General features: G+C 46.8%; 1 protein-coding gene across 4 annotated transcripts; it reads left to right on the top strand.

The window, feature by feature from the left end:
* The first annotated feature begins 19,769 nt into the window (after positions 1–19,769).
* LOC147729495 (adenylate cyclase type 10-like) lies at positions 19,770–618,709 on the top strand. 4 transcript variants are annotated; one of them, XM_086958438.1, is made up of 7 exons: positions 19,770–19,869; positions 20,009–20,069; positions 130,560–130,700; positions 171,148–171,405; positions 261,046–261,375; positions 370,414–370,557; positions 617,879–618,709. In XM_086958438.1, exons 3-7 carry the CDS (start codon positions 130,580–130,582, stop codon positions 617,911–617,913), a joined length of 888 nt encoding a protein of 295 aa, XP_086814564.1. In that variant the 5' UTR covers positions 19,770–19,869; positions 20,009–20,069; positions 130,560–130,579; the 3' UTR covers positions 617,914–618,709. The 4 variants fall into 4 exon arrangements, with proteins under 4 accessions (XP_086814564.1, XP_086814565.1, XP_086814567.1 ...); XM_086958439.1 differs by lacking the exon at positions 617,879–618,709 and adding an exon at positions 434,976–436,483; XM_086958441.1 differs by lacking the exons at positions 20,009–20,069; positions 617,879–618,709 and adding an exon at positions 434,976–436,483 and having other exon boundaries at positions 19,810–19,869.
* Positions 618,710–989,506: the final 370,797 nt, after the last annotated feature.

Here is a 989,506-nt window from a genome sequence, read left to right on the forward strand (position 1 = left end):
AAAGTCTTAAAAGCATTAAAATTTATGGGTTTGGTGGCCCATGTTTCTTGTAGCATCACGATGTTAAAGCCAGCCATAAATTCTAAACATTCCGGTATATTTTGTTTACTCCGGTGCCTGCTACGTTCCAGCATAAAACTGCAATGTTACTTCCAGAGGTTAAAATGGAGGCCTTAGTGTCCTCATTTCTCGAGGGAGTCTGCACCACTAATTGTTGCAGGTTTGGTAGGTTCTTGTCTATCAGATGGTGAATATTGTGTACAGATGTTGTTGTAGTATCCTTATTTACATTGTTTCCTATTGCAACAGGCCTAGCCACTTTAGATGAATTAACTTGATCTTTTGCTATTTCCTGACAGTTCTCAAGGGACCGGGTTGGGGTTGCATATGGCTGGTGTATCCTGATTAGCCCAGATTGACAACTCCCAGTCAGTCCACCCCAGTGAGGTCACAAAGACAGTCTTTGGAATGATCAATAGGATGTACAATTGGGCGACTGTGCTCTACATTACAGATTTTCAGTTGAAGTAGTGGTTGTGGATAAGAAAAGGATTGTATAGATTCATTCGAGAAGTACGCAGACCATAGGGGTGGTTGGTAAAAAAAAAACAGATGTAAAAATGAAATTTGATTTGGGTTCAAAAGTGCTGGACTAAGCTTGCGAATTAAATCTTTTACCAATAGTGGAGATTTTAAGGACAGTACCACACAACCCAGCCAATGCGCCTGGCCATCCTAAAATCTGCCAAAAGTGCACCTCCCATACCCGCCCATACCCACTTTAGTGTTTAGCCAATTGAGTGATTTATTTCTTAGCGAGTCCCAAGGTTCTTCAGTAGATGCACCTATAGTTGGAACGTTTGGTAGAATAACTACATAGGGAGTCGCAGCTGGCGGGAGATATAATCTATAATCTTTAGTCCTAAAAGGAGCGGAGTCGACATTCATGCCCTGCTTATCAGCCAGGAGACTGGGAAGGCCCCTATACTCGGTTGGCCTTTTTTCTGTTACTGTTACTTTTTGGGGCAGGGACATTGAATTTGACCCAGAGCAAGTAGGTGCATTAAAACCCCCTAAGGCTGGATGTCCTAATTCACATTTATATGCTACCACATGATTAAGATTTTGGCCATTACTGATGTGTTCCGCTGTACCACCTAAATTAGCTAGACCCAGGCATTCTACGCAAATTTGCACAGCACTTTCAATGGCCTTAAGTCTATCTGTGATGGAACAAAAAGTAGTATTGACAAGTCAGTTAAGGCTTGGACAGAGGCAGCCATTGAAGTATAGTTCGAAGGTGCCACTAGCGAAACAGTGTCCCCTGCTCGTACAGGCTTGGTAGTGTCCATCCGCCTCCGTGCTGGGACCTTCTTTTTAGTCTTATTTGATCTTTCAGTTGAGGTCATGATATCGTCTGTGCTACATTTCTTCAAAATGTTGGGAGGTTTGAGGGTTACAATATTGTCCGTGCTACATTTCTTCAAAATTTTGGGACATTGGAGGGGCGGGTGAGAGTCAGAGGGAATGAGGATCTTGTTATTATTCAATACAACTGAACCACCTTCTTGTAGGTTGTCTGGTTGCACAGCCCGGTGCTCAGCAATTGATTGGGCTGGGCTCAGGCCTGATAGACCGGAGCCATCCTCAGTGCACGTAGTTAAAGTTAGCGATTCTACCACAAATAGATTCTGCTTCTCAATGGCCCACATAGCTCCTGTGATGTAGTTCATGATTGACTAGCGTGATCTTGGGGGGGGCTTAGTTAATGAAGAACTAGGGCAGTGGTTCCCAAAGTGGGCACAGCGGCACCCAGATGTGCCGTGATTAGAAGCCAGGGGCGCTGCGGAACAGGATGTGGGTCATGGAAATTGCAGCCGCAATTCCTCACCCTCCTTTGTGCTGCCAGGTCACGTGATCCTCGCACTCTGCATCTCAATGAGTGATTGATGGAGAAAGCCTTAAATTTTCACACATGGCAGACATTGCCCCATGACACTCATCTACTGGTGTTTTCTTCTCGCTCCTATCTCGTGATTGCTTATTGTGCTCATCAACCCCAGCTCCTTACCTGCTCCTGCTGCCCCAGTGGCGAGCTGCTCATTACTGGACTAGGAGACTCTGTAATTGCTACTAATGGGCCCAGATGAGTGGTCACTTCTAAGGATTAGGGGTCCTTTAGCCTTCCTTACAAGAGGTGATTCTGAACTATCGCAGGTGCTGCTGATCTTTGACCCTTGGTAGGTGACCTCGAACAGATTCTTGAAGTGCTTCTTTGTATGTCCTCTAGAGCTCGGCCCAGGACGAGGCCTATGCCCTGATGCAGCCGCACTCAGCCAGCTTCTGTCTTTGCCTCACTCCTCGTTAAAGGGTCGTCACTCGTGACTGCTGCATGTTGGAGAACGTTGGGTGAGTGCAGGGTCAGGGGCCTTGTGGAGAGCATTGGGTGGGGTGAAGGGGGGAGGGGTGCAGGGTCAGGGGCCTGGTGGAGAGGTTTGGGTGGGTGCAGGGTTAGGGGCCTGGTTGAGACCGTTGGGTGGGTGGCTGCAGGGTCAGAGGCCTGGTGGAGACCGTTGGGTAGGTGCAGGGTCAGGGGCCTGGTGGAGAGCTTTGGGTGGGTGCAAGGTTAGGGGCCTGGTGGAGACCGTTGGGTGGCTGGCTGCAGGGTCAGATGGCTGGGGGCATGGTCAGGGACCTGATGGAGAGCGTTGTGTGGGTGGGTCCGGGGTCAGGGGCCTGCAGGAGAGCGTTGGGTGGGTGGGTGCATGGTCAGGGCCCGGGTGGAGAGCGTTGGGTGGGTGGGTGGAGGGTCAGGGGCCTGGTGGGGAGCGTTGGGTGGGTGCATGGTCAGGGGTCTGGTGGAGAGCGTTGGGTGGGTGGGTGTGGGGTCAGGGGCCTGGTGGAAAGCATTGGGTGGGTGGGTGCGGGGTCAGGGGCCTGGTGGAGAGCGTTGGGTGGGTGGGTGCAGGGTCAGGGGCCTGGTGGAGAGCATTGGGTGCATGCAGGTTGAGAGGCCTGGTGGAGAGCGTTGGGTGGGTGGGTGCAGGGTCAGGGGCCTGGTGGAGAGCGTTGGGTGGGTGGGTGTAAAGTCAGAGGCCTGGTGGAGAGCGTTGGGTGGGCGCCTTGTGCCCTGATGCAGCCGCACTCTGCCAGCTTCTGTCTTTGCCTCACTCCTCGTTGAGGGGTCGTCACTCGTGACTGCTGTATGTTGGAGAGTGTGGTATGTTGTCTTTCAGTTTCGTGTTCCTGCTCTGCTCCCTCGAGGACGTCCTCCTGTGACGCCTTTGTGCGGCCTCGTCGTCATACATATATGGTCCTGGGCAAGGGCCTCAATCCTGGCATCATAAATCCCTCCCAGTCTCCACTGTTTCATGTGGGCACACTGGGCACGGCGGACCACACACAGCTTCATATATAGCACATTATAAAGGGCCTACTGGTTATCCGTCTTCAGAGGCTGTGTATGCATTTATGGTGATGTGAAAAGCCTCTTGTGCCGTGCTCTTTGTAATTTTACTACGTCATCTGATTTAATGCTCCCCAAAAGCAGCACAAGGCCCCCTACCAAGTATTTTTTTGCAGTTTTATATAGTGCAAACTCCACCCGAAGGCATAGGAGCGCGTTACATTAGCACCAGTTGCGTTACAGATGGACACATTCATTTTTAGGCACGGGGAGTCCATCATGCTTTTGAAATGGTGCCATAGTTCCAGGTCGCAGCCCCCTCCATTGGGTGGGAAGGGTGCAAGGAGGTGGCCGAGAAGGGTGCAAGGCAGAGGGGAGAAGGGTGCAAGGCAGAGAGGAGAACGGTGCAAGGTAGAGCGGAGGACAGTGCAAAGCAGAGAGGAGAAGGGTGCAAGGCGGAGGGGAGAAGGGAGCAAGGCGGAGGTGAGAAGGGTGCAAGGCAGAGGGGAGAAAGGTGCAAGGCAGAGGGGAGAAAGGTGCAAGGCAGAGGGGAGAAGGGTGCAATGGGGAGGGGTGAAGGGTGCAACGTGGAGTTGAGAAGGGTTCAACGGGGAGGGGAGAAGGGAGCAAGGTGGAGGGTAGAAGGGTACAAGGCAGAGGGGAGAAGTGTGCACAGCAGAGAGCAGAAGGGTGCAAGGTAGAGAAGGGTGCAAGGCGGAGGGCAGAAGGGTGCACAGCAGAGGGAAGATGGGTGCAAAGGGGAGAGGGAGAAGCGTGCAAAGGGGAGGGGGTGAAGGGTGCAAGACAGAGGGGAGAAGGGTGCAAGGCAGAGGGGAGAAGGGTGCAAGGCAGAGGGGAGAATGGTGCAAGGCAGAGGGGAGAAGGGTGCAAGGCAGAGGGGAAAAGGGTGCAAGGCAGAGTGGAGAAGGGTGCAAGGCAGAGAGGAGAAGGGTGCATGGCAGAGGGGAGAAGGGTGCAAGGCAGAGGGGAGAAGGGTGCAACGGGGATGGGGAGAAGAGTGCAAGACAGGGGAGAAGGGTGCAAGGCAGAGGGGAGAATGGTGCAAGGCAGAGGGGAGAATGGTGCAAGGCAGAGGGGAGAATGGTACAAGGTAGACAAGGGTGCAAGGCAGAGGTGGAGTAGGGTACAAGGGGGGTGGGGGGAAGGGTGCAAAGGGAGGGGCAGAAGAGTGCAAGACAGAGGGAAGAAGGGTGCAAGGCAAAGGGGAGGAGGGTGCAAGGCGGATGGAAGAAGGGTGCAAGGCGGATGGAAGAAGGGTGCAAGGCAGAGAGGAGAAGGGTGCAAGGCAGAGAAAAGAAGGGTGCAAGGCAGAGAGGAGAAGGGTGCAAGGCAATGGGGAGAATGTTGCAAAGCAGAAGGGAGAAGTGTGCAAAGCAGAGGTGAGAAGGGTGCAAAGCAGAGGGGAGAATGGTGCAAGGCAGAGGAAAGAATGGTGCAAGGCAGAGGGGAGAATGGTGCAAGGTAGAAAGGGTGCAAGGTGGAGGTGGAGTAGGGTACAAGGGGGAGTGGGAAAAGGGTGCAAGGGGAGGGGGAGAAGGGTGCAAGGGGGAGGGCGAGAAGGGTGTAAGGGAGAGGGAAGAAGGATGCAATGGGATGGTGTTAAAGTTAAAAATGTGCCCCCCCCCCCCCCCCCCGGAAACATTTCTGCGGATGCCCATGATCATAGCCCACCCCGCGTAAACTTCTTGTAACACCACAGAGCTCCTTGAGCCTTTCTCTAACTTGGTTACTTTTAGTGGGAGGGCTTTATACTACTCTATGATGGTGTTGTATGCATTGAGATGTACTTCATAAAATCTTTGTGATTGCAAATAAAGTTTATGAAAGTGATGACTACTCTCTGAATCCTATTAAACAACAAAAGAGTGACTCAGACATAACCATGAAATAGTTATTCTCTAAAGGTTAGAGAGAAAAGAACATCAAGAATGTTTGTTAAAAGAACCCTCACTCACCGACCTGGTCGGTGACATGATTCATCATAGGGTTCTACCGGAGAAGCCTGGTATGCTTCCACGCCTGACTTGCAGCGGAGCAGGATGTTCTATGCGTGTGTGCAAAGATAGTGAAGTGTGAAGGTGATAATTGAAAGTGTTTGGGATTGGCCCATCCAATATTTTATTAAAGGCTGCCCAAATACTGATAAAAGCGTGAAATGGAGGTAAGTCAGTCCTGTAAAGTGGCTGGTAGCATCCAACTTTTTTAGAAATGGTCAACATGTTTCTGCTTAAATGCATTATTAGCAAAGCTTTCATCAGGACCTGGAAAAAATTCCACGGCGGTATGCACACGCTAAGGAGCACCCTAACCTGTGGAATATACTGTACAACTCACAGTTATACCCAGTGGTCTTGCGTAGTTTCAAAAGACCTTTATGTTAGTTTCAACCTGTAAAAGAAAAACATTCTTTCAATATGTCCTAAATTTAAGTACAAATAGCAGCTTAAGCACACATTACAAAGATGACTAATCTCTTTTAACCAGTATGATCTATATGTTTTTCAAAATACGTATATTGAAGATACACCAACGTTTAAGAATATGAAAGCCTGTGCGTTTCGGGCTTTGGAGTCCTTACGGAACAATAAAAACATTGTGATAAAGCCCGCTGACAAAGGCGACAAAGGCGACATTGGCGGAACCATAGTGGTTCAAGATGCGGAAGCATATGACATGGAATATAAACGCCTCTTGTCAGATGATGTAAGCTACACCCGCCTAACCAACGCTATCCCTACAGGAAACCATTGTATCCCTAGTAAGGAATGCTGAGAGTCGGGGCCATATATCCAAACATGAGAGTGATTTCCTGACCACAAGTAAAGGCACAATACCGTATTTCTATATGCTTTTGGAACCCTTGTCGCAGTATTGCAACTTTTTTCTGAAACCACTCGTCCAAGCAACATTTACTTATTTAAAAGACACGAAAAGTTTGCTGGCTCTCTTACAAACTATTGAACTGACTGATGATCCCCTGTATTTAGTAACACTGGACATAGAGAGTCTGTATACCTGCATCCCGCAAGACTCAACCATCAGAGTTATTGAAGAAACTTTGGCGAACAGTGACTGGGATTACACCACTCCGCGCAGCTTTGTGGTGGATTGTGCCACTTTGGCCTTGAAGAAATTTTTGGGGGAATACCAAGGGATCCTGTACCTCCAGTCCACTGGGACATCTATGGGCAGTACATTTGCCCCAAGTGTGGCTGGAATGTATGTCTATGATTTCGAACGAAGACATATTTTATCAGACACCAACCCGTACCTATCCCATGTTTCTCTATGGCGAAGGTACATTGAGGATGTAATTATCATTTGGAAAGGTCCAGAAGATGTACTATTTAATTTCTTTGCCTGGATCAATACGTGTGATGATCACCTAAAATCCACCCACTCACACCACAAAGAAGAGATGTTGTTTCTTGATGTTGTTATTTCAAAATCTGGCAACCGTTTACAAACAAGGACTCACCAAAAACCCAGAGCAAAAAATAACCTTTTACATTTTACAAGCTATCATCCGCGTCCTTTGCAGGAAAACCTTCGGTACTGCCAGTTTTTGCGATTGAGGCGAAATTGTAGCGAAATTGCCAACTTTAAAAACCAAGGCAAGGATCTGACAGGAAAACTCCATTATCGAGGTTACCTTGCCAGTATTCTCAGAAAATCATGCAAGAGGGCTCGAAATCAAAATCGTGATGCTCTGCTTCAGACGGATTTCGTAAAAACTTCCTATAAACGGGCTTGTAGCTTGATAGACATGTTGGTCCATACACGACCCAAGCCTGACATTCAAGGACATCAGCCTACTGTACTGAATGCTTGGGGCCTTCCTCCCGTAGTGGGACATTTTCCATGCGGCTCATGCAGCGTGTGTCACTTGACCACCCACTCAAAACAACTAAGTCTTGAACCAAGTCAAATGCGGTACCAAAAGTCTCATATGTGGTCTACCTAATCACCTGCCCCTGTGGGCTGAGATCCGTGGGGATGACCACCCGGAAAGTAAAACAACGAATATGCGAACACAGCAGTAATATTCGGTGCAAGAAGAACAGCACAAAATTAACTGACCACTTTCTACAACAAAACCGCACAACAAATGATCTAAGCTGGACAGTGATCGAACATCTAGCCCCGAATGTAAACACACATCAGTCACTTTTTGAAAAGGAACAGAGGTGGATTTATCGGATGGCAACACACCAGGTAGGCCTAAACGATAATATACCTTGGATTACTGTACTGGCCCTCTAAAATGACATTGGGGTGGTCCACAAATAAAGTTCTGAAGTACTCGTATGTGCCAATTTTGCCACATGATTTAATGGATGCTCTTTGCATCAAATAGGGATCCTCCATACTGGTCCCCTAGACCGTTCTTTTGAACAACTTTGTTCATATCTCATTATGATATTCCAGGATTGGGTGTAAAACAGTTACATGCTGCAAATTAATCTTCAAAAAGAATAGGGTGACTGGATATAGTCTAAGGTTTACACATTGTCCCTTATTAATCGTTGGGATTTGAAGACTGTTATCCCTTTATTGTAACAATAACAATCTCTTAAGGGGACGATATTACAATGTCAATTGTGAAATTGTACTGTGGTAAATATTTGATTTACCGTCCTAATTTCTATGCAGGTAAGTACTTAATCAATAATAACTCAATCGGAAAGAAAAAGGCAGAGTCCGTGGTGTTAGAGTTCTTAGGGGTTTTATTCCTTAAAAAGGAATGGTCATGACCGGATATCTTGTTCCTGCCACCACTGGGGTGCAGGAAGGGATAGAGCAATATTTTATTGACAATACATAGCTTATATACTTAAGTCACATTATAAAAACCAATACAGTAGGCGTAACAGCTGAGAGAAACAAGATAAAATACACACGTGGTAGTTATACGTAATTAGAAGGCGTGAACTAGGCGTGAACATAGAGGTGTGTACTAGAAACGTCACAGGTAGGTGTCACAAGTGGGTGGCAACAAAGCAGAAACTTGTAATGTCAGCAGAAATCTGAGGCCTGGATGCGCGCGCAGCTGCATGACGTGTGATTGACGTGAAACCGGAGGGTGCAGGGGACTTGACATTTACACCGGCGGAAAGAGACAGAAGTCTGGCATGTCAGATCAACTCGTACTCTATCATATCTGGTATCTGATGTTTAGGAACCATATTATCCAAAAGGAAAAGGTCTCTGGGGCAGAAGCTATTCTATACTGACTGTGAGTGCGTGTATAAGCGTCTAAGTGTCTGCATGAGATGAGAGGGGGCATGGGCCTACCATGGTAACAGAGGCTATGAGTTACTTGCACGGAGACAGTGAGGCCGGGCCCTTTGCTCTGCAGCTGGGGGAATGTTTACTTAAACTAGTAGGCATGAATGCATTTTCGAGGAGCGGAACAGATAATTCGAAGGTTGAATACAGTCTTGGCAGGCAGCAGGCTGAGCTAAGCGCCGTAAGCCGCACAGGGAGTAAAGCAGAGGTCACGGGTACAGAGGCAGCCTGGGCTGAGGCTTTCAGAGTCAGAAGGCAGGAAAAAAGGCTCGATGGCAGAATTCAGGGCCTACTTCGCCAGAGCTGAAAAACGTGTAGAGTACACCACAAAAAGACGTTGGCATAGCATACTTAGGAACGGAGTATTTAACCCATTCAGGGTGGGTCTGAAAGAGGACATATTAACGTTGGACGCAAATGTATTTGCGTCTTCATAGCTGGCACAGGAGGGAAGTTACATGCACTTTAAGCTGGTACATGGAGACGGTGGGGTACACGTTAGGGAACATTACTTGACCATAAAATTTATATTTCCTCATTCCCTCCTTGTTCCCTACGGACCCTTCATGATATATCGATCCTCATGAATCGATCAGTCTGTTCTTGTAACATCATTTGTTCTTCTTTCTTCCTTTCACGTTTTGAGAGAAAACTGGAATGTTCAATGCACGATGTGGCACACAGTCCACAAATCGCTGGCCCACACTGTAGGCACAGGCAGCAACTGAATACTATGACAAGGGCAATGCCTAGGAAGGATAGGATCTTCCATCCCCAAGCGGTTAACGTTGTCCAGAACCAACCGGACCAAGTCCAGGTGCCTGGATTCTGATGTATCAGACTTGCAATTTTATGAAGACGTGTAATAGCTTGGTATACCGTTGGCGCGTTTTCTGGAATGAAAACACAGCAACTTGACCCGATGACCTTACAAGCTCCGCCTCTATCTGCCAAGATGACGTCAATAACAAGACGATTCTGAAGGACAACAACCCGCATGGCGGACTGCTCCTCTGTTAAGTTACCTAGGGCGGAGGCCGTTTCATTCACTACTGCTTCGAGTGTTCTAGTTAATCTGCGTATTAGTTTACTGTTTTGGACGGGACCTGTGAAGAAAAAGAATCCTTTATTGAAATCTGTGTATTGCTCCCATGCCGTTTCAGTGTAGTCGATAATCGGGAGATCTCTTCGGAGTCTATTCTTTACTAGGTTTGTATTTCTGTGATAGTCAGGAGGGGCTAGGAAAACAGGTGGTAGAAGGAATGCAATGTAACAGGTACCATCCCAATCTGGAGGCAAGCGTATGTATGCGGTATGGCCACAAACAAAGTAGGAATGACGGGTAGCTCTAAAGGAAGATTTGCCTTGATCACTGAATTCGACCACAGTAGTACATTTACTATGACCTAAGTGTACTGAACCCTTCTTTCTGACACATAAATCACCAGTGACTGGTTATACTGACATAGCAGGGAGAACTGGTGCAGCTTCGGATTCGACAGTAAGAATCATAAGGCTAACTGTATAATTACCTAATCCATAAACTTCATTTTCTAGATCAGTTCCTATTCTAGTGGGGAGTCCCTTCTGGTCAGGGTAACAGGCATTAAGCAGAACTAAGTTCAAGTTTCCCCAAACCCAATTCCCTTTGAAAACAGCGACATCAGGATCTAAGGAATTAATTATTCTAAACCATGCACCACAGGAGCCATTGTGAGTGAACGGGTACGGAAAGAGAGGCAGAACTCCCTTGTATTTCTGATAGGGAGGGAGTCGGCCACATATCCAGCAGTTTGTAGCATTGTTAGTCTGATGGGAGTGATGTAACATACTAATGAATGTGTTGTTGCGCAGCGCGAGTCTGTAAGAAAGTTCGTGGGGAGGTAATTCACTAAAAGAATGTTCGGCAGTGACATTGTAAGCAGATTGTTCACGCTTGAAAATAGGGTAATATATGGGAAGCAATATACTAGCAACAATAATCAGAATACTTAGAAAAAACATAATCAATAACGTCACTATACAGTCACTGCGGAGTGATTTACAATATGTACGTTTCTTGAGTTGTCTCTCTCTCTCTCTATCTCGATCTAGGGGATACATGTCAGAAACTATTTAACCGATTCACCTAGGGGAGGACTTAAACAATTAAACTGTCTGACTTGCTAGATCGAAGTTTCATTCGGTACTCCTCTTGGGGAGTTTTCTCTTGTTTGGTAACTTTAAAGTCTTTAGTATCGAGGCAGTCCTTTGAGGGGGTGGACGAGTCTGTTTCTGGCACCAGTTCATTGCATTTTTTAATATGACTCGTATGGATCCACCCCTTTCGGCCTTCCACCTTGATAGCGGTCCACGTTGTAAGAAGGACGGTCTTCGGCTCTTTCCAGCGGGGCTCCAGCGGACTTTTCCTGTCGAAGTTCCTAATTAGCACTGTGTCACCGGGACGGACATCATGTGGCTTTACATCAGTGTTGTCAGGGAAGGCTGCGGCAACCTGTGAACGACATGATTGGAGTGCAGACATCAAGGAGGCAAGGTAATCTGTCAGCATATTACAATCAACATCTGTAATTTTCTTAGGGATGGGCGTCCCCCACATATTCGGTGGTCTCCCAAAGACCACTTCATACGGGGATAGTCCTGTTCTCGAATGGGCGACCATTCTCATATAGAACAATGCAACTGGCAGGGCGACTATCCAGTCGACCCCTTTCTCTTTACAAACTTTAGCAAGGCGGGTTTTTAGTGTCTGGTTATGCCTTTCTACAAGGCCAGCGGCTTCGGGATGTCGGACACAATGAAATCTCCACTGATATCCCAGTAGCAGGGAAACCTGTTTCATGAGTTCGGATGAGAATGGCTGTCCGTTATCTGAGTACACGACACGAGGCAAGCCGTATCGTGGGAAGAATTCTCGAACCAGCTGCCTGGCAGTGGTCGGAGCAGTGTAATCTGGGACTGGATATGCTTCGGTCCAACGGGAAAGTGCACAAACAATTACGAGGACATATTTGAATCCTCGACAACGGTCCATCTGGATATAATCCATCTGGAGGACTTCAAAAGGGTGATCGGGAGGATGAAATCCACCTTGCTCTACAGGGACGCTTTTACCTGGATTGAACTGACAACAGATCATGCAAGTACGCACTTTCTGTTTTGCTGCTGCTCGTAAGTGTTTGTTGTACCAGAGATTCTGTAAACTGTCTAACATCGCTTTCTCTCCTAGATGTGCTGGACTATGTGCTGTATTTATTATGACTTGAACCATAGAGTCGGGGAGAAACCATGTAGATTTTCCCTTCGTCATCCAACCTTGATCTGTCTGGATCCCTCCTAGTTCAGTCCATTTCTTTATTTCATCTGCAGTAGCATGTGTCTGAATATCTATTACATCGAGTGTGGGATCCCTAACTGTCATACAATGTGTCGGTACTATTGTCTTTGTCACGTCAGTTGTCTGGGTGTGAGTCAACGCTGTATGTTTTGCTGTCTGGTCTGCCAGGTCGTTACCCTGGGAAACAGAATCCGTAGCTTTAGTATGTGCTTTACACTTCATGACGGATATGCCTGAAGGCAGATGTATTGCTTCTAACAGTGCTTGAATGAGGGAACCGTGTTGAATCTTGGCACCGTGAGAGGTCAAGAAACCTCGTTCTTGCCATAACATTCCGAAGTCGTGTACGACTCCGAACGCATAACGGGAATCAGTGTATGTGTTAACATTTCTGTTCTTGGCTAGTATACAGGCTCGGGTCAGAGCGATGAGCTCTGCTGCTTGAGCAGACAGTGTGTCAATACGATATGTTTCTTTTACTTCAGTTTCAGTGGTCACTGCATACGCGGCCACTAATTCTCCTGTACTTGTTCTCATACATGAACCATCCACATAAAGTGTCAGGTCTGGATTTGTCAATGGAACATCTGTTAAGTCTCGTCGGGGCTTTGTTAATGCATTAATGATCTCTATACAATCATGCGGGGCTGGATCTGTCATAATCGAAGGTAACAATGTTGCGGGGTTTAGAATGCTGCAGCGTCTGATTTCTATGTGTGGCTGGAATAGCGTCAATTCATAGTCAGTCGTGCTATAGTCAAGTGTTGAGTCTGAGTTCTGTTTAAAAGAACCTCTACAGAATGTGGAACTTGTACTGTTAATGGATGTCCTAAAACAATTGAGTCGCTCTGTCTGATTGCTAGGGCTGTTGCTGCTACTGACTTTAAGCACGCAGGGAGTGCCTGGGCTACTGAATCCAATGTACTTGAAAAATAAGCGCAAGGCTTATGTGAACCTGCTTGGTCTTGAGTGAGGACAGACAATGCTGTACCATCACGTTCTGTAACAAAAAGTGTAAAAGGTTTGCAGTAACATGGTGTTGCTAAAACTGGTGCTTGGCATAAAGCTTTCTTTAATTCTTCAAAGGCCTGTGTATGTTCCTGAGTCCAAGGAAGGACAGTCGAAGTCGCTGCCTCCTGTGTTGTCAACTGAATGAGTGGTTTAGCTAGAAATGCATACTGAGGGATCCATTGTCTGCAGTACGAGGTGAGGCCTATAAAGGCCCGCACTTCCTTTTGTGTCTGGGGTTGTGGCATATTTACAATTAACTGGATACGGTCAGGAGTGAGCTGTCTCCCCACTTTGGACAGCAAGTGACCCAAGTACACAACTTGCTGAACACAGAATTGTAGCTTCGAAGGAGACACCTTGTGTCCCTTGTCGGCCAGAAAATGTAAAACTGTCAGTGATGCTTGTTCACATTCGAGTTCACTTCATGCGGTGATCAACAGATCATCGACGTATTGCAGTAAGGCGGTGTTAACTGGCATTTGAATACAATCAAGTTGTCTTTTCAGTGCTTGACTATAGATGCTGGGGCTTTCTGTGAATCCTTGAGGTGCGCGTGAAAATTTGAAACTTCGTCCATTTAAACTGAATCCGAAGAGGTATTGGCTCTCTGGGTCAATAGGCACACTGAAGAAGGCGTTCTTGAGGTCAATTACAGTAAAGAACGTTGCTTCAGAATCAATGGCAGTCAATAGAGATGAGATGTCGGGAACCACAGGGTACTGTGGTACAATGCATTTATTTAGTTCTCGTAAATCAATCACCAGCCGATATACTGGCGGTGCATTGGGATCAGTACGTTTAAGAATCGGAATGATAGGGGAATTACAGATATTGGAGTCGGTCTCTACGACCACTCCTTGGGCAATGAGCTCTTCAATGATTTCCAGTAAAGCCACTACAGCATCGGGTGGTAACTTGTATTGTCTGATTCGGGGTAAAACAACACCTGGCTTTAGTGTAACACGGTATGGTGTAATGCGCATGCAGCCTACATCGGTTGGGCCTTGTGCCCACAGGTGTTCTGGTACATTTTTCAATCTGACATCAAACTCTCGTAATACATAGTGACCCTTAAAGTCACGCAAGAAAAGTCTAACTCCTTCCGGAGAACAACATATCACTGCTCCTAGAGCCTTCAATGTCTTTATTCCTAACAGATTTTCTGGACATGATTTCGTAAGTAACAAGTCTGTAACACGTGATAACGGACCCACAGCCAGGGGGACTGGTTCTGATACCTCATTTACAATAGGCTGTCCTGAAAAACCAAGGGAAACATTCTGTGAGCCTGAGAGGGGTGCCCCTGGGACTTCATTATGACTGATTGTTGTGCGGCTTGCCCCTGTGTCAATTAAGAACTTTCTGTCTTTTCCCAATACTTGACTGTGTACATAAGGACCCTCTTGATCTACAGGAATCTCAATAAGAGGCAAGCCAAACTCCCTCTCTAGGCTGTTTCATGTGTAACGCTGATAATCGGGATAATCAGATTGGGCATACTGGCACATCTGCCGTGAAACTTGCTGCGTCGCGGCAATGGGCTGTGGCTGTGACTGCGACTGTGATACCGCAGCGGTCTGTCCTGTATGTGATGAAGCATGCATAGGTTGTGGATTCTGTGAAGTCTGTTGCTGACCCTGGTCGTGTCTAGGCGGATGCGGTCTTTCTTTAGTTTTACCTGTTGCTATATTGTGTTTCAGGACTGGACATTCATGTACGTAGTGACCTGGCTGCTTGCAATAGTTGCATGTCCCTTTAACGGGAGCTGCTGCATTACCTGTCTGGGTCGTACCCTTTCTCTGGCCGTCGGCTGGAACCGACTGGGCCACTAACATTTTCATTTTCGTGTCCTTCATACGTTTCTGTTCATGATCCTGTTCTTCTCTGATTCTATTCTGATGGTATTGTAACATTTGTAACATCTGGGATGGCGTATTTGCTTGCCATGTACTTTCAACTTTATATACACGGTTCTTGACTGATGTCAGGGAATTCTCGACTAACTTTGATACAAAAAGATGTGGGTATGACTCGCTACCTGGTTTTAGGCCACTATTAATAATGAAACATTTCTCGAACCTTGAATAGAAGTCACTGGTATCTTCATCGTGTTTCTGTTTACAGGCTGAGATCGCGTCCCAGTCTTCCTTTTTAGTGGTCAGTAATCTTGGCAGAACCTGTACTATCAAACCTGGTAATGCTTTAGCTTTCTCCCCAAGGCCTAGCCCTGGGGTACGAAGTTTCTCCTCGTCTTCTATTTCTGCCCATACAATCTTTTTGTCTCCCACCTCCCATTCTCGTTCCTTAAGTTTCTCGTAGATGCCTGTGGGCAACAATACCTTTAACATTTTCATGATATCTGCATATGTGTAATCTCCCATCAGTAACATGTCTTTAAGTTCTCTGTGAAAACCTGCAGGGTCTTTGTCGTGACAGGGTACTAGTTTCTTCATTTCCAATAGTTCTAACTTGGTCAGAGGCGTGTGTACATACACACGTTTCAAGGTATTATCGGTACCCATAACTGGATGTACTTCTCGCAAAGGGTTCTGTCTTTCAAGACGCTCCATATGATACATTTTTCGTTCTGGGGGCGGGGCGGAAGCATATTGTGAGCTTAAGAAAGTGTTATATCTGTGCCGTTGTTCTAGAATTATTTGTATTAACTTGGTACTTAGGCCTCTCCATCTGTCCATGAGTAGTGCTTCTAATGTGTCGTGTAAGGGACCTGGATCAGAATGTTGATTTCTGTATAACTTGAGGAGGTGCTGAATCATATATGTACCTGCTAATTTCTGCTCGTCTGGAGATAAGTTCAGAAATGTCTGCGCTACTGTGTCATCATTATATATATTAGGGTTGTCAGCCCATAGTACTGCTGACCGGGCTAGTTCTTGTTCATCCATAGAATTGAGTACATGGTACCCCATTCGTTCTCGAAGCATTTTATCAGTGTCTTGGAACTGGTGTTCAGGAGAATTCGGTTTTGATATGCCAGAGAGAAAAACTCTCTTGCTTTCTGGACGAATGCCTTTCCTAAGGTAAGTTCCCTTACCTACATACGCTATCGTATCTGTAGTCTTTTCTGGTTCTTCAGGTGCTTCCTCCTCCTCGGAAGAGGCATTTTCTTTTTCTTTTTCGTGTATTTCTATTACTGCTTTTCTTATTTTCTTGTACATACTAGATATACAATTCACTTTATCATGTTTTCCTTCTGCTATATTTTGACCCCACTTGTTTAGTGCTTCCATTTCATCATATTCTGTTTCTGGCCTGTCTCGTTCTCTTATTAGACAATTTATGAAAAAACGTAATATATATGCTTTAGTGTCAACTTTCTGATGTTCCAGGGCCTCCTTAATACTTTCAGGATTTTCCCCAGTCTGGACAAAATGATATATTTTATCTAGGTGATCAGTCATCCCTGAGAATAACGTTAGGTAATCTGTAGCTTGTCGTAAGCGTAGTGATGCTAATAACATTCTATCGTCTTTGCCTGGTACTGGATCATATCTGCAAGCTGAAAGCGGTGCTTTGAGTATGTCTAGACGGGGTGATTGGAGCGTAGGGTGGTTCTGCATGTCCCTAAGGTGTAATCTGTGTGTTGCTGGCGGGGTCTGGTGACCCCCGGTCGCACCTCCTGAGGCAGAGGCTTGGGCATTATCCCTCTGTGGAGTCTGTATATGTACTTGAACTTGTCTCTTAGTAGAATCAGGTAAAAACGGATTTGGTATCTTAACCTTAGGTGTGAGAAGTGGTGGGGCTGGAGGAGGAACGACAGGCTGTCGGATGGGGGAACTTTGTTGCGGTAATGGCGGGATATGGTCTGGAGGCGGGTTGCCATCTCCGTCCCCGTCACCGTCGGTAGGCGGGGCGCGTGAATTGGAGTAAGCGGGTGCTACATCATCTAGATAGGAATTCAGAAATATGTCTTTAGTAGTCCTGTGAGTTGCTTTAGTTGGGACCAATGGTGGCGGCAGGTCTTTCGGTATTTCTGAAGTGGCTTCAGGCGAACCCTCGGCTACTAAGTACATGCCATTTACGAGATTGTTTTGTGCGCGGTCTACTTGTTCTGATTTTACTCGAATCCCTTCAATAACTAATTCATTTTCTCGGACTTTATCCGGCGCTTCTCTAAGTCTGTCTTCTCTACGGAGTTCTTTTTCGGCACGTTTATGTGATTCTTTACGCCACAGTTCTATAGCATCTTTCTGTGATTGTCTGGCTTTCTTTCTCCATAGAGCTTCTTCTACTTTCAGGATGCACTCAGCATCCCATGTTCCTGTAACGGGCCATCTGTGTCTTTCTTCTAAGTGCTTAGTATAATCGGCCCATAAATATAGATACAATATGGCGTCTATGCCATGTTTATGGTACATGAAATTTCCAGGCGTGTCCCTAGGGGGGATAGGAATTTCTTCCTCTAGTATCCCTTTCCTAGTTCCTATCTGCTTTAACTTATTGAAAAACGGCATCTTGTTTACTTAGTACTGAATGCTCAATCCTTGCTATTTAATTCCGAACACAACTAGTTACACAAAAACACAATAATGCACATTAAAAACAGTCACTCATACCACGACATTAATCACATAAAAAACATTTGAGACATATATGACTACCCCCCTATACTGGATGTACTGCTAAACAGCACAGATACACTGTCTAAAACAGTGCAAGAACTGAAATAACTGATGTACTGCTAAACAGTACAGATACACTGTCTAAAACAGTGCAGACCGAATTTGTGTACCCAAACCCGTCTTTACCGGATACATAATAATGCACCCGTCTAGATACGTCCCAGCAATGGTACTCACCGGGAAGCACGGAAACAGAAGGCCTCGGAAAACTCGACTGGACTGGACCGGACTCGGCTCGACTCGACACGTGGATACTTCGGAAACTGGTGGGCCTCTTGACACCTCGGACCTTGCTTCTTTCGGCTAGGCTCTGGTCGGGATCCTCCGCACTCCTCACCGCCTCGTCTGGGTGCTGATCGCAGTCTTCGTCACCTCCGTGGGCCAGAGGGAGATACAGGAAATCCTGCCAGTACGCGTAGTTCCGTCTAACTGATGGCAGGGGACAGAGCTTGCAACGCACCAACCGGCGCGTGGGGTGGGGGAGGGGTCCCTGTTCGGGCGCCAGAATAATGTGGTAAATATTTGATTTACCGTCCTAATTTCTATGCAGGTAAGTACTTAATCAATAATAACTCAATCGGAAAGAAAAAGGCAGAGTCCGTGGTGTTAGAGTTCTTAGGGGTTTTATTCCTTAAAAAGGAATGGTCATGACCGGATATCTTGTTCCTGCCACCACTGGGGTGCAGGAAGGGATAGAGCAATATTTTATTGACAATACATAGCTTATATACTTAAGTCACATTATAGAAACCAATACAGTAGGCGTAACAGCTGAGAGAAACAAGATAAAATACACACGTGGTAGTGATACGTAATTAGAAGGCGTGAACTAGGCGTGAACATAGAGGTGTGTACTAGAAACGTCACAGGTAGGTGTCACAAGTGGGTGGCAACAAAGCAGAAACTTGTAATGTCAGCAGAAATCTGAGGCCTGGATGCGCGCGCAGCTGCATGACGTGTGATTGACGTGAAACCGGAGGGTGCAGGGGACTTGACATTTACACCGGCGGAAAGAGACAGAAGTCTGGCATGTCAGATCAACTCGTACTCTATCATATCTGGTATCTGATGTTTAGGAACCATATTATCTAAAAGGAAAAGGTCTCTGGGGCAGAAGCTATTCTATACTGACTGTGAGTGCGTGTATAAGCGTCTAAGTGTCTGCATGAGATGAGAGGGGGCATGGGCCTACCATGGTAACAGAGGCTATGAGTTACTTGCACGGAGACAGTGAGGCCGGGCCCTTTGCTCTGCAGCTGGGGGAATGTTTACTTAAACTAGTAGGCAGGAATGCATTTTCGAGGAGCGGAACAGATAATTCGAAGGTTGAATACAGTCTTGGCAGGCAGCAGGCTGAGCTAAGCGCCGTAAGCCGCACAGGGAGTAAAGCAGAGGTCACGGGTACAGAGGCAGCCTGGGCTGAGGCTTTCAGAGTCAGAAGGCAGGAAAAAAGGCTCGATGGCAGAATTCAGGGCCTACTTCGCCAGAGCTGAAAAACGTGTAGAGTACACCACAAAAAGACGTTGGCATAGCATACTTAGGAACGGAGTATTCAACCCATTCAGGGTGGGTCTGAAAGAGGACATATTAACGTTGGACGCAAATGTATTTGCGTCTTCATAGCTGGCACAGGAGGGAAGTTACATGCACTTCAAGCTGGTACATGGAGACGGTGGGGTACACGTTAGGGAGCATTACTTGACCATAAAATTTATATTTCCTCAGTACGGAGGGGTAATCAGATAACTCAGAATTCATTCAATTACCTTGCTAGCGTGCATTTCACAGTTTCAAATTAATGTCCCCACATTCAGTGGATAATAAAGCTCACGTTGTTCAAACTCGAGGTGGCGTGCTAGTGATCTAGCAAAACGCGTCATCCCAGCTTTTTAAGTCATGTGTGCTTAACATTGTATAGTTTATCACATTCAGTGTTTAATGTATCCCACATTTTTTAAAAACTTAGGGCAGCGCTCTAGTTTTTTAGTGAGAAGCGTCATTCCCGATATTCCGGTCACGTGAAACTGACACGTCACACGTCTCGGACGTTGTGACGTCACGAGGAATCCCTACTTTGTTCCTGTAGTTCCCCCCCGAACACTAACATTCGGACCGGGGCGGACCTACCTAGGTGTGCAGACCAGGAACGAACGATACGGGAAGTGAGTATTTTCTTGTGGGGCGCTTAGCATTTTGCAAATGACGTAGGCGCTCGTACTTATGAGCCCGAATCGTACTCCGGAGCCTTTTGTTTGCACAAACTTCTGAGCCAGCATTTTCTGGTTTCTGTTTCTTATTTAGATACCCAAACGTCCTTCCTACCACCTGTGACCCCATGGTGCAAGTCACTTTTTGGAAAAAAGTAAGCCATCTCTCTCCGTGATATTTGTTGAATCCAGTTGCATGCTTCTTTCCAGCTATAGAAACCGCATGCATTTCTTGGGGGCACATGGTTCTGGGTTAATCTACAGAAAGCATGCCCCGTTTTTATTTTATGAGCTGTCAATCCTCGTTCTGCGCATCAGTTAGTACTTAGAAAGTCCTGAGTACAACGAAGCCCTAAATTAAATTAAATTAACAAACTACATTAAAAAAGTTTAATAGAACTGGCAAAGTGAATTTCACTATTGCCACAGGCAAAAGATTGGATACTTACTCTTTATTGCAAATATGTTATTCCTTCAATTTCACTGAATATACGTTTTTGTAAAAACATATAGATCATACTGGTTAGAAGAGATTAGTCATCTTTGTAATGTGTGCTTAAGCTGCTATTTGTACTTATCTGGATTAAAGTTAGGACATATTGAAAGAATGTTTTTCTTTTACGGGTTGAAACTAGCATAAAGGTCTTTTGAAACTACGCAAGACCACTGGGTATAACCGTGAGTTGTACAGTATATTTCACAGGTTAGGGTGTGCCTTAGCGTGTGCATACCACCGTGGAATTTTTTCTAGATCCTGACGAATGCTTTGCTAATAATGCATTTAAGCAGAAACATGTTGACCATTTCTAAAAAAAATTGGATGCTACCAGCCACTTTACAGGACTGACTTACATCCATTTCACGCTTTTATCAGTATTTGGGCAGCCTTTAATAAAATATTGGATGGTCCATTCCCAAACTCTTTTTAATTATCACCTTCACACTTCACTATCTTTGCACACACGCATAGAACATTCTGCTCCGATGTAAGTCAGGCATGGAAGCATACCAGGGAAGCATTCAGCTTCTCTGGTAGAACGCTATGATGAAGCATGTCACCGACCAGGTCGGTGAGTGAGGGTTCTTTTAACAAACATTCTTGATGTTCTTTCCTTTAGCCTTTAGAGAATAACTATTTCATGTTTATCTCTGAGTCACTCTTTTGTTGTTTAATAGTAGTTTACAGGGTGTACAAGAGTGCCTTTTTTCTCTCCCTGTCTTGTTGTTTAAAGTACTCTCTGAATCCTTCATCAGGTCTAGGCTTGATTCTTCATGTAGACCGGTGGTTCCCAAAGGGAGCGTTGCGGCACTCCGGTGCGCGGGTAAAAAAATGGTTGGGAGCCACGGCCAACTGCCAATTAGGTCAAGGGAGCCATGGGTCAAAAAAGTTTGGGAACCACTGAAGTAGGGGGTTTCCATTTCCCCATAGTTTATGTAACACAATATCCCCAACAAGCAAATAACAATAAATGTCACAGGACTTAGTCTTGTCGTAACGGGGGTTTGTTGGTTTGTTGGTTGCCAGAACTTACTGCAAAGAGGGAGGGCCCTGCCCTGCCTCTACCTGCCACTGACGGGCGCCTCCTGGGGGATAGAGTCCCCGGAGTAAAATGTGGCATGCAGGTAGCTGGAAACGGCTCCTCCGCCGGGCTGATTGAAAAAGCCTCCGGGCGCGGCTGAATCACGTTGGTGTTGAATAGCTGGAAACGGGCTCCCCGCAGTTGAGGGAGACAAGAGGCCTGCGACACAGCAACACCACTGCCGCACTTTCTGCTGGCACAACAACTGACTCACTGGTGAGACAACTGTTCCAGCAGCAGGATAATACTGTCAGCTGGATCTATATGAAGCAGATGGCCTTCTGACGGGTATTGCTGCAGGACAGACGTCCTTTCACTTCATCCCCACTGATCCTGAAGCCTACCGATCAGGAAGGGCGGGAGAAAAAGAAAAATTTCCCCCACAGTGTTGCGCCAGATTGTAACGAGCGCTAGAGACTTGAAGCTCCCGCTCGCGATCGCAGAATCACCTGTGGCCATTCCAGCTGTGCACGCAGGGTTACTACGGCTATCTGCTCACCCGGGGCTTCTATTTTGGGTCATCTCTTGCTCAGGGGGGGCAGCCCTATGGGCGCCCGCCTTCTCAGGCTTTTCAGCTGCTTGTCCTTTGCCTGGGGTGACACGTTGCGGGGAACCACCAGTCCTCGCCGCAGCCTCTCCTCCGCGATTCCTGCATGCCCAAGCCTCCGTGTACGCCCCTAGTAGAGGTAGTTATACTCCGGTACTAAGGCTAGGATTAGATATGCTAATAGGTGAGAATAAACAGATGGATCCCCTCCATCTTGAAGTGTTGGTACACGAGCCACCAGTTGAATTCTTTGAGATTTATCACCGGTCGCTTTCCCCCATCGGCTTTGTCCACCAGAAAAATATTGCTGAGGAAACCGTTGGGATGCAAAACCATCCGACAAATGGTCGCCTTCCGCAATAACGCGGCCACCTCATCGTCGACCTGTTGCGCATCCGCTTCTGAAAAAACAATGGGGCCTGGATAACTGGTTTGCCGGGGAGAATCATAGAACTCGATGTGGAAACCTGTACCGTTCTCAAAACCCACGCGTCTGACGTAATCCGAGCCCATGCCTCCCGGAAACGCTCCAGACGGCCCCCGACACACACCTGGTCTGAAGGTATAACACTCTCCGGTGGGTCCGTTGCCGACTGCGTTGACCGCCACGTCCTCTGAAGCGCTGCCCTCGTGTAGGATAAAAGTTGTTGTAGTTTGCCTTGTCCCTTGCCAGGATTTTGTTGACCACCACAGCCGGTCGCGCTGCCCCTACTGCGACCAGCCACTTGAGAGAAACGTGACTGGAAAACTCTTTTAATACTAGACTGAGCCTTATCTAGCGAGGTGAAGGTTGCCACGAACTTCCCCAACTCCTTGACGAAGGGGTCGCCAGAGAGGCCCCCTTGTGCCACTGCTCACGCCTCTGAAGAGGCTAAATCGCCCAATTTCAAGTCGAGCTTAATTAAAAGGGAGCGCTACGCTCTGTTGATAAAGCACAATTAGCATTCCCTAAAAATATAATAGGCAGTTGAGCCCAGTTTGAGAGAACTTCCGGGGATATGACGGAGCCTGTCACCTTGGCCTCCTCCACCATATCTAGGATCTTTGTCAGGGGCCTTATTGTGTCAAGGAGTTTATCCTGACAGGAGCGCCAGGAACGATCAATACCCTTACGAGGGTCCTTCATGTACTTGGCCAAGAAGGTGGCCATCTTGGAGTCCAGTTCCAGGGTCAGTCCTACTTTCCCGTCGAGCAGGGGGCAAGGTCACTTGGCTCTCAGACATCCCCGGGCCTCCTTCTCCATGGGTTTACGGAGGCGGCCCGCCACAAACTTGGCCACCTTTTCCCCAGGTGCCCAGGCTGCTGACAGTGGATGAATGATTTCATCCGGGTCCAGCATGCCCGTGCTGCCCTTCAGCAATACGGCCGAAGAGGTGGACAGGCGCCAAGACCGTTTGGACCCATCTTCATCATCCGTGTCCTCCGGTGTACCCCCATCAGGGGATGGCGAGGGCAGAGAAGCGGTCGCCACAGGGTCTGAGGGCGGAAGGGGAGCAGGGATGGTGTGATTGTTTTCGCAAAAAAAAGGGCGCTTTAGCCACTCAAATGCATATTTGTCCACCCCCTGCACCCCTTCTGGTCCCCCCTCCATGCAGGATTTCTTCGGGGCAGGGGGGCTCTCCCTGGGAGACGGGGCAACCTTAGAGGGTGTAGCTCCTAAATTCCCCAGCCCAATTTTAGCGCATTCTGCAATAATCCGATTGGAAAGGCCCTCCTCCATAGGACCAACAACCTCATTTACACACCTGTAAATGGAGTTGTCCACCGCATCAAGGAAGGAATGTCCAAAGGTAGGTACTGCTGCACCTCCTCCTCATAATATTCCCCTTGATCCATGATATACCCAATAAGGGGAAACCCAGGACCCTAAAACACAAATGGGGAAATACACTTTCAGGTGATCTGTCCGTGACAGAGCAAATATGGGCAGGCCAGAGGTCTGCAGACTTTTTAGGCGTTCAAAGAAACGCTTGCCAAGGTGGCACCAACCTCCAGTGTGCGCAGTACCTCTAATGTAGACCGGGACTCGTCCCGCCACCCAGCGTGCACTACAACAACTGCCGTCAGGACTGTCAACAATTAAAAGTGCCCAACACGCCCGCAGGCGTTCACCGCGGCAGCGCCGCAATACAGACCCCCAGCGGGGCGTAGTATGTTAATAACTGCGGGCAATACAACCCTGTAGGGCGTCAAGGTGTGGCGGCAAAATGGGGGACAAGGCTTGCAGTCTGACAGTCTCGCAGCGCGGCTCCTCAGACTGAGGCGACCGCGTCGTGAGAACAGCGAGACGCGCGAGCTCCCCCGAGCGGCTAGCGCCGCAGTAGACAGTGGGAGAACAGTCGCAAAAGGAGCTCGGACGCTCCCGGAGCTACTGGAAATCTGTTGAGAAAAACCAAAAGCCAAAATATATCAACAATGACACAACAGAACCCCCAACTCCCAGAGAACACTGCAATTCTGAAAAAAAAATAGTCAATAATAGTTCAAACGCAAGAGAAACAGAGAGAGGCACTTAACTGGCTGCAAAGCAGCGAAGAAAGAGTAGGGTCAGACAAGATTCAGGGACTATTTGCATGGCATGAACACTGTCAAAGGACTGAGGATGTGGCAACCCTCTATGAGCTGATGGGAGTTGAAGTTGGAACATGGACTTGTGTTTGTTTTCTTTGGCACAAATGATCGTTTTTTCCCTGTTTGTTTTTTGGGGAAAGATCAAGTTAACATGTTTTTGGGCTGCTGTGTTTTATGTATGGAATAAAGCGAAGCAAGATGATAGCATAATCGGAGCCTCCGGTCCTGACATAGAATTGGGACTGATAACGTATAGTTCTATGTATTATATATGTATATTTATGTATAATGTGCTTTTATGGTCTAACCTTTTTTAACCGAATAGAGATAAAGAAAGACAATAGAATAAGTCTGTATCAGCCCAAAAACTAACAATCAATCTCCCATTCAGTCTATAGCCATACCATGAAAATGTATTAATTCACCCTCCCAAATAATAGAAAATGCTGCCCTCACACACAGAGGCACAAACATGACAAAGCAAGAAAACACATGGAAAGGGATTTCACTTTTATAAAACGAGACACATCAAAAGTTATGTTTCCAGAATAAGGCATAGAGTTTTATTTGTGTATCACTCTCTATCAGAAATGCTTTCCCAGATGTTAAATGAACAACGTTCAAATGTTTTCAGAGATATATATATATATATATTTACACACATATACATATTTTTCAACAAACGCCCAAAAGCTTGAGAATGCACTTGACAGCCAATGAACACCCTTCGGTATTAATTCAAATTTGGAAACCAGCATCTGTGTTCCAGGTTAACCCCTTCGATGCTCATGACGAGCTCAGCTAGTCATGTAGCACAGTGCTCCTGTGCTCATGACGAGCTGAGCTCGTCATGACCACACCCGTTTTTATCGCTGTCCAGCACAGTAGAGGAATAGGTGCAGCATCGATGTGGTTAAAAGTCTTTATTTACCAACGCCTTTTAAGGCTCCAACCTCTTCTTCACAGGCAGCTTGAATCTACGGCACAAAGGTTCCAATTAGTTACATGCTTTGTTTATATGTACACCCCCAGTGGCTACGCTTAGTGCGATCTATTTTTAAAACATGCTGGGACATGTGGTCCACATTGGATCAGTTATTACTCTCAGTGAGTTCTGTGTCACAGTCTTCTCTTTATAGGTTTTGACATACCCCCAGTGGTCCCCAGGATACAGCTCAGGTTAATTGATTCACATTGGCTGTGCTGCTAGAGTGGTTTCGACACAGTTCCAGACCACGCAGCCTCTCGTCTTCCGGGATGGTGCAATTCTCCACGGCAGGGCAGCCGTGTGGTAAATTATTCAACAAACACCCAAAAACTCCTGTCTTTTGCAGGGGTGAATAACTGTCTAATATACTAGAGTGGTCACGCAGTTTTTCTTCTAGAATCGATATGTTTTGAAAACAATCATAAATATTTTGAAACTAATCATAAATAATTTTCTAAAACAATGCGATTATGTACATCGGGCCTGTTGGCGAAGGGTGAAAAAAAGTGGTGACTCTTATTAATTATGCAGTTCCTGAGGACATGTTTCTGTACGTCAGGTAGAGGGATTATGATAAAATATTAAGAGCCTGGTAAAAGGTCACCTGTTTAGAACTGTGTGCTTAACACTGTCATGTGGAAGGTACAATGTATGTAAAAGGGGGCATACATGACAGTATTAGCCTAAAGGACATGACACCCACTCCTCATAAAAGGTCAACAGGGTCAGCTAAGTAATAATAAAGTTCTTAATGACCAACTTTCAGGCACCACTGATCTGGTATGCTATTATAGCACCAGGAGTCAGAGTGTTTGGGGTGGGGGAGGAGGGCCCTAGAACGTACGATGCCATAGCGCTGACAGTTGGTCATCAAGACAAATACATATTGTTTTGGTATGCCTCCGCACACTGAGGTGTGAATGGTAAATCTCCTTACGTGGAACATCAGGGGTTCGGGAGAGCCTTGTAAGTGTAGGCAAATACTTTCATATCTTGATCAACATTAAATTCACATTGCTATGGTACAGGAGACGCACTTTGATCGGCACCGCACTCCTGGCATCGCCAGTAAGTGGGCCACAGACCAAGTTTGCTCATTGTACTGACGTACCATAAAAAATAACATACGGAGCTATACCTACCAATCTGCGTCCTGAGCCCAAGTATCCCGAAGTATATCCAGTGGGATCGCTGCGTGTGCCCTGACCCCCATATACAACCAGCGCACTAGGTGTCCCCCCGCCCCCATATAATAAAGCAAGTAGACCATTTCATGTTGCGCAGGTTGGGTTCGTTGTGGTGCCCAGGTGTTTAGAATGTAGTGCGAGATCGTGGCATGTAGTAAAATACAATTTTAATTTGTAAAAAGGAATCATGATTAACAGATTATCATCACCAAAAAAGGTTCCCACCTCCACGACCCCCGCCTCCGTCAAGGGGCTCAGCACGTCTTATGTTAGCCTGCCTTGATGCGTCAGGATACCTAATAAGGGAATGTTCGTCGCATATGGCTTTACCGATGAGGTGTAGGACAATGCTCCTCTCCAGCACAATAAGGCCGTGTGCAGGAGCGGGTGGCAATCCGGAGGAAGCTGCCTCTGTGGTAGCAACAGGGAGTGCAGCTCACCCCATGCCAGTCTCTCAGGTGTATAATCAATCTCATGGAGGTTCCTACCGGCCACCCAATGTGAGAGCCACTGAAGTTGACTGGCATAATAATATCCCTGGAAATCTGGGACTCCCAGGCCCCCGAGTCAGTCCCCAACTGGAGCTTGCAAAGGCTAATGCGACCATTACCCCAGATCAGAGTAGTTAGTATAGTGTTGAGTGTGGTAAACACTTCTTGGGGGACGGTCACAGGTAAATTTACACAATAATACAAGAGGCGGGGGAGCATAACCATCTTGGAGATTGCGACCCGGCCCAAGACGGATAGGGGCAGGGAGATCCAAAAGCCCATGCTGCCCCGGAGCCGGGTAATGGCACGTTTAATATTACCATCAATTTGGTCGTCTGGTGATCTATATACCTGGATCCCTAGATATTTGAACGGGGTCTGTGCGACCGGCATCTCGTGCGTCCCAAAGCGAAAGGGAGGCGGGGTGTAGTGCCTCCTTGAAATAAAAGCCTGTCGATTTTGCTGGGTTGATGGCCAGGCCCAATACTTCCTTGAAGCGGCAAAAAATATCATAGAGAGCAGTGTGATCCGCTTCTAAGTCCCTGAAGTACAACAAAATGTCATCCGCGTATATGGATATTAAGTTATGCGTACCCCTTATCGATATATACACATCTGCGCTTCGTGGGCCCGGAGCGCTATAGCCAGAGGTTCCAGTGCCAGTACAAATAAAATTGGGGACAGGGGGGATCCCTGTCGGGTGACCCTGTGAACCAAGTAACTATCCGACACGTACCTGCCCGTACGTGCCCTGGCCGAGGGGTCTGTGTACAAAAGTCTAATCCACCTTAGAAGGGAATCAGGGAGGCCAAAGCGCCTCAGGACATCAAACATAAACATCCATGATAGGGAGTCGAACGCCTGTTTTCAATCCAACGCTATACAGCCTGCTCAGGAATATTCCTGTGGCGTGCTTGTCGTGAGGGCATGCAGTCTCCGAATGTTCAGGGACGTGCTCCGTCCCGGGAGGAACCAACACTGATCCCGATGTACCAGCGTAGTTAGGTGTGGTTGTAAGCGCAGGAGTATGGCCTTACTCAGTATCTTATACTCCGTAGAGAGCATTGATAAGGGCCTATAATTATCCATGTCCAAGATATCCCTTCCGGGCTTAGGTATTGATATAACCAGAGCTTGCATCGTTGTAACCGGTAGATGGCCCTCCGCAAACGCTGTTCTGAACACCTTATCCAGGATAGGCACCAGGGTATCTAGGTATGTCGCATAGAACTCCACCAGGAGTCCATCTATACCCGGAGTCTTATTGCGATAAAGGGACCTAACTGCGACCCGTATTTCATGTTGCATGATGGCCCCGTCCAATTCCCTCTGTGTGTCCTCTGACAGGGCCGGGAACGGGAGATCCCACAGGAGCGCTGACACACATTTTGGGTCTCCCAGTCAAAGGGAGCGTATAGCACTCTCAGGATGTCATGGAACGCTTGGTTAATCCCAGACTGCGTACAAACCAGATCGCCGGACACGTCATGTATCCGTGTTATCACCGGGGGTCCGGTAGATCCCGTACTAGGCGGGCCAATAGTGTACCTGATCTATCAGCCTCTGCGTGTTAACGGCATAAATATTCTTTGTAATCAATGTTTCTCAGCGTCTCCAATACTTCTGCATGATCTATATTCCCTTTCTGCAGTTGCTCCTTCTTCTCAGGATCTACACTTGCCTCCCTTTCCAATGTCTTAAGGCGGTTCTCCACCTCACAGAGTTTACTGTGAATTTCCTGTCTAGCTCCCACTAACTGGCCTATGGCAGCTCCCCGTACCACAATCTTCATGGCATCCCATACTACTAAGTTAGAAGAGGCAGAGTCCCAGTTTTCTCTGAAGTAATTGGACAATGTGTCAGAAAGCATCGCACGGAAGGGTCCATCCTCCAGGAGGAGCGGGTTAAGTCTCCAGGTAGGTACCGGGGTAGGCACCCTACCCCAATGGAGGCTGAACGACAGGGATCTGTGATCAGAGAAAGTTTTGGCTAGGTACTCTGGGCTCCCAATCCCAGAAATCAGTGACTGCGAGCACATAAATCGATCTATCCAAGTGTGGAGGTTGTGCACAGAGGAATAGAATGAGTATTACTTGTAATCTGAGTTCAAGGCACGCCATGCATCCATTAAACCCCAACCCTCCGCCCAATTTAGAAATACTTCAGACAGTCGTGAAGCTCCAGTCATTTGGAGGGGGGTGTGTGATCTGTCCAGATCCAAGCTCAGGACCATGTTCCAGTCTCCGCCCAATACCCAGGGGATATTTGCCCAGTCCGAGAGTGCCAAACTAACTGTGTGTAGGAATTTATCCTGCTCAAAATTCGGGGCGTAGATACTGCAGAGTACAATTGATTCGCCATCTAAGGTACCTTTCACCAGGATAAACCTGTCCTGCTCATCTGTTTTTCTCTCTATCTCCTCAAATGGCGTCCCATGTCTGACCCAGATAGTCTCCCCCCTGGAGAAAGCTGAGTATATCGTGGAGTAAACAGTACCCTTCCACTTTTTTTGCAGTTTCTGGGCCTCTGACACCATAAGGTGGGACTCCTGGAGGAAAGCAACCTGTGTGTGGTGTCTCAGCAGGAAGGAGTGGATTCGCTGTCTTTTCTGTATTGCCCCAAGCCCCCGCACATTCCAGGTAGTGAATCGGTAAGATCCAACCACTTCAGCCATAATCATTTATTGCCAAGCATAAGGGTGTCAGTGGGCTCACAGCGCAAACCCATATGACTAACGACCAGGAGACTACATATCCGAAAATTCCCTCCCAAAACTGAACAAACAAGGCGCAGCAATACAACACCTCCGGGCCAAACATGAGAACAGTAAACAAATAAGTCCAAGCACCAGTGCGTTCGCCAGTGGGGGGGTGGCCAAGCACTACTACAGTCATCTGTGTATTCACACCGGGTACCGCTGGCTCAACAGCATGCCGTCCTGGGGCACACCGTTGACATAAACATGTACTGCAGATACCCCTACCACATGAATCAGTAGACCCAACAGGGTCTCATTCAACCCGGGTCTCAACCACACATTCCATCTTACAAGTGCAAGGAAGCGGCGGGTATGTACATTATAATCAACGTTCAATACATAGTACCAAACCTATAGATATCTGTTTGTATTATGAGTCAACAAGAACAGCTATCAGTGAGAACAAAGTAAAGGATATCGGGCATTGTAGGAAGCCAGTCCATTCCAGACTGAGTCTTGTATTCCCTTAGTTGTCCAACATCTCATCTGCCGCTCGAGGTGTAACAGTAGGGAACAGGATCACACTGTTGTCCGAGTCCAAGTGGGCCGTACAGTCATCCGAGTCCATCGTTATCTTCCTTGGATCCTCTCTGAACGTGCCCACCATTGCTACGGCATCCGACTGGTCCTCCTTCTGTTGTTCCAGTTTCCCTATGCTCCTCCCTGCTTTAGGGGAATCCTCTCCATCTCGAACTGAGTCTCTTCCCGAACCACCGGCTGCTTTATCCTGAGTAGCGTCCTGACTCCTGTCGATGCCCATCACCTCCAGCCATTCCGTGACATCAGAAGGGCTCTCAAAGAAGTGTGTTTTTCTGCACTGGATGATCTTTAGTCGCGCGGGAAAAAGCAGTGCATATTTCAACTTGGCCCTTTGTAGTTTCTTCTTTACTTTCACATACGAGGAGCGTTGCTTCTGGTCCTTGTTGGTATAGTCCGGGTAGAGGGACACTCTTCGGTTTTCGAATTGGATTATGGACTTCTCACAGGCTTTCTGCAGAAGAACATCCCTATCTCAGTAATTAAGTATTCGCACTATGAGGGGGCGGGAAGGGCGGCCCGGTCTGGGCCTACCGGTCGGGATCCTGTGCGCTCGTTCTACACAGAAGTGTGGCGATAGACCCTCCATAGTGACGTTGTCCCGAAACCACTGCTGCATGAAATCCTCTGCATTGGCCCCCTCACAGCGTTCTGGAAGGCCTATGACGCGGATGTTATTGCGGCGATTTCGACACTCCGTATCCTCCACACAGTCCATGAGAGAGGCAACCTGCTGCTGTATTTGTTGGATAGAGGTGGAATGATCTGCCACCGTCGGCGTGAGGTCAGAAAGGGCAAGCCCTTGGTCTTTCACTTTGTCCGACAGTTTTCCATGATCTGCCTTTAACAACGATAGGTTTGTGTTTAGGGCCCCCAACTGGAGTTCCATTGCCGACCTGGAGTCCCTAATTTCTTTCAGGATTAGGTCCAGCTTGCTCTCTTGTAGGTCGCCAGCGTGATCCGATCCAGAGGCGCTCTGTGTAGTCCTTCTGTCTCCCATGCTCCCAGCATTACACATAGGCTCTTGACCACCTGGCCCCTCCGTCACCTTCACCCCCTTTCGCACCATGTTGTACTTTAAGTGCACGAGGCCGTATTCCGTGGGATGCGGTCCTTATGAGGAGAGCGAGCCCACCCCTCCGCAATGAAATATGCTTGAGGCCTCTTCCGGCCTCACCAGTTCCTCTACGGGTGGCTATTTGTCCCGGTCGATTCGCCCCTCCTTCAGGCTCCACACCGAGACCCCAGGACCAGTATGTACAATGGCGGGGGTGGCTCTCCTCAAAGTGTCAGCACTTCAGAGTCTAGTCGGGCGCCAGCGAGCTCCCACCACAGCTTCTCCCAGGCCCGCAGTTCCACACCCTCAGTGGGCGTCACACCACAGTTCGCCCCCTCGGGGCGCAGCCCAGAAGAGAATGGGGCAGCTCCCTCTCGCCGGCAATCTCGCCCCTGCATTCGGTCAGATTCTCATCAGCCTAGGCATTCCGTCTCTTCCGATGGACTCTTATATAGCAGGGTGGGGGTTCGTTCCCAGGATCCGTGCTGTCCCAACGACGCTCACTCTACTGCGTCACCGCACCAGCTCTGTCCCCTTCGGTTGCCTGGGTGTAGCAAGGGTTCTTTTCCTCAGGCCCCCGCCCCGACTCCTTTGCAGGTGCCGAGCGTCACCGCCATCGGAACTCAGCGATCACGGGCCGGCCCAGTCCCACAGCGGTCCTCGAGAGCCAGGTCCAGAGCCCGCCACCGCTCCGCGGGGCCGGAGTCACTCACAACTCGGGTTCTTGTGGCATCGCAGGGAAGTACCTCGCAGCCGGCTTCGGTCCAGCCCCGCAGCGCTCCGAGCACTCCGGAGCGCCGGGCCGATCACTACTGGTTCCGCTCTCGCCAGTCACTCCGGGCTCGCCTCTACTATGGATCCCGGATTCTTCTCGTCCTTGTGGAGGAAGGCCCGCTCCTCCTCCGGCTCACATTCTGGGCCAATTTCTGCACCTCGACGGGTCACCGTGTCACCGCAGGGCTCTGACGGTAGGTAGGTAGGTACCGGGGTAGGCACCCTACCCCAATGGAGGCTGAACGACAGGGATCTGTGATCAGAGAAAGTTTTGGCTAGGTACTCTGGGCTCCCAATCCCAGAAATCAGTGACTGCGAGCACATAAATCGATCTATCCGAGTGTGGAGGTTGTGCACAGAGGAATAGAACGAGTATTCCTTGTAATCTGGGTTCAAGGCACGCCATGCATCCAATAAGCCCCAACCCTCGGCCCAATTTAGAAATACTTCAGACAGTCCTGAAGCTCCAGTCATTTGGAGGGGGGTGTGTGATCTGTCCAGATCCAAGCTCAGGACTATGTTCCAGTCTCCGCCCAATACCCAGGGGATATTTGCCCAGTCCGAGAGTGCCAAACTAACTGTGTGTAGGAATTTATCCTGCTCAAAATTCGGGGCGTAGATACTGCAGAGTACAATTAATTCACCATCTAAGGAACCTTTCACCAGGATAAACCTGACCTGCTCATCTGTTTTTCTCTCTATCTCCTCAAATGGCGTCCCATGTCTGACCCAGATAGTCTCCCCCCTGGAGAAAGCAGAGTATGTCGTGGAGTAAACAGTACCCTTCCACTTTTTTCGCAGTTTCTGGGCCTCTGACACAATAAGGTGGGACTCCTGGAGGAAAGCAACCTGTGTGTGGTGTCTCAGCAGGAAGGAGTGGATTCGGTGTCTTTTCTGTATTGCCCCAAGCCCCCGCACATTCCAGGTAGTGAATCGGTAAGATCCAACCACTTCAGCCATAATCATTTATTGCCAAGCATAAGGGTGTCAGTGGGCTCACAGCGCAAACCCATATGACTAACGACCAGGAGACTACATATCCGAAAATTCCCTCCCAAAACTGAACAAACAAGGCGCAGCAATACAACACCTCCGGGCCAAACATGAGAACAGTAAACAAATAAGTCCAAGCACCAGTGCGTTCGCCAGTGGGGGGGTGGCCAAGCACTACTACAGTCATCTGTGTATTCACACCGGGTACCGCTGGCTCAACAGCATGCCGTCCTGGGGCACACCGTTGACATAAACATGTACTGCAGATACCCCTACCACATGAATCAGTAGACCCAACAGGGTCTCATTCAACCCGGGTCTCAACCACACATTCCATCTTACAAGTGCAAGGAAGCGGCGGGTATGTACATTATAATCAACGTTCAATACATAGTACCAAACCTATAGATATCTGTTTGTATTATGAGTCAACAAGAACAGCTATCAGTGAGAACAAAGTAAAGGATATCGGGCATTGTAGGAAGCCAGTCCATTCCAGACTGAGTCTTGTATTCCCTTAGTTGTCCAACATCTCATCTGCCGCTCGAGGTGTAACAGTAGGGAACAGGATCACACTGTTGTCCGAGTCCAAGTGGGCCGTACAGTCATCCGAGTCCATCGTTATCTTCCTCGGATCCTCTCTGAACGTGCCCACCATTGCTACGGCATCCGACTGGTCCTCCTTCTGTTGTTCCCGTGACGGACCCAGTTTCCCTATGCTCCTCCCTGCTTTAGGGGAATCCTCTCCATCTCGAACTGAGTCTCTTCCCGAACCACCGGCTGCTGTATCCTGAGTAGCGTCCTGACTTCTGTCGATGCCCATCACCTCCAGCCATTCCTCGACATCAGAAGGGCTCTCGTAGAAGTGTGTTTTTCTGCCCTGGATGATCTTTAGTCGCGCGGGAAAAAGCAGTGCATATTTCAACTTGGCCCTTTGTAGATTCTTCTTTACTTTCACATACGAGGAGCGTTGCTTCTGGACCTTGTTGGTATAGTCCGGGTAGAGGGACACTCTTCGGTTTTCGAATTGGATTATGGACTTCTCACGGGCTTTCTGCAGCAGAACATCCCTATCTCGGTAATTAAGTATTCGCACTATGAGGGGTCGGGAAGGGCGGCCCGGTCTGGGCCTAGCGGTCGGGGTCCTGTGCGCTCGTTCTACACAGAAGTGTGGCGATAGACCCTCGATAGTGACGTTGTCCCGAAACCACTGCTGCATGAAATCCTCTGCATGGGCCCCCTCACAGCGTTCTGGAAGGCCTATGACGCGAATGTTATTGCGGCGATTTCGACCCTCCGTATCCTCCACGCGGTCCATGAGAGAGTCAACCTGCTGCTGTAATTGTTGGATAGAGGTGGAATGATCTGCCACCGTCGATGTGAGGTCAGAAAGGGCAAGCCATTGGTCTTTCACTTTGTCCGACAGTTTGCCATGATCTGCCTTTAACAACGATAGGTTTGTGTTTAGGGCCCCCAACTCGAGTTCCATTGCCGACCTGGAGTCCCTAATTTCTTTCAGGATTAGGTCCAGCTTGTTCTCTTGTTGGTCGCCAGCGTGATCCGATCCAGAGGCGCTCTGTGTAGTCCTTCTGTCTCCCTTGCTCCCAGCATACACATAGGCTCTTGACCACCTGGCCCCTCCGTCACCTTCACCCCCTTTCGCACCATGTTGTACTTTAAGTGCACGAGGCCGTATTCCGTGGGATGCGGGCCTTATGAGGAGAGTGAGCCGACCCCTCCGCAATGAAATATGCTTGCGGCCTCTTCCGGCCTCACCAGTTCCTCTACGGGTGGCTATTTGTCCCGGTCGATTCACCCCTCCTTCAGGCTCCACACCGAGACCCCAGGACCAGTGTGCACAATGGCGGGGGTGGCTCTCCTCAAAGTGTCAGCACTTCAGAGTCTAGTCGGGCGCCAGCGAGCTCCCACCACAGCTTCTCCCAAGCCCGCAGTTCCACACCCTCAGTGGGCGTCACACCACAGTTCGCCCCCTCGGGGCACAGCCCAGAAGAGAATGGGGCAGCTCCCTCTCGCCGGTAATCTCGCCCCTGCGTTCGGTCAGATTCTCATCAGCCTAGGCATTCCGTCTCTTCCGATGGATTCTTATATAGCAGGGGGGGGTTCGTTCCCAGGATCCGTGCTGTCCCAACGACGCTCACTCTACTGCGTCACCGCACCAGCTCTGTCCCCTTCGGTTACCTGGGTGTAGCAAGGGTTCTTCTCCTCAGGCCCCTGCCCGACTCCTTCTCTGGTGCCGAGCGTCACCGCCATCGGAACTCAGCGATCACGGGCCGGCCCTGTCCCACAGCGGTCCTCGAGAGCCGGGTCCAGAGCCCGCCGCTGCTCCGCGGGGCCGGAGTCACTCACCCCTCGGGTTCTTGTGGCATCGCAGGGAAGTACCTCCCAGCCGGCTTCAGTCCAGCCCCGCAGCGCTCCGAGCACTCCAGAGCGCCGGGCTGATCACTACCGGTTCCACTCTCGCCAGTCACTCCGGGCTCGCCTCTACTATGGATCCCGGATTCTTCTCGTCCTTGTGGAGGAAGGCCCGCTCCTCCTCCGGCTCACATTCTGGGCCAATTTTCGCACCTCGACGGGTCACCGTGTCACCGCAGGGCTCTGACATCAATCGCCACCTTCCACTGTGGCCAGGGTTCCCGCAGCCGCTTCTTTCCTGGATCAGCCCCCAGTCGGACCCGGAGCACTAGCAGTAGCCGACCGCCATCGTGGCTGGCTAGCTATGCTCCATGCATGTACATCATAGAGAAAAATTAAACCAAGCTTCACAACTTCCCAAATATGATAATGGCAGAGAGATACATAAATCATGTTTGTGCATTACGGAGGTCAAAAGGCTGCAAACCCAACAGTTTGTTGTATTCGTAGCAGTATGCGTTTGATGAAGCATTTCAACAAATACATTTTTAGCATACATCCGGCGGTGTCTTTCTTTATGCGGGGCCAAAGTATAAAATAAATGTTCTGGAGGCGGGGTAGTTGTTCCCCAAACAGTATGCATAGGATGACAAAATTCCAAATATACAAACACACTCATTAATATTAACAACAAAATCGCTATTGTGACCACAAAGGCTACTTTCACACGCAAGGTCCAACTAGAAAAAATAGGCATATAAGTAGGGTAATACCAGGGTGCAAGAGGACGTTCCTCCTCAGGAACAAAATAGGCAAAAGGGTACATGCTAGCTAAAAGTCCAAAACTAAACTCGGGCAATGCAGTCCAACCTGCCTGAGGGTGCTTCTTTCCTGTGTCCGTCTAGAGCCTCATAGGCAGGCTATCGTTCCTCACAATGGACACCAAAACAGATCCTTGCGTTGGAGTTATTTTTCACACAACTCTTGAAAACACACAACCTGGGCCCCTTTTCAGGAAAATTCAGTCTTTCTTTCTGAACAGAGCAAACAAAGTGTTCCAGGCTCTCAACGTGTTCAGTCCAGTATCTCACTCAGTACCCCAGAGAAGTTTCTAACAAACCTTATTACTCAAGTCTTTCCCTATTTCCTTCCATCTTCATCTGAAACCGTGTTGTTTTCTGGGCCACAAGTTGTATCGAATATGGCCAGGCGGTTCCTGGTCAGAGAACAACACAAAGGAGGGTACATCCGTTAAAACAGGAATATCATGAACCTTTTATTCAACTATAGGGGCAAAAGAATCCGGGGCAATTATTGGTTTATTCCCAAAGCAACAGCTGGTCCTACGCCTCGTCCAGTTCCCGCCCTCCTTGGGACAGACTCTCTACCGCCTCAGTCTCAGCCTCGTCCCCTGATAACTTGCTGTAACAATACTCGTGTCTTAAGATCTTTTGCTTTCTTTTCTGACTTATCCTTGCTCTAATTTTCCCTATGTTCGTAATACTGAGCCATGCTCAATATAACCGAAGGTGTGGAATTGGTCCAAGTACTCTCAGCAGCTTGTAGCCGCGCCGTGATCTCGGGTAACAGGTTCGTCACAAAAAGATTAACAAATAACTGTATACCACCTTCCACTGACAAGTCCTGTCCACTAAAGTCAATAAACACACCTTTAAATCTGGTGAAGAAATCCGAAACACTCTCGTCCTCTTTCTGCTTACACGCTGTCAATTTGTCCCAATCTACTTTACGGGGCGGAATTAAGGAATGCATGTAGGTAATCTGACCTGGCAAAGCCAATATTTCAGGTTTAGGTTTATCACCAGGCTTTCGATCCTTGTCCCATTCCTTAATCTGATCCAAGTCCCTCCCAACTCTGTAGCATGATCCTAATCATACACCTTACGCCACACATCAACAGGGAACAGTAAACCGAAAAATAACTCTGTCAGCCAGGGTCATAACAGCCAAAGAGGCAGCCTCTGTGAGCTCTTTATAGTAAGCCGTAGGATTTTTACGGGGGTCGGGGAGTTGCGACTTCAGGGAAAGGACCTCACTCCTTTTTCAAGAGGTATAGACACATTGCTCCTGAAATCGTGCCTCCACACGAGCTCTGGTTACTTGATCCTGATCATTTCTTAATTCTGGTATTTCGGGATGGTAAATAGGATGAACATCCTGTAGCCGCCCTCGATATTTCACTAAAGTCTCGAAATTCCTGTACACATCTTCCAATCCTAGTTCAAACCTATGAGCCAGATCCAGAATATCATACCACACTTGAGGGGCTTTTCCGTCCGGGAAACACTGTTCCCATAAAGAAATAAGACGTGTAGCCATATGCTCCAGGGCATGCTGCTGCATAACAGGCTCATAATCTCTAAGGGTACTCCATATATCAATGTCAGTATACTCAGCATTCCACATCCATTGGAACGCCTGATCCGCAATCGTCTGTTTCTCATCTAGCCCTACTGCTGATCGAGTATACAACCGTCGTGCGTCAAGATTCCCCGGAACACGAGAGGGAGTTGAGTCAGCGAGTGTGGGGGTCAAGCTCAAAGACTGAGAAGCCCAGGCTGGATTTGAGGGAGACAAAACAATTGTGGACATGGTGGGAGAGGACAACACATCGGGCATTGAAGTAGCCAATCCAAATGCTGAGGGAGACAAAACAGAAGAAATTCCCAAAGGGGCGGTGGAAGAGAATACAACGGGTGCCGAAGCCATTGGGGCCGAGTCTGTAGTCAGAGGGGCCGCAGGATATATGCGTTGGAGGGCATAAGGGGGAGGTGGACGCACATCTAATAGTTCCTCTATTTCATCATCTGGCTCAGTTCTAGTCACATAGCTTTTATCCACCTGCAACCTGAATTGTCTATTCGTGCAATCGATATTTTTCTCAGTCTGATCCTTATCATAAGCTATAGCTTTCTGTGTAATCATCCGACCTCCTTTCATCTCACATAACTTCTCCTCCCTGATGCCTCTACGCTTTGCTTCTTTTTGCCACATATTTAAAGAATCAAACATAGAATGGTGCGCTACTGAAGGAAAATACTTAGGTAAACACATCACGGCCGACCGGGAAGAACTGTTGCGGCTCAACTACGGTGTTGTGTTCGATTTCAGATTCCGAATGAATTTCCCGATTCATGCCCTTATATAGGTACAATTTGTGTTGCCCTTAGATAGGCATAGAAATCCAGTCCCTATTTAGGTATAGCTCATTCTGCCCAAATACAGGCATAGCTACTTCCATCCGGTCATCTACGTCACAACGATTTCTTGGAAAACCAGACTCTTAAGCAGTTAGGGACTTTCCCTTGCTTGAATATTGATTTCTCCAATAACTCAGTTATTATACATGAACATCAGTTCCTTAGGGGTTCATTCATGACATTCATATGCCCGACTTTACGTCAAAGCTGGCTTTCTTAAAACACCATCAAGGTATAAATATACCTTAACTTGCTATGGCAAAGCACGGTGTGGTTTGGTGCAGTTCGACTACCTACTTGCACGACGCAGCTCGCTACAGCAAGAGCAGAAGGAAGCCAACTCTCCAGCTGATGCACTGAGCAGAAAATGTCCTCACCTGCCAAGAAATCTAGCTCCAGTGTTTCTAACTCGGGGGGTGTTGGGAAATCGAGTCCGTGAAAGAGATACCAACCTCTTTCTTTCTAAGGTATGGAGCTGATTAGAACCTAGAGAAACCTTTGGAAATATACTTTGCATTGTAGCAGTTCACCTCTCTTGCATGAGAAAGAAGACTGTTCAATAAACCCCTTTTATTGAAACACCCGTCTCTCTATTTTCTCTGCAACTCTGTAGAAACAAAGTATGCATGATTGTTGTTTCCAGGACTCTGAAGATACTTTTTTATTCTTGGGGAAACGAATCCCTTCTTGTGTATTCGAGAAAGTTTCAAGGGACCTCTGAGCTAGCTGGCACTGACAATTAAGTTTAGTATACTCGATAGAGACATACTGACCTCAGTCCTATGTCAAATCTATAGTGTATATTATTCCAATGTGCAGAGACTATTGGGAATATAGGAACTACACTACATGGCGCCCAACGGTCTGGTAAGGCACTAATTTAACACTAGATACTGAAGGAACTCAGTTGTGCTTTTCTCAGAGACCTCTTTTTCCGGAAAACTCCAATAGATGTCCGGAGTGGGTAAAGGGATAAATATCCGCCATAGCTGAGTAGGACAATAAATCCTATGTATTAGCTGCTTGGTTTGTTCAACGTTGAAGGATACAGTGTTTCAAAATATTGTGCACCTTATCTTTGTTTCCTTGAAACTTGCTCTGCAACTTTCATTAAACAATGTCGAATAACAGCAACAACACTGAAGCCGGTGGAGGTTCGTTCCCAGGATCCGTGCTTCTAAGAAACCGATGTGGATGCCATAGCCATTCCTCTAAATTTAAGGTAAGCCATCACTATAAAACATATAAAACATGGCCTAACATCGAGAGGTGGTAGGGCAGTTTTTGTGATTAAGGGACATGAATATCACAAGACAGAGGTATTCTATTCATGGATAACCTTCCCTGAAGCAAATCCAGTAACATATGTGTTTCAATTCTTCAAAGAAGATGATCCACCGGTGCCGCTCTGGTTTAACAGCACCCTAAAACATTTAAATCACATTACCAGGCTTGGTCCACTAGGTACAACATGGTGCAACATGGTTGGTTTTGGCCAGCTATATACCACATTCTGGCATTAATGAAATGTCAGATGTAAACTTGCTAACTCAACTCAAAGAGTTAATCAAAATTTATAGACAATTGGTTCAATATGTCATGCAGACTCTCACAGTCCAACCTGCAGTAGTGATTCCACAACATACCCCTCACCAGGGGAATACACTAAAAATTACACCACAGACTTTACACTCAGTCATTGGTAAATTACCAACAAAACGGGATCAAATTCCATTCTGGGTAGCTTAAAAAAATACTCAAATTGAAGCTGTATTTCCTAATACTGGCCCTCATGAGAAACACAGGATTTTAACAATCTATTTACCAATGGGGATCACACCACATTTGGAGGACTGCACCACTTGGGCTACAGTCTTTGCTGCTTTCTACACTAAAACACATGGTGTTCCGTCTATGGTGGTAATACTAGATGTCCTGAAACAGATTCAAAATGAATACGGGGCAGAGCCTGCTTTAAATCTGGGTATGAAACTACTGAACGATTTCAAACAGGTCTCAGCAATAATATTAGCTAATATTAAAGGTGAAGCAGCATCAGTAGCGATCTGCCAGAAATTAAGGGAATTTAATGTAACTGAGCAACCACAAGAACTAGCCAGAATAATTGAAACATCCTATGAAGAATTAGGCAGAAACAGTCTGGGTGGGAAAACCAGTGAATCCCCAACTGTCATAAAGTCCTGACAAGGTCTTTACTTTAAACACTCCTACTCCTTCTAAAAAGAAGTGGGAAAATAGCAAACAAACTTCTAAAGGGAAGCGTTCGCATTCCAGAGGTAGGTCTCCTCAAAAGGAGCCCTCTGAAAGGAGGTATAACCTCAGGAACAGGGATAATTTGAGAAAACCTGATAGATATCAAGATACTGATACACGTTCCTCTCGTACCTTTCAGACTTCGACACAGAATCCGAAAGAAGAGGACGGTCAGAAAACAAGGAAGAACGCGTGATGTCCAAAGACGACCAACACGTTCATAAAAACAAGAAACCTCAATTCACCAAAAATAAGGTAGCAGGTCTAAAATTCAACATGCCGAGGATCTTGAGGACACAACTCAAGAACGGAGAATGAGCTCAGCCAATGTTGGACAGCGCAGCAGAAGTCACAATCGCTTGCCAGAACCTGAAGGGTCTTCTGGAGACAGTGGACTTGAATGAATTCATTTAAGTTGAAACTGCAGATACCAGGGTTAGTTCCCCACATGAGTTATAAGAACTAACACTCCGGATGTAGGGAGATATACAAAGAAAATTGAGCGCACTCTTTTGTGAGCAGCTTTCTAAGGGTTATGACATTCTGCTCGCTGAACAAGACTGGCCACCAGAATTTGTCAGGCAGTGTCCACATGGCGAAGACATCATTATGTCAGCCTTCTCTAATCATATTCCAATTCATTTAACACCATCGCTGCTGATGGTTTTCCCCTCCTGTGCTGCTTTCCATCCTTTCCCATTGTTCATGACAAGCTCAGCTCGTCATCTGCACAGCTCAACCGTGCCTCATGACGAGCTGAGCACGTCATGAGCATCAAAGGGGTTAAATATACCTATGCCAGGAAATGGGCAGTCGCCCAAGCTCCTGCAATATACAAAAATCATGTAGGATGGGATGAAGATTCGCCTCACCATAAAATCCAATTAAAAAATCAACCAACTGCAGAGAGGCAGTATGCAGTTAAGCAAGAAGCTAAAAAACAGGTCAGGGAGATCTTAGATCAACTTGAATACCAAGGGGTGATTGAAACATGCACCTCGTCAATTAACAATCCTTTGTTTCCTGTCTCCAAACCAGACAATACATATTGTCTAGTATTGGATTACAGACATCTAACTTCTTGTTGCAAAACATTTGCAGTGCAAAATGCACATAGAACAGCATTACTGAATAACATTGTGCGTAAAAATTACAAAACCACATTAGATATTTCTAACGGTTTCTTCTGTCAAAACATTGCACCTGAAAGTAGGTATTTGACCCCTTTCTCAATTATGGGGACACAGCGTCACTTCTGTTGTCTCCCTCTGGTATTCAAGAATAGTCCTGGGTTATTCTCAGCAAGGGTAACAGAGTTACTACAAACGTATGATAATGAAGCATTGTCATATGGCAATGACATCTATCTGACAGACGATGACTTGGATAGGCACTTGAACAGGGTGAACACCATTATACTGGGCTTTGCCTCTGAAGGGTACAAATTCAATTTTAAGAAATCAAGAATTGCCCACTTCAACGGCCTTTTCCTAGGATATGAATTATGAAGTGAAGGCAAAAGCCGGGCAGCCAACTTTTTTAGAAAAGTGCGCGCTGCTCCAACTTCCAAAAATGCTGAAAAACTTACAGCCGATTCTAGGTTTCCAGAACTTTGGAAGAACATACATACTAAATTACGCAGAAAGGGTTAAACCTCTCTACAAATTAATCAAACCTAATTTTAAAACAGCAAATTGGAGACAAAAACACACTGAGATTTTGCGTTCATTAGAAACAGAGATATTAGCAACTAAACATTTGTAAACACACGTACACAACTTAGTGATTGAAATCATTCCAGGACAATGTGAATTCACGTACTTAATGTTTATCAAAGGTGAAACAGTACCAATAGCTTACAAATCACACTTGTACACACAAGCAGAAATGAAATTCACTTCTACATAAAAAATTCTGACAGCTGCTCAAACTGCTGTAGCAAAAGAGAGAGCCCTTGCACAGGGTAAGCGCATTATGGTCGTTACACCTGTACCTGCCTTAAAGGCAGTGACAAAAGCAAGCATTCCAAATGCTAAAGCTTTACATCCGAGATGGATACAATGGGTTAATTCTCTTGCTGCGACAGGCGTTGAATACGTATTTGATCCTTATTTGAAAAGCAAGCTTTACTACAGTACGAAAAAGTATGTCCTCTGCCTGCTGAAATTCTGCCTCTAGAACAGTATGAATGTGTAATTTATCCTGACGGATCAGCTCAACACGCTATGGGCGGTAAACAAGCCTATGGTGGGCGTGCGCAAAAGTTAAAGGTCATTGGCTCGATGGCAAATTCCAACCAATGGTCACTAAAATGCAATCTCTAGGAGATCGTACAGCTCAGCGAGCTGAACTACAAGCATTCAAGATGGCACTTGAGAATACCGCCCATGAATTCCCCACACTCATAGTGTGCGATTCGTATTATTGTGTTCAATCTTACAATGAATACTTGCAAAACTGGCTTCAAAACGGTTACAAAGATGTAAAAGGTGTCACAATCAAGTATAAAATGCTTTGGGAACAAGTAGTTCAGTTACGGGAAGGACTACAAAACACTCACGTGATACGTACGTGAGACATCAAATTGATGGCGTTCACGTTGAAGGAAATTCATTGGTTGATGAAGCCTCAAAGGCAGCTGTACAAATGGCTTCCGTAGTTGCAATCACTCGTTCAAAAACGAAAATAGACAGGGAAATAATGCTAGCTGTCAATTCCACAAGCAAAGGCAGCGGTGTAGCGTTACCTAATAAGTTTCCACTCAAATACTCATATATAATTGATGCAAACTCTGTTCCTTTTGCTCGAAACCCTGGAGTGGGGGATAGAGTGATTCCAAACAGGAAACGTAGAGTAGCTTTGCAAGTCTTTATTGGCACATACGCAGTCGGCATGCTACATTCTAACCAGGGTCCTGCGTTTAGCTCTCAAGCTTACAAGGAGGCCTTGGCCAATCTGGGCGTTGCATTGCGGTACTCTAGTCCATTTCATCCTGAGGGAAATTTGGTTGTGGAGCAAAGAAAATGAGACATAAAGCAATCTACAACAGCTAGGGTATTAGGTATGGGTGACGGGTGGGTCAAACATCTAATAAGTGTCCAACATAGTCTTAACAACTTGCCAAGAATTTCTCTAGGGGGTATCAGTCCATATGAGGTCCCTGCCGGGGTATCTCACAGGGGAATACCAGGACGGGTTCCCTAAGCAAGCACATAGATGCCTGCGATGTGGGCGATTTGCGCTATATAAATACATGTACATTTACATTTACATTTTGGGACAAGGATGCTGGTTGCGGTACTTGATTGTCAGACATCAGTGGTGGACCAAAAACATTTGATAACAAAGATCGTTTGGCTGTTTTAAAGGACTTAAAAAAAAAAATAAGAATGAAACAAAGTAACGTGATCCTGAAGCCAACCACCCCTGAGGAAAATCAACCGTCCCAGCAAGGCCTGTCTGGATCCAAAAGCTTGGTGATCTAGTCAGAGAGAAGATCACGGACAAGAAGGAATTTGGGCCTTCTTACAGACAACCAGTACCTGTTCTAGCAAGCCACTGAGCAAGAACAGTATTACTGCCGCCCCTTGCTGGTAAAAAGGAGAACAGGTTTGTGTCTATTGACCTGGTTAAACCACATTATGTGGCCGATAATAAGCAGTTGGCCAAGTGGACTCCGCCAATGTAGCAGACGCCCAGTTCTGGCTACTATCCAAGAGGTTCAAACTGAGAGACTCATCACCTTTGAGGAATCAGTAGTGCGAAATAAAGGACTAAGCAACAAAGCTATGGAACTTGTACCTCTTGAGACCCAAATAACAGTTTGTCAAGAAACGCCTGTCTACAATGAAGTAGCATCTGACTACACAAATGTAACAAGTGATCAAGTGGTTCCAGCGATTTCAACGAATCCTGATGCAATCCCAACAATTTACAGAACTGCCTCTGGCTCTTTCATTAACTTTGATACGTTTTCTGAGGATCCCAGCGAGCCTGAAACAATGCAGGCGAAAATAACTTTGAAAGAACAAGTAATAGACCCTTTTCATCACCTGGAACAGACTTATCTTGTTTCACCATGGATTGAACTTTGGATTGTGTTGGGTGTATTTTTTCTTCTACTTTGGTTGACTCTGGTAATAACTTCGAGAATGCTGATAAATAGAAGATATGTGAAAATGGACACAGCAAGTAAGAACATCAAATTACTCCTCAAGCCACACAAATCGTCCACAAATCGTCCCATTGTGAAAAAAGAGACTTGTTATCTGTGAACATCACAGCCGTTCCCATACCTGGAGGTATAGCTTGGGACTAAATGGATTATGACATTTTTGGCCGTCAGAGCGGTTGACGATTCCAAACGTTTTCAAGATTTCATTAAGTGACTTTGTTTCATCTAGTACCTTTTCTGATGATTGGGACTTCGAGACTGTTAATAATATGATTTCAGACCTAGAAATGTTTGCAGTATTCACAAATCATGAATATTTAGCAGGTTCATCAGATTATGAACAAATATATTGTTATAATCATTATGGTCATCATTTCTTGCACAAATCTTAGAAATGTATTAATGTATAACCAATGGGAACATTGTCCTACGCCACCAAAGGGTAGCTCAAAAACATCAGGGTTCAATGTGTCCAATCCAGAATCGTTTTACTTTAAAAATATAAACAAAACAGGAATGAAAAGTATGTTGACAAATACCAAACAGATTTATTCTGCAGCCTTTTATGCCCAAACTAGGTATCGACATTTGGAAAAACAACATTGAGACGAAAACTCTCTGGGGTACAAAAGATTGGCAGGTCCAGGGTATAAAAGCTATGTTTATAGCCTGTATAATCCCTGAGCAAATTATGTTTTTGAATGACACTGTCCAACAGACGTCTTGCCTTGGGTTAGCCAAGATAAAAGACATGAAGAATCCGTCCATACCTACACCTACACCTGATAATAATAACACTTCAGAGGGGGAGGTCGACGTACATACTATGTTGCATCACGACCAAACAGATCCAGATTGGAATAAATGGTTGATCTGGCCCACAGACACAAACAACTGTCAAGATAGATTCCCGAACAAAACACATTCAATAGGCCAGACCAAAGATATGTTCAGAGACAGCATCCTGTAATAGTAACAGCATACAGTGTAGGGAAGCTTTACCTTGATTGGCCACAAAGAACTAAACTTAAGGATGTAAAGCAACACTTATCTTTACTTAAAGATGGAGCGGATCTTATGGAATTCATGCTAGGACCAAGAACTCCGCATCATAAACGTTTTATGTATGCCGGTATCTATGCTGCTTCTAATAAAGCATGTAAGATTAGGCAAGCAGAGACTGCAGAAATAATATGAGAAATTGATCGTATTCATTTAGAGAAAACTCTGTGTTTGACAATGGGTTAAAGACTCTGTCGTCCAGGATATATTCATAAGACAGCATAGTGTCTTCTGCTATAGACAGCATGGAACAGGACTTGGACATGCTGAAACATGGTCAGTCGCAACTACGTTCTATCATGCTATTAGGCTGGACGTTGTAAAACCTTCAATACGCGATAGGCGTTTAATCAATACTACGTCACTGTTTTCAGAATTGAATATCACTGATAAACAGATCAGATTGGCACAAAGGGGAGCAGACTGTACGGTGCTGAGCATTGTGAAACTGGAAAGATTGCCATTTATGGTAGCAGAAAAAACAGCTATTGAATGGGTTATACATGGAACGATCACTCTGCCTGTTACAATTTTCCATTTTCAGTATTGCCTAGAACACATACCAGCATGCACATATGAAAGGTTGGGTAAAGAATACATCAAGAAAACCTGGGAATTAGCGTACACACACAGATGTTGGAGTGGGGGGGCGTGAAGTGTTTATTAGCGGGAAAAACTGAAAACACACTAAGCGTTTCTCTTGTTTGTCAGGGTATAAACTTACACGGGGCCTGTGATGGTTCCTCTAACAATTTATTCTGCCACCTGCACGGTTCACCAGATGCAGTGATTGATCCAAGTTTTGGACAGCCCCCGAATGGGAGTTACCTCATGTTGAATGATCACGGCTGCTGTGACATGTTGCCAGGCATACCATATCTAGTAACTGTTTCAGCCAGGGTCACTTGCTGTATGCAAGTATTGTTTCCTAAAACTAAGACAGATAGGGAGTCGCCTTTATGGCCTACACTGAACATCTGTTCTATACGAATTGATACTTTAAGCAGAATGAAAGCCATTCTTTTGCAAGAAACTCTGCCATTGACCTCGGCCAAAGAGACCTATGATCTACAAATGTAAATGTAAATGTAAAAGTCATGGTACTTATAGAGCGCACTGTCACCAGACGTCACCTTGCGGTGTCGCCTATTTGGCTTCCTGGCGCTGAAACTCATACTGCTGTGGAACCCCTCCTGGCTTTCCCTGTGAAGTGTCCACTCCTGGGCACCTCAAGGGTGAAGCCAGGCATCCTTAGCGCTGTTGGGGCAGGTGTGAAGGCTAAGCAAGCTATTGCCCAGAGTTGCAGCGTGGGGCCCGTGATTAGAATAGGCACCAAGGAGAGAATTAACAGGTCCGAGGAAATTGAGCCCGAGACCCCACGGAGGCGGGAATCAAACGCTCGACCCTGGCCAGAACTCTGCATCAGGGTCTGCCGCTCTAACCATTGAGCCACACTCCTCCACTCTCGCAAGGACTTCTGCCAAGATACATGCCCTCTTAACTACAAACTGCCCTATACATTTCTCAGAAATGTTAGGTCGCATCTTGAACATGTCTGATACGAGCGGTATTGTACATGTATTTAAGAAAGTATTTTTTAGACTGTTAGCACTTTTGAAGCGGTCCTAGGAATATTTCCAAACTTTGTGCACTTTGTGTTTGGTGGACTGCCTCTCATTTTGGGTCTCGCTGCACGGATACTATTTTTGCTCCTACTGCTGCGATATGACAAGCCAATTCACGAGCGACACCCAGTTCTCCATAGAGACAACTCTACTGGCAATGAAGTGTCGGGAGCGCAACGTCCACATTTTGGGACTATCCCTTCTACGAGAATTAAATACCACATGGTTTCTGTCATTCAGACCAATTTGGCAAGATTGCATCTTACCTGTTCTACGCTGCCTGCTATGCGGAGAAGAATGTCTGTTAGACACATGTATCACACTCCCATCAGTCATGCCAACGATGTTGCTACTTTGCTTGAACCAGTAACGGCCCATGCACTGTGTTGTCCCCAGCGGCTACCAATTCCGATGACGGCATTCATTGAGATCTCACAGACGCAAATTGCAACTGCTGAGGTACGAGAGGAAACAGGCGTGCCAGTACCATCCAGTACAAACATTGCTAATGCGACCAATGCTGACGGCGTTGCATCACATCTATGTACGGTTAATCTTCTAAACAAGGTAATCCAACTTTTACCTACAATGGTAGAAAATATTTTGTCAACAGACTTAGAAGATTTTATGATTTTGACACACAGAGTTCTGGGAGACTTTGAATTCGACCTTCATTTTTGAAAACAAACTTCTAACTTTGGAACTCTTTTTTCTCTGATTATTTTTTTTTCAATATTTGTATTTTTCATTTCTTGGCACTAAGTATTCTGCTTACAGTAGAACTATTCATAGAGAACAAGAATTCTTTGAAAACCTTCCAGTGACAATATTTGAACTTGTTCACATACAAATCAGTTTTATGTAATTTGACGTGAAATGGTTTCGGCACCTTTTTCTTCTGTATTTACGAACCATTTCATATATGTATATTTTCTAGATTCATTCAGATAGCATTTTCAAAATGTCAACTATATGCTTGAATAAAATATTGCTTTAAATGCGTACAGCACCAATACTCGTTTGTGTTCAGCAAGTACCAATGCATTTTTATGTATTTTGGGTGGGTTTTTAAACACCTGTTGTATAGATAGTTTTTTTAGGTATGTTTGTTCATGTTTAGAACTTAGTATTTAGTAAGAGTCGTACATAAGAAAGTGGAGTGTGTTATGTTATGTTATGTTATGTTATGTTATGTTATGTTAGTAGTTTTTATAAGGCGCGCAGCTGCCCCAGTCAAGGGGCGTCCCGGCGCCCGATCAGGTACCACAACACAACAAATCGATGCTGGGAAGAAAAAAGGGAATCAGTCAGCAGTTGGAAACAAAAAAGTTTTTATGGCGTGCCTAAAGGGAGTAAGGCTGTTCAAGGCTCGAATATGGACAGGGAGAGAATTCCATAATCCTGCCGCCAATACTCGAAAGGAGCGACCTCCTATCCTACTCAATCTAAACCGAGTATTAACCGCCAGATAGAGAAATTCCGATCTAAGAGACCGCGTAGGAACATAGGCGGAAACAAGATTAGCGAGGGCTGGAGGAGAGGAGAGCTTCAAGATTTTAAATGTCAGGCAAAGAGCCTTAAATTTAATTCTTTGTCTGACCGGCAGCCAATGAAGGGAGGTCAGAACTGCAGAGACAGAGCACTGTCTAGGAAGGCCAACGATGGCACGCGCCGCGGCATTCTGCACCCTTTGCAATCTAGTAGCTTCCGCCTGATTCACTCCGAGCAGCAGCGCACTCCCATAGTCCAGCCGAGAGAGAATGGAGGCTTGGATCACCAGTTGCCGAGTAGGGGGGTCGAAGAATTTGAGGACCGGTCTCAGCCCTCGCAGAATACCATAACAGGTAGCTGCAACATTCTTCGTGTGGCTGGTGAAGGAGAGTGTAGGATCCAGCCAGACCCCCAAGTTCTTAACTTCGGCAGCTGGGATGGGAGTCACCCCCAGTTCTGGAGGCCACCACTGGTCTCCCCAAAGCTCCGCCTGCTTTCCTAAGATCAGGACCTCGCTTTTCTTGGCATTTAACTGCAAGCAGTTAGTTCGCATCCAATTTGCCACATCTATGAGTCCTGCACGGAATCTGGGAGCGTTCACCTCGGGATCGCCACTAAGTGTCACCGCCAGCTGCGTGTCGACTACAGCCAGCAGTTTCACATAAAGGTTGAACAAAGTGGGGCTCAACGCAGAGCCCTGCGGAACCCCCAGCCCCAGTGGATGGAACGAGGACTGACCAGGTGGAATAGCCACTTTGAAAGACCGGTCCGAGAGGAAAGAGCGAAACCATTGGAGAGCAATCCCCTCAATTCCCACTTCCTCCAAACGCCGGATCAAAATGTCGCGAGACACCGTGTCAAACGCGGCGCTCAGATCTAGCAGGAGGAGCGCCGCTGTCTGCCCAGCATCTAGCACCGTGCGCAAGTGCTCGGTCATAAAGAGCAGTGCAGTTTCGGTGCTGTGTTGTGCACGAAAACCATTCTGGCTCTCGTCTAGAATGTTATTTCGAGAGAGGTGGGCAGATAAGATGGACTTCACGTGTGCCTCAGTAACCTTAGCGGTCCAGGGCAGGAGGGAGATGGGCCGATAGTTTTCTGGTAATAGGGGGTCCAGGTTAGGTTTCTTTAAAATGGGGCTAACCACTGCCTGCTTCCAGGAAGAGGGGACCACACCCGATGTGAGCGATAAGTTGATCAGATCCAGTATAGGCTCACAACATAGGGGCGGAAGAAGTTTGAATAACTCTGGCTTCAGCGGATCTAATGGAGAGCCAGATTTAATTTTGAGGCTCAGAGTATCGAAAACCTCGTCAGACATTACTGGCAGGGAGGACAGGGTTTCATGAACCGTAGCCATCACACCAGTTTGCTCATCACCGGGCACAGATGAAATAAATCCTCGGTAGATTGCCTGCACTTTCTCCACGAAAAAGGATGCCAGACTTTCACAGAGAGAGTCCGTGCAGATTTCCATCGAGGTGGCCCGTCTCCCCATAAGGTCTTTGAGAACCTTAAAGATTAATTTGGATGGGTTGGGGCTATTCTGAAACTCCGAAGCATAGTGTGCGGCCCGGGTTTGACAGATTGCCCTGTGATAGATCTTAAGCTGGGCAAAGTACAGAGATTTCAAGGTGGGATCAAAGGATTTCCTCCACGCCCTCTCAGCTTGCCGGCACGTTCTCTTAAGCTCGGCAAGGGTATCATTATACCAAGGGCTGGTAATTTTAGCATGGCATTTCGACCAGCGCATCGGTATAAGAGAGTCAAGGGCGGCTAGGACCCAGTTACAAAACTGCTTATATCCTTGTTCCACATTCAGCAGATTGCCCAGGGGCTGCGCCTCCAAGATCTTATAAAACTCCTCCAGTTTGAGCTTATGCCAATTTCTTTTGAGAATCAGTCTGTCCACAGGTTTAAATTGTGGGTCCTCTATAGGACAGGAGACTTTGACCAACAGATGATCAGTCCAACCTACCACCATCGGGTCAGACACCATAGCCCGCTCCAGTGTGGTAAAGAAGGGGTCAAGGATATGACCTCCTATATGGGTAGGGGAAGTAACTAGTTGGTTCAATTGCATGGCTTCAAGGTCCGCTAGCAAGGAGTTAATAGGTGCTGATGATCAAAATGTATATTGAGGTCGCCTACGATGTTAAAATTAGCACATCTTGGAGCTAAAGAGCTGACCACGTCAGCAAAAGCGGCCTTGAAGACAGTGTCGTTCCCTGGCGGGCGGTAAATAAGCATACCGCTAAGAGTGAACTGATGACTGAAGGCTACCTTAAAAGAAGCGCTCTCACATGCTGGTAAATCAAGAGCTTTCCATTCAGCCGGGAAGCAAGATTTTATCACCATAGCCATGCCACCCCCTCTAGAAGTGCGGTTAAGGGTAAACACTGTGTAGTTGGAAGGGAATGCCAGATTGATTATTGCAGTGTCCGCATCCTGGAGCCAAGTCTCTGTGAGAAAGATGAGGTCTGGAGAGTCCATTTCGATCATGTCACGTAAGGACTGATGGTGCTTGCCCAATGATCTCACGTTCAGACTCCATATGCTAAGTACCCGCTCAGAGATATTAGTACGTGCACTTAGGGCAATCCTTTCCCTAGAACGCACCCCAGCGGGAGTATCGAGTGACAAACTGCCACAGGCACAGCTATAGGGACCCGACAACGGGTGCACAGGATCATGAGCACACGCAGAAAGCCTCTCTCTGATAGAAAAAAGAGCGGCACAATTGTACCTGAGTGCCGCGGTATTCTGCATGGTGGTATGATGACTAGATGCCAGAGTCCAGGCTCCGCTCAAGCTTCCTCGACGCGGACGAGCGCAGACTGGCAGGACTCTGGCACGACTCCGGCTAAGCGACGGCGTCCCACTGCGCGATCCCGCTGCGCGGGAAAGGACGACTTTAAGTTGGCGTCACAATAGAGAGCTCGAGCGTCGGGACGCTCCAAGATGGCGCCCGCCTAAGTTTCCACTCACCCAAGCCAAGATGGCGCCCACAGGATTCCAACCCCGGGACCCGGACCTGCCAAATGGCGGTGCGCTTTCCGAAAATTACAGTGCAAGTAAGGGGGCGAGTACCCAGGCATAGTAATGGTAAAAACGAGGTAAAATCCAAACAAGAGTAACGAAAATACAATAAAGGTAGTATTAAAAGCACAGCGTACTGGCAGCGCGACCTGCGCTAATGCAGCATCCAATCTGAATGGTAAACAAGCGAGTCCGCCTTAAGTAGGCGTCGCAATAGAGAGCTCGAGCGTCGGGACGCTCCAAGATGGCGCCCGCCTAAGTTTCCACTCACCCAAGCCAAGATGGCGCCCACAGGATTCCAACCCCGGGACCCGGACCCGCCAAATGGCGGTGCGCTTTCCGAAAATTACAGTGCAAGTAAGGGGGCGAGTACCCAGGCAGAGTAATGGTAAAAACAAGGTAAAATCCAAACAAGAATAACGAAAATACAAGAAAGGTAGTATTAAAAGCACAGCGTACTGGCAGCGCGACCTGCGCTAATGCAGCACCCAATCTGAATGGTAAACAAGCGAGTCCGCCTTAAGTAGGCGTCGCAATAGAGAGCTCGAGCGTCGGGACGCTCCAAGATGGCGCCCGCCTAAGTTTCCACTCACCCAAGCCAAGATGGCGCCCACAGGATTCCAACCCCGGGACCCGGACCCGCCAAATGGCGGTGCGCTTTCCGAAAATTACAGTGCAAGTAAGGGGGCGAGTACCCAGGCAGAGTAATGGTAAAAACGAGGTGTTCAATTTTAGATTCCGATTGAATTTCTCAGTTCATGTCTTTATATAGGTACAATTCGCGTTGCCCTTATATAGGCATAGAAATCCAGTCCTTATTTAGGTATAGCCCATGCTGCCCAAATACAGGCATGGCTACTTCCATCCATTCATCTACGTCACAACGATTTCTTGGAAAACCAGACTATTAAGCTGTTAGGGTCTTCCCCTTGCTTGAATATTGATTTCTTCAAGAACTCAGTTATTTTACATGAACATCTATTCCTTAGGGGTTCATTCATGACGTTCACATGCCCAACTTTACGTCAAAGCTAGCATTCCTAAAACACCTTCATGGTATAAATATACCTTCACTTGCTATGGCAAAGCACGGTGTTGTCATAGCACCAGACAATGCTATTACAGTATTATTTTATATCACTGTTTTCGCTGTACGCATTATATTTTGCATTCTGTCTAACGATTGTAGTAGTTCACCTCTCTTGCATGAGAAAGAAGACTGTTCAATAAACCCCTTTTATTGAAACTCCCATCTCTCTATTTTCTCTGCAACCCTGAAGAAACGAAGCATGCACAATTGACTGAGTAAAATAGTTATCTATTGTTCCTACGACTCTGAAGATACGTTTTTATTCTTGGGGAAACATTCATGTTTATGCAGTTGGCAGAAACTAATCCCTTCTTGTGTATTCGAGAAAGTTTCTAGTGACCTCTGAGCTAGCTGACGCTCACAATTAAGTTTAGTATACTTGATACAGACGTACTATTCCCAAGGAGGGTTAGATGTCCCTAATTTGGAATTATACTATCTCTGTGCACTGGCCCATTATGCCCACTATTGGTTTCATCCCCCTCGCTACACACCTCATGTGGCATCCGTGCACTGGTTGGCGGATCCCGTTCCTTTGGAAGGTGCCATTCTAATTGCAATCACGCCCCGGTCGCCCGACTTGACATCGGTCAGCTGCACAGTGAAAGCGTGGCAACACATTGTCAGAATTTTACAAGCCCCAATGCTGTACTCACCTCTCCTACCTCTTATTTACCACCCCAAAAGGACGGTCTTACAGGAAGGTGCCTTTAAAAATAGTAAAGCGAAGTACAAAATCACCTGCTGGGGAGATCTCTAATTAAATGTGAAGTTCCGTATACTTTAACAGTTGTTTTCAAAACAACCATCATCCCCCATGGATATTTTCCTATATGTCAGGGTTAGACAAGGAATCCGAGAGCACACCCCTTCATACCCACTGGAGCCTCCCGCAGGAACTCGCCCCAGTGCGCACCATATTACGCACTGACACTGACTCACACATAGGGGCTAATTATGATTGCAGAGTTCCCGCATCCTCCGGGCCAGCGGAAGCCACCGCCGGCCCGGAGGATGCGGGAAATCCGCTGCAGAGCCTCCACAGACCCACCGCCAAATTAGGATGGCTGGTGGGTCTGCTTTTATGTCCGCAGCTTTTCCGCCGCAGTCGCCTTCCGACCGCGGCGGAAAAGCACTAACATGTCTGGCGGTGTCTATCAGACACCGCCAGGCATATTAGGATGTCTGCAATACTATGCTTTTCCACGGCGGCATTTCCGCCGTGGAAAAGTATACGGTTCTGCACTGCGGGGGCCCGTTGCGGGCCCCCTAGGTGAAGGGGGGGTGGGGGGTGCACATGGGGGGTACCTATGGTACCCCCCTTCATTTACGTGCACGAAGCGGCAGGCACCGCGAGGTGCCTGCCGCTTTGTGCATGCAAATGCACTGTTGTCATTTTTTACATTGCGGCGGGTGCCGCTTCAAGCAGCACCCGCCGCAATGTAAACAATACAGGATGTGACCGCCAGGGTGGCGGTCACATCCTAATTGTCATGGAGGGACCGCCGCTGCCCATGCGGACGGTCCCTCACACTCAGTGGTGGTCCGCCATCATAATCGGCCCCTTAGTCCAGGCCTACTGGAACGGAGTGATCACAGCCCATTGAGCAGATAACCTTTTTAAAGCTCCAACCATCTCCCATGTTGACTCTACTGGGTTACACTGAAAACCTTATTATTAGTGTGTTTTGTAAAGCGCGCAGCGGCCCCAACGGGGCATCCCGGCGCTGGAAGACTCTGAAAACTAGAGGGACAGGTCGGAGGTACCAAACTAGGAGGAAAAAAGAAGGGTTTTAAGGGATTTACGAAATACTGGTTCTGTCTGGCATGTGCGAAGAGCTAACGGAAGCTTATTCCAGTGCTTGGTAGCACAGACCTCAAAGGTTTTTCCACCAGCACGGGAACGCTTAAATCGGGGAGTTTCAAGGAAAAATAAGGAGTTGGAGCGTAGTGCCCTGGATTTGGTATAAGGGCGAAGAGTATTTTTCAGATGGGCCGACCCATTGCCTTTAGATGCACGAAATGCCAGCGTCATTGCTTTAAATACGCATCTTTTCGCAATGGGCAGCCAATGCAGTTTACGGAGGTGAGGGGAGATATGGTGTCTGGCAGGAATTCTCTCCACCAGCCGGGCAGCGGCGTTTTGAACCGTCTGCAATTTGTAACAAAGGCCAGCTGTGATACCAAGATAAAGGGCATTGGCATAATCAAGATGGGATATGATTAATGCCTGGATCACAGTCTTGCGGCATTCCTCCAGCAGATAGTTAATAAGCCGTTTGATTGTTCTGATTTTGGCAAAGCATGAGGCTGCGACTGTTTGTACCTGGGTATCGAAGCTGAGGTGGGTATCCCAGCGTACTCCTAGGTTTTTCACCGAGTTTTTAGGCGTGGGGGCCTGGCACAAGTCTTCGGGCCACCAGAGGCTGGCATCCAAGGGAGAAGGAGAGTTGAAAAACAGAATCTCTGTTTTTCCTGCGTTGAGACGGAGGGAATTAGCATCCATCCAGTTGGAAATGTCTCGTAGGCAGGATTTCAGCGGGTCGAAAGCAGATGCAGAAGGGGTATCGAACGTGAAAAGTAGCTGGATGTCATCAGCATAAGATGTAGATTTGATCCCAGTCTGGGAGATCAGCTTAGCCAAAGGGGTGAAATAAACATTAAACAAAAGCGGGCTAAGGGAAGAACCCTGTGGGACTCCCCATTTAAGTGGCCTGGCAGAGGAAGTGAAGGGAGGGGTAAAGACTTGCTGGGTGCGATTAGACAGGTACGATGCCAGCCACTTCAGAACAGAGCCGCCTAGCCCTAAGTCCTCCAGCCTTCTCAGCAAGATCTTATGAGAGACGGTGTCAAATGCTGCTGAAAGATCCAGCAGCACTAACACCGCCCTCGATCCTTGGTCGAGTGTCCATCTCACAGAGTCGGCCATTTCAATGAGGGCCGACTCCGTGCTATGGCCCGACCTGAAGCCATGCTGGGAAGCATGGAGGAGCCCATTTGATTCGATTAAACTAGCCAATTGGGAATGAACCAGCTTTTCCAAGACCTTGGCTGGGGCAGGCAGGAGGGAAATGGGCCTGTAATTACAGGGAAGATCAGGATCTAAATTGGGTTTCTTCAGAATGGGGACTAGGGAGGCATGCTTCCATTTGGTGGGGAAGCATCCTGTACGGAGTGAGTTATTCCAAATGTGGTTTAAATAGGGGTTAAGTAGAGGTGCCAGTTTTTTGTATTCCTTGGCTGGCCAAGGGTCGTTAGGGGAGCCTGATTTACATTTAAGGAGCTCGATCATAGAATCTGCTTCCGATATTACCGCGAATTCAGTCAGAGAGAGTGGCGATGGTATGAGAGGAGTAGATCGCTCGTCGTCTCCTTCTGTATTAGAAGGGGGAAAGGATGTTTGGATGTTTTCAATTTTGTCCTCAAAAAATTGAGAAAGCTTGTTGCATAATGCCTGTGAGGCGGGCTGGGATCTGGTCAAAGCAGCGGGGTCTGTGAAGGATCTAACAATGTTGAAGATCTCCCTGGCTCCATTGCTGGCGAGTTTTATTCTAGAGGCCAGGAAGTCCCGTTTGTGCTCCTCTATCATTCTCCGATAGTCTTTGAGGGCAGTTTTATAGAGGACTTTACTGTCCGGAGAGTAGTTCTGTCTCCAGCGGCGTTCAAGAGATTTACAGAAGGTCTTTTTCTGCCGAAGTTCATTGGAGTACCAGGGGGCAGAAGGTGCCGTCCTGTAAGATTTGACGGGTTTTATGGGGGCCAGTGCGTCTAAGGCCTGACTTATCCATGTGTCTAGTTTGTTAATAGCTTGGTCAGGGTCGGTTGACAAGCAGGGTTGGGAGTTGTTGAGATGTTTCTGGAGCGCATCCAAAGTGATGCGACTCCAGTTTCTTCCTGAAGATTTAGGCGTGATAAAAGATCGGCAGGGGCGGGGAATATCAATCTCAAAGGAAATAAAAAAATGGTCGAACCAGATGACCGGGATGGGGGGGGCCACCCGGATGGAAGAGAGGTTGGAGCAGATTAAGTCCAGTGTGTGACCCGCATTATGCGTGGGCAAAGTTATTAATTGGACTAGGTTACAGGCCGCTAGCATGGAGATAAATTGACTACTGTGCGGACATGATTCATTGTCGACATGGAGGTTGAAGTCTCCTAATGGGGTAAAGTTGGAGTATCGTGTACTGAGCTGGATGATATAATCCGTCAGAGCCGGTAGGTGCGATAGATTGGAATGAGGAGGACGATAAATAAGTATTCCCGAACAGGAGGAGGACGGTGAGGTTTGGATGCTAAAAGGCAGACCTTCTATACAGTTGATGTGGTCAAATGGGGGAAAGGTGGCTGTCCAGGTGGATTTATGAATTAGGGCAATACCACCTCCTGGTTTGCTATTAGGTCTATTGGCACAGCTGATACTGTAACCCTCCGGTAAGGCAAGGGAAATGGCGGGGTTCGTAGTGTCATTGAGCCATGTTTCCGTTAGGAAAAGCAAATCCCACTTGTTATCTCGGAGGGACTGCCAGATGTCAAAGGCATGTTTGGTCAAAGATCTGCAGTTAATAAGTGCAGATCTGAGGGTCAACGGGGGGTGATCGCTAGAAATAGATGCTGGGGTGGGGGCGTGGATTGGGCGGGGTGTTAAGCGAGCAGGTGACAAAGAGAAATGACAAGTTCTGCAGACAAAGTCTCGGCTTTGGGCGTCCAAGAGAAAGCCAGAGTGAGTCCTGCAGCGGGGGGGTCTAAGAGACAACAGATCGGTCCGGGTATAAAGTGCGATGTTGTGGCTGGTGGGTCGGGCATGAGGACCGGCCCCGGTCGCGTCCTGATCGCGGACGAGCGCAGACGAGCTTGCCTTATGCGCGAAATGTGTTTCCTTTGGCCTCTTGCTGGCTTAAAGGAGAATAGCATGTAGATGGGGTCAAGGTAAGGCACCCAAATTTAAGGAGTGGATTACTGACATTTTTTTCTGGCAGGAACAAACATACACGTATGCCGAACTCCTCCTTATCACTTCACGCCTGAGGTTCCGTGACGATCGTAAGTGATGTTTTCAACTCGCACGAATATGGTCGAGTCTGGTATCTATGAACCGCAAATGACGAGTTTAGTGGATGTACGCGTTTTCGCTGTGCTAGCCTAAACCGTTCGTTTGTTTCGTGGGTTTCTACATCTGAGCCCACGGGTTCCATCTTAGATGCGGCATCCATTTTGTCTCTTGCCCTCAAGTAGCCAGCGAACGGACCCTGGGATTCCCTAACGCTTGCGGAAGACACGTTTCCTTTGAAAGTGTCTTTATGATGAGGGGGACGGCACTGTAAGGCAGATGGCCCCGCTCGAGGCTCATCTTGCCGTGCCGGTCTATTGTCTTAGTTGTGCATTCATTAAGCACGTCCCCTTTAATGCCTGCAGCTCGTGTTTCCCGATACCACCCCTTTTACACCCTTTTCGATCTCCCCACTGTTTCTGTCTTCCTCTGCACCTGTTTCTCTCCCTTCCTCGATCTGTTTACTGCTGATTGGAATGTACTAATGGTGGGAAGATGGGTTTTTACAGTTGGGAACTACCAAACGTTTCTGTACTTATGTTCCGGGCCTTGAATACATGAAAGCAACCCCTTATGGTCTTTACGATGGGAACCGAGTTGTAAACCTTTGTGTACTATGATATTCAATGCATTAGAACTGTATAAAAGGAGCGATCCACAGAGGCAAGTCGAATCAGACTCCTCGAACCTACACATGTTGTACTTCCTGTGACTTATGTGTTCCCTGCAGTAATAAACCTTGAATCTTTGACACCGAAGGAAGTGTCCCGTGTCTCTGTCATTTGTACGCCGGAACAGGTTACCCACGAAGGTTTCAGGTGTTATCCCTGGCACCGCTGGGTCTTAAGAAAACCCAGTCCTTCAGTTGGCGCCCAACGTAGGGCTGCATCAGTGGTACCGGTCCAAGCCCGACGATCGTGAGGAACTTCGTGTGAAATCTCCGAGGGAAGGTGCACCCCGCTTCATCGATCCTGTTGTCGAAACAAGTTGCCCGACGACTTTTCCCGCGAAGATCCCCGCCTCCTGACGGCTGCGACGGACTGCTGCCCTGACTGTAGACCTGTTTTGGCGCCTGGCGTAGACCTTGGTACAGCAAGACGATTGACGGGCCTTCCTGGTGACGCCATTGATCTTTGAGTTAAGTATTTGTGGGTCGCTCCCAGAGTCCTTAGTTGTGGGTGCTTAGTTGTTGCATGGTTCCATTGCATTTGTGGTTCTTAGTACTTGGTTCTTTGTTGTGATATTTGACGTCTGCAGTCGCCAAAAACCGAGGGTTTTTGCTCTTTGCAGGGACATTGTTTATCCTATAACCCTTGACGTTTGTGAAACTCGGTTAGTGTGCAAGATGCCTGGCCGTAGTACTTTGTTCAGTTGTTTCAGACGTTGTGGTGCGGATTCCCGACTGGAGGACTCGTGTCCGATACCTCCGGTTGGAACTCCAACTTATGAACTGTACAGAAAACACGGGTTAGGTCCAATTACATTCAATGAGTGTTGGATTCGCTATACTAAAAAGGATGGTGTCCTTAGTTGGCCACCTCATGGTAGTTTTGAGACCCCGATTTTAGACAATCTAGAAGCCAAATTGTTTCAGAGAAAATCAAGGCCGGCCATGTTTGATTCCTTTCGGTTGTGGCGTAAAGAAGCCAAACAGCGAGAAATCAAACAGATTAAACGTAATAAGAGAGAAGGAGTTGTTACCACGGTAAGAAACGCAGAGCAGTTTCAGCGAGATAAGGAGGAAAAGGAAAAGGAAGTTTTCGATAGATTGCAGCGTATGTCTGTAGACAAGTGTTACCCCGTTTTACCGACGGGTACGGATAAGAAGGAGGAATCGGTAGAGGACCCTTTACTGTCCTATCTTTTGAAGTCACCACCTCCGTACGCACAGGGTACTGTACCTCCTGTGGTTCCTCCTGCCCCTGTTCCTCCTGCTCCTGTTCCACAACCTGTCCCTCAACCCGTTCCTGCTCCTCTACCAACTTCCGTCCCTACTGCTCCTCCGTTTGTACTTCCTCATACTCCTACTCCCGCTGCTCCTGCTGTTCTGGTTACTCCTGCTGTCTCTTCTGCTTCTGATACTTCTCTTGTTACCCCGTTGTGTTACTCTTCTTCTCCATCTGTTCAACGTCATACCCCTTCTGTTGCTGCTAACTTCTTCAATTCTCTTGGCCCTATTCTTGAGTCCGCTGGTTCGGACGGTCCTCAAGACGTAGTCAGCTTCCCGGTAGTCGGGAACGTGACACACTGTATAATATGGCGATGAATTGGATGAAATACCCCCTTAGAAATCCTCCACGTGTGGTGTTGGATACGTTTTGTCAATTCAATATGCCGACACAAAGGTTTGTTTTTGAAGAAATGTGTAAGGCTCTACGTGACCAAATATCGGCTGATGCATCTGACGAGGTTTTGACTGCTTTGACTGATCTTCAGCTTCAGTTTTCGAGCGGAATGTTGGTGGGCACCAATGTTCGACGTGCTGTCGAGCAGTTGTTGTCTTTTCGTCCTTCTATAATGCCTCGGGCATTGTTTTTAGAAGACATTGAGGGACCGCTTGCAGCGCCTGGTCAGTACCCCATGCGCGAGGTTCCTCCAGTGTATATGCCAGGTAACCCTGGTGCTAATCCCCCGGTTTTACCATTCTTCCAGAGAGTGTGGATACACCTCCTGTGGAAACGATCCGAAGTTTTGCAGGTAAAGCAGTCTTTGCCTGACCCTCGCAAAAATCCTGCAGGGTATTATAAGGAATTGTCCCAATTAGTGGATGCGACGGTGATGAATCTTGCCGATATCGATATGTTGTTTGGCAATGTCGTACCGCAACCGGTATGGGCAAAGATTCGTCAGGAAGATCATGCTGGAGAACTAGGCGGTGATTGGAATGCATTGCGGGCTGCTGACGCTCTGCAAGTCGGTGGGGCCAAGCCTGATCAATTAATTACGGCTTTGCCCCAGAGAATTATCGCTTTGATGAAAACGCTTATGCCAGCTATGAAGGATGAGAGTGTCTCCGATTTCTTTACGAGATTTGAGGAGGCATTCATTGATCATAGTGGTCAGGATATGGGTACTGAAGGAGGTCAACGATTGTTTGTGGATAAGTTTGTCTCAAATTTGTTGCCTGACTTAAGCAACAAATTGCTTAATTCAGAAAGTGCGTGGGCTGTTTCCACTTCTGCTCAAATATTGGCCACAGCCCAATACTACGAGAATAGAGACAAAGAGGAAAATGATCGTGCCGATAAGAAGACGAAAGAACTCAAAACCAAAGTGTTGTTGCAGCAAGCATATCCTCCACGTTTGAATCAGAATGATTCGCAACAACGGAACAGATCACAATCTCAGTTGAATAGGTCGCAATCACGAAATGACTCCTCTTCGCAGAGATCTTCGTTAGGGTACAATCAATGTGCCTATTGTAGGGGGGAGGGTCATTTGAAATTCGATTGTCCTGTTTTGCGTGATCGCAATAGTGGTAATTCATCTAGAGGAGGTCGTAGCGGCCCTCAACAGACATCACGTGGTAGAGGTCGCGGTGCTCAAAATGATCGTTCCAACAATACTTCTGACTCTAATAATTGTTTTGATCAGCGCGGATCGTCGCAAGGGCGATCTGCTCAGTACAATGTGGATGATTATTACGTCGATCAGGATGCTGACGACGGTAATTACTAGGACAGCCATAGACAAGGAGAGGGAGTAGTATCAGTTCCGGTTGATCAGAGAGGGCCTTACGTCGCAGTTGCCACCTCGGGCGTCGTTGAGCCTTTTCTGTTGGACACTGGTGAAGCGAAAAGTTCCATCATACATTCGAAACTCCCTGGCGCACCTTTGTCTGGCTTAACAAATGTTTCCGTTGGATTCTCTGGCGCCCCTGTTAGTAATCTGGTTTCGTGCCCTTTGCCTCTTACAATTGGGCCTCGTGAGCTGAAAGCTCCGCTGATTTTGACCACTGGTTGCGGTGAAAATCTTTTGGGCCTGGATTTGCTAAAACGTCTGTATGCGACTTTGTATTGTTCTCCTGCAGGAGTAAAGCTTACGTTAGGTGAGAGAGTTGTCTCTCCTATGTACTTATCCATCGATAAGCTTCCACCGGAATTGAGTTCTCTTCCTGCATCTTTGTGGGCAACAGGTCCCAATGACGTGGGCCTGCTTGACATCTCCCCTTATGTTGTTCACTTGAAATCTAATGTGCGACTGCCACGTATTCCCCAGTATCGTATCTCCCTTGATCGTGAACGAGCGTTGTAAGCTATCATCTACGATTTGATTGAGAAAGATGTTATCGAGGAGACTCGGGGAAACGTGTGCAATAGCCCTGTACTTCCCATTTTGAAGCGCACTGATCCATCAAAACCCCCTGTTTATCGTTTTGTTATCGATTTACGGGAGGTGAATAAAATTGTGATTCCTCAGTTCCCTGTGGTGCCTGACATTACGGCTCTACTAACTCTGATTCCAGCCTCTGCATCTTGGTTCTCGGTGATCGATCTGAAGAATGCTTTCTTCAGCATTCCGATTGCTGAGGAAAGTAGAGACCTTTTCGGTTTCTCTCTTGGTGGCCGCAGCTTCCGGTTTAAACGTGCTCCTCAGGGCTACTGTGAGAGTCCATCGATATACAGTCAAGCCTTGAAGGGCCAACTTGATGCGTTTGTGTTGCCGGCTGGTGCGACCTTGATCCAATATGTCGATGACTTATTGGTGGCTGCAGATACTCAGGACATTTGCAAACTTGCAACGGTGTCGTTGCAGCATCTCTGTGACTTACATCACAAGGTGTCACCTTCTAAACTGCAATATTGTTGTCAAGAAGTAACCTATCTAGGTCACTTATTGTCAAAGGAGGGAAGAAGGTTGACACCAGAGAGAATTGCGGCGATTGCCCGAATGACTGTGCCAACAACTAAGAGAGATGTGCGTGCCTTTTTAGGTATCACGTCGTACTGCAGGCAATGGATTCCAAATTTTTCCTTGCTAGCGAAACCATTGGTGGCTCTTACGTGCAAGGATGTTCCAACTCCTTTACCATGGACGGATGAATGCCAGAAAAGTTTTTCTGAACTGCGTGACGCGTTGTGTTCGGCTCCTGTGTTAGGGACTCCTGACTACAGTAAACCGTTTACACTATACGTTCACGAGAGAGAAGGTTGTGCGTTGAGTGTTTTGACGCAACAATTCGGCGGTAAGCAACGTCCATGTGCATATTTTTCCTCGACCTTGGACCCAGTAGCTAGAGCATTGCCGAGTTGTTTGAGAGCAACAGCGGCAGCTGCGTTGTCCATCCGACAATCTGCAGGATTGGTCATGGATAATATGCTTACGGTGATGGTTCCGCATGCAGTTGACACTCTCTTGAATCGTACGAAAACTCAGCACTTGACGAGTGCAAGGTTGTCTGGTTATGAGTTGACGCTTTTGGCAAGTCACATTCAAATGAAACGTTGCAACGTCCTGAACCCGGCGACTTTGTTGCCAATCAGTATGGAATCAGATGAAGTAGCACCTCATGGTTGCTACTTGCGAACGGAAGAGGAAACAAAAGGTCGTGTGGACCTGAAAAATACTCCATTGGAAGATCCCGATGGGACCTTGTATGTGGATGGTTCATGTTTTAAGTTGCCGAATGGCGATGTAACGACTGCGTATGCCGTGGTGACATTGAATACTGTTGTGGAGACTGCGAGATTGAACCAGAATTCTGCTCAGGTGGCAGAGCTGATTGCTTTGACTAGAGCATGTGTGTTGTCGAAAGGGAAATGGGTGAATGTGTTTACCGACAGCCAATATGCATTCCGCGTGGCACATAGCTTTGGACGTTTGTGGAGAGAGAGAAGTTTTATGACATCGCATGGTACGAAGATTCAACACGGACAGCTCGTGAATGATCTTTTGGATGCACTTACATTGCCCAAGCAGGTGGCAATTATTAAATGTAGTGCACACCGTAAGGTGACGGATGATGTTGGTCGTGGCAATGCGTTCGCTGATGAAATTGCTAAGGAGACTGCTCGGAATCTCAGTACTAGAATGTATGTGACGAGTTCGGTTAGGTGGCCTACAGAGACTGGTATGTGTGAGGATACCATCGAGAGTGTGAAAGTGATTCAGAACGAGGCCACTGAGTCTGAAAAGACGAAGTGGAAGGAGAGTACGGGAAAGTTGGATGCGAATGGCTGTTGGATTGATTTGTCAGAGAATAAGAGGTGGATGTTGCCGGATGCGTATGTGCTAGCTGTTGTGACGATGGCACACGGCTTGGCACATATTAGCGCGAAAGGTATTTGTAAGTTGTTGTCCCCTGTATGGAAGAATGATGGTATCACGAAGTGTGCTGAGAGATTGGTTAAGAATTGTATGATATGTATGATGTACAATCCTGGAAAGGGAACCCCTACACCTCCTGGCCATTTTGCTCCCCCGTCATGTCCTTTTGAAGTGATTCAGCTAGACTTCATCCATATGGAGCGATGCAACCACCTGAAATACGTTTTAGTTGTGGTTTGCGCGTTCTCCCGATGGATCGAAGCCTACCCTCTCAAAGATAACACTGCTCTGTCCACTGCGAAAATCCTACTGAAGGAATACTTTCCTCGGGTTGGAATGCCACGAATTGTATGGTCGGATAACGGAAGTGAGTTTTTGGGGAGTGTGATGAAGAGTGTGTGTAAGGGCCTTGGAATTACCCAGAAATTCCACAGCGCCAATCATCCCCAGTCAGCAGGTTTGGTTGAAGGGTATAATGGCACCCTTAAATTGAAGTTGGCGAAGATTCAGGCTACGACTGGTCTCTCGTGGCCTGACGCTTTACCTCTAGCCCTTCTGTCCACTAGGGCGACTGTACACTCCCGAGTAGGGCTTAGCCCCTACGAGATTGTGTTCGGCCGCTCTGCAAATGTTTGGGGGGTCCCTAGACCGAGTGTGTTCTCTGATCTTGAGTACCCAATGTTGATCGATTATCTGCATGATCTGACTGCTAAACTGAGGTTAATTCACCAACAGGTCTTTGAAGCACTGCCAACGCAGACGGAGGGTCCAGGCCACCAGCTCCAGCCTGGAGACTGGGTGGTAACGCCGAACTTCGGACGAAAACGCAACCTTGAACCACGCTTTACTGGACCCTACCAAGTACTTCTTGCCACGAGGACTGCTGTTCGTTTGGAAGGACGCAAGAATTGGGTGCATGCCACTCATACTAAAAAGGTACCGATACCTTTACCAGCAGACTCGTGGGTGAGGAAGGGCATTGCTTCGTCCGAAACGGAAACTGCACAGACCTTTGTCCCTTTTAGCGATGCTCAGCCTGTTGGAGAGCCCTCAGTGCAGCAGAACGACATTGTTGAACACTTGCCATCGAAAAACTCAAGATCTGAACAATTGACTGATCAACAGAACTCTGTCCCACCATCGGGTCAGTTGTTTGACGAACAGACACGTCCTGGGAGAAGCCGATACTTTCTGCGATCCAATATCAAAGACTAATAAAAAGCTTTTGCTTTCTTCCTTGACATCCACGTTACCCCATTGACACCATTCAGTCTGAACACACTCGTATCATTTTGGTTTTTGTAAATATTGTGAGTTTGTTTCCATATATGTTTTTGCTTCCACAGCTAGGAGATTTTGTATATATTTGTAAATAAAAAAATACCTTACATCCGGGTGGACCGTAGGGCCGCGCGTGTACTTCTTTCTGGTTAGTAGGTCTTGACACTAGGTCGAAGGCCGTCGGTTCCTGGGAACTCCTGGGGATTGACTACTGCTACTCAGAACGAAGTGCGTCGAGAAACGTTGCGGACGGTTTTAGAGGATGCCGTTCTCTAAGCTGGTGGATTTGGAAAAAGCTCAGGCCCAAAGATTCAAGTTGCAGCAATTTACTCGTACAAAATGCTTCATGATTCAAGTATTCCTTCTGTTCTTAACTGTTTCTTCGCTATTGGTGGGTGGGGTGTATTACCTGATATTGACGTTCTTGCCTTCTGCCTCACCTACCCTTTCTCCTGAACCTAAAACTACATCCACTGTTTCTCCTCATTCCTTCCACATCTTGCCCCAACACGAGCAGGTCAGACGTGCGGAATTTATGAATAATTCCTTCGTTCAGCTCCTTCATCAACATCAGTTGGTGGTTAACACTACCAATTGTTGGGTGTGTGGGTTGATGCCACATACGACCGATAAGGGAATTCCGTACTTGGTCCTTCCTTATAGTTCCCAGGGTTCAGCTCGAGCATTCCAAACAATGTTTCGAAGTGCACTAGATTCCTACCCCAATCGAGAGCCACGTCCTCCGCACTTTGGTCCCGGTCCGTACCACAAGCCTTTGGCAATAGCGATCGCTGATTTAGATAGGGATATCTATGAGCCGTCGCTCATCCCAGAAGAAGAGGTGCGAGCCTATAGGGATCTGAGTGAGGCTGAGTATAGTGCGCTCGTGGGTGAAAGACAGCTTAAAAGCTCGTCTCCAATATGGATCGTACCCCACCTTAGTAATTTCTGTCTAAAAGGTCGTGGCCGACGCCCGAGAGCTCATCTTGGAGAGAGTGCTTGCTCCGAGACATATGTTTTACCGATGCTCTCTTCCCCTGTGTTTCTGACTGCCAAGGGTACGTACTTTGTTTGTCATGATCGTGCGTATACGTGGTTGCCCTCAGACTTTGAGGGCACATGTTATATTGCAAACTTGTTGCCGCCGACCTTTACAGTCGCCTCCGATTACTACAAGACTCGAATTGTGAGGGGCGTGATTAGCGAAGAGGACACTGCCGGTCAAGAGGCAGGAGACTTTTTCAAGGGTTTCTTTCCGTTTTGGGGGCCTATGGTCAATAGTAGGAACCTGAGACAGTTGACCCGAATGGTGGAATCGACAGCCAATATCACTGCCAGTGCCCTTGGTAATATTACAGCAGAGCTTCAGGCGGATAGGCTTATGACGTTACAAAACCGTATGGTTTTAGACGTTGTTTTAGCAGATCGAGGTGGAGTATGTAAGGTGATCCATTCGAGCTGCTGTATTTTCATTCCAGATAACGCTCCGACTGTCTATCAAGCCATCTCAAAGTTGCATAAGATCTCTGAGTCCATACACGTGGATTTAGGGGATTGGACGCTACTTGGGTGGTTTTGGGGCCTGATGTCGACTTGGGGTTGGAAAATTCTGATGATCATCGGGGCTGTTGTAGCATTCCTGTTCACGTGTTGCCTTTGCGTGCAGTGTGGTCCTGCCTTATGTGGCCTCTGCGCTACGACGTGTATAAGGCAGCTGCCTGTTTCCAAAGGTACTCTGATGGAGAGAATTATGTTACAGCAGCATCTAGATGGTCTGATGAATATCGAATATGATTCCGACTAGTGCTTGCCTACATGAGGGCAAAAGGAGCGTCTAAGGTTCCGTGACGATCGTAAGTGATGTTTTCGACTCGCACGAATCTGGTCGAGTCTGGTATCTATGAACCGCAAATGACGAGTTTAGTGGATGTGCGCGTTTTCGCTGTGCTAGCCTAAACCGTTCATTTGTTTCGTGGGTTTCTACATCCGAGCCCACGGGTTCCATCTTAGATGCAGCATCCATTTTGTCTCTTGCCCTCAAGTAGCCAGCGAACGGACGCTGTCCGCTTCGCGACCCTGGGATTCCCAAACTCTTGCGGAAGACACGTTTCCTTTGAAAGTGTCTTTATGATGAGGGGGACGGCACTGTAAGGCAGATGGCCCCGCTCGAGGCTCATCTTGCCGTGCCGGTCTATTGTCTTAGTTGTGCATTCATTAAGCACGTCCCCTTTGATGCCTGCAGCTCGTGTTTCCCGATACCACCCCTTTTACACCCTTTTCGATCTCCTCACTGTTTCTGTCTTCCTCTGCACCTGTTTCTCTCCCTTCCTCGATCTGTTTACTGCTGATTGGAATGTACTAATGGTGGGAAGATGGGTTTTTACAGTTGGGAACTACCAAACGTTTCTGTACTTATGTTCCGGGCCTTGAATACATGAAAGCAACCCCTTATGGTCTTTACGATGGGAACCGAGTTGTAAACCTTTGTGTACTATGATATTCAATGCATTAGAACTGTATAAAAGGAGCGATCCACAGAAGCAAGTCGAATCAGACTCCTCGAACCTACACATGTTGTACTTCCTGTAACTTCTGTGTTCCCTGCAGTAATAAACCTCGAATCTTTGACGCCGAAGGAAGTGTCCCGTGTCTCTGTCATTTGTACGCCGGAACAGGTTACCCACGAAGGTTTCAGGTGTTGTCCCCTGGCACCGCTGGGTCTTAAATAACCCAGTCCTTCAGTACGGTTTCGTGCAATGGGCGATTTGTATAGGGACGCTGGAAAGTCCACAAGGTTGTCCCTGTCCCCCCCAGAAATTTTGCGTCTCCTACGCCCCTGCCAACATACTGACCTGACAGCAGGGCTTTAAGTGGGATGAAAAAACTAGGGGGGAACGGGCGGTGTGCTCAATGGCAGTCCGCCGGCTTCCCGCGGGATCGCGAGTGAAGGAGCACTGACTCTGCGTGAAGACCTTAAACTCAAAGCGCATATTTTCAAGCGGTCTGGATTAAGTATACTGGCCCTTTCTAGCGGAATTCCAGTTGCTGGATAGGAACTAATGGCCACAATGTTAAACCTATCGTAACAGGACATTGAGGCACCAGCCCTCCACCCTACAATCTCTCCTAGAATCACAGGAGAATTGTGAGGATCGTTCGAAGAGTTTTTTTAAAAAAAGCACATACAGGCAAAACATTGTTTATGTCCTGATGATGATCCCAGTTCACTAGGAGCCGGGGATCGAAACGTCGTCGACACTTTTCCGAATTCTGTAACTTTCCCATCGCGTTGAAATTGTTACATGAATTTGTTGTCTGAACTTGCTGTGCGAATATGCTATTGATGCAAGGGACATTTGGCTCCCATGTTCTTTTTGCCTGATATTCTTTACCCTCTTTTCCTTGCTTTCTTCCCTACCTTTCAATCCTTTCGTAGTGTACTTTTGGATAGGTACAGGCTTGTACCCTATCAACTTTTGCATTAGACCTCTCTGATGGTCTTTCAAACTTGTTTATCTTTGAAATAAAATTTCAGGCCCGGCTGGGTACTGAAAACAAGAGTCAATATAGTACAGATTGGAGTCTATATGTGCATCTGTTTTTGTGATAATTTAATCCCACGGACCACTGTTTTTCGTAATTAAAGACCACAGTATTCACCTATTGTATTATTGTGTTTATACGCCGATCACCTCGTGAGCACTCCTCACTACCACATACCTGCTTGTTATGCACCCACGCATTTAAAGACTGTCTCTTAATTATATAGTTTGTTTCACACACTTAGTGCTGTATCCTCTATTAATTGTAGAGCTCCTGGATGAAGGGCAGACAGCCCGGAATGCATTGGAGTAATTTGAAATTTTGAAATGATGATACATTTTTATAAAAAATGAATGCGAAAGAATTGAAATACAAAATGTTATCATGAGAACTAATGATGATATTGGATTAAACTTCTAAAACCAACCTCTTGTGGAATCTTGCTTGCACAAGAACTAAAGGCGTATCCACACTTACAGGGATGTCACCAAGGCTTCATGGTGACACTTAACTGAAAACATCACAACTACCCCAGTCTCAAAAACAAGGGCAAATAAAAAGGGACCAGAGTTGGTCCGGACCACAAAAATCTCTCCAATTGGGCCGGACGATGGTGGGCAAGAAGCTAATCATGGTGATCATGAGGAGGCAGTTACGAGGTCCACAAGCAACAACAGCAATTCGCCTAAAAAGCATCATCTGTGTCCCACTGATGGAGACACTCCACGTAGGAATAAAATATCAACGGACTGCGTGGGAACTTGGTCTGCAAAAGCAGTACATGCAAAGTCATCTACCAACCATTATGCAAATTAAAGGGTAAGCACAACGCACTTAATCAGGCAAACTTAGTGAGGCTCTTTCAACATATACCATCACTGATCGAAATAACAAGTGCAGGCATGGTCAGTGTTCAATTTGAATGCAAAGAGGAAAACAGCAGCCAGGAAGATACCGTAGTGACCTGGAAAAACCATCATATAGCAGCGAAAAAGAAACCTTCGAAAACTGGGGGACAGCAATAGACGAACCAAAGCAAGAAAAGTATCCTCTTATGTTACTTCAACCTGCAAATACTGCAAAATACTCAAAGAAAGCCAGGGAAAATTCACAGAACATATTAAGAGGCACAACGAAAATACAATTAGATCAGAATCATAAAAATGCCAGTATATCAGTAAGAACCCAGAAGGATATGATCCAAAACAGAATAGTAACAGATGAAGTAACTAAAAAAACTCAAAGGAGGGAACAACACAACAGGACAAGTAATGAGACAGTGTTCATCACTCATCCTTCCTGAGGTCAGAGTGGTCCCAAGAACAGTGTAATACAAACTCATCAAGATCACCAACACGGTATTAAAATGATCTCTTGGAATGTTGCTGGAAGTCAAAGGGCTCTCAAACTGCATGAAGGTGCCATTCTATGCCTACAAGAAACTTGGGCAACAGAGCCTACACATCTGGAAGGCTTTGCTGGCTTTCACAAACCAGCAATTGAACGTCATCGGTATGGCAGACTTTCTGGTGGGATTTCGACTTATATAAAACATGTAAAAGAATTCTTAATAAGGAAAATAAAAACAGTCAATTATGCTGCAGGCGTTTATAGTCGGGGAAAAGGGAAAAGGGAAACTTCATTGCTTATAATAAACATATATCTTAACGCCCATGGACAGCCAAACTGGAGGCAACAAGATTAACGATCACCACAAGTAGGAGAAATCATATGCACACACTTGCTACCTGCTAATGTGATCATGGGCGACTTTACTCTCCACCACTTTGGAATGAAGATGCATGATACATTGCACCTAACACGTTCAGAGAAAATCTCTAATAATTTATTACGATTTTAAGTCAACTGAGGAATTATACAAAAACTCAGATCTAATCTTACCAGAAATAGCCATATTCAATAATTGCATGACAGTCAACTACATCTTTTTGTGCAATCAACTCAGTCAAAAAATATCTCATTTTGAAATGAAAACACATGAAACAAGCGATCATGCAATTCTTCAGGTACAACTAAGTATCAACATCAAACAACGGAAACAAGTCCCCACTTTTGCCCGCTCTGGAGGCATTGAAGAACATTCACTTATTAGAAGGATAAAATGGAATGAACAGAAGGCCACCATATTAAACTCATGAAAAAACTGAACAAGAATGCAGAAACAGCCAACTTAACCCTGAGCACACAGTGGAAAACTGAGGAACATGGATTTCTGCTTTGAAAACAACTCTCTGCAGAAGTGAGAAGGAAACCTTCCTAGCAAACACAACAACTATTTCACAAATCAAGATAATACAAAGCTAAGTGAATTAACATGCACTTTAAAGAAGGCTAAAAGAACTCACTGTATTGCTGGTATGCAAACCACATGGCACAGGTACAGAGAACTAAACATTGAAAGCAAAAAGCTGCTATGGACACCTCAACAGAGGAATCTAGAGGAAGAATGGATCAAGATCCACGAGCTATCCAAGCACCATAAACATTGGCAATTTGGTAATACATAGCCCTGCTACAAAACTATTAGGTGGATAGGGATAACTCTGTCCACACCGATGGATGGTTGAGTCACGTATCCACAATCTACACTGAAAACAAAGGCAGCACTCAGCTTGGAAGTACAGTGGAATGCCTAAACGAGAGCACAAATGATGAAGATGAGCCCATGTTAGAAGACTAGAGTAAAGACCAACATGGTCCAGCCGTCGAAAATTTAGGAAAAAACATAAGAAAAGATGGGGCTCCTGTTCCTAATGGGTTACCTGGAGGAATGTTTAGAGACGACCCGGCATATTGCGGAGGAGTTCTATCTAACCTATTTAAAGACTGTCGTTTGCAAGCCAAGGTTCCAGACTCATGGTGTGGGTCATTTTTATAACCAATAGTTAAGAAAGGAGACAATACTGATCCAAACAGTTACAGATTGATTGCTGTTCTGGACATTGAAGGGAAAGCATATGCGCGCACTCTACAGGCAGAGTTGAATAGGTGGATCGAAGATAAAGAAATCAAACTGGGTTTCGCAAAGGATGCTTCACAATTGACAACATAGTGGCTGTATCCTACCTGAGCCAGCAAGCCAACATTAAAAATGTAAAGAAAAACTTTGCATGTTTTGTAGATTATTCGGCAGCTTTCAATGGGGTCTCCTGACATAGGCTCTGGACCAAGTTAAGCAACTGGCAAATTCAAGTAGGACTTCTCAACACCATCATCTTACTATAAAGCAAAACTTGGATTAAGGTCAAGTTAGCGGATAATGCAATAACAAAAAAGTGCTTCACAAACCGGGGCCTAAAGCAGGGCTGTGTCCTTGCGCCTACACTTTTCAATCTATACACAGCATACTTAGGTAACAGTTTTCAAAATGTCAACCTTGCATGCCTTGAAATCGGCCCTAACAAGTTCCAAATACTACAAAATGCAGATTATCTAGTAGTAATTAAGGGTGGGCGTAAAATCCGTTTCGCAGGCGAATTTGCAGATTTTCCGCGATTTCGCGATCCACGAATCTCGCGAAATCGCGGTAAAATCCGCGAATCAGCGGGGACGAATTTTCAGTCAAGCAAGGGTTACAGCAGCAGGTGCAAAAGTTGAACCTAATTTCTTTGTAACCTTTTACAAAAGGGTTACAAACAAATTAACTTCAACTTGGACACCTGCTGCTAATTGCTTCCTGGCGCCTCGTTGCCTACTTGCAACTATTCTCTGACCCTGCTCTGACCCTTGAAGCAGGGTCAGAGAATAGTTACAAGTAGGCAAAGAGGCACCTGTCCAAGGAATTAAACCTCATCAGGAAGCGCTTACAGATATAAAAAACAGGAAGAAGGGAGAGGATGGCAAATACACCCATTTTGAGTTGTCAGGAGGGGTTAAACAAAAAGAGACCTTTACAGCACAATTTTCATATGCATTTTGCTAAAAATAAAAAGCTGTATGTTCTGTAGGGGCAACTCAGGAATCTGGCCCTTCAGAGATCCGGCCTCTCTTTCTTTCTCTCGTTCTATCTCTCCCTCTCTCTTTCCCTCTCTTTCTCTCTCTTTCTATCCCTCTATCTATCTCTCTATCTATCTATCTATCTATCTATCTATCTATCTATCTATCTATCTATCTATCTATCTATCTATCTATCTATCTATCTATCTCTCTCCCTCTACCATAAACGACTGCATGGGTAACTTCGCTATGCAAGCGGCTCGCGAAGACGCAAAAATCCCCGCGAACACGCAAAAAACCCCGCGAACACGCAAAAAACCCTGCGAACATGCAAAAAACAAAAATCCGCAAATTCGCACAAATTCACGAATTTTGCGGATCGCGAATTCGTAAATCCGCAAATTCGCGGATCGCGAATTCGCAAAATTCGCCCATGCTTAAGACCAACGATCTATACATAGATTCATACAAGACAAAAGTAATGATAATTGGGTATTGCAAAAAAAAACATTGCTTAAATGGAATGCAGGCAGAGATAATTTCCACTACATAATCCTATAACTACCTTGGAGCGTGGCTCAGTGATTCTAGAAAAGCAACTTTACATTTACATAAAATGAATTCCAAAGTACAGTTGACAATTTATGCTTTGTGTAAATTGCACGAGAAACTGCAAAGTCCAAAGAAAGTCCCAATAAGAATGGTAATACAATCCAAAATAAGGGCAATAGCAGACTGCGCACAGCAGACCTTCCCAGTAAAAATGAATAGCATATTAGAACAAGCATTTGCAATGGAATAAGTCTTACATTCACGCAAGTTTGAGCTATTAGCATTGTAAATGACAATGCCTTTTATTTATGTTTTGGGTTTTAAAACATAAATAAAAGGCATTGTTATTTACAAAACTAATAGCTGAAACTATTGCAACTGCAAGACCTATCGCATTGCAATAAAGGGTCTTCTTGACCACTTGTTAATATCAGAGGAAGAGACCAGCCTGCGGCATCTTCAAAGTAGTGATAAATAGTGCTGTGAAGAAGATGTGTAAGTTTTGTAAATTACGCAGCCACAAAGTGTGAAGTGAGAGTTGCATATGATGCGAGCTCTAAACACTAACAAAGTTCTCCAACACCTTTCTCTCTGTGATTACACTGTCACGGCTCAGGAGGGTGGACTATTTCTTGCCCTCTCCGTGATTTGAGTGTGCAGTGTGGCATTGCTATGTTTGCCCTAATAAAAAAACACTCCAGCTGTAGTAGGGCCCTAGTTTCACCTACTGGCGCAGGGCGGGCTGTTCTTTATGGCAGGCATGGAGGAAGGGAGTGATGGTTTTGGCTGCAGCTCCAGCCTCGTACAGTGCGCCTGCTATTACTAGTGAGTGAGAAGTGCGGAGGTTGTGGTGTTGGTATTGGTATTGGTGTTGATGGTATTGGTATTGTTGGTATTGATGTTGGTGATGGTGGTAGTATTGGTGGTCGTGGTATTGGTGGTGCTGGTATTGGTGGTGCTGGTATTGGTAGTATTGGTGTGGTGGTACTGGTGTGGTGGTATTGGTGGTATTGGTAGTGGCAGTGGTGTCATTGGTGGTATTGGTGGTGGTGGTATTGGTATTGATGGTGATATTGGCGGTATTTGTGATGGTATTGGTGGTATTGGTATTGGTGGTGGGGGTGGTATTGGTGGTGGTTGGTATTGGTGGTGGTGCTTATATTGGTGGTGCTGTTATTGGTGGTGTTGGCATTGGTGGTGGTATTGGTGGCAGTATTGGTATTGTTGGTGGTGGTATTGGTGTTGGTGTTGGAGGTACTGGTATTAGCGGTGTGGTATTGGTATTGGTGGTGGTGGTATTGGTGGTGATGGTATTGGTATAAGTGGTATTGGTGGTGGTATTGGTATTGGGGGTGGTGGTATTGGTGGTTGTATTGGTGGTGGCATTGGTGGTATTTGTGATGATATTGGTGGTAGTAGTGTTGTGGTATTGGTGGTGGTGGTGTTTGTGGTATTGGTGGTGTCGGTGGTATTGGTGGTGGTGGTATTAGTGGTGGTATCGGTGGTGGTGGTGATGGTATTGGTTGTGGTGGTGATAATGGTGGAACTGATGGGGTGGTATTGGTGAAACTGGTGATATTGGTGGTATTGATGGTGGTGGTATTGGTATTTACAGTTGCAATGGTATTGTTTTTGGTTGTGGAATTGGTGGTGGTACTATTTAAAAAAAAAATCTTTTTATTAACAAAACCAAAAACGAAAAGGCATCAGGCGACATATATCACTTCTACATTGTCATATATACATCACCAAATTACAAAATAATACATGCATAATCACATTTGGGGATCTTAGGGACTGGTGTTTACAGCTTCGTCCAGAGCGACTGGTGGAACACAGATATCCCGATAGCTATTTCAGGCTTCCCAAGTCTTCCCCCACTTCGCAGGACAGCCCCTCACAATGTAGACCGATCTTTCCCTGTACATGCACCAATCCAGGTCCTCCATCCACCTCCCAATCTGGGGCGACTAGCTGGCCCCCCACAGCTGAGCTATGTTACGCTTTGCAATCATGCAAGCCAGGGTCACCCACTGCCTCTCGTATGCACTCAAATCTGTAGGTTCTCAGACATTTAAAACACACCTTTGAGTCTCCAGTGGAATCTCTGTACCCAACACCTCTCGAATCCTTTCATGAATTTTAACCCAATATTCCTGTATGTCTACGCAATGCCACAAAATATACATGAAAGTTCCAAGTTTTCCGCACCCCTTCAGCACTCCCCATTCTCCCCCGACCCATGTGTACCAGCCGGAGCCCCGTAACATAAGACCTGTGGAGAATCTTTAATTGCACCAGTCTAAGTCTCATTTGAATAGCCACTACGTTAGGGGAAGAGACTGCCTCCCTCCAGTCCTCATCATCTAATTCCAAGCCATCCGCCACCCATTGTGTCCTAATGGCTGTCATTGGGTCTCCCATATTATTGATAAGTTTTTTGTAAATCAACGAGATTATCTTTTCCGGGAGGTGCCCATCTAACACTCGGTCTTCCAGGGGGGAGGCGTCTGGAAGCTCGGTGCCTCTGGGAATATGCACAAGCAGAGCATGTCTAACTTGAAGGTATCGGTAGTGCTCACTCTCCTGTAGATGATACTTATCTTGGAGGGCGCGGAATGTAAGAACTGTGTTCCCTCTCCAGACATCCTTGATCTGGGACATCCCAATGAGATCCCACTTGTCGGAACCCTTAGTCTTCCACAGGCTGCTCAGCCTCTCCGAGTTCCATAATTGGGTCGCAAGGGTGAGCTTTCCATCCCATTTAAGATGTCAAGTCGCTGCGTGCCACACCTGTACTGCTTGAGCCGACGGTCCAGCGAGGGGAAAACGTCCGGTCGTGGCATACAACGCCCTCGTAAAATCACCCCCAGGCACCTGTCCACGATCCATCGCATATCCAGGGTCTTGGGGAGACCCCTAAACTGCATGGTTCACCGCCGCTAATTGGGAGGCCCAGTAGTATTTCCACAGATCAGGCAAGCCGATCTCCCCATCATACCAGCGGAGGGAAAGTTTAGTGAAGGCAATGCGAGGTTTGCCGTCCCACAGTAGCTGCTGTTGAAGGGTCGCAAACTCTTTAAAGTAGGACGATGGAACCGGGTCCATTGCATTTTGGAGAGCATACAGGAATCGGGGAAGGGCCATCATCTTGAAGAGCACCGCCCTACCCAAAAAGGAGATTGGCATCGCCTTCCACCTTGCCACATCCCTCCTAAGCCGGGTCAGCGGGGGCCCAAGTTATTGGCATATCTCAGTTTCGGGTCTAGTCACGTACATGCCGAGGTAACGGAATCCCACCCGTTCAATTTGTAATGGGCAGGAGTTTGGGACCACCGCAGGGTCTCCGCTGAGGACAAAAAGCACTGACTTCGACCAGTTGATTGCGAAGCCGGAATACCTCCCAAATATAGTAAGCACATCAAGAAAACAGATCAGGGATTCCCTGGTAGTGATGAGGTAGAGCAAGATATCATTTGCGTACAGCGAGATCTTGTCCTCCCAATCTGGCATCCACCGCAGCCCTCTAATCGATCGGTCCCAATGGACCCACGCTGCCAATGGCTCGAGAGCCAGGGCAAAAAGAAGTGGGGACAGGGGACATCCCTGCCTTGTACCTCTGCCCAGGGAAAAGTCTGTGGATTTTCGATTGTTCACGACAAACCTGGCGAGAGGATCCGCATACAGGAGACGGACCCATGTGACAAACTCAGAGACGACCCTCATCTTCCCCAAAACTGTGAACAAGTAGGTCCACTCAACCCTGTGAAATGCCATGGTGGCATCCAGTGATACAAACACTGCCGGCTCATGTAATTTCGGGGCGCCGCCTAATATCCCGCGCAGCCTTCGCAGGTTAAGAGCAGTGTTACGACGCGGCATAAAACCGGACTGGTCCGGGTGTATCAGAGTGGTGATAACTTTGGTTAGTCTCGTTGCAAGGAGCTTCGCCAGAATCTTAGGCTCAGCATTTAATAACGAAATGGGCCTGTAGGAGGAGCAGTGCGCCCTGAGTTTTCCCACTTTGTGGATAACAACAATATTGGCTACACGCTGGTCATAGGGAAGCTGCCCCCTGTCTTTACTCTCTTCAAACATGGCCCAAAGAAACGGAGCGAGCCTGTTAGCAATTCATTTATAGAGCTCAATCGGAATCCCGTTTGGGCCAGTGGCCTTCCCGGAGTGTACGCTTCTGACAGCAAATGCCACTTCATCATTTGTGAGAGGGGATCCTAAGTAGCTCCGATCCTCTTCCGATAGTGTTGGCATACGAATGTCGTGTATAATGGCCACGTTGTCTTCCTCTGTATATGTTCCTGCGGACGTATATATTGAACAATATTGGTCTGCGAACTCATTTGCTATACTTTGTGGGTCAGTTATACTATCTGCGTCACTTTTCAGCACCTCTGGCACTAGCCTCGACGCCCAGTCCTCTCTCTCTCTCTCTCTCTCTCTCTCTCTCTCGAGCCAAGCAATCAATTTACCAGCTTTGTCGCCTCGTTCATATATCCTGCTCTGGTTGTCTGTGTGCTGTACTGTGGCCCTATCTCTAGCTAATCCCCTGTATTCATCTTGGAGGAGTTTCAATCGGTGTGTACCCTCAGGGGTCGTATCCCTGGACACCTCGATCTCCATCTTAGTCACTTCTGCCTCCAATCGGTCAACTTCGGCCCGACTCTTCCTCTTTTTCCCGCCACCAATGATCCGACCTCCCCTTGAATAACTGTCTTATAGGCCTCCCATAGGGTGAATGCCGAGTCGACAGATCCTGAGTTTTCATTAAAGTACCTTTCTGTGCGCGTTACGACTTCTTTCTTGGTGGCGCAATCTCTAAGGTGCCATGCATTTATAGGGGTGATTCTGCTTACATCATGTTGACCTACCTCTACCCGAATCCAAACCAGCGAGTGATCAGAGATTCCCCTACCCAGGTGTCGCACCTTTCGGACCGAGGCCGCATGAGCCGCAGGTATCAGTACATAGTCTATTCTGGATAGGGTATAGTGTGCAGCAGAACCTTGTGTGTGGTGTACCCCACTCAGGTTTTTCAACCTCCAACCATCGGCGAGCCCTGTTGTTTCTAAAAAATTGGAAAGCCACCTCTGGGAAGGCTTCAGTATTCGGGCTGGGTGTCTATCTACCTCGCCATCTGCCACAGCATTGAAATCCCCGCCCAGCACCAGTAAACCCACGGGCAGAGTCAGGAAAATAGCCCCCAAATCCCAGAAAGTGTCAGTCTGCAGGCCTGGTGGAACATAAACAGACATAAAAGTGACAGTTCTCCCCTCCCACAACCCTGACATGCCAATATACCTCCCAAGCTGATCATCCCATGTGGCCTGTATGTTCAGGGGAAATCAGTTTCTCACCGTAGTGAATCCGGCATGAGCCACTAATTTATATCCCCCCCTGTGCAAGGCCATGTAACGATTACCTACAAGATGTGTCTCCTGCAGCACCACATCTGGGGTATGTCTCCTAATCAGTTGGCTTACCATCCCTCTTTTAATTTTATCCCCATGTCCATTCACATTCCAGCTGAGGACATTTATCCCCGATCCAGACATTGAAGTGGTGAGAAATCAGATCAATCCTAGCTATGTCACCAGATGCCATAAAAAAAGGATACAAATTGTGAATATAATTGCAAATAATACACTCCCAATTAAAAAAAACCCTTCACTCTCAAACCCCCTCCCCCCTCCCTGCACCCCTGCATATGGCTAACTCCCATCCCCAACTAGCAGTGTGCCTGTCGCCAAAATACTACGCTACAAACTAACTAATAGTAGAAAAAGGGAAGGAGGACCGAAGCCCCCCGCCCCACCCCCAGCCTCTCTAGACATGTTGTGACCGTGTAGACCCCCTCCACCCGGCCCATACACTACAACACTCTAAAACCCACGGCCCTCTTTATACTTAGTCCAGTCATTCATCCGTGCCACCTTGGTCCCGATCCTCCGGCTCATTTAGATGTACACCCTCCAACCAGTCCGAAGTCACCTCAGGGTTATCAAAGAACCAGGCCTTCCCATTAAGTTCCACCTGAAGGCGGGCCGGAAACATCATAGCATATTTCAGACCCTTGTCCCTCAGCCTCTTCTTCACCGGCAGGAAGCTCTGTCGTTGTTTCTGTACCATTTGAGTAAAGTCAGGGAAAAAGGAAAGCGCCGCGTTTTCAAATCGCAAGGGGGGCCCTGCTCGTGCCGCCTGTAAAATCACATCTCTGTCTCGATAATTCAGGACCCTTGCGATCATTGGGCGAGGGGGTGCGCCAGGCCTTGGCCTTCCCCCCGGCACCCTGTGCAGGCGCTCTACTGTGAAGAAGTTGCTTAGTCCCTTGGGGCTGAGGTGGTTGAGGACAATGTCTTCGACAAACAGATCCTGTATTTGGCCCTCTGAGTTTTCGGGTACCCCAAGGATGCGAATGCTGTTGCGCCTGGCCCTTCCCTCATAATCATCCAGCTTGCGATCTGTGAGGGTTCTTGAGGTCTTCAGGTCTCTAACCTCCTGCTGTAGCAATGCGACATCATCAACCAGGCTAGCCGTCTTGATTTCGAGCGATTTAACTTTCTCGTTTGCTTTAGTTAGATCCGCACGTATCAATCCTACCTCGATCGTAACCGTGTCCAGCTTGTTATCCAGGGCTTCCATTTTCTGGCCCAGGAAAGCCTGGGCCCCATTTATGGCTACCATAAGATCCCTCAAAGTTGGTTCGGTGGGATTGACCGTTCCGTCACACCGTCGACGGTGCCCTCTTCTTTTCCACTGGGGACCTGTTTGGCATGGTATAACGATCCAACTTATTTGCTTGGACGTTTCTGGACCCCTTGGAAGATTTAGAGAACGGTTTATCGGCTTCCGGCTTTGTTGCCAGCTCAACTCTGTTTCTTCCGGACAATCGGATATTGGACATAGGTTTTCACCCTAGGGTATCAAGACCCCCGCACGTCTCACGGGCACTCCGTCACCAGCCGCTGCGCCGCCGCATTCACAGAAGTCTCCGCAATGCAATCCACGGGTCTCCCAGCCAGACCGCAGGTAAGGCAGCCCCCACAGTCGCCGGCCTTCATATTGCACAAAGGAGAGAGCGCGAGCCCCCGACGTACACACCTCTGCCCACAACGTTGACGGCCAAACTCACATACCTCGTCGCAAGGCAGAGAAATCCCAGCTGGGGCCAGGCCGTAATGCCACGGACTACTGTCTCTGCGTTAGGTGGTCCCTCAACCTTTCACTCTCTGTCTGCGCAGAGGGTCTGCAGGGGGCTGCACCGGGTCGCAGCCCAAGAAGAATTCCACAACACCCCGCACCTGCTGTAGCCAGGACAAGCATAATCAATCAGTGCACCTACGGGGCCGGACTTCATCCAGTCCTCATGGACCCCTCCTCCAACACTGGGCGTCCATACCTTAGCTGCAGCTCCCCGCACTGTAAGGGTCGTTAGCATTCTTCCTCCAACCTTTGTTCATATTGCCCGCTCTTCTTGTATGGCATAGGGCATGCACAACGGCCCAGAGTGGGTCAGTTTCCCCAGGTAGGAACCTCCAGGGACGTATTCCAGACTCCCTGTCGCTGCTCGGCCACCCCTCACTCCTCGAGTCGCCGATCCGGGACTCTGCGCCTCCTCAGTGTACCTGCCCGCCCGATCTGCCGGTGTAAGTTGCAGGCACACCAGTCTACTGCCGACTCCCCCTGCCCTTACTCCCTGCGGAGGGCCCACACACAGTCACCAGTCTTTCACGGGGCCGCACCGGTATCGTCCGGCGTGCAGCCCTGATGTTGTTCAACTCTGCGCCTAGCTCCGCGTGCACTCGAGGTCCCAGCTTCCGACGAGCGCAGGCCTCAGACCGCCGGACGACACAGATCCGGCACCGAGTGCCGCAGGCGGACCGGAAAAGCGGCCGGGGTTGTCACTTTTGCTCCTTGATGCGGGGGTAGGGCTGTGGCACAGGATTGTCGGCAGGATGATCGGGCTGGAGAAAGACCATCATGGTCTTGCGCTCGGCTCCTCCCCGGTGGTGGTAGTATTTGGTATTGGTAGTGGTGGCATTGGTGGCGGTATTGGTGGTGGTGGTATTGGTGGTGGTATTGGTGATATTTATATTGGTGTGGTGGCGGTATTGGTGGTGGTGGTATTGGCAGTGGTGGTAGTATTGGTGGTGATGGTGGTGGTGTTATTGGCGGTGGTGATGGTATTGGTGGTAATGGTATTGGTGGTGTTGGTATTGATGGTGGTGTTTGTGGTGGTATTGGTGGTGGTTGTGATATTAGTGGTGATATTGGTGGTGGTGTTGGTATTGGTGGCGGTGGTATTGGTGGTGGTGGTATTGGCAGTGATGGTATTGGTGGTGGTTGAATGGGCATTGGTGGGGGTGTTATTGGTGGTGGTATTGGTGGTTGTGGTATTGGCAGTTTTATTGATGGTGGTGGTGATGATATTGGTGGTGGTGATGGTATTGGCGGTGGTGGTAGTGGTGGTAGTATTGGCGGTGGTGGTATTGGTGGTGGTGGCATTGGTGGTGGTATTGGTATTGGCGGTGGTATTAGTATTGGTGGTGGTGGTATTGGTGGTGATATTGTTGGTGGTATTGGTATTGGTGGTAGTGGTATTGGTGGTGGTGGAATTGATGGTGGTGGTGGTATTGGTGGTGGTGGTGGTGGCGGTATTGGTGGGGGTGATGGTATTGGTGGTGGTTATATTGGTCATATTAGTGGTGGTATTGGCGGTGATGGTATTGAAGGTGGTATTAGTGGTGTTGGTATTGGTGGTATTAGTTGTGATGGTATTGGTGCTGGTGGTATCAGTGGGGACTGTATTGGTGGTGGTATTGGTGGTGGTCCAGCTGCCAACATGACACAGAATGTTGGAGCTGCGCCCCTGCCATTGGTGGAGACAGGACACGCCGAGATACAATTAGAAATCTCCAGTTGCCAGACCAGGCTCTCCAGGGGTGCAGTCTTCACTAAGAACCAGCAAGGGGCACTGCAGTGCACAATTTCCTAGAGTATCTGAAAACAATATGCTGTAGAGAACGTTTAACTCTTTCCTGCTGTCCCAAGCAGACTGTAAGCAACAAATACAGCCGGGAAATGCATGTTTTTGATGGATACACAAGGCAATCCATCACACGTCATCTAAGGCTACGCAAAAAACAAGCTAAAGAAGCACATCATCTGGGTGACTATACTACAAGCAAGGACTTTAAGAGACAAACGCATGCATAGCTAAATGTAGCGAGCAAATAATTAATTAAACGATTTAGAAAAGGGGGTGGTGATGAACAGAGTGTCTGAATTAAGCAGACCACTCTTACCCAGTCCAAAGATCAGGGCTTGATCCATCACCGTTATTTATCTCACTGCCCCATCCCAGCTCAGAACCTGGCTATATGCAAATTAGTCTGTCCCTGGCCCAGTGCATCATGGGAACAGGGCAGACCAAACTACCAAGCCAATTCTTCACCAGAAAGGAGACAAGCTACCGGGGACCGGTTTCTGGCATTTCAGCCTCTTCGGCCTGGCTTGCTTGAATCCTGATGGAGCAGTGAGAAAGGGACTCATGTCTGAGTATACCCTGCCACACTTATAGTGGCCAAAAACGATTTAGAAAAGGGGGTGGTGATGAACAGAGTGTCTGAATTAAGCAGACCACTCTTACCCAGTCCAAAGATCAGGGCTTGATCCATCACCGTTATTTATCTCACTGCCCCATCCCAGCTCAGAACCTGGCTATATGCAAATTAGTCTGTCCCTGGCCCAGTGCATCATGGGAACAGGGCAGACCAAACTACCAAGCCAATTCTTCACCAGAAAGGAGACAAGCTACAGGGGACCGGTTTCTGGCATTTCAGCCTCTTCGGCCCCGGCTTGCTTGAATCCTGATGGAGCAGTGAGAAAGGGACTCAGGGTATTCTCAGATGTGAGACCCTTGCTCATTGCACCATCAGGATTCAAGCAAACCGGGCCGAAGACGGCTGTAATGCCAGAAACCGGTCCCCGGGAGCTTGTTTCCTTCCCAGTGTAAGAATTGGCTTTTGTAGTTTGGTTTGCCCTGTTCCCATCATGCACTGGGACAGGAACAGACTAATTTGCATACAGCCAGGTTCTGAAACTGGGATGGTGCAGTGAGCTAAAAAACGGTGTTGGATCTAGCCCTGATCTCTTGACTGGGTGAGAGCTTTCTGCTTAATTCAGAGACTCTGTCCCTCACCACCCCTTGTTGTAAATATTTTTGTCCACCCTAAGCGTGGAAGGGTATTCTCAGATGTGAGACCCTTGCTCATTGCACCATCAGGATTCAAGCAAACCGGGCCGAAGACGGCTGTAATGCCAGAAACCGGTCCCCGGGAGCTTGTTTCCTTCCCAGTGTAAGAATTGGCTTTTGTAGTTTGGTTTGCCCTGTTCCCATCATGCACTGGGACAGGAACAGACTAATTTGCATACAGCCAGGTTCTGAAACTGGGATGGTGCAGTGAGCTAAAAAACGGTGTTGGATCTAGCCCTGATCTCTTGACTGGGTGAGAGCTTTCTGCTTAATTCAGAGACTCTGTCCCTCACCACCCCTTGTTGTAAATATTTTTGTCCACCCTAAGCGTGGAAGGGTATTCTCAGATGTGAGACCCTTGCTCATTGCACCATCAGGATTCAAGCAAACCGGGCCGAAGACGGCTGTAATGCCAGAAACCGGTCCCCGGGAGCTTGTTTCCTTCCCAGTGTAAGAATTGGCTTTTGTAGTTTGGTTTGCCCTGTTCCCATCATGCACTGGGACAGGAACAGACTAATTTGCATACAGCCAGGTTCTGAAACTGGGATGGTGCAGTGAGCTAAAAAACGGTGTTGGATCTAGCCCTGATCTCTTGACTGGGTGAGAGCTTTCTGCTTAATTCAGAGACTCTGTCCCTCACCACCCCTTGTTGTAAATATTTTTGTCCACCCTAAGCGTGGAAGGGTATTCTCAGATGTGAGACCCTTGCTCATTGCACCATCAGGATTCAAGCAAACCGGGCCGAAGACGGCTGTAATGCCAGAAACCGGTCCCCGGGAGCTTGTTTCCTTCCCAGTGTAAGAATTGGCTTTTGTAGTTTGGTTTGCCCTGTTCCCATCATGCACTGGGACAGGAACAGACTAATTTGCATACAGCCAGGTTCTGAAACTGGGATGGTGCAGTGAGCTAAAAAACGGTGTTGGATCTAGCCCTGATCTCTTGACTGGGTGAGAGCTTTCTGCTTAATTCAGAGACTCTGTCCCTCACCACCCCTTGTTGTAAATAATAATTAATTAAAGGCACCATGCACAAAGCCAGAAAGGGTGTATGCAACCCCAAGAATGTTACACACAAATCAAGCATTCGTACAACCAAGGCGGGCAAGTGTACACCAAAAGGCAGGAAATATACAACCAGTAGCAACCCAGTGAGAAACAAGGGCAAAATGCAAACAACCAAAGGTAAACCCCACACAAAAAATATTTGTAATGCCACAGTCTCAATAAAGAAAAAGTACACGGACCTTGTACCAAACAAGTAAAGGGGCCAGTAGCCATGGGAGAATACAAATGATGACATGGTCGTACTAAGGAGGGACTAACAAGTCTATTAAGGAATCAAACTCCATCATTTATGATGGACAAAGACATAAGCCAATGAAAAATATGGGTGGGCTTCTCCTCCATATTCTACCTACAACCGATTGCCAGAGCAGTGCTTGCGCTCTGGCTCGATCTAAAAAACACAATGCCAGGCATACAAACGTATATCCTGTTGTAAACTTATCTGGGACCCTAATTAAATATCCCCGATTCATGCCCTTATGTGGTTATAACAAATCATTTCCTTATAAAGGCATAAGAATCATATCCATATTTAGTCATAGCCAATGCAGTCCTCTCGAGAAAGTTTCTAGTGACCTCTGAGTCTCACTCGAGAAAGTTTCTAGTGACCTCTTAGCTAGCTGGCATTCATAATTAAGTCTAACATATTCAGTAGAGACCTAGTCGACCTCAGTCCTACGTCTAAACTATTGTTTATGTTATTCCAGTGCGCAGAGCCTATTGGGAATATAGGAACTACACTACATGGCGCCCAACGTTTGGTAAGGCGATAATCTAACGCAAGATACTAGAGTAACTCAGTCGTGCTTTTCCCACAGACCCCTTTTCCCGTAAAAACTCCTATAGACGCCTGGAGAGGGTAAACGGTTAATATCCGCCAGAACTTAATAGGAAGAGATTCCTATATATTAGTTTTTGGTTTAGTCAACGTTGAAGGATACAGTGTTCCAAAATATTGTGCACCTAATCTTTGTTTCCTTGAAACTTGAACTGCAAACTTTCAGTCAGTAAAATGTCAGAAAGTGACGACGAAAGGGAGAGAGCTAGAATAGCAGCTCAACTCTTAGCGGATGACACAATTATCCAAAACGACGACCCAAATTCTATAATCATCCCGGTCAATATAAGAAAAACTATAACTATAAAACTTATAGAAAATGGAGTATCATCAAGAGGTGGTACAGTCATATTTGTGGTAGAGGCCCATGAATATTGGTAGACAGAGGTATTCTATTCCTGGATACATTTTCCAGCAGCGAATGCTGTGACACGCAAGTTTCACTACTACAAAATAGAGGAATCTCCAGGGGAATACACCCCTTTCGAGGCTACTTCCCTAGACTACTAGAAAGTACAACGCGTTCTTTAAACAAACCAAGCCTCCAGCTGCCCGGGAATTCCCCCTGCTTCTGTTTTGATTTGTCCTAGAACTCCTGAGAGTCCTGAAAGAACTGAAAGTTCTTAGTGACGTCTTATGTCCAACCTTACGTCAAACTCGGCACCTTCCAGGTATAAATATAGCAGCATTTGCCTTAAGCAAACACACGGTGGTTTGGAGCAGGGCGGCTATCTACTTACCCAAAGCCCAGCTGATGCGAGTGCCGAAGGAAGCCGACCCTCCCATTGACGCACTGAGAGAGACGCTGTCTTTTCTCCTGCCGAGAAATCCAGCTCCAGTGTTTCCAGTTACCCTTGCGGGTTGCTGGGAGATCGAGTCCTGAGAAAGAGATAGAAGACCTCCTTCATTCTAAAACCAAGGTATGGAGCTTATTAGATCCTTAGAGAATTCTTGATTCAGATTCTTGGCAAAAATAACTTAACTTAAACTGCAGCTCACTTACTCCTTCCCGTGTACTAGGCTTAAGTTAGGTACACCGGGGTAGGCGTATTTTAGAAGCACCCGTTGAGTACGTTTAGTCAACTTTTATCATTGTATGTATTGTATATATTTTATCCGTTTTAAGTATCATATGGCTCAGAAACCATATAAATGCTTTTACAGTATTATTTCATAATACTCCTTTTACTGTACGCACTTTACTTCATGATAAGTATTGCAATCGTAGCAATTCACTTCCATTGCATGAGAAAGAAGACTGCTCAATAAATAACAACTTTTATTGAAAACGCCCGTCTCTCTATTTCTCTGCACTCTGGTGAAACTAAGCATGCACGATTGACTGAGTGAAATAGCTATCTATTGTTTTCACACGACTCTGGAGATATACTCCTTATTCTGGAGGGAGCAAAATTGTCATTTTTATGCGGTTGTCAGAAACGAATCCCTTCTTGTCTATTCAGGAAAGTTAACTCCTTCCTGTTCACTCGAGAAAGTTTCTAGTGACCTCTGAGCTAGCGGGCATTCATAAATAAGTCTAACATATTCAGTAGAGACCTAGTCGACCTCAGTCCTACGTCTAAACTATCGTTTATGTTATTCCAGTGCGCAGAGCCTGTTGGGAATATAGGAGCTACACTACATGGCGCCCAACGTTTGGTAAGGCGATAATCTAACGCAAGATACTAGAATAACTCAGTCGTGCTTTTCACACAGACCCCTTTTCCCGTAAAAACTCCTATAGACGTCTGGAGAGGGTAAACGGTTAATATCCGCCAGAACTTAATAGGAAGAGATACCTATATATCAGTTTTTGGTTTAGTCAACGTTGAAAGATACAGTGTTCCAAAATATTGTGCACCTAATCTTTGTTTCCTTGAAACTTGAACTGCAAACTTTCAGTCAGTAAAATGTCAGAAAGTGACGACGAAAGGGAGAGAGCTAGAATAGCAGCTCAACTCTTAGCGGATGACACAATTATCCATAACGACGACCCAAATGCTATAATCCTCCCGGTCAATATAAGAAAAACTATAACTATAAAACTTATAGAAAATGGAGTATCATCAAGAGGTGGTACAGTCATATTTGTGGTAGAGGCCCATGAATATTGGTAGACAGAGATATTCTATTCCTGGATACATTTTCCAGCAGCGAATGCTGTGACACGCAAGTTCCACTACTACAAAATAGAGGAATCTCCAGGGGAATACACCCCTTTCGAGGACGTTGAAATTCCACTAACATACCAAGAGCACCTGCTCTGGTTTAATGGCGCCCTAAAACATCAAAATCACTTTACCAGGATCGGTCCACTAGGTAGACCTGGAGCCACATGGCAGGTTCTTGCCAGCTACACACCACACCCAGACATTGGAACATATAGGGATTTAGTTTAATTAACAGTTACAACCTACCGACTAAAATCACTAACTGGAAATCCTGAAAAAACTTTCATTAAAAATAATTTAATTACTCAAAAAAAGAAGTGGGAGGGTAATAAACAAACCTCTCCCAGAGAAAAACAGTTTCAGACCAGAGGAAGGTCTCCCCAACGAAGAGATAGATCTCCAGAATGGGGGGGCAAGTCTCCACAACGGGAGCCCTCTGAAAAAAGATACAACCTTAGAAATAGGGACAATTTGAGAAAACCTGACAGATATCAAGATATTGATACACGTCCCTCTCGATCTTTTCAGACTTCCTCACAGAAATCGGAAAGAAGAGGACAGTCAGAACATAAAGAAGAGCACGTCAAGTCCAAAGACAAGGAACCTGCTCATCAAAGTAAAAAATTACAATTTCCCAGAAAGAAGGTAGCCAGTGTTAAAGTAAAACATGCCGAGAATTCTGAGGACACAACTGAAAAATGGAGAGTGGGCCCAGACAATGCTAGACAGCGCAGCAGAAGTGACCATAGCTCGCAAGATCCTGATGAATCTTCTGGAGACAGTGGACACGAATGAATATATTCAAGTGGAAACTGCAGACACCAGAGTTAGCATACCCCATAAACTATATGAAATAACATTGCGTATAGAGGGGGACAAAACTAAGAAAATAAGAGGTCTCTTTTGGGAGAATCTATCCAAAGGCTATGATATCCTTCTAGCAGAGAAAGAGTGGCCACCAGAATTTGTCAGGGAGTGCCCACATGGCGAAGAAATGATTATGTCTGCCTTCTCAAATCACATTCCAATTCATAAAAAATACACATTTGCTAGAAAATGGGCAATGGCCCAAGCCCCTGCATTATTTAAAAATCATGTAGTATGGGATTAGGATTCTCCTCACCATAAAATATCCAGTTAAAAAATCAACCTACTGCACAGAGGCAGTATCCTGTTAAGCAAGAAGCTAAAAAACAAGTCAGAGAAATCTTAGATCAACTTGAATATCAGGGGGTGATTGATACATGCACCTCACAAATGAACAATCCTTTGTTTCCTGTCTCCAAGCCAGACGATTCATATTGTCTAGTTTTGGACTACAGACACCTAAACTCCTGCTGTAAAACCTTTGCAGTACAAAACTCACACAGTGCAGCACTAATAAATAACATTGTGCGCAAGAAATATAAAACAACATTAGATATTTCAAAGGGTTTCTTCTGTCAAAACATAGCACCAGAAAGCAGATATTTAACCGCTTTCTCCAGCATGGGGGCACAAGAGCAATTTTGTCGTCTCCCACAGGGATTCAAGAACAGCCCAGGATTATTTTCAGCCAGAGTAACAGAGTTACTACAAATATATGATGATGAGGCATTATCTTATGTCGACGACATCTATCTCACAGACGATGACCTGGAGACTCACTTGAAAAGAGTGAACACCATTATACTTGGGTTCGCATCTGAAGGGTACAAATTCAACTTTAAAAAGTCACGAATTGCCCATCTAACTGTCCTATTTTTTTTTTTTTTTTCATAACCAATTTTTATTATGGGTCCAAGCAAAGCTCAACACAGCCCTCCACAGACAGGAGGAGACTGTCAATGACAGATAGAAAGAGACATATTATTAGCACAGCATCAAACCCAACGTTATATAGTGAATGACATCGAACTACCCCACCCACCCAACCCCAAAAAAACACCAACCAGCCCCGCCCCCAGCTACCCACCCCTTATCCCACCCTAACCCAGTGCACGTGATCATAGTCCAGCAACATGAGATAACTTACAAAGGTGGAGCCGGCCAGCGGCCTAGAGTGCGGGATCCACATCCAGCTGTAATGCATCAACAATGTCCACGGGGGGGTCAAGGAGCAGGCCCCGGTAATCCGCCCACCGTTTCCAGATTTTGTAATGTTTACGGGGACATCCCCGGGCTTCAAAAACGGGCTGCTCTAGACCCATGAGAAAATCCAGGCCCGCCCTCCAAGCCCCGAGTGGGGGGGCGCGCTCGCTCTTCCAGGCCTGCGCCAGGTCCCTCTTCGCCACCACCAGCCCCAGCAACAGCAAATGGCGTTTATAAATATTGCCTCCAACATTCTCTAGAACATAAAGAAGGCCCAGCCTGGGGGTACGGGGCAGGTCCCAACCCAACACCTCTGACAGGCAGTCCCAAACCCCAGCCCAGAATCGAGTCAGTCTCTCACAGGACCATACTGTATGAAACAGGGTGCCTTCTTCAGAACCACACCTCAGGCATTCCGGAGACGCGATAAGGCCTGCCCGCCATAGGCGGTGTCTAGTATAATACGCCCGATGGAGGTATTTGAACTGGATGAAGCGAAGGCGGATGGCTATAGCAGCACCTCGGGGAGATTCCAAGGCCTCACGGCAGTCGTCATCATCCAATGGACCAACATCACCCTCCCAAGAGGCCCGCAGCGCTGCGAGTGAAGGGGAACAGTGAGTGACCAGAGAGCGATAAATCTGCGAGACCTTCTTGTCACCTAGGTCTCCCATAAACAATTTAGCCTCGATAGGGCTAAAATCAGGGAGCTGTTCCAGGCCCACCAGACTAGGGGTAAGCGCGTGGCGAAATTGAAGGTAACGGAAAAATTGTGTCTTGGGCATGCTAAATTCGGAGCTAAGTTCCTGAAAGGACTTTAGGGTAGTACTAGCGAGGACATGACCTAGGGATGAGCCCCAATCGCATCCCAGCCGTCAAATCCGGACAGAGACGCCAGCGCCGGTAACAGGCCATTGCGCCACAACGGGGTTTCAGCTGTAAGCCGACCCCACCAGCCCACCCGGTGCAGGGCCCGCCGCCAGACAGCGAAGACCACTTGGGTGACTTGCGGAAGCAGTCGCCTCCGCCTAGCCGAGTACAGCAGGGTGTGGAGGGAGGCGCCACCCATCAGTGAATGCTCAAGGGCATAAGCCGGATCACTACGGTCTCCATACCACCACTCGTTGAGCACAAGGAGATGGGAGGCCTGATAGTAAGATAAAATATCCGCGGCCGCCAAGCCGCCGCAGTAGGTAGAGAGGAAGCATGTGCGCAGCGCCACCCTGGCAGCACCGCCGGCCCACAGAAACCGGCCCAGCACAGAATCAACAGTACGGAACCACTGCGGGTCAACCTGGAAGGGATGATTCTGCAGTTGATATAGCAGACGGGGCAAAGCCACCATCTTGAAGATGGCCGACCGGCCGTAGATATTAAGTGGCATGCGCGACCATGTCTTGACGTCCAGTTGGACCCGATCCCATACCGGCAGGATGTTCCGGTCCCATGCCACTGCTGGCGAGGCAGAGAGGAAGACACCCAGGTACTTCACACCCTCCACAGCCATCTGAAGGGATGCAGCCCAAGGGCAGTCCACTGTGGCACCCCCCAGCACCCACATGGTTGATTTGCGCGGGTTAAGGAAGAGCCCCGATGTCCGACCAAACTCCTGCATCAACTCCAGGACGCGAGGACCCGTACGCTGCAGGTCAGTCATGAAAAATAGCACATCATCCGCATATAAAGCTATGCGGTCCGAGTGATCCGCGCCCCAGACGAAGCCACAGTAGAGCTCATCGCGGCGCACCCTGGCGGCCAGCGGCTCCATGGCCAGCGCGAAAAGGTAAGGGGAGAGCGGACACCCCTGACGCGTGCCCCTGGACACCGGAAAACGAGCAGACGCCGTTCCCGAGATACGTACCGAGGCCGTGATCTCAGTGTAGAGCAGCCTGATATAGGAGAGGAATACCGGGCCGAGATTCAGCAGCGGCAACAGAGCAAAAAGAAAGGTCCAGCTGACCGAATCGAAGGCACTATCAATATCAGCCAGCAGGAGCGCCGCCGGGTCCTCTGAAGACTCAATCGCTTGTATCGCAGCCTGCGCCCGTCGTATATTGTGTCTCGTTGCCCTGCGCGGCATAAAACCCGCCTGATCCGGGTGGACAAGGGCCGAAATGTGTGGGAGTAAGCGGTTCGCCAGCGCCTTCGCCAGGAGCTTGGCCTCGAAGTTGATGAGGGATATGGGGCGATAAGAGTCATGGCGATCGGGGGGCCTACCAGGCTTCAAAAACACCACTATTTCGGCATGACGCCAGTCCGGTGGGAGGCGGCCATGCTCTCGCGCCTGTTCCAGGGCCCGCAAGTAGTGCGGCCCGAGCTGCAGATGGAACTTCTTATAAAATTCGCTGAGGAAACCGCTCGGCCCCGGCGCCTTGCCTACATTTAACTGACCCAGTGCATCACCCAGCTCCTCAGCCGACAGGGGAAGGTCCAGGGCCTCGCGCACCTCATCAGATACAGCAGATGGGGGAACAGATGCAATATAATCTGCGATAATGGCAGGGGAGAGAGTCTCCCGAGAGGCATATTGGTGCCCATAATAGCGCGCAAAGCTCGTTGCAAGAGTTGCCGGATCTGTAATCGCCACTCCTGCATCATCAACAAGGCCCGGCAGTGTAAGAGGCTGTAGGTTCTGTTGGCACAGCCTATGGAGCATGGTGCAAGACTTGTCGCCCCACTGGTAGACCCGACTACGGGTGGCTAACCACGCCTGACGAGCCTCGTCCAACAGGACCGAGGAATAAGACTGTTGCGCCTGCAGGAGTAGCCGCAGTGACATATCATCGGGTGCCTCACTGTGCCGAGCCTCGAGCTCCTCCACCCGCTCTGCAGCCGCAGCAATGCCTCCCAGCCGAGTCCGGCGAGCCGACGCACACCAAGCAATATCTATGCCCCGCAGGGTGGGTTTCATAGCCTCCCAGACTGTCACCGCATCCATCCCTCCGGTAAGGTTGTCCTGCCAATAATGGGCAATCGCGCTACGCAGATGCTGGGAATAATCAGGGCGCTGCAGATGCCACGCGGACATTCGCCATCGGAAGGGGGAGCGCGCTTTGCACAAGTCAATTTGTACCGCCACTGGGGAGTGATCCGAGAGCCCGCGAGGCCGAATCGCCGCCCCCTTCACCCTGTCAAGGAAGGCCCTCGGGACAAACACACAGTCCAAACGTGAAAGGGAGCCATGGACAGCCGAGACAAAGGTGTACTCCCGCCGTTCCGCATGCAGATGTCTCCATACATCCACCCAGCCCAGACCATCAACCATAGCCCCCAACCGTGTAGGGGAGGATACAAGTGCCACGCCCGGCCTCCTCTGCCGGTCCAAAGCCACATCCATCACATCATTCCAGTCTCCGCCAATCACAGCCATGGAGCGGGGGAACTCAGCCCACAAGGAAAACAAACGTTCAGCTAAGGCCCACTGCAAGGGGGGGGGGCATACACACAGCCAAACACAACCGGCTCCACCCCGACCTTCCCCTGTACAAAGACAAAACGTCCCTGGGGGTCAAGCCACTGACGCTCATGTACATATGCCAGCCGTCTATGAATAAGAATGGCCACACCCCTGAAGCCCCTGGTAAATCCGGCATGGAACACTTGATGGAAGCCAAAGCGCTGCAAACTCAGGGCTTTTGTACCTAGCATGTGCGTTTCTTGAAGAAGGAGCACATCTGCCAAGTGCCTCTTAGCCCAGCGAAGCACCTCCCCCCGTTTAATCTTGTCCAATAGTCCTCGTACATTCCAGCTAAGAATACGCATGGAGGCGCCATTGGGCGCCAAGCGAGGAACATCAACCATGATCACAATGCTCCCAGCCCCACACACCCCGACCCCCGGCCCATGCCCCAGATCCCACAGTTGCAAAATACACAGAGACCACGTGCACCCCCAGAACCAGAACCCCAGACCCCACAAACCCCGAATCCCCAAACCCTACCACCCCTCCGACCCCGACCCAACTCACAAGCAACCAAACACCCCGGTTCCCCCCACCCCCACCCACATACCTCAAGGAACAATGAAGTATCTGTCGCGGTATACAGTACTTCAGGCCCAAAACACAGCGCCCAAAGCCAGCCATACCAATGGATCCCAGCTAGTCCCCCCCCGAACTAATCAGGCACACTCCCAGAACCACCCCCCAGTCCCAACAGGAGGAGGCAGCCCAAAGTACGTGCCCTGAACCCCAACAAACATACAGCAGAGTCATAAGTAAAACACCACACGAAAGTCACAGCCCCCGACGGCCCCGGCATTCGCCAAGAAGAAGTAGTCAATACTGCACCAGCCATTGTATGTCCCACCGACCATAGCTCAGCCTCCGCCAGATACAGTCACATATAGAAGGCAACCAGCAGACAGTCCCCATGAAGGGCGATCAGGAGCCTCCATCAGATTGGTCCGCAGCAGGCTGTGTGTCCCCCAGGAGGGGGTCCCGGGACAGGGACCTCCGCCGGGAGCGGGACTTGCGATGACGTTTCCCTTTGCCAGGCGGGTTGCCAGACGGGTTGCTCCTGTCCTGAGACGAGCCACGCGATGATCCAGAGTGCAGCCCCGGTTGGACGTGAGGTCGGATTCTGACTGTTTCATCGGTCCAGTTGAAGACGGCCTCCGGCGTATCAAAGAAGAGGGTCTTGGAATTGAAGATCACCCGGAGGCGGGCCGGGTAGAGCAGCGAGTATTGGATCTTTAGGCCACGCAGCTTGGCCTTGGCATCCAGGAAGGAGTGCCTCTGTTGGTGGACCAGTTTGGTATAGTCCGGGAAGATCATTATTTTATGATTGTCATACAGCAGGGTGTCCTTCATCCGCGCTTCCCGGAGAATGACGTCCCTGTCGTGGAAGTTGAGGAGCCTGGCGATGATCGGGCGGGGCCGTTCCCCGACTGGCGGCTTCTGTGTCAGGGCGCGGTGGGCACGCTCCACTATGAAGCATCGCGACAGGGAGTCCGGTGGTAGCCAGCTCTCCAGCCACCGGGACAGAAAAGCGTCCATAGGCCCATTCTCGCAGTCCTCCGGAAAACCAACGAAGCGCAGATTGTTCCGCCTCGCCCGCCCTTCGGCATCCTCCACACGAAGCGCCAGGCCCCGTTGGATCTGTTCCATGTCGGCAATCTTCTTCTTAAGGGTACCAACATCTCCCTCCACCGCCGTGACCCTGGTCTCCGTCGCGGTAATGCGGGCGACTGCATTGCGAAGATCTTGACGCAGCAGCATCACATCGGCCCCCACCGCGCCAATTTTCGCATCCAGCATGTCGCGGGACTGGGTAATGGCCGCCATCAACGCCGCGTTGTCTGGTCCGGCCGGATGACTCCCACCAGCCGCCCCGGCTCCTCCACCATGGCCAGTGAACTTGTCGATGGGTCCTGTCTTAGTGGCGGCCGAGCCCCTCGTCATGGCGGCCGCTCAGACGGTAGAGCAGTGACACGCACCTGTACTAGGGCCGCTTCTCGCAATAGTCCACCAGCTAGGCCCCAGCCGAGACGTCCCGAACACACCAGGACGCTCGAGAGTCCCTCGCCACCGGCCCACAGATCGGGTACAACCCAGGCAATGTCGTCCCGCCAAGGTGTATGAAGTCGTCTTCGCGCCCACCGGCACTCCTGGCACGGCGCAGATATGGGCCACTCTAGTGCAAACCACAAGTTCTCCAACCGCCGCCCCAGGTACCACAGGAGCCGGATAGGACAATTACTCGGGCCAGGCGCCTGTTTAACACCTCAGTTCCCGGGGGGGCCCGCCGTGTCCACTCACCAGGGCTATGGATCCGGGCTGGTGACTCCGGGCGGGGATCACCAAACTAGAGGTCCCAGCTGCACCAAGGCCAGGCAGGCCGCAGATCTTCCGACACCTTTTCCAGTCGCAGGCCCCACCGCAAACACGGTGAGGAAAGGCAGGGGATCTCACTGTAGGTCGTCAGGAGCAGGCAGCCCCGGATCGTGGCCAGCCCAGGCTGCAAAGATCAAGGTCCCGGCTGCGCCCGGGCCACCAGGCCGCCCCTGCCGCTCCGGCCCCTTCGCCACGTCCACACCACCTGTAGGTCCAGCCAGGCCCCGGGAGGATAATCACTGGTCAAAGGTCCAACGTCAGCAGCGACCCCTTCCGGCGCCCCAGCCCCCACAGCGCCGGTCAACAAGAATGGAGGATGCAGCTCCCACCGGCAACGGAGCCGCCGCCAGTCCCAGTGGAGGGCAAGGTGTCTGCCCGCGGTGGGGGGCGCCGCGCCCCCGGAAGGCGGAGGGTGCCGCGGACAGCAGTACCAGAGTGTCCCAAAACCAGCGTGTATGTCCTCGGGCGGGGGCCGCCAAACTCGAGGCCCCGGCTCCGGCGAGGCCAGGCAGGCCGCAGCTCCTCCGAGGCCCCCCCCCGGTCCAGGCCCCCACCGCCGGCAATGGGAGGATTGACAGGGCACTCCGCTGTGAGCCGCCGACGGCAGGCAGCCCCGGAACGCGGTCAGGGAGCGGCAGCGCCGGCTCCGTGTCAGGTCCCCACGTCGGGGACGCCAAAATTGAGGTCCCGGCTTGTCCGGCGGGCACCAGGCCGCTCGCGGCACTCACTCGCCCCACGGCCGCTGACGGTCTAGGCGCGTTGTCCCCAGCACCGGACGGTTCCCGGTGTCCTCCGCCAACACCACCCTTGATGCGGTGCACTTTTCGGGGTTCAGGGCCAGGATAAGTCCAGGATAATCGGCGGGCCGGCGGGAGCTCTTAGGCAGCCACGTCCGCCATGCTCGCCCGCTAAGCCACGCCCTCTAACTGTCCTATTTTTAGGATATGAATTATCAAGTGAAGGCAAAAGCCTAGCAGACAACTTCTTAGAGAAGTGTGCAGTACTCCAAGCTCCAACAACGCTGAAGAACTTACAATCAATTCTAGTAGTAGTAGTAGTAAATAGCTTTATTTTGATATAATTAATATCATAAAAAGCAAAACATTTATATTAAAAACAATAAAAAACAACATTGGTAGAGACATATGCTTTAGGCAACAATTTACGTGAATTCCAATAATATGCAGTCTAAAATACCCTCAAACGAGGTGGGAAAGGCTGTTGAATCTAATACGCCAAGCCCAGCCTAAAAATTTAGCCATTCCACTAGCAAACAATGGCCGGGGGTCCGTTTTTAAGATTCTTAGGGCCTCCTTGTGGGATCTAGTTCTGAGTTCTCTACACAGTGGCTTCAGCCATCTTCTACGAGGGACTGCATAGGCCGGGCATTCAAACAAAAAATGTGGGACTGTCTCTAATCTCTTCACACAACAGGGACAAAAAGGGGTTGTCTGCGCCGGGACCTTCCAGCTAGCAGTCATGGTTCCTACTGGAAGGACCCCTACCCTAAATTTAAAATAAAGTGCCCTGTCCCACGGGGCTCGGATAAAATCCAGATAAGGTTCACGGAAATGCACCTCCTTGACCAGGAGAAATTCAGCCTTTGACCTACACAAGTTTGCATTACTCTTTCTGCCCTCAATCACCCATGCCCAATATAGCTGTTTCAAGGTTGACTTGGGCGGGGCAGATCTAGTGATCCAGGCGTCCTCGAGGCCCATATCTATTAGAAGGCGCTTAACTTCCCTTAGCCACTGAATCTTAGCCCAGCCAGGCATTAGGAGGATCTCTTTTAGCCCCTCTGCGTAGCTGGAGAGTTCAGGAACTCTCCAGATACGAGCCCATAAAAGAAGTGGGCGCAACCTCGCCTGGTCACTGATGGGACGAGTACCCATATCAAGAAGAAGGGGAAGGGTTGGGGTGCTGTAAGGGAGGGCCTATAAATCTTTGTGGAATTTATTTTCGGAACGGGTTAACTGGTCCACGTTCTGCACACCCCATAATTCTGCCCCGTAAAGAGCTGAACTGACACCTCGTGCCCTATAAATATCAAGAACCGGTGCAATTGGTTTGAGAGAGGAGCCCCGATGTTCCTTAAGAAGGGCCCCCGTCACCCTCTTATGTGTCAACAGCATCTTGTGGTGGTGGGATTTCCAACTCATAGAGTCGCAGAGACGAATGCCAAGATAATCAAACTCTTTGACCCTCTCGAGTTGGACTAAATCAAGGGTAGGTGGTTTGATTGATTTCTTCAGGGGTTTTAAGACCAGAACCTTCGTCTTCCCCGTGTTGATGACTAATCCCCTTGCATCGCAGAAGGTCTTAAAGCTGTTTAAAAGACACTGCAGGCCCACTGGTGACTTGGAGATCAGGAGGGTATCATCTGCAAATAGGAGTGTAGATATTCTCTTACCCGCCAGGGATGGTGTGTCTGCTGGGTGTTGTAGCAGGTGCTCCACCACTCCATTGACATATAATGAAAATAGAGTGGGAGCTAGCACACAACCCTGGCGGACACCTCTATTTACAGGTATTCGTGATGTTCTCTGACCCTGGTTACCCCACCTGATCTGAGCAAAGTTGTTTGCGTGGAATCTTATTAGCATGTCCAGTAGGTATGGGGGATTGCCTAACGCATCGAGAACACTCCAGAGGTGGTTGCGTGGGACCAGGTCAAAGGCAGTCCTTAGGTCTATAAATGCCTTTGCTCAGTACAACCACTTTCCAAAAAAGCATCATCATTCGGAATGCTTGCTCGATCGTTCCCATGCCAGATCTAAATCCGGCTTGGAAATCTGATAAAATATTGTTCTCTTCGACCCACTGCAAAACCCTTCCCAGGACCACTTTGCCTGCCACTTTCTGCAAGGAATCCAGGAGGTTTATAGGACGGTAATTGGCAGGGTCGTCCCGACTCCCTCTCTTAAAGATAGGGACGACCTCTGCGCCCCTCCATGAATCCGGTAGGGCCACACCAGCCAAGCCACCATTCAATACGGAGGCAATAAGTCTCCCCCAATCACCTAAATTGACCCAGAGCAAATCCCCCGGTAGGCCATCAGGGCCTGCTGCCTTGTTGGGAACCAGGCACTTAATCGCCCCTTCTACTTCTTTATGAGTGAATAAAACTTCATCACTGGGCTCGATGTTGCCCGAGGAATACTGTCCCACCTCGGTAACCCTCGGGTCCGCGGCCACTGTATAAAGCTTGGAAAAATGATCAAACCATACTCTCTCAGTTATGTTACATGTTATGAGAGAGTCCGTGGGTTTGTCCCTCGTTCTTATTAAGTCCCAAAAGCCCTTGGAGTCCTTCCTCGAGCTAGCCACCAATAAATCTTGCCAAAACTGATTCTCATGCTCGGCCTTCGCCTTTGCTAGGGTCTTTCTATAGATGCGCCTAGCAAAGCTAATCTGGGCCCCATCCTTAGCTTTCACCACCCTGACCAGCTCCCTCTTGGCAACACTGCAGGCCTGGGAGAACCAGCCCGCATTACGCATGTGTTTACCATTAGGCTTACCCCTAGAACCTGAGGAGTGAAACACAAACAGATCCCCTAACGCTTTTGTTGTTTCAGAGAACAACTTGGAGACCTCGAGATGGGCGGCTCCCAGGGAGTCTAACCCCAACGAGGTATTAGACATAATAGATTTGGCACCCCGGATCTTGTCTTCATTAGCCGCGAAGGTATTCCATTTTAGGCGTCTACCACAATTAGTAGGGATCACTTCATGCATTGTTTTCCAAACATGAGCGGTTTGGACTGAAGAGGCACCCGTCCATAGGGCGGACAGGGACAGAAATAAAGGATTGTGATCACTAACAGAAGTCTGAAGGACCTCCATATCTGTTAGGTGGGCCCAAAGGCTATAGTTCAATAGGATAAAGTCAAGAGTGACCTACTCTATTGAACGTGTGAGCTCCTGCCGGATCTGAAACCGATCTACCATTAGTGGCCCTAAGGCCATGTTCCAGACAGAGGGCATTAAGCTCGATGGCAGTTTGGGACCAGCTTCTGATGGGGGCCAGTGAAAGGGAAGGAATGTCTCTCCTGGCATCATCCTCCCTAGTACCCAGTATATCCTCCTTAGCAAGGGGTACAAATGTGCAATTGAAGTCCCCGGCTAGTATAACAAGGGAGTCCGGTGCACAGGAACTAAGGCCCTCCTCTATGCCCGTGAGAGAGAGCGTGGAGGACCCGCCCTTTGAACCTCTGATATAAATGTTAAAAATTTCAAGCCTCCTTCCCCCACGTGGCCCTCTAACTGTGATTCTTTGTAAGTCAGGCGATTTATTAACTATAGGCCTAAAAGAGAGACCCAGCGAAATGCTGGCCCAAATTAATAGGCCGCCAGAAGGACGGCCTTTCCCTCCGGGTGCTTGGATCGCAGGAACAAAATAGGTGGTGAAGCCCACCTTATGGTGTGGTTCCAGGGTCCAGGTTTCCTGAAAAAGACACAACCCGAACGATTCAACAAATGAATTCCAATCGGGTAAGTCTATATTCCGTGCAAGGCCAGCTATGTTCCAGCTAAGCACCTTCAGTCCTTCACCACCAGCTCCCTCTGGGCCCAACACACGCTGATTAGTAGAGGGAACAGAGACAATACTAGGGGCATTAGCCAGGGTCAAGGATAGTGGTTCCCTCCCAGAAAACCTCCACAAGTCCCCCCCCTTAAGCAACGGTGGCAGCACAATATGGCTGCTAGCCGGAGATCTCTCACCTCGGGTGGCTAGTTCAAGTGAAGGTGACTCTGGACAGGCCAATCCTTCTGTCAGCAACAAGCATATTTCAAACGACTCCCTTAGTGTTATGACCAACTGGAATTACATAACCAATTTTATCAGTTAGGGGCTCAGGGACTATATCACCAACTCGGCATTCAGCAACATCCCCCTCTGTGTACAAAGTCCTATTTACAAATAAATTGCAATTTTCAGGGATGCATGGGGGTAGCACGGGGACAAGGCGGGATAAGGGGCAATATAGATCCTCAGGGCAAGGTGTGCAAGGAGCCATACGGGTAAGTCAATCAACATCCTCAAGGCACCCAAACCTATTATAGGTGGGTCCCCCATTCCACCAGCCTTGTGTATCCTGCCAACAATCGGCTGACCCACCCCGTACACGATTTCTGGCCGGAATCCAATTCCAGATCCCCCCGGTGTTAGGGCATGGGAGCGGGGGATAGAAATAGGTTAGAGGTCTAGGTATTATGGGCGAATTTCCCCCATAATTGTTCCATGAGTATATGTAATGTGCAGTATTAGGGTCTTCAAAGGAGACGATAACGCAATCGCCTGAGATAGATTTGTGCGAGGTCCCTATCCAAGGTACCCGTCTCACCATAAGGATTTTACTTCTCAGGTGATTGGGTAACGGCCTATTTACATTGAGCCAATGTGTTACCTTGTTTTTTCAGTGACCCGAAGTTTTCCTGCTGGTGATATGCAATTTGCGGAACACCTGTTAACACAACTACGTAGGGCCTTACATCTGGGGGGAGATCAATGTAGCCCCTACGTTGATTTTTATTAAATTTTGCCCTCTGCGGGATGGAGTGATGAGTGTTATGTTCTTTGACCCTCGGGACTGCCATGACTTTCGGGGCTGAAGCAGGTTGAACAGACAATTGATTTGCACCCTCCACTACTGTATTAATGGTATTGCTTGTGATAGCCTTATGCCGGGGTTTAGGAATGGGTTTAGTCACAGGAATTGTTGATGGAGTGTCAGCAGGTGCTGGTAGGTTATGAATTGCGCCTAGTGTGCTAATCAGCTTATTTTCGGCTATACTCAGGGTTGCTAAAGTTAGGATACTTTTTTCTGTCTCAAGCAGCTGGTTTTCTATACGCGATAGTCTGACTTCCAAGGGGGTTAAGCGTTTTTTTAGCGTTTCCCAGACAATCATTAGAAATTCCACATCCTTTCCTTCTATCACACAGAGTGGTACCCCGCCATTCTCACCTTCTATTACTAGATTATCATGTTCCCCCACCGATTTCGCCAGGCTAGTGTCTAGTGCAGTAGGGCAGTTAATTTCAGTAGAAGGGGGCACATGGGGGGGAACTGAAAGGGTGTGCCACCCACCCCCTCGTCAATTAAATTGACCCCCGTGAAAAACTGGGCCTTTGCTACCTGTGCCTTTTTCCTAGCGTAAGCAGATGTGTTATTGCGCTTTTGTTTATGGATGGCACCCTTTTGGAAGGTATAGGAAATCCTCCCACTCACCTCCTTAGCATTAGGGGCCATCTCCGATGGGGTCCCCTCAACTCCAGCTGCCCCACCCAAGGATGGACTAAGGGTGGGAGGGGATGAATGGGGTAACCCCACCATCGGGGCTGAGGCTGGGAAGAGGGAAGCTGATGACTGATGGACAACTGCCTGCGTCAAAATAGGAGCAGGACCTAGCAAACGCTCAGGGGTTTTGACAGAAGCAAAATGACCTAAGGATGATTTTTTGGCCATAGTCAGCTCCTGCGATAGCCTTCTAGCTGCATCAAGTTCTATGGAGACTCTGTGCTGCATTTTGTTAATCGCCATATCTATGGCAGTGCTAGTCCTAGTAATGAAATCATCAAGGGTCCCATTTTGCAGCTTCCCTTTAGCTGCCCTACTTCTGTATTCACGTGTGGACATTAATCCTTAGGTTCAGCAAGGGACTAAAGAAGCAGGAATTGAGATGACAAAGATAAAGCCAAGGGGGTAACCCGGTCCGGTCTCCACCATTCTCTAACGGCCTCAAACGGCCCGCCCTTTGCCCGGGCTTAGCCCCCTGCTTTGTCCCGCGCGCGTCCCGCTTCGCGAAAGCCCAGACTGCTCTTGTAACCCTCAGCAGGCAAGTGGGCGTGGCCGCTGCGGGAAGAGGCTACAGCTGGTACAATCGCCTCGCAGTCCCGCAGCGGTAGGGAGGCGGTCAGCGGCACACTGGTAAAGCCGGCACGGCGCTTGTGGCGTCCACACAGCCCCAGCAGCAACACAAGCAGGGCTTCGATTCCCACGAAGGTCCAAACAGCAGGGCAGCAAACAAGTGAGTAGCACCCGCGCAGCTGGTGCTGCGAAAAGTTATACTTTTGGCAGTCAAGGGGGCGTGGCCGCTGCGGGAAAAGGCTACAGCTGGTACAATCGCCTCGCAGTCCCGCAGCGGTAGGGAGGCGGTCAGCGGCACACTGGTAAAGCCGGCACAGCGCTTGTGGCGTCCACACAGTCCCAGCAGCAACACAAGCAGGGCTTCGATTCCCACAAAGGTCCAAACAGCAGGGCAGCAAAGAAGTGAGTAGCACCCGCGCAGCGGTTCCTGCGAAAAGTTATACTTTTGGCAGTCAAGGGGGCGTGGCCGCTGCGGGCAGAGGCTACAGCAGGTACAATCGCCTCGCAGTCCCGCAGCGGTAGGGAGGCGGTCAGCGGCACACCGGTAAAGCCGGCACGGCGCTTGTGGCGTCCACACAGCCCCAGCAGCAACACAAGCAGGGCTTCGATTCCCACGAAGGTCCAATTAGCAGGGCAGCAAACAAGTGAGTAGCACCCGCGCAGCGGGTGCTACGAAAAGTTATACTTTTGGCAGTCAAGGGGGCGTGGTCGCTGCGGGAAGAGGCTACAGCTGGTACAATCGCCTCGCAGTCCCGCAGCGGTAGGGAGGCGGTCAGCGGCACACCGGTAAAGCCGGCACAGCGCTTGTGGCGTCCACACAGCCCCAGCAGCAACACAAGCAGGGCTTCGATTCCCACGAAGGTCCAAACAGCAGGGCAGCAAACAAGTGAATCAATTCTAGGTTTCCTGAATTTCGGAAGAACATACATTCTAAATTATGCAGAGAGGGTTAAACCTCTCCACGAATTAATAAAACCTGATTTTAAACCAATTAATTGGACTCAGAAACACACAGAAATTTTAAGATCATTACAAACAGACATGTTAACTAAAACAAAACTGCAAACACGTGCAAACGAACGCAACCTTGTAATCCGAGTCATCCCAGGAAGATGCGGATTCACATACCTGACCTCTAATGAGGGAGAAACTGTACCAATAGCTTTTAAATCACACTTGTACACACAGGCTGAAATGAAATTCAGTTCTACTGAAAAGATTCTCACTGTGGTACAAACTGCTGTAGCAAAAGAAAGAGCCCTCGCACAAGGTGAACGTATAATAATCGTTACACCGGTACCTGCCCTAGAAGCGGTAACAATAGCAAGCATTCCCAATGCTAAAGCTTTACTTCCAAGATGGATACAATGGGTTAATTCTCTCGCTGCAACAGACGTAGTATACGAATTTGATCCTAACTTACAAAACACACAAATTTCTCCAATACGAATATGAATGTCCTCTGCTGACCGAAATCCTGCCTCTCGAACATTACGGCTGTATAATATATACAGACGGCTCAGCACAACCCGCAGTTGGGGGTAAACAAGCCTATAGTGCTGCGTGCGCGATTGGTAAAGGTCGTTGTTACGAAGGAAAATTTAGACCATTGGTCACTAAAACTCAATCACTCGGAGACTGTACAGCTCAGCGAGCTGAACTACAGGCTTTTAAGATGGCACTTGAAAATACCGATCGCGAATTCCCCACACTAATAGTGTGCGATTCTTATTACCGTGTCCAGTCTTACAATGAATACTTGCAGAACTGGGTTCAAAACAACTTCAAAGATGAAAAAGGTGGCATAATCAAGCATAACATGCTGTGGGAACAAGTAGTTCTTTTACAGAAAGAACTACAAAAGACTCACGTGATCCATACACTGAGTCATCAACGTGATGGCGTTCACATTGCAGAGAATTCATTGGCTGATGAGGCCGCGGATCAAGCTGTACAAACGGCTTCTGTAGCTGCCATTACTCGGTCAAAAACAAAAATAGACAGCGAGATAATGCAAGCTGTCAGTGCTTCAGTAAAAGACAGTGGTAAGACACTCCCGAAAGGCTTTCCAGTAAAGTACTCATACAAAACTGATGTAAACAATGTTCCTTTTGCTCAAATCCCTGGATTGGGGGATAGAGCAATTCCAAACATGGAACACAGGTTAGGACTAATTTTAGCGGCACACGAAGGGCTCACTTCTGCACATGCTGGTGTTTCCGCCACAGTATCATTATTAAAACAGAGATTTTGGTGGCCACGCATGAAAAAACAGACTAGGAACTATGGTCTAGAATGTGAAATATGCCAAACAATGAAAGTATCAACAGTGAAACGACCAGCGCAGACGCCCCTTCTAATCTCAGACAAACCATTAGCATGTGTTTACCTGGACCACTGTGGTCCCTTACAAAGGGATGGCAACTATAAATATATCATGGTCGCAGTGGATTCCTGCACAAGATTCATTTGGATGTGGCCCCTGCGCTCGGCTGACGCCAGAACTGTTATAAAATATTTGCGAGTATTTATTGGCACATACACAATTGGCATGCTACATTCTGACCAGGGTCCTGCGTTTAGCTCTCGGGCTTACAAGGAGGCCATGACCAGCATGGGCATTGCATTGCGGTATTCTAGTCCATTCCATCCCGAGGGAAATGCGGTAGTGGAGAGAAAAAAACGTGACATAAAGCAATCTATAACAGCGAGGGTATTAGGTTCGGGTGACGGGTGGGTCAAACATCTAATAAGTGTCCAACATAGTCTTAATAATCTGCCAAGGAATTCTCTAGGAGGTATCACTCCGTACGAACTTTTGTTTGGTACAAGAATGATCATTCATGATCTCGATTGTCACACTTCAGTGGTGAAACAAAAAACCTTTGATATCAAAGATCGTTTGGCTGTTTTACAGGACTTGAATGAAACAAGAAGAAGTCTAAAGTAACACAAAGCTAAAGCCAACGACCACTGAAGAAAAAACACCTGTCCCAGCAAGACCTGTCTGGATTCCAAAGATTGGGGATCTGGTCAGAGAAAAGATCGCAGTGAAGAAGGAATTTGGGCCTTCTTACAGAAAAGCAGTACCTATCTTAGCTGTCAGCGGAACAAGATCAGTAGTACTACCGCCCCTTGTTGGTAAAAAGGAGAACCGAGTTGTATCAATCGACCTGGTGAAACCACAACCATGTGGCCAATAATAAGTAGTAGGCCCAGTGGACTCCCATGAAATAGCAGAAGACCAAATCTTGCTACAATCCAAGAGTTTCAAACTGAGAGACTAATCACATTTGATAAACCTGCAGTGAATAAAAAAAGGACTATGCAACAAAGCCATGGAACTTGTGCCTCTTGAAACCAAAATTACAACAGTTCGTCAAGAAACACCTGTCTACAACGATGTAGCCTCTGACTATACTAATGTGACTTAAGGGAATCCGGATGCAATTCCACCAATTGACAGAACTGCATCTGGCTACTTTATCAACTTCGAGGACTTTTCTGATGATCCAAGTGAACATGGAGACAAGCCAGCAAACAAAACTTTCAAAAAGAAAATTACAGAGCTCTTTCCTCAACTCAGAGAAACATATCTGATTTCACCATGGATTGAATTATGGATTGTGTTAGGTGCACTTTTCCTCCTTCTGTGTAGATTTATTGGTGGAAAATATAGTACAATAAACACAGCAAGTCAGAACATCAACTTGCTCCTGAAACCACACAGATCTTCTCACATTGAAAAAAGAGAACTATCATCAGTCAACCTCACAGCAAATCCTATACCTGGTGGTATAGCATGGGACAAAACTGATTACAAAATCTATGGACCGGTTGAACTCTTGAAATATCCACATCAATTCAAGATCTCTTTTAGTGACTGTATCACCGAGTACTTTCTCTGATGATTGGGACTTAGAAAATATTAATAATATGATGTCAGATTTAGAAATGTCAGCAAAATTTACAGAACATGATTATTTACAGGGTTCTTCGAATTATGAAGAAATGTATTGCTTCAATCACTTTGGGCATCATTACCTGCATAAATCTGCTAATCCTAGAAATGTTTTCAGTTATAATCAGTGGGAACATTGTCCAACTCCGCCAAAAGGCAGTTCGAAAACATTTTATGAGAAATTCCCATACTTCTCAGGGTTTAATAACACTAATCCAGAAACGTTTTATTTCAAAATGTTAAATAAGACAGGAATGAAAAACATGTTGACAAATATTAAACTGATTTATTCTGAAAAATTTTATGAAAAAATATCTACATTTGGTTTTGAATTTTGGAAAAACAACATTGAAACAAAAACCATCTGGGGTACAAAAGAGTGGCAAGTACAAGGTTTAGAATCATTATTTAGAGCCTGCATGATCCCAGAACAAATAATGTTTCTGAATGACACCATTCAACAAACAACCTGTCTTGGCCTAGCCAAGATAAAAGATTTAAACAACCCGTCTATACCAAAGCCTATGGCTGATAAAAATAAAACTACAGATGAGGGGTCAGACGTGTCCTATATTTTACAACAAAACAGAACTACTCCTTATTGGAACAAATGGTTGATCTGGCCCACAGACACTAATAACTGTCAAGATAGATTCCTGAACAAAATACAGGGGTTCAAACAGAATAGGCCAGACCCAAGATATTCCCAGAGTCAACATCCAGGGATAATTACAAGATACAGTGTAGGAAAACTATGCCTAGAATGGCTACAGAAATCCACACTACCCGAAATTAAGCAACACTTGACTTTACTTAAAGAAGGTGCTGACTTGCGAGATTTCCTACTGGGACCTCGCAAACAGCGTCAAAAACGTTTCATATACGCCGGTATATACGCAGCTTATAATGAAGCTTGGAAAATAACACAAATTGAAACTGCAGAAAAAATACGAGAAATTGATCGTATTAATTTTGAAAAATCACTTTCTGTAGTGGACAATGGGTTAACGACTCTGTCCTCCAGAATGTATTCACTGGACAGTATTGTATCATCTTCTATTGATATAATAGAACAGGATATGCTATGTTACAGCATGGCCCGCCACAATTACGTCCTATTGTACAGTGAGGCTGGGCGTTACAAAACCTCCGGTCAGACTACGTGCCATGGCGTCTGATAAACACAACGTCATTATTTTCTATCTTTAACCTTACTGATAGACAAATCTCATTGGCACAAAAAGGAGCAAACTACACAGTGCTGAGCATTGAAAAACTAGAAAAATTACCATTGACAATGTCAGAACGACCGGTCATTGAATGGATAATACATGGCACCATTACAATCCCGATAACAACTTTTCAGTTTCAATACTGCCAAAAGTATATACCAGCAGGCCTGTATGAAAGGTTGGGTAAAGGATACATCAAGTCAACCTGGAATTTACCTTATACACATAGATGTTATAGTGAGGGGAAAAAAAGAGGTATTTCTTAGTGGTAACAATTGTAAAAAATCACTAAGCGGTACACTTCTATGTCGAGGAATTAACTTGCGTGGAGCCTGCGAAGGTTCATCAAACAACCTTTCATGTCATCTGCACGGCACCCCTGCTACACAGATAGAGCCCTTTTTCAGACAACTTTCCAACGGTAGCTACGATATAATAAGTGACCACAGCTGTTGTGGCATGATGCCAGGAAAAGCCTATCTCGTGAGCGTTACTCCCAGGGTCATTTGTTGTATGCAAGTATTGTATCCAAACAGCAATACAGACATCCAGGCAGCAATATGGCCTTCTGTGAATACCTCTTCTATTCGAATTGATACTTTAAGCAGAATGAAGTCTATTCTTTTACAGACAACTGTGCCTTTAACCTCGTCCAAAGAGACGTATGATCTGCAAGTTGCAAGGACAGCAGCAGAGATACATACCCTATTATCGACAAATTGCTCAGTGCATTTCGTAAAAATGTTAAGCCAAATCTTAAACATGTCAGATACCAGTGGCATTGCACATGTATTTAAGACAATTTTTTCGGGACTGTTAGCTCCCTTTGAAACAGTTCTGGGCATCTTCCCGAATTTTGTGCATTCTTTATTCGGTGGCCTGCCTCTTATTTTGGGACTCGTAGCAGCAATTTTATTTTTGTTCCTTATGCTCCGATATGGCAAGCCAAGTCACAGACAAATTCAGGCTACAATGGAAGAAACTATCCTAGCAATACGATACCGAGAACGGATCACTAAAGTCCTCGGATTAGCCCCGCTAAGAGATCTGAATACTACCTGGTTTCTTTCATTCAGACCAATCTGGCAAGATTGCATCTTACCTGTGCTTCGATGTCTGCTATGCGGAGAAGAATACGTGTTGGATGTCTGTCTTACACTACCATCAGCAGTACCAATGGATATCGATGCTTTGCTTGGTTTGGTAACGGCTCATGCAACGTGTTGTCCCCAGCGGCTACCTATTCTGATGACGGCATTCGTTGAGACTTCACCATTACGATTAGGTGGCGGTGAAGTATGAGATGAAAGCGGCACCACATAGGTACAACCTTCTGTGAACATTGCTGATCTTGACATCGATGATGGCAATGAAACTCACATATTCACTATTTCAGCTTTTTCAAACTTGGTAGAACTTTCACCTACTGTTGTAGAGGAATTTTTCACCAGCCTATCTGATTTAATGTTCTCTCCTAACAACGAGAATAACTTTTGAAACAGCGAGCACACAGCGTTCCCTGAACTCTGAATTCGGCCTTCAGTTTCTTATAAACAACACTACTGAAAACATTTGGAACTATTTTTTCCCATGAAAGCAAAAATTCTTTTTTCCAATTTCCAAAATATTTACCTTTTTTTTTTGGCACATGGTATTCTGCTTACAGTAGAACTATTTGTAGAGAACAGAACTTCTATTTTTAGAGACTCTAGAGACAATATTTTGAATCAGCCGCTAGCACATGTACAATCTTGTATAAATATGTGATGAAATGGTCTCGACCTTCTCTTCTGTATTAAGAGCCATTTCATGAATGTAAATGTCGTGATTCATTCTTGAAGATTATAATGCACTACAAAAATATTATCTGAATGATACCACTGCTTGAAAACGTACAGTATAATACTCATTTTTTCGTGTATCTATACCATTTCAAATGCATTTTATGTATTTTGGGGTGGGCTGGAAAACACATGCATACTTATATGTTTATATATTGCTTAGTATTTAGTAATGATGGACATTATACGTGGAGTGGGTGTTGTAAATTTATCTAGGACCCTAATTAAATATTCCCGATTCATGCCCTTATGTGGTTTCAACAAATCATATCCTTATAAAGGCATAAGTTTCATATCCATATTTAGTCATAGCCAATGCAGTCCAAATACGGCAAGGCTACTTCCCTAGACTCCTAGAAAGTACAACGCGTTCTTTAAACAAACCAAGCCTCCAGCAGCCCGGGAATTCCCACTGCTTCTATTTTGATTTCTCCTAGAACTCCTGAGAGTCCTGAAAGAACTGAAAGTTCTTAGTGACGTCTTATGTCCAACCTTACGTCAAACTCGGCACCTTCCAGGTATAAATATACCAGCATTTGCCTTAAGCAAACACACTGTGGTGTGGAGCAGAGCGGCTATCTACTTACCCAAAGCCCAGCTGATGTGAGTGCCGAAGGAAGCCGACCTTCCCATTGACGCACTGAGAGAGACGCTGTCTTTTCTCCTGCCGAGAAATCCAGCTCCAGTGTTTCCAGGCACCCTTGCAGGTTGCTGGGAGATCGAGTCCTGAGAAAGAGATAGAAGACCTCCTTCATTCTAAAACCAAGGTACGGAGCTGATTAGATCCTTAGAGAATTCTTGATTCAGATTCTTGGCAAAAATAACTTAACTTAAACTGCAGCTCACTTACTCCTTCCCATGTACTAGGCTTGGGTTAGGTACACCGGGGTAGGCGTATTTTAGAAACACCAGTTGAGTACGTTTAGTCAACTTTTATCATTGTATGTAGTGTATATATTTTATCCGTTTTAAGTATCATATGGCTCAGAAACCATATAAATGCTTTTACAGTCATATTTCATAATACTCCTTTTACTGTACGCACTTTACTTCATGATAAGTATTGCAATTGTAGCAATTCACTTCTCTTGCATGAGAAAGAAGACTGCTCAATAAATAACATATTTTATTGAAAACGCCTGTCTCTCTATTTCTCTGCACTCTGGTGAAACTAAGCATGCACGATTGACTGAGTGAAATAGCTATCTATTGTTTTCACACGACTCTGGAGATATACTCCTTATTCTGGAGGCAGCAAAGTTGTCATGTTTATGAGGTTGTCAGAAACTAATCCCTTCTTGTCTATTCAGGAAAGCTAACTCCTTCCTGTTCACTCAAGAAAGTTTTTAGTGACCTCTGAGCTAGCTGGCATTCATAATTAAGTCTAACATATTCAGTAGAGACCTAGTCGACCTCAGTCCTACGTCTAAACTATTGTTTATGATATTTCAATGCGCAGAGCCTATTGGGAATATAGGAACTACACTACAATCCAAGCTACCAAATACACCTGCAATAGCTTGATTCGCCTGGAATTTGGACTGATGCACCAATGCCAAGAATGTCTGGGAACGCAGGCAAAATACTATTACCAAGTCTTAAAAGCCCTTACAGGAAGCGTGAAGTATATGTTAAACCCCATTTATGAAGGGACAACGAAACCATGGCAAAGCTATATGCAGAAAGCAGTGGAAACATTGGATCTGGCTACACAGAATTGGGGACAAGATGGCCTAAATTACGCTGCTCTTAAAAATACACTAAATAGACAAATACACCAACTTTCGTGTAAAACTAACTTAGCAAACTATATAGTGAGGGGGGTCTCCCTGGGCTCATTACATCCTACACGGATCACTGAAATAATATAGACTGCCAAAATATCGACCTGCAAAAATATCGTTGCCAAAATATCGACAGACAAAATATCGACTTTCTATCTACAAACAGGTAAGTACAAAAATATCGAGTACAAAATATCGTTAACAATAATATAGATGTAAAAAATATCGACTTTATTAAAAACAGTGTTAAATTAAATTAATATTAAATTTTAATTACTAAAATATACTTAAAAATACTTAAATTAAATTATAATAATTAAATAATAAATGAAAATAATAAAAATAATTTTTTACAATCTTATTTGTTGACTCTGAACCCTAAAATATACCCCTTTACCCAAAAACCCAAAACTGACCCTGAACCCTAAAAATACCCCTTTACCCAAAAACTAAAAACTGACCCTGAACCCTAAAAATGCCCCTTTACCCAAAAACTGAAAACTGACCCTGAACCCTAAAAATGCCCCTTTACCCAAAAACTGAAAACTGACCTTGAACCCTAAAAATGCCCCTTTACCCAAAAAACTGAAAACTGACCCTGAACCCTAAACATGCCCCTTTACCCAAAAACTGAAAACTGACCCTGAACCCTAAAAATGCCCCTTTACCCAAAAACTGAAAACTGACCCTGAACCCTAAAAATGCCCCTTTACCCAAAAACTGAAAACTGACCCTGAACCCTAAAAATGCCCCTTTACCCAAAAACTGAAAACTGACCCTGAACCCTAAAAATGCCCCTTTACCCACAAACTAAAAACTGACCCTGAACCCTAAAAATACTCCTTTACCCAAAATCTATCAATATTATTTAATTACCAAATAATTATTAATTAACAATAACAATAAAGTAAATATATTAGCACATTAGCTGTAATTATTTTAATAATTAATATTATTTTTTCCCAATTAATTACTTAACAATAACACAAAATTATATATATTAAAATGTACTCTAATTAATGTAATTAACTAATTACAATTAATCAATTACCAATTAATTACTAATTCAAAATATGTACAAAATTATATTACTTAATTAACTAATTATTATTAATTATCAATTAATTATAAATATTTACAAACATATATTAATTAATTAATTATTATTAAATTACTTCCCACCCTATTCCCCTATAAACCCACAACCCGCTACAGAATTACATAACGCAATTATTAAAAAAACAAAATCCATTTAATAAAATATTTTATAACATTACACACTTTTCACACATATTATTACATAAAAATACACTATAAAATATTATATATTATTAAAAATTCGATATTTTTGCTATCTATATTTTATACAGTCGATATTACTTCACTTACCTGAAAAACGATATTTTTGTAGTCGATATTATGTCCAGTCGATATTTTGTCCAGTCTATATTTAAAACTCGATATTATGTCCAGTCGATATTTTGGAGTCGATATTTTGTCTGTTCACCATCCTACACAGAGCAAAAAATACAGCCTTACTTGACACAAGCATTAAGTAGGAATGCTCTTAAAAACATTCAATGGGCTAGACTAGTGCCCCTTCCAATTAAAGAACTAAACCTCGGATGGAGATCCCTTGATATAAAATGGAATCCTTGCTACATTTGATGTGCTGTTGTCCCGAATTGTCAGAGTGTTGTCAGAAGCTGCTAAAACCAATGTGGCTATTCAAAAGAGCTCGTACATGTGAAGAAGCAGGTTCGGTTGTGTTTTCCTGCACTGTACTGACAGATTTGGCCAAAGTTGGGGGATACATGGCCGAGCTGCGTGTCAGACTCACTGAGAAAGAAAGTCCGGGAGACACTAGAGGAACTTGAATAGCAATGAGCTATCAAATAGAAAATAGATTAGCTGTTAACTGTTTAAAGCAGAGTTTTAAATGACACAGGAAACGTTGTCACTATAATTCCAGCCGCTAATGAGTTGGACGTAAAATTCACTTTGTCATTGAAACAGATATTACTTTTCGTGTTTTAATTAGTAATGCTGGTCATACAACAGGTTTTAATATAAATGGTGTCTTTCTTACAACCGCAATTGGACAGAGTTCCACTACTGTGTTTCTTTTTTTATATAGATGTATTGCAAATGATTTTAAAGCAATCGTGTTTTTTATACAAGATGTAAGACGGCTGGTGAGAGGGATGTCCGCAGAGCTCCACGCCTCTGCCTAGGCTCCCGTGATCCTCGACCCATGGCCCCGCCTCTGTAATGGTGAACGCCGAGACGCTGAGAAGCTGAGACGCGGATACTACCGCTGCTAGTACTGGCGCCGGGAGCTCAAGTCGGAAGGAGAATTAATTCACGGGTGAAGGGAGGCGCTGAGCGGAGGAGCGGAAGAGCTCCGAAGAAATGCTGGAATGCGTCAAGGGAGATGATGCTGCCGCTGTAGGAGCTGCTTTCGATCTGGCAGTCAGACAGGGGCTCGGAAAAAGCCTGGCTAACATAAGACACGCCGCTCATCTGATTTCTTCCTGAGGTGAGCAAGTAGGTGTCTTTAATTGCGGGACAGTTAAGGAGTTTTCTTCGATCCTGCTGCAACTACATCTTTGAGGTTGTGGAGTGCAGGCTAATATGGTACACACGACAGCCACTGAGTAATTACTTTCACAGACTGTGTCAGGCTGAGCTAATTCCCCACGGAGGAGTAAATACATTGAAGTACACTGAAGCACACTGAAGGAAAGTGTTTGAAGGTGTTCTTGAATTCATTGGGAGCATAAAGAGACATTAAAAATCTCATTCCTATCCAGAAAAAAAGGGGGAATATACCTCTTCTTCCTACTTCCTCTAAAATAAAAAAATAAAAATTATTTTAAAAAATGGGGAAACTTTTAAAAGATGAGGACACGTTAAAACTTAGTAAAGTGGAAGCGGCTGCCCGCCAGAAAGCTAAGACTCGCCTGGCTCTTGCTAAAAAGGTTGCACAAAAAGCGGCTTGTGGAAAAAATAAAGACACAAATAGGGAGGAAGTGGGGTGCCCTATAACAGATGACACAACACCTGAATCCTCAGATAATGAGTCACCCTCCTCTTCTATTTCCATACAGCACAACGATCAGCACAACGAGCAGCAAGAAGTGACAACAGAGGGGGATAAGGTGAAGGATGTTGTATTTGCAGATGTAATTGCACAGCCACAAGTGGAAGTAGAAACCCATCCTCTAACCCTTGATCCCACACCGGCACTGGTAACAACAGCGCCTCAGGCGGTAGAAGAGAGGGGAAAAAGTGGAACGGGAGAAAAGGAGATGAGAGATTACTCTCTGTTTATGAAAAGAACTACTCCGAAATCCTCCCTCTCTAATTCATCACAGCCCTCTTTGGTCTCTCACCCTTTGGATCCTCCAGCCTCTAAGGAGTTATCTAAAGACCCTGACATGACAGCATCTCCATCTCCATCTCCATCTCAAACCAAACCTTCTTCAGTAAATGCAATAAATGGTGCGATTCGAGATGGGGGATGTATACAAGAGATGGTTCCCGGGAACGAAGAAATTCTAGGACTCGATTCCAGTCTTATAGACAAGGAAGCGAGATCGTAGGTAAAATTCCAGCTAGATATTCGCGAGATGCTCAACTTAATCCTCGATGAGATCCGCGAAATCAAAAACAATCAGAGAACGGAACTTGCTGCTATTCACGCTAGAATAGATAAGCACTAGGAATTAACATTGGCGCTCCCTAACAGGGTCCTGTAAGCTGAGTCAATTGTTAGCAGTCCTTGAAGACCAGATGAATCAGGCTTCAGGAGAGACTAAAGAGGCTGCAAAAAAAGGATTTCTATGGAGAACAAACTCGAGGAGTTGAAAAACCACTCCCGTCGATCTAACCTGAGGATCGTAGGGGTTCCGGAAGGAACGGAAGGATCCGATACAGTGCAATGGGTTAACTCTTTTATTCAGAAAGTAGTTCTGCCAGATTTTGAAGGAGACTTGACAATAACAAGAGCCCACAGAGTTCCGGCTCAGCGCTTTGCAAATTCTCCATTTCCTAGAACTATTCTATTAAATTTTGCGGATTTTAGAATTAAGGAACGGATACTTTCTAAGGCATATCAACAACGCCAGTTTTTCATTTCTGAAACTACAAAATGCAGGATTTTCTCAGATATGACAGCAACTGCGGCTAAGAGAAGGAAAGAGTTTGTAAAGTTGCTACAGTTATTCAAGGCTAATGGAGCCCAGGCCTCGATTGCACAGCAATCAAAGTTGAAGGTTATCGTTAAAGGAAAATTCTTTCTATTTACTGATTTAGAAGAGGCACAGACCCTTCTTGATGAAATATCAACAAGGGCCTAGGCGCTGTGGCTTGGCTATATTGAATGTCGAATGTTGAATGATTGAATATGAGGCATTAAAATAATGAGAGTTTTGAAAATAGGCGGGGGTTCCTGGGTTCAGGATCACACCAGGACACACCGGGGTGTAACAAGAAGACACCCGAAGTAGAAGAAAGGGTGGGATGTGGGCAGCGTGGTCAGGAAGGGGGGTCCCGCATCCATGGGGGGGTCCTTGGTGGGGGGGGGGGTGAATGCAGTTAAAAATTAAAGAGAAGTAGGTTTTCTATTCTTAGCTTTGGTTGGTACAGAAGGAGCTTAGAATCTCACAGCCTTAACAATGACAATTGACTTATGTAATATCCTGTCCATTAACGCAAATGGACTGTTAAATAAACAGAAATATGGAGCAATCGCTATTAAACCTCACGTAGTTTTCCTACAGGAGACGCACTTGAAATCAAACTCCCCAAAGTTGTTTCTTCCTAGATATTTCTCCCATGGGTTCTTTTCCTCTGCTGGTGTTGCCCAGAGGGGTGTAGCTATTTATTTCTCAAAAAATGTACCCTGGGGATTCTTCAAATCCAAAGGGACTCTAAAGGGAGATGGCTTTGGGTGGCAGCGAAATTGTTGGGAAAGGTATACAATTTTCTTAACTATTATGGCCCAATTTTTGATGACACCTCGGCCCTGACTGAAATTAGTGAAATTCTAAGGAGTACTGCTGGGCAAATTATAGTAGGAGGTGATTTTAATTATATTCAGGACTTAAAAAAGGACACCTCTAATAAGAGTAAGAAACAGCTAAAACCAAAAACAAAAGGGGTATTAGAGGCTTTTATGTCAGAATATCAATTGCGGGACCCATGGCGCTCCCTAAATCCCAATCTAGAATCTTACACGTGCTATTCTAATAGGTTTCATTCAGGCTCTAGAATAGATTTCTTTTTATCCTCAAGATCGCTCCAAATTTCCAACGCATTGATAGGCTGCAATCCATTTTCAGATCATGGGAGGATTGAGGTTGAATTAATATTGGAGGGCACGGTAGGGGTGCGACCTAGGTGGCAGCTGGATCGCACCCTTTTACAGAATATGATATGGGTTGAGGGGTTTAAAGAATGGATAAGGGAATTTTTTTTAGTAAATAAGGATTCAGCAGAACCCTTCGCAGTATGGGGAGCATTTAAAGCAGCAGCTCGGGGGCAAATCATAGCCTTTTCTTCCAACAAAGCAAACGAACGAAAAAGAAAAATATCTGCCCTCCAGGATGCTGCAGAAAATGAGTATGCCTTGAAACTTAAACAAAAACCAAACAACTGGGAACAAACTAAAGTATTACTTAGGGACTTCTTCATTTTAGAAGAGATAAATAGCTCAAAAGCCTTCCAACAAAAGCTATATGAAGATAGTCAACTCATGGGCAAGCTGTTGGCAAATTCGATTAGGAAAAAACAAGAATCTTCCATCATCGTAAAAATTCAAGATCCATCAGGTAGGATAAATAATAGAAGTGAGGAAATCGCAAAAATATTCCTTGATCATTATGAGAGAATATACTCGACTGATATCCAAATTGAAGAAAATTTAATCAGGGAATATTTCGACAACTTGAATATCCCCAAAATTTCTAAATCTAGATCTAATCAAATAAGCGGCGATATAAGTTATTTGGAAATTCAAAATAGTATAAAAGCCACAGCGGGAGCAAAGGCTTCAGGGATTGATGGATTCCCAATTGAATTTTATAAGGTTTTTCTGAAGGAACTGGAGGATCCCTTGAAACATTTATTTAATTTTATCAAACGAGGTGGTAGGGTCCCCCCAGAGTTTAAAGAGTCCACAATTATTAGTTTTGTTAAGAAAGGCAAGAGCCCAGAGGACGTAAATTCCTATAGACCAATTAGTCTTTTAAACTCTGACTATAAGGTCTTTATGAAAATTTGGGCTCAAAGATTTGTATTGGCCGCCCAGGAGGTGATACATCAAGATCAAACGGGTTTCATAGCAGGACGCTATATGGCTGCTAATACAGAATATTTATTGCAGGCACTAGATTATTTTAATCTTAATTCTACTTCTGCATGCATTCTGATGATTGATGCGGAAAAAGCATTTGATTTAGTTAATTGGTCAACGTTATTTTTTTCTTGGGCTATTTTGGATTCCCCGCCCCTATTATTAATATGCTACAAAACATTTATGAGGGGGCATCTGCCCAGGTGATAATAAACGCCAAGCAAGCAGGGAAGATTAGAATAAAACGAGGCACAAGGCAAGGTTGCCCTTTATCTCCCCTGCTTTTCACCTTTTTTATCGAACCCCTGGTAATAAAAATAAGAAATAATAATGCAATATCTGCCCCAATCGCCGGAATGTCGAAGTTAAAATTATTTGCAGATTACATTATCCTTTATATGGCTCCCGATAAAGAAAATATAGAACATCTTATGAAAGAGCTACAGAAATATGAGAAGGTAGGGGGTTACAAAATCAACGAAAAGAAAACTGAGGTTCTTATTTTGAATAACGATTTAGACTTCCTTCCGTCAGATTTACAGTTTCAAGCTGTAAAAAGGGACCCAATAAGATATCTAGGGATTTACGTGACCAGAGACTATCAAGAACTTTTTCAATTGAATTACGCAAGAACTATGAATAAAATCAAGAGCCTTTTAGAACATTGGGATATACTGCCCCTACCATTGATTGGCAGATTGGCATTGATTAAGATGAACATACTACCTCTGCTTTTATTTTTGTTTAGTAATATCCCAATTAAAGTTAATTTGGCCTTTTTTAATGAACTAGATTCCATGATAAGAAGATTTATTTGGAATAAAAAGGCCAATAGAGTCAAACTTGCGGTAATTCAACTTCCAGTTAACCAAGGTGGACTTGCTCTTCCCCATTTTTATACATACTACGAGGCAGCTTTTTTTGATATAATGGCAGGATTATTAAAGACTAGACAGACAAGAGACAATTTTTTTTTTTATAGAATGCTTGAGGAATCAGGTTCTCAAATTTCTATTTTTCTAAAAACTGCAAAACTTCCAAAGAGAACACGATATAAGACACTGGTGGGGTATTCATCAAGACTACGGGTTTTATTTGAAAAACATGGCCCAGATGGATTCATCCATTTGAAACGTTTGGAATGTACTAAAATGGGCCTTAAGATCTCTTCAAACCATTTGTCAGAATGGGAATTGGCCGGTTTTTGTGAAATAAGGCATCTTCTCACGCAAAATACGTTAATTAGTTGGCAAATGGTCAGAGATAGAAGGCATCCGAATCGGCTCATGTTTTTTCAATATTTACAATTGAGTTATTTTATAAAAAAAGTTACAGGAAATCTTGATAGAACACCTAATGCTTTGTTAACAGCGTTATATGGGGAGAAACATAAGGGTATTGGATTTTGGTATAAAAAGTTACCTCTTCCGGGTTCAACCAATATAATAGGCAACCATCTGGAGAAAATAAGTCTCACAACACAGTGTGTGGTGTCTGACAAAGACTGGGAGACAATAAGCTACTTAGGAAATAGGGCACTCCGAGCAGCCAATTATAAGAGGATGTCTTTTCTTTGTCGTTGGCTGGCATATTATACCCCGGAAGCTCTTCAAAAAATGTTCCCCGAATACAAAAATAAATGTTTTAGATGCTAAACTAGGGGACAGGGTGGCTGGCATCACATTTTCTTCTCATGCCCAAAGTTAGAACCCTTCTGGAGGGAGATTTTCACAGATCTGGAGATGGCAATAGGGAAAACTCTTCCTCCAGAAGTGGAAGTTGCCCTTTTTGGCATTAGTAAAGACAGGACTAAGTTCAATGAATCAGAAGAAGTGTTTATTTTTATTTCCTCTGTCGTAGCAAGGTCTCTGATTCTGCAAAATTGGAAATCCACGGTGTGTCCTTGCCATGTTAAGTGGGGTAATAAAATGAAGAGAACTTATAATTTTGAGAGAGCCTATGCAGGTAGAGTGGGTGCAACTGCAAGATTCGAAAGGAATTGGAAATATCTTGACCAGCTTGAATTATTAAAAGGAAGGTGATTGTTATATCCTAGCTAATTAAAAGATGGCATTACATTTATATAAGAGGAAATATAAGTATTTGTATGCTATGCTATATCTAATTGCTAAGTACTTTTATCATGTTAACAGTTCTGTTCCTATATACCAGTACTTTATGGCACTAGTTACATTATACAGGCGGAAGAAGAAAGGAATAGGAAAGAGAAAAATTCATTTTTCTCTTTTTTTTTTTTTAGCCCACAACAACATTAGCACTGTCTAGTGCCGGTTTTTATTTTATTTTATTTTATTCTATTTTTTTTTTTCCTTTTTATTTTTGTATTAGCACTTTATGAACAAAATATTTTGTGTAATTATATATTGGCACTTTAATGCATTAGTCACTTTATTAAGGCTACATGTTGCACATAACAACACCTTCAAGCGTCGATCGTTCTACTCTTTGAATTTGCACTCTTTGTTCGGTATAATAATAGCATTACTCGTGATGTTGCCCTTTTATCACCAGTTGTCTATTGTCTACTGATTGGATAATTTTAAAATATGTTTTATTTTTACTGTGGTATTCTATTGTTTAGGGTTGTCTCTTGGATTTAAATGTGTCTAATTATGAAGAAATTTATGTACCAATGTATTGTCTTTACCTACGGCTTGTAATAAAAAAATTTTGTAAAAAAAAAAATTTTTTAAAAAAAGATGTAAGATATATTGCAAAAGAGTTTAAGTAATTGTGCAATAAAAATGTTCATTCAATAGCAAAACTAGACCTGTCCAGAGGCTCAGAGTACCCCTAGCGTACAATGTGTCGGCTGTGCACAGCCTACACCGTTCACTCCTAGAAAATCAGCAGTCCCTGCAGGCTGTGAAATCCACCCTCTAGTGGGTTTCTGACACTTGGTCGAGGACACAATTGGATCTACCTCCCTGGCACACCTCACATGAGGCCACTGATAGCAATAGCAGAGGTCAGTCAAGCGCAAAGTCAGCTACCACTCAAACAACACAACAAAGCCTGTTCCGACTCATTCACCTTCTAACAACAACAATTCTCTGAAGAAGCACAGACTTCCCCTCGCAGTGCTTGAGTACCACCCGGCGTGGAGGAACCCCTCTCCATAAGTGTGAATGCAAACAGCACGGAATGAGCCTCCTTGCTGCCTGACACCATGAAAGGGCCCTGTCCTGAGCCAGAAGAGGGCGATGACTGATGACGCTCCTGTCCTGAGCCCGCAGAGGGCGATGACTGAGGAGGCTCATGTCCTGAGCCCGCAGAAGGCGGTGAATGAGGAGGCCCCTGTCCTGAGCCCGCAGAGGCCGATGACTGAGGAGGCTCCTGTCCTGAGCCCACAGAGGGCGGTGACTGAGGGAGCTCCTGTGCTGAGCCCGCAGAGGGCGATGACTGAGGAGGCCCCTGTCCTGAGCCCGCAGAGGTCGATGACTGAGGAGGCTCCTGTCCTGAGCCCGCAGAGGGCGATGACTGAGGAGGCTCCTGTCCTGAGGACGCAGAGGGCGTTGAATGAGGAGGCTCCTCAGCCTGAGCCCACTGAGGGCGATGCCTGAGGAGGCTCCTGTCCTGAGCCCGCAAAGGGCGATGACTGAGGAGGCTCCTGTCCTGAGCCCACAGAGGGCGATGACTGAGCAGGCTCCTGTCCTGAGCCCGCAGAGGGCGATGACTGAGGAGGCTCCTGTCCTGAGCCCGCAGAGGGCGGTGACTGAGGAGGCTCCTGTCCTGAGCCCGCAGAGGACGATGACTGAGGAGGGTCCTGTCCTGAGCCCACAGAGGGCGGTGACTGAGGAGGCTCCTGTCCTGAGCCCGCAGAGGACGATGACTGAGGAGGCTCATGTCCTGAGCCCACAGAGGGCGGTGACTGAGGAGGCTCCTGTCCGGAGCCCGCAGAGGACGATGACTGAGGAGGCTCCTGTCCTGAGCCCGCAGAGGACGATGACTGAGGAGGCTCCTGTCCTGAGCCCGCAGAGGGCGGTGACTGAGGAGGCTCCTGTCCTGAGCCCGCAGAGGGCGATGACTGAGAAGGCTCCTCTCCTGAGCCCGCAGAGGGCGGTGACTGAGGAGGCTCCTGTCCTGAACCCGCAAAGAGCGATGACTGAGCAGGCTCCTGTCCTGAGCCCACTGAGGGCGATGCCTGAGGAGGCTCCTGTCCTGAGCCCACAGAGGGCGGTGACTGAGGAGGCTCCTGTCCTGAGCCCGCAAAGGGCGATGACTGAGGAGGCTCCTGTCCTGAGCCCACAGAGGGCGATGACTGAGCAGGCTCCTGTCCTGAGCCCGCAGAGGGCGATGACTGAGGAGGCTCCTGTCCTGAGCCCGCAGAGGGCGGTGACTGAGGAGGCTCCTGTCCTGAGCCCGCAGAGGACGATGACTGAGGAGGGTCCTGTCCTGAGCCCACAGAGGGCGGTGACTGAGGAGGCTCCTGTCCTGAGCCCGCAGAGGACGATGACTGAGGAGGCTCATGTCCTGAGCCCGCAGAGGGCGGTGACTGAGGAGGCTCCTGTCCTGAGCCCGCAGAGGGCGATGACTGAGAAGGCTCCTCTCCTGAGCCCGCAGAGGGCGGTGACTGAGGAGGCTCCTGTCCTGAGCCCGCAGAGGGCGATGACTGAGCAGGCTCTTGTCCTGAGCCCACTGAGGGCGATGCCTGAGTAGGCTCCTGTCCTGAGCCCGCAAAGGGCGGTGACTGAGGAGGCTCCTGTCCTGAGCCCGCAGAGGGCGATGACTGAGAAGGCTCCTGTCCTGTGGCCGCAGAGGGCGATGACTGAGGAGGCTCCTGTCCTGAGCCCGCTGAGGGCGATGCCTGAGGAGGCTCCTCTCCTGAGCCCGAAGAGGGCGATGACTGAGGAGGCTCCTGTCCTGAGCCCACAGAGGGCGATGACTGAGCAGGCTCCTGTCCTGAGCCCGCAGAGGGCGGTGACTGGGGAGGTTCCTGTCCTGAGCCCGCAGAGGGCGATGACTGAACAGGCTCCTCTCCTGAGCCCGAAGAGGGCCGTGACTGAGCAGGCTCCTGTCCTGAGCCTGCAGAGGCCGGTGACTGAGGAGGCTCCTGTCCGAGCCCGCAGAGGGCGGTGACTGAGGAGGCTCCTGTCCTGAGCCCACAGAGGGCGATGACTGAGGAGGCTCCTGTCCTGAGCCCGCTGAGGGCAATGACTGAGGAGGCTCCTGTCCTGAGCCCGCAGAGATCGATGACTGAAGAGGATCCTGTCCTGAGCCCGCAGAGGGCGATGACTGAGGAGGCTCCTGTCCTGAGCCCAGAGAGGGCGATGACTGAGCAGGCTCCTGTCCTGAGCCCGCAGAGGGCGATGACTGAGGAGGCTCCTGTCCTGAGCCCGCATAGGGCGGTGACTGAGGAGGCTCCTGTCCGGAGCCCGCAGAGGACGATGACTGAGGAGGCTCCTGTCCTGAGCCCGCAGAGGACGATGACTGAGGAGGCTCCTGTCCTGAGCCCGCAGAGGGCGGTGACTGAGGAGGCTCCTGTCCTGAGCCCGCAGAGGGCGATGACTGAGAAGGCTCCTCTCCTGAGCCCGCAGAGGGCGGTGACTGAGGAGGCTCCTGTCCTGAACCCGCAAAGAGCGATGACTGAGCAGGCTCCTGTCCTGAGCCCACTGAGGGCGATGCCTGAGGAGGCTCCTGTCCTGAGCCCACAGAGGGCGGTGACTGAGGAGGCTCCTGTCCTGAGCCCGCAGAGGGCGATGACTGAGAAGGCTCCTGTCCTGAGGCCGCAGAGGGCGATGACTGAGGAGGCTCCTGTCCTGAGCCCGCTGAGGGCGATGCCTGAGGAGGCTCCTCTCCTGAGCCCGAAGAGGGCGATGACTGAGGAGGCTCCTGTCCTGAGCCCACAGAGGGCGATGACTGAGCAGGCTCCTGTCCTGAGCCCGCAGAGGGCGGTGACTGAGGAGGCTCCTGTCCTGAGCCCGCAGAGGGCGGTGACTGAGGAGGCTCCTGTCCTGAGCCCACAGAGGACGATGACTGAGGAGGCTCCTGTCCTGAGCCCACAGAGCGCGGTGACTGAGGAAGCTCCTGTCCTGAGCCCGCAGAGGGCGATGACTGAGCAGGCTCCTGTCCTGAGCCCGCAGAGGGTGATGACTGAGGAGGCTCTTGTCCTGAGCCCGCAGACTGGGATGACTGAGGAGGCTCCTATCCTGAGGCAACAGAGGGCGATGCCTGAGGAGGCTCCTGTCCTGAGCCCGCAGAGGGCGGTGACTGAAGAGGCTCCTGTCCTGAGCCCGCTGAGGGCGGTGACTAAGGAGGCTCCGGTCCTCAGCCCGTAGAGGGCGGTGACTGATGAGGCTCCTGTCCTGAGCCCGCAGAGGGCGATGACTGAGGAGGCTCCTGTCCTGAGTCAGCAGAGGGCGAAGACTGAGGAGGCTCCTGTCCTGAGGCCGCAGAGGGCGATGACTGAGGAGGCTCCTCTACTGAGCCCGCTGAGGGCGATGCCTGAGGAGGCTCCTGTCCTGAGCCCACAGAGGGCGATGCCTGAGGAGGCTCCTGTCCTGAGCCCACAGAGGGCGATGACTGAGCAGGCTCCTGTCCTGAGCCCGCAGAGGGCGGTGACTGAGGAGGCTCCTGTCCTGAGCCCACCGAGGGCGATGACTGAGGAGGCTCCTGTCCTGAGCCAGCAGATTGCGATGACTGAGGAGGCTCCTGTCCTGAGCCCACAGAGGCCGATGCCTGAGGAGGCTCCTCTCCTGAGCCCGAAGAGGGCAGTGACTGAGCAGGCTCCTGTCCTGAGCCCGCAGAGGGCGGTGACTGAGGAGGCTCCTGTCCTGAGCCCACAGAGGGCAATGACTGAGGAGGCTCCTGTCCTGAGCCCGCAGAGGGCGGTGACTGAGGAGGCTCCTGTCCTGAGCCCACAGAGGGCGATGACTGAGGAGGCTCCTGTCCTGAGCCAGCGGACAGCGATGACTGAGCAGGCTCCTGTCCTGAGCCCGCAGAGGGCGGTGACTGAGGAGCCTCCTGTCCTGAGCCCACAGAGGGAGGTGACTGAGGAGGTTCCTGTCCTGAGCCTGCAGAGGGCGGTGACTGAGGAGGCTCCTGTCCTGAGCCCGCAGAGGACGATGACTGAGGAGGCTCCTGTCCTGAGCCCACAGAGGGCGATGACTGAGGAGGCTCCTGTCCTGAGGCCGCAGAGGGCGATGACTGAGGAGGCTCCTGTCCTGAGCCCGCTGAGGGCGATGACTGAGGAGGCTCCTGTCCGCTGAGGGTGATGCCTGAGGAGGCTCCTCTCCTGAGCCCGAAGAGGGTGATGACTGAGGTTGCTCCTGTCCTAAGCCCACAGAGAGCGATGACTGAGGAGGCTCCTGTCCTGAGCCCACAGAGGGCGATGACTGAGGAGGCTCCTGTCCTGAGCGCGCAGAGGGCGATGACTGAGGAGGCTCCTGTCCTGAGCCCGCAGAGGGCGGTGATTGAGAGGCTCCTGTCCCGAGCCCGCAGAGGGCAATGACTGAGGAGGCTCCTGTTCTGAGCCCGCAGAGGGCAGTGACTCAGGAGGCTCCTGTCCTGAGCCCGCAGAGGGCGAAGACTGAGGAGGCTCCTGTCCTGAGCTCGCAGAGGGCGATGACTGAGGAGGCTCCTGTCCTGAGCCAGCAGTCTGCGATGACTGAGCAGGCTCCTGTCCTGAGCCCGCAGAGGGCGGTGACTGAGGAGGCTCCTGTCCTGAGCCCGCAGAGGGCGATGACTAGGGAGGCTCCTGTCCTGAGCCCGCTGAGGGCGATGACTGAGGAGGCTCCTGTCCTGAGCCCGCAGAGGGCGGTGACTGAGAGGCTCCTGTCCCGATCCCGCAGAGGGCAATGACTGAGGAGGCTCCTGTTCTGAGCCCGCAGAGGGCAGTGACTGAGGAGGCTCCTGTCCTGAGCCCGCAGAGGGCGGTGACTGGGGAGGTTCCTGTCCTGAGCCCGCAGGGGCCGATAAATGAACAGGCTCCTCTACTGAGCCCGAAGAGGGCCGTGACTGAGCAGGCTCCTGTCCTGAGCCTGCAGAGGCCGGTGACTGAGGAGGCTCCTGTCCGAGCCCGCAGAGGGCGGTGACGGAGGAGGCTCCTGTCCTGAGCCCACAGAGGGCGATGACTGAGGAGGCTCCTGTCCTGAGCCCTTTGAGGGCGATGACTGAGGAGGCTCCTGTCCTGAGCCCGCAGAGATCGATGACTGAAGAGGATCCTGTCCTGAGCCCGCAGAGGGCGATGACTGAGCAGGCTCCTGTCCTGAGCCCGCAGAGGGCGATGACTGAGGAGGCTCCTGTCCTGAGCCCGCAGAGGGCGGTGACTGAGAAGGCTCCTGTACTGAGCCCGCAGAGGGCGATGACTGAGAAGGCTCCTGTCCTGAGGCCGCAGAGGGCGATGACTGTGGAGGCTCCTGTCCTGAGCCCGCTGAGGGCGATGCCTGAGGAGGCTCCTCTCCTGAGCCCGAAGAGGGCGATGACTGAGGAGGCTCCTGTCCTGAGCCCACAGAGGGCGATGACTGAGGAGGCTCCTGTCTTGAGCCCGCAGAGGGCGATGACTAAGGAGGCTCCTGTCCTGAGCCCGCAGAGGGCGATGACTGAGGAGGCTCCTGTCCTGAGCGCGCAGAGGGCGATGAAGGAGGAGGCTCCTGTCCTGAGCCCGCAGAGGGCGATGACTGAGGAGGCTCCTGTCCTGAGCCCGCAGAGGGCGATGACTGAGAGGCTCCTGTCCTGAGCCCGCAGAGGGCGGTGACTGAAGAGGTTCCTGTCCTGAGCCCGCAGAGGCCGATGACTGAGCAGGCTCCTCTCCTGAGCCCGAAGAGGGTGATGACTGAGGAGGCTCCTGTCCTGAGCCTGCAGAGGCCGGTGACTGAGGAGGCTCCTGTCCGAGCCCGCAGAGGTTGATGACTGAAGAGAATACTGTCCTGAGCCCGCAGAGGGCGATGACTGAGGAGGCTCCTGTCCTGAGCCCGCAGAGGGAGATGACTAAGGAGGCTCCTGTCCTGAGCCCGCAGAGGGCGGTGACTGAGGAGGCTCCTGTCCTGAGCCCGCAGAGGGCGGTGCCTGAGGAGGCTCCTGTCCTGAAGCCGCAGAGGGCGGTGACTGAGGAGGCCCCTGTCCTGAGACCGCAGAGGTTGATGACTGAGGAGGCTCCTGTCCTGATCCCGCAGAGGGCGGTGACTGAGGAGGCTCCTGTCCTGACCCCGCAGAGGGCGGTGACTGAGGAGGTTCTTGTCCTGAGCCCGCAGTGGCCGATGACTGAGCAGGCTCCTCTCCTGAGCCCGCAGAGGGCGATGACTGAGGAGGCTCCTGTCCTGAGCCAGCAGAGGGTGATGACTGAGCAGGCTCCTATTCTGAGCCCGCAGAGGGTGGTGCCTGAGGAGGCTCCTGTCCTGAGCCCGCAGAGGGCGGTGCCTGAGGAGGCTCCTGTCCTGAGCCCGCAGAGGGCGGTGACTGAGGAGGCTCCTGTCCTGAGCCCACAGAGGGCGATGACTGAGGAGGCTCCTGTCCTGAGTCCGCAGAGGCCGATGACTGAATAGGCTCCTGTCTTGAACCTGCAGAGGGTGGTGACTGAGGAGGCTCCTGTCCTGAGCCCGCAGAGGACGATGACTGAGGAGGCTCCTGTCCTGAGCCCGCAGAGGGCGATGACTGAGCAGGCTCCTGTCCTGAGCCCACTGAGGGCGATGCCTGAGAGAGGCTCCTGTCCTGAGCCTGCAGAGGGCGGTGACTGAGGAGGCTCCTGTCCTGAGCCTGCAGAGGGTGTTGACTGAGGAGGCTCCTCAGCCTGAGCCCACTGAGGGCGATGACTGAGGAGGCCCCTGTCCTGAGCCCGCAGAGGCCGATGACTGAGGAGTCTCCTGTCCTGAGCCCGCAGAGGGCGATGACTGAGGAGGCTCCTGTCCTGAGGCCGCAGAGGGCGTTGACTGAGGAGGCTCCTCAGCCTGAGCCCACTGAGGGCGATGCCTGAGGAGGCTCCTGTCCTGAGCCCGCAGAGGACGATGACTGAGGAGGCTCCTGTCCTGAGCCCACAGAGGGCGGTGACTGAGGAGTCTCCTGTCCTGAGCCCGCAGAGGACGATGACTGAGGAGGCTCATGTCCTGAGCCCGCAGAGGGCGGTGACTGAGGAGGCTTCTGTCCTGAGCCCGCAGAGGGCGATGACTGAGAAGGCTCCTCTCCTGAGCCCGCAGAGGGCGATGACTAAGGAGGCTCCTGTCCTGAGCCCGCAGAGGGCGTGACTGAGGAGGCTCCTGTCCTGAGCCCGCAGAGGGCGGTGCCTGAGGAGGCTCCTGTCCTGAGCCCGCAGAGGGCGGTGACTGAGGAGGCCCCTGTCCTGAGACCGCAGAGGCTGATGACTGAGGAGGCTCCTGTCCTGAGCCCGCAGAGGGCGGTGACTGAGGAGGCTCCTGTCCTGACCCCGCAGAGGGCGGTGACTGAGGAGGTTCTTGTCCTGAGCCTGCAGTGGCCGATGACTGAGCAGGCTCCTCTCCTGAGCCCGCAGAGGGCGATGACTGAGGAGGCTCCTGCCCTGAGCCAGCAGAGGGTGATGACTGAGCAGGCTCCTATTCTGAGCCCGCAGAGGGTGGTGCCTGAGGAGGCTCCTGTCCTGAGCCCGCAGAGGGCGGTGCCTGAGGAGGCTCCTGTCCTGAGCCCGCAGAGGGCGGTGACTGAGGAGGCTCCTGTCCTGAGCCCACAGAGGGCGATGACTGAGGAGGCTCCTGTCCTGAGCCCGCAGAGGCCGATGACTGAGCAGGCTCCTGTCTTGAGCCTGCAGAGGGCGGTGACTGAGGAGGCTCCTGTCCTGAGCCCGCAGAGGGCGATGACTGAGGAGGCTCCTGTCCTGAGCCCGCAGAGGGCGATGACTGAGCAGGCTCCTGTCCTGAGCCCACTGAGGGCGATACCTGAAGAGGCTCCTGTCCTGAGCCCGCAGAGGGCGGTGACTGAGGAGGCTCCTGTCCTGAGCCCGCAGAGGGCGATGACTGAGAAGGCTTCTGTCCTGAGGCCGCAGAGGGCGATGACTGAGGAGGCTCCTGTCCTGAGCCTGCAGAGGCCGGTGACTGAGGAGGCTCCTGTCCTGAGCCCGCAGAGGATGGTGCCTGAGGAGGCTCCTGTCCTGAGCCCGCAGAGTACGATGACTGAGGAGGCTCCTGTCCTGAGCCCGCAGAGGGCGGTGCCTGAGGAGGCTCCTGTCCTGAGCCCACAGAGGGCAGTGACTGAGAATGCTCCTGTCCTGAGCCTGCAGAGGGCGGTGACTGAGGTGGCTCCTGTCCTGAGCCCGCAGAGGGCGGTGACTGAGGAGGTTCCTGTCCTGAGCCCGCAGAGGCCGATGACTGAGCAGGCTCCTCTCCTGAGCCCGAAGCGGGCGGTGACTGAGCAGGCTCCTGTCCTGAGCCTGCAAAGGTCGGTGACTGAGGAGGCTCCTGTCCGAGCCCGCAGAGGTCGATGACTGAAGAGGATCCTGTCCTGAGCCCGCAGAGGGCAATGACTGAGGAGGCTCCTCTCCTGAGCCCGCAGAGGGCGGTGACTGAGGAGGCTCCTGTCCTGAGCCCGCAGAGGGCAATGACTGAGGAGGCTCCTGTCCTAAACCCACAGAAGGCAATGACTGAGGAGGCTCCTGTCCTGAGCCCACAGAGGGCGGTGACTGAGGAGGGTCCTGTCCTGTACAATCAAACATCAGGGAAGCTCTTCTTTGAATGAAGAGAAATCTCCCTTGACACCAGCACACATCAAAGAAGCCCCTTTCCTGACACAATCACACATACATCTCTGATGTCGTCTCCGGTTAGGGTGGCTCTTATTTTGGGGTTATCCCTTTGCTCTTCTTAGCAAAGTGTACTTGAAAGATGTTCTAAATGTGCAGCCCTTGTATGATATTCGGTAACGCTTGTCCTGTCCTTCTCTTGCATGTGGCCAGCGTCCATTAAGTGGCAGCTGATGAATCCACGCAGGGTGATGTCACTGGCGGGGGACCGCACCGAGGAGGACACAGTCTTCATCTGCACCCTGAGTGAGGCCGTCAAGCTGCAGAACATGCCTCTTCCGTTCACGCTGAAGGGTGAGTGCTGCCCACGGCCGACGGGGGGGGGGGGGGGGGTGCAGGCAAGGGCACACATGCCCACTATCGTTTGAGCAAGGAGGGGGAGTTTATGTACGATTCATTCAGCAGTTCAAAGGTTAACAGGTAACCTGTTCGATTTACTTGTAGAAGGGAGAAGTAAAGTCTGCAGTGTGCGGTTGTTAGTGTTAGGCGGCCCTACTGTGCTCCGGGGGGGCGGGGGGTGGGAGAGGCGGGGGGTGGTGGCTGAGAGCTGCATGAAACTAACACTTGTACTGGAAGCCCAGTTACAGACAAGATAGTCCTGGTAGGAAAGTCTGTGAGTCTGGGAAATTGATTTTGAAACGTGGATGCCCACCTGGGAGCTTCATTATGAATATCTGCAGAGTGCTGAAGAGATATTTCTTCCAGAACAGGTGGATTGAAGGCTAGAGTACCAAAAGGGAGGTGAGTCGCGCCGCCGATTCTAGGAGGTCCTTTCCTTCTCCAGTTGAATATTCTCTGTCATCAAGCTGGGAGTCCACAGGTGTTATAAGAGGCAGTACAAAAGAAAAGCATCGCTAAACACAGCTTAAAGCAGTGGCATCTGTAACCAATTGACATCATTGCGGGTCACCCTACTTCAGACTTCTTACTGCAGGTCATGCTGAGGCAGTCTTACTGAGTTCTGCTCAGTTATTCTTTTCGAAACAGACTAAATCTCAATCAGACTCCAACTTTAACTGGCTACACTTTATGATAACAACACGTGGCGTTTTTTTCTGGCGAAAAAATAGATGGAGTCCTGGTCGCATATACTAAGCTGAGGGTCAAAATGTTACCTTCCACCCCTTAATTCTTTTTTAAGCTAGGCAAAGTCCTCAGGGCTGTAGTTTCAAGTGTGCAGCAGGTGCAGTCCTTCATAGGGCAAGCTTTTGGGGTGCAGACCAGGTTTCCAGCAGGGCAGTCCATGCCCATCTTCCCCTTGTAGTTTCAGGCAGCACATCTGAGTTGCTGTGCAGCTGTCACATATTTATTCAATGATCCAGGGTGAAAACCCGGGAGCACTCTGTCCACTGAGGTGGCAGGTGCCACCCAAAAGCATGACAAAACACACAAGATGATGGATGGAATGTTGCACAATGGCAAAAAAATTAACCCCCAGTCACAGATCTGGGTTTAATCCATCGTTATTTTGCTCACCAAGCCACCCCAGTTCAGACTTGGCCATATGCAAATCAGTCTTGACCCTGTGCCTCATGGGAGCAGTCGAGCCCGAACTGCCAAGCCATGTCTTCCCTGGACAGGAATCAAGCATCCTAGGACCGGTTACTGGCTATCAGCCGTCTTCAGCCAGGATAGCTTGACTCCAGTGGCGTAGTGACCACGAGACCCAGGTCTGGGCATACCCTTCCCACATAGGGAGAACAGCAAAACACACAAGATGATGGACGGAATGTTGCACAATGGCAAAACATTCACCCCCAGTCACAGACCTGGGTTTAATCCATCGTTATTCTGCTCACCAAGCCACTCCAGTTCAGACATGGCCATTTGCAAATCAGTCTTGACCCTGTGCCTCATGGGAACAGTCCAGCCCGAACTGCCAAGCCATGTCTTCCCTGGACCGGAATCAAGCATCCTAGGACCGGTTTCTGGCTATCAGCCGTCTTCAGCCAGGATAGCTTGACTCCAGTGGCGTAGTGACCACGGGACCCAGGTCTGGGCATACCCTTCCCAAATAGGGTGAACAGCGGTGCATAGGCACAACACTCCTTTGCTCGCGGAAAATTGGGGAACATGACGACCGGAAGCTAACGGCCGTGACGGAGCTCCTCCCCCTGAACATTGGAGACTACGGCGTTTTGAGCCCGGCAGCAACTTGTCGGTCTCTCTATGATTGAGGTGCTTTTTTGCATTTCTGTTCGGCGTTTTTGTGCAGCGGAGGAGAGGAGGAGAGGAAGCAGGGCGCTAGAGGTATTCTTTTCTTATTTTTCTCTGGGTCCTGAGGCTCCGATGACGAGGGGTGATTCTTTCCCTGTGCATGCTGTATACGCCTAAGCTGACCTGGACCTGTTGACTTAGACTGGACACCTGTAAGCTGTAAAGCTGGACCCTTTTAGTTTTTGCCTGTGGGAAGCCTTTCTTTACGTTAGTGGGGATTTCGCAAATTTTAGAGACTTTCTGCAGCTTTCTGCTGATGTTACGAGTGTGGGGAAATACGGATGGTTTTGTATGAAGGGGGCGGCCACCTTTTAGCGCCGGCTTGGCTCCGAGAGCTAGGTGCTGCACGATTGTGGCGGAAAAACACAAGCAGGTTGATTAGACCCGTCTATGGAGCGGGGGCGGTGACCGTGGACCAAGTGAAAACCTCTTGTGTGTACTGTTATAGCTATCCTACATTCGAAGTGCTGCTGGATTTCTTGCTAAAGGTTGGGGAGACTCAGGATTATAAGAAAGCACAACCCTGGAATCAGAATGAGGAAATTGGCAACTTAAATATAATAAGTTCCGATACTGGGGACGAATATAATCAGTCTCCTGCCAGTGGGTGTCTTTGCTCTGGTCTCTTCTGCTATAGAAGGAAGACGTTTTGTATGGAGACAGAAGCCGTTATTGCAGCGGTTAGTGGCCTCGAAGCTCCCGCATTAGAATTGGGCTCGCTAACTACACCGGTACTAGAGCAAAGGAAAATACATCAAACAAGAGTCACCCGCTATACTCTAAGAATTCGGGCAGCTAATCTAACTTCTGCTCCACAAAACCTATCAAATCAAATTCCATCCATTTCTCCACCTATAGTTCAGGCTACGCTTACATCACATAAAGGGAAAGGAAAGGGGGCGCATTCTAGAGCAGATACTCCCCTTGAAAAAGGGAAAGGTTGGAGGAAAGTTAAAGCTGGCACCTCTGCTTCAGCGAGAATCACTCCGTCGCTGAAATCCTACTATAAGGTCCTCGCCTCTTCTGGTACTGGAAAGTCAAAAACAATGGAAGCACTTAGTGCTCTACCTACTCAAATTGAACTTGAAGCTAATAACGGTACGCCTACTGTGAGCAAAACACAGGCGGATAGAGTATTAGCATTGAACACTGAGGGTGAGCCTTTGAAATTAGATCACATGACACAGATGTTATCATCACCATTAGAGGATACTGTCCATCCCGCAATCGAACTTTTCAATAGCTTTTCTGCCCTAGACATTCATGATGTTCATGATGAGCAAGGTGAGCAGGACACAACTGCGAGAGATCCAGGAGATTCCAAGAATGATTCATCTAACCAAGAGGAGGTCGGCAGACCTCATAACCCAGAGAGCACAGGCCCACTTAACAGTGATTCATCCGCTGGTCAAACTCCCCCAATAGATTCTATCCCAGGGTCTTTGGCAGCCTTTCTATTGGGCCTGAGGGAGGACATAGGGAAGCGCTTCTCTATATCAGAGTCAAACCAGATGGCCATTCAGGCCTCGTGTGAGGCCATGGCCAAAAAGGTAGAGGAGGTTACTTTAAGGACTGACGCCTTGGAAGCAGAGCTCCCTAAGATTAAAGAAGCAATTGCTGCTTCCTCAGATGCCATGGATAAATTAGCTCAGAAGAATCGAGAATTGCAGGATGACCTTGAAAGACTTGAAAATCACTCAAGGAAAAACAATCTAAAATTCTTGAATGTGCCTGAGGATCTCGAAGGAAAGGATATAAAGGCGTTTATTGTTGCCATCCTCAAAACTACTATCTTAAAGGACTCAACTGATGTTGATCAGGATCTATTGACGGACATCCAGAGAGTTCATCGGGATCCGTATAGAAGGAACCCGGCGAAGGAATGCCCCAGGAAGATCCATGTCAACTTCCTGACATATTCCATCAAAGAGAAGATCCTTTCCCTGGCCCTCAAAGCTGGCTCAATAAGATCAACATCTTTTTCCACCCCCTTCTCTTTCACAATACGATCAGATGTCTCTCATATCACAGCGTCCAAACAATGGGAGATGGGGAAGAGACTTACGATATTCAACTCATTAGGGGCGCGTGCCCAGCTTAGATTCCCCGCCTCACTTCACGTAATGTGGAACAATCACATGCACAACATTCATCATGTAGAAGAAGCAGACATCTTGATTGAAAAAATCAGGGGGGTGGAAAAGAGGGGAGTGGTGAGACAATGCAGCTGGTAGTCAGGCGGTAGGAATAGTAGGAATATCATATTCATATCTTCTTTTTTCTGTATCCTTTTGTTCTTTTGTTCTTTTTATTCTCGTTTCCAAGGTATTTACCCTCGCTATACCAAATCAAGCTAAATCACTCTATAAAAAAAAAAAAAATACGCACCTTCTCTTTTTTTGTCTATCCACATAGATCAAGGGGAGGGAGAGAGCCCCGTCAAGGAGCATAATGCTCATGAAGGATGGGAGGGTTCCCCAGGGAGGGTGGGGGAGGAGTGGGTGGGTGATGGTAGCAAAAAAATAAAAAAATGTCCTTATTTCACAATAAGTAGTAGATGCCTTTATTTAGAAAAATGCGCACTCCACGCTCCAGGGGGAATGAGACTAAATGATGGTGGATAATAACATACCCTGTATTTCCTGGAACGTTAATGGGCTTCGATGTCCACGGAGGCGTATGCTAATTTTAAAATATTTAGAGCAGTCCCCAGCTAAAATAATCCTTCTCCAGGAAACTCATTTGAGTATTACTGAGGCAAGGGAGTTTTTGGGAAAAATTAGATGGATTGCTTCATTTTGTTGTTCTGGGCAGTCTGTGATTAATAAGGGAGTTGCCATTTTGATTAAAGTGGGTAGTAGTGGCACGTTAAAAGTTAGCTCAACAGACCAGACAGGGCGGTGGGTCCTAGCAGGGGCCGAGTTTAGTGGAAAGGAATTAACCATTATTTCATACTACGGACCAAACATAGACAATCCTTCTAGTATATTAAACATACAGTCCACTTTGGTTCAGGTTAATACTCCTATAGTCATAGGAGGGGACTTCAATGTCCTCCTTCATCCCCAGCAGAATCGGTCCAACTATAGCCGCCATATTGCAGCTCCGAGATCTCGACAAGCCATGAAAAATATGATGCATGAGCTTGGTCTAATCGATGCTTGGAGAGCTAAGAAGGGAAATGAGCCAGGATTTAGCAACAAGCATGGACATGCCTCCAGACTTGATTATGTTCTCATGGATAGATTATGTCTGGACAAATTGGTGGAGATAGAAATTCTGCCTAGTATACTATCTGATCATGCTCCGGTAATGGTTGTTCTTTCAAAAGGGGTCTTCGTCAGTGCTATCACCCCAAGGTGGACTTTAAAAGGTACTGCCCTGAAGGATCCAGATTTGGTTACTATGGCTACTCTGTCTACTACCAATTACTTCTCCGATAATTCGGGATCAGCGCCAATTGAAATAGTTTGGGACACATATAAAGCCTACATTCGAGGTCAGTTCCATAGCCTTATCTGTTCCAATAACAAGAAACAAAAATTGAAGTTTAAAATCTTGGAAGACAAAATCTCCAAGCTTGAGAACTTAAGGCTGAAATCACATCCAGATGGCTTACCACAGATCTTGGTAGATCTAGAATGCCTCCGATCTGAATATCGAGCATTGTTGGACCAGAAAGTCAAGGTACAGTGGGCTTCCTACTCTATGGAAAATTATGAGTATGGAGAGAAAGCAGGGGCGACCCTGGCCAGTAAGATAAGGGCTGACCGGGTCAGGAATAACATTAATAAACTGATTATTGACGACCAGGGCACCGTATCTTCCAAACATGAAGATATGGAAGAGCGCCTTCTTACTATGTTCTCTGATTTATACAAAGAAGAACAGTCTCCGAGTAATATAAATACACTTCAGTGGCTAGAGAGCAAGGCCCTACCTAAACTGACAGATCAAGGGCGTGAGATTTTGAATGGACCAATTACGATTGAAGAAGTTAGCCTTCAAATAAAAAAGATTAAGAACAACAAAGCAGCTGGTCCTGACGCCCTTCCTGGCGATGTATACAAAGCTCTTCAGCAAGCTTTACTTCCAAGACTCTGTGAACATTTTAATTATGTATATAGCCTGAAGGGTAAGACGCCACCCTCTTGGAAGGAGTCCACAATTGTCCTTATTCTCAAGCCTGGTAAGGACCCTCTTATGGCGGACTCTTTTCGGCCAATCTCCCTGTTAAATGCAGATTACAAGATCTTTACTAGTATTTTGGCGGGGAGATTGGCCAAATTGGCTCCCTTACTTATTAATTCCGATCAAAGGGGCTTTATGCCTGGAAGGCATATTCACGAGTTGACTTCCCAGTTGATCGGCAGCATAGATCTGGCAGTGGCACGGTCGGAGTCCTTGGCTGTGGCTGTATATGATGCAGCGAAGGCCTTCGACCGTGTCAACTGGGGTTATCTGTGGGATGTCCTGAATGTCATGGGGTTTGGGACAATTTTCCCCCATGTATTGAGAGGCTGCTATGAAGGTGCCTCGGCTAATATTCTGTTGAACGGTATGTTGACATCTCGTTTTAACATCAGCAGAGGAACAAGGCAGGGGTGTCCTACATCGCCCCTCCTGTTCAACCTCTATATCGAGCCCCTGGCGCAAGCCTTGAGGTTGGACGATCAGATAATACCGTTCAAAGTGGATGAGTATAGCTGTAAGCACGCGTTGTACGCGGATGATCTGATGATCTACACAAATAATCCAGCAGAGGTATTTCCCAGAGTAGAGGCGACTATGTCTGATTTTGGTCGATATTCAGGCTACCGTATTAATACCTTAAAAACTGAAATCATGTGTTGGGGGACTAACAACTGGCAAGGAGTGCAAAGTAGTCAGTTCAGATATTTGGGCATACTTATAACTCCTGAGTTAACCAATATACCCCAGATAAACATAAAGAGGGTGGCCAAGGAAATCGATCAGTTATTGTTAAGATGGCAGAACCTCCCCTTAACAATATTTGGCCGAGTCAATCTGATTAAAATGGTGATACTGCCCAAGTTAACATATCTATTTAATATGATTCCCTTGCCTTTCCCTGAAAAAATGCTCGGTAGAATTCAGGGAAAAATTGGAAGTTTCATCTGGGCTAATAAGAACGCCAGGTTATTGTGGAAGAAATTGAAAAGAAGGTTGCTGAAGGGAGGTCTTGCTCTTCCAGATGTCCTTGGATACGCTTTAGCTTTCTAATTAAAGAACATCCGTAGTCTCCTCTCCAACCCTGACGAATCCAACTGGGGAAAGATCTTGGGGATCATGGCTCGCCAGGAAGGGGGAGGGCCCGGTTTCTTGTATAAGTTTGGGGCACCAAAGTTCTACAAAAAGGTACGTCTAAAGGTTTTAAAAATGGCTTTTTTAGTTTGGACCAGAGTTAAGGCAAGATGGGGCATAAAATATTACTCTGATTTAGCTCCAATTTGAGATTCCCCGGGCTTACCAATATGCCTTAAAGATACTGGCCCACATGCATCATTGCTTCATTTTGCACTTCCTAATTTGCGATTTTTAGGGAATCGCAAATTAGGAAATGCAAAATGGGATGCATGTACATTTTCTCAAAATATTTGAGAATCTGTAAAAATCGCAATTTTTACCGATTCTCAAATATTATGCGATTAGCAAAGTGCGAATTCGCAATTCCCATTCATTCCTATGGGCTAAAATGCCCATAGGAATGAATGGGAATTGCGAATTCGCACTTAGAATATCGCAAATCCTGATTGCATTTCAAGGGTGGAGAGGGGGGTTCAAATGACCCCCCCCTGCACCCATGAAATGTTGTTCTCGCATCATGTTGCACACACACATGTCCTAAGGACATGTGTGTCAGTAACATGAATGTGTAAAAAATGCTTTTGCAGCGTTTTTAACACTTTTTGCAAATTTACCGAGTGGTTCAACCACTCGGTAAATTTGACACCCTAATTGCGAATTCGCAATTATAAAAGTAATCATGCATTGCTTTTAAGAAATCGCAAATTTGCGATTTCTTAAAAGCAATCGCATTTTTAGAAATCGCAAAAATGTTGCGAGTTCTAAAAATGCTTGATGCATTCCAAAAAGCATTTTTGGAATCGCAAACGGCCGATTTTAAGGAATCGCACCATTTGCGACTCCAAAAATGCTTGATGCATGTGGGCCTTTCTCTCCATTCCTATCATTAGGGCTGGTATAACAGTTTGGTCTGACCTGATAACATCGGAAGGGGTCCTTCCTTGGGAGGCGTTGAGGCTGAAGATAGGAGAATCTTTCTCCAGATTCAAATATATACAACTTTGCTCTTGGTTTTCTGTAGAGAAGTCCAACATCTGTGGCAATTGGGATATAGAATCTGCCCTTTTAACACCAGGGTATAAGAAAAAAGAAGTTGCTTTTTGGTATAGAAGTATGCTTGAGGTGGAGGAAGGACATACATTATCATTACATACTGTGTGGAACTCATCTCCCCTAGAGGTTGCTTCAAGCACACTATACGAAACATCTCTCCACTATTTTTTTTTTTTTGGTAAAACAATTTTTATTGCAGAGATCAATGAGAGTAGAACAGCATACTAGCATTATTTGTTGCGGGACCCACAGTCCTTTGGTTCCATCTGGTAATCAAGCACACAGCCATACAACCCACATCCCGGAGGCTGGGTGGCGTTCTCATAACAACGGTAGGCTGGATATTCCATCGATGAGTGCCGTCATCACATTTGGTCTTCCGCGCTCTGCTTTTAATTTTTCTCCCTCCCCCCAAACAACTATGTGGTGCATATACGTTCGCTATCATTATCCTGATTCATCCCCCCTCACCCTCCCCCCTGATGTCTGGACCTAGTCTGGTGCCGGGAGTTCCAGCTGTAATGGGAATGTCAGGAGTCGTATGCCTAGTGTTGTGTTCATGTGTCCGGTGTTAGTGCCGGGTTCAGGACCGCCTCCCCCAGGGCCCTAGGGTTTATTGCCTCCTCCTCCTCGTCGCTCTCCACTGCATTATCTCTGAGAGCCTGGACCAGGATTTCCCATGCCATTGCTGCTTCCTGAGCCTTCTCATCTGAGCCACGCCGGGCCAGTTGGTACCTAATCGTGCTCTCCGCTGCAGCCCATTTCAGGAACTCGTTCAGCCATCGCCTATGTGTCGGTGCCGCATTTGATTTCCACCCTCTAGTTAGCTCCCTCTTCGCAAGAAGTAAGCCCATGTCTATGAATTTACTTGACAGTTTGGTTTTGCGTGTGTGCGGGAACCAGTGTAAGATCGCAACTGCGCTGTCGTACAGCAGGTCTCTGTCTGTTACTTCGTTCAGGGTGTCGCCCACCTCCCTCCAGTAATCCTGCAAATGCGGACAGTCCCGTAGCATATGTAGGAGGTCAGCTCTCAGTCGCGCACACCTGGGGCATGCTGCGTCCTCCGCATCAAAGTACGTTGCTATTTTGAGTGGGGTGAGGTAAGCCCTATGGATAATATAAAGATGTATTAACTGGAATCGGGCGTTCCTGGTACTTTTCCTGGCTCTCTGAACCAGTTGAGACCACGTTGTGTCAGGGATCTCTCTTTGTAGGTCAGCTTCCCATTGAGTTTTGAGGCGAGTAAGAGGTTGGATGTTCTCCGTATGCATTCTGGAGTAAAGGCATGTAACTGCCTTATATGTACCCGCCGCCATCATCGTGTATTGGCATGCTGATGTTGTTTTGGGCTCAATCAGTCCCTCCCCCCAGTGTGCCTGTATGGCCCTTGTCACAGCCGCATGTAATAAGTAGTCGCCCCTGGGGAGGTCGTAACGCTCTAGCAGGGTCTGGTATGGAGTCATTACTCCGTCGTCAAAGAGGTCTCCTACCATTTGCAGTCCCGCCTCCTCCCAACGTTGGAGTCTCGACCAGTCACCACCATGTGGCAGCGCTGTTAACATGCCTAACGGGATTTCAGGGGCATAGGGGTGTTCAGGACCAGCTCGCTTTTGCATGCGGTTCCAACATAACCTCATCGTCCGTTCTTCTAGGGATAGTCCACCAAGTACCAACCTTTGCTGGAGGGTTATAAACGCCAACACGTGGCGGGGGGTGCCAAGATCCCTCTCCTGATCTGGGCCCCGGTACACCCTCGCCACCTCCTGCGTGAAGTACTGTAGTTGCGCCGCCAGGTAATATAACTCGAAGTCCGGGACCGCCAGACCCCCCTCGTTCTTCGGGCGGATCAGGGTCGTCAGTGCTATTCTTCGCCTGCCTGCTCCCCAAAGGAAGGACACTATGTGGGATTTTAAGCGTGTAAAGACCGCTCTCGGTATCCATATGGGGAGGGTCCTAAAGAAATATAGCAATCGTGGCAGGGCTATCATCTTGAGTAGTGACACTCGGCCTGTCATGGATAGGGGGAGGGTGGCCCAGAAGGACATGGCGCCCTGTAGTGCTCGAATGCAACGGCCTATATTGCCATCTAAGAGGTCTGCGGGTGCGTGGTAAATATATACCCCGAGGTAGTGGAAGCAGTCTGCTTCCCAGCGTAGTAGAGGATGGACCAGGGAGCATTTTTCTGTCTTTCGTATGGGGAAGAGGCAAGACTTCGACCAGTTGACTTTTAAACCAGAGACATCTCTGAACCGTGTCAGGAGCTCCTCTGCCCCCGCCACTGCCTCCTCGGCGTTATCTAAAAACAGCAGGAGGTCGTCCGCGTATAGTGATATATAGTGGTGGGCCCCTCCAACCTCTAGGCCGTGGAAATAACTACCCGTCCTAGCCAGTGCAGCTAAGGGCTCCACTGCTAGCGCGAACAAGAGAGGGGATAGTGCGCATCCCTGTCTAGTACCCCTGTGCACCTCATACCGATCCGATATCAGAGTTCCCACCCTCACTCTAGCACCCGCCGATGCATAAAGCACTTTCGTCCATCGTATGTAACCCTCGCCTAGGCCGAAACTGTGCATCACTTTGTATAAATAGTTCCACTCTAGGCTATCGAAGGCCTTCTCTATGTCGATCGCCAGCACCATGGGGGCTCTCGCATTCGGTGGGGGCTCCGCTATGAACCGAAGTAACCTACGGATGTTGTGCGAAGTGTTCCTGGTAGGAATGAAACCCGACTGGTCTGTATGGATCAGGTCTTGCATGTGGGCTACCAGTCTAGTGGCCAGAATCGTACTTAGGATTTTATAGTCAGTTGTCAACATTGACAACGGTCGATATGAAGCCGGGTCAGCGCTGTCCCTTCGCGGTTTTAAGAGGGGGATCATGATCGCTTCGCGCATGGAGTGGGGTAACATGCCTTTCACTTTGGCTTCGGTATAAAGTATCCGGAGTCTCGGGGCTAGTAGATCTATATATTTCCCGTAAAATTCTATGGGCAGTCCGTCCATTCCTGGCGTTTTATTTCGCGCCATCCTTTTTATCGCTCCCCTGATGTCTGTCAATGTGATCGGTCCCCCGATGGCAGCAGCCTGCTCTTGGTCTAGGTGAGGCAGATGTACCTCAGTCAGTAGCGCTTCTATCGCCTCGTGGCGATCTCCCAGATCCCTTCTATACAGTTGTTCATAATACCCTCTAAAGCAATCTAATATATCTGGTTGGGTAGTATAAACTTCGCCATCTGACCCTTTCAAGGACAGGATCGGAGTGTTTCCTCTGGTAGGGTTGGCGAGCCAGGCCAGGAGCGTCCCCGTTTTATCCCCTTCAGCTAGCGTTTTGGTCAGGTAAGTTTTATAATCAAAGCTACGGAGGCGCTCTACTTCTACTGCTACCGCCTCCCGCGCAGTACAGACCCTCTCTTGGAGTTCGGGGTGATTAGGCCGTTCTTTTTCTGCCTTTCTCAAGGTTTGCTCCGCTCCGTCTAAATCATCTAGCAATGTTCGTCGCGCGCCCGCAAACTTTCCTATGCAGTGCCCTCGTACCACCACCTTGAGCGCGTCCCATTCTGTGGCTCTAGATGAAGCAGTACCCTCGTTCTCTGCAAAGTATTGGGAGATCCTATCCTCTAACGCTGCACGGAACGGTGGGTCGTCCAGCGTGTCAGGCCGAAGCCGCCATGTCGGGATCCGCGTAATACCGTTCATCCAATCCAGCGTCAGGAGCAGGGGGTTGTGATCTGAGATCGTGCGTGTTAAATATTCAGTCCGGGCCACCATCGGCAACACCGGTGGAGAGCACAAGAAGGCATCCAATCGAACATGCAGGTCGTGTAAGCCGGAATAAAAGGAATAGTCCCTCTCAGCAGGATGTTGTATCCGCCATACATCCGTCAGGTCCCATTGCTGTCGCCAGCCTAATCTATGTTTCGCTAGTCTGTGTATCGGGGATGTATGCAGCGGTGGGTGTGATCTATCTAGCGTGATGTCTTCGATAGAATTAAAGTCCCCCCCCATCAGCAGTGGCCCGGTAAGGTAGGTAGCCAATGACTTGGAGAGTCTAGTGAAGTATGACGCTTGCTCTATATTTGGCGCATAAGTGCTGCATAGTGCTATATGGCGTCCTCTGAGTAGTCCCTCTACTGCTACAAATCTCCCATCCGGATCTATAGTGTGCCTATTAAACTGGAAGGGAACCCCCGCCCGAATCCAAATTAGTGCTCCCCTAGCAAATGCTGAATATGAGGTGTAGAACAGTTGCCCCCTCCATCTCTTTTGCAGTGCTATACCTTCTTTCTTGGTGAGGTGGGTTTCTTGTAGGAAGGCTATGTGAATCCCCCTACGGACCAGGTAGGAGTGCACTTTGTATCTCTTCGCCATTGAATTCAGCCCTCGCACATTCCAGGACACACATTTTAATGATCCCACATTATCCATTGTCTTGTTGCAGTTGGATTAAGCCCATTTCCGTTCGCGACCAGACTACAGGTTTGACATCAACCCCACCTGCCCCCAACAAAACCCCAAAACTTTTTCTCTGAGCGTTGGCTTTTCCCGGCTCAGACCCTTCCCCCTCCCCCCCAACTACGCCCTGAGAAACCCCAACTTCTCCAGGCCCCCCCCTCCCCAGAACAGGACCTAACCGCAAAAGAGTTATCCCCATCCAAACTGGAGAGCAACGTGCTCTCAATTCTTCGTATTCCGCAGTTTGTACTGCGGTGGCCTTATGGGCCTCTGGGTGCGTGTATTAGCTTTGTTACGTTCAGTTCGCTTACCCCATTCCCTCGCCCTGGGATGCGTATCAAGGCTTACGCAGTATAGTCTTACAGCTGCCTTGTTCAAGTGTTCGTGAGCGCCGGAGCAGCCATGGCAGTCCCTGTCAGATCCGTACGTCCCATGCTCAGTTGCCGAAGATTTCTTCTGCCGTTTGCGGTGTAACCTTCGGGTCTTTTGTGCTGTCTTCTTCTGACAATTCCGTCTCTGTGCCTGTTTTTGGGTCCTCTGAGTTCGAGTCCCTCTCCGTTAGTATCGGCGTTGTCCCAGAAACCTTCTTCACTGCTTGCAGTGCCGCTTTCCGTTCTTCTTCCGTCTGAGAGTCCGTCGGTTTTTTGGAGTTTCGCCTATACATCCGGAGCCTCCTGGATTGTCGTGCCGGGCGCAGGTGAAGCTCTTCTTCCGCTCTGTGGCGAGCCCCGTCCGCTCCAGCCTTATAAGTTTCCCACCAGTCCCATGCCTCCGCAGATGTCATGAAGAATAGGGCCTTCCCATCTACTAGTATCCGCAGCTTGGCCGGAAATAACAGCGAGTATTGCAGCCCCTCCGTACGCAGTTCTTTTTTGATGGATAGGAAGGAGGCGCGTAGTTTTTGAGTCTCGAAGGTGTAATCCGGGAAGAGCGTGACATTTTTATTGTCGACCTGGAAGGGCCCCACGTCTCTTGCTCGCTGCAGCAACCAGTCTCTGTCTTTGTAGTGGAGTAATTTGATTACCACCGGACGAGGGGGTAGACCCGGCTTCGGAGGTCTGGCCGGGACTCGATGTGCCCGTTCTATGGTGAAGAAGGGGGAGAGGCCCTCCGGGGCCACCACAGTCCTCAACCAATCGTCTAGGTATCCTGCCATGTCCGTCCCCTCCTTTTTCTCCGGAAGGCCTACTAAGCGTACATTATTCCGCCGACTGCGATTTTCAGCGTCCTCCGCCCGTTTCTCCAGTGCTTGTATGCGGTCCAGCGCTTCAGTTAGCCTCCCCATCGTCGCAGCATGTTCCGGCACGATGTCCTTCAGGGTGGCCTCCGTCTCCTTCACCCTATCGGCCAATTTTCCGTGGTCTGCTCTTAGGAGTCCTAGCCCTGTCGATACCTGGGCAATATCCCGGTGTAGGGCGTCTTTTGTGGCCGCGATAGCGTTGAGGATCTTGTCTTGCATCTGTTGCAGCTCCGATGGGGGTTGCTGAGTGTTCTCTGGAGTTTCCACGGTCGGGCCACCGTCTCCCTTCGGACCCCGCGGCTTCCCCATGTCGCTCTGGTAGGAACAGCTGGCTCCGACGAGGCAGTCGTTGGTCGCCGGGTCTCCCAGCAGGTGGCCAGTTCGCACTCCCCAGCCCTGTGCGCGTTGCTGGAAGGTGTTTCTCGTGTCGCGGAAGTTGTCAATTCCCTTCCGGCGGTGCCTGTCGGGGCCTCGGGGTTCTGCTGCCTCAGTGGTGCGGTCACCGTTATAGTGAGCAGTAATGGTGTCTGTGGGCGTACTTCCCAGTGTTGGGGCTCAGTCGCGCCTGGATTCCTCTCTCCACTTGGTTCCCGGGCACTGATACTAGGCACTCCCCCTCTAGGCACTCTACCCTGCTGTCGTTGCTGTACGCCTCGACGGCTGCCGCGCTGGGTTCCTGGCTGTATTTTGTGCACAGCAGGGGGGGTTAGTGGGGTCTAAATCCGGGGGATCAAGGTGTCGTGCCCAAGGTGGGCTACCCCTTCTCACTTCTGCCGTTTCTCCGGGTCCCGTACTGGGTAGTGCAGGGGTCCCACATCGGTGGCGTCACCAGCAGCTCGGAGCAGCCGTGTGGACCTTCATGTGTTGCCCCCCCCCCCCCCGGTGGACTGCTTGGCGAGTAGTTCGAGGGTGCACCCCCGCGAAGCTGGGGCTTGGGCGCAACTGTCGCGGAGGAGGTGAGGCTCCTGCTTGTCAGTGCTTCCTTCGGTCAGTAAAGTCCGCAGCAGTAGGGCGCACTTATTGGGCAATTGAGCCCGGTTACAGGACTCACACAGCGTAGCACCCGGCTGGGTTGGGCTCCGCTAATGGCGCTGGCTGCATCCGAGTAATCCAGGTAGACTCCCGGGCAATACCGCGCGCCGCCTCCGTTGCTCTCCTACCTTCAGGCCGAGAGACCGAGTCACTGACAGCAGATGGTTGGAGCGGCTCCCGTCACTCAGCAGCCCCGGATCAGGCTCCCCGCCGACTTCGCAGGTATGTCGGCTTGCCTCAGCTGTACTGGTCCCGGCCTGCACACTCACTGTGGGGTTCGGCTGCTAGGATACAGGCCCCCCAGCCGGGGTGTAGATTTCGGCCGCTCCGGGCCGGGACTCCGCCAGGCCACTCGGGCCCCGCCACGCAGCTCACCAACCTCGGATCCGCCGGAGCGCTGAGTCAGGCTGAGGGTTGCGCCCGTCCGTTCACTGGACAGCGGCCGTTGTCCGCCCGGGCACTGGAGCAGTTCTAGTGATTACCAGCAGTCGTCGGAGATCTCTGCGCCGCCATGTTGTGTCTCCCCGGCTCAGGCTCTTTACGCCTCGATTCACCCTTTGGAGACGTCCGGTCGGCTCGTCACTCGACCTGAACATGCACAGACGGTATTTATGGGATCGACCCGAGTTTCACGGGGATCCCTCTTCTGGTTCCGGATTCTTACAGGATTATCGGGCTGTGGGCGAGGAGCCTCGCTAGGCTGCGTCTGTTCCCATCGGCTGCTAGCCACGCCCCCGAAACATCTCTCCACTATCTGCACAGATTTGTAAAGTCTGGTTCTCTTAAGAAAAAACATTTCTGTGCCTTAAATAGGTTATATTACACTCCCAAAAAGATAGCTAAATTCGCCTCTTCACCAAGTTGTTGTCCTAGATGTGGTTTACTAGAGGCCGACGATATCCATATATTTTATGAATGTCCCAGTTTAGACCTTTTTTGGGCCAATGTAGAAAGAGCTTTGGAGGGCATTTATAAGGTTAAGATTAAGTTGAGAATTTTTTTTGGGTTAGACACTGACTTTGTTTGTAGATTTATTTTTTAACCTTGTTCTTGCTGCCCGCAGAGAGATCTGTAAGATCCGGAAAGACCCGAGCCCCCCCCTGTATGAGAATTGGCTTAGAGCTGTATTAAGAATAGCACGCCTGGAAGCTGATATAACACAAAATGTAAATAGTATGGTCTGGGACCTTCTGCTAGAGTGGGGAAAAGAAATGAGGTTGGTCTAAAGCCTCGGGGTCCTATGATTACACCACGCCCTAGACAAAAAGGACAGGCCGGTTGGCCTAAGGCATAGCAACAACTTCAGCCCGAGGCGCCCAGGTCACAACTAGGGCTGTTTATTTGTGTTTGCTAACGGTGAATGAGGACTCAAAAAAAAAACCATAGGGTGAACAGCAAAACACACAAGATGATGGACGGAATGTTGCACAATGGTAAAACATTCACCCCCAGTCACTATTCTGGGTTTAATCCATCGTTATTGTGCTCACCAAGCCACCCCAGTTCAGACATGGCCATTTGCAAATCAGTCTTGACCCTGTGCCTCATGGGAACAGTCCAGCCCGAACTGCCAAGCCATGTCTTCCCTGGACCGGAATCAAGCATCCTAGGACCGGTTTCTGGCTATCAGCCGTCTTTAGCCAGGATAGCTTGACTCCAGTGGCGTAGTGAGCACGGGACCTACTACTGGGCATACCCTTCCCACATAGGGTGATCCCAAAAGCATGACAGCTTCCTCCAAAGTGTGTCATATTCTTGTCCCACAATGCACTGCACTTTAAAATTCAAGATGTGGAATTCCTCTCCTGGAGCGGAAGACCTGGCTAAACCAATTGACTGGTGTGGCTAATTTTCATTAACACTCCCCCTCTAGACTCTCTCTGCAAATTCCAATGCTGGGTCTACCATCTGGCTCGGATGAGATATAGTAGGTCTGGCATTCCTTCCATCTCTCTTTGAAGCCCAGTTTGATTTACCTAACTTCGTCCTGGCCCGTTCTCTTCAGCTGCAGAGCTCCCCACAACCCATAACCTCTATCCCTATGCAGACCACTTATCATCTCGTCAAAGCAGTTTGGCTAAGCCTGTTAAGGCTGACCAATCAGGAGAGGCTGCTAGAAGGCTGGATTTTGGCTCCCAGAAAAGACGGTTCTATAACTTCTTTTCTGTACTAGTTATGATAAATTCAGCAGAGGCAAGTTGTTGGATTTATTGTGACCAATCGTTTAAGTCCATGAAAGAAATGTTGTGCTCCTTTCTAGCAATATTTATACTTAGATAAAATATTCCAATGTTAGCCTATGGAGCTAAGTACCTACAAAGGGGAAATGAAAGTGGCAGTTGGTCCTTCACCAGGGCATATACAACATATTTCATAATGTCCCTGCATATAGTTACATGCACTCTATGCGTCGCTTTAATCAGAAACCCCTCCTGAGGTGAAAAGCCGGGAGTCTTACTGCCGCTATTTTTTAAAAATATAACTTGTATAATCTGTGTTTTTAAAACTCACTCACGCCTGGGCACTCGTTACTCGGACCAGCCGACACCCCGCACAGCTGACTGCAAGCTGCCGCGGACGAGTGTTGACCTATTCCAGACGCCATCCCTGGACTAGTAGACACGCCCATTCGGGCAGGCCACGGCCCCTTTCACTTTAAAAGCGCGCGCTGACTGAGAGCGTCGCTTTAATCAGAAACCCCTCCTGAGGCGAAAAGCCGGGAGTCTGACTGCCACTATTTTAAAAAAATATAACTTGTATAATCTGTGTTTTTAAAACTCACTCACCCCTGGGCACTCGTTACTCGGACCAGCCGACACCCGCACAGCTGACTGCAAGCTGCCTCGGACGAGTGTTGACCTATTCCAGACGCCATCCCTGGACTAGTAGACATGCCCATTCGGGCAGGCCACGCCCCCTTTCACTTTAAAAGCGCGCGCTGACTGAGAGCGTCGCTTTAATCAGAAACCCCTCCTGAGGCGAAAACCCGGGAGTCTTACTGCCGCTATTTTAAAAAAATATAACTTGTATAATCTGTGTTTTTAAAACTCACTCACCCCTGGGCACTCGTTACTCGGACCAGCCGACACCCCGCACAGCTGACTGCAAGCTGCCGCGGACGAGTGTTGACCTATTCCAGACGCCATCCCTGGACTAGTAGACACGCCCATTCGGGCAGGCCACGCTCCCCCCTGTTTTCCTACCCGCTCCACCTCATAAAACTATGCTCAAGCGTAGGACGCGCAGCGGGCGCGCCGATTGCGCGCCGAAGGCGCGCTTAAGGCAAGCTCGTCTGCGCTCGTCCGCGCCCGGCCTGGCCCAGGGGCCATGTCCCCTTGCCCCACTGGGGGTGACAGACATGTATACAGCTCGAGCCTCCTACATCAGCTGCGTCCACCGACCTCACCCAGCTGTGGTACCCCGAGACACCCCCTGGAGATCCCCCGCTGCTGCACGCACTGTAAATCTGAGCTAATCACTAAAACCACCAAAGCCAGATCTGAGGTAAAGGACTACTCTATGTTTCTACTTAACTGTAGGTCTTTAGTGAAACATTGCCTAGAAATCTCTTTGCTATTAGATGAACACTCACCAGACCCAATCTTTTTGACCGAGACATGGTTGAATCAAGACTCTCAGCCGGATTTGGCACAGGCCATTTTTCCAGGATATCAGATAGCGCGGGCTGATCGACCGCTGGGCAGAGGTGGCGGCCTCGCGATTATCTATAAAGAGAGCTATGTCTGCCGCTGTTTAGCGGGAGACATTGAGGACTGCGAAAATCTCTCCTTTTCTATCGAGTTCTCCCCTAATACCAGCTTCACTGGTATTCTCATTTACCTCCCCCGTGGTCCTACTGGTCAATTTAACACCTCTCTTCTATCGGTGGCCTCCCAGCTGGTTGTCTTTCCCTCCGATTTCACCTTACTGGGAGATCTTAACATCCATTTTGACAACCTGCTGGACCCCACGGCATTAGAGATACAGTCAAGCCTGGCTGCCATTCAACTAGAGCAATTAGTCCCCTCTGCCACACATGAAAAGGGGCATCTGTTAGATCCAATTTTTAGTAACAGTGACCAGCTTAAAGTTGGCACCATCAGTAGCCTTCCATGGTCGGACAATTTCCTGATAACCTTCACCTGGACCACGAGCAAACCACCCCCATCCCTATTTACATCTAGGAAAACTCGCAACTGGCCAAAACTTCCTATCGACAACTGGATGAAGGCTCTCAGCACCACTAGACCCACTCTCTCCCAAGACCCAATGTCAAATAACATGAAATATGATGAGTGGATAACCACCTCTCTTGACTCAGTTCTTCCGTCATATCCATCTAGATCCAAGAGACAAAGTAAATCAGCCCCATGGTATACAGAAGATCTCAGAAACCAAAAACGTCTCTGTAAGAGACAAGAGAGAAAATGGCGCATATCCTATAACCCTGAAGAAAAAACCACCTATAGGGAAATGATCAGGAACTACAAACTGGCCATAAAAACTTCGCAAGCAGCCTACTATAACCTTAAAATAACTACGGCTTAATCAAAACCGAAAGAAATATATCGCATAGTAAACTCCCTGATAAAACCTCCCCTGCCTGCCACAGATAATAATAACTTATCATCCAAATGTAATGATCTGGTGGAATTCTTCTTTCAAAAAGTGAACAAAATCTACCTTTCTTTTCCTAACCCACCCACCGACCTGCCCCCCCAATGCCTGGACTCAGCTCCGAACAGGGACAAGTGGCTGGAGTCCATTCCCTCGATAACAATGGAAACATTAGAGAAACTAGCTCAACAAATAAAAACCGGCTCTCCGTGTGACCCTGCCCCTCCAGGCTCACTGGGACTGGCCAGCAAAACCATTTTCCCCACGCTTCTGGAACTGCTGAACTCCTCCATACTGAGTGGGACAGTACCCATGACCTGGAAGCACGCAATGGTGCGGGCCCTACTAAAAAAACCCTCCCTTGACCCAGCCAACCCAAGCAACTACCGCCCGATCTCTCTTCTCCCATGGGCGTCTAAGATCCTGGAGAAGCACGTCAATACCATTCTGACGACGTTCTTCGAGGAAAACCATCTCCTCGACGCCTCTCAGACGGGCTTCCGCCCAAAACATGGGACAGAGACCGCCCTACTGGCCATAACTGAGGAGGCAAGACGGATCTTGGATCGAGGGGGGTCAGTGGCAGTGATCCTCCTCGATCTGAGTGCCGCGTTTGACACGGTACACCACAAAATCTTGTTGAACCGTCTTGCCGACCTAGGAGTGTCCGGAGATGCCCTGATATGGTTACCTAGGAGCGACATCGTGTCCCTCCAAAGTAATGGGCGAGAAGGACACTCTATCATTTTCAGAAAGCCATATTCAAAATCTTTTGGCGAATTCCCCCTTTGCTGAAGTTTCTCTAAGCTCTTCTGCCCAACAGCAGAATGAAACAGATAAACTGACCAGGCTTCGCAAAAAACACATTCGTACAGAACTACACGGCTATTTTCTACTGAAGCACCTAAGGGGTGGGACCATCCCTTGGGGACTCCAGGTGAAAAACGTGCCGGTGATTTTCACTGACGATGCGGACTATAAGAAGGGGTTCAGTGGCATAAACACGAAGTGCAGCAGGGACCTCATGGTCCACACAATAGAAACAGCGCAGAGATTGTGTATAAAAGAACAGGAAGAGATTGATGAATTGACAAAGGCTATTGCAGAGAGCCAAGTGATTCCAGATTCCAAGGCATTGTTAGAAAAACTCGACAAAGAATTACAAATTTTCAAGGATAACACCATAAATAATAAAACGGCTCAGTTTGAAAGGGATTCCAAATCCTTCACATTGGAAAGAGCTTATCCATTCCTCAAAGAGGACTACTATTCTCAAACAGAATCCCGAGGGGCCTTGACAAACTTTCAAGGAAGGTCGAGGAATAGATTTAAAACATTCTCTGAGACATCATCCTCAGAGTCCTCCGGCTCTGAAGCAAGAGGGACCAGGAATAAGAAACAAACCCCTTTTTTAGAGAAGGACCAACAACAAAAAGTAAGATTCAAACCGGCATGGGAAATGCGAACCAGGAGGAACTATTACAAAACGTAGTGGGCGCTTCCACCATAGTGAACTTATCTACTAAGATTTTGACGAAGGAGGAAGAATCTGTCCTTAATTTAGGACTTAAATTTGTACCGACTAAACAGACTGATTTCACTAAAATCAAACTAGAGGCAATAGAATTTTGCCGCAAAATTAGACTAAAAGTCTTTTTTGCTAACCAACCCCCCAATAACAGTATGGAAACGACAGGTCTTAGGAATAAGTCCACCTTTGTCCCTAACCAAAACATCCCGAAACAGGTATATGCGTTTGAACAAGTTTTGTTGTCCTCAATTACCAAACTAGAGAACAGACACAAATTTGTCAAGCAAAATATTTCAAAAGGACAACGTTTGGCCCTTAAAAATCTTAAAGAAGATCACTCTTTGATCATCAAACAAGCTGACAAGGGCGGAGCGGTAGTGATATGGCCCAGAGAACAATATCTAGCGGAAGGGGCACTGCAAGTAAATAACCAGGAATGGTATAGCAAACTGCAGGAGGACCCGTTGCAAGAGATTCAGGCTTCGATCACAGAGATCGTCCAAATAGGCAAAGAAAGTGGTTTCCTAGGCCCAAAAGAAAGTGAGTTTTTGGTTAAGAAATGCCCCCGAACCCCGGTGGCATACTTCTTACCAAAGATCCACAAGAACTTGTCGAATCCACCGGGGCGACCAATAGTTTCGGGCTGTGATTCATGCCTCGAGCCCCTATCTAAGTATATAGACTTCTTTTTGAAGCCTTTTGTAACAAATGTGAAGTCCTACTTAAGAGACACCACTGACTTCCTGGTAAAGGTAGAAGGGACCCCGTTCGACCGGACATCACAACTTATGGTCACCATGGACGTGACGTCCCTTTATACCCAGATACCGCAAGACGAGGCGTTGGAGGTTCTGGAACTCTATTTAGACCTAAGGGAAAGACCTCACAGGGTCCCAACATCGTTCATTTTGCGATTGGCCGAAATAACTCTCAAAAAAAACTATTTCCGTTTTAACAACGACTTCTTTATGCAAATCAAGGGCACCGCGATGGGGTGCCCCTATGCCCCTGAAATGGCCGTACTCTATATGGCAGAGTACGAGAAAAAGTATGTGGAGGCTGACAACCCTTTCATGAATCAAATAGTGCACTGGTATCGTTACATTGACGACGTGTGGCTCCTGTGGCAGGGGAGCCACTCTGAGTTGAGTGACTTTCACCAGTGGCTCAATAATAGACACATGGACATTAAATTTTCAGTTACCTCAAGTAATGTCAAAATGACATTCTTAGATGTGGAGGTAGGAGATGTGGATGGGTCCCTGAAGTCTTGCCTTTTCAAAAAAGCGACAGACCGGAATACCATACTCCACTATGGGAGCTCACACCCCAGGAACTTAAGGGCAAACCTGCCATATGGGCAACTCCTTCGAATCAGGAGGAATTGCTCAGAGCTGGATAAATTTGATCAACATGGATCAAAATTCTCCGATGAATTGACACAACGGGGATACCCCAAAAAGCTCCTTAAACACTCTTTCAAAAGAGCACGGTGTACGCCAAGAGAAAGCCTTCTGGAAATAAAGGTTAAACGCGACCTTGAGAACTTGGTATGCGTAACGACATTCTGTGCCGAAACCCATAACATTCGCCAATTGGTATTAAAAAATTGGCATTTGTTGGAACAATTGGAGACACCAATTCCCCGCCCAATATTCGCCTTCAGAAGGAATCAAAATATTGGTCAACAACTAGTCCGTGCAGACATCAGACTAGAAAAACCGAAAAGTGACCTGATATCTAAATGGGGCTTAAAACCCATTGAGGGACACCACAGATGTGGGAATTGTATCGCTTGCGATACAACCATTGAGGGCACGATTTTCCAACATTCCAACATATCTTGGTCTCACACCAATTTTACCAATTGCAAGACAAAAAATGTCGTTTACGCCATAACTTGTCCTTGCAATAAAATCTATATTGGCAAGACTAACCAGCAGGTTAATACCCGCATGACACAGCACAGATCACGGGTCAAAAATAAAGTACTAACTGCGCCCCTTGTGCAACACTATGTCGACAAACAACATGGCGACAACGAGTTCAAATGGACCGTGCTCTTTAATATCAATCAACTTAAAAAAGGAGTGAATGTAGATCAAATCTTACTGACAAAAGAAGCTTATCTAATATTAAAATTCAACACTACCCAGACGGGGTTAAATGCCCTCTCCGAAATTTCAAGACTATAATGTTCCCCGCTGAACCACAACTCCCAGAATGCTACGCACCCGGCTCGCTATGATGTAAGCGCCCGCTACAGCCACCAGGCGTCTCCAACGTAAGCAGTCCCTGGTTCGCCTGTGCGAGAGGAAGGTTAGTGCAATTCTTGCTCCGATGAGATTACATTGTATTCCACTGGCAGCGCACCGTAGCAGAGATTAAGTTAACCCCCACCCACCCACTCTTGTCTTCCAGCGCGAGTAAGCAGTGCTGCTGAAAAGGACTGGGAAAACCCATTCCCGCTACTAACAGAGATCGGGTCCTACGAGGAAACCAAACACACGGCATGGCGACCGCCGCCCTGTGTGAGAATCCGATACTCTAGGTATGTGCTTTTTGAAACAATTTCACTTTCTCCCACCAATGTCCAAGTTTTATAACCACAATAAAGACCGAAACTGAGCGCGACCTTAATTTCTTTTTAGGTCGCACAAATTAAATAGTACGAGCCAAATGAGGAATTGAAGTAGAAATCTACGCCTGACTCGATAAGAGGTATGAACATGCCGTTTTGGGTCTGTAGTAGTTACTTTGTTCCGCCTGAGATGGCCTTCTGAGTCCGTGAATTAATGTCTTACAGATTCAAAGCTCCACTCCCATTGGATTTGCGATGCACAGTTTTACGTGCCCAATTTAATCCACGAGAGCCCTCCGCTCCGGATATAAAGGTAAACCAACCCGCTTAAACACAGCAATAGCAGGGGATCTTTTACAATAATGATTTACAAACTTTTAAAACAAACTTCGTTTCTTATTTTCTGTGCAGAATCAAAACACTGAGAGAGCCCTGATGAGAATCTGTAACTAACTACAGATTCGAAACGCGTCGGCAAAACGGCAGATAAATTCCAGAATCAGTGCCCCCTTCCCTTTGTTGGGTTTAATCATTCTTTGGTTTGAATTAATTTGATTTGTATTCTGATGACTGCCGTAGACATTTCTTGTTTACCTTTTTCTGGTTATTAGTGGCCTGACTACCTCTCTAAAAAGTAACTAGTTTGCATAGAGTCAAGAAATATCATTCATATGAGAAGTTTGTTGTGTATAGTATATGTGATATATGTCCAGTTGGTGTAAATATGTGTAAATGTTTTTGTATTTTTTTGTAAATATATTTCTGCAAATGGTTATGAAGTGTTCTTCTTGCCCATAAAATTGATACATTTCAATTAAAAAATATATGAATAAAAGGGTTAAATTGCATTACCCATACAAACAAATTGACCTGGCCTTTTGTTTGTTAGTCTCATAAGCGGTTAGCGAGACGAAATAATTGGGAGGGCTAGCTAATTGTTTTTTGTACTGCTATATTGGGTCCAGCTGCCCCCCGTCCAAGGACCAAACTCCATTCTCTTACCACTGATATGGTTTGAGTCTTTTTATCGGACAGAACCTTCCAGGTCTTCGACGGCACATCCCTCTCATCAAGTAGGCCTCTGGGGTGCGGAGTTCCGCAGGGCTCATCCTTAAGCCCTACGCTCTTCAATGCATACATGAGGCCGCTGGCTGGGATTGTTTGTCCGCATGGTGTCAATATCATCTCCTATGCGGACGACACCCAGCTGGTGGTCTCCCTTGCACAAAAGAGCGGCCTCCAGTCTCCACCAGATCTAGCAGCTTGTCTGGAGGATGTAAAGAGCTGGATGATGAGCTCATGTCTGAAGCTCAACGATGACAAAACTGAGCTCATGCTCCTGGGCCCGGCGGCCCCTCCACCATGGAGCTGATTTGGCCCTTAAGCATGGGTATGGCCCCACCCCCCAGAGATAACATCAAAAGCCTGGGAGTTTGGCTCGATAAATCGCGGAGCCTAAACACATAGGCCACCAAGGTGACAGCCACTTGTTTTGGCCTCCTCAGGGTGATTAAAAAAATCCTTCCCCTTCTCCCATTCGAGGCCAGACAAATAATCATACAGGGCCTTATCTAATCCCGTCTGGATTTCAATAATGCCCTCTATCTTGGAGCACCAGACTACACCCTACAAAAGCTTCAGCGCACTCAAAACTGTGCCGCCCGGGCGCTACTGGGAGTCCCACGGAGGACCTCAATAAAAACTGGCCTAAAAACTTTACACTAGCTGCCTGTTAGGGACAGAGTGAAGTTTAAAGCACTTTGCATTGCCCACCAGACTTTTTGGAAAATGGGCCCAGAAATCAACTGCTCCCTGATCTCCCCATACCTGCCCAACAAGAATCTTCGTTCCTCAGCGGCATCATTAGCCAAAATCCCCAGAATTTTTAGAGCTAGAGCAGGAGGACGCTCGTTCTCGTACAATGTATCCAAACTCTGGAACACCCTCCCCCTGCAGATGCGAAATAATGCCAACCTAACTAGCTTCCGGAAACAACTAAAAACTCTCCTGTTTAATAAATAGTAACCTTATGAGGGCATCTTCTGTTTTCTAGCGCCTGGACGACTCAGGGCAACTGCAGCGCTCTACAAATCTTATTTTCATTTCATTTCATTTCTACCCTTAGGACATCTAGGGTAGACCTTAGGGGTGACTTCTATTTGAAAGTAAGGTAGATTAACACTTAGAAAATACCTATAATACCAAAGTTGAATTTGAATAAAATTTACTTTTAAAGTCAGTCTACAAAGCTGGGCTGCCTTTAACAATGACAGCAGGCCACACAGCAGTGCACACTTGTAGGAAGGTAGGATCATTCTAGCATGGTTACTCCCACTTTTTGCTTGTGTCCATATGTTTTTTGACTAGTCTGACTGAGATCCTGCTAATCAGGACCCCAGTCACTGTGCTTCCTCGCTAAATTGACTATGTTAAGTACTTCTGTACCTTCACATTTGGCTACTGGTGTACCCTTGTAAGTCCCTAGTATATGGTACTAAGATACCCAGGACATAGACAGTGGTCTCCCATGGGCTGCAACATGTATTGTGCCACCCATGAGAGATCACATAAACTACAATTGCAGCCTGTGTGAGTTGGTGCTGGAACCCGTCAGAACTGATATTGGTTTTCTTAAATCTGAGGTCACTACACTTAAAACCTATAAGTCAACCCTGAGGCAGGCCTATTAGTCCTGAAGTCAGGGTGCTTGGTTTTTACTGTGAGGGTTCCCCTGCATGTCATTCCCCAACAGTACTGTAGGGGGTCACAGCCAGCTTCATTTACAGAATAGTACGGGGTTCATAGTCATTCCCTTACAGTACTGTAGGGGCTCACAGCCAGCTTCATTTACATAATATTACTGGGTTCATAGTCACTCCCATACAGTACTGTAGGGGCTCACAGCCTGCTTCCTTTAGTGACTACTATGGGGTTCATAGTCATTCCAATACAGTACTGTATGGGATCACAGCCAGCTTCCTTTACAGAATAGTACGGGGTCCATAGTTATTCCCTTACAGTACTGTATGGGTTCAAATCCTGCTTCCTTTACTGACTACTATGGGGTTTATAGTCATTCCCATACAGTACAGTATGGGACCACAGCCAGCTTCCTTTACAGAATAGTACGGGGTTCATAGTCATTACCTTACAGTACTGACAGTACTGTAGGGGCTCACGGCTAGCTTCCTTCACTGACTAGTACAGGGTTCATAGTCATTCCCTTACAGTACTGTAGGGGCTCACAGCTAGCTTCATTTACAGAATAGTACAGCGGTCATAGTCATTCCCTTGCCGCACTGCAGGGGCTCATGGCCAGCTTCATTTACAGAATAGTACGGGCTTCATAGTCATTTCCTTACAGTACTGAAGGGGCTCACGGCCAGCTTAATTTACAGAATAGTACGGGGTTCTTTGTCATTCCCTTACAGTACTGTAGGGGCTCACGGCCACCTTCATTTACAGAATAGTACTGGGTTCATAGTCATTCCCATACAGTACTGTAGGGGCTCACAGTTTGCTTCCTTTACTGACTACAAAGGGGTTCATAGTCATTCCCTTACAGTACTGTATGGGATCACATCCAGCGTCATTTACAGAATAGTACTGGGTTCATAGTCATTCCCATACAGTACTGTAGGGGCTCACAGCCAGCATAATTTATAGAATAGAACTGGGTTCATAGACATTCCCATACAGTACTGTATGGGCTCACAGCCAGCTTAATTTACAGAACAGTACTGGGTTCATAGTCATTCCCATACAGTACTGTAGGGGCTCACAGCCTGCTTAATTTACAGAATAGTACTGGGTTCATAGTCATTCCCTTACAGTACTGTAGGGGCTCACAGCCAGCTTCATTTACAGAATAGTACGGGGTTCATAGTCATTCCCTTACAGTACTGTAGAGGCTCACAGCCAGCTTCATTTACAGAATAGTAGTCGGTTCATAGTCATTCCCTTACAGTACTGTATGGGCTCACAGTCAACTTCATTTACAGAATAGTACAGGGTTCATAGTCATTCCCTTACAATACAGTATGGGCTTGCAGCCACTTTCCTTTACTGACTAGTACTGGGTTCATAGGCATTCCCTGACAGCACTGTAGGTGCTCACGGCCAGCTTCCTTTACAGAATAGTACGGGTTTATAGTCATTCCCTTACAGTCTTGTAGAGGCTCGCGACTAGCTTCCTTTAATGTCTAGTATAGGGTTCATAGTCATTCCCTGACAGTACTTTACGGGCTCACGGCCTGCTTCCTTTACAGAATAGTACGGGGTTAATAGTCATTCCCTGACAGTACTGTAGGGGCTCAAGGCCAGCTTCTTTTTTTTACAGAATAGTACGGGGTTCATAGTCATTCCCTTACAGTACTGTAGTGACTAACGGCCAGCTTCCTTTACTGACTAGTACGGGGTTCATAGTCATTCCCATACAGTACTGTAGGGGCTCACAGCCAGATTTATTTGCAGAATAGTACGGGGTTCATAGTCATTCCCTTACAGTACTGTAGGGCTCACAGTCAGCTTCCTTTACAGAATAGTACTGGGTTTATAGTCATTCCCCTACAGTACTGTAGTGACTAACGGCCAGCTTCCTTTACTGATTAGTACGGGGTTCATAGTCATTCCCTTACAGTACTGTAGGGGCTCACAGCCTGCTTCCTTTATTGACTACTATGGGGTTCATAGTCATTCTAATACAGTACTGTATGGGATCACAGCCAGCTTCCTTTACAGAATAGTACGGGGTCCATATTTATTCCCTTACAGTACTGTATGGGTTCAAATCCTGCTTCCTTTACTGACTACTATGGGGTTCATAGTCATTCCCATACAGTACTGTATGGGATCACAGCCAGCTTCCTTTACAGAATAGTATGGGGTTCATAGTCATTACCTTACAGTACTGACAGTACTGTAGGGGCTCGCGGCTAGCTTCCTTTACTGACTAGTACAGCGGTATAGTCATTCCCTTGCCCTACTGTAGGGGCTCACGGCCAGCTTCATTTACAGAATAGTACGGGGTTCATAGTCATTTCCTAACAGTACTGAAGGGGCTCACGGCCAGCTTCATTTACAGAATAGTACGGGGTTCTTAGTCATTCCCTTACAGTACTTTAGGGGCTCACAGCCAGCTTCATTTACAGAATAGTACTGGGTTCATAGTCATTCCCATACAGTACTGTAAGGGCTCACAGCCAGCTTCCTTTACTGACTACAAAGGGGTTCATAGTCATTCCCTTACAGTACTGTATGGGATCACAGCCAGCGTCATTTACAGAATAGTACTGGGTTCATAGTCATTCCCATACAGTACTGTAGGGGATCACAGCCAGCATAATTTACAGAATAGAACTAGGTTCATAGACATTCCCATACAGTACAGTAGGGGCTCACAGCCAGCTTAATTTACAGAATTGTACTGGGTTCATAGTCATTCCCATACAGTACTGTAGGGGCTCATGGCCAGCTTCATTTGCAGAACAGTACAGGGTTCATAGTCATTCCCTTACAGTACTGAAGGGGCTCACGGCCAGCTTCATTTACAGAACAGTAGTGGGTTAATAGTCATTCCCTTACAGTACTGTAAGTCTCACAACCAACTTCCTATGCTGACTAATACAAGATTCATAGTCTTTCTCTTACAGTACTTCAACGGCTCATAGCCATCTTCCTTTACTGATTAGTAAGGGGTTCATAGTCATTTGCATACAGTACTGTATGGGATCACAGACATCTTGCTTTACTGAATAGTACGGGGTTCATAGTCATTCCCTTACAGTATTGTATGGGTTCACAGCCAGCTTGCTTTACTGAATAGTACAGGGCTCATAGTCATTACCTTACAGTACTGTATGGGATCACAGCCAGCTTGCTTTACTGAGTAGTAGGGGGTTCATAGTCATTCCCTTACTGTACTGTAAGGGCTCACGGCCAGCTTCATTTACAGAATAGTACTGGGTTCATAGTCATTCTCTTACAGTACTGTAGGTGCTCATGGCCAGCTTCATTTACAGAATAGTATTGGGGTCATAGTCATTCCCTTACAGTACTGTAGGGGCTCACGGCCAGCTTCATTTACAGAACAGTAGGGGGTTAATAGTCATTCCCTTACAGTACTGTAAGTCTCACAACCAACTTCCTATGCTGACTAATACAAGATTCATAGTCTTTCTCTTACAGTACTTCAAGGGCTCATAGCCATCTTCCTTTACTGATTAGTAAGGGGTTCATAGTCATTCGCATACAGTACTGTATGGGATCACAGACATCTTGCTTTACTGAATAGTACGGGGTTCATAGTCATTCCCTTACAGTATTGTATGGGTTCACAGCCAGCTTGCTTTACTGAATAGTACAGGGCTCATAGTCATTACCTTACAGTACTGTATGGGATCACAGCCAGCTTGCTTTACTGAGTAGTAGGGGGTTCATAGTCATTCCCTTACTGTACTGTAAGGGCTCACGGCCAGCTTCATTTACAGAATAGTACTGGGTTCATAGTCATTCTCTTACAGTACCGTAGGTGCTCATGGCCAGCTTCATTTACAGAATAGTATTGGGGTCATAGTCATTCCCTTACAGTACTGTAGGGGCTCACGGCCAGCTTCATTTACAGAATAGTACGGGTTTATAGTCATTCCCTTACAGTCTTGTAGGGGCTCCCGGCTAGCTTCCTTTAATGACTAGTATAGGGTTCATAGTCATTCCCTGACAGTACTTTACGGGCTCACGGCCTGCTTCCTTTACAGAATAGTACGGGGTTAATAGTCATTCCCTGACAGTACTGTAGGGGCTCAAGGCCAGCTTTTTTTTTTACAGAATAGTACGAGGTTCATAGTCATTCTCTTACAGTACTGTAGTGACTAATGGCCAGCTTCCTTTACTGACTAGTACGGGGTTCATAGTCATTCCCATACAGTACTGTAGGGGCTCACAGCCAGATTTATTTACAGAATAGTACGGGGTTCATAGTCATTCCCTTACAGTACTGTAGGGCTCACAGTCAGCTTCCTTTACAGAATAGTACTGGGTTTATAGTCATTCCCTTACAGTACTGTAGTGACTAACGGCCAGCTTCCTTTACTGATTAGTATGGGGTTCATAGTCATTCCCTTACAGTACTGTATGGGTTCACAGCCAGCTTGCTTTACTGAATAGTACAGGGCTCATAGTCATTCCCTTGCAGTACTGTATGGGATCACAGCCAGCTTGCTTTACTGAGTAGTAGGGGGTTCATAGTCATTCCCTTACTGTACTGTAAGGGCTCACGGCCAGCTTCATTTACAGAATAGTACTGGGTTCATAGTCATTCTCTTACAGTACTGTAGGTGCTCATGGCCAGCTTCATTTACAGAATAGTATTGCGGTCATAGTCATTCCCTTACAGTACTGTAAGGGCTCACGGCCAGCTTCATTTACAGAATAGTGCGGGTTTATAGTCATTCCCTTACGGTCTTGTAGGGTTCATAGTCATTCCCTTACTGTACTGTAAGGGCTCACGGCCAGCTTCATTTACAGAATAGTACTGGGTTCATAGTCATTCTCTTACAGTACTGTAGGTGCTCATGGCCAGCTTCATTTACAGAATAGTATTGGGGTCATAGTCATTCCCTTACAGTACTGTAGGGGCTCACGGCCAGCTTCATTTACAGAATAGTACGGGTTTATAGTCATTCCCTTACAGTCTTGTAGGGGCTCCCGGCTAGCTTCCTTTAATGAATAGTATAGGGTTCATAGTCATCCCCTGACAGTACTTTACGGGCTCACGGCCTGCTTCCTTTACAGAATAGTACGGGGTTAATAGTCATTCCCTGACAGTACTGTAGGGGCTCAAGGCCAGCTTTTTTTTTACAGAATAGTACAAGGTTCATAGTCATTCCCTTACAGTACTGTGGTGACTAATGGCCAGCTTCCTTTACTGACTAGTACGGGGTTCATAGTCATTCCCATACAGTACTGTAGGGGCTCACAGCCAGATTTATTTACAGAATAGTACGGGGTTCAAAGTCATTCCCTTCCAGTACTGTAGGGCTCACAGTCAGCTTCCTTTACAGAATAGTACTGGGTTTATAGTCATTCCCTTACAGTACTGTAGTGACTAACGGCCAGCTTCCTTTACTGATTAGTACGGGGTTCATAGTCATTCCCTTACAGTACTGTATGGGTTTACAGCCAGCTTGCTTTACTGAATAGTACAGGGCTCATAGTCATTCCCTTGCAGTACTGTATGGGATCACAGCCAGCTTGCTTTACTGAGTAGTAGGGGGTTCATAGTCATTCCCTTACTGTACTGTAAGGGCTCACGGCCAGCTTCATTTACAGAATAGTACTGGGTTCATAGTCATTCTCTTACAGTACTGTAGGTGCTCATGGCCAGCTTCATTTACAGAATAGTATTGCGGTCATAGTCATTCCCTTACAGTACTGTAGGGGCTCACGGCCAGCTTCATTTACAGAATAGTGCGCGTTTATAGTCATTCCCTTACAGTCTTGTAGGGGTTCGCGGCTAGCTTCCTTTAATGACTAGTATAGGGTTCATAGTCACTCCCTGACAGTACTTTACGGGCTCACGGCCTGCTTCCTTTACAGAATAGTACGGGGTTAATAGTCATTCCCTGACAGTACTGTAAGGGCTCAAGGCCAGCTTTTTTTTTTACAGAATAGTACGAGGTTCATAGTCATTCCCTTACAGTACTGTAGTGGCTAACGGCCAGCTTCCTTTACTGACTAGTACGGGTTCATAGTCATTCTCATACAGTACTGTAGGGGCTCACAGCCAGATTTATTTACAGAATAGTACGGGGTTCATAGTCATTCCCTTACAGTACTGTAGGGCTCACAGTCAGCTTCCTTTACAGAATAGTACTGGGTTTATAGTCATTCCCTTACAGTACTGTAGTGACTAACGGCCAGCTTCCTTTACTGATTAGTACGGGGTTCATAGTCATTCCCTTACAGTACTGTAGGGGCTCACAGCCTGCTTCCTTTATTGACTACTATGGGGTTCATAGTCATTCTAATACAGTACTGTATGGGATCACAGCCAGCTTCCTTTACAGAATAGTACGAGGTCCATATTTATTCCCTTACAGTACTGTATGGGTTCAAATCCTGCTTCCTTTACTGACTACTATGGGGTTCATAGTCATTCCCATACAGTACTGTATGGGAGCACAGCCAGCTTCCTTTACAGAATAGTATGGGGTTCATAGTCATTACCTTACAGTACTGACAGTACTGTAGGGGCTCGCGGTTAACTTCCTTTACTGACTAGTACAGGGTTGATAGTCATTCCCTTACAGTACTGTAGGGGCTCACAGCTAGCTTCATTTACAGAATAGTACAGCGGTCATAGTCTTTCCCTTGCCCTACTGTAGGGGCTCACGGCCAGCTTCATTTACAGAATAGTACGGGGTTCATAGTCATTTCCTTACAGTACTGTAGGGGCTCACAGCTAGCTTCATTTACAGAATAGTACAGCGGTCATAGTCTTTCCCTTGCCCTACTGTAGGGCTCACGGCCAGCTTCATTTACAGAATAGTAGGGGGTTCTTACTCATTCCCTTACAGTACTGTAGGGGCTCACAGCCAGCTTCATTTACAGAATAGTACTGGGTTCATAGTCATTCCCATACAGTACTGTAAGGGCTCACAGCCAGCTTCCTTTACTGACTACAAAGGGGTTCATAGTCATTCCCTTACAGTACTGTATGGGATCACAGCCAGCGTCATTTACAGAATAGTACTGGGTTCACAGTCATTCCCATACAGTACTGTAGGGGATCACAGACAGCATAATTTACAGAATAGAACTGGGTTCATAGACATTCCCATACAGTACAGTAGGGGCTCACAGCCAGCTTAATTTACAGAATTGTACTGGGTTCATAGTCATTCCCATACAGTACTGTAGGGGCTCATGGCCAGCTTCATTTGCAGAACAGTACAGGGTTCATAGTCCTTCCCTTACAGTACTGAAGGGGCTCACGGCCAGCTTCATTTACAGAATAGTAGGGGGTTAATAGTCATTCCCTTACAGTACTGTAAGTCTCACAACCAACTTCCTATACTGACTAATACGAGATTCATAGTCTTTCTCTTACAGTACTTCAAGGGCTCATAGCCATCTTCCTTTACTGACTAGTACGGGGTTCATAGTCATTCGCATACAGTACTGTATGGGATCACAGCCATCTTGCTTTACTGAATAGTACGGGGTTCATAGTCATTCCCTTACAGTACTGTATGGGTTCACAGCCAGCTTGCTTTACTGAATAGTACAGGGCTCATAGTCATTCCCTTACAGTACTGTATGGGATCACAGCCAGCTTGCTTTACTGAGTAGTAGGGGGTTCATAATCATTCCCTTACTGTACTGTAAGGGCTCACGGCCAGCTTCATTTACAGAATAGTACTGGGTTCATAGTCATTCTCCTACAGTACTGTAGGTGCTCATGGCCAGCTTCATTTACAGAATAGTATTGGGGTCATAGTCATTCCCTTACAGTACTGTAGGGGCTCACGGCCAGCTTCATTTACAGAAGTGTACAGGGTTCATAGTCATTTCCTTACAGTACTGTAGGAGCTCATGGCCAGCTTCATTTTCAGAACAGCACGGGGTTCAGGGTCATTCCCTTACAGTACTGTAGTGGCTCACGGCCAGCTTCATTTACGGAACAGTACGGGGTACATAGTCATTCCCTCCAGTACTGTAGGGACTCACAGCCAGCGTCATTTACTGACTACTACAGGGGTCATAGTGATTCCCTTACAGTACTGTAGGGGCTCACAGCCAGCGTCATTTACAGCATAGTACTGGGTTCACAGTCATTCCCTTACAGTACTGTAGTGTCACAGCCAACTTCCTTTACTGACTTGTACGGGATTCATAGTCATTCCCTTACAGTACTGCAAGGGCTCACAGCCATATTCCTTTACTGAATAGTAGTGGGTTCATAGTCATTCCCTTACAGTACTGTATGGGATCACAGCCAGCTTGCTTTACTGACTAGTATGGGGTTCATAGTCATTACCTTACAGTACTGTATAGGATCGCAGCTAGCTTGCTTTACTGAATAGTTCAGGGTTAATAGCCTTAGCCTTACAGTACAGAAGTGATTTACAGCCAGTTGTCTTTACTAAATAGTATGGGGTTCAAAGTTATTTCTTTTTCAGTATAGTAGGGGCCCATGGCTAGCTTGTTCGACTCGATAGTACGGGGTTCATCGTCATTTCCTTACAGTGCTGTAGGGGCTCACAGCCAGCTTCCTTTAATACATAGCACAGTGTTCATAGTCTTTTATTTACAGTACTGTAGGTGCACAGAGACAGATTTATTTACTGAATAGTATGAGGTTCATGACCATTTCATTACAGTTCTGTATGGACTCATAGCCATGTTGGCACTCTTCTCATGTGCCTGACCATCATTGTTCTCTGCCTAGTGCTGAATGTGGCTCACTCTTCTCGTCTGCCTGACCATCATTGTTCTCAGCCTAGTGCTGAATGTGGCTCACTCTTCTCGTGTGCCTGACCATCATTGTTCTCAGCCTGGTGCTGAATGTGGCTCACTCTTCACGTGTGCCTGACCATCTTTGTTCTCTGGCTGGTGCTGAATGTGGCTCACTCTTCTCGTGTGCCTGACCATCATTGTCCTCTGGCTGGTGCTGAATGTGGCTCACTCTTCTCCTGTGCCTGACCATCATTGTTCTCTGCCTAGTGCTGAATGTGGCTCACTCTTCTCGTCTGCCTGACCATCATTGTTCTCTGGCTGGTGCTGAATGTGGTGCACTCTTCTCCTGTGCCTGACCATCCTTGTTCTCTGCATTGTGCTGAATGTGGCTCACTCTTCTCTTGTGCCTGACCATCCTTGTTCACTGCATAGTGCTGAATGTGGCTCACTCTTCTCCTGTGCCTGACCATCCTTGCTCACTTCATAGTGCTGAATGTGGCTCACTCTTCTCCTGTGCCTGACCATCCTTGTTCTCTGCATAGTGCTGAATGTGGCTCACTCTTCTCCGGTGCCTGACCGTCCTTGTTCTCTGCCTAGTGCTAAATGTGGCTCACTCTTCTCCTGTGCCTGACCATCCTTGTTCTCTGCCTAGTGCTGAATGTGGCTCACTCTTCTCCTGTGCCTGACCATCCTTGTTCTCTGCCTAGTGCTGAATGTTGCTCACTCTTCTCCTGTGCCTGACCATCCTTGTTCTCTGCATAGTGCTGAATGTGGCTCACTCTTCTCCTGTGCCTGACCATCATTGTTCTCTGGCTGGTGCTGAATGGGGCTCACTCTTCTCCTGTGCCTGACCACCATTGTTCTCTGGCTGGTGCTGAATGGGGCTCACTCTTCTCCTGTGCCTGACCATCCTTGTTCTCTGCATAGTGCTGAATGCGGCTCCTCCAAAAACGCCACCCGCATACACCACCAACTGATCCGAAAGGCCAAGAAAACCACCTTCAAGGACCGACTAGATAACAACGCCCACAACAGCAAGGAACTTTTCAACATCGTCAAGGAATTTACCAATCCCTCGGCCAACTCTAACGACATCACCCCCTCTCAAGCCCTCTGCGACTCCCTAGCCTTATTCTTCCACAACAAAATTGCAGACATCCACAACAGCTTTGACAACCAACCCGGAGACCAACCCACCCAACCATCTGCCGGACCTTCACCCCCCTCGAACATCCTTAATGACTGGAACCCAATCTCCACTGAGGACACCATCCGCCTGATGAACTCCATCCACTCAGGATCCCCCACAGACCCATGCCCTCACCACATCTTCAACAAAGCAGACTCCATCATAGCACCGCACCTCCGAGACGTCATCAACTGCTCCTTCAACTCCGCCACCTTCCCGGAAAGCTGGAAACACGCTGAACTCAGCGCCCTTCTGAAAAAACCCACAGCGGACCCCACCGAACTCAAAAACTACTGCCCCATCTCGCTCCTTCCATTCCCGGCCAAAGTCATCGAGAAAGCTGTCAACAACCAGCTCGCCGCCTTCCTCGAAGCCAACAAATCCCTCGACTCCTCACAGTCCCGCTTCCGAGCAAAACACAGCACTGAGACCGCCCTCATCGCAGCAACAGACGACATTCGAACTCTACTGGACAATGGAGACACAGTCGCCCTCATCCTCCTCGACCTATCCGCAGCCTTTGACACAGTCTGCCATAGCACCCTTCTACAGCGCCTCAGAAACATCGGAATCCAAGGAAAAGCACTAGAATGGATCACCTCGTTCCTCACCGGAAGAACCCAGAGAGTCCGCCTTCCACCATTCAAGTCAGAGGCCACTGAAGTCATCTGCGGCGTACCACAAGGATCTTCACTCAGCCCCACCCTTTTCAACATATACATGAGCACCCTCGCGGCCATCGCCCGTCATCACAACCTCAACATCATCTCCTACGCGGATGACACTCAACTGATCCTATCACTCACCAACGACCCTAGCACCGCCAAAACTAACCTACACGAAGGAATGAAAGAAGTAGCCGAATGGATGAAACACAGCCGTCTGAAACTGAATTCAGATAAAACAGAAGTCCTCATCTTAGGTACCTCCCCCTCTGCATGGGACGACTCTTGGTGGCCAGAAGCCCTTGGAAAAGCACCCATCCCGACAGACCACGCACGGAACCTAGGCGTCATCCTGGATTCCTCACTTTCGATGAACAGACAAGTCAACGCCGTCTCTTCATCCTGCTTCAACATTCTTCGCATGCTCAAAAAAACATTTCGTTGGATCCCCACCGAAACTAGGAAAACGGTCACCCATGCTCTGGTCACGAGCCGACTGGACTATGGAAACACCCTCTACGCCGGTACTACAGCTAAACTCCAGGAAAAACTCCAACGAATCCAAAACGCCTCAGCCAGGCTCATATTAGACATCCCGCGTAAAGAACATATCTCTGGTCACCTGAAAAACCTCCACTGGCTTCCCGTCAATAAGAGGATCACTTTCCGGCTCCTAACCCATGCACACAAAGCACTCTACGAAATCGGACCAGAATGCCTCAACACACGACTGTCCTTCTACACCCCCTCCCGCCAGCTACGATCATCCAACCAAGCCCTTGCCACTGTACCTCGCATCAACAAAACCACCATGGGAGGTAGATCCTTCTCCTACCTGGCAGCTAAAACCTGGAACTCACTTCCCACTTACCTTCGCCTTACCCAGAACCACCTAGCATTCAGAAAGCAACTTAAAGCGTGGATATTTGACAAGTAATTCACCACCCCCCCTCAAGCGCCTTGAGACCCTCTGGGTATGTAGCGCGCTATATAAATTCGTTGACTTGACTTGGCTTGACTCTTCTCCTGTGCCTGACCATCATTGTTCTCAGCCTGGTGCTGAATGTGGCTCACTCTTCTCCTGTGCCTGACCATCATTGTTCTCAGCCTGGTGCTGAATGTGGCTCACTCTTCTCCTGTGCCTGACCATCCTTGTTCTCTGCATAGTTCTGAGTGTGGCTCACTCTTCTCCTGTGCCTGACCATCATTGTTCTCAGCCTGGTGCTGAATGTGGCTCACTCTTCTCCTGTGCCTGACCATCCTTGTTCTCTGCATAGTTCTGAGTGTGGTATAAAAGGGGGTGGTGATGGGCTGAAGACGGCTGGAATGCCAGAAACCGGTCCTCAGAAGCTTGTTTCCGGTCCAGGGAAGGCATGGCTTGGCAGTTCGTGCTGGACTGTTCCAATGAGGCACAGGGTCAGACTGATTTGCATATAGCCATGTCTGAACTGGGGTGGCAGAGTGGGCTAAAGACCGGTGACGGATCAACCCCAGATCTTTTGACTGGGTGTGAGTGTTTGATTGGTTCAGATGCTCCGTCCATCACCACCCCCTTTTGTACCGCTTTTGGCCGCCATAAGTGTGGCAGGGTATGCTCAGACGTGAGTCCTTTGCTCATTTTTCCACTGGATTCAAGCAAGCCGGGCTGAAGACGGCTGGAATGCCAGAAACCGGTCCTCGGAAGCTTGTTTCCGGTCCAGGGAAAGCATGGCTTGGCAGTTCGGGCTGGACTGTTCCCATGAGGCACAGGGTCAGACTGATTTGCATATAGCCATGTCTGAACTGGGGTGGCAGAGTGGGCTAAAGAACGGTGATGGATCAAACCCAGATCTTTTGACTGGGTGTGAGTGTTTGATTGGTTCAGATGCTCCGTCCATCACCACCCCCTTTTGTAGTGCTGAATGTGGCTCACTCTTCTCCTGTGCCTGACCATCCTTGTTCTCTGCATAGTGCTGAATGTGGCTCACTCTTCTTGTGTGCCTGACCATCAATGTTCTCTGCCTGGTGCTGAATGTGGCTCACTCTTCTCCTGTGCCTGACCATCATTGTTCTCTGCCTAGTACTGAATGTGGTGCACTCTTCTCCTGTGCCTGACCATCATTGTTCTCTGGCTGGTGCTGAATGTGGCTCACTCTTCTCGTGTGCCTGACCATCCTTGCTCACTGCATAGTGCTGAATGTGGCTCACTCTTCTCCTGTGCCTGACCATCCTTGCTCACTGCATAGTGCTGAATGTGGCTCACTCTTCTCCTGTGCCTGACGATCCTTGTTCTCTGCCTAGTGCTGAATGTGGCTCACTCTTCTCCGGTGCCTGACCATCCTTGTTCTCTGCCTAGTGCTAGATGTGGCTCACTCTTCTCCTGTGCCTGACCATCCTTGTTCTCTGCCTAGTGCTGAATGTGGCTCACTCTTCTCCTGTGCCTGACCATCCTTGTTCTCTGCCTAGTGCTGAATGTTGCTCACTCTTCTCCTGTGCCTGACCATCCTTGTTCTCTGCCTAGTGCTGAATGTGGCTCACTCTTCTCCTGTGCCTGACCATCCTTGTTCTCTGCCTAGTGCTGAATGTGGCTCACTCTTCTCCTGTGCCTGACCATCCTTGTTCTCTGCCTAGTGCTGAATGTGGCTCACTCTTCTCCGGTGCCTGACCATCCTTGTTCTCTGGCTGGTGCTGAATGTGGCTCACTCTTCTCGTGTGCCTGACCATCATTGTTCTCTGGCTGGTGCTGAATGTGGTGCACTCTTCTCCTGTGCCTGACCATCATTGTTCTCTGTCTGGTGCTGAATGTGGTGCACTCTTCTCCTGTGCCTGACCATCATTGTTCTCTGCCTAGTGCTGAATGTGGCTCACTCTTCTCCTGTGCCTGACCATCCTTGTTCTCTGCATAGTGCTGAATGTGGCTCACTCTTCTCCTGTGCCTGACCATCATTGTTCTCTGGCTGGTGCTGAATGTGGCTCACTCTTCTCATGTGCCTGACCATCCTTGTTCTCTGCATAGTGCTGACTGTGGCTCACTCTTCTCCTGTGCCTGACCATCCTTGTTCTCTGCATAGTGCTGAATGTGGTGCACTCTTCTCCTGTGCCTGACCATCCTTGTTCTCTGCATAGTGCTGAATGTGGCTCACTCTTCTCCTGTGCCTGACCATCATTGTTCTCTGGCTGGTGCTGAATGTGGCTCACTCTTCTCATGTGCCTGACCATCCTTGTTCTCTGCATAGTACTGAATGTGGTGCACTCTTCTCCTGTGCCTGACCATCCTTGTTCTCTGCATAGTACTGAATGTGGTGCACTCTTCTCCTGTGCCTGACCATCCTTGTTCTCTGCATAGTGCTGAATGTGCATCAGTCTTCTTATGTGCCTGACCTTCATTGTTCTATGCCTAGGTATTGCTCTTGCGCAGCTTGATCACATGAGCACCTCAGAACAGATGGCGGTTAAATGTGCATCTGTGATTGGACAGACTTTCCTCTTCAAGCTGCTGCATCACATCCTTCCAGAGAGGTCCCAGAAGAAAGTGGTGCAAACACTGATGTCTCTTGTGAAGTCACGGATCTTTGAGTGTGCTTCACCAAGGCCAGAAAACAGAAATGAGCGTGGAAAAATGGGTTTCTGCTTCTGCCCAGAGGAAACAACTTTGTCTGGTAAGACATGTATGGGTTACTCATGTATAAGGGGGCAGGAAACTAAGAGGTAGCTCAGTCCATGTGTGATGGGTCTGGCAAAAAAGAGACAAGCTCTTCATGTGAAAGGAGGAGAGTAAAAAAAGGCAGTGTGATAAAGATGAGTTATGCTGCTATCTGTAAGGGGAAGACAGGAAAAGGCAGTTCAGCCCATGTGTGGTGGACGTGTGAAGCAATGGAGGTGGCAGCTGGATACTTGTGAGGCCAGGAATGGTAGAATGGGAAGTAATCCAGGTGAGTGAGGACAGCCCAGAGGCAGGGATGCTGGCCCTAGGGGTGCAGGATGGGCTTCCGCCCCCCTATGTAACTTTTGATGAACCTAGCTGCAGATTCAGACATGAAGAGACCTATCTTTCTTGCAGTATTTGCTTTAAGTTCAAATACGGAGTCAGCTGTCAAGCCACCGCTTATGACAAATATTGTAAGTCTTCAATTGGCGATCACGTTAACATTTCCTATTCTTGAACTAGAAAGCTGTAGGTTTTTAGTTCTGGCATAAGTCAAGACCTTTCCATTTTTTGCTAAAATTATATGTATAACATACTTACATAAAGGGGCTTTCAGACACCTCTTTTCATCCATTGGTCTGTTCTTGTGTCATTCAAATTTTGGGTCTACCCACTACAGTGGACATCATGGAGCAATGGCTCAGCCTACTTCAGCCACTGGCTTACTTCCCTTTGAGAGACCACATTTAGCCTTTCACAAGGAGCATGTCCACACACAGTGTAGTTCCTGTCAATGCTAGTGTTTTGTTTTCTTTACTTTGCATTTCTCGAGTTTTGCCTTTGTTTGAAGAGCTCCCAGATGAGAGCGCGGGACATGTTCCATGTTTATCAGTTCCTGACTCTAGGCAACCCTGTTGTAAATTCCTTTTGAGGCTTTTTCACACCATACCACCATCTCACATGAACTTTGAATATAAGCTCATGAGGTACTCTACCTTCGCAACACTATTTGTCTTATTTCTTTTGTTCTCTTTCTTTGTTTTCTTGTTTTCTTTCTTCCTTTCTTTCGTTTCTTAATGTTTTCTTCTCTTTTCCTTTCTTTGTTGACTTCCTCTTTCCTCTTTTGTTTCTTTCTACCTCTTTCTTATGTTTCTCTTTCTTTGTTCTTTGTTCTTTTTTCCCTTTTTCTTCTTTTCTTTCTTTCTTTCCTTTCTCTTTCTTTTCTTCCTATTTCTTTGTTTGATGTGGACCCAGCAGCTTTCAGAACAATAATGTTTTGCAAAAACCCATGACAAACCCAAGCCAGAATTGCTAAAGGCTGGCGGCCAACATCAGACCTATTGGCCTTGCCAGAGACTGTAGTGTAACTTGAAACTAGGGATGGTTTTTCTCTGGTGTGGAGTGCCAAATGAAAAGTCTACAATATGGCAAATATTTTTGAAACATTTATAAATAAAAGTATTTGCTTACTTTGCTTTGCAAACTTGCCCTTAAATATTTCTAAATATATCAACTTTAAGAAGTATTAGTGTTGTTTATTTTCTCCTACAGGTCAGACATTTTATCTTTGCTGCTTGTGATGAACGTGTATTGTCACTGTGATTTAATATTTCATTGGTTTCAATATGTCCTATTTTTACTTCTTTGTTATTTCCCACTCTTCCACCAGAATAAACTAGCCATGCTCCTGTCCATCTCCCTCAACCTGCTGTGGCACTGCAAATGTCAATGTCTGCAATGCTGGTCGACTCTGAAAAACACATGTGCCAGCACTAGCAGGGCGATTTTCCCTATACTTTACCACATGGACATAGGGAGATCGCCATTCTGACTATTGAGTTACCTATCGTAAGGTAGAAGTAAAGTAATAAAGCAAACCAATAAAAGCAAACCTTTTTTATTTTATTTATTAATATAAATGAATTTCGTATATTTAATTTAAATGTGGAACAAAATAAAATGCTAAAACACTATTGACCTAATTTTGAATTAAATCTTTAATTAATATAAATAAATTAAATACAAATGATAATACTGAAGTTAAAATGTAAAAACACATTCTATCACCAGACAGGAATCAGCAGGTGTTTTCTCACTTGTCCAGATAAAAATGACTACTCCGCTAGTGTGGCTGGGCCTAGTGCACGATAGACAAGCATCAAACAAAGGTGAATGGAAATCCCACGGATTGACTCACATTAACCTTGAATTGATTTGTGGCTGATGGGGGCACTAGGCCAAGTCAAATAAGAGGGTAGCATTTGTATTGGGACAAGTGGGGGAACTTTGGGTGGCAGGAATATTTTGGATTCCTACAGGAACTTTCAGTCACAGAAATGCAAGGAAAATGAGCACTATTAGGTAAAGTTTATGGTTTTCAGGGCATGCCTGGTGGTCTAGTTGGCTTTCTGCTGCAGCCGGGGCCAGATTGGAGGAAAACACCTCCTATCCACCCCTGACAGGGGGCAGAAAGGGGTTACTTGGGTGTGTGGAGGCTAGGCCCAAAGCCTGGGAGGGCTGTGCCCAACATTGTGCCATAAAAATAGAATCCCTGGTGTCTAGTGTGCTTTCTGTAAGAACCTTCAATATTCCCCCAGGGGAGACATAAAGAACTTTTGGGCCGGGTGGCTAGCAATACCCCAATGTTAGGGGGCGATCCCCCTCCAAATAAAATACCTGGTTGTCTAGGGGGCTTTCTGTCCCCCACTGGAGGAAAACACCTCCTATCTCCCCTGATGAGGTACAGAAAGACTGCTGGGGGTTATTTGGGTAGGTGGGGGTTAGGCCCGATGCCTGAGAGGGCTGCTCCCACCCATTGTACCATAAAAAAAAACCTGGTGTCTAGTGTGCTTTCTGCTCCTCGGGAGGGGGGTGTATAGGCAGATTGGAGGAAAACACCTCCTATCGGTCACCGAAGGGGGGGTATGAAGATTGATGAGGGTTACTTGGTTGGAGCAGGGCAGTGCCCTTTGTCTGGAAGAGCTGTTCCACCCATTCTACCTTTATATAAACAATCCTGCTTGGGGATTGCCCTCCTGTGGCAGTCATCAAGCAGGGATCAACTAGGGAAAGGTAACTTTATAAAGGGGAGATTCTCTCCTTTTCAATGACATTTCCCCCATTTTAGCCGTACTTAGAGGGCCGAGAAATGCCCCAGAGCACCGTTGCAGTGAAAGTGAAATGAACCGGCTCATTTCACTTTCACTTTCACTTTCTTTGAATTGACAGCGCGCCTTGTGCGCTGATCGTCATTTCAGACAAAGGAAACAAAAACAGCCTCGAGTGCTGGGGAAGTACTTCCCCAGCTCCTACAGCTGAAATGATAAAAGAAAATCCCTCTGGTGTTTACACCTGGGGAATTTTCTGCCACCAATGCCAGGGCGTGCTGCAGCCGTCCTCAGCACCCGAGGGCTGCTGGGATGGACAGCTCTAACAGGTACTCAGCATGCAAGCGGTTAAGGATAGGTTGTTATTACACTGTAGTAAAGCCTGTAAGCAGGTCCTTTGTTACATAGCATTTCATAGATTACTGTAGCAGGAAAGGATTTGATGTTTGTGGTCTACCCAAACAAATTTGGGAATAGAAGATACGCACTACAATATTCCTGAATAGGCTTTCTTAAGAGGGATAGTATTCTGCTATGACAAATGTAGTTTTAAATTAATTTGTACTTTTATTACTATATTCTGGATCGTTGCCTTGAAGAAAGCTTACGCGCAGGAAAATTGGTTTATGGTGACATGCCAATAATAAAGGCTATGTGCCTTATTGTTCATTATGAAACTTTACGATACAGACAGTACATGACATATTGATGGTGAAAAACATGTGTTGTAGTCAATAGGCATTTAAGGATAAATTGGTATTACTCTGAATTTAAGCATACTGATCATATTTTTGTTACATTGAATCTCATAGATTACCGTAGGAGGCAATGGTTTTGGTGTTGGTTACCTCCTCTGACAAAACATGAGTATAGATTTGTACTGTGGGAATCCTTGTTAATCCCTATTTGGAGAGATAGAATTTTGCTTTGCCAAGCATAATTTTTAATACATTTGCAATGTTGTGACTGTATGTCTGATGGTTGTCTTGTGGGAAGGTTTATGCTCAATACAGTAGGCCTGAGTTGTATGTGGTGACAAGCCAATGATACCAGCTAAAGGCTTGATAAGTGTGCGGGGAACAATTATGTCTGAGGCCATAGGTCTGGCTTGTTTTTATTTTCAAACATATTTTTTGCCATTTATTAATTAGACAAGGAAGCAGACAGGTTATCAGCATTGCACACAACATGTTTCAAATTGTTACTTAAGAAGACATTGGGTGATGCCCTCCAGACAGGCCACTCATCTGTAGGCTCATGAATAACATGTTGTACAGTATAAAAGTAATGCTCGGTATCCCCAATATATCCAATGAAAATTGTGTCAGTGCAACGTACTACTAGAGTCCGGTGAAGATGTGTCATCTTCAAAAATAATCAATCCAGCTCAGAGAGGGATAGTGGAAATGCTGCCTGTTTGGTAACAAACAAAAACGATTAACTTGTGCAGGGGGGGTGGACGACAGATCGGAGTTATGGTCTGAGGGTAGTCTGTTCGAAAGAAGGGGTGGGCGGGGAGAGACTGGGTCGGCGAACAGCATGCTATGCACTTCACATCATAAGGGTGCATGGGGTGGGGCATGGGGGGCAGTATTGGTAACTGGAGAGCACCCCTTCCTCCTTCACCCACACAAACTTTGTGATACCCAATTCCAGCTTTCTCCATATACCTGAGTGTCTCCACAAGAGGTGGCACGCACATTAGGGCCCCAAGCCGCATCGATTCACTCCAGCCTAGGCCGATTGCCACCCTCGCTCCCCTCTTCACTGCTGTGTGTCTGTGGTGGGAGTTCCCAGGCGTTTAGTACCTATTTCCATTGCTCTGCAAAAGGACGGCGTCTCAGTCCTTATGACTCTTCCCTAATGAGGACTCTGCCCTCTGCCCCAGCCCAGTAAATACATCCGTTTCCATGTCCCCATCACGGGCACACTGGCTAATTTCCAGATCATAACTTCTGCCTTTTAGGCAGATCGATAAACCTATTCCCACCTTCTTTTTGGGTGGTCAGGGAAAAAGTCCCAACAGACATACTCCGATCTTATGGTTGAGTGTATGCCCTAATGATGTCGGTAATATTATTAACACTTTGTCCCAAAAAGGACGCAACATGCCGCAGGCCCAGATCATGTGTATAAAGTCTGCATCACTGTGATTACACCTTGGGCATCTACGCACTTCGCCACCATAGGCGACCTGGAGTCTATGGGCGGGTGTCATATAAATCATGTGCACGAAGTTGAATTGCATACATTTCAACCTCGTATTTCTGGAAACCCTCTTAGGGGTGGAAGAATTTCACCCCATTCCAAGTCATTAAGATCTCTGTCCAAGACTGTCTCCCATCGCCTTTGCAGTTTTGGAAAGGAGTAAGAGATATTCCAATCAGTGAGGCTTAAAACCATTTGAACCGAATGCCCAGCCACGCCTAATATGAGCAGGGAGTGCAACAATGCATGCGTCTCAGGTTCTTCCCGGCTTTTTTAATACAGTGCCCCAAGCGTGCGGACCAACGTCTCTTACCATAGGAATTTCCCAGGAGGTAGACTGTGGCCTTTGACCGGATCCTCAAAGGGGGCTAAGGCTTTCTGTTGATAACAGTCCCCAACCGTCATCGTACACAAGAACACCATCCGCATCACGACCAACTCAGACGACACCCTCACCGCCGCCGAACACCTCCACTTCCAGATACACACCGACCCCAAGACGACCCTCAGAGGCACCCTCATCTACAGACCCCCGGGACCACGCACACAATTCAGCGAAAACATCGCAGACTTCATCAGCCCGCACGCCCTCACCTCTTCTGACTTCATCCTCCTCGGGGACCTCAACTTCCACCTGGAGAACAACAACGACAGCAACACCACTACCCTGCTGGACAACCTCGCCAACCTCGGACTCAAGCAACTGGTAAACTCCCCCACCCACTACGCCGGCCAGACGCTTGATCCAGTCTTCTCCTCCAGCAAATACATCTCCTTCAGCCACTCCACCGGACTTCACTGGACTGACCACAGCTGCGTCCACTTCAGCTTCAGAAGGTCCACGACCCACCACCACCCGCAACAGGCTCCTCGCGGGAGCTGGAACAAGATCACCACCGACCAGCTTACTACCTCCCTCAGCCAGAACCCGCCCGCCTGCACAACGTACCCCAACGAAGCAGCCAGCAACCTCACACAGAGGATCACCAACTGCGCAGACGACCTCGCACCACTGAAGACCCCTCCCAGCAGACCCGGCAGCAAGAAAGCCTCTTGGTTCACCGACGAACTTAAGAACTCCAAGAAGAACTGTACATCTAGGTTCTTATATAATGTTTTCCTGATCAGAAAGAAGGCTGGGCTAAAATTATAGTGCAATTGACCTGATTTTATTGACTCTTAATCTATGTATAATAATTGCTGTGTAATATGTTTTAATAACTGGCTTTTATATAAAGTTTATTATATTTATGATAGTAGTTCGATGTTTTAGGGCACATTTTACAAAGCTGATAAATTGTATGTTGCTCCTGCCCCAAATTTTTTTGTAATCGGCCTATGGAGATAATAGCATGTAATGTTTTTATGGCTAAAGTTAGCCGAAATAAAGTTGAAACAACAACAACAACTGCCGCAACCTCGAGGAAGCCTGGCGCAACAACCAGACCACAGACAACATGACTGCCTTCAAGCACTCCACCCGCAAACACCACCAGCTGATCCGCACTACCAAGAAGACAGCATTCAAAGAACGACTGAACAACAACGCCCACAACAGCAAGGAACTCTTAGGTATCATCAAAGAGCTCTCCAACCCCAGCGCCAGAAACAGCGACATCACTCCCTCGCAAGACCTCTGCGACTCACTCGCCTCGTTCTTCCACAGCAATATCGCCGACATACACAACAGCTTCGGCACACAGACCACGCACCCAACCACCGAACCAACGTCCCCCACCACCACTCTCTGCGCCTGGACCCCGGTCAGCACCGAAGACACCACCCGCAGGATGAACACCATCCACTCCGGATCACCAACCGACCCCTGCCCCCACCACGTCTTCAACAAGGCCGACTCCATCATCGCACCCCAACTCCGGGACATCATCAACACCTCCTTCAACGCCGCCTCCTTCCCGGAGAGCTGGAAGCACGCCGAGCTCAGCCCCCTCCTGAAGAAACCAACAGCGGACCCCACCGACCTCAAAAACTTCCGCCCCATCTCGCTCCTCCCTTTTCCCGCCAAAGTCATTGAGAAGATCGTCAACAGACAGCTTGCCGCCTTCCTTGAGACGAACGGATCCCTCGACCACTCGCAGTCCTGTTTCCGAGCCAACCACAGCACTGAGACCACCCTCATCGCAGCCACTGACGACATAAGATCCCTGCTCGACAACGGGGAAACAGCGGCCCTCATCCTCCTGGACCTCTCCGCAGCGTTCAACACTGTCTGTCACCACACCCTAGTGCAGCGCCTCAGCAACATCGGAATCCAAGACAGGGCACTGGAGTGGATCATCTCGTTCCTCACCGGAAGAACCCAGAGAGTCCGCCTCCCCCCTTTCAGATCCGAGGCCACCAAAGTCATCTGCCGCATACCACAAGGATCATCACTGTTCTTGTGGAGAAGTGTGGCTCAATGGTTAGAGCGGCAGACCCTGATGCAGAGGTCTAGCCCGGGACCAGGGTTCAATTCCCTGCCTCGGCGGGTCTTGGGCTCAAAATTCAACTGACCTGATAATTCTCGCCTCGGTGCCTATTCCTATCATAGAGTCCCACTCGGCAACTCTGGGCAATAGCTTGCTTAATCTCCACAACGGCCCCCACAACGCTAAGGATGCCTGGCCTTCACCCTTGGGGTGCCCAGGAGTGGACGCCTCACAGGGAAAGCCAGGACGGGTTCTACAGCGGTATTCGTACAAGCGCCTTGAGACCCTTGCGGGTGAGTAGTTCGCTATACAAGTATCAATTTACAATTTTTTACTCAGCCCAAGCCTCTTCAATGTCTACATGAGCCCCCTCGCAGCCATCGCACGCCAACACAACCTCAACATCATCTCCTACGCCGACACCCAGCTGATCCTCTCCCTCACCAACGACCCCACCACCGCCAGAACCAGCCTACACGAAGGGATGAAAGACGTCGCCGAGTGGATGAAGAACAGCCGCCTGAAACTGAACTCAGACAAAACGTCCTCATCCTGGAATCACTCCTGGTGGCCCCCTGCCCTGGGCACCACTCCCAAGCCAACGGACCACGCATGTAACCTGGGTTTCATCCTGGACTCCTCCCTCTCGATGACCAGACAAGTCAACGCTGTCTCATCATCGTGCTTCAACACCCTGCGTATGCTCCGTAAGATCTTCCGGTGGATCCCCACCGAAACCAGGAAGACGGTCACCCAGGCACTTGTCACCAGCCGACTGGACTATGGAAACACCCTCTACGCCAGAACGACAGCCAAACTTCAGAAAAGACTCCAACGCATCCAGAACGCCTCCACACAAATCATCCTGGACATCCTCCGACACAGCCACATCTCCGGCCACCTGAGAGACCTACACTGGCTCCCCGTCAGCAAGAGGATCACGTTCAGACTCCTCACCCACGCACACAAGGCCCTCCACGACCTGGGCCCCAAATACCTCAACAACCGCCTGACCTTCTACACTCCCACCCGCCAGCTACGATCAACCAGCCTCGCCCTCGCCGCCGTTCCACACATCCGCAGAGCCACCACCACAGAAAGATCCTTCTCCTACCTGGCAGCCAAGACATGGAACTCCCTCCCCATCCCCATCCGGCTAACCCAGGACCATCTCTCCTTCAGGAAGAAACTCAAGACCTGGCTTTTCGAGCAGTAAAGTACCCCTCTCCCCCAGCGCCTTGAGTCCCCTCCGGGTGAGTAGCGCGCTTTATAAATGTCATGATTGATTGATTGATTGACCGTGTTCAGTCCCACCTCCGTCCAAACTGTCATTTGTTCAACTGTAAATATCGACTGTGGGTCATTGTGGGGCATTCAAACTGAGGGCAGGACTGGTGTATAGCGAGGCGTTCCAGGTGTTTTGATCATGCAGTGTTTCCAGCACTGCAGGTTCGTGGTTTGCGAAACACACGCAGATGATGGACGGAATGCAGAGCAAATCAAACATTCACCCAAGTCAATTGATCTGGGGTAAATCTATTGTTCTTTTGCTCACTATGCCACCCTAGTTTAGACCCAGCCATATGCAAATCAGTCTTGACCCTGCTCCTCATAGGAACAGTCCAGACCGAACTGCCAAGCCAAACCCTCCCTGGACCGGAAACAAGCATCCTGGGATTGGTTACGGGGCATCACCCTTCATCAGCCAGGCTAGCTTTAATACAATGGCACAGTGAGCCTGGGACCCACATCTGGGCATTCCTGTCGCACTTAGGGCGAGAAAGCAAAAGACACACAGATAATTGACGGAAGGCAGAGAAAATCAAACATTCACTCCCAGTCAATAGATATGGATTAAATCCATTGTTCTTTTGCTCACCATGCCACCCCAGTTTAGACCCAGCCATATGCAAATCGGTCTTGACCCTGTGCCTCATGGGAACAGTCCAGACCGGACTGCCAAGCCAGGCCCTCCCTGGACTAGAAACAATCATCTGGGGACTGGTATCAGGGCATCACCCCTCATCAGTCAGGCTAGCTTGAATTGAGTGCCACAGTGAGCCCTGGACCCATGTCTGGGCATACCAAGTGCACTTAGGGCGAGAAATCAAAAGACACACAGATGATGGGTGGTTTGCAGCAATGACTGGTAAATGTTGGATCGAGCAACTTAGCTCGTAAAGGTAGGGGGGTTTCCAGGCTTCATCATATATGTTCGCTCTGGGTTCACTCCCTCCAACCACTGCACCAACCATTGTATTTGTGAGGCCAGGAAATAGAGCTCAACATTCGGTACCCTCAGGCCCCCCCTCTGCAAGGGGGATTGTAGTGTTACCAATGAGACCCTCCTCCGCCCGTCTCTCCAAATAAGATCCTGCAACATGGAGTTTAATTGCTGGAACCATCCAGTCAACACTAAGATCAGGAAATTGATCAAAAAGTACAGCAAGCGAGGCAGCATAACCATTTTGGCTAATGAAACTTTGGCCATAATCAGTAGCTGCCAAGAGGATCAAAAAGGAACCTAGGACCTAAGGGATGGAAGGGCTCTGTCCAGATTACCCTCTCTCAGGTCATCAAGAAAGTGAAAGATATAGATACCCAGATACTTAAAGGTGGAGTGTGCCCAGTTAATGTCCACAGGTGGATAGGAATCCAGAAACAGGGAATAGATAAGTCTTCTTTTTGTTAACCCTTAAACCCGACAAAAGCTCAAACCGTCCCAGGAAGTCTAATGCGTTGTCGGATCCCACCACAGCGTCTTTCAGATAATGCCGGGGGTAATCTGCATATAGGGAAATTATGTGGTCACAACTGCCTACCGTTAGGCCCATCTCTTAATCTCCCTGTCAAAACAATGCGGCCACAGGCTCAATCGTCAGAGCAAATAAAAGTGGGGACAGGGGGCATCCCTGCTGGGTGCCGATAGAGATTGCATATTGTGTGGACAATGTTTACCCATCCTGATCTGTGCCATGGGAAATTCCTATAACACTTTCAGCCATTTCGACCAACCGTCTCCAACACCCATACATCTCATGGCCTCAAATAAATAATCCCACATATAGCATTGAAAGCCTTTTCCAGTTCAATCAAAAGGAGGGCCGCCCACAGTTGGAATCATGCCCCATAGTGGTACAACACAGAACGCAGTCTGTGTAAATTGAAGGAGGTATTCTGGGATGGTATAAACCCATTCTAGTCAGTGTTTATTAAGGTGGGCATATAGGGAAGCAATCGAAGCGTCAGAATCTTGCTAAGTAGCTTAAAATCCAAATTAAGCATGGAAAGTGGTCTATAGTCCACGCCTCGAGCTCCTGAAATTGTCATTTTGGGGAGTGGAATCACAAGTGCATCCCGCGCGGACTCAGGAAGTCGCCCAAGTCTCAAGGATTCTGTGTAGAGGGTTGCTAGTTGGGGTAGCCGAATAAAATCCTGCAAAAAGGCCGTCTGGTCCCAGCTTTTACCCGTCACGATGTTGTCAATGGTAAACAGTCAAAATATCGAATTTTTAATTTCGACTTACACTTATATCGAGTTGCTAATATCGATGGGACAGAATATCGATGTCCAGAATATCGATGGCCAGAATATCGACCCTAAGGTAAGTAATATCGAAATTACTTATATCGATAGCATATATATCGATGTAAGTAATTTCGATTTACTAATATGTGTTAGAAATTTTAGTTAAGTATTTAAATTAATTGTTATAATATGTGTTTAATATGTTTTTATAAATAAAAAATATATAAAAGTAAATAATATGTTTTACTTCCAGAGCGGGTTGTGGGTTTTTAGGGGAATAGGGTGGGAAGTAATTTATTTGTAATATTAATTAATTTTGGGTAAAGGAGTATTTTTAGGGTTCAGGGTCAGTTTTCAGTTCTTGGGTAAAGGGGTATTTTTTGGGGTCAGGGTCAGTTTTCAGTTTTTGGGTAAAGGGGGATTTTTAGGGTTCAGGGTCAGTTTTCAGTTTTTGGGTAAAGGGGTATTTTTAGGAATCAGGGTCAGTTTTCAGTTTTTGTGTAAAGGGGTATTTTTAGGGTTCAGGGTCAGTTTTCAGTTTTTGGGTAAAGGGGTAATTTTTGGGTTCAGGGTTAGTTTTCAGTTTTTGGGTAAAGGGGTATTTTTAGGGTTCAGGGTCAGTTTTTAGTTTTTGGGTAAAGGGGTATTTTTAGGGTTCAGGGTCAGTTTTCAGTTTTGGGTAAAGGGGTATTTTTAGGGTTCAGGGTCAGTTTTCATTTTTTGGGTAAAGGGGTATTTTTTGGGTTCAGGGTCAGTTTTCAGTTTTTGGGTAAAGGGGTATTTTTTGGGTTCAGGGTCAGTTTTCAGTTCTTGGGTAAAGGGGTATTTTTTGGGTTCAGGGTCAGTTTTCAGTTTTTGGGTAAAGGGGTATTTTTTGGGTTCAGGGTCAGTTTTCAGTTCTTGGGTAAAGGGGTATTTTTTGGGTTCAGGGTCAGTTTTCAGTTTTTGGGTAAAGGGGTATTTTTAGGGTTCAGGGTCAGTTTTAGGTTTTTGGGTAAAGGGGTATTTTTAGGATTCAGGGTCAGTTTTCCCTACTGTTGCACCCACTGGAGTGGGAATAGTAATTATTGTTAAGTAAGTATATATTATATATTATTTTTAAATATTATTTTTTAATTAAATATGTATTATTATTTTTTTTTACCATTATTACATATATTTAAATATGTTTAAGTAATTAATAAGTATTATTTACAGTATTTTTTATGTTATTTTAAATCCCAAAAAAATCGATATATTTGACAACGATATTTTTAACATCGATATTATTTTTTCGATATTTTGGTACTTACCATGTTGTACATAGGGCGTCGATATTTTTGCTATCGATATAATTACGCCGATATTTGTGTAGGTCGAAATTCTGTCTGTCAAAATTCTGTCATAGATCCGTTGTCAATGGCCTTGCGGACTTTCTGTAGTGTCACTGGGCCTCCCAATGTCTCCTGGGCCAGTCTATCCAGCACGTGAAGTTGGAGTGGAGTAAAGAATTCCTTGAGCTCCTCTTGGGGAACCGGGGGGGGGGTGCAGTATAAAGACCTTTATAATATACCCAAATTAAAATTTTAATCACTTCTGACTTATAAATGGACTCACCAGTACCAGACCAGACATAAGTGATCGGTGACCCTCAAATCTCTGGTTCGATCAGCCATGCCAACAGGTGGCCAGGAATATCTTCCTCCTCCTGTACCCTGGTAAGGTAATTCTTATAGTCATGGCATCTCCGCTCAAGTGCCTGATTGAAAAGTGTCAGTGTTTTCTGTAAGTGTACTGAAGCAGAGGCTGTTGATCCCTGTGCATTATCCAGCCTATGTTGCTTGTCCTCCAGCTCTTTGTGGAGCTCTCTTTGCACCCTCGTAGACTGTCACAGGCAGTGTCCTCATACCACCACTTTAAAGGCCTCCCACTCCACCAACACATTAAATGTCGTTTGAGCATTGTTAATAAAGTAACTATCAATAAAGGTGCCTAGTGTCTCCCTGAAGCCGACATCTTCCAACATTAGGGGATTGAATCTCCACAAGAGAATCAGAGGGCGACTTCCTACGGATTGGTGGGGCATCAATAACGGGTTATGGTCTGAAAATGTATGTGCCAAATACTCAGTGTGTGTAACAGTACCACTGAAGCTAGGGGAGCAGAAGAAGGTGTCTTTTCTGGTTTGTAAATTGTGTATAGGTGAGAAGAAGGAATAATCCATTCCCTTTGTATGTTGTTTCCTCGAAATGTCCTCCTCCCCCCATGTTCCATCCAGTCCTAGAACCCAGCTGCAGTATGATGGGCCTGGGTCCCAGGCAGGAGAGGATGTGAGTGGTCTGAGGAGACATCCGCCACTCTATTGAAATCACCCCGAAGTATCATAGTATCCTTTGTCAGATCAGCCATATGTGCTGAAACATCATGGAGGAAATTCACCTGATCTTGATTAGGAGCATATACACTACCAACTGTAATATCCCGAGCAGACAATCTCCCTGTTAACAGCCCATATCTCCCCTCCTTATCTATTAAGATACGTACAGGTTCAAAGAGAACTCCCGCCCGTATCCAAATGAGCACCCCACGGTCATATGCTGAGAAAGAGGTTGGGAATATCTGGCCCTTCCATCTGCTACATCATTTCTCCACCCCCCCCTCGCAGGAGATGCAGTTCTTGTTGAAGGGCCACCTGCACACCCCTTCGTCTCAGATATCTATACACATTATGCTCCTTAAATGGCAACATCATCCCCCTATATTCCGCGTCAGAAACGTCAATGTGTGGTGTGCGGATGACATGGTCGCAAAGGTACCTCCATATTCTGCCCTCCCCCACCCACCCCGTCCCCCGATAAGAGAGCCCTAAGCACCCCTGCTAACAAAACAACCCAAACTATGAGAAAAATACCCTCAATCATAAACTGCCCGATCCCAGTGCAGTCCATCAACGGCCAGCCATCCAAACTATTAATAAACCATCAGTCTCTGATCAACCAAAGGAACAGTCCTTTTAAGGGGGAAGGCAAAGCTCGAAATGAGCAGTCTACCACTGGCCCGGGCTTTGATAAGGCACAGCCAGGCTCAGTGGGGAGCAGCCCATCACCGGAGTGCAGGGGGGGATGAACATTTCCTATGTTTGGATTATTTTTCAAATTACATCATCTGCAGTCCCTGGGGTAACAATCGGTAATGAAACACTATCCACACGGGATGAATCGGAGTCCAACGCCTCAGTCCCTTTCACTGGATTGGAGCCAGCCTCCGAGATAAGGTCTCTGTCTTTCATGATCTCAGCCACGGCATGGAGGGCCGCAGCCCTTTCCTTCTCAGTTTGGGGTGGGTATGTGTTGTTTTTGGATGGGCTCCATTTGGGCCTCATCCTGGGTCTCTTCCTGGGACCAGGAGCTTGACGCTCTCTGGCGAATTCCGCCCTTGGAGTTGAACTCCAGATTTGTAGGCCTCAAGTCACTCAAACGCTGTCTTAGGATCCTCACAAAAATGCATTTTCCCCTCTAACATTATGCGAAGGTGGGCTGGAAGCATTGAAGAGTATTGTAACCCTCCTCCTGCAGGGCCCGCTTGACTTCAAAAAATGAGACTCGCCTCCGTTGGACTTCGATTGTAAAGTCAGGAAAAATCGAGACCTTGCTATTGTTTACTGCAAATGGCCCCAGTTCGACTAACACGGTTCTGATGTCTTGGTGCAAAGTTGACCTAGTTTCGGCCATAGCATCCAATAATTTAGTTAGTTGTTGTTGCACTGGGTCTACCTAGGCCAATGGCCCCTATCTCTTTTGTTTCTGTTCCGGGGATCATCCTCCTGGTCTGGTGGTGCACACATTAGTTTTGCACCGGCCATACCCATTTTGGCCTACAGAGAGGTCCCAGTAACGACAACAGTGGTTGTGTCCACAGGTCGCCACTCTCCAGAATATTGCTACAAGTGGGGGGGCCCCAGAGCTCAAAATGAAAGTTCTGCAAGTTGCATCAGATTCAGCTCAGCGTTCCGGAGCCGCCGGTCTTCAGTAGGGCGGTGTCCAAAGCTCCCACTGGTGACCACCAACCGTAGGGGCCCTAGACCAGTGCATGGGGCTCGCTCCAGGAAGTACAACGAGTATAGGAACAATGCATGAATGACTTTAGTAGGCCAGTCCCCTAGGGCAGTAAGAGGCCTCTGTCAGGTCACATGCAGCTAGGCTGATTCCCTGATCAGCACACAAGTCCAGGCGGAAGGGAGGGGGCTAATCCACAGTAAAAGGAGGAGGGGCTTGAATGGCACCTACGCCAGGGAGGTTTCTGCCGAACCACAGGCTGGGCCCCACATAAATATATTTGTCATGGGGCCTGCAATGTCACTCCCCGACCTCAGGCGTCGGCACAGTTCCAGGTGGCCATTCCCCTACTGCCCCTGCCCCGGCCCAGTCAGGGCTCATCGCCCAATCCAGGACACAGAGCAGGATCTCGAGCAGGGAAGGACAGGGTTATAGCGGGGTGGCGGCAGGCCAAGCCACGCCAGGCCTTACATTGTCCACCGGGTCTTGAACTTACTCTGGTAGGAGTTGGCGAGCGCCACTATGTGGAGTTCCACAGAGCTGAAGAGAAACTCTGAGGAACTCCGCTCCGCTCCACCTACAATACATTTAAAAAGTAGGAAATAAATACTTAACTGCGCTGACGTCTCCAGGCTGTTCCTCCCCCGTGGTCTCCTCCTCGCTGCCCTCGCCGGCCGCAAACCCCTACGTTGTACGTCTTGCGAGGACTGCGCATGTGCAACAAAGGCTTCCCGCTCTATGTCACTCCAACACTGTTCTGTGCGGTAACCTCCTGCTAACAGAAGCCTACAGACTGGCCCTTGCCATCATCGTTGATCTGGGATAGGTATGCCCCATCCCATGCCCAGAGGCATCAGCATGCACAGTTAACTGTTTAGAGTAATCTGGAGCTTATAGAATTGGTGCTGAGCACATTGCTTCTTTCAGGGTGTCAAAAGCTTTTTGACAGCTCACTGTATGGTTAACCTTCCTTGGTTGCTTCTTGGAGGTCAGTTCTGTGAGGGATGTCACAGTAGTACCATATACCCGTCACAAACCTCCTCTAGTACCCAGTCAAGCCAAGCAGTGTCCACATTATTTGTGGCGCCTGTCATCACGGACTCTCACTTAGGGGTCGATTAGGATGGCGGATGGATTGCCCCCGCCGGGCTGGCGGTAGCCACCGCCGGCCCGGAGGGGCAATCCGTCAGCCATCCTCACAGAAATGACCCCCCCGCCACATTAGGATGGCTGGAGGGTCCGCGCCAAACGGAAAGACCGTCCGTCGCTTTTCCTCCACGGTCGCCTTGCGACTGAGGCAGAAAAGGTCTAATATGGTGCCGGTGTCTATCAGACACCACCAGTCATATTAGGATGTGCCTTGGGGAATGCCTTGCCGCCACGGAAAGCAATACGGTCTTTGCTTTGGGGGCCCATTGCGGGCCCCCATGGTGGAGGAGGGGGTGGAAGGTGCACATGGCGGGTACCTATGGTACCCCCCTGCGTTTCAAAGTACAACATGGCAGGCACCGCATGGTGCCTGTCATGTTGTGCTTTGAAACGCACAACATGCATTTTTGGCATTTCGGCGGACGGTGCTTTCAGCACCGCCCGCCGCAATGTTAAAAATGCGGGATGCACCCGCTACTGTGGCTGGTGCATCCTAATTCAAGGCACGGGACCTCCGCCTTATGGCGGACTGTCCCTGCCCACAACAGGAAAGGTAGTATTGTCCGTCCGCCATCCTAATGACCCCCTTAGTGTGTCTCTGGTGCCTGGAGCGCAACCATGACTCGGAAGTCGTGCTCCAACTGCTGGTCCATGGTCGAAGGCTTTAAGGGAGCGCCCCCTAAAGCTGCTCACGGCCCAGGGTATCTACACCATTCCCTCTCATGAATAGCAGTCTGTGGATCGCCAATTCAGCCAGCGCACAATAATGCATGTTAGCGTGCCAACACCGCAGTGGGGGCACTGCGGCTGACTTCAGGCTATAGTATTCCAGCGTTTAGCCAAAATCAAACCGAGGTTTTGGAACCACAACAAGCCCTTAGATTTTCCCTTTCACAAGCAAATATCGAAACATTTTCCAGTGGGAACAGATAGCCCGTCACAACTGACACTGTTTGTGAAACTTTCACCCAAAAAGGGTGTATTACCACGCATGACCACACCATATGAGGAAAATCTGTATCTTCTGCGGAGTGAGGTATGCAAGATGGAGATATTGGAACTGAATGAGGCAAGACTGGGCATTGCCAATCACCCGCCTAACAAACTGATGGCACTGGTCCCACAGTTTATCTGAAATGTCAGTTCCAAGTGCGAATTTCCACCAATCTCGCAGCTTTGCAATCTCCAATGCGGGTCGTCGCCACAGCGCGGAATAGAGCTGTGTGACAGCCTAAAATCACCCCCGTCAGGGTTGTCTCCTCAGACATCTTGTCCGTCGAGGATTCAGCCTATGCCTCTTCCAAGTCTCAAATGCGATACGCGGTCTTCAAACCTTTGCATTCTGGCATTGTCCAACTCGATAGACTGGTCGGTTAGGACATGGTCCGCTTGCCTTAACAAGCATATCGTCTCTAGCAGGGCACAGTCCTAAAAGAAGAAGTGGGGGGACCCTGACGTCACAACAGGAAGTGACGTCATGAAAGGTGGCTTGCACCATCAGACTCATTGCCTCCCTTCGCTAACCCCTTAGATGCGATTGCATCAGAGAAGCCAGTGCGTGACATACAGCTGAGACACTTCATGTGTACTGTATTTTACAGATCAAAAGAGGTGTCACTACAGCCGTAAACAAGCAGGCACATTAGACTCTGGCAGTAGATTGTTATCGAACTCCCGGTAAAATAAGTGGGTGGGGTCCTGCTAGTTAAACTAGAATAACCACACAATGGAGATAACCACACATTGGAGCAGTGTCTCACCAGCTATCCCAGTGCAACTAAGCCGTAGTATAATATAACTCATAATCAGGGGCACCAAAACCTCCTCTTTCAAGGGGGCAAGTGACTTACTAAGTGCCCCTGTCACCAATCATCCCCTCAGATCAAGCGTGTCAGAACGCCCTGTAAATCGGCATAGAAAGTCATCTGTATAATAAAAGGGAGGGCCGCAAAGAAATATTAGAACCTGGGCAGTACCTACATTTGGGTAATGGTGATCCTAACTATTGGCAACAGAGGCATCCCTGGCAGGATGTCTCTTTGATCATTGCGCATGGGTGTCATAGGAAATAAGCAGGACTTATCCCACTAAATATGTAGCCCCAACATAGACCCAAAGGTGCTTGACATTGTCATAACCCCTGGTAACACAGTAGGGCCTGTATTCCAATAAATCAATGCATTATCTGCATAATGGGATACAATCTGGGGGTGTCCCAGAACCATAATATCCCTCTGTGGTGCCTGCTCCCACAGTATGCACGCCAAGGTTTCCATTACCAGGGCGAACAATAACGGTGAGAGGGGACAGCCTTTTCTTTTGCCTCAAGTCACCGGGAATAGGTCCGATATCACGTCTCCCGTGCGCACCAGGTGACCAGATTAGTATAAAACAAAGCCACCTAGCTGAGAAATGGTGAACTAAATCTCATGCGTGTTAAAACCGCCATCAGATATGGACATCTCAAGGTGTCAAATGACTTTCCAATATCTAGAGAGGCGGCCCAGCCCTCCGTCTCAGTTTGCCTTGCCCAATCCAAAATGTGGAATAATCAATGCAGAGAATGAAGGTGTTGCATCTAGGGATCAAACCGTTATGGTCTGAGTACAGCAAAGAGGGGACTACTTCAGTCAGACGATTGGCCAGAATTTTGCCAAGAACCATATAATCCAGGTTTAAGAGTGACAGTGGGCAATAGGATGATACCTTTAAGGGGTCATGGCCTTGTTTGGGAAGGACAACAATCACTGCTTCTCTCATGGAAGCCGGCAAGGTTCAGCTATCCGCCGCCCTTTCATGCACCTTGAATAGCGGAGGGGCCAACTGGGCAAGGTAGTATGTGTAGAATTCAACCGGTAACCCATCAGTACCCGACACCTTCCAGCAGGTGATCTGACCTATCGCCCCTTTTACCTCTTCCAATGTAATCGCCCCTCCTTCTACTGCTGATGCAGGGCACTAATCGTGGGGGTGGCTATGCGTGCTAAATACGTAGAGATCTCATCCAGGACCACCGCCGTGGATTCCCTAAACAAACCTCTGTAACAGGCCTCAAATACTCCATTAATCTCTACTTGAGTGTTCACCCCCAACCCCGTCTGGAGTCAGAGTGCAGCGATTGGACATCTGGCGGTCTCTAAACTTAACAACCAGGCCAATAATTGGCCAGCTCTGTCCCCTTGTTCATGTTGTCACTGTAGATAGATCTTATGATCGTATCACTGACAAAATATCGACCTACAAAATATCGACCTACAGAAACATCGATGCTGAAATATCGAAGGCAAGAATATCGACATACCATCTACAACATGGTAGTACAAAAATATTGAAATAAAAATATAGATGTTAAAAATATCGATGTCTAAAATATCGTTTTTTTCTGTACAAATGTAAAATAAAGTAAATAACACTAATAAATAAAATAAACAGTTAAAAATATCTAATAATGTTTAAAATTAATAAATAATACATATATAATAATAATACATGAATTAAACATATACAGACAATATATAATATATACTTACTTAACAATAAGTTTTCATAATTATTTTAATAAGTTGTAAATTAATAACAAATATTATACATTACAAATACTTTTACAAACATGAAACAAAAACATAAATAAAAAGTGAATAATTATTACTAATAAGTTAAAAAATATATATATACTTTTAATATTTTTAAGATTAATGATATACTACACTATCTAAAATTATACAAAAAATATTCAATAGCTAAAACAATAACAATACTATTCAAAACCCATAACTAAAAAAAACAGTAATAACGTTGTATAGCATAGAACTTAAAATTACCATTCCCACTCCAGAGAGCGCAACAGTAGAGAAACCATTGGATAGCGTAGAGTTAAAATTACTATTCCAACTCCAGAGAGTGCAACAGTAGGGAAAGCGTTGGAAAGTGTAGGGGTAAAAATGACTATTCCAACTCCAGAGAGTGCAACAGTAGGGAAAGCGTTGGATTGCGTAGGGGTGAAAATTACTATTCCAACTCCAGAGAGTGCAACAGTAGGGAAAGCGTTGGATTGGGTAGGGGTAAAAATTACTATTCCCACTCCTGAGAGTGCAACAGTAGGAAAAGCGTTGGATAGCGTAGGGGTAAAAATTACTATTCCCACTCGAGAGAGTGCAACAGTAGGGAACGCGTTGGATAGCGTAGGGGTAAAAATTACTATTCCAACTCCAGAGAGTGCAACAGTAGGGAAAGCGTTGGATAGCGTAGGGGTAAAAATTACTATTCCAACTCCAGAGAGTGCAACAGTAGGGAAATTGTTGGATAGCGTAGAAGCTAAATATAACATACGTATAAATAATTATTGTAAATAAAATAATTAATAATTACATTTTGAAATAACTCTACATCATTTGCAAATACCCATTGATAATTATTAAAAACATAATTATAATTGAATAATTAATTAACAATATATAACAATAAATATTAATTAATAAATATTAGTTACCAAATAATAAATATTAAACACTAAAGTATTTTTCAAAACAAAAAAATATATTAATACTTACAAATTAATTAACAATTAAAATATAGTAAACAATACATTTATTTTTAAATCATTAGCAATTAATAAAAAATAATTTCCAATTAATAAAAAGTAATTAACAATAAAAAATCTGAATTACCAATTAAAAAAATTAATTACCGATTAAAGACATTAATTGCCAATTAAAATAATTAATTACCAATTACAAACATTAATTACCAATTAAATAATTTAATTACCAATTAAAATAATTAATAATTAATTACAAATACAATAATTATCAATACCAATAAAACAAAATCATTACTTAATTACAATTAAATTACTTCCCACCCAATTCCCCTATAAACCCACAACCCGCTACAGAACTTAAAGGCAAAAATTTATTAAAATTAATTTACAAATACTAAAAATTAATAATTAATTTACTATAATTAAATTACTTTCCACCCTATTCCCCAATAAACCCACAACCCGCTCCCGTACTAAAACATAAAATTAACTTAAAATTAACATTAATAATTTATAAAAAATAGTACACATATAATTTAAAACAAATAAAATACTTAACAAAAAACATATAACACATACATATAAAATACATAATAAAATACATAACAATAAACAAATATCGATATTAGTACCATCGAAATTAGTAACATCGATATTACTTACTTCAATATAAAAAAAATTCGATATTACTTACCTTAGGGTCGATATTCTGTCCAACGATATTCTCGACCTCGATATTCTCCAGCTTCGATATTTCCAACTCGATATTACTGTAGGTCGAAATTTCCGAATTGATATTTAGACTGTGCACCCTTATGATCAAAGTTAGAACTAACTGTCTGAGCTCCTCACACAGGGCCGCATTCCTATTGTGGTCCATCAGACACTCTTTCTCCTGCCCCTCAACGTAGTCCTCCAGGTCAATCCCTTCAGCATTGAAACCGCTCCCCACACCATACGCTGCCTTCATGCATAACATCAGCAACACAACTTCAAATGCATTCCATTTACCCAGTGCACTTGAGGCCGTCCCCTCATTGTCTTGGAAATAGTGGTCTATGGCTTCACCGATCTGGGAACTGAGCCCCACATCATCTAAAGCAGTAGTGGGTAAGTGTTAAGTGGGAATCTTCTGCCTGGACTTGCCCTACCCAAGTGAGATCAGCAGGGCTTGGTATGTCCCAGGTTTTCAGCTTGCATATACTGTATAACCAGTGCCGGCAGTGTAGTCCATATCAAGTATAGAGTGTAGGGCATGGACAGCAGAGTAATGGTAGTGCTCCCTATCAGCCAGATGTAAAAGTCACCAGAGTTCCTCCACCCGCATATCGTGAGCCCAGGCTTTCAGATGGTGTGAGACAGTACAGGACTGTTCTCCCTCTCGGAGGAGGATCTATCCATTACTAAATCCAGGACCCCATTGTACTCTCCGCACCAAAGTGTGCATTCTCCTGGATCTGCCAAATGGGCGGGTGTCAAAGTCATAAAGGAGGCCACCTGTCCAGTGGTTGGGGCATATATGGCCACCAGAGTCAAGGGCAACCCACCCAGCACCCCGCCCACCATAGCAAAGCAATCCTCTGATTCAGTTTTAGTGTGAGATACCATTTAGGGCAACCCTGTAGCCACCCACATCACCACTCCCCTTGCATAACTCGAATATGTTGTACCATGCAACCACTCCTCCAGCTTCTACTCAATCTGGTGAGTTCCAAGGCTGTGAGGTGTGTCTTATGGAGACACGCTAAATGGATGTTGCGTTTCCGTAAATAAGCATAAAGCATGTATTGCCTCGACTGAGGAGTCTGCATTCATGTAATACCATAGGCAAATAAACAGTACCTCTGGAGGGCCCCAGGTGGAGAAGCCAAAGAGGAACCACATATATGCATACCAAAACATAAACAGTCCTGCAAACCCCTTTCCCCAGGCCTCAACAGTGCAGCATCTGTCCATAAACCCCATTGAGTGCATTAAATAAATTGAGAAAGAGTCCTAAGGGCAGTGTGGGGTGATATGTGATAACCAGTAAACTTACCCAATACAGAACCCATTCCACCTCATGGCCATGGCACATCAGGGTCCCAACTGTGGAGTCAGTAGCAGTCATTGCAGCAACAAAAGTTCCATCCCCCACACCAAGAAATATTAGCCAGCTAGTCCTAAAGTCTTCAGAGGGGATCCGCCGTCATCGGGGGTCCCTCTCTCAGTGTCCTACCCAGGAAATGTGTCTCAGAGGCGTCCAAGGGAACCGGTGCTGGTGCCCAACCGCCTCCAGCTCTCTCCTGCACCACCTGATCCAAAGAAGGGGCCGAGCCGGAGTCATCTCAGAGTTCAACCCTCTTGAGTGTGCACCTAGTCCGATGGAGGATGCTCCCCAGCTAGTCTTGTGCGGATTGGAAAAGGAGCTGTGTAGCTTCGACCATGACTTTAAGTTGAGCTGGAATAATCTGTGCATTTCTGAGCCCTTCATTTTTGGGCATCAGCTATGTAGTCTGGAAATATTGTAACCACCTGGTTTTCCACTTGCCTTGGGTCTTTGGTCAGGGCGACCTGTAAGATATTATCCCTTTTTTTTGTTTAGTAAATCTTTCTTACGTTTTCAAATGAAAGAGAAACAACGAAAAAGAACAAGGATAAAAGCCATTAGAAATCATGCATAACATAAGAAATATGTACAAATCAGCCAAATGGCAATTGATCAAATATAAATTATGAGAGTTGAAGAAAAGAAAAAAGAAAAGAAAAAAGAAGAAAAGCAAGAAAGAGAAATAGGAAGAAAGAAGGAAAGAGAGACAGAAGAAAGAAGAAAGAGAAAGAAAATCATGTTGTGCAATAGTAAAAAGAGGAAAGGATAAAGGATTAATGCATAGGAGAGCGTGTAGAAAGATAAGTGGTGAAAGGAAACCAAAGAAGATCTGATCTGATTTTTTGAGAAAGAGAGGAAGAGGAAACAGAAGCAATTCTATGTTCATCACAAATGAAATTCCACCAAGTTAGAAAGGAAATATTTGAATTGTCTTTCCAGGAGGATAAAATAAGCAATAAAAAGATCAAATAATCTAGAAGAGGGAGATGCAACATCTTCATTAGGTGACAAGGATCCAAGAAAAGCATTTTGTAATGTTAAAGTAGTATTAAAATTAAACACTAGCATGCAAATATTCCAAATAGAATTCCAAAAGGAGAAAACGTTAGAACATTCATAAAGAAGGTGTGTTAACATGCCTGTTTCAGAGGTGCAGGACCAACATAATGGAGATGATGAAGGTGAAAATTTACAAATAGTAACAGGAGTAATAATAGCTCTTTGATAAATAAAATACAAGACTGAGTTATATGAGCAGCAGCAGAAACTTTAAATAATTTAGACCACAGTTTGTCCCATGTAGCAATAGATAATGAAACGGACAAATCCGTTTCCCATGCATTCTCAATTGAAGACTTAGGTCTTTCAGTAACATTTGACAACAGTAACTTATATACAAGAGCAGCTTTAGGTCTATAAATTGAAAATAAGGAATATAAAGAAGTGGAGGGTGATATAGATGGTGTGAGAGGTGGGAGGGAAAAAGTAATTAGATGAGATTGTATGGCAGTAACAATAATATCATATTCATTGAGGAAAGAGTCAGGTAATAGGTAGTTAGTTTGAAGGGTAGAAAAGGTAATAATAGTATAGTTGTGCAGGAATTGATGAACAAAAATAATACCCTTTTCTTTCCAATATTTATAGTACAACGATTTACCTTTATATTTGAGAAATGTATTAAACCATACACAGGAGGACAAAAAGCATTGAAGAGGGGTGAAATCCTTAGAAAAAGTGCTACACAGCAAAGATCGGGAGTATTTTAAAATAGGACTGTCAGACAAAAAGGTACAATTTGACATAAAAATTATCTGCTGAAAAGAAAAGTCTTGCAAGAAGGAGCGTTCAAAAAGAACCCATTTGGGAACAGGGTTTTCCATAAAATCATAGACTAATGCAAAAGATTGTTTAAGCAAAAAGGCAGAGTGATCAGCCAAAAAATTTGGAAAACGCACACCACCTTCATCTTTAGGACGTATAAGTTTGTTTAGGGCAATTCGTGGGTGTTTATTGTTCCAAAGCAATGTTGTACATATAAAATTAATTTTGGAAAAATGTGTAGAGATTTTTACAGGAAGCATAGATAATGTATACAAAATATGAGGAACAATACTCATTTTAATAGTATCTAATCTGCCCCACCAGGAAAGGTATAGGGGAGACCAGACGAGGAGGAGTGATTGAATTTTATTAAATAATGCAGAAAGTGTGAACTTAATTGTGTCATGAAGGGAGAACGAAAACCAAATACCAAGGTATTTAAGTTTAGAGGGGCACCAAGCAAAATTAGTATTGTTAAACAAAAACTGATAACATGTAGAATTTAGGGGTAAAACTTCTGTTTTAGAGAGGTTGAGTTTATATCCAGAAATACTGGAATATAATTGAACTTCATTTAAAAAATGAGGGAGAGAGTAAGAAGGATTAGACATATAAATAAGAATGTTGTCTGCATATGCAGATATTTTAGATTCACAGAGCCATGCTTGAAGCCAGCAATCTGAGAATTAACACGAATGCGTTCCAAGAATGGTTCTAGGCACAAAATAAAAAGTAAAGGGGAAAGGTGGCAACCCTGCCTTGTGCCTCTGGATAAAGAAAATGATGTAGAAAATTGATTATTAACAAAAATACTGGCCCGAGGACAAGAATACAAAAGTTTAACATAAGAAATGAAGGACGGCCCAAAACCAAACCATTGAAGAGTCTGAAACATAAATTGCCAGTTAATACGATTGAATGCCTTTTCAACATCCAAAAACAAAGCTGCAAGGGGAGATTTGTATTTTTTACCATAAGAAATGATATTAGCAAACATCCGGGTATATTCAGATGCTAATCTGCCCTTCATGAATCCAACTTGATCAGTGTTAATTAAGAGAGCAATAATGGTGTCAAGACGGGATGCGAGAATTTTGGCAAAAATTTTACAATCATAATTTATTAATGATATAGGACGGTAGTTTTTGCAAAGGGAATGATCTTTATCAGGCTTAGGTATGATAACAATTATAGCATCCATAAAAGAGCCAGAAACTCTTGCATCCGCAATAAAGGAGTTACAAAGTTGAAGGAGTTTAGGGATAAAAATAGAATGAAAAGAGTTATAAAATTCAATAGATAAGCCATCAGGCCCCGGGGCTTTAGATTAGAAGAAGGCAAACCTGAGAAAAAAGTTTCTAAATTTTGAGTAGTGGGAAAAGTATCATCGGAATAAAGAGCTTTGTAGTAGTCATGGAAAACCTCAGCAATATCTTCATCCGATGAAACCAATTTTTTAGTGGATTCATTTAGAATAGGGCCAATGGTCTTACGCTCAGATTTAATTTTTAAATAGTGAGCTAACATTTTCCCCGCTTTATTTTGTCCACCATGGTTTTTAGATTTAACTTTGAGCAGAATATTACATGCTTCAGTCGTTGCTAATTTGTTAAGCTCAGTTTTTGCCTTAATTAAATCATGAAGGGCAACAGAGGAACATGAAGTAAAATAAATATGCTCTAAGTCTTTAAGTTTTCTTAGCTGATTTTCATATTTCTTCCTTGTGGATTTCTTCTTTGTTGATACAAAAAAAATGACAAAGGCACGAAAAGCAGCCTTAAAAGCATCCCAGTTGTTAGGAATAGAAGTATCTAATGGGTTATTAAAACTTAAAAATTCATCAATAAAAGAAGAAGCTTCCTTAATAAAAACCTGGTCAGTCAACAAAAAAGTGTTAAGTTTCCAACGGCTAAATTTAGAGGAAAAATGTGTAAGATCAAGGACAGCATGTACAGGGGCATGATCAGATATGAAAATTGAGCCAATTTCAGATTTATGAATAGAGGGTAACAAAGATTTACTAGTTAAAATATAATCAATTCTGGAACAGGTATGATGAACATTAGAAAACAATGTAAATTCACGTAAATCAGGATTACATGTCCTCCAAACATCATACAATGGACCGAGAGGCAATGGCCGATTGAAAGGCTTTATGAGTTTTATCATGTTGAAATTTACATTTGCATAATCTATCAGAGAAGGGGTCTAACCATTGGTTGAAGTCACCGGCAACAATAATGTTAGGACAATCAATCTAGGAGAGGAGGATTTTAATATCATTCCAAAATGTAGGATCAGGCTTGACAGGACCATAAATATTCAATAAGACCAGCGTTTTATTTTGAACAACAATCTTTGCCATTACCCATCGTCCATCAGCATCACCCTGTGTATATACAATTTGCACTGACAAAGCCTTATGAAAAAGTTTGGCAACACCCCCTTTTTTAGGGGAAGCAGGAGAAAACACCACTTGGCCTACCCACTGCCTCTTCAGTTTAAGAGATTCAATGTCATTACAGTGTGTTTCTTGAAGAAAAGAAATTTGAGAATTAAGTTTTGATAAATGAGACAGTACCTTTTGACGTTTGACTGGATTTCCAAGACCACGAACATTCCACGTAACAAGATTACACATAATGGAGGTAAGGGGGGATAAAACATAGTCGGAGTTAACACACTTCAGGGATGAAACTGTAAGGGAGAACACACCACAAAAGAGAATTACACAAAAAACATATAATATAAAGACCTACATTATCAGTATACAAAAACAACATATGATTGTCATAATGCAATAAAGAGTAATGGAAGAGAAGAAGAAGAGGAAAGGATAGAGCAGAAGGGGAAGAAAGGAAAAGGAATAGAGTAGAGATAGAGAGACATACACAGATCAAAGCAGAACATCCAGATCTGTGAGAAGAAGAAAAAACAATGACAAGGGAGCATAGTGGCGCGAGGCGAGGCGGATTACATAAAACATAACTAAGAAATAGAGAGAGAAGAGCCATAATAAGAAGAACAGCATGGATAAAAAGAGTGAAATAAGAGGAAAGATAAGTGAATTAAGTGAGAGGGAATGCATATTAGACAACAGTATAGAGAAGGAAAAACCAAGTATTAGAGAAATAATTCGGATGAATCATAGAGACAGATAAGGAAATAAGAACAAAACAGAAAATCAAGTGCCAACATCCATCCCTGTAGAAGAAAAAGACTGAAGAAAAAGTTTACGTTTTCTGGGGTTGTCAAAGGATCGTGAGCGACCATCATGAGTAATTTGCATAGGCACGGATGAAGGATGCCATACTTAATGTTGAGAGCTCTCATTTGAGGTCTTAGAGAAAGGAATTCTTTCCGGTGCGCATTAGTCGCATTAGAGATGTCTTGAGAGATGAAGATGTTGTGACCAGACCAAATGAGACGACGTTTAAGTTTAACAGCTTTCAAAACAGTCATACGTTCAGTAAATTCAAAAAAAGCATAATGATGCCACGTGGTCTAATAGGATTGGAAGTAAGGCGACCCAGACGATGAGCTCTCTGGATGTTGAGGGGAGAACCAGAAGAAGGCAGATTGAGAAGTTCAGGAAGACATTTTTGAAGGAACAGGACCATATCGGGGTCTTCAACATTTTCCGGAAGACCATTTAAGCGTAGGTTATTACGACGATTACGATTTTCCAAATCCTCAGCATGAAGTTTCAATTTATGAATTTCCAATTCAAGTGTAGGGATTTTAGTAGACATATCCTGTAGGTAACTGACACGTTGCTCCAGGTCTAATACTTTACTTTCCATAACAATCCATCTGTCCTCTATCTGTTGTAATTTCTCATTTGTGGCAGTCATGAAGGGTTTAAGACCCCGCACCTCATCCAAAATAGAGTCCAACACCGGGTTCTGGGAGGATAAAATAGGTGACGGAGGGTCATTCTTGTGCCTTTTTGGCTTCGTGCCAGAATAGAGGACCTAGCAGAATGAGTCGCTTGCCATTATAGTAGAGTATTCAGAGAATAGTTGAGACTTGCAGAGTGTGCGCAAATTTTATGCCTCAAGAAAAACACTGATGAAAAAAGTGTCTACAACTGATGATATAAATGAAGCAATCAAAACATATATAACAAATCAATAGCCTATTATAAGAATATACATGGAGGCGTGAGCTCAGCGGTCAATTAAGGCAGCCGCCCATCCCCCTGAACAGGACAGTGAAAAGCAAGGCTTTCGGGAGAGAAAATTAGTGTAGCCCAAATCGCCACACATAGACCAAAAAGGTCAAAAATTATATATGTTTAACAGCGTGCTTCACAGGAACACCAGCAGGAAATTAGCGAGTGAAAAAAAGAATCCTGAGAGAATTCACATGACCCATTAAAAGGAAACGCACACTCATAAATAAAATTGAACAACAGCAAAATGACATCTGATTACAGTTGAGTTGAGTGGCAGGAAAAAACAACAATGAGCCACATGACTGAGGAAGTTATGTGTCATATATATGCATGAAATATGAAATATGAAATGGCAAGCTGAATAAAGATAGGTGAACATTCCACGTCGGAAAGTAGGAAGCAACAGTCAATAGATGATAAAAACATCCATGTTTGCAGTAGAGAATAACATATCGCCGGTGAAAGTAGCGTCAGCAAAGATAATAAATAAAAAGAGTACCAGCTGTAGAAACGCGAGTTCAGCGGCACAAAATGTTGGCCACTCGTGTCGTGAGGGGAAACAAACATAAGCTGCAAACGATGATCCAGGGCAGGAAATTGCGCAAAATGAAAACCAGGCGCTCACGGCATAATCCAGATGAAATGCCCGCTGCACCAGGGTATGTAGGGAGCGGGAAGACGGCTCCTTAGCTGAAGATGAGGTCCGCCGACAGCGGAGCTCAAACGGAATCCGCCATCATGCGTCGGCGCCTAAGCCACGCCCGTAAGATATCATCCCCGTCGCAATAATTTAACAGGTGTGCATCCACCGGGTTTAGTGGTGCACCAGTCCGAGGGGGCTGGGGAGGGACACAAAGTCCACCCATTCAACTGTAAAGAACATGGAGAGTTTGCCCTCCAAAAATTTTTGCATCAGCCATTGCTTTAGATATACATACTTGCTCCCTCAACCTTCTTGGGCAGTCTCACCACCCTCATGTTGTTCTGGTGCGATCGTCCTTCCACGTCCTTAGCATTGCATTTCAGGAGCTCCACTTCCCACTGCAGGTCCGCTTTCCAGCTCTACATGCCTGTTACCACAGACTGCATCTCCATTAGGGCCACCTCACGTGTGGTCACCTCTGCTTCCAAGTTGTTATGCTCTTCATGCATATTACCCATCTCGATAATCAAAGTGTCCAGATTGGCTTCCAGGGTTGTCCGGAGACCATCTTCAGCAGAAAGAAGTTTTGCAAACTAGGTGTTAGTGTCCTGTAACTCAAGGTCAGTGTGGAGGGGTGTCCCCTCTGGGGTGATACCCAGCACAAACAGGGGAGGATTTTGTTGGGTGTCCTCTGCTTTGGAGCCTTTAGGGTGCACAATCAAGACACTGACAGAAGCAGCTGTGATACAGAAAAAAACATACCAGGTTGACTGCAACATTCCACTGGTGAGGGTGCACAGTAACTCTTCCGCACTGCGCGGGCGTGTTGAGGCCCCTGGCGCACCATCTGATGGGACTGCATACACCTCTCCATCCGCCAGCTGCCACTCACTGCACCAGGATGCACACACCCATGTCTTAAGAGCTACAGCTGTATATATGCAGAGGTCAAGACCCTCACCTCGTGAGGGTTCAAAGAATCATTCCTCCAGTGTGTTTTACCCCAAAAACAATGGTCACCTGCAGGTTAAGTGGCAGCCAGACAAGGGGGCAGCCCAGTACAGTTTTTGCCCCCAATATCCAGGGATCCAGCAGTAACACCCATGATTGGGGAGGGGAGGGGGAAGGCCCAACTCACCATTGCAGCCTGCAGTTGCCTCCATAGAGCCCAGTAGTCCGTGCCACTGCCCCAACAATTGTGGGCACCGCCAGACACCTCTAAGAGCACCTGGCTGAGGGCCACACATTGCGACCCCCTACACTCTACCGCACAGTGAAATGAAATGAAATTAAATCAATCAATCAATCAATCATCGCATTTATATAGCGCGCTACTCACCCAGAGGGTCTCAAGGCGCTGGGGGGGTCCGCTACTGCTCGAACAGCCAGGTCTTGAGTTGCTTCCTGAAGGTGAGGTGGTCCTGGGTCAGGCGGAGGTGGGTGGGGAGGGAGTTCCATGTCTTGGCGGCGAGGTAGGAGAAGGTCCGTCCCCCTGTGGTGGCTCTTTGGATGCGGGGAACGGCAGCGAGGGCGTGGCTGGTCGATCGAAGCTGGCGTTTGGGAGCGTAGAAGTTGAGGCGGCTGTTGAGGTATCCTGGGCCTTGGTTGTGTAGGGCTTTGTGTGCCTGGGTGAGGAGACGGAAGGTGATTCTCTTGCTGACCGGGAGCCAGTGCAGGTCTCTCAGGTGTCCGGAGATGTGGCTTGCTGGGATGGGGGAATGCCCAGGATGAGTCGCGCTGAGGTGTTCTGGATCCGCTGGAGTCTCTTTTGGAGTTTGGCGGTGGTTCCAGGGTAGAGGGAGTTGCCGTAGTCCAGACGGCTGGTGACGAGGGCCTGGGTGACCGTCTTCCTGGTCTCGGTGGGGATCCACCGGAAGATCTTACGTAGCATGCGCAGTATGTTGAAGCACGACGAGGAGACGGCGTTGACGGAGAGGGAGGAGTCCAGGATGAAGCCCAGGTTGCGTGCGTGGTCTGTTGGTTTGAGTGCACTGTCTAGGGCGGGGGGCCACCAGGAGTCGTCCCACGCGGCGGGTGAGGATCACAGGATGAGGACTTCCGTCTTGTCTGAGTTCAGTTTCAGGCGGCTGTTCTTCATCCATTCGGCTACCTCTTTCATCCCTTCGTGAAGGTTGGCTCTGGCGGTGGCGGAGTCGTTGGTGAGGGAGAGGATCAGATGGGTGTCGTCAGCGTAGGAGATGATGTTGAGGTTGTGCTGGCGTGCGATGTCTGCGAGGGGGCTCATGTAGACGTTGAAGAGGGTTGGACTGAGCGAGGAGCCTTGAGGGACGCCGCAGATGACTTCGGTGGCTTCAGATCTGAACGGAGGGAGACGGACTCCCTGTGTCCTTCCGGCGAGGAAGGAGATGATCCACTCCAGTGCCTTCTCCTGGACTCCGACGTTGCTGAGGCGTTGTACTAGGGTACGGTGGCAGACAGTGTCGAAGGCCGCGTAGAGGTCGAGGAGGATGAGGGCTGCTGTTTCTCCGTTGTCGAGTAGCACTCGGATGTCATCGGTGGCTGCGATCAGGGCGGTCTCGGTGCTGTGGTTGGCTCGGAAGCCAGACTGCGAGGGGTCGAGGGATCCGTTCGTTTCGAGGAAGGCGGGCAGTTGCTTGTTGACGGTCTTCTCAATGACTTTTGCTGGAAACGGGAGCAGCGAGATGGGGCGGTAGTTCTTGAGGTCGGTCGAGTCGGCCGATGGCTTCTTGAGTAGGGCGCTGAGTTCGGCGTGCTTCTAGCTCTCCGGGAAGGTGGCGGTGTCGAAGGAGGTGTTGATGATGTCCCGCAGGTGGGGTGCGATGACAGCGTCGGCCTTGTTGAAGACGTGGTGAGGGCAGGGGTCGGTCGGAGATCCGGAGTGGATGGAGTTCATCGTGCGGACGGTGTCTTCGGTGCTGATCGGAGACCAGGCGCGGAGGGTGGTGGTGGGGGGCGGTGGTTCGGTCGTGGCGTTCGTCGGTAGAGAGCTGAAGCTGTTGTGTATGTCCGCGATCTTGTTGTGGAAGTAGGAGGCGAGGGAGTTGCAGAGGTCTTGCGAAGGGGTGATGTCGTTGTTTCCGGCGTTGGGGTTGGAGAGCTCTTTGACGATGTTGAAGAGTTCCTTGCTGTTGTGTGCGTTGTTGTCCAGTCGTTCCTTGAATGCGGTTTTCTTGGTGGCGTGGATGAGTTGGTGGTGTTTTCGGGTGGCGAGCTTGAGGGCAGTCATGTTGTCCGGTGTTGGGTCTCTGCGCCAGGTTCTCTCGAGGGCTCGGCAGTTCTTCTTGGAGCTCTTGAGTTAGTCGGTGAACCATGGGGCTTTCTTGCTACCGGGTCTGCTGGGCGGGGTCCTCAGGGGGGCGTGCTCATCTGCGCAGTCGCTGATCCACTTCGTGAGGTTGGTGGCCGCCTGGCTAGGGTTTGTTGTGCTGGTGGGAGGGTTCATGTTCAGGGAGGTCGTGAGCTGGTCGGCTGTGATCTTGTTCCAGCTCCTGCGTGCAACCTGTTGCTGGTGGTGGTGGATCGTGGTCCTACCGAAGCTGAAGTGGACGCAGCTGTGGTCCGTCCAGTGGAGTCCGGTGGCGTGGCTGAAGGCGATGTCCATGCTGGATGAGAAGACGGGGTCTGAAATGAAATGAAATGAAAATCGTTTTTATTGAGCGCTAACAGCTGCCCTGAGGCGTCCAGGCGCTAAAACTACCATCAGTGCTCTGAAAAGAAGAGGGGTGAGGCAACTCTATTGATTAAAAAGAAAGGTTTTAAGCTTCTTGCAGTCAGGGGTATCCGCAAGCACAGTCCACAAGAAAGGTGGGGGGGGGGCTTCAGTGTCCTACTAACCAGAGTCTGTCGTAAAAGGTGCCAAGGAAGGCCCAGGCCTCCAACCCTCAGTGTGAAGCAGGAGGGTCAGTCTCATTACAGCAGCTTGTGGCCTCCCTCTGACGATTATGGGACTCAAATGCCTTCAGCATCAGATCAGTCCTCTTCTGGTCCCAAAAGAGACCCCCTTCCTGTGTCCCTCGCCAGGGGGGGCTAGCTCCATGAGAACATGGCAACAGGGAGAAAAGAGACTGCTAGTGTCGTGGCTTCGGAGCCCTATTCATCATATAAGCTCGAAGAAGAAGGGAGACATTGAATAAGTGGTGGCTGCCTTCGATGAGGACAGATAACCCACATTCATGCCGCACTTCCTCCGCAGAAGCCATATGACGAACAGAGAGCTGCTTAGGTAAACACTTCTAAGGAGGAGCTGTTGCTCAACATCATCCTTAGAGCCCCCTGGCGCTGCCTTTGCCTAAATGGATTCATAAAGGGTGGAACCAGCTCTGTCTAGGCCTCGTATATGCAGGGCAATAAAACAGTACAGGTGCTACATTTTCTTTAGCTTTCAGATGGCACATAGTACAGAAGCAGTCTCCAGGATCTCCAATGCTATTTTTTCAGTTCATCGTATATGCTAAAATATCTAGGATGCCATAACAACATTTTAGGTTAAACTTGTAAAAAAAAATAAAGGTTAAACGTTTTTGCCATCTGTGAGTGTACGGTATGCAAAAATAATTAAAAGTGTGGGGTAGATTTAATGTCCAAACATTAAACAGATTTTCTCTCCATGCTTGTGTTTTGATGTACAGTGGTCAAAATATGATCCCAAAAGATTAACTTCAATTGCTTCTTAAATGACATAGAAAATCATAGCCAGAGGAAAAGGATCATAAGTCTAACCTAGCTAGCCATATCTAGACAAACTGAAACCACAGGAAAGAGCAGTTGGTGCTAGTCCTAGGGAGTTCCCTCATTCCTTCTCTATAAGGTGCAAGCTCTGGCACAGTTCAGATCCTCATCCAGTAAAGGAGACATCTGGGACCAGCAAGGTGCTCCACTCTTCTGAGGGCTACATCCTGAAACAGTGGTACAAATGGTGAGATTTTGGGAAGGTGTACATTTCAAATTAACAAATAATTAAAATAACAATTAATCAATTACATAATAAATTTGGAATCACCTTCTTATGCAATTGTTTTCTCCCAGAGTCAGTTTGTCAATATTGTCTATTCCCAAGTCTGCAATGTTATTTTGGCAGACAAGCATTCCCTTACCAAGACGGTCTATGCCTACTATTGGGATATATCTGTGGCATGGTGTGCAACCAAGGCCATCAACCCTCTCTCTGCACCCCTTACTCAAGTTATCTTATTTCTTTTGTCTTTGGTCCAGCAGTGCTCTGCTCTGGGCAGAGTTATGGGCTATTTATTAGCGATTTTGTCATTTTTGTAATTTCCGGACCAATCTTGTATGTTTAAGTCACCTTTTGTGACAAGCTTCCTCAAAGGTCTCCAACAGGTTTTCTCCCAGACCATTTATCATGCCTCAATGGGACTTAAACCTGGTCCTGCCTTTTCTGATGTGCGCACCTTTCGTGCTTCTGCACAACAGCTGATTCCATTTCCTAACCACCAAGATAGCTTTCTTAGTGGCCATAACATCAGCCAGGAGGGTCAGTAAAATGCAAGCACTATCTGTGCACTCTCCTTTTACCACAATTTACCTAGACAAACTGATTCTGGGGACTTATGCATCTTTTCTTCCAAATGTGTATCACCCTTTCATGTAGGCCAGACCATCAGCTTTCCTACCTATATTGCTCCACCTCATCATTTTATAGAAGAGGAGAGACTCCACCACCTGGACCCCAAAACAGTGTTGTCATTCTACATTGAAAATAAGAATGAAAAATGTCCTAGCTAACGTAGCGGAAAGTTTCAGTTCTATTAAGGACTCGGAGGCGAGGATCATGCTATTCTTACTCCATTTTTTGCATAGCAGCCATTTAAAGAACAACAAACTACCATTCCCATGAACCAAAGGGAATGTCAAAACACAAACATCACAGCAATAGAGTCTGTAGATGGAGTGTCCATTCAATGCACCAATCAGAGGTCCCCAGGGTCTTGATATTCCTCTGTCCCTGCCCATGAGTCCTCTTTCGTCGCTCAGTCAGCCAACCCACACATCTCATGAGTCTTGTTTAGATGAATCCCCTGGAAAACCAAAAGCAGTCATCAGAAGTAGAAATGGCTAAGGATTAGCCCTGCGGAGGAAACACGTCAAACAAGGAACAGTGTACAGTATCTCAACTCAAAGTAGACACTTTACTTACTTCGATACGTGGGAGGGAAACTAGCAACACAGGTGTACCCTGGGTGGGATAATCCTTGCCTCCGAGTCCTTACTAGAATTGAAACTTTCAGTTACTTTAGCTGGTAAATTTTTTATTCTATGTCAGGACCGGAGCCGAGGATTATGCTCATTTAAAGGGTGCTCACCACCAATTGAGCCATGTCAACAACTGGTTTAAAGTAAAACCGTTTAAAGGTGGAGTCTGAAGACCAGTCTGCAGCATTCAGAATGTCTTCCAGATGAGCTCCCAGGGTAAAAGCCTTGGAGGCCATGGCCCCTCTAGTAGAATGAGCACCAAAGATACGTAGATCGATGCCCGCCTCTTGCATAATCCAACGGACCCAACGAGCAATAGTGGGGGAGGACACCACCTTATGGGGTTTCTTGAGAGCAATGAGTAATTGATGTTCCCCAGGCGGCCTCAGCTCCTCTGTCATTTCCTTGTAAGCCTTAAGGAAAGCGACAACACAGAGCTTTGGAGAATCCGGAAACGCAGGATAGGAGACATAAGTCGTCCCACATTTGGTATGCCTGCATATTGTAAACGTCACTCCCGAAGGAGAGAGGATTCTTCCCAAAACATCTAGAGCTCGAACGTCGGAGACCCGTCTGCAAGAGATCAGGCATAGCAGCATGGCCAGTTTTGCCGAAAACTCTTTCCTGGACAAGAACCTGTTTGGTTGCCAGGATAGGAAGAGATTCAAAACTCTGTTAACATCCCACAACTTCGAATAACGAGGTTCCGGGGGAAGAGAGAGTCGAATGCCCCGCAAAAGACGGCACACTAATGGGTGCTCTCCCACCCGAGAACCATCCACCAAGCGTGACCTGCGGAAATGGCCGACCTGAATGTATTGATGGTTCTATAGGCGACACCATCCTCTGCCAGAGAGGCCAAAAAATTCAAGATGAAGGTCACATCAGTTGCCACGGGATTGAAACCTCGTCGCAGACACCAACAACACCACCGTCTCCAGGTGGATCGATAACGTTTGAGCGTGCTGTCTGCCCAGGCTTTGCATAAGAAATTCTCAGCCGCTCCCAAAAGTCCCCGGACCGCCCATCGTCCCCTGTAATCCACCACACCATGAGCCTCACGGCTCCTTGCGCGATCAATGGGTGAGGATTGCGGTCTGGACTCAGAAGAGAGTCGGAAAGTTGGGGAGTGGGATTGGAGAATCCAAACGTGAAACCTCCAGATCAGTGAGAGGAGCACTACGCTCACGCCTTGGCTGAGACCCAGGTTATCATTGCAAACGGGGGAAAGGCATAAACCTTCTCTTGTCGCCAATCCTGAAGAAACGCGTCTGTTCGTTCCGCCAGAGGATCCGTACGCCAGCTGTAAAACCGAGGGAGTTGGTGATCCAGCCGCGAGGTGAAGAGGTCTACAGAAAAAGGACCCTAGAGGCTCTAAAGAGCAAGCTGCGATACAGACCCTGATACACAGAGCGTCACTACCTAAGAATACAGACCCCCTTTTATCAACAGAATTAAAACGCTGCCTAATGGCAGTTACTGACCCGAGGGATCGGGTGTTCAAGAGGGCATAAATAATAGAAAGAAATGTGCCTGACGGCAATAGCACAGACCTTTGTCAGGGGTGTAGCGGGCATACACAGACAGGCTCTCGCGGCGAGGCAGCGCTGAGATCCGACGTTCAGGAATGCGAGGAATCTCAAACGTGCTCGCCGTGGCAGAGAATATCACCAGATGCCCTTTAGCGCGTCCAGCAGACACCGCATGCCGGCACCGATCACAGCCGCTAGGGAGCGGGTGCAGTTTCCAAAGACTCAGATCGTGGAAGTGGCGAGAGTGGAAATCCGCCACCTGATTGTCCTGACCCGGTAAGTACTCCGGCGTGACCGAGATCTGATGCTGCAGGCAATACTGCCATAAGTCTGCAGCCAGATCCAACAGGGCTTTGGAGCGTCTGCCACCTAAGCGATTGATATAACGGACTGTGGAGACATTGTCCATCCTGAGAAGGACGCAGTAGCGGACTGAATCCTTCGTCCAGCATTTGATGGCAAACAAGCCCGCCAAAAGTTCCAGACAGTTGATGTGTAAACGTCGTTCGGATGTTGACCACACAGCCCCCGTGGTAAAGTCGCCGCAGGTTGCGCCCCAACCGGATCTGCTTGCGTCTGATTTGATAACCATATATGGCGGGGACCCGAAAATGGCACAACCATTCCAGGCTTCCATGTTGGCCAATCACCACTGAAGCTCCTCCCTGGTGTCCGCCGTTAGGCACACCTTGTAAGAGTAAGGACGGCCCCTGCGAAGGTGGGCTGCCTTGAGTCACTGAAGCTCACTGTAATGGAGCGGGCCGGGAAAGATCGCCTGAATGGAGGCTGACAGGAGGCTCACTATCCCTGCTAGCTGTCTGAGGGAGATCCGCGACAAAGTCAGAGCCCTCCGGAGCTCGTGCCGAATCTTCGTCATCTTGCAAGAAGGAAGGCTGAGAGTCGACTCCACAGAGTCTACTGAGAAACCCAAGAATAAGACCTTCTGGGAGGAAACCAGGGTAGACTTGGACTCGTTTATCACAAACCCAAAATTCTGAAGCAGATCCACCGCTGTCTGCAGGTGACGAGATGTCCTGGGATCCTGCGCCATCAACAATTCAATTCAATTCTTTATTTATGTTTTGGAACTCATAAGAGATCCACATAAAAGAAAATAGAACATAAATGTACACACACTTTACATATCAAGATAAAAAACATATACTATTAGACATTTGATTCCCAAGCCCTCTAATAAATATCTATAAAACATTTTAAAAAGTTGAATATATTAAAACAGAACATTTCATTGGGCGGATTGTACAAGGCATTTAAAAAAGAGCTCGCCGACAAGAGACCCAATTTTAAACATATATGTCTAAACCACTTTCTACGTAATGTCCGCAAGGCTGGGCATATAAAGAGAACATGTACAGTATCCTGGATGGACATATTGCAAAGATGACAAATTGCAGGGGAGCCATACCATCTAGATGTTAAATTGTTTAGAGGAAGAAGGTCCTGCCTCAGAAGAAACCAAAAACGCCGTATACCGTGAGGTAAGTTCCATGACACGTGCGGTTGCATTTTCTTATATAGGCAGGAGTCAGTAAAAGGTGAGGGGCCTTTTTTTGCAAGAATTGCCTCCCTGTCTAAGCTAAAACTCAATTTCCACGTGGCCAGTTTTAAAACAGCCTTCAGCTGGCCAGGGGACAATGTGAATAAAGTTAATTCATCTAGTTGAAGATATTCAACCGCCTTTCTGAAATTCCTCACAATTCTCGAGTGTTCTTTTAAGGATCCAAATAATTCTTTTTTCATGAGACTCCGCATGGTCCCAGATTCTCCCTGAGCCATGCATGCCACCCAGCGGACCATCCCTGCTAAAGCCTGCACCCAACTACTACGGATTCCAAACTCTAATCTAAGTGCGGCCGTTGTACAGGCAGTATTAACTGAGGCTAATTGTCGGAGGATTTTTCCCTCTACAATATGCAGAAAACTCCATTGCCCCAGATCAATTAATTCAACACCATAGAGCAGGGATGCTGAAATCTTTGTGCGAAAGACCTCTAGTAAATACGGGAAGTGTCTTTTCCCCGTCGCGCAATATAAAGCACTCAGACTTTTGCCCTGAGCCAGAGCCTTTCGAGAATGGTTGGCAACATGATCCTTATCGCTCGAATTGGCAGATATTATCTTCCCTAAAAACACATAGGAATTCACCACGTCCAGCCTGTCTCCTCCCACCATCCACCTAAAGTTCTCATATTTCATCTTTCTCCTACCTGCCATGCACATGATTTTACTTTTTGCTACGTTTATTTTCAGGTGATGATATTCTGCATATATGTGAAGTGCTTGTAGACGATTATTCAAACCTTTCGGAGTTAAATCCAATATCAGATTATCGTCCGCATAAAGCATACAAACAATTGGAGAGCCCCCAAGTACTGGGGCGTTACCATCACTTGATGACAAAAACGAAGGTAAGTCCAAGATGTAAAGAGAAAATAATAATGGCGCTAGTAGACATCCTTGTTTCAATCCATTTGCAGTAGGTATCGCCTGGGATAGCCCTCTTTCTCCACCCAATAAAACCCTGCACCAGGTGTCAGTATGGAGATCTCTAACTAAATCTAGGAGCAGTGAGGGCATTCCGAGAGAAGATAGCTTCCTCCACAGCAAGGGGCAATCAACTTTATCAAATGCTGTGGAGAAATCTATAAACGCAGCATAAACTCTTCCGCCTCGTGCCCCTATATATTTGTCCAAAATTATCTGTAAGGCGGATAAATTATCCATTGTGCTGTGATGCTTACGGAAACCCGTTTGCTCCAAGGGCAACAACTGACCCCCATCTACCCGATCAGATATTAATGTTAATAGACATTTCGCAAATACTTTCCCTATGGCATCAAGCAAAGCTATTTGTCGGTAGTTTTGGGGCGCATTCCTATCCCCCTTCTTAAACAGGGGTACCAGAATACTCCCCCTCCAAGAGGGAAGAACAGTTCTATGTAGGAAGCAATATCTAAATACTGAAAATAAGATTTTGCTCCATGATTCGGCATCCTGTTTTAACACCGAAACTGGGAGCTCATCAGGGCCCATGGCGCCGGACGAACGCAAGTCCTTTATGGCTAATTCGATGATCTTTTCAGAGGGCGGTTCAAACAATAGTCCGATATCGCCCACCCTTCTGTCATTCTCAACAGGCCCATTACCAGCATATAATTGCATGACATAACCCACCCAAACTTTCTCAGAAATAGGAGGGGGAAGGGACCTAATTCTTGTTCCACAACCCTCACCAATGAGAGACCAAAATAGTCGTACATTCCCTCTGTTTGCAGCCTCCCTTAATTTTATCCATAGGGAATCTTCCCTCTCTTTTTTAATTTTTAACCTTGCTCTCCTTCTCCTTCTCCTTAGTAAGGTTTTTTTGCAAGACCTTTCTGTGGACCTATTCAAGTATTGTTCCCTAACCAGTGTGTTTATTTCTCTATTAAGCAAAGTGAAAGGAATTGGGGACAGGACGCATGTTTCTGTGTGAATTAGATTTTCTTGCGGCCAAAACTACCTCCTTCATAAACCCCACAAAGTACGAGATTTCCAACCCTTTCCAACTAGGAAGTTCTTTTACAGTTTTATCTAGTAAAATGGACAAGCCCCCTAGGGCCCTTGTATTCCAGAAACATCTCCCTGTTTTACCACTAGAACCCAGATCACCATCAAGCGACCATGGATCCGTTGTAGGTGGGTTTATATTAACAGTTAAGGGTATCACATTATGATCGCTATTTAGGGTTTTAGTGACTATCAGATCTTTTAGAAGATAAAAGGAATCATTATCCACAGCCACATAGTCCAAAATAGACTCACCCTGATTGGTTTTGTGAGTAAAACTTGCTGGAATGTCAGAAGGAAGCCTGCCATTTACGATGATCCCCTCCAATTCCGCAAGTTCTTCCAAAAACAATTTCCCTCTCTTATCTGTTTTGCTGTTACTAGGGAATAAAGCCTGTGGAATCTGTAATGATTCCTCTTTATATTTATTTCTGAACAGAGCTAGACTCGTATTAGAGACCTTACAATTAAAGTCACCCACTAAAATGATGTGGGTTGCAGGTGCTTTGGCCTTAATACTCTTTATGTAAGAAAAGACCTGTTTCACAATTACATTATAACAAGCATCTGGGGGAATGTAAACATTTACCAACATGATAGGTTTGGCCGCCCCAACCTTAGCATGATCAAACAATGTTACCGCCTGAAAGAGGTTACTTGAGTCCAAATAGTGGGTAAAGTTCCACTTAATCCGATTAGACAAGAGACAAGCAATGCCCCCTTTGGCATGACATCTTCTGGAAGGGGTGACACCACCTTCCAAAGAGACATAGCCCCCTCCAGCAAGAGTTATATCCCTACACCAAGTCTCTTGGAGACAAATCACACTAGCATCAAAAGAATGGAGAAACTGTAGTTTATCTGGGCTATTTTTTATACCAGAAGCATTCCACAATAATATCTTTAATTTACAACTAAAGATGAGAAAGGGAGATCATATTGTCTGTTGTCCTACTAGAAAGTATACCAGGTAGCCAATTCCATTGGGTGCTCTCCTCGACTATATCTCCGCGGGAAATAACAGGAGCAGAATTTACACTGGAGACAAGACGTGTATTTTTAGAGACACAGAATTTTAGGTCATCAAAGCCAGCCAGACCACCCAGTCGACCCAGTCGACTAAGGGGAGGAGAAATGCTTTCCCCTGTTAATAAGTCATTCCGTGGGCCCCCCAAAATGGGAATAACATCAATCCCACGACTTTGAAAAAATTCAGACTGCTTTACAACGAGATTGGCAATGAGTTTAGAATGGAATTTTACCCTAGTCAATATTCCAGTTTCCAATCTCCGGATTATTACCAGGTCGATGTCATTTGAATTGATCAATTTCAGGCATTCTAACTCTTCAAAACTTTTGAGTAGCCAGGCCCTATTTAAAATCAAATCAGTATCAAACAGCAGGAGAAAATCCAAAATAACTGTGTCAACGCTTTTCTCTTCAATTACAGCTTGGCAGCTTTTAGGAGCTTCCTCCCTTCCCTCCCTCCTAAAACATTTTTTTATACAAGGGACAAAATCGGTATGGGCACCAGAGGCCGGTTTAATTAATTCCAAGATGGGCACCAACATACTAGGCTTCCCCTCATCAGAAGTGGGGACTCCCACATTGGAGACCGCATATCTAGATGAGAGATCGCCATGCCCTACCAGTATCTCCTTATCCAATACCGGGGGAATTTTTTCTCCAGATGAGAAAATTTCTTCATGATTCCCTTCCGAATTGGACAAGGAGATATCACCTCTAACATCCTGCTTCTCAAAATGAATCCTTCTTTGCCTCTTTCTTCCAATTCTACGAATAGGTTTCCTCTTTTTACCTTTGATCTTTTTTGGAACACCCAATTTTCCATTTTTTTCCCTATCCTCCGTCTCCAAGGTAAAAATAGGGAAAAATTCTTTATTTACCCTTAATTGGGGCTGAGTTACAATTTCCTTATCTGGGGCCAAAGGTGTCAGAGCAGAGGCGGAAACTTCATTTACCTTAAGCATAGGCACCTCCACTAGTTTTATTTCCAGGTCAGGAATTGCTGCACAGTTTCCCAAAGGGGGGCACGGTAACAAAGATTTCACCTTTTCAACGATGGGGAGAATTTTTTCACCTGGAATGGTTTGATCTGGGGTTATAGCATTAACTGGAGACATTTTTCCCTCTGCATAATCTACATTCATTCCAGCCCCAAGCAGCCCTAAATCAGCGATCCCTCCAATTAGCTTAACAGACGCTTTATTCAGTAGAACCTTCAATATCTCATTGACCGTTTCTAAAACACAGTCCGACCCCCCTACAAATTTTTCTAATAGAGATAGAATTGAAGAAAGTAGTCGTTCTAAGGAGAGTAGGGTGTCTGAGACGGGTTTATCTGGTTTAGTTACGGGAATGGGGGTAATACCGGTAAGGTTCATCTCTGGACTCATGGAGATGCTAGAATGAGTAGTCATACATTGAGATGAAATAGAGGGTGTGCTACTAAACAAATGGAGCCCAGAAGGGACAGCAGCCAGCGGAGTCTTAAGAGGCTCACCAATCTGCCTTGAGTCCTCCGTCATGTATCTCCTACATACCTCCATATCAGAATCTGTCAATATATTATCCCCACTCCTTGGTACCTTCATCTTAGTGGATCCATTAGCATCATAAAACCCTTTATCCCCAGGGGTCAAAATAGATTTATGCAAATCCGCAATCACTGTTTTAGGACACAGCTCTATAATAGCATCAGTAATAGGCAATACGGATTTACTTTGGATCTTAGTAGGGATCGGATTCTCAACAACCCCACTTCCTCCTACAGTTCCCTCTCCTGAATCATCATCGACCATTAATAGTGATTTGCGTACAACCATATTGTCTTTCTCCAAAGAAAATTCCAAACGCACCTCTACAGCGGGATTTTTTTCCTTAACCCTTTCCCACTGAATAAATAGCTGGCATTTTCCCTTCAGCTGTGTTGCAGGAATGTTTTTATTGCACAGAGGGTTGGATTTTGTTTTGGTACAAGTCCTTCCTACTAACACTTTCCCTGACCGTAATTTTCTAGCAGTCATAGCGAGATATAGGAGTTTAAATAAATAGATTTAAGGAGAGGAGTAGTGTATGCACAGAGAAAAGGTATTGGCAAAGTGCAAGAGGGTACTAGTGAAGCATGGAACACATACAGAAGAAAATGAAAAACGGATAATAAGATCTATACGGTAACAAACGAAGGCACAGCAAATAGTGTGCGAATAGAGGGCAGAGTACCAAACGAATATGTAGGGACAAATTTGTAACTAGGAAGTAAAACGAATATAGATGGGCCCAGCCCGGCCTGCTTCGGTCTCTGAGGGTCTCAGAGGGTCCGCCCTTTGTCCGAGCTTCGTCCGGCCCTCGTCCCGCACGCGTCCCGCTAACGCGGAATTTCTATACTCTGCTTAAATATCCAGATAAGGAGGAGGCGGGAAGATGACCAGGTGCAGGCGATCAGCGCCCCACGGAATCCTGGTCCTCGCAGTCCCGCCTGGCTCTTGCGGGAATAGGATACGGAGCAGGCAGCGCCTGTGACGAAGATGGTGAACGCCTGGCAAATGTCCTCTTGAGCAGCACGAGCGGCTCCCGCGAAGCGGGGGCCGCGAGATGTAGCTTGGAGACCGGCACAAGGAGCACAAGAATCAGCAAAAGGCAGCAAGCTGAGAGCAGATCTGCCGGTGAGTGCAGTAACAGTCAAAAAGGAAATCCAGCAAGGCACACCCTCCACACAGTAATAGTTCGGGAGGAGGCGGGAAGATGACCAGGTGCAGGCGATCAGTGCCGCACGGAATCCTGGTCCTCGCAATCCCGCCTGGCTCTTGCAGGAATAGGATACGGAGCAGGCAGCGCCTGTGATGAAGTTGGTGAACTCCGGGCAAATGTCCTCTTGAGCGGCACGAGCGGCTCCCGCGAAGCGGGGGCCGCGAGATGTAGCCTGGAGACCGGCACATGGAGCACAAGAATCAGCAGAAGGCAGCAAGCTGAGAGCAGATCTGCCGGTGAGTGCAGTAACAGTCAAAGGTTCAAAGGTTCAAAATAAGCTTTATTCGATATTCATCAAAGAAATATCATATAAGCGTACATTATTATACAGTATTTTAAAAACAAAAAATAGAAAAACATAGAATTTCAATTTAAAATTCATCAATTACTTAGGAAATGGTAAAAACGCACTGTTTAAGGAATCAATCAATTAAAAACAGCATTTAAAAGCAACATTTAAAACGACAGTTGTTATCACCGATGTCCTTCTAGGGATTTCCTAAATTTGATCAGTAGTTTTAAAAACTGTTCCATTTTAGAGATCACCTCCCGGTCTTCAAGTTCTTGCAGACGCTTGAAGGCGATTTTACAAGACCTAATACCCCATCCTTTTAACAGGGGTAACAAAAGGGCTTTCCTTACAGATACATAATATTTACAGAAAAGAATAGTGTGGATATTAGTTTGGATTGACAATTCATCACAGGGGCATGGGCAGAGAAACTGTGTCCAATCGTTACGTGTAGGGAAAGTTACAAGTCGGTAAAATGTACCCAGTCTAAATCTGGTAAGCAACATCCTCGAGTAACATGAGAAATCCGAAGAGAGGTATAATTGTAGTCCTTTATGGGATGTCACCCTTTGATATGCCTGGATATTATTAAGATGTTTTTGCTTATTCCATCTAGTTGTTTCCAGGTGGGCCATTAGGGTCTTTCTTAGGGTTTTTCTTGAGATGTCTTCCAATAGCGAAGGATCTGTAAACCACTTTGGATGCCCAATCTCCACAAAGAAATTTTTGACATAGGTCAGCCATTTGGATTGGTTGACGGTTTTGGCCCCTTCCAGTTTTAAGATGTCTAGTATGATTTCTCTGTTCAAGGCGGTCTCGGGGGTAGTCCAGATTTTATGCCAGAGAAGAAGAGGCTCAGATTTTATGATGTCCGATATGTACGGAAGATCCAGTTCAATGTGCATCATATACACGGAAGTTGCTTTTGTTGTGGCCAGAAGATATCTTACAAATTGATTTTCCACTATCTGTAGCGATGAGATGTTTTTATCTATTCCCCAAAGACCAGCCCCATAGGTGGCAGTAGAGGCGCATTTTGCTTTGTATATGGTTATTAGTTGTTTCACAGGCCTCCCCCCTATTTTTCCTGCAAAATTTCGGAGTCCACCGATGGCTCTTACAAAAGCAAGTTTCCTCTTCTCTATTGCTGCTTTCCATGTTAGTTTTTTGTGTAAACAGACGCCCAGGTATGTAAATGCCTCCACAGTCTCGAGTCTTTGGCCCTCAATGAACACGGGGCAAGGGATTTTTTTATGCCTTTTATTACATAGCATTGTGTGAGTTTTTCCTATGTTGACTTTCAGGCCCCTATGGTTCATGAACACTGTGAATGCAGAAACGGCTTTTTGTAGGCCCACTCTGGTCTGAGAGAGAATAGCCGCGTCGTTTGCCTATAGCAGAATTGGGATAGATTGGCCACCTACTTTTGGGAAGTCACATTCGATGTTTTTGAGATGTTCGCCAATGGCGTTTATATAGAGGGAGAAAAGCAGGGGAGCTAAAATGCACCCCTGCCTAACCCCTCTATTGATGTTAAAGCGTGGCGGACACTCTCCCTTCAGGCCAAATCTGACTCTGGCACCGGCATCTCTGTACAGGGCTTTAATGAAAAGGAGAATTGATGGATCTATCCCCAGTTGTTTTAAAATGTCCCATAATTGGTCATGAAGGACGCAGTCGAATGCTGAAGTTAAATCTATGTACGTTATGTACAGGCTTCGCTTTTTAGTATCAACGTATTTAGACATGATGAGGTGTAAATTGAGGGTCTGTTCTATTGTTCCTCTGCCTGACCGAAAACCATATTGCAAGTTCGACAGTATGTTCTTATCCTCTATCCAATTAGTTATTCGTTTCAGGAAGATACGTCCGACAATTTTCATTAGGGTATCGAGCAGGGATATTGGTCTATAGCACGATGGCAAGTGTCTATCTCCTTTTTTAAAGATTGGTATTACTATTGCCTCAGCCCAAGATGGAAGTAGATCAAAAGTATTTATGGAATTTAAAACAGAAGTCAATAGGGGGGCCCAAAATTCTATTTCTGCCTTGTACACATCTGCCGGAATGCCATCCGGACCAGGTGCCTTCCCCGGGGGTGTTTCCCTAATGGCCAGTTCAACCTCCTTGTACGAGAATACAATTTTACAAGTGCTCTCCGGAGATGAGTTTAAGATTGATGATGAAATGCAATCTGGTATAGAATTATTTGAGCAAGTGGATTTGCTGTATAGTTTTTGAAAATGGGCCGCCCACGTCTCGCCATTTATTGCCATGTCCAAACACCTCTCAGGCATAACTACCCATGGCAGGGGAGTATTGATAAGTTTCCAGAAGGCTGACATGTCCCCGGTTACAGATGTTGTCACCAAATTCTGCCATGCTTCCGTTTTCAGTTCCCTTTTTCTATTTTTCATAGCTTGGCGATAATGGATTCTGGCCTGTCGTATTTCTGGAAGTGGTTTAGGTGTGACACGCAGCAGATTCTTTAAAGACTTTAGAGCCATGGAACATTTCTTATCAAACCACCCTTTGTGTACAATAGGTCCGGATTTGAACTGGTGCGTCAATAATTCTTTCAGTGTGGCCTGGATGTTAATGAAAGCTTTACAGATGTCATTGGGGTTATCGTTGTTAGAAAGACAGATATGAATCTCCTCCCTCCTCTTGGTGACTAGGTTTTTGAGAAGATTAATTGGGTTGATTTGTGTCCATTTGACAGTAAAACCGTTTATGGCTCCAATTTGAATTGGTTGATCATATCTTACCTCTAAGCTTTTTTGACCCGTAGTTAGAGAGGGAAGCTCAACAGATATAGACAACGGATAGTGATCACTATAAGGGTGGTTGAGGGTGTCCCAGCCTGATATTAGCGAAGCATGATTTTTTGAGAAGAATATAAAGTCTATGATAGAGTTCGTTCCTCTGCCATGAAAGGTTGTTTTAAGGGATCTTGGGGTTTGAAGAAGCTCGTTTGCTAAATGTAAATTGAGAGAGGTCACAAAATTATTAAGCAGATCCCCTGATTTTGTGTGTTGGAGATGATTAAAAATAGCATCGGCAGAGTCCGGTTCATAAGACTCATAGATATCACAGGCATCTCTCGTTGTGTTAGGGCAGATGTGACAATTAAAGTCGCCCATGAAAAGTATTACACACTCTCCTCCAGAGGTTGCTTTGATCGTTAAGAGGGCTTGATGTAGGTTGTCCACTGCTTTCTCCAGTTGTTCCACGGTCAAGTTGTTATAAAAGTTAACAATTAACAGTAAGAGAGACGGGGCGATATCCATGACAATTACTTGGAATGAGTCCCTAAGTAACGTTTTTCTAATCCTGTTGGCAACTGCTACACTGATATTCGTACAAAGTCCCCCTTTGTGTCTGCCCTGCTTACTCCCAGACGCAGGTGAATGAAATGTTTGAAAACCCTGTAGATGGATAGGAGAAATCACCCAAGTTTCCTGAAAGCACAGGATGGAATACTGATTAACCACCTTTATCCAGTCTAGTAATGTAACTTTTGAGGAAAGTCCCGCCAAGTTCCAAGAGAGGAAATGCAAATAGGGAGTTTTATTCCTGAGTCCCATTTGTGACGAGGGAACGTTGTCAATAGGTTTTTGGCCTAGACAGGGTGCACTTTTAACATTGTCCCTATCAATCGATTTTTCCCTATTTCTAGCCCCATTAACTGAAAGGTTTATGTCAGGCCCATCACCCAGATCATCCTGAATGGCGTAGAGATGGTCATTTGATCTTACAGCATACATACTACCCTGGTTTTCTTCTTTGCCTTGAAAGAGTCACTCTACATCATCAAGACCGTAGAGTGGCTCATAAAAGTTATGGCAGGGAAAATCCCAGGACGGATTTATGAATGGGGAAGGTTGAGCATAACCCGCAGGGTTATATCGTGGTGTCGGTAATTGCCTATAGTCAGTAAAAGGGAAAGATGTCTGATCCCTTACTCTGTACCTTGTGGGATATCTGTCATAAAGTGGTCTTCTAGGCTGTGCCAGTGAGGATTTGTCATAGTAAATTTCTGATTGATGTGGCCTAGGCGGCATTAGAGATTCAGGGTAAAAGTAAGCCAGAGGTTTAGGCGATATTGGACCCTTGCTAAACCCTTGGGTCTTTAAATGTGACAATTACAACGTCCCCATCAATATCTTTAGGGCGGATTCCGACCCAGTTTGTTCTTCTTACCATTATTATATCGCCGTTTATGTGGGGAGGTAGGGGTCTGTTCTCCCTGAGCCAGAAAATCACCTTGTTTTTTAGGCTATGGTGATTTTCATGACCTCCTGTAGCGGATAATGGTAAGACCCCCGTTAATATTATAACGTTTTGTGATGCCTCAGGGGTAGGTCAACATACCTTTCACGTGAACGTTTTTCATGTTGTACGGCAGATTTATTTTTTTCTAGTGTGGGCTGGGTATTGCCCATTTTTGCCGAAGCCATAAGGGAGTTTATTTGTGGCGTTTGCGCCTGAGTATTAGGAGGCGCTTTTGGGAGGGGAACTGAATTTTGTTTTAATGTCGTCTTATTAGCTGGGTCTGATGGTTGGGTTTTTTGTTGATTAGAAGGGGTCATGTCATTCTTGGGCTTTTGGACCAGGGTCTTTTGGTCTTTATTAGTCTTTTGTTCTCCGGCTATCAAAGAAGTGTCTTTATTATGGGCATGGAGGTTTTTACTGTGCTCTGGGTTTTATCTCCATTATTGGAGCTCGAAGGAGCTTCTTGGGTCCTTTTACCAGCCTGGTTTTGTGTCTGGGTTCCTGAAAGGGTGTCCAGCTGAGTGCCTATTCTCTTCACTCTCTCATAGATTGGTATTAATAGTGCCTTGATAAGGTGTTCCATTGCGTCCACAAAGTCTTTAATTGTAGGGGGGACACAAGAAGTAAGTGTTTCCCGCTGTAAAATGGATGTTCCCTCTACAATTTGTAACAGTTCTTTGGTTAATTGATCCTTAGCCGATATGTGAGTTTTTGGAATCCCTTTTACTGGGGCTCTTTTTCGTCGTTTTTTAGGTGGAGATCGGATGATAGCCTGTTTCTTTTTAGGTAAATTTTTGGCGGGTAAGGATTTGTCTGGCCTTAATACAACGGGTAATGGTTGAAACATGGTTAACTTTTGTGTGTCCAGGGGGGACGGAACTACTATTATATCCGGTGGAACAAAGTCAGCAGTCTTTGGCAAGTTTTGAGTGACCAGATCAATAAGATCGATGGATGCAGTGGTTGTATTATTAGCCAATTGTAAAGGGGATGGAGTAGATGTACTATTATTCGGGGAGAAATAAGATTGAAACAATAATGGAACGTTATCTGTGTTCAATGGGTCCCCGTCTGTGTTTTCCAGGGTCGAATTTAAAGGGAGAGGCTCGGGGGTAAGTATCAAACAAGGATCTAGGATGGTATTTTTAAGTAGCTCTATGGATTGTCGCCGTGCGATGCGGCGCTCGGCCAGGGCCAGATCTCTATCTTTTTCGCCCATTGCTTTAGAAAAGAATTTGTCCAATGGTCCAAGGATTGAGCTTCCTTCTGCGGTTTTATGGCCTTGAGTCCCCGATTTAGGCATCGTCACAAGCCGAAGAGGTGTATTACTGTGCAGGACACTTAATTGGGGTGGCCCAGCCCGGCCTTATCAGGCCTTGGAGGGCCGTAGAGGGCCCGCCCTTTGCCCGGGCTTAGCCCCGGGCGTCCCGCGACGCTGGGGGCTGTCTGCTTTGTTTGTCCCTCCCGGCGCGTGTGACGCGTCGGGGAACGCGCCGCCGCTGAGGCTGTCGGGATATGCAGTCCCGAGGCGGCGGCGCGGCTGGTGGTGGTGTTGGGGTCCTTCTCTGCTCGACTCGCTCTCCTCTGGATCTCAGCTGCCTCTTACAGTTCAGGCGCTGTGTCAGCTGTGTCAGGTACTGCTTTACCTCTGGAAATGAAATGAAACGGCTCCCCCCGCTCCACCGAGGGCTGTCTGCTTTGTTTGCCCCTCCCGGCACGTGTGACGCGTCGGGGAACGCGCCGCCGCTGAGGCTGTCGGGATATGCAGTCCTGAGGCGGCGGCGCGGCTGGTGGCGGTGTTGGGGTCCTTCTCTGCTCGACTCGCTCTCCTCTGGATCTCAGCTGCCTCTTACAGTTCAGGCGCTGTGTCAGCTGTGTCAGGTACTGCTTTACCTCTTCTTCAATGGCTTGTATTGCTTGGATACAGTAACAATCAAAAAGGAAATCCAGCAAGGCACACCCTCCACATAGTAATAGTTCGGGAGGAGGCGGGAAGATGACCAGGTGCAGGCGATCAGCGCCGCACGGAATCCTGGTCCTCGCAGTCCCGCCTGGCTCTTGCGAGAATAGGATACGGAGCAGGCAGCGCCTGTGACGAAGATGGTGAACTCCTGGCAAATGTCCTCTTGAGCGGCACGAGCGGCTCCCGCGAAGCGGGGGCCGCGAGATGTAGCTTGGAGACCGGCACAAGGAGCACAAGAATCAGCAGAAGGCAGCAAGCTGAGAGCAGATCTGCCGGTGAGTGCAGTAACAATATACGGTGAGCGCCATCAACAATATATCGTCCAGGTACATAATGAGCCTCATACCTGACGCCCGGAGGCGCTCTATCACTGGCCTCAAAACCTTGGTGAAACACCAAGGCACGGAGGATAGCCCGAAAGGAAGGGTGGCGAATTCGTAAGTTTTTTTGCGCCAGGGAAACTGAAGAAAACGGCGTTGAGGAGGAAAGATAGGAACCGCCAAATAAGCGTCCTTGAGGTCCAGGCACGCCATTTAGTCGCCCGGTCTGAGAATGTCTCAAAGGAGATGAATTCCCTCCATTTTGAAATGGCGGTAAACCACCCACTCGTTGAATTATCGTAAGTTGATGACCAGGCGCCGACCTCCATCTACCTTGTCCACCAGAAAAAGATTGCTGAGGAAATCCTTGGAATGAGGTAAGGTTTCGACTATGGCACCCTTTCCGAGAAGGGCTTGGACCTCTTGGTCCACCAGAGCGGTGTCTGCTTTGAAAAACCAGAGAGGACGGGGAGGAACGACCTTCAAGGGAGTGCCTAGGAATTCTATATGAAATCCCCTTACAGTTTGCAAAACCCAAGCATCTCCCGTGACAGAAGTCCACATTGGGAAAAAATGCGCCAGACGGCCCCCACTTTTAGAAGGGAAGAAGGGAGAACACTCACCGAAAGACTTGGCTCAGCCTCCTCCTATGCCACCTCTGCCTTTGCCTCAGCTTCCGCGGGTGGGATAGAAATTTCCGAAGCGGGCTTGATCCTGATACTGTCCTTGACTGGAGCCTTACCCTCTGCCCTGATTTGGACGGCCGGACGAGCGGCCCCTACCTCGTCCGGCCCCTCGGGAAACCCGGGGGCGTAACACCTTACGTATGGAAGATTGAGCCCTATCCAGGGAGGTAAAGGTGTTAACAAACCTCCCCAGCTCCTTAATAAAGGGTTCGCTGAAAAGGTTCCACCCTGAGCAACTGGACCCTCCTCAGTATCCGCCAAGTCCCCCAGTTTGTAGTCAACCTTGATGAGAAGGGACCTGCGGCGTTCAGTTGAAATCGTGCAGTTGGCGTTTCCGAGGAACACCACTACGCATTGTGCCCATGAAGAGAGGTGATCTGGGGAAATGAGGGAACCTGAGGCCTTTGCTTCCTACGCCATATCCAGGATCTTGGTAGCGGGCCCCAGGACGTCCAGCAACTTATTTTGACAGGCAGGCCAGGACCTGTCTATGCCTTTTTTAGGGTCTTTAACAAACTTTTGGAGGAAGCTAGCCATTCTGGGGTCAATCTCTGGAGTGGCGGCTACCTTCCCCTCCAAAGAAGGGCGCGGACACTCTGCCCTAAGGCAGTTACGGTTTGCTGGTTCCAGCGGTTGGCGGATTCTGCTGGCTACGTACTGTGCGACTTTCTACGAAGGAGCCCAATCAGAAGACAGTGAATGTAGGACATCATCCGGGTCAGCATATCAGCGCACAAGTTTGTCTCAGAAGGAGCTGTTGCCGATTTGGAAGGGAGCCAAGGCCGAGACTGTTCCAGAGAAGCGTCGCCGTCCCCTTGGTCCGCAGGATCCCCATCCTCTGAAGTAGAGGGAAGTGCAAGAGAGGCCGCAGGGTAACCTGCCGCAGGCGCACAACTGGCTAGGAAAGCCCGCTAAAGGCAGGAGAAAGCATCTGAATCCGCTCCAGTCTCCCTAGCTCGCTTAGGCGGTGGTTCTTGCGAGTCCAAGGCAGGGCAGTGAGTCCCAGGATTAGTAGAAGAGGCCTGCGCACTCTGGTCAGACGTTCGCAAGCCTGGTCAATTTTGCGGGACAGCCGTTCTTCAAGAGGGGTCATGGCTTACTCCACTGCCTTGTGGATTGACTCATCCACAGCATCATAAAATTCATCACTCCAGGGAAGCGCCGCTAAGGGGTCCTCTTCCCACTGATCAGCCTGATAGGCGTCATCTTGGTAGGCCGCCATCATCAGGTAAGTAAGACAGTTGAGGTAAGCCTCAAGTAAAGGGGGGGCTGGGTGTCAGCCAAGATATGGGCAGACAGTGTCTGCAATAATCAGCCCAAAGGCCAAGGACCCAAACAGCCCCGGTGCAACTACTTAAAAGGGCAGTCTGCCAGCTGAGTCCCTGCAGAGTAACCTGCGGTTCAGACCCTGCTACACAGAGCGTAACTACCTAAGAATACAGACCCCTTTTTATCAACATAATTCAAACGCTACCTAATGGCAGCTACTGACTAAGCATGGGCGAATTTTGCGAAACTCGCGTTCGCGAATTTTGCGGATTTGCGAACTTGCAATCCGCAAAATCCGCGAATTCCCGCGAATTTGCAGATTTTTTTTTTTGTGTGTTCGCGCGTGTTTCTGCCAGTTCGCGAGGGTTTTTACAATTTCGCAATTTGCGAACTTACCTGTCGGGTCGCAAGTTTTGCGAACTTGTTGTTTCTACGTGTCCAGCCTGTTTGGGACACTCTTCTTCATCACTGCCACTCTCTGTCACCACTGCCACTCTCTGACTACTCATGCCACCCTCTGGCCCACCCATGCCACCCTCTGTTTCATCACCACACCCTCTGGTTGTCCAGTGTACATTATTTTCGGCAAAGCAAAGCACACCTTCCCTGCCTCAAGTGACCTGAATTAATTTGGGGCTGATTAATGTGTCACAGAATATTTTTTTAGCTGGCACCTGCTTCCTTAGTGCTTCCTGATTAGTGATCTTTTGCACTTGCTAAGTGCTTTCATTGTTGCAAAATTAGTTACAACACCTGCCCTGCCCCAACTGACAATAATGAATTAGGGGCTGATTAATGGATTTTAACTTCCAGCCTGGCTCCTGCTTGTCTCCCTTAGCTGTAATTCAGGACCTTTGTGGCATATGTGTAACTATTCTGAGGTTCAGAGCAGGGTCACATAATAGTTGCAACTGAACTCTGGAGGGGCCCCTCAGGAAGCACTACAGGAAATGGCTACTAATGATGAGCCTGAACTTTTGAACCTGGTAAGTAGTTTCACTTTTGCTAAGATCGTATTTCTGCAATATAGCACTTACTCGCGGGGTGCGAAGTTGTACTGGCAAGCCGCGAACTCACGCGAACAGTGCGAGCAAGCCATAAAATCCGCTGCTCGCGGATTTGCGGATTTTGCGGGAGATTCGCGGATCTCGCGGATTGCGAATTTACCGAAAATCCGCAAAATCCGCGAGCGAAACGGATTTTCCGCCCATGCTTACTACTGACCCCGAGGGATCGGGTGTTCAAGAGGGCGTAAATAATAGAAAGAAACATGTCTGACGGCAATAGCACGGACCCTTGTCAGGGGTGTAGAGGGCAGACACAGACAGGCTCTCACGGCGAGGCAGCGCTGAGATCCGACGTTCAGGAATGCGCAGAATCTCAAACACGATCGCCTCGGCAGAGAACGTCACCAGACGCCCTGTGGCGCGTCCAGCAGACACCGCAAGCCGGCCCGGTCACGGCCGCTAGGGAGCTACCGACTTCCACGGCCACAGCCGGACGCAGAGTAGCGGCGGCCCGCGAATGTCGAGAGAAAACCCTCGTTAAGGGAAAACAGACAGCATAGGAAATAAAAACAAAACACAGGCGAATGCACACTAGGGGTGAAGGGCGTCAAGAAATGGCACGCGCGCCCGATTTCACGGCGCCAAACAAGTGTCAAATAAAGCAGATAACGCCAGCGATAACAGCGCGCAGCCTGCAATGATAGTGCTAATAAGTATAAGAACAATACAAGGAAACTACACGCATGTAAGAATCAAGGCAATGGAAACGAGAAAAAAATGGACTTATCTTGGCTGCTAGCAGCGAAGAAAGAGGACTCAGGGACAGAGGACTATCAAGACCATGAGGACCTCTGATTGGTGCATTGAATGGACATTATCTACAGACTCTATTGCTGTGATGTTTGTGTATTGACATTCCCTTTGGTTCATGGGAATGGTAGTTTGTTGTTCTTTAAATGGCTGCTATGCAGTAAATGGAGAAAGAAAAGCATAATCCTCGCCTCCGGTCCTGACATAGAATTCTGAGTGGACAATCAATCCTTTATCAGATTTTTTGGAGCTAAAGAATGGAAGGAGGTACAGAAACAGACCATCTCACGATGGACAGTACTCTGCATGGAGATTTGCTACACATTGGCCAAAAAGCAACTCCCTGAGGGTTTGTGGGCTTCTTCCACGAGACCCAAGGCTGCAGCCACTGCATTAGCATGCAGAGTGCCTGTCCTGGACATCTGTCAGGCAGCTATGTGGGCATCTATGCACAAGTTTACTAAACACTACTGCCTGGGTGGTCAGGTGCGTTGTGACAGGCATTTGGCCCATTCCGCCCTAAAGGACTTTTTTTGGTCAGAAAAATGTATTATAGACCCACTTCTAGGGAGGGATTGCTTGGGCATCCATTCTAAGGTAATGTAAATGTAAATGTAAATGTAAATGTAGACGTATTTGTAAAGCGCACTGATACCCCGGCAAGCAGTGTGTCCTGGCGCTGTACTCATACCGCTAGGGAACCCGTCCTGGCTTTTCCCCGTGAAATGTCCACTCCTGGGCATCCCCGGGGTGCAACCAGGCATCCCCAGCGCTGTAGGGGGCAGGTAAGGCATCTCAGTCTAGAATTCTTTATCAGATGAACAAGTTACTTACTGTTGCCTTATCTGGTAGAGAACCTATCTAGCCGCAGCTTAATTATCCCCTTTCCCATCCTTCCTGCGCTGTGAACGGGCCGGTATAAGGTTCACCCTTCTAAGGGCCTTAGACCTGCATACCAGTCTCTTAGGATTCATCTCAGCTCACAGCTTCTGGCGTGGAAAGTCATGAAAAAAAAGTGACATCAGTGCCCTGGGGTGTCACCTATATTTGCACCACGCATGTCACTTTCAGAACAAATGAAGCCAACGGCATGGAACCCAGCGTCACCACCGACCGGCCTGACTCCTGGGCATTATTCTAAGGGAAAGAATCTGCGGCTAGACAGCGTCTCTACCAGATAAGGTGTTACAGAACGTAAGTAACTTGTTCTTTAATATTGTATTTAGTATTATTTTCTTTAATGTAGTTGTATGAAATAGCAATGTTTAAATAGTGGCCTAGGTACCCAGGGCATGGTGACCAGCGAAGACCCCTGAGGGCTGCAGCACTTATTGAGCCACCCTGAGGGGCCCTGTACCCTGGCACCCACACCCTGCCTTTGCAGGCTGAGTGCCTAAGTACAGATCTAAAACAAGAGTCGGCATGGCACACATCCCTGTGTGCCATGTCCACAGAACCCACTGCCCTGGCATACTTCAGTCACCCTTCTAGCTGGGTGCCCTATGCCAGAGGTGAGGGCACAGGTGCATGAGCCCTGTGCCCCTACAGTACCCAGGGCCATTCCTGGGCACTGTAAGTGCAGTTATGCAATTTAAGAGTATATGGTGCTGGAAGGTTGTCAATACGAACTCCACAGCACCATAATGGCTACACTGAAGACTGACAAGTTTGGTACCTAACTTCTCAGCACATTAAACCCGCACTGATGCCAGTGTGGGATTTAATGTAAAATGCACAAGAGGGCATCTTAGAGATGCCCTCAAAAACCCGAACCTACAATCCACGTCGGGGCTGAGTGGCTGCAGACGCTGCCACACAGCAGACATGTTGCTGGACCCCTGGGTGGAAAGCCCCCCGCTCTCCTGGGCCTGCAACAATGCACATCCTGGGCGAGGTGATATGTCTCCTCCCCCAGGATGGACAGGGGGAAGCTTCAAAGGAATACCGCATCTGAGAGCTTCTCCAGATCATTTGCTGTACCCAGCACCTGGCCCCCCACCCGTTCCACCCCCACTCTGGCGGGAAGACTAGCGGGAAAAACTACGTCAGGAAGGAGGGTGTGCCAACCTTTGCCAACTCCACCCCTCAGGGGAGGAGGCGAGATGAAGCACGACCCCGGGCTCCGGCCATCTTGTAGATAGGTAGCCCTGCCCAATCCCAGTTAGGCTCCTGCCCCCCTTCCACAGGAGAGGAGCAGGCTAGGGGGTGTCTTCACCCCACGACAGGGACCCATTGGTTCCTGCCCGTGCCCTACCTGTAACGCCCATACATTTAGTATTTAGGGGCTCCCTGAACCTTCCTTCCTAAAATCCCGATATCAAAAGAAGAAAGAAGATCAAGAAGAAGAAGACAACAACTGACTTGGCCCGAGTCCTACCGGCCTGTTGATCCTGGAACCTGCTCCTGCCTAATCCAGGCGACCTCCGCGGACAGCAACCTTGGGACACCCAGAGAACCTGCCTGCCTTGACCCTCTCGAAGATTGGGACTCCCATCAGCAGAGGCTCTGCTGCAACAACCCACCTGGTGCTCACCAGGAAGCTCCGGACCAGCCCACTCTGCACCAGCCAAGCCCGGGCCGGGCCAACCCGAACCAAGACCACAAGGACGTCCCCCCGGCGACTGGGACCCGAAGTCCAGTGCCCAAAGACCCTCCTCGATGAACCAGCCGACGCCGGCAGACTCAGAACCAGGGGCCACCCCAACCACGACCAGCCGAGGGTAAGCTTTCCGACCCCCAAAGACACCCCTGCACCCGGATGCCCCGCGGACACCTGTGCCTTCCTTTGGGGTACCTACCTGCGCTCCAAGATCCCAACTTACCTCTCAAAGTGCTGGTCGCCCCTGGAGAGCCACCGTCCCCGAGCCTGCAGCCTTTGTTATTTTTTTAAGATCCTCATTGGATAACATTGAGCGCCCGACGGCTCAAAAGCACCCTGCAACCAGCCGCCCGAGTGCCGCTGGCTGTGATCTCTCTGTCCTATCTTACTTCCCCCCTTGCCCTGAGCAAGTGACCAGGAGCCCAGCTCCCAGAGCCGCGTGGCCTGCTAGCCAGCCGCCACCAACCGAAGGCCCCCTTTCCCTCATTGATAACATTGGGCCTACCTACCTCTGCACCCGGCCGCCCCTGGGCCGCTGGGACTGAACTAACTGTACTCACCTGACCCTGAGGGACCCCTGAGTCCATGCCCAGAACCCTAACTTCACCAACCAAGTACTCACCTGGAAACCGGTAATTCACTTACCTGCCATTGGATAACATTGACCCATTTTGACTTGAAAATGTTTTAAGTGTGGAGTTTTGAAAACTGAAAAAAATTCTATAAAATCAGCCAAAGTCTGAATTCGAAAATACTCACCTGTGATCAGGAGAGACGCCAGTACTGTACCTTTCAGCCCAGTACTGAACTGCAAAAGTAATCCCTAGTGGGTTTACTAGTAACCTGTATTTTCTCCATTGGAACCTATGGTCTGCTTTTCTATGAAATTTTTTCTGTCTACTTTTAAAAACTGCAAGTATTCTTTAAAAATCATACGAAATAATGAAACGCAATTACCTACCTGTTTTGAGCCCAGTGCTGGCCCTAGGAGACTAGTGCTGGGTTACAAAAGTAACGCGATCGTACTTTACCTGCAACCTGAATTTCCTCCCATTGAATAACATTGTCAGAATCACCTTGAAAAGTTTCTAAGTGTGAACTTTTAAAACAGCTTTATATTCAGGAAAATTCATCAAAGTAACTAAAACGTTTTTGCTTATATGGTTTCAGCTTATACCCCAGGACTGAATCTAAGATCTAGCCCTGGAACTACCAAAGTAATCCATAAAGTAATTAACTGTACTTTCCTATGAAAAACCCATTGAGCTCAATGCTAGAGTGTGTCTCAGAAGTGTATTGGTTATTAGCTATAGAGCCATTTTCTCACAGTTCTTTATTATGTACCGGTTCCATAGCAATTATTCTGGGAAAATGTATACATGGAAAAATCGGTATGAAAGACACATATGTAATGTAATGTAATGTAATGGTGTCTTGTAAAGCGCATGTATCACCCCGCCATGGGGTATCTCATGGGGTATCTCAGGGCTTTAGACCGCTGGGGAACCCGTCCTGGCTTTCCCTGTGAGATGGTCCCTACTGGGTATCTCCAAGGTGAAACCAGGCATCCCCGGCGAATGTGGGGGGCCGTTGTAGAGATGAGGCAAGCTAATGCCCAGAGTTGCCGAGTGTGATCCCTGGTTAGAGTAGGCACCGAGGTGAGAATTATCGAGTCCGCTGACCCTGGTCCACGACCCTGCCGCGTCGGGAATTGAACCCTGGTCCCGGGCCGTCCTCTGCTTCCGGGTCTGCCGCCTCTAACCAGTGCGCCACACCACTCCACTTGTATGTATTTCTGAAATGGGAACAAAATATAGAGTTTAGAAACAGGAGATATTTGCACATTTCCGAATTTGGGAATACTCATACTAGCATGAGAATTATCGATCATTTTTCAAAATTACTTATTTTTTACACATTGTCTTTCATTTGGAAGGCAGAAATGCAGCGAAAGTCGAAAGGTACAAACAGTTGCTTTACAAATCTGAATTACCATAGGTCTCCCGATAAAAATGGTACCTCACTTGTGTGGGTAGGCTTAGTGCCTACGACAGGAAATGGCTCACAACGCAACGTGAACACACCACATTTTCACTAAGAAAAATTACCCTTTTTTTGCAAAGTGCCTAGCTGTAGTTGTTTAACCCTAGCTCTCCCGGCACCTAGGGAAACCTAGCAAACCTATACATTTTTGAAAACTAGACCCCCAGAGGAATCCAAGATGGAGTGACTTGACTGGCTCACACCAGGTTCTGTTACCTAGAATTCCTTGCAAACCTAAAACATTGTCAAAAAACATTTTCCTCACATTTCTGTGGTGGAAAGTTCAAGGAATCTGCGTGGACCCACCCCGCACTGCAAAAAGTCTTCCAAGAAAAACCGTACCTCACTGCATTTTTGAAAACTAGACTCCCAGGAAAATCCAGGATGGGGTGATTTTACTGCCTCTCACCAGGTTCTGTTCCCCAGAATCCCTTGCAAACCTAAAAAATTCTCAAAAAAACACATTTTCCTTACATTTCTGTGGTGGAAAGTTCTGGAATCTGCGTGGATCCACAAATTTCCACTCCCCACACGTTCCCCAAAATATTCAGAGAAAAACTGTACCTCACTTGTGTGGGTAGGCCTAGTGCCCGCAACAGGAAATGGCGCATAACGCAACATGGACACACCACAATTTCACAGTGAAAAATGACCCTTTTTTGACAGTGCCTAGCTGTAGTTTTTGAACCCTAGCTCTGCCCGCACCTAGGTAAACCTAGCAAACCTATACATTTTTGAAAACTAGACACCCAGGGGAATGCAGTATGGGGGGACCTGACTGCCTCCCACCAGGTTCTGTTACCCAGAATCCCTTGTAAACCTAAATATTTGTCCAAAAAAACAAATTTTCCTCATATTTCTGTGGTGAAAAGTTCTGGAATCTGCTGGATCCACAAATTTCCTCCCACCCAGAGTTTCCCAAGTTCTCCCGATAAAAATGATACCTCACTCGTGTGGGTTGGTCAAGTACCCACGACAGGGAAGGGCTCAAAACCTATTGAGGCGACATCAAAATGACCTATCACAAAACATCCTGGTTTTGCCAGGGGGGTCACATGAGTTTTTGGCCCCGGGCTTTGCGGCCATCTAGGGAAACCTACCAAACCCACATATTTCTTAAAACTAGACACCCGGGGGAGTCCAGCGAGGTATGGCTTGCTTGGGTCCCCTAACGTTTTCCTACCCAGAATCCGCTACAAACCTCAAACTTAGCTGAAATAATCACTTATTTCAGAAATTTCTGTGTGGGAAAGTTTTGGAATCTACGTGGATCCACAAATTTCCTCCCACCCAGCCTTCCCCAAGGTCTCCCGATAAAAATGATACCTCACTCGCATGGGTGGGTCAAGTAACCACGACAGGCAAGGGCCCAAAACCTATTGAGGCGACATCAAAATTACCTATCACAAAACATCCTGGTTTTACGAGGGGGTTCCCCTGAGTTTTGGGCCCCGGGCTCGGCGGCTATCAAGGGACACCTACCAAACCCACACATTTCTGAAAACTAGACACCAGGGGGAGTCTAGTGAGGTATGGCATGTGTGGGTCCGCTAATGTTTTCCTACCCAGAATCCCCTGCAAACCTCAACTTTAGCTGAAAAAAGTCACTTTTTTCTCACATTTCTGTGTGGGAAAGTTCTGTAATTTATGTGGAGAAGTGTGGCTCAATGGTTAGAGCGGCAGACCCTGATGCAGAGGTCTGGCCCGGGACCAGGGCTCAATTCCCCGCCTCGGCGGGTCTTGGGCTCAAAATTCCACGGACCTGATAATTCTCGCCTCGGTGCCTATTCCAATCATGGGGTCCCACTCTGCAACTCTGGGCAATAGCTTGCTTAATCTCCACAATGGCCCCCACAACGCTAAAGGATGCCTGGCCTCCACCTTGGGAGACCTATATCAGGGTACCAATATGAAATATAACAGACCGCCAGGGAATTGTCCTTGTGGTGATTCACCTGGTAAGCTCTTTAAATGCCAAGTCATACTAACTCAGCGGTCGGCGGCTAGGGGGTACCAAGTGGCAATTACATGAGGGGGCGTGGCTTAGCAAAATGGCCGGCTAGAGGTCTTTGTGTTTAGCTCCTGCCCAATGCCTCCATAATCCTGCAAAATCCTGGCAAAATCCTGGCACTCTGAACCTCTTCAGAACAGCCCCTGGGGTGTGAAGCCCCCCTGCACCTCGGTGACTCTACAGCGGCGCTAAAATCCTCCATCCTGCGGATGCTTCGATTGGCGGCCCGCGGCGGACCCGCCGGAGTCTTGGGCCTGAAAATGGCGGCCGCAGTCCTACGGAGCGTATGAGGGGCACCGGAGCTCTTGTTGGAGCCCTGAGGGTCATCGGCGTCCCTGTGTGAGGGAACGACACGGAGTGTGGGCCCCCGGCGGGGGAAAACGGGTGACTGGCGAAGTTGGACGGGACCGGCGGGTGGAGTGAGGCCGCTGAGGAGGGGCCTGCTCAGGGCCTAGCTGCGGCTGCTAGTGAAAACTGGGAGGGCCCGGATAAAGACAACACCCGCGGAGATCGGGCTGCCGGGGGGTCGTTTCCCCCCCCACCTCCCTAAGGGATGGTTAGGTTCCGTTGGTACCTAGAGGGTGAGTTCACCCTGGACTGCTGGCCCCTGGAGTAGGGCGCATGGAAAGCTCAGGCCCCTCGCGACTGGTGCGGCGCGATTCACCGGCGCTGCGGCTCCTGTGGCTTGGGAGATCCGCGAAAACCAGCGGGTTGGATTACCCATATTGTGAGGTGCCCCCCCGCCCTCCTCCTTGTGGTGCGGGCCCCCTGAGGTCCCTGATTCGGTGGCGGGGTGGACCAGAGAGGTGAGGATCCACACTCTCCAGCAACCACTGCGCCCTCACCGGCCTGGTCGCCCCACGATCCTCGCTCCTGCTCCTGTGCCCTCCTGCTGCCTGTGCCGCCCGACGCCACCATCGACGCCTGCTCCCGGCGCCCCAGCCGCCGCAGGGCCGCCAGAGAAGCCCGCACCCGGGTTTCCCGCTGCCTGCCTGCCTGCAGACCCGCCCCCCCGGCCAGCCGATTGGCTAAGACGCTCCCGCCTCCCAGCTGACCCTCCCTCACGGCTCCCTTCTTAAGGGGACCCTCTACTCCAGTTCAGGAGCAACCACTGCGCCCTCACCGGCCTGGTCGCCCCACGATCCTCGCTCCTGCTCCTGTGCCCTCCTGCTGCCTGTGCCGCCCGACGCCACCATCGACGCCTGCTCCCGCCGCCCCAGCCGCCGCAGGGCCGCCAGAGAAGCCCGCACCCGGGTTTCCCACCGCCGCTGCCTGCCTGCAGACCCGCCCCCCCCGCCAGCCGATTGGCTAAGACGCTCCCGCCTCCCAGCTGACCCTCCCTCACGGCTCCCTTCTTATGACGCCCCCAGAGCGACCGTGCAGCGGACGCGCGCAGCGGGAGCACCGATTGAGCGCCGAAGGTGCACCAAAGGTAAGCCCGTCTGCGCCCGTCCGCGCCTGGACCGCGCCCAGTGCCAGAACCCCTGGCCCCCGCAGACACCAGCCCAGGACCAGACCAGGACCTACGACGCCGCCACCCTCAACGCACTCAACACCGGCCGAATCCCGGGATGCTACCGAGCCACCCCGAGACGAACCCACGGACCCTTCAGCTGCCACGTCTGCAAGTTCACCTGCATCCGGACCTGCCCCGCACCAGCACCCGCCAAGCCGAACACCAGCAGCAACCACCTGAAGTGCATCCTCCTCAACACCCGCTCGGTCCACAGACACGCCCTCTAACTCTGGAACCTCCTCGACACCAAGTCAAGTCAAGTCAAGTCAAAGGATTTATATAGCGCACTACATACCCAGAGGGTCTCAAGGCGCTTAAGGAGGGGTGGTGAATTACTTGTCAAATATCCACGTTTTAAGTTGCTTTCTGAATGCTAGGTGGTTCTGGGTAAGGCAAAGGTAAGTGGGAAGTGAGTTCCAGGTTTTAGCTGCCAGGTAGGAGAAGGATCTACCTCCCATGGTGGTCTTGTTGATGCGAGGTACCGTGGCAAGGGCTTGGTTGGAAGAACGAAGCTGGCGGGAGGGGGTGTAGAAGGACAGTCGTGTGTTGAGGCATTCGGGTCCGATTTCGTAGAGTGCTTTGTGTGCGTGGGTTAGGAGCCGGAAAGTGATCCTCTTATTGACGGGAAGCCAGTGGAGGTCTTTCAGGTGACCAGAGATATGTTCTCTACGCGGGATGTCTAATATGAGCCTGGCTGAGGCGTTTTGGATTCGTTGGAGTCTTCTCTGGAGTTTAGTGGTAGTCCCGGCGTAGAGGGTGTTTCCATAGTCCAGTCGGCTCGTGACCAGAGCGTGGGTGACCGTTTTCCTAGTCTCGGTGGGGATCCAACGAAATGTTTTTTTGAGCATGCGAAGAATGTTGAAGCAGGATGAGGAGACGGCGTTGACTTGTCTGTTCATTGAAAGTGAGGAATCCAGGATGACGCCCAGGTTCCGTGCGTGGTCCGTCGGGATGGGTGCTTTTCCAAGGGCTTCTGGCCACCAAGAATCGTCCCATGCAGAGGGGGAGGTACCTAAGATGAGGACTTCTGTTTTATCAGAGTTCAGTTTCAGACGGCTGTGTTTCATCCATTCGGCTACTTCTTTCATTCCTTCGTGTAGGTTAGCTTTGGCGGTGCTAGGGTCCTTGGTGAGTGAAAGGATCAGTTGAGTGTCATCCGCGTAGGAGATGATGTTGAGGTTGTGTTGGCGGGCGATGGCTGCGAGGGGGCTCATGTATACGTTGAAAAGTGTGGGGCTGAGTGAAGATCCTTGTGGTACGCCGCAGATGACTTCAGTGGCCTCTGACTTGAATGGTGGGATGCGGACTTTCTGGGTTCTTCCGGTGAGGAACGAGGTGATCCATTCCAGTGCTTTTCCTTGGATTCCGATGTTTCTGAGGCGCTGTAGAAGGGTGCTATGGCAGACTGTGTCAAAGGCTGCGGAGAGGTCGAGGAGGATGAGGGCGACTGTGTCTCCATTGTCCAGTAGAGTTCGGATGTCGTCTGTGGCTGCGATGAGGGCGGTCTCAGTGCTGTGTTTTGCTCGGAAGCCGGACTGTGAGGAGTCGAGGGATTTGTTGGCTTCGAGGAAGGCGGCGAGCTGGTTGTTGACAGCTTTCTCGATGACTTTGGCCGGGAATGGAATGAGCGAAATGGGGCGGTAATTTTTGAGTTCGGTGGGGTCCGCTGTGGGTTTCTTCAGAAGGGCGCTAAGTTCAGCGTGTTTCCAGCTTTCCGGGATGGTGGCGGATTTGAAGGAGCAGTTGATGAAGTCACGGAGGTGCGGTGCTATGATGGAGTCTGCTTTGTTGAAGATGTGGTGAGGGCATGGGTCTGTGGGGGATCCTGAGTGGATGGAGTTCATCAGGCGGATGGTGTCCTCAGTGGAGATTGTGTTCCAGTCATTAAGGATGTTTGAGGGGGTGAAGGTCCAGCAGATGGTTGGGTGGGTTGGTCTCCGGGTTGGTTATCGAAGCTGTTGTGGATGTCTGTGGACCACAGCTCCTGACGTCGCCTTCCTCACGGAAACCTGGATGAACGACTCCTCAGCGCCCGACATCGCCATCACCATCCCAGAGGGCTACAAGATCACCCGAAGAGACCGCGACAACCAGACTGGAGGAGGCATCGCCATCATCTACAGGGACACCATCCGCATCAAGACCAACACCGACGACACCCTGACAACCACCGAACACCTGCACTTCCAGATCCACACGGACCCCAAAACCACCCTCAGAGGCACCCTGATCTACTGACCCCCGGGACCACGCACACAATTCAGCGAGGACATCGCCGACTTCATCAGCCCGCATGCCCTCCCCTCCGCTGACTACAGCCTCCTGGGGGACATCAACTTCCACCTGGAGAACAACAACGACCGCAACACCATCACCCTGCTCGATAACCTCGCCAACCTCGGTCTCAAGCAGCTGGTGTCCACCCCCACCCACCTCGCCGGACACACACTCGACGCCGTCTTCTCATCCAGCAAAGACATCACCTTCAGCCACGCCACCGGACTCCACTGGACGGACCACAGCTGCGTCCACTTCACCTTCAAAAGAACGACGATCCACCACCACCAGCAACAGGTTGCTCGAAGAAGCTGGAACAAGATCACAGCCGACCAGCTCGCCGCTTCCCTGAGCCAGCACCCTCCCGCCAGCTCAGCGAACCCCAGCCAGGCCGCCGACAACCTCACGAAGTGGATCAGCAACTGCGCGGACGAACTCGCCACACTGAGGACCCCGCCCAGCAGACCCGGCAGCAAGAAGGCCCCATGGTTCACCGACGGACTCAAGAGCTCCAAGAAGAACTGCCGAGCCCTCGAGAAAGCCTGGAGAAGGGAACCAACACCGGACAACATGACCACCCTCAAGCTTGCCACCCGGAAGCACCACCAACTGATCCGCGCCACCAAGAAAACTGCATTCAAGGACCGGCTGGACAACAACGCACACAACTGCAAGGAACTCTTAAACATCGTGAAAGAGCTCTCCAACCCCAACGCCGGAAACAACAACATCACCCCATCGCAAGACCTCTGCAACTCCCTTGCCTCCTACTTCCACAACAAGATCGCGGACATACACAACAGCTTCAGCACTCAACCGACACACGCCACGACCGAACCACCGCCCCCCACCTCCACCCTCCGCGCATGGACTCCGATCAGTACCGAAGACACCGTCCGCATGATGAACTCCATCCACCCCGGATCTCCAACCGACCCCTGCCCTCACCACGTCTTCAACAAGGCCGACGCTGTCATCGCACCCCACCTGCGGGACATCATCAACACCTCCTTCGACACCGCCACCTTCCCGGAGAGCTGGAAGCACGCCGAACTCAGCGCCCTACTCAAGAAACCTACAGCGGACACCACCGAACTCAAGAATTACCGCCCCATCTCGCTCCTCCCGTTTCCAGCCAAAGTCATCGAGAAGACCGTCAACAAACAGCTGGCCGCCTTCCTCGAGATGAATGGATCCCTCGACCGCTCACAGTCTGGCTTCCGAGCCAACCACAGCACCGAGACCGCCCTCATCGCTGCCACCGATGACATCCGAGCCCTGATGGACAACGGAGAAACAGCGGCCCTCATCCTCCTAGACCTCTCCGCGGCATTCGACAATGTCTGCCACCGCACCCTGGTGCAGCCCCTCAGCAACGTCGGAATCCAGGACAAGGCACTGGAATGGATCATCTCCTTCCTCGACGGAAGAACACAGAGAGTCCGTCTACCACCGTACAAGTCAAAGGCCACCGAAGTCATCTGCGGCATCCCTCAAGGATCCTCGCTGAGCCCCACCCTCTTCAACGTCTACATGAGCCCCCTCGCGGCCATCGCACGCCAACACAACCTCAACATCATCTCCTACGCTGACGACACCCAGCTGATCCTCTCCCTGGCCAACGACCCCGCCGCCGCCAGAGCCGACCTTCACGAAGGGATGAAAAACGTAGCCGAGTGGATGACGACCAGCCGCCTGAAACTGAACTCAGACAAGTCGGAAGTCCTCATCAAGAACTCCTCGCCCTCCGCCTGGGATGACTCCTGGTGGCCCCCCGCCCTGGGCACCGCACCCAAACTGACAGACCACGCACGCAACTTGGGCTTCATCCTGGACTCCTCCCTCTCCATGACCAGACAAGTCAACGCCGTCTCCTCGTCGTGCTTCAACATCCTGCGCATGCTACGGAAGATCTTCCGGTGGATCCCCACCGAGACCAGGAAGACGGTCACCCAGGCCCTCGTCACCAGCCGACTGGACTATGGCAACGCCCTCTAGGCCGGAACCACCGCCAAGCTCCAGAAGAGACTCCAGCGGATCCATAACACCTCAGCCAGACTCATCCTCGACATCCCACGACACAGCCACATCTCCGGACATCTGAGAAACCTGCATTGGCTCCCCGTCAACAAAAGAATCACCTTCCGACTCCTCACCCACGCACACAAAGCCCTACACGATCAAGGCCCGAGCTACCTCAACAACCACATCAACTTCTACGCTCCCAAACGCCATCTCCAATCAGCCAGTCACGCCCTCGCCGCCGTCCCCCGCATCCGAAGAACGACAACAGGAGGAAGGTCCTTCTCCTACCTGGCCGCCAAGACCTGGAACTCCCTCCCGACCGACCTGCGCCTGACCCAAGACCACCTCTCCTTCAGGAAGAAGCTCAAGACCTGGCTGTTCGAGCAGTAGCAGCACATCCCCCCCCCAAGCGCCTTGAGACCCTCCGGGTAAGTAGTGCGCTCTACAAATGTCTTGATTGATTGATTGATTGACTCTAAGCATGTCTTTGGAGCCTGGTGGTGCCCCCCCCCCGCGGGGCCGAGGTGTGGAGTGCGGCGCTGGGGCGGATGGTATACTCCTTTAGAGCGTCATCATTCCAAAGGGCTGCAGCCGAGAGTTGATGCGACGTCCGCAGGCGAGGCATGAAGACGGGGTAAGAGCTGGTCTGGAAGGCGTGGACGCTGCCTTGTGGCCAACACCGACAGAATCTGCGCTGCGGCCTCCGGGGTCGGGCCGGGACTTACGAGGTGGTCATACCTGGGGTTGCTCTGGACGATCGCGACCCCCACCCTGCATGCTGCCCTTTGAGATGCCCTTGGGTGGTCACGCCATTATGGGGAAGGACCGGCCGACAAGGGGAGCCCAGGTGAATACACAGTCCCGGGCCCCACGGCGGCGGAACGTCCCAGAGTGGATCGTGAGATGGAGTCCCATCAAGATACCGCAGCCTGGGACAAAGTTGACATTTTAGCGGCTATTCGCGACTCCAGGGTGGCGTTGGAAACCAAAATGGACGGGATTGCCATGGACGCCGTGAGGGCAACGCCAGGTTCACCTTACCTGTACTGGGCAGCAGAGTCTCTTCTTCGGTGCCGTGAGGGCAACGGCGGCAGCTCCTTCCACGCCGGACCGGGCGACAGCAACTACACCTCCCAGCTGCCCCGGGGTCCGGCGCTCCAGCGGTGACGTCAGGTTGGCGCCCGGAGGCGCTACAAAGCGCAAGGAACACCTCCCGCCCCGCGGGACGCGCGCGGGAAGCGCCGGGCTGAGACCGGGCAGAGGGCGGGCCGTCTGTGGCCGTCAGGGGCTGTCAAAGGCTGGGCTGGGCCACCCCCCTGTGATCTGCTACCCGGCTTGGTCCTGCGATTACTCTACCCGTAGCGTGAGTATACGCCCTACCCCTGCCTCCTGGATCCATGACAACCTGTTCAGGAAAGAACCTAAGGGGAGGTAGTGGAGGGTGCTCTATTGGCGCAATAGGCACTATGGACAAATTCATAACCCGGGTTGCTGCCGTCATTGAGAAGGAGATAGTCATGACGGAGCGGCGGCTTTCGATGGACTTAAATCCGTCGAAGAGATCATCCCTGGGCTCTATAGCTCGAGCCGAATCCCCCATGAGCTCCTCGGCCCAATTGGCTACCCCACCCTGCACACACGAGGAACCTCGACTTGTTTCACTAAGGGCTAGTATAGACAGGCTGGAAAACTTGGCTGCTCTATCTATCCCCCACTCCGAGGTTGCTGATACCGAGGTAATGCTTCCAACACAAACAAGTGTAGTCGCTCTTTCTTCAACATCAGCAACAGACCTTGGGCCCCCAGTCAACCTAATACCGGACCCCAAGACTCTGAACTCAGAGGAAACAAAAAGGAAAAGGATTGCCAGCACGTCCAAAACAAATTTCACTAAACGTTACAGGACTTTGAGGAAAAGGGGTCCAAAGCGCTCAGCTTCCAAGCACCAATCCAATGCACCTTTTGTTTTTAAGGGGGCTGTCTCCAATGCTGATACTGCTAGTGCTATTCCCTCAATAGCCCCCCAGCCTGTGCTGCCCTGTGCCCCGGTTACTTTTGTCCAGATGGAGGGGCTACTGAAATCTCTTTTGGCCCCGATTGTCGACAAAGTGGCAGGGATGGGAGAAAGGCTTGAAAGGCTCGAACAATCGACCCTCGACAGCTTTTTTTCGCTGAAAGCATTGATTAAATTACACTTCTAGATAGGGGAGGAGGTGAAGGGAGGGACCCCCTTTAATGGTTCCACCCAGGTGCTACAGCATGCTCCTCTCGACACGACATCCACGCCCAACGACATATCTTCGGACCCACCTAACATTGTACTAGTGGAGCCAGGGAGGGCCTCTTCCTCCGCGGGTAGCACTGGACAAGCAGCGAAAGCTGCTCCAAGTACTTCCAAGCACTCAAAACCATCGGGTGGGGCAGAGCCCCCGGGAAGGAAAAACCAAGCTTCAACTAAGGGAACAAGCAAAAACATCCCGAACGCCCAGTCTGTGACTACCTCACATACTAGCAATGTCCCAACGCGACCGCAAATTCCAACTCCTAAGGCTAACCATGAGGCCACTCGGTCAAAAACTGCGCCAAAACCTCCCCCAGTCAATTTGCCGCCAGATTGCCACCCTTATGTTGCCGTCCTGATTAACGTACCCACACTAAAGGCCGACATCAACGAAACCCCCCAGGCACTGATTAATAAAACTATGTATTGGCTTAATTCCAACAAACCCTTAGCAAGGGGCCTAGATGGCCATATCATAGGAGCAAGAAGGGTGAACTGGGTGGGCTACGGGCACAAGAAAGTGGAAGGTGATTGTTTGGTGGTAAACTTTAGAGACAGTAGAGTAGCACACTCCATCTGCGACTCTAATCCCAATCCTGATGGGCAGGGAATCAGAATAGTGGATCTAACATTCTTCTACCCAAGAACAACCCCACTTAAGAATGGTTGAGACTTTGCTTTTGGGTGGAATACCAACATAAACTACTTTGACTTCCCTACCAAACCTCTGTCCTACCCTCAGCCAGCCTGGCAATCATCCGGGCGGAACCCTTTGGGATATTGAACCAAACCGAATTCTGAGAAGCTGGTGGTACATGACACTGCTGTGGGAGACCCCGATCTGAACAGTCTGGCGGCTGTCTCCGATACTCCCTTTATGTGCAGTAAAACCCCCACACCCTTGCATGAGAGAAGCCAGGGACAAGCTGAGCAAGATGGGGCTAGTACCCTAGTGACACAGGAACCTGTGGCGGGTGAGAATGACCCTATTCCCAGCGCCGCTCCAGCTGTGACGGATCCAGTTCTTAGGATTTTCAGCTGGAACATCGCGGGCATTGATAGGAAGATGGAGTTGCCAGAATGGAGTGCCCTCGTGGAGGGCTACTCCATCTGTATATTCCAAGAGACATGGGCCAGGGAGGCCCGTCACAAGGTGGGATATTCATCACATTTTATCCCTGCAGTTAAGCCCCTGACAGGGAGGGGGCGCCCTTCAGGGGGTCTCCTCATCTGGGTTGCAGTTTCCCTGGACTGCAGGGTGGAGGAGCACTCTACAAACTCCCCTGATATACTCAATATCATGCTTAAGGATTCCCGGGGTCGTGTCCAGCTAGACATTTACAACGTCTATGCCAGAGGCACCAGGGGGGGCGTTCAATCGGCCACCATAGCACTTCTGGAGGACCTCCTAAGAAAACGGCCTAGGCACCTAAACACCATGGTGACAGGTGACTTTAATTGCACGTTCGAGCCCCTTGGTCTTGACGATGTCCTGGGCGTGGAGGAGGAGGATGCGAAAAGAGGGATCCGGCCCTTGCCCTGCCCCCGATCAAGAAATGGACCCAAGTGGCACTCCAGATCAATGCACTTAATTTGGAATTTGACCTAAGGGCGGTAAATGGAAGGTCAAAATCGGATGTGCAGGGCGCACACACATACAATAGGCCCAATCATACATCGAGAATTGATTATATTCTTATCGATGTATGTCTCTGGAATACCCTGCGCGACATGAGGATCATTGAAAGTATTGACAGTGACCACAACCTGCTGTCACTTGATCTAACCGCAGGGTGGCTTGGGGACAAGGACAGGCTCAAACGTTCATTGCCGGCACCAAATACCCAGACATTCACGGTATCTAACTGTGAGAGACGGTTAAAATGGTCCAAAATTGCCCTGTCCACCGAGAAACTCTCTACTATAGGGGTCCTGTTGGTCGAGGCCCAGAGCAAGCTGAGCCTATTGCGTAGTGCACCGGAGGAGGCCACGCAGATCTTTTGTGCCCTTACTGGTGCGCTGGGCAAACTTTTTGTCTTACCCACTGGAGCCCGGACCACGTCCAATAGGAAAGACTCCGGGAAAAAACAGGGCTGGTATACAGCAAAATGCAGGCACAAGAAAAGGGCCCTGATAGAGGCAGCTAAAGCTAAGTCCCCAACTGCTGTTAGATCAGCCAGGAAAGAATATTCCCAGACAATAAAGGCGGCGAAAAGCGAATGGGAGGAAAAGTTTTGGGATGATCTCCTGATCGCAAGCAGGGGTAAGGACGCAAGGAGCTTCTGGAGTATGATTAAGAACAAGAATAGGCCAGATGGGTTGCTTATAACTTGTAACATCCCTGCCCAGCTCTGGTATACTCATTTTGAGGCTCTTTATTCTCAACCTTTAGGGGCTCTTAGCGATTCCTTTTCCCAGGTGAATGACCTAGTGGTTAGCAATGCGGTTGACTTCACTGAGAGCGAGGTAGAAGCAGTAATCAAGTCCGTAGTCCCACTAAAAGCTGCGGGGCCTATGGGTTGCCAGGTGATTTGCTCCGTGCCAATCCCAAGGTGTGGGGCAAATTGGTTGCCACTTTACTAAATGCAATTATGAGGGGTGCATCAGTACCTGATTCCTGGAAGGGGGCGGAGGTTGTCCCGATCTATAAGAAGGGATGTCGGGACAGCCCCGCCAACTACAGGCCAATCAGCCTGATTGACTCTTCTCAAAAGGTGGCAGGGAAGGCTATCCTGGGGAGGATCCGACAATGGGCTGAGGAACACAAGATATTGTCAGACTTCCAGGCGGGCTTTCGTACAGGTACGGGTACGATAGAACAAGCTTTTAGGCTGACCCTCCTCTACTGGAAGGTGGTGGTGCTAGGCAAGGGCAGTCTACTTGGCCTTTATAGACCTGAAGACTGCCTTTGACCTAGTACCAAGGGAGGAGCTTTGGAGGGTCCTTCAGGGGTTGGGATTACCCGCCTATATCCTGTCGCTTCTTGTCAAACTCCACTCAGATAACTACGCACAGGTGCGGTGGGGTAAGGATGGAGAGAAAACCAACAGAATCCCAGTGCAAAGGGGTGTCCGCCAGGGCTGTGTGCTGGCCCCCACACTATTCTCATTATATGTCAATGGTGTGGTTGAACATCTGCTCAAGGAGCCAGCAGACGCCCCGTCCCTGGCGGGCACCCGGATACCAACTTTGCTCTTTGCCGATGACACCTTGCTCATCGCCAAAACACCGCAGGGTCTACAAAAGCTCCTCACTCGTTTCCAGGAGTTCTGCTCCCTCAGGGGCCTCATAATTAATGTGGATAAGACCAAATTTCTATCCATGAATCCCCCAAAAAACACTGGTCCTCCACCGGTCTTAAATTCTGTTGCACTCGAAAGGGTCCTCGAGTTTGATTACTTGGGGATTCGTCTTAGCAACACCATGAGCTGGACCCCACACATCAACAAGATGTTAATCATAAAAGGGTGGCGGGTGCTATACTCAGGGAACACGGTTCTTCGCCCAAACATTGCATCTCCCCAGCAATAGACATTTACAAAGCCAGAGGGGTTCCAGCGGCTTTGTATGGGGCGGAGTTGTGGGGCTCTAATAATTTAGAAGTACTGGGGAAAGCAGAAAATAAATTCCTGAAGGACCTTTTGCTACTTCCATCAAGCACACCTACTATCCCAGTGCTCCTCGACACGGGCTGCAACTCAATCATGGACCAGGCACGATTGCGGCCACTGCTCCTCTGGGGCCGTCTATGTAGGGTACCGGAACTAGCCTCCTATGCAGCTGGTCTGTCCGAAGTACTTGCAATGGACGGTTGGCATCGCATAAAATGGTTAAGAGACATCAAGAGTCTCCTGGTGGAGTTGGGTTTGGAAAATTGTTGGGTTACCCGCTCTGCCCCACCAAAAGCCACCCTGAAGAAGATATACTGGGACTGGGTAACCAACAAACTCATTTGCTACCCCCGCCACTGCAACTGAACCACTGCATTTTTACAAACTAAAGACGCTGTAGCATTTGAGCCCTACCTGGATTTAATCTCCATTTCCATGGACAGGGCCCTCTATTTTAAATTCCGAGTGGGCACTTTACCCCTTGCCGACCTGGTGTCCAGGTGGAGATCAACAACGGCTCAGCCCTCCGCTCTTTGCGCGGCGTGCCCAACAAGGGTTGAGTCAGTGGCACACTTTCTGTTCGAATGCCCCGAGTACCGTGCCCCAAGGAAGCGATGGTTGGCACCTCTGTGCAGGCTCCTTGGCACCAGACAACATTTGGTGGCCCTCCGCATTTTAATAACTGATACTTCTCCTTCTACAGTTTGTGCTGTCTCCAAATTCCTAAAATGGGCTTGGATAATTAGAACAAAAAGGCTTTCTATTTCAATTTAATACTATTTTTAATTATTTATTGCTTTTTTTATCTGACTGGTTTACGAAATTATAACTGTAAGTCCCCTTTTAATGCTTGAAATTGTATGTTTGTAATGTATTGCTTTTAAGATATTTACGTATCGAAATAAAGCCTTTTCACATTAACCATCTCCGCCTCGACCTCAGAATGGTGGCAGATAGGGTTACCTCCACAGAGGGGGACATGAGTGTCTTACAAACTGAGGTCCGTCAGCTGAAGGAGACAGTTGTGGCTCTGCAGGACCTTATGGCCCGGATGGAGGATCGAGCGGAGGATGTGGAGGGGCGGTCCCGGAGGAACAACCTCAGCTTCCTGGGGTTTTCTGGAGCGGACGGAGGGGCCGGCGGCGGACTTATTCCTTGAGGACCGGATTGGCAAGGTTTTTCCGACTCTGCACTTATCCCAACTGTTTGCAGTGGAAAGGGCACACAGGACCCTGGGACCGCCGCCGAAGCTGGGCTCCCCACCCAGGGCCATCATAGCCCGGTTCTTTAATTTCAGGGACGGAGACTTGATCCTTCAGGACATTCGCAAAACACGTCCGCCCAAATTTGAGAACCATGACATCCATATATTCCCGGACTACACGAGGAAGGTCCAGGATCTTCGCAATGACTTTCTACCAGTTAAGAGGCGGCTGTGAAGTCAAAGCATAAAATATAGCCTGCTCTTCCCGGCCAGGTTTGGAGTACAGCATGGAGACAAAACGCATTTCTTCGATCGTCCGTCGGACGCGGAGGACTGGATGGACGAGCTGGACCTAGCGGGACGCGACCACACTCAGGACTGGCAGGAGCAGAGACGTTGGAATGGATGACGGTGGAGCCAGCGACGCAGAGGGGATTGTCCACCCCTGGGAGGACGTGTCCATGCAGACAGCAGGAGAATCAGGGTGGGCCCGGACGGTGCTCTCCGGACGGAACTGGAGGCGATCCCGACCCAGAACCAGTTCTCCCCACTGTGTCTGGTACAAGAAACACAATCAGATTCGGGGGGTGCCCATAGTCCAGCTGCTGACCCTGCAGGTATTCCTTGACTGATGGACCAGGTGGCCGGATTGAACTGTATGAGATCTTGGGCAACGTGAGTACCATTCTTCGCCGACCCGGGGGGAGCTGAACTGGCCTACTTGACTTGTGAAGGGGCTGTTTTCCAGGACACGGGGGGCAAGCGGAGAAGGGTGGCTGAAAACCTGGGGGGTTTTCTTTATAGTGGCTACAAGAGGGTGCTGAGTATCGAATTGTCTGACCGGCTGTAGAGTGCTGAGGCGGCCGGCTAGACCATTGGTTGGGCAGGGCTGAGCGGTACCAGTCAGTTGGCTGAATATAGAAGTGAGGGAGGGAGACATCTCTGAACTACTACACATACCATTGTTGTGTTCTTCTTTTTGTTCTTCTATTAATTGAGTACAAGTTGAGGGGGTGGTTTAACGGGGTGAGTGGTGCTTTGGGGCGGGGTTCAGAGTCTTCTGACCAGGTTCGGATTAGGAGATGAAGTACTACCGCCTGTGGGTGGGGGAGTTGGGGATCTCAGTTTTGGTTGTGGGGGGGATGCTGCTGGGCCGAATAGTAACCTTGCTAGGGGACGTATAGGTTGTCCATTATTTCTTTGGAAGGTCACATTATACTGTGCTGGGGGGTCATATGAATGTGAGCTGAGGGCTGCGATTTCATGGACTTCTGACTTATGGCAGGTGATACATACAAATTGGTAACATGGAATTTTAGGGGGCTCAATAATATGATTAAACGAATTAGGGTGGCCACCCACCTCCGGCGCTATGGGGTCAGCATTGCATTCCTACAGGAGACGCACCTCTGGGAGGACTGTCTTAAGTATGACCAGCGTAGGTGGCGGGGACAATTTTTCGCCACATCTTACTCCGGTTTCGCCAGGGGTACACTGATATGGGTGGTACCGGGAGTCCCTTTTAAGGACAATAATAATAAACTTTATTGCGTGATTAATAAAAATCTTTGCAATGACTCTTAAAAACATTGGAGTAGATACATAATCAAAGAGTTTTACAAAAAAAGTTAAAACAGTAAAAGAGGGTAAAAGATATGGACGAAAGAATCGTGCAAACTGATGCAACGCATTGTGTTTGTAAAGGAGAAAAGCATTTTGAGATTTACTGAGTCTTTGTTAATCAAAGGAGAGTTTCTTGAGATGCAGAAGCGAGTCTTATTGAGTCAAGTTCAATCGCTGTCCTCTGGGTTTTGGATTGTGTTAACTGTTTTCATGAAGCGCACTAGGCTGCAGGCTAATTGAATATCTTCTCCCTTGAAGCTGATCAGCAAGGCTTGCCTGCGAGTTCGCACACCTTTTTGGTTCCAGAGCTGTGTTAATTTGCCGCTTCGAGCACTGTCTAGAGCTTTGCAGCTACATAACAAGTGCCTTTTAAGGCCTTGCACACTACACTGGACCCAGAAGGCAGGTTTGCGATAGTAGTGGGGTTGTTAGATGGTTGCAGTGTCTGCTTAGTGAATGTTTATGCCCCAAACAGTGACGATGTGGAGTTTCTGGGTCGGGTGCTGGGACGGTTAGATCGGACACAGAGCTCCTTGTCGCAGGGGACTTTAACTGTGCTCTCGATGGAGGGCTCAATTAGATTCCCCCCTAAATTAGATACCAAACCGAGGATGAGGGAGGTAATGAACCAGATGCTTCAAAGTTATGGCCTGCTAGATGTATGGAGGCACCGTAACCCAGCCCAACGGGTGTATTCGTGCTACACGCCTGCTGCCAATACCCATAGTAGACTGGACTACTTCTTCCTCCAGGGAACGGCAATGTTTCATGTAGCAGAGGTTCAAAATCTGGCTCGCTACTTGTCGGGCCACACCCCGCTCCTGCTCACGTATTCGAGAGGCAGACCACGACCCAAGATCCCTCTCTGGAGACTCAATACAGAGGCCTTGTGTGATCCTACCTTTATAGAAGCTATTTCACAGGGACTTGAGAGGTATTTGGAGGTGAATTGGGGTTCCGCTAGCACCAGGGCGAATGAGTGGGATGCTATGAAAGTTGTTCTTTGGGGGATTTGTTTGTCTACGGAGGTGGAGGTAAAAAGGGTGCTAGAGCGGGATCTCCGCAAATACGAGGACCGCCTGGCAGTGCTGGAAAAAGACTTTCCCACAGACAAAGAATGACTACCGGAGTGGACGGCCGCACGCCAGCAGCTGGGGGCCGCTTGGGCCTTGCTCGGCAAATTTAATAGAACGGCCAGTAGACGGCGGTGATATTCGGAGGGCGATAAGGCTGGGAGGCTGCTGGTGCGTCTAATTCGGGTGGAAACCCAACCGCACCCGATTCTGAAACTAAAGAATGAGATGGGCCAGTTGGTGTATACTCAGCAGGCGATAAATGGGATCTTTCAGTCCCATCTATAGAAATTTACCTAGAGTCCCAGTCTTTGGCGGACCCTGAGGGCATAGAAGCATTCCTTGAGGGGGTGCAGCTCCCCTGTGTAGACGCGGACAGTCAGGAGGAACTGGGGGGGCCCCTTCGGGAAGAAAAAATATGAGCCGCAATAGCCCATCTGCAGACGGCGAAGACCCCAGGGAGGGACGGCTTAGCCGCTGAACTATATAAGGAGTTTAAGCTGATTTTGGTCCCGAAACTCTTGGAAATTGCAACGGAGGCCTACGACCGCGGTTCGCTCCCCGATTCCATGCGTGTAGCAACGATAGTCATGATCCCCAAGCCGGGCAAGGACCCGTTTCTGCCCGGATCGTATAGGCCCATATCTATGGTGAATGTGGACTTGAAAATTATCAGTCAGGTGTTGGCCAGTAGGCTCCTCCCCTATCTTAGGCGACTGGTCCACGAGGACCAATCGGGTTTTATTGCGGGCAGGAATACGGTACGGAATATTCGTCGTCTGGCCCATGTCATGCAGGCCTTGGGGGGACATGCCCAACAGAACACACTAGTATTCCTTGATATCGAACAAGCGTTCGACTCCATCCGATGGACGTACCTCTGGAGGGTGCTTTTGAAAATGGGATTGGGGGAGGGGTTTATAAAGTGGATGCAACTGCTTTACACCCGACCAGTGGCCAGGATCCGCACGGGCATTATGTGTCTGATGAAATACCCATAATGAAGGGGACGTGTCAGGGGTGCCCGCTCTTGCCCTTACTATTTGCCCTGGCGATAGAGCCGCTGGCATGTCATCTCCGCAAGGTACTGGAGGGTCAGGGCATTCGAGTGGGGGATGTGGAGCACGTGGTGTCCCTGTATGCGGACGACTTGCTGATATATTTAAAGCAGCCTACGCAGTCATTGCCGACCTTGATGGCCGCCTTGTCCCCAGTTTACGACGGCTTCCGGTCTTGTGGTGAATTGCGCAAAATCTCAGCTCTACGTGATCGGGGAGAGGTCTGACTGGGAGGGGGTCCAACGCCCGGAGATAGGACTCCCATGGGTGGATGAAAAACTTCGCTATCTCGGGATCTGGATCGTACGGGACCCGTTCACCTTCTTCCAACACAATATGGGTAGTATAATCCAGGGTCTGAAGGGGAGTATTGCCTTTTGGAATACCCATAAGCTTTCCCTGATGGGGAAGATCGCCCTAATCAAAATGGTGGTCCTCCCGCGCTGTCTGTATACAATGCAAGGGTCCTTTTATGAGCTGCCGCACCAGGTCTTCCGAGACCTGGATTCCTTACTAGTTCTCCTATTGTGGAACGGGAAGCGGTGTAGGGTGAGTCTAGAGGTCCTAAAGCGTAGATGGAGCGCTGGGGGTCTGGAAGTCCCAGACCTGGAACTTTAATATATTGCATCACAGTTACAACATGCGATCGCATGGCTGGATACGGACCCCTCCTGCGAGAGGTCCCTGATGGCCGGTACTTATGGGAGTCGACAGTTGGGAGCGCTGCTCTGGCAGCGGGGAGGACGACGAGACCTGGGCCCTCAGCTAGCGCGGTTGATGGTCTCGATATGGGACCGAGTAGTACGGCGCTTGATTCGCGACAGACCGTTCGCCCCCGACATGGATCTTTGGTTACTGCCACCCTTTGGCCAAATTGAACAGGTCATGTCCATGGATAAGTGGAAGGAGGGAGGCTGCCTGATGTTGGCAGACCTCTACCCAGACGGTAGATTTATTACCTACCGGGAGGCAGTGTCCTCCTTTGAGTTGGGTCCAGGACAATTCCTCCACTACGCTAAACTAGCGGCAACAGCGAGACAGCTCTGGCCGTCGTTTCCAGAGGATCCAGAGCACACCTGCACTCTGCTTACTATGTTGGCGATGGCGGGGGCCGTAAGTTTGTGACTCACTTATACAGGGCACTGCGGGTGGACAAAAAGTTGCGGCCCCTGGCGGTGGAGGACAATTGGCAGTAGGCGTGTCCGCTGGAGATTACCTCCCGAGAGTGGGAAAAAATACACGAAAGTGTGAGGAAGGTGTCAGTGAGCAACCGCTTTGATCAACACAGGGCAGCTCGGAGTCAGAGCTCATAGAGCGGAGGGAGGCTCCGGTTCCGGATGAAGGGACACAGGGCGACCCACCATAGGGGATACGTGACCCAGACCTTTACACCTTTTATCCTTTGTTTTTTTTTTACGGACCCAGCAGCAGGGGGGTGGATGTGGAGGGACTGGGTTAGGGGGTGGGGGGGAGTTCCCACCTAGTTGTATAAGGTTTCAGAGCACATGGAGGCGACCAACAAGACTTCGAACAGTAACGGCGTCTGTGGTGGATGGAAGACTTCTTTAACGAAAACAAAGCAGCACAAGATGTCAGAACATGACAAAACGTGCGAAGAAGGAGGACAGATAAGTCTATGTGCTGCGAGGGGTTGCCTGCCTCTTGTAATGAGGAAGTAATGACTGTGATGTATTGATATAAGTTATGTCAACCTACTGAAATGGATGTAGACAGCATGTACTGGAGATTATAAATATTGTTGCCTATGATGCGATATGTTTAACCTGAAACACCAATAAAAACATTTACAACAACAAAAAAAGGGGCAATTACACCAAGAGGTGGTTGAAGGACTCTTCTGTAAATGGAAAGAAACTTATCTGGATCTATTTGCCACTCCGGAAGATGTGCAATGTCAGTGCTTCTGCACGTGAGAGTTTCCAAGGCATCTCTTGCTTGGAGACACGTTCTGCCTCGAGTGGAACTATTGACTCTTGTCTTCACAGCTGTCTCTTATAGCACCTTACTATTAAGATAGTGTTCCTCATTGCCATCACCTTGGCATGTGAGTGAGCTTCAGGCTTTTTTGTCATTCCATATGTAAACAACAAGATTCTATCCCTAATTGTTTTATTAATTATGCATATTGGTGCTCGTGATGTGTTGTTTTAGCTAGTCACCGTCAAAGAACGCGGGGAAAGCACTATTTGTTTTTAAAATACACCTCACACACTATGAATCCCATAGTGTCATGCTTCATCATAGGGGTCTTCCCATCCCTCTACGGGGCGGGGCGTGCTTCGACCTACGACTACGCGGAAGCACTTGATTTTGTGGAAATAGACTATAGGTGTGATAAATGTGAGTGATCTGAGTGGTAGGGAAAATGTGCAATAGAAAAAATGTATTAAAAATTCCCTGGCTAGTAGAAAAAATAGACTTTATTCTTATCTCTGGCTGGGAACGTTAAAAAGGGGAAAGAAGGAGTTGATCCTAGTGTGAATACACTCCCTACTTGGTCGACATGTTTCGTGAGCAGTCCCCTACTGCCTCACTCATCAGGACCTATTACGTACTATTAACAAGATGGCTCGCAACTGGAAAAGGGCTAATCTTCCTGACTTCCATGCTTCACTGGCATCTACTGCACCCTCGCTGCTATCCTCAGTAGAGAATCAGGCTGAGAAACTCGATGAATGGTTACGCCAAGCCAGCGACAAAGCTGCCCCCCTGAAAACAATCAACGCAATGCGCCCCCATGATGCTCAACGTTGGTATACGGACCAACTCAAAGCAGACAAACTTGCCCTGCGGCAAACAGAACGCCGTTGGCGTCGCCACTACGACCCTCAGCTTAAACTCGTATACATTGAGACCTTAAAAACCTACAAACAATCTATTTTGGAAGCCAAGACGGCCTACTTTTCACAAAAGATTCTGAACTCGAATAACAAAACGAAAGACATCTTTTCAATTGTAAATGAGCTCTCCCTTCCAGACCGAGTCACCCCCCAACCTCAGCCGGCACAAATCCTTTGCGACTCACTCAATTCTTATTTCATAGATAAAATCACAACTATAAAACATAATATCCCTACCCCGGCATCTCCTACGCCTCCTCCTCTGCCCCCCCCCAAATACTAGCACCTTGACTGAATTCCCACCGATATCTCTACAAGAGTTTTCATCACTTCTTCATAAAGTCAGCTCGGAATCCCCCAATGATTGCTGCCCCCCGCAGGTTCTTAAAGGAGCCCTTCTTGCTTGCCCGGGCCCCCCGCTAGCATTACTCAACAACTCTCTCGCTACCGGAGTGGTCCCATCTTCCTTCAAGCAAGCTGCCGTTTTACCAATCTTGAAGAAACCCAATGCAGACCCTCAATACTCAGCAACTACAGACCCATCTCTCTCCTCCCTTACTTAGGCAAGATCCTGGAAACTTACGTGACCCGCTGCCTGAGCTCTTTCATAGAACAATCATCTTTTCTAGATCCTCAACAAGCAGGATTCAGACCCCTCCATTCCACCGAGGCGGTCATAGTGGCAGTCATGGACACCCTCAGGAAAGGAGCCGACAAAAACATCCCTCAAGCCCTTGTCCTACTGGATCTCTCGGCGGCATTCGACACGGTCGATCACACCATCTTGATCGACCGTGTCCATAACGCCGGCATCCAGGGAGTGGCCCTTGACTGGCTCAGATCCTTCCTTCACCAGCGCTCACAGTCCGTCCACCTCTCCACTTTTTCTGCACCCTTCACCCCCCTTCACTGCGGTGTCCCACAGGGTTCGGCACTATCCCCTCTCCTTTTTAATTTATATCTCCAACCACTTTTAGCCACCCTCCGTAACTTTCCGGTCACAATCTATAATTATGCCGATGATCTGCAGTTAATTTTCCCTGTCGACTCCCTCCCCTCCTCCCGCACCAACTTCCAGTCCACCATGCTAACCATTGCGGAGTGGATGTATCACAGCCACTTAAAGTTGAACCCCACCAAGACTGAGCTTGTCCTGGTTGGTGGCCCCAATCATCCATGGAATGCCTCCTTCTGGCCTACATCTCTGGGGACTACACCCACTCCTGTGAGCTCAGTCAAAAGCCTGGGGGTGATCATCTCCCAAGATCTATCAATGAGACCTCACATCAACGCGGTCACTTATGCCTGTTTCTTCCATTTCAGGCGCATTCGCAAGATCAGCAGATTTCTTAACAAAGAAGCCCTGACCCAGGTTGTCATTGCGCTCATCACCTCCAGGCTTGACTACGCCAACATTTTGTACGCAGGAATCCCTGCATGTCACCTGCACCGACTTCAGTTGGTGCAGAATCAAGCTGCCCGCCTGATTTTCTGCCAGCCCAAACACCAGCACGTCACCCCCCTCCTCCGTAGTCTGCATTGGCTCCCTGTTTCCAAACGCTGCACCTTCAAACTGGCATGTACCACCTTTAAGGCCCTCGAGGATGCAGCTCCCAGGTTCATCTCATCGGCCTTGTCCCGTCACATTCCTGCCAGAGCTCTTCGCTCAGCATCTTTAAATCTCCTTGAGGTCCCCAGATTTAAAAGAAAAAGGCACGGTGGCCTGAGTTTCTCTGCCCTGGCTCCCGCCACTTGGAACTCCCTACCCCTCTCTCTCCGTCTCTGTCCAAAGTACGATAGTTTTCGCACACTCCTAAAAACTCTGCTTTTTCAAGCGGCATATGACTAATCCCCTTCCTGGATCAATGCTATTTTTTATCAAGCAGCGCCAAGAAACCGATGGTGATAGTGCGCGTTATAAATAATTTTAATAGAATAATAGAATAATAGACCTATTGTTATCCCTACTACACTTTGAGATAGTATTTAGAATGTTATATGCCTATTTCACAATGAGCTGGCCGCAAAAATAGATTGGCCAACAAAAAGAGGAAAAGTATGAAGGAGGTTGGGTGACCTCCTCAAAAGGTTTTTACCAAATCGGTACTTCAGTATTCGTTAACCATGCCACATGAGCCTGTGCCGGGGTGGGGGAACGTTCCCAGCCAGAGATATGAATAAAGTCTAGTTTGAGAGATTAATATAGCATTGTCTGCAAATAGCAGAGCTGAAACCCTTTCTCCATTCAGCTTAGGGGAGTCATTGTTACAATCCGCTAGGTGAGCAGGGATATCATTTACAAACAGTGAAAAAAGCGTAGGAGCCAACACGCATCCTTGTCGGACTCCTCGTTCTATGGGGATGGCCTTAGTTAATTCTCCGTTTGGTCCCCAGCGCACTCTTGCGTAGTTGTTGTCATGTAACCTTATAATCTGTTGAAGCAAACAGACCGGCAACCCATGTGAATACAAATAATCCCATAAAAGATCGCGTGAAACTAAATCAAATGCAGCCCTGAGGTCTACAAAAGCAACATAAATGTGTCCTTTCCTTAAATAAACATACTTCCAACAAAGACAACAAAATCTAAAAACTTGGTCAATGGTGCTTATTCTACTTCTAAAACCAGACTGGAGCTTGGTAAGTATGGAATTTTCTTCCATCCATAAGTTCATACGTATTAAAATATGCCTAGAGTATACTTTTTGTAAAATATCCATTAAACTAATCGGGCGATAGTTGGATGGATCATGTCTATCGCCCTTTTTGAAGATTAAAACAATTTCCGCACCCTTCCAACTATCTGGAAAATCTGCACCAGCTGCCAATATGTTACACAAGTGATTAATATAGGGCGCCCATACATTGATCTCGTGTTTGTATACGTCGCCAGGAACTTTATCTAACCCTGGAGCCTTGCCATTTTTTACTGCATTAATAGCTAGCTCAGTTTCCTCCATGATAAACTCTAACGGGCAGTTGCAGACCGTTTGCCAAGGTAATTCCTTTTCCCGTGCCCCCGTAACCTCTGGAGATTTATATAAATATAAAAAATGTTCAACCCAAGTCTGTTCGTCAAGGAACACATCCTTGGCCACTCTCCCTGTGTGGTTTCCGTTTGCCACCAGTCTCCAAAATCCTACTTGATCCATATTCTTCGCTGCCATTAACAGGTCCGACCAACTTTCCTCATCCCAATTCAATCTGACATTAGCCTGAATCATCTTATATTCTTTTCTTGCCACCTTAATCACTTCCGGTAGATTACTTTTAGTCGCCCCTAGGAGCCTGGCCTTGCCAATGCAGCAGTCCTTACCATACCATGGTTTTCTATCAACTATAATATTTACTTTATATTGGTTTTTTTTGGCATTTTTGGAATATATTGTATTAATGATCTAAAACACCCTTTATGTAAATCAATGAAAGCGTTATCCCCTGCTGGTTGGCTTATATAACTGGAGAACGTATCTGCTAAAAGCGAGTAAATGCCTGCTAGCACTGTTCCATGTTCCAGTATTTGTGCCCATTTCAAGGATCGTCGGTTGTTACTAACTAATGGAGCAACATTATTTATATTTGGCAAATCAAAACTCTCGTCCTCTACAGTGACACTACAAAATAAACTGGCGTCAATTGTCAATTGAAGTGGGCGGTGGTCGCTTTCAAACCTAGGCATAATCTCTAGGTCATTTAAATATGGTCAGAGGTCAAGGGATACCAACATTTAATCAATTTTACTTTGGGAATTATTTTTAACAAAAGTCGGAGCCTTTAAGGAGTCTGAGGGGAGACGAGCATTACAAGCCCTTAACCCATATATGGTGGTCAACCTCATAACTTGGACTGCCAAGACAGTACAACGCACCGACTCAACATTGTCTAAGAGAGGAATATTATTAGCCCTATCTTACTTATCGAGGACATCCAGAGACCCATAATTGGCTAATAATTACAGTTCAAGTCTCCCCCTAGTAACATACTGGGTTTCTCTTCCATACTATTTAGGAAACTATCCAACTTTTTCAATTTCGGAGACTCCTTGGACGAACTATAGGGTCTGTTGTAAACATTAATTAGGGAAAAAAAACTGCCTTCTTTCGTAGTAACGTTCAAACCAAGTAAATCTGAGTCAATAGCTAATAATGTTGTGCGGATCTCCAGCGTTACTTTTACCCATATTGTGAGTCCCCCCGAAGGCCTACCTCTAACTGAGGGCACTGCGTCAATATTATAAGTCCTATATCCAAGTCTGTGCGGCGTACTTAACGCCCAAGTTTCCTGTAGGAAACAAATTTCGCTAGTGTCTATATAGGTACTCCATTCCGGGTCGCAGAGATTTTTCATGAGTCCCGCTATATTCCATGATATTAATTTTAAATTTAGCGGGATACAGCCACGCTTATCTGTCTCAGTGCCATCTAAGTTTATATCCTTTATACCAATATTCACACCTATTAAAACTCCTACAGCGCCCGGTATTGATGGCGGTTTCTGTCTCGCCAGAACCTCTACTCCTATGACTTCCCTGTCTAGTACCTGTGCATCAGCTTCCATTCGAGAGGCACTGGACCCTTTTCCCCAGTTTTATTCCTCCCAGCCTCTAAACCAACGCCTACGACCCTTTGTGTAAGCAGTCAATCAACCATCTCCAGAGATGGAAGATCTTGAAATCTGTTAGAGGTATGAAGAGGAAATAAAATTCAAGACGTCTTACTTACTCCTTCTTTAATCGGTCTGTAAAAATATCCCAGTGGGAGGGCATGAATATTAGTGCGAGCTTTCTGGGTCTCGTCACATACTCTCAAAAAATTACGGACTGTCTTAGAACGATTAAAATTTACAACTATACAGTCCCCATCAATATCTTTCTTTTGTTTTCCTACCCAGCCCACCCTACGGACCATAATAATGTCACTCATTTTTTGTGGACTGAATCCTTTGTATTTTTGGAGCCAATCCACAACCTTGTTCCTGAGATCATACCAAGTTTCCGATTGATCCCTCCTCAAGGCAGGTACACCAGTTAAGATTAGGACATATGGACATGCAGCTGGGGGTAATCTTAGGTTGTCGCTGTTCGGAATTACATTGGTTTCACTAGTATTTAATATAGGTACAGGTAGATTACTGTTACTGGGATATTTTGTTCTCCCTATTACATGATCAGACCTGATTCCCCCTAAGCCAAGGACATTGCTTCGAGGTTCTTTTTCCTTTGGGAGTAGAACTCTTCCTCCACCAGCATCAATTTCACTAGAGGTGGCTAATCCTAGCTGGGACAAAGTATTCCTATTTGGGTACACTTCTTTATCTCTAACATCGCTTAGTAATTGGTCCACAATTAATTTGACACCTGCCTCCAAATTGTCTTTCCCCTTTTTGATCATAACATCTAATTCGATTACAGCCTGATTATACCTTTGATTTTTTTATCTAAGTCCTTTAATCTAGTAGTCATAAGATTATCTATTCGTGCCTGAACCGATTCTAGAGTAACTTAAAAATATCAGCAACAACAGCTTCTAATGACTCCACCATGCTATCTGCACCTATAGGAGGCGGGGAGTGGTCCACCTCAGTTTGGGTACCAAATGATCTACTTACAAGGCTTGTATAATCAGTTGTTTCAGACTGTTTATTAAATGGCGTCTTTAGCTCACCCACTCCTCCCTTTTTGGTGTGAATCCTCTTCCCTTGCGTCCTAGGCTTGGGTTTGCTCTTTTCCTGCGTCTTTTGCCTAGCCCCCCGTTGTGTAGTCGCCATCGGCGAAGTTAGGGAAACATCTAGGTCTAACTGGTTTCTATCATTAGTTTGAGGGTGTACTACGGATGTGCTCTCTAAGATATGCACGGGGAATATTAGACGCTTGCTGGGTGTTATTTGCAATGAGTTCGTGAGAGCTGTTGGACTAGGAGCACTGTATGTTTGCATGGTTGATGGGTCCAAGGACAACCTTTTTTCCACGAGTGCTATTTCGTGGCTTATAAGTGATTCTGCTCGTAGGATAAAGCCGTCCAGGGTTCCCGCTAAACATTTCTGCTGAATTATTTTGTTGTATACTTGTTGGATAATACCTTGTTATTTTTACAATAGGGTACCTCCAAACTTTACCTCTGTACACAACTTACTAGATTGCTACACTAACATAGCATATAAGACAAAATAGAGAGTGTAGTGAATCAGCACACCAAGAACTTCGTATCATTAAAAGCAATCAGAAAAACAGATCCTTAACTGAGCGCCTCAATTTTTCAGTATCAATGATCTCGAGTGGGTTGGCTGATATAAGCAACTCGATAAGAGACCCATCAACCCTTTTGTGGACTAACACAACCAAGCGATAATATGAGGTGAACCAACAGTCACAAATACAACAGACTCGACAGTAGAGCTTACCCAGTCCTAGATATCACAGGTACTTCACAAACGAACAACGGGGGTGGCCCGGCCCGGCCTCCTTCGGCCTCGGACGGCCCGCCCTTTGCCCGGGCTTCGCCCAGCACGTTCTGCGCACATCCCATGATGCGGGGCTCTCGCTGCCTTTTAACTGCCTCCTGTGGCGTCCTTGCGCGGTAGCGTGATTCGCGCCACGAGGGACGCTGGGTAATGTAATTTGACTCCTGGTGGTGGTGGTTTCCACCGAACCCCCGGCAAACAGTGATGGTCTCTCTCCGGTAGGGGCTTTAACAGTTCATGCCCTCAGTTTCAAAAAGTTATGTGCAAGATTAATATGTATGTTGTACAACTCCTGTTTTTATGTTGTATTGATTTGATGAAAAAGGGAATATATGAATCAAGTAGGAAAGTGGACATCCAAGGACTAGTGATTCCTTCTATACCAACTTCTTTAACTATAAGTTATCTTGTGTACTGTGTCATATGCTTCTGAAAGGTCCACAAGTAGTAATGCAGCTACACCATTTCTGTCGACTGTGTTTTCAGGTAATCCCAGATTGCATTTACCCCTAATTAGTCCCCGCTTCCTATGCAGAATCCTGTTAGTGAATAGCTGTTTTTTTCTATGATTTCCAAGATCTGATAAAATTACACTCTTTCCATAAGTTAGTCAAGGAAAGGTCCTTTGGAGATTATAGCCTGTAGGTGTTAAGGCCTTGTGGGTCCAAGTTGTTCTCCCTAAGAAATGGGACAAAGCTTGTTTTCCTCAATACTGCTGGGAAAATTCCTGCATTGGAAGACTTATTGTTGATAATATTTCAGACTGGGATAGCTATAGAGGTTGATTGAAGAATATTTTGGAATTTTTTTTTAGGCTAGAGGTCTGATGAGGAGCCAGCTGGGCTGCTGGATTTTATTAGGTCTTCAAGTTCTGATGCTGTAATTGTTTTAAAGGAAGATACAGACGGAGAATGATTTTCTGTTATTATTGTTTTTGGTTGTGTATTAGGGGAGCAGTTGTTCTGCTTTGAATTGGTAGATAGGAATACAGTGTGTCTGCTTTGGTTAAATAATGTCTTGCACGTTGATTGCAGAAGTCTTGTAAAGGTGGGGTGGAGATTGGCAGCTGGATTTACAAAGATTATTCATTATGCATTTGGTATTGTGAATCCTACTTAAGTAGTGTGCGTTTTTGATTTCTCTGTGCATGAGTTCTACATTTTATTATGTCTGTGTGTATGCATGTTATCTTGAGGCTGAAATTCTGTATTGTAAAAATGTGGGCCTCTCATAATATGGTCTCTGTATCTTCGCAGTGTCTTTAAGAAAACTACAATATTGGTGATGCAATCATAATAATGTCATTTACTTTTATAATGTTACCTTCTGAGTGGCAACCATGTGTCATTAGTGTCTACACGTAGGGCTGTATCATCTCTATCAAACAAGCATTGACTAAGCTCCCAATGGGTTGATGCAGAGATTTATTTTCAGCTTTGCAGCTACTCTACAACTGAATAGACTTGTCAAACATATTGGCTTTACCAATGCTTGTTTGCCACTGTTTGATTCAACCTTTATCAGCTCCAATCTTAGTTCAGAGTAGTTCATGTTCCATGTCTTCTTGTCTCGCTGATGATTTCTTTACTTCTTGCAGAGTCCCACATGTATCTACCAGAACTCAAGGGCTGGCCCTGCAAGACCATGCGCTTCTGCACACCACTGCTGCAGGAGACAGCATACGAGCTGTGGCTGCGAGAGCAGGTGACCGAGCTGCACCTCAAGTGTGCCAACTTCTTGGAAAAAGACGCCCATAAATGTGAAAGCTGTGGGGGAGGTGAATTCATCTTTGAGCATCGTTTGGCCACAGAAAATATCAGCAGCCAGTATGACCTCACTGGTGGCCCCGAGCAAGAGCATGGCATTGTTGAAAATAAGTCCTCACTCTCACAGGAAGCAACTGATGTTTTCCAGGAGTCACCAAAGGGTAATACTTTTTTTGCACTTTCTGTATTTGGCGCAATGATCTAGACCCTTAAGATTCGAAAGAGATAAAGCCTGATCTGTGGAACCAGATTCTCACATACAGCATACCCTTGTGTTCAGGCACTGAGACACATACACGCCACCTCACTTGTCACTGCATTGGAGACCTCCAGACAAATCCTTTCAATGAGTCTCAGGCCTGTCTTTAGCCCCATTGTGCAAATCCAGGTTTGAGTCTAACCTGCAGCTCAGCCAGTGCACCCCATTCCTTATATGCAAGAGTGTGTGCTTGTTCAGCAGTGGAGTTTAAAACAAGCATTGGTAAATGCAATTTGTTTCGCCTATGTGCTTGATAATAAGCTTTTTTTGTTGTAAGTTGTAGTTTGGTGAGCAATATAAGCATTGTGAGCTGCTTGTTGGGTGTGTGAAGTGTTTTTTAAAATCACTGTAAGCATGTGTGAATGCATGAGTAACTGTGTTTTGAGTGTGTCAATGTGAGTCGGTGAAATCTAGGTAGGTAGATTGCTTTAAGTCTGGCTTCAGTTATGTGAGTTTGGAAGTGCATTCAAGTGTGTGAGCGTTTGTGTTTGAGTGTGAGTGACAGTGTTTGAGTCTTTCGGTGAGTGTCTTTCCGAGTCTGGGTGACAAGAGCAGGACTGCATAGAAATGCTTCTAAATCGCTGGAACATGTCGACGAACTCAGTTATATAAACATAGTGTACACTTGTATCATCATTGTGTTAGGCGGACCATTTCCAGGGCTTTCAGTGCCACAATTACTGCCGCACTCAGCAAGGAAATGACATGTGGGAGATACACTTTCTTGACAGATGGGTGGAACTCACAAGTTTCACTTATTATTAAGTTGATGTTAAGTTCCCAAATAATTAATATTTATTATTATGTGTTTTACGAAAGGATTTCAGTGCAATCACACAGGCACACACACATACCTGCTATTTGTACAAATCAATACCAACTTACCAAGACACACAGTTTTGAATCAAAATGTCATTATGTTTTCACTTGACAATTTGTGAAATAACATGCAGAGTGTATGCTTCATTGCAGAGTAAGGCAGTAAGGGGTGTGAGGCTACCTCTGTCGCTAGTCTGACCTCTGTCTACGTCCAGAAAAGGTTCCACTGGGCTAAAGGAATTGAGGACTCTCCGTGAAGTGAGGCATTTCCACCTAGGGTGCACCGTAGAATACTGCTGTGCCTGTCGATGCACCCCATGAAGGTGTGTTTCGGGGTGAGCAGACTGCACTGCGACATGGTCATCCCGATTAGACTGATTGAGAAAGAACTTGGTTCCACAAAAGAAAGGCTACTGGAACAGAATCTGTTTGGTAGTTGTATTTGCATTTATGTAGCGTTTATTACCGCTGATGTAGCCACTAGCGTAACGAAACTTGAGGGGGCCCCCTGCAAACTGAATTACAGGGTCCCCTACAAGACCTAGTCAGGAGCTTTAAGGCGAGGGTGCTCTGCTGAGGGGGACCCCTGGAGCTCGGGCCTGTGTTATGCTACTGGACGTAGCGCTTAGAAACATCTTAAAATCACGCATAGACTTTTGAATGGCGCAAATTGTACACATGAATGAGCCAAAGTGCTTCTGCCCCATTGGAGGCTTTCAGCGTGGCCAGCAGCGAAGGAAGATGGCTGAACCTCGGAGGCAGAGGGGACGCGCGCCCCAAGGGCTATGAGTGCAGGAGATAGTCCTGGCTTCCATTCGTGCAGGAGGAGGGGCGGATCGGTTAAGCAGAAGGGCGGTGGGAGCAGTGGTGATGTTTTAAAAAGAATGAGAGGAGAGCGACACAAAGTGAAACAGGCGCCTGTCTCTGAAGCGGCTTATTTAAAGCGATAGGGCCTAGGATATAAAACCGAAGAGTATGCTTTTCAAATAACCCTCTGAAATAGTTGATTAAATAAGTCCACATGTGTCATGAATAGGCAGCTGCCCTCCCCTCTGGTACCAAGAAGAACAAGCACTTGCAATGCAATAGCTCTCGCATTTACGAGAGTTTGAGCTATAGGCATTGTAAAACAGATAAATAAAAGGCATTATCATTTAGAGTTTAAGGTATTGGCATTGTAAATGATAATGCCTTTTATTTATCTGTTTTACAATGCCTATAGCTCAAACTCCCGTAAATGCGAGACCTATTGCATTGCAAATGCATGCTATACATTTTTTTTAAAGCATTAGAAGAGAGCGTGTCCTGCCTGTTGATACTATTTGAGAGAATAGTACTCAGAGGCTGTAATTAAAGCCTACAGGGTAATAAGACAAGGCAGTACTAAGGAAGGACTACTAAGCCTTTTGACCAGTTTACAGTGGACAATGACACAAGCCCAGGGCACAAGTCCTAAAAAAAGAAGTGGGGGGACTCTCCAAGGTAGGCGTGGTCACAGTAAGTGACATCACGACAGGAAGTGACATCACGACAGGAAGTGACATCACAACAGGAAGTGACATCACATGTAAGGCAGATCTATCATTTGCATATAATGCAAGATTTAACAATTGAAGCTGCTTGGTACTTAAGCCTGTGACTTAAGGTCCCTGTATGGAGGAATTAGCAGCCCAAATGTGGATGAAGTTTGGCGAAGGTGACATCAACACATTTTCAAAACACTACAGGAAAGTTTGACTGCAAGATTTTGTATACATTACAGGTTCCCAGAGAGGCTGCTTCTCACACTCGACAATGACTATTACACACACTAGGGCTCCATATTCACGTTATTCTATCGATGAGTGTTATATGTTATCTCCCCACCTATTGTAAACTAGCGACTCTGTATTACATAGTTTTGTCCCAGCTGCCTCTCTCTAGCTGTGGCTAGATTTATTTATTTTATTTATAAAGTTTTATATAGCGCGAACTTGATCCTGAAGGATATCAGAACGCTTTACAATTTGCAGCAAAGGTAACAAATCAGAACATTAGTCTAACATTGGGAATCTTGGTTGAAGACAATGGAGCTGCCGGGCATTAAAATGGGTCAATGCCTAAATTTTATATATATTAACTGGCCATTGTATTTATTTTAGCAGATTTATTTATTTTTATTTATTTTAGGAAATGTATTTAGTTTTGGTATATTTTAGTTTGACTTATTTGCCTTCATTTACTTCAGTGCAACAAAATATAAACATTGCTTTACTTTGTATTAATACTGTTTATTTTTGTGATAGTTCCTAAAAAAAGGGCCGATTATGACTCATGCATTGTAATGGTTGTTTCCCCCTTTACAGAGACTACTTACTATAAAATTGGGGTGGGCCTAGCTCATGATGTCATTTTGTGGGGACCCCTTGAAGAAAGCGGGCAGAACCTTTGCAAAACTTTGTGCCCCCCTATCCAGTAGTGCAATTATCCAAACACTGACAGGATTGAGCCTAAATTAAAAATATACTGACATACGTAATGCCAAGTCAGACGTCATCATGGAGTCATGTTTAAATGAACAATCCAGCGCCATCCTACACCTCCCCATTTCACAAAATTATACAATTCAGACCGACAACACAAACTAGAAGGGGGCGTTGCTGTCATCATTAAACATTCCATGTGGAAACAGCGACACACGGAAGAACACACAAGGGTACACCATCATACTACTTACATTTTGTAGCCTGGTGTCAATTGTTCAATGCAGGGCTTAATTTGTGCCAGTGCTTAGCGCCGGCACTTAATTGGCAGGGCCGGGTCTAGTGGTACTCTGATTCTACACGCACGAGGCGCACAGTGCATGTAAAATGTTTTAATTTAACTTACAGCACACTTGCTAGTACTAATACTTAATTAACTCCTCAAGTCTCGTGCAGCCGCATCGCATTGTGTTTAGTTTTTCACATCTCAGTTTACCCTTAATTGTTCACGATCACTTGAATAATGAAATATTCTGAGTGGGAGAGCTCTTTGGCAGCACTCTGCCAGGTTTCTCTCTCGTCACTCTCATGCTGCTGTGTTAAAGAGCCTCGGTTCTACCGCACAAAGAAATAGGGTGACCAACTGGCATTGGTGCAAATTCAGGACGGTGAGTGTAAAAATTCAGGACAAAGGGTCAAAATTCAGGACACAAATTCAGGACAGGAGGTCAAAATTTAGGACAAAACTTCAGGACAATAGGTACGTTTTACAGACACATCAGAGGTCGCGCAATAGTATATAAGTAAGCCCAGCCATTTCCAAAAGTATTCAACCATTTGCAAACCTATCCATCATGTATCCTTCCATGTACCATTTCACTCATCCATCCCTTCATCCATCCCCTCATCCATCCTTTCACTCATCTCCATTATCCATCCATCTATCCACCCTTTCACCCTATCCATCTGTACACTTATCCATCCACTCTTCATCCCATCCATCCATTCACTCATCCATTCAGCCATTTACCCTTTCACCAAAGCAGCCATCCTTTCACTTACTAATCCTTCCACCCATCCACTCTTTTAGTCATCCATCCATCCCCCCTTTCTCTCTCCATCGACCCTTTCACTTAGCCTTCCTTCCATCCATCCATCCACCCACCCACCCATCGATCTACTCATCCACTCATGAATCCATCCATTGCCCCTATCACTCATCCATCTATCATTTCACTCCTTCACACATCTATTCATCCTTTTGTCCATCTACCCTCCCTTTCACTCACTCATCCATCCTTACACCCACCCTTTCACTCATATGTCCATTCATTCACCCTTGCACTTATCAATCCATCCATCATTTCACTCATCCACCTACCCCCCATCATCCACCCGCCATCCACGCACCCACTCATCCATCCTTTCACCCACCCACCATCCAATCCACTGATCCATCCTTTCACCCATCCACCATCCACCCACCCACTCATCCATCCATCCTTTCACCCACCCACTCATCATCCATCCATCCATCCTTTCACCCACCCACTCATCATCCATCCATCCATCCATCCTTTCATCCACTTATCCATCCATCCATCCCTTCACTTACTCTCCATCCATCCATCCTTTCACCCACCCATCCATCCCTTCACCCACTCTCCATCCATCCATCCTTTCACCCACCCATCATCCATCCATCCATTCATCTGTCCTTCCCTTCATCATCCATCCATCCATCCCCTCATCATCCATCCATCCTTCCCCTCATCATCCGTCCATCCTTTTCCCTCATCATCCATCCATCCTTTTCCCTCATCATCCATCCATCCTTCCCCTCATCATCCATCCATCCTTTTCCCTCATCATCTATCCATCCATCCATCTGTCCTTCCCCTCATCATCCATCCATCCTTCCCCTCATCAACCATCCATCCTTTTTCCTCATCACCCATCCATCCTTTCCCCTCATCATCCATCCATCCTTCCCCTCATCATCCATCCATCCTTCCCCTCATCATCCATCCATCCTTCCCCTCATCATCCATCCATCCATCCTTTCACCCACCCCCTCATCATCCATTCATTCCCTCATCATCCATCCATCCCCTCATCATCCATCCATCCACCCTTCCCCTCATCATCCATCCTTTCACCCACCCCCTCATCATCCATCCATCCATCCTTCCCCTCATCATCCATCCATCCATCCATCCTTGCACTCATCATCCATCCTTTCCCGTCATCCATCCTTCCTTTCATCCATCCTTCCCCTCACCCATCCATCCATCCCATCCATTTATCCTGCCCTTCATCCATCCATCCTTCCCCTCCACCCATCCATCCATCCTTCTCCTCATCCATCATCCTTCCCCTCACCCATCCATCCATCCTTTCCCGTCATCCATCCTTCCTTTCATCCATCCTTCCCCTCACCCATCCATCCATCCCATCCATTTATCCTGCCCTTCATCCATCCATCCTTCCCCTCCACCCATCCATCCATCCTTCTCCTCATCCATCATCCTTCCCCTCACCCATCCATCCATCCTGCCCCTCATCCATCCATCCTTCATCCTTCCCCTCATCCATCCTTCCTTTCATCCATCCTTCCCCTCACCCATCCATCCATCCCATCCATTTATCCTGCCCTTCATCCATCCATCCTTCCCCTCCATCCATCCATCCTTCCCCTCATCCATTTATCCTTCCCCTCATCCATCCATCCTTCTCCTCCATCCATCCATTAATCCATACATCCATCCTTCCCCTCATCCATTTATCCTTCCCCTCATCCATCCATCCTTCCCCTCCATCCATCATCCTTCCCCTCATCCATCTTTCCCCTCATCAATCATCCAGCTACCATTCCACCCATACATCCAGCTATTTACATTTTCTCTCCATCCTTCCCCTCACTCATCAATCCATCTATCCTCTCTCATTATCCATTTATTCAATCTTTCATTCATCCATTCACCCTTTCACTAATTCATCCAGCCATTCACACATCCCTTCACTTACTTACACGCCCACCTTTCCATATTAATTTTGAGCTGAGCCCTTTTGAGAAGAGGCCCATCAAGAACTTCACACTCGCTGCAGGGGCCGTTCCAGGACTGGGATAGAAGCCACCCAGGGCGGAGACAGGATCCACCACGGGGGGGGGACGGAGGCATCACAGGTGGGGGTGGACTGGAGCCACAACATCGGGGGACAGGTGCCATCACTGAGGGGAGGGCAGGAGCCATCACAGGAGAGGGAACACAGGGGTGGGCATGCAGTATTCTAGTATCATCATGGGCTCCTCTCCTGCACAAGACAACGAGAAGACAGGTTCTCTGTGCAAAATGCCATCCCCCACTGTGATGTACTGTACTTACAGGAGATACTCCGAGAGAACTGATTGACCTGATTGTCCTCCATACTTTGTTATTCAGTGTGGGTGCGATTGTGCCATTTCTTTATTTTCTTACATTATAGCCTGCATGTTTGAAGAACCGAGGTTAGCTTACAATTTAGTGACAGTAATTAAGCTATGTGAAGAGAACCACGTGGTGCCTGGGTGTAATCCGGGGTGTAATCTGGCCGAGTCTCGGATGTTTGGGGCCCTGGGTAGAAATAGAATGTGTGAGCCCCCCTCTAAATAGCAGATACAAGACGCATTCAGGGCTGTTTGCATGTGAATAGATGTCGCTGCTCCGAAGCTGCCGCCTCTCCCTCTCAGTCACCTTCGAGCACCTTTTAACAGCTCATCAAGGGCTGGAGGTGTGAGGGTAGCCATCCCGCTGTGCCTCTACAGTGCTGCTGGGGGTCTGAGCTTTCATACAGCATCGGAGTCAAGAAAGGAGGTGGGGGCAAGTTGTGCCCGGTTAAAATTACGGACAAATGCGGAAATGCTTTATTTACTTTGTGCGCGCCGCGCTCCCGTTTTTTTAATGGTGGACGCGGTTTTGATTTAGCAGGGTGGACGGCGTCCACCCTGAAAAACCCTCGGAAATAAGTGGGGGGATGCCGTCCACCCGCGTGGTACCCCGACTCGTGCCCTGCACAAGCCAATGAAAAATATGCACGGAGAGTGGGTGGAGCTTCAAGTCCCTATCTCAGCACAGCATGCCTCGCAGGGCAGCGCATGCGCTGCCCAGGCTCGACCTAAAAACCGTCTCTTTAAGTGTTTAGTAAATTGATTGTAGCTCTTTCTCAGACTACAGAATGGACATGCTTCACAGTGAATCTGAGTCTATTGTCCTCTGTGATGCTCCCATTTGAAGTTTTTTGTAAAGTGCACTAAAACCCTATGGTGAAGGAGTTCAATCTAAAGAAGTTAAATAACTAAAAAAAGGATACTAGAGATGCTCCACCAGGAGTACTCGTACTCTTAGCGCAAGCCTCGCTCTGCATCTACAGATCCCCCACTTTCTATTATTTGCCTGCATCATGCATTTCCAAGGTATTAGCCAGAAAATTACAAATCGTGAGTGTATGAGTACTGGGGCTGTAGGGGCTGTTGATCTCCTAAAAAAATTCAAAATGGCAAAAAGGTGCATTTTGAAGCAATTTTGTGAATTTTTAGTGAAATTATTATTATTAGTCGGGTTTTGTAGAGCGCAAACAACCCAAAGGCCTCGTAGCGCTAAATACCGTCATACTAAAAGAAAAGAAAGGATCAGATGAACAGGTGGGTTTTCAAATCCTTCCGGAATTTTAAAAGGCTAGGTTCACTGCGAAGGGAGGTGGGCAAAGAATTCCATTCTTTTGCGGCGTTCCAGGAGAAGGAACGCCCGCCCCATCTGGTCCGTCTGATTTTGTTGACAGTAGCCAGGAAGGCAGTGCTAGATCTTAAGGACCTGTGAGGAAGGTAGGGTTTTGCCAGGGAACAGATCATAGTAGGGGCATTCTTCCACATAGCTTTGTGCATAAAGCAGAGAGACTTAAACAGCACTCTGGCCCTGACCGGAAGCCAGTGCAGTTTCCTAAGGGCAATGCTGGCTGAGTTTCGTTTATTGAGGCCTAACAGGAGACGAGCTGCAGCGTTTTGAGTTACCTGTAGCTTTTTGATTGTAAAAGCAGGAGCACCTAAGTATAGGGAATTCCCGTAGTCTAGGCGGGACAGAATGATGGCTTGAACCATTATTCTGCGGGCTTCAAAAGGGAGAAGGGGCAGCACCTTTCTCAGCATACGCATTAGCCCAAAGCATGTGGCAGAGAGAGTAGTAGCTTGCTGCATGAAGCTGAGGTTGGAATCGAGCCAAATGCCTAAGCTCTTTATATGGCATTTTGGTTGAGGCATAGGGCCCATACATGGTGGCCAGTCTAGCAAAGGAATGGGAATGGTTGAGTTACCTAACACCATAAGCTCAGTTTTCTCGCCATTTAATTTTAAATGCGAGGTTGCCATCCACTGAGCCACTGCTACCAGGCAGTTACTTAGATTGGAAGGGGAAGAGTCTGCCTGATTCATAGACACGACTAATTGCGTGTCATCGGCGTAGGTTATTATGTCCAGACCGAATGAATGGACTATATCAGCTAACGGCTGCATATAAATATTAAAAAGAGTAGGGCTCAACGAAGAGCCCTGAGGTACACCTTGATCCAAGGGCCAGACTTTAGAGTAGGTAGTACCCTCAACTACCCTAAAAGAACGGTTCTCCAGGAATGATTGGAGCCAAAGCATGGCCTTCCCCGAGAATCCCATCTGATTGAGGCGATGAAGAAGAATGCTGGTGTTAACGGTATCGAAGGCGGCACTGAGGTCAAGCAACATAATTGCTGTGGTGCCGCCTTGATCCATTTGCTTCCTGGCCAGCTCAGTTACCGCCAGGAGAGCCGCTTCAGTTCCCAGTTTTGGACGAAAGCCAGCTTGGGAATCGTGGAGGAGATGGTTGTTCTCTAAAAATTGAGTAATAACCGAGTTGACGTGTTTTTCAAGGAGTTTGCTGATCCACGGAAGGAGGGAAATAGGCCGATAGTTGGCCATATTTTCCGGATCCAGTGTGGGTTTTTTCAGCAGCGCCTTAACCTGTGCACATTTCCATGCAGTGGGTACTGAGCCTGTGGAAATGGAAGTATTTAGTATGTTGAGGATTACAGGTTTGACTATATTCTCAATTTTTACTATCTGAGAGGGGGGGGCAGGGTCTGTGGGAGATCCTGATTTTATTTTCGTCATGATAACCGCAAGTGAGTTTTCATCCAGCAAAGGAAACTCAACTAATTTTGGAGTCGTGACGTTAGGTAAACCGGTTCCCATGTCCTGGGGTAGATTAGGTGGCAGAAAGGCGGAGGCAATTTTTTGTATTTTCCTGTAAAAATACTCAGCTTGGCTCTCACATCGAGCCTGAGCTTTACTAGGGTCAGCGGGAACCAGGGGAATATCAATCAGGAACTTTGCTATTTGAAAGATTTCTCTAGCGGAGTTGGAGGCAGTCAAAATTTTTTCCTCGAAGTATAAAGTTTTGATTTGTCTAATTTCTAATTTGTACTTTTTGATGGCTTCGAGATGTGTAGTTTTATCTACCTTACTACGAGAGATCCTCCAATTTCTTTCGAATTTTCTGCACGCCCTTTTTCGTTCTTTAAGATGGGGGGTGTACCAAGGTGAGCCCTTGGATTTAGTTTTTTCTTTAAGGGCCTTAATAGGTGCAATAGTATCCAAGGCTGAGCACAGCCATTTGGTATAATTCTCATATTGCAGTGCTGGGTCTGTCGCCATTAGGGGGGGGCAGCCGAAAGCAGGTTAGCCCATTGGTCTGGAGAGACTTTGGACCAGTCTCTTCCAGTTAGGGTAGTGCGAGGAAGGGGCTGTAATGGCGTCGCTGGAATCCACTGAATGGATATTAAATAGATTGAAATGATTCCCAGGCGGTCCTGTGGGGCACACATGATTAAAAAATATACAAAAAACTCAGTACTGCCAGTGTGGCGAGGTTGACATATCCCGTCCCAGGGTTGTTGAAGTTCCTTCTTATTTCTTTCACTTTTTTTATTTGTATCCCAGATTATTCATAATACAAATACTGTATTGTGGCCTAAATATCAATAGCGAAAATATCTCTCAATTGGTTGTAGACTTTGTACTATTAACTCAAATAGAGTAATTTGTTTGTAAACAATATTTAGGACACAAACTTCTGGTCCCATACCATTTTCATCTTTCTTTCACCTCCTTACTCTTACTTTGTTTCATGTTTATGTCGCTCCCTCTGTGTGGTTCCCTCCTTTTCTTTTCTTTTTTCAGAATGGTTTGTCCTTGCCACTATCACTGTGAATCCCCCACCTCCCTCCCCTTAGCTCTGTCTTTGTATTCTTGTAAACTGTGACTGTGGGCTTGTGCTTGAAGGGGGTCCAGAAGCTCTAGTTGCAGTTTGAGTGAGACACAGACTGCTGAGAGGAAGGCCAGGGGTTACTGCTGTCGCGAGGGCAGCACAGACTGTGAAGCTACCACACTCACATACGGAAAGAACGCCAGACAATGGGAAAAGATGCCTCAAACATAACAATGATGTCAAGCAATGATACTTATACATCACAAGGGAATCACACACATCCATGCAAATAAAGCTCGCCGCAGATCCATCCACCTGCTACAACCTACTCGCCTCTAAATAACGTGAAACACAACCAATCAGAAGAACAGCAGGCCACTGTCATAGGTCAAGTGAAAACCCCAGGACCCGGAGATACGTCACCCCGATTCCATAAGCCCCTTCAGGTCGGTAGAAGAGGTGAGAACGCGTTACACGGCTCTGGTTAATAATCACAAAGTCTCGCAGGGGGAAAACACAGACGAAACTGAAACAGCTGATTTGCAGTGCAGCCTGTCTCTCTGCTCAGCAGCATTTGTACCTAGCACGACTTCCGGTCTGTTACCACCCGATGGCTGTATCTCCCCAGTAGAGACTAGGCACAAATCAGGGTTTTTTGCGGATTTGCAAGTGTTTTACTCGTCACCCTGGGAATCAATATAAGATCGTTCCACGGGGGCCATTTCGTGTCCTCTTTCCTGCTGCCCTCTGCCTTCACTTGTGGGACGCCAACTCGATGGCCCTGTCCAGGAGAACATACAATTCACATGTGTTCCACTGCTCAGGCGCTGAAAATACAATAAGGTCACCCCATCTGTAGGCTTTGGTAAAGTAACTACTTAGTTTGGCTTATTGGTCGCAGTAGGGGGGATTGGAGAGGCACGACGAACCCATACTTTTTTATTTTTAGAAAAAGACAATTTCCCTAATTTTTGGGAAAAGACAGCCATCCAGGGAGAGTTGATTCCCACACTTGAACTGCTTCAGCTGAAGTGTAAGCTAGGAGTCTCCTGGGTTGTGGAACCGAGGGCGGCCCAGACAACTGCACAAGCCTTCTTGCCACCAGTGGCGTAACGAAACCTGAGGGGGCCCCCCTGCAAAGTACATGGAGGGGGCCCCTCATTCTCTGCACCGGTCAAGTTCAAGTTCAAGTTCAAATAAGCTTTATTCGGTATTTCAAAGAATATCATACAAGCATACATAGTGAAATAAAAATATACAACAAAACATTTAGTCAATTCATTAAAATAGATAAAAATAGAAAAATCTATAAGAGAAATGATACCATTTTAAAAAAGAGATCAGGGGAACCAAACTTTTCATAAAAAAAGTATTATACAAAATTCTAATAAAAAACAGCATTTTTACGTTGGCCCTTGTAGCGATTTTCTGAATTTGATCAGCAATTTTAAATACTGTTCCATGATACATATGACTTCTCTGTCCTCTAACATCTGTAAGCGCTCATAAGCGTCCTTACAGGACCTCAGCCCCCATCTCTTTAATAGAGGTTTCAATAATGTTTTCCTGAGGATCGCATAGTAAGTACAAAATAGGATGGTATGAATATTTGGTTGCACAGAAGTTTCATCACACGGACAAGGACTCAGTTTCCGGGACCAATCATTACCTGATGGAAAAGTTATAAGACGGAAAAATGAGCCCAGTCTAAATCTGACAAGCAGCATTCTGGCATAGCAGGAGAAGTCAGTGGACAGGTATGCTTGAAGCCCCTTGTGCTGCGTCACCCTTTGGTACGCCTGGAGTGTTGTATTTAGTTTTTGATGGTTCCATCTTTTAGTCTCCAAGTGATCCAATAGTGTTTTTCTCAGATTCTTTCTTGAAATAAAATCCAAGGTCAAAGGATCAGAAAAGTACTCTGGGTGACCAATGTCCACAATTTTTTTTGATGTAAGCCAGCCATTTCGTGTGTCTTGCCCCCTCCTGTTTGAGAATATGTAGAATTACTTCTCGGTTCAGGTTAGTTTCAGTGGTGGCCCAGATTTTATGCCACAACAGAGGGGGTTCCACTTTAATTAAATCTGAAATGAATGGTAAGTCTAGCTCGATGTGCATCATATATACAGAAGTTGATTTAGGTGTTGCCAATAAATACCGTAGGAAATTATTTTCCTCTATTTGAATAGAGGCAATGTTATTTTCGATGCCCCAAAGGCCGGCCCCATAGATTGCTGTTGAAACACATTTCGCTTTGTAGAGAACAATTAGCTGTTTAACAGGCCTCCCTCCTATTCTTCCAGCAAAGTCTCTGAGCCCACCAACAGCTCTAACAAGGGCAAGTTTCCTCATTTTGACTGCCGACTGCCAAGAAACGTGTCGGTGCACAGAAATGCCCAAGTACGTGAACTTGTCCACTGTCTCTAGTCTTTGGTCTTCAATATAAATGGGACATGATCTTTTATTTATCTTCTTACTACAAAACATTGAGAAAGTTTTGCCAATGTTGACTTTCAGGCCCTTGTCGTGCATAAAGTCTCTGAATGCCGTAACTGCCCTTTGTAACCCCACTCTAGTTTGCGAAAGTATTGCCGCGTCATCGGCATAGAGCAAGATAGGGATTGCTTGCCCTCCCACTTTTGGATAATCACATTCAATGTTTTTTAAGTGTTCTCCTATTGCATTAATATAGAGGGAGAAGAGCATGGGGGCCAGTATGCACCCCTGCCTGACCCCTCTGTTTATGGTAAATCTTGGCGAGCACTCTCCTTTTGGGCCATATCTTACTCTAGCTCCCGCGTTTCTATACAGTTTCTTAATGAAGAGGAGTATTGATGAATCTACTCCTAAATGTTCAAGAATATCCCAAAATTGTTCATGGAGCACACAGTCAAAAGCAGAGCTTAAGTCTATATAGGTAAGATACAGATTTCCCTTTTTTGTGTCAACATATTTGGACATAATAAGATGTAGATTCAGGGTCTGTTCAACTGTGCCTCTTCCAGATCTGAAGCCGTACTGGAGTGTTGAAAGTATGTTCTTCTCTATGTGCTGCTGATCCCTGGTCAAAAGCGCAGAGATACTCCTGTAGGAGTGATTCTAGCGCTATATAAACTTATAAATAAATAAATAAATAAATAAATACTGTCCATGCTTCGAGGCGTTTCAGAATGATACGGCCTGCGATCTTCATTAAGGAATCAAGCAGGGAGATAGGCCTATAACAAGATGGAGAATGCCTATCTCCCTTTTTGAAGATGGGTATCACTACGGCCTCATCCCATGATGGAAAGTGGCCCGAAGCATTCGCAGAGTTTAGGGCAGAGGTCAATATTGGGGCCCAAAAGGATATTTCTGCCTTAAAAACATCTGTTGGAATGGCATCCGGGCCTGGTGCCTTACCAGATGGACTCTCCCTTATCGCCATCTCCACCTCTTCCCACGTGAAAACAATGTTGGAATGAGTTTCATCGAGAGAGTCTATGGTTGATGGAGTCTTTGGCTCTGATATAGTCGATGTGGGTTTACTATACAGTTTTTGAAAATAAGCGGCCCACGTCTCTCCATCAATCGCAAGATCCATATTCCTCTCCGGCATCTTTACCCATGGGAGCGGGGTATTTATAAATTTCCAGAAAGCCGAGAGATCTCGGTTTTCACATGTTGACAGCAATTTCTGCCATGCTTCTTCCTTCAATGCTTTTTTCCTATTTTTAATAGCCAGACGGTATGTAAGTCTGGCCTGTCGAATCTCCGTGATTGGTTTTGGAGTTATATGCAATAGGTTCTTTAATGTCTTTAAGGCTATGGAACAATCTTTATCAAACCATACTTTAGGGGTGATAGTCCCTGTCTTGAACTGTCGTGTGAGTAATTTTCTAAGACTGGTCTGTATTCTCAAGAAAGCTTCTCGGATGGAATGGGGCTGTTCATTTAAGGAGAGGCAAATATGTATCTCCTCCCACTTCATCATCAGTAGATCCTTCAGAAGACTAGCTGGATTGATTTTTTTCCCATTTGATAGTATAACCATTGTGAGCCCCCAATTCAATTGGTTGCTCACAATTGGTTTTGGAATTATTGTGCAGAGAAGCTGGAGAGGGCAACACAATGGATAAAGCTAGGGGATAATGGTCCCCATATAGGTGGTCTAAAGTGTTCCAGGAAGATATTAGTGGGGCATGCATCTGTGAAAAAAGAATAAAATCAATAGAGGAATGTATGTCTCTACTGTGAAAACTTGGTTTGAAAGGTCTACGAGGGAGGGTTAAATTATTTGCAAAATCTAAGTTAAAAGAGGCCAGAAAGTTATTTAGTAATTCCCCTGTTTTGGAATGTATAAAATGATTAGGAATATCATTGTTAATATCAGTATCCATTTCTAGGGAGGTGTCACACGTGCCCTTCGAAGCATTTGGGCATATGTAACAGTTGAAGTCACCCATGAAGACTGTCACACACTCGCCCCCACGTAGTTCTTTAATTGTGACAACTGCGCAGTGTAACTCTTCTAAAACTTTTTCCAATAGCTCTGGGGGCATGTTATTATAGAAATTAATTATCAACAATGTCATGGAAGAGCCAACGTCCATGACGATTATTTGATAAGAGGCCCTTAGTACCTTTTTCAAAATCTTGGGACCTACTGCGACACTAATATACGTACACAGACCCCCACTATGTCTCCTCTGCTTACTTGCGATTGCAGGTGACTGGAAAGTCTGATATCCCAGTAAGTATGTCGGGGTAAGCACCCAGGTCTCTTGGAAGCACAATATTGAGTATAAATTTACCACATCCAACCAGGCAGGTAGTATAATTTTTGAATTAATTCCTGCCAAGTTCCAAGAGAGCATCTCTAATTTGGCAGATGATTTCCTAATTTCCCCATTTGTAGAGAGCATGTTAGGAGTATTTTTCCGAGCTATCTGTCTCGTTGTTTTAGCTATATCCCTTTTTTCAATAATATTAGCTATTCGTGTATCTGGGGAAGCATCATCCAGAGAGCCCTTTATCAAGGGTTCTTTAGGTAGTATGGCAGGTGCTTTCTCCCTGAATTGATAATCCTCTTTCGTAGGGGTGAGTAATTCTACGTCATCCAGACCATACAGTGGCTCATATTGATTATAGCAGGGGAAATTCCAAGAAGGAGTTGGAGGTGGAAAGCATCGACCATATCCCGCAGAAACATATCTAGGAGTCAAGGGATATTTAGTATCCCATGGATTCTCTCTATCGTAATACGGATTTTGAGGTGGCAGAATATTTTCCCTAACTCCATATCTTAATGGATACTTGTAATGAGTTGGTCTTCTATGCTCTTGGAAAGAAAAATTATCAAAATAGGGTTTGGGTTGGTGTGGTTTCGAATACATTAAGGCTTCAGGATAGAAATATGAAAGAGATTTTGGTGTAATCGGGCCACTGTTGAAGTCTGAGTACCAATCCCTGATATGTGACGTGACTCTGGGGTCTTTAAATGTAATAATGATAACGTCACCTTCTATATCTTTAGGGCGTATACCCACCCAGTTAGTTCTTCTCACCATAATAATATCTCCGTTAAGGTGGGGTGGTAGAGGCCTGTTATTTTTGAGCTAGAATATCACCTTGTTTTTAAGACTGGCGTGATTTTCATAAACTCCTGTAGTTGGTAATGGAGGAACCCCATTTAAAACAGTGACATTTTGTGAGGCAGCTGGGGGTAAATCCGCATTTCTTATCCGTGTCGGTCTTTTGGATTTAGGATCACTCTTATGAATGTCCGACTTGTTTTTTGTATTCCCCATCCTTGCCGAGTCCATGAGGGAGTTTATTTGCGCAGAGTGTGACAGTGTATTCTGCGACACTTTATGTTGAACCAAAGGGGCCTTAATTGCTGGCTTCGATTTAACTGAGGGTGTTTGTTTAATTAGAGTTTTTGTTTCCTTCGTAATTTTATTTTCTGTGGCTATTTTTCCCGGGTTAGGTTTTTTCTCACCATCTTTTATGCTCACGGCATTAGTTAAATCATATTTGGGTAAAATATTGTGAGTGGAGCCTCCTGTTAGATTTTCCAGTTGGATTCCAATTCTCTTCACTCTTTCTACTATTGGAATCAGTAGTGCTTTTAAAAGATGTTCCATTGCGTCCACAAAGTCTTTGATGGATGGTGGAACATGAGAGGTCAGAGTTTTTCTGGTAACAATGGGCGCCCCTTCCACTATTTGAAGAAGTTCTTGCCTAAGTAAATCCTTGGGAAGTATTTGCTTGTGTATTGGGGTGTCTGTTTTAGCCGGGCCTCTTTTCCTACGCTTCTTTGGAGGCGATCTAATGATGATTACCTGTTTCCTTTTAGTTTGATTACATGGAGTCTGGGGTTTATCTAGAGTAGATTTAGAAGGCACTGGAAGTATAGGCTGTTTACCTTCCGCAGGAAATGATACTTCAGTGGTGCTTAAGTTTACAACCTCAGAAACCTCTGGTAGATTTGGAGTAACAAGATCGATGATACTATTATTAGAGAGGGAAGGTTGCTCAGGTTGAAGTGAAGCTGATGGACTAGATTGAAAAATTAGAGGAAGATTGTCCGTATTGAACAGATCTGCATCTGTGTTTGTGTTAGACGGAGTAAGATTTATGGGCTGGGCCTCAGAAATAGCTTTAACAGTGGGTTCTAAGACAGTGTGTTTAAGTAGCTCGATAGATTGACGGCGAGCGACACGGCGCTCTGCCATAGCCAAATCTCGGTCAAGATCGGCAGTTGTTCTAAAAAAGAATTTATCCAAAGGTCCCATTATGGAGGTTCCTATTAAGGGAGTGTGTGTCTCTGTTTCTGACATCGCCGTATATTACTCAGATAGAAGTGATTAACCAAGATTAAACAGTCAGATGCAGAGCTACTCACGTTAGGAGGGTGGCCGAGCTGAGCCTTGTGTGGCCTTGGAGGGCCGTAGAGGGCCCGCCCTTCGCCCCAGTCAAGAGCTCTCCGGCCAGCGACCCGCCATACTGCAGGGGCTCACCCCAGCCATAAAAAAAGGATTCTGGTTCCTCCATTGGTCACATCCGCCCTTTTATCAGGTGATTTACATACATCAGTAAATTTTGCTGCGCCCTCCAGTAAAGTTACATAACACTGCCTTCAGCCACCCACCAAACACATCCTTCTACTTAATGATCCACCTTCAAGCGAAGCCTGCTCAGTTAACCACCTCCAAACACAGACCACTGCCTTCGTGCCTGCTACTAACGCATCCATCAACTCTACTCTCGACCCTATGAAACCCGCAGTTTTCAAAGCACAACTCAGATGTCACTGCAAACCTGTGACTGCCGCCCACTGCTCCCCTTTCCACCACCGACAGAAAGACTGATGGCTGGTCCCCATGTAACCGCTGCCTACCAGTAAAGACAGAGCCTTTCTGCTGCTGCCCTCCCCTAATACCACTGTGGTAGTTTAAAACATGTTAAACAATCTCTTCAACTGACCACCCCAAAACAGATCTTCCTGCTAGCCTCTACGGCATCAAAGCCGTTCCTGCTACTTTTCATCTTCTGAATGATGCACACAATAATATTAAATGTACAAAGGGTTCTATTTTTGTTTCCTCTCACCAACATTAATTTACACTATGTTCCCCACTAAACCATACCTCATGTCAGAGGCAAACCTGATCCCATGTGTAGCACCAGTCAGCAAGTACCCCAAGGACAAACGCCAGAGAGCATGTGCCATTCATGTAAATAAACCTATAGTGACAACGTAGCATTTCCCCACCCACTGTCAGCCCAGCGAAGTCTGCAACCGCATAGTAGCCATCAATACCAGCAACATCTAAAGTGCATTTCCACTTCCTTTCAATGGCAGCTCCCGATACATATACCTATGGCTTCTGGGCGGCATCTACCACAGACCACAGCATTCTTTGTCTCCCTAAGACTAACCGAATGCTGTCGGTGAACGCTTCTCTTCCCCCTTCTTTACTAATAACTAAGGGAGGATAACAAAAAAATATATAGTATTTTTTTATGCAAATAGCGTATCAAGCACTTGCTGCCCGCAGTCCTCACCAGATCCACATGTATCAATATTCTGCTATCGCACCATCCAGTCAACCCTATTATTATCTGGACCCTTTAAAACCGTTGCTACTTATACAAGCACTTACTTGTTTTACTAACTGTCATTTTAAAGCAAACAGGTAACTCATTCTCGGATTGGAGTTACTGCTTAGAAGTGTGGAAGTTAATACTGAGACGTAGGATGATTTTGTGCATGTGTGCCAGACCTGCATGCGCACACAATGCAACAATGCAATTTAGCTTAACAAATTGTTAAGAAATGTACCGGAAGGTAAAGAAACAGCCCATATTATTTTTACAAAGAAAAATAGACAAACGTCCACTTTAAACCCCATGACATAAAAGCCTTAGCTTGCGCAGCTTGTCCAAATCCACGCCACCTAATTCAGTCCTGCCAAGTACCATGCGTCTGGTGTTAAACTAACACATTTCAGTGTGGTGATCTGCATCCCCGCACTGAAATGCAAAATCACGCATAACAGGCATCGTGCCTCCTCGGGTACCAGTGCTGCTAATCAAAGCTGGTGTAGTATTTCCATGTAGCCGCCGTCTGTTTTCTGGTGCTTTCCCTGTCTCCTACACATGATGCAGTAATTTTTGTTATGCAGTACAGCTAAATGCGTGGTAGTCCTGTAATCAGTGTCCCTTTACTATGCCCGCAACATTTTGCCGTATTTCCGTAGTGTGTCCATAAAGTTAGGTCTCTCGAGGATTTGTTGCAGGCGCGTGCGCCATGCACCAGCAGCCCTACGATGTCAGCCGCTTTGAGTGCGACATCTGCAAGGACTGTTTCCTGACAGGAGCTAGGGGCTTGAGAAGGGCACCGGCGCTCTGGAGTGGGTGATGTTGTGACCCAGGATAACCTCCCCTCACTGCGGGGAGCGATGTGCAAAAACGGCCGCTCTGCATGGAGAAGCCGGGATCTAAGATTCCAACACAATGACACCACAGCGCTGAAGTGCCCAATTTAGCATCACACTGGACCGCCCACCGGCGGTCCGGCGTCATGCTGACTGACATGCATTGTCAAACCAGTGGGTGGTGCGGAGCACACAGCAGCACAAGTGCACATGTTGGGTTTAGGTCAGAGAAATTTGCTGACCAGCCCAGTCATGCGCACTAGTGTTAGCGTATCCGGCAAGGTCATTTTTATTTTAATTTTCAACTCCCCCAGCCTCCACCCCCGCAAGTATTGTGAACCACGACTGTGTTTAATTCTTTTTTAAAGTTAAAAGATTTCAGAGTGTCCATACCAGCTCTTTTTCCAGTAAAATATTTTTGTATTGATGTTTAAAAGGCCAAAATAAATGGATGGAATACTATTTAGATAATGTACAATCCAGTGGAATGTATTCAGGGCACGCTGTGCCAACTGTGATTCTGTGACTCATCTGGCAGATTCATCACACTGTTATTTATTTCATTTAGTCAGAGTTTTTATAGAGTTCAAACCTACATGCCAGGGCACCAGTGTGCGGAATAATTAGTACAGTCACAAAGGCACACTTCACGATTGGTTCCATCTTTAGGCACTAATAGTATTATTATTGTTTACTAACTCTGAATCGACCTTGGAAGGATGCAACGTTTAGTAGGCACTGCAAGATGTGAAGCTGTAGTTTTCAGTTTTCACACAGATCTCTATAGTGGGTGCCATTAGTCCACTAAAGCATTTTACAGACAGTAGGCGAAGACATAGGCGAAAACTAATGATCAGCCGGCCTAAGAACTATGCTGAATTCAAATATATGCAGGACATAGATTGAAGGTGAAAGTTACTCATAGGTGAAATGGTTACCAAATGGAAACAGTTGAGAAGTGATTCTTCATTTGATCTTTTTTAAAAGCTGATAGGTTTGTTGTTGAGCCCACCTAGCCTTCGTGGCTGTGAGTATAGTGTTAGGGTCATTTATCCAAGCACAGCACCTCCTTTATCCCCCTCCCCCATCACTCCAAACAGTTACTCTCTCTGCTCTTCCCAGCAGTGAACTGTCCAATTGTGAAAATGTGCCCGTTACATACAATACGTCACTGCCAGAAGCATACCGAAGGCCAATCACTTTTTGATGTGTGATTGTTACAGTGCTCAAAATAAAAGGGTTTTGGTGATCGAAATACAATATATTGTTATCACTAGTGTTTAATGCAAAATGACTTTATTCCCCACCATGATGAAGTGACACTGTTTTTGCGGTACCCTTTCAACTTCAGCATATTAAGGGATACACACACAGACACTTATGAGCTTTGTAACTTGGTACAGATATTAACTAACTCAGAGGCACTATTTTTTACAAAGGTTGACTGTGTGAACAAAGCTGCATAGAGGCTGATCATGTGCACAGTGCTGTACCAGGGTTGGCAGGGCGCACAGTGCCAGACAAGGGCAGATAATATTTAGTAATGCACAGAGGTTCAATAAGAGGGGCCGCTCATCTGCATCTTGACTAACCGCCAATCGCGCTGTACCAGGAAGTGCTGAATCCCATCCCACTCTGCCTCCACTCTCTCCAGTTTGTACTCCCGCTCATCCCTACTCTCTACCGCTACACCCTCACTCATGCTCTCCAAGCTTTCACTCACTCTCCACTGCTCCTTCACTTGCCTATAACTCCTCTTTTTTCTGTCACATTTTTCCTGTCTTCTCTCCATCTCTCTGCTTCTTCTCTGCTGTCCGTTCCCCTATCTCTCTGACTGGTCTTTAGACCCGCCTGTCTCTCTCTCAACCAAGTGTTCCATACATCTTACGCACTTGCTTTCCCCCTCCTTCCTCACCCTTTTACAATGTCCCACTCTCCCAGATCTTTCTATTACATACTTCAACCTTTTTACACTACTCCCTCCTTCTTGCTCACCCCTCTCCTAATTACACTTGTGTTTTCTCCCATCTTTATCTCTCCTTTATATTCCCCTCCTTCTAACACCTCCTCCTCCCAGTGCCTGCACCTTCTCTCAGCAGAATGCCCCCTTCACACACTATCCTTTCCTCCCATTTACCGCTCATTATCTCAAAAAAATCTTGCGGTGGAACCCCCCTCATCCCAAATGTTCTCAGTTGGGCTTGTTTGTTTGCTCACTCGCAATATAACACTCATCCCCCAACTTTTACGCCCTCCCACTTTCAAAACTCACTAGCCGCCACTATTCACACAACATATTTACACTTAACTCCAAAAGACCTATTTACCCTCCACAAAATGCAACTCTGTAACATGCTGCATAATTCCACTTCGCACAATTATACACCTCACCATGCCACATAATTCCACACGTCACACAATTCCACAGTTCATCCCGACACAATTCATCACACAACATAATTACACTCCACATAATACCACTCAGCACCACATAATTTACCTCCACATAATTATTCTCTACTCCATATTGCATAAATACATTCCACACAAATCCAGTCTATGCCACGTAGCAACATTCCACATAATTACACTGCACACCATGCCACATTATTTCACTACACAGATCTAATCTACACAACACAAATCCACAACTTACAATTTTAACCCAAACCATATGTGACTTGCATATATGCAAATGCATATATTGCAAAACCATATGTTGCAAATGTGTGTTTACCTTCCAATGTGTCCCAGCGTAAAAGTAAGCTACTAATTTAAAATAAGGATAAGAAATCAATGGACTGATCTCTGAGGTGGGGTGTGCAAGCGAGGAGGGGTGGGGAGAGATTAAATAAGGGCAATGCATTGCAAATCAGGAGATTATCAAAATGACCCGTGGCCTCGTGGGGATGGCGGATGAATGATGCTGGAGAAGCATTCATCCAGCCAGTCTACAAGGGTCGTACGTTCCATGCCACCTAGCTTAAGACAGGGGCCCCGGCAGAGTCACATCAGTGAATGCAAAGCAGCATCTCATCTACTCAGGAGTGCAGGAGATGTGCGATCCGAAGAGCTGGTGGAAAGACAAGGAGAAGGAATTACGAACATTAAACAAACAACAGAGTCTTGCACACAAGGTTATTGTTTTTTCTCAAAAGACTATTACTTTTAGGATTTTAACATACACAGATATCAACTAAACTTCAGAAACAAAATGCAATGTACAGAACTACTGCTATATTACATGATCCAGGAAGTGGACCCGTTACGACTCACGTAAGCCATTACCCATCCGAAGAGGACGTCACACAGCGAAAAGCCTCTGAAATCACAACCTTGTCCAAGTGGCAACTTAATATGCATGTAAGAAGTAAGAATGGTTCAAAAGACATGATAACTAAGCCAAACTCTGGAGAAAACATCTAACATTAAAACCAACGTTTTATTATGCACCAAATGAATTACTGGTCAAACAATGAATATGAAGACAGTAGCCTGAGGCCTCCATGACAACTCAAAATATCGAAAATGTATTTTAAATACCTTAGAGGCTACCGGTGGAGTCAGTGGTGGCCTGCCAGTTAGTGATCCTATGGTATATTTCCCAATTTTCTTTTCAGAATCTCCTAAACAAAATATCTGTGGCTTTTGCTGCTCCGTAAATGGCAACATTTGTCCATTTATGACAATATGTTAGGGTACCGGAATGCACTTCCAAATCTCCTGCAGAATGCAGACATGTATGGGCCTTCTTACTGTGCTGCTAAATCAGTTGTAATGCTGCTATAGAGTCGAGTTCCACCCGGACAAAGGGGTACTCTCCCTCACAACCTCTGACCCTCCACCTGAAAAGCAAAGGACTGCATTGATGTCTGTCCCTGCTGCCCTTGCCAGGAATATCCCTGCAGTGCTCTGGAGAACACGGTATCACTTCCTTGTACACCTCTGCAGCGTGGACGCGTGAAGTACGAAGACGCTGAAGGGGTTTAGCGGTTTAAAGGAAAAAAATGACCAGAGCACGGCCTTCACCTTAACCCACTGATTAAGAGCTGGCATGTTTAAAGTCGGTGTCAGGTCACTCGAGACTGGGAAGCAAGAGTCGGACAGCTCTGCAGCTTCCAAGAGATCCTGCCAGCAGCATGGAGGCTCGGATCCGCCTCCTGCCCTTGGTCCTACTTGCCTCCACTGCCCTGTCCCACTGCCAGTTACTGTAAGCACAACTGCAGACCCAGGGTCGTAACGCAGGCCCACGCACCCCCTGCGTTGCGGGGGGGTGGGGGGCGGCCATGCAGCCAGTAAGCACTTCACATCCGTTTGGGATGTGAAGTGCTTACATAACTTGTGTAATGTTCCCCATCATTACACCTCGCTGTGGCCTCTTTCACAAATTAAATAGTGCTCCGTGGGTCTTCGCTCTTTTAGGGTGGGGGCATGGGACTGTGTAAAGTCGTTTGCCAATAACCACTGACAGCAGGTTTGTACTGAAACTCTACTTTATTAATGAGTAAATTAGGTTTGCTCGAGGAGCGCCGACTGGCGCTGCCGTCTCATTCAATCCTCGGCGCGCAATGCTCGATGCGCGCGCATCGTCGCCAACATGGCCGCCGCACGTCACGTCAGACGTGACGTGCATAAACTAGAGCGCACACTACATATCTCCCCCTTTTACTGAACCTTAAGCAGACACTTATAAATCATTGTCCAATTCAAAGTCTCGAAATCTGGAGGGCCTTACCACCTACCTTCCGCTCCTGGTAACCCTGATGGGGTTCCCCTGAGCCCCTTGATTCTGCATTTCAGTTCCTTCCGTTTCTTCACTCGCCACCCCACCATCATTCATGCTTCTCCCTGGCCGGTCCCTCTCAGCTCCTTGACTCTCGCTCACTCCTTCGCCTTCTCGCGCCATCTCTGCACTTGCTCCGCCACCTTGCTCACTTACGCTTTGTCCCCTTTCAGTACTTAAATCGTCCATCTCTTCCCATTCCATTCCGGGTTGCTCCCAGCTCAATACCTTGTTGCACCGGGCCATGCAGTCCTGGGACCACACGTTTCCGTCGCTCAGCAGTGCCGCTCGATCATACACTTCTTTAACTTGCATGGGTTTGCTATATTTACTGTCTCCTTTCTTCTGTAGAGTGGCTAGCTTTACTCTTACCCACTCTCCCTTCTCCAGACCTGTTCCTTTCACATTCCTTTGTTTGTTGTAATGGTTGGTGTAGATTGTTTGTGCTCTTTCCAGGTTGGCTCGTACCACTGCAGGGGACCACTCACTGGTGATGACCTTTTCCTTCCAAATCCTGTTATCATGCGTGAAGGGTTCTCGCCCTCTCAATATTTGGAACGGGCTGTACCCCGTGCCGGTGGGGGTTATTCTGTAGGCCCACACCATATTCTCTAGTGCTTTCTCCCAGTCCTTGTTGCTGGAGATGGCGGCTTGTATGGCTCCCATCACTACCCTATTAAACCGCTCCACTAAGCCATTCCGGGCTGGATGGTAAATCGCCGTGTGTTTGATGATGATGCCATTCCTTTGCATAAATTTGTTCCACCTTTCCGACGTGAACTGGGGGCTATTATCGCTCAGAATGGACTTGGGGATTCCTTCCCTTGTGAAGGTCTCTGACAGAAACTTCAAAATGTTCTCAGTGTCCATGGACTCGTCCACCCTCAACTCCGGCCACTTGGAGTATCGATCTATTAGAACACACACACACACGCGTGCCCTGGTCATCTAGGACAGGTCCCAAAATGTCTATGGATAGCTCTTCCCACGGATTAGAGGGAGGGTCGAACTTTCCTAGCGCTGGCCGCAGGGGTTTTAGGGTTTTGTCTGCTCCTTGGCATTGTGGACACTCCCTGACATGCCTTTCCGCCCTTATGTCCATGCCTGGCCACCAGTAGTTTTGTTTTGCTTTTGCCTTGAGTTTTCCTATGCCTAAGTGGCCCTCATGTAGCAGGTCCACTAGCTTGGTGATGAGGTTCCTCAGGGGGATCACCTTGTCTCCTCTGTAAATGAATACCCCCTTGTCTCCTAGCGACAGTTCTTCCCTCACTTCGTAGTATGGCCTCATGTTCACCCTCACATTCCTTTTGTCTGGCCATCCTTGTACAATGTGCATCTTCACTTCCTTCATGTCGGTGTCCTCCTCGTATGCCTCTGTCCATTCCTGTTGGCTGATTAGTTTCTCCTGGTCTTCTACGAGAGCTACCAACTCCCCTCTGCCTGCAGGGTCTTCCTCCCCAGGCTCCATGGCGGCTGCTCTACTCAGGTAGTCAGCTACTCGATTCCGATTCCCGGGGATGTACTCCACATCATACCTGAACTCGAGTAACTTTAGAGACATTTTGGATATCCTGGGTGTGGCACTGGCATGTCCGCTCGATGTTAGCACTTTTACCAACGGCTTGTGATCTGTCTTGAGTAGAAATCGGGTACCCCAAAGGAATTGCCAGAATCTCGCCATGGCCCATACCACCGCCAGCATCTCCTTCTCAATCACGCTGTATTTGCTCTCGGTATCCGTCAATTATCTGGATGCAAAGCTGATTGTCTCCATTTCTCCTCTTCCTCGGTCTTGCATGAGCACAGCGCCCAGGCCCTTGTCGCTGGCATCGGTCGTGAGCACCATGGCGCCCTGTGGGTCGTATCCTTTGAGCGGCACGGCTCCCGTGACGTCCCTTTTGATGGTTTCAAACTCGGCTTGAGCTTCCGGTGTCCACTGGAACGCTGCGCTCTCCCTGGTCAGCAACCTCATGTGGTGGGTCTTTGAAGCAAAGTGTACCACGAACTTGCTGTAGTACTCCGCCATCCCCAAGAACGACCTGGCCTCTTCCTTGTTCTTGGGGGGCGGTGCTTCTGCGATGGCTTTTACATTTTCCGCCTTTGGTGTGATGCCCTGCACTCCGATTTCTTGGCCTAGATACGTTACCGATTGCAGGCCCAATCGGCACTTGGTCCACTCTGCTGTGAGGCCTTTGTTCTCCAACGTCTGTAGCACTCTTCCTAGCTTCTGATCGTGGTCCAGCTTGTCGCACCCCATCACCAGAATGTCGTCCTGGAAATACTGGACTCCCTTGCAGTCTCTGAACAGTTGGTGCATCATTTTCTGAAAGACTGCGGCCGCCGAGGCCAGCCCAAACGGCATGCGGCAGAACTGGTAGCACCCGAACGGGGTGATGAAGGATGTGAGGCTTTTGCTGTCCGGGTGTAGTGCTATTTGGTGGTAGGCCGAGGTCAAGTCGATAGTGGAGTACCACCTAATTCCTCTGGTCTTTGCCAACATCTCCTCAATCCTAGGGAGGGGAAATTTCTCCACAACAATGTTCTTATTCAGTTCTCTCAGATCCACACAGAGCCTGACCTTCCCATTGGGCTTCATTACCACCACTAAGGGCGCCAGCCATTCGGCGCAGGTGATCGGTTCGATTATACCCTTCTTTTACAATTCTTGGAGTTCCATCTGGACTGCCTCTCTTACCACAATGGGTACGTTCCTCACTTTGTGAGCTACAGGGGTGGCTCCTTCCTTGAGCACGATCTTGTGTTGGAATTTCTCCATCCTTCCCACCGTGCCTCCAAACACTTTTGGGTAGTTCTCCTTCCATTTGTTCAGATCAGGCCATTCCTCCTGTTCTGTGAGTAATATTTGCTCCTTCCCTCCTGGATCCAACTTTATTCCTAGGTCGCCCTGGTCTAGCCATCCCAGGATGGAGGGTCCTCTCTCTGCAATGTACAGCTTGCACCATGCTGATCGGCCCCTAAATTCGAACATCAGGCGTCGGAACCCTACCATCGGAATGCGGTCGCCATTGTATGTGACCGGCCGAATGTCTAGTTTCTCCAACTCTGGGCCCAACTTCGGTCTGAACGCTTCCTCCCACACTACCCGTTGAAGAATGGTGAATGGAGATCCTGTGTCCGCCACAACAGTGATGGTGATCCCGCCCATTGACATGTCCAGGACGGGTTTGGTTGACCTCTTCCCTTCCACGCACAATACCTGGTCGTATATGCATAGGACGGTGACCACATCTTCCTCTGCGACCTCCTCCTGATCTTCTTCGCCTTGGTCGACACATTTCACCACGCCTTTGGGTAGCTTCTTCCGACACACTTTCTCGTAGTGGCCTAGGATGCCGCAGTGTAGGCACTTGGCCCGGAACGCCGGACATCTTCTATCATGTGCTTCATGGGACCAACTTCCGCACCTATAGCACGTTTTCTTGCTGTCATTGCTTGTCTGCTTGCCTTGCCATCTGTTGGTTCCTTTGGTTACTGGATTCTTGCCTCTATGGTCTCTGCGGTGATCTTCCTCTTGTATCCTGTTCACCATGGTTGGGGTCGCTACGTCTTTCTTGGTTGCATCAGCGCACCTCCGTGCGAGTTCCGCCCTTTTGACGATGACCAAAACGTCCTTGAGTGTGGTGTCGCCGCTTGCCCATAACTTGTCCTGTACATTCGTGCTCGTAGTGTGCATTACTATCTGGTACTTGATGAATTCGTCTTCCCACAGTGCGTATTTGCACGTGGCCGCCAGCTTCCTCAAGGCCACTACGTATTCTTCTATGGATTCTCCTGTCCGTTGTTTCCTCTGCTGGAAATTAAATCTGTCCACTGACACACAGATTATAGGGCGATAACGTTCGTCCAAGTCTTCTACTGCATGGGCATACAGGTCATCATCAAAACTATCTCTCTGCTTGGGCACCAGGCTCTTGTAAATTCTGAGTCTTTCCGGTCCCAAGTTCAGTAACAGGATGCGTTTCTTCCTTTGTGGAGTGAATTTTTCTTCGTTTTCATCCTCCAGGACCCCTATGAAATTATCTATATATTCCTTCCAGTCCTCCCACTTCATCAGTGGGTCTCCGGGTTTCGGTAGGAATTGCACAGGTGCGATTGCATATCCTGCCGGTGTACTCATTTTCACCTCCCTGGTTACTGTTGCCTTGACGTCTTTGCCGGTGGGGCTACCTGGAGTGCTGTCCTTTGTTTCTGTGCTTGTCTCCACCTGGGGACTCTCTGTGCTAGTCCCCACCTCCTCCTCTTTAGTAGCTAGCGCTGTTCCTCCCTGGCGTTGTTTAACGGGAATTTTACGCCCTTATTCTGGCTGCTGTGGGGTATCTGTGCCACCACTCTGACCTCTTCGCCGCCTCTGTGGGTAGCTGTGGCTCTGCCACGCTCCTCGAGCTCGCCGTACCTTGGGTGTGTCCTGCCGTGTCCCTATGGGCCGTCGAGTTGGCTGGGTTGTGCAGGGTAGCTGTGTGCCCGGGTCTGGATGGGCCTGATGACTGCTTTCCCTGTTGTTGCCCACGTGGAGGGTCCGTTTTTTTTTTCTGGTGTCGTCTGGCTGGGCACCTCCCGACCTCGTCGCCACTGTAAAGTCGTTTGCCAATAACCACTGACAGCAGGTTTGTACTGAAACTCTACTTTATTAATGAGTAAATTAGGTTTGCTCGAGGAGCGCCGGCCGGCGCTGCCGTCTCATTCAATCCTCGGCGCGCAATGCTCGATGCGCGCGCATCGCCGCCAACATGGCCGCCGCACGTCACGTCAGACATGACGTGCATAAACTAGAGCACACACTACAGACTGTTAATCATTGTGAAGCGCATTTCAGCAGAATTAAAAGTGCGCGCGTGAGGCATCCCGAAAATGGCTAGAGAGATTGCGTGGCCACCGGCAATAATTTAATTTTGCCTTGTCCTGTTTCCTGCCACCCATTCACGCCTACCACTGGAGCTGCAGGGCAGGCATCAGGTGAGTGTTGGAGAGAGGAGCCTCAGAGAGTGGGGTGGGATGCATCCTGTGGTCATTAAAACACAATTTTTAGGCCCCGCAGCAGCCCTCGTGTTCCAGGGCCCCATCGGCTCGATAGCACACACACAGAGAGGAGACACTGTTGTCTGCGTGTACTTTGAGGTTTCCTTGGGGAACGAACGGACGCTCACTTTTGAAGTAATTGAGGCAAGTTTTGTTGCTTTATTAATGTGGGTGGTTGCAGCTGCAGGTGGTGAGCATTTAGACTCAGTTTTAGGGACTGGCATTTCCTCACGTAACAGAGGGAGAGAGGCCCGAGTCGTCTTGAGGTTATTATCCAGATTGATTTTGCCGTCAGGCAGGCCACACTTTGCCTGGCAATATGTGTTTTGTTTTTCGGTCAGCCATTTGTTTGTAGTTGCAGTTGGGGCCTCACATATGCATATCCTGTTGGGGTCCTCCATGTGCGTTGCAGGGGGGCCCCCTCAAGTTTCGTTGCGCCACTGTAGCATATATTGCAGTATTATACCTCAAATTGTACTTTGTTTTCTCTTGTAACCTGCACACTTGTCACTTTTTCCTCCTGTAATGCACTGTTTGCTACCTCATTTATTTTGTTTGCTCACGCCAAGCTCTGTGGTCCACATAGGCTCCTGCTGGGTGGTGAAGAGGTACCATTTGCACTCAACTGGAGCCTTATTGAGTTATGCAGCAAATTATTCACTTACTGTACAGTCGATGCACCTAGTAGTGCAATGAAAACCACCGCAATGTTGTAAAACAGTAATTGCCGAGGCTTCTCTTGTAACCGGAAGGTTATATAGCAATGGTTGCTGCCCCCATTTGCAGTCACAAAGCATTGAAAGGATACCACCCCGCATAATTGGTGGTATACATTTGCAAAGTGGAAGCTGTCCTTGAGAGACAGTTTCCACTTTGGGAAAGTGGCCTGAGGGCATTGAGAGAAGCATACATCAGTGCAGCCTGCTGCATGCTCCCCTGAAGTTCATTGACCTCATATATAATACTTTTGAGCCAGAGGCTTTCAGGTAGCTCTCTTCATCCTTTGGTCTGCTGTAGTGTCATTCAAATTCAAATGCGTCCTTCTAGTTTAATGTTTTTTTCCTTTTACTATTGTTTCCCTTTGTGAGGTGGGTAGATCCCCCACATTGCTGCACGGCTGCTCATGTGTATATTTGTATTTATATCTGCACACTGCCCTCTTGCCTCATTATTTTTTCTGTGGTTTTTGGAACATTTTATTACAAAAGTATACACAAGCAGCTAAATTAAAATGAATTTTGGAAATAAGTAAGTAAGCAGCATACTTGGCAACCGGTAATGACATAGGGGTTCTACAGGAGCATAATATAAGCAAAAGCACGAGCTCAGCCTCATAAGACAATATAGGAAAGAAATTAAAGATAGCAAAATAAGTAAAAGAAGATAGATGGATATGGTGATTCAATCATGATTTGTTGTTGGACTTTGATATATGATGCATAGGGGTAGTAGGTGATTGTAGGCTCGTTGATGGAATCTAAAGTCCCTAGGTGGACAGGAGTGGGAACTTAGTAAGCAGCCATAAAGGGTGAGATGGCATTGCACTAGTATTTGTGTATTGTTTAGTAGATGTGGGAAAGTGCCTTATTTTAGATCGTTCCTAAATCTTAGGTATTCTAAAAAGTTGTAAATTAATCTAGGAAACATGTCTCATGGTATATTAGCTGCTTGGAGTGAGAAGGGTGTCATTTCCCCTCTTGTGGAAAGGGGAGGTGTCTAGATACTGACTCTATGTTTTGGTCAGGGACATTCATGTCTCATGTAAGCTCAGTAGGTGATTTTGTGGACTATGCCAAGCCCTTCGAAGAAAATCCTCTGACAAACTGGGGGCCAATGGAGGTGTGACGTACGTTACTAAGCTCTGTGGCTGTAAGATTTAGAAGAAGCCTTACTGCTGCCTTTTGTACACGCTGGGTTTTGCACTTGAGTAACAGAGCAAGACCTACATACAGTCCACTGGATTCTTCTATTTCTGTCACTATGCTGGGTAATATGTGGAGATCTTAATCCTGGAAATTTATGTAAGGTTTTTATTCAGTAGGGTCTTGAGGAAGAAAAAGGATTCTTTCCATATTGTTTTGACGTGTTAACGTGTGAGATGAATAGCTGGATGGAGATAAGGATGGATGGAGAGAAGAGTGAGTGTGAGCGTAGCTAGGTGGGGTTGGTCCGCCCCAGGCACCACTATTTTGGGGACGAGGCTGTCTAGACCTGGACCATGTCATGTACGTGCATGTAACTTGCATGATCGAGGTAACTATTAGCGGCGATACTACGTGTCTCTCTGACCTCTTTCAGGTGCTCGCCGTCCTTTTTCCCGAGCACCCTCCCAGGGGGGCGGCAATCTGAAGGATAGCCCCGGGCGCCACAAGCTCTAGCTACGCCCCTGTGCAGAACCCCGGCCTGTCCCTGGTAGTTCTCACTCCCTGCCAGACAAAGTATGAGCAACAGGGGTCGCCTCCGTCTGAGCCTGCTCCACTGTCCAATCTCACTGCCCTCCACTGTAACCACCACGTGCGACCCCCAACCTGCCTCTGTTTCTGCTCGCCCTTACTGTCCTATCTCGCTGCCAGCCACTGTTCACTTGGCAATGCTATCTACAGTAAGCACCACCAGAGACCCTTATCCTACCCATACTCTCCGTCACTCACTGTCCCACTGCCAGCTACTGTAAGCCCAACGGGGGACCCTAAACCTGCCCCGGCTCTCCCTGACTGCCCTGTCCCAGTGCCAGCTGCTGTAAGTAAACCCGGAGGCGGGTGGAAATTCACGTACCCCTGCCCCACTGTCCTGTCTCAGTGGTTAATGAGCAGCACACTGTGCCAATTCTCTCGTCCTACACAGTACGCTTAGCAGAGGCACCCCCCACCTAGTCGGCCCACCCGGATTCCAATAAATTCAGACCACACCAAATTCATTTTTATGGAAGAATTGAGGCTGCAGTTTATTAGGCATTTTTCAACTTACAAGCAATCTTTTTAACACCATTTACATATTAGGCCAGCCTGTGTCCTGACCCATAAGCTTGCCGCTGTGCCTTACATTCAGTGCCGGTCCATTTGCCGGGAGACATATCACCTCGGGACACAACCCTTCACTTTCACTCCGAGCAAGCTTCTGCTTCCTGCCCGAGCGGGTAACCTTTTTACTTCTGGTTGCCACTTGCCACACACTCCCTTTGGGTAAGCGTCTGCTTCCAACCCAACTAGATGACCTTTTCACTTCTGTTGTCCACACCCTCCCCAGGTACGCATCCGCTTCCGACCCGGCGGATAACCTTTCACTTCCTGTGTCCACACATCTCCTTCCGGGTCAGGGTTTGCCTCCACCCCGACTATTTACTTCCGGTGTGTCTAAACTTTTGTTACGTGGGCCCGCATATGTGCTTCTAGCCTGCCAGACCTTGGTTGAATATTCCCCCACCATCTCAGGAAGGTGACCCGGTAACCGGTACTCCACTTCTTCCATGCCACAGTCTCTGCTCTTAATTGACTACGTAATTGTTCGCTTCCGGTTCTTGTGAACAAAGACCCTTGGGGAACTTGCCCGTACCCTCTAGGCCCTGACTGTCCCGTTTGTGGTCTGCTCCCGTTTCGCAACCTGTCCCCAACCTCTGATACCAAAGGACCTCCTGCAAGTCAGCTATGCCTCCGCGACAAATGTTCCTTGTTGTCCCCCTCTTCTACTTCCTGTTCCTAAGTGGGTGGGTGGGTGGGTCTCCTCTTGTAGAAATTCCCAGGAGAAAGAGGGCCCTGTGCCAGGCGCCTACGATTAAATACCCTCCCACCTCCTTGCCGAATTCCTGAGCTTACATTTATGACTGAGCTGAACCAGTGCTGTTATCTGCTGGTCCAGCTCCTTCCCTGCCTCCCTTCTCTTGTCTCCACCCAGTGGTGTTCAGGTTCTGCTTCTTAAGGGGTGGCCTCCACTAAGGCACCTGGTCCAGCCACTGTCCCCTTCTCCATTGGGAGTGGGGGCCGAACCAAGGGGCATTAATTGGGTATGAGCATCACCTGACCGTTATAGCGGCTTGACATGGCAGGCATGCCTTATGAAGCGCTCCTAAAACAATGTGGTATGTCCTATTTCAGTGTATCATTTTTGTTGGATCGTTGATAGGAGCGATTCTGGACTGTTGGAAAATAGTAAATAAAACAACCAAAAAAAGGGAAGTCTCTTCACTTTGGTTCTGACAAAGCTCTATAACGGTCGGTAAATAAACTAGTGTTAAAACATGTCGAACAAACTCCATAAGGTTTGACAGGAAAAGGAGGGGTGCAAGAGGATAGGAAAGGCGTCTGGGGCCGCAGCGTCGCCATGTCCATCCATCAGACTGAAGGGAAATAGTGACGCAGCAGTACAGCAGAGGCACCCCCACATGGTTGCACCGCCCGAATCCCAATAACTTCAGACCACACCAGTTTGTTTTATGGAAGAATTAAGGCCGCAGTTTATTAGGCATTATCACTTACAAGCGATCCTTTACACGCCATTATTTCCGTCTGGCGACCCTGCGTCCTTGCACCATCAGCTCTGCACTGTGCCCTACATTCAGTGCGGCTCTCTTTTTCAAAGTGACTTGTCCCCGTCCTTAACCACCATTGCCTCTGCACTGTGCCCTACATTCAGTGCAGCTATCATTGCCAATGTAACCCCCTCCCTGGGACACCCCTTTTCCTTTCTCTCCGGGCAAGCTTCTGCTTCCGGCCCGACCGGGTAGCCTTTTACCTCCGGTTTCCAAACACTCCTTGGGTAAGCGTCTGCTTTAACCCAACCGGATGGCCCTTTTGCATCAGGTGTCCACTCACTCCCGGGTAACCAGCCGGTTCCCACCCGGCCGAGTGACCTTTTCACTTCCGGGGCCCACACATTCCCTTCCGGGTTGGCGTTTGTCCCCGCCCCCGCCCAAGTTGCGCAATTAATTGTTTACTTCCGGTTCACCTGAACACAGGGAGCTCGGGGAGCTTGCCAGTGACCCCCTGGGTCCTGCCTGCCCCGTTTGTAGTCTGAGCCCGCTGCGCCACCTGCTTTTTGTATTCTTCTTGGATCGCTTTGTGAGTACCGCCTGTTGTCCCTTCTTCCGAAACCACAGGATCTCTTGTAAGTCCCATATGCCTCTGTGACAAATCTCACCCCCTTTGTCTATCCCCCCCCCCTTCAATTCCTGTCACTCCAAGGGTGGGTGGGCGGGTCTTCTCCTGCCAAAATTCCCCGGAGAAAGAGGGCCTTGTGCCCAGTGCCCATCCTTAAATAGCCCTTATCATCCATACCACATTCCTACCTTAAATTTATGGCTGAGCTGGCCCAGCCCCAATGCTTGGTGGGCCTGCTCTTACTCTTTCCATGCCTTTGCTCCCTTTATCTTCCGCCAATCATTGGTGCTCGGGGTCTGCCTCCCGGGGGGTGGCCTCCACTGAGACCCCCGGTCCAGCCACTGTCCCCCTCCCCCTGGGGAGTGGGGGGCCGAACCAAGGGGCCCAGCAGAGGCACCCCCCACATGGTCGCACCGCCCGAATCCCAATAACTTCAGACCACACCAGTTTGTTTTATGGAAGAATTAAGGCCGCAGTTTATTAGGCATTATCACTTACAAGCGATCCTTTACACGCCATTATTTCCATCTGGCGACCCTGCGTCCTTACACCATCAGCACTGCACTGTGCCCTACATTCAGTGCGGCTCTCTTTTTCAAAGTGACTTGTCCCCGTCCTTAACCACCATTGCCTCTGCACTGTGCCCTACATTCAGTACAGCTATCATTGCCAATGTAACCCCCTCCCTGGGACACCCCTTTTCCTTTCTCTCCGGGCAAGCTTCTGCTTCTGGCCCGACCGGGTAGCCTTTTACCTCCAGTTTCCAAACACTCCTTGGGTAAGCATCTGCTTTAACCCAACCGGATGGACCCTTTTGCATCCGGTGTCCACTCACTCCCGGGTAACCAGCCGGTTCCCACCCGGCCGGGTGACCTTTTCACTTCCGGGCCCCACACATTCCCTTCCCGGTTGGCGTTTGTACCCGCCCCCGCCCAAGTTGCGCAATTAATTGTTTACTTCCGGTTCACCTGAACACAGGGAGCTCGGGGAGCTTGCCAGTGACCCCCTGGGTCCTGCCTGCCCCGTTTGTAGTCTGAGCCCGCTGCGCCACCTGCTTTTTGTATTCTTCTTGGATCGCTTTGTGAGTACCGCCTGTTGTCCCTTCTTCCGAAACCACAGGATCTCTTGTAAGTCTCATATGCCTCTGTGACAAATCTCACCCCCTTTGTCTATCCCCCCCTTCAATTCCTGTCCCTCCAAGGGTGGGTGGGCGGGTCTTCTCCTGCCAAAATTCCCCAGAGAAAGAGGGCCTTGTGCCCAGTGCCCATCCTTAAATAGCCCTTATCATCCCTGCCACATTCCTACCTTAAATTTATGGCTGAGCTGGCCCAGCCCCAATGCTTGGTGGGCCTGCTCTTACTCTTTCCCTGCCTTTGCTCCCCGTATCTCCCGCCAATCATTGGTGCTCGGGGTCTGCCTCCCGGGGGTGGCCTCCACTGAGACCCCCGGTCCAGCCACTGTCCCCCTCCCCCTGGGGAGTGGGGGGCCGAACCAAGGGGCACAGCAGAGGCACCCCCCACATGGTCGCACAGCCCGAATCCCAATAACTTCAGACCACACCAGTTTGTTTTATGGAAGAATTAAGGCCGCAGTTTATTAGGCATTATCACTTACAAGCGATCCTTTACACGCCATTATTTCCATCTGGCGACCCTGCGTCCTTACACCATCAGCTCTGCACTGTGCCCTAAATTCAGTGCGGCTCTCTTTTTCAAAGTGACTTGTCCCCGTCCTTAACCACCATTGCCTCTGCACTGTGCCCTACATTCAGTGCGGCTATCATTGCCAATGTAACCCCCTCCCTGGGACACCCCTTTTCCTTTCTCTCCGGGCAAGCTTCTGCTTCCGGCCCGACCGGGTAGCCTTTTACCTCCGGTTTCCAAACACTCCTTGGGTAAGCGCCTGCTTTAACCCAACCGGATGGCCCCTTTTGCATCCGGTGTCCACTCACTCCCGGGTAACCAGCCGGTTCCCACCCGGCCGGGTGACCTTTTCACTTCCGCGGCCCACACATTCCCTTCCGGGTTGGCGTTTGTCCCCGTCCCCGCCCAAGTTGCGCAATTAATTGTTTACTTCCGGTTCACCTGAACACAGGAAGCTCGGGGAGCTTGCCAGTGACCCCCTGGGTCCTGCCTGCCCCGTTTGTAGTCTGAGCCCACTGCGCCACCTGCTTTTTCTATACTTCTTGGATCGCTTTGTGAGTACCGCCATGCCTCGCCGGGAGCTATCGCAGCCTGCGAGGCCCCCCTATGCCTTAACTGCGGCCCCATTCTTGCGAACTACCAACAGCCCCTTGCATACAACACTGCTAGCATATTTCGTAGCAGGACATCGGTCCCAGTGTCCGAAAGGTACACCCCATCTGCTCTGTAAAAGTGCGGCTGCCTCAAGTTAATCAGAGTGTGCCTGATAATCCCTAAGCCTGCCCCCCTTAGAAATTTGGCCATTAAGCTATTTAGCCTCTTCCTTGACAACTCCATGCCATTTTGGGAGCGCGCACCAGCCCATACCATTCTAGGAATGATCTCGGACCATACAATTTCCGTTGGGCCCATGCACTTGGCTAAATTGGTGAACTCCTTCTTTAACGTGTGAAGTAGGTCACCCCGCCCCATCTCTGGAAGATCATTTCCCCCTAGATGAATTACTAAAATTCTCGGATCCTCCGCATGTGTGCGTAATTCCTCAATGACACTCTACAATTCTCTCCAGCGCAAGCCCTCTTTTCCAAACCATTGCACCCTTGTCCGTTGAAATGGGAACGTAGCATTCCACCCAAGGCAGTGAGCTCTGTTAGCCGCCCTGGACACATATGAGTGTCTGATGACCCACAGTGTTTTGTATTCTGTGGATTAGAACAGAAGTACGGAAATGTTGAGTACACGTCACCCATCATCCTTTTATTATACGTAAAGCTTGCTGTACAGAATGTATACCCGATCCCCCAACTGAATCGTCGCAACACATGTCTTTCCCAATTCATTATCTGTCTGATGTTGGGCGAATGTACACCTTAAACTTTTCTGATTCCCATCTGCCTATCTGTTTTATTCCTTTAGCGGACATGCCCTCCTGGAAGGCTGTAGTGGCTGCCCCAATGCGAAATGAATGTGTAGTGTAGTGACACCTTTGGAGCCCGGCTATTTGCACTGTTGCTGCTAACACCCTTTTAAACTGATAAAGTGTTAACGGAGTCCCATCCCTGTGAGTGAGGAGGTAGCTGTTGCTGTCAGCACCTTCCCGCTCCTGCATGTACCCTGTTAAAAGCGTCACTGGGCAATACGTGCTGTGCCCCTCCATCCTGTTCAGTGTGATGCACTGTCCCCTTCCCACCTGATCTGTCTTAGATTGTCGCACCTGAAGGGACACCTGGTGTGTGCCTATGGATATGTCCTTCACCAACAGGGCCTTGCTGCTTTTATCCCCTTTTGCCCTGGCTATTAGTTCACTAAAGCGAAAGGCCCCAAAAAAGGCCAGGGAAAATGTTAGCCTGAACAACTTACTCTCATATTCTGAGTAACACACCCTAGGGATGTTGTCCATTAAAATTTTTAGTGTGTTAAAATCAATCGGGGACCTGCTGTCCTGCTTCTTGCCTTCCTTTTTGGAACATCCTTTCAAGGCTGCCTAAAGCACAAAACCCTTAGTCGGATCCTCCAAACCCCTTAGCTTTGAATAGTATGCTATTGCTGCGAGGTGCTCCCCAACCCATGACCTGGATTTTCCGGCCCCCTTGGCCCACACCACAAACTTTTTGACCCGCATCCCCAGTTGCTGCACAGTGTCCGGAAGCACGGAAGCCTCCGGCGTCATGTTTTGCAAAGTGTCCACACAGCGCCGATACCGGTGTCTTGTTCCCACCGCTAAAGCCTCTTCAGCCTTATTCTGTAGTTCCTTTTCTAATGCATTAGTCTCCAGTAATCCTCTTTGAATGGAGTCATTTCTTGCTGCGCCTCTGGCCATTCTGCCCGGAATCTTTCCCACTGCAAGCGCGAAAGAGCATCAGCTGTCTTGTTCTGAACACCTGGCACATGCTTAGCTGTTATCTGGATATTATACTGGAGACACCTGCTCACTAAATGCCTTAACAAACTCAATATTAATATTAAAGGGGTTTGTAAAGCGCCTGGTGACGCCTCCCGGCGTGTCCCCGCGCTGTGGAGAGAGAATGTTAGGAGGAAAAGACAGGAGCACTACGAAGTAAATAAATGGGTTTTCAGCATCTTTCTAAACGAGGCCTCATTCGTTTCTAGCCTAATGTTCGTGGGGAGGAGATTCCAGTTCTTGGCTGCCAGTGAGCAGAAGGACTTGCCTCCCATTCTGGCTTTTTTGGGGCGCGAAGTTCTGAGCAAGCCCATTCCTTTGGATCTAAGGGATCTATTCGGCTCATACAGAGATGCCAGATCCGATAGATAGGACGGAGCTTTATGGTGAATGAGCCTATGGCACCAGAGGAGAGCTTTGAATAATATCCTCTTGCTAATAGGTAACCAATGGAGGGAGGCCAAAGAGGGACCGGAGGGGGCTCTACGGGGGAGTCTTAGCACCAGGCGGGCTGCTGAATTCTGCAGGACTTGTAGCCTCCTAATGTTTTTTGCAGATGTGCCCAGGAGCAACACATTCCCATAATCAATACGGGATGTGATAAGTGCCTGAGTCATAGTACGCCTGGAATTCAGCGGAAGCAAGTCTAGGGTACGATTGAGCGTTTTCATGACTCCAAAGCACTTACCGACTGTTTTTTTGACATGGCTGTCAAAAGATAGCTTGTTGTCTACCCAGACATTACGTGACATGACGCCGCCTGATTATTAATTGCATGGACGGCTGCCATGTTGTCTGACCTGATGACCAAATTCTTGTTAGCCAAGGTATCTGACCATATTGACAATGCCACTACAATTGGAAAGAGTTCTAACGCTGTGATATTGTTGGAGAAGCCACATTGTCGCCAGGCAGTTGGCCACCTTTTGGCACACCACGCAGAGCCCAATATTGCCCCAAAACCCGCTTGCCTGGAGGCATCTGTGTACAGTTGCCCCCTCTCATCAGCTGTCCATAGCGACGGCCATATCCTAACCCCATTAAAACTTTGTAGAAAAGACAGCCACATCTGCAAGTCTTGCTTCAGCCCCTTCTTCAACCTGACAAAATGATGTTTTTGAGTCATGCCTGCTGTAGCCCCCGCCAGCCTTCTTGAAAAAACTCTCCCAACCGGAATGACCCTGGATGCAAAATTGAGCTTGCCCATTAACTCTTGGACGTCTTTCAACTTTGCCTTCTCCTTTGCCAATACCTTTTTGATAGCTGCTGCAAAGTCCTGTACTTTCCCCACTGGGAGGCGTGACTCCCCTTCCTCCGAATCCAACTCTATCTCAAAGAATGTTAACTTAGTTGTGGGGCCTTCGGTTTTTTCTGCTGCTAATGGAACTCCCAAGCCCTGTGATAGGACCTTGAAGGCCTCCAACGCCTGAGCACATTCGGGTGAGTCGGCCTCACCTACAAACAAAAAGTCATCCGGATAATGGAGCTTGCCACCCACTGGCTGGACTTTGTTCTTGGCCCACTCTAAAAAGGAACTAAATGCCTCAAAGTAAGCGCAGGAAACCGAACAACCCATGGGCATACACTTGTCATAATTAAGCATGGGCGAATTTTGCGAATCTCGCGTTCGTGAATTTTGCGGATTTGCGAACTCGCAATCTGCGAATTCTCGCGAATTTGCGGATTTTTTTTTTTGTGTGTTCACGCGGGTTTCTGCCAGTTCGCGAGGGTTTTGTACAATTTCGCAAACGCGAACTTACCTGTCGGGCCGCAAGTTTTGCGAACTTGTTGTTTCTACGTGTCCAGCCTGTTTGGGACACTCTTCTTCATCACTGCCACTCTCTGTCACCACTGCCACTCTCTGACTACTCATGCCACCCTCTGGCCCAACCATGCCACCCTCTGTTTCATCGCAGCACCCTCTGGTTGTCCAGTGTACATTATTGTCGGAAAGCAAAGCACACCTTCCCTGCCTCAAGTGACCTGAATTAATTTGGGGCTGATTAATGTGTCACAGAATATTTTTTTAGCTGGCACCTGCTTCCTTAGTGCTTCCTGATTAGTGATCTTTTGCACTTGCTAAGTGCTTTCATTGTTGCAAAATTAGTTACAACACCTGCCCTGCCCCAACTGACAATAATGAATTAGGGGCTGATTAATGTGTCACTGGATTTGAACTTCCAGCCTGGCTCCTGCTTGTCTGCCTTAGCTGTAATTCAGGACCTTTGTGTAACTATTCTGAGGGTCAGAGCAGGGTCACATAATAGTTGCAAGTAGGCAACTGAACTCTGGAGGGGCCCCTCAGGAAGCACTACAGGAAATGGCTATTAATGATGAGCTTGAACTTTTGAACCTGGTAAGTAGTTTCAGTTTTGCTAAAATCGTATTTCTGCAATTTAGCGCGTATTCGCGGGGCGCGAAGTTGAACTGGGAAGCCGCGAACTCACGCGAACAGTGCGAGCAAGCCATAAAATCCGCTGCTCGCGGATTTGCGGATTTTGCGGGAAATTCGCGAATCTCGCGGATTGCGAATTTACCGAAAATCCGCAAAATCCGCGAGCGTAACGGATTTTCCGCCCATGCTTAGTCATAATACTGGAGTACCGGGTTTTTATGGACCCTGCGGTGCCAGGGAGAACACCTGAAAACTCAGAGTCCTTCCTGTTTCAGACTACAGAAACACAGAGTCTTCTGGGTGAAGTCAAAGATCGTATTTATTGGCTACAGCCAGTACCAGGTATCCTAGAAGTACAACGACATGTATATTCTCAGGAGACTGCTCCAACTTACAAAGCCAGCCTTCGTCTTTTATACAAAATAATGAGCTTCGGGCACAAATTCCTTATTTTACAGTTGACCATACAAATATTTTTACTACAAAGGAAAAGCAGAGTCATGATGACAAGCACATATTTTAGTTCGTCCAGCCCGTAATTGATTACCCGGCAAGACCCAGTATTTTCATCAGATTTCGATGGACCCCCAATAAAATCGGGCACCTCCTCCTCGTAAAGCAAGTCATAAAGCAAGAAACAGGGACAGGTGTGTGTAAGATTAGGCATGGTTTGTGTGCGATGAAAGTTTTATGATATGTTGTGCCTTGATACTAATCTTGCTCGGCCACTGGGGAAGGACCTGGCCGAACAGGTTTGGCTTCGGCAGTGGAGTCAGCTTGCCCAGGTCACAGAGGAGTCAGCTAAGGTGTACGTGTCCTTTGGACCAGGTTTTGGCTTCTAGTCATTTGGCTATGTGAGGGCAATCACAAAATGGATGCCATTCACAAAATGGAACGCGAGGGTTCGGAACAGAAATGCTAATTTCAGGGTGATTCCGTCACTCGATCGTGACGGAAATGCTTGTGCATGGTATACTCGTCATTTCCGGTCTGCTGATACCAAAATCGTCTTGATACGATGAGGTTTATAACACGGGTCCAGAATTTCAGTACCACAATAAAACCTATCCTTGAACTGGAACCCCAGCAAATGAAAGCTGTCTGGATGCACTGGTAACAGCCTGAAAGCTGCCTCAATATCAGCTTTTGCCATAAGGGCTCCCTTCCCCGCCTGCCTGACTAACTCGATGGCTTCGTCAAATGTTGTATAGGAGACCGTGCAAATATCCTGGCTTAGCCAGTCATTTACTGAGTTACCTTTGGGATAAGAGAGGTGGTGAATCATTCTGTATTTGCCTGCCTCCTTTTTTGGAACAATTCCTAGCGGAGAAATAATGAAGTTCCCTAAAGGGGCGGAGTCAAATGGGCCCGCTATTCTTCCTAGCTGCAGCTCCTTTTGAATATTTTCTGCAACCAATTCCGGAAGTTCCTCCGCTGCGCGGAGGTTCTTAGATGATCTCCCCACTAAAGGACCACTGTAAGGTATTTTGAACCCTTCCTTGAAACCCCAAAACAGTAGTTCCCTCTCATCAATCTTTGGATATCCATTCAAAAGTGTTGCTAGCAATTCAAAATTTATTGGGGGTGGGCCTTTTGTAACCTGGCCCAGACTATGGCTGGCCCATGAAGGTGGTGCCCGCTGCAACTCTAACAAGTGTTTTGCATGCCACAGTGGGATGGTCTCCGCCACACTGGGAGCACCCATGCCGAAATCTGCATTGTGCCCCCCAGGTGCAATTGCCAGCGTTGAACAGCCGACATGTATTATCCCTCTGTTTACGTTGCAGCGGCTGTTTGAAATCGTCTGCCCCCTTTGGCCCTCGAAATGCCTGCTGTTGCTCCTGTGGGGGCTGTTGCTGCCTACCCATCATCTGCCCCTGTCCTATCCCTGACCCTGAGGAATTATCCATTGTCCTCATGTAGTTTTGACTCTGCTCCCCTTGATGCCCTGCTGTCGTTTGCCCTGCACCCGCTGGGAAGCCTACCGCCCTCAGTGGCTGATGGCCCCTACCCCCGTTGAATTGCCCATTTGCGAGCCCATTGCTGTCTTGTTGTAGCTGACCCCCCGCCTGCATTGTGGACGTTGGACAACCGGTGCCCGCCTGCTGGTCAGGCCCCACCTGTGTGAACTGTTGCCCTATTGATCCCAATTGCTGTTGCAGCGTCTGTCCTCCACTTGCCTAATGCTGCATGGGACCTGTCCATGTATGTTGTTGCCCCCCCCCACCCAGAGGGGACTGTTGACCTGTCCCAACTACCGCACCTTGATGCTGGGACCCCACCATTGCTCCATTGCCCACGTATGCTACCCCCTGCTGAAACTGTACCTGTCGCATTTGCTGCTGTGTGAATCTTGCCCCTACTTGTTGACCCAACCCATATTGCGCGCTCACCATCGAATGTGCCTGTGTATTGTTAGCCTGCCAACCCTGTCCCGCCGATGTTGCGCCCCAGTGCTGTACACCATTGTCTGCTCCCGCCAAACCTATACCATAACCTGCTTTGGACCCCATCTGTTCCATCCATTCCTTAGCCTCTCTTTCATCCCACGACATTGCAGGTGACTCCTCCATGCGTTGGCGGAAGTTGAGGTCATATTGCAGCCATCCCATGCCTCCATGTCACCTGAACCTGTCCAGGATGGCTTGATTGTATCTATTCAACGCTGGACCTTGCTCAGGGAACTTCTCTAACATTATTGCTGCTAGTAGTGCAAATGCGTCTAACCAGTTGTTAATGTTCTCCTCCGGCCTGATCCTCTTCCTATCCTTGCCTTCTCTGCCGGGTCCAGAAACCCGTAGCGTGTCTACCCCCCTGCGCACATGCTCCAGTAGTGTGAAAATATCAATGAACTCCCTCCTCCAAACTCTCTCTTTAACCTCCAGAGGTATATGCCATGCTTCTGATCGTGTCCCGTTCAGCCCCCCTAGCCCTACCTTCCTTGGCAGTGTCATATTTCTGTCATTATCTTGTGATGCCTTTGACAAGGGATCTTTTCCCAGGATCGTGGTGCTACTTTTTACAGCCTGAGCTGCCACTCTCCTTCGCGCCCCTACCTCGCCCCCCGGTTCCCTGCTCCCTCCCTCCCAGACCTGCATTGGGGAACCCTCCTGTGACCCCCCTTTCGTTGTCTCTTCATCAACCACCACCGCCTCCCCATTCTTTTTTCCAGTAGGCTTATGCCAATTATCCACCAGTTCTCCAATGACTTCTGACAACTCACCTAAGGAACCACTTTCCGCTGTTAATGCCCCTTGTTTACTCGACTGGTCTTTGTCCTCTCCCATTTGCCTAATTGACCCGAATGCCCGCAAACTTGCCGCAGCCTGCGCATCATCACCCATTAATGCCGTTACTGTTATGTCCTCTGTAGGTAACCTTGCCTTTTTGGCTCCTGCGACAGCACCACCCCGCCCCCTCGCCTTCTTTTCCATACCCCGTTTTTCCCCACGTGTCGCTGCATAGGTATGGCCATTAATAGGAAAAACGTCCCCTTGCAGCTCCTCCACGTCCTTGCATTGTCCAACGCCTTCTGGGGCCTGTCCTTGCATTTGAGCCATTGCCAGCTCCCAACCTTCCCAATTCTTTGCCTTTGCTATTGCTGCAAAGGTGGCCCACAGCTGTTGTGCATACTGGCCGCCGCGGTATTCCATCCCCGGGACAACCCCGCTAGGTCCAGCCTCCTCGTTTGCTGCTAGTTCCAATGCACCGCAGTGAAACATTCCCTCCTCTCCCATCCTTATCAGGTGTGCCTGGAACAATCCTGTTTCCGTTGCTGACCTAAAATTGAAAAACTGTGTTAACCTTGCAAGCAGCTTTTGTTAATGCCTTTTCTGCGTGCGAACTCCTTTAGCCCACTAGTGGTACCGCCCCGACCCCAGAGGTGCCCCGGCTTTGCTGTGGTGTCCTCTGGCCCCCCGCGGTGTTCCATGACCCCTTGTGTTCGTTCCTGACCCTTTGCCCAGTCAGTGACCTCCGCCACTATTGGCACCACTCTGTTCGTTTCTCTGCCCTTCACCGTCCACTGTATTCGAACTGTGCTCACTCTATAATAGAAACCACATGTTAGTGCTCATCATTGGACACCCATATATATAGCTGCCATGCCTCCCTCCAGCACTTCACCCTCTTTTATTTTTTTTGTCCCCCCAACAAGTGCGGCAGCCTCTCCGTCTGTGCCTATGACACACCCTTAACCCCTTATTGTCCTTCTCCCTTTCACCCCTGGGACCGTCCTACCCCTGCCGGCCCTGGTGGAGGCGCACTGGGGAAGGGGGCGGGGGTGCTAGGAGTTCACCATTCTCCCAACTCACCCCCCCACCCCAAAGCCCCGGCCTGAGCCTTGCCCGCTCTCCCCAGTGCCGGATACCACTTCCGCTCCTGTGCCCCCGCCCGCCCCCGCATCCGCAATTGTCTTCCCTGGTGCCCTTCCTTCTTCGTGAAGCGCTCCCACTTTCCAGTAAAGTCTGCCCTATACAAAAAACTCGCCAATTGCCTAAATCAAATTGCACATCCCCCCCCTTGGGAAATCTGCCCCTCCCTCCCTTCTTGAACCCACCTCGTGATCATGACCCCCCCCATCCCTTTACTAAGCATGGGCGAATTTTGCAGATCTCGCGTTCGCGGATTTTGCGGATTTGCGAACTCGCAATCCGCAAAATCTGTGAATTCTCGCGAATTTGCGGATTTTTTTTTATGTTCGCACGGGTTTCTGCAAGTTCGCGAGGGTTTTGTACAATTTTGCAAATTGCGAAATTGTACAAAACGCGTGCGAACTTGCAGCAACCCGTGCGAACACAATAATATGAAGAGAAAGAAGCTCCTGGTCACAGGAACAGCACTGGGATTGCGCTCATGAAAGTCAAGGATGCAAAGGCCTCTACCCAGCATCACAGCTGATTTTCCACAGTAGATTTGGGAAGAGGCACACCTGTCCCGCCTCGAAGACGCTCATGATTGTTTTTGGGCTAATGAATGAGTCACTGATTTTGAGCATCAACTAGTTCGAGCGACCATGCAAAGGCCGCCCTCTACCCAGCATCACAGCTGACTTTCCACGGTAGATTTGGGAAGAGGCACACCTGTCCAGCCTTGAAGACGCTCATGAGTCATGATTGTTTTTGGGTTAATGAATGAGTCACTGAATTTGAGCATCAACTCGTTCGAGCGACCATGTGTGTGTTACTATGCAATCGACCCGAAGGGCGCAGGGGTCCCTTGAGTGTGCTGTCCATCATAGTGAATGAATGGCGGGAAGACGGTGCAAACCGCGAGTGTGTGGGCTGGGCCAAACGGGCTGGGCTACCATATGAGTTCACATAGTGTGTATAAAAGGTCAGAGAAAGATCAGTTCAGCAGATGAAGAGAAATAAATAAGCTCCTGGTCACAGAAACAGCACGGGTATTGCGCTCGTGAAAGTCACGGATGCAAAAGCCTTTATCCAGCATCACAGCTGATTTTCCACGGTAGATTGTGAAGAAGTCACAGGAAGGGCATGGTAAATATTTTAGGATGGCGCCGGCAAGCTGCCAGCGCCATCCTAAAATAGTTACTAAGTTAGCTTCAACAGGAAGCTCTAATAGATAAAATCGAGCACCTGCTTTATTTTATCTATTAGAGCTTCCTGTTGAAGCTAACTTAGTAACTATTTTAGGATGGCGCTGGCAGCTTGCCGGCGCCATCCTAAAATAGTTACAACAGGCCAGGCTTCAACTTTTGAACTTTTGCCCCCGGAAAAATCCGCCGCTCGCGGATTTGCGAATTCTCGGTAAATTCGCTGGAGTTCGCGGATCGCGAATTTACCGAAAATTCGCAAAATCTGCAAGCGGAATGGATTTTCCGCTCATACTTACCCTTTACCTCCTGCGCCCCTGGACAATCCCCTTTTAAGGCCTCCCTTGTAGCACCACCTTCCTGCGCCCTCACCCACCCCCGCCACCCTTGCCTTAGCACCCTCCATTCGCGTTACAACGCCTCCCTTTTATTGCAGTGTTCCTCCTTTACTCCACCGTTTCGCCTTGACCCCTGCCCCCTGTGTGACATATTCATACTTTCAGCGTAATTACCGTGACATTTCAACAATAAGCAACGCATTCTACTGCTCCAACTCCAGCAATGAAGACGTGGGAACCTATAAATATCAGAAATTCTGCCCATCTGAGCAACGAGAGACTCTAAGAAGGTCTTACAACTGCTGCAAAGTGCCAGAAATGAAAGGGCACTGGGATGTGAGAGATGCCCCCCAGCGTGGAGGGGCACTTAGATGTGAGAGATGTCCCCCAGCATGGCGCCCGAGCCTGCCTCCTGAAACTGAACTCAACTTTGCGCGTACGCCAGCCTGTACCTGTAATGCAGACCCTCAAGCACAACTTACAGTAGCAGTGTTGAATGATGTCGTCCCTAAAAGTGAATTACTAGGCAAAAGATGAGTGACAACATGACACTGCAGCCTTGTTGTTATCTTTCAGAAGCGGGGCCTTAATATTTGACCACACCTGCCCTGAAGAGACACACAAAACAAAAACGGACCTGACGCAGCATCTAACCTCGAAGGATGAAGGATGAATAAACCCAAACTCATTGGAGCTGGACACGAGATGATGAGCCTCCGCCTGGAGATGCGGGGGGGGGGATTGTGAAGAATGCTGTCCAAGGGGGGGGGACTGGCGGCTCTTCAAGAAGAGACCACGTGGCCTACTTCCACCCGGGCCTGCTCTCAGCACCACGGAAGCTAACATATTGTATGTAAGCTGCGGCTTTGCTCGCTGTTTTAACCTGCACCCATGTCACTTTCTCCTCCTGTAACGCACCTTTTGCTATTGTGAAGCCTTTCACACCTTCGAGTAATGTCTGCGCTGCATAGTAATGCATAAAAACGTCCACCACCCACAGAACTGCATCAGCCTCCCAGTGTGTCCTTCCTATCCCCCGCCCCTCCCCCCCCGCCCTCTGCATAACTCGAAGACTTTGCGCCCTGTATAGCGCCTCGTCATCCCCCAGCGCCCGCAGCACTGAAACCCCATCCCAATCTGCCCCGGAAGGATGAAAGGCCCGTGCACGACGCCCATGCTTCCGCACCCACCCCCCCCCCCTCAACCACTACTTCTGAGCACAGTAGACTCGGCACCCCGTTGGCAGCTCCACTCTCGAATCCGCCCTCCCCCTACTGCCCCTATTTATGTTTCGCTAGACACCCTAGAAGCCCTGGTCCATCTTGCGCGATGTCCTTTCATGAGCCCTCCTTAGGCATCGTCCTATACTAGCTCTGCCTGGACCCATCCCCCGTTTAGACCTCCGAGGCCCCCCTTCCACTGTCATCCGTTTCTCACCCATTATACCTTCTTGACTCCGTGGATGCCTGGAGCCTCGGCCTGTAACTCACGTGTTGACCGCCGCCTGCTCCAGTCCTTTCTTACGACCAAACCAGACAGCTCTTCCCCCTGGGCCCCCATCCTCACTTGTGTGCGGCACGAGACCCTAGCAGAGCAATGAAGCGTTGGGGCCGCCAGCGGTGTGCCATGCTTACCTCACCTCTCTCTACCCACTCTTGTGCTCACTTTAACTGCCCATCTGTGTCCCCCCGCACCCGTGGGCACATTGCTCGTGCCATTGTCCTAAATGCCCCCAAACACTCTTCCTGGCAACACTGCTTCCGAGTCTAACTTTGGCTTATTGCGCTCGCCCCGCCGATGCCAGGAGTAGGATCCTCACTCTATTGAGAGGCAGAGGTCTGTCACGAACAATTCCCACATAAGCCCCCTAACTACCCACTTGATCTGTAGCCAGGGGGGGGGGTTGCCGGCACTTCTCAAGCTCCCTGCACCCTTGCCCCCCCACCCTCCCTTATCTGCCGCTCCCTGCCATGCCTGGTGGAGCCGGCTCCGCCCCCCTCCCCCCCAATTCGCCAGCCCTTAGTACCGGCCCTCCCTGTTCTCCTCATCTTACAAATTCCTTTCCTTTGATGACTCCCTCTTTCCTGTCACTAACTCCCTCCGCTGGGCCTTCCCTGGCTGCCTGCGGTGGTGCCCCTTTACGCCCCCTACCTTTTGGTGCCCTTACCGTCTCCCGCCCCCTTTTTTCGCTTTTGCGCCCTGCCACCCCCTCTTCCCCCCAACCCAAACGAATTTCACTGTGACCGCGCATTACATTCTAAGCAGCCTTCGTTCAATTTATTGTTCTCCCTTCATGGCAAATAGAAACTTGTTCTTGTTCACTCTGCTAGGAGCCCCCTAATGGCCACCAAGTTCCATGTTGACACAATCTATGTCTAATTCTTGTAATATAACTTTAGTGCCTACTCACCACGAGTGCCCTCCAAACGATATATGCTGTTGCTACACATGTATAACTCTTCCTATTTCTGTTCTCTTTGCAACGGAGGCCTAATCTCCGAATTGCACTGCCGTTATTGTTTCCTTCCCCTTATTTTTGAGGGCCACTGTCTGGGCGGCGCCCCGCGTCCTCACCCTCGTGTCGGCAGTTCTGCCCACAAGTCCTTGCCCGCCCCCCCACCGAACACCCCTGCCCCCTGTCCGGCCAAGCAACCCTTGTGCTCCCAACCAGATCCACGCATCCACGAACCTCCCCTGCGCCCCCAACACTTTACAAGCAGGCACCCTTTCCCGGGCGCGACTCCCTGCGCACCTGTCCCGGGCCCGCTTCTCCCATCCTTCACACCTACTCTCATGCGCTCGGCCTCGCCCCTCTGCTGTTATTTATTTATTTATTTATTTTAATTTTTGGTAAACCTTTATTGTACTTGTAGCAATACAATCGCGGGCAAGCAAAGCACCAAGATCATAAACATACAGCATTACATCCCCAAACTGTCCCGTTGTAGCTCAGGATAATGTTATTATCAAATACCAGGATGGATGAGGTTTCTTTTTTCTTTTGGGATTCTAATGTACAGGATCGATAGCGAGCAATCATTTCAAAGTCTACAGCCAATTGTCAAATCGTGCAAAGGCGACCAATTGGACAGTTAAAGTGGGAGTAGGGAGGCAAAATAAGCAATACTGAGCAGCCATAAGCGCAGTCTCTATACAGAACAAACCAGTGCCCCACCCCACAAGAACTGAATAAGCCATAGAATTCCCGAAGAATAAGACAGGAAAAAGCAAAGAAAAGGGCCATAGAACCGAAGAGAAAACAAGAAGATACAAAGTAACCAACCCCCCACCCTCCACCCCGCACCCCTGCAGAAGGCCATGGCCTATCCCCCCAGCAGTGTGCCCGTCGCCCTAATAGGAAAACCGAAATATAGTTAGAGAAGAAGTAAAGAGAGAAGAAAATATGGAGGAAGAAGACAACCAACATGTGTGTACTCAGCCGCCCACCCCCGACCCTCGAGCCGATGAAATACCAACGTTCAACTCAGTCAATGTCCCGCCTGTCCCTTATAGTCCCAGCAGTGCGAGCAACAGCAATCAAGAAAACATCCTCAACCTTGCCCCTTGCGATCAGGTGCGTCGACGGAGTCCAGCTGTCCAGCCGCCATCTTAGGTGAAATATGCGAACGGGACGGCCACTGCAGAATAGGAAGCTGTCCACCAAAGTCTGCCCAGACCAACGCTGTGTGTCCAATGACGATACAAAAATGATCAATGCACAGCAGTAATCCCCCAAAGCCGGCGGGCCAGTACGGTAAAATCAGCTCCAAGAAAGGATGGGGAGTCACGCCATCAGACCACAAAGGAGCCGCCGGACATGGCGCCCGGAGACGATTCCCCAACCACTGCACGAGTCCACGAACACCAGACCTCTTCATGACCATTGCGGTCAGCACAGCGGCGGTATCGAGATCTTGGTCCTCCAACGCCTCCGAATGTACCTGGGTAGGCAGTCCACTGCGGTCGAATGCAGGGTGTGGCGCAGTGCCCCGCACTCGGGAACAATCACGGGCAGTCGAGGGCACTTCAGGTGCAATAGCATCCAGCCGGCTCCCCAGATCCTGGGCACTATTATGCAGGGCAGCTCGCAAAGCACCTAGAGCGCCCAGAATATCGCTGATCCCCAGCGGTGCCCCAGGAAGAAAGGATGCAGCATGTCTCTTCATCCGAGGCTCACGGGCATGTAGTAGCTCTCGAGGCTGACCGCGGTCGTCCCATGCAACCAGCTGATGACCCCGCCGACACTCTGCAAAGCACAATAGGGCCGGAGGCACAGGGGCGGCCGACTCCATTCCGTCACCACACACAGTGCTGATGTGATATCGGTAATCACCTGGACCCTCAGTAGCGGTCCAGGGTCTTCAGTTACAAGCGCCGAGTACGCGATATACAAAATGGCTCCCACCACAGCGCAGGGAGAGATGAAAGAACTGTCCGGGCCGTCTACAGGCGGGGAAGATGATACAATGTAATTCCCACAGCTGCAATACCTTCCAAGCATGCAGAATCGCAGGGCAGATTGGGTCTCTGCAGTGGGAAGCGCAGTGCGGCAACCCCTCTACGGCCGACCGACTCCTCCCCGTCTTCGATGGCTGCTGTTGTTGTGGCCGGGGCCGGCCGTCCCTCACGCACAAAGACCCGGTCTCACAGCCATTAAGGGCCGGGGAAGAAGCGAGGACGTTTTACCACCGCTACCGTTAGAAACATGCCGGGGAATACACCATTGGGATCAGAGTCACATCCCCGTTCCAAAAACTCGGCTCAAGTGCAGGATAAATTGCAGGATGCAGAAGAAAAGCGAGCAGGTCGGCGGAGCCGAGGGTTTAAGTGGCCATCGTGGTTGCAAGCTAGGCTCCTCCCCCCCCTCTGCTGTTAATATTGTTACCCGAGCAACTCTGCAATGTCCTTGCCCGCGCGCGGCACGAGCCCCTCAGACAGCACCGCATTCCAACCGCCAAGAGCCTTGTATTTGCCCGCCCAGAGCCCAATCCCCCAACATCCCCCCATCCTCTCATCCTCTGCCGCCCCCCTGTGCCGTTATTGTACTTTTTGCTCCTTTGCAACTTACACACATTCCACCTCCCCTCCCGTAATGTACGCCACTCTTCGATCCTCAGCCCCATGACACTAAGGGGCATCTACTACGCAGCCCCCATCTCCGTAACCTTTAAACCAGCCTCCAACCCTTCCACTCCGTCCTCCTTTTAACCGCCGCCCGGGGGGGGGCAGCACATCTCCACGCTTATCCAGCAACCCTGTCTTCCTCAACCCACAGACTAAGACCCCTGGCTCACATCACCAACTGCCCCTTGCATATCCTTGAGCCCCCCCTGGCTCCGCCCCGCCCCGTGGAAGAGCACACCCTCTACTTCTGTGGCCCCTCTGGCCACAATCCCTCCATGCCCGTCCTTATTCTTTCCTTGCGCTCGAGCCCTCCTATGGGCCCCCCTCCCCGAGACTTCGCACCTGACCTACTCGTGCTCGACCTCATCCCCCCCCCTCTGCTATTGTTGTTGCCTGGGCACTCTGACACCCTGCCCCATTGTTACTTGCGCCACAGTCCCGCAGAACGCCGCCTCGCCCTCCGCTGTGTAGGAGCCTGACCCCACTGTCCCGTGCCATTAAAGCCCGCATTGCTTGTTGATATTGCGGGGAGTCTTTAACTTACTAGTACCACCCCTCCTTACATTTCTTAATATTGCACACTCTCTTATGGCGTCCCTTCCTTTACTTGTTCCTCTGCACACCCAGCCCCCTCAAAGTCCCCCCACCCTTGCTACCCCACACATTCTCTTCTGTACCCACTACACTGCAGCCCACCCTAGATCCATCCCTCCATCCCTCCCTCCCCCGCCTCCCCCCACCTCACCTCGCACTTTGTCGACACTGCACCTCTTCTCCTGTCAAAATTCCCCGGAGAAAGAGGGCCTTGTGCCCAGTGCCCATCCTTAAATAGCCCTTATCATCCCTACCACATTCCTACCTTAAATTTATGGCTGAGCTGGCCCAGCCCCAATGCTTGGTGGGCCTGCTCTTACTCTTTCCCTGCCTTTGCTCCCCTTATCTCCCGCCAATCATTGGTGCTCGGGGTCTGCCTCCCGGGGGTGGCCTCCACTGAGACCCCCGGTCCAGCCACTGTCCCCCTCCCCCTGGGGAGTGGGGGGCCGAACCAAGGGGCATATTCTGTACAAATACTGCACGTCGTCGTGCCTAATGTAGGCAAAACTAAAAAAAGAAAAGAGTACACATACCATGTAACAACCAAAGTAAAGGGCCAAGGAGCCATGGGAGGTTCTAAATGAAGATAAGGCCATACTAAGGATGGAATAACAAGCCTATTAACAAATCCGAAGGCAGCATTTAGGAAAGACAATGACAAATATGGGCGGGGAGTGGGCGTTGCTTCTCTACCATACTCGTATTGCAGCAGTCTTGCAGAGCAAGAAGTGCAAGCCGCCGGCGCTACGCTTGACCTAAAAAAGGACTATAGAAGGGGGGAGCCTGCAGCAATAGGAATCACACCAACCCGGTGGCCGCATGCAGCAGACTACACATTCCCAGAGACTCAGGGCGCAGCGACAGCCTCAGCAGCACCCCTTCTGAGGAGCAGGGTGCATCTCTGCACCTTTAGAAGCTGCCATGAGGTGCGCCTAAGACACATGGGCGAAGATGTCAGCTGCATGCAATGCCCACTACGGAGGCGGAGTGGGAAGAAGGGAAACAAAAAGAAAGCATAGCATTGCGCTGTATCATGCTTTACTCAGCTGGGTTTCACAATTTTTCAAACAACTTTATCTAAACGCAATCAAACTACTCACCCTTCACTGGAAAGATAATGCCTGTGGGGGCAAAACATTAAACAAGTATCCCACGAGAAGAGAGAAGGTAGTGCAGAGGCCAGAGCTACTGACTCGAGAGCTGGGTACCACAGTTCGGTCCCGGTGCAGCAACATCCTGCGATTCTGGGCAAACCACTGAATCTCTCCAGGTGATAAATTGGGCTATATAAATCTGCTAATTTAATTTAAAGTATCACAGCAAGCCGAAAGTGCAGAAAGAGGCAAAACTTCTTGAACAAATAGTTCACCAAACTGGGTGATAACTAAGGCTGGGCAGAGTTTGTGGTGCCCGCAAAGTGCTACTCAGAGAATGCTACTCAGAGATCCGCAAGCAGCAGAGTGCGTTAGATAAATGCCATTTACAGTGATTTTCAGTGCCAGGTATTTGTCCGCACTGTGCAATCATTGTGAATGGCAGCATGCACAGCGCAACTGTCTGTTCTCAACAGGAACGGACAGTTTCTCAGTGCAAGCGGTCGCAAGCTTATGAGACCAATCGTAATGAGAAATCCGCGTGCCCAGGTCGAGAAATCTCACCGGGATGTGGATTTTACATGCTCACCCTCGCCAACTTAACGTTAACAATAGCGAGTGAGGATAAAGCTCTGCTCCTCTACGCGGAGCAGAGTTTTTCAGAACTCCGTGAGCTCCGCGTAACTCATAGTGTGGAAAACTCAGCAAACTCTGCGAGCGCAGTGTTGTTCACTGCCCAGGATTAAGTATAACAGTATTTTGGCTGCAGGAAACCGACAAGAGCATCAGACCAGGAACAAGAAATGGTAAACGCAGGAAAATATGCTACAGCGAATAGAAATAGAGGACAAGTAAGTGGCAAGCATAGGAGCCAATGAAATGCAAGGAAAGCAAGGGAGTGGGATGTATGCCCCATTTAGGATTTTTATTAAATACAATAGATTTCACAAGCCAAACCTAAACAGACCGCTGAACCCCATTAACCTAGCTGGCAAGGCAACTTAGTAGGAGGAACTCTTAATGGTAATCGAAATCCTCAATCACAAATGTCCGTTTGCACTTCTGGCCTGCAATGTCTTTTTTGGTATAATTCAACTGGGAGGGTTTGGGGAAATTCCAGAAATGAACAGGCGCACACCTGAGTAACCGCAAGGTATATACTACTACAGAGTACAGCAGTCCAGGCAAAGAAGGGCGGGCGGTAATCCCTCGTAACCGCTCAAGGTGGGACCCCGAGGATCCACACAAATTGCACAGTAACAACAAAGCCCCTGCACTGGAGACAAACAGTAATTTCTTGGTGATTTACAGTTTCAATGAGAAAAGTAAGATGAGCACATCAAGACTTAAGTGAATCGACCAATTGATGCAAAAAAAGAGTTCAAAGGATGTAAAGTTCTTGGTGTATAACACCGGTTTAATGTTCCTCTGTACTGGCCAACACGTGTTTCATCGCAGGGAACAGACTGCGAATCTTCAGGGCCTCATAAGCTATGAAACGATAATGGTAATTTGGCCACCCGGATGGGAAATGACGTGTAGAGAATGAGCGTTGCTCGCGTAGTTGGCTGCCTCTCATTAGTGTTCAATGGAGGCCACAAACCGAAAAACGGCGCCGGGAACTACAGGAGGGGGAATGCAGATAGTCAGGTGTATCCGCCTGTCTTAGATTTCGAGCGCTACTGCGCCAAATCTTCTCCTCCCGGTTTGTGGCCTCCATTGAACACTAATGAGAGGCAGCCAACTACGCGAGCAACGCTCATTCTCTACACGTCATTTCCCATCCGGGTGGCCAAATTACCATTATCGTTTCATAGCTTATGAGGCCCTGAAGATTCGCAGTCTGTTCCCTGCGATGAAACACGTGTTGGCCAGTACAGAGGAACATTAAACCGGTGTTATACACCAAGAACTTTACATCCTTTGAACTCTTTTTTTGCATCAATTGGTCGATTCACTTAAGTCTTGATGTGCTCATCTTACTTTTCTCATTGAAACTGTAAATCACCAAGAAATTACTGTTTGTCTCCAGTGCAGGGGCTTTCTTGTTCAATGTCTTTTTTGGTGTCAGCCCAGACTTCTAATCCTGCACTTTCAGGCTAATTCATGTGCCAACCTCATTCCTTTAGATATAAGCATTGTTTAAACCTCGCACCCTAACGTAACCCCACACCTCAGGCGACATCTATTCTTAACATCAGATTGTGCCCTGACAAAACCATTTTGGGAACTCAAACCTCTGCGGAGCAATGCAAACTTATTAAAAATGGTTTGATAAATATGAGCCCATCCTCAACAGCGCAATTTTAGGAGCGAGCACCTGCTGTGGAAGTTTGCATACGAGTGCCTTCAATACTTTGGTGGAAGGAGAAAGTCAACCTTACTGGGGTTTGAAGTCAGACCAGATTCACCCAGGTTGCTTTGTTTTATAGGTCCTTAGGTCCAGTGGCAAAACAGTGAGAGAGAGCTTGAGAAGCAAGCTTTTTCAATGCAATCGGTCTTGTCTTTGGAAACTTATATGTATTTATTATCCTGGGTGCTGAAAATCTACTGTTCTTTAACATGGAGCACCAAACTGCATGCCACGCCTGAAGAGAAATATTGCCTTTCAGCAGAAAATGGTATAGTCCAAAGCTCTGTTTTTCATATAAAATCAGGGCCTTCGGTAGTCATATCACTCAAAATATTAGATTTGAAAAAAATATTGTCTATGGGTGATCGTGGAAGGCAATTTCTATGAACTTTACTCGAGAGAATGCTAAAGTTATTCTGGTATTTTATTGACCTCTGCTGGTCGTTTTCTATCAAGAAAGTTAAATAGAGGCAGTTGAACAGAAAAAAAGTCCCTAAGCAGAAGCAGACAAGACCTTGGACTGATCTCCAGAGCCCACATGATACATACACATATAAGTATATACCAAAGTATATAAGTATATACTAAAGTATATACACGAGGTCTCAAATGCCAGACCTAAAAACTAATAGCGTGAGTGAGATGGAAACGCAGTAAGAGACAAGATTTTGTGGAGTGAACAGAGGCCCCTCAAGTGTGTGAAGATGATGAGAGGGAGCTAGAGAGGAAATGATTTCAAAGGCGCTTAGGCGGGCAGCAGTAAGAATGAAAACGAACAAGGCCGTGAGAAAGACAGATAGGGCACATGCAGCAGGCGAGACACCGCAAGGGTCCAGAGGGGAGAGAGAAAGATAAAGGCACACGGGAGTGAGATATAGGGGTGAAGGGTGAAGGAAGCATGAGACTTGGAAGTGACAGAAGATGAAATCAGCACCGCAAGGAGGGCGACAGAGAGCGAAGGACTTCAAAGGCACATGTATGTGCCTATGTGAGATGTATGTTTGCATGTTTGTGAGGTAGAGAGAGAGCTGGGGAGTGATTATAGCTGATGTATAGATAGAGAGAAAAATAGAGCTACTGAGAAAGACCTCAAGTCTCGATTTATATGAATCACAGACACAGGACTGAGGAAAACACCGAAAACACCTGAAAGGAACGGAGGTGGGGAGAGATACATGGAAGGCCAGCAGGCAGAGAGCTAAAAAGGCAGGGGTGAAGAGGATGGAAAGATTTACAATTTATAGAGCTGCACTGACTGTGCCACTCGAGTGAGTTTTCAAGATCGAAACTAGTCCGGACTAAAAGAGTATATGTCCTGTCAATTCGTGCCGGTCTGTTCCTGTTACAGAAAGACCAAATGTGACATTGACAGGGCTGGTCTTTGTCTGAGGTGGCATCATCAGCAAAGTAGATCCTACATGAGGTACTGCTAAGGGTTGACCCTGAGCCTTTGGTGTTTTAAAGAAGATGTGATGACATGCTTATGAAGACATTTAAAATGAAATGTTAGAGAGAAAGAGTAAAGACCACATTAGGGCATGGGTAAATATAAAGGGATCGAGGAAAAGGGAAGAGAGAGCGAGACATTGAGAGAAAGAGAGATACAGAACAAATAGGGAAACACCTCAGAGGCAAATAAAGAGAAAGAGAGAAAGCGATGGAATGAAAGGACACAGAACAGACAGGGAAACACATCAAAGATATTAAAAATAGCCCCTCTCCTCTCAGCAGTTCATATTCATAGTGATTCGAAAGCAATGATAAACACACACAAAATATTCGGGCCCGAATAGAACATGGGCCTGCTTGTACTCTGTTTAAATAAAAAATACTGTTTTTATATACTCTGTGACCTAAGACTATGGGCCAGATGTAGGAAGGCAAATACCGGTCGGGTTTCGGCCGGTACCGACCGGTATTTGGAGTGTGGGATGTAGGGGCATGTCAAGATACAGAATCGGTAATTTTACCGAATCGGTAAAATACCAAATTACCGAATCTGTATCTTGACATGTAGGTAGCACTGTAATCAGTGCTACAGGGGTTTAAGAATTCGTTATTTACCACCAACTAGAATTTAGTGGTAAATATGAAAACCCTTTAAAAAGCATTATTTTTGCTTTTAAAACAGTGCCATGTTGCAGACATACATGCCCTAAGGGCATGTATGTCTGCAGTCAGGCAGTATGCAGGCAGGCAGAATGTATGTTGCAGACATACATGCCCTAAGGGCATGTATGTCTGCAACATGTGCACCCATGCACAATTGAGGGGTGCAACAGGGTGTCAAAGTGACACCCTGCCACCCTTCTATGTTTCCCCCATTTACCGAATCGGTATTTACCGATTCGGTAATTGACATTCATTCCTATGGGCCTCCAGGCCCATAGGAATGAATGTCAATTACCGAATCGGTAAATACCGAATCATACCGATTCGGTAAGGAAATCGGTAAAATTACCTACATCCCGATTGCCAGTTCTTAAATACCGAATCGGTATGATTTGGTATTTAAGAATTGGTAATCTGGGTTTACCCACATCGGGCCCCAAATGTACTGTTTTACCTATGTTACCATCATGTATGTCCTCCACTGTGTGATATACGTTAATTCTAAATTCCTAAATTTTGAGGTCCGCCATGCTAGCCGACCCTCCAGGATGGTGTTTGTTGGTGGAGTAAATTCTATGTCTAACCTGAGATTCTCTCTCTAGTTTTGATCTAGGCAGCCAGGCCCTTATAGAGAATCTGTATCCAACAACGCTTATATGTGCCCATACCAAAAAAGTCAATATTCTGTGCCTTTGCCCTCAATTTAATGAGTTGAATGCCTTTTCCGGGTCTAGTGCTAGAAAAGCCATCTGTGCAGAGCTGTTGAGTATATCCCATAGTCTATAAATATTGATGGATGTATTAGTACAAAACCTGTCTTGTCGCAGTGCCCCAATCTGGGCAGTTGTGGTAGATAGCGACCTACAGGTAGGTAGCCATATCTTGGGGGTCCCTGCGTGGTTTGGGCATAGAAGCAATCCATGCTTCCCAGGTAGTAGGAGGCAGTCAGCCAACCTCAAATGCTTCACAATAGACCTTTGCCAATTTAGGGGCCAGCTGTGCTGAGCAACATTTTAGCACCCAACACAGGCAGGGGTTGTTAGGAAAAATTGAGAAGTTTCTTTTAATAGTAGCAAATAAGGTGCCCGGACTGGCTTAGTTCTACAAGGTTTGTTTTCACATCCACAAGTGACACGGTTTAATGCACCAACAATTCAATATGAAAAACAGGTTATGGTAGCTCTGTAGGACTCCACCCAATACATAGTTGAAGTGGCGACAAATGCTTTTGAGTCTAAACAGGGATCCAGGGAAACAGTGATAAAAAGCCCCTTTCATTGTTTGCAATATCACACACACAAACTTAACTGCACTAAGAAAAAGACACTTTAACTAAAAATTGTTAATTTCAACTGTCTGAACCTGTTCTTTAGCACATCTAAAATAACCTTACAGAATATTACTAAAACAGCACATGTTGAGAACAATCAGAATAAAATGATCATTGCTACCATAGTTAAAATGTCAATTAGCGACATAACACCTACTTCTATGCACTACACTAGGAGCAGAATAACTTGCATTTAGAGTTTCTTAATGAGAATCAATGCACTGCATGCCTATTTACAGCAAAACGATGTGGTTATCAGAACACACATCACATCAGCTCCTCTCCTCCCAAGCTTGTCTCGCTATCAACATCAAGCAGCGGCATTTCAGTGCTCTGGCAGTAAAGATCGTCTTTGGCAGTATCTTGCTTGATAATCTGGTGCGAAGCCCCTTTCCTGACAAATGCTCAAGTGGGAAATAGAGGAAAATTAGCTTTCTGATTTGTGCTGTGTGTTGTTTTTACATCTAAAGAGGGGCAAGAATGTGAGTCGATCTGGGGGGGTGTGGCCAGCAGCCAACCAAGATGGCCGGATCTTGAAGGGGACTCTGACAGCTCGCCGTGTAAATCCCACAGCAATCCATTCAAATATCCGACACCGCACTATCAAGCGGATGAGAAAGCACTGACAGTGACCCGGACAAATCGGAGAGGTCTCAGTGGCTGACCCGAGCCATCGGCAAGAAAAGAACATGAAGACCGCAGCTACGAGGTGTGGCCTACACAAATGAAGGCACGCACCGATGGAGTGACGGAGGACGGCCAAGAGACACGTCGGCGTAAACCCGAGCTCAGAGCTAGACTGAGCGGGAAGTGGCGGAGCTGATATCACCATCCCCGCCCAACGCTGTTGGAAACGAGAAGGCGGGCCCAGACTTGAAGTCGAGGTTGTCGCGGTGGCTGGGCGGACCATAACTTGCGGCCAGAGAAAGATATTCGCTCTACCCTTGAATTGGTGAGGCTGATTGGAGAAGAGGTGTTGACCGGCCCGCGATGTGATACAGCTTCCACCTGGAGGTGTGAATCGGTAGCGGATAGCCAGATGCCCGGACTCGGCTAAATGTCTTTTGCAGCAGAGGACAGAGACAATGGACAGGCGTGCTGTGAGTAGGTACTGCCGCGGACAGAGATGCAGCAAGGAGGCTGAGGAGCCTACAATAAGCAATATCGCGAAGTCCCCCCAGCGATTACACAGTTGACCTCCCCTATTGAGCGATCTTACCAGCTGTATGCACCGAGGAGCTCGCCCCTGCCGGTCCCTATTGGTGGGTGTGGAGGGCCTGGCCTTCGGAAAGGAGACACAGGCAGAGGTATTAGGTCTTGGTCTTATGTGAGGATCCCTATTAGACCCCCAATCTGTGTCCATTACGCAGAGGCCCTGATAGAGTCAGTGACACCATATTGCCGGGCACTGCGATAGGGACTCTTATCTCTACCGGTATCCTTCGCCAACGGAGGTTAAGCTATTCTGGAGCATTTATTGACAGAAGAGACAGGAAACAACTATGGTGGCTGTTTGAGGCTGCAACTGTGATCTCGAGGGAATGCCCATCGTCCTGAACATTCCTGTGGTGGGTCTGAGAGTTTAGATTTTCCACCGCCACCTCATCTATAATAGCTACCTAAGTGAAAACTCGCTCAAAGCGCAGTGAGCAGCAACAGCCCGAGTACTTGCCTATACAAGATGTCAGGGAATAAAGGAGCCCGAGCAACACACCAAAGTTGGATAATTTGCGCATCCCAAACTAGACTCTTTGGCCACAACAGTAGATGAACAACAGCTACTGCCCACTGACCCGGACGGCACCCTAACATTGCAAGACAAAGATGCGGCAATTTAAGGGGTGTGTACAGCTTTGGAAGGTAAAATACACACAGTCAAGTTGGATGTTACCTTGATGCATGCAGACATCTGTAACCTCGACCACCGCATCAAGACCACTGAGGAGTCTATAGCCACACTCCAGACCTCCACTAAATCACTGGAAATGCAAGTTAGGAACCGGTTAACCACTATTGATACTCTAGATGTGATTGTAGAAGATTTTGTGGGGAGAACCCACAGAAAAAATGGCGGAATTTTGGGGGTGCCTAATTGGGTTGAAGGCCCAGCAACTGAACTTTTTGTTGAAGATCTCATCATAAAAAACCTGCAGCCACAACGCCTCTCCAGACTCTTTTTAGTGGAACTGGCCCACCGAGTGCCAGGGGGCCCGCCGCAACCTGGAGCTCCCCTTCTCCCTATAGAGGCGCGGATCTCGAACTATATGGACAGACACAATCTGCCCCGCTCCAGCTGGAAAATGCTACAATAACATTCTTCTCAGATTTTACAATTAAAGTGCAGAAACTGCTCCGTTCTTTTCTTGAGGTTAAGAAGGCCTTATGAGATAGATGAAATATGCAATGTTATACCCAGCCAAACTCCAGACAATGGCAGAGGGCTAGGTTTGGTTTTTTGAGACCTATGAAGAGGCTTTGGACTCCCTGGATGGCTGATGTGAGGAAGAGTCAACAATCGCATGCCAGCCGCAAGAAACATGGCAGTGGCTGTTAATTGAAGACTACAACACAACCAAGAAGTCAGCAATGCTGAAAAAGACACTCCTAGAACTCAAAGACACTTTAGGCCTACACTCTGATGCTGGAGTAATCAGTGAACTGGCAAAGACTTGATTGGCCAACAAAGGACGGTAAACATGAATCAGGGTCTGGTGGAGGAATGGTAGGCGGCCACCCCTGGTTGGGTCACGTTCTCCTGCAATGGGGCCAGGAGAATGGGACACACAGGCAGTCTGCAATATTGGAGGAGGTGGGCAGTTTGAAGTCCAAAATGCAGGGAGGCAGGGAAGGGGGATGGGAGGTACAGAGTCAAAACTGTTTCTTTGTAATTTGTGTGATATTTTTGGTGGATGACAGTAACTGCAGACCATGATGAACATCAAAGACATTTAGGCAATGTATGTTAGCACAGACCTCGACTAGACTTAGTAACGGTCATGGATATTTCCCCTGGCCCCTATGTGTGTTTAGGGATCAGTTCATTGCTACCCTGCGAAGCTTAGATTCCAGCTGAGATGTATTGAGGCTTGACACGACACCTAATGACTGCTGATTAGAGAGCTTTTAGATTTAAACTCCTCTCCTGGAACGTAAATGGGCTGGGAGATAAGATCAAGCGAGAGGGGTGGTGCTGCCCCGCGCCCTGCTCTGTATAAAACGCTGATCACTAGCGTCTGATAGTCAGAACCACGTATCCTCCTGAGGCGGGAGTTCTCTGCATATTTTTAAATATTTGTGTGTCACGATACTTGATGATTTTAAAAGCACTTACCCCTTTTCTGGCACCTCAGGACTCTGCTCCTTGAGCTCACTGCACAGCCGATTCAGCGCTGGTTGCGGACTCGAGCACCAAACAATTCCCGCCGCCATTGCCGGCGAGCCGCATGGCCACGCCCACTTTGAGGCCACGCCCCGCCCTTCCTTCCCCCTGATAAATATGTGTATTCACCGTACGCGCAGCGGACGGGCGCAGCGGGCACGCCGTTTGCGCGCCGAAGGCGTGCCTAAGGCAAGCCCGTCTACGCTCGTCATCGCCAAGACATCGCCTCTCGCCTGTCCCCCTGCTCAAACTCCACGGAATGTCTACCGATATGATAGGGAGCGTCTCCTCGCTTTGAACTTGGCCCAGAGATGTGACAAGCTAGTTGGCTGCCTTGGACAGACTGGCCTACAATGTAAGTCCTGCAACTTTGTCACACCCAAACCCTGCTTATCTGGACACAAAGCCAGTGTGCCAAAACACACCCCCCTCATGGTCCTCTAGCTGAATGTCAGGTCTCTTGTAAAACACCACCCTGAAGTTAATACTCTCTTAACTGATGAGAATCCGGATATTCTATTTTTATGTGAAACCTGGCTCCAGGATGATCTGACCAGCATCCAGAGTCTCACGCTGCCGGAGGGCTTCTCTATGAAGTCTATCAATAGAGATACTAGGGGAGGTGGTATAGCTGTCATATACCGAACGCTATACACCTGTTCTTTTATGAAAGAAGACATTGAGGGGTGTGAAAGCGCTCGTTTTAAAATCACTACGGGCCCCCACTTTGCCTTTTCTGGCCTTTACATCTATCGACCTCCGGGACCTACCTCTAAGTTTATTGAGGAACTTCTAGAAGTGGCTCATGCCCTAATAGTGACCTCGCCTAACTTTACTATTTTGGGAGATCTTAACCTCCACTTTGGACCCCACCATCAGAAACCTTCTGGCGGATTTTACAGCCTTACAGTTAAATCCACTTATTCACACCACTACACATGCCGCTGGTCATTTACTAGACCCTGTCTTCACCAATATCCCGGAGACCAGGGCTGACCCACCCAAACCCATGGGAAGAACTGACCACTTATCAGATTTACGATAATGGTAAGAGATCTGCCCAATAAAAAAGTGTCCACCTCTTGTCTTAAGAGACCATGGCATAAACTGCAAACTGGTGACCTTCTCTCCACTCTAGGAGAATTCCATCACAAAGCTACTGAGGATATCAACACGTCCTATGCTGCTTTCCAGGACTGGATCATTAAAGGACTTGACACCCTTATACCAGCTAAATGGACTAAAGGACGTAGCTCTCCCTATAACCCATGGTACAATGAAAACCTGTAACTTATACGGAAAGAGTGTAAAGTAGCTGAGCGTAGTTGGAGAAAAGAGTACAAAGACAGGGATAAAACTCTTTACCTGTCCAAATTAAAACTCTATCACAAGGCCATACGCGCTGCGCGCACGTCCTTCTACGCAAAAGAAATCAACTCCAGCACCAATCCTACAAAAACTATCTTTACATTGGTGCAAAAACTTCAAAAATGCGGCAACCCAGCCTCCTGTATTACCTCCACACAGCAGTGTGAGGATCTCGCCGTTTTCTTTATAGATAAGGTGAGGAAAAATTATAGTGCCTTCCCACAGGACTCTCCTGACCTCACTAATCCCTCCAATCCATCTATCAATGGCACTAGGCTGTCACTCCTACCTGGAATTTCCCATGACAACCTAGCCAAACTTTGTAGAAAGGTTAAGTCCGGCTCCCCTTCAGATCCCATGAGACCAGCTCAATTTCTCGAGTCCTTAGACTTCTTCCTCCCTTCCCTGGCCACGCTACTCAATCTCTCCTTTTCCTCGGCTGTGGTCCCTACCTGCTGGAAACAAGCATGGGTCACTCCTATTATTAAAAAGCCTACCTTAGACCCTACAAAGTTAGAAAACTTTAGACCCATCTCGCTGCTCCCCTGGGTGTCTAAACTAGCGAATAATGTCCTGTCCCACCACATGGTCCAAAATAACATCTTGGACCCATCGCAGAATGGGTTTAGGCCAGGTCATAGTACCGAGTCTGCCCTTCTGTCCACCACTGAACACCTCCGGAAAATACTAGATGCCAGTCAAAGTGCTGCACTGATTCTGCTTGATCTCAGCGCAGCCTTTGATACGGTCTCCCATAACATCTCGCTAAAACGCCTCGAGGCTATAGGGATTAGTGACCTCGCCCTTGACTGGTTCCGCTCATTCTTGAAGGACAGATCTTTTCGGGTCTCAGCTCCTCCGTTCATCTCACGGTCCCACACCATCCGCCAAGGAGTCCCCCAGGGCTCTGCACTCAGTCCATCCCTCTTTAACCTTTATGTGCAGCCTCTCTCGGCAGTGGCCAAAGAGTGGGACCTCACGCTGGTGTCGTACGCTGACGACACGCAGCTGGTCATCACTCTCACTGATGGCCCCTCTATTTCGGCCACGAGATTTAGGGATGGCCTGGCAGCAGTTGCCCAGTTTGCTAATTTGCACTTCTGAACACAAGCGCTCCTGAGGCGGAAAGCCGGGAGCTAGGCACTTTACTCTGTTCTTATTCTTTTTAAGGAAATACTATCGCGTTTTTAATCATTAATTGTGTCAGCCACGTAATTTACTTGTTGAATTGTGCTACACTTTCACGCTGTTTGGTACAGCAGGGCGCTTCCTCCCACTCTACTTACACAAACCGGGGGCCGATTTAAGGGTCTTCACGGTAGTACAACTGTTTTGCAAAGGGCGACGACTTTGACCGCCATTGCAACTGGAAAAACACGGTCAGCGCTCTAGCGGTCGGGCGAATCACAGCCCGGGCGCATAAAAGCAGCTGGCTGTCAGCATTTCTCCTTGCTAATTTGCACTTCTGAACACAAGCGCTCCTGAGGCGGAAAGCCGGGAGCTAGGCACTTTACTCTGTTCTTATTCTTTTTAAGGAAATACTATCGCGTTTTTAATCATTAATTGTGTCAGCCACGTAATTTACTTGTTGAATTGTGCTACGCTTTCACGCTGTTTGGTACAGCAGGGCGCTTCCTCCCACTCTACTTACACAAACCGGGGGCCGATTTAAGGGTCTTCACGGTAGTACAACTGTTTTGCAAAGGGCGACGACTTTGGCCGCCATTGCAACTGGAAAAACGCGGTCAGCGCTCTAGCGGTCGGGCGAATCACAGCCCGGGCGCATAAAAGCAGCTGGCTGTCAGCATTTCTCCTTGCTAATTTGCACTTCTGAACACAAGCGCTCCTGAGGCGGAAAGCCGGGAGCTAGGCACTTTACTCTGTTCTTATTCTTTTTAAGGAAATACTATCGCGTTTTTAATCATTAATTGTGTCAGCCACGTAATTTACTTGTTGAATTGTGCTACGCTTTCACGCTGTTTGGTACAGCAGGGCGCTTCCTCCCACTCTACTTACACAAACCGGGGGCCGATTTAAGGGTCTTCACGGTAGTACAACTGTTTTGCAAAGGGCGACGACTTTGGCCGCCATTGCAACTGGAAAAACGCGGTCAGCGCTCTAGCGGTCGGGCGAATCACAGCCCGGGCGCTACTTATGAAGCCTGACTTCCGTCCGCGCAGCGGGCGGGCGCAGCGGGCGCGCCGATGGCGCGCCGGAGGCGCGCCAGAGGCAAGCCCGTCTGGGCCCGTCCGGGCCAGACCGGGCCTAGGGCCAGCCACTATGCCCGTGTTTCCCCATGGACCCATAAGGTACTCTAAGGAGGAGCTTTTGTCATTTCGACTCATGGCCCATCCTGGATGCCCGCACTGGGTGGGTTCTAGCCCTCCCTTTTGCCGATGCCCTGCCTGTCCGGCCCCTTACAGTGGGGAGTCGGTCGATAAGAAGGTGGGTAGAACGTTGCAGATGGCTCTCCTGAACTGTAGATCGCTTCCGAAGCATGCGGTCGAGATCCACCTGCTGTTAGAAGACAGCAAGCTCGACCTGCTCTTCTTGACGGAGACATGGCTATCCCCTCACTCAGACTTTGATATTGTTTCGGCGCTCCCCAGTGGCTTTAATATCCAATGTGTGAACCGTGACAAAGGTATGGGGGGGGGCTTGCCATAATCCATCGGGAGTCCCTGACCTGCAGATTGCAGGAGGGTGGAATTTTAGATGCAGAAAGCGCTTGTTTTAACATTCAGCTCACACCCACCCACTCCCTGTCAGGTCTTCTCATCTATAGACCCCCGGGGAGCCTAAAACACTTCTCTGACTCCCTGTTGGAAATCTCTTTATCAGCTGCCTCTCAGGCCTCGAATTTTTTGATCCTGGGCGACTTGAATATACACTTCGACGACCCCAAGGACAACGCTGGGGTTGAACTGATTACCAACCTTAGCACCTTTGATCTTGAACTTACAAATAAGGAAGCCACCCATAATAAAGGTCACTTGTTGGACCCGATCTTTTCCAACATCCCCCAGATTACAGCCAAACCCCCCTTGCCCCTACTATGGTCGGACCACTTCCTAGTTCCTTTCTCATGGGAATTTCATCAAGGAGGAATCAAAGCCCCCTGTTCCCGTACGCTTCAAAGGCCATGGCCAAGGTTGTCAGTAGACAATTGGTCAACTGCTCTCGAAAAATCTGTTCCCCCTACAGAATCGGATGTTCTACAGGCAGACATAAATTTTCGAGACTGGCTCACTAATTCCCTGGATTCGGTTCTGCCTCTTAAGCCCTGTACAAAAAAGAGCAATACGTTTAAATCTCCCTGGTTCTCGCCTGAACTAAGAGAACTCAGGAAAGAGTGCAAAAGAGCCGAGCGCGCTTGGCGCAAAGACTGGGCACCTATTCATAAAACTGCATATAAAGAAGCCCTTAAACTTTACAAACTAGGACGACAAAAATCTAAAGCTGCCTTTTTTGAAGAAAAAATTCGTCTCTCTTCTAATTCTTCCAGAGAAACATTCAAAATTGTAAACATGCTTCTTAAAGTCCCAGCCCCTTCTTTGGCTCAGAATGACCCAGTACTGAGATGCAATCAGTTAGCAGAATTTTTCGACACCAAAATCCGGAAAATTTTAGATAGCCTTCCTCAATCCTCCATCATTGAACCCGTCGAGATCCCCGCCTCTGACCCTACCTGTCCTCAACTTGAGGCTTTCAGTCCCATTTCCAAAGAAGATTTTTGTAATATCTTCTCCACTATTAAAAGCGGCTCTCCCTCAGACCCAGCTCCGATGCACATTTTAAAGCAAACTTTGAACATCATTGCCCCGGTAGCCACGGAGTTACTTAATTCGTCGCTATCCTCGGGCACAGTGCCCCCGAGCTGGAAACAGGCTAGGGTCAAAACTCTCTTAAAGAAACCAGGACTGGACATCTCCGATCTGGCCAACTTTCGCCCGATCTCGCTTCTACCTGGTATGAGCAAAGTGGCCGAAAAAGTGGTGAATAAGCAGATCTCCGAGTACCTAGAGGTTAACCATCTCCTCAGTGACTCTCAGACTGGTTTTCGCCCGGGTCAGGGCACAGACACCGCCCTTTTGGCGGTGACTGAAGAGGTAAGATGCATCTTGGATTCAGGGGGATCAGTAGCTCTGATCCTCCTGGATCTGAATGCTGCATTCGATACTGTGGATCATGCTGTCCTGGCCCAACGACTGGCCCTGCTGGGCATTACAGGATCAGCCCTCAAATGGCTGCAGTCCTACCTGGAGGAGAGATCCTTTAGGATTTGGGAAAATGGGTCCCTGTCAGAGCCCTTCCCTCTTCAGTGTGGGGTGCCGCAGGGTTCCTCCCTCAGCCCCACACTGTTTAATGTCTACATGGCCCCGTTGGAGAAGGTGATAGCCCCATTTGGGGTTAAAGCTATAAGTTATGCCGACGACACGCAGCTTGTCGTCTCGCTGTCGCAACATGAGGGCAGCTCGGTTGATCTCCCAGACTGTCTTACAGCCATTTCCTCCTGGATGTCCAGTTCAAAACTTAAATTAAATGGATCTAAGACGGAGATCATGCTCCTAGGCAATCAATTTACCTCTCTGCCCCCTGAGATGTGGCCTGCTTGTATGGGCGATCTTCCACCCCCTAAGCAGCAAATAAAAAGCCTAGGGATTTGGTTCGAACCCCAACTTACATTCAAGACCCATGCGCAGAAAGTGGTTGGAGGCTGCTTCGGCCTGCTTCGGGCAGCCCGGAAGGTACTTCCTCTCCTTCCCTTTCAATCTAGAAAGCTGTTAATTCAGGGTTTGATTCTGTCCAAACTGGATTACGGTAACTCCCTTTTCCTCGCAGCCCCCCTTGCTACCATCAAGACTCTTCAGCGAGCTCAGAATGCCGCAGCCAGGTTGCTGATGGGGGCGCCGAGAAGGGCCTCAGCCAAACCATTGCTGAAAGCCCTGCACTGGCTCCCCATCCAAGAGCGGGTCTCTTTCAAATCCCTCTGTATTGCACATAAGACCCTGCAAGTCAAAGGCCCTCCAGCCTTGAGAGGATTGATCCGACCTTACAAGTCGTCCAGGGCCCTTCGCTCGGATGTAGAAAATCTTGCCATTGTCCCACGAGTGAGGAAAGCTAGAACAGGAGGCCGACGGTTCTCACTGAATGTGTCAAACAAATGGAATGCTCTCCCTAGAGAACTCCGAATGGAACCGGATCATCTGAAATTCAGAAGAGCACTTAAAACCTTTTTGTTCCCTACCACCCTCTAATCTTGCTTTCGCTTGAGTTCACCTGGTTCAGATTAGGATTAGCGCTGGGACGCTCTAGGGCAGCCATGCGCTCTACAAGTCCAAATCAAATCAAATCAAATCAAATCAGTGGATGACGGGCAACTGCCTACAGCTGAACGCAGGGAAAATGGAGGTGCTGCTCCTCTGTAAAAACTCCAGTTATTGGAGTGATCACTGGTGGCCTTCCTTGCTGGGCCCCATTCCGACACCGAAAACTCTGGTAAAAAACCTGGGTGTCTGGCTGGACTCCTCACTTAGTTTTCAAACCCACACAAAGAAAGTGGCTGCTACTTGTGTGGGCCTGCTGAGGAGCCTCAACCCAATACTCGGTTTCTTTGATTCCAAAACGCGCCAGCTAATAATCCAATCCATCATTCTTTCCCGGTTGGATTACGCCAGTGTTCTATTTTTAGGCGCCAATAAAGCAGAGATAGCACAGCTGCAATGGGTACAGAACTCAGCAGCAAGGGCCGTGGTGGGCCTCCCCCGTAGGTGTTCCGCTGAAGCCACTATCTAAAGATTACACTGGCTCCCTATTGAATCTAGAATTCAATTCAAGACCCTCACTATTGCTTTTAAAATTCTTAAATCAGAATGTCCCTAACTTCTACGCCCACTCTTAGTACCCTACATCCCTCAACGCAATTTGCGTTCCTTAGGTCAAAATCTTGAGACTGTTCCTCGAACGAAACTTTGTCGTGTTGGGGGTCGCTCCTTCAGTGTTCTGGGGGCGAAGCTTTGGAACTCCCTGCCACCAAACATTCGCTCCCTGAATAACTTGTCCGCCTTCCGGAAAGCAATTAAAACTCATCTGTTCCCACTGTCTTAGGCCTTCTGTCTCTCCCTCCACTTTCCCCTCTGCAGGTATTTTATGGTTCTTAGCGCCGGGACGCCTCGTTGCTGGGGCAGCTGTTCGCGCTCAATCAAATTCATAACATAACATAACATACTTGAAGGAACAATCACCTAACATATTTCTCCCCCAAGAGGCACACCTACAGGGAACATCCTAGTGTGCATTGAATAGGTAGCGATACAAGTTAGTGGCACCCTAGGGGCTCTAGGGAGTGGAAATCCTATTTCGCAACTCCTTTCCATTCACCATTCAGCAAATCTTACACGACCCACACAGGCAATTTGTGGGCTCTCGGGACACTGGGAAGGCCCTCTATTCAATATTATTTCTCTCTACATCCCACCGTGGTTACACACAGCAGACCTGACAGACTTAGGCCCACGCATTGTTCAACTACCACAAGGGAAGGTACTCATCAGGGGGACTGTAATGCAGCTATATGTGTGGAGTCAGACCAGTGGTGGCGCAATAGCGGGATCTCCTCAACAGGGGAATCTCATACCATTCCCCATGCAGGGTGATCTATGGTAAATGGGCAGACCCGGGAGGATGGGTTGCGCCACTCAATCCCAGGTATTTGATGGTGCCACATATTCAAGCCAAATTGCAGAAGGCCATGGATCAGTTCTTGCAGGAAAATGGAGGGATAGTAGATTCAACTCGAGTTGTATGGGAGGCCTTTAACGCGGTCAGGGGGTCTCACTGACAGCGAGACACAAAAAAGATAAAAGATAAAACGGCTCAGCTGGAGGCATTGAAAAGGGAAATCCACCTCCTTGAAACCGAATTGAAAGCAACAGATCTCATTGAGGTGAGACATAAACTGAATATTTAGTGAAAAAAATATAGGGATGTAGTGGAGGACGCAGCTAGAGCCAGAAATCGAGCTACTCTGCATCGCTTATATGAAGTAGGGGACAGGGCTGACAGACTTCTGGCCTGGCTAGGGTATTCGAGATTGTCACGGTGGCAAGAATTTCTGTGAGCGACAGGCAAGGCATTGCTGACGCCTTTGCAATGTATTACAGGGAGTTGTATTCTCCGTCGCTGCAGGTTACCACAGATGCTGCACGAGACCTATTAGCCACACTTAAGACACCAACTCTAACGACAGTGGACAGAGATATACTAGAAGCAGATCTCACACAAAAAACCCCAATGGTCTCCCAATTGAACTAGATAAACTGACAGTGTCCAGGATTGCCTCCTATCTGGTGACGAAGTTTAAAGAAAGTTTAGTGGTATGGAGACTTCCAGAAGACCAAAGGCTTGCTAATATTGTAGTGATATAAAAGGAGGGAAAACCCCCAGACTGCTGTACGTACGTCTTATAGGCCGAATTCCTTACTGGACGCCAAGGTCAAGATCTAGGCCAAATTGTTAGCAGTTAGATTAGCCTCAGTGATAAGTTCATTAATTTGCCCCAATCAGTCAGGCTTTATGGCTGGTAGAAATACTGCACTAAATCTTAGGCACCTACATGGGGTACTGGAGAGGGCAGGTTACTTTCAGGAAGATGGTTTGGTGGTGTCAATAGACGCTAGAATGGCTTTTGATATGATAGAGTGGACCTTCATCTTTGCAGTCTTTGCCAGACAGGGTTCTGGCCTGAAATTTTTATCCTGGATACATCTCATATACACGGACCCCCTGGCACACGTGACTGTAAATTAAGTAGGTTAGCAATATTTCTCTTACAGAGAGGCACGAGGCAGGGTTGCCCCCTCTCTCCACTGATCTTTGCACTGGTCCTTGAATCCCTGACGGTCTAGATATGAGGTGATCTGCTGATCAAGGGACTAAAATGGTCAGTAAACTAGGAAGATAGGATCTCCCCATATGCCAATGGCATCCTCCTTTACGTAGTGAACCTGTACCCTTCGCTTCATAAGATACTCCACATTTTTGCCCTATATCAACAATACTCGGGTTATACCATCAAATGGGATAAATCAGTAATATATGTCCTGCGTGGCAACATTCTACGCATCCATAGATCCTGTGCAGCAAAAGTGGTGATGGAAGAGTTTCAATAATTAGGTATCTATGTTACCATAGATCCTATGGTTTTCCATAACCATAATTTAGAACCTCCAATATGGTGACTTTGAGATGATGTACAACATTGGAGGTGGCTACTCCTGACATTACCTCTACCCCTCTACAAGATGATGGCACTACCTCGATTTTTGTATGTCCTTCACAATGCACACTATACTGTGGTACCTGGTCCCACCAACATACTTTCAAGGAGTAGAATAAGTGGTGAGAACACTCTTTTGGGATGGGAAGACCCTGAGAATAGCCTTTCAAAAGTTGATGAGGGGTTGGTATGAAAGTGTTTTTGCTCAGTACTATTACTGGACAGCGCAACTGACAGTAGTCATTTTGTCAGTTTGTAATTAATGATCAATTAAATAGGTAAGTTTTAAAACAAAATAATAAATATTAAAACATCTGACATAATTAATTGCCAATGGATAAATAACATATAAATATCAAATAATTGTAACTTGTAACCTAAAGTAAATAACACAGCATTAAAAAAATGCATGTTTGATACATATAAAAACGAAAATACATATTAAAATAAATAAAACATTACAACAATCAAAGAATGAATATTACCTTAAGTAATTTACATATTTAATAAATAAATATCGTTTCCCCTTTAAACCCAGCCACCCACAACTAAAATATAACTGAAATAAATTGTTGGTAAAATATTTCTATGATTAATCATCAATTATATTTTTAAATAACAATTAAAAATGCATTAACAATCATTTTATATCATAAGTTAATTAACTCCCCACTCTACACCCCTAGAAATCCAACAACCTACAACTAAAATATAACTTACTATTACTAACAATATAATTTTTTTTAAATTTAAATAGAATTCAACACTTGAAAACATGATATCATTAATAATCAATTAAAAAAATAATAATTAAAAAACTATAAATTAAAAATATTTCTAATTAATATAACTTACCACCCTGTCCCCCTACAAACCCAAAAACCCTCTACAACACGATGAATTACTAGTAATATTAAATAAATATACTAAGGGCCAGATGTACTACCACTGAATTTTGCAACACGTAAATTGCGACAAATTGCGAGTCGCAAAATGCAATGTACAACAGTGTCTCAGACACTGTTTGCGATTCCCAATGGAATCGCCAATTAAATCCATCATGAATATTAATGAGGCTGTCCCAATTTTCGACCCCATTGAGAATGACTAGCACCCCCAGGGATGGCGGCCTGCTGGAGCCAGCAGACCACCATGTCTGGGACTACTTTGTCAATAAAGCAGTTCTTTTTTTTAAATGCAGCCTGTTTTCCTTAAAGGAAAATTGGCTGCATTTAAAAAAGAAAAATGAAACTTTGCAGTTTCATTTTTTAAGGGCAGGCAGTGGTACCTGGGACCTGGGACCGCTGCCTGCTCTTGAAACCCCTTACGATTTGTGAATGGTTTACCACCTACTTGAAGTAAGTGGTAAACTGCGATAATTATGGGCGACCGCAGATGCGGTTGGAAAACACTCATACAAAGCACTCATACATTGCATTTGTTCTCGCTATTAGGAAGGGACGCCCTTGGCACTCTCCTTCCTAATAGTGAGTCATTAACCCTATTTCAGTCGCTAATAGATTAGCGACTCGCAAAAAAAGGGTTAGAACATTGTGCATCCATTTTTTGCAGTCGCAAACAGACCAAATGCCCCTTTGCGACCGCAAAAAACGGTTGTACATCTGGCCCCAAATCACTTAAAATTTCGAACTAATTTTTATGGAATTAATAACAATTATCCACCAATACTAACATATACAATTATTTCATTAGCTAAAACACATTAAAAGAAATAAAAATCAATATTTTCACAGCTATATTACATACAATGATATACTTAAAAACAATATTACATACCCCTAAAAAATTATATTCTTGACAACGATAGTCTAGACAACGATATTATCACAATATTTCTTCTGATACTATTGTATTCCAAAATTTTGAACTCAATATTTCATACAAGCACCTGTATTATTGATATGGGTCAAAGGATGGATATAACCTGATCTGAATGCACTATTAAACTGGTAATGCTAAGGCAGCTGATAGTGTGGGGTCAAGCGTGGGTACTGGAAGTTCTTCCTTAAACAAGCTCAGATGAACTGCTGTCATTTTATTTCCAGTTGTAACTCGGTTAGGAATACTTCCAAACTTGGCAACAGTGGTGTTACATACTCCTACACAAGCCTCAAAACTTGGTTAAAAAAATCACAGCAAAAAATCAGTTATCAGATTCCCCTCCCCAAACCTTTGCATAAGCATCTAGTGCATCACTAAAGGTAAGACGTACTGGAGAATGCTAAAATATTGATTCTTTACTTTCTGAAATACAGTGTATATCATGAAATATTTGATTTGTTATGGGCAAAAGGAACACCCCCCTTGAGGAAGCGAGCTCTCTGCCGAAACAAAGGTTGGCAGATATTGATACATATTGTGGCTGAGAAACGTTGAAGAAAAAATTATTATCACGGCTACAAATAAATAGGAACATTATTTAGATGTTGAGTTGTTCCGTGGGAGAAAAGCATACATAATAACTTTACAATCTGATGGAGATTTCTAGCTTACCTTTGAATTTCCCAGGCTACAGACTGGATCCAGAAACTTATGCATGGATAGTACCCCTCTGCGGAGTCTTGTGGCTTCGTCATGCTCTGCGTGATGTCGCTGTCATCGCTGGTTGTGACATCGCGGTCACGTACATAGATGCCAAACAGGCACATGGCGTCAGTTATTTTCTTTCCCCGCCAGTTAGTGCTGTTCTGGAGAAAAGCTACCCCTCTGTCTCTTTTTAACAGACCTTTTTCGAAATTCTGTCAGAGATTTTTTCTTGTGTGTCGAGGGATGACCTCTAGACGGGTAGGTTTCAATCCGTGAGGCACCTGTCACAGTGCGATTTCTGTAACTGACCCCCATCTTGTTTGCTTGTGGTCTCTCGAGTGGGACCACGAAGTCATGCTCGGACTACCAGGCCATGGTGCTGAAGGGCTTGCGGGAGTAGTCTATAAAGCTCCTTGCGAGCTGGCAGTCGAAACCGTTGTGCGCGCCTCCTCGGAGGTCATGGTCTCGATTGAGGAAGAGAAGGTCGCTGGGCCACTCCAGGAGCCCCAAGTCCTCTTCTTTGCACTCGCGGTCCACTAGACACCCGGGGAACAGGCAGAAGAAAAAGAAGAAGTCCAAATGGACTTCGGCTTCACCTTGTCTGTCGTCCATCGGCAAGACGGGTGGGGAGCATCGATGCTCCACGCCCAGTTGAGCTGAACAATTGTAGGGTCCGACTCCACATCTCCCTCCATTTCCAGGAGTAACCTCCGCTCAGATTAAAGAGTTTTACGAGTCCATGCTCTTCGTATTTGAGGTGGCTGACCCAAGGTGCGCTTACAGGCCCTGTGAGGTCGGAGGAGGCCTCACCGGGCTGCAAGCTGACAGCTCTGGCCTCGGCACCAGTGTGATGTCATAGGTCCAATTTCAGATCCGGGTTGGTGCCAGTTGTGCCACCATGACCTTTCTAGGAGCAGGCCCCAAGCTCGATGCTCCTGGCATCACCAGAGCCCACCGGTGGCAACAGCCCCTTTTTGACACCCGATGACTTGGAGTCGAATCGACGTCTGTCGGCGTTGACTCCACAACCAACGGAGCCCAGAGGTTCTATGCCAATGCCTGTTGATTTTGAAGAGGTTTCTTGCATGGAAGGAGAATGGGAGAGGTCTCTGGACCCTTCGGAACACCAGTTGGACGGTCCTTGCGAGCAATTGGACTGACATGAGGAGCTTGGACAGGCCAGTGCACTGGACACATTTCCAGATACTGGTATGCTCTCTCTGCCTAGTGTGGCTACGGAGGAGGGAGCATCTTATGCCAAGGTGGTGAGGATGGCAGTGGAGGCCCTGGATCTAGGGAAACCCTCGGTGCAGGATGAAGACTAATTTCTTGACCGAAGTGCTTCAGCCTGAGGCTTCCTCATTTCAACCCATTTTACCCTTTAATGAAGCACTGACAGATGTCTTTCTAAGCATGTGGTCCCAGCCTAGCAAAGGGGCTACTGTGAACAGGAAACCAGTACGCCGCCATCGACTGGCTCCAGGTGATCTCATTTTCCTCAGCCTGAGACCTTGGTAGTTCAGGCTTCCACGTCAGGTGGTGTTTTCCCTTTCACTCCCCCGGACAGAGAATCCAAGAGGTTGGATGCACAACTGACAGTAGTCATTTTGTCAGTTTGTAATTAATGATCAATTAAATAGGTAAGTTTTAAAACAAAATAATAAATATTAAAACATCTGACATAATTAATTGCGAATGGATAAATAACATATAAATATCAAATAATTGTAACTTATAACCTAAAGTAAATAACACAGCATTAAAAAAATGCATGTTTGATACATATAAAAACGAAAATACATATTAAAATAAATAAAACATTACAACAATCAAAGAATGAATATTACCTTAAGTAATTTACATATTTAATAAATAAATATCGTTTCCCCTTTAAACCCAGCCACCCACAACTAAAATATAACTGAAATAAATTGTTGGTAAAATATTTCTATGATTAATCATCAATTACATTTTTAAATAACAATTAAAAATGCATTAACAATCATTTTATATCATAAGTTAATTAACTCCCCACTCTACACCCCTAGAAATCCAACAACCTACAACTAAAATATAACTTACTATTACTAACAATATAATTTTTTTTAAATTTAAATAGAATTCAACACTTGAAAACATGATATCATTAATAATCAATTAAAAAAATAATACTTAAAAAACTATAAATTAAAAATATTTCTAATTAATATAACTTACCACCATGTCCCCCTACAAACCCAAAAACCCTCTACAACACGATGAATTACTAGTAATATTAAATAAATATACTAAGGGCCAGATGTACTACCACTGAATTTTGCAACACGTAAATTGCGACAAATTGCGAGTCGCAAAATGCAATGTACAACAGTGTCTCAGACACTGTTTGCGATTCCCAATGGAATCGCCAATTAAATCCATCATGAATATTAATGAGGCTGTCCCAATTTTCGACCCCATTGAGAATGACTAGCACCCCCAGGGATGGCGGCCTGCTGGAGCCAGCAGACCACCATGTCTGGGACTACTTTGTCAATAAAGCAGTTCTTTTTTTTAAATGCAGCCTGTTTTCCTTAAAGGAAAATTGGCTGCATTTAAAAAAGAAAAATGAAACTTTGCAGTTTCATTTTTTAAGGGCAGGCAGTGGTACCTGGGACCTGGGACCGCTGCCTGCTCTTGAAACCCCTTACGATTTGTGAATGGTTTACCACCTACTTGAAGTAAGTGGTAAACTGCGATAATTATGGGCGACCGCAGATGCGGTTGGAAAACACTCATACAAAGCACTCATACATTGCATTTGTTCTCGCTATTAGGAAGGGACGCCCTTGGCACTCTCCTTCCTAATAGAGAGTCATTAACCCTATTTCAGTCGCTAATAGATTAGCGACTCGCAAAAAAAGGGTTAGAACATTGTGCATCCATTTTTTGCAGTCGCAAACGGACCAAATGCCCCTTTGCGACCGCAAAAAACGGTTGTACATCTGGCCCCAAATCACTTAAAATTTCAAACTAATTTTTATGGAATTAATAACAATTATCCACCAATACTAACATATACAATTATTTCATTAGCTAAAACACATTAAAAGAAATAAAAATCAATATTTTTACAGCTATATTACATACAATGATATACTTAAAAACAATATTACATACCCCTAAAAAATTATATTCTTGACAACGATAGTCTAGACAACGATATTATCACAATATTTCTTCTGATACTATTGTATTCCCAAATTTTGAACTCAATATTTCATACAAGCACCTGTATTATTGATATGGGTCAAAGGATGGATATAACCTGATCTGAATGCACTATTAAACTGGTAATGCTAAGGCAGCTGATAGTGTGGGGTCAAGCGTGGGTACTGGAAGTTCTTCCTTAAACAAGCTCAGATGAACTGCTGTCATTTTATTTCCAGTTGTAACTCGGTTAGGAATACTTCCAAACTTGGCAACAGTGGTGTTACATACTCCTACACAAGCCTCAAAACTTGGTTAAAAAAATCACAGCAAAAAATCAGTTATCAGATTCCCCTCCCCAAACCTTTGCATAAGCATCTAGTGCATCACTAAAGGTAAGACGTACTGGAGAATGCTAAAATATTGATTCTTTACTTTCTGAAATACAGTGTATATCATGAAATATTTGATTTGTTATGGGCAAAAGGAACACCCCCCTTGAGGAAGCGAGCTCTCTGCCGAAACAAAGGTTGGCAGATATTGATACATATTGTGGCTGAGAAACGTTGAAGAAAAAATTATTATCACGGATACAAATAAATAGGAACATTATTTAGATGTTGAGTTGTTCCGTGGGAGAAAAGCATACATAATAACTTTACAATCTGATGGATATTTCTAGCTTACCTTTGAATTTCCCAGGCTACAGACTGGATCCAGAAACTTATGCATGGATAGTACCCCTCTGCGGAGTCTTGTGGCTTCGTCATGCTCTGCGTGATGGCGCTGTCATCGCTGGTTGTGACGTCGCGGTCACGTACATAGATGCCAAACAGGCACATAGCGTCAGTTATTTTCTTTCCCCGCCAGTTAGTGCTGTTCTGGAGAAAAGCTACCCCTCTGTCTCTTTTTAACAGACCTTTTTCGAAATTCTGTCAGAGATTTTTTCTTGTGTGTCGAGGGATGACCTCTAGACGGGTAGGTTTCAATCCGTGAGGCACCTGTCACAGTGCGATTTCCGTAACTGACCCCCATCTTGTTTGCCTGTGGTCTCTCGAGTGGGACCACGAAGTCATGCTCGGACTACCAGGCCATGGTGCTGAAGGGCTTGCGGGAGTAGTCTATAAAGCTCCTTGCGAGCTGGCAGTCGAAACCGTTGTGCGCGCCTCCTCGGAGGTCATGGTCTCGATTGAGGAAGAGAAGGTCGCTGGGCCACTCCAGGAGCCCCAAGTCCTCTTCTTTGCACTCGCGGTCCACTAGACACCCGGGTAACAGGCAGAAGAAAAAGAAGAAGTCCAAATGGACTTCGGCTTCACCTTGTCTGTCATCCATCGGCAAGACGGGTGGGGAGCATCGATGCTCCACGCCCAGTTGAGCTGAACAATTGTAGGGTCCGACTCCACATCTCCCTCCATTTCCAGGAGTAACCTCCGCTCAGATTAAAGAGTTTTACGAGTCCATGCTCTTCGTATTTGAGGTGGCTGACCCAAGGTGCGCTTACAGGCCCTGTGAGGTCGGAGGAGGCCTCACCGGGCTGCAAGCTGACGGCTCTGGCCTCGGCACCAGTGTGATGTCATAGATCCAATTTCAGATCCGGGTTGGTGCCAGTTGTGCCACCATGACCTTTCTAGGAGCAGGCCCCAAGCTCGATGCTCCTGGCATCACCAGAGCCCACCGGTGGCAACAGCCCCTTTTTGACACCCGATGACTTGGAGTCGAATCGACGTCTGTCGGCGTTGACTCCACAACCAACGGAGCCCAGAGGTTCTATGCCAATGGCTGTTGATTTTGAAGAGGTTTCATGCATGGAAGGAGAATGGGAGAGGTCTCTGGACCCTTCGGAACACCAGTTGGACGGTCCTTGCGAGCAATTGGACTGACATGAGGAGCTTGGACAGGCCAGTGCACTGGACACATTTCCAGATACTGGTATGCTCTCTCTGCCTAGTGTGGCTACGGAGGAGGGAGCATCTTATGCCAAGGTGGTGAGGATGGCAGTGGAGGCCCTGGATCTAGGGAAACCCTCGGTGCAGGATGAAGACTAATTTCTTGACCGAAGTGCTTCAGCCTGAGGCTTCCTCATTTCAACCCATTTTACCCTTTAATGAAGCACTGACAGATGTCTTTCTAAGCATGTGGTCCCAGCCTAGCAAAGGGGCTACTGTGAACAGGAAACCAGTACGCCGCCATCGACTGGCTCCAGGTGATCTCATTTTCCTCAGCCTGAGACCTTGGTAGTTCAGGCTTCCACTTCAGGTGGTGTTTTCCCTTTCACTCCCCCGGACAGAGAATCCAAGAGGTTGGATGCACTTGGGAAGAAGATGTTTTCTTCCACCAGCCTTGCTTTGCGGTTGGTGAACGTTGCATGCTTATTGGGCCGTATCTCCACACCCTTTGGTAAACGGTTGCGCAAGTGCTGCCTCAGGTCCCAGAGGAGGCCCAGGCCATGCTCTCCCAGGCAGTGAAAGATGGGAGGAATGCAGCAAAGTTCACCACGAGGTGTGGCTTAGATGAATGAATGAATGAAAAGGCATTTCTAGGGTGCATGGCTATCCGGGGGCATCCCAGCGCTAGTAGCGGTGCAGTTTCAACTACGGCAAGTATTAAGGAAACAGATACGTTTTAAGTTGTTTTCGAAAGGTCAGGTAATTTAGTTCCAGGTGGATACCAATAGGCAGAAGATTCCACAATTTTCCAGCATTGTACGAAAAGCAACGTCCTCCGATTTGTGTTTTTCTTATTTTCGGAACTACCGCCAGTTGTTTATTATCTGACCTTAAACAGCACTTGGGGCGATAAGGTTGAATAATGGCTCTGATAGTGGGAGGGCCTCCACCTGAAAGTACTTTGTGCATGATACATAAAGCCTTAAACTGGACTCTCCCTTGGATGGGCAGCCAGTGGAATGATGCAAGAGCAGACTTGGCTGAAAGGCGCTTGGATATATTCATAAGCAGTAATGCAGCACAATTTTGCACTATCTGCAATATTTTGATAGTTGTGAGTTGGACTCCAAGATCTAGGGCATTAGCATAGTCCAGGTGTCCTACTTAATGGCAGCTGCTGTGGGGACAAGCGAGCGAGACAACTGACTCATTGTCAGTGAAATTGCTCTCCGCCCCCTCGCAGCTCCACCATCAAGTGAAGCCTTCCCCCGAGCCCCTGCACTCTTGGGTGCTGAGGTTCCAGGCCCGCCTCCACCAGCAGGTATTACCTGCGTCTCATCCCTGGTGGTCCAGTGGACCTCTGTCTCTGTTTTGACTTTTTTCAGTCTCCCCCTTTTACTCTACTTCTGTGTCTTTCCTCCGATTTCTCTTGCTTTTTACTGATTTCAATCTCCCCTTTCACTCCCCCTCTGTGTCTCTCCTCTGTTTTCACTCGTTTTTTACTGATTTCAATCTTCCCTTTTCACTTCCCCTCTGTATCTCTCCTCCGCTTTGACTAGTTTTTTACAGATTTCAATCTCCCCCTTTCACTCCCCCTATGTCTTTCCTCTGTTTTCACTCGTTTTGCACTGATTTAATCTTCCTCTCTTACTCTCCTTCTGTGTCTTCCCACCACTTTTCTTGCACCTTTCACTGCCTCATTTCCACTCTTTCCTCTCTTTTGCCTTTTCTGCCCGTTTTTTCCCTGCCACTGCTGCCCTCCCGGCCCCTCCCCACCAGCATCACCAACGTGACCTGCCCAATCCAGCTCCCCTCTGCGCTCCCGCCTCCCAGCTGTCCAGCCCTCCCCAACCCCTACTTAATGGTGCCGCTGCGTGTCTGCTGTTTTGGACCCGGGCAGCGGGCGCGCCGCTGGCGTACTGAAGGCATCCCAAAGGCTAATCCGTCTGCACCTGTCCGTGATCTGACCGCGACCAGTACCAGGAACCCTGGACGTCCTAAAAACAAAAGCTACGACCCAGCGGCACTCCACGCTCTCAACCCAGGACGCAACAACAACTGCAAGCTAGCATGACCAGCCGACACCCACGGACCCTTCAGCTTTCACTACTGCCAGCAGACCTGCAGCACCACAAAGACCATGGACCCGGCACAACCCGCTGGCAAGACCACAATGCAACCGAAGACCCTGCAATGCATCCTCCTCAACGTCCGATTCCTTTACAAACACCACAGAAATCTGGGACCTCCTCGACAGCACCACCACAGACGTTGCGTTCTTCACCAAACATGGATCGACACCACCTCTGGACCAGACATCGCCATCGCCATTCTCCAAGGATACAAGATCTCCAGGAAGGACTGGCCCACCCGCCCGGGAGGAGGACTCGCCATTGTCCACTAATCCAACCTCCATCTGAGCACACTCCCTGACAAGCCCACAGACCTGATGGAACACCTTCACTCCAAGATACTGGCCAGCTCTACCACCACCCTCTGAGGAACCCTCATCTACCGACCCCCTGGACCCCGCAGACTTTTCGCCAACTACATCACGGACATCATCTCCCTGCATGCCATCGTGTCCACCAACTACACCCTACTGGGAGACCTCAACTTCCACATCGACAACAAACTGGACCCCAGCACCACATCCCTCCTGGACAACCTCCACAACATTGGACTCCACCAGATAGTGACCGAACCCACGCACTAAGCAGGACACACCCTTGACCCCCTCTTCACAGCAGGTAACTCCATCACCTTCAGCCACACCACCAAACTCCCATGGACTGATCATCGATGTATCCACTTCACCCTCAGAACACCCACCATCCACAGACACCTGCACCCACGAAGAAACTGGACCAGAATCACTGACGACCAGCTAACCTCATCACTCAGCAACTCCACCCCAACCATCGCAGAAAACGACAACCCCAACATCGCAGCTCGAACCCTGCACAGATGGATCCTTGACAGCGCCAACACCTATGCCCCCTCAAAAAAAAACAACACCCACTCCAAGAAAGCCAGATGGTTTAACACTGAACTTCGAGAGTCCAGACACACTTGCCGCCACCTTAAAAAGGCCTGGAAGAACCCCAAATCCACAAAAGCCTACAACAACTTCAGAGCCGCCACCAACGCCCACCACCAACTCATCATAAAAACTAGGAAAAAAGTGATTGAAGACAGAATCTCCACTCACGCACACAACAGCAAAGAACTCTTCAACATCATCAAGGAGTTCGCCCAACCCACCAGCGAGTCCACCGAAATCCCTCCCTCACAAGACCTCTGCGACAAACTCAGCACCTTTGCCCACCACAAAATCAAGAGCATCTACGACAACTTCGACAAAGACAACCAACACACTGAACCCTCACCAACCACCCCGACACCCTGAAGCCAGTGATCGATAACTGGACAGCCCTCACCACCGAAGATGCACTGAAGACGTTGAAGTCAATCCACTCAGCGGCCCTCACGGACCCCTGCCCCCACCACATTTTCAACAGAGCCGCCAACACTATCGCACCCATGCTCTCCCACACTATCAACCGCTCCCTGGCAACCACCACGTTCCTCGACGACTGGAAACACAGAGGTCAACGCCCAGCTGAAGAAACCCTTGGCAGACCCCACCGACCTCAAAAACTACAGACCAATCTCCCTGCTCCTGTTCCCAGCAAAAGTCATCAAGAAAGCTATTAACAGCCAACTCGCCACATTCATCTATGAGCACAACATCCTCGACTCCTTCCAATCCAGCTTTAGAAAAAAACACAGTACGGAAACCGCCCTCCTCGCTGCAACAGACATACGCAACCGACTGGACACAGGAAAAACAGCAGCCCTCAACCTCCTCGACCTCCTCGACACAGTCTTTTAACACACCCTAATACGAAGAGTCAACGATGCATGGATTCAAGACAAGGCTGTCAACTGGATCTGCTCCTTCCTCTCCAGTAGAACGCAGCGGGTCAGACTCCCCCTTTCCTCTCTGACCCTACAACTACCACCTGCGAAGTCCCCCAGGGGTCCTCCCTCAGCCCTACACTATTCAACGTCTACATGGCTCTGCTCACCCCCATCATCAGAACCTACGGACCTAACATTGTCTCATATGCAGACGACACCCAACTCGTCCTCTCCCTATCCAACGAACCCAATGCCGCCAGACAGAATTTTCGAGAAGGCATTAAAGCCGTCGCCAAATGGATGAAAAACAGCTGCCTACAACTAAACACCAACAAAACAGAAGTACTCATCAATCAATCAACGAATCAATCAATGCATTTGTAAAGCGCACTACTTACCCGTGAGGGTCTCAAGGTGCTAGGGGTAGGGGGGTGCTGCTACTGCTCGAAAAGCCAGGTCTTGAGGAGCCTTCTGAAGGTGAGCAGGTCTTGGGTCTGCCGCAGATGGGTGGGGAGGGAGTTCCAGGTCGGGCTTTGTGTGCGTGGGTGAGGAGCTTGAAGGTGATCCTCTTGTTGACGGGGAGCCAGTGAAGGTCCCTCAGGTGGGAGGTGATGTGGCTGTGGCAGGGAACATTGAGGATCAGTTGGGCGGAGACGTTTTGGATGCAGTGTAGTCGTTGCAGGTGTTTGGCCGGGATTCCTGCGTAGAGTGCGTTGCCGTAGTCCAGCCTGCTGCTGACGAGGGCATGGGTCACCGTTCTTCTGGTCTAGTTCAGGATCCACTTGTAATAATAATAATAATAAAACCACTTATAGAGCGCCTGGTTACACTAATGACAGTGTGTCCCCGCGCTTAGAAATGCTACAGTACCCTGAAGAGGCTGAGGTCAGGGGCCAGTCTGGGTCCAAGGCTACAAAAAACCATTATTGCTATGGAAAAAGGAAGGTTTTTAGTTTGAGTCTGAATCTTGTTTCTGAGGGCTCCATGCGCAGGTCTAGAGGGAGATTGTTCCAGTGCTTACTTGCAAGAAAGCGAAAGGAGCTACCTCCCATCCTGGTCTTATGTACGCGAGGGAGCTGAAACAGCATCGCTCCAGCGGATCTGAGGTTCTGGGTGGGGCGATGGATGGTCAAAAGGTTGCGCAGGTAGCTTGGCCCTTTTCCCTGGGCAATGCGATGGCAAAGCAAAGAGCTTTGAACTTAATGCGCTCCTCGATAGGGAGCCAATGAAGTTTTCGTAGTGCTGTTTTACCAGAAGCCCTGCGTGGAAGGTTCAGTACCAGGCGTGCCGCGGCATTTTGGACACATTGTAATTGATGTAAGCCTTTTCTGCTTAGTCCTAAAAGAAGAGCGTTGCCGTAGTCCAAGTGCGGAGTAACCAAGGCATGGATAAGTGTCTTCTTGGCACTGATGGGGAGAAGATCTAGAACTTTACGGAGTGTTTTTAGTATTCCGAAACATTTACCCGTAATTTTGCTAATCTGTTGCTTGAAGGAAAGCTCCGCATCCAGCCATATTCCTAAATTTTTAACAGAGTTTGCAGGGTGGGGAATTGCGCCCAATTCTGATGGCCACCAGGCCTGGGACCAGGCAGAGGGGGATTTACCAACTATCAACAATTCTGTCTTATCGCCATTAAGGCGGAGGCAGTTGTAGATCCTGCGGAGCATGCAGAGGGTGTTGTGGCAGGAGGAGGAGATGGCGTTGACCTGCTTTGACATGGAGACGGAGGAGTCGAGGATGAATCCTAGGTTGCATGCGTGGTTCGTGGGTGATGGGGCTGCTCCCAGTGTGGTCGGCCACCAGGAGTCGTCCCACGCAGATGGGTTTGGGCCCAGGATGAGGACTTCCGTCTTGTCCAAGTTCATCCAGTCGGCGACGGCCTTCATTCACTCGTGAAGGTTGGTTTTGGCGGTGTGTGGGTCTTTGGTGAGAGAGAGGATGAGCTGGGTGTCATCGGCGTAAGCGTTGATGTTCAGGTTGTGCTGGCGGGCCACTGGTGCGAGGGGGGCCAAGTAGGCGTTGAACAGGGTCGGGCTGAGGGATGAGCCCTGGGGTACGCCGCAGATGATGTCAGTGGCTTCGGATCGGAAGGGTGGGAGGTGGACTCGCTGGGTTCTGCCCGAGAGGAAGGACGTGGTCCAGTCCAGGGCCTTCTTCTGGACTCTGGCCTCTTGGAGGCGTGTTCTTAGTGTTCGGTGGCAGACCGTGTCAAATGCGGCTGACAGGTCCAGGAGGATGAGAGCTGAAGTTTCTCCGTTGTCTAGTTGTCGCCTGATGTCATCTGTGGCCACGATGAGGGCTGTTTCGGTGCTGTGGTTTCTTCTGAATCTGGACTGGGATGGGTCTAGGATGTTGTTGTCCTCGAGGTGACGTGTCAGCTGTATGTTGGTGAGTTTTTCGATGACCTTCGCCGGGAAGGTGAGAAAGGAGATGGGCCGGAAGTTCTTGAGGTCTTTGGGGTCCGCCTTATGCTTCTTGAGGAGGGCATTGATTTTGGCTTGCTTCCAGCTTTCCGGGAATGTCGCTGTGTTGAAGGAGATGTTGATGACCTTCCGTAGATGGGGTGCGATGGTTGCGTCTGCTTTGTTGAAAACGTGGTGTAGGCAGGGGTCTGATGGAGATCCTGAGTGGATGGAGTTCCTGACCTTGCGTGTCTTGTCATCGTTGGCGTGGGACCAGGAGGTCTGCTGGATGGTGCAGGTGGTGTTCGGGATGTTGCAGTCTGTTGCTGTCAGGGTGGGTGAGGTTTTGAAGCTGTCGTGTATGTCGGTGATCTTGCGATGGAAGAAGGTGGCCAGTAAGTCGCACAGATCTTGTGAGGGCGGGATGTCGTTAGTGTTGGCGCTGGGGTTGGAGAGCTCCTTCACTATGTTGAAGAATTCTTTGCTGTTGTGTGCGTTGTTGTCCAGGCGGGTTTTAAAGGAAGATTTCTTGGCTATTCTAATAAGGTGGTGATGTCTGCGGATGGCGTCCTTGTGGGCTTCTTTGTGGGCTTCAATGCTGTCTGGTGTGCGGTCGTGGAGCCATATCTTCTCCAGCTTCCGGCATGTGCGTTTAGAGGTCTGGAGTTCTTCGGTGAACCAGGCGGCTTTCTTGCTGGAGTGATTGGCAGAGAGTTTCTTGAATGGGGCGAGGGTATTGGTACAGTCAGCGATCCACTGTCTGAGATTTCGGGCGGTGCCGTCTGTGTTGGTGGTGTCGGTGGGTGTGTTCTGGGCAATGGTGGAGGTCAGCTGTTCTTCAGTGACTGTGCTCCAGCAGCGGCGGGGGAGCTGTTGGGTGCAGTGGTGCGTGGTTGGTCTCTAGAAGGTGAAGTGGATGCAGCGGTGGTCGGTCCAGTGGAGTTCGGTGGTGTGGTTGAAGGCGATGTGGGTGCTTGTGGAGAAGACGAGGTTGAGAGTGTGGCCGGCGGTGTGGGTAGGTTCGGTGACGAGTTGTCGGAGGCCCAGGTTGGCGAGGTTGTCGATCAAGGCGGCGGAGTTGGTGTCATTGTTGTTTTTGAGGTGGAAGTTCAGGTCCCCGAGGAGGATGTAGTCCGTAGAGGTGAGTGCTTAGGTGCTGGTGAGGTCGTCGATGGAGTCGCTGAAGAGGGCCCAGGGTCCGGGGGGTCTGTAGATGAGTGTTCCTCTGACGGTGGTGTTGGGGTCGGTGTGGATCATCATGGGCCCAAACCCCGATGCATGGAACGACACCTGGTGGCCTGCCGCCCTCGGAAGCCCAACCTCCCCTACGGACCATGCACGCAACCTGGCAATCATCCTGGACTCTGAGCTCAAAATGGATGCCAGATCAACTCTGTCTCGTCCTCTGCTTCCACACCCTCCACCTCCTATGTAAGACCTTCAAATGGATCCCCCTCGAACACAGAAAAACTGTCACTCACGCCCTGGCCACAAGACTGGTCCTCGAACTGTCAAGACACTGCCACATCTCCCAGCACCTGCGCACACTCCACTGGCTCCCCATCGAAGCTAGAGTCACCTTCAAGATGCTCACCCACGCCCACAAGGCCCTCCACGTAACCGGACCAGCATACCTGAACAGCCGACTCAAATTCCACGCACCCCAAAGGACTGTACGATCTGCCCAGCTCTCCTACACTGTGGTCCCCCGCACCAGAAAGACCAGATCTGGAGGCCGCTCCTTCTCCTTGTTCGTGGCCCGAGCCTGGAACGCCCTGCCGCTCCACCTCAGACAGACAACATCGCTCTCTATCTTCGCAAGAAACCTCAAAACCTGGCTCTTCAACAGAGCCCCACCTTGAGGGACTGGAGCCTGCTATGCTAACCCCCGTAGTACCTTGAAACCCTTACGGGTGAGTAGTCACGCTTAACAAACGCCTGATTGATTGATTGATTGAAGAATCTTATACTACGCGAGATACAACTGACTCACTGGGTAGAGCAGTTTCGTCAACAATGGCCTTACGGTGCCATGCCTGGCTGAAATCATCTGTCTTCTCAGGTGATGTCCAGGCCAATCTCATGGCCGTGCCTTTTAATGGGACTTGTTTCTTCAACGAGAAGGCAGACTCTGCTTTGGAGCGCTTGAAAGAATCTCAGGCTACAGCCAGATCCTTTGCATCTCGATAACCCCTCGGGCCCAGTCTGTCTTTCGACCCCTTCATGACAATGGGAGGGGTTGAGAGCCATGTCAGCCATAATCTAGCTACATTTCTGGGCAGACTCCCCAAGTAGTGCGGAGACGTGGATGCTGTACATTCCGACCTCTTGGGAATAGTAGTCAGAAGTCATCTACCTCCCAGACCTTAGCAGCTGCAGCCTACAAGCATTCCTAGTTTGGTTCAGCAAGACCATGCCAGTTCAGTTCGGGAGAGAATTCAACATCATCTCCGCAGCTGATGGTCCATAACATTCGACAAATGAGTCTTCCAGATCATTCTGGATAGCTATTCTCTTACTTTTCTTTCTTTTACTCCCCCTTTACTGCCAACTAAAGAACGGCTGGCAGAGGATCATCTCTTATTACCCTGAGAGGAATTTACAGATATCCTGGCCAAAGCGTCTCTATAGGAGGTTCCGGTTTCAGAAGTAGGCAGTGATTGTTACCCCCACTACTTTCTTATAACAAAGAAGAGCAAAGGTCTACGTACTATTTTAGAACTCTGGACCGACAATCTGTTACTCAAAAAGGAGAAATTCAAGATGCTCACTTTGGCTCCAGTCTTGCCTGCCCTAGACCAATGAGACTGGCTTGTAGTGTTGGACTTGCAGGATGACTATTTTCACGTCCCCATCACGTCGGCCCACAGGCGTTACCTGTGGTTCAAGGTAGGCCTCGAGGACTTTCAGTTCACTGTGCTACCCTTTGACCTCATCAGTGCCCCTCGAGTGTTCACCAAGGTGACGGCGGTGGTCGCAGCTCATCTGCGCAGGTTAGGGGTATTATTCTTCTCCCGCCTCAATGGCTGACTGTTAAAGGCATCCTCACCCAAGCTGTTTCCAACCCCCAGACTACGGCGGACCTTCTGCATTGGCTGGAGTTCTCTATAAATGTGCTTAAGTCACACCTGACTCCTCAGGCGCTCCCTTTCATTGAAGCTGTTCTGGACACAGTGCAGTTTCAAGCTTATCCTCCCGAACAGCGGGTTCAGGATATTCAGGTTATGATACTGATGTTTCAGCCTTTATCCTGGATTTCAGTGAGAATGGCTCTGAGTCTGCTGGGACTCATAGCATCCTGCATCCTGTTGGTAAATCATATCAGATGGCCTATGCAGGCTCTACAGTGGGGTCGTTTCTCGCACACCCTGTGGGAAACCGTTGTGCAAGTGCTGCCATAGAGGAGGCCTGGGTCGTGCTCTTCGAGGCAGTAAAAGATGGGAGGGATGCAGCAAGGTTCACCATCAGGTGTGGCTTAGATACAACTGACTTGCTGGGTAGAGCAGTTTCATCTACAGTGGCCTTACGATGCCATGCCTGGCTGAGATCTCGTCAGAGAGAAGGCAGACTTGGTATTGGAGCGCTTCAAAGAATCTCAAGCTTCAGCAAGATCCTTGGCCTCTCGGTAGTAACACCTCGCGCCCAGTCTGTCTTTGGCCCCTTTCGTGGCAATAAGGTAGCTGGGACCTTTATTATGGGCAATGCGATGAGCATAGCAGAGAGAATTGAATATAATTCTTTCTCTGATAGGTAGCCAGTGAAGTTTGGCAAGGGCGTTTTTAATGGAAGTTTTCTTCGGGAGACCGAGCACCAGTCGGGCTGCAGAGTTCTGTATGCATTGTAGTTGGTGCAGTCCCTTCTGATTGAGACCTAACAGGAGGACATTTCCATAGTCCAAGTGAGGAGAAATCAAGGCTTGAACTATGGTTTTTCTCACTTCAGTTGGCAGGAGATCTAGTATTTTGCGCAGAATTTTTAAGGTGCTGAAGCATTTGTTTGTAACTTTATTTACATGAGCTTTACCTGAGAGGTCGGCATCCAGCATGATGCCTAGGTTTTTAAATTTCTCCACTGGCATGGGAAGTTCTCCCAATTCACTAGGCCACCAAGCCTGGGACCATATTGATGTCGCTTTGCCTACTATTAATACCTCTGTTTTGTCTCCATTTAAACGGAGGCAGTTGTTGTCCATCCAAGTTGCTATCCCTAACATACAGTTGGAGAAATTGTTAGCAAGGTCACTGCTGCCTGGAGTTATTTTGAAAATCAACTGAGTGTCGTCAGCGTAGCTGACGATGCCCACTCCAAAATTCTCCGCAATGCGTGCCAGGGGTTCCATGTAGATGTTAAATAAAGTTGGGCTCAGGCTAGAGCCCTGTGGAACCCCATGGCAGACATTGCGTGACGAAGACTGCAAGGGTGGGCAGTGTCCTGTCAGTAAGGTAAGACTGGAGCCAGGGGAGGGCCAGATCTCTAACTCCTATGTCTGATAGTCGAGACAGCGTTGAGTGCAGCACGGTATCAAACGCTGCACTTAGGTCCAATAGGACCAACGCTGCTGTCTCTCCCTCGTCTACCAGCTTTCGAATCTGTTCGGTAGAATACAGAACAGCAGATTCCGTTGAGTGGCCTGATCTAAACCCTGACTGAGAGGGATGGAGGAGAGATTCTTTTTCCAGGAACTCCATCAGTTGTAAGTTGGCCACCTTTTCTATAATTTTGGCACAGAAAGGGAGAAGCGAGATTGGCCTGAGATTTTGAAGCTGAGATATAGGGATATTTGGCTTTTTTTTCAAGGGAACTTGGGCAGATTTCCAGTTTTTTAGGACGTGGCCTTCTTGGAAGGATAAGGTGATCATGTTGCTTATTGGATCTAGCAGTATGTTTTCCATGATCGCTTTACATTGTTCCGGGGGGCAGGCGTCCATGGGGGATCCTGAGCCAATTCCATTAATAATTTTTATTAATTCCTGTTTATTTGGATTCTTGAAATTGGTAAGGAGAGATTTTAAAGAAGTGGATTCCGGGTTGCAATCAGTGTTTGTTATTGTGTTATTGTTACTGGAGAAGGTAGCATAGATTTTTTCAACCTTATCCACAAAGAAGTCTGCTATCTGCTCGCAAATCTCTGTGGAATAAGTATCCTTGGTATGTAAGCGAGACGAGTTTGTAATTTCTCTATAGATACAAAAGAGCTCCTTCGTAGGGTTTTTAGATTCCACAATTCTGCTTTTGAAATAGGCGCTCTTTTCTGTTCTTACCAATTTTTGATATTTTTTCAGTTCGCTTCTGTAAATTTCTCTGAGTTCCGGAGTGTAGTTTTTTCTCCATTTCCTTTCTATGGATTTGCACAGGGCCTTAGCAGTTTTAAGTTTTTCTGTAAACCATGGGGAACTTTTGGATTGTCTGGTAGGAGGTTTATTAGTCCATGGAGCAATCTTGTCCAGGGCTTTGGTTATCCAAGATTCATAGTTGTCCCAAACTTCCTGTAGGGAGCTTCCTTTAGGAGGAGGATGATCAGTTAGTTCATGTGACAGAAGCTCAGGAGTATACTTTTTAAAGTTGCGGCGCCTATAAGGTAGCAATTTAGCATGGGTGTTGTAGATAGGTTTTCTAGTGATCTTAAACGGCACCATACTATGGTCTGACCATATTAATGGGATGGGCGGTAAGCTGTTGATGCCTTCCCAGTTGGAGAAAATGGGGTCTAATAAATCTCCTTGTTGATGCGTGGGCAGAGTGGAGAGGAGTTTAAGATCAACTGAGTTAAAGGCATTCAATAGAAGCTGAGCTTCTTTAGAATGGCTATCCTCTAGATGTATATTGAGGTCGCCAAGGATGATGACATTTTGATGTCTAATGGCTAGCTGGGTTGCGAGATCAATCAGTTGGCTACAGAAGGGCATCGCTGTGCCCGGGGGTCTGTATATAAGTAAGCCAGTGATTGTGGTGGTATGATCTAGTTTAATGGTGAATCTGCCACATTCACTGTCAGTGATCTTAAGTTCAGTTAAGGTGCATTCTAGTTTTTCTTTGCAGATTATTGTTAGGCCACCTCCCCGTTGTTTAGGTCGATCGATTCTAAGGAGGCTATAATTGTTAGGGATGGCCTCCAAGATATCAGGGGAGGACACTTCGTCTAGCCATGTTTCTGTAATAAACATGGCGTCAATATCTTCTTTAATCAGCATATCATAGATTTCAGTTTTATGTTTAGGCATAGACCTGCAGTTGAGTAGTAGTAGATTAAGGAGCATCGTATTATTAGAAGTTATCGTTGGTTTGGGAAGAGGTTGATGGCATGAGCTACACTGCTCGGGTAAATAGTCTGGGGTAATAGAGTGCAGACAGTTTTGCGGAGGTGACTTTCCCAGTTTTAAAAGATCAGATTTGGAGTAATAAATGCGAGATTGTGTACTGTTAATAGATTGAGTGGGAGTAAAGGCGCATGGCCTGTAGAGTCCAGCCCCGCGCCCCGTTCGGTCGCGGACGGGCGCAGATGGGCTGGACTCTGGCTTGACTCCGGCGCGCGACCAGCGCGCCCGTAACGCGCGTCCGCAGCGCGGAGCCATGTACGTATATTTTTATAGCGTCGTCCGAGCGACGTTCCCCAGCGCGCCCTCACTAAGATGGCCGCTGTTCTCGAGCACCGAGTCCCCGCAGATGCCGGCCTTTAGATCGGCCACACCCACAGACAGGAACCGAGCAAGTAAGCTGCCCGAACAAAGGTGAAATGACAAGTCGCTAAAGTACACACACCTTTTAAGTGACCAGGTGCAAGGCAACGATTAGAAGTAAATGCCAGAGAGAAACGCTAAGGCGTTTTGCCGTTTAGCGCGAGGGAAGGGGAGGACACACAGGTAAATTCAATACGATTCAAATGATTTTTAAAAATATATCTTTTAAGCATTTGGGGCTGTAAGTGTTACTTCATTCTAGCCACCACGACTACCTGCTCTTTGGAAATTTGATAATGACTTTGAAGCCCGGTAACGGTGGGAAAACACATTTGGGGGGGAAGGTAAGAGGTACCTTGGATGCATTTTTATCAAAGGCGGTCTCAAACTTGGACCATGAAATTTCTGTTGTCGAGACCCGTTTGTCCTTTGAGCTACAACAAAATAAGCGTTCCTCTTTAGGCCCATTAAGGCAGATACCCTCCCCACCCACCCACAGCTCCCAGAGCAAAGGGATTCTTTCATCTATGGACATTAGTATTCCCCTGCTCTTTCAGGACAATTCCCCACCTTTATCTCAAGTGCCAGAAAGGAGTCCCAACCACGACGTACTAAATTTGGACCCCACCTTGGTTCTTTCCCTAGAGGAGCCCTCTTTGCTGCAGCTGCCTAACGCGACTCCTGCGAACAAAAAGAGTATAGCCCCACAAAAACCATCTAGGCAATTATTACAACCGAAAAGGAAGAGGGGGGGAAACTTACACCGGGGTAGGTGATCCAAAGCACCCAGACTAGGTTCAAGCCCCCAACTGATCTCCCTAAAGAAATACAACAGAACCATTTGCCCCCATCAAAGCTAAAGCCAAAGCCCCAGGATATCCAAAACTTGTTTAAAAACCAACTTCCCGAATCTCACTCAATAAATTGCACAGTGAAGGATATAGAACACCTAGTTAGATCCCTTCTTCTCCCGATATTAGAGAGGGTAAAAAGATTGGGCGACCAATTGAAAACCTTAGTGGTAGAAACTACCCTAAATTCACAACTTTTAAAAGGCTTGGTAGCCCTTAATGTGAATACCAAGACTAGCGGACATCAATTAACAAATAAGGCTATCACAAAAGATACCTCATCCGGTCTCAACATGTCTTCTGGCAATGTAAGGTCCTGCAAATATACTTTACCTGGTTTGAATAAGCCTAGCGGGAAAACCGAGAAAGCAGTTACACACACTATCCTGACGGGGTCCAGAGAACCAGCCACTCTCTGATCTAACACCCACACATCAGGAACTATTCAATCAGACATCAAGGTTGCTGACATAGATAAGCCTCAACCCCTAGTTAAATCTATAAAAACTAAAGGATGCCACATTGATTTATCACCTGAGGCGGTTCCATACGTAGTAGTTCTAACAGGCGTCCCAGAACTTACAGAAGGGAAGAAGGAAGGCTACTCTGAGCTAAAGAGTAAAGCTATTTATTGTCTCAGACAAAACAGGCCATTGCCCCCATATAGACGGAGAGATAGTGTTTGTTAGAAGACTAGCGTGGGTAGGATCTAGACCCAATGACATCGCTGGGGATGTAATTATCATTAATTTTAGAGACCGAAGGGTGGTACCGCACATCGCTGATTGGTATCAAAAACAGGGATGTAGTAGTATAGCGTCCCGAACCCTGACTTACTTACACCCTGAGGCACTGATCGTTCCCCGCGGTCAGCGCGGTGCTCCTACATATCATAAACATAACTCCTATCCCTTCCACCCATTGAATGGGATTCAATGGTGTTCCACCTACCCGGTTTCCGGGCATGTAGAAGGGCCTTTAACACATTGGAGTGAGATTACTCAGCAAGGTTTTAACTTACCATATTGGCCACCCGTCCTAGTAAACCGATACGATGCCCTCTCGGATCTAAATGATCTAGATTGACCCCAGAGAACTATTGCGGCATATAATTCGGAAAGACCAAGCCTACAACGTTAATAGACCCCTATCAGTGTGGGAGGGTTAGATCTGTTTCAGCGCCAGGGGAGCTTATGGCTTTAACCACCTTTACTGGGAAATTGCAAAAAATTATGATCAACCAGTTAGTCTGACCGCTATGGGCGATCCATTCTTGCTTCCCCATAACGCATCTGAATCTCACCCATCACATATAATAAAGGAAAAGCAAGGAAAACTTGCTCCACCAACCGAAACTCCCAAACAAAGAGATCTTATTTATAGCTTCCTTTTTTGGAACATGGCTGTCGTAGCCGATAAAGTGACTTACAAACATTGGTTAGACGTCATTACCGGGCGCAACGTTATTTGCCTACAGGAAACATGGTCCTTGGAGGCCCACCATATTAGTGGTTACCAAACTTTTCACACCCCAGCAGTGCCAAGTGCACAGGGCCGCAACAAAGGGGGTTTGTGTAGATTTGTTTCCACCACCGGGGGCATTGAAGTCAACAAGTTCTTGGCCACTGAGTATTACCAGATACTGAGCCTAAGATTGTCCCTTTCCCATAATGTGATTGTATTAAACTTTTATAATAACGTGCCACCTGATACGAGGGAGACCATACTTAACAAGCTCTTGTCGACCTTAATCTCCCTATATGATCACCTAGTAGGAGAAAACGTTATGTTTTGGGTGGGAGATTTCAATTGTACGATCTGTCCTCATGATTCAATGGGTTTGTGCGGCCTATCTGATTATGGGGAAGATTGCCCTACCCACTTCAACCATACGAAACTCGGTACTACCCTCAATAATATACTTTTTTATTTTAATTTATCTTTTATAAATGAGACTTGTAGACCGAGTATACCATTTCAACCTACCTTCAGTGGGAGGGGGTGAAATACTTTAATTGATTTTACATTAATTTCCGCATCCCATGCTGGGCTGGTAGCAACCTGGGAAATGGGTCAGGCCCCCCACTCTGATCATTATCCTATAGCTTTTAGCATTAAAGTGAAAAAACTGACATGCAGGGCTGCGGCCAATACACTATACACTCCTGAGATAAGATTAGCTTCAAAAAATGGCTATACAATTAAATGGGAGAACATGGAGCATTCGGGCTTCTTGGAAAAATGAGTCGCTTTAAACGCCGAAGACATAATGATTTGCCTAACACAGGAAGAGGATCCAGAAAGAGTAATGAATTCCTTTTCTAAGATACAAGCCACAGCAAAAACTTTAATGACAAGAAAACATTGAAAGGGGGTTTCAAATCCCCATAGGTGGTTTGATAGTAAGTGCACCAAAGCACTAACATTTCTTAAAAAGGTGTTGCAGACAACCCCTAAAAACCTTGATTTAATCCGTATAGCTAGAAAATCTTTAAAAAACACAATAAAAATGAGAAAAGCCACCTTAAGGAATAAGGTATGGGCAGCCTTGAAAGAAGCATCGACTAAAAGAGATAACACGGCCTTCTGGAAGGTGGTAAATGACCCCTTCCTACAAACTAAAGAAGCTGACCTCATTGATATCGCAATTACGGGCGATCGCTGGGTCGCTCACTTCAAACAACTGTATGGTAGATCCACTTCCTGTGATAACGGAATTGTTTCCACTGATGGGGTCAATAACCCCCCGGAAGGTAATCACTCTAGCCCTTTCCCACTAGCTATAACTTTCAGCTGTCAGGAAGTTATCAAAGGCATAAAAGATAGTTCGTCAGGCAAGGCACCGGGCCCGGACGGCATGCCAATAGATGCCTACAAGGCTGAGATAGATCTATTGGCCCCAATGATAACACATGTTTAAATAAAGCGAACCAACAAGGCTTTATATCCACCTGGTCTGATGCAATAGTTATACCCATTCACAAAAAAGGCAATAGGAGCGATCCTACCTGCTACCGGCCAATCTCATTGCTGGAAGCATTGGCAAAGGTGGCAGGTCAAATTATTTTAAATAGGATACAACCTGGGGGGAGGAAAAACAAAATATTTCCAACCTGCAGTACGGTTTAAGCCCAGGAAAGGGGACAACGGAACAATGTTTAAATCTGGCCCTTCTTATTTCAAAATACACTCAGGCAAAGAGCGGGAACCTTTTTATTTCATTGATAGATTTAAGTTCTGCATTTGACTGTGTAGATCATGAATTCCTATGGTTAACACTCAGCGACATGGGGATCGACAGTCAAATTTTATTATATATTAAGGAACTCTATAGAGATGCAGGTGCAAGGGTAAGGTACGGCCGCAGGGGGGAGTGTTCAGACAAATTCCCTATAGAAAGGGGTGTCAGGCAGGGGTGCATCTGATAGCGCTTGACTGGATATCGTAGCGCTGCTGTGATCTGATTTTAAAGCGCTTGACTGTGTATCTCTATGTTAAGGGCCTGACCGTTCTAAGCCATATTGCGCCCCATTCCCTAAGCGCCGCTTTGCCCACAGCATCATTAAATAACTTATCTCCCCCAACTGGATTGCGGTTTCGTTTCTGCCGCCATTTTGATAGTGGTTGTTGTTGTGCCCGGAGCCCGCCCTCTCCACGCACCCGCCCCTCCCAGCTGCTCCTCCCTCGCCCCTCCCCCTCCACTTTCAGCATATGTCAGTTGCATTCTTGCGCAGCGTTCACGCGCAGCGGTCGCGTCCCAGTCGTGCCGAAGGTGCGCCAAAGGTAAGCCCGTCTGCGCCCGTCCGCGCCTGGACCGCGCCCAGCGCCATACCCCCTGGTCCTCGTACTGTCCACCCCGCCCGCATTACTTACGATGCCACCACACTCCTAGCCCTCAACCCCGGCCGCTCCCTCAACTGTGCCCAAGCTGCTCCTGGATACACCCATGGACCCTTTTCTTGTTACTCCTGCAAGGTCGACGGTAACAAGACCAACTCCTCATCTACAATCAGACCACAGATATCCGACCCCAACCACCTACAATGCATCTTGCTCAACATCCGCTCGGTCCACAGGCACGCCATTGACCTATGGAATCTACTAGACACCATCTCTCCGGACGTCGCTTTCCTAACAGAAACATGGATGAATGCCTCTTCTGCCCCGGACATCACCATTGCCATCCCGGAAGGCTATAAGATCATTCGCAAGGACCGTACCGGCCAAACAGGAGGAGGCATCGCTATCGTCCATAAGAAATCCATCCGCATCTCAACCAGCTCAGACGTCAATCTCGCAAACTCTGAACACCTCCACTTCCAGATCCACACCGACCCCAAGACCACACTCAGAGGCACCCTCCTTTATAGACCACCAGGACCCCGCGCACAATTTAGTGAAGACATCACAGACTTCATCACTCCACACGCGCTCCCCTCCGAGGAATACATCCTTTTGGGAGACCTCAACTTTCACCTTGAAAAGAACAACGACCGCAACACCACCACCCTTTTGGACAACCTCGCAAACCTCGGACTTAAACAACTTGTCACTACCCCCACCCACATCGCAGGTCACACACTCGACCCTATCTTCACTTCCAGCAAGCATGTTTCCTTCAGCCACACCACAGCTCTCCTTTGGACTGACCACAGCTGCGTTCACTTCACCTACAACAAGCCCACAACCAACAACCACCCCAACCCACTTTGCAAAGAAATTGGAACAAAATCACCATCGACCAGATCTCCTCATCGCTTCTTCAAAAGCCCCCCGCCCACTCCTCAAACCCTGACCAAGCAGCCACCAACCTCACCCAATGATTATCCAACAGCGCCGTCATCCTAGCACCGCTGAAACAACGACAAATCAAACCAGGCAGCAAGAAGGCCTCCTGGTTCAACGACGACCTTAAGAAATCCAAGAAACTCTGTCTCTCCCTCGAGAAGGCCTGGAAAAAAGACCCAACCACCAGCACCAAGGACGCCTTCAAAAACGCCACCCGCATACACCACCAACTAATCCGAAATGCCAAGAAAGCAGCCTTCAAGGACCGTCTAGATAACATCGCCGATAACAGCAAGGAATTATTCAACATCGTCAAGGAATTCACCAACCCCTCAGCCAACTCCAACGACATCACCCCCTCTCAAGCCCTCTGCGAATCCCTAGCCTCATTCTTCCACGATAAAATTGCAGACATCCACAACAGCTTCAACAACCAACCCGGAGACCAACCCACCCAATCCCCTGCAGGACACCCACCCCCCCTGAACACCCTCAAGGACTGGAAGCCAATCTCAACTGAGGACACCATCCATCTGATGAATTCTATCCATTCAGGATCCCCCACAGACCCCTGCCCTCACCACATCTTCAACAAAGCAGACTCCGTTATTGCACCGCACCTCCGAGACGTCATCAACTGCTCCTTCAACTCCGCATCCTTCCCGGAAAGCTGGAAACATGCCGAACTCAGCGCCCTCCTGAAGAAACCCACAGCTGACCCCACCGAACTCAAAAACTATCGCCCCATCTCGCTCCTTCCATTTCCGGCCAAAGTCATCGAGAAAGCTGTCAACAACCAGCTCGCCGCATTCCTCGAAACCAACAAATCCCTCAACTCTTCACAGTCCGGCTTCCGAGCTAAGCACAGCACCGAAACCGCCCTCATCGCAGCAACAGACGACATTCGAACTCTACTGGACAATGGAGACACAGTCGCCCTCATCCTCCTCGACCTCTCCGCAGCATTCGACACAGTCTGCCATAGCACCCTTCTACAGCGCCTCAAAGACATCGGAATCCAAGGAAAAGCTCTGGAATGGATCACCTCGTTCCTTTCCGGAAGAACCCAGAGAGTCCGCCTTCCACCATTCAAGTCAGAGGCTACTGAAGTCATCTGCGGAGTACCTCAAGGATCCTCACTCAGTCCCACCCTCTTCAACGTTTACATGAGCCCCCTTGCGGCCATCGCACGCCAACATAACCTCAACATCATCTCCTACGCCGACGACACTCAACTGATCCTATCACTCACCAGAGACCCTAACACGGCCAAAACCAACCTTCACGAAGGGATGAAAGAAGTAGCCGAATGGATGAAGCACAGCCGACTGAAACTGAACTCAGACAAAACAGAAGTCCTCATCCTAGGTACCTCCCCCTCCGCCTGGGACGACTCTTGGTGGCCAGAGGCCCTTGGAAAAGCACCCATCCCGACGGACCACGCACGGAGCCTGGGCGTCATCCTGGATTCCTCACTCTCGATGAACAGACAAGTCAACGCCGTTTCTTCATCTTGCTTCAACATTCTTCGCATGCTCAAAAAAACTTTCCGCTAGATCCCCACCGAAACCAGAAAAACAGTCACCCACGCTCTGGTCACGAGCCGACTGGACTACGGAAACACCCTATACGCCGGCACCACCGCAAAACTCCAGAAGAAACTACAACGTATCCAGAACGCCTCAGCCAGGCTCATATTAGACATCCCGCGTCAAGAGCACATCTCTGATCACCTGAAAAACCTCCACTGGCTCCCCGTCAATAAGAGGATCACTTTCCGACTCCTAACCCACGCACACAAAGCACTCTACGAAATCGAACCCGAATGCCTCAACTCACGACTATCCTTCTACACCCCTTCACGCCAACTACGATCCTCCAACCAAGCCCTTGCCACTGTACCTCGCATCAACAAAACCACCATGGGAGGTAGATCCTTCTCCTACCTAGCAGCTAAAACTTGGAACTCACTTCCCCCTCACCTCCGTCTCACTCAGAACCACCTAGCATTCAGAAAGCAACTCAAAACATGGATTTTCGACAAATAACTCCCCACCCTTCTTCAAGCGCCTTGAGACCCTCAGGGTATGTAGCGCGCTATACAAATTTCTGACTTGACTTGACTTGACTCAATTGGACAATACCTTAGGGTTTTTCAGCACGATTACCCCACTATTAAAGGGACCCCCATCCCATTACTACTATATGCCGACGATGCGGCATTAATGTCACGGACTAGACTTGGATTACAGAGGACTGTAGACAAATTTAACACCTACATGAAGCTCCGTGGCCTAAGCATAAACATATCTAAAACCTATACAATGGTCTGTGGGAATGGCAGAAAAAGGGCGCCCTGTCCAATTTTCCTCGATGGTAAGAGAATTGAAATTACAGACAGATTCTCTTACTTAGGGGTGAATTTCGACAGGAGGAGCTCTTGGCAAACAGCGGTCAATGCAAGGCAATTAGCCTTTCTGCGCTCCATTGGTGCTTTGAAAAACTTTGCTACTAAATTGGGGGGAAAGCCAGCTAAAGATCTAATTTACATCTATAAAGCTAAGTGCGTTTCAACCTCCACCTATGGGTCTGGTCTATGGGGCACTGAAAACGCACAGGCGATACAAAGCTGTGAAAATCAGTTCCTTGCCCACTAATTGGGGGTGCCCAAAATTACATCCTCGTACATGTTGCATATAGAAGCAGGCCTCCCCTACATATTAGACACCATAAGGATCTCTCCGATACTCCTGTGGCATAAGGTTTGGCCACCCCAGAAACTTCTTTAAACAGAGATCTGATAACTGATTGCCTTTCCCTAGACGGAGCTTTTAAAATCAAATGGTTACAATATGTAAGAAACATGTTCAAGTAGATAGGCCACCCGGAATTCTTCCTAAGGCCAAGCACTATGGAGAAGGTATCAAGATGTTTGCTCAAAAAGATGGCTCTGGAGCACCTTGTCACACTCAGGTGGAGCGTTGAAAAAGAAAAATATACCACCATTAGATACCAGCAAATTACCTTCCATGAAGGACTACAAAAATATTTAACATTAGTTAGCAGCCCCTATGCCCGTATGTTGCTCCCTCGCTTCAGGTTAGGCACCTTCTTTCGATTGGTTACTTTTCCCCATTGTAACAATTGGTCCATGTCAAATTTAGTATGTCCTTGCGATGATATTTCCCATCAATCAAACATACATTGTGTGCTATTTTGTAAATTTTATCAGGCACCACGCAGGGCGTATTTACTACCTATCCTCAAGGCATGGGGGATCCGAACCTGTAAGCTAGCCTTCCTCAAATTGCAACAGCTGGAAGAAGATCATGGTATTCACGCAGTGAACTGTTTTTTAAAACTTGTGGTAAAGTTTCGTAATACAATGAGCTGATCACAAATTGCTTGACGAGAAATACTGAATTTGTTACTGGTAAAATTAATTATCTTGTTCTGGACTTGTTTTATCATATGATATATTTTGTAATAACTGTTTTTAACATGTGTGCTTTCATGATTTTGAATTACTGAATCGAATAAAGCCAGTTTTGAACTTGAACTTGAGTCCGCAGAGCAGGGAGGCATGCGTGACTCTATAAGAAATCAGCAGCTAGATATTGCCTCAACTAGATAATGCTTTACAGAAGGTAAGTAACTTGTTCCCCTAATAGAGACTTCTAGTTGCAGATTCCTTACCTTTGAATGGATACCCAAGCCATACTTCCTGGTGGTTGGCCGAGGACAGATTTACTAGACTAAAACGTTATCCAGGACTGAACAGGCAAAATTCTCGTCCCTATGGACCTGACTGTCCTAACAGTAGTGTTTCACAAACATGTGGAGTGAAGCCCAGTGGATCTGCTAGGCATCTATGGCTGAGTTTGTCTGATCTGGTGTTCAAAGAACCTGTCATATGTTGAACCATCAGGGTCATGCTCTGCTGTACCAGCCATGTCCAGAGATGCAGTTCTCTTGACAAAGGGTCCACGACGCCACACTGCCCTGCTTGTTGAAGTATCACATGGTGGTGGTGTTGTCCATGAACAATTGCACCAACTTCCCCTTGATAGAGGGAGAAAATGCTATCAATGCTAGCTGGATCACCCGAAGCTCCAACAAACGGATGTGGAACCCCGACTCTGCCGGAGACCAGTTTCCTCTGATCTTCACCTGTCCCAGAAGGCCACCCCAGGAGTGATGCATTAGTCACTATGTGAGATATGGTTGGGGAAAGGCGAGGGGTCTGTCCCTGACCCAATCACAGTTCGTTAGCCACCACTGAAGGTCCTTTGCAGTTCCTTCTGAGATCTAAACCCTGTCAGAGAGATTCCCCTGATGCTGCACCCACTGAAACTTCAGGTCCCACTGCAGAGCCCACATACACCATCTGGTATGATTTACCAACAGGATGCAGGAGGCTGAGTCCCAGCAGCTCCAGACTCATTCTCACTGAAATCCAGGATAGAGGCTTAAACATCGATATCATAACCTGAATATCTTAGACTTCCTGTTCAGGACGATAATCCCGAAACTGCACTGTGCCCAGAACTGCTCAGATAAAAGGGAGCACCTGAGAAGGCATCAGGTGTGACTTCAGCACATTTATAGAGAACTCCAATTAATGCAGGAGGCCCGCCGTGGTCTGGAAGTCAGAGACAGCCTGGAGTGTGGACACCTGCAACAGCCAGTCGTCGAAACAGGAGAAGATAGATCGGCAGTGTCTTCCTCTCTTAGGGCCCGATGTAGGTAGCCAAATACCGGTCGGTAACGGCCGAAATTCGGTAATTTCGGCCATTACCGACCGGAAAAAGAGAATCGAGATGTAAGAGACGGGAAAGGTACTGAATCGGTAAATACCTGTTGGTAAAACACCGAATCGGTAGTATCCGGATCGGATTTTACCGAATACATATTTACCGAATCGGAAAACAATAATCGGTAAAAATCCGAATCGGAAATCACCGAATGCACATTTACCGACTCGGTAAATAACAAGTGGTAAAAAATGCCTATTGAGATGTAGCAAAAACTAAAAATACCGAATTCCATGGAATTCGGTATTTCAGAATCGGTATTTACCATGGACTGGGAGCAGGTGGTAACCAGGAACAGGATATAAAAGTAGGACCCAAAATGCAACAGTGCAACCACAATGGCGGCATTGTACGTAATAGCCAGGCATCTACGGATACAGGCAGCAGGACAGAGGGTCTGGCTAAGGGAGGAGCAGGTATATAGACAGCGGATCACCCTCTTCCAATTGACAGAAGCTGAAATCCTGCAAAGGTACAGACTGCACCCCAGGACCATCCTTGACTTGATTGCGGACCTCCAGCCTTATTTGGAACACACAACCCCAAGAGCACATGCAATCCCACCACATGTGCAGGTGCTGTGCTGCCTGCACCTCCTCGCCTCTGGTAGCTACCAGCACGTCATAGCCGCTGTCGGTGGTGTGTCTCAGAGCAGCCTATCAAGGATTTTCAGGAAATTCTTAAACGCCATGATGGACAGGATGGAGCACTACATAGAGTTCCCTGAGACCCTGGCAGAACTCGCTCGGACCAAGACCGAGTTCTATCAACTCGCCCAGTTTCTGCACATCATATGCTGCGTGGATGGGACACACATCCCACTATGCCCACCTGCAGCCACGGAACATATTTACAGAAACCGGAAATCCACACATTCACTCAATGTGCAGGTGATCTGCAACACTGGCAAGATAATAACGGACATTGTAGCAAAATATCCTGGGAGCAGCCATGACTCGTACATATTCACCAACAGTGGGATTTATAGACGCCTTGTGGCTGGCGACTTTGGTGATGGATACCTGCTGGGTAAGTATGTGCAAGACACCATGATAGCCATGCTGTAGGAAACATTGAGAGTATGTGACTAATAAAAATCTCATTACCCACCTAGGTGACAGTGCATATGCCCTACGGTCAATTGTACTCACCCCGTACCTGAACCCATCCAACATGAGAGAAAGGAGATACAACATGGCACACCGAAGAACACGTAGCGTTGTTGAACGCACATTCGGACTTCTGAAAAGCAGATTCAGGTGCCTCCATAAGAGTGGGGGTGCACGCCAATATAAACCAATTACCTGTTGCAAGATAATAGCGACCTGCGCCATGCTGCACAATCTTGCAACAAAGGAGGGCACAGACATCGAAATTACCTATCATGAAGACATAGATGACGTGCCTGAACAAGGCGATTACGCAGCAGCAGGAGCAGCACCTGCAACAGATGGAAGACTGCGACGCGCAGAAATAACCAATAGATACTTTTGAATCACAGAAGACACACAGGCATGTCCATGCTTTGTAACACTAACTTTAATGTGCACAACTGCACTATTCTAGATCACAAAAAGCCAAAAATAAATTCACCATGCACACTGGGTTGCCAAAGTTGAATTCACTATGAGCAGTCCCTTTAATGTTACATTCCCTCAATGCTTGCGCTTGCGTGTGTTGTTGAGTGAGCCACGGGGTTGGGGTTCAATCTGCGCAGTGGGAACCGTGCCATCAGCATTTAGTCTGCTGCTCCGATGAATGTCCTGCACTGGTGTGCTTGCCTCACTCCTGCTTGTGGACTCTTCCGTGTCCAGTACACACGTACCCCCAGCAGTGGCTGTCTGCTGTGTTAGCAATACCTCCATGGCAGAGGTCACCCTCCTCATCCCCCTGGACATGTCACTGCAGCAGTGAACAATTTTACTCTGCATGGTCACAGACCTGTGGCATAGCAGTGTATTAGAGGTAGCCAGACGGTCAATGGACTGACTCAGCTCCTGTACCTTGCGCCTGTACCTGCGCCTTTCCTGGTGGTCAGTCTCCAGAGTGTCACAGAGGGTGCCCATGCGCGCTCCCATGTCCCTCACCCCCTCTGCCATGGACTCTATTCCTTTTCCCATTGACTCCATTCCTTTTCCCATTGACTCCATTCCTTTGCCCATGGCCTCCATTCCCTTCGCCATGGCACCTATCCCCCGATCGATGTCAGCCATCCTTTTGTTAAGGATGCGCACCTGTCTATGCACGGCCAGGATACCCTTTGCCTGTATGCGTTGCACCCTCACCATTGTGTCTTCCAGGCCGGCAAATACGCCCTGCTCATACTGCCCCTCATCCTGCTTACGTGCCCTATGGCCACGGTCTCTTTCACCGCGCCTCCCCATTGACCCCTGTTGGCCTGCGTTGCTAGCCGGTGGTGGTGTGCTTGGTCTGGGGGCCTGCAGCACTTCATCATCAGAGCTGTCCATTATGTGCAATGGCAGTACGTCCTGCCTCCTTGGCCTCACAAGCACTGGGGAACCGGAGCTCGGTGTTGTGCCACCTGCAGGTGGTGCTGCTGGCTGTGTCTCGAAAAGGAGGGGTGACAGTGCCTGTGCATTGGCGTCTTCCTCTGTTGGTGTGGGTGCTTGCGTGGCCTCCGTGTCCTCATGGACAGTGCTAGGTCCTGCAGTGTCTGTGCTTTTTTCTGTCTGTACCATTGTTGGTGCTCTTGACTCTCCTCCCTGCGCTGCTCTGCGCGATGTCTCTCCTGTGGAGAGACATGGAAAATGATCAGATGTGTGTTCTCATCACACATATTCCTGCTACACATTACTCTGTCACTCAACTGGTTGTGTTTGGTGTGTGTGAAATGGCATGCTGTGTTCATTATTGGCAGCTTTTATGTTTATGTCTACGCCTACAACTACCATGATGCATTGCTGCTGACTACTGTGATGTGTACTGGATTGTGAGTGATTCACCTACATTGGGGAAGGGGACAGGGAATGTGTGGGGTGCATTGACATGCATCTTACCTTTCTTCCTTGCAGCTCTGTCTGTGCTATCTGCATCCCCGAGCCCATGTATGCTCTCTGACTCCATGGTGGATTCAACAAGCTGCTCCAATTCAGTCAGGCGTGGTGCACGGTTACTCCCCCCACCTGTGAGTCCAGATTCCTTCCTCTGGCTGGCAAGCTTCTTTTTGGTGGTGATCCTCAGATCATACCACCTTTTTTTCATGTCATCTATTCGACGGTGAGTCACTCCCAGCGCATTCACCTTGCTCTGTATTTCCAGCCAGGTGCTCCTCTTGATGGACTCTGGTACTTGCAGTGAATGCCTCCCAAACAGCTGACTGTAGTGCTGCACGACCTCCTCCACCAGCACCTGGAGCTCTGTGGGGCTGTATTTTAATTTTCTCTTCCTATCACCTCCATCCTTCTGTGCCTCCTGGCCCTCCATGTGTTTGCTGTGCTGGGCTCAGTGCAGCCTGCTCCTCTGTCTCACCTCCTGCTCTTTCTCTGCTGTTCTGTTGCTCTGAACCAGCATGGGTGTGGCCTGCTACAGGTACTGGGGTGTGGTACTTGCTTCTGATTGGTTGGATTCCCTGAGGCTTTGTTGTTGGGTGTGGTGGGTCTCCCTGATTGGTTCACTGTGCTCACATGTCTGTTTTCGAATTTTCCAGAGCGGATTTTACCGAATCGGTAAATACCGATTCGGTATTGTCCGATTCGGTATTCTCCGATTCAGTAACTCCCATTCATTCCTATGGGACTGTCGGTCCATTGGAGTGTATGGGGCTTCATCCTGGACTCCTCCCTCTCCATGACCAGGCAAGTCAACAACGTCTCCTCGGCATGCTTCAACATCCTACGCATGCTACGGAAGATCTTCTGGTGGATCCCCACCGAGACCAGGAAGACCGTCACCCAGGCCCTCGTCACCAGCCGACTGGACTACGGCAACGCCCTCTACGCCGGGACCACCGCCAAGCTCCAGAAGAGACTCCAGCGGATCCAGAACGCCTCAGCCAGACTCATCCTCGACATCCCACGAACCAGCCACATCTCCGGACATCTGCGAGACCTTCACTGGCTCCCCGTCAACAAAAGAATCACCTTCCGCCTCCTCACCCACGTACACAAAGCCCTACACGACCAAGGCCCGAGCTACCTCAACAGCCGAGTCAACTTCTACGCTCCCAACCGCCACCTCCGATCAGCCAACCACGCCCTCGCCGCCGTCCCCCGCATCCGAAGAGCGACTACAGGAGGAAGGTCCTTCTCCCACCTGGCCGCCAAGACCTGGAACTCCCTCCCGACCGACCTGCGCCTGACCCAAGACCACCTCTCCTTCAGGAAGAAGCTGAAGACCTGGCTGTTCGAGCAGTAGCGGCTCCCCCCCCCCCAGCGCCTTGAGACCCCACGGGTATGTAGCGCGCTTTATAAGTGTCACTGATTGATTATGGGTGTTACCGAATCGGAGTTTTCCGAATCGGACAATACCGGTTCGGTATTCACCGATTTTGGATACCGATTGGTACCGAATCGGTATTGTTTTCCGACTTTTTACCTACATTGTGTTTTCCGGTTGAGAAATACCGATTCTGTATCGTTCGGTATTTACCAACCGGTAAAAAAAAATTACCTACATCGGGCCCTTACTGTTCTGAGACCCATTCTTGTCCTACTATACTGGTGCAGTATTGAAACAGCACAGTGCAACTCTCTCAATACCCTTCAGTATTCTATTCCAGTCTGAACTTAAGGCTCATATCTGCTAAAGGACTTCAGTCCTGACAGCATCAAAACTTTCCTTTCAACTCCTGAGACCTACACAGATTTACTGATGCAAATAACTCATAACTTGTTGCGCGTCCTATTTATAAGGTGATGGGATTCCATTCACTGCCTTATCAAAGCATTACAATCACGATCAGTGACAACCCTTATTCTTCCAGTTCTTAGATACACAGAAAACCTTCCGAAGTCTTTCCATTCCTGGTCTGCATCATTGCCTTTAATTTCAGCTCTCACAGCTCCTCTGATGCCTGCTCTTTCTGTACTGATACACATGCACTGCTCAACGATTTCACTTCAAGCTTGAGTTGCCGACTCTCTTCTGTCTCAGTAATAAAAAGGTGGTCTGCCTATAATGTTACTCTCAAGGTAGGGCATTAGCCTCAAGGTAGGCCCCACCCTGCTCTGACAAAGCACTTAACACTTGACTTGCAGCACTTTTGCCATGGTAGTACTGACCCAACACAGCTTTGCTAAATCACCTCAATTTTGACCTTCAGTTGCCCCTGCTGGCCCAGTGCTGAGAACTACACTCTGTGGTCTACTTATACTCCCAAATCCTTCCCTACAATAACAAAGACAGTAGTCAGGGTGGGACAAGATGGATCCACACAGGGACATTGCACCGCACTTGTGCCTTTCTGTACCAGATCAGGCTAAGTTCTCTTTTTTGCTAAAAATATGGGTTTTGTCTATGAAGTGTGTTTTACAGTGCTCAATTCTTCAATTATAGGGTCATCACCTTTCCAAAGGATTGCATTGACAGCAAAGAGGAGTGGATCGTCATTTAGGAGAACTATGGAGGCACAACCGAAGATTGCAGACTATTTAAAGCAGCAATCAACATCTGTCGAGCCCTGCCCCGAGGGACAAGAACGTAAGAACCCTTTCCCCTTAGATCTGCCCCTCGCCGCCTGCTGAAGGCTGCTCCATTTCAGTTTATGTGTGTTTAGATCACAGCCTCTACTCTCAAGGGCTGGGGAGGAGCTTAAAAAGGTCTTGGGAATGTATTATGATTGTATCTCTGGGTTGGGTGAGTGATTCAGAGTAGTGCTGCCTCTAGCCCAAATGGAAAAGGGATTCAGGGAAGGTGCATTGAGAGAGACTGGCCATGGTGATGGTGCATATGGGCAAGAACGCTTCTATGCAGATGGCTCTGATGAAGATGAAGGTGAGGCAGAACATTATCTTCATACAAGGCGGCTTTGATGGTTGATATTGGGAGAGGCAGTATGTTGGACTTGGCCCTTCTGGCAGGTTCACCCCTAAACATTTTTATTTTAATGGTGACCTGGTGTTTGGGATTTTTGGCTTCTGCGCACTTTACCACTGTGTCCCAGGGTAAAGTGTGTGCGTGTAGTGAGGTTGGCCTGTCCTCCCATGGGAATACATGGGGAATGTATGTGTCCTTGGTAGTTCCTGATGCGTGTGGAGTGCAGGGGCAAGTTTGGTATGTGCGGACTTGTGTGATTAAATGCTGCGCGATGATGTGTGCGGCATGATTGTGTCTAGTGTGGAAGTGCCACTTCTAGAAGTTGGCCTGTCTGTGTAAATTATGTAAATTGGCTGTCTGGCTTGTGATTGGCTGGAGCTGGCTGGTGTGCCAGGCTCTAGGAGTCAGGATGGGTCTGCCCCGGTGGTGAATTGAAGATCTGCATGTTGATGGCCGGGGAGGAGTGCAACTGGGACCTGAATAGGGCTGGGCTTTCCCCCACACAATGCTGGCTCCGCCCCCTGTGGTGCGACGGATAACCCTACCCATCCTGTGAATAGGCAGAGGGGCTGAGCAAAACAAAGTGCTCAGGAACCAGTTGTATCTGGTTCGCCCCTTGCCTGCACCCATGTAGACAAAGGGATTTAGTGTCTAAAAAGAGGCTGTGACCTCTTGTAAAATGTTCTTCTCCTGATCCTATCTTGAGGGGGGCCTGCTGCTGCTGGGCCCCAGAAGGACCGCCACTGGGACTGCTTCCTTGCCTGGAGGGCCCTGTGAGCTGGCCCCTGGGCCCAGCCTTTTCCCCCCCCCACCTCCTGAAGGACTTTTTGCTGTGCTTTGCCCTGGACTGGGGTCTCTGTTCCTGTAGCGCCTGGAAGCGCTTACTTTGCAGCCTGAGAGAAGCAACGCTGCTGTTTTTCCTTACAGCGCTGAGCTGCCTTTTCATCTAGAGGGAATACCGGGCGTAGGGATTCCCCCCCCCTGTTACTTCATTTAGGGTGCGGTTGCCCACCCCGCTCATCTGCCGTTTGTGCCCCCCCCCCCGGCAGGTGCCCACCCCGCCAGGGACTTTATATTTAATTATCGAGGGAGCCTACTCCTCATTTTGGCCCCCGAGATCACCGACCCAGCACAGGGGCCGAGAGTAAGCCGAGGGAGCAGCCGCTGACATCACCCGGGAGCCGCGCTGCCATTGGTGGAGGCTGCGGGTGGCTCGCCGGGCGACTCGCGCTGTGATTGGCCCCCAAGCAGGAAGCAGACCGGAGCCTTCCCCGTGCTCCTGCACCGAAGAAGGAAAGCCGGCATCTCCCCTCCCCCCTCCAGGGCTCCCAAGAGCGAAAGAGAGCCCCGGAGAGCGAAGGAGGATTGCTGAGCGAGAGAGCCCCGAGGAGCGGGAGCTCCCGTGAAGAAACCGGTGAGTAGAAGCCGGCTGGGGGGAGGAAGAGGGAGGTCGCGCACCCCACCGGTGCCTCTCCCCCGAGCGGCCCCATTTGGCACCGCGCCGCTCCAACGTTATTTTAGGGGCATTTCTCTAGAGCCCACGAGGCTCCAATGAGCGGGAATTTCTGTTTTAAAGCCCACGAGGCTTCAGGGCACCATTTGCATACTTCGAGTCCCCCGAGCGGGACTCCAACGACCTGGGGCATTCTTAAGAGTCCACGAGTGGCTCAGGGGGCATTTATTGATTTTGAGTCCCCAGAGGGGGGATTCCAACGATGGGGCACATTGTTGTTCACAGCCCACGAGGCCCCCGGGCCCATTGTTGTTCAAGAGCCCAGAACCCTAGGCTGGAGAACCAGTGGCAGTCTAGCCCTGTCCAGACAGGAAGAGTGGAGAATGGCTACTACGTACCAGGGGTTACTACCCCCCACTCTGTGAATAGGCAAGGACCAGTGCTCATTGGTAGTTCCTGATGCGTGTAGAGTGCAGGGGTGAGTTTGGTATGTGCGAACGCGTGTGAATAAATGCTGCGCGATGATGTGTGCGGCATGATTTTGTCTAGTGTGGAAGTGCCACTTCTAGAAGTTGGCATGTCTGTTTAAATTATGTGAATTGGCTGTCTGGCTTGTCATTGGCTGGAGCTGGCTGGTGTGCCAGGCTCCAGGAGTCAGGATGGGTCTGCCCCGGTGGTGAATGGAGGGGGGACTCCAACGACGGGACACATTGTTGTTCACAGCCCACGAGGCCCCCGGGCCCATTGTTGTTCAAGAGCCCATGAGGCTCATGAGGGCCCCATTGGTTCTAGAGCCACGAGACTCCCACGTGGTGTTGTGCCCCATTGTTTGTTTAAGAGCCCCGCAGAGAGCCAGGAGGCACGCTGGTGCCAGGCTGCCTACTACAGCTGCCCAGCACTTAGTGGGCAGCTGCCACGTTTAGGCTTGCTCTTTGGCTGCCTGCGCAGCCTGCCCTGACATTGCTGGACACAGAGCGTTTCAACCCCAGAGAGGCCAAAGTGGCCTGGGGACAGTTCTGTTGTTGTACCCTTGCGGGGGTACGTGTTATGCCCTATGTGATCCTTTTGCGCAAACATAATGAGCTGCCTAATGTGATTTCTGCATCATGTATAATGCTTTTTGCCCTACACCTCTGAATGTGTTTTTATGCATCATGTGCCAAGCTTCTTGCCCATACCTCTGAATGTGTTTTCCTGTTTAGGAGGTTGTTTTTCCTAGTATAGTTATACTAATGAGTTCATAGTTCCCTGCGTGATATTTTCCTAAGGTGGTTAGGGTTGCGTAGGTGGTATTTACCTCTTACCAGTGGTTACTGGTTGTGTGCTACATTTTGCTATTTGGTGCTACAGGTCTTATATGTGCTATGTTCTAAGTGTTATTCCTACAAAGTGCTAATTCCACCAAGTGCTAGTTCTAAAAGTGCTTATCCCTGACAGTGGCCCACGTGGCCCTGTCCCATGTACATAATACCCTGTAAATTCTGCCCGTGCCTTTGGCACATTGTAAAGTGTGAGTTTAATATCTAATGTGTTTGGTATAATACCAAGGCTATTTTTATATATAACCTTGTGTGGAGTTTCCTTTGTGGTGGGCCTTGGGGGTTGTTGCTTTGTGCGCGCACAAACACTTAATTTACATTACCTCCGGGATAAGCCTTACTACCTAGAGGGTGATCAGGGGTTATCTTTGGCGTGTAACTCCCTTGCCCTGACTGGAGTGGGGGTTTCTGCCTGACTTTGGTGCAAGCCTTAGCCAACCGGAAATCCCATTTCTAACACAGTGGTTTAAAGGACAAGCCTTGCTGCTTGGTATATGCAGGGATGGGACTCAAGAGGCAACGCAGACTTGGCACTGATGAATCTTCGGTCATTTTTTAACTGAAGAAAAGTTTGATGGCGTTGCACGTGTCTGTGTGGTGCGGCATAGGATTGATGCTGTGTCTGATTGTCTTGAAGTGTGAGTGCTCACCTTTTGTGGCAACTTCATGGATGGCATTAATAAAATACTGGGCATTAACTGAAGGGAGTTAGCAAGTTCATTGGCAGTTCTACTATTTTTTCGATTTTTTTCCCGAAATGAAGATGTAGCATTTATATTTGGTGAGGACTTTGGCATGCCAGAGTGCTGCAGGATTCAATTTAGATTTGGGTTTTTTATTGGAGTTTGGTTGTTTACATTGTTTACCAGAAATGTTTTCAGGTTGTGTAAGAAAGTGTTGAACTCTAGGGGGCAGTCTGGGATGTGTTTGAGCTTTAGGTTGTTGATGGAAAAATCTTTGAATGTTTGTAGTTCTCTTTGGGGCTAACTTCGATGTGTTGGTTGAATGTTGGTTGGATGTAGAGCAGGGTGATGGAGATGACGTGGTGGGATGCTTAAACCAAACATATGCAAGGTTTACATTGGATGGTTGGTTATTTCCAGAAGACAAGGATCGAAGATGTGGCATTTGATGTGTGACGAGGTTACGAAGGGTGTCACTTCTTTTTTGTGTGCTTATATTTGTCTAGCTGGTTGAGTCACAGAGGAGGAAGGTGTTAGTGTGTTGGAGGAAGTTGTTGAGGATTTGTCCGTGAAGTCCTTGTTTCATTCAAGACACAGCAAGATAAGGTGGAAAATGGCAGACTGAGATGCAGAAAATGGCAAGTGGCATATGTAATTGGGTGTTGCTTGCTTGCCAATGGTGCAGGACCATTACTTACGGTTGCTGGTGAGGCCTCATCCCTTCCTATGGTCCCGGCGTGCAATGTGGATGCTTTTGTCTGTGAGAACAAAGACGTTCATGGATCTGGGGGTGAGCTATCATTCTGAGATGAAGAGTGCATCCAAGTTCTGGTACTGCAGAACAACTGTTAATGAGCCTGAGTTGAAGTGTGTCATGGTGGTGAATGGGATGTGTATTAGGCTGAGTCTTTGTTTTGGAGGTATGCAATGTGAGTGTTTGCATGGTCTGGATGTGATTGTGGAGTTAGGTAGTGTAGAGTGCTGGGTGCGGCGCGTCATACGATTTAACCTTGTAGGTGTTCACTGTGATTACGAAGGAGCAAGGTTCCTGGGCTGGCTGCAGGTATTTCTGGCCACAGTGGCCCCAAATAACTTTCACCATTTTCTGTATCACTCTTAGTTGGGAAGGTCTGCGTTGACCCAAGTAGAGAGAAGGCAAAACGTTCAAGTGATAAGCCAGAGATATAACTTCCTGTGTAGATAGATGCTGGGAAATATGTGTAGAAATTGAGTGCTAGTGCCGTACAAGTACTATTTGTCAGCGGATTAGTAAGTTTTGGAGGACAAATACACCTGTAGCTATGGCAGTGATCTGAGTACCCTTCGAGAGGTTAGGAGTTCATATAATTGGTCTATTGAATGCTTTTGCAATTTCTCTGAATACATATATCGCGAGGCTAGTAGATCATGCATCATTAAGTATATAAATGTTTCCCTTGAGGAATGCTACTGGCCTTGTAGTAGATAGAGCTCTGGTCGGCATTTAGTTGTGGGAGGAATTTGATAAAGCAATACTTTCTGATTATTAGAAGTGAACCTCCATGAAGGCTAACTGGGGAGAGATGGGTCTGATTTTTAAGTTTTCTACCTCATAGCACCCCAAAGCAACATATTAGTTGAGATGTCATGAGGCTCTCAAAAAGCATGATGGATGATTTAGAGCAACCACTAAGGGATGCAGTATTCTTCTGCCATGCCTGTTTTTCATTTATCAGGAAGTGCCACAGAAGAGTGTGGGTTTGTCAAATTGGGACTGTTGTTTGGGCATCCTGTCGACAGCTGTCTGCAATACACTAAGGGATGGGAGGAAACTGAATGTCTCTCACGGGTCATGTGGTGGACCCTAAACTAGGCCTCAGGTGTAAGATTCTGCAGTTCATGAATGATGGTGAAAAGCAGCCTTCAGGCAGGCCAAGAACTCCTGAAGGAATGTTATGACCAGAAAGCTAAGCTGACTGGGTAGCAGGTTGGGCAAGGGATTCTGATAGTGAAATATATTTTTCCTTGGGCTTCGGAAGATAAATGGACTAGACCATTCAGTGAGATCCAAAATTTGGTTAATGTATATGCAGGTCATGAACCTTACCAGATGTGTCACTTCAGTAGACTTAAAGGTGACCATCATGTAAAAATTGCAGGATTCTAGTGTCTGGAGAAAAGGACGAGAAAATAGTGAGCTTCTTTTAAATGTGCTTGCTAACTGCAGTAAATGTTTCTAGGTTTGACATCTACACATAAAGAAGACAATAAGGTTGCCCTGAGACAGTTTGAAGCCTATTCTGCCAACCACTAATTTGAGCCTAATTGATACGTACAATATTGACTCTGAGGACAATATTTTAGTAAAGTTTTGAATCAATACGGTGTCAGAAAATGTCTAAGGCTGCAGTGAAGCAGAAGTGCCTAACACACTGAATCTTAAGGTTATTGAGAAGCCACATAGCCCTTAAGCACCATTAAGTTGTTGAGATGTATAAAGGTTTCCGCGGACTTGAGGTTTTACATGGTCTACTTAAGCCCCGGGAGGTCCAACAGCAAAGGGCAACTCATTTACCTAAGCACACAAGTTAGTGGACAAGATAGATGCTCCAACACTCTAAAGCATCTTTAATCTGACTATGCACTACTTGGGTTTACCCTTGGTGATAAGGAGTAAATTGTCTTTAAGGCTTCGATTGAGCTTCATCAGTGCTGCCCAACCCATTTGGGAAGATAAAACACCCATGCGACCTTTTAGGCTTTATTGATTGGCATCTTCACAGGGATGCACATTTTTTTGTCTCCTGTTTAGATAATAATCACATTCTTTAGTTGCGACTGGAAGGACCGCCTAAACATATTCTGTAGAAAATGCATAGGGGAATGCTTTAGAGAATAATACCCCAGACTGCAGGATAAGTCTCTCCTTTTCAGTTGTTGCGGTACTTATGCTGGCAGGTATACGAGCGATGTCAGGGACCACAGGCCCAGGCCTCTCACCATTGGTGCTCACTCCATAAGCAAAGGGGCCTAGTCGATCAAGGGGCTATGGTGTATGTTGTCACTCTTCATGGCCTTCAGATATTAGGGCAGTCAAATCAGGCCACTCACCTGCTTTCCACCTCCAGAGAGCATCGGCGGCCAGCTGGGTGCTGATCGTCTCGGCGGGCTCTCAGCGGCCGGGGGCGCCATCTTGGGTTGGGTTGGTCAGGCGAGTGACATCATCGCCACACCCCCGAGATCCGCCCCTACTTAAACGGGCCTCATGTGTCAGCGCAGCGGGCGCGACGAAGGCGCGCCGGAGTTGCGCCTGAGTTAAGCCCGTCTGCGCCCATCCGCGGCCGACCGGGGCACGGGGCACGTCACTATGCCTGCCCTCTTGCATATTCCCGCTCTTCCCTCATCCATCTCCATGATTTCACGCCCCCCAGCCCCTGAGTCCTCCCCCAGGCTTGCTTCATTGGGTTTGCTCACGGCTAGAAAGGTCTTTCCCGAGATTACATCTCTATCGGGCGCCTCCAGACCGGCTGACCTGGTTTCCAGGACTAGTTCCCCACCTTCTGTAAGGGCCCGCAAACCTAAATTATCAGTGATTTACCTCAACACTCGCTCCCTGGTCAGCCATCAGCTGGATGTTTTCCTTCTTCTGGGGTCCGAGCAACCTGATATTTTATTTCTCACCGAGACCTGGCTCATTGAAGACTCTTCTCCTGACATTTTGGCTGCAATCCCGCCAGGCTATTACATACTTCAAGTAAACCGCCCTTCTGGCAAATCAGGCGGTGGTGTTGCATCCATCATCAGGCACCCGATTCGTTTTTCCCCAGTGGTCACTACTAGTATTCCTATGACCGACTGCTTGGTGCTCAGGCTGGAGCAGCCAGGTTCGTCTCTTATATGCGTCCTGTCTATCGTCCTCCCCAGCCTATGCCCAGCTTTTCGGCCCAGTTTGGTGATATTATCTCCCAACTTGCCATTAACAACACTAACATCTTGGTCCTAGGTGACTTTAACTATTGGCCTTCTGATGCTCATGAATCCCCATGTTCTTTTGCTTTCTCTGACCTTATGTCGGGTCTGAACTGCACCCAGCACATACTCTCACCCACTCACATTAAGGGCCACATTCTGGACCAGGTCTGGACCACCTGTCTGGACATCTCCACTCCCCTCATCCTCCCATGTCTCTGGTCAGACCATTCCATGATCACCTTCACTTTAGCCATGCCCTTGCCTGTTACCAATGTTTTAGAAACCAACTTTCCAGCGCGTAACTGGAACAGGGCTGACATTAGCAAATTCACCTCCCTTCTTAGCACATCCGTCCCCTCTAGCACTGGATCTATTGACTCTCAAGCCCAGGACCTGAACCGCTGGCTCACTTCTGCCTCACTTCTGCCTCCGACTCCGTGGCACCTTTAAAACTGGTTCTCAGCCAAGTCTTTTTACTTTTCTAATAAAATTTCGGATTCAGCCAACAAATCCAGGGACATCTTTTCAATAGTTGAGGAACTATCCAACCCTGAAAGAGTAACTATTGCACCTCTCCCTTCCCAGTCACTTTGTGACTCTCTTAATCAATTCTTCGTTGATAAAATAATTAAGATTAAAAGCAGTATCCCCGCTCAAGCCTCGCTTGCCCTCCCTCAGCCTGTTGTTTTTTGTCCCCCACCAGACTCCCACACTTTAACCCAGATTCCCCCCATCTTGAAGGAAGGCTTTCTTGCCCTCCTACACAAAGTCTCCTCTGGTTCTCCCAGCGACTGCTGCCCTCCCATAGTTCTCCGCGAAGCCTTCACTGTCTGCCCCGAACCCCCCCTGGCCCTCTTGAACAACTCTCTCGCCATGGGCGAGGTCCCTCGCTCCTTTAAGCAGGCAGAGGTGGTGGCCATTTTAAAGAAACCCTCGGCAGACCCTTCCATTATGAGCAACTTTCGGCCCATATCTCTCCTCCCTTTCCTCAGTAAGGTCCTGGAGTCACATGTCACCCAGACTCTCAGCTCTTTTATTGAGGAATCTTGCTTTTTGGACTCCCAGCAAGCTGGGTTCAGACCTGCGCACTCCACAGAGGCAGTTATACTCTCTGTAAAGGAGGAATTGCGCAGAGGGGCCGACGCCAACATCTGTCAGGCCCTGGTGCTTCTGGATTTGTCAGCCGCCTTCGACACGGTCGACCATGGTATTCTTGTCGACCGTGTCGGAGAGGCCGGCATTCAGGGCACCGCCCTTTTCACAAAACTTTGTTTTTGAGGAACCTGCTGGGTCCTCGTCGAACAACAAAAAAAAGAAAAACAAACGGTAAAAGAAAAAAGCATTTTTGACATCAAATAAAACCTAATCATAATCAATAGTACTTTTATTTGATTTATAAAAATCATAAAAGGGTGGGTCTTACCACCATACAAACAGCATGTACATCATAAGGTCAACATGAAAACAAAATTAAAATCACCTGGAAAATAATAAGTTTAAAACATAATCTTGACAAACTTACACAAATGCACAATCGCAGTATAAAATTATATGGATGTATCTGAGGGAAGGTATGACTATCTCATTGGAGCTACGAAACAACTGATAATTGTTCTAGGAAAAAGAGAAAATACTTTAGGGAATGAATGAATTCGGTGGAAAATACGCATTTTGACTCAGAATGGAGAACACAGCCTGGAAAAGTGAAAATAAAGGGATAACTATTAGGAAGGAAAGTGGGAGTCCAGGGGCAGCCGTGATGAGACAGATTGGCCAAGGTCATCTTTAATTACTGCCTAGTTTTTCTAGCTCTTCTGCAGCATGAGTAAGGAATTTTATAGTTTTGCAGGCTAGTTGTATCCGAGACCCGCTGAGGCATTCTATCACAGCCGCCCTGCAAGTTCTCACCTGAGCTTCTCTTAAAAGTAGTAGCAAAAGCGTTTCCCTTAGTTTTTGCAGAGCAGGGCATATGCATATTAAATGCAATAAAGGCTCTGTGGCGTTGCCACAGAGACGACAGGCAGAAGTTGACCAGGACCGTTGCCATTTGGGGGTGAGGTCTTTACTCGAGAAGCATCCCAGCCTCAGAAGGCTTAATTTCCTCTTATAATAGTCCCTAAAGCAATCTTGCAAGTATGGCTGAGGTTTCAGATGTTTGTAAGTTGGCAGCACAATCCAGGCATGGCTTTTTCCGGCCACTGTGGCTTTGTCCATTAGCAGCGATGCTTGTTTGATGGCTTTGTTGGTGAAGAGTTTAAAGGCATTGTAAGATATGGGTGAAATCCAGGTTTCTTCCAGCTTTAATTAAACAAGCGCTTGCCTGAGGGATTTGTATGTTGAATTAGAGGACCCGGCCTGTTTTTCTACTTCTAGCCAGCAGAGATGGGCAAGGGTGTCTTCTTCAGCGTCCCTCATGCACCAGTAGTATTTGGCCAGAGCACCTGGTCTTGCCGGAGTCTGATTAGTTAGTCCATATTCCAAGCGTATTTGGGCTTGTGAGATGTGTCTCGGGATCGAGAAGAGGTTTTTAAACAGTCTGGATTGGGCTAGATTCAGCAATGTGGAGTCCCTGGTTGCCATCATTTCCGAGCCATATGTAAGCGATGGCAAGAATTTGGCAGCTACGATCTTTAACATATGGCCGGTAGAACTACCACTTAGGTTTGTTTGTATAGTTTTAAAGGCGAATTGAAGCTGTTTGGCTTTTGATTTCCCCAGTTCTAAGTGGTGGTTGTACTTTAATTGATGGTCAAGTGGAATGTCCAAATATTTATATTTGTCCACCTGTGTCAATATAGAAGAATTTATCCTCAATACGAATTTTGGGTTTTTCTTTCGGAAGCTGGAGAAGCATAAGATATTTGATTTTTTAAGGTTTATAGTTAATTGTGCTTTGGTGATGTAGGACGCGAGTTTGGAAATCAAATGTTGTAGGCCGATCGGGGTTTTTGAGAGGAGCATAATGTCGTCTGCATATTGTAGACTAACTATGGGTGTTTGTCCCAGTTTTGGTGGATCTCCCTGGATTGTACATAGATCACTTTCTAGGTCTGCGGTGTAGATGTTGAAAAGGCTGGGGGCATCAAATAGCACACTTTGCCATTGTAGTCCCTGGCAGTGAAGTGATCTCCTTTGTGTGTGGATGTGCTCCTGTGGAAAAAGGCAGAATGCAGTTACTCACAGTGAAGTTAGCAAATTAGTAAGTTGGGTGACCTATTGCCCCATGCTGTATGCTTTGGTGGGCAGTAAAAAAAATGTGAATTACACAATTCCAGACCAATTGTTGAAGATGGCTGGCAGTAAGACCCTATATTATACATATCATTTTATTAAAATCAAAAGTCTTGGCTAACGCCAGACCTAACACAGATAAGTAAAAACTGGAAACTGTTAGCCTTATGCCTATCAAATTTCAATCTTCGTATTGGCCTCCCAGTCTGTAAACAAGGGGAAAACAGAGTGTGGAATGAAAGCAGTGCAGGTGTCTTTGCAGGGGATAATCCAGTTGAAAAGTTAAAAATAATTTGAGGGATATGGCCTTTTGGACATTGGACTGTGTTAGTGCATTTGAAAAGCACAAGGGGGCTTCTATTGATTAAAAAATGCAAAACATGATACTGTTCATTATCCACAGCCGTTTATAATTCCGCTGACATGTTCTCCAAAGCAGGTCAGTAAATGTCCCCAAGCCCATTTTGCCAGTGTCCGGACCCACTTGAGACCATTTGTGCATGGTCAATTAGGATATATTTAGCAGGACCACTTAAAATATTCGATGGTGCTGCATCCTTATTCCATCATGTTTAGATATATTTAAGATTAACATCACCGAGGGCCATAGTTTGAGTGGACAGGCTGAGACGGCTCAGCCATTGGTGTAGCTAATGTGTCAATGCACCATGTGCAAATCAAGGTGATGAGCCCCTATGGACCACGCATCATAGTAAAATAAAGCAATAATCAGGGTCTAGGAGGCCCCTAGGGCCACTGGGCTGGTGTCACAGTATCACTCAACACAACAGCATCACTCAGCGTCACAGCATCACTCGGCACCACTGAATGCCACAGCACCCCTCAACGCCACAGCGCCGCTCAATGCCACAACACCACTCAATGCCACAGCACCACTCAGCGCACAGCATCCCTCAACGCCACAGCATCACTCAAAGCCACAGCATTACTCAACTCCACTGCATCACTCAATCAATTCATGAAGCTTTATTCGGTACATGTAAATGACCATAAAAGCACAACATAAAAACATCGACATTTCATTAAAAGTTGTACAAGTAGTATTAATGGACAGCAAAATTCATTAAAACACACATTGATTCACAAAATAATTTACAGTTAACAGTCGGAGGTCCGTTTAAAACACATACTTTTCCTGGAGTTGATGCACCGATGTAAAAACATTGCAGTATAAAAACAGACGTCTACAGATTGCAGGTTAAAAATTAAAGCCATAGCATGTTTAACTATACGTACACCATATTTAACAAATATATGTTTCAGAAAGGTAGTACGAAAATTTGCGTACAGTTTACAAAACAGCAAAAAGTGCAGAGAGCTCTGGATAGACACACCATCACACACACATGGCCCAATCAGGTGTTTTTTTAATGTTTGGATGGGCCACTAAATAATGTGCCATACCAAACCTAAGTCTGGTTAGCACAAATTTATGTGAGTGCCTAGTTACCTTAGTTAAATAAAAAGGGAAACCTTCCCCAGAAATATATTGATTATAAAACATGACAGTGGACATTGTTCCAGTGGCAAATGCCCGCTTTCTTTCAGCATATACCATGAATACCCTTTTCATTTCAGCTTTAGGGATCCTTTTTTTTTTTTTTTTTGGTGCAAGACGTTTATTTAGTACCGTTAAGTATACACAGCAGACTGCCACAACCCGGAGGCTATAGCACATTTCAGTAATCACAAATAAGTATCAGTGAAAAGGCAATATTGTGTTGCGGAGCTGTATATAAAGAAAATAGCATCATTAACAGCACAGGTATAGGAAGCATATAAATGCGTCTTACTTTTGTCATTTTTGGTTAAAAAAGAGAACAATGAAAACAAACAAAACAACATCGTCATAAGCGTGTGCACCACAAACAAGCAGATTTCGGATGGGGGGGCAGGGGGGGGGGGAACAGCATCCCGCAGCAACCAGGTGGACCATGGGCGGGTAAGGTATACAGGTGAGCGGATCAACAAGGACAGTTCAGAGACATGGCAAGGGGAGTAAAGTGCATAGTGCAGTCACAGGTTATACAAAGTTGCAGGTAGGTCCAAAGCGGTGCAGCACCCCTACCCCATTACACCTGGAACAGCATTACAGTTCACAATTCATCTTCACTCGGTGCTTCCGTTATCAGGTAGCATTGCAGCGGGGCCCAGACATCAGTCGGCCTGGATGAGAGCGGCAGTAACTCCGCATACGTGTGCAGTTGTTCCTGACAATACACCAGGTCCCGTATCCATTCCTTAAATTTGGGCGCTCTGCCTCTGCCCCATCTAACGGCCACCCTCCGCTTGGCTAGCAACAAGGCTAACGCGACATACTTGCGGTGAGCCGCCCGCAGGGGTACGACCCAGCCCAATAGCGCCATCTCAGGAGTTGGCAGCACCGTAACATTTATCATTGTAGAGAGGGCCTGAAATACTAGATCCCAATACTGACGTACAGTGGCACATTCCCAGGCAAGATGTAGAAAGTCAGCTCCAGGGACCCCACACCGGTCGCAATTATCAGTGTCTCGCAGCCCAAATCTGCGTAATCGAGCCGGGGTATAGTACAGTCGGTGCACAAATTTGTAGTGGATGATTCTATACCTGCTGCTGGATGAGATACGTTCTGTCTGTAGTAGGCTAAATTCCCATTGTTGATCGGTGAGTGGGGCAGGCAGTTCTTGATCCCATTTCGCCTTGGCAGGGAGTGTGGTGAAGTCAGTGTGTGTTCTAAGTGATCTGTACAGCGTGGACACAAGCTTATATGGATTCTCAAGTTGCAGTATGTGTTGCAGGGGTATGAGGATCGGTGGCTCGCGCGGAAAGTCAGGTGTAAGGGCTTGCAGCCCATGTCTCAGGCGCATGTAGTAAAACACCTCTAGTGAGGTAGGGTGTATGGTACCAAACAAATGATCCCTCGTACGGAACTCGCCATTATGATATAGATCCCCCCACGTTCGGACATGGATTTTAGATAGTAAACGCTGGAAGCCAGTTTCCTGCAGTAGTTGCAATTGTGGGTGATAAGCCAGGGGCATACATGGAGCGTAGAGGAACTGCAGCCCCAGTGAGGTGCAAATGTGTAACCAGGCCGTGATAGTGCTAGATAGAGTGTTCGGGGTCTTATCCCTCCCCTCAACAACGGCATACAGAGCTCCCTCGATAGGCGTGGGGTGCGCCAGCCAGTGTTCCGCAGCCAGTTGTGGCATGTATCTCGGCTGCCTCACCCAGAAGTAAGCATAGTGCGCCTGGGCTGCCCTGAAATATAGCTCAAAATCAGGTACACCGAACCCCCCCCTCACATAGGGCCGTGTCAGAATCTCCCATTGGAGCCTAGCCTGCTTTCCACCCCACACCAATTTGAGCATTTCCGATCTTAGTCTCTTAAAGAAGTATGTACCAGGGTGGAAAGGTATGTTGAGAAACAGGTAAAGCAGCTGCGGAAGCACAACCATTTTAATCAAAGAAGCCCTGCCCGCCATCGACAGGGGAAGTGACACCCACCTCGTGACCTGGTCTTCAATCCTACTAATGGCAGTGCCATAGTTCGCTCTCATAAGCGCTTCCCGGTCCCTCTCAATGTGAACCCCAAGGTACTTAAAATCCCCTTCGGTCCAAGTGAGCGGATATTCCAATGGGAAGGCCTGAGTGGCCGCCGTGAGGGGGAAGATGCACGATTTGGCCCAATTTATTTGCACTCCCGAGAGAGTCCCGAATCTAATGAATTCCCTAAGTAAGGGGTGTAGGTTGTCCTGAGGGTGCCGGACATACAGCGTGATATCGTCTGCGTACATGGATATGAGTATCTGCCGCTGGAAGCAACGCAACGCGCTATCCTTATAATGTTGCCGCAGTTTGGCAGCCAGGGGTTCCGTGGCGATTGCAAAGAGCAGGGGGGATAGGGGGCACCCCTGCCTCGTACCTCTAGAGATCTCAAAGTCAGGGGAAAGCTGCCCATTAATAAGGACTTTGGCCGCGGGCCGCGTGTAAAGCAGTTTAATCCAGGAAACAAAGATGGCCGGGAACCCCATGCGGTTTAGCACCCCAAAGACGTAATCCCACTCCAGGGAATCAAACGCCTTGGTGGCATCCAAAAAGATGGCCGCCATGGGCAGGTCCTCATGCACAGAGTCGTACACAGAAAAGAAGGTGCGGAGATTGTGGGATGTAGCCCTCCCTGGGACAAAGCCCGCCTGATCCGGGAGGATCAGGTTAGGCAGCAGTAAGCTAATCCGAGTGGCAATGAGTTTTAAGAGAATTTTCACATCACACGTCAATAAAGAGAGGGGCCTATATGAGTCGCAGTACGATGCAGATTTCCCGGGCTTGAGTAAAGAGATGATCAGCGCAGTTCTCATTGATGCGGGGAGATGCCCCATCTCCAGAGTGTCCTCATAGACCTCCCGCAGTACCGGGGCCATGAATTCAATGTATGTTTTGTAGAATTCAATAGGGATGCCATCTAGGCCTGTGGCCTTGCCAGACTGCATACTCATAATCGCCTCTTTTACCTCGTCAAGCTCAAACGGGGCACTCAAAAACGCCCGTTGAGCGTCACTCAGCCAACCAAGCGCGACATCCGCGAGGTAGTCGTCTAAAGGTGGGCCCCCCAAACCCCTAGAGGCGTATAGCTTATTGTAATGGCCCACGAACTCGTTAAGGATTTGCGTGGAGTCGCGGAGCAGCAACCCTTTGGCTGTTTCCAGCTCTAGGATAGTAGTAGGCGCCCTCGCAAGCCGGACCGTAGCCGCTAACACTTTCCCAGGCCTATCTCCTTCTCCATATTTCCGCGCCACCCAGTATTTATGTCTAAATTTCGCCTCACGCGCAGCTTCCTCGGAATATTCAGTAACTAAATCTCGAATCTCTGCCAGAGTGTCACTAGTGGGGCGCGTGCGGAGGGTCTCTTCCGCCTGGCTCAGTTTCACTTCTAGTGCCTTTAAACGGTTCAGGATAGCTTTAAGCACCCCCGAGCCCCTCGCAATGCAGAAACCTCTCAGTGTGACTTTGAAGGCATCCCAGATCGTCTCCACTGCATCCACAGACCCCTTATTTCTTGCAAAAAAGTCTAAGCATTCCTCGCGCAGCGTCTCTCTAAATTCCTCATCTAACAGCATTGCGGCCTGCATGCGCCACGCGGTAATAGGGGGGCCTAGCTCAGCTCCGCGCATGGCGACCAGAACCGGGTCATGGTCCGAATATGTCCGAGGGAGGTGTCGTGCACACGTGACAGTGGCATACATGTGTGTGGTCAAAAAAAAATAATCAAGCCTGGCCCAGGACCTAGCCTGCGCCGTGAAATGCGTTCCCTCCTCCCTCAGCCCGCAGTGTGCTCGCCAAGCATCCACTAGGTGATTCTCCTCCAAGATGGCGCGCAGCACCTCCCGCCCTTTTGTGTAGTGGTGTGGGGCCGGGTGTGAGCGGTCCAGGGTCGGGTTCACAGTGACATTGAAGTCTCCCCCCCATATTATGTGTTGCGACCCCGCTTCCAGTATAGCAGCCCAGAGTGTCTCGAAGTACTGCGGGTCGTCCACATTAGGGCCATAACAACACGCGAGGGTGACCGTCACACGGCCCAATCTGCCCCATAGCAGGCAATATCTCCCTTGTACATCTGATTTCATGCCAGCCATATGGAAGGGTGTTGACTTTTTAACCAGGATTGCAGTACCACAGGCATAGGAGGAATACGAGGAGAACACAGTACTCGAGGCCCATCTACTACCAAAGGCTGGTAATCTGTGGGGTGCAAAGTGCGTCTCCTGCAGAAATGCTATGTGAACATTATGTCTATCTAAATATCCCAGAACGTGGCGTCTCTTCCGATGATCCCCCAAGCCCCGCACATTCCAAGTAAGAACATTCAGACAAGTGTCCCCCATCCCAACATCTTTTCATATAACAGAATAATCAAACTGTACCAACAGGCCTTGCAGTTAGTATTACCAGCGGCCCACAGTATCCCCGGCCACCACAAATAGCAGTCCCTGAACCCCCCCCCCTACAACAAAGACAGTAGACCAGCCCACCCCAGGACGGGTGGAAGGTCGATGAGTTAAAGGTGCACACGCTCGACTACAAAACGAAAACTTAAACCCAGTGCAAATCCAGGCATCCAACACTAGAAATCGTAACCGTTGCCATTCAGCAAACAGGCCTCCGTACCTAGCCAACCATGAGGCATCCCATTCTTCCCCTCTCGTGCAGCGACACATAGAGAGAGGAGCAGGCAACCACAGAGCTATTACTCGGGGCCACAGGCCCAATCCGAGGACAGTGAAAAACATGGACCAGACCAACATGAACTGACCCCCTGTAGAAATTCCCCCCTCCCCCACCCACTGAAGCGCCCCCAACTCGCCAGTACCCTGTGCCCACCCCCCTCCCCGATCAAACCCGCAACAACCCAACAGTAAAAGTGCATTAAGCAAGTCCAGTGGGGTACACCCGTTCGGGGTTCTAGAGGTGCACCGTCGTCCACCCCCGCCTCTCCTCACCGCAGTTACCGCCATTCTTACCGTCCTTGTCCGGGCGAGTGAGACAGCATGGGGGGGGGTGGGGGCCTGGCATGCTACAGGGCCTGCAGCACCACCCAGCCCTATACTCCTGGGGGCCGTATCAGGAGCAGTAATCCAAAATAAATATATACCAATGTCTCATCAATAACGAAAGCGAAGATCCCAGTTCATTCCGCACCAGAATCATGGCCGCCATCCGCCTGCGCTGCTCTTTTGTCCCTTTTCGGCAGGGTCTTGATGTACTCCTCGACCAGTTGCGGGTTCAAGAAAAAGTGTTGCGTGCCCTGGTGTGTCACGCGGAGCTTGGCAGGGTAAAGCAATGCATAGTCAATGTTCAATCCTCTCAGTTTCCGTTTTACGGCTAGAAACTTCCTACGCTGTTCCTGAACAAGTGGAGTAAAGTCCGGATAGATGGAGAAGGACACTCCCTCATAATTTAGGTTTTGATTCGCCCTCGCTGCTTTCAATGCCGCATCCCGATCACGGTAGTTTAGCAGGCGTGCTATGATGGGCCTTGGTGGAGTGCCTGGTTGAGGTTGCGGTCCAAGGGAACGATGGGCCCGCTCCACTATAAACTGTTTGGAGAGAGCCTCCTCTCCCACCGTTGCCATGAGCAAACGTTCTACATACAACTCCATTCGTCCCGTGTTCGTGGATTCCGGAATTCCCGTAATCCGGACGTTGTTCCGCCTGCCCCTCGCCTCCAATTCTTCGTTCTTGGCAGCTATCACCCGCAATATGTTGTCCATGCGGGAGAGTCGCGTGGCTTGCGATGTTGTGGCATCCTCCGTTTCAGATATGCGGCGTTCGGCTTCCGTTAGCCGTTCGTCGTGTACATCCATTCGTTGGACGATGCCGTCCATCCGGGCGGAGAGCCGGTCCACCTTGTCCACCACCGTGGCGAAACCTTGCCGCATCTCCTGAAGCATTGTTGCTATCTCCGGGACTAGGGGGGCCGCCTCTGCTGCCGGGCTCCTCGGCGGCGCACTGTCCCCTGTCTGCCTCGTCCCTTTTTTTTGCGTTGCTGGTTTAAATTGCAGCTTGGGCTGCCGAGTATCTGGTTTCCCCATGCCAGGCAAGCAACAAGCGCACCTCTGTGTCAAGCCGCTCTATTAGGAAGCGCACGTGTGGGCAACCACGGCGGTGGATTGGGTCCGACGTCCAGTGTCCAATATAGTCCGGTTCAATGCAGTTGTACAACAGAATGTCTCCGGCTCAGAAAGCAAGCTGCCGAGGCAGGATCCCACTGCTAGGTTGATGGGCCAGGCCCGCTAGGCGGAGGTGCGCGAGGCGTAGTGCGGCCTACACGCCACGTGTCAGTCCTGGGCGTTGCGTGCGGCACCACGCCGCCTACAGCGAGGTCGTAGTTCTCGGTCTCTCCCGCTCCAGACTGATCTCGATCTAGCTCCGTCCCCGAAGGTCGTAGGATCTCCAAACTCAGACAGAGTGTGCAGTAGATATATCTCAATCCCCCAGACCGTTTACAGGCGGGTGGTCGCAGTTTTAAAGGATAAAAGGAAGGATAAGAATGCCAGGCAGCCGGAGCCACACTAGAGTGCGGCCATTCAGCTCGTGCGCCCTCTAGCGCCCCCAGCTTTAGGGATCCTTGCTGCTGCACCAGGATCGAGTAAGATGTTCAAGTTAAATATGTCTGAGAAGCAGACAACTACATATTTAATCCAGTGTACCTCAAGACATTTATCCAGCAATAAACAATCCTCTATAATGGACCTGTTAAAAGACTTCTCATCCTTAAGCCAAATAGACCGCCAGATCATCAGTGGCCTAAGGGATAACCGATCAATTAAATAATTGGTGGCTAACTCTCGGTGGATCAATTCGGTAGGGGCAGAGGGTGGCAAAAACAGGAGTTTTTTTAGGAATGAATTTTCCTCCAGTTGCAGATTATGAGCGCTACTATGTCCCCATACTCCCGCCCCATACAATGCTACGGTAACACATCTAGCCTGGTAAATCTTCAACATATCCCTGGTACGGCGATCCCCAACCTTCACAGCAAATCTATAAATGCCATGGGCATTCTTTGCCATTTTATTCCGGATATTATTGAATTCATTAGTCCATTTCCTGTCTTTAGAGAAGGTAATGCCTAGGTAACAAAATGTGTCAACCTGTTACACTTTTTCACTGTCAATAAAAAAAGCATTTAAAAGTTTATTTTTAGTCCCACAAGTCATTATATAGGTTTTACCTTTATTAATTACTAATTCTTTATCTTTAATAAAGGAAGAAAAACTATCCAATAGTCGCTGTAAACCCACAGGACTTCTGGAAAGTAAAACAGCATCATCGGCGGGCGTATAATAACACCGGCACCTGAGCACCTTTAATCTGAGGGGCGTCTGCATTAACTTTTTTTGAAATAGCATCAATTCCATTGATAAATAATATAAAAAGGAGGGGGGCCAGAACACAGCCCTGTCTGATTCCTCTTTTAACACAGAATTTTGGGGTGCATTCTCCTTTGGCTTCGAAGCGCACACTAGTTTGCAATTTCTCGTACAGCCTTGCGAGAAAGAAAATTATGCCATCAGGTGCTCCTAACTTCAACAAGGTTGGCCATAGGAGAGAATGCAAACAAAACAGGTGATGGACAGAATGTGGATCAATGTCAAACATTCACCCCAGTCCAAAGATCTGGGTCCGAATGCATCGTTTTTTTGCACTCCACACCACCCTGGGTTAGACAATGGCGATATGCAAATCAGCTCTGACCCTGTGCCCCATGGGAACAGTCCAGTCCGAACTACAAAAGCCATATCCTTCCCAGAACGGAATCAAGCATCCGAGGAACGGACCGGTTTCGAGGTAACACCTCTCATCAGCCCGGCTAGCTTGACTCCAGTGGTGTGGAGTGCCTGGGACCCACTTCTGAGCATCCCCAGCGCACTTATGGCGGCAATTGCAAACAAAACAGGTGATGGACAGAATGTGGATCAATGTCACACATTCACCCCAGTCCGAAGATCTGGGCCCAAATCCATTGTTTTTTTGCACTCCACACCACCCTGGGTTAGACAATGGAGATATGCAAATCAGCTCTGACCCTGTGCCCCATGGGAACAGTCCAGTCCGAACTACAAAAGCCATATCCTTCCCAGAACGGAATCAAGCATCCCAGGACCGGACCGGTTTCGAGGTAACACCTCTCATCAGCCCGGCTAGCTTGACTCCAGTGGTGTGGAGTGCCTGGGACCCACGTCTGAGCACCCCCAGCGCACTTATGGCGGCAATTGCAAACAAAACAGGTGATGGACAGAATGTGGATCAATGTCACACATTCACCCCAGTCCGAAGATCTGGGCCCAAATACATCGTTTTTTTGCACTCCACACCACCCTGGGTTAGACAATGGTGATATGCAAATCAGCTCTGACCCTGTGCCCCATGGGAACAGTCCAGTCCGAACTACAAAAGCCATATCCTTCCCAGAACGGAATCAAGCATCCGAGGACCGGACCGGTTTCGAGGTAACACCTCTCATCAGCCCGGCTAGCTTGACTCCAGTGGTGTGGAGTGCCTGGGACCCACGTCTGAGCATCCCCAGCGCACTTATGGCGGCAATTGCAAACAAAACAGGTGATGGACAGAATGTGGATCAATGTCACACATTCACCCCAGTCCGAAGATCTGGGCCCAAATCCATCTTTTTTTTGCACTCCACACCACCCTGGGTTAGACAATGGCGATATGCAAATCAGCTCTGACCCTGTGCCCCATGGGAACAGTCCAGTCCGAACTACAAAAGCCATATCCTTCCCAGAACGGAATCAAGCATCCGAGGACCGGACCGGTTTCGAGGTAACACCTCTCATCAGCCCAGCTAGCTTGACTCCAGTGGTGTGGAGTGCCTGGGACCCACGTCTGATTTACAAAAGGGGGTGGTGATGAACAGAGTGTCTGAATTGAGCAGACCACTCTTACCCAGTCCAAAGATCAGGGCTTGATCCATCACCGTTATTTATCTCACTGCCCCATCCCAGCTCAGAACCTGGCTATATGCAAATCAGTCTGTCCCTGGCCCAGTGCATCATGGGAACAGGGCAGACTAAACTACCAAGCCAATTCTTTACCAGAAAGGAGACAAGCTACCGGGGACCGGTTTCTGGCATTTCAGCCTCTTCGGCCCGGCTTGCTTGAATCCTGATGGAGCAGTGAGAAAGGGACTCATGTCTGAGTATACCCTGCCACACCTATAGTGGCCAAAATCGATTTACAAAAGGGGGTGGTGATGAACAGAGTGTCTGAATTGAGCAGACCACTCTTACCCAGTCCAAAGATCAGGGCTTGATCCATCACCGTTATTTATCTCACTGCCCCATCCCAGCTCAGAACCTGGCTATATGCAAATCAGTCTGTCCCTGGCCCAGTGCATCATGGGAACAGGGCAGACTAAACTACCAAGCCAATTCTTTACCAGAAAGGAGACAAGCTAACGGGGACCGGTTTCTGGCATTTCAGCCTCTTCGGCCCGGCTTGCTTGAATCCTGATGGAGCAGTGAGAAAGGGACTCATGTCTGAGTATACCCTGCCACACCTATAGTGGCCAAAATCGATTTACAAAAGGGGGTGGTGATGAACAGAGTGTCTGAATTGAGCAGACCACTCTTACCCAGTCCAAAGATCAGGGCTTGATCCATCACCGTTATTTATCTCACTGCCCCATCCCAGCTCAGAACCTGGCTATATGCAAATCAGTCTGTCCCTGGCCCAGTGCATCATGGGAACAGGGCAGACTAAACTACCAAGCCAATTCTTTACCAGAAAGGAGACAAGCTACCGGGGACCGGTTTCTGGCATTTCAGCCTCTTCGGCCCGGCTTGCTTGAATCCTGATGGAGCAGTGAGAAAGGGACTCATGTCTGAGTATACCCTGCCACACCTATAGTGGCCAAAATCGATTTACAAAAGGGGGTGGTGATGAACAGAGTGTCTGAATTGAGCAGACCACTCTTACCCAGTCCAAAGATCAGGGCTTGATCCATCACCGTTATTTATCTCACTGCCCCATCCCAGCTCAGAACCTGGCTATATGCAAATCAGTCTGTCCCTGGCCCAGTGCATCATGGGAACAGGGCAGACTAAACTACCAAGCCAATTCTTTACCAGAAAGGAGACAAGCTACCGGGGACCGGTTTCTGGCATTTCAGCCTCTTCGGCCCGGCTTGCTTGAATCCTGATGGAGCAGTGAGAAAGGGACTCATGTCTGAGTATACCCTGCCACACCTATAGTGGCCAAAATCGATTTACAAAAGGGGGTGGTGATGAACAGAGTGTCTGAATTGAGCAGACCACTCTTACCCAGTCCAAAGATCAGGGCTTGATCCATCACCGTTATTTATCTCACTGCCCCATCCCAGCTCAGAACCTGGCTATATGCAAATCAGTCTGTCCCTGGCCCAGTGCATCATGGGAACAGGGCAGACTAAACTACCAAGCCAATTCTTTACCAGAAAGGAGACAAGCTACCGGGGACCGGTTTCTGGCATTTCAGCCTCTTCGGCCCGGCTTGCTTGAATCCTGATGGAGCAGTGAGAAAGGGACTCATGTCTGAGTATACCCTGCCACACCTATAGTGGCCAAAATCGATTTACAAAAGGGGGTGGTGATGAACAGAGTGTCTGAATTGAGCAGACCACTCTTACCCAGTCCAAAGATCAGGGCTTGATCCATCACCGTTATTTATCTCACTGCCCCATCCCAGCTCAGAACCTGGCTATATGCAAATCAGTCTGTCCCTGGCCCAGTGCATCATGGGAACAGGGCAGACTAAACTACCAAGCCAATTCTTTACCAGAAAGGAGACAAGCTACCGGGGACCGGTTTCTGGCATTTCAGCCTCTTCGGCCCGGCTTGCTTGAATCCTGATGGAGCAGTGAGAAAGGGACTCATGTCTGAGTATACCCTGCCACACCTATAGTGGCCAAAATCGATTTACAAAAGGGGGTGGTGATGAACAGAGTGTCTGAATTGAGCAGACCACTCTTACCCAGTCCAAAGATCAGGGCTTGATCCATCACCGTTATTTATCTCACTGCCCCATCCCAGCTCAGAACCTGGCTATATGCAAATCAGTCTGTCCCTGGCCCAGTGCATCATGGGAACAGGGCAGACTAAACTACCAAGCCAATTCTTTACCAGAAAGGAGACAAGCTACCGGGGACCGGTTTCTGGCATTTCAGCCTCTTCGGCCCGGCTTGCTTGAATCCTGATGGAGCAGTGAGAAAGGGACTCATGTCTGAGTATACCCTGCCACACCTATAGTGGCCAAAATCGATTTACAAAAGGGGGTGGTGATGAACAGAGTGTCTGAATTGAGCAGACCACTCTTACCCAGTCCAAAGATCAGGGCTTGATCCATCACCGTTATTTATCTCACTGCCCCATCCCAGCTCAGAACCTGGCTATATGCAAATCAGTCTGTCCCTGGCCCAGTGCATCATGGGAACAGGGCAGACTAAACTACCAAGCCAATTCTTTACCAGAAAGGAGACAAGCTACCGGGGACCGGTTTCTGGCATTTCAGCCTCTTCTGCCCGGCTTGCTTGAATCCTGATGGAGCAGTGAGAAAGGGACTCATGTCTGAGTATACCCTGCCACACCTATAGTGGCCAAAATCGATTTACAAAAGGGGGTGGTGATGAACAGAGTGTCTGAATTGAGCAGACCACTCTTACCCAGTCCAAAGATCAGGGCTTGATCCATCACCGTTATTTATCTCACTGCCCCATCCCAGCTCAGAACCTGGCTATATGCAAATCAGTCTGTCCCTGGCCCAGTGCATCATGGGAACAGGGCAGACTAAACTACCAAGCCAATTCTTTACCAGAAAGGAGACAAGCTACCGGGGACCGGTTTCTGGCATTTCAGCCTCTTCGGCCCGGCTTGCTTGAATCCTGATGGAGCAGTGAGAAAGGGACTCATGTCTGAGTATACCCTGCCACACCTATAGTGGCCAAAATCGATTTACAAAAGGGGGTGGTGATGAACAGAGTGTCTGAATTGAGCAGACCACTCTTACCCAGTCCAAAGATCAGGGCTTGATCCATCACCGTTATTTATCTCACTGCCCCATCCCAGCTCAGAACCTGGCTATATGCAAATCAGTCTGTCCCTGGCCCAGTGCATCATGGGAACAGGGCAGACTAAACTACCAAGCCAATTCTTTACCAGAAAGGAGACAAGCTACCGGGGACCGGTTTCTGGCATTTCAGCCTCTTCGGCCCGGCTTGCTTGAATCCTGATGGAGCAGTGAGAAAGGGACTCATGTCTGAGTATACCCTGCCACACCTATAGTGGCCAAAATCGATTTACAAAAGGGGGTGGTGATGAACAGAGTGTCTGAATTGAGCAGACCACTCTTACCCAGTCCAAAGATCAGGGCTTGATCCATCACCGTTATTTATCTCACTGCCCCATCCCAGCTCAGAACCTGGCTATATGCAAATCAGTCTGTCCCTGGCCCAGTGCATCATGGGAACAGGGCAGACTAAACTACCAAGCCAATTCTTTACCAGAAAGGAGACAAGCTACCGGGGACCGGTTTCTGGCATTTCAGCCTCTTCAGCCCGGCTTGCTTGAATCCTGATGGAGCAGTGAGAAAGGGACTCATGTCTGAGTATACCCTGCCACACCTATAGTGGCCAAAATCGATTTACAAAAGGCGGTGGTGATGAACAGAGTGTCTGAATTGAGCAGACCACTCTTACCCAGTCCAAAGATCAGGGCTTGATCCATCACCGTTATTTATCTCACTGCCCCATCCCAGCTCAGAACCTGGCTATATGCAAATCAGTCTGTCCCTGGCCCAGTGCATCATGGGAACAGGGCAGACTAAACTACCAAGCCAATTCTTTACCAGAAAGGAGACAAGCTACCGGGGACCGGTTTCTGGCATTTCAGCCTCTTCGGCCCGGCTTGCTTGAATCCTGATGGAGCAGTGAGAAAGGGACTCATGTCTGAGTGTACCCTGCCACACCTATAGTGGCCAAAATCGATTTACAAAAGGGGGTGGTGATGAACAGAGTGTCTGAATTGAGCAGACCACTCTTACCCAGTCCAAAGATCAGGGCTTGATCCATCACCGTTATTTATCTCACTGCCCCATCCCAGCTCAGAACCTGGCTATATGCAAATCAGTCTGTCCCTGGCCCAGTGCATCATGGGAACAGGGCAGACTAAACTACCAAGCCAATTCTTTACCAGAGAGGAGACAAGCTACCGGGGACCGGTTTCTGGCATTTCAGCCTCTTCGGCCCGGCTTGCTTGAATCCTTGGTCCCCGGGAGTTTGTTTCCTTCCCAGTGTAAGAATTGGCTTCTGTAGTTTGGTTTGTCCTGTTCCCATCATGCACTGGGACAGGAACAGACTAATTTGCATACAGCCAGGTTCTGAAACTGGGATGGTGCAGTGAGCTAAAAAACGGTGTTGGATCTAGCCCTGATCTTTTGACTGGGTGAGAGCTTTCTGCTTAATTCAGAGACTCTGTCCCTCACCACCCCTTTTTGTAAATATTTTTGTCCACCCTAAGCGTGGAAGGGTATTCTCAGATGTGAGACCCTTGCTCATTGCACCATCAGGATTCAAGCAAACCGGGCCGAAGACGGCTGTAATGCCAGAAACCGGTCCCCGGGAGTTTGTTTCCTTCCCAGTGTAAGAATTGGCTTCTGTAGTTTGGTTTGTCCTGTTCCCATCATGCACTGGGACAGGAACAGACTAATTTGCATACAGCCAGGTTCTGAAACTGGGATGGTGCAGTGAGCTAAAAAACGGTGTTGGATCTAGCCCTGATCTTTTGACTGGGTGAGAGCTTTCTGCTTAATTCAGAGACTCTGTCCCTCACCACCCCTTTTTGTAAATATTTTTGTCCACCCTAAGCGTGGAAGGGTATTCTCAGATGTGAGACCCTTGCTCATTGCACCATCAGGATTCAAGCAAACCGGGCCGAAGACGGCTGTAATGCCAGAAACCGGTCCCCGGGAGTTTGTTTCCTTCCCAGTGTAAGAATTGGCTTCTGTAGTTTGGTTTGTCCTGTTCCCATCATGCACTGGGACAGGAACAGACTAATTTGCATACAGCCAGGTTCTGAAACTGGGATGGTGCAGTGAGCTAAAAAACGGTGTTGGATCTAGCCCTGATCTTTTGACTGGGTGAGAGCTTTCTGCTTAATTCAGAGACTCTGTCCCTCACCACCCCTTTTTGTAAATATTTTTGTCCACCCTAAGCGTGGAAGGGTATTCTCAGATGTGAGACCCTTGCTCATTGCACCATCAGGATTCAAGCAAACCGGGCCGAAGACGGCTGTAATGCCAGAAACCGGTCCCCGGGAGTTTGTTTCCTTCCCAGTGTAAGAATTGGCTTCTGTAGTTTGGTTTGTCCTGTTCCCATCATGCACTGGGACAGGAACAGACTAATTTGCATACAGCCAGGTTCTGAAACTGGGATGGTGCAGTGAGCTAAAAAACGGTGTTGGATCTAGCCCTGATCTTTTGACTGGGTGAGAGATTTCTGCTTAATTCAGAGACTCTGTCCCTCACCACCCCTTTTTGTAAATATTTTTGTCCACCCTAAGCGTGGAAGGGTATTCTCAGATGTGAGACCCTTGCTCATTGCACCATCAGGATTCAAGCAAACCGGGCCGAAGACGGCTGTAATGCCAGAAACCGGTCCCCGGGAGTTTGTTTCCTTCCCAGTGTAAGAATTGGCTTCTGTAGTTTGGTTTGTCCTGTTCCCATCATGCACTGGGACAGGAACAGACTAATTTGCATACAGCCAGGTTCTGAAACTGGGATGGTGCAGTGAGCTAAAAAACTGTGTTGGATCTAGCCCTGATCTTTTGACTGGGTGAGAGCTTTCTGCTTAATTCAGAGACTCTGTCCCTCACCACCCCTTTTTGTAAATATTTTTGTCCACCCTAAGCGTGGAAGGGTATTCTCAGATGTGAGACCCTTGCTCATTGCACCATCAGGATTCAAGCAAACCGGGCCGAAGACGGCTGTAATGCCAGAAACCGGTCCCCGGGAGTTTGTTTCCTTCCCAGTGTAAGAATTGGCTTCTGTAGTTTGGTTTGTCCTGTTCCCATCATGCACTGGGACAGGAACAGACTAATTTGCATACAGCCAGGTTCTGAAACTGGGATGGTGCAGTGAGCTAAAAAACGGTGTTGGATCTAGCCCTGATCTTTTGACTGGGTGAGAGCTTTCTGCTTAATTCAGAGACTCTGTCCCTCACCACCCCTTTTTGTAAATATTTTTGGGACCCACGTCTGAGCATCCCCAGCGCACTTATGGCGGCAATTGCAAACAAAACAGGTGATGGACAGAATGTGTATCAATGTCACACATTCACCCCAGTCCGAAGATCTGGGCCCAAATCCATCGTTTTTTTGCACTCCACACCACCCTGGGTTAGACAATGGCGATATGCAAATCAGCTCTGACCCTGTGCCCCATGGGAACAGTCCAGTCCGAACTACAAAAGCCATATCCTTCCCAGAACGGAATCAAGCATCCGAGGACCGCACCGGTTTCGAGGTAACACCTCTCATCAGCCCGGCTAGCTTGACTCCAGTGGTGTGGAGTGCCTGGGACCCACGTCTGAGCATCCCCAGTGCACTTATGGCGGCAATTGCAAACAAAACAGGTGATGGACAGAATGTGGATCAATGTCACACATTCACCCCAGTCCGAAGATCTGGGCCCAAATCCATCGTTTTTTTGCACTTCACACCACCCTGGGTTAGACAATGGCGATATGCAAATCAGCTCTGACCCTGTGCCCCATGGGAACAGTCCAGTCCGAACTACAAAAGCCATATCCTTCCCAGAACGGAATCAAGCATCCGAGGGTCAGAGCTGATTTGCATATCGCCATCGTCTAACCCAGGGTGGTGTGGAGTGCAAAAAAACGATGGATTTGGGCCCAGATCTTTGGACTGGGGTGAATGTGTGACATTGATACACATTCTGTCCATCACCTGTTTTGTTTGCAATTGCCGCCATAAGTGCGCTGGGGATGCTCAGACGTGGGTCCCAGGCACTCCACACCACTGGAGTCAAGCTAGCCGGGCTGATAAGAGTTGTTACCTCGAAACCGGTCCGGTCCTCGGATGCTTGATTCCGTTCTGGGAAGGACATGGCTTTTGTAGTTCGGACTGGACTGTTCCCATGGGGCACAGGGTCAGAGCTGATTTGCATATCGCCATTGTCTAACCCAGGGTGGTGTGGAGTGCAAAAAAACGATGGATTTGGGCCCAGATCTTTGGACTGGGGTGAATGTGTGACATTGATACACATTCTGTCCATCACCTGTTTTGTTTGCAATTGCCGCCATAAGTGCGCTGGGGATGCTCAGACGTGGGTCCCAGGCACTCCACACCACTGGAGTCAAGCTAGCCGGGCTGATGAGAGGTGTTACCTCGAAACCGGTCCGGTCCTCGGATGCTTGATTCCGTTCTGGGAAGGACATGGCTTTTGTAGTTCGGACTGGACTGTTCCCATGGGGCACAGGTTCAGAGCTGATTTGCATATCGCCATTGTCTAACCCAGGGTGGTGTGGAGTGCAAAAAAACGATGGATTTGGGCCCAGATCCTTGGACTGGGGTGAATGTGTGACATTGATACACATTCTGTCCATCACCTGTTTTGTTTGCAATTGCCGCCATAAGTGCGCTGGGGATGCTCAGACGTGGGTCCCAGGCACTCCAGACCACTGGAGTCAAGCTAGCCGGGCTGATGAGAGGTGTTACCTCGAAACCGGTCCAGTCCTCGGATGCTTGATTCCGTTCTGGGAAGGACATGGCTTTTGTAGTTCGGACTGGACTGTTCCCATGGGGCACAGGGTCAGAGCTGATTTGCATATCGCCATTGTCTAACCCAGGGTGGTGTGGAGTGCAAAAAAACGATGGATTTGGGCCCAGATCTTTGGACTGGGGTGAATGTGTGACATTGATACACATTCTGTCCATCACCTGTTTTGTTTGCAATTGCCGCCATAAGTGCGCTGGGGATGCTCAGACGTGGGTCCCAGGCACTCCACACCACTGGAGTCAAGCTAGCCGGGCTGATGAGAGGTGTTACCTCGAAACCGGTCCGGTCCTCGGATGCTTGATTCCGTTCTGGGAAGGACATGGCTTTTGTAGTTCGGACTGGACTGTTCCTATGGGGCACAGGGTCAGAGCTGATTTGCATATCGCCATTGTCTAACCCAGGGTGGTGTGGAGTGCAAAAAAACGATGGATTTGGGCCCAGATCTTTGGACTGGGGTGAATGTGTGACATTGATACACATTCTGTCCATCACCTGTTTTGTTTGCAATTGCCGCCATAAGTGCGCTGGGGATGCTCAGACGTGGGTCCCAGGCACTTCACACCACTGGAGTCAAGCTAGCCGGGCTGATGAGAGGTGTTACCTCGAAACCGGTCCGGTCCTCGGATGCTTGATTCCGTTCTGGGAAGGACATGGCATTTGTAGTTCGGACTGGACTTTTCCCATGGGGCACAGGGTCAGAGCTGATTTGCATATCGCCATTGTCTAACCCAGGGTGGTGTGGAGTGCAAAAAAACGATGGATTTGGGCCCAGATCTTTGGACTGGGGTGAATGTGTGACATTGATACACATTCTGTCCATCACCTGTTTTGTTTGCAATTGCCGCCATAAGTGCGCTGGGGATGCTCAGACGTGGGTCCCAGGCACTCCACACCACTGGAGTCAAGCTAGCTGGGCTGATGAGAGGTGTTACCTCGAAACCGGTCCGGTCCTCGGATGCTTGATTCCGTTCTGGGAAGGACATGGCTTTTGTAGTTCGGACTGGACTGTTCCCATGGGGCACAGGGTCAGAGCTGATTTGCATATCGCCATTATCTAACCCAGGGTGGTGTGGAGTGCAAAAAAACGATGGATTTGGGCCCAGATCTTTTGACTGGGGTGAATGTGTGACATTGATACACATTCTGTCCATCACCTGTTTTGTTTGCAATTGCCGCCATAAGTGCGCTGGGGATGCTCAGACGTGGGTCCCAGGCACTCCACACCACTGGAGTCAAGCTAGCCGGGCTGATGAGAGGTGTTACCTCGAAACCGGTCCGGTCCTCGGATGCTTCATTCCGTTCTGGGAAGGACATGGCTTTTGTAGTTCGGACTGGACTGTTCCCATGGGGCACAGGGTCAGAGCTGATTTGCATATCGCCATTGTCTAACCCAGGGTGGTGTGGAGTGCAAAAAAACAATCGATTTGGGCCCAGATCTTTGGACTGGGGTGAATGTGTGACATTGATACACATTCTGTCCATCACCTGTTTTGTATGCATAGGAGAGAATGGTCCACCATATCAAAGGCGCTACTAAGGTCTGCAAAGCAGAGGTACAGGGAGCCATGTTTCGCTTCAGTATATTTCCCGATCAGTAAATCAAGATTGACGCACTGATCGAGTGTGCCCGACCCTTCCTAAATCCATACTGGCTATCAGCCAGGATGCCATTCTGCTCAACCCATTCCTCTAATCTAACAAGCATGACTCTACTCATGATCTTGACAGAGGAGTCAAGAAGGGAAATGGGACGGTAATTTTTGGCATCAGACCTACTTCCCTTTTTATAGATTGGCACTATAATCGATTCTCCCCAGGTTGCAGGGGCCTCAATACACACAGCTGCATTAAAAACGGCAGCCAAAAGTGGTCCCCAAACCTCTTGTGCGGCTTATACACATCTACAGGCACCCCATCAGAGCCCTGGGCTTTCCCTCCCTTACTGGCACTAATGCCCTGTTCAACCTCACTAACTGAAATATCCAGCGGCAAGACAGCCCACCTATTGAGTTCACTATCCAATATTCTATTTGAATCAAAAATATTGAAGAAGTGGGCTATCCATCCATCACTCGGGACATTAGAAGTTAGCTCAGGTGTCATTTCATCCTTAAGAAAAGAAGAATTAATCGTGGCCCAAAACAAGGTACTATTTAATTGCTCTGCTGCTTGGTTAAGGGAATCCCAAGCCTGTTCCTGCAGCTCACTCTTCCTCTGTTTGAGCACACATTTATACGTTAATCTCTGTTTGATAATTAAGTTATTGTCCCTGGGCTTTTTTTACTAATGCCAGCTTAAGATCTGTTAGGGCGGCGGTACAGTGATGATTGAACCAACCCGGTCCCTTCCTACGCTTCCCGCTGCTATGGCCAGTGAACTTGACATTAATAGCTTTATTAATTTCATTAAAAGAAAATATAACCTTCTCCTGTTCAAATCTATTTTCCAAAATAAAAACAATATCCAACAGGCTCTCCTTAACAATGGAACTAGTTAATTCATGGGCCCTCTCTCCTACCCATCTTAACCTTACACCATTGGTCCTGTGTGGTTCTACATTAGTGATTGTAGTACCTACTTTAACTGAGCTACCCGCCCAGAGAGTAGTGTCCAAGATAATACAATTATGGTCACTTAATGGTATTACATCACTCAGCACCACTCAACGCCACAGCACCACTTAACGCCACAGCACCACTCAACACCACAGCACCACTCAACACAACAGCACCAATCAACACCACAGCACCACTCAACGCAACAGCACCACTCAACGCCACAGCATCACTCAACTCCACAGCATCACTCAACTCCACAGCATTACTCAACACCACAGCATCACTCAACACCACAGCATCACTCAACGCCACAGCTTCACTCAATGCCACAGCATCACTCAACGCCACAGCATCACTCAACGCCACAGCATCACTCAATGCTACAGCATCACTCAGCACCACTCAACGCCACAACACCACTGAATGCAACAGCATCACTCAGCACCACTGAAGGCCACAGCATCACTCAGCACCACTGAAGGTATACAGCATCACTCAGCACCACTGAAGGCCACAGCATCACTTAGCACCACTGAAGGCCACAGCATCACTCAGCACCACTGAACGCCACAGCAACCATTCAACAACAACTGGTTCTAATATGTTCTCTCAATGTTTCAAGCTTTATTACAAATGTCACAAAAAGATGTTAATGTTTCACTGCTGTTCATGGATTTTCATCCCAATAAAATACCCTGAACATAATCTTCCCAAAAGTTATTTACAATAGTTTAAGCTATTGCTATTATAAATTACAATAACTTTTATTTAAGTATTAATTATCAAAAAAAATAAAAGTCATTGTTATTTTTAATATTAATACATCTAAGTCATGTAAATACAACACATATTGCATTACAAATGCTATAGGTGTCACGTTTTCAAAAGTTTAAACTATTGGCTTTGTAAATGACAAAGCTATTAATTTCGCTATTTTCAAAACCAACACATAAAGAAAATATTTGTCATTTACAATACCAATAGCTCAGAATTTCCTAATGCGAGACCTATTGCATTGCAAATGCTTGTTTGCAGAAGCTATCGCTGAAAAACTGGCGATATCAGTAGTTTGAACCAGGCTGAGAATGGGATGATAATTATTTCACCTCTTTTGCTACGCTAAAGTACTGATAACTCGGCGATAAGTCCTTGAGAATATGCCCCATCATTTTTTTCTTATTTTTTCGTCACGGTTTGCACACCCAGCCTCTTTTAAAAAACAAGAACAAAACCATAGGTTTCATTGACGTTATAGTTAGTTGGACATTTCATTCCCACAGAACCAGAGAAATTCCCTGTTATAGTTAGTTCAGCTAACTATAACTCGCGCCCCCGCAATGCACTGCTGATGATGTCACATATCACATCATTCATGACATGGTGAGTGACATCACTGATGACATCTCAAATGACATCACTGATGACATCATCCATGTGAAAATCGGATCCACCTCCTCACATCCAATATAACCTTTTGATACAACCATTGTAAAATACAGACTACCATTTTCGAAACCATTGACACACCAATGCCAGTTACTACATACGCACTCACTGATACCTAGGTCTACACACACACATCCACTTATTCACCCATACAATCACTCATACATGCAGTCACTTATCAATACAACACTATCATAAGCGCTCATACATCTATACAGAAACTCACACACCACCACTCATCCAGAGTTACTCACACACTCAGTCATGCAAAGAATCAATCACACTTCCATTTGACCTATACGGTTATACACACACCACATCACTTATTCATACAGATACTAACACATACTTACTCTCTTTTACAATCACTGATACAAGTACACACTCATCCATGCAGCCACTCTCACAATCACTGACTCTCACATATAGTCATTTATATACTTCAACTCTCACATACACTGCCTTTTACATATGTAGTTTCTTGGACACGTACCATTGATGTTAGACGGACCGGGAGGGTCGGCCGAGTATAAGGGGAGAGGTCTCCAGGGAGAGCCGTCTCCAGCGATCGTACAGACAAGTAACTTCCCCCCCACAGACGGACACCACACAAGGATAAGGTTTAAACGATACTTTATCAGCAATTCTTCGAGTACGGTTAAATGATACAAGGAGGTCTGGACTCAGGGGTCCCCTCGGTTCAGGTCTCTGGTGGGGAAAGGGGTAGCGGGACAGTCTTGTTACCAATTGGGTAGATGGATAGCTCTCAATCCTCGAGCTCGGCGTTCTAGATGATCGGGCCGCGGCGGAGCCAGCAGGTCCCGAGATGGTTGAAGGTAGCGACGGTCCGCGGCGGAGCCAGCAGGTCCCGATGAAGATGGAGGTACAAACGGTCCGCGGCCACGCCAGCAGGTCCCGACGACGATGAAGGTTTACGGAGGTTACGGCAACGCCAGCAGGCAGGACGATAGTTCACAAGGAGGGACTACGGCAGCGCCAGTAGTCCGTCAAGGATGAGTTCTTCTCTGCGTCTCTCGACTCCAGGATACAACTGCCTTCCTGCTCTGGAGCTGCCTCAGTTATAGGCCTGGTGCCCTTTGATGTCCGGACCCTCGCACTTGGAGGTCGGGGGGTCCAGGATGAGGGAGTCCAGACACCCAGCAGGGGGGTGGAGCCAGCGCCCGGGGAGGCTGGGGGCGAGCGGTACCTGGCGGGGGAGAGCCATCGACACCTCTTTCTCCCATTGACCTGCCAAGTAGTCCACTCACCTCCTGGGTGGATGGTGGTGCCGGGATGTCTGAGGCCTGGCCAGGCCCAGGGTTAGGGTCGATCGGAGGCCACGCGGCCTCGTGGTGTAGTGTCCAAGATGGCGCCCAGGTCGGGCGCGCGGGCCCGTAGTGGATCGGGCCCACGAGGTCGATATGTTCAGAGGCAGGGGTCCCGGAGGGGACGGAAACGTGAAGTGGTGGTGTGTGACACTTGAGGGACCGGGCTCGGGCCTGGTCGGGCAGAGGGGGAGCGGGCCCTTCATGTGGCCTGTCCAACATGCGTCCCCCCCAGCTGAAGGCGGGGAGAGTCACCCATCCTCTTGGGGACTCTCCTCGTCGAGGCGGAAAAAGCGTGACAGGCCATCCGCGTTGGCGTGATCTTGCCCAGGTCGATGTTCCACAGTGAAGTCCATCCCTTGTAGGGAGATGGACCAACGTAGTAGTTTAGGGTTCTCCCCCCGCATCTGCATCAGCCACTGCAGGGGTCGATGATCGGTCTGTACCCGAAAGTGTGTGCCAAAGAGATAGGGCCGGAGCTTTTTGAGGGCCCATACCACGGCGAAGGCCTCCCTCTCGATGGTGCTCCAGCGTTGTTCTCGAGGTAGGAGTCGCCTGCTGATGAAGGCCACTGGCTGATCAAGGCCTTCGGGGTTCAATTGAGACAGGACTGCCCCAATGCCGTGGTCGGAGGCATCCGTCTGGACGACGAATTCCCGGCTGTAGTCGGGGGCCTGGAGCACAGGGGCGGAGCACATGGCGGCCTTCAGTTGTTCGAAGGCTGTTTGACAATCTGGGGTCCAGTTGATCTTCTTTGGTTGATTTTTGGACGTGAGTTCTGTGAGGGGCCCCACTATGGTACCATAGTCCTTCACGAACCGTCGGTAATAGCCCGTGAGTCCCAGGAAGGCGCGTACCTCGGTCTGGGTGATGGGGGGCTGCCAGGACTGGATGGCGGCGATCTTGAGCTGCAGAGGGGCCACCAGGCCGCTTCCCACCTGGTGTCCGAGGTAGGTTACGGACCCCTGACCAATCTGGCATTTGCTGGCCTTGATCGTGAGGCCAGCTCGCTGAAGGGCCTGTAGCACCGCTCGGAGGTGGTGGAGGTGGTCGGACCAGTGGTGGCTGTATACAGCGATGTCGTCTAGGTAGGCGGCGCTGAATCCTTCGAGGCCGGCCAAGACCTGATTAACGAGTCGCTGAAACGTTGCTGGGGCATTCTTCATGCCGAAGGGCATGACCTTGAAATGATAATGGCCGTCAGGAGTGGAAAATGCAGATCGTTCTTGGGCCCGGGGTGTGAGGCCGATCTGCCAGTAGCCCGCCGTCAGGTCGAAAATGCTGAGGTAGCGGGCAGCTCCCATGCGGTCGATTAGTTCGTCTGCCCGGGGGATGGGGTGTGCGTCCGTTCTGGTGACCGCATTCAAGCCCCGGTAGTCGACGCAGAACCGGAGTTCCGGTGTGGTGCCGGGAGTGGCTGCTTTGGGGACCAGTACTACTGGGCCGGCCCAGGGGCTGTCTGAGGGCTCAATGACCCCGAGCGTGAGCATCTTGGTTACTTCTTCCTGGATGCAGGCCCGTACCCGATCTGGTACGCGGTAGGCCCGGTGGCGGATAGGGGGGCTGTCCCCCGTGTCCACGTCGTGCACACACCAGGAGGTGACACCTGGGGTGAGGGAAAACAGGCTGGCGAACTGCAACAGAAGGTCTCGACATTCTTGGCGTTGTTCCAGGGTGAGGGCCTCCGAGAGTCGGACCCCGTCCACGGAGCCGTCTTTCTCCCGAGTCCGTAGGAGGTCAGGGAGGGGTTCGGAGTCTTCTTCGGCTCCATTGTCTGTGGCCATCAGGAGGCTGAGTTCTGAACGCACGAAATGGGGTTTCAGCCTATTAGCGTGGAGGACCCGGAGGGGGTTCCGTGAAGATTCCATGTCGATGAGATAGGTGACAGGGCCCTTGCGCTCGACTACTTTGAAGGGCCCCGTCCACTTGTCTTGCAGGGCGCAGGGTTCGGTGGGGGACATCACCCATACTTGTTGGCCGGGTTCAAATTCGATGGAGGAGGCATTTTGGTCATACCACTTTTTCATGTCCTCTTGACTGGCCTCCAAGTTTGCTTTTGCCAGCTCTCTGAACCGTCGGGTCTGGTTGCGGAGGGTTAGGAGGTATTTGAAGACATCTGGAGGGTTCTTTAGAGGGGGCATTTCCCAGCCTTCCTTGACTAGGCTGAGCGGCCCCCGTACGGGGTGTCCATACAATAGTTCAAACGGGCTGAAGCCGAGGGACTTCTGGGGGACCTCTCGATATGCGAAGAGGAGGCACGGCAGTAGCACATCCCACTGGCGACGGAGGGGCTCTTCCTACCCCCCAATCATCCCTTTGAGCGTGCGGTTGAACCGCTCAACAAGTCCGTTTCCTTGAGGGTGATAGGGGGTCGTGAATCGGTAGGTGACCCCACACTGTTGCCAGAGGGACTTCATATATTTGGAAATAAAGTTCGTGCCTCTGTCGCTGACGACTTCTCGGGGGAAGCCCACACGGGAGAAGATCCCCATCAGGGCCCGGCCGACTACCGGGGCTGTCACAGTTCGCAGGGGAACAGCCTCGGGGTAGCGGGTGGCGTGGTCCACCAGTACCAGGATGAACCGATGTCCTTGTGCTGTACGGGGGTCCAGGGGCCCCACAATGTCTATCCCGACCCTCTCGAACGGGGTGGTGACCACTGGAAATGGTTGCAGGGGGGCTTTCAGTTTGCGGCCGCTCTTTCCACTGGCTTGGCACGTAGGGCAAGATCGGCAATGCTGGAGTACATCATTCCTCATTTTAGGCCAGAAGAAGTGGGTCACTAGGCGGCTGTAAGTTTTATCCTGACCCAGGTGTCCAGCCAGGGGGACATCGTGGGCCAGATTTAGCAAGAAGTCTCTAAAACGGAGGGGCACCACTAGCACTCGGCTGGCCCCCAACTCCGCGATCCTTTGTTCACTGTATAGCAGATCATTGTCCCAATAGACCCAATGTGTTCCGGAGGTATCCCCTGCGCTCTGGGCGAGGGCTTGTTGGCGGAGTCCCTCGAGGGAGGGACAGGTCTTCTGCTCTTGGCGAAACTGCTCCTGTGTGGGCCCCCCCTCTTGATGCCACTGGTCGAGGCCAGCGAGGTCCGGAGGTTGAGCTGGTTCTGGGGGGATGGCACGGTCGGTGTCTTCAACTGGAGCGACCGGGGGAGGAGGCGCCGGCCATTCAGGTTCCTCGGGTCGGGGATTGGCACGGGCGGCCATGGACCGGGTGGTGACGCACGCCCAGTCCGGGATGCCTAACATCCCCAGGTGTTCTCTTCGTTCTACGGCTGCCCACGGAGAGCTTTCAAGGTCATTCCCTAGGAGGCAGTCTACGGGGGCATCATCTCGGACCGTCACCTTCAACATGCCGGAGACCCCTCCCCATTCGAAAGGGACGCAGGCCATCCGACACAGACTCTCCGAGTTATCGGCTGAACGGACAGGGCAGAGAATGTTTGGTAGGAACTGTACTGGGGTCACCAGGTGACAGCGGACGGCTGTTACACTGGCCCCGGTGTCACGGAGGGCTTCGGCCCGGCGTCCATTGATGCTCACCCATTGGCTGTACTTCCGGGTGTTAGCGGGTAGGGGGACCCGCGGGACCATGTCTTTCCCCCCTAAGCAGGCTAGAGCCATGGCGGCTGGCTCCCATTCTTGATGTTCTTGCTCATATTCTTCTTGTTCCTCGGAGATCTGTTCTTCCCCCAGGGCAGCGGCAGCCACCTGGCGGGGTCTCGGGCTCTGGTTCTGTGGGCAATTTGGGTCGTTTGCGTAGTGGCCGACTCGCTGGCATCGATGACACGTGACATTGGCCCTATATCCCGGTCGTGCCGGGGTGCTGCCCCGGTTGGCCGGGGGAGTGGTGCTGGCAGCGGGGGCGGCCGGAGTGCTGTCTCTTCCTCTTCCTTGGCCTCCTCCTCCTCCTCGGGGACGGTGCTGACCGTGGTGGTTTCGGTTCTGCTCATAGGACCCATTCCGGCCCACTCTGGTGATTTCCCACCGGTCAGCTTCGGCTGCGAGCTGCCGTGGATCAGTCAATTTGCTGTCGAGGAGGTGCTGCCGGAGCTCGATGAAGCAATTGTTTGACAGATGCTCCCACACCATGAGGTTGAAGAGCTGTTCGTAAGTTGTGACATTGCTTCCTTTGATCCAACCCTCGAAGGCTCTGCTGAAATAGTTAACGTACTCCACCCAAGTTGTACCCGGGATGCGGGTGCAGTCTCTGAACCTCTGGCGGTACATCTCGGGTGTGAGCCCATAGCGGGTGAGGAGGGCTGCTTTCATGTGGTCATAGGAGGTCATCAGATGGTCCGGGAGCTGTAGCAGGGCATCGCGGCCCTCATTGAGGAATCTCCCCCATAGACCGGCTCCCCAGTCGCTTTGATCGATCCGGTGGGAGGTCATAGCTATTTCGTAAGCCTTGAACCATTGTTGGATGTCGTCCTCTCGGAAGTATTCTCGAACGACATCCTTGGGGATGTGTACCTTCTTATCTGTTGCTCCCGGGGTGCGGGGTTGCTCGGTCGCCCCTGATTCCTTGTTCTGCTTGCGTAAGTCTATCTCAGCTAATTTGCGCTCATGTTCGTATGCCAGTCTTTTTTCCTCGAGCTCTCTTTGTCTCTGTTTTTCCTCTCTTTCTTCTCGGAGCCTCAGATGTTCTAAGTTCAGTTTCTGTTCGGCCAACTTGAGTTCACCATCCATTTTGAGCCGGGCCATTTCTAGTTCGTGTAGTCTTGTTCTTTCTCGTTCCTGGATCTCGTCTTGCGAGAGACCCGTTCTTCGCTCCTCGGAAGCCGCGGTGTCTTTTTCCACTGTTGCGACATTTTGGTCCGGGGGTGTGACGGCCTCGGTTTCTGCCCAGGACTCCAGGGCCTGCTTGAAATCATCTTTGGTACTTAGACCGGTGGTAGCGATACCTAGTTCGATGCAGAATTGTTTTAATTCACGATGGCTGTATTCTTCTAATTTCTCCATCTGAAATTTCTCGGTGGATCCGCTTTCTTTGGTCGTCATCGTGATTTCGTCGTGGGGTGAGCTACTCTCTGTACGATTATGCGGTGATTCGGATCGCGCCGCTGGCCACCAATGTTAGACGGACCGGGAGGGTCGGCCGAGTATAAGGGGAGAGGTCTCCAGGGAGAGCCGTCTCCAGCGATCGTACAGACAAGTAACTTCCCCCCCACAGACGGACACCACACAAGGATAAGGTTTAAACGATACTTTATCAGCAATTCTTCGAGTACGGTTAAATGATACAAGGAGGTCTGGACTCAGGGGTCCCCTCGGTTCAGGTCTCTGGTGGGGAAAGGGGTAGCGGGACAGTCTTGTTACCAATTGGGTAGATGGATAGCTCTCAATCCTCGAGCTCGGCGTTCTAGATGATCGGGCCGCGGCGGAGCCAGCAGGTCCCGAGATGGTTGAAGGTAGCGACGGTCCGCGGCGGAGCCAGCAGGTCCCGATGAAGATGGAGGTACAAACGGTCCGCGGCCACGCCAGCAGGTCCCGACGACGATGAAGGTTTACGGAGGTTACGGCAACGCCAGCAGGCAGGACGATAGTTCACAAGGAGGGACTACGGCAGCGCCAGTAGTCCGTCAAGGATGAGTTCTTCTCTGCGTCTCTCGACTCCAGGATACAACTGCCTTCCTGCTCTGGAGCTGCCTCAGTTATAGGGCTGGTGCCCTTTGATGTCCGGACCCTCCCACTTGGAGGTCGGGGGGTCCAGGATGAGGGAGTCCAGACACCCAGCAGGGGGGTGGAGCCAGCGCCCGGGGAGGCTGGGGGCGAGCGGTACCTGGCGGGGGAGAGCCATCGACACCTCTTTCTCCCATTGACCTGCCAAGTAGTCCGCTCACCTCCTGGGTGGATGGTGGTGCCGGGATGTCTGAGGCCTGGCCAGGCCCAGGGTTAGGGTCGATCGGAGGCCACGCGGCCTCGTGGTGTAGTGTCCAAGATGGCGCCCAGGTCGGGCGCGCGGGCCAGTAGTGGATCGGGCCCACGAGGTCGATATGTTCAGAGGCAGGGGTCCCGGAGGGGACGGAAACGTGAAGTGGTGGTGTGTGACACTTGAGGGACCGGGCTCGGGCCTGGTCGGGCAGAGGGGGAGCGGGCCCTTCATGTGGCCTGTCCAACAATTGAGAAATCCATTTACTCACCAACACACCCTTACGCACAGTCACCCACCTATACAGCTGTTTTCACATGCACTCTTGAACCCATACAAATAGTGAATCAACCACTCAAATATCTATGCACAGAGTCACACACCTCCCACCCACCCACACACACACTCAGGCACCCATACAAATACTCAGGCAACCAATCGATAACCCATATAGACACTCATGTAGCTACTGACCAACCCATGCAGCAGTTTATACAACAACAGTCAGACTGATACAGACATTCCCACAGTTTAATCACTAACCCATGCATTCAGTAAGACACATGTAATCTCTCATTAAACAGTCAGTCACGCACCTACTAAATCCTCCATCCAGACACTTATACACCCACTCATTCTTCAATACACCTTGGCATATATATAATACATATTTAAACTTGAAAGAAAAACACAGTCTCTTGATGATGTCATCAGTGATGTCATCAGTGATGTCACTAACCATGTAATGAATGATGTAATATGTGACATCATCAGCAGTGCATTGCGGTGGCGCGAGTTATAGTTAGCTGAACTAATTATAATGGGGGAATTTCTCTGGTTTTGCACGAGTGAAATGTCCACCTAACTATAACGTCAATGAAACCTATAGTTTTTTCAGTGAATATATATATTTGTGATGGATACATCTGCCTGTGGATTCATCACCTTATGACTTACCCCCATGTGTATTCTTCTGAAACTTTTCTCTTTAGCTCTCCCACGTCGACGATAACATCACAATGGCACGGCTCCGCACGCTACTCGGCGTGAAGTCATCAGAGCCATAAGAAGACCTCGTCAGCCTGCTGGCGTCAGTTCCATTTTTACCTGTGCTGTCAATGTGTAATGGTTTGTCCAAAGGCTCTCCATTTCTGGGAGTTTCTTGGTTACAAGTCGTGGTGTCTTTTTAGCAGCGACTATTGCTACTTAGAGGAAATCTGGTTTCAAGCCATGCAGGGAATGTGGTGTGAGAGGTTTGCCAGGTATATGCTGTCCACTAATTATAGTTGGCATCTTGTACCAGTCCAAACAACCCTCATTGATGATTAGGTTAAAGACAACCTTTATTGAAAGCTATCCTAGTGGTAGCTATGGAGAGCAGCCTTTAGGCTAAGTCTCGAAGGAATGTAAAGCAGCTTGTTTTACCAGATGAGAACCTCCTGAATGACCAATTGAAAGGAGAACCAGACAAGGAATATATAAAATATATGTATTTCAAACATAGAATCTTCTAAGGCCAGCACCCTTATGATTACCAGAATACTTGTGTTACCTAGGGGAGGAGGGTGCATAGGTGTCAAGTGATGTCGGGAATCTTCGTTGTTTTCAATGGTGTAATGCGGAAAAGTGCTGCCTCCGGGAAGATGAAAAGTGTCCGGTGGAATCCAAGCCTGGATTCGAGGTAAGAAGAACCTGAAAGCAGAGGGGACAGAGTCTGGGTCACTTCAGAGTGACAAGGGGCTCAGTAGACGAATTCTTACCGATGTCGGGGGCTCCATGTGAGTTGGCGGCATGCAATGCTTGACTCTGCAGCCACGGGGACCAGGAGACGTCGGCAACAACCAAAGTTCGGAGGTGAGCTGTCCCACAAAGGATGTCGAGTGCTGGGGGGTAAGTATCCAGATGGAACACAAACAAGCCTTGGCAACTGAAACCCACTCTGTCACAGGAAATCAGCTTTGGTGAGGAACAGAAAGGTCCTGGGGACTCTCCGAGCAAAGGAGAGTCAGGGCACGTCTGGAGCAACCAGGAAAGCCCACGGAAAGTTAAAGTTACCTTTACCAGCCAACAGAATACTCGTGGAGTGTAGGCCGGAAATCTTCTGTGGAAACACTGCTCGGGGTCAAGACGACAAGCAGCCCAAAGCACAGCCTCAGGGTTTTCCGAAAAGCATATGCTGCTGCAAAAGTACACGGTGCACAGGGGTTCTAGTTGCATGGTCCTCACAAGGGTTACGGGCCTCATAATTGCTGAGATCGCAGATCAACCTCAGAGGCCTCGGGAACCCACCTCCTGTGTTGCAGAAATCTTCAGAGTCCTTAGGTGCTCTGGAAATGCAAACCGGTCAGATGAGTTTAGTTATCTGCCTTGAAGGAGAGTAACTCGTTTACACCAAAGGAGATTCTTCAGTCATCCAGCGTAGTGTAGATCATCGGAGTACTTGGTTTCTGTAGCAGAGTTTAGTCCAGGTAAAATCTAAAGTCCTGTAGTCAGGGGTTCCTACTTTATACCCAAGGAAGGGGTGGGACAAATTCTGGGGACCCACCTATGGGAGGGTCAGGACAGAGAGGTAGCTACACCCATGTCCTTTGTCCGGTTTGAACTGGACTACGCACAGGGACACCAAATGTGCCTCCAGTGCACACATCAAAGCACTCTCAGAGTGCACCCACCTAGCCCCATTACACTAAAGTCTGTCTGGGAGGTGGTTACTCCTCCCTGTGACAGGAAGCCTATTGTCAAGCCTTCGTCTTCTCGAGCTTGACTCAGCAGCAGGATGTCATACTTGTGTCTGTGGCTGGCAGCATCCATTTTGTCATGCCCAGGTCGAGAAAGCTGGTATTGGTGTGTTGCATATGTCCCTTTAGGAGGGTGGAATCATACCTCCCCCGCCAGTTACTGGAGGGAAGGTATGATTGCAAACAACATGTTTCCAAGCAGCCGTTTTAAAGTTAGCATTTACTGCGAGGTTATAATGCACTTAAAAGTATATGGTTGGCTGCATCACAAACAACCCTGGAGAATAGGTTCTGAAGGCTGCAGAGGGGCTCTGCTCATGCATGGGCACTCTCTCACATAAAACCCAGCACCTTGCTTTCAGGATTGATAAGGCCTGCCATAGGGGTGACTGATGTGCAGTGATATAAAGTAGATATAGTGAACCTATATCTAAGTAAGGGGTGCATACACTACAGTAGCAGACCTGTGGTGTCAGTTTGAGTGGTCTCTCAGGGGTGGCACAATACATGCTGCAGCCCCGGGAGGCTTCTGCGGTACCTATGCTCTAGGTACAATTTATACAATATACTAGGGACTTATAAGGGTACCTAATGTACATGCAATCAACATAGAGGAGAAAGCAGCTAGGCGGAGGTCCCGGGGGTAACTATAAGAAGCAGATCCAACTCTCCTACATGTAGGGGTCAAATGTCCATCACTGACCCCCATGGAGGCTGTTCGTGGTGTCTTCGGTCGGCAGATGACGTCGAAGAGTGTTCATCTTGCAGGCGCATGAACCCCAAAGCGCTGAACGAGAGGGAGGCCAAATTGTTCATGACCAAAGCAAAGAAACAAAAAAGGGGTCAAAGAAGATCAAGGTCCCGCTCCAAGTTGCTGACTCCGCTTACTCAAGTTCATTGAAAAAACACAAGAAAAAAGGACATCATCATCTCCTTCTCCTGAGCTGACTCCGGCCCCGTGTCTGGCTCCACGAGTGGTGACTCCACTGGCTCCAAGAGAAGCAATGACTCCACAGTTGCCGAAGCTGACCACTCAAGCTCTGGCTTAAGGGTCTCCGGCGCCACAACTGGAGCCAAATGTGCTGCCTTCTTGAGCATCCTCAGAGCCTGCTGTGCTGGATCTGTAATATCCTGCCTTCCCGACTCCGGGGACAGACCGGTCACATTTTTTAAATGCAATGTTTGGCTTGTTCTCCAGAGAGGCAAACCCTACTGGGGTGCCTATTGGCCCCATGGGTCCACTTGCATATTCCCGGGGAGGCTTGCCACCTCATTTCATTCAGGCACCACTTACGCCTTTTGTGCCGATGGCTCCAGGAAGTTGGCCTCTCCCGAAGCTAAGATTTTCGATGCTGGTAAAATCTCTGAAAGGGCGAGTGTCACTGGATGACTCTTCCCCAGCATGTCTGGTTCTGAACTGGAGCCGACTTGACCGTGGCTGGCGTCAACTTCCATTACATTAGACCTCTCTTCGGTGCAGATCCGAAAGTCACCAGCGCCACGTCTGGTTCCACCAACACCTGTTCCAAGGATGAGATAGCTGGGGAAGAATCTTGAGAGGAGCATGAAGAGTTTGACGATTGCGAGATTGTTGATCCTGATCAGGATTTTGAAGGTCTGCAGGAGGCTAGTGGCTTGGATGCCTCGCCTGAATGGGAGTTCTCATCTCGTAAAGGTCTATTAATGCGGGAGGTTACTTCTTACCACGCCATGATCAGGAAAGCAACAGATCTGCTGGAATTGCCTCACAGCAGAATTAAAGTCTAACATCTTGACTGAGGTGCTCCATTCTCCTTCATCTCTCTCTGAGCCTTTACTTCCTTTTAGCAAGGCTTTGACTGAGTCCATCCGTGATGTATGGCAGAAGCCTATGACTGCTGTTTAGGTCTGCGGCAAGGAGGTACAAGGTGGTGCCAGGGGATCCTGCTTTCCTTTCCATTCATCCATCACACAAAAGTTTGGTTGTACAGGCTCCATGTTCCTCGTAGCAGTCTGCAGATAGGAAATCCAAACGTATGGAGCAATCTGTAAAAAAAGTATTCTATTCAGGCAGTGTGGGTCTCAAATCAACAAATGCTACATGCCTTTTGGGTCGCTATATCCAGCCCCTTATTGATTCTGCCAGGGAGGTGCTTCCAGAACGGCTGGAGGAGTTTCAAGGGCATTTTTCAGAGATGTTAACGGATGCTCAGGCTGCGGCCCATCAGTTCTGGTCTCTGCTGATTCAGTTGCCAGGGCGATGAGATCATCTGTGGCTACCAGGAGACACGCTTGGTTACGGGGTTCAGGGTTCTCCCCTGATTCCAAGCCAACTTGATAGATCTGCCATTGAATGGTTCTCACATGTTTGGGGCAAAAGCATCCTTGGCACTGCAGCGCTTTAAAAACAGTAGAGCCACTGCAAGGGATTTGTGTCTCCAATCTCAGTCAAGGGGCTTTGGATATTGCAAATTTCGTGGATATGGGAGGAACTTGTCCTTTCGTGCTAGGCAGCAGCCACAGCAGCAGCAACAGCAGGCAAATCCCCTGTACAGATCTCATAGGGGAAAAGGCAGACGTTGTCTGTGGGGTGCAGCATGCCAGCAAGTTTTCTCCTCTTCCTCCTCTTCTGTCTCTCCTACTGGTATGGCAGGGAAGCAGCTCTAGCTCCTCCATCCTAGAACATTCTTGTCCCGTGGGAAGACGGGTGTCCCATTTTCGACAACATTGGAGGTTTGTTATTACAGATTTCTGGGTATTGAACATCGTAGAGAATGTGTACGGCCTACCCTTCCGAGAGTTCCCTCCTCCTTTTCCTCCCATTAGGGTTCGTGCTCAAAGGAGCACCTTCATGTTCTCCAGCAAGAGGTTCTGTCATTACTGCAAAAAAGTGCAATTGAGGTAGTTCCGGAGCAGGAAAGGGGTCAAGGATGCTACTCCTTTTACTTCCAGATTCCCATAAAGTACGGTCGCGTGAGGCTGATCATAGACCAGCGGGTTTGGAATTTTTATTTTATTATATATTAAGACTGGATGGTGTTGATCGATTTACAGGATTGATTTATAGGATGCATATTTTCACATACCCATCCTGAAGTCGCATCAGAAGTATCTTTGTTTTATGGGGAGGTCTCAACACTAGCAGTTTGCAGTTCTTCCATTTTGGCTTACTTCCACACCTCCAGTCTTTAGAAAGGTGATGGCGGAGGTGGCAGCACATCTTAGAAGGTCAGGGTTCCAGTATTTCCCTATCTAGACAACTAGCTGCTCAAGGCGAAGTCGCAAGAGATGGTACTGCATCATGTGCAAGTGACATCTTGGGGTTTACAATAAATGTACCCAAATCTCACCTGGTGCCCTCTCATCGCGACCTGTTCATATGGGCAGTACTGGACACTACCGCGAGTTGTGCCTTCCCGCCTCTACAGATGATTCAAGACATCTAGGTCATGATTCCACTTTTTCAGGATGGAGCAGCTGTTCCAGTTCTGAAGGTCTTGCCCATGCTCTGTCTTCATGTGTTCCGTTGGTCAGCCATGAATACTGGCATATGAGGGCCCTCCAGTGGTACCTACGTAGCCGGTCATTTCAACACAACGGAGATCTCAAAGAGGTGGTCAGAATCTCCAGAGACACTGCAGCTGAGCTGATATGGTGGAGTGTTCAATCTCCTCTAGTGGCCACAGTGATAACGGACGCCTCCATTCTAGGGTGAGGAGCTTATCTGGGGGATCTAGAGGTCAAAGGCCTTTGGTCTCCAGAGGAAATATTGTTTCACATCAATGTTCTGGAATTGCAGGTGATACGTTTGGCTCCCTCGTTGCCTATCTGCTTGTACCGAAAAATAATCAGTGTTTTTTTTATGATTTGTTGTTGGAATCATGTGGTGTTTGACAATAGGAAATGTCTAGGAAGAGAATGTTCCTGTTATGGCTGTGTTTGTATACTGAGTATATTTGTTAAAATGTTGTTGGTTCACCCGTTTGCCTCGAAGGCACAGAAAAATAGGTGGAATTAACGTCAGCACGCAGACGATGTCATCTTTTGGCTCCGATGATGTCATTAGGAGTCATGTGCGGAGCCGTTCCATTGTAAGGTCCTCGCCGATGTGGGAGAGCTGAGAAGAAAAGTTTCTGTGGAATGCTGCATGTAGGGGTAATGGCCCACATGCATCATTCATTTTTGGAGTCGCAAACGGTGTGATTCCTTAAAATCGGCCGTTTGCGATTCCAAAAATGCTTTTTGGAATGCATCAAGCATTTTTTGAAATCGCAACATTTTTGCGATTTCCAAAAATGCGATTGCTTTTAAGAAATCGCAAATTTGCGATTTCTCAAAAGCAATGCATGAATACTTTTGAAATTGCGAATTCGCAATTAGAGGGACAAATTTACCGAGTAGTTGAACTACTCGGTAAATTTGCAAAAAGTGTTATTAACACAGAAAACCCATTTTAAAAGCATTCATGTTACGGACACACATGTCCTTAGGACATATGTGTGTGCAACATGATGCGAAAAATAAATTTCAGGGGTGCAGGGGGGGTTCATTTGAACCCCCCTCACCACCCTTGAAATGCAATCAGGATTTGCGATTTTGAAATTGCGAATTCGCAATTCCTATTCATTCCTATGGGCCTTTTGGCCCATAGGAATGAATGGGAATTGCGAATTCGCAATTTCAAAATCGCATTTTTTATGCGATTCGGTAGAAATAGCGATTTCTACCGAATTGCATAAATATTGAAAAAATAATCATGCATAGGCTTTTGCGATTTCTAAATTGCGAATCGCTTTTTATCGCAATTTAGAAATCGCAAAAGCCGGGATTGATGCATGTGGGCCAATGTATAAGGTGAGGAGTCTACAGGCAGATACTGTATCCACCAGAAAAAGCATGACGAAGGTATGTAACTTGTGTGCGTATGTATATATATATATAGATATAGCACCGAAGATCCATCCAGACGAAGAATCAGAGGGACACACTGGGGATCCAGGTAAGTGATTTAATGTCAAAAAACAGCTTTGGCATGACGCGTTTCGTCATGAGTGACTTCTTCAGATGCCTGCTGTGAAACAAACAAAGTTTTGGCGCCACTGCTCTGTAAGTAATGCCTTTTGTTCAGCCATTGGTGGATTGTCCAGGTGGGGCGTAACAGAGTCACTCAGGATACTGCAGCAGCGTCGGCAAACTACAGATCCCAGCATGCCACTTGCATAGCACGCCGGGTGGAATTCTGCTCATCTTCCCTCGTATCCAATTTATGGGACCTGGACATCGTTTAGGAACACGGTGCAGCAGCAGTGGAAAACTCGGCTTGCTGACAAAGAACCACTCGCTGGGTCCCCATACCGCCTTAACCACACGTGTCCACACCGGGACAGTCCTGGAATCATGTATATATATATATATGTATATATATATATATATCTATATATATATATATCTATATAAATATATATGTATATATATATGTGTATATATATATATATATATATATATATATATATATATATATATATATATATATATATATATATATATATATATAGATATAGATATAGATATAGATACAGATATATATAGATGCACCAAGTTCCTCACCAGGAGAAAAATGAGTCGCTCACCTTCCGTGATCATTAACCCTTTCGATGCTGATGACGAGCTGAGCTCGTCATAGAAGCACCAAAATCGTAATTTGCAGCACAGGGCAAAAATCCCCGCAGCAGCCATGTGGTTAAAAGCATTTATTAATTTGCTGCTTGCAGTGTAATTTCCTAATGCATTTCGGTCCCAACTTGGACCTTTATCAAAGGAGAGACGCCACAGCAAGTTCAGGTAAAGCAGCTGTTCCAGCACTTTGGTTGATTTTTAAGGGTATCTGCCCTCTAGTGGTCGCCTCGCAGGGCTGATTCTCCCCTGCAGTGTGCTGGTATCGGTAGTCCGCTGTTACCAGTGCAGAGTAGTCCGTGCTGTGTTTATCGTCCTGCAAGCAAATTGTCATGAAATCCCCACCTGCCGCTTTTCAGGCTGCAGGGAACCTATAGATATATATATATAGATATGTGTATATATATATATATTACCTACTGGCGGTTGCCAGTAGGTAATTATAGTTAGGACCTTTTTTCCATAGGAAATACACAACATTCTGTTCCCAAAAACTTTGGCGCCGATTGACGAATCTTCATAAAATTTTCAAAACTTACGGTCAGCTCCGGTCCGCTCCTATCCTGAAAGTCTCGAGATGATTCGCGTAGCAGGGGCCGAGAAATGTTTTCCCCATGCAATTTCCCGTATGACCTTTAGCCGCAGCTACAGCCCTAACAGCTGAACGGAATTACTCAAAATTTGGCAAGGAGGTAGTCCTAAGTTCAGACTCGTGCCTTTTGCATAAATGGTGTCAATGTGTTCAGTAGTTACTGATAAAATGACAGTTAAAAGTACATATATATCTATGGCCGCAGTGGATTCGTGCACCCTGAGCGCACCATCCCGATCACGCACTGAATGCTAATTGGCTGTCAAGTGGTTGTCAACATTCGAAACCATGAACTGTTGGTAGCCATTTTGTGCCTCGGTAGAAGCGAGGTTGAAGAAGTCTGTGGAATAAGTGTGCAAAACGTATAAAGGGGGCAGTGTAGAAATACCCTGACCCTTTAGACCTGTTTAGGGTGTCCCAGAAGGACTCCCAGTCCCAGGCCCCCCCAATTATTATTTTTTTAAACGCTAAGTGCACGCAGGGTGCAGGGATCCTGTCATAAAAAATAAATAAATAGAACAGAGCTTCTTTTATAATTAGCCCCGGTGGGGCCAAATCCCGGGGGCAAAATGATTCAATTTAAAGGGGCCCCAGAGTGACCCCAAGCCCTGGGGACCGCCACCCCCGGAGCTACAAAATAAATTGTTGGGAGGGGCTCAAACCCCCTCACAGTATAATTTTTGGGGGGCTCAACGGCCCCCCCAAACCCTGGGAACCGCCACCCCCCCGGAGCTACAAAATAAATTGTTGGGAGGGTCTCAAAAGCCCCTCACAGTATAATTTGAGGGGGGACTCAATGGCCCTCCAAGCCCTGGGGCTTTGGGGCACCCACCATGGTCCCCAATGTTTTTTATAATCCCCGGGGGATAGGGTCCCCGGGGATAATATAAATTAGTGATAGGGGTGCTCAGCGCGGCCCCCTGGTGTGCACGTGTTGGAAGCACAACTACTAATCTGTAGGGTGCGCAACTCCAGCGCGTTTGGTGTACGACTTCTACGTATTGGATGCAGATTTCGACGCATTGGGTGCACGACTCCAAGCAAAAATAAATAAATACATTTTGAGATATACATCAAGCTTATGTGTTTAGATCTTGGGTGGCTCTAAAAAGAGCAGTTGTGTTTATTGACAGAGTTTTGGTACCTACATGTAAGTACTGATGCAGAGTCTAAAGTTTATGAGGAAGACTCTGTTTCCCTCATCTGTAAAATGTACACCATCTCTCCTATAGATGCCATCCATATTGAAACGCAGATTGTTGTGGTAAATGGACCCCATTCTATAGTCAGAAACAGATTTATTCACATGTTTCCTAGCTTTTTCAATCTGTGGACAAAATTGATTGGACCAGTTCCATTTCTGCCTTTGGCATATGTTAGAATGGACTAAGGTAGTTTGGGGGAAAAGTGACATCAATTCTCCAAAGGTGTCCTTCATAAGCATTTCCAGACCTACCCCAGTCAAAGTGCCTAGGTCATTGCCACCACAGTGCACAATTATGAGGTCAGGGAGTTGGAGATGCAAAACGGATTTAACCAATGGCATCAAGTGGTGCCACTTTAACCCTCTCTGTCCAATCCATTTAATGTCTACATTTGGTAAAGCTAGGTCTTTGTGAATTCCTTTGTTTTCTGCATACCCTTGGCTCTAGAAAATATAGCTGTATCCCAAAATCCACAATCTAAGCATCTTGAAGGGAGGTCTGGATGCATTCAGATGGTCTCTGTAAATGAAATGGCAGTTTGAAAAGTAAGATTTTTCTAAAATGGTGGATAAGATGCAGTTTTGAAAAATGAAAAGAAATGATTTGATGTTTGACAACATTCTACAGTGAAAACTAGGGTGCATGCTTCTGTTTTTTAAAAGCATGATTCTTATTGGTTAACAAAAACTGATTGAAAGGAACATTACATAAGATAAGCTGATCTGTTGAAAAGTCAAGCACACTTGCTGTTTTGATTAGCAACATTGTGTGGTGAACCTGTGACCTGTGTGCTCAGTTAAGTGTTTCATGAACTGTTTCTATGGTAACAGGCTGAAGGCAGTTTGAGGGTAGGGTTCAAATGTATGTCAATTGTAAAGGGTTGAAATGTGTAACCAATAGATATGTGTGTTTGCTTTTGAATTAATGTGGGAAGGATGTGATTTGATGTTTAGATGTATATATGTTGAAAGTAAGAGGGAAAGTTTGCCATTCTTTGGCTTTGATGAGAGGTGTACAGAACAGAGATTCTATATAGGAAAATCTGGTGTGTGACTTACATACTTCTTAATCTACAAAACAATTTGAAAGGTGAGTTATGCATTTGTGAGGGGATGTATGTGGTGCATTTTGATTTTAATCAGACTAATGTGTTTCTCCTGCTAAAGTGCAGGGAATACTTTTTTTCTCTAGAATCTTATTGTGAGTGTGTGTGCATTTAGAAACCATTTTGAGATAAGCATTTGTGTATTTCACGTGGTTGCAGACAGATAACTGTGCTGTTCTCATGTTTTGGTAGCATTAGAAACCAGTCATGTTTTATGTATTTGCAACATGAGTCAAGTTTCTTTACTAAAATGCAGTACTCCTTCTAGACTATGAAATGTGTTTTGGTGAAATGCAAGGGATAGTGTTGTTTGTCTAGAATCACACAGTGAGTTTTGTGTGCATTTAGGAATCATTCTGATAGAAGCAGTCTATACTAATGTGTAGTAGAAAAGTGTGTGCATTGTGTACAGTCACCCTATGTCTTGTAGACTAGTAAATGTGTTTTGGTAAAATGCAAGGGATAGTGTTGCTTGTCTAGAATCACACGGTGAGTCTGTGCATTTAGGAATCACTCTGAGAGAAGCATTTTGGTACTTCATGTGTTTGCTGACATGCAATTGATTAAAAACCTATTGTGTTCTCCCATTTTGGTAGAATTAGAAAATAGTAATTGGTTATGTGTTTGCAAAATGAGTTTAGCTTTAATAGTAAAATGCAGTAATGAAATATGTGGAATGCAAGCTTGATGTGTTTGCAGACACATAAGTACATGTACTCATGCAGTGAGCCAGGCTTTAGGGCAAGCAGTGCTTCAAAGTCCTATGTTCTATGTATGTACTGGTCTAACCACCTTCACACTTGTGTTTCAGGGCTACATTTCCCCAGTCAGTATCTATACACTACATTTATAAGAAATACTGTTATTTGTCTAGAATCACACTGTGAGTCAGTGTCCATTTGAGAAAATTGAGAGAGAATGATTTGTTTGGTTGGTGTGTTTGCAGATATATAAGTACATGTACTCTTGCAGTGAGCCAGGCTGTAGGGTGCGCAGTACTTGAAACTTCTATTCACTATGCATGTAGTCGTCTAACCACCTTCACACTTGTGTTGCAGGCCTGTACACTCCATTTATAAGAAATACGGGTATTTGTCTAGAATCACACTGTGATTCAGTGTCCATTTGGGAAAATTGAGAGAGAATGATTTCGTTGGTTGATGTGTTTGCAGACATATAAGTACCTGTACTGTTGCAGTGAGCCAGGCTTTAGGGTACGCAGTGTTTGAAACTCCTATGCACTATGCATGTAGAAGTCTAACCACCTTCACACTTGTGTTTCAGGCCTACGTTTCCCCAGTCAGTATCTATACAGTCCATTTATAATAAATACTGTTATTTGTCTAGAATCACACTGTGAGTTAGTGTCCATTTGAGAAAATTGTGAGATAATGATTTGGTTGGTTGATGTGTTTGCAGACATATAAGTACATATACTCTTGCAGTGAGCCAGGCTTTAGGGTACGCAGTGCTTGATACTCCTAAGCACTATTAATGTAGAAGTCTAACCACCTTCACACTTGTGTTTTAGGCCTACATTTCCCCAGTCAGTATCTGTACACTCCATTTATAAGAAATACTGGCATTTTTCTAGAATCACACTGTGATTCAGTGTCCATTTGGGAAACTTGAAAGAGAATGATTACGTTGGTTGATGTGTTTGCTGACGGATAAGTACATGTACTGTTGCAGTGAGCAGCTTTAGGGTACGCAGTACTTGAAACTCCTATGCACTATGCACAATGCATGTAGTAGTGTAACCACCTTCACACTTGTGTTTCAGGCCTACATTTCCCCAGTCAGTATCTATACAGTCCATTTATAAGAAATACTGTTATTTGTCTAGAATCACACTGTGAGTCAGTGTCCATTTGAGAAAATTGTGAGAGAATGATTTGGTTGGTTGATGTGTTTGCAGACATATAAGTACATGTACTCTTGCAGTGAGCCAGGCTTTAGGGTACGCAGTACTTGAAACTCCTATGCACTATGCATGTAGATGTCTAACCCCCTTCACACTTGTGTTGGAGGCCTACATTTCCCCAGTCAGTATCTGTACACTCCATTTATAAGAAATACTGGTATTTGTCTAGAATCACACTGTGATTTAGTGTCCATTTGGGAAAATTGAGAGATAATGATTTTGTTGGTTGATGTATTTGCAGACGTATAAGTACATGTACTGTTGCAGTGAGCCAGGCTTTAGGCTACGCAGTCCTTGAAACTCCTATGCACTATGCATGTATCAGTGTAACCACCTTCACACTTGAGTTTCAGGCCTACATTTCCCCAGTCAGTATCTATACAGTCCATTTATAAGAAATACTGTTATTTGTCTAGAATCACACTCTGAGTCAGTGTCCATTTGAGAAAATTGTGAGAGAATGATTTGATTGGTTGATGTGTTTGCAGACATATAAGTACATGTACTCTTGCAGTGAGCCAGGCTTTAGGGTATACACTGCTTGAAACTCCTATGCACTATGCATGTAGAAGTCTAACTACCTTCACACTTGTGTTGCAGCCCTATATTTCCTCAGGCAGTATCTATACACTCCATTTATAAGAAATACTGTTATTTGTCTAGAATCACACTGTGAGTCAGTGTCCATGTGAGAAAATTGAGAGAGAATGATTTGGTTGGTTGATGTGTTTGCAGACTTACAAGTACATTTACTCTTGCAGTGAGCCAGGCTTTAGGATATGCAGTACTTGAAACTTCTTTACACTATGCATGTAGTAGTCTAACCACTTTAACACTTGTGTTTCAGGCCTACATTTCCCCAGTCAGTATCTGTACACTCCATTTATAAGAAATACTGGTATTTGTCTAGAATCACACTGTGAGTCAGTGTCCAATTGGGAAAACTGAGAGAGAATGATTTCATTGGTTGATGTGTTTGCAGACGTATAAGTACATGTACTCTTGCAGTGAGGCAGGCTTTACACCACATAGTGCTTGAAACTAAGTATGAGCCGAAAATCCGTTCTGCTTGTGGAATTTGCGGATTTTCGGCAATTTCGCGTTCCGCAAATCTTGCGAAATTGCCCAAAAATCAGCAAATCCGCTCGCGGGCGGATTTTTTTTTTGGCACATGCCCGAGTTGTTCAAATTTAGTAACGCATTATAATCAGCCCAAAAAACTAGTGAGCACGGTCGAGGCTAGGCAGGTGTGCTTTCTCCCCAGATCTACCGTCTACAATTAGCTGTAATCCTTGATGGAGGTTTTTGAATCCACGAGTTTCTCGAGCGCAATCCATGTGTACTTTCTGTGACCAGGAGGCTGCTTTCTTTTCATCTGCTGCCCTGATCGGTCTCTGAACCTTTATAAACAAGATGTCGGGATTCTGGAGAACCTCAGGATCAGGGTGATGCTGAAAGGGGTCCACCTCCTGATTTCCCCACACTCTGACTGTACATATAACACAGAGCGTAAAGGCAATCAAGCGAGGGATAACACAGGGAAGGTAGGGATGGGGTCTGGAACGGATGGGATAGCTGAAACGACAAGAACAAGAGATATTATTACATCAGTTCTACCTACTCTCATTCAATTCTCGCTAGAGGAACGATACATACCACTGAAATCAGGAGGGGACCTCTTTCCTCTAAAAACATAGATACTTCTCTATCTCTGAGTGCTACCTGGAAGAAAACCACAAATTACTAACAGTTCCACAACCTTCTGTAAAGCATCACACGGGTCAACCATACACCACACATACCCTTAAAATGCTTCCTTTGCAGCTGTAATAATTCTCTCCAGTAACCCAGTGAATATGATTAGGGATGTCACCAGAAACCTCAGTTCCAATCACTGAAGATCAAGAGTTCGATATATGTATATCTTCCAAGTCATTCAAGAACAAAAAATGATAAAGTCATTTAGCATTCCTAGCTGGGCCCAACTATTAAAGGAACACTAACAAAAATAGTTCAGAACGAATGCGTCCTCATCCGAGGCTTACCGACTTTCTTTTCCTATTGTTTGGCAAAGGTCTTCAAATTATAGTTGCACCAACTTTCAGTTCATACAGTAACCTCTGCCTCGTCCTCGCGGCAGCCGCTCACGAGAATGCACCAAACGCGGTCTGGCTTCAGCAATCAGTTCAGCTTCAGGCTCTAACAATGTCAAAACGAATGCGCCCACTCTACGAGCACAGACAATGGGAATCTTCCCTCGCGGCAGCCGCTCGCGCACAGGGAAACTCCGACTCCTCGCAGAAAACGTCCTCTGCAAGCCGGCAAACAATACTCGGCTTTCTCCTCGCGGCAGCCGCTCGCGCAGGAACAGCGGGAAAGGGAAAGCCTTCCCCCTCGCTATCTTTGGGATGATCACGTCGTTCCAAATCTTCAGTTGAACGGGCAATCTTCAAAATCTCTAGTCCATGAAACAAAAGCTCCCCTCACCAGGGAACACGACCACACTTCTCTCCTTCAGGATTAAAGAGAAACAATCAAATACAGCGCCATCTAGTGGCCACCACCAATTTATAAACTCTGTTCACCTATTACTTGTGGGAGTTGTAGTTCTGTAGGCGCCATATGCGATTCCTGACAGTATGCCCCCCTTAACGGCGCCTTCTAGCACCAGGTTTCCCAGGATTCTGAGCATGGAATCTACGAATCGCAAGAGGGGCATGCACCTCAGTACTGGGTTCCCAGGAGTCATCTTCCGAGTCGTATCCTTTCCAAGATATCAAATACCACAGCTTACCCCGTTGGTATTTGGAGTCCAAGATACGACGCACCTCATACTCCAGTTGACCGTCTCTCATCACTGGAGGGACCGCTTGACGTCTCCCAGTTCTGGCAGGTTTCAAAAGACTGCAATGAAAAACTGGATGAATCCGTAAGGATGCGGGTAACTTCAGTTTGTATGCCACAGGATTCACCACTCGCAGCACTTCATAGGGTCCGATGAACCTAGGGTGAAAGATACTGCGGAAGCGGAAACGTATGTTTCTGGTCGACAGCCACACCTTATCCCCCACTTTATATACTGGACCCTTCTGACGTCGTCGGTCTTCCCACTTCTTGTATGAGGTTTTTGCCCTTTCCAATTGCTGTTGTATCCGCCGATGTATCTTCAGCAAGGCCTTCATCCTAGCCGCCACGGTAGGATGGTTATGCACATCACTAGGGATGGTAACAGGCAAGATGTCAGCATGATAACCCGTGTTGGCCCTAAAAGGGGATTCCCCCGTAGAACTGTGCCATGCGTTGTTATAGGATAATTCGGCTAACCACAGCAAAGAGACCCAGGAATCATTGGCCTCTTCGGCGTAACATCTCAGATATTTCTTGAGGGTCTGGTTAAGCCTCTCGGTTTGACCGTCAGACTGTGGGTGAAAGCTCGTAGACAAAGCATCCTTTACTTGCAGAGCCTTACACCAAGTACGCCAGAACCTAGCGACAAACTGCGGGCCACGATCCGATACGATGGTCTTGGGGATTCCATGCAACCGCACCACTTCCGTCAACACCAACTGCGCGGTTTGAGCAGCCGTAGGGAGATTACGACAAGGAATAAAATGACCCATTTTGGTCAGGCTGTCCACCACTACCAGAATGGCATCGCAACCCTTATCCAACGGTAGTCCCAGTACAAAGTCCATACTTATCACTTGCCAGGGTCTGGAGGGGGTGGGAAGAGGCATCAACAACCCTTTACTTCTGGTTTGTTCACTCTTGGCTCTTGCACAAATTTCACACTGCTCAATCCATGACTTCACATCATTCATCATTCCTTCCCACCAGAATTGTCTCTGCAACATCTGGAAGGTTTTTGTGTGTCCCGGGTGACCTGCCACCATGGCGTTATGACACCAATTAAAGGCCATCAGACGCAGTTCATGCGTGGGAAGAAACAGGGCGTTATTCCGCATAGGTAGTCCATGTTTCAAGGTACGTTGTTTTTCTTTACTCGCCCAAGTTAGCCATTGTGAGGAGGGACGTTGTTTACGGACAGCTTCCAGGAACATTTCAACAGTAGTGGCACACACCACTCGCTCTGGAGGCAGGATCGACAACTGTTCTCCCTTCGATGAAGCTCCTGGATCCAATTGGCGGTACAAAGAGTCTGCCTTTCGATTGTCCGCCCCAGGACGAAAGGTGATTGTAAAATCATATTCTGCGAAGAATAGCATCCAACGCATTTGGCGCTGCGAAAGGTGCCTAGCAGTCTTCATAAACTGCAAATTTCGGTGATCAGAGAACACCGTAACTGGATGTTGACCCCCCCACAAATAAGGCCTCCACTCCTCAAACGCCCTTTTGACTGCCAACAGTTCTTTTTCGGCCACTGTATAGTTCACCTCTGCAGGATTCAGTTTTTTGGACAAGAATGCAACCGGGTGCAGCTGACCGGTGGATTTATCTCTTTGTGACAAGACTGCTCCAATGGCGATGTCCGAAGCATCAGCTTCTACAATGAACGGAACATCGGATTGCGGATGTCTCAAAATAGGGGCAGAACAAAAAGCCTTTTTCATCTGATCGAAGGCCTCTCCTGCCTCCGAATTCCAGCAGAATGTAACACCCTTTCTCAACAACCGGGTCACTGGAGAGGCTAGTTGGGAAAAATGGGCAATAAACCTCCGATAATAATTGGAGAAACCTAGAAAACATTGCACATCCTTCACACTTCTAGGTACTGGCCATTCTTGCACTGCCTTCACTTTTCTTTCCGCCATCCTAAACCCCTGAGGATTCAAGATCACCCCCAAAAACTCCACTTCAGTCACTCCAAACTCACACTTACTTAATTTACAATATAAGCTGTGTTCCAGTAATGTCTGAAGAATCAATTTAACCTGACTGACATGCTGTAATGGATCATCGGAATAAATCAGAATGTCATCGATATAGATGACAACAAAACGGTCAATATATTCCTTCATGATATCGTTTAGAAAGAATTGAAATGCCGCAGGGGCATTGCAGAGCCCGAACGGCATCACCAGATATTCAAACAGCCCAAAGCGCGTTTTAAACGCCGTCTTCCACTCATCGCCGTCCTGAACTCGCACCAGATGATACGCCCCTCGTAGGTCTAACCGGGTGTAGATGTTGGCTTCTTTCACCTGGTCTAACAGAACGGGTATGAGTGGAAGAGGGTAACGATTTTTAATCGTGATCTTATTTAGCTGTCTAAAGTCTATGCAAGCGCGCAGCTCACCGTTTGCCTTAGAAATAAAGAAAAGAGGCGAGGCCGCTGGGGATCGTGAAGGTCTTATGAACCCCAACGAGCACAGATGTTCTAAGTACTCTCTTAGATATTTCGTCTCAGAGTCAGACAACGCATAGACCCTACAAGTAGGAATCTTGGATCCTTCCACCAAATCAATGCGACAATCGTAGTCGCGATGAGGTGGAAGTTTCTCTGCCTCCACCTTGCTGAACACGGCTTGATACTGATGGTATTCTACCGGTAGAGTCACCTCCTTCTCCGCTGCCGTAGCCACCCTGAAACTCTGGGCCAAGGATAGGGTATGTGACCCTTCCTTGTCTTGCAAACATTCGGATACACAATACTCCGACGTGAACTGGATAGTTTTCAACTTCCAATCCATCAAAGGATTGTGTCTCCACAACCACGGCATCCCTAGAATGACTTCATATTGCGGAGCTTCGATCATATTTAGTACAATAGATTCTACATGATCCCAGGGATGTCCACAAAGAGTCAATTCTAAGGCTTCAGTATGTTCTACAATGGGACCAGACTTGAGAGGGGTGCCATCCACCGCCAACACCAGCTCTGGTAGTTGAGTGGGTACTTTCTTTAAACCTAGCTTCTGCACCAACCCGTAGTCTATGAAGTTTCCAGTAGCCCCTGAATCCACCATTGTATTCACCGATACCTTTTGCTGGCCTGATCCCAAATACATGGGCAATATCACATGAGACACTGCTTCCATTCTATCCACTACCCCCAAGGACGGTATTCTCCATTCCTTAGGAGGAGCAGGACTACTCTCAGCCCCCTCGTTATCCTCCTGTACAGCATAGGTGTTGTCTGCTACTACGGCCACCATCTTTTTGGCAGGAAAAAACAAACCCCGTTTTTGGGGTTTAGCCGGACATTCTCTCACATAGTGCCCCTTTTTGCCGCAATACATGCACAAACCCAGGGCACGTCTGTTCTCTCTTTCTGCCTTGGTTAACGGAGGGCGAACCGCCCCTATTTCCATAGCCTCGGGACCTGAATCCTTCTTGTGTGTAACACTCTCCACCTCATACCCACTCCATGTTCTCCCTCCTCTTTTCCGCTCACCTCCCCTCTCTGAAAGGCGGTGATCCAACCGCAAGGTCAAATTAATCAATGCTAAACAACTCGTGGGCTGAGGATCGATCTGGGCCAGGACGTCTTTCATATCTTCATTCAACCCCTGATAATACAGTGCCATTCTTTTCTCTTCGGGCCAGGCCGTTTCGCCCACCAATCTATTGAATGTTGTCATATAGGTTAACAGATCCTTTCTCCCTTGACGTAACCCCAACAAATCACGATCGGCACTAAGGGTGGTAGCCCGTCTATCAAAAACCCTCTCCAACTCGCTGCGGAAAGCATTCCAGTCAGTCAACAGAGGATCATCTTTGCGTACTAAAGGGACAGCCCAGTTTGCGGCCTCCCCCGTCATATAAGAAATCGCAAACGCTACCCTAGAATGATTAGTAGGGAAGGAAGCTGGCCTACATGAAAAATGCAAGGTAATTTGCGTCAAAAATGTCTGTATCTTAAGAGGATCCCCTGCATAACGCTCCGGACTAGCCAATGGTATCGGAGGAGGCACAGTAACCTGTATTTGGGGTACCCCTGCAGAGGCATCAAAAGGATTCCTAGCCTGTCTGTCAAAACGTTCTTTAAGAGCAGTAACTTCTGCCCGAGAATTAACCAACTCCTGCTGAACAAGAACCAATGCCTGCATCACTTCATCAAGTGTGGTCATCTTTCAGCAGACCCTGACCGGGAGGTTCAATATTTCTTGGGTATTTGATTCTGTCAGGATTCTGGAGAACCTCAGGATCAGGGTGATGCTGAAAGGGGTCCACCTCCTGATTTCCCCACACTCTGACTGTACATATAACACAGAGCGTAAAGGCAATCAAGCGAGGGATAACACAGGGAAGGTAGGGATGGGGTCTGGAACGGATGGGATAGCTGAAACGACAAGAACAAGAGATATTATTACATCAGTTCTACCTACTCTCATTCAATTCTCGCTAGAGGAACGATACATACCACTGAAATCAGGAGGGGACCTCTTTCCTCTAAAAACATAGATACTTCTCTATCTCTGAGTGCTACCTGGAAGAAAACCACAAATTACTAACAGTTCCACAACCTTCTGTAAAGCATCACACGGGTCAACCATACACCACACATACCCTTAAAATGCTTCCTTTGCAGCTGTAATAATTCTCTCCAGTAACCCAGTGAATATGATTAGGGATGTCACCAGAAACCTCAGTTCCAATCACTGAAGATCAAGAGTTCGATATATGTATATCTTCCAAGTCATTCAAGAACAAAAAATGATAAAGTCATTTAGCATTCCTAGCTGGGCCCAACTATTAAAGGAACACTAACAAAAATAGTTCAGAACGAATGCGTCCTCATCCGAGGCTTACCGACTTTCTTTTCCTATTGTTTGGCAAAGGTCTTCAAATTATAGTTGCACCAACTTTCAGTTCATACAGTAACCTCTGCCTCGTCCTCGCGGCAGCCGCTCACGAGAATGCACCAAACGCGGTCTGGCTTCAGCAATCAGTTCAGCTTCAGGCTCTAACAATGTCAAAACGAATGCGCCCACTCTACGAGCACAGACAATGGGAATCTTCCCTCGCGGCAGCCGCTCGCGCACAGGGAAACTCCGACTCCTCGCAGAAAACGTCCTCTGCAAGCCGGCAAACAATACTCGGCTTTCTCCTCGCGGCAGCCGCTCGCGCAGGAACAGCGGGAAAGGGAAAGCCTTCCCCCTCGCTATCTTTGGGATGATCACGTCGTTCCAAATCTTCAGTTGAACGGGCAATCTTCAAAATCTCTAGTCCATGAAACAAAAGCTCCCCTCACCAGGGAACACAACCACACTTCTCTCCTTCAGGATTCAAGAGAAACAATCAAATACAGCGCCATCTAGTGGCCACCACCAATTTATAAACTCTGTTCACCTATTACTTGTGGGAGTTGTAGTTCTGTAGGTGCCATATGCGATTCCTGACACAAGAGACATGTGAAATCGCATAGAAGCCCCGCCCGTTTGACCCTGCCACACACACACTGGGGTATGCAAAGTCTTCCCGCCCTTTTCCCCACTGTGATGGACAGCTCACTCGAGGGACATCGGCGCGGTGGCAAAGTTACAAACACACGTGGTCACTGGACACAACTCTTTTGGCCTTTACGCAGCTGCAGTGCAGGAAAAGCACTATACATTTACCCAAAGAGTTAGCACTTGCTGATTAGCCAGTAAAGTACTCCAGTTGAGTAGAGGCATGGCACAGCACAGTGGCATCTTTGTGGATAAGTATGCAGGCAGGATTCATTCTGGCACGATGCTCCTGTCACAAAAATTAAACCTCAACAGGAAGCACTTACAGATATAAATAAAGCAGGTGCCCAAGTTGAAGCTCAAATTCCGTAACGCATTATAATCAGCCCAATAAACGAGTGAACAGGGTCGAGGCTGGGCAGGTGTGCTTTCTCCCTAGATCTACCGTCTACAATCAGCTGCAATCCTTGTTGGGGGTCTTTGCATCCATGAGTTTCTCGAGCGCAATCCCTGTGTGCTTCCTGTGACCAGGAGGCTGCTTTCTCCTCATCTGCTGCTCTGATCGGTCTCTGACCCTTTATAAACAAGAGGCATGTGAACTCGCATAGAAGCCCTGCCCGTTTGGCCCTGCCACACACACAGTAGGGTATGCAACGTCTTCCCGCCCTTTCCCCCACTGTGATGGACAGCTCACTCGAGGGACCTCGGCACCTATTGGAGCGGTGGCAAAGTTACAAACACACGTGGTCACTGGACGCAACTCTTTTGGCCTTTACGCAGCTGCAGTGTAGGAAAAGCACTATACATTTACCCAAAGAGCTAGCACTTGCTGATTAGCCAGTAAAGTACTCCAGTTGAGTAGAGGTATGGCACAACACAGTGGCATCTTCGTGGATAAATAGGCAGGCAGGATTCATTCTGGCACGATGCTCCTGTCACACAAATCAAACCTCAACAGGAAGCACTTACAGATATAAATAAAGCAGGTGCCCAAGTTCAAGCTCAAATTCAGTAACGCATTATAATCAGCCCAAAAAACTAGTGCACACGGTCGAGGCTAGGCAGGTGTGCTTTCTCCCTAGATCTACCGTCTACAATCAGCTGCAATCCTTGTTGGGGGTCTTTGAATCCACGAGTTTCTTGAGCGCAATCCCCATGTGCTTCCTGTGACCAGGAGGCTGCTTTCTCCTCATCTGCTGCTCTGATCGGTCTCTGACCCTTTATAAACAAGAGGCATGTGAAGTCGCATAGAAGCCCTGCCCATTTGGCCCTGCCACAAACACACTAGGGTATGCAACGTCTTCCCGCCCTTTCCCCCACTGTGATGGACAGCTCACTCGAGGGACCTCGGCACCTATCGACGTGGTGGCAAAGTTACAAACACACGTGGTCAGTGGACACAACTCTTTTGGCCTTTACGCAGCTGCAGTGTAGGAACATCACTATACATTTACTCAATGAGGTAGCACTTACTGATTAGCCAGTAGAAAGTACTCCAGTACTATTTGTGCAAATCCGCGAGTTCGCGAATTTATTCGCGAATTCGTGGATTTTTTTGAGATTTCGCCGACCGCAAAATTTGCCCATACTTACTTGAAACTCCTTTGCACTATGCATGTAGTAGTCTAACCATCTTCACACTTGTGTTTCAGGCCTACAATTCCCCACTCGCTATCCATACAATCCAGCAAACACAGTGTGACTGCTTTTGCAATGTCATAGTGACTCTTTCAGTACCATGCAGTAATCCATTCACTAAAGTAAAAGTCAACCAATTAAGAATTTACCTAGTGTCTCTCCTTTTAGTATTGTAATAATTCAGTTAGTAAGCATGTACTCATGCACTGAGCCAGGCTTCAGGGCATGGAGTGCTTCAAAGTGCTATGCACTATGCATATAGTAGTCTAACTACCTTCACACTTGTGCTTCAGACCCACAATTCTCCAGTCACTATCCATACACTCCAGCAAACACACTGTGACTGATGTTTCAAAACCATAGTGACTGCTTATGTCCCATGTACTAATCTATTCACTAAAGTGAAAGTAAACCAATTATGAATTCACTCAGCATCTCTCCTTATAGTATTGTAATCATTTAGTTAATATGCACGTACTCATGCAGTGAGCCAATCTTAAGGGTTATGGATTACTTCAAACTGCAATGCACTATGCATGTAGTGGTCTAACCACCTTCACACTTGTGCTTCAGGGCTACAATTTCTTAGTCAGAACTTATTTGAAATGTGTTTGTATAGAAATAGAAAAGTATAATTTATAAAGTTATTAATATACTCTTGTTTATGATTATTTTTTACAGATACTGTTTATCATCATTAAAATAAAGTTATCATGCCGGAGAAAGAAAGAAAAAGAAAAGGTCAGAAAAAGGATACTTACTTGAAAAAAAACTCAACCCCAAGTATTGGATGACCAACATAATGTGGCTAAAAAGAGAAACATCTCTGGTAAGACCACAAAGGACTTTTTGAAAAATATTACTAAATTCAGAAAAAAAACAGAAAATGTTTAAAGCACAGAAAATGTTCCAAGCACAAAAAAAGTGCAAAGAATAGGAAAGAAAAAAAGACAATATACATGCAAAGGATACAACTTATAGCAAGAAAAACAAAATCAATATAAAGAAATCCGTAAAAAAATATTTTATAATAGAGTAGTACATAATTTGATGAAAGATACGAAGAGAACACTATTTTATAAAAAGAAGAAGCATATCGAATCCATTATTGAAAAAGCTTCTGAAGTAAAAAGGAAACTATTCATTTTAGTATTAAACAGAATTCGATCACTAGATAAACCAATCCATTTAATGAAGGCCAAAAGTAAGAAGAAAAGAATAATTAACAGTAATTTGTGTGATTTTTGTTAGGGGAATGGAAACACAGTTCAAGTTCTGAGCCTTTTTTTAGTGAAGAGAGTTATTTTCAGACCAATGATTTGCTGGATGCAGTTGACACCAGTGGTCGAGCTTATGAGGTTAGAAATGGTTGTCCAATTGAGAAAGAGAAAATGATTCCTAGAAATGCAGAAGAAGTGATAGCTGATTAAGTTCTAGGCAGACGTCCTAAAGCCCCAGTGTCCACTTGGGATTGCAATAGTATTTGTAGTGTGCGACAAGAATCTATTGATAAATTACGCAGTTTCTAACAAGCAGAAGATTAAGGTGTTGCAAGGACTAGACCCTTGCAGAGTGAGAAAAAATACTGGTTTGCATGGTCATTCTCTGGCTTGTCTTTCTAGGAAAGTATGTCAAAGTGTTTGTCACCATTTCACGATGTTGGCAGTACATCATGCTCAAATGCGGAAGTTAGTGAGAAGATTGTATTATACAAAAAGTCCAGCCCTAAAGTTAAATGAGTTGAACAGTGCTCTTTTGCGTGGGTCAGTATCAGATGTGAAAAAGGTTTGTGATGATATTGAGTTTTGTTACTTTGGTCCTGAACAAGAGAGTGAAGAAACTCAGACATTAATAGAAGAAAATGTTGTAGAGAATGTTGAACATAGTTGTACAAAAAATGTTGAAAGTGAAATTACAAAGTTTAAGGTGATTTCAGGTGAAAGGCCAATTTTTTCTTGTATTTGTTGTCGGTGAACTCACTATAAAAATCAGACTAGGAGTGTTGATCTGTATTTAAAAAGTGAAAAAGAAAATAATGATAAGTGGAAGGAATTTGCAACTTATTTGTTGGTAGAGAATTGTTTTGATTTGGGTTCTGATCAGCGTATTTTTAAATATTGTTATAATAATTTAGTTAGTTGCTATTCCTCCAGAATTGATAGATTTAAACACCTATGAGTCTATTCTCATTCAATTTGTGCACCTGTTTCAGGCTATTGTTCGTATGGAGCCTAAAACAGGTAAATTGCCGCCTTCAGATTCACAAAGAGGATTAAAAGGAAGAGTTGCGTATTTACCGTTCGATTTAAAGAAAAATATTGAAACTATTGGTGTAGACAGTGTAGAAAGTGAACCACTAGTTATTCTTGATAATGGTGTGCCAACTAAGAATAAGAAAATCTAGCAGGAGTTAGTGGATGTTAGTAAAGTGCAAAAGGCAACATTGTATCTGATAAAAAAAAGTTGTACTATAAAAATGTGAATGTGGGCGAAGAAGAAATAGCTTTAGCAGAAGATACTGAAACGTCAAGTGGGCAAATTGAAAAAGTGGACATGTTAAGATGTGAAGAAATCTATGAACCTTACAGTGTGCATCCACTTCATTCAAAAGAAGTGATGGGGAACACTATTGAGTTGATCCAAATGAAAAAAGCAAAAGGAAGTCCCATGAGTGTATGGGAAGAGAGCTTGGAAGCTCGTTGTATTCCGCAGTTATTCCCAACTAGAAAAGGAGGACGATATGATGAACATCCTGTGCAGATTCCAGCATCTGAATATCGGACAACAAGATTATATGCAAAAGATCCAAGATTTCGACAATCTATTCCTCATATATTTCATCTTTTGTTTGAGAGTGACTTGTCTAGACTTTCATATGTAGTCAATCACATTTAAAAAACTGGAAAACATCTGCAAAATGTATCCGCAAAAGATTTTATGGATAAAGTGCACCAGAGAGATGATCATTTAGAATCTCAGCTCTTTAATCTACTGGCATGTCAGCGTGGGACTAATGAATATTGGTACCGTCATCATGGAGAACTGAAATGTATGCTATGGAACTTAGGAACTACTACATGGTTCCTTACCCTAAGTTGTGATGAGTACTCCTGGGATGATTTACTTGAATTTCTTCAGAAGGCAAATTGCAATATAAAAAATATTGAATACAAGACACTTGGGGAATTGTGCTCTTTGGATGTTGTGAATGTATGCAGGTATTTCAAAGCTATGATATCTTTTATCTGCAATAAGAAAATCCTCCTCTTGGATAAGTTGTGGATTTCTTTTTGACAAAGGAGATAAAGAAAGAGGTGCTCCTCATATACATATGCTGTTATGGATGAAGGATGCTCCCAAATTTGGAACAGATGCAGATGATACTGTTTTGACTTTTATTGAACAATGTGCAACATGTGCTGTACCCAAAAGCACAGAAGAAAACAACTTAAGAGCACAAATCTTACGATTCCAAAGCCACCGATGTGAAAAATACTGTTGACGAAAGTACAAATCTAAGGATAAGTTCTACACTAAATGTCGTTTTGCATTTCCACGCCCTGTAATATCCAAAGGAAGAGTGAACAGTTTTATGTCATCTTTGCGACATACCATCACAAGAAAGTCTCCAAAAAATACCTACAACTTAAGAAGAAATGAAAAGTCAAAATACATAAATGACTACAACTAGGGGTGGGCGGAAGTCACGTAAGGGACTTTCGCAGAGAGGCACGGAGATTGATCCAATCTCTGTGCCTCTCAGCATATTTCCGTTACGAGACATCCGCCCGCCTCCTGCCGCCTCCCACCCGCCTTATTAAATTATATTTAAAAGCCTAAAATTAAACCTAAATAAAAAAAATAAGGTAAGTTTTATTTAAATTAAATTTTAGGCTTTTAAATATAATTTAATAAGGTGGGCGGGAGGCGGGCGGGCAGGCGGCCAACTTCCGTTCCGCCCCCGAATATGCAGAGATTTTCCTCAAATCTCCGCCTTCTTTGCGCAAGGGTGGAAGGGCAAATCTCCGCACATTCTGTGGGCTGAACTAAGATGTTCGCTCACCCCTAACTACAATCCAGTTATTTTGTCCATCCGGAATGCTAACATGGATATTCAGTATGTTGCGGACATTTCCATTGCTGTTGCTCGATATTTAAAGTCGTATATTACAAAATCAGAAAAGACGGAATTGAAAGAAATGTGGGAAGAGAATTCTCACGAGAAGACTCTAAGTAAGACATTATACAGTTTCAGTTTGAAAATGTTATCCCATCGAGAAATCGGAGCATATGAATGCTCAGAGCGGGGGCTTAGGCGCCGATGTAGGTGGAAGCGGGACTCCGGAGCTCCACCGCGCCCGCCTCTCACCGCAGCATAACCTGAACCCCGGCTCGAACCCCGGACCCCCAACTATAAATAGGAGGGTCCAGGGAGCACAGGGGGTGACTCTGGCGGCCCAGGAGTCCCGGCAGCTGCCTACAGCGAGCGTCTTTCGTGAGGTGCGGGGCCCGGAGTGGCGAGCAGCCAAAATGGTGGCCGCTGTCCCTGCCTGATACGCCTGACGGCTGGGAACAGTCAGTGGCGGGGAGCCCAGGAGACCAAAACGAATCTCCCACACGGCAGCAGAGATCCCCTAGGGCTGAGGGAGGTAGGAGACGTTGCCTGGCATCGCGGAGCTGATGAGACCGGGAGGCGAAGGACTGGCAGGCTGCCTGACCCCAAGATGGCGCCGCCCGCGTGACAGAGGCTGCCCTAGCTGTCGGCAGCGGTGATCCTGAGGTCTCGTGGTGTGGTAGACCCACCCTTCTGCTGCGGGGGAAATCCTGGTGCCCCTCGCCCTGGGAAGAGCGGCGCCTGCATGGTCTGCAGGCTGGCGGTGAGCGGGCTTAAGCGGTGGAGCTCACGGAGGCGGAGGGGCCTGCCATCCACGTCAGAGAGGCACCCGGGCTGATAGTGGTGAGGGACTGCTTCCTGGCCAGGGGCGGCAGACCGCTGGGCGCCCGTGCGCCGGGGGCTACCCTGGGCCTAGCGCTCGGAGGCGCGAAGAAGTCTGTGGCGCCCCGGAGAGGGGAGACTTGCCCTGTGCCTGGAGCGGGGACCCTGGTGCCCCACCACCCTAGCGGAGCGCGGCCTGACCCCTGAGTGGGTCGACGGACTGGTGCCCCGCCTGATGGGGGCCCGGAGGCGCGGAGGTGCCGGACGACTGCGGCGAGACCGGAGTGGCGTCCAGGGGTGCTTTGAGCACTGAAGGCCACAGCAGAGACACGCAAGACTTGCCACCTGGCAGAATGGTGCGAGGAGGCAGAAAGAAGGGCTTTGACGCACTGAAACTGGATGACCCGGGCCATCTCGTGGAGGAGGATGAGTCGGCGTCTGGAACGGGAAGCTCGACCCGCCCACGAGATCCATCCTTGGGAGACATCATGCAGGCGATAGTAGCATCGCGGGATGCTCTTGAAAAGCGAATAGACACCATCGGATCGGACCTGACCCTATTAAAGGACGACCACAGGAAGCTGAAGGAGCGTGTGACGACCTCGGAGGTAACCTTTAAAGATTTGCCTGGGGATGTGGCTACTCTGAGAGCATCATTGGCGGAGGTGGCGCAGAAAGTCCGGGTGCTGGAGCTCAGGGCCGAGGACAGCGAAGGGCGCTCCAGAGGAAACAACCTCCGCCTCGTGGGGGTCCCAGAAAAAGTGGAGGGACAGGATGCGGTCTCCTACCTGGAGGGGTGGTTGCGGACTGAGGTGGCTCCAGAAGGACTTTCCCCGTTTTTCGCCCTAGAGCGGGCCCACAGAGTCTCGGCGCGCCCGCCCAAACCGGGAGGCCCGCTGCGGCCGATAGTGATGCGCCTCCTGCACTTCCGAGATCGAGACCACATCCTCCGGAGGGTCAGGGACCTGCCGGACCTGAGAATTGATAATAGCAAGGTCATGGTTTTCCCGGACTTCACCAGAGATGTACAAAAACAACGGGCCTCTTTTCTGGCGGTCAAGCGGAAATTGAGATCGCTGCAGCTCCCCTATGCCATGTTGTTCCCGGCTCGGCTGAGCGTCATCGCTGGAGGGCACACCCACTTTTTTATCACGCCGCAGGAGGCTTGGAGCTGGCTGGATACCAGGGGGGAGTCGGGAGCGGATGTCCCTCCGGAGACCTCGCCTAGGAGATGCTCCACCGAGACGACGCCGATGCGGAGATCTGGTTCCCCGTCGGGATGGCAGCAGGAAAGAGCTAAGGAGGTGCTGACAGTGGTGGCCATCAGCCAGGGCAACGCCAGCCCTTCCAGTAGTGCATCGGAGCAGTCGAAGATCAGTGCTCCCAGTCCTGGCTCCAGTAGCGGGCACGATCTTTCGGAGATGGATCTGCCGGTGGTGACTCCCCAGACAGCGGACGGAATCCTTGGCTGATGTGGACTGATGGACACTGGAGACATTTGTAAGGTACTGGGTTGTGAGTTGGGGCTGCCTTCGGACGCTGTGCGGAGAGATGTGGATGCCTCCTGGGACTTATCGCTGCGTTCTGGGGGGGGACAAGCCGGGGGGCTCCTCCTGAATGTTCCGGGGGGTGGGGTGGGTGCGTGGGGCTTCGGGCCTGTTTGGGTCGGCGTCCTGGCCACCCTAGCCCTATTTTGTTGAGACACACTTTCACTACTTGAGTTTGGTTGAGGATCCCACGTTGGTTGTCTGTCCTGGGGTGTGGGAGTTGGGGGAGTTTCATTGATCAGGGATGGGGGTGGGACCCGAGCGTATCGCTGAGAGAGTGGACGAAGCACGATGGGCTCTGCAATGGGACCCGACCTAGGCTACAAATGTCTCACGTGGAATGTTAGAGGGATGCATACAATGCATAGGCGCCACAAGATCCACTCCTATTTAGTTAGACGAGGCATTCACTTCGCCTTCCTCCAGGAAACACACCTACTAGCTAAGGAAGGGAAGGTGCTGCAGCGGAGATGGAGGGGGCAGGTCTACCACACTGGCTACTCCGTATATGCTAGGGGGGTGGCCATTTGGATACGGGCGGGGGTACCATTCCAATGCACACAGCAATAATTGACCCAGAGGGGAGGTATGTTATGGTGCAAGGCAAACTGGATGGGAGGGACCTGACGTTGGGTTGTCTGTACGCCCCGAATGTAGAACAACCTGCATTTTTCTCCTTTCTGTCCAACAAGCTGGCCCCGTTTTTGGTGGAACCCTTACTCCTTGGCGGGGACTTTAATAGCGTGACTGACACTGCCCTGGACAGATCACACCCCCCCCCCTACCTAATGCACCGACTGGCAAACTGGCACTTGCGCGTTCTGCCTGGCAACGCCAACGGGATCTGGTCGACTCGTGGAGGGCCAACCATCCGTCAGACAGGGACTATTCGTTTTTCTCCGCCCTCCATGAGTTACACGTCCGCATCGATGCCTTCCTGTGCTCCCAGGACGTGCATGCAGAGGTGTGCCACAGTGAGTATCTCAAGCGCACGATCTCCGATCATAACCCGCTGCTTGTGCAGCTGCGCTGGTCGCAGTGCCGCCCGCGAATCCCTGCAAGCCTGCAAGCTGCGCCCAGAGGCGCTGGAGGATCAGCTCTTCCGGTCCACAATAGCCTCGGGCATTGAGGCGTACTTTCAGATCAATGCGGGCACCGCGGGCTCAGCCGCGATCGAATGGGACGCCTTCAAACAGTAGTGCGGGGGCAATGCATCGCGACAGCGTCGGGCGTTAGGAGGACCTTGCTAGAGGACATCACAAGGGAGGACGAGAAACTCCCTGAGCCCCACCCTGTTTAATGCATATATGGAACCCCTAGACAGGATAGTCCATCCCTTCGGTGTGCGTATTGTCACCTACGCGGACGATACCCAACTGGTGGTCTCCTTAGACCACTCGGAGGGATCGTCCCACACCTTAGGCCCCTGTCTGGAGGCTGTTGCCAGATGGATGCAATCTTCCTGTTTAAAACTTAACGGGGAGAAGACAGATGTCATCCTATTGGGCAATCCTTCTCCCTCTGTCTTTGCATCCATCTGGCCACCATATCTGGGCCCGCCCCCCGTTCCCAAGTCCCAAATAAAAAGCTTGGGGATCTGGTTCGATACAGCCTTGAACTTTTCGGTCCAAGCCACAAAGACCGCAGCTACCTGTTTTGGGTTGATGAGGATGTTGCAGAAGGTGCTCCCCCTGCTTCCATTCCAGGCAAGGAGGATCCTGGTCCAGGCTCTTATACTATCTCGCCTGGACTACGGGAACGTCCTCTATATGGGAGCCCCCTCCTTTGCCACCCAGAAGCTCCAAGTCACCCAAAACAGTGCGGCCCGTCTACTCTACAATCTACCTCGCCGGCAGTCAGCAATGAATGCCCTAAGGGAGCTTCACTGGCTCCCCATAGCGGCTAGAGTACAATTCAAAGCCATGTGTATTCTACACAAAGCCTTTCATCGCATCGGCCCTGCAATTTTACAGCCCTTGGTCACTCCTTATGTCCCGTCCCGTTCCCTCCGATCCTGTACCCTCCAGCTGGCTACCTCCATCAGAGTTAGGAAAGCCCGCGGGGGAGGCCGCTCTTTTTCACACACTGCGGCTAAGCTCTGGAACACTCTCCCTTCATCCCTTCGAGGAACCACTAATCATCTTTCCTTCAGGAAAGCCCTGAAAACTCACTTGTACGCTAAATCCTGCTGATCTGCCCTGAGCCCACGCTAAGTAAGTTTTCAAGTCATAAGCGCTACGAGGCCTCCGGGTAGATAGCGCTATACAAGTGCAGTTTCAATTCAATTCAATTCAAACTACGGGTGCTGGAGAGAGCAAGGCCTGAGCGACCGGACACACACGAGGCCCTACTTGAGCGCGGGAAATGGTGGCGGCGACGGTGGAGCGCCTCCGGTGCTTCGACTACAAGGCCTACCTCACACGCGCACACTCGGAGCGCAATAAAACAGGAGCTCTTTTGGTCTGGCTGGCCAACCCGGCTCGTCGGAGCTCGGTCATCCTTGAGCTCAGAGATCACACGGGAGTGGCGCGGTTTGACCAGCAGGGGATTAATGAGACATTCTATGATTGCTACACAGAGCTTTACCGTAGTAGGGTCCTGCCTTCGGAGGTCGAATTACAGGGGGCAAAATTGAGGAGAGAGAGGTGAGAGTCGCCATCAAGAGTATGGCAAGGAATAAGACGCCGGGCTGCGACGGGCTCCCAACGGAATTCTACCTCACCTATGCCGACCTCCTTGCGCCCCGACTTACGTGGCTTTACAATGAGGCGAAACGGCTGGGCAGCCTGCCGGTGACCACTGGTGTGAGGCGCTTATCGTCCCACTATTAAAACCGGGCAAACAGCCGTGGGACAGAGCGGCGTATCGTCCACTGTCAATGCTCAATCTGGACTATAAAATTCTGAGTAAAATCTTCGCGACGCGCTTGCTCCCCCATATGCCCACGTTGATCCACGTGGACTAATCCGGCTTTATCCCGGCCCGCAACATGGCGCTTAGCGTACGATGGCTCTTACATGTGTTGGAGGCTGACACCTATGACGGCAATGAGGCGGTGGTGTTTGCAGTCGACATGGAGAAGGCCTTTGACAGCCTGGAATGGCCTTACCTCTTCCATGTCATGCGCACGCTGGGCCTGGGTGAGGGCTTCGTGGATTGGACGGCACTGCTCTACCGGAACGCGACGGCGAGGGTCCGCACTGGAAGAGTTATCTCTGCGATGTGTGGGGTGGGTAGGGGCACCCACCAGGGGTGCCCTCTCTCCCCCCTATTGTTTGCTGTAGCCGTCGAACCCCTCGCGGCGCGAGCCTGGCTGGGACAGGCATATCGGGGGCTGGATGTCTATGGACAAGTACACCACATCGCATTGTATGCAGATGACCTGCTGATGTTCTTGGCGGACTCGACTGACTCTCTGCGTGGGGCCAAGTCCCTCCTACAATCCCTGAGCAGGGTCTCATGCCTCCGGGTGAACTGGACAAAGTCCTACCTGTTCCCGACCCGCAGAATATGTTCACAGTCCACGGACGGGGTGACGTGGGAGGAGAGGAGTCTTCGCTACCTAGGGACCTCGATCTTCCATGACAAAGCAGATATCCTTGAGGGAAATATTGGGTCGGCAATCAGGCTCACTAAGGTGAACTTCGACTTTTGGAGCACGCTCCCATTGTCACTAACGGGGAGAGTGGCGCTCCTTAAGATGGTGACCCTGCCGCGACTGCTTTATTTCTTCAGGACCCTCCTGATCTGGATCCCGGCGAGCTACTTCCGGCGGCTGAGGTCGATGGTGATCGGCTTTCTGTGGGGGGCAGGCAGGCACAGAGTGGTGCACAGTACGCTTTTCCGCCCTAGAGCGGAAGGAGGACTAGCGGTGCCAGACTACGAGCTATACTACCTGGCGGCTCAGCTGCAATGGCTGACACAATGGGTAGTGAGAGCCAGGAGAGGGGAGGACGGATCGGGAGGGGAGGACGGATCGGGAGAGCCGGCGGGACCGGTTCAGATGTTATCCCAGATAGTTCTGGGACTCCCGATGGGAGAATTCCACCTCACCCAGGAATTTGCGACGGCTCGGAAATGCTGGAATAGATATCGCCGGAGGGGCTGTATTGCAGTCCCATATGCACCTGAGATCCAGCTCAAGCTATGCAGGGCACTACCGCATGGAGGTTCATGGCACCGGCTGGAAAACTGGGAGCTGCAGGGGCTGACGTCCATGGGGGACCTCTGTGAAAATGAGGTGCTGCTGCTTTTTGACCTCTTGAGAGACCACTTTGAACTGGCGGGGGGGGACTTCCTCCTTCATGCGGCACTAACGACAGCGATCCGCAAGCATTGGAAGACGGGCATGACGGAGCCGCCACTGTCTCTGGGTTGCCAGTACGTGGTGATGATGGCGGGGACGGTTAAGGCAGTCACGTGCCTATACAGGCGCATGGTCTCAGAGACTGTCACCCCATTGCTGTCCATGAAGGCGAGATGGGAGGCTGACCTGACGACAGAGATCCCTGAGGAGGCGTGGGCTAGCATAGTGGAACGGGCCCGGAACGGGACGCGCAACGCTAGGTTCCAGCTGGTGCACTTTTATGTCCTGCACAGGGCCTACCTGACCCCTGACAAATTGCATAAATATTTCCCGACCCATCCGGCGGCCTGCCCGCGATGCCCGGCGGACTTGGCTGATTTCCAGCACATGTTCTGGTCCTGCCCAGAGTTGTGTTCCTTTTGGCGGGAGGTAGTGGATAGCCTGAGGGAGGTTACGGAGAGGGACTTGCAATTCATCATGGCACACTGCATCCTACACTGGTTTCCACACACATCAAAGAACAAAATTACTAGCAAGTTTCTGGACCTGGGTCTTCTTTTAGCGAAGCGGGCCATAACGTCCCAATTGAAGGCGAACAGGGGCCCCACTGTGGAGAGATGGAAGGCTGAGCTTCACAAATGGGCCCGATGTGAGGGGGAGCTCCGTATGCAGTCTGCGCTTAGGGCAGGCAATGACGCGGCTCTGGAGAGGGCCAGGGCGTGTGAGAGGTTGGTCTTAGACCTCGCACTTTTGGACCTGGATGAGGAAGACACCCCTGCGCATAGCCCTGCTCCGGCGGAACAACCGCCTGGGGAAATGGTGGCCTAATCTCCCTCCCTTGTTTCCCTACTTCCCATGTGATGACTGACAGCTGTTTGTTGATTGCTCCTGATGGTCTGCTTCGGGTATGGATGAGTCGGGATGGGTGCAAACTCGCACTGGTGATACTCTGACACGCCTGGGGGGGGGGGTTGGGGGAAGAGTTACGGGTGGGGGGAGTAGATATAGGAGAGGGGAGGGGGATAGAAGGGGATTGGAGGGATGGGTGGGAGGGGGGATGTTGCTCAGAAATAGCGAAGAGGGTCTACTGAGTCTGTTGAGACATTGCGTACATGGGGGGTAACACGGGGACAGAAAAGCAGCCCTGCCATTTTCCGAATAACTGGTTGTCACTGAGCCATGCGGTATTCTCCAGCACAGGATTTTCTCCGCTGTTGCGCCGCTCGACCTCCGGGGTGTGAGCTGAATGGCTGTGTGACTCATATAATGGAGAATCATACCTATCATGGACAACGGAGGGAATGGCACAAATCTTTTGACTGTACCACCTAATTTGCTGCAATAAAAAGATACTTACAAAAAAAAAAAATGAATGCTCAGATCCGTTATCATCTGCAAATCTATACTCCAAATCTACAAGATTCATTTGGGTGAGTCTAGGTCTTGCAGCAATGCGAAATAGAGTACTGAAATATGTTCCAAGAAATGTAATATTTAGCGGAAAAAGATCCAGAAAGTACAGATATTTTGAAAACGAATATGTTGAACACATATTACCCATACAGAAGTCATCATCTAGGGAACATGTGCCTCTATGAAGTACTGCAAAACTACACTTTTAAACAGAATGCTACAGAGAACATCAATGATGGAAAATATGGAGTCATTGGTTCCGAAGGATGGTTGGTGAAACAAACGAAAGGAAATGTAATTAATCACAGAACGCTGAGTTGCGACACTGCTGATAAAATGGAATTTTACTATTTAGCCCTTTTACAACTGTTCAAACCATGGCGTTCAGAACTGGAATTACTTGGAGATTTCCAGAGCTATGAAGATACTTTTAATGCTTGTAAAGATAGCATACAATGCAGTGCTTTTGCAACTTATGTGAAAATGTTGAACGATTAAATTGATCAAGAAGCTGCAATTGCAGCTGAGATTGATAGAGACAGTTCTCAAGACAGTCAAAGTTCTGCTGCGCTGAGTCAAGATCCACTAGGACAACCAATTGTTGACAATTAAGCAGCAATCGCCATGAATGAGGTGGAAATAGCAATGCATCAAGCTCAAGAAGATGTAACAAACTTAGCAAACTTGGAAGAACAACTAAAAGTTTAACAGAAACAAATATATCATCAAGTGAGACAAAAGATTGACCATGGATTACTTCATGAAAAGAAAGAGTGCTCATGCACGTCATTTCAACCTATCCAAATGTATGTGAGTGGACAAGCTGGAACAGGAAAAAGTTTTTTAACTGAAGTAATTACAAGTTATCTTCAGAAAACAACTCAGTCGCATTTGTCTTCTGTTGTCACTACTACAACTGGGTTGGCAGCACACAACATTAAAGGAATTACTTTACATTATTTACTAATGCTACCAGTAAAGCATGAAAACAAATTGGAATACCACAAGCTATCTGGAGAAGCATGTTGTGAAGTTTCAAGAGTCTTGAAGAAAATTAAAATTCTCATTATTGATGAGGTAAACATGGTATCAAATGTAATGCTTGCCTTTGTGCATTTAAGAATGCAACAAATTCTTAAAACAGAGTACGACGTGTTATTTGGAGGAAAACACGTCATAGTTTTTGGAGATCTACTGCAACTGACTCCTGTAAAAGGACAACCAGTATTTAAAAGACTTGCGCATGAAGACACCAGAAAGTCTCTGGGTAGTGTTGGAAACGTGAACATTTGGTCATATTTTGAATACAAAGAACTCATTACAAATATGCGACAAGCAAAAGATGTTGATTATGGAACTATTCTCCAAGATATAAGAATTTGACTTGTGGCTGAACATGGCAAACAAGCTTTGCAGAGTCGATTACTTTCTAATTTGTTTCCAAATGAAAATGTAGTTCGTGAGAATTTTTACATGAAAATTGCGGAAAAGAAATCTGTAACCTGCTTAATGCCAACACTGCATAAGGGTTCCATATTCAACAAACAACTTTTGAAACTGGAAAATGAAGAAATAATAAAAATGGAAGCCATTGATAAAATAGAGCTTGAAGGAATCACTATTATTTTGACAGAAAAATTGAAGCCAAAATTGGATTCTTAAGAAAAATCAATATCTAAACCTGCTGGTTTAGAAAAGAATCTATATGCATGTAGAAACTGTCGATTCATTGTAAAGCATAATTTGGACAGAGAAAAAGGTTTAGTTAATGGAGCAATGGGCTAAGTTGTGGATTTTGTTAATTATCAAAATTAAGATGGTATTGAATTCTTAAAAATTAAATTTGATCAGATTGAAGAAGGTAAACAAACTGGTCTTTGTTCAGTTCGTTTTTTGCTTGTTAAAGATGTATATGTCTGTAGAAAACGGTTTCCAGTTTCTCTGGCATATGCAGTGACTATTCATAAATCTCAAGGTTTAAGTGTTGACAGTGCTTTGGTGAAGATTGGAAATACTGTGTTTATAGATGGTATGGCATATGTTGCTTTGTCGCGAGTCAGAACATAATCTGGTTTGTTTCTGATTGATTTTGATGACACAAAGGTCACTGCAGATGCAAATTGTGTCAAATAGTATAATAGATTAAGAAGAACATATGCTCCCAATTTAGGGCAATATCCTGTGTTTGAAAAGTGTGTGGATTGGCGAAAAAGAAGTATGAGAATATCTGTACTGAAGGTGTAGAGAACGTAAAAAAACAAGATAATGTTTTGATTGCAAGCAAAAAGAAAAAAGACACTGTTGAAGAGATTGTTGGTTATCAGTTTGAAAATAGTTCTGGTGTCAACTGCTATCTAATGTAGTGGTCAATGTTTTTTTTTTCTTGAAGGTTTGCAACAGCAAATTATGGAGAATCGGGAAAAAAGATTTTGTTCCTTGTTGCATTCTGTTTATGAGAAATTTAGGACTGATACAAGTAAATGACAAACAGTTTCTGATGTTCGTAATCTTTTGGATGTATGTTCTGGTTCTACACAATTTACGCAAAATATCCAACAAGATGCTCAGGAATTTCTAATGTATATGTTTACCGTATTAGAAAATGAAGGTGTAGAAATAGAAAATATTTTTGGCCTTTGTTATAAATGGGAACGTTATTGTGAAAATTGTATGTATACATGTAGCACTAATGTAGACACTGAAAGATTTCTATATTTGACATTACTGGACTGTAAATCAGTGTCTTTCAATAAATTAGTTAAAGCTGAAAATCAAAACATGGAGTGTAGCCAATGCAAATCAGAAATGTTATCAACATTATTTTTACAGAGATATGGACAATATATATTTTTAATGATGCAACGTTGTTCAACTGATGGAAGAAAATTGGACACTTTAATAAAACATTTTGTAGCAAGTCAACTATCAATATCAGGAAGGACTTTTGTAGCAGTAGCAATATTTTCCATGATGGTCCTCCCACCACATCTGGACATTACACTGCCTATCTAAAATGTGACAAAGGCTGGACACTATGTAATGATGCTCAGTTGGTTTTTAAACAACATTTTCCTTGCAAATTACAAAATTCCTACTTAATATTTTTAAAGCCAATGTTTTAGGAAGATAATTCAGCCTCTGAGGAATTTATTATTATGATTTAGTAGGATTACCATTGGACAATTTACATAAAAAGGAGTGCAAAAATACTATTTGGCCTCAAGGAAAGGTATACGTTTGAATTATGGACTTTTTCTTGCACATTGTCAGGGTGTATATTTTTAACCAACAACATTTACAGTGTTTATAAATTTAATTTATAAAATTTTCTTAGCAGTAACCATTTTATATATGTGTGATATGTATTATCTGGTATTTTACTAGGGATGGATTGTTGTTGTTTTTTTTAAAACATCTATTTGATTGTTTTTTTTTTGCCCGCTGTTATGTGATGAGTATGATTGATATCACTGTTTCTTTTTTATTTTTGGGTGGATATCACTGTTTCTAGTGAAATTCAATATATTCTGAGAACAGCAAAAAAGGCAAAGAAATTACTTTGTAAAATGTTAAAATTATGCTGTGCTGTTAAAAATGTATTATTGCATGTTATAACTATTTTTTCTTTACTTTTACAGATCCTAATTTTAAAATATGGAATTTACTATATTTTACATTATAAAAAACAACTGAATAAAATATGTAACGTTTTTTAGATGTATTACTGCTGAGGTAAGTTTAAGTATGTCTTAAAATGAACAATGGACTGTGTTTCCACACAGTTGAAAAAAAGGAAGATGGATGGACTAGATTGTTGCCAAAGAATTCCACTGCAGACAGGTATCAAATAGGAGACAGCTTCAGAGCACCTGTCTGCAAGATACATGGTATAGTACACAATAGAGTCATATGGTGGTCTTGTAGGTCCTGGTAATTTTAGAATTATAAGAAGTCAAGCTATTTAACATAAAGCACATCACTAAGTGTTTTTGCACATGTCACAGAAGGCCCCATCCCTTCTCTTCAGTCATATATAAATATGTGCTATAAGTTTCCTAAAACATAAGTACTTATAAATGTATCTTGTTCTCTGTTAGCGGTACAGAAATGTACTCCTATAATAAGAATTGGCCTAGCCATTAACTCTCTTTCTTATTTACAAGGTGAGGAAAAGCCATTCTGTATACCTATTGTTTTCCATGTAAATATAATCTCATCATACACACCACTTTGCGTTGAAAAGGCGTTTTATGGGTTTTGTTGTGCGTGTTTGCACAGAATAGTCATAGAAAAAGACATATGTCCAATTTTATCAAAAATCGTAAATCCGGCCATGTTTGTGAATGCTGCACCATCCTCCAATTGGTGTAGCAAAGCACAACAAGGAGAATTGTTTTCACTTCTCATTTTTTCTCTTTCAATATATGCTACAATGCACAGCATATATTGAAGCAGAAAAATGGCTTTACTGATTGTTTTTGTGCAGAAATGTGTCCCTTCCTGCACAAAAACAATCTCCGCATGACACGGACATCCTTGCACCATGGTACAAGGGTGCCTGTGTCAACACATGGCTGCAGTTTAAGTAGCTGTGCAGAAGGAAGCACAGACTTGCAACACATTTATGTACATATGTTGCATCCCTGTGCTTCGAAAGTACCACAGCATGCTGCAACTAAACAGTTTACAGTGTCATGCTGCAGCACTTCCTTATTGTTCTGCACGTATGCATTCACCACACATCACAAATGCATTCTTTCAGTCAATTATGCACTACACATACATTCATCTAAACTTTCACACACTAACATACATGTTTAGCTCTATTTTAAACCAGAGTAGGTAGTTCTGAAAATAATTTTTGTTTTTTGTTTTCTAGTTTTGTATTTTTTGTTTTGTTTTTTTAAACGATTTTTTGGGGGGTGTTTTAAACAGGGAAAAATGTAAACAGGACGAACAGAACCACAAACTATGAGGAGAAAAAAAAAGAAACTAGCAACAGTGGTTGTCGATAGCCCGAAAAACAAGGTCCACTGATTGTTCTCCATAAGCAATTAGACGATTGCATTGTACGCAATTCATCCTCACTCTCCCAAATTGGGGATGTATATCTGGTGGTGAAGTTGAAGTAGACGGTGTTGTCCCAGATGTGCTTGGAACAGCTAGTGGTGCAGAAGCATTTTCTTGTAACCTTCTCATCTTCTCTCGTGCAAAGTTCACAGGATGGCGTGTCTGCAAGTGCTTCCTCATGCTAGCTTTTCCACATGAGTATTTTTTATTTGGGTCTCCTCTGGAGAGGACCGCCTTGCAGATTTTACATGTGACCTTTGTTGCATTCACCTTTTTTTGCCCAGGTGGGAAAGAGAAAAACTTCCAGACAATAGAAGTATATCTCTCTGGAGGGGGAGGTTCTAGAACAAATTCTTCAGTGGTAGAATGTTCTGAATCTGAAGAAGAAGGTTGGTTTGTAGCCATTTTCAAAATTATCAGGACAACCAGGTCTCTAATCAGCAAAAAACAGCAGTTCTTCTTAGCAGAAGTCTTCTCCTAAGTAAGGTCTAAGAAGAGTGATTGAAATGGGTAGGGTTCTTCGATACTTACAATAGGAAGTGTAATGAACCAATCAAATCTCTTTTTTTCTGGTCACATGGGGTACGCGTAGGGTGCTCGTACGCAGCTCGCACCCAACTTGCACCCAGCGCGACTTCGCATAATTCCATTTAAAAGTAATGTAACTTTTTTGAAAGTTAAATATTATTATTGGTATGATTAGTTCAGATTATGTCTTGTCTTAATATTTATATTAAATATATATACATAAGTTTTTGAACATAAAAAATGTTTGCGGGGGTCGCGCACCCACTGCGTCCGATGCCTGTATGACATCACGCGCAACCGCGCGACCGTCGCGTAATACGTACATGTTGCGTATGCGCTATAAGTCTCGTACCAGTCGCATAGCGCCACGTTGAGAAAGTCGTACTCGTCGCACACCCTACACAGATCCTACACAGCAATCCTTAAATGGCAATGTAATTTAAAAAATAAGATATCTAAAAAATCGATAAAAAAATGTAGTAGAACAATATGAAAAAAAATAACAATTAATAAATGTAAAAATTATTATTGAAAAAACCTTTGTAATTCATTGAAAAAAACTATAGGTTTCAGACATGTTATAGTTGGGAATTATCATTTAAAAAACCTTTGAAATTCACTGAAAAAACCAAAGGTTTCAGACATGTTATAGTTTGGAATTATCATTTAAAAAACCTTTGAAATTCACTGAAAAAAAACCATGGGTTTTAGGGATGTTATACTTAGCTGGACATTTCACTCCTACTAAACCATTGAAATTCCTCTGTTATAGTTAGTTGTACGAACTGTAACTCGCACGCCCGCAAGCCACTGCTGATGATGTCACATATTACATCATTCATGACATGGTCAGTGACATCACTGATGACATCACTGATGACATCTCAAATGACATCCCTGATGACATCACTGATGACATCATCCACGTGACAATCTGATACAGCTCATCATATACTAGTATAATCTGTCAACACTAATTATAAAATATTGAATACCATATTTCAAATCATTGACTCACCAATACAAGTCTCTAAAAACGTACTCAGTGATTCCTACATCTACATACACATCTAAACACTTACCTGTAGATTCACTCATACATCATGCTAACAAAGATCAATATAAAACTATTAAATATACTTATACACCTACATTGACCTTACACACCCGCACACATCCCATTCTCTTATGCAGTCATCCTACTCACTTATCCAAACAATTGATCATACTTACATTTACTCAGCTACACACTTATACAAACACCAATTGACATAAATAGTAACTCATACTTAGTGTGCTATAAAATCACTATTACAAATATAAAGTTTTCAATACAGTCACTGATACAATCACTGAGTCTTATATATACTGTAATATTGTGTTTTTACGTAATGGTGCATTGCTGTGCGATAATAACCACCAACTAATCCGAAATGCCAAGAAAGCAGCCTTCAAGGACCGTCTAGATAACAACGCCCACAACAGCAAGGAATTATTCAACATCGTCAAGGAATTTACCAACCCCTCAGCCAACTCCAACGACATCACCCCCTCTCAAGCCCTCTGCGACTCCCTAGCCTCATTCTTCCACAACAAAATTGCAGACATCCACAACAGCTTCGACAACCAACCCGGAGACCAAACCACCCAATCCCCTGCAGGACCCCCACCCCCCCTGAACATCCTCAATGTCTGGAAGCCAATCTCCACTGAGGACACCATCCGTCTGATGAACTCTATCCACTCAGGATCCCCCACTGACCCTTGCCCTCACCACATCTTTAACAAAGCAGACTCCATTATTGCACCGCACCTCCGAGACGTCATCAACTGCTCCCTCAACTCCGCAACCTTCCTGGAAAGCTGGAAACATGCCGAACTCAGCGCCCTCCTGAAGAAACCCACAGCTGACCCCACCGAACTCAAAAACTATCGCCCTATCTCACTCCTTCCATTCCCGGCCAAAGTCATCGAGAAAGCTGTCAACAACCAGCTCGCCGCATTCCTCGAAACAAACAAATCCCTCGACTCCTCTCAGTCCGGCTTCCGAGCCAAGCACAGCACAGAAACCGCCCTCATCGCAGCAACAGACGACATTCGAACTCTACTGGACAATGGAGACACAGTCGCCCTCATCCTCCTCGACCTCTCCGCAGCCTTCGACACAGTCTGCCATAGCACCCTTCTACAGCGCCTTAAAAACATCGGAATCCAAGGAAAAGCACTGGAATGGATCACCTCGTTCTTCTCCGGAAGAACCCAGAGAGTCCGCCTTCCACCATTCAAGTCAGAGGCTACTGAAGTCATCTGCGGCGTACCTCAAGGGTCCTCACTCAGTCCCACCCTCTTCAACGTTTACATGAGCCCCCTCGCGGCCATCGCACGCCAACATAACCTCAACATCATCTCCTACGCCGACGACACTCAACTGATCCTATCACTCACCAGAGACCCTAACACGGCCAAAACCAACCTACACGAAGGAATGAAAGAAGTAGCCGAATGGATGAAGCACAGCCGTCTGAAACTGAACTCAGACAAAACAGTCCTCATCTTAGGTACCTCCCCCTCCGCCTGGGACGACTCTTGGTGGCCAGAGGCCCTTGGAAAAGCACCCATCCCGACGGACCACGCACGGAACCTGGGCGTCATCCTGGATTCCTCACTCTCGATGAACAGACAAGTCAACGCCGTTTCTTCATCTTGCTTCAACATTCTTCGCATGCTCAAAAAAACATTTCGCTGGATCCCCACCGAAACTAGAAAAACAGTCACCCACGCTCTGGTCACGAGCCGACTGGACTACGGAAACACCCTCTACGCCGGCACCACCGCAAAACTCCAGAAAAAACTACAACGCATCCAGAACGCCTCAGCCAGGCTCATATTAGACATCCCGCGTAAAGAACACATCTCTGATCACCTGAAAAACCTCCACTGGCTCCCCGTCAATAAGAGGATCACTTTCCGGCTCCTCACCCACGCACACAAAGCACTCTACGAAATCGGACCCGAATGCCTCAACACACGACTATCCTTCTACACCCCCTCCCGCCAGCTACGATCCTCCAACCAAGCCCTTGCCACTGTACCTCGCATCAACAAAACCACCATGGGAGGTAGATCCTTCTCCTACCTAGCAGCTAAAACTTGGAACTCACTTCCCACTCACCTTCGCCTTACTCAGAACCACCTAGCATTCAGAAAGCAACTCAAAACGTGGATATTCGACAAGTAACTCCCCACCCTTCTTCAAGCGCCTTGAGACCCTCTGGGTATGTAGCGCGCTATACACATTTTTTGACTTGACTTGACTTGTTTACACTTTCATTTGTAGTCTCATGTAATGTTTTTTTAAATCACTGTCAACCACAACCTCACTCGTGAACAAGGGAACTTTTGTTTCTGAAGAATAAAAGGGGTTAATTCATCAAGCGGGGGCTGAGAAAAAAGGGGGGTCCAAAAAATTGTTTTCCTATGCAATTTTCCATCGGGACCTTTAGACACGGCTACAGCCCAACTGCTGAATGGAATTACACCAAATTTTGCAAGAAGGTAGAGTTTGTTTCACAGATCACGCTTTTTGTTAAATGGTGTAAATCCGTGCAGTAGTTCCTGAGAAAATCAAAAGTAAAATCATAGATATATCTATGGACGAAGTAGGGTACACGTATCCTCCGAGGATCATACCATACCCTTACGAGCACGAGCTGCATGCTAATTAACTGTCAACTGTCTGTAAACACTCCAAACCAGGAAGTGTTGGCAGCCATCTTGTGTCTCGGTAGAACCGAGGCACAAGAAACCTAAAATAAAACCTTGCAAAACGCGAAAAGGGGGCACGCTAGAAACACCCTGACCCCCTAGGCCTGCTCGTTATTTTTTTTAATTGCGGGATGCGCGTAGGATGCGTGCATCCCGCCGATAAAAAACAAAACTTTTTTTGTTTTGTTTTTTTAAGCCCCTGGGGGGACCAAATCCCGGGGGCAATGAATATATAGAACTGTTGGTGAATGAGTGGATGTGTATGTAGATGTTGGATTTATTTTATTGAATAGGTTGTTGTAACTGGTATTGGTATCTCCATTTTTCAGAAAATTTTTGTTTCTATTTTTGAATGTGTGTATCAAAGGTTATATTATGGTGAGAGGAGGTCTGCCACTCTTTCACAAGGATGATGTCATTTGAGATGTCATGAGTGATGTCATGAGTGATGTCACTGACCATGTCATGAGTGATGTAATATGTAACGTCACCAGCTGTGCATTGCTGGCACGCAAGTTATAGTTAGCTGAACTAACTATAACGGGGGAATTTCAATGGTTTTGTAAGAGTGAAATATCCAGCTAACTATATCGTGGCTGAAACCTATGGTTTTTTCAGTGAATTTCTAAGGTTTTTTAAATGCTAATTCCTAACTACAACGTGGCTGAAACCTATGGTTTTTTTCAGTGAATATATATATATATATATATATATATATATATATATATATATATGCTTTTTCACTCCTTTCCATGGGAAAACGGACACGGACCGCAGTTGAGGAAGAATACAGAGGGATTCGAAACGCGTCTGACAATTTGAAAACAAAATAAAGACCTGCTAGATCCACGCAAAACTGGAGTCTGTATCCGTTTCTTTGGCTGTGTTCCGGCTGGGCGCTGCAAGGGAATTCGGAGATACTGGATATATATATATATATATATATATATATATATATATCTATATATATATATAGATATATATATATATATATATATATATATATATATATATATTTATATTTATATATATATATATATGTACATACATATATATGTATATATATATATATATATATATATATATATATATATATATATATATATGTATATATATACACATACGTATATATATATGTATATATATGTATATATATATATTACCTACTGGCAGTCGCCAGTAGGTAGTTATAGTTAGGACCTCGTTCCTATTTAAATAGCGTTTTTTCTTTTGCCAATATCTTTGGCGCCGTTTGACGAATCTTCGCGAAATTTTAAAATCTAGTGGTGCGTTCCGGTGAGCTCCTGTCTCGGGTGATTTGTGAAGTGGGGGTCGAGAAAAGAGGAAGGTCCCAAAATGCGTTTTCCCCATGTTAATTTCCGTAGGAAACTTTAGACAAAGCTAAAGCCCGAACTGCTGAACGGAATTACTCCAAATTTCATAAAGAGCGCTTTCTATTAAATTATGTAAATCCGTTCAGTAGTTCATGAGCAATTAGAAAAAGAAAAATATCAATATCTAAGCTCCGAGGAGGAGTCGCGCTCCTCCCGGGCACGAGCTTTACTCTGATTGGCTGCCAACACTCCAAACCAGGAATTGTTGGCAGCCATCTTGTGACTTGGAGGAACCGAGTCACAAGAAAACAGTGAAAAAAGAAGTTAAAAAACAAGAAAAGGGGGCAGGGTAGAAACACCCTGACCTTGTAGGCCTGCTGAGAGGGTCCCAGAGGGACCCCAGGGCCAAAGAAAGCATTACAAAAAAAATCGGGGGGTCCCCAAAGCCTCAAACAAGTAAAAACAAAAGGGGGCCACACAGCCCCCCTTGTTAAAAAAAATAGCCGGCATCTCACTGGAGGCCACGCCCCTTTTGCAAACACACCACCTGGCACGTTTTTAGTTGGGTAATTAATTCTCCTTGAATACTGAGGGTCCTTTGGGGCCAACTAGCCCACCAGGGACCTCCAATATGTGCCACAGAGCTGTGTTGCAGAGAGGTGGTCCGAGGCCACGCCCCTTTTTATACCAATCTGCAAACACTCCTCTTGGCACATTGCTGGTGGGGCGACGAGGTCTCCTGTGTCCCGAGGACCTCAGGACACAAGTGGACGTCATCCCCCAAATAGCAGTGTGTCAAAAGCCTTTTATCAGCCAGGCTAGCTTGGATCCAGTGGCAAAGTGAGCAAGGGACCCATGTCTGGGCACACCCTGCCAAATTAGGGCAAAAAAAGCAAACACAAGGAGGTTATGGATGAAGACCTGAAACTTTTCAGACACTCACCCCCAGTCACAGATCTGGGTTGAATCCATCATCGTTCTTTAGCTCTCCTCGCCACCCCAGTTCAGACCTAGCCATATGCAAATCAGTCTTAATCCTGTTCCTTATGGGTACAGTCAAGCCTGAATTGAAACAACAGGAGGGAAAGGGTTTTTAGGACCACTCTTTTACCCCTTGCAGATAAATTTATATCAATCAACATAAGAGTGTCAAACAAAGGAGATAGACATCAAGAAAAGAGAACGTGAAGCCAGATGTACAGGTAGTCAGTGTAGAAGTTTACACCGACTCTAGGTTCCCAATTAGTAAAGAAATAGAGTGCACGTGCTTAGTGTGGAAAAAGGACCCTCAGGCCCCAACTAAAGGTTGGTAGCCAGTTGTCTTCATTGGGTCCCTGATAGTTTGAAAGGAACATGAAATAGTGATGGGAAAAGTGCTTTAAAAAGAGTGTGGGCTACTCATCAAGCAATTCATTTTATTGAGAAGGTAGCTCTGACTAAAATGGTGAAAAAAAGGATGGACTGGTGATTGGTTGAGTTAGTTTGAACCAATAAGTCCTCACAGTGGTGACAAGTAAACAAAGATGGTCAACATGTTTCTGCTTTGGAGCCTAAAGTCAGCTCAGCATTCTTCAGGACCAGAACATTCATTCATACTCCTTGGTGGACACTCACTAAGGTATCCTAACCTAAGGTGTAGAAAAAGGTAAAAAATGGACTACTACAACCTGATTTAGTAAGAGTTCCTATGGAGGATAATATCCAAAGGTCTCGCCTCATTAAGGGAGACAAAAAATTTGAAAATGTCCGTTTTCGAGCATCATGGGCTGGCGGCAGGGGGAAACCTTCACGCTCGGTCAATTTGATCCTAAGCGACTCCCCGCCTGTGAACCTGCTTCAGCCACGTCCGCCGCCCGATACGTATGAAGCTGACTTTAGGCTCCAAAGCAGAAACATGTTGACCATCTTTGTTTACTTGTCACCACTGTGAGGACGTATTGGTCCTCACAGTGTCCTCACAGGTCCAATCACCAGTCCATCCTTTTTTTTCACTGTTTTTAATAGAGTCAGAGCTACCTTCTCAATAAAATGAATTGCTTGATGAGTAGCCCACACTCTTTTTAAAGCACTTTTCCCATCACTATTTCATGTTCCTTTCAAACTATCAGGGACCCAATGAAGACAACTGGCTACCAACCTTTAGTTGGGGCCTGAGGGTCCTTTTTCCGAACTAAGCACGTGCACTCTATTTCTTTACTAATTGGGAACCTAGAGTCGGTGTAAACTTCTACACTGACTACCTGTACATCTGGCTTCGCGTTCTCTTTTCTTGATGTCTATCTCCTTTGTTTGACACTCTTATGTTGATTGATATACAGTCAAGCCTGAACTGCCAACTCACGACTTCCCTGAACCAGAAACAAGCATCCTCGGACCGGTTTTAGGGTAACACCCCTCATCAGCTAGACTAGCTTGAATCCAGTGGCAAAGGGAGCAAGGGACCCACGACTGGGCTTACACCCTGCCAACTTAGGGCAATCAAAACAAACACAAGGAGATTATGGACAGAACGCTGAAACTTTTTAAATGCTCAACCCCAGTCACAGATCTAGGTTGAATCCACCAATGTTCCTTAGCTCACTTCACCACCCCAGTTCAGACCCAGCGATATGCAAATCAGTCTTGCCCCTGTTCCTTATGGGAACAGTCAAGCCTGAACTGTCAAGACACAACTTCCTTGGACTGGAAACAAGTATCCTGGGACCAGTTACAGTGTAACACCCCTCATCAGCCAGGCTAGCTTGAATCCAGTGGCAAAGTGAGCAAAGGTCCCACGTCTGGGCATACCCTGCCAACTTAAGGCAAAGACAAGGAGATGATGGACGGAGCGCTGAAACTTTCCAGACTCTCACCCCCAGTCACAGATCTGGGTTGAATCCATCATCGTTCTTTTTTTTTTTATTTTTTTAAAATATTTTTATTAAGATATTTTGCGATTATATACAAGGCACGGCAACATTAATACAGAGAGAACGAAGGAAAAAGTAAATGCAGGACATTTAAGAAAAAATAAAAACAATCAATAAACCATCAACAGGCGAAGTAGAGAAGGTAACATACAGTTTAGAACACAAAAGTAGGATAACTTGAATCATAGTATTCTTCCAGATTGTGTAACCTTAGTAATATAGTTGCACCGAGTTATCCTTTCCTAATCTTTAGACAGGCCTCAGTTTTATATTATTATTCATCATTCCATCGTGTTATAGGATCCCATATTATGTTACCTAGCTTCCTTCCCCTTTTTCCCTTCCTTGCATATATCTCTTTCTCCACTTTGTATGTTATTAATAACTTAGCCAGCCATTTGTGAAAAGTAGGTGGTATGGGGTCTATCCATGCAGAGGCTATACATAATCTCATAACAGACATTGCAACAAACAAAAATTCCCTCCCACAAAAAGGCCGTACATCCTCGACATTGACTCCTAGTAGAATGGTTCCAGGGGTTAATACAATTTCAGTTCCTAGGATTTTGTTTATGAAACATTCAATATCTTTTTTAGTAGATCTAGATGAGGGCATAAAGCAAATACATGTTGTAAATCAGCATCCAGACTTCCACACCTATAGCACGTAATGCCCACTGTTCCTCCCCATTGTGCTATTTTAGCGGGTGTATAATACAAATGATAAAGTGTTTTGTAATGTTGCGCCTGTAATGGTGCTGAACATAACAATGAATTACCCTTTTCTAAAGAGATTCTAAAACTTTCAAAGCTGATTTTAAGATTGTCCTCCCATTTTTCGCTCCATTTTTGGTGGTCGTCTTGTTTTGCTTTTATCAGTTCAGCATATAATCTTTTGATTGTGCAATCTTGCCCCCCCTTGAATTATCTCCATAATTGCGTTACGCCTAAATCCCAGAATGCCTCCTTTTTTGTTTAGGAGAAAGCTCCTAATTTGGAGATATTTAAAGAATTGCCTAGTTTCTAGGTTAAATCTACCTTGTAAATCTTTAAAGTGGAAAATCCCCTGGTCCCCCTTTATATCCCCTATAGTTCTAATTCCCCTGTTTTCCCACTCTGCAAATATAGGTCCCGAGAAGATATCTTGTGGGAGGGTTGGATTATGTGAGAGTCTCGTATATGCATTATATTTTCCTAGGCCAATTTTTTTAGCGAAACTTTTCCAGATTTCATATGCTGCTATTATCGTCTTAAAGTTTGTCCTCTTATAATAGCTAGCCTCTGTGAATTTCAGCAGAGCATCCTTCGCTTCCATTCCCAGAGTTAATCCATAGATTGCCAATGATCCAAATTTGCTCCACTCCTCTGATCCTTCCCCTCCCAGCAAAACAGTCATGTTCTGTAGAGCCGCCGCCCAATAATAAGATTTTAAGTCTGGAACTCCCCAGCCTCCCCTTTCTCTCGGCAATGTCATAAATCTGAGGGCTCTTCTCGTTTTCCCCTTTGCCCAAATGAATCTATTTATTATACTCTCAAGTTTTTTAAATATTTTGCCATCAAAAAATAAAGGTATTGCTCTAAATAAATATAAAAATTTTGGGAGAATCATCATTTTTACTATATTAGACCTTCCCACTATTGACAGGTGCAACTTATCCCATCTATCCAAGTCTTTCTCCACTTTCTTGATTAAAGGGTTAATATTCCTCTCTACTAAGATATCCAAGTCTGACATTATGATAACCCCTAGATACGTGCCTTCTTGCACCACTCGATTGTCTATACATGGGGTATATGAATATTTTATTATCTGTGTTTTTGATGTGTTTAATTTATACCCTGATATCTTTCCAAATTTCAGCGCCTCAAGTTCAAGATGCTCTATGGTTTCAGATGGATTTGGAGAAATTACAGCAATGTCATCTGCGTAAGCTAAGATTTTACACTGCCCAATGACTGTTGTTACAGGAGCAATCATCACAGATGTCTCTATTCTGCATATTAGTGGGTCCATATATATGGCAAACAATAACGGTGAGCAAGGGCACCCTTGTCTAGTCCCTCTTTTTATATGAAATTGACCCGTGTTTCCGCCATTCACTCGTAGAGTCGCTACCGGTTCTAAGTAGAGAGTTTGTAAGGCTTTAATAAAGCCTTGTTTAATACCTGTTCTAGCTAAAGCATACCAGAGGTAGCCCCAGGAGACCCGATCGAATGCTTTTTCTGCATCAAGTAACATCACTGCAATCGGGTCTCCTGTGACTGACGTTACATCAAGTAACGTTATTACTTTTCGTATATGATGGGTGGTTCCTCTCCCTGGTATAAAACCATGTTGGCAACTACTGACAATTTTATCTATAACTTTTACCAGCCTTGATGCCAAAGCTTTAGAAAAGACTTTTACGTCCGCATTGAGTAAAGTTATAGGCCTGTACGAACCTGGCTCTTCCGGGTTTTTCCCTTTCTTTAATATTACAACCACCTCAGCACCCCCCCATGACTTAGGTGGTGTTTTGCCCAGCTGTGCCCATTGCATCACCTTTATCATTTCTTCTATCAAACAATCCCAAAATACTTTGTAAAATTCTATGGGGATTTGGTCAGGGCCTGCTGCTTTACCAGAAGGTAGATTCCATATTGCCTCCTTAATTTCTTCTATCTGCAGCTCTCCCTCTAGCCCATCTGCTTCCTCTTCCTCGATTAGGTCTATAGGGATCTCTCGGAGATACTCCATCATTTCTTCCTTATCTTTTTGAGAATCGCGACCCTCTAGTTCATCGTCGTGTAACTTCTCGTAAAATGTCCTAAAAACGTCTCTTATTTCGTTCGACTCTGAATGAACCGTGCCGGATGTATCCCTGATTTCTCTAACTATACCTCCGGCTTCTTGTTGCCGTGTTCGAGTAGCAAATATGCTGCCTACTGACTCGCTTAACTCATAGCACTTCTCTCTTTTAGTATTATATATTTTCGCTGCTTTACTAGCAATTTCGCCCTCTGCCTCACCTTTAGCTTTCACTAGCTCTAGCCAAGCCTTTTCCAAATCCCGCCCCGACAACACACTATTTTCTAAATTTTCCTCTGCCTTCAGAACCTTCAGAGCTAGTTCTGAATTCCTCAGCTGGATTTGTTTCCTTTTATAAGAGTTATAACTCTTTGTTTCCCCTCGTATTCCAGCTTTAAAGGTGTCCCAGACCACTCCCATTTCTGCTGTATCTCTGTTAAAGGTAAAAAAATCAATAATCCATTTATTCATGTGTTCTATATACTTTTCGTCTTTCAATAACTCTCTTTCAAAGGTCCAGTTTGTATGTTGTCTAGTACCTGTTTTTGTTGTTATAGTAAGTACTAGAGGGTTGTGATCACTAAGGATCCCTGGCAGCCTTTCAATCTTTGAATTAGAGATAGTAGTACTTGAAATAAAAAAATAATCTAATCTTGCACATGTTCGATGCGGAGCAGAGTAAAATGTAAAACCTTTATTATCCATTCTCTTTTTCCCCCACACATCTGAGAGAGCATTGTTTAACACCAGACTATGTAGTGCCTGATTTACTTTTTTTCCCCTGCCTTTATACTTCCCAAAGGAACCCAGCCCTAATCCATCTGCTCCATTAATATTGAAGTCGCCTCCCAATATAATTTTTGGTGCCCATGTTGCTAACTCAACATCTAGAAATTGGAAGATGTCAGGGTCGTCCTCTGTTGAGCCATAAACAGTTACCAATGTTATCCACTCTCCATCGATAAAACACTCAACCATAGCCCATCTTCCCCATTTGTCTTGTGCTTTCTTTCTGGTTAGGATATTATTATTCCTAGCTAGAATAGCTACCCCTCTTTTTTTAACCCCTTGGCTTGAGTGAACTAGCACATGAAATCCTAACTGAGACAGAACGTAAGCTTGTGTTATCATAATATGAGTTTCCTGTATGAATGCAAAGTCCAGATTCATTTGTTTCAGCATTAGTGCTATTTTTGCTCTTTTTGGGGATCATTTAGCCCAGAGACATTCCATGTTACAACTCTAACCCCCATCATACTCATTCTCACATCTCCTTTCCCTCCTACACTCTCTTCTGTAAACTATCCATTTAGTAATCCAAGGTTTTATTATCGCTACATTAGCATTATTTCTTATATTACCTCCTTTACATTTTCTCCACCCCACCTGTTCCCTTTGACTAGAAGATGTCTTTTTTAAGCTCCATCTCTCCATTATTTGTCGTGCCGTGCCCTGTTCCCCCCGTACTTCCCACCCCGCACCCCCTTCTCTTTCCCCTCCCTCCCCCCCCTTTCCCTTACTGGCAAATAGGTCAATCCTGACCTATATGTGACAGCCGCACCCTCCCAGGGGAGTTTCCCCCAGCCACTCCCCATGTTACATCATTTTGAAAATATAAACCAGTTTACTCAAAAATGAGAAAGGCTCAGTTATCTCTTTGTAATAGAAGCTACTTGTTTTAAGCTCTCTGTACGATCCGATTGTCCATTTCGGTCCCTATGTCTTCTCTCTTCTCGAAGATAAGTCAAATATTCTTGTGCAACGATTTCAGAAAAGAAAATTCTGAACTGTCCATTAAAGCCTACTTTGAGGCGGGAAGGGAACAACAAGTAAACTTCGCAACCTAAGTTCTGAAATGGTACTATAAGTTGCCGCATCCGCCATCTTCTCTCCACTGTTGTATGACAAAAGTCTGGACGGGCAAAGAAGGTAATATCTTTATATGTGCGTTTCTTCGTGGGTTTAGCTTTCATTATCACTTCCTCCCTTAGCAAATAGTTTCCCACATAGACAAGAATTGCCCTTGATCTTGTGCCCGCACTGCCTTTTTTCTGTACAAGGGGAAAACGGTACGCTCGTTGCACTTCCTTGTCCCAATCCCATGCGCCCATCTCTGGAAACGCACCTTTCAGCAAATCTACGACAAAGGCTCTTATATCTCCCCCTTCCTTGCCTTCCTCCACTCCTAGCAGTCTTATGTTATTTCTCCTCTGGCGATTTTCAAAATCTTCCAACTTCCATAGTATGTCAGATTCAGTTTTCCCCTGCGTCTGCCTGAATTCCTGGATCTCTACCATCTCATCCTCTATTTTGCCAGTTCTCTGTTCTACCTCTGTCAATCTGCCTGTTACTTCAGAATACATTTCCTGTACTTTGTGGAGAGATTTCTGTATTTTTTTATTGGCCCGCTTGGCTCTTTGACTTTCCAACCGGGCTTCTCCTTGTATCTGTTTCATTGTAGAGAGTAAAAGATCGAATTTATCCTTGTACGGGTCAACATCTGCCCAAACCGGCATTTTAGATATGTCTTTTTGCGGCATCGTTCCTCTCTTGCTCTTACTCTTACTCTTGCTCTTACTATTGCTTACTCGAGATCTTCCTCGAGATCTTCCCCTAGCCTTATGAGTTTTACTTTTAATTTTAGGTTTCAGGTTACTTTCTTTCACCGCTCTACTCTTTGTCTTCTCTAAACGTAGAGAACCAGACTCAGACTCTTGGGAATCACTCAGTGAAGAATTCTCCAGCTCTACAGAAGAAGTGAGTGGTGATTCCGACCCCTCTCCCTCCTCCTCCTCCTCCTCCTCCTCCTCCTCCTCCAACAACTCATTATAATCACTATCATCGCTGTACAGTGACCTTTTGGAAAAGGGTACAGGTTTAATTTCACCCTTGCTCCTGCCCTTGCCCTTGCCCTTATCCTTAGGGATTGCTCCTTGGTTGGGTACTGGTACTTTCTTAATTCCAGCTTCTGCAGCTAATATTGTAGCTTGTGGGTTAACTGTATTGTCACTATTCAGCCCTTCTTCGATACTGATGGTAATCTCAGCAACTGCACATACATCTCCGCCTTTTGCAACTTCAGGCACAATTATAGGATCTTTTAGATTTTTACAGAAACCATCCGCCAAAGCTCCTGGTTGCGCGGATGTTTCTATCTCCTTTATGGAATCTTGTTGCAGACTCTGCTGATCATACCCTGTGTTTAAGGATAACTTTTCCCCCTGTGGAGTACCCACTCCCAGAGTCACATTCGTTTCCATAACCATTACTTTAGGGAGCGTGTCTATCTCATGGATCCCCTTACTCAATGCTGTTTGAATATCCATGTTTTCTGCATTGCTTTCGCTGCCACTGAGATCCGCTATATTGGCATCAAAATTGGACATTTTTAGTTCCATCCCGTTGCAAGCGCTGTGTGCGCTATGTACGCGCTGTTGCCCCTCTCCCCCAGTACCTGGTGTTGCACTTCTCGCTGTGCCTGTGCCTCCAACTCCTCCTCCTTCTTCCCTACGAGGCTTTGCAACAACCTTCTTCGCCTCCATGCCTTTAGCCCCGCCCCTACAAGACTCTCCGCCCACTAAAGACTCTTGAGGCATGCGCTCTGTAACCTCCGTCAGGACTGGTCGCAGGGCCGTATCTTCTGCCTCTGTCCCCGCTGTGACCGCCGCTCCAGGCTCTTGACTTGTTTCGCTCGTTGTGTCCTTTGCCGCTCCCAGCTCTGCTTCCAGCTCCGCCGCTGCTGCTCGTCTTGCAGGCTCAGAAGCTACCGCCGCTACTCCGGCTTCCGACAGTTGCTGGGTCTGTGGACCAGCCTCCACGCCATCTGCTACAGCAGAAATACATCCTTGCATCTTCTGCGCCAAGCCTGTTTCCACTCCTATCTCACCGCTCAATACAGCCGACTCCATTTCAGCTCTCTGCAGACCTCTTGCTGCCGCCGCCGGCGATGATGTAGAAGGTGACGAGCCCCGCGCCTGAAATGACTCAAAGATCAGAGGCTGACGCAGAATTGCTTCCGTGGCGAGATCCAATGCAGGTAAATCCTTGCGTCGTTCTTCTCTCCTCTTCTGACTGGCCAACAATCGCTCCTCTTCGTGTTTTTTAGCCGCTTCCCTCCGAGTCTGTGCCCTTTGCTGTGCCTTTGTTCTCAGCTTCAGTGCTGGAGTGTCCGGCTCGCTAAATGTCTCCAACTCTTCTTGCCTCTGGGTACTCTTGATAATCTTCAACACCTTAGGGGCCATGACACGTTTAAGGGCCCTCCAGATCGCTTGGCACGATAGTAACCTCTCCTTAACGTCTGATAGTGCTTTAGACAGCGCAGTCTGCCAAACACCTCTTGGTGCGCTTGATGCGCTCCGCTCTAGCTTCCTGCTATACAATGTCAGTGTCTCTGCCTCCTCTGCCACAACCAACCAAGCAGATGTATATTCCAAAGTATATAAGCCATCCAGGAGGTTCTCCAGCATCTCAATAATCGATAGCAAAGAAAAATAGTGCTAGAAAATCAATACTGACCATATCAGTATGTATTCGATACAGAACAGCAATAGGTGCAGAAGAGTGGCTGGGTGCTGCTACCCCCTACGGACTGTCGGCAGCCATCTTGCCCCACTCCCCCAGATTGTAATTCCTATCGCTAATCCATCATCGTTCTTAAGCTCACTTGACTTCCCCAGTTTAGACCCAGCAATATGCAAATCAGTCTTGACCCTGTTCCTCATGGCGACAGTGCAACAGCTAACAATTTTGTTATTCCCAAAATAAAACTTTCACGCATGGGTGGCAAATCCTTCGCCTTCCTTGGACCCTCACTGTGGAATGCCATGCCACAGGCCTTGCGCTCAGAGATGAGCTACATGAAATTCAGAAAAGCCTTGAAAACCTGGCTATTCAACCTCTAAGTCAGTTGTCCTGTCAGCTATTACTGAATCACAGCGCCGGGAAACCCTTTGTTGGGTAGCTGTTGCGGTATATAAGATAAATAAATAAATAAAAATAAATAAAATTGGCAAGTCGCAAGGTGGAATTAAAGGAAGCAACATGAAGAGAATTATTGGAACTAAGTACATTAAGGAGTAGCACTAGGTTTTGGGGAATCATTAACCGACCCTTATTTGAGAGGGATGGGTCCGAAGATATAGGTACCAATATAACTGAAGCTGAATGGGTGTCTCACTTTAGTTCTATATTTAATAGTGCCACAGCTCAACAACAACCCCACGCCAGAGCACAAACTGATACCATGGTCCCATTTACTCAGAGTGAGGTGGAGAAAGGTATCACTGAGCTGTCTTGTAACAAGTTTCCAGGTTCGGATGGTATTCCGCCGGACCTTTTCAAATCAAATCCATCTCTCTGGGCTCCGGTACTGGTGGCTGTGTTCAATGGGGCGGTAAAGGCCGGTTGCCTGGAGTCTTGGGGCATCTCTACAATCGTACCGGTATTCAAGAAGGGCGATCGTAATAGTACTTTGTGCTACAGACCGATCTCCCTTATTGATTCTGTGGTCAAGGTCGTAGGTGGAGTTGTATTGAACAGAGATTGGCCGCTTGGGCGAAAGATAATAAGATTGTTTCTGACATCCAATACGGGTTCCGCCCAGGGCATTCTACCCTAGCCCAATGCCTCAACCTATATATGATCCTTGGGAAGCATACAGTTGCCCACTGGGGTACGATCCACATGGCGTTCATGGATCTTTCCTCCGCCTTTGACTGTGTCAGTCGGGGGAAATTGTGGCAGTCCATAAAGGCCATGGGAGTGGAGGTTAGCCTGGTTGACTTTTTGAGGGATCTGCATTGAGACACCAAGGCAAATATTAGATTCGCCCAGGATCTTAGGGTCTCTAGGGATCTCAATATTGAAAGGGAGTACGGCAGGGGTGTATTTTAGCCCCGTTTCTTTTTAATTTATATATCAATTACCTGGATAAGATCTTGGCAGCAACTGGGGCCGATGTCACTCACGTGGGGTGACGGGGACGGCCCGACCTGCTTTACACAGACGACGCGGTCCTCATTGCCAGAAGAGCAAGGGGCCTGCAGACACTGCTTGACACCTTTCGAAGCTTCATGGCCGATCGCGACCTAGCTATAGATAATTCAAATCTTTCATTATGCAGTTCGGGTTGCGCCCAAAGTGAATGGCGCGAAAGTGACCCTAAACTCGACTTTCTCATACCTGGGTGTTTTATTGGATGACCACTTGAATTGGGGTGCCCTTGTCCGGAGAAAAAGCGGGGAGGTTATAAGAGTGGACACAGCCATTATCAACTTTGCTCCAAAGATGGGTAAGCGCCCTATTGCGGCAATGTTGAAAATATACCAGGCTAAAAGTGTCGCTATTGCCAGCTATGGAAGTGAATTATGGGGTTATGCAGCATCTGAAGGTATCCAGGTGGGGTAGAAATTTTTTTTTAAACAGCTTCTGGGAGTACCTAGAGGAACATCTAATTTAATAGTACATGAAGAAACAGGGTTACCATTCATCTGTGACATTCTGGCAAAGTGCCCTTTGCTTTTTTGACTCAACTGTTGGTTAAACAAAGACTTAGCCCTCAACCACCAGATACTGAGAGAAGTTTTAAGCCTCGACCACATGATTCATATCCCGTGGTTAAAGTATATAAAGGGCAGTTTTGCTGAGCTGGGGCGTCCGGACCTTTTTTTAAAGCCTGATATAATCACCATAGCGGACGCAGAGTTTGTAAAGAAGCCTTTTATTCTACTTAGAAAACTTAGAGATGGGGTAGAACTGTGCAAACCTAGCGTCCATAAATTTGTGATGCTTAAAACGAATCCGTCCACGGAGCCATATCTTTTGTTGCCTCTGTCGTCCCACGATCGGTTTTTATTGATTAGGTTCCGTAGGGACTACTTCCATCTTTTACTTGCTGTTCCGAAAGGGAGCCGTAGAGGCCTGGTGCTAGCATCCTGTGGCTGCGACATGGTGTCTCCACAGGATTTGCTGCACTTTATGTTTTTTGTAACCTCTACGAAGCTCCCAGAGTTTCTTTTTAAAACCACTTTTAAAAAAGCTGAATTTTACCCAGGTCCGCCCATCGTTTGTTTTTTACAAAGGCTGAAACCAGAATGTATCCCATTTGTGGTAGGATTTTTGAAATCTTCATTGAGGTCCAGACACCGTATGGAGAATTAACAAATTCACATATTTTAGCTGGCATTTTACTATCTATCCCCCATGAGTTTGTATGTCTGTTTATGTTGGCTCATTCTTCACCCATCTTCTTATTATTGACCCTGATGTACATATATACTCCCTTGTATTTATTGGAATGATTATTTACGTCCTGTGGTCATGAAAAGTATATGTTTTTCAAAAAATATTTATTGGAGATTTGTAACTTTTATGTTTTTTTCTTATAACCGAATAAAGTATTTTGAAATTGAAGAATCGGCATCCACCAAAGGGATTAGGTCAAACACACAACATGGTTTTAGGAGGGGATGGGTACGTTTGTACAATCTCTTAACTTGTCCCTATTTGTCAGTAATCATGTGAGGTCTATAAAGAGCTCTATACATCTGGCCTTCGTAGACCTATCTAGTGCCTTTGCTACTGTTAATTGGGATAAGTTGTGGGCTATGATGGAAAATATGGGTGTTGAAAAAGCACTAGTAACCCTCCTCTGTAGGCTCCATTCTGACACTGCGGTTAACATAAGGGGGAAAAAACTCATCCAATCATCTCTACGGAGGGAGTTTGGCAGGGATATATCTGAACCCCATTCCTGTTTTTAGTTTATAGAAATGGGCTGGAGGCTTTTTTATTAAATAGAGAACTTGACTTCCCCAAAATTGGCAATAAACCTTTTCCCTTGCTTTCATATGCAGACGATACAGTTTTATTGGCAAGGGCAGCCGTGAGCTTGCAGAAATCGCCAATGCTTTTACTGATTTTATGGCTTAACTTGATCTTAAAGTTAATTTTATTAAATCAAACATAACTGTATTTAGTCCAAAGACTCCAAAACTAAAACTTTTATTGTGCCGGGAAAGAAGATAGAAACAGTTAATAATTTTTCACACTTGGGCAATTTATTCAATAATTAGATGGAGCGGGAACCACTTTTAACTACCAGAGGACAGCAGACAAGTAGGGCGGTGGACGTGTTATTCCGGTTTGCATGTAAATTAGGGCACAAACTACTGAAGGAATTATTATCTCTTTATATGGCTAAATGTCTCCCTATTGCTACATACGGTAGCAATGCTCTCGCACACACAAAGTGTAACTACAAATTGAAAATTTGTAGTTACACTTTATTTGTGTGTGCGAGAGCATTGCTATTCTATGTTTGTGAAAGTCGTCCGATTTTCTGTGTGAACGGTTAAGGGCTTCTCCGTTCGCTCTTTACGCACCACTCTCCTACCAATTGTTCAGTGACTTTTAACATTGAATCTAGGTAGAGCGCCCTCACCATCTGAAGTCTCTAAAAACCCTCTACAGCTATACTTATTGCTACATACGGGGCCGGGGTTTGGGCGTACAACAGAAGCTAACAGCTCCTAGTCATAGAGAAAAAATTTATTAAAGATTACTGATGGCAAAGAATTATGCCCCCACTTTAATGTGCAATCCTGACCTGGGCCATACTGAACTGGGCCAAGAGTTCAAGAAGCTTATGCCCTGTCCATGTGATAATTCTTCCAGGCAAAGCACAATGCACTTTTTAATTTTTTGCACATTTATAAGGGGCTCTATCGTGATTAGGAATGCTATGAGTAAAATTATTCGAAGATCACCAGGGTATTATTCTGCTGATTAACCTTTCTTTTATTGAAGTAATATGATGTGTTTTTAATTGCTCTTGTTGATTTTTTATGTATTGTTTTTAATGGAAGTAACATGATGTGTTTTTAATTGCTCTTGTTGAAGTGTTATGTATTGTTTTTTAATTTTCTCCTTGCGTATGTTCTATAAATTGTAAAAAAAAAATAAACTGTCAAACTTTTATGGTTCTATGAACTGTAATAAAGTTATTCTTGACGTGACTCGACCACTGTCACTGATGGAGGTTCATGTATTCTGTTTCTATGTGAAGAATTGTACCTCTTTATCAGCCTCATGACCTCTGTTACTGATGGAGGCTGTGTATTCTGTTTTGGTGAAGAGGTGTACCCCTTTATCAACTTCATGACCTCTGTCACTGATAAAGGCTCAGTATTCTGTTTAGGTGAAGCGGTGTACCCCTTTATCAGTCTCATGACCTGTGATACTGAAGAAGTTTTGGGTCTTCTGTTTCAGTAAAGATTTGTACCCCTTTATCAGCCTCATGACCTCTGTCACTGTCAGAGGTTTGTGTCTTCTGTTTAGGTGAAGATTTGTACTCTTTTTGCAGCTTCATGTCACTGATGGAGGTTGTGTATTCTGTTTCATTGAAGATTCAGCTGCCTTTATCAGCCTCATGATCTCTGTCACTGAAGAAGTTTTGGGTCTTCTTTTTCAGTAAGGATTTGTACCCCTTTATCAGCCTCATGACCTCTGTCACTGACGAAGGTTTGTGTCTTCTGTTTCAGTAAAGATGTGTACCCTTTTATCATCCTCTTGATCTCTGTCACTGACAGAGGTTTGTGTCTTATGTTTCAGTAAAGATTTGTAACCCATTATCAGCCTCATGACCTCTGTCACTGACGGAATATATATATTCTGTTTTGGTGGAGATTTGTACCCCTTTATCAGTTTCATGACGTGTGTCACTGATGTAGGTTCATGTATTGTGTTTAGGTGAAGATTTGTACCGCTTTATCAGCCTCATGATCTCTGTCACTGATGGAGGTTGTGTATTCTGTTTCACTGAAGATTTAGCTGCCTTCATCAGCCTCATGACCTCTGTCACTGACTTAGGTTCATGTACTGTGTTTAGGTGAAGATTTGTACCGCTTTATCAGCCTCATGACCTCTGTCACTGAAGGAGGTTTGTGTCTTCCGTTTCAGTAATTATTTGTACCCCTTTATCAGCCACATTACCTCTGCCACTGACCGTTGTTCGTGTATTCTGTTTCAGTAAAGATTTGTATCCCTGTATCAGCCTTATGACCTCTGTCACTGTCCGTTGGTGGTGTATTCTGTTTTTAGTGAAGATTTGTACCCCGTTATCAGCCTCATGACCTCGGTCACTGACGGAATACATATCTTCTGTTTTGGTGGAGATTTGTACCCCTTTATCAGTCTCATGACCTGTGTCACTGATGTAGGTTCATGTACTCTGTTTTGGTGAAGATTTGTACTATTTTTGCAGCATTATGAACTGTGTCACAGACGGAGGTCGTGTATTCTGTTTCATTGAAGATTTAGCTGCCTTTATCTGCCTCATGACCTCTGTCACTGACTTAGGTTCATGGATTGTGTTTAGGTGAAGATTTGTACCACTTTATCAGCCTTATAACCTCTGTCACTGAAGAAGGTTTGGGTCTTCTGTTTCAGTAAAGATTTGTACCCCTTTATCAGCCTCATGACCTCTGTCACTGACGGAAGTTTGTGTCTTCTGTTTCGGTAAAGATTTGTAACCCATTATCAGTCTCATGACCTGTGTCACTGATGTAGGTTCATGTACTCTGTTTTGGTGAAGATTTGTACTATTTTTGCAGCATTATGAACTGTGTCACAGATGGAGGTCGTGTATTCTGTTTCATTGAAGATTTAGCTGCCTTTATCTGCCTCATGACCTCTGTCACTGACTTAGGTTCATGTATTGTGTTTAGGTGAAGATTTGTACCACTTTATCAGCCTTATAACCTCTGTCACTGAAGAAGGTTTGGGTCTTCTGTTTCAGTAAAGATTTGTACCCCTTTATCAGCCTCATGACCTCTGTCACTGACGGAAGTTTGTGTCTTCTGTTTGGGAAAGATTTGTAACCCATTATCAGCCTCATGACCTCTGTCACTGACGGAATACATACATTCTGTTTTGGTGGAGATTTGTACTCTTTTTGCAGCTTCATGAACTGTAATTAAGTCGTTCGGTATAGGTTTAACATCATATGCCGACGACACACAGCTGGTCCTGGAGATACACAAAAACGGAGAAGCAGTGGCAGCGAACTTTCAGGAGTGCATGAAGGCCATCAGTTCATGGATGAATCGGAATTGCTTAAAGCTAAATTCCGACAAGATGGAGGTGATGGTTTTTGGCGAACTAACTCCGTCTTGGTCTCCGGTCTGGTGGCCTTCGGAACTGGGAGCTCCCCCACCACCTGTAGCCAAGGTGAAAAACTTGGGCGTGCTTTTCGATAATAAGCTTACGTTTCTTAGCCATGCCAACGCTGTGGTGTCAGCCTCCTTCTTTACCCTGAGAATGGTGAAGAAACTGCTCCCATTTCTTCCCCCAACTGCAGGTAAAACCTTAATGTCCTCCCTGGTGTTATCCAAGGTGGATTACTGCAATGGTCTATTGCTTAACGCACAAGAGCAAGTTCTGAGCAAATTACAGCTTGTCCAGAACGCTGCTGCAAGGATTCTCATGGGTATACCCAAGCACGCTTCTATCTCTCCCACAATTCGTGAGCTCCACTGGTTACCAATAAGAAGCCGGATAAAGTTTAAGGCCATGTGTATCATTCACAAGGCCTTGAACAACAATGGACCTGATTTTTTCAAAAGAGCATTCAAACTGTACAAACCCAGCCGAACACTACGTTCTTCCTCGGCCCAACAGCTCCAAATCCCATGCACAAAAAAAGTATCATGGGGAGATAGACGTTTTGTAGTGGCAGCATCAAAATTATGGAATCAGATCCCTTCCTCTGTCAAAGATCACTCCTCACTACTTCCATTTCGTAAACATCTCAAGACTTGACTCTTTAACCAGTAAGACGTCAGTGGAACCCCTGTAATCTGCAAACTCCAGCGCCGAGACACCAAAAGGTATTTGCGCGCTTTAGAAATTTAAAAAATAAATAAATAAATAAATAAAATAAACTGTGTCACTGATGGAGGTTGGGTTTTTTGTTTCATTGAAGATTTACCTGCCTTTATCAGCATCATGACCTCTGTCACTGACTGAGGTTCATATATTGTGTTTAGGGGAAGATGTCTACCTCTTTATCAGTCTCATGACCTCTTTCACTGACAGTTGTTCGTGTGTTATGTTTTGGTGAAGATTTGTACCGCTTTATCAGCCTCATAACCTCTCTCACTGATGAAGGATGTTTATTCTGTGTAGGTGAAGATGTCTACTCCTTTATCAGCCTCATGACCTCTGTCACTGACAGTCGTTCGTGTATTATGTTTTGGTGAAGATTTGAACTGCTTTATCAGCCTCATGACCTCTGTCGCGTGTTCGTATTGGATTCACTTGGGCGCGATACACTGCCCTTGCTGCTGTGAAATAGGTAAGAGGAGATGGGTGGCTCATCTAATATATGGGTGCATGCCTTGGCTAAGGCTCATGTCGCTGTTAGGACGTTTTTCAGTTTCGGGCGATGTCCGGTGGGATATCTCGACTTGATATATAATCTCTATCTTATGTGAGGTCCGGGACACTTCGCTAACAAGTTATAGTCTTATATGCAAAACAATATAGCGCGCTTCATTGCACAAGTTTGGATGTTTTATTATATCCGTGCTGATAAATCGGAGTTGCAACTAAGGAGTCACCTCTCCCCTTAGATACCATTATCGCGCACATGAACAATTCGTTTATACAACTTGTGTGAGCACCCTATTCCAACTTATTTAGAACAGTGTGATTCATGAGGTAGCAATAACGTGTCTTGATCAACTTTATTTCATGGCTTTACAATACATAACTAGATTCTGAAAAGCTCGAATCTGTCGTGGTATTTCCACATGCTGTCTTGCGATGCCATTGTATCATTTTACATTCATGCTTGGTTCCCGGGTTTTGGTTAACATTGAAACATTAATCATTGATACAGATCTATCCTTGGATTTATCAAGATTCTGGGAGTAAAACCCATACCTTGGGTTGGATGTTGTCTAATTTGGGTTTACAATTACTCATTTGGAAAGGACATTAATACATTCTCTAAAATTGGACGCATTCTCATCTCTAATATAGGTAAGACGTGTATCTGCTATATTTTAGCTTTTTTTATCTTTGGCTTTTAATAACATTGGTACTAAGTGAATACCAATGTAAATTTTAGTCAGTATAATTGGTGAGGTAATACATTTATTTTTTGAATGAGTGTGTAGACTTTCTTTGGCTTAAATTTAGTTTGAGGTTCACTTGACCCCTTTGTTTCTAATATTATAGATAATAACGGTTGGCCTTGTTACTTTTTCAGAGTGAATAACAAAAGCAGACCCATTTCATACTTTGGGACTGACTGAATTCAATTAATCTATATTGTGAATATCCGTTGTGTACCAGAGTCACTAGAAGAAAAAATTACTACAAGGTGAGATACATCGCGGCTGCATATTTTGCATTGGGTGGAGGTCCTCTCTCCCACCCCTTCTTTTAACACTTGTAAATACTTGTCACAATACTGTCCAAATTAGATTGCAATGTATTACCACTTTTTAAGTACATTATCTATTTTATACTATTTCTTCGTTGGCTTTCTAATCGGTTCCCTCTTCTTCTTATCACTTATTCGAACATTTTTGTTTCCACCATCACAGATGGATGTGAACTGGGAGTTCAGGTGCACTAGGGTGAATGGCATATACATAATGGTGTGTATCCTAGCATACATCACGAGATGGCCTTGTTAATTAACATGAACCACCTGTGATGTTGCATGAATATGAGAAGTACACTATTAGTATAAATCAATGGAAATGAATGTTTTCCTGATGGACACATACCAATATTTTGTTCTCAGCCTTGAAAAAGCCCTGTGGGCGAAACGCGAGTCGGCTGTTTTCTTCCTGTGGTATATGAGAATAAACAAACTTCAATTCAAGGAGACCTGTTTTGGACTATTCTATCATTACCTCCTGAGATTATAATCTGTTCTTGGGCTGAATTATACAGGGCACTGAGATTACCAGGATTGTGTCAAATTACACTGATACTACCGCGTGCAGAAATAATGAGAAGGGTGTGCTGAGGTATTTTGTCTTTATATGTGTAACCCAAGTTTCCCTTTGGATCTGGGGAGGAAACGACACCTTGGTGGGTAGGTGTCATATACCTTCAGCACCCTCGCCTTAGTTGCAATTGCTTAATGACCTATTGTCACGATTATACTTGGCATAACAACTTGAGATGTGCGGCTCAATCTAAGCAAACCCATTCAATATTGCTGTAATAGCCTCATGACCTCTGTCTGTGACAGAGGTTCATGTGTTCTCTTTCGGTGAAGATTTGTAGCCCTTTATCATCCTCATGACCTTTGTCTGTGACAGAGGTTCATGTATTCTCTTTTGGTGAAGATTTGTACCCCTCTATCAACCTCATGACCTCTGTCTGTGACAGAGGTTCATGTATTCTCTTTAGGTGAAGATTTGTACTCCTTATCAGCCTCATGACATCTGTCTGTGACCGAGGTCCATGTATTCTCTTTCGGTGAAGATTTGTAGCCCTTCATCAGCCTCATGACCCTCTGTCTGTGACAGAGGTTCATGTGTTCTCTTTCGGTGAAGATTTGTAGCCCTTTATCATCCTCATGACCTTTGTCTGTGACAGAGGTTCATGTATTCTCTTTTGGTGAAGATTTGTACCCCTCTATCAACCTCATGACCTCTGTCTGTGACAGGGGTTCATGTATTCTCTTTAGGTGAAGATTTGTACTCCTTATCAGCCTCATGACATCTGTCTGTGACCGAGGTCCATGTATTCTCTTTCGGTGAAGATTTGTGCTCCTTTATCACCCTCTTGAGAGGTTCATGTATTCTCTTGCAGGGGGAAGATTTGTACCCCTCTATCAGCCTCATGACCTCTGTCTGTGACAGAGGTTCATGTGTTTTCTTTCGGTGAAGATTTGTAGCTCTTTATAAGCCTCATGACCTCTGTCTGTGACAGAGGTTCATGTGTTCTCTTTAGGTTAATATTTGTACCTCTGTATCATTCTCATGACCGCTGTCTGTGACAGAGGTTCATGTATTCTCTTTCGGTGAAGATTTGTGCTCCTTTATCAGCCTCATGAGAGGTTCATGTATTCTCTTATGGTGAAGATTTGTGCTCCTTTATCAGCCTCATGACCTCTGTCTGTGACAGAGGTTCGTGTATTCTTTTTCGGTGAAGATTTGTGCGCTTTTATCAGCCTCTTGAGAGGTTCATGTATTCTCTTTCGGTGAAGATTTGTGCTCCTTTATCACCCTCTTGAGAGGTTCATGTATTCTCTTGCAGGGGGAAGATTTGTACCACTCTATCAGCCTCATGACCTCTGTCCGTGACAGAGGTTCATGTGTTTTCTTTCGGTGAAGCTTTGTAGCTCTTTATAAGCCTCATGACCTCTGTCTGTGACAGAGGTTCATGTGTTCTCTTTCGGTTACGATTTGTACCTCTGTATCATTCTCATGACCGCTGTCTGTGACAGAGGTTCATGTATTCTCTTTCGGTGAAGATTTGTGCTCCTTTATCAGCCTCATGAGAGGTTCATGTATTCTCTTATGGTGAAGATTTGTGCTCCTTTATCAGCCTCATGACCTCTGTATGTGACAGAGGTTCATGTATTCTCTTTCGGTGACGATTTGTGCTCCTTTATCTACCTCATGAGAGGTTCATGTATTCTCTTTTGGTGAAGATTTGTGCTCCTTTATCAGCCTCATGAGAGGTTCTTGTATTCTCTTTCGGTGAAGATGTGTGCTCCTTTATCTACCTCATGAGAGTTCATGTATTCTCTTTTGGTGAAGATTTGTGCTCCTTTATCAGTCTCATGAGAGGTTCTTGTATTCTCTTTCGGTGAAGATTTGTGCTCCTTTATCAGCCTCATGAGAGGTTCATGTATTCTCTTTCGGTGAAGATTTGTACCCCTCTATCAGCCTCATGACCTCTGTCTGTGACAGAGGTTCATGTGTTCTCTTTCGGTGAAGATTTGTGCTCCTTTATCTACCTCATGAGAGGTTAATGTGTTCTCTTTCAGTGAAGATTTATAGCCCTTTATCATCGTCATGACCTCTGTCTGTGACAGAGGTTTGTGTATTCTCTTTCGGTGAAGATTTGTACCTCTTTATCAACCTTATGACCTCTGCCTGTGACAGAGGTTCATGTATTCTCTTTTGGTGAAGATTTGTAGCCCTTTATCAGCCTCATGACCTCTGTCTGTGACAGAGGTTCGTGTATTCTCTTTCGGTGAAGATTTGTGCTCCTTTATCACCCTCTTGAGAGGTTCATGTATTCTCTTGCAGGGGGAAGATTTGTACCCCTCTATCAGCCTCATGACCTCTGTCTGTGACAGAGGTTCATGTGTTTTCTTTCGGTGAAGATTTGTAGCTCTTTATAAGCCTCATGACCTCTGTCTGTGACAGAGGTTCATGTGTTCTCTTTAGGTTAATATTTGTACCTCTGTATCATTCTCATGACCGCTGTCTGTGACAGAGGTTCATGTATTCTCTTTCGGTGAAGATTTGTGCTCCTTTATCAGCCTCATGAGAGGTTCATGTATTCTCTTATGGTGAAGATTTGTGCTCCTTTATCAGCCTCATGACCTCTGTCTGTGACAGAGGTTCGTGTATTCTTTTTCGGTGAAGATTTGTGCGCTTTTATCAGCCTCTTGAGAGGTTCATGTATTCTCTTTCGGTGAAGATTTGTGCTCCTTTATCACCCTCTTGAGAGGTTCAGGTATTCTCTTGCAGGGGGAAGATTTGTACCACTCTATCAGCCTCATGACCTCTGTCCGTGACAGAGGTTCATGTGTTTTCTTTCGGTGAAGCTTTGTAGCTCTTTATAAGCCTTATGACCTCTGTCTGTGACAGAGGTTCATGTGTTCTCTTTCGGTGAAGATTTGTGCTCCTTTATCAGCCTCATGAGAGGTTCATGTATTCTCTTATGGTGAAGATTTGTGCTCCTTTATCAGCCTCATGACCTCTGTCTGTGACAGAGGTTCATGTATTCTCTTTCGGTGACGATTTGTGCTCCTTTATCTACCTCATGAGAGGTTCATGTATTCTCTTTTGGTGAAGATTTGTGCTCCTTTATCAGCCTCGTGAGAGGTTCTTGTATTCTCTTTCGGTGAAGATGTGTGCTCCTTTATCTACCTCATGAGAGTTCATGTATTCTCTTTTGGTGAAGATTTGTGCTCCTTTATCAGTCTCATGAGAGGTTCTTGTATTCTCTTTCGGTGAAGATTTGTGCTCCTTTATCAGCCTCATGAGAGGTTCATGTATTCTCTTTCGGTGAAGATTTGTACCCCTCTATCAGCCTCATGACCTCTGTCTGTGACAGAGGTTCATGTGTTCTCTTTCGGTGAAGATTTGTGCTCCTTTATCTACCTCATGAGAGGTTAATGTGTTCTCTTTCAGTGAAGATTTATAGCCCTTTATCATCGTCATGACCTCTGTCTGTGACAGAGGTTTGTGTATTCTCTTTCGTTGAAGATTTGTACCTCTTTATCAACCTTATGACCTCTGCCTGTGACAGAGGTTCATGTATTCTCTTTTGGTGAAGATTTGTAGCCCTTTATCAGCCTCATGACCTCTGTCTGTGACAGAGGTTTATGTGTTCCCTTTCGGTGAAGATTTGTAGCCCTTTATCAGCCTCATGAGAGGTTCATGTATTCTCTTTCAGTGAAGATCTGTACCCCTCTATCAGCCTCATGACCTCTGTCTGTGACAGAGGTTCATGTATTCTCTTTTGGTGAAGATTTGTACCCCTCTATCAACCTCATGACCTCTGTCTGTGATAGAGGTTCATGTATTCTCTTTCGGTGAAGATTTGTAGCCCTTTATCAGCCTCATGAGAGGTTCATGTATTCTCTTTCAGTGAAGATCTGTACCCCTCCATCAGCCTCATGACCTCTGTCTGTGACAGAGGTTCATGTATTCTCTTTCGGTGAAGATTTGTAGCCCTTTATCAGCCTCAAGACCTCTGTCTGTAACAGAGATTCATGTATTCACCTTCGGTGAAGATTTGTGTTCCTTTATCAGCCTCATGACCTCTGTCTGTGACAGAGATTCATGTATTCACCTTTGGTGAAGATTTGTGCTCCTTTATCAGCCTCATGAGAGGTTCATGTATTCTCTTTCGGTGAAGATTTGTGCATCTTTATCAGCCTCATGAGAGGTTCATGTATTCTCTTTCAGTGAAGATCTGTACCCCTCTATCAGCCTCATGACCATTGTCTGTGACAGAGGTTCATGTATACTCTTTCGGTGAAGATTTGTAGCCCTTTATAATCCTCATGACCTCTGTCTGTGACAGAAGTTCATGTATTCTCTTTCGGTGAAGATTTGTACCTCTTTATCAGCCTCATGACCTCGGTGACTGACAGAGTGCCCAATACCTCTGTCTTCCCCATGGGTGAGCTTCTTGAATGCCATACAAATAATACATCATAGTTTTCAAAGGTTGCCCGAAGCTAATCGCAATCAAATATCTATTCATATAGGTGCCAATGTATAGGCTCCTTTTAATGTAATGTTTTTCTCTTAATCCATCATCATTTGGATACTATGAAACAGAGCCCATGTAATCCAAATAATGCATTAAATGTGAAGTCTATTGTCAAGGCACCAAATATATAGATACATATGTACTAATATTACCCAAAGTGTAATCTTTAACATACTGTGTTTCTGGCAATAATGTAGCTTTATCTCAAGACAGCATGGGTCAGTGTTGAGCTATTAAACATGTCAGTTATTGATGTACATCGACAAGATTAGTGTAGATGTTTCTAGTAAGGTAGTCCCTCCTTCCGGTGTCAGACCCATTCAGCGTCCTGTACTCAGGAAGCACTTGCAAGATGAAGAGACATTTCATTTGTTGTCTCTAATGTAAAACAGTTGGTAAATAGGATGCTAATCATGATGGAGTATATATTACGAATTGAAACTGGCTTGCTAAGGCAAATCTTTTTTTTAAGGACAGAGAAATACATCAATTATGGCCTGAGAAAGTATTTTACGTTTAATCTTTACAGGAATAAATCATTTGTTGGGCAGTCACATTAACCCCTTGCATGCTCGTGACGGCCTGGAGCCGTCATGAGTCACGTTGGGCGTGTGCAGAGGATGGCCCCCGGCCGTCCAAATCCCGTCCACTAATGAAAACGCCTACAGAGATCGGAAATTTTGCGCACGGAAGGGGTTAATATATTCACCATTAGGGGAAGCATGTGTAGTATGGTAACTAATTTAGGAAATTCCAAAACCATTGTTGAGATGGAAAGGAGGTTGCAGATGTTATGGGCTATGCCCACGATAAATTGGACTTATATGTGGCCTTCCTTGTTTAGGTCAGCTGCGGCCCTTGCAGGTAAGAGTGGTGAGGCAGTGGAGAAATTAATTTGTAAATTAATTATCTTCATGGTCTTCTAATGAATCCCCCCTCAACCCAATCCACTGTACAACTGCTCTTACCTGCATGGGCCGTGGCTGGTTTAGATAACACAAGGGACTCAGAATTCACATGTTCCAGTCAGGCCTGAGGAGTGAGGCAGGCTAGGAATGTCTAAACAAGGCTGCTGGCTGCCATGCAGATGGTGTTGGTAACTAAGAAGAATATGCGTTGTCATTGTCTGCTGTGAGTTTGTGTGTAGTCTGTTTATAGTATCTATCAGAAGAACAATAGCATCTGTTGTATACCTGTTTGTAAAATGTCAAATACTACACTCTTATGCTTGCTAGCAGCAACAAATGAATCCTCCATACCATGAAACTGAAATCTGTTTTTTAATTGTAAGCACAAATTAATGAATCTACTTAATTTTATAAGGCTGAAACACATTGCATCTGGGTCCCATCAGTAGTCGCAAGCAGGTCATCGCAGTCCTCAGCCTCATTATCAGACATCTACATTTATCTCATTTCAAATCATGTGCATCACGTAAACAGTGCTTAGTTTATAAAAGAATAAGTGCCAGGGCCAGAGTGTTCCTCAGAAGCTGGTAGCTGGCACTGTCGCTGACTGAAGTCCTGAAGGCCTCGACTGCGCATTCTTGATTCCACCTCATGCTTCTTTAATCCACTCACAGGCTCTCCCTGTCTCCTCATCTCACTCTTGCAGGTTCCTGTTTTGTGGCTTTCTCTTCCTCCCTTTCCACCCTGTAGGTTTTCAGTTTAATGAAGAAAAATAGGTGCTGGTCCCCAAAAATGAGTGCCAGTGGCCCCCAACTGCAACGACCGCCCCAAATTAGGCACTGCACTTACCACTCCCTACTTATATTTACCAAATGCATACACTTTGGACTTTGGAACATTTTGTTTCTGGTTCATGAGGGGGTTTGAAAATCAGTTTTAGACACACTGAAAAAGAACTTTTGCTAAATGGAAGATGTATTGCAACTAAATATTGGGCACCTCAGTAGGGGTGGAAACTGCTGAGTAGCTTGTTGCCACAAGTAGATTGAACACTCTAATACATGTTGGAACAGCAGTCAGTACTGCGAGCGTGGATGAGCGTCCCTCAGTTTGCACAAGAATCGTGGGCAGGGCCGGCTTTAGGGCGGTACAACTGGTGCGGCTGCACGGGGCGCTAACCTGGAAGGGAGGGCACTGAACTCAAAGGGAGCGCAGTTTGTAGCAATAACCTATGAGTTCCTTGTGCATTCAGCTTTCAGGCAATAATACAAATGTCAAGATAACTCCTGTGATAATGTTCCTGCTAGAGAGAGATCAGAGTTTTGTCTAGTGGCAGTTTTGACTCCCCATAATGTAGCAAAGAGGGATAATACGCCTGCGGCAAAGAACAAATATCTATTTTATGGGGAAAGCTGAGAGGATTAGTAAAGCCAGCCTTTATCAGTGCTTTCAAATAAACGAAATGTATTTGAGAGCGAGTCAGTGGAGAGATGAGGGGCACTTTTGTCGGGTGGTAGAGATTGTCGCACTGGGCACCACCGGCGCTAAAGCCGGCCCTGATTGTGGGGGCAGGATGTTGATTGCATTGATAGCATATGCTGGTATTTTAATATGTTAAAGTCTGGTCCCTATTGCTCAAGTTCTCTTTTTAGATAATTTGTTTGGGCTCTATACAAAGTAGAAACTTGTTATAACAGTAGCCCAGAGTGCTTGAAACCTTTGGGCCACCTGTGAAAATAGCATTAACAAACAGGCTTGGTGTGGTGATAACACGGAGGCGCTTCACTACCCAAGCTGGAAGAATCCAAGTGCTGGCTCAGTTCAGCCACCAGAACCTTGGGAGGAACACTACAGGGAGTTGGCAACAAACACTGAAACTAAAGCTCTACTCATGAAGGTACTACTGTAAGGTAAGTGGAGTGGAGAAGAAGGTATTGGAACAAATTATTTTTACTTCTGATTCTACATTTAATTGGTCTGTGGTGCATTCAGTCTTCGTTTTTTTGGAAATCTGAAAGTTGTTCCCTTAAAATCAGCTGGTTTACTGTTGGGTGTTAATCGTGCCAAGATGTATATTTTGTTTTCTGTTCTTTTATATGACTGATAATGGGTGGCAAAATATAATACAATTTGGCGTGCACCCATTTACCCCTTGTAAACTGCCACTTGATTGTCCTCATTTTTAGGTCTCGCCTACGCAGCGCGCATGTGTTGCGTAGGCAAAAAGACCTTTTGGTATCGCCATGGCTTTTCAGCCAAGAATGTGCATGCGTTCCATTGTCTTCAATGGCAACGTGTGCACGTCTGGAGATTCACTTACGGGAGCGAGTGCCACCAAATGGTAGCACTTATCGCTCCCACAAGTGAATCATGCAGGCCCATCTTCCCTTCCCCCCCCTGTTGAGGGGGGTGCGCCTCCCCCTGCTTGCCGGCAGCCTGCCATGTACCGGTACCATGGCCTCCCTACCGGATCTGGATTCCCGCCTTCGAAACCTGTTGCCTCCCCCCGTGCCGGAAACCGCGACTGCACCGTGTCCCAGCATCGGGTAGGAAGAGGGTAGCTGTGCATTTACCCCCCTTGATTCTGACGCTTAATAAATCCACTGCAGCGTTGAACAGGACTTTGACTATCCCTTAAACATTCTTTGAAAATTAACCGTTTCTGGGAGGTGCGCGAGCAATGGTTGTTAGATGGCGGCACCGGTGGCCATATCTACCAAGTATGATACGTTTGACAGGTCCTCTTCACACCCTGCAAGCTTTGCCCCGAGAAACGCACCTATGAAGAAGACGGAGTGCCAGTTGTCCGAACAAATCAGTGTGTGTGGGTGAGTTTGTGATCACTTTTCCCCGGGTCTATCACAGCGGCTTCAACCAAGGTTACAACTTTGCAGAGGCCTTCAACTTCTGCACTGCAGATTGGGTGAGTATTTATCAAGGTTATGGAACAGCACTGAGTGTGGCAGGGCTTCTGGATGGGTGTCCAGATCTTGGTCAGAAAGTGCTTCCATCGAGAATCTAAATATATCCGCCACGGGTCAGTTTGTATGCCATGAACCGTGGTCATCTCTGACCCGATATATGCCTTTAATGTGTGGCTTAAGCGCCATTAAGTTTGTAGCAATATTTCAGAAGGTTGCTTTCATTGCGATTTGTTGAGGCTGAAGTCTCACCTTATTTTGCTATTATGAGGAATTCATTGGGACTTTAAACAACTGTAGTAAACATTGAGTTTTCCAGGATAAGGGTCTACACCGTTTGCCAATTTAGAAGATCATTTAGCTTTAGTAGTTCTTAGTATTCGGAGAAGTGGAGGGCTTTTTGTAGGTTTTAGCATGGTGCTGGAACGTAATGCCGTTGATTTTAATGTTTGGTTGTGTTCCAACCACCTCCTTCTTCAAACCGTTCTCCAAATTTTATGCATAATTTAGTGTTTTTAATGTGCACTGCCTTACTAATCCTCTATGGGTCTGGGAGTAGCATGCTGCTCGCCGAAAAAGCGCTTTGACGCCTCGTCAGGGATGGTAAGCGCTATATAAATGTAATTACAATACAATACATCAGCAATATAGAAACAGAATAGAAAATGCTTGTGATACCATTTTTATTAGTCGCTCTGTTTTGGGCACAGCGGGTACGGTGTCTGTTTTGTATCAGTATTCGGTTGCTGTAGTGCCTTATCACCCATGACTGTGTGCTTCACATTCGATGCTGTTTTTTGTTGAACAAGATTCCCCTGATGCTTATTTACATAACGGTTAGAGCGGCCGATTGTGAAGCTCGGGAACCAGGTTCGAGTCTGACTGGAGGCTCCAACATCCTGTGATTCTGGGCAAATCAATCCTTCTCCCTGTGCCTAAAATTAATAATGTGGTGCTCATGTAAAGGGCGCTGAAACCTTTGGGTCGAGTTAACGCTATATAAAACTGCAAAGCAAAAAATAAAATAAAGATATTATGGTAGGGTTTAAGTGGTATGTACTGTGTGTACTAAGTAGCGAACATAGGGAAAAAGCAGCACTTGTGTATTTTTGTGAACTCCATACAGCCTGCTATGTTTTGATTTCTGTTTGGATTCCTGATCCAAAACATTTATAATGCAGTGCATTAAATAGATTGTGTTGTGTTTTGTTTCCCTGTTGCTTTGGAAGCTCTATAATTGTGACCTGTTGTCATTGTTGCACAGGTCATACAGTTAGGACATGTGATGCAAAGTAATTATTGTTTGTATGCAGCATTCCATCATTGATTTTTTTAAATGTTTATTTTGCCCACAGACTTCGCTGTTCTTGGTGCACTAGGGAATGTGACTGTCTTTAACATCTCTGCTTTGGCCCTCCCATTGTAGTATAAAAGAAGGCCAGTAGCGGGAGCTCTGAGATTGGGCAAGACCACACTCTATAATCCAGAACTTTTCAAGACCTAGCTTGAATGAATACTAACCCTGGATGAAGCACTACGCTACGCTCGCGTAGTTTGCGAAGTTTCCGCAACTTCACACTACGCGACCTGCACGTAGCACATTGCGAACACGCGTAGTGCAGCGTAGCGTGGTGCAGCGGTCATTTTTTGCCTGTTCGCGGTCCTCAACATCATGTTCGCGACCGCGAGCAAGCAAAATGACATCCCGGCGAGATTCTCAATGCAGGGAGGTCAGGTTTCTCATTGTCTGTGGTTGCGCATGCTCGCGACCACTCGCGATGAGAAACTACCAGTTCGCGTTAAGAAAGCTGCCACTCGAGTAAAAATCTACTCGAGCAGCAGAAAACTACAGCTCGCACTGTGCAAGATGCTGTTTTCAATGATTGCACAGTGCCGGATACTTGTCCGCACTGTGCAATCATTGAAAACGCATCTTGCACAGTGCGAACATGCTACTACGCAGCTCGCGTAGTGCTACGTGAAGTTTGCGTAGTGCGAAGTGCACTTCGCGTAGCTTCGCGTATCGCTACTTCGCGAACTACGCCCACCCTTAATGAATACCCAGGGTTCCTTTCCGTAACCTGGCACCCTTGTGAAATTCGGGATTCTAAATACCTCAGTGACCGTTTTTTCTGAGCTTTCCTGATTTAAACAAAACTTTCCTTTGCAAATGTTCCCTTAAACGCAGTGGTGGTTAGTGAACTTTGAAAGTGTTCAGGTGTAAACTGCATCAGTAGTTTACAGTGAGTGATCTAGGGGAGATATGTGAGAGAAAGAGAATAGACAGAACAGCCTCTGATAAAAAAACTTGGGAAAAAGGCGCGTTATAGTCTACAATTTTCAGATGAATTGATCAAAAAGCCTCTGGGTTTACAGGTTGTTCTGACTGTGCACTCATGACACATTCCTATACTTTCATGGTGCACCAAACATGCACACCTCTCCTTGGGGTGTTCGGTATGAGACAAGCTTTGGATTGAAGGATGGCAAAAAGCTAAGATTTTTCTAAAATTGACAGTAAGCCATAGGCAGTACAAATAATCTGGGCATGCAGTTTTACATAACCTCCAACCACTTTAAAGTTTTTAAGATGGAAATATCATCTTCTTTCCCCAGGTCTCCCACTTCCTTTCATTTTCCTGACCTGCATGAGTTCCGAGTTCCGAGTTATTCAATTGTAACTGAAAATCTATTTGGAATAGACATGGTGTCAAATAGAAAAGTTGCGCTGATCTAAAGTTGCAGGCTGCTGAGCTAAATCTTCGATCTCAGGCTCAGACACCAGAGCGACCTCTCGGGTGGCAGAGGTCATGAAATTGCTGACAACAGACATATCCATTAAGCTACACATATTTTGTCAGAACCTGTCCTGAGACAGTAGGTTTAAGAATGATGCCATAAAAACCTATGTACATTTAAATGATGAAAGGCCTCAACAGCAGGGCCACTTGAAGTGCGACGGGAGGACCCTATTACTATGATTCAGGGTGGACAAATTATGTGGCAAGGAAAGGCAAAGTATGCAGCTAATGCGGCATAATTTTTGATAGTATTACTTCATTATTTGGTAATTTCTACACCAGGTTAACACTGTGTGGACAAAGGTTTGCCTCCTTAGTACCGATTTAACATCCGGGTACAGCTATAAGAAACAGGTTAGTGAACAGTGAACCTTTGCGAAGGACCTTCTACTGCACGGCAAAACATGTTACTACATGTTTGGTAACATTTGATCAATTTGAGCGAGAAACACATTTTTTCTTTTGTTAAATTGCTGCATGTTGTGTATGTTGTGTATAATAGAAACAAGCATTACCATAGCCAAAAGGTCCCGCCTTTGGGACCTTATAAGTGTTTAGCCACGTAACAGTTGATGTTGTTGCACCAAGGATATTGTGCTACATAACTAAATACTTAGAAGGTCCCAAAAGCGAGACCTATTGGCTATGCCAATGCTTGTTTCAGATAATGACCTAAGATTGCTTAAATCCGTTTGGTGTGCCTCCTTGATGTGTTTCTTTTGGACTTTAATTTGTGTCCAGCACACGCTCACATCCAGTCTTCATTTTAGAAGTCTGCCATTGGGGCTGGAGGGCTGTTGATTTGGGTGAGGAGGGAAGGGATTCTTCTGACCTCATTCTGCGGTTTAGAAAGTCCAGCCTGTGCATCCCATACACGCCATGTGCACATATTTCCGGCCGTAGTCCCTTCAGGGAGGCAGGTGACCCCCTGTGGGTCTAGTCCTGAAGGAGATGTGTCCGGCCACAATACAAAAGCATCCCCCTTAATCATGTCACATATGTGTAGACAATTATAATATGTGAAAAAACTATTAGCTAGGCTTTATTACCATTACACATAACCGTACATCTGTTCATCAAAACCCCTGTTTTGAAACTAAAATGTCTTACATTTTTTAACAATATTATAGAATACCAAAGGTGTGTTTGTAATAGTTTATTCTCTCTATTACTATTGTACACAGTTTGTGAACGTTGATTTTTAACACAGTTTGTGAACTTTGATTGTTTATTAATGAAATGGGTTCATGGTATCTTCGATGCGGATGTATTGGATTATTTATTGATTCCTTGGTTGTTTGACCTGAGGCATGCAGTGGAATGAGAGATCAAGGCTACCAGAAAAGATGCTAAAGTTAGTAACTTCATAAACTACTCACGGAAGCCACAACCCCTATGCACTGAGGTCCTGTTTTCCTTCCATAGTTCTGTGTATATGCAGAATCCCCGCAACATGGTGCCCCCAACATTTGGTCTGGTTCTTATCTGCCAGACTCCTGAGTAGTGCTTGTGCTTGTCCACAAACCCCTCACTTCTGTTTCCGGAGACGTTTGTGACAGTGTTACCTCCTATATTGTGATATATTATAGATTTTTCGAGCTTGAATTTTAAAAAGTCTTTATCGTTCATATTACCACGTTGTTGAGCTTTCTATTATTGACAATGGTGATTGTTATTGCGCCTTCTAACCGCGCACCACTCAGGGATTATTTGACTCAGTATGGAGAACCTGATGCTGGTGTTGTGCTTATCTTTGTTGTAGAAGCAGATTCATCCGTCTTCTTTGAGGTTTTTTATTCTTTCCGGTGGTCGATGGAACAGATAATTTGTTTCACGAGTATACTGCCACTGCGACTCCGTGGGATTATAGACCGTATAGATCTATTGAAGTTTCGCTAACTGCATTCTGGATAACCTGGAGCCTGTGGGACAGGTTAGCTCGAAGACTCAGGGACAGGCTCTTAGTATGATCCATCTTTGACGTAACCATCACATGGACTACAGTCTTCCTGCAGTCCATAGGAAGGAGATGTAGGAATCCTTGCAAGTCCTGAGGAGACTTGGCCAATCTGGGCTTTACAAGAGAGGAGGGTATAACATTTGAACCCTAGATTCCTGGCTGAATCCACAGGGACAGGAGGGGAGTTTAGCTCCGGTGGCCACAAAAGATTGGAGGTCAGAGGAGAGGGTTGATTAAAAAATGATACCTCCATTTTGTTGGCATTCAATTTCAAGCAATAATCCGTCATCCAGGTCGAGATGTAGTCAACAGTTGCTACCTCTGAGTGCTCTTTTAAAGAGAACACTAGCTGGTTGTTATCAGCATAGAAGTTAATTTTCACTCCCCATAGCTCGCCTAGAGAAGCAAGGGGGGTCAGATAGACATTAAACAATGTGGGTCTCAGAGTGGAGCCCTGAGGGACCCCACACAGAAGGGGTATGGGTGAGAAGATGTGGGGGCGAAGCAGTACTTGCTGCGACCGGCCCTCTAGAAATGAGCGGAATCAGGCCAGCGTGGTACCCAACACTGCCAGGAGCTCAAGTCAATCTATAGGATATGGTGCCACACCGGATCAAAGGCTTCAGATAAATCCAACAGCACAAGCATTGCGGAACTGCCCTGGTCTAAGGCTTCACGTATGGATTCCACTGCTTCCAGAAGGGCTGTCTCAGTTCTATAGCCAGATCTAAACCCGGACTGGGAGTCGTGAAGACAGTTGTTGGACTCACAGAAGGCAGACAATTGCATCTAGACTTTCTTCTCAAGGATTTTGGCCCGCACAGGCAGGGGAGAAATAGGCCTAAAATTCTTGAGCTCCGCTGGATCAGCGTCTGCTTTTTTTAGGTATGGCAAGATATAGGCTGCTTTCCAGGAGGAAGGGTAGATGCCCATCCTCAAGGTGGAGTTCCAAATGGGATTGAGCTGCTGATTGACCCACTTGGCCATCAGATTAAAATACTTGGCCGGGCAAGGATCACCTGACGAACCTGATTTGCATTTGCGTAGTTCTAACTTTGAGGCTTCTAGGCAAAACACACTGAACTCAGACCAAATTCTGGGCATGTTCAGAGAGTAGAGATTTGTGTAATTGGAGACCCAGCTGAGGAAAAAGAGGAGTAAATAGCTTGAACTTTCTCCTGAAAAAAGTGGATAATTCCTTACACAGAGTAACTGTGGGTAACATATTTCTATTCAAAGCCACCGGTTTGATGAAGTCTTGAACAATCTTGAAGACTTCTTTCACTAAGCTGTCCAAGGACTTTATTCGATTGGCAATATTGTCTCTAATGGTAGTGCATTTTAACCCATTGTATTTTTTTAAAGATGTTCTGTAGGTGCTCTTTGCCTCAGGGTTTTGTTGTAAAGCGTTTTAGGACCCTAGTGTAATTTTCTCGATTCATGCCCTTATATAGGTATAAAGTACCATATTCTTATATAGGCATAGAAATCAAACCCATTTTAACACATAGCTGACGTAGTCCTAATACGGCATGGCTACTTCCACTAGTTCTGAAAATCTACAACGATTTCTTAGAAAAACCCGCCTTCAGCAGTCAGGGACTTCCCCCGGCATGAATATTGATTTCCTACTCATAGCTCCACCTTCCAAAATACCCCTCCTCCAGGATTGGTTCAAATACCTCACGGCATTCAAATTTCAACCAACAATCATTGACTCAGCAAAATCATTGGGTATAACCCTTGATTTCAACCTCAACATGCATAAACATATGGGCAACGCAACAAAAGGAGCACATTTCCAGATTAATATTCTCAGGAAGCTTAAACCAAAAAACGACTTCCAGACGGCAGTGCAAGCTCTAGAGATTCCCAGGATCGAGTACGGAAGTGCCTCTCTTTGCGGCCTCCCCAAAGCAACAACAGCACCTATAAGAGCCACCATCAATGCTGCAGCTAGACTCATCACAGGCTCAAAAAAAAGGTCCCACATCTCCCCGGATTTAAATGCCTTGAATTGGCTACCATGGGAAGCAGAATTCACCTAAAAATAGCCTGCATGACTCACAAAGCCATTCACCACAAGACACCCAGTTATCTCTCTCAGAAATTGACTATCTCTGGGGGTAAGAGATCCACAAGAAGTGCAGAAAACTTATTACTGAAGCCACACAGATTTAATAAGTCGAAAACTTTTAAACGCTCCTTCTCAGGGATGGCACCTAGGATCTGGAACGCACTAACCCCAGAAACCAGACTTGTCACATCTACATCATTGTTCAAAAAGGAAGAAAAGGCGATTCTCATGGAAAAATTCACATGATCATCACCTAAAGATACCATGACTTTTATGGGTGCAAACAGACAACCTACTTGCACAGATGCTCTCTCGGCCTGCACCCCTCTCTTTGTTTTATTTTGCACAATGTGTTATTCATATTTGATGTTTGCACATTATGTTGAAGAAATATAAAATCGATATTATATAATGTTGTCATAATGTATCCAATATATATTCGCTACCCTGATAGAAACCTCTTGTAATTACCTTCGAGTCATGTATAACCCAAAACTTAGGCCTGAAACGAACAAATGGCCTCTTGGTTTCGTTCCCCTGGGCCTCTTTCATTAGTAAGAAAGACACGTGACATACTGTTGAGCGGAGAGTCAGAAAGGGCGGCCCGGGCTATGAACAGAGCATAGATTCTAACTTAAGAAACCCAAGGTCACATCTGTCTTTCTTTCAGGATGAGCACATTCTTGCAGGTGCCATGCCTGTACTCCCATGCACAAGAAACCAAAGGGAGGCACCTTTACTTACCTACCCCGGAATAGCTCGAGCTGAGTTTCGAATCAATCTATTGTGCCTTATATGGGTTTGCCTGTTGGTTTCTCAGATACTGGTACTTTTCCATGTACAGGGTTTCAACGGGGTATGCGGAAAGTATATATGCACTGTTTTGAATGAGATCCAGTAGTCTCCTCTGCACACCTTTGTGAGCTGTGGCGAGAGGGAGGCTCCCCTATATAGGGCGCTTTGCAAAATAAACGATTGAACCTTTTCCATTGCCGACTGATTTATGTATGATAAATAAGGTATATGGGCTATTGGTAAGTCTAGCTCTATGATATATTTTTCTAGTACTTCAATGTATACGTATATTTGTTTCGACTCGTTTTGTATTTTGTTGTATAATTTTTCTTCACTGCCTGTAAAACGCTCTGTTACCCGCAAGGGTCTGGTTCGCGCTCTATAAAACTTTCAAAATAAATAAATAAACAAATAAATAAATCCAAGAACTCATGGAGTTTTCAAAGAACTAAGTTTTTGACGACGTTATTATGTCTAACCTTACGTCAAACTCGGCACCTTCAAGGTATAAATATGCCAACACTTGCCTAGGCAAACAGACAGTGGTTTGGAGCAGTTCGACTATCTACTTGACCGACGCGCCCTGCTACCGCAAGTGCCGAAGGAAGCCGACCCTCCAGCAGACGCACTGAGCGAGACGCTGTCTTTTCTCCTGCCGAGAGATCCAGCTCCAGTGTTTCCTGGTTACCCTTGTGGGTTGCTGGGAAATCGAGTCCTGAGAGAGAGAAACCCAGACCTCCTTCATTCTAAAGCCAAGGTACGGAGCTGATTAGACCCTTAGAGAATTCTTGGTTAAGATTCTTAGCAAAAAGAATACTACATTTATGCTATACTTCCTCCCTCGTACTGAGCTTAGGTTAGGTACATCAGGGTAGGCGTATTTTAGAAGCACCAGTTGAGTACTTTTAGTCATTTGTATTTATGTATGTTATTTTATATGGCTTAGAAACCATACCATGCTTTTACAGTATTATTTTATAATACTCTTTGTACTGTACGCACTTGACTTTGCAACCAGTGTTACGATTGTAGCAGTTCATTTCTTATGCTTGAGAAAGAAGACTGTTCAATAAATCCTTTTATTGAAAACGCCCGTCTATCTATATGTCTGCACCTCTGGTGAAACGAAGCATGCACGATTGACTGAGTGAAATATCTATCTATTATTTCCGTGGCTCTGAAGATCAGTTTTATCTTAGGGAAACAAAGTTGTCATGTTTATGCGGTTGTCAGAAACTAAGCCCTTCTTTTTATTCAAGAAAGTTTCTAGTGACCTCTGAGCTAGCTGGCACACACAATTAAGTTTAGTATATTCACTAGAGACCTAGTCGACCTCAGTCCTACGTCTAAACTACAGGATATACTATTCCAATGCGTAAAGACTATTGAAAATATAGGAACTACACTACATGGCGCCCAATGTTTGGGAAAACACTAATTTATCGCTAGATACTAGAGTAACTCAGTTGTGCTTTTCACAGAGACCGCTTTTCCCCGTAAAATACTCCAATAGACATCTGGAGTGGGTTAAAGGATAAAATATGGGCCTTAAACTGAGTAGGACGGAAAATCCTATGTATTCGTTTTTGGTTTGTTCGACGTTGAAGGATACAGCGTTCCAAAAATATTGTGTACTTTATCTTTGTTTCCTTGAAATTTGCTCTGCACACTTCCAGTCAACAAAATGACGGATAGTGACGACGAAAGGGAGAGAGCTGCAGCAGCAGCTCAGGCAGTTTAGACAACACAGGTCTCCAGCAGGATGACCCGGATGCTATACTCATCCCTGTAAATGTAAGAAAAATTATAACTTACAAACTCATAAATCATGGAGTATCATGGAGAGGTGGTAAAGTAATCTTTGTTATAGAGGCACATGAGTATCGGCAGACAGAGGTATTCTATTCATGGATTGTCTTTCCACAAGCAAATCCAGTGACACACAAGTTCCACTACTATAAAATAGAGGAACGTCCAGCGGAATACGTTCCTTTCGAGGACGTTGAAATTCCACTAACTTACCAAGAGCATCAGCTCTGGTTTAATGGCGCCCTACAACATCAAAATCACATTACCAGACTCGGTCCACTCGGTAGACCAGGAGCAAATGGTCGTTATTAGCCAGCTACACACAACATCCTGACATTGAAAGAATGAAAGGTCCAGAATTGTTAGCTCAGCTAAAACAATTAATTAAAATACATGGACAATTGGTTCAATATGTCATGCGGACCTTAACAGTCCAACCAGCTGTAAGAATTCCACCGCTCACCCCTCATCAGGGGAACACAAACAAAATTACACCACAGACTATACAGTCAGTCATTGGTAAATTGCCTGCAAAATAGGAACGAATTCCGTTCTGGTTAGCTCAAAAAATTACTCAAATAGAGGCAGTATTCCCTGATACTACACCTCTTGAGAAACACAGGATTCTAACAATCTGCTTACCAATTGGGATTGCGCCACATGTAGAGGACTGCGACACTTGGGGTACAGTCTTTGCTTCAATCTACACAAAAACACATGGTGTACCGTCTATGGTGGTGATACCAGACGTGCTGAGACAGATTCAAAATGAATCCAGTCCAGAACCGGCCTTAAATCTTGGTATGAAATTACTTAAAGATTTCAAACAGGTCTCGGCTATACTATTAGTCAACATTAAAGGTGAAGCAGCATCTGTAGCAATCCGCCAGAAGCTAAAAACTGATATAACAGAGCAACCATATGAACTTGCAAGAATTATTGAAAAATCCCTTGAAGAACTAGGAAGAGATAGTTTGGGAGGGAAACCACTAAAACCTGAACTACCAGAATATCCTGAAAATTTTTTTTTTATCAAAAACAATCTAACTACTTCTAAAAAGAAGTGGGAGAACACTAAACAGACACTTCCTAAAAATAAGCGTTCTCTGTCCAAAGGAAGGTCTCCTCAAAAGGAGCACTCTGAAAAAAGGTATAACCTCAGAAATAGGGATAATATAAGAAAACCTGATAGATATCAAGATACTGATGCACGTTTCTCTCGTACCTTTCAGACTTCCTCGCAGAAATCAGAAAGAAGAGGACAGTCATAACAAAAAGAAGAACGAGTGAAGTCCAAAGACGATTAACACGTTCCAAAAAATAAGAAAACTCAATTCTCCAAAAAGAAGGTAGCAAGTTTCAAAATAAGACATGCCGAGGATCTTGAGGACACAACCCAAGAATGGGGAGTGGGCCCAGAAAATGCTGGACAGCGCAGCAGAGGTCACAATAGCTCGCAGGATCCTGAAAGATCATCTGGAGACAGTGGATCTGAATGAATGCATCCAAGTTGAAACTGCAGACACCAGGGTTAGTACCCCATAAGTTATATAAAGTAACACTCCGAATAGAGGGAGATATAACTAGGAAAATTAAAGCACTCTTTTGGGAGAAGCTATCTAAGGGTTATGACATTCTTCTAGTTGAAAAAGACTGGCCAACTGAATTTGTCAGGGAGTGCCCACATGGTGAAGATATCATTATGCCAGCCTTCTCTAATCATATTCCTATTCATAAAAAATACACCTATGCCAGGAAATGGGCTGTAGCCCAGACCCCAGCATTATACAAAAATCATGTAGGTTATGATGAGGACTCCCCTCACCATAAAATTCAGTTGAAAATTCAACCAACAATACAAAGGCAATATCCTGTAAAACAGGAAGCTAAAAAATAGGTCAGGAAGATTTTAAAGCAACTTGAATACCAAGGGCTGATTGAAACATGCATCTCATCCATGAATAATCCTTTGTTTCCTGTCTCCAAACCAGACAATTCATATCATCTAGTTTTGGACTGCAGACATTTAAACTCTTGTTGCAAAACTTTTGCAGTCCAAAATGCACATAGTGCAGCACTGATGAATAACATTGTGCGCAAAAAATATAAAACCACAGTAGATATTTCAAATTGTTTCTTTTGTTAAAACATTGCACCAGAAAGCAGGTATTTGACCGCTTTCTCAATAATGGGGACACAGTGACAATTTTGCCATCTCCCCCAGGGATTCAAGTCGTTCGGTATAGGTTTAACATCATATGCCGACGACACACAGCTGGTCCTGATGATACACAAAAACGGAGAAGCAGTGGCAGCGAACTTTCAGGAGGGCATGAAGGCCATCAGTTCATGGATGAATTGGAATTGCTTAAAGCTAAATTCCGACAAGACGGAGGTGATGGTTTTTGGCGAACTAACTCAGTCTTGGTCTCCGGTCTGGTGGCCTTCGGAACTGGGAGCTCCTCCACCACCTGTAGCCAAGGTGAAAAACTTGGGCGTGCTTTTCGATAATAAGCTTACGTTCCTTAGCCATGCCAACGCTGTGGTGTCAGCCTCCTTCTTTACCCTGAGAATGGTGAAGAAACTGCTCCCTTTTCTTGCCCCAACTGCAGGTAAAACCTTAATGTCCTCCCTGGTGTTATCCAAGGTGGATTACTGCAATGGTCTATTGCTTAACGCACAAGAGCAAGTTTTGAGCAAATTACAGCTTGTTCAAAACGCTGCTGCAAGGATTCTTATGGGTATACCCAAGCACGCTTCTATCTCTCCCACAATTCGCGAGCTCCACTGGTTACCAATAAGAAGCCGAATAAAGTTTAAGGCCATGTGTATCATTCACAAGGCCTTGAACAACAATGGACCTGATTTCTTCAAAAGAGCATTCAAACTGTACAAACCCAGCCGAAAACTACGTTCTTCCTCGGCCCAACAGCTCCAAATCCCATGCACAAAAAAAGTATCATGGGGAGATAGACGTTTTGTAGTGGCAGCATCAAAATAATGGAATCAGATCCCTTCCTCTGTCAAAGATCACTCTTCACTACTTTCATTTCGTAAACATCTCAAGACTTGGCTCTTTAATCAGTAAGATGTCAGTGGAACCCCCGTAATCTGCAAACTCCAGCGCCGAGACACCGTAAGGTATTTGCGCGCTGTAGAAATTTAAAAAATAAATAAATAAATAAATAAAATAAGAATAGCCCAGGGTTATTTTCAGCCAGAGTAACAGAGTTACTACAGACGTACGATGATGAGGCATTATCTTATGTCAATGACATCTATCTTACAGACGATGATTTGGACGTACACTTGTAAAGAGTGAACACCATTATACTTGGGTTTGCTTCTGAAGGGTATAAATTCAATTTTAAGAAATCACGAATTGTCCACCTCTACGTCCTTTTCTTGGGATCCAAATTATCAAGAGAAGGCAAAAGCCTGGCAGCAAACTTTTTAGAAAAATGTGCGCTGCTATACCCTCCAAAAACGCAAAAAAACTTAAAGTCAATTCTAGGTTTCCTGAATTTTGGAAGAACTTATGTTCTAAATTATGCAGAAAGGGTTAAACCTCTCTACAAACTAATCAAACCTGATTTCAAACCTACTAATTGGACACAAAAACACACAGAAGTTTTGCGTTCAGTGCAAACAGACATGTTAGCAAAAACACAGTTACAAACACGCGACAACGTGCGCAACCTTGTGATCCGAATCATCCCAGGGAGATGCGGATTCACATACCTAGCCTTTAATGAAGGTGAAAAGGTACCAATATCTTACAAATTACACTTGTACACACAAACTGAAATGAAATTCACTTTGACAGAAAAGATTCTGACAGCGGTTCAGACTTCTGTAGCAAAGGAGAGAGCCGTAGCACAGGGTAAACACAATAAAATCGTTACACCTGTACCTGCCTTAGAGGCAGTACCAAAAGCAAGCATTCCAAATGCTAAAGCTTTACATTCGAGAGGGATACAATGGGTTAATTCTCTTGCTGCAACAGACGTTGAATACGATTTTGACCCCTATTTGAAAACACAAGAATTTCTACAATACCAACAAGAATGTCCTCTGCCTATTGAGATTCTGACTCTAGAACATTACGGTATTATAATTTATACAGACAGATCAGCACAGCCCGCAATTGGGGGTAAACAAGCCTATATTGCTGCATGAGCGATTGTTAAAGGTGGCTGTCGCGAAGGTAAATTTAGACTCAATCACTCGGAGACTGTACAGCTCAGCGAGCTGAACTACAGGCTTTCAAGATGGCGCTTGAAAATACAGATCGCGAATTCCCCACACTCATAGTGTGCGATTCGTATTACTGCGTCCAATCTTACAATGAATATTTGCAGAACTGGGTTCAAAACGGTTTCAATGACGCAAAAGGTGACACAATCAAGCATAAAATGCTTTGGGAACAAGTAGTTCTTTTACAGAAAGAACTACAAAAGACTCACGTGATCCATACATTGAGTCATCAGCGTCATGGCGTTCACGTTGCAGGGAGTTCATTGGTTGATGAAGCCGCGAAGGCAGCTGTGCAAACGGCTTCCGTAACTGCAATCACTCGTTCAAAAACAAAAATAGACAGCGAAATAATGCAAGCTGTCACTGCGTCAGTAAAAAACAGTGGTAAAACACTCCCGAAAGGCTTTCCAGTGAAGTACTCATATATAACTGATGCAAATAATGTTCCTTTTGCTCGAATCCCTGGAGTGGGGGATAGGGCAATCCAAACATGGAACATAGGTTAGGACTGATCTTAGCAGCACACAAAGGGCTCGCCTCTGCACACGCAGGAGTTACCGCAACAGTATCCTTATTAAAACAGAGGTATTGGTGGCCACGCATGAGGAAACAAACTAGAAATTATGTTCTAGAATGTGAAATCTCCCAAAAAAGAAATGTTTCAACAGTAAAAGGAACTGCGCAGACGCCCCTTCTAATTTCAGATAAACCATTAGCTTGCGTTTACCTGTGGTCCCTTACAAAGGGATGGCTACTATAAATATATCATGGTCGCAGTGGATTCCTGCACAAGATCATTTGGATGTGGCCCCAGTGCTCGGCTGACGCCCGAACTGTTGTAAAAGATTTGCGAGTCTTTATCGGCACATATGCAATCGGCATGCTACATTCCGACCAGGTTCCTACATTTAGCTCTCGAGCTTACAAAGAAGCCATGGCCTGCTTGGGCGCTGCATTACGGTACTCAAGTCCATTCCATCCTGAGGGAAATGCAACCTATAACAGCTAGGGTATTAGGCTCGGGTGACGGGTTCGTCAAACATCTAATAAGTGTCCAACATAGTCTTAATAATCTGCCAAGAAATTCTCTGGGAGGAATCACTCCATCCGAATGATTGTTTGGTGCTCGAATGATTATCGAAGACCTCGATCTCAAACTTCAGTGGTGGAACAAAAACCCTCTGATATCAAAGAACGTTTACTACAAGAAAACCTAGGGGTCTCTGCAGGGAATATCATGGAGATTCCTTATTCACTATTCTGATGTCTAATGTAGTCCATCAAAATAACGTCAAGACTAAATAGTTCTGACAAAGGACAGTTAAACAATTTGAGGCACAAACTAGTCTGGTTGCTTACGCACTGATAAAAACCAACAGGCTGTGCATTCTTTAGATTAAGCGTACCCGCGATTGACTGAACTACAGATGACTAGAGCGTGACGTCATTCTGTAGTTCAGACAGTATCGCGAGAGGATGCATTTTGTGGAGCGTCCGTTATACCATCATCTTTGCTATTTTTTGCACCAAGTAAGAGCTCGCCTACCGTGTGAACATATTTCATGAGGCATCAGGTAGGGTTTGTTCATTTTATAACATTTCTCCAGAAAAACGAGGGTCTCCCTATGCAACTCTCACTGATTGGCCGGCCAGTATTGTTTTCTGACCATTCTTAAGGTGTGTACCTGTCCTGTTCGTTGCCTCCCCCTGACTCGGTACCGGCCAGAGGCAACAACGGACAGGTAAGCAACCCACACGTTTCCATAGGGGTTGGTCTGTTTTTGCTGTTCATAATTATGATTCACAGCATATAGACATTAATAAAGGTTGTTCTAGTGTGCTCTTTTACAACTCTTAGAACATACCGCTATGTAATTAAGTTTTAGTGACTGGGTGTAGTAGACAGTCATCAGCTGCTATACCCTAAGGGATGTTGGTTGAGTCTTGGTACTAGATTATGGAGAGAGGACTATGACAGTTAGTTGGCTCTGGCAGTAAGCTTCCTGATAGCCTGAGCTAGATATATACAGCGCAGGATAGGCTTGTTCTCTCTGCTGTATTCAAGGCGAGGTTGTCTTACTTCCACAGAGCGGGGTCTCATAGTTCTTGAGCCAGGTCCAGGAGAGGTGAGTTCTGGTCCCCGGGCATACTGGGTGAGTAGATACTGTCCTTAACATTGCGTATTTATGGATATGTTATCTTAGACAATAGGTTTTAACAGTTGGTTCATCCTGTGGTTTTTTCATTATAGATGTAGTAAACACACCAGGTGTCACTGAGGAGAATTAACAGACGACAGAAAATATATCCTTTGCTGTTGCTGGTTTATATTCACTGTTTGTAATATTAGATTTTCTGTTGGCACTTTTGCACTATATGCAGTAGCATTATTAATAAGAACAGAGGCCTTGAAGAAAGCCTAGGGTCCTTTTCCCACAAGGCTGGAACATGTTGGCCCCCATGAAGGTATTTGGTTAAACTGCTAGGTATAAATAAGTTTGCGCTCTTCTTGGTTTTAACAGGAAGAGGCCGTTTCTAATAAAAAGTTCCTATTTTGGTTCTCTAGCCTATTTTATCTCACCACTTTTGTTTTTTGCACTGCACTTGATCCCATCAGATTAACATCATATGGTCCAACAGTGATTGCGGGTTGTAATCCTATTCCACTCAGGGTACGATCAAAGTCTCAATGATCCAGAGACACACGACCCTTAGGATGACCAAATGATAGTATTGATCACTACAAGACTTTGATGGGAATCCTAAAAGAGTGTGATCTACAATCACAGCTGGCCCACTGTTAAAAATCTTTGTCCTTTGTTAGAACTATTTAGTCTTGACGTTATTTTGATGGACCAAATTAGACATCAGAATAGTGAATAAGGAATCTCCATGATATTCCCTGCAGAGACCCCTAGGTTTTCTTGTTGTTTATATAGCTTTTTAGAGGGGTACAACCTAGGCTGGTCTATAAATATCCCTCAGGCCCTCCACCCAAATATTGTTATTTATATCAAAGAACGTTTGGCAGTTTTGCAGGACTTAAATGAAACAAGAGGAAGTATGAGCAACACAACAGAAAAGCCAACAACCACTGAAGAGAAACCACCTGCCACAGCAAGGCCTGGATTCCAAAGATTAAGGATCCAGTCAGAGAGAAGATCGCGGATAAGAAGGAATTTGGGCCTTCTTACAAAAAACCAGTACCTGTACTAGCAATCCACGGATCGAGAACAGTGTTACTGCCGCCCCTTGCTGGAAGAAAGGAGAACAGGTCCGTATCCATTGACCTGGTGAAACCGCATCATGTGGCCGATAATAAGTAGTAGGCCCAGTGGACTCCCAAGATGTAGCAGACAACCAAATCTGGCTACAATGCAAGAGGTTCAAACTGAAAGACTTATCACCTTTGATGAACCTGCAGTGAGAAAAGAAGGACTATGCAATAAAGCAATGGAACTTGTGCCTCTGGAAACCCAAATAACAGTTCGCAAAGAAACGCCCGTCTACAATGATGTAGAATATGACTATACAAACATGTCTAGGGAACAAACACCTCCAGCGATTTCAAATATTCCGGATGCGATACCAACAATTGACAGAACTGCCTCTGGCTATTTCATCAACCTTGATACATTTTCTGAGGATCCCAGTTAACCAGAAACAAGGCCAGCAAATAAAAGCTTCAAAGAAAAATTAACAGAGCTTTTTCATCAACTTGAGAAGACATATCTGGTTTCACCATGGGCTGAATTTTGGATTGTGTTAGGTGTACTTTTTCTCCTACTATGGTTCATTCATGTTTTAAGTTTTGGAAAAATGATAGATGGAAAATACAGTACAATGGACACAGCAAGTAAGAACATCAACTTGCTCCTGAAACCTCACAAATCATCTCATCGTGAGCGAAGAGACCTGTCATCAGTGAACATCACAGCCGTTCATATACCTGGTGACATAGCATGGGACACAACTGATTATGACATTTATGGCCCCGTGGGTGGAACTGTTGAAGATTCCATACCAGTTTAAGGTTTCTTTAAGCGATTTTGTTTCACCAAGCACTTTTTCTGATGATTGGGACTTTGAGACTGTTAATAACATGGTGACAGATTTAGAAATGTCAGCAAAATTTACAAAACATGACTACTTACAAGGTTAATCAAATTATGAAGAAATGTATTGTTTTAATCATTATGGTTATCAGTATTTGCATAAATCTGCAAACCCTAGACATGTTTTTACTTACAATCAATGGGAACATTGTCCAACGCCACCAAAAGGCAGCTCTAAAACATTTTATGAAAACTTTCCATATTTCTCAGGTTTTAATGTCAAAAATCCAGAAATGTTTTATTTTAAAAATATGAATAAGACAGGAATGAAAAACATGTTGACCAATACTAAACACATTTATTCTGAGAACTTTTATGCTCAGCTGTCTACATTAGGGTTTAACTTTTGGAAAGACAACATTGAGACAAAGACTGTCTAGGGCACAAAAGATTGGCAGGTACAAGGTTTAGAGGCCTTATTCAGAGCCTGCATGATCCCAGAACAAATAATGTTTTTAAATGATACTATTCAACAAAAATCTTGTCTTGGCTTGGCTAAGATAAACGATTTAAACAAACCATCCATACCTAAGCCCACACATGATAGTAACTTAACTTCAGATGAGGAGGTAGACGTAAATTATATTTTACAACAGAACAGAACACATCCTGAATGGAAAAAATGGTTAATCTGGCCCACATACACAAATAACTGTCAAGATAGATTCCTGAACAAAACACAAGGGTTCACAGTGAATAGGCCAGATCCAAGATATTCCCAGAGACAACATCCAGGGATACTAACAACTTACAGTGTAGAAAAACTATGCCTTGAGTGGCTACAGAAATCCATACTTCCACACTTCCAGAAATTTCTTAGTGGTAAAAATTGTAAAAACTCACTAAGCGGTACACTTTTATGTGAAGGTATTAATTTACACTGAGCCTGCAAAGGTTCTTCAAATAACCTTTCTTGCCACTTGCACGGTTCTCCAGCAGCAGTAATATATCCAATTTTCAGGCAGCTTTCCAATGGCAGCTACGTTATGCTCAATGATCACAGCTGTTGTGACATGTTGCCAGGAAAAGCCTATGTAGTTATTGTATCAGCCAGGGTCACTTGTTGTATGCAAGTATTGTATAAAAAAAGCAAGACAGACAGTGAAGCCTTCACTGAATATCTCTTCTATACAAATTGATACTTTAAGCAGAATGAAAGCTATTCTTTTGCAAAAAACGGTGCCACTGACCTCGTCTGGAGAAAGGTATGATCTGCAAGTTGCAAGGACTTCTGCAGAGATACATGCATTATTCAACAAACTGCCCAGTACATTTCACAGAAATGTTAGGAAGAATCTTAAACATGTCTGATACCAGCGGTATTGCACATGTATTTAAGACGATTTTTTCGGGACTGTTAGCACCATTTGAAGCAGTTCTCGTAATTTTTCCTAACTTAGTGCACTCTGTGTTCGGTGGTTTGCCTCTCATTTTGGGGCTCGTAGCAGGAATTCTATTTTTGTTTATTCTGCTCCGATATGGCAAGTCGAGTCACCACAAATACCCAGACTACCATGGAAAATGCTCTCCTAGTCATGCGGTACAGAATTACAGAGATTCTTGGCTTGGCTCGTTTAAAAGATCTGAATACCACTTGGATCCTTTCATTCAGACCAATCTGGCAAGATTGCATCTTACCTGTTCTACGATGCCTGCTTTGCGTAGAGGAATGCGTGTAAGACGTTTGTCTTACACTTCCATCAGCACTGCCAATGGATGTCGACACTTTGCTGGGTCCCGTAACGGCTCATATATCGTGTTGCCCCCAACGGTTGCCAATCCTGATGACGGCATTCATTGAGATCTCACCGGCGAATCCAGCTTCTGGTGAGGTACGTGGAACAACAGGCACACAGGTAGCATCTGCTACGAACATTGCTAACGCGGCAACTGATGCTGACGGCGATGCTTCACATCTGTGCACAATTGACCTCCTTAATGAAGTAGTTCCACTTTCACCTACTGTGTTAGATGATTGCTTTGCCATCTTAGACGATTTGATGTTTTCTCCTGACACCGAGAATAACTTTTGAAACTTGAACACAGCGTTCCATGAACTCTGAAATTCAGCCTTCACTTTTTCAAAGCAAGCCTTCTAACTTGGGAACTCTATTTTTTCTACAATATAAACATGACCAAAATAGAACTTTTTCCATTTGGCACAGAGTAATCTGCTTAAAGTAGAACTATTCTTAGAGAACAAGAAATTCATTTCACACTTCCTAGAGACAATATTTGCCCTTGTCCTCTATAACGATAACAGTTTATATATTTTATATGGAATGGTCTCGACCCTTTTCTTCTGTAAACTTAGAGCCATTTCATAAATGTCATTTCATGATTCATTCAGATAGCATTTTTATTTTGTTATAATTGCTATTGCTTGTAAAATGCGTGCAATACAAATGCTCATGTATGTGTATTGCCATTTTCAAAAGCATTTTATGTATTTTTGGGTGGAATTATGAACACACGCTTTAGTTATGTTTTCGATGCTTACAGATTTAGTAAAATTAGACATAAAGCGTGAAGTGGGTGTTGTATAGCGTTTTAGGACCCTAGAGTAATTTTCTCGATTCATGCCCTTATATAGTTATAAAGTACTGTATCCTTATATAGGCATAGACATCATAACCATATTAAGACATCGCTCACGTAGTCCTGATACGGCATGGCTACTTCCACTAGTTCCAAAAATCTACATCGATTTCTTGGAAAAACCCGCCTTCAGCAGTCAGGGACTTCCCCCCGCATGAATATTGATTTATCCAAGAACTCATTGAGTTTTCAAAGGACTTTTTGATGACGTTATTATGTCCAACATTACGTCAAACTCAGCACCTTCAAGGTATAAATATGCCCACACTTGCCTAGGCAAACAGACGGTGGTTTGGAGCAGTTCGACTATCTACTTGCCCGACGCGCCCTGCTACAGCAAGTGCCGAAGGAAGCCGAACCTCCAGCAGACGCACTATGAGAGACGCTGTCTTTTCTCCTGCCGAGAAATCCAGCTCCAGTTTTTCCAGGCTACCCTTGTGGGTTGCTGGGAAATCGAGCCCTGAGAGAGAGATACCAGACCTGCTTCATTCTAAAACCAAGGGACGGAGCTGATTAGACCCTTAGAGAATTCTTGGTTAAGATTCTTGGCAAAAAGAATATTACATTTATGCTACAACTCACTTACTTCCTCCCTCGTACTGAGCTTAGGTTAGGTACATCGGGGTAGGCGTATTTTAGAAGCACCAGTTGAGTACTTTAAGTCATTTGTATTTATGTATGTTATTTTATATGGCTTAGAAACCATACCATGCTTTTACAGTATTATTGTATAATACTCTTCGTACTGTACGCACTGTACTTTGCAACCAGCGTTACGATTGTAGCAGTTCATTTCTTATGCTTGAGAAAGAAGACTGTTCAATAAATCCTATTATTGAAAACGCCCGTCTATCTATTTCTCTGTACCTCTGGTGAAACGAAGCATGCACGATTGACTGAGTGAAATATCTATATATCGTTTCCGCGACTCTGAAGATCAGTTTTATCTTGTGGAAACAAAGTGTCATGTTTATGCGGTTGTCAGAAACAAATACCTTCTTGTTTATTCAAGAAGGTTTCTAGTGACCTCTGAGCTAGCTGGCACACACAACTAAGTTTAGTATATTCAGTAGAGACCTAGTCAACCTCAGTCCTACGTCTAAACTACAGGATATACTATTCCAATGCGTAGAGCCTATTGGGAATATAGGAACTACACTGCAGTTTTAGGCTTTTCGCTTGGCACGCTCCAGCTTCTTACAAAGACTTTTCTCCACCTGGAGATTGAAGGTGAACCAGGGGGCAGGGGGTTTCTTCCTGGCTGATGTCAAAGTTTTCAATGGGGCTATGTGGTCAAGGGCAGATGTGACCCAACCGTTGTAGGAGCAGACATCCCTACTAGGGTCACCTGACCTCTCAAAGGGGGCCAACTGTTATGTAGGACCTAAGGACTCAATGGTGACCTTTCTCCAGTCTCGCCTTTTTTCATATTTTGGGGAAGCACTATAGTACAATTGGATGCCAGTCCAGCTGAATGGAAGTAAGCAGTGGTCTGACCATGTTAGAGGTAGTGGAGTCTCCACATTTAAGGTGGAATCCCTTGAAAAAACGAGATCCAGCATATGACCAGCCTTGTGGGTGGGTGCACACACTTTTTGAGCCAGGTTAACGCCCTTGAGGGTGTCTTCCAGCAGAGTGGCCAGGGGACAGTTGCTATTGTCCATGTGAACATTAAAGTCTCAGAGGACTGTAAAGTTAGCATGCCTCAATGAGAGGTCTGCTAAGGTACAATACAGCTCAGGCAGATGGCCTCCCTTATTGGCTTGCCGAGAAGTTTGGACAACTCAAAGCTGTTTTTCCAAATAACACACCTGTGGAGAAACACAGGATTTTGACCATGAGTCTTCCTAAAGGCCTGGTTTCCGAATTAGCTGAGTCTAACACTCAATCGCAAATGCAAGGCACATACTCAACAAAAAGCCGAGACTGATAAAGATGGGTGACCGTTCTTTCCTAAAAAGAACTGGAGAAATAAAAAACAGGGGTAGCAACAACAGAAGCAGGGTTTTCGTGCTGGTTCACCGACACCCGAGTCTTCAGAGTGCATTATGACTTGCTTGATCGCTTGAAAATTAAGACTCCTTATGGATTCTAAGTCCCTATTCAGCGCTTTCCTTGTTCTTTACAGGACACATCGGACTCTCAAGTCGGTGGTGGAGAACGCCATGATCATGGCAAAGGTCTGATCACACAACAGGGATGGGATCAACCTCAACAGTTTGACATTAAAGACAAACAAGAGGATCTGCCTCGTTTTAGACCCCCGTATCAGATGAAGAAAGTTGCAGCTTTAACAGCAAAGTATGGCTCGGACGGTGAGAACACGTCTTCCAGATTGGACATGGGTGGTGACTCTACTCGACAGTGCAGCAGAGGTTACCATAGTGCAGAAGGCACTGCATCCCTGTCTGGAGGCGAGAGCAACTGATACATTCATTACAGTATATACAGCAGATACACAAGTTGCCCCCCCGACTAGACTCTATGAAATTGTCTTCCAAATTGAAGGTGATATACAGCGTACAATCACAGTGGTTTTCTGGGAAAATCTCACCTCTTCATATGACATTCTGTTAGCAGAGGCAGAATAGCCACCACCGTTTGTGCTATCCGCTCCTAGAGGGGAGGACGTGATACTTGCAAGTTTTTGGCGTTACGTCCCTGACGAACATGCAAAAGCTTACGCATCTGAGTGGGCTTTGGCCCTTGTCCCAATGTTGTACCATACCGTACCGTATATGGTATAAGAATAGCCTCAGGGCTTTCGCTGCCCATGTTGTGTCTTTGTTAGACAGCATAGACCCTGATGTGTTCTCGCACGTTGATGATATTTATCTGATGAATGATGAACTGATGCAACATCTTGTCCGAGTCAACCGCATTATTTTGTCGTTTCCCAACTATGGATGCAAATTCAATTTTGCTAAATCACACATCGCACATTTTGCGGTGCTCTTCTTGGGCTACAAGCTCACTAATGTAGGTGTCATATAGTTACTGCTTACCTATGTACCGTGTTAAGTTAGCATGAGCTTATTAAATGTTTAAACGCAATTTTACCTTTTGCTGCTTTTGCACACGACACATAATTGTTGCTTTAGCTTTCAGCCTAGAAGAGCATTGTGATTTATACGAGAATAATATGTTATTGCTCTGATAACATTGCTTAGTATACGGTGTCTGTACAGTGAGTGCTGAAGCCTTGAGGGATAAGTAAACACAGTGTTAATGTAAGGTTTGATCTTCGCAATTTCCTAGACATAACATAAATGCAGCTGCTGCCAAATCTGGCTTTAGGAGGGTTTTATATTGCTTTGCTAAGAACACAAAAACACACTTGATGGTGCTTCGCATGCAGCGAGCTGGTGGAAGATGATGTGATCCTCTGCAACTCGGAGATATTGAGGTATGGGGTCGCCCTGCTAAAGCCCAAAGAGACCTTCTTAGATATAATATAATATGCTATTTATGGAGGGTGAGAATTAGGTGTTGTTAACTCCTATTCATTTCCACATTTTAGCATGTGTTCACCTTTTGCCTTTTATGGACTAATAACTATGCTGATAACTTTGCTCGTTATAATATGTTTGCTTGTGTTATCTAAGATACTGCGTTTGAGAACCCTGCATTAGTAAATAAACATTTCAAATATGCACCAGTCCTCATTTACTCCACGTTCTGGTTTGAAATGATTGTATAACGAAAGAGTGTCTATGTGTTCCACGTGACCTGAGGTATTCTAAGATCATGTTCTGGTTTTTCTAAACATTGGGAGTTTGTTATGACCAATGAGACACTGTAGCTAGCTCGGTTAGGGGATTTTGGGTACTAAGGTGAGTTTTGGGCCATCCTAATTCACTGAGGTTCCAGGTCTCTATGCTCAGTTCTGTAGGAGAACAGGATCCCTGCTACATTGCGCCCAACGCGTTGGTGGTCTCATATCATGACACTTGAGTAGTATATCATTCAATCCTTAACCCCTTCACTGTCTTTTCCGGAAAACGGTGGTGTTGGAACAAACCTACCTATTTGTGAAATAGGTCTTTTCAAGCTTGAATCTTTCTAAAACAGTTGCCTTGAATTACTACCCAGTTGTGCTACAAAGCTTACTTTGTCCTTCTACGTTTCTGTGCCGTCATGGCAGTTGCCGCGGACATTCCGCAGCATAGTCGCATTGCGGTGCGCACTCATTTGCAGAACTACATTGTCCCAGTGGATGGCATGGCCGTGATAATGGTGGTGAGTGTGGAGACGGCTTACCCGTACAAAATGTTTTATTCGTGGGTGACATTTCCGGCTGTGGACGGCACTTCGGGTGTGCTCCACTCTCACACTCCCTCTCCTGTACCGATGAATATACACCGTACAGGGCACAGGAGGTAACTATTGATGTTTGGCAGCATCGAGTTTGGTTTGGTGGCGCCCTCCCACATACTTTAACAGCTCCGAGGTTAGGTGCTTTGTCCATTCCAGGTGCAAATTCGCCTGTTTTGTCTGGATTTACTCCTCATCCTCAACACGGCAATTGTTCCGTTGTGGAGCTTTGTAGACTACACGTAGTTTCCATTAGCGTTATTCGAGCTTTAGTGCAATACATAACCCGTAATCTTCCGGGTGGGCCCCCGGGTGGGCCCCCGGGTAGGCCCCCGGGTGGTGCAGCGCTTCCGGCGGGACGGGGCGGTATGAAGCTCAGTACTGTAATGGTCAATGCTGTGATGGGCAAGCGTCCCCAGGATAAGGATGACTTTCCTTTCTGGCTTGCTGGAGGCTGGAGGCTGTATTTCCCAACACGTCTCCCGGTAAAAAACACCGGATTCTGACGATTAGTATGCCTAAAGATTTGACCCCTGAAATCGGTGACTGTGAGTCCTGGGGTAAAACTTTTGCGGCAGTCTATGCGAGGTGATACGGCACTCCGTCTATGGCTGTCCTGCCTACGGTCTTTAAACGTGTTCAAGATGAGCACGGACCTGAGGCTGCGATTGAATTGGGTATGCGCCTGTGTGGCACCTTTGATGTGGTTTGCGATTTTGTTCTTGCTAATGTCAAGGGGGATGCAGTGAACTTTCATGTTGCTAATGCTTTGGCGGTGGTTCCTGATGCCGAAAAACCCCGCAGTTAGCGAGGATTATTGTGGCGGCGTATAAGACCGTGGGTCGCAATAGTGAGGGTCCCAAACCTTTTTCTACTAAGGAGAAAACGCAACCCCAATGGCAGAAGTCTGACACGGACGTTCAGCCCAAGTCCAAAAAACAAAATTGGCCTAAAAACAAAAACAGGGAAAGCAACAGCAACAGAAACAGGAGTTTCGTCCTGCGTCTCCATTGCCTGTGCCTACAGAACGTGTTTATGACTTGCGCGACCGCGCGACGATTAAATCACCTGATCGATTTCAGTTTTCTGATCAACGCTCTCCTCGTTCCTTTCAGGACTCATCGGCCTCGGCGACCGGTGGAGGAGGAGGAGGCGGTCGGGGTGGCCAACAAGGACGTGATCAGCCCCGCCCGAAAGAAGGTGCAGGGAAGCAGGACGGCTCTACGACGAAGTGACCGCAATTTTAAAAGAAAAGAGTCGCAGCTTTAACAGCAAAATATGCCACAGATAGTGAGAACGCGGCTTCGGAATCTGACATGGGCTCTGACCTTTCTGGACAGTGCGGCGGAGATTACCATAGTGCGGGAGGCCCTGCGTCCACTACTGAAGGTGACAGCGACTGATCGTTATGTTGTAATCAAAACAGCTGATACTGGAGTTGCTCCCCCTGACAGACTTTATGAAATTGTCCTGTTAATTGAAGGTGACATACAACGTACCATAAAAGGGGTATTTTGGGACAATTTTTCGTCTACGTATGACATTTTGCTTTCGGAGGCTGAATGGCCCCCACCTTTTGTTCTCGCAGCTCCGCAAGGGGAGAAGGTTAACCTCCCCAGTTTCGCGCACACAGTCTCGAAGGAGCATGCGCTGAATTTTGCAGAAGAGTGGGCTAAGGCACTGACGCCGGCTCTGTACCGTACACATTGTGATTGGGATAAATTTTCCCCAAGCCACGAGATTCCTTTACGGTCTCAGCCGCAGCCTCAACCACAATAGCCCATTCGACGTGAAGCCAATGCTTCCGTCGCAGCAATCCTTGAACAATTGGAATATCAGGGTGTGATTGAAACATGTGTGTCACCCATGAATAACCCTCTTTTTACTGTGACCAAGCCAGACGGTTCATATTGTTTGGTATTGGATTACTGGCATTTAAACTCGCATTGCCGTACCTGTGCAGTACAGAATACTCACGGCTCTGCTTTGGTGGATTGTCTTGTGCGTAAGCGTTTTAAGACCACGCTTGACATTTCCAACGGTTTTTATGCCCATCGTTTGGACGGTCTAAGTTCCCAATGGACCTCCTTTACTTGCGGCGGTGTGCAAAAACAATTTCGACGTTTGGCTATGGGCTATAAGAATAGTCCTGGGATTTTTACTGCCCGCATAGTCGCTCTTCTAGAGAGAGTAGACCCGGATGCATGCTCGTATGTGGATGACATTTATCTCACAGACGACGAACTTTGGGAGCATCTGTGTCGCGTTGACCGCTTAATTTGTAGCTTTGCCGACATGGGTTACAAATTCAATTTTGCAAAATCGCACATTGCAGAATATACAGTGTTGTTCTTGGGTTACGAGCTCAACGATGAAGGTAGAGGTTTGGCTTCTCACTTCCTGGAGAAATGCGCACAACTGCGCGCTCCGACAACTCTGAAAAAATTACAGTCTTTACTGGGTTTTTTAAATTTCGGGAGGACATACATTCCGGATTATGCCCAGCGTATCAAGCCTTTGTATGCTTTGATACAACCTACCTTTTCCAAATCATGCTGGCTGCCTGAGCACTCAGCTATTCTGCAATCTTTGCAGGCTGGTCTGCTCGCTTCTAAATTTTTACTGACTCGTGACAACCACACCAACCTGGTGATAAGAATCATCCCTGGGACGGTGGGTTTCACATACCTCACTTTTAATGAGGGAGACACAGTACCTATTGCTTACAAGTCACACTTGTACACTTTGGCTGAAATGCAATTTTCCACTGTGGAGAAAGTTTTGACAGCTGTTCAGATGGCGATTCTTAAGGAACGTACTCTGTCACAGGAAAAATGCACGTTGGTTGTTAACGCGTGTCCTGCTTTGGAGGCAGTTATAAAAGCCAGTGTACCAAATTCGAAAGCTTTGCACCTCCGGTGGATACAATGGGCTGCTTCCTTGACGTCCTCAGATGTCACGTTTATTTTTGACGCCTCATTACGCTCACAGGAGTATTTACAGTATGAATTTGTTCATCCAGCTCCTTTAGCAATGCGGCCTTTGGAGGATTTCCATTGCATCATTTACACTGATGGTACGGCGCAGGTTGCGCATGGCTCTAAACATGCCTACGTTTCCGCTTGCGCCATTGTGGTCGGTGCCATGGTGAACGATGAGTTCAAGTCCAGAGTCGTGCATACGCAGACTCTAGGGGACTGCACTGCACAATTGGCAGAACTTTGGGCTGTTTTGCTTGCATTGGAGTACGCGGATCCTAGTGTGACGACTTTGATTGTGAGTGATTCCTATTACTGTGTCCAGTCTTACAATGAAAACTTGGTCTTTTGGATTCAAAATGACTTTCGCGATTCAAAGGGTAGCACAATAAAACATAAAATGATCTGGATCCGAGTGGCTGAGCTTAAAGAGCAGTTGCCACTTGTGTTTGTAATTCATACTCTTGGCCACCAGCGTGTTGGAGTTCACGCTGTGGGTAACTCGCTTGCTGATGAAGCAGCGAAGTCAGCGGTATCTACATATTTAGTTGCAGCAGTTACACGGTCCAAAAGTAAGATAGATGATGACATCTTGGCGGCGGTGGCTGCCACTGAGAAGGGAGGTAAAAGTCCGACGGGTTTCCCTTCGAAGTACACATACCACTTAAGTCCCGATAAGGTTCCTTATGTGAAACTTCCTGGAGTCGGGGATTGGTTGATTCCTAACTCTGACCGCAGGAATACATTGATTACAACGGCACATGAAGGTGTGGCTTCTGCGCATGCGGGCGTCTCGGCCACTGTGTCACAGTTACAACAACGTTTCTGGTGGCAGGGACTGTACAAACAGACGCGCGATTATGTCCTTCACGGGTTAGCCCCCCACTTCCTAGAGAAATTTGCACAATTGAAACCTCCTTCTACACTGAAAAAGCTTCAGTCTTTGCTGGGTTTCTTTCATTTCATGAGGAAATACATTCTTGATTAAACCCAGCGTATCAAACCGATATATGCGATGATACAATCAACATTTTCTTCTACCAGCTGGCATCCAGAACATACCTCCATTCTGTAATATTTGCAATCAGATTTGCTTGCTACTAACTACTTGCTGATGCATGACAATACCACAAACCTAGTGATAAGTATAGCACCGCGGATGGTGGGTTTCACTTACTTGACATTCAATGTGCAAGACACAGTACCTATTGCATACAAATCACTTTATACACAGTGGCTGAATTGCGATTTTAGAATTTTGAAAAAGTTTTGACAGTGGTACAAAGGGTGATTCTGAAAGAACTCTTGCTGGCGTAGGGAATAAGCATTCTTATGGTCACTCCTCTCCTTGCTTTAGAAGCAGTGACTAAGACAAGTGTACCAAACTCTAAGGCATTACATCCTTGTTGGATACAATAGCGACATCATTGACATCGGCTGATGTCACGTTGATCTTTGATCCTGCTCTTCAGACACAGGAACATGTTCATCCTCCTCCACTGTTGTTGCTTCCTTTGGATGAATACAAATGTATCATCTATACCGATGGCTCGGTCCAACCGGCCTTCGGTTCGAAACACTCTTATTCAGCAGCTTGCTTCTAATCGTCTGTTTGACCTTGATGCATTTGAACTTTATTATCTACTGATGATTACTATTTGAACTGTGTAATATTTAAGAAGTTTCTTAAATGAATTTTAATATTGTTTTATCATAGTAAAGATTTTTATTAATCATGTACAACAAACGTATTACCCTTAACCTTACAAATTGTCAATGGAGAATTTAAGTCTTCTTTAGTGTATACACAGGCATTTGGGGACTGTACAGCGCAATTGGCGGAGCTGCGTGCCCCTGTTCTTGCTCTTGAGTTTGCTGATCCTAATGTGAATACTCGTATTGTATACGATTCTTACTACTGTGTTCAGTCTTTTAATGACAAGGTATTCTTTTGGTCACAAAATGAACTCTAGAGGCCGTGCAATATAACACAAAATGCTGTGGGTACGAGGGGCGGAACTTAAAAAACATCTCCCACTCACACTGGTTAGCCATACTCTTGGCCTCAGCGTGTGTGAGCACATGCTGTTGGTAATTCTTTGGCTGATGAAGTGACCAAATCTGCAGTAGCCACCTGTTCCGTAACAGCAGTTACAAGGTTCATGACTAAGATTTTCCTCTTCCTTTCGAATGAATTTTTGATAGTATTTTTCTTACTAATCAATGGCCATTATTTACCAGAACGTTCTGCTGTGAACTTGGTTGATGTAATTCTGGCCCCTCATATATCGTCCTATATCATGAAACGTGATCAAACTCTTGTGAAAATTACTGCTTTCCCGGTTGCCGATGGCATTGTTTGGGATAAAGTAGCTTCGAAATTCACAGCCCGATGGAAGTCCTGAAGATACCAGACGTCTTTCAAGTCTCCTTAGGCGATGTGGTAACATAGGACATACATTCTGATGATTGGGATGTGCAAGTTTTCTGAATTAAAGTATTATGCTGCTTTTGATACTGAAGGTTTATATTTAAATACTGCCAATTATGCTGATGTCTTCTGTTATCAACATTATGGGCATCATTTCTTACAGAAACAAACACGTTACGACCTGTTTTTATTTTCACGCAATGGAAACATTGTCCAACTCCCATACACAGGAGTTCTAAAAACCCTTAGGGATAAGTTCACCTATTTCACAGATTATAACACGCCCATTCCGGAATCCCATTTCTTTAAATTGCAATTGTCATCTCAGCCAAAATTTATTTTGAACAACACTAAATAATTCTATTCCAATTCATTTAGAGCTCGATTGGCCACTCAGGGTTTTGATCAATGGAAAGATTCCATTGATTTAAAATCAAAATGGGACACCAAGGCTTGGAAGGTTCAGGGTACTGAAACTCTGCATCGTGCCGGCCTGATTCTGACTGAAAGGTTATTTTTAAATGATACAGTGCACCAAACCACTTGCTGTGGTTTGGCAACTGCAAACATTTGAATATCCCATCCATTCCATCCTTAGTCAGACAAAATTTATTTTGAACAACACTAAATTAATCTATTCCAATTCATTTAGAGCTGGATTGGCCACTCAGGGTTTTGATCAATGGAAAGATTCCATTGATTTAAAATCAAAATGGGACACCAAGGCTTGGAAGGTTCAGGGTACTGAAACTCTGCATCGTGCCGGCCTGATTCTGACTGAAAGGTTATTTTTAAATGATACAGTGCACCAAACCACTTGCTTTGGTTTGGCAACTGCAAACATTTGAATATCCCATCCATTCCATCCTTAGCGGAATATGATAATTGGCGCGTACAAACTAAATATAAGGTCAATGTTTTACAAACTTTGTTTCGAAATGACACTTTCAATGTTTCTGAGGTTGACCAATCAGATGGTTGGTGTGGCAAACAAGTTCAAATGCATGTCAACTGCATTTTTATAATGTAACACCTGGTTTCACACAGACTCGACCGGATCCTCATTATCCACATTCACATTCGGTCACCGCATACTTGGTGGGTAAATTGTGCCAAAAATGGTTGGAACATTCCACTTTTTCGTCAGTAAAACAACACTTGTCACTCTTGTCAGGCGACATCAATTTTGCAGATTTTATCTTAGGTCCTAAAATACCTGGCTAGAACGAAGAGGTTTATCTATTCAGCTTACAATGAGGTTTCGAAACTTTCGCAGATTGAGGCAGCACTTAAAGTCCTTGCTGTGGTCGACAATTGCATTAATACTCTGCCCTCACGCATTTATACCCTGGATAATATTGTTTCATCTGTTATTGATATTGTTCAAAATATGTATCTGTGTTATATCATGGTCAAAATCAATTACGATCAGTTATGCTGTTTGCATGGACGTTACAGACTCTTAAAATGGGAAAAGTCCATTGGGAATATTTAAATGCTTCTTCTTTGTTTTTACCTTTTATTCTGACTGATAAACAAAGATTTATGTCCATGAAAGATGCTACATACATGCTATTACACATTGAACGATTGGAACTCTTGCCATTCTCTGTGGCGGAGACAAATTGAGCTGTTTGGTTAATTCATGGGGTTATATCTCTCCCATTCTCGCTGTTTCAGTATAAATCATGTATAAAACATTTTCCAACAGGCCGCTTTGAACCCATGGGTAGTGCATTTCTCCATTAATTATGATCCCTTCCTTTCACTAACAGATGTCAACGGCACGTAAGGAAATTTTCCTAACAGGGGAGTATTGCGATTCCACAGTAGGACATTCCATGGTTTGTAAACATGTTAAATTGCATGACGCTTGTAATGCATCTAGGCCTAACCTTGCCTGTTTTTTTAAAGGAACTCCAGTCCCAGCAATATTTCCCGCTCTTACCTTGCTTACTAACGGCAGTTATCTTTTTTTTGAAAAACCACGACTGCTGTGGTTTACGGGCAGGAATCACATATTTAGTAACAGTTTCACACCGTGTTACTTGTTGTAGCAAGGTGCTTTTTCTGCCCTGCCATGGGAAAGTAGATAGTTCCATATTGCCTTCCATTCCTACTTTGAAAACAGATTTCAACAAATTAAGCAGGCTCAAATCAATATTGTTTCAACAAGAAGTGGCCCTCACTTCTGCTAGAGAGACCTTCGAGTTGCAAGTGGCTAGAACATCTAACAAGATTCAGTCACTTTTGAACACTAACCTCCCACTTTACTTTGGGGAAGATATACATCAAATATTTAATTTGTCTGATACCATTTATTATTTATTTATTTATTTAATGGTTTTGTAAAGCGCGTAGTAACTCAAGGAGCATCCCAGCGCTGACCTGCTACTCCAAGGGTTTCAGCCGTCTGATGAAATTATATCTGCGGGAAAAGGAGGGTCTTTAAGATTTTTCTGAACTGGAGGTAGTTCGGTTCTGTCCTGAGTTTTCGTGGTAAATGGTTCCAACATTTGGCCGTGTGAACCGAGAAGCGACGGCCACCGGTCTTGGCTTTTCTGACTCTAGGGACTACAATAAGGTTTTCTACATTAGACCGGAGATCTCTCTCTGCTTTGTATGGGATTAGGAGTTCTTTAAGAAGGGGGGGGCCGTTGTTGTTGAGGGTTTTATGGGCCAGACAGAGGGCCTTGAAGACACACCTTTCTCTGACTGGGAGCCAGTGGAGGGATTTGAGGGCCGGCCTGGCGGAGGATCTTCCTGGAGTGCCCGTAAGTAGACGGGCGGCGGCGTTTTGGACTTTCTGCAGCGAGTTCAGGGTGGCTTCAGGAGCTCCCAAGTAGATGGCGTTACAGTAGTATAATCTTGCCAGAATTAGACCCTGAATGAGGAGCCTCCTTGCGGTATCGGGGAGCAGGGGGAAGATCTTCCTGCAGGCTCTGAGTAGCCCAAAACATGTCCCTGTGGTTTTTTTTGCCTGGGTTTTAAAACTCATGTCCTTCTCGATCCACACACCAAGGCTCTTGACCTCTTCCTTGGGAGCGGGAGGGTCCCCTAGGCACCTTGGCCTTGCTCATTTTTTTAAACCAGTGGGATCTGGCCTTGTGCCTTTTTCTCAGACGATATTTGGAGTAAAACCAGCTGTAATTCATTCCATCTTTTCTAGCTTTTTCGGGGGGTTCCCTTTATTACTGGCGCTTGCTGGTGGAAATCTGATTCTTCTGCTGCGGCAACACAATGGCTGCTCATCTTGTGGTAAGGCACAGACCAAGCCAATTGCAACTGTACCATGATCATATGTATCAATTTTTGGGATGCTTGCCTTTAGCAACCTCAGCGTGAGTTATGGATTAACTTTTCACTTTGCCTACTTCACTTGCGTACAACCGGTGTTCTACTGTCAGCAGTGCCCATTCTATTGGGCTTTGGATTCATGCCTCTCCAATACGTCCTGTTCAGACCCGGATTTTAACCAGTTAATGGGTCCCTTAGTGGCCCATGAACAGGCCTATTCTTTGGATGGCCATATGGCGCGTGTGGCTGCATTTGGAGTTTTGGCTGAATGGGATATCTGCATGGCTGCACAGAACCTCTTGCGACGAAGTTTCATTGAATATCACACAAGTTGTCCGTATCTGCTCCTGGAAGCATCACAATACGAGGAGCATTTCTGTTCCTTCGACATACTTAATTGGAAGGCATCCCTTTTTTCTACTAATGATAGGGATGACCTTTAGGAACAAATTGCATTCTTGAGTTTACGTACTTTGATGGATTTCCCACCTCCTTCCTAATCACGTTTTCCTTGTAATGACAAAATGTAAAACGATATACGTCATTTTTTTTCCCACTAAATTGTTTCCAATTTAGGTCTTTTCAAACACTTTGGAAGTCTGCTTCTATTTGAACTCTGTTTTGGTCTTTTGTCTATATACTACGACCTTACCAAGGGGAGGGTGTTATATGGCCGTTTGCGTCATTGTCGACATTGCTAAGTTACTGGAGAAGTGTGGCTCAGGGGTTAGAGGCGGCAGACCCGGAATCTGAGATCGGTCCTGGACCAGGGTTCAATGCCCCGCCCCGGCGGGTCTTGGCCTAAAAATTCCACGGACTCGATAATTCTTGTCCCGGTGCCTCCTCGACTCACGGGTTCACACTCTGCGACTCTGGGCAATAGCTTGCTTAATCTCCACAACGGCCCCTTGCGGCGGGATGCCTGACTTTCACCCTGTGGAACCCTGTCGGGGCTTCTCACAGGGGAATACCAGGACGGGTTCCCTAGGCAAGCGCCAGGATGCCCTTTGTGGTGACAGGTTGCGCTATATAAGTATACCTATATTTACATTTACTATGAGCTCTGTTGCCATGATGCTGCTTTTGCGCATGTTACTACATGACTTTATTTTGCAAGACTCTATTTGTGCCTTTCACATGAGAACTGTCTGCTTTCTGCGTTCTCTGCTTGTTCCTGTAGTTTAGTCTGAACACGATGTGCTTTGTGGTCGATAAACATGCCCCTTGTTATTCTGTTCTGGACAGTCCCTAAAACATGCTAAACAAGGCTCCACGGCTGAAAACTTGTGGTTTGATATTACGTGGATGCACGTTTTTCACATACACTTGGAGATAGACCTTTCCTTGGAGAAGAGCTATGCTGTTCCTGTGATGTAAACCTTCCATCTAGGCTCTAAGGTGTGGGGTCTGCTGACAAAGCCCAGAGAACTTCCTTTATATAATAATCTTCAACTTACCAAAGGGAGGGTGGTTAGGCCTTATAGTCCCTTTTCCACTGCCTGTATATGATGACATCCCTCTCTATATTCTATGGCATTGTAACAATGCTAACTGGTTTAGGCTTGTGCATTTTGCTGCTGGTATTGGCTCATATACTACATTATAGAGCACAATAGCTAAAATAAACATTTTGAACTATACAGTGAATCTGACAATCCTTATTGTGGACAAGTATGAGTGAGTGAGCGAAAGGGTATGTCTTGCTACCGCGATTCTTGAGAGAGTCGGGAGTGTTGTGTTCTGGGTTGTCTAATCATTTGTAGCTTTGTGATTATGTAGGAGAACGATGTGACACTATAGCTAGTCGGTTTTGAGATTTTGGGTACTAAGGTGGTACGAAGGTACAACCCCTATGCAACAAGGTCCTGTTATCCTGTCCTTCGTCGTTTCTCAAACAAGTGACACAGAGATCAATGATGGATTATTTTAGCTACAGAGGCTTTCTGCAGCCACCTGTGAATAGCGAATGGATGAGTAGCCCTTATAACCAAAACCTAATTTTTGTTAAGATTGTTGTCTCCCACGTGATATAGCTGCATAATAGCAGTGAGGATCCTTAGTGTGTGTGACAAATCAGGAGCAATTCAAAGACCAGCTAGTCACCCACATAATATAGTGCTCTGACACCTTTGATGCCCAAGGGTGGTGTATTATAGGATGAATGGCCGAGAGTATGGTCAGAATTGCTTTAAAAAGATGGGAAGCTAAGACCCAGTCTTGTTTAACTCAAAACAAAAAGCAATGCATGTTCCTGTTGCCAGAACTCTAGTTCCAAGCTCCCATTCGTCAGTGTAAAGGCTCCCATTAAATAGACACAGTTTTGTGGAGCTCCCATATCCAGTATTTTGGTACAAATGTCTTACATAGTCAGAAGTCTTAGAATGCAAGTAAGAGTTGTCTCTTTCTTGAACTCGGTTAGCCAAAAGCTATGTGGCCACTGCAAATTGAACCCATAATTATACTGTTGAAGACAGCAGAAAGAGTAAGCAATAGTTGGTTTTCGATCCATTTTTTCAGTCGTGCTACAGATATCTCAGTCTGTCTATCGCAGGAAACATTGTATGTGATACTCCACAGAGTCAACCCTTGCTCAGAATGCTTTGCTGCCAATTTTAGTTCCCTGCGTTTCACTTCAAATCTTTTTTTGTTTATTTTATAGGGAGTCAAATAGCATCACAGCATACTAGACTTAGAAGACTCACTTAAAATGAAAAAAAGAATCCTCCATCAGACAGTAATTAAAGAAAACATGAAAGACTATAATAATGATTACCCTCTCACCCTTCCCCAGTAGCATCTCTTTTGTTTATAAGAGGTGAATTTTAGTTTGTCATCATTCAGTCCTACTACATGTGTTCAGAATGAGCTATCGCCTATTCAGATTGGAGGTTATCATTTATGGTCAGCTAATCAGTCCTCTCACTCCTAGCTGAACATCAATAAGTATCTCAGCCTCAGAGTTGCAAGCTTTAGATGGTCCTTAGTGAGACTGTAATGCTTTAAGGCTGCCCACATTTTCCTAAATTAATTTTCAGTTTGTTTTAAGTCATGTTTGTCATGGGCTAGTATTTGCCAAAATCTTAAAACCATTGGACCATCCACACGGGTTAGGGTTGGGTCTTTCTTTTTAATTGGAGAGCAATCTAAATATAGTCAGCATTCTGTCATTGACACTCATCGGCACTGACCCAGGCTTTGGTGGGTAAGGTCCAGCAGTATATTGAACTGGCACTATATTGGTACGATGGGTTATGGCAGGTATTCCATAACCCATCGTACCAATATAGTGCCAGTCCCTGCAGGATGGCTCTACAAAGGACAAGCTATGTTTGTTCCATGACGTCTCTATTTAAAATCTGGGTCCATCACATTTGTTATATCCAAATGTGTTCTCTTTTGTCTCTGTTAAATTTTGTATATACCCATTATCGCCTTTTTTGTGCATGTGTGTTTGTGTGAATTGTTCTATGGCACAGTGTTCCAGTTTCATTCCTTGTTATGTTATGTTAAGTTATTTGGTCTTATAAAGCGCATTACTACCCGAGGCACCTAAGCGCTGTAGCAGAAATAATGCAAGTATCAGAAGAGGGTAAAATGATGCACTACATTATGAATAATCAGGTTTTTACCGCTTTCCTAAAAGCAAGGAGGCTGGGTGCTGTTTTTGTACCAATAGGGAGTAAGTTCCATGTTTTATAGGCTACCCATTATGCTCATTTGAATTTGGGCACTATTAATAATTGTGCCTTTCCTGAACGATGATTTCTGGTAGGGAAATATTGTTTAAAACTCTGCTTCAGACCAGAGACCATGGATTGCCTTATATGCTAGGCATAAAGCCTTAAAATTCATTTTTTGTTTTATGGGGAGCCAATGTAAATTATTTTGCTTCAGCGAAACTAAGCAAAATTTGGGAATTTTCAGCAGAGTTCTGGCCACAGAACCTGAAGTTTATTGATATTGTACTTATGGGTAGTCAACAGCAAGCTGTTGCAGTAATCGATCTTGGACATGTTTAGAGAGGTATGTAATAGCTTTTGCAGATTATCAGGTATGAACGACATGCCTTTTCTGATGATTCTGAGTGTGTTAAATGTAGGAGAGGTGAGTTTATTCATATGATCCATAAAGTAAATTTTAGTGTTAATAGTGACTCCCAGGTTTCGGGCCTTTCCCACTAGAAGGGGAAAGGAGCGCAATTTTGCTAGTCAGACTGACAGACCCCAAAAAGATTCTTGTGGTCCGAAAAATAGGACTTCAGTCTTCTCTGCATTTAAGACAGTTGTTGTCCATCCAGTCATAGACCACCATCATGCACTTGTCGAATAAACCTCCTATGTCAGTGTCTTTTTTTCCAATAGAAACAACAATTTGGGTATGGTCGGCATAGAAGGTGAGCGAAAAAACAAAACTTCTTATCAAGTCTGCTAATGGGGAAACATATATTTAAAAAAAAGGTGGGATTCAACGAAGATCCATGTGGAACTCCACATGGAAGGGAAAAAGGATGTGATGTAAACTTATCTAGTTATTCCATTTGCTCTCAATCCTTCAGGTAGGATTTTAGCAGTTTCCAAGCCTGGTCTGTAACCCCGCAAGTTGTTAGACGGTTTAGCAATAATTCATGATTCACCTTATCAAACGCCGCAGAGAAATCGAGCCGGACAAGGGCAGCCCCCTTTCCATCATCCATAGCCTGCCGGATCCCCTCAGTGGTCTTGGGCAGGGCTGCTTCATTTGTTTAATTTGTTTTTGTAGAACCCACTGCCTTAACTGGAAACATTGTAATCTGCCATTCTTAGAAATCTTAACCTCCCCCTTAAAATGCTCAAATGTGTTTTCTCTTACCTTGAGTTTGGCAATCTCTGGTTTTCCCTTGATTAAATGCCGCTTTGTGTGTTAACAGGTTGAATTAGAGCTCTTTATGGATTGATTTGTTAGGGGATGGTTACTGTATTAATCATCCTCCAGATGCTACTTCATCTCAGATTTCTGACTCTGTTCTAACTAGGATAGCTAAAAATGTATCTGATAGAGAGATCCAGTTCAGGCTTCTACGAGCTATTGGTAGCTCTCCAGCTACTTTTAAGTAGCTCTCCTGTGTCTAGCCTAGCCTGCTATATTAGAAACTTTTGCTTGGCTGAATTAATATATGTATACCAAAATTGAAAAGTGTGCATTCAAGACGAAAATGTGTGTTTTTTCAGAACTCAACCGACGTTTGCAGAAAAATGTTTGAATTCCCAAAATATATTTAAAGCTGACTAATAGTATTATCTATGTACCGGGGCATTCAAGACATACATATTACGTATTACATATGTAAAAGCATTCCAAACTGGCAAAGCCTTTTTTACCTTACTTTTCAGAAGCACTGAGGTGATCGTGGCTAGTAACCTTGAATGGGGTAACTACTGTGAGACTGTGGCGCAGCCACTCACCTGAAGTTCAGGTTATCTTCAGGAGAGATGAAATGTCCACTCTCCTCAAGAACACCTCTCTGCACTATTGAACTCACTACAGGAGTTTAGGCAGGTGTCCCAAAAGGGAAGGGGATTTAGACGAGAAAAAGAGGGAGAACACTGCCACTCCACACAGTCTGGTCCAGCCCGGCACCCTCGAGGGGATCTGTTTGCAGAGTAGGGTCTCTTTTTTGAGGACTTGCTTTTCTCTTTAAAATAAGAAATGCAACAGATGAGTGTGGAGACACTTCTGGGCCACCCAGGTGCACTTAACACAGAACATTCATAATAAGCAAATTCTGTTAATCACCTGGTTTTCAAGAGGAGCTGAGATACTCTCTTAGCTTTTGTCTGTAGGTTGCAGGAGAATACAATCCAAATAATAGTTCTCTAAGAACAATGCGGCCAAAAAGAAGTCACTGGCTATGATTATGTGCCATCTACAGCCAGGTAAATTAATGGTACCTAGACACGTTTCATTTGCACAAAATACCCATAAACAAATTTTGACATCTAGGAACAGGCCCAAAGGGTCTTCAACGTCTACATGGCTCTGCTTGCCCCCATTGTCAGAACCTGCGGACTCAACATTGTGTCATACGCAGACGACACCCAACTCATCCTCTCCCTATCCAACAAACCCAACACCGCCAGACACAACTTTCGAGAAGGCATGGAAGCCGTCGCCAAATGGATGAAAAAGAGCTGCCTATAACTAAACACAAACATTACGGAAGTACTCATCAGGGGTCCAAACCCAGACACCTGGAATGACACCTGGTGGCCTCCCGCCCTCTGAAGCCCGCCCACCGCCACGGACCATGCACGCAACCTGGGAATCATCCTGGACTCAGAGCTCAAAATGGACCGCCAGATCAACTCTGTCTTGTCCTCCTGCTTCCACACCCTCCGCCTCCTACGTAAGACCTTCAAATGGATCCCCCTAGAACACAGAAAGACCCTCACTCACGCCCTGGTCACCAGCAGGCTCGACTACGGCAACGCACTCTATGCCGGAATAAACAAAAAACCTCACCCGCAAGCTACAGAACATCCAAAACGCCGCCGCAAGACTGGTTCTCAACCTGCCAAGCCACTGCCACTTCTCCCATCACCTGCACACACTCCACTGGCTCCCCATCAAAGCTAGAGTCACCTTCAAGATGCTAACCCACGCTCACAAGGCCCTCCACGACACCTGATCAGCTTACCTGAACAGCCGACTCAAATCCACGCACCCAAAAGACCCTACGATCAGCCCAACTCTCCTATGTCGTGGTGCCCTGCACCAGAAATACCAGATCGGGAGGCCGCTTCTTCTCCTTCCGCACTGCCACTGCCTGGAACGACCTTCCGCTCCACCTCAGAGAGATAACATCGCTCCCCATCTTCGCAAGAAACCTCAAAACCTGGCTCTTCGACAGACCCCCCTTCTTGATGGACTGGAACCTGCAACCCCCCCTACACCCCCAGCGCCTTGAGACCCTTACGGGTGAGTAGTCGTGCTTAACAAACACCTGATTTGATTTGACATTAGCCAGCATCCATACAATATGATGATCAGAGGGGTAATAGGATACTTTCTTGCGCAAGGCGGGGTATCAAGTTCACAATATTCATCGTAATATCAAAGTTCTATGCAAATATTGTAGAAACAAAACTCTCAGAAGTTGGTAATGAGTTCAAACATAAAATGACTCCAAGCGCTAAGCTGAATACAAATATAAAATCAATCAATCAATCATCTTTATTTCGGCTTAAAAAACCATAAAAGATATACAATAGCATTTTAAACATCATAATATTAATACATTTCAAAAGGTACCGCCAAGCCAAAAAATAAAAACAGATATGGTTAAAACTTATTACATAAATAAAACATACTGAGGAGAAGCAGCAAATACCATTATAGGAAGCCAATATCTATTTGCATATGGCTTGCAGCCTTTTAGATAAGTTGCTTGAATAAAAAATCAATAGTAAAAGTGCAAGTGCTTTAGTGCAATATGTGCAATGGGAACATCAATCTACCAATTATCTTGTTAAGTCTTAAAGTGCAAGTGCAATCAAGTAAAGCAACATAATTACTTAAAATGGTAGTGAAAAGTACAGATTCAAAGCTGAAATAGCAATATTTCTATTACTGTATGCTAAAATGTCAATCCTTCCTTTGCCCTTATTAAATCTACATCAAACAAATACCTACTAATACAAAAAAAAATTTTGGGGGAGGTATGAGTTTTCAGTATTCTTGCTGTCTCGTGGCAAGATCTAATACCCAGTAACCGGAAAATAGGTTTAATCCATTTCTGTCTAGATTTTATTTAAGATGGGCAGAAGAATAATCAATGGAAATCGTCTTCTCTTGCACCTGATTGGCATAGGGCACAACACTCAATATTTGTTCCCCTTGCTTGCAAACCCATTTCGATATGTTTGAGTTTATTTGCAGAATTCCACATCGAAATTTCACATATATTGACTTTGCTAGTTATGGCTGCACCTCGTCCATGAAGGACTTGAAGCTCCAGATTTGTTTAATTAGAAGGAATTGTGTTGTTAATGTACCAATGGTTAAACTATGTAGCACACTGTTTTAAATATAGACCCAGAAGGTCGATTTTAGTGTTTTCTTGGAACCCATAGACAATTATGAAGGCTCAGCCCAGAAATGTGTTAACCCTAGTTTAGTAAACCAGGAGCGAACATGCTTAAGCCATGGCAGACCTGCTCCATGGGTGAGCCTCAACATTTCCTCCAGCCCTTCTTTATAGTGCACCAGTTCCTCTGTGTACCACAGGCACACCCAGAACAGTAATGGTCTAAGAATTGCCATGTGATCCATACGGCGTACATTAAGATCCATTACAATGGATATTAGTGGTGTATGCATTGAAAGGTGCAAAATGTTCCTAAAGAACTCATTTTCTCCCAACATAAAAGTATTATTACTTCAGGGTCCCCATAGCTCTGCCCCATATCGAGAAGCCGACTGCGCCTTATACTTATATACTTCAAGGGCTGAGGAAACCGCTTTAGACATGCTACACTCATGTTTCTTCACTATGGGTAAGGAATTTTGGAGTAAAATGCTCTTCCTTTTCTCCTTGGACATTTTAGTATCCAAGGTTATACCAAGATAATTAAAATTGTGCACATATTATATCTTCTGCCCCTTGACAGTTAGGTTCTTTTTAAAAGACTTGTGCGGATTATCTGCCATATATTTCATTTTACTAGAATTTATTTCCAGGCCCTTAGGGCCAGATGTAGGTGGCCGAAAATAGCCATTTACTGATCAGTAACGGCCGAATTCGGCCGTTACCGACCGGTAAATGGCCATTGACATGTAGGGGCCCTTAAATGTTGCATTTTCGGTAATTTTACCGAATCGGTAATTTTACAGATTCGGTAAAGTTACGGATTCAGTAATTTTACCGAAAATGCAAGATTGAAATGTGGGTAGCCAATTTTCCATTGGCACATGGCTTTCAGAATCAGTATTTTACCATGGAATACAAATCCATGGTAAAATACCGATTCCTGTGTACATGCACATCTGTGCATGTACACATGTGCCATGTGACAGACAGACGTGCCCTTAGGGCATGTCTGTGTGCCACATTGCACACATGCCCGTTTTGGGGGTGCTAGAGGGTGTCAAAGTGGCACCCCCTGCACCCTTGACAAATTCGGTATTTACAGATTCGGTAAATACCGAATCGGTATATGAATTGAATCCTATGGGCTTCAGGGCCCATAGGATTCAATAGGAAATACCGATTCGGTAATTACCGAATCTGTAAATACCGAATTTGTAAGGAATCAGTAAAAAATCCAGATGTTGATACCTACATCCCATTTACCGATTTTGAAATACCGAATCTGTAAATTTCGGTAATATTCGGTATTTCAAAATCGGTAAATGTGATTTACCTACATCTGGCCCTTAGTCTCACAATATGCATCAAAGGTATCTATTAAAAACTGTAAACCTTTGGGAGCTTGGGATATTAGACTGGTGTCGTCTGCAAACAGGAGGGCGGGCACTGGCACCCAACCTAACTTGGGAGAATCGTGTTTGCAGCCCAATAAATATTCCAGAATGCCATTTACATACAATGAGAATAAGATGGGTGCCAGTACACATCCCTGTCTTATACCCCTGTTTACTTTGATTTGCTCAGTAAGCTCACCATTCGGACCCCATCTGACCCTTGCAAAATTATCCTAATGTAATCTTATGATTTGCATGAGTATTTCCCCCGGTACCCCTTGTTTTTTTTAGGGATTTCCAGAGGAGATTTCTAGTGATCAAATCGAAGGCAACCTTCAGGTCAGCAAAGACGATGTACAGGTGACCCTTCTTATACACTGTATATTTCCAACTCATGCAGAGGAATCTCAAAACCTGGTCAATTGTGCTTGTTTTAACTCTAAAACCAGCATAATAAATTGATAAAATACTATTATCCTTAATCCAAACATTTAATTTTGTTACAATTTGTCGGGCATATATTTTTTGTTAAACGTCTATTAAGCCAATTGGACGATAATTACCTTTTTTTTTAAATTGTTGTAATTTCAGCCCCTTTCCATGATTCCGGTATAGCAGCACCTGCAGCGACTGAATTACATAAAAATGTAATATAGGGGCCCCAGATCTCTTTATCGTGCCTCAGTAAATCTCCCGGTATTTTATCTGGACCTGGAGCTTTTCCAGGTTTTACCGCATCCATATCTGACAGAGTGTCTTCCACACTAAAGTGTAGAGAGGCTGTGATTGGGAGTTTGACATAATCTTGCATTTCAAATTCTGTGTCACTCATAGATGTTGAGTAGAGGCAGGATAAGTGGCTGACCCATGTTTTTGCATCTAAAAAAAGGGCTTTACTCCATCTCCCTGACATATTTCCTTTGGATATCAATCGCCAAAAGCTAGAGTGGTCCTTCGCTTTGGCTGCACTGATCAGTTTAAACCATATTCTATCCTCCCAATTTTTCTTAGTTTTTTCTAACAATTCCTTGTACCTATGACTTTTCTCTCCTAAGGCCACTATATTTTTTTGCTTTTGCTGCCAAGATAAGTTCCTTTTTTGCCCCACGGCTTTCTTTATTATACCAGGGATTTTCTAAATTAGTTATATTAGTCTTCCCTTTTTTACAATCCTTAGGAATCTTAGGAGTCAAAGCTTATACCAATGCGTGATGAGTATTCATAATTGGGAAATCTACGACAGGGAGATCAATGTACGGTGCAATAATATCTGCAAAGGTATCATATATCTGCTTCATAGCTTCGTCATTACCCCCTATAGAAGGCCACTTTAAGGCTCTGCGATTATTACTCAATAATGGTTCGGTGACACTAGGGTTAATAGCTCCATTGTTCAAAGGGGTTGGGTAAAAAAAGGGATATTAGTGTCAAGCATAGGGGGTAATGACCACTGTCGGATCTATCCTCAACAACCAGATCATGTAAAATTGTCCAAAGGTTAATAGATACCAAAATATAATCAATATAGCTCTTGCAGTCATTCCTGTTTAATGTAGATGTGTACGGGCTATCAGGAGGCAGTCGACAATTGCAGGCTCGGAGTCTATGTCCTGACACTAATCTCATTAGTTGTGGATCAGCAACTGAGCAGGGTACTACCGGGCTACTTTCCAATGGGAGAATATAATTTGACATGTCTTCTTCTTTAAAAATATTTTCAAAACCAAAAACAGGTTCTAATTTACGGTTAAAATCTCCCCCCCACTATTACCCTTGCCCTTGGGTCAATTAAAGATAGAAATTGGTCGATTTGTTCTATTACGGGTGATTCTTAACTAGCTAAGCTCGGTCTATTATAAATATTTACTATATATATATATCAGTTTTGTCCTGCGTTTGGATCTTCACACCAACTATATCCTGTGAAGAAAAGTCCAACTGAATTATATCAAAACATAGGGTAATTTTTATCCATATAACAAGACCTCCTGATGGCCTCCCTCTGACCGAAGGAATAGCATTAACGCTATATGTTTTGAATCATACTTTATGAGGGATTTCCATAGTCCACGTTTCTTGCAATAATATTATTTAGCTTAGCCAGATGTACTCCTTCCACTCTACATCCACTTGTTTTCTTGTCAGTCCTGCTATATTCCAGGATGTTAATTGTATTTCTGATTGCCCTTTGTTCTTTATTTGCTGATTGGTTGCTATTTTCGTCTCTTTCCTGGGGTCTAAACTTCCATCGCTCCTATTCTCAACGTGGCAATTATCATTAAGGAAATCCATTCCATTAAGATGCAATGGCTGTTTGACCTCAACATTAACCACATTATCGCTAGGTACAGGTATTGGTTCTATAACTAATATACCATGAGGCCTAATCGCGTCTTGTTTGTTTGTTAAACCTATCCAGTCTTGATCCCTATCTGGACCTAGCTGACTAACTTGAATATTGGTTGAGGAAGCAAGTGTTAGAATCTGATACCCATCGGCTTAATGTGGTTCATAGTGTGTTGGAGATATTTGTCATTCTTGGGCATTTAAATCTGACAGGGCATGAAACCTGTTGAACAGCGGTATGGAAAGGGGTTATTTGTAAGTGAACAAAGTGGAGGTTTGTAAAAATATTCCAGAGGAAGATCACAGATACCACTACTCTGGGTGTGTAGTGTCTCAGAGTGGTTTCGTAAGTAGCGAACCATGTGTGGCCGGCAAAAATTACCTACAATACAGTTGTCAGCAATACGATTGGGGGATGGACCAACCCACCCAACTCTATGCACCATTAAAATCTCTCTAGTAGCAGACGGTTGAAATCTTTTATGTTTTGTTAACCAATCCACGGGTTTGTTACGTAACGCAACCCACGTCTCCCCTTGGCCCTCCCTGAGGACAGGTACCCCAGCCAAAATTAAAACATATGGGCACGTGGTTGGCAGTAAACTCAACACATCAATGTTAGGTTTCAGGTAAGTGTTAATTGAGTCATCTACTTTATTATTGGACATGGTGCTTGGTATGGTGCCTGAATCTGAGTGTTCAGAATATGCATTATGCAAAACCCTACATTTCTCACTCAAGCCTTTAGGATCTTTCTGTGTTTTACCTTTCAGAGCAATATTATTCATCATACGGCCATCCTTCACTTTACCATCTGGGTTTTGCAAAATCCTACTTTGGTTTCTATCTACTACAATATTTGACCCTACTTTTTCCATGGTATTTGGGTGCTAGTACACTTTAAGTTATTTATAGCAGTGTCCATATGTTCCAATTTATCCCATAATAGGGTACTTTATTTTCAATCAATTCAAGGACCTGGGCTGGCACAGATCCTAATACAGAGCCCTCGACAATAGCATGAGTGACGGTTGAAGCGTCCACAGTACTTTTGTGATTAGGCATGGGATAGAAAGGGACCAGATCAGTCTGAGTACCAACCGAAATAGTTTTAATTTTTAACACGATTTTCAGATTGCGATCCCTTTGTGTTCTTAGGTATTTGTGCACCAGCACCCGCTTCCGTTTCGCTGGTGGTTCTGGCTCTTTTTTTAAATCAGAGGATTTGCAACCCTGTGCCCTGGTGGCTGTGCTGGGTACTTCAGAGGCCATACATAGTTGTTCCAAAATTATCACAGAAGGATTTAATGGGACATTTGAGGGCAATGTGAATAACGATCCTTGTGTAGGATCCCCCAAAACAGGGTTAGAGGTACCCAGGGAAGACTGTCTCTGAAAATTCGATGGATCCAAGGAGATACGTTGTTATGTTATTTCTATTTCATGGGTCAGTAATGACTCTGCCCTGACTAAAAAAGCATTCAGAAGCAGGTATTCTGTGTTTATCTGCTTGTGTTTTACATGCCTGTTGATACTGTGCTATATATAGGTTACCTGAATAGCATACAATTTAGTGTGGTGTTCCTGCACCAACTGGACTTTTCCTGCTAAGGTAAGATCAAGAATAGGGAACATTCTAGGATGATGACCAGTCAAACAATAAAACAAGGAAACCCCAGTAGCAGTGTGCTTACTGGTATTATAGACAAATTCAATCAGTGGCCAGACCATATCCCACTCAGAGGACCATGTGGAGACCAGACACAGTTTGCTCTAAGGATTGGTTTGTGCTCTCTGTTTGACCATCCGCCTGTGGATGTTACGCAGAAAACAAATGGACATCTATCCCCAGAGAGGAACATAAACCCCGCCAGAAGCGTGAGATGAATTTGGTTTTACGGTCAGACATGATGGAAGAAGGTAACCTATGAAGACGCACTATCTGTTGTATAAATAAAGTCACTAGCGCACTAGCGTGTCAATGGTTTTCCTGGGAATAAAATGTGCCATTTTTGTCAGGTAATCTACAACTCCCCAAACGACTGTGTACCCATTGAAGGAGGGTAGGTCTATGATGAAACCCATACTTATGGTGTACCATGGTGTAGACAGAATTGTAAGAGGTTGTAAAAGACCTGCTGGAGTTGTGTCTGGTGTTTTTGCTTGAATAAAAGTAGGACAGTCTTGAATGTACGTCTTAACATCCTGTATTAACTTAGGCCACCAAAACCAGCATTGACATAGGTCAATTGTTTTCTTTTCCCCTAAGTGACTTGCTAAAACAGAGTCATGTCCACAGTGTAACACTGTTTCATGCAACTCTTCGGTGGGAACAAAGAGTTGATCACCATGATACAAGAAGCCCTGTCGTTCAAGCACACCACAGGGATAAGTAGTGATATCTTTTATCTGAGCAATTTTCTCATAAAATTCTTGAGACTAACAGACTGCTATAATTCTCTCAGCTGGTATGATAGGTTGCATCTTGTTTTGATCAGAATCGGGTGAGGGAAAATTGAGACGTGAAAGTGTGTCTGTTTTTTGTTGTGCATTGCTGGGTCTATATGTAATGACAAAATCGAATTTGTTAAAGAAGAGCAACCAGTGGAGCTGTCGTGGAGTCAAGGCTTTAATATTTTTGGAAGAATTGAAGGTTATGGTGATCAGTATGGATGGTTATGGTATGTCTTGCTACCAAGAGATGATGACGCTATTCTTGGAAGGCGAGCTTCAAGGCAAGCAGCTCTTTTTCAGCCACCATATAATTCTGCTTGGCTAGTAACAATTGAAAAAAAAATAGGCAATAGGGTGAAAACATCCAGTTTCAGGGTTTTGTTGCGACAGGACACCACCCACAGCAATTTGTGACGCATCGGCCTCCACAAAAAAAGGTTGAGATGGATCTGGATGTGGAAGTAAAGGGGCTTCCATGAAGACCTTTTTAAGTTGCTAAAAGGCTTCGTTAGCTTGTGAATCCCAGCAAAAGGGAACCCTTTTTTCAATAAGTGTGGGCTGGGTAACACACCAAATAAAACTGGGGTCGAAGATTGCAAACCCTAAAAATTGCTGTATCTTTTTCACGGATTTTGGGGCCTTCCATTGTAAAATGGCTTGCACTTTGGAGGTGTCCATGGCAATTCCATCTGGGGCGAAAACATACCCCAAAAATTCAATAGTTGTGGCATGAAAAATGCTTTTCTCGGCCTTGGTGAATAGGTGGTATTTTCTTAGTTTTTGGAACACCGCCGGTACATGCTCTATGTGTATTCCTGTAGATGATGAATAGATCAAAATATCATCAATGTAAACTAGACCAATAAAAAAGGCACACTAACATTCAAATCACCAGCCCTTTCATTGACCTCTCAGAGCAGCCCATCTGGCATTGCCTAATTGCCCTATAGGCAGGACCACTGGAATTATGTGACAGAAAAGGGCCAAATTATGCAGCAGGATTGAGTGAATTATGCGGCAAGAAAAGGCAAATTATGGCATATTTTGTAATGGTATTACTACATTATTTAGCCAGGTTGAAAACCTAAATTGAGGCCGCTATATTAAATGTTTTAATGCTTAATCAACACCTTTAAGTACAGGTCGGTTTCGCACATGCCCTGTATTTACAGAAAGCCAGTAAGTTTTGATACCCAGAAAAGGCTGTCTAATGAGCGTTAAGAAAACAATTGCCTGTGGTACTGCACCCTTTCCTTGCTTCGTGTATTATCTATTATTACTTATATTACTGCTGTGACATTTTTTGCAGAAAAAACGTAACTAAGAAACATTGTCCTTTGCAATCCCAAGAGCTCTAACTTTCACTAATGTGAGTCTGATTGCATTGCAAATGCTTGTTTATTAAGCATTCCATGAGTCTGCATCTGGTTTCCAGATGTGTCCCTTATGCACTTCTCTTCCTCCGTCTACAGCTCTGTGGTTGCTCTCTCACCCGTGCACTTCTTTCCTCCTCCTTATTGCAGTAACCTACATGTCTTCTGTTTTCTATAGTGAGAGGACCAGCCCGCCTGCCTTAGAAGGGTCTTTGTCTGCCGTCTATTTCTTTCTCTTTTTTGTTCTGATGCATCTCAGATCTGTAAATAAAGATTGGCACCTGCCACATTTTGTTGGCATGCATGCTGAATAAGTAAGAAATATCTTTATTGCTTGATTATTAAAAACAATTGCAATGTAATACATCATCCAATAAGTTACATTATAAAACATATCAAACGACATGACGGTCCTACATTATAAAACATATCAAACGACATTATAATTTTTGAAACAGAGTAAAACAGCACTTTAAAAAAGCTTAAAATCCTCCAGTCTGAGCCTTAGCTTTGCAGGTTGTAGGAAGGACCTCTCTTTCGGCCCTTCATGGAGACGCGCCTCAAGCCCCTCTAACCATTGTACTGAGCCCTGTTGAAGGGGAAGTGCAGGTGCACAATTAAAGTTCGAATACCAGCACTCCTAGAAATAGATAGATCAGCGAGGCGTTAATGTGCAGATGCACAGTTGAAATGAAAGCACACTTTGTAAGATAAAAATCAGGTTATGTGGGACTTCAGGGGTCAATAGGAAGGGGGTTGGGTGATTTGTCTGTTGGCACCCCAAACAAGCTATCTCTTTGCTCCTAATGAGATAAATGCTGGATGAAATTATTGGCATTACAGGGGCTATAATCTCTCTGAAGCTACAATTGGCAATGCCAGATGGATTCTTCAAGAGGTTTGAGCTATATAAAATATTGAGGCGAATCCCTCCTCCCCTGTATTCACTAAGCCCCAAGCCACATCCCTTTTCCCAAATCTCTGCAGAAGTATCACCATAGCACAGTTCAACCTGATATCCATTGGTTCAAAGCAGATCATTACTGCCTTCCTGCAGTTCCTTATCCCTCAGTCCTTCCGCCTTCTACTCAAGAGTGCCCGCCCATCATCCTGGAAAGGTGGGATTTTTCCTCTAGAATCAGAATCAGAACTCTAGAATCCCGCCACAGGTCAACTAGACCTTTTTACCTGTCATAGAGTGTAGAAGGTAATCTTTTTCAACATATCAATTCGAACTACCTCCATCGCCTTCCCCAAAGAACCACTGACAAAAAGTCAAGTTTGAAGATTTATTATAAAGCCAAAAGCAGTTGTGTATATAAACACCTCAGTAAAAGATTCAGTAGATATACGGGCACTAATACAAACATAATCCTACGGAAGAGTCTCAGTCGACTACGAAACAACACCAGTATAATTTCCAAGACCACTAGACTTGCAAGGATTGCTATGATCTGGGTCTTGGTAGGCATCGAAGAAAAGAAGAAATACATCCAGAGTAATCTGTCCCTACACTATACTAAGTGGCATCCCGCTCAATAGAGTTCCTTCCTAACAAAGGTGTCAGCCGTGGTGACTTCCAAAGAAGTTCACCCACTCGGTTTGGACTTTGTCTAAGAACTCATCTCGCATAGCAAAGCTCTCTGCCTACCCAGCATCTTTCTTCGCCCTCGTGCGCATCTGCTCTGCTCTCCTCCCGGGGTGCTGTCCCTAATACGAAACCCACAATTTGGACGACACGCCCTAAGGGACGCCCCTCTCAAAGTATTAATTTTCAAAGTAGCTTCATTACGACATCTTCATCCTTGTTCGTTGAAAAACGGCCTTGGGTCCCAGAGTCGTCTACTCTTGAAGTTGCTTCCCTAAAATTCCGCAGCCACTCCTCCAGGTCTGGAACTACCATCCTAATGCTCATACACAATGGGCCCTTCTCTACTATCTCTGGTTAACCTTGCACCTGCAAAGGAACGCACATAAATCGATTCGCAGTAACATGCTACTTGCAATTAATTCTCTAAAGCAACCTTCTAGTAAAAGACATTTCCATGATTTAATGTTAATTCTTAGTTCGGCCTACACAATCCTCTCTCCCCACCTGGGCCTCTGCACGTTTTCGAGATGTCGCCCTCTAACATTGGCAAACAGTTTCGTTCATTAGGCCTACATCATTATAGCAAAAGAAAGAATACATTTTCTAACTAAACACTTCTATGTCGTTAAATGAAATACAATAGTGAATTTCTAAACATGCATTTAAATAAATCAATGCCTATTTGAGCATCCTTTAACTGAATTATTATTACGCTAAAAACACATTTCTAAGTTAACATGACATTAGTATTCCAAAACCACTTTACGTTACAGCTATGTAAATCCTGGTACATGAGTTCATAGCTTCGTGTCACATTTAAACATGATTATAATCCTCTATATATGCGGGTGCTGATTACTCGTGAATATGGTGCACCCCTACAATTTCTAACACAGTTTTGCGCTCTCTCAATCCGTAACGGCAGAGAATTGGCCCACGAGGTATAAATTATGTAATTATTTCATCAATAGCAGTATATTAATGGTATTGGATTACCGCAATGAATTCACCTCTGATTACTTTAACCTTATAACAAAAACAACACAAGATAGTTGTAGGTATGGTTCTTGTTTATGGTTTATTTTCTCTTATTTAAAAAATAGTGTCCATCTCCAACATATTCAATCATTTATAAGAATTTCACACTTTTTCCTCCTATGTTTTTTACCAAAAAAAACTGACAACATACACATCTTATTTTATAGGATAGATTCGTCTTCTAGGTAGTCCACATATATATCCACTTGCCACCCAATCTAATGTCTAAATGACCTACTTATTATTGTACATAGATTGATGTCTTTTATGGTTATTTCTTCTCATTTCTTTTGGACTCCTTATGCAAGGAAAGTCGACAAGTTTCAGCCTGTTGAATTTCTGGCCTCTTCATGATTGTACGAGGTGCGTGTTACCTGTGCAGTCTCTCCTGTCTCGCCCTTCAACAAGCTTACTGTAATTAAACCATAGGGGCCGATTCCGATCTGGGACAGAAAGCTCTCCGACCAAGCCGGATCTGGAGTGTTTTCCAACCGAGCCAGACTCCTGCATTCAGACCAAGTGGGTACGATGCGGATGCATGCTGCCAGACTCGTTTCAGTCAGACTCCCATAGAAGTCAATGGGAGCCGGTCATACGACGTGTGCATGGGCTCATATTGACTGTATGGGTACATCTCGCACAAGGGGCACCCTACAGTGGGTACCCATCAGTGACATCCACACCGTACATGCCTGTGTTGGGGAGACCCTTGGGTCTCCCCCTTTGTCTGACTCGTAAGGCTGCACGGGGGTCCGACGCGGACCCCCAAAGGCAGCTTCCCGGACGTTTTGCAAGCCGGAAACTTCGCCTTGATCCGGCTGTCCGGCGCGTGCATCATACTGGCTCGGTCAGAAATCGCCTCCATTGCACGGCATGGTTTGCTTACAGACGAGACGTACGGAGCGGTTCGGACCCGGAAATGATTCGGTCGCTGATTTTGCATTTCTCGCATTGTACTTGCTGGCTCATACAGCTGTACGAGTCTGGTAGAGAACAAGCGTGAGGCTCATACCTTTTTACGGCCGGATGAGTTCGGGGACCTTCCGAGCGAGATTGGATTCAGCCCCCTTGTGGAGAACTGCTACAGAGTTTTCAGTTAGTCTCAAGAGGCGGAGGTCTGCTTAATCCCGTCTTCTAAAGGTATTAATTACTATCCTGGACAAAGTCAGTAGCTAAATCTGTTGCTTGTATATAAATTTACCTTTGAAAAAATGTAAGACAAGGCATTTGGCAAAGCAGGAGCAGTTGTTTAATTAAATGCAGCACCCGGGAGATCAAGGAACATAGTCAATCTCTGAAGACTGTCTCAAAGCACATTGGTTTTGGCCGTGATTTTATAATTTACATGAAGCATCATAAAACGATTTATGCATTCCTTCGACGACAGAAATTTGGGCCTAGCCACAGTGCCATAAATCAAGAGTTGGATTTGAAGCATCGGTGGGCCTCTTCCTTTTGTGAACATAATGCTGAGCCAATGGGTACATGTCTGGAGATCTGGCATGAGGAGCACGTGATCACTGCGTGTAATGTGTAATCAATTAGGGGCACTTCCGGCTGAGTTAGAAGCCTAGTGCTTGAAGGAACGGCCATAAATTGGCACACTGGGGTGGATTTGCAGCATATGTGTGCAGCAGGCGCACTAAAGGCAAGCCAGTCTGCGCCCGTCCGGGCCTGTCCTGTGCTGTGTTCCAGGACCCATGGACTAAGCACCAGGGAAAAGGATAACTCAGTTATTTATTCGAGAGAACAGCTCCTTAAAATAAGGGTAATACTGCAGCCTGCTATCTCCCCATTAGTTTGGGAGAATCCATGACTGACAACACAAGTGGCTATAATGCTTGTAACTTTCAACCCACCTCCTTGGCATTGAGCCTGATGGTGGCTCAGGATGCCTCTCTTCCTCCTTTCACAGTCAAGGATACCCACCCTGGATTTCTCATTAGTGCCAGACCGCTTGAGTTTGCAGCTTTTATTTCTCTTCACGAGTGTGACTGGTTATTCGTCATGGAGACCTGGGCCAAGGACTCCTTGGGTCCTGATTGGTTGATGCTATTCCTCCTGGATATGCCATCACTGAGCTTGATAGAGCTGGTAAAACTGGGTGTGGGGGATTGGCTATTATACATAAGACTTTTTTTATACCTGTTTTCTATCCTCACAACTCCATGTGAGGCATTATTTTTCCCTTTAAAGGAACTACTGACTGAATCTTTTGCTGAAATCCTGGTCTATCATGTGCTGGGACCTAAGTCCTCCTTTACCCTGGAGTTTGCTCACCTCATAGAACCCTATCTTGGATAGCATAACTGTTATAATCTGTACCTATATCTATTTGTACCTGTTTCACTATTGGTATTATCCTTATCCAGGATCTCCCCCCCTCCACTCACACTGGAATAACCCTCCTTATAATGTTGGAGAGAAGCTTGACTTAGAATGTTGGTGTGCCTCAGTGTCCTGCTGGTGCCCGAGGATCAGGATGAAATAAACAGCTTTTCAACTAAGATTTTAATTCTCCCTAACAAAGAGAGGTTTGTTATAATCTGTACCTATATCTATTTGTACCCGTTTCAATTTAGGTATTATCCTTATCCAGGTTCTCCCTCCCCTTCCCCTCACACTGGTATAACCCTCCTTAGAATGTTGGAGAGAAGCTTGACTTAGAATGTTGGTGTGCCTCAGTGTCCTGCTGGTTCCTGAGGATCAGGATGAAATAAACGGCGTCTCCTTACCTCATCTTGTCAGCTGTTTTCTTAACAATAACGATACAGTTGTGGGAGATTTGAACTTTCATTTTGACAGCGATTCTTGTAAAGTCTTGCAGTTTTTACAGATACAATGTTATGTTGTGGTCTTGCACAATTAGTAAGGACAGTACAATTTACAATTGGTACAATTTCTTTATTTGCAGAGTTACTTAAAACTATTGCAATACACGCAAGATAAAACCATATATAAAATATTCATCCACCGTCATAAAATATCATAATATCAAAAGTATAAAAGGCTTCTGTAGCTTTGCAGTGTTAAAATACAAGGTTAGCCATCTGATAGCAATCTTGAAAGTAACACGGTCACCTGTATCATTTGGTGCTCCCCTTTCTTAGATTAATTGTCCAGATACCCCAATGCCCAACAGTTTTAGTGTTAGTTTGGATTTTTGCCCGGTCCACTTCGAGGAATCGGACCAATCTAGTGTTTAATTGTGGTGATGCAGGGTCAAAGCAGGCCAACATTGCCTGCCTCCTTGTCCAAATCCCTCTTTGATTAAAGGGAATTTTTAGCAGGTGCCTTCTTTCTTGGAGCATCTCCGTACAAGAGCAGATGCTGTGAATAATGTCCCCCTGGCCATTTTTGCACAGACTGCATAGTGTGAAAGTCTGCACCCTTTTCCATGGAGGAAGGTGCTGCGTGCATGGTATCACTCCGAGACGTAACTTTAGGTATTTTTGTTTCAGTGCTTTTGAGTAGCCCAAGTTAAAGTATTGTTATTGGGCTAGGGTCTTACAAGAGTTCAGAGTCATCCAAGCGTGCCCTTTGGAGGAAAAAGCAGCTTTATCCTCCACCAGTGACTGTATTTTTATCGACTTGTGGTAAATATTTTACCGTATACTATTTTTGCCATATAATTTCAGACAAGTTACAAAAGAATAGCTCAATCAAATGAGAGGCAGAGTCCGTGGTGTCTGAGTCATAAGGGCTTCAATCATAAATGACTAAATGACTCGAGTCAATGGAGATCTAGTCCATCAATACAAGGGTTCGGGTATGCAATGATGGCAGGAAAAGATGTCAACGATTTATTCACAGTACATGACATATATAGTAAAATGACACAATAGCATTGAATACAGTAGGCGTGACAAGTGAAATCTATATGATAAGAACACATGTGCGTAGCAAAGAGGCGTGAATATGGGTGTGCACAGAGGCGTGAACTAGAAACGTCACAGAAAAGTGTCATTAGTGGGTGGATGCTTAAAGAATTCTTGCAGAGTCAGCTGAAACCTAAGGCCTGGATGCGCGCGCAGCTAATATGACGTGTGATTGACGTGCATCTGAAGGAAGCTAAGAGTCTGACTTTTAACACTAGTAGAAGAGACAGAAGTCTGGCATGTCAGATCGACCTGTTCCTAAAACATATCTGATATCTGGTGTTTGGAGGATGTTTATTCTAGAGTAAAAGGTCTTTCGGGCAGAGGCTATTCTATACTGAATGTATGCGTGTCTAGGTGCAAATGCTTGAAGACGGGGGTCTACCATGGCAACGGGAGCAATGAATTTCATGAGGGAGGACAGGAAGGCTTGGCCCTTGCTCTGCAGTCGGGGATATGTTTTCGTATTTCATTAGACAGGAATGTGTTTTCGAGGAGCTGAGCTGGCTATGCTGATAACTTGAAGGCAAAATACTGTTTTTGGCAGGCAGACCAGGCCGAGCCGGGCACCGCTCGCTTGGCAGGAAGTAAGGCAGAGGTCAGGGATGCATCTCCATGCTGCAGCTTTCAGAGGCAGAGGCAGAAATGGCTTGAAGACAGAAATCAGGGCCTAGCTCGGCAGAGCCAGGAAAACGTGAAAGTGCACCACATAAAGACGGTGGCTCGGCATACTTAGGAACGGAATTATCGATCCATTCATGGTGGATCTGATAGAGGACATGTTAACGTTGGACGCAAATGTATTTGCGTCTTCAGATTCGGTTGTGGAGGGAAATTACATGTACTTGAAACTCGTACATGGAGCCGTTGGGGTCTACGTTAGGGGAAACAATTGACCATAAAAATTCCAATTACCTCATTCCCTCCTTGTCCCCTACGGACCCTTCATGATATATCGATTTTCATGAGACCATCTATTTGTTCATATAACATCATCTGTTCTTCTTTCTGTTTTCGGGAATGGGAACGTGCACTTGAATGGGGAATACAAGCTGTGGCGCACAAGCCGCAAATCGCTGGCCCACATTGTAAACATAGACAACAACTGAATACTATGGCCAATATGATTCCTAGGAATGACAGTAGCTTCCATCCCCAGGCCGATACTACACTCCAGAGCCAACCGGACCAAGTCCAGGAGCCTGGATTCTGGTGTATCAGATGAGCAATCTCGTGAAGTCTGGTAATAGCTTTATAGACTGATGGCGCATTATTTGGAATAAATACGCAGCAACTGGATCCGATGACTCTACAAGCCCCGCCCCTATCGGCCAGGATGACGTCAAGGACAAGGCGGTTCTGAAGAACAACAAGTCTCATAGCAGACTGCTCCTATGTTAAGTTGCCCAAAGCTGAGGTAGTCTCATTCACTACTGCTTCGAGTATTCTGGTTAATTTGCGTATCAGTTTACTATCGGAGACAGTACCTAGATAGGGAAAGAATCCTTTATTGAAATCTGTATATTGTTCCCATGTAGTTTCAGTCTGATCAACTATTGGGAGGTCTCTTTTGTGTCTAACAATATTAAGGCGGGAATTCCTGTGATAGTCAGATGGGGCTAGGAATACTGGTGGCAATAAGAATGCAATGAAACAGGTACCATCCCAGTCTGGAGGTAAACGGACATAAGCTGTCTGACCACATATAAAATAGGAATGTCGGGAAGCTTTGAATGTAGACTTGCCTTGATCACTAAATTCGACCACAGTAGTACAGACACTGTGACCTAGATGTACTGAACCATTTTTTCTGACACATAATACACCTTTTGCTGGTAGAACTGATATGGATGGCAAGTCTGGACTGGTTTCTGACTGGACATTTAGAATCATGAGGTTAAGTGTGAAATTGCCTAATCCACACACTTCATTTTCTAGATCTGTCCCTGTCATTTGTGGAATACCCTCTTCGTTCGGGAAACATGCTTTGTTCATGACGGTGTTCAGATTTCCCCATATCCAATTGCCTTGGGAAACCTTAGAGTCAGTGTATATAGAAGATATTAAACTAAACCAGGCACCACAGGAACCATTATGTGTAAACGGGTAGGGAAATAGAGGCAGAGCTCCCTTGTAGTTCTGATAGGGAGGGAGTCGGCCACATATCCAACAATTAGTAGCATTGCTGGTCTGGTGAGAATGGTGTAACATACGAATGAATGTGTTGTTGCGCAGCGCAAGTCGATAGGACAATTCGTGTGGGGGTAGAGTACTAAACGTGTGCTCTGCAGTGTTATTAGAAAAAGAAGGTGCAGGAGGAAAATACATATAAAGCATCCAACTCAAAACAATAATTGTAAGACTCAGAAAAAGCATAATAAGTAATGTGCAGATACATCTGCTCCGGAGACTTTTACGATATTTTTGCTTCTTGGTCTCCTGTCTATCTCTCTCTCTGTTTGGGTCTAACTTAAACATTGTCAGAACTGCCTAACCGCTTCACCCAGGGGGACTTAAACAATTAAACTGTCTGACTTACTAGACCTCAACTTTTGGCGGTACTCCTCTTGGGGAGTTTTCTCTAGCAGGGGGAGTTTGGTATCAATCACTGGTACGTGGGAGTTCTGGGATTCAGGTTTTGGCGGAAGTCCATGAAAGCGTTTGACGTGACTGGAGTGCACCCACCCCTTCCGCCCCCTAGCTTTCCTCCTTGGGATCGAGTGAGCAGGAAGACTTGAGTGTGTCAACTGCTCTAGAGCGGGAAGCGGCGGCGGAGCTTTCGGAGCGGTTGTTGTTTCCCTTTGATGGTATTGTGCCCGTCTTTGGCTGCACTAGTGTGTAAGCACTCTGAATGCTGGTCGCAGCCATTGCCACTAACATAGTCTCTTGAGGACGGTGGTCGCTATCCCCTATGTCGGCCATTCTGAAACCTGTTACATATTGAAACAGCAGAAGGCTGACAAACATGTAATCTAAAAGCAAACTTGTTAGATCCGTGTAATGACTTGCCACTGGGGGAGTGTCACCTTCTGTTCTTCCATTGAGGGCACTCAGATTTAGATGTTCCAATTCTTCCAGCAGGAGTCTGTTTACCTTGTTTGGCCTCCCGTGGATAAAGGATCCTCGAGTACGTAAATTATAATATAACGATTGGAGGCAGACTTCCTTTGCTTTGGATGATCCCATTAGGAATAGATTCATGTCCCCGGAAGTATGAAATTTGGTACTTCGGTGCAGCCTGCGTGAGAAGTTATTTGTTCTGTTAATTTTGCTGAATCAATTGCTGTCTGTTTTGGATGGATGTATACGTTAAACAGGGTTACTTTGTTTTGTGCCTCTGCCCAGGAAAGAGTGAGTTTGACTGCTAAAGCTACATCTGTTTCCGGGCCAGTTACCCCTGCTGTTGGTACGGATGTTGTTGATATATAGGTTTCCAGCCCCCCTGAAGCATGGCCCGTTTTGCTGCCCTTAGCGGCCGGGCTAGCAAAGCAAAGGAACCCATGTATGTGTAGTGGTTCCATGAGCCATGTTTCCTGTAGCATGATAATATCAAAGTTATTAAGATATTGCAGGAAATCTGGGTCTTGAATTTATGACGCTAAGCCATTTACATTCCACGAGCAGAGACGCATCACTGGTTCTTTTTGTCCATGTATTGCCATGCCACATGTATAACCACACCAACAAAAATGGAATGCGTAAATGAAGGTCTACAAACCAAAAAACAACAACACAGAGAAACCCTCCACCTCTGTATTAAGAGGGGCTCTTGGCCACTCAGAGCCAAGAAGGGCTTTTAGCCAGACCATACAACATGGACCTTTAGGGGCTGAACCGTCATCGCTGACCCATGTACAAGAACCATAACCATTGCAACAGCAACCCAATGACATAACAATCACACAGACCATGGCAATACATGCCCAGCTAGCTTGACTCCAAGTGGTGTGGAGTGCCTGGGACCCACGTCTGGGCATCCCCAGCGCACTTAGGGCGGCAATTGCAAAAACAACAAGTGATGGACTGAATGTGGATCAATGTCACACACTCCCCCAGTCAAAAGATCTGGGCCCAAATCCATCGTTTTTTTGCACTCCACACCACCCTGGGTTAGACAATGGCGATATGCAAATCAGCTCTGACCCTGTTGCCCCATGGGAACAGTCCAGTCCGAACTACAAAAGCCATGTCCTTCCCAGAACGGAATCAAGCATCCGAGGACCGGACCGGTTTCGAGGTAACACCTCTCATCAGCCCGGCTAGCTTGACTCCAAGTGGTGTGGAGTGCCTGGGACCCACGTCTGGGCATCCCCAGCGCACTTAGGGCGGCAATTGCAAAAACAACAAGTGATGGACTGAATGTGGATCAATGTCACAAACTCCCCCAGTCAAAAGATCTGGGCCCAAATCCATCGTTTTTTTGCACTCCACACCACCCTGGGTTAGACAATGGCGATATGCAAATCAGCTCTGACCCTGTTGCCCCATGGGAACAGTCCAGTCCGAACTACAAAAGCCATGTCCTTCCCAGAACGGAATCAAGCATCCGAGGACCGGACCGGTTTCGAGGTAACACCTCTCATCAGCCCGGCTAGCTTGACTCCAAGTGGTGTGGAGTGCCTGGGACCCACGTCTGAGCATCCCCAGCGCACTTAGGGCGGCAATTGCAAAAACAACAAGTGATGGACTGAATGTGGATCAATGTCACACAGTCCCCCAGTCAAAAGATCTGGGCCCAAATCCATCGTTTTTTTGCACTCCACACCACCCTGGGTTAGACAATGGCGATATGCAAATCAGCTCTGACCCTGTTGCCCCATGGGAACAGTCCAGTCCGAACTACAAAAGCCATGTCCTTCCCAGAACGGAATCAAGCATCCGAGGACCGGACCGGTTTCGAGGTAACACCTCTCATCAGCCCGGCTAGCTTGACTCCAAGTGGTGTGGAGTGCCTGGGACCCACGTCTGGGCATCCCCAGCGCACTTAGGGCGGCAATTGCAAAAACAACAAGTGATGGACTGAATGTGGATCAATGTCACACAGTCCCCCAGTCAAAAGATCTGGGCCCAAATCCATCGTTTTTTTGCACTCCACACCACCCTGGGTTAGACAATGGCGATATGCAAATCAGCTCTGACCCTGTTGCCCCATGGGAACAGTCCAGTCCGAACTACAAAAGCCATGTCCTTCCCAGAACGGAATCAAGCATCCGAGGACCGGACCGGTTTCGAGGTAACACCTCTCATCAGCCCGGCTAGCTTGACTCCAAGTGGTGTGGAGTGCCTGGGACCCACGTCTGGGCATCCCCAGCGCACTTAGGGTGGCAATTGCAAAAACAACAAGTGATGGACTGAATGTGGATCAATGTCACACACTCCCCCAGTCAAAAGATCTGGGCCCAAATCCATCGTTTTTTTGCACTCCACACCACCCTGGGTTAGACAATGGCGATATGCAAATCAGCTCTGACCCTGTTGCCCCATGGGAACAGTCCAGTCCGAACTACAAAAGCCATGTCCTTCCCAGAACGGAATCAAGCATCCGAGGACCGGACCGGTTTCGAGGTAACACCTCTCATCAGCCCGGCTAGCTTGACTCCAAGTGGTGTGGAGTGCCTGGGACCCACGTCTGGGCATCCCCAGCGCACTTAGGGCGGCAATTGCAAAAACAACAAGTGATGGACTGAATGTGGATCAATGTCACACACTCCCCCAGTCAAAAGATCTGGGCCCAAATCCATCGTTTTTTTGCACTCCACACGACCCTGGGTTAGACAATGGCGATATGCAAATCAGCTCTGACCCTGTTGCCCCATGGGAACAGTCCAGTCCGAACTACAAAAGCCATGTCCTTCCCAGAACGGAATCAAGCATCCGAGGACCGGACCGGTTTCGAGGTAACACCTCTCATCAGCCCGGCTAGCTTGACTCCAAGTGGTGTGGAGTGCCTGGGACCCACGTCTGGGCATCCCCAGTGCACTTAGGGCGGCAATTGCAAAAACAACAAGTGATGGACTGAATGTGGATCAATGTCACACACTCCCCCAGTCAAAAGATCTGGGCCCAAATCCATCGTTTTTTTGCACTCCACACCACCCTGGGTTAGACAATGGCGATATGCAAATCAGCTCTGACCCTGTTGCCCCATGGGAACAGTCCAGTCCGAACTACAAAAGCCATGTCCTTCCCAGAATGGAATCAAGCATCCGAGGACCGGACCGGTTTCGAGGTAACACCTCTCATCAGCCCGGCTAGCTTGACTCCAAGTGGTGTGGAGTGCCTGGGACCCACGTCTGGGCATCCCCAGCGCACTTAGGGCGGCAATTGCAAAAACAACAAGTGATGGACTGAATGTGGATCAATGTCACACACTCCCCCAGTCAAAAGATCTGGGCCCAAATCCATCGTTTTTTTGCACTCCACACCACCCTGGGTTAGACAATGGCGATATGCAAATCAGCTCTGACCCTGTTGCCCAATGGGAACAGTCCAGTCCGAACTACAAAAGCCATGTCCTTCCCAGAACGGAATCAAGCATCCGAGGACCGGACCGGTTTCGAGGTAACACCTCTCATCAGCCCGGCTAGCTTGACTCCAAGTGGTGTGGAGTGCCTGGGACCCACGTCTGGGCATCCCCAGCGCACTTAGGGCGGCAATTGCAAAAACAACAAGTGATGGACTGAATGTGGATCAATGTCACACACTCCCCCAGTCAAAAGATCTGGGCCAAAATCCATCGTTTTTTTGCACTCCACACCACCCTGGGTTAGACAATGGCGATATGCAAATCAGCTCTGACCCTGTTGCCCCATGGAAACAGTCCAGTCCGAACTACAAAAGCCATGTCCTTCCCAGAACGGAATCAAGCATCCGAGGACCGGACCGGTTTCGAGGTAACACCTCTCATCAGCCCGGCTAGCTTGACTCCAAGCATGCAGACTCTGCCTCCTGGATGGTTAAGAATGACCTCCGACTGAAAGGGGACAAAACCGAGGTTTTGATCGTTGGTAGCCGCTAATCTATTTGGACCCATTCTTGGTGGACGAAAATGCCCACTTGCAATCCGCAAAGAATCTTGGCATCCTGGTTGATAACAATCTGTCCTGTAATCTTTTCGTCAATAGGACAGTATCATCATGCTTTTAGGTGATCAAGACCTTTGAGAAGGTGTTTCCGTTTCTTTCTCTCCCTGTGCATAAACAAGTGGCTGTGGCACTGATTATGTCCAGGGTGGAACATTTCAACGCGCTCTACCTGGACATCAATAAGACAGCCATGGACAAGTTGCGGCTTGACCAGAATGCGGCATCAAAACTCTTTCTGGATCTTCCTAAATATCATTCAGCCTCTACTGCTATTTGGAAACTGCATTGGCTTCCTGATGCCAAACGAATTGCCTTTAAGACCTTATGCATTGTTCACAAGTTACTTCACAATAAAGGCCCTTGGGGGATTAGGCATCTTTCTGAACGGTATGTTCCTTCCAGACAATTGCGATCTGATGGTAAAGATCTGTTGGTTATCCCCAAATTTCGGAGGACAAGATGCAGAGGGAGAGTCACTGCTGTGGCAGCAACCAAGCTTTGGAATACTCTACATGCCTGGAAGCTCACTTTACTTTCCGTATGTCCTTGAAGACCTTGCTTTTTGCCTTGTAATGTTCATTTAGCATAGGGGTGATGTGCTTGCCCCCCTGTAGGATAACTGCATTAGTACCTTGAAGCCTTTTAGTATTTCCACTTTATAAGTTGCCAAATCAATTCAATCAAATCATGTGCATGCTGTGTTCTGATTGGCTGTGTGTTCCCAACTTAGTGTGGCATCTGACATAATGGTGTTTTTGGAATTCCACCCCACTTCCTCCCCCCTGTCCAAACATGTTTCATTGGGGCCAATCTTTTGAGGCCATGTGGTGTCACTGCCTTTATGTGGGATATATCGGGGTTTTCCTATTCACGTGTTTCAGACCTAGGTCGCAAGGCCTGCCTAACCAAGTATTTCTGACTCTGGATTGAGGGGGAGGTCACATAGGCTGAATTCAACAACAGAGATGCAAGTTAATTTTTAATCAATAAAACCAAAGAAGACCAGGTGGTTCTTTATTTTTGCAAAGTCAGTGAGCAGGAAAAGTGCCATAATATTTACTGAGATCCCTGTAAGCTTAGTGAAGCCTGTTTGATTTTGCGGTTTAAAGGTGTTATCATCTGCCCAGTGAGTTTGCTCCCCCAATTAAACTCCTGCAAAATATTTAGTGTCATTGACTATTGAGTCACCAGGCTGTAGTATCTGGCATCCCCTTTGTCTCTTCCCTAAAGGTTGGAGTGAGGATTGAACTGTGCCATGACAGAGCGATGCAATGGTGTCTCATGATTTTAATGAAAATTGGTGTTAGTTGAGCTGCCCAGAATAGTGGATTGTCATTATATATGGCCGGTGGAATTCCATTTGGGCCTAGCGCCCCTTCTCTGTGGCCCCTTGCAGTTTGCATCTAGACTGTACGTGAGGAATCTTTTAGCTCAATTTCCCTGTGTGTTGTTGACGCGGTTTTCACTGGCTCAAGATCTCCAGAGTAGGTGCCAAGTTGTCTCCAAGATGCTAGAGATAAGCACACTCGGGAGAGATCTAAGATCGAGAGATATGGTCCACCAGATATTTGTGGAGTTGTTTTTCCTAATGTCATGCAGCAACTTTGCCCAGAAGGAGTCCCAATGCTCTCTTTGAATCATCCAATAGGCCTTTTTAGTTGGTTGTTCGCATCCCAAAGATTAGGCAGAATTTCGGAGTCCATTTTTTACTTTTTAAGAACTCTCCTGAGTTGGTTAACCCTCCTTTTACCACTTGTTATCCTCGCATCCTGAGGATTATGCAGAATTTCGGAGCCTATTTATGACTTTTCAAGAACTCTCTAGAGCTGGTTAAGCCTCCTTTTACCACTTGTTATCCTAAAGTTTTTCCCCCAGCCCTGAATAGAACTGTTGTTATGCGCATAACGCTTCTTTGTGGCTGAGACTGATTTGCTGATTTACAAACTTTGTAGTGAACCTTTCCCAGCTAATCAGGGAATTTTACTCTACGCTTGTGTAGGCAGCACTAATTGTTTAGCTCCAAGCACCAATGTGGAGAGGTAGCAAGCAGTGTATCGAATACGTTTTAGTTTGATTGTATATCCTGTGATTTCCTGATCTGCCGCTTGTGCATGGTCCTCCAAGCCTATTTCCAGGCTTATCTCTTATGGGCAATGACAACTTTCACAAAGCCGTGACAACATGCAGCAGGGGAAGACTCACAAAGGTGTAGTCATTAGGCGATGCCCCTGAAGAAGTTAAGCAAAGAGACCAGGCAGTTTATCTGGGAATATGGGGGCCAGTTAGTGTTCTGAGACCGAGTTGCACCAGGTTACCTTGTAGAATCTGACCCCTTATGTCTTCGTTGTGTCACTGAGAAGATTCTTGATTAGGTATCATTCAGGGTGTGTCTTGCTCATCTATGATCCTGTTTGTCAGAAGTGAGCTAATTAGCCACATGTTGAAGTCGCCCGATATCACCCACGCTCACAAAGCATTTCACAACGCCGGACCAACATACCTCAACAAACGGCTCACCTTCTACACTACCAACCGCCAGCTTCGCTCCGTCGATCTCGCCTTCGCCACCGTTTCACGCATTTACCAAACAACCAGAGGTGGCAGATCTTTCTCCCACCTCTCCACCAAGAACTGGAACACCCTCCCCATACACCTGCGACAGACCCATCCACGTGTGACAGACTTCTCAAGACCTGGCTGTTCGGGCAGTAGCATCTCCTCCCCACCCCTTTAGCGCCTTGATACTCGCGGGTGATTATTGTGCTGTACAAATGATTGATTGATTGATTGGCTGATTTATATGATTAGATAATTACCGTATCTCTCCATCGTTTGCTACAAAATAAGATCTAACTCTGTAGTGTCCTACACTAGGATGGATGTAAACGTTCACCTGTGTAATGCTCCTAACCAACCCATTTGTAGTTTTGATGGCCATGTGTTGGGACTTCAGATCTGTTCCAGCCAAATTTCAAGACTATGTGATGAAGTAATTCCTATACCACATGGTGGGTGCAATGTATGTTGTGATGTTATCATACAATGTTAGCTTTTCTTTATAATTGATGCATTTTATTTACCTTGTTCCCTTCTTCCTTCAGCTTCTATTCTTTTCATTTTTGCATTCTTTTTCCTTCTTACCTTTTCTTTTCTTTTGTTTTCTCTGTGAAGAAAGAGAGGTGTGTTGGGACTTCTCCCTCTCCTCGCATTCTACGTAGAATGTTCCCTGCGTGAAACACTTGGTTGATTCTTTCCTTGGCAGTTGCTGCCGGGGAGTTGCTGTGACTGGACGTCTAATAAAGTCGTGGTTCCACTTACCTGTCATGTGGATCTTACTTCTCTTCAGTGGCGACGATCGGTTCCAGTTCCCAGCCTCCCCAACTCCGAGGAAGATCTTTGCACCCCTGTTTTTTGTCGAAATTTGTAATCGACATCTTCTTGTGGAAAGTGCTGTTCTTGGGCACACCCTCATCCCCGAAGCTTCATACGGTGTCCAGTTTGCCCGTCAACCTCCTCGATCCTTCCAGACTGAGGAATTAAGGTACTCTTTTCGTTTTCCCTGTGCGACCGAGCCTTGCGCTACTCTGGCGTTATTTCGCGATCGTGCCTGACCTGCCTGACGACGCTAGCGAGACAATTGACGTTGCATGTGGCGGCCATTTTAGGGCTTACTTGCATCCTAGCAACCGAAAGCAAGCCACGCAACAAATTCTCCGCTGATGCGCACAGCATAACTTGGCCAATCTCGAGCGCACAGCTATTTATGCTTATGTTTTATCGCTGATGCGCACAGTTCATCTTCTAAGCTCTTTAAATCCTCGATTCTACGCTGATGTGCACAGCAATGCACTTCCTTACTTAGTGACCAATATTAAGTAAGCACAACGCTATTCACTAGCGCAACGTTTTTTTGGCTCACTGAGCAAAGTTCCTCCATCAGTATTGTTGAATACAGCATTATTATAAATTATAATACAATATTTTATCATTGTTAAATGTAACATGATTGTGTGAATAATTTGAAATTTAAAAAAGTTTTCGAATTATTTTCTGTTGTGTGTACTGTGGCAGCAACTCACCCACGCAATGGATCGTGTTTTGGCTCCTCCTCCTTTCTTACAGACAGCTGGCACTCCCCCTACTCCGTGGGAGCAGTGGAAGGACACTTTTGAAGCGTATTTAGAAGCTATCGATGGCGATACCTTTACTGGCAAAAAGAAAAAAGCCCTGCTTATCTATAACCTAGGCAATGAAGGCAGAAACATATTAAAAACTTTGACTCTTGAAGTGGTCAGCATTACAGTTAGTGGTGGTGATGCTGGAGAATCACTTCTTATTGACGAATATGCCACTTTGATCAAAACTCTTGACAAGAGATTCTCTCCCAAGAGAAACGTCGTACTTGAACGCCATAAATTTGTTCAACGCGCCCAAACCCCTGGTGAATCAATTGATGATTTTGTGGCAGCACTTCACATTTTTGCTATCAACTGCAACTACAGAGAATTCAGAGATGAAATCATACGTGATCAACTTATTGAAAGGACTTCCAACAAGAAAATTCAAGAGAAACTACTTGCTTCTGGCGATCCTGATTTAGAGACTGCTCTCACTTTAGCCAAAAGTATTGAACATTCTCAATTTTGCGTTAAAGAAATGAATTCTTCCTCCTCATCAACGACCTCTTCTTCTACGGAAGTCAAACTATTGAATTCTAAACCTCCTTTCAAATCTAAAGCACCTGTTTTGCCTAGTGTTCCCCGTTCTGTCCCATCTAACATTTCTTCCAGAAACAGATCTGTGCAAAATGAATTAATATGTTTTCGTTGTGGCAGTAGGTCACATCCGGGTTCTGCTAAATTTTGTTTTGCTCTCAATCAAACCTGCTACAAGTGTGGGAACAAAGGTCACTATTCTCGCATGTGCAAAGCTACTTCCACAAACAAGCCTGTTCCCTCTGTGAAGTATATTTCAGGAGAATCTGATGAGGAATGTTGTGAACTATTGATGCTGTCTTCTACTTTGCACGAGGCCGGAGTGGTAGAACTGTCCGCTTTGTCTGGTCTTCGGAAAAGAAAGTCTCCTTCTTGTTTAATAACTGTGGATAGGGTTGTCTGCAAATTCCTTGCGGATTCTGGTTCTCCTTTTACTTTGTTGAATTTCACTGACTTTAGCAAACTTTCTAATCTACTTTTAGAACCTTCTAGTATCAAGATTTTTGCTTATAATAGCAAGAGGGTTGAGGTTTTGGGGAAATGTTCTGTTAAACTTGAGTTTCATGGTGATCACATTACTTGTGTTGTGTTCATAGTTAAGGATGGTACCAATTTGTTGGGGTGCGAGGAGAGTGCCTCTCCTCGCATTCTACATAGAATGTTCCCTGCGTGGAACACTTGGTTGATTCTTTCCTTGGCAGTTGCTGCCGGGGAGTTGCTGTGACTGGACGTCTAATAAAGTCGTGGTTCCACATACCTGTTGTGTGGATCTTACTTCTCTTCACCATGTCAACTACTTGCATGCCAGCCTCGCTCCTGTCATGCTACAGGCATTCAGTTGTACTAATGGCAGATATATATATATATATTGCGATTCCACACTTACAGCGCCCATGTTTCTGATTTTTAATTGCAGGGGCAAAGTAACTAATGTACCTCTCCAATTAGAGTGGCTCCTGCGGCCAGGTCTCTTGTAATATCACAATGTGAAATGAGCAGAGATGTTGGAAAATTTCAGGGTCTTTCAGCTGGTTAGCCAGGTCATTGATGTTCCAGGAACATTCCCTTAACCCCTTGTCGGTGGAGTGGGTTGGATGAGTTATTTGCCATTGAAGAAGTCCAGTCGAAAACAGAACCCCTGACAGACAGCCCCATTCAACTGCTACTTCGGACACTGAGGCAAATTTTCCAGAGAAGCTTCCAACTTGCTGTGTAGGCGGCCTGGGAATTTCCTTAATGCAATTCTTAAGACACAGTAGACAGGCCTGGGTCTGGTCCGAGTTGTTCTGTCATTCCTCAAGTCCTCTTGGAGATGCGGGTACCCCGAGTACCTTGGCCGGCTGATTGTAAACCCCCAGTGTCTGAAGGTCTAGACATCCTGTGCCAACTTGGTGGAGCACCACATTTCTCGGGTCTTTTCACTACATTGTTCAGGACCAGGGTCACTGAATTCTATTGAGACTATGTCTTGTAAATGTAACCTCGACGAGTGTCTACATTGATCAATAAGCCGGAGGATGTTCCCATTCAGAATTTCAAATGGCCCCCTCTACTTTTAGTCCGGATAGAGTAACGTGGACTGCTTCCTGCGATTGTCGATAATCACCCTGAGAGCCGACACTTGGCTCAATCAGTAGTTGAGCCCTGCCAAACTGGGGGGTAGCAGTTAAGGTTTTTCTTGTGGGTTAGGGGCGTGGCCCAATCTAGTGTGGGGTATTTGTGTGTTCTCTCGAATCAATTAGGGGGGAAGGATCACTCGTCCTGCTAACCTGGATTTTCAGGTAAGTGGGATGTCCCTTGGTAAAAACCCTCATACACGTGAGTTGATGTTATCTGGTAGCCGTATATCTTGGTTCTCCGCTATATTACTCTTGTGTCGTGTCTGCATAATCACGGGGTTAGTAGGTATGCAGCCTCCACCCGGAGGAAGTAACCCAAGGTTAAAAGCAGTAGTGTCCAGTGAAAAGTGGTAGTGGTGACATTATGATAACTCGGACAGCCAGATCACTGTATTTATTGTTCTGGATTCGAGTTAGTGATGAAAATATGTTAGATATGCGTGGCGAGAATTGATAAGATTCTCACGCTATCCATTTTCGTGAATTTAAAAGGTCGACATGTTTCAGCCCTAGTTGCCTCTAAGGGTCAGTGGGCATTCTTCAGGACCATGTGATGAGTTAATTGTAAAGAGAAGTATTAGTCCTTTAGCTTCTTGAAGGTCAGTATTGTGCCTGTAAATACAAACATTGTGGGTAACCTTTGGTGGAGGGGAGGGGGGGGGTAAATTTAAACATTTTTCTACATTGGTGTACAACGATTAAACTGTGCAAAATAGGAATACTCTGTTGATCACTACTGTTACAGTAGAAACCACATACTCAAACGATTGGCTAGGACTATACTCATTGATTTAATTTGATTTAATTCCGTTAAATAGGTGCACACTGGGACTTAGTTCTGCTTAACAAAACCTCATAATTTCTCATTTTAAAAAATTGCTAAGGTTAAGAATTACAGGTCAATTGGTTGGTATACTCTTGTAGCTATGGTTCATTGTCTGCATTTATCATTGAGGTATCTCTCTGATTCTAAAATGTACTCATGGTTATTTGGTGTTGGTAAATCTATCGTATATGCGTGTTAACATGCAATATCGATTCTTCAAGGTAACAGTGTATTGCGGTACCTATCACTGTTTAGTTGCCTTCTTCATGTTATGGTAATGCTAGGACAAGCGGTTGGTTCAGAATAGGTTTTACCACGGGAGAGGCTTCACATTGTTCTTAAAGCCATGAGCCCGGGAGGGGAGAGAGAAACGTAATGGACTTTTGCAGTCCCTCTGATATACATTTGCATGCGCGTGCTTGATCAAGTAAATTTCGTACAACATACCTTCTCACGTTTTTTACGCGCTTCCTCAGGTACCAAGGAGTCTATAGGAGCGGGGCCCTTCACTAGAAAGAGGGAGTAAAATATTAATTGGATTGTACTTATCCCTGCAAACGCCGCTCCGTCCTCGCGTGTACCTGTGGCTCGGCGCCTCCTATGCTGCTTGTGCTGACTCTGCCGTCCTGGACCCGGTAGGATTCGCGGGCTGCAGAGCTTTATTAAATTACTTCCCTGCAGTGGGGAGTGTAAACAGACTATGGTTAAAAGAGATACTCATTATCGAAATGGAGCTATTTAGCTACCATTTAAAGATTGTTTATGAGTTTAATCTTCAGTTTTGCTCAATTTTACACTCCACTTAATTTGTTATTGGAGAGATTGTAAATAAGGATTTCAGTATTCTAAATCTCGTCTTTAGTGAACAATGAACCTTGCTGATGTGGTATTGAAAAAAGTGGAAGGTTTGTTAATTAGATCACAGTGTGCGTCTCAGCTAACTGCATATAAAAATTGAACTATATTCTTCAATTTACACAAATAATTTCGTTTGACTATTAGTTGTTGGTAACTAAAATATGCAGTTTATAGCCCACAGTCTTTATGGAGGCAGTGTAAGATTAGGGTTATTTGGTGATCATCTGTTCAAACTGACCCATGGAATATTGTCGTTGAGGCCTCGTGCATCAGTGCCCAGTCTGTGGACCCACCTCTGTTCTTTTTCGAAGAGGATGCGCTCTGCGTTGTGGTTCTTAGTTTGTAGAGTTTCCAGAATTACCCATTGAAGGTCATCCACTGTGTGGCTTTTTTCCAGGTAGTGCGTCGCCATTTTGGTTGTTCCTTTTTTACATTTAACATTGCTGCGATGCTCAATGATTCTTTGTTTAGCTTTTCTGCAAGTCATGCCTATATAGACCATGTTGCATTGGCATGTAATCATGTATATTACATGACTCGTGTTGCAATTAGTATGATGCCGCAAGGTCCATCTCACGTCCGGTAGGAGCTGTAATTCCTTTGTGGGTCTAGTTAGCGGGCAGACTGAGCAGGATCCACATGGAAAATGACCCATACATAATTGGTGGTAGGTTCCACAAGGTGGATTGGTTCTGTGGTACAGTGGGTTTGGGTCTCGTATGGACCAACAGATCTTTCAGATTTCTTGTTTGTTTATTGGCAAAGTGTGGTTTCGGCCAAGCTAAGTTTGCTGAAGTAAGGATCCTCAAATGTTTCTTTCTAATTTTCTTGACTTTGTTCGAGGCAGGACTGTATGTTGTAACGCATGTGAGCAGGTCTTCTTGAGGGGGTCTGATGGTGGTTTCCAACAGGCCTTCTCGATTTTGGTTCCTTGCTCTTTTTGTGCATGTATTAATCACTCTTTTGGGATAATCTCGTGCCTCTAGTTTTTTACAGAGGTCATTGGCTTGGGACTTGTACTCTTCGGGCTTGCTGCAATTTCTCCGTAGTCGGAGAAACTGGCTGTAGGGGAGATTTTCCCGCAAAGGGCGGGGATGGTAACTGTTAAAAGACAACAAGCTATTTTTTGCCGTGGGTTTGAAAAAGGTCCTAGTCTACAGTGTGTCATTCTCGACATAGATGGTTACATCTAAAAAGTCTAGGCTCTTTTTATCAGCAGTGTAAGTAAATTTCAGCCACTCGTCTTTTGTGTTTAGCCATGTATGGAAATCGATTAGACTTTCCATGTCTCCTTGCCAAATGTGCAGAATATCATCTATATAACGCTTCCAGAAATAAATCTGGTGATGGTAAGGGTTTTCTTGGTTATTGATGATTAGTTTCTCAAAATTACTCACATAAAGTCCTGCCACACTGGGGGCAAATGTGCTGCCCATAGAAGTTCCATGGCATTGTCTGTACATAGTAGTGTTTTACGCAAAGAAGTTTTCTGTCAATGCAAGTTTGCAGCACTCCAAGACGAAATGTTGTGGGGTTTTATAGTGCCATTCCGTATCGAAGAGTAGATTCTCTAAGGTATTCAAGGTCTTCTCTTGTGGCAAACTAGTGTAAAGACTTTCGACGTCCATCCCTACTAGGATCATCATTCTATCAGAATAGTTGACTTGTGTTAGCTGGTTCAAGAGATCTCTTGTATCTTTAAGATAAGTTGGAGTCTGTTGGATTAAGGGTTTGAGATATTCGTCAGCAAATTGAGAGAGTGGTTCCAGCACGGACCCAATGCCAGAAACAATGGGTCTGCCCGGCGGGGGATGGCATGCTTTATGAGTTTTTGGGAGGGTGTAAAAATAGGGAATTCTTGGTGTTTTAGTCTCTGGGAACTCTCCTTCCTTTTTTGAAATCCAGTTGTTGGTGACCGCTTCCTCAACCATTAAAGTTATCGTTCGTTGTAGCCTGGGAGTAGGGTCAACTGTGATGATCTCATAGAACTTTCGATCTGAGAGGAGGTCCTGGCATTGCTTATCGTAGCCCTCTCGGCTGAGTAGGACTACTCCACCCCCTTTTGTCTGCTTGTTTAATTACAAGACTGTCATCGTTTTTTAGTGTATTCAAAGCTCTTTGTTCTGATTTGGTTATATTCTGAAAGGGTTTTGTTATTTTTTCAGTCAGATCGCCAATTTCCTTGATCACGGCTTGTTCCATCGGTACCTGAGAATTCAATGGGCAAAATTTAGATTTTTTTCGTAAGGACGTGTCTCCATCTGGTGTTGATAATGCTTGGTTGTTAAAAAAAGCCTTAAGTTTCAATTTACTACAAAACTCAGATATTTCGCATTTGGTCTTGAAGATGTCTAGGCTTGGGGTCGATACATAGCCTAGGCCTTTGTTGAGGACTCTGGTTTCATCAGGGGATAATGGTATTTCGGTTAAATTCACGATGAGGGAGCTGTACTCGGCCCTGCTTTCGCTTTCGTGACACTCCTGGTCTGAACCAGGAGGTGCCTGGCCTCCCCCTAAAAAAGGAATCAATTGATTGTAATTCGCTCCTAACTGGGGTTGGTGTTGATGAGTCATAGGTGCGTTCCTTGGAAATATGGATTCATCCAACCTTGGAAGTGGGGGTTGAAGGGATACGAGAGAATACATTTCAAGGAAACTGGATGGATCACAAATCTCTTCCTTCTCCCTCTCCAGTGATAAAGAGTATTTGTGGGTTGGCAGGGTTGGCCTCTGTCCAGAGGCATGTGACTACAGTCTCTTCCTTATTGCTGCCTTCATCCTTAAAGGTGAGGTGAAGCTCCTTAACAATGTTTGTTTGTATTGTGACCGGCTCACTCAGGCATTCTGTCCAGAGAGGGATTACAATGAGAAGCCAAGTTGTGATTCCTGGGTAGTTTCTTCTGTGTAGAGTGATTGACTTTCATGGCTGACTTCCTGCATTGTGCCCATTATCTCACCGGCCACTCCCTGATTATGAATCTAGTGTTTGTTCATGATGGGTATGATTGTGAGCAGAAGGGGGTGATCTGTTCTAAGTGTTGATGATTGGCTAGACCGGCATTCTATTGGCCTGGAGAATACGTTTATGACAACCCTTCCTTTTTTTGGCTATCCTGTATTTTAGCATATTATCCATTATTTGATGACCGCTACCCGGCTCCTGTTTTCTTGTTGATAGTGCTTAAATCTCCCTGGGATTGTTTTCATTGAGCGCCTTGTTTAGAAACGTGCCTTTATTGATTGCACCCCTGGAGTTACCTTGCTGCCGCCTCATCTGTTGTTTCCTCCTATTGGGGGACATCCCTACCTGCCTCGTTTATGCGAGCTGTTGCTGGTGCTTGATGTGACTGCCCCATGCCTTTATAAGGCCTCTTTTTGACCATATTCTTAAGGTCAGCAGGTAATTCCAACATTGTCTCCAGGATTGTTGACAGCTTATCTTGGAAAGGGGAGCAGTTACATCCTTGTCCTAGCCTCTAAGTGTCCTCCTGTGCTCTTTTTTATCAAGTTGTTTAAGTTTGCTATCTTTCCATCTATTCCTGCTACATACATATAGCTATGGTGTTCAGGAGGCTGGTCTGTATATCCATATTATTTGCCTGAAAATTCTGCACCTTCACTGAGCTCTGCAGGATGAGAAGCATAGTTAAACATAGTAACCCTAGAGGTCCTTGCATCACATTACCACCATTTGAGATAGGGCTTGAGATTATCGGTGCGTCGTTGCCATATAAGGCACTAGGTAGTTCTGACATTGCTGTGCTTGCCTGCTCTGTGGTGCGCTGTTTACTGACTCATTTTTAATTCCTCCCCATTGTGTTGCGTACTGTTTGTAACCTTTTTGTGGGCATTTTCTTTGCACTACTTCGTAATTTTGTTTTTAAAACAAATCTCAGTAGAGCCAGGCTACTAATGGAGAGGGGGTGCCTGTTCCCTGTTGTACCGAGGATACTCTCGTCCTGGTCCGCCACGGCTGGTGCCGATTGTGCGGAGGGTGCTGCGAGTAACCCTCGGTGTTCCTTGGCCTCACTTCCGGCCTTTCACTTCTGCCTTAGAGTGTGTGGTGCTGTGAGAGTGGTCTAGTGCTCCCAGCACACACTATTTAGTCTGATGATCAAACGGGTGCGCAGTGGACGCGCCGAAGGTGCGCCAAATGCAAGCCCGTCAGTGCCCGTCCGCGCACGGATGGTGCCAGGAGCCAGGACCCCTGGATCTTCCTTTAAGCATACAGATTTTTATACTTCTGCGGAACTCCTGAGCCTCAGAAGGGTAGAGGACCCGAAATGCCTCCACTCAATTGTAATGGATGGCAGTGTAGGAAGCTGTGAGTTCTGCGACTTCCGGTTACCCTGTGCAAGGGAAGCAGAGAAAGGGGGAAGGCTATGAGCTAAGCAGGTGACCCTTTGCTGTGCCTTTCCCTTACCTGTAGGTCTCTTAGCAAACATTGCCGAGAAATACATGACCTACTCATGGACCAGAAACCAGTGGTGCTGTTTTTGGTGGAAATTTGGCTAATGAGCAATCTGCCCCGGATGTTTTCGTAGCATTGACTGATGGGTATGCTATTTTTGAGGTTGATAGACCTGGACAGAGGGACGGGGTCTCGCCGTAATATTCAGAAAGGAAATTCAGGTGAAGATGTCTAAAATAATGATGAATAGCTGCGAAGCGGCTTTTTTCAGTTTGGCTATTGATAATGCCAGCTCAATTGCAGGGCTTCTGTTGTATAGACCCCCTGCCCCGGCAAGAGCCTTCCTTGATGATCTAGCAGAGAAAGTGCCCCCTTATAGTATCCGCTACCATAATTTTATTCTGTTGGATGATCTGAAACTACATCTGAAAGAAAAAGATAACAGAGAATCTCATGAGCGGATTCTAGGGTTACAGGCGATGGGTCTAACATACCTGGTCATACCCCTACGCATAATAAAGGTCATGCACTTGATAACATTTTTACTAATAGTGCCCAGGTAGAAGCTCTGCTACCTGTGCCTATAGTATGGTCTGACCACTTTGTCCTCCCTTTCACGCTCACTAATACTAGAAAGGCCCCGTGCAATTCCGGAAAGCGTTCTGCGCCTTTTATGGTTTGGAAATATGATGCGCTAAGTGACGTTGCCTTTGGGGACAAGCTGGTGTCAAGTATTTCAGTTCTAGGGACTGAAGTAAAAACAGCTGAGGGGCAAGTCTCTCGTTGGATCAAGTAGGCAGTTGATTCCATTATACCCCTGAAACCAGGTAAAAGTACCCTCAGAACTCCTTCCGCAAAATGGTTTTCGGTGGAATTAGCTCTCCTTAAAACTGATTGTAAGCGCCTCGAACGCCGATGGAGGGGGAACTCTCATAATGAGAATAGGGTGATATACTTGGCTGCTCTCAAGTTGCATCACCATTACATCAGGAGAGTACGGAGGCAGTTTTATACTAAGCACATTGATGTAGCTAAAAATTCCACCAAGAATATCTTCAATGTAGTAAAAGAACTGTCCTCTCTAGATCGTATGACAGCTATATTGCCAGCCTCTACTGATTATTGTAATAAGGTTGCAGACTATTTTATGAACAAAATGTATAAAATGTATGCTTCCTTCTCTGAAAGTAGCTGAAATTACATCCTGGCTCCTGTAATTGAGGCTGTAGGAAGTGAGAACAGTTTTGTTTTTCACCCACCTGGAGTAAGTGAGGTTTCTGAACTCATGGAGGTAGTTAAATCTGGGCCACCCTTGGACCAGATTCCCCCAAAATATGTGAGGATAGGGAAAGAATTCATTGCTCCAGTTCTCACCAGGCTCCTGAACTGGTCTTTTAGTTCAGTGGGGGTTCCTAACAATTGGAAGCAGGCCATGGTGATACCATTGTTAAAGAAACCCTCACTAGACCCTGCTCTCCCAGGAAACCTCAAACCTATTTCTTTACTACCTTATGTGGCTAAAATCGCGGAGAAGCATCTTAACAGTCAATTGTCCTTATTCCTGGAAGATAGACAAGTACTCCATGCAAATCAGTCAGGGTTTAGACCTCAACATAGTACTGAGTCAGCCTTCTTCTTGCTTCCGAGGCTTTAAAAACTGCCGCCGATGAGGAAAGAACCACTGCCTTGAGTCTTCTTGACCTGAGTGCCGCTTTTGACACGGTCTCCCACGGCCTTCTTTAGGAACGGCTTTGGGGAGGCCAGGGTTGGGGGAGTAATATGGAGATGGATTAAACCATTTTGGGAGAATAGATCCTTCCAGGTTCTACAGTTTCCTTTTGAATACAGAGTCTTTCCTCTGTCGTAAGGGGTGCCGTAGGATTTGGCTCTCAGCCCTACCCTGTTTATCTATATATGACCTTCTTCAGATATCGTGTTGAGACATGGGGTAAAACTGATGTTATATGCTGATGACACTCAGTTGTAAATTGGATGAAGCTCAGCTGTTTTCAGCTGAGTGCGGGTAAAACGGAGGTGATGATAGTCGGTAAGCAGCCCTATCTTTGGTCACACCGGTGGTGGCTGAAGGAGCTAGGACCGTCTCCGACCCCTAAGATCAAGGTCAAGAACTTGGGAGTATGGTTCAACGACTCACTTTCATTTTCAGAACAGACATCAGCCGTGGCTGGTGCCTATTTTGGCATTCTTAGGATGCTGTGCAAATTTTTGGATCTTCTCCCATTAGACGCTAGACATACCATTATACAGGCCCTTGAACATCCCGTCTAGACTACTACAATATCCTGTACCTATGGGCAATGTACCCTCTAATTTGTTTCCTCCGTGTGCGGCAGTGGAGGGTCTCTGTGCGCTGAAACCATGGCTATGTGTGCTTCAGGAACCAGACCACGCACGTGTGCAGCGCCAAATGTCACTCTAAACGTTTATTTTAAAAAGTGAAAAGGCCGATCTTAAGGCCGGTTTGCAAATTGGATAAACACGTCATGACATGAATTGATTACACAGGCAAGTACACTTCAGGTTTAGGAAAGCACAAGACTCCAACTGTGGTACAATCATATGATTTTTACTAAATATTCTTAACTGGAGCACTGTTCATTGGGTGGGGAAATGTTGAGAGCCTACACAATATCACATATGCACAATAAGTTACACAATTACATAACATATTTACAATTTGATCTGAAAGCTACTGAGTAATGTTGGGCTATCCCATCAGAGAAAGTTTGCGAAACTCTGACATCCAGGCAAACATGGACTGTAGGAGAGGGCCGTTCAGACAAGTCAAGTGGCATCACTAGATGGGTGACAGGGTTGCTTCTCACGGCGATCCTTGCCATTTTTCCAGTGCTTATAAACTCTATCAAGGTACCTTTCCCATTCAGCAGGTAGGCCTTTGTCCTCATCAGCATATGCAAATGCTTCTGCTCTAGTCTATTCCTCAATTTACTTTTGATAGTAATCCTAAGGCTGAATCATCGTTCACAATCTGCACTAGATGCTTGAAATGTTGCACAGAAATCAACAAGCTGAGACACCACACTATACTGAGCAGCATTGTGTACAGTGAAATTCACCATGTCTTGAAAGGTGGTAAATAACCCACCCTTTACATGTTCTGCCACCACATAATTATAGTCTCTGTATTGTCGGACAACATCTTCTGGTGTTTCCAATCTCAATCACCCAGGACCAAGACATTTTTATACTTTTCAACAAGTCTTTGTATATTCTCAGTCCCAAAATCAAAATGGGATTGTGTTGCTATTGCCTGGATTTCAAAACTTGCCCATTCTTTCTGCTCATTTTCAGGCAACCTTTTTTGCATGTGCTCACAAAGAAGGGAAACAAAAGACAAAATAGGCCCATTGTCAAACTCTTGCCTTTCCTTGTACAACAACATCATATCTCTTACATTGCTGCTCCAAAAGACAGTGTCCCCTAAATACTGTTCCTTAATTTGGCCAATCTTTGCTCTTGCATACTGTACAGCTTCAACAGTTGTCAAAGAACTTTTTTGAAACAGTTTGCACAAAGATGCAAATTCACTCAGAATGTCATTAAGGGAAATTTGGTAGTTAGTCAGATAGCTTTTTGTAACAATAATTAGCAAATGGATCATTCTCTTCAACTTTATTGTGCTCAAAGTACCTAAGAACAGCCTCGTAATTCCGATTTAGTGCACCAACTGCACAATGCCTTGAAAGCCACCGGACTTCATTCAATGGTCGAAAAGAGACCACTTCACAATCAGTGACTGATGTCATTTCATCCAGCTTGGACTTCCTTGCAGGAGATCTGGAGAACACAGTGTAGACAGTCCTCAAAAATGTCACCCCTAGGCTAGGGGTGACCCCAAAAAAACTGAACATCCTGCAGAAGGTTCAGAATGCTGCAGCACGTCTAATTTTGAACATTCCTAGACAGCTTCGGTGGGCCAGGCCCTGGGGAAATTACATTGGCTTCCCATACAGGCCAGAGTCATCTTTAAGGCTTCTTGTTTCAGACATAGGATCTTCAATAAGAAATGTCCTAGCTTTCTGAATCCCCTCTCACCGCCTATAGACCTGCAAGTTGTCTAAGGTCCTTGGGCATGGCAAAGTTGATTGTGCCCAAGGTGCCGGAAGGCTCCGGGCTGGTGGGAGCTTCTTTGGCTTCCTTGCGGCAAAGGCCTGGAATAACCTCCATGTTGACTTAAGGCAGTGCCCGTTGGAGACCTTGTTGTGGCTATTTCAACATCCCCCGGATGGCCGACAATAGGCCTTCCGTAGCCGTTCCTTGAGGGGCTCTGTTTGGAGGGTAGGTGGGCGGTTTTGGGCCATCTGTTGGGTACTTCTAGTGTTCTAGCGCGAGGACACTCTGTTGGAGTAACCAGGTGTTCTTTAAGGAAGAAGTAGAAGAAGAAGAAGAAGAAGAACATACTTTGCCATTCCTTGGAGCAGAGATATGAAAGATTCCTTTCCTCAGCTGGGCCTTAATTGATTCCCTGTTTATTCCCAGCTGCCTGCTGTGTCTAGTTACATCCTTTCTGACATGTTCTGGTGGGTGGTGGTGTTACTCCAGCGGGCCCCCATGCACAGTTGGGTTACCACCGGTTATATGACGTTACAACGCATACTTTTACAACGCATGCCTTTACAACGCATTTTTCACAACGCAACATCCTTTATAACGCATTCCATTACAACGCATGCCATTACAATGAATTGTCTAAAAACTACCTTTACAACGCATTCCATTACAACGCATACTAACTTTACAACGCATACCATTACAACGCATACCATTACATTTCATGTATGGTAAGTATTGGATAGTATAGGGGTAAAAAAATACTATTCTAACTCCAAGGGGTTCAACAGTAGGGTAAGTGCTGGATAGTGTAGGGGTAAAAATTACTATCCTAACTCCAGGGGGTGCAACAGTAGGGTAAGTTAAGATAGTGTAAGGGTACTATGCATTTTAATGATATGCGTTGTAATGGTATGCGTTGTAATGACTGCGTTGTAATGACATGCGTTATAATGGTATGCGTTGTAGCGTCATGCGATGTAATGGCTGCGTTGTAATGACATGCAATGTAAGGGATGTTGCGATATAATGACTGCGTTGTAATGGTAGTGCGTTGTAAAAGTTGCGTTGTAAAGGTTGTTTCCCGTTATCACCACAGTTTCCTTCACCATTTTCCAACCTCAAATAGATGGTGCTTTTTCCCTCTTCCTTGAGTTAATTCATCAAGTCAGACATGCTGTCCTTGCCCAGCGATGAACTGAGCACATGCTGCAAGGAGACTTGTACAATCTTTAATTTGAGGTCAACCTCCCTGACAGTGTCCTCCAATGACCCTAGCAGCTCTTGATGGAAAGAGTTATTATTAGCACTCAAGCTGACTATAGCAGCCACCTCCTCACCTTCACCTAGGGCTACAAGTTTGTGTGCATCAGAGGAGGGGCGCTGATTTGCTCTAATGCTCGTAGGTTCCCTGTGACTTTCAAAGCCCCCTCCAGCCAGGGAGAGACCCAACCCCTCCAGTGGGTTTGTACTACCACTGTGGGGCTCAGCGGGATAGGTAGCCCCTTATCGTTATTGTTGCTCAAGAATATGACCGCCCATGGGTCCTTTAGGAAGTTGAACTTGGTTGTGATTTTAGGCTGCGTAAGGACCGAGTTATCCCCTCCGAGGGGGCTAGTAGCGGCTAGGTGCACATATGTTGCAGTCTGCTGCGGCGTTGCTGGAGCCAGTGGTGGGTTCTTGCATAGCTGCCCAAATTGTTTATTTCTTCTCTATGAAGCCACCACTGGTCCTAGGATTTTCCAGATTGCATGATGTAGGAGTGTGTAGTTGTGCTAATAACCACCAGGGAAAGGTCAGATTCCCCTGGCTAATGGCGACTCGCCTGTGTACACAAGTATTGCACTTTTTCCCGTGGCATATTTAGGCTGGTTGGGATCTTTGGTATGGCAGCTACTGTTGATAGCCCCACTCAGCACTCTGGACTGGCGGTACAATCCTTTCTCCCTCACTGTAATGCTGATGTTACTCTCTGCTCCTTAATGCCCCTTAGTTAGGGCCACCCAGTATCAAGAGTGCTGGCCTCCTCAGAGCATGTGTGGCCAGCAACTCATTATAAGGAGCTAGGCAGGTTTGAAGAGGCAGGCAGGGACATTAACGTGTGCTGACCTATTCTCCTTCATGTAAAAGCCACAAGAGCTAGTATGAGTACAAAGAGCCGAGAATGAGGCCATTTAGTGCCAGTGTAGACCATGGGGAGTGGTCACAGCGATCAGCAGTGGCCTGTGGAAGATCCCAGCAGGTAAGAAGCCGGGCCCCCCCACTCCCCAGATGCCTCTGGCCACCTCACCTCACCTCACCTCTGTATCAGTCATGTGGCCCCTTTCGGGCAGCAACAAGCACAAGCAACACCAGCTTCTCCCGCGGCTCCCCAGCTGCTTACAGCTTACCACACACTTGTTTGCTTCCTCACGCACACTTAATAGAGTTTCAGCAGAATTGTTTCAAGTTTATTATTTATCAGGATAAACAAATCTTTGTGGTTCAGCAGTGCAATCATTCATTGTGTTTTTTTGTGTTTTTGTAAGTTCTGTTTAGCTTTTCACTTTGCTGCATCTTGCCAATGTTTGAGAGCAGTGGCTCTTAACCTGCGGTTTAGGGGCCCATTTGAATCTGTGTAGCTTACTCAGGAGGGCCACGACTGCTTAGACAATTAAATAATACTAGCAGTTTAATAAATAAAGAAGCATGTTGTACAATTGAAAATTAAAAACATTCTGTAAATGTGAAGGAATTCACATTGCAGGCTAACAATTAAATGAGTATCTTCAGATTTATTTGTGAGAGGAGTGCATCAAACAGCACATAGTGTGGACGATGACTGGCCTCAAATGTTACAACCTTTCTATTGAAATGAACACTTTTTTTATTTATTTATGATTTTAATAAAATATTTCAGCATTTTTGTATTTTTTTGATGAACGTTTGCCTCTGTATGTGTTATGTATTTTGTAGTTCAACTCATCGAAAACTCTTGGGCCTGAGACCCCTACTTCCAGTGATGACTCTTGGGGTCCCTGGATTCCAGCAATGATTACGTGGGGATTCGCAGAAGTTAGCAGTTTAAGAACCACTGATGTGCAGCGTAGCTAACCGGCGTTGGAAATGCCAGTAGATACCAAAGGAGAGACCTATTGGCTTTGCCAATGCTTGTTTTGCATTTTCCAGGAAGTGCCGAGTCTGGGATTGGATTTAGGGTCTCCCAGCCTCTGCCCCCGCCCCACTTCTCTGTTGCTTTCCCCCCACTGCTCCTCCTGCTCTCTTGGTTTAACATACATGTTTCCTCCACATTGCTTCACCTGTCAGCGGGTGTCCTTAAAAAGCTTGTCTTGCACAAGGCAGTGTAATTACATGTCCTGCTGCAGGAGTCTTCTCGTTGCTGTCATCAGCCGTATGGACTCGAGCCCTGAATAGACGTTATTTAGGGGTCGCCAAGAGTCGCAGCTGCGACCCTCGGCTTGCCGTTAGCAACCCCTGGCACTCCCTTTGCGACCCCTGGCCTCAGGGGTGGGACAATCAGTGCCAGGAACACATTGGAATCCAGAGGAAGACTCTTGGCTCACGGCCTTCATGTGACATTATGGTATCTCAAGCATATGTTGGAATCCCTACTGTGATCACTTATTCAAAAGTATCATTACCTTTATCATGCTAAGGGTCTGCCGAGCACTCCGCTCCTATCTGGATTCTAGAAGGATAGCTCAAGGTTGGACCTGCTTTCTGGGCCGAGGCCTAGTTGACTTTGCTAATCCCAGAAGATTTTATGTTCTCCCAGAATTGATACAGAGGTGACTGGCCATGGTGTAATTGTAGAAAACAATGAAAGTATTGACAAGGCAGTGTATATTGAGTCATCGCTGCAGTAGCCATCTTGAAAGAACACGGCTGATCTGGCCCTGCTGAAGCCATCATGCTGTGCATCCAACATTGACAAGCAAGAGCTGGTGCAGACACCCAGCCTGTCTCTGTTATTCCTGTTGCAAGAATGCAGTAGTGGGGAGAAGCTGAAAGAGGGGGTCTCTTACTCCATTTTTACCAGAGCATGGCCAGTTTACGACTCCTCACAGTGCAGGCAGCAGCTGCAGCCGAGAGGGCCCTCAAATGCATGTGCACATGACGAATGCGAAGCGGTGGCAAGCCAGCCCTGCCTTTGAACAAATCACTCACACCCCGCTGTGAGTTAGGAGTACACGTATACCAAGACGCAGGCTTGTGTCTTCCTTAGTCTTACTTGTGTGCCATGGTTCCATCCTGCCTTTCTTGTATTTTCTTGTATTCTCAGGTGAACATGAGTGTGTTTGCTGAGCTCTCGCCATAAAGACTGTGGGGTATATTAGCAAGAACCGTGTTAAAATTATCGCCGTTGTAGCGGCAGGAAACTGCCGCTAAAGCGGCGATAATGGGCTTGATAATATGCGCTATAGAATTCCAATAGAAGCCCAGGTTAGATGTGCAGGACATCTTCTTTTGGCACATTTTTGTCAGCCTTGCTTCTCATAAGCAACGACTACTAGTCCACAATATGCGTTTTTCCTCACTGCTTGCAGGTTTTTAAAACACATAAATAAATGGCATTGTCATGTTGACTTTTTTGTAGTCCGGACCATGTATGTTATGCCTGCATTCGCATTTATTGAACACTTTTCTGCTGCCTGCTATTTACCGGCTGCAAGTGAGGGAGAGGCAGGGTCATCGTGCTTATAGCTCTGCCTCTCCCCCCGCGGCGCCAGAGACTTTTCTGCTGCCTGCTATTTACCGGCTGCAACGGGAAGCCATAATTAAACTTCAGAAGGAACGCTTGGTGGGACAAGGGTCCCAGGGACATGCTGCACAGCCCGCAATGCCATCTCCACTCTGGGGTGGACTGCAACCCCCAGAGTGCACCACTTCCAAATACAGCTGTCGTGAGTGCCTCGAGTGAGGGGAAGGCGGGGTCATCGCGCTTATAGCGCTGCCGCTCCCAATGCGGTGCGGACGTCAGAGCCTGAAAGAGTCTGGGCTGGGCCAGCCGTTTAACATCTGTATTTTTCGTAACCAGGTACCCAATCTGTAATGAGTAGAGCAGGATTCAAGTTGATTGTTACTATTTTTTGCATAAATGATTAGTCACAAATCAGGGGTAGGCTTCGGGGTGGCGGGGACTTTAGACGCGTTCCTTGTACTTGCTAAATCTGCGCTGATGGATTGGTGATGTTACAACGCAGGCTATTACAACGCCTGCTGTTACAACGCGGTTTTTACATCGCATACCACTACAACGCATAGTGCTTTTAAGCGCTGGATAGTGATTTATTTAATTTACTATTCCAACTCCAGTCCCCGTGGATAGTAGGGAAGGTGTTGGATAGTAAATGAAATATATTCCCTATCCTAGAGCGCCCCCCAGCGCAATGCGTTGTAATGGTTTGCGTTGTAATGGTTGCGTTGTAATGGTAGTGCGTTGTAATAAATGCGTTGTAAGTGATGTTTCCCGCGCTGATGCATGAAATTGCACTAACTGAAGGGAGGCTATATTTGGACCCGCAATTCCTATATGCAGAAAAACATGTTAATTCGGTATGTCAGGTCATCCTGAGGAGAATAATTACCTCTATCCGACTCAGACCAGCTTTAGGCGTCATCAGGGCACAGAGACTGCTCTTCTCACTGTACTTGAAGAGTCAAGGAAGACCTTGACATTGGAGGCTGCGCTGCAATTATTTTATTAGATCTCAGCGCAGCCTTCGACACTGTGAATCACCATATAATGATTCAAAGACTCAGGGAGGTGGGTGTTGGAGGTGCTGCCCTAGAATGGTTGCAGTCCTTTCTCTTAGACAGGTCCTTTGTGGTCTTTGAGGAGGGTGCTCTCTCCGACCAGAGGCCGTTGCAGTGTGGAGTCCCTCAGGGATCTTCGTTGAGTCCCACCTTATTTAACATCTATATGAGGCCATTGGCTGAGATGGTACTTCCCTGGGGGATTCACACTGTCACATATGCTGATGACACCCAATTAGTGGTGTGTCTTTATCGGCAAGACAAATCTGACTCAGGCCTGGGGGCATGCCTTGCTAAGGTTTCTGAATGGATGGATCTGTCCTTTCTTAAATTAAATGTCACAAAGACTGAGACTATGATTCTTGGCCATGCAGCACCAATAATCTGGATTCTTTATGGCCAACCTGCCTTGGTGCGCCACCTGTCCCAAAGCACAAATCAAGAGTCTTGGTGTCTGGCTGGACTGTAACTTGAATCTAAAGGCCTAGGCAAGTAAGGTGGCCGCACATTATTATGGCATGCTCAGCATGATGCGGAAGATTCTTCCCCTTCTCCCATTTGACGCCAGGCGCATGGTGGTTCAATCCCTGATCTTATCACAGTTGGACTACGCAAATGCAGTCTATCAGGGAGCGCCGCCGGGAACTATTAAGAAACTCCAGATAGCCCAGAATTGTGCAGCTCGTCTCTTGATGGGTATCCCGTGGTGTAAGTCGGCTAAGTTGGCGCTTAGACGACTGCATTGGCTTCCTGTTGCGGAAAGGGTCATGTTCAAAGCAATGTGTATTGTTCACAAGTGTATCTCGGGCAAGGGTCCAGCCTTGCTTCAGCCCATGGTGCATTTATATGACACCAAGAGGACTTTGAGATCTAACAATAAACATTTGCGGTCAGTTCCGAGGATCAAATGGTCTCGGACTGAGGTCGGCTGTTCTCCTATAACGCGGCCAGGCTTTGGAATCAGCTTCCAGATTCTATCCGCCTTGAATCTGGCCATCTTAGGTTCAGGAAACAGTTGAAGACTTTTCTCTTTGCTTGATTATTGATGAACTATTGGTGTTACAGTATGCTCTGGGATGCCCTTGGGTAGCCATGCGCTATGTAAGTGCGTATTCATTCATTCATTCATGCACGTCAGCCTGACAATGGTACTTATATTGCTTAAAGTAATGGCTTGGAAACTTCCACTATCCCTTGACCGATTGATACCGTTCCTGATCCACCGGGCCCCATCACTAACTCTAATCTGTAGGCCCAGACCATTAGTCTTAATACCGAGCAAGAACCGGAGATACAGATCACTGGTGTTAGGACCAGAGGTCAGCAAGCAATGAAAAACCAGGGTGATAAGAAGGGATTTGACCAGGGAACTAGAAAGAAAAGATGTGTGGCCCAGAATCAAAACCAACGTGTAACACATACATCAGTTTCCAGACCAATCTCCCCGGTTGTGAATAAAAAAGCTTTTTCCTCTTTGTCATCACTCTCCTAGTAATGTTAAGGCCAATAATATTTGGAATGGTCATGCTGCTTGGCCAAATGTGGATGATTTCTGTAAACACTTGGGATTATTGATTACTGACATCCTTGCTCCCTTGGTACAGAAGTTGGGTAGTATTGAAGATAGATTAATCTCACTTGAAAAGATGGTTGCCTCTCCTCAATTAACTAGCTCTTCTGTAGCTGTAGCTGATAATAATGGCAAAGGTGTTGGGCCTATGCTCTTCAAGGGGAAAGGTGTTAAAGATAAGGGTTTAGCTAGTACAACTTATTGCCCGAATCTTAAACGTAGCCAGGTTTGTAGCCAAGACCCGAAGACTCAGATGCCACATAACACAAGCACTGACCCTCTGACAAATGCACATATTCAGTCTGACCAGGGCCAAAACTTCTCAATGACACAGTTAGCAACACAAAAAAATTCTGTTCCGCCCAATAGGAGGGGCGGGAGGGAGTTGACGGGCTCAGGGTAGTATGAAAGCGGACTTAGGTTCTTTGGCACACATGCCGAGTAGGGCGTTTGAGGCCTTGTCCAATGTGGTTTTAAACCTCTCCCTGAAGCGACCCCGTACACAGTGGTCTCAGTAAACTTCCCCCCATTGCTTGAAAATGATTTTGAACAATGGTCAACTATACGAAGTAAAACTTGTCATTTTCTCAGTAGTAGAACAGAGCTAAACAATGTTCTTTTTAATGAATTCAAAATGGCACGAAGAGTCTCATGGATTGGTAAGTCAAACAAACGATTACAAGGAGATTGCCTTGTTTTATCATTTAGATCTCCAAATTTAGTGCGGCTCATTTTTGATAGAGCAGGAAGTGGGGAGACCAATGTAAACGGTGTTAATATTTTCCCTTTGGGGTTTTTCTATCACCCTCTGACGGATGAACAGTGCTATCGCCCGCAGGCTTTATTTTCTTGGATAGCAGAACTTCTCATTATACAGTGCCAACCAGCAATCGCTTTGAAATATTTGAGTCCTTAGATGCAATTGACTGACTAATCAATCAAGAATTTAGCGTATCTTATAATGAGTATTTGCCCTGCCTAGCCCAAGGGTCTATATGCAGTATGCCTGAATCATCCACACCTGGTGATGATGTTAATCCCATTATTGTAAAGAGCTGGCTTAAAAATGACACCACACCCAGATATGGAGATCCTCGGCAAGGGTTGTTAGATAGTGACTGTCACCAGTTATCGTTGCCTTGAGCCTCTCAGTTAACCATAACAGAAGGAGTTACAAGCTTAAAAGTGATGCAGCCTGTAATGAAGCCTGATATTAATCCAGCTTCGCCAAAATTACCAATGTTTATTCAGGACAATTTAGGCGAGGAAGTCTTTTGTAAACTCGTATTCTGTAATGTAGTGGGACTATACCAAAAACTGAAGAATCCAATTTGGTGCCATTTTATACAAAGCCAGGATATCCTCTGCCTACAAGAGACATGGGAAAGAGACCCGCTATATATTAACGGGTATAGAAACTTACACACCAAGGCAAGAGAAAGTAAAGGTGGTAGATTAAAGGGAGGCTTTTGTACATACATCGCAAATACCCTGAATTTTAGTAAAATTGCATCTAGGACAGATAATGCTTTTTATCGAATACTTAATATTAGAATAGATAGCAAGCGATCGATAATTCTTTTAATCTGTTCAATAACATTGCCATGCTTGATGTAGAAGCTGTTTTTAATGAGTTAGTAATCGAAGTTCAATATCTACTACATAAACGTGCTCATGATACTAGGATTCTTTTTGGAGGAGATTTTAACTGTGGTCTATGTCCTATTGGTGACCCAAATGTGTGTGGACTCGATGTGGAGGAAGGGCCCAGTTGCACGCATTTTATTCATTCAAAAGTTGGGGAGCAGTTAAACGAGTTGCTATGCACCCTGAACTTAGGATTTGTAAATGAAATGTGTTTAGAACCAGTATCATTGGGCGATGCTTTTAATTGGTGGGGTTTATATTCTACAATTGACTTTTTATTGTTGCCGAACCGCTATGCCGCTCAAGTTAGCTCATTTTACATTGGAGACATATCTCTGAGTGACCATTTCCCATTGTGTGCCACTTTTAAAGGTTGTCTAAGAAGTACATAAAGAGTTAATATTGTCCCCCAGCCTTTGGAGTCAGTTGTACTAGACTGAACAAACGGTTATGCATTGAAATGGGCCATGGTTGATCCTGATCGTGTTCTAAAAACTGTGGTGACTAAGTGTAAAACTGAATTTGATATTTGTATGAGCGACTTAACTGGATCAAGTAGCATTTTATAGTCTTTTGAGACAATATCTAGCACTGTGAGGGAGGCCCTTTTTGTTCATAAGTCCAGGAAAGCAAAACCAACAGGTTGGTTTGACTCCCAGCGCACGAAAGCACACACAAATTAAAAAAGGTTTCTCCACACTATCCCGAGAGATTAGGAGACTATAAGGGTGGCAAGGAGAACATATGATCTAGCTATTAGGGAGAGAAGAAATAGCCTGAAAAAGGAAGCATGGGAGTCCCTTCACTTGGCTGTAGGGATAGTAGTGCTTTCTGGAAGTCAGTCAAAGCACCTTTTTTAAAACCAGACGGGGGTCCCTCCACTGAAATTCGCCATTCCGGAGGAACAGTGGGTTGAGCACTTCACAGAGGTTTTTAGGGGGATAGATCAGTTTAATAACAAAGCGAATAACTCCTTATTAACTAATAAATCACTAAATACTGACCTTAAATTCACCCTAGATGAGGTGGTGATGGCGATCTCCAACACCCGTGAGGAAAGGCGCCCGGAACAGATGGTGTCCCCAGTGATCTTTTTAAACAAATGTATCTCTATGGGGCCCTATCGTTATGCAAGTAGCGAATGCCAGTTGCCATGTTTCATTTCCAGCAAGCTGGACAGAGTCAATTATAGTCCCCATCTTTAAAATCAAGTAATCAAGGCCTACAACATTAATCTTACTACCTACGCCGACGACACCCAGCTGGTCTTATCCATCCACAAAGACGGTACTAAAATAGCAGCCAACTTTAAAGCATTAATGAGAGCAATCAGCATCTGGATGGCGGCCAATTGCCTAAAGCTAAATTCATCAAAAACCCGAGGTGATTATGTTTGGCAAGGTACAACCACTGTGGTCGCCTCAAAGGTGGCCAGAAGAAATGGGCGCACCACCGCAACCAGTTAGCAAAGTGAGAAACTTAGGGGTCATCTTTGACGACAAATTACATTTTGAACACCACGCCAGCTCGGTAGTCTCCTCATCATTCCATACTCTGAGGAAAATCAAAAAACTACTTCCCTTTCTCCCGACATCAGCAGGAAAGACCCTCATATCTACCCTTGTGTTCTCACGTACAGATGACTGTAACGCGCTTCTCCTTAATGCCCAGGAGAAAGTAATCAACAAGCTCCAAATGGTGCAGAACGCTGCAGCCAGAGTCCTAGTGGGAATTCCCAAACATACTCACATCTCCCAACATCGCCACCAATTACACTGGCTCCCCATCAAGAGCAGAACCAAATGTAAGTCACTCTGCATTGCCTACAAGGCAATCCACAAAACTGGACCCCAATTTCTCAAACAAGCATTTAGACCATATGCTTCTACCAGAGCACTACGCCCCAACTCAGCCCACCTTCTTAATGTTTCTCGAACAAGGAGAGTCAACTGGGGTGACAGATACTTCACTACCGCCACTGCAAAACTGTGGAACTCCCTCCCCCTCCACATTAAAACCAGCCCATCTCTCATCTTGTTCAGGAAACAAGTGAAAACCTGGTTGTTTACCCAGTAATCACCCTCTGTTCAGCTAGTCAAACTCAATAGCGCCGAGACACCCCTGGGTAATTGTCGCGCTCTAAAAATTGCAAAACATAAACATAAACATAAAAAAGGAAACCGCCAAGATCCTAGATGCTACAGGCCCATTTCGTTACTAGACTCAATGACAAAAATTCTAGGTTGTGTAATTTTAGTAAGAGTAAAAGCCTGGGCATCTGACAATAGGATCCTTTCTGATTTACAGTACAGCTTTCGTGAAGGAGTGGGCACTATTGAGCAGACTCTTAACTTTGCATTATTGGTGGGAAAATATGTCCGTGTAAAAAATGGTAATTTGTTTTTAGCTTTTGTAGACCGCATAGCCACTTTTGATTCGGTAAGACATATCAAACTTTGGGAGATTTTAGAAAAGATAGGCATGGACTATCAAATGATCTGATTTTTAAAACGGTTTTATTGTAACGCTCAAACTAGAGTGCGCTTTGATGTTAAGGGTGGGTCCACAACTCCAATCCTAATACGTAGGGGAGTCCGTCATGGATGTGTCCTTGCACCATTTCTTTTTAACTTGTACATAAATGATCTTGAGGACGCATTACTTGAGCAAAACGTTGAATACCCTGAGATCAACCATCACCCAATACCTGCTCTTTTATATGCAGACAATGAGGTTTTATTGTCCAGAACACAAATAGGTCTACAGAGATTTTTGAATGATTTCATGCACAATTTAGGACTATCAGTGAACACGTCCAAGACATGTTATGAGATGTGGTGTGAGGAGGAAAAAATCCCGGGAAATGTTCATTATGGACCAAAAGATTGAAACAACAAAAACCTTCCCATATTTTGGTGTTATGTTCCACCAAGATGATGTGTGGGCACAGGCAATAAGAACTAAAAAAATCAGTTTTATTAACACTATATCTGCACTTACCCATTTTTCGAAAAAATTAGGGAAAAGACCTCCTGTGGAACTTTTACAAATTTATCGGGCTAAAAGTATCTCTAGCGCAAACTTTGGGTCCGGGGTCTGGGGTATTGCAAATATAAACTCTCTACAAGTAGTGGGAAATAAATTCTTAAGATATCTATTGTCTGTACCTAGAACAACATCTGGATACCTGGCTGTCTGGAGTACCTTGTTGCTACGAAGCTGCCTGTGGCCAAAGAGCCCTGCTTTTCTCCCGCTGATACTGAAAAACCCGCTGGTCGAGTCCCTCCCGCCGCCGCAGCCTCCAGCTCATCGCGGCCGCAGTGGAGAGGGACGCTGGAACCACAACTCCCAGCATTCCCAGGGGCGGAAGTGACATTGCGGAGCAGCGCGTCTGGAGGCGCATAAATTACAGCATAGCTCCGGTGGAGCGGGCATACCTGGCTGTCTGGAGTACCTTGTTGCTACGAAGCTGCCTGTGGCCAAAGAGCCCTGCTTTTCTCCCGCTGATACTGAAAAACCCGCTGGTCGAGTCCCTCCCGCCGCCGCAGCCTCCAGCTCATCGCGGCCGCAGTGGAGAGGGACGCTGGAACCACAACTCCCAGCATTCCCAGGGGCGGAAGTGACATTGCGGAGCAGCGCGTCTGGAGGCGCATAAATTACAGCATAGATCCAGCTTCGCGGGACGCGAGCGGGACGCCGGGCTAAGCCCGGGCAAAGGGCGGGCCCTCTGTGACCCTCAGTGACCGAGGTAGGCCGGGCTGGGCCCAGTCCCTTTCATTTCTTATTCATTGGTCCGTTATTCTAATTGCATTAGTGCCCATCTCAGTTGGAGGGCATTCTGATGCAAGTCTTGTGATAGTTACACTGCATCCCAGTCCTTCCTGTTTTGCCTGGGACCGACTTGACTCCAGTTTTTTATCCGTTTTAATTTGTCACATTTCTATCTGCTGTTGTGGAAGATGTCAAAAACTCTACGATCTGGAAGGGTAGTGGGAGAAAGACCTGCCCGAAAATTCACTCTAATCCGCTCAAGAACCAAGTCAGTAAACAATCCACCTTTGAAAGGTCAATGTCAGTTATCCGAACTCTGGGATCTATCTGTTATAAAAAAATCTAATTGTGCGACTTCACATAACCAAGACTCTAAAGTCTTGAAAGTACAGGAAGTTCACTTACCAATTACCTCTGAGCCCCGATCTCTCCAAGACCAGCCGGGGGCCGCCCAAACCATAGTAGGGGGGTCTCCCATTCGGGACCATACAGATGGGAAGCTGAAGACTGAAAGTGAACCATTGCACACTTCATTGATCCCTCAATTATCCATGATTGACAGGCCAAGGGATGACCTGTCTGCACTATCCATTGATCTGGAACTATGGGGACGCTACGTAAGCCCGGCTAAAGTGGAATCGCTGGAGCAATTTAAAGCTCAGGGGGGCGCCACTCCTTCAGGGTTAATGTTGTATAGTAGCACCCCATCTCTAAATAGACATGAAATATCTGACTTGTTAATCTCCTCCAAGAGTCCCGACTTGAATCTCCTGGATAATATTTGTACGGCAGAAGCTCGAGAAAAGCCGATCTCTGAGTCTATGATCGCGCTGGAACAACTGCTTGCTTCTATTCTGCTGCTTCTAGGGAAATTTGTAGGCAGCTCGGACTGTATCCTTGAATCAGTTACCCAAATCTTAAAATTATTGTTGCAGAAAGTACCGGACCTAAGTAAGGCCTCCTCCCCAAACCCTGAACAATCCGCACCGGAGGGGAAATCCAAAGCTACTAGAAGCGAACCGGTTAAGGAAAATGAAATACCTCCTACGGGTTCTTATGAGGAGATGCCTCATACTGCAGCATCTAACTGTATCAAGCATATAGTCCTGGAGATCGAGGAGGAGGATAAAGTCTTGCCCGACCTCAAACCGGCTCAGGAGTTATTTCCCATCTTTGCCCCAGATGGTGGAAAAGATCTCCTGGCCGACAATCCCGAGGTCACTGTAGAAAAGAGAAAATACGGTAAACAAATAACTACCAAAGCCTGCAAGAGAAAACCAGTTCGAAAATATAGAAAGAAGAAGCAACGGAGGATCATTTTTCAAAAATGTATAGAGGCAAGGGGGAATGAAATAAGGAATGGGGAACCCTCATCTACTTCCTTAAAAGCGGACATGGAGGTGAACCTAACCACATCAACATCAGTGGAGGAGGAAAATGATCAAGGCAGCTTGCCTTCTCAAGAGGATTTTTCACAAATTGGGGACTCTTTACCCGGCTCTCCTGCTCGGAGTGCATTAGGAGGACTACTCGCTCAGCCATCCGGGACTTTAAATCCTTCTGCCCCTCCTTTTGTGGTAACAGTTGACTCTGTAAATGCTCGCCCCCCGGCCTGCCCTAAAGCAAGTATGTCTAAGGCACCTGCGGATGTGCGTATACTAGATTTTGTGCCATTATTTGATACTGACCTCTTACTTAATAGAGCCTGGCTCCTTAAGCGTTTTAGCGAGGTTGAATGTCTCTATCATATTCAGTCTAGAGACATCGAACTGGTGACTCTGTTGGGCGGTAGTCGGGTGTTGAGCATTAGGGTAAAATTCTTTTCCCCTATTATAACAAATCTGATACTTGAACAGGCTGAAAATTTTCAACGCTTAGGCATTGATATTTTGCCTATCGCCACCCCAGGCAAGCCTAATTTTGTTGATAATCTGGGGCTGAGAGATGGTGAGCAAATTGGGGTAACTTCTCCTCTGCGAGACCTGAAAATTTGGGTCTCCAGGGGAAAACGCTCAGTATCACACGTGATGCCTCTCCCACCTGTTGAGAATTCCACACTTAATGACGACCGGTGGAATTGGCTTCATAGTGCATTATCCAAGAAAAATAAGGATAATCCCAAATTGTTCCAACATCTTTAACCCAGCCTTAAACATAATCTCTTGGAACGCGGCCGGATTTCATTGCAGCCCGGAGAAAATGACCTTTTTATCGACTCTGGAGCCTGATATACTGTGTATCCAGGAAACATGGTGCACAGATAGGTTAACTCCTTTAAATGATTTCTTTATTTTGGAAGTTCCGGCTGCGCCCTCTAAGAAAGGCCATGCCAGGGGGGGGATTGCCTGTTTACTATCAAATAAGTTTCAATGGAGATTTTCCCATTATATCGATCCCAGCAGACTTTTTCACACAATTACATTGGAAAATATGTTTTATGATAATGTAAAATATCCTATGGTAATTTTTAATGTATATATTCCGCCTGAGGAATGTTTTAATGACAAACTGCAGCGGGTTCTCCAGTATATGGATAAGGTAAAAAATTCACCTCCCTTCCCTGTAATTCTGCTTATTGGGGATTTGAATAGCAAAGTCTCAAATGCTAGTCTAGAACTTTTCAGGGATAAAGCTAAGGAGGAAGCATATTGCATCCCCCAGACGCTTTTTCCTGAAAATTCAAGAACAAATAAAAGGGGGAAGATTCTGTTAAAAGAACTTGCGATCGGGGATGGCATTATTCTAAACGGAAGACTTCAATCTGACGTCCCCGCAAATTACACCCATAAATCCCCCTTCGGATCTTCAATTTTGGACTATGCCATCGCCAGCTATAGTCTGTTTCCCCAGATTCTTGATCTAAAGATAATACCCACGACCCTGAGCGACCATAGCATTTTACTATTATCTATTTCGTTAAAGTCTTTGAATACGGCATCCTGGTCGCTTAACGGCAAGGAGGTTACCTTCCACCCAACATCTGGAAGATGCTTCTGGAATAATGCCGCCATTAATGGAGTGCAGGAGTTAGTGACGGATACCCTCAGGGAAATTGAAGAGTGGCACGGAAATGAAATAGTCTGTTTTGAGGAATTTATGCAAAAGATTTTATCGAATGTTAAAAAAATTGTCCCCCCTAGGAAAAAAGGAGAGGCAGTTCCTCTGACCCTCCGTAATCTGAATAGGGATATAAACAAACTAATCCGTGCACAGTACATTGAAAGGGTACCTGTACGTGGGAAGGATATCGCCAGGTTAAGAAGAAAGAGAAGCAGACTTAAGTTAAAAATTAAAAAGGACAGGGAGGATGAAGTGTGGATTAAACTAAGGGAATCTGCGGCGCATGGTAACATTAAAGATTTCTGGGCAATAATTGGGAAAGGATGTGGTACGCGCCACTCCCCTTCTCCCATAGCTATACCTGAAGATTTATGGTCCTCCCATATTAGAGAATTATACGCAGGGATTGAGCCCACAGGTGGAGATCTTTTTACGCACGCTGACCCTGAGGACTCGGTCTTCTTCCCCTCTGAGAAGGATATCGAGTTAGCCATAAAAAACATGCGACCATCTGGGGCGATGGGACCGGATGAGCTCCCGATGACGGTCCTAAAACAAGACCCTTTAATCTGGAGCAAAATCCTGTCCCCCCTGTTTAGGGCATGCCATCAGTCCAAATGTGTCCCTTCATCGTGGAGAGGAAGCATTCTGGTCCCCATCTTTAAAAAGGGGGCCAGGGACAGCCCCAGTAATTATCGTATGATTGCGCTCCTCGACTCTATCGGAAAGGTATTTGCAAAATGCCTCCTGAGTTCTCTCTCTGATTGGGTCGAGGAGCACAAAATTTTGCCATTGGAACAGACTGGTTTCCGTAGGGAACATGGCACTCTGGACAACCTTACTGCCCTTCAGATCATTACGGATAAATATGTCCAGGTGAGGGGGGGGTTGTTTACGCCGCCTTTATTGATTTCTCCACAGCGTTCGATAAAGTAGATCGGAGAACGCTGTGGAGAAAATTGGCGATGCTGGGTGTCCCTACTCCCCTGCTGGAATTGGTGCGGGCTCTGCACACAGAGACCTGGTGCAGGGTCTTAATGGGGGGCGAAAGGGGGCTTTCAGCCAAAATACCAGCTCAGAATGGTCTGAAACAGGGTTGCCTATTGGCGCCCCTGCTGTTCTCCCTGTATATATCGGACCTCCCTGAGGCTGTGTCCCACAGTGAGGGGATCGCACCAATGCTAGGAGGAATGCCAATAGCCTGTTTGATGTATGCCGATGATGTGTTATTGCTGGACTTAACTCCCGTGGGTCTGGCAAATCGGCTTCAGGCTCTTCAGGTCTTTGCTGGGGAGCATTTCATGAAGATCAATACTAATAAAAGTAAAGTGATGTGCATTGCTGGTAAGAAGAAATGTCGCTCGACAAATTTTAGTTGGGCCATTGGAGGGCATAGATTGGAGGTCGTAACCTGTTATACTTTTCTGGGGAAAATATTCTCGGCCAATATGAGCGAGAATCTTCATATAGAGCACTGCTCCCTCAAAGCTCTCGCCCATGGCAATGGGTTAAAGTCCCTATACCTGGCAACGGGGAAAAGACATTTTTCTAGCCTTCTGGAAGTATTCAGAGCTAAAATCCCCGCTACCATTCTGTATGGTATAGAAATAATAGAGATTAAGTACTGGGACTTTTGCCACAAGGTTGAGGGAAAACTCCTGAGATCCCTCTCGACTCTTAATAATGCCTGCCAACTGGCCGCCTGTAGGCTGGATTTTGGACTCAGGAGTGCCTGGGTTCAGGGTCTGTGCGCCATAATAAGGTGGGTAGCCAGTTTGGCCAGAGCTAGAGAGGGAACCCTGCGAGTCTTACTCAAAAATGAGCTTTTGGGCAATTTTAAGGAGTTCTCCAAACTTGTCAGTAACTTTAGAGGGGCTGTGAAAATCCTTAGACTGGATGAAAGCGCTCTTTTCTCCTATTCTCCCACGCAGTTAAAGCAGGTCCTCAAGGAGGCTTCGTGGGAGTATTGTTTTCTATCTGATAAAAAAACAGTTAGTGGTAAAAGGAATGTGGAGCTGCTTATCTCATCCTACAGGTTGAAACAGCCCCAACCGTATGCCCTGTGGAACTTACCTCATGGGGTACGTAGGTTTTGGTTTCTGTTACGTTACGACTTAATCCCTCTTAACGTGCTGCTGTCCAAATGGCATGGCACTTCCCCGCTGTGCAACTTATGTAAATTGAATATCCAGGACTGCATGCATGTACTGTTGATTTGTCCTATGCTACGTAGTTTGCGTAATCGATGGCTTAAAGTAATTTGTCTTCGCCTCAGCATTGTCACTTTACAAGATTTTCTTCATGCACTTTACTGCCCACCTAATGAAATGTTTTGCGCCTATGTTTTTAACTTTTTTAAAGGATTTTTAGCTATTTATTAAATTTTCTGGAAGACGGTGCTGGCCTGGCCTTGTGGGACGGATGATTTGCAGTGTACCTATTATGGCTTGAATACTATGTTTTTAAGTTTGTAATTCTTATATCGATGTTCTTATTCTGTTGTTTTGTATGTATATGTTTATGTGGCCCTCTTTGAGAGCCAAAACATAATAAATAAATTTGATTTGAAATTAGAACAACATCTGCTTACATCTGTCATGCCGAAATGGGTTTAACGTATCTATCTGATATTATTAAACGTGAGCCAGTCTTGATGTGGCATCGTGTATGGATTAAAGAAGAACCCAGATTAACTAGAGATATTTTAAAGGATATTTTAAAATTGGAAAAGTTTTAAGGATCCCCTGGATATATTAGGTTTTTAATTTTATTCAGAATCTGGGTCATCCTGAGTACTTTACTGATCTCGAATCCCTGCAATCAGTAAGCAGGAAGGAATTAAAAAAAAGAAGGTATTGCAATGTAGGAAATGACAAGGTTGACGACTGAAATTTTGAAGCCCACACTGTTAGAAAATCAAATGATCTTAAGTGTTTTTAAAATACAGCCCTACTCAGCCATAGTTCCAGTAGGGTATGATAGGTTTTTATTAACAAGATTCAGACTCAGTATATTCCACAGACTTACCAGCTTTCCCAACAAGAATAACTGGAGTGCCACTATGATGGTCTTTCCTTATGATTATTGCTCATGTCAATCCACCATCCATGCCACCTTTATTTGTGGTTTTACTCCGATATTAGGAAAGTGTGGATTCGACCAATGTTAAAAACTATGGGGATTAGGATTTGCCGACCTGCGTATATTGCACCGCAAACCCTGGGTAATGCAGATATGATCTGGAAAGTTGCGATGTTACTAAAAAGGGCAGTTGCCTATAGGAAGAGCTTAGTGTTTTAATAATATTGGATTTTAATTCTGCTATTCCCGACTATATTTATGTCTTTTTAACTTTCATGTACAACTGATGTTAATGGAGTTATATTATTTAGTATACTGTTTTTGATTACACTGCTTTATGTACTGCTTTTATGATTGCACAACTTTACAATCGAATAAAGATTAATTTGAATTTGAATTTGAATGTTGACATTTTTGTTGTAAAACAGCCAGATACATTTGGCATTAAATCTACTGGTGCTGCTAAGCATTGGCACATTGACACATTCCACAGCAAATCACAATAGAGTGGAACACCCATTACACACTCTTCCGTTTGTGGTACTTTATGAGAATCATACTGCACTTTTGAGAGTCAAACAGAGATTATCGACTTAATTATCATTAGTTCAAATTACACTTGTCACCACTACCTTTGAATTGATGTTAAAATCACATGCAGAAAATGCATTAATGTATACAGAAACAGTAACTGCATGCAATAATGACCACTTTTTGCACCCGGCCATAACGCAAAGTTTCACACGAATAGATTGTAATTGTTATTCAGGTAGGTAGCTGTATGTTTAAGTAAAGATTTATGGCAAAGATAAAATGAAAAAGCATTGGTAAATGCATTAGGTTTCGCATATGGGATTAATAATATGTTAAGAGGTGTGGTAGCAGTGTATGAGTGCGGGTAGAATGGTGTGAGTGTTCTTTGTTGAGGGCGAGTTGTGTAAGAATAAACGACTATGATCATGTGAGTTGAGGAAGTATTTGTATTTGTTTAACTTATAATATTACACATTGTGAGGCTCTAAGTCATGCAGTACAAGTGCAGGCTGAAACCACAAGTTAGAGCCTATGTAAACAAAAGCTTATTTTGGATCTGAAGAACAAAGGGGGCTGCATCCACGCATTCCTTCCACTCAGCAATGACTACGAACATGCCAGAGCCCTGGGCATCCACCAAGAGCAACACATATAAACAAACACTGACAAAACCAAGTGCCCTTGCATTGACTGCAAGCCTTTTGGCTATGATAATGCTCGTTGTATTGTCTCATAGTTTTGTTTCCAACCAGTTCTGAAGTGTACTAACCAACCATGCTGTATCCTGTAGTGATGGAAGAAAATGTGAATGACGCCACAACAGTTCATTGGCAAAGGATGACTGACTGAAAATACATTATATATAATGTTAATTAATTCAAAGTGTCTTGACTACCATCAACAAAACTTAAAAGGAAAATGTCTAGTAAGCGAAATTGTTGTTAATGGCAGGGGTAGTCAGGGCACTGATACAAGTGAAAGACTTAGGCCCACATGCATCAAGCATTTTTGGAGTCGCAAACGGTGCGATTCCTTAAAATCGGCCGTTTGCGATTCCAAAAGTGCTTTATAGGATGCATGAAGCAATTTTAGAAATCACAACATTTTTGCGATTTCTAAAATTGCGATTGCTTTTAAGAAATCGCAAATTTGCGATTTCTTAAAAGCAATGCATGATTACTTTTAAAATTGCGAAATCGCAATTAGGGGGTCAAATTTACCGAGTGGTTGAACCACTCGGTAAATTTGCACTCGGTAAATTTGCAAAAAGTGTTTAAAACGCTGAAAACGCATTTTTTTCAAAATTCATGTTACGGACACACATGTCCTTAGGACATGTGTGTGTGAAATATGATGCGAAAAATACATTTCAGGGGTGCATGGGGTGGTCCTTTGGACCCCCCCCTCCACCCATGAAATGCATTAACAAATTGCGATTTTCAAAGTGAAAATCGCAATTTGCTAATGCCTTCCCATTGCTTCCTATGGGCCTTTTGGCCCATAGGAACCAATGGGAATAGCGAATTCGCAAATTGTATTTCGGTAATTTATGCGATTCGGTAAAAATAGCGATTTTTACCGAATTGCATAAAAAATGAAAAAATAATCATGCATAGGCTTTTGCGATTTCTAAATTGCGAATCGCTATTTTTCGCAATTTAGAAATCGCAAAAGCCGATATTGATGCATGTGGGCCTAAGATCCAGGGCTCCAGGCGAGGAAGGATGGTCCTCATTAAGAAAGTACTGGACCGAGAAGGCAGATAATGAGTTAATAAAAATCCATATCCAAGGTATAATTGTTTGTGCTGTTCCTGAGTTGACGAGTTAGTGTCTGCTCGTGCAATGATGGTTAGAAAAAAAATCTGATCTTTTTCGAATTGCTATATTTGCATTCCCTTATATTTTCACTTTTTAAAACAGTTTAAGCCAGTATTAAAAAGCGAAATCCAAAATGTGTACTTGTGTTAATTTATGCTGCTGTCATGGCAGATGACTTGAACACAGCTAATCTATTTTCTAATCAGAGGATTACCCTGCCAAGGCATTTTTGTGAGCTGATGAACTAGGGAAGTGTGTCTTTCGCACTAAACTGCTCTGTGTTTAGACATCCTGGCTGATTTATCCTAATTGTGAGTCAGTGAGTATTTTATGCAACGGGTTAGGAACAATGACTTAGTGCTGACATTTAACAATGCGGTTTGCACCCAAGCGAGAATAAATTAGGTGCATAATCTCATTTATTTCAGAATGTGCCTTCAGTACACGGTAGGATTACGTAAAAAAGGATGTCTCCAGAGATGTGAAACTATTTGCTGATGGGAAAGAGTAAGCAGGGGTTTTAAAACTCTTAAAGCAATGCTCAGTAGAATTTCAGTGGTTCACGAGATACTTTAAAAATAGTATTTCTCCTTTTACATAGATAAAGGAGAGGTGACGGTGTAACACTTTGATCTGCCGAATTATACTTTAAAAATAGTATTTCTCCTTTTACATATATAAAGGAGAGGTGACGGTGTAACACTTTGATCTGCCGAATTAGAACTTGGGTCACCAGGTTCGAATGCCGTCGTTGGATTAACATCATGTGATCCTGGGCACTTCCCTTAATCTCCACGTGCCAGCGAGAGACGGAATATGTCCTCGTGTAACGTCACTGGAGCTAAATTACAGCTTTCAAATACCTTCGTGTGGAGTTAACGCTGTATACGCTACATACAATTAAAACAAGCGTTGGCATAGCCAATAGGTCTCGCTTTTGGGACCTTATAAGTATTTAGTTATGCAGCACAATATACTTACATCAACTGCGGCATGGCTAAACACCAAGCACAGGGATTGGATGCGAGTCTATCCCAGAGGCTGAAACTGAAGGAAGAAGAGAAGAGGCGGCTTGACACTGGCGGGGGCTGTCTGCTGAAGGTAAGTTTTTATTTTTAAAATAATATATTATTTCTAAAAAACCCACGCGACCTCCGGGGCGACCCCTCGTGCGCTCCCACTCCTACCCCACCACCTGTTATTCATGGTGGCCAACATTAGGCAAAATCCACAGGAGTAAAAGAGGGGAGGAAGGCACATAGATGGAGGGTGAGAGAGAGTGGGTAAAGGCAACACGAACGAATGGAGGGAGAGAGGAAAATATGAAGGAATACCATGTCTGTAATACAACTAAAACAAAAAAAGTAAGAAAATATAAGTGGGAGTGCACTCTGAAAAAAAACTTTCTTAACTACTGTGTAGCGTGTTTGAAACAGTAACACAGACAGAGATACGGAGAGAAGGGTCGAAAGTCACAGGGACGTAGGTTGGGGGTGCAAAGGCAACACAGTAGGAGAGAGGGCAACATGAAGGAATATCATTTCTGCAATACATTTAAAACAACAAAAGTCAGAAAAATATAAGTGATATATACACTCTGAAAATAAACTTTCCTAAGTATGGTGTAGTGTGTTTGAAGTAGTAACAAAGATAGAAATACTGAAGAAGGTGTCAAAAGCCACAGGGAAGGAGGGTGGGAGGGAGCTAGGTGAAGGCAACACAGACCAAGGGAATGAGGGCGGGATGGAGGGTGACAAAGGCATACCGATGAAGGGTAGGAGGAAGCGGGTAAAGGCTGCACGGTCTGATTGAGGGAGAGAGGCAGCACAAAAGAATATCATGTCTGCAATACAACTAAAGCAATAACCGTCAGAAAATGTAAGCAACATGCACACTCCGTTTGGTATGGCCTCTCATTGTATAGTATGGTATGAGCTGTCATGTGTGGTATGGTATGGCTTGTCATTGTAGAGAGTGGCGTGGGATGGTATAGCCTTTCATTCTATATAATGATATGGTATGAGCTGTCATGAATGGCATGGTATGGCTTTTTCATTGTAGAGAGTGCTATGGTATGGTATGGCATAATTGTATAGTATGGTATGGTATGGTTTGGCCTCTTTATGTACAGTATGGTATGGTTTGGTCTCTCTTTGCAGCCGTTATTTCGCGGCAGTGCAGCGGTTTTAATAAGTGGGCGGGGCTGCGTCGGCCGTTGGACGTTTGCAGCACCAGCGAGGTAGTGGTCGCCACAGCCAACGGCAGCAGGGAAGGGGTTAAATACTGTTGCAAGAGAAGGACTTTCAGGTCTGTTTAGAAAGTCGGCAGCGAGGTAGTTGCGCGCAGACTCTGAGGTCGTGAATTCCAGATTCCGGTTGCGCTTATTAACAAGCGCAAGCCTCGTGCGGCAGCAGGGGAGAGGGGCCTGCCAGATTCCCTTGCGGGAGTGTGCGACCACACGCACTCCCGCAAGGAAATCGCCTCAACCTGCACGTGTTGCATTGAAAGCAATGCAACGCGTGCACGCCTTTGCAGGAAAAGCTGAATCGATCTCAAGAGGTCTTTTTCCTATGCACCGCATGCGCGCTGCTTAGGCGAGACCTAAAAACTGGAAACTGCAGGCCCACAGCAGCTAAGGAACTATTGCATTGTACATTTCACATTTAACTTGCAGTTTCCTGGAAAGCAGGGCGGAGTTGGAAAGGGTTAAAAGGATGGAGAGAAGGAACATCTGAACACCGTCCCCTTAAAAAACAAACATGAACCTTTTAAAGCCAAACCTCATTATGATTAAGGAATTGTGTGGTTTTACAAGTGTTCTGCACTGTAAAGGCCTGAACAATTAAGGTATGTGCTTACACATTTTTATGTCCTTGCTTATGCAGAGCACATGCCTATAATATTTTTAAGTTAAAGAGGACTTATATTTAATAAAAAATGTAAAACCATATTGACTTGAAAATGCAGAAAGGCATTAAAGCACTTTACTTGGAAGGACCTCCTTACCACACCCCGCCATTTGAAATGCTGCAGAGTGGTGTGAGCTGCAGTGGAAGATCAGCTGCTGCAGAGAAAAAGATGTGGTCAGGTCTGAGGCCAGCTGAGTGGCTGATCACCTTGGCCCCTGCGGCTATAGAGGTGATCTGGGAGAGGCTGTGCTTGGGCGACCGATGACAAAGGGTAGTCTCCTTTACCCGGAGTGGCATGGGTGGAGTATAGATTTAGGTGTCGAGAGGGAGGGCACCACACGGGGAGAATTGTTAAAGTTTAGTCAGTGTTCTGAAAACAAAATGGAGGTAGTTAAGCCGCGCATGTGGACCAAAACATCTCAATAAAGTGTAAAATAAAGTGCATCTTAAGTATTCACTCTATCTGTGGTCCGTGGCCGGGAGCCCGAGGTTCCAATGTTGTCCTCGGCTTAACATCCTGTGATTCTGTGCACTTCTCCTAATCGCCATGTGCCTACGAGAAAATGAATATGTCCTTGTGTAGTATTATTGGAGCTTATTTAAAGCGCTCCAATACCTTTATGTCAAGTTAACGCTATACACAATTTAAAAAAAATCTGCAAACTGCAGGCCTGCTGCATCAATGGAACGTTTTGCATTGTGCATTTCACATTTAACATGCCAGTCCCTGGGAAGCAGCGAGGGGTTAGAAAGGGTTAAAAGGGTGGAGAGAAGGAACATCTATGCACCGCCCCTTTAAAAAACAAGCTTTCCAAGCACTCGTGCTTGTGCCCCAACTTGTGGGAGCATGCAGCGGCACGCGGGCCATTTTCTTTCAATTAGTGCGCAGGCCGTTGCTTGCTCCCAGAAGGTGGACGCCAGCACAAGCACAAGTGCTTGAAAAGAGCAGACCGATTTCTAAAGGTCATCTCCTAGAGCAGTGCATGTGCTTTATGTTTGCTTTCCTATCTGCTGAATGTGTACTGTTCCTTTACAGGCATTTACATTTTGTTGTGCTTTTACAAACAAATGAAATTCCAAAGGCTTTCCTTTCACACTCCCTCTACCACAGCAAGATTGTCAATAACTCAATGTACTTTTCTGTCTGCGACTGTGTTGTAACCTGTATGGTATTTATCTGGTTGCTTTCTCTCTAGCTGCTCAGCCCGTGTGAATGTGATGCATGGAATGCTGGTGTGATGGTCTTGAATGGACTGTTTGGGTATTTTTACTGCTTGTACCTCATCTCGTCCTGCCCTGCAGCGTTAGTTGTTGTTGCTGCCATTTTGTTTGTTGTGCCCTCCTCCCACACCATCACTACACCTCGCTCCCGCCTCCCAGCTGACCCTCCAACGCTCCGCCCCATCCACTCTCCATTTAAGACAGATGGACCTACGCGCAGCTTCCTCGCGCTGCGGCCGCGCCGAAGGTGTGCCAAAGGTAAGCCCGTCTACGCCCGTCCGCGCCTGGACCGCGCCCAGCGCCAGACCCCCTGGTCCCCGCCGCACCCAGCCCACTAGATTCACATATGATGCTGCAACTCTCCTCGCCCTCAACCCCGGACGTACACCACAATGCTGCGAAGCCACCCCAGGACGTACCCACGGCCCATTCGCCTGCCTCTCCTGCAAGTTCAACTGCTTCAGGACCCTCACCAAATCCACTTCCTCCATACACAGCTCCGACTCTAACCACCTGAAGTGCATCCTGCTTAACACCCGCTCGGTCCACAGACACGCAACTGAACTCTGGGACCTACTCGACACTGCATCACCGGACATCGCCTTCCTTACAGAAACATGGATGAACACATCATCAGCACCCGACATCGCCATAGCCATACCGGACGCTTACAAGATTATCCGAAAAGACCGCACCAATCAAACAGGAGGAGGCATCGCCATCATCCATAGGAACACCATCAAAATCACAACCAGCTCCGACGATAATCTTGCAACCCCTGAACATCTCCACTTTCAGATCCACACCGACCCTAGGACCACACTCAGAGGCACCCTCATCTACAGGCCTCCAGGAACCCGCACTCAATTCAGCGATGACATCACTGACTTTGTCGGCCCACATGCCTCTGAGAACTACATTCTTTTAGGAGACCTCAACTACCACCTTGATAACAAACACGACAGCAACACCTCCACCCTTCTGGACAACCTGGCCAACCTCGGACTCAAACAACTTGTTGACACCCCCACCCATGTAGCCGGACACACGCTCGACCATATCTTCACCTCTAGCAAGCACATTTCCTTCGATCGCACCACAGCTCTCCATTGGACGGACCACAGCTGTGTTCACTTCAGCTACAAAACCACCTTGACCCACAACCGCCCACAACCTATTCCTCGGAGAAACTGGAACAAAACCACCTCCGACCAACTCCTCACATCACTCAACCAAAACCCTCCCACCCTCTCATTGGACCCAAACCAAGCGGCCACCAATCTCAAGAAATGGATCGCCCACAGTGCTGACGAATTTTCACCCCTGAAAAAGCACCAGATCAAATTAGCCAGCAAAAAGGCTCCCTGGTTTAATGATGACCTTAAAAAATCCAAAAAGCTATGCCGCACCCTGGAGAGAACATGGAGAAAAAACCCAACCACCGACAACATGGCCACCCTCAAGGCAGCCACCCGCAAACACCGCCAACTGATTCGATCCGGCAAGAAATCAGCATTCAAGGATCGTCTGGACAACAACACCCACAACAGCAAGGAACTTTTCAACATGGTCAAAGAATTCACCAACCCCACCGCAGCATCTAACGACATCACTCCCTCCCAAGACCTCTGCGATGCATTATCCTCCTTCTTCTACAACAAAATTGCCGACATCCACAACAGCTTCGAGAACACTCCCAGCGATCAACCCTCCCCACCCCCCACAGATCCTACTCCGCCAACTAACAACCTTAGCGCCTGGAACCCAATCACCACTGAAGACACCATCCGCCTAATGAACTCAATCCACTCTGGCTCGCCAACCGACCCCTGCCCCCACCACATCTTCAACAAAGCTGACTCCATCATCGCACCCCATCTCCGTGATGTCATCAACTGCTCGCTCAACTCTGCCACCTTCCCAGAAAGCTGGAAACACGCCGAACTCAGCGCCCTCTTGAAGAAACCCACAGCAGACCCCCTCTGAACTTAAAAACTACCGACCCATATCCCTCCTCCCTTTCCCCGCCAAAGTCATTGAGAAAGCCGTCAACAGCCAGCTCGCCGCCTTCCTTGAATCCAACAACTCCCTCGATCCATCTCAATCCGGATTTCGAGCCAAACACAGCACCGAAACCGCCCTCATTGCAGCGACAGACAACATCCGAACACTACTGGATAACGGAGAGACAGCGACCCTCATTCTACTCGACCTCTCCGCCGCTTTCGACACAGTCTGCCACAGCACCCTTATACTACGCCTCAGCAACATCGGCATACAAGGAAAAGCCTTGGGCTGGATCATCTCATTCCTCTCCGGGAGAACTCAAAGAGTCCGACTTCCCCCATTCAACTCAGAGGCCACTGAAGTCATCTGTGGAGTACCACAAGGATCACCCTCTTCAACGTTTACATGAGCCCACTCGCATCCACCGCGCGCCAACACAACCACAACATCATCTCTTACGCCGACGACACCCATTTAATCTTTTCACTCACCAAAGACCCTAACACCGCCAAAACCAATCTTCACGAAGTCATGAAAGAAGTAGCCGAATGGATGAAACATAGCCGCCTAAAACTCAACTCAGACAAAACGGAGGTGCTCATCCTAGGATCTTCCCCCTCTGCCTGGGACGACTCTTGGTGGCCTTCCGCTCTGGGCACAGCACCCATACCCACAGACCACGCACGTAACCTTGGCTTCATCCTAGACTCCTCTCTCTCGATGTCCAGACAAGTCAACGCAGTCTCATCCTCCTGCTTCAACGTACTTCGCATTCTCAAAAAGATCTTCCGCTGGATCCCCCTCGAGACAAGAAAGACTGTCACCCATGCACTGGTCACGAGTCGACTGGATTATGGTAACACACTATACGCCGGAATCACAGCAAAATTACAGAAAAAACTCCAACGCATCCAAAACGCATCAGCGAGACTCATATTGGACATCCCTCGCCAAGATCACTTCACCGGACACCTAAAAGACCTTCACTGGCTTCCCATCAACAAAAGAATTACGTTCCGTCTTCTCACCCACGCACACAAGGCCCTCTACAATCTAGGACCCGAATGCCTCAACACTCGACTGTCCTTCTACAAACCCACCCGCCATCTAAGATCGTCCAATCAAGCCCTCGCCGCAGTCCCGTGCATCCGAAAATCCACCATGGGTGGCAGATCCTTCTCCTTCCTGGCTGCCAAGACCTGGAACTCACTCCCCACTCACCTCCGCCTTCCTCAAAACCACATCTCCTTCAGAAAAGAACTTAAAACCTGGCTATTCGACAAATTATGAACCCCTTCCCCAAGCGCCTTGAGACCCTCTGGGTGAGTAGTGCGCTATATAAATGCCCGAACTTGAACTTGAACTTGATGCTTGAGTATGCCAGTTGGAGTATAGGCTGAGCAGCAGGCAGACTGCTCCTGGGGGGGCTGCAACTTTACTACTCATCTACTTATAACTGAACTCAATAAATCTACTTAAAACAACATCCTGGCTACGGACCTCTTTTACTACAGAATTTTGGCGACGATTCTTGGAACAAAATTACATGTGTCTTACAATTAATAATAGTGACACTTCTATAGGTCAAACAGCTACCTCAAATAGAGGATTCCCAGCGCTTGGCATTAATCAGGTGAGCAGATAAGGGAGCGCGACTAGCCTAGCCGAAGAGCCACATCTTCAGTTATCTTCAAAAGTCGTATTCAGAGTCTAGTATGCAAAGATGTAGAGGTAGTGCATTTCATAAAATAGCTGTCCTGACCGAGAAGGCCCTTCCTCCCGTTCTGGCCTTTAAAAACTGGGGGTAGCACAATAGGGGCTTGGAGTTAGATCTAAAAAGATCTTACTGAAACGTGAAATCTTCAAAAAAAAGCTACAGAAACCAAGATGAAACCTCCAGTCTGAAGCACATGGTGTGCCAGCTCCACCAGTGTCTCTTACATCAGACAGCCCCAGCCTGCGTGTACATTGGCTACAAGGATTGGGTATTCCTCCTGCTATGACAGCTTGTGTGATCCTGAGCACTTTCCTTGCTCACACCTGATTTTCCTCACGCTGGCCAACACCAGCACATGCGAGGAGTGCTCACGGACTTATTTCACTGAATACTGGACAATGATCAACAACTCAACATGAGATCAATGGCTGAACTGCTCAACATGGGATCATGTATCGAGTTTATGCCTGGAATGTTCACCCCACTCTACATCCATCAATCTCTTCTTTATGGCTTTGTTTCTGGAGATTTGCTACACATGATTTACTTGAGTGGATCAATGTCATTTTGTTCTTACTTGCTGCACCATCTGCTCCCCTTGGGGCCACATTCTCCAGTCCTCAGCGGACTTAGCGCTGTTCAGGGACCCTGGGGAAAGGATAACACCCCGCCGCCATTACCGGCGAGATCGCTGGCCACACCCCCTTTTAGGCCACGCCCCCACACTCTTTACTTAAGACCTCGCTGACTACGAGCGTGGTCTAGACATCTATCCTCCTGAGGCAGAAAGCCGGGAGTAGGAGAAACTTGCACTAAATTTTAAAACTGTCATTTTGTTCTTACTTGCTGCACCATCTGCTCCCCTTGGGGCCACATTCTCCAGTCCTCAGCGGACTTAGCACTGTTCAGGGACCCTGGGGAAAGGATAACACCCCGCCGCTATTACCGGCGAGATCTCTGGCCACGCCCCCTTTTAGGCCACACCCCGTCCTCTTTACTTAAGATCTCGCTGACTACGAACGCGGTCTAGACATCTATCCTCCTGAGGCGGAAAGCCGGGAGTAGGCGAAACTTGCTCTAAATTTTAAAACTGTCATTTTGTTCTTACTTGCTGCACAATCTGCTCCCCTTGGGGCCACATTCTCCAGTCCTCAGCGGACTTAGCGCTGTTCAGGGACACTGGGGAAAGGATAACACCCCGCCGCCATTACCGGCAAGATCGCTGACCACGCCCCCTTTTAGGCCACGCCCCCCTTGCCGCCTTTCGACACCCATAAAAATGTGCCATTTCAGGAAGCGCAGCGGACGAGCGCAGCGGGCGCACCGTTTGCGCGCCGAAGGCGCGCCTAAGGCAAGCCCGTCTGCGCCCGTCCGCGCCCGTCCGCGCCCTTCCGCGCCAGACCAGGCCCAGGGGCCTGCCAGGCTGGCCATATCATCACATATTCGGCCACTTCCCTAAGGGATTTACAGTCTTCCAACCTCACACTCTCCCCCTCTACCATCAGACGCATCCTCGCGACCGGCATCGCCCAACCAGATCGGCATCTCACCAACTCGGCCGCACCCCTTAATCTGCCCACTCAAAGCAACACCACTATTAGAGTTCTCTATCTTAATACTCGATCTTTAGTAAAACATCACGCCGATATCTTTATCCTTCTCTCTAACGAAAAACCTGACGTCCTCCTACTTACTGAAACTTGGCTGATCGCGGACTCACTCCCTGACATCTTGGCAGCCCTCCCGCCAGACTATTACCTCCTTCGCGCTGATCGGCTAGGAAAACGCTCTGGGGGTGGGGTAGCGGCCATAATCTCCAAACACCTGAATTCCACCTCTACCTCATCCATCTCCCTCCCGGGAGTTGACAATCTCATCTTTAGCTTAAACACGGATAGCGGGGCCCTAACCTTCTTTCTTCTCTACCGCCCCCCTCAACCGATGCCAACCTTCGCGACCACTCTGTCTGATCAGTTGATCAACCTCCTCACTTCCCATCCCATATTCGCCCTCTTTGGCGACCTTTATTACTGGTTTAATGACATCAATGCCGGGCCCCACGCCTCGTTGGTCTTCGAGGCCCTCACCAGTCTTAACCTGTCCCAACAAATCTCTTCGCCCACACATATCAAGGGCCGCATTCTAGATCAAATATGGACCCAAAACCTCATTCTCTCCCCACCTTCCGTTTCACCCTGTACTTGGTCCGACCACCATTTAATAGACACCACTCTCTCGATCAGTGGCTACTCCTCTATCCCACTGATGGCCGGAGGTCTATGCCGCAAATGGAATGCCTATGACGCTGAAGGATTCCTTGCGAACCTGTTAGACACTCGCCCTGCCCTTGTTCCATGCACTAATATGGATAAATTAGAAAATGACATCTCCCTCTGGCTGCAGTCAGCCAGTGACAAATTTGCCCCTCTCACTAAATTCCCCCCGACCAGACACCAAAATTCCCACAGATGGTTCTCGGATGACCTAAAAAAACTGAAACTAAAGGTACGTCAATCAGAAAGGGCATGGAGACGGAACTACTCCGAACTAGCTAGATTACAATACATCTCAACTCGCAGAGACTATAAAACTGCCATAGTTTCTGCCAAATCTTCCCATTTCTCTGACCGAATCTCCTCCTCAGACAATAAATCCAAAGAAATTTTCAAAATTATGAATGAATTGGCATCTGACGACAGAACCCTTCCAGGCCAGACTCCCACCCAAGAAACTTGTGATGCCCTCAACCTTTTTTTAGTTGAAAAAATCAACAAAATTAAGGCATCGATCCCCACCGTCCCTCAGATCACCACCCCGGAAATCCCCTTTAATAACAATCCTATTTTTACTGGATTCCCCCCTATCAACCCTACCTCCCTAGGACAGCTCGCTTCCCGGATAAAATCAGGTTCCCCGAACGACGGCTGCCAACCCTCAGTCTTGCGAAGAGTATGTCACTCATTACCTGATTGCATCTTACCTCTCCTGAACAGTTCACTCAGCACAGGCACTGTCCCGAGACCCTTCAAAGAAGCCATCCTTGTCCCGCTATTAAAAAAACCTGGCGCCGACCCAGCGGAACTCTCCAATTACCGCCCCATCTCGCTTCTGCCTTACTTCTCAAAACTCCTCGAAGCACATGTTACTAGATGCCTCTCCAATTTCATTGAGTCCTCCTGCTATCTGTAGCCTAATCAGGCTGGCTTCAGGCCCTCATTCTCCACAGAAACTGTCATCCTAGCTGTCCTCGACATGCTGAGAAGAAATGCCAACTCAGGAACCCCCCAGGCTCTTGTTCTCCTGGACCTCTCGGCCGCATTCGACACGGTTGACCACAACATCCTGCTCAACCGTGTCGAACAGGCTGGCATCCAGGACCCCGCTCTCGGCTGGATCCGGTCTTTCTTGTCTGACAGATCCCAAGCCGTCCGCCTAGGCCCCTACACAGCCCCCAAGACCCCCACAACCTGCGGAGTCCCTCAGGGCTCCTCCCTATCACCTCTTCTGTTCAACCTGTACCTCCGTCCCCTACTCCACTCACTCCGTAATTGGGACATTACAGTGTTTAACTATGCTGATGATTTGCAGATCATTTTCCCACTCAACTCCCCCAATGCAATAGACAACTTTCACTCTGCCATGCTCCACATCCAAGATTGGATGAATTCCAACCAATTGAAGCTAAACCCCGGGAAAACCGAGCTCCTTCTCCCAGGCTCCAGCCTCTCCTCCTGGGGCACCCAGTTCTGGCCTCACGAACTGGGACCCCCGCCGACCCCTTCCACCTCTGTAAAAAGCCTCGGCGTAATAATCAACGCCAATCTCTCCCTCCGACCTCATATTAGCTCTGTGATTTCATCCTGCTCCTTCCAGCTCAGAAAGATCCGGAAGGTCAGCCATCTGCTTCCCACACCTGCCTTGACTCAGGTTATCATGTCTCTTGTGCTCTCCCGTTTGGACTTTTCCAACAGCATTTATCACGGACTTCCCAAAACCCTTCTCCACCGCCTTCAGGTGATCCAAAACCAGGCAGCCCGGATCATCTTTAAATCTCCAAAATGGCAATCTGCCAGACCTATGATGTACAAACTCCACTGGCTACCAATTGAACAAAGGGTGGCCTTCAAGCTGGGCTGTCTCACATACAAAGCACTCAATTGCCCCAGTCCTGCCTTCCTGATCTCCCTGATCACCCCCTACTGTCCAAACCGAAACCTCCGCTCTACTCATCTCAAATCACTCATCACACCCAAAACGAGAACCAACAAATTTGGTGGACGAAGATTCACCTTCTTGGCCCCGAAATTCTGGAACTCCCTTCCCTTGAACATCAAATCAAGCAGCTCCCTCCTTCATTTTAGGAAGTTGCTAAAAACCTTTCTTTTTCCCCCACCCTGCTAACCCTGCACTAAACCTCAGCTCCGGAATTCGATGTCTTATAGCGCCAGGAAACCCACGGTGTCAGCGCGCTCTACAAATTTCATTTAATAATAATAATAATAATAATAATAATTTCGGGTGCTTTCTTCAGTGGCGTTATTTCACATTTGGGAAGCCTGTTTACACACGAGGAAACGCGTCTGGCATGCAAGTTAGTACAGCATCATTCATGTTTAATCAGTCTTCCTTGAACAGGTGTGTGTCTTTACACCACACTTGTGTGTGCTTCAATATTATTTTTTAAACCTGTCTCAACCTGACTGTCAATTTTCGCCGCTTAAGCTCTACCAGATTAACATGGGGTATGTCGGAGCCAATCGACCAAACTCTTCAAGGCACATGTCAACTTTTGTTTTCAAACAGTTTGGTAAGTTCATTATACTTTTGCTTGTCTATGCAGCGTGGTTAGTTGAACCATTAACTCTGGTTTAAATTTGTAGGAGTGCACGTGCACCTTACCTTGTCCACAACTGGAAGAGGTGTGGTGCAGTGGCCAGGGTGACTGACGCTGGATGCTGGGGATCACAATTCAATTCCCAGCTCCGGTGGCAGGGGTCTGCCCAACAACATGTGACTCTGGGCAGTAGCTCGCTTAATCTTACCGATGGCCCCCAGCGCCTTGACACCTTCGGGTAATTATTCACGCTTTACAAATACTGGACATTTACATTTACATTTACATGTGACATGTGACAGTGTGTGTTACTTGAGTATTGGTGTCAATAAGTCTAGAGTGTAGCCATAGTAGCATTACCCATTTCTAATGTTTTCTTTAAAAATTATTAGAGGATGATGGGTGGGTTATAGATATATTTTATGTATATTTATCTTTGCATCTCCTCTATACGCGCTGCTGCTCACTGCTGCAGTGATTTTATTTTTAAAATCTTGTATTTTCTTTTGCTAAGCTGATCAAATAGCTGTATGGTGTTTTTAAACTTACATTCTTGCCTTACCTTCCCTGTTGTGTGTCTGCGCTGCTGGACTCCCCGTTCCAACACAAGCTGATTAGTGCTCGATTGTTGTGAAGGGAGCCCATTGGCCGCGACACTTGCCGGTCGATAGAGGTGAGCGGTCTAGCGCTCCTACCTCTACCTCTCCCTTAAAATCGGATGCAGCTCACAACGTGCAGCGGCCGCGCGCCGGCGGCGCGCCAAAGGCAAGCCCTTCTGCGCCCGTCCACTCACGGCCGGGACCAGGGGCCAGTCCCCCTGCCGGGCGCCCATCTACTAGGGTGTACTCGGCTGAGGAGATGTATTCCTTACGCGGCTTAGAGTCCCTTCCCAAGCCCATTCCAGATATGCGCGTTAGTTCTAGCCTAGCGCAACATTTCCCTCCTGTCCCTGCCGCTGCGGCATTGCCAAATGGCGACTCGGACCTAGACTCATCACAATACAGACCCCCCCTCATACTACCTGGCCGCTAAACCTGACTGTCTGTCAATCTGGTACCTGAATACCCGCTCGTCGGTCAATCACCAAGCAGAGATATTTTACCTCCTTGACACTGTGAAACCGGACATACTTCTACTGTCGGAAACCTGGCTCACAGCAGAGTCCACCCCCAATGTTCTGGCTGCCGTCCCTAACGGCTTTTATGTTCTCCAGGCAGATCGCGCCCAGGGCAAAATTGGGGGGGGGGGGGGGGGGGGTGGCGGCCATTATCTCCCATTCTTATAAATCCAAGTCCCTTTCTATGCTTCCTATACCGTCTGTACACTGTATTACCTTTACACTCGAACTGGATACTTTCCCTCTTACCTTTGCCTTGTTTTACCACCCCCCGGTTTGTCGCCCGGCTTCCTGCTTCATTTTGGAAGCATGATAGCCGAATTGGCAATAAATCATGCCAGGATCCTCGTAATTGGGGATTTTAACTACTGGCCTAATGCCCTGCATGAAAATGCCCCCTCCAGGGAGTTCACCGACCTCTTAACTGGTCTTAATTTTCTTCAGTTTATCCAAGTATCTACCCACTTTAAGGGTCACACCCTCGACCAGCTGTGGTCATTAAATCAAGACGTTCTCAATCTACAGATCTCCCCATGTGTCTGGTCGGACCATTTATTTATTTCATTTGCTGTTCCTAAGACCTCTACAACCAAAGCACGTTCTAACAATCCCTTGCTGATCCGCAACTGAGGTTGAGTCGACCTTCCTTCACTTTGCCTCTCATTAGCCACAACGACTCCCTCTCTCACTGGGACGGCTGGTTCTCCCTTGTCGGTCCATGCTCAGGCTGATAATATCAACACCTGGCTGGCTGACGCTCGGGACACCTTTGCCCCACTAAAGAGACTTATGATAAAGCGCCCCCATGACGCTCAGCGATGGTTCTCCAAAGATCTATCTGATACTAAACTTGCCCTTCGGCAAGCAGAGCGTAAGTAGAGGGCTGATTACTGCTCCTTCAAGAAGACGGTCTTCCTGACGGCCTTGAAAGAATATAAATCCGCAATCCTCGCTGCCAAAACAGAGTATTTTTCGCAAAAGATCCTCAACTCCTCCAACAAATCGAGGGAGATTTTCACCATAGTGGATGAACTTGCTAAACCTGATAGGGTCACGATGACTCCCTTGTTCTCTCAGCCTCTCTGTGACTCTCTTAACAATTACTTTGTTGAGAAGATTGACTTAATTAAAGCAAGCATCCCTAACCCTGCAACGGGAATAGATATAGGCTGTCCCCCAATAAATCCCTCCTCACTCTTGAATTTTCCCTTAGTTACCAAAGAGACGTTCCCTTCACTTCTTTGCAGAGTTCGTTCTGGCTCTCCTTCAGACAGCTGCCCCGCCCACATTACTCGCGAGATCTTTCTTGGTCTCCCTGATGTCCCCCTTTCCATGCTCAATAATTCCTTCGGCCAGGGCCTGGTCCCCAGCTCCTTTAAATCGGCTGTTGTCGCACCTATCCTTACAAAACCTGGGGCAGACCCGGCCACTCTCAGTAACTTTCGACCAATATCCCTGCTCCCTTGTTTGGGCAACCTACTGGAGGCCCATGTTGCCAGTTGCCTTGGCTCTTTCATTGAGAGCTCACAGTTCTTGGACCAGCACCAGGCGGGTTTTAGACCCCAGCATTCTACCGAGTCGGTCATGGTGGCAGTTCGTGACGAACTCGGAAAGGGGGATGACCAAAACATCTCTCAGGCCTTGGTGCTCCTTGATCTGTTGGCGGCGTTCGACACCGTTGATCACTCCATCCTTATTCAGCGGGTCGAGAACGCTGGCATCAGGGGCACCGCACTCAGATGGCTTGCATCATTTTTGCCAGACCGCAAGCAAGCGGTTCGGCTTGGCCCTTACATGTCTGAGGCGAAGGATCTTACCTGTGGGGTCCCTCAAGGCTCCTCCCTGTCCCCCTTAATATTTAATTTGTACATCCTTCTATTGAAATCTAAAATTAGGGAGAAGCCGGTGGTCATCTTCAATTATGCGGATGACCTCCAGCTTATTTTCAATATTGACTCCTCCCCCGCCTCAATTGAGAACTTCCAGAATACATTGAGGTTTATTAGCTGCTGGATGAGTGCCAACCAGCTCAAGCTTAATCCAGACAAAACTGAGCTGGTGCTCACAGGACCCTCGACCAATCCATGGAATCCCAGCTTCAAGCCGCACTCGCTGGGCTGTGCTCCTTGCCCAGCAAGCTCGGTCAAGAGTCTTGGTGTTACCATCAGTAAGGATCTGTCCATGAAACATCAAATTAAATCTGTGATATCGGTATGTTTTTTCCATCTACGCCCTATCCGTAAGATCAGCAGATTCCTTACCCATGACGCTCTGGTCCATGCCACACTGGGTCTAGTGGTGTCCCGCATTGATTACGCGAACTCACTGTACATTGGGATTCCTCTCTATCAGTCCAATCAACTCCAACTTGTTCAAAACAAAGCCGCTAGACTGGTTTTTCGACAGCCAAGGACTAGTTCTGCAAAACCAATTTTGAGAAGCCTACACTGGCTTCCTGTAGTCCAGCGCAGTCTTTTCAAGGTGGGCTGCATAACCTACCAATCCCTCAGCGACCAAAGCCCATCTTTTATTGCCTCTCTCCTCCAGCAATACATTCCTACCCGAGTACTTCGCTCGGCTGGCCTCAATCTGCTGTCCTTATGCCCTTTCAAGCAGAAGAGGCTTGGGGGCTTAAGATTTGCATCACAAGCCCCCCAACTTTGAAATTCTCTCCCACTTGACCTCCGTCTCATCTCTTCCTATCAGTCATTTAGGAGAGCTCTGAAGACGTGGCTGTTCTCACAAGCCTTTGATTAAAATCTCCCTGTTCTGCTGTTAGCCCCGGCCTGTTTCTAAGCGCCAAGAAGCCGTTGGTGAACGTGCGCTGTATACATTTCTTTATCATATCATATCATATCATATCATATCATATCATATCATATCATATCATATTGTTCATTGTTATTGCATGTACGTTTTGTGCATCTCTTGTATTTTCTCTTGTACTTATTCTTGCACATCTCCATTGTATTTTCTTCCTTATTAACTCTTGATTTTTCTTGGCATTTACTATTTGATCCCTTCGCGCTTGGGTTCACTTTCTTCTTGCTGTTTCTCCACTTTTCCATTTTTCTATTTCTTGGGTTCTCCTTGTTTGAACCTTTTTCTTCTTTGTGGTTTCCATTTTTGTTTTGTGTAAGAGGGGGAGGTATGTTGTAACCTGTATTCTATTTATCTGGTTACTTTCTCCCTAGCTGCTCAGCCAGTGTGAATGTGATGCATGAAATGTTGGTGTGAGAGAGTCTTGAATACAATGTTTGGGTGCCTGGATGCTTGAGTATGACAGTTGGAGAATGGGCTGAGCAGCAGGCAAACTGCTTCTGGTGGGGCAGCATCTCTAATACTTATCCACTTGTAACTGGTCTCAATAAATCAACTTGAAACTACATCCTGGCTACGGACCTCGTTACTGCAGTCTGTAAAGTCAGGAGCTCGTAAACACCAGTCCCCATGCTACAAAGTGAAGCACCAGTTTTCAGAAAACCCAGCCTGGCATGTGACCTCTGCTTTAGAGGTACAGCAAAAGTGACAAGATAAATACAGAATTTAAAGGCAGTTTGTTTCTTGCTTGGACTTATGCGACCCACGGTTTGTGAAATGCTGCTCTGGAGATCAATATTGCAAAAACCTCTCTGCTGCTGCTAGTCTAAACTTATAACTCACTAAAGTCCCTATCGTGCTAGGATGGAATCTACAATAAAGGTTGAAAAAATTCTTAGTACTAAGCGTCCATGTTTTTAAAAGCCTCTGGCCTGGAGGATGTTTGGTCACAATATAAATTCTTATCATTGCTTCAGATGATCACTTTTAGATCTTGAAATAACACTGATTGAAGGGACATTATTAAGACACGTGCACAGTGTAATGGGCAAGACCGGTGAAGACTGAGCACACCAGGAACATAAGTGCATTCATTTATTAGCGTAGGTTGCAGTCAGTCGCCCATACACTGAATAGCACTTTCCCTTTTCCATCACAGAATTATGCTTGAGAAATCCACAACTGCATTATTCGAGGCAGAAGGGCCATATCCCAAAGGATGTATGACGTTACAACGCATGCTTTTGCAACGCATGCCTTTACAACGCGGTTTTTACAACGCATGGCTTTACAACGCATAGTGCTTTGGGGCACTGGATAGTGAATAGTTTAATTTACTATTCCAACTACAGTCCCCGTGGATAGTAGGGAAGGTGCTGGATAGTAAATTAAACCTATTCCCTATCCTAGAGCGTTGTAATGGTTTGCGTTGTAAAAGTTGCGTCGTAAAGGCACTGCGTGGTAAAAGTTGCGTTGTAAAGGATGTTTCCCTATGCCGAACGTCTTTAACCCTAGCGATAATATTGTTAATCCAGAGATCTAACATATGGCCTGCATTCAGGAGCGGTTAATAATAGAACGTAATTGCTGATGAGTATAGGATCTGCAACCCATAGGAACCAATCAGTCTGAGATTGGCTGTAACTGCAAGAGTTGTAGTAAACAGTTATTCTAGCAAGAGATTCTTAACTATTACACTTCTATTTATTACAATCGGACACCACTAGGGAGTCTGATGGAGCCATAAGTTGTGAAGTTATGAAACGTTGTAAACCCAAGTATATCCATAGAAGAGGTGTGCTAAGTCTGGAAATCTTGCTAAAATCTGAAATGTCTTTATAAAACAAATGAAGTCTGTCTTCTCAAGTTGATGATTTAATCCTGCTTTATTCTAGGATGACAGGCACTACTCTCCTTTATTCCTACAAGGGTGTTCTGTATGGACTGAGATGTAATGATGAAGCTATCAGTGCCAGTCAATGCTTCATCGTTGGGTGGGGCTCCTCTATGGGCCGGCGCTGCAATGCCCTATCTTTTTATTTCGCCATATGTTGAGTTAGGGTATGTGTTTTAAGTGGGCTCATTAAGAGTGAGTGTGTGAATAAATATTAAAACTGGCTAAGGGATACCATGAAAATATTAAATTTGTTGGTTCCCCAATCAAAGTAAAAAACCCATAGATTGTTGTTACTGGTGGGTTAACAACGCCTCCTAGTAACTAAAAGGTCGACATGTTTTGCGCCTTATATTGACCAAAATGATCTTTGGCAATTCATCAGGACCGGAAAATTGTTTGTGTGTAAGAGATTCTGAATGAGTTACCTCAATTGAGATAAGTGGTAGAGCTGTACCCCACCCCCTTTTTTTTAGGGCGGTGCCAGCTTGTGGTAACCATTGGTATTTCGACCTAGAGAACTGAACAAGGATGAAAAGAAAAACACAAACATACATAGACTGACAAAGAACATAATTAGGTGATGCCATGTGTTGAGATTTGTTGGTGGCATCACATCTTGACTTGTGCGCACATTGAAGGTTAAAAAATCCAAGGTGATATCTTTGGCGCCTTCATTAGTTGTGAGGTAATTGCGCTTATCATTCACTCTGTGCACATCCTCTTATTTTTGTGGTGAATAGGATACATTTATTTAAGTCACAAGTCTTTGTTTGCGATTATAGGCTTATGTGCTCCTGATAACGAAGGAAGATTCATGCAAACATAATCAAGGGTTAATTGCTGTATAGTCTTCCCTATTATTTTGAATCAAGAGGCTTCATAAGCTACCGCATGGCTGCCTGCAATGTCACAGGCTGTGGATGTCAATGAGGAAAAGAAGGAGAGAGAGAGAGTTTTTTTATTTTAAAAAGGCAAACAAGAACCTGGTGTTGGCCTGGGCTATGGAGCCCACAAACCATTGCTGCGTGGGGAGAAACATGTTACTCACGGTGTCTGCCGGGTGCGCGAGTCTGCTACGCCTACCCTCGAGCATGCGTGCCTGGATGTTGGCTGGGAGTCCTTCCCGAATCCATAATGTAGAGTCTCTCTTGTGGCCTGATGTCCGGCTGCCTGGCTTCCGGTGGGTGCTTCCCAATTCTATTGTGCATGAGCATGCGCTATCTTGTAGTTTTAGCAAATTACCGTTTTGCTTTATTTTACAGTTTTATGCGGCCCCAAATAGCGAAATTGCTTTTTTAAAGTGCTTCTTGCATTGCATTTAAGGAGTCGCAAATTGCGATTCCTTAAATGCAATCGCAATTTGGGAAATCGCAAAATATTGTGATTAGCGAAAATGCGCATGCCAATTTGTTTCATGCATCGCAAAAGCCAAACGGCAGATTTTTGCAACTCGCACCGTTTGCGCTCGCAAAAAGCTTTGATGCATGTGCATTTCTACGTAAAGAAACAAAGTCATATCAGCTCACCACTTTTGAACTTTTTTGCGGGACACAAAACCAGTTTAATAATTTTGTCCGACACTACCTCGGGGAGCGACCACTTACACAGAGGAGTGGGTAACTGCAGACCGTAAACATTCATGCACTACAAACTATGACATTCTCCACACTCCCTATACTTATTTTGATATAACTGTTTCAAGGGGGCCTGGGTCCTTCTATCTAGTTCCCGGTTAGTGATTTATCCTTAAAAGTGCCAAGTGCATATGTGAATTTATGGATGCTCCCTAGGGCTCGCTTTAAAAGGGGGCTGCCAACAGAAAACAGGTGCTTGGTTTCTTTATTGGTCCCTTGCCGTGTGTTTCCTGTTCCTGTGGTTTTACCTTGTTTCCCTTCCTTCGAGCTCCATTCCAGCGGTCTTTACTAGTGCTGGGTTTTGACCCCCTTTTTTCCTTCCCCCCCTGTTTTCCTATTCCCTTGGGCATTACTGAACTCTTTCATTGGGGACCTGTTTTTGATCTTTGGTGACCTTCCAAGATTCGCGGCTGCGTTTCCTTGAGTTCTATCGTCCCGTAATTATTCCTTTTTTTGTATCCAAACCATCTTGTTATGCGCATTGTTTGGGTGGTTTCACGAAGGAGCTGAATAACGTCCGTTTTTGCGCTCCCTTTGTGTTCTTTTTTAGATTGCAGGGGTTTTTTGGATGTTTTTCATATTCCCTTGATACCTTTTTCCCCTGTCTCTTTTTTGTAGAAAGAATTGTGAATTCCACGCCCTTAGTCATTCTCGGTGTTTCCCGAGGGGGCATGGTTGGTCTGGAGTTACGCAAAGAAACAACCTGTTTCGTATCAAACTACACCCGTTTGTTATCCGGGGTAAGCAGGGAGGTCGGTGGGATGCGTGTGTACTTGGCACTGGTCATAGTAATAGGGGTGTGTTTAATCTTGTCCCCTTCTTTCATTTTAGCGGTCTCATCTGTGTCAAGCTGTCAGCTGCCAAGAAGCCAGAAGAGACGAGTTGTGTTCCCCAAGACCTTGGGTTTCCTTGTTTTTTTACCCACCTTCTCCCGGCGTCGTGTCCTCCACCATCCGTTTTGATTGCGGGTGTTGGGGGTCACGATGAGGGCAGAGAATTGGGACGTTCTTCACTCCTGCGGTGTTGGGCCGGTCGGCATCGGAACAGAAAACCAAGCCCACGAAATAACACACTGCCCAAGTGAAGAATGGATGAGGAGGCAGCAGGGGGGGCTTCTTCGATGCAGGATATTATGGAGGCTTTAGCGCATATACAGGGTGAAGTCCAATCCCTGCGTCAGGAGAATCAGGAATTATGGGGGACACTGAGTGAAGTTAAGACTAAGCCCCCATTGAATCAACCCGCCACATTTAAATATGAGAAGAGTGGGGGGCAGAGCGGTTCTTCTTCTCCTTTGTCCGTTACAGTGAACACTCCTGTGCCGGTGCCTCTAGCAGCTCCAGAGAGGTTTTCCGGAGATAGTAGCAGATACGCTATATTTATGAACCAGTGCCATTTGCACTTTATGTGTCGACCAACCGCTTTTCCTGACGACACTACTAAAGTTACGTTTGTGATCTCATATCTTTCGGGTACTGCAGCTAGTTGGGCGGTCCCCTTAGTGGAAAACAATGATGCTGTATTGAATAGTTTCCCGGCCTTTAATAACCAGATGCATAGTCTGTTTGCTAAGCATGCTTTTATGCAGGCAAGTGATGTTGAATTGTTAAAACTACGGCAGGGTAAGCAGGATCTTTTGGGTCATGTGGCTACTTTTAATCGCCTAGTAGCAGAGACACAATGGCCCATGGCAAAAAGAACCTCTTTGTTTTATCAGGGCTTGTGCAAGGACTTAAAATATATAGTCTCTCAGGTTGTAGACCCCCCTGCAGATTGTGTTGAGTTCATCGATTTGGTTGTCAAACTCAACCATCGAATGAGTGAAAGAAAAGGGGAAAAGAATAGGTTTCAACCCCCAAGAACAACTGTAACCAAGAGAGAAACATCTGAGAATGGGGGCGTGAAAACAGATCCTGAACCTATGCCTTTGGGTAGGGTGCGGGGTGGACACTTTGCTCGAGAGTGTCCAGTGAAACCGTCCCGGATCCCGGAGAATAAGGCTGTGGCTTTTGTGGGAAGGGATTATGAGCATCCTTTACAGGCCCATAATCCCAGAATAGATTGGGCGCGGAGGATGGTTACGCTTGATTCGGAGTATTGTCTTCTTCACTGTTATTGTGAGGCGACTGATTGGGTGTCTCCGTTGCCTTGTGCAGCGAGTGGTTGGGATCAGAACGGTTTGCCTCCTTAGTTTGTAGCATATAAGGAGGTGTTTGATAGGGACCAGGCGTGTGCATTGCCACCACACAGGGCTTTTGATTGCCGTATTGATTTGGTTCCGGGGGCCATTTTGCCCTTTAGTAGGGTTAATGCGTTGTCGGAGCCAGAGGAGAAACAACTACGGCTGTATTTGGATGAGATATTAAAGAAAGGGTTTATTCAGCCTTCTTCTTCGCCTGTGTCTTCTTCCATATTTTTTATACCAAAGAAGGAGGGTGATCTTCGCGCTTGCGTGGACTACAGAGTGTTGAATAAGGTCACAATAAAGAACAAGTACCCATTACCTCTTATACCGGTGTTGTTAGACCAGCTGCAACATGCCAAGGTGTTCACAAAGCTTGATTTAAGAGGTGCTTAACATCTCATTCGCGTCCGCGAGGGCGACGAATGGAAAACGGTGTTCCGTACTAAGTTTGGTTTGTTTGAATATTGTGTTATGCCTTTTGGTTTGTGTAACGCCCGTGCCCCTTTTCAGTTTTTTATAAATTAGGATTTGCGTGAGTTTTTGGATGTCAGTGTGATTGTTTACATTGAGGATATTTTGTTTTTTTCCCCGTCCTTTGAGGAACATGATGCTCATGTTTCGCATGTTTTGTCTAAGTTGTTGGAACACCGTCTATTTGTCAAGCTTGATAAATGCACTTTCAGTGCGACACATGTTCAGTTTTTGGGATTCCTGATATCTGCGGATGGTATAAAGATGGATCCCCAGAAGATCGAGGCTATTGTTAACTGGCCCATACCCACATGTGTTAAGGATATACAGGTGCTACTTGGTTTCGCTAACTTCTACAGGCGTTTTATCAGTCATTTCTCTGACATTGTTTCGCCTATGACTTCATTGTTGAAGAAGGGAGTGGTGTTTGAGTGGACGCCTGCGGCTCAGTTGGCTTTGGAAAGATTGATTGGGCTTTATACATCTGCTCATGTGTTGATGCATCCTGATCCTGCTCTTCCATTTTATGTAGAGGCGGATGCGTCCCAGCAAGCCGTTGGGGGCGTGTTGTCTCAGCGTGACAATGAATCTGGGTTGATGCATCCAATCGCGTATTTTTCAAAGAAACTACTACCTGCTGAGCAGAATTTTACTATAGCCGAAAGGGAACTATTGGCCATAAAGCTGTCTTTTGAGGAATGGCGCCATTATCTTTGGGGGGCTCGTCACCCCATTACCATCTATACGGATCACAAGAACTTGGAGTTTTTCCGGTCCGCTAGGGCTTTAACTCCCAGACAGATGAGATGGGTGCTATTTTTTAATGAATACGATTTTACCATCACGTATAGGCCAGCTGCTCAACAGGGGAAATCTGATGCATTATCTCGGATTTATGCGGATCCGTCACAAGGAAACAAGACAGAGGAGTCCTGTTTTATGATTCTTGGTGATAAGATATTTGGTTGTGCTTCCATGGATGATTTCATGGTTAAAGTGCAGGATGAAATGAAGCAGTTGGATCTGGCTCCGTGGTTGTCGCAACCTGGAATTACGTTAAAGGACGGGTTATTGTATCAGGCAAAGAAGTTGTTTGTGCCCCCCGAATTGCGTACACTGGTTCATACATATTGTCATTCATCATCCTTGGTTGGGCATCCAGGGGTCAATAAGACCAAAGAGCTGTGTATGCGTTGGTTTTGGTGGAAGTCTCTGGCCCATGATGTACAGGTATTTGTGGCCTCATGCCCGGTGTGTGCTGTTAGTAAGTCCTCGCACATGTCTCCGTCTGGGTTGTTGAACCCATTGCCAGTGCCTCCTTCCCCTTGGCATACTGTCAGTATGGACTTTGTGACCGATTTGCCGCTTGATTCAGGGTTTACGGCCATTTTAGTTGTTGTGGATTTATTCACAAAAATGGCTCACTTTGTTCCTTTGCCAAGGTTACCTACATCTAGGGAATTGGCTGATGTGTTTATGGCCCAAGTGATCCGACTGCATGGGGTTCCTACAGCCATCGTATCAGATAGAGGGGCACAGTTTGTTTCACATTTTTGGACTGCCCTGTGTCAATCATTAAAGAAAAAAACAACCAATATGATTGCAGTGGAAGAATTCCTGTTTCGTATCAAACTACACCCGTTTGTTATCCGGGGTAAGCAGGGAGGTCGGTGGTTTGCGTGTGTACTTGGCACTGGTCATAGTAATAGGGGTGTGTTTAATCTTGTCCCCTTCTTTCATTTTAGCGGTCTTGTCTGTGTCAAGCTGTCAGCTGCCAAGAAGCCAGAAGAGACGAGTTGTGTTCCCCAAGACCTTGGGTTCCCTTGTTTTGTTACCCACCTTCTCCCGGCGTCGTGTTCTCCACCATCCGTTTTGATTGCGGGTGTTGGGGGTCACGGTGAGGGCAGAGGATTGGGACGTTCTTCACTCCTGCGGTGTTGGGCCGGTTGGCATCGGAACAATAACTATGGGGTGTCTTCTCTCTCCTTTATCGCGCATATATTTTAGACATGAGCAATCGACTATGAATACATATAATGCGTATCCCCTTTAAGCATGACTATATCACCAGAATAGTCCTCGTATTTTTAATAAACCTCAAACGCTCCATCACCCTTGTTTTGATTAAAATACAACTGTAGATTTTTGTACAATCAGGTACACAACTAAGCAACACACTAGAAGATGGTGCCTTCTCTTGCACAATAGAATTGGGAAGCATCCACCAGACGCCAGGCAGCTGGATGTCAAGCCATGGGAGATACTCTACTTTACGGATTCCGGCAAGACTTCCAGCCAACATCCAGGCATGCATGGTCAAGGGTAGGTGTTGCAGACTCGCCCATCCGGCAGAAACCGCAAGTAACATTTTCTCCCCACACAGGATTGGTTTCCGGGCCCCATGGCTCATGCCAACAAATGGTAGTTTTTTACCTTTTTTTGTTAAAAAAAAAACTCTCCCTTTCTCCTTTTCCACATTGCCAACCGCAGCCCATTGCTGTGCGGGCAGCCAAGCGATAGCTGTGAAGCCTATTGAATCAAAATAATAGGTACCACTATGCAGCAATTAACCCTTGATTATGTTTGCATGCTATCTCCTTCATTATCAGCCAGTAATGAGAAGGAACATATAAGCCTATAATCGCAAACGAAGACTAGTGACTTAAACAGAGGCATCATATTCACCGCAGTATTAAGAGGATGTGCACGGAGTGAATGATAAGCGCGATTACCTCGCAACTAATGAAGGCGCCAAAGATATCACCATGCATTATTTAACCTTCGTTTCTCTGTATGACAAGTGAGTACAATGTCAAGATGTGATGCCACCAAAAAAATCTCATCACTTGGCATCACCTAATTATGTTTGTCTGTCTATGTATTGTTTGTGTTTTTCTTTTCATCCTTGTTCAGTTCTATAGGTCGAAATACCAGTGGTTACCACGAGCTGGCACAACACAAGGGGGACCGCTCTATCACTTATCTCAATTGGCTTTAACTCATTCAGAATGTCTCACTCACAATTTTCTGTTGCTAATGACGCACCAAGGATCATTTTGACCAATATAAGGCGAGAAATATTTAGACCTTTTCGTTACTAGGGGACATTATTACCCCACCAGTAACAACAACGTCCTGTTTTCATTTTCTCTGACAGGGGAACCAACATATTAAATATATTCATGGTATCCCTTAGCCAGTTTTAATATTTATTCACACACTCACTCTTCGTGATCCCACTTAACCACTTGGACGCTAAGGCTTATAAGGCCCATATAATGAGATTTCCATTGAAATGAATGGGCAGTGCATGACAAGTTACCCTTGTCAAGCATCCAAGTGGTTAAAACTCATACGCTCACTTACCATATGGCGAAATAAAAAGATCTCCGCTAAAGAGACCCTGTGGATGGACCTCTTAGGGCATTGCAGTGCCGGCACAACGAGGAGCACTGCACGATGATGGAGCATGACATCCCTTGGGATGTGTGAGGGCAACGAGGGACACAACTTGTGACTGCCTCATGTTGAGAAAAAAAAGAACCTAGAAACCTACTTCTTTACTATTAGTGTCTCATTAGGAACAGTTACCCTATTCTTGGATTAATAATGTGAATATGTGTTGTCTATAAGAAAATAATATCACATTACCAAGTAATAGCCATTCAATGCCACCAGTACCTCAATGCACTGTTGTGGTGTTCTATATAATGTTGTTGGTCTCTTGGTACTCAGGGCAACAAGGCACAATTATTCAGATACTAAAATAGGCTGTTCTCATCTAACGGTGTATCCTTTACAGGCAATATGGTGCAATGGTATGGGGTATCCTGCTATTCTGAATAGTTATGGCTACATTTATTGATTTGATCATGCAAAATGGGCACAGCAATGTGTGATTCAAGGGAAACATTGCATACCAATTGTACATTTATTATGTGCTGCTTATTCCAGCTTTAACACTTCTTTTCATTGGCCTTGGGTGGGGCAAGTCTCACATTTGTACAATCCCAACCTCTAGGGGGACAAACCTATGGCATAAAACCTTGCCTTTATACCACTTAATTATGAGGGCAGTGTACGTGGATGCCAGACACAGTAGATCAGTATTACTCGCTTGTGCACCTTTGAGGAAGTAGGATGTTCCTTATGCTGACAACTCATTGGTCTGTGGAATTCCCTGAAGCCCCTGTAATGTACATAGCCAACAAGGGTGGTGGCGGCAGTCAGTATCTTATAACTGGGCTATAGGTTCTGAATTATGGCCTTATCCAGGTCATAGGCTGTTATTTTCTACTGCCTGGGCATATTTTATGTGTTCATGTACCTTCTGAAAATCCTGGCATCCTGCCTGTGTGCTAAGAGGTGGCTGTGGTCTCTGTAGTTGCTTACAGTGCGGCACATGTACCTGCAATTCTACTTGCATGACCAAGAGTTGTTTTTAATAAAGTCTGAGATGATGGGGTGGGGCGGCTCTGCAACATCTACGGGGCAAGTATGCTGTGAATGGATGTGAATGCTATGTTCTAGATTTATGCTTTTCAGATCCCCACTTTACATTCACCTGTTGTGGAAATAAAGGCTGTGCTTTCTTTATTTCATAATGTATTCCTTTGACTCAGTGTTTTTGATCAGGCTTTCGAGACCTCTTGTATATATGTTAGTACATACTTCTTGGTAAACTTACAGCCCGCCCTCTGCTTTTCATTTGTTTGTTTCTGTGTCCTTTAAAAATCCTTGCTTGCTAGTAGTCAATCCTTCCTCTTTGCCCCTATTTTTTGTCATTCGCCTTCCCCCACAGAGCAGGGATCAAGTACTGTATCTTTACATTTGGGTTATCCGTTTGTTTGGGGAACTATTTTTGTTTGTTTCTTTCGTGCTTGTGTTACACTGTGTGAGCATGTTCAGCTCAGTGCACCCTCCTTTCACTGTTGTTGCTGCCATCCTTCCTGCACCTCCAGCTGCGTTGTGAACGTGAATAGCAGAGTCATAATTTACATACACGGGGACATGATTTTAATTAGAAAATAATGTCGAGGTGTCTCCTCACACAATATCAGACTCCCACAACTGCTTCCATCCTCTGGTCCCTGTGTGAGGAACTGAACTGACTTCAAACAGGGCTGTCATTCTTCTTTCAGTCAGTTTCCAGCTGGTGCATGGGTACTGAGACACTGCACTCACTCTAGTGACAGCACAGCACTCACTCATCTCCCCCCTCCACGGCCCAGGCCTTTATGCCCACTCTTCCTAGGCCTCCACGCCTCTATAATTAACCCTCTTAATTATCAGCTTGGACACGTTACTTCAGGGACTTTCCATGGGTTGCCACAGCCAGATCAAAGCCCAGCCTGTTTAACCTTGCAGCTCTATAGGTGGACCTGAGCTGACCCCATGCAGTGAAGGTCTGCAGCCCAGTGAGCAACTGCAGTGCAGGGGGAAAGAGAGAGAGTCCATTTTGCCTATTTGGGCCTGCGGCTGGGAAGCTGCAGCCCAGGCTCCAAAGAAAGGCTGGGGCTAGGGAGGGTTGTTCTTCCCTTCTCCCTGGCAAGGCTTTCATTTCTTACCCACTCGCTGTGTGTAAACAGAGTATTGCAGTGATTAACCAAGCCTTGCTTGGTGTCCAGTCCACACTTGAAAAGTTCACTGCAGAAAGACAATGACAGGAGCCTCCCACCTACCTGCACCCCATCACTCCAGAGCATGTCTCCAAGTGTTACATTAGAAGGAGATGTCCCTGAAATCCACACCTTTGTCCAACAAGCGACCTGTGTAACTTTCGGTGTGAAAAATGCAAAGCAAAAAAACCCAAACATTTGCAATGCAATAGGTCTCTCATTTGCAAGAGTTTAAGCTATTGGCATAATAAATGACAATGCCTTTTATTTATCTGTTTTAAAAATTAACATATAAATAAAAGGCATTGTCATTTTCAATGTCAATAGCTCAAACTCTTGTAAATGCGGGACCGATTTCTTTAAATGCGTGGAAAGTGAAAACGTGCATGGCACACTGAATGTTTCAGAAAAGCATGTCATGTCTGCAGTAGGAAAAACTCATTAATGAAAATAGTGCTTACAGACTAAGCGGCCAATTCTGATCTCGTTGGAAAAACCTTCCCAACGGCTCGGATCGGGAATGCCTTCCAAACCACCTGTGCGAGCGCAGTGCAACCGACGGAGTACAATGAAATGCGTGTCATATCCAAATGACTCGCACGGAGTACAATATGGACAACCGACTCGCACTGCACATGATCCGTCTAAGTGAATCATAGGGAAACGAGGCAGATGTGACCAACTCGTATGCGAACGCTGCAACATAGCTAAGCGCAAATGGACCAGAGTCGGACCAGCCCGCAATTACATGAACAAGTATCCGGTTCGGTCTACGGAATGTTTCGGCAATGCTCAATAAAGTTCAATAGAAACAGACAGAAAATGGCCAAACAAGCAATGTCAATGTAAAAAAAAACATTTTAAAATAAGCCACACCCACAACTCCACCTATATAATGGTCCAAATTCATGACTATGATCCTTTGCAAATTTGCAACAACTGTCAGGATATAGCCACTGAGACACTGCTCACTGCTACATACACTCACACCTCACCCGCCACACAACCTGCACACATCTAGCAAGTGAGATCAACAACACTCAAACACACTCATTTACTCAAACACACTCACCTTCATCTTCACATTCACCCACGCCTTCATCTCCACTACTACCCCTCACCATGCCCCCCCAAGAAGAATCCAAAGTTCACAGACAAGGAGTTGGAAGTGATGGTAGATGAAATTGAGTAGAGCCACATACATTTGAGAACCTAGTACAACAGACCCCCCTGTCACAGAGAAATAAGATGTAGGACAGGATTGTCAACAAGGGGAACGCTCAAGCACCTTGCCTGCGTACAATGGATGACATCTGGAACAGGTACTATGGTGTGCGAAGGAGGGTCAAGAAGCTGCTTGCAATGAGTCAGCAGACTGGGGGTGGCCCTCCTGCAAAACCCGTGCACTGCACTACCTGGGAAGAGAAGGTGTGGGCCTGCCTCCAGTCAGACGGCGCTTATGGAATAGCAGGAGTACCAGAGCCTGGTGAATACATACTCAAATAGCCAATAATGTCAACAAATACACAGACATCACTGTCAACAAGACAGTGATACTACACACTGTTAAAAACGTTTACAAAAATAGAGCAAAAGAGCATGTAATGTCAATATGACTAACAACATATCTGCAATCTAACAGGAAATCTCACCACTTCCAAAGATGTACAAACCTAGCACTAAGTCACAGCAAGCCTATGGGATCCAAGCACCAGTCACCTGTGTCAGCCATTTTGTCTGCACACATTCACTCCCAGGAAAGCTGAGTCACAGGAATACTTTTCCATTAACTGTGATGTAAGCACAGTTGCTGGTGGTCTTGTTGGGCTATGTAGTATATTCAATCTGCCACGCTTCATATTTGTTTTGGTTCAAGTCAGATTCATTCTGCCAGGTATCATATTTACCTTGACAGATATTATATTTCTTTTGGTGTGTGTCATAATCATTTTGCATCATGATATGCATTTCAGAAGGTGTCGTAAATGGGGATCTGTAATTTTGACGTGAACGGCTTCCCATACCTCCTCAGCCAAAATGAATAGCACACCTGTGACTGAGCATTCCCTGAGAGTGAGTGCAAATGTACTGTCAAGATGGCGGATACTGGGGACTAGTGTGAGGAGGCCAAGGCCTGGATGGGATTTGTGGGCAAATCAAACAGCAGGCCCCTGAGCCAGCCACCCTTACAGTACATTTCCTTTCCCTCTCAGGGACTGCCTAGTCACAGGAGTGCTGCTTGGGCTGCCTGTGAAGGTATATGTAGGAAGGACATGATGGTAGTTGTAGTCAGTGCAAGTACTGCCCCTCCCACATTGCACAGTCAGAACACCTGGTACTATGCTTTCCTTACAGTGAATGAACAAGTACAGTCAAGATGTCTGACACTAGCGCCTGGTGTTTGTTTGCCCATAACTCACATTAAGGCCTTGTTCTTGTCACACCAGTCCCCTGTGTCATCCATCTTCACAGTACATTTCCACTCAATCCCTGGTAAAGCATAGCCCCAGGTGTGGTCCCTGGGAGGGCTGGAAAGGTGTGTGGAAGACAGAGCATGATGGGATCTGCAGTCATAGCACACATCACTACCCACACCCAAAGAAACCTGTTCATCATTACCAATGCTTACCTGACGGTGAATGGAAAGGCCCCAGCAAGATGGCTAACACTTTTGCATGATGTCATTTGCACAAGGAAATGTTGGGAGTTGCATTCAAGTTCTACATCATGCAGCATTGTCAGCCTCCTTTCCACCACACTACCCTCACTATTATTGAACCTTTGTCTACAAGGAGTAAGCTGGGCTGGGTGGGAGTAGGGAGTGCAAGTCCCAGCAGCAGAACACAAGAATACAAACCTCTGTACCTCAAAGCTTCAAGGCAGAAAAAGCAAGAAGGCAAACTTGGTTAACTCATCTGTTCATGGAGGACAAGGAAAATCTACATGATGTGAACAGGCACAAAGCACGCTGGGGATGCCCAGACGTGGGTGCCAGGCACTCCACACCACTTGGAGTCAAGATAGCCGAGCTGATGAGAGGTGTTACCTCGAAACCGGTCCGGTCCTCGGATGCTTGATTCCGTTCTGGGAAGGACATGGCTTTTGTAGTTCGGACTGGACTGTTCCCATGGGGCAACAGGGTCAGAGCTGATTTGCATATCGCCATTGTCTAACCCAGGGTGGTGTGGAGTGCAAAAAAACGATGGATTTGGGCCCAGATCTTTTGACTGGGGGAATGTGTGACATTGATCCACATTCGGTCCATCACTTGTTGTTTTTGCAGGCACAAAGCAAAGCAGTAACAAAATGTGCTACTCACAGCAAATCCCAGGTGCCCAATGAGATGAGAACTAGGAGTATATGTCTCAAAATACTATAAAATTATGCTCCCACTTATTCCATACTGTGAGTGTATAGGTAGCCACACAAATGTCACTGCCAAAAACGTGCACAAAGCCCAGCACATATGCGTAAACCTTGCAACACATTGTAAGAGGAAGACTACATATGTCGTTGTAAAAGCACAGGTGTGTTAAATACCAACACACCTGTTCATGCACAGTGTGTCACTTGACCGCCAATGTCTGTGTCCATGTAAATTCAAATAAAGACAAAGTGCACATGTATGCACAGAGCTGGACATACTCATCAAAACCCCTCAGTTCAAAATTACTATGTCCTCAGAAAACATAAGACTGCACCTGTGCCGATGGAGGACTATCTATGTACATACACTCGTCCAAATGTACAATAGCAAATGTAATGTGTATGACACGCTGACCTCTGCAAAAACACAACAAACATTGTGTCTCTCATCTATCCACAGGGCCTGCTGGGAACACTGCAGCCCTGTTCGGATGACAAGGAACTACCTAGCCCCTCCGGTGTGGGTCAGTCTCCAGCACCAGCAGCTGTAACATCTGCATCCCCTGCGACCACATCTGCAACATCAGACAACACCTAGACAACCACTACCCACATGGACACACAAAGCCAAGGAAACACCGAGAGAACAGCAACACAGGGCACTCTGGAGTTGCCTGACAACAACACCACTGTCATCGCTGAAGGAGGCTCTCTGTTGTCTGTGCCTGCAACTACTGGTCAGCCTCGTGTGAGTAGGGGTAGTGGGAGGGGGCGTGGGGACAGGTGCCGTCATGCAGCAGGTGCTGAAGAGGAAGTAGACTCACATCTATCACACATTCTTAGTGCATGCCAAGATTGCACTGGAGACTTTGGCCAGATAGTTGGGATCCTCAAGGACATGCAACAGCAGCAGGCTGCCCATTACACCAAAATGGACTCACACATGTCCCGAATGGACTCACATGTGGCAAAAATAGATGGTCTGATTGTGGGGCACAGGGACATACTCACCTGCCTCCGGCAGATTGCAAACAACATGATCGCACCTCCCTGTGTGCAGAAGTCAAATAATCACTAAACAACACCCCTGGCATTCATGGCCATCAAAAGAGGAAGCATTTAAGCCCACTAAAACTCCACAGACTCTTAAGCAACTAAAGCTGAGACTTTTTAGATTTTGAACCACTGCACCTTACTTGTTTTAATGAAGAAACAGACCTTTTAAAAAAAAAATAGTACGTTTTATAATTGTGAGTTTTAATTAACTGTACAATAAACAAACCTTAAACCTCCCTGTGTGCCTACTACATCTGTTGCTTCTACGTCTGCTACTGCCACAGGGAGGGATGTGCACTCTGGCGGAGAGTCCCCTGCACTGCAGCTGCCTGCACCTGAGGGTCCCTCAGAAAAACGTAAAAGGGGTCTTCTGTTTTGTTTCATTTAGTGAGCAGGATGCCACCGAAACGGTCACAGGGAGCTAAGGAGCCTCCCGCTACGCTGGAAGAATTGCAATCGCTGTCGGCGTTGTGGGAGGTAGCAAAGTTAGGCGGTATTAACTGGGCCTTACAAACGCTGACTCAAGGGGTCGAAGAGAGTCCACAGCGAGAGATCCCATCATCCAAACGCACAAGGATGGTGCCCGAACATTTCAGAGATGCGCAACAGGAGAAGGTGAAGGTCATTGAAACGAGGGCCAGCACTGCAGGTGAGGTGGTGGCAGCGGGCCATCCTCTGGCAAACTTGGACAATAATCATGCTTCTGGCACTGCTGCGTTGAAGGATCGGGGAATGCGGAACCTACGCCGGTAGACGGGCTGCAGCACTGATCGGTACTCCCCATGGCAACACCGTCAGTATTGGCAACGGCAGCCCCTGGTGCACCTATTCAGGGTGCCTCCGTTCCGGTGGTAGCACACCAAGGCAGTGGGGTGGTGCAAGTTTGGGTCCAGTGAGGTGGGGTGGCACAATCTCCCAAGATGGTGGCGGCATCGTCACAGAGTCCAGTTAATAATGCAGGATTGCCAGGGCCAATCCCACCCATAGCGGCGGGCTCCCAGGGAGCAGTGGTTACAGTACAACATCCCTTAAAGCAAAGCCCAGTGATATATGGCTCCACATCATTGGCACTGGCACCGTCAGTGGGTATTACGTGGCATGTGCCGGCAGAAATCAGAGAGAAGATTTTCAGGGGAGAATTCATAGATGTGTTTGAATTGATAAATGCGGGTGTGGTACCCGGGAAGAACAGGGCAGGCAAAGAGGGGGAACTTAAACAGAAGAAAGTTTGGGTGGAATTGTCAATCGAGAATTGAATTACGGGGTTCGCGATATATGCAGCAATCATGGTGGATCGTTTCCCAGGGTTGGCGGCACAGTTGATAAGCTACATGTCAATGATTCACGGGCGGCATCAGAATTTCAGGGCTTGGCTTGGTTGCAATACAACAACAAATTTAGACAAATAAAGGCGGTATGGCCAGAGGTGGCATAGGATCAGAGGGAGATAAATATATAGTACGCCGAGTTTCATATGTCGACACCGGTAAGCAGGCCTACGCACTCCTTTCGGGGGGGGGGGAAAGGGGCGGTTATAAGAGACAAGCTTGCCTGCAGTTTAAATGTGTGCATCCATCTGTTATGTTGCACCCAGCGCCTCTGTGACACACATTTCTATTGAATTTTCAGTCTGTCAACTCCCCTACCTGTCTTGAGAAAGACCCGCCGTGACCTCCAACTGGGGCACCATAGGGTCGAAACGTCGACGCTTTACGTTAGGTCCAGCCTCAACAAGATCCTATACTTAGATAGATAGAATTCAGTGTTTGTGTAACACTTTTTCTGGCCTATCCTCATTTACCGCTTGTACATAAGTAAATGTTTGCACTGTTTATATTGCTCACCACCTAAATACCCTGCACATTTGTCACTCCCTTTACTTTGTATTCTTCTTGACAGTCGGTATTAAGATATTGTATTTATCAGTGAATGAAGTAATTCTGTGATAAAATATTCTTTACCAAGCAATTTGGTTTTTCTCATGACTTATTCATTAAGTATGTTTAAACAATTGATTCTTACATGCTTCATTTATTAGGTCTTGCTGACGTTGCAGCGCGAAGCGCTGCCGCCAACGAGACTTATAGTCGCCGTGTTTGCCTCCAAGGGAGACAGACCTGGAGACAGACCTGTGCACGAGCCGATTGTAGTATGGGCACGAGCCGATTCAGGTCGGTGAACGCGTTCACAGTGGAACAGCTTGTGCGCCGCAAGTAACAATTATCACAGCATGAGACCCCACTTATCACAGCATGTCAACAGGCGCCCCAGGCTGCTGGAGCACTCAACTATAATTAATGCACAGTTGAGTGCTCCAGCAGCGTGGGGCGCCTCTCGGCATGCTGTGATAATTATTACTTTGGGGCCTCATGCTGTGATAATTCTCACTTTCTGAGCGCAATACAGCGAGCTCGCTACACTCACTCGGCTCAGTTCTTCTCTCACCCGCACTATTTACTCGTTAATGAGGACTCCTTTTGATGCACTATATTCGATGGCAGTCCCTATCCTGCGCCCTCCCTCATTTTGCTCTCTTTATCATACCGTCTCTCCAGTCCCTAGCAAGCACTAGTTGAATTTACTGATGAGGCAGACTGGCCCGGCATCAAATGTACAGGTAGCAGATGCGGAGGAAATAGGAACAAGGAAGCAGAATCTACATCACTAGGAAATGTAGGCAGGCCTCGCAGTACAGTAGCAAAGCTTCCAGGCAACACAGAGTTGGTAAATACTGATTACGTTGCTGAAACAGCATCGAAGCGCAAGTCTACATTTTTCATACAGCTACAAAATAAACGTTAGACCCCTTTAGGATCCCTACATTCCGCCAACGTAAATGTAGGGCATGCGACCGACACATGGTGCAAATGATTAGCACTAACACCCCCCTGCAGTGCTTCCCCATCTGTACGTCACTGCACCATAGTGTGCTGTCAAAACTAGTTTTTTGTTTGCCATTGGTGATGATGCTTCCAGTATTAGCCTCATAAGTGAGCCGGTTTCACCCATTTGCACTGGAGAACACAATCTTATTTTACTACAACCTACTTTGAGCTCTATAGCACAAGTATTTTATTTTCTCCAGGACAACATGATACAAACATTAGATGACCACAAACACTGCCAGATGTGCAGCAGCGAATTCTTAATAAGTAAGGAAATAAACAATTCTGACATGAATTGCGTCAATACCTGTTAAGGAATTAACACATTTCCTATTCCTATAAGTACACGCAACACCCCAGCTGCTTTTGATCCGGAATAAACTTAAAATCTGTAGTGTGAGCAAACAGGCCACTGATCTGTTTACACTTTGTTGCAAGGACATACTTTAAGACGTTTTCAATGTATGGTAATGTGAAGATATATTCTCGCGTTTTCTTGGTAAATTAAGGACGTGTAATGAATAATTCAGAAAAGGGGGCGGTGATGGACAGAGTATCTGAATTAAACAGAACACTCAAACCCAGTCAACAGATCAGGGCTTGATCCATCACCGTTTTTTAGCTCACTGCACCATCCCAGCTCAGAACCTGGCTACATGCAAATTAGTCTGTCCCTGGCCCAGTGCATCATGGGAACAGGGCAGACCAAACTACCAAGCCAATTCTTATACTGGGAAGGAAACAAGCTTCCGGGGACCGGTTTCTGGCATTTCAGGGACTCATGTCTGAGTATACCCTGCCACACCTATAGTGGCCAAAAACGATTCAGAAAAGGGGGTGGTGATGAACAGAGTGTCTGAATTAAGCAGACCACTCTTACCCAGTCCAAAGATCAGGGCTTGATCCATCACCGTTATTTATCTCACTGCACCATCCCAGCTCAGAACCTGGCTATATGCAAATCAGTCTGTCCCTGGCCCAGTGCATCATGGGAACAGGGCAGACTAAACTACCAAGCCAATTCTTCACCAGAAAGGAGACAAGCTACCGGGGACCGGTTTCTGGCATTTCAGCCGTCTTCGGCCCGGCTTGCTTGAATCCTGATGGTGCAATGAGCAAGGGACTCACATCTGAGTATACCCTTCCACGCTTATGGTGGACAAAACGATTCAGACGAAATGCCAGGAACCGGGCCCCGGTAGCTTGTCTCCTTTCTGGTGAAGAATTGGCTTGTTAGTTTAGTCTGCCCTGTTCCCATGATGCACTGAGCCAGGGACAGACTGATTTGCATATAGCTATGTTCTGAGCTGGGATGGTGCAGTGAGACAAATAACGGTGATGGATCAAGCCCTGATCTTTGGACTGGGTAAGACTGGTCTGCTTAATTCAGACACTCTGTTCATCACCACCCCCCTTTTCTGAATCGTTTTTGGCCACTATAGGTGTGGCAGGGTATACTCAGACATGAGTCCCTTTCTCACTGCACCATCAGGATTCAAGCAAGCCGGGCCGAAGACGGCTAAAATGCCAGAAACCGGTCCCCGGTAGCTTGTCTCCTTTCTAGTGAAGAATTGGCTTGGTAGTTTAGTCTGCCCTGTTCCCATGATGCACTGGGCCAGGGACAGACTGATTTGCATATAGCCAGGTTCTGAGCTGGGATGGTGCAGTGAGATAAATAACGGTGATGGATCAAGCCCTGATCTTTGGACTGGGTAAGAGTGGTCTGCTTAATTCAGACACTCTGTTCATCACCACCCCCTTTTCTGAATCGTGTAATGAATAAGTCATCTTAGATAAAGGACCTCCTTAACTCTCTCTACTCCCCTCTCTCTACACCCCCTCTCTCTCTACACCCCCTCTCTCTCTACACCCCCTCTCTCTACACCCCCTCTCTCTACACCCCCCTTCTCTACACCCCCCTCTCTCTACACCCCCCTCTCTCTACACCCCCCTCTCTCTACACCCCTCTCTCTAAACACCCCTCTCTCTACACACCCCTCTCTCTACACACCTCTCTCTACACACCCCTCTCTCTCTACACCCCTCTCTCTACACCCCCCTCGCTCTCTACACTCCCCTCGCTCTCTACACCCCCTCGCTCTCTACACCCCCTCGCTACACCCCCTCTCTCTCTCTACACCCCCTCTCTCTACACCCTCCTCTCTCTACACAACCTCTCTCGCTACACCCCCTCTCTCTCTACACCCCCTCTCTCTCTGCATCCCCTCCCTCTCTGCATCCCCTCCCTCTCTGCACCCCCTCCCTCTCTACACCCCTCCCTCTCTAAACCCCCTCCCTCTCTACACCCCCTCCCTCTCTACACCCCCTCCCTCTCTACACCCCCCTCCCTCTCTACATCCCTTCCTCACTACACTCCTCCCTCTCCACACCCCTCCCTCTCCACACCCCTCCCTCTCCACACCCCCTCCACACCCCTCCCTCTCCACACCCCTCCCTCTCCACACGCCTCCCTCTCTACACTCCCCTCCCTCTCTACACTCCCCTCCCTCTCTACACTCCCCTCCCTCTCTACTCCCCTCTCTCTACACTCCCCTCTCTCTACACTCCCCTCTCTCTCTACACTCCCCTCTCTCTCTACACTCCCCTCTCTCTCTACACTCCCCTCTCTCTACACTCCCCTCTCTTTCTACATACACTCCCCTCACTCTCTCTACATACATTCCCCTTGCTCTCTCTACATACACTCCCCTCGCTCTCTCTACATACACTCCCATCGCTCTCACTCCATCGCTCTCACTCCATCGCCCTCACTCCATCGCCCTCACTCCATTGCCCTCACTCAAGTTCAGGAGTTCAAGTTCAGGAATTTATATAGCGCACTACTCACCCAGAGGGTCTCAAGGCGCTTGGGGAGGGGGGATTATTATTTATCGAATAGCCAGGTTTTCACTCCATCGCCCTCACTCCATCGCCCTCACTCCGCAGCCCCACAACATCACTCGGGGGCACCACAACATCACTCGGGGGCACCACAACATCACTGAACGCCACAGCATCACTGGTCGCCACCACAACATCAATCTGTGCAACCATTCAACAACAACTGGTTCAAATATGTTCTCTCAATGTTTCAAGCTTTATTACAAATGTCACAAAAAGATGTTAATATTTCACTTCTATTCTTGGATTTTCGTCACAATAAAATACACTGCACATAATCTTCACTAAAGTTATTTACAAAAGTTTAAGCTATTGCCATTATAAATTACAATAACTTTTATTTAAGTATTCAGTATTTAGAAACAAAAAAGCCATTGCTATTTGTAATATCAATACATCTAAGTCACGTAAACATAACACATATTGCATTACAAATGCTATAGGTGTCACATTTGCATAAGTTAAAACTATTGGAATTGTAAAAGACAAAGCTATTCATTTTGCTATTTTCAAAACCAACACATAAATACAAAATTTGTCATTTACAATACCAAAAGCTCAAACTATCCTAATGCGATACCTATTGCATTGCAAATGCTTGTTAAGTATGTTTTTGTGTCTGAGCCCTCAATTCTAAGACAGCATTAATAGCATTGGTCAATTTATGTTTGCTAAACCCGACAGAACCACTTTTGTTATATTTATGTACTTACCCAGGTTCTGAGGGACACAGGGTCACCCCTTTTCATTTCTATCATATTTGTGCAGGTGCAGACCTGCGAGGGTTTTTTACCTTCATTTATTTGGGTTTATAACTTTTAACAGATCATTGAGAACTCCACTTGAGAATACATCACATTGAGCGGGCTACATAACATGTCAGATAAAGAAACCCTCTCTTATAGTGAAGACTATATTGCAAAATTGATACAAGAGCAGGGTGCATCAAACTTCTTACTAGGCAGTGATCGTAACCAGGTACAGGCTATACTCAATGAGAGACGTTTGAAAATAGAGCAGCTGGAAAAGAAACTAAATAGATCACGACTGCATGGGCATGTACTGATAAAATATCTCTCTGCAAACATCATTCCTAAAGGCCTGCAAGTCAGAAACGAACCAGCCATCTTCATTGATGTCCCCAAATTCAGGGAGGGCTTCATCTTTGTAGCCAACAATTGCTCAAGACATTGGATGGTCCTAGGGGTTGAGGCGGCCATAGAGTACGTTAAAAAACTCAGACAAGAGATAGCAGATCTCAAGAGAGAAATCTTAGATGACAACGCCCTAACCAACGCAAAAGAGACTCTTGAGCGAGCTTAAAAAGATCCAACAGAGTTTAACACAGTGACCCTGAATAGGAAGTTGGGCAAACTCTCTAAGGGCATTAGAAATTACGACAAGAAGATCACATACCCATATCTAGCCAACAAATACTATCAACAGGATAGCGAAGGATTTTTCTCTAACAGAAGCAGACAGGGACCAAGATGCTTTTACACCTTCTCTGACTTCTCTGTAGGGAGTGGCTCAGATTCAGACACGGGCAGACAAACAACAGGTGGACAAGGCAACCAAACACCCCAACAACAGCATTTTTTAGACCAGGGCTACCGCCAGTCCAATCAGGGTGGAGGAGGCTGGAACCACCCAAGAAGATGGAACAGAGGAAGGGGGTCCCGGAGAGGGAACGGACGTGTCAGGTTCTTCCCACTGGAAGACCACAGAGAGATCTTCACACGGAGACAAACCTATTGTTGGTAACAGAAGAAAGTTTGGATGCTGAACAAACCGAGTTGGCCTTAGTCACAAGCAATAACACAGAAGAACGAACCCACTTGGAAGAGGCCTTGGAAGATGCCACCAACATCCTAGATCCACCGGTACCCCTAAGAGACCTCCACGTCCCCACCACAGAAGACGCCGTGATTGCCATTGATGTACCTGATACCATCACAGAGGATGCCTTGACTATAGTGGATCAACCGGATCCCCCAAGAGAACACATTGACCCGATTCTAAACCTTTCGGACCACATGATAACCAATGCAGAAAAAGATATACTCAGCAAGGGTCTATCATTTGTCCCGAAAAATAGACCTGGCGCATGGGGGGCGCTAGGTGGCGCCAGACCAAGATGGCCGAACTTTAGTGGAGCTCTAGCCCGGCTGAGCCTTTTTCCATCCTGCAGCACCATCCTGATCAGAATTGGCATCCTGTAACCAGCACGACTGCCACTGCCTCACCGTGTGGAGCGCAGCGGTACCAAGCTCGCCTGCCGGACCCAAGCGTGAGGGGGATAATTGGCCCCGATTCCCGCCTGTGGCTCCCGGCGCGGACACGCTGAATCCCCCTGCCGGGCACACCTGCTGGGAAAGACCGGGGATCCGCAGCCCAGAGGGACCTCTCCGCTCAGACATACGGCAGGCGGCGCCCTGCTGCCGCGTGCCCTGTGAGCGCCGGTGAACGTACCAAGCGGACAGCGGAGGACACATTACGGTAAGAGGCCCCCATTGCCGCATTGCAACAGATTAAGGGTGAGATCCGTACTTTGCTCCTGTGCGACCTTGCACGACCCAGATGCACTGCCCGCCGGGGCCTTTCTCTGTAGGAAACACTGGGGATCTGCGGCCTGGGACGTCAGTTGGGCCCATCCACGTTCTGATCGACTCCCTGAGCTCCCGCAACCCGCCCTACACCACGCTCTGCTAGCTGTTGCTGCATGAGAGAAGGGGAGCTGTCGCCGGTTTGTGCACATAACTCCATGCTCTGGGCTCGAGGAGTAAAACTGACGACGCTGCACTAAGCATCCCCGGGGTTCCCTTCGGCTGCTGCACCACCAGCTACAACTCACTACCTTCAGCCCCTAGGGGAGACGCATAACACCAGTACTCAGCCACAACACGTCTCTAACCTGTGGACGATAGCACCTACATTGCCCCACGAGTGAACGTGAGCTCGGATCGGATCAGTCATTTGCAAAGGAGTCTGCTGGATTGCCTGGTGGCGCAGTTGGATGGGGGACCCACCTGGCATGTCCTGCTGAGCGCGGGATCAAGATCGCCACGCTACACCCTCACTGTGATTTCATTGCGTCGCCATCTTGCCTCCACATGCGTGGTCACTGAGATCCTGGGCACTCACGAGACGTCCACACCTTGCACTCTTTGACGGCGTCTGCTGAGGCCCCAGTTGTAGCGCACATCTGAACTCAGGTACTCAGAGCGACAATTATTTGCTGTCCCCTTGTTTACCCCCACGTTGCCACACTCACTACTACCCCACACTGTCTATCTGCTTCGAGAACCTCTAAGAACTTTCTCTGCTCGATCCCTAAGCCTCCACATTCACTCTGTGCCATAGACTTGTCAGACCAACAAGCCCCTCACCCCATGATCCACAACGTCCTGGATCTCTCACACACCCCAACACCCCGTGCCCCACGACGCAACATGGGCCGCAATTATGCCAAACAGTCTAAGATCCCTTTTGAATCTTGAAAGATCCCCAAATCAACACCGGAGGTTAACGGAGAATCTGGGGCAGGCGTCCCCCCGGATGAGGACTGGAAATCGCTACTTCTCGGTATGAGATAAAGCCTCTGGTCAATAGACTCCAAGCTAGACACAATCAACAGGAGAATGGACACGGTGGTCGCAAAACTGGATCAACACGACACCTGCATTAAGGAAGCAGAGAGTAGAATTTCCGACTTGGAAGACGGGGCCACCTCTAGTGGACGCCACATTGCCCAAATGGACAAGCTGCTCAAGATCATTGCAGATAAAAACGAGGAGTTGGAAGCTAGGTCCCGAAGAAATAACGTTCGCATCCTGGGCCTGGCGGAGTCCACCAACACGGGCAGAATGGAGGACTTTGTGGAAAACCTAGTGGAAGAGTTATTTGGAAGAGACTCTTTTTCCACCCACCTCATGGTGGAACGGGCTCACAGATCTCTCGCGGCCCATCCGCCCTGGGGCGCAACACCAAGGCCAATTATCGCACTCTTCCTCAACTACAGAGACCGTGACACAGTTACTCCGCCCGGCACGAGAAAAGGGTCAAGTTGGCTATGGAAACACTACATTATCGTTCTTCCCGGACTTCACACCATCGGTGCAAGAAGCAAGACGTAAATTTGCAGGGGTAAAAAAGAAACTCCAGGCTCAAGAAATTTCCTATGCGATACTCTACCCGCAAAGTTAAAAATTACCCATCAAGGAAAACAACACTTTTTCAACTCCCCACAGCAAGCGGAAAACTGTCTTAAACAATATAGGAAGGAGCTTTACATGGCTGACGCGGCACGGAGTCTCCCATGTCTCAGCAGGAATGATCTACTGGCTTCAAACCCGCTGTCCGGGTTGCCTCAGACGCCGCTCACATGATGATGGACTACTCCACCCCCCGGTAAAGTATAAATTGAAGAACGCTGACTTAATGGTCTTTAATGTTTATGTGGCTCGGCCACCCACCTCTGTCCCACGAGCGGCTACCTCGCAATAGCTTGACGGCCTGTGGGTGCAAGCACAGCGGTGGAAGGGCAGGTCGGGCGCCCCTAGCGGTTTATTCCCCCCTACGGGTGAACCCCTTGATACCCCTCCCCTCGCGGGACGGGGCTTTTCTTTATATGCAATATGTTTTAAGTTGTTGGGTGGAGACTATGTACCCAGCAAGTTGGGGTTGCCGGAGTGGGAGGAGGGACAATGCGCCCTAATTGACACACTGCTAGATATCAAGGATGAAATGAAACATTTGCATTGCATGGTAATCATTCCACATCAATATGGGAGGGGCAGGTGATGCACAGGCGATTCAACAGATTAAATTAGTCTCATGGAACGTTCGAGGGCCAAGAAAGAAAAAACAAATCCTGGGTTACTTAGACTGCCACGGGGTGACAATCGCCATGCTCCAGGAAATGCATTTGATGCCAAACAGTCCCCCCCAGTTTGCGTCTTGCTGGGTTTCATGCCGTGTATTTCCTCATACTCTACCTGCTCTAGAGGGGTGACTATTCTAATCAAGCGGGGGGTGGGCTTCACGCCACTGGGATCAGACACTGACGCAGAAGGCAGATTCTGTATGGTCTGGGGGAGACTCCTATCACACACAGTCCTATTCGCATGCTATTACGGCCCCAACATCGACAACCCTAACGCGCTGCTCTTATTATGGGGCAAAATACAGGAGTTAGACATCACACATGTTATACTAGGAGGCGACTTCAACACAGCACTCCACCCCCACATGGATAGATCGCATCCCCTCGCGGCACACTACACCACTACACAGAAAATGCTCTTAAGCATAGTAGAAGACCACCGCCTAACAGATGCTTGGAGACACGACCACCCCACTCTTAGGCAAGCCACTCATTACTCAGCGGTTCACTCTACCTGGGCCTGCATAGACTATGTTTTCTTATCAACAGGCCTCACACACTGGCAAACTAGGGCTGTACATTTGGCACGCACATTCTCTGACCATTCCCCGGTTCTATTAGACCTCCATATCCCTGTGGCCAGCTCTCCCTTTTTAAGCTGGCGCCTCAACCCCGCTCACCTTACCGACACGGCCTTTAAGGCCGAATTAGAGCAAGACATACAAGATTTCTTTGACCGCAACGGGACGTCAGTATCTAGCCCCACAACAGTTTGGGAAGCATTCAAGGTCATAGTGCGGGGATGGTGCATCGCTAAGGGAGGTGGAATACTTAAATATTTGCGAGGTGAGCTCAAAAAAGCTAGAGGCAGAACTACGCGTCCTAGAACGGGACCTAGATCATGATACGCATGGTCACGCAACTAAAGCCCAAATGAGAGACAAACTAACTGAATATGTAGAAGCGGCGGATAGAGAGGGCAGATTTCGAGGGAAGCCACACACTGCACGTAGATACGGAGAGGGCGTTCGCCCGGGGAAAGCCCTAGCGTCTTCAGTCAAACCACCACGTATCAACACCTATGTCACTGCACTACAAGACAAACATGGCACCACACATAGGAACCTACCCGACCAACTACGCGCCCTCAAAGAGCACTACGCTACACTCTACACATCACATAGAACTCTGCCAGTTGACCTAGACTCCTACCTAGACGACACCACCATAGCCTGGCGGGGCCCTACACAACAAAAATTCCTTAATCACAAACTTGAACGTGATGAAATAACTGAAGCAATCTTGTCCATGAAATCTGGCAGAGCCCCGGGATCGGATGGCCTTCCGATAGATTTTTAAAAAACATATGTACACATCCTTGCCCCAATTCTCAAACGTGTTTATTATGCAGCGCTCGAAGAAGGCAGCCTGCCCGGCTCCATGCGCGAAGCCCTGATTACATCTTTGCTTAAACCGGGCAAACCCCCCGAACAATGTGACTCATACCGGCCCTTGTCGCTATTGAACACTGACATTAAAATCCTAGCGAAAGTCCTGGCCATACGACTCTACCTCCTGATGGAGCGACTGGTACTACCGGACCAGGCCGGGTTCGTCCCCAATAGGGCGAAATCCCACAACTTGCGCACGCTACATGCTGTGTTGCAAGATATAGACCCCAATTGTGAAGCACCCGCCATTTTCCTTGACGCTACCAAAGCGTTCGACTTGCTCGAATATGACTACCTGCTTGAGCTGCTGGAACGTATTGGGATGCCTTTTAGCTTCCTTGACTGGGTGCGACTGCTTTACCACCGTCCGTCGGCTGCCGTACTGTTGAATGGATCACGCTCAGCCCCCTTGACATTCACAGAGGTACTCGCCAAGGCTGCCCGCTATCCCCCGTCCTCTTCACGCTGGCCATCGAGCCACTGGCAGCCAAACTCAGGCAGTACCATAACCATCGGGCGCTCATATATTTGGAGAGACAGTTACTCACCTCGCTATATGCAGATGACATGACGCTCTATGTCCACAAACCCCGAGACAACCTCAATCCCTTATTGCGTGAAATTACCAAATTTGGCAGCGTGGCGGGGATACAAATAAACTAGTCCAAATCTGCTGTGTTCCCTCTAACGGACAACACTCAAGCATACCCTCTGGACTACCCCCTCCTCTGGGAAGCTGATGAATTGAAGTATCTGGGCATTAACATTACCAGGCAGCGAGACACTTTGATCAGGGCAAATTGTGGGACAGCCCTGGACAATATCACAGATAATATCACCAAATGGTTACACCTTCCGCTATCGATGGCAGGTCGCATCTCCCTCATAAAGATGGTGGAGCTCCCAAAACTCCAGTATTTATTCACCAACATCCCATATAGTCCGGGGCCACACTTCTTTCGAGCTTTGAAGACTCAACTGTCGCAGCTCATTTGGGGTGGAAAACAGGCGAGGATCAAACTGACTACACTGATGCTACCCTATCATCAGGAAGGGTTTGAAGTCCCCGACTTTGAGAAGTATTACGACTGTGCGCAAGGTCACTTCACCGCTTATTGGTTCCATCCTCCGCCATTCATGGCCCACCTAGCTCTTGAGGATGGCTACATGAGACCCGAGAAGGCCTCAGGGTACCTATACACGACTGTGCTGGAAAGAGAGCGTGATCCCACCACAGTAGATTGCACTCTAGTGTAGTTACTATTTTCCCTATAGGCCCTGCGCATTGGAATAACATAAACAGCAGTTTAGATGTAGGACTGAGGTCTTCTAGGTCTCTACTGACTATATTAGACTTAATTTAGGTTTGCGCCAGCTAGCTCAGAGGTCACTGGAAACTTTCTTGACTGATTAGGAAGTGATCAGCTTCCCTGGCTCAGACAAGAAGGGATTCAGCTTCCGAAAACCGCATAAACATGACAACATTGCTCCCTCAGAATAAGAGTCGATCTCTAGAGTCGTGTGAAACAATAGACAGCTATTTCACTCAGTCAGTTGTGCAGATTTAATTTCACCAGGGTGCAGAGAATAGAGAGACGGGTGTTTTCAATAAAAGGTATTATTTATTGAGCAGTCTTCCTTCTCATGCAAGAGAAATGAATTGCCACAATTGCAAGACTTGTTATAAAGTAAAGTACATACAGTAAAAGGAGTACTACGAAATAATACTGTAAAAGCATTGATATGGTTTCTTAGCCATAAGACACTTTAAAATGGATAAAATATATATATACATATAAACATAAGCTAACGTGCTCAACTGGTGCTTCTAAAATACGCCTACCCCGGTGTACCTGACCTAAGCCTAATACGTGGGAAGGAGTAAGTAAGTAGCAGTTTTAGTTAAGTAGGTTTTTGTTGCCAAGGATCTGTTTAAGAATTCTCTCTAAGGGTTTAGTCAGCACTGTACCTTGGGAATAGAATGTAGGAGGTCTTGTATTTACCTCTCAGGACTCGATATTCCAGTCACCTGCAAGGGTAGGCTGGAAGCGCAGGAGCTGGATTTTCTCGGAAGGAGAAAAGACAGCGTCTTTCTCAGCGCATCAAAGAGGAGGGGCAGCGTCCGTGGGCTTCTCGCTTCTGCTCGGCTCTCGGAAAGTAGATTAGCTGCTCTGCTCCAGAATCACCACTGCGTATTTGCTTAAGGCAGCGTTGGTATATTTATACCTGAAAGGTGCCGAGTTTGACGTAAGGTTTGGACATAAGACGTCAATAAAGATGTCATTAAGAACTGGTCGTTCTTACAGTGGTCGCAGGAGTTCTATTACAAATCAAAACAAAGCAAGCGGGCTTTCCCAGGTTGCTAGGGGTTTGGTGTGTCGAAAGAACTCGGTGTGCTCTCTAGGAATCTAAGGAAGTAGCTTCTGCTGTGTCATGGACTGCAGAGGCGATTTACTGAAAATATGGCTCTGAATATTATGCCATTATAGGGATATGTATTGATTATAGCCGTATAGGGGCATAAGGTCACAATATTGAATCGGGTTGCTAGATAAAACACATCATCCACTCCACGGTTTTATGTCCATCAATCACTAAAAACTAAGCAAAAAGATGCATGTGTATTACAACCCACTCCAAAAAACATTTTTGCATTTGAAATGGTGTATGCGAAATACACGGAACGTTATAGGTACTGTACTTTTTTAAGCAGAGTAATCATTCAAAAGTGCATATATATTCAGTTGAACGATTTGCGCAAATTACACATGAAAAAGTCTCTTAATTTACAGAAAAGAAGGTCGAGACTATTTCATCACATATAAATGAAATTGCTTGTGAGTATGCTAGAGGCTGTGGTAACATATTGTCTCTGGATTATCTAAAAATAGAAGCTCTGTTCTTTATGAATAGTTCTACTGTAAGCGGAGTACATGTGCTAAAAAAAGTAAATATTTTGGAATTTTGGAAAAAATATTTTCGTTTTCAGGGAAAAATATAGTTCCAAATGTTTTCAGCAGCTTTTGTTTTTCAAAGCTGAAGGCCGAATTACCACTAAGAAATACATTCTGATTTTTGTCACTATAACATGTGTGTGTATAAGGTAATTTCCATGTTGACTTAATGTACCCTTTACCCAACCTTTCATACTGGCCTGCTGGTATATACTCTTGGCATTTTTTAAATTGGAAAGTTGTTATCGGAATTGTGATAATCCCGTGTATTATCCATTCAATGACAGGTCTTTCTGACATTGTCAATGGTAATCTCTCAAGTTTTTCAATGCTCAGAATCGTATAGTCTGCTCCTTTCTGTGCCAAACTGATTTGTTTATCAGTAAGGTTAAAGATAGAGAACAATGACGTTGTGTTGATTAAACGCCAAGGCACATAGCCTGAATGCAGGTTTTGCAACGTCCAGCCTAGCTGTACAATAGAACGCAATTGGGACTGACCATGTTGTAACATTATCATGTCCTGATCTATTAGATCTATAGCAGATGCTACAGCAGTGTCCAGTGAATATATTCTGGAGGACAGAGTCATTAACCTGTTGTCCACAACAGAAAGTGATTTTTCCAAATTAATACGATCTCTCATATTTTCTCGTACTTTCTCTGCTGTCTCAATTTGAGTCATTTTCCATTCCTTGTTGTAAGCAGCATATATACTGGCCGCTATGAAACATTTTTTACGCTGTTTGCGTGGTCCCATCATGAAATCGCGCAAGTCAGCACCATCTTTAAGTAAAGACAAGTGTTGCTTAATTTCCGCCAGTGTGGATGTTTGTAGCCATTCCAGGCATAGTTTCCCTACACTGTATGTTGTTACAATCCCTGGATGTTGTCTCTGGGAGTATCTGGGGTCTGGTCTGGTCATTTTTAACCCCTGTATTTTGTTCAGGAATCTATCTTGACATTTATTTGTGTCTGTTGGCCAGATTAACCACTTTTTCCAATAAGGATGTGTTCTATTTTGATGTAGAATTTGTGATCCGTCTATCTCAATATCTATGGTTGTGTTATCAGGTATTGGCTTTGGAATAGACGGTTTGTTTAAGTCTTTGATCTTGGCTAGGCCAAAACAGGTAGTTTGTTGAATGGTGTCATTCAAGAACATTATTTGTTCTGGGATCATGCAGGCTCGAAATAATGCTTCTAGGCCTTGTACCTGCCAATCTTTTGTACCCCAGATGGTTTTTGTTTCAATGTTTTTTCTCCAGAAATCAAAACCAAATGTAATCATTTTTTCATAAAATGCTTCTGAATATATCAATTTAGTATTTGTCAGCATAGTTTTTGTCCCTATTTTATTTAACAGTTTATAATAAAATGTTTCTGCATCACTTGTGTTAAACCCTGAGAAGTATTGGAATTTCTCATACATTGTTTGTGAACTGCTTTTAGGTGGAGTTGCACAATGTTCCCATTGATTATATTTAAAAACATTTCTAGGTTGAGCAGATTTATGTAAATAGTGGTCTGCATAATGGGTATAGCAATACAGCTGACATAACTAAATCTGACATCATATTATTTATGCTTTCAAAGTCCCAATCATTAGAGAATGTACTTGGTTTTACAAAGTCACTTAATGAAACCTTAAACTGATGAGGATATTTCAAGAGTTCGACCGGTCCATATATTTCGTAATCTGTTTTGTCTCAAACATGGCTGTGACATTCACTGATGATAGTTCTCTTTTCTCGATGTGAGATGACTTGTGTGGCTTCAGAACTAAGTTGATGTTCTGACTTGCTGTGTCCATTGTACTGTATTTTCCCTCAATGAATTTTCCCAAACAAAGTACCATGATGAGCCAAACCAGGAGGTAAAATACCCCTAGCACAATCCAAAATTCTAACCATGGAGAAATAAGATAGGTTTCTTTGAGTTGATGAAAGAGTTCTGTTGCTTTGTCTTTAAAAGTCTTTTTTGCTGGCGTTACTTCAGGCTCGCTTTGATCTTCAGAAAAGTTATCGAAATTGATGAAGTAGCCAGATGCAGTTCTGTCAATTGGTGGAATTGTTTTTTCAATTTTCCTTTCATTAGCATATTCTGATGCTACATCATTGTAGACTGGTGTTTCTTGACAAACTGTTTCAATTTGGGTTTCAAGAGGCACAAGTTCCATGTCATTGTTGTTGCATAGACCTTTTCTATTCACTGTTGGTTTATCAAATGTGATTAGTCTTTCAGTCTGAACCTCTTGGATTGTAGCAAATTTTGGTATTCTGCTATTTCTTGGGAGTCCACTGGGCCTACTACTTATTATTGGCCACATGATTGTGGTTTTACAAGGTCGATGGATACAACTCAGTTCTCCTTTTTACCAGCAAGGGGCGGTATTACAACTGATCTTGTTCCGTTGATTGCTAAGACAGGTACCGCTTTTCTGTAAGAAGGCCCAAATTCCTTCTTCACCGCTATTTTCTCTCTGAACAGATCGTCAATCTTTGGAATCCAGACAGGTCTTGCTGGGACAGGTGGTGTGTCTTCAGTGGTTGTTGGCTGCTGTTTTAACTTTATGTTGCTCAGGGCTTTTCTTGTTTCATTTAAGTCCTGTAAAACAGTCAAACGATCTTTGATGTCAAAGCATTTTTTCTTATCTTTTACCACTGAAGCATGACTATCTAAGTCCTGAACATACATTCTAGTTCCGAACAATAGTTCGTACGGGCTGAAAGCTTTTAGAGAATTTCTTGGCAAGTTATTTAGACTACGTTGGACACTTGTTAAATGCTGGACTCACCCATCACCCGAACCTAATACCTTTGCCGTTATAGATTGCTTTATGTCTCGGTTTTTTCTTTTCACAACCCCGTTTCCCTCAGGATGGAAGGGACAAGAGAACCGCAACCCAATGCCCATGCTGGTCATGGCCTCCTTATAAGCTCGAGAGCTAAAAGCAGGACCCTGGTCAGAATGAAGCATGGCAATTGCGTATGTGCCGATAAAGACTCGCAAATCTTTTATAACAGTTCTGGCGTCAGCCGAGCACTGGGGCCACATATTTAAGTGAATATAGTCTTAAAAGTAATTAATAGGATGCTGGATTTCATATATAGATAGCCTTCTGCTACCTACAGAAATGGCCATGGCATTACTCCGGTTGGCTCGTTACTGCGGTCTCTGTTGCAGTCTGGACAGCTCTTCGCAAATCTATAATGTTGCAGGCTCATCCCCGGCCACCAGTATTCTGATTGTAATTCTGTCAGAGATTCCTTCATCTGTTTGTGCCTTGGACCTTCACCCATGTGTGCGTCTGCTATTAATACGATTCTGTGGTTCGTGTTTGGAATTACCATATACCCCACTCCAAGGATTCGAGCAAAAGGAACGGAGTTTGCATCAATTATGTATGTATAATTGAGTGGATAGTTCACAGGTAGTGCTGCACAGTTGCCTTTTGAAGACGTTTTTACCGCCAGCATGGTTTCCCCATCTATGTATTTTTCTGAATGCTTTTTTGTGGCTACGGAAGCCGGATTAGTTGCTTCTGCTGTGGCTGTATTAGCAAATGAATTCCCTGCAACGTGAACGCCATCACGCCGATGACTCAGACTGTGTATCACGTGAGTCTTTTGTAGTTCTTTCTTTAAAAGAACTACCTGTTTCCAAAGCATTTTATGCTTGATTGTGACACCTGTGCCATCTTTGTAATCATTTTGAACCCAGTTCTGCAAATCATTATTGTAAGATTTGATGCAGAAATGCGAATCGCACACTATTAGTGTCGGGAATTCACGTTCGGCATTTTCAAGCTCCATCTTTAAAGATCTGAGTTCAGCTCGCTCAGCCGAACAGTTTCTCATTGATTCAGTTTTTGTTATTTTCGGTCTGAATTTACCGCAGAGCCAGTGACCTTTAACGATCGCGCAGGCTGCATTGTAGGATTTATCATCTACATTGTAGTGCTGTACAAATCTGTCTGTATAGATTATACAAGAGTACTGTTGGAGAGGCAGAATTTTGATTGGCGGAGGATATTCTTCTTCATATTTCAAATCATTCAGTTTTTTCATGTTCGGGACATAATAGTATGTCACTTTTTCTGTATTAAGAGAATTTTCCCACTGTATCCATTTTGGATCTAGTGCCACTGTTTTTAGATTCACTGGGCTGAATAGCGCCTCGAAGGCTGGTTCTGCTGTGAAAACAGTTATTTTTTTGCCTTGGGCAAGGGCTCGTTCTCTTGCTACAGCAGTTTGAACTGCCTTTACAGTATTCTCTGTAAGACTGAATGTTTTTTCTGCTTTTGTGTACAAGTGTGATTTGTAAGCTATTGGTACCGTTTCTCCCTCATTAGAGGTCAGGTACGTGAATCCGCATCTTCCTGGGATTACTCGGATTACAAGGTTGCGTGTATTGCCGCGTGTTTCTAATTTTGTTTTAGCTAACATGTCTGTTTGCAGTGATCTCAAAATTTCTTTGTGTTCTTGAGTCCAGTTGATTGGTTTAAAATCAAGTTTTATTAATTCGTAGAGAGGTTTAACCCTCTTTGCATAATTTAGGATGTAAGTTCTTCCGAAATTCAGGAAGCCTAGAATCAATTGTAAGTTCTTCAGCGTTTTCGGTGCTTGGAGTACAGCGCACTTCTCTAAGAAGTTGTCTGCTAGGTTTTTTCCTTCACTTGATAATTCGGATCCTAAAAATAAGACAGTTAGATGGGCAATTCGTGACTTTTTAACGTTGAATTTGTAACCCTCTGCTGCAAACCCAAGTATTATGGTGTTCACTCTTTTCAAGTGAGTATCCAAGTCGTCGTCTGTGAGATAAATGTCATAGACATAAGATGATGCCTCATCGTCATACATTTGTAGTAACTCTGTTAAACTGGCTGAGAATAATCCTGGGCTGTTCTTGAATCCCTGTGGGAGCCTACAGAAATTTTTCTGTGACCCCATTATTGAGAAAGCGGTCAAGTACCTGCTTTCTGGTGCAATATTTTGACAAAAGAACCCATTAGAAATGTCTAATGTTGTTTTGTATTTTTTGCGAACTATGTTATTCATTAGTGCCGCACTGTGCGAATTTTGTACAGCAAATGTTTTGCAACATGAGTTAAGGTGTCTGTAGTCCAAGACTAGACGATATGAATCGTCTGGTTTGGAGACAGGAAACAAAGGATTGTTCATTTGAGAGGTGCATGTTTCGATCACCCCTTGGTATTCAAGTTGATGTAAGATCTCCCTGACTTGTTTTTTAGCTTCTTCCTTAATTGGGTACTGCCTTTGTGCAGTAGGTTGACATTTTCACTGGATTTTGTGAGGAGGAGAGTCCTCATCCCATCCTACATGATTTTTATATAATGCAGGTGCTTGAGCTACTGCCCATTTTCTTGCATATATATATTTAGTGTGAATTGGAATATGATTTGAGAAGGCAGGCATAATCATTTCTCGCCATGAGGGCACTCCCTGACAAACTCTGGGGGCCAATCTTTCTCAGCTAACAGGATGTCATAGCCTTTTGAGAGGTTATCCCAAAACAGACCCCTTATTTTCCTAGTCTTATCTCCCTCTATACGCAATGTTATTTCATATATTTTATGAGGTTCGCTAACTCTGGTATCTGCAGTTTCCACTTGAATGTATTCATTTGTGTCAACTGTCTCCAGATGATTCATCAGGATCTTGCGAGCTATGCTGATTTCTGCTGCGCTGTCTAGCGTTGTCTGTGCCCACTCTCCGTTTTTCAGCTGTGTTCTTAGTATCCTCGGCATGTTTGATTACTGGCTACCTTCTTTCTTGGAAATTGTAATTTTTTACCTTGAGCAGGTTCCTTGTCTTTGGACTTGGCGTGCTCTTCCCTGTGTTCTGACCGTCCTCTTCTTTCCGATTTCTGCGAAAAAGATCGAGAGGGACGTGTATCAATATCTTGATATCTATCAGGCTTTTTCAAATTATCCCTATTCCTAAAGTTGTATCTTTTTTCAGAGGGCTCCCTTTGGGGAGACTGGTGTTCTCAATTCGGAGTTCTTTCTCTCCGCCGAGGAGACCTTCCTCTGGACTGGAAACCTTTTTCTTTGGAAGTGGATTGTTTATTTCCATCACAGCTCTTTTTAGGAGTGTTTAGATCATTTTTAATAAATAATTTTTCAGGATTTTCAAGTAGTTGGGGTTTTACTGGTTTCCCACCCAAACTATCTCTACCTAGTTCTTCATAGCATTTCTCTATGATTCTGGCAAGCTCAATAGGTTGGTCTGTTATATCTGTTTCTTTCAATTTTTGGCGGATCGCCACAGATGCTGCTTCTCCTTTTATGTTGGCTAGTAATATAGCCAAGACCTGCTTGAAGTCTTTCAGTAATTTCATACCAAGAGTTAAAGCAGGTTCTGGACCGTATTCATTTTTAATTTGTTTTAGCACATCTGGTATTACCACCATTGACGGAAAACCATGTGTTCTTGTGTAAATGGAAGCAAAGACTGTGCCCCAAGTGTCACGGTCCTCCACATGTGGTGCGACCCCCATTGGAAGGCAGATAGTCAGAATTCTGTGTTTCTCAATAGGGGTAGTAGTCAGGAATACTGCCTCTATTTGAGTTATTTTCTGTGCCAGCCAGAATGGAATTTGTTCCCGTTTTGCGGGTGTTTTCCCCAGACATGAATGTATGTTCTGTGGTGTAATTGTATTTGTGTTTCCCTGATGAGGGGTGAGCTGTGGAATATTAACAGCTGGTTGGACTGTTGCAGTCCTCATTACATATTGGACTAATTGTCTGTGAATTTTAATCAGTAATTTTAGCTGTGCTAAAAGTTCTTTGCGTGACATTTTATCAATGTCTGGATGTGGTGTGTAGCTGGCTAGAACCGGCCACGTTGCTCCTGGTCTACCTAATGGACCGAGCCTGGTGATGTCATCATTATGTTTTAGGGCGCCTTTAAACCAGAGCAGGTGCTCTTGGTAATTTAGTGGTATTTCAATATCCTCGAAAGGAGTATATTCTTCCGGTGGTTCCTCTATTCTGTAATAGTGGAATTTGTGTGTTGTAGCGTTTGCCGCTGGAAAGTTTATCCATGAATAGAATACCTCTGTCTGCCGATATTCGTGTGCCTCCATCACGAAAATGACTGTACCACCTCGTGATGACAGTCCCTTTTCTATAAGTTTTAAAGTTATAGTTTTTCTTATGTTTGCCGGGATGATAATTGTACCCGGTTCATTAAACCCTGTAACATCGAAACCCCGTTGATTCGCATCTACTGCGGTTTCATCGGTTTCGTTGTTGTCACCGTTATTTGACATTGTTTCAATGAAAGTTTGCAGAACAGGTTTCAAGGAGACAAAGATTAGGTGCACAATATTTTGGAACACTGTATCCTTCAACATTGACTAAACCAAAAACTCTACAAAGAAATCTCTTCCTACTAAGTTCCGACGGATTTTAACCTTTCACCCACTCCAGACGTCTATTGGCGTATTTATGGGAGAAAGGGTCTTTGTGAAAAAGCATGACTGAGTTACTCTAACGTCTTGCATTAGTTTTATCGCCTTACCAAACGTTGGACGCCATGTAGTGTAGTTCCTATTTTCCCTATAGGCCCTGCGCATTGGAATAACATAAACAGCAGTTTAGACGTAGGACTGAGGTCTTCTAGGTCTCTACTGACTATGTTAGACTTAATTTAAGTTTGCGCCAGCTAGCTCAGAGGTCACTGGAAACTTTCTTGACTGAATAGGAAGTGATCAGCTTCCCTGGCTCAGACAAGAAGGGATTCAGCTTCCGACAACCGCATAAACACGACAACTTTACTCCCTCAGAATAAGAGTCAATTTCTAGAGTCATGTGAAACAATAGATAGCTATTTCACTCAGTCAGTTGTGCAGATTTAATTTCACCAGGGTGCAGAGAATAGAGAGACAGGAGTTTTCAATAAAAGGTATTATTTATTGAGCAGTCTTCCTTCTCATGCAAGAGAAATGAATTGCCACAATTGCAAGACTTGTTATAAAGTAAAGTACGTACAGTAAAAGGAGCACTACGAAATAATACTGTAAAAGCATTGATATGGTTTCTTAGCCATAAGACACTTTAAATGGATAAAATATATATATGCATATATACATAAGCTAACGTGCTCAACTGGTGCTTCTAAAATACGCCTACCCCGGTGTACCTGACCTAAGCCTAATACGTGGGAAAGAGTAAGTAAGTAGCAGTTTTAGTTAAGTAGGTTTTTCTTGCCAAGGATCTGTTTAAGAATTCTCTCTAAGGGTTTAGTCAGCACTGTTCAATACTCAGGCATATGTGTGTAGAAACATGTAAGTAGTGTCTCTCTCAACCAACGAACTGCTACAAGAGAAACATGACTGGGGGAGACATCCCTTAAGGATAAGAACCCTCACTCACCCAAGGGTGACATGCTTCATCATATGGGTCCTCCTTACCAGTGTGGAAAACCTAGTCACCACTGGGAGCTACTACTTCGGTGTTTAAGGAAGGAGCTCAGAGATGTTTTTACAAGTAAGGATGGTAATCCCATATGTAAGGAGGTATGCAGCGCGGTGTGAAGGATGGGTAGGTGAAATTAAAACTATCTAAATGGAGACACTATATAACTTTATTGATGTGTTCCACTTGACAGGGTTAAAAAGGAAACAGCACAGTGGTATGGATATAGAACCACTGTCACTTAATGGTCAACATGTTTCAGCGTATTGATCTACAAAGAAGTATCAGCAGCTTTCTTCAGGACCAGATCAAATATGTGCAAATGCTGCTGCAAAAATAAGTGACAACTAATAAATCTAATAGAATAAAGTAAAATTTGTACAACACCGGTATTCCTGCTTTTCATTTGTTGGTCAGGTCATACCCAGGTATCTAGAATAAAACACAAGTAGCAAGAGCAAGAAAGAAAGAGAGAAACACACATATACAATGCTAGGTTAACATATGTGGTATTTAGCAGACTAAATTTATTCGTTGCTAATTACTAGTATAATAATGCTTACAACTAGTCAGGACTTACCCTCAAAAGTAGGAAAATCCTGCCTCACCTCTACCTGGCTGGCTGCTCTGGAAGGAGGCCCCACGCTACAGGGAAAAAAATGCAGGTGTCTGAAAGGGTACACCATTGAAACTTCCCAATACTGAGTGCTACAACAAACAGGAGGACCAAAGCTCCTCTTAGGCACACAAGGTGCTGCCACAAGGCATAAACAACATTTAGATGAAGACTTCTAGTAAAACACTAGGAAAAATATGACTAAGGCAGGAGATCTATACTAGGCATTCCATCACTTTAAAATGTCCAAATAGAACATGGGTTGGTCAAAGCCTAAAGTCCTACCTGTCCTTCGGTACCTCAATACCCAGTAGAGCTCGCCCCGGGAGGTACCGATCGGAAGGAAGACTGCTCTTTAAATAACGCACATCTAATTGCCAGCAGCTGTGCGTGTGGGTCCTGCCGTGTTAGCCGTCTTGATCAGTGCCTGTATACACTCAGCGCATGTGACGGGGAGAGGTGGTGAAGCCCCGCGCATGCGTGGTAAAGCGAGAGCGGACACTGGTCCTTGTATGCAAGCTGCGCTTGCGTCGGGGAGCAATGGTAAAGCCCCGCGCATGCGTGGTAATACGAACGCAAGGACAAATACTGGTCCTTGTATGCATGCGTGAAAAATGAACGGTATGCGCATGCTGTGTGTCCCCGATTGATCTGGGAACACTGTGAGAGTTAATATACAAATTATAAACCATTTGATGGGAGAGATGAGAGACACTCAGTATTGTGCCCCTATCAAAGGACATTAGTATATCCATAGAGTGCAAGGAGACAACAATCCCTCGCAACACTTTCAATGGAGAGTTCTAAACGAAGAGCCACGTAAGAAATGCTCTTATGTGTGTAGTTATGAGCCTGACACCTATGATCGGTTCATAACAAAGAAGGTTCGTTTACTCATTATGTCAGTGAGATGACAGAAGTAGAGGGACAACAATACTACTAATTGTCTATCTCACAGGTAACATAACAAAAAAATTGCGGTAGTGTATCCCTAATACTCACAGACCTCTAAATGATGTGCAGAATGGTATAGACAGCAGAACATAGTTTAAGACCAAATTGTGTGGGAAAGTGTTAGTAGTTTAGGCCATCATATCGACGCCCAGGGTATATCATCATTAAGACCCATGGTGTCTGTTTTCAGTTTATACACCCACTGTTGTTCTTTACGGAACAGAAATTTCGTGGGGTCTGTCAGATGTGGAGGTATCCAAGGTTTTTCTAATACCACCCAGTGTAAATCAGTATCCACATGTCCTTTATCAATGAAATGATTGGTCAGTTTTGTTGACCGTTTACAGCATCTAATAGTACTTTTGTGCTCTTGGATGCGGATCTTGATTTTTCTAGTGGTCATGCCCACATATCGAAGCTGACAGGGACACCATATCAAATAGATCAAACGATTACTATTGCAATTTGTATGTTTTACAATTTGCCAAGGGCGTGGTTTACCTATATCTATTTCGAGAGTTTTCTCAGTTTGAGGACACACTGAGCAAATACCACATGGGAAATGGCCTACTACCTGGGGCAAATTCCACAGTGTGGTCTGTGACTCAATGGTCTTAATACCATATGGTCGGGTATGGACCAATTTGTCTCGAAGATTAGGACTGCGTTTGTATGCAAACAAAGGGCGTGGGAGGGTATTGTTAGCTAGATTCAGAACCCCCCCAATGTTTATTAATGCTCTTTTCACTGAATTAGAAAAGCTAGAAAAGGTGTTAACAAATGTGATTCTCTCGTTAGCTACTCTGGTAGAGTTTCTTTCTAGCAACGCTTCTCTATTATTATTTGCTGCTCTTTTCTTAGAGTTTCGAATCAATTGTGTAGGGTATTTCTTTTCTTTAAGGTCAAGTGACAGTGCCTTAGCATGTTTCTCATATTCTGCCAGTTCGGTACAGATACGTCTTATTCTTAAAAACTGCCCATTTAGAATTTTAATTTCACCTACCCATCCTTCACACAGCGCTGCATACCTCATTACAACTATTCTCTCACATATGGGATTACCATCCTTACTTGTAAAAACATCTCTGAGCTCCTTCCTTAAACAGCGAAGTAGTAGCTCCCAGTGGTGACTAGGTTTTCCACACTGGTAAGGAGGACCCATATGATGAAGCATGTCACCCTTGGGTGAGTGAGGGTTCTTATCCTTAAGGGATGTCTCCCCCAGTCATGTTTCTCTTGTAGCAGTTTGTTGGTTGAGAGAGACACTACTTACATGTTTCTACACACATATGCCTGAGACTATAGGTGTGCAATTAAGTATTGAGCTTGTATCAGGAACGCACACCTAGTGGTCTAAAAACTGTCCCTTTAGACCCCCAATCTACGGTAGTCTTTCATAATTTAGTCAGTACTGTACCTTGGGAATAGAATGTAGGAGATCTTCTATCTCCCTCCCAGGACTCGATATTCCAGTCACCCGCAGGGGTAGGCTGGAAACACCGGAGCTGGATTTTCTCGGCAGGAGAAAAGACAGCGTCTTTCTCAGTGCGTCAAAGAGGAGGGGCAGCGTCCGTGGGCTTCTCGCTTCTGCTGGGCTCTCGGAAAGTAGATTAGCTGCTCTGCTCCAGAATCACCACCGCGTATTTGCTTAAGGCAGCGCTGGTATATTTATACCTGAAAGGTGCCGAGTTTGACGTAAGGTTTGGACATAAGACGTCAATAAAGATGTGACTAAGAACTGGTCGTTCTTACAGTGCTCGCAGGAGTTCTATTACAAACCAAAACAAAGCAAGCGGGGCTTTCCCAGGTTGCTGGGGGTTTGGTGTGTCGAAAGAACTCGGTGTGCTCTCTAGGAATCTAAAGAAGTAGCTGAAAATATGGCTCTGAATATTATGCCATTATAGGGATATGTATTGATTATAGCCGTATAGGGGCATAAGTTCACAATATTGAATCGGGTTCCTAGATAAAACACATCAGCACAGTGAGTGCGTGGAAACGCATTACTGGCGCCATGGGATCCCCGTTCCCTGCATGACCCTGATGCATGACCTACGTCTACGCGTAACCTGCGAAGAAATTGGGTGCAAAATAAAGTCTGCACTCGCTTACTAGACATGGGGGGACTTATACCTACAGGGCCAATTCCGCACATCCCATCAATTCTTTGGAGATCGAACTCCCTCCATAATGGACACTTTCCTCTACACGCGGCTACGCCAAAATGTTCGTGTGGTCACTCCTAATTTCCAAGACGAGCCTGACACACTGGCACCATTACATGCTCTCCTCCAGCAAGATGCCCCACAGCACGTTGTATCACTACTCTACAAACACGTACAAAATGCACTGCCGCCCACCGCACTAAGAGAGCGATCGGACTGGGATAGGAATCTCGCTGCCCCGCTAACTGAAGAGCAATGGGAGCTTAGTTGCTCTCACACAAATGCAATGACAGGAAATGCACGGCTGCATCTGGTCCACTTTAAATTTATACACCGCCTCTATTACACCCCGGCCAAGCTCCATAGGTTCGGCCTACGAGACAATGACCGCTGCCTTTGCTGGGGAAGGTGCGGATTTCCTACACCTGGCAAGGATCTGCAACGCAGTTGCCGCTTACTGGGAAGAAGTGTTTGGGGGCCTGTCCGTATGCTAGAAACTGACCTCACTCCCTGTCCACTAGTAGCGCTACTGGGCCACGCTCATACCATTGCAACGACACACAAAGAATTCCTGGCGGTAAGCCTACTATTAGCAAAGCAGCAGGAGGCGTGTAGGTGGGGCCGAGGCCGCGACCCCAAATTCAAAACTTGGATATCAACCATGACTACGTGGCCAGACCACCTACACAATTATGGAGAATTATTACCACACAAATCACATCCTAAGGATATCTGGGGCCCCTTCACTGCTTATCTCCTCGGGCTACAGGAAGAGACGGATGCGAAAATGGGCGAAGCAGGGAACACACCCACAGCAGGCACACAACAGTCACACTAACTCTGACATAGACCCCAATGGCGCATTGTCACGATAGTATCCGCTCCCATGGTACCCGGATATATCGCCCATACCAGCTTACACCGAAATGTGGGCGGATAGAAGACAGGGCACACCCGCACTGATACCGGCTGCAGTTCTCTTACACCCATGAGACACGAACTAGTCACAAACAATACCAACCCTCGCCGTAGCTACGCCTGGCACATTGATAATTTCTTGATCAGAATGTATTGATTCCTTGATATTATGTACAGCGATTAGGAGGGGAGGGGGGGATAAGTTAATTGCACATGTTTATATTCACGTTTTTGTATCTCATTCCGGATCCTACGGATGAATAACCTGGTACGGGAAGGTGCCACCAGCCTTAACTACTATTTGTTAATCATATCTGAGGTCCTTTATTGCACTAATGTACCGTACACTTTTATGTTTATGCACAATGGAATTTATTTTGCTGAATAACTTAAAATAAGAAATACGTACATCTATATGTGTAATCCGCCGGACCTCAGGGGTGTCAGCTGATGGGCTGTGTAACTTCTGAAGGGATTAGCTGAGCCAAAACTGCCTGCCGCCGGCTCCAGGGTTGTAGGCACTTTGCCTGTGTCTTGAATGTGGTACAAATAAAGGTTTTTGAAACTTAAAAAAAAAATTAGACCTGACGCATTTACACCGAAATTGGAACTACAAATTTTTTTCCGCAAAGTAAGGTTAAAATACTACTTTGGGAGGAACACCTACGAACCTAAACTGACTTCCCCACCATTCAAACCAGCATCCACCTTTACGCCAGGCACCTATTGCATGAGCCAACGCATCTTGGCTTTCGAGCAAATCGTCATGCAGGAGGTGATGGAATCACTTGAAGCAAAACAATACATCAGGCATAGTGTCACCAAGGAAGAAAAACAAGCACTCAAGGACTTGAGCGCGAACAACTCCATCGTCATAAACGCTGCTGATAAAGGTGGTGCAGGGGTGGTACAAAATACCATAGACTATACTGAATAAATTGAACAACAACTCCAAGTACAAGAAAACTATCGCACCACACCCAGAGACCCTACATTGGAAATCAGAGCACTTATTGAAACACTGGCAGAGTTTGGAATTTGTTAAGGTTTCCTAAGCACCCCAGAGAAGGAGTTCCTGATTAGCAAGGATCCAAGGATACCGACCATTTATACCTTACCAAAGGTGCACAAGAGGCTTATCAGACCGCCTGGGACACCCATAATATCGGGTGCGGTTCAGTACTCGAACCAACTAATCAATTCATTGATTATTTTCTTCAGCCCTTGGTCCATGAAACAAATTAATTTGTACGAGACTCTATGCATATTATACAATTGCTAGAAGACCAACCATTTAACACCAACACCCAGTTCCTTGTCACATTGGATGTATCATCACTCTACACATCAATTCCCTAGATGGAGGGATTAGATGCTGTGAACACAGCACTGGATAAGCGTCCGGCACCCCACTGGATACCCACACAGTTCTTGGTCAAACTTCTAAAAATCATCATGACAAAGAACTATTTTATATTCAAGAAGCAATTCTTCTTTCAATGTAAAGGAGTAGCTACGGGCGCCACCTATGCCCCCAGCTTGGCGAACATCTACATGGTCCACTACGAGGAGGAACATTTATACTCACATGCCAACCTGTTCATCAACTGCATAGATGTCTAGAAGAGATACATTGACGACATGGTAATGATTTGGAATGGCACAGAACTCCAATTGCACGAATTCTTCAAATGGCTCAACAAAAGGAGTATGGACATACGATTCACAATGAACTACAACCGCTTAAACATAGACTTATTGGATATCACCTTTAGAGTGGAAAATGGTTTCCTCTGCTGTGATCTTTACAGAAAGCCAACTGAAAGGAACACATTGCTACAATACCGATCCCATCAACCACGTAATATACGTGACAACTTGCCCTATGGGCAATATCTGAGAATAAGACGCAACTGCACCAGAAGGGTTGACTTCTTCAGGGAAACAGAGGATCTCACCAAACGCCTGATGGACCGTGGTTACCCACTGGGTTTGCTCAAACGTACAAAGAAGAGAGCTTGGTATTGCCCCAGGGAGCAACTGCTCAGCCCAATGGAGAAGACTACAGCTTCAAACAACATAGTATGCGTCACGACATTTAACCCTAAGAGTAACAGCATAAAGAAAATAATCTTGAAATATTGGAACCTGGTTGCATCTGAATTGCATACAGAAGAAAACCCACTATTCGCATTCAAAAGAGGAAGAAACATCAAGGATAATGTTGTACCTAGAACCTTCAAAACCACCAGACATACGTGATCTATTTGGATTACCGCCCATTACGGGCTATTTCAAATGTGGCACTTGTAAAGCTTGCCCCCAATGCATGGAAGGCCAGACTCTGGTATACAACGGAAGAACTTACAAATTACCATCCCTAACAAACTGCAACACTATGAATGTCATATATATTATTCTATGCCCTTGTGACATCCCATACATCAGTCAAACCACCCAGAAGGTGAAAATTAGAATCTTGCAGCATATGAGCAAGATTAGATGTAAAACACAGGGAGCGCCCTTGGTGGAACACTTCCTCACTCATAATCACACACCAGAAAGTTTGAGATGGAGGATGGTGGGGAAAATCTGTGTAAACCCTCGAGGTGGTTCACTTACAGCAGCTCTTAACAGAAAAAAATGCACACAGTTGCCAATGGGCTGAATGAACAAGAAGAGATAGCTAAACAAATGGGTCTATTATAACACCTGGGGTCTCGGATCACATATCCATAACATCACCCTTACCTGAGCCCCCCAGCCACTTCTAGGTATAGACTCATATGAACTCTTGAACCTTCTTTTCAAAATAGATGATAATGTTTTCACCTCAGCTCGCTGGGCTCATTTATTCAGAATGTATAAACACAATGTATTTGTGTAAAATGTGTCCAGAATTATAAACACTTGGAATGCTTCACACTACGGCTTTTGTTGATACTGTTAGTTACATCAAGTATTTATCACATTGCATGCTCATGTATGGTATTAGGAAAGCTACGTTTTTTAAGCATCCTGCACTATAACCAATAGGACTGCCACACACTATGAGACTCTAATGTGTGTAACTTGTCATATTACACCGCACCAAGTGTATGAGCTGGTTATAATGTGATATCCAAGCACTGTGCTATGCCTTTTAAGAAATTGTCGTGCATTTTAATCTAATAGAGCTGTTGTAGTTTGTTATATTCTTGGGTATACATTTTATTTATTCCCCTTCGCACTACATATAGCCGAATTAATAAACAGCAAATACTCATTACAGGGTCTCCTTTAGATACCCTCCGCCGTCACTTCATGACGAGCCCACGCTGACTGCGTGTTACAGTGCAGGTAGGGGTTGCCTAGCAACCTAGCGGCGTTTCCCCGACGTGCATGCGTCCTCGCGGCTACGTCGTATACAGGATTTAACCGGACATCCATTATCGGCCCCCAGCCTGACTTCAAGCAGGTCCTGGATTGGACGCTTGCCCTTCTTCCTGATTCCCGGATTCATCATAACTTCCTAAGATAGGGCTAACGAGGACCCGCACTTCCCTCACATTGCCGACATGGCAATATTAGTTCACGGTACCTGTAACTATACCGGAACAAGGGAACGTCACCTCACAGCGATAATCCAACGCATGTTAGAAATTGTTCGCAAGCTTGCCTGGGCCTCACATTTCAAAGCGACTCTTCTGCGATGGCCTCACAGCCACATTGTAATTATTCCTAGTGCCAATCACGCTATATTGAGCTCGTCCAGGTTACCGACCGCTCCTCACTATGCGGCATTTCTCGATCATTGCTTAGAATTTTTAAAGGCGCCACGCTTACCCCATTGTTAATACTAGCCACACCTGGCCGCCATTAATCATACGCGCCGTTGGCAGCACTGTACTCCTGCCTCACTTAGTAAGTTGATGGCCCGGGCATGCGCTGCCTTTTACTAAATGAATAATACGCACTCACTGAGCGGTAGGACTCATTCTGCCCCCGTTAATTATGTAACAGACACACAATACACCATATCTAACTAACTTGGGACTACTCCTGTTCCACAAATTCCAGGACATTGCGCCTTTTTTCATCTTGTCCAGGCTCAATACCCGGCCTCCAGTAGGGTGAGTACTGATAACACTACAGGTGCATCCATCTGTTATGTTGCGCCCAGCGCCTCTGTGACACACATTTCTATTTAATTTTCAGACTGTCAACTCCCCTACCTGACTTGAGAAAGACCCATCGTGACCTCCAACTGGGGCACCAAAGGTCGAAACGTCGACGCTTTACATTAGGTCCAGCATCAACAAGATTCTATCCTTAGATAGATAGAAATCCTTGTTTGTGTAACATTTTTCTGGCCTATCCTCATTTACTGCTTGTACATAAGTAAATGTTTGCACTATATATATTGCTCACCACCTAAATACCCTGCACATTTCTCACTCCCTTTTCTTTGTATTTTTCTTGGCAGTCCGTATTAAGATATTGTATTTATCAGTGAATGAAGTAATCCAGTGATAAAATATTTTTGTCCAAGCAATTTGGTTTTTCTCATGCCATATTCATTAAGTATGTCCAAACAGTTGATTTTTACATGCTTCATTTATTAAGTATGTTTTTGTCTCTGAGGCCTCAATTCTAAGGCAGCATTAATAGCAGTGGTCAATTTATGTTTGCTAAACCCGACAGAACCACATTTGTTATATTTAAGTTTAACAAGAATGAGTCCAATAGGGGATCGGCATGCAAGTTCAAGCACATATGCTCCTTCTGTGGAGTGCAAGGTCATCCAGAAAGCAAGTGTTATAAAAAAAATTGGGGAAACCCAAAGAGCAGCACGCCCCAGCCCAGGTGCAGCCCAAGAGACGCCCTGCCCAGTCATCCTAATCCTTTACCTACGCCCATACGCTTGCATGTTCTGGCGCACCTGTTCAGTCATTATGAGAAAGGGGAAGAGGCACAGCTGCTATATCTAGGTTTTAAATTTGGTTTTCACATCCCTTCCAGCGCCCTGCCTTCATCAGTCTTTGCACGTAACCAGCGGTCAGTTTTGAGGAATCCAGAGGTGGCGAGGGAAAATATCCTGAAGGAGTTAGCATTGGGGAAGGTGGCGGGCCCTTTTCAGCACCCACCAAGGCAGGATCTGGTTTGCTTGCCTTGGGCTTGGTGCCAAAGAAGGAAGTGGAGAAATATCGATATAGGTAAGCCCGTCTATGCCCGTCCGCGCCTGGACCGCGCCTAGCGCCATACCCCCTGGCCCTCGCTTTGCCCAGCCCTCCCGCATTACCTACGATGCCACCACCCTCCTAGCCCTTAATCCCGGCCGCACCCCCAACTGCGTCCAAGCCGCTCCCGGACACACCCATGGACCTTTCTCCGGCTACTCCTGCAAATTCATCGGCACCATCTACAACTCCGCTACGATCACACCTCAGATTCCCGACCCCAACCTCCTACAATGCATCCTGCTCAACACCCGATCGGTCCACAGGCACGCCATTGACCTATGGAACCTACTAGACACCATCTCTCCAGACGTCGCCTTCCTAACAGAAACATGGATGAACGCCTCCTCCGCCCCAGGCATCACCATCGCCATCCCTGAAGACTATAAGATCACACGCAAGGACCGTAACGGCCACACAGGAGGAGGAATCGCTATCGTCCATAAAAAATCAATCCGCATCTCAACCAGCTCTGACGCCAACCTCGCCAACTCCGAACATCTTCACTTCCAGATCCACATCGACCCCAAGACCACACTCAGAGGCACCCTCCTCTACAGACCACCAGGACCCCGCGCAAAATTCAGTGAAGACATCACGGACTTCATCACTCCACACGCGCTCCCCTCTAAAGACTACATCCTTCTGGGAGACCTCAACTTTCACCTTGAAAAGATCAACGACCGCAACACCACCACCCTCTTGGACAACCTCGCCAACCTCGGACTTAAACAACTGGTCACTTCCCCCACCCACATCGCAGGTCACACACTCGACCCCATCTTCACCTCCAGCAATCATGTCTCCTTCAGCCACACTACGGATCTCCTCTGGACTGACCACAGCTGCGTTCACTTCACCTACAACAAGCCAAAACCCATCAACTACCTCCAACCAACTCTGCAAAGAAACTGGAACAAAAGCACCATCGACCAGATCTCCTCATCGCTTCTTCAAAACACCCCAGCCCACTCTTCTAACCCAGACCAAGCCGCCGCCAACTTCAGCCTATGGCTATCCAACACCGCCGACACCTTAGCACCACTGAGAAAACGTCAAAACAAACCTGGCAGCAAGAAGACCTCATGGTTCAACGATGATCTTAAAAAGTCCAAGAAACTCTGCCGCTCCCTTGAAAACGAATGTACCTTCACAACCACTTAGTTTGAAGAATTATTTTAAACAGAAATAAACGCAGATCAATACGTTTATCCTAGCCTTTGATTTTGGCTAATTAGTTTTTAATTATTCAACATTTTTATAAAAAGAAGGACATGTAATCAACTCAACAGAGAATCCATTTTAGTGATGTCCTACTGACAATACACATAACAACTGAAAATATCACAAATCAATTGTACATATTGAAAAAATATAAACAAAATTCACAAATCTTATCAACAACAACAACAACTCTGACATATAGTGATCAAATCATATAAATGGTGAAAACAGTTGGAATATGGTGAAATCATTCTTGCATATTTAAACAATTCATGAATGAAAAAGAATGCAACTGTGCGAAATACAATTACAAATTTATGCAAGGATTCCTATCGTTCAAGATTCGAACTATACTTAATATAGTGGCCGACGCGTTTCAAGTCTCGGTTTTTAGAATTGCCGGACTCTCATCAGGGCTGGATGAGTCTTTTGAAGATAAACCAACTGTTTGTAAAAAAACAAAGAAACTGATTGGAACTACTCTTCCCAGACAGTCTTTAAAGCAAAGCAATCATTTAAACTTGAAAATATGCTCCATACCTGGTCTGTGACCAGCGGGAAATTAAACGTCTTCTATTGTAAGTTTATGCAGTGCTCGCCTGTAATTGACAAGGTAACAGAGGCTAAGTCGAGTTTGAGACATTTTAATAGCCCAACAAAGGTTTAGTAGAAAGGGGCGGGGTTTACCTAATGTAGGCTCACAAAGGGCATACCGCCTCCAATCTTCAGTGCACTAAGGAACAACGTGGCGTTTTTACACATCAACTCTAATGGAAAGAATTCAAACAAAGCCTAGCGTTAGACATTTCATTCGTCTAATGAGGAACGCGTGAAGCGCTCATCAGACCAGCACTTACGTGAACGATTGTTAAATTCATGTAGAAATGCCACGAGTTAGGGGTGTGCGGGTCAGCGCCGATTTTTAGTTTCTAAAAATGGAAAGGAAACGGAGTTTAAGGAAAACTCAACTAACCGAGTCAGATAGAAACAAGACTCGTCAGCGTGTCCAATATTTAGTGAAACGGCGGGACGCGCTTACCTTCAAGGTATGGTTGAATCTCTGCAATGAGTGTCTCCTACACAATCAAAGAGGGGACCGACCTCCATGCTGTCGTCTTCATTACTAGTTGGCAACTACGGACTGGAGTCACGTGACGTGGGCGGAGCTAGGCCACCTGGTCATGAAGGTGCATTCTGGGATATGTGGTCCATAATTCCTGGGGGCATTATTAATTATCACAAAATTTCATAGCTGGTGGCCAAATAATTGACCCATGCTAGAAGTACATAGTGATCAAAGACAGGGGTCCAATCAGCCGATTATGCCCTATTAAGCTCACTCATGCAGTTCAATCCTTTGTTTATACTATCAAACTTCATGATTAAGTACGCCTCCTTGCGCAGTAAGGCACTGTCCACGCACACAGATCCATGTTTTGAGTCAATTGTTGCCAGAACAGTCCACTTAAACTGATTCTCATTGTGATTTAGGCTCAGGAAGTGTTCAACCATTGGTGCTGATTGGACCTTTTTCCTGATTCTTGATCGATGTTGGGTTATTCTGATGTTGATTTGTTGGCTCGTTTTGCCGATGTACACCCTGTCACATGGGCAAAGCACTGCATAAACCGCATTTTTCGTTTTACAATTAGTAAAGTTTGTGTGTTTCCATGAGATTCCATTATGATCAAAGACCTCCCCCTCCAGTGTTGTCGGGCAAGCAACACAATTCCCACATCGGTGATGACCCACGATGGGTGGCAAGTTCCATTGTGTTGTCAGGTTGCTTCTAGGTTTCGGGATGTAGCTGTCAGCACGTATCAGTTGCTGACCAATACTAAGGTTTTTCTTCATAGCGAAGATAGGCTTGGGCATAGGGCAGTTAAGGTTCTCCAATAAATGCCAATTCTTAAGGACAATTTGTCGAAACTTGTTAGTGTGCGGACCGAAAGTGGTCACACAGACAAGTTTGTTAAGGTCTGACTTACTCTTTTTCTCTAACAGAGACTCTCTTGGTGTGAATCTTGCTCTTTTTGTTGAATGTTTTAACAACTTTTTGGGATATCCCCTCCCTTCCATTTCTTTACAGAAAAATTCGGCATGTTTATCAAAGTCCCCAATCTCAGTGCAGTTCCTCCTAATTCTTAGCAATTGGCCATAGGGTAAGTTTTGTTTTAAGCACTGAGGGTGCGAGCTATTGAAATGCAAAATAGTGTTTCTGTCTGTCTCCTTTTTGTACAGTGATGTGACAAGTTGTTAGAGAAAAAGAGTAAGTCAGACCTTAACAAACTTGTCTGTGTGACCACTTTCGGTCCGCACACTAACAAGTTTCGACAAATTGTCCTTAAGAATTGGCATTTATTGGAGAACCTTAACTGCCCTATGCCCAAGCCTATCTTCGCTATGAAGAAAAACCTTAGTATTGGTCAGCAACTGATACGTGCTGACAGCTACATCCCGAAACCTAGAAGCAACCTGACAACACAATGGAACTTGCCACCCATCGTGGTTCATCACCGATGTGGGAATTGTGTTGCTTGCCCGACAACACTGGAGGGGGAGGTCTTTGATCATAATGGAATCTCATGGAAACACACAAACTTTACTAATTGTAAAACGAAAAATGTGGTTTATGCAGTGCTTTGCCCATGTGACAGGGTGTACATCGGCAAAACGAGCCAACAAATCAACATCAGAATAACCCAACATCGATCAAGAATCAGGAAAAAGGTCCAATCAGCACCAATGGTTGAACACTTCCTGAGCCTAAATCACAATGAGAATCAGTTTAAGTGGACTGTTCTGGCAACAATTGACTCAAAACATGGATCTGTGTGCGTGGACAGTGCCTTACTTCGCAAGGAGGCGTACTTAATCATGAAGTTTGATAGTATAAACAAAGGATTGAACTGCATGAGTGAGCTTAATAGGGCATAATCGGCTGATTGGACCCCTGTCTTTGATCACTATGTACTTCTAGCATGGGTCAATTATTTGGCCACCAGCTATGAAATTTTGTGATAATTAATAATGCCCCCAGGACTTATGGACCACATATCCCAGAATGCACCTTCATGACCAGGTGGCCTAGCTCCGCCCACGTCACGTGACTCCAGTCCGTAGTTGCCAACTAGTAATGAAGACGACAGCATGGAGGTCGGTCCCCTCTTTGATTGTGTAGGAGACACTCATTGCAGAGATTCAACCATACCTTGAAGGTAAGCGCGTCCCGCCGTTTCACTAAATATTGGACACGCTGACGAGTCTTGTTTCTATCTGACTCGGTTAGTTGGGTTTTCCTTAAACTCCGTTTCCTTTCCATTTTTAGAAACTAAAAATCGGCGCTGACCCGCACACCCCTAACTCGTGGCATTTCTACATGAATTTAACAATCGTTCACGTAAGTGCTGGTCTGATGAGCGCTTCACGCGTTCCTCATTAGACGAATGAAATGTCTAACGCTAGGCTTTGTTTGAATTCTTTCCATTAGAGTTGATGTGTAAAAACGCCACGTTGTTCCTTAGTGCACTGAAGATTGGAGACGGTATGCCCTTTGTGAGCCTACATTAGGTAAACCCCGCCCCTTTCTACTAAACCTTTGTTGGGCTATTAAAATGTCTCAAACTCGACTTAGCCTCTGTTACCTTGTCAATTACAGGCGAGCACTGCATAAACTTACAATAGAAGACGTTTAATTTCCCGCTGGTCACAGACCAGGTATGGAGCATATTTTCAAGTTTAAATGATTGCTTTGCTTTAAAGACTGTCTGGGAAGAGTAGTTCCAATCAGTTTCTTTGTTTTTTTACAAACAGTTGGTTTATCTTCAAAAGACTCATCCAGCCCTGATGAGAGTCCGGCAATTCTAAAAACCGAGACTTGAAACGCGTCGGCCACTATATTAAGTATAGTTCGAATCTTGAACGATAGGAATCCTTGCATAAATTTGTAATTGTATTTCGCACAGTTGCATTCTTTTTCATTCATGAATTGTTTAAATATGCAAGAATGATTTCACCATATTCCAACTGTTTTCACCATTTATATGATTTGATCACTATATGTCATAGTTGTTGTTGTTGTTGATAAGATTTGTGAATTTTGTTTATATTTTTTCAATATGTACAATTGATTTGTGATATTTTCAGTTGTTATGTGTATTGTCAGTAGGACATCACTAAAATGGATTCTCTGTTGAGTTGATTACATGTCCTTATTTTTATAAAAATGTTGAATAATTAAAAACTAATTAGCCAAAATCAAAGGCTAGGATAAACGTATTGATCTGCGTTTATTTCTGTTTAAAATAATTCTTCAAACTAAGTGGTTGTGAAGGTACATTCGTTTTCTCTAGCAATAATCGGCCCTACCTTCCTTCCCCAATTTTGCTGGGCCAATCCCCTTCTTTGAACAGCTCCCTTGAAAAGGCCTGGAAAAAAGACCCAACCACTAGCACCAAGGACGCCTTCAAAAACGCCACCCGCACACACCACCAACTAATCCGAAAGGCCAAGAAAACAGCATTCAAGGATCGACTTGACAACAACGCCCACAACAGCAAGGAACTTTTCAACATCGTCAAGGAATTTACCAATCCCTCGGCCAACTCCAACGACATCACCCCCTCTCAAGCCCTCTGCGACTCCCTAGCCTCATTCTTCCACAACAAAATTGCAGACATCCACAACAGCTTCGACAACCAACCCGGAGACCAACCCACCCAACCATATGCTGAACATTCTCCCCCCTTGAACACCCTCAACGAGTGGAACGCAATCTCCACTGAGGACACCATCCGCCTGATGAACTCCATCCACTCAGGATCCCCCACAGACCCATGTCCTCACCACATCTTCAACAAAGCAGACTCCGTCATAGCACCGCACCGCCGAGATGTCATCAACTGCTCCTTCAACTCCGCCACCTTCCCGGAAAGCTGGAAACACGCTGAACTCAACGCCCTTCTGAAAAAACCCACAGCGGACCCCACCAAACTCAAAAATTACCGCCCCATCTTGCTCCTTCCATTCCCGGCCAAAGTAATCGAGAAAGCTGTCAACAACCAGCTCGCCGCTTTCCTCAAAGCCAACAAATCCCTCGACTCCTCACAATCTGGCTTCCGAGCAAAACACAGCACTGAGACCGCCCTCATCGCAGCAACAGACGACATTCGAACTCTACTGGACAATGGAGACACAGTCGCCCTCATCCTCCTCGACCTCTCTGCAGCCTTCGACACAGTCTGCCACAGCACCCTTTTACAACGCCTCAGAAACATCGGAATACAAGGAAAAGCACTGGAATGGATCACCTCGTTCCTCTCCGGAAGAACCCAGAAAGTCCGCCTCCCACCATTCAAGTCAGAGGCCACTGAAGTCATCTGCGGCGTACCACAAGGATCCTCACTCAGCCCCACCCTTTTCAACGTATACATGAGCCCCCTCGCGGCCATCGCACGCCAACACAACCTCAACATCATCTCTTACGCGGATGACACTCAACTGATCCTTTCTCTCACCAATGACCCCAGCACCGCCAAAACTAACCTACACGAAGGAATGAAAGAAGTTGCCGAATGGATGAAACACAGCCGTCTGAAACTGAACTCAGATAAAACAGAAGTCCTCATCTTAGGTACATCCCCCTCTGCATGGGACGACTCTTGGTGGCCGGAAGCCCTTGGAAAAGCACCCATCCCGACAGACGTTATCCTGGACTCTTCACTCTCAATGAACAGACAAGTCAGTGCCGTATCCTCATCCTGCTTCAACATTCTCCGCATGCTCAAAAAAACATTTCGCTGGATCCCCACCGAAACCAGAAAAACAGTCACCCATGCTCTGGTCACGAGCCGACTGGACTACGGAAACACCCTCTACGCAGGTACTACCGCTAAACTCCAGAAGAAACTCCAACGAATCCAAAACGCCTCAGCCAGGATCATATTAGACATCCCGCGCAATGAACACATCTCTGGCCACCTGAAAGACCTCCACTGGCTACCCGTCAATAAGAGGATCACTTTCCGACTGCTAACCCACGCACACAAATCACTCTACGACATCGGACCAGAATGCCTCAAGTCACGACTGTCCTTCTACACCCCCTCCCGCCAACTACGTTCTTCCAGCCAAGCCCTCGCCACTGTACCTCGCATCAACAAGACCACCATGGGAGGCAGATCCTTCTCATACCTGGCTGCTAAAACATGGAACTCACTCCCCACTTACCTTCGCCTTACCCAGAACCACCTAGCATTCAGAAAGCAACTTAAAACGTGGATATTTGACAAGTAATCCTCCTCCCCTCCCTAAGCGCCTTGAGACCCTCTGGGTATGTAGTGCGCTATATAAATTCTTTGACTTGACTTGACTTGACATAACCTGTCCAGTCCTCCTGGTGCGTCAGTTAATGACAGGTTGGATCCAGAACTTTGTGCAGTGGGTTACATCACATTTGACAAGGCTATACAGAGGCTGCAGAAGATGGGGGTGGGAGCGCTAATGGCTAAAGTGAATGTGGAGGCAGCCTTTCGCCTCCTGCCCGTGCACCCGGAGGATACTAGGCTTCTAGGCTTCACTTTTGAAGGGCAGTTTTACATGGACCTATGTATGCCAATGGGGTGTTCCATCGCATGCGCAGTGTTTGAAACCTTCAGTCGTTTTCTGGGGTGGGCAGTGCAGGACTTAGTCGGATCACGTGATGTGGTGCATTATTTGGATGATTTCCTGTTTATGGGTCCACCAGGCTCGCCGGCCTGCGGGAAGGCTCTGCTGGGCTTCCAGTGGTTGACGGAGGCACTGGGGGTACCGCTGGCGGGGAGAAAAACTGAAGGCCCGGCCACCTGCATAACTTTCCTTGGCAAAGAAATTGACACAGTGGAAGGAGTGTGTCACCTCCCGCAGGGGAAAGTGAGAGCTTTTGAGGGATCCATAGATGAGTGTTTGGCAGCACGTAAGGTAACTATACATCAGCTGCAAGTCTTGGTGGGGCAACTGAACTTCGCGCTCCGAGTGATATCTATGGGTAGGGCTTTTTCATTAAGCATCGCCTGGGCAATGTCTGGCTTAAGGGCAAAACATCACCGTACTAGGTTATCAATGGAGGTATAAAACGACTTGGGCACATGGAAAAAATTTCTGGCAGGTTTCAATGGCACAGTGATTTGTCAGCAACCAACTCAGTCCAGTGTAGATTTGGAACTTTACACAGATGCGGTTGGCAGCGTGGGTTTTGGGGCAGTCTTATGGTCAAAGTGGTGCATGAAACATTGTCCAACAGACTAGGTAAAAACAGGGTTGACTCGCAATACCACTTCATTAGAGCTGTTTCCCATCGTGGTGGCGCTGCATCTTTGGGGCCCGTGCTTTGACAATAAGCGCATTACTTTTTGGTCGGACAGTATGTCAGCAGTCACGGCAGTGAATAACCAGAGAGCTAGATGTCCGTGGTTGCTCCAGTTACTGAAGGAATTGGTGTGGGGTTGCCTGCTGCGAAATTGATACTTTACTGCTAAACTTGTGCCTGAGGTCGACAACACAGTAGCTGATGCCCTGTCTTATTTTAAGTTGACAGAATTCAGAGCCCGATGGCCCAAAGCGGACAGGCAGATGAAGCTCTTCCAAGAACAACTGTGGAAGCTTGGTGGCCCGTTGCCCCCCAGTTGATAGCAGCGTCCATCGCCCCCAAGACTAAAAGTATGTATGAGAGGGCATGACAGGCGTACCTAGCAATCCTGAGGGGAGCCAGGATAGCAGAGAAATTTACCCCGCAGGGATGCTCCTTTTTATGGTACAACATCATCTCTAAGGAATCTGTGGTCAAACTTAGCTCCATAGACCCTTGCATCTGGTCTGACCACCACGCTATCACCTTCCTTCTGCCTGGCAAGACATGGACACCGCAACCGGTGATCCCAAAAAGATCGATCCGTGACACTAAAAACCTTGACCACGAGAAACTGGCTGCCCGCTGTGCATCTGACCTCCCCCCATATCACCACGGTCGACAACCTCACTGAACACTATTCCACAACGATCTCCAATATAATTGATGACCTTGCTCCGCTAAAAATGAAAAGAACACAGCTCAAGGCCAGGAACCGTTGGTTCAACGGATCCCTTAACAGTGAGAGGAGATCCCTCCGGCAAACAGAACGGAACTGGAAAAAGCACCCTTTCGCAGACCATCTTAAACTTCTCCGGCAAGCCAGAAGCGCCTAGAACAAACATATCATCAACTCAAAAAAAGAATTCTTCAGACCTGAACTGGATAACGCCATAAATAGACCTCGCAAATTATTTGAGTTGGTCAAACACCAGTCCAACAAACTAGCTAAATCTTCCCAAGTAACCCCTATATCACCAATCCCATGCGAGCAATTCTCCTCCTTCTGTGATAAAATCTCTGCCCTAGGAAAGGAACTCATGTCTGCTACCTATTCCCAAACCCCTCCGGTTCTTCCTCCACACTCCTCGCTGCCCTCCCAGACCTCCCTCAAAAACCAAGCATATGGTCCAACTTTAAAGTCTATGATAAACAATCAGTCGCAAAAATCCTTTCCTCTTTAAGCCCCAACAACCACTTCAACAACCCTCTCCCGTCAAACTGCCTTGCCGCTGCCTCTCAGGCTATCATCCCCTCTTGGAAAACAATATTCAACCCTTCCCTCCTACAGGGATCGATTCCTGACTCCCTCAAAGCCGGCCAGGTTGTCCCTGTTAGACCTGGCACCATTGGCTTTGTCTCCCATTTTCTGCTTTTGCCTCATGTATTTTTGCTGGTGTTAGATGCTTTGGGAACTGTGCCACTGCTATCCAGTGCCACAGTGCAAGTGCTCCCTATTGTAAATTGTTTGGCTATTTGGTTTACTTGTCAGACCCTAGTCTAGTGCACTGAGTGTGCCCAGGGTGTGTAAATCCAAATGTGGCTGGTGGGCCTGCAGCACTGGTTGTGCCACCCACAGAAGCAGCCTTGTAAAATGTATCTAAGGTCTGCCATCACAGAGCCTGTCAGTGGTTCCATGTTTGGCTATTTGGTTTACTTGTCAGACCCTAGTCTAGTGCATTGAGTGTGCCCAGGGTGTGTAAATCCAAATGCGGCTGGTGGGCCTGCAGCACTGGTTGTGCCACCCACAGAAGCAGCCTTGTAAAATGTATCTAAGGTCTGCCATCATAGAGCCTGCGTGCAGTCTGGCACTGTCATGCTGACTGGGCAAGTGCACCCACTTGCCAGACCCTAAACCTTCCCTTTTTTCATATCAGTCACCCCTATGGTAGGCCCAAGGGCAGGGTGCATTGTAAGTATAAGGTAGGACACGCCCTGATGTGTGAGGCCTGTCCTAATAGTGAATTACAGCCATTTTCGTTTTTCAATATTGCAAGGCAACCTGTTCTCCATAGGTCAGAATGGGCTGTTAGAGTTATTACATTTTATAATCCTAACTGTCTCAGAGAACATGGTAGAAATTCGAGTTTGAGCCTGAAATCAGAATAATAAAATACATCTTTTAGTAAAGTTTTTTTTAATATTCTGCGTTTGCAAATACCACTTTTAGAAAGTAGATATTTGCTTGTCTAACCATTCAAACCTGCCTCGGCTAGGTTGTGTATTCCTATGTCTGGTTTTGAGAGTGACAGGGCTGGGGAATTCCAAGAGACAGGCTGAGTCACCCAGTGGTGAATAGAGAGATCCGCATCTAGGTAGGAGGGGGGAGTTGCACCTGAACCTTGAATAGGGCTGTGCCTGCCTTCTACAATGCTGGCTCCACCCCCTGGGGAGCGGCTGATGTCTCTGCCCTGCACACTGAGAGAAGAGAAGGAGTCCTGTAAACAAAGTGCTCCAGGACTGTACTTGCCTTCCACAATTCTGGCTCCACATCCTGTGGGGCGTCTGATGTGCCTGCCCTGCACTGTGAAAGGGAAGGAGAAGTCTGCTAAACAGAGTGCTTCACAAGTGGTTTGGACTGGGCAATGGCCCCTCTCCCCTCAGAGAACAAAGGATTTTGGGGTATAAATATTGGGACCCTGATCCCGTGAAAGTAGATCACTTTGGTCTACAAGAAGAAAGCTTTATTGAGGCGAGGAACCTGAAGAAACTGAGGAGAGACTATTCCCAAGCTGAAGTGCTGCTTGGGGGGTTGGCCTGCAGTGGTTGCCTTACTGCCAAAGGAAGGATAAAGGAACTTTGTGTACTCTGCTTTCAACTTGTGAAGGATCTGCAAGGGCTTGGAAAAGAGCTTGCTCCTGCTGAAGTCTTAGGGACAACAGCCTTTAACCCCCAGCTCCCCAGAGTTCTTTGGAAGTGCCTGCTGCTGTTGTGGGCCTTCTGAGGAACTGCGTGTCGGAAAGAGCTGGAAGTGCGACTCAACAAGAAGAAGCGTGTCGCTGTTCCTGCCGTCGCAACTCCGAAGGAGGGTGTCGCCGCTGGAACTGTTGCACTGCATCGCATCAGAAGAAGAATCTCGCAACGAGCTCAGAGCGTGTTGCTGTCGCTGTGCCTGCTGTTGCAACTCCGAAGGAGGGTGTCGCTGCTGGAACTGTCCCATTGCACCAAGAGTACCTCGCACCCCCGAGAAGATCGTAGGAGAAGAGCATCGCCGCTGGAGCTGTTGTCGTCGCATCATAAGGGTGTCGCCGCTGCAGTCCACGCATCGAACCGAGAATGTCTTGCATCCCCGAGAAGCGTGCCGCATCTGGAAGATCTTCATGTCTTTATTTCTTTGTATCTGAACTTTGACGCATTTCCCATCTTTGCGACATTGCTTGTCGTGGCAGCACAATGCAACTTAAGGTACATTGACGCAAAGTGTCGGATCTAAGAACTGAACTGAACTAAGCTTAAACCTACCATCTTAAAGTAATCATAGTGTGTATTTTTGTCGTTTATGGTCTTGTGTTAACTCTATATAAAGCCTACTTATTTTTTATATAAGACCTGTGTGGTGTCCATTTGTAGTGTTTTCACGGGGTTACTGTATGTGGTCACAACTGCTTAACTTACAACACTTAACTTACAACGCCTCTGAAATAAGCCTTGACTGCTCTCTCCACGCAACCTAGGGGGTGAGCAGGGGTTATTTTAAGAGTGTAATCCCCTTGTCCTGACTAGAGGAGAGGGTCCCTATTTGTCACAAGTACCTACCTGTGCCAACTAGAGACCCCCAAATCGAACAGTCCCCGTCTTAAAAGAACCTACACTAGATCCGGCTTCTCCTGACAACTACAGACCTATCTCAAACATCCCTCTCATAGCTAAAGTGCTGGAAAAATATGTACAACAACAGCTGAGCCAACACATCACCAACTTCCACCTTCAAGACGACTTGCATTCTGGTTTCAGACCTGGGCACAGCACGGAAACCACACTCCTTCACATTGTGGATGATGCCCTTCATGCCCTTGACCAAGGCAAAACCTGCCTCTTGATCCTCCTTGACCTATCCTTGGCTTTTGGCAAGGTCAACCACAAAATTCTCCTAAATCGCCTCAAACTTAGGATGGGTCTGGATGACACCGTTCTGGCATGGTTTAGGTCCCTTTGGAACCGCTCCCAGAGATACCTGATCAACGGCCACCTATCCGCTTTCTCTCCGATCACAGTTGGAATCCCTCAAGGCTCAACCCTGTCCCCTACCCTCTTCAATCTCTACCTCGAAGCGCTCGCAGAGGTGCTGCTACTGCCAATATCTCCTACAACATGTATGCCGCCGACACACAGCTCTACATCAAAATCTCTTCCCCAGAGGACATCTGCTCCCTGAACGAGGCCCTTAAGCTGACGGTTCACTGGCTCACATCAAACCAGCTTAAACTCAATGTAAAAAAAACTGAGTTCCTAACGCCAATACAGACAATCAAGTTTGGATCAAGGCTTTCACAGTGCTAAACTGCTCTCCTACCATTGTGGACTCTGCTAAATCCCTTGGAATGTTCTTAGACGGCATCCTGAACATGAGGGGCCATATCAACACGATGGCCAAAACTGTCAGATTTCATTTGAACTACCTAAGAAACCTGAAACCTTTCCTCGACCCCCCAGATCTAAAATCGGCAATTCAGGCTCGAGTCATATCCGGGCTAGAATATGGTTGCTCCACACTCGCTGGTCCACCTAAGACCTCTCTGGCACCCTTGAAAGTCTGCCTCAACGCCGGGCTTTGAAAGGGTGGGAGCAGTTGGCCCCGGTGGCGGCAGATGACAGGAGGCCCATAGACGCCAGTAGAATAATAAGGATTTTGGGAGTATTACCACAAGTATGCAGGTCCTCCTATGAGATGCAGCTGCTGCGACTGGCTTACACCTCAGCCTTCTTCGGGGCTTTCTAGATATCGGAGATAGTGCCATCCTCAAAAGTTGATAAAAAAGGGGGGATGAGATGGATGGATGTGCTAATCACGGAGGGAATGCTTCAGGTGAAAGTGAGGAGGTCTAAAACAGACCCCTTGGGAAAGGGGGTCTGGGTCCAATTGAGAGCAGCGCCAGGGACTGTATATTGCCCGGTAACACTGATGCAGGAGTTCATGCAGGTACGTCAGAGGAAGTGAGTCAGTAGACAGCTGAACACAAGGATGGTTCTCCCATCACGAGATTTCAGTTTACAATTCTACGCAAGCGATCTCTGGCCATATTGGGGGAGAATACGGCGCATTTAACGTTGCATTCCTCTCAGATTGGGGCTGCTACGACTGTGGTCGCATTAGGCCTCCCCACGGACACCATCAAGCGGGTAGGCAGATTGTCATGCGGGGTGTCAATCCAATTATGTGAGCTTGGTTCCGTGCTTCCAACCTGCAGAAGGTCTGGTAGAAATGGAGAAGTGTGGCTCAATGGTTAGAGCGGCAGACCCTGATGCAGAAGTCTGGCCCGGGACCATGGTTCAATTCCCCGCCTCAGCGGGTCTTGGGCTCAAAAATTCCACGGACCAGATAATTCTTGCCTCGGTGCCTATTCCAATCATGGAGTCCCACTCTGCAACTCTGGGAAATAGCTTGCTTAATCTCCACAACGGCCCCCACAACACTAAGGATGCCTGACCTCCACCTTGGGGGTGCCCAGGAGTGGAGTGGACGCCTCACAGGGAAAGCCAGGATGGGTTCCACAGCGGTATTCGTACAAGCGCCTTGAGACCCTTGCGGGTGAGTAGTGCGCTATACAAGTATCAGTTTACAATTTACAAATGTGTGGATGTGATGGTACAATATTCCACTGGAGAATGTTGTATTGTGGCATGTGATGAGAGATGTGGTCTGTTGCACTAATGTGCGATTTGAGCGTAATGGTGAAATTCAGGATGTTTGATGATACTATGCTTGAGTCCATGAGGATATTGGTAATGGAAGTCATATGTAGCTGCGAAAGGACAACATTGAGAAATGGGCTGATTAGTCATATGGGTCGGAGTGGATTTTTGGATGTGAAGGTATGTTCACCAGTGATGTGATGATTTGTGCTGGATGGTGACATGTGAGGTGTTATCCAGTTGTAGGATGTGTAGTTTTAATGTGTGTATGCATATTTTATGTAAGTGACAATCCTTTGTACATGTGCTGATTTGGAGGATTACGTAGTGATATGCAAATGACAGAGTACACAGCCATCACAGTATATATGTGTCTTGTTGTGAGATGTGGTGATGTGTGGAGGGTGCATGTGTGGGTGTGCTGTGATGATTCACAGTGTGGCATGAGTGCAGTCCAAGGCATCACTGAGTGAGCGGGTGGTAAGGAGAGTGGTCCATCTGACATGTAATGTTTGTCATCTGCTGATGAGGGAATGTGTTATCTACATTATGTGCATGTATCTGAGAGATGTTGTGTATATGGTGATGGAGAGTGGTGCTGCAAGTATATGTGTGGATTTGTTGAGGGCCGCACACATATGTTTCTATATCGTGGGTTGTAATGGTATGTGTACTGGGCTAGGGCTCATGGTGCAGAGATGCTACTCCATCTAGATGCACCAGAGGTGTCTTATGACATGCTTGTGTGTTTGGAAGTTATGAGAGATGGACATGTAGTGTGACAGGTGCATTGTAGGGATCATGTGCATGTGTGTGGTCAGTGAAAATTGCCAGAGTTTATCTGTGACTGCGTCAGTTATCTGATGAACCTTGCTGGCTGCCAATGTATATTGATGTATGCTTTTATTGATAGTCACCCTCAGTACACTGATGTGTGCAGTACCTATTCGCATCACAGGAGAAGTAGCCTCCACCTAGCCTTAGCTTGTGTAAGTCGTGTGGGGACAAAGTAGCACTTTGTAGTCAGTGTTGGCCAATGATTGTTCCTTAATGCCTTGTGATGGTGGCCTTAAATGGAGGTGGTGGTTGCTTCTGATATAAAAACATGATAGGGTAACATTGGCTGGCAGCACATTGCTCGGGGGGGTTGCCCCTCATGTGCATATGCAAGTAGGTGTGTTGATATGCCGGCCGTCCTCCGACTATTCCAGATATGCATCTATGCACTTCACAGTGAACTACACCCACATGTGTAATGAAGGCATTGCGACTTTGTCTCGCCAAGCTGTGGGTGGACCAGGAGAGTGGAGTCACTGTGATGAGATCCCTGTTGGTGGAAAGACAAGAGCCTGCACTGAGAGCAAACTCCAATTCGGCACAGGAATTTTTCACCAAGTTCCATTTGTGTTAGCATCATCAGCATGTTTTGATTCTGTCATCTGGTTTTGCAAGTGAGAGCCTTGTATGTTATGTTATGTTATGCTATGTTATGTTATGTTAAAAAAAAATGTATATAGTGCAACGTTCACCGGGTAGGTTTCTTGGTGCTTGAGAGCAGGGCACTACAACAAGAATGTGAGTTAGTTGAGTTAGGCGAACGTGAATAGCCACTTTTTAAGGTGCTTCCTAAATTGAAGATGATTGTCAATGAGCCGTAAAGAGAGGGGAAGAGAATTCCAAAGTTGGGGAGCCAACGTTGATAAGCACATCCCGCCATGTTTGATTCGTTTGAATCTTGGAGTACTCAAAAGACGTTGGCAGGATGACCGAAGGGTACGAGGGGGATTATACTTCTTGATCTTGTTAGATATGAACACCGGGCCGGTGTCCGACAGCGCTTTGTGTACGATGCAGCTTAATTTAAATACACTGCGTTGGCTCACAGGGAGCCAGTGAAGTTGTTGCAGCAAGGGTTTGACATGATTGCTCCCAAGAGTGCTCCCAACCAGCACTTTGGACCCTATCCTGTAGCCTGTGGGCAACATTCCTTATTTATACGTCTCCTATATTATTATAGGGCCGGGTCTGGTGGCTCAGTGGACTAACGCGTCTACTGCAGCGGCCTGTGTTTGACCTCATGGTCACATGTTCAAATCCCAGCGGGTCCACTCAGCTTTTTATCCATCTGAGGTCGATAAAATGAGTACCATTGAGTTGGGTAACAACAAACATCTGTTATTCAGCACCAAGATACCCGTAGTGGTGAACGTGCGCTTTACAAATATGCATGTTATGTTATGTTCCTTGATAGATTTCAGGATTTAGAGACAGTGTTCAAATTCCATTATGCGCACGTACACCATCCTCACCAGATGTACAAATTTCTCATGGCTTTTGTCTAACTATGTGTGTTTGCTTTATGAGCCAGAGATTGACACACACGCCCTCATGTTGTCACCAGTGCAGGCCGATTATCTTACAATTTGGCTAACTACATTAGGAGTGTAGGTGAAGCCAGACCAAGGCAGGCTGGCACACCTCCCAATAGTTTGAGAAAGCACTGGATTAGTCAGCCCACAGACAAGTTATCAAACAGGAACATCTGCAGGGACTTGAGTCTTTGTAAGAAAGGGGGTTTGAAGGTAGAGATTCCGGCTCACATCACACACACCATGGGCTCTGGATATTAAGCAGATGAACACACTGCCATGATGGGAATTCCCTGCAGTGGAAGGCCACCTGTGGCTACCTTATTCATGGCAGTGGTCTTACAATTTGGCATTGGTGCCTACAAACACTGTTGTTTTCTCTATCTGCTGACACAAGTGTCTTCCAATCCTTCTGCAGTACACACTCTGCATTGTCAAAATGGCATTAGTGATGAGCTGCACATAGTGCAGCTTTTGTGGCTGGATGCAGAGTTGATGTGATTGACATGCAAACAAGTTGACAGTGTAAATGTTTTGAACAGTAGTTTTGTGCAACACCCACAGGCCACACATGTTGAGTGTCTCCTACATTGTTGTTGGTCCATGCTTTTCTACATAGCAAGTAGGAATGTGGTCTGGAAATGTCGCGCTGACAGCTGTCTAGAAAACGGATGTGAGTGGTGCACTGCTGGTTTGGGTGCAGTTTTGCAGATTTTTGAAAAGTCTGGGTGCACTCGTGGGTGGTGTTTTTGTCAAAACACCAATGAATCATAGGAACTTGTGGTGTACGCATAAATATGCTAATACATCCCCAGATGAGGCACTCCGTGGGTGTTCAATCAAATGATTCAAAAGTTATTATCCAAGTACTATTTGTTATTCAATAGTTTTCATATGAATGTTGTCAATGATATTAGCATCATATCAGCGCAGTATATATCTGATCCGATTTAAGTAGAAAATAGAAGCGAACTCCTCCAATGCATTTTGGGCGGAACGCCCTTTGTCACGGAGAGCTGAAAGGAAGAAACAGGCCAGTGTCAGAATGTGAGCTGAGGGAACGCGGGGAAATTAATAATTAAGTGACGATCAATGGGTGTGCTCGGTCAAGTGTCTGTGCAATATATGGTAAATCCAGGAGGTGGCTCAAATCGTGGTCAATTTTTAAACAACCCAGAACATGCGACCAAGGATATACTCAGGAATGGTGGGAAGTGAGAACACTCTTTTGTTTAACTCCTATACCAGTCCCCAACAGGAGTAAAAAAAGAGACAAGGGCAAAGTTAAAATATTTATTTTAACGTGCAGTATCTTTGCTAACATAAGCAGACATATTATTAGAAATAATGTGAGAAGCATTGTTACAATTCCATAAACACAAAAGGAGATATCGTATTACAATGATGGTGAAAATAGGTACAGTAGCGCCTAGTAAACCACCTTCCCTAGCTAGGAACTATGTTTTATAAACTAAAGAAGGTTTCTTAGGCTTGTTTGGGGGACCCCATTACCTCTCCACTCAGCATGAGTGAATCACATCAGGATCAGCAAAGGCTCTCTGCATCACTGGAAATCAAAAATCTTCCAAGTGTGTGAAATCATGACTGCAGTGTGATAATAAAGGCACCAGGAACTCGGCTGGCCTGCAGCTGTCATTTGTTGTGTCTAAGACTGTTAGCCGATCAGTACGAACAACAGTTACTATGTTATGATAACCTTGACGGCTTCAGCACTCACTGTGCAGACTAGGGCCACGATGTAAGTCTAGGGATGTTGAAAACAAGCTTTTCACGCAGCCTAACTTACAACAACAATTATATGGAGTGTCGTGTGCAAAAGGGGCAAAAAGGTAAAATGCCGTTTACACTTCTAATAAGCTCATGCTGACATGGATCACAAACTCGGTTCAGGCCTTACTACACCCTCCCTTGATCAGAGAACGCACAATAAAGGGGGCAAATTTGTTGAACGCAGAGTTCAAGTTCGAATGATACGGATGTACCATGTTACAGCGCATACTATTACAACTACCTACCGTTACAACGCGACCATTACAACGCATACCATTACAACGCATAGCGCTTTGAGGTGCTGGATAGTGGTAAGTATAATTTACTATTCTAACTCCAGTCCCCGTGGACCCTAGGGAAGGTGTTGGATAGTAAATTATACTTATTCCCTATCCTAGAGCGCCCCCCCAGCGCAATGCATTGTAATGGTATGCGTTGTAAAAGTCGCGTTGTAATGGTAGTGCGGAGTAACGAATGCGTTGTAACAGGTGTATACCAATGAGACCGAACCAAGTTCAGAAATTTTGCCAAACATGTGAATTGGGAGTAGAAATCCAAATTACTATCCATGAAATTTTTCAAAACATCTCTCGGTGACCATGACATATAAGAAAGTGGAGAGAGAGGGAGAAAAAAAATACATTGTTTAAAGTCCCGAATCCAGTACGTGCCTATGAAGCAGAAATAGGTGCCACTCAGTCCAACAGCGTATATGCACAGTATGTCACAACTGCCTCCAATAGGAAGCCGTTGTTACCATTCGTGAACATTTCAGCCATCCAATTTAGCAATGGAAAGGAACACACATGTTCTTCAACAGCCGGAGCCTCTAGTACCATCAGAGGACAACTCAGGTGTTCTTCCAGATAACTGCGTGCCAAGAAGTCAAGTGCTGCAGACCATATATTCCAATTGCCTACGAACCCATGAGCCGCTGTGCAGGTCCTAATCCAGATACCATAACAATCTAGTTCATGAGCAACTAAGGGACTCATTAGTAGATCATAAACTGGGTTAGGAGACACCGTATTGCAGAGACACAAATCCAGAGCCCATTCAAAACCGCAATCCAGGCAATGGAAAACAGGCTGCACGCACGTAAAGTACGAGAACGGGAAGGATAAACCATATGCCACACTCAAAGAAGCCAAAGGTAGCGATCCATAGTTTTCAAGCATCCCGTTACGAAGCTGGAGCAGCCGGGGCTGGTTGTGAGGGGCACAGGATGTGCAACCATTTTTCAGCAAGAAAAACAACAGTAGTACGCTGACCCCCAAAGCGAGAATAAAAGCGAGAATAAACAGGAAACCGCCAAACAGGCTTGAAAAAATAAAATGAAAAAATGCTGGTATCACACCAAATATAGTTGGAATGAAGTCACAAGGCCAGAACTTACTACTTTAAAAAAGTGAGCCAAGCCCGTGGTGGAAGAAGCATTACATATTGTGTGAATCAATGCACCGAAATGCAGGGGCAGATCCATATTCAATAAGGTATGCACCTCAGTTCGAGTGTTAGCAATGTGAAGGATGAATGTTTCACGTGCAGATGTAAGGGCGACTTCTTTCTGGGACAAAAGAGCCCTTATTCAACTCCTCTTGTTGAACTCTGCTTTCAAGGTCGTAATAGAAGGCCAGATGGATACATCGAGCCTCCCATGTGGAGGGTGAAGCAGGACATTATTACAGCAAACAACACGTTGGGAAACAGTAACGATGTATGGAATTCCCGCAAACATACCTCAGCAGTCTTCATTAAATAATAACAAATAACTACCGTTTGCTAACAACGTGAAAGTAGGTGTAGCCAGGGCTGGAGTGCCTTTTAAAACACACGCCAGATTCGGTGCTGTCATATTACAGTAACTATGTAATTGTAAATTTCGACAGACTAATGTGTGATCAGGAGTAGAAGTGCAAACTTCCCCTTTTAAATAAACTTCTTTACCCTCCCTCAGACATCTATATGTGAACGGAAGAGACCGAACCTCATGGAGATATGCACTACCTAATGGTTCATATCTGCCTATTGCATATAGCTTCATGCATGCTTCAAATTTAAATAGAGGAAAAGGCAGCGTTATCAACCTGTGGATAATCAAAACGGCAGAATTCGTTTCGGCCACAGAAAATGGTAATAGTTCTAACTTTTCAATATGTAACAGAGAAAACGTTGCATCTTTCATTGACATGGATTGTTGCTTAACAGTCAAATTAAAAGGCAGAAACAGGGAATATCATGTAATCCCAAGGCACCTTCCCAGATTTTAACATCTGTAAAGTCCATGCAAAACTGCATAATAGAGCGCAATTGATTCTGACCATGGTACAGAACTGCAACATCTTCTTGCACAATATCAACAACAGAAGATACAATATTATCTAATGTGCAAATTCGGGAAGAAAGTGTGTTAATTCTACTATCCACAACAGCAAGTTCTTTTTTCTAAATTAGCTTGATCAATAGCCCTAAGTCTAGAAGCAGCTTTAATTTGGGACAGTTTCCAAACCTCGTTGTAAATAGCATATTTCCATCTTTTTGGTGTGCCAGCGGCAGGACCTTTTACAAAATCATTCAAATCAATGGTGTCAGTTCATTTGGATAAATGGAGTAAACAGGTGGAATGTTTTAGCCAGTTCTGGCACAGCTTGCCTACAGAATAGGAGGTGACAGAATGACCACTCTCAAAACGTGCATCTAACCTAACCGCTGTATAGCCAGGGTCAGAACCAGAAAACGGTGTTGGCAAGAATCTGCACTCTTTTGCCACAGTATCCAACCTTTGGCATTCAGCCCGGGACATGTTGTGCAACAGGGCCCGTAAATCTGTAAGGGAAGCACTGGTGTAATTATTCCATTGGGGGTATTCACCCGAATCAGGAAATGAAGGAGCATTTAATCTTATTGACGTAGCCAATCCAAGGCATGTGGTGTGTGAAATAGTATCGTTCAGGAACAACATATGGTTCGGGGTGAGACATGCACGATGCAAAGCCTCCGTGCCTTGCACTTGCCAATTTTAAGAACCCCAAACATATTTAAGATCAATTGTATCTTTCCACAGTTCATAGCCCACAATAGCCAATTGGTCAATAAAGGACTTTGAATACAGCAATTTTGTGTGGGTGAGTCTAACCTTGGAAGAGGACTTCTCAGTCACCTTAAAATAAAATGCACCAGGGTTTGATTGATTAAAATCAGTAAAGTAAGAAAACTTTTTTAGTAGAGCATTAGAGCTGCCTTGAACTGGAGCAGGACAATGTTCCCATTTTGTGTAATTTATCATATTTTTAAAAGTGTTTGCTTTATGCAAAAAGTGATTTCCATAGTGTTTGTAACAGAACAAATCACCATAATTAGCAGAATCTAAATACAAATCTTCAGCATCAAAGACAGCATAATATTTCAAATCAGAAAATAGAGCCTCTACGGCTTGGACGTCCCAATCATCTGACCGAATATTTTGTTTAACCACATCACCCATAGATACACGAAGTACATTAGGGACATTAATAACCTCTGTGGGACCATACATCTGGAATTTTACAGCATCCCATACAATCCCATCTAGGACAGGCTGAGCAGTGATGTTCACAAATGTCTGGTGCTTCCATTCTGTGGGGTGAGGAGTGGGGTGCCAAAGTTCCATCAATTAGTCTAATTGTAGATCTCTCTTTAACATAGTGTCCGTTCACAAATCGGAAAGAATACACCACAAATCCAATGGACATGAATAAAAAATAATTGAAAAAAGCACCAGCCAAATGTAAGTCCAGGGAAGAATTAAAAAATGTTTTTAAACCATACAGCAACACTCAATACTTTAGAGGGAGACTTTGATGTGTCAGAGTTAGTGGCAAATGAAAAACGTGATTGATTAGCAACACCGGTCTCTAAATCAGGCATGGACAAATCCGCGGGATATGTGTACTCAGTTTCATTAAAGGGATTGTCAGCTGGAGGATTCAATTAAGGATCTGCAACTGTCGGCATCTCGATGGCAACATCAGGTCCGGCAGCAGCTGTCGGAGCCAAAACAGAGTTTCGTAGCTAGCTGGAAAAGAGACCGCAGGTGACATACTAAGGATAACCTGCCACTCTGTGTAGTTTGACATTGTCAATGGAGATGTACCTGTTTCCTTTATACCAGGAAGTGGAGGTAAAATGACTGTTCTTGTACCCTTCACGCCAAGCACAGCAACTGGAGCACGCTATGCGGGGCCGAATTCCTTCTTGTTCTCAATCTTCTCCCACACCTGTTCACCAACAGAACAGAAGTGTGGCTCAATAGTTAGAGCGACAGACCCTGATGCAGAGGTCTCGCCCGGGACCAGGGTTCAATACCCGCCTCGGCGGGTCTTGGGCTCATTTTCCTCGGACCTGATAATTCTTGCCTTGGTGCCTATTCTAACCATGGGTCCCACTCTACAACTCTGGGCAATAGCTTGCTTAATCTCCACAACGGCCCCAACAGTGCTGGGATGCCCGGCTACACCTTGGGGGTGCTCAGGAGAGGACATTTCACAGGGAAAAGCTGTCCATATACCTAAGCGGTATACGGACAGCGCCGGGACACTTCCGTCGGAGGTAGCTGTGCGCTCTACAAATGCTGGCATTTACATTTTACATTTACATTTATTAACTTGGAGTAGCCAGCCAACTACCGGAATCTGCAACGTAGCATCAGATGTGGAGGGCAAATGTTCCTTTGCAAGACTGTCTCCGGTCTTTTTTAGGTTCTGTAAAACGTTGCCAATTGGGTTGTACAGTACCCTAATGTCTGTGTGTGTGTACGACATCAGACTGAACTCACCATTCACCATAGTACCAACCACAATTGCGCAGGCCGAAACGTTGCCGTGTCTTGAACCCATAGGCGATTGCGCAGAACCGTCAGTGTATATGATACAATGGAAATCCTCTATGGGGCCGCATGGTCAGAGGAGCGGGATGAACAAATTCATACTGTAAAAACTCCTGAGTCTGCAGTGAGGAATCAAAAATGAACGAGACATCCAGAGACGTAAAGGATCAACCGCGGGTGCAAAGCCTTCGAATTTGGTACGCTGGCTATCGTCACTGCCTACAAGGCAGGATACGGAGTATCAACCAAAATGTGTTTTCTCTGTGACAGTGCACATCCCTTAAGAATCGCCATTTGCACTGCTGTCAAAAGTTTTTCCAAGTGGAAAACCGCAACTCATCCGAAGTGTACAAGTGTGACTTATAAGCGATAGGGACTGTGTCACCCTCATTAAAAGAGAGGTAAGTGAAACTCACTGCCCCTGGTATGATTCTTATCCCTAGGTTGGTGTGGTTATCACAGGTTAACAAGAATTTAGATTCTAGAAGATCAACCTGCAAAGATTGCAAGATGGCTGAATGTTCAGGCAGCCAGCACGATTTGGAGAAAGTAGGTTGTACCAAAGCATAAAGAAGTTTGATACGCTGGGCATAATCGGGAATATTAGTACGCCTAAAATTCAAAAAGCCCTGTAAAGATTGTAGTTTTCAGTGTTGTGGGAGCGCGCAGTTGTGCGCATTTCTCCATGAAGTGAGGAGCCAAACCTCAACCTTCATTGTTGAGCTCATAGCCCAGGAACAACACTGTGTACTCTGCAATGTGAGATTTCGCAAAGTTGAATTTATAGTCAAAATCCATAAAAATTGCAAATTATGCGGTCAACACGACACAGTTGCGGCCATAATTTGTTGTCTGTGAAATAAATGTCATCCACATATGAACATGCATCTGTGTCGAGCCCCTCCAAAAGAGAGACTATGTGGGCGGCAAACAAGCCTGGATTATTTTTATAGTCCATAGCCAAATGACAGAAGTGGCGGTGTTTGCCACCACTGGTAAAAGCTGTCCATTAACTACTAATAGATTGTGGGCAAAGAAGCCATTGGATATGTCATGTGTGGATTTAAACCTTTTGCACACTAGACTATCCACAGGAGCAGAACTGTGAGTATTCTGCACCGCACACGTACGACAATGTGAATTTTGGTGGCGGTAATCCAATACCAAACAGTACGAGCCATCTGGCTTGGTCACAGTAAAAAGAGGGTTATTCATCAGAGACACACACGTTTCAATCACACCTTGATATTCCAATTGTTTAAGGATCTCAGTCATGGGAGCCTTCGCTTCACGTTGCATGGGGTATTGGGGTTGAGGCTGTGGCATTGACTGTAAGGGTCCCAGCCACAATGAGTACGGTACAAAGCCAGCGCAACCGCCTTAGCCCAATCATCTGCAAAATGCATGGCCTGCTCCTTCAGCACTGTGTGCGCGAAAGCAGGGAGGGTTACCTCCTCCCCTTGCTGAGCTGCTAAAACACATGGTGGGGGCCAGTCGACCTCCGCCAACAAAATGTCATAGGTAGTAGTTAGATTTTCCCACAATACCCCTTTTATGGTACGTTGTATGCCACCTTCAATTAAAAGGACAATTTCGAATAGTCTTTCAGGGGGAGCCGCTCTAGCGTCAGTCGTCTCAACTACAACATATTTGTCAGTTGCTGTCACCTTCAGTAGTGGACCCAGGGCCTCTCGTATAATGGTAATGTCCGCTGCGCTGTCCAACAGCGTCAGTGCCCATGTCAGATTAAGAAGCTGCGTTTTCACTATCCGTGGCATATCTTGCTGTTACAGCAGCAACTTTCTTCTTCTAAAACTGGGGTCTCGGACGTGAAGAGTCGTCCTGTTTGCCTATACCGTCAGCCTTGTGAGGCTGCTCACAGCTCTGCTGGTTACCCTGGCCTATGCCGCCGCCTCCTCCACCAGTTGGTGAGACCGATGTTTCCTGTAAAGAGCGAGGAGAACGTTGATTAGGAACCTGAAAATGATCAGATGACTTAATCGTAGCGCAATTCATAAGTGCGCTCAGTAGACAGAGGTACTGGTGAGGAGGATCGGACCCCTGATTCTGTTGCTTCTTCCCCTGTTTCTTATTTTTGGTCCAAGTTTAGGACCCTGAGGGTGATCATCCTTGTCAGACTTCGCCGCCTGCGTTTGCTTTTGCGCTGTCTTGGCAAAAGGCTGAACACCTAGACTATTATCGCCAATGGTCTTATAAGGCGCTGTGATAATTCTCTGTAACTGAGGGGGTTTCTCTGCATCAGGGACATTGCGTAAAGCAGTTGACACTTGGAAGCTCACCGCATATCCCTTAACGTTAGCAAGGACAAGCTCGGAAACTACATCAAACACTCCAACGAGTCTCATTCCCAATTCAACAGCCGCCTCCGGTCCGTGCTCATCCTGAACACACTTAATGACGGAATTTAGGACAGACATTGACGGGGTGCCGAAGCATCTCATGTAGACTGCCGCAAAAATCATACCTCATGTGGTACAGTCAGTCACTTCAGGTACTAAGGGCCAGATGGATCAACATCAAGATTTGCGAATCTCAAATAGCGATTTTTTAGAAATTGCTATTTGCGATTTGCAAATTAGTATGTATGTAGAAAATCACATTTTTTTTGCGATTTCTTAAAGTTCCTTAATTGCGATTTGCAAATTGCGAATCGCAATTTAGGAATAATTTCCCATTCATTTCTATGGGCCAGGAGACCCATAGGAATGAATGTGAAGTTATTCTCAATTTGCGATTCGCAATTTGAGAATCGCAAATTGAGAATAATTTTAAGGGTGTCATAAGGACACCCTGATGCACCCCTGAAATTCACATGTGTGGGCATATGGCGCACATACATGTATGTGCACCACATGGCACCTTCACAAATGCAAAAAAGTGCTTTTGTGAAAGAAATAGCAAATTACCACCATCTTCAAGTTGGTGGTAATTTGCGATTTCTTAATGAGAAATTGCACAACTTGGGTGCTTCATACATTGCATTTAAAGATTCGCAAAATTTGCAATTCCTTAAATGCAATCGCAATATAAGGAATCGCAAATTTGCGATTCCTTATTTTGCACTCAAATTTGCTACATACATACCATTTAGCGAAAATGAGTTCACAAACACCAAAATTCTGTGAATTTCTGCGTTTGCGAACCCATTTGAGCTTCATACATATGGCCCCAAGTCTTTCTGCAAACTAATCGTTAGAATCCTGTGTTTCTCCACAGGAGTCGTATTGGGAAATACTGCCTCCAGTTAGTCAAATTTCTCTGCAAGCCAAAAAGGCATTTCATCCTTATCTTGAGGACGCTTGCCCATAACCGCATTAACCATAACAGGACTAAGCTTCAACCTGTTCGGCCCAACTGGATGCACCGCAACGCCAGGACCCCCACCTGGCAAGTTGCGGGAAATGTTATGAACCAGCGCCCTAATAACCGCTACACAGAGGTATAAAGGGACCTCAATTCAAGTAAGGGACATTCCCCTGCACGTGGGTGCGGGGTAAATCCAGCCAAAACAGGCCAAGAAGCACCTGGAATGGACAAAGGACCTAATCTAATTGGTGTTAGAGGGTGGGGAAGGGCGCCATCAAAACAAACGCGGTGCTGCCAAGCAGAAATCGGATCCTCCTGTGTCCCTTAAGGAGTGTACTCCGCCGGCAGGGTAGTGGGAGTGTAAGTATGAAACACATTAGTATCAGCATTGACTGCCGAAACTTAACCCACGAGTACAAAAGCTCAAATGGGTATGCTGGTCTGCCTCCACAGCAAAAACAACTGCCGTGTCTTCCAAGGCAATGTTGAACCCCTGCAAATGATTGCGTTCAGGGAAACGACTGTGCAGCAGGATATCAACGGCCATAACGACACAGAAAGAATAAGGACAATGCAAATGTATTATAGCACAACTGGGAAGTAATTCAATAGAAACTGTTTATAAATTATTAAGCTTGACTAGACCTATTTAACTATAGGTAGGTTTATCTGTCACTACTGTCAACCGGAAACAATAGTGAGGGGGTCGTGGACTGATATAAGCACTACTATATATAAGCACAGAATCTCACAATAAGACCACAACTTTAGGGGCGCCATGTCGCAAGGATTCTGCTCCTACACAGAACTATGCACAGAGAACCAGGACCTCATTGAATTGTGGTGGACCAAAAACTCACCTTAGTGCCTAGAAAACCCCAACCAGCTAGCATCAGTGTCACATTAGCTCTTCATCCTATAGCAAAGCAACCAATGATTAGACAACCCAGAACATGCGACCAAGGATATGCTCAGGAATGGTGGGAAGTGGGAACACTATTTTGTTATACTCTCCTACCAGTCCACAACAGGAGTAAAAAAAGAGACACGGGCAAAGTTAAAATATTTATTTTAGTGACGTGCTCTCAGGTGCAGTATCTTTGCTAACATAAGCAGACATATTATTAGAAATAATCTGAGCAGGATTGTTACAATTCCATAAAATACAAAAGGAGAAATCATATTACAATGATGGTAAAAATAGGTACATTAGCGCCTAGTAAATCACCCTCCCTAGCTAGGAACTATGTTTTATAAACTAAAGAAGGTCTCTTAGGCTTGTTTGGGGGACCCCATTACTTCTCCACTCAGCAAGAATAAATCACATCAGGATCAGCACTGGATCTCTGCATCACTGGAAACAAAAAAAAGGCCATGTGTCTGAAATCATGACTGCAGTGTGATAATAAAGGCGCAGGATCTCGGCTGGCCTGCAGCTGCCATCTGTTGTGTCTAAGACCGTTAGCTTATCAGTAGGAACAACAGTTACTATGTTATGATAACCTTAACGGCTTCAGCACTCACTGTGCAAACTAGGGCCACGATGTAAGTCTAGGGATGTTGAAAACAAGCTTTTCTCATGTAAAGCATTTCACGCAGCCTAACTTACAACAACAGTTATATGTAGTGTTGTGTGCAAAAGCGGCAAAAAGGTAAAATAGTGTTTAAACTTCTAATAAGCTCATGCTAACACAACAGGGAATACAAACTCGGTTCTGGCCTTACTACATTTGAACAGGGTCGGGCTGAGGGATGATCCATGGGGTACGCCTTAGATGATCTTGGAGGTTTTGGATCAGAAGGGGAGAGTTGGACGCTCTGTTATCTGTCTGAGAGAAAGGAGGAGGTCCAGTCCAGCGCTTTTACGTGGATTCCTGTATCATGGAGGCGAGTGCGTAGGGTGTGGTGGCAGACCATGTCGAAAGCCGCTGAGAGGTCCAGGAGGAGGAGGGCTGTGGTCTCGCCGTTTTCCAGCAGGGCCCTGATGTCATCAGTGGTGGCGATGAGGGTCATTTCGGTGCTCTAGTTGCTGCAGAACCCGGACTGGGATGGTTCCAGGATGTTCTCCTCCTCAAAGTAGCGGATCGGTTGTTTGTCGATGGCCTTTTCGATGACCTTCGCCGGGACCGGGAGCAAGGCGATGGGACGGAAATTCTTGAGGTCCCTCAGGTCTGCCTTGGGTTTCATAGGCAAGGCGTTGATTTTGGCGTGCTTCTAGCTTGCCGGGAAGGTCCCGGTCTCGAGGGAGAGGTTGATGGCCTTGCGGAGGTGGGGTGCAATGGTGGTGCTGGCTTTGTTGTAGATGTGGTGAGTGCACGAGTCTGACGGGGAGCCAGAGTGGATGGTGCTCATGATTTTTATGGTTTCCTTGACGTTGATGTTGATCCAGGTGAGCAGAGGGTTGCTGTGCGTGGTGTCCGAGGTGTTGTTGTTGGTTGCCCTGGTGGTCTGGTTGTCGAAGCTGTCGTGGATGTCAGTGATCTTGCGATGGAAGACGGTGGCCAGGGAGTCGCACAGGTCTTGCGATGGTGGGATGTCATTGGTGTTGGATCTGGGATTGGAGAGTTCTTTCACAATGTTGGAGAGCTCTTTGCTGCTGTGTGCCTTGTTGTTTTGGCGGTCCTTGAAAGAGGTCCTTTTGGCAGCTCTTATGAGGTGATGATGTTGTTGCATGGCGTTCCTGTGGGTTGCTTGGTTCTCCGGTGTCTGTTTGTGGTGCCATTTCTTCTCCATTTTCCGGCAGTGTTGCTTGGAGTTCTGGAGGTCTGTGGTGAACCAGCAGGCATTCCTGTTCGTGCATCTGCCGGAGGGGTTTTGACGGGGGCGATGGTGTTGCCGCTGTCATCGATCCAGCATTTGAGGTTGCTGGCGACGGCTTCAGGGTCGGTGGGGTCGGCGGATGGGCTCCGGGCGAGTGTGGTGGTTAGCAGGTCTTTGGTGATTTGGCTCCAGCAGTGGCGGGGGAGCTGTTGGGTGCGATGGTGAGTGGTAGGTTTTGGAAGGTGAAGTTGATGCAGCGATGGTCGGTCTATTGGAGTTCGGTGGTGTGGCTGAAGGATACGTGGGAGCTTGCGGAGAAGATGGGATCCAGCGTGTGGCCGGTGGCGTGGGCGGGGATTGTCACGAGCTGTCTGAGTCCAAGGTTGGCGATCAGGGTGGTGGAGTTGGTATCATTGTTATTCTCAAGGTGGAAGTTCAGGTCTCCTAGGAGGACGTAGTCCGTTGATGCGAGGACGTGTGTGTTGATGAAGTCGGCGATGGAGTCGCTGAACTGTGGTCGGGGTCTGGAGGGTCTCTCGATCAAGGTTCCTCTGCTTGGCCTGCATGTGAAACTGGTGCATCCACTCATCAACCAATGCCTTATTGCATACAATATCATAAAACAACAGTGTAGGGAGGGTCAAAGGGATATAGAGTTTAAAGACCCATGCCTGGTTCAAAACCCCAGCTACACTATATGCACAACACAAAAGAACACAGGGGGTCTGAATGCCAGATAGTCTGACAGGGCTGCCAAAAAGGACTAACACAGTCACAGGGGGGCCTAGGTCACCTGGGGGCAGCTTCTAAGATGAGGGTGAACAACCACATGTGGCGAAAAACAATAGACACTGTGAAGACACCAAAACCATTTCAAGAAGTGGTTGACGAAATCCAAACCATCAGGTAAAGGTTTACCATCAAAAAGACTTGATGATCAGTCATATCATTTGGCCCACCCAGGTGTGAGTTGGCTAATCCCCTGATCATTGGGATAAAAGCTGATCTTTGATGGTTGTGGTGACATTACAGTGCAAAAAAAGACAAAAGTGGTGAATTAAAATAGGATGATGTGTCCTCCATGCATAAATTGTATTCCTTAGCAGAACAACATCCCCTAATTCAAAACCAGAACAGTGCAAAGGAGACAGCAACAAATATCTGTCTAAATGAGGGGCCAACATGTTTCTCCCTAGCGGGCAACCTGTCCCATGGCTTTCATCAGGGCCTCTGTTCTATAAGTAGTTGCACGTGTTATTTGAAGAACTGTGACTAAATCAAAACACAAAACATACCAAAAAGTTAAATAATAGAGGTTGGAAACAATACAACCTATACCAACCTAAGTACACAAATCATCCATGTCAATAGGAACAATTATTTCTGAGTAGAAAATATATAATGATTAGTGTCACAACCACAGTGTCTACTATTCATAACCACAGGAGTGTCACCCTAAAATCGTTAAAACAAATAAACCAATTTTTGCTCACCCATCTTGACAGGGGAAAGGACCTCACCTCACCTGGACCATGCTCAGGTTCTACGAGGCACTATGGATATAAATGAAGCAGAACAGAGAGTGGAGACACCATGAGACTATTACATGCATAGTTCAAAAGATGTCCAACAAACCCCTCTGTTAAACCTGTCAACTTTTTCCACTAAAAAAGAGAATCTTGTCACCTGATAAAAATGAGCCTCTAGTCTCCAGGTATCCCACTATAAGTATGCTATTCCTCATCCAGGTTTATCTTAAAGGATGAAATTACCCTTAGTCCCTTAAGGCTGCCTTTGGCTGTTGTTGTTTCACCAAAAGAACATAGTGCCTCAGACCATCTAATATAGATCCAAGACCTCTAGCCAGTTTCAAGTAATTTCTACACAAACAGCTCTATCTGAATTGTGGAGAAGTATACAAAAGTCTTAATACGCTCCAGGGAAATTCCATTAAGCATAGGATTTGGACGAGTATGTCTCGGGGGATTGAAGATCATGAACTTTCTCTTCTCCAGGTTGACCTCCAACCCCCGTGAGGCACAAAAGGACACAAACCCGTCCGGGACTCGCTGGATGCCCGTTGATGTCCGCGAAAACAGCAGGGTGTCATCCGCGAACATCAAAGCGGGCACCCTACCAGTGGCCAGACGGGGAGCATCATTGTCCTTGATGCCAGAAAGTACATCAATCAGAACATTAACGTACAGGCTAAAGAGGGTGGGGGCCAGTACACAGCCCTGGCGTACTCCCCGGGTAACGGTGTAGTGTAGTTCCTAGTTTCCCACTAGGCCCTGCGCATTGGAATAACATAAACAGTAATATCAACGTGGAACTGCAGATATTCCAGGCCTCCACTGACTATGCTAAACTTAATTGGGTTGTGTTACCAACTAGCTCAGAGGTCTCTGGAAACATTCTTCTCTGCATAGGAAGTGATCAGCTTCCTTGGCACAGACAAGAAGGGATTCAGCTTTCCAACAACCGTGCAACATGACAACTTTGCTCCTCAGATCAAGAGTCAATCTCTAGGGTCGTGTGAAACAATAGACATGTATTTCACTCAGTCAGTCTAGTGCAGTTTACTTTCACGAGATGTAGAGAATAGAGAGACGGGCGTTTGTCAATAAAGGGTTAACATTTATTGAACAGTCTTTCTTCTCGTACAAGAGAAATGTATTGCCACAATTGCAATAATTGTTATTATAAAAAGTACGTACAGTAAGATAAGTATTGCGAAATAGAACTGTAAAAGCATTGATATGGTTTCTTAGCCATACAATGGTTTAAAAGTAATAAAACATATATACAGTCATATATACATTAGGCTAACATACTCAACTGGTGCTTCTAACTAAGCCTACCCCAGTGTGCCTGACCTAAGCCTAACACGTGGAAAGGGGAGCAAGTAAGTAGCTTTAAGTTAAGTTGGTTTTGCCAAGGTTTGTTTCAAGAATTCTCGTCTAAGGGTTTAGTCAACACCATACCTCTGAATAGAATGATGGAGGATTGGTATCTCCTTCAGGGGTCTCTCTCGATATCCCAGTCACCCGCGAGGGTAGACCGGAAACGCCGGAGCTGGATTTCTCTGCACGAGAAAGGCAGCTGCTTTTCTTCAGCGCGTCGAGGAAGGAGGGGGGACAGCGTCCGCGGGCAGCTGGAATCTGCTGGATGTCTTCGCAGAGGGACGGCTGTTCAGCTCCTTAAGCGTACTGCACCATAGTTCGCGCTTTAGCAGCGATAATGGTATCAGCAGCTTCACCACCACAGGGACAGCAGGCTGCAGCGACAGAGTGCTAGATTTACCAACACGGGGTCTTGCAGGCAGCTGGCATCAGCAACAGTAGCTCGCATTGCTTAAGGCAACGTTGGTAATATTTATACCTGACAGGTGCCGGGTTTGACGCAAGTTTGCTGGACATAAGACGTCAATTAAAGATGTCACTAGGAAGTGATAGTTATCAGTTGCTCATTAGAGTTCCATTACTAATCAAAACACAGCAAGCGGGGATTTCCAGGTTTGCTAAGTTTTTATCTTGTTGAAGAACTCGGAGTGTTATCTAGGAATATCAGATAGTGACTACTGCTCTGTCATTGCACTAATTGGTCGCAAAGGAAGTGGCAGAGAGCTATGCTGGAATGTGACTCTGTTCGTGTGAGGCCAGAGACGACTTTTCTGAAAATCGCACTTGAACGGTTATGCCAATATAGGGAATAAATGGATTTATAGCCGAATAGGGGCATAAGGTCACAGTATCGATCAGGAACCTAGATAAACACGCAACACCCACTCCACGGGTTAATGTCCATCAAAATTACTAAAACTAAAGCAATTAGATGCATGTGTAACATTGCCCACCCCAAAATACATAAATGCATTCTAAATAGGCGTACTTGTAATACATGAATTTAGGTACTGTACGTTTTTTAAAGCATAGTAATCATTCAAAATATTATTGCATATGAAATCAATGAACGATTATGCAAAAGGAATTACACATGAAGTATCTCTGACAGAAGAAGGGCGAGATAAATCATCACATAAAAATGCATTGTAATAACATGTGTGCTAGAGGCTGGTGTAATGTTGTTATGTCTCTAGATGTGTTTAGAAATAGAAGTGTGAAGCTTCTGTTCTCTAAGAATAGTTTTTACGTTAAGCAAAGAATTGTTCGTGCCAAAAAAGGGTCAATATTAAAAATATTGTCCAATCCAAAAAGTTATTGCTTGAACGGGGAAAAATAGATTTCCAAAGCTCTTGGCAGTTTTTGTTGATCAAAACTGAAGGCCGAATTCAGAGTTCATGGGAACGCTGTGTGTCGGAAAAGCTTCTAAAAGTTATTGTTTCTGTACGGGTGAGAACATCGTATCAGACAGGCTCTCAAAGAATTGGTCTACAAATTCAGGTGATAGTTCAACCAAATTAGATAGCGCTGTAACTTGGCAGGTGTGAGAATGATTGCTGTCATCATAGTCGGGACCAGCAATGCTCACAGAACGTTGTACCTGGATGATGTTGCTTTTGTCACTCGCTCCACTGTTACCACTTGGCTGTAGTACAGGAGTCTCCACGAATGCCGTAATCAGGATTGGTAGCCGCTGGGGACAACACAATGCGTGAGCCGTTATTGGACTGAGCAAAGTATTCATCGCCGCAAAGCATACACCGTAGCACAGGTAAAATGCAATTTTGCCATATCGGTCTGAATGAAAGGAACCAGGTCATGTTTAGATCTCTCAGCCTGGCCAATCCGAGGACGTTAGTTATCCTGTCCCGGTAGCGCATTGCTAGGATTGTCTCTTCCATTCCCATGGGAGCTATGTCTGAGCCGAGGCTTGCCATAACGAAGCGGGAGGGTCAAAAATAGAATCCCTGCGACGAGTCCCAAAAATAATGGTATGCCGCCAAAAATGGAGTGCACAAAATTAGGAAAGATTCCCAAAATTGCCTGGAAGGGTGTTAGCAGTCCCGTAAAGACTGTCTTAAATATGCCTGGGATGCTTGTTGCACTAGACGTGTTAAGGAGTTGGCTGAACATTTCTACGAAATGCACGGGGCAATTTGTTGATAAAAGGTCATGAACTTCAGTAGCTGTCCTTGCAACTAGAAGATCATACGTCTCTTTAGATGACGTTATAGGCACTGTTGTCTGTAAAAGTACAGATTTCATTTTGCTTAATGTATCAATTCGTATAGAATAGAGATTCAGATGAGGCCAGATGGGAGTCACTATGTCTGGAGGCCCACTCGGAAACAATGCTTGCATACAGCATTTGACCATGGATGTTACTTCTACTAGATAACTTTTCCCTGGCACGAGGCCACAACATCTGTGATCCGTTCTAAGAATGTAACTCCCGTTCGCGAGTTGCATAAAGAAGGGCTCTATCTGAGTTGCAGGTGTGACTAGCTGGTGGCATGAAAGGTTGTTTGAATTTCCATCACATGCTCCGTGTAAATTAATACCCTGACACAAAAGTATACCGCTTAGTGAATGTTTACAGATCTCACCACTAAGAAATACATTTTTGTCGCTGTTACTATAGCAAGAATGAGTGTATGGTAATTTCCATTCAGATTTTACATATCCTTTACCCAATTGTTCATACTGGCCAGCAGGTATGTACTCAAGGCACTTTTTAAATCGGAAAGTTGTTATCGGAATTGTGATAATTCCGTGTATTATCCATTCAATGACAGGACTCTCTTGACATTGTCAATGGTAATCTCTCGAGTTTTTCGATGCTCAGGATTGTATAGTCTGCTCCTTTCTGTGCCAAACTGATCTGTTTATCAGTAAGGTTAAAACTGGAAAATAATGACGTTGTGTTGATTAAACGCCAAGGCACATAGCCTGAACGAAGATTTTGCAGCGTCCAGCCTAATTCTATAATAGAGCGTAGTTGAGACTGGCCATGTTGTAACATAAGCAAATCTCTGTCTATCACATCAAAGGCAGAGGATACAATATTGTCCAACGAATATATTCTAGAAGACAGAGTCATTAACCCATTGTCTACTACAGAAAGTGATTTCTCCAAATTAATATGATCAATTTCTCGTATTTTTTCAGCAGTTTCAATTTGCTTTACTTTCCAAGCCTCGTTGTAAGCAGCATAGATACTGGTCGCTATGAAACGCTTTTGACGCTGTTTGCGTGGTCCAAGAATGAAGTCGCGCAAATCAGCACCATCTTTTAGTAAAGACAAGTGTTGCTTAATTTCAGCCAGTGTGGACGAAGTTAGCCATTCAAGGCAGAGTTTCCCTACACTGTATGTTGTTATTATCCCTGGATGTTGTCTCTGGGAATATCTCGAGTCTAATCTGGTCATTTTTAACCCCTGTGTTTTATTCAGGAATCTATCTTGACAGCTATTTGTGTCTGTAGGCCAGATTAACCACTTTTTCCAATCAGGATGTGTTCTGTTGAAATGTAAAATTTGTGACACGTCTAACTCAATATCTGTGGTTGTATTCTCAGGTATTGGCTTTGGTATAGACGGTGTTTTAAGGTCTTTGATCTTAGCTAGGCCAAGACAAGATGTTTGGTGTATTGTGTCATTTAAAAATAACATTTGTTCTGGTATCATGCAGGTTCTAAATAGTGCTTCTATGCCTTGCACCTGCCAATCTTTTGTACCCCAAATTGTTTTCGTTTCAATATTATTTTTCCAATAATCAAAACCAAATGTCATCATTTTGTCATAAAATGCTTCTGAATATATCAATTTAGAATTTGTCAGCATTGTTTTCATTCCTGTTCTATCTAACAGTTTGTAATAAAACGTTTCTGCATCACTGGTGTTAAACCCTGAGAAGTATTTGAATTTCTCAAAAAATGCTTTAGAACTGCTTTTAGGTGGTGTAGAACAATGTTCCCATTGATTATACATAAAAACATTTCTAGGCTGTGCAGATTTATGCAAGTAATGATCCCCATAGTGGGTGTAACAGAATAACTGCTCATAACTAGATGAACCTTGTAAATAATCATGATCTGTGAATCTAGCTGACATTACTAAATCAGACATCATGTCATTAATACTGTTAAAGTCCCAATCATCAGAGAATGTACTTGGTGTCACAAAGTCACTTAAGGAAACCTTCAGTTGATGAGGATACTTCAGGATTTCGACCGGACCATATATCTCATAGTCTGTTTTCTCCCATACTACCCCACCATGTATTGGAATTGCTGTGACATTTACTGTTGACAGTTCTCTTTTCTTCACGTGGGATGATCTGTGTGGTTTCAGGACTAGGTTGATGTTCTGACTTGCTGTGTCCATTGTAATATATTTTCCTTCAATGAATTTTCCCAAACACAGTACCATGATGAGCCAAAGCAGGAGGAAAAATACACCTAGACCAAACCAGAACTCTAGCCAAGGGGAAAAAAGGTAGATTTCCTTCAGTTGATGAAAGAGTTCTGTTGCTTTTTCTTTAAAAGACTTTTTTGTTTCTGGCGTCACTTCGGGGTCATTTAAATCTTCAGAGAAGTTGTCGAAGTTGATGAAATAACCAGAGGCAGTTCTGTCAATTGATGGGATTGTTCTTTCAATCTGTCTCTCGGTAGCACTTTCTGATGCCACATCATTGTAGACTGGTGTTGTTTCTTGACGAACTGTTTCAATCTGTGTTTCAAGAGGCACGAGTTCCATGGCATTATTGCATAGTCCTTCATTGTGCACTGCAGGCTGATCGAATGTGATGAGTCTTTCAGTTTGAACCTCTTGGATTGTTGCAAGTTTGGGTATTCTGTTGTTTTTTGGGAGTCCACTGGGCCTACTGTTGATTATAGGCCACATGCTTGTGGTTTTACCAGATCGATAGACACGACTCTGTTCTTCTTTTTACCAGCAAGGGGCGGTAGCACAACTGATCTTGTTCCGGTGACTGCCAAGACAGGTACTGCTTTTCTGTAAGAAGGCCCAAATTCCTTCTTAACCGCGATCTTTTCTCTGACTAGATCCCCAATCGTTGGAATCCAGACAGGCCTTGCTGGGGCTGTTGCGGGTGGTGCCTCGTCAGTGGTACTTGGCTGTTGCTTTAACTTTATGTTGCTTAATGATTTTCTTGTTTCATTCAGTTCCTGTAAAACAGCCAAATGATCCTTTACATCAAAGTGCGTTGTTTCTTCTTGTACCACTGACATCTGACTATCGAGGTCCTGAACTCGCATTCTAATTCCGAACAATAGTTCGTATGGGCTGAAACCTTTTAGAGAATTTCTTGGCATGTTGTTAAGACTAGTCTGGACACTTATTAAATGTTTGACCCACCCAGCGCCTGAACCTAATACCTTCGCTGTTATAGATTGCTTTATGTCCCGGTTTTTTCTTTCTATCACACTATTCCCTTCCGGGGTATGACGGACAAGAATACCGCAACCCAATTCCCATGCTAGCCATGGCCTCCTTATAAGCTCGAGAGCTGAAAGCAGGACCCTGGTCAGAATGGAACGTGGTAATTGCGTATATGCCGATATGGACTCGCAAATCTTTTATAACCGTTCTAGCGTCAGCCGAGCGCTGGAGGCCTCATTTTTTTTAAGTGCTTTTCGTCTTAATGGTGTACACTGGGACGCGCTTCTCTTCTTTGATTGCGCAGATAGACCGCCTTATGCTGTCTATCAGGGATCCTGAAACTACACTGGCCTGTTCATTACTGCGATCTCTATTGCAGTTTTCACAATTTTGAGCAAAACATTGAATATCTATGCTCATTCCTGGCCACCAGTACTCTGATTGTAATTCTTTCAGAGAGGCTTTGATTGTTTGGTGTTTCAGACCCAACCCCATGTGTGCTTCCAGTAAGAGGAAGCCCCTCCTGCTCCTGTTTGGAATTACTCTGTCCCCCACTCCAGGGATTCGAGCAAAAGGAACGGAGTTTGCATCGATTATGTATGCATAATTGAGTGGAAAGTTTACGGGTATTGCTGCACAGTCGCCTTTTACGGTCGTTTTTACTGCCAGCATGGTTTCCCCGTCTATGTATTTATCTGTACGCTTTTTTGTGGCTACGGAAGCCGGTTTAGTTGCTTCCGCTTTGGCTGTATTAGCCAATGAATTCCCTGCAACGTGAACGCCATCACGTCGAAGACTCTGTGCGTGAATCACGTGAGTCTTTTGTAGTTCTTTGTGTAAAAGAGCTACCTGTTCCCAAAGCAATTTATGCTTTATTGTTGCACCTGTGTCATCTTTGTAGTCGTTTTCGATCCAACTCTGCAGTTTATTGTTGTAAGAATTGACGCAAAAATGAGAATCACACACTATAAGTGTCGGGAATTCACGTTCTGCATTTTCGAGCGCCATCTTTAAAGATCTGATTTCAGTTCTTTGAACCGAACAGTACTTTACTGATTCAGTTTTTGTTACTTTCGGTGTAATTTTACCGCACAGCCAACGACATTTAATAATCGCACATGCTGCATCGTAGGATTTTCTCTCTACATTGAAATGCTGTACAAAGCTATCTGTATAGATTATACAGGCGTATTGTGGGAGAGGCAGAATTTCGATTGGCAGAGGATATTCTTCTTCATATTCTAAATCATTCAGTTCTTCAGATTGCGGGGCGAAATAGTATTTCACATCTTCCGCTCCTAGAGAATCTATACACTGTATCCATTTCGGCTCCAGTGACACTGTAGGCAGGTTTACTGGGCTGAATAGCGCCTCGAAGGCGGATTCCGCTGTGAGGATATTAATCCGTTTGCCGTGTGCTAGTTCTCTTTCATTTGCTAATGCAATTTGCACTGCGTTCACAGTTCTTTCTGTGTGACTGAATGCTTTTTCTGCTTGTGTATACAAGTGAGATTTTACTGAAATTGGTACCTTTTCTCCCTCATTAGAGGTTAGGTACGTGAATCCGCATCTTCCTGGGATGACTCGGATTACAAGATCGCGTGTGTTGTCACGTGTATCTAATTTTGTTTTTGCTAACATGTCTGTTTGCAGTGATCTCAAAATATCTGTGTGTTTTTGAGTCCAATTGATTTGTTTAAAATCAGGTTTAATTAGTTCGTAGAGAGGTTTAACCCTCTCTGCGTAATTTAGGATGTAAGTTCTTCCGAAATTCAGAAAACCTAGTAGGAATTGTAAATTCTTCAGCGTTTTTGGAGCTTGGAGTACAGCGCACTTCTCTAAGAAGTTGTCCGCTAGGCTTTTCCCTTCACTTGATAATTCGTACCCTAAAAACAGTACTGTCAGATGGGCAATTCGGGACTTTTTAAAGTTGAATTTGTAACCCTCTGCTGCGAACCCAAGTATAATGGTGTTCACTCTTTTCAAGTGAGTATCCAAGTCGTCGTCTGTGAGATAAATATCATCTACGTAAGATAATGCTTCATCATCATAGATTTGTAGTAACTCTGTTACCCTAGCTGAGAATAGTCCTGGGCTGTTCTTGAACCCCTGTGGGAGTCGACAGAATTTTTTCTGTGACCCAAATGCAGAGAAAGCGGTCAAATATCTGCTTTCTGGTGCAATGTTTTGACAAAAGAAGCCATTAGATATGTCTAATGTCGTTTTATATTTTTTCCTAATTATGTTATTCATTAGGGCTGCACAATGCGAGTTTTGTACTGCAAAGGTTTTGCAACATGTATTAAGATGTCTGTAGTCCAAAACTAGATGATATGAATTGTCTGGCTTGGAGACAGGAAACAAAGGATTGTTCATTTGAGAGGTGCATGTTTCAATCACCCCCTGGTACTCAAGTTGATCTAAGATCTCCCTGACTTGTTTTTTAGCTTCTTGCTTTATGGGATACTGCCGTTGGGCAGTCGGTTCACTTTTTAGTTGGATTTTGTGAGGCGGTGAATCCTCATCCCATCCTACATGATTTTTATATAATGCAGGTGCCTGGGCTACTGCCCATTTCCTTGCATATGTATATTTTTTGTGAATCGGTATGTGATTCGAGAAGGCAGGCATAATCACTTCTTCGCCACGAGGGCACTCCCTGACAAACTCCGGGGGCCAATCTTTTTCAGCTAACAAAATATCATAGCCTTTTGAGAGCTTATCGCAAAATAGACCCTTAATTTTCCTAGTCTTATCACCCTCTATACGCAATGTTATTTCGTATATTTTATGGGGCTCGCTAAGTCTGGCGTCGGCAGTTTCAACCTGAATGTATTCATTCGTGTCCACTGTCTCCAGATGACTCATCAAGATCTTGCGCGCTATAATGATTTCTGCTGCACTGTCCAACATTGTCAATGCCCACTCCCCGTTTTTCAACTGTGTCCTCAGTATTCTCGGCATGGTTGATTACTCTAATACTGGCTACCTTCTTTTTAGGAAATTGAGATTTTTTACTCTGAGCAGGTTCCTTGTCTTTGGACTTCGTGTGCTCTCCTGGGTCTGACCGTCCTCTTCTTTCCGAATTCTGTGGAAGAGATCGAGAGGGACGTGTATCAATACTTTGATATCTATCAGGTTTTTTTAGATTATCCCTATTTCTAAGGTTATATCTTTTCTCAGAGGACTCCCTCTGGGGAGACTGGCGTTCACGAGTCGGAGTTCTTTCCTCCGTCGAGGAGACCTTCCTCTGGACTGGAAAACTTTTTCCTTGGGAGTGGATTGTTTATTTCCATCCCAGCTCTTTTTAGGAGTGTTTGAATTATTTTTAATAAATAATTTTTCAGGATTTTCGAGCAGTTGGGGCTTAACTGGTTTTCCACCCAAGCTGTCTCTACCTAATTCTTCATAGCATTTTTCTATGATTTTGGCAAGCTCAACAGGATCTTTTATATCTGTTTCCTTCAACTTCTGGCGGATCGCCACAGATGCTGCTTCTCCTTTAATGTTGGCTAATAATATAGCCGTGACCTGCTTGAAGTCTTTCAGTAATTTCATACCTAGATTTAAAGCGGGCTCTGGACCGAATTCATTTTGAATCTGTTTTAGCACTTCTGGTATTACCGCCATAGACGGAACACCGTGTGTTTTTGTGTAAATGGAAGCAAAGACTGTACCCCAAGTGTCGCAGTCCTCCACGTGTGGTGCGATTCCCATAGGAAGGCAGATGGTCAAGATTCTGTGTTTCTCAATAGGGATAGTATCAGGAAATACTGCCTCTATTTGAGTGATTTCCTGTGCTAACCAGAAAGGAATTTGTTCCCGTTTTACGGGTGTTTTACCAAGACATGACTGTATGTTCTGTGGTGTAATTTTATTTGTGTTCCCCTGATGAGGGGTCAGCTGTGGTACATTAACAGCTGGTTGGACTGTTGCAGTCCGCATTACATATTGGACTAATTGCCTATGTATTTTTATTAATGTTTTTAGCTGTACTAACAGCTCTTCCTTTGGCATTTTTACAATGTCAGGATGTGGTGTGTAGCTGGCTAGAACCGGCCACGTGGCTCCTGGTCTACCTAGTGGACCGAGCCTGGTAATGTGATCATTATGTTTTAGGGCGCCATTAAACCAGAGCAGGTGCTCTTGAAATTTAAGTGGAATTTCAATCTCCTCGAAAGGAGCGTACTCTTCCGGAGGTTTCTCTATTTTGTAATAGTGAAACTCTTTTGTTATAGCGTTTACCGCTGGAAAGTTTATCACATGAATAGAATACCTCTGTCTGCCGATATTCGTGAGCCTCTATCACGAAAATTACTGTACCACCTTGAGGTGTCAGTCCGTTTTCTATACGTTTTAAAGTTATAGATCTTCTTAAGTGGACCGGGATGATAATAGCATCCGGGTCTGTTTCTAGGAGACTCGTGTCTTCCTCTATTAGTAGGGATGCCAGTCTAACTGCTTCCCTTTCTTCTTCACTGTCTGTCATTTAAAAAAAAAAAAAAATGCAGGCTTTGCAGAGTAGGTCTCCAAGGAGACAAAGATTAGGTGCACAATATTTTGGAACACTGTATCCTTCAACGTTGAATAAACCAGAGCTTTACATAGGAATCTCTTCCTACTAAGGTCGGGCGGATTTTAACCTTTCACCCACTCCAGACGTCTATTGGAGTATTTACGGGAGAAAGGGGTGTGAAATATGCACGACTGAGTTACCCTAAAAGTCTTGCGTTAGTTTATCGCCTTACCAAACGTTAGGGCGCCATGTAGTGTAGTTCCTAGTTTCCCCGCTAGGCCCTGCGCATTGGAATAACATAAACAGTAGTATCGACGTGGAACTGCAGATATTCCAGGCCTCCACTGACTATGCTAAACTTAATTGGGTTGTGTTTCCAACTAGCTCAGAGGTCACTGGAAACTTTCTTCTCTGCATAGGAAGTGATCAGCTTCCTTGGCACAGACAAGAAGGGATTCAGCTTTCCAACAACCGTGCAACATGACAACTTTGCTCCTCAGATCAAGAGTCAATCTCTAGGGTCGTGTGAAACAATAGACATGTATTTCACTCAGTCAGTCTAGTGCAGTTTACTTTCACGAGATGTAGAGAATAGAGAGACGGGCGTTTGTCAATAAAGGGTTAACATTTATTGAACAGTCTTTCATCTCGTACAAGAGAAATGTAATGCCACAATTGCAATAATTGTTATTATAAAAAATACGTACAGTAAGATAAGTATTGCGAAATAGAACTGTAAAAGCATTGATATGGTTTCTTAGCCATACAATGGTTTAAAAGTAATAAAACATATATACAGTCATATATACATTAGGCTAACATACTCAACTGGTGCTTCTAACTAAGCCTACCCCAGTGTGCCTGACCTAAGCCTAACACGTGGAAAGGGGAGCAAGTAAGTAGCTTTAAGTTAAGTTGGTTTTGCCAAGGTTTGTTTCAAGAATTCTCGTCTAAGGGTTTAGTCAACACCATACCTCTGAATAGAATGATGGAGGATTGGTATCTCCTTCAGGGGTCTCTCTCGATATCCCAGTCACCCGCGAGGGTAGACCGGAAACGCCGGAGCTGGATTTCTCTGCACGAGAAAGGCAGCTGCTTTTCTTCAGCGCGTCGAGGAAGGAGGGGGGACAGCGTCCCCGGGCAGCTGGAATCTGCTGGATGTCTTCGCAGAGGGACGGCTGTTCAGCTCCTTAAGCGTACTGCACCATAGTTCGCGCTTTAGCAGCGATAATGGTATCAGCAGCTTCACCACCACAGGGACAGCAGGCTGCAGCGACAGAGTGCTAGATTTACCAACACGGGGTCTTGCAGGCAGCTGGCATCAGCAACAGTAGCTCGCATTGCTTAAGGCAACGTTGGTAATATTTATACCTGACAGGTGCCGGGTTTGACGCAAGTTTGCTGGACATAAGACGTCAATTAAAGATGTCACTAGGAAGTGATAGTTATCAGTTGCTCATTAGAGTTCCATTACTAATCAAAACACAGCAAGCGGGGATTTCCAGGTTTGCTAAGTTTTTATCTTGTTGAAGAACTCGGAGTGTTATCTAGGAATATCAGATAGTGACTACTGCTCTGTCATTGCACTAATTGGTCGCAAAGGAAGTGGCAGAGAGCTATGCTGGAATGTGACTCTGTTCGTGTGAGGCCAGAGATGACTTTTCTGAAAATCGCACTTGAACGGTTATGCCAATATAGGGAATAAATGGATTTATAGCCGAATAGGGGCATAAGGTCACAGTATCGATCAGGAACCTAGATAAACACGCAACAACGGGGAAACGGGCTGATAGTTCCCCGTTCCTTCCACATCTCACCTGTGCATAATTCCCTTATGGAGTCTGGTGAGGGCTTTCAACAGGTAGGGAGGGAGACCAAGCTCCTCCAAGACCATCCAGAGCCTCTCCCTGGGAACCAGATCAAATGCGTCCCGCAGGTCCACAAAAACAAGATAGAGGCTGCCACCCTCTATTCTTGCAGTTTTCCAGTATAGGACCTGGAGTCGAAAGATCTGGTCCATGGTCGAGACCCCTGATCTAAATCTGGCTTGAAGGGTGGTTAAGATTTTATTCTCCTCCATCCAACCCAATAATCTATCGAGTAGGATTCGGCCCATCACCTTCTGGGTGGTGTCAATTAAGCTGATAGGTCTGTAGTTAGATGGAACAAGCGGACAACCCTTTTTAAAGATTGGAACGATCTCAGCTCCAAGCCGAGCCTTGCAAGACCGCATTGAACAAGACCATCAGGTATGGGGCCCAGATGTTAGGTTGGGAGCGGAAAAGGTCTCCAGGGAGCCTATCAAGGCCAGGAGCTTTGTTTGGGGGCAGCCTCTCAATTGCCGACTCCACTTCTTTAAGGGAAATGGAATCGGGATCAAATGTAGTAATCTTCTCTAGGGCACCCGCTTGTCCCATCCTGTCACCGGGGCCCGAGACCCCCGGCAGTCTATACTCATGCAGGGAGTCTTGGGCCGGTGGGGCACCAGGAGCTATCAGGGTATCCTTGTTCCCTGGATCCCCGGGACCCAAGTCCTCCGGCAGTCGGTGCTGTAATATCACTTGGGAGACCACCAGAGACCTGTAGTAGTTACCAGCAAAATCCGGTTGCTTTGGTTACCGCGTGATGTATATGTCACGCCCCTTAATGTAACTTTAATGCTCACCATCTAAATTACATTCTGGTCCGCTTTCTAATATAGCGCCCACATTTCTCTTCATGAGCACTCTCTTCATGAGCACTCACCAGCAATGGTATGACGCGCCTTTGCTCCCTAAAACTGCTTGGGTCTTAGCATAAGACTTGCAAGACTACAGTATCAGGTTGCCTGGTTACTGCGTGATGCATCCAGCCACGCCCCTAAAGATAACTTTATCGCTAGCTGTCGGACATTGACAATCTGGCCCGCTTTGCGATAGCGCGGATACATCCCTTTGTGAGCCCTCACCACTTATTTAAAAAGATTCCTCTTTTTTTGCTTCCATAATCACCCAGTCAGGGCTGGATCAGGATCACTTCAGAACCGTTTCGCCGAAGTTAGAGCCTTTCTATTGAAGTTAGTGCTCTAGCTCCACATGCCTCCTCGGCTTCTACCTGATTGGTCCTTTTTTCCTCACTTCCGGGAAACTCGCCCCCGCCGGCGCCAGCCGCAGCCTTCTTCTACAATCACGGACCCCGCCACGCCATCCACGGGGTCCGGTCAGAGGGCGAAGACAGGTTCCTACTGGGTGCCTGGCGTTGCGGGTGTGTTCCTAATGGGTGCCTGGCGTTGTGGGCGTGAGTACTTTCTCCACTACTCTAAGCTAAGTAATCGAAACCCGCGATGGCGGACTTTTGCCATTTATATTTACTTGTTTGGGTTGTGTTTATCTTCCGTTTACATTGTAGGGTGTGCCATTTGTCGCCTCCACCCCCCTCCCGAGACCCATGGGGCGTGGATTGCTCACAAAACAAGTGAGCTTTCAGCTTTACGTTTTATATTTTGTTGATGCATGAAGGTGTCCGGTTGTAGCCACAAGTCTAAGGCTCACTGGCCTCATTTGTTTGCCCATTGATATACAACCTAGACCACCATTACCGCTAAACACCCGAGTAGGCATGAAGCTGCCTTAATGATCACAATACGTTCTATGAAGCATGCACCACTATTAGCCGCCACTTCTTCGGCTAGCAATGTCGCCACTGCAAAATACCATTACAGTAGCTTTCTGGTGAACCTCCTTGAGGCTCCTAACCAGATCACTTCCTTTGAGCATGGTTTATTTCTGAATATACTACTAATACCAACGCATTAATTATATGTTGTATGTTTTATATGTTTGTCTGTCAATTTTGTATTCACAGATCCAACGGGCACCTCTAATTTAGAGGCTACCCCGCAAACCTGTTGGTTTCTTTACACCTTTTCTTAACTTTCACGTTCTCAGGTTAGGGTGGGTCTTAGCGTGCCCATACCGCCGAGGTACACTCTCCCATGGTCCTGAAGAATGCCCAGTAAATTACACGACAAGGGCAGAAACATGTCGACCCCACTCTAAGTGAAAATAGCCAAACAATTTATTTGGTAAATGTTCCCTACACATAATTTTAATATGACAGATTGGCTACCGAATAAAAAACATTTTGAGACACAATCTGGTCATTTTTAATATTCACCACACTCATCACTACCTTCACAAAAACCCAGCTCCTCAGTAAATCTGGCGTTGCAGCACACCGTGAAGGCATTCGGCTTCACCCGGCGGGGCCCAATGATGAAGCATGTCACCAACCATGTTGGTGAGTGAGGACCTTCTATACAAATCAAATTGATTTGCACACTAAGTTCCATGCTCTTTGGCTTTTGTTCTGTTTCATTATGAATTTACACTCTTCTGTTGTTTATATTCGTCTGTTTTCTGTGTCACTTTTTTCCTGCGTTTTTGTGCCTCTTTTGACTTCTGTTCCACTCGTTTTTTGTGCCCTTCTGCCCTCTGTTCCACTCATTTTTGTTTGCTCTTCTGCCCTCTATGCCACTCGTTTGTCCCTCGTTTTTTCCTAATTTTTGTGCCCTTCTGCCTTCTGTTCCACTCGTTTTTTGTGCCCTTCTGCCCTCTGTTCCACTCATTTTTTTTTGCCCTTCTGCCCTCAGTGCCACTTGTTTTTCCCTCGTTTATGTGCCCCTTTTACCTTCTTTTCCACTCGTTTTTTGTGCCCTTCCGCCCTCTGTTGCACTCCTTTTCCCTTGTTTCTGTTCCCTAATTCCTTATGTTACCTTCGTTGTCCCTCACCGCCCTCACCGCTTCGTCCCCTGTTGCCCCAACCCCTGACTGCCCACTGCCCGTTCGCTGCCCCGCCTCCCAGCTGCTCCTCCCTCCCGCTCCTCCCTCCCACCTCCCCATATAGTAAGCCGCTGCGCAGCCGAATAGCGGGCACGCTGCTGGGCAAGCCCGTCTGCGCCCATCCGTGCCGGTCCGCGCCCAGCGCCAGACCCCTGGCCCCCGCACCCGCCACGACAACCGCTGCCACTGCAACGCCTGCACTCTGCACGCTCTCAACTCCGGACGGAGCCACACCTGCTTCAAGGCCACCCCTAAATGCACACACAGCCCCTTCACCTGCTGGAACTGCAGCTACACCAGCCTCAGAGCTGACGAACAACCTGCCAAGAAAGACCCCAACCTCCTCCGATGCATACTACTGAACACCCGCTCTGCACACAAGCATGCCGTCGAGCTCTGGGACCTGCTCGAAAAACAACATCCCCGGACGTCACCTTCCTGACAGAGACCTGGTTTAACGACTCCTCCGCACCCGACATCGCCATAGCCATCCCAGATGGCTACAAGATCACCCGCAGAGACTGCACCAATGGAGTTGGAGGACGAATTGCTATCGTCCACAAGAACAGCATCAAGATCTCGACTAGCACCGACGACGCGGTCAGCACTGCCGAACACATGCATTTCCAGATCCACACAGACCCTAACTCCACCCTCAGAGGCACCCTCGTCAACCGACCCCCCCAGGCCCGCCCCCAGTTCAGCGACTCCATCGCTGACTTGATCATTACGCACGCCCTGAACTCCACCGACTACATCCTCCTTGGAGACCTGAACTTTCACCTTTAGAACAACAACGACAACAACTCCGCAATCCTGATAACCTCGCCAACCTCGGACTGAAGAAACTCGACACAACGTCCACCCACTCCGCGGGCCGCATGCTTGACCCAGTCTTCTCCTCAAGCCTGCACGTCTCCGTCAGCCACACCACCGATCTCCTCTGGACTGACCAACTCTGCATCCACTTCACCTTCCAGAAACCCACCACACACCACAGTACCCAACAGATCCCCCGCCACTGCTGAAGCAAAATCACAGAAGACCAACTACACGCAAATCTCGCTCTCAGCCCACCTACCGAACCCTCCACTACCGACGCCGCTGCCCACAGCCTCAGACACTGGATCGAGGACTGCGCCAACACCCTCGCCCCGCTGAAGAAACCACCCCACAGAGACACCAGCAAGAGGGCCAGCTGGTTCACCCCAGAACTCTTAGCCTCCGAGCTAGCCTGCCGGAAACTAGAGAAGAAATGGCACAGTGAACAAACTCCAGACAGCCACGCAGCACACAAGGATGCCATCCACAACTACCACCACCTCATCAGGACCTCCTTCAAAGACCGCCTCGACAACAACACACACAAAAGCAAGGAGCTCTTCAACATCTTGAAGAAACTCTCCAACCCCAGCTCTAACACTAATGGCATCATGCCATCGCAAGCCCTGTGCGACTCACTCGCCACCTTCTTCCACCGCAAGATAGCAGACATCCATGACAGCTTCAACACCCAGACATCCCCAACAGACAGCAACACAACAGACCCTCTGCACACCATCGACCATGACCCCCTGCTAGCCTGGGCCAGCGTGAGCATCGATGACACCATCAAGACCATGCAGACAATCCACTCCGGCTCTCCGTCAGACCCATTCCGCACCACGTCTTCAACACAGCAAGCAGCTCCATCGCATTCCACCTGCACAACGTCATCTATCTCTCCCTCGAGACCGCGACCTTCCCAATTCCGCTGTATGCACGCCCTATTCAAAAAACCTAAGCCAGGCCCAAGAGACCTCAAGAAACTCCGGCCCATCTCTCTGCTCCCCTTCCCGGCCTAGGTCATCGAGAAAACCGTCAACAGACAGCTAACCCGATACCTCGAAGAAAACAGAATCCTGGACCCTTCCCAGTCAGGGTTCCGCAGCAACCACAGCACCGAGACTGCCCTCATAGCCGCCACCGACGATATCAGGACCATGCAGGACAATGGCGAGAACGCAGCACTCACCCTCCTAGACCTCTCTGCCGCCTTCAATACCGTCTGCCACCGCACACTACGCGCACGCCTCCAAGCCACAGAGATCCGAGACAAGGATCTGGATTGGACCACCTCCTTCCCCTTCGGCAGATCCCAGAGCGTCCGCCTCAACCCATTTCGTTCCAAAGCCTCCGAGATCATCTGCAGCGTACCCCTGAGATCCTCCCTCAGCCCGACGCTGTTCAACATTTACATGGCTCCGCTCGCTCACGTAGCCCGACAGCACGACCTCAACATAATATCCTACGCCGACGACACTCAGCTGATCCTCTCCCTCACAAAACACCCCATCACTGCCAAAGACAAACCTCCACAAAGGAATGAAGGCAGTCGCCGACTGGATGAAGACCAGCTGTCTGAAGCTGAACTCGGACAAGACAGAGGTCCTCATCCTTGGCTCCAACCCTTCAGCTTGGGATGACTCCAGGTGGCCAACGGCACTGGGGTCAGCTCCGACATCCACCGACCACTTACCAACCTCGGAGTCATCCTCGACTCAACACTCTCAATGACCAAGCAAGTCAACGCCGTCTCCTCCTCCTGCTTCGACACCCTCCGCATGCTCCACAAGATCTACAGATGGATTCCGACAGATACAAGAAGGACAGTCACCCAGGCCCTCGTCAGCAGCAGACTCGACTACGGAAAAGCTCTCTATGCGGGAGCCACGACCAAGCTCATCAAACTACTACAACGCATCCAAAACGCCTCGGCACGATTGATCCTCGACATACCACGCCACGGTCACATCACCCTCCACCTGAGAAACCTGCACTGGCTTCCCCTCAACAAGAGAATATCCTTCAAGCTCCTCACCTACGCACATAAGGCACTCCACAAGACCAGCTCAGCCTACCTCAACAGACGGCTCTCCTTCTACATCCCCATCCGCCCGCTACACCTCCGACCTCTCACTCGCCACCGTCCCGGGCATCTGAAGAACAACCACCTGTGGGAGATCCTTCTCCCACCTCGCCGCCAAGACATGGAACACCATCCCACTGAGCCTAAGGCAGACCCAAGAACTGCTGACCTTCAGGAGGATACTCAAGACCTGGCTGTTCGATCAGTAGCCCCCCCGCAGCGCCTTGACTCCCTTGCGGATATGTAGTGCGCTTTACAAATAATTGATTGATTGATTGATGATTGAAGGAACAAGTTAAAAATTGCATGTATGACCCATTGAGCAATACACTTCAACACTCCTCTGTACCAGACAAATAAGCTCGAACTATCTGGAGGTGCGGGCCCTCAAGGAGCACCAGCACATTGATTCTCTGGTATTGCCCCGAGAATCTCAAACTCCCTACCAGTGGAAACAAGACTGATTCATTCTACATTTGCCTTCAAAAGGGAAGTGAAAGCTCTTCTAATGAGCATTGCGCTGAACTAAAAGCTTTTATCCTTTTGGACTCCACTTTTGTTTGGGCAATTAATTGTCTACCTGGCATGTGATACGGACTCAGTGTTTTCCCGCTAATAGGTCATGATGTACTTGCTGTGTATTTCTCTATTTTTCTCCCACAGCTAATATGTCATTATGTACTAGATGTATATTTCTCTTTTGTTCTCCACAGCTACTTAGTGCTTACCTATGTCTTCCGTAACCCATATGTAAAGCGCTCCGATGCCCACTTGGGTCATGTTCGCACTATACAAAATTTTAAATTAAATAATTATAAATTGTCCATCATATAGTGGGTGGGTGCATAACACTCCCTGCATTGTCCACCATAGGGGGGTGGATGCCTATCACTCCCTACATTGTCAAGCCCATAGGGTGTGGATGCCTAACTCTCCCTGCATTGTCCATCACATGGGGGGAGGGTGGATGCATAACACTCCCTGAATTGTCAACCCCACAGGGGGTTGATGCCTAACACTCCCAGCCAACTAATGCCCATAGGGGGTTGGATGCATAACACTCCCTGCATTGTCCACCCCATAGGAGGTGGATGCATAACACTCCCTGCATTGTCCATCACATGGGGGGAGGGTGGATGCATAACACTCCCTGAATTGTCAACCCCACAGGGGGTTGATGCCTAACACTCCCAGCCAACTAATGCCCATAGGGGGTTGGATGCATAACACTCCCTGCATTGTCCACCCCATAGGAGGTGGATGCATAACACTCCCTGCATTGTCCATCACATGGGGGGAGGGTGGATGCATAACACTCCCTGCATTGTCAACCCCATGGGGGGTTGATGCCTAACACTCCCAGCCAACTAATGCCCATAGGGGGTTGGATGCATAACACTCCTTGCATTGTCCACCCCATAGGAGGTGGATGCATAACACTCCCTGCATTGCCCACCCACCCCATGGGGGGTGGTTGGCTAACACTCCATGCATTGTCCACTCCATAGGAAGTGGATGCATAACACTCCCTGCATTGTCCACCCCATAGGGGATGCATTCCACACCCCATAGGGGGTGGATGTCTAATGCTCCCTGCATTGTCCACCCCATGGGGGGGGGGGTGGATGCCTAACACTCCCTGCATTGTCCACCCCTTAGAAGGTAGAAGCATTAACACTCTCTGCATTTTCCACCCTACAAACGGGTGGATTCATAACATACCCTGCATTGTCCACACCATAGGGGGTGGATGCATAACACTCCCTGCATTGTCTAGCCCTTAGGGGATTGGTAGCATACCACTCCCTGCATTGTCCACCCCATAAGGGGGTTGATGCATAACACTGCCTGCATTGTCCACCCCATAGGGGGTTGGATGCATAACAATCCCTGCCATAGGGAGGTGGATTCCAAACACTTCCAGCCATCTAATGCCCATTGGGGGGTGGATGTGCAACACTCCCTGCGTCGTCATGCCAACTTGTGCTTTTGGGTGCAAACAGACAGTAATGTTTACCCATAGTGTGGTATTGGGGACAACCCCCCCCCCCAACATTTTGCAGACCAAAATATGAATTGGGGGCTCAACCCCCCAGCATGGTCCTGCAATTAGGGTGTTGGGGGGGGGGGCTAAGCTCACCCCCCTCCAGCACTTTAGTGACAAAAAAGGTGATTTTGGAGCTCAAACCCCCAGCATGGTCCTGCAATTAGGGCGTTGGGGGGCTAACACGCAATATAGTGGCAAACACCCCCAGCACTGTTGAGGCGAAGATTGTTGTAGGGGTTCCATACCCTCGACCATGTGCAGCCAATCAGTGCTTTTGGGGGCTAACACTGACAAGCCCGGCTTGCGTTTTTTCTTTGTTTGCCATAAGTTGGCAGGGTATGCTCAGAGGTGAGTCCCTTGCTCCCTTTGCCACTGGATTCAAGCAAGTCGTGCTGAAGAAGGCTGAAATGCCAGAAACCGGCCCTCTGTAGCTTGTTTCCGGTCCAGGGAAGGCATGGCCTGGCAGTTCGGGCTGGACTGTTCCCATGAGGCACAGGGTCAGACTGATTTTCATATGGCCATGTCTGAACTGGGGTGGCAGAGTGGGCTAAAGAACGGTGATGGATTAAACCCAGATCAGTTGACTGGGGGTGAGTGCTTGTATAGTCAACGCTCCATCCATCATTTCCTTTGGTTTTTCTTTGTTCGCCATGAGTTGGCAGGGTATGCTCAGACGTGAGTCCCTTGCTCACTTTGCCACTGGATTCAAGCAAGCCGGGCTGAAGAAGGCTGAAATGACAGAAACCGGTCTTCGGTAGCTTGTTTCCAGTCCAGGGAAGGCATGGCTTGGCAGTTCGGGCTGGACTGTTCCCATGAGGCACAGGGTCAGACTGATTTGCATATGGCCATGTCTGAACTGGGGTGGCAGTGTGGGCAAAAGAACGGTGATGGATTAAACCCAGATCAGTTGACTGGGGGTGAGTGCTTGTATTGTCAACGCTCCGTCCATCATTTCCTTTGGTTTTTCATTAATTTGGGTCCCTAGCTGGTAGACCCATCGTTGTTCTTTTTCGAACAGGGTGCTGGCTATGTTTTTCCCTGTACACACCTGCTCGATAACAGTCCATTGTAGATCGTTAGTGGTATGGTTGGCTTGGAGAAAGTATTCACTCATTTTTGTTGTAATCTTATGGCACCTTCTGTTGCTACGATGTTTGCAAATTCTTTGCTTGATCTTGCGAGTCGTCATGCCCACATAGCGTAGATGGCATGGACAGGTGATCAGGTTAACCACGTTGATTGAGTTACAGTTAGTGTGGACTCGTTGGGTCCATTGTTTACCTGGTTCAAGCATGAGTTGGTTAGTGTGCTTTGTTAGATGGCATACGCTACAATTGGAGCAGGGGTAGTGACCAGTCACACGTGGCAGCCCCCATGTGTCTGTCACTGATCTCTCCAAAGAAGGGTTTTTGTTTGTGGGGCGATTGTGGACTAGCGAGTCTTTAAGGCTCCTCCCTTTCTTAAAATAGAAAAGGGGTTTGGTCCAGTCTTTTTTGTTGCTTGTGATGATGTTCCAGTTTTTGTTAATGGATTTCATCATAGCATTTGAGAAACTACAATAGGTAGTGACACAAGTTAGGGGTATCTCCTGAGGGTCCCTTATGTTGTCTTCAAACAGGGCTTCTCGGTGTTGGTTTCGGGCCCTCTTGTAGCCGTTGTTGAGGATGGCGGTGGGGTAGCCTCTTGACTTCAGTTTAGTCAGAAGGCAGACGGGCACAAAAAACAAGTGGAACAGAAGACAAAACGTGCACAAAAACGAGGGGGAAACGAGTGGCACAGAAAGCAAAAAGGGCACAGAAATACCGGAAAAACGAGTGGCACAGAGGCAAAATACAGAGTACAGAAATACAGAGCCTGCTAAGAACAGAAGGCAGAATGAGCAGAGAGGCACGGGGGCATCGAGGGGAACAGAAGGGAAAACCTGGCAGGGATACGGGGGCAGAGAGGGGTACAGAAGGGAAGACCGGGCAGACAGAGCACTGGGACAGTGAGGGGAACAGAGGGAAGAAAAAGGGGCAGGGACCATGTATGGGCAGCGGGGGAAGATAAACAACAGCAGTCCCAGACACAACAATGAAAATACAGGCAATGCAATAAAAGCAATAAATCGGAGGATGAACTAACCTACATACGGCCTACCACTGGCCACCAGGGATGAGGCACGGGTGGTAGCCTGCGGGTGGTGGAGGGCCTCGTACTTCCTCAGCAGTGACAGCGGCAGCTGGGGCAGGGAGACACAGGCGGTGCTGTGCAGAGGGGGAGCGACCTACCTGGTAGGGTCAAGGGTCCTTGACTCAAACGGAAGCCAATTGAGCAATTTCAGGTCTGGAGAGGTGTGCTTAGTTTTCTTGGAACCAGTGACCAGTCGCAGCATTTAGAGATGCTGTGAGGGGGGCTAAACTGAGTTTAGGTAGCCCGCATAGAGTGGCACTGCAGTATTCCAGTCTTGAGATGACTAGTGCTTGCACTGCAGATTTGAAGTCTTCTTGGGGAAGGTAGGGTTTGAGTTTTCTTAGTATGCTCAGTTAGACGTTCACTCCTGTGGTAGATGCTCTGATGTGGTCTTGCATGTTTAGGTTTTAATATTGTACAATTCCCAGTGATTGCTGTTGCCAGTGTGTTCTTTTTTTTCTTTGTGGCACTTTTGTAATCTGTTTTTTCCTCAGGCTCCAACTTGTCATTTTCTTTTTAAAGTGGTTTGTCTTTTCAACTGAGCTTTTATCAGAAGATGGGATGGTTTCTAAGACCTCAGATTATATTTTATATATAGTTTTTATCAGATGCTTTTCTACGAAACATGTTCCTTTTGTACAGTTTTTTCAAAATGCAAAACTATTTTTCCTTGTGTTTGTTGGTGGGGATATAGTACAGCAGGTTCTGCGTTTGTTACGGAGATCTAACGCTGCATGCATTTTGCACCTTGGCATTGAAGCTGGCCCTGCCCTGAGGCTTGCTGAATACACACAACTCTGTAGGAGGTGCACTAACACACCAGTAAGCAGGCAAGCCTGTGCCCATTGACCAGCAAGAAGTGGCAGTGTGAGGTACACACTGCCACCTCCTACACAAGAAAACAGACTCTTAACAGGAGATGTTGTAGAACTCAGGTTAACGTGCTGCATGGCGAAACACTTTCCAAAGGCGAGACCTAATGGCAATGCCAATGCTTGTTTGTGATTGTGTGCACAAATAACCTGTGTTAGCACTTTATGTTCATTAGTTTTAGTGAGGTTTTCAGGTATTGTTTGCATTTTGATAGCTGTATTTGTAATTAACAGCGGTTGATACTGGTAGGATCTCTTTGGTAGCAGGTCCCGCCTAATCAATCGTCTTCAGCCACTTTTTATGATGTTTATTATTTCTGGGTGCGATATTCCCACGTGTCTTTCTACAACTGGTACTGATGAGTGTGGCCCACACCCGGAACACCACATGCAACACCTCACAATGCACATCTGTAATTGTGTGAGGAAGACCATGCAGTAATGGACGCACTGAGGTTTGAGTCTGAAGTCATTTTGGAATATGTAAATGAGTTTTACAGTGTCTGCAGGGCCGGCTCTAGGGCAGAGGACGTTTGTTGATGCATACGTAAAAGTTATCACCCACAATTATATGAAAACCATAAAACTGCATGTATGTCTTTCGCACTTCATCATCCAACATACTGCTCCACGCTGCATCCCTTAGTACAGTAACCGCACCTCATGGTTCTCAGGCACGTCATGGAAAGACTCTGCACATAAGCATCTTTCCAGCCACAGTGTAGCGTGTTACTCATGTAGGCAAGCGCTTCAGTGCCCCACATTGGCTAAGTAAAGGCTATACATAGTATGCAGACAGAATATCGATTTGGAAATGCCGACATACAAAAATATCGAGTTTGAAATATATCACAGAAATATCGACAAGAATATTGTGGTCAAGAATATTTACTTTAAGGTAAGAAATACAGTTGTTTAAAATCTCGATTTGTTAATTTGTGTTGTGTATTTTAGTATGCATTTTAAATGTATATGATCTATTTTTTTGTGTATGTATTGTTTTTTTCATATATGTGTTACATTTTTAGTAGTTGTCAATTTTATTTTTATTAAATTTTGTGTTTTTTAGTTCCATAGCTGGTTGTGGGTGTATAGGGGAACAGGTCTTCTCCTTCTCCAATTCCCATTGCTGAAGCCATTTGGATTAATTTTATTTCTAACCTCTATGCGAGTAATGGCTGTATAAATGCCTTTTGGGACTGTAAAGAAGATAGCTCCCTCATAGATCCTGCCTCTGAGAGGGTTATCGAACGGGCTATAATAGAATTACGCTCCTCTGGTGCAATGGGCCCAGATGAGCTCCCTGTTTTGGTTCTAAAGCAGGATCCCAGCTCTTGGAGCAAGATCTTGTTTTCGATATTTAGGTACTGCTTCATGAGCAAAACAGTCCTGCCGTCTTGGAAGGGTAGCATTTTGGTGCCGCTGTACAAGAAGGGCAATAGGAATGTTCCTCAAAACCATCGCCTAATCGCCCTTCTTGACGCCATTGGTAAGGTCTTTACTAAATGCCTGCTGTACTCAATAAATGAGTGGGTAGCTAACAGTAACATATTGCCCCTTGAACAGACAGGCTTCCGTAAGAGTCATGGTACTCTTGATAATCTCACGGCGTTACAGATAATCACAGACAAATGCGTGAGGGTCCACGGCGGTACAGTGTACGCAGCGTTCATTGATTTCTCCACGGCGTTCGATAAGGTAGATCGACCGCTGTTATGGAGGAAGCTGTCTGCGCTGGGTATGCCCTTTATTTTGTTGGAGTTGGTGCGCGCACTTCACACAGATACTTGGTGTAAGGTCCTTTTGGGGGAGAAAGAGGGCTATCTAGGGTCATTTACCCTGTTAATGGTCTTAAGCAGGGTTGTTTGTTAGCCCCTATTCTTTTTTCTTTATATATCTCGAATCTCCCTATGACACTGGCTGCCTGCGAAGGAATAGCTCCTACGCTGGGAGGTGTCGCGATTTCTAGTTTACTTTACGCCGATGATATCTTATTGTTGGATCTAACGCCTAAAGGCTTAAACAACCGCCTGCACGCTCTCCATCTATTTGCTGAATCTCACTTTCTCAAAATAAATATTTCTAAAAGCAAAATAATGTGTATAGCTGGCAATAAAAACCCTAAATTTGTGAAATTTGGATGGACAGTAGGGGGACTCAAGTTGGAAGTTGTAAATAGTTATGTATTCTTGGGGAAAGTAATAACTAATAACTCCAGTGAGAAACCCCATATTGATAATAACATGCGGAAGGCAGTGGCCCAAGGCAAAAGTTTACAAGCCCTTTATTCAGCCACGGGGAGGCACCATTTCTCCTTCCTATTAGAGGTATTTCGTGCTAAGATCCCGTCCACTTTACTTTATGGACTCGAAATAGTGGATTTGGGGCAATGGGGTTTTTTGCAGTTGGCAGAGGGGAAGATTTTCTGGAATCTAACCACTACTAATAATTCATGTACAGCTGCCGCCTTCAGATTGGAGTTTGGAGCTCGTAGTAGTTGGGTCCAGGGCCTGGCGGGGTTGGTGCGTTGGGTTGCCTGTTTGGCTAAGGGGGAAGTGGGGACATTAAGATGCCTAATGAAAGACGAACTATTGGGGTCCTTTAACGAATTCTCCCTTCTTGTAAAAAATTTCAGAAGGGCAGTGACGCTTCTGAAATTAGATGAGACCTCCCTTTTTTCACTTTCCCAGGGTCAATTAAAATTAGTTTTGAAATGGGCCTCATGGGCACTTAGTTTCCGATTAGATAGGGAGTATATTGAATCTAGGAAAAGAGTCACTCTATTTATCTCATCTTGAGTAATCAAATATAGGCAACCCTACATATCTTGGAACCTATCCCACGGTGTCCGGCGATTTTGGTTTCTGCTAAGACAGGATCTCTTGCCTTTAAATACACTTTTGGCCAAGTGGTATGATACTTCCGCAGCTTGTAACTTTTGCAACTTCCCTAAACAAGATTTGACACATGTTATATTTATATGTCCCTCCCTGTTCCCTTTCCGTCGCAAATGGTTACGCCACACTTGCTTGAAATTGAGTATTTTTACTGCTAATGCTTTTTTACATGCTCTATATAACCCTCCTAATGAGTTGTTCTGTTTTAATGTTTTTAACTTTTTTAAATGTTTTTTAGATATTTATTGAGGGGCTTTTTTTCTTGCATTGTATGTATTATCGATTCTTGTAACCTGTATTAGCCTTTTGTACAGAAATTGAGACTTTGTAATGTGCTTCTTTCTTTTTTCTTGTAAAAATGTTCTTTGTATTGTTGCATTTATTGCTTTTTTGTGGATCTCCTCAGAGTTCCGAATCATATAAAATAAACTTGAGTGAGTGTATAGGGGAACAGGGTGGAAGAAACTTAATGATAATAAATTAATGATTATGTTTTTATTTAGCAATATTTATTTATTTTAGATTTTATAGTGTTAATTGTGGTAAGTAATTTATAATTAATATATATTAATTGGTTGTTAATTATTAATTAATTAATTGGTAATTAATTATGGTAATTGTGTTATTTTTTAGGAGCGGGTTGTGGGGTTTATAGGGGTAATTGGTGGAAAGTAATTTAATTATCATTAATTAATTATTTGTTTACATTTATGAATATGTATTTAATTTTGATCTTATAGTGCTAATTGTAGGAAGTAATTTATTATTAAGTAATTACTATTTATTTGTTAATTATTATTAATTAATTCGTTGGTAATTAATTATGTTAATTGTGTCATTTTTTAGGAGCGGGTTGTGGGGTTTATAGTGGTAAAGGGTGGGAAGTAATTTATTTGTAATTAATTATTAGGTAGTTGTTATTTGATATTAATGTATTATTTCAAATTAGTTATGGAAATTGGGTAATGAGTTTTAGGTGTGGGTTGTGAGGTTTATAGGGGTACAGGGTGGAAAGCAATTTATGTGTAATTAGCAAATAATTATTTGATCATTGTTAGACCTGTCTGGCTTTTTGGCGTAGTCCCTCCTATTTTTTATTTATTTTGTCCCCTTTTTGCCCCTCATACCCTTGATAATTTTTGTCCACTGACTTTTTCTAGGTGTTGGCCCAGGGGATAGGTGTTCTTTTCCCCCCCTCATAATTTTTCACCTCAGGCCCAGAGGCCTGTTCTGACAGGAAAAGTTGGAACCACACAAAATGGTGGCTACCAACTGCCCTAACTGTCACACTCAGAACTTGGCCATAGCCTAGCATAGGGCGTTATGTTATGTTATGTTATGTTAGTGCTATTTGTATTGCGCACGGCTGCTCCAGCGAAGGAGCGTCCCGGCGCACCGACAAGGTGGCGAACACAACACAACAGGAAAACAGAAAATATTATTAACAATGGGGGAGTTGGGGTTTTTACACAGCTCAGAAAATAGATGAGTTTTAGCGGCCTTGCGGAAAGAAAGCAAGTCGCCAAGGGTCCGGAGTTTCAAGGGGAGAGCGTTCCAAAGTGCGGCTGCCCGCACCCTAAAAGAGCGAACTCCCGCACGACTGAGTTTGAACCGAGGGACTACCGCTAGTTCTTGGTCCAGCGAGCGCAAAGTGCGGCCCGGGATATATGGGCACAAAAGTTGGCGCAGTAAGGGAGGCGATAGGCCCTTCAGAATCTTGAAAGAAATGCACAGTACTTTAAAGTGAATCCGCTGCCTAACGGGTAACCAATGCAAGGCTCGCAAAGTTGGACCGGCCGAGCAGAACCTAGGAAGACCTACGATTGCTCTGGCCGCTGCGTTCTGCACTCTTTGAAGTCGGGTTAGCTCGGCCTTGTTTAACCCTATAAAAAGGGAGCTGGCATAGTCCAGCCGAGCCAAAACCGTTGCTTGTACCACCAGTTGACGAGTTGCGGCATCGAAATATTTAAGGGCAGGTCGCAGATTGCGCAAGATGCCAAAGCAGCACGCCGCCGTCCTTTTGGTGTGGCCAACAAAGTTGAGGGAAGGGTCCAGCCAAACACCAAGATTTTTGATCTCCGCAACTGGAGTGGGGGTCGGCCCCAGCTCAGGGGGCCACCAAGTATCTCCCCATAGGTCCGTCCGCTTCCCAAAGATCATCACCTCCGTTTTTTTGGCGTTTAGTTGGGGACAGTTGGACGTCATCCAACCAGCCACCGCCCTAAGTCCTTCTCTGAATCTTGGGGCATCCACCCCAGAGTCCCCGCTGATCGTGACCGCTAGCTGGGTGTCATCTGCGTACGACACCATGGTCATACCACAGAGCTTCACAACCTCAGCCAGCGGCCTCACGTAGATGTTAAACAACGTGGGACTCAGCAAGGAACCCTGCGGGACCCCAAGAGACAGAGGATGACATTTGGACTGATAGGGCGGGGACGCCACACAGAAGGAACGGTCCCTGAGAAACGAACGAAACCACTGGTGTGCAGTGCCGATCACCCCTATCTCCTCAAGACGCTGCAGGAGAATATCATGGGAGACCGTGTCAAAGGCGGCACTTAGGTCTAACAAAACAAGCGCCGCCGTTTGACCTGCATCCAGAACTACCCGCAGGTGCTCGACCATAGATAGCAATGCTGTCTCCGTACTGTGGCCGGCCCGAAAACCATTCTGGGTGTCGTCCAGAATGTTAGCACGCAACAGATGATCAGTGAGGGCGGTGTTAACATGCGCCTCCGCGAGTTTGGCTGGCCACGGGAGAAGCAAAATCGGGCGGTAGTTCTCCGATTTTGTAGGGTCGAGAGATTGTTTCCATTTCCATTTCAAAGGCACCTGACCAGATGATAGCGACATGTTGATTAAGTCGCAAACCGGGCGAGCAAAAGTCTGGTCTCTGAACATTGGTGGCTTGAGCGGGTCGACCGGCGATCCAGACTTAACTCGGAGAGCCAGGGCCGTGTAAGACTCCAAAGAGAGATAGGGGCGAGAGTCTAGCACCACCTGATCCAGCAGGATGGGTGGCCCCATACTGGTTTGTGCAGTGGTGGGGAAGGCCCTATATATGATCTGGACCTTCTCCAGGAAGAAAGCCGCCAGCGCTTCACAATGGGTATTGGAGCAGATGGAATTACCGGCAGGCTTCCTTGCCACAAGGTCTTTAAGGGCCTTAAAGATGGTTTTAACAGGATTCCCACTGCTGCGAAACTCCAGAGCGTAATATGCAGCCCGGGTTTTACAAACCGCGCGGTGATAAGACTTGACCGCAGCCATATACAGGGTTTTTTTGCTGCTGTCATACCTCTTCCTCCAGTCTCTCTCTGCACGTCCGCAGACACTTTTCAGAGCCCTTAGATTGCCATCATACCAGGGGCTAGGGGCGCGGAGACCACACTTACTAGAAACCATCGGGATAAGGGAGTCGAGGGCCCTGGTTACCCATCCGCAGAAATGGTCATAACCAGATTCCACGTTCTCCACTGCACCCAGTGGATCGTCAGTGAGAAGGCGATGGAGATCTTCCGCCTTTAGTTTGCTCCAGCGCCGTCTGGGCATGGCTCGCAGTGGCGCCTTAAGTGGGGCTTCTTTAAGAGGACAGTAAATAGTCACGAGCGAGTGGTCTGACCAGGTCAGGGGGAGGGGGGGGCCACTGTAGCCCCCTCTAAGTTAGAAAAAAGGGGGTCCAGAATGTGGCCTCCACTATGAGTGGGGTCTGAGACCAGCTGGAACAGTTGAAGGGCCTCGAGATCCGCCACCATCCCTCCCACTGAAGAAAGACAGAGAGTGTCAAAATGGAGATTCAAGTCTCCGATGATAGAAAAATTGGCCGACCCTACTGCTAATGAACTGACTGCCTCAGGAAGAGCCTCCCGAAATGCCACTGAACTACCAGGTGGGCGATAAATCAGCAATCCTGACAAGGTAAAATGCGGTGTAACTGCAACCTTGAACAGGGCGCTTTCGCAGCCCGTGATGTTCTGCACTCTCCAGGCACAAGGATAGCAAGATTTAACTGCAAGAGCGACTCCGCCCCCTCTCGAAGAGCGGTTGAGCGTGTAGATGGAATACTCAGCGGGGAGCGCCAGATTCAGTACAGTAGAATCGGTATCCTGCAGCCATGTCTCTGTCAGACAAAAGATGTCAGGGGGGTCATTGTCCATAAGATCAGCAATATCCTGATAATGCTTGACCGCCGATCTTACGTTCAGATTCCAGATGGTGAGATGTCGCGAAGAGACATTACTGCTTATGGCAGGCTGCACTATACAGAACCCCAAGCAAGATGGAGCTTCCAGTAGCCAGCCGCCACAAGCACAGCGATGAGGGCCACACAAAGGATAAACGCGGGCTCCGGCGCAGGGAGGCAGACAGTTGTTAATCGCCAGGAGAGTTTCCCTGGTATACGTAAGCATAGTTGGAGATGCACCTGATGTTCATGCCACCGCGAAACCAGCGCAACCGAGCGCGGACGGGCGCAGACGGGCTGGACTCTGGCACGACTCCGGCCACGCGAGGACGCGCCCGCTGCGCGAGGACGCGCCCGCTGCGCGATCCCGCTGCGCTAGAGGAGGAGCATTAAATAGGTGTTCCCAGGCGGCACATGCGCACTCAAGCGCTAGCAGATGGAAACGCCTCACTCCACTCACCAAACACTCCAAAATGGCCGCCAAAAATGAGGAGGGCACCCACCCCAGGACCAGACCCGCCCAAACGGCGGTGAAGGGGCACAATTTATGGTGCAAGTAAGGGGCAATTTAAAAAAAGGGTCAAAATGACCAAACCAACAGAAATAATAGAATAACGTTCTAGAACCTTCTGGTCCATTCTGGACCACTGAGGGTCAGCCTATATAAGGCGGAATGCGGGGCAGCCATTTTGTCTACCTGAGAGAGTCAGCTGGAGGACAGGCTGTAGCTAAGGGTGGGAAGAGGCTAGACATAGGGTTGACCTCCTGGATAGGGAAGCTGCCTTACTGAACCACCTCACTATCCCCTTTTGGGTTACTAGTCCTGACCCCGCTGTTAAGGGTTACTGGAGACCCTGGGCGCCTAGCTTGCCCCTTGTCTAAATCATACAGGGGAAGTCTTGAGGAGAAGGAGACTGCAGCGCTGCGGAGTGCAGTCCTCTGCCCAGTGAAAGGAATTCTGGTGTGTTTCCCTCTAGCAGAGGAGGGTTAAGTCTTGTGGCCCTCACCCTTTTATTTAGCCTTCTACACCATCCTGCCCTGGTTTCAGAGACTGTCCCCTAGTTCAATCACCCCACAGAGTCATCACTCACCTGCTGTGGAGTGAAGTCGGCGCCTGGTGAGCTGTCCTAGCTCAGTGGTTGAGCGCTATCTGAGAGGGGCAGTGGGCGCTGAAGGAGCAGGGGCCAGGAGAGATCGGCGCCGGATTGTGTCTGAGGAGGCGCTTTGAAAGTGAAGGGTGCCGGTTTTACTGGAGCGGCGCTGATCTCGCCGTCTGCAGGACCACGGGGGCACCGGCCGCGTCATCGTGCTTAAACCCAATGTTGGAAGTCAACGAGCGCTACCGCGCATGCCCCAGGCGTTCACACTCCCTTGGTGCAGGAGGGGCCTAGGATCGAGCAGGCCCGGAAGAAGCAGCGTCTCGTCCGCGGAGCCAGCGCAGGGAAAGGCGGGAGCAGAGGCGGAGTGAGAGGCGGTGCATCCTGTGTGCCTCGCGCATGCCCGTCGCGCCGCTTCTCGACAGGAAGGCGCCGAGTGCAGAGCAGAGGCTTAGGCGTGTGGAATCGTCTTCCCCCGCTCGAGCGCCTCACGAAGGAGCTGGCGCGAGCGGGAGGGGGTACGGAGGAGCCCGGCAGCCTGCAGTAATCAGAGATCTCTTTTCCCCGCTCGAGCGCTACCAGAGGAGCCGGCGCGAGCGGGAGAGAGGAGAAAGGTGCACCGGGAGGCTGGTGAGCTTTTTCAGCGCTGAGCCCCCCTGTTCCCTGTTAAGCGGATTCCCCCACTCACTGACACCTCAAGAACCTGACCACAAGTAAGGAGAGTTACATGAGGGGAGGGGAGCAAGACTATACGAGTAGGGGAATAAAGAGTCCCTTCCAGAGGGTGGAGCTACCTCGGTTAGTTCCTGAGTGGTTTATATGACACGTGGCTCTGCTGGAAATAGCACCTTTACAATTGACAGCAGTGAGGAGGAAGGGAAGGAGTCCCCTTTGCTGGAGGAGTATAGACTCTTCTATAAGAAAACTATTGCTCCTTGTTGAAATTGATGCTCAAACCTGTAGGGGACTAACCTCGTTTAGTCATTGCTGGTTTCTCCAACAGTGTCATGTGATGAGGGGAGTAGCTTGTGGGAGACAAGTTTAGTACACTGTATTGTGACAATATCTAATCAAATTCTGGAGTCTGAGGGGATGCACTGTTGATATTGATTATTGATTTAAGTAAGCCAATCGGAAAGTGTTATCACTGATTTCATGACTAAAGTAAGGTACTGTTGAACCTAGATGATTAATTGCTCAGTAGTTTAAAAATATTCTTGCTAGATCCCAAACAAATTGAAATGTAATTACTTGTGAACTCTGAAAGTAAAAGTGCGAAGATATATTTTTATAAAGCAGTACTTATTTTTCCACATTTTGGTGTAGCGTTATTTTTGTGTGTTATTGCGTGGTTTTACTGTTGGGTGGTCTGCAACCTTCACACTGTGCCTCTGAAATGTATGTCTTGCCCTAGGCCAGGCTACCCCAGGTACTAACAGATTGGTGCCTAGCGGTGGGATACTGACTTGGTTGCAGCTACTCAATAGTAATTCAACGTAATACACTAAACCTACACCTGGAGTTTTCTCATTGCGGCCCTCCTAATTTGTCTTTTTGATTTTTCCAAATTTGTTCCTGGTGGTGGGTGGAGGTAGCTTTAGGTTGCCCTTGCAACTCTACAATTTCTGGTGTGTAATCTAGGTTTGCCTATCTCAAAATGGAGTTTGCCTTGGAAAACCTAGAGGTCTATTCGGTGGCACAGCTGAAAGTATTCTGCCAGCAGATGGGGGTATTTTTCAAGCATGGTGCCAGGAAGGGGGAGCTCCAGACCAGTCTTAGGGCTTGGGTGGAGGCACACCAAGAAAGGAAGGAGGAGGATGAAGGGGTAGACCAGGACACGGTGGGGGAGATAGATAGGTTATTCCACTCTGAGGGGGAAAACTTACTCCCAGGACCAGTGTCCTACTCCAGAAGGGGCAGTAGCGCCTTTGGGGGAAGCTTACCTGAAGCCGAGCTCACGGATAGGAGGGAGAAAAGACAGTTGAGATGGGAGTTGGCTAAGTTGGAGCAGGAGAAGGAGGAGAGGAGGATGGCCCATGAGTTCAGGCTGAAGGAATTAGAACTCAGAAGCCTGCAACGGGGGTCCTCTCCTGAGATGAATGGTGGCAGCGAGACAAAAGAGACAACCAGGGAGTCCAGACCCTACTTGCCGAAAGACCTTACAGCTAGCTTCAGTCAGGGGGATGACATAGCTAAGTGGCTGGCTGCTTATGAGGTCTCCCTAAGAGCTCATGGGGTGCAGGAAAAGCACTGGGGGGGTGGTTTGTACAAATACATGCCTCCTGCTGGTCGGGACACCTTGCTGGTACTGGAACCAGAGGAACAAACCAACTACCCCACCATGAAGCTGGTGTTGTTAAGGAAGTTTGGGCTTACCCCAGAAAGGTACCGTCAGAAGTTCAGGGGGAGCCACAAATTAAGCACCCAGAACTGGGTGGACTTCCTTGACTACGCCAGAAAGGCCTTAGAGGGTTGGGTCAAGGGCAGTGAGGTGAAAGATTATGAGGGGCTGTACGATCTATTTTTGAAAGAACACCTCCTCGAGAAATGTTTTCCCGAGCTGCGCCAACACCTGGTGGACAGCAAGCTGACCAATCCCCGGAAGCTTGCAGAGGAGGCGGACATCTGGGCAAGTACCCGGGTGTCCTCCAAGGGGACTGGAGGGGATTCTCAAAAAGCCGGACAGGGCGCCCCCCAGAAGAAGGAGGGGGGAGAGAAAAAGAAGGAGTTCTCTAAAGGTCCCCAACATAATTTTCAAGGAAAGGGAGTAGGTTTCACCCCTAAGGCAAACCCGCCCAGAAACCCTAATCCTGGCCAAAGCCAGCAGCCAAGGGTTCTCCACTGTTTTGAATGTGGTGATGTTGGACATTATAAGGGGAGTGTCAGATGCCCAAAGAGACCACCCCCTCCCACCGGAGGAAAGTCACCGGGAGTAGCTAGTGTAGCGCTCGGGGAGGACTTGCCCTTAGATAAGGGGGGTGAGTGGGCGGGTGTCACCTTAGTGTCCCTGGGAGAGCGGGAGATGGTTCCAAAGATCCAGGTGCCTCCAAATACTACAAAGTATGGGCAATGGGTCACCATCAATGGCCAGAGAGGGGAGGCTCTGAGAGATACAGGAGCCAGTATGACTATGGTGAGAAGTCAACTGGTGTCTCCAGAGCAGGTTGTTCCTAATGTACTCCACCCCGCCGCGATGGCTGACGGCAGAATGGGCCACTATCCAGTGGCTGAGGTTCCCTCTGAGTGGGAGGGGGTTGCAGGTTCACTTCGAGTTGCCGTAAGCCCTGCCCTGCCAGTCGATTGTCTGTTGGGGAATGACATGGAACACAACACTTGGAGAGAGGTGGAATACCGGACGCATTCTGCGATGCTGGGTACACCTGATTGGGCCTGTGCAAGCACACGGTCTGCGACTGCCCGGAGAGGGAGTTCGCCTAGGTTGGAGCCTGGAACAATGGCCCAACCCGCTGCTAAAAAGGGACAGACCCGGAGACAGGGAGAGCCTGCTCCGGCTTCCGCACCCCATGTGACAGATCGGCCACCTGCGGTGGTGGACCAGGAGTCCGTGGAGGGGGAAGTAGACTCTCTGGAGGATTTACCCATCCCTGCTGAGTGGCATGTGGAGGGAGGTCCTACCAGAGAGGAATTCTGTAAGGGGCAGAGGGAGTGCCCCACCCTTGAGGGACTGAGGCGACAGGCTGAAGCCCAAGCTGCAGGTGATGTTACGGGACACTACCATATTTACTGGGAGGATGGACTCCTCTACAGTGAACCCAAGGTACCCTTGCCTGGTTCATCAAGGGCCTTGGTAGTCCCGCAACAGTACCGAGCCTTTCTTTTGGAATTTGCTCATGCCATACCCCTGGCAGGACACTTAGGCCAGGACAAGACCTTTGCACGGCTTGTCCTCCACTTTTACTGGCCTCAGATGAAAGTGGCGTCCAACACTTACTGTCGGACATGTGTAACCTGCCAGGCCAGTGGGAAAACAGGGGTGAAGCTAAAGGCTCCCCTGGAACCACTTCCAGTCGTTAGCACACCCTTTGAGAGGGTGGGCATCGACATTGTGGGGCCTTTAGATCCACCAACAACAGCTGGTCACAGGTTTATCCTGGTTCTGGTGGATCATGCCACACGGTACCCAAAGGCAATTCCTCTGAGGACAGTCACTGCACCTGTAGTGGCAAGAGCCCTAATGGGAATCTTTACCCGAGTGGGATTTCCCAAGGAAGTTGTGTCTGACAGGGGGACCAACTTCATGTCAGCTTACATGCGGGCAATGTGGAAGGAGTGTGGAGTGACCTACCGGTTCACCACTCCTTATCACCCCCAGTCGAATGGGCTGGTTGAGAGGTTTAATAAGACCTTGAAGGGCATGATCAGAAGTCTGCCCGAAAGCCTGCGGAGGAAATGGGACGTCCTCCTACCCTGTTTGCTCTTTTCCTACAGGGAAGTGCCCCAGAAGGGAGTGGGCTTCAGCCCCTTTGAGCTTCTGTATGGGCACCCTGTACGCGGTCCTCTCAGCCTGGTGAAGGAAGGTTGGGAGAAATCTCCCAGGAACCCCCCCCCCAGGATGTGGTGAGCTACATGCTGGCCTTCAGGAGCCAAATGGCGAAGTTGTGGAAGCAAGCTTCTGACAACTTGGAGGCCAGCCAGGCAGTCATGAAGGAGTGGTATGACCACAATGCTCACCAGGTGGAATTGGAGCCTGGCCAGAAAGTGTGGGTGATGGAGCCTGGAGAGATTAGTGCCCTCCAGGATCGCTGGACAGGCCCCTTTGAAGTGTTGGAGAAAAAGGGTAAGGCCACATACCTGGTGGACCTTAAGACCCCTCGACAGCCCCTACGGGTGCTGCATGCCAACCGTCTCAAACCCCACCATGAGAGGCCCGAAGTCATGTTGATGATGGTGACTGACGGGGAAGAGGAAGCGGAAAGCGAACCTCTCCCAGATCTATTTTCGTTTCAAGAGAAGGATGGGTCAGTGGAGGGGGTGATTCTCTCTCCCACTCTAACTCCTGAGCAACGGGAGGACTGCCGCCAGATCCTGGAGCAGTACTCTACGTTGTTCTCCCTTGTCCCGGGAAGGACTCACCTGTGTACCCATGACGTGGACACAGGGGACAGCCCACCAGTGAAGTCGAAGACCTACCGGCTGTCCGACAAGGTGAAGGCTAGCATCCATGGAGAGGTTGCCAAGATGCTAGAGCTGGGAGTTATTGAACCTTCCAACAGCCCTTGGTCCAGTCCGGTGGTGCTCGTGCCAAAAGCCGCACCACCAGGCACCACACCTCAACTGAGGTTCTGTGTGGATTACCGAGGACTGAACTCAGTGACAAAGACTGATGCTCATCCGATCCCTAGGGCGGATGAATTAATTGACCGGCTAGGAGCTGCCCAATATCTGAGTACCTTTAACCTCACTTCAGGGCTTTAAAACGGAGTTAGATCTAGCCCTGATCTCTTGACTGGGTGAGAGCTTTCTGCTTAATTCAGAGACTCTGTCCCTCACCACCCCTTGTTGTAAATATTTTTGTCCACCCTAAGCGTGGAAGGGTATTCTCAGATGTGAGACCCTTGCTCATTGCACCATCAGGATTCAAGCAAACCGGGGCGAAGACGGCTGTAATGCCAGAAACCGGTCCCCGGGAGCTTGTTTCCTTCCCAGTGTAAGAATTGGCTTTTGTAGTTTGGTTTGCCCTGTTCCCATCATGCACTGGGACAGGAACAGACTAATTTGCATACAGCCAGGTTCTGAAACTGGGATGGTGCAGTGAGCTAATAAACGGTGTTGGATCTAGCCCTGATCTCTTGACTGGGTGAGAGCTTTCTGCTTAATTCAGAGACTCTGTCCCTCACCACCCCTTGTTGTAAATATTTTTGTCCACCCTAAGCGTGGAAGGGTATTCTCAGATGTGAGACCCTTGCTCATTGCACCATCAGGATTCAAGCAAACCGGGCCGAAGACGGCTGTAATGCCAGAAACCGGTCCCCGGGAGCTTGTTTCCTTCCCAGTGTAAGAATTGGCTTTTGTAGTTTGGTTTGCCAAGTTCCCATCATGCACTGGGACAGGAACAGACTAATTTGCATACAGCCAGGTTCTGAAACTGGGATGGTGCAGTGAGCTAAAAAACGGTGTTGGATCTAGCCCTGATCTCTTGACTGGGTGAGAGCTTTCTGCTTAATTCAGAGACTCTGTCCCTCACCACCCCTTGTTGTAAATATTTTTGTCCACCCTAAGCGTGGAAGGGTATTCTCAGATGTGAGACCCTTGCTCATTGCACCATCAGGATTCAAGCAAACCGGGCCGAAGACGGCTGTAATGCCAGAAATCGGTCCCCGGGAGCTTGTTTCCTTCCCAGTGTAAGAATTGGCTTTTGTAGTTTGGTTTGCCCTGTTCCCATCATGCACTGGGACAGGAACAGACTAATTTGCATACAGCCAGGTTCTGAAACTGGGATGGTGCAGTGAGCTAAAAAACGGTGTTGGATCTAGCCCTGATCTCTTGACTGGGTGAGAGCTTTCTGCTTAATTCAGAGACTCTGTCCCTCACCACCCCTTGTTGTAAATATCACTTCAGGGTACTGGCAGATCTCCTTGACAGATGGAGCAAGGGAAAGGTCAGCCTTCTCCACGCCTGAGGGACACTTCCAGTTCTGTGTGATGCCCTTTGGGCTCAAGAACGCCCCTGCCACATTTCAGCGGCTGGTGAACCAGGTCCTCTCTGGAATGGAGAGTTTCTCTGCTGCTTACCTGGATGACATTGCTGTCTTCAGTAGCAGTTGGGGGGACCATCTGCAGCATTTGCAAGCAGTTCTCCAGGCCCTGAGACAAGCTGGATTGACAATCAAGGCCAGCAAATGCCAGATTGGGCAGGGGTCGGTTGTGTACCTTGGACACTTGGTGGGTAGGGGGACTGTGCAGCCCCTGCAGGCGAAGATTGAGGCAATCATGGCCTGGGAACCCCCAAGACACAGACTGAGGTCCGAGCTTTCCTGGGCCTCACAGGCTACTACCGTCGCTTTGTGAAGGGGTATGGCACTATTGTAGCGCCCCTCACAGAGCTCACCTCCAAGAAACAACCTCGACGGGTAGTTTGGACGGGAGCTTGTCAGCAAGCTTTTGAGAAATTGAAGCAGGCAATGTGTGCGGCACCGGTCCTGAAGGCCCCAGACTTCTCCAGGAGTTCATTGTCCAAACAGATGCATCAGAACATGGCATTGGGGCAGTGTTATCGCAACTAAATGAAGAGGGCCTGGATCAGCCTTTAGTCTTCTTATGCAGGAGACTGCTTCCCCGGGAACAGAAGTGGAGTGCAATTGAGAGGGAAGCTTTTGCGGTGGTGTGGGCTCTGAAGAAGCTGCGGCCATACCTCTTTGGCTCGCACTTCCTGGTTCAGACTGATCACCGACCCCTTCGGTGGCTGATGCAAATGAAGGGGGAAAATCCCAAGCTGTTGAGGTGGTCCATCTCCCTACAGGGAATGGACCTCCGGGTGGAACATCGGCCTGGAGTGGACCACGCCAATGCAGACGGTCTCTCCAGGTATTTCCACCTTAGTGATGAGGACTCCCAAGGGGTTGGGTAGTTCTCCCCACTTTCAGCTGGGGGGGACGCGTGTTAGACCTTTCTGGCTTTTTGGCATAGTCCCTCCTATTTTTTATTTATTTTGTCCCCTTTTTGCCCCTCATACCCTTGATAATTTTTGTCCACTGACTTTTTCTAGGTGTTGGCCCAGGGGATAGGTGTTCTTTTCCCCCCTCATAATTTTTCACCTCAGGCCCAGAGGCCTGTGCTGACAGGAAAAGTTGGAACCACACAAAATGGTGGCTACCAACTGCCCTAACTGTCACACTCAGAACTTGGCCATAGCCTAGCATAGGGCGTTCTAGAACCTTCTGGTCCATTCTGGACCACTGAGGGTCAGCCTATATAAGGCGGAATGCGGTGGAGCCATTTTGTCTACCTGAGAGAGTTAGCTGGATGACAGGCTGTAGCTAAGGGTGGGAAGAGGCTAGACATAGGGTTGACATCCTGGATAGGGAAGCTGCCTTACTGAACCACCTCACTGTCCCCTTTTGGGTTACTTGTCCTGACCCCGCTGTTAAGGGTTACTGGAGACCCTGGGCGCCTAGCTTGCCCCTTGTCTAAATCATACAGGGGAAGTCTTGAGGAGAAGGAGACTGCAGCGCTGCGGAGTGCAGTCCTCTGCCCAGTGAAAGGAATTCTGGTGTGTTTCCCTCTAGCAGAGGAGGGTTAAGTCTTGAGGCCCTCACCCTTTTATTTAGCCTTCTACACCATCCTGCCCTGGTTTCAGAGACTGTCCCCTAGTTCAATCACCCCACAGAGTCATCACTCACCTGCTGTGGAGTGAAGTCGGCGCCTGGTGAGCTGTCCTAGCTCAGTGGTTGAGCGCTATCTGAGAGGGGCAGTGGGCGCTGAAGGAGCAGGGGCCAGGAGAGATCGGCGCCGGATTGTGTCTGAGGAGGCGCTTTGAAAGTGAAGGGTGCCGGTTTTACTGGAGCGGCGCTGATCTCGCCGTCTGCAGGACCCCGGGGGCACCGGCCGCGCCATCGTGCTTAAACCCAAGGTTGGAAGTCAACGAGCGCTACCGCGCATGCCCCAGGCGTTCACACTCCCTTGGTGCAGGAGGGGCCTAGGATCGAGCAGGCCCCAAAGAAGCAGCGTCTCGTCCACGGAGCCAGCGCAGGGAAAGGCGGGAGCAGAGGCGGAGTGAGAGGCGATGCATCCTGTGTGCCTCGCGCATGCCCAGTCGCGCCGCTTCTCGACAGGAAGGCGCCGAGTGCAGAGCAGAGGCTTAGGCGTGTGGAATCGTCTTCTCCCGCTTGAGCGCCTCACGAAGGAGCTGGCGCGAGCGGGAGGGGGTACGGAGGAGCCCGGCAGCCTGCAGTAATCAGAGATCTCTTTTCCCCGCTCGAGCGCTACCAGAGGAGCCGGCGCGAGCGGGAGAGAGGAGAAAGGTGCACCGGGAGGCTGGTGAGCTTTTTCAGCGCTGAGCCCCCCTGTTCCCTGTTAAGCGGATTCCCCCACTCACTGACACCTCAAGAACCTGACCACAAGTAAGGAGAGTTACACGAGGGGAGGGGAGCAAGACTATACGAGTAGGGGAATAAAGAGTCCCTTCCAGAGGGTGGAGCTACCTCGGTTAGTTCCTGAGTGGTTTATATGACACGTGGCTCTGCTGGGAATAGCACCTTTACAATTGACAGCAGTGAGGAGGAAGGGAAGGAGTCCCCTTTGCTGGAGGAGTATAGACTCTTCTATAAGAAAACTATTGCTCCTTGTTGAAAGTGATGCTCAAACCTGTAGGGGACTAACCTAGTTTAGTCATTGCTGGTTTCTCCAACAGTGCCATGTGATGAGGGGAGTAGCTTGTGGGAGACAAGTTTAGTACACTGTATTGTGACAATATCTAATCAAATTCTGGAGTCTGAGGGGATGCACTGTTGATATTGATTATTGATTTAAGTAAGCCAATCTGAAAGTGTTATCACTGATTTTATGACTAAAGTAAGGTACTGTTGAACCTAGATGATTAATTGCTCAGTAGTTTAAAAATATTCTTGCTAGATCCCAAACAAATTGAAATGTAATTACTTGTGAACTCTGAAAGTAAAAGTGCGAAGATATATTTTTATAAAGCAGTACTTATTTTTCCACATTTTGGTGTAGCGTTATTTTTGTGTGTTATTGCGTGGTTTTACTGTTGGGTGGTCTGCAACCTTCACACTGTGCCTCTGAAATGTATGTCTTGCCCTAGGCCAGGCTACCCCAGGTTCTAACAATCATTATTATTAATTCATCAATTGATAATTAATTAGGGTAATTGTATTTGTTTGTGTGTAAGGGTGTAACGCTTTGGGAGTAAATACATTTTTGTCTGTTTTTTCTTTTTTTTTCAAACAAGTTTTATTTGTCACGGTTCACATAAACTGCATAGCTCAGCAATCTGGAGACTACTGCACACATCAATTATACAACAAGAGTGACGCTGACTTTTATAAAAGTGAATAAACCATAATAGAACAAACCCCCTCCAATCCCCTAATTGGGCCCATGCCGCAATGGAAAAGTACAATACCTCTGGAACAAAGCAACAATCCCATCGGCCACCCAGCAAAGTCCAGCTTCCACACACCCATCAATCCGGCAAGCGAACATCCCCCTCCGATGGCGGATCTAGATCCAGTCCCCGGTAGTCTGCCCATCTTTTACAAATCTTATAATGCTTGTGGGGGCACCCCCTGGCAATGAAGACCGGCTGTTCAAGCCCCATACAAAAATCCATCCCATTCCTCCATGCAGCCAGCGACGGAGCCCGGGGAGCCTTCCAAGCCCTGGCAATATCCTTCTTCGCCAACGTGAGACCTAATAACAAGAGGTGTTGCTTGTATCTATTGTCCCCCAACTCCCTCATGACATGTAACAGGGCCAGGCACAGCATGCAGGGGAGCTCCCAGCCCAACACGACAGGCAGGAGAACACCCTTCTCCAAAAGCGATGTAGTGACAGACAACTCCAGACTGTGGGCAGAAGCGTACCCTCCTCTCGCCTACAGCAGAGACACTAAGGGTATTCAGTCATTCCAGCCCTCCTCCAATGCACTCTAGTGAAATACACTCGGTGTAAATATTTGAATTGTCTCAACTGCAGGCACTTGGCTACTGCCGCCCACCCGCGGGCTCGCTAAAGCCTCCGCCCAGTCCTCCTCCTCCAGATCACCCACATCCTCCTCCTATGCTGTCTTAAGCCGCTGCAGATTTGTGGAACAGTGAATGACCAACTTCTGGTATATGCGAGAAATCTTGCGGTCCGGTAGCTCCCCCATAAAGACCTTCGCTTCAATGGGGCTGAAGTCGGGGAGAGACTCCAGGGCTTTCAGACGAGGTGTCAGTGCATGTCAAAACTGCAAGTATCTGAAGAACTGGGATTGTGGCATCCCATATGCGTCCTGCAGATTCTGGAACGATTTAAGCATCAGATCAGTCATCACGTCCCATAGGGCCGAAATACCTATATAGTCCCATCCCTGGAAACCCTGCAAGGCTGCAAACTGAGGCAAATGCCCGTTGCCCCAGAGAGGAGTCTCCCGGGTCAAGACATTCCACCACACCATCCTGCCCTGAGCCTGCCTCCAGACGTGAAACACCACTCGCGTGACCAGGGGCAGAAGCTTCCGAAGCGGTGCAAAATATAGTAGTGTGTGTAGAGGTTTGTTGCTCATAAGCTGCCGCTCAACCTCGTAGGCCGGGTCCCCCCTATCCCCGTACCACCACTCATTGAGAACCAGCAAGTGTGCGGCTTGGTAATAGGAGAGGATGTCTGAGGTAGCAAGACCACCAGTGTACGTAGATAGAAAACGGGTGCGTAGGGCCACCCTCACCGTGCCCCCTTCCCACAAGAACCCTCACAATGCTGAGTTTACCTGCCTGGACCAGCGAGGTGAAATCTGGTAGGGATGATTCTGTAATTGATAAAGGAGACGGGGAAGCTCTACCATCTCGAAGATGGCCGACCTACCGTACATAGTTAAGGGCATGCGAGACCACACCTTAAGGTCTTCCCGGGTCCAATCCCACACCGGGACCAGATTACGTTTCCTGGATGCTGCTGGTAAGTCGGACAAAAAGACCCCCAAATACTTCAGCCCCCCCGTTGCTAGTTGAAGGGCTGAGGCCCATGCTCCCACCCTCGGCCCACCCTCCATAACCCACAGCGTGGACTTGCATGGGATCATATACAACCCAGAGGTCTCACCGAAAATCGGAAAGATGCGCATCAACTGTGGCCCGACCTATCCAAATCGGTAAGAAAGAACAGGACATCGTCCGCCTAAAGTGCTATTCTATCTGTGAGGCCCGGCGCCCATTTAAACCCCCGAAGTTGGGCATCAATGCGCACCCAGGCCGCCAGCGGCTCCATGGCAAGCGCAAACAGATAAGGGGAGAGGGGGCTGCCCTCGCGCATGCCCCGCTGGATAGAGAAAGAGCGAGAAATTGCCCCTCCTACCCGCACAGAAGCCGTTAGGTCAGTGTAAAGCAGCTGCAAAAAGGCCTGAAAACGCGGGCCGAGATTAAGCTCCCGCAGCAGAGCAAACAAGTACACCCAGCTCAGGGAATCGAAGGCCCTATCCATGTCAGCCAGCAGTAGCGCCACTTGCTCCTTATGCCGCCCACTGGCTGATACATCAACGTGCGCGCGCCTAATATTGTGGCGAGTAGCCCTCTGAGGCATAAACACAGCCTGATCCAGGTGTACCAGTGCGGTGATGTGTGGCCTAAGTCAATTGGCCAATGCCTTGGCCAAAACCTTTGCCTCCACATCAAGAAGGGAGATGGGACGATACGATGTATGCTGCTCCAGAGGTCCACCCGGCATGAGGAACACTACCACCTCCGCATGTCTCCAGTCTGGGGGAAGCAAGCCGCGCTCCTGCGCCTCCTCCACCACCGGCCGAAAATGTGGGGCCTGCTGTACAAAAAAACGTTAAAAAAAACTCAGTGGGGAAACCATTCGAACCGGAGCCTTCCCGGGATTCAACTCCCCCAGGGCCGTACCCAACTCTTCGTCCGACAGAGGCCTATCTAATTGGGCTAGCACCTCATCCGATATGGTTTTAGGGGTAAGGTATCAATGAACTTCGTAATAACCGCAGCTGCGAGACATTCGTTTGGCGCGTATAGGTCCTCATAGTGTGCCACAAAGCTCTCTGCAATAGCTGGGGGGCTAAAGAATCGGCGCTCCTGCAGGGTCCAGGACACGCGGCAGAGGCTGGGCGTGCACAGGTGGTGGAGAATCGGTGGAGCATCTTGCTTGATTTTCCCCCCATTGAAAGACCCTACTACGCGTTGCCAGCAAAGCCTGACGAGCCTCATCCATCAGTAGTGCTGCATATTGTTGCTAAGCCAACACTAGTTGCCCTCTGGCCGTGCCACCATCGCCTCCCGCCCCCTACGTTCCACCGCCTCCACTTCCGCCTCCCAATGCACCAGGTCCTTCTGCCGCTCCCTCTGCGTAGCCACACACCATGAAAAATCTACCCCTCGCAGTGTGGGTTTCAATGCCTCCCAAAGCACCACTTGAGATTCGACCGACCCCACATTAACTACCAGATAATTATCTATCTCTTTGGCCAAATGCTCCCTGCATTCCTCCTTCTGCAGTTGCCACCCCGACATACGCCATCTAAGTGGCTGCTGCCCCGGGCCAATCTGGAATGTGAGAGCAACGGGTGAGTGATCCGACAAGCCTCTGGGCATAATATCCGCTGACAACACTCGGTGCACCAGCCCCCTGGGAACGAATATGTAGTCTATCCTCGAGAAGGAGTCGTGTGCTGTGGAGAAGTAAGTGTACTCCAGGCGAAGGCCATGTATGTGTCTCCATACATCCGCCCAGTCTAGCCCCGTTACCAGGGAGTGTAGTTTGGTAGGGGAACCTCCCACCCCAGCAGCATCCCCGCTCCTCCATCTATCCCGACCCAGCTCCATCACTTCATTCCAGTTCCCCCCTACAACAGAGAGTGTATCCAGCATATTCCCCCACAGCGTTAGAAGTCGGTCCACTAAGGACCACTGTAATGGCGGTGGAGCGTACACTCTGCCCAGTGTCAAGACATCCCCCCAATTCTGCCCTGTATAAAGACATACCATCCCTGCGTGTCCGACCAAAGTCTCTCATGTGCATAGGGGACCCTGCGATGGATCAATATCGCTACGCCCCGTGAGCCTGTGTGGAACCTGAATGAAATATATGATGGTATCCATGCCGCTGTAGGCATAGTGCTTTAGTACCCAGCAAGTGTGTTTCCTGGAGCATGAGCACGTCAGCCCCAGCTTGTTTGGCATAATGAAGAATGGCCCCTTGCTTTACCTTATCCAGGGCCGCACGAACATTTCAACTGACTACGCGCAGGGACAGGGGGCTATCTACCTTTCCATCTTCGTGCCAAACATATCAAAAGACTTATGCCCTCGTGGCCTGTGCATGTGTTCCCTGGTGTGTATGATGAGTTACAAGCAACCAGCATGGAAGAGCAATCAAACAAACAGAAGAAGCCCCTCCCCCCTAACAACCTACCTGCCCCCCCACCCTATACCTCACAAACATGGAAGTATCTGTCACGGTCGGATAGGAGCCAAGTCCCCAACCGGGGGACAGGAACCACACCTTCCAATGGATCCCCAACTGGCCACCTATAACCCTTGGGCCTAACACCTTCCCATGTACCACTGCATGACCGGGTTCCCAGCCCATGAAATGTGTCTATGTGAACATCAAAACACAGTCTCTAGAGTCCCAGTCCCTGCCGGGCCCACTAATCAGTCCGCCGAAGTCTGTCTCTCCGGTGACAAATCCCTCTGCCGGGGGGCGGAGCTCGACAGAGAACGGCGCCTGGACCTCGATCTTCTGTTACCTCTCTGTTGGCCTTGGGGCCCCTTCTGGGCCACCTCACTTGATGATGACTCTGATTACCTGCCAGATGGCATATGGACTCGCACTGGCGCGGTCTCGTCAGTCCATTTAAAGACATCCTCCGGAGACTCGTAGAAATATGTGCGAGATCGATAGACTACTCCCAGGCGGGCTGGATACAACAGCGCATACTGAAGCTTAAGGTCTCGAAGGCAAGCTTTGGCCGCCAGAAAGGATTGTCGCTGCTGCTGCACCAGACGCGTGTAGTCCGGGAATATGAGGATGCTTGCGTTATCACAGGTGAGGGATTCCTTAGCTCTAGTCTGCTTCAGAATAGTGTCGCGGTCCATATAATTCAAGAACTTGGCAATATTCGCCCGCGAGCGGGCCCCTTGCGGAGGCTTCTGCATGAGGGCCCTGTGGGCCTGCTCCACCATGAAGCAGCGAGATAGGGCATCCTGGTGGGACCCAGCTCTCCAGCCACCGTGTCAGGAAACGCTCCACGCAATCTCCTTCGCATCTCTTTGGGAATCATACAAAGCGAAGGTTGTTGCGCCGAGTCCTCCCTTCAGCATCCTCAGCCCACAATGCCAAACCTTTCTGAATCTTCTCCATAGCTACCACTTTCTTCTTTAAGGTCATGACGTCATCCTCCACCTCTGATATGTGGGTCTCGGTCACCGTGAAGCGTTCCAACGCATTGCCCAAGTCCTGTCGCAGCAGCATGACATCAGAGCCCACGGCCCCCACCTTGGCGTCCAGCATGTCCCTGGACTGGGTGATGGCCGCCAGGAGCGCTGTGTTGTCAGGCACCCGGCCCTGAGAACCCGCAGTCCCTGCCGCAGCCCCCGCTTCAGTGAATTTGTCAATGGTGCCCTGCTTGGTGTGGCCTCCTCTGCCCTTATTGCGCGTCATCGTTGTATAGTAGGTACTTCCCCCAGGCACGTAGGGACCCCCCTGGGGAGCCGTGCGCGGAAGCAGCCCGATATCCAGGAGGCGTATTCCCAAGTCAATAGTCTATCCCTCCAGGCCCCTCAGCAGGTTGCGACCGCCACGAGGCCACGCAAGATGGCCTCCAGTTCACCCTCGCCTCACCTCTATGTGTCCCGACCCGACCACCAATGGGTGCCACTGACCCTGGCAATGTCTGGGGCACCGCTAATGCTGCCTTACTAGTTATGCCCAAGCGTTTCTGTGCCTGGGGACTGTGCTGTGTCGCCCTCCGCTGCTTCTGGGGCTCCACTGGGCGGCACGCCAGAGAATACCCACTGCCCGCGCGCACCACTATGCCAGGCGGCCTCGAGACTCCTGTTATTCCAGAGCGGGTGACCGGACAGTCGAGGGCTCTGGGCCCCTCCTCTACCACCGACGCGGCCACTGAGTGCTGGGAGTCTGCTGGGGTAGGCAAGAGTATTATGAAGGGGATTATACCAGCACCTCCTGAGCCGCGGTCACACCCCCAGGCCTGTTAGGCTGCCCACGGCCACCCGGGGCTCAGTAGGATGGGCGCTTTCTATCCTTTGCCTCTTCCACCCAGGGACTCCCCCGCGCGACCCAACGCTGCCACCAGTGTTCGCCTCCTCACACCGTCAGCTGCCACGTCCCGACGTCCCCCAGTGTCACAGCCCTGAGGGGGAGGGCCAGGTGCTGGCGCAGGAATCCAGGTGCCGACCCTCCTGCGGCACTTCCACCAGCAGGGCCGTCTTCCAGGTCCCCTTCCTGGCCGGGCGAATCACATCACTCTGATAGGCCTCTACAGTATGCGGACCTCTGGTCACCGCCACCGCTCCTCCTCCAGGTCCCCCACTCAGGTCGGAGAACCGCTTGAGTGTTCTAGGGTTCTCCGGCACAAGGAACACCGCAGCTGATGTCAATAGGCACAATATTATTGCAGGATATTAGAGGGCTGGTTGGAGCGCGATTAAACTGCGACTGCCATCTTCGTCGGCTAAGCCACGCCCCCAATTTTTGTCTGTTTTAATTAGTTTTTTAAACAATAATATTTCTTTAATTGATAGTTAACTAGGTTAATTATGGAGGTAAATTTTTTTAAATGTAGATGTGTGTTGTGAATTGTGCGGTATTATAGGGTAGGAAATAAAAAAGATTACATTTATGTAAAAATTAATGCTTTTATTTACAAATAATTTCTAATTAAAAAAGTTATTTGTTTGTAAATTATTCTTACATTTACTCAATATAGTATTTCTCGGTATTTGGCATATCTATTTGACATTATAACATGTTTCTATTTTTTTGATTTTTTAAATATTTAAAAAATGTTATACTTTGTGTTGGTGATATTTTGTTTGTTTTCAATTTTGAACTGACTGGAGTAGTAATATTAATTTTTACCCCATCGCTATTCAACACTTTCCCTAGTGTTGCTCTAACTGAAGTGGGAATAGTATTTTCTACCCCTCTGCTATCCAACACTTTCCCGACTGTCATACTCACTGGAGTGGAAATAGTAATTGTTACCCCAATCCCCGCTATCCAACACTTTCCCTACTGTTGCACTAACTGGAGTGGGAACAGTAATTTTTACCCCTCCATTATCCAACACTTTCCCCACTTTTGCACTCACTTGAGTGGGAACAGTAACTTTTACCATCCAACATTTTACCTACTGTTGCACTCACTGATGTGGAAAATTTAAGGTTAAGGTCTTTTAAATAGTTTAATGTTTTAATTTATAATATAATGTTTTTTTAAATTAGATTTTATGTTATTGGTGTATGTATATATATATATATATCTTGCTCCAAGTACCCACAGGTTAAGGTCGCACCCAGCAGCATGTGGCCAAAGGCATTTATTCGGGTAGAGGATAGCGCCATAGTCCAGCCTCTTTACAGTTCACATGTCGGAAGTAGTAGCCTGACGCGTTTCTGAGCTTTCACTCTCATCAGAGGCACGACAAGGTGTTTGTGCTACTTAAGACACGCCCCAGCAGTCGATTGGTTTACACCATCCAATCGGCTTCTCGAGTGCACGCACTGATTGCTGGGTCTTATAGTCCAATGTCTCAAGTACAGGTTCATGCACATAATTCAACTGTTGCATTTGAAGCCCTTCAATGGGCCTCGGACTATGTGCCATCCCTTGATCCCTCACACGCTGTTCCACCATGAGAGCTCGGCAGGATTCCGAGCCCTGTGGCCCCCTGTGTTCGCGGGGTAGTGCGGTCCTTCACGGCTGGGCTGCCGCGTGTAACATCTTGCTCCAAGTACCCACAGGTTAAGGTCGCACCCAGCAGCTTGTGGCCAAAGGCATTTATTCGGGTAGAGGATAGCGCCATAGTCCAGCCTCTTTATAGTTCACATGTCGGAAGTAGTAGCCTGACGCGTTTCTGAGCTTTCGCTCTCATCAGAGGCACGACAAGGTGTTTGTGCTACTTAAGACACGCCCCAGCAGTCGATTGGTTTACACCATCCAATTGGCTTCTCGAGTGCACGCACTGATTGCTGGGTCTTATAGTCCAATGTCTCAAGTACAGGTTCATGCACATAATTCAACTGTTGCATTTGAAGCCCTTCAATGGGCCTCGGACTATGTGCCATCCCTTGATCCCTCACATGCTGTTCCACCATGAGAGCTCGGCAGGATTCCAAGCCCTGTGGCCCCCTGTGTTCGCGGGGTAGTGCGGTCCTTCACGGCTGGGCTGCCGCGTGTAACATCTTGCTCCAAGTACCCACAGGTTAAGGTCGCACGCAGCAGCATGTGGCCAAAGGCATTTATTCGGGTAGAGGATAGCGCCATAGTCCAGCCTCTTTACAGTTCACATGTCGGAAGTAGTAGCCTGACGTGTTTCTGAGCTTTCGCTCTTATCAGAGGCACGACAAGGTGTTTGTGCTACTTAAGACACGCCCCAGCAGTCGATTGGTTTACACCATCCAATTGGCTTCTCGAGTGCACGCACTGATTGCTGGGTCTTATAGTCCAATGTCTCAAGTACAGGTTCATGCACATAATTCAACTGTTGCATTTGAAGCCCTTTAATGGGCCTCGGACTATGTGCCATCCCTTGATCCCTCACACGCTGTTCCACCATGAGAGCTCGGCAGGATTCCGAGCCCTATGGCCCCCTGTGTTCGCGGGGTAGTGCGGTCCTTCACGGCTGGGCTGCCGCGTGTAACATCTTGCTCCAAGTACCCACAGGTTAAGGTCGCACCCAGCAGCATGTGGCCAAAGGCATTTATTCGGGTAGAGGATAGCGCCATAGTCCAGCCTCTTTACAGTTCACATGTCGGAAGTAGTAGCCTGACGCGTTTCTGAGCTTTCGCTCTCATCAGAGGCACGACAAGGTGTTTGTGCTACTTAAGACACGCCCCTGCAGTCGATTGGTTTACACCATCCAATTGGCTTCTCGAGTGCACGCACTGATTGCTGGGTCTTATAGTCCAATGTCTCAAGTACAGGTTCATGCACATAATTCAACTGTTGCATTTGAAGCCCTTCAATGGGCCTCGGACTATGTGCCATCCCTTGATCCCTCACACGCTGTTCCACCATGAGAGCTCGGCAGGATTCCGAGCCCTGTGGCCCCCTGTGTTCGCGGGGTAGTGCGGTCCTTCACGGCTGGGCTGCCGCGTGTAACATCTTGCTCCAAGTACCCACAGGTTAAGGTCGCACCCAGCAGCATGTGGCCAAAGGCATTTATTCGGGTAGAGGATAGCGCCATAGTCCAGCCTCTTTACAGTTCACATGTCGGAAGTAGTAGCCTGACGCGTTTCTGAGCTTTCGCTCTCATCAGAGGCACGACAAGGTGTTTGTGCTACTTAAGACACGCCCCAGCAGTCGATTGGTTTACACCATCCAATTGGCTTCTCGAGTGCACGCACTGATTGCTGGTTCTTATAGTCCAATGTCTCAAGTACAGGTTCATGCACATAATTAAACTGTTGCATTTGAAGCCCTTCAATGGGCCTCGGACTATGTGCCATCCCTTGATCCCTCACACGCTGTTCCACCATGAGAGCTCGGCAGGATTCCGAGCCCTGTGGCCCCCTGTGTTCGCGGGTTAGTGCGGTCCTTCACGGCTGGGCTGCCGCGTGTAACATCTTGCTCCAAGTACCCACAGGTTAAGGTCGCACCCAGCAGCATGTGGCCAAAGGCATTTATTCGGGTAGAGGATAGCGCCATAGTCCAGCCTCTTTACAGTTCACATGTCGGAAGTAGTAGCCTGACGCGTTTCTGAGCTTTTGCTCTCATCAGAGGCACGACAAGGTGTTTGTGCTACTTAAGACACGCCCCAGCAGTCGATTGGTTTACACCATCCAATTGGCTTCTCGAGTGCACGCACTGATTGCTGGGTCTTATAGTCCAATGTCTCAAGTACAGGTTCATGCACATAATTCAACTGTTGCATTTGAAGCCCTTCAATGGGCCTCGGACTATGTGCCATCCCTTGATCCCTCACACGCTGTTCCACCATGAGAGCTCGGCAGGATTCCGAGCCCTGTGGCCCCCTGTGTTCGCGGGTTAGTGCGGTCCTTCACGGCTGGGCTGCCGCGTGTAACATCTTGCTCCAAGTACCCACAGGTTAAGGTCGCACCCAGCAGCATGTGGCCAAAGGCATTTATTCGGGTAGAGGATAGCGCCATAGTCCAGCCTCTTTACAGTTCACATGTCGGAAGTAGTAGCCTGACGCGTTTCTGAGCTTTTGCTCTCATCAGAGGCACGACAAGGTGTTTGTGCTACTTAAGACACGCCCCAGCAGTCGATTGGTTTACACCATCCAATTGGCTTCTCGAGTGCACGCACTGATTGCTGGGTCTTATAGTCCAATGTCTCAAGTACAGGTTCATGCACATAATTCAACTGTTGCATTTGAAGCCCTTCAATGGGCCTCGGACTATGTGCCATCCCTTGATCCCTCACACGCTGTTCCACCATGAGAGCTCGGCAGGATTCCGAGCCCTGTGGCCCCCTGTGTTCGCGGGGTAGTGCGGTCCTTCACGGCTGGGCTGCCGCGTGTAACATCTTGCTCCAAGTACCCACAGGTTAAGGTCGCACCCAGCAGCATGTGGCCAAAGGCATTTATTCGGGTAGAGGATAGCGCCATAGTCCAGCCTCTTTACAGTTCACATGTCGGAAGTAGTAGCCTGACGCGTTTCTGAGCTTTCGCTCTCATCAGAGGCACGACAAGGTGTTTGTGCTACTTAAGACACGCCCCAGCAGTCGATTGGTTTACACCATCCAATTGGCTTCTCGAGTGCACGCACTGATTGCTGGGTCTTATAGTCCAATGTCTCAAGTACAGGTTCATGCACATAATTCAACTGTTGCATTTGAAGCCCTTCAATGGGCCTCGGACTATGTGCCATCCCTTGATCCCTCACACGCTGTTCCACCATGAGAGCTCGGCAGGATTCCGAGCCCTGTGGCCCCCTGTGTTCGCGGGTTAGTGCGGTCCTTCACGGCTGGGCTGCCGCGTGTAACATCTTGCTCCAAGTACCCACAGGTTAAGGTCGCACCCAGCAGCATGTGGCCAAAGGCATTTATTCGGGTAGAGGATAGCGCCATAGTCCAGCCTCTTTACAGTTCACATGTCGGAAGTAGTAGCCTGACGCGTTTCTGAGCTTTTGCTCTCATCAGAGGCACGACAAGGTGTTTGTGCTACTTAAGACACGCCCCAGCAGTCGATTGGTTTACACCATCCAATTGGCTTCTCGAGTGCACGCACTGATTGCTGGGTCTTATAGTCCAATGTCTCAAGTACAGGTTCATGCACATAATTCAACTGTTGCATTTGAAGCCCTTCAATGGGCCTCGGACTATGTGCCATCCCTTGATCCCTCACACGCTGTTCCACCATGAGAGCTCGGCAGGATTCCGAGCCCTGTGGCCCCCTGTGTTCGCGGGGTAGTGCGGTCCTTCACGGCTGGGCTGCCGCGTGTAACATCTTGCTCCAAGTACCCACAGGTTAAGGTCGCACCCAGCAGCATGTGGCCAAAGGCATTTATTCGGGTAGAGGATAGCGCCATAGTCCAGCCTCTTTACAGTTCACATGTCGGAAGTAGTAGCCTGACGCGTTTCTGAGCTTTCGCTCTCATCAGAGGCACGACAAGGTGTTTGTGCTACTTAAGACACGCCCCAGCAGTCGATTGGTTTACACCATCCAATTGGCTTCTCGAGTGCACGCACTGATTGCTGGTTCTTATAGTCCAATGTCTCAAGTACAGGTTCATGCACATAATTAAACTGTTGCATTTGAAGCCCTTCAATGGGCCTCGGACTATGTGCCATCCCTTGATCCCTCACACGCTGTTCCACCATGAGAGCTCGGCAGGATTCCGAGCCCTGTGGCCCCCTGTGTTCGCGGGTTAGTGCGGTCCTTCACGGCTGGGCTGCCGCGTGTAACATCTTGCTCCAAGTACCCACAGGTTAAGGTCGCACCCAGCAGCATGTGGCCAAAGGCATTTATTCGGGTAGAGGATAGCGCCATAGTCCAGCCTCTTTACAGTTCACATGTCGGAAGTAGTAGCCTGACGCGTTTCTGAGCTTTTGCTCTCATCAGAGGCACGACAAGGTGTTTGTGCTACTTAAGACACGCCCCAGCAGTCGATTGGTTTACACCATCCAATTGGCTTCTCGAGTGCACGCACTGATTGCTGGGTCTTATAGTCCAATGTCTCAAGTACAGGTTCATGCACATAATTCAACTGTTGCATTTGAAGCCCTTCAATGGGCCTCGGACTATGTGCCATCCCTTGATCCCTCACACGCTGTTCCACCATGAGAGCTCGGCAGGATTCCGAGCCCTGTGGCCCCCTGTGTTCGCGGGGTAGTGCGGTCCTTCACGGCTGGGCTGCCGCGTGTAACATCTTGCTCCAAGTACCCACAGGTTAAGGTCGCACCCAGCAGCATGTGGCCAAAGGCATTTATTCGGGTAGAGGATAGCGCCATAGTCCAGCCTCTTTACAGTTCACATGTCGGAAGTAGTAGCCTGACGCGTTTCTGAGCTTTCGCTCTCATCAGAGGCACGACAAGGTGTTTGTGCTACTTAAGACACGCCCCAGCAGTCGATTGGTTTACACCATCCAATTGGCTTCTCGAGTGCACGCACTGATTGCTGGTTCTTATAGTCCAATGTCTCAAGTACAGGTTCATGCACATAATTCAACTGTTGCATTTGAAGCCCTTCAATGGGCCTCGGACTATGTGCCATCCCTTGATCCCTCACACGCTGTTCCACCATGAGAGCTCGGCAGGATTCCGAGCCCTGTGGCCCCCTGTGTTCGCGGGGTAGTGCGGTCCTTCACGGCTGGGCTGCCGCGTGTAACATCTTGCTCCAAGTACCCACAGGTTAAGGTCGCACCCAGCAGCATGTGGCCAAAGGCATTTATTCGGGTAGAGGATAGCGCCATAGTCCAGCCTCTTTACAGTTCACATGTCGGAAGTAGTAGCCTGACGCGTTTCTGAGCTTTCCCTCTCATCAGAGGCACGACAAGGTGTTTGTGCTACTTAAGACACGCCCCAGCAGTCGGTTGGTTTACACCATCCAATTGGCTTCTCGAGTGCACGCACTGATTGCTGGGTCTTATAGTCCAATGTCTCAAGTACAGGTTCATGCACATAATTCAACTGTTGCATTTGAAGCCCTTCAATGGGCCTCGGACTATGTGCCATCCCTTGATCCCTCACACGCTGTTCCACCATGAGAGCTCGGCAGGATTCCGAGCCCTGTGGCCCCCTGTGTTCGCGGGGTAGTGCGGTCCTTCACGGCTGGGCTGCCGCGTGTAACATCTTGCTCCAAGTACCCACAGGTTAAGGTCGCACCAAGCAGCATGTGGCCAAAGGCATTTATTCGGGTAGAGGATAGCGCCATAGTCCAGCCTCTTTACAGTTCACATGTCGGAAGTAGTAGCCTGACGCGTTTCTGAGCTTTCGCTCTCATCAGAGGCACGACAAGGTGTTTGTGCTACTTAAGACACGCCCCAGCAGTCGATTGGTTTACACCATCCAATTGGCTTCTCGAGTGCACGCACTGATTGCTGGGTCTTATAGTCCAATGTCTCAAGTACAGGTTCATGCACATAATTCAACTGTTGCATTTGAAGCCCTTCAATGGGCCTCGGACTATGTGCCATCCCTTGATCCCTCACACGCTGTTCCACCATGAGAGCTCGGCAGGATTCCGAGCCCTGTGGCCCCCTGTGTTCGCGGGGTAGTGCGGTCCTTCACGGCTGGGCTGCCGCGTGTAACATCTTGCTCCAAGTACCCACAGGTTAAGGTCGCACCCAGCAGCATGTGGCCAAAGGCATTTATTCGGGTAGAGGATAGCGCCATAGTCCAGCCTCTTTACAGTTCACATGTCGGAAGTAGTAGCCTGACGCGTTTCTGAGCTTTCGCTCTCATCAGAGGCACGACAAGGTGTTTGTGCTACTTAAGACACGCCCCAGCAGTCGATTGGTTTACACCATCCAATTGGCTTCTCGAGTGCACTCACTGATTGCTGGGTCTTATAGTCCAATGTCTCAAGTACAGGTTCATGCACATAATTCAACTGTTGCATTTGAAGCCCTTCAATGGGCCTCGGACTATGTGCCATCCCTTGATCCCTCACACGCTGTTCCACCATGAGAGCTCGGCAGGATTCCGAGCCCTGTGGCCCCCTGTGTTCGCGGGGTAGTGCGGTCCTTCACGGCTGGGCTGCCGCGTGTAACATCTTGCTCCAAGTACCCACAGGTTAAGGTCGCACCCAGCAGCATGTGGCCAAAGGCATTTATTCGGGTAGAGGATAGCGCCATAGTCCAGCCTCTTTACAGTTCACATGTCGGAAGTAGTAGCCTGACGCGTTTCTGAGCTTTCGCTCTCATCAGAGGCACGACAAGGTGTTTGTGCTACTTAAGACACGCCCCAGCAGTCGATTGGTTTACACCATCCAATTGGCTTCTCGAGTGCAAGCACTGATTGCTGGGTCTTATAGTCCAATGTCTCAAGTACAGGTTCATGCACATAATTCAACTGTTGCATTTGAAGCCCTTCAATGGGCCTCGGACTATGTGCCATCCCTTGATCCCTCACACGCTGTTCCACCATGAGAGCTCGGCAGGATTCCGAGCCCTGTGGCCCCCTGTGTTCGCGGGGTAGTGCGGTCCTTCACGGCTGGGCTGCCGCGTGTAACATCTTGCTCCAAGTACCCACAGGTTAAGGTCGCACCCAGCAGCATGTGGCCAAAGGCATTTATTCGGGTAGAGGATAGCGCCATAGTCCAGCCTCTTTACAGTTCACATGTCGGAAGTAGTAGCCTGACGCGTTTCTGAGCTTTCGCTCTCATCAGAGGCACGACAAGGTGTTTGTGCTACTTAAGACACGCCCCAGCAGTCGATTGGTTTACACCATCCAATTGGCTTCTCGAGTGCACGCACTGATTGCTGTTATATTTGTTAAAATACTTATTATTAAAGCCCATTGAATTCCTTCCACCAAGAGGCACACAACCCTCCGAGGTAACTCTGGTGTCATTCAGATCCGCCACTTGGGCACGAGCATTCCTTGAAAATAAGGTTACCTTTCGGGAATTAAAATTTATCCTTACTCCATTCCAGGCTAACTTTCAGCACTATTAAACCATCCAACTATCCTGCTCAAAGCCGAATCCCCTGGAATTGGAGCCAAAACCAGGTCATACTCAATCTAAAAAAACGCCTTAGGAATAGCGAACACAATTCCTTTGAGTGCACACCTTAATACGGATAAAACCCAAGACTGGCTACTTGGTGTTAAAATCAACTTGTGTGAGTAAACAACGTCCACTCCTACTTCTCAACATCTATATTAACCCGAGTACGTGCACAAAAAAGGTCCATCTAACCCGTCTAATGAAAATTGTGTGTGATCTCGCTGCGGATCAACCGTACTCTGACTGTATTGTCATAGGGGACTTTAACACCAACCTTTTCCAGGGTAACACTGAAGATTTCGAAGGGCTTATTCCATTTGCACTCACTGAGGCACAGGCACAGTCCAAACCACCAAACCAAGCCTACTGCGGTCTGGGAGAACTTTGTGTGCTGCAACTTCACAGTGCCGGATTTCTGGTAATGAACGGTAGATCCACGAACGACACTCCACCAAAATGGTCCTGGACAAACGGCCGCAAACAATCCTATCTAGACTACACCATCTGCAATTCGGCCCTGCTTAAACACCTGGGTAAGTTCAGTATTCACCCCCGAACTGAAAGCGACCATCGTCCCCAGTCTGTAATCCTTAATGTAAAGCCAGAGTTTCACAAACCTGCCTCAACAACATGCACATGAATATACTGTAAAAATTTGATGCGCCTAAGATGGAGTGAAGATATAAGCCTTTATGTCATGAAGGCAAGTCTGGCTCTTATATCAGACGGCACTGACCCGGCGCTCTCTCCAGTTGCTGTTTTGTCGACGCTCTGCTTACAATTGATAACCCTCTTCCCAACTAAACAGTATTCCCACAAGGATTCTTCTAGTCGCCAGTTCTCAACTTCAAGTGAAACGAGGGCGCTGAAGAAATCTAGAAACAACGCCCTGCGGTCTCTTACGAAATTCCCAGGAAACAACGAGCTCCTGAACGCATATAAAACTGCTCAAAAATTATTCAGGCAGGCCATACAAAAAGATAAACAGTCCCACCAAAGTCCATTCTGGTGCAAACTAATTTGGGAGAGCAAAAACCGCAACGCAAGAAAATTCTGGGCTTTAATTAACCGTCATAACTCCAGCCAATTCAGCTCTGGGTCAGCTAACATCAAGAAGCCAGCTGGTCCACCTTTCTGACAGACCACTTTAGCTCCCCAGAGGGAATAGTACCTACGGAAACATGCGTCTCCTACTTGACGGAACCAAGCCCGAGCAAGAATTGGAGTAGGCCAACTGGTTGTTCAGACCCTTGTACTGCTGATCTGCCGACCACTCAAGAAATGGTCACTAAAATACTGTCAAAAGCAAGATCGGACGGAGCCCTGGGACCAAATGGCCTACCGCAGAACTTATTCAAATCAAACATAGCACTTTGGTCGAGTCATCTAACTAACCTTTTCAACTTTGCCCTAAGAACTTCAATCATACCGGACTCTTGGCCGGACGCAATAATCCACCCAATCTATAAACAGGCTCCCATACATCACCAAGCAACTATAGATTAATTGCTCTCTTAGATATCGAGATCGAGATTAGAGATCGAGGCTAAGCACTACGCAGGCATTCTCTTGAACGAGCTGAGAGCATGGGCGGATCAGAACAATCTGATTCCAATGAATCAAACTGGCTTCACTGCCAAATCTGGGACCCTGACTAATCTATTGACATTTTCCATAATTGTTGACAAAGTTTGTTCTACATCCAGGGCTGTTTTTTGTTGTTTTTTTTATTGATTTTAAAGCTGTCTTCGACCGGGTTCCCAGGGCAGTCCTATGGGAAAAGTTAAAGAAATGGGGGATTCCAGTAAAACTTCTGGAGGCAATTATTCAGTTACACTCAGGCACATGGGTTCAAGTGAAGTTGGGGTCCGGCACACATCTCTCTCGGAAAATCATGACAACCAGAGGTGTCAAACAGGGATGTGTGCTGGCCCCACTTCTTTTTAATTTGTTCATAGCAGACTTGCCGGCAGCTCTAGAAAAAACCAACAGTCACCAACCTAAGATTGGAGGCGCGCCTGTAAGAAACCTTCTCTACGCTGATGACTTAGATCTTTTTAGTCTTACACGTGTAGGATTGCAAAGGCTCCTGGACAAACTACACATCTACACCGCGGCGAATCAGTTAGCGGTAAACCTAAAAAAAACCAAGTGGTTACCTTTGGAAGAAAACGCAACGTCGGGGTGGATGGTTCTATAACAACACGAGCCTTGCAATAGGGAGCACATACAAATACTTAGGGGCCAATTTTGACTCTAGGGGCAACTTTGTTAAACAGCGTAATGAGATATCAGCCAAAGCTGTGACCCTGCAGGTGACCCTCTCCAAGCTCTCAAAAAATTTGTCTGGCCCAAGTTTATCACCTTTACTAGAAGTTATGAGAGCAAAAATCAGTCCGACCCTGTCATATGGCATTGAGATTTTCAGGGGTAATCTAAACACCAGTCTAAATCTACACGTGACCAAAATTTATAAAAAAGTCCTTCATTTGCCCAAAAATGCTTCTGCTGCCCAGATCAGACTAGAACTGGGCTTATTAAATTATGAAGTCTCTAACATTGGCATGTATCTAAACTTTTGCCACAAACTTAGACAAGCAGACATAGGCTCACTAGAGTCACTAGTTTGGTTAGATATCACCGAGAAAAATCCAGGGGGCTCGTATGCTCGCCTTATTAAGGATTCCATCCGAGAAATGTCTGCGGGCGACCTATGGGCTCTCAATCCCAGTACGACAGCTTTCAAAACCAGTATTAAGAAATGTGTCAGAAGGAGCTCCCTAATCACGGATAAAGCCCAGTTTGCCAAACGCAGACACGCATGGGCAATTATGAATTCCTACGGGCGGCTATCTCCTGCCACCTACCTGTCCTGCACCTACTCCCTGTACCTAAAACTTAGCTTTATGGCTATCAGACTGGGTGACTGGCAATTCCTAAAAGATTTGCCCTGCTGGCGTCGCACGTCAGAAGTTTTATGGTGCAGAGGGTGCGGCAAGACGGCTGAAACCCTGGAGCACGTGGTCTGTCTTTGCCCTGCCCTCATGTCACAGCGCAGACGCAAATTGAAAACGGAGTGGAACAGGTTGGGTATCCGGACCTGCAGACAGGCAATCATTGCAGCCCTAAGCCCCGAAAACACAGCTTTAAATATAGGCCTTACAACCTATATCTGCTCTGCATACCGCAACTTTAGGCATGCTTCTCCCTTGTTAGCAATAGTTTAAATTAAATTGCACTCTACTTCTAAGCTGCTAAAATTGCTTTCTTTTTCTTTGACTGCACTTTATCATAACCTGCTGCTATTGAACTGTCGCTGCTTTTTTTATCTGATCTCACTTTTATCAAAACCTGGAGTTATTCGCTGAATATTAGACTGTTTTTATAAGCCCAATATTGTTAATTGATAGTACCACAAATATCTTACGTTTTAAACCCCTGTTTAATGTTATGCTGATTTTGTTTTTTTATTCACTTATATGTAATAAGATGCCGCTTAACGCAATTTGGAAAGATTTGCATTTAATGATTGTTGTTCAATTGATTTTTCTTTTTCCCGTCTTTATAATGTGCACTGTTGTTGGTGCTCTCTTTAAGGATATTATTTTATATCTAAATAAAGATTATTATTATAGGTATATTAAATCTCATTTATTTTTTAAGTAAATGTTATTATTGAATATAATAAACATTTTTTGTATACATTTATTAAAATAGATATTTTGTGCACCTATATTTTTTACAACAATATTTTTTTAGATATTTTATAACTCAATATATGTGTATGGGGATATTTTTGGGTCGATATTCTATCAGTGAACCAAATTTATGTGTGTGTACTACTTCCCCGATTTAAAAAATACTTTTGTGAATTAGGCATTCCATGTTAATGACGCTTCGTCATAGAATTCTTCTTTTTAAAGCAGGCACAGCCGTTCTTTTGTTGATTTTGAAGCCACTTTACTGTTGTTTTTGATGGCTCTAGGGTCACAGCTCACATTAGATACAATAAATGCGAAATCAGCTTGATCCTTTTTTGACTATGTTCAAGCAAAGTTTGTTCATAGGTGTTCTGCCCCTTTTTTTAAGACTTGCAGAAAAAGTCCAGTTGAAAAAGTGTTTGCCTTGGAATACATCAGTAAAATAAATAGATGAATTAGAGTGTGTCTTCCTGTTGTTTGCCATGAACAGTGTAAACCTGATTGAATGGAGATTGCATGTTTTCCAGTTTTCCATGCTACCAGTGCTTCAATGTTGAGAGTCCTCATGAGGGCTATGTTATGTTATGTTCAAATATTTCTAAAGTGCTGGATTACCCTAGGGTGCCTTGGCGCTAGCTGTGATACTGGAGAAGAGACGTGCAAGAAGATCTACGGGTTTAGCAGGTGCTACATAGCCAGGTTTTCAGGAGCTTCCTGCAGGAAGTAAGATTGGGTGCACTCTGTGTGGGGTGGGAGGGTGTTACAGATAGTTGCTGTTCCCATATAGAAGCTTTTGCCTCCAGATGGGGAGCGTTTGAATTTGGGAGTGACAACATGCTTTGCCGTAGTGGAACGTAAGGTACGATTTGGGGCATACCATTTGAAGCATTGCACAGTGCCTTGAAAGTGATGCGCTGTCTGATAGGGAGCCAATGAAGGTTCCTACTTCCAAGGGCTACAGAGTGATGTCTTGGAATTTTAGAAGAAGTCTTGCCACAGTGTTTTTGTAAAATGTTCAGTCTTTTGAGGATGTATTGATGTGTGGTAAGTAGTTGACCGTCACAATAGTCCAATTTAGATATTATGAGAGTAGCAATAACAGTTTTTTGAAGTTGGACAGGAATGAACTGAAGATTTATTTTTGCATTTTCAATGTAACAAATGTGGAAGAAGATAGGGCACTGACGTGATTGGAATAGCATAGTTTGTTGCCAATCAAGATTCCCAAGTTCCGAGTCTTGGGACAGGAGTTGAGAGAGGGCCCATCTCTGCTGGTCAACATGATGGAGACCAGAAGAAAGTTTGTTCTCCGAATACCCTCACTCCCAATTGTTTTGCATTTAATTTGAGGCAATGTCCACTCAACCTTTTATTGACTGCCAGCATGTAGTCACAGATTCAGGGGGATATTCCTGTGTCGTCCTTGCTCAGTGAGATGATGAGCTGGGGGTCATCTGCATAGGAGGTTAACCCCTTCGATGCTTTCGACAAGGTCAACTTGTCTTGGGTGTTACCTGCGCTGTGCTTATGACGAGTTGACCTTGTCACATAACAAGGGATTTTTAAAATTGCAGCACAGCACGGGAATGTACGGTAGCAATGATGAGGTTAAAGAGAAGCTAAAACTTTTGATTACCTTGTCTATGGATTAATATGTATATTTAAATAAGGTTGAGCTGAGTGAAGACCCGTGAGGGGCCCACATAGAAAAGAGAAAGGATGAGGGGGGCGGAGCTTGCTGGCGTCCATGAAAGACGTGTGAGAGCTGAGCTCCTCGCCTGAGCCCCTTTAATATTTGTCAAAGAAATCCTTTTTGGCCCCTCACTGACCCTAGCGGGGGCAGATTTTGCTTCTACGATCCCTGGAGCTGCTGGGGGCACCTTTCCGGATCGAAATCGGTGGTGGCATCGATCAACAGGCCGGCGGAGTTTGGCGTGGCGGACCAGGCCGCAATCCGCGGACTATCCTTGGAAGCTGCCCGCCCTACGTAACGCTACGTGCGGCGTGAGGTCACTGTGCGGTCCCGGTCTGCCGGACTGCTTTCTATCCTGTGCTGCTTCTGGACTGGTTCGCACCAGTGCTTTCACCATTGCTCACTGTCGCACTGCTACTTCGTGTGTGTCTGCTGCGACTCATCGGCGGAGGCCTGGGGCGCTCCGGAGTGGCCTGAGAACCAGACGGCGGGAAACTGCACCCTACGACTGCCGGTTGGCGGGCGCCACCGCTACTCTGGTCTGCTTGGGGACTGGAAGGACACTGGTACCGGGACGTGTGCTTTGGAGTGTACTGGCGCTTCTCGACACCCAGCGGTGTGACCTGCAACGTGGCGTGAGTCTGGAGGTTGGGATTGTCCCCCTGGACTAGTCTGTACCACGCGGCCCGCGGCCGCCATTTTTGACCTCCATTCTTTGCTACGCACCGGACTGCTTCACGGAGTTCGCTTCCCCGGCGCCCCCCCTACATTGGGCCGCCTCTTGCTCTCTGCTTAATCAACATACTGTGAGCTCTGCCATGGGTAAGGGCGACAGAAATCAGCCGAAGATCACGTTCGAACAACGGAGGCCAAGGGGCGCGGAGGGGGCTCCTCCGGAAACCTCGTCGCAGGCAGCTGATAGCTCGCTCTGTGCGGACATTCGCGAAATGCTCTGTACCATGGAGAAAGGTCTGCAGAAGAGTATGTCAGCGATTGGCTCGAAAATTGACGCCTTATCATTCCGAATGGACCGGATGTCCGAGAGGGTGGACAAACATGCGGAAAGGTTGGACATGGCGGAGCGTAGGCTGACGGAGGCGGAGGAGGCCCAAACGGAGTGGGATAAGGACCGTAAGCAATTCGGCCGACTCCTCCTGCTTGAAACACAGCTCACTGACCTGGATCGTCAGGCGGTGGACTCGGGGGATGCCGCTGACGCAGTCACGCTTAAGTCCTTGCTGGATGAATTGCAGGAGGAGGCGGATAGGGAAATTAAACATATGGGCAAATATGCGACAGCACGTGTGTATGGGGAACGGGAGCGGCCTGGTGCACTCCTGGCTAAACTTATGCGCAACAGCAGGCCCCCATTGGTTATCGAGGAGTTAGTGACAGCTGCTGGGGAAGTGGTGACGGAGGAGCATGATATCCTGGTGGTATTTCACTCCTACTACACGGCACTCTACTCCTCGAGGGATGCACACCTCGAGGAGGAAATTGACGACTATTTAAGCTACATCCAAATGCCCTTCTTGGCCGACTGGCAGAGGGAGTTTCTTATGGCCCCAATCCAGAAGGAGGAGATAACGGAAGCGCTGGAGGGCATGAAATCTGGTAGCGCTCCTGGAGCGGATGGTCTCACGGTGGCTTTCTACAAGGCCTTTCAGGACAAACTTGTCCCGTACTTGATGCTCTTGTTTGATGACGTTTGCCAGCAGGGCAGCATGTCGAAATCCATGAGAGAGGCGCTGCTTATTACCATCCCGAAGCCTGGTAAACCCCTTAATCAATGTGGCTCCTACCGACCGCTGTCGCTGATTAATGTGGACGCGAAACTGTATGCCAAGGTGCTTGCGACTCGTTTGGCGTTGCTGGTCCCGGACCTTGTTGCCCCGGAGCAGGCTGGGTTTGTTCCCTCGCGCAATCTCACTTATAACATCCGCACGGTACTGGGCACGATCCAGCATGTCAAGCACGAAAACAAAGCTGTGGCCATCTTCTTAGACATGGAGAAGGCCTTTGATTCTGTTGAGTGGTCGTTCATGCTGAGGGTCCTTCGTAAGTTTGGACTCGGTGAGCCGTTTCTACAAATGTTGGGAGCCCTATATTACAAGCCTACAGTGAGGCTAAAGATAGGGAACCTAGTCACTGCTCCTATCGAGATTGGGAGGGGCACGCGTCAGGGTTGCCCCCTCTCTCCATTGCTGTACGCCATGGTGGCGGAACCCCTCGCCTGCGCTATACGAGAGTATCATCGGTTCAAAGGGATAAACTTTCCGACGTACCAGATCGGTATCTCAACATACGCGGATGATACTCTGCTATATGTCCGGGACCCGGAGACTAACCTCTCTGCCGTGCTGCGGGAAGTGGTGAGGTTCGGGGCTCTCTCGGGCCTTCGCGTCAACTGGAACAAGTCGGTGGCGTTGCTCCTGACGCCGGTGACACTCCCTTTCGACTCGGAGTACCCGTTACAATGGACCACGGACTCTATCCGCTACTTGGGGATACGCATTCATACTGACCCGGAGGTCCTGATTCGCGAGAATTATGGGGTCGCCTACTCCAAACTGGTGGATGATGTCGAAGTGTGGTCCAGGCTCCCGCTTTCTCTCATGGGCAGGATAGCACTCATGAAGATGGTAGTGCTCCCCAGGTTTCTTTTTCTATTTGTGAATATACCGGTGGTCCTTTCCAAAGCCTTTTTCCGGCAACTTACCCAGACGCTCATCCGCCTGGCGTGGGGGGGGGAGCAGCCGCGGGTGCAGTGGCAAACGCTCACCCTTCCGTATGAACAGGGAGGCCTTGGGGCTCCTGACCTGGAGCGGTACTATAGGATCGCTCAGGGGGCACATCTTCATACATGGATTCATGGGGATCCGGGTATCCCTCATGTGAAACTGGAACGGCTCTTTGAAGACCCCATCCCGCTTCCGGCAACAGTATGCTATCCGCCTGATCGGAGGGTCGGCAATCTGGACTCTATAGCTGCCACGAATCATGCTTGGCATGCACTGGTTGGCTCCCGAGAGTGCATGCTGCTGTATTCACCTTTGCTCCGTGTGGAATGGGCAGCCTGGTTGGCTCCACTGACGGAGAAGGGCGTCCTGAAGGCGCTACGTGACTTGGGTATCGTTACCATGGGAGATCTCTTCTCAAATGGCACCCTGAAGACATTGCAGCAGGTCCTTCAATCCTGTCCCGGGGCAACGCTGCTCCATAGCTTTCAATATCACAGGGTTCGTAGAGCGGCCCTCGCCATGTTGGGCCCGGAACTGGCTGAACCGCCGGAAGTGCCGGAGCTCACATATGTAATCAAGACCCCCTCTTCTCGCAAACTGGTCACAGCTCTCAGGACACTGGGTGATAGACAACGGCAATATCCCCCCCTCCAGGGCCCGGTTGGCCTGGCAAGCTGACCTCCAATCTCCTATCTCGGACGACATGTGGCGTTATTGCGCTACCAATACTAGGAAAATCTCGCTCAACGGTCGGCACCGTCTGGTGCATTTTAAATTCCTACAGCGTGTCTACTACACGCCCGAGAGGCTGCATAGGTATGGGCTGAGGGACTCGGCGGAATGTGAGCGCTGCCACTTTCACACGGCAGATTTTCTCCACATGGCCTGGACTTGTCCTGCCATTCATAAGTACTGGGTGGAGGTCTTTGCGGACCTCAGCGCTATTCTTGGTGAGGTGATTTTGCCCAGTCCGGCGCTCGCCTTGCTCGGTTTTTCAAAACCGCTTCCTGTGGCAGTGAGGCGGCTTGCGGACATGGCATTATTGACAGCAAAGCGTCTGATAGCGCTGTGTTGGATGCGGGGGCCAGTTCCCACTAAGAAGTGATGGGAGGCAGACTTGCTTTACTGTTGCACGCAATCGGAGGTGTATAGTGAACTCCTGCCTCCGAAGAGTCGGCCCAAAAACTTCTGGGGGTTGTTTAGGGCATTTCAGAGTGCGAAAGAGGATGGTGAGTCGGATCCAGAGGGAGAGGAGCTGGATGTGCTGCAGGAGGAAGGGGCTGCGTCAGCTGTGGATGAGGAGTGTGGCAGTTGAGGGCCTCAGCGTTGTGAATGAGTGGTGAATCGTGCCTGGTTTTCAAGGTGTGTTGTGTTGGAGGGTTGCTTGGGACGGCTGTCCTAGTTGTCGATAGCCGCTATCCCCCCCCTGAGCTTTATCTCGCCCTAGTGGTCATGTGATTGACACCCATGGCCCTATTGAGGGGTTTGTGGTAGTGGTACAGGGTGGGAGCGGGAGTGTGGACACAGGTTTAGGTAGTCTGGCTAGTTTTTTTTCGGGGTGGGTGGGCTTGTGTTTGTCTGGGGGTTTTTGATTCCCTTTATACACCTTTTCTTGGTTCCCCGATGGAGAAAACTCCGACTCTGGGTTAATCCGCAGTTCTTACCGGGTGTCTACACCGATCCTGCCAGCCTGGCACGCCACACTGCGCCTGGGACTGATATTGATGGCGATGCTGGGGGTGCTTTCTTTCTATATGTTGCGATCACTCATCGGCTGCTCCCATGGACTGAAGCCACTGCACACTTCTTCTACACCTGCAGTTACGCCGCCAGGCCCCCGGGCTGTTGGTCTTTACGGCTGTGTATTTCACCTTTACCCAGGGACTGGAGAGTGACCCTTTGATGCCGCCGGCCTCCGGGTTGTAGGCGATGTCGGCTGTGTACGTAAATTGAAGGTGTAATAAAGTATAAATTTAATAATAAAAAGAAAAGAGAAAGGATGAGAAGTGAAATCATCCAGCCAGGCCAACTGTTCTCTGTTTGACAACAATGATTTCAATGGATCCCAGGTGCGACCGGTGACATTGATTTCATGCAGGTGTTTTAGAGGCAGACCGTGGTCTACTGTGTTGAAAGCAGAGAGATCAAGCAAGATGGAGGGTTGCACCTCTGCCTTGGTCCTTAGCCTGCCTGATCTCCCCTGTGGCCTTGATCAGAGCTGTTTCCATGCGGTGTCCACTGCGGAAGCCGAACTGGGTGTTATCGAGGTGATTATTAAGTTGTATGTAGTCCATTAATTGGTGAATCATGATTTGTTCCATGATTTTTTTTTCACAACCGGTTTTATTGATTGATTAGGCAGAGCATAAATACAGTTCTCCACAATCAGGAGAGCACTGTCAAATGGCATACATATGTCAAGGTGCATACAAACCTAATCACTCAAAAAGCCCCCCGCCCGCCCCCCTTCACCACCCCAACCACCCTAGGCCCCAACTACCCACCCCTTATCCCACCCTAACCCAATGCACGTGATCACAATCAACCTCAGTATATGAATAGAGTACAGCAATCGTCGAGTGCCCCCCTAGGCCTGGAAGTCCCCATCTGCAGGCAGTCCATCGTCCGAGTCTGTTGGGGGGCTCCAAAGTTAACCCCCTGTAATCCGCCCACCGTTTCCAGATCTTGAAATGTTTCCGGGGGCATCCCCTGGCTTCAAACAGAGGTAGCTCTAACCCCATGAAATAATCCAGGCCCGCTTTCCAGGCACCCAGTGGAGGATCACGATCACCCTTCCATGCCCTCGCCAGGTCTCGCTTGGCAACTACCAGGCCCAACAACAAAAAGTGACGTTTGTAGATGTTCCCACCCACATTCTCCAAGATATGCAGAAGACCCAGCCTGAGCGTTCGGGGAAGGTCCCACCCCAGCACCTCTGACAAACAACTCCACACACCGTTCCAGAACTGGGTCAGACCCACACAGGACCACACCGTATGCAATAGCGTACCTCTCTCAGTCCCATAGCGCAGGCACTCCGGAGTCGCAATGAGGCCAGCCTTCCATAGTCTCTACCTGGTGTAAATAGCCCTATGCAGATATTTAAATTGTATTAGGCGGAGTCGCACGGCAATGGCAGCCCCACGGGGGGATTCCAGGGCCTCCCTCCAGTCATCCTCGTCCAATGGACCAATGTCTGTTTCCCAGGATTCTTTTAGCGGTAGTAGGGAAGAGGAGCAATGGGTGACCAGTGTTTGGTAGATTCGGGATACTTTTTTATCCCCAAGGTCTCCCATGAAGACCTTGGCTTCCACTGGACTAAATTCGGGGAGCTGATCCAAGCCAACCAAACTAGGTGCAAGCGCATGACGGAATTGTAGGTATTTAAAGAATTGGGTCTTGGGCATATGGAATTCAATGCTAAGGTCTTGGAAGGACTTGAGCGTAACCCCGGTAAGGACATGTCCAAGCAAGGAAATTCCGATAGAGTCCCAGCCACCAAACCCCGTCAGCGAGGCCAGTGCGGGGAGCTGTCCATTTTTCCACAGTGGGGTTTCTGCCGTCAGCCTACCCCACCAGCCCATACGGCGCAGTACTTGTCTCCAAATCATGAAGACCACCTGTGTGACTCGTGGCAGCTTCCTCCGTTGCCCAGCCGAGTACAATAGCATATGCAATGTGGTATCTCGAGCGTTCGAGGGCGTATGCAGGGTCTCTTCTATCGCCGTACCACCATTCATTGAGAACCAAAAGGTGGGAGGCCTGGTAGTAGGACAGGAGGTCCGATGTGGCCAGACCCCCACAGTATGTGGATATGAAGCATGTCCGCAGCACCACCCTGACAGCACCCCCCGCCCACAGGAAGCGGCCCAGCACCGAATTGACCCGACGATGCACACCCAAGAGGCCAAAGGTTCCATGGCCAGCGCAAAGAGGTATGGGGACAGTGGGCACCCCCGTCGGGTTCCCCTGGCAATCGAGAATTTCTCTGAGATTGCCCCAGACACACGTACAAATGCAGTGATGTCCGTATATAGCAGCTTGACATATGAAATAAACACCGGACCTAGGTTGAGGCGTGGCAAGAAAGCAAACAGGTACGTCCAGCTGACCGAATCGAACGCCCTGTCAATGTCTGCCAGTAATAAGGCCGCCCGCTCCCCGGTGGCCCCCATGGCATCTACAGCCGCCTGCGCTTATCTGATGTTGTGTCGTGTCGCCCTATGCGGCATGAAGCCCGCCTGATCCGGATGGACCAAGTCAGCCACATATGGGAGAAGGCGGTTTGCCAATGCTTTAGCCAGTAGCTTGGCTTCGATGTTGAGCAGGGATATGGGGTGATAAGATTTATGCCGGTCAGGTGGCCTACCCGGCTTCTGAAAAACTACAATTTCGGCATGGTGCCAGTACACCGACAAGCTACCCCGTTCTCGCGCTGTCTCCAGTGCCCTCCTATAGTGTGGTCCTAATTGAAGATGGAACTTCTTATAAAATTCGCAGGGGAACCCGCTCGGTCCGTGTGCCTTACCCGTGTTGAGTTGCCCTAGCGCATCTCCTAGCTCCTCAGCCCATAAGGGGGAGGTCCAGGGATTTCCTCGCTTCATCTGAGACTGCACGGGGGGGCAGGTCAGCAATAAACTTGTCTATCGCATCCGGTGGGAGACTGTCCCGATGAGCATATTGCTCCGCGTAGTAGTGGGCGAAGCTCGTCGCCAGGGTCGCTGGGTCTGTTATGGCAATTCCCTTACCGTCGGTGAGGACCGGCAGTGTGACCGGCTGTAGGGTGTGCTGACATAGCCTATGCAGCATGGTGCAGGACTTATCGCCCCACTGATATATCCTGCTCCGCGTGGCTAGTCACGCTTGTCGAGCCTCGTCAATTAAGACAGACGCGTAGGATTGCTGAGCTTGCAGGAGCAGCCGTACCGCCACTTCATCCCCCCTCCCCTGACACCGCCGTTCTAGCACCTCCACCCACGCCGCGGCTGCAACAATGGCCTCACGACGGCGGCGACGGGCCGCAGTACACCATGCTATGTCTATGCCCCTCAATGTAGGTTTCATGGCTTCCCAGACTGTCACCCCATCCATACCCTCGACCAGATTTTCCTGCCAGTAGTGGGCAACTGCACTTCGCATATGTTGAGTATAGTCTGCCTGTTGAAGATGCCACGAGGACATCCTCCATCGGAATGGTTGACGTTTCTTGTGTAACTCAACCCGCACCGCAACAGGGGAGTGGTCGGACAGTCCTCTAGGCCGAATCGTGGCCTCTCTCACCCTATCAAGGAACGGTCCTGGCATAAACACATAGTCCAGTCGTGAAAAGGAACCATGCACAGCAGACACATAGGTATATTCTCGCACCGTGGCATGCAAATGTCTCCAAACATCCACCCAGCCCAATCCGTCCACCATGGCTCTCAGTCTTGTAGGGGAGGCAGCCGCCACTGTCCCCTGTAGCCTCCTGCGGTCCAGGCACATATCCATAACATCGTTCCAGTCGCCACCTATCACGGCTAGGGATTCCGGGACATCAGCCCATAGTTCAAATAGCCTCTCAGCCAAGGACCACTGTAAAGGGGGAGGGGCATATACACTACCAAACACCACCGGTTTTGCACCAATCATGCCCTTGACAAACACATAGCGACCCAGCTGGTCAATCCATTGTCGTTCATGAGTGTAGGCCAACCTTCGATGAATCAGAACAGCCACTCCCCTCGAACCCCTGGAGAACCCAGCATGAAATACCTGTTGGTAACCAAATCTCTGCAGGCTAAGTACCTTTGTCCCCATCATGTGCGTCTCTTGCAACAGCATCACATCGGCAGAGTCCCTTTTACCCCATGGCAAGACTGCCCCTCGCTTGATTTTGTCCAGCATCCCCCTGACGTTCCAGCTTAGTATACGCATGGATTCCCTGGTGGGTCCCTGCATTGACATATCAACCATAGTCACGATGGGAAAAACCTTGAGGAGCCCAGAACCCGGTCCAGGCACTCAATGCAACAAACTTCAAGGCATTAGAGATCACGTGCAACCCCCTCAAATTACCCCCCCCCCCGTCACACCCCTCCAACACTGCCCCCCCAACTCCCCAACACCTGTCTCCCGCCCCCCTCCCCTATACCTCATGGAACCCTGAAATATCTGTCGCGGCATGGGGAACTTCGGGCCCAAAACAGAGCGCCCAAAGCCAACCATGCCAATGGATCCCAACTATGCCCGCCAACGAAATAGTCCCCCCCTCAGAGCCACCCCCTATCTGTGGGGAAACTAGACAGCCCCACAAATCAGTACCCCGAACCTCATTCCACCACCACCCCTTGAGCCCAAGCGAAGAGGGGCAATCAGGTACCACCAACACCATTCCCCACGAGCCCATCCATGGTCTGTGTTGTATCAGCACTGGGCGCTCACTGTTCGGCTGACGAAGCAGTCACGTAGTGCCCTCCGACGAATCCTTCAGTGGGCTAGTGGTAATTGAAGAGAGTCAGACTCCCACCGAGTTCAGTTTTCTTTCCCAGAATGTTCGGTGTCAAATTGAGTCTCATCAGGCTGGCTGCTGCGAGACAGGGAGCTTTTCCGTGACCGAGATTTCCTGTGTCGTTTACCCCTGGCAGCAGGGTCACCCCTCTCCTGTGACGATCCACGTGATGGTCCAGAGCCCAAGCCTGGTTGGGCTTTCGGCCGGATTCTGACTGTCTCATCTGCCCATCTGAACACATCCTCTGGAGTATCAAAGAAGTGGGTTTTCGATTGAAAAATTACCCGAAGGCGGGCCGGATACAGCAATGAGTATTGTATCTTTAGTCCACGCAGTTTGGCCTTCGCTGCTAGGAAGGAGTGGCATTGTTGCTGTACCTGTTTAGTATAGTCCGGGAAAATCATAATTTTATGATTGTCGAACAGAAGTGTCTCCTTGACCCTCGCTTCCCGCAGTATGGCATCCCTGTCGTGGAAGTTCAATATTTTGGCTATGACCGGCCGAGGCCGTTCTCCAACGGGTGGCTTCTGCATCAGGGCCCTGTGAGCGCGCTCCACCACAAAGCTTCGTGACAGAGCATCCGGGGGGAGCCAGCTCTCCAGCCATCGTGTCAAGAATCTATCCATGGGTCCCTTCTCACAGTCCTCCGGAAAACCCACAAAGCGGAGGTTATTTTTGCGTGCCCACCCTTCCGCATCTTCGACCCGGAGCGCAAGGCCCTTTTGAATCCTGTCCATCTCAGCCACCTTCTGTTTCAATGTACTCACATCGCCTTCCACTCCAATGATCCTGGTTTCGGCCTCCGTGATGCGGGCTACTGCGTTGCGGAGATCTTGTCGCAGCAGGGTCACATCGGCCCCTACCGCTCCTATTTTAGCGTCTAACATGTCTCTTGATTGGGTGATGGCCGTCATCAAAGCTGCGTTGTCGGGCCCTACACCCTGGCCACCACCGGAGGCACCGGGCCCTCCACTGGGTCCAGTAAATTTATCAATGGGCCCCTGTTTGGTGGATCCACTTCCACCCCCGCCTCTAGTCATGACTGGGACGTCCAAGTGGGCTGCTCCGTAGCAGCAGTAGACTCTCAACTCACCACAGCCCAGGTCTGACGCCCACCAAAGGTGTTCAAGTCTACCGAATCCGAGGCCGGGGGGGACTCACGGATCATGCCACTGCGCCACAACCGCCGTTTCACAGCTCCTCCGGGACCCAAGCGCCCAGCCAGCAGAGCCCACCGTCGTCTCTCAGGCCGGGACCGTGGCGAGGCGCCAGGGATGTTCTCGAGGCCGCAGGCGGGCCGCCCTGATCCCTCGTGTCCGGGGGTCGCGAAACTCCAGGCCCCGGCTTCCGGGCCCCCGCACAGGCCACCACCGTCCTCGCGGCCCCTGCCACCTGCACAGCAACCCGGGGGGTGAAGGGGCGCAGCAGAGCTCTCAGCTGTGGTCCCAGTAATTAGCCGCCCAGTTAAAACAGCTCCGCTGGGCAACTCCGGGGGACAGCCCCAGGGACGCCCGCCCCGGCCTCACAAAATTGAGATCCCGGCTCAGTATGTTCGGAGTAGGCCTCAGGGTCCGCCAGCCGTCTCGCCAGCCCAATTAGTACCTGAGCTCCACTCAGTGTGTTGGAGGCTCTTCGCTGGTGGTTACACCGCGGGGGGGGGGGCACAAATCCAGGCAGTCGGGCAGGTTCCGTCACCCCCGGTCCAGCGCGTGTGCTGAGGGTCACTCCGGCGGGCCCTCACCCCCGTCACTCCAGCCGCCGTCCGGTCTCAGCCCCGGTCTCCCTGCTCTCTCGGCGACGTGGGGGACCCAACTCAAGTCCCCGGCTAGTGGAGCTCGTCGCGGGCCACAGACCTTCTCCAGTGCTTCCTCAGCGCTGGCACCTTCACTGCCGCTGAGGGGCTCCGCCACACTTCCCTCTGCCGCCCTGCCAGCCGCGTAGACCCCGGAGCGCGGGCCCCGCCGGCGAACCAGCCTGTCGATTCCAGGAGCCTCCGTCCGGGGTCCGCCAAAATCGAGGCCCCGATCGACCACGATGTGTGTAGGCCCCGGGGCGCCGTCACCGCTATCTCTGCCGGCCCAGGATCAGGAACCCAGACTTTTACACCGGAGGGTGCACCACGTCCTCAGCTACCTCCGCTGCCGTTGTGGGGTGAAATACAGGTCCGGGGGTCAGGATAATTGAACGGATTTATGCTGGGCTGGCGGGAGCTCTAGCAAGCCACGTCCGCCATCTTCGCCCTCGTAGCCACGCCCCCTTGTTCCATGATTTTTTAAGGCAGAAAATCAAGAAGTATTTGACAGGGTCATTGGGATCTAGCATTGCCCTTTTTAATAATGGAAGTAAGGAAGTTTTCTTCCAGATGGCCTTCTCTGCTTTGTTATAGTTGTGTCTCCATACTTTCTCCTGCCTGCGGTAGATCTGTTTTTCAGCCCTTAGCTCAGCTGTGAACCAGGAGGCTGATACGTAGCTCCTTTTCGGTTTCCCCTGTTTAGGTCGTTCCAGTAACTGGGCAGTGTTTTTAATCTAGGTGGTATATTGGGAAGCTACCTCATTTGTGTTATTTGAGAGGGTAGCGTCCGAGGAGGTGAGTGTGTCGGCCAACAGGTCCAACTGATATTATGCCAGGCTTGAGATATAGACCGGCTTGTTCTGGATGAGGACTTATGAGAAGTGGGGTTGTATGTGAAATGAAAGAAGATCGCACTATGGTCAGACCATATTCGAGGGAAAATACTAGTGGTGGTTGTGGATGAATTGTTGGTAAATATCCCATCTAGAGTGTGCCATGCCTAATGCGAGGGACCATTGACGGTTTGAGAAAACGGAGGTCTCTTTGTAGTGAAATGCTTCTAGGTGAAAATTATAATCACTTAGAATGGTGAAATCACTGGATAGAATGTGTCCTTCCAGGAGAGTTGTAATTTCCTGAGAGAATGAATGTCTATGACGGGTGCATGTCCGTGAAGGTATTGATATTGGAGAGAACGATTTTGAAGGAGAGCGCTTCAAAATTTTGAGACGGTGCAGCACTGCAACTAATTTTAAGTTTGCTTTTGTAAAAAAATGATAGGCCGACCCCTAGGACAGCGAGTAAATCAGGAGTGCAAGCAGGATCGTCCCATGTTTCTGTGATAAATGCCATAGCGGGCCTGTGTGTTTTCCAAGAGTATGAACAATGCCAAGCTGTGTTTGATCAAGGATCTAACATTGATCAAAATACAGAGCAGGCTGTGGGCAGTGGTTCTGTTGGCATACTGGTTAATGATGGGTGTGTTCACATCTAGTGCTGCTTTGTATATGAGAAATTTCTACCTACAGCCGGTACGTGAGTGCCAGTTGTTATTAGGAACTTTTGGGCAGTCAAGTTAAGGGCAATTTATGCAATTACCTGCGTGGTGTCCGAGCAGATTGACACACAAAGCAAAATCTTTTTAGTAAGTCTAAAGGCGGAGAACCAGGGGTACCGGCGCTGGGCAAGTAGGGGAGTAAACTGGCTTGTCTTTGATGTAGTTAATATAGCCCGTCATGTCAAGGGGCATTCCAGGGGTGGGGCCAGTGTGCTTGAGCAGCAATGGAGCAATTAGCATGTAAGAGTTAAAAATGAATGGGCTTCAATTATGCTGAAATGCCCACAATATTTCAAGTTTTGAAAATGCTGTGCCAGGTACATTCTCAGTTATGCCACAAATACAGCAATCATTAGTGCTCCTGGTCCCAGAGTTATGAGCTGACGACTCTAGCCCAATTCTGAGTGTTTGTAAACTATCCATATTTACAAACATTTACTGCAGAACAGCTTGCTTATTTCTCCTTATTTACTGAACATTTGCCATGCATGACAGATTGATAAACACACCTCTTTGGGAATTATCAAGTTAAAAAGAGAGGGTTTAGAAATAAGATGGAATGAGTTAATCAAGAGGGGTATATAGTAAGAGGTAGAATGAGTGAACTTTCTCAATGGTTGTCGTTGTCATGATTTAGGCACCTTTGGGAAGTGTTTTGGTGTTGTATCTGATGAGTAGCAGAGATGCGTGGTAGAATGAGTGTACTTTCTCAATGGTTGCCTTGACATGAGTTCCGCACCAGTGGGAAGTGATTTGTAGTTGTTTGTGATGAGTAGCAGAGACGCGTGGAAGAATGAGTAACATTTCTCAATGGTTGTCCTTATCATGAGTTCAGCACCTGTGGTAAGTGCTTTGGTGTAGTATGTGAGGAGTAGTAGAGACATGTGGTAGAATGAGTGAACCGTCTCAATGGTTCTCCTTGTTATAAGTTCGGCGCCTATGGGAAGAGCTTTAGTGTTGTATGTGATGAGTAGCAGAGACGCTTGGTAGAATGCGTGAACCTTCAAATGGTTGTCCTTGTCATGAGTTTTGCACCTGTGGGAAATGTTTTGGAGTTGTACGTGATGAGTAGCAGAGACTCGTGGTAGAAAGACTGAACCTTCTCAACTCAATGGTTGTCCTTGTCATGAGTTCCGTCCGCACCTGTGGGAAGTGTTTTGGTGTTGTATGTGATAAGTAGCAGAGATGTGTGGTAGAACGAGTGAATCTACTCAATGGTTGTCCATGTTATGAGTTTTGTACCTCTAGGAAGTGTTTTGGTATTGTATGTGATAAGTAGCAGAGATAAATGGTAGAATGAGTGAACCTTCTCAATGGTTGTCCATGTCATGAGTTCGGCACCTGTGGGAAGTGTTTTGATATTGTATGTGATAAGTAGCAGAGACGGATGGTTAACCCTGGGCTTAGTTTGCGTAGTAGCGCTATGCTTAGCTATGCTAAGTGCACTTCGCACTACGCAAGCTACGCGTAGCTACGCAAACTGCATAGGGTGGTAGGGAAAATGCTGTTCGCACTGATTGCACAGTGTCGGATGCATGTCCACACTATGCAATCATGGCAAATGGCATCTTGCACAGTGCAAGCGTTCATTTTCTGCCGCTGGAGTAGATTTGTACTCAAGCGGCAATTTTCTCAACGCAGACTGGTAGTTTCTCATTGAAAGGGGTCGCTAGCATACGCAACCTCTCGCAATGGGAAACCTGACCTCCCCCTGTTGAGCATCTCGCCGGGAGGTTTTTTTTCCACGCTCGTGATTGGCAACTTAATGTTGCTGATCGCAAACAAGGAAAAAGTCTTTCCAGGATTGTGATTTAGCTCACTCATGGTCACCAACTTGACGTTGAGGACCACCAGCGAGCAAAAAATGCCCGCTACGCATTTTTGCACTGTGCTACGTGCAATTCGCTTAGCGCGTAGTTGCACAAACTATACACACTCCGCAAGCGTATCTTAGTGTTCTGCCCAGGGTTACATGTGGTAGAAGGAGTGAACCTTCTCACTGGTTGTCTTTGTTAGGAAGAGCAACGTAGAAATGCACGCATTACCGACTCCATATCATACTCAAGGAATGTTGTTTGTCTCTTTAACAAGAAGAGACGTGGAGCAGAGGCTCCTAGAGCACGTTCTCACACCAGCAGAGATCACAGCAGGCTTCTCCAAGGAGTGCCTCTCCGTTGTCTTGTGTGCTGTTCCGCCATTTAAACTGTAAGCTTTACTTGGATGAATTATTATATATATGCAGAACAAAATGGAAAAGATGAGACGAAAATGTGTGTATCTTCAGAACCCATAAGTTCCAAAATATTTTTACATCTGGTATTTGAATGATAAATGAGATGGTATTTGGGAGACTCATGGTTACTTCTTCTTAGCTTGGTGCCAGAGGCATGGAGCTGTAGCTGTTCCATGTTCCTGCACTGAGTTGGCCACTAGTGGCAATTTTGCATAGGGTAGCCACTTTTGTAAGTCTGTTTGTTGTGCACAACTCTAATAGTATTACTAGCTTGAATTTGATTCAACATACGCATTATTAAACCGGTTGGAGACCTCTGGATTAGAGGAACTACTGAAAACCACAGCAGCTTGAGGAAGACATTGAAAGAGAGATTCTAGCATGGTCCTTTGTGGGTGCACTGAAGCGGTGGCTTTTGTACCAGGCTGATCGGGGAGATTGTTTCCCCCCTCTCTTGCAGAGGCGTTAGGGCACTGTTTTTGTTAGAAGGTAAAAAACACAAGATGAACTGACACCTATATACAATGTACACTTCTTGGTGCAATGAATAGCAGTCATTTTCAGAATGTGACAGGCCAAGGTGGATGTAGGGTGGTCTATCATATTTTAGAGGTTCTAGCATCCATACTTAGGAATATCGACAGCAGAATATCGACTGCCATTCTGTTGTCAATCTACCTATATAAAGTTACAAGTAGATTTCGTAATCTTAGCACATATACAAGTGTACCCACTGCCACGCAAACAACATATGTACGTGTGACCAAGAGCGGGATGGCAAGCATGGGCTGAGCAGAAGGTCCTCGCACTCGGTGGTGTCCACATCAAGGAGCACTTGTACTTGTACTGTAGGCCACATTATGGGTAAACTTGTACTTGACGACATTCTCCCATGTGTATGAGTATGCACGCATAAAAAGTACCATTCAGGTGTTGTGTGCATGAGTAGTAATGTCACATGCATGAATTGTACCATCCCATAGATGAAAACGACTGCACTATTTCCTGTGCTATATGCTTGTGCAGTCTGTCTGCAAACATGATGGAGTTTTTCTCAAGCACCATCCCACATGTTGGGCAAGTAGTGATAAAACTTCACAACAAGAGTTGGACATGTTGGTGGAGCACGTGTGTCACCATGGCTAGTTGTGCTGCTCTGCTAGTTCACATCATTTCAATGGTTGTCTGTCCATATCACTGCCATAGGAGCTCATGTTACTTGTGTTTTACACCCAATAGGAATCTTTCCAAAGCTCAGAAGTCCGACCGAAAGCGCATCCACCAGAAGACAGCCCCCGCAGAGACGTCCCATAGTGCCCGCCGTAGGTAGCCAGGTGCCCCCGAGTGAGGAGAAGGAGAGAAGTGCCTCCAGTGCAGATGCTCCCCAAGATGAGAAGGTGCCTGAAGATGAGGGCAAAACTGCAGGGACCTCCTCTGAAGATCCAAAGGAGCAAGAGCCCAACCATGAAAGTAGCACTCACAGCCTTAAAGGGCAGAGGCCTGGTAGCATTGACCCAATTGTGCCAACAGTACCTGCCCCTTCACGCCCAGGTATGCCTTCAATGCATGCATGCACGTACACATGCAGGACTGATGAGGAGCGATGCCAGCAGAGCAGGCCTCTGTGGCCATGTGCCATGGTAGGAAACTGACAGCTACACTATCAGTCCACACAAGCCCCACAGTGGCACTGTGCACTGTTGTATGTAACAAGCATGTGGTAGTAACCTCACCATTTTTATTTCAATTGTTAGTTTTTGGCTGGTATAGGAACTGTGTAATCAAAGTAATTCACCACATATGATGGCAAAATACAAGATAGGAAGCTATTCACAAAGCTGGAGGATTTCCGGACGGCGGACGCGCTCTCCGAGCCTGTCGTCCACAATTTGGAAATCTGAGTCGGATTCCTTTCCGACCGTGCCCATCAGAATGGCTCGGTTGGAAAGGAATCCGGGCCACACAAGGGCTCTGACCATCGTTCGGAGCCATTCTGACCGAAATCGGAACCGGCCCCTTAGTGGTTAACGCAGTTCTCTTATGGTGACGGATGCTACTGGGGGCCTTTCTAGTGTAATCTCCAGGATTTCTGCATGAAAAGAGTTTATGCACCAAAACTTTGATAAGCCATTTAAATCAGCCATAGAATGATACATTTTGCTGGGTCTGCTTTTCAGTGAGATAGTCATAACCCATGTTGTTAGCTTGACTTGATTTCTTTCTTAACAAGAGAAAAAAAGTTGTGAAGGCAACAGCCAATAAGCAGAGGATCTGTTGAAAATGCACTATACAGGCTTGAGGAAAATGACCAGAAGAACAAAGTAATAAGTTTAAAAATATTCTTAAAAGCAGTCAACAAGCCAGAGCAAATACTTTAAATACTTTAAAAAAAAGTGGGCTATGCTGATTGTGTTCGATGTGTGTGCAAAACAATCTGTAAAATGAGTCTGGAAATGGCTTTGCAGAACATTTTAAAAACTGACACTGTCTGGACGGCAAAGATTTATGCTGCTGCCGTTCAGGACACCTGTTGCTGCATTCATATCACAATACGTTTGTTTAATTTATTGAGGCGCATATTATTCATATCTATTTTAGGTCAAGGAACACTTTAAAATATCCTACTTGGAGGAAGATATCTTACTTCGACAAAGTTATAGCACAACATGTTGTAGCTCTTTGCACTGTTAACAAGTAGGAGATTCCGTCTGCCATGCTGCAGCATGTAGCATGTTTCATGTGTTCATTTGAACCCTTACTGAGGAGCAGATCATAGAAAGGGATGAATGGAATAGGTGTGACTCACAAGTTAAACCTGGCTTCAGAAGGCTACACACTCCATGCTGAGTGATAGTACATCCAGCTGCACTTATGAATGCTGGATGACCGTAGATGAAACTCCCATGCATGACGAAGGCAAGTGTTACCAGATCAAGGACACTCACAGAATAGGAAGGTTGCAATACGTAGGGAGATTACTCCATGTAGGAGCCACTTAATATGTGGGTCTTCAGCAATGGAAAATGAGGTATTTTGTATTTCCTCAATATTCAGTACTGAAATTGCTGTTCTGGCTTCTTTTGTAGACATTGTAATTTGGGTGAAAGTTACATTTTTAGGTATGAACACTGCATTTTCATTTATGTGTTGCTGTGGCACTTTGCCAGATTTTAATGTTTTAATGCCCAATTTAGCTATGTTATAGCTCACATCTGGGCTATCCATGTTATTGAAGACTTAAGTCTTCTTTTAGGAGATTAAGGATGAGTAACATTATGGTGCCTATAAAACAGGAGTGGGTGTATCTGGAGTAAATCTTTCTAGCGTAATTAATTACTCGTAAGTGTGTGAGGAGCATAATCCAGCATTTAGCACTATTTTCTTAGTGCTAAATGGATCCTCGCATCCAAAATAGACCAAAGGATGCATTTACACTAAGAAAATAGCACTACAGGACATGAACAGCATTAGCCAGCAGCTTCTCACTCCCTGTTCATTCCTTAGTTCCTGTGCTCTTGCAGTAGTATCTTTGCTTTAAATTAATTACTCTTAGGCACTCAACCTGGCCTAGTCACATAACTTTGGTAATTTTACATCGTAGGGCCTGATTCTGATCTCAGTCGGAAGGGCTCTCGATGGGATCTGGAACAACCAAATCCGATTTGGAGCCATTGTTTCTGTACAAATCATCCTCCATTTTAAACAACCAAACACAATGTGAAGATCTCATCCGCGCCAACTGAATCGTTTCCGGACCCAAATTTGTCCGGGCTACCCATCCGGCACGAATCGTGTCGTGCAATGGACCCGGCTTCTGTACGAGCTAGTGTGATGCACGTTTTGAACAGCCGTATCAACTTGGTCGAAATGAAACAGCTGCCGGGCTCCCATTCACCCGGAGCCCTCCGAATCGGTCACGGGGGTCAAACTGATCCAAGCATGCAGTGTTGCGGGCTACATGGGGTTCCCACCACAGAATGTACTCTTTTCCCCACCCACCCCTTGTTTGCTAAGGGAGCCTGGGTATGCGTTGGTATACAGGCTCCCATTGAGTTCAATGGGAGTCTGAGTTAATCGAGTCCGTCAGCATACGGCTGCATCGTACTCGTTCGATCGGACTTGCATAGCACGATTCGCTAGGAAGGCCCTCCGGATCCGAGTCGTACGGAGGGCTTTCCTAAATAGATCGGAATCGGGCCAATAATAGTAATGCAAGACTACTAAAATTACTCCAATACTTTGATGTAATTAAGATTTCACCCAGGCCTACTATTAAATACAGTTGTTTCAGAGCATTTGGCAGCTTTTGTCAATGACTTTAAAGTAATTCTTTCAGTGGCTTCTCTTTCAGAATACACCTACATTTCTTATGAATGGCATACATCTATAGAGGCATGTGGACGTCGGAAATCTTTTTCTGCACTAATTTTGGACAGGTGCTTCTTCACATCCGCTAGGCTAAAATGTGCTAGCCACCACTGACACAGCTTTCCACACTGTCAGTGATGACCAATACAAGTGTGTATTTACAATACCTGGGGTCTAGGTGATTACCTATAGCATTAGGAGTCTTGGAAAGATAACAATAGATACATACATAATTGTCAATTGGCCAAAGAGCTATTCCTTCATATTGGAACACTGTCAATTTAAAATCACCATTCTGAATCATTTCATTCAAATTCATATCTGTAACATTTGTTCTTAATTTCTAACCTGAAGACTGTGTTGATTTAACTTTTGAAATAAAGGGTGTTATCAAATCTCTAATTGACCTGCCTCCCAAGCATGGTGCCTGCTGGACTGTTTTATACAGGAAGACTATTTCCTTTGGTATTATACATGCCCTAAATAGGGCCGCTGTACATTAAATCTACCAAAACTTTGCTCATTATTGTTTTTATTCCGATTCTTGTAGCCTTTTTTGTGTGATTTTTGATACATTGGGTTTTATGTATAAGTTTGTGATTTGAAGTGATGTTGTTTTGGAGTCTTTCTATTTTTTGGGAGTAATAAAAAGGTAGTGGTTATGATCTGGTAACACTATTGAAATAAGAAAATATTTCTTGAGAATGTAAATGCCTATTCACAGGTGGAGCCTAGAAATGTTCCCATGTGTATTATTGTATATTTCTTGTAAACTACTAGTTCCTTGAATGTAGTAATGACCATAATGGTCAAAACGATTCATTCCGTTATCATTATAATTACAAAAAAAGGGTTTCAGTATCAAGTATGATATAGGCCTACAAGTCCTTGAGCATTTGTTCATTTGCTTTAATGTCCCATTGATCTGAAAAGAAACCTGGAATAATTATATCATCTAGTGATTTCGTTTTTATAACATACAGAATTTGAAGCACCTCAGTGAGTCCCATGATCTGATAGCAGACTTTTTCCCCAAAAACACAATTCAGCACAGGAAACATGGGTATGTTCAGAGCAGGATAATCGCAACATGCTTTTTAAAAAGATTAATACAGTTACAATTCCTGAACCACAGGAAACCGCACCGTTTTATAAGTAATATGATGTCCCTTTATTAACAGTAAAATGGTAATCACCATGACATACAAATTAGGAGAAAAAACACTTGAGTAACAATCCACAAATAGGACCAGGATGGCTTAAGATATCAGTCATATAACTAGTAGGAAATAAGAAGCCATTGGTGAGGTTGAGCAACTGTAGAGTGTGTTTGTATGTCATGATGAACAGACAGAAAATCAATGGAGAAATATCAAGTGGCATGAATATCAAGTTAAGAATATCGAGGGTGTAAAATATTGAGGAAGGTTTTATTGTTGTTAAAAATATCGATTTTTGTGTAAATTAGAAATATTGATTTTGAAAATATCAATGTAAGAAATATTGTTGTAAATAATATCAACTATTTTTTTATTTTGTTTTTGTTTAATGTTTAAAATCTCTTTTTAAAAATTACAAGTACTAATGTTAAAATGTATGTTTTTAATGTATTTTCACGTATTTTTAGGAGCGGGATGTTGGGTTTTTAGGGGATAAGGGTGGGAAGTAATTTAAAAAATTTAGTTTAAAGTTTTTTGTTTGTTAAATTTTATGTACATTTTAGGAGCGGGATGTTGCGTTTATAGTGGATAAAGGTGGGTAGTTATTTTAAAATGTTTGTTTAAAGTAATTTTTCAAAGTTTAAAAAATATATATTAATGATAAACGTAACAACATTTCCAGAATTATACATTTATAATATAAAAAATAATTTGATGTTTTTTATTGGAGGTTTCAATATTTTCAAAAATTAAAACATATTTCAACAAAAAAATATAATTAAAATGTTATATTTATTTTCATTGGAATGATGTTTAAACGCGGCGGCCTCAGCCGCGGGAGATGCACCGCCCGCGCTAACTGGAAGAGCGGGTCTGCTAGGCTGTCATTCCGGCAGCCAGGCAAAAGCGACAAGCAGCTGCAGATTTAAATGGATCACTGTCCCTGGAACTACCTGTAGGATTAAAGACAATACAAAAGGCACCAAAAATCGAGTGAAGGACACGGACCCCACTGAAGGGGAATAAATTGGACTGCAGCTACCAGCATGCCACTCACCGAAGGGCGCATGCATAATTGGATAAAAATGGCTGCAGCCTGTTCCGGGACTCACAAACTGCCATCCCATGATTAAGAGGCCAGGGGCTTCGAAACGCGGCGGGACCAGAATCATTACCAGCGGAAGTGTGAAATTTGCTAATAAAGAAGGTTGTTACCTGCTGCTAGTTTGGAGTGCATTTCTATGTCAGAGGCACCTTGGAATGTTATTTTTATGTATATATTATTTTTAATTGTGTTTGTTATACAAATGTTTAATATAGTTTTGTAAAAATTGTTTTGAGTTTTTAAAAATGTAGAAATGTAAATAAATATATATATTTTTACATATCTTTTTATTAAACCATTGGCCCCAAACTGTTTCCCACTTTTTGGGGCAGCCTCTACCCTCATATATCCTCTTGTCAGCTGCACAACACCAATCCATGTCTTTTTTCCATTGAGCTATCGTCGGGGTTGAGTGGCTCCCCACACCCCAGCGATATTCCTTTTGGCCACCATTGCTGCCACACGCAGCCAAATTTTGGGATATTTTGGCCATGTCTGATCGCTAAATACACAGTCTGTGCAATCTGGCCTGCATAGGGACTGTCTGCCCTATCACTTCTGACATTACCCGTGTTATCTTCCCCCAGAATCACTGTACTGCAGGACATTCCCAATTTATATGAAAAAAGGTGCCCTTCTGTTCACAACCCCACTGACAACCCTCCGTGGGAGTGAGACACAATTTATGCATGAGTGTGCTGTTGCAGTATGACCTGTGCAGAATTTTCAACTTTACCAGCTGGAAACTTGCCCTGAGCACCACTTCTCCAGGGCTCTATATGGCCTCCGCCCAGTTATTTCCTCTAGCAGCCAACGTCAGACTCCCATGCCCCTCATAATGTCCCAAGCAGGTCTGGGGAATCATTGATAATCTTCCTATGTGTGCAGGTTAATGCCTTTTTGGGGATGGGGTCCAGGATAAGCCAGTCTTCTAGTGGACTGTATTCAGGGAGTTGTTCCTCTTCCCTGATATGTCTGCATAATGGATGACCTAATTGCAGAAAGTATTATCTTTCTGTGTCTGCTAACTGGTATTCTTTTTGTAAGTCTGTGAACGAGATTATCACCTGCCCCCTCCATATGTCTCCAAAGGGTTCTATATCTATCAATTTCCATTTACTAAACCCTTGCAGTTTGCCCACTTCTCGTACCTTCACTTAACATGTCACTATCCCACAACTGGGTTAATCTATTGTCCCACCCTAGGAATTTGTTGACCCTTATCCACACACCTAGAACAGGGCCCCATTAGGATGGCGGGTGGTTCGCCCGCGCCAGGCCGGTGGTAGTCACTGTAGCTGTAGCTTTCATTAGTGGACAGCATGTACCATGCCAACTTCTCACATATGGTTCCAACACACTCGCCACTCATTTTGTCCATGGGCCTTCCCGGCCTGTAAGTCCTGTATGGCACCTATTGTTTCTTCAATTGTTATAATGTTATCAATTTCATCCTGATCCTTAACAGACTCCGGAAGCCTCATTTCGGCTAATAATTTCCAACAGTCCGTCTCTGACCTGCCAGGTATGGATGTGTAGACCTCTTCATAGAGGTCTGCAAAGACTCTTGCTATGTCCTCCCCGGTACTATACATAGCTCCCTGTTTGTCACGTATCTCGTAGTTCCTGCCTCTTGATGTCGAGGCAATGCACTAATGCTTGATCGGCTCTTTTGCCCTCTAAGAAAAGTGCCTCCATTTCTACCACTTCTGTCACCGGTCGGTCCTATTTCAGCCTTCTTTCCTTGTTACTACCACCTATACTAGCCTGTATGTGTCCCCTTATGACTGGCGCAAATGCTTCCCACAAGGTGCAAGCCAAGTCTACCATACCCTCGTTCTTCTGGAAATAGAGTTACGCCCTCTCCCTAACTTTTTCGGTATGATCCTTGTTGTGGGAGAAACACAAATGTATTCTAGGTGGTAAAGCATTGTTTCCTGTCGGCCCCCGCATGGCCACCTCAACTGGCAGTGGTCTGATATCCCTCATGGACCTATTCAGGCATTTCAGAACCACGCTTCACCCCCGTGTGGTAAGACATGATCTAAGTAGGCGTAGCCTCGGTGCGCTGCTGAGTAAACAGTGTATTGGCGAGTTCCGGGGTTATGAGGCCGCAATAGATCCACCATGCCCATAGCCTCGACAAATGCTCTAAGTAGCTCTCCTCCCCACTCTCTAGTTTCCATAGTTTATCTATCTAGCCCTGGGTTAATAGTGGCATTCATATTGCCCCCAACATCAGAAATCGCGGTGGGAGATCAACCAATAGGATCCCAAGCACTGAGAATGCCTCTGTCTGTATGGCCAGTGGTATGTAACTTAAGACAACATTAATAGTCTGTCCCTCCCATGTCCCCGTGAGGGCCACAGACCTACCCAGGGTGTTGTGCCATATCTTCCCCAAAACGAGTGGGAGACCCGTCTTCACAAGGATTCCCACTCCTCCGGATCCGATTGTGTAGCTAGCATGGGCGAGTAGCTTGTATTCATATTTATCTAGTGCTCAGTACCTATTGCCCTTCAGATGGGTTTCTTGAAGCAGCACCACCTCTAGGGAATGTCCATGCAAGTACTGTAGTACTAACATGTGTTTAAAACGGTTGCCCAGGCCATTCATGTTCCATGACATGACTTTAAGGCTAGGATTCCCTCGGTGCTACCCCTGTTGCCGCCCTTTCACATTTTGACCCTACCCCCCTCGGAATGTCACAACCTCTGCAGATGCCATGTCTGTACTGGTTTCCCGACTACCCGTTCAAAGTGCTGTACTAACATCACAAACCGACATTGCAACAGTAAGTAATGACCATAATCACAATAAAAACATAATGAACACATCGTTCCCCCACATGTAACTACCCCCTCGCTGCTACCCTGCTGGCGTGTGTGACAACCACCCACCTCCCCAACTCTGAGTGCCTGTCGCCCTGAATCTAGTAATTCTACAGGGATTGGCCAGTGCTGAACTATAGAAGCGCCCCCTCCAGGTCCCTCCCGCCCCCAAATATCCACGTTTGTTCTAGTCCTGTAGCAACTTGAATAACTTGTAGCTACTAAGATTGTCTCTAAGGATGAGAGTCAGGTCTTGCAGACCCCCCATCCCCATTCATACTCGTATCATAAGACCGGTCTTTTACAGTCCTCAGCATGGGTGTTCCATGGGCTGCCTCATGTCCAGACCCTCCTTCCACATCAGTCGGTGCCGGGGCTTGTGCTTTCCTATTCAATGCTCTCCAATGTCAGTGCTCTCCAAAGTCTGCTGTTGCTGTTCTCGCCGTATCACATGTTGGGAGTTTTGGCCCACATTGCGCCACCCCTCAAGCCACTCCCATGCTTCTTCTGCGGAGTTAAAGTACCATGTTTTGCCTTCAGCGATTACTCTCAATTATGCTTGAAAGATCATAGAGTACTTGATTTCTTTGGCGCGCAGTTCCCTCTTTACTCCCTCAAAAGCTCTTCTCTGCCGTCGGGCACTCAATGTAAAGTCCATAAAGAACTGGATCACAGCGTCTTTATACCATAGGTCACCATGCAAGCGTGCTGTCTGGAGGATGGTGTCCCTATCTCATAAATTGAGGATCCTTGCAATAATTGTCCTTAGGCCTAGGAAGGGGCTTTCTGTGTGCACGCTCAATAGTAAAGTAGTTGGATATTTATTTTGGCTTCAAGTGATTTAGTATGAAATCCTCAAGGAACAGATCCACACTGGGCCCCTCCATGCCCTCTGGAACCCCAACCACTCTGTTATTGTTCCTTTGTGCCCTCCCTTCTTGGCCCTCCAGTTTGGCAGCCATTGTTTCTTGTTGTTTTGTAAGGGCCTGGACTCATTCATCTAAGCTCTTGGTGCTGGTCTGCAACTGTGTCACTTCCATTTCCATGACGGCCATCTTGTCTGAATTTGTCCAGAGAATGCTCTCAGGAGATTCAGATCTACAGTTACTGTGTCAATTTTAGGATCAATCGTGCTCTTGAGATCTGCAATGGCCGCCATAATAGTGCTCAGTGAGGGGTCCACTGGTTCTTCTGGTTGCTGGGCTTGAGATATTGCCACCTGCACTGGGACTGCGTATTTATCCATTTTATTAGACTGGGCCCCTGCATGTCCTATTGGCTTTATTCATGTGTGTTTGTGGCCCACTTCTACTTTGGGGGAGGTGTCCGAGGATTTCGTACCACTGGTCTGACCTCCGTGGGTGCCGTCTATTTTCTTTCCCTTGTCTTAGGGTATCCAATGCTTATGTGCAGCACCTGTGCTCTCACTCATCGGCTGCCTTGTACCCTGTCTCCCTTCTTCACCCTCGTCGGGTACGGTGCTTGCCACTTGGGGTCGACCCCTCCTTGTGGTGCCTTAAACCTTTGTTTCCCCTGTATTGCCCCCAGTGCATTCTGTGGGGGCTGTCCACTGTATTTCTTTTCCCAAAGGTATCTTGGTCCCAACTCCCTCTAGACACTCTCCCTCCTTCAGCCATTTTCTCTCGAATGAGCTATGCTCTCCAGGTTCCCCAGTCTCCAAGGCCAGACAAACCCAGTGCCGGTCCCCAGTATATGGCACTAAACCCCGAGGTTGTTATTTCCTTTGAAAGGACTTTATTGAGATGGTGGTATGCAGTTAACCAAGATTAGGAGGAGTAAGGAACAGATCAGGATATGCAAGCTTGAAACAATTACTGGAGCAGGCGTTTAGTCGACTGAGCTATTGTGGACAGTCTATGGTGCTAACCCATGCTCCTTTCTTTTTTCGTAGACCCTGTTAGTTGAATTACATCCAGTTTTCAGCCTGGGCTCTGTAAACAGCTCCCAGCTCCTTGGTCCTTGGGACTCAGTACTGACCGTCCACGCTCCTCTACACCCCTTCTAGGGGCTCCCTGGACCCAGTTCAGTTTCAAAGCTTTTATTCGATTTGTAAACAAATCATACAAGCAAAACATGAAATCAATCCATTACATTAAAAATTTAGAAAATACAAAATTTATACAGGAATCCGAGAAAATTCATGTAAAAATAGGACACATACTAGCACGCGTTTATGTTGGATCATAATTAAGAAAGACACATAAAAGTGGCAAAAGGAATAGAAGTTGACAGTTAAAATCGTACAGACAGGAGTAGATAAATTAGCACAAAAGATTAATCCTGGCAGCTGTACGTTGAGCAACAAACCCCCGCCTAATCATAGGACATTAAGATTTCATTTTAAAATTTGTTAATACAAGAAAAGAAAAACATGTACAGACAGGGTTAAAGATATATTGAACACTACCAAAAAAAAAAAAAGTGCTCACCCTGGCAGCTGTACGTTTTGAAAAGTTCAGACAGGAATATAAAAATCATGGCAACACAATACTTTTCCTGGCAGCTGTACATTTCAAAATGTAGGTTGCAACAAAAAAACATATGTCCACGTTTTCTAAAACTGATACTAACACAAGGGCATTCTTAAAAGACCGTATATTGTATTTAATAAATATAGGTTTCAAGTACCTTAGTCTTATAAAATGATAAAATTTACAAAAAAGTAGGAAATGGCAGCAACTCTGGCGTGAAACATTGTCACAAGGGCAGGGGGTGTCAGATTTCTGTTTCTGTACTGGGAAAGCAACAAGATGGTGTGCAATGCCCAACCTGACGCGAGTTAAAACATATTGATGAGATGGGCGGCTGACATGTAGGAGATATGCTTGAAACCCCGATGGCAAGTTTAGTTCTCTATAGAACTTTACGGTAGTTAACTTGCCAAATGCCTCATCTCGCCCTTTCTTTTTATACATCAAGAAAGTTTGTTTAATCTCTTTTTTGGGTATTTCTACCGCGAGTTCGGGGTCAGTAAGAACGTCAATATCAAACAGAGTTTTAAACCAAAAATTAATGTATTTCAGCCAAAGAATACGTGAAGAAAAGTCCAGGCCTATACAATCAAGAATAATTTCTTGAGTGAATCGAGTTTCGGGCTTAGCCCAAATAGAACGCCACAATAAGAGTGGACGAACGGCTGCTAAGTCCGAGATAAACTCGACCCCAACCTCGTCATGAATTAATTGAATGGAGGCGGAGTGGGGAACACATAGCACTTTTCTTAAGAACTTGTTCTCCTCTTTTTGGAGGAGGGTGCCATCTGTGTGGCCCCACACTCCAGCCCCATACAATGCCGAGGGAACACAACGAATATTGTAGATGTTAATCATGTCACGAATACTTCTCGAACCGAGCTTAGAAGAGAAGCGAAAAACACTACTGGTACATCGAGTCATTTTCAACCTAGCATTTTCAAGCTCTGATTTCCAGGATCCATCACTGGCATAGGTGATTCCTAAGTAACAGAATGTTTTAACTTGTAACATTTTGTCGCTGTCTAGATAGAAATTGGACTTTAGTTTATTGACTGACTCGCCGCACAACATAACATAGGTCTTAGATTTGTTTACACATAGTCTCCTTTTTTGTATAAACAACATAAAACCATCAATAAGGCGTTGTAAGCCTATCTGAGTACGTGATAAAAGTACCGCGTCATCCGCATAAAGTAAGATTGAGACAGAATTGCCTCCAATCTGCGGGGCATCTGCTGATATGGTGGCCAAGGTGCGATCTACACAGTTAATGAAAAGAGAAAATAAAAGAGGAGCTAGTACGCATCCTTGGCGGATGCCCCTAGATACCTTAAAAAATGGAGTGCATTCGCCATGGCTACCATATCGGACTTTACAAGAAAGTTTCTGGTAAAGCCTAGCCAGAAAATGTACTATTTCTTTCGGCGCCCCTAACTCCAGTAAAACCTGCCATAAAATGCCATGATCAACCAAATCAAATGCGCTGCTCAGATCAGCAAAACATAAAAATAAATTACCCTTTTTAGCCACAGTGTACTTATTAATTAAAAGATCCAAGTTCACGCATTGCTCCAAGGTACCCATCCCCTTCCTGAAGCCGTATTGCACTTTAGTTAAAATGCTCATATCTTCTGCCCAAGTTTCTAATCGATTGAGCAGAATTCTGCTCATAACCTTCACTGAGGCATCCAATAGAGAAATTGGCCGATAGTTTGAGGCCTCAGATTTGCTGCCTTTTTTATGTAAGGGGACAATAACCGATTGACCCCAAGAGGGAGGGAAATTACCTTCTGCTGCGCAGTTGAAAGTTCTAACCAAAATGGGAGCCCACAGGTTAGGTTCTGTTTTTAATAGATCCATGGGCACCCCATCAGGTCCCGGAGCCTTCCCCCCCTTGCTATTAGCAAGGCCTTCTAGTCCCTCTTGCAGCGTAATTTCCAGAGGTATAGGTGCCCACATTGGCAAATCAACAAGAGGTAGGGTCAGTGATACCTTTTCTGGGTTAAAAATATTGGTAAAGTGAGAGACCCAGTCCTCGCAAGCAACATAAGAAGTAATTTCTGGGACGCCTTCCGAATTTAAGAATGGACTGTTGACTATTTCCCAGTAGAGTTTACTATTTTTTGTCTCAACAGCTTCATTCAATTTATCCCAAGCTTCTCTCTGTAATACCTTTTTCCTGTTTGAGATAGCCAGTTTGTAATTAACCCTTGCTTCTTTGATGCTAATGCCATCACGGGGTTTGAGCCCTAAAACTCGTTTTAGTTCCCGTAAGGTTACAATACAAGGCTTATCAAACCATCCCAATTTTGTCGTTTTATTAGCTGAGGGTTTTTTAGTAAAAATACCCTCAATGATGGTATTAATGTTAATAAATTGGGATATCAGAAGGTCGTGGTTAACAACATCATTAAGGCAATAGCTGAGCTCAATTTCACAGCTAACTACTACCTCCCTTTGTTTAGCCACAGAGTTGACCCCGGTCCACTTGATTCTCGGACCATTGGGCCGTTGGGACACTATATCGGTGGTACAGGTTTCCCCAGTTCTTTGTGTGACACCCCTGAGAGGAAGGGTAACGCAGATACTGTTATGATCGCTAAGACCTTCCTCTCTCACATACAAACTTGAATAGTCCCCATGACTTGAGAACAGGATGTGATCGATAAAAGTCCCAGCTTCCCTCCCTGTAAAAGTGGGGCAACTGGCGTTCTGCTTATTTTTGTTGCAATTTAATAGGGATAAATCTAGTTTTAGTAGCAGGTTATTTAAGGTGGAGCCGTAATGGCAGTGCGGGAAGTGGGGAGAATCCTCACTCCTTCCTATACCCCCATTGAAATTATCCGGCTCCACACCAAAACCACAGGGGTTACCCTTGGATAGCTGGCATGGCTGCAAATTAAAGTCACCAGCCCATAAGATGTCTAGCTGCTTATTAGAAATGCCTATAGCCTTAGCAATTTCTTTTTCCAAGGGGTACAAGATGTTCCCTCTGGAGGCATCAAAGATGTTGTTATAAAAGTTAACAAGAACCAGGTCCTTACCCTTAGCACATGCAATCCTTAATACCTGGCTGTGGGCTCCCACATTTGAACTACTTCTAACTTTGTAGGATTCCAGTCTGTTAGAAAGGAGAATCAAAAGACCCCCCTTTGCCCTACCAGAATTGGATTTAGTGGCATTAAGGCAATAGGAGGAATAACCTTCTACGTTGATATCTTCCTGACTCCAGGTCTCCTGGAGGAGGACTATATCAAACCCTTCTCCTATGAATCTGGACCAAAAAGGGGTATTTAGTTTCCCTGCGATACCAGCAATATTCCATGATAACAAAGTAAGGTCACCAGGCTTAATTACATGAGCTGGTATCTTCAAGAGTCCTGTTACTACCTGACAAGCGGGGGATTGGGTGTTGAAAGGGTGGGGACAAAAAGGGGGTGAATGGATGAAAGAAGAACTTTCGGATGCTGTAGGCTTATGTAAAACCATGTGACCACTAGAAAACACAGGGGCGACTATGGGGGCAGATTTAGGGCTGACGGGGTCAGATTGCACAACCACATCGGATACCGACCGCCTGTAGATAGTCGGAGTCGGTAAAGATGGAACAAAAAGTCAATCAACCATCTCCAGGCAGTCAAATCTGTTTGTGGTTTGGATGCCCTGCCACCCGCCATCTGCAAAACGGTTGTTATTGGGATACCAAGGACGAGGTACCCAATCCCTACCTCTAAACTGTTGAGTGTGCCATGGGTCGCCATAGTCCCATTGATGTTCTTGGTTCAAAGGCCAATTTGGCGGTGGAATTGGGTAGTGGTAATTAGAAGTAGGAGGATAAAAAAAGGAGAGTCGATGGGTATCGATTCCTCCCTTCTTCTCTAAGTCAGGCCATGAACATATGTGATTCACAGTAGCGGCATCCTCACATGTGATGATGACACAATCCCCTTGAATACTCTTGGGGATCTTACCCACCCAAGAAACCCTTCGTACCGAGGATATTCTGCAGGTGAATGGGGGCTTCAGAGGCCTATGGATGCAAAGCCATTGCAAAATTTTATTCCGGAGGGACCAGTGGGGTTCGTCAGTTCCCTCTGGAAGTTCCGGTACTCCTGTTAAAATTGCCGTAAATGGAGATACCTCTGGGGCCAATTGAAAAGGGCGTTTAGGTCTAGGCCTCTTTTTGTCTGCATGTGAATTAGCTTTGGGGGCCTTTTTGTTGCTGGTAGATTCCTGTAAAGGCTCATTAGTAGGGGCACGATTAGCTTCATTGGAAGTACCCTGTGGGGTCTGGGCAGCAAGAGTTTGCTGACTAGATGACGGTGTCTGGGGTGTTGGTTTGCCTTTCGGCTTACATTTGGTGCAGTTAGTACAGGTGTTAGAATTAGACAGTGTTAAAATGGTAGGATCCTTTATTATAGATTTGGTACTAAACATAACTGTATTAGCAGATGGTTTATCTATGTTAGTCTTAGCTGAGGGGACCCCCGTACAGGACACCACAGCTGAAACCACAGGTGTAACCGCCCCCGATTTAGCTGCTCCTGCCCTTGGGTGGTTGGAAGATTTATCAATAAGTATAGCAAGCTGTTTCTCAATGGCCATGATACTCCGTTCCAGGGGCAGGAGTTGTTGTTTAAACAAGTCCCTGAGTCTTTCAAACAACTGGGTATTATCAAAATCAGACGGTCCAGGTGCACCCCCCTGGACAATACCATTAGAAGTGCTATATGAATTAAGCGAGACAGATAATGCAGAGTTTGTGCCGGTAGGCATATTCATGGCTGGTGCTGTAGTAGTCCCTTTCTTTTTCTTATTTTTCGGATGTTGATTGGCCTTGTTCCCTTTATTTGTAGGTATTGACTGCTTGGGAATGGCGCCTTCTCTCACCCCCACGGAATGAGTACCTTGAGTCTGGTCGTCAACTACAATCCGCTCTAGATCCGGGGTGATCTCAAGGTTCTCAATAGAATCCAGACCTAATGACAAGTTGGTGGCCGATAAATCTACGGCATTCGGAATGGAATGTAATTGTGCTGTAACATTTGCAGGTTGAGAGAGGCTGGGAATGGATGTTACTACTGGGGCTGGGGTTACGGCTGTAGCTATGAGACCCAGGGAGGATCTCCTAGCAAACGCAAGGTCCTGGGAAACCCTGCGCTCCAAAAGGGAGATGTTTAAATTGATAGCTTCAGTGGTGGTGGAAATAAATTTGTCAATGGGACCTATGAACTGAGCGGTTCTAAGTGCAGTCTTACTTCTGGATCCCCTTGTTACTGACATAGTGCGGATAGGCAGGCACAAAGGCAGTGGACCAAAGGAATCACAATCACTCACTGAGCCAAAGAGTACCTGTAACTGAAGAGATGATCGTCAAGCGGGAACGTACCGGATCGAAAAGGGGGGGGGCCCTGCCCTGCCTGGATCTGTCTGGAACGGGCTGAAACGGGCCCGCCCTTGGCCCGGGCTTCGCCCCGGGCTGCGTCCCGCGCGCGTCCCGCGATGCGCGTTGTAGCCCTTGGTATTGAGTCTATGAGGAGGGGGCGGGGCACTGGGAGGGGGCGCGGCACCCTCGGGAAGAGGAGACAGCTGATGTCAATAACGCTGTCCCTCGCAGTCCCGGGGCCGCGCCTCTCACCTCCTCTGCGGCCTCGCTGTTCTTCTCTCCTTCCTCGGCGGCAGTGGGCAATTTGCAGAAAGTTCAGGTACTCCAATAACGAGTGTCCAACAGGGAAGAATTCAGGAAACACCTCTGTGTGCGAGCGGCACCCGCGAAGCGGGGGCCGCGAGAGGTTTTGAATCGCCTGGAGGCGGGCACTGGGAGGGGGCGCGGCACCCTCGGGAAGAGGAGACAGCTGATGTCAATAACGCTGTCCCTCGCAGTCCCGGGGCCGCGCCTCTCACCTCCTCTGCGGCCTCGCTGTTCTTCTCTCCTTCCTCGGCGGCAGTGGGCAATTTGCAGAAAGTTCAGGTACTCCAATAACGAGTGTCCAACAGGGAAGAATTCAGGAAACACCTCTGTGTGCGAGCGGCTCCCGCGAAGCGGGGGCCGCGAGAGGTTTTGAAGCGCCTGGAGGCGGGCACTGGGAGGGGGCGCGGCACCCTCGGGAAGAGGAGACAGCTGATGTCAATAACGCTGTCCCTCGCAGTCCCGGGGCCGCGCCTCTCACCTCCTCTGCGGCCTCGCTGTTCTTCTCTCCTTCCTCGGCGGCAGTGGGCAATTTGCAGAAAGTTCAGGTACTCCAATAACGAGTGTCCAACAGGGAAGAATTCAGGAAACACCTCTGTGTGCGAGCGGCGCCCGCGAAGCGGGGGCCGCGAGAGGTTTTGAAGCGCCTGGAGGCGGGCACTGGGAGGGGGCGCGGCACCCTCGGGAAGAGGAGACAGCTGATGTCAATAACGCTGTCCCTCGCAGTCCCGGGGCCGCGCCTCTCACCTCCTCTGCGGCCTCGCTGTTCTTCTCTCCTTCCTCGGCGGCAGTGGGCAATTTGCAGAAAGTTCAGGTACTCCAATAACGAGTGTCCAACAGGGAAGAATTCAGGAAACACCTCTCTGGACCCAATTTGGCTGCGTAGGGCCCTGCGCGCTGTACATTAGGGGGGGGCAGAAGTTGGAGGTAGTTGGGAGTTCGTCCTGTGTTGGTGGGTTCTGGGTGTAAAGGGTATTTGGCCCGGTAGCTGTGTACTCCCTGGTGATAGTGAGTGGGAAGGTAAGGGGGGAGGGGGAGCAAGGCCCTTCCCTCCGATACGGGGCTTGCTTACTTGTCTGCTCCATAGGCTGTATAAATACCGTGCTCCGGCACCACCCGCAGTGAGTGGCCACCAGTTTCATCACCTCTGTTGCTAATCGGAGCTCGGCTGAGCTGTGCTACAACACTAGTTCCTCTTCACACGTCACCCGACCTCCGGCTGAGCCTGGTGGATGCGTCTCCTTCAGCAGGCCTCAGATCAGCCGCACGGGTAAAGATGCCTCCATGCCACCACCCCCCTCCGGTTTGGAATGATTGTCAGCCCACAGCATTCCGCTGCAGATCAGTACATTTTTTCTGTTACAGAGTTGGCTGGATGTCCGGATTTTAAAATCTTTATTGACATGAAGGCTTATGTTGCATATACATTATTACAATCAAATTTTAGTCCTGCAATCATGTATCCGTTCGTCTGAGGATCATTATGTTTATTACGTATTTCTTACATATGGTAAGTTCGGTCCAAACAATAATGTGCAGCATTTCAACCAGGTGTCCAGAAAGCAATGTTCAAAGCATATTGTAAATGTCTTCTGTTGTGTACTTCACATCGTATTAACCCTTATAACATTAATACTTAAAACTAACATGAGTCATCACATTTTGATAGTCATCACATTTGTACATCGATTAAGCAGCCATTCCATAAGCCCCTTGTCTTGCCACTCAGTAAAGCTGTAACAGAACGATACTCTGCTTGGTCCAGGAAATTTAGCAAACCAACACCCAGCTAACTATTCATCCTCCCCTTCGGAGTCCAGGTCCTCTCCTTCTGGTAAGGGTTCACAGATTTCCCCCCTATATACATTCCATGCTGCCCATACCTTGCTCCATTTGCGGGGGCAGGCTCTGAGCACATATACCGCCCTTTCCGTAACCATCAGCACGTCCATATTTTTAGCCCATCTATTCGCTGTAGGTAGTTCTGGCGCACCCCACTTCTGTGCAATGTCCCGTTTAGCTACTGTAATGGCTAGTGTAGCCCATATCAACCCATATCTATCTAGATCATTGGGGTCCCAGATGTTTAACAACCATTTGCGAGGTTCTGGTAGAACTGAGATCTTAAGCGTTTGTGAGACAGTGCGCATAATCTGCTTCCAGAATTCCTGTATCTGTGGGCATTCCCATAATGTATGAAACAGTGTCCCTTCCTCCCAGCATCCCCTAAGGCAAAAGGGATGGGGTGCCCTATGTATTTTGTGAAGTAGCGTCCTAGTGTAGTAAATGCAGTGTAAAATTTTAAGTTGTACTAATCTGAATTTAGCTGAAATGCCAACTTCTCTCGGGGAGGCTAGTGCTTCGTTCCATTCTGACTCCTCAACCTCACCTATCTCCCCAACCCATTTTTCTTGTAGTTTCATTTTTTTTTTTTTTTTTTAAATATATTTTTATTGCAGGAATCAGTAAAACAATACAGTAACGACCAGTATCGTATTATAAACAACTTACACAAGATATAGCCCACCGGCCCCATTCCATAACGTTGCTATACAGCCGATCAGCCCATATCCCTGGGGTTGGGCGGCAAATGCAGCTGGGGTCAGTAGGATGCTGGAGCTGGTCCGGATAACACACTGTCCGTCCTCTGCTTTTCTAAACAAACCCAAAACCCCAAAAGACACCCCCCCCTCAAAATTCCCAGTTACCGTGAAACTCCCCCCTCCCCCCCCCCCCCACCATCAGCGCCAGGGAGCTCATCAACATAGGATCCACTGCTTGACCCACGGGGAAGGTAATAGTGCTGTCAATGCTAATGTTTAACGGGACTCGGGTCGAGTTGCTACTTCACTTTCGGAGTCGCTGGGGGTACAATAATCTCTGAGGGCCTGCACCAGCGTTTCCCATTCTAACGCGGCCTCCTGCGCCTTCTCATTGCTCTGCCTCCAAGCCAACTGATATCGCAGCGCGCTCTCACCCGCCGCCCATTTCAAAAGCTCACTGTGCCATCTGCTGCCTGTAGGACCAGCTCGTGCCTTCCAGTTCCTGGTCACCTCTCGCTCAGCAAGTAGGAGCCCTAGGTCGATAAATTTACTGGTGATTTTATTCCGGGGGGTATGGGGAAACCAGTGCAATACCCCTACCGCCACATCGAATGATAAGTGCCTCCCCGTCACCTCTTCCAAAGTCGCCGCCACCTCCTGCCAGTAGGACGTCAGTCCTGGACAGGCCCATAGCATGTGTAGGAGGTCCGCCTCCTGAGCCGGGCACCTAGGGCATTCCGCCGAAGCCGTGGCAAAATAACGCCTGATCTTTACCGGGGTCAGGTACGCCCTATGGAGAACATAATAGTGGACCAGTTGGAAACGGGCGCTACGTGTACCCTTCCAGGCACGCCTCACCAGCTGGGACCAGGTCGTCTCCGGGATCTCCCTACCAATGTCCTCTTCCCAGCGGGACTTCAGTGTGGCGAGAGGAACCAACCCCTCGGCAATCAACCTGCCGTAGAGGCAAGTGACCGCCTTCACCGTGCCCGCCGACATCATTACGTACTGGCACACCTGAGACAATTGAGGTTCCTCTAGCCCGTTTTGCCAGTGCGCCTGGATCGCTCGCACAATGGCCGAGTGCAGCAGAAAGTCGCCCCGGGGGATCCCAAAGCGGTCAATGAGATCCTGAAAGGACAGGAGCGCTCCGTCTTCGTACAGGTCCCCGACGAGCTGTAAACCGGAATCCTCCCAGTCCGCCAGTCGTGACCAATCTCCTCCGTGGGGGAGGGCCGTCAGCATCCCCAATGGTATTTCAGGCGCATATGGCGTCCGTAGGCGACCTCTGTTATGAGCCCGATTCCAACATAGTCGGATAGTCCGTTCCTCCATCGATAGGTCCCGTAGGACTAAGCGCTGTCGCAGCGCGATAAAGGAGAGGACGTGCCTGGCCATACCCGTCCCTCTACCGTCCTCCGGGCCTCTGAATTCCCTGGCTATCTCCTGGGTGTAGGTCTGGAGCTGCGCCGCTAGATAATACTTCTCGAAGTCCGGCACAGCGAGCCCCCCCTCGTCCTTCGGCCTCATCAGGGTATTGAGGGCCACCCGCCGCCGGCCCGTTCCCCAAAGGAACCCGACCACCATAGAACGCAAGCGACGAAACGTAGCCGGTGGGACCCAGATCGGCAAAGTCCGAAAGTAATACAATAGTCGGGGGAGCGCCACCATTTTGAGCAGGGCGATGCGTCCCGCCACAGAGAGCGGCAGCGTGGCCCAAAAGTCCATGCTACCTCGGAGTGCTCGTATGCAACGGGCAATGTTTCCATCTAGGAGGTCGGGTTGGTCGTGGTACACAAATACCCCAAGGTATTTAAAGCAGTCGGGCTCCCATCTGATCTCCTTACTTAGCGCAGGAGTGGGGGTACCCCTACGCATCGGGAAGAGGCAGGTCTTAGACCAATTCACTTGGAGGCCTGAGACCGCTCCGAACTCCGTTAGCGCTAATTCCGCTCCCCGTAAGGCGTCAACCGGATCCTCCAGGAAGAGCAACAGGTCGTCCGCATAGAGCGAGACGTAATGCGGGCCCGCCGCTGTCCGTAAGCCCGTATAGTGGGCTCCCGAGCGAAGATGCATCGCTAGTGGCTCCACCGCTAGTGCAAAAAGAAGCGGGGATAAGGAGCACCCTTGCCGCGTGCCACGCTCCACCGGATATCGCGATGAAATCAAAGGGCCCGATCTAACCCTGGCCGAAGCGGAAGCGTAGAGGACTGCTGTCCATTTGACAAATCCCTCCCCGAGGCCGAATTTCCGTAATACCGTGCATAGGTAGTCCCACTCCAGGCTATCAAAAGCCTTCTCCAGGTCCACCGACAAGACTACCGGGGACGGGGCATCCACGAATGGTTCCCCAAGCAAGCGGAACAACCTTCGGATGTTCATAGTCGTATTCCGCCGTGGGATGAAACCGGCTTGGTCTTCATGCACTAGGGAACTCATATGTCCCAGCAGCCTCGAGGCCAAGATGCTGCTCAATATTTTGTAATCCACCGTCAGCATTGAAAGGGGACGGTAGGACCCCGGGTCAGACGAGTCTCGGCCTGGTTTGAGGAGAGGAACCACCAACGCCTCACACATCGAGCCAGGGAGACGACCCAACCTCTTCGCCTCCCTGTAGACCACCAGTAATCGAGGGGCCAAGAGGTCAGCGTAAGCTGCATAAAACTCCACCGGAAGGCCATCTAGGCCCGGGGTCTTGTTCCTCGCCATCCGTTTAATGGCCCCGCGGATCTCCCCCAAGTCGATGTCAGAACCCAGGGTTTCCGCCACTTCCTGTCCCACTGTGCGGAGTTCCAGTGGGCTAAGATAGTTATCAAGCCGGTCTGGGTCACGTGCGGAGCGACTGCGGTATAAACTTTCGTAGTAATGCCGGAAGCAACTAAGAATCTCCGGTTGGGTGCACACCTCGGTCCCATCCGCCCTACGCATATTTGTCGTCGTTTGGGACTGGCGCGTAGGGTTGGCCAACCACGCCAGTAACGCGCTCGACCTGTCGCCCTCCGCAATAGACCGGACCGTATAGGCCTTATAATCGAAACAGCGGAGCCGTTCGACCTCCACCGCTACCTTCTCCCTCGCCTCTACCGTTTGTGTTTGCAATTCCGGGTGTCCGGGGCGGCTAATTTCAAGCTCGCGGAGCGCTCGGTCCGCTGTGTCTAAGTCAGCCAGGATAACACGCCGCATGCCCACCTTCTTAGAGATACAGTAGCCCCTCACCACCACCTTGAAAGCGTCCCATTCGAACGCCCTAGTACTCGCGGAGCCACCGTTGGACGCAAAATAATCCGTGATTCTCTCCCCTAGGTCCGCCTTGAAGACACTGTCCTCGAGGATCTCGGGGCGCATCTTCCAGGTGGGTACTGCCGGTGTCCCAGGGAACCAGCGAATGTCCAGTAGGAGGGGGTTATGGTCCGAGATGGTCCGCGATAAGTACTCCGATCGGACCGCTGCCGAAACTAATTCGGACGAACCTAGAAAGCCATCCAGTCAGACATGCAGCTCATGAAGGCTCGAAAAGTATGAATAATCTCTAGACGCGGGGTGATGCGCCCTCCAAATGTCCGTCAAACCCCAGCGGGTCTGCCAATCATGACGGCCCTTAGCCGTCCGCCGGACCGGGGAATCGGGGAGCGGGGGATGCGAGCGGTCTATGTCTACATCCACTACGGAGTTAAAGTCTCCCCCCAGCAGGAGGGGCCCGGCGAAAAAGTGGGCCAGCGAGCCCGACAACCTGGAAAGGAAGGCAGTCTGGTCCACATTAGGAGCATACACACAGCAAACGTTCAGGTCCCTCCCTCCTAGCGTGCCTGATATGGCCACGAAACGCCCCTCTGGGTCCAACACTGTCCTCGTGACCTGGAAGGGGACTCCTGCCCTAATCCATATTAGCGCCCCCCTGGCATAAGCAGAGTACGCCGTGGAAAAGACCTGCCCTCGCCACCTACGCTGAAGCGCCGCCCCTTCCGCCTTGTTCAGATGCGTTTCCTGCAACAGCGCCATTTGCACTCCCCTACGCACTAAATAAGCATGGACCTTGTGACGCCTGGACATAGTGTGAAGCCCCCTCACGTTCCAAGTAATACATTTCAAGTTAGCAACATCAGCCATTGTCCCAGAGTGTTCTTGCACAGTCTCCCCGTTCGGGTCCCCACAAAGAAAAAGCATCAATCCTCCCAGCGCTGACGGCGGCCATTTTCCCCAACCAGAACCAAACCACCCAAAAACCAACAAAGCCCCCCCCCAACCACCCCAGAACAGGACCCAAACTGCACCATCTAGATCCCATCCAAACCTCTACGGAGATCAACCCCAAAATCCCCACTAGTCCTACGGTCGCCACCGTAGGAAGGCCTTATGGGCCAGGTGCGGGCTGAGCGGAGGCAGTGGGCCCTCGTCGCCCAGGCTGCCAGGACTATAGTAAGCCCCCCCCTGTGTCAAAGCCTTTCGGGGCAAGAGCAGAAGCCCCCCAACCCTCCCTCCTTCATTGTCAGCAATAAAGAACGGCAACCGCCTCCCCCCTGCCGGGCCCCCACCCAAAACAAGGCAGCATATCCCGTTACCCTTGTCCGTCCAAAAGGTCCTCCACCGATTTCGATGTGATCACCGGTGTATGGGTACTGTCTGCCACTGAGTCTTCCGAGTCTGATGGTGCCCCCTGAGCACCCGGGTGTTCTTCCTCTTCCTCGATGACTTCGCCTCTTGCTCCCGACAGTTCCGACAGAACTTCCAACACTCCCCTCCGCTCCGATGATGTCTCCGCTGTCGAGGGCCCCCCCGTGCGGCCGCGGCGGTTCCTGACCCTCTTAGATCGCCTCCTTTGTTCCGGTTCCTCCGCCTGATGGGTCGAGGCGCTATAACCATCTTTCCCTGTCCGGTACAGTTCGAGCCAGTCACAGACCTCCTCTGGGGTGTCGAAGAACTGGGTTTTGTCGTCGACAATGACTCGGAGCCTCGCGGGAAATAGGAGTGAATATTGGATGCCCTCACTCCTGAGTTCACGCTTAACCGCCAGGAAGGAGAACCGCTTGCGCTGCGTCTCGTAGGTGTAGTCAGGGAAGATATTCACCTGACTGTTTGCAACCTGGAACGGGCCATTGTGCCTGGCGGCATTTAGGATCAGGTCTCTGTCCCGGAAATGTAGCAACCGCGCCACCACTGGCCTTGGGGCTCGTCCCTGCTGTGGGGGCCGTGCTGGAACTCTGTGGGCCCGTTCTAGAGTGTAAAAGGAGGACAGGCCCTCCGGGACCACCGTGTCTCGGAGCCAGGTCTCCAAGTATCGCACCATATCGCCATCCTCGATTTTTTCCGGCAGGCCCACCACCCGAATGTTATTCCTCCTGTTTCGGCCTTCCGCATCCTCCGCCCTCCGTTCGAGGGTCTCGATTCGGGACATGGCATCCTTTATCGTCGCAGCCAGGGTTCTCTGCGCCGGTTCTAAAGTCTTCACCGTGCCCTCCACCTCCTTGACCCGGTCTGAGAGTTTACCATGGTCTGCCCTAAGGAGGCCCAGGCCGGTCGCCACCTGGGCAATGTCCTGTTGGAGGGCCGACCGAGTTGCCTCTATCGCTTCCAGTACACGGTCGAATTGTTGCTGGAGTGGTGCGCCACCAGGTCGTTTAGGGTCTCCATGCTCTTCCTTGTCCTGGGCTTCAGAGTCTGAGGTGGTCTGGCTGGATCCCTTGGCTCCTTTAGGTTTCCCCATGCTGCCAGGGGCTCTCCGCGAGGGTCCCGGAGTAGGCGTCTCCGTGTACAAGTGTCCAGCACGACCTTCCCGGGATTTCGTTCTCAAGTCTGGTATGGGCGATCTCCTGCTCCAGAGCCTGTGGAGACTCCGCCGCTTCGGCTCACGCCACCGCCACGGCGTCCGAGGGCACCGATAAGGGGGCGGAGACAACCGTCGCCGAGTCGGGCAGGCCCGTTCACCCACTATAGCTCCGGGGCGAGGGCCACCAACTCCCTCGGTTGACCTGTGGCGCCAGAGTGTCACGCCATCCATGTAGTTGGGCTGGCCAGGAAATCGTAGCTGGGTGCGGAGTCACGGTGCAGACCACCGCCTGGAACAGAGGGCACCCGCGCCCGGTGCCCTCTAGTGCGTGGGCACCCGCCCGGTCGTCTAATCGAGTATGAACCCGTTGTAGAAGTTCCGAACCTGCCAATGTCCAATGCCTAAAACAACTGAGGATGGTGAAGCCGGGTGCCAGGCGACACCCGCGAGACCTCTTCAACTCCGTAGTTTCGATCAAGGGGACAAAGGGGTCCGGGCGCCATGTTGGGTCGCACTCCGCAACTCCGCAAACTTCGGCATTTCCTCGAAGCCGCCCCCGTCCAAACTCCACCAAGGCCCCCGGCAGGGTGTCGTCGCCTCGCTCAACCGAATGCGGGGTCTGGGGCGCCCCTCAGCCTCCGATGTTCAGGATAATTTCGGGCTTAGTCCCGGAGCCGAGCTCTCAGGCGACCATCGCCATCGGCGCCCAAGCCACGCCCCCCTTTCTTGTAGTTTCATTGTAGGGTCCTCCAGGTTGTTGACCAGTTTTTTATATGTGAGGGAAGTTGCGCTTTGTTGAATAAAGTCTGTCAGCAGTCTATCCTCTAGTGGTGAGGATTCTGGTATTTCAGTGCCCGCTGGGATCGCCTGTAGTAGCACGTGTCGTATTTGCACGTACCTAAACGTTTCGGTGGGGCTTAGGCCATATTGCTGCTGGAGCTGTGGAAATGTAATCACCGTTCCCTTGTCCCATAGGTCCCCAACTGTGGAGATTCCTATGCAGTCCCATTGTGTAAACCCTTTACAAGATCTGAGGTTCCCTAGTGACTTTGTGTCCCACAGCGGTGTTAGTTTGGTGATTTTTTCTTTCCAGCCTAACCGTGTTTGTGCAATGTGCCATAGGGCCGCCGTGTGCTGTGTCGGTCCCAACAGTCTTTTGACGTGTGGCTTGTTGTATAATACAGAAAGCATGCCTTCTGTCCCCAGCTGCGACCAGTCCGCTCTGTATGCTGGTTCATTTCTCGGGGTGTGGATCCACTGGTTAATTATTTTAAGCTGGGCTGCCCAGTAGTATAATTGAATGTTAGGTAGAGCAATTCCTCCCTCATACCAACTTTTTATCAACTTGTCATATGCTATACGTGCCGGGCCATTATTCTAGAGTAGGTTCGAGACTAGTGCTGCAACCTGTTTGAAGTATCTCGGTGCGACAAGATACGGGGTGTTTTCTAGCACATAGAGGAACCGGGGGAGCGCCATCATTTTATATAGAGCCGCTCGCCCGAGGAGGGTCAGAGTAGGGTCGCCCAATGTTTAACGTCGGCACGTAGGCGTTCCATAGGCGGTTTCAAGTTTTTGTCAAAGAAGTCTGTGGCATTATTCGTAATGACAATGCCCAGGTATTTGAAGGAGTTTGTCGTCAATGCCAGGGGGCAGTCCTCCTGCAACAACGGTTCCGGACCCTTCAGTATGTATATCACCGACTTGGACCAGTTCAGGGTATAGCCTGATGATCTCCCATGCGTGTTGCAGAGATTCAGCAAGGCTGGGATCCCGTTTTCAGGTTCAACCATGTAGATGAGCACATCATCCGCGTATAGGGAGATTCTATCTTCCCATCCATCCTCCCATGTGATTCCCTTGAGCAATGGCGTTGTTCTAATCAGGGCTGCTAGGGGTTCTAGCACTAATGCAAAAAGCAAGGGCGACAGAGGGCACCCTTGCCTATTCCCCCGTCCCAGCGGGAATGTTTGCGAGATGTGGCATTCGCTACTACCTGCGCCCGTGGTTTCGTGTAGAGTAGTCGTATCCATGCTATATATTTTGGTCCAAAACCCATACGTGTCAGTACCGCAAAGAGATACTCCCACTCTACTAGATCGAAAGCCATTTTGGCATCAAGGGAGAGAATCACTGCCTTTTCGGAGAGAAGGTGTGCACGTGCCATTACCCCATGGACCCGCCTGAGATTTAGTGCTGTACTCCTGTGAGGCATAAAGCCTGACTGATCAGGGTGGATCAGTGTCTGCAGGTGTTGTATCAGACGGCTAGCCAGTAGTTTTGCCAGAACCTTGGCCTCTACGTTTAGTAGGGAAATTGGGCGGTACGAGGTGCATTCGGTCGGAGGTTTACCCGGCTTTGGTATGGCCACAATCGTGGCTGTACGCTGGTCCAGCGGTAATTCCGCCTTATCCCGGCTCTCCATATACATGTCTAGAATTGGTTTACTGAGTACGGAAGCCATCGACTTATACCACTCCACGGGTAGTCCATTGGGACCCAGCGCTTTACCCGACTGCAGCGCCTGAATCGCCAACTGAATTTCGTCTTCTGTCGGTTCAACCTCTAGTTCTTGCACCGCTTCCTGTGTGAGCCTGGGGATATCAATGTTCTCAAGCGAGATCGACGCCGCTGAGGCCGTGATGTCCTGCTCTGGGGTATATATCGCTTGAAAATGGCGCGCCAAGGTGCGTACTATTTCTTCTGGATGTGTCTGCAGCTGCCCGTCATGTGTGTGGAGCCTCTGTATCCCTCTATTACTCCCCCCTCTCTTATCTAACCATGCCAGCATTTTCCCGGCTTTGTCGCCTACATCATATATTCTATGCGCTGTACTTGTGATATAGCCTTGGACTTTCGTCTTAAGGTGGGCCTGGTATTGCTGCTGTCGTAACTGTTTTAAGTGCGCTGTTTCCGGGGTGGGATTTGCCATGTGAGTAGTGTTCGCGCTGTGGAGTGTCAGCTCGAGCTCTGTGAGGTCTCGCCGGGACTCTCGTTTGTGTCCTGTTATTGCTGCAATTGCTTCACCTCGTAGGACCGTTTTGTACGCTTCCCACAGGACTGCTGGAGAGGACACCGTTCCAGCGTTTTCTTCAAAGTAGTGTGTGGTTGCCAATTTAAGTTTCTTCCTAATCTGAGGGATTTTTAAATAGTTTGGGTATAGTGGGTAGATTCTAGCGTATTTCTTTTCTTTGGTGGTGAGTGATAGAGATATGGGTGAATGGTCAGATATGCCTCTGGGCAGGATGTCTATTTTGTCTATTTTCCCCAGTCCAACCCCCAGGAACAGGAAATAATCTATTTGTGACAGGCTATTGTGTGTAGCGGAGTAAAATGTGTATTGTGTCGCTGCGGGGTGTAACTGCCGCCACACGTCTGTAAATCCATTGCTTCTAGAAAGCCAGGGAGCGTTGCAGTTCCTCGGGGTCGGTCTCTGATGGGATAGGTATCTAACATGGGGTCCATTATCGCATTGAGATCCCCCCCTATGATTGTATCTCCTTCTGGGAGGTCTAGGAGGAATTTACCTAGGGCAGGCAATGCAACAGAATGGAGTGCCGGGGGGATGTATACGGACACCACGTTGAGGGGCCTCCCCTCCCATTGGCCGAGTAATGCTGCGAAACGACCTTGATCATCCATCTTGCGGTGTTCTATCATAAAGGGCGATGTCTTTTTCATAAGTATCCCTACCCGCCTGGAGCCTGTCGTGAATTCTGCATGCACTGCCATTACATATCCACGTGTATCAAGCGCTTTACAGGTTGTTCCGGAGAGGTGCGTTTCTTGGAGCAGTACTAGATCAGGGCTCTGGCGCTTAATTGCTTGTAGGACCAAACCCCTCTTTATTTTATCCCCTAGTCCCCGGACGTTCCAAGTGAGCAGGCGCAGTGGGGGTACTTCTATCGTCGTAGGGGCGCCCTCAGTGGGTGCAGTGTGTAACCGTTGGGCCATTGGATCGTTTGGGTAGTATTCTGGATGACATGCTACTGGACTCAATGCATATGTAGCGCTCCGTGACGGTGCAAAGGAATAGCTTAGTATCCGGTACGTTCGTGTACCATGTGGCGTGAGTGATGACTACTAACATTAACATTAACTGTAAAACTCCCCTGCCATCCCCCTTCCCTGCTCCACGGACATACTTTGCAGAGTGCTTTAACCCATCCCCAACTATCTTACTTGCTCGTGGGGTTGGTGAGTCCCCTACAGGCACCGGCTCTGCCCACCCTACTCCGCTTCACCAGGCCCAAGGTCCATTGCATTGCATTCGGTCCTTCCCACCCTCATTCTGTCTTCATACAGGGGCCGGCTGCCCAGAGTCAATTGAATTCTGATCCACGTCGGATTCCGCTCCCGTTATGCCCTCTCGTTGTGCCGATTGGTCGGTCTGCCTGCCCGTGTGGTCGCCGTTACGATGGTTCGGTCGATCCCTGTGTGGACGGTGAGGTTGTCCCACTTGTCTCCAGCCTTCAAGCCAGTCCTGCGCCACTTCCGGCTTGTCAAAGAAAAACGTCTTCCCATCGGCTACAATCCGCAATTTGGCAGGAAACAACATTGAGTATGGCAGTTCTCTGTCTCGCAGCGCTTTTTTCACCTCGTTAAATGATTTCCGGCGTCTGGCCACTTCCGCCATGTAGTCCGGAAAAAAAACCAAGGTTGAGTTTTGGGGTTTAACGGGCGGTGAGACTCTTGCTGCTTGTAAAATTGCATCGCTGTCCCTAAAGTTGAACAGTCTAGCCAACACAGGCCGCGGCGCTGCTCCTGGTTTGGGTGTGCCGCCAGGCACCCTATGTGCCCTTTCTACTGAGAAGAAGTGCGACAGTCCTTTAGGTTGCAATTTATTTTTGATGAGATCTTCGACGTAGAGGTCCATTGCCCTTTTCCCTTCTGTCTCCGGAAGACCAAGGATGCGTATATTATTTCTTCGAGAACGCCCTTCTTGGTCGTCCAGCTTGTTCTGTAGGTGCCTGGTGACCTTCTCCATATGCTCCATAGCTATTTGTAGTTCTGAAGTGTCCTCCACGAGAGATTTCGTAACCACCTCTACCTGTGACACCCTTTCAGTCATTTTTTGGAAGTCTGCTCGCAGCAGAGTAACCTCGGAGGAAATGGAGCCCACTGTCGTTCGCACTTCAGAGAGGGTTTTCATAATGTCCTCCAGTGTCACTTTTTTGGTCCCCTCTGTTTCTTGATTAGCGCCTGTGGAGTTGCGCCCATTTACCTGCGATTGTCCGTGCTGGCTATAGGCGAATTTATCCAGTTTGGCCTGCGTCGATCCACTCCTGGTTCCTTTGCCCGCCATGGCTCAAGAGTCTTGGATACTGGTTCCAGTTGCAGTTAGCACTGTGGTCACTGCACTGCTAGCGGCTTTTCGTTCTCGTCGTAGGCCAGGCAGGAGCAGTTCGGTGTGGTCCCAGTTACCTTGTGGGTCTAGTAGAGTTCTTCACTCTGGTTATCCTTATTTCTTGTCAGCAGGGGTGTTCAGCACACCGTGTCTGTTTCGCACTTTGAAGAGTCACCTACTGCGTAGCCGCCTGGGTGCCTCAGCCCCCTCACCGGTCATGTAAGACATCTATGGCGCGTATCCTCTGGGCCTGCACCAGCCAGTAATCTGTTTGTCTGTTCGGGCTGTTCGTGGCCTGCAATGCCGCTACTCGCATGCGTTTACTGCGCAGTGTTGTGGCAAGGCTCTGAGTGCGCTTTGGCGGCGACTACCTCGGTGCGTATCCTGCTGTTCTGTCCAGTCTTGCTTAATTCTGGTCCTGTATTGCCTGAGTGCACGCCGGGCTCACAATTGACGGCTCAGTAATTTTGCCGCTTGCGTTGTTAGGTGTACGGGCCCGGTTAGAGTCTTATAGGGGTTTATCCCGTCCGGGGCACCTCCTGCTGCTCCTCTCCCAGGCCGGGACTGCTGCCGCTTCTGAGACCGTCTCGATCGTTGCAGGCCCCTCCGATGGTCTCCCCTCGCCGCCTTTGTCCTCTGCGGGACCCCGGGGGCACCAGTATGCACAGCTGATGGCCAGCACCACGTGTGTCTGTCCGTGCCACCGCCAAAGGCAAAGGGGTCTTTTTGTTCCCAGCACTCAAGCGCTCCTCTCGCCCTGCTCGCGCCGATTAAGTCTCACCTCCTCTGGGGTGGCTCACGCTCATGCGAGGCGCCGCCAGCAGTCCGGTCGCAGGCACGATTTTGCAGCCGCCGCAGTCCCTAGGCGCTATCCTCAGGCTCCGGTAGGCGTCCCCGCCTGTCTATGCTTAGGCGGTGTCCCAGAAGTCCTCTTTGTTTCTTTTGGTGCGGGGGCGTCCTCCGTGCCGTCCCGGCCGGGGGGCGCCTCCGGGATCAGGCCGGCCAGCCCTCACTTCCGCCGGGGTCGGGCAGTCACTCGAGGCCGGTGCTGCACTCCAGCTGCAGGCCCAATGTCGGCAGGGTATGACGATGCAGTTCCCGGCCCCCGATTTTCACCAGGGTCGGATCGGACGGTGCCGCTCCGGCACTGGATCTGGTTACCGCTCCTTCGGGTGGGAAATGTGGCGGATTAGTGTGTCGGATTTTAGAAAAGGCCGTGATGCCTCAGGGAGCTCTCACTTCACGCTGCCGCCATGCTTGGCTGCTACCCACGCCCCCCGGATGTCCGGATTTTAGGATGTTTCAGAGATCCGAGGCCGGAGCCCTACTAAGCCACCACCATTTCAGTTAAGCCCCTATGCCACGCCCTAGAAATGTAAATATTTAAAGAAAAAATCTAGGGAAATTTAGAAGAAAAAATGTAACTGTATTTTATTTTGAATAGAAAAGTGTAAACAATTTTTCTTTTTAACCCCTTCACTGCGGCGGCTATTCTGCCGCAGTGCTAAGGGGGCGGGTCGGCCGCGCGGCGGGCGCATGCTGGTGACGGAACCGCTCCGTCGCCAGCCGCGGTTGAGCTGTGATCATGTCGGAGCGGTCCCGTCATGGCCCCACCCGCTCAATAGACTGCGCCGCGCAGGCGCGAAATCAGCGTCACGCAGGCGCGGCGGCCGGGCCATGACGGAACCGCTCCGTCACCAGCACAGCGTACCGCGGCTGATGACGAAGCGGTTTCCGTCATCAGCATGGATAGGGTTAATTTTCAACATTTGAGAAAGATTCTAATTTATAATGTTGTATTTTGTACTTATTTTTTGATGTTCTTAATATTTTGAAATTGTGTTAATTTTTTGAATTTTATAAATATTTGTATATTTTTTTATTTTATGTGTTATTCATAGCTTTGGAAGTTGTTTATTTTGCCGATTGAATAGTAATTTTAATTTGTTTATTTTCCAGCACTTTCCTTGAGTTTAGTTGCTTTGGAATTGGAATACTAATTTAAATGTGTTTATTATAGAGCATTTTCATTGATTTTAGCTTGTTTGGAGTTAGAATAGTAATTGGTTTAGTATCCAGCAATTTCCCTGAGTATTGTTGTTTTGCAGTTGGAATAGTAACTCTTTTTGGTTTATTATCCAGCATTTTCCCTAACTTTAGTTGGTTTGGAGTTGGAATAGTAATTTTTCATCGTTTATTATCCAGCACTTTCCCTGAGATTAGTTGGTTTTGGATTAGGAATAGTAATGTTTTATGGTTCCTTACCCTGCACTTTCCCTGGGTTTTGTTGGTTTAGAGTTGTAATAGTAATGTGTTATGGTTTATTATCCAGCATTTTGTCTGAGTTTAGTTGTTTTGGAGTTGAAATAGTAATTTTTCATTGTTTATTAGCAAGAATTCTCTCTGACTTTATAAGTAAATTACAAATAAAAAAAGAGATGTATGTGGGTTTTTATTGTTAACATGTTTATTCTAAAAAAAGTATTTATTTTATTTGTTCACAATAAATAGTTTTTATTTATTTTTATTTTACAATTTTTGAAAATAATAATAAACAAGATTAACAAATTTACAAAGGCTTAGGTCCCCATTAGGATGGCGGGTGGATCGCCCCCGCTATCCTTGTACAAATGACTCCCGCCATAGTGCAATGGCTCGGGGGTCCACGGCGGACGGAAAGACCATCCGCCGCTTTTCAGGATTCAATATGGAGGCGGAGTCTGAAAGACACCGCCAGCTATATTAGAATGTGCCTTTTCATCCTTCCAATCCGAAGCAACCGACATCATCTGCGGCATCCCCCAGGGCTTAGCCCGACTCTGTTCAACATCTACATGGCCCCACATGAAACATCCTAAAATCCGGACATCCAGCCAACCCTGTAGCAGAAAAAATGTACTGATCTGCGGTGGAATGCTGTGGGCTGACAATCATCCCAAACCGGAGGGGGGTCGCGGCGTGGAGGCATCTTTACCCGTGCAGCTGATCTGAGGCCTGCTGAAGAAGACGCGTGCACCAGGCTCAGCCGAAGGCCGGGTGACGTGTGAAGAAGAACTCGTGGTGTAGCACAGCTCAGCCGAGCTCCGATTAGCAACAGAGGTGATGAAACGGGTGGCAAGTTGCCCGCCATCATGACCTCAACATCATCTCCTACGCCGACGACACCCAGCTCATCCTCTACCTCACCAAGAACCTACACACTGCCAAAACCAACCTTCATGAGGGAATTAAGGCCATCGCCGACTGGATGAGGAGCAGCCGTCTGAAGCTGAACTCGGACAAGATGGAGGCCCTCATCCTCGGACACACGCCCTCAGCCTGGGTCGACTCCTGGTGGCTGACCACACTGGGAACAGCACCAACACACACCGACCATGCAAGAAACATAGGAGTCATCCTCGACTTCTCCCTGGAGTTCTGGACTTTTTGGTTCCGTCCAGAGGTGTCAGGGTACAACACCCAAAGACCCCGGAGTTCCACCTGCCTTGGTGCACAAATGAACAGAAACACGGGCTTCTCGATGGTGGCGTCAAAGACCAAAGGTTTATTACTGCAGGGACACAGAAGTCACAGAATCTACACACGGGCAGAGACTAGGAGCCTGTTCGATTTGTACAAAGTGGGTTGCTCCTTATATACGTTTTTTTATGCTAGGGGCAAATTCTTTACATGTAATACATTCCAAAAACCTTTGTGTCTAAAACAATAAATATTTGGTGTTACACAGGAACCGTCGATAATATCTGAGGCCAAACATTGCGAAGAGAGGGGTTCCCACTAGTTTGTCACAATTCCCTGCCAATATTGCATTCAGGACCCGGACCGCCTCATCGTAAAGTTCGTTACCTCCCCCTAATAAAGATTCAGAAAGAAAGAAACAGAGCCAGGTGTGGAAGATAGAAAAGTGGGATAAGGGATGTTTGTGGGTTGTAAATGGGCAAGGCTACCGGCTTCGGCCGCCTAATCATGATCAGGTACAATGGACACGAAGACCAGTTTGGCAGGACTGGCCTCGGGCAGAGGAGGCAGCCTTTGTCGAGTCATGCAGCTACAGCGTGATCTGGTTTAAGGTGCACGTGTCATGTAAGAGGTGAATCTCCGGCTAAGGCTACGTGTCCTTAATCAAAGTGGAGTGAATGAAGTGATCAGAGGCTATTGCATATGTGAGGGCAAGGAAACACAAAATGGCGGCCATGATCTAAGATGGATGCCGTGGGTATATCAGAAATATGTCAATGGAAGGAGTGCTCTTGCTCGTAGCGTAGCGAAAACACTAGGATATACTAAATGGATCATTTGCGGTTCACAGATACCAATATTAGGTCTTTCCGACAAACTTAAAATCACGGGTTCAAGTCGTCACGGAACCGTCACGGAACCTCAGACCCTCCTTTTGCCCTTACATAGGCAATTACTCAGTCTATGTCAGAATCTAGTTCTATGCTCATCAGGTCAGTGACATGTTGCTGTATCATCATCCTTTCTCGTGTCTTTTCTCCAAACGCAGGTGGTTTTCTGAGACAAGTCGCAGCACAAAGACTACACAGAGCAGGACCACACTGGATAATCAGACAACATGAGAATAGGAATACTAGGATGACACCAATGACCATTAGAACCTTCCATCCCCACGCTGAGATCAGAGTCCAAAACCACTCCATGAAGGACCAGTTTCCCTTGTCTACATGTATGGAGTCTGAAATCTTGTGCAACTTAGAGATCGCCTCATAGACTGTTGGAGCATTATTAGGAATAAAGACACAGCAGCTCGATTGGATCATTCTGCATACCCCACCTCGATCTGCAAGTATAACGTCTAGAACCATACGGTTCTGCAACGTCATGAGCCTATCCGCCTGAAGCTCAGCTGTCAGATTGCTAAGGGCACCAGCAGTTTCAGTAATAGTAGATTCAACTACCCGTGTTAGCTGACGTATGTTTCTACTATTGGCCATAGGTCCCCAGAACGGAAGGAAGCCTTTGAAGAAGTCTCCGGCTTCCTGACCAGCGGTATCTTCCTTGCTGAAGACACCTCTCGCTACTCTTGTTCTGTGGTAATCAGGTGAAGCAGTGTATGTCGGAGGCAATAATCGAGCAATATAACATGATCCTGAGAAGTCGGCAGGCAACCATGTATAAGCTCTGTCTCGACAAATGAAATAGGTACCCCTAGCAGTAAGAAAAGCAGGGGAAGAGTTAGCCGGAAACACATAAGTCTCTACGCACTCACTCCTCCCTAGCTGAGCTCTCGGATTTCTCCCATTACCTTGCAAACAGACCTGACCTCGGTGAGGTACGACCCAGATTGGAGTTGAGCTTTTACGCTTGCTTTCTCCTAAACTAAGGCGATACTCTGAAGTATTCCAACTTAAATATACTCGCAATTCGTCTCTAGGGTATGATGGAGTATTATTGACGTCCTTGACCATGTCAATAATTCCCTGGACTAAAGCTTTGTTAGCAGAGTTATATTTAGTGGAACGCGGTGGACGTGGAGGATAGGTTTCAAGGGCATAAGCAAAGATGGTTTGGAAGGCCTGAAATGATCCATTATAGCTGTAAGGCAAAACCAGATATGGAATACCTTTATCCATAGTGTGAGGTATCAAGCCACATACCCAGCAGTCTGTAGTGTTAACTACCAGTTGGTGTTGGTGCAAGAGCTGTACAAAAGTGTTGTTGGTGAATTCTGAGCGTCTGGCTTGCTCATGTTCCGGAAACGAGTGAAAAGAGTGTATAGAAGAAACAGTAGAAATAGCAGGATCAAGGGGAGGTACTGTAGAAACTGGCACAAAAATCAAATTTATGCTAAAGACGATTCCACCCACCAATGTTGCTAAAACAATCAAAAATGTAACGGCACATTGCATCAAGAAACATTTGCTGTGAAGAATTCTATTAAGTCTGTTTCTGCGAACGTAAATCACATTCTTTCGTTGCAGCGCAGGAAGCTCCATCTTCTACAATCCGCTCGCGACCACTGATGATGTGTACGTAGATGAAAATGCCTCTATCAGCTCTGGGAGTTCCCAGAACCAACAGAAAGATCGACCTTGTGTCAGACCCCTGCAAATTCAAACTAGGCACACAGCCACGACCCTACGGCTACCCAGACGGCAAGGCAATTTTAAAAACAATAAACAATAGCAAACTTCCTGGCTGAAGGCAAAAGGTTCAATATATCAAAAATCACAATATGCAGTTGCCTGCTTTATTTGTCCTTTTTATGGCTTCTAAGGTTGTATCTCTTCTTCGCTGGTACTGTCTGATCGGAAAATAGTGTATTACTAGCAGCTGTTGCAGAGTTTAAGTTCGCAGATAGCAAAGTTTCTTCTGATGCTGGAGACAAATGTTCAGTGTTCAAAGGAGTCTTTTCAGGAGGAGAGTCAAGTTTCAAAGTGTCAGTAATCAAATCGGCATCGCTGAAAGGGATAAACTTCGGAGTGATTTCAGATTCGGAGGCACCAATTCCCTTCTTCACCCAGTCGTCGTAAGGCAGCGGCAAAGGAACACGCTTTACGTGAGAAGCGTGAATCCAATGCTTACGGCCAGCGACACGTACGGCTGTCCTCGTTGCCAGCAGGACCTGGAAGGGGCCGATGTAGCGAGGCTGAAGATTCTTTGTCCTCGCAAAGTTTCTGACCACCACGTGGTCGCCGGGTTTCAGCTGATGCCCTGGACTCTCCGGAGGTTTTGGCAAAGCATCGAAGACCTGTTGATGAATAAGACTTAATTTAGCAGTCAAGTCGTAAAGGTAGTCTATCAACATAGGATATTCAATGGAGCAAAATTGTTTAGGCCTTGGCACACCCCAGATATTTGCCGGGCGGCCAAACACAATCTCATATGGAGAAAGCCCTATTCTAGAATGCACTGTTGCTCTCGTTGATAACAAGGCCAAAGGAAGTGCGTCTGGCCAGGCTAAACCTGTGGATGCTTGTATTTTGGCTATCTTAAGCTTCAGAGTGCCATTGTAACCCTCGACTAAACCAGCAGATTGGGGATGGTTTGCACTATGGAATTTTTGTTTCAATCCTAGACCGGCACACACACTCTGCATAACTTTCCCTATAAACTCACTTCCGTTATCTGACCATACAATCCGTGGCATTCCATACCTAGGGAAAAATTCCTTGAGAAGAATTTTGGCAGTTGATAAGGCAGTGTTGTCTTTTAGTGGGTATGCTTCTATCCACCTGGAAAAAGCACAAACTACCACCAGGACGTACTTTAAATTGTTGCAGCGTTCCATGTGAATGAAGTCTAACTGAATCACTTCAAAGGGGCAGGAAGGAGGAGCGAAATGACCAGCTGGAGTTGGAGTTCCCTTGCCAGGATTATGCATCAAGCACACCATGCAATTTTTCACCACTCTCTCTGCACACTTACTGATTCCCTCATTCTTCCAGACCGGAGCCAACATCTTACATATCCCTTTAGAACTTATATGCGCTACTCCATGCGCCATCGTCACTACTGCAAGCACATATGCATCAGGCAACATCCAACGCTGCTGTTCTGTCAAATCAATCCAACATCCATTCGAGTCCAACTTGCCCGTACTTTCTCTCCATACACGTTTCTCTTCCTCAGTCGCTTCTTTCTGAATCTCTTTCACACTTTCCATAGTGTCCTCACACATTCCAGACTCAGCAATCCATCTTGCAGACGTAGCAACGTACATTCTACTCATCGTGTCTCTAGCTGTCTGTTTAGCAGTTTCATCAGCAAAGGCATTCCCACGACCAACATCATCCGTGATTGCTTTATGAGCACTGCACTTCACAATCGCAACTTCAGTCGGCAAGGTTAGAGATTCCAACAAGTCGTTAACTAGCTGACCATGTTGGATCTTAGTCCCATGGGACGTAATGAAACCTCTTTCTCTCCACAACCGGCCAAAACTATGGGCCACGCCAAATGCGTACTGACTATCTGTAAACACATTCACTCTCTTTCCCTTAGCTAAAACACACGCTCTCGTTAGAGCTATTAATTCTGCAGCTTGGGCAGAATTCTGACTCACTCTTGCAGTCTCCACAATCGTCTTCAAAGTCGTTACCGCGTAGGCAGCAGTCACATCACCATTCTCCAATTTAAAACATGACCCGTCCACATATAGCGTACCATCTGGGTCGGATAGGGGAGTATCTTTTAAATCGATACGTCCTTTTGTCTCTTCCTCCGTTTTGAAATAACAGTCATGTGGCTCAGAATCACTCGACTCTTGATCAGTCGGCAACAATGTTGCTGGATTCAATACATTGCATCTTTTGATCTGAATATGACTCGCTAATAATGTCAGCTCGTAACCAGATAATCTCGCACTAGTAAGGTGTTGTGTCTTCGTTCGGTTCATGAGTGTATCCACTGCATGAGGAACCATGACCACTAGCATATTATTCATCACCAAACCAGCAGATTGTCGAATGGAAGCCGCAGCTGCCGCTGTAGCCCTCAAACAACTAGGTAACGCTCTGGCTACCGGATCTAATGTTGATGAAAAATACGCACAAGGACGTTGTTTATCACCAAACTTCTGTGTCAGAACACTCAACGCGCAACCTTCTCTTTCGTGAACGTAGAGCGTGAATGGCTTGCTGTAATCAGGTGTACCCAATACAGGAGCTGAACACAATGCTTTTCGTAATTCAGTAAAACTCTCTTGGCATTCATCAGACCATGGCACCGGACTCGGAACATTTTTCCCAGTCAAAGCTACCAATGGTTTCGCTAAAAGAGAAAAATTTGGGATCCACTGCCTACAGTAAGAGGTAATACCTAGGAAGGCACGTACCTCTCTCTGTGTGCGCGGAACACTCATCTGTGTAATGGCTTTTATTCTTTCTGGGGTCAACTTCCTTCCCTCCTTTGACAAGAGATGACCTAGGTAGGTCACTTCTTGGCAGCAGTATTGCATCTTGGAAGGAGACACCTTATGATTCAAATTAGACAAATGATGCAATAGGGAAATTGTAGCTGCTTTGCAAGTTTCTTTGTCATCGGCAGCCACTAAAAGATCGTCTACGTACTGTACTAGGGCAGAACCTGGAGGAAGGACAAAAGAATCTAGCTGACTTTTTAAAGCTTGACTATAAATGGATGGACTTTCACAATAGCCTTGTGGAGCGCGTTTAAATCTGAAACTGCGACCTCCTAAACAGAAGCCGAAAATATCCCTACTTTCTTCGGCTATCGGAATGCTAAAGAAAGCATTCTTTAGGTCAATAACTGAGAACCATGTATCTGTAGCAGGAATCAATGTTAACAAGGCAGTAATGTCTGGTACTACAGGAAACTGCGGAATTACAATCTTATTAACTTCTCTAAGGTCTATGACAAACCTATAAACTGGAGGTTTTGTAGGGTCAGTTCGCTTCAGAATCGGTAATACAGGACTGTTACAGACATTTCCTCTAGTTTCTTCAACTACACCCTTCTTAATCAAGTCTTGCACAATCAATAAAAGTGCACGCTCACCTTCACTCGATATTTTATACTGGGGAATTCTTGGAAATTTCACATTTGCTTTCAAAGTTACTACATACGGTGGAATTTCTAGGAGACCTACATCATTAGGACCAGTCGCCCAAAGAGAATCAGGGAGTGAACGTAGCTCCGGCGGGAGTGCGTCCATTGACAAGTACATCGGAGAGGTGATATTTTTACCCAGTGTAAGCTGTACTCCTTCCGGAGAACAGTACAATGTCGCATATAGTCGTTTTAACAAATCTAAACCAAGCAGATTTTCATTACAACCTGTCGTCAAAATCAGAGGTGCTTTCAATTGGCACGGTCCAACAGAAATAGACAAAGGACCAGATATCGGGTTGTACACAGGGGCGCCTGAAAAACCTACGGAAACATTTGTTGAGCCAGACAAAGGTACGCCAGGGAGTTTCGCATGAATGATAGAACTTTTTGCGGCACCAGTATCCAACAGAAACGGTTCGACTACACCTGATGTTGCTACTGCGACATAAGGCCCACTCTGATCCACTGGAACTGATACTACTCCCTTTCTCTGTCCATGGCTGTCCTAGTACCCATTTTGTTGAAAACCCTCATCTACTTCACAATAATCTTCAACAAGATATTGCTGAGATCTATTTTGCTGAACAGATTGTCCATTTCTCTGATCAAAGTGATTGGAGGGACGATCATTCGTTTGTGGAGGCATAGCACCTCGTCCTCGTCCTCTAGAATTCTGCACAAAACCACCACGACCTCTCTGAGCTGCTGCTGCATTATTTTGCGCTAAGATCGGACATTCATTTTTATAGTGACCCTCTTTCTTGCAGTACGCGCATTGATTCCATTGATATTGAGGTCTTGACGTACCATAATCTGCCCTTTGGTATGAGTTTTGCTGCGTATTAGTCTGATTCGTGCGAGGCGGATATGCCTGCTGCAAAAGAACTTTAGTTTTTAAATCTTTCGTTTTCTTTTCTGATTTTTCCTTTTCCTCTTTATCTCTATTTTCGTAGTACTGCGCAGTCGCAAGTATTTGCGCTGTCGTAGATACAGCCCACGCACTTTCTGAGTCTTTTAATTTATTGCATAATTCAGGTAACAAATTATGCACAAATTTATCTACAAACAATCTCTGTCCTCCTTCTGTACTCATGTCCTGACCACTATGATCCACAAAAGTCTCTTCGAACCTCGTGAAGAAGTCCGAGACACTTTCGTCTTTCTTTTGCCTACATGCTGACAACTTGTCCCAATTAACACGCAATGCTGGCATCAGAGTCTTCATTAGATCAATTATTCTACCTGGCAGATTAGCGATCAAAGGTTCGGGTTTCGCACCACCTATTTGTTGATTATCTGCTGCAGTGATAGCTGCCCAATCACCACCTAAAGCAGCCTGATGATCCTCTCTACGAATTTTAGCCCACACTGGTTGCGGAACTACATTACCAAACAACATATCAATGTCGGCTAAGTTCATTATACAAGCCTCAACTGTCTGTGTTAATTCCTTGTAATATCCGGCTGGATTCTTACGCGGATCTGGCAAGGCCTGTTTCACTGCTAACACTTCTGCTCGTTTCCATGGAATGTGTATCCACACTCGTTGGAACTGTGCTGGAGCAGCTACAACACCATTCGGTGCGTCAGCTTGCACAGCTTCGCGCCAAATTGGAGGAACCTCCCTCATAGGATATTGGCGACTTAGCTTCATTTTACCTTTCTCTAAATCTCTCGGAGAACGAAGAGATGGATCATTCCTAAAACTTAAAATGAGTTCCATCGCTTGCTTTATTTTCTCACCCACTATCATTCCAGCAGCAAATTCCTTTTGAACCCTAATTAAATCTTCCAAATCTGATTCGACATCGTCTTCTTCTATCTCTTCACGTAACAACGAGCACATCTCATCAAAGACGTATCGTTGCGTTGGTTCTCCCCACTGCATAAATGTGTCTAGCACATCTCTCGTACTATATCTTCTACCCTTCGAAATCCATCTGAGAGCCGTGGAGTCTAAAACTCCCCGTTCCTCAGTACTCGGAAGCTGACTCCGTCTCTGTACAGAGTCAGGAGTAGGAGTCTTAATCAAAGTTTTATATATAGGAGACAGCATATTAGTAACCGAATCAGTGATTCTTCGACGAACAGAAAGTGGAGTTAGTACACTCGCAGACATAGAGAATGCAGTGGAGGTAGGAATAGATGAGGAAGCAGTAGGAGTATCGAGGAAAATAGTTTCTGGAGCAGTAGGTACAGAGGTAGGTATAGGGGTTGGCAGTGTAGGAAGAGGAGGAGCTGTAGGAACATTTACATTCATCACAGGAAGTACAGGAACTTGATTCTGAGGAATAGGAGCAGGAGCACCAGGTTGTCCAGCAACCGGCAATTGAACATTCGGGACGAGTGGAGTCGTAGCACCTTGTGCATACGGTGGAGGTGACCGTAACAGATAAGATAGCAGAGGATCGTTTTCGGAGTCCTCCAGTATCTTAGCCATTTTCGATGGCAAGGCAGGATAGCACTTGTCAATCGCTAAGTTATGCTCTCTAATGGCTACATCTATGACCTTCTCACACTCGTTAGCCTGCAACTGTTTAGTCGCTTGCTCTAGAGTTAACTCCTCTTGTTCTTTCTGCTCTTTCTTCAACCTTCTCATTTCTCTCTGTTTGGATTCTTTCCGCCAATAACGGAAGGAATCAAACATTGCCGGCCGGGCTTTCTTCTTGAACAATTTCGCTTCTAAGTTATCGAGAATCTCTTGCTCAAAACTACCATGCAGTGGCCAACTAAGGACACCATCCTTCTTACAATAGCGGACCCATATCTCATTATAAGTTATAGGACCCACGCCATACTTACAATATAAATCATATAGGGGAGTCCCAATCGGAGGAACCAGACAAGAGTCCTCCAATCGTGAGTCACTGTTGCAACTAAAACAAGACAACATTTTCCGACTTACCATTTTCAGTCCGGAACACAAAAACAAACAAAACACGGAACAAATATGTGCACTCGAACCAAGAACTTAGGCCTACCAAAACGAACTGATGTATCGATACCCAAAACTAAACCAAATAGATTATCGTAACTAGAATAACCAGTGATAATCTGACAAAACCAAACCAAACCAAGAACCGATCAAGGATTTTTAACAATCCTCACAAAGTAACCAGCTAGCTATCACTAAATACTTAACTGAGTCACTGAAGACGTCACCAAGGAGAAACCCGTCACGTTTCGCCGTACTAAGGACTGCACCACTTCGGGTCCAAGACAGGGCGACGGTCAAGGCAACGGCCCACTGCAGCCGTCCTGAACGGGAAACCCTCGTGGAAGAGAACTTCGGGCCACTTTTGCGATATGCCGGGATCGATGAAGTGGGGCGCCTCCCTCAGGAATCTTCACACGAAGCTTCTCGAACTCTTCAGGCTTTTGGACCGGTACCGAATGACGTCGCCCCACGTTGGGCGCCAATTGGAGTTCTGGACTTTTTGGTTCCGTCCAGAGGTGTCAGGGTACAACACCCAAAGACCCCGGAGTTCCACCTGCCTTGGTGCACAAATGAACAGAAACACGGGCTTCTCGATGGTGGCGTCAAAGACCAAAGGTTTATTACTGCAGGGACACAGAAGTCACAGAATCTACACACGGGCAGAGACTAGGAGCCTGTTCGATTTGTACAAAGTGGGTTGCTCCTTATATACGGTTTTTTATGCTAGGGGCAAATTCTTTACATGTAATACATTCCAAAAACCTTTGTGTCTAAAACAATAAATATTTGGTGTTACACAGGAACCGTCGATAATATCTGAGGCCAAACATTGCGAAGAGAGGGGTTCCCACTAGTTTGTCACAATTCCCTGCCAATATTGCATTCAGGACCCGGACCGCCTCATCGTAAAGTTCGTTACCTCCCCCTAATAAAGATTCAGAAAGAAAGAAACAGAGCCAGGTGTGGAAGATAGAAAAGTGGGATAAGGGATGTTTGTGGGTTGTAAATGGGCAAGGCTACCGGCTTCGGCCGCCTAATCATGATCAGGTACAATGGACACGAAGACCAGTTTGGCAGGACTGGCCTCGGGCAGAGGAGGCAGCCTTTGTCGAGTCATGCAGCTACAGCGTGATCTGGTTTAAGGTGCACGTGTCATGTAAGAGGTGAATCTCCGGCTAAGGCTACGTGTCCTTAATCAAAGTGGAGTGAATGAAGTGATCAGAGGCTATTGCATATGTGAGGGCAAGGAAACACAAAATGGCGGCCATGATCTAAGATGGATGCCGTGGGTATATCAGAAATATGTCAATGGAAGGAGTGCTCTTGCTCGTAGCGTAGCGAAAACACTAGGATATACTAAATGGATCATTTGCGGTTCACAGATACCAATATTAGGTCTTTCCGACAAACTTAAAATCACGGGTTCAAGTCGTCACGGAACCGTCACGGAACCTCATCCCTCTCCATGTCTAAGCAGGTTAACGCCATCTCCTCCTCCTGCTACAACACCCTCCGCATGCTCCGCAGGATCTACAAGTGGATCCGACCGAAACAAGAAAAACGGTTACACAGGCCCTCGTCAGCAGCAGACTGGACTACGGCAACGCACTCTACTCAGGAATCCCAGCTAAACACCTATGACGACTACATCGCATCCAAAACGCCTCCGCCCGACTGATCGTCAACGTCCCCTGCCGCAGCCACATCACCCCAAACCTGAGAGATCTACTCTGGCTCCCCGTCGACAAGAGGATCACCTTCAAGCTCCTCACCCAAGCACACAAAGCACTCCACAACGCTGGACCAGCCTACATGAACAGCAGACTCAGCTTCTACACCCCCACCTGCCAGCTCCGGTCCGCCAGCCTTGCACTCGCCACTGTCCCCCGCATCCAACGAACGACTCCGGCGGTAGATCCTTCTCCTACCTCGCCGCCAAGACCTGGAACACCCTCCCTACCCACTTACGACAAACCCAAGACCTACTTGCCTTCAGAAGACTCCTCAAGACCTGGCTCTTCGAGCAGTAGCAGCACCCCCCCCCCCTCCCCTCAGCACAATGGGACCTTCACAGGTAAGTAGCGCACTCTGCAAGTGCTCTGATTGATTGATTGATTGATTTTGAAATGCCTTTCTGTGGTGGCCACGGAAAGGCATGCAGAGTCTGCTTGGGGGGCCCGTTGCAGGACCCCAGGGACTCCAGGGGGGTGGGGGTGCACATGGGGGGTACCTACGGTACCCCCCTGCATTTCAATGTACAACATGGCAGGCACCCTGCGGTGCCTGTCACGTTGTGCATTAAAAAGCACAACATGCATTTTTAACATTGAGGCGGGAGGTGCTTTCAGCACCGCCCGCCGCAATGTTAAAAATGGGGGATGCGCCCGCCAGTGTAGCGGGTGCATCCTAATGGGATGTACGGGATGGCCGCACCCTTAGCGGGAGGTCCCATTTCCCACTTCCGCCATACTAATGTGCCCCTTACTGTTTTGATAAGCTATGGTGCTGAAGATGTTTTTTTTTTTAAATAAAAGGAAAATGTATTTTGTTTCTTTGAAACAATTTACTTTTTTTACATTTCCTTTTATTTTTTTAGTTTGTTGGAGCGTTTTGTTTTTAAACAAATTTTTGGGTTTTTGAGGGTTTCATTGTTGAGAGGATTGCATCGTTGGAGCCTTTTATCTACAGTTGTGTTTTAATTTTTTTGGGGGGCATTTCTTTTTTAATGGATTCGTATTTCATTTTAAATACTATGGATTTGTTCATTCTTGAGGACCATCAATTGAGACAAAAAAGGTTAGTTATTTTTGATTATTATGGGTGGGAAATGTTTTTATTATTATTTTGTTTGCTGGTTTCTTTTTTATTTTAATAATTATATGATGTCATATATTTTTATGTACGTTTTTGATTTTTGAATGACAATTATAATGTTTAATTTAAAAAAGAGTAGAAATATGTTGTTTAATTGTTTTGTAATTTTTAAATGCTGCATGGTGTTTGCTTTTCTCGATCTATTGGACTAAAACACAAGAAGAGGTAGTGGGCCTCAAGCGGCTCCTCAAAATATAAAATGGGAATATTCAAGGACAATTACAGGGGCTAAGGGAAAGCATTCCTCCACAATCAATCAAAGTCGCCGGATCTCTGGTGTGTGGGGCTGCTTCGTTGTCTGTTAAATACAGACAGCTGAGAGGTCAGCATGCACGAGGTGAAACAGAACGTAAAGCAATCGCCGCTGGATGCTGGCATTTCCCGCCCGGCGTGGTGGGTGTCAGTGTGAAGGATGACGTATCATATTTCCACTGTGTCCACCTTGTTTTGTACTGTATATGACCCAGGTCCAGTGGCTTTTGGTTTTCCCCATTGTTCTGCAACTCTAATGGTCTGAGAGGCCATACACCTCAACAGAACTTCAGTCCCTAAAATGGCACATATGACTTTAAATAACCTTTAATAAATGGTCTCAGCAATTCATGAGTGGTCCATTATGTAATAAGTGAAGGACATCGATGGATTACATACATTAACACATTTTAATGTTATGATATTGTGTGAAAGTCATCCTTTTTGCCTTGATCACTCCTATTTTTTGCTGGATAGGGTAGTAACTGACTCTTACTGTGCCCTCGGCTCCACTTACTAGACCCAAGGCCAGTTCTCTCATCATAAGGTATATAGTAATTAGATTTAATTACAATTGGTATTAATAGCCTAGCTGTAAGTTCCTAGTATATTTTAGGGCATATAGGTTTTGAGGCCCAGTAGAATTAATGCACTAAAGTGTGCAATACTGTGGTGGCTGCTTTCATTTTAAAAGCCAGTCCTGCCTTGCAGGCTGCTGTAAAAGGTAAATTATAAGCTAATTTGATTTTAGAAATAATGGTACTTCCAAATTTTCACACTACCTTACTTTTATATATGTCACCCCTAAGGTCTCCCCTAAGTGTCCTTGTAACTATAGGCAGGGGCATTTTAAAGTATGTTTTACAAGCCGTAGTGAAAGAAAAACTGCCAGTTTTGTTTTTCCCCATTGTAGGAAACTAGCTCCATCGGATAACATGGGGATATTTTATTCAAGTATAAATATTGAAAGAAAGGGGCTATTTATTACAATTACTTGAAAGTATAAAAATGATAGTTAGAATACATCCAACAACTTGCCTCTGTTAGACTTGTTATCACTATCACAGAAAAGAAATGATAGAACTTTCTTTTCTGTAAGCGAAAACCAGCTTTCCAGCAGCACTTCTCCGATTGGTCAGCCTCTACCAGGCTGAGCCAAGCTGCCTTAATGAGGTGTGAAGGGGCATGTCTAGAGACAAAGGATTTCCTGAGGCAGGGGAACTGCAAGCTGAAGAACAAAAGGCAGGATGTGGGTGGAGTAGTCAAATTTTTCTTCAAAGAGGGAATGACAGATTGGAGCAGCACAGGCTCGCCCCCACATCCTGGACTCCCAAACAGACAGGAGCCCCAGTAATCAGATCAGAGAAGGGGCTTGAAGGGGAGTGTTAGGGAACTTTAGTCACAGAAGTAGGTTGACTTAGCCAGATCTAACCCCCCAGGAGAGAGTTTCTCCATTTTGGATTTTGGAAGAATAGTGCTTTCTGGGACAAAAATATGCCACACTTTGGAAGAAGTGGTCACACCTGAGGGTGGCACCCTGTATACCATTGGTCAGGGATGCCCCATTGCTAAACACAATGTGGTACTACAGCACTAAGGAATTTGCCTGGCTTCACAAGGATTAAAGAGTGGACTACAGGGTAGCAGAGTCCACCTGCATCATGTCCACCAAGAAGTCCCCATCCTGGAGTGTGTCCAGTGGACTTTTAAGGAGTTGAACAGGTGCACTGTGAGAATTGTAGTCCCAACATCCCAAGGACCATTTGAGAGCATCTAGACCATTGGATCAGTGATTTGGACACTTTAAACCCACAAGAGGAACTTCAGAAAGAAGTTCTAGAAGAACTTGGTGTATTGTGAGAGTTGTAGACCTTGGCCACAAGAGGCAAACCAGAGCTTCTGAATCCTTGGCTGGTGCTCTGGACCACTTTCCTGTAGGACGAAACACTTCTATAAGTAATTTTTAAAGTGTTACATCATGGGTGGCTTGAACTCTGGACTTTGTCGCAGTCCAGGGCAACCCTTTTTAACCTTTTGAGCGCAATTTGCTTCAAAGCACTAGTCTTTCTTTTAAACTTTAAATATACATATCCCAGTTTCCCTACATTGGATTTTTTTTCGTTTGGTGTTTGTTATTAACAATATAACCTATTTTTATAAATTTGTGTTGGATTTTTTTATTGTGTAGTGTGTCTTGCTTATTTAATGTTTTGATGTTTTTAAATGCTTTGCACACTTGCCTCCTAAGTTAAGCCTGCCTATTCATTGCCAGCTACCAAGGGAATAAATTATTGAGACCATGACTGAACATTTTATTGTATTTGTGGCCTTATTACTAGTGGTAGGTCTCTGCTAATCACTACTAAAAAACCACTTTCCAACATTTGATAGCAGTGGTGGGATACTTGCGTGTGTTTGAATTACACCATACAGTCTTTAAAAATCCTCTAACTTGACTTACAGCAAAACATTTGATTTATCCTACACCCACATACGCAAATGTTTAGTCAAGAACTGTGGTCTGACCCCAGAGCAGTACAGGTTGAAGTTCAGGAGCTCCCAGAAATGTAACACTCAGTCCTGGGTGGACTCTGTGGACATCTCATGAATGCAGTAGAGGGCTGTATTAGTGGCAACCAGGTGAGCACTTATTAGGATCTGTACAAAGTATTCCTGAAGGAGCTGTTCTTGACTCACAGTGTACAAGAGAAATTACATCAGTACCAAGTGGACTCTAACCTTACCAGCACCAGAGAGCTAGGGGAGCTAGCTGATGAGTGGTTGAGAACCATGTTCCCAATAAGCACCGGGGGGGTGATCCTGAGAAAGGACAGCTCCCCCCTGCTGTTGCCCCCCCCCTTCCCCGGGAGAAAGCCCAGGTGAGAGAAGGTCAAAAACCGAAGGAGTCTGAAGGAGTCTTCACAAGAACCACAAAACCTGCCAATGAGGGGGCCCGAGCCAATCCAACTTCAAGGGGAGGGGCTATCAGGAAAAGCCTAGTAGGCTCTCTGATCCTCAAAGGTGTGTTATGACTGTAATCAGGACACATGAAACGAGATGCTGTCTGCACAAAGAAGCCCTCCAATGGTGGGCAGTGTAGGTATTGGGGTGGGAATTGTCTCAGAGTTGGGGAAAGTTTTGACAGAGGAAACCTTAGTATCCTTTTGGGGTGTCGGGTGGAAATTGCAACCCTGGCCTCCTTGCCTCCCACTATGGAGAGGTACAGGCAGCGTCTTAAAATCAATGGAACTGAGGTTGAGGCCCTGAGAGATACAGAACCCAGTGTGCCCATGGTCACAGAGAAGCTGGTTTCTCCAGGGCAGGTCATACCAAGTGTGTATCACCAGGTAATCTTTGCAGACAGCAGAGCCAAACTCCATCCCATGGCGAATTTGGAAAGGGGAGGTGTGACAGGCCCGAAGAAAGTAGTAGTGTCTCCTGCACTCCAAGTAGACTGTCTACTGGCAAATGATCTTGAAGCATCAAACCTGGTCGGGGTGGAGAGAATGGTCCATGCACGTATGCTGGTTCTCCCTAAGTGGGTTTGTGCTGTGCCCAGATATAAGACTACCCAGAAGGGAAATGCTGGATACTTGGACCCTGGAACACTAGTACCCAATGGCAAAAGAAAGGACAATGGGTCTAGTGAGCCAACCCAAGGAACTCCTTAGGTGCAGCAGGAATCTGATCCTGATGGGTAGGACCTGACCACTGAGGAAGGGACTCCATCCCTGCAAAGTGTGTCAGATTTGGTAGAATTGACAGGATCTGTTGGATCCTCCAGAGAGGAGTTTTGTCAGGGACAGAGAGAGTGTCCCAAGTTTGAGGCAGACCAACTTAAAGCAAGAGGAAGTGATGTCAGTGGATTCCACACAGTCTGCTGGGATAATGGAGTATATACTGAGGCCAGAGACCTCAATTCCTCCTCACCTTAATTCATGACATCCCTTTGGCATGTCATTTGTGTCAGAATAAGACTGTGACTGATTGGTTAACCATTGTTATTGGCCCAAAATGTCTGCTAAAGTGGAGGAGTTTTGCAGATCCTGTGCAACCAGTCAGACCTGTGGCAAGACAGGGGCCAAGCGAAAGGCTCCCTTGATACCACTGCCAGTGGCTGGGACTCTCTTTAAGAGGGTGGGGTGGACATTGTTGTTCACCTAGAACTACCAACTTGTTCACTGAACAAGTATAGCTTGGTGATAGTGGACCAAGCAACTAGATACTCTTGAGTAATACCCCTTCGGAACAGTCACTGCTCCTTCGGTGGCTTTGGTGTGGTCACCAGAGTGGGTTCCCAAAGAAGGTGTCTAGCTATCTGAAGGCAATGTGGGAAGAATGTGGTGTTACCAACAAGTTCATCACTGCATGTCATCCCTAGACTCATGGCCTGGCGGAAAGGTTAAATAAGACCCCAAAGGGCATGAACAATGGCTTGGCAAACTAAGGAAGAGATGAGATGTTCTCCTCCAATGCCTAATGTTATCCCACAAAAAGGGGTGTTGGTTGTAGCCCCTTTGAATTGTTTGGACACCCTGTCAGAGGGCCATTGTGCATGTTGAAAGCGTCTTGGAAAAAGCCTCTCAAGGAAGCCAAAGACAATATGCTGGATTATGTACTGGGTCTGAGATACGACATGACGGAGTACATGTACAAAGCAAACAGGAAACTGAAGGCAAGCCAGTAGCTCATAAAGCACTGGTATGACCAAAAGTCTACCATACCTCAGTTCACTCGATGACAATTGGTGTGGGTGTTGGAGCCTGATGCTCCTAGGGACCTCTAGGACAAGTGGACTGGACCCTATCCAATCCTCGAAAAGAAGGGTGAGGTGCCCTACCTGGTAGACCTAAATACCCCAAGGAACCCCTACAGCGTCCTCCATGTCAGTTGGTTGCAACCTCACCAAGACAGGACAGACATCACAATGTTAATGGTCACAGATGAAGGAGACTGAGCCAATGCTAAACCTCCTCTCCAGCAATGTGCAAGTTGGGTCAGTGGAGGGAGTTGCACTTTCCCAAATTGACAGTTCATAAGCACTGAGACTGCAAGTGTCCAGTTCCGCCTTGAAGAATCACTTAAGCCACCTGAAGGGAATGCTTCAGGCTCTGCAGCAGTCATGCCTGACTATTAGGGCCAGTAAATACCAAATAGGGCAAAGTTCACTTGTGTATCTGGGCCACCTTGTAGGAGGAGGGTAATGTACAACCTCTGCTGGCCAAAATCCAAACCGTTTCAGATTGGCCAGCTACTACCACCCAGACATAGGTCAGGCCATGCCTTGGCCTGAATGGGTATTATAGAAGATATGTTCAGAATTATGGGACCATTGTGGCTCCTGTGACAGAACTCACTTCTAAAATGCAGCCCAAGAACGCCAGTTGGACTCTTGAGTGTCAGAAGGCCTTTGAAACTCTGAAAGATGCTATGTGTTCAGCACCAGTATAACTGTCCCCTGACTACACAAATACATTTGAGGAGAGCTTTGTAGGTGTGCATGAGGTGCTTCTGTTGATAGGCAGCCAGTGAAGGTCTCTCATGTGGCCAGTAATGTGGCTGTGGGATGTTCAGGATGAATCTGGCAGCAGCGTTTTGGATGTTCTGTAGTTTCTTTTGGAGTTTCTGGGTGGTGCTGGCGTAGAGTGCATTGGTATTCTAGAGTCTTCTGCTGACGAGTGCATGGGTGACTGTTTTCCTGGACTCTTTGAGGATCCATTTGAAGATCTTACAAACGAGACTGACTGTGTGGAAGCAGGAGGACGAAACAGCATTGATTTGTTGGATCTTTCAGAACGAGGAGTCCAGGATGATGCTGAGGTTTCATCCATGGTCCTTGAGTGTGAGGGGGGGGGGGGGTGTTTTGAGCGCTGCGGTCCACCAGGAGTCGTCCCAGGCTAAGGGGGTGGACCCCTGGATGAGGGCTTTTGCATTGTTTCAGATGAGCTTGAGGCAGCTCTCCTTCCTCCAGGTGGCAACTGCCTTCATCTAGTTGTGGACGTTACTCTTGGGGGATGTGGGTTTGTCTGTGAGGGAGAGAATCAGTTGGGAGCTGTCAGTGTAGGAGACGATGTGGAGTAAATGGCTTCTGATGATGGCTGCAAACAGGGCCATGTAGATGTTGAAGAGGGTGGGGCTCAGGGAGGATTCCTTGGACACTCCGCAGCTGATCTCTGCGGGTTCTGAGTCGATCGGTGGAAGTCTGACTCTGTGTTTGACCGGTGAGGAAGGAACAAATCCATTTTAGTGCTTTGTCGCAGATGCTGGAATCGTGAAGTCTTTCTCGGAAGGTGTGGTGGAGATGGTGTCAAAGGTGGCTGAGAGGTTCCGGAGGATGATGGCAGCAGTTTTGCCTCGATCGAAGATGGTGTGGATGACATCTGTAGCGGTGAGATAGGTCTCGGTGTTGTGGTTGCTTCTGAAGCCCGATTGGGAGAGATCCATTATGTTATTCATTTTGAGGAACTTGGAAATTTGGATGTCGATGGCTTTCTTGTTGACTTTGGCTGGGAAGGTGAGCAGGGATATGTGTCTGTAGTTCTTGAAGTCCATCGGGCTGCCAAAGGGTTTCTTCAACAGGGGTTCATCTCTGCATGCTTCCAGTCTTCTGAGAAGGTGGGAGCAGTTTATGGTGCAGCACAGTAATGAGGCTATGAAGGTGCTGGCCCTGTTGAACATGTGGTGAGGGCAGAGATCCGTGGGGGCTCCAAAGAGGATGCTCCTCATGATTCTGAGGGTATCATCAGGGGTGAGGGTGGTCCAGTTGGGCAACGTCTGCTTGAGTCTGGAGCAGTTGGGTGTGGTGGTTGCGGGTGAGATAGGTGGGTCTTGGGCTACAAGACTGTCATAAATCTCCTTGATCTTGCAGTGGAAGAAGGTGGTGAGGTTGTCGCAGATGTCTTGAGAGGGGGAATGTCTGCTGTCTCTGTGCTGGGGTTGGCAATTTTTGACCACGGCAAAGAGTTCTTTGCTGTTGTGTGCGTTGGCATTGATGCGTTTCTGGATGACTGCTTTCTTTGTTGTTCTGATAAGGTGGTTGTACGTGTTTTTTGCAGATTTGAGGTCTGCGTGGTCTGCCATGATCTTGCTGCTTGTCCAACTCTTCTCGAGCCGTCTGCAGGTGTGCCTGTACTCTTAGAGTGTGGGGGAGATCAGCTGCCTTTCTTGGAGGCCTGCTTGCCTGAGAGATTCCTGAGATGAGCCTTTGTGTTGGCGCAGTTGGATATCTAGTGGTGGCGGTTGCATACTGAGGTGTTTGCATTTGTGCATGTCGGTAGTGAGGTTTTGCTGAGGGAGGTGGTGAGCTGGTCTTCGGTGACCGAATTTCAGCTTCTGGGAGGTTCGTGGTGGACTGGTGGTGTATGGTGGTTTCGGTGAAGGAGAAGAGGACGCAGTGGTGGTCATTCCAGTGTGGTTTGAAGATATGGCTGACGGAGATGTTGTTGGTTGCGGAGTAGATGGGGTCTAGCGTGTGTCCTGCGGAGTTGGTTGGCAGTGTGACCATTTGTTTAAATCCAATGTAGTATTGTGAAATATACTAGACACCAGGGCTTGCAATGGTCCTAGATCAAATTCTGTGTCAGATGACATTGTTTTGCCATCTGCATGCAGGTTGAAAAAAGCAAGAACCCCTTTTAGGGGTCTCTCAATACTTGTCCCCAGCGCTGGGACGCTCGAGGGCAGCCATGCGCTTTATAAATCCCTTTTCATTTCATTTCATTTCATTTCTGCTACCTAGTTGTTCCAATATCCCATGATTGGCTCTGTCACAGAGTTACCGCCTCACAAAAGAACTGCCATGGAGGTAATTATTTATCCCTTTTTAAAGCTGGGTCAACAAATGCTTTTGCCCAGCACCTCCTGTATATGTGTTTGTGGTCTTATTTCTTCAAGGAATACAATGCTTGTCCAGTTTTGCTGCCAGTGTAATCACTGACAGATTAAGACAGTTCACTGCCTTTTTCCTCCACTGCCTTTCTGGATTCTGTTCACTCTGATTACACAAGCCTTATAATCCTGGAGCCTAATTTATGAGAAATGACGCATCGCTGCGTGAAAGCAGCGATGCGTCACTTTTCAGTGCGCACTCCTTGCGACATACCTGATGCATCATATTTACTGTATGGCGCATCATGTCGCAAGGAGTTACAGATACGTCAGTATTTCTGACGTATCTGTATGGCGCACAAGTGATGCATTGCTGGAGTGTGTCACAAAAGTAAGATTTTGATGCAGCGGCGTCCTAGAAGTGACGCAGTGAAATCTCATAGATTTCACTGCGTCACCTGTATGAGGCTTTTTGCGGGGGAACGCCCCCCTTCATACATTATACCAGACGCAGATATAATGTAGCGCATCTGCTTAGATGCGTCACTTTGTAAATAGTGCACAACAGGAGGCATGTTTTACGTCTCGGATGCATCACAAAAAGTGACGCAACGGAAGCGCAAAACTGACACAAGGCCACATAAATGAGGCCCCTGGACTGTTGCATCAGATGAATAACACTAAATTGTGCCTTAGTTATGGGCATACTATCTGAAAGGACACAATCTGATAGAGAGTTTGAGCCACATATTCCTTACCTTAGAAATGTCCCCAGGCTTCAGACTGGATTTGGAAATTTCTTGTGAACAGTACTGCTTCATGACAGTAGGTGGCACATTCGGCTCCATGTGGCGTAGTCCACATGGGACGTGACATGCGAGGTGTCTATATAGGTGCCACCCCATCGCTCAATTGTCAGTTCTTTTTTTTTCTCGCCAGTAAGTGCAGATCCGGAGAAGAGCTACACCCAGTCATTTTTTGACTGACCCTTTTTCCAGCTTTTTGTCGAGCTTTTTTGTGAGATGTGTCTCCTGGTGTTTGATGGGTAGGTCTAGTAGGAAAACTGGTTTCAAGCCATGTGGCACCTGTCACCTATAAATGTTGATGACGGACCCACATTTGGTATGTCTTATGTGCATGAAGAGCGACCATGTCATGTGTCAATATGTTTAGACTGTAATATACTGGGATCCTGCTAACCCAGACCCCAGTGTCAGATCTTTCTCCCCTGAATTAATTTTGTAAGTACTTTGTACACCCCACAATTGGCATACTGGTGTATTCCTGCAAATCCCTAGCATATAATACTAAGCTACCCAGGGCACTGGTACGCCAGGGGTTCCTCATGATAATATGCCACCCATGGCAAACTGTGTCTACAGGTCTGTCATTCCCATTGCTATGCTGCATACACTTTTCACCATAGTATAATATTTACCTAGTCACTGCACTTGGACCCTATAAATAACCCCTAATGTAGGCCCTTCAGCTCAAGGGCAGGGTGCATTGTGCTAAGTATGAGGGTGCCTTGCATGAGCAAAGGCACCTCTAAAACCCCAAATTCCATTCCCTGGGCTTTGGGTGTGTGTGAAATCCATCTTAAGGTATGTAGTGGACACTGGTCGACACGAGATACCTAATGACATAATGGCTTCCCAGAACCTCCTCATGCTTGGTTTTAAACATGTTGGACTCATTCAACTACTTCCATTCCAGTGCACCTACACCAATTCCAATTGCCTGACAACATGTGCTGGCGAGTTCTTCTGCCAACACTGCTGCTGCACCTTCACCCACCTCCAGATGCTCACCGCCACCACCAACCCACAGAACGCCAGCGCACCCAAACCCCTGAGGTATATCCTCCTCAACTTTCGTTCCCTGCATAGACACACAGTCGACATCTGAAACCTTCTCAGCACCCACTCACCTGACATCGCCTTCCTCACAGAAACCTGGACCAACATAGCTCCGCACCAGACATCGCAACCGCCGTCCCCAACGGATACAAGATCTAGAAGAAGGGCCACCCCAACCACCCCAGAGGCGGAATCTCCATCATACACAAAAACTCCCTCCGACTCACCACATCCAGCACTAACGACTCCACGTCCCCCATCAAACACCTGCATTTCCAGATCAATCCCAGAATGACTCTACGCAGCACCCTTGCATACAGAACTCCAGGACCACACGCCATGTTCACCATTACCATCGCGGACCTCATCGCACTCCACTCCATTGCATCCATGGACTACGTATTCCTTTGAGATCTGAATTTCTACCTCGACAACCCCACTGACCCCAACTTCACCGCCCTCCTGGACAACCTCGCCAACATTGGACTGAGACAGCTTGCCACCACCCCCACCCACAAGACAAGACACACCTTCGACCACAGCTTCGCTGGATGAAACAACATTTGCTTCAGCAAAACTAAGCAACCCATCTGGACGGACCATCACTGCGACCATTTCCCCTTCTCCATACACCCCACACACAGGTCCACAAAGCACCCCCCCACACAGGAACTAGAGCAAGATCACTGAGGAGCACCTCAACTCTGCCCTCAACCGCGCTCCAACCCCCTTACCACTTCTGATGCCAACGCCCCAGCACCGCACTCAACAGATGGATCACGCCTGCGCAGATACTCTCGCCCCCCTCCAGGAACTCCGATAGACAACGCACCACGAAAGCCACCTTATTCACCATCAACCACTGAGAATTCACGCGCATGTGCTGTCGACTCAAGAAAGCCTGGAGGAGCTGCAAAATGCTGGAGGCACGCTCCGCCTACCAGACTGCCATGACAAAATGCCACCAACTCATCAGAACCATTAAGAAGAACTTCATCCAGAACAGAATGTTCAGCAAGTCCTACAACTCTAAGGAGGTCTTCAGCATCATACAAGAATTCGCCAAACCCCCTAGCGAATCCTCTGACATCCCCTCTCCCAGGACCTCTGCAACAAACTCGGCTCCTACTTCCATCTCAGGATCACAACTCTCTACAGCAACTTCGACAAGCAGTACCTAGACACCTACCTTACACCTCCAACCGACAAAGTTACCCAGCATACCAACACTGCCTGGACCCCAGTCACCACAGAAGACTCCGCCAAGACCATGGGAAGTATACACTCAGGAGTACTCACCAACACCTGCTCACCCCACATCTTCCACAGAGCCACCTCCACCATTACACCCGAACTACAACATATCATCAACTGCTCCCTCGAAACAGGCACTTTCCCCGATGACTGGAAATGAGCAGAGGTCTAGCCCCTTCTCAAGAAGCCCACTGCAGACCTGACGGACCTCAAGAACTACCGACCCATCTCACTCCTCCACTTCACAGCCAAAGTCACAAGAAGATCATTAACAACCAGCTCACTAACCTCAAAGGAGCCAACTTGATCCTTGACTCTTCCCAATCTGGATTCCGCAGCAACCACAGCAACAAGACCACCCTCCTAGCCACTACGGATGACATCCATACCCTCCTGGACCAGGGCCACACAGCAGCCCTCATCCTACTAGACCTCTCAGCAGCCATCAACACCATTTCCCACTGCACAGTAACCACCTGAATCCACGACGCTGGCATCTGGGGAACCACCTTTGACTGGATCTGCACCTTCCTCACCGGACAAACCCAAAGAATCAGACTCCCACCATTCCTCTGTGAATCCACAGAGATCAGCTGCGGAGTACACCAAAGATCCTCACTCAGCCCCACGTTCTTCAACATCTACATAGCCCCTCTTGCCACCATCATCAGAAAACACGGACTCAGCATAGTATCCTACGCTGACAAAACCCTGCTCATCCTCTGCCTCACCAACGAACCCGACAGTACCAGATACAGCTTCCAGAAAGGTATGAAAGTCGTTATTGCCTCCTGGATGAGCAACAGTTGCCTAAAGCTCAATTCAAAGAAGATAAAAGTCCTTGTATCCACCCCCTCAGCAGGGGGCAACACCTGGTGGCCATCTACCCTTGGTGATCCTCCCACACCCACAGACCACGCGCACAACCTCTGCATCATATTCAACTCCTCCAATACCATGCACTGACAGATCAACGCTGTATCCTCCACATGCTTCAACTCCCGGTGCATCCTCCGCAAGTCCTTCAAATGGATCCCCCTGAATCCAGAAGCATCATCTCCACGCACTCATAACCAGCAGACTGGACTACAGCAATACCCCTGGAATAAACAAATCTCTACTCCTCAAACTCCAGACTATCCAGAACGCCGTAGCTAGACTTGTCCTTGGCATCCCACGACAACACCACATCACCCAATACCTATTAGAACTCCACTGGTTCCCCATCTAAAAGAGAGTGACCTTCAAGCTCCTCACTTCATGGAAATTTGGACCAACACCACCTCCGGTCCGACATCGCCACAGTCATCCCGGACGGCTACAAGATCCAGAGAAAGGCCCGCCTTCACCACCCGGGAGGAGGGCTCGTCAATGGACAAAAGACCCCCCTCCGACTCTCCACATCCAGCACGTGTGCCCCCCACTCCAACACAGAACACCTCCACTTGCAGATCCAGACCATCCTCAGGACCACGCTACGCGGCACCCTCATTTACAGACCACCACGACCTCACACCCACGACACAACCACCATCACCGAGCTCGCCGGACCACACGCCATCACCTCCATGGACTACATGCTACTCAGGGACCTGAACTTCCACCTCGACAACAGCAGCAACCTCAACTCCACCACTCCCCTCGAGAACCTAGCCAACCTATGACTGAAGCGGCTCGTCAGCACACCCACCCACCCACAGGTTTGTTCAACGTTGAAGGATACAGTGTTTCAAAATATTGTGCACCTTATCTTTGTTTCCTTGAATCTTGCTCTGCAAACTTTCATTAAACAATGTCTAATAATGACAACAACACAGAGAACGGTGGAGCCGCAGTTGATCCACTCATCGCAGCTCTTGAGATAACAGGTTTCCAAGAAACCGACGAGGATGCTATAAGCATTGCAAAAAATTTAAGGAAAGCCATCACTATAAAATCTATAAGAAATGGCCTATCAGCAAGAGGTGGTAGGGTAGTATTTGTGATAGAGGCACATGAATATCACCAGACAGAGGTATTCTATTCATGGATAATCTTCCCTGAAGCTAATGCAGTAACTAAATTGTTTCACTTCTACAAAGAAGATGAACCACCAATGAAATACATTCCTTTCGAGGACATTGAAATTCCATTAACATACCAAGAGCATTCGCTTTGGTTTAAAGGCGCCCTAAAACATATAAATCACATTACCAGGCTTGGTACACTAGGTAGACCAGGAGAAACAAGACTAGCTTTAGCCAACTACAGACCTGATCCTGACATTGTAGCAATGTTAGACGATGAATTACTAAGTAATATACAAAGATTAGAAGAATTACACAGTTAAAGATCTTTATTAAAAACACTCCTACTTCTAAAAAGAAATGGAAGAACACTAAAACTTCTAAAGAGAAGCGTTCTCAATCCAGAGGTAGGTCTCCTCCAAAGGAGCCCTCTGAAAGGAGGTATAACCTCAGGAATAAGGATAATTTGAGAAAACCTTATAGATATCAAGATACTGATACACGTTTCAGTCGTACCTTTCAGACTTCCACACAGAAATCCGATAGAAGAGGATTCCAAAGACGATCAACACGTTCAGAAAAATACGAAACCTCAATTCACCAAAAAGAAGGTAGCAGGTCTAAAAATTAGACATGTCAAGGATCTTGAGGATACAACTCAAACGATGTTGGACAGCGCAGCAGAAGTCACCATAGCTCGCAAGAACTTGAAGGATCATCTGGAGACAGTGGACTTGCATAAGTACATCCAAGTTGAAACTGCAGATACCAGGGTTAGTGTCCCACATAAGTTATATGAAGTAACACTGCGGATGGAGGGGGACATAACTAGAAAAATAAGAGCACTCTTTTGGTAGCAACTCTCTCAAGGTTATGACATTCTAATAGCTGAACAAGACTGGCCACCTGACTTTCTCAGGGAGTGCCCACATGGCAAAGAAATAATTATGAAAAGTCGTGTTTCTAGCGAATCACTAGATCCATCCCTATGGGCACACCGTTTGTTTCCCCCAGTGCGAAATGAGGGTTCCAACACAATTTCAGTTCATATACTTCAGTATTGTTTATTCATACTTGTTTTACATTTTACTCGTTATTTTTTAGTTTTCATCTTCAATCATTTCATATTGTATGTACAGCATTCAACATTGTTATATGATATATCCAATGCATTTCGGGCCTTATATTAAGCCCTTCATCAGGGAATAACATTAAAAAATAAAAATAAAATAAATAAGTAAATTACTGTGCATGTCCTGTTAAAGTTGTTACAGCATACGTTTGATACCGTACGATAATATGCAATAGTGGTCATACTTTCTGATGCTAGATCAGTACATGAAATTATAGCGTGACACTCATAATGCAACATTACACATAAGAAAGTAACGATTATCGCTTCACTTACATGTCTGTACACTTTCAAATAAATGTTCGTGTCCATTGAATAAGCTAAAAGTAAAAAGTGCAAATAGTTTGTGGTCAGATGGCGGTTAATAAATAACTATGTGTGGTGAGTATTCCACAAAACTCATGAGGACTAACCTTGTTCGTGCAGAATCCTATTATCGTGTATCCATCAGTGTGGCAACGTCGTTGGTGTCTACCGGATCTACTTTGCACTCTTTTATTGCGCATTCAAAAAGAATCCCGGTCACGTGACTTACCGAACAACCTGGAGTTCTTATTTGTATATCTTTTTTTTTTTTCACAACCAATTTTATTGAGCAAAGTAGGCAATAAAATCGTGGCACCCCACAGATCGGAGATCACCACCAACAGTACAGACACAGTATATCAGATGAGTAGCAAATGTTCAATCAGGCACCGAAAATAGGCTCAATATGAATAAACCCCCAACCCACCCTACCCCGTAAACTCCCGTCCCCCCCAACTCCCAGAAACTCCCCCCCCATCCCTCCCCCCCACGCACGTGTACATGTAGCAGCAAACAAAAGGTGTAGGTGTAGTGCGACAGGTGTGTCGCAGAATCGGGCCAACAATGTCCGCACAATCAAATGTCCTCTTCGCGCTCCGCTGGGGGAAGACAAGAAAGGGAAGAAAATAACAACACAGAACAACTAGTTATCAATATTAGTGATTACGAACTAAATTCTCATGAAATATCATTATTACAACGAGGCACATCATTCGTACCCACCACGGATACTGACCCATTAGAGCTTGAAGTTAGTTTTTTCAAACTAATGCGGAAACTCCGGCTGCGTCATTTTTTTGACAACGTTCTTCCTAAACAAGACAAAGAGGAAAAGGACCAACTACTGGGATTAAGACCACACGGTACTTTTCAGGCACCGGTTAGCCACAAAACATTGGACATCTTTGAAAAACTGGTGAAACAAGACCTATCTCACATAAAATACAAAACTCGAAGTACAAGGAATATCACTCGAAAAGACCTGGATAACCTCAAACAATTAGCCTCTAAACCAGAAATAATTTGTACAAAAGCGGACAAAGGAGTTGCCTTAGTCATACTAAACACATCCATGTATGAGAACAAAGTGATGGAACACATTAGTGATACCAACACCTACATGAGACTTGAAGGTAATCCCACCATGGAATTCATAAAGACCCTAACCAGTATTGTAGAAAAAGCTTATGAAATGGGAACCATCAACAACAAAACCAAGAAATTTCTTATCAAAACCAATACCAAAAGTCCTGTTCTCCGTATGACACCCAAAATACATAAAAATCTCAAAAACCCTCCTCTAAGACCGATTGTATCCACTTGTGGAAGCCTGCACGAACCAGTTGGTCAACTCATAGACAAATATCTTCAAACAGCAGTTAAAAACATGAAAATGTATGTGTAAGACACAACGGACTTTCTGCTGAAACTAAATGAAATCTCGATTGAGCCAGAAGAAAACCTCAAACTCTGTACTGCAGATGTATGTTCTCTATACACATCCATACCACATTCTTTAGGTTTAGAAGCAGTGGAAAGGGCTCTACTTGATTCAGATTTGGAACTTCAATTTCAAACTTTTCTAATGGAACCAATGATATTTACGCTTTACCAAAGCTATTTTAGATACAAAGAAAGCTGGTACCAACAACTAGTGGGAATGACGATGGGCAACTAAGCAGCACCGGCATACGCCAACATCTTTATGCGAGATTATGAAGAAGCTCACATTTTTTCAAAAACCACATGGCAGAAAAATCTTAAACTGTTTATCAGGTATATAGATGACATATTCATCATATGGAAAAGCACACAAGAAGAATTACATACTGCTCTCAAAGAATTTAACAACACAGATGACCGCATTCAACTAACATGGGACATTTCAAACACCTCGGTAACCTTTCTTGATGTAAAAGTATCCATCACTAACACAGGATTTGAAACAGATCTACAAATCAAAAGCACTGACCGTAATAACATGTTACATTTCTCCAGTTTTCATGAACCGAATTAAAAAAAATATTTACCAAACTCCCAAATGGCAAGAGTAAAACGTATAGTGTCAGAAGAAACGAATCTACAAAGAGACTGAATGAAATGTCAAATAGATTCAAGACAAGAGGTTATTCTGATAAAGCTATAGAGGAATCTAGGAAGAAAACTGATTCTATACAAAGACAAGAACTTCTAAAAACAACAAATAAAAAGGAACAAACCAGGATGGTAGCAGTCTCAAAATTTTCTACAGCCAGCACAAAATTCAAAAAAATCATTTTAAAACATTGGCATATATTGAACTTAAACCGGATTTCAACATAATTTTTGAAGAACCACCATTGTTCGCTTACACTAGAGCTCAAAATCTAGGAGAAATGATACAACAGAAAATACCTAAAATGGAAACATACAAAGGAACAAAACCCTGTCTGAACTGCGGAAACTGTAACAGTATAATCAAAGGGAATAAAATCAATCACCCTATGAAAGGATTTGAAATAAAACTAAAAGTTAATGCCACCTGTGATACGACCAATGTTATCTATGCCCTCAAATGCCCATGCGGAAAATTATACATTGGAAAAACTGAGAGATGCATGAAAACCAGACTTACCGAGCACAAATCCAGCATACGAACAAAAAACATGAAATCTTCCATAGCTGTCCAGTTTTTGGAAGAAAAACACAACATATCCCAATTGAAATTCATGATATTGGAAACTGTTGATAAAGTCGAAGGACGAGACAACACTAAGCATCTCCTCAAAAGGGAGAATTACTGGATACAAAAACTATCGTCACGGATTCCACATGGTCTCAATGACCGAATTGAACTCTCTTGTTACTTATGATATTTGATGAATTGTTCTGTGATCGACATGGTAGCAATTGCGAATTATTGAATTGAATTTATTTTAATTTACTTATATATATGTTTATCTAAAATGTCTTATGATACCAAACGATGATTATGTATGAATATTGCCCAGTACTTCCTCTGTGACCATAGCTCTATGCACTAAGACATTAACGCAACTAATATCATCTTAAATGCCATGGGTTCGAGATTAACATTTAACTGATACATTCTGTTACACAACTCTTTACTCTCATACTCTTATTTTTTTAGTCTACATTATACCGCTATCACTAGCACACAGTTAAATTATAACCGCATTTAACTTCATTAAAGATATACAAATAAGAACTCCAGGTTGTTCGGTAAGTCACGTGACCGGGACTCTTTTTGAATGCGCAATAAAAGAGTACAAAGTAGATCCGGTAGACGCCAACGGCGTTGCCACACTGATGGATACACGAGAATAGGATTCTGCACGAACAAGGTTAGTCCCCATGAGTTTTGTGGAATACTCACCACACATAGTTATTTATTAACCGCCATATGACCACGAACTATTTGCACTTTTTACTTTTAGCTTATTCAACGGACACAAACATTTATTTGAAAGTGTACAGACATGTAAGTGAAGCGATAATCATTACTTTCTTATGTGATGAAAGACTGTTGCATTATGAGTATCACGCTATAATTTCATGTACTGATCTAGCTTCAGAAAGTATGACCACTATTGCATATTAACGTACGGTATCAAACGTATGCTGTAACAACTTTAACAGGACATGCACAGTAATTTACTTATTTACTTTATTTTTATTTTTTAGTGTTATTCCCTGATGAAGGGCTTAATATAAAGCCTGAAATGCATTGGATATATCATATAACAATGTTGAATGCTGTACATACAAAATGATTGAAGATGAAAACTGAAAATAACGAGTAAAAAGTAAAACAAGTATGAATAAACAATACTGAAGTATATGAACTGAAATTGTGTTGGAACCCTCATTTCGCACTGGGGGAAACAAAAGGTGTGCCCATAGGGATGGATCCAGTGATTTGCTAGAAACACGACTTTTCAGTATACACTGACGTCCAGGGACGATGGATGTATCCTATGTAGCACCCTAAAACTTAGAAATGAAGTTTAAAAGACATTGATTAATATAGCTGTGCATTTGCCTCCACAAACTTAAAGAAATAATTATGCCAGCCTTCTCCAATCATATTCCAATTCATTTAAAATATACTTATACCAGGAAATGGGCAATAGCCCAGGCTCCAGCATTATACAAACAACATGTAGAATGGGATGAGGATTCTCCTCACCATAAAATCGAATTGAAAACTCAACCAACTGCCAGGCCCGGACTGGCCGTTGCGGGCACCGGGCAATCCCCCGGTGGGCCGCATGGTTGGGGGCCGGTTTTGGGCCCCTGGGGGCCGTTTTTGTTACAGGGCCGTTTTTGCAGCTATGCTGCAAAAACGGCCCTGTAACAAAAACGGCTGAAAACCGGCCCTGGCACAGCGCGGTCACACCCCCCCGACCCCTCCGACCGGAGGGGGGGCCGGCCGGCCGGGCACTTTGCCAGGGCCGGTTCTGGTTCCCAGTCCGGCCCTGCCAACTGCACAAAGGCAGTATCCAGTTAAGCAAGAAGCTAAAAAAACAGGTCAGGGAGATGTTAGATACAATGGGTTGATTGAAACATGCACCTCGTCCATGATGAATCCTTTGTTTCCTGTCTCCAAACCAGACTAGTAAGGGAGTACAGAAATCTAAACTATTCTTGCAAAACCTTTGTGGTACAAAATGCACGCAGTGCAGCACTAATGAATAACATTGTGCATAAAAAGTACAAAACAACCTCCTATATTTCTAACGGCTTCTTCTGTCAAAACATTGCACATGAAAGTAGGTATTTGACCGGTTTCTCAATTATGGGGACACAGCGTCACTTCTGTTGCCTCCTTCAGGGATTCAAGAATAGTCCTGGGTTATTTTCAGCGAGAGTAACAGAGTTGCTACAAACCTATGATGATGAAGCATTATCATATGTCGATGACCTCTATCTAACAGACGATGACTTAAACAGGCACTTGAACAGGATGAACACCATCATACTTGGCTTCGCCTTCAAAGGGTACAATTTCAATTTTAAGAAATTGAGAATTGCCCATTTAAACGTCCTTTTCCTAGGATATGAATTATCAAGTGAAGGCAAAATCCTGGCAGCAAACTTTCTAGAGAAATGTGTGCTGCTCCATCCTCAAAAATGCTGAAAAACTTACAGTTGATTCTAGGTTTCCTGAACTTTTGAAGAACTTACATTCTAAATTACGCAGAAAGGGTTAAACCTCTCTATGAATTAATCAAACCTGATTTAAAAAAAGTTAATTGGACTCAAAAACATGCAGAAATTTTGCGTTCATTGCAAACAGACATAATAGCAACTAAGCATTTACAAACACGTGTAAACGTACGCAACTAGTGATCCGAATCATTCCAGGACAATGCAGATTCACATACGTAACCTTTAATGAAGGAGAAAAAGTACCAATAGCTTACAAATCACATTTGTACACACAAGCAGAAATTAAATTCACCTCATCAGAGAAAATTCTGACAGCGGTTCAAACTGCAGTAGCAAAAGAGAGAACGCTCACACAGGGTAAGCGCTAAATGGTTGTTACTCCTGTACCTGACTTAAAGGCAGTGACGAAAGCGAGCATTCCAAATGCAAAAGCTTTACATCCAAATGCAAAAGCTTTACATCCAAGATGGATACAATGGGTTAATCTATCTTGCTGCAACAGACGTTGAATATGTTTTTGACCCTTATTTGAAAACACAAGCATTTCTACAATATGAACAAGAATGTCCTCTGCCTACTGAAATTCTGTCTCTAGAACAGTATGAATGTATAATTTATACTGACAGATCAGCACAGCCCGCTACTGGGGGTAAACAAGCTTATAGTGCTGCATGCGCGATCGTTAAAGGTCGCTGGCAAGATAGCAAATTCCGACCTATGGTTACTCAAACGCAATCTCTTGGAGATTGTACAGCTACAAGGATTCAAGATGGTGCTTGAAAATACTGATTGCGAGTTCCCCACACTCATAGTGTGCGATTAGTATTACTGTGTTCAATCTTACAATGAATACTTGCAAAACTGGATTCAAAACGGTTACAAAGATGCAAACGGTGGCACAATCAAGCATAAGTTGCTTTGGGAACAAGTTCAATTACGACAAGAGCTACAAAAGGCTCACGTGATACATACACTGAGTCATCAACGTGATGGCGTTCACGTTGAAGGGAATTCATTGCCTGATAAAGCCGCGAAGGCAGCTGTGCAAACGGCTTCCGTAGCTGCAATCACTTGATCAAAAATGAAACAGACAGCAAAATAATGCAAGCTGTCAATGCTTAAAGCCAAGACAGTGGTAAAACATTACCAAAAGGCTTTCCACTCAAATATTCATACATAACTGATGCAAATTATGTTCCGTTTGCTCGAATCGCTTGAGTTGGGGATAGAGTAATTCCAAACATGGAACATACATTAGGACTAATTTTAGCAGCACATGAAGGGCTCGCTTCTGCACACACAGGTGTTTCCGCCACAGTATCATTATTAAAACAGCGATACTGGTGGCCGTGCATGAGTAAACAAACCAGAAACTATGTTTTGGAATGTGAAATCTGCCAGAAGATGAAAGTCTCTACAGTGAAACATCCTGCGCAGACGCCCCTGTTAATTTCAGATAAACCATTTGCTTGCGTTAACCTAGACCGCTGCGGTCTCTTGCAGAGGGATGGTAACTATCAATATATCATGGTGGCAGTGGATTTGTGCACAAGATTAATTTGGATGTGGCCTCAGCGATCGGCTGACCCTCGAACTGTTATAAAAGATTTGCGAGTCTTTATCGGCACATACGCAGTCGTCACGCTATATTCTGACCAGGGTCCTGCGTTTAGGTCTCGAGCTTACAAGGAGGCCATGGTCAAATTGGGCGTTGCATTGCGGTACTCTAGTCCATTCCATCCTGAAGTAAATATGGTAGTGGAGAGAAAAAACTGGGACATAAAGCAATCTATAACAGCTAGGGTATTAGGCTCGGGTGATGGGTGAGTCAAACATCTAATAAGTGTTCAACGTAGTCTTAACAATCTGCCAATAAGTTCTCTAGGGGGTATGACTCCATATGAAGTCCTTTTTGGTACCAGAATGATTGTGTCAGACCTCGATTGTCACACTTCAGTGGTAGAACAAAAACCCTTTGATATAAAAGATCGTTTGGCTGTTTTGCAGGACTTAAATGAAATAAGATCACAACAAAGTAACTTACTTCTGAAGCCAACGACCACTGAAGAGAAACCAACCATCCCAGCAAGGCCGTCTGGATTCCAAAGATTTGGGATCCAGTCAGAGGAAAGATCGCGGACAAGAAGGAATTTGTGCCTTCTTACAGACAACCAGTACCTGTCCTAGCCATCCACGGATCAAGAACAGTAATACTGCCGCCCCTTGCTGGTAAAAAGGAGAACAGGTTTGTGCTCATCGACTTGGTCAAACCCCATCATGTGGCCGATCATAAGCAGTAAGCCAAGTGGACTCCAAAGACGTAGCAGATGCCCGAATCTGGCTACTATCAAAGAGGTTCAAACTGAGGGACTCATCAACTTTGAAGAATCTGCAGGGCGAAGAGAAGGACTATGCAACAAAGCCATAGAACTTGTACCTCTTGAGACCCATATAACAGTTTGTCAAGAAACACCTGTCTACAATGAAATAGCATCTTACTATACAAATGTAACAAGTGATCCTGTGGTTCCAGCGATTTCAACAAATCCTGATGCAATTTCTACAATTGACAGAACTGCCTCTGGCTATTTCATTATCTTTGATACGTTTTCTGAGGATCCCAGCGTGCCTGAAATGACACCAGCAAAAAGAACTTTCAAAGAACAGGCAACAGACCTTTTTCACCTCATGGAAAAGAATTATCTGGTTTCACCATGGATTGAATTTTGGATTATGTTGGGTGTACTTTTTCTTCTACTTTGGTTGACTCTTCTAATAACTTTGGGAATGCTGATAAATGAAAGATATGTTCAAAAGGACACTGCAAGTAAGAACATCAACTTACTCCTCAAGCCATACAAATCGTCTCATTGTGAACAAAGAAACCTGTCATCAGTGAACATCACAGCTGTTCCTATACCTGTTGGTATAGCTTGGGACAGAACTGAATATGACATTTTTGGCCCGTCGGAGCTGTGAAGATTCCACACCAGTTCAAGATTTCCTTGAGTGACTTTGTTTCATCTAGTACCTTTTCTGGTGATTGGGACTTCGAGAATGTTAAAAATATGATGTCAGACTTTGAAATGTCTGCAAAATTTACAAAATCATGAATACTTAGAAGGTTCATCAGATTATGAGGAAATGTATTGTTATAATCATTATGGTCATCATTTCTTGCATACATTTGCAAATCCTAGAAATGTATTACCTTATAACCATTGGGAACATTGTCCTACACCACCAAATGGGAGCTCAAAAACATGTTATGGCAAATTTCCATACTTTTCAGGTTTTAATGTTTCAAATCCGGAATCATTTTACTTTAAAAATGTTAATAGGACAGGAATGAAAAGTATGTTGACAAATACCAAGCAAATGTATTCTGCAGCCTTTTATGCTCAGCTGTCTTCATTAGGTTTTGACTTTTGGAAAGACAACATTGGGCCAAAAACTGTCGGGGGCACTAAAGACAGGCAGGTGCAGGGATTCGAAGTCTTATTTAGAGCCTGCATTATCCTAGAGCAAATAATGTTTTTAAATGACACTGTTCAACAGACATCTTGTTTTGGATTAGCCAAGATCAAGGAGTTAAACAAACCGTCCATACCTACACCTAGACCTGATAGTAACTACACTACAGAGGGGAAGGTCGACGTACATACTATTTTGCTTCACAACAGAACAGATCCAGATTGGAAAAAATGGTTAATCTGGCCCACAGACTCAAACAACTGTTAAGATAGATTCCTGAAAAAGACACAAGGGTTCACATTCACTAGGCCAGATCCAAGATATGTTCAGAGACAGCATCCAGGAATTGTAACAACATACAGTGTAGGGAAACTGTGCCTTGAGTGGCTACACAAATCTACACTAAAGGAAGTAAAACAACACTTATCTTTACTTAAAGATGGCGCTGATCTAAGGGACTTTTTACAAGGACCTACTAAACTAGAACGTTATAAATGTTTTATATACACAGGTATCTATGCTTTGTATAATGAAGGATAGAAGATTACGCAAGCAAAGACTGCAGAATAAATAAGAGAAGTTGATCGTATTCATTTAGAGAAATCTCTCTCTGTAGTTCACAATGGATTAATGACTCTGTCATCCAGGATATATTCTTTGGACAGCATAGTATCCTCTGCCATAGACATAATGGAACAGGACTTGGTCATGTTGCAACATGGTCAGTCGCAATTACGTTCTATCATGCTATTATGCTGGATGTTACAAAATTTACGTTCAGGCTATGTGCCTTGGCATCTAATCAACACCAAGTCACTGTTTTCTGAATTTAATCTCACAGATAAACAGATCAAACTGGCACAGAGGGGAGCAGACTATATGGTGCTGAGCATTGAAAAACTGGAAAGATTTCCATTAACTCTCGCTAAATGACCAGCCATAGAATGGAAAGTGCACGGTACAATCACTCTGCCTGTTACAATTTTCCATTTTCATTATTGCTTAACCCCTTAGACGCTGGTGACGGAACCACTCCGTCACCAGCCATGGGTGGGCTGTGCTAATGACGTAGTGGTTCCGTCGCAAGCACAGCGCACCCGTAGCTGGTGACAGAGCTGTTCCGTCACCAGCATGGCGGCACCGCGGGCCCCCTCCCCCCCAGCGCCGCAGCACAATTACCGCCGCGGCCAAGGGGTTAAAATGAATACCAGCAGGCATATATAAAAGGTTGGGTAAAGAATACATCAAAACTTCCTGGGAATTACCATATACACACAGATGTTGGAGTGGGGGGAAAGAAGTATTTCTTAGTGGTAAAAATTGCAAAAACGCCCTAAGCGGTTCTCACCTTTGTCAGGGTATTAATTTACAAGGGCCTGTGATGGTTCCTCAAACAACTTATCCAGCCACCTGCAAGGTTCACCAGCTGCAGTGATTGATCCAATTTTTGGACAACGTTCGAATGGAAGTCACCACATGTTGAATGATCATAGCTGCTGTGGCATGCTGCCAGGTTTACCCTATCTTGTATCTGTGTCAGCCAGGGTCACTTGCTGTATGCAAGTATTGTTTCCAAAAACTAAGACAGACCGGGAGTCGCCGTTATGGCCTTCACTGAACATCTCTTCTATACGAATTGATACTTTAAGCAGAATGAAAGCCATTCTTTTACAGAAAACTGTGCCACTGACCTCGGCCACAGTGAAGTATGATCTGCAAGTTGCAAGGACTTCTGCAGAGATATATGCCCTTTTAAAAACAAATTGCCCTATACATTTCTCAGAAATGTTAGGACGTATCTTAAACTTGTCTCATACGAGCTGTATTGTACATGTATTTAAGATAGTTTTTTCGGGACTGTTAGCACCTTTTTTAAGCAGTCCTAGGTATATTTCCAAACTTAGTGCACTCTGTGTTTTGCGGACTGCCTCTCATTTTGGGTCGCCCAGCAGGGATACTATTTTTGCTCCTTCTGCTTCATATGGCAAGCCAAATCACCAGCAATACCCAGTTCACCGTGGAGAACACTCTACTGGCGATGAAGTGTCGTGAGCGCATAGTCCAAATTTTGGGATTAACTCATTTAAGAGAATTGAATACCACGTGGTTTATGTCATTTCAACCAATCTGGCAAGATTGCATATTATCTGTTCTACGATGCCTGCTATGCGGAGAAGAATGCATGTTAGACATCTGTCTTACACTACCATCAGTCCTGCCAATGGATGTGGATACTTTGCTTGGACCAGTAACGGCTCATGCACTGTGTTGTCCCCAATGGCCACCAATCCTGATGACTGCATTCATTGAGATCTCACAGACGCAACATGCTAATGCTGAGGTACACGAGGAAAGCGGCACACAGGTTCCTTCCAATTCGAACATTGCTAATGCGACCAACGCTGACGGCGATGATTCACATCTAAGTCCGATTAATCTTCTTAACAAGGTAATCCAACTTTCACCTACAATGGTAGACACATTCTGTACAGACTTAGAAGACTTGATGTTTTCCAAAAACAATAACACTGACTTTTGAGTTGGCACGCAGTGTTCTGTGAGACTCTGAATTCGACCTTCATTTTCCAAAACAAAGTTTCTAACTTGGAACTCTTTTTCCTATGATTAATTATGGCACAAAGTAATCTGCTTAAAGTAGAACTATTCATAGAGAACTAGAATTCTTTTAATTCACTCCAGAGACAATATTTGACCTTGTCCACATTCAACCAGTTTATATAATCTGTCATGAAATGGGCTCGACTTTTTCTTCTGTATTTAAGAGCCATTTCATGAATGTATTTTCGTGATTCATTCGGATTGCATTTTCAAATGTCACACTATGGGGCCGAATCCGATCCGGAAAAAAAATCCGCCGTACGATTCGTGTTCGTAGCCGAATCCGTAAGCATGGGAAAGTACCATCCGACCTGCGTAGTACGATTCATTTCCGTCGATTACCGTACAAAAATCATCGAAGCGTACGAATCAAAGTCGAAGACCCGTACGAATTAGCATCGGAAATCCTTCCGTAGAATTTGTAAACATGCCGTATAACCACACTAGTACGATCCTTTTCGGAAAGCCTATATGCGATTCGTACGGGCCAAATTTGTTGCGCATGAAGAATGATTCGTACGGAATCATCTCCTCACAGCAAGCGGCATCGACACATACCAACCGTGTACCCCTTGATGAAGCGTACGCGGCCCCCCCCACAACCAAGCTTTCTGCCACATGTTTTGGCCTACTAAGAACACTAAAGAAGGTTCTACCCCTCCTACATATGGAAGCCAAACAGGTGGCTATACAAGGCCTGATTCAGTCCCGGTTAGACTCGAACAATGCCCTGTATGTCGGAGCCCCAGAGATGACCCTGCGAAAGCTACAGGTGGTGCAGAACTGTGCAGCCCGCAACCTGTTGCAGATCCCACGGACTCAGTCGGCTAAACCAGCACTGAAAAAACTACACTGGCTTCCAGTGAGACAGAGAGTGGCATTCAAGGCACTATGTATTGCCCACCGGGCCTTCTGGAAATCAGGCCCAGTTATCATTGACAAACTAGTCACACAATACCACCCTAAGAGAAACCTCAGATCTACAGAAGCCTTTCTGGCCATAGTACCCAGAGTAAAGAGAGCTAGGTCCGGAGGCAGGATGTTCTCCTTGAATGCCTCCAAGATGTGGAACTCACTCCCTTTACAGCTCCGGGCCAACCCAAACCTACTCTCCTTCCGCAAACAACTTAAAACCTACTTGTTTGCGAGGTCCACTGTACTCTAACTTCCTTCCGCTTACTCAGCTCTGTCTTAGGCCTCAGCGCTTGGACGCCCACTGGGCAGCAATCGCGCTATATAAATGACAATACAATACAATACAATACAATACAACCGTCCGTACAAGTCACCCGCACGCGCAAGTCTGACACGCACACACCCCGATCAAGCGACCACAAACCCCCCCACACTCCCAACAGCCCGTACAAGTCACCTGCACGCACAAATACCACACGCAACCCCCCTCAAGCGAACGCGAACCCCCCACCCTCCAAACGGCCCGTACAAGTCACCCGCATGCACAAATAGCACACGCACACCCTCCCTCAAGCGAACGCAAACCCCCCACAACCCCAACGGCTCGTACAAGTCACCCGCACGCACAAATACCACATGCACACCCCCCTCAAGTGACCGCGAACCCCCACCCCCCAAACAGCCCGTACAAGTCACCCGCACGCACAAGTCCGACACGCACACACCCCTTCAAGCGACCGCGAACTCCCCACAACCCCAACGGCCCGTACAAGTCGCCCGCACGCACAAATACCACATGCACACCCCCCTCAAGCGACAGTGAACCCCCCACACCCCCAACAGCCGTACAAGTCACCCACACACACAAGTCCGACACGCACACACCCCCTCAAGTGACCGCAACCCCCCCCACAACCCCAACGGCCCATACAAGTCACCCGCACGCACAAATACCAAACGCATACCACCCTCAAGTGACCGCGAACCCCCCACGCCCCCAACGGCCCATACAAGTCAACTGCACGCACAAGTCCGACACGCACACACCCCCTCAAGCGACCGCGAACCCCCCACAAACCCAACGGCCTGTACAAGTCACCCGCACGCACAAGTCCGACACGCACACACCCCCTCAAGCAACCGCGAACCCCCCCACAACCCCAACGGCCCGTACAAGTCATCCGCACGCACAAATACCACACGCACACATAACGCAAACCCCTAAACCAGCACAAGGACTATTCAAACGAGTCGCACAACACCACTAAACATGTATCCTGCGTACACACCATTGAGAAACAAACTTCTGGCCATATCCAAACAGCCAAACAGAGGGCACAAGTCACAACCACCCCATATAACACACACACCACCAATTCATACTAAGTCACACCCACAAATGGACCAATAAAAGGGTACACTCATACAATCCAACATCCTTTGCAACATACTTAGTTGCAAAAAGAAGAGCCTGCCAGCACATCACCAACTGCACCCATTAACCTGCACACATACAACCTATCACATCTACACCCATACCACCCCCTTCATAATCAGACCCACACACCCTCTTACATACACACCATCACCCTCTCAATCACATAGACCCCACACCATGACCACCCCAAAGAATCCAAAGTTCACAAACCCGGAAAATGAGATCCTTACAGATGAAGTCATCCAAGTCGAGCCACAGCTGTTTGGCGCATTGGTCAGACAGACCAGCATAGCTGACAAAAGTCGCATGTGGGAGAGGATCGTTGACAAGGTCAATTCTGTTGCACCCATCAAGCGCACCAGGCAGGAATGCCAGTCCAGATGGTATGATCTGCGGAGGATGGTCAAGAAGAAGATGGACCAGGACTACGCCGCTGCACACCACACTGGCGGTGGTGGTCCCCGCAGACCTCCAGTATACCATCCCTGGGAGGAGAAAGGTATGACCCTGTGGCCACCGGTGGGAGTACACGGAATAGAAGGAGTCATTGTGTCTGGTGAGTACACAACAAACACATGTAATATGGTGGAACTTACAACAGTGCCCAGCAGTATGGGGGTGGGTGGCCATGAGTCCCAGCAGTGTCAAACTGTATGGGGGTAGTTGCAAGGGGGAGGCTGATAGGGTGGAAGTTGTAGGGTAGGAGGCTGCTCTCATCCCGAATGTCTGACATAATATCGACAGACAGAATATCGAAATACAAAAATATCGGCACAAAAATATCGACATCAAAAATATCGGAGTCATATCTTCATAAAGGTAAGTACAAAAATATCGAAAAAATAATATCGTAGTACAAAAATATCGAAGTTAAAAATATCGTTTTATTAATGTATTAATAATAATGTAAAAATAATTTTAAAATACATATATTTTACAAATATTAAATAAAAATATTAAAACAAAATTAAAACTAATACATATACATTTAAAATAAATAAAACACTTAATAATTTAATGTAATTTTCTTTTTTTAATTTCATTTAATTGATTTAATGTAATTTGTTTTATTTTTACCCTGTACGCCTGTACCCCAAAACCCCAAAACTGACCCTGAACCCTAAAAATATCCCTGTACCCCAAAAACCCCAAACTGACCCTGAACCCTAAAAATATCCCTGTACCCCAAAAACCCAAAACTGACCCTGAACCCTAAAAATACCCCTTTACCCAAAAACTGAAAACTGACCCTGAACCCTAAAAATACCCCTTTACCCAAAAACTGAAAACTGACCCTGAACCCTAAAAATACTCCTTTACCCAAAATTAATTAATACTATTTAATTACCAATTAATTATAAATTAACAATAACAATAAAGTAAATATATTAGCACACTAGCTGTAATTAATTTAATGTAATAATTAATATTATTTTTCCCAATTAATTAATTAAGAATAACAAAAAATTATATATAAAAAATTACTCTAATTAATGTAATTAACTAATTAATATTAATTAATTACCAACTAATTAACAATTAAAAATATGTACAAAATTATATTAATTAATTAACTAATTAATATAAATTAATTACCAATTAATTATTAATTAAAATATTTACAAACATATATTAATTAATTAAATATTATTAAATTACTTCCCACCCTATTCCCCTATAAACCCATAACCCGCTACAGAACATATTTATCAATTAATCAATTAATTAAAATTAATAAAAAATTAATTCTCAATTAATTAATTAATATTCCTACTAATTAATAATTAATTTAACATAATTAAATTACTTCCCACCCTATTCCCCTATAAACCCACACCCGCTACAGTAGTAATAGACAATATTTAATTAAATTACATTAAAAATAAATAATAAAACATACTAAATACAATATAATATACACTAAATGTATTTAAAAATTGATATTAGTAACATCGAAGTTATTATTTCGATATTATTGACATCGATATTTAAAACTTCGATATTACTGATATCATACTAATATCGATATTAAGACTGTCGATATTACTTACCTTCGATATTTTGTCCCATCGATATTTAAACTTCGATATAATTGTATATCGATATTTAAAATTCGATATTTTGTCTGTGTACCCTCATCCCATATGTCCCAGGTACACACACAAGCACCATGCTGAATGCACAGGGAGTGTGAAAGTACAGACAAGATAGTAGACCACAGCTATCAAATCTTTTCATGTTGTTGACACACGTTTTGGAGATGCATCATTTGGTGACACAGTAAGGCAGTGTAGCAAGTGAGCGAGGCCAAACCACCTGTCTCCATCCCTCTGTTGCCCTCCTCCCTCTGTCAGTCTCCCTCCCTCTGACAGTCTCCCTGTGTCTGTCAACCTCTGTCTCCGTCCCCCTCTATCTCCGCCCCCCTCACTCTCCCTCTGTCTGTCTCCCTACCTAGGTCTGGCTTCCACACCCTGTCACCCTCCTCCCTCTGTATTCCACCTTCAGTTTTCCCCTCATGGTCAGCTCACCCCAGCTCCCTGGGCACATACACAGCCACACCCGAGCACTACAAAGGTCTATTAAAGACCATAGACCAGAGTGTCTAGGGATGTTACGTAATTACCAGCAGTAATGTGCTAACTGCCTGTGACACACCCAGCATTTGCAGGTGACAGAGTACTGTCTCATGACACACAGTTTGTAAAGCTCTATAGTAGACAATGGGCCCTGGTGTAGGCAGAACAAGGCCCTCCTGTGAACATTGCAAACACAAACACCAGGACAAGGTCAGACATCCTGTGCCGGAACCCACAACCACGATCAAGGCAGCATGTCTCACAGCCAAACCACAAAGGATGGAAGCTTGCAAATCACATTCTAACTACTAGCATGGCCTGTTACACACACCCCTTACAGAAACAAATCCCATGGGGACAGGCAATGGAGTGCTACACTGTCACAATGGTCATGTACCACAACTAAACACTCTCTCATATGAATACACATACAACTATAACATGCACAGTGCAGATGCTCAAGTCCATTGTGCCTCTCACAGAATGCACTTGCCCCATCATATGACCGTTGTGGATGCACTTAAGTACCAACATGGACATGGGTATTGCCAAAGTGATGCGTCTAGGACAAGTGCCACGTCCTAAAGACATGATCTAGAAGTGGGTGTACAGGTCCAGGGCGGTTGGCATGGCTTGCCCATCACGGAACAGCCACAACCATCCAAAGTACAGGAAGTTATCCTTAAAAATTCCACTCTGTCTCCTACATGAACATGTTGCATCTAAACTCTGTGCATGCTTGACGCAGGCATAAGGATTGACACTGTATCCTGAATGTTGCGTGAAACAGAGCATTGCCGTATATGTGTTGTGCTGGCAAGACAAGACACAGCAATGGCTGTGTCACTCATTGTCAAGAGAATGGAAGAAGGAAAAATGTGTTGTGCTGGCAAGACAAGACACAGCAATGGCTGTGTCACTCATTGTCAAGAGAATGGAAGAAGGAAAAAATCCATGAGTACATGTCAATTTGCTACCACTACATACACAACTGAACAATGACAACAATGTCAAGCTTGTGGAACTGTTATGCTGATAATGGATAAAAAATCAATATGTTTCTTGATAGTGCATTATCTGTATCTGTCTCTCACGCACACAGGGCAACGTGTTGAAACCACCCCCAACCAGGGGGGAGAAGGATCCCAGTCCCAGGCTCAGCAGGACCCTCACCCCACCGACAGCAACGCCACTCAATGCACTGTGGATGACCCCAACCAACCTGGCCCCTCTGGATCCCAAACCCCTGCAGCAACTGTACCAGCTACATCTGTGCCAACCACCGGACCTATTCCCATCACATCCCAGTAGACAGGTCAGAGCCCTGCCCATGATCCACCAGAGAGCCAGTCTGAAAATGAGGGACAGCCTTTAACAGGCACCCTTGAGGTGGCAGACAACATCCACCCTGCCAGCACTCGGGGGTCCCGTAGATCGGATGTGCCCACAAGGCAGGCCGTGCTCGTGTGGGCCAGCGTGGTGGGAGTGGCGAAAGGCGGAGGCGAGATTCTGGCCAGTCAGCTGCAGGGCCCGGTGCGACTGAACTGAGTACCATCCTGGAGGCATACCGGCGGGACACCAGGGAGGTTAGCCAGGTAGTGGAGGCCCTCACCGAGCTCAACCAACAGCAGGCTGAGCAACATGCCAGGCAACAACGACATTGTGGACGGGTGGAGGCAACACTGGCTGAGCTCTTGACGGTGCATCGGGACATGAGCCAATCACTACGTCAGATTGCTGGCAGCATTCAGCACCCTCCCTGTGTTACCAGGCCACAAACATCAAGGCAAAGTGCAACACCAGCTTCAGGGAGGGAGGAGGAGGAGGAGCAGGAGGAACTGTCTGACGTAGCGTCCCATGCATCGTCCATGCATGCACGTGAGGGTCCCCCAAGGAAGAAGGGTCGTCCACGGCTAAGACGTTGAGAGGCAGCGGGTCATGCACAACTCCCAGGACACCTGACCTGGCATATTGCCCTTGGGTGCAACAGCATCACCCATCAGACTCTCCCACACGGACTTGCTGGTCACATACTGCCCAATGATGCCAAGCACTGTGGGCTGGACTCTGTTGACTCAAACTGTAAGGCATCTCATCTCCAGCAGTGAACTTTGGATTCCCCCCCTTCCTGTACAGCACCTACTCATGTTTCCTGCACAAGATCACCTAATAAATATATATCAATTACATCACACGCATTTGTGTAGTCATCCTGTACCCACAGGATAAAAAATATGTGCGTGCAAATGTATGAACTGCAAGAGTACGTAACAAACTGCAGCCATCCACACACTTGGATCTGAGTCTGGATGAGGACACACATAGGTAACAATATTCTAAAAACTAGATGCATGGATGGAAATACACACCTGTGATGGTTAGTAAATGCTGGAGGGGGTTTGGCTCACAAAACTGCAATTACTGACAGGCACAGGAGAGTCACTTGGAGGTGTATAGATCAGGGTTATAAAGCTAGGTGGCCACGTTGGGAGTACCTACAACTGTGTTCTCAGGTATGTGAACTATCATCAGCAGGTACACAGACATAATATCGAAATTTAAATATCGATATACAATTATATCGAAGTTTAAATATCGATGTAACACAATATCGAAGGTAAATAATATCGACACTATTTAATATCGATATCAGTAATATCGAAGTTAAATATATCGATGTGTAGTAATATCGATGTAAATAATTTCGATGTTACTAATATCGATTTTCTAATAATTTTTTTGTATATTATAATGTATATAATATGTTTTTAAGTATTTATTTCTGTAATTTAATTAAATTTAGCATTTTAGTTCAGCGGGTTGTGGGTTTGTAGGGGAATAGGTTGGGAAGTAATTTAATTATGTTAAAATAAGTATTAATTAGTAGGAATGAATAATTAAATTTAATTAATTGGTAATTAATTTTAATTAATTGGTAATAATTTTTAATTAATAGATTAATTGATAAATATGTTATGTAGCGGGTTGTGGGTTTATAGGGGAATAGGGTGGGAAGTAATTTAATTATGTTAAAAAAAGTATTAATTAGTAGGAATGAATAATTAAATTTAATTACTTGGTAATTAATTTTAAGTAATTGGTAATAATTTTTAATTAATTGATTAATTGATAAATATGTTATGTAGCGGGTTGTGGGTTTATAGGGGAATAGGGTGGGAAGTAATTTAATTATGTTAAATTAAGTATTAATTAGTAGGAGTTATTGAATAATTTTAATTAATTGGTCATTAATTTTAATTAATTGATTAATCGATAAATATTGATTAATTGATAAATATGTTCTGTAGTGGGTTGTGAGTTTATAGGGGAATAGGGTGGGAAGTAAGTTAATTATGTTAAATTAAGTATTAATTTGTAGGAATTATTAAATAATTTTTATTAATTGGTAATTATTTTTAATTAATTGGTAATTATTTATGTAATAGTTTATTTTTTGATTAATAAATGTTATATTTTATTTATAAGTATGTTATTTTAACTCTTACGCTATCCAAAACTTTCCCTACTGTTGCACTCTCTGGAGTGGGAATAGTAATTTTTACCCCTACGCTATCCAACACTTTCCCTACTGTTGCACTCTCTGGAGTTGGAATAGTAATTTTTACCCCTATGCTATCCAACACTTTCCCTACTGTTGCACTCTCTGGAGTGTGAATAGTAATTTTAACCCCTACGCTATCCAACACTTTCCCTACTGTTGCGCTCTCTGGAGTTGGAATAGTAATTTGTACTCATACGCTATCTATGTTTATAATTTTATTATTATTACTTTTATGTTGTTATTAATTGTTATTTATAAAATTAAATTATGTTTATAAAATTATTTATATATTTAATGTATGTATTTTTTAGTACTTTTATGTTGTTATTAATTGTAATTTATATTACTATTGTATCTATATACATTGATATTTATATTAATGTATATAGATATTTATTATTATTTTTATATATTTATAAGTTATTAAAATAATTAATTTAGAGTTATTATTAATGAAAAATATACTATGTATTATACATTTATTAATAATTCTCTTTTTTACATTAATTGTTAATATTTTATAATATATTATATTTTTAAACATGTGTATTACATTCATAATTATTATTTTGTTAATATAATATTTTTATTTAATTAAAATATAACGATATTTTACAAAAAATGATATTTTTGACATTCAATATTTTTTTTCCGATATTTTGGTACTTACCTTTTTAAAGATAGCATCCCGATATTTTGTCCCTCGATATTTGTGTTGCGATATTTTTGTATATCGATATTCTGTCTGTCGATAATTAGTCAGACATTCCATCAGCATGCTCCTGTACTGTGGATGTGATGAATTGTGCACAGGCAAAGGGTGGCAGGACAGACTGTGGGCAATGGGCTGTAGAATTCTACACAAGCTCACCAGATTACGTGACCTCCCCCTATGGAGCTACAAGTACACAACTGATGTGATGTGTGCAACGCCTACAGAACACCTAGGCACTTGTGACAATTATCTTCACCAGAACGGCCACATCACACCACACCCATGAGACGTGGTTATGGTGTGTGTACCCGGTGGCTACTTCACTGGCAGTGACGAAAATGTTGAATAGGTGTGCCAAGGTAGTGTACTGCCACGTTACTATAAGGAAGGTGAGGTGTGCTGATGTGGTGCTGACAAGGTAACACTGTCCAAAATTTTGCGTAAGGAAGGTGTGTGTGCTGTACGAGGCACATGACCTGGTTGTACATAGACACACTGTCATGTGTCTCTGCATAGTCTTGCCAGTATGTGTTGCAACCACACAGGCAGAGAAGCTGTTATAGGTGAGTTTGAGGTATTGAGATACCAGGTGGATGATTGTCTGGTGTTCTCTGTGTGTAGGGTGGCTGGAGCATGCTCTACTAATGGCTGGAAGGAGGGGTAATCTGTAGGCGTGTGTGGTCCTGGATCTGGGTAGTGTGCGCGGCATTGTGGCTGTGTATGCAGTAGCAGGAATGAGTGAGCGTGTACGCCTTGTTTCCCCATTGCATTATAGACATAAGCGAGCTGAGCGTACCCCAAGGGAACGTGCGTGTGTACGGTTCGTTTCACCATTGCATTATAGACATATGCGAGCAGAGCGTACCCCAATGGTACGTGCGTGTGTAGGCCTCGTTTCCCCATTGCATTGTAGACATACGCGAGCAGAGAGTACCCCAATGGTACTTGCGTGTGTATGCCTCGTTTCCCCATTGCATTGTAGACATACGCGAGCAGAGCGTACCCCACTGGGTGAGCGGAAAGATCGTGGAGGGTAGCATATGACAGTCAGGCCAGGGAACTGTTTTTAGAAAAAAGGCGGATACATCACAGGCTGATTAAGAAATCGAAGGCGGCCTTTTACACAGGAAAAATCCTAGGGGCAAAGAACTCGGCTAAGGAGCTCTTCTGCATTTATAAGTCCTTGACTACTATAGATTCTTCTGCAGACCCGGAGAATTGTTCGACGGAATCATGCGATCGTATCGCCGACTATTTCTCCACTAAGGTTGCAAAGATCTATTCGACCTTCCCTAATCCTCCCTCCACAGGGGTTGACCTTGATGCAACATCTGGGGGCATGGAGAACGTGGAGCTTCTTACAAATTTCATCACCCCCCCTCCTGAAGAGTTAGTCAGGATATGTCTCTCTGTAAAATCTGGCTCCCCTCTAGATCCGGTGTCCCCTAAACGTTTGGGGGACAGCCTGGAGGTCCTGGAGCCTTATATAAGGCATGTCCTGGATGTCTCTTTTAAGTCTGGCATGTTACCTAAGGGGTGGAAACAGGCAGTGGTGCTCCCTCTCCGGAAGAAACCTCACATTAGTTTTGAGGTGTTAGAAAATCTGAGGCCCATCTCTCTCCTGCCTTTTATGTCCAAAGTGGCTGAGAAGGTGGTAAACACCCAAATCATGGAATATGTGGAGGAGGCAGGGCTGCTCCATACTACGCAGTTCGGCTTTAGACCTCGCCATTCGACAGAGTCTGCCCTACTGATGGCAACAGAACATCTGAGACAGGGTGTAGATGAGGGGCAAAGGATGGCCTTGATCCTGTTGGACCTCAGCGCGGCGTTCGACACTGTAGCACACTCCACCTTGCTACAGTGTCTGAGCAGAGGTGGCATCGCTAATACTGCGCTGAGGTGGATCCAGGCCTTCTTAACGGGCAGAAGCTTCCAAGTGAGGCAAGGAGACTGCTACTCCAAAGGGGTCCCTTTGGGCCAGGGCGTGCCTCAGGGCTCGTCTCTGAGCCCGACCCTTTTTAATCTGTATGTAGCGCCTGTTGCCTCCATTGTTGAGAGCCATGGCCTCCAAATAGTATCCTATGCCGATGATACGCAGCTGGTCATCTCCCTGTCGCACGCGCCCTGTCTTGCGGCAGATGGCTTCCAGTCGTGCATGAAAGATCTTGCCGATTGGATGGCTATGAACTGTCTGAAACTCAACGGCAGCAAGACAGAGGTGCTTGTGGTGGGGAGAGACCAGTCTGTTTGGTCGTCGGCTTGGTGGCCATCCTGTCTAGGGCCGACCACCACCCCCTGTCAGGAGGCAAAAAACCTGGGGGTGTGGTTTGATTCTGGCCTTACTTTTGGGCCCCAAATCAACCGTGTGGTGGGTATGTGCTTTGGAGTCTTGAAAAGGCTGAGGAAAGTTCTGGAACTGCTGCCCATGGAGGCCTGTAAAACCCTGGTACATGCATTGGTGACCGCAAGGTTGGATTATGCGAACCTGCTGTACCTGGGGGCACCTGGGAAAAGTTTTGGTCGCCTTCAAGTGCTGCAGAATGCGGCAGCACGTCTGATCCTCAGGCTGCCCAAAAGGGCGCCCTTGAGGGAGGCCTTGCAGAAGCTACACTGGCTCCCTGTGAGGAGCAGAGTAGAGTACAAGGCTCTCTGCACCTGTCATCGGATTCTGAATGGCAGGGCACCTCGTCCACTGCAGAGCTTGATTGAATCCTACGAACCTGCTCGAGCGCTAAGATCTGCGGGTGGGGTACTGTTGAGAATCCCCAAGATGAAGAAAGCCCGCATGGGAGGCAGATCGTTCAGGTACTTTGCGGCAAATCATTGGAACAAACTTCCGGTGGATCTACGTTTAGAACCGGTAGAAACTAGGTTCCGTGCTAATTTAAAAACTTACCTATATGTCAGATAGACTGCCCGCCCTTCAGCTAAACTCCCAGCTTCCGCCTCTCTCACCTTAGGGCGGGGACACGCCGGTATGCGTAACTCAGCGCTCTACAAATGCCCCTATTATTATTTATTATTATTTACGTGCGTGTGTACGCCTCGTTTCCCCATTGCATTATAGACATACGCGAGCAGAGCGTACCCCAAGGGAACGTGCGTGTGTACGGTTCATTTCACCATTGCATTATAGACATATGCGAGCAGAGCATACCCCAATGGTACGTGCGTGTGTAGGCCTCGTTTCCCCATTGCATTGTAGACATACGTGAGCAGAGCGTACCCCAAGGGAACGTACGTGTGTACAGTTCATTTCACCATTGAATGAGTTGCATTTGCGACGGCAATCACACTGTACTTGTGTGTTGATTCAGAAAAATACATACAGAACATCTAGAGGAACAGTGGTAGGATTAGAATGCAGCCAGGTTGTCATGGTTACAGAGATTTGAGAGTGTCCTACAGGTGATCTGGAAAATTCAGTTGGGCAAAAGTATACAATGTTGCAAAAGTTGTTGTTCAGCTCTGGCTCACTTTTCAAACCATGCATATGTGTGTCATGGCCTTTTGTGTCATTGGATTGGATGGAACATAGGATGCAAACTATTGTGGCCTATCACACACTACTCCTTGCACTCACAGACCCTCAGCAGGACAGATATAAGGCAGCATGTGGCTGAGGGAGGGCACTTGCCTGCACAAAATTGGAGTGGTAAACACAGCTGCTGTCTCTGTATCCTCTGGACCCTGATTAGCTGAGCATGGAGAGGGCACCTGCATTCAGTGATGGTGAGAACAAGGCCCTGCTGGATGTCCTCCTGCCTAACTACAGCAAGCTGTATGGGAGACCAGAGGATCAGGTGAGTGATGTGTGCATTACCTTGGAGTGTGCAACTGTTGTGTATGTGACACTACAGCCATTGTGTATGTATATTTGAGAGATACAATGTTGTTGGGAGTGAGTGCCGGTGTGCACAGTATTGTCTGAAGAGGGTTATTTGTTGTCGTGGTGTGTGTGACAGCATACCAAGTGCTGCAGTGCACCCTGATGTGGCATATATTGCTCTGTGAGTGCCATGCTGAATGAGTGGTTTGCACCCCTTATGTCATCTGTAGCCTTTCAATGGCATGTAGTGCATGTTTGCTCACAGGCCACACACTCCTGGACAATGATGCAAGTGTGTTCATCATTCTATGCCCTCTTGTCCTCAAGTATTTTGTGCATATGGGTGTCTTTGGGACATTGACCAGGTGTACTGATGTTCTTTATCTTTACATTTGTGACAGGTATCTGCCTATGAGAAGGGTGACATCTGGCTAGACATCGCCAGGGCTATCAGGAGAGAGGGGGGGCCTCGCAGGAGGCTCAGAAACATCAAGAAGAGGTGGCAGGACATCCAGTGCTGGACCCGCCGTATCGCCAGAGTACAGCTGAAGCTGGAAGCTCCACGCCGGCATGACGGCACCCGCCACCTCACCCCCCACATGCTCCGGGTCCTGGAAGTGGTGTTCCCAGACCTCCATAGGCAGTTGCAGGGGAGATAGCAGCAAGAAGGGGGCAGGTACATGTCTGTTTGTTGTCATGTGTGTCACATGATACCTGCAATGCTCCCAGGCGTGCTAACACTCCCACAGTTGGAGTGGTGTTGTCAGACAGGCACTTAATGCATTGGCATGTGAATGGCCAAGTTTCAGCTGATGCTTGTTTACATGCCTTGCCCTACTCAACATTTGCCCAGTGCTTTGAAAAAACATTTTCTTTCACAGGTACTCCTGAGGTGCAATGTGTTAGTATGCATATTCCTTAGGACATCATCATATCGGAGGGAGGTCTGTGACACCTGTTGTTACCTTACATGTAGCACCACATGTGCACTGTGTCTGACCTTCATATTTTCGCACTGATCTGGAGTCTCAACATGTATTTTCTGCATGAGTCATCCTCAGTGGCCTTTGTCAATGGTGTACTTTCTAATTGTCATGTGTTAGCTACAGGAGCACACTGTACATGTATAATAATTTTGGCTTGTGCATACTCACACTGTGCAGTGTGTGTGTGCATATACTCAAAATATGTTGCATGTTGTTAGAAAATCTTACAGATGGTCAACCAGACATGTGACTTTGGGTGTAGACAGCTGTAATGCCAGTGTGAGGTGACGGTACACTTGGCTCCAGGTCCCAGGATGGCATCACATGGCAGTTCATGAAGGACTTTTAGCATGTGGCACAGGCTCACAGCAATTCGGCCATGACCAGGTCTGGTTTTGTGTGTCAGGGTGGGAAAATGAACAGTGAATGATCATCAGCTACTTAACTGGAGGTCTCTACCCTGAGGCGGAAAGCCGGGGGCTCATTATCACGATTTTAAACTGTGCATTATTTTTCGTTTTGCTGTTTAATTTAAAACTTCTGTGCAATTTTTAATGTGAGCTTGACTGGCTCAAATCGCTGCTTCACACGCTGTCCTTGGCGCAGCAGATTGCTTGCTGACTCCGGGAGCACAGGCTGAGCAGGCGCCATATTAGGGGTAGGAAGGGTGGCGTCCCAGTAGCTGGCCGCCTCCCACCTTCTTTAGCGCTGGATAAAAGGGGACTGTCATCTCGTCCGCGCAGCGGGCGCGCCGGCGGCGCGCCAAAGGCGCGCCACAGGCAAGCCCGTCTGCACCCGTCCGCGCTGGACCCGCGCCTAGTGCCATACCCCCTGTGTCACTCACCACAGAGAGGATTACATATGCTACGGCGGAGATCATGCAGCTGAAGCCAGCACATAGGGATGCTTGTCCACAACACAACCCGGAAACTATTATTGAACTTACCACCATCCGCTGCTCAAACTGTAAGTCGTCTATTCCATCTATTAATTCTAAAGCCAGCATTTCAGATGCTTATATCACTAAACCTGAGATCATCATAATATCGCTCATTATGCTCGCTCTCTGGCCAGCCATAGGCAGGAGATAGCCGATTTAATTCTGGACAGAAAAATAGATATCCTTTTCATTACAGGAACGTGGATGGATGAAGCATCTGACCCTGATTTACTGGTGGCAGTGCCACATGGCTTCACGGTACACCGGTTAGACAGACAGAGAAAAAATGGAGGAGGTCTGGCAATTATTTCCCGGAATACCTTTCCGGTCAGAATATTTCCTATACCTACATTAACATGTGAAGCTTTACAATTTGCTATTCAGCTTTCTCCTTCATATAATCTTAAAGGAGTACTTATTTACAGACCCCCAGGTGCACGCTCGGAATTCCTGTCCTCCTTTATGTCATTTATGGAACCATTGGCAATTGACGACACCTTCATAGCCATGGGAGATTTAAACTTCCATTTAGACAAGACGGAGGATCCTGAAACGGCATCCCTACTGGCTGACTGTGAATCGCTGGGATTAACTCAGCTTATAAATGTACCTACACACAAGGCCGGACATACATTGGACGGCTTTTTCTCTAACATTAAGGAGTTAATAATTCGTGATGTATTGCCCCTCACGTGGTCTGACCACTATGCTATTTTATGTCATATTCCTATTACTCAGGCCCCTATTCCTAAAAGGGCTTCTCCAATGCAGGAAACGTTTAAAGTCTGGAAGGACATTGACTATGAGATTTTTAGAATGTCACTGATTAAATCTTGTCCGGTTATTTCGGAAGACCCTAACACAGCGGTGGATCAGTTTTTCACCTGGTTGGGCAATGTGGTGAAAACACATGTGCCGCTTAAAACCACTTCAAAAAACAGGAAGGTGCCTTCGGCCCGTGGTTCTCAGAAGCCTTAAGAAGGCAAAAGCAGGTCTGCAGGAACCATGAAAGAAATTGGCGAAAGACTTATGTCAGTCAGTCAGTCAGTCAAGAGGTCTTTATTCGATTCACATCATAAAAGACAAATACATATATATTTTAAAACGATTCATTTTGCATATAAGATAATAAATACATTACATTTAAAAACAAGTTAAGAAAAGTATTACATTTTTAAACATTGATGAACGAGAAGACCCCTTGCTACATAATAACAGTGCTACTTTAAACAAATAGTCATAAAAACTATATAATAAAAAACATCATTTGCCAAGGTTACGGGTTCGGATTGACCACGCCCAAGACTTATGATAGTGAAAGTAAATCTAAATACAAAGAAACACTAGCTGTCTATAAAGAAATGATTCAGGAAGCAAAAAAGAAATATTTTGAGGAACAAATTGAAAATTCTAAAAACTCAACACGACAATTGTATGATGTGGGAAAATCTTTGGCTGGGAAATCTGCAGACCTGGGTCCTCCTCTTTCGCAGGAATTTTGTGATGCACTGGCAAACTTTTTCTTTTCTAAAGTAAATGATATTTACTCTGAGTTTTCAGTAATGAAAACCTCGATTAAATCAAAATTTACTTCTTCATGCAAACCCCTTGACTGTTCAATCTCCCAATTTAAAGAGATAAAGGAGGAGCAAACAGCTGATATCATCAGGCTTATAAAAACAGCCTCAGCCCTAGAACCCTGCCCCCCCCCCAAAAATCTTCCGCCCAGTAATTGATTTAATTAGTGAAGTCACAACACAAGTTTGTAATAAGATGTTTAAATCAGGGGTCTTTCCGGACAAGTTAAAGAATACCATACTGAAACCTCTTCTTAAAAAATCTGGTCTAGGAAAAACTAAGCTGAAAAACTACAGACCCATTGCTAGCTTGCTGTTCTTAGCTAAAGTAGTTGAGAAAGCAATGAACAAGCAATTGTCGGAATATATTGAATTCACCTTACTTGACGACTCTCAATTTGGGTTTCGTAAAATGCATGGGACCGAGACTGCACTTATCAAGGCCGCTGATGATATTAGGACCATCAGGGACCAAGGGGGGACAGCGGTACTGGTCCTGTTGGATTTATCTGCGGCCTTCGACACGATCAATCATTCCATCCTGATTGACCGTGTCGAAGATCTGGGCATCCATTCTATGGCTAGAGCCCTGCTTGCCTCTTTTCTATCAGGCAGAATGCAGGCAGTTACACTAGGATCCTTTAAATCTGTGGATCTTGCTCTACCATGTGGTGTTCCTCAAGGCTCATCCCTAAGTCCGACACTTTTTAACATCTACGTGTCGGACTTAGCTAGGGTGATTGCCATCAAGAATGATGGAGAAGAGGTGGCGGCTCGGTTTCAGGAAGGCATGTTGGCAATTAAGGAGTGGATGGCTGGAAACTGTTTAAGACTCAATTCAGAGAAGACCGAGGTAATTATCTTCGGGAAGTTATCTCCTTTGTGGTCTTTCATCTGGTGGCCCCCATCACTTGGAGTCTTACCAACCCCCGTTTATAAGGTTAGAAATTTAGGGATAATCTTCAATGAAAAGCTGAATTTTTCTAACCATGCCAATCAGATAGCATCTTCTGCCTTCCATAAACTCAGACTCCTCAGGAAAATCTTACCATTTCTTCCAGATAATGCGAGGAAAACGGTGGTAAGCTCCTTGGTATTATCATCATTGGATTACTGCAATGGATTATTTGCGAATGCTCAATCTAAGGTGGTGGCCAAATTACAACTCATTCAAAATGCAGCAGCAAGGCTACTGTCTGGCACTCCCAAATTTAAATCCGTCAAGCAAGTAATCAGGAGCTACCACTGGCTAACTGTAAGAAATCGGATCAACTTTAAAACCTTATGCCTTACTTTTAAAGCAGTACATGGTCTTGGCCCAGTGTTTCTCAAACAGAAGCTTATCCTCTATCAACCCAAGAGATCACTTAGATCTGAACGTTTGAACCAACTGACAGTGTCACGGACCAGGACTGTCCCCTGAGGTGATAGATGTTTCACAAACACCGCCGCCAAACTTTGGAATACCCTCCCGATGGTGATAAGATCTACTTCATCATTGCTTCAGTTTAGAAAGCTGCTGAAAACTTGGTTGTTTGACCAATAACTTTTCCACTCATTGTAACACTTTGAAGCCTGATAATGTTCTCACTGAGACAATAAGCTGAGTTACAGCGCCAAGACACCTACGGGTATAAGTCGCGCTTTACAAATCGTAAAAATAAATAATTACGGTTGTCAGGCAGTCGGTCATCAATGTGTCTCTCCCATACAAGTTGTTGCCTTGCCTGTTACTTCTATCCTACTGTACATTGAATGTAGGTTCTCTTCAGATTGCCCAAGACTAGGCTTAGCATTGTGCATAGTTCAGTGGCTTGTGACTCATGATGCATGCTATGTTTTGAAATGTTGCCAAATTTTTTCTAGCTGATTTGTCAGATGTGTACAGGTGACTGATATGTTTTTCTTATTCTCCTTGCCAACAGCATCATCACCACAATCTGGAGGAGACACAGGCACGGACCAGACAGAGGGACCCAGCGACAGTGCCACCTGCTTTGAGGAGTCAGAGGGAGGCAGTGGCATGGAGGGTGAGGAGAGTCTGCGGGCCGGAACCCATGTGACTGACACCTCCTACCATGCGGACGGCTCGGAATCAGACTCTCAGGAGGCGGGGGAATATGCAGAAATGGTCTCTTCTTCATGTTTGTCTGGCCTCTCCTCCTCCAATACCATCTCCACCCTCCCAGTTCTTAGGGTCCCTAGGGTCCGTGCTAGCCCTCATGTCTCCTTTGGTCCCGGCACCGCAGCACCTGCCCCTGTGTCCCCTGCTGCCCTCAGTGCTGAGTCTGTGGCCTACTCCGGCAGATTGAAGTAGGTCAGACATCCATGTTGACTGTCCTCCATGGATATACACAACTCATTACACAGTTGTTGTCGTTCATGGAGGGCATGTCATCTGGCATGTCTGATCTACATCGGAGTGTGGCTGCCATAGAGGCAACACTGACGGCAGCTCTGTCCACCCAGCAGCATCTGGCCCCCTCATCCTTCTGACCCATCCACCTCAGCCTCTCCCATACCTTCCCAAAGTACACGCAGACGCCACAGGTCAGACACAACAACAGACACACCCAGCACACCCACACGGCAGAAAAAGCACAAATCACCACGCACCCAATCTCAAGGGGAGTAGGCACACCCACAGGGAGAGGGGACAGACATCACACACGGATCCACAGACCCGCGACAACAGACTCACAACCCTCTACCTCCACCCCCAATGTGTTCCCGGGTTCAGGTGGTAGTTTTTCAGAACTGGCTGAAGTGTGCAGCCAAGTTTATCTTTCTACTTTGTGCAATGCACCGGCCAGTGTGGATGAATCCACACCACCTGCACCCACTACACCTGTCCTTCCCTCTCCTGTCCCTGCGGTGCCGGGGGATTCCACAGTTGATGCCCCCACTGTTTCCACTGCGGATTAAACTCCATGTGCAGGCAAGTTTGGGTGTGTCAACATGAATGGAGGCAGAAACTGTTTTTCTCACTTGTTTGGACTGGCCATTGGCATTCTGTGAGCAAGGACTCTTATTTGCATTTTAATTTTGGATCCAGCTGAATAAAGCTATTTATTTTTGTTTCTGTACTTTAGTTTGTCTGATACTGGCTTTGACGGCTGTGGGCCTGGGAGCTGGTGTGATGTTCGAATTTGGGTATAGTAACATGTGTCTATTTCCTGATGGTAATGAGGTTAACAATGGTATGTTTCTGCTTTTACTGCTGGGGGTCTTAGCCACACACACCCTATGCTGCTGGGCACTGCTGGGCACTGGTGGGGGTCTTGGCCACACACACCCTATGCTGCTGGGCACTGGTGGGGGTCTTAGCCACACACACACTCTAATGCTGGGCACTGGTGGGGGTCTCGGCCACACACACCCTATGCTGCTGGGCACTGCTGGGCACTGCTGGGGGTCTTAGCCACACACACACACTGTTGTGCTGGGCACTGCTGGGCACTGGTGGGGGTCATAGCCACACACACACTCTGACGCTGGACACTGGTGGGGGTCTTAGCCACACACACACTGTTATGCTGGGCACTGCTGGGGGTCTAAGCCACACACACACTGTTATGCTGGGCACTGCTGGGGGTCTTAGCCACACAAAGACTCTGATGCTGGGCACTGCTGGGCACTGGTGTGGGTCTTAGCCATACACACACTCTGATGCTTGGCACTGGTGGGGGTCTTGGCCACACACACCCTATGCTGCTGGGCACTGCTGGGCACTGCTGGGGGTCTTAGCCACACACACACTGTTATGCTGGGCACTGCTGGGGGTCTTTGCCACACACACACTGTTGTGCTGGGCACTGGTGGGGGTCTTAGCCACACACACACTCTGATGCTGGGTACTGGTGGGGGTCTTAGCCACACACACACTTTTATGCTGGTCACTGCTGGGCACTGCTGGGGGTCTAAGCCACACACACACTGTTATGCTGGGCACCACTGAGCACTGCTGGGGTCTTAGCCACACACACACTGTTATGCTGGGCACTGCTGGGGGTCTTAGCCACACACACACTGTTATGCTGGGCACTGCTGGGGGTCTTTGCCACACACACACTGTTATGCTGGGCACTGCTGGGCACTGGTGGGGGTCTTAGCCACACACACACTCTGATGCCGGGCACTGCTGGGGGTCTTAGCCACACACACACTGTTATACTGGGCACTGCTGGGCATTGCTGGGGGTCTTAGCCACACACACACTGTTATGCTGGGCACTGTTGGGGGTCTTAGCCACACAAACACTCTCATGCTGGGCACTGGTGGGGGTCTCAGCCACACACACCCTATGATGTTGGGCACTGCTGGGGGTCTTAGCCACACACACACTGTTATGCTGGGCACTGCTGTCGGTCTTAGCCACACACACACTGTTATGCTGGCACTGCTGGGCACTGGTGGGGGTCTTAGCCACACACACACTCTGATGCTGGGCACTGCTGGGGGTCTTAGCCACACACACACTGTTATGCTGGGCACTGCTGGGGGTCTTAGCCACACACACACACACTGTTATGCTGGGCACTGCTGGGGGTCTTAGCCACACACACACTGTTATGCTGGGCACTGCTGGGGGTCTTAGCCACACACACACTGTTATGCTGGGCACTGCTGGGCACTGTTGGGGGTCTTAGCCACACACACACTCTAATGCTGGGCACTGGTGGGGGTCTCGGCCACACAAACCCTATGCTGCTGGGCACTGCTGGGGGTCTTAGCCACACACACACACTGTTATGCTGGGCACTGCTGGGCACTGCTGGGGGTCTTAGCCACACACACACACTGTTGTGCTGGGCACTGCTGGGCACTGGTGGGGGTCTTAGCCACACACACACTCTGACGCTGGACACTGGTGGGGGTCTTAGCCACACACACACTGTTATGCTGGGCACTGCTGGGGGTCTTAGCCACACACACACTCTTATGCTGGGCACTGCTGGGGGTCTTAGCCAGACAAACACTCTGATGCTGGGCACTGCTGGGCACTGGTGGGGGTCTTAGCCATACACACACTCTGATGCTTGGCACTGGTGGGGGTCTTGGCCACACACACACTGTTATGCTGGGCACTGCTGGGCACTGCTGGCCATTGCTGGGGGTCTTAGCCACACACACACTGTTATGCTGGGCACTGCTGGGGGTCTTAGCCACACAAACACTCTGATGCTGGGCACTGGTGGGGTTCTCAGCCACACACACCCTATGCTGCTGGGCACTGCTGGGGGTCTTAGCCACACACACACTGTTATGCTGGGCACTGCTGTCGGTCTTAGCCACACACACACTATTATGCTGGCACTGCTGGGCACTGGCGGGGGTCTTAGCCACACACACACTCTGATGCTGGGCACTGCTGGGGGTCTTAGCCACACACACACTGTTATGCTGGGCACTGCTGGGGGTCTTAGCCACACACACACACTGTTATGCTGGGCACTGCTGGGGGTCTTAGCCACACACACACTGTTATGCTGGGCACTGCTGGGGGTCTTAGCCACACACACACTGTTATGCTGGGCACTGCTGGGCACTGTTGGGGGTCTTAGCCACACACACACACACACTGTTATGCTGGGCACTGCTGGGCACTGGTGGGGGTCTTAGCCACACACACACTCTGATGCTGGGCACTGCTGGGGGTCTTAGCCACACACACACTTTTATGCTGGGCACTGCTGGGCACTGGTGGGGGTCTTGGCCACACACACCCTATGCTGCTCGGCACTGCTGGGCACTGGTGGGGGTCTTAGCCACACTCCCACTCTATTGCTGGGCACTGCTGGGTATGTTTTCTACACATCACTTACACTTGCACTGACACTGCAGACTTATGTCCCACACGTCTGACTATTACACTGGTGATATGCGGTAGCGTACCGTACCCAGAGATCGATGATGTTGGTGTGGCATGTCTGAATATTACACTGGTGATATGCGGTAGCGTACCGCACCCCGAAATCGATTACGTATGTGCGGCACGTCTGACTATTACACTGGTGATATGCGGTAGCATGCCGCACCCCGAGATCGATGTCGTAAGTGCGGCACGTCTGACTATTACACTGGTGATGTGCTGTAGCGCCACTCCCCCCACTCTGCTCCTCCATTTAGGAGTGATTCTGACGCTTCCCCAGTGATTGCGAGCAGCCCGGTGGCAGTGGGCTTGCTAGCAGGAGCTGAGGGCTGCGTTTTCATTTTAAAACCTTGCGCGTTTGTCACGCTGATTGCGAACGGTGACACGCTTTTATTTGTGTTAGATTGTGACTCTTTTTAATTTGACTAACCTGTACTGAAAATCAACAGGTCATTAATTCTTACCTTGCTTCTTAGGGGCTGTGCGTGGCTATCTGTCAGATGATTCCATCGCGGGCTCTCAGCGGCCGTGGCCGCCATCTTGGCTTGGGCCGGATCGCCCAACCCCACCCACGCCACTCCCCCCACGCTGCTCCTCCATTTAAACGGCCCTCATGTGTCAGTGCAGCGGACGAGCGCAGCGGGCGCGCCGTAGGCGCGCCGGAGTCACGCCAGAGTCCAGCCCGTCTGCGCCCGTCCGCGGCAGGCCGGGGCAAGGGGCACCTCATTATGTCCCCCCGCTTACATATTCCCCTTCCTTCCTCCTTTCATATTGGACTCCCGGATCCATCAGATCGTCTGTCTCCGAACTCCTGACACATCTAGGTCTACTCTCCCACCCACCTTCCACTCCCCCCGTTGTCATGTCAGGAGTGCCCTCCGCGCCTAGCACTGTCCCACCCACCCCCTCCCCTCTGCTTGTTCCTCACACCCCGGCCTTTAACACCACGGCCACGCTCCTAAACACTAGATCGGAGGTCAGCCACCAGTATGAGTTATTCGATTATTTCGATACTCACGAACCAGACCTCCTGTTCTTAACGGAGACCTGGTTCAAGGCCGCCTCCCTGCCAAACGTTCTAGCTGCACTACCCCCCTCATACTCTACCATCCGAGCGGACCGACCGGAGGGCAGAAGAGGCGGCGGAGTGGCCTTGATAGCTCGCACTGATCTCCACTTCCAGATTCTCCCCTCTCCCCCTATTCCTGAAGTTGACTGCCTGATAATCCGCTCTAGCTCTCATCTGGCTCCTCTAACTTCCGTTCTTATTTACCGTCCCCCCCACCCCACTCCTGCTTTTGTTTCCAGCCTCCAAGACATCCTTGCAACACTGGTAGTAAACAACTCGTCAGTGCTAGTTCTAGGCGACCTAAACTTTTGGCCTAATGACCCTGCTGAAAGCCCCCTTTCTAAAGAATTCACCGACCTCATGATTAGTCTTAATTTTATTCCCCACGTCCACAGCCCCACTCACATACAAGGCCATTCGCTCGATCAGGTCTGGACCCTGAACATCCCCATCACACCTCCCCTTATTTCCCCTTGCTCCTGGTCTGACCACTTTTTTAATTTCCTTTTCCCTTGCCCTAGCCCCCGCCATTAAGCCTCCACTCAACAAGAACACCTGGGTTAGAAAATGGGGCAAAGCCGATATGCCATCTCTCTGCTCGTCTCTGGTCAGTTCCAGCCCCGACCTTTTCGGCCTCGCCGCCCCTGTCCAACTGGCCACCATTAACAACTGGTTGATCCAAGCGGGCGACGATTTTGCTCCCTTGAGGCGGATCACGGTCAAGCGAGCCCACGCTGCTAACCGTTGGTTCACTCCTGACCTCAAGGAGAAGAAGTTGGCCGCACGGAGAGCCGAGCGAGCATGGAGAAGAGCATACTGCCCCGCTCAAAAAATTACTTATCTTTCTGTTCTTAAGATATATAAGCAAGGCATCCTTGATGCCAAGACCATATTCTATTCCAACAGGATACTGGCAGCGGAGTCTCAATCCAAAGAAATCTTCGCCACGGTGCGCGAACTTGCTTCATCCAACAGAGCTACGGCCTCGATCCCCCCCTCCCAACCTCTCTGCGACTCGCTCAACGATTTTTTCGTTGATAAGGTCGCAAAGATCAAGGCTAATATTCCTCTTCCATCCCCCACATTCATTAATCCCTCTCCCCCCGCCACCACTTCTAAATTAACCTCCATCCCCCCCCTGACCAAAGTCACTCTCCTCCCTCTGCTTCAAAGGGTGAAGTCAGGTTCCCCCCTGGACTTTGCCCCTGCTCATATCCTGAGAGAAATCTTCCTAGCATGCCCTACTCCACCCCTCACATTTCTGAATGACTCACTCAGCAATGGAGTGGTTCCCACCCCCCATAAATTTGCGGCCGTCATCCCTATTTAAAGAAAGGCTGGCGCCGACCCTTCATCCCCTTCCAACTACCGTCCCATCTCCCTCCTGCCCTACTTGGGTAAGGTCTTAGAAACTCATGTAACCAGCATCCTGAGCGCCCACGTGGAAACCAATCACTGCCTCTCCCCCCGTCAGGCGGGCTTTCAGCCCCTCCACTCGACGGAGAAGGTGGTGATCTCAGTGATGGACAGCCTACGCAAGGGCATTGATACCAATCTCCCGCAGGCCCTCATCCTTTTAGATCTGTCCGCCGCTTTTGACATGGTGGACCATTCCATCCTTCTCACCCGTGTCAGGGCGGCGGGCATAGAGGGCCTAGCCTTCGCATGGCTCGAGTCCTTCCTGAGCGACAGGGCTCAGGCGGTCCATCTAGCTGGTTTCACTGCTGCCTCCCGTAAGGTGTGTGCGGGGTTCCCCAGGGTTCTTCACTTTCCCCTCTTTTGTTTAATTTATACATCTATCCCCTCATTTTTATGTTGCAGCAGCTTGAGGTCACAGTGTTTAATTACGCCGATGACCTCCAGCTAATTTTCAACCTTTCTCACTCCCCCTCATCCTCCCAGAATGTCCAATCTGTTATGTTGTTCATTCAGGACTGGATGAACTGCAACCACCTCAAACTCAACCCGGACAAGACGGAGTTAGTCTTGACCGGAGGTGGTTGCAGCCCCTGGTCCCCGTCTCACTGGCCCCTCTCACTTGGTGTCCCTCCACTCCCTGTTCCCAAAGTCAAAACTCTCGGTATCCTTCTTAGTCCCCTACTTTCTGTCCACTCACAGGTTAGTTCTGTTGTTTCCTCTTGTTTTTTCTCCCTTAGAACAATCAGAAAGATTTCACGTTTCTTTTCCCTTTCTGCTCTAAAGATCATAGTGATGGCAATGGTGCTCTCGCGCCTTGATTATGGCAACACTATCTATAATGGCGCGCCAGCCTATGCTATTCACCACCTGCAACTAGTGCAGAACCAGGCTGCCCGCCTAATCCATGGCCTGCCTAAATTCCATCGTGCCACTCCTCTATTGCAGGCACTACACTGGCTGCCGGTGAAAGAGCGAGCCTTGTTCAAGCTTGGTTGCCTTACTTTCCAGGCCAAAATGGGCACTGCTCCGGAGTTTATTTGCTCTGCCATTAAGCCTTACACACCGGGTAGAGAGCTTCGCTCCACCCACATGGCACTTCTGACCACCCCTCGATTTAAAAAGAAGATGGCTGGTTGAACAAAATTTGCGGTTCTCGCTCCTGTGTTTTGGAACTCCCTTACTGTGAAACTCCGTACGACATCCTCCTACACAGAGTTCCGAAAACGCCTTAAAACCCTGCTCTTCTCCCGAGCCTTCACCGTCTAACTTCCTCTGCTCCTGCTGTAACCTCGCAATCTGAAAAGCGCAATGAAACCGCGTGGTATAAGCGCGCTATACAAATGTTTTTAAATTCAAATTCAAAATAGCGTACTGCACCCCGAAATCAATGACGTAGGTGCGGCACGTCTGACTATTACACTGGTGATATGCGGTAGCATGCCACACCCCGAGATTGATGACGTAGGTGCGGCACGTCTGACTATTACACTTATGTTATCAGGTAGCGTGTGTCGCTGCGTACCCCGACATTACAGGCGTTTGATGGGATGTGCACGTGTGGCACTACGTACAGGTATGTTTGACTTTGTTGTACTCACCCTCTGCATCGTCGTCGGTTTCTATGTACGAGGTGGTGGGCATAAAGTACTGGTATGACACGGACGATGGGGTTCATGTCTTGTTTGTCGAGTACCGGGATGCGGGTCAGGCCGGACTCTCTATTTACAGCAGTTTTTGACTCTCGTAGCATGAGAGCAGTACGGAGTGTCTTCAACACGGATCGTACTTCCTGGTACGGATGACGCAGTGTATTTACGTTTGGACGTAGCGTGAGGCATCAGCCGAATGCAATTCGTATGGACTTTCAATTTGTATGGAGTTTTTTACGAGTCGTACGGTGTGATGCTTTGGATTGGGATCGTACTTGCAGATTCGTACGGAGACGTGTACGGGTACGATTTGTACGGGGAAAAACGCTTCGTACGGAAATTCGAAGCGCTTTTTTCCGGATCAAAATCGAGCCCTATATGCTTTGAATGACACATTGCTTTAAAATGCGTACAGCACAAATGCTCTTTTCGTGTACAACCAGTACCATTGCATTTTTATGTATTTTGGGTGGGTTTTTAACAAGTGGAGAGGGTGTTGTGTGTCGTTTTAGGCACTGAGTGAATTTACCCGATTCATGCCCTCATATAGGTACAATTCTCATTGCCCTTATATAGGCTTAGAAATCAAGCCCTTATATAGGCATAGCCCATGCTACTCAAATACAGGCATGGCTACTTCCACCCATACTAAACGTCACAACGACTTCGTGGAAAACCAGCTTAAGCAGTCAGGGATGTCTCCTTGCTTGAATATTGACTTCTCCGAGAACTCAGTTACTTTACAATGAACAACTATTCCCTAGGGGTTAATTCCTAACGTTCATATGCCCGACTTTACGTCAAACTATGGCATTCATAAACACCTTCAAGGTATAAATATACCTTCACTTGCTATGGCAAACTACGGTGGTTCGGAGTGGTTCGACTATCTACTTGCCCGATGCAGCTCGCTACAGCAAGTGCCGAAGGAAGCCGACTCTCCAGCTGATGCACTGATCAGGAAGCTGCCTTTCTCCTGCCGAGAATCCAGCTCCAGTGTTTCCGGCTCCCCTTGCGGGGTGTTGGGAAATCGAGTCCCAAGACTGAGATACCAGACCTCCTTCATTCTAAAACCAAGGTATGGAGCTGATTAGAACCTAGAGAAATCTTTGGTAGATTCTTGGCAAAAGAACTAAAACCTATGGTACACAATACTTACTTCTTCCCGCGTACTAGACTTAGGTTAGGTACATGGGGGTAGGCATATTTTAGAAGCACCAGTTTGAGTATTTTAGCCTGTGTATTTATGGATGTATTTTTATATGGCTTAGAAACCATACAATGCTCTTACAGTATTATTTTATAATACTATTCCCGCTGTTCACATTATGCTTTGCAATCTGCATAACGATTTTAGCAGTTCACTTCTCTTGCATGAGAAAGAAGACTGTTCAATAAACCTTTTTATAGAAAATGCCTGTCTCTATATTTCTCTGCAACTCTGTAGAACGAAGCATGGACGATTGACATGTAAATACTTATCTATTGTTTCCGCGACTCCGAGAGATATATTCTTATTCTTGGGAAACTAAGTTGTCATGGTTATGCGGTTGTCAGAAACTAATCCCTTCTTGTGAATTCGAGAACGTTTCTAGTGACCTCTGTGTTAGCTGGCACACACACAATTAAGTTTAGTATATTCGATAGAGACCTAGTTGACCTCAGTCCTACGTCTAATCTATAGGATATATTATTCCAATGCGCAGAGCCTATTGGGAATATAGGAACTACACTAGACTTGGGCCTCTCGGGCCACCTGTCCCCTGTCTGTCTTTTGCCACTCTTGTAGCTATGGAAGGGGCTTTTTAGCTGCGCCAACCATATCCCAGCCAAAAGACCGCGCAAGTTCAACAACCTATGCACGGCCATGGGCAGGACTCTTTTGACCCCATTGGTCAGGGACGGCCAGAGGTCAGGTTAGTCCACTCCTCTTGCAATCTCAGGCTCTAAACCATCCTAGTCTGGCCCTTCCAGATCATGGGCGGCCAGATGGTGGCAGGATCAGTCATAGCCTTCACCACTGGCAGAACATCACTTCAGATAGGTTGGTTCTCCAGATAGTTTGAAGGGGGTACTCCCTCCCCTTTGAGACTACCCCTCACTCCGTGCCTCCAAAGAATGACTGGCTGATGAAGGATCACATGCCTTTGCTTCAGGAGAAAGTCGTGGCACTCTTAGCTAAGGGAACCATAGAGAGGGTTCCGGTGCCATAAGTTGGCTGTGTTTGTTATTCCAAAACAATGTCCTGTGGAATAATATCAAAATGATATTGATACACTTAAGCACAATGGCAATCAAGAGGGTTAGAGTGATGTCAAAAGGAGAAAAGACCTCATACACCTTACCTTTTGTATTTTGCAATCAAGTTTATATAGTTCTTGAAAGAAATCAAGATATGTACAGGAAATATTATCTCAAAAGTGTGTGGTGTCCCCAGGGAGAAAAAAGGAACCTAAAATATTGGTGACATATGTACAAGGTTTCCAATTAATCATAGAGTCGACCATTTTTAAGTATACAAAATGTAAACCACATTTCTTATACAATGATAAGTGCTTGTTTAATGGTTCGCTTCTGTTATCTGCCAACAACGTTTCGACCCTTTGTGCAATGTAGGGTCTCTTCAGGACCTAGAAATGTGGGAACATCTACAAAGAGAGGGATAATATCAGTGCGTGGCCAAGGTGTAGGTGGGTTCGCTTGAAAAGGAGCACATGGGTTTGTGTAGTACCTGAAGGGTGGTTTGTGCAGCCGTGTAGTAGATGTGTGCAACAAGTGAGTATAGAAAAGAGACACAGAAGAAGAAGATACTCACAAGGGTCCCAGTCTGGCACTGTATATGTGAGAAAGCAATCATAGCAGAGACTTTGAAAGCTAAACTAGTGGCAAGAGGTTACCCTAATAGGCTAGTCAGGAAGTCACTGGGCATGGTTCTGTCTGTCCCAGGAGGCATTACTGGTCACCAAAGAAAAGTCCTCAACAAGTAAACTCATCTGTGTTACTACATTTGTAGTACACACAAACCAGATCCACAAGCTAATAACAAACAAACTGGGATATTAATAAAAGCATTGACCCAGAGATAGAAAACCCAATGTTTGCTTTCATAGGGAGCAAGAACGTTAAAGACCATCTGATTTGCTCATCCACAGAGAGCACAGTACGCACAACAGGTTCACTTTTACATCCCCAACCGCAAGCTTTGCTCCGCTGACCTCTCACTCGCCACCGTCCCGCGCATCCGAAGAACAACCACAGGTGGGAGATCCCTCTTCCACCTCGCTACCAAGACATGGAACACCCTCCCACTGAGCCTATGACAGACCCAAGACCTGCTGACCTTCAGGAAGATACTCAAGACATGGCTGTTCGATCAGTAGCTGCCCCCCCCAGTGCCTCGAGACCCTCGCTGGTATGTAATGCGCTTTACAAATGATTGATTGATTGATTGACTGCAATCTACCTGGGGATTACCAGAGGTAAAAGGACACTTCAAATGTGGCAAATGTTTCTCCTGTGCCTTTTATATTCAACACCAAAACATTTGAACATTCAAATGTGAAACACACACTGGAATTGTTAGCAAATTGCAATGCACGTAATGTAGTGAACTGTATATAGTGTCCGTGTGGCATGCCATTTATTGGACAAACCCAACAACCAGTTAAGGCAAGGATAGGACAACATCGTAGTTGTGGTCAATGCACCGCTGGTTGCCCACTATTCTGAAAAGAACCACTCTGCAGATGACATAAGATGGCAAGTTACCGATAGAGCCATGATGCCAGAAAGAGGTGAAGACCTCACACAGATTTTACAATGACTAGAATGTCGTTGGATTGAGAGGACGAACTCCATAGCCCTGGGGTAAACGCCGCATAGTGCATAAGGTAACTATAATAATATCGAAAAAAAATATAGACTGGCCATAATATGGAAGTAAAAATATAGAATGGACAAGTGTGGGGGCATTGGGAAAAGTCATCTTTCTGCTCCTGTGCAACCCAATCAGCGGTGAGTAGGTGCTCATCGCTCTCTGACAATCTGTCATCCAAGTCTCCTTACCTGACCATCTTCCCTGATTCGTTTGTGCTTTTCACTGGAGTCTTTTTCTTACCAAAAGTTACCAACGTGTAGGGCAATGTGTCACCTTGGCCACTTTCTACACTCCTTCGCACCCCTGTTAAGAAGAGGAGCGACATCTCTGTCTGGACCCATAAAGAGAGTTGTTCTATCTTGACTGCACTAAACAGTTCCTGGTGAGCGACCAACTCTTCGTGGGGTACATTGGAACAAAGAATGTTGGTGTGGGGCTCTGGCCACAAAGCACCCTCCTGAAGGCTTTAAGGGCTCCTTCCACCAGAGCAAAGGCTACGATTTTGCAACATGAAGTTTCAGTCCACAACATTTGTCAGGCAGCAACATGGTCATCCCTGCACACCTTTACCACACTCTACTGCCTGGACAATCAAGTCTACAGGGACAGCCTTTTTGGCTGCTTTGTCCTGCAGGACTTCCTGGTCTAAACATGTTCCCAATCCCTCCTCCAGGGATTGTATTGCTTGGGTATCTATTCAAAGGTTAGGGTTCTGTGGCTAGATATCTCTATCAGATGGACAAGTTACTTACCTTTGATAACAACCTACATGCATACTCATTCTACCAGAGCCAAGGCTGCAACCACTACGTTAGCGCGCAGAGTTCTGTTCCTGTACTTCTGTAAGGGTGCAACGTGTCTGTACTCACGAATGCTTGGAGAGTCAGGTCTGTCGGGACTGCAGGATTTCCTAGTGTGAATTTGTTTCGCTGATCCACCTCCGGGGAGTATTGCTTGGGTATGTATTCTAAGGTAAGGAATCTGCGGCTACAAGTCTCTATCAGACAAACAAGTTGCTTACTTTCAGTTACACATTATCTGGTAGAGACTCTATCTAGCTGCAGATTCCTTACCGACCCACCCATCCTCCCCGCTCTGCGAATGGATTTTAGATTCAGGGTTGTTCCTGTTTAAGGGCCCTATTCACACATCAGTGGTCAGGGTAATCTGTGGCTAAGTACTTCTGTAGTGGAAATTTGTGAAAAGAAACTGACAATAGCTCTCTGTGGTGGCGCCTATATAGGCACCACCCATGTCACTTTCGGCGCAGGCTATGCCATGTGGAGCCAACTGACACCACCTAACGATGCGCGGGGGTACTGCTCGTGAAAAATTTCCAGATCCAGAATGGCGTCTGGGGAAAATTTTAAAGTAAGGAATCTGTGGCTAGAAAGTATCTACTAGATAAGTCTTTACTGAGAAAAGTAACTTGTTCTTTGGGAATCATCTTTAATATCTCAGCCACCGGTACTAATAATGGAGTTTTACTACACTTCCTTCTAAACCATATCATAAGGACCTTGTCTGAGTATGGTGAGCAGTGACAACCCATACACAGATCTTATTGCCCTTATTGACATTTCACATTCACAGGACGGACTCACGTAAATGGTCATTTTCTGGTAGCTTTGGTGGCGATGTTTTTCATGGGTAGGATTCATGGTCAACTCTGTTGGTGTTCCAGTAGTGATGTAGACACTTACACAAAATAATTTCTAAAGTGACTAATTTACTGAGAATATGCAGTGTACGGAGAAATGCTGACCAGGGTGTCCGCAGACCCTATTGATACTGTTTCATTACATAACATGTACCATACAGTGGGTTTATCTGTAGCCTTTTATCTGACCTCCATTTTTTTAATGCATTGTGTTGTTATTACTGTTTTTTTTTCACTAGTTAAAATATTTAGGTTTTGCTGGCTGTCATGACTTTGTAGGCTAGTTTGTGTTGTCTTTCACTTTCTGGTTCCCTGAAGATGTTTTTAAATACCTCTTATTTCAGCTGAAATGCATGTCTGTCTGAGTTATCAATATTGTTTCATGAGAATGCTGTTAGTTTCCTCACCACCAAGGTTAAGTCCATGTTATGTCCTAAAATGGCCATCTTTTGATCGTAGTTAGCATGTATGTTATCCAACATCCCCACGTTAAATGCCAAAGTTTAAGGAAAGTGTCTCAGTTTTGGAATTGTTGGCTTTGTAAAATTGATACGGTATGCATTGCATGAACTGGTTGCCCTTTCCAGTTGTGCATAGCATGCTTTGTGAACAGTGTCACGGCCATGGCTTGTGCCTGATCATATTCTCTATTTGTTGCCCTTGTGAGGTGTGCATTACATGCACGGTTAACAGTATCAGAGGCATGGCGTGTACCTGATCATATATGGTAAGCATTGCATGCATGGTTAACAGTGTCCTGGCGTGTACCTGATCTTATACAGTATGCATTGCATGCATTGGTTGCCCTTTCCAGGTGTCCATCGCATGCATCGTTAACAGTGTCCTGGGCATGGTGTGTACCTGATCATATACGGAATACATTGCATGCATTGGTTGCCCTTTGCAGGTGTCCATCACATGCATAATTAACAGTGTCACAGGCATGGAGTGTACCTGATTATGGACAGTATACGTTGCATGCATTGGTTTCCCTTTTCAGGTATGCATTACATGCATAGTTAACATTGTTGCAGGCATGGCGTTTGCCTGATCATATACGGTATACATTGCATGCATTGGTTGCCCTTTGCAGGTGTCAATCGCATGCATGATTAACAGTGTCACAGGCATGGAGTGTACCTGATCGTAGACAGTATACATTGCATGCATTTGTTGCCCTTTTTCAGGTGTGCATTACATGCATGGTTAACAGTGTTGCAGGCATGGCGTGTACTTGATCATATACATTATACATTGCATGCATTAGTTGCCCTTTATAGGTGTCCATCGCATGCATGATTAACAGTGTCACAGGCATGGAGTGTACCTGATCATATACAGTATACATTGCATGCATTGGTTGTCCTTTGCAGGTGTCCATCGCATGCATGATTACCAGTGTCACAGGCATGGAGTGTACCTGATCATATACGGTATACTTTGCATGCATTGGTTGCCCTTTGCAGGTGTCCATCGCATGCTGTCATAGGCGGCTGGTGAGGGGAGGAGCAAGATGGCGGACTGAAGCCGCCACGAAGAGCAGCAGTGGAGGTCCTTCTCTTACCAGCATGAAAAAAAGCTGAAGAAAAGATAATGCTATCTGTATCTATACTCCGCTAGCAACAAAGCTAGAAACAAAGCAACCTGTGAACAATTGTGCTACTGGAAGTATTAAAAATATTATCAAGAGCGAATAGGAATCGGTAATGGCGGCAGACAGCGAGTGAATGGATCTCGGCTCTGACTGAAGCAAAAAGGCTGTATGTGGCTGCTGAAACTGTGACCTGATAGTAAAATCCTACCTGTGGACACCTGCGGATGTTGAATGTAGTATTTCGGCTTGGATGCGGAGAAAGTTGGCTGTGGCGTACAGGCGGGGCTCACGTCTGGTTGCTGTTCAGATCTGCACGGCTGCCTGCGGTGAGTGTCTCGGGCCGACCGGTGCTCGATTGGCCATGGTTGCTGGTCTCTGTTGTTTCCGCCATACTGCAGAGCCCAAAGGAGGTTGGAACCCAGGCTTTGCTGCAATTCAAGATGGCGTCCAAGAACCCAGCAAGGTCTACGCGAGCTGGCAAGGTCACAGCTCATGGTGAAACGAGCATTAATGGAGCGGAAGATGCCATGCTAGAAAAAACAAGTCAGACCTCTAATATTTTTCCTGCTTGTACTCCGCAGCTTTTAAAGGGAGGCTCTGAGAATTCTGGTGGTAAAAACGGAAAGGAGAAAGAGCAGAAGACAAATAATCATAATAATGTTACCGCAACCCCAGCTATAATAACTCAGATGAGCAACATAGTAATACAGAGTAACAAAGACTCCTGCCACAATGGGACTTCAGCTCCAGCTCCAGCCTCAACTTCTGCTCAGGTTAAGGAAACAGAAGAGACAAATAAAACGCAGATCAAGGAACCAAGGGCAATAGTTGATAAACTGATATTGCCAGCAGAGCTTATAGGTAAAGAACATACAACTTCTCTGGGTTGCCCGGGAGCGATCGATGTAGCTAATCAATTAGATCTGCCAGATAACTACCGAACATGTTGGAATCACTAAATCTTGGAATACTCTCTTCTAATGTAGATGTGGACTCGATTTCAGAGCTGGGGACAAAGATGTGTGCTGCTATAGACAGTGTGATTGAAAATACAGATGTGTGCGTGGACTCTGGCTCTGATGACGAATTTGAAGAGCTGGAAGATACTACAATTAGAACCCCCATTGGAATGAGTAAAGGTTCTGCAGGTACTACAGGAAAGAAAGGCAGAGGGAAATTTAAGAACAAAACCAAAAAACAGGGCTGCGTGCAATCTGCTGTTAAAAATATAGCTATAGCCGATAATAGCCCTCGGCGGAAACAGGTGCAAGCAAAGAGAGGGGTAAAAACGATGGCACTTTGGCTTTCAGGCACCAGCCCATCGGAGAGAGGCTCTGTGAATGCTCATACAGTAGTAACAACGGTAGCAGCGGTATCTGATAGCCCTAAGCAGGACCTGCCTGACCAAAGTACACCCCCTGCTATATCCTCTGCCAATGGTATAGCTCGTAATGGAGATAGAGATAATCAGATTGGGGATTTGAGTCAGCTGTCCCCACAATCATGGATTGAGAATGGGCCTAGCCAAGAGGATGCATCACTTGGTTTGATAGTTCAGCTTCCTAGTGAGCAGAGACATGAATAACAGCAACACTATTCACAGGTACGGGTAGATAATGACAAGATGCAACGTTCCGTAAATGAGCTGGCAGGTACAATAGGAGGCCTGACGCAGGAAATGGCAGAGCTTCAACAAAGGGTGGTGGATACTGAAGAACTGTTTTCTCGCACAGAGGTCTTTGTAAACAAACATGAAGCTCATATCGCAAATCTTCAAGCCAAGGTAGAGGATATGGAAAACCGACAACAAAGACAAAACCTTCGACTTTTTGGTATTCCAGAAGTGGCGCAGGGAGAGACCTAAGAGCGTACATGGTTCAACTTTTCCAAAAGGCGTTACCAGATCTCTCTGACTGGGACTGGTACTCACAATTGCAAAGGGTTCATAGACTACCATCAGCACAACGGAATAAAGGTAGCCAATATCCTCGGTCATTCCTGATTTATGTGGGGAATTTTCTGCTAAGACAAGCAGTTTCATTGAAGTCTTGCCCCATTAATCCAGTCACAACAGAATCAGTAACTTTCTTTGTTAGGTCTGATCTAAGTAAAATCACAATGGAGAAACGTTGGAAACTGCGACAGTACATTGATCCAATCAGGGCTCTTGGGGGACAAGCGTTTCTTCAAGAACCAGCACGGCTAAAAGTACTTAAGAAGGCTCGTACATAATTTTTCACGGACGATCAGGAGACTGAAAAATGCTAGCCAAATGGCCGGCAGGAATTACAGAGGAAGCAGTAGGATAATAGTATAGATGCCTGTTTTTGGCAACTTGCTAGTTGTTAAGTGGTATAAGAATATATAATACTTTAATTTAATTTGTCATGGAGGGGTTTTTCTTTTTTTTCTTTTTTTCTTTTTTTTCTTGTTTTATCTACTTTATGAAGAAGAAAATGTATATTCTTGCAATGAACATGTATAGCGTTATCTAAGGCACTAATATGATGAGAGTCTGGAGGAGAGGGGCCATCATTGCTGTGTCTCTTTGGCTGCCTAAACCAACGGCAGCTGGTTAGGCAGAGGAATCCTCCTCTAAGGAGAAGGGGTGGGAGACTCGGGGGGAGGGTGGGGTGGTGGTTGGGGTGTAGAGGTTTCCTGGGGAGGGGTACAAATTAGTAAAAATGTCATGGGGGAAATGTATAGCGAGAAAACCAATGGCAAGAATTTTCTGTTTTGTTATTCTCTCTTTTTTTTCCTAATGTATAAGGTAGTAGGAAGGGTGGGTAGGAAAGGAGGGAAACCTTTTTGAAATGGATAGAATAAGGTGTTTAGCTTGGAATGTAGCTGGACTGAATAGCAGGAACAAAAAAAGGCTGGCCTTTGAAGAACTAAGGATGTACAACCCACACATAGTTTTACTCTCGAAAACATATATTTCATATAAGGACCACAACTTATTAAATCAGCTAGGCTATGATGTAATTGTCAGCTCTGAGCTAAATGCTTCAATACGAGGCGTTGCAATCTTACAGCATAAACAATTCAAAGCCGAGACTATCAAGACCTACTCAGATAAAAATGGAAGATATGCTATCGCTCAGCTGTTTGTTGAAGGTAGTAAATACACGTTTTGTGTTGAGTACGGCTCAAACCTAGATGATTCTATGGTTATTGACAAGGTTAACATTGAATTATTTGGTTGGGAGGGTGAGGAGTTGGTAATGGGAGATTTCAACTGCATTATGAACTATAATATTGACACTACTAGACGGGGGCATTTAAGAGGATGCGTAAAACACAGGCCGCAATTAGGGAAATAGAAAGAATTCATGAGATAAAAGATGTTTGGCGGGTATTACACCCTGATATTGCTGGATACACCTATTATTCAGCTGCGCATAAACTATGCTCTCGCATAGATATGGCCTGGGTGTCTGATAGAATTTTGGAGACAAGCCTTATGGAGATCTGCCACGGGTCACCTCTGACCACAACCCTATCCTTCTTTCTTTCAAAATTAAGATCAGGAAGCAGTGTTCCCATCCTTTTTCATTCCCTAGGCATCTTTTATTAAATGAGGATTTTATACTAAAACTCAAGGTACATTTAAAAGAATTTCTTGAAATTAACATTGGCTCAGCCTCACATACTGTGGTTTGGGACTCTTGTAAAGCCAGTATTAGGGGCTTGGCTCAACAGTATATATTCAGACAAAATTATGAATGTAAAAAAAGGACAGATGAAACTATTGCTAGAATACTTTTAGCAGAAAGACAGATAGCTGAAGCACTACTGCAGGGCGCTACGGAAACAGAGGAACTGGGCTATATTTCCGTCAATCGTAAATCTTCTCTCAAAAATACACTGAGAGACAAAAGCCTCATAAAAATGAATAAATACCACCTATCTCAATATGAGAGCGGGAAAAAGTAGGTGAAATACTTGCTTATAAAGTGGCAGATGATAGAGCTAAAACTCTAGTCAAATATATTAAAGGGCCCAATAATATAACATATATTAACTCTCAGCAAATACTCGAACAATTTGCTAAGTACTACAAGGATCTATATACCCCTGAAAAGAGACCGGTGCTAGGTGATATTTATTCCAATCTACAAACTAACTCAGTGAGCTGTATCGAGGATGAAAAATCTAATACATTAAACAATGATGTTGCATTGGCTGAAAGTAGACTGGCAGTTTTTGCTCTACCTTCAGGCAAAGCGTCTGGGGAAGACTCAATTCCTCTTGAGCTGTATAAAAAATGTATTGAGGAATTAGCCCCATTATTTAGTATGGTAGTTGAAAATATTGGGCTGGGAGGAAAGGCTCCTGAATCATGGAATCTCACGCAGATTGTATTTTTCCATAAAAAAGATAAAACAGCTGATGAATGTGGGTCATATAGACCTATCTCTCTTAGAAATACTGACGCGAAAATATTCCCATAAATATTGGCAAATCGCCCGCTCCGATAATAGCGGGATTGGTGTCCCCACAACAACATGGGTTCATCCCGGGTAGGGATACTACGAACCACATAAACACGGCCTTCATAGCATTTGATGCTCCCAGGGTTAAGTCAACCTCACTTGGTATGATACTATTAGATGCTGAGAAAGCATTTGACTGAGTGGGGTGAGACTACCTCTGGGCTGTGCTGAAAACATTTGGGATTAAAGGGCAGTATCTACAATGGATACAGGCCCTGTATGATAACTGTTGCGCCAAAGTCTGTTATGCAGGGATACAATCGATGCCATTTTCCATATCTTGGGGTACCCGCCAAGGGTGCTCTCTGTCACCTTTATTATTTGCCTTATCTATGAAACCTTTTTTAGTGGCACTACAAACTCAGCCGTGCATAATACCATTTGTTTCAGGCTTGAACACTCTTAAAATAACGGTATATGCAGATGACATTGCGGTCTATTCAGTCGATGTAGTAGAAGCAATGAATGGGATTATAATGGAAGCTGAGAGATTTGGTGCTCTTTCTGGCTACCGACTGAATACCAATAAGACTCAAGTAGTAATGAACTACTAAACACGGTCCTTGATACAAGGAGTATGCAAGGCCGCTACCTATCTGGGGATTAAAGTGTCAGCTAATTTAGAAGAAATAGCTATATTAAATTATGAATTATTATTAAAAGAGGCAACTATCTCATTAAAAAAATGGCACAAGGTTCCTCTTCGTATAATTGGGCGGATACATTTAATTAAAATGAAGATACTCCCTAAATTCCTTTATTTATTCCTGTCTATTCCCTTACATATTAATAAAGCCTTTTTTAAACGTTTAGAGGGTGTATTAAGTAGCTTCATTTGGAGCTATAAAAAAGCATGTCACGCAAATGAGACATTGAAACTTTCATTTTGTCAAGGGGGCCTTGACTTTCCAGATTACAAAGGGTATTACTGGTCTGCTTTTTTAGGACGCATCCGCAGTTTATTAAACCCTAGCAATAACCCTTTATTTTATTATGTATTTATGCTGGGAGCAGAATCTAAAATGTTTTTGAACCGCATTAATGACCCAAACTACTTTAAGCAGGCCAAATTTAAGATCGCACAGGACATAGTATTTATCTGGAGGGCTATTATCAATAAATATAAAATACCTATGTATCATCAAAAACTTCCATTATGGGATAATCCAGCTCTTCCAGTTATTTTCCATGAGGGGGTGGGAGGCAGTGGGTTAATTTGGGCATTAAAAGTTTATACGACTCCACCAGGTTTTCAACGTTTGATAGACTGAAACTTCTTTGGAGTGCTACAGAGAGCATGAATTTAAAATATTATCAAATCCGTGACTATTTCATACACAGCATGAAACTCGTTAAACTATCAGATTCTCATATATGGGACTGTATGTATGTAGCTAAAGATAGATCACTGATCAGTGTTGGATATAAAGGTTTTAACTCACATATAGAAGTTGATTGTGGAAGATTAGCTGCACGTGGAGTCAGAAAATGAGGTTTACTATTAATGCTAACAGTATTTCATTTGCACTCAATAATATGTGTAAGTCAGCACATTCCTCTAACTTGAGGCTACAATCATATAGAACCATTTGCCTACTGTATTACACCCCTGAACGTATAGCGAAATGGTCACTAGGTAATTCTATTAGTAACCGGACTAAATGCCCAAAATTAGATCTATTCGCAGCTGACCTGCTTCACATGTTTTTTCAATGCCCATCATTAACAAAGTTCTGGCAAGGAGGCGAAACAACTATGTCTCATAAGCTTGGAAAATCTATCTCATTTTCAGTATCAGATGTGTTATTGGGTCTACATACAGATGACTCTAGTCAGAGAGATCTTATGAATATTCTACTGGCTTGTGCTAGGTTATCTATAGCTCGGGCTTGGATCGCTCGGTCCCCACCAGTGACGGTGGAATAGTGGGATATTATCAAAGATATATATAACATGGAATTAGCACTAGCTAAAATCAGAGGGACCAGGTCACTACATACATTTGAAAAAAATCTGGGGAGAATTTGTGCAAATGTAGAGATAAAATCTCACTCTCTTATATATTTTTATATTGTATTTATACCTGCCCTTCTTTTATTTTTCTACTTCTTTTTTTTTATTTTCCTACTCGTTTACGTCTCTACTTTTGATAATATGGATAATAATTAATTATGGAGATATGAAACCATTTTCTTTTTTTTCGTGATTTTTATGTTGTTGTCTTGCTATTATGACCTCATGTTATCAATAAAAAGATTTAAAAACACAACAAAAACAGTGTCACATGCATGGAGCCTACCTGATCATATACGGTATACATTGCATCCATTGGTTGCCCTTGTCAGGTATGCATCGCAGGCACGGTTAACAGTGTCATAGGGATGGCATGTACCTGATCATGGACAGTATGCATTGCATGCATTGGTTGCCCTTTTCAGGTTTGGATTACATGCATGGTTAACAGTGTCACGGTCATGCGTGTGCCTGATCATATACGGTATGCATTGCATGTATGGTTAACAGTGTCCTGGGCATGGCATGAACCTGATCATATAAGGTATGCATCGCATGCAGGGTTAACAGTGTCCTGGGCATGGCGTGTACCTGGTCATATAAGGTATGCATTGCATGCATTGGGTGTCCTTTGCAGGTGTGCATTACATGCATGGTTAACAATGTTGCAGGCATGGCGTGTACCTGATCCTATACAGTATACATTCAATGCATTGGTTCCCCTTTGTAGGTGTCCATCGCATGCATGATTAACTGTGTCACAGGCATGGAGTGTACCTGATCATGGACAGTATACATTTCATGCATTAGTTGCCCTTTTCAGGTGTGCATTACATGCATGGTTAACAGTGTCGCAGGCATGGCGTGTACCTGATCATATACAATATACATTGCATACATTGGTTGCCCTTTGCAGGTGTCCATTGGGTGCATGATTAACCGTGTCACAGGCATGGAGCCTACCTGATCATGGACAGTATGCATTGCATGCATTGGTTGTCCATGTCAGGTGTGCATCGCAGGCATGGTGAACAGTGTCACGGGGATGGCTTGTACCTGATCATGGACAGTATGCATTGCATGCATTGGTTGCCCTTTCCAGGTGTCCATCGCATGCATTGTTAACAGTGTCCTGGGCATGGTGTGTACCTGATCATATACGGAATACATTGCATGCATTGGTTGCCCTTTTCAGGTGTGCATTACATGCATGGTTAACAGTGTCGCAGGCATGGAGTGTGCCTGATCATGTTTGAAAACCCTAGCTATAACGTGTTAGCAACATGTAGGAAACAGCAACAAGCATGGGGAAGTTTGCGCTCAACCAACATTCCCTATCTTTGACAAACTGATGTGACTCTATGGTAGTACACATGTACCCATGCAGAGCACACGTGTCATATGTGTTTAACTGGGCACTCATGCAAACTCTTTCCTATATCCAACAGGCATGGTTAGGGTGACCAGCAGTCATCCTGAAGCTGCAAGCAGCATCAGCAGCAGACGAATTCCACAAGAAAACAACCTCATTCTGCAATCCATTCTGAGTATTGTACAGAATGGCAGTCTAGCTCAAGATACAGCAGTTCTCCAGGAGAAGGAAATAGCTTTCAAATCCTCTAGAATGCTCAAGCGATCCTCCTCATTGGACACCTCCTCATCACCAGGACATGAATACACTGAGGTGAAGAAAGGGAGCCGCACTCACAGTCTTGGAAAGCAAGGTGGTGGCATTGCGGACCTTATAGTGGGAACAGCGCCAGCCGTTCCTCTTCCAGGTACTCCTCAAGCAGAAGGCTAATGAACATGTGGAGGGTTGTGGGAGCAGGAGATGCTCAACTGATGATCTGTCTCTCTGAATCCTGGCATCAAAGGGCCCATGGAGGAAGAAGCGCAGCTTCAGAGACCTGGGTCAGTCTCTGGGCATGTGCAGGGATGCCCACTCACAGGGCAGCAGGGTACAGGCCATAAGACATTGCATTTGTTTGTGAACCAAGTGGAAGTTCCCCATGTTTGTTGGGCTGCGCAGTATGTCCACACTCGCAGTCTTATAAATTTATATTCTCAATGGGCGGGATATGAGCTTTTCCACTGCAATATCCTGCCTCTAAGGAGTTACAAATATTGTGAAATAGATCAGGGGATGAATAATGTATGTGCTGCATTGTCCTTTACGTTCAGGTGTGCGACATGTGGCAAAATAAGTGGGGTACCTGTCCACACATAGAAAAGGTTTTATATGTTGCCTAAATAGTCTCAGCACAGGAATCCTGGTTGGTGTCCTCAGCCACCACCCCAACATTAAACAAACATGGGCTATGACCTCACAACTGGAGTGATTTCTTTTATCCAATGTGGTGAACATATATCTGCCAGGTGTGCTTGACTACTCTGAAACATTACATAGTTGTTAGAGCTGAATGTCAATTTACAGTCACTTCTACTCATGCAAACTGTTGTCCACATCCAGTAGATCCCAGTGAGCCATCAAGCAGGACGATCCAGCAAGAAAAGCCACTCTTTCTAAAGTCCATCCTTAAGGCATCCCGGGACAGCAGCAAGAAGGAGGGCATGTTCGATCCGCAGGAGGTGGACAGAAAAGCACTACCAGCATCACCAGATGGAGCTACCCACCGAGAGGTCACAGTACTTCAAAGATTGGATGAGACCCCTTGGGTACAAGACCTACTTCCCTCACAGGGAGGTGCAAACATCCTGTCGATCGAGAAAAACAACAGCGACCACCCCCCTGAAGTGCTTAGCAGTGGCACCGTGGACCATGCCTTGCTATCTGAGCCCCCCCCTTTACCTCCAGGTAGGCCTTAAAAATGTGCACTCTCAAATGTGGGCTGGTAAAGGGCAGGCTAGGGTCAGGCAGTGAGAGGAACTCTCTGCCACCCATGGGACATTCTGGGGAACATATTCAATGGACTGTCCGCAGACCGGGGTCATCCACTGTGGCTGGTGGCACCAAGTGAGCCAAGCAGGCCTTCTAGCAACATTATCGCATGCTGTTTGCAGCACTAGCGGCGCACAGCCTGGGGCAAATTATGCAATTTCAAGATATGTTGTAATAATATAACCACTACTATGTAAGTTAACATCAGCAATAATCTTACTATCATTATAATGGTTGAATGGAATAACTCCTGTGTGTGCAGGGATCCATCGCAGATTCTGGCATTTTGGAAATGGGATGGAAGCCCAAGGGTTGGATTATAATTCCATGGACCATGCCAACCATTCCACAAGGATTCATACATTGCAAATCTTGTCACATAGATAGGTGCTGTGCAATGTGTTCACTCTTCCGATTGATTTGATCACTGTTATCATTCACAGTGGCACAGTTCATGAGCCTTTTCACTGTGCAAACATTTATGCCTCTACTGAACAAATGTAGTGCATGCTTTTAGAACATATGTATTTGGCTGTGCTCTGCCACATATGTGTGATGACTGACAGTCCATGTCATGGATCCATGACTTCATGGAATCTGTTCTCTACGTCCAGGAGGCAGTACAGAATCACATAGCAGCCGATCTACCTCTGTGACCAGCAGCAGAAGGCAAAGTGTACAGGAGAACCCCATCATCCTGCAGTCCTTACTGAATGTCCTTCGAGCTACCAGTGAAATGGAAGCGACAGCGATTCTCCAGGAGCAGGAAGGTATGGTAGATGCCCCGACCAACGTAGTGCTGCATGATCCGGAGATTGCTATATGGAACCGGTATACATCGCTACAATTTGATGGCACAACCGACCAGCTCATCAGCTCTGCCCGGCTTGCCCTCAACACTGTGGACAATGTCCTGTCATCCATAGATGTGTCTTCACCTGCAGGTATGCATGGAGAGCTGAAAGGGTTGGAACTGGGCACAGGAGAAGGGGAGGACAGTTTAATATAGTAGATAGGCATGTTTACATGGCACCTAGTTGGCCAACAGGCAACTATGCTGTGGTATGGTATGGGGGAAATATATTTGGGCCAACAAACAAACGTTTAGATCACGTCACTTGTGGCACAGCTGGGGAAAAGTGGTTACAATTGGGAAACTTTGCCGCATGTATGGTACTGTACGGTGTACTTGTGTGCATGTCTCGTTTCTAAGATTGTGAGTCATGTGCAGTGACACTTTGAGGATAGAGGCTTCTCCCAACATCTCGACAAGGGTCAGATATGGATTGGGGGTAGGACCTCTCAATAAATGTGGGTGCTAGGTGTGCTTGGTTGCTGCAATTTCACATTAATCTAACGGCATACCCAACTCATGCCAGCTTTTTTCTACCCCCAGCAGGACTTGTTAGGTCGCCCAGTAGCATCCTTGGAAATATACCCAACCCCTGCGAGGTTCAAAACTCGTATGTGGGGCCTCTCATTCCACAGTCCATATTAAGCGTTATACTGGATGACATTGAGCAGGATTTCATAGAAATGCTGGAGGCTCATGCTGCTGCTTCTACGGAGAGCAGAGTGCACTCTGGTGTGGATGCCATCATCTGGGATCAAAGCTCACCTCCAACCTATGATCTGCACATCAAGAATGAGAGCATCGCTGCCACACCTGGTGGATACAGCCGCGACACCACAGGCAATCTCATGGCAACTGCATCATCACCTTCGTCTACAGGTATGCCTTAAAGAGACCCATATGTACACAAAATCCTGATGAAGGCTAATGTAGACTCATGGCAAGTGTCTGAAGTCAACATCTCTTCTGCGGGGGTGAGACCATGTGAGCCCTGCTTATCATACAGAGTTCATCTGTCCATCCATGTCTCCAGTATCCCGTCACCAGCCATCCTATTGATTACAAGTTATCCCTCACCCATCACTTTATCATAACCTACACCTTATACCCCACATTGGCTGTCCAGCTCCTCTGCAACAGTTGTCACTTGGGCCAGATGTAGGTAATTCCCATTTACAGACTCTTAAATACCGAATTTTACCGAATCAGTATTGAAGAGTCTGTAAATGGGAAGGGGGCAGATTTAGGTAATTCCGAATTTAGGAATACCGAATCTGTAAGATTCGGTATTTACCGATTCTGTAAATACCGAATCGGTATTGCCCATTGATTCCTATGGGCCTTGAAGCCCATAGGAATCAATGGGAAATACCGATTCGGTATTTACCGAATCGGTAAATACCAAATCCTGCAAGGGTGCAGAGGGTGTCACTTTGACACCCTCTAGCATCCCAAGTACAGGCTTGTGTGACATGTGGCACACATACATGCCCTAAGGGCAAGTCTGTGTGTCACATGGCACAGGTGTGCATACACAGATGTGCATGCACACCTGAATTCGGTATTTTACCACACAATAGTACTGAAGTGCCACCTTCCCCTCTTCATTTGTTTGCTTCAGGGCAGGCTGACCTAATCGCAGTACATTTGTGGTGCCCATGCTCCTTCATTTGATTGACTTGCAGAGGGAGATGAGTAAACATATCTTATTGGATGCACTAGTCCCCAGAAAATAGTTTTTTTAGACAGCTTGACCACGGGGACAGATAAGATCACCAGAGATTTTTGTCCCACTGTTGCTTCTGCTTGGGGTGATAACATTTGCGCCATCGTGGTCTTTCATTAGCACGCGTCACAAGGTTCCTGCCAGTCACTATGCTGGGTTTGATGAGTGGTGTGGCGCCCTGAAAGGATAGTCTGCATTATGTACATGTATTCGATGTGACATGGGAATCAGAGAACTGGCTTGATGCCAAACACACATGTACCAAATCTTCTGATGAAGCTAAGCTTAAAGTGCAGCAAGATTCAAAGCTCTGATAGTGTTGCTTCTTTGGAATTCTTCCATTGCCAGTAATTCACCTCATCGGGGTGCTCATCGGGGTGCTGTAGCTGAAATGGCACAGGTTCACTACCATTGTGTTAAGAGGGACATTTTTCCAGCTTTTGGCCAACAGCAACTGTGGAAAGCTTTCCAATTGCTCCCTTGAAGACACTATTGACAGCTGTGTGTTTCCAGGTGCAGTTGTCAGACTGCTTGCACCCTCCTTTGAGGAACGGACCCCTTGTGTCCAGTACATTTATAGACGACAACTTTGTGGCTTCGAGAAGAGGCTTCTCAATGTGACTTATGATGGGGATCTGCTTAGTTCATTTGACCTCCACAGACCTAGGGATTATCAATACAGCCCCTTCTGGACCCTATGGTTAGTTCTATTTTGTGCACACAAGTCATTGGAGATGGCATCAAGCAGCTGCAGCTATAACTTGACCTAACCTGTCTTCTACTGCACAATTGTACTACAATCCTATTTCTTCCCTAGTCCTGAAGATACAGTATGATGATGGTGATGCAGACCTTCATGACTGTCACTAAACCAGTGTAAAGGGAGGGGTAGTACCATCTTGTCCCTTCATCTTTCCAGATTCCCAGGCTAAGGAGAATTGTGTAGAAGAGGAGATATTGAAGCATTTCCACTCTGGTGGTAATGGGTTTGAAAGGCCTAGATCTATCTAGAGTTGTGCCCTACGGAAGAAATGGGCAGGGGCCCTACATCTTAGCAGAGCATTGTGTCGTGCTTATTGGTAAAACGATGTGGATGAAGCCATTTGATCCAGCAACTTTTATCTATTGATGGATGAAGTCATCTGAATAGACGCTAGACCATATGCCAAACCGTATGCTGTGTCCACTGCTATCTGCTAGGGTAAATACCCTATCATTGCTTGCTCTACTCTTTTCGGCAAATAAGGGGAGTAAACAGTTCCTTAGGGAAAATAATAATACTTGGATCATAGAGCTGTCTATCAGGTAAGCCTGTGCGAGCCCTATACTTGCCCACTGCAGCCCTCAGAGATGAGTACATTGAAAGACCCTGTACCTAGGAGTCGTTTGTTTGTCCCACAACTTTATTTGGTCAATTGACCATAACAGCCCAATGCAAACAGTTAAAAAAAATCATGTGACAATATCCCATAACAAAAACAAACATATTAAATCCTACAGATCTGAACCCTCACGTTGCTTGGGCTATGATGCATAACTCCGTCTCCGTTTCAGTGCTTGAGGACTGAGCAGCTTATCAATGGATGGGCACGCCCTGGGAATCAAATGGGTGAGATATCAGGTTAGATTGCATCCAAGGTGTCAGCGACACAGGAACAACTATTTGTATCTTCTTAGGTTAGCGCCTCGACAGAGCTCAAAAGCAACATTGCTATTAGCACGACACTGCAGTCCCATGGTTGACTTTCCTCATCAGTGTTGACCGTGCACTCAGCCTCTCTCTCTGTCGCATAGACCCACGTATTTGTAGAAGCAGAATGGGAGGCCAAGCCTTCACCTACATCGCACTCAAACCATGGACCGACCTCCTTCTACTCCTGAAGCTTCCTTTTTTACCTCTTGAATTCCACAGGAGGCTGAAGACCTGGCTCATCAGCTAACCAATCCCTGCACGATTCTCTCACCGATACACCTGCTCCAGCATCTGTGTACTCTATCGAGTGATAAGCAGTGCTTAACATACCTCAAACGAAAAGCCTAGATCTTCCACTGCATGAAATGGTCCCCTTTGTATGCCACAGATTAGAGGATCTAACTTATTGTTGCAGGGTGAGCTTGAGCAGCACTGAGATGGCCATAGCCTCATGACCGCTGGCTACAAAGCTGCATCATGCAGATGAGAACAGGGGGCCATGGAGAGGTCGTGGTTGACCTCATAGTCACACGTTCAAATCCCGCCAGCTCCAATCAGCCTTTCGTCCTACTGAGGTCGATAAAATGAGTACCGTTGAGTAACAATAAACATCTGTTATTCAGCACCAAGATATACTTGGGTGACGATGTGCTGAAGTGAGACAGGGAGTGCAGCATCCTGGGCGGTGTCCCCAGGGGTTGAGACCTTGGCAGTCCCTGAGTCACAATAGAGAACCCCTGAGCGTAAGTGAGGAGCGGCCTTCAGCAGTGGCTGGAGTTTGTCACCACTGGACAAGAAGGTCAACTGTCCTTCAGGATAGTAATTGGCAGGAGATAAGTGTGGTGCCTGCATAGTCCAGGAACTATGCCCCAAAAATAAGGTCAAATAAACCCACAGAGTAATATAGGTTTTTTTTCTTGACGTCTATTTTCTTACTGAGTAACCATGACAAGACTCCATATTAGACAGAGATTGAAGGGATTTCCCTTGCTTATGGCGGCCTTAGAAGACCTCTAGGGCACCTCGAGGTAGACTGAAGAAACAATAATTTCCTTGGAACCAGGACTGTGCAGAGCAGTGCGAAAAACCTAAAGATTGTGTGTTCTCATCCATCCTCAATTCTGAAAGCCAGGTGAAAATGCTGCAAAACGAGGCCACATCCTCCAAAATCCTAGTCCAAGGGACCCCACCGTAGAGGAGAGTGGGCTGAGGACATGGCTTCAGCACTTTAGACAGATGGCACTTTTTGGGGAAGAACTTGAGTAACTGATTTATGTTTTTAAAGCTGAACAAGAAGATTTACCAGTAGATGTTCAGAAGGCAAGAAAGCAGACATGGAAAGGGTCTTGGTGGAACTGTCGAGTCACTAGATAGAGAGAATTAGCCACTAAATCTGTAGCTGCTGCTGACCAGAAGACGAACAGAGAAACCTAAGCACAGGGCATTCAGTGAGTCCTTGCTGTCAGCAGACAGGTGATCGCCTCCCAGATATAAAACATGAATCAGCACTGTATAAAAATGCAGAATCATCCATGGGTCCTACCAGTGATGGCTCAAAAATGAAAGCTTCTCATTTCGCCTATTGCTGTCACTCCTCCTGCTGGCCAGAATTCTCGAAAGAATCATCTATTCCATCTCTGTGCAGCTCCATAAGGTAGTAGAAATAATGGTGGTTTTAGTCAAATATAATGTGATCCTAGTTTGAAATCAAACATAGAATCTACCGCAGATTCCTGTCCAAGCCAACAGGACTCCTCTCCATGGGGACCACTTTTTTAATTAAAAGTATTTACTGCCACACATTCTTAGTAGATTATTATCTCAAACACCAATAAAGGCAGCTACTGCACCACATGTGAATTAATTACCCTACTGCCTGATGACCCAAATTATGGATTTATGATGGACACTTCTAGCTGGTGATTCCTCACATCGTGAATATCCCAGGTGCCACAAGGAGCTGACATTATCTCAGATAAATAAGTCCATGCAATGGAAAAAGTTTTCTTATAACCAATCTAGGGTGATATCTCTTTTGGAGTCGGTGGATTTGCTTGAATTTCGAAGATTGACCCTGTGTATCAGTCACCTTAATTTCTGTCTTTTTTTTCTATTTTAGAACTGAAGAACTTTTGCTACAGTCAGTTCAGCTGCTTTGTTGAAAGTCCAGTAGTTTTTGAGATGTTTAAGGTTAAAAAATATAGATATCTAGGGACACTGTTTCTTGCAGTGGACTCGTGGATCCACAGTCCTCTGCTGAAATTTGATTACCCGCCAACACTTCAACCAGGAAGTGTTGGCAGCCATCCTGGGACTTGGCTTGAAGGCCGAGTCCCCCACAAAATGTAAAAAATAAAGAAAAGGGGGCAGGGTGGGAATACCCTGAACTCCCAGATATATATAAATATATATATATATATATATATGCAAGTAAATTCGCCACAAAAACTGAAGCAGCCGCCTCAGCCCTGGAATTAAATGACGAAAGAACAGACCCAAAGTTGAGTGCTTAATCAAGGTGTTTTATTTTCTCCAGCAAGCCTGCCGCCGCCATTACGCGTTTCGCTTCTTACAAAGCTTGATCACATGGTGAGTTGGTGAGAGCCAATGCAGATACTTAAAGTGCAAATGCGCGCGCAATTTTCAAATTGGGTAACAACAACATGGAAAAAATACTTCATTCACATGTGTTACATCAAAGTGCATATTAGCAATACAATGTTAGATGCACATACGACCAAAATATAAAATATATAAATACGTATTTAAATATTTTAAAACTCTGATATCTATCTCTGCATAAATACAGGTAAAACAATGAGTAGGGATGATAAAATCTGACATCCACCTAATTCATACGATTCTTTGGCCTCACTGATAATCTCACATCCACAAATGTACAGTGAACATTGTAAACAATTATATATATATATATATATATATATATATATATATATATATATATATATATATATATATATATAATTGTATTTCTATTTTTTTTCTTTATTTTTTCATAGAAAAGAACAAAAGTTAAATTACCTTTATAGTGAGGTGATTATGTCAGGGACAACATTAATGTTTTGAATTAATAAAAAACACAGATATTCACCAGTTATAGTTAACAGAGCTAACTAACTTGTGCCCCCGCCATGCACTGCTTATTGCATCGTATATTACAACAGTAATGATAATGATAAGAAGTCAGGGTCACTAAAAGACTATACCTGTTTTTGTTATGTACCATATCAACCTGAATGATGCCACAATTTTGTCTCCCCATACAGGTAGATCCAGGTCCAAACAGGTATACTAATAAGTAGACATTTGTTGTGAGGAAAATTCCATGTCACAATTTTTAAGTGTAGATAGTCTCACCTCTCCGGTCCTGAAAAATCGCAAGTAGAATACACTTAGAGCGAGAAACATGTTGACCTGCACTTTTCAATAAGGACACTCTAACCCGAGACATTAAGCGTGGGTGTGAGCCTTGTTGTTTGTTTTTACTTAGGGTAGGAGACCCCCAGATTAAAGTTTGGCTTTCATGGTACTCTGAACCCTATTTTAAGCACCTTCTTACATCTACACTGTTCTGGCCCCACACCCGCACTTCACCATACGGCTACTGGATAAAGATCTCCGATAAAGTTCCCCTACTACAGGGAGTCCGTTGGGTATTGCACTGCCGACCCAAAGAGGATCAGCCCAGATGATGAAGCATGACACCTGACAGTGAAAGTGTGAGGGCATTACAATCTAATACATGGATCCCCAACTCTAAAACCCTGCTGGCATATAGTTGGTTCCGGTCTCCCTGAATCATAAACTCTGACAATGAGGAACAGCATAATCTTATTTTTGAATCACATATTACATCACTCATGACTGTGACATAATGTATGGCATCCTAAATGACATTACAGCTGACATCACTGAAAACATCATCCAATGAGTATGTTAGTTTGTTTTATATTTTGCATAGTGGCTAGTAGCTACTATATTTATTTTCTACCTAATTTTGTACAGCCTGCTTCCAGATACTGGGTGTAAGAATTTACAAAATGCATGTGCTCCCATTGAATCATTGGTGTGTGGAAGTATTGAACACGTTATAAATCATTGCATTTAAGAGTAATTCTGTGTTCAGGTGGCTGTTGGCATCTTGTGCTCAGCATTTTCCATGCAAGTTTATGCACTACATACTAAGTATTATGAGCAGCCTTAAGTTATTAGACAAAATCCTCATTGCATGACAATTTCTACATAACATAGAAGACTGTGTGCACATGGTACTAAGCTACGTAGATGTGCTTCTTTTGCTTCCGATGATGGGCTATCAAGTTTTGACCTCAGTATGAAGGCTGCAGGTATTATTATATTTAGCACCTTCAGACCTTGGTTATTTTAAGTGAATAGTGTCTTTTTTTAGCAAGTGTTCCCTAGAGTGTACTGTTGTGTTCTTATCTAGGACCCTAATTCGATATTCCCGATTTATGCCCTTGTGAGGTTATAAACAATAATGTCCTGACAACGGCAAAAGAATCAGATTCATATTCAGTAATAGCCCATGAAATCCAAAGCACAGCACGGCTACTCCCATCGACTCCTAAAAAGCACAACACGTTCTTTAAACAAACCAAGCCTTCAGCAGCCCGGGAAAACCCCCCCTGCTTTTGTTTTGATTTGAACAAGAACTCCTGAAGTCCTGCAAGAACTGTTAGTTCTTGGTGACGTCTTATGTCCAACCTTACGTCAAACCCGGCACCTTGCCTTAAGCAAGGACACGGTGGTTTGGAGCAGAGCGGCCATCTACTTGCCCGAGAGCCCAGCTGATGCGAGTGCCCGCGGAAGCCGCCCCTCCTGTTTGACGCACTGAGTGAGACGCTGTCTTTTTCTCCAGCTGAGAAAATCCAGCTCCGGTGTTTCCAGCCTACCCTTGCGGGTTGCTGGGATATCGATTCCTGAGGAAAGAGATACCAGACCTCCCACATTCTATTACCAAGTTACGGAGCTGACTAAACCCTTAGGAGAATTCTTGATGCAGATTCTTGGCAAAACTATCTTAACCAACTTAACTTAACATCGCTACTAACTTGTCCCTTCCCGAGTATTAGGCTTAGGTCAGGTACACCGGGGTAGGCTTAGTTAGAAGCACCAGTTGAGCATTTTAGTCAATGTATTTATTTATTTTTTTTAATTAAAACCGTTATTTTCGGTATGCACAGTACACAGCGTCTGCCTACAACCCAATCGGGCCGCCCGCTATGACAATAAACATCTGGATGCCAGATATAGAGGCAGTACAGTTAGAACAAAGAATAGCAGCTTATTGGTGTACCGGCACCAAAACACAGAAAAAGCAAAGGCATAAAATAGGTTTCATTTTATGATTTTGGTGAAAAACATATAACAAACACACCACACAATCACATGGTAGGAGCGATTCCAAGGGCTTAAGGGGAGAGGGCGAGGGAACCGGTCTCTAAAGAATATTGTGACATACTTCTAGGGACGGGGGAATGGTGAGAGAACTACGCAGAATAGCACTATAGACGATCATCTGGAACGTCAACTACGGGGCGACGGAACATCAGTAGTATACTCAAGTGGAGATATCTCCACGATACGTGTTCCACTGGGACCAAATCCTGCCCCATTTCTTAGGACGGCCCGAGCCACATAGGCCGTCTTCTCCCGGAACATGCACCAGTCCATGTTCTCCTTCCAAGCTGTTATCCCAGGCGGCCTATGGGAACCCCAGAATTGAGCAATATCCCTCTTGGCAACCATGTTACCAAGAGTGACCCAGAAAGTCTGAGCGACCGTACAGTCCGTAGGCTCCCAGACGTTGAGCAGTCAACGACGAGCCTCAGGCAAGAGAGAGACCCCGGTGACCCGTCCCATAATAGCATGCACTCTGGACCAAAAATCGGATGCCACAGGACATTCCCAGATGATATGTAGAAAGGTACCACTCATGCCACAACCACGCTTACACAGCCCATCGATCGAGTAACCCATTTGCACCAGTCGCGCACCAGTCATGTAAACTCGGTGGAGGATCTTCAGTTGCACAAAACGAAGGCGGGCTGGAATGGCCAGCTCCTATGGGGAGGCGATAGCCATCTGCCAATCCTCGTCGTCTAATTCCAGGCCGTCTGCGGTCCACAAAGCCCTAAGCCGCACGAGGAGGCCAGCCCTGGTGTTAATAAGCTTTTTGTAAATCAAGGAAATTGTGCTGTCAGGCACGTGGCCATCCAGAATCCAGTCCTCAAGTGGTGACGACTGGGGGATCTCCGTCCCCGGAGGGAAAACCGAAATCAAAGCGTGGCGCACCTGAAGGTATCGGAAATACTCATTATCGCCAAGATGATACTTCTCCTTGAGGGCGTCGAAGAACTTAACCGCGCCCTTGGACCAAAGATCCTCCACCTTGCTGATACCAATCGTATCCCACTTATCAAACCCTTTCGTTCGCCACAGGCTACCCAACCTATCAGAGTCATACAATGGAGTCAGTCGTGTCATCCTATCGCCCCAGCCCGTAGCAACATTCGCGTCCCTCCACGCACGCACAGCACACTTTGTAGGCCCAGTCAAAGATCGGAATGGCTCCTTCGAGTACAATGCCCTGTTGAAGTTCCCGCCCGGCAAGAGGAACTTGTCCATTGCAAAAGCAGGGACAGGACCCGGGGAGTACGTTACATGGTTAACCGCGCTCAACTGTGAGGCCCAGTAGTAGCGCCTGATGTCCGGGAGGGCTATGCCACCATCGTACCATGGCAAAGTAAGTTTAGGCAAGGAGATACGTGCCCGCCCGTCCCAGATCAGTTGCCTCTGGAGGCCCTCGACCTCACGGAAATATCCAGAGGGTACAGGATCGAAGAAATGTTGTAGAGCGTACAAAAATCTCGGGAGGGACATCATCTTGAAAAGAGCTGCATGCCCCAATGGAGATAGGGGCATGCGGTGCCACCGCTGGACGTCCAATCTAAGTCGCCGGAGAGGAGCATATAAATTGCGATCATAGCGGACAGAGGGGTCCAAGGAGACATGAATTCCCAGGTACTTGAAACCAGCCTCAACCACCTGGATCGGGAATCTACGGGGTAGTGGAGGAAGCTCCCCCGCTATAACATAAATACATGATTTAGTCCAGTTAATGACGAGACCCGAGTTCTTCCCGAAAGAGGTGAGGACATCAAAAAGCACATTGAGTGACTTCTGGGGTGAAGTGAAATAAAGGAGAATGTCTTCGACGTATAACGAGACACGATCTTCAAGGTCAGGGGCCCACCGGATGCCCCTCATCGAGGGCTCCCATCGGAGCCACTCCGCCAACGGTTCCAGTGCTAAGGCAAAGAGGAGTGGAGAGAGCGGACAACCCTGTCGGGTGCCACGCCCGAGCGGGAACGAACCAGACACTCTGCCATTGACCACCACCTGGGCCAGTGGTTGTTCATAAAGGAGTTTTACCCAGGCAATAAAATTAGGGCCAAAGCCAAACTTTGAAAGAGCCGCCCAAAGGTAAGACCACTCGATGGTGTCAAAAGCCATAGTGGCGTCGAGAGAAGCTAAGATGGCGGGTTCGGTCAGCGTCTCAGCTCTCGCGAGAACCCCGTGAAGTCTACGAAGATTGAGTGCCGTATTCTGATGGGGAGTAAAACCGGACTGATCCGGATGGATCAGGTCGCAGATTACCGTTAGTAAACGATTCGCAAGTAGTTTAGCCAGGATCTTGGGCTCAGCATTAAGCAGAGAAATGGGGCGATAGGAGGTGCACTGGTCACGAGGGTTACCGTCCTTGTAGATGACAACAATAGTGGCCAAACGCTGATCGAGAGGGAGGAGACCAGCTTCAAAGGCATCCATGAACATATTTCGCAGATACGCCGCCATCTTATCAGGCCGCAGCTTGTAAAGCTCGATGGGCAGACCATTCGGCCCCATAGCTTTACCTGAACGAAGGGATCGTATAGCGATAGCGACCTCATCCACCGTTATAGGCGCATCCAAAGTGGACCCATCCTCGTCCGAAATACAGGGCAGCGCGATATCACGCAAGAGCAAGCGGGAATCAGACTCATCTCTATCACTCACCGATCGATAGACCGTCCATAAATGGTCCACAAAGCCCTCCACAATCTCACCTGGGTCAGACACACACTCCCCAGTCAACCGTTTAATCACTGGCACCACACGACTCATTTTCTCAGATTTATCCAACCATGCCAGAAGCTTACTCGCCTTATCGCCCACATCATAGAGTCTGCCCAGCTGATTCCTGTGCATAATTTTAGCAGCGTCGGTCACCAGGGCCCTATAATCAACCTGCTTTAGCGCCAAGGAGTGTAGGACTGCAGGAGTATCATTACCACCCAATTCGCTCTCAAGCGAAGTGATTTCTTCCTCAAGGCGCACTAAGTTCTCCCGTTTGGCCTTCTTATCGGCAGCGATCAATGACAGTGCAGATCCCCTTATTACAATTTTAAAAGCCTCCCACAAGGAAATAGAAGAAGATACGGACCCCGCATTCTCATTGAAGTAACAATCAATATCCTTGAGAAGCTCGAAGCGCAGCTTAGGATTCCTTAAGTGCCAAGGATAGATAGGGGGAACCCTGCTCTCACCACAAAAATCTATCGAAACCTCAAGCAACAAGGGTGACTGATCAGAAATGCCCCTGGGAAGATGGCGAACCCCAAGCACAAAGGGAGTATGAGCAGACAATATCAGAAAATAATTGATCCTAGAGAGACTGCCGTGCGCTCCAGAGTGGAAAGTATATTGCATGTGCGTAGGGTGCAGCATCCGCCAGACATCCACTAATCCGAAAGTCTCAAGCAACTCAGATAGCCACAACTGAGACGCCGGCAGGACCCTGGGGGGTAATCGGTCACACTCACCCGAGACCACAGAGTTGAAATCCCCACCCAGTACAAGGATACCATCTGGAAGCCCTAGGAGAGTTCGTCCAAGATCCGCGTAGGTGGTAGCCTGAAGACCCGGGGGGATATATACACTAACAACTGTGAGCACCTTCCCCTCCCACCGCCCAGAGGCAGCAGCATACCGACCCCTATCATCAAGGGCAACTTCGTCTATTTCAAGGTGCAGGGAGGATTTGACCATTATGCAGACCCCTCTAGAGCCTGATGTGAATCCAGCATGTGCTACCAACCTATAGCCTCATCTATCAAGGGCCCTACACGCATTTCCTATCAGATGGGTCTCCTGTACCAGGACTATATCAGGGGAGTGACGTCTGAGAAATTGGAGTACAACACCACATTTTATCTTGTCGCCCAGACCATTAACGTTCCAAGATACCAATTTCAATTCACCCCCCCATCCCAGCAAAGCGCCATAACCCCCCCCCCTCGAAACCCAAGAGCAACAGGATAACAGCAATATATATTGCGCCATGTGAGAAGAACAAATACAAAAACAATAACAAACACCCCCTCCACCCCCAACCAACAGCCCGTTACAAACCCCCCACCCCTGCGTACGACTAAAAAGCCACCCCAAACTGCAGTGTGCCTGTTGCCCCTTCATAATACACTACACAAAGAACCCCAGAGGAGGAAAAGAGTGACCGCTCCACCACGCACCACCCTCGGGCCTAGAGCAAAAATGAGTAAATAAGAGCAAAACTCAGCCGGTGAATGTGAACCAAAACCAGACACCAAGAACCAAAATGTCATTCCTGTGCCGATGCACCTCCGTCCGCACTGCAAGGGCCTCCACTCCCATCGTCCATCTTCGGCAGCGAGTCTAGCCAGTCGCCAACACTGTCTGGTCGATCAAAAAAGAAAGTACGCTCTTGATACTCGATGCGAAGTCGAGCTGGAAACAGCATCGCATTTAGTCAATGTATTTGTGTATGTATATATTTTATCCTTTTTAAAGTATCATATGGCTAAGAAAAACTATCAATGCTTTTACAGTATTATTTCATAATACTACTTTTACTGTACGCACTTTACTTTACTCTAAGTATTAGAATTGTGGCAATTCACTTCTCTTGCTTGAGAAAGAAGAATGCTCAATAAATAACACCTTTTTATTGAAAACGCCCGTCTCTCTACTTCTCTGCACTCTGGTGAAACTAAGTATGCACTGCTGACTGAGTGAAATATCTGTCTATTGTTTTCACACGACTCCAGAGATATTCTCTTATTCTGAGGGAGCAAAGTTGTCATGTTTATGCGGTTGTCGGAAACTGAATCCCTTCTTGTCTGAGCCAGGGAAGGTTATCCATCCCTCTTCATTCAAGAAAGTTTCCAGTGACCTCTGAGCTAGCTGGCGCAAACCTAAATTAAGTTTAGCATAGTCAGTAGAGACCTAGATGACCTCAGTCCTACGTCTACACTGCTGTTTATGTTATTCTAATGCGCAGAGCCTATTGGGAATATAGGAACTACACTACAGTACACTGTTCTTAGTGGATCCTTTTTAATACTCTGTGGTTTATTTCTCATGAATTTCACTGACTCCAAACAGTGTATTACAGTGTAAACTCCATAGAGTAAACACTGTTTACAGTACCCACTTTCTACTCATATCAACTTCATTTCTCAATGTAAGTTCATGACTTGAGGAGTTTGCAGATAAAAGCTGTCCATAGTAGGGCATTCACTTTGGAACAGACGTTCAATGTCTTGAGTAACTTGGCTTTCTCTGAACAGTTGTATACATATTGAACACTGTATGCAATAAAGGTTTTCCATATATCTGTGGTTGATTGTTTATGTGAACTAGGCTACCCAGGAAGTGTATGGTATAGGGTCAATTTCGTATATTACACTTGCTTGATACACCTAAGGGAGTTGTATCTGTGATAGCATTAGTTATGCTTCATGTTATTCTGGGCTATTTTATGCTTACTTTCAGGACTCTAATGCCACACTAGTATATAGAGTAATGTGTACAAAAGAAACTTGGATGAGGTTATCAGTTATGTCATGAGTGATGTCATCAATTATGTAATTTGAGATGTCATGAATGATGCCATGAATGATGTAGTAGAACATGAGTGATGTAATATGTGCGTTCATAACCAGTGCATGGCGTGGGCACAAGTAATAATTAGTTCTGTATAAATCTACTGGTGAATTTCTGTGTTTTTTTTAATTAATGTTGTCACTTACATACTCACCTAGGTATAGCGTCACTTTATCCTTTAGTTTTTCAGTAAACATATACACACATACATACAAGAAAGCTTCCTAGCAGAATGTTTTTCCATATCAACAGCCTTACAATAAAATTGGCAGATAAGGTGGAGCTCTTGTTACCATGAATTTAAGTCTTTACATGAAATCTGTTGAAAAACACTTTAACACTTGTCAGATTCAGTACTGTATCTTACATCTGAGACCCAAAGATACAAAATGATTACTAACAGAGTACTAGTTGCACTGAGAAGGTTAAGAAATATTGTTTACAAACACCAGGGAACAATTATAGACTCTTATGCAATACATTTATAAGGAAATAAAATTATTTAAAGGTAGGGACTAGAATACGTTGTGAAGGAGGATTATCAAAAAAAGTTTCAAATGTGGTTACTTTTTATAGTTGAATTCTTTGGCATATGACTAGACAGTCAATGTGCGATGGTAGATGAGAAAATAATAGCCATAGACCAAATAAAGTCAAAATCAATTTTTTATCACAAGTGTCAAATAGTTTCGAGGAATCGATGGAGTGTAAAGATATATTGTTCAGTGAAGTTGTAAATATGTTTAGGGTATCTCGTATGACCTTGATGATCCATTTTCTTTTTTGGTGGATGCTTTCAGATCCTAATGAAATAGGTTCTGTTTTGAAAAGATATATACTTACTTTATTACTTTATTCGGATAAAAACGTATCCATAAAAGAAGCCAAAACATACGATATTGAAATACATACACAGTCATAAAATTTTATAAACGACACATAATTCTTAAATACAATATAAGCTATTATAGAGCAATTAAACAATGTTCATCTAAATATTGGCGGCCCCCACACAAAATCTCTATAGTCAAGGTAGGAGCGTTTTTTTTTAAAGGTAGTAACAACAATTTAGTATATTGTTTATACTAACTACAATTTTTTTTTAAAAAGTAACAGGGTTTATCCTGAATGCCCATTTCATTGACAGGGAATAATATTAAGATTTACTTGAAAGCGCAGGGGAAAGCATGATAGATACTTGACGGTGCCTGCTCTTAGGCGAAACAAAAGATCACACTCCCATCGACCCATCGATTTAGTCAGGTAACTGGCTAGAGGTTCATCATTCTCAATATTCAGATACACAGCTATATATTTTTGTTGTATGAAATAACTTGTAAAGAGTTTAAACTACCTATTTGTAACATAATCAAGAACTGACTTTCATTACTCCTGTAGATAGGCCATTAGAATAGAAAGTACATGTATTCGAGATATATTATGCAAAAAGCCCAAATGGAAAATAAAATATATAGAACATTTAATGGAATATTTCAAACAAATCACTGAATTAAGTGATTATTGAGTATCGAACAGTGAACACTTTAAATTGAAAGTAAAATGCAAATGATAGTGAGGCAAACTCTTTTCTTGCACAGTTATTGTGAGTTTGGGGCATATGTACCAAACGATTTTGTATGCGCAAATGCTGCGATTCGCAAAAAATACAGCGTTTGCAAATACAAAATTGCAAAACGCGATGTATGATCCTTTTTCGCATCGCATTATCAAGGAATCGCAAATTTTGCGATTCCTTAATTTTGCGTAAGCATTTAAGGAATCGCAAATTACTATTCCTTAAATGCTATGTAACAAGCACCCGGGTTAAGTAAATCTCCTCTTTAAAGAGAAATTGTAATAGTTTTTTGTTTTCCTCTTCTTTGTCCTGAATGGCAGAGAGCTGGTAGAAATTTGGGATAATGTTCTTTTTGTGCTACCTGGAGGTTTACGACCATCAATGAAGGTCCTATGACACAGACGAAGAAGTTCTTGCCTCCGTTTTGCATTGTAGGAATCATTGAAGTCACAAAAGACCCTCCCTAATTGCTTTATCTCTGCATTAGGGTCTATAAGACTAGACTTCCTTCCGTGTAATGTATCTTTCAAACTACCCAGAATAGCCCCTGAAGTCTTAACAATTCTTTAAATGTGATAATGTTAAACTCTAGCAAACTGATTTTTGTCAGTTTTTAGATAGAATAAACAGGAAGCTGAATTTAGGACCTGCAATGTAGTTGTGCACGGGTTGTCCCCGCATGAAGCAGGAAATGATTCTAACATTCATTAATTCAATGAAAATTCCTGCGGTGCAAGCCAGTACTGCAAGTTACTATTTGTTATCAATGAGTAAGGGTCCTCCAGTTATTGGAATGGACACATCAGCAATTTGTATGGGGCTCTTTTGTTTTGCCATCTAAGTTTTCTGTGAGGGTAAGCAGTGCAAGTCAAGGAAACGTGCACTCATACAAGTTATTTCCTACATTCAGCCTTTATCACTGGGGCACCTAGCAGTGAGCAGGAAGCTGCAACCATGAGTGGTAAAATCGAGTGGGAGGAATCCTTCCTACTGCCATCCAGACTTGATGGTATAGAGGACGACAATCAAAAGGAAGTGACCGCATTTCCAATTAATGATGTTCAGAACAATAAAACATTATCAAGACCTTCAGTGAAGGTGGCCACCCTAGAATGCAAAGTGCCTAAAAGGGCAGAGGTCATCATATCAGGCCTCAGTTTATCACAATGACATGAAGATGAACAGCTTCCGATTAACAGTAGGAGCTGCACCAAAATCCCTGAAAGACATCATCATGAGGCAATAAATCCCAGTGCGCCATTGGTGGCTGAACCTCCATCTAACGGTGAGCTTCAAATATAAAGACTGTTGATGTGTGGAACTCTGTGTAAAATCATGGCTATTCAAGGGACAGGTTCAGTGATAAGGTCAACACAATCAGCTAGCAACATTGAGATTTCAAGCATTTCTAAAATGTCACAGGGCGAGCCCTACCGTTAAGGGTAGTATCTGTCTTTAAATAGCAAGAGCAGCTTATGCCATAAACATGCACAATGTCACCACAAAAATAATACAGAAATTCCTTATCCGTAATCCCCTTTCCTCAGAAAACAGCTTTTATAATTCAATTAGTATGTTGCTGTACTGCTTTGTCATCTAGGAAATTTATTATGGTGAGTAGTCCATGCCATATAAGTATGCCCTCTTAAATACTGTTTTCTGCATGCAGACCCTATCACAGGGTCACCCAGCAGTGAGCATGAGGCTACCTCCAATGGGGGCAAGAAGTCGTTCGTCCTACCATCAAGATTCAATGTTCTAAAGGACAAGGAAGAAACAATTACTCATGTGTTTCAGAAGAAGAAAACATTATCAACATTTTCAGTAATGGGGCCACCCTAGAATACAGAGGGCCTTGAGGTGTGGAGGCCACCATATCATACCACACATCACCACAATTTAATGAAGGGGTACACCTTCAGATCACCAATGTTAGCAGCACCAGCAGCTCTGGACAAATTCGCCATGACTCAGAGGACCCCACTGGGCCAAGGTTGGTTGTTCCTCCATCTACAGGTGAGCATCAAAGTTTAAGACTGTTGTACCTGTGTGGAGACTTAAGTGAAATACTGGACACCCGGGGAAGGCAAGGGTTCACTGATCTGGCCAAGACCATCACCTAGCGATATTGAGATGTTGAGCATGTCTTCACAAGTACTGTTACAATGTCATGGTAGGAGTGCCTAAACATTACGCCTTGCCATAGTGCAATCTTACATTTGATGATAGAAGCAAGTGTAGTATATACCATGTAAATGTGCAATTTCACCACAAGAGTGGTGATCGTAGTTCTACTTTATAATCCTCTTTGCATAGAAAACAGCAGTTATAATTGAGAAAGCATCTTCCTGCAGATGTGCTGCATAAATTAGTGATATTTGTGTGGGAACTGCTCTGCCATCTAGGGTGTTTATTATAGGGAGTGGTCCATGCCATTTAAATATGCTCTCATGCAAATTGTTTTCTGCATGCAGTCCCCATCACAGGGTCACCCAGCAGTGTGCATGAAGCTGCCACCAATAGGGGTGAAGTCCTACACAAGAAGTCCTTCATCCTACCATCAAGGTTGAAAGAGCTAAAAGACAAGGAAGAAAAGGAAGAGGCAGTTGTTCAAGAGAGTCAGGAGATTAAAGGGCTATCAATATCTTCTGTAATAGAAGCAAATCTAGTGCTGAAAGGTGTTGAGGCTACCATATCAGAACATGCTTCCCCAGAGTTACATGAGGAGGACCACCTTCAGATCAACAGTGTGAGCAGGGCTAACAGTCTTGGAAAATACCAGCACGAGACGGTGGACCCTAGTGTGTCATCAGCATCGGCCTCTCCATCAACAGGTGAGCTTCAAAGTTAAAGACTGTTTCACCTGTGTGGAACCCTGAGTAAAATATTGGAAACCTGGGGAAGGGGGCGGGGCTGGGTCAGTAATCTGGCCAAGAGCATCAACTAGCAACATTGGGATGCTCAGCATGTCCCTGCAAGCACTGTTACAATGTGATGGCGGGACACTGGCATAACAAAACTTGAGGGGGCCCACTGCATAGTAAATGGATGGGGCCCACCTACGGACTCACTCAGGAGCTCTACGCCCAGCCTTCTGTGCCAAGGGAGCCCCCTAGCACTCAGGGGCGTTTGTTACGGCACTGTGGTGGGAGCGCCTACGCGTTACACCTTGCCATATTGCAATCTTACATTTGAGGATAGACGCAAGTGTAGTATATGCCATGTGAATGTGCAATATCACCACAAGAGTGGTGACCATAGTTCTACTTTATAATCCTCTTTGCATAGAAAACAGTTGTTATAATTGAGCAGGCATCTTCCTGCAAATGTGGTGCATAAATCAGGGATATTTGTGTGGGAACTGATCTGCCATCTAGGATGTTTGTTATAGCGAGTGGTCCATGCCAAATAAATATGCTCTCATGCAAATTGTTTTCTGCATGTAGTCCCCATCATAGAGTCACCCAGCAGTGAGCATGAAGCTGCCACCAAGAGGGGTGAAGTCCTACACAAGAAGTCCTACATCCTACCATCAAGGTTGAATGTTCTTAAGGACAAGGAAGAAAAGGAAGAGACAGAGGTTCAAGAGAGTCAGGAGATTAAAGGGCTATCAATGCCTTCTGTAATAGAAGCCAATCTAGACAAGACATTGCTGAAAGCTGTACAGGCTACCACATCAGAACATGCTTCACTAGAGTTACATGAGGAGGACCACCTTCAGATCAACAGTGTGAGCAGCGCCAACAGTCCTGCAAAATATCAGCACAAGACTGTGGACCCCAGTGTGGCATCAGTATTGGCCCGTCCATATACAGGTGAGCTTCAAAGTTAAAAACAGTTCCACCTGTGTGGAACCTTGAGTGAAATAATGGACACCTGGGAAAGGGGGCGGGACGGGGTCAGTGATTTGGCCAAGAGCATCAACTAGCAACATTGGTATGCTGAGCATTTCCTCGTGATCATTGTTACAATGTCATGGTGGGACAGTGGCATAACAAAACTTGAGGGGCCACCTGAAAAGTACATGGATGGGCCCTCCTCCGGACTCACTCAGAATATCTCAGGCCAACATTCTGTGCCAAGGGGCTCCATAGAGCTCGGACCCCCGCAATGCGGGGGCGCTTGTTACACCACTAATACATTACACCTCACCATTGTACTCTTGCAGTTAAGGATAGTAGCAAGTGTAGTATATGCCATTTGAATGCGCAATGTCACCACAAGAGTGGTGGCCGCAGCAGTCCTTTATAATCCTCTTTCCATAGAAAACAGCAGTCATAATTGAGCAGGCATCTTCCTGCAAATGTGGTGCATAAATCAAGGATATTAGTGGGGGATCTGCTCTGCCATCTAGGGTGTTTATTATAGGGAGTGGTCCATGCCATATACTATGCTCTCATGCAAACTATTTTCTGCATGCAGCCCCAATCACAGGGTCACCCAGCAGTGAGAATGAAGCTGCCACCGAGAGGGGTGAAGGCCTACCCAAGAAGTCCTTCATCCTGCCATCGAGATTGAATGTTCTAAATGACAAGGAAGAAAAGAAAGAGACAGTGGTTCAAGAGATTAAAGTGATTAAAGAGCTATCAATGTCTTCTGTAATAGAAGCCAATCTAGACAACACAGTGATGAAAGATGTTGAGGCTACCATATCAGGGCATGCTTCACTAGAGTTACAGGAGGAGGACAAGCATCAGATCTACGGTGTGAGCAGCGCCAACAATCTTGATATGGATGAGCATGAGACGGTGGACCCCAGTGTGTTATCAGCATCGGCCCGTTCTTCTACAGGTGAGCTTTAAAGTTGTACACTGGTCGTCCACAGCTGTGGTCCAGCATTGTGGATGTATGGATCCTGTGTAAAGTCATCGCCATGTATGGGGGTGGGTTCAGTCCTGTGGCCTAGGCCGTCACCAGCAACATCCTCTAGTGAGCTGAAAGGCAGCAGTACTTCTTCTGTTACCTCGTTAGAGCCCACCACATGCTGTATCTTCACCCATGTTACATGCTGGGCTACACGCCCTACGTCTGGGGACCATAAGACTACTGTTAATATGTGCATTTAGGATTATTATTATAGTAAATGATGGGCCGTAAACTAGAGTTAGAGAGTGGGTTATGTGTGAAGCGGTGCCTTCCTGAAGAGCGGGACAAATTGTACTGTCAACCACAAAATAAGGCAAATGTGGTTGTACATGCATATTGACTTGTATGAGATGCTGTACATTAATTTTCACCTCGTGTTTACTACTGGAATGTAATGTGTGCAAGGTTAGTAATGTTACGGGTGTGAAATGATACCTGAATCTTCCTGGAGTGTTAGCTATGTACATGTGCAGGGTCACCATAAACAGGGTGGTATTTCTACTGATCCTTAATGCCTCCACAGGGCACCCGTGCCTCATGAATCCACATTGGGAGAGCAAACTGTGCGATGGTGGTACAGACATCTGCACTGGGACAAGTTTTTGATTGTAAGGACACATGTACTCACGTAAAGTGTTCTCTGAATCAAACAGATACCTTTCAGTTGGCCAACAGTGCACCTGAAGCTGTGACGAGATCGAGCGGAAGCCGCACTCTGCATGAGCCCCCCCACATCAAGCAGTCCATATTGAGTCTCACACATAGAATAAGCCCCTCCAAAAAATACAAGACAAAGTCACGGCACTGGAAGGGGAAAATCTCAAGAAGTTCTTCAAGACTGGAGGCCACCACGGACAACTCAGAGATCCAGGATGCGGATGCCACCACAGAGGATGAGGGCGTACCTACAGTATATGAAAGCCGCACCATTCTTGCCCCAATCGAGTCATCAGAGACTGACTCTTCACTTACAGGTACTACTTAAAGAACTCTCCATAAGGGAAGGGTCTGGTCAGGGTTCTCCAACAGCAGTGCCTTATGCAGGGTAGCCTGTAGGATACAACGGTCTCAGTGGTGGACACGTTGAATAGTCGGGCCAAGACCATAAGTCAGCCAACGGGTAGCTTCGGCAAAGTAAGAGCTGCCATGGGTACGTAGGGCATTACTTCGGTTTAATACTTTTTGTATCATCAGGTTGTGGTTCCAGCACTGCCTACCAATCACTGAGGAGAAAAAACGCACCCTGTTGCTAAAATAATTTAGATTTTCAAAGAACATGGATTATGGATCAGATTTAGAAAGATACTGGTCTGTAAGAGTGGTTGCAAATCGAAATGTGAGTTCTTATGATCAATGTCTAATTCTACGAATTGGCCTATGTACTGATAGTTGGGTTCACTGAATAAGGAATAGTAAATTGCAGATGGATCAGTGAATTTGGGGACCCCCTACTCTTGGCTATAACCACTGGCATGCTCGTCTACAAGGGACAGCAGATCACCATCCCTGTGATTGCATTTCAAAACTGAAGTTTTTTTTTTTAAAGTGGCCCGATTTTCTTCATTGAAACAGGTCAGCTTAAAAAAACAAGCATTTGCAATGCAATAGGTCTCGGAGTTGCGAGATTTTGTGATATTGGCATTGCAATTTATGTTTTAAAAATCTGCAATAATAATAAAAGGCATTGTTATTTACAATACCAATAGGTCAAAGTTTCAAAATTTGCAAGACCTATTGCACTGCATGAATTGTTGATTGATGTTTATACAGCTACTTCCTATGGTTTTAACTGAAAAACGTATATAATGTACTACTGTTTTTGAAAAAATATTTATCAATGGAATGGAAATTATTATGAATTACGCTGAAATAGTAGTGTAGTAGGTGGATTATGAGGTGGGCCGAAGTAGAGAGTGATGGCCCATTTAGAATTAAAGCAGTTAAGTGATAATGAATACATTTTATTAGTATTATTATATCTATTTTAGTGTCAGACCCCCATAATGCAATAGATGTCTCCAAATATCTGAAAGAAACAGGTTAGTATTAGATTCCTTACCTTAGAATATCCCCAGGCGTCAGACTGGATCCAGAAACTTTTGCGTAGCAGTACCCCTGCGCGTCGGTAGGCGTCGTCTGCGGCTCCGCGTCCGTCGTCAGTGTCGTTGGCCCCAGGATGACGTCGCCGGAGTACTTAGACGCCACCCTCGCGCGCTGACGTCAGTTCTTCTTTTTTCCACGCCAGCAAGCGCAGATCCGGAAAAAGTGGTACCCCTTAGTCAATTTTTGACTAAACTTTTTCGATCATTTTTTGATCCTTTTCGAAGTCTAAAGACTCCGACGGTGCCGGTAGGGATGCCCGGGTTTAAACCCTGCGCCGACTGCGACCGACTGATGTCAGTTATCGACCTCCACCGCCGGTGTCTTCATTGCCTGGGCCTCGACCACGACAACAAGGCCTGCTGCGACTTTCGAGCCCTGACGTCTAAAGCTAGGCGGACGCGGTCCCACAAGCGACTCGAGCTCCGGCAGTAGGCCCTGCGCCGCTCGAGGTACTGGTCCGCGAGGAGGTAGAGGGACCGCTCGCGGGCTCGGAGCCACCATAGGTCCGGGAGTCGTCCTCGGTCTCGAATTCCTCAGGTAAGCACAAGAAGTCGAAGAGACGTCATCGCTCTTCAGCCTGCCCCCGACGCTCGTGTGACGCGGCCGGGGGTTCGGGCGACACCGCCCTCGCGGCTCCACCGGAGCCACGGGCGTCGCGACCTGCTTCATACCCGTCGGTCCCTGGGCAGAACGCGACGCCGGGGGAGATCGAGGCCTTCCTCACAGCCATGAGGTCACGCGGTGCCTTTGGGCCTCGCGGCCCTGACTGGGGGTCCCAGCGGGTCGGGCGTTTTGACCCTGACGCCGTCGGGTGCTTCAGTCCCGACGCCTCAGGCCCCCACAGGATCCGGGTCCAGATCCGGGTCGTCGCCGGTCGACCTCACAACCTCGTCGGCCCCCAGGGTGTCGCCCCCGGCGCTGCCTCCGATCCCTCCCTCGATTCGGGTCGGGCTCTGCTCTCGACGCCGATGGGAGATTTCTACTTCTATGACCCGGCCCCATCCTTTGGTCCTGAGTGTCAGGAGATTGGGAGGGGTCTGAGGACCCTCTGGCACAGTAGTGCCAGTCTTATCAGGACTGGACAGGTGAGCTAGGCGACGCCAGTGGTCTGGACACCTCGCCGGACAATGATTTTGTCTCCCCTCCTACCGTGGCTACGGAGGAGGGGGCTGCCTATAGCGTGGTGCTGACGCGGGCGGCCAAGGCTTTGGGCCTGGAGCTCCCCGTCGCGGCCGTGAGGACTAACCTCCTCACTGAGGTCCTTAAACCGCAGACAGGCTCGGCTGAGCCTCTGCTGCCGTTTAATGAGGCCTTGTCTGACGTTCTTTTGGGCACTTGGTCCAAGCCCGCTACAGGTCAGCCTGTAGATAGGAACGTGGCCAGACGCCACCGCCTGGCCCCGGGTGACCCTTCCTTCCTGTCCACCCATCCCACCCCCGAGAGCCTGGTCATCCAGGCCTCTAACTCCCAATCTGCATTCCCGATGGCTCCCCCCAATCGGAAATCCAAAAGGTACCAGCAATACGGGAAAAAGGTATTCTCCTCCCTGAGTTTAGGGCTGCGATCAGTCAACACCACGTGCCTCTTGGGCCGTTATACCCAGTCTCTGTGGGACACGATCGCGGACGTGCTGCCACAATGTCCAGCGGAGGTCCAGACTAAACTCACCCAAGCCCTTGCGGAGGGTCGAGATGCAGCATGGTACTCCATCCTGTGTGGACTGGATACCACGGACTCACTGGGCAGAGCGATGACAACGACCGTGGCGATTCGTCGCCACGCCTGGTTGAGGTCCGCCAACTTTTCGACTGATGTCCAGAACACCCTTATGGACATGCTGTTTGATAGCCGTCGCCTCTTTGGCGACAAGACAGACCATGCGCTTGAGCACTTGAAGGACTCCAGGGCTATGGCCAAGTCCTTGGGCCTCTAGGCCCGCGCCAGCAAACGGCTGCCTTTCGCTCCTTTCATGGCCAAGGAAGGGGCGCCCCCACGTCCTGCCAGCCACGGGCCGCAGACTACCATCTAGGGCAGTGGCGGACGTGGAAACCACCGTGGTGGCGTTCGGGGACAATGGTGAGGCCAGTCAACACCTGCCCCTGCAGCATCCGCCTCAAAACCTTCCTAGTCCGAGCTTTCAGGCCCATGTGACGCCAGTGAAGGGGCAGGGTTCACCATCACCACCTCCACTGGCGCACTGTCACATCGGACAGGTGGGTGCTGCAAATCGTCCGAAGGGGCTACTCCCTCCCCTTCGAGGCGACCCCTCCAGCCATGCCACCGCGATACCACCGCCTGTCGGGGGATCACTTTACACTTCTACGAGAGGAAGTTACGGCCCTCTTGGCCAAGGGGGCCATCGAGCGCGTTCCTGGGCCAGAAGTAGGGTGTGGTTGTTACTCCCACTTCTTTCTGGTACCCAAGAAGGGCAAAGGGGGCCTACGCCCTATCTTGGACATGCGGGAGATCAACGGCTTCCTCCGGCAGGAGAAGTTCAAGATGCTGACACTAGCTCAGGTCCTAGCTGCCCTGGACCCGGGAGACTGGATGGTAGCCTTGGACTTGCAGGACACTTATTTTCATATCCCAGTCCTGCCGGCCCACCGACGTTACCTGCGGTTCATGGTAGGCCACGAGCACTTTCAGTTTACCGTACTCCCCTTTGGTCTTACCAGCGCCCCACTGGTGTTCACGAAAGTGATGGCGGTGGTCGCTGCTCATCTGCGCAGGTTAGGGGTTTCAGTCTTCCCCTACCTTGACGACTGGCTGTTGAAGGCGGGCTCGCCCCAGAGAGTCATCAGCCACCTCCAGACTACAGCCGACCTCCTGCACCTGCTGGGGTTCTCCATCAATGTGCCGAAGTCACACCAGTATCCCTCTCAGAAGCTCCCCTTCATCGGAGCAGTTCTGGAATCTGCGCAGTTTCGAGTTTATCCTCCCGAACAGCAGGTTCGGGATATTCATGCTTTGATTCCGATCTTTCAGCCTTTATCCCGATTCTCAGTCAGGTTGCCGCTGCGGCTTCTGGGGCTGATGGCCTCCTGCATCCTTCTGGTGCATCACGCCAGGTGACGGATGCGGGCTCTGCAGTGGGACCTGAAGTTTCAGTGGGCCCAGCATTAGGGCAACCTGTCCGACCATGTCTTGATCTCGGAGGGCACTGCAAGACAGTTGCAGTGGTGGCTCACGGATCGCGACTGGGTCAGCGGCAGATCCCTCTCCGTACCCCACCTGGAGAACGTAGTTGTGACGGACGCGTCCCTCCAGGGCTGGGGAGGCTACATGGGAGAGGCAGAGATGAGAGGCCTCTGGTCTCTGGTGGAGTCCCGGCTCCACATCAACCTTCTGGAGCTGTGGGCGATCCGGCTTGCACTGAAGGCATTCCTCCCCTCTGTCTGGGTGAGTGTAGTGCAGGTGTTCACGGACAACACCACCGCCATGTGGTACTGCAACAAACAGGGCGGGGTGGGGTCGTAGACCCTATGCCAGGAGGCTCTGCGCCTCTGGCAGTGGCTGGAACATCAGGGCATAACCTTGGTGGTTCAATACCTGGCAGATTCTCTGAACGCCAGGGCGGACGAACTCAGCCGTCGGTGCATGATGGATCACAAATGGCGTCTGAACTCGGACGTGGCGCAAGGCTTCTTTCAGCAGTGGGGAGAGCCTTGGTTAGATCTATTCGCCACAGAAGAGAATGCGCAATGTCATCAGTTCTTCGCGTTGGAATTTCCAAGGCGGCACTCGCTCGGAGATGCTTTTCGTCGCGAGTGGAACTGCGGTCTGTTGTACACCTTTCCGCCTATACCACTTCTGCCTAGAGTGCTGAAGAAGATCAGGCACGACCGGGCCCAAGTTATCCTTGTGGCTCCAGACTGGGCTCGAAGATACTGGTATCCCAAGCTACTCGGTATGTCTGTCGATCCCCCGATTCGTCTGCCTCTTCAGGAGGACCTTCTGTCGCAGCAGCAGGGGACGGTCCTCCACCCGAACCTGTCCAGTCTCCACCTCCATGCTTGGAGATTGAGCGGCGACAGTTGAGGCCATTTGACTTGCCTCCTGAAGTTTGTGATGTGATTCTGGCAGCCAGGCGTCCCTCCACAAAGTCGGTATACGCCTGCAGGTGGAACAAGTTTGTGGCATGGCGCACAGCAAAGGCTGTGGATCCCCTTTCTGGCCCTCTTTCTGAGGTTCTCCTCTTCCTTCTTTCTCTTGCCCAGCAGGGCTCTGCTCTGGGCACTATCAAGGGCTACCTTTCTGCCCTTTCCGCCTTCTTAAGGCTACCTGATCAGCCTTCTTTGTTCAAGTCCCCGGATGTTAACAGATTCTTGAAGGGCATCATATGTTCCCCCTGTTCCTTTCGTGATGCCTCAGTGGGACTTGAACCTGGTACTCACCTTTCTGATGTGCGGTCCCTTTGAGCCACTTCATAACTGTCCTTTCCATCTTCTTACCCTTAAGACTGCTTTCCTGGTTGCCATCACCTCTGCCAGGAGAGTGAGTGAGCTCCAGGCTCTCTCATCAAAGCCTCCCTTCCTTCCTGTCCATCTGGACAAGGTTGTGTTGCGGACAAGACCTTCTTTCCTGCCCAAAGTAGTCCCAGCCTTCCACATCGGGCAGTCCATCACCTTGCCCACCTTCTTTCCGCCTCCGCATCCCTCTAAAGAGGAAGAGCGGCTCCACCGTCTGGACCCAAAACGTCCGCTCTCTTTCTCTCTGGATCGCACACGCCAGTTCCGGGTGGATGACCAACTCTTTGTTGGTTACATGTGCGCTAAGAAAGGTCGGGCGGTGCACAAGTGGACCATCTCCCGGTGGGTCGTGTTGTGCATCAAGGTATGCTACTCTTTGGCTAAAAAGGAGCCTCCTGTTGGGCTGAGGGCCCATTCCACTCGGGCCACGGCAGCTACTACTGCCCTGGGCCGGGAAGTCCCCTTGCAGGACATCTGTCAGGTAGCTACGTGGGCCTCAATGCAGACGTTCGCAAGACACTACTGCCTGGACAGCCAAGTCCGGAGGGATGGCTTCTTTGGCCATTCCGTCCTCCAGGACTTTCTGGTGTGATTATTGGTTCGCAGACCCACCACCGGGGTTGGTATTGCTGGGGTATCTATTCTAAGGTAAGGAATCTAATACTAACCTGTTTCTTTCAGATGCAAAAGTTACTTACCTTCGGTAATGATATATCTGTAAGACACAGTAGTTAGTATTAGATTCCTTACCGCCCCACCCATCCTCCCCGTTCTGCGAACCTATATCTAGGGTTAAGGTCATCCCTTTCAGGGCCCTAGTTTCATGGCACCAGTGTTGGTTTTTATCATGTCTCTTCGTTTCTGGCACGGAAAAGTTGTGTATAAGAACTGACGTCAGCGCGCGAGGGCGGCGTCTAACTACTCCGGCGTCGTCATCCTGGCGCCAACAGCGTCGACGACGGACACGGAGCCGCAGACGACACGTACCGACGCACAAAGGTACTGCTACGCAAACGTTTCTAGATCCAGTCTGACGCCTGGGGATATTCTAAGGTAAGAAATCTAATACTAACTACTGTCTCTTACAGATATATCGTTACCGAAGGTAAGTAACTTGTGCGATAATGGTATTTAATGCAGGTTGTCAACCATGTATGATCAAATTACTACATTAGCAGTTTTCTAAGGACTGCTAAAGACGGAAAACTATCCCCACAAAAATATGCTGTGTAAAATTGCCTCCTGATTACAGCCACAGCAACAGATTTGTTACAAATTAAGCACTATAAATGCGGCTGTAACAAAACCACCTGCTGCTAATAGGATGTGCGGAAGATACGGCTCTAATAAAGCTACTAGCTGCTCATAGGATGTGCGAAAGAGTGCAGCTACCTAAGCAAACGTGCATTATATACAAAGTTGACTTTAGAATAATTATAGCCGCGAGTAGTGATTGGCTATAGCTTTTGTGCAGATCAACGTGAAATTATTAACAAATATCCAATAGGTAACTCACAGAGAGAAAACTCCCCTGAATAACTAAAACAACCAGAATGCACCCACGCACAAGCACATAACTACGTTAGCAGTTTTGGGATCGGAAAACAAAACAGCATTCATCTGAAAAAAATACTGTCTAAAACTGTCTCCTGATGACAGCCCCGACACCACTATTGTTACTAATACACAAACAAATTCCTACTTTAGCAGTTTGCTAATTATTGCTATAACTGAAAAAGCAAAACAATCACGTTTTAATAAATTAAAAAAATGTCACCAATGCACAAGCAAATTAATACTTTGGCAATGTAATAAACACTGCGAAAACGGAAAAATAAACAGCATTCAGGTTTCAATACATGACAAAACTTGAAGAACGCACAACAAAATTAAGCAAGAAATAGCAAACGACCCAAAAAAACAACAACCACACAAAACAAAATTAAGCTAGAAACAGCAAGCGACCCCCCAAAAAATGCAACCACGCACAAGAAAATTAAGCTAGAAACAGCAAGCGACCCCAAAAAAAATACAACCACACAAATCAAAATTAAGCAAGTAGTAAAAAAGGTTCCAACACGAACACTTTATCCCACTGGGAATATATTTACGGTAGTTAGGCGGTGCTGTATAGGCAGAGGAACTAAAAGGTATAAACCTATCGAAACAAAGCGATTTTAGCAGAAAAGCGAAAGGACCAATAAAATGCCAACAGGTGGAGTTTCACCACCTATACTAATTGCTGAATGTCTCGGAGAGACAGCGCATGCGCTGCCTAGCCTCGACCTAAAAAGGGTTTCAGTGAGAGTTGCCACTGCCCACTCCGGCTGACATCGCAGCCCTGATGTCCAAGGGCAGTGGGGTCGAACGAGGGAATCGGTTACTACCCTAACTTGGCAGTCTGTAACTGGGCAGTGGTATGTATGCAACGTGAATTACGGTCACGCTCTGTACTGATTTATAATGTGGACGGAATTGCCTAAAACACGGTCTTTCCAACATAGGACTGTGTGCTCTGTGCTCTGATGGGCTTCAAGGTATTTGGTGTTGGTGGACGGGGGTGTGCGTGCGTGTGTGTGTGCGTCCGTCTGCGTGCGTGTGTCTGTGTAGTGTACGCGTCTTATGTTCCTGATCACCAGCGTATGTTTGTGCATGTGTCTGTATGTGCGCACATGAACGTTCTCAGTCATACCAGCTTCACATGTGACACTCGTCATTGATGAACCTACTCCCGCGTCATCAGATCAATCGCCAGCCAACAATCCATGCATGTGACTGTGATCGGGAGAGTGAGGGGTGTGGTGGACGCAGTGCAGCCTTTGGGACCTGGATTTGAATTTTGTCTTCAACATCTCACCAAAGCATGCTCAACCACTTGAGCTCTCTGGGCCTCAATACACATATGTAATAGAACCATTTTAAAAAGAATGTTGATGTCTTGGCTAAGTCCAGTAGAGTATGTGTCACTCTTCTCAGGCTAGTGGCTGTTTTGGTGTATTAGTGCAGTCCAACTGAGTGCTTATCCTGCAAAGCGCGTAGAAATACTTTATGTTTCAAAAGTACGCTCAGTACATTACACTGTTCGTTACAGTTATTTGTTTAATATACCAACATTCTATGTTCAGTCTTTAAAATGTGTTTTAATGCTGCAGGCTTTTTATACCGCTTTCTCATTTGCGTCCCAGTATGTACAAATAACAAAATCACCTCTTTCTCCTGTGTGTGGCTTTTCCCACCTGCACCTCTCCTTTATTTCCTTCTTCTCTTCCCTCCCTTTCTTACTTCTGTGTCATTCCTTGATCTTCCACCCCCAACTCCGTTCCATTCCTGGGTCTTACCTTTCTATTTTCATGGTTTGACTTGTGCCAGACAATTTTGTGAGTATCACTAGAGAGGAACATTGGCTCCGCCCATATGTTGGAAACCCAGAGCACAACTTTTTAATGCACAGGTTGTGTGCCTCCCCAAAAAGTGATTTCCTTCCTTGCAGCTATGATCATGTTGTTTCTTTATCAAGCTACCTGAGCTTGAACTTTCAGGGGTGCACACATGACATTTATACGCTATTAGAGTGTCGCAGATAACTAGATAATGTGTTGTTCTCTCTGGCCCCAGCACACATGGGAGGAGGGCAGTCATTAGACTGCATGGGTTGTTAGTGCTGGCTTCACAGTGCAAATGTCACCTGATTGTTTCAACCTACAACAATCTCATCATTCAAGAGTTCTTTGATCCTTACAAATACATATCCATCCCAATGCTATTTGCTTCGAATGCTTCACATTACCATGCAACATTCTTTTAAAGCCGGACCTATCAGCATTGCCAATTTTTGTTACCTTTTTAAGTTGCTCCTCTTTTCTCCCCATCTGCCCTCCCTCACCACAGCTCGGTCATCAGTGCTGCAGAAACAGAGGCTCTCTTGCCTGCATTTTAGGTCCAGCTTAGGCTGTGTGCATGCATTGTCTATCAACATGCTCTTATCTTGCGTCATCATTTTGAAAGGCTTGCTTTCTACAGGCTCTCCTTGGTTTTTGTCCCTCTGTTAGCTGGTAGTGAACTCCCCAAAAGCTGGGCCTAACCAGTGATTGGTTCCACACGGTGTGTTTAAGTGTTTTGCAGGAACTATTTTTTTGTTTCCTTTTATGTTTTTGGTCTATGTGCACGATTTGTTGAAAGCTCCTGTTAAAATTGCTTAGTTGGTATTGTGAACGTTGCATGCTTTATAAATTAATTATTAACTTACAGTTGAATTTAAAATATTTATAAAGCGCTACATTTACCATGCGCTATGGAGGCTAAAATAGCAGAGGAGAGGCAATAGATGTTGGTATAATGAGAGCAAACAATAAGAACAATTTACAGAGGAAAGGCCTGGTTGAATAAGAAGGTTTTGAGGTCTTTACGGAAGAGAGGATAATGCTTGGCCATCCGTAGGTGGTCGGGGAGGGAGTTCCAAAAAGAGGGAGCCAAAAATGAGAAGTTGGCCCCTCCCCACTTTTTGCGCTTGTAGCGGGGTACCTGCAAAAGTGATTGGGATGATGAACGGAGCTCTCTGGCAGGGATATACTCCCTTATCAGAGAGGTAATGAAGGCGGGAGCAGAGCCCTGACGCGCCTGGAAGACCATACAACTAGTTTTGAAGAGGAAAACTTGTTTGCACAGCATTTTAACTTGTTTACTTATAGCTGAAATTTGTTATATAATTAATTTATTTACAGCACAATGTGTTTATTTATGAATCAAACGGACTGTGTTGGGAATTTGTAACATACTGCAAAATAGTGCTAATATCCAGGGCTATCTGTATTTTAGGTCTCGCGGCTAGCGTTGCCGTGCGCAGCACCTCTCGTTCAGCGCGAGACCTCTTGTAAGGGGGTTTTGAAAACTGCTCCTCATGCGTGTGATCGAGCTTTTGCCGGCAGCCATTGGGTTTGGTGTGTTTTTTTTTAAAAGACACAAGATTGGGCAAAAGCAGGCGCATGTTCCGCCAATTCCTGTCCGTGTCTAGCGCGCGTGTCACTTTCACGGCCATTGCCTGTTATTTTTATGACGTACTTGATGTAGTTTCTTTTATTTTTATCAAACTCGAAAAGCTGAAAGTCAGTACTTAGCAGTTACTATCTTTCCCTCTCCTTGCTGTTTTATGACACATTTCAAGTGGAGAAGAAACATATGCTACTTTGTTCTTTGATCATAAGTTATGCGAAGCACGAAGGGAGGTTGCTGATGACACCAATACCCACTGTCCAATTACAAAAACTTCAACATAAAATTACCAACTGACATCTGGACATTTTGTATCCCTTGCTGTACAGAAGAACTGGAGGAAACAGTGTCCTCAGTGAAGTCGCCCAGTTATTTACCGGACCCACTTGCCCCAAAAATTTGTGAAATCAACAATTGCCTCTCCACTTCCTTTAATTAAGTGAAAAAATGCATGCCTTAGTCCATTTAACCTATTATTTTTTTTTTAAATCATGAGAAATTCTCAAACTTTGGGCATCTCCTGTCAGCAATATAGGGGTTACTCTCAGATCTACAAAAGGATTAAGAACAGCACCTCCATCAACTAGCTAAAGGAGTGGCTGTTGGAAATACAAACTGGATGAGCAGACAGACACTAAATAAAAAACAAAAAGCAAATTCCTGTAAATAATTTCTGACCCCGAAAAACAGTATTACAAAAAAATATGGTTTACTCACCTTAAGGCACAGCTTAAGGTGCATGGACACCCCCACCTTGAACTTCAGCAGAGAAGCAGCCATGCTCTAGTCACTCAGCCATTCATCGGTGTGCCCGGCACTGCACACGTGCGCTCCGAGACGCACAAACAAGCAGAAGTTTGTTGAGTCTGGCTAAGGACCAAGAACCTAGGCTCCAATTGGCACAGAGTCAGGGGAGATGCATTTGGAGGAGACATGGCCCCTTAAAAATACAATGTATTTCTTTTTAGGACTTTCTGAAATGCCGAAGAATAAATCCATATTTTATGTACAGACTACTGTCTGTCCCTTACTTTTGATGATTACATTTAACAGATGCTAATGTTAACGGTGGTTTCTGGAGATTTCTGTGTTTTCTTTCCTTTTGTGCTTGACTCTTTTACCCACAGATTTTCACCAGACTGCTCCAATTTATAATTTTGCGTGTGTGTGTGGTTTTTGTGTGTGCATGGTTTATAATTCCAACAGAAAGGTATGGGTGGACAGTTTCATTACAAGAGACTGAAAAGTGATCTGTACTTCGTAGTTGAGAGTGAGTGTTCTAGACCGAGGTTTATGTGATGTCAATGAAGAGAGGGGTGTACAGCAGCTGAAATACTGAGATAGGAACTTCGAAATAAGCAAAGGAGAGAAACATTTGCTTTTTAATGTACTGTGGTAAACCCCCCTGTCAGTGAATCTTTGGTCACATACCTGTGGGTGCACACAAGGGAGCCAAAGAAAATGCTAGTTTGCACAAATGCTGATGTCGGGGGGGGGGGGGGGGGGGGGTTCATGCGACAACTGTGGGGTGCCTTTGCAACATTGCACACCCCCAAACATGGATTTTCCCATTTTACAGTTGCTCTGCAAATTTTATGTTTAACCATTTGGATGTAGTAACAAGCGTTTGCAATGCAATAGGTCTCGCATTTACGCGAGTTTAAGCTATTGGCATTGTAAATGACAATGCCTTTTATTCATGTTTTAAAAACGAAAACAAAAATATAAGGCATCATTTGCAATGTCAATAGATCAAACTCGCGTAAATGCAAGACCTATTGCATTGCAAATACTTGTTTCTTGTTAACTTCCCTTTTGTGCGTATTAGTAATGTTATTTTTTTGAAGCAAAGCTTTTTTAATGTGCTTTAGAGCATGCTGAAAGCCATATTTTATTCTCACTTGCATGCTGATCTAAGTACTTCCCTCGTTTTTTTTGTTAAAGCTTTATATGTATGATATGCTTTTTTATCTTTGAAGCGGACTGTGTTGGGAGATTGTTTAGAATGTGCTGCAAAATGGAGTAATGCCCGCCCACTAAGTTGTAATGTTTGCGTCTGTTAACGTTCTGCTTTTGCATTTGTTAATGTTTTTTTTTTTTTTTACAGATAGCACGCTGAAGAGCATGTTCAATAGGTTTTTTTTGGTTAAAGCTTTATATGGTGTTCAACTGCTTGATTGACATCAGGAAGTTTGTAGTCTTTAAATTTTTTTGACATTTGAAACTGGTTGTGTGACTTTGTATGTAAATTTATTTAATGTAATATAGTTTCTGCCACTGTAGACTTAAACAGACTACAAAGTATTCAACTGACTATGGTACACATGTTGATTTAATAATGTTGTGCTGTTAGGTGCTTAAAATATTTCTTTTGGTGGCATAAAAAGGTTAAAAGCATAATTCTACGCCTTTAGGCTATGTTTGGCATATAAGCAAACTGCAACGTGCTAACTTAATTTTTTTTATTTCGTTAAGGATTCGACCACGAGTCTTCAATGCAGGAAGAATGTTGGAATAGTTTTGTCCTTGTGCTGTGAAAGGAGATGGCTATACTATAAAAGAGCACATTAGCATAACTGTTTAGATCGCTATTGATGCTAACTGTATCAATCCAAATTACTTTCAGATTTCCCTATTCTTATTTGCCACTAATGCATTATGGGGTCCGGAGTAGCGTGCTTCTCGTCAAAAAAGCCCTTCAACACCGCATCGGGGGTAGCAAGCGCTATACAAATATAAACCTCTTTCCCTCTTCCATCACTCCGGTATCCTTCTCAAACCAAATAACTGACTAATATCCACCACTCAAATTACTTTCATATTTCACTATACTAATTCACCACTAATCCTTTCAGGGTTGAAAAGTAGCATTCTACTCTTACACCCGGTGGCAGTGGGTTTGCGGACGCTGGCTGTGCTGGGGCTCGCTTCATTTTTAGCAGTTTAATTTTTAAAGAATCTTCTGTTCTTTCCTCACCTTTGCCACCGCTGCTCCCTGCCTTCTCCCCGCTCCCCTAGCTCCGGTCCGGCACGGCTGAGTGCCGCTTGTTCCGGAGGGCTGACGGGGTAGCGGGCGCCATCTTTGGTGGGGCTGTGGTGAGTCGGGGCTGAGCGCTGCAGACATCACGCTCACTTCCCTACAAATGGGACGCCCCATGCGCACGCACAGCGGACGTGCCCAGCGGGTGCGCCCAAGGCAAGCCCGTCTGCGCCTGTCCGCGGCCGGCCGGGGCTAGGGGCTTGTCACTCTGCCCAATTTTTAACCTTTTCTTCAGCCCAGCTTTGTGCTCTGCAGGGTCCATGGCCCTTGGCTGATTCTATTATTGTTAGAATTTTTAACCTCAGCCTTACGCCGACCTCTCCAACCCCCCTTACTTTGGCCCCGGCTCTTCCCTCCTCGGCCCCTCCAGTGCTGTCCCCTTCACTTCCTACGACCCCAGCAATCTCTGTACTTTTGTTAAATACAAGATCTGCGGTCAAGCATTATCACAAACTTTTTGTTCTGCTAGACACGCACAAGCCCGATCTCCTGTTTCTCACGGAAACTTAGTTCTGTTCGGATTCTCTCCCTTCCCTCCTAGCTACCCTTCCTTCCTCTTATTACACCATCCGTGTAGATCGGCCGGCCGGCAAGACTGGTGGCGGAGTTGCTCTTATTGTCCGCGCTGGCCTTCATTTTCAGCTTTTAGCGGCCCCTTCCATCACAGCGGTAGACTACTTAGTCGTTCGCTCTGCCTCCTTCTCCACACCCCTTACCTGTCTCCTAATGTACCGTCCCCCACAATCACTCCGGCAGTTTCTCCCTGCCTTCCAGGACTTGCTTGCTACTCTGGTCGTGAACAACTCTGCTGTCCTGGTGCTTGGTGATTTTAGCTTTTGGCCCTCCGATCCCACCGAGGACAGCTTATCAAAAGAGTTCTCTGACTCTCTTCGTTCTTTTAATTTTTGTCCCATATTCATATACCCACTCACATTCATGGCCATATCTTGGACCAGGTTTGGTCGCTAAATTGTCCCGTTCACTCTCCTGTGGTCTCCCCATGTGCTTGGTCTGACCACTTCCTAATTTCATTCTCCCTGCAACCCAGTTTGGCCAAGAAACCCCCTCTCCCCAGGAATACATAGGCCCGAAATTGGAACCATGTTGACATGAAATCTTTATGTTCCTCCCTTTCCGCCTCCGGTCCTAATCTTCAAGACCTCCTCTCTCACTCCCAAGTGGATTTGTTAAATAAATGGCTAGCCAGAGGCTGTGATCAGGTGGCCCCACTCAGGGGAGTTTCTGCCAGGCGTGACCACGATGCCAACAGGTGGTTTAACGCCGATCTGAAGGAGAAAAAGCTTGCCCTTCGGCAAGCAGAGCGAGCTTGGAGGCGTGCTTACTGCCCTATTCTTAAAAGTCAGTACACCACACTCCTGCACCAATATAAGAAGTCTATTCTCTCTGTCAAGACCGAGTATATTTCCTCCAAAAGTTTGCTCGCGGAAAATCAACCGAGAGAAGTTTTCTCTATTGTGCAGGATCTGGCCTATTCAGACAGTCACCCTTAAACCCTTCCCCTCCCAGGCCCTTTGCGATTCACTCAACAATCATTTTTTGGAATATATTAAATTATCAAGTCTAATATTCCTCCTCCCTCCCCCTCTTTCACGGACCCACTACCAGTGCCTCCCCGGTCGATTCTCGACCATTTCCCTCCACTGAGTAAAGAAACCTTTCTGTCCCTTCTTTCCATGGTCAAGTCAGGCTCGCCTTCTGACATTTGCCCTGCACATATTCTAAAACAAATTTATTTGGCCTGCCCTTCCCCCCGCTCACTTTTCTTAATAACTCCCTTGCCCAAGGTATTGTCCCTCATTTCCACAAAGCTGCGACTATTATCCCCATTTTGAAAAAGCCTGGTGCAGACCCATCCTCACTAGTTAATTATCGCCCTATTTCTTTGCTTCCGTTTTTGGGCAAATTGCTGGAACGCCATGCCACCAGTATACTTAGTGCCTTTGTGGAGGAGAACGGTTGTCTAGCTTCCCGCCAGGCCGGCTTCCGTCCGGCGCACTCCACGAAGTCAGTAGTCCTTTCGGTAATGGATAACCTCAGAGAAGGCATGGACACCAGCCAACCCCAGGCCTTGGTTCTTCTTGACTTATCCGCCGCCTTAGACACAGTGGACCATTCCATTCTTCTTTCCCGTGTCGGGGCGGCTGGTATCAGGGGAACCACTCTGGTTTGGTTTGCCTCTTTTCTCAGGGACCGTATCCAAGGCGTCCATCTGGCTAACTACTCGGCATCCTCCGTCAAGGTTCAGTGTGGAGTTCTGCAAGGTTCCTCTTTGTCTCCTCTTTTGTTTAATTTGTACATTTCACCTCTTATTTTGGCTCTTCAGCAGATGGAGGTCACTATTTACAACTATGCTGATGACCTCCAGCTTATTTTTAATTTAGCATCCTCCTCTGATTCTATTTATAATTTTCAATCTGTTATGCTTTTCATCAGGGACTGGATGAACCACAACCATCTGAAACTCAACCCTGACAAGACCGAGTTGGTCTTGACAGGTGGTTCCTCCAGCCCCTGGAATTCTCACTTTTGGCCTTCCTCCCTGGGTTCCCCTCCTATTCCTTCCTTTTCGGTCAAAACCCTCGAGATAAAACTAAATGCTCACCTCACTCTGCACTCTCAGATTAGTTCAGTTGTCTCCTCATGTTTCCTCATCCTCCACACTATTCGTAAGGTGTCACGTTTTTTTTTCCTTTCTTGCACGTAAACTGATCTTGGCTGCGATGGTGATCTCTCGTTTAGATTACGGCAATGTTCTGTACACCGGCGTCCCTGCTTACAACCTTAGGAGACTCCAGCTTGTCCAGAACCAAGCCGCCCGATTGGTTTACAATCTGTCCAAATCACATCATGTCACTCCTCTGCTCAAAGCGCTGCATTGGTTGCCTATTCAGGAATGTGCCCTGTTCAAAATGGGTTGTATCACTTTCCGGGCTAAGGTGGGGGCGGCGCCTGGCTTCATCTCTTCCGAGGTCAAGGCTTACCTTCCCAGTAGAGATCTGCGATCGTCTTCGCAATCTCTGCTGGTTGTTCCTAGATTTAGGAAGAAGAAGTCAGGTGGCGTCAAATTCTCCACACTTGCGCCCGCTTTTTGGAATTCCCTACCGCTCCCTCTTAGATCTTCTTCTCACTATCTTGAGTTCTGTAAAGCGCTGAAAAAATTTATTTTTGCTCGAGCCTTTTCACAACAGTAGTCCGTCCTTCTCACTGTCCCATGGTGGTATCCCCAGCGCCAAGAAACCGCGTGGTAGTAGTGCGCTCTATAAATATTTTAATTTCAATTTACTCGCCGAAAAAAAGTGCTTTAACGCCGCCTCAGGGGTAACAAGCTCTATATGACGGACAGACAGGGGTCAGGCAGGTGTGTTGATCCTGCATGACCTGTCTGCCGCCTTTGACACAGTGAACCATGGGACCCTGCTGAGTAGGCTGAGAGGTGGGGGTTACAGGTAGTGCCTTTAGGTGGTTTCAGTCCTTTCTTCGGGACAGACAGCAAGCCGTGTCCCTCCCTCCTTACCAATCTGCCTTTTCCACCATCTCGCATGGCGTTCCTCAGGGCTCGGCAATTAGTCCGATTTTCTTTAACATCTACATGAAGCCCCTGATTGCGGTCATCAAAGAATATAACATTGATATCGTTAATTACGCAGCTGATTCTCTCTCTTGAGGGAGATAAATCTACTTCTCTGAAAGCGTTTCACAACTGCCTACGATATATGGTGTGCTGGTTAAAGGCTAATTCCCTGCAATTTATTGCAGGTAAAATGGTAGTGCTATACTGTCCAAGGGACAGGTTCCAAACTGTCCTACCCAGCAACTTTTGGCCTTCTGACTTCTTTCCATCGGTTCAGCAAGTGAAGGCGGTTCGGAACCTGGGCGTCCTGTTTAACAGCAATCTCACCTTTTTGAAGCTCAGGTTTCGAAAATAGTGGCAGGGTGCCTGGCCATTATTAGACTGCTCATGAAAATTCTCCTTCTGTTGCCTTTTCCAGCCCGGGCTGAGGTGGTGCGTTGCACCGTAAGCTGGATTATTGCAACTCTTTGTTGCTGGAGTCCCGAATTATCTTTAGGACAGACTTCAAAGAATCCAGTCGGCCACGGCCAAGTTAGCCCTGGGGTGGCCTAGAAGGTCCTCCTCCTCTATGGCTTTGGCTCAGCTGCACTGGCTCCCTATGAGACCGAGAGACAAGTTTAAGTCTCTCTGTCCGGTGTTTAAAGCCCTCCATGGGTTGAGACATGCTCTTTTGCAAAGGAAGTTTGCATGGCATGTGCCTGTTTGTAACCTTCGCTCCTCCTTGGCCAGACTGGTGAGGATACCAAGGTTTAAGAAAGCTAAAGCAGGAAGAAGATCATTTGGTGTGGCTGCAGCGAAACTGTGGAATGCTCTCCTGTTCGAGCTGAGACAAACCACTGACCTCTTACTGTTTAGAAGGAGATTAAAAACCTGGCTATTCCCGAAGTCCTAGATTGTTATCAGTCTTGATTCCCCCTCCCTCTGCCATGAGTCTGCCAGTGCCAGAATGCATGCTAAGTGACAGTGCGCTTTAGAAGTCAAATAAATATAAATGCAAACTATTTCCCCTCTTCTATCCCTCTGCTATGCTTCTGAATCCAAATAACTAACTAACTTACCCACCAATGAAATTACTTTTCATATTTTACCATACTAATTCACCACTAATCCTTTGAGTTCCAGAGTAGTGTGCTACTCGCCTAAAAAACTTTTCTTCACCTCGTCAAGGATAGTAAGCGCTATATACATGCAATACAATACAATACAGTATGTGTTTTCTTGGCACGTAAACATTGTGTGACCATTATGTGAACTGCCTCAAATCTCCGGCTGTGTTGCTTCCCACAAACACTGGTATCTAGTTCCCAATGTGACTTGTTATTTGTTTCTAATCTCAATCTATATTGCCCTTTTTTGGGGATTAATAAAAGTTTATAAAGGCCTTATTTTTCATTACTTATTTTTGTTCTCGAAAGTGTTTTGTGGTGTTAATTTTAATTTATGTTTAAAATTGTGCATGTTAGTATGTACTTTGCTTGTAGAATTGGCTCTTTGCCACTATATTGTAGCAGTTGTTTTTTTCATGTTGCGCTGTTCCGGTCTACAAATGTATTTAGTTCTACAAATATATTTGGGTTATTTAAAATCAGGTAATTTGTTTTTCCCCCCTGAATTGACAGTGTTGGTAATTTTTTTTAGGTATATTCTTGTACATTTGATCTATCAATCAGGGATTTATAAAGCGCGCTACTCACCCGTAAGGGTCTCAAGGCTGGTTTAGTGTAATACTTTTGTTGCATTTATGTGTGTATTATGTATTGCTGTATGTTACACAGTGAAATGTATTCAGCTGTAACTAAATATATTCTATAGAAAGCTAAGCAATCTTCTTATAACAACTTGCTGTATTCTATTAATTTTGCGCTAATATATGATTTATTGTTTATGGCGCTAAATTGCACTACTGACCACAGTTATTGTAATTATGCAGCATAAACAGCATTAAAATGCTGCAGTGCTGAAAATCTTTGGGCTCGATTCACAAAGCTAAACTGAGACGGAAATTTAATTTTATGACTTTCTAAATTCACCAAGGGCATTTTCGAGTAGTAAAGTTAGACTTCTGTCTCAGTCTAAAGACTTTTGGTTTCAGTTAAACTTAAGTTCAAAACTCAAGTTTAACTGAGACAAAAGTCTAACTTTACTACTCGAAAATGCCCTTTGTCAATATTGAAATTCATAAAGTTAGACTTTCGTCTCAGTTTACCTTTGTGAATCGGGCCCTTTGTGCTTACTGTGCCCTCTAAGACAGATTTCAGTGAGCTACAAGGGTAAACCAGGCATTTTATTTATTTATTTGTAAAGCGCCTGAATCACCCTCGAAGAGGTACCTCTGTGCTGTGTGGCCTGCAACAGTCAGAGCAGACCAGATGCTGACAATTTAGAAGAGTTCAGTCTTAAGAAGTTTTCTAAAAGAAAGATATTGAGGGCATTTCCGTAGATGGATCGAGACCTGATTCTATTAGTAGGAGTCTAAGTAGAAGAAAGCTTTCCCACCCATTGTGAGATTTCTTGAAAGGGGGAATGGGGAGCACATTTTCTCTCCTGATTGAAGAGTTCTAATTGGATGATATTGGATGAGTTTTTCAGCTAAATAACCAAGTCATTTGCCGTTTACCGCTTTGTGCACAATACAGCATCTCATTAATCTAATCCGCGTACATATCAGTAGCCAATGTAGATGTTGTAGAAGGGGGAGAGAGGCTGTTCTGGGCGGTACATTTTTGACAAGTCGAGCTGTAGTATTTTGAACTACCTGAACTATAGTGAAGACTAACATGCCGCAACAAGAGGGCATTGAGTAATCCAGGCGGCTTATCACTAGTGCCTGAATAAGTGTTTTACGCATGGTGAGGGGAAGGAAAGGAAACACCATATGCAAGAGGCTTAGCATATGGAAGCAGGAACCTACGGTAGTTGTAACCTGATCTTTCATCATCAGTTTCTGGTCTAGACGTATGCCCAGGTTCTTGACTAGACAGTCTGTGCCTAATTTGAGAGGCCAGCACTCTGGAGACCGGACCAGGGGGCATCCCTAAATAGCATAATCTCAGTTTTACCAGCATTTAACTGTAGAAAATTGTTCTTCATCCAAGGAGCAATTGCTATCATACCTTCTGAAAAAGTGGTGCGTGTATTCTTAGAGTATTCATCAAATAACAGTAGAAGCTGATGTCATCGGTATATGAAATCGGCGTAAATTCAAGCTTTCAGAGTAGCTTTGCCAGCGGAGCTACATAAATAATAAATAAAGTAGGGCTAAGGCAAGATCCCTGAGGCACTCCTTTGTTAATTTCTATAGTTTGCTAAGAGAAGGAGCCAAGATTAATGGTCTGGTATCTCTTACAGAAACAAGTTTCATTAACCCCTTCCGTGCGGCCGCGATTTTCCCCGTGTGCGGCCGCCGGCAGAACACGGGCGGGCCATGACGAACCCCAGCCGTCATCAGCACACGAGCACCGTAGTGCATGACGGCTGGGGTTCGTCACCAGCATGGAAGGGGTTAATAGGAACCATATTGTTCAGGCTTTGTGACCCCTCACAGCTCACTTCAATGTGAATTACTTCTCTTACACCAGTTCTGCTGAAAAACTGGCATGGGACTGACAAATCCCCAGCCCCTTCAGTAGAGGGCATTAACCCCTTCGCAGCGGGGGGCGCGCACAGCGCCCTCGTGCTCATGACGAGCTCAGCTCATCATGAGGCATCGTGCTTGTGTGCTCATGACGAGCTGAGTTCGTCACGGCCACACCCGTTTTCGTGGAACGTTCAGCACAGCAGGGGAATTATCCCCGCATGCGAGCGTTCCACAGCTCATGACGAGCTGAGCTCGTCATGAGCACGGAAGGAGTTAATACATTTTGATGCAAATGAGCCGCTTCTGCATATAGTTTTGCTGGTAGACCACAATTCTTACTTTTGATTATCTGGTGCTTTGTTTGCACGGATAATAAGATACAGTTCACTGTCTTGCATGTTGAGCCAATTACACTTGTATTGGTCCCCTGACTTTGTTCGCCTTTTTCAACAAACAAAGAAGAATGTTTCAGTACAGTTCAGAAAACAAACTGAAAAGAAAGCTGTCTGCTTCTGAAAGAGGCAGCTTTCTAGTGCTACCATGTCCCAGGAAACAATCCCAGCGTGCATTGGTGCAAATCCCGCACACCAGGTGCAAAAGAGTGTTGGCAGTTTTTTCATCAATGCTCATCACGTTGTATAATCTGCCCCTGGCTGCCATGTTTGTACTACAAAGTACTCTGGCAGCCTCACCTGTTTTGTTATCTGCCCCACACTGCGCTCTCTGCTTGCCGCTTACCCACAAAGCGGCTGTATGCGATCTACTACAAATACATAACTTATCAGAAATGTACCGTATGTGCCCATTAAACACCCACTTCATAAAAAAAACCTTTTATTATTAACATTTACTATACAAGAGGTTAGCAAGACAGCTAACATTATCTCTATGCCAGAACTTTAATAAAACATTTAAGTTTCAAGTTTAGTTTTTTTAAATTTAATATAAACCGCATCTGAGGTCAACAAATACACAAACATAGTTTAAAAACATTTATAATGGGGGGGGCATCGCTATCCCCCAAGGAATATGATGGGGCTCCCATGACTCGCCTGGGGAAGCTGGGCAGTCCGAGGGATTTTTTTCATGCTGTGCGCGATCTGACAAGCTAGAAATTTTAAGAACGGAGGTCAGAACATACGCGCTATGAGGTGACACGATATCTGACTCTTTTCTGACACGCCTTCCTCCTTTTGCCACAACCTTTGCTATCGTCTGAGACGCAAGCATCCATTTCAACGCTGCTCGTGCGCTGAGGAATGTTGAACACGCGCTGAGAAGAACTGCTTTTACTGGGCTGCTGGTCTACTCAGACTGCCTTCATTTATCTGAGCGCCTCTCAAAATCTCTGTTAATTATGAGGTGGTCTCCTTCAGAAGACTGTGGGGCATATTACCAAGCAATAGCGATAATTATCGCTATTGCTTGGTTAGAGACAAACATTTACCGCAGCGCTGCGGCGATTTTGTACCGCAAATAAACCTTGGTATTACCAAGGTTTAACGCAAATGCGGTAAAAATCGCCGCAAAGCATGAATATCGCTGAAAAGTCAGCGATATTCATGCATTAGCGAGCTAATGCTCTTAGCCATGTTATCCACCTCCCATTGGATAACATGGCTAAGAACTGCTCAGGGCAGGTGTTAGCTTTTGGAGATATTCCCGCTTAGCGTGAATATCTCCAAAAGTTGGTAATAGGAGATAGCGATGTTAGCGACTGTTTTCAGTCGCTAACATCTTGGCACGCCCACTTTGCATCTCATTAGTGATAAATATCACTGACATGCAAAGTGGGGCCCAAGATGGTTGCTATCTCCTACTAGCTGTCACTAACTGGTGTTAGCGGCAGCTAGGTAATAGGGAGATAATTTTATCTCCGCTTTCTTGGCTTTTAAAGCCAAAAAAGTGGAGATAAACCCCCTTGATAATATGCCCCTCTTTTTGCTGACTTATTCTCCCACTTTTTACCATATGTGAGGGTTGATCACCGATCTTAATCTCCTCCTCCCTCATGTGTTTACCAATTACACTGTTATTCTATCGCTTAGGTATGGTGCCTGAGATCAATAATTTATAATATTTTGTTACATTGCTAACAATTTCATGTTTTTCGCTATCGTAAATTGAATGAACTTATTAAGGAGCGTTTGATGATTCTTTCTTTTTTTTGGTGATAACTCACTTTTACTCGGAACTGCAAAGCAATTTTTTTCAACTTCCTTTTAGGCTGTAAGTTATTACCTGCATATTTCATCTTCTGTTCTTGTGCTGATATGAGGTATTTGAACACGACCAGCTCCTTGTTTCTTCCTTTTTCCTGTATAATATATACTTTTTCAGTATATATTATACAGGACTATTAATGGAATTGCTTAATCCGAAAGAAACATGGTTACCATCACCTCTGCCAGAAGAGTGAGCGAGCTCCAGGCTCTTCCTTCTAAGCCTCCTTTTCTCTCTGTCCATCCTGACAAAGTTGTTCTGAGGACTCGTCCTTCTTTTCTGCCAAAGGTTGTCACTGCTTTTCACATTGGGCAGACCATCACTTTGCCCACCTTCTTTCTGTATCTCTCTGAAGAGGAAAAGAGGCTCCACCATCTGGACCCAAAATATGCGCTCTCTTTCTATCTGAGCCGCACATAACAGTTCCGGGTGGATGACCAGCTCTTTGTCGGCTGTATCTAGTGATAGATTCCTTACCTTAGAATTACCCCCAGGCGTCAGACTGGATCTAGAATGTTTTTCGGCAGCAGTACCCCTGCGCGCCGATAGTTGTTGTCGTGCGGCTCCGCGTGCATCGTTGGCGCCAGAATGACTGGAGCTACTTACAGGCGCCCACGTGCGCTGACGTCCGTTCTTTCTTTTTCCATGCCAGATCCAGGAAGAGCAAGTACCCCAAGTAATTCTTTGACTGAGCTTGTCGAGGCCTTTTTCTCCTGGTGTCATAGGGATGCCCGGTTTCAAGAAGAGTGGGGACTGTCACCGCATGATGTCAGTGACGGACCTCCACCGCTAGTCTCCCTACTGCCTGGGACGCGACCCCAATCCCACTTCGTGCCCCGACTGCCGGGCCATGGAGCTGAAGACTTTGTGGGAGCGGTCCTGACAGTTGCTTGACGTCTGTCAGTCGGCACCGCGCCACTCGAGGTCATGGTCCCGCGGTAGGTTGAGGAACCAGTCGCTGAGCCATCATCACCATTATTCTGGATCTAAGTCTTCGCACTCAGGATCAGGTTCATCGAAGCATTCCAATAAGAAGTTGAAGAAGCATCGTCGCTCTTCAGCTTCCCGTCGCACGATGCAGCTGAGGGTGCAGGTAGTGCCACCCGCGCAGCTCTGCCAGAGCCTGCGACGTCTCTGCCAGTCTACACCCCTTTCCGGGTTTGGTGGTGACGCCTGCTCAGATGCAAGAGTTTCTTGCTGCCATAGCCCGACTCGTCTGGCCCCGCCAGTGCACCTGCGGGGGTCCCTCTTTACCATTTCCGGCAGCCCTAGTGTCGCCGGTGGCTATGGCCCGAAGCCCCAGGCCCCTCAGGGGTCCGGGATCGGGTCCCTATTGACGCCAGTTGACCTAGTGACATCTTCACCGGTGCCGATCTCCCCGGCACCGCTTCCGATGTCGCCTGCTCCTCGGGACAACATTGTCCCCAGATTCAGCCCTGACACAGACACTGTGTCAGATCGGCATCGCCCACCGCCAAAATTTACGCCAATGGGCCCTTTTGTGCCCTATGTCCGTCCTCCTTATTTTTAGCCAGTTCCACAGACTTCGGAGGAAGGGGAGGACTAGGAGGGGTCTGAAGACCCTCTAGCGCAGGACTGTGCTTATGATGCGCACTGGGTAGAGGATTTGCGGGATGCCAGTGGTCTTGACACCTCACCTGACCTTGGTATCCAGTCTCCTCCTACCGTGGCTACGGAGGAGTCGAGCCAGTGGTGTTGCGTAGGGCAGCGAGGCTCTCCACCATCAAACTCCCCACAGTGGCCGCCTGGACTAACCTGACAGAAGTGCTCCAACCGGCGGCTACCTCTTCGGAGCCCTTGCTGTTGTTTAATGAATCACTAGCAGATGTTCTTTTGGGCACCTGGTCCAGGCCCAACACAGTGACTCCTGTGGACAGGAACGTGGCCCGATGCGATCGCCCGGCTCCGGGTGACCCCACTTCCTTAACCAACACCCCACCCCTAAGAGCTTGGTTGTCCAAGCCTCTGCATCCCAGAGCACGTTCCCTACTGCACCTCCGGATAGGGAACACAAGAAGCTGAATCAGTTTGGCAAGAAGCTGTTTTCATCTGCCAGCTTAGGGCTGCAGTCGGTGAACACTGCATGCCTTTTGGGCCGGCATACCCAGTCTCTGTGGGACAAGGTTGCGCAGGTGCTGTCTAACTGCCCGGAGGAGGCCCAGGCAGTTCTTTCCCATGCGGTTGTGGCCAGGAGAGACGCAGCAAAGTTCACCATACGTTGAGGGCTGGACACCAACAACTCACTGGGCAGGTTGATTTTCACTTCGGCCCCACGCCTGGTTGAGGACAACTGGCTTCTCAGGGAATGTCCAGAACACCTTGATGGACATGCCCTTTGATGGCATTCGCCTTTTTGGCAATAAGGCAGACAGTGCGTTGGATCGCTTCAAGGACTCCCGGGCTACGGTCAAGTCCTTAGTCCTGTCGGCCTACCCTGCCTTCTGCCTTTTGCTGCGCCCCACAGTGTTTTCAGAGCCACAGACTGCAGCAGCAACAACCTCAGGTGGCCGCAGACGTGGGAACTGTCGAGGTGGTTCAGGGGGCCAGCGGGCGGGTCATTCCACCTCCACATCCGCTTCCAAACCCTCCTAGTCTGACCTTTCAGGCCCATCAGGCGCTAGTGGGTGGACGCAAACGTCTTCATCTCCACCACTGGCGCAACATCACTTTGGAAAAGTGGGTGCTGCAAATTGTCCGAAGGGGCTACACCTTCCCCTTCGAGAGAACCCCTCCAGCCATGCCAACTCAGTACCACCATATGTCAGGGGATCACTTGGCACTTCTACAGCAGGAAGTTGCGGCCCTCTTGGCCAAGGGGGGCTTCGTGCGCGTTCTGATGCCAGAAATAGGTTGTGGTTGTTGTCCCACTACTTTCTGGTTCCAATGAAGGACAAGGGCCTGCGTCATATCCTAGACCTACGTAACGTCAATCACTTGCTCCGGACGGAGAAGTTCAAGATGCTCACACTTGCTCAGGTCTTGTCTGCCCTGGACCCGCAAGAATGGATGGTGGCTTTGAACTTGCAGGACACATATTTCATAGTCCCGTCCTGCCTGCCCCCAGGCGCTACGTGCGATTCATGGTAGGCCATGAGCATTTTCAGTTTCAGTCTTCAGTTTCAGTCTTCCCCTATCTCGACAACTGGCTGAAGGCGGCCTCGCCCCAGGCAGTTGTCTCCCAACACCAAACTAATGCCGACCTCCTGCATTTGATTGGTTTTTCCATCAATGTGCCGAAGTCGCACCTGGTTCCCTCGCAGAAGCTCCTTTTCATCGGAGCGGTTCTGGACTCTGCGCGGTTTCAGGTTTATCCTCCTGAACAGCGAGTCTGGGACATTCAGGCTATGATTCTGATCTTTCAGCCTCTGTCCCGGGTTAGGGTCAGGATGACCCTTCGGCTACTCGGCCGGATGGCCTCCTGCATCCTGCTTGTGGATCATGCCAGATGCCATACGCGGGCTCTGCAGTGGGACCTGATGTTCAGGTGGGCACAGCATCAGGGCAACCTGTCGATCACATCCAGAACTTGGAGGGTACTGCACGGCGATTGCAGTGGTGGCTCTCGAATCGCGATTGGGTCAATGGCAGATACCTTTCCCTTCCATAACCGGAACATACAGTTGCAACGGACGCGTCTCTTCTGGGATGGGGCGGCCTCATGGGAGAGGCGGAGATCAGAGGCCTCTGGTCTCCGCGCAGTCCAGACTCCACATCAAACTGCTGGAGCTTTGGGCGATCCGATTCGCACTAAAGTCATTCCTCCCCTCTGTCATGGGGAGAGTAGTGCAGGTGTTCACTGACAACACCACCGCCATGTGGTACTGCAACAAACAGGGCGGGCTGGGCCGTGGACCCTATGCCAAGAGGCTCTGCACCTCTGGGCTTGGCTTAAACATCGGGGCATGTCCCTGGTGGTTCAACACCTGGCCGGTTCTCTGACCACCAGGGCGGACAAACTCAGCCGCCGGTGCATGATGGATCACTAATGGCATCTGAACTCGGACGTGGCGCAAGGTCTCTTTCAGCAGTAGGGAGAGCCATGGTTAGATCTATTTACCACCGAAGAGAACGTGCAATGTCATCAGTTCTGGACGTTGGAATTTCAAAGACGGCACTCGCTTGGCGACGCTCATCGTTGCGAGTGGAGTTGCTGTCTGTTGTACGCCTTTCCGTCTATACCACTTCTGCCCAGAGTGCTGAAGAAGATCAGGCCCAAGTTATCCTTGTGGCTCCAGACTGGGCTTACAGAGTAGGGTATCCCGAGCTACTCAGCATGAGCATCGATCTCCCGATCTATCTGCCTCTTCGGGAGGATCTTCTGTTGCAGCAGCAGGGGGGCGGCCCCCCACCCGAACCTGTCCAGCCACCACCTCCTTGCGTGGAGATTGAGCGATGGCAGTTGACGTCTTTCAACCTGCCCCTGAAGTCTGAAATGTTATCTTGGCAGCCAGCGTCCCTCCACTAAGACTGTATACACCTGTAGGTGGAATAAGTTTCTAGCATGGTGCACATCAAAGGCCATGGATCCCCTTTCTGCCCCTCTTTCAGAGGTCCTTCTTTTTCTTCTCTGTTTGGCCCAACAGGGCTCTGCTCTGGGCAATATCAGGGGCTATCTCTCTGCCATTTCCACCTTTTTAAGGCTCCCAGATCAGCCTTCTCTTTTCAAGTGCCATGTTGTAAATAGATTCTTGAAAGGCATCATGCACATGTTTCCTCCTGTTCCTTTTGTGACGCCTCAGTGGGACTTGAATCTAGTTTTTACCTTTCTGATGTGCACTCTCTATTAGCCACTTCATAATTGCCCTCTTCGTCTACTCACTCTAAAGACTGCTTTCCTGGTTGCCATCACCTCTGCCAGAAGAGTGAGTGAGCTCCAGGCTCTTTCTTCTAAGCCTCCTTTTCTCTCTGTCCATCAAAGTTGTTCTAAGGACTCGTCCTTTTCTGCCAAAGGTTGTCACTACTTTTCACATCGGGCAGACGATCACTTTGCCCACCTTCTTTCTGCATCTCTCTGAAGAGGAAAAGAGGCTCCACCATCTGGACCCAAAACGTGCGCTCTCTTTCTATCTGAGCTGCACACAACAGTTCCGGGTGGATGACCAGCTCTTTGTTGGCTACGTGGGCACCAAGAAAGGTCGGGCTGTGCACAAACAAACCATCTCTCAGTGGGTTGTTCTGTGCACAAAGGCTTGTTACTCTGTTGGACTTGGCCCTTTTGGCAGGTTCACCCCTGAACCTTTTGCTGTTATATGTGACCTTATGTTGGTTGTTTTTGGCTTCTGCGCACTTTACCACTGTGTCCACTTTAGTACACTCTGAGTGCATGTTGCGAGATTGACCTGCCTCCCATAGGAATGCATGAGGAATGTGTATGACCATGGTAGTTCTTTATGCGTGTGGAGTGCAGCGTTGAGTTTGGTATGTGCGGACTCGTGTGATTAAATCCTGCGCGATGATGTGTGCTGATTTATTATGTCTGGTGTGGAAGGGCCACTTCTAGAAGTTGGCATGTCTGTGTAGTAAAGGTGAATTCCCTGTCTGGCTTGTGATTGGCTGGTGTGCCTGGCTCCAAGAGTCAGGATGGGTCTGCCTGGTGGTGAATGGGGAGATCTGCATGTTGATGGCAGGGATGAGTGCTCCTGGGACCTGAATAGGGCCTGGCTTTCCCTACACAATGCTGAGCACAACAAAGTGCTCCAGAACCAGCTGCAACTGGTTCTCCCCCTGCCCTGCAGCCTGAGACAAAGGGAATAGGTGTAGAAAAAGGGTCTGTGACCCCATGAATGTTGTCCTCTTTCCTGAACCTAACTTGAGGAGGGCCTGCTGCTGCTGGGCGCCAGGAGGAAGCGCCACTGAGGACTGCCACCCTGCCTGGAGGGCCCTGTGAGCTTGAAATGAAATGAAAATGTGACTTATAGAGCGCTGCAGCTGCCCTGAGGCGTCCAGGCGCTGAGCTTGCCCCTGGCCCCAGCCTTTGCACCCTCCCCCTGTCTTCCTAAGGACTTTTGCCTGGATTTGTAACTTTGGTTTCCAAAGCGCCTGGGGCGTGCTTTATTTTTACTTTCCAGGAGGAGCGCTTTATCTTTAAACCCTGCACTTCCGGGCTGCAGCGTGTGGAGGGATTCCCCCTTTCTAGGGATGCCCCCGCTGGTGCTGATTTATGGCGCGGGTGCCCACCCTGCTCATCTGCCGTTTATCCCCCGAGCAGGAGCCTAACCCGCGTATTTGTACTTTTTATACCCCTGACAGGGGCCCACCCCGCCAGGGACTGTGTTGCGAGGAAATCACTGCCGTCGGCCCGAGATCAAGATATTACTTAGGGGGCTGGTATTTCTTGCCCACCGGCCCCTGCCTGCCAGGAGTGCTGCCGTGGTGGGGGTGATGCCCATCGCGCCGTGAGCAGCCTGGCTGGAGGGTTGCCCAGCAGCCATTTTCCTAGAAAATAAGACGCCCGGAAGTCCCGCCCCTCCGCTGCCGCCGGATGAGGAGAAGGGACACCGGAAGCTGAAAGGATCGGAGAGGCAGGGTTCCCGCAGCCGCAGCCGCGGTGTGAGCCCTGCGTGTGGCACCTCCAGAAGGAAAGCGGGGCTCCCATAAGGGTGAGAGAGCCCCGCGGTGCCCAACAGACCAAGACCAGAGTGCGGGACCCACCAGAGGAAAGCGCTGTCCCCCCCCCCCCCAGAAGAGCACGGTAAGGAGGGGTCTTGGGGTTGTTCCGGCTGGTTCCTTGTGCGGCCCCACTTGAAAGCGGGCCGCTCCGACATCAAGGGTCACATTTGAAGTTAAGGCTCACGAGTCCCTCGAGTGGAACTCCAACGTAGTGGGGCCTTCTTTGTTAAATTATTATCTATTTATTTATTATTACTATTTATTAAGCGCGAACGAATACCAGTAGGTGTCTCTGCACTAAAACTAACTACGTGAATCTCAGGAAGGTGCCACTATGAATTTATTGGTTAAAAAGCGACGTCTTTAACTGCTTGCGAAAGAGCAGGAGTGTGGGACTTGTCCTGATTGATTGTGGCAATGTATTCCATAACTTGGGGGCAGAAACCAGAAAGCGGCAGTCGCCCCAGGAAACTGTTTTTGTGCTGGGCACCACTAGTTGATTTAAAGTGGTGGAACGGAGTTGTCTGGAAGGGATATAGGGAGTCAGTTGTTTCTTGAGAAACTGCGGTCCCTGGTTGTGGAGTTTTTTATAAACCATACATAGAGTCTTGAACTTAATCCGATTACGGATCGTCCGCCAGTGATAGTTCCTTATTATATCAGGGATGGATTTAAATTTAGGTGTTCTAGAAAGGAGTCTGGCAGTCGCATTCTGTATAGTTTGCATTTTATTAGTCACACGGACCTGAGCATTTACAAAAAGACCGTTACAGTAATCCAGGGAGGACAGCACTCGGGAGCTTACTAGAGTTTTTCCAGCTGTGTCAGGTAGAAAAGGAATAATTTTTCTTACTAGTTTAAGTTTATGACAGGCTGTGGCTGCCGTTTTGTTGGCATGGGCCATAAAATTAGGCCTTCATCAAAAACCACTCCCAAGTTCCTGACTCTGGCGACCGGTTTAGGAGGAGCTCCGAAGGATGAGGGCCACCAGACTGAAGACCAGCCTGGCGAGAGTGGTCCAAAGATGACCACCTCCGTTTTTTCGGAGTTAAGCTTAAGACAGTTGGAAGCCATCCACTCTCCAATTGCTAGCATACCTCCTTGAAAACGTTCTGCCACCCTGTCTCCATCACTGTTTATGGCAAGAACCAGCTGCGTATCATCTGCGTAGGAGGTTAGGCTCATCCCATGGGTTTTGATGACTTTAGCCAGGTTCGACACATATATATTAAACAGTGTCGGACTTAGAGATGAGCCTTGAGGAACCCCGCACAGCAAGGACAGCTGAGACGATTGGAAAGACCCCCAAGGTGACCGCCTGAGTTCTCCCAGCCAGAAATGAGGCCAACAAGTCTTTTGCAACCCATTGGATGCCCATTTTTCCGGCACGGTCGACCAAGATCTTATGATCGACCGAGTCCGTGACCGTGTCGAAGGCTGCGGATAAATCAAGCATCACCAGGACAGCTGTTCCTCCCTGGTCCGGGATGACTCTAATGTCATCGGCTGCTTTAATTAGAGCCCACGAGGCTCACAGCAGCTGCATGATTTTGAGCCTGCAGGCTCCAACGTCTTGGGGGCATTTATCTCGGGCCCACGAGACTCCAACATGTGGCAACAGTTTGGTATTCCGAGCCCCGTGGCTTCAACGTTGTCTTGGGGCATATTTCCTTTCAGAGCCCACGAGGCTCTAGGGCGCATTGTCATTTCGAGCCCACGAGGCTCCAAGGGCACACAGTTGTTCAGAGCCCACAAGGCTCCTAAGTTGTTTTTGGGCACAGTGTTATTTGGAAGCCCAGAGGAGAGCCAGGAGGCACGCTGGTGCCAGGCTCAGTTCCCCAGCTGCCCAGCACTTAGTGGGTAGCTGCATCGTTTAGGCCTTGCACATTCTTCTTTAGCTGCCTGCGCAGCCCGCCCAGACATTCTGGACATTAGAACTTTGAGCCCCCGAGATGCCAAGTTGGCCTGGGGTCAGTTCTGTGATCTTTTGCGCAAACGTGACACTTGCCTAATGTGATATATGCATTACTTTTTTGCCTATACCTCAAATTGTGTGTTTATGCTTAGGAGGTTGTTTTACCTAGTATAGTTATAGTATAGTTATACTAGTGAGGTTGTGTCCCTGCGTGATCTATGCCTAAGGTGGTTGGGGTTGCGTAGTGTGTACTGACCTTTTACCAGTAATTACTGGTTGTGTTCTACAAGTGCTATTTTATGCTGCAATTATCCTATGTTCTAAGTGCTAATTTCTACCAAGTGCTATTCCTGACAGTAGCCCACGTGACCCTGTCCTGTATATATAATCTCCTGTACATACTGCCCAGTGCCAGTTGGCACAGTGTACCTGTGTGATTTTTATCTAATATGTTTATGGTAATAAAAATGCTATTTTTATATATAACCTTGTGTGGAGTTCCTTTACTGGTGGGCCTGGGATGTTGTTGGTGGGTGCATGCGCAAATACTTAACTTACATTGACTCCGGAATCAGCCTTACTGCTCGTTTCACGTTGCCAATGGGGTGAGCAGGGGTTATCTTTTGAGTGTAACTTCTTTGCCCTAACTAGAGTGGTGGTTTCTGCCTGACTTTGGCGCAAGCCTCAGCAAACCAGAAATCCCATTTCTAACACACTCCTTGGCTAAAAAGGAGCCTCCGGTGGGGTTGCGTGTCCACTCTACCAGGGCGATGGAAGCCACTACTGCTCTTGGACGAGGAGTTCCCTTGCAGGACATCTGTCAGGCAGCTATGTCCGCTTTGTTGTACACGTTTACCAATCACTACTGCCTGGACAGCCAAGTCCGGAGAGTCGGCTTCTTTGGCTGTTCTGTTCTCCAGGACTTTCTGGTATGATCTTGGTTCGCAGACCCACCACCGGGGTTGGCATTGCAGTTTTTATTAATTCTTCTATATTCCATGCGTTTTCTCTCCTTTATGCATTCTTCTATCATATGCCTCTTCTTCCTCTCCTGTTTTTCTCTTTTTCTTTTCTTTTTCTTTTCTATTCTCTTACATAGTTTATTCAAATGGTTTTCATTTTTCACTCCTCAGTGTTTCTTACATGTTTTATATTTCATGCAGAGTACTACTGGTTCATTTCGCATTCCAAACTCTTATCCTTATCTTCCCTATTTTTTCAATTTTTCTCAAATGGTTTTTATGTTTCTTATTTTCGCACTTAATATTAAGACTGTTTGAATGGTTTTTACAATTTTTATTGTGTTTTTTACAAATGTTATTTTTCACAATATGCAGAATTTCAATGGTTCTCTTCATATTTCAATATTCTTATTCCACATATGTCTTTAAAAATCGCCACATGGAATGTCAGAGGCTTAAATTACCCCATCAAGAGGCAGAGAGTTTTATCCCACCTTTCGAAGCTTGATGCTAGTATTGCGTTAAAAAAAAATCACATCTCACAGAAAGCAAGACACTAAAACTTAAAAGAAACTTGGTTGGCAAAGTCTTCTTTTCACCAGGGGACGGTAAAAGGAATGGTGATTAAGCATGGGCGAATTTTGCGAATTCGCGATCTGCGGATTTGCGAATTCGCGATCCGCAAAATTCGCGAATTTGCGGATTTTTGTTTTTTTGCGGGGTTTCGTGCGTGTTCGCTGGGTTTTTTGCGTGTTCGCGGGGTTTTTGCCTGTTCGCAGGGCTTTTTGCGTCTTTGCGAACCACTTGCATAGCGAAGTTACCCATGCAGTCGTTTATGGGAGAGGGAGGGAGAGAGAGAGAGAGAGAGATAGATAGATAGAGAGGGAAAGAGAGAGGGAGAGAGAGAACGAGGGAAAGAAAGAGAGGCCGGATCTCTGAAGGGCCAGATTCCTGAGTTGCCCCTACAGAACATACAGCTTTTTATTTTTAGCAAAGTGCATATGAAAATTGTGCTGTAAAGGTCTCTTTTAGTTTAACCCCTCCTGACAACTCAAAATGGGTGTATTTGCCATCCTCTCCCTTCTTCCTGTTTTTTATATCTGTAAGTGCTTCCTGATGAGGTTTAATTCCTTGGACAGGTGCCTCGTTGCCTACTTGTAACTATTCTCTGACCCTGCTTCAAGGGTCAGAGCAGGGTCAGAGAATAGTTGCAAGTAGGCAACGAGGCGCCAGGAAGCAATTAGCAGCAGGTGTCCAAGTTGAAGTTAATTTGTTTGTAACCCTTTTGTAAAAGGTTACAAAGAAATTAGGTTCAACTTTTGCACCTCTGCTGTAACCCTTGCTTGGCTGAAAATTCGTCCCCGCTGATCCGCGGATTTTACCGCGATTTCGCGAGATTCGCGGATCGCGAAATCGCGGAAAATCCGCAAATTCGCCCGCGAAACGGATTTTACGCCCACCCTTAATGGTGATATAACTCTCTGCCATAAAGCGTTAAACGCAAAAGTCATTTCTCAAGAATTGGACACTGATGGCAGATAACTAACCTATTGTTGGAAAAAAGCCTTTATCTTTGCCTAACATATATGCCCCTACAAATAGAGGTGCCCTATTTTGTTCACATATCTTTCAACTACTGTTAAAATATCCTTCATAAAATGTCCTTCTAGCAGGGGATTGCAAGCAAGTGATGGATCCTTTTATTGATAGGAACTCTAGGTCTCCCGTCCTTCCCAACACGTCACATAAAGCTGTTTTACGAACTATTAAACAAAGGAATTTATTGGATATCTAGCGACTTTGCAATCCGTCCACACGAGAATACTCTTTTTTCCCCTCCACCACATCAAACACAATCTAGAATAGACCACATTTTCATCTCGCGCAACTCCTCCCAATCCTTACGCTCAGCTGACATAGGCCCTATTCTTATATAAGATCGCGCTCCCGTTCCGATTCAATTAGATGTTTTGCATAAATCCACATAACCCAAAAGATGGCGTTTTAACAATTCCTTACTTCTTGACCCTAAATTCATTACTTCTTTTATTTCTTTCTTCCATGAATACTTTCATATAAATCAAACAAATAGTGTTTCCTTTCATACAGTTTGGGATGCCTTCAAGGCTACCGTTCATGACTTCATAATCAGATTTGTGTCAAATAGACGCAAAACATCACATACGTTACATAATGCACTTCTCACTAAAATTAAGAAACTTGAACATTCCTTTTATATCTCCAAGTCAAAAGAATGTCTTAAGGATCTTATCAATGCTAAGATTGCCTTTAATGAAACAGCCACCGAACATGCCTCCCTATATTTATTAAAGTCCTCTACGAAGTACTATGGTGGCCGGAATAAGTTAGGCAAACTACTAGCTAACTATCTAAAGATTAAGCTACATAAACTTCATATTGATTATATTATAGATGATAACCAACAACCACATTTCAAATTTCCTACAATACTCCAAGAATGTGTACATTTCCATAAATCTCTCTATACACCAGAAAACGTACCTTCAGAGGAGGATATGTCCCAGTTTTTTTCCATAATCCAGAAACAAACTAATCCCCAAATGGATTTTGATCTTTTAGAAAATGATATTACGCAGACAGAATTGCTAAATGCTCTAAAAATTCTTAAAAAGGATAAAGCCCCAGGCCCAGATGGCTTTACAGTGGAATTCTATTTACACTTTTCCCACTTACTTCTTCCTCATTTACACACTCGTGTTTCTTCTTTTATTACTTCCAGCAACTCCACAGGCTCCTTTTCCGAAGCTCTGATATGTTTGATACTAAAAGATGATATGGACTTATGATTTTGTGGGAGTTATAGGCCTATATCCCTATTAAATGTGGACTACAAAATGTTTTCGAAAGCTCTAACCCTAAGATTAGAACCTCATCTTGCTTGCTTAATCTCCACAATGGCCCCCCGCGGCGGGATTCCTGGCTTTCACCTTGGGGATGCCCTGTAGGGGCTATCTCACAGGGAAAAGCCAGGACGGGTTCCCAAGGCAAGCGCGGAGATACCCCTTCGGGGGTCGATTCTGGCCCTATATAAGAAACATAATAATAATAATAATAATAATCTTCCCCTGCTGCTTGGCAAAGAGCAATAAGGCTTTGTCAAAGGTTGTAATTAAGCATGGGCGAATTTGCGATTTGCAGATTTGCGAATTCGCGATCCGCAAAATTTGCGAATTTGTGCGAATTTGCGGATTTTAGTTTTTTTGCATGTTCGCGGGGTTTTTTGCGTGTTCGCGGGGATTTTTGCGTCTTCGCGAGCCGCTTGCAAAGTGAAGTTACCCATGCAGTCGTTTATGGGAGAGGGAGAGAGAGATAGATAGATAGAAAGAGAGAGAAAGAGTGGGAAAGAGAGAGGGAGAGAAAAAAAGAGAGGCCAGATCTCTGAAGGGCCAGATTCCTGAGTTGCCCCTACAGAACATACAGCTTTTTATTTTTAGCAAAATGCATATGAAAATTGTGCTGTAAAGGTCTCTTTGAGTTTAACCCCTCCTGACAACTCAAAATGGGTGTATTTGCCATCCTCTCCCTTCTTCCTGTTTTTTATATCTGTAAGTGCTTCCTGATGAGGTTTAATTCCTTGGACAGGTGCCTCGTTGCCTACTTGTAACTATTCTCTGACCCTGCTTCAAGGGTCAGAGCAGGGTCAGAGAATAGTTGCAAGTAGGCAACGAGGCGCCAGGAAGCAATTAGCAGCAGGTGTCCAAGTTGAAGTTAATTTGTTTGTAACCCTTTTGTAAAAGGTTACAAAGAAATTAGGTTCAACTTTTGCACCTGCTGCTGTAACCCTTGCTTGGCTGAAAATTCGTCCCCGCTGATTCGCGGATTTTACCGCGATTTCGCGAGATTCGCGGATCGCGAAATCGTGGAAAATCCGCAAATTTGCCCGCGAAACGGATTTTACGCCCACCCTTAGTCGTAATATCACCGACAGCACATGCTTATTCTTTGACATTCTATCTAAATCAACAGATTTTCCGGATTCACTGGCAGCAATTGCTTTGGATGCAGAAAAAGACTTTGACAGGGTGTAGTGGCCATTTATGTTCCATGCCCTCAAATGGTTCAGATTTGGACCTAAAATCACCTCTTTATTTGCTTTACTTTATTCTGATCCCATAGCTGCCATATCCACTAATGGCCTCATTTCCCCTTACTTTAATCTTCAATGAGGAGTGCGCCAGGGTTGCCTTCTATCCCTTTTTCTTTTGAACTTAGCTTTAGAACCTTTCTTGTCTATAATCCAACAGAATCACAATATAACCGGGTTTGCTTCTAGTTCTCAGCAGATTAAATTAGTAGCCTACTCTGATGTTTTAGTATTTCTCTCTCAACCACTGTCTTCTCTCACAGCATTTATGGGAGAGATTGCAGCTTATGGATTGGTGTCAGGCTACTAACTGAATAGCGGAAAGTGTGAGATTTTGCCCGTGACCAAATATACTTTTAAGGATGACTTTAAGATCTCTAATTTCACTTGGAACCCTAAGCACATTAAATACCTTGGGATATGGTTTTCTCCCTCTATAAAGTCATCTATCTCTCTAAATATAGACAAGTACACTGATAAATTTAAAACACTGACTGCAAAATCGCACCCCATTCATCTTTCTTGGTGGAGTAGTTTAGACACAATTAACCTATTCCGTGCTCTGGCCGACGCAAGCACTACCTGTCCAGTGCTGACCATGACCGTTGGCCGACCCAGCCCCGCCCACTGTTTAGAACTCGAACACCCAGACGAAATTTGCGCTGCGGTTAAGGACTTAAAATGATCCTCACTCCTATTATTTTGTACATCTTATTCAATATACCACTATCCATCCTAGCTAAATTCTTTTACAAGATTAACACTATTTTGTTATCCTTTTTATGGAATGCTAAAAAACCAAGAATGGTTGTGCAGAAATGATCAAGGCCAAAGTCGGAAGGTGGTGTAAACTTTCCTCATCTTTCTAATCATCACAGAGCCTTTCAGCTAAGACAACTATCCAATTGGGTTACTGATCAACTAACTAATAAACCTTTATGGGTAGACCTTGAGACGTCATTTATATCCCCTTTTTTCATTTCAGGAATATCTCTCATTCACTCGAAAGCCACAAAAGTCCAGTAACAAACATTCCTGTAAGTTATTAGTTGCCATACCCCATTTAGTTGCACAAGACTTGGATACCTTTCTAAAGTCCACAATCTGGCACAATAAAAGAATCCTTATCAACAAGAAACCTATATATACTGGAAAGTTTGGAGAAATAAGGGTCTACTTAGGGTTCATCTATTATTTGATCAAGGTTCACCTATTCAATTTACAAAGTTACAGACCCTTTATCATTTACCTTCTTTCTTTCAACATAAATTCTCAGCTTTAAGAAACTTAATACTTGATGAATATAAAAAACTTTAAAGTACACCATCTCCTCCTTCCCAACCTCATTTCCTGTGACATAACTACTTTAGTTTAAGCCCTAAAGCTTCTGCAATCTACTCTAGCTTAATGGAGCCCCCAAAGAATCGGGACAAAACAAAACTGGAGCTTTCCTGGGAAACAGATTTGGAAATGGATTGGCCTATCTATTTGTGGAACAGACTTTGAATAAAAATTAGAAAATCTTCTAGAGCGGCCAGCACAACACAAACACTTTTTTATATATATAACAGATTGTTTTTTACCCCTGCACACTTACATAGTGTGAGAAGTTGGCCTGGTATATGATGTTCACTATCCTAGTGAGCACCTTGCACCATTCCAAACAACCCTTATGGTGATGGTTGTAAAGTCAACCTTATAGACCAGCTATCCTTGTGGTAGCATGGACAAAGCAGTCTTAGGCTAACACTTCAGAGAGCATGTGAAGCCAATTGTTTTACCGATTATAATCCCTTAAATACCAAATGAAAGGACACCACACAAGGTATATATCGAATGTATATGTATTTATTACTAACACAACCCCTCTGCACTCTTTTTAGTGGAGTGGTGTGGCTCACTGGTTAGAGGCGGCAGACCCGGAAGCAGAGGTCGGCCCGGGACCTGGGTTCAATTCCCGACGTGGCAGGGTCTTGGGCCATGGTCAGCGGACTCGATAATTCTCGCCTCAGTGCCTACTCCAACCATGGGTCCCACTCAGCAACTCTGGGCAATAGCTTGCTTAATCTCTACTAACGGCCCCATCCGCGCCGGGGATGCTTGTCTTCACCTTGGAGATGCCCAGGAAGGACCATCTCACAGGGAAAGCCAGGATGGGTTCCCCAGCGGTATACAGCGTCGGGACGCCCCTTTGCTGGGGCAGCTGTGCGCTTTACAAGTATACAACATTTAACATTTAACATTTATGAGGTCAGAGTTCAAGATACAGCACAAGTTACTCAATAAGCATGCTATAAATTGCACAAATACAATTCTGCCCTAGGGGGCCTCACGAACCATATACTAAAGAAGTGGTATAAGAACCACTTCAGGAAAGGAGAGTAGGCCTGGAGCCTAGGAAATCACTGGGGCTACGCTGATCAACCTAAGGATTGGAAGTAGGAGACCCACAGAATGCGTGTTCAGTGTCTAAACACACACACGAGTTACCATAGGGATTTAATGGGAACGTAAAAGTTACAAAGTAGTTGATTTCGAACACTTCCGGTTGGACTACGGGAAAACCCTGTTAAACTAGGACACTTGGATAGTTGTTACCCACGGGAGCACCGGAGTACTCGAGTTACCTCACCCAGGGAAGCCGGGTGCATAGGTGTTCTTTCATGTTGGGTTTCGTCGCTGAATCCTATGGAGAGCTGCAAGAAAGTGCTGCAGGCGACCAGAAGGAAAGTGTCCGGATGGATCCAAGGGTGGAACGGAGTCGAGAAGAACCTGACAGCAGAGGGGACAGAGCCTGGGTCACTAGCCAGTGACCAGGAAGGAACCAGGCGATGTCGAGATGCAATCAGGTGAAGAAGTGAAGCTTGTCTATGCAGCCACGTGGACCAGGAGGCATCAACGACGACCAGGTGCTGGAAACGAGCTGTCCCACGAAGGCTCTCGGTGACTGCGATGTCGGATTGGACCCAACATGCCTTGGTAACCGCAACCCATGCAGGAAGTGAAGATGGACTACTGTTCAGACCAGCAAGGTCTGGGGCGCTTCTCTTTTACAGGGAAGCTGGAGCAAGACTGGAGCAACCAGGCAAGCGTTGCAAATTCAAAGTATGGTCTTCGTAGGGCTTACTAGCCAACGGACTAGCAACCAGGAAGACTCGGTGAGCTGAAATGCAGGCGCAGGCCCCACGCGACACTCGAAGTGTGGAGGGCTTTGCAAATGCACCTCGGGTCAGGGGCTTCTCAAACCCCAATGCACAACTTTGAGGGAACCTCGGGAGCTACACAGGTAGCAAAAAGCAGGTAGTTCAGGGTGTCCGGTCCCACGTCGCTTGTGTCCGCCACGGGTCTCAGCTTTGCTGTGGATGTGAGTCAGAGTCAGAGAAGTCTGGGAGTCCAGTTCCTGGGTCGCTAAGTCTTCGGGATCCGGCTGGAGCGTTGACAAAGCAAACCAGCAAGTTATTGTTGGTGTCTGTTTGCACAGGGTGGTCACTCGTTGACCATAAGGAGATGTCTTCAGTTTTCCAGTCAATATGGAACGATGAAGGTCCAAGAGTTTGTGTCACAGTTTCTTTACAGGATAAATCTAAATTCTCTAGACTCCGCTCCTAACTTTATTCTAAACTAAGGGGCTGGATTACCTGCTAGGTCCCTCCTGTGAGTGGAACCTGGGAAGGGGGTGGTTACACCCCTTTCCTTTTGTCCAGTTTTGCGCCAGAGCTGGGGCTGGAGTGCCCCAGCAACTGGTTTGAACCGGGCTCACCTGGGGTGTCAGTTGTTTCGCCAGCCGTGAGGGGAACAGCTTTCCTTTTGCTCACAGAAGCGGAGGGAGCAGAGGGAGCAGACCGGAGAGCGAGGCATTCCGACGCCGTGAGGGGGACGGCTTTTGAAAATGACAGCCCCCAGAATCTCCTGCTCGGGGAAGGCCTACTTACGCAATAGAAGAGACACCCTGCAGCACTAAAGCGCTCCTCTCCCACGCAACACGGGATGCGCTAACCTGGAGTGTCAGTTGTTTCACCAACCGTGAGGGGAACAGCTTTCCTTTTGCTCACAGAAGTGAAGGGAGCAGAGGGAGCAGACCGGAGAGCAAGGCATTCTGACGCAGTGAGGGGAACAGCTTTTGAAAACGACAGCCCCCAGAATCCCCTGCTCGGCGCAGGCCTACTGACGCGATAGCGGCGACGCCCTAAAGCACTAAAGCACTCACGCAACGCGGGACGCGCTCACCTGGGGTGTCAGTTGTTTTGCCAGTCGTGAGGGGAACGGCTTTCCTGTTGCTCACAGAATCGGAGGGAGCAGAGGGTGCAGACCGGAGAGCGAGGCATTCCGACGCCATGAGGGGAACAGCTTTTGAAAACTACAGCCCCCAGAATCCCCTGCTTGGCGCAGGCCTACTGACGCGATAGCAGCAACGCCCTGCAGCACTAAAGCGCTCCCGCCCCATGCAACGCAGGACGCGCTCACCTGGGGTGTTAGTTGTTTTGCCAGCCGTGAGGAGAACGGCTTTCCTTTTGCTCACAGAAGCGGAGGGAGCAGAGGGAGCAGACCGGAGAGCGAGGCATTACAACGCCGTGAGGGGAATAGCTTTAGAAAACTACAGCCCCCAGAATCCCCTGCTCGGCGCAGGCCTACTGACGCGATAGCAGCGACGCCCTGCAGCACTAAAGCTCTCCCGCCCCACGCAACGCGGGATGTGCGCGTACGGTGCCCGGGACAAGCCCAGGACAGGAGCGAGCCGTCTGTGGCTGTCCGGGGCAGACCGAGGCTGGGCTGGACCTCCCCCCTTCAATGTGCTGATCCTTGAGGGAGTATTGAATCCTGTTGGTGCTGACCCCCTTGATTGCTGATACAAGAGATGGTGCCTTGGACTGTGAGTGACTATGCGGAGTCGCCATTACATTGTTTCTTATTAAATACAATTTGTGGGGGGGTTGCCGGATGGCACAAGACTTTGGTTACCAGGGTTGATTGCATCGAAGTCACAGAACAATTTTGAGGACTCTGACGTGTACTGTGATAGTGCCTGTGAACCTGGGATTCAAAGGTTTGGCCGTGCAATATAATGGCCAGTACTGTGCAAACAAGATCAGCCAAAAGATGTCATAATATCCCACCTAATCCCAGCTCGGCGACCAAACAAAAGAGAGCTCTCCCACTCACAACTATACAGCCCACTGCAATTGACCGAATGTTGCAAAGGGTGATTGGGGTGGTTTCTAATGAAATAGAGCGAATAGAAAGACGCCTATCACTAACCCAAAAAATCGACCTGACTGCAACGACCCAAGAATCTGACAATGATATTATGGTTAATTCCCCACACAGTTTATTAGTCTTGCCATTTGTGGCAATTCCATGTGCCCAGAGGGTGAGGAATGCTGATTCTGTGAACACCAAAGCTGGGAAAAATTCACCCACCAGAAAGAAAAAAGGGGTTAGTCTTCGAAAGCCTAGGTCCAAGAAGTGCAAAATGATCCCTGGCCGAATGTAGTAACAAATGTGGTAGGGGAGGAAGTTAGGCAGGTTACACAATTGCAAGTACCCTCTATTTGGGTGTCCCAACTTATTGTAGACTTACTGTTCCACATCGAGCAAGTAACCCTAGTGAAAACTAGGGGGGGGGGGGCTCAGGGTGGCAATCTACCTCCTACTACTGTAGCCAATTACAAAGGCCCCAAGACTATTGCAGGGAATGAGCACAGCAGACCCCCCGTCGTGCAAACCACCACTGCCACGGATTTACCATTATCCACATCTAGCCAACAACCAAGTACTGGCGGTTTTCCCAACAGAAGTACCCCGTGTATAGGGAAAATAACCACTGCACAAGTGCTTAATAGCACTGCCCCATCTAGAAGCACTCCCAGTATAGGTAAGGCACCCACTGCCCCGCTAACTACTAATATACAAGCCCCAACCCACAAACGAACTACCCCTGAAGCCCCACCTCTGGGTCACCCAAAAGTGTTATCCCCTAAGGCGACTATTAACCAACCACCTAGTATAAACTTACCCCCTGAGGCAGCCCCATATGTGGTTATACTTACTTGAGTGCCAGAACTGAAGCCAGAACATACTGAATCTTATGAAGTACTAAGGAACAAGACTATGTTTTGGCTAAATAAGCATAGGCCGCTGCCAGGGAACGAACAGGGGGAAATCTTGCATGTGTGGAGAGTGAGTTGGCTGGGGCACAGGAAAAAAGATGTTATTGGTAATTGTGTGGTGGTCAATTTTAGAGACTGTAGATTAGTCAACCACATCTTAGGAGGTGGACTGGTAACCCACCCAAGCAGTATAATACCCCTGCCCTTGGGTTACTTTTACTGGAAGGGAACCCTGAGTTATAATCAAGGCCCGCGTACACAGGAAGAAGGGATACCCCCGACGATGGGATGGGACCATGCCCTTTAATGGCCAGTGCCCCCTTAGATAACCCGGGTGCATTGAGTTTAAGAAACAGTTTTGAACCCTTGATGTCTTTAGAGGAACTGGATTGACTAATGCCCATTAGAGGTCACTCCAAGAAGGTTCTAGGGGAAGAGGGAGGTTCTACCATCAACCATCAGACCCCCACCGCTATCGCCCTACCTAGTACTGACTGAGTCCTTGTAATGGCCGGATTTTCTGCTTAGATGGGATCAGCCCCTAGGGGCCCCTCTAACCCAGCCAGAACGTAACCACATCCCTCCTCAGGACCATCTATCCAGGCACCTGGGTACCTACCTGAGGATGGGGAACTCGCAATATACAAGCTCATATTATTAGAAACACCACTAAATCTATAGGGATACTAAAAATACTCACTGATTACTAAGGATATCCATGCCCTACACCACACTCATACCTTATAGTCTCGCGGCCACTCAGACCCAGACTGATCTACCCCAGGGCAGATATGACACACAATCCGGCGTGTCTACACACGGGCCTGCAGAACCCAATGCTCTCTTTTCCAAACGGTTTACAATCCGGCAAATCTACACGTTGGTAATCCTCCCCAACGCTCTCATTTACACACGGGCCGCAATCCGGTAGCCCTACACGCTGGTAATCCTCCCCAGCGCTCTCATTAACGCCGTATATCAACGACGACCACATTCCTATGAACACCTTCAGTTTTCTGTCTCTTCACTAAGGGTCTGCTACTACAATAATATTATGGGATAGCCGAATTACTTAGTGTTAACAATTCCCTAGCTCAAGGGCTCCCTGTTCTCCCTATTTATTCAGACTTACCGGATCAGGGGCAGCATCTGTTCTGGCTGTAACATCTGACTAGGAGAAAAAGGTTACCTATGCTTTGGAACAGAAGACGCTGTTTACAGGATTATGGGATGGTGTACTAACTTTGTCCCTTAGTTGCAGGTCTCCTATCTCCCTAATTATTCACTATTACTTACCTGATCAGGGGTAGCATCTGTTCAAACAGTAATACTGGCTAGGAAAGGGGATTACCCTCACTGTATGGGGACAAAGATATACACACTATGTGATTGAGTTATTCCTTGATTTAAGCGCTCCTACTCCCTTCTGATCCATCAGTGGCTCAACGGCAACTGGCTAATAGATAGGCTAGCTTTATCATAAAAAACTCATGCACTGTAGTTCACTAATCAATGGGGGTGTTTATTGTAACAATAATAAAGTATACATACACAAAACTATGGGGTCTCTATAACTAGCAGTAACTTTAACACACCGCTGAAAGAAAAGGATTAGACATACAATTTATCTGCGGGGTAACAGGAACTTTTAACACACCGCTGAAAGGGAAAAGATTAGACATACAATAGCCTAGGGAATAAGAACAAGATTAAGGTGTAAGTGTAAAGGGGACTAGTTCAGACTACCTCACCTATTAGAAGGAAGATTTCTCTCTGCCTCTGGTGGGATTAGGGCTCTCTCTCTGTCTCTCCCTCCTTCACCACATCACCACGCCTCTGGTTCAATTGCTCCAGCTGACAGCCTTCTTTGATGCTCTCTGCACTGCTCTCTCTCCTCATCTTCAGCAATCGTCTGCCTTCTTTCTCCATTCAAGAACTGCACTCTATTCTGCAGCTCCAGCAGACATCCTGTTCTCTCTCTCCAAGCTGAACTGAGCTCCAAGCTGAACTGAGCTCCAGGCTGAACTGCACACAAGCTGGAATGAACACTCCTTGTTTCCTGCAGCTCGCTAATATGGAAGCTTGTCCTTTCATGGAAAGTTACGGCCAGTAACCTGCCGCCCACCAAATTCTTGTACCTCCCCGTACCAAGGACACGTTCCCAGCTGGCCAGCCTGAAGTTGTGTCTTCGGAGTGGAGAAAAATACATTCCTTCGATAAGGGCCAGCCTGAGCCGGTTCTCTCCAAGCGAACAACAGCTTTAACTATAAACTTTACCTTTACTCTAAAAGCCTCTCGGCTCCATCAAGATGGAGTCCCTCTAGTTCTAGGCCTGTAGGCCTGAAAGGGATGAAATACCCCTTAGCTCTGTCAGAATACCTACATAAACCATACCAATGTGTCAAGTATGTCAAAGCCAATAGGCAATAGACAGATTAGAGTCAAGAATAAGGGATCTATCATCATATTAAGCAGCTATCCTCTTCTAGGTCTGGAAAAAAGGGCTTAAAAGGGCCAACACAAGCTAAGAATACCTATCCTAGATGTGAGCAAGATTAAAGTCTATATCACTGCTAAATAGAGCCAAAAACCCTGCCAAGACAGTCCTCCAGGGTTGAAGATGATTTGGGTTGGGGTTTACAGTCTACGCACAAGAATGATCCCCGGGATTTGCGAACAATGGTAGAAGTGCCCCCAATAACTGAGAATTCTAACAAGAACCACCCTATCTACACTCTGAAATCAGGGTTAGGGAGAGCCATGGGTGGACTTTCCATATTTGTTGATTTTACACATGGAGGGAGTGTGGACTAACTTATATTGGATCTCTAACAATATGCAGGCTCTTGGGTTCGCTAGAAACGGGCTGAACATGATACTGATCAATCTTTATAATGCTGCAGTAACTAAGGGAGAAGAATCAATAATCCAAGTAGACAACAACCTAAGTATTGAGTTAGTTAGGAGGAAGGGGGCAGTGGCCCCGTTTGTAGTATTTGCCGGCGATTTTAACTGCCACTTATGCCCGACTTTATTACCCCCCAATGAAGAATGGTCTAGCGGCCGGATTGAGGAAGGCCCGCATCTCGTGCACACAAATGATGGCTTGGAAATAGGCAATGTATTAAAAAGCCATACCCTAGAACATACTATCGATTTGGTTACTATTGGTAGGGATGGCGCTGTCACTCCAACCTTTAAAGGAAAAGGATGTAACTCGTACGTAGACTTGATATTTGATATTTATTAGCATTTGTAAAGCAGTACTTTCGCTCCGGAGGGAGCATCTTGGCGCTGAGCACACAGAGAATCAACTGTGGGGAGCAAGAATCAGATAGCTGCGAGGACCGATGAGTCGGACTGAGAAAAAATCCAAGTCTTCAGAAGTTTCCTGAAAAGGCTTTCTGAGGGGGCATGCCTAAGGTTGGGGGGAAGACGATTCCATGCCTTAGCAGCCAGGAATGAAAAGGTCTTTCCGCCTTTGGTTTTTAGTTTTATTCGGGGTTCAGTGATTAGATTGGCACCTGATGACCTCAAGCAGCGAGTTGGAATATAACGCTGGAAGCGCTTGATCAGGTAAGATGGACCCGTGCTCCTGGTGGATTTGAAGACAGTGACTAGAAGCTTGAATAAAATTCTCTTATGGAGGGGCAGCCAGTGAAGGGCGTTGAGGGCTGCAGAGGCCGAGGACCTACGGGGGAGTTTCAGGACAAGCCTGGCTGTTGCGTGTTGAACACTTTGTAATTTTTTAAGGGAAGATTTCTTTATGCCTGCTAGGAGGCCGTTACAATAATCCAGCCAGGAGAGTATAAGCGCCACCGCGACTGATTTCCTGGCTGAAATAGGCAGAAAATTGAAAAATTTCTTTAGCTGCCTAATCAGACTAAAACAGCGCCCTGCGGTAATGCGCACATGCTCATCAAAGCTGAGGGATGAGTCGAATTGAACTCCGAGATTGCGGGCTGAAGAGACCGCGCTCGGTGGTGCTTCGGAGTTATGGGGCCACCAGTCTTTGGGGGAAAAGAGTGTGCCTTTACCTAGGGGTATTATTTCAGTTTTGGCGCTGTTGCATTTAAGATGATTCAGGTTGAGCCAGGAGAATACTTGGGAAAGGCAGTTTTGAAATCTAAGGGCAGCATCCGGGAATCTTTTGTCAATGGTGACGACAAGCTGGGTGTCGTCAGCGTAGGAAGTCACAAGGATCCCATGGGATTCGATCAACGTGAGAAGGGGGGCCATATATATATTAAAAAAGAGAGGGCTCAGGATGGAACCCTGGGGCACACCTGAGATGGTGGGTCGTTCGCCAGAAAGAAAGGGGCCTAAGGAAACAGTTTGAGAACGGTTGGACAAGACTGATGTTATCCAAGCAAGAGCGGAACCCGAGACACCAATGTCACGCATTCTATTAATTAGAATGACATGTGAGATGGTGTCGAAGGCCGCGGTTAAGTCGAGCAGGATGAGAACAGCCTGTCTGCCCTCATCCTGCAAGAACTTGATGGTGTCTGATAATTCAATCAAAGCGGTTTCTGTAGAATGGCCCGGGCGAAAGCCGGATTGCTGTGGGTGCAGGATGCGTTTGTTTCCCACAAAATTTTTTAATTCCTCATGAACTAACTGCTCAGTGATTTTGCCTAGCGCTGGGAGAAGGGAAATTGGGCGCATGTTGGACAAATCAGTTGGGGATTTATTTTGTTTTTTCATGAGGGGCTTAACTATGGCCTTCTTCCACTCAGTGGGGACGATGCCAGAGTTAAGAGATTCATTCACAATGGCATTAATTAGAGGGTTGGCAGCCTCAATAAGATAGTGTAAGATGATTGGGGGGCAGGAATCCGTAGGGGCACCTGATTTGCAGGCCAAGATGGCTTTTTGCGTTTGCAACAGGGAAACTGTTGTAAATTGATTCAGTATGGGAGTGGTTGTGTCAGCATCTTGGATTGGAGTAGGTAAAGGGGGGAAATCCTTATGAATATTATTGATTTTTTCCTCAAAGAAATCTGCGATTTGATCGCAGAGAGTTTGTGAGGGGGGGGATTTCGAGTGCCAGTGCCTTTGGGTGAAGCGCTCCCTGCCTTACAGATGCTCTCCCTGGTGAGGGGAACTGGGGCTGCGAGCTGCTGATGAGCTGGACAATCGCGATTTGAGGCGCATTTATTTCAGCCTTCCCTGCATAGCAATTGGAGCGTTTTTATACCCTTTTTAAAACCGCCGCTTTTTAACTTTGGGGGCTGTTAGATTAAGGGGAATTGAGAATACAGGCACTCTGACACCTCTCACACTTTCTCTTCCTCTTCTTTCAGCCCATCCGCTTTTAATTCAACATCACTCGGCGGTGGGCGCCATCTTGAGTGAGGAAGGTGAGGTCAGCGCTATAGTCGCGCCGTCCTCCCACCGTCCCTCCTTCCTATATAGTGTGCCACTCATTCAGACGGCGCAGCGGGCTGGCGCAGCGGGCGCGCCGGTCGCGCGCCGAAGCCGCGCCTAAGCCAAGCCCGTCTGCGCCCGTCTGCGCCAGATTCGCGCCGGGCGCGGGCCACGCTGCTCCAACACTCCCAGTCCTCAGGTACGACTCTAATGGGCTGCTCTCTATGCGCCCGACTTTACCTAGCCCTTCTTGTAATGTTCACTCCCTCACATCCTCTAGTCCCGTCAGCCCTATCTCTCCCCTTCCCCTCCTCCCTCGTCACAATACAACTTCCTTCAACTGTGGTCTCATCAATGCCAGATCTTTAGCGCGTCACGGACAAGACATCTATGACCTTATTGTGTCATCCGATCTTGACGCCCTATTCATTACTGAATCTTGTTTGCACGATGCTTCCAACCCCGATCTGGCAACTGCCCTCCCTCCTGATTTCACCATCCTCAGGCGGGACAGACCCATTAGTCGGGGAGGCGGGCTGGCTATCATAGTAAAGAAATCCTTCAGGTGCCATACATTCGACCTGGCCTCCCTCAAGGATTGCGAGTCTCTTGGCTTTGTTATCCAAATCAGTCCTTCCTCCGCCCTCTCAGGAGGACTCGTCTATCGCCCCCCCGGGAATGCCACACCATTTTTGGACTCCCTCGGCGAAACTCTGGCAGCACTCCTGACTCACTACCCCACTTTTACCCTTCTTGGGGACTTCAACCTTCACTTGGAATCCTGCACCGACCCCCACACTCTTAATTTCCGTCACTCCCTTGAGATCTTTGGTCTTTCTCAATCAGTCTCCTATCCTACCCACTGTGCCGGGCAGACCCTGGACGGCATCTGCACAAACTTGGCTTCCTTAGATGTTTCTCCCCCATTACCACAAATATGGACAGACCATTGTTTCATTCCCTTCTCCATCAAAATTAAATCCCTGCTGTCACCTCTCACCAAACACTCTCATACCCCCTTCCCCATCAATTGGAAGAAGGTAGCTGAGTGCATCAAACTTAATCCCCAACCGACTTAATCCCCCCCTCCCATTACTGGAGATGCATCACAAGACTCCACAAACTTTCATCTGTGGATTGACAGAGTGGTCTCTGCTAATTCAAAATCTGCCACTCAAAAATCAGTCCGAGGCAAAAAGAAGCCCAATGCCCCCTGGTATACCCCTGCCCTCACTGACTGTCATCTCAAGTGTAGGATTTTGGAAAGAGAATGGAGAAAAACCTACGATCCCACTTCCAGATCCATATACATCCTCCAGAGGAAACAATATCTTTCTAATATAAAAAAAGCAAAAAAGGCATTCTTCACTCTAGCAATAGACTCAGCCAAACAGAAACAACAAACGATTTTCAATATAGTATCATATATCATGGTATCAAGTTTATTCAAGGACTGGATAATAAGGGTTGAGATCGAGTTGAACATATTTAGAGACCACAACCCCCTAGTCCTCGAGATAAGGAATTTGCCCCATAGGAAAGTTAGGAGGGGAGAGATGGCAGGCAGTATCGAGAAGGTAATGGACAAGGGAAGATGTTTGAGATTATCTAAAGTTAATGAGGAGGCCTTCTATAAAACCCTATTGGAAACTGGAAAAGAACCTATCAGTGAGTGTCTATACCTTTCGGTGGAGGGGCCGTCTCTGGTGAGGGCATCCAAGGAAGTGGCCCACCTGATAGATGGCCTGTTAAAGTCCACCACTCCTGGGAGGGTACACACCGTCTCGAGATGGTTCGATAAAGACTGCTCACGAGCACAGAGGGATTTAAAAATCAGCCTCAAAAGCCATCCCCGGGACAAGATCAGAATTGCACAGTGTAGGAGCGCCAATAAAAAGGCGATTAAAATCAGGAAGACCTCCCTCCAACTCCAAGCCTGGGAAGACTTAAGGGATGCAGCAGAGAGAAGAAACATGACTGCTTTCTGGAAAACAATAAATAAGCCGTGTTTCCAGGACAATAACACCCCAGAAATTGGCCCTACGATCTTGCCCGAACAATGGTACAACCACTTTAAAGGCTTGTACAATCACTCAGAGGAGAACAATTCTAATACGGGGGGGTGGTCAGTGGGTTTCCTCTGTAGAATTTTCTCTGGGAGAAATTATAGTGGCCATCCAGAGCCTATCACGAAACAAAGCACCGGACCTTTTCATTAGTAATGTGGAGTTATGGGCTCCTATTCTTACAAGGGTGATAAACGCGGCTGTTGCAACTGGCCTACTGCGATCATGGTCGTCTGCTACAATAGTCCCAATTTTCAAGAAGGGGAACAGGGACAAACCCCAGTGTTACCGACCTATCTCATTGATAGATGTGACGGCCAAAATTGATCTTAATGCGCCTTACAGACTGGGCGGAAGAGAATTGAATTATTACCGGCGTCCAGTACGGATTTAGATCAGGGAGATCAACGACGGACCAGTGTTTGAACCTCTATCTGTTGGTGGCCAAATACACTATAGCCTGTAACGAAGCGGTATATCTAGGGTTCATGGACCTTACTGCAGATTTTGACCACGTAAACTGAGAAAAGTTATGGACCCTGATGATTAGGCTAGGAGTAGATCAGGGTCTGGTAAACATCCTTAGAGCATTGCACTGGAATACCTCTGCCAATGTGCGGTTTAATCTGGAAGGGGGCACTACAGAATCTTTTCCCTGCAATAGTGGGGTTAGACAGGGATGCATCCTGGCCCCCTTTTTGTTCTTGCTATATATAAATAACTTAGACCAGGCATTAAGCAAACTAAAGGTGGATTCCCCAAGAGTAGGTACTCGACCCGTTCCGGTGCTGTTGTATACGGATGACACAGTACTGCTAGCCCGCACCCCCAAGGGATTTCAGTGTGTGATAGACGGGTTTGTTAGGTTTATGGACAACCTAGATCTATCAGCCAATCTTTCTAAGTCCTTTGTTATGTTGGCTGGTACTAAACCATATAAGAAGTTCTCCTATAAGATAGGTGCACACAAAATAGGACAGGTACAAACCTTGACTTATCTTGGCCTGTTATTTGATGGTTTTTTAAATTTTAAAATATTAATTGTAGAGCGATGTTCCACATTAGTGGCCTCGATTGGGGCCATAATGAACTATGGGCGGAGGATGCGGAGGTGGTCACCAAAGCAAAGCGACCTATGGGTCAGAAGTTTGGGGTTTTGCCAACACACAGCAACTACAGGTGGAGGAGAACAAATATTTGAGGAAGGTACTCCAAACCCCAAAAAGTACTTCGGCCCTGATCGTCCATGAGGAACTGGGCAGGCCCTATATTGAGGACCTGGTTAAGGTTAGACCCCTAATGGCCTGACTAAAGATCTAGATAAATGTTGAGGCTGACCTGAGTAGGCAAATTATTAGAGACTCTTTGGGTAGGGACAAGGGAATGAGAATCCCATGGCTAATGTACGTAAAAAAATCCTTTGAAAGAATTGGCTGTGAGGATCTCTTCACAAACCCAGTGGAAATCGTCCCCCAAGACAAATCCCGAGTTAAGCGAATATTCCTGGAGGAGATAGCCTCACGTAGGGCAGCACTGAAAGGAGGCAAACCCACAGCCTGCCCCAAACAGGGGAGGGCATAGAACCTTATTTCGATCTTATGCCTAACGCACAGGACAGATTTTTAATCACCCGTTTTAGGCTCAACCTTTTACACCGCCTACTGGCTGACCCTCCAGGTTTTACTCTAACTGTTGAGCAGAAGGGTGCCTGTGGCTGTGACAATCGGTCTCCGCAGGACACCCATCATTTTGTATTATTATGTCCATTTTATGTATTACCTAGGCGTAGATTTTTAGTAGGTATTTTAAAACAGGCCAAGTTTCGACACGCTAAGGTTGCCCTAGTATTCTTGCAAAGGGCTAATGACCCCCTCTTGCTGACTTGTGTTATGAATTTTATCAAGGTTGCGTTAAGACTGAGGAACACGAGGGTTGTGCTGACTGAATTTCGTGCTTTCTTACTTTATTCTGCAGTGGGCATGTGATGTTTATGAATTGTATTTGTTATGGTGCCTTTTTAATTGTGTAAATATGAACTTTTATGGTGTTTTTTAAATCCTGAAATAAGGGTTATTGAAACTTGAACCGGGCTATGGAAGAGCACCTTGTGTGTTTCTCAGGCAGTGTCTCATTTCTTTCAACCCACCCTGCCACAATACACTAAAGCTTGGCTGGGGAGGTGCTAGCACCTTCCAACGCAGGAAACCTATTGTCTAGGCCTCCCCTGCCAGAGTTTCGTCCAGCAGCAGGAGGGCAGACTCGTGTCTGTGGCAGCAGCATCCATTTTGTGATGCTGAGGCTCTGTTTAACTTTAACCGGGTAAAGTAGTAACTACATGTCATCTCCCTCTAGAAGGGTGGAATGCTACCCCCACTGCCAAAACTGGTGGGGGGGGGGGGGTAGTATTCCAAAGCGTATGACACCTTACATGACATGTTTTGATAATGCTATGCCAAAATTAGCAATAACAGCGAGGATTATAATGCACTTAAGAGTATGTGGTATGGCTATATCATAGAACAACTATAAGGACATGGTTTCAAAAGCTACAGACAGGCTCAGCTCATGCTAGAGCACCATCTCACATAGAACCAAGCACAGGATTGTTAAGGCCTGCCATAGGAGTGACTTACAGGTATATATGTGTCTATATATAAGGGTAGATATAGGTATACTATATCTAACAAAGAGATGATTACACGACTTTGCCCAAGCTGAGTGATCAGCCTGTGGTGTCAGTTTGGATGGCCAGCCAGGGGTGGCATAATACATGGTAGGCCATGGATGCACCTATGCCCTGGGTACCTATGGTACACTATACAGGGGCTCCCAAAGGTGACCCAATACCCAATTGGATATGTACCTAAAGTACATGGTGTGAATTTAGAGAAAGAACAGCTTGGCTGTGGGTCTGATTAGCGGGCCCACAGCCACACTAAAGTCGAAAAACCAGTGAATCACAGCAAAAAGTGGGGGTGACCATAGGAAGCAGACCCTACTCTCCTACACACAGGATACATAATACAAGTCCCAGTAACTGCTGGACGTGTTCTCAAGACAATGCCAATCTGAAACATATGTTATTTAAATGTCCACATGTTTTTAAATTTTGGGAACAAGCCTGGCTCCAAATCAACACTATTTTTAACACCACAGCCCCCGTTTCCTTTACGAATATTTTCTAAGGTAGCTTGGCAGCAGACTGGGAGAGGGGACAATCCCAGGTACTACTTATTGATTTGTTACTAGTGGTGGCGTTTCAGCCGATAACAAAACATTGGAAGGATGCCTCCAAATTGTCTTATCTAGCCTCGTGGTATGCGGTTTCCCATAATCATTGCTTGGATGCAGCCCTTGTACATCCCACACCTTTGGTGTCACATCACACAATTCTTAGATGATAGCACATAAAAAACCTCTTTACCTACACTAAGCCTCCTTGACTTCCTAATGTTTGACTATGTTTCTGTTCAAATATAACACTTTAGGAACATGTTTTTGACACTATATTTTTGACAAGTACTATTTTAAGATTACTATGAACCGATTTTATGTGCTTTGATTGCATTTATATTACTTATTTTGCTCTCTCTATTATTCAAGTTCATTGTACACCATTATTATTATTTACATCTCTCCCTTGTATTTATGCAAAGGGGAATGTTTAGTTGTATGAAGTATTGTTGTTATTACTGTATTAATGTTCTCAAATAAACATTATTGAACTTAAAAAACATTTATAATGACACCCGAAGCATCAACTTGAAGCATTTTAAAGGTTAGAACATTTCATCATAATTTTTGTGACCTATTTAAAATAAAATTCATTTGATATGCATGTGGCTGATAACAAGTTCATCCGATAGATTTCCCAGAGCGTAAATAGATTGTTTGGAAAGGCAAGGTTGTACTTGAAGGTAACAGTTCGTAATATCAGCTTTAAATATTTATCAATTTTAAAACATTATCAGGATGGATTTTAATACAACTATAGAAAGCTCTTTAAAAATGTATACAGTTGACAACAAGCGGGTTCATCTGGTGGTGATTTACAGAGCTTCATTGGGGATTGTATAGACGTAGCATTGCATCTGATACTCAAAGGCCTTAAATACCGCCTCCCATACAACGTGGGTTCGGTTAGGAGAAACAGATCGAACATGAGTTAGATCTTGTATTCCTCCCTTACACAAATCACAAAGCCCAATTGTATTTTCAGATTAGTTCCACTTTGCTTTATACACTTTCAAAGGGAGATATTTCGACCCTCTGTAGAAGCACAGGTAGTTTTTTCTCCAGTGCACATCATGTTCTATATTCAGCCCCTGGCTGCCATGTTTGTACTACAAAGTGCTCTGTCAGCCTCACCTGCTTTGTTATCTGCCCCATACTCTGCTCTCTGCTCCCCGCTTACCCATAAAGCGTCTGAAGGCGACGCACTACAAAAAGATAACATCAGAAATGTACCGTATGTGCCTATTAAACACCCACTTCATTTGGAAAACCTTTTATTATTAACTTTTACTATACATGAGATTAGCAAGACAGCTAACATTATCTATAGGCCAGAATTTTAACATTACAGCCAACCGACAACACCTACAATACCTGTAGAGCTGCTATTTGCCAGGCGCCATCTTTAACATGATACTCAGAGTTTTAATCAGCAAATCAGCAACTTTGACAAACTTACACAACACTACATTAATCAAACTCGTCAGCTTTTCTGCGGTCTTTCCACGGTGGCCCTTTCCATCTCACTCTGACTCCTTTCTTTATCCTTCACTTCCAAGTCTTCTACTCTGCCTTCTTTTCTCCCTTTCTCCAATACTCTCTTTACCACTCTTTCTCTTTCCTTCACACTTACACTTCCTCCTGTCTTTTTCTTCTCTTATATGCTTTTCACTCATTTTTACTGCGTTCACTTTACCACTCTGTCTTCCATTTTTTCAAAACTCTTCTTTCATTCTCTCTCTTTTTCGGAATGCACTAGCTCTCCTCCCTCCCCATTCTTGTAAGAGCTCTGCTCCTGTTAGCACATCAGCTTCTGTAAGGAGAAGCGGCACGTAAGCAGGTATTAATAGACTTTGCTCTTTAGGACAGATTTGGGGGCTAAAAGCATACATCTTTGTTCAGCTCTTCCACGACTCATCAGCAGGGCCTGACTGGTGCAGACTGCGGTATCGCCATCCTCAGCAGGAACCGTTTACTCACTTAACTACCCTATCTGAAAGAAACAGGTTAGTATTAGATTCCTTACCTTAGAATATCCCCAGGCGTCAGACTGGATCCGGAAAGTTTTTGTCAGCAGTACCCTTGCTCGTCGGTAGGCGTCGTCCGCAGCTCCGCGTCCGTCATTGGTGCAGTGATGACGTCGTCTGAGTACTTAGACGTCGTCCTCGCGCGCTAACGTCAGTTCTGCTTTTTTCTGCGCCAGCAAGCGCCGATCCGGAAAAAGTACCCTTAGTCATTTTTTGACTAAACTTTTTGATCTTTTTGATCTGTTTTTCTCGAGTCGTTCGACTCCATCGGTGCCGGTAGGGATGCCCGGGTTCAAACCCTGTGCCGACTGCAACCGACTCATGTCGGTTACTGACCCCCATCGCCAGTGCCTACATTGCTTGGGCCTGACCACAATGACAAGTTGTGCCCCGACTGCCGGGCCTTGAAGTCGAAGGCTCGGCAGGAGCGGTCCTGTAAGCGCCTAGAGCTCCGGCAGTCGGCCCGCGCCGTTTGAGGTCCCGGTCCAGGAGGAGGTCGAGGGCCCGAGTCATCACCGCTCGTTGAGTCGACACAACTCGTCGGGCTCCAAGTACTCAAGTAAGAGGCACAACAAGTCGAAGAAGTGACACCGCTCTTCCGATTCCCCCCCCGACGCGGCCAGGGGTTTGGGCGACACCGCCCTTGCGGCTCCACCGGAGCCGCAGGCGTAGTTTCCAGCTTCATACCAGCTGGTTCCTGGGCTGAATGCGACGCCGGAGGAGATTTGTGACATCCTCATGGCCATGAGGCCTCACTTTTCTCCTTCGAGGATTGTCGGCATGCCTTCGGGCTCCGCAGTCCCGAGTCGGGCCTAGGCAGTCCGGTGGCTTCGCCCCCAGCGCCGTCTGTTGCTTCGACCCCGGCGCAGTCGGCGACTTCGGTCCCGACGCCGCAAGGCCCCACTGGATCCGATTCCGGGTCGCCGCTGGTTGACCTCATGACCCCTCCCCTGGCGCCGCTCCCCAGGGTGTCGCCCCGATTCTTCCCCCCTCGATCGTCTGAGCGGCGTCGCTCGACGCCGCAATTGACGTCGAGGGAAGACCTCTTCTTCTATGATCCCATCATTTGAACCTGAATTCCAGGAGATGGAGGACAAGGCGGGTTGGGAGGGGTCTGAGAACCCTCTGGCACGGGAGTACCAGTCTTATCAGGACTGGGCATGTGAGCTAGGGGAGGCCAGTGGTTTGGATACTTTGCCCGACACTGGTTTTGTCTCCCCTCGTACAGTGGCTATGGAGGAGGGGGCTGCCTATAGTGTGGTGCTGACGAGGGCAGCCAAGGCCTCCTGAGCTCCCCATCACGGCCATGAGGACTAACCTCCTCACTGAGGTCCTTAAACCGCAGGCAAGCTTTTCAGAGCCTCTGTTGCCATTTAATGAGGCCTTAACTGACGTTCTTGTGGGCACTTGGTCCAGGCTCGCCACAGGTCCCCCTGTGAATAGGAACATTGCCAGATGCCACTGCCCGGCCCGGGCTACCCTAGCTTCTTGTCCACCCACCCCACCCCAGAGAGCATGGTCATCCAGGCCTCTAACTCCCAGACCGCATTCCCGACAGCTCCCCCTGATCGGGAATCCAAAAGGTACGAACAATATGGCAAAAAGATGTTCTCCCCACTGAGTTTGGGGTTGCGGTGAGTCAACACTGCGTGCCTTTTGGTCCGTTATACCCACTCTCTGTGGGACACGGTCGCGGACATGCTGCCACAATACCCGGAGGAGGCCCGGGTTAAACTTGCCCAAGCCCTTGCGGAGAGTCGAGATGCGGCACGGTATTCCATCCGATGTGGGCTGGATACAACAGACTTGCTAGGCAGGGCAATTGCAACGACGGTGGCGGTTCGCCCCCACGCCTGGCTGAGGTCCGCCAAATTTTCGGCCGATGTCCAAAACACCCTTATGGACATGCTGTTTGATGGCCGTTGCCTTTTTGGCGACAAGGCAGACAGTGTGCTTAAGCGCTTTAAGGACTTCAGGGCTACGGCCAAGTCCTTGGACCTATCGGCCTGCGCCAGCAAACTGCTGCCTTTCGCTCCTTTTGTGGCCAAGGAAGGGCCCCCCCTCACACGTCCTGTCAGCCACGGGCCACAGACTAACATCCAGCGTGGTGGCGGACGTGGTAACCGCCGTGGCGGTGCCCGAGGACAATGGCGAGGCCAGTCCACATCCACCCCCAGCAACATCCGTCTCAAAGCCCTCCTAGTCCGAGCTTTCAGGCCAATTCTACGCCAGTGGGCGTAGGGTTCACCAGCACCTCCTCCACTGGCGCATCATCACATCGGACAGGTGGGTGCTGCAAATCGTCCGAAGGGCTACTCCCTCTAGCCATGCCACCGCAATACCACCGCGTGTCGGGGGATCACTTGAATCTTCTGCAGGAGGAAGTGGTGGCCCCCTTGGCCAAGGGCACCATTGAGCGCGTTCCTGGGCCAGAATTAGGTGTGGTTGCTATTCTCACTACTTTCTGGTTCCCAATAAGGGCAAAGGGGGCATACGCCCTATCTTGGACCTCTGGAACGTCAGCGGCTTCCTCCGGAAGGGGAAGTTCAAGATGCTGACTTTGGCTCAGGTCTTGGCTACCCTAGACCCAGGAGACTGGATAGTAGCATTGGACTTGCAGGACGCGTATTTCCACATCCCCGTTCTGCCGGCCCACCGGTTCTACCTGCGGTTCATGATATGCCACGAGCACTTTCAGTTTACCGTGCTCCCCTTTGGCCTTACCAGGGCCCTTCGGGTGTTCACAAAAGTGATGGCAGTGGTAGCAGCTCATCTGCGCAGATTAGGGGTGTCAGTCTTCCCCTATCTCGAAGACTGGTTGTTGAAGGCGGGCTCGCCTCAGACAGTCGTCAGCCACCTCAAGACTACGGCCGACCTCCTGCACCTGCTGGGGTTTTCCATCAATGTGCCGAAGTCACACCTGTGCCCCTCTCAGAAGCTCCTCTTCATCGGAGCGGTTCTAGACTCTCCGCAGTTTCGGGTTTTTCCCTCCCGAACAGCGGGTTTGGGATATTCAGGCTATGATTTCGATCTTTCAGCCTTTATCCCGGGTCTCGGTGAGGTTGACGTTGGGGCTGATGGCCTCCTGCATCCTTCTGGTGCATCACGCCAGGTGGCGGATGCGAGCTCTGCAGTGGGACCTGAAGTTTCAGTGGGCCCAGCATTACGGCAACTTGTCCTACCATGTTTTGATCGCGGAGGGCACTGCAAGACAGTTGCAGTGGTGGCTCACGGACCACGATTGGGTCAGCGACAGATCCCTCTGCCTTCCCCAACCGGAGCACGTAGTTGTGATGGACGCGTCCCTCCTGGGCTGGGGGGGCCATATGGGAGAGGCGGAGTTCAGAGGCCTCGGGTCTCCGGTGGAGTCCCAGCTCCACATCAACCTTCTGGAGCTGCGGATGATCCGACTTGTGCTGAAAGCATTCCTCTCCTCTGTTCGGGGGAGTGTAGTGCAGGTGTTAACGGACAACACCACCGCCATGTGGTACTGCAACAAACAGGTCTGGGTGGGAGTCGTGGACCCTATGCCAGGAGGCTCTGCGTCTCTGGCAATGGCTGGAACATCAGGGTGTATTCCTGTTGGTTTAACACCTGGCAGGTTCCCTAAACGCCAGGGCAGACAAACTCAGCCGTCTGTGCATGATGGATCACGAATGGCGTCTGAACTTGGACGTGGCGCAAGGCCTCTTTTAGCAGTGGGGAGAGCCTTGGTTCGATCTATTCGCCACAGAAGAGAACGCGCAATGTCATAAGTCCTGCGGGTTGGAATTTTCTATGACGGCACTCGCTCGGAGACACTTTTTGTCGTGAGTGAAGCTGCGGTCTGTTGTACGCCTTTCCGCCTATACCACTTCTGCCCAGAGTGCTGAAGAAGATCAGGCGTGACCGGGCCAAAGTCATCCTTGTGACTCTGGACTGGGCACAAAGATACTGGTATCCCGAGCTACTCAGCATGTCAGTCGATCCCCCGATTCGTCTGCCTCTTCAGGAAGACCTTCTGTCGCAGCAGCAGGGGACGGTCCTCCACCCGAACCTGTCCAGTCTCCACCTCCATGCATGGAGATTGAGCAGCGGCAGTTGAGGCCATTTGACTTGCCTCCTGAAGTCTGCGATGTGATTCTGTCAGCCAGGCATCCCTTCACAAAATCGGTATACGTCTGCAGGTGGAACAAATTTGTGGCATGTTGCACAGCAAAGGCTGTGGATCCACTCTCTGCCCCTCTTTCTGAGGTTCTCCTCTTTCTTCTTTCTCTTGCCCAGCAGGGCTCTGCTCTGGGCACTATCAAGGGCTACCTCTCTGCCATTTCTGCCTTTTTAAGGCTACCTGATGCCCTCTCTTTTCAAGTCCCTGGTTGTAAATGGGTTCTTGAAGGCCATCACTCGTATTTTTACTCCTGTTCCTTTCGTGATGCCTCAGTGGGACTTAAACCTTGTTCTTACTTATTTGATGTGCGCTCCTTTTGAGCCACTTCACAATTGCCCTCTTCGTCTTCTTACTCTCAAAACTGCATTCCTGGTTGCCATCACCTCTGCCAGGAGGGTGAGTGTGCTCTGTAGGAGAGTAGGGTCTGCTATCCTATGGTCACCCCAAATTTTTGCTTTTTGCTTCACTTGTTTCTGACTTAATGTGGCTGTGGGCCTGCTAATCAGACCCACAGCCTGCTGTTCTCTCTCTAAATTACTGCCAATGCACTTTAGGTGCATTACGAATTGGAACTGGTTCACCTTATTGGCCCCTGTAACAGTGTACCCTAGGTACCCAGGGCAGAGGTGTTTCCAAGGCCTACCAGGGGCTGCAGCATGTATTGTGCCACCCCTGGCCTGGCCTCCATATTTGACACAACTGGCTGATCACTCAGCTGAGGTAAGTTGGTGTAATCACCTCTTACTTAGGTACAGAATGCCTGTGCCTAACCCTAAACTGGACACATATGTTCCTATCAGCCACTCCTATGGAAGGCCTCATCAATCCTGGAGGCAGAGTGCTTAGAAATATGTGAGATGGTGCTCTAGCATGAGCTGAGCCTGTCTGCAGCTGTCGGGAACCACTCCCTAAGCTGTTCCGGGATATTGCCATACCATATACTCTTAAGTGCATTATAATCCTCGCGGTTAAATGCTATCTTTGGTTTGGCTTTATCAAAACATGTCGAGTAAGGTGTCATATGAATTGGAATACTATCCCCTCGACAGTTCTGTCGACGGGGATAGCATTCCACCCTTCTAGAGGGACACGACATTTGTGTAGCCTTAACCCCGGTTAAAGTTAACCAGAGCCTCAGCATCACAAAATGGATGCTGCCACCACAGACACGAGTCTGGCCTCCTGCTGCTGACCGAAACTCGGCAGATGGTGGCCTGGACAAAGGGTTTCCTGCCTTGGGAGGTGCGAGCACCACCCCAGACAGGGTTTTGTGTATTGGGTAGGACAGGGCTGAATAGAATCAGACATGCCCGGGGCACACAAGGTGTCCCCGTGCATAGGCCAGTCCAAACCGGTCCTGGGACTTTCCAGACCCAGGCCTGGCGAGGAGCTGGACAAAGGAAAGGGGGTGTAACCGCCCCCTTCCTGGTTCCTCCCAGAGGAGGGACCTAGTAGGTGATCCACCCCTCAGATTGGGAATAAGAGTGGGAGCAGTGCCATTGCACAGCAGATCATCCTGAATCAACTTTACACAAAGAAGAAGACTGGACTTCGACATTCTGCTGCACAGAAGACTGAAGAGAATCTCCCTTGTGGCCTAGGAGTGGCCACCCTGTGAATACAGGCACCAACCAGCACCTCGACGTCTGCTTTGCCGCCGCCTCCCGCCGGAGCCCGAGCCCAGAGCCCGACAAGAAGCAGACCTCTCCGAGCCCGATCCACAGTCCCTGCAAAGAAGGGACCCGTGGAGGCACCGAGTGACGTGGGACCGGACCTCTTGGAAGACACTCGAAAAGCTGACTGCGCAGCTTCTGAGGCATCCTCGACGTTGTGCTTTGGGGACTGAGAACCCCCACCACCGAGCAGCCCTTGCACCGAAGATCAGCCCTCCAGCATCTCCACGATCTGCGTGGGGCCCTTTTGCATTGTGCCACTCGACGCGCCATCCCGGCCACTAGCCACGTGGTCAGCGGCCATCTTGGCGACGAAACCGACAAACTACACAGCAGGTCTGGTTGCTCCAGACCTACCCAAGCTCCTGTGAAAAGGAGCACTCGCTCTGACCTTGCTGGTCCGAGTGTTAAGCATCTCCCGATTCCTGCGTGGCTTGCATTAGCCAAGGCCTGTTTGCTCCGATCAGGTCGCCGACACCGCCAACAGCCAGAAGCCTGCGTGGGACAGCTCGTGACCGACTCCTGGACGTCCTCGACTCCCGGTGTCCACGTGGCTGCAGAGAGAAGCTACCCGACAACGCCTGTTTGCACCCGACATCGCCTGGTTCCAATCTGGTTCCACGGTAGTCACTGGCTAGTGATTTTGAACATTGTCCCCTCTGCTTTCAGGTCTTCACATCTTCAGATCCACCCTTGGATCCACCGGAACTCTTCACATCGAGCCGCCTGCAGCATCTTCAGCTCCAAGCACCATCGACCAGCGTGACGAAACCCGACACTACTTCGACCCTGTGCACCCGCTTCCTGTGGGTGAGGTAACTCAGCTCCGCCGGTGTTCCTACACTGGTACACATCTCAAGGGCCTGTGTCTTAAGTTTCAGCTTCATTGGTCACTCGGAAGGTTCCTAACTTTCTAACTTTGTACTTTTTACGCACCATAGACTTTGCATTGGAAAGTGCGTGCACTCTGAACACTGCACCCGAGTCCCGCGGGCCTTTCCCGACTTAGTCACTGCTAGTCTCGAATAGCTCCAGCGATTCCCAAGGCCCTAGGCCTGTTCCCATTCCGATTGGTATCTCTTATACCACTTTCTTAGTATATGGTTTAGGTGGCCCCTAGGGCTCATCCATATTGTGCACCTTTTGTGTATTTTAAACTGTCTTGTAATTTAACGCTTGTGCTTCTGTGCTCATAAAGAGTCCAGGGGATTTTATAGTTAATAAATCAATATATATTTTCAATATATATCTGTGTGGTGTCCTTTCATTTGGTATTCAAGGGGGTTGTGTATGGTAATACAGCTGGCTTCACATGCCTTTCAGAGTTTAGCCTAAGACTGCTTTGTCCACGTTACCACTAGGATAACTGGTCTACAAGGTTGAATTACAACCAATCATCATGAGGGTTGCTTGGCATGGTACAAAGTGATCACTAAGAATTAGTGAGCATTATATACCAGGCCAACTTCTCACATGCTCCAGGCTCTTTCCTCTAAACCTCCTTTCCTTTTTGTCCATCCGGAAAAAGTTGTCTTGAGAACACGTCCCTCTTTCCTGCCCAAAGTTGTCACAGCCTTCCACATCGGGCAGTCCATCACCTTGCCCACCTTCTTTCTGCCTCTGCATCCCTCGAAAGAGGAAGAGAGGCTCCACCGTCTGGATCCAAAACGTGCGCCCTCCTTCTACCTTGATCGCACACACCAGTTCCGGGTGGATGACCAACTCTTTGTTGGTTACGTGGGCGCTAAGAAGGGACGGGTGGTACACAAACGGACCATCTCTCGGTGGGTCGTGTTATGCATCAAGGGATGCTACTCTTTGACTAAAAAGGAGCCTCCTGTTGGGCTGAGGGCCCATTCCAATCAGGCCATGGCTCTGGGCCGGGGAGTTCCCTTGCAGGACATCTGTCAGGCAGCTACGTGGGCCTCGCTGCACATATTTACTAGACACTAGTGCCTGGACAGCCAAGTCCAGAGCAATGGCTTTTTCGGCCGTTTCGTTCTCCCGGACTTTCTGGTGTGATTATTGGTTCGCAGACCCACCACCGGGTTGGTATTGCTGGGGTATCTATTCTAAGGTAAGGAATCTAATACTAACCTGTTTCTTTCAGATGCACAAGTTACTTACCTTCGGTAACTATATATCTGCAAGAAACAGTAGTTCGTATTAGATTCCTTACCGCCCAACCCATCCTCCCCGTTCTGCGAACCGATATCTAGGGTTAAGGTCATCCCTTTGAGGGCCCTAGTTTCATGGCACCAGTGTTGGTTTTTATCATGGCTCTGCGTTTCTGGCGCGGAAAAGCTGTGTATAAGAACTGATGTCAGCGTGCGAGGGCGGCGTCTCAGTACTCCGAAGTCATTGCGGCGCCAACGACGATGGACGCGGAGCCGCGGAGGACGCCTCCACACGCGCAAGGGTACTGCTGACGAAAACTTTCCGGATCCAGTCTGATGCCTGGGGATATTCTAAAGTAAGGAATCTAATACTAACTACTGTGTCTTACAGATATATCGTTACCGAAGGTAAGTAACTTGTGCAACAGTTACTATCACTCATCCAAATTTGAATACAGTTCTGACACTTTTAGTTGACCGTAGTTGAGTGTTTAAATAATTTGTTAGCACAAAAGGAACTAATACAAAGCAGCCAATGGGACACAGTTGGGGTACAACAAGTAGAATTCCCCTCTATAAATCATACAATGTTTACATATTGTACAAACCTATTGAAACAAGTGAACAATGCGGTCCGTATGGAACATAGAGAAACGTACAGAGCAGTAAAAAAATAATTTGTTTAGTAAACCACGCTATGCTACCATTACACTAATACTAATTTTAGGAAAAGTTTTCCCTTTGCTAAACGGTTTCATGTATGGAGGACTACTTAAGTCCAGTGACGAGCTTTTGTTTGATGACATTATGCATTCTGTAGTCTTGGGCTACTTACAGTTTTGATAAAAATGTAATTATGTGGCATAAAAAGCATTGTTTGGGTAATTTATTTTACTGCATAATTTGTTCCATTTTACTTGTTAACAGTGCCTGGCCTAAGGAGCAATAGATTATTATTATGTTCACACATCTTGTTTAAGAAGCAATATGCTTTTTTATTTGCATTTTTATTTTGTTTAAGACAGTTAGAGAGGAATCTATCTGCCTTTCTATCTATTCTGTGCAGCGCTCACCTCTGTTTATTCACCATACCACATCATTCCACCTCACAAATATACTCCACAACACAAAATTCCAACTCACATAATTCAGAACTAAAAACTTCAATACAACCCACATAATTCCACTCCACACCATATACATCTACTCCACTCCAGACCAAAACACAGGGTAAAAGACATTGGTGAACATGCATCAAAATAGTCAATAGCGATTCTTAAGGAATCTCAATTAAAGAATTGCTATTGCGTCTGCATGTAGGAATCACAAAAATATTTGCGATTTCTACACGTTCCTTAATTGTGACTCACAAATCAGGAGTCCCAATTGCTCCTTGTAGGCAGAACGATGCGTTCGCAGGTGCAAGACCTAAAAAACGAAGGGCCTTACTTACAGCTTGACATACAGGATACTCCATTACACTGTGGCGGACATCCCATCAAGTGCATTATAGTCTATGACACTTGTCATACAGAAGACAAATATCCACCACTTTTCCGTGGTGTATCCCATCTCAAAATAAGGCACCAATCAATCAACTTGGATTTTTACAAAACAGATAATAACCCCGAGAGTATCCAGACCCTAAGATGTTAGCAAAGATATCGATAAATGGATTATATGCATTCATAAACACATAAATCCATCCCGAACAATTAGGATTCATGACCAGCAGGGCAACACAAAACAGCCCCATGGGTTGCACTTGGATCTAGCATGTGCTGAGCCAGGTAGGGAACCTGCTGTTCTCTTGCTGTTGGGTGCAGAGAAAGTAGTCAAATGAATGGAATGGGGTCAGCTGATCTCGCCACAGACCACTCCCTCCTGCCAAGTCAGGACAATGCGTGTGCTGTAATGGCTGCGGTCAGGACATAGACCAACCTTGGGTAACATTGCACCCTGTAACTGGCTTTTCAGAGACTTGTTTGGTTTCCTGAATGCGCGTTCGAGGTGAACTTGCACAAGGAAGGATGGGGACAGAGGAGGATGGGGAAAAAAAGAGGATAAACTCTGAAGCTTTGAGAAAGTCGCCACCCAGCAGTGATTCTGCAGTGATTCTGAAATAGGGAGTGACCAGTATTCAGGAAGAGACGTTGAAGGAGTGGAGGTGGAAGATTTGGCATCAGAGACCCCCTTTTTTTTTGCTCTTTTCCATGGCATGCTTCATCCTTAGTTTGGCCTGAACTCTCTGGATTTGGAAGGTGTTTTTAAGCGGCTTTTGACCCACTGGTTATGGTCAGTGAACACTGAACTCAACAGAACACGTTACTGACACTCCTCCAGGAAGCGGCTCAGCGACATAGAAGAGGGAGGTGGAGTCCTTTTATCATTCTAGACCACCAGGTTTCTCACTGTGGGTAAGTGCATGCTCTCTGATGTTAGTTCTGGAAAAATGTTTTAGGCGCTACCCGTTAGAGGGTCGTTGGGATGGTCTTAAGCGCAGCTAGTAAATGGTACTTGGCTCTTTGTATTCCTATACTCTTATAACTGCGGAAAACAGTACATCATTTTATATTAATCCAGAGAATGTGCGTATCCCTCAAGAGGAGGGAGAGAGAAGGGGCGTGAGAAGGTAGAAAGCATAACTATTGGAGTCAGTCCCAAAAATGCGAAAATGCTCACAAGCTGCTGGAGTGGTAACTCACCTAGACTCTCCCAACCTGGCTCAGAGGGTTAAAGGGTGAGTGGGATAGGCTGTAGCCTGGGCAAACCCTGTCGCCTACTTGTAGAAAGACTTGGCAATGCCCATAGAAAATCCGAAATGCAGTACGGCAGCCCCAGATCTCTCTCAGAAAAGCTGTTGTGGGGGGAGGAATCAACTGATTTGGAAACCAGCCTTAGCCCTGCCGCCAATGAATCATCAGGGGGTAACCTCTCCTAATCAGATACCTGCGGTAGAATTGGACGGGCCAATTCTGAACACAAAGCTGAGGCTATAAAATCTAAGGAATTAAAGAATACTCTCTATTCTCTAAGGTGAAATCTTTTACAAGCTTTGGTATAGATAGGTTGGAGAATGTTCAGCTTGTGGTTTCACAGTCTCTAGTTTCTAAGGAAGACACTTCTTCTAGTAGTGACTGTAATGTTTTGCCTCAGCCCCCAGCGTCCCTCGCACAGAAATCGCAGGAACTGTCTGTGCTAGGAACTATAGAACAGGCAGCCTCAAGAATGGCAAAAGTGCCAGCAGAACAAAAAGGGTGGGTGCTTGACCCATCTCAGGAGGGTTCCTCCCATGTGGCTACACCATTCACTCTGCAGTGGAATGCTAAAGCCTGCTTAATCTAATTTCGGAGGAAATTTGGGAGCTCAAAGCCTCACAATCCATAGAGATAGCAGCAATACATGCCTGGTTCACAATCATTGAAGACACTAAGGCTTGAATTCCAGAGAGATTAAAATGAAGCTGAAGCGGGAATATTGCAATTGGAGGACCAGGTTGTTATAATGATGGAAAAGGTAGTGGCTTTCCAGAGCCAAAAGTCCTCTATGAAATTCAAGTTTAAGGAGTTGGAAAATCATTCCAGGCACTCATATCTTCGTATCCTCAGGATTCAGGAGGGGCTAGAGGGACAGCAGATACTCCAATGGGTTGACTCCTTTATTAAAAAATATATTCTCCCCGAGTATACTGGGGATCTGACTATCATGAGAGCCCAACGTGTGCCATCACATCCACCTCCAAACTCAAAATTTCCCCAGACGATATTGGTCAATTTTGAGATTACTGCGTAAAAGAACAAATTCTAACCAAAGCAGTCAGGCAATCACAGTTTTTAATATACCTGAAGTACCACTGTGCCATATTTTTTCAGACCTGTCTGCTTCAGCTGCCAAGAGATGGAAAGAGTTTGTTCAAATGCTTCATTTGGTTAAGGAACATATAAATATTGCACAGCAAAGTAAAGTGAAAGTGCTTGTAAAAGGACAATATCACATCTTCTACAACATCCTTTGAAGCACAGGAGTTGCTACTGCAGATATCTAATAAGTCCGAAGTCCTTTCTGTCCCTATGATTACCCGTATATTTGATGTCCTTTTTCTTTTCCTTTTTTTCCTTCTCCTTTAACCTTCTTTTCAGGGTCTTTTTCAGTTTTTTGGTCTTTCTTCAGCGTCCTGACTGAGGTGGTGAGGTGTGGTTAGGCTTACAACTTCTGGCATAAGGTCAAGGAGCCAGTTCTGGGGGAGGGATAAGCCTGTTAGGTGTGAGTGGGATGGCGAATGTAGGAAGGTACCTCCTGACTATGGTTGCCCCTAACTTTTTGCCCTGTGTTTTAGCTGGTTTTTGACATATTCGACCTGGGGCCCTGCCAATCAGGACCCCAGGCCTACTGCTCTCTCTGTAAAATGGATTCCATGTACCCTAGGTACATTTCCAATTGGTACTGGGCCACCCTATCAGACCCTGTAACTCAGGGCATAGGTGTACCCAGGGCTGCCAGGGGCTGCAGCATGTATTATGCCACCCCTGACTGGCCTCCTAAATTTGACACAACTGGCTGCATGACAGCTGGGGCAAAGTCGTGTAATCACCCTTTGCTGTAGGTGTAGTATACCTATACCTAACCCTAAAATGGACACACAGATTCCTATCAGTCACTCCTATGGCAGGCCTTGACAATCCTGAAGGCAGAGTGCTTGGAATCGTGTGAGATGGTGCTCCGGCATGAGCTGAGCCTGTCTGCAGCTTGCGGAACCAAGTCCTAATAGCTGTTCCATGATATCGCATACCATATACTCTTAAGTGCATTATAATCCTCGCGGTTAAATGCTAACTTTGGTATTGCTTTATCAAAACATGTCGAGTAAGGTGTCATACGAATTGGAATACTAACCCCTCGCCAATTCTGGCGACGGGGTTAGCAATCCAACCCTTCTAGAGGGACACGACATGTATGTAACTGTGAACCCCGGTTAAAGTTAACTGAAGCCTCAGCTCCACAAAATGGATGCTGCCACCACAGACACGAGTCTGACCTCCTGCTGCTGGGAGCCCTTCCAGCGAGGGAGGCCTGGACAAAGGGTTTCCTGTCCGGGGCGGTGCTAGCACCGTCCCAGACATGGTTTTGTGTATCCTGGGTAGGCAGGGCTTTTCAGGAAGGTGACTGCTGAGTGGCACCCCGGTGCTCACTACGCATAGGCCGGTCAGAACCAGTTCCAGGGGCACACCAGCCCCTGGCCTGGGGAAAGTCCGGCATGGCAGAGGGGTGTAACCACCCCCCTCCTAGTCCCACCCATAGGCAGGACCTAGTCACCGGGTCAGCCCCCTTTTTTAGTATAAAGATGGGAGCGGGCCCCCTGTTCAAATTAGATCATCTTTGGAATCAAGACACGACTTTCTTCGAAAGGACATCAAGATTTCTTCTTCAAGATTCTCCCTTGTGGCTAAGGAGTAGTCACCCTGCATCAAGCGGGCACCATCCTAAGAACACTGCGGTCTGCTGCAAGTCCTTCTTCACGAATCCGACGATCCAGCTCGACAAGACCCGGCTTCCCTGGCACCTCTGACCTCTACTCGCCTCTACAGCAAAGCTGAGAACTGTGAGTGCGACGAGACCTCGAGGGACCGACGATCGCCAAGACTGCACGACTTCTTTGTAACAAGCCCACCGAGTCTTCCACTGGTGAGTGCTTTGGGGTCCGAGAAGCCCCAACCCTGAGCAGCTCCAGCACCGAAGATTAGCCCTCCAGCATCTCCACGATCTGCGTGGGGCCCTTCTGCTTTTGCGTGCTCACCGCGCCATGTGGCTACTAGCCGGCTGGCTTGTGGCCTTCTACACGACGCCCGACGACATCACTGCTGCTGGTCTGGTTGCTCCAGACTTGCCCTTGCTTCCTTCTTCAAGAGAGGCACCCCGGACCCTCCTGGTCCACTCCAGACGCCATTTTAGGTCCACCGCGTGGGCTTGAATTTGCCAAGGCTTTGTTGCCCAATCCTGGGTCCAGCGACGCCGACAGCTTCAATCTTCGTGGGACAGCTCGCTCCTCCATCCTGGTCGCCGACAACGCCTCCTGGTCCGTGAGATCTCCGAGCACAGCGTCACCCACTCGCCTAGTCGAGGTGGCTACCATCCGGTGCCCTCCTGGTGCCCACTGACTACTGGCTAGTAGTCACGAACTTGGTCCCCTCTGCTTTCAGGTGTCATCTTCCATCGATCCAGGCTTGGATCCACCGAACTTTCTTCACTGGTCGCCTGCCAGCAACTTCTTTCTTCCAGGCTCCTGGTCCGTCAACGAGGATTCCCGATGTCCTTTGAGTCCTATGCAGCTGCAGCCCCTGGGCTAGGTAACTTCGGCATTTCGGTGCCCCAGCATAGCCTCAGTATCCAAGGGTCAGAATCCACTTTCGTTTTCTTCCTACCAGGTCGGGTTCGCCCGAGAACACTAACTTTGCAATTCCTAGCTACCATAGACTTTGTCCCGCATCTCGCGTGAGAGTGCACACACTGCACCCGAGTCCCCTGGGTCTCCTAGAAGTAATCTAACGATTCTATAGTCAAGTCCTAGCGATTCCAAAGCCTATTAGTACTGTACTTACCTGCTAGTAATTTCGCATTCCACTTTTCTAGTATATGGTTTTCTGTGCCCCTCGGGCATTTGTATATACTGTGCTAACTTAAGTATTTTCGTAAGAGTTTTGGTTTGTGCTTAGTACCCTGTCCTCATAAAGAGTACAGGGCTGTTGTGATTCTTAATAAATATACTGTTTATTTTCATAACACTTGTGTGGTGTCCTTTCACTTGGTATTCAAGGGGTATATGTGTGGTAAACAGCTGGCTTAACACGCCCTCTCGAGTCTTTAGCCTTAGACTGCTCGTATCCGCGCTACTAGGATAGCTGGTCTATAAGGTTGACTTACAACCAATCATCAATAAGGGTTGCTGGACTGATACATAGTGTTCACTAGAATAGTGAGCACTGCATATCAGGCCACCTTCTCACAGCGAACCATTCACCATGGCTTTTAGGAGGGGAGAGCAGGGTGTAACGGGTGAAGTTTGGTAGTGGTGTGGGGGAATTGCAATTCCAATGCAATGCATTGGGTATCTTACACTTATATCCACGAACTCCAGGTTGAAATGCACACACTTCAACTACCTGCACCACAACTATTTAACCCCACCTAGGCTGGCTCGCATATATCCCACTTCTGTCGATTACATGCCCTTGCTGCTCAGCTGCTGAAGCAACATTTCTTCATATGGTCTGGTCCTGCCCTTGCCTTAATGTTTACTGGTCTGAGATAGCGTCGATTTTAGCTGAGGCAACAGATCGGTCATTGATTCCCCAGGGCCCACGTTTCTTACTAGGTGATACTAAATGCTCTGCTACACTTACAAATCTTAATACATTTGTGAATTTAGATCTAGCTTGGCAAAAGGTTGAATAGCTATGTCATTGAAATGAAGTGCGGCCCCCAGAACACATACTTGGCTCTTTGAGCTCTGCGAGGCACTAGTGGCAGAACACAGAGCGCAAGCACTCACTACTACTCGTATGCCCTACAGACTAAACCTGTACAATGGCGAGAATATCTGTCACTTATAGAAAATCGATTGCATCGACCCAACTCAAATAGGGTGGGAGGCTGTTTTCAGCTCTTTATACTTGGTGCAGCACACTGCCTCAAATTTGCGTATGTGACATGCCCTCCACCGGATGGAACTGTGCTTGCTATGAGTCCAAGTCACCACACATATACACAAGTTTTAATGGGACATGTGGGGTCCCCCCTCCTCCTCCTCTTTTCTCTAAAAACATTGATACAAAACTGTTGATTCCTGCATACACAAGTTCTGCATCGCCATGGAAATAAAAGTTAGATGGGATCGTATAATTTCATGCGAATAGCAGTTTAGGTTGTAACACAAAAAAGTGAGAGAGTAGCAGAATTTATTGTTCCCTTTGTTGGTTTATAGTATTTGTAATATTTGATGGCAGGCACCAGTTGTTAGTTATGTTTCCTAGCCCCAATATATCACGTTGTTTGGTACCCCGCCAAGAGTCTATTCAACAAATGTCACTGGGATGCTTTGTGTAAAGTAAAAAAAAAAATTGGCGAAGTTTGTGATATGTACAACTTGTTAAAAATCAATAAAGACGATTTAAAACATAAAATAAATTAATAATAAAAAAGAAAATGTGGGTCATTGAAACCTCGATTAAAACAGAAAGTTCTTCTTTGGTTTTAATCCAAGAGACTCATATAGTGGTGGGGAAGTTAGCAGAACTTTCCATGTTTATATCCTGGGCAACATACCAGGGTGTTTCTTTCTCCCAGGCAGCGCATCGGGGGCACTGCGATCGTAGTACGAAATTAGAAGCAGACGTGGTACATTTCAAGAATGATAGAGATGAAAGGTGTGTGTTGGGTGACCTCTAGGTTGGGGTTAAGGTGTCTCACATTTGCGTATACCTGTTTTTCGGGCAGATTTAGCACTTCTCTTATAGATTTCTTTCTTGTATCGAAGACCCTGATTTTTACCAATCAACTAATCTTACCAAACGGATATGGCCGGGATGCCCGCCACCCCCTCCCAACACCAATTCCCAATGGGAGTAGGCAGACACAGGTTTGAACTTTTGGAAGGCGGGGGGGAGTTACCCCCCCCCCCCCGGCCGTATTTATTAAAATATGAAACAAAATTTAAAACATTAAATAAAAGTTTCATGAATTGTGTACAATTTTACATTTATTACATTTCGATAAAGACATGTTCTTTGGCTAACCTTAACAGATCTCTAATACAAAGGTTTCCTAGCCAAGTCTAGCATCCTGAAAATGCATACATTCTAAATTAAAATTGTACATCCTAGCATTAAGGGCCAACGGCAAGGTCTTAACCGGTGTCAGATCCCTACTACCAAAATCCCGCCCTCACGGTGTGAGTGGCGCATGCGCAGAGGACTTTACCCTCATTGCCAACTGTAACTTCCCTTGTCGTGGGGGCCCCCTTTTCACTCGACGCCATCTTAACCCCTTCGATGCTGATGACGAGCTCAGCTCGTCATCACCCACGGGTGTCGTGTGCTGATGACGAGCTGAGCTCGTCATGGTGCCACTAAAATGGCAATTTCCAGCACAGGAGGGGGAAAACACCTAGCAGCCAAGGTGTTAAAGGTCGTCCGAGTTCCCGTGTGAGGTATCTGTAGGAAGGACAGCGTGGACTCCCCCCCCCCCCCCCCCCCATCCCCACACTCTCTATCCGCCGTCGCGGATATCCGGCCCCCGGGAAATTCGTAGGAGGGGCATCTAGCCGCCTCCCCTCTCGGAGGGGCCTATGGCCGTCTCCACCTAGGTGACCCATCCTTAGTGGGTGCCGCCTCCCCGTGGAAGGGGCCAATGGCCGCCTCCCGCCGGGCGCTCCCATCCATTCTGGGTGGCGCCCCCCTCTAGGGACCTTGAAATTACTGCTCACCGATCATGACCTTACCGCCCGAGCAAAAAATAAATACGACAGTTGTTTTACCTACTAAGGGAAGAAAAATTCTGACATAGCCTTGATGAGTCATCAACTGCATTTTCCTACAAAGGGAAACATTATCCTAAAAAGCAGAAACCACATCATTATATGACACATTCCCTTACTTCTCTACAAAGGAAAAAAGGCCTATACATTTCTATCTAATCAAACTTTATTTAAACAAACATTGCCATAAGGGGCTGGTGGGTGGGTCAAAATTGACGCTTGTTCAGTCGAGGGCTCACGAGCAACGAGTTGGTGCAGCCTTCAGAGCACAGGAACAAGAGGACGCTTCTTCGGATTCCCGCTCTATTTATTCATCCGCGGGAGGGCGGGGACCCTCCTCCGGTACGCCTACTGGGCGTGGTCTTCCGTGCGGGTGTCTAGGACATCCCCTCTTGGGCAGAAAAGGGCGCGCCCCGGCTACGCCACTTCGGGCATTCCAGCTGAGCCACGCCTCCCGCCCAAAATGGTTTCCCGGGGGGATCGGGGCACCCAACCATACGTTCGGGTGGACCGAGTGGTCGCCCCTTTCCATATGGCCGGGATGCCCGCCACCGCCTCCTAACACCAATTCCCAATGGGAGTAGACAGACACAGGTTTGAACTTTGGAAGGCGGGGGGGGAGTTACCCCCCCGGCCGTATTTATTAAAATATGAAACAAAATTTAAAACATTAAATAAAAGTTTCATGAATTATGTACAATTTTACATTTATTACATTTCGATGAAGACATGTTCTTTGGCTAACCTTAACAGATCTCTAATACAAAGGTTTCCTAGCCGAGTCTAGCATCCTATAAAAAATACATTCTAAATTAAAATTGTACATCCTAGCATTAAGGGCCAACGGCAAGGTCTTAACCGGTGTCAGATCCCTACTACCAAAATCCTGCCCTCACGGTGTGAGTGGCGCATGCGCAGAGGACTTTACCCTAATTGCCAACTGTAACTTCCCTTGTCGTGGGGGCCCCCTTTTCACTCGACGCGATCTTAAAGGTCGTCCGAGTTCCCGTGTGAGGTATCTGTAGGAAGGACAGCGTGGACCCCCCCCCCCCATCCTCACACTCTCTATCCGCCGTCGCTGTTATCCTGTCCCCGGGAAATTCGTAGGAGGGGCATCTAGCCGCCTCCCCCCTGGGAGGGGCCTATGGCCGTCTCCCCCTAGGCGACCTATCCTTAGTGGGTGCCGCCTCCCGGTGGAAGGGGCCAATGGCCGCCTCCCCCCGGGCGCTCCCATCCATTCTGGGTGGCGCTCCCCTCTAGGGACCTTGAAATTGCTGCTCACCGATCATGACCTTACTGCCACAGGCCGGATAGTTGACCGACTATCCGGCCCCCCCATTCCTCCTAAAGGTCATGCTTCCTCAAACCCCTTAGCCATGCCATGAAGTCTCCTATGAGTAAATCATTTCTCTCCCTGGACAGGTGAACCCCATCATTCAGATACATGTGATCACCCCGAATACACCCGTGAGGAATGCTATGCAACTGCGCTGAGCGAAACAATTTCCCTATTTTATTGTTAACCCTTTTCACAGAGTAGTTCAATGCTGACACTGAAATGCCCCCCCGCCAACTCTTCCTGGGGATCATGTGGGACCAGGCAATCGTGCACCCCGGGAGTTTCTTAGCCAACCAGCTAACTGACGACAGGATGTGTTCTAATAACACTCGTCTTCCCAGCTTCACTAAGTCATTGCCTCCCAGGTGTACTATGACTACAGATGGCGGTGACCTTTGCCGCCCTAAAAGACCCTCAAAGAACGATTGAAATTGGTCAAAACAGAGCCCGCCCTTCCCATGGAAGGTCACTCTGTACTCGTATTCCCCAGATGCGTGAGTCGCGTCACCTGCCTTGAATACGTCCCCGGCGCGCCTCACATATGAGTGGCCCACGACCCATACCACTCTTTCTCCAGTCGGTGATCCTCGACCGCTGGTCTCCTGATGCTGGGTCGACTTCCAATTCCGCCCCGCGTGACAGGCTCGCGAAACTGTAATTCAAACAAAAGACAAGAAGCGTGAGTGCATGTCAATTGATCTTTACAACATGTGCAATCGCACATACCTTTTGAAGCAATTTGAGGACCAACGGCCCAGCTGCTTTACTTCCTCCGCACTCTGACCCCGGGCTGTAGCCTCAGTAGCAGCCCCTATCCTAAATGAGTGGGTCCCAAAATCGCACGGGTCCATGCCCGCGGCAGCGATTGACAGTGCTAGCACCCTCTGAAACTGAAATCTCGTCAGTGGGGTGCCATCCTTGTGCCTCAGCAAGCTCCCCCCCATGTAGCCGTCCTCAATGCCAAGTATTCCTCTACGCATTTTATCGGACAAGTGGGGGACCCTTGTGCGCGCTGCACGATAACACTATCACCCATAGCTCCCTGGTCAGTCTTGGACCTGGCTATCGAGATTACCATCGAATCACCCCTTATTTGGACGTGATCCCTGCCCAGGCCTCCCTCTATATCCTTCTTGTTCCTTGCGGCCAGTTCGCTCACCCGCATAGCCCCATGGAATGCCAAGGCGAAAGCTGCCCGGAACAGAACTGCTTCGTAAAGGGAGGAGCACGTCTCATCTAGCTTTGCTAAAAGTAGAGACAATCTGTCTAAACCAATCGGGCGCCTCGTATCCTGCTTGTGACCCTCGAGGCGTTGCCAGCCGCGGAGTGCCTTCCTAACCAAAAAGGAATCCGTCGGGTCTCTTATGCCATGCACCTGTGCCATGAACGAAATGGCCGCCCTATGTCTATTGGCCGTTGCCGCTGATCGGCCTCCTCTGTGCAGCGCAATCAGGAACCCCAGGAAGGAGTCCTCCTGACCCCAGCTCTGTTTCCTTGATGGACCCAAAAATGTGCAGTAGGAACGAAACGCTCCTTCGTATGCCTTCCTTGTTCTGGGCGCTAAGCTGGCTGCCACGAGGTCTTGTAATCCGGGGCACCGATCAGCTTTAGTGCTTCGGGGAACGGTGCCGCCACTAGGTCCGCTGTGGGTAAATAGCTCCTGAAAGCCTGCAAGTGTGAACGAGAGAGTGCATCAGCTGCATAATTCAGTACTCCTGGCACATGTTTTGCCCTGAACTGTACATTCAATCTCATGCAACGTAATACGATTTCTTTCAATAATCTCAAGATTCACTTGCAGCGGGCTGCCTGCTGGTTAATGCACTCAACCACAGTCATATTATCAGACCAAAACACCACCGAGCGGTCCCTGAAATCGTCTGGCCATGCCATCAGAGCAACCCAAATGGGGAATAGCTCCAAGAACCCAATGTTACCTGTCTGACCGCTGGAGTGCCACCACGTCGGCCATACTTGCGCCGACCATCGGTTACCAAAAATGGCGCCAAATCCCACGCTCCCAGCTGAGTCAGTCCACAAACCTAGTTCATCCGAAGATGCTGGTGGCTTGTTCCACACGACTCGACCGTTGAATTCCGCCAGAAATGCCAACCAAATGCGCATATCCTGGCGAACCTCTGCCAACAGTCTCGTACGGTGGTGTCCCTCCTTGAGACCAACCATAGCTTGTGCAATAGAGCGTGAGAAGGGGCGGGCCATTGGTATCACCCTCAAGGCAAAGTTAAGCTGACCCACTGTTTGCTGTAACTGGTGCAGGGTCACTTTCTCCTTGCCCAGGCATTGTGTCAAGGAAGCCCTAAACTTGGCCACCTTTTCCATCGGTAAACGGAAACATCCTTCCACAGAATCGAGCTCAATTCCCAGAAACTCCAGTGAAGTAGATGGTCCGACCGTCTTACCTGGTGCCAGTGGGACTCCGAATTCCCGCATGAGGATGCAGAAGTCCCGTAACGCCTGCGCACACTTCGTATCGCCGGCTGCTCCCAAAAACAAGAAGTCATCCAGATAGTGCATAACATGCCTATGCCCTGTGGCCTCGGTGAATGCCCATTCTAAAAAACAGCTGAACATTTCAAAATAGGCACAAGAAATGGAGCAACCCATAGGCATGCATTTATCCATGTAATAACTCCCCTGGAATGCAAAACCTAGCAAGCGCTGATCTTGCGGGTGTACCGGGAGCAACCGGAATGCCGATTCGATGTCCGATTTCGCCATCAGTGCTCCGGGGCCCAGGTGATTTAACATGGCCAGGGCATCATCGAACGATGCGTACCGCACCGAACAAATATCTGGGTCAATGGCTTCGTTCACAGAAGAACCCCTTGGGGCAGACAAGTTGTGAATGAGTCTAAACTCCCCAGGGCCTTTCTTCGGGACCACCCCTAACGGGGAACACACAAAATCCGCCACCGGCGGGCGATGAAAAGGCCCCGCCACCCGCCCCAAGCTGACTTCTTTGGAAATTTTCTTTGCAGCTACTCTTGGGTTGTGTTGGACAGATAACTGATTTTTACAAAAGGAGTCGCCCCGAAAATCCCCCGCCGGGATGTTGAAGCCATATAGGAATCCATTCCTCAACACCCCGGCGGATTCATGATCAGGGTATTTGTTCAACCAGGAGTCAGAGCCATGATATCGACAGGTGTGGGCAATCGGTTACAAAGTATCACCTCACTCTTGCTTAGACCCCCCTTTCCCTCCCATTCCGCTGTTTTTAGATCTACAGCTGGTCTCCGGGTGTGAGGAGTTCCCACAGCCCGCACACGCATGCCTGAACCTACATGTTCCCTGGGGCCTGCTACAGTTGCCTCTATTGAAGCCCCAACAAACCCCCCGCTTGCCGCCATTCCCGCCGGTCTTGGGCTGATAGTCCCCACCGGCGCCCGCTCGAAAGGGCACCGCGGGCTTTTGGCGAGCTGACCCCGACCCGCTCCCGCCCGGCGAGGACGTACCTGCCGCCCCAGGCAAGAGCTGCTTGTGCCATGACACCGAGTCGAGGCAATCCCAGGTCATAGTAGCATCAAACTCTTTCGCTTTTCGGAATTTCATATCGTAACCTTTCCACTCGTCCCCCTCATACATGGTATAAAAATCCATAATCCTATTCTGATAACCGGTCAACTCGGTCATGATTTCAGGCTTTCGTTCCCCCATGACTGCCGTAAATATCGAAAAGGCCTTTACCCAATTTGCTACCGTCTCATCGACCCTAAATTCCGCCATCTTGGCCCGCCATACACTGGGGTGCCATAAATCTTTCTGGGATTTTGCATATTCCATCTCGCGATGGTCAGTCAACAATGAAAACATATTCACATATTTCTCCCCCCATATCAGTTCTTTTGTGGCCGCAGGGATGTGCTGTGCCACCCTTTTGCGCCTTGAAGGTAATGAACCCTCCCCTGCCATTGGCAATGTGTGCTTACCAGGTTCGGCCGTCGTGTCTGCTGCCTTTTCCCGGCTAACCGCATGTCCTCCCGGCGCCACCTGTGGGGGAACAAGAGGAACATTCGCCGTTGCGGCCTCTCTCGACTGCCGTAATTGCTCGATTATTAGTCTAGCCTCCTCGGTCGGGTCCCCTGCGGCCACTGCCCCCCCCGCTTTCTTCTTGAGCCATGGCAACACTGTCGCTGGATGGCCAATTCGGGGGGCATCTCCTCATCGTTAACAGGCGTGATTACAACCGGGATCGGTAAACCTATATCTGGGTTTGGTACCGGGCTGTCCGCCAGTGTGATGGGGGCGATTGGGGGTACCTCAGGAACCGGAACCTACCCAGAAACCGCCCTCCTCTTAACACGCTTCCCCCTACCCTCAGGGACGACTCCCGGCAAGGCCGGGCCTATTACCTTCTTAGGACGGCCTGTGCTGTTCTGGGCCGCTAACTGTTTTTTAACATCGGCCAAACCTCGACCGATCGAGTCAGTTTTCGGTCCATAATCGCCATTCGATTCGACAAGGTGCGCAGTACCTTCTCCAACTCTGAGCTCTTTCCTGCTTTCTTGCCGGCCATAGCTTCGTGTATTCTGCGCTGGTTGATCAACGAGGACTGGTTCTTCCGTACTCCAAGGAACTGGAAGAGAAACAACAAGATTACAAGTTCTCAAAATTGCCGCTTGTTCCGTCGAGGGCTCACGAGCAACGAGTTGGTGCAGCCTTCAGAGCACAGGAACAAGAGGACGCTTCTTCGGATTCCCGCTCTATTTATTCATCCGCGGGAGGGCGGGGACCCTCCTCCGGTACGCCTACTGGGCGGTCTTCCGTGCGGGTGTCTAGGACAACCCCTCTTGGGCGGGAAAGGGCGCGCCCCGGCTACGCCACTTCGGGCATACCAGCCGAGCCACGCCTCCCGCCCAAAATGGTTTCCCGGGGGGATCGGGGCACCCAACCATACGTTCGGGGGGACCGAGTGGTCGCCCCTTTCCATATTCACCTATGTAATGATTGTTCTTGTGGTCGAGTTAGGCAGAGTTTTATTACATCCTAAGCTTTGGGTTCTTAAACAGTTTTTACAGGAAGAAACCTGGGCGTTATATTGTAAAACCGAGATAAATCCATTTTTGGCAATCAATCACAGGACTGCTAACCCCCTTATTGTCTGGGATTCCTTAAAGGCATATATTTGCTGGTTGGGAATAGGTAAAGATGCAGAAAACTTTTTAAAATATAAAGTACAAAAGCAAACCTAAGAACGGAGCGTGCGGCAGTGCTATTGAAGTTTATTAAGAAGTCCCTCGGCTCCTAATCTAAGAAAGCTTGATTAGGCTAAACGGGAGTTAAGTGAGGAATATTACCTACAATCTGAAACCTTAAATCACACCTACATGCAAAAGGTTTTATAGGAAAGTTATTTTACTGGCAGGTTCCTTGCATGGCAGGTTGTGAGAAAGAGCATTCAGGGACTCCGGAAGTAGGGCACTTTCCCCGTTACCTTTCTCCGTCTCCTCTCCTGTATTTACAGAACGCACCCGAGGAGTGCTGGTTCTTTAAGACGACAGGCTTCCAAGGTCAGCTGTCGGGGTCACGTGCTGCAGACGGCTTCAAAGTGGAAGCCGTGAGACAGTGGGCGTTCACTGGAGCCAACGGACGAAGAACGCCAGGAGAAGACGCTTGCTCGGACATACTCAGTGTTTCCGTGGGAAAAATCAGGAAGCCTTCAGCGGGAGCACGAAGTCTCGCTAGCCGAGGAGAAGAACCGGAGTAGAACGGAGCCTGACGACGGAACAGACGGGCAGCCAGACCCTACCTGGCAACGCGACAACTCAAGCCACGGCCCTGGAGGGACGTGGCTCCACAAGGTACGGGGACGAATTTCCTCGGTGTGGGGTCGCGCATTAGAGGGTCCTAGAGGGGGGAGTAAATAGGGGAGACAAAGAGCCATGCCCGTCTTCAGCGTATTAAACGCGCATTGCCTGGCTTGAGACACTGGTGACGGTAGAGGTGGCAGCTCCCTACACTCTTCCTGATTCCCTGCACTAAGTTTTACAGATTGCAAACAACGCCCTTACAGGGTTCTTTTGTTTCTTTCCTTTATGATACCAATGGGCCACGACCGCCAAGCATAACAGACAAGACCCCGATGTCGCTTGAAGCACAAGGGAAACGCCGGAGTCATACTACAACATCCAGAATCCCTTGCACCAGAGAGTGTGCTTATCTTCTGTTTTCCCATATCTGGCCCCTAAAGACTCTATCACCTTAAAGACTTTGTGTCTATAACGGCTTGTTGCTAATAAATCCTTTAAAAAGAACTAGCGTATCCTGGTCTGCTTCTCCACCACTCCACACAGGTTCAGGAACAAGCTGCGAGTAATCGGTTAAATGCATTGAAATGTCCTGTTACTGGCATGCGGACCGAGTACTTGATCAGCATTAGGGAAATGATACTGGAACATTATAGATGTGTTTATGGACAAAAACAATTGATTAATAGCGAGTCACTTGAAACATGCCATTCGGGAACAGACTATCCCGGTACTGTCTGAGATCGAAAGTGTAAATATTATTCGCTCCTTCTCTAAAGAAGAATTTACAGAGGTTATTAGAAACTTCCCCAATGGCAAACCCTGCAGACCTGATGGTTTACCAGCAGAATTGTTTTAAGCTTTTTCAGGGGATCTACTTAAATATTTTCTACTGGTTGCCCAGACCATGCTAGATGTGGGCCCGATTGTAGTGTCATTTTTTTTAAAGGGAATCTGGTAAGTTTTCTAAAAAAAAAGGGGAAGGACGGTAAGTATCCCAACGCATATTCTCCAATCACATTACTGAATTAGGATTATAAAGTTATCACAAAACCTTTTGCTAACAGATTCAACACAATAGCACCAAATATAATTTACACTGATCAAACCGTTTTATTGCAGGAAGACCACTAGGGACGAATACACACTATTTAACCAATGCACTAGATTATTTTGAGACCAAGAATATACAGGCCCTGGTGCTCTTGTTTGACGCCGAGAAGGCAGCATTTGACCTTGTGGTCTGGGAGACGTTATTTCATATCTTGTCTAGATTTGGTATACCCCCCCAGATCACAGGGCTGATACAAAGAATCTACCACAATGCAGAGACCAGCATTATTGTAAATTCTGCCGAGGTAGGAAAAATCAGTGTTAAACGAGGGACCAGACAAGGATGCCCGTTGTCCCCCATTTTATTTGCCTTTTTTATAGGGCCATTTGCAATCCAAGACTATGCAAATATTCATCCCCCTTTGCCATATATGGGGAAATCAAAATTATATGCAGACGATAATATGTTAATTCTCAACTCTGATAAGGGTGATCAGGCAAAGGTTTCTGAGATTTTCACACATTATGAAGGTTTCAGCGGGTATAAAATTCATAAAATGAAAACAGAAATAATATAATATGGATGTATGCCAAATATTTTACATATGGAAATTGCCCATGGGTGAATTCTCATCCAAAAAGATACTTAGGAATTTAGTTTTCTCCACAGATATTGGATTTATATGATTTAAATTTCTCCCCTCTACTTTTAAAAGTACAGGATTTATTGTAACGGTGGAACTTTCTTCCATTAACCATTATTGGGAGGGTTAAGCTGATTAAGCAGTCTCTACTCCCGTTATTCAATTTCTTATTTTCAGCTATTCCGTGTGTCTTAACTGCATCTTTTTTTAAAAAGGCTAAAACCTATGTTTAAGTTGTTTAATTGGAAAAAACCTCCCTGAATTGCTTTAAGCACTTTATGTGAGGATTTGGAGATAGGTGGGCTAGCGCTCCTTAATCTTAGAGACTACTATTTTGCACACTTTTCACAGTATATGTTGTGGTTCAAATTTGAATCGCATACAGGAATATTTGAGAATTACTTTATGCTGTTAGTCTGCACATTATTTTTGTCAGGGGAAACCCAATAAACCCTTGTAGGCTTGGGCAGTATATGGTTCAGAACATGGGGTGCTACAAGTGACTTATTTCAAAAATGTTTTCTCTTTGTAAATGAGTGGTAACACAATATCACACTCTTCAGTATCCAAAGGATATCAAGTTTGTTGAACATAACATGAATTCATGGAAGGTTAAAAACAGAGCAACAGAGGGGAAGTTTGTTTTGAATCAAGTCTTTACTTAGAAAAAGTAACAGGGGATGTATATACACAAATTAATTGAAGCAAGGAAGGTCATGAAGGTCATGAACAAAGAAAGACATCTTGTTATCATCTCCTTTAATGCTGTCCTTAGACGCCAACCTACAACCACTTTTTATTGTACAATTTGGGTTGTTTGTTTGAATTAGCCGGAGTTGATACGTAATGTTATGAACCATAGAAAAAATACTGTCTTTCTTTGTTCATGACCTTCCTTGCTTCAATTAATTTGTGTATATACATCCCCTGTTACTTTTTCTAAGTAAACACTTGATTCAAAACAAACTTCCCCTCTGTTGCTCTGTTTTTAACCTTCCATGAATTCATGTTATGTTCAACAAACTTGATATCCTTTGGATACTGAAGAGTGTGATATTGTGTTACCACTCATTTACAAAGAGAAAACGTTAGTCTGCACATAGCATCAGATATGCTATCCACAAAAAATAGTGAAATCTACCCAAAAAATCCGCTATAAGAGCATGCAGCGTTTTTTTCCGCAAACATCAGGATTTCTTTTAGAAGATACACAATCCTGGTTTTTAACAGTGCACCCCCCCCCCCCCCCGTCCCCCCCCTTATCTGGACTCACTCCTGAATTAGGGACAAAACTTTCATCTAAAACATTCCAAAAATGAGCTAAAGCCGGGTTTAGGAAAATCTCCGACTTTATTGTGATGGAAAGGTGGCTCAATATTTCCAAAATCCACGTTTTAATCCAAAATGATTTCCTTCTTCTTGGCTTTTATAGTTTGTTGTATTTTATATTCTCAGTTATTTAGATCTGGTTCAAATAAATGAGAGTAGAAATCTGGTGCTTGAGCTATTGGAAGCAGACGTAGATGGGAGACCCCGAGAATGAAAACAAAGTTTGGCCTCTGCAAGAGGTCTGGACCTTACTCAGAAAGCAATGACAACATGGAAAAACATGAAGGGTTGGAATTAACAGCTAGAATGTGGACTGCGGTTAAGGAACTTAATTTTAGCATGTTACTTAGGGCTATTTGGCGCCCAACGCTATTTTTAAGCAAAAGGCTACTATACAGAACCCCACAGTTTCTTTATCAGATTAACCCTAACCAGTCCAGTCACTGCTTCTGCTGTTTAATTCAACCAGCTGTTGATTTGACTCATAATTACTCAGTGTCCTTTGGTCCAGGGGTTCAGGAATGAAATATTTCTGTATTTGGTGGCCCAATTAAACTGGCTGAAAGTCCTGGGATACGATCCATCTCTCCGCCTATCTGGTAGATGGGTGAAACAAATATATATATCACAATGGCGGTGGCTTGGTTCCTTCTGCTCCAAAAATGTGCGATCTCGTCAAGTTTCAGCAATTTGTGAGTGGGCTCAAAAAAGTTAGAAATAGTGAAAGGCTATATGCAATGCGAAATTCGGGATTAGGACATTCAGGAAATTGTAGGAACGGTATTTTGAATAAATACTAAGGCCAGAGCAAAAGATCTTAAAACAATCCCGCTAATTTTTATTTCATGTTATCATTTGTTTCTGTATTTTACAGAGAAGTACATAGTTTATTTCATGGGGTTGTTAGTATGATGATTATATATACATTATATATATTTAGGATTGACATTTTCCACATCATTTTCTAGTTTGCCCTTTAATCGCCTTTTATCTTAAAGATCTGTATTATATCTTGTTTCTAATGATTCTTAAAGCAATGTTACTCTCGTTTTTATTCTGATCCGTACATTTAGAATCTATATATATATATTCCTGAATATATATGGTGTATTTATTGATTAGTGGTGCATAACCAAGACATTATATTGTATTATATGGATGAATTGGAAATTTCGATGGATCGCAATTTTCAAAAAATCAATGGAATGGAATTTTATGCTGGTAGTACTTGGAAAGATAAGCTTCAGTCTTGCTTTTATAAGATGGATAAAGCCACACTACAGACACCCCATTGAAAAAGTATGACTCCTGAGATGCTGTTAGAGATCACACTCCACAGTGGCACTAGACCGGGATGCTCGTTGTTAACATGACTGTTTGCTCTGGCCTGTTTGATGGGATTTAAAGTAAGAGAGTGACTGTGATGAGTTTTTGCTTTACCCAGATGATAGCTTGTAAAAGATACAATAACTACTTTATTAGATATCTTTTTGTAATTAAAGGAAAAACTGTAGATATTAGGATAAACTGGCCAAAATCTGCATTATATCCCCTTCCACCATCGCAACATAAATTGTCTCCAATCCAAATCAATAAACTGGGCTGTAAATTTAGATATCTTCATAACTATGGACCCATTTGAAAGATATATTAAGAACAAACGAGAGGCAATAGAAACATTTTAATCGGATGTGCCCCATTGGAAGAAACTTCCATCGTCCCTACTGAGAGAAGCAACGATGTACAAGGTGATCAGCCTGCCAACGTTTTTATGCTTCCAAATGTTCCTTCCTGGGTGCTGCTTGGTAGAGTCCTACAAACAGAGCACCTCCTAAGAACATTGTTATGGGTTATGACAACATGTAGGAAATCCCAGGCACAACTATCCATAGTGTGTGGGTTTTTAATAAAAGAACAGGAGTTATCCTACCCTGATACATGGTAGAGACCCACCATACACATGTCTATAATGGGGCTAGCATTGAGAGCAGGCATGCAGATGATGAAATGGCAGATGGCCATAACTAGGGATAGCCAACTGTGGAACAGTAGTGATGCAGCACTTAACAAATGTTATAAATGAACAGCCATATAGATCTTAAAGGAGCAGGACATGCAGTAATTTGAAGAGTATGCCCTGACTGACACCCAACAAAAGAGTTGTGGCAGAAAAAGGCAAAGCACAATGAATACCTTCCTGGTGAGCTAACACAGATAAATGTTGGAGGGAGACTTAGTTGTAGAGATGACAAGGGCTGGGAAGAAGCCAAATTGGCACCAAGAGAAGTAGGGATGAATGTAGGTTTTCGCCAGATACAGCTTAGAACATATTACCGTAGAACTCTGCTGAAGGCTATAGGATTCATTGATTTGGACCTCTGTCTGAGCGAATGTAGTGTAAGAGGTACTTTTCACCTATAGTAACTGTACCCCAAACGCTGGCGAAGAGTTGGTAAACAGACTGAATAGATATGAAAAGTATGTTCTAGTGGATATGGGAGAGCGAAACTAATATGCAGTATTGGGCTTCTGATCGCTAGGTGAAACATTTCAGGTGGAGCGGTGAGAACACTACCAACTTATAATGAATTGATTCCAGGTATGGACAGGTGTATGATGTATGATGGAACAGTACCAACTTATAATGAGTAGATTCCAGATATGGACAGTGTATGATGTATGACAGAACTGTTCCAACTTATAATGAAGAGAATCCAGATATGGACAGGTGTATGTTGTATGATGGAACAGTACCAACTTATAATGATTAGATTCCAGATATGGACAGGTGTATGATGTATGACGGAACAGTGCCAACTTATAATGAGTAGAGTCCAGATATGGACAGGTGTATGATGTATGACGGAACAGTACCAACTTATAATGAGTAGATTCCAGATATGGACAGGTGTATGACAGAACAGCACCAACTTAAAATGAGTAGAATCCAGATGTGGACAAGTGTATGATGTATGAGAAGTGGAGAAGTGTGGCTCAGGGGTTAGAGGCGGCAGACCCGGAAGCTGAGATCGGCCCTGGACCAGGGTTCAATTCCCCGCCTCGACGGGGCTTGGGCTCAATAATTCCACGGACTCGATAATTCTCGCTCCGGTGCCTACTCGACTCACGGGTTCACACTCTGCGACTCTGGGCAATAGCTTGCTTAATCTCCACAACGGCCCCTCGCGGCGGGATGCCTGGCTTTCACCTTGTGGATACCCTGCCGGGGTTATCTCACAGGGGAATACCAGGACGGGTTCCCTAAGCAAGCGCTTAGATGCCTGCGATGTGGGTGGTTTGCGCTATATAAATACATGTACATGTATGACGGAACAGTACCAACTTATAATGAGTAGATTCCAGATATGGACAGATGTATGATGTATGATTGAACAGTACCAACTTATAATGAAGAGATTCCAGATTCCAGATATGGAAAGGTGTATGTTGTATGACGGAGCAGTACCAACTTATAATGGGTAGATTCCAGATATGGACAGGTGTATGATGTATGCCGGAACACTACCAACTTATAATAAGTAGATTCCAAATATGGACAGGTCTATGATGTATGACGAAACAGTACCAACTTATAATGATTAGATTCCAGATATGGACAGGTGTATGATGTATGACGGAACAGAGCCAACTTATGAGTAGATTCCAGAAATGGACAGGCGTATGACAAAACAGCACCAACTTATAATGAGTAGATTCCAGATGTGGACAAGTGTATGATGTATGACGGAACAGTACCAACTTATAATGAGTAGATTCCAAATGTGCACAGGTGTGGGGTGTATGGTGGAACAGTACCAACTTATATTAAGTAGATTCCAAATATGGGCAGGTGTATGATGTATGACGGAACAGTACCAACTTCTAATGAGTAGATTCCAGATATAGACAGGTGTGGAGTATGACGGAACAGTACCAACTTATAACAAGTGGATTCCATGAGTAGATTCCAGATGTGGACAGGTGTATGATGTATGACGGAACAGTACCAACTTATAAAAAGTAGATTCCAAATATGGCCAGGTGTATGATGTATGACGGAACAGTACCAACTTATAATGAGTAGATTCCAGATGTAGACAGGTGTGGGATGTATGATGGAACAGTACCAACTTATATTGAGTAGATTCCAGATATGGACAGGTATATGACGGCACAGTGCCAACTTATAATAAGTAGATTCAAGATATGGACAGGTCTATGATGTATGACGGAACAGTACCAACTTATAACAAGTGGATTCCAGATATGCACAGGTGTATGACGGAACAGTGCCAACTTATAATGAGTAAATTCCAGATATGCACTGGTGTATGACGGAGCAGTGCCAACTTATAATGAGTAAATTCCAGATATGGACAGGTGTATGATGTATGACGGAACAGTACTAACTTATAATAAGTAGATTCCAAATATGGACAGGTGTATGATGTAAAAGACAAGTTTGAGGATGTTACCTTTGTATGAAATGCTACAATATGTTGAGTGTATCGACAAGGTTGAAAAAGGAGCCTCTTGTTTTGTTTGTTTAGCTTGTATTGTCTGAGAGGAAGTCACCCAAGAGGGTGGTATAGTCGTTGAGTAGATTCCAGATGTGGACAGGTGTATGATGTATGACGGAACAGTACCAACTTATAAAAAGTAGATTCCAAATATGGCCAGGTGTATGATGTATGACGGAACAGTACCAACTTATAATGAGTAGATTCCAGATGTAGACAGGTGTGGGATGTATGATGGAACAGTACCAACTTATATTGAGTAGATTCCAGATATGGACAGGTATATGACGGCACAGTGCCAACTTATAATAAGTAGATTCAAGATATGGACAGGTCTATGATGTATGACGGAACAGTACCAACTTATAACAAGTGGATTCCAGATATGCACAGGTGTATGACGGAACAGTGCCAACTTATAATGAGTAAATTCCAGATATGCACTGGTGTATGACGGAGCAGTGCCAACTTATAATGAGTAAATTCCAGATATGGACAGGTGTATGATGTATGACGGAACAGTACTAACTTATAATAAGTAGATTCCAAATATGGACAGGTGTATGATGTAAAAGACAAGTTTGAGGATGTTACCTTTGTATGAAATGCTACAATATGTTGAGTGTATCGACAAGGTTGAAAAAGGAGCCTCTTGTTTTGTTTGTTTTAGCTTGTATTGTCTGAGAGGAAGTCACCCAAGAGGGTGGTATAGTCGTGTCAGATGGACGAGGTTGTAAGGGGATCTGTGAATTCATAAATGAAGTCCTTGTTCTGCCCAGGAGGCCAACAGATGAGATGGGAAATGGTTGTCTCTGTTGCAGAGAGTGGGAAACGGCATGTCAGAAGCTCAATAGAGTCAAGTGTTACTTGCTTGTCTGGGATGCTGCACCATGATACCTTATGGATGAGCAAGCCTTCTCCTTTCCTATGTCAGCAGTCCATACAATGGATGCCAAAGCCCACAGGAAGGACTTCTTGGTGGGGTGAAGATGTAGTAACAAACCATGTTTCAGTGATGATGAGGGTGTCAAACTTCTTTTTTTTTATGTTTGAAAGCTTTATTGAAATAAAGAATTAGCAATACAATAAGGTGACAACAGCAGAATAAAAGGGTGTCAAACTTCTAATAGGGGGTGAGGGCTGTGATATTTGGTGCATGGCATACTGCAAAACAAGTGTTAATAAGCATTATTTGGAATATGTGTTCTGTAATTCGAGGATGTGTGGTTCTCTGTGTGATATTTACGTACTTGGGTCTATGTGTTGTGCGAATGGTATTGGAGTGCCTGGGTCGTCTACATCTGGCTTTGATTGTAGGGATAGAGGGTATGGGGTTGTGAGTAGTGTATATAGTTTTTTCTTTCTTTTTAACTTGTAGCAGGATAGAGGTTTTGGCCCAAGACCCTACCTTTTGATAAGAGCAACTGGGTAATGGGGCGCTCAAAAGAGTTAATTGAAGAAGAGATAAGGCAGGAACTGATGTTACTTCCTAAGCAGATCGATGATAGGAAATGCAATGATGCCACTCCCTGTGAAGATGGATAATGTGAAATGATTTCCTCTTGCTTGAGTTCTTCTTTGAAGTGTGTGTTGGTATGATGTCACTTCCTCTGCATACGGATCAAAGGAAATACTGTTATCTGGAAAATAATAATATATGGGGGTAAATAAACAGAGAGACAAAAAACAAAGTTAAAGAAAATGGGAAGAGTGCTGGTAAATACTAAAGAGTAAGGTTATGGTAAGGAAAAGGTAAAGGGTAAGGGAAGTCTTGACATAAAATAGGAAATGGTTAGGTTAAGCGAGAAGGAGATAGATGAGGTCTCCCATCTAGTACATTTTAAAATAGCAGGAAGGGACAAGTAAGTATTATGCCTAAAAGTTAAATATACAGATGCTTGCCAGCAGTCTCATCCTGATAAGAACACAATGGCACTATGAGGCATTTTCCAAAACCAAACGTTGACCACTCACGAAAGAGGGAGGTTGTTACCTTTGTGAAAGGGGGAGATCAAAATAAATCTACTTGTGGGTGTATCAGGACATTATGGGTGTTTAGTTGTAGAACTGATAGCTTTCACGGTCTCTGGACCTGCTGAGGTATGGAGTCAGACTAATTTTCTCTCTTTCGAAGTTTCTAAATCTTGTCTTTGTTACCTAGTTTATAACAGTCTTTTTCTGTTTAACTCTTCTTTTCTCATTCAGCATCTCAAGGAGTGTGTGTCGACATACAACCAACATCCTCTCCCATCTGGCAGCACAGCAAACACTCAAGAGCAAAGAATATAGTTGAGCCCCTGACTACGGCACTTCTCGACAACAGGTAATAGAGCTACAGGAGGGGCTGTAAACACTAGATACTTGAGGGTGACTAGAGGGGCCGCGAACATCAGGTACTGAGAGATACAGGAGGGGGGGCGTAAACATTAGATAAGAGAGGCAGTGAGCATAGGTACTGAAAGATATAGGAGAGGATGTAAACCCCAATACTTAAGGGTTATTAGAAGAGCCATGAGCATCAGGTACTGAGTCATACAGGAGGGGCTGTAAACACTACCTTCTTAGGGGTTACTGGAGGGGCCATGAACATCAGGTACTGAGTCATACAGGAGGGCTGTAAACACTAGCTTCTTAGGGGTTACTGGAGGGGCCATGAACATCAGGTACTGAGTCATACAGGAGGGGCTGTAAACACTAGCTTCTTAGGGGTTACTGGAGGGGCCATGAGCATCAGGTCCTGAGTCATACAGGAGGGGCTGTAAACACTAGCTTCTTAGGGGTTACTGGAGGGGCCATGAACATCAGGTACTGAGTCATACAGGAGGGGCTGTAAACACTAGCTTCTTAGGGGTTACTGGAGGGGCCATGAGCATCAGGTCCTGAGTCATACAGGAGGGGCTGTAAACACTAGCTTCTTAGGGGTTAATGGAGGGGCCATGAACATCAGGTACTGAGTCATACAGGAGGGGCTGTAAACACTACCTTCTTAGGGGTTACTGGAGGGGCCATGAACATCAGGTACTGAGTCATACAGGAGGGGCTGTAAACACTAGCTTCTTAGGGGTTACT

This window comes from Lissotriton vulgaris, chromosome 2_1, assembly GCF_964263255.1.
Source record: "Lissotriton vulgaris chromosome 2_1, aLisVul1.2, whole genome shotgun sequence".
Lineage (NCBI taxonomy): Eukaryota > Metazoa > Chordata > Amphibia > Caudata > Salamandridae > Lissotriton > Lissotriton vulgaris.

Excerpts from the sequence above, each read along its gene's own strand:
- LOC147729495 (XM_086958438.1), top strand. The coding sequence starts at position 130,580 with ATGAATCCACGCAGGGTGATGTCACTGGCGGGGGACCGCACCGAGGAG. Across the intron at positions 171,406-261,045 it reads AGAGGAAACAACTTTGTCTG|AGTCCCACATGTATCTACCA; the intron begins GTAAGACATGTA and ends TACTTCTTGCAG. Across the intron at positions 261,376-370,413 it reads TTTCCAGGAGTCACCAAAGG|GGTCATCACCTTTCCAAAGG; the intron begins GTAATACTTTTT and ends CTTCAATTATAG.